At 35.7% G+C, this 1153433-nt stretch overlaps 36 protein-coding genes, 3 long non-coding RNA genes and 3 other non-coding genes across 53 annotated transcripts; 20 read left to right on the forward strand and 22 right to left on the reverse strand.

The window, feature by feature from the left end:
- The first annotated feature begins 1664 nt into the window (after positions 1–1664).
- On the forward strand, positions 1665–37835 carry LOC123541573 (40S ribosomal protein S8-like). Its single transcript, XM_045327139.2, has 6 exons — positions 1665–1712; positions 2104–2210; positions 13343–13442; positions 15121–15296; positions 19226–19355; positions 37682–37835. Exons 1-6 carry the CDS (start codon positions 1709–1711, stop codon positions 37789–37791), a joined length of 627 nt encoding a protein of 208 aa, XP_045183074.1. The 5' UTR covers positions 1665–1708; the 3' UTR covers positions 37792–37835.
- On the forward strand, positions 19366–25007 carry LOC128549497 (uncharacterized). The gene is made up of 2 exons (XR_008367761.1): positions 19366–21773; positions 24514–25007. It is a non-coding gene; the product is annotated as an uncharacterized LOC128549497 (long non-coding RNA).
- Positions 21472–21547, forward strand: LOC123541594 (small nucleolar RNA SNORD58). The gene has a single exon (XR_006684607.2). It is a non-coding gene; the product is annotated as a small nucleolar RNA SNORD58 (small nucleolar RNA).
- Positions 34606–34681, forward strand: LOC123541595 (small nucleolar RNA SNORD58). The gene has a single exon (XR_006684608.1). It is a non-coding gene; the product is annotated as a small nucleolar RNA SNORD58 (small nucleolar RNA).
- A 15519-nt stretch (positions 37836–53354) lies between the features above and the next one.
- LOC123543803 (uncharacterized) lies at positions 53355–78587 on the reverse strand. Its single transcript, XM_045329868.2, has 5 exons — positions 78458–78587; positions 65485–65719; positions 61475–61676; positions 59977–60067; positions 53355–54622 (listed from the first exon to the last, which is right to left on the reverse strand). Exons 1-5 carry the CDS (start codon positions 78515–78517, stop codon positions 54485–54487), a joined length of 726 nt encoding a protein of 241 aa, XP_045185803.2. The 5' UTR covers positions 78518–78587; the 3' UTR covers positions 53355–54484.
- A 7-nt stretch (positions 78588–78594) lies between these two features.
- On the forward strand, positions 78595–89106 carry LOC123540182 (meiotic recombination protein REC114-like). Of its 2 annotated transcripts, XM_053526213.1 has the most exons (6): positions 78595–78639; positions 82871–82973; positions 84086–84169; positions 86056–86299; positions 87869–87948; positions 88688–89106. In XM_053526213.1, the coding sequence occupies exons 2-6, from the start codon at positions 82887–82889 to the stop codon at positions 88856–88858; spliced, it is 666 nt and encodes a 221-aa protein (XP_053382188.1). In that variant the 5' UTR covers positions 78595–78639; positions 82871–82886; the 3' UTR covers positions 88859–89106. The 2 variants fall into 2 exon arrangements, with proteins under 2 accessions (XP_053382188.1, XP_053382189.1); XM_053526214.1 differs by lacking the exons at positions 78595–78639; positions 84086–84169.
- A 31025-nt stretch (positions 89107–120131) lies between these two features.
- On the reverse strand, positions 120132–153724 carry LOC123540461 (fibropellin-3-like). Its single transcript, XM_053525781.1, has 12 exons — positions 153670–153724; positions 153151–153270; positions 151928–152047; positions 150979–151098; positions 149992–150111; positions 148998–149117; positions 147775–147894; positions 145024–145143; positions 140765–140856; positions 127899–127974; positions 125044–125275; positions 120132–120519 (listed from the first exon to the last, which is right to left on the reverse strand). The coding sequence occupies exons 1-12, from the start codon at positions 153722–153724 to the stop codon at positions 120516–120518; spliced, it is 1299 nt and encodes a 432-aa protein (XP_053381756.1). The 3' UTR covers positions 120132–120515.
- Positions 153725–154170: 446 nt separating this feature from the next.
- LOC128546030 (delta-like protein C) lies at positions 154171–298482 on the reverse strand. 4 transcript variants are annotated; one of them, XM_053526205.1, is made up of 12 exons: positions 298367–298479; positions 245072–245205; positions 243147–243245; positions 217840–217982; positions 184870–184922; positions 170394–170476; positions 161839–162114; positions 159993–160071; positions 157036–157149; positions 156085–156204; positions 155115–155234; positions 154171–154268 (listed from the first exon to the last, which is right to left on the reverse strand). In XM_053526205.1, exons 6-12 carry the CDS (start codon positions 170415–170417, stop codon positions 154177–154179), a joined length of 825 nt encoding a protein of 274 aa, XP_053382180.1. In that variant the 5' UTR covers positions 170418–170476; positions 184870–184922; positions 217840–217982; positions 243147–243245; positions 245072–245205; positions 298367–298479; the 3' UTR covers positions 154171–154176. The 4 variants fall into 4 exon arrangements, with proteins under 4 accessions (XP_053382180.1, XP_053382181.1, XP_053382182.1 ...); XM_053526206.1 differs by lacking the exon at positions 245072–245205 and having other exon boundaries at positions 298367–298482; XM_053526207.1 differs by lacking the exon at positions 184870–184922.
- Positions 243084–721972, forward strand: LOC123540439 (phosducin-like protein 3). 2 transcript variants are annotated; one of them, XM_053526211.1, is made up of 7 exons: positions 243084–243093; positions 705828–705883; positions 707745–707877; positions 715580–715670; positions 717771–717914; positions 719959–720167; positions 721629–721972. In XM_053526211.1, exons 2-7 carry the CDS (start codon positions 705878–705880, stop codon positions 721766–721768), a joined length of 723 nt encoding a protein of 240 aa, XP_053382186.1. In that variant the 5' UTR covers positions 243084–243093; positions 705828–705877; the 3' UTR covers positions 721769–721972. The 2 variants fall into 2 exon arrangements, with proteins under 2 accessions (XP_053382186.1, XP_045181408.2); XM_045325473.2 differs by lacking the exon at positions 243084–243093 and having other exon boundaries at positions 705736–705883.
- On the reverse strand, positions 347926–348600 carry LOC128549252 (uncharacterized PPE family protein PPE16-like). Its single transcript, XM_053525782.1, has one exon. It carries the CDS (start codon positions 348598–348600, stop codon positions 347926–347928), a length of 675 nt encoding a protein of 224 aa, XP_053381757.1.
- On the reverse strand, positions 376108–408763 carry LOC123540231 (NADH dehydrogenase [ubiquinone] flavoprotein 1, mitochondrial-like). Its single transcript, XM_045325068.2, has 14 exons — positions 408609–408763; positions 399258–399331; positions 397027–397116; positions 396176–396324; positions 394966–395099; positions 394047–394111; positions 391241–391345; positions 389591–389716; positions 388801–388866; positions 388114–388280; positions 387531–387684; positions 379426–379480; positions 378596–378705; positions 376108–376649 (listed from the first exon to the last, which is right to left on the reverse strand). Exons 1-14 carry the CDS (start codon positions 408652–408654, stop codon positions 376575–376577), a joined length of 1416 nt encoding a protein of 471 aa, XP_045181003.2. The 5' UTR covers positions 408655–408763; the 3' UTR covers positions 376108–376574.
- LOC123540281 (upstream-binding factor 1-like protein 1) lies at positions 417171–452048 on the forward strand. The gene is made up of 13 exons (XM_045325169.2): positions 417171–417301; positions 418917–418993; positions 422237–422421; positions 425523–425579; positions 428849–428922; positions 432318–432383; positions 432854–432998; positions 435435–435533; positions 438518–438598; positions 442388–442462; positions 444016–444048; positions 445603–445782; positions 447724–452048. Exons 2-13 carry the CDS (start codon positions 418930–418932, stop codon positions 447757–447759), a joined length of 1095 nt encoding a protein of 364 aa, XP_045181104.2. The 5' UTR covers positions 417171–417301; positions 418917–418929; the 3' UTR covers positions 447760–452048.
- Positions 463509–463588, forward strand: Trnar-ucu (transfer RNA arginine (anticodon UCU)). The gene has a single exon. It is a non-coding gene; the product is annotated as a tRNA-Arg (tRNA).
- Positions 468765–474970, reverse strand: LOC123540584 (Golgi-associated plant pathogenesis-related protein 1-like). Its single transcript, XM_045325721.2, has 4 exons — positions 474552–474970; positions 471372–471556; positions 470167–470244; positions 468765–469454 (listed from the first exon to the last, which is right to left on the reverse strand). Exons 1-4 carry the CDS (start codon positions 474722–474724, stop codon positions 469303–469305), a joined length of 588 nt encoding a protein of 195 aa, XP_045181656.2. The 5' UTR covers positions 474725–474970; the 3' UTR covers positions 468765–469302.
- LOC128549253 (uncharacterized) lies at positions 497046–501917 on the reverse strand. Its single transcript, XM_053525783.1, has 5 exons — positions 501884–501917; positions 501350–501613; positions 499270–499348; positions 499007–499134; positions 497046–497753 (listed from the first exon to the last, which is right to left on the reverse strand). The coding sequence occupies exons 1-5, from the start codon at positions 501915–501917 to the stop codon at positions 497494–497496; spliced, it is 765 nt and encodes a 254-aa protein (XP_053381758.1). The 3' UTR covers positions 497046–497493.
- Positions 518914–529431, reverse strand: LOC128549494 (uncharacterized). Its single transcript, XM_053526210.1, has 5 exons — positions 528685–529431; positions 528093–528359; positions 524913–524991; positions 524656–524786; positions 518914–521243 (listed from the first exon to the last, which is right to left on the reverse strand). Exons 1-5 carry the CDS (start codon positions 528740–528742, stop codon positions 520984–520986), a joined length of 795 nt encoding a protein of 264 aa, XP_053382185.1. The 5' UTR covers positions 528743–529431; the 3' UTR covers positions 518914–520983.
- Positions 530720–547400, reverse strand: LOC128549496 (uncharacterized). Of its 2 annotated transcripts, none has more exons than XM_053526215.1 (2): positions 547254–547400; positions 530720–536818 (listed from the first exon to the last, which is right to left on the reverse strand). In XM_053526215.1, exon 2 carries the CDS (start codon positions 536809–536811, stop codon positions 536152–536154), a length of 660 nt encoding a protein of 219 aa, XP_053382190.1. In that variant the 5' UTR covers positions 536812–536818; positions 547254–547400; the 3' UTR covers positions 530720–536151. The 2 variants fall into 2 exon arrangements, with proteins under 2 accessions (XP_053382190.1, XP_053382191.1); XM_053526216.1 differs by lacking the exon at positions 547254–547400 and adding an exon at positions 543285–543561.
- On the reverse strand, positions 559441–570082 carry LOC123540576 (interferon alpha-inducible protein 27-like protein 2B). Its single transcript, XM_053526220.1, has 5 exons — positions 569951–570082; positions 566646–566791; positions 562370–562440; positions 560721–560895; positions 559441–559731 (listed from the first exon to the last, which is right to left on the reverse strand). The coding sequence occupies exons 2-5, from the start codon at positions 566743–566745 to the stop codon at positions 559574–559576; spliced, it is 504 nt and encodes a 167-aa protein (XP_053382195.1). The 5' UTR covers positions 566746–566791; positions 569951–570082; the 3' UTR covers positions 559441–559573.
- Positions 577322–587801, reverse strand: LOC123540579 (uncharacterized). The gene is made up of 7 exons (XM_053526218.1): positions 587597–587801; positions 586799–587014; positions 582990–583157; positions 581028–581173; positions 580282–580352; positions 578805–578979; positions 577322–577620 (listed from the first exon to the last, which is right to left on the reverse strand). Exons 1-4 carry the CDS (start codon positions 587781–587783, stop codon positions 581139–581141), a joined length of 606 nt encoding a protein of 201 aa, XP_053382193.1. The 5' UTR covers positions 587784–587801; the 3' UTR covers positions 577322–577620; positions 578805–578979; positions 580282–580352; positions 581028–581138.
- On the reverse strand, positions 577463–581127 carry LOC123540578 (interferon alpha-inducible protein 27-like protein 2B). The gene is made up of 4 exons (XM_053525784.1): positions 581028–581127; positions 580282–580352; positions 578805–578979; positions 577463–577620 (listed from the first exon to the last, which is right to left on the reverse strand). Exons 1-4 carry the CDS (start codon positions 581125–581127, stop codon positions 577463–577465), a joined length of 504 nt encoding a protein of 167 aa, XP_053381759.1.
- Positions 593277–599484, forward strand: LOC123540429 (interferon alpha-inducible protein 27-like protein 2B). The gene is made up of 4 exons (XM_045325454.2): positions 593277–593434; positions 593589–593778; positions 595956–596142; positions 597904–599484. Exons 2-4 carry the CDS (start codon positions 593605–593607, stop codon positions 598074–598076), a joined length of 534 nt encoding a protein of 177 aa, XP_045181389.2. The 5' UTR covers positions 593277–593434; positions 593589–593604; the 3' UTR covers positions 598077–599484.
- Positions 630128–668471, forward strand: LOC123541127 (uncharacterized). Its single transcript, XM_053526204.1, has 15 exons — positions 630128–630308; positions 633013–633103; positions 634876–635028; positions 636132–636311; positions 640522–640683; positions 645243–645470; positions 646591–646649; positions 648448–648529; positions 652384–652521; positions 653609–653773; positions 658487–658542; positions 660505–660559; positions 661118–661303; positions 664865–665203; positions 667967–668471. The coding sequence occupies exons 3-15, from the start codon at positions 634896–634898 to the stop codon at positions 668038–668040; spliced, it is 1857 nt and encodes a 618-aa protein (XP_053382179.1). The 5' UTR covers positions 630128–630308; positions 633013–633103; positions 634876–634895; the 3' UTR covers positions 668041–668471.
- On the reverse strand, positions 675544–688403 carry LOC123541029 (uncharacterized). 2 transcript variants are annotated; one of them, XM_053526212.1, is made up of 5 exons: positions 688309–688403; positions 680570–680772; positions 679744–679959; positions 676573–676694; positions 675544–675925 (listed from the first exon to the last, which is right to left on the reverse strand). In XM_053526212.1, the coding sequence occupies exons 2-5, from the start codon at positions 680754–680756 to the stop codon at positions 675824–675826; spliced, it is 627 nt and encodes a 208-aa protein (XP_053382187.1). In that variant the 5' UTR covers positions 680757–680772; positions 688309–688403; the 3' UTR covers positions 675544–675823. The 2 variants fall into 2 exon arrangements, with proteins under 2 accessions (XP_053382187.1, XP_045182309.2); XM_045326374.2 differs by having other exon boundaries at positions 676485–676694; positions 688309–688401.
- On the forward strand, positions 696648–703009 carry LOC123540698 (interferon alpha-inducible protein 27-like protein 2B). Its single transcript, XM_053526219.1, has 4 exons — positions 696648–696672; positions 697103–697303; positions 699497–699683; positions 701613–703009. Exons 2-4 carry the CDS (start codon positions 697106–697108, stop codon positions 701783–701785), a joined length of 558 nt encoding a protein of 185 aa, XP_053382194.1. The 5' UTR covers positions 696648–696672; positions 697103–697105; the 3' UTR covers positions 701786–703009.
- A 7360-nt stretch (positions 721973–729332) lies between the features above and the next one.
- Positions 729333–734250, reverse strand: LOC123540874 (COX assembly mitochondrial protein homolog). Its single transcript, XM_053526221.1, has 3 exons — positions 734130–734250; positions 732002–732092; positions 729333–730340 (listed from the first exon to the last, which is right to left on the reverse strand). The coding sequence occupies exons 1-3, from the start codon at positions 734242–734244 to the stop codon at positions 730166–730168; spliced, it is 381 nt and encodes a 126-aa protein (XP_053382196.1). The 5' UTR covers positions 734245–734250; the 3' UTR covers positions 729333–730165.
- Positions 734251–736381: 2131 nt separating this feature from the next.
- On the reverse strand, positions 736382–738295 carry LOC128549254 (uncharacterized). Its single transcript, XM_053525785.1, has one exon. The coding sequence runs from the start codon at positions 738293–738295 to the stop codon at positions 736382–736384; it is 1914 nt and encodes a 637-aa protein (XP_053381760.1).
- Positions 738296–743283: 4988 nt separating this feature from the next.
- On the forward strand, positions 743284–748661 carry LOC128549499 (uncharacterized). Its single transcript, XR_008367762.1, has 3 exons — positions 743284–743527; positions 747064–747149; positions 748323–748661. It is a non-coding gene; the product is annotated as an uncharacterized LOC128549499 (long non-coding RNA).
- A 10670-nt stretch (positions 748662–759331) lies between these two features.
- LOC123540860 (collagen alpha-6(VI) chain-like) lies at positions 759332–762619 on the forward strand. The gene is made up of 2 exons (XM_053525786.1): positions 759332–759797; positions 760167–762619. Exons 1-2 carry the CDS (start codon positions 759332–759334, stop codon positions 760928–760930), a joined length of 1230 nt encoding a protein of 409 aa, XP_053381761.1. The 3' UTR covers positions 760931–762619.
- Positions 762620–777034: 14415 nt separating this feature from the next.
- Positions 777035–809656, forward strand: LOC123540852 (uncharacterized). Its single transcript, XM_045326170.2, has 16 exons — positions 777035–777261; positions 783792–783847; positions 787455–787554; positions 790084–790236; positions 792647–792826; positions 795353–795514; positions 795941–796168; positions 797091–797152; positions 798743–798824; positions 799884–800021; positions 800734–800898; positions 801568–801623; positions 802314–802368; positions 802932–803117; positions 805873–806211; positions 807079–809656. Exons 1-16 carry the CDS (start codon positions 777234–777236, stop codon positions 807144–807146), a joined length of 2058 nt encoding a protein of 685 aa, XP_045182105.2. The 5' UTR covers positions 777035–777233; the 3' UTR covers positions 807147–809656.
- A 3528-nt stretch (positions 809657–813184) lies between these two features.
- Positions 813185–825384, forward strand: LOC123540859 (perlucin-like protein). The gene is made up of 6 exons (XM_045326180.2): positions 813185–813908; positions 817704–817795; positions 818311–818404; positions 823309–823395; positions 824538–824661; positions 825306–825384. The coding sequence occupies exons 1-6, from the start codon at positions 813854–813856 to the stop codon at positions 825343–825345; spliced, it is 492 nt and encodes a 163-aa protein (XP_045182115.2). The 5' UTR covers positions 813185–813853; the 3' UTR covers positions 825346–825384.
- A 2305-nt stretch (positions 825385–827689) lies between these two features.
- LOC123540853 (collagen alpha-6(VI) chain-like) lies at positions 827690–836560 on the reverse strand. Its single transcript, XM_053526222.1, has 5 exons — positions 835601–836560; positions 834318–834629; positions 833435–833746; positions 832815–833255; positions 827690–832455 (listed from the first exon to the last, which is right to left on the reverse strand). The coding sequence occupies exons 1-5, from the start codon at positions 835647–835649 to the stop codon at positions 831695–831697; spliced, it is 1875 nt and encodes a 624-aa protein (XP_053382197.1). The 5' UTR covers positions 835650–836560; the 3' UTR covers positions 827690–831694.
- Positions 836561–836658: 98 nt separating this feature from the next.
- On the forward strand, positions 836659–853135 carry LOC123540935 (protein ABHD13-like). 2 transcript variants are annotated; one of them, XM_045326262.2, is made up of 7 exons: positions 836659–837042; positions 841482–841707; positions 842430–842530; positions 845440–845693; positions 848481–848585; positions 850626–850733; positions 852354–853135. In XM_045326262.2, the coding sequence occupies exons 1-7, from the start codon at positions 836814–836816 to the stop codon at positions 852423–852425; spliced, it is 1095 nt and encodes a 364-aa protein (XP_045182197.2). In that variant the 5' UTR covers positions 836659–836813; the 3' UTR covers positions 852426–853135. The 2 variants fall into 2 exon arrangements, with proteins under 2 accessions (XP_045182197.2, XP_053382199.1); XM_053526224.1 differs by having other exon boundaries at positions 836667–836736.
- Positions 853136–870222: 17087 nt separating this feature from the next.
- On the reverse strand, positions 870223–879702 carry LOC123540873 (putative uncharacterized protein DDB_G0277255). Its single transcript, XM_053526225.1, has 6 exons — positions 879543–879702; positions 878844–879074; positions 878154–878510; positions 877338–877835; positions 876791–876888; positions 870223–871132 (listed from the first exon to the last, which is right to left on the reverse strand). The coding sequence occupies exons 1-6, from the start codon at positions 879685–879687 to the stop codon at positions 870536–870538; spliced, it is 1926 nt and encodes a 641-aa protein (XP_053382200.1). The 5' UTR covers positions 879688–879702; the 3' UTR covers positions 870223–870535.
- Positions 879703–896161: 16459 nt separating this feature from the next.
- Positions 896162–910376, forward strand: LOC123540858 (uncharacterized). The gene is made up of 7 exons (XM_053525787.1): positions 896162–896242; positions 899066–899201; positions 899388–899952; positions 906254–906462; positions 908450–908569; positions 909520–909614; positions 910053–910376. The coding sequence occupies exons 1-6, from the start codon at positions 896162–896164 to the stop codon at positions 909612–909614; spliced, it is 1206 nt and encodes a 401-aa protein (XP_053381762.1). The 3' UTR covers positions 910053–910376.
- Positions 910377–920275: 9899 nt separating this feature from the next.
- Positions 920276–930892, reverse strand: LOC128549500 (G-protein coupled receptor dmsr-1-like). Its single transcript, XM_053526226.1, has 2 exons — positions 930649–930892; positions 920276–922045 (listed from the first exon to the last, which is right to left on the reverse strand). Exon 2 carries the CDS (start codon positions 921815–921817, stop codon positions 920732–920734), a length of 1086 nt encoding a protein of 361 aa, XP_053382201.1. The 5' UTR covers positions 921818–922045; positions 930649–930892; the 3' UTR covers positions 920276–920731.
- A 35310-nt stretch (positions 930893–966202) lies between these two features.
- Positions 966203–967535, reverse strand: LOC128549255 (histidine-rich glycoprotein-like). The gene is made up of 2 exons (XM_053525788.1): positions 967463–967535; positions 966203–967023 (listed from the first exon to the last, which is right to left on the reverse strand). The coding sequence occupies exons 1-2, from the start codon at positions 967533–967535 to the stop codon at positions 966203–966205; spliced, it is 894 nt and encodes a 297-aa protein (XP_053381763.1).
- Positions 967536–996935: 29400 nt separating this feature from the next.
- Positions 996936–1016617, reverse strand: LOC123523412 (uncharacterized). Its single transcript, XR_008367763.1, has 6 exons — positions 1015541–1016617; positions 1015161–1015308; positions 1014586–1014722; positions 1013702–1013845; positions 1011911–1012040; positions 996936–1001958 (listed from the first exon to the last, which is right to left on the reverse strand). It is a non-coding gene; the product is annotated as an uncharacterized LOC123523412 (long non-coding RNA).
- A 26136-nt stretch (positions 1016618–1042753) lies between these two features.
- LOC123540857 (G-protein coupled receptor dmsr-1-like) lies at positions 1042754–1055389 on the reverse strand. Its single transcript, XM_045326176.2, has 2 exons — positions 1055096–1055389; positions 1042754–1045512 (listed from the first exon to the last, which is right to left on the reverse strand). Exon 2 carries the CDS (start codon positions 1045282–1045284, stop codon positions 1044220–1044222), a length of 1065 nt encoding a protein of 354 aa, XP_045182111.2. The 5' UTR covers positions 1045285–1045512; positions 1055096–1055389; the 3' UTR covers positions 1042754–1044219.
- A 1730-nt stretch (positions 1055390–1057119) lies between these two features.
- On the forward strand, positions 1057120–1063708 carry LOC123557365 (uncharacterized). Its single transcript, XM_045348802.2, has 2 exons — positions 1057120–1058497; positions 1062092–1063708. Exons 1-2 carry the CDS (start codon positions 1058086–1058088, stop codon positions 1062676–1062678), a joined length of 999 nt encoding a protein of 332 aa, XP_045204737.2. The 5' UTR covers positions 1057120–1058085; the 3' UTR covers positions 1062679–1063708.
- Positions 1063709–1069397: 5689 nt separating this feature from the next.
- Positions 1069398–1099408, forward strand: LOC123540861 (collagen alpha-6(VI) chain-like). 2 transcript variants are annotated; one of them, XM_053526227.1, is made up of 5 exons: positions 1069398–1069752; positions 1076310–1076414; positions 1077248–1077613; positions 1079983–1080423; positions 1098564–1099408. In XM_053526227.1, exons 3-5 carry the CDS (start codon positions 1077265–1077267, stop codon positions 1099322–1099324), a joined length of 1551 nt encoding a protein of 516 aa, XP_053382202.1. In that variant the 5' UTR covers positions 1069398–1069752; positions 1076310–1076414; positions 1077248–1077264; the 3' UTR covers positions 1099325–1099408. The 2 variants fall into 2 exon arrangements, with proteins under 2 accessions (XP_053382202.1, XP_053382203.1); XM_053526228.1 differs by lacking the exon at positions 1069398–1069752 and adding an exon at positions 1072158–1072430.
- Positions 1099409–1102788: 3380 nt separating this feature from the next.
- LOC123539790 (Na(+)/citrate cotransporter-like) lies at positions 1102789–1121337 on the reverse strand. 3 transcript variants are annotated; one of them, XM_053526229.1, is made up of 14 exons: positions 1121062–1121337; positions 1111993–1112142; positions 1111542–1111657; positions 1110945–1111081; positions 1109956–1110064; positions 1109141–1109338; positions 1108518–1108646; positions 1107727–1107822; positions 1107222–1107326; positions 1106121–1106215; positions 1105323–1105438; positions 1104977–1105138; positions 1104325–1104462; positions 1102789–1103901 (listed from the first exon to the last, which is right to left on the reverse strand). In XM_053526229.1, exons 1-14 carry the CDS (start codon positions 1121164–1121166, stop codon positions 1103809–1103811), a joined length of 1749 nt encoding a protein of 582 aa, XP_053382204.1. In that variant the 5' UTR covers positions 1121167–1121337; the 3' UTR covers positions 1102789–1103808. The 3 variants fall into 3 exon arrangements, with proteins under 3 accessions (XP_053382204.1, XP_053382206.1, XP_053382205.1); XM_053526231.1 differs by lacking the exon at positions 1121062–1121337 and adding an exon at positions 1116676–1116795; XM_053526230.1 differs by lacking the exon at positions 1121062–1121337 and adding an exon at positions 1116344–1116643.
- Positions 1121338–1131599: 10262 nt separating this feature from the next.
- On the forward strand, positions 1131600–1140523 carry LOC123540658 (monocarboxylate transporter 9-like). Its single transcript, XM_045325875.2, has 8 exons — positions 1131600–1131737; positions 1135178–1135283; positions 1136224–1136414; positions 1136559–1136702; positions 1137254–1137607; positions 1137772–1137913; positions 1138438–1138688; positions 1139636–1140523. Exons 2-8 carry the CDS (start codon positions 1135204–1135206, stop codon positions 1139770–1139772), a joined length of 1299 nt encoding a protein of 432 aa, XP_045181810.2. The 5' UTR covers positions 1131600–1131737; positions 1135178–1135203; the 3' UTR covers positions 1139773–1140523.
- Positions 1140524–1153433: the final 12910 nt, after the last annotated feature.

A 1153433-nucleotide genomic window follows, 5' to 3' on the forward strand; every position in this document is an offset into this window, starting at 1 on the left:
ATATATATATATATATATATATATATATATATATATATATATATATACATGGCCATATAGGTATGAGTCCTAGCTATCGAGTGAGACCAAGTTTGAGAACTGACGTACCCATAAGGGTCAAGGCAGGCCACTTAAGGTCACCGGGAAGTGTTCAAATTTAGGAAATATGTCAATTTTGACCATGTCTTAAAGGCTTTAAACTCGGTTCGAACCCGTATGACCATGACCCTGTATCACATGTATCATACATGGTCGTGTATGTCTGTAGGGTCGAATAAGGATACCGTTTTGTCTTCCAGCTTCGTATTTTGAACATGACTAAGAGATTTTCGACCGGATTCGAGCCTTTATGCCAAAGAAATATACATATATCCTACATGGTTGTATAGGTGCAATTCCTGGCTATCGATTGAAACCCTGTTTTAGTACCTAGGATAGCCCTAGAGGTCAGGGCATGTCATATATTGCTACAAGATATGCCCCCAACACAGGAAATACGGCTTTTTACCTTGTCTGGAAGGCTTTGGACCCAGTCGAATCCCCTATACCATACATGGATGTTGGTAGATATCTAAGCTTTACATTCAAACTACTTACAAGTCCATTTGATGCCATCAGGGCTCAGGACAGGTCTTAGAATGTGACTAAACTTGTTTTATGCGATAGGATGCTGGCCAAAAATATCAATTTTGAAAAAATAATTACTTCCTGGGTTTGCTTACATGACTGACCAGTCAGAACGCACAAACATTACTTTATTACCAGGTATACACTTACCTCATTCCCAGTAAGTTCCCTGTACTTTTTTGAATTGGTGGTCTCTGACCAAATAAATAGCGATGAGTACCAGAATCCATCCATCCATCTATCTATCTATCTGTTTTACCAGCAGTTGCCTTATACACTAGTAATACATTCAAAGTACTAGTAGTACACACTGTATACATGCACAGATAAACACGGTATAAATGTGTACTGGCTGTTTTTCAACAATTCACTGTAACTTGATGACATTTAATGATGAATATTGCTCTATATGCGAACTTAATTTATATATTTAGAAACATTTGATGAGGATTTTATACATTTGAAGTTAATATCTATTTAAAGATAAAATATTATGGTCATCGGATATTTTAAAGTATTTTAAGTTTAAACTCAATTTGGATGAATTCGGCAGTATATGACCTTTTTGTGTCGGTTCACCGTAAAACCCAACTAATTCATTCATTCAATTTCGATGAAAGCTTGAAGTGAATAATTCCCTGGTAGCCTCCTTGAAAAACATATACTGGTAGTATGAGGGGTGTTGCACATTTCATTACCTTCCATGAACGACTAAATAAAACCGAGTCTGCTATCACTGCGGTTGCAAATTCAATTTTACTGTTTTATCCTGGTGTCCAAATATATATTAAACACGGTTTTTCATGATTATTAAGCTACATTTTACGGGCTTCCCGCGTCATATGTAGCACCTAATATCATATTACTGTGAAGTCATTTCTAGTTTGATGGTAACAGTCTTATTACATGTCAAAATTACTTAAGCTTACTGAAATAAAAAAAAAGCTGGTTTAGTGGTTTTCAACCTGTTTTGGACATCAAAATTAGTGGTATGTTACCTATTCATGCAGAGTTACTGTTCTTTCCGGAAGTTGTCTCAACGAGAATCGGCGAGACTCGTCCTTTCCAAAAATAAGCCAACATGGGTAGGTAGCCCTGTGATATATTGTTTCACAAAATCGGTGATCATCTTTGTAAGACGTTAATATTTTTTATAATTAATGTCGCTGGTATATATAGCAATGTTTTCTCTTTTCATGGGCCTTTTTAGGTCAGCGTTACTCGCTGCCTAAGAAAGAAATAACCCGAGATAGTTTCGACCGGCTCGGGGTTCTTTTTTTTTTGGTGCCTACTGGATTTGACACAACTGTACTGAACATGGCAACACATTACATGTTAGAATACATGATATATGAAATATATTTTGAATCGCATGTGCAGTTAATCGACCATCTGAGTAGATCTGATTAATTTACAGAATTGCTTTGTTCAGATGCAGACTGCAGTGACCCTACATTTTGTTTCTTGTAATTTTAGGTATCTCCCGTGACAAGTGGCATAAGCGTAGGTCGACCGGTGGTCGCATGAACCAGCTTCGTAAGAAGAGGAAATTTGAACTTGGTCGGCCACCAGCACAAACAAAGGTACAGTTGATCAGGTCGGAGACATCCCCTGGATTGAGAGACATTCTCTCAATCTAAACATTGTCTCTCGTTCGAAAGACAAAATGTCTTTCGATCGAAAGACTCAAATTAGCTTAAGCAATGAAAATCATTGAAAGAGTAATTAAAACTCTCTTTTTAGAATGCGCAAATTTATTTCAAATATAGAAAATTATTTTTCTTTTATCAAATTTTCAAAATCAAAATTATTTTGGGAATTTTGTTTAAGCATTATAATGCTTAAGCAAACTTTTATGACAATGTCTTTCTTGTAAAGTTTACTTGAAATAACAAATTGTTTCAATGAATAAATAATGCGACTGTAATGTAATGATTGTTTTTATTTTGATTTCATGTTTTTTCAACACTTAAGCTAAATACAGTCTTTCGATCGAAAGACATTTTGTCTTTCAAACAAGAGACAGTGTTTAGATCTAGAGACTGTCTCTCAATCCAGGGGAAGTCTCCGACCTGTTGATTAGTCAGTTCCGGGTCACAGGTACTGCATTTTAATTATGACGAACATAATCATCATAATCATTTACTTTTTAGCATGAATGTTTGCTTCAGTGAGGGAAATTTAACTTTTGCAGATCTCTGGAATGTGAAAAAAATCGTACTTTGTCGTGATCTGAAATGCGCAACAGGGACTCAACACAGTAGACAATTTTTTTAAACAAGAAAATATTTTTCATGTTTCTAACTGGCCAATATATCGTCGTCTAGCCTAAGTTTGTGGATAGTGTAAGTTCGTGGATTCACTATCATATATGACGTCACACTCCAGCTTTGGCATACGCATGCACTTGTCAACAGAAAATCCGGAAGTAAACACAAACTTTTGTTAAAGTTTAAACACCAAAAAAGTCAAAATTAGAGGTTTTAACAGGTAAGAACACCAATAAAAGCCCAAACATGCAAAAATACCTTGTTTTTCCTAATACCAAATTGCCCCTAACTCGTAATCCCCTTAAACACCATAGAATAACATTTTTATTTCCTAAATATCATCTCGTCTGCTTTGCTTGCATTTTAACTTGACAACCTCGTTTTAGTATTCACAATATTGCGTGAGCACGTAACTGATGACGTCATCCACGACCTTGCATTAAAATGAAAGTAGGTTGACCAACAGACATGCATCATTGCATGTTTTGTTTTGCATATTTCTGGAAGGTTTGTGGTATTTTTGATGCCTTTTGTGTGTCTTTTAAAAGGATATAGATTAAATATTTTATTGTAAGTATACATTTGTTGCTGTTTGCTAATTTTAGTCAAATATGAAATGTTGTTTCTTATATCCTCGAACTTTGACCAGACAAGGATATAATGATTTGTTTGGATGAGAGAAAACAATTATTTCACAGGTGTCCGGGTGCATTTTACTTTTTATTCTTAGAAAATGGTCAGGGATAGACAAAAATGATCCGTAACTAATTGACCATAGTGATGACACCACTGTTGCTCCTGCTGTATATTTTCCATCATTGAAGCAAATATTCATGCTAAGAAGTGATTATGTTCGTCATATAAGTGTATACAATGCTGTGACTCCAAAGTAGTTTCGTTTGTTTTAATACAAAATTCATGTTTTTAACAGATTAATTATTGGTATCCCATCAATTGGACCACATTCTATAAGGGTACACTAAAAAACAGTTTGTGCAAGAAATACCATAAATTCTGTGGATGTTTCAAACCACTGCAATTACTGTTTTTCCTGTTGATTCGCAATTCTCGGAATTGACAACTGATCTTTGGTTTCGCAAGTTTTTCTGTGTCAAATAAAATCTTAATTAAGAAAGAAATCAACTTTTTCCATGAATACTGGGTATTTGCTGATGTTGATTCAGTCTACTTCTAACTAAGCCTATAACAGTATTCCAGGGATATAAATTAACACTCGCCCAGTGCGACCAGATTTGAAGCTGGTCGAGTCAATTTTCCAAAATAGTCGCCCAGCCGGCGAATGGCTTTGGATTCACCTATTAATGTCAATATTCTGGGTTTTTCCGAGACTGTCTTATTAATATGCACTACGTCACTTAAATCGACCAATCAAAATTACCGATATATACTACGACCAATCGGAATACGCGGATCATTTACTCCGTCACTAACAATGGCTGCGCCCATAGAAATACAGCACTAGAAAGTAGAGGTTTATCGAAGGTTGTTAAAGAGCTTAGAAAGGCCAGTCGCGGCGACAGAAGGAAATATTATCAGGATTATTTAAAGACCTAAAGGCCAATGAGGACTTTTAATGAAAAATGGGCTGTTAACAGACCGCGGCTGCATAGAACACCGACCGCAACATGGTTTGTACTTTTTGTACAAGTAATAATTTCGTAATTGTGAGTGTCCTGTTACTCGACAATGTAACAAAATACTACAATTCAGATGTCCATAAGCGTGCAGCCTCTATTAAAATGCCCACAAATCCTCTAGTGCTGCAAAAATCATTCAAACTTTAAGTGCGTCTGTGTTTGAGAGGCTGTGTCCGAATGTGCGAGTTTGATGAGTGTTCTGTAATTATATTTAAGAAATTGATATATTTTGGCAGGAAGCAAATCACAAGACTTATTATTAAGTATGTCGATCTAATTGCTGTTAGTATATTTTCCCGCTAATAATGGCTGGGCCTCTAACTTTTAGGCTGGGCCCCTAGAATTTGCCTGTAATGGGCCCAGTTAGCTAATAGGGTCTGAGTGTTAATTTATAACCCTGGTATTCTATTTAAATCTAGGATGTTACGAAAACGGCGCGCACGCGCACCTGCAAGTCTCTCATATGCATCAATGTGAAGTAATGGAATTTTCGGCATAAAATCGTTATATGTAGGTTTTTATATTGAATTTTTAGCTCACCTGTCACAAAGTGACAAGGTGAGCTTTTGTGATCGCGCGTCGTCCGTCGTCTGTGCGTCCGTCCGTGCGTAAACTTTTGCTTGTGACCACTCTAGAGGTCACATTTTTCATGGGATCTTTATGAAAATTGGTCAGAATGTTCCCCTTGATGATATCTAGGTCAAGTTCGAAACTGGGTCACGTGCAGTCAAAAACTAGGTCATTAGATTTAAAAATAGAAAAACCTTGTGACCTCTCTAGAGGCCATATATTTCACAAGATCTTCATGAAAATTGGTCAGAATGTTCACTTTGATGATATCTAGGTCAAGTTTGAAACTGGGTCACGTGGGGTCAAAAACTAGGTCATTAGGTCTAAAAATAGAAAAACCTTGTGACCTCTCTAGAGGCCATATTTCTCAATGGATCTTCATGAAAATTGGTCAGAATGTTCACCTTGATGATATCTAGGTCAAGTTCGAAACTGGGTCACGTGGGGTTAAAAACTAGGTCAGTAGATCTAAAAATAGAAAAACCTTGTGACCTCTCTAGAGGCCATATTTTTCATGAGATCTTCATGAATATTGGTCAGAATGTTCATCTTGATGATATCTAGGTCAAATTCGAAACTGGGTCACATGGGGTCAAAAACTAGGTCATTAGATCTAAAAATAGAAAAACCTTGTGACCTCTCTAGAGGCCATATTTCTCAATGGATCTTCATGAAAATTGGTCAGAATGTTCACCTTGATGATATCTAGGTCAAGTTCGAAACTGGGTCACGTGGGGTTAAAAACTAGGTCAGTAGATCTAAAAATAGAAAAACCTTGTGACCTCTCTAGAGGCCATATTTTTCATGAGATCTTCATGAATAATGGTCAGAATGTTCACCTTGATGATATCTAGGTCAAGTTCGAAACTGGGTCATGTGGGGTCAAAAACTAGGTCAGTAGATCTAAAAATAGAAAAACCTTGTGACCTCTCTAGAGGCCATATTTCTCAATGGGTCTTCATGAAAATTGGTCAGAGTGTTCATCTTGATGATATCTAGATCAAGTTCGAAACTGGGTCACATGCGGTCAAAAACTAGGTCAGTAGGTCTAAAAATAGAAAAACCTTGTGACCTCTCTAGAGGCCATATTTTTCAATGGATCGTCATGAAAATTGGTCAGAATGTTAACCTTGATGATATCTAGGTCAATTTCGAAACTTGGTCACGTGGGGTTAAAAACTAGGTCAGTAGATCTAAAAATGGAAAAACCTTGTGACCTCTCTAGAGGCCATATTTGTCATGAGATCTTCATGAATATTGGTTAGAATGTTCACCTTGATGATATCTAGGTCAAGTTCGAAACTGGGTCACGCGGGGTCAAAAACTAGGTCAGTAGGTCTAAAAATAGAAAAACCTTGTGACCTCTCTAGAGGCCATATTTCTCAATGGATCTTCATGAAAATTGGTGAGAATGTTCAGCTTGATGATATCTAGGTCAGGTTCGAAACTGGGTCATGTGCGGTCAAAAACTAGGTCAGTAGGTCGAAAAATAGAAACCTTGTGACCTCTCTAGAGGCTATATTTTTCACGGGATCTTCATGAAAATTGGTGAGAATGTTCACCTTGATGATATCTAGGTCAAGTTTAAAAGTGGGTCACGTGCCTTCAAAAACTAGGTCATTAGGTCAAATAATAGAAAAACCTTTTGACCTCTCTAGAGGCCATATTTTTCAATGAATCTTCATGAAAATTGGTCAGAATTTTTTATCTTGACGATATCTAGGTCACATGTGCTCAAAAACTAGGTCACTATGTCAAATAATAGAAATAACGACGTCATACTCAGTTCAACACTGGGTCATGTGGGGATAGGTGAGCGATTCAGGACCATCATGGTCCTCTTGTTTTGACAAAACATTTAAATAATATTACACCTTAAGGTAGACGTTATCTGTTTTTGCAAAATACAAACAGTGGACTAACTGTTTTATGCGCTGGTCTTAAACAATTGATTTTGAAAGAGGACAATTCCGTAACTAAAAAGTCACTGTCGGTATATAAAAGACCTTATTAGTTACGGTATCCAGAACTGGAACAACCTTTAGGAGCATTACATTTCATTTTTATCGTCAAAGCCGGTTGTTCTTTGAAAGTTGACAGGTGTATGACTCCAAAGTAGTCACATTTGTTTTATTACAAAACGCATGTTTATAACTAATTACGATGTGTTAACAGTCCTTGAGAATTGTCACCATGAACGGTCGTTTTAAGCAGAACGGCAGTAAGCACTGAATTTCTGTGGGCATAATAATGCATTAAATACACTGCCTATATCGATTGGTTGTAGTATTCCAGGGTTTTTCTTTTAACCAGGAGGGGAAGTGGCCCAGGCCTGAGATTTGGGGAAAAATAGCTTGGTATTTGGGAAAAGGGGAATATAAAACCTGATGTAAAGTCAATTTTTTGAGAAAACAGCATTATTGAAAAAAAAATTCTGAGGGAAAGGGGCTTATTAATGGTCTTCGTAATAACGAAGAAAAAAAGCCTGTATTCAATATATTGGTAATTTTAATTGGTAGTATTAAGTGATGTCGCGCATATTAATAAGACAGCCTCGGAATACCCACCAGATTTTTAGCCCACCATCATCAGATGGTGGGCTATTCAAATCACTCTGCGTCCGTGGTCCGTCGTCCGTCCGTATATATTTGATATGAAGCATCATCTAGTGGTCCTCTACCAAGATGATTCAAATTATTTCCCTGGGGTCTAATATGGCCCCGCCCCGGGGGTCACATGGTTTATATAGACTTGTATAGGGAAAAACTTTGAAAAACCTCTTGTTCAAAACCACAGGGCCTAGGGCTTTGATATTTTATATGTGACATCATCTAGTGGTCTTCTACTAAGATTGTTCAAATTATCCCCCTAGGGTCAAATATGGCACCGCCCCGGGGGTCACATGGTTTACATAGACTTATATAGGGAAAAAACTTTGAAAATCTTCTTGTCAATAACCTACAACATTCAGATTTGGACCACATGTATGGTTTTGAGTGGCAAGATGAACCTTGACATGAGTTGACCTTGATTTTGACCTAGTGACCTACTTCCACATTTATGTAGCTACAGCCTTCAAATTTGGACCACATGCATAGTTTTGTGCACTGAAAAAAACTTTGACCTTGACATTGACCTAGTGACCTACTTTCACATTTTTGAAGGTACAGGCTTCAAATTTGGACCACATGCATAGTTTTGTGTTCTGAAATGAAATTTGACCTTGATTTTGACCTGGTGACCTACTTTCACATTTCTCAAGCTACAGCCTTCAAATTTGGACCATGCATAGTTTTGTGTACCGAAACAAACTTTGACCTTTTCATGACCTAATGACCTACTTTCACATTTTTGAAGGTACAGGCTTCAATTTGGACCACATGCATAGTTCTGTGTTCCGAAATAAAATTTGACCTTGTTTTTGACCTGGTGACCTACTTTCACATTTCTGTAGCTACAGGCTTCAATTTAGACCACATGCATAGGATTGTGTACCGAAGCAAACTTTGACCTTGACATTGACTAGTGACCTACTTCCACATTTTAGAAGGTACAGGCTTTAAATTTGGACCACGTGCATAGGTTTGTGTTCTGAAGTGTAATTTGACCTTGATTTTGGCCTAGTTACCTACTTTCACATTTCTCAAGCTACAGCCTTCAAATTTGGACACTTGCATAGTTTTGTGTACCGAAATAACTTTGACCTTAAGATTGACCTAGTGACCTACTTTCAAATTTCTCAAACTACAGCTTCAACTTGATGCACATGCATAGTTTTGTGTACAAAGAACTTTGTCCTTGAAATTGATCTAGTGACCTACTTTCACATTTCTCAAGCTACAGCTTTCGAATTTGGACCACATGCACAGTGTTGTGTACGGAAATGAAATTTGACCTTGAGCTAGTCATTAAGTCTTGAAATTTGGAACACTCAAAAATGGCACATTGGTGGGCGCCAAGATCACTCTGTGATCTCGTTTTGTGTGTTTTTAGCTCACCTGTCACAAAGTGACAAGGTGAGCTTTTGTGATCGCGCGGTGTCCGTCGTCCGTGTGTCCGTGCGTGCGTCCGTCCGTAAACTTTTGCTTGTGACCACTCTAGAGGTCACATTTTTCATGGGATCTTTATGAAAGTTGGTCAGAATGTTCATCTTGATGATATCTAGGTCAAGTTCGAAACTGGGTTACGAGCGGTCAAAAACTAGGTCAGTAGGTCTAAAAATAGAAAATCCTTGTGACCTCTCTAGAGGCCATATATTACACAAGATCTTCGTGAAAATTGGTCAGAATGTTCACCTTGATGATATCTAGGTCAAGTTCGAAACTGGGTCACGTGCCTTCAAAAACTAGGTCAGTAGGTCTAAAAATAGAAAAACCTTGTGACCTCTCTAGAGGCCATATATTTCACAAGATCTTCATGAAAATTGGTCAGAACGTTCACCTTGATGATATCTAGGTCAAGTTCGAAACTGGGTCACGTGCCATCAAAAACTAGGTCAGTAGGTCAAATAATAGAAAAACCTTGTAACCTCTCTAAAGGCCATATTTTTCATGGGATCTGTATGAAGGTTGGTCTGAATGTTCACCTTGATGATATCTAGGTCAGGTTCGAAACTGGGTCACGTGCTGTCAAAAACTAGGTCAGTAGGTCTAAAAATAGAAAAACCTTGTGACCTCTCTAGAGGCCATATATTTCAGGACATCTTCATGAAAATTGGTCAGAACGTTCACCTTGATGATATCTAGGTCAAGTTTGAAAGTGGGTCATGTGCCATCAAAAACTAGGTCAGTAGGTCAAATAATAGAAAAACCTTGTGACCTCTCTAGAGGCCATATTTTTCATGGGATCTGTATGAAAGTTAATCTGAATGTTCATCTTGATGATATCTAGGTCAATTTCGAAAGTGGGTCACGTGCCGTCAAAAACTAGGTCAGTAGGTCAAATAATAGAAAAACCTTGTGACCTCTTTGAAGGCCATATTTTTCATTGGATCTGTACGAAAATTGGTCTGAATGTTCATCTTGATGATATCTAGGTCAAGTTCGAAACAGGGTCATGTGCGGTCAAAAACTAGGTCAGTAGGTCTAAAAATAGAAAAACCTTGTGATCTCTCTAGAGGCCATACTTGTGAATGGATCTCCATAAAAATTGGTCAGAATGTTCACCTTGATGATATCTAGGCCAAGTTTGAAACTGGGTCACGTGCCATAAAAAACTAGGTCAGTAGGTCAAATAATAAAAAACCTTGTGACCTCTCTAGAGGCCATACTTTTCATGGGATCTGTATGAAAGTTGGTCTGAATGTTCATCTTGATGATATCTAGGTCAAGTTTGAAACTGAGTCAACTGCGGTCAAAAACTAGGTCAGTAGGTCTAAAATTATTAAAATCTTTTGACCTCTCTAGAGGCCATATTTTTCAATGGATCTTCATGAAAATTGATCTGAATGTTCACCTTGATATCTAGATCAGTTTCGAAACTGGGTCATGTGCAGTCAAAAACTAGGCCAGTAGGTATAAAAATAGAAAAACCTTGTGACCTCTCTGGAGGCCATATTTTTCATGAGATCTTCATGAAAATTAGTGAGAATGTTCACCTTGATGATATCTAGGTAAAGTTCAAAACAGGGTCACGTACCTTTGAAAACTAGGTCAATAGGTCAAATAATAGAAAAACCTTGTGACCTCTCTAGAGACCATATTTTTCAATGGATCTTCATGAAAATTGGTCAGAATTTTTATCTTGATAATATCTAGGTCAAGTTCAAAACTGGGTCACATGAGCTCAAAAACTAGGTCACTATGTGAAATAATAGAAAAAACGACGTCATACTCAAAACTGGGTCATGTGGGAAGAGGTGAGCGATTCAGGACCATCATGGTCCTCTTGTTTTTAATACCCCTTGGGTCGTCAAACTGGGGATGGAACTGAGTTGGGGGATTTGACATTTCAGACTTTATTTTTACTTGTTTTGATAATACCTTATCTCTTGTCTTTGAATTGCATCACAGTCTGACTCAAGAATGTTGTTTATCTAGAAAAGATAACGCTGTTCCTACGTTAATTCGATAAAATCTTTGAACTGTTCTGTTTGGTATACATGATCGCGATCTCATTTAATCAAGCAAGCCTGAGACTCCTGGGTTAGTTCTTGTCACTGCGTGAATCAGAATAACCAATGAAAAACAATTTCCTTAAATCTCGTGCTTAATATACATTCATGACTAACACGTTTGTTGGTGGGTGTATTTGCAGTTAGCAGTCAAAGCATACATGATCTTTAGGGATTGGATATCGTCAAGGACGAAGCGGTCCGATACCGATACCAACGGAACGATACGGTATTTTTAACGGTACCGAATACTACCGATACCGATACCATGCTTTGTAGTACATTACATAAGCAATGATTTGCTTAGTATTATATACACCTATGAAAGCAGATATACATGAATTTGCTGAGATAAATAAACATTTTAAGTCTGTTAATGGAATGTTGTATGTATTAGATTATGGAAGAGTAAAAAATAAACATATCTTACAGACTAGTTTTCCAAAATAAAAATCTAGAGCAGATACCTCGCTCACTATGCAATTTAAATCTATGAATACACTCACTGTAGTAATGCTTTTAAAGCTCAGTACTGTCTAGAACTGTTAAACTGAACTGTTAAACTGAACACTTATTAGCTTTCAAATTACCCCTCTAACAAGTCGGACTCATTCTCACTCATGATAATCTTCGACTAGGTTGACTAGTAATGTTTTTATAGTGAAACACTTTGCAACACATTTTTAATTGAACAATAACCTTCAAAACATTTGAAACAACCAACATTCCAACAATAACATTATTTCTAATGGTTCGCGAAAACCGATTATTTGTTTACGTAGGTTACAGCTTAGTCTCGTAATTTTTTATTTACATCATTTTTTTTCATTGGTTTTAAAAGAAAACTACAAAGAAAAATAGTGTCGTATATTTTGAAATTAAGTATTGGTTTACGTTATTTAAAACGACGGGAAAAGAAGTATTTCAGGTAATATTTAGCATACGAAACTATTCGCACGGTTAGCTCACCATGTCAAGGGAGGTTACTCTAAGCGGTATCACAGTAAACAATGTCGATCACGTTATTACGCTATTTGCTTAAATTTCTGCTTTATTTTGCTGCAGATTTTGTAAGAATTTTGTTTTTACTTTTATGGAAATACCGAAATCGGAACCGGTTCTTTTACGAAACGATATATACCGGTACTTTTCGAAGTGATTATTCGGTATTGTACCGATACCGGGAACCGGTATCCAACCCTAATGATCTTGTGTATAGAACAAGTTTAAAACACAATAACTATCACAGGATACGAACAGATGACTCAAGCTTGCATAAAGAACTCGCCCTTGGTATTATTGTAGCCGTACTAGAATGAAAGGTTTGAAGTATCATACTGTGAACTTAAAGCCCATGGTTACACGTCTTTGAAAGAGGTACATGATGAATTGTCTAAACACCATCTTTCGCATGAAAATTCTTGATTTTATATGCACAGTTCTGATATCTCTCTTTAGAATAAGTTTACATTGTAAATATTTATCCTAATTGAAGTATAAACTAGAAAACGTTATCGGAAAAGTCGATTATGTCTTTATTGGGAATTCAGGGTTTACTTCATGGTAAATCAGGGTTCTCTTTTATAGTCAATACGATTCAAATGTAGTACAAACATTTGTCTTCACTATTTATTATTAATCCTTCCCCTTTTCTCCATAATAACAAAAACTTGTTATTGTTACAAGTACCGTGGGTGTGTAGTACTACTCTTTCTGACACAGGAATTTGAATGGAACTATGTTAATTGTTAATCGGTCCTACTCCTAGGGTCTTCTGTCTCCAGCAAAGGCTGAAAGGCTTGTATTTTAAGATTTTATTGAAACCAAAAATAAAAAAATAATTCTTTTGCTTTATCAGATTAAGCAGCTCAGTAGCTGATTTGCAAAAATCGTAGTTATATATCCCTTACCATGCTGGACAGGACTGGTTTTGCCTTTGCGACCAGTGTAGACCTTGATCAGCCTGAACCCCTTTTAACAGTAAGTGGTACTGTCCAAATTAGAAGATGGACAAGTTCATTATAGAAATTTAGCAGGGTAAGGGATATGTATTGAACACATTGCAAACTTTGAAAGTAAATGCATTTAACCATTGTTTTCTCCAGCTTGGTCCCAAGCGTATTCACACTATCAGAACACGTGGGGGTAACAAGAAATACAGAGCACTCCGTCTTGACACAGGAAACTTTTCCTGGGGATCTGAAGGTAACTAGAAGCAGTTGGACTGAGAGCACCTAGCTTTCAAATGTATTTCGATATTTGATAAGTAATGAAAGAAATCACCTGATTTAAGTACTTTATTCCTGTGCCCCTTATACATTAAACAATTGGTATTCATCCCTGCCTATATATCTGTAACAAATTCAGTGATGTAGGATTTATAATAATATAATAAAGTCCTCATGGACAATTTGTTTGAATTTTGATCTAAGTGCTATGGGAAAGAGCAATTTTGGGACACTAAACCACTTTTAGATGCTGTGGTATGGGTTCCATTAAGGATTCTTTTCTGTATTACACAGCTGCAGATTTTCAATTATTAAAATAATATTGCAGTCCTGAGTGCTTTCCAATCAATGTGGTAATTATTTAGACTAAAATATGTAGCGGCTGCACCAAAAAAAGTTGATGAGCAGATAACTTAATCGAGCCGTAATTAAAATTTTATTGCGATAATGCGACCAAAACATTTTTGTGTGGGTAGGTAGGTAAGGCTTTTTTTATACGCCCGAAGGGACGTATTATGTTATGGTCTCGGTGTCCGTCCGTTAGCAATTTCGTGCCCGCTCTGTATCTCTTGAACCCCTTGAAGGATTTCAAAGAAACTTGACACAAATGTTCACCACACTGAAATGACGTGCAGAGCTCATGTTTTGGATGTCTCATTTCAAGGTCAAGGTCACACTTAGGGGTCAAAGGTCATACGAGTGTGTTTCGTGTCCGCTCTGTAACTCTTGAACTGCTTGAAGGATTTCAAAGAAACTTGGCACAAATGTTCACCACACTGAGACGACATGCAGAGCGCTTGTTTCGGATGACTAGCTTCAAGGTCACACTTGGGAGTGAAAGGTCATATATGACTTTGCTGTGTCCGCTCTGTAACTCTTGAGCTGCTTGAAGGATTTCAAAGAAACTTGGCACAAATGTTCACCACACTGAGGCGACGTGCAGAGCGCATGTTTTGGATGACTCACTTCAAGGTCAAGGTCACACTTAGGGGTCAAAGGTCATATATGACTTTGTTTTGTGTATATTGCTATGCATTGCAGTGCTTTTTTATTTGGCAGATCCCTTTTTGCTCTCTTACAAAAAATTTTTTTGAATTACTTCCCTTTTTTGTTACTATAAATAGCTTAGTTTGAAACTTTTTTATTATTGGCAGTAGGGAAAAACCGAGACCACTTTTCTGTGGTACAACATGGATGGTACATCCAATTTTTAGATGTATTTTAACATAACTTTACCTGGTAAGAATTTTTTTTTGGACTTAGAATTTTTATTTTTGGAATTTTTTATTTTTGTTGTTCCTGTCCTTTGGGCTTCAACAGTCAAGTTCTTGAAATTTTACTCTCATCCTCTGATGTAACCCTTTGGGCGTATATATATTGCCCCGCTTGGCGGCGCTCTTGTTTTGTTTAATCATATAGGGAAATAATTCTTTTTCATCTGACAGGCCAGGAAAATAAGTTGGGTCACAGCAATTTTCGCAGGTGGGTCGTGTTACACAAACAAATGTTTTTTAGTGACTGACCTGTTGCCGATTTTAAATGATTTGGTAATGAATAATGCCATTTAACATTCTGTTTTAATTATCAAAAAAAAGTAGTCCTAAACAATTATTTTTAGGCCTCGCAATGAAGCATTTTATTTTGCATTGTAACAGCGATATCTAGGAAGACGAGAATCATTGACGTTGTATACAATGCCAGTAACAATGAATTGGTGAGAACGAAGACCCTTGTGAAGAGTACCATTATACAGATTGATGCTACACCGTTCAGACAATGGTATGAGGCTCATTATGCTGCACCTCTCGGTCGTAAGAAGGGTGTTAAATTGGTAAGTTACTCAACATTGCATTAATGCATATTGCAGACCACAAACATTCGTTTCAATTTTGATACCGTTGAAATTTTCAGTTAAATAGTGTGGTCTTTGACCTTTTGTGCTTAGAAATTTATATATTGTCGATATTACTGTCTGGATACATCAGCATGAAAATCTTAATCAGCAGTTGACATCCCTATCTGAGATGCGTTGCAGAGGATTGTCAGGCAAGGCTTTGCTGTGCAAATGTAGGTAGCACCACAAGCCAGCTAAATAGCTTTCTTTCTTTAGTACTTGCTATTGGGCATGTTTATAAAATTTGCTTGCATTAGTTTATTGTTGCCAGGAATGGCTAGCACCTTGTAAAAATTGACAAATGATGATTTAAACCATTTTTCAACGCTGAGTCCTGTTGATGTATATCCCAGTTAGAATGCACTGATGTCATTTTACAAGAAGTTTCTGAAGTTTCTCGTCTTTGTATTTATATCGAATATCTTACATTCTCAGTCAGGGGTGTAACTGTTCAAAGTTATCGCAGTTTATAACCTATTTGAGTTATTGCTTACATTTTCATGACTTGTTTCAGTTATCATAAAATATTACAAAGACCTCCTGTGCCAATTCCTCATTTTGAATGTGACTAATGCAATTATTTCCTGAATCCTTGAACTCTTATCTTTCCAGCTATGCAGTAAAAAAATTTACGCAAGGCTGATAAAGATTTACGCAAAAGGTTTAAAGCTATAAAATCTTAGCATCCCATTATGCCTATCAGGTCATGATCAGACTAAAAGAAAATTTGATTAATTACATATTGCTACTTATTTCACTGTATAGGTCACTTTGTGAGAAGAGCAAAAAGACTTTTTTTGAATAACTTACCTGAGTTAACTTATATTCTATAACTTATACAGGTTATAAAATGCTTGAAAAAATAACTGAAATAGGTTACATAACTTAAAACAGTTACACCCCTGACTGATTCTTACATTGTCATTTATATTGGTAAACAGAAAGCATTTTCGTATCTCCAGGCATAGTACTGCTGCTATGCAGGGTCGTTCATAAATGCAAAATTAAAGACAGATTATCATCGTTGGATGATCGTCATATTTAGTCGATTGTCTTGGTAAAAGGTCTGTGACATTTAAGATTCCACTTCGAACTGCTCAGATTCTGCAAAAAGTAACATGCCCACTGTGCTTTAAAATTACAAGCTGTTGTTGATCTCTCTTACTTCAAATTTATATTCCTGCCACTGATTTTTGGCTCGACTTTAAGAAGAAAAAGAAGAGCTATTGCACTCACCCCTACATCTCCATTGTTTTTGATAAAGTCCGGTATCACTGTTACTATCAAAGTTAATGACTTTAGAATTGAAATGTTCATTTACTATCAAAGTCGACACAGGGAGAAACAATTCCAATAACTTTGGTTTGAATTTTGACAGAGTTATGCCCCATTTAAACTTAGAATTTTTTAGTTAAAGTTTAATCAAGATTTTCCTGGCAAAGCTCTAATTCAGAGTCGAGCACTGAGAAAAGTCGAGCATGCTGTCTTATGGACAGCTCATGACTGTTTTTAGTTATCAACATGAAGTGGACACGCAATAATTGTTGGGATTTTCATGACTGCATGATTACAGGGCGTTTTTCATTTGTAGGAGTTGTTTATAAGCCGCTTCCTGGAAAATTTCTTTCAAGTCGTGCAGTTTTCTCAAAAAGAAAATGTGTACATTATATTCTTAGCTCGACTATTCAAAGAATAGGGGAGCTATCCTACTCGCGTTGGCGTGAGCGTCACACAAATATGTTGCGTACCACCCCAAATATTTTCAAAGTCCATTGAGATATTGCTTTGATATTTTGCATACTTGTTTACCATCATGACCCCAGTCTGTTAAAAGGAGGAGGCAGCTCTATCAATCATTTTGACTGAATTATGGCCTCTTTTCGACTTAGACAGGGTTTTTTCGACTTAGACAGGGTTTTTTCTTGCTGTTTTGGGAACATAGCCTATACCCCCAAAATTGGGAATTTTGATGCGTAAATGGTCCAAATTGGGAATTATTTAGTCCCATAGGATATCGTAAGGATGTGTTTTTTCACTTTCTTATACACTTGTTTCACTTTGTACAACCTCCTTAACATACTTCCATTACGAAATTGTCCATAATTTGGTCAATCTTTGTGCTTTTTTGATGAAATTTTTTTCAGAATGTAGATTGGGAATTTTTGCACTAATTTTGGGAAAAATACACACTTTTTGGCATTGGGAATATAGCCGAATAACGGCTATAAAAACGGCCAAAAAAAACCCTGTTAGAATATGCTAATTATAATGTTAAAGTTTGCATACCACCCCAAATATTTTCATATTCCATTGAGATATTGCTTTGATATTTTGCATACTTGTTTACCATCATGACCCCAGTCTGTAAAAAAGAGGAGGCAACTCTGTCAAGCATTTTGACTGAATTATGGCCCCTTTTCGACTTAGAATATGCTTATTGTAGTGTTAAAGTTTTACTCATAACTTATATTATACTATCAAGCATTGAGAATAGTCGAGCGCGCTGTCCACTGACAGCTCTTGTTAAAACTTATTCTCATTTGCCCTAAAAACAGGCCTAGGAACCTTCCGTCCTTGGTAAAAAAAACCTGAATTATTATTTATGAGGGCATATTTTTGTTCAATATTTACATCAATCTTGTTTGTTTGGAAACTGAAGCTGCTTAGTTTATAAAATATTATAGGCAGATGATGTGTTCATAACCATCTTTCGACTGAAAAATGTCTTTGTTGATGACTTTTCACTGATGCCTTCCATATAAAATGTACAATGTTTAGAACATTGTTAAGTACTTATTCATTGATCGTTGAGTTCTGCTTTTCATGCAAAATGCGATTGTTGGGTGAATAATCTAGCCATGTGTGATGCCTGTCTGACTGAAAACTTACAGAGAAGGCATTGCTTAAAAAATGTGGATGTCTAAGGGAAGCAGAGGACCCAGAAAGTCCTGGGTCTGCGCTAAGTCACATGAGGGCGTCTCTGTTGGCATGGCCTCCAGGCATGTTTCAAGAAGTCTGTAACTATCAGTTATTTCATTGTGAATGATTGACAGGGCATTGTTTTCAAAATGGCACACAAGTTCATCAAATGATTGTAAAGGAACAACTTTTAGCTTGACTGTTTGAAAGTATGTTTCTGTGCGAACTCCCTGGTATTTTTCTCCAAAACGAATTGATCAAATGTAATCAAACTCCACACACCTCTTTTGCATCATGAGATGACTGTATATGGCAGCATTTTCGTATCTCCGGGCATAGTTCTGTTGCTTTGCAAGGTCGTTCATAAATGCAAAATTAAAAGACAGATTATCATCGTTGGATGATCGTCATTTTTTTTGTCGATTGTCTTGGTAAAAGATCTGTAACACAGTGTCTAGATGGATATAAAATACTTGGCAAAAAGATTTTAGTTGGCTTTGCACTTTTGCTTTTAAGCGAATGATCTCGAGAATAGGCTATTCATTCTTGTTAGCTAAAGCAAAATATCTCGGTGGCAGTCTTTAAAATTTCTATGCAAGTTTGATGTTGACTAGTGATATTCGTATGTGGTACAAATACAGTGATGATAATTGAACTAGGTTTATTTGTTATAATTATTACAGCAGTGCATTTTCGTATCTCCAGGCATAGATTGTGTTGCTATGCAGGGTCGTTCATAAATGCAAAATTAACTACAGATTGGCATCGTTGGATGATCGTTGGTTTCAGACGATGATCTTGGTAAAACGTCTGTTACACATGTATATCAGTTTGATAGGTAAAATTTTCCTTGGTACATAATATACTTGTGTTTACCTTTAATAAAGGTCTTATATCTTCGAACTGTCAACATTTATAAATTACCTAGTCATGTTTTTATTATCCAGACAGAACTGGAAGAGGCTAACCTTAATAAAGTACGGTCAAAGAAAACGATGAAAAAATATGAAGAGAGACAGAAATCGAAGCAAGTGGAACAAGCCCTTGAAGACCAGTTTGCTACTGGCCGTGTGATAGGTAGGTAGTCTTAAAGCGAGTAAGTTTGCCAGTGCTGTTTTTAAGGTAAGCAGTTGTTGAGGGTCGCTTTGCAGCAAATCTTGTAGGCATATTTTCGAAGGACCAGTTTTCCAGTGGTCATGTTATAGGTGAGGACCCTCTTCTTAAGAAAGTGGACAAATTGTAGATAATAATTCCTTTGTGTGTTTCTAAATAGACTTGCAATGATGACAAACAACTTAGGACACCTTTTAATCACACCATGTAAATAACATAGTTACCGTTACCTGAGCAAGTCTGGAAAAAACATTTATCGTTGAATCAGCCTTCCATTTGCTGGAAATGTTTGTTTTTTTGTAAAGCATATTGGAACCTGTGATGAAAAAATTGTTTGTGGTTGTCTTGCAGAAAAAGATTATGGAGTACCAAGATCTATATCATAGGGCAAATACACAAGATTGTGATTCTGTTAGCAAATGCATTCACAGGTGTTTGTGTTTTGTGAGTGCATTGATGGGTATTTATGTTGCAGGAAGCATTGGTAGGTGTTTTCTTTTCGGGAGAGAATTTCTAGGTCTTTGTTTAAAGATTGAGTTTGCAGCCAAGGTCTAAGTAAAGCTGGTGAGAGTGTCCTGTTGGCTGTGTTTATGTTGAAATTAACTGCAGTGGCAGCCATCGGGCAGAGCCTGATAACCACCGCTGCCCTACTGTCTGTAGAGGGTTCAAAGATAAGGGATGATACACCAGATTGCCACCCGATTGATGCTGTCTGTTTTCCAGTTAAAGTACCCTGTCTTCACAACTAAACCAGTTTGCGAAATTAGCACTTGTCTGGTTGTTCGGGACAAGTAATTGCTTTCAAGTAACTTCGGCAGGAAATATGAATAGAGTATAAAGGAAAGCTATTCACTTTAGCTGGTTCGGACAAGTAGTTTCAAATTCTAAATTCACAGACTTCTAAACAGCTAACCTTAAATTTCAAGCATGTCTGTTCCTTTATCTTGACATGCATTTCGTATAATCAGGCTTGGGATGTTCAGGACTGGTTCTGATTTCAGGCTTTTGAATACATGTACCAGAATTTCCCTATATGATACTATTAAAAAAGGAGATACATTTTCAGACTTGTAAATTATACTTCTGGTGTGTAGTATATGTTTATTGGTGATCACTTGTAAGAGATATGAAACCAAAAACTGAAGAAAATCCTTTGTTTGTATTTAATATAGAAAAGAATGTTGGTGAGAATATTTTCTGTACAGATTTCATTACACATAAGATGACATTGTTATACATGTTTTACACTGGTTTATTTTTGATGAGGAGAAAGCAAAGGAGATTTACGATTGCCATTTATACTGTATCACACTAAAATGTGTTGTTGAAAATGAAACAAACTTGCAATGATGACAAACAACTTAGGACACCTTTTAACCACAATATGTAAAAAAAATTGTTACCGTTACCTGAGCAAGTTTGAACAGATAGACACATTCCTTCTTGATTTATTTACAGGCTTTTTAGTTTGTTTTGAAAAAGTTAGCTGAAAAAAGTTTACTGAACACATCATATGTTGAAAAAATGCAAGCCATAAAGTATCTTTTGAAGTAAAGACAAATGTGCAATTTTGAGTATTGTTCCTTTATCTACGGCTATAATTATGATCCTTCCTTTTTTGTCAAAAGGAGGTGATAAGTATAAAGGCAAGCTAAAACAGATTGGGTGTAAAATATTGGTCCTTTCTTAAGACTGTTAATACTCTTATTTTTGAAAATATACCAAGTCCAGTTCTCGGAACAACATATGATGAGTAAAAATGCATGTGCATCCCTTGAATACGATGATGGTTTCAGTGTAGCTCTGATGTTGTCTACTTTCCTTTATAATTGGTCCTACCCTATAGACAGTATTACTAAGTTTTGTTTGCCAGAAATCTTGTGTTGTTGAAAGCGTGTTGCTGAAGCAACTTATTTGCTTTTTGAAAGGGTTTAACATGTTTTCCTTTTAACTAATGAAACTACACCTTGTAATACTGACTGTTGAGTAAAAGGTATTGGTTTGTCAAAACTTCAAAAGGTCGAAACTCTTAAATGAAGGTCCAGATATTGATACATATTGGTATGAATTTCGAGACAGTTTGCAGTGATGAAAATTCTTAGGACACCTTTTAAAGAACCATGTGAAAAATGTAAGCGTTACGAAAACTGAGCAAACTTCAGAAACATCTAACCCGCCCTCTTAGCTCAGTAGGGAGGACGTTGGTCTACGGATCTCGGGGTTGCTAGTTCGATCAGGGCGTATGTTCTCCGTGACGATTGGATAAAAGACATTGTGTCTGAAATCATTAGTCCTCCACCTCTGATAATTCATGGGGGGAAGTTGGCAGTTACTTGCGGAGAACAGGTTTGTACTGGTACAGAATCCAGGAACACTGGTTAGGTTAACTGCCCGCCGTTACATGACTGAAATACTGTTGAAAAACGGTGTTAAACCCAAAACGAACAAAAATCAGAAACATCTAAAATTTGTCAAAATAGAGAAACTTTGATGACTTGCAATGATGACAAACAACTTAGGACACCTTTTAATCACACCATGTAAAAAACATAGTTACCGTTACCTGAGCAAGTCAAGAGTATTGGGATACCCACCACTGCTGTAATCTTTGAAAGTACTGAACAATAAGTTTGTCAAGATTCATCTTGTGGTGGTGGTGGAGTGGGGAGGGGGTGTAGATGGCCACTGGTTCTTGTATTTTCTGATGAAAAGAAGCAGGAAGTTACATGATAAGTACTCATGAATACAAAAATAAGGGCAATGTACTTGTTGTGATTGTAATGAACAAAACTTGCAGTGATGACAAACAACTTAGGACACCTTTTAATCACAGCATGTAAACAACTTTGTTACCGTTAACTGAGCAAGTTTGAACAGATATAACGGGCTTTGCACAAATTTGTACCAGAAAATTTGCAATTTCAGTTATGTCATAGCTAAAACTATTTTGTATTGTCTGGATGTAGTTCCGTGTTTACATTAGCAACATATGGTCTGTATAGCATAATATTATAAGTCGCAAAAATATCCTTAAAAGTGCAAATTTTGATACTTCAATAATTGGTGAACTGAAAAATGTGACTTCATGAAATCTTTATTTGAGCAGAAAGCATTCCTTAATAACTTGAACTAGACTTTTGTTGAATGGAGGCAATATAAAAATTATGTGAGAGTTCTGTATGTATGTAAAACAGAAGGGTTAAAAGATGTTGGAGTTTATGAGATTTGATCCACTCGGAATTTGACAAGTTTTCAATATTCTGCCAAGAGGTTACGTATTTAGCTATGAAAATTCTTAGGAAACCTTTTTAAAAACAGATGTCAAAAATTATGCAAATACTGAGCAATCATCTGACCTGTACAGTTAGAAATTTATTTTGAATATATATTGAAATTCTAGAAAACTTCAACCACTAGTGTGCTGGCAGCATGTGATTCTGCCTTTGTGACCAGTGCCCACCAGATGAGACTGCACATCGGTGCACATATCCATGCAGTCTCATCTTTGTCTGCACTTTTCGCTTTTCAGTTTGTAAATTTTCAATGAACACTCCTTCGAATAATAAATGGTACTGCTCAAATTGAATGATAGACCAGTCTATTTCAGAAATTTAGCAGGGTAAAGGCTAGGTGACTTGCAGTGATGACTAACTACTTTGGACACCAGGTGACATATTAATCTCAACATGTAAAAAATCCTCTGTGACCATTACCTGAGCAAGTCGAAATAAAGCATGTCATAAAGGTAGATGATTGATGGCTATGTGAAGAAGAAGGGTTTAATTTTGATGTGTCACTCCTGTCCTGCTTACTTCCCAGTAAAGATGGGAGGTCTTCAGACCAACAGTGAAGACAGTTTGTTAGATTGCCCATCTTGTTTTCAGTTACATATATTGTCAGCAATTGTTGTGTTTGTCATTTTGTGTTTGATAAGGTTAGTTTTGTGCCCCAAAATTACAAGATGTTAGTAGAGGTTTTCAGATGGTTGTGAAAGATTGGCTGGCTTCATTCATTCTGTAATTGTTCGCTGATCTTAAATTTTCCTTGCAGGGTAGTAGTTTTGATAGGTTAACTGTTACTAACTTAGACATTTTTGGTGACTTGCAATGATGACAAGCAACTTAGGACACCTTTTAATCACAGTATGTAAAAAAAATTGTTACCGTTACCTGAGCAAGTTTGAACAGAGAGACACATTTCCTTCTTGATTTATTTACAGGCTTTTTAGTTTGTTTTGAAAAAGTTAGCTGAAAAAGTTTACTGAACACATCATATGTTGAAAAAAAGCAAGCCATAAAATATCTTTTGAAGTAAGACAAAGGTGCAATTTTGAGTATTGTTCCTTTATCTTGGGCTATATGATCCTTCCTTTTTTGTTGAGAAGGAGGTGGTAAGTATAAAGGCAAGCTAAAACAGAATGGGTGTAAAATACTGGTCCTTTCTTAAGACTGTTAATACTCTTGTTTTTGAAAATATACCAAGTCTGAGTTCTCGGAACAACATATGATGAGTGAAAATGCATGTGCATCCCTTGAATACGATGATGGTTTCAGTGTAGCTCTGATGTTGTTTACTTTCCTTTATAATTGGTCCAACCCTATAGACAGTATTACTAAGTTTTGTTTGCCAGAAATCTTGTGTTGTTGAAAGCGTGTTGCTGAAGCAACTTACTTGCTTTTTGAAAGGGTTTAACTTGTTTTCCTTTTAACTAATGACACTACACCTTGTAATACTGACTGTTGAGTGAAAAATACTGGTTTTTCAAGACTTCAAAAAGTTTAGATTCTTAAATGAAGGTCCAGATGTTGATAGGAACATAGAAGAATGTTCTGATTGTATACATTAGTTAACAGAATTTTTGAGTGGTGGTATGAGATTCAAGTCAGTTTGCAATGATGAAAATCCTTAGGACACCTTTTAAAGAACCATGTGAAAAATGTAAGCGTTACCAAAACTGAGCAAACTTCAGAAACATCTAACACGCTCGCTTAGCTCAGTAGGGAGAGCGTTGGTCTACGGATCTCGGGGTCGCGAGTTCGATCAGGGCGTATGTTCTCCGTGACGATTTGATAAAAGACGTGTCTGAAATCATTAGTCCTCCACCTCTGATAATTCGTGTTAGGTTAACTGCCAGCTGTTACATGACTGAAATGCTGTTGAAAAACGGTGTTAAACCCAAAACAAACAAACAAAAATCAGAAACATCTAAAATTTATGTCAAAATAGAGAAACTTTGATGACTTGCAATGATGACAAACAACTTAGGACACCTTTTAATCACACCATGTAAAAAACATAGTTACCGTTACCTGAGCAAGTCAAGAGTATTGGGATCCCCACCACTGCTGTAATCTGTGAAAGTACAGAACAATAATTTTGTCAAGATTCATCTTGTGGTGGTGGTGGAGTGGGGAGTGGGTGTAGATGGCCACTGGTTCTTGTATTTTCTGATGAAAAGATGCAGGAAGTTACATAATAAGTATACATACAAAAATAAGGGCAGTGTACTTGTTTTGATTGTAATGAACAAAACTTGCAGTGATGACAAACAACTTAGGACACCTTTTAATCACAGCATGTAAACAACATTGTTACCGTTAACTGAGCAAGTTTGAACAGATACAGCTGGCTTTGCACAAATTGGTACCAGAAAATTTGCTATTTCAGTTAAGTCATCTATAGCTAAAACTATTTTGTATTGTCTGGATGTTGTTTTGTGTTAACATTATTTGGCAACATATGGTCTGTCAGGCCTCGACCTTAGCGGTGGACCGTTGGACCGACGCAACCAAAATATCGGCAGGTCCACTAACTATCAAACGTTGGGTAGACCGACGGTCAACCAATTTTCAGTCACGGTCTGCAAATAAAATAAAACCCTTAAGAGTAAACAAATAGGTGGGGGGGGGTGGGAAATAGTACCCATATCGACGAATTCACAAAACGAAAGTTGATTTTGCCTTAAGTACGGCATTCTACCGTTATAAGCATTGGTGAGTTAAAGTCAGGAGAGCACAAATGGACTACTCCACCGATCGGGCGAGTGGTTTTTACGTGGTATTTACCAAATTGAGAAATTACATCAGGCAAAATTACCTGGATTGACTGGAATTTACCCGCGAATCGTAAAAATATCAAAACGTCATGCTGGTAATTTTCCATTCCACAAGCACGTGCGCCCTATCGTAATGTCTAATTTACATCGCGGTTACTTTTGACACAAAAAACGCGCGTAGTGCATTCATTTTTAGCTCACCTGTCACAAAGTGACAAGGTGAGCTTTTGTGATCGTGCGGCGTCCGTCGTCTGTGCGTCCGTCCGTCCGTAAACTTTTGCTTGTGACCACTCTAGAGGTCACATTTTTCATGGATCTTTATGAAAGTTGGTCAGAATGTTCACCTTGATGATATCTAGGTCAGGTTCGAAACTGGGTCACATGCCGCTAAAAACTAGGTCAGGAGGTCTAAAAATAGAAAAACCTTGTGACCTCTCTAGAGGCCATATATTTCAAAAGATCTTCATGAAAATTGGTCAGAATGTTCTCCTTGATGATATCTAGGTCAAGTTTGAAACTGGGTCACGTGCCATCAAAAACTAGGTCAGTAGGTCTAAAAATAGAAAAACCTTGTGACCTCTCTAGAGGCCATATATTTCACAAGATCTTCATGAAAATTGGTCAGAAGGTTCACCTTGATGATATCTAGGTCAATTTTGAAACTGGGTCACGTGCCCTCAAAAACTAGGTCAGTAGGTCAAATAATAGAAAAACCTTGTGACCTCTCTAAAGGCCATATTTTTCATGGGATCTGTATGAAAGTTGGTCTGAATGTTCATCTTGATGATATCTAGATCAAATTCGAAACTGGGTCACGTGCGGTCAAAAACTAGGTCAGTAGGTCTAAAAATAGAAAAACCTTGTGACCTCTCTAGAGGCCATATATTTCATGAGATCTTCATGAAAATTGGTCAGAATGTTCACCTTGTTGATATCTAGGTCAAGTTCGAAAGTGGGTCACGTGCCTTCAAAAACTAGGTCAGTAGGTCAAATAATAGAAAAACCTTGTGACCTCTCTAGAGGCCATATTTTTCATGGGATCTGTATGAAAGTTGGTCTGAATGTTCATCTTGATGATATCTAGGTCAGCTTTGAAAGTGGGTCACGTGCCTTCAAAAACTAGGTCAGTAGGTCAAATAATAGAAAAACCTTGTGACTTCTCTAAAGGCCATATTTTTCATGGGATCTGTATGAAAGTTGGTCTGAATGTTCATCTTGATGATATCTAGGTCAGGTTCGAAACAGGGTCATGTGCGGTCAAAAACTAGGTCAGTAGGTCTAAAAATAGAAAAACCTTGTGACCTCTCTAGAGGCCATACTTTTGAATGGATCTCCATAAAAATTGGTCAGAATGTTCATCTTGATGATATCTAGTTCAAGTTCGAAAGTGGGTCACGTGCCTTCAAAAAGTAGGTCAGTAGGTCAAATAATGAAAAAACGTTGTGACCTCTCTAGAGGCCATATTTTTCATGGGATCTGTATGAAAGTTGGTCTGAATGTTTATCTTGATGATATATAGGTCAAGTTTGAAACTGCGTCAACTGCGCTCAAAAACTAGGTCAGTAGGTCTTGAAATAGAAAAACCTTGTGACCTCTCTAGAGGCCATACCCTTGAATGGATCTTCATGAAAATTAGTCAGAATGTTCACCTTGATGATATCTAGGTCAAGTTCGAAACTGGGTCACTTGCCGTAAAAAACTAGGTCAGTAGGTCAAATAATAGAAAAACCTTGTGACCTCTCTAAAGGCCATATTTTTCATGGGATCTGTATGAAAGTTGGTCTGAATGTTCATCTTGATGATATCTAGGTCAAGTTTGAAACAGGGTCATGTGCGGTCAAAAACTTGGTCAGTAGGTCTAAAAATAGAAAAACCTTGTGACCTCTCTAGAGGCCATACTTGTGAATGGATCTCCATGAAAATTGGTCAGAATGTTCTTCTTGATGATATCTAGGTCAAGTTCGAAAGTGGGTCACGTGCCATCAAAAAGTAGGTCAGTAGGTCAAATAATGAAAAAACATTGTGACCTCTCTAGAGGCCATATTTTTCATGGGATCTGTATGAAAGTTGGTCTGAATGTTTATCTTGATGATATATAGGTCATGTTTGAAACTGGGTCAACTGCGATCAAAAACTAGGTCAGTAGGTCTTAAAATAGAAAAACCTTGTGACCTCTCTAGAGGCCATACCCTTGAATGGATCTTCATGAAAATTAGTCGGAATGTTCACCTTGATGATATCTAGGTCAAGTTTGAAACTGGGTCACGTGCCTTAAAAAACTAGGTCAGTAGGTCAAATAATAAAAAAACCTTGTGACCTCTCTAGAGGCCATACTTTTCATGGGATCTGTATGAAAGTTGGTCTGAATGTTCATCTTGATGATATCTAGGTCAAGTTCGAAACTGGGTCAACTGTGGTCAAAAACTAGGTCAGTAGGTCTAAAATTAGAAAAATCTTTTGACCTCTCTAGAGGCCATATTTTTCAATGGATCTTCATGAAAATTGATCTGAATGTTCACCTTGATGATATCTAGGTCAGTTTCGAAACTGGGTCACGTGCGGTCAAAAACTAGGCCAGTAGGTATAAAAATAGAAAAACCTTGTGACCTCTCTAGAGGCCATATTTTTCATGAGATCTTCATGAAAATTAGTGAGAATGTTCACCTTGATGATATCTAGGTAAAGTTCAAAACAGGGTCACGTACGTTCGAAAACTAGGTCAATAGGTCAAATAATAGAAAAACCTTCTGACCTCTCTAGAGACCATATTTTTCAAAGGATCTTCATGAAAATTGGTCAAAATTTTTATCTTGATAATATCTAGGTCAAGTTCAAAACTGGGTCACATGAGCTCAAAAACTAGGTCACTATGTCAAATAATAGAAAAAACGACGTCATACTCAAAACTGGGTCATGTGGGAACAGGTGAGCGATTCAGGACCATCATGGTCCTCTTGTTTAATAAAATCGATTTAAATTTTCAACACCGCTTGAGAACTAATACAGTTTGAATTCTATAACAATTTTAATAAGATATCGACAGGAGTGTAGGCAAAATTCTTTAAAAACGATCAAATTTTCATATAATGTTCTGTAAAATTTCAAACAGCGCGATCTTGATTATTTATTTCTTTCTTAAAGTAAATAAATGGTACATACTATGGTAATAAAATTCAGACTTTTGACCAGAAAGTACAAAAATCACAATTAAAAAATCTTAAATAATGAAAAAGCGGCAGCAATTTAAATACATGGAGTAAACAGATTTCTGTTAGCGCGGCAGAATAGGTTACGTGACCTAACGAACGTAAATAGAAATGTGGTTTTAAAATAAAGCAGTATGATGTCGTTGCGGTTTTTAATAAGTTTTAAATGATTCTTTGTATATGTGTACAGGGTTCGCACAGGCTTGAAAAGTACTTGAAAATGAAGGGCAGTCTTGAAAAGTCCTTGAAAACAAAATTTGTCTTGAAAAGTGCTTGAAAATTGTCCAAAGACCTTGAAAAGTACTTGAATTTCTTATTTTCTCGTATGCTAGACAATTAAAATCTCCCTGAAAATCAAAAGTAAACCTTTTAGAATAAAATCGGCAAGTTTCGAGCAATGGGCAGAGCTACGAAAACGCCGTAATAAAAAAGGTCGAATGTGTTCGGGACGAAAGTTTGGGTATGAATGTTTCGTACTTTCTGTTAGCGTTGTCTCCCCTGACTAAAATGGCGTCAGTTCGTCACGGCTAGAAAACGGCTAGAATTTACAAATATGTGTAAGTATTATTTATAAACAAGTCCTTGAAAACTATAAGACTAGTGCTTGAAAAGTCCTTGAATTTGACTTGGCCTTGTCTGTATGAACCCTGTGTGTATTTTTTGACACAACACTTTGTTAGATATTCTTCTCAAACAATAATGTAAATTTCTTGAGGGCAAATAGGTCACAGAGGTAGGACATCCACTATCATCGTTCACGGTTTGACACATTTACATGTCAGTTTATTCGGGATATTGCACATTCGCTTTTAAAAAATTAAAGAAAAAACTTTTTTACTGATTTCTTCTCAACAATTAAAGGAATCGAGAAAGTACGATCAGACAGTGATGTCACATGGCGCGAAAACATGACGTAATGCCATGACAATCTCGGGGGAAACTATACCGCTTTGATCTCAGCTTCAGATGCCACAATAACCGACACACTTCTTTTAGCTCTTTGAGAGGGTGTTAATTGAAGATGAAAACAAGGCCAATTACTTAGTTTATCATCAGAATAATTACCGATAATTGATGATGTTTTCTTTTTTCACTTTCAACACGGGTCGGGAGGATGATGATTATTGTGTCCATATTTTGGGACACTTTACAAAATAATTATTTTTCTGGATAACAGATTGCTACTGTCTTCCATTTTTAATTATTTTAGAAATAAGTCCTGTTGCTTTGAGTCATATGAAGTTATGACGTCTACAACATCAAAATTTATGTGATAGAATTGGAGGTCCACTAGAGTCTGAGCAGGTCTACTAGATTTTAGCAGTTGGTGGACCTGCTGGCAACTGCTGAAAAAAGTTAAGGTCGAGGCCTGTCTGTATAGCATAATACTAACAGTCTGAGATACAAAATTACCCTTTAAAGTAAAAATTTTCATACTTTAATTGGTGAACTGAAAAATGCGACTTCATTAAATCTATAGTTGAGCAGAAAGCATTCCTTAATAACTATATACTTCTGTTGCAATGGAGGCCATATAGAGATTGTGCGAGAGTTCTGTATGTAAGTAAAACGAGGGTTAAAAGATGTTGGAGTCTTGATCCATGCGGAATTTGACAGCTTATCAAAATTCTGCCGAGAGGTATTTTTAGTTACGAAAATTCTGAGGAAACCTTTTTAAAAACAGATGTCAAAAATTATGCAAATACCAAGAACTGAGCAATAATCCGACCTGTACAGTTTGAAATTTATCTTGAATATATATTGAAACTCTAGAAGCGTGCTGGCAGCATGTGATTCTGCCTTTGTGACCAGTGCCCACCAGATGAGACTGCACATTGGTGCACATATCCATGCAGTCTCATCTTTGTCTGCACTTTTCGCTTTTCAGTTTGTAAATTTTCAATGAACACTCTTTCGAATAATAAATGGTACTGCTCAAATTGAATGATAGACCAGTCTATTTCAGAAATTTAGCAGGGTAAAGGCTAGGTGATTTGCAGTGATGACTAACTACTTTGGACACCAGGTGACATATTAATCTCAACATGTAAAAAAACTTTGTGACCATTACCTGAGCAAGTCGAAATAAAGCATGTCATAAAGGTAGATGATTTGTTTGATGTATGATGGCTATCGTGAAGAAGGGTTTAATTTTGATGTGTCACTCCTGTCCTGCTTACTTCCCAGTAAAGATGGGAGGTCTTCAGACCAACAGTGAAGACAGTTTGTTAGATTGCCCATCTTGTTTTCAGTTCCATATATTGTCAGTAGTTGTTGTGTTTGTCATTTTGTGTTTGATAAGGTTGGTTTTGTGCCCCAAAATTACTAGATGTTAGTAGAGGTTTTCAGATGGTTGTGAAAGATTGGCTGGCTTCATTCATTCTGTAATTGTTTGCTGATCTTAAATTTTCCTTGCAGGGTAGTAGTTTTGATAGGTTAACTGTTACTAACTTAGACATTTTTGGTGACTTGCAATGATGACAAACGACTTAGGACACCTTTTAATCACACCGTGTAAAAAACATCAGTTACCGTTACCTGAGCAAGTCAAAAATAATTCTGAAAATTATCAGCAGTTTTTGTCAGCCATGAGTCGATTTTTCTGGAAAAGGAAAGTTGTATTATAGATTTGCTAGACCTTTACCCTATGGTTTGCTTATTCGGATTTTATTACTTTATTCTTAGTTTTTAGTGCCAATTTCATTGTGTTTATTGTCTTAAATGTGTTTTACAGGAAGTTATTTGGTTGTTTTAAGATGTGAGTGGGCTCTGGAATGATACTTGCATAGAAATGTGATATGTTGGAGTTTCAAGACAGTTTGCAATGATGAAAATCCTTAGGACACCTTTTAAAGAACCATGTGAAAATCATAAGCGTTACCAAAACTGAGCAAACTACAGAAACATCTAAAATTTTATTCAGAGATTGAAGTCTTAGAGATTTTGATGACTTGCAATGATGACAAACAACTTAGGACACCTTTTAATCACACCATGTAAAAAACGTTGTTACCGTTACCTGAGCAAGTCAGAATACCCCTTGTTTCAAATTAGATGCCACTGATTCTTGCGCTTAGGCCCCATGTTGTTCTGGAAAGATCTGTTTGTGAAAAGAATTGGAACCACCGTCTTATTCTTGCATGGTTGCAACTAATAAGAGTCTGAACACTTCGTTTTGCTGTAACTCTGTGATTCCAGCAAGTATAAAAGTTCTGATATCAGATCAAATCTTGCATTCAGATTAATGAAAAGAAATGGTGGGTGTCATACACCTGCAGGAGATAAATAAGAATAATTTGGTTTTTGTGACATGAATGAGAAAAGAACTTGCAATGATGACCGACTACTTTGGACACCAGGTGACATATTAATCTTAACATGTAAAAAATCCACTGTGACCATTACCTGAGCAAGTCCAAATAAAGGTGGATGATTGTTTTTGTATAATTGGCCATTAGAAGAGAGACTTTTAAGGTACTTTCTGTTTGACGTAGCCCGTCCTGCCTGGTTGGCAGTCTACAAACCACCAGTGAAACAAGTTTGTTGTTAAAATTGTCGATCTTGTTTTCAGTTAGGTATGGACAGTTATGTTTCTTGTCATTTTTTGTGTGGCAAAGTTGGTTTGTGTCCCAAGATTGATTCTGTTTTGTAGGTGTTTTCAGGTTGTAAAAGATTAGGATGTCTTCAGTTATTCTCTGGTTTATGAGGTGATTATACTTTTTGCTTGCCGAGTACAGTCTACTGTACTAGTATACATAATTGTTAAATTATTTTGATGACTTGCAATGATGACAAACAACTTAGGACACCTTTTAATCACACCATGTAAAAAACGTAGTTACCGTTACCTGAGCAAGTCGAAAAATAATCTAGATATTTGGTGGTGTGTCAGTCTTGATTTTCCTATGTCAGAAGGAAAAGTATATAAGGCTATCGTTTGGTTATAGCTAAAATTTGATGAATGCTTCATTATGCCAGTTAGGTTTTTTTCCCCCCCAAGATTCTCATTTACATAAATTTAGTGCCTTAACCAGTTCAATGATTATATATTATAGTTATACCCGCCTGCTTGTCTCAGTAGGGAGAGTGCAGATCTATGAACCTTTGGGTTGCAAGTTCGATCCCCAAGCAGGCAGATGTCTCACGGACGATTTGGTAACAGACATTGTGTCTGAAATCATTCGTCCTCCACCTCTAATTCATGTGGAAAACAGGTTTGTACTGTGACAGAATCCAGAAACACTGGTTAGGTTAACTGCCTGCCGTTACATAACTGATATACTGTTGAAAAACGGCATTAAACCCAAAACAAACATATATTATAGTCGTTTGCATTTGTCAAGAAGTTGTCAGTTTGTTGTCATTCCAGAGGTAAAAGGGTAAATTGGCATAAAATTTAATTTTGAAATTGCTAGATGATTGGGCTGAAAATAAAATATTTTGTTTCCTGATATGCTGCCTAACCACAAAAATAAGAATGCTATTAAACAAAACTACTGGTACAGAGCAAGAGGAGTGAAATACAATGTACATTGTATTCAGAAGGTACAGACTGTTCAGGGCTTTTTTCCGCTATAAATCTACCTCCTGTAAAAGGAGGTAATCCCAATGCAAAAAAGTATGTTTTTTTCCCAAAGTTGAATTTAAAATTCCCAAATGATTATACCTTTTAGGGTTTTTGCTGTTTTAAGATTTTAAGATAGTTTTGCTGATTTGTATGTATATTTAGGTAAATTATCATACTGTTGAACAATTACTGAAATGCAATTCATCAGTATTTCACACAAAAACACATTTATGTAGATTTTGGTAATTTGCAAATTGTCCCAATTAAGACAATTTCTGAGAGCATTTTCCCAATTCCACCGGTGTCGGTGGCATTCCCAAATTGATGAAAACAGGGTTCGCACAGGCCTTGAAAAGTCCTTGAATTCGATGGTAGTCCTTGAAAACTCCTTGAAAATGACAAAACCCCTAAAAAACCTGGAAAAGTACTTGAATTTTGAAAAAAACTCCTTGAATTTGACCTTTCACTCCTTGAAAATATTCTTTCCGTAACTTTGCTTTGCAAAAAGAAATTAAGGCTTAAAATAAATCGGAGAAAATGAAAATAAATTCGTGAAATTGCAGGATCAGGTCACTCGTATGCTATTATAGTGGTCTACGGCCACACTTTATCGATATTTACAGAGTGCTATTTCTACTATATCACCGTTTGCATGTTTCCGTTTCCGTTTAAAAAAGTACGGGGAATAATAACTCGCAATTTTTAGCTATTTGCGAGTGTTTCCAGTGAATTAAAATGAGTAAGAAAAATAAACATGTTTACTCAAGTAAGCGGGAGACAAAAGACAAATATAAACAGTGGCTGAAGCCCTTTAGAGCAGACAGAACGAAGTGTATTTGTACGTCGTGTGACAAAATTTTGAGGTATCATTAGTAGGAGTGCGCTAAAAAATCACAAGAATAGTGATAAACCTCAGCAAAATAGTGAATTACATCAATCTAATAATCGAATTACGTCATTTTCAAAGGTGTGACAAGTGATGGTTGTTTTATTTTTGCATTACATAATAAAAGTTTTTCAGATTAGGTCGTGGTTTTGAAAAAAAATAGTGCTTGAAAAATTGTAAAAAGTCCTTGAAAAGTACTTGAATTTTGTCTCTGATATTCTGTATGAACCATGGAAAAAAAGGCCTGCTGTTTTTGTTAAATGAGAAGAGAAAATAGTGGCCTATAGAAGCAGGTTTCAAAGTAGTGGCCTTCATTAGGATACATACAATTAGAAAATGTCTGTAGCGACCATAATGATTCTGCATCCTTATGATCAATATGACAAATGATGAGCATTAATGACATCCCTTGAATACGATGATGGTTTCAGTGTAGCTCTGATGTTGTAAATAAGTCCAAGCCTGGATATTGTTCAGTATTCTATGAGTTTCAAGACAGTTTGCAGTGATGAAAATTCTTAGGACACCTTTTAAAGAACCATGCGAAAAATGTAAGCGTTACCAAAACTGAGCAAACTACAGAAACATTCGTTAATCTTGTCCAGAGATTGAGGTCTTGGAGATTGACTTGCAATGATGACAAACAACTTAGGACACCTTTTAATCACACCATGTAAAAAACATAGTTACCGTTACCTGAGCAAGTCAGAATCTAAGGATACCCCAGGGCCCTTGTTCTCCTCAAAGTTTTGCAGGAACTCCCAAGACCCCTTATAAGGTGGTGATGCTCGAATCAGATAACTAGGAATGTGAGTGTACAAGAAATTCTGTTTTTTCATAATCGGTGGTATGTCAGTATTGTTGTATTGTAGTGTAGAGGCTGTTGGTTTGTCTCACTGTTCTATTGTTTTCTTATGCTGGAATGCCAATGGTCTTACGCATGACAAAATTTTGTATTTCCTATTGCCAAACAATGACGTACCAGTGATGGTGTGTGGTTCAGCGTAGAATGTAACCCTGACAGCATGATGAAAATCTATGAGTTGTAGAGATACAGCATGTATTACATGTATATATCTTGATGCTTACTATGTCATAGTTACACTGACTGTCTTAACCAGTACTTCCACTAGTCTTAACACCATGATAAAGGTGATATAACATAATCATAAAACCATGATAAAGGTGATATTACACAGTCGTAAAGCCATGATGAAGCTGATTGATAATGCCATTGTATTTAGGTATTACTGTATCAAGGTATTTGGGAGGTTTGGTCATGAAAAGTTTGGGAAGACGGAAAGGAGTGAAAATCAGGAATCTTTGTAGACTGTTAGAACTATTATTAACTCGCCCCTCACACTGGGTTTAGCTCTTGCCTTCAGGTCAGGTTGCAGCTTTCTGTTCAGTGTTTCTTCTAGATTATAAACAATATCTATAGACTCTACACACTGAGTTTTCTTTCTTCAGAGCAATTTTGCTGATAATGGAAAGTAGGCAGGATGATGATAGCTATAGACATTGTGAAGGTGGCTCCTCAGTCGTTTTGACTGTACAACGACCATCTAAAGATTCAGTCGACACTGTCATAGTTACTCTGACTGCTTACTGTCCTAGTTAGAAGTTCATACTTGTATATTTAAAAATATATTTATATATACATGTAAACAGATTTGCTATCCGGATTGCAAATTAACACTTGTTATTCACTTACTAGAAGAATACCAAGTCTGAACTTGCAGTTTTACTTTTTACTTTTCCCAGTTCATATTCTATAGATAACAGATATTTTTTCATGTTGTCATACCGATGGCTGAGTGTAAAACTGTCGTAATGTGCTGAATTTAAAGTTATGACAGTTTTCTGTTAAAAAAACATGTGTTACGAAGAAGTTGGCATTGTTTTCTTTCCAAGTTTATTGACATAACTTGAGTTCTTTGGATGGAACAAACCTTACTAAACCAGGCTAGTTTGTTCCGAGTCAAAATGATGATACTTGGGACGTAATTCAGATTGAAACCTGATGTTAATCACAGTATCTGATTGTAGTCGATAAATTGCATATCTTGAAACAGATTTTTTTGGGGGTAAAATGACAATAAATTGAGCCGTGCCATGAGAAAACCAACATAGTGGCTTTGTGACCAGCATGGATCCAGACCAGCCTGCGCATCCGCGCAGTCTGGTCAGGATCCATGCTGTTCACTAAAGGTTTCTCTAATTGCAGTAGGCTATAAAAGCGTACAGCATGGATCATGACCAGACTGCGCGGATGCGCAGGCTGGTCTGGATCCATGCTGGTTGCAAAGCCACTATGTTGGTTTTCCCATGGCGCGGCTCAATTTATTATTAGTATCTCAAAGGATTAATGATGATCCTTTCAAACCTTGAATTACACATTGTGTAGCAGTAATAAACGTATTAATGATGGTCAAGCTAGACCATGCTAGTTTGCAAAATGATGATACTTGGGACGTAATTCAGATAAAAAAACTGATGATACATAAGTATCTGATTGTATTCTAAATATATGTAGTAAATATTATACTAGTATGTTTATCTTGGCATTTGTATCATGCCCATTTGATTATGTTACTGTCCTATTTGCTTTTGTCGCAGAACGGACTTTATCACATTAGGGAAAAATATGTGTCAGGCAGCTGGTAAGCTCAGTCAGCAGAGCACCTGCCCTGTAAGCGAGGGATTCTGGGTTCGAGCCATGGACTGATGGCACATCTTTCTCATTCTGTGACACTTCAGGAATCGCTTGTATTAATTCATTTTATTGGTCTTGTTGGTTGTGTTGCTTTTCTTATTGGTCTCATTGGTTGTTATTTTTGTGTCAGTCTTGTTGGTTGTGTTGTTACAGTATACATCGCTCCTGCTGGTTGATATACTGTTTCTATTGGTCTTTAACGATAAAAGGAAAATTACAATTTGTGTGTTGATCTTGTATTGTTGTTGGGCGATATAAAAAGTAACAGGACGACAAGCGATACAAAACAACCGGTCAACACACTAAAGTTATTTTCCTTTTATTAATTACAGTGTACCTTTGCATCTTGTGTTGCCCTATTGTTTGGTTTAGCTTAGCTAAACCGCTTCCTCGGCTTGTCAGATACAAAATGATGATACTTGGGACGTAATTCAGATTTAAATCTGATGATAAGTACAGTGTCTGATTGTGTAATCTAGAGAATTCTTTTGAAAATTATGTGTCTTAATTTCCTGTTTGTATCTGAGTTTTCAGCTCAACTGACTATAAAAGCTTGAGCATGGTGTGTGTTTCCATGGAAAAGGTGTCTGAAAAAGAGAATAAGCTTGACAAGCATCACTATGTTAACACATTTTCAGTCTGTTATGATTAAAACTTTCAGTCAAAATGATGAATAAAAAATGCAGATATGTGAAGCTCATTTTGATTTGCTGTAATTTTTCAGAAATTGCAGTGCCAATGGTATCCTTTCAAGATAAATTTCAATGATGATGTAATCCATAAGTCAGCCTTCTGGCTGCTGAAATAATAAAAGAGAAATTTATAAAAATTTCTTACATTTTCCATTTTGTGCATTTCAGCAAAAATCGCATCCAGACCTGGCTGTACTGGACGATGTGACGGTTATATCCTTGAAGGAAAAGAGCTTGAGTTCTACATCAGAAAAATGAAGACCAAGAAGGGGAAATAATCTGTGAAATATCTGTACAGTGTGAAAATAAAAAAAAGACAAGATTCATGCGTTGTTGGTTTAAGGTTCCTGAAAAATCTCCCTTTCAGAATAATTTAATTCACAGATGCTAAAATTTCCTTTGTTTTTCTGAAATATTCAAGGATGTCTGAATTCCTTAGGGTTGGTTATTAATCTTCATCCGTCCTTCTGTCTGTCGGTAACATTACGTGTCCGCTCTTATCTCCTAAACCCCTTGAAGGATTTTCATGAAACTGGTCAAATGATCACCTCGAGACGATGTGCAGAACCCATGAGGCAGCCATGTCGGCTAGAGGTCAAGGTCACAACTCTTAAGGGTTTGAGCCTTCCGTTTCGTGTCCGCTCTGTATCTCCTTGACCCTTTGGAGGATAATTGTGAAACATGGGCCAAATGATCACCTCATCAAGACGATGTGCAGAACACAAGTCGCAGAGCTCCAGATAAGCTGCGTATTTACGCAATTAAAATTGCAGAAAACCCAATTGAATTCATACAGTGTGCGTAATGAAACGCAAGTAAAATTCCTAATACCCCATTCATAAAAAATAGCTTGCGTATCGCATTTTCCTTATTACTAGAACAGGTTGCAAATTATCGGAAAAATCACAGGACCATTCAGTCGGCTGATCGGTGTTATTTGGATACTTTGTAAACAATTTTACGCCGATAAAATGTAAAAGAGTTGAAGAATAAACGTTGTTGCAGCACAAACTAATTAGTGGGATATTTTGCTGTTCAACAATGACAGTTATCTGTTTGTGACGATGTAGTGTCACCAATACCGGATGATATCTTTTGGGAGAATGCACATTGTGGTGACCGCATCGTTCGGGATATTGTGGATGAACTGATCTCCGACTTCATTAAAAGTGAAAAAGAAAACAGTATGGAACATTCATTACAATTTTAAATACATTTTTGTATTAAACATTGAAGGGTGCCATTAAAGTACTTAGCTACTTAGTCAATCCTGTTCAATGATATATACCATGTATACTGTAAGCCAAAAATACTCGATTGTTAGTGCGAGATTGGTAAAATACCCAATTGGTTTTAGCAAATACCCAATTACTTCTGAAAAGGCTGGGTAATGATATTATTTTTACCCAATTCAAATTTCGAATACCCAATTCAGACAAAAAGTGATGGGTAAATACCCATTTGCACCAAAAGCTTATCTGGAGCTCTGCATGAGTCGACCATGTCGCCTAGCGAGGTCACAACTCTAGGTCAAAGGTTTTAGCCTACAATTTTGTGTCCACTATATATCTCGTAAACCCCTTGAAAGATAATCATGAAATCATGAACCTCATTAAGACGATGTGCAGAACTCGCAAGTCAGCCATGTCAACTTGAGGTCTGGGTCAAATGTTTAAGCCTTCATTTTGTGTCCACTCTGTATCTCCTAAACCCCATGAAGGATTTACATGAAACTGTCAATCACCTCATCAAGACGATGTGTAGAACTCGTGAGTCCGCCTTGGGTCAGTCAAAGTCAAAAGGTTTGAGGCTTCCATTTTGTCTGCTCAGTATTACCTTAACCCCTTGAAGGATTTTAATACGACTTTACTGTAATATTCCATTTATCTTTGAGACAATGTGCAGAATCCAAAATTCACCCCTGCCAGCTAAAGGTAAAGGTCACAACTCCATTGTTGAATGGTTCCACCCAATATCATAAAACCTTTTACTATCCATAACAATGGCAGGGGATACATATTTCAAAAATTGCTTATAAATCTAGTCTCTTGCCAGAATTCTGTGTAGACACTAAATGATGCAAGTCTACTCCAGATGTTGAACATAGTGTTACTTGCACACGTGTATGCAAAATGGTATTTCATGCTCCACAAAAATCTGGGTAATTATACCAAAAAATCCGTTTTGGTTGTTAGGAATCAGTGACTTGGGTTCTTCAATCCTGTAACATAATGAAGAAAAACATTTGGATGGGCCTTTCATGGCCAAGTGGTTTAAGTTTGCCCTTTGTTGATGTGGGTTCCATTCTGACTTGTGGAGGGGGGGGGGCCTAAAATTCTTCAGGTGAGGAAGCCATAATTATAGCTGGCTTACAGAATGGCACCCATGTGGTGAAATAAAGTAGAGATAGTACCTGTTTTTCAAATCATAGGTATGAAATTAAAACGAAGATAAATGTCCATATATTTCTCAAAAATAGATATATTGACAATATTTCAACCAGAAGCGAAGAGTTGTATTTAATATTTTCATGTAAAAGAAACATCGAAGGGACATAATATAGCGAATATTTTCTACATGGTTGCATTTGATTTCTGGATTTCTAAATAATGATCCATGATACTGTGTGCTAAAAATATAGAACAACTGGAACAGTCTGTTTTTAAACAGCAAAAATATGCTGTAGCAGAATGAAAATTGTTAAGCTCTAACTGGGACTGGAACCCAGGACCTCTCACACCTAAGGCAGACACTCCACCACTTCCCTATAACAGCAGTAGCTATAGCTAGGCAGTTCAAGTGCACCGATTTACATTACATGAACTGGAACAGTTTTGTGACAATAACATAATCGGCCTACTCCAGATTATCGGCGTATTCGCTTTATTACCTAACGTCAATTTTCGTGTCAAGATAAAATATAATCTAATGCTGCAAACGTTTTAATCAGTCAAAACTGCCCAAATTTCTCTTACGTGTTTTTAGCTCACCTGTCACGAAGTGACAAGGTGAGCTATTGTGACCGCTTGATGTCCGTCGTGCGTAGTGCGTCGTCCATCAACAATTTGTAAAATAATCTTCTTCTTGAAAACCACTTGGCAGAATTACACCAAACTTCACAGGAATGATCCTTGGGTGGCCCCCTTTCAAAATTGTTCAAAGAATTGAATTCCATGCAGAACTCTGGTTGCCATGGCAACCGAAAGGAAAAACTTTAAAAATCTTCTCAAAAACCAGAAGCCCTAGAGCTTAGATATTTGGTGTGAAGCATTGCCTAGTGGACCTCTACCAAGTTTGCTCAAATCATGACCCGCCCCAGGGGTCACTTGATTTTACATAGGAAAATCTTCAAATTTTTTCTAAAAATAAACCAGAAGGCCTAGAGCTTAGATATTTCACATGTAGCATTGCCTAGTGGACCTCTACAAGATTTGTTCAAATCATGACCCCTGGGGTAAAAATTGAACCCGCCCCAGGGGGTCACTTGATTTTACATAGGAAAATCTTAAAAAATTTTCTTCTCAAAAACCAGAAGCCCTAGAGCTTATATGTTTGCCTTTTAGCATTGCCTAGTGGACCTCTACTAAAGTTGTTTAAATCATGACCCCGGGGTCAAAATTGACCCTGCCCTAGGGGTCACTTGATTTTACATAGAAAAACCTTCAAAATTTTTTTAAAAATAAACCAGAAGGTCTAGAGCTTAGATATTTCACATGTAGCATTGCCTAATGGACCTCTACAACAATTGTTCAAATCATGGCCCCCGGGGTCAGAATTGACCCCGCCCCAGGGGTCACTTGATTTTACATAGGAAAATCTTCAAAAAATTTCTAAAAATAAACCAGAAGGCCTAGATCTTAGATATTTGACATGTAGCATTGCCTAGTAGACTTCTACAAAATTTGTTCTAATCATGACCCCCGCGGTCAAAATTGACCCCTCCCCATGGGGTAACTCGATTGTACATAGAAAAATCTTCAAAATTTTCTAAAAATAAACCAGAAGGCCTAGAGCTTAGATATTTGACATGTAATATTGCCTAGTGGACCTCTACAAAATTTGTTCAAATCTTGACCCCCCCCCCCCCCCCCCCCCAGGGTCAAATTGACCCAGCCCCAGGGGTTACTTGATTGTACATAGGGAAATCTTCATAAATTTGCTAAAAATAAACCAGAAGGCCTAGATCTTAGATATTTGATACGTAACATTGCCTAGTAGACCTACAAACTTTGTTCAAATCATGACCCCCAGGGTAAAATTGGCCCTGCCCCAGGGGTTACTTGATTGTACATCGGAAAATCTTCCAAAAAATTTCTAAAAATCATCAGTTTGACATTTGAAACATGTAGCTCATATTACTCAGGTGAGCGATCCAGGGTCATCGTGACCCTCTTATTTAGAGTATGAACTTACTAACTGGTAGTACCAGTGAACAAGAGGGCCATGATGGCCCTATATCGCTCACCTGTTATCATTGCACTTGAGGACAAGAAGGTCCTCAGGAAAAATATCTAAGTCCAAAGGACAGGAACAACAAAGGAAAGAAATTAACCAAAAAGAAAAAAAGAATTCTAACAAGGTACAGATATGTCAAAATACACTTAAAAATTGGAGGTACCATCCATGTTGTACCACAGAAAAGTGGTCTCGGTTTTTCCCTACGGCCAATAATAAAAAAGTTTCTAAAATAAGCTATTTATAGTAACGTAAAAGGGAAGTAATTAAAAAGAAAATTATTGTAAGTGAACAAGAGAAGGATCTGCCAAATAAATCTGTTGACATAAATGAAATTTCAGATCAGTATCTTCATTAGTTACGGAGATATGCCCATTTTAATTTGAAATAAAGGGAGGTGATTTGACATAAAATCAGTCCATAGTCATCTACCCTCATTGGCTCAGTCCAACTAATGACAATAATGAAATTTCAAATAAGTCCTATAAGTACTTACTGATATAAATCCATTCTGACTACAATCAGGGAGGTAATCAGATATAAAATAACTCTGGAACCTACGATTGGATCTGATTTGTCATGGAATCCAAGATTTATTGTTGTTGAAGACATTTTGGAAGTTTTTATCAAATAAAACCATAAATGAAGTCTCTATATGGCTGCAAAAGCCCAAATAGCCAATTTTGGACCTTTAAGGGGCCATAACTCTGGAACCCATGATGGAATCTGGCCAGTTCAAGAAAGGAACCAAGATCTTGTGGTGATACAAGTTGTGTGCAAGTTTGGTTAAAATCAAATCATAAATAAAGTTGCTATTGTGCAGACAAGGTCAAAATAGCTAATTTTGGCCCTTTCAGGGGCCATAACTCTGGAACCCATTATGGGATCTGGCCGGTTCAACAAAGGAACTGAGATCTTATGGCAACACAAGTTTTGTGCAAGTTTGATTAAATTCAAATCATAAATGAAGCTGCTATTGTGCAGACAAGGTCAAAATAGCTAATTCTGGCCCTTTCAGGGGCCATAACTCTGGAACCCATAACGGAATCTAGCCAGTTCAAGAAAGAAACCAAGATCTTATAGTGATACAAGTTGTGTGCAAGTTTAATTAAAATCAAATCATAAATGAAGCTGCTATTGTGCAGACAAGGTCAAAATAGCTAATTCTGGCCCTTTCAGGGGCCATAACTCTGGGACCCATAATGGGATCTGGCCGGTTCAAGAAAGGAACCAAGATCTTATGGTGATACAAGTTGTGTGCCAGTTTGGTAAAAATCAAATTATAAATAAAGCTGCTATTGTGCAGACAAGGTCAAAATAGCTGATTTTGGCCCTTTCAGGGGCCATAACTCTGGAACCCATAATGGGATCTGGCCAGTTCAAGAAAGGAACCAAGATCTTATGGTGATACAAGTTGTGTGCCAGTTTGGTAAAAATCAAATCATAAATAAAGCTGCTATTGTGCAGACAAGGTCAAAACAGCTGATTTTGGCCCTTTCAGGGACCATAACTGGAACCCATAATGGGATCTGGCCAGTTCAAGAAAGGAACCGAGATCTTATGGTGATACAAGTTGTGTGCAAGTTTGGTTAAAATAAAATCATAAATGAAACCACTATCGTGCAGACAAGAAATTGTTGACGCACGCACGGACGGACTGACGACGGACGACGGACGAAGGGTGATCACAAAAGCTCACCTTGTCACTATGTGACAGGTGAGCTAAAAATAACTTGCACTGAATCTTGGATATTTGCCTTTTTAGGAGGTGGCGAATGGCAAAGACTGGGCTTTGTCCAAATATAAGCAATTACATTACCAGTTTCGAGAGGATATCAATTGATAGGAAATTACAGTTACAAACTAAATACCTTTCTGCAACACATGGAGTAACTTGCACTGAATCTTGGATATTTGCCTTTTTAGGAGGTGGCGAATGGCAAAGACTGGGCTTTGTCCAAATATAAGCAATTACATTACCAGTTTCGAGAGGATATCAATTGATAGGAAATTACAGTTACAAACTAAATACCTTTCTGCAACACATGGAGTCATTAGCATTCACTGTCAATCAGTATTATAACTAAGATCGACGATCATTCATTCATTCAAATAATTTATAGACAGAGTCCGTTGTTTACATTTTTAATCGTAACCGGTGCTCTTGTAAAAACCACTTTTTTTGAAAAATAGAAGAATGCGAAGAGCTACGGTACGGTCTCTAAATAAAGCTTTGAGTAGGAGGGGTAGCTGGGGTCTACCACAGTCAAAAGCTGGAATGTCGCCATATGACCTAATTCTGTTGCTCTCGAGTTCAAAGATACGGTCGATTATAATCGGTATCTGGACATCTTTGGGCTTACAACTGTCCAAAGTTGCTCATTACCAATAGTAAAAAGATGACCCCTAATTTTACACAGGATTATGACCCTTTTGTCATGATCTGGGTGATGAGAAATATCTATTTTAAGTTTAAAGCAAATCCTAGTTACAGAGATAAAGTGAAAATGCCACGGAATGAAAGTGGACATGGGGTTGAGTATGATAGCTAACTATATACGTCGTAGAACTAAAAAAAATCTGATCTTCAGTAGGTACATACACACATATCATCGTGCATGGCTTTTTAAAAAGGCTGAATTAGACAAGAGATCACAGAGTGATCTTGGCGCCCACCAATGTGCCATTTTTGAGTGTTCCAAATTTCAAGACTTACTGACTAGCTCAAGGTCAAATTTCATTTCCATACACAAAACTGTGCATGTGGTCCAAATTCAAAAGCTGTAGCTTGAGAAATGTGAAAGTAGGTCACTAGATCAATCTTAAGGACAAAGTTCTTTGTACACAAAACTATGCATGTGCATCAAGTTTGAAGGCTGTAGTTTGAGAAATCTGAAACTAAGTCACTAGGTCAATCTTAAGGTCAAAGTTTTTTTCGGTATACAAAACTATGCAAGTGGTCCAAATTTGAAGCCTGTAGCTACAGAAATGTGAAACTTGGTTACTTGGTCAATCTTAAGGTCAAAGTTCATTTCGGTATACAAAACTATGCAAGTGGTCCAAATTTCAAGGCTGTAGCTTGAGAAATGTGAAAGTAGGTCACTAGGTCAAAATCAAGGTCAAATTTTATTTCGGAATACACAACTATGCATGTGGTCCAAATTTGAAGCCTGTACCTCCAAAAATGTGAAAGTAGGTCACTAGGTCAATGTAAAGGTCAAACTTTGTTTCGGTACACAAAACCATGCATGTGGTCCAAATTTGAAGGCTGTAGCTTGAGAAATGTGAAAGTAGGTCACTAGGTCAAAATCAAGGTCAAATTTTATTTCAGAATACAGAACTATGCATGTGGTCCAAATTTGAAGCCTGTACCTTCAAAAATGTGAAAGTAGGTCACTAGGCCAATGTAAAGGTCAAAGTTTGTTTCGGTACATAAAACCATGCATGTGGTCCAAATTTGAAGGCTGTAGCTTGAGAAATGTGAAAGAAGGTCACTGGGTCAAAATCAAGGTCAAATTTCATTTCGGAACATGAAACTATGCATGTGGTCCAAATTTGAAGCCTGTACCTTCAAAAATGTGAAAGTAGGTCACTAGGTCAATATCAAGGTCAAAGTTTTTTTCAGTGCACAAAACTATGAACGTGGTCCAAATTTGAAGGTTGTAGCTACAGAAATGTGAAAGAAGGTCGCAAGGTCAAAATCAAGGTCAACTCATGTCAAGGTTCATCTTGCCCCTTAAAACCATACATGTGGTCCAAATTTGAATGTTGTAGGTTATTGACAAGAAGTTTTTAAAAGCTTTTCCCTATGTAAGTCTATATGAACCATGTGACCCCCAGGGCGGGGCCATATTTGACCTTAGGGGGATAATTTTAACAAACTTGGTAAAGAACCACTAGATGATGCTACATTACAAATATCAAAGCCATAGGCTTTGTGGTTTGGACAAGAAGATTTTCAAAGTTTTTCCCTATATAAGTCTATGTAAACCATGTGACCCCCGGGGCGGGGCCATATTTGACCCTAGGGGGATAATTTGAATATCCTTAGTAGAAGACCACTAGATGATGTCACATACAAAATATCAAAGCACTAGGCCCTGTGGTTTTGGACAAGAGGTTTTTCAAAGTTTTTCCCTATATAAGTCTATATAAACCATGTGACTCCCCGGGGCGGGGCCATATTAGACCCCAGGGAAATAATTTGAATCATCTTGGTAGAGGACCACTAGATGATGCTTCATACCAAATATCAAAGCACTAGGCTCTGTGGTTTTGGACAAGAAAATTTTCAAAGTTTTTCCCTTTATAAATCTATGTAAATTATAGAAATAAGCAAAGGGCCATAACTTACTAAAAAATTGTTGAACCTGTCTGATTTTCAGGGGGACACAACTAGGGTACCAATACATCATTCTGACAAAGTTTGGTCAAAATCCCCCTGGTAGTTTCTGAGGAGATGCGATAACGAGAAATTGTTAACGGAAGGACGACGGACCACAGACGCAGAGTGATTTGAATAGCCCACCATCTGATGATGGTGGGCTAAAAACAAGAGTGCCCCATTGATCCAAAAGCACTCCGGTGTAAAATGCTTCAAGTGAGTTTGTATAACGCGAGTACAGATTTAGGTTTATACAAATATCGAGGCTCCAACTATTATTGATTCAGAGATTCAAATTTCTTTTATATTAGCTTAAATATGTCGCACACATGGGCATGGCATTTTTGAAAACGGGGCAATAATTTGAGACAATTCATGGAAAACGTTTTGTGTGGCTAATGATGTGGAACAACTCTTAAAAGTTTGAATCAAATCTAGTAACAACTGTTGGAGCAGAAGTGCATCCCAACTTTATCCTGAAATTCTAGTAAAAAGGGGGTATAACTCGAGCATGCCAGAATTATGGACCTTTTGTCATATAATGACAATGTTGAATAGTTTTTAAGTTTAAATCAAATTCATTGAGTAATAGCAAAGATATAGTGTGAGCTATTGCGACTGATCATTTCCGGCGTCCATCAACATTTGCCTTGTTAACGCTCTAGAAGCCACACTTACGACCCAATCTTTATGAAACTTTGTCAGAATGTTGTTTTGATGATCTCTAGGTCAAGTTCGAAACTGGGGCATTTGTGGTTCTCTTTGGACAGCATAAAAAGTTTGTCAAATTACAAAATGTAGATCCTACACAAAACCATAAATCATCTGAAAACGATCTGTAGATCATCATTTCCAACTACACACAGTCTTCTCTATATGCAGTGTAAAAAGATAAATTCGATAAAATGCAAGGCAAAAGAAAGAGCATACATTTTGGGTAAACAGACTGAAACTGCTGTAACAAATTAAGTCACTTTCTTTCGAAACGGTTGATTAAATTATGTAACTTTTTTTTTTTTTCAAACTGGTGTATAAAATCATGCATCTTTTGATGGATATTGTTCTGATCACTAACTTATAAATCAGTTATCTCTTCATTTATCCCAGGGCGAAGCGTATGTTCTCCGTGATGATCTGATAAAAGACACTGTGTCTGAAATAATACATCCTCTACCTCTGATTGATACATGTGGCAAAGAACAGGTTTGTACTGGTACAGAATCCAGGAACATTGGTTAGGTCACCTGCCAGCTGTTACCTTATTGAAATACTGTTGAAAACGGTGTTAAATGCAAAACAAAACAACAAAAAAATCTTTTAGTCAGTTCCACTACATCTAGGATACAAATGTATCTTTCACTGCAGAAGGATAACTACTAACAGCTCAAGAAAAAATGTTACTAGAGTTGCCTCCCTACAATAATATATGATCAGCAAATCTGCAAAATACATTTCCAGAAGATTCAGATTTATTTACATTTTACAAAATTTGGTACAAAGATGTTATCATAAATGAAACTAAATGAAACAGGAGGGACATGATGATCCTGAATCGCTCACCTGAGTAATATGAGCCACATGTTTCAAATGGCAAACTGATGCTAAAATATTAGAAAGTAGGTCAGTAGATCACATTCATGGTCACTGAAAGAAAGTCTTAAGATTGGTCAATGGTGTATCATCCAAATTTCAAGGCTTTATCTTTAAAAACAAGAAAGTAGGTCAGTAGGTCAAGGTCACAGTCAAGTGATCCCTAATCGCTTGGGTCATCAGGTAATTATAATTAAACAGTCTAGGAAATATGACCTGATAATTTTTCAAGTATTTTTTTCCTCTATAACTCAAAATTATAACACAGTGACCCCCAGGGTGGGGCCTCTTTTTCACCCCAGGGGCATAATTTGAACAAATGTGGTAGAGGTCCACCAGGCAATGTTACACACCAAATATCAAAATGCCCAGGCTTTGAACTTTCAGACAAGAAGATCTTTTTTTTCCCTATATATGTCTATGTTATACTTGGTACCCCCTTGACAGGGCCTCTTTTCACCCTAGGGACATAATTTGAACAATCTTGGTAGAGAAACACTAGGAAAGGCAAAATACTTAATATCAAAAGCCTAGTCCTTGCAAATTCAGGCAAGGAAATTTTTTAAGTTTTTTTTCCCCTATAAAAGTCTATGTTAAGCATGTATGTTGAGTATGTTGAGACCCCCCGGGGCTGGACCTCTTTTCATCCCTGGGGCACAATTTGAACAATTGGTAGAGGACCACATGGCAATGCTTCAAACAAAATATCAAAGGCCTAGGTCAAGTTGTTTAAGACAAGAAGATTTTTAAAGTTTTTTACTATGTAAAACTTGTGACCCCGGGGCGGGGCTTCTTTTCACCCCAGAGGTACAATTTGAACAATCTTGATAGGAGACCATAAGATGATGTGACACGCAAAATATCAAGGCTCTACGCTTTAAGGATTTTGACAAGAAGATTTTTAAAGTTTTTCCTTTTGGTTGCCATGGCAACCAGAGTTCTGCATGGAATTAAATTCTTTGAACAATTTTGAAAGGGGACCACCCAAGGATCATTCCTGTGAAGTTTGGTTTAATTCTGCCCAGTGGTTTTCAAGAAGATTTTTTTAGAAAATGTTGACGGACGCACGACTGACGATGCACGACGGACATTGAGCGGTCACAAAAGCTCACCACGAGCCTTTGGCTCAGGTGAGCTAAATAAAATGAAATGGAAACAAAATTTCAACAACAGGCACCTGTTAGCATAACAAGAGCTGTCCGTAAGACAATGCGCTTGACTTTTCTCAGTGCTTGACTCTGAATTAGAGCTTTGCCAGTAAAAAAAAAAAAAATCCAAGTTAAAAGGGACATAACTTTATCAAAATTCAAATCAGAGTTTTGGGAATTGTGTCTCCTGGTGTAGACTTTGATAGTAAATAACTTGTTTGAGTTTCAAGTTGAAAGCTTTAATTGTAACAAAGATATCTGACTATCAAAAATTCAAATCAGAGTTAATAACTTACGAGAATTGTGTCTCCTGGTATAGATTTTGATAGTAAATATCTATTTTGAGTTTCAAGTCAAAAGCTTTAATAGAAACAGAGATATTTGACTTTATAAAAAAAATTAACAAAAAATTCTAAGTTAAAAAGGGGCATAATTCTGTCAAAATTCAGACAGAGTTATGGGGATTGATTCTCCTGGTGTAGACTTTGATAGTAAATAACTATTGTAAGTTTCAAGTTGATAGCTTTGATAGTCACAGAGATATGTGACTTCATAAAAAACTTTAACCAAAAATTCTAAATTAAAAAGGGGCATAATTCTGTCAAAATTCAAATCAGGTTACGGTAATTGTTTCTCCTGGTGCAGACATTGATAGTAAATAATTATTTTAAGTTTCAAGTCAATAGCTTTGATAGTAACAGAGATACTCGACTTTATCAAAAACTTTAACCAACGGCGACGCTGACACCGACGCTGGGGTGAGTACAATAGCTCTACTTTTTCGCTAAAAATAAATAATCTTTAAAAAGTACCCTAGAATAAACATAAACACTTGTACAAAGAACAACTTAAAGGAGAAGTATTTATCACCTGATGCTGATTATTTCTACAATGTATTAAATTCTTTAATCTTAACAAGAGCTGTCACTAATGGTGACAAATGCCCCGCAGTGCCTTGACCTTTGACCTGGTGACCCCAAAGTCAGTAGGGTTTGTGTACTCCATAAGTACTATCAGCATGTGAAGTTTGAAGATCCTGGGTGCAGTGGTTCGTGAGTAAAGTGCCTTCATGCAAAAAGTTAACATTGTGACGAATGAACTAACGAACGGACAGACAGTTGAAAACTAATATGCCTCCCTTCAGGGGCATAAAAAGTATCGGATACACTAATCATAGAGTTTTGATAACTTTACAAGTATACATTGCGTTAAAATCCAGTTTGAAAACCAGCAAAAAAACTTCATTCAAAGATACATTCAACACAGTGACCATTAACATACAGTCAATTACCACTCTCATACACACACATGTCTTGAGCACCCAGGCAAGGTTGAGCAATTAACCTTTAGCCTGTTGGCAGGAAGTGATTCTGCCTTTGCAACCAGTGCAGACCCAAGATCAGCCTGCACATTTCCCTTATATGTTCAAAGTTGGATTGCTAGAAAGCCTGGATAACTTGAGCATTTTGTTCATCCCCGTGTGGCCTCGAGGAATCAGTGTTTTTTTTGTATAGTTTGTTCAGAAAATTAAGAACATGATTATTCTTTAAAAACAACCCTGTGTCATTGTTTATTCAAGCTATATTTGTACAATATTTTATATTTTCTATTACAGGAAAGATACTGCGAAGTAATTTAATTTGTGAGCATGAAATTTTGTGTTTTAGACCAAAATTACATGAGGATATGAATTCATGGATTTAAAATTTTGAACAAGAAATGAGTGGAAACTTTACTTATTTGTTGGGATTTAATTTTGCAGATTGACACAACCAAGAAAACAAGAGCTTGTAGAACATGAAATGACCCACTTGATGCATTCAGTAACTGCACAAGAAACTGAAATTATCTGGCCTCTGTGTACTGGACGTTTGATGTACTGACCTCAAATTATTCATTATGGGTCATTTATCAGTCATAAATGACGTCTGTATCAAATGTGATCTTAGACCAAAGCATTCTCTTGTTAATGGGCAAAAAGAATTCTACTTTTTTGGGTCACTGTGACTTTGACCTACTGACCTCAAAATCAACAGAGGTCAGTGGTCATCTGCTGGTCATGAACAACCTTCCTATTATGTTTCGTGATACTCGGCCCAAGCATTCAGAAGTTATTGTCCACAAATGGTTTAACTGTTCCAGGTCACTGTGAATTTGGCCTTTGACATACTGACTTCAAAATCAATAGGGGTCATCAGCTGTCATGATCAACAACCCTTTCAACTTTCATTATCCTAGGCCAAAGCATTCTTGAGTTACCATCCGGAAACTGTTTAACTGTTCCAGTCACTGTGCCCTTGACCTTTGACCTACTGACTTCAAAATCAGTAGTGGTCATCTGCTGGTCATGACCAAACTCCCTATCACACTTTATGATCCTAGGCCCAAGCGTTCTTAAGTTATCACCCCGAAACTGTTTAACTGTGACCTTGACCTACTGACCTCAAAAATCAATAGGGGTGAGCTGCTGGTCATGACCAACTTCCCTATCATCTTTCATGATCGTAGGCCCAAGCGTTCTTGAGTTATCATCCGGAAACCGATACACATCCTGTCATCTTTGTTTACGAACAAAACCATCACACTATGCACAATTTATCAGTATTCACTGTGTTTTATTATATATTAATGATAAATCCCTATTCTAGGCAGTACCTTAATTCATATTATCAACTATTTTTAACCAGGTTTTCGTATTAGATTGGGGTAATGTCGGTCGGGCGGGCGGGCGGCGTCAAATTGGTGTTTCCGGTCAATAACTTTTGTTTCGGTAAAGATATTTGAATAAAACTTGGTATGTATGTAGCTTATATCAAGACAAAGGCTGGGATTGATTTTGGGGTTTCTGGGGTCAAGGTCAAGGTCACTGTTACTTAAAATAGAAAAAGGGTTTCCGGTCAATAACTTAACTTAGGAATTAGCTATCATGATGAAACTTGGTGTATAGAAAACTTATATAAAGTTGTAGCTTGGGATTGATTTTGGGGTTTCTGGGATCAAGGTCAAGGTCATTGTTACTAAAAATAGGGTTAGGTTAGGGTTAGGGTTAGCATATCTTCTACATGCATGGAGGGATTTTGATGAAAGTTGGCACAATTGTTCACCATCATGAGACGGAGTGTCATGCGCAAGAATCAGGTCCCTAGGTCTAAGGTCAAGGTCACACTTAGAGGTCAAAGGATACAAGAATGAAAACTTTGTCCGGAGCATATCTTCTTCATGCATAGAGGGATTTTGATGTAACTTGGCACAATTATACACCATCATGAGACGAAGTGTCTTGCGCAGTTCCCTTCTTTAGAATTACTTCCCTTTGTTGTTACTATAAATAGCTTATATTGTAACTTTTTCATTACTAGATGTAGGGAAAAATCGAGACCACTTTTCTGTAGTACAACATGCATGTTACATCCAATTTTGAGGTGTATTTTGACCAATCTCTACCTGGTAAGGATTTCTGTGTGGACTTAAAAATTTTTCTTTTTTTTTTTTTTTTAAGATTAACTTCCCTTAGTTGTTACTATAAATAACTTATATTGTAACTTTTTTTTTATAATTGACCGTAGGGAAAAACCAAGACCACTTTTCTGTGGTACAACATAGTTGTTACTTTCTAATTTTAGGTGTATTTTAAGGTATCTCTACCTGGTAAGGAGTTTTTTTGTGGACTTAGAAAAACAAAAGAATTACAATGATTACTAAACAACCACAAAATTAAAATTACATCTGCAAATACAGGTGCTAGAGTAAAGAAATTTTCTGTGACGGGCGTACATTGTGACATTCTGGCACTCTTGTTTATTCTTATGAAAAGTGTTGAAAACCTGGTTTTGTGGCATTGCCGCGTTTCTTGTTTAAATTTTTTTCACTGACTTTTCCATACACTGACACCTGAATTTCATATCGGGTGCGTGGCGTAATTTAGTGTGGGCTGTTGCACTATTTTTTTTCTATTTAGTTCAGTATTGTCAGTCATATTCAGGCTATTGAACAAATATATGATATTTACATTATATTTATAAGTGCAGATGCATATTTAATAAAAAGGTTATTATCTTTGCATTTCTTCAGCTGAAGAATATTGCGCTCCTAAAGTCGCGCAATATTTCCACTGAAGAACTTGTGCATATTTCCCGATACAAAGCTAATAACCTATAATTGTGACTCCCAAAATGGCTGCCAGTTTCTTCTAGGGAGATATACTGCAAAAACTGGGAACCTATCGATCACAACAGCAAAGTCTGTTAAATAACACTCACATCTCTGAGATCCATACTAGTTATTATGTAGGATATAATATCCTTTACCAAACAATGATGTAAAGTATAACTGTAATGTCAATTTTATCATCAAGCGGTACTTAAAGAACCAATGAAATATCCTGTTACTAGGTAAATCAAACATTATGAATGAGGAAACTAAATTTACTCCGGAAACACAATGTGATGAAAACTTTGAAAAACTTTGATTATTAAATCATTTTTATTATTTACACTGCTTCTGAATTGTCGACGATAAACTAATGTGACCCATGTGTTAACAATTCCTGCTGAACTTGCATGGCTATAATGTCACATAGTGTCAAAGCGTTTCGCAGCACTCCACCGGTTACAAATGTTTAACAAACAAGCATGCATGTTACTGATGTTAGTTGATGATTCAGTCATTTCAGAGACCTGTAAAATTATTATTCGTGGGGCTCTTAGTTAGAACTGTAATTTCACAGAATGAAACTATTTAGCAACTTTTCCATCTAACATATCTTTCCATACTTTTTAAAAACACAATTTCTGGTCCCCACAAATTAGACATTCTGTCTTCACATAAAAATATTATGCCAAAAAAGTAAATGACTTAAGAAATAATTTACAGAAAAACCGTGTTTTATCGTTATTAATACATTGAAAGAGGTTATATGTTTGCGGAATAATTTCATGAAGGCATAGCCTGAGTGAATTATTCTGGCAACCTATAATCGATTTTGAGTGTATTAATTTAGGTAAAACATGATATTGCTATACATTATTTCAATTCTAATATGCCCCTAATCTAAAACAGTAAATAAAATACTCTTTCTTGGGCACAACAAAAACATTGACATCATCACACGTTTAGATGACGTCATTTAAGTGTTAGCGTGTTTTAACAGAAACAAGCATATTAAGATTATAACAGCTACGTTCCAATAGAAAATTAGTATTTATGAATGTCCCTATCAGTATTAGGCATAAACCATTCCCATAGGTATTTTATATAATGCAACACTGAAGGAAGTCTGTTCCGGCCTTCCATAATCCTTTTTCTATAATATATCACAAGAGAGATGTACAGTAACGACAGTGTGTGAATGTTTAAGAATTTCGGTCCAGCTGACAGTCTGACCGGCAGTAGTTGTCATTTGCTGCGAAAGAACCAGGAGCAGAATTTCAACATCAGGTAGCCGAAAGCAGCGGTGTATAAAAGCTTTTCCCTCGTAGCCTGCACATCCTGCTGTTTTTCAATCTTTGTTAGTCGTCTACTCAATTTCACCAACTGGAAATAAAAGTAAAAATTCTAAATAACATGGCTGACATATTCAAAAGGAAACTGTAGAAAATCGAATTATATACCTGTGAACCAAACAGAATTCAATTTATTCATCCTTTCAAATGTTATCACACAAACATCAATATTCTGCTGAAAAGGAACGGCGACCAATGGATTGTAACTGAAACTGAACTTGACCTTAATATCATATCTAAATACATGTATACCAAGAAAAGATTCAATCTGATTTATTCTTTGACAAGGCAGTCTGAAAGACAGCTAATTCCCCCGCCACTGCTATGGATAGTGAAAGGGTAAAACCTTTGATTTTAGCTGTGACCTTGACCTTGAACTGACATGGCTGACTCATGAATTCTGCACAACATCTTGATGAGGTGATCATTTGACCAAAGTTTCATGAAAATCCTTCAAGGGGTTTAGGAGATACAGAGCTGAAACCTTTGACCTTCAGTTGTGACCTTGACCTTGAGTTGACATGGCTGACTCATGAGTTCTTGATGAGGTGATCATTTGACCTAAGTTTGATGAAAATCCTTCAAGGGATTAAGGAGATACAGAGTGGACACCAAATGGAAGGCTCAAACCTTCGACCCTTAGTTGTGACCTTGACCTTGAGCTGGCATGGTTGACTCATAATTTCTGCACATCGTTCTGATGGGGTAATCATTTGATCCAAGTTTTATAAAATTCCTTCAAGGGGTTTAGGAGATATAGAGCGGACACGAAATGGAAGGCTCAAACCTTTGATCTTCAGTTGTGACCTTGACCTTGAGCCGACATGGCTGACTCATAAGTTCTGCACATCGCCTTGATGAGGTGATCGTTTGACCCAAGTTTGATGAAAATCCTTCAAGGGGTTTAGGAGATATAGAGCGGACACAAAATGGAAGGTTCAAACCTTTGACCCTAAGTTGTGACCTTGACCTTGAGCCGGCATGACTGACTCATTTTTCTGCACATCATCTTGATGAGGTGATCATTTGAGCCAAGTTTTATAAAATTCCTTCAAGGGGATTAAGAGATATAGAGCGGACACAAAATGGAAGGCTCAAACCTTTGACCTTGAGTTGTGACCTTGACCTTGAGCCAGCATGGCTGACTCATGGGTTCTGCACATCGTCTTGATGAGGTGATCATTTGACCCAAGTTTTATAAAATTCCTTCAAGGGGTTTAGGAGATATAGAGCGGACACAAAATGGCAGGCTCAAACCTTTGACCTTGAGTTGTGACCTTGACCTTGAACCGACAAGGCTGATTCATGGGTTCTGCACATCGTCTTGATGAGGTGATCACTTGACCCAAGTTTCATGAAAATCCTTCAAGGGGTTTAGGAGATATGGACCGGACACGATTTTGTTACGGACGGAAGGACGGACGGAAAGACGGACGGAAGCAGACCATTCCTATAATCCCTCCGCCACGGCGGGGGATTAAAAAAGTAACATATGGCACAGACATCAGCAATTGCTGAATTTTAATTAGAAAAGCCCTTTTCAAAAGGGCCGTAACTCGGGCAAAAAAAGTTGTGGATTGTAATGAAAATTGTCCACCACCTCTTATCATATGACTACATGCATATATACGTGTGTACCAAACAAGAGGGCCATGAAGGCCCTGTATTGCTCACCTGACCTATTGACCTAAAGATCATCAAGATAGTTTCATTAAGATATGGTCATAAATGTGGCCTCTAAAGTATTAACTAACTTTTCCTTTGATTTGACCCTGTGACCTAGATTTTGACACCACATGACCCAGATTCAAACTTGCCCTATAGATCATCAAGATTAACATTCTGACAAAGTTTCATGAAGATACAGTCATAAGTGTTACCTAGTTTTCCTTTGATTTGACCTAAAGATCTAGTTTTTGACCCCACTTGACCCAGATTTGAACATGACCTACAGATCATCAAGATTAACATTCTGACCAAGTTTCATTAAGATATGGTCATAAATGTGGCCTCTAGAGTTAACTAGCTTCTCCTTTGATTTGACCTGGTGACCTAGCTTTTGACCCTACATGAACCAGATTCAAAGCAGACTTTGAGATCATCATGATTAACATTCTTACCAAGTTTCATGAAGATACAGTCAATAATGTGGCCTCTACAGTGCTAACAAGCTTTTCCTTTGATTTGACCTGGTGACCTAGTTTTTGACCCCAGATGACCCAATATCGAACTCATCCAAAATTTTATGGAGGGTAACATTCTGACCAAGTTTCATTAAGCTTGGACCAAAATTGTGACATCTTGAGTGTTAACCAGCTTTTCCTCTGATTTGACCTGGTGACCTAGTTTATAACCCCAGATGACCCAATATCAAACTTGTCCAAGATTCTATTGAGGGTAACATTCTGACCAAGTTTCATTAAGATCGGGTCAAAATTGCGACCTATAGAGTGTTAACAAGCTTTTCCTTTGATTTGACCCGGTGACCTAGTTTTTGACCCCAGATGACCCAATATTGAACTCATCAAAGATTTTATTAAGGGCAACATTCCGACTAAGTTTCATTAAGATTGGGCAAAAAATGTGATCTCTAGGGTGTTAACAAACTTTTCCTTTGATCTGACCTGTGAACTAGTTTTTGACCCAATATTGATCTCATCCAAGATTTTAATGAGGGTAACATTCTGACCAAGTTGCATTAAGATAATGCCAAAATTGTGACCTCTAGAGTGTTAACAGTCAAATTGTTGATGACTGACGACTGACAACGAACAGACGACTGATGACGGACACAGGGCGATCACAAAAGCTCACCTTGAGCACTTTGTGCTCAGGTGAGCTAAAAACTGGAATCAATCCACCCAACCTTTCAAGAGTTATCACAGGTGCATGAACAGACGGACACACTGACATGCTGACATCATGCAGTATACCCACTTCTAAACTTTGTTTACAGGGGTATAACAAGATTAAGTAATAAAATATTTGTACCCGTTTTTGCTTTAACAAAAAGATTTAACCAAATTCTTTGTAATCACTTGCATCAGGGGATCAGTTCTTCCAAGAATCAAGTTACATCATTATAGCAAATGTTTATGCCCAGTTATCTGACAATCCATCCATATAAAAAGAAGTTTTAGAACTGAGACAGAGTCACTGAATACCTGGGACCATGACCTTAGAAGCAGAGGTCTTAATCCGGCACAGGACAACTTGTCTTATAAATAATGTTTGTGCCAAATATTTTGAATGTCAGTTTATACATAAAACATCAGACCAGATCCTGATTTCAAGAAAATACTTAAGTTTGTTAATTGACTTAAGTACCTTATTTTGCTCTAGTTTTTATTTTTCAAAACAAATTATGGTACTCAAGTCAATTAACAAACTTATCAAGAATTTTCAAGGGCCAGATGAAAGAAAAAACTTGAAACCTGGGTTCTCTAAGATGTTAGCCTTTGAGCTAAAGATATGCATTTTGTATGAAGCACATTGTCATGTGATTAGAGTTTGTGTACGCAGTCATTTGGAAATCTATCCATACATAAAAACATTAAGGACAAGCTTGGCAATAGGCCATAATAATGTGAAATGATTTTAAAAGCACTGGCCTCCAGATCGTACGACAAAAACAGAAAACAAATTAGGTATCAAGAAATTAATGCTATACATCTTATGGAAGCTTTGAAACTTAATTACTGGCAGACTATATGTTACAGAAACTTGAAAACTGGCTGTTTTTACTAATTTCTACAAGGAAAGTCTAAAAGCTTTTGTAATGCCTTATTCGAGGTAAACTGCCTTAGTTATAAATATCTATATTTAATGCGTTCAACACATAATCCTTCATGGCGGTATTGGTAAAGACAGTGGAAAAGTCTTTATTGCCGCAGCGGCCAAGGTTCGAATCCTCAGAAGCGGGCACCTATTTTTTCTTGATTTGGCAATTTTAAGATATAGAAACAAACACTCATATTCTAATGTTTATAATATGACAAAATTTCAATTCTAAAGATCATTTTTAGCCAAAATCTAGAGGTCAGTGCCTTTAAATTCAACCAACAGATTCTGACAAGATTTTTTTAAAGGTCCCACTGCAGACATATAAGGAAAAGTAACTATCTCCTCCGAAGACCAGTCATGCATCTAACAGTCCTCAAATTGTTTTCTCTGACATTTTTTATGAATCTCAGTAATTTCTGCACTGATCGCTATTCAGTCGGTAAACACTTAGTGAACAGCACTTCGAATAACAAAATGGTATTGCCCAAATTGAATGACAGAACAGTCCATTTTAGAAATTTAGCAGGGTAAAGGTTAAGGATACTCTTTACACAGAATCTTTTTCAAAATAGTTTCACTCAATAGATATCGTTTAAGGAGATTTTGCATTTTAGCTCTGGTGGCCATGTTTTTTACTAATGAATCAAACCAATCAAAACCTTGGTTAAGGGTCATTTGTAAAAAAATTATGTGAACAATTTTTAAACACAGAGCCAGCAGACTCTGACAAAAATTTATTCCCACTATATTTTAAGGAAAACCAAATGTTGAATTTTAAGACTAAATACTAGAGCTGATTTTGAGAAAAACGCATGTCCCCCACAACCGCCTGATCATCTGAATAGTTATGTATTTGAGTCAACCATGCACAAATACATGTATCACTGGCATCTATGTACACAGTGCTTTTTGGTAATTTAAGGGCCATAATTCTGAAGTGCCTGGGCCGATTTGGCTAGTCATCGAACTTGGCCAAGGATTTATTGGCAAACACATCTGATCAAGTTTGGTGAAGATCAGATGAGAATATTCACCTTAAAGTGCGGACAAGTGTGTACAGAGCAATTTTCAGTAATTCAAGGACCATAATTCTTAAGTGCCTAAGCTGATTTGGCTAGTTATCAAACTTGGCCAAGCACTAATTGGCAAACACATTTTATTCAAGTTTGGTGAAGATCGGATGAGAAATGTTCCACTTAGAGTGTGGGCAAGTGTGTACAGAGCAATTTTCGGTAATTCAAGGGCCATAACTCTGAAGTTACTTATTGGTAAAAACATTTTGTTAAACCCTGGTGAAGATGGGACAAGAACTGTTCGTCTTAGAGTGCACATTTTCAGTAATTCAAGGGCAATAATTCTGATGTGCCTAGGGCGATATGGCTTGTTATCGAACTTGGCTGAGGACTAATTGGTAAACACATTTTGTTAAAGTTCGGTGAAGATCAGAGAACTGTTCAACTTAGAGTGCGCACAAGATTTGTGACAGACAGACACACACAAACACGGACACACAAACAGCAGTAAAGCAATATATCTCCCACACCACTATGTGGTGGGAGACATAATTATTATGCTCAGACTCTACAATACATAGAAAAGTACCTGATTACGCAGTTGTGCAGTTTCTTCCTCCGAAACCATCATGGAGTCGGAAGTTGACACTGGTGTATAAGTTTCCCTTATTGCCATCGTCCTGTAACACATGGAAACATCTCGGTAGAGTAATAAGACAAATCATTAAGAAGATAATTATATATGCTTAACCCCAGCCACCTGTATTAAACAGTCGCTTGCTTTATGCAGCCTGTCAGCTAAATTCCTACGCGGATGTTTTTCTGTAGTTTCAACTCGTCATAAGTAGCCAAACTATGTCACACATTGACAACCTGCTTAACCCTTACCTTGCTAAATCTCTATAATGAACTAGTCCATCTTTCAATTTTGACCGTACCATTAACTGTTAAAAGGGGTGCTTACCAAAAAAGATACCGACTGAAATGGGAACAGTGCAGATCATGATCAGACTGCATGGATGTGCAGGCTGATCATGATCTACACTGTTCACAAAGGCTAAATCATTCGTGTCCAGCATGATAAGGGTAAACATAGGTCTGACTGTGCACAAAGATGCAGTATACACGTACCAGTTTACTTTCTGTTACAATATTAGTATTATACATACAAGAATTATGAACTGAACCTTTATAAAATACAAATAAAAATGTTAAAAAGATCCCATAAATCTGACTGAATTGTGACAACTTGCTAATTATGTTGGAGAGATTTTTATATCAACCTTAGATTCACAACAACATCATACATGCATGCAAACTAAAGCAAACTTTCATCTTTTTTGACACTGAGTATACAGTATAACATCGCTCTATCTTGCAAGGGAATGAGATTACTTGTCGAGCAATCCAAAGGTAATAAATACAAGAGCTGTCCGTAAGACAGCGCGCTCGTCTTTTCTCAGTGCTTGACTCTGAATTAGAGCTTTGCCAGTAAAAAAAATTCTCAGTTAAAAATGGGCATAACTCTGTCAAAATTCAAATCAGAGTTATGGGGATGGCTTCTACCGGTGTAGACTTTGATAGTTAAAAACTATTTTAAGTTTCAAGTCAATAGCTCAGATAGTAACAGAGATGTTTGTCTTTATCAAAAACTTTAACCAACGGCGACGCTGACATCGAAAAGTCGAGCTAATAAAAATAAGAAATCTGCCGGTAGCCACATCAACTGCTCAGCACTGTTACTTCGATGTTAGAGCAAAAGGTGTTTCACCGTATTTCCTGATAATGTTCTACCCTGTATATACATTGTATATGGTAAGTAGCTGAAGTTTTTAAACTTTTTTAGCACAATGTGTCAATCAGGCACGAGATAAGAGGTGAACAGTTTAAACTGTTGCCTTCTATAATGCACTGATTCAAGCATAGCACAAAAAGCAAATAATTCTCCCACTGAGCTCCTATCAGCAAAGAATAAGTAAATAACCATCTGATACTATTTCTGTTATTCTATGGAAAATTCCTAATTTTATTTTGTGAGGTACATTTTGCTTGTCCTTTTGAAATGATAAGTAAATCTGAATTTATACCCATTTGGTACTCGAGTATTGCCAGCTCCTTCTTCACCCTCGACAGACTCTTCTTTTTCCAATGAAGGAAATTGTTCTTCCAGAGTTAGTGTTCTTGGTGGTGTCTGTAAACCAACAGCTTCTTGGTAACTTCCCCTTGGCAAGTCGTCATTAAAATTAAGTCCCCTTATTTCTGGTTTGGCCCCTATATGTGCACCACCACCTTAAACAGAAATATTGTTAGTAATTTGTTTTTTTAAATTAACATGTTTCAACACATTGTTTTTGGCAGTCCATTTCAAATAATCACCTTAATGTCATATAACAGTACCTTGTTGAAAGTTCATTACTGTTTGATTTTCAGTGTGAAATTGGATAAAATTTTACTGCCATAAAATGCCTATGTTTAAGGTTACTTTAACAAAATAAATAGGGTAGTATGTAGATTTTTTTTTTCTTGGAGAAGTGTCAAAAGTGAATAGTCAGGTATGAAAAAAAACAATATGTGACAGAAATATCCATAAACTCACTTCTAACTAGAGCTATCACTAAAGGTGATGAATGTACCCCCCGCATGCACTGACACAGTACATTGCAATTTGACGCACACAAGATTGCATAATCATGTGGACTGTATGTATATAGACTGTATGTATACAGTATAGTAACAAAAAACAAAGTCCCATACCTATGCAGAATATTTATCTAAAAGAATGTAACATGCAGCATGCACAACTAGGGTTGGTACTGATCACTTGTGTGAAGTTTCATTAAATTGTGTGTAAGGGTTTGGTAGATTAGGCACGCACAAGATTGCATATGCAGACTGTATGTACATAGTATGTTAACCAGAAACAAAGTCCCATAACTCTGCAATTTTTGTCGCTGAAAGAACCTAACATGCCACATGCACAACTACTGTTGTTACTGATCACTTGTGTGAAGTTTCATTAAATTGTGTAAAGGGGATGAGGAGAGATGGTGCGCACAAGATTGTGTCTATGTATATAGTATAGTAACAAAAAAAACAAAGTCCCATAACTCTGCAAATTTTTTTTCTGAAAGAACCTAACCTGCCCCATGCACAACTACTGTTGTTACTGATCACTTGTGTGAAGTTTCATTGAATTCTGTCAAGGGGATAAGGAGAGATGGTGCGCACAAGATTGCGTCTACGGACAGACAGACAGACAGACAGACAACCTGAAACCAGTATACACCCCCCTTACAATTTTGTTGTCGGGGGGTATAATGACAAAAAATTTCACGGGCTTAGCGCAAAAGGGTTGTAACTTATATGAAATAAAGGAGTTACAACCGTTTTAAGCTAAGCCCGCGAAATGTTCTTTTTTTTTTAAAGATGAAAAAAATAAATATTAGGGCTGCTTTTACTGTTGGGCTGGCATCCCTAAACCTAAGTCTTTTCCCAGGTTCAATAAAGTAGCTTAATATCCAACCACTGTTTTTCTTTTTAACCTTTAGCCTGCTGGCAGCAAGTGGTTCTGCCTTTGCGACCAGTGCAGACCAAACTCAGCCTGCACATTTGTGCAGTCTGATCATGGTCTGCACTGTTCGCTATTCAGTCAGTAAATTTTCAGTGAACATTCCTTTAAATAACAAGAGGGCCAAGATGGCCCTAGGTCGCTCACCTAAGAAACACACCATAACAGTGTAAAACATGTTTGACCTAGTGATTTCCTGGAAACAAATATTCTGACCAATTTTCATTAAGATTGGACCAAAAAATTGGTCTCTTGCGATAAAACAAGCATTTTCTTAGATATGACCTAGTTTTTGACCCTAGATGACCCATGTTCAAACTCGACCTAGATTTTATCAAGGCAATCATTCTGACCAAAATTCATGAAGATCAATTGAAAAATACAGCCTCTATCACATACACAAGTTTTTTCTTTGATTTGACCAAGTGACCTAGTTTTTGACCTCAGATGACCCATATTCAAATTCGACCTAGATTTCATCAAGGCAATCATCCTGACCAAATTTCATAAAAATCAATTGAAAAAAAAACAGTCCCTATCGCATACACAAGATTTTTCTTTAATTTGACCTAGTGACCTAGTTTTTGATCTCAGATAACCCAAATTCAAACTCGACCTAGATTTCATCAAGGCAATCACTCTGACCAAATTTCATGAAGATCAATTGAAAAATACATCCTCTATTGCATACACAATGTTTTTCTTCGATTTGACCTAGTGACCTAGTTTTTGACCCCAGATGACCCATTTTCGAACTCGGCCTAGATTTTATCAAGGTTATCATTCTGGCTAAATTTCATGAAGATCAGCTGAAAATACAGCCTCTATTGCATACACAAGGTTTTTCTTTGATTTGATCTAGTGACCTAGTTTTTGACCCCAGATGACCCATTTTCGAACTTGGTCTAAATTTCATCAAGGCAATCATTCTGACCAAAATTCATGAAGATCAATTGAAAAATACAGCCTCTATCGCATACACAAGGTTTTTCCTTGATCTGACCTAGTGACCTAGTTTTTGACCCGTGATGACCCATTTTTGATATAGGCCTAGATTTCATCAAGGTAATCATTCTGACCAAAATTTATGAAGATCAATTGAAAAATACTGCCTCTATCACATACACAAGGTTTTTCTTTGATTTGGCCTAGTGACCTAGTTTTTGATCCGAGATGACCAATTTTCAAACTCGGCCTTGATTTCATCAAGGCAATCATTCTGACCAATATTCATGAAGATCAATTGAAAAATACAGCCTCTAGCTCATACATAAGGTTTTTCTTTGATTTGACCTAGGGACCTAGTTTTTGACCTGAGATGACCCATTTTCGAATTCGGCCTAGATTTCATCAAGGTTATCATTCTGACCAATATTCATGAAGGTAATCATTCTGACCAAAATTTATGAAGATCAATTGAAAAATACTGCCTCTATCACATACACAAGGTTTTTCTTTGATTTGGCCTAGTGACCTAGTTTTTGATCCGAGATGACCAATTTTCAAACTCGGCCTTGATTTCATCAAGGCAATCATTCTGACCAATATTCATGAAGATCAATTGAAAAATACAGCCTCTAGCTCATACATAAGGTTTTTCTTTGATTTGACCTAGGGACCTAGTTTTTGACCTGAGATGACCCATTTTCGAATTCGGCCTAGATTTCATCAAGGTTATCATTCTGACCAATATTCATGAAGGTAATCATTCTGACCAAAATTTATGAAGATCAATTGAAAAATACTGCCTCTATCACATACACAAGGTTTTTCTTTGATTTGGCCTAGTGACCTAGTTTTTGACCCGAGATGACCAATTTTCAAACTCGGCCTAGATTTCATCAAGGCAATCATTCTGACCAACACTCATGAAGATCAATTGAAAAATACAGCCTCTATCACATACACAAGGTTTTTCTTTGATTTGACCTAGTGACCTAGTTTTTGATCCGAGATGACCCATTTTCGAACTCGGCCTAGATTTCATCAAGGTTATCATTCTGACCAATATTCATGAAGATTAATTGAAAAATACAGCCTCTATCGCATACACAAGCTAAATGTTGACAGACGCCGGACATCAAGCGATCAGAAAAACTCACCTGAGCATTGCTCAGGTGAGCTAATAAGTGGCACTGCCAAAATTGAATGATGGACCAGTCCATTTTATTTCAATGCCACGAGTGAGGCTTGAACCCACATCGATGACGGGCAAGTGATGTGGGTTCGAGCCTCACTCGGGGCGTTGAATTCTTCATGTGAGGAAGCCATCCAGCTGGCTTACGGAAGGTTGGTAGTTCTACCCAGGTGCCCGCTCGTGATTAAATAATGCACAGAGGGGCACCTGGGGTTTTCCTCCACCATTAAAGCTGGAAAGTCGCCATATGACCTATCATGTGTCGGTGTGATGTTAAATCCAACAAAAAATAAATAAAATAAAATGGACTGGTCCATCATTCAATTTTGGGCAGTCCATTTCAGAAATTTAGCAGCGTAAAGGTTAAGAAATACTAAAACCGCTAGTCTGACCTGCCAGGAGAATTCTCTCAGGAACATTCATTTCATGTCTTCTAATTTCCTCTTCCCTGTTTCCCCAGCCAGCACTCCGCCTTGTGTTGAATTCTGTGTCTCCATTCATCACTGGTATTGAGTCCGGAACTTGCATCTGATTGCTGATTGTTGAGATAAAGTCCGGATCGTAACTCTTTGGCTGCACATCGCTGTAATCTGAAGGTAAGCTTGTAACTATACTTCTACGGGTCTTCTGAAAGAGTTATATAATTATGAAACTTTTCAACAAATAATTTCAAAATATTCATTAGGTAGTGGACCAATCTTGTACTGATGCTCAGCAATATTCGTGTGATTATGTACTCTTTTTTATGCAAATTCCAATTTGGCATTCTATGGACAGTAATTTATGTCACTGAACATGCACTTGATTTTCAAAGTTAAGGTAGTTCTGCACTTTCGGATCGTATTTTTTTCTACAATGTAGAATTTGATTAAACTCTGATTTTTCAAAACTTCGGAATATACTAAGGAAATTCAGCAAATAAAAAAGATAGGGTCGTGTGCTTGATTTTTTGCTAGACTGATTTGAAAAATTTGGACCTCGTGCAATTTTTCGTAATGGGAGTCTATGGGAAAATTGCAACTTTCATAACATTTTCGCGAATAGAAATTTTTCTAACATGTAGATTTTAATTAAACTTCTCACAGTGGTAAACAGACATATGGCCTATAATATGGTGAAATAAAATGTATAGGTTCGTGTGCTTATTTTTGTGATATTTGGCCATGATTAAAGTGAACCGCCCATTTCAAGCTATATTTAAGATATTATTTTGAACTATTTAACGTGTCACATGTTTTATATCATATTTTAACTTTAGAAAGATAGATACAGTGTCATTTTAATCAATTAACGCACAAATTACCATTAACTGATAAACTGATTTTCATTTCCGTACGCCGAATCCAGGCTTTATTCTACGTTTTCCGATAAATGACGTTACGCCATCACTTCCGGTTTATCAAACGTGCAGAACTACCTTAACAGGAGAATGTAGAAATCATATATAGAGAATACCTAATTTACCAATTATCATAATGGGTCCATTACTTCAAGAACAGAGTGCCATAGCTTGTCTGCAAGTGCTGGACAATATGTAAGAAAAGAGTAATAGTTCAGATTTTCTAAGTACAAAAAAAGGCCATAACTCTGACAAAATGCAGGTTAGAGTTATGGTTCTTAAACTACAGAGCCACCTAATGATAATAAACCTGTGTACAAAGTTTGATATGTAAGAAAAGAGTAATAGTTCAGATTTTCTAAGTACAAAAAAAGGCCATAACTCTGACAAAATGCAGGTTAGAGTTATGGTTCTTAAACTACAGAGCCACCTAATGATAATAAACATGTGTACAAAGTTTGAAAGCTGTAGCTTTTATAGTTTTTGAGAAAAGGTGGACCTAAACATGCTAAACAAAAATTTTAACCAAGACACTCAAATTTTCTAAGCATAAAAAGGGCTAAAATTCTGACAAAATGCATATCAGACTTATGGATTAGCCTTCATAATCCCCTAATGATGATAAACAAGTGTGCAGTTTCAAAGCTGTAGCTCTTACAGTGTTTGAGAAAAGATGGACCTAAACAAAAATTTAACCAACGCTGACTTGCAAAGTTGTTTTTTCGGCAAAACTTGTGAAAATTTATGTATTATGTAGATATATATTATTACTTACATGCAAACAATTTTTGATCCCATATGACCTAGTTTTGAACTTGGCATAGGAATCATCAAGACAAACATTCTGACCAGTTTCATGAAGATAGGGTCATGAATGTGGCCTCTAGTATGTTAACAAGCTTTTCCTTTGAAACTGAATTGACCTGGTGACCTATTATTTGACCCCAAATGACCCAGTTTCTAACTTGGCCTAGAGATCATCAAGATAAACATTATTGCAAGTTTGTATCAGATCAAAGCATAAATGAAACCTCTATATGGCTGAAAGGGCCAAAATATTAAATTTTGCCCCTTTCAGGGGCAGTAACTCTAGAACCAATGAAGGAATTTAGCTGGTTTTCAAAACAAGCAGAGATTTTATTGTGACTTAAGTTGTAAGTGTGAGTAAAATTGAATGTAAAATGTCACTTCTACCGTGTTCACAATGTAATTGATAACAAATTTTGCCTCTTTCAGGGGTAATCAGGGGCCGTAACTCCAGAAACTATAACTGGATCCAGTGGATTCATCATGGAATTCAAGATCTATTGTTGTTATAGATATTTTGCAAGTCTGTATTAAATCAAATCATAAATGAGGTCTCTATATGGCTGCAAAACCCAAAATAGCAAATTTTGGTCCTTCAAGGGGCCATAACTCTAGAACCCATGATGGGATCTCACCAGTTTTCAAAAGGAACCAAGAACATTATGCCAATACAAGTTGTGTGCAAGTTTAATTATAATTGATTGCAAAATGTGGTCTCTATCGTGTTCTCAAGCCAAAATAGCAACTTTAAAGGGCCATAACTCTGGAACCCATCATGGGATCTGGCCAGTTTCGAAAGGAACCAAGATATTACGCCAATACAAGTTGTGTGCAAGTTTAATTAAAATTGATTGCAAAGTGTGGTCTCTATCGTGTTCACAAGCCAAAATAGCACATTTTGGCCCTTTAAGGCCATAACTCCCATAATGGGATCTGGCCAGTTTTCCAAAGGAACCCAGATATTATGTCAATACAAGTTGTGTTCAAGTTTGATTAAAACTGACTGCATAATATGGTCTCTATCGTGTTCACAAGAAATTGTGGACAGACAACGTACGGACGGATGAAGGGCGATCACAAAAGCTCACCATGTCACTCCGGGACAGGTGAACTAAAGACTGCTGCAGGGACAGGCATCAGAATTGCATTGGCATAATTTTGTATGGTGCGCTTAACAATTTTGGTAGGAAATATTGGTTAGGGAATATACATTAAATAAAGTATGAAAGATATGACATTGTAAATTTATAAGGAAAATGGTAATAAAAAAAATCTCCTGAAAACATGGTATTGATACATTTTATAAAAGAAATTTATATAAACATCCAGTATCATAACTTAGGGAGAATAAATCTATGTCTATGTTGTACTGCTTGAAAGCAATTGTTAACGACTATGACTAGCAGGCGTGTTGTCATAGATAGCTGTTAAACAGATTTCCAACATGTTCTGTCTGCACTACAATCACAACTGATAAATTTCACTATAGTTAAGACTTCTATTATACAAAGTCTTATAGTGTTATTTCTAGAGCTCAAAAAGGGCAGGGTGCTGCCAAAAAGGGGCAGGGTGCTGTCCGAAAGGGGCAGGGTGCTCTTTTAGACGTGAAAGTTACCATAGCAGTAGTTGCATTTCTAGATTTCTATAGTTAATATTATTCCATTTATCTTTATTGCACACTTAAAAGAAATGTCACAGAATAAAGTGGTAAATCTTCCCAAAACCAGTAACAAAGTTTACAAAGGCTTTTTACTTACTTTATAGTTTAGGTTAAACCATTCAAGCCTTTCTCTTAAAAAATGTCACCAAGAATGTCAACTTATTCATATGAATATGAAATAGTGGAGGGCCTTAATATAAGCTTAATCTTGAAACCAAGATCATGTTGTAAACAACACAGTTAAAGGCCTGTTTCAGGTCACATTGTAAACTAATAATTATCAAAAGTCATGTTGTATTGATCAGGTCTTTCATCAATATTTCATTAACAGAAAAGTGCTATTACAGTCAGGTTAAAGTTTACTAAAGCGCATATCCAAAATATACTATCTTGAGGGAGTCAGTGGCGCAGTGGTTAGCAGGTTGGACTACAACGCCAGCGGTCCGGGTTCGATTCCCGGTCGCGGCTGAAATCTCGACTAGTGTTCAGTGCTGGGTGATTTACTTAAATTGGTACAGTTTCCAGCAGTATCGGCCTAGACTGGATGCTGGGGAGGTAAATATGACGCCTGCCGTGGGCTCAGCACTTTTCATGTGCTCGGTTATCAGCTGGCCACCTACGAACGCCTTTTTGACATTTCACAGGATCTATACTCTTTATCAATTAGTTTTAACACTTCACTGATTCTCATTACCTGTGTGCACTCGCCGTGACGTAATTTGCTGATCAAAAAATCGTCGAGGCATGTCAACAGGGAAATTGGCGGGATTTAGCAGAAGATCAAAGGCAAGAGGACACATTTTAAGGGCAGCGTGGCGGCAGTAAAAAAAGGGCAGGGCGGGGCGCCCCGCTGCGTCGCTCTAGAAATAACACTAGTCTTAGGCGTTTGAAAATAGGTCGTGGTCAGAAATAGGTTGTTCGGGGATACCTCTCAAAGTTTGAATTTTGATAGGCAGTGGCTAAAGAACTTTGTTACTACCTTAATTAATGTTACCATTTCAGCAAGCCATGCCTTTGCATTTTTACTGTGTCTCAAAAAGTGTACTCACCGCAACATCTAACAATACATACAATTTTACATTTAAACATAATATACATGTAGAAGTTGAAAGCAAATAACATTTTAAAACGGCAAAGTAGTTCTAGTTTTCACGCTGTTATAATCAGTAACGATCCAACTTTATTAATTACCGTTCAGGTGTAATACCATTTCCGCCTTCACTCTAATAGTTTCTACGATATCTTACAAATATCGCAGACAGTATGTGGCGATGACACTTTGTTGACATAAATGCAGATAAATGCGAGTACAAGGCTTGCTGAAATGTAGTCCAACTAATTGTACGTGAGCCATGATATTGTGATAAGTTTTGCATAGGTCAATATCTTTCCTCCACGTACAACATAGAAAGTACCTTTTCTGTGTTGAGCCTTCCGCGACGATTTCTGAGCGGAAGGCTTAACACAGAAAAGGTGATTTTTAAATCGCATTCTAACTATTAAAAAACAAAAATATTAGTGAAATTTTAAGATACCTGGAAAGAATATCCATTTTTTCCTTCAATTCAATTGACGTTTATGTGAATAAACGGCAAAACACGAGTTTGTCAGAGTTATAAACAACACACCCTAAAGTTTACACAAATTTTACATAGCTCCAATTCATGTCACGTGATCAATAACGACCAACCGAACAGTCAGCGTGTACTGAGTGTAATGGCGGACGTGTAAATACAGCGAGGTAGCCAAACTCAAACATATAGTGTTTACGCTTTATTAACATGTTTTACTGTTATGTTTAAACCATAAAATGATTCAGTTTTATTTTGTTTTACAATTTCATAGTGTAAATATATTGCCTTATCTTGTTTTTACCTAAATCTAATTTCAACACAGGAAAGGTCGTTATTGGTTTTGACGTAAAGAGAGGGATTATGACCTATCACGAAAATATTCTGATCACTGCTGACATCAAATTATTTGGACTAGCTGAAATGGTAAAATGAATAAAGTTAGTAACAAGATACCCAAAGAATTTCAGCAGCTTTATGCATAGATATAAACTTCCTAGCCTATGCATGTACTTTGGCTAGAGAACTGATTCCGGAATAAAAAAGTTCCCGTCTTGGGAACAGGTTCTGGTTCTCTATTGCCACTTGTCTCAAATATTTAAAAGGAAGTGTCTAGCCGTCCGGTAACCGGACGACTAGCCTGCGTTCTAGTCGTCCGGTTACCGGACGGCTAGCAAATCCTCAGGGGACTTTCTAGTCGTCCGGTAATTGATTTCTTAATGAATAAGTAATGATTTTATATAGTTTTAAATGTTATTTACTTAAAATATCAATACTTATCTGATTTTTCAGTCGATTAAACGCAAGAGATCGTGTTTGTTTACAAATCCGTCGGTAGGGATAGAGTGCGAAATGGACTCCATTTCGCGAAATGGACTTTACGTCTACGAAATGGACTTTTATTATTTAAAATACGGCTTAAATTTCAAATATATATGTATTTTCTTAAATGAATCTGATAGAGGATAGTTTCACCTACATGATGATTATTTTTGATGGTAAATTGGCCGGGGGAATAAAAGAAATTGTACGATTTATCAAGACCGCGGCCTACGAAATGTACATTTTCATACAGAATCTTATACAAAATGGACTTTTATTTTTTAAAATACGGCTTAAATTTCAAATATATCTGTATTTTCTTAAATGAATCTGATAGAGGATAGTTTCACCTACATGATGATTATTTTTGATGGTAAATTGGCCGGGGGAATAAAAGAAATTTTACGATTTATTAAGACCGCGGCCTACGAAATGTACATTTTCATACAGAATCTTATACAAAATGGACTTTTATTTTTTAAAATACGGCTTAAATTTCAAATATATCTGTATTTTCTTAAATGAATCTGATAGAGGATAGTTTCACCTACATGATGATTATTTTTTATGGTAAATTGGCCGGGGGAATAAAAGAAATTGTACGATTTATCAAGATCGCGGCCTACGAAATGGACATTTTCATACAGAATCTTATACATAATGGACTTTTATTTTTTAAAATACGGCTTAATTTTCAAATATATCTGTATTTTCTTAAATGAATCTGATAGAGGATAGTTTCACCTACATGATGATTATTTTTGATGGTAAACTGGCCGGGTGAATAAAAGAAATTGTACGATTTATCAAGACCGCGGCTTACGAAATGGACATTTTCATACAAAATCTTATACAAATGGACTTTTATTTTTTAATTGCGGCATTACAGTAATTTCAAAGATTTATGAAGTTTCTTCAATTTATTTTATTAAATAATAGATAAACCTTCACATTGGATTGGTCATGTAAGATGATATGTTTGTTATTTATAACAGAATTATTACAATGTAAATTAAGAGCGCGTCATAGGAAATGGAAATTGTGTGCCAAACTTGTACGAAATGGACTTTTTATTTCATTTCTATTACTTTAATGTTGAAGATATCGTCATTTTCTTTGACAGATGTGATAGATTAGAGTTTAACTTACATGTTACACTCTTTTGATAACCTGCCGTATTTTATACGGAATATAGTTACATAAGAAATATTAGACAGGTTAGAACGTTTAAATAATGAGTTTTTTTTTTACGAAATAGATATGTCCCTTAAAAGATACAAATAGATACTTTTAAAAATTATTTAAATTGTTTTCATGTCATAAAGTGTTTATTTAATTGTAATTAAGTTGCCGCAGCTTTTAATATTATTTTCGCGTTAATTGCCCGATGATTGGATTATCACACCTAACTAATCAGTGTATGCACGTGTATAATATTAGCCCCTCTTGATTGACCACGTGTGTATCTTTACCATTGTCACCTTACTAATTATCATATATTAGAGCGGCAAGTATATTTGTTCGCTCCGACATCAAAAACAGTCAAAGGTAAGTTTAATAACAATTATATAAAATTGAGAAATGCCAATTAAATAAAATCGTATAAATACACCCGTTATTGAATACGCGGTCTACTCTTACATTTTTTTGTCAAAATGTCTAAGAAATACGCTTGTTCAGTGTGTCTGGAAAATTGTAAAACGGATTGTATTTACTGTGAGGTAAGAATTCTCGTTTTAATATTTTGAATTGTTGTTTGATTGTGGTAATATATAACATTAAAATAAGAAAATTAGCATAATTGGATTTATACATTAATTGTCGTTTATTGACTTATTAGTTTAATTATGTACTCCCTGTGCTCCATATTATATTTTTTTTTTGTATTTGCTATAGACATTGTGTTAACACGCTTTATGCAATAAATCGAAATTGAATTTAATTTACATGTATGTAGTAAAATTGATGTACAATGTCTTTTCAACTACCGACAGCTGCGAAAATATCACGAAATGGAATTTGCAAAAATTATTAACATAAGATGAACAATCATAAAAATGCCAGCCGTAAAAACTTTTTAAATAAATTCCATCAATGAATCATATTCATTAATATCAAACGTATATTTCACCTTCAGTTCTTGTTCTTGTGACCTTAAACACGAGAAATGAAATTTTCATGCATTCCAATTCGACACCGTTTTTGTCTCATGTATAAAGAAAATAATTGAAGTAAAAATTATTAACAGAAGATGAACAATCATAAAAATGCCAGCCGTAAAAACTTTATAAATAAATTCTAGTGACAAACGCTTTTCCGATTTTCATTAGTAAGAATTAGTAAAAATAATTCGCAAGTTATACGTGCCTTAACTAACAAATGAATATCAATGATGTTATATTTCGTTATTTCGTTGCACATATTAAGAGACCAAAATTAACTAAATTCAACTATTTTATTTCAACCCTGGTACATTTACGCTACGCTCGTGACCAAATTGGTTTTCCAAAATGATTGCTTAAAGTAATTATGTTAATTTCACGTGTTTATCTTTATAGTTCTAGCTAAAAGATCAGACTGATTAACTTTCACGGCTTTATCAAATTCCACCCACTAACAAATTAAATTGACCGCTGTTTAATAAGCTCCTCCCTCGATTTTTTTTTTATCCAATAGCAAGCGAGCGCCACTTCTAAACCAGAACTACGTATGCATGTTAATGGCAGTGTATTATAAAACGTTTTATTCCATGTTTTTAAATTCCTGCCGTTTATTCATTATGTAAGATTTTACTATTCTGTTTTTTTTTGTATTTTCCGTCCCTAAGGCTGAATATTATGCCCATAGTTTGTAATGTTTGTTTTCTTTTATAACGAAAGTAAGATTTAAGATCGCGCTGTATGAAATTTTATGGGTATTTTCTTGAAAAATTGACCGTTTTTATAAACATTTGAGTACATTTTTTGTCGATATGTTTTTTTTTTCAAACCAGTTTGCAGTTCGAATTCGAATCGCGAATTGCAGACCAACTGTGAAATGCATTCTTGTCTGCAATGCGCAGGACAGTGTTGATCAGACTGCACGTTCACATTTGAATCGTAAAGCGCAGACCAGTTTACAGTTTGCAATTCGAATCGCGAACTGCAGACCAGTTTGCAGTTCGCAATTCGAAACGCGAACTGCTAACTTCAGACCAAATGTGAAATGCATTCTTGTCTACAATTTGCCGGGCAGTGCTGATCAGACTGCACACTTTGAAATTTGAATCGTAAACTGCAGACTAGTTTGCAGTTCGCAACACGAATCGCAAACTGCAGACCAGTTTGCAGTTCGCAATTCGAAACGAGAACTGCAGACCAACTGTGAAATGCATTCTTGTCTGCAATGTGCAGGACATTGTTGATCAGACTGCACGCTGACATTTGAATCGTAAAGTGCAGACCAGTTTACAGTTCGCAATTCGAATCGCGAACTGCAGACCAGTTTTCAGTTCGCAATTCGAAACGCGAACTGCGAACTGCAGACCAACTTAACTAAAATATAAATTTATACTATCAAAAATGACCATCATTTACTAGTACCTCATATCTATCATATCTAGACACTACAGTTACTTTCGAAATTAAAGCCACAATTAAGAAAATAAAAGTTCATTTCGTATGGGTTTTGCATGAAAATGTCCATTTCAGAGGATGCGGTCTTACTAAATTGTAACGTTCTGGTTATTATTTAGTGAAATATTTTATCTAAAGCTACCAAGATTTAGTTATACATCTAATGTATCATACATATTTAGGAAATTACAAATATCATCGAAATTGACGCCACAATTAAGAAAATAATTGTCCATTTCGTAGAACTTTAGCGCGAATATGTCCATTTCGGAGGGCGCGGTTTTAATAAATTGTAATAGTTTGGTTATATATTAGAAAAAAACTACCAAAAGTGTCCAACATTTAGTTTTACCTTTAATCTCTCATATCTATTTATGAAAATACATATTTCATCAAAATTAAACCCACACTTAGAAAAATAAAAATCCATTTCGTAGAAGTTTGGCGCGAAAATGTCATTTTCGGAGGACGCGGTCTCAATAAATTGCAATATTATGTTTAAAAATTAAAAAATAATTTATCAAAGGTGACCAATATTTAGTATTAACGTCTACCAATAATATCTTTTCATGAAAACACAAACATCATAGACATTAACGCCACACTTAAGAAAATAAAAGTCCATTTCGTAGAAGGTTGGCACGAAAATGTCCATTTCGGAGGGCGCTGTTTTAATACATTGAAATATTTTGGTTATAGATTAGAAACAAATATTATCAAAAGTGACAAACATTTAGTATTACTTCTAATATATCATATCTATTTATGAAAATACAAACTTCAACAAATTAAGACCCGCAATTAAGAAAATACAAGACTATTTTGTATAACTTTGGCGCGAAAAAAGTCCGTTTCAGCGGACGCGGTCTGAATAAATTGTAATATTTTGATTATAACTTGGAAAAATAATTTATCCAAGGTGACAAATATTTATTTTACATCTTACCTATAATATCTATTTACGAAAATACATATAACTTTTTCATTGAAGTTCCATTTAAGAAAATAAAAGTCCATTTCGTAGGATCGAGGCGGTCTTAATAAATTGTAATATTTTAGTTATAAATTAAAAAAAAAAATTATCAAAAGTGACCCATACTTTAACCTATCATATCTTCTTATGAAAAAACAAATTTCACCAAAATTAAACCCACAGTTAAGAGAATAAAAGTCCATTTCGTAGAAGTTTGGCGCGAAAATGTCCATTTCGGAGGACGCGGCCTTACTAACTTGTAATAATTTGGTTATAAGTTACAAAATAATGTATAAAAGGTGACCAATATTTAGTATTACCTTTAACCTATCATATCTTTACCTATTATCAATCATATCTATGGAAGAAAATACATATAACTTTTTCATTAAAGTCACAATTAAGAAAATAAAAGTCCATTTCGTAGACGTAAAGTCCATTTTGCGAAATGGAGTCCATTTCGCACTCTATCCCTACCCCAAATCCGTTGATATTCTATTTTAGAAATGATAAAACATTGATCGCCGATCGTCCGTATAGTATGCTATTTTGTAAAATGTTATGTTTTTTCTAACGGCCTAAACTTTAATTATTAAAACACAAATCTATATATATATATTGAAGAATGGAAAGCTTAAAAAAGCAATTCATTCATTAATTTTGACTATAATTATTTCAAAATAAAATGGGTTAATTATGAACGCTTAACTGGGGAGGGTCTTTTAACCCCAAGACACCCCAAAACACCCAAAGATACCCCAAGACACCTAAAAAATAGTAATTATCCTATTGTTTAGTATCAAAATGTCAAAATAATAACATATTTTAATGTTATAGGTGATAGTTTTCTTTTTTTCTGAATCATAAAAAAGGTAACTTTAGAAAAAAAATTCAAGGGGAATAATCCAAAAAGCTTAACTATGATAGTCTTAAGGAGATCCAGTTATTTCCCTTTCATTCAGAAGTTATTTGTGTTTTTAAAATATGTTTGTAAATTTGAGTAAAAAATAAAAATGTTTTACTGTAAGGGTGTCCGGGATCTGCAGAATGACTATATCCAAGGGAAATAAATAAATATGTAATTAACATAGTAATGCATGGTGGCTTTACCTCCCTTTCACATTAATAACAAGTTCATTTCAGCTGATGTTCTTAGATGTATTTCCTTGAAAAAATCTACTCTAAGGTTATCTTAACTGTTACAGTCTGTATTAGCATGTCTTTAATATATATATTTTTAATAAATGATACAAATAAATTGATATTCTAGGTGTCTTGGGGTGTTTTGGGGTGTCTTTGGGTGTCTTGGGGTGAAAAGACCTTCCGCTTAACTGTTATAGGAGAGATCGCCATGACGTCACGCATAAATACCTGTTTATCTGGTGGTGGGTAAAACAAATGTTTTTACACCGTTTGTGTATGGGATCTGAATTTTTAATTTTTAATAACTTTTTCGCTCATTTATGGATTTTAAAAATTAAAAAAGTTTTGGAATGCTTAGGATTTTCATATTTTCCCATTTAAATATCTTTTTAAAATGAATATCCGTTTTAAATGACATAAGATTTAAATAGCGGCGTAGCGATCCTCCAAACATTTTGAAAAAACACTGTAAGTTAAGCGTTCATAATTAATCCATTTAATTTCGAATTTATAATCAAAAGTAATCAATAAATTGCTTGTTTTATACACTTTCCATTGATTAAAAAATTATTGATATTATTTGTGTTTTAAGAAAGTTTAAGCCGTTAGAAAAACATCACTGTTTACAAAAAACATGGACACTCGGCGTCGGCCCACCCGGTCTTTGTCTTATCAGTTCTAAAAATAGAAAATACAATGGATTTGTTTACAAACACTTAAAGTTTTGAACATCACGCAGCCGCTTTTGAAATTAGATGTCATTTATAACGGTTATTCATTAAAAAATATTTGAATACTAAAATATGAAAATTTGAAAGTACTTAAAAACGATTTTAATTTTGAAAATCAAGTGAAAAAGTTGTTAAAATCAAAAAATTCCGTTCCCATAAAAGCCTCCAGATGAACAGATTTTAATAAGTGAGGTCACGTCGATCTCGCCATTATTGTGAGTTCGGCAAACTTCCATTTTATCGGCTGAATGGTTTATTGTAAATGTTTATAGTACGTATTTACACAAAATTTTGTTTGCAGATAAGTATCGATATCTTAAGTAAGTAACATTAAAACTATATAAAAGCATGTCTTATTCATTAGGAAATCAATTACCGGACGACTAGAAAATCCCTTGAGAATTTGCTAGCCGTCCGGTATCCGGACGACTAGAACGCAGGCTAGGCGTCCGGTTACCGGACGGCTAGACACTTCCTATTTAAAATAAGATAAGATTTATTTTGAGTCAGCAAGACAATTACAACAGGTCTAGGAAAGTGGTATATTTACAGGTTGTTTTGCATATAATAATCTTATCCGTCATAACTTAATTGTCATAACATCCCGACAAAATTCACTCATTTCTTACCCCACCCACATTATATCTGGTGAATATTCGGAATGCATTGCGAATTATTCTGTATCAATGGCAGAAATTATCTTACATGTTCCGTTTCATCTTCCATTGTTGTTCCAAATGACGATCTCGACAGTGTCTTGTACATAAATTTACAAAAAAAGCAACTAGGACATTTTATTTTCGCTATGAATTGAGCTTCCGGTACTGTGCGGATACCTTCTGATTATAAGTAAATTGACAGCGCGCGAAATTTTAACTTTTCCGACGGTAGGGACTTTTTGTTATTTTTCAGGTTGTCATCATGTTTCTATAAAACTGAAAGCATTGATCCCAGCTGTCTGTCTGTCTATGTATCTATTTATCCGTCTGTCTATATCAGGGGCGGATCCAGATTTGAGTTCAAAGGTGGCGTTTAAAACAAAGAGCGAGATCTATAAAAAATAAATTTTATTTTATACTTCTTTGTTTAAAACGACTGTAGATCTACATAGCTCTTTCTAGATTCTAAAACATTACCACTTAGATCTAGATCTAGAACTATGCAAATAAGATTCAGGTAAAATTATGCAGGCACATAGGAGGCATTTTCAGATTGTGGGGCGGGGGCCACACATTTTGAAAATCAGCCTAAAATTGACTAGCTGTACAAACATTGCTAAGACAATTACCTTAATCGGCCAAAATATTGGCCCCTGCAACCTCCCTCCCCTGTTCCTACGGCCCTGTTATGTAACCAGGCAGACCAGGGTTAGTAGGGCCTAGGCCTAATTAGAACTTTAATTAGATTGTCAGGTCATTGTTTATACTTTTATTCGTTACGACGAAGACATCACACAGCATGAAAGCCCGTATAATACACAAAAACATATAGATCTAGATCTATAAGACTGACTAGAGCTAGATACAAAATAGCCCCCCCCCCCCCCCAGTCAAAATTTCTGCATCCGGCCCTGATTAAGAGGGATATGGCGCCGCGATCTTCCTCTCACTACTTAGTAACTGCGAAAGTATCTCATTCGCTCCATTCACACCATAACCGCGAAATAAATACCTGAGCTGTAGTTAAAGGCAAAGAAAATCTCCTATATAAGTGACCCCCACCCCTCTCCCCCCAATACCAGACATCTTAATCAGTGTCTTTAACAGTGTACCGCAGTTAGGCGAATACACATCACAATAACTATAACCTAAGACATTTATAAATAAAAACGTTTTAATAGCTGTTTTGGTTTTACAAAGATAAAACTTCAGCAAAGAGCAGATCTACCAAGATGATCTAAAATAATTCAAAGTGCTACAATTATACTTAGAATTATAATTGTAAAATAAAGAATTTTGAGCTGTAAATATGCGTAAAAGAAATAGCTGTATAAATATCTTAGTTGCTGAAAAAGGGGGCATTAATTTAGGGACGAAAGCAGGCATAACAAGTTTTAGAATGAATTGAAATTCTTTGGAAAGGGTATTATAAAAATAAAAAAAAAAATAAACGAAACAGGCTTGTAAGCAAGGAAAATATGGAATATATTTACAGTATATTATAGAATTTGCAAAATGAAAGATTTTAAAGCACCCTTACTAAATGAACTTGTTTGAAAATGTGAATATAGTCCGCGAATATAATGTGAATACAAAGTGAACAAATAAGCATCTGTTTACATTATGTTCGTTCAGTTATAGTTCACAGTAAAAATCTCAGAACTTGTAAAATGCATCCATGGACTTTCACTTCTAGGTCAGACTAACCAACTTGTAGTCTGGGGTGCACTAAGTGACTTTATCCCTTACCTTGCTGGATACGATTAGTTTTGACTTTGACACAAGTGTAGATCTGCACTATTCGCTATTCAGTCAGTATCTTTTTGGTAAGCACCCCTTTCCAGTTATAATCCCGCGAAATGCATTTAAGATATATAATACTCTGTGTTAGGCGTAAAAAATGTTTGTTTCCGGTAACATTTTCAAAAAAATTAGGGTAGGTAGGTCGGTAATTTTTTTATTATTATTAGGTGAGACTTTTCGGAAATTATTTTTGTGTCAAAATGAATACAAACAAGGCAGTCTGAAAGACGGCTAAATCCCCTACCACTGTTATGGATAGCGAAAGGGTAAACCTTTAACCTTGAACTGTGACCTTGACCTTGAACTGACATGGCTGACCCATAAATTCTGCACATCATCTTGATGAGGTGATCATTTGATCCAAGTTTCATGATTATCCTTCAAGGGGTTTAGGAGATACAGAGCCCAAACCTTTGACATTTGAGTTGACATGGCTGACTCATGAGTTCTTGATGAGGTGATCATTTGACCCAAGTTTGATGAAAATCCTTCAAGGGGTTTCAGAGATACAGAGTGGACACAAAATGGAAGGCTCAAACCTTTGACACTAAGTTGTGACCTTGACCTTGAGCCGGCATGGCTGATTCATCAGTTCTGCATATCGTCTTGATAAGGCGATCATTTGACCCAAGTTTTATAAACTCCTTCAAGGGGTTTAGGAGATATAGAGCGGACACGAAATGGAAGGCTAAAACCTTTGACCTTGAGTTGTGACCTTGACCTTGAGCCGGCATGGCTGACCCATGAGTTCTGCAGCTCGGTGATCATTTGATCCAGGTTTCATATGAATCCTTCAAGGGAATTAGGAGATACAGAGCAGACACAAAATGGAAGGCTCAAACCTTTGACCCGGAGTCGTGACCTTGACCTTGAGCCAACGTGGCTGACTCATAAGTTCTGCACATCGCCTTGATGAGGTGATCATTTGACCAAAGTATGATTTAAATCCTTCAAGGGGTTTGGGAGATACAGAATGGACACGAAATGGAAGGCTCAAACCCTTGACCTTGAGTTGTGACCTTGACCTTGAGCCGACATGGCTGACTCGTGGGCTCTGCACATCGTCTTTATGAGGTGATCATTTGACCAAAGTTTCATGATTATCCTTCAAGGGGGTTGGGAGATACAGAGTGGACATGAAATGGAAGGCTCAAACCTTTGACCTTGAGTTGTAAACCTTGACCTTGAGCCGACATGGCTGACTCATGGGTTCTGCACATCGTCTTTCTGAGGTAATCATTTGACCAAAGTTTCATGATTATCCTTCAAGGGGTTTAGGAGATACAGAGCGGACACGAAATGGAAGGCTTTAACCTTCGACCTTTGAAAACGGGACGGAAGGACGGACGGAGACAATTCCTATAACCCCCCACCACTCATGGCGGGGGATTAATAAGGGGTGATGCCTTTAGAGCATCAGTAAGTTGATTTCTAACATCACTGACCATATTTAAAGCATAAAAAGTGCAGTTTTACTAAAAGGTTGGGAAAAAAATCTCAAAGGCCATTAAAAACACTTAGGGTCAGGTAAACAATTTAGGGTAGGTCGGGATATCGGAAACAAAACTTTTTTTAACGTCTTATCCCCAAAAAATATTTACAGCTGTAATTTTGAGACATGGCAGCTTTACAGCTTTTATTTTTAACTGTATTTTTAACGTTTGTTATTTTGGATACCTGAATGTTTTATACCCATTAATGTCATCTGTTTCCTACAGTCACATTTCCAGTTACTGGTCTTTTACAGCTGTAGATAGTCTTATTTTAAAATGAGCCGCACCATGAGAAAACCAACATAGTGCGTTTGCGACAGCATGGATCCAGACCAGCCTGCGCATCCGCGCAGTCTGGTCAGGATCCATGCTGTTCGCTAACGGATAAGCTTTGAAAGCGAACGGTATGGATCCTGACTAGACTGCGCGGATGCGCAAGGTGTTATGGATCCATGCTGATCGCCAACGCACTATGTTGGTTTTCTCCTGGCGCGGCTCAAATACAGGTCTAACTGTTGTAAACCGGGGGGCGGGGGGCAGCTCCATAGAACTCTTGTCCTAAGAAATTTTAAACGAACATATGTAATAGTGAAAACTCATTAATCATGCTTCTTGCGAACTTCTTGTTAAATTCAAAGCGTTTACAGTTGATAGATTGTTCTAAATTCAATGTTTTAACAATGTTAAATAGTTATACAACTGCAGGACACTAGCCAGTCATTTATAAATGTTTAACTTGTCCCCTGTTTGTTTACTACAATTTGTTGTTATACATTGCCTCGTGTTCCTCTGTCAACGCCATCTATTTATTGTATTTTTTCTTTCGCTTGTCAGAAACTGAATATGTTAGTTCAAAACGCTTAAAATGCTTGTTCAAATTTCAAACAAAATGATGAGGGTTTCCCTCCATGCTTTTTCTATAAAGCCTCCATTCTCGGCTCGCTGTTAGGCCTCTATGCAACCACCAAATCCACTCACTAATTTACTGAGTCAATTTTTTAAAACTTTGCCGCGTATTAATTAACTAGGCCTAGTACAAATATGTGTCTATTCGTGCTTTCGTCATGCTAGTGCTATGACTTACGGATGATGCAGAAGTCAATTTAGATGTGTTATGAATTTTTATGTTTGAAGGGACCGAAATTTTAATTGATGAATTTCAGATCATCGAAGGGAAGCATGGAATGTCAAGTGTGGCATTTAGAACGGTACGCAAGAATGACGTCACAAACGACGTCACTGGCCGTTGGTCAAGATGGATGGGAGGTGAGTCGTTTCTTATGGATGAAAAAAGAGGTGTTTGACTTTATACAGTTTTGGCCATGTAAAAAAGCCATTTGGTATTCGTATTTGTTGTAATTATCAGATTTTAATAAATTGTGTAAGAGATATTTGCTTGATTCAGTGTAATATTGACTTTTTAAAAATATTTTTTTTATTGAATTGCACGTCTGACATAGCCATGAGTGAAAAGTAAAACATGGTGTTAACGAGTGAAATATATGTTGCTCTGTCAGTCTGACATGTAAAATATACATTAATTCTTTTTATTGCATTAAACGTCTTTTCAAACCCAAAAGAAGGCTTAAAAGGGTAACATTTGCAAAACCGGTCTTACCTAATAACGATTCATTTATATGGTAAAATGGATACAATCAAATCAAAGCTAATTTTTGTAGGGCTTATGCCCATTCCAGTAAAAATGTACTCCCTGTGAAATGATAAACATTTATTGTCTGAGGATGAGGTGACCCAAGACATGGTTTAATACTCCAATATCAACAAGGCAAACATTAAGTACAGTCTACGGCGGGTATTCCGAATCAATATAAAATGCGGGCCACTCTGAACGTATTACAGCTCATGACAACAAGCACTCTGGCAGAAATTCAGTAGAAAACGGTTATGTTTGTATTTGGCATAGCATTCCTAAGCACATTTCACTACCTTAGTATCCGTAGGTAGACAAAATGGGTAATGGAATACCCGGAAATGACTCGAAATAGCCGAGGTCAAGGAGGTCGGGAAAATTTGAATATTATGCTAAGTAAGCCATATTTCAAAATTCAGATAATATTCATGAGTATATATAATGGATATTGTATATCCTGTAAGGTTAGTCCAATCTTAGTTTTTATGAAAACCGATTCGGAATACCCGAGTACACTGCATGTATATGTATATATAGGGAAGATAAATTTGTTCTTTGCAATAGTGAATGTTTTGTGTATATTCATATGGATATCAGACTTAAGCGTATGGGGTGTTTCACTTCTCGTTGCCTCTCATTGAGTCAAACCGAGTCCGCTGTTATTTTGCTTGGTTGCATTCTGTACTTCCAAAGGATCTTTTCAAAGATTTTATTACATTACTTCCAGTACTTTGATAACAGGAAAGAAAATCTAGAGCTGACTCTGACGACAAGCAGTCACCTTCTGATCCACCACGGCAGACGACAACTGGTAAATATTGCATAATGCATCAAGTATCTGTCTGTGAAGAGTGCAATTATGTTGAAACTGGCGCCAGATCCCTGGCTTTTTAAAAGGCGATTCTGTAAAGTCCCGTTGGTACTAAGGTGTTCTGTTTGGAGAGGCTGTACTTAGTCCCATTGGCACCAGAGTGTTCTCTTGTGAGAGGCTATACATAGTCCCTTCGGTAATAAGGTGTTCTGTTTTGAGAGGCTGTATATAGTCCCATTGGCACCAGAGTGTTCTCTTGTGAGAGGCTGTACATAGTCCCTTCGGTAATAAGGTGTTCTGTTTTGAGAGGCTGTATATAGTCCCATCGGCACCAGAGTGTTCTCTTGTGAGAGGCTGTACATAGTCACTTCGGTAATAAGGTGTTCTGTTTTGAGAGGCTGTATATAGTCCCGTTGGCACCAGAGTGTTCTCTTGTGAGAGGCTATACATAGCCCCTTCGGTATTAAGGTGTTCTGTTTTGAGAGGCTGTACATAGTCACATTGGCACCAGAGTGTTCTGTTGTGAGAGGCTGTACATAGTCCCACTGGCACCAGTGTGTTCTGTTTTGAGAGGCTGTACATAGTCCCACTGGCACCAGTGTGTTCTGTTTTGAGAGGCTGTACATAGTCCCTTCGGTACTTAGGTGTTCTGCTGTGAGAGGCTGTACATAGTCCCATAAGTACCAATGTGTTCTGTTTTGAAATTGACATATTAGAAGGTTTTATTGAATCCAATAATTTTGATAACCTCCTGTTACGGCTCTAACTGTATAAATTCGTGTTTAGTAATGAAAGTAGTTCTTTTCAAACCGTATGATTATGCATAACACCTATTTGGACAGTACGTTTCATTCCAGAGTATTCTTTAGGGTTCTATAGCGGTTCAACAAAGTCGCTAGTGCAGACAGTCCTCTTGTAATAAAAGATTTTTGGTTTTATGAAGCCCCTTGGGGCCAAGCTAGTTCTTGTATATCCGAGAGGTTCTATGTAGCCCTGGGGACTAAGCTAGTTATCTTGTGTTCGAGAGGTTCTATGTAGCCCCTGGGGACAAAGCTAGTTCTCTTGTGTTCGAGAAGTTCTATGTAGCACTTGGCCCCGTGGCCGAGTGATTAAGGTCGCTGACTTGCCCCTCATCGATGTGGATTCGAGCTTCACTCGGGCGTTGAATTCTTCATGTGAGGAAGCCATCCAGCTGGCTTACGGAAGGTCGGTGGTTCTACCCAGGTGCCCGCTCGTGATGAAATAATGCACGGAGGGGCACCTGGGGTCTTCCTCCACCATTAAAGCTGGTAAGCCGCCATATGACCTATCATGTGTCGGTGCGACGTTAAATCCAAAAAAAAAAAAAAAAAAAAACTTGGGGACCAAACTAGTTCTTCTACTTCGAGAGGTTCTATGTAGCCCCTGGTGAATAAGTTAGGTTTCTTGTGTTCGAGAAATTCTATATAGCCCTTGGGGTCTAAGCTAGTTATCTTGTGTTCGGGAAACTCTATGTAGCACTTGGGGTCTAAGCTAGTTATCTTGTGTTGTGAGATTCTATGTAAAACTTGGGGACCAAACGAGTTCTTCTACTTCGAGAGGTTCTATTTAGCCCCTGGGGACCAAGCTAATTCTTATGTCTTCGAAAGGTTCTAAAGGGCATTCTATCTTGGGTATCTCGGTAGTTTTCTGAGGTTCGAGAGGTTTGATGTTGCCAAAGATACTATGGTTGTACCCGAGCGTTTGAGTATATTATCGTATTTATCCTTACTGAAGTTCATTGAATTGGTACAAAATATACATAATTTTTGGAATAAGTTTCGGAATTGATATGTGTTTTCCTGTTTTGAAGTGAAGTCAAAGTGTCTGTAAACATCGTTAGTAAGTATTAATTTTGCTTTGTTTAGGAGAGTTTGGCACTGACTGGTGCTGATTCGTGGATTAAAGGTGTTAGCAAAGGCGACAGTCTAATGGCTGTCATGAAAGCTCAAAACCAGTCCAGAAGATATAGAGTCAAGTTCTCACCGACTGCACACAGTTCTGGTGAAGACAGCTGTCGCGCATGTGTAGAGGGGCTCGTTAAGTATTTCCCGATTAAAATTCCGGAAGTGATTTGTTCAGGAACGACCTCATCAGGAACACACTCGCAACAGGAAAGTTACATTCAAATTTCAACATCCCATTTCATTTTAAAATTTGAAATTATTTCATGATCGGTAACCAAAAGATTGCCGTGACGTCACGCATTAACACCTGTTTATCTGGTGGTGGGCTAAAAAAATGTTTTTACATCGTTTGTGTATTGGATCGGAATTTTTAATTTTTAATAACTTTTTAGCTAATTTATGGATTTGAAAAATTCAAAAAGTTTTGAAATGCTTACGATTTTCATATTTTCTTATGTAAATATCTTTTTAAAATGCAAAACCATTTTAAATGAAATATAATTTTAATAGCGGCGTAACGATGCTCCAAAGTTTAAGAAAAACACTGTAAGTTAAGCGTTCATAATTAATCCATTTTATTTCGAAATAATAATTAAATAATTAAAAGTAATCAATAAATTGCTTGTTTTGTATCCTTTCCATTGATCAAAAAATTATTGATATCATTTGTGTTTTAAGAAAGTTTAAGCCGTTAGAAAAACATCACTGTTTACAAAAAACAGGGACGCTCAGCGTCTGCCCACCCGACCTTTGTCTAATCAGTTCTAAACGGATTTGTATACAAACACGATCTCTCCCATACGCATGCGCAAAAATCAAATAATGGATTTTTTTCCGGAAATTTAACAGCTATTTGTTTATACTGAGTGTTAAATTCGTATTAGATTTTCACTGGAGTTGTTTATAAAATTTGATGTTCTTCTCTTTGTACCCGACCAAGATTAGAGTTATTTAAGCATACGTATAAATTTTGTTAACATAATTTGCCTAGAAATTGATACGAATATAAAAGCTATTTAAAATACTTGTCAAATATTTGCATTGACTAAATACTAACTATATACTTAGCAGAATATCTCTCAGAAATGCAAGTTGGTAAAATTATTAATTATTACCCCAATTTGCCTGTCTTGATCATGATAGATAAAAAAACCCAAATGAATTCAGAAGTTACAGGTTGTTTAACCTTTAGCCTGCTGGCTGCAATTGGTTTTGCTTTTGCGACAAGTGCAGACCAAGATCAGCCACCACATCCGTACAGTCTGATGATGGTCTGAACTGTTCGCTATTCAGTCGGTAAATTTTCAGTGGACACCCCTTCGAATAATAAATGGTACTGCCAAAATTGAATGATAGACCAGTCCATTTTAGAAATTTAGCAGGGTAAAGGTTAAAATCTTTCCTTAAATTGGTATTGATTGTTGAAACACGCCTGTGCTGCTATAAAAACCAAATGTGTAACTGAAAATTGTATTAGAATCAAAAGAAAAGGTCCGCTTTTTAGATACAAGTATTTTCATATTAAATGGGAGTAATTTCAAATTTTCATAAAAATAATAAAACATACATTTTAAATAGGGATCTAACTTTATGCAATGGAAAGTGTCTGTGCCTTGAATATCTCTCTAACAGAATATATGAAAATGAAAAATGTCATAAAGGGCTCAGCAGTGCTGAAATGTGATGACTACCTCTCAGAAAATTAATAGATTATTAAAGTGTAAATTCTCACACGTACGTCAACACGTCACTTTGATGTTACAGTTTATTTTATAGGTTGGGGCCTCTCCTTCGAGCACGCCCGGAAATGATAAAACACTCGTAGGTGACGTCACACTTGGTCAATTGGCAGATGTAAGTTGTAGTCTATCATGCTATATTTGCCTGTCTCTAACTCCTAGAAATTTGAATCTGGAAGTATTGTCGGATATGAAATATTTTTAACTGTCTGTAATGCTTTATATAATTCAACATTTTACTCTCTGTAGCTCTTGAAAATAAATGGATACAGATATACATGCATATTGTCTACAAGCTTTCTTTATATATCGCCTAAACGTTCTTTTTTTCAAAATACAATGTAACATGTTGCTCAATTGTATACTTTTGATATACATTTTTATGTATTCCATGTACTGTACAAGGTAACGGACACGTAATGACATTCGGCAATTCATACGTTCGATTACGTATTTTCCTAATGATACTTCGGCATCCTTCGGCATTCTTCGGTATCCTCCGGCACCTAATGTAGTTGACAAGGTAACGGACACGTAATGACATTCGGCAATTTATACGTTTGATTACGTATTTTCCTAATGATACTTCGGCATCCTTCAGCATTCTTCGGTATCCTTCGACATTCTTCGGTATCCTTCGGCATTCTTCGGTATCCTCCGGCACCTAATGTAGTTGATACAATCAAACCAGTCGGAAAATGCCGAGTTATAACTCTAAAGTAACATAAATATCATTTTAAGGTTGGTTTTATTGTAACTGCTTATGGCGGAAATAATAATTCGTTTGCATGCCTTTTATTTCATGTATCTTTATGTACATTTGCGAGTACTAGTATTTCTTTCATTAATTTCAGACAATGCGCACAAAATCCACCAAGCTTCCGGACCTATACGCTCGTTTAGGGGACGGGACCCAGTACGATCTAGGGACACTTATAAAGCTCTGTCTCGCGGATGCCAGTTTTCCAGCTTTCGTTGGTCAAGTTGAGCAAGAACTTGAGAAAATCCAAAGTGAAAGTACATGATAACAAGAACTGGCATTTAAAACAAAGGGACACATTCAGATTATACGATGTACTGATCGTTTAGGATAGTATGTCAGTTAGGCAGATCAATATCAGCTTGCGTATCATTTGATACAGTGAAATAATAATCTATTTATCAATAAATTCGAATATGATAACTGACACATTATCTTGAATAATTTATAGTCATAATATTTACAGTTTGATTCATAGTTTGTATAACTGTTTGTAAAACTGAATATTCATTATTATTGTTGTTTTATGTGCGGAACGGAAAACTGTCGCAGTTCTTTCTTTATTTAATTGGAGTTAGGACAGTTTGCTGTTCAGCTCTACACGTCCATTTTTGGACGGATTGTCGAAGACAGTTCCGTCCAGTGGAACCACAATAATACATATACGAATTTCGGCTTATATAATCGATTTTTTGATAACCATCATAGATTTCACACTCCGCGGAAAGAAAACAGTTCTCAAAACAACTGAAATCACCACACTTAACTTCGCGCTTTAATTGAAAGCAGAGGATTAGTATAGTATAAACTAGAGCAGACGATGTGCCCGCTGTCCTATAAACTAAGCTCGCTTTATATACGAGACAGTGTTCTTATCACTGGATGACGGATATTTCATTGAAGGTTTTACATCAATGGAATTCACAAATAAATAAGCTGTACTAAAACATTCAGAATTTAGGGGAATTAAAAGCTCGGATATTTGTTATTTTTAATCACCACAAAGAAGTGAAATAGAATAATAGAACTTTGATAGATGCTTTTGATAATCAAAAGAAGTAAAAGACTTTTTCAATGATTTATGATACTTGGAAATTTATTTTAAAGGGACATTGCTGATCACGGACCTGACAGGATCAATACATTTCAAGACAATCCGTCCTCCAGTATTTACAATGCTTTGATTTTGACAAGTAGCGCTTCACGACGGATGCCGATGATAAATTGAAATTTGATTTTCAAGAACTCTGTAATAATAGTCAAATACGACACAACTTTTAATTCTGTACTGGTTGGTAAGATGTCTACTTTCACAGGCAGCTCCCCACCTCTCCCTCTAGGCTCGAAAAGAACTTAGTTCTAAGCACCAACAGTTTTCTCAAAGAAGCTCGGTTGAATACTCTGAATACTCATATGAAAAAAAAAGTTCGTTTTGACAATGACGAGATTTTTAGAGCCAAGGGTAGCACCCATACCACTCGACCATTGTATATATATATATATATAACTTTACTATACCGTAGAAGTGGGCAGATATACGTTTCATCATTAGATTCAATCCGTAAAGGACCGTAGAAGTGGGCAGATGTACCCGATATAAGCCCGTAAATCTGGGCAGATTCTTTTCAATTCCAGTACCGTTAGTCTGCCCACTTTTACGGGTACATCTGCCCACTTCTACGGTCCTTTACGGATTGAATCTAATGATGAAACGTATATCTGCCCACTTCTACGGTATAGTAAAGTTATATATATATATATATATATATACGGAAAAAATAAACAACATTACATGAGTAACATTATATTTGCCTACCGGTTTCGTTTATACTCATCAGGGCAAATAAAACAATTATTTGCCCTGATGAGTATAAACGAAACCGGTAGGCAAATATAATGTTACTCATGTAATGTTGTTTATTTTTTCTGGATAATATACTTGATCCGGTACAAACTTTTGCATTTTATATATATATATATATATATATATATATATATATATATATATATATATATATATATATATATATACTGATTGATATGCAACCTTGAGATGCCCATTCAAAGCCAATGTTGACATGCCGAACTTCTTTTAGTAGAGCCAAGTTTTCTTCAGTACGTCGAGACGTACATACGACATGGACTTACTCTAAGTCAAAGTTACTTCGACCCAATGGATAACAGCACGGTTAACTAAAGAAATGGCGACAGTGGATGTTTTTCTCTCCGTCACCACCAAACTAATCACAGAGGGGTGGGGCGGTACTCCCACCCCTCTAAAAATATTGACCGATTATGGTAATCATCTTAGCATTTTTTCTTTTTTGGACAACAAGTCAATTTTAGCTTTGACCTGTTTTAGATGGATTAAGCATGCACAGTCCTACAAAAAAAAGGAAAAAAAAACAAGAGCTGTCACTAATGGTGACAAATGCCCCCAAAGCGCCTTGACCTTTGACCTGGTGACCCCAAAGTCAATAGGGATCATGTACTCAATAAGTACTATTAGCATGTGACGTTTGAAGGTCCTGGGTTCGCGAGTAAAGTGCCTTCATGCAAAAAGTTAACATTGGCCCCTGTGACCTTGACCTTTGACCTGGTGACCCCAAAGTCAGTAGGGGTCGTGTACTCAATAGGTACTATCAGCATGTGAAGTTTGAAGGTCCTGGGTGCAGTGGTTCGCGAGTAAAGTGCCTTCATGCAAAAAGTTAACGTTGGCCCCTGTGACCTTGACCTTTGGCCTGGTGACCCCTAGTCAGTAGGGGTCGTGTACTCAATAAGTACTATCAGCACGTGAAGTTTGAAGGTCCTGGGTGCAGTGGTTCGCGAGTAAAGTGCCTTCATGCAAAAAGTTAACATTGGCCCCTGTGACCTTGACCTTTGACCTGGTGATCCCAAAGTCAGTAGGTGTCGTGCACTCAATAAGTACTATCAGCATGTGAAGTTTGAAGATCCTTGGTGCAATGGTTCGCGTGTAAAGTGCCTTCATGCAAAAAGTTAACGTTGTGACTAACGAACTAACGAACGGAGAGTTGAAAACTAATATGCCTCCCTCCGGGGGCATTAAGAAACTAAACCTGCCTGAAAAAAAGCGTTTCTTTTGTCGGTCTTAAGCCAGAAAAAAGGTTGAAGGGTTATCTGGGTCTGTTAGAGGTCGTCTGATTTTCAAATTGTGTGCCCCGCACGCCCACCCTCCCCAATCTGAAAATGCTTCCTACCTGCCTGAATCAGTATACTGACAGAACCAGAAACGAAATTCTCGTATTTTAATTTAATCCACGAAAACGGAATGCAGGTGTAAACATCTAAGGCATAACTAGCATGGCTTTCTTTTAAAATTCAGAGCCGTGTATAGGTATAGTTTTTGTCTCGCCCACTTTTAGTGGAAGCAAGACTATGCGATTAAAACTCATAACAAGAGGGCCAAGATGGCCCTAGGTCGCTCACCTAAGAAACACACCATAACAGTGTAAAACATGTTTGACCTAGTGATTTCATGGAAACAAATATTCTGACCATTGGACCAAAAAATTGGTCTCTTGCGATAAAACAAGCATTTTCTTAGATATGACCTAGTTTTTGACCCTAGATGACCCATGTTCAAACTCGACCTAGATTTTATCAAGGCAATCATTCTGACTAAAATTCATGAAGATCAATTGAAAAATACAGCCTCTATCACATACACAAGTTTTTTCTTTGATTTGACCAAGTGACCTAGTTTTTGACCTCAGATGACCTATATTCAAATTCGACCTAGATTTCATTAAGGCAATCATCCTGACCAAATTTCATAAAAATCAATTGAAAACTACATCCTCTATTGCATACACAATGTTTTTCGATTTGACCTAGTGACCTAGTTTTTGACCCCAGATGACCCATTTTCGAACTCGGCCTAGACTGTATCAAGATAATCATTCTGGCTAAATTTCATGAAGATCAGTTGAAAACTACATCCTCTATTGCATACACAATGTTTTTCGATTTGACCTAGTGACCTAGTTTTTGACCCCAGATGACCCATTTTCGAACTCGGCCTAGACTGTATCAAGATAATCATTCTGGCTAAATTTCATGAAGATCAGTTGAAAAATACAGCCTCTATCGCATACACAAGGTTTTTCCTTAATTTGACCTAGTGACCTAGTTTTTGACCCGAGATGACCCATTTTCAAACTCGGCCTAGATTTCATCAAGGTAATCATTCTGACCAAAATTCATGAAGATCAATTGAAAAATACCGCCTCTATTGCATACACAAGGTTTTTCTTTGATTTGACCTAGTGACCTAGTTTTTGACCCGAGATGACCCATTTTCAAACTCGGCCTAGATTTCATTAAGGCAATCATTCTGACCAATATTCATGAAGATCAATTGAAAAATACAGCCTCTATCGCATACACAAGGTTTTTCTTTGATTTGACCTAGTGACCTAGTTTTTGACCCGAGATGACCCATTTTCGAACTCGGCCTAGATTTCATCAAGGTAATCATTCTGACCAAAATTCATGAAGAATAATTGAAAAATACCGCCTCTATTGCATACACAAGGTTTTTCTTTGATTTAACCTAGTGACCTAGTTTTTGACCCGAGATGACCCATTTTCGAACTCGGCTTAGATTTCATCAAGGCAGTCATTCTGACCAATATTCATGAAGATCAATTGAAAAATACAGCCTCTATCGCATACACAAGGTTTTTCTTTGATTTGACCTAGTGACCTAGTTTTTAACCCGAGATGACCCATTTTCGAACTCGGCCTAGATTTCATCAAGGCAGTCATTCTGACCAATATTCATGAAGATTAATTGAAAAAAAACAGCCTCTATCGCATACACAAGGTTTTTCTTTGATTTGACCTAGTGACCTAGTTTTTGACCCGAGATGACCCATTTTCAAACTCGGCCTAGAATTCATCAAGGCAATCATTCTGACCAATATTCATGAAGATCAATTGAAAAATACAGCCTCTATCGCATACACAAGGTTTTTCTTTGATTTGACCTAGTGACCTAGTTTTTGACCCGAGATGACCCATTTTCGAACTCGTCTTAGATTTCATCAAGGTTATCATTCTGACCAAAATTCATGAAGATTAATTGAAAAATACAGCCTCTATCGCATACACAAGGTTTTTCTTTGATTTGACCTAGTGACCTAGTTTTTGACCCGAGATGACCCATTTTCGAACTCGGCCTAGATTTCATCAAGGTTATCATTCTGACCAATATTCAGGAAGATTAATTGAAAAATACAGCCTCTATCGCATACACAAGCTAAATGTTGACAGACGACAGACGCCAGACGACAGACGACGGACGACGGACGCCGGACATCGAGCGATCAGAAAAACTCACCTGAGCATTGCTCAGGTGAGCTAAAAATACACAAATTGCTTTGAAACCTTATAGACACACACAAAAAAAAAACCGCGAGTGCTGGCGTCCAAAATGTTTCAAACATGGATGCTTCTGACCAAAGAGTCGATAACATCATAGAACTTTTTAAAAGTGTTTTTCTATTTTTAAATCCTGTGTGATCCTGATACTCAATACACAAGACATAATGCTGGCGGCAAATGATTCTGCCTTTGCGACCAGTGAAAACAAAGATCAGCCTGCACATCTGCAGGCAGCTCAAAACCTCCTGGCTCTCAGAATGCTGCCATCCAGTAGCTATTACCATTGAGCCTTGTTTGTATTATTTTTATACCAAATGAATTTACCTAATATTATGGGAGGTTGGTGTCTACATATCCAGAAATCTGAGCCAATTTGCTGGCTTATTGGCGAAATTGTCTCCCTTGAAAACAGCTTACCGGGTGTATCGATTAGCCGTTATCACTGGCACCAGAACAGAAAGAAAATGCCTCTGTACATGTTATACCTTACCCCTAGGTATTCTATAAGAACCATGGTCATGAAGGGAAAAATATACTAACCCGTTTCAATCGCGCATTTCATACCTAAAACACGCAGTTCCGTAAATGTGTACTATGGATATCAAACAAGTGGTAATTTATCTTCCATTGTGTACCGGTCACATTTCTTCAATACATCTTATCTTAGAAAAACAACGCGTAGTTTATAGTTATTTCAACGTTACACAAAAAAACTTGCTTGAACTTCCCTGGTGAAGTTCCGTTCTAGATTACAAAACCATTCTGATTGGCTAATGTGAAAATGTATGTCAATCGTCATTTTACTACACGTGTTCGCTAAAATGTGAAAATGCAGCATAAATGTGCAAAATGAATAAAATAAACAGAACAGATGCAGACCAATGTACGAGTTCAAATTAAAGATCATATACAAGATGCATTTCATTCATGATTTCGAGTTTTATTGTAAAAATGTGATTTTTTTTTTAAATTCTGTTTTTGTTTGTTTACATTTCGCCAAACATGTGCACACTGCCGTGACCTCTAGACCGGATGTTCATTAGGGAAGGTCAAGCAAGTTTTTTTCTGTAACGTTGACGAAAGCATAAAATATGTTGATAATCTCAGCAATATGGAATATTGAGACAATGTGACTGGTGCACGATGGAAGATAAATTATCGCTTGTTCAATATACTAGATACCCATTCACCGAACTGTGCGTTTAAGTTGAGAAATTTACGATTGAAACGGGTTAGTATATTTTCCCGTTCATGACCATGGTTCTTATAGAATACCTAGGGGTAAGGTATAACATGTACAGAGGCATTTTCTTTCTTTTCTGGTGCCAGTGGCCGTTATCGGTCAATTTACGACTATTGAAATATATAACGGCGGTGAGGGGTGGGGCGTGTTTTGCATTTTGCTGCTTTTTAGGCGAGGAAAATGCTGTTTGCAGTTCAAAATGGCGTTATTTGTTTACTTTTTGACCCAACAAAGGACACATTTTGCAGTGGTAAGTGCGTTTATTATATACGAATTTTCAAACGATAACGCCCAGTTGGTGGCCATATAAATGAAATTATTATCGTTTCGGATATAGCAATGTTAGTGGGTGTTAACCACCTTAAGTGTTTTATAACCTTCGCGGGTAAATACGTGAAATTCGTGCATATCTCAGGCATTTATGTAGATGTTTCGCGGGTTTTCTTCACTCGAGACTAATATTTGGCAGTAAACGCATCATTGTTTTGTTGTCATATACACAATGAATGAAGACGATACTTCTTCTCAACGGTGATATTGACGACCTGCTTGACAGCATAGATAAAGCTATTACACTGAGAAATGCCACTAGAGCTCATGATTACATTAAAGACGCTAAAGATTTGATAAAACAGAGAAACAAACTTATCAGAATTGCAGACAATTCTCCTTCCGGTTGGTCCACTATTCATGAGTATGAGAAATTGGACGTTGCTAGCGATTCGGAAGATGACAAACGTATTCGTAAAGCAGAAGACAGAGCCAAAGCTCGTATTGATAAAGCTAAGAGTTCTTCTTCCACTAGTTTTAATACAAACACTGGTTTTCAGTCTAATTTTCGTAGCTTCTGTAGAGGAACAGGTTCAAGATTTGCCGTGGCAGGAGGAGCGTCCTATCAACAGCAGTTGCCTGCTTCTGTCGTCTGCTTCCGGTGCGGGCAGTTGGGACACATTGCCTCAGGACGTGGTCAGGTCAACACCGGTTTCCGTTCAGGAGCCATGGGATCCACAACCGCCGCCAGAGTGCCCGAATGTGAAAAACCGGATGCTACCAAGGGTTCCAGCCAGTGTTATTGAAGGCTATACTGAATATGAAAAGTATTGGATTTTTGATAATACAGTTTCTATGTACGGTCATTTACAGCATCAAGAACTATTTTGTGTATATAAAGAAAGTCCCATATTAGTTTCAGACCTTTCCGTGAAAGGCAGATCAAAACAGGCGTTACCTTCTTGAACCTAATGACGACATTATATCTTGTATATGGAAATGGTTATGTTATTCCTTTTTCGTCTCAGCCGCCTTCGTTTAATTTGAAAAATAACAAATCTGATAATAAAGATTTTGTAGAGAGTGCTATCAAATATCTGTTACAAAAACAATGTGTTTACGATGTGCCTTTTTTACCTCATAATGTAAATCCGTTGTCTGTAGCTACAAATAATGCATCGGGAAAGAAACGACTGATCCTCGATTTAAGCGTTTTGAATACGTATGTCAAAAAAGATCATGTTAAATTCGAAGACTACAAAGTCGCAAAAGAATTATTAATTCCTCAAGGTTACATATACAAATTTGACCTGTCAAGCGGCTACCATCATATTTCAGTTAAGCCTCTCCATCATTTTTATTTAGGATTTTCTTGGATTATTGACGATAGAAGGCGCTATTACGTTTTTTCTGTCCTCCCATTTGGTTTGTCGTCTGCACCTTTTATTTTTACAAAATTACTGAGGCCTTTGATTAAATACTGGAGAAAAGAAGGTTTGAACATTGTATTGTTTTTAGATGATGGTTGTGGGGTTAACAGATCCTTTGAACTTGCGTTATCAGATGCTAATTTAGTCCGGACTACGTTAATCAGTGCTGGGTTTTTAATTAACTTGGAAAAATCAGTGTTTGTCCCAGTGCAAGTTATAGAATGGCTGGGTTACATTTGGGATCTTGAACATGGAGTCCTTAAAATTTCCGAACGACGAAAACAGAATACTTTGTCCTGTATCTTTTCCATGGGTAAGCGCTAGGGATTTGGCAAAACTTTCTGGGAAAATCATTTCTATGATGCCGGTCTTGGGAAATGTTTGTTTGTTACAAACAAAATGTTTTTACAGATTCATTGAAAGGAGGATTTCCTGGGATGCTTATTTGAATATCTATGAGTGTGTTCAAACTATTTATTTTTGGGAAAAACAGATGTCTTTGCCATTTTGTAAAAAGTTGTTTCAGGACTTTTTACCTTCAGTGTTCGGTATATTCGGATGCCTCCAACATTGCGGGGGCTGCCTGTATGATTGAATGTGATAAATACGTAGCACATAGGCCGTGAAATGAATTTGAAGAAAAGCAAAGTTCTACATATAGGGAGTTATTGGCAATACATTCCTTAAATAGTTTCCTTTGTAAACTGAAGGGAAAACAGGTCATTTGGTATACAGACAGCAAAAATTGTGTAAATATTATCGAAAAAGGCAGTCAAATACCTGAACTGCAACGGTTCGCACTAGACATTTTTACAATTTGTGCACAAAATAGTATTTCTTTACACATCGAGCGGATAAGGAGAAATCAAAATACAGAGGCAGACATGTATAGTAGAATGACAGATTATGATGATTATGGTGTATCTCGGATTTTTTTTCCAATTCATAGATTGCATGTTTGGTCCACATACAGTGGACAGGTTCGCAAATGATTACAACACTAAACTGCCCCGTTTCAATTCGTTGTATTTTACTCCTTCTTCGGAGACAGTAGACGCTTTTTAGTAAATTGGAATTTTGAAAACAACTGGATCGTACCGCCTGTTTATTTGATACCTAGAGCTCTTAATAATTTATTTTCCTCTAAAGGTAATGGTACATTGGTTGCTCCGTATTGGTACTCAAGTCCCTTTTTCCAATGATTTTTGGGGAGTGCTCGAGGCTCAAACCTTTTATTACAGACATACTTCTATTCAATAATCATACTGGTATTTATGTTCAGGGCAGAAATAAAGAATCCATTTTTGGATCTGAAAAATTTACAATAAGGTTATTGTTGTAAGAACAGAATGTAAATAAGCAATGCAACTGTTAAAACTGAATTGTTGTACTTTTTACGTCGCTTCAAGCCTCATAATGCATTTTAATATTTAAAACTAGTTCTTGTTCTCATATATAATATATATGTTGAACTTTTATGTTGAAATGTCAAAAACACTTCCTTCAAGGGGAGTAATGAGTTAAAATAGTTGATAGAGATACTTAGTTTATCAAAATGGAGATAATCTTATTTAAAGATTCGTTTCATTGTACAATATTTGAACAGTTAAGCAAATACATTCAAGATGAGAGATACTTATTTTAAACCGATTTTGACATTATGAGCTATTATTTGCAATTCTTTTTCAAATGAATTTGTTTATATTATTGCTACCATAAATAATTCGTGTTTGCTTAAGAATAATTTTATGTTAATTTTTACAGGCATGTTTAAGAGTCATCGTTGGCTAGAAGTTGAAGAAATGTGTGATATATTGCCTAGTAACCAGGACCTTTTCTCTGAAGTGAAAGACGCTGTGATGTCTAGTAAAGAACAATCAACCTTACGTAATTATAAATATTAGTTCGAAAAAATTTCAAAGTGGTGTTCTCAGTTTTGGGTTTCCTACTTGCCTGCCTCACCAGTAACTTTAGCATTATATCTAGTATCTTTAATACAACTCGAAGATAAGCCTTGTGGGAAATCGAAGCTAAATTTAGCCTTTAATTCTGTTAATAACATGCATGAACTAGCTTGTTTGGAAATTCCTTGTACAGTCCAGGGAATATGCCCAGGGAAAGCAAAAATTCTACAAAATTTCTTTCCTTCTCACACCAAGGTGTTAATTATATAGGTTCTTACTGAGGGCATATGAAAGCTAGCAATTAGCTTGATTATAAAGTCAGCACCACAGCAATCTTATTTTATGCTATCACATTATTTGTACAGACCGTCTTTCATTCTGTGTATGTATCAATAACCATAATCAACAAGACTTTATACAAAACAAAAAACAAAACAAAACAAAAAACACACACACACACACACACACACACGGCCAAAACATTTTTTTATATATAAACAATTTTGAGATTAAAAGATTATCTTAAAATCATTGCAAAGTGACACAATATAATTTTTTGCTATATAATCAGAATTTCTGTTACTTTGATTTTATACATAAGGGTTATTATTCTGTAGTATATTAACACAACGCACTTTTCAGTTAACAAAATTCTGCAATGCATCAATTTTGACTATTCTTGCTTATGTTGCCTTGTTTATTATTTTGTATTCTAAGAAGAGGTTGTAAATGAATACAGTATTCTCGTAATTAATGTATTCAACGAGTGGCATGATTAATTGTACATTATTTAAAATGCACACTGTATTGAGTTTGTAAATATCCATCCTAAAGCACATCATAAAGTATATCATTTTAAAACCTTTAATTGGTAAATAATTAGAACATATTGTAATTCTCTTAACAAAACTTACATAGCTGTTTTCAGGATGTGGCAAAATAATACGTTAAAAGATCTATTTACCTAAATATTTTGTGTAAATCTTACATAAAGACAACAACATTTATGCCCTGCTCTTTCATCAAATATATATGAACGACGAAATAACAACAATTATTTAAGTACTTTAAATTTGAAATGCTCTTGTTCACTATTTTATTCTGTTAGTGTGTGTATCAGTGAAATAGTGTTTTCAGTTAACAAAAAGGGGAGCGATGGTCTAGTGGATAAGGTGTCGGCCGCTCAATCCAGGGGTCGGGATCACGACCATGGTTTGAAATGCCCTTGTTCGCTATTGTATTCTGTTAGAGTGTGTGTCAGTGAAATAATGTTTTCAGTTAAAGGTGGTTCATTTCCCAGGGAAACATATTAGCACTCCAGCATGTCAGTAATTAATAGTCATCAGCATATTGGATACTCAGTTAGTGGTCAGCTATGTAGACCGACAGGGATATATTTATCTTGCATATTAATTACCATCACATGTGTTTTATGGTCCGGCTTGGTGTTATCAGTACTTTAATTTTTCAAGATAAAAAAGAGATTGTGGAAAGATGCTTTTTGCTGCTGTAGTATTATTTTCTTTGCAATGCCATTCTAGCTATTAATTCTTTGAGGTCGTGTAGTCACGGTCAGTAAAATTTAATTCGTCAATAATATACATGTATAACAATATAATAATACTGAAACAAATTGCAAGCACCAAGTTGGTTATAGTTCAGTTTAATACATTTATTAATTACTTTGGTCTGTTTAAATCTAACTAACCAGTTACGGCAAAATAAACATAATAAAGTCAACCTATTTGTTATATGTTGGTATGAAACCTGGCCCGGGATTACAACAAATCCTTTCACTAAACACTCAAATTTCAAATATACAAAATGCGCAATTATTTGTCTAAGATTTCAAATCTAGATAAGAAAGACCTATGGAAATGTTATAAGTGTATTGAAAATAAAATCTGGTACCTTTTTGGCCTAGTGTACTAGTGATGAGGTATCTAGATGTAATTATTTAAACTGAGAGCCACATTCCGCACTCTGACTCTGATAAATTACAATTATACTATATTATTACGATGTATTGCACTATACTTCAAGTCTTGGAAATGTAAATGACCAATGTAACAATCACATATTCTTGCCCTCAAAAAGTGTCATTATGTACCTCAAAAGGGGAAATTTCACACTTTATTCTTGTAGCTGTATTAATTACAGGATTACATGTACTTGATTATTAATGACAACCCTGCCTGCTGGTCAATTTTGAATTCTATTTTTAAAACAGGTAATACAGAATACAAGTAATACACAATAATGAGAACAACTATTTCTGATAAAAACCTAACTATTCGTCTCTGTAGAAATTGTTCTTGAAATACATAAAATAAAATCGAAATACTTGCATATTAGTGAATAGTGTGGTCCTTGATCACATGCGTTCTGACTGGGAACATACTGGCTACTTTGACAATTTACTAGTTAGTATATCAATGTACTTTTGTTGTTCATTGCAAATATATAGTGTACATGTATAGTACATATTTCTGACTGATAGATAATCACAGCAGGCCAGATGGGCAAGCTGGAAATGGATGATCATTTTGCTTCCAGTAATCACTAGGTAATACAACATATGAAACGATGATTCTTAATAACCTGACAATTAGCTACATGCTATGACCACCAACCGCTAGCAACATCCCCCTTTAACGAAAAGGGTAGCCTGGGAAGCCGTTGATAATATTTGTGCTTTGTCAGAAGAAATAATACATAATATCTATGCATTAAAGACCCGACTTAATTTTGCGCTAATTAGTATTAATTGGCATTCATCGAGTTTCTGATATTATCAACGCCTGGGGAAATCTGAAGGAGTTTCCATGTCACTACTGATTATCGATTTTCTATAATTAGCCTAATTAACATGTGATCATATAATGCGCTTGTTTGAAACGAAAACGAGACAATGCTGCCGAAACTTCGTCAATTTTCGTAGATCACTAGGTCTGCATTTATCTAACATCTTGATGGCTATGACGCAAACTTAAGTTTACTGACATATTTAAAAGTTATTACAACTTGCTGGAAAAGCTATGGGAGGTACAAACTGGTATTTGTCTATGACCCGGAAATGTTCGGAAACCTTCGGAAGTACACGATTCCAATCTGTTTTTTCCATTAGAATTCCGTTTCTTTTTTTAGCCTTGGATTATTGCTTTCAGAAGTTATCGTTCTTTATCAAACACCCGCATATTTCGGGTGTAATATAGGTGGCAGGAAAACAGGTTTCCCCAGGCTGTCAATTTGCAGGTAGAAAAAAGTTAGAAATTGTCAGACTGGATTCCCAGGCTACGAAAAGGGGAGCGGTGGTCTAGTGGATAAGGTGTCGGCCGCTCAGTCCAGGGGTCGTGGATTCGAGACTCACTGGGGTCACGACCATGACTTCTTATATGACACCAGTACTGGTTTTTGCAGGAAGCGGACTCGAGAGTGGTTCTAATAAGCTTAAAGCTTTCATCACAATCAAGCTAAAATAAATTAGTATAAACTAAATAGTGTTGAATATTTATGAAAGGTGACATTTAGGTCCGGGTGTTTAAAATTTGTTAAATTTTATATGTATATATCGATGCCATACACATGTCATATATCTTACCCGGTACTTTTAGCAATGGGAAATACCAGAAATTCTTATCATTTTTCATTTTAAAAAATGTGTCTCAATATGTTAACTATTCATGCATTTCATGCTTTAGAATAAGTATTTTCTTTATCGATGCATTAACCAATTGTTTTATAGTAAAAATATCTTTATAAATCATTTCTATTGTAGATAAAACTTTGTTTCAATTTATTACTCATTGTAAATATTAATAATATTTTTATTATCATACGAATATGGAAAATAAAACTGTTTTTTTCTAAAGAAAAATGTTTATCTACTTTTACTTATCTATATAAAACAAATAATTTTCTATTGCAAACTCATATAAGAGAAATGTGTTTCTCCTTATCATTAGCAATCTACAGATCATTATCTAATCATGCTTACTATCATGCTGATTTCTCTCTCCCACAGAGCGGGATGCATGTAATTACAATTATCTATTAATGATGCATGCCCTTGAGGTTGCCTGACTCAAAAAGAGCGTATTTCGGGCAAATTCCGAGCAGTGTGTAAAAATAAATGGTTAAAACTCTGTTTAGAAGGCTGTTTAAGGAAAGTATCGCGGCCAATTGAGAAAAAAGAGCCCATTTCATCGGAAATATTGAAACAGTTAGTACTCAAATTCGCTTCTGAGAATTGTTCTTCGGGAAATTTAAGAATTGTTACTTTATGTGTTCTGAGTTATGCTGGATTTTTAAGGATAAGTGAAGCGTTAAATCTTAAACGATCTGACATAGAATTGTTTGATTCTTATTGTTCATTATATATTGAAAAAACAAAACTGACGTTTACAGAGATGGACAGCATGTAGTTATAGCTAAAACAGGGAACTTTTCTTGCCCGGTATCTCTTTTAGAGAGAGAGATACCTGCATTCTGCTGGGATTCCTGTACATTCCACTGAACATATCTTTAGGCATATACAAGCTGGTAAACATTGCCGCGATTGTGGACTCAGATGTAAGGAAGAACACTCACCACCCGCTGCACTCTAAGAAGGCGCTATACCTCTAGGTCACGGAGGTGGTCAATAGCAAACGTGAAAAATGGTACAAGTAGTCGGAGAGATCGGTATCGTTTCTTTTCTTTTTTTTTGCTGGAGCTTGTTTCACAATTGACCTAAACTAAATCAGTTTAACATGGTTATCTAATTTATAGGAAGATCTTTTGGAAAAATACGTAATCAAGTTAAATAATAACTGAGAGGTAGTGAAAAATGCAACGCCCATCACGCCCCCGCCTCTAGCACCGGCTTAAGTGGAACGCTGTTGCACATATATATAGGATGAATATAATGAACCTCAAATATTAAAACTCTTATGTAAAAGTATGGCGAGACATCGTTTGGCCGCCACATGTTGTAGTGTCTTAACCCTTGTCATGCTGGCGGAAAGTAATCCTGCTTTTGCGACTACTGCATATCACGATGAGCCTGCAAATACATGATATCTGATCATAACCTGCACTGCTCGCCGTTCAGCCAGTATTTCTTATTTGGTATGCATCCCTTTTAACTGTAAACGGTACTGTCCAAATTGAAAGATGGACAAGTTCATAATGGATATTTAGCAGTGCAAGGTCTTATTATGTCTTATTACTGCATAGAATTAAATCTATATGATGATTCCCCGGAAACATAGAATGCAACCAAGCAATATAATATCAGACTCGTGTTTATTGAATTTACAAATCCCCTCATTGCCTTCTAGCAATGGCTTAAGTGGAACTCTTACATAAATATTGAATAAATTCCATGATCCAAAGAGACCAGAAAATTTAACAACACTGAATTAAAATACGGGGGAGAAAGTTTTCACAAAGAAAGTCCAAGGTGAAATAACCGTAATATTAAAGGAGATGGGCACTGTAACCAGTAAGATAAGTGTCCAAAAATAAACTTCTTGCTGAAATTGTCTTCCAAAATCAAGTGTAGCTTATTCTTGAAAGTAATATATCTACAAGTAAAGAGGATTTTGAAGATTATTTAGATATTGGAAATATTGGTAACTTTAAAGAGTGGTTCAAACATCAGGTCACTTCCAAACAATACGAACACATACATGAGAGTTTGCCCCCATGCACTGAACATTGTGCAAACCAATTAAGTTTTCCGACTCGTTTTTTTTTCAAGATCTTTCGTTGGGGCGGGAGACCCCAACCTAAACTGATTTAGTTAGCAGACCTATCAAATATTTGTTTGAGACTTTGAATACACGTGAATTTCTGAACATTGTACTTATTCATTTTGTGTAGTTTAGAGTTGCACCGGCTCAAATATAGGTCATTTAGTGACTTTCAAGCTTTGATTGTGAAGGAAGACCCGACATTGATTTTATGTAAACTCGTCACATAACCTTTTATACCTGTCCCAAGCTTATATTTTAAAAGGTAAGTCATTTGTATCAATGCTTATATATTTATGATGTAGAACAATGATGAGGTGATACCTGGAAACCACTTTTTGCGCGATATGTTTAGTCATTCATCAACAGCAGCTCTATATATAGCCCAGTTTTTACCATTTTGCCCGTCCCTAGCATAGGTGTGTATATTGCTAGCTATTTTGCAAAGTCAATGCGTACTGTACACTTGCGCCCGACTTAGAGAACTAAGGTAAGTGTGAATTTTAAAACACAAAATCTTAATTATTGGATTGATATCTTTTTGCATTTCCCAAGAGTCCTTTGTCTCGATTTTCACGTAAGTTATGCTAATTTAGCTGACAAAATAACAAATGATTTAAGTTTTATGGAACCTCACATTAGTTTTAAATGGAATACACAGCATAGCTGTATATATTTTGCAAGTAGTTTCATAGTAGAATGAATACTTTTTAGACACAAGCAAGTTGATCAACCGCGACTGGTATTCTTAATTAAAACAAGATAAGTTATACAGAGTTTGCAAGAAAATGTAAATATCTTTTGGAGAGGGTGGCCACAAACCGTAATATTATTAAACCAGCTATGCCTACTTTATGTACGTGAAGGGGAATTAGAAAAAAGAGGAACATTTTTATGTAGGAAGGTACTTTAACAACATCTGGTGGAAGCAAAATACATCGCGTCGCGAACATGTCTGTTTACACATAATGCTTACTTAGTGGGAGTGTTAGAAAAATGAATGAAGTATAGCCTAGAAAAAGTGAGTAGTTATCAATATGTATTGTATTGGACACGACATTTGGCAAAATTATTACAGGTTATACATTTAGGTTTGATGTGGAATTAACTTTGACGTTTTATTTAGCCAAAGGTGGTCGGTTAGGAAACTGAAAACTGTCGTCAGTTATGTAACGTACCCTATGCATTATAACGTATATTATGAAAGAATTACACATTACTTATACATGTAATTTAATAATTCAGCTTCAAAAAATGTATGTTAATAAACTTTTCTAGTGTAGATCTATACAAAACATACGCTAATTAAACGTGTTTTCCACTATTGAGTATGCTGGAGAAGGTCAGTTACGTAACGTATCTTACGAAAATCATAACGTATCTTACGAACATCATAACGTATCTTATGAAAATTCGTTGTTTTATTCTTAAGCGTAGCAATGGAAGTAAAACTCATATGTTTACAATAGAATAATTTAATATTCTTGTATTGTCACCCATAATATCAACAATGCGAAAGAATAGAGATGATTAACGAAGAAATCTGATGTTGATTATCTGAAAAGGACATATGCAGAGTCTAAAAAACAACCGAATCCCATGGCAAGTAAAAACATTAAAAACAACAACAAGCATAGCGATATAGGAATAGAATAAAGGAGATATATGAAAGAGGCCTACTGATAGATAAAATTTGATGTTCAATACTTTCAAAGATCCATTTTTATAACTTATAAGAACCTGAAAATTTTAATAAAATTTTAATTGTCTAAACCGTCATACATGTATTTGGATTTTCTTAAGATACGTTATTATGAATCAGATCATGATCATGATTTTGTATTCTTTAAAAAGTTGAAAAGAAAAACATTACAAGATTATTGTTTAAAAAGTAAATCGTTCAACATGTAATATTTAACTGAATTGTTCTCGTTTTTCCCTGCTTTTGTGTGTTACTGAAGGTGATGATATATGTCCAAATGTCCAAACAGGTGAGAGAAATGCTGTAACCAGTAATATTCGACTTTATATACTTTATATAAATGGTTTTTGATTATTTTTAGTCGTACTAACATTAATAATTATCTTTCAACAATAATATAAGAAACATATTGCATAAAGCATAAGAAACGTTATGCTTGAGACGGTCATGTTATATCAGATTTGAAAGATTTTCAGAGGAGTTTACTTTAAAATATGCGTTGCAATAAACGGATGCACAGTCTTGATTGATTTTGATATAAAATCACTGGATTAGTGTATCTTTTCTTGAAAATATTAAAATTTTAGAAACTGAAAGTAGAAAAATTTAAAAAGTCCACCAATCAGATCTGTCAAATAAACAAGATTTTACTTTTATCATAAAATTTCTTACTGAATTGTTCATAAAGTCATTTCTCATAAAACTCCCTTTTAAAAAACACGAAAAACAAAATTTGCAGCGTATTTCGGCCTTAGGGGAATGTTTATTATTCAGTATAACGTATCTTACGCTGTACCTGCAGAGTGTTCATTCTTATATTCTGGTACAAAATCTAAGGCCTGTTTGGGTCCACTGACTTCAGATGTTTACTGTTGAAACATTGTTCAATCAAATAAAAGCACTCAAAAACCATTTGAAGATAGGTGTTTTTCAACTATTTTTATTTCTGAATTTAACGAGATAATGTAGAATCAATGCCTTGAAGGTGCCCCTCCGTGCATTATTTCATCACGAGCGGGCACCTGGGAAGAACCACCAATCTTCCGTAAGCCAGCTTCCAAACATGAATAATTCAACGCCACGAGTGAGGGTCGGACCCACATCGATGAGGGCAAATGATTTAACCACTCGGCCACGGAGGCCCGTAAAATTTTTTGTTGTAGGATACAGTTATGATGATAAATGATTCTATAAAGCCTAGAAAAGCTAATACTAATAAGTAAAAAAGGGGCGAGGTTGTTTTCATAATTTCTGGAGGTAGGCGGAGCTACGGATAGATTTTCAGAATTTTTCGAGCCTGCACGGTCAACTGGATAATGTTTACGACGGAAGACAATATGATAAAAAGAGTGTGTTATTTTGAACTCGTTTTTTTTTGACAGGTTATTAATATTACAATAGGCGATTCTCCTGGTGTTGTAGACACTGGTGCTGATTTCAAGATGTAAGTACTGTCAACAAATATCGGACAAAATACAAGTTATAACTGTTTCAGTTGTCTGGCATAATATTCAAGTATGGAAGGAAAGGTCTGAGAATCTGGTCTGCCTATGACAATCCATTGTTTGCAGGGAAAGCCAATCCATTGTTTGTAGGGAAAGACAATTTATTAATTGTCGGGAAAGAAAGACAACCCATTGTTTGTAGGGAAAAAGACAATCCATTGATTGTAGGGAAAGACAATCCAATGTTTGTTGGGAAAGAAAGACCATCTATTGTTTGTAGAGAAAGACAATTTATTGTAGGGACAGACAATCCATTGCTTCTAGTCAAAGACAATCTAATGTTTGTAGAGAAAGAAAAACAATCTATTATTTGTAGGACAAGAAAATTCATTGTTTGTAGGGAAAGACTATCCATTGTTTGTATGGAAAGAAAGACCGTTTATTGTTTGTACAGGCTTTCAAGTGACCGTTGATGAAAAAGTAGGAGAAAAGTAGGAGCCTCTGATATAAAAAAAGTAGGAAAAAAGTAGGAATCTGATGACAAATAGTAGGAACCTATGAGAACAAACTCGTCAGATTTAGAATAAAAGCATCACCGGTGCGTCTCACCGGCGAAGTGCATAGCGCTAAGAGGGGTTAGGTATGGGTATGGGGGGGGGGGGGGGGGGGCTCTGTTTAAATTGAGAGAGGGATGAGTAGGGTCTCCCTCTAAATGTTTTTGATATAATGTCTAAGTTCTGAAGTACTGGAGGGGTATTCCCCTCCTTTTAGGGATGAGGGTGGGCGATCAGGGGGTTTGTCCTCTGGAAATTATTGGAATACAGGTATGAAATGGTGGGGCTTTGGTGCATTATTTTATCTAAATTTTTAGGTATGGGAGGAGGTATCCCAATCACTTTAAGGGGTCAGGGGGCTCTCCCCCTGGAAAATTTTGCAATTCAGGTATGAAATGGTGGGCTCTGGTGCATGTTTTGGTCTTAAGTTTTAGGTATGGGAAGAGGTATTCCAGTCATTTTAGGGGGTCAGGGGGCTGTACCCCTGGAAAATTTTGAAATACAGGTATGAAATGGTGGGCTCTGCGTGCATTTCCTGGTCTGAATTTTTAGGTATGGGAGGAGGTATCCCAGTCATTTTAGGTGGGTCAGAGGACTCGCCCCCTGAAAATTTTGCAATACAGATATGAAATGGTGGGCCCTGGGTGCATTTTTTCGTCTGAATTTTGAGGTATGGGAGGAGGTATCCTAGTCATTTTAGGGGGTCAGGGGGCTGTACCCCTGGAAAATTTTGAAATACAGGTATGAAATGGTGGGTTCTGGTGCATTTATTTTTGTCTTATTTTGAGGTACTGGGAGGGGTACTTTCCTAATTTTTTGGGGACCAGTGTGTTTCTCCCCATGGACAATTTTGAAATATAGGTATGAAATGGAGGCCTCTGGTGCATTTTTGGGTCTAATTTTTGAGAAAATACTAATCTTTAGCCAAAATAATTGGATGCAACTTTGATGAGTATTGGTCACTTCTCAGCAAACTGGGGAGTGTGGGGGAGGGCATGGCCACCCTATTTCCAGCTCTGGATCTGGGCCTGAATCTTGTACATTTACTTACAATTACACAGCAGCACAATATATAAGGTTTTTCTATTTTCTTGATCCTTTGAGGTCCACACTGTACATAGCTACCAGCAACCTCTTATGCTCCAATATCAAGGTCAGTATTCAACTCGTATAATGAAGAGGTCACCAGCAGCATATCAAAAATATCTCTAGAGCCTCACCAGTACACCATCAGTCCTTACATTATGTAACAAAACTCATTATACAAATAGACTAACAACATTTGTTAACATATTTTTTCTTCTTTAGATAAAAAAGTAGGAATAGTAGTTTTTTCAAAAAAAGTAGGAAAAAAGTTGGAACAGACTTAAAAAGTAGGAAAAGTAGGAAAAAGTAGGACTACCTGAAAGCCTGTTTGTAGGAATGACAATCCATTGTTTGGAAAGACAATCCATTGTAAGCTGTTTGCATGAAAGACGATTTATTAAATGAAGAGAAGCACAATGTATTGTTTGTAGGGGAAGACAATCTTGTTTGTGGAAAGATACTCCGTTGTTTGTAGGAAGACAATCCATTGTTTGTAGGGAAAAAATCCATTGTTTGCAGGGAAAGACAATCCATTATTTGAAGGGAAAGACAATCCATTTTCTGTTGGCTGTTTGTAAATGAAATCCAATCCATTGTTTGTAGGGACAGAAATCAATGATTGTAGGGGAAGACATCTGTTGTTTGTAGGGAAAGACAATCCATTGTTTCCGAGAAAGACAATCCATTGTTTGTAGGGAAAGACAATAAATTGTTTATAGATAGGGAAATAAAATCGAATGTTTATAGGGAAAGACAATCCATCGTTTGTAGGGGAAGACAATCCATCGTTTGTAGAGGAAGAAAATCCATTGTTTGTGTGGAGACAATTTATTCTTTGTAGAAGAAAATCCATTGTTTGTGGAGAGAAAATTTATTGTCTGTAGAAAAGACAATCCAACATTTGTAGGGAAAGACAATTCATTGTTTGTAGGTTATTTCTAGGGAAAGACAATCCATTATTTACAAGGATGTAATGTGATTTTAAATACCGACATAGCGAATTGATTGCGAAATTCCACTTCAATTCAAGACGTACCTGTGATATTTCATTTTAATCCACAATAATTAGGATAACGGTATTTCAAGAAATACAATTACGTTTTAGGAGTTCTTTGACAAGTGTCATCACATTTCTACTAAAAATTGTCTTAAAGTAAACTACGGGAAACGACTGAACGCGAAATAATGATTGCCTGTGATCAGAAACTGTCACCAATGAGTCAGTAGATTGAAGGTTAAGGTCACACTGACATTAAAACTGAACAATAATGAAAGATATTATTTCTTTAGTCGTCAAGTTTCATGTGATTATTGCCTGTTTCCATCTGATCTGCGAATAATATCAGGTCAGTGGTTATTGGGCTGAAGTGGTTTGACTGGAGAATGTGGACTTACATCTTTCAAAATTCGTAAGATGAATATTTGTGGCCAGTAGTGACTTTTACCGTTGTGAGAGGCAGACACAATTTCTATAAAACGGTAGGAGGCCGCTTGTGTTGAAGCAGCCTCACTTAAATGGAGGGTAGTTTGTGACAGATAACGCGTTACATGTCACGGTTCCAGAAAATTCAATAGGATCAACATTATTTAAACTGAAGTCAATTTGACATACTAGTTTCAATTGGGCTTGATTGGTATACTGGATTCAAAATGGCTTGCTTGTCATATCATTTTCAGTAATGCTTGCTTGTCAGACTGGCTTCATGAAGGCTTGAATAACACTTTGGTTACAATTAGAATTGATTGTCATACTGGCTCCATTAAGGCTCAGTTGGTTGCAATACTGGTTTTAACAAAGCTTAATCAATAAGGTTTGACTGCAATAGTGGCTTCACTATGGCTTGACTGACATACTAATTCCAATAAGGCTTCATTGATATACCAGTTTCAATGATGTTTGTTTACCATACTTGTTTCAATAACGCTTAAATTCATTGCCATACTGGCTATAACAAGGCTTGATTGCAAAAGCGGCTTAAAAAGGTTTGACCTCCATACTGTTTTCAATAAGGCTTCATTGTCATACCAGTTTTTTTATTTTTGTTGGGTTTAACGTCGCACCGACACAATTATAGGTCATATGGCGACTTTCCAGCTTTTGATGGTGGAGGAAGACCCCCGGTGCCCCTCCGTGCATTATTTCATCACGAGCGGGCACCTGGGTAGAACCACCGACCTTCCGTAAGCCAGCTGGGTGGCTTCCTCACATGAAGAATTCGACGCCCCGAGTGAGGCTCGAACCCACATCGATGAGGGGCAAGTTATTTGAAGTCATTGCCATACCAGTGTCAATAAAGCTTGATTGCAGTACTTTTTTTTCAATAACGCTTGATTGACAAACTGGACTTAATAAGGCTTGTTTGCCATACTTTTTTCATTAAGGCTTGATTGCCGTACTGGTTTCAACAAGGGTTGTTTCCGATACTGTCTTCAATAAGGTTTGACTGCCATATTGACTTCAAGGGCTTGACAGCCAGACTAACTTCAACGAGAATTAAATGACATACTAGCTTCAATAAGATTTGATCCACAAAATCATTTCAGTAAGGCTTGATTAACATACAAATTTCAATAAGGTTTGACTGCCACTCTGGCTTCATTAAAGCTTGATTGCCATACTGACTTTAGTAAGGTTTGACTAACAGACTGGCGTCAATTCTGCTTGACTGACATACTGGCTTCTATTAGGCTTGACTGACATACTGTTTTGAATAAGGCTTGTTCGCCATGTTGGCTTCAATAAGGCTTCACTGGCATACTGGCTTCAATGACACACTAGCTACAATAAGCCTTGACTGCCATACTGGCTTCAATAAGATCTGATCCACAAATTCATTTCAGTAAGGCTTGATTAGCATACTATTTTCAATAAGATTTTACTGTCATTCTGGCTTCATTACGGCTTGACTACCAATTTGGCTTCAATTAGGCTTGACCACAATACTGCTGGCTTCAATAAGGCTTGACTGACATACTGTTTTGAATAAGACTTGTTCGCCATATTGGCTTCAATAAGGCTTCACTGGCATACTGGCTTCAATAAGGCTTCATTGACATACTCGTTTCAATACCGCTTAATTTGCATACTTTTTTTCAACAAGGCTTGGTTGCCATTATATACAGATGGCTTGATAGACATACTTGTTTCACGAAGGCTTAATTGACACACTGCTTTAAATATGGCTTGATTGACATACATAATTTAATAAGGCTGACTGACTCTTATTAACAAGGCTCAATTGCCATACTGGCTTCAAAAAGGCACTGACTGCCGTACTGGCCTCAATAACGTTTGATTGAGCTACCATGAGTTACATACAATTTCAGCAAGTTTTTTTTTGGCAAGTGGTTAAAGTAAGGCTTGATTGCAACGCTGGTTTCAACAAGGTCTAACTGCCAAACTTGCTTCAATAAGACTTGATTGATATACTGATTTCAACCAGGTTTGATTATTTAACTGGTTTCAGTCTTGAAAGCAGTTCCATTTCCAGATATACACAAGTACATGTAATGTATAATACGATTGTGCCATTCCACGAAAACCAGAGTTTCAATTACATCACGCCTACAGGTTCTTTAAAAATATGGTCATATTCTATTACACATATACATGTATATGTTTATATTATAACAATGACCATACGTTACTACTACTAGTTACCCCATGGCATTAAAATGACCTTTTTGTCACAAAAACGAATAAACAACACACAAAAAAACAAGAGGGCCAAGATGGCCCTAGGTCGCTCACCTGAGAAACACACCATAACAGTGTAAACATGTTTGACCTAGTGATTTCATGGAAACAAATATTCTGGCCAATTTTCATTAAGATTGGACCAAAAATGTGGTCTCTTGGTTTTTGACCCTAGATGACCCATATTTGAATTTGACCTAGACTTTATCAAGGCAATTATTCTGACCAAATTTCATGAAGACCAATTGAAAAATACAGTCTCTATTGCATACACAAGTATTTTCTTTGATTTGACCTAGTAATCTAGTTTTTAACCGCAGATGACCAATATTCAAACGCGACCTAGATTTCATCAAGACACTCATTCTGACTTTATTTCATGAAGATCAACTGAAAACTACAGCTTCTATCGCATACACGAGGTTTTTTATTGATCTGACCTAATGACCTAGTTTTTGACTCTAGAGAACTCATATTCAAAATCAACCTAGATTTCATCAAGGAAATCATTCTGACCAAATTTCATGAAGATCAATTCAAAAATACAGCCTCTATCGCATACACGTTTTTCTTTGATTTGACCTAGAGACCTAGTTATTGACCCTAGATGACCAACATTCGAACTCAGCCAAGATTTTATTAAGACAATCATTTTGACCAAATGTCATGAAGATGAATTGAAAACTAGAAATGCTTTTGTAAAAAAGCGCATGTCTCCCCAAATGCAAAGTCCTATAGGCAAGAAGTCAATAGGGGTCAGGAGTGAAAGTCAAAGAGACACTGATGGTTGGCTGCAATAGGGATCATCTACTTGGCATGTCCAGTCATCCCGCTAAATTTCAACACTCTTGGCCTAGTGGTTCTCAAGTCTCTGTTCAGGCTCCTGTGACCTTGACCTTTGATCAAGTGACCTCAAAATAAATAGGGGTCATCTACTCTGCATGTCCAATCACCCTATTAAGTTTCAACATTGTAAGTCAAGTGGTTCTCAAGTTATTTCAAAAAAATGATTTTACATGAACAGGCCACTGTAACCTTGAAATTTAATTGACTGACTCCAAAATCAATAGGGGTCATCTACTCTGCATGTTTAATTATCCTATGAAGTTTCAACATTCTGGGTCAAGTGGTTCTCAAGTTATTGATCGGAACTGGTTATCAATGTTCATGCCCCTGTGAGCTTGACCTTTAACGGAGTGACCCCAAAAACAATAGGGGTCATTTACTCTGTATGAACAATCATCCTATGAAGTTTCAACATTCTGGGTCGAGAGGTTCTCAAGTTATTGATTGGAAATGGTTTTCCATGTTTAGGCTCCTGTGGCCTTGACCTTTAACAGAGTGACCCCAAAATCGTTAGGGGTCATCTACTCTGCATAACCAATCATCCTATGAAGTTTCATCATTATGGGTCAAGTGGTTCTCAAGTTACTGACCGGAAATGGTTTTCAATGTTCAGGCCCCTGTGGCCTTGACCTTTGACAGAGTGACCCCAAAATCGTTAGGGGTCATCTACTCTGCATGACCAATCATCCTATTAAGTTTCAACATTCTGGGTCAAGTAGTTCTCAAGTTACTGACCGGAAATGGTTTTCAATGTTCAGGCCCCTGTGACCTTGACCTTTAATGGAGTGACCCCAAAATGATAGGGGTCATCTACTTTGCATGTACAATCATCCTATGAAGTTTCAACATTCTGGGTGAAGTGGTTCTCCAGTTATTGATCGGAAATGGTTTTCAATGTTCAGGCCCCTGTGACCTTGACCTTTGATGGAGTGACCCCAAAAGCGTTAGGGGTCATCTACTCTTCATGATCAATCAACCTATGAAGTTTCAACATTCTGGGTCAAGTGGTTCTCTAGTTATTGATCGGAAATGGTTTTCAATGTTCAGGCCCCTGTGACCTTGACCTTTGACGGAGTGACCACAAAATCAATAGGGGTCATCTACTCTTCATGACCAATCATCCTATGAAGTTTCAACATTCTGGGTCAAGTGGTTCTCTAGTTATTGATCGGAAATGGTTTTCAATCTTCAGGCCCCTGTGACCTTGACCTTTGACGGAGTGACCCCAAAATCAATAGGGGTCATCTACTCTTCATGATCAATCAACCTATGAAGTTTCAACAATCTGGGTCAAGTGGTTCTCTAGTTATTGATCGGAAATGGTTTTCAATGTTCAGGGCTCTGTGACCTTGACCTTTGACGGAGTGACCCCAAAATCAATAGGGGTCATCTACTCTTCATGATCAATCAACCTATGAAGTTTCAACAATCTGGGTCAAGTGGTTCTCTAGTTATTGATCAGAAATGGTTTTCAATGTTCAGGCCCCTGTGACCTTGACCTTTGACAGAGTGACCCCAAAAACAATAGGGGTCGTCTACTCCAGCAGCCCTACAACCCTATAAAGTTTGAAGGTTCTAGGTCAAATGGTTCTCCAGTTATTGCTCGTAAATGAAGTGTGACGTACGGACGGACAGACGGACGGACGGACAGGGCAAAAACAATATGTCTCCTGGGGGAGACATAAATACAGCCTATACCACATACACAAGGTTTTTCTTTGATTTGACCTTGTGACCTAGTATTTGACCCATTTTCAAACTTGGCCTACATTTCTTTTCATGAAGATCAGTTGAAAAATACAGCCTCTATCGCATACACAAGGTTTTTCTTTGATTTGACCTAGTGACCTAGTTTTTGACCACAGATGACCCATTCTCAAACCTGTAATCAGTTGAAAAATACAGCCTCTATCGCATAAACAAGCTAAATGTTGACAGACAGACGACAGACGCCTGACATCGAGCAATCACGAAAACTTGCTCAGGCGAGCTAACAAACAAAAACAAGAGGGCCAAGATGGCCCTATGTCGCTCACATGAGAAACACACCATAACAGTGTTAACATGCTTGACCTAGGGATTCCATGGAAACAAATATTCTGGGCAATTTTCATTAGAACTGGACCAAAAATGTGGTCTCTTTGAGTTTAAAAAAGGATTTCATTTGATATAACCTAGTCACCTAGTTTTTGACCCCAGATGACCCATATTCAAATTTGACTTAGATTTCATCAAGGCAATCGTTCTGACCCATTGTATGAAGATCACTTGAAAAATACAGCCTCTTTCGCATACACTGGGGTTTTCTTCGAGTTGACCTTGTGACCTACTTTTTCACCACAGATGACCCATATTAGAACTTGACCTAGATTTTTATCAATGCAATCATTCTGACCAAATTTCATGAAGATCAATTGAAAATACAGCCTCTATCACATACACAAGGTTTTCCTTTGATTTGACCTATTTTTGACCCCAGATGACCCATTTTCGAACTTGGCCTAGATTTTATCAAGGTAATCATTCTGACCTAATTTCATGAATATCAGTTGCAAAATATAGCCTCTATCGCATACACAAGGTTTATATTTGATTTGACCTAGTGACCTAGTTTTTGACCCCTGATAACCCATTTTCAAACTCGGCTTAGATTTCATCAAGGTAATCATTCTGACTAAAATTCATGAAGATCAATTGAAAAACACAGCCTCTATCACATACAGGCTTTCCCTTGATTTGACCTAGTGACCTATTTTTTGACCCCAGATGACCCATTTTCAAACTTGGCCTAGATTTCATCAAGGTTATCCTTCTGACCAGTTGAGCTAAAAAAACTCGAAAAAAAAGAAAAAAAAACTTTTTTGATCTTACTGAGGTCTGAACCGACACCCTTCCACTCCACAGCACAAAATCTACTATTTCAACTTCAAATATGAACCATTTTTTCTATTTTTAGCTACAGTGACATTGACCCTGATACAAGAGACCTCAAATACCTTCTCAAATGTTTGTTTCAACACACCATGTAAGTATAATGACAACACGTGTACCCAAAACAAAGATACTGAGCGGAAACCATTTTCCAATTTTTAGAGTGACCCTAAATATCATTCAAAGCAAATTTTTCTGATAAGATTGCTGTACACAAAGTCTTGCGGCAGTAGGTAAGTCAAAACTAAAATTATAAAGCGGAAATCACATTTTTGATGATCATAGTAACTGTGATCTTAATTTACAAATGTAATTTCAATATAACAATGCAAACTAGCTATTGTACGGAAACCCATTTTTCCATTTTAAGCAACAACGACCTTGACTTCGACCCAAATGCAGTCCCAAACTTCGCCTCCTTACCAGCTATTTATAGGCCAAGTTTGTGTCTATAGCTTGTTCCAAACTAAAGTTATTGCGCAGAAGTTTGACGCCCACCCATCTGCACGCCGACATACCCGAATCTAATGACTGTTTTTCTACAAAAGCCTGGTCAATTAAGGACGATAACTCGCAGCAACTGAAGACACTTCGATATAAGACAAGCAAGTACCACCGCACAACAGTCATATAATATATTATACTTGTGTTACATTTCATGAAGATCCGTCAATGGATTTTTTATTTCCGGAAACAAATAAAGGACGATGACTCTGTATACTGAAGTGATCCTGATAAAAATTGAGGCTGCACAACTGCTCTACATTTGATTTAGTCAAGACAAACATTCTGATCAAATATCATAAATATCCAGTGTAAAATGCAGCCACTATTGCACACACAATGTTTCTCTTTGATCAGACAGAGCGGCCTTGTTTTTTACCAGATGATCCATATCTTGATTTGATCTAGATTTCATCCAGAATAAACGTTGTGATAAAACTTCATGAAGATCCGGTTTAAAATACAAGTCCCCAGTACATACACATGTCATTTCTTTGATTTGCTTTAGCGACCTAGTTTATGACCCCAGATGATCCATATTCGATCTTGACCTAGATTTTATCAAGACATACATTCTAATTTTACAAAATTCCAGTGTAAAATACAGCCCTATTGCATATACAATGCTTTTCTTTGATTTGACCAGGTGACCTTGTTTTTGACCTTAGATATTCAGATAAACAATGTGATCAAATTTTATGAAGATCCGGTGTAAAATGCGGTCTCTACTGCATACACAATGTTTTTCTTTGATTTGAACTAGTGACCTAGTTCTTGACCACAATAAGTCCTATATTCGAACTTGAATGTGTCCCTATTACATACACAAGGTTTTTCTTTGATCTGACCTAGAGACCTAGTTTCTGACCCAAGATTACCCATAGTCGAACTTGACCTAAACTTCATCCGAGACAAACATTCTGATAAAATTTCATGAAGATTCGGTGTAAAATGCAGTCCCCATTACATACACAAGGTTTTTCTTTGATTTGACTCAACAACCTAGCTTTAGACCCCAGATGACCAATATTCAAACTTGACCTAGATTTTATCCAGGCAATTATTCTGACTAAATTTCACGAAGATCAATTAAACAAGAGGGCATGAAGGCCCTGTATCGCTCACCTGACCTACTGACCTAAAGATCACCAAGATCAACATTCTGGCTAAGTTTCATTAAGATATGGTCATAAATGTAGCCTCTAAAGTGTAAACTAGCTTTTCCTTTGATTTGACCCGGTGACCTAATTTTTGACCCCGGATGACCTAGATTCAAATCTGATCTAAAAATTATCAAGATTAACATTCTGATTAACTTTCATGAAGATACAGTCATAAATGTGGCCGCTAGAGTGTTAACAGGCTTCTGTTTGATTTGACCTCATGACCTAGTTTTTGACCCTGCCTGACCAAGATTTAAACTTGACCTATAGATCATCAAGATTAACATTCTCACCAAGTTTCATTAAGATATGGTCACAAATGTGGCCTCTAGAATGTTAACCAGCTTTTCCTTTGATTTGACCTAGTGACCTAATTTTTCACCCTTCATGACCCAGATTCAAACTGGACCTTGAGATCATCAAGATTAACATTCTGACTAAGTTCCATGAAGATATAGTCTTAAATGTGACCTCTACAGTGTTAACAAGCTTTTCCTTTGATTTGACCTGGTGACCTAGTTTCTGACCCCAGATGACCCAATATCAAACTCTTGGTAACATTCTGACCAAGTTTCATTAAGATTGGGCCAAAATTGTGACCTCTCGAGTGTGAACAAGCTTTTCCTTTGATCTGACCTGGTGACCTAGTTTTTGACCCCAGATGACCCAATATCAATCTCGTCCAAGATTTTATTGAGGGTAACATTCTGACCAAGTTTTATTAAGATTGGGCCAAAATTGTGACCTCTAGAGTGTTAACAAGCTTTTTCTTTGATTTGACCTGGTGACCTAATTTTTGACCCCAGATGACCCAATATCGAACTCGTTCAAGATTTTATTGAGGGTAACATTCTGACCAAGTTTCATTAAGATTAGATCAAAATTGTGACCTCTAGCATGTTAACAGTCAAATTGTTGACGACGGACGGACGGACACAGGTCGATCACAAAAGCTCACCTTGAGCACTTCGCGCTCAGGTGACCTAAAAATATAGCCTCTATTGCATACTTAAGCTAATTGTTGGCAGACGACCACAATAACTCACCTGTGAGCTAAATATCCCCATTTTCAGCAAATCAAGGGTAAAAACACTGCTTTTACTTGGTCAAGGGAAATAATACTACAAATGAGAAAAAGTCATGTGCTTATTTACAGTGGAGGTTTTGGGTTTCGAAAAATATATTGTTTTATAAGCATTTTCTATTACATTAGCAAATCAACAGGAAAACTGCGTTCACTGGGTCAAGGATACCAGTATTAAGGGCATGTGCTAATCAATAATTATGTGAGGCTTGGTGATTGTAGCTAAAATATTGTTAGAATTATAAGCATTTTAAACTTCAGACAGTCGCACAGACGGACAGGTGTAGAGCTGGACGGACAATGCCAAAGCCTTTGGCGGGGTATAAAAGGCATGTAAATTTTACATGTCGCCTTCTTAGACATGTCTGCCATACATGTTTCAATCTGACCTGATAGCCATACATGTTTCAATCTGACTTGATTGCCATACATGTTTCAATCTGACTTGACTGACATACTGATTTTAAACAAACTCTCATTGGTTTTCTGTCCACAGTAGAATCTTATAAATTTAATACAGACAAAAAACACCTTTATTCTGAAATGATTTTATTATTGAGAATCTGAAACAAGCCTCTGAATAAATGTTTTTCAAGTTCAATATACCAGTATATGTAGAGAATTTCAATGAACAGGTTTGCAACCAACTGACAAAATTTAAAAATATGTATGCATCGACCGACATAATGTAAGAAAAAGTTTCAACCCACTGACATAATGTAAGAAAAAGTTTCAACCCACTGACATAATGTAAGAAAATGTTTCAATCCCATTGAGGTTCAATCCACTTGCATAATGTGAAAAGGTTTCAATCCAAGAAAAGGTTTCACATAATGTCATGTGGTTCATTGAGACAATATCAAACTATTCCAAGTCAAGTTTTCCGGCTGAAATCCTCCCAGCACACACCTCTCTCGGTCAATTAGCTGTAATTAAAATTATAAGAAACCGTTAAAGATGATATTTACTTCATAATAATACATTATATGATTTAAACTAATTATAAAAAAATCATGTTTCTGTTGCAATTATGGCACGCATTAAGTATTAAAACAATGAATTTTTATCCCCCGCTGAAAGGGTTTGTGGTGAGGAATGGCGAAAAAATATATTCGGCAAAAAAGTTAAGGATGTTACTAAGAATTTCATTAGTCAAAATCATTTTAACAGAAAATGAATGTTTTTTTTTTTTCTTTTTTTTTTTTTTTTGGGGGGGGGGGGGGGGGGGGGGGCAGCGGGGGTGACTGGGTGAGGTTACAAAACTTCACATGCTAATTATAAATATTAAAGGAAAAATAAAACTGAAAAAAGAAATGGGGAGGGAGGGGTGGGGGTGCATGATCAGGTTGGTGGGCATGACTAGGTGAGGGAATGAGGTGGGAGAACTTTACATTCACATGTTGACACATTTTCATGGAAGGTTTGAAAAAAAAAAATAAAAAAAGGAATGCATTTTTTTGGGGGGTGGGGGGGGGGGGGGGGGTGGGGGAGGGGGTGATCAAGTACACAATTTCACATGTTTATAATAAATGTTCATGGAAAAGAATGAAAGAAATTTATTAAAATTCTAGGCTAGGACTTAATTACTAGGCTACCACCCAAACACAAAAATAAACAAGAGCTGTCTCCATAGGATGACACTTTGAATAAATAGTTATGGCCGATGTTAGAGTTTAGGACCTTTGACCTACGGACCTGGGTCTTGCGCGCGACATGTCGTCTTACTGTGGTACACATTCATGCCCAATAATTTTAAAATCCACGCATGAATGACAAAGATATGGACCGGACACGCCCATCAATGCACTATCATGAAATATGACCTTTAACGTCTAAGTATGACCTTGACCTTTAAGCTACGGACCTGGGTCTTGCGCGCGACACGTTGCTTACTGTGGTACACATTCATGCCAAGTTATTTGAAAATCCATCCATGGATGACAAAGATATGGACTGGACACGAATGCACTATCATGAAAAATGACCTTTAACGTCTAAGTGTGACCTTGACCTTTGAGCTACGGACCATGGTCTTGCGCGCGACACGTCGTCTTACTGTTGTACACATTCATGCCAAGTTATTTGAAAATCCATCCATGGATGACAAAGATATGGACCGGACACGAAAATTGCGGACAGACCGACAGACTGACAGACCGTTCAAAGACTATATGCCTCCCTTTGGGGGCATAACTAGAATGTGTCTGCAGGACTTGTCACAAATAAGGGGCAATAATTCAAATGTTTGCAGTGTTAATGGGGTTTAGCAGAAACAATCATTTTATGAAAAGGATTCATTATTCTAGGCCATACATTTTGACCAATTAGCATTACACAAAAAATTCGCTATTTTGGCTATTCCAAGGGCCGTAACTGTAATAAGTGCAAAGATTCTCAAGAATAATGCCATGTGTGCAAGGTCACATCATAATAAAGACTCAAGCAAGGTTTCATGAATTTACATTAAATACTTGTTGAGCTAGGCATATAATTTGGTGAAAATAAGCATTTTTTTTTTGCTATTTCAGAGGCCATAACTTTAAAAATAGGGGGTGTAGCCAGCCAAAACATAAGAGGTGTGCAAGTTTATATCATGGTTAAGACTTATGCAAGTTTTCAACCATTTATATTAAATACTTTTTGAGCTAGGTGCATCACAAGGTGCAAATGTGCATTTTTTACTTTTTCAGGGGCCATAACTCTGAAAATAGGGGGCGGAGAAAGATGAAAAATAGGAGGTGTGCCAGTTCATATAATGATAAAGGCTCATACATATTTTCGAAAAGAACCAAGATATTATGCCGATACAAGTTGAGACAAGTTTGATTCAAGTTGATTGCAAAATGTTGTCTCTATTGTGTTCACAAGCCAAAAATAGCAAATTTTGTCCTTGTAAGGGGTCATAACTTTGGAACCCATAGGAGATCTGGCCAGATTTCGAATGAAATCAAGATATTATGCCAATACAAGTGTGCAAGTTTGATAACTAAAAGCTGATGGTAAATTGTGGTCTCTATCATGCTCACAAGCCAAAAATGGCAAATGTTGGCTTTTTAAGGGGCAGTAACTCTGGAACCTATGATTGGATCTTGCCAATTTTCGAAAGGAACAGAGATATTATGCCCCCCCCCCCCCCCCCCCCCCCCACCCCCAAAAAAAAATTGTGATTAAAATCCAATAGGAAAGATGGTCCCTCTTATGTTCACAAGGAAATTGTGGACGGACGACAAATGGACAGAAGACGTACGGTAATCACAAAAGCTCATCTTTTCGCTCAAAGGGCATAATTTGAACAATCTTGTTAGAGAGCCACTAGGCAATGCTACATACTGAATATCAAAAGCCTAGGCCTTGAACTTTCAGTCAAGGTCTTTACATATTTTATCCTATGTAAAACTTGGGACCCCCAGGGCAGGGCATCCTTTTTATCCTGGCGGCATAATTTGAACAATCCTGGTAGAGAACAATAAGGTAATGCTACATACCAAACATCAAAGGAATAGGTCTTGTGGTTTCAGACAAGAAGATTTTTTTCCCATATTTAAGTCTATGTTTTAAACTTGAGACCCCGGGGCGGGTGGGTCTCTTTTCATCCCAGGGGCATAATCTGAAGAACTGTGGTAGGAAACCAAAAGGCAATGCTACGTATCAAATATCAAAGGCCTAGGTCATTTGGTTTAAATAAGAGGATGTTTTCCATTTTTTCCTATATAAATTTTTGTAAAATTTGGGACCCCTGGGACGAAGTCTCTTTTCAACCCAGGGGCATAATTTGAACAGTATTTATATAGGAGTATTAGATATGGACACATGCAAAATACTGAGGCTCTATGCCTTTCGATTTTGGACAAGAAGATTTTCTAAGTTTTCCCTATATAAGTCAATGTAAACCATGTGACCCCGAGGGCAGCGCCATATTTGATCCTAGGGAAATTATCTGAAGAACCTTGGTAGAGGATCACTAGATGATGCTACATACCAAATACTAATGCCCTATGACCTGTAGTTTTGGACAAGAAGATCTTTAATATTTTTCCTTTTTTTATGCCATGGCAACCAGAGTCCTATATGGAATTGAGTTCTTTGAAATCTTTTTTAAGAAGACCATCCATTCTTGCATACCAGACGGGGATTTCCGTTATTTTTACCGGTGCTGGAAAACTCCATCTTACACCCCGGGGTGTAAGATGACTCTCGTGCTTTAAATGACGTATTACGACCTGCGCATATATGTAGAAATTTATATTTTATTTCAAAAAAACGGAATAAAAATCCAATACCTTGACAGTTCCTCTTTGTTCCTGATTGTATATTTCTCGATTCCAAAGGCGTTGTTTTATCAACAAGAGCTGTCCATAAGACAGCCAAGCTCGACTATTCGAAATATTGTCACAGAAGCAGGAAATTATTACCCAAAATGTTAAATATCAAAAGAGTTTAAAGTCCAAAAGGGGGCATAATTTGGGCAAAATGAAGGTCAGAGTTATGGGACTTGGTGCTATCAACTAGTTTTATAACCCTGAAGACACATGTGAAGTTTCAGTTCAATATCTGCATTAGTTTTGGAGATAGTAACTTGCATGTAAAACTTTAACCAGAATTTTCTAAGTCCAAAAGGGGGCATAATTTGCTCAAAATACATGTTAGAGTTATGGAACTTGACCCAGTGAGGTTGGTAATTGACCTAGAAAAGGAATAAATAAGTTTCAAAGCTATATACCTTTAAATGATAGCTGTATGTACTTGCATGCAAAAACTTAACCAAGGTGTGACGCCGACGCCGACGCCAGGGTGAGTAGAATAGCTAGACTATTCTTCGAATAGTCGAGCTAAAAATCATAATGTTACGCTGCAACTGATAAAACAAAACCGGAACTAAACATTGTTATTTGTCTTTGAAACGTCATGACGTCTTTCCTGTTTACAGACGTTGGTTTCCCGCACTTTGTTTAAATACGCCTCTATAAGAAATAGTTCTAAAAAGAAAGCCATTCGATTGATTTTTTTAAATATTATTTCTTGATATCGGTATGCAAGAAAAATTTTATGTCACTGGTTATATGGAATATAGATAGGAATATCCGTCTCTAGGGTAACTGTTTAGGCAGTAACTCGGTAGGAGCCTCGTTACCGCCTAAACAGTTACCCTCGAGGCCGGAAATTCCCATCTGCACCTACAACCAGTGAAAGAATCTTATAAAGGACATCCCTGTGAAGTTTCATCAAAATTGGCCTTATGGTTTAGGAAATGTTGTTTCAAAGGAAAGTGTGGACGGACAGACAGACGACGGATTGTGAGTATTCACAATAGCTCACCCTAAGCCTTTGGCTCAGATGAGCTAAAAAGTTGGCTATCATGGCTTAATTCTAATAAAAGCTGACCGACTTCATGTTTCCACATTTTTAATTTTAAAAACAATTAGCTAATATTAAACATTTCTTGGACTCACCAGGAACTGATTTCCTTTTCGCAAATGTAGGGAAGACTTCTTTTGCAATCAGTGAAAACCCAATAATAACTGAGACTAACACAGTCATAATCAACAGTATTGTAAGTGTAATTGTAAGTGTCAATTTCCGTGTAAGTGTAGAAAAAGTTGAAAGGCCCTAGGCTTCTATTTGTAGACCAATAATAAAAGCCTTCTTTTTTTATGTCATTCAGTCCAATCCAACTATTGTCACCTGAAACATTTAATAAGTCTATAATATTGTAACAAATACATTTAGTAAGGAGAAATATGTGTTCTTCTTTTTTTCCGACATTTCACTTTCAGGTCTAATTCAGTTACCACTTCACTTGACTGTTTTAATATCTTTCAATTATGATACAGCTTTTTTCAGTTTTAATGAATTATCCACTTTATGCAGTGTATGTTAGATATAATAAGGGCACCATTTACAACATAAAGTTATAAAATACATGATCATAGTATTGCATTATATAATTTAACAGTCTAATATGTTTTCATAAATGTTTGTATTTTCAAATAGTATAAAATTTAAGTTAAGTTAAAAGTTTAGACATTTAACTAGTCTGATAAAGGCATTCTGCTAGTCTTTAAAGACTGCTGATTTATCCACATAGATCATTCTTTAGTTCAGTATATTCTTTTACAGTACTTTATTACTGCTTATAAACTTCATAAGTGCTTTCAGACAAATGCCACCGTAGCATCTTGACCTTTGACCTGGTGACCTTGACCTTTGACCTGGTGACCCTAAAGTCAGTAGGGGTCGTATACTCAATAAGTACTATCAGCAAGTGAAGTTTGAAGGTCCTGGGTGCAGTAGTTCGCGAGTAAAGTGCCTTCATGCAAAACGTTTACGTTGTGACGAACGAACGAACAAACAAACTAACGGACGGACAGTTGAAAACTAATATGCCTCCTTTCGGGGGCATAAAAAGTTCAGACATTATGCCTCCTTTCGGGGGGCATATAAAGTTCAGACATTGACAGTTTGGATTTTTTACAGCCTCTGTGCTTGAGGTTATAGAATAAATTGATGTTCTTGATTCCTGTTTGAAATATTTCTGCAACTTGTTCGCAAGATACTCAATGCTACTTGCTCATAGAAAATGTGGCAAATCTAACCTGCATGTGAAAAGTGAACACAAAACGAACATCCCGCGATCATTGTAACAAGAGGGTCATTGACCCTAAAGCGCTCACCTGTGTAGAAGGCTTCAAGTGTGTTTGTATAAGTAAAGAGTTAGGTTTCTTCTATGTAAATAGCCTTTATTATATACATGTCATACATATTTTTGAACCTAGGGCAATATTTTGAACAATTATGGTACACATTACAAATCTGAGATCACTACCAAATATTATGGCTCTACCTATTATTGATTCAGAGAAGAAAAGTGACCACACCCCCTGGCAGCCTTTTTGTTTTTGACGAATCGGTAAAAATTTTTAACAATCTTGGTAGTGGGTCACACAAGAACCATTTGCGCAAAATTATTGTAAAATCGGGCCAGCAGTTTCACACAAAAAAGATTTTTAAAGTTTCCACTATATACATATAGGAAAAGTGACAAGTGATATCACATGCCAAATATCAAGGCTCTAGCTTTTACTGATTCAGGGAAGAAAAGTGACCAAGCCCCCCTTACAGCCATGTTTTTTGACGAATCGGAATAATTTGAACAATCTTGGTAGAGGGTCACACAAAGACCATTTATGTGAAATTATTAAAAAATCGGGCTAGCAGTTTCACACAAGAAGCCACCCCGTCTGATAGCCACGTTTTTCGACGAATCAAAATAATTTGAACAATCTTGATGGAGGGTCACACAATGACCATTAAAAATTTTGTGTAAAATCATTCTTAAATCGGGCCATTAGTCTCAAATAAGAAGCTTTTTAAAGTTTCCACTATATAAATATAGGGCAAAGTGACCACGCCCTCTGGCTGCCATGATTTTTGCCAAATCAGGATAATCTGGACAATCTTGGTAGACCACACAAGACTATTTGTGTAAAATTATTCTAAAAGTGGGCCAACAGATTCACACAAGATTTTTAAAGTTTTCACTATATACGTGTTAAGAAAAGTGACCACGCCCTCTGGCTGCCATGATTTTTGAAGACTCAAAATAACTTGAACAGTCTTGGTAGAGGGTGACTTAAGGACCATTTTTGTAAAATCATTCTAAAATCGGGCAAGCAGTTTCATACAAGAAGGTTTTTAAAGTTTCCACTATACACATATGGGGAAAAGTAAACACACCCCTTAGTGGTCATGTTTTTGACGAACTGGGACAATTTTGGTAGAAGACCACCAATGGAACATCATGGCCAAGTTTCATCAAAATTCATTCATTGGTTTTGGAGGAGATGTCCTTTAAACATAATTGTTGACAACGGACGGACGACTTGATGGACGGATGCACACACGACGGACACAGCTTGATAACAATAGCTCACTATGAGAATTTTGTACCAAGGTGAGTTTATAATTCAAAGTAAAAAAGGAGCATAACTCTCTTTAAAATAAAATAAGAGTTATGGGGATTGTTTCTCCTGGTGTAGTCTTTGATAGTTAATAACTATTTTAAGTTTCAAGTCAAAAGCTTATAGTAACAGAGATATAATTAATTTTATCAAAAACTTTAACCAACTTCTACGGTGACGGAGACGCTTGGGCGAGTTCAATAGCCCTACTTTTTTTGCAAAGTCGAGCTGAAAATGAATACTCACTGTGCATGTCCTTATTTAACAGTTCAGCATCGCTTTGTGGTACATTTCCTTTTTGGAATGATATCTTTAGTAGTTTAAAGCAATTAAATTGTCTCCCTTACCATTGTAGTAAGTAAAGGAATCTTCAGGAGCACTCTCCACCTCCACAAGGTATCCATCCTTTGCAAAGCAGTCATTCTGTGGAAAAAAGAAAAGAAAAAAGAGGGCCATGATGGCCCTATATCGCTCACCTGAGCACCACTGCCCTGAATGATAAGATCAAGTTTTGACATGGATCACATGAGCTTACACAGTTAATATCATCAGGATAAATATTTTCTTGCAACTGTCCCTTTTGACCTATGGGTCACATACTAGTCAGGGTCAATCTCCACATCAAGTTTGAGGGTCCTAGGCTCAAATGCTGCATTTTTGTATTACCCTGACTATTTCTTACCCTGGAAGAGTTAAATAATATTTAAAACCAATCATTTACACAAAATAAAGGGAGGTAATTTGTCATAAATTCAATCAAAAGGTATATGCATGTAGAAGATACAGAGTACAAGCTTTTACAACAATCTATTAGGAAGTAAGTAAAAGCAGAAATTTCTTAGAGGGCTTAAGCTAGGCTAAGATTTTAGGGAGAAGTCACTTCTCCCTCAGCTAAAATTAGGGAGAAGTGGAGAGATTTTAGGGAGAAGTGGCGAGATTTTAGGGAAAATGGGAAAGATTTTAGCACCATGACATGCAAGTTGAAAAAGGAACTAATTATGCTTAGTATAAGTTACTATTTTTATTATTTCCTGTCTTTGTTTATTAATTTAAAGTAAATAACAAATTCACTGAAAATGTCAGTGATTCTGTTTTCTTATATCATTTTAAACCTTGTGAATCTAATGTGCTTAAACTGCAAATTCAAGTTTTTTTTCACTCTTGCAATGATTGCCCAAACCAAGAAAACCCTTTAAATATGAAAACAATTTAAGAAAGTTAATTCCATATCAGCCAAAAATAAATCAAGCTCCCAATGCTGCACTCAAAGTCAGTCACTTTAAATAACAAGTGTACAGTATGAATTAATACATGTCAATAGCAGTGACATCACTATGACATCACACAGAATACACCTCTTCTTTGATCTGCCGGTGTTTCTTTGATATGCTGGTGTCGGCACACATTAAAAGAAACAGTTGTCAAACAGGTTTAACCCAGTTTCTGATGGCAGGTGTCAAAAATTTGCGTAAATTTCAGTTACGTTATTTTATTCACAGAAAGTGTCAGTGATAATATTATGTTTCTAAAGTTTGGGTTTTGAAAAATACAAGTAAAATTAAGTGGATTTGAGGAAATTACTCGAGCCGGTCACGGTAAGATACTTTCTAAAGGTCAAAAAAGAATGTGTAAGCTTATGTAATATAAATCCCTACTGCTTTGTTTATCAACAGTCAGTTTACAAAACAAGTGTCACCTTTGCACTTCTCCGTAATCTGAAGTAGGCGGAGCTTAAATTATGCTTTTCTTTGTTTTTTATGCGCACAACTGTGTTGTTTGTGCCGTGTGGCGGCCGTAAAAAGTCTCCCCGTACATTCAATCAATGTTGTTATATTTTCATCCTTTAGGGATTGTTGTGGTGCACGCGTCTGCGTGCTGGGGGTTTCGTTTTGAGTAGGCTACGTTTTTGGTGCGTGGCATTCCCTGTTTGATATTTTTCTTTGTTTTTTTTCGTATATTCCAGTCAAGTGTCAACAGGCCGATACCGGATAACTGGAGGTGTGTGGATAAAAAAATCGGGCGACTTGAATTTAGCTTTGATGTTAGATTAGAGCGAAGTGGGGAGCAACAAAGCGACTATTTCGCTCAAGTCGCTCCCTAGCTCAAGCCCTGTCTTACCATGGAAGACATAAATAACGTTTCAAACCAATCTCATTAGAAGCTGCTACGTATATTCATTTACATAAGCAAGAGGACCATGATGGTCCTGAATCGCTCACCTCTTCCCACATGATCCAGTTTTGAGAATGACGTCGTTTTTTCTATTATTTGACATAGTGACCTAGTTTTTGAGCTCATGTGACCCAGTTTTGAACTTGACCTAGATATTATCAAGATAAAAATTCTGACCAATTTTCATGAAGATCCATTGAAAAATATGGTCTCTAGAGAGGTCACAAGGTTTTTCTATTATTTGACATATTGACCTAGTTTTTTAAGGCACGTGACCCAGTTTCAAACTTGACTTAGATATCATCAAGGTGAACATTCTGACCAATTTTCATGAAGATCCATTCAAGGGTATGGCCTCTAGAGAGGTCACAAGGTTTTTCAATTTCAAGACCTACTGACCTAGTTTTTGATCGCAGTTGACCTAGTTTCAAACTTGACCTAGATATCATCAAGATAAAATTCAGACCAACTTTCATACAGATCCCATGAAAAATATGGCCTCTAGAGAGGTCACGTTTTTTCATTATTTGACCTACTGACCTACTTTTTGACGGCACGTGACCCACTTTCGAACTTGACCTAGATATCATCAAGATGAACATTCTGACCAATTTTTATGGAGATCCATTCACAAGTATGGCCTCTGAAGAGGTCACAAGGTTTTTCTATTTTTAGACCTACTGACCTAGTTTTTGACCGCACATGACCCTGTTTCGAACTTGACCTAGATATCATCAAGGTGAACATTCAGACCAACTTTCATGAAGAACCATTGAAAAATATGGCCTTTAGAGAGGTCACAAGGTTTTTCTATTATTTGACCTACTGACCTAGTTTTTGATGGCACGTGACCCGCTTTCGAACTTGACCTAGATATCATCAAGATAAACATTCAGACCAACTTTCATACAGATCCCATGGAAAATATGGCCTCTAGAGAGGTCACAAGGTTTTTCTATTATTTGACCTACTGACCCAGTTTTTGAAGGCACGTGACCCACTTTCAAACCCGACTTAGATATCATCAAGTTGAACATTCTGACCAATTTTCATGAAGATTTCATGAAATATATGGCCTCTAGAGAGGTCACAAGGTTTTTCTATTTTTAGACCTACTGACCTAGTTTTTGACCGCACGTGACCCAGTTTCGAACTTGACCTAGATATCATCAAGGTGAACATTCTGACCAATTTTCATGAAGATCTTGTGAAATATATGGCCTCTAGAGAGGTCACAAAGTTTTTATTTTTAGACCTCCTGATCTAGTTTTTGACCGCACGTGACCCAGTTTCAAACTTGACCTAGATATCATCAAGGTGAACATTTTGACCAATTTTCATGAAGATCTTGTGAAATATATGGCCTCTAGAGAGGTCACAAGGTTTTTCTATTTTTAGACCTCCTGACCTAGTTTTTGACCGCACGTAACCCAGTTTCAAATTTGACCTAGATATCATCAAGCTGAACATTCTGACCAATTTTCATGAAGATCCATTGAAAATTATGGCCTCTAGAGAGGTCACAAGGTTTTTCTATTTTTAGACCTACTGACCTAGTTTTTGAAGGCACGTGACCCAGTTTCCAACCTGACCTAGAATTTACCAAGATGAACATTCTGACCCATTTTCATAAAGATCCCATGAAAAATGTGACCTCTAGAGATGTCACAAGGAAAAGTTTATGGACGCACGGACGGACGGACAACGGACACCGCGTGATCACAAAAGCTCACCTTGTCACTTTGTGACAGGTGAGCTAAAAACTAGAACTGTCACAGGAGTGACTTATACCCCCACCATACGGTCTTGTCACAGAAGTATGGTAACCATCAACCATAAGAATTTTCAAAAATAATTAAATATGAAACGTAAAAAAAACTTAATATTTAAACAAAATTTTACTCGTCTTTGGAGTTTGTTTGTTTGTTTTGGGTTAAACGCCGTTTTTCAACAGTATTTCAGTCATGTAACGGCGGGCAGTTAACCTAACCAGTGTTCCTGGATTCTGTACCAGTACAAACTTGTTCTCCGCAAGTAACTGCCAACTTCCCCACATGAATCAGAGGTGGAGGACTAATGATATCAGACACAATGTCGTTTATCAAATACTCACGGAGAACATACGCCCCGCCCGAGGATCGAACTCGCGACCCCGCGATCCGTAGACCAACGCTCTTACCTATTGAACTAAGCGGGCGGGCCGTCTTTGGAGTACTTCATCCTGGGCTTCCTTGGCACATATAAGTAATACTAGTATATGTGCCCAGGATGAGGGATGAGGTAAATATAAAAAATTCTAATATAAGAGATACACTAAAAAGGAATACAAAAAAATGTCTTACCGACACATATTACCACAGAAAAATGTTTTTACTTTTTACACAGGACTAATAACAAACAAGAGGACCATGATGGTCCTGAATCGCTCACCTCTTCCCACATGACCCAGTTTTGAGTATGATGTCGTTTTTTCTATTATTTGACATAGTGACCTAGTTTTTGAGCTCATGTGACCCAGTTTTGAACTTGACCTAGATATTATCAAGATAAAAATTCTGACCAATTTTCATGAAGATCCATTGAAAAATATGGTCTCTAGACAGGTCACAAGGTTTTTCTATTATTTGACCTATTGACCTGTTTTCGAAGGTACGTGACCCTGTTTTGAACTTGACCTAGATATCATCAAGGTGAACATTCTCACTAACTTTCATGAAGATCTCATGAAAAATATGGCCTCTAGAGAGGTCACAAGGTTTTTCTATTTTTATACCTACTGGCCTAGTTTTTGACCGCACGTGACCCAGTTTCGAACTTGGCCTAGATATATCAAGGTGTACATTCTGACCAATTTTCATGAAGATCCATTGAAAAATATGGCCTCTAGAGAGGTCAAAAGATTTTAATAATTTTAGACCTACTGACCTAGTTTTTGACCGCAGTTGACCCAGTTTCAAACTTGACCTAGATATCATCAAGATGAACATTCAGACCAATTTTCATACAGATCCCATGAAAAGTATGGCCTCTAAAGAGGTCACAAGGTTTTCTTATTATTTGACCTACTGACCTAGTTTTTTAAGGCACGTGACCCATTTTCAAATTTGACCTAGATATCATCAAGGTGAACATTCTGGCCAATTTTTATGGAGATCCATTCACAAGTATGGCCTCTAGAGAGGTCACAAGGTTTTTCTATTTTTAGACCTACTGACCTAGTTTTTGACCGCACATGACCCTGTATCGAACTTGACCTAGATATCATCAAGACGAACATTCAGACCAATTTTCATACAGATCCCATGAAAAATATGGCCTTTAGAGAGGTCACAAGGTTTTTCTATTATTTGACCTACTGACCTAGTTTTTGAGGGCAGATGACCCACTTTCGAACTAGTCCTAGATATCATCAAGATGAACATTCAGACCAAATTTCATACAGATCCCATGAAAAATATGGCCTCTAAAGAGGTCACAAGGTTTTTCTATTATTTGACCTACTGACCTAGTTTTTGAAGGCACATGACCCAAATTTGACCTAGATATCATCAAGGTGAACATTCTGACCAATTTTCATGAAGATCTCATGAAATATATGGCCTCTAGAGAGGTCACAAGCAAAAGTTTACGGACGGACGCACGCACGAACGGACGGACGACGGACACCGCGCGATCACAAAAGCTCACCTTGTCACTTTGTGACAGGTGAGCTAAAAAGTTAGAGAAATACCTAAAATATTGAAAATCTAAAAATAGACTAATTCATGGAATTTAAGGGGAAGTAACTCAGTACAAAAGTTTTAAAAAAGGTTACTTCCCTTTGGCTCTAAGCCAATCAGAATGATATATAGTGGAAATGCATCAAAATTAGTCTTAAGGATGTAGGAGCGAATTTTTTCTAACGTTAAGATTTTTTTCATACTTTATGAGTTTGAAGAACATTTGTTTCCAAGACAAACAAGAGAAGAAAAAACATAGGTCACCGAACTCGTTTTAATTTTATAGGACATTTTCTTCACCCACTGCTTAAGCATTTCTGAAATTTTGTAAAGTTAGAAAAATGGTGGTACTTTATAAAACATACAATATCCCACATAATGTTATAGCGATTTCAGGTGTTACAGATTAATATGAATACAAGATGATGCCAGTATTATATAAGCATAAATATCACTAACAATTCTCTTTCATTTTTACATATTGACATAATTACCCCACCCACTTTATTGTCAATGGATAAAACGTATTTAGATCTACAAAAAAAAATCTGACGTTAAGATTTTAAAAATACGTTGCATCTTTCATGACCCACAAAAATGCTTCAAAATGGAAAGAAAAAAAGTTGGGGTCTCCGTGCATCTAAGACATTTATTAAGAAAAACTGTTAAAAATCGGTGAATTTTGATATGTTTTGTTCTTTTTGTTTTAATATATGTTTTCCAGATAATATAATGTGCTATCTTGAAAACTTTTGTTTCAATTATAGCTTATCATTATATGAATCAGGCAGGAAAATTTCAAAACCAAACCTGATCTACTTTAATAGATATTTGACATTACCTACCCCTACTCCATTGTAAATCTTACGTCAATTTTAGGCAAATACCAGCCAAAAATAAGGGTGAAATTTTTTTTTTTCGCAAAAAGTAGATTCTATTTGGTTAAATGGTACATTATTAGCCATATTTTAATTATCTATCATTAATTTTTCGCAAAACTTTTGTTAGAAAGCAATATTTGGAGAAACATTTTTCAAAATGGCGGATATCCTGAAAAAAACGCTCGTACATCCTTAAATTCTAAGTAAAAGGGGGCATAATTCATGAAAAATTGGTGTCACAGTTTATGCACCTTGTGTCACATGATGTGGGTGATAAGGTGGAACATCTATTTTAAGTTTGAATCAAATCCATTCAGTAATAAGTGAGATAAAGTGAAAATGCATCAAAATTTACCTTAAATTCTAAGTAAAAGGGGGCATAATTCATGAAAAGTTGGTGTCAGAGTTATGCACCTTGTGTCACATGATGTGGGTGATAAGGTGAAACATCTATTTTAAGTTTGAATCAAATCCATTTAGTAATAACTGAAATATAGTGAAAACGCATCAAAATTAACCTTAAATTCTAATTAAAAGGGGGCATAATTCATGAAAAATTGGTGTCAGAGTTACGCACCTTGTGTCACATGATGTGGGTGATAAGGTGGAACATCTATTTTAAGTCTGAATCAAATCCATTTAGTAATAACTGAGATAATAGATTTCGCGACGGGACGGGACAAAACTGACTCCTATATAGCCCCCCCCACAAACATGTTTGGTGGGGGTATAATAACTGAGATATAGTGAAAATGCATTAAAATTAACCTAAAATTCTAATTAAAAGGGGGCATAATTCATGAAAAATTGGTGTCAGAGTTATGCACCTTGTGTCACATGATGTAAGTGATAAGGTGATACATCTATTTTAAGTTTGAATCAAATCCATATTGTAGTAACTGAGATAATAAATTTTGGGATGGGACGGGATGGGACGCGACAAACCTGACACCTATATAGCCCCCCCCCCCCCAACACACACACACACAACATATTTGGTGGGGGTATAATAAAGGGAGGTGATTTGTCATAAATTCAGTCAATATGTATATTCACTGATTGTCCAAGTCCATCTGACGGCATACATGAAATTTCAGTTCAATATCTTTTTAAGTTACGGAGATATACCCATTTTAATTTGAAATAAAGGGAGGTAATTTGATATAAATCAGTCCATAGTTATCTAACCTGATTGTCTGAGTCCAACTTATGACAATAATAAAATTTCAAATGAGTCCTATAAGTACTTACTGATATAAATCCATTTTGATTAAAATCAGGGGAGGTAATCAGATATAAAATAACTCCAGAACCTATGATTGGATCTGACAGATTCATCATTGAATCCATGATCTATTGTTGCTGAAGATATTTAGCAAGTTTGTATCAAATCAAACCATAACAGAAGTCTCACATGGCTGCAAACGCCAAAATAGCAAATTTTGGACCTTTAAGGGGCCATAACTCTGGAACCAATGATGGAATCTGGCCAGTTTTCGAAAGGAACCGAGATATTATGCCAATACATGCTGTGTGCAAGTTTGATTAAAGTTGATTACAAAATGTTGTCTCTATTGTGCTCATAATAGCAAATATTGGCCCTTTAAGGGGCCATAACTCTGAAATACATTACTGGGTCTGGCCAGTTTTCGAAAGGAACCGAGATATTATGCCAATACAAGTTGTATGCACGTTTGATCAAATTTGATTGGAAAATGTTGTATCTATCATGTTCACAAGTCAAAAATAGCAAATTTTGGCCCTTTAAGGGGCCATATCTCTTGAACCCATGAAGGGATCTGGCCAGTTTTCGAAAGAAACCAAGATATTATGCCAATACAAGCTGTGTGCAAGTTTCATTAAAGTTGATTGCATAATGAGGTCTCTATCATGCTCACAAGCCAAAAATATTGCAAATTTTGGCCCTTTAAGGGGCCATAACTCTGGAACCCATGATAGGATTTGGCCAGTTTTCAAAAGGAATCAAGATATTATGCCAATACAAGTTGTGTGCAAGTTTCATTAAAGTTGATTGCAAAATGAGGTCTCTATCATGTTCACAAGCCAAAAATAGCAAATTTTGGCCCTTAAAGGGGCAATAACTCTGGAACCTATGATAGGATCTATCCATTTTTCCAAAGGACCCGAGATACTATGGCCATACAAGTTGGGTGCAAGTTTGATTAAAATCAAATACAAAATGTGGTCTCTACCTTGTTCACAAGGAAATTGTGGACGGACGGACGATGGACAGACGACGGACGATCACACAAGCTCACCCTGTTACTATCAGACAGTTTTCAAAATGAACCGAGATATTATGCCAATACAAGTTGTGCGCAAGCTTGATCCAATTTGATTGGAAAATGTTGTATCTACCGTGTTCACAAGCCAAAAATAGCAAATTTTGGTCCTTTAAGGGGCCATAACTCTTGAACCCATGATGGGATCTGGCCAGTTTTCGAAAGGAACCAAGACATTATGCCAATACAGGTTGTGTGCAAGTTTCATTAAAGGTGATTGCAAAATTAGGTCTCTATCATAGAAACCAATGATGGGATTTGGGCAGTTTTCGAAAGGAACCAACATATTATGCCAGTACAAGTTGTGTGCAAGTTTCATTAAAGTTGATTGCAAAATGTGGTCTCTATCGTGTTCACAAGCCAAAAATAGCAAAGTTTGGCCCTTTAAGGGGCATAACTCTGGAACTATCAGACAGGTGAGTCCAGTTTTCAAAATGAACCGAGATATTATGCCAGTAAAAGTTGTGTGCAAGTTTGATCCAATTTGATTGGAAAATGTTGTATCTACCATGTTCACAAGCCAAAAATAGCAAATTTTGGTCCTTTAAGGGGCCATAACTCTTGAACCCATGATGGGATCTGGCCAGTTTTCGAAAGGAACCAAGACATTATGCCAATACAGGTTGTGTCCAAGTTTCATTAAAGTTGATTGCAAAATGAGGTCTCTATCATGCTCACAAGCCAAAAATGGCCAAAAGGGCCATAACTCTGGAACCCATGATGGGATTTGGGCAGTTTTCGAAAGGAACCAACATATTATGCCAGCACAAGTTGTGTGCAAGTTTCATTAAAGTTGATTGCAAAATGTGGTCTCTATCGCATTCACAAGCCAAAAATAGCAAATTTTGGTCCTTTAAGGGGCATAACTCTGGAACCCATGACAGGATCTGGCCAATTTTCGAAAGGAACCAAGATATTATGCTCATATAAGTTGGGTGCAAGTTTGATAAAAATCAAATACAAAATGTGGTCTCTATCGTGTTCGCAAGGAAATTGTGGACGGACGACGGGCGATCACAAAAGCCCTATATCGCTCACCTGTTAACATTCTGACTAAGTTTCATTAAGATAAGGTCAAAATTGTGACCTCTAGAGTGTTAACAGTCAAATTGTTGAGGACGAACGGACGGACGGACACAGGGCGATCACAAAAGCTCACCTTGAGCTCTTCGTGCTCAGGTGAGCTAATAAATAAGTTTCAAAGCTATATGCCTTTAAATGACAGCTATATGTACTTGCATGCAAAACTTTAACCAGGATTTTCTTAGTCCAAAAGGGGGCATAATTTGGCAAAAATGCAGGTCAAAATATTGGGACTTGATGCTAAGAACTAGTTTTATAACCCCGAAGACATATGTGAAGTTTCAATTCAATATCTGCATTAGTTTTGGAGATAGTAAAATGCATATAAAACTTTATCCAGGATTTTCTTAGTCCAAAAGGGGGGCATAATTTGCTCAAAATACATGTCAGAGTTATGGAACTTGACCCAGTGAGGTTGGTAATTGACCTAAAAAAACAAAAAACAAAGAGGAGCATCATGGTACTGAATTGCTCACCTGTCCCCACATGACCCAGTTTTGAGTATGACGTTGTTTTTTCTATTATTTGACATAACGACCTAGTTTTTGAGCTGATGTGACCCGGTTTTGAGCTTGACCTAGATATCATCAAGATAAAAAATCTGACCAATTTTCATGAAGATCCATTGAAAAATATGGCCCCTAGAGAGGTCACAAGGTTTTTTTTTATTATTTGACCTAATGACCTAGTTTTTGAAGGCACTTGACCCAGTTTTGAACTTGACCTAGATATCATCAAGGTGCACATTCTCACCAATTTTCATGAAGATCTCGTGAAAAATATGGCCTCTAGAGAGGTCACAAGGTTTTTCTATTTTTAGACCTACTGACCTAGTTTTTGACCGCACGTGACCCAGTTTCAAACTTGACCTAGATATCATCAAGGTGAACATTCTGACTAACTTTCATGAAGATCCATTGAAAAATATAGCCTCTAGAGAGGTCACAAGGTGTTTCTATTTTTAGACCTACTGACCTAGTTTTGGACCGCACGTGACCCAGTTTCGAACTTGACCTAGATATCATCAAGAATAGATGAACATTCTGACCAACTTTCATAATGATCCCATGAAAAATGTGACCTCTAGAGTGGTCACAAGCAAAAGTTTACGGACGGACGACGGACGCTGCGCGATCACAAAAGCTCACCTTGTCACTTTGTGACAGGTGAGCTAAAAAGAAACAGCATTTGTACATTTTAAAACCAATACAATATATAGATGTAGAGAAGTTTCACAAGAAGCTGATTCTGGACTTATTCACATAAATATCAATTTACCACAAAAATTTTAGTAGTTATGTATATGAATGACAGTTCTCAGCTGACTTTATGAATATAATAGAAAAATAATGCTATATGATCAGCTGATTGAATGTATTTGTAACATAAAGAAAATTGTTTCAAAATAATTCCAACACAATTTATCAGTCTATTTTTTTTTCTTATTTGGTAGCTGTGCATTTCATCCAGCGGTTTTAGGTATTAAGGCCTGCAGTTTATGACAAAAAGATTATTAAAGCTTTTAATGTAAGTCTACGTTAAACTTGAGACCCCAAGGTTCATTATGTTCATTAAGTCAGGGTAAAGGTAATCAAAGTTAAAATTTATTTCCATATCAAAAACTTAAAATACTGTCAAAGTTTGAAAGCTGTTGCTCATAAAATGAAAAGTAGGTCAAAAATATCAAGGCTGTATAAATTTTGACTTTGGAGAAGATTTCCAAGTGTTTTGCTTTTAAGTCTATGTAAAAATTTGGACCGCTCGGGCGGGGCCCCTTTTGACCCCAGGGCCATAATTAGAACAATTTTCAAAGAGGACCATTATATTATGCCATATACCAAACATCAAGGCTCTAGGCCTTATAGTTTGGAGAAGAAGATTTTTAAAGCTCTTCCCTATACAAGTCTAAAAAGTAAAATTTTGGAACCCTCAGGAGGGGCCCCCTTTGACCCCAGGGGCATAATTTTAACAATTTTCATAGAAGACCATTACATGATGCCACATACTAAATATCAAGGCTCTAGGCATTACGGTTTTGGAGAAGAAGACTTTTAAAGCGTTTCCCTGTATAAGTCTATGTAAAACTTTGGACCCATCAGGCGGGGCCTCTTTTGACCCCAGAGGCATATTTTGAACAATTTTCATAGCGAACCATTAGGTGATATCATGTACCACATACCAAAGTTCTAGGCCTTATGGTATTGGAAAAGAAGATCTTTAAATTTTTTTCTTATATAAGTATATGTAAAGTTTTGGACCCCCGAAGACATATGTGAAGTTTCAATTCAATATCTGCACTAGTTTTGGAGATAGTAACTAGCATATAAAACTTTAATCAGGATTTTCATAGTCCAAAAGGGGGCATAATTTGCTCAAAATACATGTCAGAAATGTGGAACTGGACCCAGTGAGATTGGTAATTGACCTAAAATAAGAAAAATAAGTATCAAAGCTATACGCCTTTAAATGATAGCTGTATGTACTTGCAAGCAAAACTTTTACAAAGGTGTTACACCGACGGTGACGCCGACGCCAGGGTGTGTAGAATAGCTGACTATTCTTTGAACAGTCAAGCTAAAAACTCTAATGTCCCAAACATAATCCCATGCCTACAACTTCACAAAGTAATATGTTTCAAAACTTTAGGTCAAATGTTTTAAATACTTGTGCATTACTTCGCATACTGAGTAATATTCCTAGGTTTCATAATCCCAGCTAAAACAATTCTTGAGTTACATGCTACACAATCTTTAAGGCCTTTATGCAAAATTTCCAACAGCCATAACTCTGGTCAGGTTTTCTGAATTCCCAGTTAAAACACCAGATGTACAACTTCAAATGATGAATGACAATATGTGACGTATGAAGACTCTGATTCAAATACTATTTAAGATAGATGGATAGACAAAGGCAACTTAACTGCCTTCCCACCACCCCACCCTCAAATGTTTGGGGGAAACAACAATGCTGGGTTAATATTTCTTCATCCCATTATTTAACACTGTTAAGGAATTGCTAAAATGATATCAATATATATAATAAAGTGTCAACCTACAGCAGCATCTGTCCAGTTCTTCGGTTCTGAACTAAAAAAGTAGCAGCTACCCTCGAACAGCTCCCATGCAGGTGGACAAGGTCCAACTGCTTCTGTTAATAAGGAAAGAAAATGAAATCTTTCAAAGCAACTGAATGCTTGTTCAAAGCTGAGAGTATATCATGCATGATTTGATGCAAGGTAATGTATTATGCTTGATGAAATTTTGCTTCCAAATTTTCACATTTCATAAAGATCTTAACAAAATAAAAATTAATCATAAAGATTTACAATCTTAAAAAAATCAACAAGAATAAAAAATAACAAGGCAGACTGAAAGACCCAACTTTCATGAGAATCTTTTAAGGGGTTTAGGAGACACAGAGCTCATACCTTTGACCTTGAGTTGTAATCTTGACCTTGAGTTTACATGGCTGAGTCATGAGCTCTTGATGAGGTGATCATTTGACCCAAGTTTGATGTAAATCCTTCAAGGGGTTCAGTAGATACAGAGTGGACACAAAATGGAAGGCTTAAACCCTTGTCCCAAAGTTGTGACCTTGACATTGAGCCAGCATGGCTGACTCATGAGTTCTAAACATTGTCTTGGATAGGTGATCACTTGAGCCAGATTTCATATGAATCCTTCAAGGGGATTAGGAGATACAGAGGGGACATAAAATGTAAGGCTCAAACTTTTTACCCGGAGTTGTGACCTTTACCTTGAAGCAACATGGCTGCCTCATGAGTTTTGCACATTGTCTTGATGAGGTGATCATTTGATCCAAGTTTGATGAAAATCCTTCAAGGAGATAGAGAGTGGACACAAAATGGAAGGCTCAAACCTTTAACCTTAAGTTGTGACATTGACCTTGAGCTGACATGGCTGACCCATGAGTTCTGCACATCGTCTTGAGAAAATCATTTGATCAAAGTTTCATGATTATCCTTCAAGGGGTTTAGGAGATACCGATCGGACATGAAATAAAGGCTCAAATATTTGACCTTGAGTTGTGACCTTGACCTTGAGCCAACATGGCTGACTAATAGGTTCTGCAAATTGTCTTGTTGAGGTGAATATTTGACCCAAGTTTCATGTTTATCCCTGAAGGGGTTTAGGGGTACAGAGTGGACACAAAATCGAAGGCTCAAACCTTTGACCTTGAGCTGTGACCTTGACCTTGAACTGACATGGCTGACTCATGGGTTCTGCACATCTTCTTGATGAGGTAATTATTTGACCCAGGTTTCATGATTATCCTTCAAGGGGTTTAGGAGATAGAGCAGACACGAAATGGAATGACCTTGACCTTGAACATACATGGCTGACTCATGGGTTCTGCACATTGTCTTGATGAGGTGATCATTTGACCCAAATTTCATGAAAATCCTTAAAGGGGTTTAGGAGATAGAGTGGACACAAAATGTTATGGAAGGACGGAAGATGGAAGGACAGATGGACGGACAGAGACCATTCCTATAACCCCTCACCACTCGTGGCAGGGGTTTAATGAAAGCGATGTCCCTGTTGTTATACATAGAGTTTGCTACAGGGAAGATAAAATGAATACAAATTTTGGGAAAGAACCCTGTTGCTGCTTGAGACAAGTTTCTGCTTAATGCAGGTGGCTGCTAAGGTGGTTCAACTGTAGTTACATGTACAAAATGTAAAGAACAGATCAGCTAGTTAATAAAAAAACCTTGACAGGCAAACCACTGTCATACTAATTCAGACCACTGGCGCCAGATCAGAAAGAAAATGCCTCTGTACATGTTATAACCTACCCCTAGGTATTCTATAAGAACCATGGTCATGAACGGGAAAATATACTAACCCATTTCAATCGCGTATTTCATACCTAAAACACGCAGTTCAGTAAATGTGTACTATTGATATTAAACAAGTGGTAATTTATCTTCCATTGTGTACCGGTCACATTTCTTCAATACTTCTTATCTTAGAAAAACAACGTGTAGTTTACTGTTTTTCAACGTTACACAAAAAAACTTGCTTGAACTTCCCTGGTGAAGTTCCGTTCTAGATTACAAAACCATTCTGATTGGCTGATGTGAAAATGTATGTCAGTCGTCATTTTACTACACGTGTACGCTAAAATGTTTATATGCAGTATAAATGTGCAAAATGAATTAAATAAACAGAATAGATGTATACCAATGTATGATTTCAAATTCAAAATCATATACAAGATGAATTTCATTCATCATTTCGAGTCTTATCGTAAAACTGTGAATATATTGCATTCTGTTTTTGTTTGTTTACATTTCGCTTAACATGTGCACACTGCCGTGACCTCTAGACCGGATGTTCATTAGGGGAGTTCACGCAAGTTTTTTCTGTAACGTTGACTAAAGCATAAAATATATGGAACATCTCTGCAATATGGAATATTGAGACAATGTGACTGGTGCACGATGGAAGATAAATTATCGCTTGTTTAATATCAGTAGTACACATTTACTGAACTGCGTGTTTTAGGTATGAAATACGCGATTGAAATGGGTAAGTATATTTTCCCGTTCACGACCATGGTTCTTTTAGAATACCTAGGGGTAGGGTATAACATGTACTGAGGCATTTTCTTTCTGATCTGGCGCCAGTGAGTCAGACAGAAATATTTGTAACAATTTAAAATGTAGGAATAGTGTTTAAGCTCTGTACATTCCTACTCTCCCACCTACAAATGTATCAAATTCCATTAAAATCCATTTTAGAGTTGCAAAAATGGATCCTATGAAACAACCTTCTGTAGTTGCAATATTGGTTCCGATGAAATTCCCTTCAGTAGTTGCAAACCTAGTCCCATTAACTTCAAGTCAGTTGTTGTAAAAAGAGCGTTTTAACGATTCATTTTTCAGGAAATTTTGTCTACTTTCTTTCCTTTGGTGGCTGCATAATTGAGGTCTTTTATCTTTTCTTTAATGCTTGCAAAATCTAGTTTCATCATATTCATTTTACAGGTTGCCAAAATTGTATTCTACTATCTTTCCTTTGCTGGTTCCATAATCTAATCTAACCATCTTTCTTTTGTTAGTCTACAAAATCCACTCTTATCTTCCCTTCACTGGTTTAAAAAAATCAAATTCAACTATCTCCCTTTAGGTGGTAGCAAAATCAAGTGGCTACTGTCTTTTCTTCTGTGGTTTGCAAAACTGAGACCTCTTCCTTCCATTCAGTGATGACAAAAACTGTTACTACTTACTCCTTGCAGAAATCAAGGCTTCCCTACAAAGTTTTGCAGAATTTAAGCTCAACTTTTATTCCTTTAGTGGTTGCAAATTAAGAGTCCACATGCCTTCTCTGGTTGCAAATCGTGGCCTGTCTTCACATGATTGTCAAAATATGGTCCTATTTTTATCACACCTTTTGCATTTTGCAAATCTGAGTTCTACTAGCTTCTCTTTGGTGGTTGCAGAAATTGTGTCCTACTACCTATCCTTTAGGAGTTGCAGAAATCATGTTCATCCATGTATCCTTTAGTGGTTGCATAGATCAATTTCTTGCTGCTATCTTCCTTTAGGTGGTTTGCATATCCAGTCATGCCCTACTAGTTTTTGCTGGTTGCAGATATCAAGTCCTTCCTTTTATTGTCCCATCGGTGCTATCGAAATCAAGTCCCCCTACTGCTTTTTCTTTGGTGGTTTGCAAAAACCAAGTCCTACTATCTTCTATTCGATGGTTGAAAACTGCTACTATCTTCCCTCCAGTGGTTGCACTAAAATCCTTCCAGTACTAGCATTGTTCTAGGGGTGTAGAATTCTTTTATGTGAGGAAACCATCCACCTGAACTATGGAAGGCCAAAAGTTCAACAAGGTACATACAAATGTCTGAAATAATTCCAATGAGGGGATAGGGGAATAGGCGATGTTGGGGAGGGGGTTTGGGCTGACGTTTTCTTTGACAATCAAAAGCTCGGACATCTCTGTTCTGGTTTAATGTATTTTTAAACATTTTTTCAGTCAAATAAACAACATTATCTGCTTGTAACAATGAGCATAATGCTCAACTTTATAGTGCTGCCTCACTAGACTTTTACGCTGTAGACATGTGACATACCTCACCCTGTCACATTATACTGAAACCAGTCTGACCAGTCCTAGTACAGCCTGTGAATGCTTAGCTTATTTCTCTCTTGTACAAACACTGGTGGCATAGCAGTAATTTCAAAAATTAAGTTATTTAGTGTAAATATTATAGTGTAAATATTAGTAATAAAAGATATCAAACTTGAGTGACATTTTATCAAGTAAATGCACGTACCTGAACAATTTCTACCGGTATAACAAGAATCACATATGCATGTAAAAGTACCATTCTCATTATCAACACATGTGCCATTGTTCAAACACGGGGAAGAGTCGCAGATACCAGAAGCTAAAACTAGAAGTTATTATGTAAAACATTCATACCCTTAGGAGCATTTTCAAACTTGGGAGCTTCGGACAGGCAGAGTCTGGCTTCGTGTTCAAAAAAACATTTTCAGGCACAGCTGAGTTTGATAATGAAACTTCATTTGTCATTTACAACTTAATAGAATGTTTCAAACCTAATTTTAAGTTAGTAACTTTTTTCAGGTGACTATTCAGTACTGATGTTCAATCTCAGTTGGAATTTAACCTTGACGGTTAAGTAAAATTGATATAAAATTTTCACACTCAGCTGAGACCGAAAAACGTTCAGTAAACACTGGGCCTGGGGAGTGTTCCCATCTCATAGGTGAGTATGTTTGTCTCCCAAGAAAGATTTCTATTTCAAACAATAATTCCTAATTTCTGATGACTTCTCAGAGAGGTATCACCAACAAGCATCAGCAAGTCTAGTCTCTTTACTAAACTGTTCAAAAGCAACAAACATGTTCATTTACATTACAAACTTTGTCTATACTTTACAGAGCATTATCCTCTAACAAGAGGACCATGATGGTCCTGAATCGCTCACCTCTTCCCACATGACCCAGTTTTGAGTATGACGTCATTATTTGACATAGTGACCTAGTTTTTGAGCTCATGTGACCCAGTTTAGAACTTGACCTAGATATTATCAAGATAAAAATTCTGACCAATTTTCATGAAGATCCATTGAAAAATATGGCCTCTACAAAGGTCACAAGGTTTTTCTATTATTTGACCTATTGACCTAGTTTTCGAAGGTAGGTGACCCTGTTTTAAACTTTACCTAGATATCATCAAGGTGAACATTCTCACTAATTTTCATGAAGATCTCATGAAAAATATGGCCTCTAGAGAGGTCACAAGGTTTTTCTATTTTCATACCTACTGGCCTAGTTTTTGACTGCACGTGACCCAGTTTCAAAACTTACCTAGATATCATCAAGGTGAACATTCAGATCAATTTTCATGAAGATCCATTGAAAAATATGGCCTCTAGAGTGGTCAAAAGATTTAAATAATTTTAGACCTACTGACCTAGTTTTTGACCGCAGTTGACCCAGTTTCAAACTTGACCTAGATATCATCAAGATGAACATTCAGACCAACTTTCATACAGATCTCATGAAAAATATGGCCTCTAGAGAGGTCACAAGGTTTTTCTATTTTTAGACCTACTGACCTAGTTTTTGATGGCAAGTGACCCAGTTTCTAACTTGACCTAGATATCATCAAGGTGAACATTCTGACCAATTTTCATGAAGATCTTATGAAATATATGGCCTCTAGAGAGGTCACAAGGTTTTTCTATTTTTAGACCTACTGACCTAGTTTTTGAAGGCACGTGACCAAGTTTAAAGTATGGCCTCTAGAGAGGTCACAAGGTTTTTTTATTATTTGACCTACTGACCTAGTTTTTTAAGGCATGTGACCAAGTTTCAAAACTGACCTAGATATCATCAAGGTGAACATTCTGACCAATTTTAATGGAAATCCATTCTCAAGTATGGCCTCTAGAGAGGTCACAAGGTTTTTCTATTTTTAGACCTGCTGACCTAGCTTTTGTCCGCACATGACCCTATTTCGAACTTGACTTAGATATCAACAAGATGAACATTCAGACCAATTTTCATAAAGATCCCATGAAAAATATGGCCTTTAGAGAGGTCAGAAGGTTTTTCTATTTTTAGACCTACTGACCTAGTTTTTGATGGCACGTGGTCCACTTTCGAACTTGACCTAGATATCATCAAGATGAACATTCAGACTAACTTTCATACAGATCCCATGAAAAATATGGCCTCTAGAGAGGTCACAAGGTTTTTCTATTTTTAGACCTACTGACCTAGTTTTTGATGGCAAGTGACCCAGTTTCGAACTTGACCTAGATATCATCAAGGTGAACATTCTGACCAATTTTCATGAAGATCTTATGAAATATATGGCCTCTAGAGAGGTCACAAGGTTTTTCTATTTTTAGACCTACTGACCTAGTTTTTGAAGGCAGGTGACCCAGTTTCGAACTTGACCTAGATATCATCAAGATGAACATTCTGACCAACTTTCATAAAGATCCAATGAAAAATGTGACCTCTAAAGTTTACGGACGCACGCACGCACGCACGGACGGACGGACGACGGACGACGGACACCGCGCGATCACAAAAGCTCACCTTGTCACTTTGTGACAGGTGAGCTAAAAATTAAATGGCCGTGCTATTTCTTGTAAAAGAACTGTTTTTACAGTTTATCATTTAGAAAGCGGGCTAAAGGGTGCAAGGTCCTACAGAGTGCAGCTTTTGGAAGTTTTAAATATTAAATTTCAAATACTAACTTCTAAGAATTTGACTGAAAATATTTGGGTTTTCGTGACCATGTTGTTATGGTTGCTGACATGGAATCACTTGCCCCTCACCAATTAGGGTTTAAGCTGCATTAAGGGCGTGCAACTTTTGATGTTAAGAAGCAATCCAGCTGGCTTAAGGAATGTTCTTTAGTGTAAATGTTAGTCATATAATGAAAAAAACAAAGTAGCATGTTTAATGTAAATTCCAAGCGAATCTGTTCAGTTTCTGTAAAGATAGCAAAGTCGAATGACATTTTATCATGGAAATGCACATACCTGAACAATTTGTACCCGTATAACTCGCTTCACATATGCATGTAAAAGTACCATTCCCATTATCAACACATGTGCCATTGTTCAAACATGGGGAAGAGTCACAGATGCCAGGAGCTAAAACTAGAAGTTATTATAAATGTAAAACATTCATAGGTGGGAGCCTCAGACAGGAAGAGTCTAGCTTCATGTTCACAGAACATTTTTAGCCTCAGCTGTGTTTGATAATGAAACTTCATTTGTCATTTACATCTAAATGGAATGTTTCTAAAACTAATTTTAATCTAATAACTTTTCTGAACTGGCCAGTCTCGGTTGGAATTTAACCTTAAGTTTTAGTAAAATTGATATTAAAGGTTCAAACACCAACTCAGCTGAGACCGAAAAATGTTTAGTTAACACTTGACCTGGGGAGTGTCCCCATCACGTAGGTAGGGGCATATGTGTCTCCCCTGAAGGATTTCTATTTTAAACAATAATTCCTAATTTCTGATGACTTCTCAGAGAGGTATCACCAACAAGCATCAGCAAGTCTAGTATCTTTACTAAACTGTTCAAAAGCAACAATCATGTTCATTTACATTACAAACTTTGTCTATACTTTATAGAGCATTATCCTCTAAAAATTAAATGGCCATGCTATTTCTTGTAAAAGAACTGTTTTTACAGCTTATCAAGGGGTAAACAGTGCAATGTCCTACAGAGTGCAGCTTTTGAAAGTTTTAAGTATCAATTGACAAATACTAACTTCTATGAATTTGACTGAAAATATTTGGGTTTTTGTGACCATGTTGTTATGGTTGCTAACCTGGAGCCAGTTGTTCGAAACTTTAATAGTTGATTAAGCTAACGGCCGATTAACTTTTAGATTAATGTTTTGACACCTTAGAAAACTTAGAAAAACAAATGTATGACTTAAGGCTTATAAACACTAAAATGTCTTTACAGTAAAAGTAAAACATCAAACTAGTGTTTCCCACCAAGACTAGTATTTTGAATCAAAATTTAACAGGTGATTAGTTTAACAGTCTGTTAAAGTTTCGAACAACTGGGCCCAGGAATCACTTGCCCCTCACCAGTTCGGGTTTAAGCTGCATTAAGGACGTGCAAGTTTTCATGTTAAGAAGCCATCCAGCTTGCTTATGGAATGTTCTTTAGTGTAAATGTTAGTCATATAATGAAAAATAACAAAGTAGCATGTTTAACATAAATTCCAAGCAACATACCTGAACAATTTGTACCCGTATAACTCGCTTCACATATGCATGTAAAAGTACCATTCTCATTATCTACACATGTGCCATTGTTCAAGCATGGGGAAGAGTCACAGATGCCAGGAGCTAAAACTAGAAGTCATTATGTAAAACATTCATAGGTGGGAGCCTCAGACAGGAAGAGTCTGGCTTCATGTTCACAAAACATTTTCAGTCTCAGCTGAGTTTGATAATGAAACTTCATTTGTCTTTTACATCTAAATGGAATGTTTTTAAAAAAATTTTTAATCTAATAACTTTTCTGAACTGGCTATTCAGTTCTGATGGCCAGTCTCGGTTGGAATTCAACCTCAAGTTTTAGTAAAATTGATATTAAAGGTTCAAACACCAACTCAGCTGAGACCGAAAAATAGTTAACACGGGGCCTGGGGAGTGTCCCCATCACGTAGGTAAGGGCATATGTGTCTCCCTTGAAAGATTTCTATTTTAAACAATAATTCCTAATTTCTAATGACTTCTCAGAGAGGTATCACCAACAAGCATCGGCAAGTCTAGAATCTTTACTAAACTGTTCAAAAGCAACAATCATGTTCATTTACATTACAAAGTTTGTCTATACTTTATAGAGCATTATCCTCTAAAAATTAAATGGCCGTACTATTTCTTGTAAAAGAACTGTTTCTACAGTTTATCATTTAGGAAGAGGGGTAAAGAGTGCAATGTCACACAGAGTGCAGCTTTTGAAAGTTTTAAATATCAACTGAGAAATACTAACTTCTAAGAATTTGACTGAAAATATTTGGGTTTTTGTGACCAAGTGTTTATGGTTGCTGACCTGGAATCACTTGCCCCTCACCAGTCAGGGTTTAAGCTGCATTAAGGGCACACAATTTTTCATGTTTAGAAGCCATGCAGTTTGCTTATGGAATGTTCTTTAGTATAAATGTTAGTCACATAATGAAAAATAACAAAGTAGCATGTTTAATGTAAATTCCAAGCAACATACCTGAACAATTTGTACCCGTATAACTCGCTTCACATATGCATGTAAAAGTACCATTCTTATTATCTACACATGTGCCATTGTTCAAGCATGGGGAAGAGTCACAGATGCCAGGAGCTAAAACTAGAAGTTATTATGTAAAACATTCATAGGTGGGAGCCTCAGACAGGAAGAGTCTGGCTTCATGTTCACAAAACATTTTCAGTCTCAGCTGAGTTTGATAATGAAACTTCATTTGTCTTTTACATCTAAATGGAATGTTTTAAAACAAATTTTAATCTAATAACTTTTCTGAACTGGCTATTCATCTGATGGCCAGTTGGTGGAATTTAACCTTAACTTTTAGCAAAATTGATATTAAAGGTTCAAACACCAACTCAGCTGAGACCAAAAAATGTTAGTTAACACGGGGCTTGGGGAGTGTCCCCATCTGTAGGTGAGGGCATATGTGTCTCCCTGAAAGAATTCTATTTTAAACAATAATTCCTAATTTCTGATGACTTCTCAGAGAGGTATCACCAACAAGCATCGGCAAGTCTAGAATCTTTACTAAACTGTTCAAAAGCAACAATCATGTTCATTTACATTACAAAGTTTGTCTATACTTTATAGAGCATTATCCTTAAAAATTAAATGGCCGTACTATTTCTTGTAAAAGAACTGTTTCTACAGTTTATCATTTAGGAAGAGGGGTAAAGAGTGCAATGTCCCACAGAGTGCAGCTTTTGAAAGTTGTAAATATCAATTGACAAATCCCGACTTCTAAGAATTTGACTGAAAATATTTGGGTTTTCGTGACCAAGTGTTTATGGTTGCTGACCTGGAATCACTTGCCCCTCACCAGTTAGGGTTTAAGCTGCATTAAGGGCACATAATTTTTCATGTTTAGAAGCCATCCAGCTTGCTTATGGAATGTTCTTTAGTGTAAATGTTAGTCACATAATGAAAAATAACAAAGTAGCATGTTTAAGTAAATTCCAAGCAACATACCTGAACAATTTGTACCCGTATAACTCGCTTCACATATGCATGTAAAAGTACCATTCTCATTATCTACACATGTGCCATTGTTCAAGCATGGGGAAGAGTCACAGATGCCAGGAGCTAAAACTAGAAGTTATTATGTAAAACATTCATAGGTGGGAGCCTCAGACAGGAAGAGTCTGGCTTCATGTTCACAAAACATTTTCAGTCTCAGCTGAGTTTGATAATGAAACTTCATTTGTCTTTTACATCTAAATGCAATGTTTCTAAAACAAATTTTAATCTAATAACTTTTCTGAACTGGCCAGTCTCAGTTGGAATTTAACCTTAAGTTTTAGTAAAATTGATATTAAAGGTTCAAACACCAACTCAGCTGAGACCGAAAAATAGTTAACACTGGGCCTGGGGAGTGTCCCCATCATGTGGGTAAGGGCATATGTGTCTCCCTTGAAAGATTTCTATTTTAAACAATAATTCCTAATTTCTGATGACTTCTCAGAGAGGTATTACCAACAAGCATCAGCAAGTCTAGTATCTTTACTAAACTGTTCAAAAGCAACAAACATGTTCATTTACATTACAAACTTTGTCTATACTTTATAGAGCATTATCCTCTAAAAATTAAATGGCCGTGCTATTTCTTGTAAAAGAACTGTTTTTACAGTTTATCATTTAGAAAGAGGGGTAAAGAGTGCAATGTCCTACAGAGTGCAGCTTTTGAAAGTTCTAAGAATTTTACTGAAAATATTTGGGTTTTCGTGACCAAGTGTTTATGGTTGCTGACCTGGAATCACTTGCCCCTCACCAGTTAGGGTTTAAGCTGCATTAAGGGCACACAATTTTTCATGTTTAGAAGCCATCCAGCTTGCTTATGGAATGTTCTTTAGTGTAAATGTTAGTCACATAATGAAAAATAACAAAGTAGCATGTTTAATGTAAATTCCAAGCGACATACCTGAACAATTTGTACCCGTATAACTCGCTTCACATATGCATGTAAAAGTACCATTCCCATTATCAACACATGTGCCATTGTTCAAACATGGGGAAGAGTCACAGATGCCAGGAGCTAAAACTAGAAGTTATTATAAATGTAAAACATTCATAGGTGGGAGCCTCAGACAGGAAGAGTCTAGCTTCATGTTCACAGAACATTTTTAGCCTCAGCTGTGTTTGATAATGAAACTTCATTTGTCATTTACATCTAAATGGAAGGTTTCTAAAACAAATTTTAATCTAATAACTTTTCGGAACTGGCCAGTCTCGGTTGGAATTTAACCTTAAGTTTTAGTAAAATTGATATTAAAGGTTCAAACACCAACTCAGCTGAGACCGAAAAATGTTTAGTTAACACTGGACCTGGGGAGTGTCCCCATCACGTAGGTAGGGGCATATGTGTCTCCCCTGAAGGATTTCTATTTTAAACAATAATTCCTAATTTCTGATGACTTCTCAGAGAGGTATCACCAACAAGCATCAGCAAGTCTAGTATCTTTACTAAACTGTTCAAAAGCAACAATCATGTTCATTTACATTACAAACTTTGTCTATACTTTATAGAGCATTATCCTCTAAAAATTAAATGGCCATGCTATTTCTTGTAAAAGAACTGTTTTTACAGCTTATCAAGGGGTAAACAGTGCAATGTCCTACAGAGTGCAGCTTTTGGAAGTTTTAAGTATCAATTGACAAATACTAACTTCTAAGAATTTGACTGAAAATATTTGGGTTTTTGTGACCATGTTGTTATGGTTGCTAACCTGGAGCCAGTTGTTCGAAACTTTAATAGTTGATTAAGCTAACGGCCGATTAACTTTTAGATTAATGTTTTGACACCTTAGAAAACTTAGAAAAACAAATGTATGACTTAAGGCTTATAAACACTAAAATGTCTTTACAGTAAAAGTAAAACATCAAACTAGTGTTTCCCACCAAGACTAGTATTTTGAATCAAAATTTAACAGGTGATTAGTTTAACAGTCTGTTAAAGTTTCGAACAACTGGGCCCAGGAATCACTTGCCCCTCACCAGTTCGGGTTTAAGCTGCATTAAGGACGTGCAAGTGTTCATGTTAAGAAGCCATCCAGCTTGCTTATGGAATGTTCTTTAGTGTAAATGTTAGTCATATAATGAAAAATAACAAAGTAGCATGTTTAACATAAATTCCAAGCAAAATACCTGAACAATTTGTACCCGTATAACTCGCTTCACATATGCATATAAAAGTACCATTCTCATTATCTACACATGTGCCATTGTTCAAGCATGGGGAAGAGTCACAGATGCCAGGAGCTAAAACTAGAAGTCATTATGTAAAACATTCATAGGTGGGAGCCTCAGACAGGAAGAGTCTGGCTTCATGTTCACAAAACATTTTCAGTCTCAGCTGAGTTTGATAATGAAACTTCATTTGTCTTTTACATCTAAATGGAATGTTTTTAAAAATTTTTTTAATCTAATAACTTTTCTGAACTGGCTATTCAGTTCTGATGGCCAGTCTCGGTTGGAATTTAACCTTAACTTTTAGTAAAATTGATATTAAAGGTTCAAACACCAACTCAGCTGAGACCGAAAAATAGTTAACACAGGGCCTGGGGAGTGTCCCCATCACGTAGGTAGGGCATATGTGTCTCCCTTGAAAGATTTCTATTTTAAACAATAATTCCTAATTTCTATGACTTCTCAGAGAGGTATCACCAACAAGCATCGCAAGTCTAGAATCTTTACTAAACTGTTCAAAAGCAACAATCATGTTCATTTACATTACAAAGTTTGTCTATACTTTATAGAGCATTATCCTCTAAAAATTAAATGGCCGTACTATTTCTTGTAAAAGAACTGTTTTTTACAGTTTATAAATCATGTTAAAGGAGGGGTAAGATTGCAATTCCTAACAAAGTGCAGCTTGAAAGTTTTAATAATATGATCAACTGAAGAAATACTAACCTTCTAGAATTTGACTGAAAATATTTGGGTTTTTGTGACCAAGTGTTTTATTGGTTGCTGATCCTGGAATCACTTGCCCCTCACCAGTCAGGGTTTAAGCTGCATTAAGGCACACAATTTCATGTTAGAAGCCATGCAGCTTGCTTATGGAATGTTCTTTAGTATAAATGTTAGTCACATAATGAAAAATAACAAAGTAGCATGTTTAATGTAAATTCCAAGCAAATACCTGAACAATTTGTACCCGTATAACTCGCTTCACATATGCATATAAAAGTACCATTCTTCATTATCTACACATGTGCCATTGTTCAAGCATGGGGAAGAGTCACAGATGCCAGGAGCTAAAACTAGAAGTTATTATGTAAAATTCATAGGTGGGAGCCTCAGACAGGAAGAGTCTGGCTTCATGTTCACAAAACATTTTCAGTCTCAGCTGAGTTTGATAATGAAACTTCATTTGTCTTTTACATCTAAATGGAATGTTTTTAAAACATTTTTAATCTAATAACTTTTCTGAACTGGCTATTCAGTTCTGATGGCCAGTCTTGGTTGGAATTTAACCTTAACTTTTAGCAAAATTGATATTAAAGGTTCAAACACCAACTCAGCTGAGACCAAAAATGTTTAGTTAACACGGGCTTGGGAGTGTCCCCATCTCGTAGGTGAGGGCATATGTGTCTCCCTGAAAGAATTCTATTTTAAACAATAATTCCTAATTTCTGATGACTTCTCAGAGAGGTATCACCAACAAGCATCGGCAAGTCTAGAATCTTTACTAAACTGTTCAAAAGCAACAATCATGTTCATTTACATTACAAAGTTTGTCTATACTTTATAGAGCATTATCCTCTAAAAATTAAATGGCCGTACTATTTCTTGTAAAAGAACTGTTTCTACAGTTTATCATATAGGAAGAGGGGTAAAGAGTGCAATGTCCTACAAGTGCAGCTTTTGAAAGTTCACTAGAATATATTTAATCTGGAAAATATTTGGGTTTTCGTGACCAAGTGTTTATGGTTGCTGACCTGGAATCACTTGCCCCTCACCAGTTAGGGTTTAAGCTGCATTAAGGGCACAAATTTTTCATGTTTAGAAGCCATCCAGCTTGCTTATGGAATGTTCTTTAGTAAATGTTAGTCATATAATGAAAAATAACAAAGTAGCATGTTTAATGTAAATTCCAAGCAACATACCTGAACAATTTGTACCCGTATAACTCGCTTCACATATGCATGTAAAAGTACCATTCTTATTATCTACACATGTGCCATTGTTCAAGCATGGGGAAGAGTCACAGATGCCAGGAGCTAAAACTAGAAGTTATTATGTAATACATTCATAGGTGGGAGCCTCAGACAGGAAGAGTCTGGCTTCATGTTCACAAAACATTTTCAGTCTCAGCTGAGTTTGATAATGAAACTTCATTTGTCTTTTACATCTAAATGGAATGTTTTTAAAACAAATTTTAATCTAATAACTTTTCTGAACTGGCTATTCAGTTCTGATGGCCAGTCTCGGTTGGAATTTAACCTTAACTTTTAGCAAAATTGATATTAAAGGTTCAAACACCAACTCAGCTGAGACCAAAAAATGTTTAGTTAACACGGGGCTTGGGGAGTGTCCCCATCTCGTAGGTGAGGGCATATGTGTCTCCCCTGAAAGAATTCTATTTTAAACAATAATTCCTAATTTCTGATGACTTCTCAGAGAGGTATCACCAACAAGCATCGGCAAGTCTAGAATCTTTACTAAACTGTTCAAAAGCAACAATCATGTTCATTTACATTACAAAGTTTGTCTATACTTTATAGAGCATTATCCTCTAAAAATTAAATGGCCGTACTATTTCTTGTAAAAGAACTGTTTCTACAGTTTATCATATAGGAAGAGGGGTAAAGAGTGCAATGTCCTACAGAGTGCAGCTTTTGAAAGTTCTAAGAATTTTACTGAAAATATTTGGGTTTTCGTGACCAAGTGTTTATGGTTGCTGACCTGGAATCACTTGCCCCTCACCAGTTAGGGTTTAAGCTGCATTAAGGGCACATAATTTTTCATGTTTAGAAGCCATCCAGCTTGCTTATGGAATGTTCTTTAGTGTAAATGTTAGTCATATAATGAAAAATAACAAAGTAGCATGTTTAACATAAATTCCAAGCAACATACCTGAACAATTTGTACCCGTATAACTCGCTTCACATATGCATGTAAAAGTACCATTCTCATTATCTACACATGTGCCATTGTTCAAGCATGGGGAAGAGTCACAGATGCCAGGAGCTAAAACTAGAAGTTATTATGTAAAACATTCATAGGTGGGAGTCTCAGACAGGAAGAGTCTGGCTTCATGTTCACAAAACATTTTCAGTCTCAGCTGAGTTTGATAATGAAACTTCATTTGTCTTTTACATCTAAATGTAATGTTTCTAAAACAAATTTTAATCTAATAACTTTTCTGAACTGGCCAGTCTCAGTTGGAATTTAACCTTAAGTTTTAGTAAAATTGATATTAAAGGTTCAAACACCAACTCAGCTGAGACCGAAAAATAGTTAACACTGGGCCTGGGGAGTGTCCCCATCATGTGGGTAAGGGCATATGTGTCTCCCTTGAAAGATTTCTATTTTAAACAATAATTCCTAATTTCTGATGACTTCTCAGAGAGGTATTACCAACAAGCATCAGCAAGTCTAGTATCTTTACTAAACTGTTCAAAAGCAACAAACATGTTCATTTACATTACAAGCTTTGTCTATACTTTATAGAGCATTATCCTCTAAAAATTAAATGGCCGTGCTATTTCTTGTAAAAGAACTGTTTTTTACAGTTTTATCATTTAGAAAGAGGGGTAAAGAGTGCAATGTCCTACAGAGTGCAGCTTTTGAAAGTTCTAAGAATTTTACTGAAAATATTTGGGTTTTCGTGACCAAGTGTTTATGGTTGCTGACCTGGAATCACTTGCCCCTCACCAGTTAGGGTTTAAGCTGCATTAAGGGCACACAATTTTTCATGTTTAGAAGCCATCCAGCTTGCTTATGGAATGTTCTTTAGTGTAAATGTTAGTCACATAATGAAAAATAACAAAGTAGCATGTTTAATGTAAATTCCAAGCGACATACCTGAACAATTTGTACCCGTATAACTCGCTTCACATATGCATGTAAAAGTACCATTCCCATTATCAACACATGTGCCATTGTTCAAACATGGGGATGGGTCACAGATGTTAGTAGCTAAATAGTTACAAGAATAACATGTAAACAAGAGCTGTCACTAATGGTGACAAATGCCCCCACAGCACCTTGACCTTTGACCTGGTGACCCCAAAGTCAGTAGGGGTGGTGTACTCAATAAGTACTATCAGCATATGAAGTTTGAAGGTCCTGGGTAAAGTGGTTCGCATGTAAAGTGCCTTCATGCAAAAAGTTAACGTTGGCCCCTGTGACCTTCACCTTTGACCTGGTGACCCCAAAGTTAGTAGGGCTGGTGTACTCATAAAGTACTATCAGCAGGTAAAGTTTGAAGGTCCTGGTTCGCGAGTAAAATGCCTTCATGCAAAAAGTTAATGTTGGCCCCTATGACCTTGACCTTTGACCTGGTGATCCCAAAGTCAGTAGGAGTGGTGTACTCAATAAGTACTATCAGCATGTGAAGTTTGAAGGTCCTGGGTGCAGTGGTTCGCGAGTCAAGTGCCTTCATGCAAAAAGTTAATGTTGGCTCCTGTGACATTGACCTTTGACCTGGTGATCCCAAAGTCAGTAGGGATAGTGTACTCAATAAGTACTATCACCACGTGAAGTTTGAAGGTCCTGGGTGCAGTGGTTCGCGAGTAAATTTCCTTCATGCAAAAAGTTAACGTTGGCCCCTGTGACCTTGACCTTTGACCTGGTGACCCAAAACTCAGTAGGGGTGGTATACTCAATAGGTACTATCAGCACGTGAAGTTTGAAGGTCCTGGGTGCAGTGGTTCGCAAGTAAAGTGCCTTCATGCAAAAAGTTAACGTTGTCACTAACGAATTAACTAACTAACTAACGAACGAACGAACGGACGGACAGTTGAAAACTAATATGCCTCCCTTTGGGGGCATAAAAATTTCATATGCTTAGGAGTATTTCAAAACTTGGGGAAAATTCAGTGAATTTATATTCCCCACCAAGATGAATGTTGTGTGAACGAAGGGACTATATTTTGAAAGATTTCAATGGGCAGTAAGTTACTGAAAAGATCTTAACAAAACTTGAGTGTACATCACTGTCTAGTAATGATCTACATTATTACTAAGTTTCAAAAAGATCAATCAGTGTATCACTTTGTTATGTGGGAATTTATGGATTGTATCACAGTTAAAGGGCAATAACTCTGAAGATGCATGTGTAATTCCCTTGAGTGATCTACATTCTTGTATAGTTTCAAAAAGTGATCTATATTTACGTAAAGTTTAATGAAGTGCCATCAATAGGTTACTTCATAGATAGTAAATAAAAATCCCTATTTTACCAGATCACGGGGAAACTGCATTTACTAGGTTAAGGGGAATAGTACTAAACGTGAGCAAAGGTCATATGCTAATTATTTAATATGTGAAGTTCAATGATTTTATCCGAAACACTTTTTGAAATAGAAGCATTTTCCTTTCTTTTTCTCAAACAAATCAAGTGGATAAACTCTGCTTTGACTGGGTTAAGGGACATAACACTAAATGTAAGCAATGTTAATATGCTAATTAATAACTATATGAGGTTTGGTGATTTTAGCTTAAATACTTTTTTAATTATAAGCATTTTCAATTCAGATGGACAGTCAAACAGCTCCAACTTTGTTCGGGTATAATAAAACCCAATGTGCAGTAAATGTTGTATTTAAATTAGTAAAGATTCATTGGGATTTAACAAAACCATGCACTGACAATTATTTATGAAAACATACAACACCTGTAAATGGGAATGTATTTTCAGATATGCAGGAAATGATTATTTCACTAAATAAAAATGGCATCTCAGTATCTATTAGGCACTAAATTTCATTAAGGAAGCAATGTGTTAACAAGAGCACCGCCTTGCGGGTGCTGACGCTCATCTGATTTTTTTTGTGTAATAGAAATATTGTCCTACCCATGATTTTCTAAGTCTAAAAAGGGCCATCATTCTTGCAAAAAGCAGGATAGAGTTATGTTTCTTGATGTACAGTGTCCACTTATGATGGTGAAAAACTGTTGCAAGTTTTAAAGCAATAGCTTTGATAGTTTATGAGAAAAGTTGACTTAAACATAATACTCAACCAAGAAAATGATTTTCTAAGTCCAAAAGGGGCAATAATTATTGCAAAAATCAGGATGGAGTTACGCTGCTTGCTGTACAGGGTCAGCTTATGATGGTGAACAAGTGTTGCAAGTTTCAAAGCAATAGCTTTGATAGTTTAAGAGAAAAAGTTGACCTAAACATAAAACTTAACCAAGAAATCTGATATTTTCTAAGTCCAAAAGGGGCCATAAATCTTGCAAAAAGCAGGATGGAGTTATGTTTCTTGCTGTACAGGGTCAACTTATGATGGTGAACAAGTGTTGCAAGTTTTAAAGCAATAGCTTTGATAGTTTAGGATAAAAGCTGACCTAAACATAAAACTTAACCAAGAAAACTGATTTTCTAAGTCCAAAAGGGGCAATAAATCTTGCAAAAAGCAAGATGAAGTTATGTTTCTTGCTGTACAGGGTCAGCTTATGATGGTGAACAAGTATTCCAAGTTTCAAAGCAATAGCTTTGACAGTTTGGGAGAAAAGTTGACCTAAACATAAAACTTAACCAAGAAATCTGATGTTTTCTAAGTACAAAAGGGGCCATAAATCTTGCAAAAAGCAAGACGGAGTTATGTTTCTTGCTATACAGGGTCAGCTTATGATGGTGAACAAGTATTCCAAGTTTCAAAGCAATAGCTTTGATAGTTTAGGAGAAAAGCTGACCTAAACATAAAACTTAACCAGGCAACGCCGACGCCGACGCCGACGCCGACAACCGCTCAAGTGATGACAATAACTCATCATTTTTTTTCAAAAAATCAGATGAGCTAAAAATCACTTACAGGGATAGCATTTCTTTCCACTGCTACCTTTCTTGCTTTTACTGGTCCTAACTTCTGAACAAACAAAACCTGGTGGGCACTGAAATATACAAAAGTACAGGCAAATATATCAAATATTATAGGCAAAAATATCATAATTATAGCCTTAATAGGCAAATACATCACAACACATGCAGATATGAAGTGCAACACTCTAACACAGTGTAACATAATAATTTTTGTTTCGGGTTTAACGCTGTTTTTCAACAGTATTTCAGTTAAGTAACAGCGGGTAGTTAGTGTTCCTGGATTCTATACTGGTGTACAACTGTTCTTCACAAGTAACTGCCAACTTCCCCACAGGAATCAGAGGTGTAGGACAAATGATTTCAGACACAATGTCTTCTATCAAATTGTCACAGAGAACATAAGCCTTGCCCTGTGAACAAACTCACAACCCTGTAATCCACAGATCTGCACTCTCCCTACTGAGCTAAGTGGGCGGGCAACTGTATTTGTATCTCAATAATTAATTATTATATAAATATTATATATTTTGCTTGTAAAACAAACTAAAAACTATTTAAAAAAATGCAGTAATACTAAGATTACTTCTTTTTCTGGTGTTGAGATGCGCACCTGTTAAACATGTAAATAATGAAATTATCTGACAGTAATTTTGCATACAGTCGGAGAATTTGATGAATCTCATATTGCAAAATATAGATACATTGAATACTTTCATTATGTTCTTAAAGATTGTGACATAAATGTCAATTTGCCTGTAGATTATGGCAGGCATCTGATTTACCAGGCATTGCCAAGCATATAGCCATTTTAGGATCACATCACGTGATTTACTTGGAGGCAGGGATAATTTGCCAGTATTCGCGAGGAGGCTGGGCAGATATATCACAGTATAGGCAAATTTATCACAGTATAGGCAGATATAGTACAGGCAGATATGTATGTAGATATACCACAGTATAGGCAGATATACAAGAGTATGGATAGAGAGTACAGGCAGATATATTACAGTATGCAGATATACCACAGTATAGGCAGATATACAAGAGTATAGATAGGGAGTACAGGCAGATATATTACAATATGCAGATATACCACAGTATAGGCAGATACCCAAGATTATGGGCATCATAGCATACCACAGTATAGGTAGTATAGCCAGTCATATCATAATAAAAACAAATATATCACAGTATAGGTAGACATATCATGGTAAAGGCAAATATATCACAGTTTAGGCAGTTATACAATATTACTGGGAAAATATCATATAGGCAGGTGTACCACAGTATAGGCAGTTATACAATATTACTGGGAAAATACCATATAGGCAAGTGTATCACAGTATAGGCAGATATACCACATGAAAACTGTATATTTTCTATACATGGCAACAGTTTTTTAAGTTTTCAGTGTAATACTGGAATATATCAGTCAAATTAATTTGATATTTTCACTGTTTTTAAAGGGTTGAAAATATTGTTTTTATTTTTCTCTGTTACAGACTACACTCAACTGCAAATGAATATGAATGATAACTAATCAGAAATCCAAGTTATAATTCGATTAAGATACAGATGTATATAAATACCTAGACAGACATAAAAATATACACTCGATCATTGTAAATTGTGAACAAAGATATTGTTACATCACAACGTTGAGGTCATGATGTAATTCAAATCATTATATATGTAATAAACTGTACATAATGGAAGGCCATTTTTGACACATGTAAATTCTTAGAGTAAATGTTTTCCGACAAAACAATGTATCATTTTTGGCATCAAACCAACTATTATACCAAACAACACAAATTTTATATTTTCAAACATATTACCTGTGCGTCTGTTGTACATTTTCCAAGATGTTTTCCTTTTGAAGATTTTGCGGGGCTTGCCTTGACTTTTGAAGATTTTGCCGGACTTGCCTTTACTTCAGAAGCTTTTGCCTTTCCTTTCAAAGCTTTTGCCGGATATGCTTTAACTTCAGAAGCTTTTGCCTTTCCTTTCGAAGCTTTTGCCGGATGTTCTTTAACTTCAGAAGCTTTTGCCTTTCCTTTAGGAGCTTTTGCCGGACTTGCAAAGCATGTTAAAACATATGCTAAACATATAATCTGAAAAGAGTATATAAAAAAAGTTCAACCATATTAGGGATGAGGGATAGGAGAAAGTGAATTAGGGCTTGGAGATTGGGGATTTATATTATCTAATACAGAAGAACTAAATGTGTGTCCATAGGACACAGATGCACCCACTCCTGCCACTGTAACATGGTTTTATGACTCAGGTTAAATAATTTTTAAGATGTTTGCAACACAAACTTTTAAGAACCTTATGTGTATTTTTCACTTAGTTAGCCATAACTCTGGCCTAGCTGAGTGAAAGCCTAAAAAGAACATTTCACAGGCTATAAAACAATCCTCTAATGTTTATGATTCTAGGTCAACATACATGTTTCACAAGCTTTTTTTTTATTAAGTCTGGACAAGAAGTCTGGTCTTGTGTGATGAAAAAACGTAAAAAAACAAAATAAGTCAGGGGCCATAACTCCTACACAACTGAATGAATCTGGACGCAAAACCCAAGGTGTACAATTGCAATGCTGACCAACATTCCTGTAAACTTTGGTGACTCTAGGTCAAATACTTTGGGAGCTACGCGTGAAACAACATTAAAATGACCAATTTTTTATTAAGTCAGGGGCCATAACTCCTACATTACTGAATGAATCCGGATGCGAAACCCCAGGTGCACAACTACACATGCTGACCAACATTCCTGTAAAGTTTTGTGACTCTATGTCAAATACTTTTGGAGCTAGGCGCGACACAACACTAAAATGACCAATTTTTACAAAGTCAGGGACCATAACTCCTACACGACTGAATGAATCCGGACGCGATTCCTGTAAAGTTTTGTGACTCTACATCAAATATTTTTGGAGCTACAAAACAGGTGCTAGGAATAGTGACAAAGTGATTAATTTCAAATAAAAGTCTTTTTATTTGTAAACATAACTGCTTGCTTATACAGTTTTGTATTGATTATAATTGTCAGTTAACTAAGATGAACTAGTAAAAGCTGCTATGGAGCGCTGGCCACTAATCAAAACTTGTAACATCTCTTTGATAACTTTTATTATATCTTTCATAACAGGAATAGTTGCACAAATTTTATTACCCATTTTTAACAAGGGGGTCATATTGACCCTGAATCGCTCACCTGAGTAGTATGTACTACATGTATCATATGTCAAACTGATGCTAAAATATTAAGAAAGTAGGTCAGTAGGTCACATTCATGGTCACTGAAAGTCAGTTTTAAGATCAGTGTGCAAAACTGTACATGTCACCCAAATTTCAAGGCTGTATCTTAAACTAGAAATGTGTCCATGGGACACAGATGCCCCCACTACATGACAAAGGACACAAATATTTTTCCTAGGTCAAATACTTTTGGAGCTAGGCGCAACACAACATTCTCGGACGGACGGACAAGTGCAAATCTATATGCCACCCCCCCCCCCCCCCCCCCCAAAAAAAAGAAAGTGGGGGCATAAAAAGAAGAAAGTAGGTCATATTCATGGTCACTGAAAGTCAGTTTTAAGACCGGTGTGCAAAACTGTATATGCCATCCAAATTTCCAGGCTGTATCTTAAACAAGAGGGTCACTGACCCTATAGCGCTCAAGTGTGTACAAGGCTTTAAGTGTGTTTGTATAACGTAATGGTACATCTTCTATGTTAGCGTCACACACATTCTTTAGCCTAGGGCAATAGTTAGATAGTACAACTCTGATATTAAAAGCCAACAAGAGGGCAATAATGGCCGTATATCGCTCACCTGTTAAGGACAAGAAGGTCAAAAAATCATAATCAAAATCAATCAAAAGAATTATGAGAAAATATAGTTGAAATTTTCTTAAAGTTACTTCAAATATCTAAGTCCAAAGGACAGGAACAACAAAGTGAAGACATTTATCCAATTTAAAGAAAAAAAATTCTTACAAGGTACAGATATGTCAAAATACACCTAAAAATTGGAGGTACCATCCATGTTGTACCACAGGAAAGTGGTCTCAGTTTTTCCCTACGGGCAATAATAAACTAGAGCTATCACTAAAGGTGATGAATGTACCCCCCTCATGCACTGACACAGTACATTGCAATTTGACACACACAAGATTGCATAATTATGTGGACTGTATGTATACAGACTGTATGTATACAGTATAGTAACAAAAAACAAAGTCCCATAACTATGCAGAATATTTATCTAAAAGAACGTAACATGCACCATGCACAACTAGGGTTGGTACTGATCACTTGTGTGAAGTTTCATTAAATTATGTGCAAGGGTTTGGAAGATTAGGCGCGCACAAGACTGCATATGCAGACTGTATGTACATAGTATGTTAACAAGACACAGAGTCCCATAACTCTGCAATTTTTGTTGTTGAAAGAACCTAACATACCCCATGCACAACTACTGTTGTTACTGATCACTTGTGTGAAGTTTCATTAAATTGTGTCAAGGGGATGAGGAGAGATGGAGCACACAAGATTGTGTCTATGTATATAGTATAGTAACAAAAAACAAGGTCCCCTAACTCTGCAATTTTTTTTTCCTGAAAGAACCTTACATGCCCCATGCACAACTACTGTTGTTACTGATCACTTGTGTGAAGTTTCATTAAATTGTGTCAAGGGGATGAGGAGAGATGGAGCGCACAAGATTGTGTCTATGTATATAGTATAGTAACAAAAAACAAAGTCCCATAACTCTGCAATTTATTTTTCTGAAAGAACCTAACATGCCCCATGCACAACTACTGTTGTTACTGATCACTTGTGTGAAGTTTCATGAAATTGTGTCAAGGGGATGAGGAGAGATGGAGCCCACAAGATTGTGTCTACGGACAGACCATCTGAAACCAGTATACACCCCCCCCCCCCTTACAACTTTGTCAGGGGTACAAAAAGTTACTAAATAAGCTATTTATAGTATTTATAGTAACATAAAAGGGAAGTAGTTAAAAAAATTAATGTAAGTGAACAAAAGAAGGATCTGCCAAATAAAAACAAGAGCACTGAAATGCAACGCAAATGCAGAGCAACATACACACAAAGTCATATAACTGTTGACGCCTAAGTGTGACCTTGACCTTGTGCCATCCGAAACATGCACTCTGCATGTCGTTTCGATGCGGTGAACATTTGTGTCAGGTTTCTTTGAAATCCTTTAAGGGGTTCAAAAGTTACAAAGCGAAAGGGAAATTGCTAACCGACAGACAGACAGATGGGCACCAAGGCGATAACATAATACGTCATTTTGGGCGTATAATAGGAATCGAGATCTTACGTTGATACAAGTTGTGTGCAAGTTTGGTTAAAATCAAATCATAAATGAAGCTGCTATTGTGCAGACAAGGTCGAAATAGCTCATTTTGGCCCTTTCAGGGGCCTTAACTCTGGAACTCATTATGGGATCTGGCCGGTTCAAGAAAGGAACCAAGATCTTATGGTGACACAAGTTTTGTGCAAGTTTGATTAAATTCAAATCATAAATGAAGCTACTATTGTGCAGACAAGGTCAAAATAGCTAATTTTGACCCTATCTGGGGCCATAACTCTGGAATCCATAAAGGAATCTGGCCAGTTCAAGAAAGAAACCAAGATCTTGTGGTGCTACAAGTTGTGTGCAAGTTTGGTAAAAATCAAATCATAAATAAAACTGCTATTGTGCAGACAAGGTCAAAATAGCTAATTTTTGCCCTTTCAGGGGCCATAACTCTGGAACCCATAACGGGATCTGGCCAGTTCAAGAAAGGAACCAAGATCTTATGGTGATACAAGTTGTGTGCAAGTTTGGTTAAAATAAAATCATAAATGAAACCATTATCGTGCGGACAAGAAATTGTTGAAGCACGCACGGACTGACGACAGAAGAAGGGTGATCACAAAAGCTCACCTTGTCACTATGTGACAGGTGAGCTAAAATTCAAGGCTCTAGCTATTATTGATTCAGAGAAGAAGATGCATGTGGTCCAAATTTGAAGCCTGTACTTTCAAAAATGTGAATGTAGGTCACTAGGTCAATGTCAAGGTCAAAGTTTATTTTGGTACACAAACCTATGCAAGTGGTCCAAATGTGAAGGCTTAGCTACAGAAATGTGAAAATAGGTCACTAAGTAAAGAACAAGGTCAAAGTTCATTTCGTTAAATAAAACTATGCATGTGGTCCAAATTTGAAGGCTGTAGCTTGAGAAATATGAAAGTTGGTTACAAGGTCAAAATCAAGGTCAAATTTCATTTCGGAACACAAAACTATACAATCATGCGGTCCAAATTTGAAGCCTGTCCCTTCAAAAATGTGAAAGTAGGTCACTAGGTCAATGTCAAGGTCAAAGTTTATTTCGGTACACAAACCTATGCATGTAGTCCGAATCTGAAGGCTGTAGCTGCTACAGAAATGCGAAAGTAGGTCACTAGGTCAAGATCAAGGTCAACTCATGGCAAGGTTCATCTAGCCACTCAAAACTATACATGTGGTCCAAATTTGAATCTTGTAGGACATGGACAAGAAGATTTTTGAAGTTTTTCCCTATATAAACCATGTGACCCCCTGGGCGGGGCCATATTTGACCCTAGGGGGATAATTTGAAAAAACTTGGTAGAGAACCACTAGATGAAGCTACATTACAAATATCAAAGCCCTAGGCTTTGTAGTTTTGGACAAGAAGATTTTTAAAGGTTTTCCCTATATAAGTCTATTTAAACCATGTGACCCCAAGGGCGGGGCTATATTTGACCCTAGGGGAATAATTTGAAAAATCTTAGTAGAGGACCACTAGATGATGTCACATACAAAATATCAAAGCCCTAGGCCCTGTGGTTTTGAACAACAAGAGGGTCATTGACCCTAAAGCGCTCACCTGTGTACAAGGCTTCAAGTGTGTTTGTATAAGTACAGAGTAATTTCTTCTATTTCTATGTTAGCCTATATATATATATATATATATATATATATATATATATATATATATATATATAATACATGTACATGTCACACACACTTTTGAACCTAGGTTAATAATTTGAACAATTATGGCAGACATTACAAATCTGATATTATACGCCAATTATCAAGGCTCTAGCTATTATTGATTCAGAGAAGTGACCATGTCCCCTGGCAGCCAAGTTTCTTGACAAATCAGAATACTTTGATCAATCTTGTTAGAGGGTCACACAAGAACCATTTGTGTAAAATTCTTTTAAAATCAGGCTTGCAGTTTCAAACAAGAAGATTTTTAGTTTCCACTATATACATATAGGGAAAAGTGACCACACCCTCTGGCAGCCATGTTTTTTGACAAATCAAAATAATCTGAATAATCTTTGTAGAGGGTCATACAAGGACCATTTGTGTAAAATTATTTTAAGATCGGGCAAGCAGTTTCACACAAGAAGATTGTTAAAGCTTCCGCAATATACATAAAGGGAAAAGTGACCATGCCCTCTGGCGGCCATGTTTTTTGACAAATCAAAATAATTTGAACAATCTTGGTAGAGGGTCACACAAGGACCATTTATGTAAAATTATTCTAAAATCGGGCAAGCAGTTTCACACCAGAAGATTTTTTAAAGTTTCAACTGTATACATAAAGGGAAAAGTGACCACATCCTCTGGCGGCCATGTTTTTTGATGAATCAATATATTTTGAACAATCTTGGTAGAAGGTGACATAAGGACCATTTGTGTGAAATTACTTCAAAATCGCACCATCGGTGTAAGAGATGATGTCGTTTGAAGATTTTTCTATTTTTAGCTCTCAGGCGGCCCCTATATGCAACAAAGCGGAACCGTTTAAACAACTGCTAGAGGACAATCCACCCCAAGTTTCATCAAAATCTATTCAGTGGTTATGGAGGAGATGTTTCTTAACACAATTGTTGACGACGGACGGACGCACGACGGACACAGCGTGATGACAATAGCTCACCATGAGCATTGCTCAAGTGAGCTAAAAAACAAACAAGAGGGCCATGAAGTCCCTGTATCGCTCACCTGACCTATTGACCTAAAGAGTACTAGCTTTTCCTTTGATTTGACCCGTGACCTAGTTTTTGACCCCACATGATCCAGATTCAAACTTGACCTAAAGATCATCAAGATTAACATTCTGACTAAGTTTCATGAAGATACAGTCATAAATGTGGCCTCTAGAGTGTTAACAAGCTTTTTCCTTTGATTTGACCTAGTGACCTAGTTTCTCACCCCAACTGACCCAGATTTAAATTTGACCTAAAGATCATCAAGATTAACATTCTGACCAAGTTTCATTAAGATATGGTCATAAATGTGGCCTCAGGAGTGTTAACTAGCTTTTCCTTTGATTTGACCCGGTGACCTAGTTTTGAACCCACATGACCCAGATTCAAACTTGACCTAAAGATCATCAAAATTAACATTCTAAGTTTCATGAAAATACAGTCATAAATGTGGCCTCTAGAGTGTTAACAAGCTTTTCCTTTGATCTGACCTAGTGACCTAGTTTTTCATCCAAACTGACTCAGATTTGCATCTGATCTAAAAGCCCCAAGATTAACATTCTGACCAAGTTTCATTAAGATATGGTCATAAATGTGGCCTCAGGAGTGTTAACTAGCTTTTCCTTTGATTTGACCTGGTGACCTAGTTTCTGACCCTGCATGACCCAGATTTGAACCTGACTTAAATATCATCAAGATTAACAATGTGACTAAGTTTCATAAAGACATAGTAATAAATATGGCCTCTAGAGTTTTTCCTTTGGTTTGACCTAGTGACCTAGTTTTTCATTCCACCTGACCCAGATTTAAATTTTACCTATAGATCATCAAGATTAACATTTTGACCAAGTTTCATTAAGATATGGTCATAAATGTGGCCTCAGGAGTGTTAACTAGCTTTTCCTTTGACTTGACCTGGTGACCTAGTTTTTGACCCTACATGACCCAGATTCAAACTGGACCTAAAGATCATCAAGATTAACATTCTGACCAAGTTTCATGAAGATAGAGTCATAAATGTGGCCTGTACAGTGTTAACAAGCTTTTTCTTTGATTTGACCTGGTGACCTAGTCTTTGACCCCAGATTACCCATAGCAAACTCGTCCAAGATTTTATTAAGGGTAACATTCTGACCAAGTTTTATTAAGATTGGGCCAAAATTGTGACCTCTAGAGTGTTAACAAGCTTTTCCTTTGATTTGACCTAGTGACCTAGTTTTTGATCCCAGATGACCCAATATCGAACTTGTCCAAGATTTTATTGAGAGTACCATTCTGACCAAGTTTCATTAAGACTGGGCCAAAATTGTGACCTCTAGAGTGTTAACAGTCAAATTGTTGACGCTGCCGACGACGGACGGATGGACGGACACAGGGTGATCACAAAAGCTCACCTTTGAGCATTTCGTGCTCAGGTGAGCTAAAAAGTAGGTCAGCAGGTCATGGTCAAAGTCAAGTGACCCCTAATTACTTGGGGTCATCAGGTAATTATAATTAGTCTAGGAAATAAGAGCAGAAAAATTTTGAAGTATTTTTTCCTATATAACTCATATAACAAATGACCCCCAGGGTGTGGCCTCTTTTCACCCCAGGGGCATAATTTGAACAATCTTGTTGGAGAACCACTAGGCAATACTACATACTAAGTATCAAAGGCCTAGGCCTTGAAAACTCAGACAAGAAGATTTTTAAATTTTTTTCCTATATAAGTCTATGCAAAACTTGGGACCCCCGGGTAGGGGCCTCTTTTCATCAAAGAGGCATAATTTGAATAATCTTGGTAGTACACCACCAGGCAATATTACATATTACCAAATATCAAAGGCTTAGGTTTTGTGGTTTAAGACAAGATTATTAAAGTTTTTTCTATATAAGTCTATGTAAAATTTGGGACCCTCAGGGTGGGGCTCCTTTCCACCCAAGGGGCCTAATTTGAAAAAACTTGGTAGAGGACCACTAGATGATGTTACATACCAAATATCAAAGCCCTAGGCCCTGTGGTTTTTGACAAGATTTTCAAAGTTTTCCCTATATAAGTAAACCATGTGACCCCCAGGGCGGGGCCATATTGTGTGGCACCATTGTGTGGTGGGAGCACCATTGTGTGGTGGGAGACATAAATATATATGCAAATCAACTTATACATCTGCAGCTCAATCTAACAAGTTACTATATTGAACTTTTAAGATAAGGAAATGTTTGAAAATACAGCACCAATCTCAGAAAAACCTGACATGTGCCGCATTTTGGATGCCTGGTTATAATAAGCCGCTAACAAATACATAAAAATATCTTCTCCATTAATATATCTTTAACTGATGAAAGTATATGTATGATACTTACCACACAACATACTGTCAATTTCATATTTGATTGTTAACTGAGTAACTAGTCTGGTGCTAGGATATCAAGTAAATGCCGAACTGCTGGAAATAGAAAGAAAAATATCGTCAAAATAATATAATAGAGTGCCTTTCTTCTTAAAGGGATTCTAAGACAGAAAAGTTTAAGGTTTAGCAGTATATCACAAAACAACAGATTTTTTTAGCGAATGAACAGCATCTTGACACACAACTGATCTGTCCAATACGTTCTGTCCCACGGAGTTGGATACTTAAAATATTCTAAATGAGTTGTCCCCCATTAAATAAGAATGCCATTTGTAAAGAAATAAATGTAAACAATTGTAAAAACGATGTTTTACCTAGTTATGTAAAGTTTAAACACTCGCACCATGTTGCAAATGCATCAAAATGAAGACATGTAACAGCTTTTTAAAAATGGTGAGTTTTTAAAGACGCTGGACTGTCCAGAAGTGTGGCCCCTTCATGTAGCCCCTTTCCGTAATTCAATACATATATGAATAAATTGACAATGGTTTTTTACAATAATATAAATGTTTTATATGCTGTTATATTTTCATGTAAAACAATGCTTTCTTTCTATGACTTGATGACGTTCCAACTTTTTTCTCCGAAACATGGACCTATATCTTAAATAGATGTAAAAGAAACAATGTATGGTAGCTTGCTACAAATGTTTTTCCTGTGCATTATTAGCATTGATATATAAATGTGTATTTTTCAGATTTTAACTCTGCCAGGACAATTAAATATCTCATGTCCAATGGAAATATGAAATGAATGTTTGTCTATTTAAAATTGTATCTACATTTTGTATATAATTCATATGGAACTTTCCAAACATATTAAATTAAGTGTGCTCATGATTATGTTTTACTTTTACTTTATCAAACAGTAGCAAAACATTACATTTAACTGGAGGGGTTACTAAAACCAGGAGTGGATTTTTTTCATAATCATAAAACACCTTCAAGATAAAAACTTGAATTTTGAATTTTAGCAATAGCACCTTTTCTGCACAGTTCAGGCTCCTGTGACCTTGACCTTTGATCAAGTGACCCCAAAATAAATAGGGGTGATCTACACTGCATGTTCAATCATCCTATGAAGTTTCAACATTCTGGATCAAGAGGTTCTCAAGTTATTGATCAGAAATGGTTATTAATGTTCAGGCTCCTGTGACCTTGAACTTTAACAGAGTGACCCCAAAAACTATAGGGGTCGTTTACTCTGCATGACCAATCATCCTATGAAGTTTCAACATTCTGGGTCAAGTGGTTCTCAAGTTGCTGACCTGAAAAGGTTTTCCATGTTCAGGCCCCTGTGACCTTGACCTTTAAAAGAGTGACAGGTCATTTACTCTGCATGTCCAATTATCCTATGAAGTTTTAACATTCTGAGTCAAGTGGTACTCAAGTTATTGATCGGAAATGGTTTTCAATGTTCAGGCCCCTGTGACCTTGACCTTTGATGGAGTGACTCCAAAAACAATAGGGGTCGTTTACTCCAACAGCCCTACAACCCTATGAAAATTGACGGTTCTACATCAAATGGTTCTCCAGTTATTGATCGGAAATGAAGTGTGACATATATGGACAGACGGACGGACAGGGCAAAAACAATGTCTCCCCAGAGGTGGGTGGTGGGGGGGGGGGGGGGGGGGGGGGGGGACATAATAATGCCAAGACCTCGCTCTTATCTGAAATGCTATTCATAGTTGAAAAGCTATTCATCCCGTAAGTCATTTTTAGAATAAAATAATGCTGCCAAATCCTTGCTCTTAGTTGAAATGCTATTCATCCTGTAAGTCATTTTCAGAACACAATAATGCCAAGTTCTGGCTCTTAGTTGAAATGCTATTCATAGCTAAAATGCTATTCATCCTTTGATCATTTTTAGAACATAATAATGCCAAGACCTGGCTCTAAGTTGAAACGTTATTCATCCTAGAAGTCATTTTTAGAACACAATAATGCCAGGACCTGGCTCTTAGTTGAAATGCTTTTCATAGCTGAAATGCTATTCATCCTTTGATCATTTTTAGAACATAATAAGGCCAAGACCTGGCTCTTAGTTGAAATGCTATTCATAGCTGAGATGCTATTCACCCTATAATCAGTTTTAGAACATAATAAGGCCAAGACCTGGCTCTTAGTTGAAATGCTATTCATAGCTGAGATGCTATTCACCCTATAATCAGTTTTAGAACATAATAAGGCCAAGACCTGGCTCTTAGTTGAAATGCTATTCATAGCTGAAATGCTATTCATCCTATAATCAGTTTTAGAACATAATTAGGCGAAGACCCGGCTCTTAGTTGAAATGCTATTTATCCTATAAGTCATTTTAGAACATAATAATGCCAAGACCCGGCTCTTAGTTGAAATGCTATTCATAGTTGAAATGCTATTCATCCTACAAGTCATTTCAGACACATAATAATGCGAAGACCTTTCTTTTAGTTGAAATGCTATTCATCCTATAAGTCATTTCAGACACATAATATTGCCACTAGGAATATTCCATATGTAGTATAGTAACCTAGCATAGCAACATCAACAATATTCATAACCTGGCTACAACATTCAGTACCAGATACTTTTGGTGTTTTAAATGCATTTCCTGGCTGGTGTTTCTTTCATCAGCAGAGTGGATGGAGTATAGTGACACCAACACAGAAACTCAAAAAAGCCACTTTGATAGTACACTACAGTTTAAACAAGAGGGCCATGATGGCCCTATAATGCTCACCTGAGTTCAGTTGCTTCCTTGAACAAATGTCTTTGCTAAAGCTTCAGAAACAATAAAAAACTAGGTGAGTAGGCCATGGTAAAGATTATTAAAAATAACTACTGAAATCGGTTAAACATTATACAGGTGGTCCTATCTCTTAGCTGTAGCTTTAAAAACAAGAAAGTGGGTCAGTAGGTCAGGCTTATCAATATTAAAGACTGTATCAAAAGTTATACATTTGGTCCAAATTTCTATGCTGTCCCTTCAAAAACAAGAAAGTAGGTCAGTAGGTCAAGATGAAGACTATTCAAGATGAGTATTGAAATCTGTATCAAAAATTATACAGGTGGTCCAAATTTCTATCCTGTAACTTAAACAAGAATTTGTTTAAAGGTTTTTCCCTATACAAGTCTATTTAAACCATGTGCCCCCTCTCCCACCCTAGGTGGGGCCAGTTTTAACCCCAGGGGATAGTATGAGCAATCTAGGTAAATGACTACAACAATATGCTACATACCAAATATCAAAGCTCTAGACCATGTGGTTTTGAACAAGGAGAGTTTCCAAGTTTTTCCCTATAGAAGTCTATAGAAACCATGTGACCCTAGGGGGAATAATTCAAACAATCTTGGTAGATGACCACTACATGATGCTACATAACAATTATCAAAGCCCTAGGCCCTGTTGTTTTGGACAAGAAGATTTTCAAATTTTTCCCTATATAAGTAAGTCTATGTAAACCATGTGACCACCAAGGCAGGCCATATTTGACCTTAGGGGGATAATTTTAACAATCTTGGAAGAGGAGCACTAGACAATGCTTCACACCAGATATCAAAGCTAAGTCTATAGAAACCATGTAACCCCTAGTGCAGGGCAATATTTGATCTTGGAGGATAATTTGAATAATCTTGGTAAAGGACTACTAGATGATACTAGATGAAAAGTGACCACACCACCTGGCAGCCATGTTTTTTGATTAATCAGAATAATTTGAACAATCTTGGTAAAGAGTTACACACACAAGGAACATTTGTGTAAAATTATCCTAAAATCGGGCCAGCAGTTTCCCCTATGTGCATTAAAGCGGAACCATTTGAACAACTTTTGCCGAGGACCACCCAAGGAGCATCATGGCCTAGTTTCAGCAAAAAACGTTCAGTGGTTATGGAGGAGATGTCATTTAAACACTATTGTTGACGACGGACAGATGACTTGGATGATAGACGGACGACGGACACAGCGTGATCACAATAGCTCACCATTCAGGTGAGCTAAAAATCCTCCATTGATATTTTTCAAAATTTCACCAGGAAGTAGATATATTATACAAGTGAATGAAAGTCCCCTACTGGAATGCACCTAATTTTCTCTACTGCAGTATAACGCAAACAACTGATATCTGTCAATGATAAACAATATTGTACTATATATACAATATATTATAATAAGACACTTGGATTAAAATTTGCATATATAAAAACCTACAAACTGTTGTTTTAATATGGAATTTTGGGCCTATTACAAAAATAAATACCATATATTAAGGCTCATTTCAAGTCCTTTGAAACCACCCCTCGGTGAATTTTTGTTTTAGTTTTTTACGCCAAATATACATTGGTTTATCATATACAATAAACCAAACTATTCATGGTAAGTAGAAGAAACTTTCAAGACAGGTTTTATTTTATTAAACAGTACATTATGTCCTATATCACATGTACTTCACCTGTTCATGTTCTATTTTGTAGAAGATATCAAACTTCTTTTTCAAAAGTATTTTGTCATTACTTTTATGATTATTGTGTGTCTAACATATTTCTCCAGGTACTCAGGGACTTGAAAGTGTTACAAACAATGTACATTTAAAAACAATACAAAAGTTGCAAAATGAAAGTGGAAGTAGAACTGTCAAAATGACCAAAACCTGCAATAATTCAAAAAATATATCAGTTAATCAGTTTTCATGTCCTGGAGTACATACGTAAGTATGTTAGACATACAGTAGAAACAAATTTAGAGAAAAAAAGAAGTTTGAAAAAGAAGTTTGATGTTTTCTACAAAATAGAATGTGGACAAGTACATGTGTTGTAAGACAAAATACATGTTACAGAACAAGTTGACATTTACAGAAAGTATTTTCTACCACTTCTGAACAATTCTGTATCTATATGTTATGAATATTACGGGTCTGTCGGGTATAATTTCCAAAATGAAAATTTACCTGAGGGGTGGTCTCAAAGGTGTTTACATGATCCTTAAGTTATTTATAGTATATACTAGCAACAAAGGCAAAATAAATAAATAAAACGTACGTAAAAAAAAATTAAAATTTTATATCATATAAGTCCACAAGAAACTCTTTACCAGGTACAGAAAGTCAAAATATACCTAAAATTGGAATTAACATACCTGTTGTACAATGTGCCACAGAAAGTGGTCTCGATTTTTCCCTACGGCCAGTAATAAGAAAGTTACAATATAATCTACATGTATTTATAGTAATAACAAAGGGCCGTTATTCTATAAAACAAGCGTGCCTCATGGTGGTGAACATTTGTGCCAAGTTACACCAAAATCTCTCCATGCATGAAGAGAAATGCTGCAGAAAACGTGATTCTTGAATTTGACCTTTGACCTCTATGTGTGACCTTGACCTTAGACCTGGTTCTTGTGCATAACAATTTGTCTCATGGTGGTGAACATTTGTACCAAGTAACATCAAAATCCCTCCATGCATAAAGAAGAAATGCTCCGAACAAAGACGGTCCTGTATATGACCTTTGGCCTCAAAGTGTGACCTTGAACTTAGACCTAAGGACCTGGTTTTTGTGCAAGACACTCCATATCATGGTGGTGAACATTTGTGCCAAGTAATATTAAAATCCCTTTAAGGATTGTTGAGTTACAGACTGGACAGGAAAAAAGCCCTTTCGGCCTTTGACTTCTAAGTATGACCTTGACCTTGCAGCTAAGGGCCCGGGTTTTGTGCATGTCTCATCCAGGGGAATATTTGTGCAAACTGATATTTAAATTCTGTTTTGCATGACAAAGTTATAGACCGGAGCGGAAAAAAATCCTATTGACCTTTGATCTCAAAGTTTGACCTTGACCTTTTAGCTAGGGTTCTAGGTTTCACACACGACACGTTGTCTCATCATGGCGAACATTTATGCCAAGTAATATTGAATTCCTTTGATGGATGACAGAGTTCTGGACTAGTCAGGAAAAAAACCCTATTGAACTTTGACTTCCAATTGTGACCTTGACCTTTGAGCTAGGGGTTCGGGTTTTGCGCACAACACGTCATCTCATCACATTTGTGCCAAGTAATACTAAAATCCCTTCATGGATGGTAGAGTTATGGACCGGACAGGAAAACAGCACTATTGACCTTTGACCTCCAATTGTGACCTTGACCTTTAAGCCAGGGGTCCGGGATTTGTGCATGACACGTCGTCTCATCATGGGAAACATTTGTGCCAGGTGATATTAAAATCCCTTCATGAATGACAGAGTTATGGACCGGACACGAAACAGACCCTGTTCATGCCATGTTAACATCTGACTGTGCCAAGAGTGACCTTGACCTTTGAGCTAGGGGTCTGAAAGTTATGCAAGATACATCATCTTATAATGAGGTATATTTGTGCCAAGTAATATTAAAATACCTTCTTGGATGGCAGAGTTATGGACCGGACAGAAAAAAGCCCTATTGACCTTTGACCTCCAATTATGACCTTTACCTTTGAGCTAGGTGTCGGTATTTTGCGCATGACATGTCGTCTCATCATGGAGAACATTTGTGCCAAGTAATATCAAAATCCCTTAATGGATGACAGAGTTATGGACCAGACACGAAATTACGAACGGACGGACGGAATGACAGACGGACAGAAAAGCGCATTCCTATAGTCCCCGAAACTGGTTTTCAACCAGTAGGGGGCTAATAATGACTTCTTTTGGTAATTTTTACATTTGTTTAAAATGATATCAATATTTACATTTAATAGTGTACAATTTTGTGCTTGTTGTTTAAGTACTCTTATTTCAATTTTAAATAACAGCACCAGCATCTTCATTAGAATCTGTTTCTTTCACTACCTACTTTTACAAGTTAAACTGTTTGGATTCAGGTTCAGAGACACGGTACAGAAAATAGAAATCTGTACGATGTTCGAATTCATTTAAATCTACATCAAATTAAGACAAATGCCACTAATCTATTCTGATTTATGTTTAATATACAAATCTGAAGTAAAATAATCTAAAGTGAATAAAAAAGAAATACCTACCATCTAAGTAGCTCATTAAACTTATTTCCAATTAGGGTACAAGTCAAATTGTTTATCGCGGCCAGAAATTTGTACAAACCGGACAGAAGTTGCGAAATTGTCATTTGTGCAGGAAAGAAGCGTTTACCATAATGTCCAGTACTGGACAGGTATAGTGACATACGTTTAAGATATCATGCTTTCTGTTTATGCAGGTAAACTTGTGTTTGGTTAAATTTCAACAGAGCACAATTGTCTGAACAGTGTACAAACTCATTACTGTTTTTTCAGGCAAGGGTGGAAAAATAGTGGTAGACAATAAATGGAGTAACATTTTTATTAAAAAAAAATAAACAATGAGACAAACATTTCCAACATCTTTGGACGGTTCAAAAATCCCATGTTAAACATACAATAAAGCCCGAAACGCGTGAAAATGTTCCGAATGTAAATCGGGTGAAGTAGGCGCTCTATGTACAGAGTTAGATTATGCGTCTTGATACTGTACCAGAGGGGTCGGTCAATTGTGGGTTATTGATTACACTGCGCGAGTCTACTTACTTATTACTTGAGGATGAAAAAAACGTCTTTTTTAAATGTAAAAAGTACAACAACAGTTATTTCACAACAAATCGTACGGTATGTTTTATAATCAGTAGAAGCTAGTCGTATTTACGCTTATGAGACATGTTTCACCCATAAGTAAAGAATTCACAGGTCCATCATGAAATATTTTCCAGGCCGCGATCAAAAAGATTTTCTTTTTAAAACTTATCTTCTCGTCTAAGCATTTTATTACATTTCTTTTAACATTTATTTACATTCTTTAGTTTTCATAATTATGACACTTTCTCTATTTATTTTTTCTAACTGTTGAAATAAGTATCAACGATATATTCTATTTCTTTAAAACGGTGATTTTTCAGGTATTTCTTTGTTTTCCTTAGTACTACAAACTAATATACACTCGAACCCCTTTATAACACTGTTAATGGGGTCCAAGGTTGGAGACCCGCGGATCTAACAGGATTAAATTTATAAAGCGGGTTGGCCATATATGCAATACCCACCTACCCTTAATGCATTATACATATTTTGAATGCTGCTTCATTATTATTGTTGTATGAGAAATTCTATGTGTATATTAACGGGACATTTATTTATAATGGTGTGTCAGCTTCCTATTTCATCGTGATTCTTAAAGAAAGTTGAAATTGTGTATCCCAGAAATAAATAAGTAAACTGTGTAAGAATTGTGTCAGGGGAAATATGAGAAAAAATGCTGAAAGAAGTTTTAAAATTTGTTAAAAAAGAAAATGATTAAAATAAAATAGAAAATTGTTAAAATAAAACAGTGTTATCTAAAATGTAAGATGCTATCTAAAACACTAAGTGCAATAATCACAGTTGTTTGATGCTGTCTAGTCATTGTTCCTACCGCCTCTGATGAAGAAATCCTTAAATGTTCGCTGTACCACTTTCTCTCTAACATCGGCCACGGCATCGTGTATGAAATTCCTGACTTGCATGACCTTGGATACTGTGCCACGCTTTGATGTTTTAATCCAGCGCATCACAGTATCCAGGGACCGCAACACTTCAGAAATTGCTGGAGGAGGTTCATACACGATGGTCTCGTCCTCCTCATCTTTTTCCTGACAGTCCTGAAACTTGCTACGATTTGTTCATCAGTCAATCGCCTTAAATCCTGTTCACTGAACCCGTAAAAATCCTCGCTGTCTGAGCTATCCTCTCCATCCATCTAAAATACTGGGCCTAAACCCATCGTCCAACATCTGAAGATCGTTTTCTGCGTGACTTCACTCCAGGATGTTACCAAGAGATGAAGTGCCTCCTTCAAGTTCAACTTACACAGGTATTCATGCAGACACAGACATTTTGCTATTAATCATATTGCCATACAGATTACGCTGGCAGTTGCACTTAAGGATGGCAATTATCCCTTGGTGTAGAAGTTGTAGCTTCTAAACGGTGTTTTTGGTAAGAAGACAGCCTTGATCTTCTTGTCAAGAGAAGTCAATGACTCAACACCTAGGAGAGCAGGACAGTGGTCCATAAGGAGGATGACCTTCACTTCCTTTTTTCTGAGGTGCAGGTGTTTTCTGACAAAAGGCACAAACTCCTCATGAAACCAGTCCTCGAAGATTACGGAAGTCATCCATGCATTTTACACCAGTCCTTCAAGATTACGAAAGTCATTCATGCATTTTAAACCAGTCCTCCAAGATTACTGAAGTCATCCATGCATTTTAAACCAGTCCTCCAAGATTACCGAAGTCATCCATACATTTTAAAGCAGTACTCCAAGATTACCGAAGTCATCCATGCATTTTAAATCAGTCCTCCAAGATTACCGAAGTCATCCATGCATTTCAAACCAGTCCTCCAAGATTACCAAAGTCATCCATGCATTTTAAAGCAGTCCTCCAAGATTACTGAAGTCATCCATGCATTTTTAGAGGAGGACTATTCATGTTGACATGATGGAAGCATCTCAGATTCCCAAACCTTCCAATGACTAGGGGAGCAAGTTTATGCGTCCCTGCTTTGTTACAGCATAACAAAACAGTAACTCGATCATTAACTTGCTTCTTCTGCTGGTCTGACTTACAGGAGTTCAGTCAGGGAGTGTCTTGAAGTACAGTGCCGTCTCATCACAGTTGTAGATTTGCTCTGCACTCAAATCATGAACCTCGATCAACTTCCGTAATTCCACCGGATACACATCTGCTGCAGCTTCATCCCCTGATTGTTGTTCGACTCTTATGGTCACCTACGCGACGGTTTTTAAACCAACCAAGCCATTCGTTTGAGGCATTAAATTCTACCTCGGAGCCATGCAGTTCCTGATGGCTTCTTCTGCTTGAGTTTGGGTAACAGAGCCAGAGATAGGCATACCCTCAAACCGAGCTTGATTAAACCATGTAAACATGGTGTTCCCAAGCTGCTGGTCTTGAGCAGGCCTACTTCATTTCCTGACCTGACCACAATCCTCCAAAGAACTGCCGGCACCACGTAGTTTGGCTTCGTCCTTGAACCACCTCCATATCATTGAGTCCGACACTCCAATTTCCCAACTCACTTTTGCCTGGGTTTTGTCGTTCCTAATCCTATCTGCTTTGTGCAGTTTCTCTGAAATTGTGTATGCTTTCCCTCTTTCAATGCCACAAGCAAAGCCGTTAGTATGAACGTATAAAGACTAAGAAATAAAATATGTAATTGAAAAAAAGGCAAGCAAAAAAAAAGCGTTAAAAGAAATGAATAAAAGAAATTGAAAATGTTAAATAATACAAACAGGATGTTAAAAAAAAACAACTAGAAATGTGTCCATAGGACACAGACGCCCCCACTATGTAACAAAGGAAACAAATTTTTTCCTAGGTCAGGGGCCATAACTCCTATAATACTGAATGAATCCGGACGCGAAACCCAAGGTGCACAACTGCACATGCTGACCAACATTCCTAAGGTTTATGACTCTACATCAAATACTTCTGGAGCTAGGCGCGACACAACACTAAAATGACCAATTTTTACAAAGTCAGGGGCCATAACTCCTACACGACTGAATGAATCCGGATGCGAAACCCCAGGTGCACAACTACACATGCTGACCAACATTCCTGTAAAGTTTTGTGACTCTACATCAAATACTTTTGAAGCTAGGCGCGACACAACATTCTCAGATGGACGGATGGACAAGGGCAAATCTATATGCCCCCACCAAAGTGGGGGCATAAAAACAAGATCTTTGTTAATAAAAAGTAAGAACAGTCTCAACAATTATGGCTTCCATGGAATCTTCCTTTGTTCCAATGTATGGTAGTAGTTTTATCACGAGTTATGAAAAAAAAAAATTATATCCCTAGTTAAGCACCCAATTGTTTTTTTGAAGCATTGGTTTTTTGGTCTTGGAAACTTTGCGAGCAGGATACTATGGTTTATTGAATACTGTAATTGGCCGTTTACAGGTCGCACTCCTGTATAGGAGGCAGTGAAAAAATATCAACAGAATTCTGGAAAAGTGCTTATACCCATGCATGTAAAGGAAATCTCTTGCTCTGGATTGTCCATATTTAGACTCAATCCACATGTATTTAACTGAGAATTCTTCTGGTTTTCATTAATTGAAATAATTATTATTAGGAATGTCAATCAATTTTTATAAACTAGCAAAATCCTTATGGTATTATGAATTGCAATTTATCTTCGTTATTATCCACTTATCCGAATTTATGTTTGTCCAAAATTCACTACAGTTTTTGACACAATCTCGCCCCTGTTGTCGGTGTTTTTGCACGTTGTGCAAGTATTTAAATTGAAAGGCATAAACTCTGTGTAAGCACTTAACTAACTGCCACATCCTTTGATCACTCCATGCATATTGAAGCCAGCAAAAACGAAAGTACACTTTGGCATGTGGCGGTAAAATGACGTAATTTTAAGACTTGTTTGCAAATTGTTTTAAACATTATGGATAGCGACTATGATGTTAATGGATCAGTGTAAAATCTTGCATGCACATGTTTACAATTGCCTCTAGGCATAATTTAACGGTTAATTATTGTTTGTAGATTGTGACAGTAGGTGGTAAGATAATTAATGCCTCGGGCGTGATTTACTCGATGAACAAGGGGATATAGACAACTATCAAAATTATGTTTGAAGACTATAGATAATCTATTTCCGGCCTACCTGATACGGAGTTTCAAGTCTTTTAATGCAAAATGTGTGAAAACACGCCGGGAAAGTTTTACACAGGTTTTGTTAAAAACTTTTTGAACAGTTACAGAAATTGGTTGAAATAGTACATTTTTATGAAAAACAACATTTATTTATCTTGAAATTTTACGTGAGCTTTTAATTTTAGCTTTTAACAAAAATAATTTAAGACGCTGGGTCCCGATACCAGCAATTACCTATGTCCGAGTCATTGGTATTTACTCCCCTTGAATTCTCTTCAATATAAAGGTACGCAGTGAAAACAAAGATCAAGTTTCTTAATTTTTTAGCAGGGGAAATGTTCGAGTTTAACTTTATATTTTTAATATATTGACCGGAATCTTAGCAACTGTTGCAGCTTGGCAAATGTTTAGAGAAGTGTTGCAATAAATATTCTTTTCTTGTCATCCCTACAAACTTTCTTGGTAATGAATATGATTTCAAATAACATTTTGTACAGTTTTTATGACTTTACTAACTCTACAGATGTTACATTGTAAGAATATAATAATACACAGTGTTTTTTACTGACCAATTTGGGGCAGAAATTGGGCCCCCAAATCCAATGGCAAATAGTATGGGTTTTTTCCCCAATTTCAAAGCTAAAATTCCTAAAGTTTAATGTTTTTACTTTTCCAACTTTTTTCAAACAAGAATGTACCTATGAAACTTTGAAAGACAATTTGCTTACTTAAAGAATAATGATAAATTTTATGACCATTTTTTCTTAAAATTAATGTGGTATTTAAATAGTAAATACGACTTCCAACAATTCCCAATTTATGTGTTTTATGACACATTTTTCCCAATTGTAAAGGCCCAGCCCCATTCCCAAATCAGTGGAAAAACTGATACAAAATATACTGCTTTTCCCCATTGAACTTTCCCTATATTTGTATAAACTGAATTTTTGACATGATTCACATTCAGTTTTATTTTGATTAGATGATTTTTCACATATTTTTTTGTGATTAAAATTCTACCAATGCCCTGTTTTAAATGGTAAAACTTTGTTCAAGAAAGCTACACATATTACTTTTCATTAAGTAAAATTGTCAAAATAAATCCAGTCACATTTTTGTTTAATTTCGTAAATATCAGTCATATACACTTTTCCTTTAATATAAACTTTCTTACAACTTAATTTAATTTGCCAACTGCCTGTCAACTTTTGAATTTGCCATGTCACATTCATTTTCCAAATTCAGTGCCATTACACTTGCTTATTATTTGCATTTCACATTTTGTTTCATTTCATTTTTGGGTAAGAAGTGACACTATGTGCACATTGATGCATTTAAACATATGCTCCTTAAATATCTTGTTATTTCGATTTTTTAGTGCATAAAATGAAGATTACTTTTACATGATCTATAAATAATCTTTACTGTAGAGATTAAAGTGAAAATTTTTAATATCCATTTATTACGTTTTTCAAACAGATAGTAAGTGATATTAGGTATCAGGATTTATAAGGTGTGAATTTTTTTTTTTGGTAAAACTACGCATCCTAAATTTTTGCCCCAACCATAAATGTTTTATGGCCTTGGAGAATTATTTTTTCAATTTTTTTTATTGAATGTTGCAAAAACTGCACTTTTTATGCTGTTAACATGGTCAGTGATGTTAGAAATTAACTTACTGATACTCTAAATGCAGTAACCCCCTTATTTGTATTCATTTTTTGACCCAAAAAATCCCTTTCCCAAAACAAATTTTAAAAAACCTACCTACCCTAATTATTGTTTTTAGCATATTACTGGAAACAAAGAATATTTCAAGGCCTAAACCCATATTATTTAAGTAGAAATTTTTAATGTGAATGATAAGAATTTTAACAGCTGCTAATTCCTTTTATCTTGCAAATTTTTTTAGTGACTTACACATATTTTATTGACTAAAATAGAAAGTAAAGCAAAACTTCGCATAACATTCAGAATCTTTTTATAATCAATATGATTTATGATAAATAATATTTCAGTTTAACATTTGAGCTTGTTTCAGATCTTTGAAGTGCATTATATATTTTTGTTGTAAACTTATAATCTCTATGTTATTAATAACTGTATTTAAATTGTGTTAAGAATCATCTGCCAAGTTTGTTCAAATTTTGATTATAATTTTAGTACATTATAAAATATTATTTTTTGTAAGCTATCTGATTGATTTCATCACATGTGTAACTTTTTTTAAAATATTTTACTTTAAATTCCTTTGAATGTGGATAACTTAAATTTCTTACATTTTTCTTTTCTTTTTAAATTTAATAGGTTTCAGTACAAGCCTCCATATCACATTTTAGTCTATCATTAACATTATTTATTGCATCTGAAATAGTTTTAAATTTCAGAACTATATAAAAATATATAATTTATTATAATTAAAGATTTTGTAAAATTGTTAGAATAGAAACTCGCGTAGGATTTTTAACATTTTCCTAGACAGAAGTTTTTACATAAAACATTATAACTCCTGAAAAGAAGCAACAGTTTAACACAAAATAAAAATTTCAACAAAAGAAACAAAAAAAAAGAAACAAAAAAACCCCACTTACCTTTAAGGAGTTCTTAAACACTGATACAATTTAAATAGCTTAAGCAAAATAAATATTCCAAATTTTAAACACACTCCTGTTCTTACATTATTTTCAGCATAAAGACATTATAGTTACACGTCAGCACGACTGAAAATGAAACTGAGACTTACCTTTTGAATCGATCCAAGTGATGGCAAAAGACAAAATTTTCTCTCCATATGCGCTGAATTTATACCAAAAAAAAAATGGTTAATTTATATGCAAATGAGCTAGGATGATACTGACAACGCATTTCCGTTTCTATGATCAATACTATTGAGTAGGATTGACAAAGAAATGAATTTGCTTGATAGTCAAAATACTGAAATATGAAAGTGTTAATAATAATGACTAGTAGACAACTCTAAAACTCAGGGTTGGATCCCTCCCTGTATCAAATTCCTAAATGGTAACAAGATATACATCTTCTGTACAAATATTATGAGACTTGGGTAAGAAATGAGGCTGCCACAGTTCTAACATTTATTTTTGTGTTCATGTATGTATGTAAGGGGGAAATGGGGTTAGGATTAGTGGAGGTGTATGTGAGGAACACTAAGAAGCCATCTGAGAAATATCCTATAAGTTATTGTATACAAATGTGTACCCGCTCCCCTTCCTGAAAATGCAAGACTACGTAAATATTTACATCACCTTGGAGAGGGAGAATGATGTTGAGCACACATGAGTCGTCAGTGGGTGGGATGGGGATACAGATAGTACAAAACAACATTTTTGAAGGGGATGGGGGAGGCTTTGGGAGTAGGAGTAGGAGGCAATCTGACTAAAGTACTTGATCTTCCAAACAAAGATCTAAGAATAAAGACCCATTCACATTGATCGTCTTCTGTATATTTTGGATCTCTAATATTGTTTTTTTTTTTTATTTTCGCAAATCTATTTTCATTTGAACCAATCAGATGACTTGTTTGAATGTCAGAGTAAGAAAAATGTGCAGTTAATCCAGGGCTGGAACCTGGGCCCCCTCACTTACAAAGCAAGTGGCTTACCGACTGAGCTAACCGGCTATCTGATACATTATGACATAGTAAGAATTGTCAATATCAAAATCCAGGCTTACTATAGATTTGCAAAATGTTGTAAGTTAAGCTCTGATTGGCTATTGAAAGGGTCGTCAGAACAATAGCTTGTTCTCAGATCCTAAGCGTATCGTAATAGGAGATGTACTTTAGTCAGATTGGAATAGGAGGTAAAATCCCAAAATAATTATGGCCCCAGGTACAAACCTTCATATTCTTAACAACATTGCAATAAAGTTTCTGGACACCAGGTCAAACAACTTTGGAGACGTATGTAACACACATTTTTAAGGCCATTATGCATATTTTGTACAAAGTCAAGAACCATAACACTGGTCTGGCAGAGTCAGTCTCACTAAAGTACTTGATCTTCTAAAAGAAGGTCTGAGAATGACCCATTCACATTTGTTTTCTGTATATTTTAGATTTCCAATATTGCTATTTTTATTTTTGCAATCTATTTATATTTGAACTAATCAGACCACTTGTTAGAATGTCAAAGAGTAAGAAAAATGTGCAGTCAGAACGGGACTCAAACCCGGGACCCACCGCTTACAGATTAAGAGCCCTACCGATTGAGCTATCCGGCCATCTGACGTGTTCCTAATAAGAATTGTAAATATCGAAAATCCAGGCTAAATACAGATTTGCGCACTGTTGTAAAGCAGGTTTTTTTTGTCATTTTTATAGCTGTTATTGGGCTATATTCCCAATGCCAAAAAGTATGTTTTTTCCCCGAAATGAGTGCAAAAATTCCCAATCTACATTCTGAAAAAAAAAAATGTCAAAATTGCATAAATCCTGACCAAATTATGAACGATTTCGTAATGGCAGTATGTTAAAGAGGTTGTACAATGTGAAATAAGTGTATGAGAAAGTGCTTAAACATCCTTGCTATATCCTATGTGACTAAATATTTCCCAATCTGGAACATTTACGCATCAAAATTCCCAATTTTTTGGGTATAGGCTATGTTCCCAAAACAGCAAGAAAAAACCCTATAAGGTAAGCTCTGACTGGCTAGCAAAAGGGTCATCAGAAAGAGGCTATCAATAGCTCTTCTTCAGATCCTAAGCGTAGCGTGATAGGAGTTGTACTATAGTCAGATTGTGGTAGATTGAAATCCAAAATAAGAGTATCTGGTGCTCAACTTGATACCTTGTTTAACAGTGAAGGCTGTTCTCTTGCTCTTGACTGTCCATATTTTGAATAAATCCATTGACTAAAAAGCAGCTTGACTTTCACCTGGATATTTACACTATCTCACATAGCCTTTATCAGCTGACTGCACTGAGTTTTGGACAGTTTGTCATTGGGTGCCACATGACTTTGATTTGTTCCCTAAATCTTTGGGATGCAAGGGACACATTAACTTTAACCCTTACCCTGCTAAATTTCCATAATAGGCTTTTCCATCTTTAAATTTGGACAGTACACATGTGAACAGGGGTGCTTACTAAAAAGATACTGACAGAATTGCGAACAGTGCAGAACATAATCAGACTGCATGGATTGAATGGGCAAAATCAAGTCTTGCAGCCAGCAGGCTAAAGGTTAAACATATTTCTTACAAAAAAACATACATTAAAAAAAAATCTGGCCTGGCAGAGTGAAATCCAAAACAAAGTCTATATAAAAACAGTGTGACCAAGTTTGGTGAAGATCTTAAGAAGTGCTCAAGTTAGAGAGCAGACCTTGTCAATTTACCTCCATATACATTGTGACCAATTTTGGTGAACATCGTAAGAAGCGCTCAGGTAAGAGAACGGACACTGTCAATTTACCTCTACAGTTTGACTAGGTTTCGTAAACATCAGAAGTGCTCAATTAAAGTTAGACAGCAAACACTGTCAATTTACCTCCACAAACAGTGTGACCAAGTTTGGCGAACATCATAAGAAGTGCTCAAGTAAGAGTGTGGATACTGTCAATTTTCCACAACATACATTGTGACCAAGTGTTGTGGACATCATAAGAAATGCTCAAGTTATAGTGCAGACACTGTCAATTTACCTGACCACAGTGTGACCAAGTTTGGTAAAGAACATCATACAAAGTGCTCAATTAAGAGAGCGGACACAGTCAATTTACCTCCACAGAGTGACCAAGTTTTGTGAACATTGTTAGAAATGCTCAAGTTAGAGAACGGATAATGTCAATTTACCTCCACAGAGTGACCAAGTTTTGTGAACATTGTAAGAAATGCTCAAGTTAGAGAACGGACACTGTCAATTAACCTCCACAGAGTGACCAAGTTTTGTGAACATTGTAAGAAATGCTCAAGTTAGAGAACGGATAATGTCAATTTACCTGACCATAGTGTGACCAAGTTTGGTGAACATTGTACGAAGTGCTAAAGTTAGAGAGAGGACACTGTCAATTTTTCTAATATTAAGTAATTCAATGCCATAACTCCAAAAGCAGCCTGGACAATCCAGCTGGCTAACAAACTTGGCTAACATGTTATTGATCGTGGCCGATGAGGCCGCGATCATATTGAATAGGACAAGTATATGTGCGCTGGGGAAAATATTTCATGATGGACCTGTGAATTCTTTACTTGTGGGTGAAACAGGTCTCATAAGCGTAAATACGACTAGCTTCTACTGATTATTAAACATACCGTACGATTTGTTGTGAATTAACTGTTGTTGTACTTTTAGTAGTTCAACCGCCACCCTTGTTTAAGAGCAACATTTAAAAAACACGTTTTTTTTTCATCCTCAAGTAATAAGTAAGTAGACTCGCCCAGTTTAATCAATCTAGACGCATAATCTAACTATACGCAGAGCGCTTACTTCACCCGATTTACATTCGGAACATTTTCACGCGTTTCGGGCTTTATCGTATGTTTAACATGGGATTTTTTAACCGTCCAAAGATGTTGGAAATGTTTGTCTCATTGTTTATTTTTTTTTAATAAAAATGTTACTGCTTTCATTGTCTACCACTTTTTTTCCACCCTTGCCTGAAAAAACAGTAACGAGTTTGTACACTGTTCAGACAATTGTGCTCTGTTGAAATTTAACCAAACACAAGTTTACCTGCATAAACAGAAAGCATGATATGTCACCATGCGCGGATCCAGAGGGGTGGGTGGGGGGGACCGGGGGTCCGGACCCCCTCTGGAAAATCTTTAAAAAAGGAAAGAAGACAAGAAGGAAAGAAAATGTTTTTCGAAAAAGGCAACATTAGGACTGCATGTAAAGTATATATGGCTGCAGCTACATACGACCCCGACATAATTCATATTATTTATCTAAAAGAAACTAAGAATTTTACCTTCAAGAAAGCTTGATTTTATCATTTTCCCAAATTTAACAGGTTAGTCCATAAAACTGTCCCAGAATGCAAAAAATGAAGTGCTAAATTTCAAAATTTCCAGGGTGTGTGTGTGTGGGGGGGGGGGGGGGGGGTCAGGGGATCGGACCCCCTCTGAGAAAATTGGCTGTGTCCGTGCATGGTCACTATACCTGTCCAGTACTGGACATTATGGTAAACGCTTCTTTCCTGCACAAATGATAATTTCGCAACTTCTGTCCGGTTTGTACAAATTTCTGGCTGCGATAAACCATTTGACTTGTAACATTTTGAACAAGTTTGGGGAACACTGGATAAAAACTAGAAGATGCTTATGTAGAAAAACGCATGTTTCCCCCAATGCCTAGTCATATAAGCAAAAAGTCTATAGTGGACAGGAGCAAAAGTCAAAGAGACTGATGGTTGGTTGCTATAGGGACAAATCTACTTGGCATGGCCAATCATCCCACTAAGTTTCAAAATTTGGGGCCTTGTGGTTCTTTAGTTATGAACTGAAAACAGTTTTCCATGTTCAGGCTCCTGCAACCTTGACCTTTAACAGAGTGACCACAAAATCAATAGGGGTCATCTACTTTGCAAGACAAATCATCTTAATATGTTTTATCATTCTGGGTCAAGTGGTTCTCAAGTTATTGATTGGAAAGGGTTTTTTATGTTCAGCCCCTGTGACCTTGACCTTTGATGGAGTGACCCGGAAAATAATGGAAGGTCAAAAATAAGTTGGACTGACAGGCATGATGCATCTATAGTCAAAACTAGATGCTTGGTAGAACAGCGCATGTCTCCCCCATCTTATAGGCAAGCAGTCAATAGGGGACAGGAGTGAAAAACAAAGTGATACTGATGATTGGCCACAATAGGGATCATCTCCTTGGCATGTCCAATCATCCCACTAAGTTTCAACATTCTGGGCCCATTGGCTCTCGAGTTATGAGTTGGAAACCGTTTTCCATGTTCAGGCCCCTGTGACCTTGATCTTTGATCAAGTGACCCAAAAATTATTAGGGCCATCTCTGCATGTCCAATCATTCTATTAAGTTTTAACGTTCTGCGTCAAGTGGTTCTCAAGTTATTGATTAGAAAGAGTTTTCTATGTTCAGTCCCCTGTGACCTTGACCTTAAGTAAAGTGACCCCAAAAATGATGACGGTCATCTACTTTGTAAGTCTTAACCCTACGAAGTTTGAAGGTTCTAGGTCAAATGGTTCTCAAGTTATTGACCAGATACCATTTTCCATGTTCTGGCCCCTGTGACCTTGACCTTTAACAGAGTGACCCCAAAATCAATGGGGGTCATCTAGTCAAGTGGTTCTCAAGTAATTGATTGGAAAGTGTTTTCTATGTTCAGCACCCTGTGAAATTGACCTTTTATGGAATGACACCCAAAACAATAGGAGTCATCTACTTTTAAGTCCTATCAACCTATGAAGTTTGAAATTTCTAGGTCAAATAGTTCTCAAGTTATTGACTGGAAATGAATTTCCATGTTCTGTCCACTGTGACCTTGATCTTTAACAGAGTGACATCCAAAATCAATAGGGGTCATCTACTCTGAATGTCCAATCATCCTATTTAGTTTCAACATTCTAGGTCAAGTGGTACCCAAGTTATTGGTCGGAAATAGTTTTCCATGTTCAGGACCCTATGACCTTGACCTTTAATGGAGTGACCCCTAAATCAATAGAGGTTATTTACTCTGTATGACAAATCATCCTATGAAGTTTCAACATACTAGGTCTAGTGGTTCTCAAATTATTGATTGGAAATATTTTTCCATCTTCTGGCCCTTGTGACCATGACCTTTGATGGAGTGACCCCAAAAACAATAGGGGTCTTCTATTTCATACGCCCTGCCACTCTATAATGTCTGAAGGTTCTAGGTCACATGATTTTCCAGTCATTGACTGGAAACAGAAGGGTGACAGACGGATGGGAGAACGGACGGATGGAAGGATGGATGGACAGGGCAAAAACAATATGTCTATTCAGTTACAGAGAGGACGCTGTCAATCGTCACAAGTTTGAAAAATTCAAAGCCATAACTCAAAGGAACTTGGACAATCCAGCAGGTTATCTAACTTGGAAAAGATGCTATGCCTATAAACATTGTGAGCAAGTGGTGATAATATTGGAAAACAAACTGCTCAAATTTGAGCAGAAAAACAACAGTGGATTCCGCTAGCTGTCCACCCACTTGCACAGGTCAGATCACATAATACAACACATTTCATAAGTGCATATTAACAAACAAACTGTGGACACCAGACTGTCAGCTAGCTGTCATTGGAAACAATGTTTTATCTGACAGGTAACAAGAGTTCCATATGACACTAGAGGATGTTGTGCATGAAAAAATATATGTCTTCCAACACTCACCATGCAGAAAGTTTAAAATGAAACATATAATGGGCCATAAATCCAGAGAAAATCACTGAACCGTAACATTCCAATGACATATACAACAAGGCTCGGCAGCGGCAACTCCTGTAAAGCTTAGTGGAATTCCAACCAGTGGTATAGGAGAAGTAGCCCAGTTCAAAGTTATGGCTCAGCTGAAAGTCATTTAATCAGAACATTATGGTATTATGCAAAGCTTCGCTTCCCACTAATCACTTGTGATGTTTGGTGCAATGAAGAAGAATTGCTTATGGGTCAGTCACATTTCACTGTATATAGCCTTAACAAACGCCCAATGTATAGACAAACTGCGGCAGAAAGTTATCTTGTGAACAAATGCATCTCCTGCTGCTGCTTGGTGTATGAGGCGCATGAAACGGACAAAACGCATAATGACCGCAAGATCAATGCACATATGAACAGGACGATCAACGTTAAATTAACGGACATCACAGTACTAGTAACAAACTTGTACCGCATAAAACATAAGCGCAACGCATGAGAAACTGACAAACTGTTCGAATGTTTGACAAATGTAATTCAGTTCCTCATAAGCGCAACGCATGAGAAACTGACAAAACGTTTGAATGTTTGACAAATGTAGTTCAGTTCCTCTTAAGCGCAATGCATGAGAAACTGACAAAACGTTCAAATGTTTGACAAATGTAATTCAGTTCCTATGCATTCCTTGTCAGTTATCGTCCGTTGAACATACGTTACATCTGTTGCATGTTAGGTAGTAGTCAGGCCGTGAATCAGGTCCATCGGACAAGAACAGATGTGAACCAGACATATACAGAATAAGTAACGCATGAGTAACAAACAAAATGCATACCAGTGCATTGCTACTGTACATCTAACAGACAACTTTGTCCATTGGTGTACTTTCCAAATTTTGAACGTGCTCAAAACCTTTTAGGATGAAACGAACAGTGCCCGACAAGGAGCACAGGCATCGCATAAGAAACGTAAAAGAAACACATGCGAATGGACACAAATGGACTGAAAATTTTGTTATACATTGTACGTCCATTAGTGCTATACTGTGTAGTGTGAATGACACTTTACAGCAAGAAGTTGTGTAAACATTGTAAAATATGACAAAGCAAGGGCCATAACTGAAAATGATTGAAGCAGAACATGCAGATAACAGGCATTATAAGACTTTGCACTGATCACTCCTGTAAGGCTTGGTGGAAATCCCCCCTACTATATAAGAGATTTGGCTAAAATATAATCAATTTTGATGAATCAAGGGTGATAACTCTGTTATAAAAATGAACTGGAACATGCCAAAGATGTGCAAAATAGGCTTGGCATTAATCATTTTTTTGTTAAGCTTGAAATTCAGCCGTATTATATACCAAGTAGAGTAAACATTGTAAAATATGATAAAGCAAAGCAAGGCCTAAAATTCTGCTAAAAATCATTGAAACAGATCATGCTGATAATATGCATGATAAGACTTGGACGTCAGACTCTAATCACTTATATAATGTTCGGCGAAAATCTGCTATATCATATTACAGAAGTGGCTAAAACATAGTAATAGAATTTGATGGATCAAGGACATTAAATTTTTTGTTGAAAAAAAAAAAAACCACACAAAAAAACAGAACAAAATGCGCACACAACTAGACTTGACAATGTATTTATTTATTCATTCTGTTGGGTTTAACGTCACACTGACAAAATTATAGGTCATATTGCGACTTTCAAGCTTTGATGGTGGAGAAAGACCGCAGGTGCCCCTCTCTGCATTATTTCATCACAAACCAGCACCTGGGCAGAACCACCCATCTTCCGTAAGCCATTAAGAATTCAATGCCGCAAGTGATGCTTGAACCCACATCGATGTGGGGCAAACGATTTGAATTAGTGACTTTAATCACTTGGCCACGGAGGCCACTTGACTTGACAATGATCACTTTTGTGACATTTAGTGTACTTGCTCCTGGTCATATTTGAGCAGTTGCCTGGAAAAGGTAAATTACGACTAATCAAGGGCCATACCTCCACTGAAAATCACTGCATTGGAACAGACCAATAATATGCACAAAGAGGCTTGGCATGTAGGGTTGGCAGAAATCTGCCTAATAACAAGAGCTGTTCATAAGACAGCGCGATTGACTTTTCTCAGTGCTTGACTTTGAATTAGTACTTTGCCAATAAAAACTTTAACCAAAAAGTTCTAGTTAAAAAGGGACACTACTGTGTCAAAATTCAAATCAGAGTTATAGGTATTGTTTCTCCTGGTGTAGACTTTATACAAAACTATGCTTTATACAAGATTATGCTTCCTCACAACAGATGCTGCCTCCCAACAGACCAATGTCTCTTAGTTATACAACACTATGCTGCCTCCCAATAGACCAATGTCTCTAAGTTATACAAGACTATGCTGCCTCACAACAGACCAATGTCTCTAAGTTATATAAGACTATGCTGCCTGACAACAGACCAATGTCTCTAAGTTATACAAGACTATGCTGCCTCACAACAGACCAATGTCTCTCAGTTATACAAGACTGTGCTGCCTCACAACAGACCAATGTCTCCAAGTTATACAAGACTATGCTGCCTCACAACAGACACATGTCTCTAAGTTATACAACACTATGCTGCCTCCCAACAGACCAAAGTCTCTAAGTTATACAAGACTATGCTGCCTCACAACGGACCAATGTCTCTAAGTTATACAAGACTATGCTGCCTCACAACAGACCAATGTCTCCAAGTTATACAAGACTATGCTGCCTCACAACAGACACATGTCTCTAAGTTATACAACACTATGCTGCCTCCCAACAGACCAATGTCTCTAAGTTATACAAGACTATGCTGCCTCACAATGGACCAAAGTCTCTAAGTTATACAAGACTCTGCTGCCTCACAATGGACTAATGTCTCCAAGTTATACAAGACTGTGCTACCTCACAACAGACACATGTCTCTACATTATACAAGACTGTGATGCCTCACAACAGACACATGTCTCTAAGTTATACAAGACTGTGCTGCCTCACAACAGACCAATGTCTCTCAGTTATACAAGACTATGCTGCCTCACAATGGACCAATGTCTCTAAGTTATACAAGACTATGCTGCCTCACAACGGACCAATGTCTCTACGTTATACAAGAGTGTGCTGCCTTCCAACAGACCAATTTCTCTCAGTTATACAGGACTATGCTGCCTCACAACAGACCAATATCTCTCAGTTATACAAGACTATGCTGCATCACAATGGACCAATGTCTCTAAGTTATACAAGACTATGCTGCCTCTGAACAGACCAATGTCTCTCAGTTATACAAGACTATGCTGCCTCACAATAGACCAATGTCTCCAAGTTATACAAGACTGTGCTACCTCACAACAGACACATGTCTCTACATTATACAAGACTGTGATGCCTCACAACAGACCAATATCTCTCAGTTATACAAGACTATGCTGCATCACAATGGACCAATGTCTCTAAGTTATACAAGACTATGCTGCCTCTGAACAGACCAATGTCTCTCAGTTATACAAGACTATGCTGCCTCACAATAGACCAATGTCTCCAAGTTATACAAGACTGTGCTACCTCACAACAGACACATGTCTCTACATTATACAAGACTGTGATGCCTCACAACAGACACATGTCTCTAAGTTATACAAGACTGTGCTACCTCACAACAGACCAATGTCTCTCAGTTATACAAGACTATGCTACCTCACAATGGACCAATGTCTCTAAGTTATACAAGACTATGCTGCCTCACAACGGACCAATGTGTCTACGTTATACAAGAGTGTGCTGCCTTCCAACAGACCAATTTCTCTCAGTTATACAGGACTATGCTGCCTCCCAACAGACCAATGTCTCTCAGTTATACAAGACTATGCTGCCTCACAATGGACCAATGTCTCTAAGTTATACAAGAGTATGCTGCCTCACAACGGACCAGTGTCTCTTAGTTATACAACACTATCCTGCCTAAGAACGGACCAATGTCTCTCAGTTATACAGGACTATGCTGCCTCCCAACAGACCAATGTCTCTCAGTTATACAAGACTATGCTGCCTCACAATGGACCAATGTCTCTAAGTTATACAAGACTATGCTGCCTCTGAACAGACCAATGTCTCTCAGTTATACAAGACTATGCAGCCTCACAATGGACCAATGTCTCTAAGTTATACAAGACTATGCTGCCTCCCAACAGACCAATGTCTCTACGTTATACAAGAGTGTGCTGCCTTCGAACAAACCAATGTCTCTAAGTTATACAAGACTATGCTGCCTCCCAACAGACCAATGTCTCTACGTTATACAAGAGTGTGCTGCCTTCCAACAAACCAATGTCTCTCAGTTATACAAGACTATGCTGCCTCACAATAGACCAAAGTCTCTATGTTATACAAGACTGTGCTGCCTCACAACAGACACACATGTCTCTACATTATACAAGACTGTGCTACCTCACAACAGACCAATGTCTCTAAGTTTTACAAGACTGTGCTGCCTCACAACGAGCAATGTCTCTACTTATACAAGACTGTGCTGCCTCGCAACCGACACACATGTCTCTATATTATACAAGACTGTGCTGCCTCACAACAGATCAATGTCTCTAAGTTATACAGGACTGTGCTGCCTCACAACAGACCAATGTCTCTAAGTTTTACAAGACTGTGCTGCCTCACAACAGACCAATGTCTCTACTTATACAAGACTGTGCTGCCTCGCAACCGACACACATGTCTCTAATTATACAAGATGTGCTGCCTCACAACAGACAATGTCTCAGTTATACAGGACTGCTGCCTCACAACAGACCATGTCTCTACATATACAAGATATGCTCCAGACAACAGACAATGTCTCTCAGTTATACAGATAATGCTACCTCACAACAGACCATGTCTCTCACTATACAAGACTGTGCTGCCATACAATAGACCATGTCTCTACATTTACAAGATATGCACCTCACACCAGTCTCGTCAGGATACATGTGTTTGCCTAAATCGGTGTCTCTAATTGTCAATGATGCAAAGTGCAACAGTCTGGATCGGACCTGCTGTTGCTAGGCTGCTAATTGATCCTTGAAATGAACATATGATCCTACCTGACTGTTACTGCATGGTGGCGGCTGGATATTTTATAAATGCATGAGGATCATGTGTGCTGATTTTCAGGTAATAAGAGTGAAGGTAGGATAACATTCAGATCAGTAAGTAGTGATTCAGAAGTAAGAATATATTGTGTCGATACCAGCTGTCTATGTTTCAAGATTTTTCATTAAGATAAGCTACCAAGTAAATGAGGAAACTATCTGAAACATAAAATATTCCTAAAAATGCTAGAAATAAGTAAGAATAGTGACCTAATTGTCTAACAGTAACTCCTTGATTGTCAATCTAGAGGTTCGTAGTTTGAATCCCTGTCCACACACTGGAAACAGGAGTGTCTCTCACCAGACACTGGAAATACTGGAGAGTCTCCCATCAGACACTTGAAATGTAAGTGTCTCCCATCCACCTTATAGCTCACTTCCCATATTCATCAACATTCTGATATTTAGACTCAGACTGCAGCAACGTGTTTTATAATGTATTTATTAAGCTGAAACTGTTCATACTTGATATACCCATGTAACCAACAAATTATCCATATGACAAATAGATAGTGGATGAATGTCTAACTGTTTTTTGTCAAACCACGACATGTCTGAGTACATTAAACAAGCGTCCTTTCAAATCATAAACTTCAATTCTACCTACTAGCTATCTGAACAAGCTTGCTATACTATACATGTTAACTGTACATGAACAAGGTGTAAATCAGGTACCGAGCTTCAGTGTTGGTATGCAATGCCATATTAACCTGCGCTTGTGAAAACTGACGCCGCTTCTATACATGACCAAGGGGTAAATCAGTTAGCAAGCCTCAGTGTTGGTACGCACTGTCACATTAACCTGAGTCTGTGAATCTGACAGCGCTTCTATACTATATATGTTAACTTCACATGACCAAGGGGTAAACCAGGTACCGAGCCTCAGTGTTGGTATGCAATTATGCCATATTAACCTGAGCCTGTGAAACTGACAGCGCTTCTATCTATACATGTTAACTTCACATGACCAAGGTGTAAACCAGGTACAAAGCCTCAGTGTTGGTATGCAATGCCATATCAACCTGAGCCTGTGAAACTGACAGCGCTTTTATACTATACATGTTAACTTCACATGACCAAGGGGTAAACCAGGTACCAAGCCTCAGTGTTGGTATGCAATGCCATATCAACCTGAACCTGTGAAACTGACGGCACTTCCAACTATATATGTTAACTGTACATGACCAAGGGGTAAACCAGGTACCGAGCCTCAGTGTTGGTATGCAATGCCATATTAACCTGAGCCTGTGAAATTGACGGCACTTCCAACTATACATGTTAACTGTACATGACCAAGGGGTAAACCAGGTACCAAGCCTCGATGTTGGTATGCAATGCCGTATCAACCTGAGCCTGTGAAACTGACATCACTTCCAACTATACATGTTAACTGTACATGACCAAGGGGTAAACCTGGTACCAAGCCTCAGTGTTGGTATGTAAAGCCATATCAACCTGAGACTGTGAAACTGACGGCACTTCTATACTATACATGTTAACTGCATACAACCAAAGGGTAAATCAGACACTAAGCCTCAGTGTTAGTATGCAATGCCATATTAACCTGAACCTGTTAAAACTGTAAATACCTTTGAGGCTTGGTATTCATGCACTGTGTGTGTGTTTGGGTTTAACGTCTTTTTTTATCAATTTTTCACTCATATAAACAACGGTGTCTACTTGTAGCAGTGAGCACAATGCCCAACTTTATAGTGCTGCCTCACTGGAATATCACATCATAGACACGTAGCATGATACACTACCCAGTCACATTATAGTGACACCGGGTTGCCCAGTCTTAACACTATCCTCTTAATGCTGAGTGCCATGCGAGGAAGCTGCTAATACCATTTTTTTACGTCTTTGGTATGACGCAGCTGGGGATCGAACCCACAACCTCCTGTACTCGAAGCAGACGCTCTACCACTAGACTACAGAGGCGGTTCAGGCACTGTGTGGGCTCAGGCTAGTATACTGATGCGTATCTCCACTTCGGTTGCTATTTATCAAGCATAAAGTTGGGGAAAAGATCATCACCTTTTTTGTTTATATATACTTCCTTAGTGATACTGATAATTTTATCCTAAAACTCACTAGAATTCAGCAATTGGCTTTTGAAATATTCAGAAAACTTAGTAAAAACTAGAAGATGCTTTTATAGAAAGCACATGTCTCCCCCAATGCACTGTTATATAGGCAAGAAGTCAATACGGGACAGGAGCAAAAGTCATAGACACACTGATGGTTGATTATGCTGCCTCACAACAGACCAATGATTCCAACTTGTACAAGATTATGCTGCCTCAAAACAGACCAATGTCTCTCAGTTATACAAGATAATGCTATCTCACAACAGACAAATGTCTCTAAGTTAAACAAGACTATGCTGCCTCACAACAGAACAATGTCTCCAAGTTATACAACACTCTGCTGCCTCATAACAGACCAATGTCTCTTATTTACAAGATTATGCTGCCTTACACAAACCAATGATTCCAACTTATACAAGATATGCTGCCTCACAAAAGAAAAATGATTAAGACTTATACAAGACTGTGCTACCTCACAACAGACCAACGTCTCTAAGTTCTACAAGACTAAGCTGCCTCACAACAGACTCATGTCTCTAAGTTATACAAGATAATGCTACCTCATACAGGGTTCAAATTTAGACAAGCATACAAGCTAAATGCTAGTGGAATTTTAAAATAGCTTGTGGTTTTGAAATGTACTAGCTAATTTCAGCTAGTCAGTAATATAACAAGCAAATGTCTTCAGAGCTTTAATAAAGTTTAATTGTTTTGAAGGTACACATTTTTTCATAACAAAAGAATGTTATCATTTATGTTTATGATATTTTATTGTTCAACAAAAATGGCACAAGCTATTTAAGGTAATAGAAAACATTTTTGTTTGTGACTGGCTTCTAACAGAGATCAATCAGTAAGTTTTTGCCAGAAAAATATTAAAAGAGTAAATAAATATTATTAACATTAGCTGGTAGCTTTTCATTTTAGCTAGTGATCAAAAAGGGCACTAGCTAATTTCAGCTAGTACAAATTATTGTTAAATTTGACCCCTGTCACAACAGACCAACGTGTGTAAGTTCTACAAGATGATACTACCTCACAACAGACCAACGTCTCTAAGTTCTACAAGGCTATGCTGCCTCACAACAGACCAACGTCTCTAAGTTCTACAAGACTATGCTGCCTCACAACAGACCAAAGTCTCTAAGTTATACAAGACTATGCTGCCTCACAACACACCAATGTCTCTTAGTTATACAAGACTATGCTGCCTCATAACAAACCAATGTATCTAAGTTAATACAAGAAAATGCTACCTAACAACAGATGCTGCCTCACAACAGACCAATGTCTCTTAGTTATACAACACTATGCTGCCTCATAACAGACCAATGTCTATAAGTTATAGAAGATAATGCTACCTCACAACAGACAAATGTCTCTAAGTTATACAAGACTATGCTGCCTCACAATAGACCAATGTTTCTAAGTTATGCAACACAATGCTGTCTCACAACAGACAAATGTCTCTAAGTTATACAAGACTATGCTGCCTCACAACAGACCAATGTTTCTAAGTTATGCAACACAATGCTGCCGCACAACAGACAAATGTCTCTTAAGTTATACAAGACTCTGCTGCTTCACAACAGATCAATGTCTCTATGTTATACAAGACTATGGTGTCTTACAACAAACCAAAGTCTCTAAGTTATACAAGACTGTGCTGCCTCACAACTGACCAAAGTCTATAAGTTATACAAGACTGTGCTGTCTTACAACAGACCAATGTCTCCAAGTTATACAAGACTGTGCTGTCTCACAACAGACCAATGTCTCCAAGTTATACAAGACTATGCTGCCTCACAACAGACCAATGTCTCTAAGTTATACAAGACTGTGCTGCCTCACAACAGACCAATGTCTCCACTTGATACAAGACTATGCTTCCTCACAACAAACGAATGTCTCTTAGTTATACAACACTATGCTGCCACACAACAGACCAATGTCTCTAAGATATATAAAACTATGCTGCCTCAAAACAGACCAACGTCTCTTTGTTATAAAAGACTATGCTGCCTCACAACAGACCAATGTCTCTACACTATACAACACTATGATGACACACAACAGACCAATGTCTCTACTTGATACAAGACTATGCTTCCTCACAACAAACGAATGTCTCTTAGTTATACAACACTATGCTGCCACACAACAGACCAATGTCTCTAAGTATACAAGACTATGCTGCCTCAAAACAGACCAACGTCTCTTAGTTATAAAAGACTATGCTGTCTCACAACAGACCACTGTCTCTAAGCTATACAAGACTATGCTGACACACAACAGACCAAAGTCTCTAAGTTATACAAGACTATGCTGCCTCACAACAGACCACTGTCTCTAAGCTATACAAGACTATGCTGCCTCACAACAGACCAATGTCTCTAAGTTATACAAGACTGTGCTGCCTCACAACAGACCAATGTCTCCACTTGATACAAGACTATGCTTCCTCACAACAAACGAATGTCTCTTAGTTATACAACACTATGCTGCCACACAACAGACCAATGTCTCTAAGATATACAAAACTATGCTGCCTCAAAACAGACCAACGTCTCTTTGTTATAAAAGACTATGCTGCCTCACAACAGACCAATGTCTCTAAGCAATACAAGACTGTGCTGACTCACAACAGACCAATGTCTCTACACTATACAACACTATGATGACACACAACAGACCAATGTCTCTACTTGATACAAGACTATGCTTCCTCACAACAAACGAATGTCTCTTAGTTATACAACACTATGCTGCCACACAACAGACCAATGTCTCTAAGTTATACAAGACTATGCTGCCTCAAAACAGACCAACGTCTCTTAGTTATAAAAGACTATGCTGTCTCACAACAGACCACTGTCTCTAAGCTATACAAGACTGTGCTGACTCACAACAGACCAATGTCTCTACACTATACAACACTTGCTGCCACACAACAGACCAATGTCTCTAAGTTATACAAGACTATGCTGTCTCACAACAGACCACTGTCTCTAAGCAATACAAGACTGTGCTGACTCACAACAGACCAATGTCTCTACACTATACAACACTATGCTGACACACAACAGACCAATGTCTCTAAGTTATACAAGACTATGCTGCCTCAAAACAGACCAACGTCTCTTAAGTTATACAAGACTATGCTGCCTCATAACAGACCAATGTCTCTTAGTTATACAAGACTCTGCTGCTTCACAACAGATCAATGTCTCTACGTTATACAAAACTGTCCTGTCTCACAACAGACCAAAGTCTCTAAGTTATACAAGACTGTGCTGCCTCACAACAGACCAATTTCTCTAAGTTATACAAGACTGTGGTGACTCACAACTGACCAAAGTCTCTAAGTTATACAAGACTGTGCTGCCTCACAACAGACCAATGTCTCTAAGTTATACAAGACTATGCTGCCTCATAACAGACCAATGTCTCTTAGTTATACAAGACTCTGCTGCTTCACAACAGAATAATGTCTCTAAGTTATACAAGACTGTGCTGTCTCAAAACAGAGCAATGTCTCTAAGTAGTACAAGACTGTGCTGCCTCACAACAGACCAATGTCTCTAAGTTATACAAGACTGTGCTGCCTCACAACAGACCAATGTCTATAAGTTATACAAGACTGTGCTGTCTCAAAACAGACCAATGTCTCCAAGTTATACAAGACTGTCCTGTCTCACAACAGACCAATGTCTCCAAGTTATACAAGACTATGCTGCCTCACAACAGACCAATGTATCTAAATTATACAAGACTGCTGCCTCACAACAGACCAATGTCTCTACTTGATACGAGACTATGTTCCTCACAACAAACGAATGTCTCTGAGTTATACAACACTATGCTGCCACACAACAGACCAATATCTCTATGTTATACAAGACTGTGCTGTCTCAAAACAGACCAATGTCTCCAAGTTATACAAGACTGTCCTGTCTCACAACAGACCAATGTCTCCAAGTTATACAAGACTATGCTGCCTCACAACAGACCAATGTATCTAAATTATACAAGACTGCTGCCTCACAACAGACCAATGTCTCTACTTGATACAAGACTATGTTCCTCACAACAAACGAATGTCTCTGAGTTATACAACACTATGCTGCCACACAACAGACCAATATCTCTATGTTATACAACACTATGCTGCCTCAAAACAGACCAACGTCTCTTAGTTATACAAGACAATGCTGTCTCACAACAGCCAATGTCTCTAAGTAATACAAGACTATGCTACCTCACAACAGACCAATGTCTCTAAGTTATACAAGACTATGCTGCCTCATAACAGACAGTCCTTATTATCAAGACTCTGCTGCTTCACACGAATAATGTCTTAAGTATACAAGACTGTGCTGTCTCAAAACAGAGCAATGTCTCTACTTATACAAGACTGTGCTGCCTCGCAACCGACACACATGTCTCTATATTATACAAGACTGTGCTGCCTCACAACAGACCAATGTCTATGTTATACAAGACAGCTGTCTCAAACAGACCAATGTCTCAAGTTATACAAACTGTCCTGTCTCACAACAGACCAATGTCTCCAAGTTATACAAGACTGTCCTGTCTCACAACAGACCAATGTCTATAAGTTATACAAGACTGTGCTGTCTCAAAACAGAGCAATGTCTCTAAGTAGTACAAGACTGTGCTGCCTCACAACAGACCAATGTCTATAAGTTATACAAGACTGTGCTGTCTCAAAACAGACCAATGTCTCCAAGTTATACAAGACTGTCCTGTCTCACAACAGACCAATGTCTCCAAGTTATACAAGACTGTCCTGTCTCAAAACAGACCAATGTCTATAAGTTATACAAGACTGTGCTGTCTCAAAACAGAGCAATGTCTCTAAGTAGTACAAGACTGTGCTGCCTCACAACAGACCAATGTCTCTAAGTTATACAAGACTGTGCTGTCTCAAAACAGACCAATGTCTCCAAGTTATACAAGACTGTCCTGTCTCACAACAGACCAATGTCTCCAAGTTATACAAGACTATGCTGCCTCACAACAGACCAATGTATCTAAATTATACAAGACTGCTGCCTCACAACAGACCAATGTCTCTACTTGATACAAGACTATGCTTCCTCACAACAAACGAATGTCTCTGAGTTATACAACACTATGCTGCCACACAACAGACCAATGTCTCTATGTTATACAACACTATGCTGCCTCAAAACAGACCAACGTCTCTTAGTTATACAAGACAATGCTTTCTCACAACAGCCAATGTCTCTAAGTAATACAAGACTATGCTACCTCACAACAGACCAATGTCTCCAAGTAATACAAAACTTTCTGTCTCACAACAGACCAATGTCTCTAAGAAATACAAGACTATGCTGCCTCACAACAGACCAATGTCTCAAAGTAATACATGACAATGCTGCCTCACAACCGACCAATGTCTCTAAGCAATACAAGACTGTGCTGCCTCACAACCGACCAATGTCTCTAAGTAATACATGACTGTGCTGCCTCACAACAGACCAATGACTCTAAGCAATACAAGACTGTGCTGCCTCACAACAGACCAATGTCTCTAAGCTATACAAGAGTGTGCTGCCTCACAACAGACCAATGTCTCTAAGCTATACAAGACTATGCTGCCTCACAACAGACCAATGTCTCTAAGCTATACAAGACTGTGCTGTCTCACAACAGACAAATGTCTCTAAGCTATACAAGACTGTGCTGCCTCACAACAGACCAATGTCTCTAAGCTATACAAGAGTGTGCTGCCTCACAACAGACCAATGTCTCTAAGCTATACAAGACTGTGCTGCCTCACAGACCAAGCTCTAGATACCAGATGTGCTGCCTCAAAAGACATTCTTAGCTATACAAGACTATGCTGCCTCACAACAGACCAATGTCTCTAAGCTATACAAGACTATGCTGTCTCACAACAGACCAATGTCTCTAAGCTATACAAGACTATGCTGCCTCACAACAGACCAATGTCTCTAAGCTATACAAGACTATGCTGCCTCACAATAGACCAATATCTCTATCACAACAGACCAATGTCTCTAAGTTATACAAGACTGTGCTGCCTCACAACAGACCAATGTCTCTAAGCAATACAGGACTTTGCTGCCTCACAACAGACCAATGTCTCTAAGCTATAGAAGACTATGCTGCCTCACAACAGACCAATGTCTCTAGGTAATACAAGACTACGCTGCCTCACAACAGCCAATGTTTCTAAGTTATACAAGACTATGCTGCCTCACAAGAGACCAATGTCTCTAAGCAATACAAGACTATGCTGCCTCACAACAGACCAATGTCTCTAAGTTATACAAGACTATGCTGCCTCACAACAGACCAAAGTCTCTAAGCAATACAAGACTATGCTGCCTCACAACAGACCAATGTCTCCAAGTTATACAAGACTATGCTGCCTCACAACAGACCAATGTCTCTAAGTTATACAAGACTACGCTGTCTCACAAAAGATCAATGTCTCTTAATTATACAAGACTATGCTGCCTCACAACAGACCAATGTCTCCAAGTTATACAAGACCATGCTGCCTCTCAACAGACCAATGTCTCTACGTTTTAGAAGACTATGCTACCTCACAACATCAGTGTCTCTACGTTATACAAGACTATGCTGTCTCACAACAGACCAATGTCTTTTAGTTAAACAAGACCATGCTCTCTCATAACGGACCAACGTCTCTAAGTTATACAAGGGTGTCCTGCCTCACAACAGACCAATCTCTCTCAGTTATACAAAACTGTGCTCTCTCACAACGGACCAATGTCTCTTAGTTATACATGACTTTGCTGTCTCACAACGGACCAATGTCTCTAAGTTATACAAGACTATGCTGCCTCACAACAGACAATGTCTCTAAGTTATACAAGACTATGCTGCCTCAAAACGGACCAATGTCTCTAAGTTATACAAGACTGTGCTGCCTCACAACGGACCACTGTCTCCAAGTTATACACGACTGTGCTGCCTCACAACGGACCACTGTCTCCAAGTTATACAAGACTGTGCTGCCTCACAACAGACCAATGTCTCCAAGTTATACAAGACTGTGCTGCCTCACAACGGACCAATGTCTCCAAGTTATACAAGACTGTGCTGCCTCACAACGGACCAATGTCTCAGTTAACAAGCTATGTGCCTCACAAGGACATGTTCAAGTTATCAAGACTATGCTGTCTCACAAAAGATCAATGTCTCTAAGTTATACAAGACTATGCTGCCTCACAACAGACCAATGTCTCTAAGTGATACAAGACTATGCTGCCTCACAACAGACCAATGTCTCCAAGTTATACAAGACTATGCTGCCTCACAACAGACCAATGTCTCCAAGTTATACAAGACTATGCTGCCTCACAACAGACCAATGTCTCCAAGTTATACAAGACTATGCTGCCTAACAACAGACAATGTCTCCAAGTTATACAAGACTATGCTGCCTCACAACGGACCAATGTCTCCAAGTTATACAAGACTATGCTGCCTCACAACGGACCAATGTCTCCAAGTTATACAAGACTATGCTGCCTCACAACAGACCAATGTCTCTAAGTGATACAAGACTATGCTGCCTCACAACAGACCAATGTCTCTAGGCGTAAAAAAAAAATATATATGTTTCTGGTGACCCGACCGACCCTAATTTTAGCCCCCGACCCTAAACTTTTTTTCGGACGAAAATTTGCGGGTACGAAAAAAATTATATGCTCTCATTTAGGAACATCGGATCGATGTACATTCACCGGGCTTTTTGAATAAGTCAATCCGCCGACAGGCAGTTTCTTGTGAAGGATCTGACAGTTCTATATTCACCTCCATCGTACATTGACGAGTTAAATTCTGGATAGGACGAGTCAAAGAAATATTTATTTTTATAGCTCTTTGGACGAGTGGACTTCGGTGTATACTCGACCGATCGGGCGAGTGGTTTTAACGTCGTAACTTTACCAAATTCAGAAATTATATCACGAAAAGATACCTGGATTGACTGGAATTAACTCGCGAATCATAAGGATATCAAAACGTCATGCCGGTAATTTTCCATTCCACGAGCACGTGCGACCTACCGTAATATCTAATCTCGCTGTTACTTTTGTTTATCGACACGAACACAAAAAAACGCGCGTTGTGCATTCATTTTTTAATATAATCGCTTCGAATTTTCAACACCGCTTGAGAAGTAATACAGTTTAAATTCTATAATAATTTTAATAAGACATTGACAAAAATGTAGGCAAAATTCTATAAAAACGGCCGAATTTTCATGTAATCACTTGTAACATTTGAAACAGCGCGATCTTAATTACTTATGTCTTTCTTAAAGTAAATAAATGATACATAATACGGTCATAAAATTCAGACTTTTGAACAGAAAGTATAAAAAACAGAATTAAAAAATAATGAAAAAGCGGCAGCAATTTAAATACATGGAGTAAAACGATTTTTCGCAAACAGATTTCTGTTAGCGCGGCAGAATAGGTTACGTGACCTCGTGAATGTATATAGAATTGTGGCTTTAGAATAACGCAGTATGATGTTGTTGCGGTTTTTAATTAAGTTTTAAATGTATCTTTTCGTACAAGTTTCTCTAACAATAATGTAAATTCTTTGAGGGCAAACAGGTCACAGAGGTAGGGTATCCGGTATAATTGTTTGACACATTTACCTGTCAGTTCATTCGTGATGTTGTACATTCGCTTTTAAAAAAAGTAAAGAAGAAACTTTTTTTATTGATTTCTTTTCAAAAATTTAAAGAAACGAGGCGGTACGATCAAACAGCGATGTTTCACATGGCGCGAAAACATATGACGTAATGCCATGACAATCTCGGGCAACTATACCGCTTTGATCTTCACTTCAGATGCCATGATACCGACACACTTCTTTTAGCTCTTTGGAGGGTGTTAATTAATGATGAAAACAAGGCCAATTACTTAGCTTATAAATAGAATAATTTCCGATAATTGTTTGTTTTTTTTTCGCTTTCACAAATTTAGGGTGTGTGGATGATGATAATTATGTCCATATTTTGGGGACACTTTTCAGAATAATTATTTTCGGGAAATAAGTCTTGAGAAAATGAAAATAACTAAATATTTTATGCTGTCCTAATAGTTTAGGAAAATACGGGAGGGGATAGACTTGAATTATTATTACTATCGCTGCAGTTATTTTGGAGAGCAACTGGCTGGTGCTGCTGACAAAAATATAGGAAAGAAAAATAAAAATGTCTGCTGTAAAAAGGAAGTTTAAGAAGAACAAATATGCCACCTTAAAAAGGAAATGTAGGATACAAGAGAATAGTATTTGTCTACTGAGTGTTACATTTGAAATTTACTTATTGTATAATACTCCTTTCATAAAAGTGACAATATTAAACATGTCAATTATAAGGGCAAGTGACTGTTCACTAAGGGCTAGCAGATTTTAGTGGTTAGTAGTCCTGCAGGGCAGGTGGTAGGGAAAAAAAATACACCCCCTTGACATAAAATATCATGAGTTTACTAGGCTTGAACCAATGAGAAACCAAAGTGATTCTGTATGAATATATTTAGACGCTATTTGTATTTTAAAAAAATTGACTAAGAATGCCAAAGGGAAAAAAAAGCATGTATTTAAGGTTAGCGTCGTAATCTGTACAGACCATTATGTATGAAAGCAATGCAAAGCAAAGACAAGGGAATTCTGCAGTAAGACGTGCATTCAAACAAAACAAAAAAAAAAAAAATCGACTAATACCATATTTTTCGGCATGTCACAGGAAATACATATTTTTTTTTTGGCCCTAAGTGATAACAAGTCTATTGCTGCTCACAACAGACAATGGTCTCAGTGATACAGGACAGCTGCCTCACAACAGACATGTCTCTATTTACAAGATGTCCTCATTGCTCCCACGAATAGCTTGTACTAATTAGTCTAGATTGATACATTTCTCACAATCAGATGCTTGTACATTTATAGGTCTAGACTGTCATTTCTTATCCACAGATGTTTGTTATTGCAACTAATTTAGATAGTCACATTATACCAAAGGTGCATTCTGTTGAAATATTTTGACGGTATGTATTTAAAAATTTGACTAAAAGCCAAAGGGAATATAAAAAGCAGTGTATTTAAAGTGTATAGCGTCTACCATCTAGTACAGACATATATGTATTGATAAGACAATAGGCAAAAGCAAAGACAAGGGAATTCCACTGCTGTAAAGATGTGTATTCAAAAAAAAAAAAAAAAAAAAAAAAAAAAAAAAAAATCGACCTACCTACCCTATTTTTTTCTGGCATGTCACAGGAAACATACATATTTTTTTTTTTGGCCCTAAGTGATACAAGACTATGCTGCCTCACAACAGACAATGTCTCTAAGTGATACAGGACTATGCTGCCTCACAACAGACCAATGTCTCTAAGTTATACAAGAGTATGCTTCCTCTCCATTTCTCCCAACAGAATGCTTGTACCTTGAATTATGTCTAGATTGTCACATTTCTCTATCAATCAGAATGCTTGTACATTTCATTAGGTCTAGACTGTCACATTTCTCTATCCATCAGAATGTTTGTATATTGCATTAAGTTTAGATAGTCACATTTCTCTATACATCAGAATGCTAGTACACTGCATTATGTTTAGACTGTCACATTTCTCTATCCATCAGAATGCTTGTACCTTACATTAGGTCTAGACTGTCACATTTCTCTATCTATCAGAATGCTTGTACATTGCATTAGGTTTAGATAATCACATTTCTCTATCCATCAGAATGCTTGTACCCTACATTAGGTCTAGACTGTCACATTTCTCTATCCATCAGAATGCTTGTAAATTGCATTATGTTTAGATTGTCACATTTCTCTATCCATCAGAATGCTTTCATTCTTGTATCTTTTGACCTCTAAAGTGTGACCTTGACCTTAGACCTAGGGACCTGTTTCTTGGGTATGACACTCCGTCACATGATAGTGAACAATTGTGCCAAGTTACATAAAATTCCCTCCATGCATGAAGAAGAAATGCTCCGGACAAAGTCATTCTTGTATCTGATTTTTTGCCTCTAAGTGTGACCTTGATCCTAGATCTAGTGACCTGGTTGCTCCGGACAAGTTTTCATTCTTGTATCCTTTGACCTGTGTGACCTTAACCTTGGACTTAGAGACCTGGTTCTTGCGCATGACACTCCGTCTCATAATGGTGAACAATTGTGCCAAGATACAGCAAAACCCCTCCATGCATGAAGAAGATATGCTCCAAACAGTCATTCTTGAATTTGACCTTTAACCTCTAAGTGTGACCTTGACCTTTGACCTAGGGGCCTGCTTCTTGCACATGACACTCCGACTCATGATGGCAAACAATTGTGCCAGGTTTCATTCAAATCCCTCCATGCATGAAATGAAAAAGATATGCTACGGACAATGTCTGTGGATGCCGCCCGCCCGCACAAACGCCCGCCAGGGGTGTTCCCATAAAACATCCTGTTTTTCAAACAGGCGTATAACAAGAGCTGTCTGATGACAGCGCACTCGACTATTCGAAGAACTGATTGAAGAACGGGGTCAAAATATTTCCACGGATATTCAGACAAAAGAAATAAATAGATTAAACAATGTTCCTGTATTACTTTGATTTCGATAAGTCTTGCACTAAATGGCAATATATGAGCCAATTTCTAAGTCCAAAAAGGGCCATAATTTGGTCAAAATAGTTATGTACTCTTGCCTACAGATGTAAATCATAATGATAAGCAAGTGTTCAAAGTTTAAAAGCCATATGTCAAATAGTTTTGACAAAACATGGACTTTTATGAAAACAGAACCGATTTCAAAGTCCAAAAAGGGCCATAATTCAGCCAAAATAGATGACAGAGTTAATATGTTCTCTTTCCTACAGATAGAGACTATTATACTAAACAAGTGATAAAAGTTTCAAAGCCATATGTCAAACACTTTACAAAAAATATGAACTGGTACGAAAAACTTAACCAAGATTTTTAAGTCAAAAGGGGCCATAATTCAGCCAAAATCCTTGATGGAGTTATGTACTCTTGCCTATAACTGGACATAGTGATGGTAAACAGGTGTTGAAAGTTTCAAAGCTTTATCTCAAAAGACTTTGTCAAAATATGAACTGGTACGAAATATTAACCCAGATTTCTAAGTCAAAAAGGGCCATAATTCAGCCAAAATCCTTGACGGAGTTGTGTGCTCTTGCCTATAACTGGACATGGTGATGGTAAACAAGTGTTGAAAGTTTCAAAGCTTTACCTCAAAAGACTTTGTCTAAATATGAACTGGTATGAAAAACTTAACCAAGATTTCTAAGTCAAAAGGGGCCATAATTCAGCCAAAATCCCTGATGGAGTTATGTACTCTTGCCTATACCTGGCCACGGTGATGGTAAACAAGTGTTGAAAGTTTCAAAGCTTTATCTTAAAAGACTTTTTCAAAATATGAACTGGTACGAAAAACTTAACCACGATTTCTAAGTCAAAAGGGGCCATAATTCAGCCAAACTCCTTGATGGAGTTATGTGCTTTTGCCTATAACTGGCCATGATGATGGTAAACAAGTGTTGAAAGTTTCAAAGCTTTATCTCAAAAGACTTTGTCAAAATGTGGACTGGTACGAAAAACTTAACAAAGGTGTGACGCCGACGCCGACACCGACGCCGACGCCATGGTGAGTAGGATAGCTCTACTTATTCTTCGAATAGTCAAGCTAAAATGACAGAGTTATGGACCGAACAAGAAACAGACCATGTTAACCTTTTACCTCTTAGTGTGACCTTGACCTTAGAGTTGGGGATCTGGATCTTGTGCATGTCATGTTGTCTCATTATGAGAAACTTTTATGCCGAGTAATTTCAAAATCCCTTGATGAATGGCAGTGTTATTGACTGTACACAAAACAGACCCTGTTAACCTTTGACTTCTAAGTGTGACCTTGACCTTGTAGCTAGGGTTCTGCGTTGTGCGCATGACACGTCATCTCACTCTGGTAAACATTTATGCCAAGTTTTTTGCTAATCCCTAAATGGATGGCAAGTTATGGACTGGACACAAAACAGACCATGATAACTTTTGACCTCTAAGTGTGACCTTGACCTTGGAGCTGGGGATCTAGGTCTTGCACACGACACATAATCTCATTATGTTTAAAATTTATGAAAAGTTATTTCAAAATCCCTTTTAGTTTATGGATGGAAGAGTTACAGTGCCGACAAGAAATTACCAAGAAAAGCATGATGATTTTAAAAGTCACCCATGTAAATTGTAAGTATAATTAAGAAATAATAAGTTCCCAAACGTGGTTTATCATAGATTAATCAGATTTTTGTGTTCTTATGCGGAAGAACATATTGTTTCACACGAGAACGAAAAACTCGAGTTATTCTACAATAAATCACACTTGGGAACTTATTATTTTGATTCTAACATGACGTATGAGTACAGTATCAACAGTGTTAGAAAGATTGGTAACTACTTTTTACGACTGTGCTACGCACTTGGATCGGATGACGTCATTGCACGCGAGTGGTTTATTGCAGAATAACCCAAGATGGATTTTGCTCTACATGTATGTGGGTTATTTGCTGGTTGTTAGAATTAATTTTTTTCACCAATGTTGATGTCATACATCAATAACCCTGATACAGTTGTCGACTGTCTTTGTGGTCACTTTCAGTCAGTCCCTTTAATGACCGCTCTAAACAGGTTTGACTGTATAAGATTGTTTCAGGATATGGTTGTAAAATCAAGTATTCAAAATGTATATATTGCTTAGCAGCCACTTCATTATCATAGATACTTTACAATGGTGGGTCAATAATGTAGACAAGTATTGTATCAGGAACTAAACTTGAATCAGTGGCCTAAAATTCTTGGCCGGGTGTAAGAAAGCCACCTGGCTTGAATTCTGAAGGTAGGATCTTATACCCAGGTATTCATGCATACAGTGTCTCAAGGCTTCTTAGCGAGATAACTTGTCTTCATATATCATTATAAAAAATCATCATACGAGTCCTTATATAACTTGCCTCATGGGTCTATAGTTTGACTACTGACCTGTCTAAATTTTAACTACTGACGGGTCTATTTTTCAACACTAAATATTGCCGGTTTAAAGGTCCGCTACTAAAACCCGAATGAGTATTATATGAAAACCAGAGTTTGTAGCTGAGACTTCCTATTTTACTGAAAATATGGCCCACTGCGTTCTGACCAAATAGTCATGAATATGTTCAAGAATAACCAACAAATAAACAAACTAGAAATGTGTCCATGGGACACAGATGCCCCCACTACATGACATTAGTCAGGGGCCAGAACTCCTACAATACTGAATGAATCCGGATGCGAAACCCCAGGTGCACAACTACACATGCTGACCAACATTCCTGTAAACTTTGGTGATTCTAGGTCAAATACTTTTGGAGTTATGCGTGACACAACATTAAAATAACCAATTTTTTACTAAGTCAGGGGCCATAACTCCTACATGTCTGGATGAATCCGGACGCAAAACCCCAGGTGCACAACTACACATGCTGACCAACATGCCTGTAAAGTTTTGTGACTCTGGGTCATATACTTTTGGAGCTAGGCACGACACAACATTAAAATGACCAATTTTTACAAAGTCAGGGGCCATAACTTCTACACGACTGAATGAATCCGGACGCGAAACCCCAGGTGCACAACTACACATGCTGACCAACATTCCTGTAAAGTTTTGTGACTCTACGTCAAATACTTTCAGAGCTACGCGCGACACAACATTTTCGGAAGGACGGACGGACGGAAGGACGGAAGGACAAGAGCAAATCTATATGCCCCCCACAAAGTGGGGGCATAAAAATGGTGCCTATGTCAAAGCGAAAGTATGTTTTCCGACTGCTTACGAACCCGTCAAGTATCTTCGGACTTTTTCGGAAGAATCCACCGAAACGAGACTATAATTTCTAAATAGATGCAAAGTATATCATATGCCCAAACGATAACGTGATTTTTACAAACTTGGCACATGGAATTCAACAATTTTGTAACTTATAAAAACTTCATGAAAATCATTCTTATAATAGGTACAGGTAATATACAGCTATATACTACAAGTTTCCATAAGGACAATTCAGGCCCTTCCCGAATAAAAATGTTTTTACAACTTCGTCTGTAAACTTTTTCAGTTAATCTCTTTTCAGTATAATTTTAAGAATATAAATGAGTTTAACCGTCTTACACTGCAGAAACAAAGTATGACTGAAATTTACCTAAATACACTTATTTATGTACATATGACTACATTAATTTAATAAGATTTTAGACATTAAACACATTGTCTTGGCCTAATATATGTCACTGTCAATTTTAAATTTAAATTTTGTACATCTCATATTTTTCGTGCAAGTTGTGCATAATTTACTTCATGGAAATACAGTTATTTCGTTGCGCGTCTTAAATGGATATTCGTTTGAAACAATTTTAAAATCACGTGATCCCGAAGAATTTCCGACCGATTACGGAAAAGCGATAAATACGAAAGTAGGACAAAATGACCACCCATGTCAGTCTAAGAAAATACAGAAACAATCATTTGTTTCTCTGTACATGTGTTGATTTCAAGGGAATATTGCACGGCTATCCTAATGTTTAGTACTATATTTCAAAATGTGTAGTCTTTTTTTAAGATTTATGTCTATTCATTTGTCTTTATCTTGCACCTTTAAAGTCAAAACTTGGAGAGAAAAAAAGAAATTGATGTCATGAAATACGCAGAACACCATGAATGAACTAGTGCCATAGGTCCAAAACTGTTGTTATATACTAGTACATAAAATGTCTCCTGTCCATCAAATCAAACATCCGTAGTTTTCAGAAATACAGACTTGCACAAATATGAATCTGATGTCTTTACACAGAAACATGACCTCACATAATTTTGGAGATGCATTTATAAAAACGTATTTTCAAGTATTTTGTCTTGTGCTGACATTGTTTTCATCAACACTATTTTGTACCTTTGTTGACTGTTCTTAGAGCTCTTATCAGCACCAGATCTATAGTTGTTAAGAATTAACTAACAACTTCACCACATGAACCATTATGTGGAGAATGGCTTCAGCAGAGATATCTTATCAAATCATCACAGAGAAAACTTCCAGAATTACAAGACTGATTTTGCCTTGAAATATCAACAAAAATACTGATTTCATTTTGATTCAATAATGTTTTTTGGCATTACTATATTAGGTAAATCTCATCTTCAAAAAATTAAAACTTTAACAACTAGAAGACTGTTCTCCTAAAGAAACTTCGTAAGTGATAGAAAGCCTGTAAAATTTCACACAAATAAAGTCTGTGATATCATGTAGCAAAATGGCAGGCTCCATAACCACATATCCCCCCTGTTTAGTTCTGCCCATTGTTTTCTCGTTAAGGGCAAAGCCATTATTTTATTTGGGGACATACGCTGTTTTTCATGCTTTTCATTGCACTCTGTACATCACTGAATGTTCCATGTGCACCGAGACATCTGAGGATGTCTCTGAATTGTATTTTGGTACTAATATAACATGTGTAAATGTCGAGTTCTGCTCAACCCGGGGCTAGAGGGCGATTAGACGATAGCATCTGTTTCCACTATGGTCCATGAACTGTGTACTGTTTAGTTTGTGAGCTTAAACATTTCCACTTAGGCCAGAGTTTATTAATTTTCTGATACTTGGATTCTGGGCAGAAAAATGTTGACAGGAGGAGGAAAAAAAATAAAAATAAAAAAAGGCAGTAAAACTCGACGATAAGTGATCAAAAGCTTTATCGGATGACTCCTTTGTTCAGCAGCACTTTATTTTGCTCCTTGGGTCACCGATATATGTTTCTTCCCGTGTCATACATTATAGTGCATGTCAAACTCACATTCAGTGTTGCCATTGTTTCATTTGGATACATCTAGCATATTTTGTTTGTTTGTTTGTTTTCGGTTTGACACTGTTTTTCAACAGTATTTCAGTCATGTAAAGGCGAGCAGTTTCATGGATTCTGTACCAGCACAAATCTGTTCTCTGCAAGTGAATGCCAACTTCCCCACATGAGTCAGAGGTGGAGGACTAGTGATTTCATGACCCTGTGATTTGTACACCAACGCTCTATACCTACTGAGATTAGCTGGCGGGCAGAATAAATTTGAGACACTTTAAAGGTTTTTCATGCTTTTAACTTCTTGGCCTTTACAGAACTTGTTTCATTGTTTAATTGTCAATATACCAGATTTCACTTTTCATCGCAGTTTATAAATGGTTAAAAAATAATCATAAATTTCACACAATTGCTTACATATGGAAGACACTTTCATTTGAGAGGAATCACACCTATATGACTCTGACACCTAATGCACTGACAAAATGTTGGGAGTTGTCATCATCAGAACTCAGCAAAACTTTAATCATTGTTCTCAAAAAAATTTGAAGTTTTTGAAATTTCAATTTTTTTTTTTTTTTTTTAAAATGACAGAAAATAGGGCAGGAGGGTCTGAGTAATGAAAAATAAAAAAACTCTGGCCTTAGGTGGTTCCAATACACCTGCTTTAAAAGCTTTGAGTTTTGTTAAATCACCCTTTGGATAAGTTGCTTCCTTTTTAATTTTGTCTTTTGGTAGAGGACCACTAGATGATGCTACATACAAAATATCAAAGCCCTAGGCCATGTGGTTTTGGACAATAAGATTTTCAAAGTTCTTCCCTATATACAAGTCTATATAAACCATGTGACCCCTATGGTGGGGACATATTTGATCCTAGGGGAAAAAATTGAAAAATCTTGACAGAGGGCCACTAAATGATGCTACACACCAAATATCAAAGCCCTAGGCCATGTGGTTTTGTACAAGAATATTTTCAAAGATTTCTCTCTAACAGTCTATATAAACCATGTGCCCCCAGAAGGGTCCATATTTGGCTCTAGGGGAATAATTTGAACAATCTTGGTAGAAAACCACTAAATGATGCTACATACAAAATATCAAAGCCCTGTGCCCTGTGGTTTTGGACAATAGATTTTCAAAGTTTTCCCTATAGAAATCTACATTAACCATGAGACCCCCAGGGCAGGGCCATATTTGACCTTTGGGGGATAATTTGAACAATCTTGGTAGAAGACCGCATCAGATGATGCTACATACCAAATATCAAAGCCCTAGGACTTGCCATGGTTTGGACAAGAAGATTTTTAAAGTTTTTCCTTCTGTTGCCATGACAAAAAAATGTCTGTGTGGAATTCATTTCTTTGAACAAATTTAAAGATGACCATCCAAGAAACATCCCTGTGAAGTTTCATTAAAATTAGCCTGGTGGTTTAGGAGAAGACCTCTATGTTGTTCAAAGGAAAATGTTGACAAACGACATACCAAAGACAATCACTGACCAAAATAGCTAATCCTTGAGCACTTCGTGCTCAGGTGAGCTAGTAAGTTTATGTAAAATTTGGGACCACTGGTACAGAGCCTCTTTCATCTGAGGGTAATAATTTTAACTATCTTGGAAGAGGACCACAAGGCAATGCTACATACCAAATATCAATGGCCTAGGTCCTGCGGTTTCAAAAAAGATGATTTTAAAATTATTTTTTCCTATACATGTATACTTCTATGTTAAACTTGGGACCCCCTGGGTGGGGCCTCTTTTCACCCAAGGGGCATAATTTGAACAAACTTCATAGAGGACCATAAGATAATGTCACAAGCCAAATATCAAGGCTCTACTCCTTGCAGTTTTGGACAAAAAGATTTTTTAAGTTTTTCCATTTGGTTGCCATGGCAACCAGAATACTGTGTGGAATTAAATTCTGTGAACAATTTTGAAAGAGGCCACCAAATGACCATTCCTGTAAAGTTTGACGTAAATTTGCCCAGTGGTTTCTAAGAAGATTTTTATTGAAATTGTTGCCTAATGGAAACTCATGACGGATGACTGACAACTGACATCGAGTGGTCACAAAATCTCACCATCAGCCTTTGGCTCATGTGAGCTAAAAGCAACACAACTTACATCTTTTGCAATTTAACAAGCTTGCCTCTGCAGTTCCAGCTACAAGGAGTTGAACAAAGGAGCACACTTTGTCCTCCACAAACATCGTGACTCGGTACTCCATGAGTTACTGTGCCAGTCTTACAAAATACCATGGCTTTTATCTAAAAAAAACAAACAACAGTACAGAAGAAATACCCTAAAATTCCGAAAATAAGACGGTTTTGAAAATAAGCCGGTCTCGAAAATAAGCCACCATTTCACTACGTGCAAAAAAGGCTCATAAATAAGCCGCACTTGAAAATAAGCCGTCAAGATTTTGTTTGTATCAGTAATAGTACCAATGACTTTGTTAGGACATGATATAAGATAGCAAAAGTAACGAACATGTACATAGCAGATTTATTTCCACACCATTGTAACAACCTGGTGTGTCAGAAGTATATTATAAGGGTTTACCGACGTCGGTGTTTTTATTAAAAAGCAAAATATATGAAATCAGTATCTTCAGTATTTTAGAACTCGAAAATACGCCGCTTTTAAACTATTACTGAATATATGTACTCAAAAGTTTGCCCATTTCATTAAGAGACCACTTTTAAGCAGTCCCTTGGGCAGTCGCTTAATACAGTGTTGACTGTGTGTATCAAAGCCCTAGGACCTGTGGTTTTGGACAAGAAGATTTAAAATCTTTTCTTTCAGTTGCCATGGCAACCAGAGTTCTGTATGGAATTCAATTCTTTGAATATTTTTTAAAGAAGACCATCCAAGGAACATCCCTGTGAAATTTCATCAATATTTACCAGGTGGTTAAGATGGAGATGTTACGTTGTTTAGAGGAAAGTGTGGGCGGAAAAACGCCGTATGGACAATGGAAGGATGCCATACGGTGAGCGATCACACACAATAGCTCAATCTGAGCACAAAGTGCTCGGGTGAGCTAGAAAGTACAGTAACTTATTGTTCCTATAGCCACTGAAGAATGCAAATGTAATTTCAGACGGACGTTCTGAGGCCACATTCCTATAGTCCCTCCGGTGTTCCACTGGTATGGAACTAACAAGCGCTGTCAGTGGACAGCGCGTTCGACTATTCTCAGTGCTTGAAAGTATAATATAAGCAATGAGTAAAATTTTAACATTAAAATAAGCATATTCTAAGTTGAAAAGGGGCCATAATTCAGTCAAAATACTTGATAGAGTTGCCTCCTCCTTTTAACAGACTGGGGTCATAATGGTAAACAAGTATGCAAAATATGAAAGCAATATCTCAATGGACTTTGCAAATATTTTGGGTGGTACGCAAACTTTAACATTAATTCTAAGTCGAAAAGGGGCCATAATTCAGTCAAAATGCTTGACAGAGTTGCCTCCTACTTTTTACAGACTGGGGTCATGATGGTAAACAAGTATGCAAAATATGAAAGCAATATCTCAATGGACTTTGAAAATATTTGGGATGGTACGCAAACTTTAACATTTGTGTGACGCCCACGCTAACGCCGACAACGGGGCGAGTAGGATAGCTCCCCTATTCTTCGAAAAGTCGAGCTAAAAAGAACTTAAAATACTCTCAAGTGACCTTTGATGAAAAACTATGAGAAAAGTAGAATCATCAAATATATAAAGGTATTCTGATGATAAATAACAGGAACTTATGAAGAGAACTCGGGCCCGGATGCAGAAATATTTGATTGGGGGGGGGGGGGGGGGGGGGCACCAGTTTTCAATGGGTAGGTGCATAGCACTGAAAGGGGGTAGGTACACAAGGGGGTCTCTGTAAGTGTTCAGGTGATGAGTGGGGTCTGCCCCTGAAAGTCTTTGATATTCAGGTATGAAATGGAAAATGGTGGCCTAGGTGTATTTTTTGGTCTAAATTTTGCGGTACTGTCAAGGAGTACTCTCCTCATTTTAGGGGTTGTCAGTGGGGCAGGAACTTTTTTTAAAAACATGTATGAAACAATGGGCTCTGTTGTATTTTTTGTAGGGATGGCAACGAATATTCGATTATGACACGAATATTCGAATACCGTTTCACTATTTGAATTTTCGGAAAAAAAATATAAAATCATAAGAAATAAATAAAGACCAAATGTAAGAACCAGTATGTTTGTTTATCTAATTTACCAAAATTCACTTTCATAGTAAATACGCGCGAAAATGGCTTCCGCCCTGTCAGACGTGTCACTTTGTATATAGCGTGCCGATATTGTACATCGCTATGATGACATCGTAACCTGTAGTAAGTACCGCTAATTCCTCACTTTAGAAATTTTATTTGTCCCCAATTGTTAATCCGTTACAAATCACCTTGTTTTTGGTAGGTGCGAACCGCATATAATTAAAAATCACCAGAAAGCACTAGAACTAATGACTCGGATTTCAATCAAACTCGATTCATGATGTATTTCAGTAAAGATAAATGCCGAAAAATGTTGTAAACAAGTCAAATGTGACAAATTTTATTTTTATGGAAAACGGATTCTTCTTGATAATAAATGCATTTCGTATGGGAAAAAATAGTAGAATCTACTCAATATTCAGACAAAGGGTAAAGTTAAGCAATATATATCTTTTATAAGACTCCCCCACCCCACAGTCTTAATTTTACACCCCGTTTAATCGAAAACATTGTTCATGCTATTACGTGAATCTACTGTCAAAATGCAAGCATTGCCGCCTGTCTTTTTAAAGTATTTCACGTGATCATCCGATAAGAAGTCGGCTACGTGTAATATGTGTGGAGAGAACCTTACTTACAGGAGGGCTACATCCCTGTAAAAACATGTAAAAATAAGTAAAACCTATATAGATTATGTGTAAATGGACGCAAATAACAAATATGATATATTCAAAAAGATGAACAAGCGATGAGAACGATAAGTCAGTCTTAATTCGTCAATCTCTAAATTACTTCCGGTGTAAACAAAAGTAGAATTAATGCAGATCGCTGCTAAGGGTACGATAAATTTATAAGCTTTTGAGTTGATTTGTTGATCATTTGAAGACCGAATATTCGTTCGGAAGGCTGACCGAATATTCGAATACCAAAACTGCTATTCGTTGCCATCCCTAATTTTTTGTCTTATTTTGAGGTATGGGTGGGGTAGCCCAGTCGTTTTTTTTTTGGAGGGAGGCAGGGCCTGGGGCTTAACCACCTGGAAAACTTTCAACTACAGGTACAAAATGGTAGGCATTAGTGCATTTTTGGTCAAAATTGTGAGGTACTGGGAGTGGTATTTTTCTCACTTTTTGGGTAGAGGAAGGGGGTCGCAAAAGCAGAATCAATCATAACCAGCATGATTATGGTAAATACAAGTTTTACTGTATTTTAACAGGAGAGAGCAGAGAACTCGAACAAATTTTCCATAAATGAAAAACAATCATCGATTTTGTATAGTCACTGGGGAACCAATACAGATATTCCTCTAATGTACATTCAATGAAATAAATAAATTGACTGTATGTAACAGCATGAAAGAAATTGGTTGACCTACCTTGTCAAAAAAATGTTATCAAGATGAAACATATGGTGAACACATGTCCTAAGAAATATACTGTGAAATTAGTATTTATGGTAGATTAATTTTTGTTCACTTCATGGTTGTGACAATCCATCAAGTTTAATCTAAGAGAAAATCAATCCAATTTAATGTACCTTAAAAATTCAAAATCTACTCCTTCATGTCCTGATGAAAAAGCTAATTTTGATGACAACCAATTTTTTTATGTCCACAGAAACAAGCAATTCTAGAAGTAAACACTTTTTAAATGCTTAATGCTTTATCAAAGAAATTTTGGTCGTATATATTAAGACATAAAGCTGACAAAGAATGGCAGCCTGAGCCATACCAAAATAACTAAAAGAAAATTTAACAGGCAGTCTGAAAGACAGCTAAATCCCCCGCCACTGCTATGGATAGTGAAAGGGTAAACCTTTGATTTTAGCTGTGACCTTGACCTTGAACTGACATGGCTGACTCATGAATTCTGCACAACGTCTTGATGAGGTGATCATTTGACCAAAGTTTCATGAAAATCCTTCAAGGGGTTTAGGAGATACAGAGCTGAAACATTTGACCTTCAGTTGTGACCTTGACCTTGAGTTGACATGGCTGACTCATGAGTTCTTGAGGAGGTGATCATTTGACCCAAGTTTGATGAAAATCCTTCAAGGGGTTAAGGAGATACAGAGTGGACACCAAATGGAAGGCTCAAACCTTCGACCCTTAGTTGTGACCCTGACCTTGAGCTGGCATGGTTGACTCATAATTTCTGCACATCGTTCTGATGAAGTAATCATTTGATCCAATTTTTATAAAATTCCTTCAAGGGGTTTAGGAGATATAGAGCGGACATGAAATGGAAGGCTCAAACCTTTGACCCTAAGTTGTGACCTTGACCTTGAGCCGACATGGCTGACTCATAAGTTCTGCACATCGCTTTGATGAGGTGATCGTTTGACCCAAGTTTGATGAAAATCCTCAAGGGGTTTAGGAGATATAGAGCGGACACAAAATGGAAGGCTCAAACCTTTGACCCGAAGTTGTGACCTTGACCTTGAGCCGGCATGACAGACTCATGGGTTCTGCAAATCGTCTTGATGAGGTGATCATTTGACCCAAGTTTTATAAAATTCCTTCAAGGGGTTTAGGAGATATAGAGCTGACACAAAATGGCAGGCTCAAACCATTGACTTGAGTTGTGACCTTGACCTTGAACCGACAAGGTTGACTCATGGGTTCTGCACATCGTCTTGATGAGGTGATCATTTGACCCAAGTTTCATGAAAATCCTTCAAAGGGTTTAGGAGATATGGACCGGACACTATTTTGTTACGGACGGACGGAAGGACGGATGCAGACCATTCCTATAATCCCTCCGCCACGGCGGGGGATTAACTAACTTCAAAGTGGGGTCCAACAATAATCCTGGCCAATGCTTTCAGGGTGAAAGAGAGTAGACAACAGGGACAAAGTAGCCGGTGCCTGAAATACAGCAATAAACTGATACATAAAAGTTGTATCACTGTTTGCTGGGTTTAAAGTCAAACTGACACAGTTCAGGGTAAGTAACAACTTCACAACTTTTAAGAGTAAAGAAGACCTTCAGGTGCCTCTCTGGTATTATTCAGGATCCATATGGACATTTTTCAGGTGCCCCTTCACAGTATTATTCAGGTTCCCCTCACAGCATTACAATCACTGACTACAAAAGCTCATCCTTGAGCACTTCATGCTCAGGTGAGCTAATAAAGACTCCACTAATATATAAAGGGAAAAGTAAGCATGCCCTCTTGCAGCCATGTCTTTTTACCCTAGGAGGATAGTTTGAAATATCTTGGTCGAGGACCACTAGATGATGCTACATGCCATCTTAAAAACACAAAAGTAGGTCAGTAAGTCAATTTTGCTTGTTTGTTTGTTTTGGGTTTAACGCCGTTTTTCAACAGTATTTCAGTCATGTAACGGCGGGCAGTTAACCTAACCAGTGTTCCTGGATTCTGTACCAGTACAAACCTGTTCTCCGCAAGTAACTGCCAACTTCCCCACATGAATTATCAGAGGTGGAGGACTAATGATTTCAGACACAATGTCGTTTATCAAATAGTCACGGAGAACATATGCCCCGCCCGAGGATCGAACTCACGACCCCGCGATCCGTAGACCAACAGTAAGTCAAGGTCACAGTCAAGTGACATCATATTACTTGGGGTCATTAGGTAATTATAATTAAACAGTCTTGGAAATAGGATCAGATGATGTTTAAGTATTTTTCCTATATAATTCACATAATAACTAAGTGACCCCAGGGCGGGGCCTCTTTTAACCCGAGGGGCATAATTTGAACAATTTTGGTAGAGGACTACTAGACAATGCATCATACCAAATAGCAAAAGCCTAGGTCGTATGGTTTCAGACAAGAAGATTTTTAAAGCCTTTTCCTATATAAGTCTATATAAAACATGGGTCCCCCCGGGCAGGGCCTCTTTTCACCCAAAGGGTACAAATTGAACAATTTTGGTTCAGGACTGTAAGACAAATTGCTACAAACCAAATATCAAATGTCTAAGTGTAGTGGTTTCAGACAAGAAGATTTTTAAACTTTTTTCCTATATAAGTCTTTGTAAAAATTGGGATCCCTGGGGCGGGGCCACATTTGACCCTAGGGGAATAATTTGAACTATCTTGGTAGAAGACCACTAGATGATGCTACATACCAAATATCAAAGCCCTAGGCCATGTGGTTTTGTACAAAAAGATTTTCAAAGTTTTCCCTATAAAAGTCTATATAAACCATGTGACCCCTGGGGCGGGGCCATATTTGACCCTAGGGGGATAATTTGAAAAATTTTGGTAGAGAACCACTAGATGATGCTACACACCAGATATCAAAGCCCTAGGCCCTGTGGTTTTGGCCTAGAAGATTTTTCAACCAGAGTTCTGCATGGAATTCAATTCTTTGAAGAATTTTGAAAGGTGGCCACCCAAGGATCATTCCTGTGAAGTTTGGTGTAATTCTGCCCAGTGGTTTTCAAGAAGAAGATTTATTTAGAAATTGTTGATGGACAACGCAAGACGGATGACGCACTACACAAGACTGACGACAGACAGCAAGCGGTCTCCATAGCTCACCTTGTCACTTTGTGACAGGAGAGCTAATAAAAGCCCTAGGCAAAGAAAATTTTCTAAATTTCCCGATATAAGTCTATATAAACCATAAGACCCTCCAGGCTTGGCCATTTTTGACCCCAGGGGGATAATTTGAACAAATTTGGTAGAGGACCACTGGATGATGATACATACTAAATATAAAAGCCCTAGGACATATGGGTTTGAACAAGATTTTTAGAGTTCTTTATGGAATTCAATTCTTTGAATAAATTTATGAAGACCACCCAAGGAACATCCCTGTGAAGTTTCATCAAAATTGGCCTGTTGGTTTGGCAGATTCTTCATCTTCTTGTCGTTCGCGGTTGGTTTGGCAGATGATTTTTAAAGGAAAATGTTTACAGGTGACAGATGACATACAGATGGTAAATCACTGCCCTTCAAGTGTGCTACATAAAAAGAGTATCTAACAGTTTACACAACCAATTTCAATATTAGGGCTCTACATATCTTTTTGAAATGATTTTCAGGGAACATCTGCAGTAACTACATTGTGATCAACAACCAGATGCAAACTAGACTTGTTTGTAATCCTGCTTTTATTATTCTGAGAAGCTGCATTTAATGCTGAATGTATTGCAGAAAACACTGAAGAACCAGCATGACATTTCTGTTTCCGGTGTAACAGCCCAGTTTTTCCCCCAGTCAGTTTTTTCCCCGGGGGAAGAAATCGACTGGTTGGTTTTTTTCCTCGGGTAAAAAACTGACTGGGGAAAAATCTGACCGTTACACCGGGTCATCTTCACACTGAAGTGTCATGAAAATTCTCTTCCCAAAGATATTCAAAGATATAACTACTAATTTTCAATAAATGTTACGGGGGCCTCCGTGGCTGAGTGGTTAAAGTCTTGGACTTCAAATCACTTGCCCCTCATCGATGTGGGTTCGAGCCTCACTCGAGGCGTAGAATTCTTCATGTGAGGAAGCCATCCAGCTGGCTTACGGAAGGTTTGTGGTTCTATCCAGGTGCCAGCTCGTGATGAAATTATGCACGGAGGGGCATCTGGGATCTTCCTCCACCATCAAAGCCGAAATGTTGCCATATGACCTATAAATGTGTCGGTGCGACGTTAAACCAAACAAAAATAAATAAAAATAAATGTTACATTTTTTATTGTTTTATATAAATATTTTACTTTTCAATGTTTACAACTGTAAATACCACTTCATTCTTTTCCATGCAAATTAGTTCTAACACAACCTAATATTATATCAGAAGTGTAACCTACAAAAAAAAAACTTTCAGTATAGCTTAAACACATGTAGCACTTGGATATTTGATAAAATTAAAGATTAAAGCATCCTACAGCACTTATTTAGAAAGTATCCTTGACCTTGACATTACTGGTCAAAACTCATCCTCTACAAGACAATTATTCTCACTGATTAAAAATGCTAAATAAGAAACGCAAAGTCTTGCACCACTGTTACACATTTCCAGTGTTTCATTGAATTATGGTAACACTGACAAAACAAATCTTAATAACTAATTTCAATATGTTTCACTCCATTAAATCCCCTCTCTCTCTGGACAGTCCTGTCACCAAACTATCAGAAACAAAGTTTACGTGATTCATTCAGAACACCCATTTCATCTCAAAAGTAAGTGTCCCACCATATAAGGCATTTCTGTAAGACTAAATGGTATTTCTAAAACTTTGGTAAACAGATAAAGCTGCTGGACCTAATTTGAAAATTGTGAAAGACCATTTGCAATTGCTAATGGGTCCGATAATCGGTACCACTTATACAGGGTGAAAAATCGCTGCTGATACTTGACAGAACATATTATTGCATCCAATATTTCCTAGCTCCCATTTCATTAGGTACAACATTCTATATCAATTGCAACATGGGTTCAGAGAGTGTCGCTAATGTGAAATGCAACTCCTACATTGGTTTTATCGAGCCAAAACCCTTGTTGCAGGCTAGCAGTCAGATCTTTATATTCTCCTTGATTTTAGCAAGGCTAAAAATTTGACAAGAAATCTGCCATTTGATAATCTGATATATGATTCTTTAAGTTACATGTTCAAATCATTGGCAACTAAACACTGAAAAGAGTTTTCATAGCATTTGTTGAGAAACCTTTAACCTGCACCCTTCAAACTTGGTGAGGTAATTCAGGCCAAATGGAGTAGATAACCCCTATTGTTCAAGATCAATATGTTAAAGGTTAAGGATGCAGCAGACAGATTGATTCCTCTCTGTTTCTTCCTTTCATAATACAGAAACAAGCGGGCCATGAAGGCCCTGTATCGCTCACCTGACCTATTGACCTAAAGATTATCAAGATTAACATTCTAACCAAGTTTCATTAAGATATGGTCATAAATGTGGTCTCTAAAGCATTAACTAGCTTTTCCTTTGATTTGACCCGGTGACCTAGTTTTGGACCCCACATACCCAGATTCAAACCTGACCTAAAGATCATCAAGATTAACATTCTGACTAAGTTTCATGAAAATACAGTCATAAATGTGGCCTCTAGAGTGCTAACAAGCTTTTCCTTTGATTTGACCTAGTGACCTAGCTTTTGACCCCGCCTGACCCAGATTTGAACTTGATCTATAGATCATCAAGATCAACATTCTGACCAAGCTTCTTTCAAATATGGTCATAAATGCTTCTACAGTGTTAACTAGCTTTTCCTTTGATTTGACCTTGTGACCTTGTTTTTGATCCTACATGACCCACATTTAAACTGGACCTTGAGACTATCAAGATTAACATTCTGACCAAGATTCTTGAAGATACAGTCATAAAGGTGGCCTCTACAGTTAAGACAAGCTTTTCCTTTTATTTTACCCGGTGACCTAGTTTTTGACCCCAGATGACCCAATATCTTTAGAACTCATCCAAGATTTCATCAAGGGTAACATTCTGACAAAGTTTCATTAAGATTAGACCAAAATTGTGACCTCTGGAGTGTTAACAAGCTTTTCCTTCGATTGGACCTGGTGACCTAGTTTTTGACCCCAGATAACCCAATAGGGAACTCGTCCAGGATTTTCTTAAGGGTAACATTCTGACCAAGTTTCATTAAGATTGGGCCAAAATTGTGACCTCTAGAGTATTAACAAGCTTTTCCTTTGATTTGACCTGGTGACCTAGTTTTTAACCCCAGATGACCCAATTTCAAAATCATCCAAGATTTTATTGAGGGTAACATACTGACCAAGTTTCATTAAAATTGGGTCAAAATTGTGACCTCTAGAGTGTTAACAAGCTTTTCCTTTGATTTGTCCTGGTGACCTAGCTTTTGACCCCAGATGACCCAATATCAAACTAGTCCAAGATTTTCTTGAGGGTAACATTCTGACCAAGTTTCATTAAGATTGGCCAAAATTGTGACCTCTAGAGTGTTAACAAGCTTTTCCTTTGATTTGACCTAGTGACCTAGTTTTTGACCCAAGATGACCTAATATCAAAATCATCCAAGATTTTATTGAGAGTAACATTCTGACCAAGTTTCATTAAGATTGGGCAAAAAATGTGACCTCTAGGGTGTTAACAAGCTTATCCTTTGATTTGACCTGGTGACCTAGTTTTTGACCCCAGATGACCCAACATCAATATCGTCCAAGACTTTATTCAGGTTAACTTTCTGACCAAGTTTCATTAAGATTATAAAGGCCAAAATTGTGACCTCTAGAGTGTTAACAGTCAAATTGTTGACGACGGACGGACGACGGACAAAGGGCGATCACAAAAGCTCATCTTTGAGCACTTTGTGCTCAGGTGAGCTAAAAACCAGTTTCTTCAGTCACACTTTCAGTGAGTGTATACCAGATGTTGCTCAGGCGAGCGACCTAGGGCCATTTGATCCTCATGTTAACTATATCTGCCTTAAGCTGTGGACAAAAACAGAATACTTACAAAGATTTTGGCCGAATATAATTATGCCCTTGTTGGAAATAAAAACTGATTATGTATTTCATACCAATCTGTGTTCTATAAATGCCCACCACACCCACCTCGTTGTACTTAAATTTAAGCCAAATCTAATAAGATGACCTACGAATTTTCTTTTTGTTTTAGATGAAGTAGACGTAAGCAAATACATGTGCAGAGTTTGATTTATTTTTTCCTGAAACTTGATAAAAAAGCAGAAATACCAACTTAAGATTGACAAAAATATGAAAACAAGAGGGTCATGAAGGCCCTGTATCACTCACCTGAACTATTGACCTAAAGATTATCAAGATTAACATTCTGACCAAGTTTCATTAAGATATGGTCATAAATGTGACTTCTACAGTGTTAACTAGCTTCTCCTCTGATTTGACCTGGTGACCTGTTTTTGATCCTACATAAACCAGATTCAAACTGGACCTAGAGTCTGAGACCATCAAGATTAACATTCTGACTAAGATTCATGAAGATACAGTCATAAATGTGGCCTCTACAGTGTTAAGAAGCTTTTCCTTTGATCTAACCTGGTGATCTAGTTTTTGACCCCAGATAACCCAATATCGAACTCCTCCAAGATTTTACTGAGGGTAACATTCTGACCAAGCTTCATTAAGATTAGGCCAAAATTGTGACCTCTACAGTGTTAACAAGCTATTCCTTTGATTTGACCTGGTGACCTTGTTTTTGACCCCAATGACCCAATATCAAACTCGTCCAAGATTTTATTGAGGATAACATTCTGACCAAGTTTCATTAAGATTGGGCCAAAAATGTGACCTCTAGAGTGTTAACAACTTATCCTTTCATTTCAACTGGTGACCTAGTTTTTGACCCCAGATGACCTAATATCAAACTAGTCCAAGTTTTTATAAAGGGTAACATTCTGACCAAGTTTCATTAAGATTGGGCCAAAATTGTAACCTACAGAGTGTTAACAAGCTTTTCCTTTGATTTGACCTGGTGACCTAGTTTTTGACCCCAGATGACCCAATATCAAACTCGTCCAAGATTTTATTAAGGGTAATATCCTGAACAAGTTTCATTAAGATTGGGCCAAAATTGTGACCTCCAGAGTGTTAACAGTCAAATTGGTGATGCCAACACCGACGGACGGATGACGACAGACACAGGGCGATCACAAAAGCTTACCTTTGAGCACTTTGTGCTCAGGTGAGCTAAAAATGACAGATGGTTTGCTATTCAATCATCAATTTAATACTTGCCAGAAATGTTATGACCAAGGGCAAAATTTAATAGTACCCATGCCCTAAAAGTGATTTTGTTGAAGTTTTTGAAATCATTAATTTTATGTTCAAGATAGTAAAAAAGTTAAACACAGAATGATAGTTTTTTTTTGTTACAGGTCAAATGCATATTAAAGTAGTGTAAAATCCTTTCAGGCAACACATTTTAAGTGATCCCTTATCGTCTGTTGTTTTAGTAACTTTTACTACCTTTTTTGATTTTTTTCCCCTTCTTCTGTCAACATTTTTCTGTCCAGAATCCGAGTAACAAAAAATAAAACAAGGAGCTGTGTTCAATAAACGCTTGATGCCCCCGGTGGCATCCTTGTAGATACAAAGCAACCTAAGTCCAGAACGAGGTCAAGGTCAAATTGAGGTCAGGTGATATTTGAAGATGAGGAATGGTCACAAGTTACATCTGTATTACCGTATTTTGGTGCATATAGGTCACGGTAATGTATAGTCCGCATCTAATTTTTGCTCTGGAAATGGTCAGAAAATTTAAGTTCTAGCGTATTAGTCGCAGTCAAATTTCGGATTTTTTCCCCAGCAATATTTACCGGCAAAAAAAAATATGGCAGCGGCCATATTGATGCCGCGGACTGTATTATTATCAGAACCTGATTGGAGGAAATCGCAGTGTTATTTTCGATCCCAACCGTTTCGTACCAACAGTAGTATTGGTAACAGACTACATCTCAAATCAAAGAAAAGCGGCTTTTTGACACTAACTGGCAGCAGTTGGTTTGTGTTTACATTCTGTAATTATGCAAGTTAAAGTGTTTGCACAGCAATTATAACACCTTTCCGCGTCATGTAATTAACCGCGTTCTTTTGATTCTGAGTAAAAAGATTAACAACATATCTCTTTACATGTACATGTACCTGTCAATGGCGTCCAGTAAAACGAAAGTAGAAACAAACGTAATTCAAACTGCAAAAATGTCATTCGTAATTTTAATAGTCTGTATTTTATTGAAAGTAACCGCTATTGGTTGAAAAGCCGCCGATATTGATATTTTTTATCCATTCTGTACGTTCGTAACAGATGCACGTAATTTTGCGGAGCTACGGTCAGAAAATTGGCCCGAAAAAAATTCTGCTGACAATGTTCTGTCGTATAGGTCGCAGGAACTTTTTCAGGCAGCAAAATGGGTAGAAAATGTGCAACCTATACGCACCAAAATATGGTAGTATCAATGCATTTTTGTAAGCGGTATTGATGCTAGACGAAACGGTCCCATTTGGTTAACCAAGAGATGGCCCATATAAAGCAACCTAAGTCCAAAATGAGGTCATGGTCAAGGTCAAACTGAGGTCAGGTGATGTTTGAAGATGAGGAATGGTCACATGTTACATCTGCATTAGTATCAAGTCATTCTACCAAGGTGTATTGATGCTAGACGAAACGGTCCCATTTGGTTAACCTCGTACGGACGGACAAACGGATGGACAGGACCATCACTATATGCCTCCCGCATCAGTAGATGCCAGGGGCATAAAAACTCTGACCTGAGTACATCTAGAAACACACATTTATAGCTTGTCCACATTTTCCCCCATCTTTTCAGTCTTCACTGCTGGAGTATTTAGGTTTACTTTTCTTTAGCAGTGTAGATTTGCTTTTGACAGGTTTAGCTTAAAATTTGCCCTGGGATATTGTCTTATAGTATTCATTTGAATTTTACCAGTTTATAAGTCTTATTTTATCTGAATTTTAGAGAAACCAGTCTACTGAGACCATCTACTGAGCATGCACACTAAGTCAAATCGTAATCAACTGATTTGAACAGGGTAAAACATCATCAGTCAATGCATACTTCACAGCAAACTGAAACCAAAAGTTGACGAAAACAAAACACTGTCATTTCTATATATTATGTTATGCATTCACATAAATCTGCGACCTTGGGGAAGATCCACACACATTTTTCATTTTCCACTAGCGTTTTGCGAGTATGTGAGTGGTAAGTCTGAGCCCTCTTTTTATATATTTCATATTTTGAAGACCAGGTTACTCTTTTAAAGTTAAGCTCATACTGCATTTTCATTGTTTTAATCTGTGTATTTTCCATATCCAAAACTAAAACATGGCATATAAAATATCATTTTACTTTTTAAATTTTAACACTGGAAGTTGTATCAGTTTGAAAAAAAGTTTAAAGCATTTAAATATGTGTTAGATAACAGGTCATCAACTTCACAATTTTTGTTACAAGTGCTTTTAAAATAAGACCACTTTAAACTGAACTACGTGCAGTTTCTGTAATTTTCAAATTTTTGGCAATTTCAGATGGAAAAAGTGAAAATGTGCTGATCAAAATATCACTGTTTTATTGATCTGAAATTTATAGTATCTTTTGTCACAAAATAACAACAGCTGTTATACCAAACTATTAATGTATACATTGTTCAAGTCAAATAATATAAATCTTAAATTTGCAATCCTCAATAAAGGTATTCAATTAAGATATAATAGAGTACCTCTTTTTTGAAGAGTATTCAATTCTTACCATAAACCTACCTTGACTGCAATTTTCATGGGGGCGTAGGTTCAAGCCCCACTGGGACCAAATTTCCCCCCCCCCCCCCCCATTTTTTCCTTTTTTTCTAGTAAGCTTTTACTTCTTTCAAGACGTATTATGGATGTATTGTACAAAAGAGGAAAATTTTCATTTTATAAGCGATTTCTTGCTGTTCAAAGTGAATTTACCTCTGAATCAAGAGGGGTAGAGTTAGACATCTTTAAAAATACTGAGTTACATGTGGTAAAAGTTCTCTATTTTGCCTTCATTCTTTACATATTGCAATATTACATACTGTGGAAGAAATGCAGGTAGGTTTTACTTCTGCCCCAAGGTTATTTTTTAATGAAGTGATCAAAATTCAAAACAGACCCACAGGATTCGACCTCAATTTTTCAATGTTGGAGGTTAGAATTCTATCTCATTAAATCTGTTTACTTGAGGCACCCTAGAAAAAATTATATTTACAGTTTTATTTTGTGTTTTATAGTTGTTTAACAATAGTTTGATGTTTCTTTTATCAAAATTAATGCTGTAATGAATTCTCTGCAAATGTTTTAGATAGTGGCCATAACACTGAAATTTGTCTCTACTTAATTGAGCTTGAGGAAATACCATGAATTATACAAAATTTACAATAAACAGCCCGGTAAAAGTTTTTTAAAATTTGCAACACAGTGTTTGTTTGTTTGTTTGTTTTGGGTTTAACGCCATTTTTCAACAGTATTTCAGTTATGTAACGGCGGGCAGTTAACCTAACCAGTTTTCCTTTCTGTTGGTATTTATCCATTAAAACTGTTTCTGCGGCAAGAAAAAATTAACTTCCTTTATGAATTCAAGTTGGTTAACAATGATGTTTATCAAAATAATGTGTTAATTCTCAAATTTAGTAGGGAAACATTGAAATGTCCCGAGTGACGAATCAGACCTGATTAACAAGATTTACAAAAAACTAAGCGGTAAGTTTAATTAAAATGTGAAACATGGTCAACTTAAGAATATACCAAGAAAATACCATTTTTAAACATTCCCTTTACTTCATGAGTGTCCAGCCACATAATAATACAGATACTGGTACTGCTTATCATGTCAAAAGTCTTTTTAAGTCTTTAGCCATTGTAATAAGAAAGCTGAAAATGCAAGTTTTCATAGGAATTGCTGTGCAAAGGTTCACAAACTGGAATCTCAGATTTTTCTTCTTTTAAGTATTATATTTTATACATGAATAATTCTATTCTTTCTAATTCAATGTATTTATGGACCAATATACACATGGCCCAATGTCAATTTGCAATAATGTTTGAAATTTGGCAATACAAAATAACTGAAATTTACAATGAACAAAAAATATATACGAAATGCCCTTTTCAAAATAATTTTTTTTTTAAATCTACATTTTTAAAATGCCAATGATGACTTCTTTTACAAATTATATAATCAGACACATAAAAGAGTTCATGTAAAAGTCTTAATACAGAATATAAGTAAAAGCTTGACATTTGTGGAGTTTTTTATTCTCACATATTATAATATTATGGCCCATTAAAATTACGATGTAACTCATTGCAGACTTGGAGCGGTCTTCTGCGCATGCCCAAAAGTGATTATCAATTGTAGCGCACGGCAAAAATATGCATATTTTTGCATGTCCGCATGCATTTAGTGTACAATATGCATAAAATACTGACTAAAGGTTAGGGTTAGTATCACCATGGTTACAAAATATATACATTTAAGATATTTTCGTTCAAATTTAGTTAATCCGGTATATACCGGAGTCTGTAATTTATACCGGCGCTCCAAGTCTGCATTGAGTCTCAGTCTTAAAGCGATATTTTTCAGTTTTCTTACAAGTCTGTATATTCTTCAGTTATATATATACATATTTTATTATTTCTAACAACAGTGTGCCATATGGTATACAAGTATCTACATGTATGAATCAGTTGCTTCATCAATACTTTGTAAAATGAATTACCAACATAAGACAAGGCAGCCCTACACATAACAAATATTATACCAAACATTGTCCATCAGTGATACTCGATCAGTAGCTCAAACACAAAACAGTCAATTTACAAGTCATCAGTTCGTTACCTAGGTGAGGCGTTACACACTGGCCGAAGACAACAGACAAGGCAGCCTGTCCCATAACAACAAATATTATACCACACTTTGTCCATCAGTGATACTCAGTAGCTCAAACACAAAACAGTCAATTTACAAGTCATCAGTTCGTTACCTGGGTGAGGCATGACACACTGGCCAAAGACAACAGACAAGGCAGCCTGTCCCATAACAACAAATATTACACCACACTTTGTCTGTCAGTGATACTCAGTAGCTCAAACACAAAACAGTCAATTTACAAGTCATCAGTTTGTTACCTGGGTGAGGCGTTACACATGGGCCGAAGACAACAGACAAGGCAGCCTGTCCCATAACAACAAATATTATACCACACTTTGTCCATCAGTAGCTCAAACACAAAACAGTCAAATTTCAAACCTGGGCGAGGGGTGACACACTTGCAGAGGACAATAAACAAGGCAGGCTGCCCCATAACAACAACTATTATACCACACTTTGTCCATCAGTGATACTCAGTAGCTCAAACACAAAACAGTCGAATTTCAAACCTGGGCGAGGGGTGACACACTTGCTGAGGGCAATAAACAAGGCAGGCTGTCCCATAACAACAACTATTATACCACACTTTGTCCATAAGTGATACTCAGTAGCTCAAATACAAAACAGTCAATTTACAAGTCATCAGTTTGTTAACTGGGTGAGGCATGACACACTTGCAGAAAGAAGACAACAGACAAGGCAGGCTGTCCCATATCAACAACTATTTTACCACATATTGTCCATCAGTGATACTCAGTAGCTCAAACACAAAACAGTCAATTTACAAGTCATCAGTTCGTTACCTGGGTGAGGCGTTACACACTTGCAGAAGACAACAGACAAGGCAGGCTGTCCCATATCAACAACTATTTTACCACATATTGTCCATCAGTGATACTCAGTAGCTCAAACACAAAACAGTCAATTTACAAGTCATCAGTTTGTTACCTGGGTGAGGCATGACACACTTGCAGAAGACAACAGACAAGGCAGGCTGTCCCATATCAACAACTAATTTACCCCACATTGTCCATCAGTGATACTCAGTAGCTCAAACACAAAACAGTCAATTTACAAGTCATCAGTTCGTTACCTGGGTGAGGCGTTACACACTTGCAGAAAGAAGACAACAAACAAGGCAGCCTGTCCCATATCAACAACTATTTTACCACATATTGTCCATCAGTGATACTCAGTAGCTCAAACACAAAACAGTCAATTTACAAGTCATCAGTTTGTTACCTGGGTGAGGCATGACACACTTGCAGAAGACAACAGACAAGGCAGGCTGTCCCATATCAACAACTAATTTACCCCACATTGTCCATCAGTGATACTCAGTAGCTCAAACACAAAACAGTCAATTTACAAGTCATCAGTTCGTTACCTGGGTGAGGCATTACACACGGGCTGAAGACAACAGACAAGGCAGGCTGTCCCATATCAACAACTAATTTACCCCACATTGTCCATCAGTGATACTCAGTAGCTCAAACACAAAACAGTCAATTTACAAGTCATCAGTTCGTTACCTGGGTGAGGCATTACACACGGGCTGAAGACAACAGACAAGGCAGCCTGTCCCATAACAACAATTTTACCACACATGTCCATCAGTGATACTCAGTAGCTCAAACACAAAACTGTGTCGATATTTCCTTAACCTTAATACCCTGCTAAATTTCTATAATGAACTTGTCCATCTTTCGATTTGGACAGTACCATTAACTGTTAAAAGGGGCACTTACCAAAAAGAGACTGACTGAATGGTGAACAGTGCAGATCATGATCAGACTGCATGGATGTGAGGATGATCATGATCTACACTGGTCATAATGGCAGACTCAATCGTGTCCAGCATTATAAGGGTTAAGAAAGGTATACTAATATTTGATGTTTTATATTTCAAAGAAATTTCTTTACCAACAATCATACAAAACTAGAGATAGTTCTATTGCTTGTATAACAGAAATGATGTTTGTAGTTGCTAGGCTTTTTTCAAAGTAACTGATATAATACAGATATATTCATTAATTCTTATATCTTTTTACTACAAGTGGAAAATGCATCAAATCTGACTTAGATCTTAAAACTGCAAGAAGTGGACAAATTTCTTTCATTTTTTCGTGATTTTTTTTAAATCACCATGCCTCTAAGCAATGTTTTAAGTGGGCAGGAAACACTGACATAGATTAAAATCTTAGCAATGTATCGATTTTTGGAAATACTAAATAACTCTATTCAAACATTGAAATTATTGATTGTGATCACTTATTACTTTGAAATCTCCTCTCAAAATGTTACATGACTTAAGAGACAATGGGCCGGAAACGTAGCAAGTAGGTGTGACAGTGGGCTGGAAACGTAGCAAGTAGGTGTGGCAATGGGCCGGGCCGGAAACGTAGCAAGTAGGTGTGACAGTGGGCTGGAAACGTTAGTGTTATGGGTGGAAACTGTTTGTTTTAATAAGCGGAAAGTATATGGAGGAGTGGCTGTAGGAGATTTCATTGTTTTATTGATAATACCTGAGCCACAGTAAGGGAGGTGTAATTGAGATCAAATGAGACATGTTTTAGGACACTTTTAACAAGCAGTGGTTCTGTCATCTCCAATTATTGGAAAGATGACAAATAACTAATAACAGATAAGGTCTAACAATATGCATCAATAACATTGCTGGTGTAGGTTCTTTTAAGTATCCGCCTAAAATCGTGATTTTCCCCTAAAATTGTGATTTTCTAAGTCTTGCTATATAACTTATCTAGAAATGCATCAATTGTAAAAAAAAAACAACCTCAAGATCTGTTTGTCTCTCTGTAGTAATTCATGTGCAGCACATCATTCTGTCGAAAAGTTACAACAGTAATTCATGCATAGTTATTGAGTATGATGCCTTTGTTTTACTGCAAACAGAAATTATATGACCATTCTGGCATAAGTGAAGGTTTGTACCATCTGGCCAAAGACTAGAGCATCTTTTCCCATTTTTTAGTTGAGCATATTTTTAGGATATGTATTCAGAGCAAGCCTATGACTAAAGAGAAAGCTTCATTTAAATGCTAATGAGATAACATTTATAAGAAAATGTTTGTTTGATTTAGAACTTTATTATGTCAGCGTCAAATTGCTTCTTTGGTAAAAACAGAATACTTCTATAAATCAATTGGCACGCCCTTCTCATTGCTAACATTGTCCTGATCCTCATTGTCCTTGTTATTGCTACATAATCATCCCCATCCTCCTTGTCATCATTGCCATCAGCATAGTCATCAACATTAAAAACTTTATGACCACAAGAGATCAATAAGTAGGTTATAAGCCACTGTATAGATGTGTCATATGGTATATACACGTATCTACATGTTTATAATTCATGTTAATATATTGAACTTTTTTTTCAAATTAGTGACAATCATTCACCAGGTAATTATTGCAAATAAACAAATACCATCAATGGCCCGCCAGCATAGCTCGGTAGGTAACACACATGGCTGTGAATTGGGAGGTCATGAGCACGTTCCTCAGATGAGACTTAACAGATGAATATTGTTTATCCATGTAGGATGTTGCTGTTTCTACAACTGCAGTTTCAAACACTGTTTTGTCATAATTATGCAATGTTCATATTGCTGTTTCTACAACCGCAGTTTCAAACACAGTTTTGTCATAACTATGCAAAGTTCATGTTGCTGTTTCTACAACCGCAGTTTCAAACACATTTTTGTCATAACTATGCAAAGTTCATACAGTGTTTTCCCTTGACTTTTGAAAATGAGGGTCATTGTGACCCCCAGTGTTTCACATCTGGGGGTCATTTCCAAATTTTGGGGGTCATACAGATATACTTTAAGTATTTTGAATAATACTTTGTTTTACTTTTACTAGTGATTATACAGATTGAAGTCTTTCCTCATAATTGTCACTGAATAAAATGACAAAAACAACTGATGTTTGACTTCTACTTATATAATGTGCTAAAATAGGTTTTAGTACTTTTTACCAGGCAGTATTACAGTAGAAACAGTTGATTTGAACCACTTGGTCTTACTGTACTTGCTGCCGACGACGTCATAAACATCGTCAGCTTGCATATTGCTTTTGAGCCATTTTTTTAGTAAACAGCAGACTGGTACTACTGTTAGTAGTAGGGAGCAGCGAAAACAACTGTTACAAAGTGTTAATCAGTCAAAGTATCAGACTGGGTATTAAATTTGTGAAATGTGAATCGACACAAATGTAGAAAATTGGTGACACAGTCTGCATATAATTATGAAACTGAAAGTACATTATCAGAAAATCGCTCTTTGTAAACAAAATTGGCCTGATTTAGATTTTCAAGAAATTGCGTCCACTGTGACGCACAGATTTTATTTTTACGGGTCATTTATCAAAAAAGTGCGACTATGACGCAGGATTTGTGCGTCAGGGAAAACCCTGTTCATATTGCTGTTTCTACAACCGCAGTTTCAAACACTACATGTTTTGTCATAATTATGCAATGTTCATTTTGCTGTTTCTACTACCGCAGTTTCAAACACTGTTTTGTCATAATTATGCAATGTTCATTTTGCTGTTTCTACAACCGCAGTTTCAAACACGGTTTTGTCATAACTATGCAATGTTCATGTTGCTGTTTCTACTACCGCAGTTTCAAACACTGTTTTGTCATAATTATGCAATGTTCATGTTGCTGTTTCTACAACCGCAGTTTCAAACACTACATGTTTTGTCATAACTATGCAATGTTCATTTTGCCTTTATACAACCAGAGTTTTAAACACTATTTTGTCATATATGCAATTTTCATGTTGCCTTTCTACAGCCGCAGTGTCAAACACCGTCTTGTCATATGCAATTTTCATTTTGCCATTACAAACACTAGTTTGCATGCTGCCACTTCCATAACTGCAGTTTCAAACACTTTTTTGTCACATGCAAAGTTCCTGTTCAGAAAATTCTATGTTTGTTTCTTTATGCTTCATGTACCCTCACCTTAATACCAAGGTAGTTTCAAATTAAGGTATGCATGTTTTTGCTTTTGCTTCATAACAAATGACTGTGTATAACAAATATATATTTATTTTATGATTTTATGCGATAAAAGGTTCTTTGGTTGAAATAAACCCATTCTATTCTACTCATTCAACTGTCAGCTTTATTGAAATATTTATCTGACAGAGAGTTCCCTTCTGTACCACTGTATATTGCATATAAAGGGAAATAACTATATAATTATGCAGACATCTTTGGTACATCTAGCTATATATGGCCTGCAGAGTTGTCATTATTCTATATGAATGTAATCTTTTCAGACTTTTTACAACTTCATAGTAGAAAGAACTGTCTGTTTTGTACCTTTTTTAGAAGGGCAGTCATATATAAAATGTATTTTTTGCTGAACATTTGAGGATTATTCACCTTGAATTAAAGTCATTAATGGGTGATGGCAGAAACTTAAAAAAATCTAACCTACATTACATTACATTAAATTCAACTAAGGTGAGCATAATAGCTCTCACTATCCCTTGAATAGTCAAGCTAAAACAAGAGCTGTCACAGGAGATAGTACGCTCGACTATGTCTATGCTGGATAGTGAAACCGGGCACATCTGAAGAAGCTGGAGCTGACACTGGAGTGTTTAATGACTCAAATTTGGTCAGTAATATCAGTACAAAAAGAACATAATTCATGGAAAACTTCTGCTAAAGTAATGCACCATGTGTCATATCATGCGGCTAATAATTTGGAACAACTATTTTAAGTTTTAATAAAATCTATTAAATACTGGAGATACAGCAAAAGTGCATCACAACTTGAACCAGAAATTCTATTAGTAACTAGAATGTGTCTGTAGGACACAGGGTGTGCCCCCCACTGGTACATTTGTCATAAATGAGGGCCAATAATTCAAATGTTTGCAGTCTTAATGAGGTATAGCCTCAACAATCATTTTATGAAAAGGATTCATTAATCTAGGCTCTTTACTTTTTGAGCTATGAGCATCACAAACAAAAAATCCACTATTTTGGTTATTTCACGGGCCATAACTCTGTAATAAGAGCTAAGATTCTCAAGAGGAATGCCAAGTGTGCAAGTTCACATCACGATAAAGACTCCTGCAAGGTTTCCTGAATTTACATCTGATACTTTTTGAGCTAGGCACATAATTAGGGGGAAAAGTGCATTTTTTTTTGCTATTTCAGGGGCCATAACTTTAAAAATAGGGGGTGGAGCCAGCCAAAAAATTAGAGGTGTGCAAGTTTATATCACGATAAAGACTTATGCAAGTTTGCAACCATTTATATTAAATACTTTTTGAGCTAGGTGCATCACAAGGTGAAAATGTGTATTTTTGACTATTTCTGGGGCCATAACTCTAAAAATAGGGGGCGGACCCAAATAAAAAAAATTGGAGGTGCGCAACTTCATGTCATGATTAAGACTCATGCAAGTTTTTCATGAATCTATAACAAATACTTTTTGAGCTAGGCATGTCACAAGGTGAAAATGTGCATTTTTGACTATTTCAGGGGCCATAACTCTGAAAATAGGGGGCCGACCCAAATGAAAAATAGGAGGTGCGCAAGTTCATATCATGATTAAGACTCATGCAAGGTTTCATGAATCTATATCAAACGCTTTTTGAGCTAGGCGTGTCACAAGGTGAAAATGCACATTTTTTACTATTTCAGGGGCCATAACTCTGAAAATAGGGGGCAAAGCCAGATGAAAAATAGGAGGTGCGCAAGTTCATATCATAATCAAGACTCATGCAAGGTTTCATGTATCTATATCAAATACTTTTTGAGCTAGGCATGTCACAAGGTGAAAATGTGCATTTTTGACTATTTCAGGGGCCATAACTCTAAAAATAGGGGGCAGGGCCAGATGAAAAATAGGAAGTGCGCAAGTTCATATCATAATTAAGACTCATGCAAGGTTTCATCAATTTATATCGAATACTTTTTGAGCTAGGCGTGTCACAAGGTGAAAATGTGCATTTTTGACTATTTCAGAGGCCATAACTCTGAAAATAGGGGTGGAGCCAGACGAAAAATAGGAGGTGTGCAAGTTCATACCATGATAAACACTCATGCAAGGTTTCATCAATTTGTATCAAATACTTTTCGAGCTAGGCGCGTCACGAACTTCGGACGGACAGACGGAAGGACGGAAGTTCCTACATATGGATACTTATGTGGCTACTCTTTTGTTCTCTCTATTGTTCTTTTAGCCACGTAAGAGAAAAATAGCCACATAAAAGCCTTACGGAATGAATGACATCAAAGAAAAAGTACAGTTACCTATTGTTCCTATAGCCACCTAAGTATGCAAATGTGAGCTCGGACGCACGGATGCACGGACAAGACCAAATCTATATGCCCCCACCACTCATGGGGGGGGGCACAAAAAGAGGGCACAACTCAGAACAAATGGTGCCGGCATTATCGAAATTGTGTTGTCTGATGTGTGAGTGACGATGTGGAACAACCATTTTAAGTTTGATTAAATCCATTTAGTAACAGCAGAGATATAAAAAAACATCAACATTAATCAAATTCTAAGTAAAAAGGGGATATAACTCATAAAACATTTGTGCCAGAGTGACTGACCTTGTATGATGATCTGAAAAGGCTAATTTAAGTTTTATTCTAACACGACCAGCAAATAACCTACATACATGTAGAGCAAAATCTATCTCGGGTTATTCTGCAATATACCACTCGCATGCAATGACGTCATCAGATCCAGGTGCGTAGCACGGTCGTAAAAAGTAGTTACCATTTTTTTTCTAACACTACTAGTATGTCGTGTTAGAATCAAAATAATAAGTTCCCAAGTGTGATTTATCATAGAATAACCCAAGTTTTTCATTCTTATGCGAAACAATATATCACTCACGCCTACGGCTTTCGTGATATATTCTTACGCATAAGGACTCAAAACTCTAGTTATTCTACGATAAACCACGTTTGGGAACTTATTATTTCTTAAATCAAGTTCATTAAGTAATGACAAAGATATAGTGAAAGTGCACCACAATTAACCTGAAATCCTAAGTAAAAAGGGGGCATAATTCATGAAATATTGGTAGAAGAGTTATGACCCTTGTATCATATGATGTGGATGATGATGTAGTACAATTATTCTAAGTTTGAATCAAAGCCATTTGATTATAACAGATATAAAGTGAAAGTGCATCAAAACTTTAACCTGAAATTTTAAGTACAAAAGGAGGATAACTCATAAAGTACAGGTGTCACAGTTATGGCCCTTGTGTCAAATTATGTAGGTGGTGATGATGAACAATTATTTCCAAGTCTGAATCATTAATCCCTTCTGAAATAACACAGATACAGTGAAAATATATCAAAATTAACATTAAATTCTAAGTAAAAAGGAGGCATTATTCATGAAAAATTGGTGCCACAGTTATGGACCTTGTGACAGATGATGTGGGTGATAATGTGGAACAACAATTTTTTTATGTTAAGTTTGAAACAAATCCATTTAGTAATAACTGACATAAAGTGAAAGTGCATCAAAACTTTAACCTGAAATTTTAAGTAAAAATGAGGGATAATTCATGAAATACTGGTGCCAGAGTTATGTCCCATGTGCCATATGATGTTGTTGATGATGAGGAACAACTATTTTAAGTTTGAAGCAAATCCATCATGTAATAACAAAGATAAAGAGAAAATGCATGAAAACTTTAAAGCGAGGATACGGAAGGACCAATGCCGGGTCAAGTAGGATAGCTCTCCATACTTCGTATAGTCGAGTTGAAAACTTCATAATATTATTATATTATATTATAAGTATTACAATTACTTTCTTACCATGTCTGATGAAACTGAGCAGAAAATAGAGGAGTACTAGCAGGATGTCCTGGAATGTTGTTCACTCAGAACGGTCTTCAATAGGATGTCAGCTAGGACCTATAAACAGAACAGATACATTTTCTTTATCAAAAGTTCAACTACATGTATATTCTCCAATTTCACTCATTATCACTTAATCAACCTCAACTCATTTCAGTACTAACTTCACAAATAAGTCACATAACATGTAAGAATTGTTTATAAACTTACATAAGGTAAGCTTAATTTGCTCTCCCTGTAATTTTGTCTTAACCTCAGTATTATAAACAAGAGGTCAAAGTTGTTCAACTGATTGGAAAAATCTTGAGAAAGGTCCATGTAAGGACATTGCAACAAAGTTTGGTAAAGGTTCAAGCAGTTATATAGAAGGAGTTATTGACAAGACAGGAAAAACAAGAGCTGTCTCCATAGGATGACACATGCCCCCGATGGCACTTTGAATGAATAGTTATGGCCGATGTTAGAGTTTAGGACCTTTGACCTACGGACCTGGGTCTTGCAGCGACACGTCGTCTTACTGTGGTACACATTCATGCCCAATAATTTTAAAATCCATGCACGAATGACAAAGATATGGACAGGACACGCCCATCAATGCACTATCATGAAATATGACCTTTAATGTCTAAGTGTGACCTTGACCTTTGAGCTACGGACCTGCGTCTTGCGCGCGACACATCGTCTTACTGTGGTACACATTCATGCCAAGTTATTTGAAAATCCATCCATGGATGACAAAGATATGGACCGGACACAAAAGCACTATCATGAAAAATGACCTTTAACGTCTAAGTGTGACCTTGACCTTTGAGCTACGGACCTGAGTCTTGCACGCGACACGTCATCTTACTGTGGTACACATTCATGCCAAGATATTTGAAAATCCATCCATCGATGACAAAGATATGGACCGGACACAAATGCAGTATCATGAAAAATGACCTTTAACGTCTAAGTGTGACTTTGACCTTTGAGCTACGGACCTGGGTCTTGCGCGCGACATGTCGTCTTACTGTGGTACACATTCATGCCAAGTTATTTAAAAATCCATCCATCGATGACAAAGATATGGACTGGACACGAAAATTGCGGACAGACAGACTGACAGACTGACAGACGGTTCAAAAACTATATGCCTCCCTTCGGGGGCATAAAAAGCACTACTGATGTTTGACCTCCAAGTGTGACCTAGATCTTTAAGCTAGGGTGCTAGGTGTTGCTCCAGACATGTTGTCTCATAATGGGATATATTTGTGCCAAGTAATAGCAAGATTCTTTGATGAGTTATGGCTGGATGGATATCGATGAAGAACACTCAAGGTTCACAGTTTCCCAAATAGATGCATCACTGCGGGCATTTCAGCAGGAAAGTGTTCATGATATTCTTACTAAATACTGGAAATTATCAACGGTGTGCAAGGTGTGTACCCCATCATTTGACCAAACAGCAAAAAGCCAATGTTGCGAAAAAAAAATCTAAAATTCTATGAAAGTGCTGATACATGGAGGTTTAATGAACTTCTCACAGGGGATGAGACATGGGTATCTTATTTCCAACCTCAAAGGAGGATTAACGACAAACTGGTTAAGGAAAGAGCAAGAACAACCCGTGATGGCAAATTTAAGAACTAAAAGTAAATTTAAATGGGTTCTTTGCACAATTTTCAATTTTGCCCAGTAAAGCAGCCAGAAGACCTATTACTGGAAAGTTTAACAGTGACAAGGTTCTAAAATCATATTTATTTATTTATTTATTTATTTGCGTTTTACGGCGCACCAACACACTATAGGTTATATGGCGCCAAACAGGACTACAAATTTTCGCTCCACATCTCATTTACATTGAAATAAAAACATGAGGTATGGAATCAAAATTTGCATACCTGCTGGAATCCAAAGTTACTGCAAAACCAAGTGTAAAGACCCTATTAGTCGCCTCTTACAATCATGCAAGGGTAAGGCAGTGGTTCCAATTCTTTTCATACACAGATCATCCCAGAACCACATGGGGCAGGTTCTAAAATCAATCAGAAAACATTAGGTCAAACATTGTCTACAAACTGATTTACAGGGAATCTGCCTTATTCATGACAATGCATCTGCACACTATCAATACAACAAGAGGGCCATGATGGCCCTGTATCGCTCACCATTGCTCAACATGATATGATCCTTTCAAACCAATCTCATTAGAAGCTGCTAAGGTGTATTCATTTAGAAAAACAAGAGCGCCGCCAAGCGGGGCAATATACGCCCGAATGTTTACATCATAGGATGGGAGCAAAATCTTAAGAACTTGACTGTTGTAGCCCCAAAGGACTGGAACAACAAAAGGAAAACTTCAAAAAACAAATCTAAGTCCACAAAAAAAATATTCAAAGTCTACAAAAAAAATCTTATCAGGTACAGGTATGTAAAAATACACCTTAAAATCTGAGGTACCAGCTATGTTGTACTACAGAAAAGTGGTCTCGGTTTTTCCCTACGGCCAATAATAAAAGGGAAGTAATTAAAAAAAAAAAATTATTGTAAGTACAAAAAAGAGATCTGCCAAATAACAAGAGCTGTCCGTAAGACAGCCAAGCTCGACTATTCGAAATATTGTCACAGAAGCAGGAAATTATTACCCAAAATGTTAAATACCAAAAGAGTTTTAAGTTCGAAACGGGACATAATTTGACCAAAATGCATATCAGAGTTATGGGACTTGATGCTATCAACTAGTTTAATAACCCCGAAGAAACATGTTAAGTTTCAATTCCATACCTGCATTAGTTTTGGAGATAGTAACTTGCATGTAAAACTTTAACCAGAATTTTCTAAGTCCAAAAGGGGGCATAATTTGGCCAAAATACATGTCAGAGTTATGGGACTTGACCCAGTGAGGTAGGTAATTGATCTAGAAAAAGAAAAAATAAGTTTCAAATCTATATGCCTTTTAGTAATAGCTGTATGTACTTGCACGCAAAACTTTAACCAAAATTTTCTAAGTACAAAAGGGGGCATAATTTGGCCAAAATGAAGGTCAGAGTTACGGGACTTGGTGCTATCAACTAGTTTTATAACCCCGAAGACACATGTGAAGTTTCAATTCAATATCTGCATTAGTTTTGGAGATAGTAACTTGCATGTAAAACTTTAACCAGAATTTTCTAAGTCCAAAAGGGGGCATAATTTGCTCAAAATACATGTTAGAGTTATGGAACTTGACCCAGTGAGGTTGGTAATTGACCTAGAAAAAGAATAAATAAGTTTCAAAGCTATATGCCTTTAAATGATAGCTGTATGTACTTGCATGCAAAAACTTAACCAAGGTGTGACGCCGACGCCGACGCCGACGCCAGGGTGAGTAGAATAGCTAGACTATTCTTCAAATAGTCGAGCTAAAAACAAGAGCACTGCAATGCAGAGCAATATACACAAAGCAAAGTCATATATGACCTTTGACCCTTGAGTGTGACCTTGACGTTGAAGCGAGTCATCCGGAACATGCGCTCTGCACATCGTTGCAATGTGGTGAACATTTCTGCCAAGTTTCTTTGAAATCCTTCCAGCAGTTCAAGAGTTACAGAGCGGACATGAAACAAACTGATATGACATTTGACCCCTAAGTGTGACCTTGACCTTGAAGCAAGTCATCTGGAACATGCGCTCTGCACGTCGTCTTGGTGTGGTGAACATTTGTGTCAAGTTTCTTTGAAATCCTTCAAGGGGTTCAAGAGTTACAGAGCGGACACGAAACAAACTGATATGACCTTTGACTCCTAAGTGTGACCTTGACCTTGAAGCGAGACATCCAAAACATGCGCTCTGCACGTCGTCTGGGTGTGGTGAACATTTGTGTCAAGTTTCCTTGAAATCCTTCAAGGGGTTCAAGAGTTACAGAGCGGACACGAAATTGCTAACGGACAGACGGACAGACAGACGAACACCAGCGTCATAACATAATATGTCCCTTTCCTTGAAATCCTTCAAGGGGTTCAAGAGTTACAGAGCGGACATGAAATTGCTAACGGACAGACGGACGGACAGACGGACACCAGCGTCATAACATAATACGTCCCTTCGGGCGTATAATAAAGGGAGGTAATTTGACATAAAATCAGCCCATAGTTATCTACTCTGATTGTCTCAGCCCAACTAATGACTAATGAAATTTCAAATAAGTCCTATAAGGACTTACTCATATAAATCCATTTTGATTACAATCAGGGGAGGTAATCAGATATAAAATAACTCTGGAACCTACGATTGGATCTGACAGATTTATCACAGAATCCAAGATTTATTGCTGTTGAAGATATCTTGGAAGTTTGTATCAAATCAAACCATAAATGAAGTCTCCATATGGCTGCAAAAGCCAAAATAGCAAATTTTGGACCTTTAAGGGGCCATAACTCTGGAACCCATGATGGAATCTGGCCAGTTCAACAAAGGAACCAATATCTTGTGGTGATACAAGTTGTGTGCAAATTTGGTTAAAATCATATCATAAATGAAGCTGCTATTGTGCAGACAAGGTCAAAATAGCTAATTTTGGCCCTTTCAGGGGCCATAACTCTGGAACCCATTATGGGATCTGGCCAGTTCAAGAAAGGAACCAAGATCTTGTGGTGATACAAGTTTTTTGCAAGTCTGATTGAATTCAAATCATAAATGAAGCTGCTATTGTGCAGACAAGGTCAAAATAGCTAATTCTGGCCCTTTCAGGGGCCATCACTCTGGAACCCATAAAGAAATCTGGCCAGTTCAAGAAAAGAACCAAGATCTTATGGTGATACAAGTTGTGTGCAAGTTTGGTTAAAATCAAATCATAAATGAAGCTGCTATTGTGCAGACAAGGTCAAAATAGCTGATTTTGGCCTTTTCAGAGGCCATAACTCTGGAACCCATAATGGGATCTGGCCAGTTCAAGAAAGGAACAGAGATCTTATGGTGATACAAGTTGTGTGCAAGTTTGGTTAAAATCAAATCATAAATGAAACCACTATCGTGCAGACAAGAAATTGTTGATGGACGCACGCACGCACAGACAACGGACGAAGGGTGATCACAAAAGCTCACCTTGTCACTATGTGACAGGTAAGCTAACAAGAGCTGTCGGAGGACAGCAACGCTCGACTATTCAACAGCCTTGTCAATTGAATGAATATAAAAGTTGAAAAAGGGGCATAATTTTGTAAAATGCAAAGTAGAGGTATTGAACCTCTGTACTGCATGTCATATCACGACAGTGAACAAGTGTGTGAAGTTTCAATCCTTTCCAATTTGTGGATACTGAGATACCAGCTTACATACAAAAACTTAACCAAAAACTGCTAAGTCAAAGGGGCATAATTTTGTAAAAATGCCAAGTAGAGTTATGGGACCTTCACAGTGCATGTTAGATCATGACAGAGAACAAGTGTGTAAAGTTTCAATCCATTCCAATTAGTGGATACTGAGATATCAGATTACATACAAAAATTTAACCAAAAACTACTAAGTCGAAAAAGGGGCATAATTTTGAAAAAAAAAAAAAAAAAGGGTAGAGTTATGGGACTTGCTTAGTGCATGTCAGATCATGACAGTGAACAAGTATGTGAAGTTTCAATCCGTTCCCATTAGTAAGTACTGAGATACCAGCTTACATACAAAACCTTAACCAAAAATTTCTAAGTCGAAAAAGGGGCATAATTTTGTAAAAAAGCAAAATAGAGTTATGGAACCTGTGCAATGTAGGTCAGTTCATCACAGTGAATAAGTGTGTGAAGTTTCAATCCATTCCCACAAGTGGTTACTGAGTTACCAGCTTACATACAAAACCTTAACCAAAAATTTCTAAGTCGAAAAAGGGGCATAATTTTGTAAAAAAGCAAAATAGAGTTATGGAACCTGTGCAATGTAAGTCAGTTTGTCACAGTGAATAAGTGTGTGAAGTTTCAATCCATTCCCACAAGTGATTACTGAGATACCAGCTTACATACAAAACCTTAACCAAAATCGGGACGCGGACGCGGACGCCGATGCATGGGCGAGTCCAATAGCTCTACTATTCTATGAATAGTCGAGCTAACAAAAATTATAGGGAATCTGCCTTATTCATGACAATGCATCTGCACACAAGAGCAATACTATACAACAAAATATACAGGGAATCTGCCTTATTCATGACAATGCATCTGCACACAAGAGCAATACCATACAACAAAATTTACAGGACTAGCAGGTCAAACAACTGCTGCACTCTCTTATTCTCCCAATCTAAGACTGGGATTTTTTCCCCTTTCCTTTGCTAAAAGAAAATACTGGTTGGGTGTCGCTATACTTCCTGTGCATCAGTGTCTGCATAGTATACAAAGGGCAGACTACTCTGCGACTTTCAGGTCATGGATGCAAAAATGTTTCTGTAAAGGGTGCATGGATATTCCAGGGGACTGGTGTAAACATGCTTATAATATGCTTAAATTCAGGTTTTTCTATATTTAATTTATTTTATATGGATTATAAGTCTCAACATTTTCTGCCCATGTATTTGTACCTGATTAATCCGCAAAATGTGGTCAGTGCAGATATATCAGTAGCATAAACAAATCTTATTTCAGAGTTATAAAAGAGCCTTGATTATAAAAGGGAAATAAAATTTTGAAAAATTGGGTTAGACACATTTTTTGTTAACAATTTAAATATTTTTTGCAAGAAAACAATATTCTATGAGGGATATTTGTTTATTTTGTTGGGTTTAACGTCACACTGACACAATTATAGGTCATATGGCAACTTTTCAACACTGATGGTAGAGGAAGACCCCAGGTGCCCCTCCATGTATTATTTCATCACGAGCGGGCACCTGGGTAAAACCACCGACCTTCCTTAAGCCAGCTGGATGGCTTCCTCACATGAAGAATTCTACGTCCCGAGTGAGGCTCCAACCAACATCGATGAGGGGCAAGTGATTAGAAGTCAGCGACCTTAACCACGCGGCCACGGAGGCCCCCCTATGAAGGGTAGATACAAAAATTTCTTGGTATAAAGCTAATTCACATGTTACAAGTACATCTGATGTGAAGATATTCTACTTGGGCTTAATACATACTGAAACTAGAAGTGCTTTTGAGAAAAGCGCATGTCTCCCACAACTGCCTAATCATCTGAATTGTAAGTCTGTCTTGATATACTGTTTGCGGCCTACTGGTATTCATATGTTGGAGTAACCAGTCTACAGTGCTGTATTGGTAGTGTTGGTAATTATGTTCAAGGGCCATAATTCCGAAGTGCCTGGGCTGATTTGGCTAGTTATCAACACTGGCCGAGGTCTTATGGTCAAACACATTTTGTTCAAGTTTGGTGGAGATCGGATTAGAAATGTTCGACTTAGAGTGCGGCAAGATGTGTGACAAGACAGGAGTAAATCAATATGTCTCCCACACCACTGTGTGGTGGGAGACATAACTTCTCTGTAACTGGATTACCTAATTGTTACAGGTGCCACTGTTGGGAAGATATCCTATAACAGCGACAAAAATAGTACTGAATCGAATCTGAGTCATTGACGTGTCATAGTGGTACTTTCCACGGATTCCTATGCTATTTAAATTGCTTTCTGAGGCGTTTCATTTTATGACTGGATGCAGCAATCCAATCAAAATATTCGTTAGAACAAGAGCTGTCACTATTGGTGACAAATGCCCCCAAAGTATGCCCAAGAATGCTACATTTGTCTGCGCACAAAAAACAAACATCATCTTGTGACCTTCACGTTGACCCAGGTCGTGTGACACACAACAATATGATTAACATTGGTGTCAAATTATTTTCAAATCCCTTGATAAATGGCAGTTACTGACCAGACAAGAAACTGCTTTGACTTCTAAGTGTGACCTTGACCTTGGAGCTACGGGCCTATGTCTTGCGCATGACATTTCATCTCAATATAGGGAACATTTATGCCAAGTAATTTTAAAATCCCTTCATCAATGGCAGTTATGAACTGGACAAGAAACAGACCATGTTAGCCTTTTAACCTATAAGTGTGACCTTGACCTCAAAGCTAGAGTCTGGGTCTTGCGCATGACATGTTGTCTCATTATAATAAATATTTATGCCAAGTTATTTCAAAATCCCTTCATGGATGGCAGTGATATGGACAGAACACGAAACGGACCCTGTTAACTTTTGACTTCTAAGTGTGACCTTGACCTTGGAGCTAAGGGTCTCAGTCTTGCGCATGACATGTAGTTTCACTGTTGTAAACATTTATACCAAGTTATTTCAAAATCCCTTCATCAATGGCAGTTATGGACCAGACATGAAACAGAACCTGTTAACCTTTATTGTTTGTTTGTTTTGGGTTAAACGCCGTTTTTCAACAGTATTTCAGTCATGTAACGGCGGGCAGTCAACCTAACCAGTGTTCCTGGATTCTGTACCAGTACAAACCTGTTCTCCGCAAGTAACTGCCAACTTCCCCACATGAACCAGAGGTGGAGGACTAATGATTTCAGACACAATGTCGTTTATCAAATAGTCACGGAGAACATACGCCCCGCCCGAGGATCGAACTCACGACCCAGCAATCCATAGACCAACGCTCTTACCTACTGAGCTAAGTGGGCGGTCCCTAATCTCTACGTGTGACCTTGACCTCGGAGCTTAGGGTCTGGGTCTTGCACACAACACATTGTCTCGTTATGGTGAACATTAAATTTTATGCCAAGTTATTTTAAAATCCCTTCATGGATCATGGCAGCAGTGCAATTTTAATATGCCCACCTTCAGAGGCATAAAAAAAATGGAATCTATGAAAGCTACTTATTTACCAGGTTTTGTCTGCTTACTGAAGTTATAGTTTAAGCATTCTACTTTTCTATTTTTAGGAACAATGATCTTGATCTTGCCATACATCTTAAAAACCATGGTCTTCTGCAAGCTTTCTAAATTCCAAGGTTCAATGCAATAGCTAGCCTAATATTCTTTACTGAAATCATTGACCAGAAACAATTTTCTATTTTTAGTTACAGCAACCTTTACCTTGACCCCAGTGACCACATCAATTTCACAAACAGAAAGCACACTGATTATTTTGTTAAACACAAGAAGAAAGTTAAGAATAACAAGGTATTTTGTGAAATGTAAATGTATAGGATAGCCAACCAGTGACTGTGTTAATCTGATATTATACCCAAGCTCTATATCATATCGAATAGACAGTCACAAGTTTGTCTATTCAACTTAGACCAGCCATAAAAGCATAAACATTCAAAACTATCTTGTATATATATATGTTATTGTCCGTAAGTATTGACCTGGCACTCATTAATCTTCGCCAACATTTTCGGGCGTTTTCGTTAATTTACGCAATATCTGTATCCTGAAAATATCTATATTACTAATTAAGTAACATGATACAGTTAACGAATGACACGGTGGCGTAGAGGTAAACTGTCTGACTTCCACGCACGTTACCACGGGTTCGAAATCACTTATATATTTTTTTTTTTATTGTAATGTTTTAGATATCTGTTTTATTTTTACATTATTTTTTGTATCATATTTCATGAATTTGAATTGTTTTCGCACAGCTACCTGCACATGCGACAGTATACAAATTAAGAATTATACATGCAATAGTTATATCGCTATTTATGATCGGACACCGAAAATTAATTTACGGAAATGTACGGAATATTCATGAGTGCCAGGTCAATACTTACGGACAATATATAGAAATAGGATTATAACATAATCTGCTGTTGCCATGAGAGTAATATTACTTTTGTACTATTAGCGCTTACAATTGGCCTGTGTGAAAATATGTCTGTTTGCATGAATTCTATTATTCTCCTAGATTTACTACAATTTTACACTCATTAAACACTTTTGAGTCATGTCAAAATACTCAAAATTAAAACTAACTGACAATACAGTTTGTGTGGAGTGGGCATATTTGCAAAACACCAAGGCAGAAACTTGGATTTAATACCACAGACAGTTTCCAAAACCACAATATATATATAAGCTAACAGCAGATCAATATGTTTATATGTTAGTTAGAAAGAATTAACAGAGGTTAACTGGTAATTATATTTTAGGTATATTGTTTAACTGTAGTCAAATACAAACAGAAACCACTCTTAATACTAAAGTCCTGCATTTTTACTGATTGGTGTAAAGCAACAAAATAATTGCAATTCTAATACCTTTAGACTGCTGGCAGCAAGTGGTTTTGCCTTAATTGCAACCAGTGCTGTCAGACCAAGATCAGCCTGAATTTTAGCCTGTGCAGGCTGATCATGGTCTGCACTGTTCGCTATTCAGTCAGTAAATTTTCAGTGAACATCCCTTGGAAAAATAAATGTAACTGCCTAAACTGAATGATTGACCAGTTCATTTTAGAAATTTAGCAGGTTGAATATTGCTAAGAAGAACACTAATATTTTTCTGTTTTGGTGAATACACCGTTGTTAAAAAGCTTTTGTGTAATTCAGCAGCTGCTGCATTAATGATCTGCAGTAGAAAATTACAGATTATTTTCAACATTTGAAGTGATGAGATCTGTCTATATACTGGAAAGGAGAACTGAGAAACAAGATATGGAGAAACACAAGAAATTACTTAAGACATGACAAAAATGAAAGAAACTAGAATGTGTCTGTAGGACACAGGGTGTGCCCCCTCTGGTACATCTGCCACAAATAAGGGGCAATAATTCAAATGTATGCAGTCTTAAAGGGATATAGCCTCAACAAACATTTTATGAAAAGGGTTCATTATTCTAGGCCATATACGTTTTGAGCTATGAGCATCACAAACAAAAAATCCACTATTTTGGCTATTTCAAGGGTCATAACTCTGTAATAAGTGCTAAGATTCTCAAGAAGAATGCCAAGTGTGCAAGGTCACATCATGATAAAGACTAAAGCAAGGTTTCATAAATTTACATCAAATACTTTTTGAGCTAGGCATATTATTAGGTGATAATGTGCATTTTTGACTACTTCAGGGGCCTAACTTTAAAAATAGGGGGTGGAGCCAGCCAAAAAATAAGAGATGCACAAGTTTCTATCATGATAAAGACTCATGCAAGTTTTCATCGATTTAAATATTATACAATTTTTGAGCCAGGTGTGTCACAAGGTGAAAATGTGCATTTTTGACTATTTCAGGGGCAATAACAGACAAAACAAGAGCGCCGCCAAGCGGGGCAATATACGCCCGAAGGCTTACATCATAGGATGGGAGCAAAATTTTAAGAACTTGACTGTTGTAGCCCCAAAGGACTGGAACAACAAAAGGAAAACTTCAAAAAACAAATCTAAGTCCACAAAAAAAATATTCAAAGTCTACAAAAAAATCCTTAACAGGTACAGGTATGTAAAAATACACCTTAAAATTGGAGGTACCATCCATGTTGTACCACAGAAAAGTGGTCTCGGTTTTTTCCTACGGCCAATAATAAAAAAGTTTCAAAATAAGCTATCTATAGTAACACAAATGGGAAGTAATTAAAAAAAAAATTATTGTAAGTACAAAAAAGAGATATGCCAAATAAAAACAAGAGCACTGCAATGCAGAGCAATATACACAAAGCAAAGTCATATATGACCTTTGACCCTTAAGTGTGACCTTGACCTTGAAGCGAGTCATCCGGAACATGCGCTCTGCACATCGTTGCAATGTGGTGAACATTTCTGCCAAGTTTCTTTGAAATCCTTCCAGCAGTTCAAGAGTTACAGAGCGGACACGAAACAAACTGACATGACATTTGACCCCTAAGTGTGACCTTGACCTTCAAGCAAGTCATCCGGAACATGCGCTCTGCACGTCGTCTTGGTGTGGTGAACATTTGTGTCAAGTTTCTTTGAAATCCTTCAAGGGGTTCAAGAGTTACAGAGCGGACACGAAACAAAGTGATATGACGTTTGACTCCTAAGTGTGACCTTGACCTTGAAGCGAGACATCCAAAACATGCACTCTGCACATCGTCTCGGTGTGGTGAACATTTGTGTAAAGTTTCCTTGAAATCCTTCAAGGGGTTCAAGAGTTACAGAGCGGACACGAAATTGCTAACGGACAGACGGATGGACGGACAGACTGACACCAGCGTCATAACATAATACGTCCCTTCGGGCGTATAAAAAATAGGAGGTGCACAAGTTCATATCATGATAAAGACTCGTGCAAGGTTTAATCAATTTATATGATATATTTTTTGAGTAAGGCACGTCACAATGTGAAAATGTACATTTTTGACCACTTAACTCTAAAAATAGGGTGTGGAGCCTGATGTAAAATAGAAGGTGCAAAAGTTCATATCATGACTTCATAAATCTGCATGAAATACAGAACAGAACAGAACAAAAGTTTATTCAGTAATCTGTACATATAGTATCTCATTACATAATATACACTGACTATAAGATATGATCATGTGACAAAGTTGTTGAAAATTTATAAATGGAGAACAGATTTAACGGTCTGATTGTAATTTTTTTTGTTTTTTGTCGCCATCTGAGTTTGCTCTCTAAATTTGAAGTTTATAGGAAATTTCATGTGATTTTATTTGGAACGACTCAAAACTCATCTTGTTTACATGCGAGTGCATGAGTGAAATGTAATTTTGTCATTTTTTAACAAACAACATGCAATGAGCAAATTGCTTTTAAACAGAAAATATAAATTGACTCACTGTTAACCAAAGCTGTAATCCCCCCAAAGTTATTCCAATTCCAATAACCCTCCATACTGATAAATAAAATCCTCGATGAATAAATTGTAAACAATCAAACAAGACTTTGCCTCTTCATTTCAAACATTGGTGAAATTTTGGCACCAATTGCACTATACACTTGCAATGAAGATTTGTTAAATCATTAAACATCATTTCCAAATGCATGGTTCAAAGACAACCAGTCCTGTATTTTAGTATCCTTGTTGAAGTATTTCCAGTCTGCTGTATCACAACATCAATTTTCAACAAAAAATATTTCCCTGATTATAAGCATCTTGGTTGCGAATGCAAGAAAATTTAAATTCTTTTCTCCCAAACAAACTTGTGACAACCACACAAATGATGTAAGAATGCCATGGGCGGCAATGGGTAACAAGTCCGGAGCCACGTTTTACTGATATTAAAGAAGCAATATGGGAGATGCAAATGAGATTGAGTCAGTGTGATTCTGCCATCTCCAATCAGAGGGCTGGCAAAAAACTGGTATGGTCTTAAATAATGTGCATCAATAACATTGCTGGTGTAGGTTTTCGAAGTATGATTTTTCCATAAAGACATGATTTCCAAAGATTTACTAAATAATGACTTATCAGGAAATGCATCAAATGTGAAAAATAAATCAAAGGCCTGAATGGCCTGAGTCGGCTAATGATTGATGTACTGACAGTATAGTCTACCAGTTTCAGTTTGTTTTTAGTTTTTTTCTCAAAATTTCATAACACTGCTCGATATTTACCCAAAATATTATATCCGGATACGATTACACTTTTCTCCAGTTTGAACAATATATTTTACAAATTGTGATGATACGAAGACATTTAGCAGCAATTGGCAGTATCTGACATTGAAGTTTACGGTTAAATTACTTCTTATTTAAATCTTTTCATAAAAAAGTTATTTCGTTTCGCAGCCAAAGGTTTCGTCAAAGCCTTCTAATGGCCGTGCTGTCTCTCCGGTATATACCGTACACGTTGTACGTTTTCTTCTCTAGTATGTACTCGTATAAACTCATGGTATAATATTTTGCGAAATTCGGTTGTTTTCATTTTATAAAAAGGCTTAAACAAATCTTTTGGATGCTTCAATGAAGTCATCAATTATAGCTGACATAGATGATCTACTTTCGATTTCAAAAACTACAAGAAAATACAATTTAATGTTTCGCCGATTTGTTTATTTCTCGAAAAATAAGAATTAAAATCATTTTTAATATCTGTAGTAACTAAACAAACCAGTAAGAGCTTCTTCTTCCGATAATTTATCCGTTTACTGACTGCAAAATTCATGTGTGTGTGTAGAAACCCACGCAAAGTTTATAAAAAATCATACGATGCGTGTATACGTTCAATGTGTGAGAATTAAGGCTGATCGGGATCGGCTATGTTACCTAACGCATCCAGACGATTCAGATTTTGTTTTTAAAAAAGCATTGTGTGCATTTCTGTAATTTTATATACGTTTTTATATGCTTAGAAATTATTAGACATGCGTATTTGCATTATTTCTATACGTAATTTACGCTAATACGCATCTTATCTGGAGCCCTGTGGAACTATTTTTTGTCTTTCGCTGGATGTTACGCAAGCTTTGTAAGCCTGCGCAATTCATAAAATGCACATTTATGCTTAATGAGTTACATTCGAGTATTGCACAATTACAAGTCATAAATATGACAGATTACATCGTATATTGGTCATAGCAAAGGGAATTCACACAACTTAACTTCATTCATGCAGTGAACTGTTTGAAGTTTGAGAAATCTAATGGAACTACATCCCTTCACTGTGTTATTTGGTCCGTTTAGACTTAGAGAATCGTTGGATAGCAAGGACTCGTCAAAACGATTTCATCGTTTAGCCGACTCAAAAAAATCACGCCCCATTTTATTTGTCTGTCTGTATTAACAAATGCAAATACATGCAGTTTAAAATCACATCTGGCAAAAAGTTACTTGAATAGTCATAATATATGAAGCAAACAGACCATATGTTGCATCTGGCATATGTGAAGGTTTGAGTTATCTGGCAATAAGACTAGATTATCTCATATTTCAGTTTTAGCACAAAGACTTGATTTTATGGATATTCAAAGAGACCAAGAAAGCCTATGAATACAGAGAAAGCTTCATTAAAATGTTAATGAGATTTTAGATATAAGATAATGTTTGTTTCATTTCATATTATCAAGTCTGCTTCAAGGGTACAAACAAAATACTTCTTTAATTCAGTTGGTGCAAAATATTCCTTATAAAACAAGAGGGCCATGAAGGCCCTGTATCGCTCACCTGACCTATTGACCTAAAGATCATCAAGATTAACATTCTGACCAAGTTTCATTAAGATATGATCATAAATGTGGTCTCAAAAGTGTTAACTAGCTTTACCTTTGATTTGACCCGGTGACCTAATTTTTGACCCCACATAACCCAGATTCGAACTTGACCTAAAGATCATCAAGATTAACATTCTGACTAAGTTTCATGAAGATAAAGTCATAAATTTGACCTCTAGAATGTTAACAAGCTTTTCCTTTGATTTGACCTAGTGACCTAGTTTTTACCCCACCTGACCCAGATTTGAACTTAACCTATAGATTATCAAGATCAACATTCTCATCAAGTTTCATTAAGATATGGTCATAAATGTGGCCTCAGTGTTAATTAGCTTTTCCTTTGATTTGACCTGGTGACCTAGTTTTTGATCCTACATGACCTAGATTCAAACAGGACCTTGAGACCATCAAAATTAACATTCTCACCAAGATTCATGAAGAAACAGTCATAAATGTGACCTCTATAGTGTTAACAAGCTTTTCCTTTGATTTGACCTGGTGACCTAGTTTTTGAACCCAGATGACCCAATATCAAAGTCATTCAAGATTTTATTGAAGGTAACATTCTGACCAAGTTTCATTAAGATTGGGCCAAAATTGTGACCTCTAGAGTGTTAACAAGCTTTTCCTTTGATTTGACCTGGTGACCTAGTTTTTGACCCCATATGACCCAATATCAAACTCGTCCAAGATTTTATTCAGGATAATATTCTGACTAAGTTTCATTAAGATTGAGCCAAAATTGTGACCTCTAGAGTGTTAACAGTCAAATTGTTGACGACGGACAGACAATGGACGACTGACCAGGCCTCGACCTTAGCGGTGGACCGTTGGACCGACGCAACCAAAATATCGGCAGGTCCACTAACTATCAAAAGTTGGGTAGACCGACGGTCAACCAATTTTTACGGTCTGCAAATGAAATAAAAGTGCAAAAAAAAGAAGAAAAAATCGTACCCAAATCGGTGAATTCACAAATCGAAAGTTGAATTTGCCTTAAGACGGCATTCTACAATTATAAGCACTGGCGAGCTCAAGTCAGGATAGGACGAATGGACTTCGCTGTATACTCGACCGATCGGGCGAGTGGTTTTTACGTAGTAACTTTACCAAATTTAGAAACTGGACTGACTGGAATTTGCCCGCGAATCGGAAAGATATCAAAACGTCATGCTGGTAATTTTCCATTCCACGAGCACGTGCGCCCTATCGTAATATCTAAGTTACATCGCCGTTACTTTTGTTTATCGACATGTACACAAAAAACGCGCGTAGTGCATACATTTTTTTAATATAATCGCTTCAAATTTTCAACACCGCTTGAGAAGTAATACAGCTTGAATTCTATACAATTTTAATAAGATATCGACAGAAATGTAGGCAAAAATTTTTAAAACGATCAAATTTTCATATAATGATTTGTAAAATTTCAAACAGTGCGATCTTGATTATTTATTTCTTTCTTAAAGTAAATAAACGATACATACTGTGGTAATAAAATTCAGACTTTTGCCCAGAAAGTACAAAAAACAGAATTAAAAAATCTTAAATAACGAAAACGCGGCAGCAATTTAAATACCTGTCCAAGTAAAACGATTTTTGGCAAACAGATTTCTGTTAGTGCGGCAGAATAGGTTACGTGACCTCGTGAACGTAAATAGAAATGTGGTTTTAAAATAAAGCAGTATGGTGTCGTTGCGGTTTTAATAAGTTTTAAATGAATCTTTGTACATGTATTTTTTGACACGACACTTTGTTAGATATTCTTCTCAAACAATAATGTAAATTCCTTGAGGGCAAATAGGTCACAGAGGTAGGATATCCACTATCATCGTTTGACACAGTTACATGTCAGTTTATTCGGGATATTGCACATTCGCTTTTAAAAGATTAAAGAAAAAACTTTTTATTTATTTCCTCTCAACAATTTAAGGAACCGAGAAAGTACGATCAAATAGTGATGTGTCACATGGCGCGAAAACATGACGTAATGCCATGACAATCTCGGGCAACTTTGATCTCCGCTTCAGATGACATAATAACCAACACACTTCTTTTAGCTCTTTGAGGGGGGTGTTAATTGATGATGAAAACAAGACCAATTACTTAGTTTATCAACAGAATAATTACAGATAATTGTTAATGTTTTTTTTTTCGCTTTCAACAAAAGTCGGGTGGATGATGATCATTGTGTCCATATTTTGGGACATTTTTTTGGATATCAGATTGCTACAGTTCTTCCATTTTTAATTATTTAAGAAATAACTCCTGTTTCTTTGAGTCATATGGAGTTATGACGTCTACAACATCACAATTTATGTGCTAGAATTGGAGGTCCACTGAAGTCTAGAGCAGGTCTACTAGATTTTAGCAGTTGGTGGACCTGCTGGCAACTGCTGAAAAAAGTTATGGTCGAGGCCTGCTGACGGACACAGGGCAATCACAAAAGCTCACCTTTGAGCACTTCCTGCTCAGATGAGCTAATAAGAATGGGGGATATAACAAGATATAGAATGCAAGCTTTTCAAGCTTACTTTTGGGGATATAACAAGACATGTAGAATGTAAGCTTTTCAAGCTTACTTTTGGGGATATAACAAGACATGTAGAATGTAAGCTTCTCAAGCTTACTTTGGGGGATATAACAAGACATAGAATGTAAGCCCCTCAAGCTTACTTTGGGAGATTTACCAAGACACAGAATGCAAGCTTCTCAACCTTACTTTTGGGGATATAACAAGACATAGAATGTAAGCTTCTCAAGCTTACTTTGGGGGATATAACAAGACATAGAATGTAAGCTTCTCAAGCTTACTTTGGGGGATATAACAAGACATAGAATGCAAGCTTCTCAAGCTTACTTTGGGGGATATAACAAGACATAGAATGTAAGCTTCTCAAGCTTACTTTGGGGGATATAACAAGACATAGAATGTAAGCTTCTCAAGCTTACTTTGGGGGATATAACAAGACATAGAATGCAAGCTTCTCAAGCTTACTTTGGGGGATATAACAAGACATTGAAAGTAAGCTTCTCAAGCTTACTTAAAGGACAAGTGGTAAACCATACATCATGGGGGATATAACAAGGCATGTAGAATGTAAGCTTCTCAAGCTTACTTTAAAGGATATAAAAGACATAGAATTCAAGCTTCTCAAGCTAACTTTGGGGGATATAACATGACATAGAATGCAAGCTTCTAAAAGCTTACTTTGGGGGATATAACAAGACATAGAATGTAAGCTTCTCAAGCTTACTTTGGAGGATATAACAAGACATAGAATGTAAGCCTCTCAAGCTTACTTATAATATAACAAGACATAGAATGTAAGCTTCTCAAGTTTACTTTGGAGAATGTAAGCTTCTCAAGCTAACTTTGGGGGATATAACATGACACAGAATGTAAGCTTCTCAAGCTTACCTTGGGGGATGTAACAAGACACAGAATGTAAGCTTCTCAAGCTTACTTTGGGGGATATAACAAGACACAGAATGTATGCTTCTCAAGCTTACTTTGGGGGATATAACAAGACATTGAATGTAAGCTTCTCATGCTTACTTTGGGGGATATAACAAGACACAGAATGTAAGCTTCTCAAGCTTACTTTGGGGGATATAACAAGACATTGAATGCAAGTTTTTCAAGCTTACTTTGGGGGATAAAAAAAGACACAGAATGTAAGGTTCTCAAGTTTACTTTGGGGGATATAACAAGACATAGAATGTAAGCTTCTCAAGCTTACTTTGGAGGATATAACAAGACACAGAATGTAAGCTTCTCAAGCTTACATTGGGGGATATAACAAGACATAGAATGAGACACAGAATGTAAGGTTCTCAAGCTTACATTGGGGGATATAACAAGACATAGAATGTAAGCTTCTCAAGCTTACTTTGGGGGATATAACAAGACATAGAATGTAAGCTTCTCAAGCTTACTTTGGGGGATATAACAAGACACAGAATGTAAGCTTCTCAAGCTTACTTTGGAGGATATAAACAAGACATAGAATGTAAGCTTCTCAAGCTTACTTAAAGGACAAGTGGTAAACCATACATCATGACTGGCACAAAGACTTAATAAAACTTATATATATATAATCCATTGGGCTCATAACCCACAATTTCAGCTCGCTAACCCTGGTGAGTGTTCTAACCAATGGGCCATATTATTTAGAAATATATACATTGAATTTCATCAAGTATTTCACATGTCATAATAAGCATGTATAAGTCCACTGAGGAATTATTTTAACTGATTTTGTTTTCTTTCCTGTTGAAGACATGATAAAATAGCAGCTGCTGTTGTCTGCATCAAGTGGCTGGGGCCAGTTATGCATTTAGCACGGGTATGTATTTTAAACAAGATGCCAACGGGCAACATGTCGCGCCCGCCAGCTGTCAAAAGGACTAGGAGTTGCACATGACACCCTGTCTCATTGAGGCAAACATTTATGCAAAATAAAAAATGATTGCAAAATGTTATAATATAATTTATTTATAGTAACAACAAAGGGAAGTAAATCTTAAAAAAATATCTAAGTCCACATAAAAATCCTTACCAGCAGAGATAGGTCAAAATACACCTCAAAATTGGATGTAACATGCATATTTTACTACAGAAAAGTTATCTTGATTTTTCCCTACGACCAGTAATAAAAAAGTTACAATATAAGCTATTTATAGTAACAACAAAAGGAAGTAATTCTAGGTTCTTGCACATGACACTCCATCTCATGATTGTGAACGATTGTGCCAAGTTACATCAAAATCCCTCCATGCATGAAAAAGAAATGCTCCGGACAAAGTCATTCTTGTATCTGACCTTTGACCGCTGTGACTTTGACCTTAGACCTAGGGCCCTGGTTCTTGCGCAAGACACTCCGTCTCATGGTTGTGGACATTTGTGCCAAATTACATCAAAATCCCTCCATGCATGAAGGAGAAATGCTCTGGACAAAGTCATTATTGAATTTAACCTTTGACCTCCAAGTGTGACCTTGACCTTTGAGATAGGAACTGCGGTTTGCGCTTGACACTCTGTCTCACTGAGGTTAACATTTATGCCAAATATAAACGAGATTGCTCCATGCACGTCAAAGTTATGGTCCGGACAAACAAATCCGTACGCACGCACGCACACACATACACCGAACAGCCATCTGGACAACTATGTCTTCGCTTCTGCAAGTGGGCTCGACAATAAAACAGATAGATGTACTTTACACTGGCATATACATTCAACTGGTTATTTATGATGTTTATAGAACTAAGGATTCCTGCATACCATTAATTACTGAAATGATTTTCCTAGCTCCATGCTGACAGTCCTGTCTAAAATCTTACCTGACGTAACGGAAGTCAGAACAAATGGAAACGGTCATCCATCCATCCAGATTCAGCTCAAATTTGCGGAAAAAGTAAATGGTTAAGTGACACTTTTCTTCCCACCATTATTGTCATCTGGTCACATGCTTTAAAAATATACATGTGTTTTAGGTCAGTCATTTGCAGGTAATACAGTATAGGTCGCGCAAGGTGTGCATTTTGAGCCATTTTTGCCTCAAAATTTAGTGTCCTGAAACCGGCGTTGTACTCAATTTTATCAGAGAAGCAACAGAATCGGCAGGCTGAAAATGTCACACAATGAAGTGCTAAGTATATGCAATACATCCGCTTAACACTTGCCTTGAATTTATGAAAATTGGATTTTTTATGTTTTTTTTCGCACTGGTACCAGAGCAGATATGTGGAATTTTCAAATCTACTGTCCCTTGCCCCCTTATATATATTATTATATGACTGAGGAAAGGGAAGTAAATCTTATCTTTTTGTATGATTATATAGTGTAACTATACAATAAGGCTTAGTAAGTTATGCATATCAATAGATTATGGATAATTTTACTTTAGACATTGCATTACAATCCATTTTGCAACTTTAAAGGTAGTGAAATTTATGTTCTAGATAGTTTAGATAAGAGTATCAAACAGTTTACACAACCAATTTCAATAAGGGCCTCTCAATAAGGGCCTCTTAATATTTGATTTATGGTAAACATTTTATGAATGCATTTATTTTTGTTCTTATTTCAGATGAGGGCTGTTCCTAGAACATCTACAGTAATTACATTTTAAATGGATTTGACTTGTTTGTCATCCAGAGATCATTCTGAGAAGCTGCACCTAATCAGGGCTTGACATTAACTTTTATTTTCACTTGTCCAGTCGGACAAGTACCCTCAAAAAGCACTTGTCCTGACCAGAAACTAACTTGTCCTGACCTCCTTGAACAAATCTGCTAGATGTGCAATAAATCTTTGGTTTTGGAAAGTTCTACATTTTATCTGAAGTGGAACACTCATCTAATCATTATGAAGTCCTGACCTCTTTGAACAAATCTGTTAGATGTGCAATAAACCATTGGTTTCGGAAAGGTCTACATTTTATCTGAAGTGGAACACTCATCTAACCATTATGAAGAAAACTCGCCTTTCTATACTTTCTAAAATAGTCTTTGTTTTCTGTTTCTTCTATGTAATGACTCATCCCTTTGTGTGTCGTCTGAAATATCCTATGGTTTAGCAGGATTTTTGTGGATTTTCGCCAATAACAGAAATATTTTTGTGCTTTTTTATCTGTGTCCTGTGGCAATACTGTTTCATTGAGGTTATTATCTCTGCCAAACAAAAATGCATGTCAAAGTTATATGGCCTAAGATCTTATATGACCTTTCAACCCTAAGTGTTACCTTGACCTTTAAGGTAGGGGACTTGGTTTTGTTCAAGACACCCTTTGCCAATGAGGCTAACATTTAATAAGACTGCTCAAAAAATTAGTTGAAGTAATTGGAGCAGAAAATGTCAATTTTTGCAATTTTGACCAATTCAAGGGCCATAACTCTGGAGATGATCTTAACTTGTTAGCTATTAAACTTGATCAAGATTTTGTAGTAATACATCTTCTGCGTGAGTGTGGTTGACATCAAAGAAAAATTACTCTAGTTGTCGAGCGGACACTGTCAATTTGGGCAAGTCTGATTAGTTCAAGGGCCATTACTCTGGAGATACTGGTCCGAACTGGCTGTCTATTGAACTTGGCCTAGAATTTATAGAGATACACACTTTGTATAAGTTTGATAGTTCTGATACAAAGTATTCTAGTTATCAAGCAGACACTGTCAATTTTGGCATTTTTTACCAATTCAAGGGTCTTAACTCTGGAGATACTGGTTGGAACTGGCTGTTTATGGAACATGGTCTTGATTTTATAGAGATACACACTTTATATATTAAGTTTTGTTCAGTTCAGATACAAAATATTCTAGTTTAATTGAGCAGGCACCGATTTTTACCACACCAGCTAACTACCAGTAAAGGGTAAAAGCATAATACGAGTTTAAAGCAAACAATGAACTTTGAATGGATTACTATAGTCTGGCTACCGACTAGATAATCTTTTTTTTTTAGAAAAAAAATCTGTAAATAATTCCAACTTCATCAGTCCTGGCTCTGATCTCTAATGTTTTGAGAAGAAAAGGGACATAATTACACAAAATTTGAATAGTCTCAAGAGTTCTCTCCTTTGAACAAAACATTAGGTCTGAACACAGACTAGGATTACTACTGTGGTAATGTTTTTTTCAAGAGATCAGTCATTGCCCTTTGTTTGACCATACAGTCACTGAGTCAAGAGCTTAAAGTGTTAACAAAGTCTTCACAAAGTTTAGTCCTATTTTTTTCATCATATTATTTTCAATAACTGAAAACTGCACATACAATTTTCACTGAAGATATCTGAAAAAAGTTATATTGGTACTCCTACATTTGGTGGAAAAAGAACTATAGAATGCACACCCTATTACCTGATGTCCACCACGCCGAGGGATGCGGTTGCCACAGAGGTAGGAAATCAATAACATTGAGCAGTGGTGTTAGTTTTTTGAGCTTTATTTTTTCATTTCGACATCCATGAAGATGTTCTGGTGCAGGCATACGTGTAAATGCCTTAACATATTATATGATTAATCCTGGTCACCAACTTTGCGAAATAAAGAAGTATTCAGCTGTTTAAATTGGACGTTTATTAAAATTGATGCGAAAATCATATTCAACGGCCCACTTCGAAGTGTTTACAAAATAATTTGATCGGGTTTACCTCACACGTCAAACGATCAATCATCTGGGGATAATCTTGACAAGTTTCAAGTCTGTCCGTACGTCTACACCGACGTTCTGACCCTCTAAAGGGACCCAGGTATAGTCACGTATGATAAACTTTACCGCAGAGGGCATTTTTAAATGATGCCCATCCCACCGAGGAGTCAAAATATAGGGTATCGTTTACGACAGAGGGAAATTTTATGTAAAAACGTCTATTCTGGCTGTGTGTTTTTCTTTTGAGACCTGGGAGCTCATGGAATTATTTGCAGTATGCATAGATACAATGCGTGGGCTGAGCGCGAAACTATTGTAACTGTATATAAATAAAGAACAAGATACAATAGTTTCGCGCTCAGCCCTCGAATGGTGGCAACATAAAGTTATGTCCGAATTAGAAAAGAGTAGTAGAGGTTACTGTTCAAATTTTTGCAATGGGCAGTTCCTAAAATTGAAATACTGTTGAAAAACGGCATTAAACCTAAAACAAACGAACAAACAATATAATAGTAAAAAAAAAACAAAAAACAATAAAACATGCAAAAGTAACTGATATGTAAATCTGAACTTTTGATTAAGAATTTTCGGATCCAATGAATACAGTGCCTATTCTGTATTATATTAAAGTCACAAAATCTGATGATAGACAGTTTCATGCACTTATTGGTACTTCTTAATATTTTCATCAATAAAATCCACTGATTACAAATGTCATCTTGATCAAGTTCACTTTTGAACATATAAATGCATTCTCCTTTCTTTACATGTATTAGTATGTACATGTGTTTTAATTCTATTTTTGTATCCAAAATCAAAAACTCACAGTACTTAAAAACATATTCATCCTATCAGCAGCCAATGATATGTATGTAGTATGTGTGTAGTATTTGTATAAACCAATGAGATGATAGTAGTAAATTACTTTACTATGGAATTCCATTCACAATACTGCACAGCTTGTTTCTGTATCATGATTAGATGGGTCATGTATACATGGAGGCAGTGGATCATATTGTACATTATAGCAATAATATTAATTTTATATATTTGAAAATATGCAAGTGTATATTTCTGTAACTGATGTAAAGATACTACGAGTCTGCTCATATAGAACCACACTGGTGTGTTCTAACTACTTTATTCAAAGACTGCTTGGTATAAACTGGCGAGCATGTGGTTTAAATGTATAAAGGGAAGTAACTTGTAAAGCCTTGCTAGGTCAATCTGATTGCTATATCATGTTACAACAGCATCACCATTTATTTGCATTTCTGTTTGTTTTTAAATAGTTGGACTCTCGGTCAGTACTGAGATCATGATTGCGTAAAGTACAGATTTCCAGATCTAACTGTAGTCAGTATTTCAACTTTTTTCAATTCTTTCTATTATACCTTATTTCATTTCAAAATATGAAAACAGAAAAAACTGTTTCTCATTGTTAGCAAACACTAACACCTCGCGGAATTGTTTTTTACTTTTCTCAAAGAAGTCTCTATCCTGTGTTTTGTACTTCAGGGTTCACAAGTTACTGTTTTGGAATAGGTCTATCAGATCTTGCTGTTCCGTCCGATTTTATCAACCGCATCCCTTTTGAGTTTAACACAGAGAGGAAGTTGGCTTATCAGTAACAATATCGTGCAGATTTATAAATAAGACAGTGAAGTTTTCTTACTGTCAGATACAATAAAAAGGAACTAGAAGATGCTTTTGTAGAAAAGCGCATGTCTACCCCCATCTGTAATCATATAGGCAGGAAGTCAATAGGGGACAGGAGCAAAAGTCAAAGTGACACTGATGGTTGGCTGCAATAGGAATCATCTATTTGATATGTCCAATCATTCCACAAAGTTTCAACATTCTGGGCCTAGTTGTTCTCAAGTTATGAATTGAAAACTGTTTTCCATGTTCAGGCTCCTGTGACCTTGACCTTTGATCAAGTGACCCCAAAATGAGTCATCTACTCTGCATGTCCAATCATCCTATATAATTTCAACATTCTGGGTCAAGTGGTTCTCAAGTTATTGATTGAAAAGAGTTTTCTATGTTCAGCCCGCTTTAACCTTGAATTTTGATGGTGTAGCCTCAAAAACAATAGGGGTCATCTACTCTGTAACTCTGATCACCCTATAAAATATGAAGATTCTAAGTCAAATGGTTCTCAAGTTACTGACTGGAAATGGATTTCCAAGTTCTGTTCATTGCAACCTTGACCTTTTTTAGAGTAACCCAAAAACAATAGGGGTCATCTACTAGATGTATGTCTTATCACCCTATGAAGTTTCAACATTCTGGGTAAAGTGGTTCTCAAGTTACTTACTGGAAATGGATTTCCATGTTATGTTTGCTGTAACTTTGAACTTTGATAGAGTGACCCCAAAATCAATAGGGGTCATCTACTCTGCATGTTCATTCATTCTAAGAAGTTTCAACATTCTGGATCAAGTGGTTCTCAAGTTACTGACAGGAAATGTTTTCCATTATCAGGCCCCTGTGACATTGACCTTTAATATAGTGATCCCAAAATCACCAGGGCTCATCTACTCTGCATGTCCAATAATCCTTTGAAGTTTGACCATTCTGGGTCAAGTGGTTCTCAAGTTATTGATTGGAAATATTTTCTATGTTCAGGCCCCTGTGACCTTGACCTTTATTAGAGTGACCCCAAAATCAATAGGGTCATCTACTCTGCATGACCAATCATCCTATGAAGTTTCAAAATTCTGGGTCAAGTGGTTCTCAAGTTATTGATCAGAAATGGTTTTCCATGTTCAGGCCCCTTTGACCTTGACCTTTGATGGAGTGACCCCAAAAACAATAGGGGTTATCAACTTTACATGTCCGATCATCCTATGCAGTTTCAATAAATAAAGTGACTGAGTATTCTCATTCTATCCGTAAATATTGATCCCTACTGGGTTGAGAGTACGTAGCTCATGGATCCCAGAGTATTACCTGTTACATCTTATATTTTTGTGTTATTTGCTGTCTCTGGGTCATTCTGCATGATTTCAATGATTTTTATGCTGCACGTTTAGTGTGTAGTCTTTAATGACTTGAGACTTTACATATATACTTATGATCTATGTTGCTTCTTTTTAAAGCTGCATACATATATATATATTGGATATGTCTAAGGTTATCCTCATCTTTTGAGTTGTTTCGCTTTCACTCTCTGTTCTGGGGCACTGTATTGTTAATGCCCGCGGTAACTGTCGTGCTGGTGTAGCTAGAGGCAAGTGTATGGTTGCATAGATAGTTGCCGATGCTGGAGTTACTCCCAGAGGTGGGATTCGTAGTTGGAGTTGCTGCGGAGCAGGTCTCCATGACCCAAGTAGGGTTGCTTCTAGTATATTGTGGCTGGGTGTGAGCCATGGAGGACATGCTCTCTAGTTGATAAGATATCTTCCCTGACCGGTTTCGTTCAGCAGTTGTGAACTTCTTCAGAGGACTTGACCGTAATGACTAGGCAAGTTTGGTTTGCATTATGTGCAGTGTGACGCTGCATTCTGCTTATATACTCTCTGGTGCCGGTGCCGATGCCGGAGCCGGTATGAGGCCGGTTTGGCTTTTACATGGCTTTCTGGAATACTCCTGGTGCCGACTTCGTGCCAGTTTCTATTTTAAGCGATGCTGTGGTGCCGGTAGTAATCTATATTTAGCTGGTGCCGGTACGGTGCCGGTTTAAATCTTTTTTTAGATTTTCAGATCGGTGCCGCTGGTGCAGTGATCTATAGTGGTGCCACCGGCACCGATCTAAAAATCTAAAAATAGATTAGAACCTAACATGTCCCATGCAAATCTACTGTTGTTACTGATCAATTGTGTGAAGTTTCATTAAATTGTGTCAAGGGGATGAGGAGAGATGGTGCGCACAAGATTGTGTCTATGTATATAGTATAGTAACAAAAAACCCGCCCGCTTAACTTAGTAGGTAGAGCGTCGGTCTATGGATCGCGGGGTCGCGAGTTTGATCCTCGGGCAGCCGGCAACCTGAAACCAGTATACCCACCACCCACCCTTACAACTTTGTTGTCGGGGTGGGGGGTACAAAAAGCCCTGGGACGGATGGATAGACCAGCGGACAGGGCCAAAACAATATGTCCCCCCAGTGCTTAATGTCAAGTGTAATTTGAATCATAGGACTGTAGAAATTTCAGATAGACTGGTATGAATTGTTTGTTTGATGATTCCATACTTTTCTTTCAGGTAAATGAGTTTCCATAAGGCCTAAAAAAAACGTTTTTGTTTCAGGCAACATGCTAAAAAGATTTGGATAGGTAGATTGGATATTTTTTTGTTGTTTTCTTTTGGATTTTTTTGTTATTATTAAGGGAGACTTTTCAGAAATAATTTTTGTGTCAAAAATGAATACAAACAAGGGGATCATGCCTTTAGAGCATCAGTAAGTTGATTTCTAACATTACTGACCATGTTTAAAGAATAAAATGTGCTGTTTTGCAATTTTTTTGTTAAAAAGTTGAAAAAAATATGCTCCAAGGCCATAAAAACATTTAGGGTCGGGCCAAAAATTTAAGGTAGGTCGGGATACCGGAAACAAATAATTATTTTTTCCACCTAAATGATTGGGGGAATTCTACCATAGATACCCATGTATAATGCGCAGTTTTTTTACCCCCAGTACAAACCCAGAATCATGGGTGCGCATTATACACAGGTATAGATAATTTTCAAACTTCAAAACAAGTTTTGTTTCCAATGTTTGCCATTTTGGTAAAGGGAAACTACTCTCCGCAGTAACTGTCACTGCTAAAATCTAAGATTGCTGTTATGTTCTGTAAAAGATCAGATGGTTTATTTTTCTTTCAAACAAAATTAATTTCATATAAATTTAAGAGTATTTTGATGAAAGAAATGTTAATAAATCACAAAAATTATGATACTAATTAAAGATCAAGAATTAATTCTTTAACCGAGATCAAACTGTGAACAACAAAACTAACAGGAGGTGATACGCTAATTGCCAGTAATTACTGGCTATTTGATCGTAACAAAAATACTATCACACCTTTTGTTATCTGTTTAAATTGAGAAGCTCATGTCATTTTGAAAGATACCATTCCAAAATACTGAATCAGCTGTTACTTATTTCTTCAAAATAGTTAATTAAAAAAGGTAAACAACAATGGTGGGCCGAAGGTCTAGTGGTAACAAGCTTGACTGTCAATACAGAGGTCCGGGGTTCTAATCCTGGTCCAGGCACTGGAAATTTCTGAGATGCTCTTGAGTGGCTCCCACCTAACTAGAGGCCTGTACTGGTTCTTCCCAGGAAAGAAAGCTTTGCGTGTATCGGTGCTATACACCAGGCACGTTAAAGAACCAGACTGTCTATTCGCAAAGAGCTAGGCTAAGTTAGCCAGACAGATCTGTATTAAAATGTTCTGGGGGCTTTATCTCACTCTGTCCCTTTGCTCAGATCGCTCTGTGTCTGTACTAGTGAAGGATGATTTAGCACCCTGTGTGGCTGCAGTATATGTAAAGCGCCTTTGAACGTGTTTATCATGAAAAGGGCGCTATATAAATCTGGTATAATAATAAAATATAGCAATAATTAATTTTACTGGATTTATTTTCTAGAAAACAAAAATTGATAGTATCGCGATGCTGCTCTCTGCAGCGGAGATAAAATTTATTACCAGTGTCGATGTAAACTCTACTTTCGTTTTCCATCCACCTCAAAATTGACAAAAAATGTTTTTTCCCCAGGATTTTGGGCTAAAATCAGGGGTGCACATTATACACGGGTGCGCAATATACATGGGAATCTATGGTATACATAAACTAGAAGGTGTTTTTGTCACAAAAATGTAATTGTCTCCCCCTATGTATTCTTTCTCTTTGCCAGCCATTCTGTGCAGCGAAGTGGAACGTGTCAGCGATATGCACAATTAGTCTTGGTACTGACCACTCCTGTGAAGTTTCTTCGAAATCTGTCCAGCAGTTTGACCTGTGAAAGGCTGATAATTTTTTTTCCTATTTTTAACTCTTGTAGCAATCTTGTGCAGCAATGCGGAACATGCTGGCCATATGCACAACTGGACTAGGAACTGATCACTCCTGGGAAGTTTCATCGAAATCCAGTTAGCAGTTTGACCTGTGAAAGCGGACATTAACCCTTTCCCACATGGATACGTTTATCACCGTATCTATCGATTACCAAACAGAAACGTATTGACCCGTGTCTATCGGTTCCCCGATAGAAACGTATTATACCGATTAACGGCCATTTGAACAGAATCGTTTTATCCCGTGTCTCATAATCAATCGCTTTATTTTCGTTCTTTTCCTAAAGAAACAAATTCCGGATGTTTACTAACTCAAAATATGGGATTTCATCATCATTATTTACGTAAAAGATCATGTGGTTACTATTTAAATTTATAGAGTACTTTGCAAAGAAAGACACCGGGGTTTTTTCCTACATGTGCACGACGCTACGTCATGGAAAATTACTGAGAAACTGCTTGCAACTAGCCGTTTCGCGGGGCTTTCCTCGTTCTAAAAATAACAACCATTTAACATCAAAGTATTTTTAAATGTGTTAGGTCATGAAGGTCACGCGTGATACATGCAGATTTCCCCTAAACAACAATTTGTGTATACGATGGCTCGGAATTTATGGCCTTACATAACGGGAAGTGTTAATCAAAACAGAAGGACCGCGGCTTTCAAATATTTTATGACACCCCAAGAGTTAATTGCTGCGGAAGTCACCCATGATGTACCGACGTTTGATCATCAAAATATTACGTAATATTATCTTAAAAATATTTAATTTTTAGCACAAGAATACTGTAGTCTGTTACGAGTCTCGATCTCCACGATCTTTTTGCACTTTCAGAAATTTTACGATCCGTTATTTTTGTAGTGTTATTCAGTTTGATGGTTGTTTTTTATATAAATACTTACCGATTCCCATTCGGAAGATAAGTCTATTAACTATAAATCAAACTTTCAAACATCAAAATGAAATTGTATATGAATTTCAATGTGAAAGTAATCCAAAACAGAATTTTATGCCTAAAAATATATATTCCCGTACTTTAACACTTTATATCTTCGAAACTCAAAGAGAAACTACAATAAATTTGGAAAGAGAATTTAAATTGCTATAAACTTTATATTGACAAAAATAATGTCAAACTTACAGAAAATATTAAAATAATTACATTTTTAACATGTGTGTGTGTAATCACAAAATAATGCCAACACCTCTGTTCAGATAAGACAGTCACCTTTATCAGCCATATACCGATTATTGATTATTGATTATCACTTATCAGTGTTATGTAAAAGAGGTTACTTTGGCTTCTGTTCTGTGTGGTAAAGGGTTAAGCTTAATGCAGACAAACATGCCACCGAAATGATATAGGGGGCCACTTTTTTTGTTATTTTCTTGTGGCTCTATAACCTATTGTTAACAGATTTAAGCTATTGTTCTCTTTTGTTCTCTTTACAGTTAGATGGCCCTCTCTATCTTTTAAGTTGCTCAGATGGACAGATGGAAATACAGACGGTGAAGGCAAAAACAATATGGCTTCCCAACCTATGGGGCAGCTAGGCTTGGTACTGATCATTCTTGTGAAGTTTCTCGAAATCTGTTCAGCAGTTTGACCTGTGAAAGCCAGACAAGATTTTTCTATCTTTAGCTCTGGTGGCCATTTAGTAATAACTGAGATATAGTAAAAATACATCAACAAGAGCTGTCTCCATAGGATGACACATGCCCCCGATGGCACTTTGAATGAATAGTTATGGCCGATGTTAGAGTTTAGGACCTTTGACATACGGACCTGGGTCTTGCGCACGACACGTCGTCTTACTGTGGTACACATTCATGCCAAATAATTTTAAAATCCATGCATGAATGACAAAGATATGGACCGGACACGCCCCTCAATGCACTATCATGAAATATGACCTTTAACGTCTAAGTGTGACCTTGACCTTTGAGCTATGGACCTGGGTCTTGCGCGCGACACATCATCTTACTGTGGTACACATTCATGCCAAGTTATTTGAAAATCCATCCATGGATGACAAAGATATGGACCGGAAACAAATGCACTATCATGAAAAATGACCTTTAACGTCTAAGTGTGACCTTGACCTTTGAGCTACGGACCTGGGTCTTGCGCGCGACATGTCGTCTTACTGTGGTACACATTCATGCCAAGTTATTTGAAAATCCATCTATGGATGACAAAGATATGGACCGGACACGAATGCCCTATCATGAAAAATGACCTTTAACGTCTAAGTGTGACCTTGACCTTTGAGCTACGGACCTGGGTCTTGCGCACGACACATTGTCTTACTGTGGTACACATTCATGCGAAGTTATTTGAAAATCCATCCATCGATGACAAAGATATGGACCGGACACGAAAATTGCGGACAGACTGACAGACCGGCAGACAGACGGTTCAAAAACTATATATGCCTCCCTTCGGGGGCATAAAAATTAAACTTAAATTCTAAGTGAAAGGGGACATAATTCATGAAAAATTGTTGTCTGGAGTTATGCACCTTGTGTCACATCATGTGGCTGATGAGGTGAAACACCTATTTTAAGTTTGAATCAAATCCATTTTGTAATAACTGAGATATAATGAAAATAAATCAAAATTAACCTTAAATTCTAAACAAGAGGGCCATGATGGCCCTGTATAGCTCACCTGAGTACCATTGCTTAAAATGATATGATCGTTTCAAACCAATCTCATTAGAAGCTGCTAAGGTGTATTCATTTAGATAAAAAATAAAGGGAGGTAATTTGTCATAAATTCAGTCAATATGTATCTTCATTGATTGTCTAAGTCCTTCTGTTGACATAAATGAATTTTCAGATCAGTATCTTTATCAGTTATGGAGATATACCAATTTTAATTTGAAATAAAGGGAGGTAATTTGAAATAAAATCAGACCATAGTTACCTACCCTGATTGTCTCAGTCCAACTAATGACAATAATGAAATTTCAAGTCCTATAAGTACTTACTGATATAAATCCATTTTGATTACAATCAGGGGAGGTAATCAGATATAAAATAACTCTGGAACCTACGATTGGATCTGACAGATTCATCATGGAATCCAAGATTTATTGTTGTTGAAGATATTTTGGAAGTTTGTATCAAATCAAACCATAAATGAAGTCTCTATATGGCTGCAACAGCCAAAAAAGCAAATTTTGGACTATTAAGGGGCCATAACTCTGGAACCCATGATGGAATCTGGCCAGTTCAAGAAAGGCATCAAGGTCTTGTGGTGATACAAGTTGTGTGCAAGTTTGGTTAAAATCAAATCATAAATGAAGCTGCTATTGTGCAGACAAGGTCAAAATAGTTAATTTTGGCCCTTTCAGGGGCCATAACTCTGGAACCCATTATGGGATATGGCCAGTTCAAAAAAGGAATCGAGATCTTATGGTGATACAAGTTTTGTGCAAGTTTGATTAAATTCAAATCATAAATGAAGCTGCTTTCATGCAAACAAGGTCAAAATAACTAATTCTGGCCCTTTCAGGGGCCATCACTCTGGAACACATTATGGGATCTGGCCAGTTCAAGAAACGAACCAAGATCTTATGGTGACACAAGTTGTGTGCAAGTTTGGTTAAAATAAAATAATAAATGAAGTTGCTATAGTGCAGACAAGGTCAGAATAGCTAATTCTGGCCCTTTCAGGGGCCATAACTCTGGAACCCACAACGGAATCTGGCCAGTTCAAGAAAGGAACCAAGATCTTATGGTGATACAAGTAGTTGTGTGCAAGTTTGGTAAAAATCAAATCATAAATAAAGCTGCTATTGTGCAGACAAGGTCAAAATAGCTAATTTTGACCCTTTCAGGGGCCATAACTCTGGCACCCATAATGGGATCTGGCCAGTTCAAGAAAGAAATCGAGATCTTATGGTGATACAAGTTGTGTGCAAGTTTGGTTAAAATAAAATCATAAATGAAACCACTATCGCGCAGACAAGAAATTGTTGACGGACTGACGGACGCATAGACTACGGACGACGGACGAAGGGTGATCACAAAAGCTCACCTTGTCACTATGTGACAGGTGAGCTAATTAAAGGGAACATAATTCATGAAAAATTGGTGTCAGTTATGCACCTTGCGTCACATGATGTGGGTGATAAGGTGGAACATCTATTTTAAGTCTGAATCAAATCCATTTAGTAATAACTGAGATAACAGATTTCGGGAAGCAACGGGACGCGACCGGACAAAACTGACTCCTATATATAGCACCCCCCACCCCCCACACAAACAATGTTTTGGTGGGGTATAATTATACCATTAAGAATTGCAAACATAAAATTTTTCACATTGATTTTAACTATATATATATATATATATATATAATTCGATAAGACAGCTGTTGTTTCCTATATGACAGATCAATAAAGCATCCATATTTTAAAGTTTGTGATTAACACATCTCTCTGTTTCCACTAAAAAATGCAAACAACTATGTCTTCCCTTCCGCAAGCGGGCTCGACAAAAACTACAGGAACTTTTTGTTCCATCTGTATTTTGGGTGCTGAGTAATTTAGATCGGGGACTTTAAACCTCTTGCTCCCCATCAATGTAGATTCAAAACCTTGCTTCGGGCGAAGAAAGTGAAGAAGTCATTTAACTGCTTTACAGAAAGGCAGTTGTTCTACCCAAGTGTCCATTTTTGTCGAAAATAATGCACCGATTGAGTGCTCTGTGTGTGTGTGTCCGGGTTTAACGTCTTTTTCAACAATATTTCAGTCATATAAACGACGGTGTCTACTTGCAGCAGTGAGCACAATGCCCAACTTTATAGTGCTGCCTCTTTGGAATATCATGCCGTAGACACATGGCATGATACCTCACCCAGTCACATTATACTGACACCGGGCTGACCAGTCCTAGCACTATCCTCTTAATGCTGAGTGCCAAGCGAGGAAGCTACTAGTACCATTTTTTAAGTCTTTGGTATGACACGGCCAGGGATTGAACCCACGGCCTCACACACTCAAAGCAGACGCTCTACCACCAGGCTACCGAATGATGTTAACTTAAAGGTAGTTCTGCATGTTTGAATCAAATTTTTTTCTACAATGTAGAATTTGATTAAATCCTAAATTTTCAAAACCTCAGAATACACTTAGGCCAAATAAAAAAGCCTGGTCACAGGTTTACAAAAATACAGGTCGGTAGGTCAGGATTTTTTTTCTTAGTAAATTACTTGTACATGTCACTTGCTATAAAGTTTCTGATTAACCCTTACCCTGCTAAATTTCTATAATGAACTTGTCCATCTTTCAATATGGACAGTACCATTTAGTATTTGAAGGGGTGTTTATTGAAAATTTATTGACTGAATAGCGAACAGTGAAGACCATGATCAGACTGCATGGACGTGCAGGCTGATCTTGGTCTGCACTTGTCGCAAAGGCAGAATCAATCGTGTCCAGCATGGTAAGGGTTAAGAAATACTGGATAAACAATAACTTCCCTCACTTTTCACATTTATTTGATTATTTCATGCCTGTGGGTTTGATTAGCATGTAGCACATAAAATGATCCTGTAATGATTGCCCAGAATTCAGCACAGCCAATTCTTTATTCAATAGTACAATCATGTACATATTTAACTACTCAGTTTAGAGACTTTCCCCAAGATCTGAGTAGAAACTACTTTATGACCTTCATGGTGTTAATTGCATTGATAGCCACTGGTGACCTGACCCAGTGTGAGAGCAATAAATCACCGTGTGAGAGCAATTAATCACTGCTGATAAGCCAAAACAGATTCCCTCAATGCACAAGTGTGTGTATATTCATTGTTGTTAGATGGTAGTAAATTCAGTATTACTGTAACTAAATACAACTTGAAGTGTGTTTTTGTGCCCCCCATGAGTGGTGGGGGCATTATAGATTTGCCCTTGTCCGTACGTGCGTCTGTCCATCCGTCCGAGGTTCGTGACGCGCCTAGCTCAAAAAGTATTTGATATAAATTGATGAAACCTTGTGCACCTTCTATTTTTCGTCTGGCTCCGCCCCCTAATTTTAGAGTTATGGCCCCTGAAATAGTCAAAAATGCACATTTTCACCTTGTGACACGCCTTTAACAATCCTTTCCTCTAACAGTACTGGTGAGAACACCAGGAAGCAGTTCTCAGTGTAGTTAATTATAAGTTGTAAGAACTTGACTACAGTCTTGAGTGGCAGTCATATTGAATGGCAAAAAAACACTGATTTTCATGTAAGTAGAAGATGCAAAATGTTCATTTCTTTATATCTTCTTCAATTCCTCAATTCTTATCCCAAAAAAAGTAAAAAACAGTGTAAGTTAAGCGCGCAAAATTTCCAAAGAATATTTTTGCCTTTAAAATGTGTAAGTATTTACCTTTAAATATGATATGAAATTCATTTGTGAAAATGATCGTTAATTTCAGTATCATAATTACTTGTAAGAGACAATTTTTGCTCAATTTCTTGACTGCCAGTCAAAATGGCCATTTCGATGATTTTCAGTGTATTCCGTAGTTATGAAAAATCATAAATTATACTATTGCGTTTTAAGCGTTTTTTTTTACTTTTATATCATAATATAAATTAACTATGTATTATATAAGGATGATTATTTGCTAAGTGCAAGATCTCTTTTTTTCACCGAGTGTGCATCAGATACCTAATATTATTTTCACTGGTAATGAATGTGAAATATTTTTTTATCTTTCACTGCAACCAAACAAGATTTCTTTTTAATTTTATAAATCAATGTTGTAGTAAACTCTAGGTTGTTCAGGAATTTATTTTGTTCAATTCAATTTATCAATCAAGTTTAATTTTCTCAGTCTTTACTTCAAGGATATATTCTAAACATATCTCACCGTAGTTGCAAAATGATATTTCTAATGTATAAATAAATGCTACCTATATTGAATAAGTCTTCTTTGTAGATAGTCTAAGAGTATATGTGCATTGAGTCTATAACCTGATAAGCCAATTTGCTGGCTTCAGCTGACAGAATTAATTTGATAATGATATGCCCCTTTTAATAGGGTGATAAATTGCCTTGCTCACCGGGTGGGGGGGGGGGGGGGGGGAGGGTTTCAAGGAGGTTTGGGGAAAGTCTCTAAACTGTATTAGTAACATCTAGCAGGTCCAGGCGGGGGGGGGGGGGGGGGGGGGGGGGGGGGGGGGGGGGGTGTTCAAGGAGCTTTGGGGAAAGTCTCTAAACTGTATTAGTAACATCTAGCTGTCCAGGCAGGTAAGAAAAACTAATCTACACTGATGGTAATTTTAGTATCAGGGCTCAACAAAACACATTTTAGAAACATTTCTTTTTTCTTTCAAAGACTGATACTTCAGTGTTTTAGCTTCAAAATGGCATGTGGCGGTTTGTGAACAATATTGAAAATCACCAGGATTTTGATTTACGAGGTGCAGATTTTTCAAAGTCTAGACCCATCAAAGAAAATTTCTGCGGGCATAGCACATATCGGGCATTTTTTGTACGGGTCAGATACAAGTTTTTCTCAATTTTCACAGGTCAAAACCTGCGGCGCCACGTTTTTTTCCGTAGATTGATCATTTTGGCCGAAAAAGAGTTTGCGACCGGGGGTAAAAAATTACAGTTGGTCGGGTGACCAGAAACAAGACTATTTTTCTAAGCCTTAGGAAATTCAGCAAATAACTAGAAATGTGTTACAGAAATAGAATTCCCTGTCACATGAGAAAGGTCACAGGCATGGTACTGCTCACAAACTAAAAGAAGGACCATGGACCTATTTATTTACAAAAAAAAAATATTGTAGGAAAACCAGAAAATTTAGTTATCTGTATATGTAGTGAAAATTGGCTAAGTTCAACCAAGGACTGTGACTTTGACCTTTGAGCTAGTAAAAATGAGTTTGCGCATGACATATTGTCGACCCATGCTTATCATTTGTGTCAAATTATTTTGAAATCGGTCCATGAATGTCAAGTTATGGCCTGGACACGAAGACCACTTATGTAGTGAAAATTGGCTAAGTTCAACCAAAGACTGTGACCTTGACCTTTGAGCTAGTGAAACGGTTTTGCAAATGACATATTGTCTATCCATGCTCATCCTTTGTGTGAAATTATTCTGAAATCAGACCATGCATGTCAAAGTTATGCCCCGGACACGAAGACCACTTATGTAGTGAAAATTGGCTAAGTTCAACCAAGGACTGTGACCTTGACCTTTGACCCAGTAAAATGCTTTTTGTGCATGACACATTGTCTGTCCATGCTTATCATTTGTATTAAATTATTTTGGAATCGGACCATGTATGTCAAAGTTATGGCCCGGACACGAAGACTACTTATGTAGTGAAAATTGGCTAAGTTCAACCAAGGACCGGCTAAGTTCAACAAAGGGCTGTGACCTTGACCTCTGACCTAGTGAAATGGTTTTTGCGCAGATATATTGTCTATCCATGCTTATCATTTGTATCAAATTATTCTGAAATCGGACCATGCAAGTCAAAGTTATGGCCAGGACAAAAACACGACTCTTTCCCGAACATACAAACAAACAAACAAACACACACATGGACAGGGGTAACACTATATGCCCTCCCCCACCCCCCCCCATTTTATGGCGGGGACATAAAAAGGTCAGACTGAATGCATGATTTTTTTGCTAGACTGATTTGAAGAGTTAGAACCTCAAAAAAAAAGTTTTCATAATGGGAGTCTGTGAAAAACTTTCATAACATTTTTTTGCGAACAGAATTTTTTCTACAATGTAGATTTGAATGAAACTTTTCACAGTCATAAATAAACACTTATGGTGCAATAAAATGGGTAGGCTTGTTTTTGAGATATTTGCCTATGCTTAAAGTGACCCTAACATTTCAATCTGGAAGAATGGTTTAACACTGAAAACAGCTGATAAAGTATCAACTTTACATCAATGCTGAATCAACATCAGGTGTCTAGCATAAATATTATTATATACAGAAAGAAAATTGAATACCCAATTCAATACTCAAACCAATAATCATGTGCTGCTTATATAGGTACCGGTACTATTATTCTTTTTCATAACGTTTAGGCCACACCAAATTGATTACTTGGTCAACGGATTTCCCGCTCCATTTTTTTCCAAAATCAAAAACAAATATTTTTTTTGGAAAATCAGCTTCCGCTCGCTTCAGTTTTTGCAGACCGATTTCAAAATTTCAGAGCAGGCGTTTTTCACTGTTTTGGGGCCTTATTATCATTGTGAAGCGACAGTAATTCATAAAATTTAATACTTTTAATCATAATTGTCCATTAAAACACCAGAAGAACATGTTTGAGGCTCTGTGTTGACCCAGTTTGCAAAACTGACAGCCGAAATGACAGTTAGATTGTGTAAATAAATCCTTGCAAGATTATCAGAGTTTCTGCAGAACATTTTTTTCTCAAGATGAACATCAATATCTCATTATTTAAAACAGTGTCATTTAATATAGCTAGTGATTAAAACAACGTTTTGCTGCAATCCTTAAAATTATACACATATATCAGCAGTAATTTGGTAGTACTTAAATGATGAACAGGCGGTAAAATTCAGTTTGGACATCACATACAGTGTTACATCATGAATAATGTATTGTTGAAATAAGTTTGATTTTAAGGACTGGAACATTGCTTCTATCAGCTATGTAAAATGAACACAATTTTCTTGCGGAGAAGGGGTACGCACATGGAACTTTATTAGGGCAAAGGAATCCTAAAGAGCTTACAAACTCACAATCCAAGAAAACATGCATTAAATTTTAAGGCTTACTTTTTTATTTTTCAAGTAGAGTTGAAAAACAAGAATATTATATAACTGTTTATAGATCCTTTTTCAGATTTGTTTAATGGGTACCATCAGATCTATTTATCAAAAAGAAACTGAAGATGATGCATTTATTGTTAAGACTTGCATCATCAAAAGTAAGTCTTTCCTTATCTGCCAAAGTTAAATGTGAAATCAAAGAACAACAGAAAGTGCAAAATTTGTCATTGAATTTACAAGTGAATTTGGCCATCAGTGGATGATGGATTTCCTGGTATCTTGTGAAATTGCATTGAAAGTTGACAGACACTATGATATATAGGTCATGAGTATACCTAATGTACTGGTGAGGTGATTGCAGAATTTTCCATATATATAATGATTTCTGTTATACAGTACATGAGAGTAACAGCTTTCTTATTCTTATGTAGTGACATAGAATCTAAGGCAAAACCCTTTATGTGGCCTAGGATAAAACTCGGCAAACATATTAGTTCTATACACTAGAAATAATGGTCAAATTGCCAGATTTTCTTGTATCCACCTGTTGTCCCCCCAGTTTGTTTTCTGTTGTCCCCCCAGTTTGTTTTAATGTCTAAATGTTTGTAATGTATTTTGGAAACAGTTTGTAATTAAACCTTCAACATTTAAAGATCTTTGGTTCTTTTATGTCTTTTCAAGCCATTTTGATATGTTTTTGCAGTGCTTGTTGACTTTTGTGGCAAGGTTTTTTATTTTATTCTTCAAATCGCTCCTCGCCCGCTCCAAAAGTAGGCGAAATCCAAAAACAAATATTTTTATTTTTATTTCGCTCGCTCGCTCCTAATTTTTTTTTGGAAAAAATCCGATGACCAAGAAATTAATTTGGTGTGGCCTTATAAATATCAGTGAAAAATTCAAATGTTGTCATTTGCTATTTGTGGTTTAAAACTTCAGGTTCAGGAATAATTCAGTGTGTTTTCTTTATAATTCCAATTAAGATCCATCATTCTCTGTGACCAGTAAAAATATTGTCATTTCTTTTCCAAGCTTTGTTCTTACAATGTCTCACCTGGGTAATATGATTCCTTGCCATTTTCCAACACAACCTTAGGTCTGAGATATGGGTAATCATTTATTAGAGAGAACTTAAATTCAGTAAACAAGAGGGCCATGATGGCCCTATATCGCTCACCTGTGTAGAGTTCTTTGCTTGAACAAATTCCCCAGCTAAAGCTTTAGAAATGGCAAACTGATGCTAAAATATTAGAAAGTAGGTCAGTAGGTCACATTCATGGTAACTGAAAGTCAGTTTTAAGATCGGTATGCCAAACTGTATATGTCATCCAAATTTCAAGGCTGTATCTCAAAAAACAAGAAAGTAGGTCAGTAGGTCAAGGTTACAGTAAGGTGACACCTAATCACTTGGATACAACAGGTAAATATATTTAAACAGACCAGGAAATATGATCTGGTAATTTTTTAAGTATTTTTTCCTATATAACTCATATAACAAGTGATAACCAGGGCGGGGCCTCTTCACTCCAGGGGCATAATTTGAACAATCCTGTTAGAGGTTCACTAGGCTATGATACATACCAAATATCAAAAGCCTAGGCCTTGAACTTTCAGACAAGAAGATTTTTATTTTTTTCTCTATATAAGTCTATGTTAAACTTGGGACCCCCGGGGCAGGGCCTCTTTTTCACCCCAGAGTAATAATTTGAGCAGTTTTGGTAGAAACCACAAGGCAATGCAAAACACCAAATATCTAAAGGCTAGGCCTTGCAGTTTCAGACAAGAAGATTTTTAAAGTTTTCTCCTATATAAGTCTATGTAAAACTTTGGACCCCTGATGCAGGGCCTCTTTACACCCCACGGGCATAATTTGAACAATCATCATAGAGGACCATAAGGCAATGCTACATACAAAATATCAAAGGCCTAGGTCTTGTAGTTTCAGATTAGAAGATTTTTAAAGTTTTTTCCTATATAAGTCTATGTAAAACTTGAGGACACCCGATGCAGGGCCTCTTTTCACCCAAGCGTAATAATTTGAACAATTCTGGTAGAGGACCAAAAGGCAATGCTACATATCAAATATCAAAGGTCTAGGTCTTGTGGTTTTAGACAAGAAGATTTTTAAAGTTTTTTCCTATATAAGTCTATGTAAAACTTGTGACCCCCGGAGATGGGCCTCTTTTCACCCCAGGGGCGTAATTTGAACAATCTTGATAGAGGACCATAAGATGATGTCATATGCCAAATATCAGGGCTCTAAGTCTTGCGGTTTTAATGGACAAGAAAATTTTTAAAGTTTTTCTTTTCTGTTGCCATGGCAACAAGAGTTCTGCATGGAATTAAATTCTTTGAAAAATTTTGAAAGGGGACCACCCAAGGATCATTCCTGTGAAGTTTGGTGAAATTCTGCCCAGTAGTTTTCAAGAAGAAGATTTTTTTAGAAAATGTTGACGGACACACGACACACAACGGACGACGCACAACACACGACGGACATTGAGCAGTCACAAAAGCTCACCATAAGCCTTTGGCTCAGGTTACAAGACATTAGTACTGCTGTCTTTAAGCATCAGACCCATGCAGGCTTCAAATCACAGTGTGGATGCAAATTTTTCTGACCTTAGTAGTACTACTGGTACAAGGGGAGCAACTGGAGTCGAGGTTTCAGATTCTACTTGTAATTTGGGGAGAAAGAAAACTAACATGCAGGTAGCTAAAAATTTCAGCTTCAGAGATGTTTACATGGTGTTACTAATCCCTGAACTGAAACAAACACCCTACTGAAAACTAACCAGAACTTGTGCCAGATAATTTCATCAAATGAACTGCCATGAACTTACCTTTTTACTCCATTTTATTTTCATCGAATGCAACACAATTTAAAGATACGTTTTACACAAAAGTTTCAATTTTCAATACTTTTGCCACCTTTGCAGTTGTCACTTGATCAAGTTTTGAAACAGAATACCTCTTTGTAAACCTTTTATGGTATGCTTTTCATAAACTTTGTTGAAATTGTTTACATTTCTAATTCAGATTTATTCATAAATATACAAAATGTTGTTCTTAATATTCAAAAATAACCATGCTACCTAATTTGCATGATGTTATCAGTTTCTCACGAGAGTCAGTGCACAGATGTTGCGGTTCAACACTGGTTAGGTTCCCAAATAAGGATATGCCATAACTTAATGGACCCAGCAATTAGAAAATAAAATAGTGTCAGTTAAGTAATAGTATCCAAAACTAACATGCAGACTTACATCTCAGCTCTGTCTTCTTTTTGTTGGTTTTAATGGCGCACCAACACAATTATAGGTCATATGGCGACTTTACAGCTTTGATGGAGGTGCCCCTCCATGCATTATTTCACCACAAACGGGCACCTGAGCAAAGCCACTGACTTTCTGTAAGCCTGCTGAATGACTTCCTCACATGAGGGCAGGTAATTCGAAGTCAGCAACCTAAACCACTGAGATCGGCCACGGAGGCCCCTTACATCTCTACCTTTAGAGCATTAGAATAGAGTTCTAAACTTTGATTTGAGTCATGGCACAAGCACACATCTGCATTGAGGTGGGAGGAATATGTGAAAGGGATACAGTAATCCTAAGAAAGAATTTGCATATTTCAATGATACAAATGAATAGTGACAGCTCGTTTTCTACTTACTTTATTACAGCCTTGAGTTTTCTATATATTTCATATGAATATTCAGCCATATAGTATACCAGTATCTACATGTATGAATCAGATGCTTTCTCACATATATTACCACTACAGCAATTTAAAGGCCAACCCCCATATAATATACAAACAAATGAATACCATAATGTGTCTGACAGTAAATCTCAATAGCTCAAACACAAGACTGTCAATCAATAGGTCATGAGTTTGTGACAGTGAAGAAATTGTTGGTAGGGGTTTATGGAAGAAGTGTCTTTACCAACAATCACACAAAACTAGAGTTGTCACAGGAGTGACGAATTATACTCCCACAATATGGCCTTGTCACAAAACTAAGCCAATGCCAAAGCCAAACTTGATTGACCTTTGACCTACTGACCTCAAAATCAATAGGGGTCATCTGCTGGTCATGATCAACCTCCCTATGAAGTTTCATGATCCTCGGCCTAAGCTTAGTCAGGCCTAAGCTTCTCAAGTTATTGTACGAAAACAGTTTAGATGTTCCGGGTCACTCTGACCTTTGACCTTTTGAACTCTGAATAAATTGGGGTCATCTGCTGGTCATTACCAACCTCCCTATTAAAAGTTTTGTGATCCTAGGCCCATTAGCATTCTGAAGTTATTGTCCGATAACCATTAAAAAATTTCTGGGTCACTGTGACTTTGACCTACTGACCACAAAATCATAAGGGGTCATCTGCTGGTCATGACCATCTCCCTATCAATTTTCATGATCCTAGGCCAAAAGCGTTCTCAAGTTAACATCCGGAAACCATTTAACTGTTTCGTGTCACTGAGACCTTGACCTTTGACCTACTCACCTCAAAGTTGAACTTGAACTGTATTTTATCATGTTATACCTGTGTATCAAAATTTATGATCCTAGGCCCAAGTGTTCTAAGGTTATCATCCAGAAATCACACTGCTCAGAGTCGTTTTGACCTTGAACTTTGACCTACTGACCTCAAGGTCGAACCTGACCTGTATTTTATGATGTTACACCTGTGTACCAAAATTTGTGATCCTAAGCCCAAGCCTTCTCAAGTGATCATCCCGAAACCGTTTAACTGTTCCGAGTCACTGTGACCTTGACCTTTGACCTACTGACCTCAAAGTTGAACTTGACCTGTACTTTTTGATGTTACACCTTTGTACCAAAAACTATTTAAATCTGTCAAGCCTTTCATGAGTTACTGTCCGGAAACCATGAAAACCTACGGACCGACAGACCAACCGACAAGCTCACTCCTATTCATCCCCCTGCCCCCAAACTTCGTTTTGTGGGGGTATAACTAGAGACAGCTAGTTCTATTGCTGCTATTACAGAAATGTTGTTTGCATTTGCTAGGCGTTTTTCAAAGTAATTGATATAATACAGGTATATTCATTAATTCTTATATTTTTTACTACAAGTAGAAAATGCATCAGATTTGACTGATATCTTAAACTATGTTTTTAGCCCTTTTTTGTTGTTGTTTTCTTTTTTAAAATGCATTGTTTGAGGTGGGCATGAGGAAACAGAACATACATTAAAATCTTAGCAGTAAACTGATCTTAGGAAAACATACAAAGCAACTCTAGTTAAACATTGAAAGTATTGATTCTGATTTGAATGAAAACATTAATAGGTTGGAAATGTCATCTCAATATGTTACATGACTAAAATAGCAAGTAGGCGTGACAATGGGCTGGAAAAGTTTGTGTTAATGGGTGGGAAGTGTTCCTTTTGATGAGCAGAAAATATATGGAGGAGCGGCTATAGGACATTTCATTGTTTTATTGATAATACCAGCCACAGTATGGGAGGTTTGATTGGGATGATATGGGAGGTGCAATAATGACTGTTTTAGTACAAACAAGTGCCCGATCAAGATAACAAATAACTAATAATGAATTAGGTCTAAAAATATACATCAGTAACATCTTTGGTGTAGATTTTCTTGAGTATGATTTCCTCATAGGGCATGATTTCCTAGGTCTTAGGAAATGCATCAAATGTAGTAAAATATTTCCCATTTGATTTGTCTGTCTATAGTGATTCATGTACATATTCAAGACAACATCTGGCAAAAGAGTAATAATACTTATACATGTATACAGTCATATTTATTTATTTAGTATTGCGACTTTCCAGCTTTTATAATGGTGCAGGAAGAGACCCCCATACGCAATTACCCATGACAAGACTTTTTTCGGTACAGGTGGGCACCTTAGTGGAACCACAAGTTTTCCACAAAGCAACAGGATGATCCGTGAGAGACTCAAACCAATACAGGTAAATTCAAACTCTGAAGCTGTATGATCTCTGCAGCTGGATGATCAGTGAGAGACTCAAAACAATACAGGTAAATCCAAACTCTGCAGCTGGATGATCCATAAGAGGCTCAAACCAATACAGGTAAATTCAAAGTCTGCAGCTGGATGATCCGTGAGAGGCTCAAACCAATACAGGTAAATTCAAACTCTGCAGCTGAATGATCCGTGAGAGGCCCAATACAGATAAATTCAAACTCTGCAGCTGGATGATTCGTGGGAGGCTCAAACCCATACAGGTAAATTCAAACTATCAATGAGAGGCTCAAACTAATACAGGCAAATTCAAACTCTGCTGCTGGATGATCCGTGAGAGGCTCAAACCAATACAGGTAAATTCAAAGTCTGCAGCTGGATGATCCGTGAGAGGCTCAAACCAATACAGGCAAATTCAAACTCTGAAGCTGGATGATCCGTGAGAGGCTCAAACCAATACAGGGAAATCAAACTCTGCAGCTGGATGATCCGTGAGAGGCTCAAACCAATACAGGTAAATTCAAACTCTGCAGCTGGATGATCCGTGAGAGGCTCAAACCAGTACAGGTAAATTCAAACTCTGCAGCTGGATGATCCGTGAGAGGCTCAAACCAGTACAGGTAAATTCAAACTCTGCAGCTGGATGATCCGTGAGAGGCTCAAACCAGTACAGGTAAATCAAACTCTGCAGCTGGATGATCCGTGAGAGGCTCAAACCAGTACAGGTAAATTCAAATACTGCAGCTGGATGATCCGTGAGAGGCTCAAACCAGTACAGGTAAATTCAAACTCTGCAGCTGGATGATCCGTGAGAGGCTCAAACCAGTACAGGTAAATTCAAACTCTGCAGCTGGATGATCCGTAAGAGGCTCAAACCAGTACAGGTAAATTCAAACTCTGCAGCTGGATGATCCGTGTGAGGCTCCAACCAATACAGGTAAATTCAAACTCTGCAGTTAGATGATCCGTGAGAGGCTCCAACCAATACAGGTAAATTCAAACTCTGCAGCTGGATGATCCGTGAGAGGCTCAAACCAATACAGATAAAATTACTGGATGATCCGTGCAAGGCTCAAACCAATACAGATAAAATCAAACTCTGCAACCGTAACCACTCAGCCACGGAGGTCTTTGGTGAAAATTGTGTCAACTGTCAAGTTATGGTCAGGCAGCTTTCAAGACAGAACTACATTTCATATTCACATATTTATTGATGCAAGCCATGTTCATTTTATAATTCTGACACACCTCTTATAGAGATCAACATATGTAATGAATATTTATTTTAAAATATATGTACGTTTCATTGTAACATTTTACAATCTTTCTTACACAAGTTCCTGTTGCTCTTCTACTACTGCAATTTCGGACACTTTTATGTCATAATGCAATATTCATGTTCACAAATTTTAAAGTCTGTTTCTTTCTTATCGCTTCATATACACGTTGTGTTAGAAGGATGGAACTTTCCAATTAAGGTATGCATTTTTTTTTGTGTGTAACATTATCAGTAGTATGCTGTAGGATTTGCCACCTTCGTTGAAATATATATTTTCAGAGACAGCAGCAGCTATAGATCCTAAGAATTTCCAAAACTTTAACACACACTGCATTATTCCCTTCTGTTTTGTTCTATATTACATCTGTTTTGGTCCTGAATATATGGTATCTCGCTTCATGTAAAATGACAGGACAGAATCTTTCTAATGAATGATAGGATAAAGGGAAGTAACTACAAAACTATGCAGACATTTTCGATACTTTTAGCTATATAGCCTGCAGAGTTGTCATTCTTCTCTTCTCTTTCCTTTTTATTATATGAATGTATTCTTTTGACTTTGATCAAGAGGACAATACCTCTTCATGGTACATGTATTTATAACTGATAATGATATAATACTTCTTAAAGAACTGCCTCTTGTATTACTTTTTTCTAGGGCATTTTCCTTTTGATAGTAAATATCTATAAAATATTATTTTGTGCCAATAATTTAATGAATATTGACTTGTATACAATGAGGTTTAATAATATCATTAACATGCAAGTGGGCCCCAGAGCTCCAGATAAGCTGCGTATTTGCATATTTACGCAATTAAAGTTGCAGAAAACCCAACTGAATACAGTGTGCGTACTGAAATGCAATTAAGGTATTAGACCCCTAATAGTAATGTTTAAAAAATGGCATTTGCTTGGTATATTCTTAAAGTTGACAAGCAAGAAATCGCTTACAAATGAAAATTTTCCCCTTTTTTACAATAAATCAATAAGTCTTGAAAGAAGTAAAAACTTACTAGAAAAACAGGAAAATAAGGGAAAAAAATATTGGTCCCAGTGGGAATTGAACCTGTGCCCCCCCCTGAAAATTACAGTCAAAGTACGTTTATGGCAGGAATTAAATACTCTTCAAAAAGGAGGTACTCTATTACGGGTCTAATACCTTAAAATTCCTAATACACAGTTCATAAAAAATCGCTTGCTTATCACATTTTCCTTATCACAGAACGGGTACGATAACGCTAGACAGCTGACTGGTCATACGCTACCGCATAACAGGTTGCTATTTATCGGCAAAATCACAGGACCATTCAGTCGGCTGATCTGTATTATTTGGACTCTTTGTAAACAATTTTTATGCCACCGAAAAACATTTTTGCAGCACAAACGAACAAATTAGTGGGATATTTTGCTGTTCAACAAAGATGTTACCTGTTTGTGGCAATGGAATGTAACCGATACTGGGCAACGTCTTATTGGAGAATGCATATTGCTGTGAACACATCGTTTGGGATATTATGGATGAATTGATCTCCGGCTGCATTAAAAGTGAAAAAAAAAAAACAGGATGGAACAAAAGTATCTCAGAAAACATTACATGATTGGAGAAAAAATATTTTTGGTACTATGAATTAAAATATATACATGTTTATATTGCTTACAGGCATGTAAAAACAATTTTAAAAGGCATACCATTTTAAATACATTTTTGTATTATTTTAAATACCTTACGTATTAAACATTGAAGGGTGCCAATAAAGTACTTTTATTTAGTTAGTCAAACCTGGTTAATGATATATATGTATACCAGGGCTCCGGAAATTTGCCGGTTTGTCAGTTTTGGACCAATTTTCCACTTTTCAGACCAATTCATGAAGTGAAAATATGAATAAAAGTGGTCTGGTAAAAATGGAGAAAAAGAATAAATTTCGGTCTGAAATCTCAATACACGATCACCTGTAAAGCAGGAAACTACTGATCGCACCCTCAGATAATCAACAAGAGGACCATGATGGTCCTGAATCGCTCACCTTCTCCACATGACCCAATTTTCATGAAGATCCATTGAAAAATATGGCTTCTAGAGAGGTCACAAGGTTTTTCTATTATCTGACCTAATGACCTAGTTTTTGAAGGCACATGACCCAGTTTTGAACTTGACCTAGATATTATCAAGGGGAACATTCTCGCTAATTTTCATGAACATCTCATGAAGAATATGGCCTCTAGAGAGGTCACAAGGTTTTTCTATTTTTATACTTACTGACCTAGTTTTGACCACACGTGACCCAGTTCCAAATTTTATCTAGATATCATCAAGGTGAACATTCAGACAAATTTCCATGAAGATCCATTGAAAAATATGGCCTCTAAAGTGGTCAAAAGGTTTTTCTATTTTTAGACCTACTGACCTAGTTTTTGACCACAGTTAACCCAGTTTCGAACTTGACCTAGATAACACCAAGATGAATATTCAGACCAACTTTCATACAGATCCCATGAAAAATATGGCCTCTAGAGAGGTCACAAGGTTTTTATATTATTTGACCTACTGACCTAGTTTTTGATTACACGTGACCCAGTTCCGAACTTGATCTAGATATCATCAAGATGAACATTCTGACCAATTTTCATGAAGATCCATTGAAAAATATGGCCTCTAGAGAGGTCACAAGGTTTTTCTATTTTTAGACCTACTGACCTAGTTTTTGACTGCAGTTGACCTAGTTTCAAACTTGACCTAGATATCATCAAGATGAACAATCTGACCAACTTTCATACAGATCCCATGAAAAATATGGCCTCTAGAGAGGTCACAAGGTTTTTCTATTATTTGACCTACTGACCTAGTTTTTGATAGCACGTAACCCAGTTTCGAACTTGACCTAGAAATCATCAAGGTGAACATTCTGACCAATTTTCATGCAGATCCATTGAAAAGTAAGGCCTCTAGAGAGGTCACAAGGTTTTTCTATTTTTAGACCTACTGACCTACTTTTTGACCGCAGTTGACCCAGTTTCAAAATTTACCTAGATATCACCAAAATGAACATTCAAACCAACTTTCATACAGATCCCATGAAAAATATGGCCTCTAGAGAGGTCACAATGTTTTTCTATTATTTGACCTTCTGACCTAGTTTTTGATGGCACGTAACCCAGTTTCGAACTTGACCTAGATATGATCAAGATGAACATTCTGACCAATTTTCATTAACATTCATTGAAAGTATAGCCTCTGGAGAGGTCACAAGGTTTTTCTATTTTTAGACCTACTGACCTAGTTTTTGATCGCAGTTGACCCAGTTTCAAACTTGACCTAGATATCATCAAGATGAACAATCAGACCAACCTTCATACAGATCCCATGAAAAATATGGCCTCTAGAGAGGTCACAAGGTTTTTCTATTATTTGACCTACTGACCTAGTTTTTGATGGCACATGACCCAGTTTCGGATCTGATCTAGATATCATCAAGGTGAACAATCTGACCAATTTTCATGCAGATCCGTTGAAAAGTACGGCCTCTAGAGAGGTCACAAGGTTTTTCTATTTTTAGACCTACTGACCTAGTTTTTGAAGGCACTTGACCCACTTTCAAAGCTGATCTAGATATCATCAAGGTGAAGGTTCTGACCAATTTTCATGAAGATCTTGTGAAATATATGGCCTCTAGAGAGGTCACAAGGTTTTTCTATTTTTAGACCTACTGACCTAGTTTTTGATGGCACATGACCCAGTTTCGATCTTGATAAAGATATGATCAAGATGAACATTCTCACCAATTTTCATGAAGATCTTATGAAATATATGGCCTCTAAAGAGGTCACAAGGTTTTTCTATTTTTAGACCTACTGACCTAGTTTTTGATGGCACGTAACCCAGTTACGAACTTGACCTAGATATCATCAAGGTGAACATTCTGACCAACTTTCATAAAGATCCCATGAAAAATGTGACCTCTAGAGTGGTCACAAGCAAAAGTTTATGGACGCACGCACGGACGGACGCACGGACGACGGACGCAGCGCGATCACAAAAGCTCACCTTGTCACTTTGTGACAGGTGAGCTAATAAACACGTCAAACGGTCTGATTGTCACCTAGGTAATCAGTCTGTAATTAGCATGTGACACAACAGTGATTGCGCCGCATATCCTTTAATGTCTGCAGGCAGCTGACAATGTGTTATACATTTTTGACTGATTTCCAAATGTTTCTGACTGGATCCAAATGGATCCAAATTAGCTAGCCAACAGATTGCTTCATTTCAAAAAGCTATGTTTGAAGACGGGTAAAAAGAAATAAATGTCGTTGCATTTAATGAGACATCACACGGGAAACCGATATATAAATTATTTTTATATTTACTTCATTTATAAAAATTACATGATTCATTTGGCAGTCCAGTTGAAATATTAGTATAGAAAATCGTCTATGAAACTAGGGGTGACTATTGAGGCCAATTTTGACTATTGCAATACTATTGATATTGCTTAAAAACTATTGCGATACTATTCTATTGCAGGTTACTATTGCGATACTATTGCAATAGTTATCGGCCATCCTATTTTATACAGTAAAGCTACCAACTGGCATTGTTACACAGTGTAAGAGACGACACTGTTTATAATTGCTGTTAACACACATTGAGATGTTTGTATAAATGAAATGGACAGAAATAATTCTAACATAAATATTTCTTGACTTCCTTAGCTTTGGAACAATAAGTAAAACAATAAACCTATGCAAGGTATACTCAAACGAATCGGCCATTTGTTGCGAGTGTCAACATGTTTAATAACCCAAAGCATCGAAAAAGACGAAAATTAACGGATCGGTTTAAGGTGTACCAGCACTAAATGAAGGCCCTACCGAACAGTTTGCTGTATAATACAAGTATCCTTCTTCTCCATGTTCATAGTACATTTTCTCATCTAAGATTAACAGGTTATTTAAATATATTTAATCAAAGTTTCTAAGAAACTAAATTTATTAATTATCTCCAGACTTCTCAGTCCTTTATGGTAGTTAAATTCCGTGAGGGTAATTATTGTAATGGAGACGTTAACATTTTCCGAGGCGCAAATGAAAGCTGGCTCTTGGTTTATAAATTATAAATTATTTCTGTATTTACTAAAATTTCAAAACTATCGAAACTATCGATTGTTGAAGGAACTATCGGCGATTGTTATTGGATCGTGACTTTTCTATCGATGCATGCTATCGGGACACTTAGTATCGCAATGCATCGATAGTTCGATGTATCGTTACACCCCTATATGAAACCCAACTGTACAAACAAGAGGGCCAAGATGGCCTAGGTCGCTCACCTGTGTAACACACCATAACAGTGTAAACATGTTTTACCTAGTGATTACATGGAGACAAATATTATGACCAGTTTTCAGTAAGATTGGACCAAAAAACATGGCATCTTGAGTGTAAACAAGCATTTTCATTCATTTGACCTAGTGACCTAATTTTTTATCCCACATGACCCAGATACAAACTTGTATAAGACTTCATGACAACAAACCCTTTGACCAAAATTTATGAAGATAGAATCAAAAATGTGCCCCCTAGGGTGTAAACAAGCTTATTCTTTGATTTGACCTGATGACCTAGTTTCTGACCCCACATGACCCAGATAAAAATTCTTAAGATATTTCATACAAACAAACATTCTGACCAAGTTTCATGCACATCAAATGAACAAGAGTATTAACAGGCTTTTCCTTTGATTTGACTGAGTGACCTAGTTTCTGATCCCATATGACCCAGTTTCAAACTAGGCCTAGGAACCATCAAGATAAACATTCTGTTCAAGTTTCATGAAGACAGGGTCATAAATGGGGCCTCTAGGCTGTTTACAGACTTTTCCTTTGATTTAACCTGATGATCTGATTTTTGACCCCACATGACCTAGTTTCGATCAGCAAGATAATCATTCTGTGCAAGTTTGTATCAACTCAAAGCATAAATGAAACCTCTATATGGCTGAAAAGGCCAAAATAGAAAATTTTGCCCCTTTCAGAGGCAGTAACTCTAGAACCCATGATGGAATCTAGCCGGTTTTCGAAAGGAACCAAGATCTTATTGTAACTTAAGTTGTGTGTTTACAAGTGTGGTTAAATTGAAATATAAAATGTCACTTCTATCATGTTCACAAGGTAAAAATCACTCAATTTGGGCTCTTTTAGGGGTCAATTAAGGGCCGTCACTCCGGAATCTATGACTGGATCTGACAGATTCATCACGGAATCCAAGATTTATTGTTGTCGAAGATATTCTGCAAGTTTGTATCAAATCAAACCATAAATGAAGTCTCTACATGGCTGCAAAAGCCAAAACAGAAAATTTTAGACCTTTAAGGGGCTATAACTCTGGAACCGTTACCCATGACAGGCTCTGGCCAGTTTTTTGAAAGGAACCGAGATATTATGCCAATACAAGTTGTGTGCAAGTCTGATTAAGTTGATTGCAAAATGTGGTCTCTAACGTGTTCACAAGCCAAAAATAGCAAATTTTGGCTCTTTAAGGGGCCATAACTCTGGAACCTATCATTGGATCTGGCCAGTTTTCAAAAAGAACTGAGATATCATGTCAATACAAGTCTTGTGCAAGTTTATTTAAGGTTGATTGCAAAATGTGGTCTCTATCGTTTTCACAAGCCAAAAATAGCAAATTTTGCATAACTCTAGAACCCATGATTGGATCTGGCAAGTTTTCGAAAAGAACAGAGATATTATGCCAATACAAGTCGTGTGCAAGTTTGATTAAAGTTGATGGCAAAATGTGGTCTCTATCATGTTCACAAACCAAAAATAGCAAATTTTGGCCCTTTAAGGGGCCATAACTCTGGAACCCATGATGGGATCTGGCCAGTTTTCGAAAGGAACCGAGATATTATGCCTATACAAGTTGTCCAGTTGATTGCAAAATGTAGTCTCTATCGTGTTCACAAGAAATTGTGAACGGACGGACAGAAGAAGGGCAATCACAAAAGCTCACCATGTGACAGGTGAGCTAAAAAAATGGAGTGGCAAACCAGAAAGATAAAGAAAGCCTGATCGGTACCATGATTCGGACGGCCAACTCACGTGACCTTTTGATACTATACACACGGGAAATTCTATCTCAGCATTCACATAACATACACATTTGGTCCGTGGCAGAGAACTCTAAAAATACTGAGGATGTAATGTGTCAGGTAAATAACTTTGACGCATTGTATTCTATAAAAATCCGTCAAATAATGAGGAAACATCACAAAGTACCTGCCTTTTTAAGGTACCGAAGTTACATGCATTGGCTTTTAAACTAGTTAGGTACATGGTGCCAAGAAAACAATGCATTGGCAGTTTTATCCTTGCAAAGTATTTTCTCAGATAAAAAAATAAAATTAAGCAAAGTAACGATCACATATAACACTGAATGACTGTTTTCATTGGATGGTAACTCACGGTGACCGGTATATCATTTTCAATGCACGACATACTAAATTCTTTACTCTATCACAAATAAAGTTTATACGGTAATACGGTTGTTGGGGCAGTGCCAATGTCGTAATTTTGCTTCTGACTGATTGAGTATACCATGCATACTGTAAGCGTGTGCGAGATTTGTGAAATACCCAAATGGTTTTAGCAAATACCCTATTACTTCTGAAAAGGCTAGGTAATGATATTATTTTACCCAATTCAGATTTCCAATACCCAATTCAGACAAAAAGTGATGGGTAAATATCCAATTGCACCAAAAGCTTATCTGGAGCTCTTAGTGGTAGAATCTTTCAAAATATCTCACCTGTATTTACTTAGCACTCAAAACATTAACCAGTTTTCTATGACAAAAGTCAAGTTTCAATCCAAAATATTATATAACTAGATGTGTGTTCATAGCAAACTGGTGTCCCCTACTGCCACCATACTGTCATATCACTTCTTGATAGTGCAAGACTGGCAAGCAAATAGTGGATTTTTGTTAATTTTCATTGAAACAATATTTATCTGTCATGAGCATGAGTGAAAAGATATACAGTCTAACCTGTTCTAACGGTCACCTCCGACCAGCGGTCACCTGGCTCAAGCGGCCAAATTGTCTGCTTCCCTTGGCTGGCTGCTAATGACAGTTTAAACTGTAGTTGCCTTTTATTTGCAGTGATGGATAAATATTTTTCATGTGAAAATTAACATATTTTCTGTTTTATGACATAGTATATATTTCATCAGAAAAAAAACATACAAAACAATACTAGCAGTTAACTGAAGGGGGACAACAGTGAAATGATCATTACAAAATCAAACACAAGTTGTTTCTCTTCCTAACTGTTGAAAGCTTAATATATCATCAAGAAACACAAGATAAAACAAAGCGAAAACTAAAAATATAAAAAACAAGAGGGCTAATCCTATGGTGGCTCTAAGTCACTCATCTAATTTTGAATTAATTACCAAGAATATATTACCTGTAGGTAGGATACACTGATATTAAATGGTAACAACTGTGTTTAGTATAAAAAAAATCAACATAAAACAGGTCAAGTGCTCCCATTTGAACTAATTTGGTATGTCCTAAAAAAATGATATGGACTTAAGTTTGATGAAGATCCATCAAGCGATTCATGCAAGATTCCAAAACTTGTTTAAAGGTTTTTCTATTTTTAGCCCTAAAGACTCCTTAAATCTGAACAAATCTAGAAGACCTTACAATGATTCTACAAACAAAGTTTGATGACGGTCCATCAGGCTGTTCTTGAGTAGTCATTTACAGCTTTTTTTTCAACAGAAAAAAAAAAAAAAAAAGAGTCTTGGTTTGCAACTAAAATAACAGACTAGAATAGTTCTCACTATTCCTTGATTAGTCAAGCTAATAAAACTTATTAAGATTAGATCAGTATCACAATTACTTATTACTTACTTAACATGTCTGAAGAAATTGGAGCGGTAGCAGGTGTCTTGGACTGTTGTTCACTCAGAATGGTCTTTTATATGTTGTCTTGTACAGCTGCAAACCCATGTTTACACTACCTTAAAGATAAAACAAATTTATTTTATGCATTTCAGTGAAATAGAATTGGTATTTATGGAATGTACATAACATTGTTCAGGTAAAATGAGTATAATTTGGTTAAAACCATTTAAAATTCATGATATAAGAAGGAAATTTGATTGTTTAAATGCAAGACGGAAATAGAAATAGTCACTTAAAAGTAGTTATTAACTTAAAATTTAATTTTTAACATGCAGTTAAGATATATATGCAAATGGCAAAAAAGTTTCATTAGGCCTAAAAAAACAAGAGCCATGTTACACATGGCTAATCCCCCCGCGGGGAATATTATAACTGAAGGCTAAAGTTCCTAGCAAGTTAGTGTCTGAAAGTATTAATTTTGGGGAAAGCTTTGAAGAACCGTTTAGTTGTGGTCCGCATCAGGGGTTTTAAGATGTGGAAGAAAGAATAAGTCAGTAGTGAGGTGGTTTACTGCTAAATTTTATTAATTTTCATGAACAGTATAGCTATGATGTTTTTCTATATGGCTACAGTAAAAAGAAGGAATGGAAAGCTAACAGGGAACAAGAGTGCCAGAATGTCACAATATATGCCCGTCAAAGCAAATTTCTGTACTCTAGCAGCTGTATTTGAAAATGGAATGTTAATTTTGTGGTTGTTTAGTATATCATTGTAAGTCTTTTGTTTTTTAAAGTCCAAAAAAAAAACTCCTTACCAGGTAGAGATACCTTATATATAATAAAATACACCTAAAACTGGAGAGTAACATCTATGTTGTACCACAGAAAAGTGGTCTTGTTTTTTCCCTAGGGTCAATTATAAAAATGTTACAATATAAGTTATTTATAGTAACAACTAAGGGAAGTTAATCTTTAAAAAAAAAAAAAAAAAAAAAAAAAAAAAAAATTGCAAGTCCACTCAAAAATCTTTATCAGGTAGAGATTGGTCAAAATACACCTCAAAATTGGATTTAGCATGCTTGTTGTACTACAGAAAAGTGGTCTCGATTTTCCCCTACGACTAGTAATGAAAAAGTTACAATAAAAGCTAGTTAAAGTAACAACAAAGGGAAGTAATTCTAAAGAAGGGAACTGCGCATGACACTTCGTCTCATGATGGTGTATAATTGTGCCAAGTTACATCAAAATCCCTCCATGCATGAAGAAGAAATGCTTCGGACAAAGTCATTCTTGTATCTGACCTTTGGCCTCTAAGTGTGACCTTGACCTTAGGCCTAGTGACCTGGATCTTGCGCATGATACTCCGTCTCGTGGTAGTGAACATTTGTGCCAAGTTATATCAAAATCCCTCTATGCATGAAGAAGAAATGCTCCGACAAGGTTTTTATCCTTGTATCCTTTGACCTCTAAGTATGACCTAGACCTTAGACCTAGGGACCTGGTTCTTGCGCAGGACACTCCGCCTCGTGGTGGTAAACATTTGTGCCAAGATATATCAAAATCCCTCCATGCATGAAGAAGATTATGCTCCGGACAAATTTTTTTAAGAAAATATGATAAAGGGGAATAACTCAAAAAATAGGCAAGGTAGAGTTATTGTTCTTGCACAATGCACTTCCTCCCAATGTGTTCTATCAGTGTATGAGGTTTGAAGAAAATCCCTCCAGTACTTTTGGGGTTATGCTGCGGACAAAATGTTTTAAGAAAATATGATAAAGGGGAATAACTCAAAAAATTGGCAAGGTAGAGTTATTGTTCTTGCACACTGCACTTCCTCCCAATGTGTTCTATCAGTGTATGAAGTTTGAAGAAAATCCCTCCAGTACTTTTGGAGTTATGCTCCGGACAAATCTTTTTAAGAAAATATGATAAAGGGGAATAACTCAAAAAATAGGCAAGGCAGAGTTATTGTTCTTGCACACTGCACTTCCTCCCAATGTGTTCTATCAGTGTATGAAGTTTGAAGAAAATCCCTCCAGTACTTTTGGAGTTATGCTCCGGACAAAGATCGTTGCGGACGGACGCACGCACGGACGGAGAGCATTTCTAATATCCCCTTCGCCTTTGGCGGGGGGATAAAAAATTCTTTGTTTCCGGTAACATGCTCAAAAAAAATTAGTGTAGGTAGGTCGAAAAAAATTTTTTTTTGGAATTTTTTTTTATTAAGGCAACTCTTTTCGGAAATTATTTTTGTGTCAAAAAATGAATACAAATAAGGGGGTTATGCCTTTAGAGCATCAGTAAGTTGATTTCTAACATCACTGGCCATGTTTAAAGCATAAAAAGTGCAATTTTACAACTTTTTGTTAAAAAGTTAAAAAAAAAAATTCTCCAAAAACATTTAGGGTAGGTCGAGATACCGGAAACAAACAATTTTTTTTTATGCCTTATCAAACTCAGCTGAGACTGTAAATGTTTTGTGAACTCAGGGCCTGGCAATCAAATCCTGTGAAAACAACTTTACTTTAACTCGATCTTTCCCACAGAAATGTTGTCCACATTTTCTATGGACTTGAGCTGATTAAATCAAAGGTGTTTTCACAGGTAAATATCACCTATTCACAGTGCTACACTATGAGATACAGTTACTAGCAGAGTTTCCGGTACTGCTTTGTGGTACCGACAGCGTCGCATTACGGTTAGACATGTGAAAAAGAAAATGAATATCATGTATACTATCGAGTTGAAAATTTGCGGTACTTTATTTGGAATCGGTATTGTTCGGGTTTCTTCCAGTACACTATGCGCATAGTTATTTTTCGGAGTCAGTAGACGCTTGCTGTTTATGGATGATAAAAACGTCTCGCTTACTGCTTTGAACATTGAATAAAAATGTAAGAGCATTTGAAAATAAGAAATTAGCACAAAATATATTTACTGGTAGAAAAATTAAATAATTTTCCATAATTCCAGATATTTGCAGCCACAGTGCATTAACACTGGTGATTTTTCAAGGGAGCTCTATCTTTTAGGTAGCACCTAATTTCATATTATATAATATACTGGGTGCCTACCAGTCACCGGACAGGAATATATACTGGACAAACGTAATTAAGGTGGACGGATAGCTCAGTGGTTTGCACACTGGCCTTCCAATCCTGAGGTCGGGGGTTCGATCCCCGGCAGCTACTCGGGAATTTTCAGAAACGCTTTTCAGTGTTTCCCACCCAACTAGAGGTGTACTGGTCAGGATCCCAGGCAATCCTTGCGTGTACCAGTGCTATACACTGGGCACGTTAAAGAACCAGGCTGTCTATTCTCAACGAGCTAGGCTAAGTAAGCCGGACAAGCCTGTATCTGATTTATGATCTCTCTGTCGTGGGGGCTTTGTCTCACTCTGTCCCTCTGGTCAGATCTCTCTGTGTCTGTACTAGCAGAGGATGAATTATGCGCCCTGTGTGGCTGCATTTGAACTATGTAAAGCGCCTTTGAACGTGAAATTGATCATGAAAAGGGCGCTATATAAATCTGGTATAATAATAATAATTACGGCTTTGTTTCGATTATATCGGAGTTATCGGCTAATTGGAAACATTCAGCACTTTGTTTTCATTTTCATATATCAACATTGACTGACAAATAAGTATTAACGAGGAATATTAATTGTACCAATTCTCACCTGTGTTTACAAAACTGCTGTCCTCTGACCTTGGGGCATTGGAATGGCAGTGCGCAAGCGCAACTTGTTTTATTTTGGGGGGGGCACCAAGAGGGTCTCAAACATTTACACGTATAGCACAGACCCCTAGAATTGCAGATGACAGTTTTTTTTTCCATTCCTTACTTGGTTCACATATTGGTAAAAAATAATACTGTTTCTGCAAAATGAATGCGTTAATACTGCATGAGTGAATGCCCTTGTATATTATAATATATATTTACACCCACTCTGCGCCTCATTTGTATAAAAATATATTTATAGATTTCTTGGGTTTTCCGAAAGTAACAAAAACTGAAATAGATTTGATTTTGTTGGCCCCTGTGGTGGCATACCCCGAGGTATTTTCTGCAATGTTTTTTCTTTTAAAAAGGTAACAAGGAAAATAAAATTTTATGTTTTTCGCCCCCGAGGATATTTAAAACCTTTGATATCAAAAAAAAATTTCTAGAAGGCGCAAACAAGGGAAAAAACTTCTTTTTTCGTATAAATGTCATCTTTAAAAAAAATAATCTCTCCAAATTTTCTGCCGGGTGACAAAACCACCCGTGGTTTTATGTACTAAATCATAAGTACGTCCCCATTTTACTCCCCCTTTAGGTCCTCACTTCGTGTAGTTTGTAAACCTTTGAAAAAATTTTTGCAAAAAAATAAAAAAATTTACAGGTAAAAAAACCTTTCCCTTTTCCCGGGTTTTATTTTCAGTCCCAAAGGGCTTTTGGGACTCGTTCTGGGCCCCCAAATATCACATTATTTAACTCATAACACAAATTTCCTTGTCTGTTAGTCTTGACCTTTTGAAGAAATATTAATCTACGTTCATTTAAACAAAACTTAAAAACTTTTTCCCTTTTGTTATTTTAAAACAAAAAAAAACCACGGGTTTTTTACGTCAAAACGAAAGCCAAACTGAAAAATAAAAAAACAATTTTTGCAAAAAAAAAAAAAAGGGACCCCGTAGACTGGGTTTTTCCCCAATAGGAAACCCCAAATTATATTAAATATTTTTTACACTTTAAAAAAGGGTTTTTAAATATACGATACATAGACACGAGCGCCATGCATCCGACTAGCTTATGGAAATGAAATTGAAAGGCAAAACAACAAAAATTCAAAGTAGATCAAATTTTCGCGAATTTCTCAAAAAAACTTGCTTAACATCCCACATTGATTTTTATCAATCTTAAGGTTTAAAAACAAATAGGAAAACCTTTTCAAAAACTTGACCTTTTCCGCAAAATTTCTCAGCGATTACCCGATTCTGGCGTCGTTATTTCCCTTTTGAAAAGTACTGTGTTGGGATATGTAACCTTGGGGTCCAAGATATTTCATTAAAATACTAATTACACACACTTTAAGGAAAGATTTTACGTTTTACTATCTACAGATTTTTGAAACATTCTGATGTGTTCCCCCATGACTGGCAGAAATATTTAAAAATGGCGGAAAAAAAATTTTTGGACACACGCCCTTTATTTTTGGTCCGTCTTTTTGTGAAAACTGTAATTTGATGTTTAAAAAATTTTTTGGATTCAAATTAAGCTAGAATAACTTAAAGCCGATATAACGGGTTTTTCATACGTTCTAACAAAAATTTTCGTTTTTCATGGGACTATATATTATGAGCGAAAATTATTCGCATGTACAAAACCTAGAAAAGACGACATTTTATCTTTGGGGTTAGAGACCACCAATTTTTTTCCCATAATTTTCCATGATAGCATTATGGCAGTACGGTTTATTTATTTAACGTGATATTACTTATAACAAATCATTACTAAAGCTTTTCCCCCGCAAACAGGGTAAAGCAAAGAGTTAAAAAATAAATTTATAAAACCCATTCTTGGGTAAAGTAATATAAAACAAAAGTGCGAAAGGGAAAAAAACTCACAGTTCAATTCAACAATCACTGCAAGAAAATTCATTTACAAAGAGGGTGAAAAATAATAAAAAATCTAACCGTAAAGCTTTTAAACGACTTAAAGACATCAATACCTGTACAAAAAATAAAAAACATAATGTGTTAAATAAAAGGCATGTTTAAAAAGGATTGAAATCCTATCATAGCCACTAGTTTACGAAAAAAGACAAATAAGCATTAAAGCTAGGGGTTAAAATCTATAAAACACATGATAAACTAAAAAGCATGGTAAAAAAATAAAAGCACGTGTTTAAAAACATACCCCCAGAGAGTGCAGTAAGCAAACTTAGAAAGGATTAGAATTCAACAAAGGGATGAATAAGCTTTAAAAAAAAAAAAAGCAAAAAAAAAAAGGGAAAACAAATACAAAAAACTAAACAATCCCCAACTTAACAAAAAACAAAATAAATTTAAAACAAAGAACATAAAAATTAGGGAACAAACATTAACCCAAAGGGAAAAGTGTAAATTACAGATAGTGAGCAAGCGGGCAGACTTTTTACAATTCCAACTGGAAAAAAAATTTTTAAACTGACTGAAAAAGATGTTTTCCATATCGTTGGGAAGGGAGTTCCTAGCTTAGGGGGAATATCTAAATATTTGCATCCCATACCTCTCTTTTTTGGATGGAAAATTTCAAAAATATCAACTTTTCTAAAATGTAAAAGCATTTTTTAAAAACAAGATCAGCAATACTGGGGCCTTCCAATGTAAAATTTGTTTTTGCATATTTCTCATTCTTCAATTTTCTTTTTTTTTGGAAACCGGACATACAAAAATCTTCATAAATTGGTAAAACCCGTCTTTAAAGAATTTTGGCACTTCCTTTTTTTCTAAATTTTCTTTGTACAGTTTTTTTTATTAGAAAAATTTCCCAAGTGGGGGCATATTAAAATTTGCATGACAAAGGGGGTCAAGTTAAACTCAAATTACTTAATCGGGTGAATTTTTTTTTCCGAGTCCTTTCAAACTTTTTAAATTCTATTGAACAAGCAAAAAGCGGGGAAACCCCTAGAGTTTCACTTTACCTCCACTTGCCCTCAATATCCGCACTTAAACGTCAGATTCGTTTACGGTTTTGTTTTTTTAAACCCCAAATTTTTTCAATTTCTCATTGGTTTTTTGAAACCAGTCAAAAACTTAACTTTTTCTTCGGGTTAATTTCAAGGGTAGTTTTCCGGAAGCACGTAGCACCACAAACACAGCCTCAGAAAAGCTTTTGCAAAGTATCCAAACAAAAAAGTTTAAGGGAAAAAATAAACAGCGGTTTTTAAAAAAACCCAAAACAATTTTATGCAAAATATAAACAAGGGTCGGAGGGAACGGGTAAAAAGGGGGAGGCGGGGGAGGGGGTTTGAAGGGAAAGTAGAGTAGGAAAATATCGGGGGAATTACTTCCTTTAAAACTCCACACACAACAATATAACTACATAGATAAAAGACAATAAGATAAAACAACACGTAGGCACCGTCCAATTTAAGACACCAACTACACACAAAACGAAATTATATAAGCGGAAAAAACAACATGGGGCCACCCCCTTTAGGTTTCCCGGGCACCAAGATTGGGGTGCCGATAAATTTACTAATAGTAAAGGGGAGGGTTTTCAAAACAAGGGGCAAATTTTCCGGGGGAAAGGGAGGGGCGATGGGGGAAGTGGGGAAAAAAAAAAAAACGCAAAAAACAAACAAGGCAACATCCAGCACAAAATACAAAAACAGAAAACAATTTAAAAAATGGGGCACCCCCTTAAAACGGTCGAACCCTATAAAAGAAACGGCGTTTTAAAAACCGTTTTAGGCATCCAAAACCTCCACAACCCTTCCCAAAAATTTAACAAAAAATCAAAAAAAATCCCAAACAAAAACAAGATATACACGCACTACAAAAAGATGGACAGTTAATAAACCAACAAAAACAAGACTACTACCAACTCAAATACGAGAGACAAAAAACAATTGAAAATAAACGCACCGCCTTGGACCGGTCAGGACCTATAAAAAGGGAAGGGGGGAAAATTTTCTTTAAAATTTGTGGATAAAAATTGTTTTCGCGTAAATATAGGGGGTTCCCTTTTCAAAAAATGCAAAAAATCGTGTTTAAATATATTAAAGAAAACGGGGCCTAAAATGAACCCAAAGGGAGTATCCCTTACTATTCCCTAAAGCCACAATACTTTTCCTATTTAACCCTTTACCTTTTTAAAACAGTTTTTTAAACAGTGACAAACATTTTTTGACAGATTAAGTTTTTTTTTTTAACAAAGCAATCATGGGGTAATCTTTTAAAACCCTTTTGAGGGGTTCCATAAGAAAGGCACTACTTATATTTTTCTACAAAAAAAATTTTCCAGTCTTAAGAAATTTTTTAAGAAATTTTGTGTTAAGCCATAACACACCTTAAACAAAAAAGGTTTTAAAATATTATAAGATGATTAATACCGTAAAGGGGGCTATTCTAGATTTTTTACATAACCGGCAAAAACTAACTTCTATTTTCCCTTGTCAAGGATATTTAAAATTAGATTTCGTTTTGTCTATTTTTTTTTTTAAAGGGGTTGTTCACAAAACCTATTACCAGACTGGCAAATTTGGGGCACATTCCCAACACTTCACAATAATTTATCTTTCCCACATTTTCCAGATTCATTGCCTCATGATTTGTCATATTTAAAAACAAATTTTATTTTTTTAAATTCATCAAAAATTACCCGATTACCCCATAAAAACTAAAAAAAAACTGAACGATCCCCAAATCTTTTGCACTTTTATATAAAATCATTAAAAAATACAATTCAGTTTTTGGGCAAACTAATTATCTTGTTTTCAGCACAAATTTTTGACAAATTTTGTCCCCTTTTTATTATAAAGGCTTAATTGTTTTACCGGCCCCTGTTCAAAATCTTATTTGGATTTTTTTTAATTTGTAAAAAATTCCTAACCTTCTATAATTTCCCAGTTTCCAGTTAAAGCAGAGCAAAAAGTAAGGAAAAACACTGTTACAGTAAAATTATATTACGACACTTTTACCCCCACTTAGCAAAAAAAAAACGGAATAAACATCTGAAAAATTTTATAAAGTTTGGGGGTTTTACAACTGGGGCCTAAAAGGTTTTCACAACTTTTCCTTTTTTTGAGGGGTAAAAGGTTTTGACCCACATCCCCAATTTCAAATTTTTATACAATTATCAAACCAAAACATTCATCTTTCTCTTGAGTTTCAACTTAAATTTTGGTCTCTAAATTTTGAAAAGATTTTCCTTTGACTCCCTACGCCCCTATTTCTGATCCACAAACCAGATTAAAATTGAAAAAATCACAGTCAACTTTCGCTAAAAAAAATTGGGACACAACTGTGGCCCCTTAGATGTTCACAATTTTTTCCCTTGATTCCCATCCCTATTTTGACCATACCCCTTTCAAACTTGCCCTAAGTAAAAAATAATATTCTACCAATTTCAAAAAGTTGGGAAAAAATGTGGTCCGAGGTTCCCAAACTTTTTTTTATTTGACCGGGTCCCAGTTTTTGATCCAAAGACCCCTTTCAAACTTCCCTGGATCATCAAAACTAAAAATTGACCAATTTTCATAAAAGGGGTTAAAAAGGGCTTGGGGGGTTGAAAAGTTTTCCCTTTTAAAACGACCTGACCTATTTTGACCCCACATGACCCAATTCAAACTTAAGGATACAAAAAGGCAAAATTTCTGACCCTTTTCATAAAGATGTTTTACAACTGGCCTCTAAAGTTCACAAGCTTTTCCTTTACTTACCATGACCTGGGTTTTTGATCCCCAAAACCCAGATTCAAATTTGAACTGAAACAAAAAGCCAAACTTCTGACAAAGTTTAAAAATAGGGGAAACAGCGTGGCCTCAGATTCAAAGTTTTCCTTTGATTTCTGGCACATTTACCGGGTGACCTATTTTTTTTTCCAACATGCCCCCTTTCGAACTTGCCCTAGAGATCAAAAGACTAATATCGACCAATTACATAAAAAATTAAAAAATTTCTTAAATGTTAAAGCTTTTTTTATTACCTCTACCTATTTTAAACCCCACATGAACCAATTTCGAATTTATTTAAGTTATCAAGACGAACATTCTCCCAAAGTTTCAAAAGACGGTCAAATTCTCAATGTTCACAAGTTTTTCCTTTGATCAAACTTCTGACCTTTTTTTGACTCCACAAACCACAGTTTAAAATTTTAACTTAAAATCAAAAAACAACATCAAACCCAATTTTTAAAGAAGGGTCAAATATTGGCCCAAAAAGGGTTTTCACAATTTTTTCCTTTGATACCTATTGCCCTATTTTTTTGACCCAACAGCTCTTTAAATTTGACCTAGAACATAAAGGGCTAACTTCCCACCAAGTTCAAAAATTTGGGTCCAAAGGGGCCTCTAGAGTTTTCACAAGGCAAATGTTGAGGACGCCGAGGGACCCCCGAAAATGCCCGCAAAACTCCCCTTGAGCACTTTGCTCTGGTACTAAACAGAAAATTTTAAAAATAGCAAATAAAAACGTATTGATGACAAAAAAGTTTTTTAAATAAAAAGAAAGAACTAACAATACTTAAAAAAATAAACCCGGGGGAAAAAAACCACTAAAACTGGTAAAACAAAGCGCTCAAAGCGCTGATGTGGCTGCTAATCAATTTTTAAAATATTACAAAAAACGACAATGAGGAATTGTTTAAAAAAAAACCAAAAAACTTTTTTTCATTTTTTTTTTTAAAGGTTTTTTTTCAAAAAATCCTTTTTTCATTGCCCCATTTTTACATACACACGATTCAGTCTTTAACGAATATTTTTCCTTTTTGATTATTTTGACAAAACTAAACAAAATTACACGAAGTTTTTAAAAAATAAATAATATAAGCTTTTTCTCCAATCATTCACTTTTTAAATTTCTTTTTAAAGCTTTTTTAGTGCTGTCATAATTTAACACACATTTTTTCCGTATCAAAACAGTGTTTTCATAAATTTTTGTGAAAAAAAAAAAAATACAAACATGCACCCCAAAAACACCCTTTAAAGTCATTTTGAGCCCTGTATTTTAGAGGTGCATTAATTTTCATCCATTTTATACTCAAAAGCCTAGACAAAAAGCAGCTTCGCAAAAGCTGGGCTTATCAGACAAACTTCAACTTTACAACCGAAAAAAATCGAAAAATGAACTCGAAACAAACCGTTTAATTTTTACATAATTTTACCAATATACTGAACCACCATAAAAACCCCATTGGATTGCGACCACAGGACCAACCCACCTGGCATCCCCATTTTTGGTCAAATCCATCTTTAATTTTTAGAAAATGTAGCGAACAGAAGGTCCGACCAAGTGGGGTCTCCCCAATTTGCTGGGGGCCATGCGGCACAAATCACTTTGTTTTCCCTTTTGACTCGAATGAAATTTTGCTGAAAAAATCGTTCGAAACAAATTTAATTTTAAGTTGGGTTTAAAAGTTTTCCACACTTGCACAGTTGAACTTCCGTTTCAAAAAGGCGATATTATTATCGCGCGCCCACTTTTACGGCTACAACTTAAATTGGGAAACATAGACATTTTCAAAGGAGCTTTTCAAATTCTACTTGGGGGGACCTGGGGTTTCCACTTTTTTTTCGTGTTTTTTCAACGAAAATTAAACCGAATAAAATTTTTATTATCAAACAAATATTTATAATGACATTTGCTGAAGAAAATTATCCGGAGGAATTTTTTAAAAAAAATAAATTCTTTAACCCACGAGTCACATTGCAAACAATATCGAAAGAATTTAATGAAATTTTTTTTATTTTTTTTCCCCTCGATGCTAAGCAGTTTTAGTAGATTTTTTTTGAAAATAACATAAAAAACAGTTAAGTTTATACAATAAAGTACTTCCTGTTCTAAATCACTCACAAATTTGCGCTAATTTGTGTTTAAATTTGGGGTATCAACGCCTAGGAAAACCTATCACGCTATTTCGATTTTCATAAAAACCCATTAACATTTGGGGATATTTTTGCGTCTTGAAACAAAACGAACAATCAGCGAAAATTCGTAACATTCTTTTAAACACTAGGGTGCAAATTAAACAAAAACAAATTAAGCTAGAGAAAATTTAAGTTTTTTTGAAAATTTGAAAAGTGTTTTAATAAAACTCGGAAAAGCTATCCAAAGGGACAAAAGTAGTCTATGGGGCCGGAAATGTTTGAAACTTTTTCCCTGAAATTCCCTTTTTTTATTTTAGCCGGGGGTTTTTGCTGGGGAGAAGTCATGTTCTTTACAAATAAACCTTAAAATTTGGGAGTTATCATGTGACACTGCTTAGGGAAAAATTTTTTTAATTGTCAGCTGATCCCCGGGAAATTCAAAATAATAAGCAAACCCTTTTTATTAAAGCTAGTGACCTCGGGGCAGTACTAGCAATAGAATAATACTCGCTCCAGTTAGTACAAAGGGGATTTTTTTTTTCACTGACCTAAATTTTTCATTTGTATTATATATTTTTTTTAATTAAAAAATTGACTTCAGTTTGATGTTTTTTCGCCGAATTTTCATTTAAAAAGGTAAAGGGATAAGTACTTTTCATATTCTCAAAATTGTTTTAATATTTTTTTACCCGGGAAAAATGGAAAATTTTTGGGGGGGGGGGGGGTTTTTAATCGATGGTCTTAAAACTGACAAAATTTCCAACGGAGTATTTTTTTTGACAGGTCACAGCCCCCAAAAAGAGAATAGCTAAAACACGATTAAAATACTCTCAATAAAAAGGGAACACACAAAATAAACCCAACAGCGAAGGGAAAATTATAAAGCATCTATTCACATCACATTACATTTGGGGCCTTTCCCCTTGGACATCTGATTCCCGTCATCCCCCAATTCATTAGGGACTCTTCCACCCCAACGGTCCTTTAATACCTGAATATCTTTTTTCGTTGATTTTTTAAAGTGTCAGAGAAAGGGGCCCCTGTTGGTCCATGCAATTTTTACATGGTCCCTAGGGGAAAACCCCGTAGGCCCAGAAAAAGCGCAACTGGGATTTCACAACCCATAAAATTGGGCCCTGATATTTCCAAAAGGACCACTCTAATCCCACCAGTTTGAAATTTTTCCCTAAAAAATATAAACAATACAGGGGTAGGGACTAATAGGTAATGCCGTCCACCCCCCTTGGGGGCCAAATTTACATGAAAAAATTGCACCCAATCCACCAAACCCGGGGGCCCCAAAAACCTTTTCGATGCTCACCGAGGGGACTGTGCCCACCAAACCCTTTTTCCCCCCCTTTTTTTTTCCCAATCCTAGCCCGTCACTTGCATGGGACCCCTTGTGCCATACATTTTTTCAAACAAAGGGGCCCTCTGGGGTTGTAAAATCCATTGGACTCATTAGTCTAAATGGGGCAAAATTTTTACCTCCCGGGGTTTACACCAATAGGGTAAACCATTTTACCTATACGCAATCAAATATTTTTTACTGAATTTCAATAGGCGTAACATGTTTCTGCTCGCTCACGATGGCCTTTGTTTATTTTTAAAATTATTTCACATTATTTTACACCAAGATCCCTTTTCCAGATTTTCCCGACAACTTTTAAATCGAAAGGGGAAAAAAAATGTCATCTAGAACTTTTCCCTAAATAAAATGAATTACAAAAAATAACAAGATTTTGCAACATTTCATTTTTTAAGAAAATAAAACAATTCAAAACCCAAATTTAAAAAATGCCCCTAAAAAAGATTTCTTAAACCCTATAGGGTTTTTAACAAGGCGCAGAAACGCATTAAAACAACTTTTAAATAATTTTTCAAAGTTGTTTTCTACATTTAAAAAAAAAAAAAAAAAAAAAATGTCATTTAACTACTTATATAAAACAAAACTCTTATCTGTTAAAACGGAAAGGTCTTCAGAAGTAATAAATTTTACCAAGTAACTATTTCCAGCTTTTTCTATTTAAAAATGCACCCTTATCTCCAACTGTAAATTTTTTTTAAAAAAACTTTTTTTTTCTTAAAATTCAGGTAGCATAACACGAAAAATCTGTTTTTTTAAACCCCGATATCAAAAAAATTTTGATTGTATTTAATTTTAATATTTTTGATTTATACGAAATAGATTAATGAAACAAAATAAAAGGGACAGACATGTACACTTCAGGAAATATGGGATCCATATGGGACCCTCCTGGGAAACATATCTTTTAAGACCGAAATGTATGAATTTTAAAAACAACAGAAAATAGGTTTAACCATGATAACACTTACCTTATACAATCAATGTATAATTGGTATATCAAATCGGGACAATTTATATCGCCCCCAAAAAGCCCAAGTGGGGAAATACTTATAATGGGGCCCAGATGGTCCCGGGTGGGGAAAAATGTTTTTATGAGACCAAGGAATGATTTAAAATCCGAAGAAAACAAAAAAAACCGAAAATTTTTAGTATGACAAATTTTTTAAGCTTAAAAAAATACACTGTATATCAAATCGCTGAGAAAAGTATTTTTGTCCTAGGCAAATCTTACAATAAGGGTCCCCAAAAGGGACATAAGCCAATAAAAAAACCCCTATGGCCCAAAATAGGCTCATACGGAATTTCCCTTTTACCTTTTACATCTTTTGGGATCGGGAGAATTTATTTGACAAAACTTTTTTTAATAACAAAAATGAGCAAAATTCGTCGAAATGTAAAAAAAAAATTATGTAAATACGAAATGCATAAAAAAGTCAATTTGAAAAAAAAAAACAATCTCGGGGTTTTTTACATGATTACTGAGACCCCCAGAAAGGACAAACATTGCCTTTTCCCAGGTATATAATTACCCCATTTTTTTATTATTCCCTTACTTTTTGAATTGGGGGTCCGACCATGTATGATAATGTGGCCTTTTCCTTTAGACTAATCTTGATGTATACTCACCGAAAAAAGCTTTTTAACTACCCAAAGTTTTTGGATCGTTCTGAAGTTGGACCAGAAGCACACACACAAAAAAAAAAATTTCTAAATTACTATATTTTTTTAAAAAAAAAATTATTGGGTTTTTACTTATATTCTACACAGGCCATACTTTGCAAAACGGGGGTTTAACGCGCGGCGGGGGGGGTATCGGAAAGGGGGGGAAATATGGGCCCGCTACTATATTTCCCCGTCATCGGGATTTTTTTTTAATTTTTCACGTTTTACTGAAAACAACCAGGGGCGGGGCCCACAGTTCTCGTTCCGGGCCCCAAACCCTTGCCCCAGTCAATTTTTTGTCTTTAAAATAAAAACTTTATACATTGACGAGGGGGCCGGTTTTGTGAATTCCTCAAAAATGGAAAAACTTTGTAGAAAAAAAACATGGCACTTTGCATAAAATTCCAACGCGGTGGGTGGGGGACAATTCACGCATTTCGGGATTTTTTTCTTTAATTTTTTTAAAGGGTTTTTTAAATAAATATACAGCACTTTTTTTCCGGGTTTTGGGGTTAATCACTTTGCATTTCAAAAAACTAAAGTTTAGAATAAATATAATATTGATTTGCACATCCGTAAAAACAAATATCAAGGACAAAATAAATGTTTTATAAATGCGACCCCAAAGCACTCGCATCGTATGATATTTTAAATTTACTAAAGTCAATTCAATGCTAATACGTACATCCATTACAAAAAGCCATTTAGAAACTCGTTTTAGGGGATTTAAAACTTTTTAAAAACAAAATTTCCCCGCTTTACAAAATCCTTTTATTTTCAATTTTAAACAGGGTCCAAAATGTCGAGGGAAAAATTTTTTATCTTTTACTAGTGGAAGATAATTTTGTATCGCCCTTCGTTTGTCGTCGTTTCCGTCTGTCTCCGTCACAAATAAATTATTTTTGTGAACACGACAGGGGCCCTATTTGCATATATTTAAACCCTGAAAGAGGGAAAAATTTTACTGTTTCCCCTTTTGAAAACGTAAACCATTTACTTTTATTTAACCCACTTACACACAAATTAAAACACAATAAATTCGTTTCCTTTGAAAACCAATGATTCCCCACTGTTCAAGATAATTACCCAGAACGGGGAAATTTTCTATTGGGCCCCTTTTACCAATGAGGTTTCATTTGGCTTTTTATTTGAACAAAATTCATAAAGTTTATCAATAATCTCATGTAAATTTGAAACTGGGTCATGTGGGGCAAAAAATAGGTCACCATCAAAAACAAAAAAAATTTTTAACAACAAGAGGCCACATTCATGCTTACTTTATAAAATTTTTTCTTTGTCCAAGGTAATTAACTAAAAAAAAACAGAGAAACAGCTAAAGCACAAAAGATAAGCAAAAAGCAAAGATACAACAATAAAAAACAAAAAAATTTATTTTCCTTAAACGTCAAACCCCAACAAGCATAAGAGACTTTTAACCCCCTTTTTCTAGTGCCAAGAGACAAAAGAAAAACTCATTTTAGTTTTTCTTATTTAACAAAATGAAAAAATTTCAGCTAGGAACACCATAAATATTTTTAAAAATAATGAAAAATACTATAAAAATGACAAATGGTTACAGCATGTGCAGTGTGTTGGAGAATACTTCCCCGCCCCCACCCCAATGCGTCACCGACTTCGATATTTTGTGGCCAAAACAAATTAGGGCCAGCGGAAACCCTGTCAATTTGTACATCAGATAAGTTGGTCTGTTATATGATGTAAATGTCGCATGTGGTCAGCATTTAAGCAAACCATCGATATTGTCAGTTGATATTTTATATATAATAAGGGAAAAGGAAGAAAAACAAAACCTTCATGCGTTCATATGAATAATCATAATTGAGGTGTATTTGGTACGAACGAACATGACGTTATTATTTGGCAGTAGATTTAGTAACATAATTCAAAATAAAGGTTACTTTTCGCGTATGTATTCAACAGAGCGGAAATGCAAGTCAATAGTATATTATAACATTCAGTTTCTATTGCTGTCTAATGTCAAGTGATTTCATGGACCTACCCAAATCGAAATCCTGGGAAACTGCTGTTTTATTTAAGTTAAAAGTCCATAACGAACATTAAAGAAACAAGATACACCGTAATGCATTGCAATTGTACCCACCTCGCACTGCGTTTCAATCATTTTTGGTCGATTCTGTCATATGAAAATTCACCGAAAAGTCACACATTAATGACAAAGAATTGCACCGAGCAAGTGTTTGTGGCTGGAAGAGTACACATGTGGGCTCCTGTTCCACTGGTTGTATTCAGTCAAACGTGAAAAGTTCATTAGAAAACTTACCGATGACATTATAAATATAGTCAGCCGGCCATATTTCACCACCGCTTCTGCGACGAATCCTCCACCGCCGCGGCGTTGGAACCACCGCTTCTGCGAAAGCTATGGTCAGTGTGTTCTAAGGTCCAAGCTTTTAAATACAAAATAATCAAAGCATTCCTTTTTAAATGAACAAGTGACAAAAAGGTGCAGTTTATTTAAAATTATGCTTTCAACATTCCAGGAAAAGCGGTTGTGAAGAAAGAAGCATTTCCGCATATATTCATTTCGAAGTCATTGGCCTCTTAACTGAAAATACATGTAAAATCTGAATTCAGTCACATGAATCACGGATGTACAAACAAATCTAGCAACTTATTAGGGGAGGAGGGGGAGTGTGTTAGAGAAAGTTCACGACTGTCAGGTTCCCTAGGCTACTCAGTCCAACTCTTGCTTACATTTGTACTAACAGTCCTGATAAAAAGGTCCAAAAACGTAACACATTAAGGATAAACACAAAAAGAATTGTACTGGAATTGCGGTGTAAACATCAATGTAGCCAGTGCTGATTTGAACCCAGAATCCGTTTAAACACTGACTAAACAACTGCTCTAGGGACAAACGAATTTAATAATAATTAGCTGTAGAAGATGGTACATGTATTTAAAATGCCAGATGATTGTGGTGTCTGGACTGTTTTTAAGGTGTAACGTATTATTTAGGATCATCATCTACATGATAATAGACCATTTTGTGAAATAAAATTAGTCTACATGTACTATATTGTCTTCCCAATTACAATATATTCCAATTTAAGTCTTTTATGAATGATATTTGAGACTGTTTTCTAGTTTATCTACATCCTTCTGATGGTAAGGATCCAATACTCTTGAACAGTATTCTAAAGTTGGCATTACAATAGCATCATAAGCAGATGACTTTGTGGAACTTTTTGAAAAATAATATGTTACGTTTCAAAAAAGCTCTGACTAACTTTGTTATAAGTTTTTATATACAAGAGACCAAGATAAATTTGATGGTACTCCCACGCCTAAATAGGTGGCTTGACTGACAACAAAGGCTGATTGTACAAGATGTACAGTAGACTGTATTTATAGGTTTTATGGACCTAAAGACATGCAATATGAGGCATTTGTTTACATTGAATGACATCTTCCATTCCTGCTTCCATAATGACAAGTTTGCAGCTGAGCTGAGACTGTGTGCGAATTTATTGTCTTATAAACTATATAGTCATCCACAACAAGACCTACGCTGGAAAGCACAGAAGCACAGACGGCAGGTCGTTTATGTAAAACAGAAATAGGATAGGTCTTAAGACTGAACCTTGAAGGACGCCAAATATAACAGGATCCGAGCTAGGATGTTGCCCCATTGACCACCACTTTGGGATTCGATTCCCTGTACATTTTGTATTTATGCACTTTGTTCCAACTGATGGGATGTATCATATTGGTTATCAGTATGGTCTAATATCCTGACTAAATAGGACCTTTCAAGATTTGTTTGAGGTATATAGCCTATAATGACGCATCTACAGTTACTGTCCTATATTGACGCATTTGAAGAGGTTGTTCCAGGTATTCATATCAACGCATTTGATGTTAATTGCAACAGACACTCTGCCAAGGGAGATGTTGCTGTGCAAATACTAGTTATTACTGACTGGCCAGGTATCCAGCTGAATAAAGATGTGCAACTACCCAGGTGGCAGGTACTTCCAGCTGCAAACCGACTGCAAACAAGGTGCTGCGAAGTTCCCATGCACTTTCTGACATAAATTGCTGTGAACATCCTCTGACCAAGTTGCTAGCAACATCACGCGAATAGGTTGTTTTAAACATGCCATGGACAAACTAAAAACCATGATTACCAAGCAAAATCAGGCCAGAAACTGCCCATAAACTATTTTGAACAGAACTATGGCAAAATAAATGAATTGATAGGAATTCTGCAAATAAATTCATTCTATAAACTCGAGTCCTGCATTAGACTGTGATCATAGAACTTTCAGTCTTGGTTATGTTGAACAAAAGCATAACAAACGAGCCATGAATAGCTTTTACAAACAGCTGGCCTTGTACATAATACTGTTATTGAAGTGATATATAAGGGGTGTTGAAAACATGTCTTCAGATAATACAGCTTTCATTTTAATGAAATGAGAAAACTGTCAATTTTTTAGAATGAAACTTTGAACTGATGTCTACAGTACGTCCGATTTTGACATGTATTCTTTAAGAAATTCACGCAAACAGATATTTATTGAAATTCATTTCCATTTTTAGCTCGACTATTCGAAGAATAGTCTAGCTATTCTACTCACCCTGGCGTCGGCGTCGGCGTCGGCGTCGGCGTCGGCGTCGGCGTCACACCTTGGTTAAGTTTTTGCATGCAAGTCATACAGCCATCAATTGAAGGCATATAGCTTTGAAACTTATTTTTTCTTTTTCTAGGTCAATTACCAACCTCTGTGGGTCAAGTCCCATAACTCTGACATGTATTTTGAGCAAATTATGCCCCCTTTTGGACTTAGAAAATTTTGGTTAAAGTTTTACATGCAAGTTACTATCTCCAAAACTAATGCAGATATTGAATTGAAACTTCACATGTGTCTTCGGGGTTATAAAACTAGTTGATAGCAGCAAGTCCCATAACTCTGACCTTCATTTTGGCCAAATTATGCCCCCTTTTGAACTTAGAAAATTCTGGTTAAAGTTTTACGTGCAAGTACATACAGCTATTTCTAAAAGGCATAGAGATTTGAAACTTATTTTTTCTTTTTCTAGATCAATTACCAACCTCACTGGGTCAAGTCCCATAACTCTGACATGTATTTTGAGAAAATTATGCCCCCTTTTGGACTTAGAAAATTCTGGTTAAAGTTTTACATGCAAGTTACTATCTCCAAAACTAATGCAGATATTGAATTGAAACTTAACGTGTGTCTTCGGGGTTATAAAACTAGTTGATAGCACCATGTCCCAAAACTCTGACCTTCATTTTGGCCAAATAATGCCCCCTTTTGGACTTAGAAAATTCTGGTTAAAGTTTTGCGTGCAAGTACATACAGCTATTACTAAAAGGCATATAGATTTGAAACTTATTTTTTCTTTTTCTAGATCAATTACCAACCTCACTGGATCAAGTCTTTTGAGCAAATTATTCCCCTTTTTGGACTTAGAAAATCCTGGTTAAAGTTTTGCGTGCAAGTACATACAGCTATTACTAAAAGGCATATAGATTTGAAACTTATTTTTTCTTTTTCTATATCAATTACCAACCTCACTGGGTCAAGTCCCATAACTCTGGCATGTATTTTGGGCAAATTATGCCCCCTTTTGGACTTAAAAAATATTGGTTAAAGTTTTACATGCAAGTTTCTTTCTCCAAAACTAATGCAGATATTGAATTGAAACTTCACATGTGCCTTCCGGGTTATAAAACTAGTTGATAGCTGCAAATCCCATAACTGATATGCATTTTGGTCAAATTATGTCCCCTTTTGAACTTAAAACTCTTTTGATATTTAACCTTTTTGGGTAATATTTTCCTGCTTCTGGGCCAATATTTCGAATAGTCGAGCTTGGCTGTCTGACGGACAGCTCTTGGTTAAATTAGTAAGTAAATCGTCTTATTTTCTTTTGAAATGAACAAACTAGCTGTTTCGATGGCAAACAGTTTGTAAAGCGGGTCACTTTGGGACATATTACATGGGTCTTTTTTTCCTTTCGTGTCTTAAATAATTACGGAATTCAGCGTAATGTTGAAACATCAAATTCTACGTTATTAAGTTGAAGAAAATGTTAACAATTCTTACATTTTCTTACATAATTGTCGGGGTTAGTGCAGTATTCACATTATCAGACTGAATTATATCAGCTTAAATTTATTGTAAATAATTAACGCATGTGCTTATATACATGTCCTTTTACATTACACAATTACAGATAGAATTTCAATATTTGAGGAAACGTGGTGTCTCTCTGAGTTTCACTTTCTTCACGCCAAAATGCATAAAAGATTGCCAACAGTACTCATGTTTCCTCCAAAAAAGTTTCCAGTTGTAAGTTTGAGACATGCTAGTTTTACAGCATAACTTTCAACTATATTTTTTTACAGCTGTCTATTTGATACTTTAATGTTTTACATCTGTAAATTGCAACTGTATGTCTGGTCATCCAGCACTGACATTTCTTTTACAGCTGTAATTTCAAAACATAGAGTAACGAAAGAAAATAGTCTGTAGCTGACTTGGTTTTATTAAATCCGAATATAAGCATGATAAGATATCATGGAATGTGCAAATTGCCTAAAATATTATTTAAAACGGCCTAAAAAATGTTAGAAGTAAAATTTTGCGCATTTGTTTTAGTAATTTCAGGGCTTTAGGACGCCATGACTATTTATACAAAGGTGCAACCGGTGCCAACGATTAGGTAACTGTAAATTGTATAGTTTGTTGCGTTCCATCAGCATTAAAATGATGCTCTTCAGATCTTTGGATGAGCTTGAGTGATTTGTTTGCACACCAACTGAAGGACTTTGATAAAAAGGAAACAGATTTATAAGTCCCGCTCTTACATCTACACTTGTACACATTTATAATTGGGAACAAGGTTGGTTCAAAACTGGTTCTACTATTGTCATACTTTAATATGATTGATCGTTTACTTTGAATTCTTGAGTATGTCACATTTCATTAGCATAATCTTGATTTCTTTGATTGAGCTAAAATCTTCTTTACACATATTCTTCAGATATATACATTTTGTAAATAAATTTTAACATTTTCATGGTAACATTTTTTTTTTTATTTTGAAAGAGTCGGTCCTGCCAAACAATTTAGTACCTATGAAAAAAAGTATAGAAGTCCAGGAGAAAAGCATGGTAGACATTTCTTGCCCCTTTACTAATATGCATGCACCTCTATGCAAGCTAATTGCGTCTTAGTTTTAGATAGCGGTGGAGCATGGTAGACGTTTCTGGACCCTGTACTAATAATATACATGCCTCTATGCAAGATATTTGCGTCTTAGTTTTAGATAGCGGTGGAGCATGGTAGACGTTTCTGGCCCCTGTACTAATAATATACATGCCTCTATGCAAGATATTTGCGTCTAAGTTTGAAATCTTCGCTTGTATTTGCTCCCTCTCCTCCTCCTCACCTTTAGTAAATGCCTAACTATTTATGCCTCACCTTTAGTAAATGCCTAACTATTTATGCCTCACCTTTAGTAAATGCCTAACTATTTATGGCGTCTATTGCTAATCACGCATCTGCTGTTTTTAATTTCAAACATTTTGTTCCTGCTCTCCAATGGCCTGTCCGAATTTGCATTCCCGCATGAGATACCTCTTAACTATATTTCAGTATTTTTGTTAGTTGAAACATCCTCTATGTCAATAAAAAGAAGGTCTATTTAATAAATGAATGCAGATTTTTCTACGATTGTTTTCTTTTGGTAGGCTAAACTTTTCATGAAGAGCTTCGGTAATTGTCAATTAATTTACAACATTATCCGTAAAGGTCACAGTATGAGTCTGGTAAGTTAATCACAACCAGAAGTTTTGGACCATGTTTAGAAGGAAAACTGTATGTATTACAGACATCCTAATTCAAATGTGAACGATGATGCTCTTAAAGAATGATAAAAATATTACAAGATGCAAGTCGGAAAATGTAAAATTTCTAATATCTATATTATATACTATATATGTATGAATAAATATGATGCATTTTGAAAATGAAATAGATTCTAAAATTTTCGCAGTTGAAGCAAATTATTTAAAATGTTAGCAAATATAAAATCTACAATATTAGCAATATAAGATGTAAGATGTAAACTAGAATTGACTTTATGAGGGATTTGCCAGATTTTATAGCCATGCATGTAAACAATGTGAGGTAAAACTTTATGTCATGAAACAGACACATGTACTTTGACACCGTTTTTAATTAGCAATTAGCGATTAAAATTCAAACAAATTTTATAAATAAAATTCAAATGATGCCAATTACTTTGATATGAAAAAAATACATACATAGGCAATTTGAATTAGTCGAAGTACATTGCTTGCACACATCATCGACCAGAAGAACTTCCATGTAGAAAGAATATCTTTGGCTTTAAATATTGCAATAATTAGTTCCCAGTTTGCAAATGAAATCTGAAATTGTTCATGCAAGGGGAAAGGCCTCCATGGAATTCGAACGCTTCGATCGTTTTCGTTGTTTGTATCATAATACCGACACGTCGATACGGGGAGGGGGTGGGGGAGACCATGCTGACTTGGATGTATACCATAAACGTACTTGTAAAGTTAGAGGCCGTATGACACGCACATCTAAACATAAGGCACGCCATAATTGGTTAATCCTAATGACACAGACATCATAAAAATAACTCCGTTAAAAGACATATAGCTTTACATTTTTAATAGGCCTACGCTTTGCTTAATCGCAGATGTGTATCTCTAGTCAAATAATATTCATCATGAAAGTATATTACATATATCACATTTGAACTGGCTGACCTAGACGCTACACTCTCAGCGTCATGATTTAAGGTGGAATGCGCCCCAAATTTTTTTGCCGAATATTGTCCTGAATTTTATACTATACAAAATTCAAGATATATGCGACTGAGTTCCGGTTTTACTTTTTCGCCATATTGTTCGTGTGTTTTGCTATTGTGTCAGACACTTGGCCCCTAATGTCACTTTTCGTGCAAAGCCGAGTTCAGAATGTTTCCGGCATTTTTCCTTTCCTGCGCTCTGAATGTCATATAAATGAAAAATATAAAATAATATGCATTTGGCAAACAAAAAATACTACTCAATGGTATAAAATTCAGTGAAATGAAATTGACGCTTAAGAAGCCAGTGACAATATTGTGACGTCAGAACGGATAAAATCACATCAAGTTTTGCTAAAACTTTTGCCTTAAAATCCAGTTTAATGAAAATCGGCTCGATAAAAAAATCGTATCATTTTGGTATGTTGTTTCACAATGTGTGTACGTCTAGTGACACATAAATACTTAGGGGTCACCGACTTCAATATTTCGCAATATAACATAACTTACCCTCACCCCCACATGGTTTGAGGCTATATGACGTTAGAGAGAGAGAAGAGAAAAAAGAATGTGTTTCAACATACACAACTCACGTTCGTGTTAAAAACAAGATGTATTTATTATAAGAAATGTTCACGATATATTCGATCTGAACTGCAGATGCCATTTACTAGTGAATGGAAATATCTTTGAAAAAATGTATATCTTGTACAATTGTCATAATATGCATAAGGATATGACCTGGCCCTCCATTATCTTCGCTAATATTTTCGGACGTTTTCGTTACTTTACGCAATATTGTATCCTGTTCAAAAGATCAATAATTACATAAATAACATTTATAGTTACCGTCTGACTTTCACGCACGTTACCACGGGTACGAAATTACCTCAGACCATTTTTTGAATTCAATATAATGTAGTGTTACCGTGTTTGCTTATATTCTTACAATATCTTTTGCAACGATTTCACGAATTTTAATTATATTTTCTTGTGGTATCTATTTACTACGGTGGCATATAGGGCACATAGGAAATATTTTATTTATCACGTGCGCACGTGATAGCTAACACGTGCGAACGTGTTAATAACACGTGCGCACGTGATAACTATCACGTTCGCACGTGTTAGCTACCACGTGCGCACGTGATAAATAAAATATTTCCTATGTGAACGTGATAACTATCACGTGCGCACGTGAAAAATAAAATATTTCCTATGCGAACGTGATAGTACCGTGGCACAGAGGGGACATAGGAAATATTTTGTTTATCACGTGCGCACGTGTTAGCTATTACGTGCGCACGGGTTAGCTAACACGTGCGCACGTGATAACTATCATTTAGAAATTTCGTTCATATGTAATTTTATGATATGAGGGTTTGCCTGATTTTACCAGAAATATTTATCGACGCATGTCGGACTGTTGCTCCATTTCACATGTATAATGAGCTAGAAAATATTATACCAGATCCTATACCTGCGGAAGCATAGAGGGGACATCGGATTATTTTATTTTGATTTATGTCATGGCCACGAGATATACTGCAACTAAGAAAAAAAACACGAAAAACAAAAAAATGTTATCTCGTGACCACGAGATATAACTAAGAAAAACATACAAAAAAACAACAATTTCTTGGCCACGAAATAAACTAAGAAAAAAAAAATAAATATTTTGCTAATTCGTGTCCACGAAATATAACTAAGAAAAAAACAACAAACAACGATTTTTGCTAATTCGTGGCCACGAAATATAACTAAGAAAGAAACGAAAAACGATCTTTGCTAATTCGTGGCCACGAATTAGACAAATTTGATTTTCGTTTTTTTCTTAGTTATATTTCGTGGCCACGAATTAGCAAAACTCGTTTTTGTTTTTTGTTTTTTTTTCCTAGTTATATTTCGTGGCCACGAATTAGCAAAAATCGTTTTTCGTAGCGGCAAATCCTATGAACAACGAATTAATTTGGTGAGGCCTAAACATAGAAAAATAATATATACAAATATAAAATCATAAAAGAAACAGTTAGGCAGTGAAATATGATTTGTTGTGTTTTTTTACACTGATATATAATATTGTTTCAGTATGTAACAAGATATGGCGACTTGCCAGCTAACAAATAAACCATAACAATTGTGATAAGCAACCAAAACAAAGGAAACTCTAAAGAATATAAAACGAACAAAGCTGAAATAATCTAAAAGCGTAAAAAAATATGAAAATCGGACTACAAACAAAAAAGATATAGCTATTTAAGTAATAATACCAATACATGTATAACGAAACGGCAACTTTTGTGTGCACAATGACGTCATCGCTCTTCCTTATACATGCAAAAAATATGGTACTAATGGCAAAAACGGCTAAATACACTTAGCGGCCGAAGTTTAATTTAAGGCAATTTTAATGTATGCATTTAACACTCAAACTAAGATTTATTTTTCATTTTGAAATAAATATTTGATTATCTTTGTTGTTATTTATCGATTAACCACATGTGGTAATGCCAATAATTAAAAGAAAAATACTGATGACGTCAATATGCCTTAAATAACTGCTGATTCAGTGTAAAGGTAGTAGATCTATTCCAGTGTTTATCAATCTGATTAAAATCTCGATCTTTTCGTACACGAAGATCTTACGGTGGCCAGTTCTAGACTGGTTTCGCACCCTATCGGATTTCCAAAAACGGTATTTATAGTTTAGCCAATATAATCGCTTGTTACAGAATAAACATTATTGAGGAGATGCTTTTAATCAGATTTAATATATAGTTTGGTAATATACTACATACGACTCGTCTTTTAATATGTTTGCTGTAAACTGTGCCTTTTCATTTGTAAATGTCCACCTATAAACAGATAAATGTCAGCAGATCACTCAAATCAGTGTTGATTCTTTTAAGAATAGCTAGATATTGGTATTTATGTGTTTGTACTGAAAAAACCTGAATGTTGAAATCAATTTTGTATGAATGACATGAGAATTTACCTAAGATGCCAAATGTTATATTTTCTTTTATTTATGTTTAAGCTATATCTTTGCTAATATAGATATAAATATGATTACTTTAAGAGGACGCTATTTACCTATTTTAGAATATCTTCTTGCTTCGCATTTATATAAAAAAAAATACAGTACTGTTAGATAACAGAAACTTCAAGATTGAGGACATTCTGAAAGATACATAGTGAGGACATTCTGAGAGATACATAGTCGAGTTGTATTTCATCATTAATAAAAGAATGCTTCAAACGGAATAATGTTAATATACAAGTGCAAAAAGAAACAAGATTGTGTGTAGCAGTAACTGGGCGCTGAAAGATCTTGCCGAAGCACTTGACTCCAAGTCCTGAATGTCACACCATTTTCCCGTCCAGCCTGGAAAGCATCCCGTGCAAGTGTCCATAAAACACATCTTGTCACCGCACGTGCCATGACACACCCTAGAGACTCTATCTTGTGTACATGGGATCCAAATATCTTGTAGACACGGGTGCGTGTCTAGGCACTTATTACCTGTAATGCAGAGGATAATTGTAATATGATATTCCTAACACAATCAAAATAAGATATTTTTAATGCTTTACATCAAAGTCGTCGAAAATCAATTGATTTAGAAAACCAATTTTCTCATTTGAAAATCTTCTAAAACATTTTTTGAAACTGAAAATGTTGATATTTATCTGTGAATCTATATTTCGGCGGTCGGTAGGCTGTGAGCACATCAAAAACAGCTTACAAATAAGCTGGCCACAAACTACTATTTCGTTCCCGCGAGTCAGTATTCTAGTTTCGCCTATCGGCTCATCAGATTGTATGTACACTGATGAGCCGATAGGCGAAACTAGTTTGTATTTTTATATTTAAATACTGTTGGAAAGCCATGTGAAGTCATTTTATTTATTTGATTTATAGACTTCCATCTTGTGCCGAGTCTTTTCATTGTCAAGTTTATATATATTATTCATAATGTATATTCTTTCACATTGAAATGTAATGTCATGCTAGTTAAAAATAAAAGTTATTTTTTTCAATGCTTTGGATCAGTGAAAAGAAAAAAAATCCGTATTGTTTCACTGGCATATTCTAGTTTTTAACTGAAAAGCATAAAATAAAAATGTGTTATTTGATTAATGTTAACAACTTTTTCGAGTGTTCTAGAGCTAGGGTGCACGCCCACTTGTTAATTAATTTCACAAAGATGGGCCAAACATCAGCTAAACAAAGATATGAACATGTTAACCAGAAAAGGTAAGAAGGTTAAGCGATAAAAAAAACATTGCTGTCTGGTCTTACACCGGATGGTTGCCACACTGCCACATCGAAAGCATCGAGGCCAGGTATGGTGACTATATATGGCTAGGCAGCATATTCCATAACACAACTGAGTGAGGGAAGGAGCAGAATTTCTGGTAATCAGGGTTGACATGTACTAGTAATTGTCTGAAGCTAAGTTGATTTACTTGCCTAGTTGACCCCAGTGTCTTTTGAACAGATGTTAGATTCAGACAGAAATCTAGTCGTCTGTGTTAAAGTGTTTTTTCTTGCATGTCTGTATCACTGTAATGGGGGAGGGGGAATGGGGGAAATTTGTTGTGACCCATCGAATTGCACGATATTGAGCAATTTCTATTTTGTGCGTGTTAACTAATGTAATGGTTGCCAGATGGTAGACGTATATTCCAGCTGAGAATGGACAAGGGTTTTGTATGTGAGAGTTTTTATTTCTTAGTTTCTTGTTGTGATGTTCCTTTGCATGAACCCAAAGAGTTTTATTTACTTCTGAGGATGCGTGTTCTAGTCTAGATTTAGATATCGTGTTTTGTCAACGCCAAGATATTTCTCACTGGGGACTGATTCTAGGCTTTGACCACGGAGATATTTGGTTTTAGTTCCATTTTTACTGTACCTAAACTTTCGAGAGATTAAATTAAACCCAAGTTCCGCTCATTTTCCCATATTAATATGATTACGATCATCTTGGAGAATTTTGTTGTCATAAGAAAAGTTTATAGTAAGATAAACTACCATATCGGCCGCAAATAGTCTTACTTGTGACTTGATAGAAGATGGAAAATCGTTTATATAAATAAGAAATTACAGAAGATCAAGGACAAAACCAGATGTTACAGAAAAGTCACCCTCCGAGACTAGATGAAGATTTCTGGCTAGTAGAAATACTTAAGACCGTTTGAGCATTCTGGCATTGTCGAGGATGTATTCTTAGTAATAAATGCGTGCTGTTTCATTGTATTTAATGTGTGCTTGAAGTGTTTTATCGGCATGTTTTAATTGTTTCCCTTATAGTGTTTGGTACACTTTATCCATTTTTTTTTTAATAAAAGATGTATGTTCGGAGCAACGATTCAAAATATTTATTCAGTTAAGTCTTAGATGCCATTACAGGTATTGAACGAAAGAACAAGCAACTGAATTGAGTCACTCACCTGTCAATCCCACGTAGCACTCACAAAACATGACGTCATATCTTTCATTACAAGTAGAGTTACTCGGGCACAAGTGACCATGTGTAGTACAGCTTTTAGCCATGCCAGATACAGTGAGGTCTTTTTCAGTGCTCTTGTTAGCGGGGACTAGGTTCATCCGAGCGTGAGGATTGTCACTAACAATCGGAGAGTGAGGGGGGTCATTAACAATCGGAGAGTGAGGGAGGTTACTAACAATTGAAGCGTGAGAGATATAAGTAGCCCGACCCGTAGATCCTTGGCTTAGCGAAGAATAGAAATAGTCCAAAGTTGTTGATACTTGTCCTGGTGTAGCTACACTTTCTTCTTTACCGACGTATTTATCATAAAACTCGCGTATTGCATCAGAGTTATCTGTCCAGACGCCACTTCCCCGACCGCCACTAATACTTCCACGACCACCCATGTCACGTTGCGCAAAACAGAAGTGTGTGTGATCTGAGAATTAAGATATGCCTTTGTTGATTTGGTCAACTTTTGAAGATAAATATTACAGTTTATTTTGTGTTAATGTTTGCTCATTTGTGATGTTATCTATCCATTGCTTTTTAGATTCAGTATTTTCAAATTGAATTTTTAGATACGTTAGAGAAATGTTAAATAACATTTTCAACGGAACCGGTCAATTTCTTCGAATGATAAAAATAACGAAATCTTTTAATGAATTTCCTTAAAATATGCTATATTAATTGTTTATGAAGAATAGACTATTTACTACCGTTTATATCAACATAAAAATCATAAAAAACCATCTTACTATAACAAAGATAAATTTAATGTTACCACGTTAATTCCAGAAAATATATCCAAAATGTAAACTCTATAACAGTTTCATAATATGTATAAATATTATATATTATATATAAAAAAAAACTTCTTGAAAAAAAATTTACCTGCGAATAAAATAACCGCAACTGTTGTTACTGCCATGTATTTGAATTCAAACATTTCGCAGTCGTATTTTCAGAAAGATATCTTCTATTATCTATTTCAATACATTGACTTTGACTGGAACATAGAGTTAATTTACCTGAAGACGAGAATATCTATGGTGTTAAGTCGCTTCCCTGATAATTAAGTGGCTTCCTCGATAATGAAGTCCCCGATAATAAAGTCACTTCCATGATGACAAGGTCACTTCACCGAAGATAAAGTCACTTCCCCAATAAAAAGTCCCCGTAAATAAAGTCACTTCCCCGATAATAAAGTCACATCCCTGATAAGAAAAGTCTCTTCCCCGGTAATTAAGCGAGGAAGGTAATACTCTTCTCAAAAAATAACTAAACATGTAAGGTAAGTGCTTTTTGCTTACGCTTTCGTTAAAATGAAAAAATATGAAATAAAAGTACGACAGTTCTGCATGAACATTGGCTGTGACAGTATATCAATGATTTCCTGCAAAGATGGCAAAATTCATTTGTACAAATTGCTGTTTTCACAAAGAACCATTTTGTAAGTCATCTATTCGGTCTTGTCTGCAAGTATATAAATCATTTAACGTTTTATAGAGTAAGTTACCTGTGTTTTAACTGTTGTATGAACCGCATACTTTAAACACTAACGAAAGCTACTCAGTGCCTGACTTATATTTACATGTTTGTTCTTGGTGTCTTATCTATCCAGCTTTTCACACTTCAGAGGTAAGAATGAATAGCCTGGAAAAGTTCCTTTACATTCAGATCTGAAAATCGAAAGAAGTTATCTTCACTATTTGAACAGTTTCCATGCTTTTAAGGAAATCACCGAACAAGTTAAGTGGCGTGACGTCAAGAACGCCAAGAAAGCATAGCATGTAAGTTTCATGTCATTTATTAAGAGGTTAATATACGGCTTGGTTGTGCCTTCTTGCTATAATGGCACACTTAGTGTCATAATTGCCCGAGAGCCATTATGGCTAGAAGGCACAACCAGCCGTTTATTGACCTTTTTATTATATACCTTCTTTTCATATTCATCTTGGTATTTTCATTTTACGTATTTTTTTCTACAAACTTATGGGGCCCAAGCATCATTTGTATTGATTTTTTCACCAACAGTGGCGTCAATCGATCTGAAAACGATTCAGCACCCTTTCACCCGCCATAATGACGTTACTACAATACGTCAACGTCAGAACGCGCTGACGTTCCGGTTGCCCGGGGCCATTATGATTATGGCGCGTGAGGCGCACTGCTCCATTATGGCTCCGTCAATAGAGGCCGAAATGACCGTTTTAAACGGCTTTCTTGTTACCATTTATAGTAACGTATATAATAAGCTGCAATATATATAACATTACCTCGGCATATATATATATATATCATTAACTTGATATTGTACGCTTGAATTTAACTCAAATTATTTGCGCGTTTTAACCTTTAAACCTCGATTTTCTCATGATACATCGTGTTTTAATATTTCGGTTGTCACGACAACTGAAATAGAATTTGTTTTTAAAATAGCTTAGAACTGGCTTTTGTCTTTGATAAATAACTTACAGTTTACTAGTTTCTGTATGAACTGTTGAACACCAGGAAAACAATGATTTTCCATTAAGTTTAATGTTGCTTATACAGGTTTTCTTATCGAATGGCTCATTGGAGAAACGACAAGTGGATGCAACGGCAGCGATAGCGGCAACCGTATTAAAATATACATTACATGTATATAAATCAGCATAAAACATGAAATAAAACACGATAGTTCAGTGCATTCTGATATCAAGATCGGAACAGTAGAGCTAAAACAGAATGACAATGACTTTTCGACTGTCTAATAAACATATTAGATATATATTACTACAGAAGAAAGTTTGATAATTATTTGCCTTTGTGTCTTTCATAACCATAGCAATAAAAGGAGGAAATTGTTGTAATATCATTCTATTTTGATGCATATTGTGTTTCAAAGATCTGATGTGTTCTTCACTAAAATTGTCGTTTGAAATTTTATAACAGATGATTACTGTTATATATCGTGTAACAGAAAATTTTAAATCTGGTTACAGTTTGATCATACCTTTAAAATAAACATATTGTCTTTTTTACCCATTGACTTTCGCATTGACCGCTACATTTGCTCATTTTTTTAAGTCATTTATCGGTTATAATTCACACAGAAAGTTTATCAAATTCTCATGTTATTTCACAGGAAATTTGAAATGAAAATAAGATAGGGCCATAATAACAGTAGATACATCTGGAAAGTTGTATTCGGCTCGGGTGGGTTTCACACGAGGCGCGCAAGCCTTTATTTTCAACCTATACAAAATAATTTCCAGAGCTGTGTATCATGTGAAAATTTCATTGAATCATTTGTAAAGGGGATGTACTAAGTAATACGAGATATACTTGGAAGACAAATTAAGTATGAGTTTGATGTCGATTAATTCTCTGCAACTATTGGAGTGAAGTTCATGTTGCTGTGGCTTTCTTGAGCACCAAAAATGATAAACTTAGATTACCGTTTTTTCCCCTTTATTTTCAAGGCATATCTTTTATGATGTAAAATTCAATAATTTTATTTGTGCAGATTATTGTCTTTTGTGATGTAAAATTGCCAAAGCCCAATTTTTAAAAAGCAGAACATTCAATTTAATCGAAGGTAACTTGCAGTATTCTTTTAAAAATAATGTAAAACGTTTTGACGAAGTCCGTCTCATCTTATTTTAAACCTCAGCATTGACCTGGAATGTTGTAATGAAACAAATGGATCAAAAAATACTTACCGTGTTTTTGAAATGCAGCATATGTAAAAGCAGATCACTGATATTGACAGTTAAACTATTTCTCCGTGTTTTCTATTTAACAGAGTCCACAGTTTTTAGATTATGTTTATGTTCTGTAAATATTACGTTTTGTGAAAAATTCCATTGGAACTATTTCGCCTTTTTGAAGTAAAAACAAACCTGAAATTTGACCCCATACAGTTTTCCAGGTGTGTCACGTATAAACTAGCTTTTTCTTTTGGTTTCTATCTTCAAAAGAATTTCTTTCTTTTCCAAAGTTAACGTGCTTGTCCGTAGGGATAACGCGTTTTTTCGTGTTATACCCGAGGGATTGTCCAGCGTTTCGCGAGGAATTCTGAAGATGTTATAACACGAAATGAACATGCGCTAACGCTATTCTAGCATAAAATGCATGAAAACTAATAAATAAATATACTGTCCCTCAACGTCATTAAATTCCCATGTAATGCGCGGAAATGTCTGCGGTTTTTTTTCACGTTGACGTCATTTCCCTTTGAATTGTCCGATTTGGGGTCGTTATACGTTTACGCTTTGCCATGGAACACTCATAAAGGTGTTTTAACAGCACATGAGCGCGAGAATCTCTCTGTTAACACACGTTTTCTCTCCTGTTAAAACACCTCCGAAAAGTGACGAGAACAGCAGTTTTGTGCTAGAGTACTTTTTGTTTTTATTTCGATGTAAATGAGATATGAAACCAAAATTTGTAGTCCTGTTTGGCGCCATGTAACCTATACTGTGTTGGTGCGCCGTAAAACCCAAATAAATAAATAAGTAAATTCTCTTGGTGTATAATTTTTTACAATTTGCATTTATCAAATATAAACAAGATACTCTAACACGATCCGATTCATTTTCCTATTAAACAAAGAAGGCTAAAAACAGTGAATTATTATACAACATTTCATTTTTCTGACGTCACAATTATTACGTCATAGCGTCAAACGGCATAGCGGCGCGCTGGAAAAGAAACCAATTGAAAACGGGAAAATATTTAATGAATGTCGTCAAGAGTGTACTTTTAAATCCTTGGTTACGTGTTAGAATCGAAATAAAATATCTCATTTAGTGATTTGCTTTTGAATAAAATCATTGTTTGTCGTTCAGATGCGTATTATTATATCACTCGGGCTGCGCCCTCGTGATATAATTCCTTCGCATCTGAACTCCAAACAATGATTTATTCAGCGACAAATCACTAAATGAGATATATTATTTCTTAAGTAAAATCGTTATATGGTATAGATCTAGTAATTTGTTTGAGAGCTTTAATGAACTTCTGAAGAATACTTGTATTCTGATATCCAGTTCTTGTATATCAATTTTGAAAGTAGATCTAGATCTAGATCTAGATGTTCTTTATTGCATGACTGCGGCATTTTCCTTTGAAGTTTTGTGTTTTCTAAATTCTGGTATCGCCACGGTTAGCCGTGCTCTAAATTCCGTTGCACACAGGTATCGCCCACAGTTTTCTCTTTCTGGGATGTAGAGCAATAGATCTACACACAAATTAGCAAGTGTTGCTGTGATAAGTTATTGAAAATGATCAGCTATTTGAAATAATTTATTACTGTATTTCTGTAGTTAAGATCTCTGCATCTTGATTTAAAACTTGATTTTTTAAAGTAACATAAAAATATAACGGCAAAAATGTTTATGATATTCTGTTCTGTTTAAAAATTCAAATTCTGTTTCTGGCAAAGGTTTACAATATACTCTAGGTGTTAATTCCATTGATACATAACCTTTGTTGATAAAATTAGCCACGTGGGAAGTGTTAACGTTCTCTATTTCTCCAGGGTTCATGTCCTCATTAGGGCCTCCCGGCAAGTTCAAAATATTAGCACTTAGTTTGAATTATTTTTGAAACTCTATTTCACAACTTTTTGTTTTAAAAAATAATTACACCAATTGATAAAGAATGTTTCTATGTGTATTTATGCACTTTTTATAACATTTTTTTCAGTAGTTTATTTAAAATTTTGAAATAGGTATCTCTGATGTGAAGCAAGCATAATTTATATAAAAACATGCCCGTCGCCACCTTCTTGCTTTTATATAGCAGTTGGGGGTTTATCATGTCATTGAAATGTTTCTAAGGGAGGCTCAAGAGGGGAAATATTTTTAAATATTTTAAATTAAAATATTTAAAAAATGTGTTCATTTTACTGTTTTCAATCATGCAATAAATCAGTTAGACAATACATACGCGTGTGTTACCGGCGAGTATCATCATGGGAGATTCTCAGGACCTAAGAGGATCTACGAGGCTCGTTTGCTACCCAAATTACGTTCCCTGAGATTCCCCCACGCATGATGATACCAGCCGGTAACACACTTTTATGTATTATCTAACTTATACGTGTTTGTGTATAGGGCGGCTTGACACATAAAGTATGTGCTCTTCACCACTGTACCTATGAGTCGTGCAACATCAAGTTGTAAAAATGAAATGAATGAACTGAATAGAATTATTCAGGTCCGGATCCCAGATATCTTACATTGAAACAATATCATGTTTAAGAATGATTAAAAATATGTATTTTCCGCGATTTCCCTCGATATTCGCAAATAAGAGCGTGATTTTTAATTCCGACACAGTTGTAGGATGAAAGTTTGGTTTGCATTTCAACCATTTATTTAGTGCTCGTTTATAGAAGTCACTAATGTTACATAGTATTTTAGTATTTTTCCAAAGATGGACATTTGCAAAGTAGAAAATATTGTAAAAACACATCGTTCTTATCCTGACTACCTCTGATCTCTGTTTCAAAAATTATTTTTTTTTATACAATATAGGTTCTTTATAAGGCTTTTTCCAATGAAACATCTCGATTTGCATTTTTCTAATCAATTCGATTTATCCGCTATTTCGAAACCTAAATTCCATTTAAACCTATATTCTTGCATAAAAACTACTTTTTCCACTGGATCTGCCCATGTATTAACTCGAGAAAAATCGTGTGCTAACAAGGCAATTCACGTGCTGTTAATACATGATTTTTATTTTTGAAATGCTTTCCCAGGGACGTATATGTTTTTCTGCGCAGATTGACCTCTGGTATCTGCGCCTTGTTTCTTTCATAATAACCTATTCTTGTAGCATAAAAGATGCAATCTAATCCATAGAATGTTTTGCTGTATCAGTTACCAACGCCAAATGCACGGCCCCCAACAATGTTCGTATCGCTTCTCCCCTTAATTGTTTAATCCCCTTTTAGAAATCAGCGTCGATTCAGTTTTTGTAGATAACCGTGAATGTTTAAGAATCGCGTGTAACTTGTGCGATTGTTTGTTTTCAGGAATTAATTTAATGATTTTGGTAAGTATCAGTGGGTATGTTTTTATCTTATTTCTCGAAGAATTTATATAAAAAGTCTGAAAGCTTGTCAATCCATACTCGAAATGTGTTCGTACTCAAAATAATTCGAACATAAAGTTATTATTCTTGGAATTGTGCTCCTGTTTACAAAATTTTTAAGTAATATGAAAAATTATTGGTAAAGTCATGTTTGTAACAACGAGAGATAAAAAATCGTTTAAAACCCTTCAGTACGTGCTGTTGATTGCTGGGCCCTGGTCATGGATATTTAAAACATGTTTACCGTTTCCAAGAATTAAACAAGAGGGTCATGATGACCCTGGAGCGATCACCTGAGTAATATGAGCTACGTGTTTTCAAATGTCAAACTGATGCTAAAGTATTAAGAAAGTAGGTCAGTAGGTCATATTTATGGTCACTGAAAGTCAGTTTAAGATCAGTATGCAAAACTGTACATGCCATCCAAATTTCAAGGCTATACCTTACAAAACAAGAAAGTAGGTCAGTAGGTCACGTTCATGGTCACTGAAAGTCAGTTTTAAGATTGATGTGCTAAGCAGTACATGTAATCCAAATTTCAAGTCTGTATCTTAAAAATCAAGAAAGTAGGTAAATAGGTCACATTCATGGTCACTGAAATTCAGTTTTAAGATCAGTCTGCAAAACTGTACATGTCATCCAAATTTCAAGGCTGTATCTTAAAAAACAAGAAAGTAGGTCAGTAGGTCACATTCATGGTCACTGAAAGTCAGTTTTAAGATCGGTTTGCTAAACTGTACATGTCATCCAAATTTCAAGGCTGAATCTTAAAAAACAAGAAAGTAGGTCAGTAGGTCACATTCATGGTCACTGAAAGTCAGTTTTGAGATCGGTGTGCAAAACAGTACATGTCATCCAAATTTCAAGGCTGTATCTTAAACAAGAGGGCCAAGATGGCCCTAGGCCGCTCACCCGAGAAACACACCATAATACACCATAACAGTTTAACATGTTTGACCTAGTGATTTCATGGAAAAAAATATTCTGACCAATGATCATTAAAATTGGAGCAAAAACATGTATTTTCTTTGATTTCACCTAGTGACCTAGTTTTTGAACCCAGATGGCCCATATACTTGACCTAGATTTCATCAAGGTAATTATTCTGACCAACATTCATGAAGATTAATTGAAAAATACAGCCTCTATCGCATACACAAGGTTTTTCTTTGATTTGACCTAGTGACCTAGTTTTTAGCCCCAGGTAACCCATTTTCAAACTCGGCCTAGATTTTATCAAGGTAATCATTCTGACAAAATTCATGAAGATTAATTGAAAAATACAGCCTCTATCGCATACACAAGGTTTTTCTTTGATTTGACCTAGTGACCTAGTTTTTGGCCCCAGATAACCCATTTTCGAATTCGGCTTAGATTTGAGGTAATCATTCTGACCAAATTTCATGAAAATCAGTTGAAAAATACAGCCTCTATCGCATACACAAGCTAAATGTTGACGGACAGACGACAGACGACGGACGCCGGACATCGATTGATCAGATTGATCAGAAAAACTCACCTGAGCATTGCTCAGGTGAGCTAAAAACAAGAAAATATGTCAGTAGGTCACATTCCACATGACCCAGATTCGAACTTTACTTAAAGATCATCAAGATTAACATTCTGACCAAGTTTCGTGAAGATACAGTCATAAATGTGGCTTCTAGAGTGTAACAAGCTTTTCCTTTGATTTGACCTGGTGACCTAGTTTTTGACCCCACCTGACCTAGATTTAAACTTGACCTAAAGATCATTAATATTAAATTCTGACCAAGTTTCAATAGATATGGTCAAAAATGTGGCCTCTAGAGTGTTAACTAGCTATTCCTTTGATTTGACCTGGTGACCTAGTTTTTGATTTCACCTAACCCAGATCTTAATCTGACCTAAAGATCATCAAGGTTAACATTCTGACCAAGTGTCATTAAGATATAATCATAAATGTGGCCTCTAGAGTGTTAACTAGCTTTTCCTTTGCTTTGACCTGGTGACCTAGTTTTTAAACCCGAGATGACCAAGATTAGAACTTGACCTACAGATCATTAAGTTTAACATTCTGACCAAGAGTCGTTAAGATATGGTCATAAATGTGGCCTCTGGAGTGTTAACAAGCTTTTCCTTTGATTTGACCTGGTGACCTAGTTTTTAACCTCACCTAACCCAGATTTAAACTTGACATAAAGATCATCAAGGTTAACATTCTGGCCAAGTTTCATGTAGAAATTTTTAAAAATGTAGCCTCTAGAGTGTTCACTAGCTTTTCCTTTGATATGATCTTGTGACCTAGTTTTTGATTTCACCTGACCCAGATTTAAACTTAACCTAAAGATCATCAAGATTAATATTCTGACCAAGTCTAATTAAGATATGATCATAAATGTGGCCTCTAGAGTGTTAACTAGCTTGTCCTTTGATTTGACTTGGTGACCTAGCTTTTGACTCCAGATTACCAAGATTCGAACTTGAGCTACAGATCATTAAGTTTAACATTCTGACCAAGTGTCGTTAAGTCGTTAAGTGCAATGCCAAATATGTTTTGCTCAGATTATTTTCTTCGCCCTATTCTTTCAATTGAAAATTATGACGTTCAGTTTGTATGAACAACAAAAGGAAAGGCGCAAAAGTTACCACAACGCTGTTTAGTGATAATGGGCCGCTGTTTTTACGACGATCGCGTAAAGTCAGGGAGAACGTTTCTTAGACGACGTCGCAGTAGAAGCTGATTTTAATGTTAACTGCAACAGAATGTGTCACAATTGCGGCAATTAATAATATAGCTTTATTTACAAATGGAAAGGAAATATAATGTAAATATAAGAAATGATGTTTTTTTCGGAGCTCATGCGAAATGAACACGATTCATGTTTAATTTGCCGATCCTATACTGTCGTTCATTTCGCATGAACTCCGAAAAAAATCATTTCATAAGTGAGGTAGGTCATTCAAACACTCAGTGGTAGAAACAGGAATATGTACAACTTAAGCACGTGTAAAGTAGACCATTCGATGGTTCAATGTTATGTAGGCACTCGGTGGAGAAACATATATACAGATTTCCTAAAATGCATTTTAGTTTAGCCATTTTTGTCTCAAACGTCAGTTTTCGTGCAGACGTGTTAAAAATGTCGAAAAAGCACTGATTTTTAGATAAAAAATGATTTCTCTAATAACCTTAGGACGGCCAGCACATATTTATGCAATCTCGCCAGGCATATGTATGTTTTTGACAACACAGAAAATGACGTCACTCGACCTTCAGCTATTTCCGGAAGTAAATAAAATGAAAGTAGAAATGCTAAACTTGAAAACGAAAGCCGCATTTTGATTCGTAGATAGTCAGGGGTCACGCGTAGGGGTCACCCCGTCTAAATGTATGCGCGTAGACAGGGGTCCGTAACGGACCAAGGGTACATTGATAATTTTGGAACTTCATCAAATCGCTCAAAGTGTCATTTTTGATGTTGTCTGAGAGTGTCACTATATGCCTCAGATGTAAGATATAACCGCATTTGAGAGCTGCAGACCTAGACATTTCAAAAATATTTTCAAAATAAGTTTCGTGTAATAAATGTTGTTTCTACGGAAGCGTGAAAGGGCCATCAGACGCTAATACGTTTTAGTACGTTAAGGCTGCGGAAAGGATATAAGGTCATTTTCAACGCTAGGTTTAGACAAGATAACAAACTAGCTTAAAGTCAGACTTGTAATAGTTTATGTATAGTAAACACTGATAAACCACAAGAAGACAATAGACAAGCTTAGTACATTGATATGATAATGAAATTCGAATTCGATACACTGATTTGTTTACATACAAAAGCAATGATGTAAAAACTATTCAGGTAAATCTGGTGGAGTTACATATATTTAGATAAGCCAACATTGTTTTAAAAATACGAAATAATTGTCTTTTGTACCCATGCCAGCCATTTATAACTTCATTAAATTGTTATACAGTGGGTTTTTGTAGTACATGAACCGTAACTAAGGTACATTGTTCTTTAAATACAATTTATTATTTCAAAGACTGAAAATATCCTGAATTAATTAATACTTACAAGTTTTCTCTCTAGATGCGCAATCTAAAGACTTAAGTATAGAAATAATACTAAGCTGGAAATGTACACAGAAATCTACTTTTGTATACTGAAAACAATACATAATACTGAAAACGATATATGAATATAGATAATAAAAATAAAAGCTTAACACATTTTAAAAAACTTTAGCTATCACTATAGGTGATGAATGTCCCATGAAAACTTTGATAAAGCGTAAGTAAAATGTTGTGTTCATGGCTTTTGGTCTTTAACCCATACCGTGCTAGTTTTAATTTTCTATGATGAACTTGTCCATTTTTTAATTTGGACAGTACCAACTGCCAAGAGGTACTTACTAAAAAGATACTAACTGAATGGCGAATAACTGAATGAACAGTGTAGATCATGATAAGACGGCACAGATGTGCAGGGTGATCATGATCTACACTGTCGCAAAGACAGAATCAATCGTGTCCAGCATGATAAGGGTTAGGTTTGACCTTGAACCCAATGACCTAAGCTGTGCAATAGGCATCACTCAATGAATATGTTAACAAGCGTTGTTATTTTTATGAAAATCTTTCCTGCAGTTATATAAGAAGATATGGAGAAAACACAAATTTGATATGTCTGTGATTTAATCTCTCAAGTGCGACCTAGTGACCTAGTTGTGCACTATGCATGTAGTCCTGATTTGGTTAAGTATCGATGCTAGTTTTATGAAATATATTTCAGTGGTTTATAAGATTCAAAGACGACACAAATGGCCTTAACACTTACAAGTCTATAAATGGAGTAAATTTCAAGTATTCTTTCAACAAGAAGTATTGTTTTATCAAACTGCATGCAGCGTTTTATATATTTTTCATTATCAAAAGGCAAGATATCTGACGTACGTACGTAAATGAAAAAAAAATCATTTCAAAATGCGTACAGCTGTCGACTACAACCAAAAAAAAAAAAAACGACCATAAATTCTGTGAAAGAATTTGGATCTGTGCTCAAAACATTTTTGTGTTCCTGGACTGTGCTCACAATTGAACACGTAAATCAAGCGACAAACCATTCGAAGGTCTTGATTATTTGTTATGTAAATATATGTCAAATAACAAACCTACTCGTCCGCCCGACATGGGACGTCTCTATTCGTAATTTTCCTGTCTACGGCTATTTGGAATAGATTACCGAAATAGCCTTTTCCACGGAAAGACCTGAAAGGAGCTTTCGCGGGAACGACCGAAAATGGCCATAAATGCCCTGGTCAGGTTTTTCTGTTCAATAGGCAGGTTTATTCCATAACATATATGTTAACTGTTTGTCACAGTGACATATAATCCACTGGGCCTGTGCTTGTTTTTATGTGTTTAAAGTTTTATGTTCATGAAAATTTAATGCACATTAACCATAATTACTTACTTACTTACTTACTTACTTACTTACATTAATAAAACTTTACCGTTACACAGAAAGGAGGTTATCTGCAGAGACATGAAAACACAAAAAGTGAGTATTTGAGAGCAGTGTTGTGGGCACCGTGTTGAGTAGTTTTACATACTAAATAAAGAATATTTAAAACAGAATAATGTTAAAATACAAGTGCGAAAAGAAACAAGATTGTGTGTAGCAGTAACTGGGCGCTGAAATATCTTGCTGAAGCACTTGACTCTAAGTCACGAATGTCACACCATTTTCCCGTCCAGCCTGGAAAAGCATCCCGTGCAAGTGTCCATAAAACACATCTTGTCACCGCACGTGCCATGACACACTCTAGAGACTCTATCTTGTGTACATGGGATCCAGATATCTTGTAGACATGGGTGGGTTTCTAGGCACTTACTACCTGTAATGCAGAGAATAAATGTAATATGATATTCCTGACGCATTAGCCCTTATCATGCTGGACACGATTTATTCTGCCTTTGCGACCAGTGTAGATCATGATCAACCTGCACATCCGTGCAGTCTGATCATGATCTGCACTGTTCGCCATTCAATCTGTATATTTTGGTAAGCACCTCTTTTAACAGTTAATGGTACTGTCCAAAATGAAAGATGAAAAGTTCAGTATAGAAATTCAGCAGGATAAGGGTTAGAAATAAGAACATTTTGATGGTACGCATTATATAAAGCCGCATGAAACAACTTAATTTAGAATTTAAAAAAAAATACTCACAAAAATCTATTTCAGTATGAAGATACATCAGGTTTCGGACTTAAATTAAATTACTGAATTAGGGAGCTAAACAAAAATTAAGGTGCTACTGGCAATCATAATTAAAGCATTGTCTTTCATGGTGGCACCGGCAGTGTAATTATGAGCACATAGAAATTGCTTGCAAATAATCTTACATTTTATATTTCTTATACGAACATTGCACTCATAAGAAAGTAAATTGAGTCTAAATTCTGTTCGGCTGTTTAGCAAATGCATTAACGGTTATTCGTGCCATATACTGACACAGAAGGAAAAAAGCTAGCAAACTGTACTATGCATTTGAACTAGTAAACCTACAATCCATAGGGAAACCAGGTTAGTGTTTTTACTACTTCAGCTTAGTAAAACTATACAATGCACATCATATTTCATATTACATACTCATTTTTGGATCGATTGTCTCACAATCGATCCAAAGTTAACAATGTAGAAATTTCCTTACTGCAGACCGAACAAAAGTAGTGCCGTAGGTACAAACAAATAGTTCCGTGCCATACATTTATTTAACCACCAAAATATAATTATTTTGCCACGACGGTATTTTCAGCTGTCGAACGTCAATTTTAACGTATTTTTCAGTCAGTATAATATACATTTCTGTTGTTTTTTGTTCTGACTGCAGTAATATATTAATGCGCGAAAACTAGGTCACCGGACAAACGCCGAAGATATAAATAGATTTATTGGCTAATAGATTTACGACTATTTTGGATTCTGGCTAATACATTTACGATTATATTAGCATAGCATAGCGAGACACGGGAAAGTTGTGAGTTGTAAATATTGTGAATGAGAAATATTTGTTCGATTTTATAGATGTTTTCTTTTGGTTTTTCTTAATTATTCATTCCGTCAGTTAGCGTTTACATACAAATTTTAAATGTATATGTATTCCATCAAAATGTTGATACAGTAATGAAATGACGAAGCTAGGAACATTACACGTTACTTTATAATCAAAGGTTCACTTTGAACAGCATGTTAGTATTGTTACACTTTACTATTGATTATTCTCCGCGCCTTATTCATAGATGTGTCACTCCGTTTGCCTGTATTGGATTGACAGCAGACGGAATATTGGCGGGTAGGCGCTATGTCTGCCCGATATAAAAATATGACCCACACCATTTTTCCCTAACGATTAGGCATAGTGTTATGTGTGTAATATATGATTAAAAATCCCCTCAGTCAGTACCTAACCATTCATATAAAAAAAATTATGTTAAACACATCAAAAACAACAAAGGTCAAGTATTGGGCGGATGTCGTAAGAAATGCAACTTAAATAAAATGAGCCGTGCCATGAGAAAACCAACATAGTGGGTATGCGACCAGCATGGATCCAGACCAGCCTGCGCATCCGCGCAGTCTGGTCAGGCTCCATGCTGTTCGCTTTTAAAGCCTATTGGAATTGGAGAAACTATTAGCGAACAGCATGGATCCTGACCAGACTGCGCGGATACGCAGACTGGTCTGGATCCATGCTGGTCGCATAACCACTATGTTGGTTTTCCCATGGCACGGCTCAAATAATGTTATAAATGTAACCTGTTTGGCATGCCGATTTCAACGTTGATGAGTTTTTTGTCAATAACAGTGAACTGCGTAAAAGACGGAGTATCCCCAGTGACGGATAGACGGTTTGATACCTGATCGATACCGGACCTAGACATGATATCGGTCCGACTTAAAACCATCGAGCAAAACTATAATGGTCTGACATCATATTACGATATCTATCCTATAAAAAAGAGATATTGGTCCAAGGATGGTTAGATATGGACTGGATTAGATAACACTTTTATAAAGTGCTGAAACGTTTTCTAAACGGAACAGAAATTATTTCAGGGACTACATCTTCCGCTGGCTTTGCAGACCTTCATTTTGGAAATTTGTATAGAAATGTTGTTTTATTTTTTGAAAAATATATTACGTACTAGTAAATCAAACAATAATTTGTTTCTAAATGCTTAAAAGCATCAAGTTCAGTTAAACGGTCAAAAGTATTCATGAATGCAATTACGGGCTAATACTGATGGCGGGTTATGGTTTTATCGGTCACGCAAAATATTGCAAAGGACTCTGTCTTAAGTTACTTGCAGTATTTTAATTCATATGTACACAGAGTATAGCTTACGGATAACAGATCAGAGGCTAATAAATATGTTTCGAGAAATAATTGACGAGGAGTATGTATTAAACAGTCGTATTTTTACATGCGGAGAAGGCAGTGGCTAGGTAACCGATTCCGTCAATGTCAAATAGCTAATGTTAATTGATAAATGATAAATGCTAATCGTCAAAATCTTGTACAATCTGTGTTGTTCAAAGCCAATCGATCCTCCAGTACTTTCAGTGCTTTGATTAAACTCTGTTACGTTTCAATGAAACCAGAAAAATATTGACGTTCTATTTTCATATCGGGTGTTTCAAACATATCGTCGCGTTTAAAAGATTTTTCCATGCTACTGAGGTTTTAGAATAAATTTATATGATAATTGTAAGTATAGATGTGTATCTAACGGAAAAAAAAGACTTGCATCGAGAAATATGCACTCGTTCCTTCGCGGAATAATATTGCGCTCATAAATGTCCGCTGCAGAACACATACACAATTCTCGACCTTTAAATATTACGATATGTTAAAAAGACGCATTTTTTATTAAGCATTTAAAAAATATTTCGGCATGATCGCTCTCAAAGACAGGAAGGCGATGTTTGTAGATCTATATTATATCTGTTTGTCATTTTAAGAGTACGACGGTACAACGATACATATTCTAGTAGATATAAAGCTTGCATAGATTTCCGATAATCCCATGCGCTTTTATAAACAATTCAGTTAATAGCTCATTTTTGACGTTTTAATCTTTATTCATTTGTTATTTAATAACAAATCACAACTAAATTATCAATAAAAAAGCATAATAGCAAGATTTCCACTAAAACAGAATTCATTAAATTGCTTAAATAAAATTACTGAGGGAAAAGATTTAAAATTGTATTTGTAATTGAAACGTGTTGCGACTATATTTCATACATTGATCTAAAATAAGCAAAACGTATTCAAATTTAGAAACTGCAACAAAATAATCAATCTAGATAAAAAAAATTATAATGAATGGTTAGTTCATATTAAGATAACACTTTTATAACTCATTTTAAGGATCTATAGACAGCCTGCTAAATTCGACGACTGGACATATAGAACATAGAACATAGATCTATAGGGAACATAGAGAACATAGATCTATAGGGAACATAGGGAACATAGATCTATAGGAAACATAGGGAACATAGATCTATAGGGAACAGAGGGAACATAGATCCATAGGGAACATAGATCTATAAGGAACATAGAGAACATAGATCTATAGGGAACATAGATCCATAGGGAACATAGATCTATAGGGAAAATAGGGAACATAGATCTATAGGGAACATAGATCTATAGGGAACATAGATCAATAGGGAACACAGATCTATAGGGAACATAGTGAACATAGATCTACAGGGAACATAGAGAACATAGGGAACATAGAGAACATAGATCTATAGGGAACTAAGAACATAGATCTATAGGAAACATAGATCTATAGGGAACATAGATCTATAGGGAACATAGATCAAAAGGGAACATAGGGAACATAGATCTATAGGGAACATAGATCAGTAGGGAACATAGATCAAATGGAAACATAGAGAACATAGATCTATAGGGAACATAGATCAATAGGGAACATAGATCTTTAGGGAACATAGATCTATAGGGAACATAGACCAATAGGGAACATAGATCTTTAGGGAATATAGGGAACTAAGAACATAGATCTACAGGGAACTAAGAACATAGATCTACAGGGAACATAGGGAACATAGATCTATAGGGAACATAGAGAACATAGATCTATTAATCAAACTGCTTCAATAAAAGACAGAAAAAAATACAGATGATTTTAAGGAGACGTCACGACTGAGATAGTTTAGCATTATTACAATACACAGTCGGTATTGAAATTGTGTTTCCAATACATGTGCTAATTAGATAAATCCTCAATATCTATGTGAAAACAAGGGATGTGTTTTGTATGATTGCAACACTGTGAGTTGCTCTAATTACTGACAAATGACTGAAACAATAGGAATTCGTACGAGAGATGGATAGACAAAACAACAGTGAGGTAACAATATATTCTTTTATTGTTTAAATGTATGAGTTGTAAGCTACAATAAAGAATACCCATTTTATGAAAATCAATCTGGAAGTTAGAAATAACAGAAAAAAATTAATTAGGTCATGAGTCATGATATACCTGTCAAAATTTGTCATTAGTTTTCGCGAGCTGTCAAACTTATTTTTATCTCTCTATTCTGCAAATGCATTGTTTTTGAAAGTATCTTGGACGGATATTGTAATGTGCAACTTACTTTATATTCCACATTAATATTTGTGCTTGAAATTGCTTTGTTGAGCTCACTGACGTCACATATGAATGTCTATTGTTTTAGTTTATTGTCTGTTATAAAGGTATCAAATCTCAGTATTAAGGTATAAGAATTGTTCCTTTCTGGTAGACAAAGGAAACTATTTGGTTGAATCATGATATAACGGTTTTTGGAAAGAACTGAATATTCTTTGGTTTTTTGTTATTCACCGGAAATTAAAAAAGTGACATCACCTTAACAGATGATAAATAAAGGACATTTCTCATATAACCAAGACATATTTCATATATAACATCTGGCAAACTATTTCAGTCTTTAGTGTTATAAAATCTTATCAACAACTCACTCCACCCAAACCTACCCACCCTTTATTTATTGTAAAAGATTTCTAATACATGCATTGTAATCCGAACAGTATTGTTTATCTTAGGTCTAACAAGACAATCACTGTGCACGTAATTACTACTCCCGCACGAAAATTTAAACGACAGCATGTGATTGTTATGGTTGTCATGCATCGTTGAACTCAAAAGAAGTTAAGTGCATACTGTAATGTTATACACAAATATTTTCTGTATTGAAACGTTTTAAGGTTTAGGAGTATATCACCAAAACACAGAAATATTTTATAAACGAATAACATCGTTACCAATATTTTACTTAACCATTACATGTTCTGCCGTACTGTCCCGTACTGAAAATATTCTGAAAAAGTTGTCCCCCTTTGAAAATGAACGCCATTTGTAAAGAAATAAAAATAAACAATTGCTGAAAACTGTGTTCCACTTAATTATGTAAAATTTCAACACTCGCATGCGATTGCAAATGAATCAAAACTAACATGTGTAACAGTTCTTTGAAAATGGTGAGTTTTTGAAGGCGTTTGACTGCCCGGAAGTGGGTCCCATTTAGGAAGTCTTTTTTTCGGAATTCAATGTTTATTTTAGTATACTGACACTTGTTTTGTTGTTTTTGTAATGATAGCGTGTATATTACTTATATTACTCTACAAAACAAGTGTCAGTATACTGATATAAGCATGGAATTCCGAAAAAAGAACTGTTTAAACAGGCCCCACTTCCAGACAGTCAAACGCTTTTAAAAACTCACCATTTTCAAGGAGCTGTTACACATGTTTGTTTTGATGCATTTGTAATAGCGTGCGAGTGTTGAAATTTCACATAACTAGGTGGAACACAGTTTTCAGCAATTGTTTATTTTTATTTCTTTACAAATGGCATTCATTTTCAAAGGGGGACAACTTTTTCAGAATATTTTCAGTACGTGACAGTACGGCAGAACATGTAATGGTCAGGTAAAATATTGGTAACGATGTTGTTCATTTATAAAATATTTCTGTGTTTTGGTGATATACTCCTAAACCTTAATGAAAAAAAAAATCTTAATTATCAAACATGTTATCGTTTGTGTTATCGTACGGGATTTATACCTCTTATTCACCAGTTGTTGCTCACCAGGTCAACTCGTAAGTTTTTTCCGAAAACTACGATATAAGCCATTACTGAGGAAAAAGATGGGTTTTTATGCAAAAAAAAAAAAAAAAAAATAATAAAAAAATAAAATAAAAGCATTGATCCCCAGATCATAAAGATTATTTTTTAAAATATCAGGAAATTATTGGTACATTTCTTAAGAAGGCTTTGAAACTTAGTTACTGACAGACTATGTGTTACGGAAACACATGAGAATTATTATTATTATTATTATATTATTTTATACCAGATTTATATAGCGCCCTTTTCATGATAAACACGTTCATAAGGCGCTTTACAGCAACTGCAGCAACAGGGCGCGAAATCTCCTCTTTACAGCACAGAGCGATCTGACCAGAGGGACAGATGTGAACAAAGCCCCACAGAGGATTAGAAATCAGATACAGGCTTGTCCGGCTAACTTAGCCTAGCTCGTTGCGATAGACATCTGGTTCTTTAACGTGCCAGTGTATAGCATGATACACGCAAGGATTGCCTGGGTTCCTGACCAGTACACCTCTAGCTGGGTGGGAAACACTGAAAAGCGTTTCTGAAAATTCCCGAGTAGCTGCCGGGGATCGAACCCCGACCTCAGGATTGGAAGGCCAGTGTGCAAACCACTGAGCTATCCGAATTAGTTGTTTTTAATATTTTTTCATTCGAAGAGGAAACGCGTTACAAACGGGGTAGTGGAGGTAAACTGCCATAGTTATAAAGCTTTATGTTTAACGGTCGTTATGTACGACTTTCTCCCAGGAGTATTGATGAAAAAGGTAGGAAAGTTTTTGTTGCCAAGGCGGTCCGGGTTCGATTCCCGGCTCGGAACGGTTTCGACTCCAGACGCGCACATACTTTCTTGATTTCGCATTTTTAAGATAGTTTAGAAATAAAAACTCGTGTTCTAATGTATTATTAATCGAATGATGACAAAACTTCAATTTCAAAGGAAAATCATTTTAAGCAAAAGTCAGTTCGAAGCCATTTTGAAGAAAGCTTGACTTAGATTAACGTTTTTCAAACGTACAAACAAGGACGCACATGTTTGAGTCACTCACCTGTCAATCCCACGTTACACTCACAAAACATGACGTCATATCTTTCATTACAAGTAGAGTTACTCGGACACAAATGACCATGTGTAGTACAGCTTTTAGCCATGCCAGAAAAAGTGGCGTCATTGTCAGTGTTCTTGTAAGTGGAGCCAGAGTCAACCAGGGTATGAGGTTCGGGATAGTCAATATGAGTAGAAGTCTCCTGTATAGTTGGTGTTCTTTGTCCCGTTGTAGCCGATGACTCATCTCCAAATCCTGTGTTTGTTGTTTCGCTTGTTCAATCTTGTATACCATTGATTGTTGTATCTGGAAATCTTTCGGTAGTAGTGTTTTGAAAACCGTAGCCCGTTGAGGTTTGAAAACCATCACTACCTCTGTCTCCAACACCACCGCTCGATGTGTCTGAAAAACTATCGCTCATTTTATCTCGAAAGACCTCGCTCGTTACATCTTGAAAATCATAGTTCATTGTCTTTTGAAAACCATCGCTCGTTGTGTCTTGAAAACCGCCGCTCGTTGTGGCTTTGAAACCATCGCTTGTTGTGTCTTGAAAATCATTGCTCGTTGTATCTCGGAAACCATCGCTTGTTGTGTCTTGAAAATCATTGCTCGTTGTGTCTCGGAAACCATCGCGAGTTGTATCTTGAAAATCATCGCTCGTTTTATCGCCAATACCATCCATATTTGGATATTCATAATCATAATTTGAATCGCCTTCGGTTGTGTCTCCATATGTCATGTCATCTTTGCTTGGGTTCCCAGAACCAGTTTTGCCTTCTTGAAAACCGTAGTTCGGTCTGTCACCAAGACCAGACCCCATATTGCCTTTGTTCGATTCAAAACCATTGTTGTCTGGGTTGTTAACACCGCCTTGGTTTCGGTTTCCAGAACTCAAATGGCCTTCGTAATTATCCCCGTAGTTTTCGTATAAAAGCCTGTCATGACCATTCATTTCGTTTTTATTGTCAGAATTGGATGGGCGACGAATACTTTGCCCATTTACAAAATGGAAGTGCATCTGATCTAGAATTGAAGATTTTTTCATGTAATTCGGTGCATATGTTTTTCTAAATACATATATTTGTTTTGTAACAATGTTTACTATTTTATCAACGTATTTCATCCATCGGTGGTTGTAGAGGACAAATCAAAATTTGTCTTATTTCATTAACAAAAAGCTAACAGACCTGTCCGACGACATAAATATTATTATTGTTTGTGTTAACTAAGGAACCGGTAACTGTTTCTTCTATGAGTAAAAATATGAAATATATGTCTTCATTTCTACGAATATTTACCAACCACTCACATATAAATGTAAGCATAAAATATATGAATTATGAAATAAATTATTGCCATATAATCATAATATTTATGTTAAAGAGTAACATATTGTGTTTTATACTTTTTAGCAAATCTTTGTAAATATAAAAATAATATGTACCTGCGATTAAAATGGCGGCAATTATTCTTAACATTGTCGTGTAGTAGTATTCCAGCATAGTTTTCGCAGCTTGATTTTAGTAAGTCATCTACTATTTACCTGATCAGTACACTGCCAGATATTACTGGTCCAGAATATGTTATCAAAGCAGAGAAACTCTCCCTAAGTCGCTTACCTGAAGAACGAAGCGATGTTCAAAATATTTGCAAAACGTTTTTTCTTTTTTCTTTTTTCTTTTTTTAAATAAGCGTGAAATTATTAACATATAATAGTCAAGGTTGATATCTTGAACATAATACAATATGTGACGTTGTGACGTTAATAGCAAACTTTTAAAAGCAACGAATCCGTAAAGACACTCGGATATTTCCGTGTGATTACGTATCTTCGATAGACAATTCGGTATTTTCGTCGGTTTTCTAAAAAAAAACGGAGGATGGTAAAATTGCTTTCGCAAAATGCGAAATTAGCCGACAGTCAATACAGACATGTGACTTGATTTGGGAATGAACCGCACACTTGGCCAATTACTGTTATTAAATCCATTATTATTTATGTAACAAATAATCAAGACGGCTTCAAGTTATTTATCGTCTGATTTAACACGGTTCAGAGTTCAGATCTTGAAGTTAACTCGAGTGGTTAAATACCGAAGCACCTGAACGATAAACCGCAATAAATTAGACGACAAATCACAAGAAGGCCTGATTCTTTTTATTCTGACATGCTCCTTAAAACTAAGAACTAATAAGTTCCAAAACGTCTTTTATCGTAGAATAACCCGAGGTTTAAATTGAGTTCTTATGCGTAAGATTATATCACGAATGCCGTAGGCCTGAGTGATTTATTGTTTCGCATAAGAACGAAAAACTCGGGTTATTCTACGATAAATTACACTTGGGAACTTGTTATTCCGATTCTAACAAGACATACTAGTACAAACAGTGTTAGAAAAACTGGTAACTACTTTTTACTACCGTGCTACGCACCTGGATCGGATGACGTCATTGCACGCGGGTGGTTTATTGCAGAATAATGCTCTACATGTATGATTTTTGATCTACATGTATGTAGGTTATTTGCTGGTCGTGTTAGAATATGTTAATAAATATTGTGCTGGACTTCATTTACCCGAAGAGTAATTGACGTCATAATGGTCTCTTACCTGTCCGCGCAACCGTTGCTTATCGCTTTGTTTAACTGGAAGTCGAATCGAGCCGTGTTAGAATGGTCGGTTTACGTTGACCAAAGATGAAACTAGATTAACAATAAAGATAAATATTATATTTAGAACATGTTTTGATAATACTTAATGTTAAAAGTCATTTTAAAGAACAGGTTGTTACAATACGGCTTTTAACTGGATTATTTTACAAAAATATATTTCTTACAAACACACATTTTAAAAAGTTTGTTTTTTTAGTTGAGTTTTACCGTCGCACCGATACAATTATAGGACATATGGCGACTTTCCAGCTTTAATAGCGGAGGAAGACTCCAGGTGCCCCTCTGTGCATTATTTCATCACGAGTGGACACCTGGGTAGAGCCACCGACTTTCCGTAATCCAGCTGGATAGCTTCCTCACGATAAAGAATTTAACGCCCCGAGTGAGGCCCAAACCCACATCGATGAGAGGCAAGTGGTTTGAAGCCGGAGACCTTAACCACTCGGCCATGGTGGTCCCGCATGTTTAGTAAAATATTGCAGTCTTTAATATTATAATAAAACTATTTCATGATTTTTTTTATTTGATTTGGTATAATATTATATACTTAACAAAACAGCAAACCCATAGTATGTTATTTCTCCAATATCTCAAATATTACTGAATATATATTTTTGATATCTTAACATATACACTCTACAATATGATATTTTAAAATAACATTTAGATTTCAATGAAATCATACTATGCAATTATATAAGGTTAATCATTTGACCAAACCATTCTTTAAAAGAAACAAGCATATACTTAAAACCAAGCGAAGAACATTTTAAAGACACTTGCTGCATTGTCATGTATGAGCGATGGAATTATAGAATTTGTTCAAACTTTGTAAATGAACGCAGTTTCATGTTTGAAACATAAAAATGCAAAATGCAAAAACAATCATAGGTCACCGTGCTTGTTTAGGAATTTTCTACCCTTAAAACTGGATTTTTCTTCAAATTTGCATATTCAAGGGTAGATAACTCCTGAACAAGCATGGTGACCTTCGACGTTTTTTTCATAATTCTGTTTCTAACATGACAATTTGCCTACAAAATTTGAACAAATTATATTATTGGGAAAAATTTACCAAAAACTGCAGCATACTAAGACATACTAAGCATACTAAAGACATACTAAGTGTCGTGCCCTCTTGGAAAAGGAGCATTTAATATTTGTTTGATATTGAATAATTTTATAATAAAAAAAAACTCTACACCTCTGCATTTTTGAAAACTGTTTTTCTTCCGTTATCTAAAAACAAAACATGTTCTTTGTGATCTCTTAAAATGGAATACGATTGATAAAGTCATCTCTTTGCATGATTCAGAATTTTCTATAATTTTATGTTGATCTTAAGGTATGTTTAAATTCAAAGAACTCCAACAATAGTAGAAACAGCAGCAGCTAGTAGTAGTACTTTTAGCCCTTATCATGCTGGACACGATTGATTCTGCCTTTGCAACCAGTGTAGATCGCGCAGTCTGATCATGATCTGTACTGTTCGCCATTCAGTCAGTACATTTTTGGTAAGCACCCCTTCTAATAGGTAATGGTCCAAAATGAAAGATGGAAAAGTTTATTCTAGAAATTTAGCAAGGTAAGGGTTAAACAAAATATTAATCAGACACAGCACTGGTTTAATTATTATTAAATAAGTTTGTAAAACCAACAATGACACTCTTACAAAACTTTTGATTCTTGTTGCACAGTAGAGCTAAAACAGGAAAGAACTGCTTCATCATCCATCTAATGAGTATACAAGCATATATATATACGATTCTATAGGAGATATTTTAATAATTATGCGCCTTTGTGTATGATAATGCTTCCATTTTCAACGAAGAAATTGCTGTAACATCAAATCATTTTGATATCTATTATGTATCATACTTCGCCTTTAAGTTATTATTTGAACAATAGATTCCTTAGTATCTTTTACTTAAAGAGAAAACGTGAAGATATGATTACGGCTTGACAAACAGGTCGTCTTCTACTTCATTGTTATTGTTACATTTTTTCCAAGCAGTTTTACCTATTCGCTCGCAAATGAAACAAAGTTTGTCTCAGATAACGTACTTACTGTGTGTAGAAGTTCTGATAAAAGTTTTTCATGCTGGTTGTCATGGCAACCAGAATTCTACAGTGATGACCAGAAATACGAAAGGGGACAACCAAATGAAACGTTCATGTGAAGTATGGTTGAAATTAGCATAATGGTTTACGAGTAGATGTTTTCTTTAAAGAAAGTGTTGACCGCAGACGGACGACAGACACCCGGCGATCCTAAAGTCATGCTTTTATAAAATGGAATAAATTGATAAAAAAAACTTTTAACAGACACGAAATAAGAAGATCAAAATATTTCTCACTCGAGAACAGCAGGTTTTAAATTTTCATACGTGGAAAACATTGCATCTTGTGTTCACTCGATGAAAGATAATTCGATCTTACACTGTCCTCTATATGTTCTAAGGTTTGGCTGGGCAATCGTTGTTATCGTGTTGTTGTTTTTTTTTGTTGTTGTTTTTTTGGAGGGGGGGGGGGGGGTGTTGTTATGATTTTTTTTCTCTTACTGAAATTAGTTCGTTTATAAATCTTCGACATGTGTCTTGTAACATCAAAAGAAATGGATTGTGAAAACATCAACATAGGTAGTTGTGAAGTTAGTCACTATATTTGAAAATACAGCTCATTTTGTCATCTTGTATCTTTTATGCTTCACTTTTGCCATCATCTGTTCCAGAAATATGATATACGGCTGATCTGCAATAAATGAATTCATGCGAAGTTAATCAACTGACAAATCATTACATTTAAACAAGCCTGGATGTATAGGCAAAGTCGGCTTTAAATTTATCTTCCTGGAAAAAGGGTTAACTAGGCAGTGCAGTGAGCATGTTATAAAATGAATACTCTTTTTTGTTAACGTGCACATTGGTTGATCATCCCTGTGCTTTGAAGATATAATTGTCTTGCAGATGCAAGTCAGATGCAGTCACTTAATCCGCTGGAAAAGCGGACCATTAAAACATACTCGGTCCGACTCCAAATACTTATCCTATATTGCTACGAAAAGAAAAATGTACAAGTTTTCAATCTTCAAAAGTTACCTCGTCCCTGACTTTCGATAAGACAGATCTTCTTCCGCATTCAAAATCTCATCTAACAATGACTGGAATTCCTCTTGTGTACGGCTTTGAATATATATGTAAATTGTGCATGCATTGGTTATGAAGCAATAAAATTGGTATATACAGACACCAACTGTCCAATCTAGACTGTTAGATTTAAAAGCAATGTCACTTTGATACATAATAACCAATTACTTGATAAACTAACATGGCTGGTCAATTGACAGTTTGGTATCTTTTAGAATACACACTGAGAATTAAGTTCCATCCCACAACTACAATATCTGAATTATTTTTTTCTATGTGTTTGTGTGTCTAAAATATTTTTCATGCATTCAACATAATTCAAAATTACTTAGTATCGACACTTTTCCTTGAGTAAACAAAATGATGAACAGATTTTAACCCACGATTGATTCTGCCTTTACGACCAGTGTAGATCATGATCTGCACTGTTCGCCATTCAGTCAGTACCTTTTTGGTAAGCACCACTTTTATTTATTTTTTTTTTGTTGGATTTAACGCCGCACCGACACATGATAGGTCATATGGCGACTTTCCAGCTTTTTAATGGTGGAGTTAGACCCCAGGTGCCCCTCCGTGTATTATTTCATCACGAGCGGGCACCTGGGTAGAACCACCGACCTTCCGTAAGCCAGCTTCCTCACATGAAAAATTCAAGCCCCGATTGAGGCTCGAACCCACATCGATGAGGGGAAAGTGATTTGAAGTCAGCGACCTTAACCACTCAGCCATGGAGGCCCCCTAAGCACCCCTTTTAACAGTTAATGGTACTGCTCAAATTGAAAGATGGACAGAAAATCATAGAAATTTAGCAGGATAAATGTTAAGGTGTGACTTGCTCCAATGGCAGTACATATCAATTAACATATAGAATAAAGAATGCTATAGAGTTTCTGTCTGCAATGTCAAATGTCAAAATGCTATTCAATTACTTTTGAAAATCTCCTGGCAACGTAAGCCTTCATTTGAAAAGAAGAATCGCATTATTTATGTCAAGAACGTATAAACCGGAATTACTGAACAGCTGTCTTACAAGCAAACGTGTAATAATTATTTTTTGTTAGACAAATTTATCTTTTAAAAAGGTAACACTAAAAGGAAATAACACTATTTTTATTCTGAGAGTGTTCAAGGTTGAACTATGATTTACCTTTTATGTTTATCTGAAAGGCTCAATCCAACAATCCCATCATCTCTTTTGAAAAACGGATTTCCATCCGACATGGTTGAAATATGCTGGTCTTTTTCAGAGAACATCCCTTTTTCACAATTGTCGATACTTCTATAAAGACAGTGGAAAGAAGAAAAGAATAAATTAGTTACATTATATGTCTTAATCGAATTTCATCTGGACCCTAGCATATGCCATTCAGTTCGAAACAAACGACTCCAAGCCAGAATACACTTCCATAGGGCAGCCGCTTAAGAGAATTTTACACAAAGTTTCAAAATCAGTCATTCCTTACTACAAAAATACCATGTTTGTGTCATGCATGCGGAATCGTGTGTTCATGGTGACAGAAAAACGATACAGTATATAGAAAGAGACTACTGTATTCAGCACTTTAAACATGGCGTTGATCAAATCTACGAATTCAGTCATTAAAAAAAACCCAAGGGTTGAACGCAAATCTGTCGTAACCTACATTTATTATGAGTAACAAAAGTATCGAGACGAATTTAGGAAAAGAAAAATTGGTAAAAACCGACTCCACGAATTGCATGGATTTTATAACGTTGGGTAACCGTTAAATCAAAAAGCTGCAAGCGTGAAATATAATTATAATAACTCAATCTTTATAAAAAAAAAAAAGAAATAGGTAAAAATATTTCGAAAAATCATGTAATTTTACCAGTGTTTAAGTTTTACAAATAAATGACTTATCTTGTTATTACATATTCACTATTGCTAAAATACAATTCCGTCATCATGACCATAACAAGAACAATTTCTCCGTCTCGTCAGTTTTTGAAAGCGGGTTTCTATTTAACATCCATCATATTCAATTAAACAAGTGAAGTTACTGCGAAATTCGCTGTCTTGAATCATCTGGTGATATGACGCCTTTTCCACGGCAGATACTGACAACATTTCTTTCCTTCGCATTTGTTCTGTTTATTGGGACAATACGTCTGATTTTCTTTGGAAGTGCTAGGTCAGGCGATTCAACTTCCTCATAATTATCAGATCGACTGAAAATATAACTGTTTCTATTTAATTTGTTTTAAATTATATTTACTATGCGACAAATAAAGACAAAATTGTGCTGCACACAAATACTAAATTATTTAAATCAAAATCCTGTTAAGGAAAATTTGAAAATTACTGAAGATATTTACGAAAATAAAAAAGAACAATATTGTTATCACTGTCTCGGAAATAACACGAAATGATATGGTGCTTTTATTAAAAACGGACACAAAAACATAAAGTCTTGTTACTGGATATTTGAGTCAAACAGTTAAAGCACAATTCTTACGACGAAGTTGGACTTGTTGTTGCGCTACTGTTTTCTGGTGATACCCCGGCATTTCTTCGCTTTGGCCTTGCGTAAACTGGAGTTCTACAAAACATATTTCACTCTTTGCTATTTTTCAATGGACACAAATCAACATAATGAGTACATAGACGCTTTTAAAGTTTATTCCGGTAGCACAAAATACTTGGACAATACAAAACAATTTGAATAAAATCATATATCTTCTGAAAATAGTTGCACAATGTATTAAAATTCCTTTTGCCGATGATCACGGTAAAGTACAGATTAATTTTCTTTGAGAAGTAGTTCTTTAAGTAACTACATATTTACCTCGTGTCGTTACATCTTTGGTAAAGTTCGCTGGAGATGGCTTGAGGCTGGAACAGTCGCCTGCAAGTTGTTAAAAAAAGGTCGTGATTGAATGTATTGGGTATAGTAGTTTACCTCGTGCGTAATCATAATTATTAACATACTAAGCATGCGCTAATCAGGTTGGTTTTAGGATTATTTCATTGCAATGAAACGTATCTCGAGTTGGTTTAATGGCGTATTTCCAGCACATTACGGTGGAGGAAGACCCCAGGTACCCTTCCAAGCATCATTTCAGTCAAGGACGAACAACTTTAAAACCCGAAAGATCTGTTGGAAATTTACACCCAAGAGAAATTGTTTGTTGTGTTTTGTCTTTGCAAACATTATTTTTTACAAACCGATATGGATACTGAAAATATATAGCATGGTAATGGTCGACTTAAAATTTTACTTATTGAAAATCTAGACTGTAACTGTTTGTGTTTTTTTACATATAGCCTAAATGTGTTTTCTGATAGAAGTTTTGTTAGTTGCTTTCATAAAGTATTCATGTTAGATTTTAGTTTAGTTTGACGAAAAGAGTCGGTAAAATTCACAGGTCTAGCACAAAGAATAAAAAACATTGTGTGTTTATTACATCTGAAAAGAACCATTTTATCAGCATTTATTCTGTCTATGTATAATTATAAATATAAAAAAAAACAATTATAAAACATGTATTGCGCATTTTTCAATTTGCTGATTTTAAAAGTACAGGGACTTTATAATTTAAAGTATATGTTTGTTTACTATTTATTTAAGTTAAAAGTAACACTTTATCTTGATCTCAAGTGATAGTTACCCTGATCTCAGGTCTGAATGGATCTTCCTAGCCGAGTATCTTTCTTTGGCATGAGTGGCATTTCTCTCCACGAAAGGACCAGGTGATGAAATATACAGCGTGCCACTGAAAGATTCACAGAATAATTATTTTAGTCTGTTTTGTTTAAAGATTCATCAAAAACACTTATCTTTGTCTATCTTTTCGCATTGTATATAGACACTATTCTTTACCTATTCGTTCTGGGATCTGTTATTTTTCAAGGTTCTAGTGAAGTACGAGAGGTAAAGGTTGGAATCTTAAACATGATAAAATATTCATAGTATGAACAATCTTTAACTCATTCAATATTTATTGGGACCAAATAGCCAGTATTAACACTACTGACAAATCGCTATATTTTCTAATCTAAATAGAGAAGATTTTCTGATTAGCTACATAACGTTCGAGCTACGTTGTTGACCCTACCTTCGAATCCGTTTATATAACATAAAAAGTGCCACGGCATTGGCCTTACCTTCGTGTCCATATAACACAAACAGTGCTAATGCATTAACCATACCTGTCTTCGAATACAGTGAGCACTACGGCATTGACCTTACCTTCAATTCCGTTTTATAACACAGTACTACGGCATTGACCTTACCTTCGTGCCCGTATAACACAAACAGTGCTACGGCATTGACCTAACCTTCGAGTCCATATAACACAAAAAATGCTACGGCATTGACCTAACCTTCGTGACCGTATAACACAAACAGTGCTACGGCATTGACCTAACCGTCGTGCCCGTATAACACAAACAGTGCTACGGCATTGACCTAACCTTCGAGTCCGTATAACACAAAAAATGCTACGGCATTGACCTTACCTTCGTGTCCGTTTATATAACACAAACACTGCTACGGTGACGACTATTATAAGAGCAACCAATAATGCTCCAATCAAAATTGACTCGATAGCAATGACGTCATTGACATTTTCATCTGAAATATATTCAGTAAAATACTTTAGTTACAAGAGCCGTGTTGTACATGGCCATGCATTCGCCTAAAAATGTTTCGAGTAAAAGTCGGTCAAGAAAAGAAAATATTTTGAAATTATGAATTGTAAGCATACAAGTTAGAGAATAAACAGGTATCATCCAAAAAATATTGTGTTCAACATATATGAGCCGTGCCATGGGAAAACCAACATAGTGGGTGTGCGACCAGCATGGATCCAGACCAGCCTGCGCATCCGCGCAGTCTGGTCAGGATCCATGCTGTTCGCTAACAGTTTCTCCAACTCCAATAGGCTTTAAAAGCGAACAGCATGGAGCCTGACCAGATTGCGCGGATGCGCAGGCTGGTCTGGATCCATGCTGGTCGCAAACCCACTATGTTGGTTTTCCCATGGCACGGCTCATATATATACTAGTTATTGTTTATACACATTGCAGTTCCTCAATTTTCTTATCCACGCCAATAAATGTTAAAGAAATTCCATTCGTAACATATAGACAAGTATATCAAATAAATGAAGATGTTTCAAAAAGTAAGCAGAGTTACGATTCTTGCACAGTGCACTTTCTTTCAGTGGCATCTTTCATTGTGTGAAGTTTTGAAAGTCACTTTAATAGTTTAAGAGTTATTCTTGGGACAAATATTTTATGAATAGATAAAGTAAAGGGGAAAAAATCTAAGCAAGGGTGAGTTATAGATCTTGTACACTTCACTTTCTTGCAACATCCTCTGTCATTGTGTGAAGCCTTTTGGAGTTTTGGAGCTATGCTTCGGATAAAAGTATTATGAGTAATTAGGGAGATTATAACGCAATGCAAAGTAGATACACACTTCCTCTCAATGTCATTTGTCTTTGTGTGAAGTTTTAATAATATTCCTTCAATAAGTGTGGAGTTATGCTCCAAACAAAAGGGTTAATAAGAAATCATTGAAAAGGAGATGTTTAAAAAGTGACTATGAGAGCATTTGTGGTACTGTATGAAGTTTTAACAAAATCACTTCAAGAGATTTGGAGTTATATGTATACAGACGCACGCCGGACGGACAGCGTACACTTGAACCGATCGGGACATTCATCATACCACCTGGGGTTGTGGGGGGGGAGGGGGGTAGAAAAATATAGAAACTGAAATTAGGTAAAAATAGTTGCGAAGCTAAGATAATAATTATAAAGGGGACATTTAATCATGAATTTTGAGATAGCACTGACGGATACAAGACAACAGTCAGTTTTGTGAAAGGATTGTGAAAAAAAAAATACTGACAAAAGACTGATAACTATGTCATGTCAAACGTTGCTAAATTATATATGTATGTTATTATTATTGTTTGTTTGTTATTTTTATTAAATGTCTTGTCATTCATATTCTAAAAGTCATTATTGTTATTCTATATTTCGTTATTCTTATTTTATCTTTGATATTTTTATTCAATGTCGTGTCATTCATATTCTAAGTTTTACCATTGTTATTTTATATGCCGTTATTCTTATTGTATGTCCGATATTCTTATGGTAAAAGTCATTATTGTTATTCTATATTTCGCTATTCTTATTGTATCTTTGATATTGTTATTCAATGTCGTGTCATTCATATTCTAAATATTACCATTATGGTAAAAGTCATCATTGTTGTTCAATATCTGACGATTCTATTTACAAAACGTGTCATTCTTATTTTATGCTATGTGACTGTATTTGTATAGCGTCGCTTTGCTATTTTTATCGCGGGAAATCGCACATACAATAAGAATATAAAGCTTACAAAAACAATAACGAATATACAACAACAATAACGTCTTTTACAATAAGAATATCGAACATACAATAAGAATAACGACATATAGAATAACAATGGTAACACTTAGTATATGAATGACACGACATTGAATAACAATATCAAAGATACAATTAGAATAACGAAATATAGAATAACAATAATGACTTTTACCATAAGAATATCGAACATACAATAAGAATAACGACATATAGAATAACAATGGTAAGACTTAGAATATGAATGACACGACATTGAATAACAATATCAAAGATACAATTAGAATAACGAAATATAGAATAACAATAATGACATTTACCATAAGAATATCGAACATACAATAAGAATAACAACATATACAATAACAATGATAAGACTTAGAATATGAATGACACGACATTGAATAACAATATCAAAGATAGAATAACAATAACGAAACATAGAATAACAATAATGACTTTTACCATAAGAATATCGAACATACCATAAGAATAACGACATATACAATAACAATAACAGATTTTAGAATATGAATGACACGACATTGAATAACAATAACAAACATACAATAATAATAACATACATTAATTATTTAGCAACGTTTGACATGCCATAGATAACAGTATTTAGTTAATAAGTATTAATACAACTGAAAACAACAATTAAGACAAATATCATGCCTGTTTTAGCATTATCATTTAGTACATTTGATTACGATACGGTGTTACTTTATTTTAAAATGCCATTACAGTTCTGTTAAGGGTTTGTCAACCGACAGCCCTTTTTGAAGCCAACATTGAAAATGTTAGAAAAATGACATTGCAACAATTTTTCAAGTATTCAGAAATGTCAGCAAGCAAAATAAACATCATTCACCAATAACAGCATGAGTAATTGGTACTCACTATACGCTAATTATTAGAACAATGGAAAACACAGAAACAAAATGTACCTCCAATTAGGAAAAAATCATGTTCACAATGAACGCCCAGCTATATTCATGTATTTACAATTTCATTTGTGGTATCTAGGCATAATTTCGAAATTGCTCAATTTATACAGGAAGTTAGCCATGTTTATCAAGAAAATTGTAAATAGAGATTCTTTTACTTACTGTGTACTTGTTTTAAAACATGATACCCCAATACTAAAGAATGTATTACGGATTGCTATGACGCTATTTACCATATGCTGTAAATATGTATTCACTCTGAATGCTCGTTTGTGGGGGCCTCCGTGGCCGAGTGGTTTAGGTCGCTGACTTCAAATCACTTGCCCCTCATCGATGTGGGTTCGAGCCTCACTCGGGGCGTTGAATTCTTCATGTGACGAAGCCATCCAGCTGGCTTACGGAAGGTCTGTGGTTCTACCCAGGTGCCCGCTCGTGATGAAATAATGCACGGAGGGGCACCTGGGGTCTTCCTCCACCATTAAAGCTGAAAAGTCGCCATATGACCTATCATGTGTCGGTGCGACGTTAAATCAAACAAAAAAAAAATATTCGTTTGTATGACCGCCGTTCTATGTCATAACTAATGAAATAATCATTTTGGTAAATTGATATATTCAAAAGATCCGCATATATACTTATGTTATGTTGGGAGTCTTAATCACCACCGAAATACATGACAAGTGGGTTTCTCACCAGAGGACCCAGTTATGTTAGTGGAAAGGTATTAACATGGGAGATAAGCCCTTTAACTAGTCCTTGCCAACTCGTATTTTAAATGCATCATTATAAAAGAATAGCCTGTGTTCCCTTGCTGTTAGGTTTATTAACAAGGAGACACTAAACAGTAAAGTAGGCCCTTTAGTACTTTCCTACGATTGTATTTTAAATGCATCATTATAAACGAATAGTCTGTGTTCCCTTGCTGTTAGTTTTATCAACAAGGAGACACTTAACAGAAACGTAGGCGTTGGCTGACTCTTCAGTGGTGCATATATCCTAAGATGTCATCAAATTATGAAATGTTAAATAGTTAACATACCTTGCGACCCATCTTTGGAAGAATTGTTTTTCTGCACGTTAATATAATTTGTCGTTTTGTCCATTTCGACTACAGTTGTGGTGTTCATGTATTCAGTTTTCTTCTTATGTTTGAAAACATAAGCAACCTTCCTTCCTTGACTGGCGAACACTGGTGGTTTAGTAATTGCTGCTGTGTGACTTAAGTCAGTTGTGGTAGATAAATATGTTGTCGTTGTCATACGGAATTTAGACCACTGCTGAGGTTTCAGGACTGTGGCAATTGGTTTTAGCGAAGAGAAAAATAGGTCACGTGTTGTAGTTCTTTTGCTTCTCAGGGTAGTTCTTTTAAAAGATCGAACTGTTGCTGTTTTGGAAGTTGGTCTACTATCAGGGTTAGTTACTATTCTTTCCTTTGGTGGAATGTAAGTGATATAACTAACGTTAGCGAGAGTGGTATCTGTTTTATTCGTTGCTAATGACATAGATATCAAAGGTGCATAAGCAGGAGTAGAGTCTACGTTAATATTAGAAGGTTCTGTAGTTGTAAAACGTTCAACAGCAGATGTTTCAAATTTCTCTTTTGCTGGTGTTGAAATTATCAAACCTTCAACAACAGTAGAAGTTTCATATTTCTCTTTTGCTGGGGTTGAAAATATCAAACCTTCAACAGCAGAAGAAGTTTCAAATTTCTCTTTTGCTGGTGTTGAAATTGTCAAACCTTCAACTGCAGAAGAAGTTTCAAATCTACCCTTTGTTGGCGTTGTAGGTATCAAACGTTCAACAGTAAGAGTAGTTTCTAATTTGTCTTTTGCTGGTGTTATAGTTATCAAACTTTCAGTAGAAGAAGTACCCTTTAATTTATCCTTGGCAGGTGTTGCAGTTATCAAACTTTCAACAGCAGTTGCTTTAAGATAATTAGGTTCATTTCCAATATTTTTTGGCGAAGTTTCTACTGTAGCTACAGATGAGTCAGTTACTGAACGATTTGCACCGAAAGTTGAAGCAGTTTCTACAACGCTTGAAGTTGCTGAAGAAGGTAATATGGAACTTGTATGAATTATTTTGCCACTGCCTAAATTTGATAAGGTATTTACGAAAACATTACTAGGAACCTTACTGAATAGTGCAATGCGTTGAGTATATGGTACAACAGAAGCCATAACCTGTTTAACAGTTATGGCTGTTTCAGAATGCTGTTGTTTAAATCCGCTTGTATCAGTGGCCAAAGAATTTGAACGTGTTTGTTCTATAAATGTTGGTGTAGAGGGCGATGTTGTAGGGAAACGTAAAGGTGTTTGCGTTGACTTCGTGTACCCAATGCTGTTTACGCGTAATGTATTGTCTGTGTAGTTTAAGACACAAATCCCATCTTTGCACTGATTTATAGATGTCTCGCAGTATTTACCTGTGAAGTTTTCATGGCAAATACACAAAGGTTGAGATAAATTTACTCCGACACAGTAACCATGGTGACACTCAAGATAACATGATGTTAGTTTAGATTCACACCTTGTTCCAGTAAATTCTTTTCCACAAATGCATTTGAATCCTTCGTCATTTATAGAACAGTAACCATGGTTGCAAGGGTTGCCATGACAATGATCGTCCACCAGAATATCACAGTGTTTCCCGGCATACCCAGTAGAACAGTTACAGCGATAACTATTTACGTGGTCTACGCATGCGCCATGAGCACATGGAGAGTGCTCACAGTCATCAATATCAGTTTCACAGAATGATCCAGTAAATCCTGGGAAACACTGACAGTAAGATCCTGTTTTGTTCATTGCGCATGTGCCAAAACGACATTCATGGCGGCTACATGAAGCCATACTTTTGTTTATTTCACAGTGCTTACCTGTGTATGTGTTGCTGCATACACATTTATAACCATTTATGAGATCTTGACAGTATCCATGCACACAAGGAGAACTAAAACACTCGTTAATGTTATATTCACAGCGTGTGCCAGTAAATCCGCCAGCGCATGCGCAATTATAACCGCGCTTGGTGCTTGACGGATAACACGTTCCGTTTATACATGGATTGCTGAAACAGTCACCAGTATACTTTTCACATCTTTTACCGCTGGTACCATTTGGGCAAATACATTGGAACGAATATTCTGTTTCGAGACAGGTGGCATTGAATAGACACGGTGAACTCGCACAATTCCTTTGTGTTTCAACTGAAATATGAAGAAGATTTGTAATATAATAAAATGCATGTTGTACATATCGGCTGGTGTAACATTTCACGTAATATTGTTTCCGCCATCATGTTTTGCCGAATGTGAGAAATATTGAAATCTTGAAGTATAACATCGAAAACTGTAGCGCAAAGTATCAGTTTTGATTCAAAGTGCAGTGCGAGATGACGAGATAATAATTCATTGAGGTTAAGATTTAGTCGAACTGCGTAAACTTAAAAATTTATTGCGACAACTTCGATTTTCCTACCTAATGTTATCACACTATAGTACTAAGAAAACAACATTCCTGTCGTATATGGCATGTCAAACGTTGCTAAATTATGAGTATGTTATTATTATTGTATGTTTGTTATTGTTATTCAATGTCGTGTCATTCATATTCTAAAATTTGCTATTGTTATTGTATATGTCGTCATTCTTATGGTATGTTCGATATTCTTATGGTAAAAGTCATTATTTGTATACAAGACATTGAATAACATTTGACACGACATTGAATAACAATATCAAAGATACAGTAAGAATAACGAAAGACAGAGTAACAATAATGACGTTTACCATAAGAAAAACGAACATACAATAAGAATAACGACATATAGAATAACAGTGGTAAGACTTAGAATATGAATGACAATATCAAAGATACAATAAGAATAACGAAATATGGAATAACAATAATGACTTTTAGAATATGAATGACAAGACATTGAATAACAATAACAAACATACAATAACAATAACAATAATGACTTTTAGAATATGAATAACAAACATACAATAATAATAACACACATATATAATTTAGCAACGTTTGACATGCCATAGTCGTATGATTAACTTACGTAGATTTGACAGAATGACACGACTGCAAAACTATTACACTCACCAAAGTCATACACCATCCGCGAGATTATAAGATCTTGTGTCTGTGACATCTTTACAGTCAGGAATCCATTGGATGATTTGATTGACGGATGGTGCTTATTGTTATTGATTTGGCAGAATGATTCGATAGTATTCGCCTCTTGTTCTTCTCCATCGAATATATACACTCCATCTGCTAGTGTACTATTGTTGCAGTCAGTTTTATTTGTAAAGAAAGTTTTAACATGTAAAAGTACTTGTCGTCCAGGTGGTGCCACTAACCGGAAGTAGCAGGTAAAGCTGTATGGGCTAACATACGGGTATCTTTGAGATGCAATAACACGAGGCCGATATTCCCATGGTAGTGTTAAGTTGCAAGGCCATACTGAAAAGTAGATCATATTTATATCTTTATACTGCTTAATTTTCATTAAACTTTTATATCATAGGCGTAGAATTTTGAAATAAAATGTGTCCTGTCCCCAAAAGCATTTGACAAACTGCTGCATTAAGATTTGTGAAACGATTATATTAAATACGCTGAAAGACATTTAATAGAATTATTTTCTAAGGACAGACTTTATTTAGTTCTTCATATATAAAGAGCTACTTCAATATTTATTCATCAATTTCAGCGGTCATTAGGGTATGTCCACTTGCCCTTTATAAGCCTTACAGACCTTTTTACACAGAGTTATTTCCTTAGCAACGGGAGACAATTTTCGCGCATGCGCACTCTACGTAGGGCAAAACGACATGACCGCACAATATAAATTACGTTAAATTATATTACATTTCAATCTATTGGACCAATAATTAGTTTGTTTTATAGTAGATATCCACCGCAAGACAAGGGAAAATATATGTAGATCTTTGCAAACCCACAGCTGATATACTTTAACTAATGCGCATTATTATTGATGATTTTGGATTAATAAACTATTTTTCAGCAATTTTGATCTCGATTAATTTAGGTTAAGAAAAATGAAATAATAATAGTTTTTGTTTTATTTCCTAACATGATCTCACAGAACTTTCCACCTGTCGCAATTAGCTTACATGATACTTGCAATATAATTAAAAGTCGAAGTTTAAAATAAAAAGTTAAATTAACAAAGTCCAGCCTTTGATTTTGTATCCAATTATACCCAAATGGGGATCAATTCTTTCCGTAATCAAAAATAATAGTCATCTTAAAATTGTTAATTTTTTTTCTATCCATTCTTTGGAAGTTTTTATTTGACAATATCAAAGTAGTTCGGATGGCGAATGCAGCGGTCAGATTTAATAGAGAGGTTGTGTGTGTGTGTGTGTGGGGGGGGGGGGGGGGGGGTTCTACTTACATTCTTTATCTGTTGTTAAACCATGTTCCTATTCTTTGCGGAATTCAAGTTTATCATAATTTTCTATTAATTTACGGGTAATGACTTCTGCGCACGATACATTTCCGATATGAAAATTTTCCAGCATGTAAACATAAGAGATAAAAAAGTAGAAATTTATATTAGGTATTTTCCTTCAGTATGTAGTTAGAGTCCTTGATTTGATTCATATCTTACGAATTTAGATTTTTTATAACTACACTTTCGTCGTTTTAAAAAGGAAATGTCAACATAAGTTCCAGAGTATATTTTTATAGATTCTAAAATACTAGATATCAAGTGAAAAGTTTATTTTTGATTCACAAAACAGCTCCGCCACGGGATATATTAATCCGAGGGCGTTCTTATTATGGCATTGATGACCGAAGGCATTAAAGTATGTCATATCAAAGCCATCTTATATGCTTCAGTAACTTTTATGATCCGCTCTATAATTAGGGGACACCCTCGAAATTAAGTTAGGGTCTCCCAATTATAAGGTGTGGTCGCACAAGTTACTTGAATTAAAACTGGAATAAGAACTTACTTCCTGAATATTGATAGTAGTCATATGTGTCTGTCGTCTGCAAACTTGTGTGATCATTCACCACTTGACTGCTCATTGCGCACACGCGCATGCTCGAACTAAATACAAACGAGCTACATAAGAGGTCAGAAGCATTGGTGCATTTGTTTGCGCAGTCCTTTGTCGATGTGTTGTAAATTATGTGATGGTATGTATCTTTTCCATTCAAAACCTGATTCTCTTTCTTCTCATATAAGTCTTGTATTGCTGAAAATACGGAAACGCTGCTTATTAATGAGTTGTTACTTCTTGGCATTACAAGCATTGCTATAGCAGTCGCACTTTTATAAGTCGTAAAGTATACTTAAACAAACATTTACAAACGTAGCAAAAGATCTCTAACTTGCCTTACAGTTCCTTTTCTGAACTGTCAATAAAGTAGTTTATGTCAAAGCTGGACTTTTATACGATATTGCATAAAGAAAAATCTGCCCTTTAAATGTCGAGGCCAGTTAATGAAAGAAGCGTAGAAAATGTTGCTTACATTTTGAAAGCTCAAAATATGTTGACCCTTCGGCCTTTCTGAGAGCACTATAACCTTGACTATCACTCGCTGCAGCCCGTTTAAGAAGTAGGCAGTACCCGATGGAACTAATGTACTCAAACGACATACACGTATCACCATTGCTATTTCTTCTTTGTGAGCTATTGTTACTATGCCTACTGCCCCGTCTATGTGTTCCGTGTAGCTGTATTTCTTCTGTATTTTTGTCTAGGTTCGGGATGAGACGTTTTGAATCGTAGTCTGATTTCTTTAAACAAAGTTCTGCGCATGCCTGAAGGGTCAGCTGTCTCGGAGATCCGATAGTAAGATTGCTACTTGGATACATGACGTCATCAAATATTGCAAAATGTATCAGTCGGCTTTCTAAAAAAAGGATAAACATACATATCTGCAATTTAATTTCAAAACTTTTACTTTATTCGCATTACTAAAGTCCATTCTTTATTATATCACTACACAGAGGGTTGCATGCAGGCATGATTACCGTCACACATCTGCAGAGGCCCACTTTCGTTAATAGTCACGCTAAATTAATCAGACTACAGTGGCATACTTCTGTCGCAAAATAGCTAAGTAGCTATTACGGCAATATTCTAAACTTTGCAGGAAATATGTGCATTTTTCTGAATATCATGTACAGCAATAAATAATATTTTCTAGATATGATGGTAGCATATTTCTGTCCCAGCTAGGTATTTATCGCGATACATAAAAACATTATCTCGATAAAGCGAAGTTGTCTGTAAAGATTAACTCGATAGTTGAAAGTTTCCTGGAAATACTATTGCGATAATTTACATTATTACTTCGATACGTTATGCGTAAGTGCCCACAGCTAGATAGCTATATCGATACTTTCAGAAATTATCTTTATATTATAAACTTTTTCTATGGTAGTATATTTCTGCCACAAGATAGCTAGGTAGCTGTCATGAAAATATTGTAAACTTTCCAGGAAATGTGTACATTTTTTTGAAAATATTTCAGCAAAAATAATATATAAATATATAATTTAAACTTTCCTGTGAAATTTACATTATTATCGTGATAGCTACCCAGCTATCTCGTGGCAAAAATATGCCACATTTTATCAAGATATTTTTATGAATCGTGATATCTACCAAGCTATATCGTGAAAGAAATATGCCACCATATCGAACCAATCGTTAATCTTTTCAAGCATTTGATTTTTTGGTTGCGGGTTTATCCCGCTACCAAAGTTAAGTGTGTTTCTGACAATCATGTAGCATCTTTATTTGATTCCAAATCACATCCAAAGGAATTTGTTCATGTGCTACACAAAGTAGTCCCATTCAAGAACAATGCGGATGAATTATCAATGATCAAGCAGTTCTCATTCATCCTCTATCCATTCACACTGGCCATTTGGATTATATAAGACCTGTCAATGATTAGGTATTCCAGCCCATGGTTACATCACTGACTTCCAGCTGTTCATGTAAGGTCAGGCAGAGGTTATCTTAGATATGAGGCACATTAGTATTTGTTTCTTATACATGTATATTTATAGATTGGCATTTAAAATGAAAATACCTCTAGCAAAACCCGCAACCACCAGACATCTCAAGGCTTTGATTTTTAGCTTCAAAGATTTTTTATTGTGTGTGTATTAAGGTTTGAACATTTCAGAGATGGGTGAAAATGTACAGTTGTTTATGACGTCAGTGTCAGTTTTAAAATAATTATGTTACTCTTTTGAATATAAAAGACGCTTGAACTGTTTCCTTAACATACGTTTTGCAAATTAAATATGTGCGCTAAATCTATTGTCACCATGTTAACCAGATAAATTCGTGGTTAATTTCTTTTCAGCTTGTTAACCAATTTCGAAAATTTTCCTTAGGCACTGAGCTGTAGAGAAACGATCAAGAATAAGCAAAATCTGAATGAGACATAATTCTTTAAAAAACTGTTTTCAGAAATACTGGAATACTTTCAAATATACTCTTAGAGAAAAAATCTTGACGTATTTTCAGTTTACTTACCCGATGACAAAGTCCATGTTTCAATTACCACGAGTTCACAGAAAATCAGTATCATATATCTAAAAACCATGTCGCATTTATTAACTGTGAGTATATACGCAATGCAGTAATTATTAGAAACTCAAACCATGTATAATTATTTTCCTTTAATTGAAAAAATGCTAAAAAATATGACGCCAGCAGAAACGAGTTACTTTCTTCGTAACCTAATTCTGTGCTCTGATAGTTTGAAAGGCTTGGCAGGTGCGTGATAATAAATACTCCATAATCTAAAATAATTTCACTCTCTAAAGATATTTGTCTTAATGTTTATTATAGTTGATATGTTACTGTATTTGGCGATTGGCAAAATGAAATATCTCAAAGATAAGATAAACATTTTTAAATTTATAGTATATGTAATCTAATAAATATGTAAATTATTATATCCAAGGTATTGCTAAATAATATCTCGTTTGAAGAGAAAAAGTTGACAATCAACTAGACGTTCCATGAACGTCGAATAACACAATGAATAATTAAATAAATCAGAATAATTTCACTTTCTGCTGTTTAAATTTAAGAGAATAGCCCAGAAGTTTTTTTAGCAAAACTTTATAAAACAAATGCATGCATATAAAGCAGCGAGAGTGAAAGCAACTGATTGGTGATAAAATGATATTTTAAGCCCTGTACATGAAAATATAATAGAATTACATATGGAAAAAAAAACATAATGTTATCCGGTTACACTGAATTAGAATCATTCTAGATGTAAATAATTAGTTTTATTTTGTCTTTTTTAAAAAATAATTTTGATCCACAAAAACATCTGTTTAGTATTTTGGTATTTCAACAATTTTAAAAATGTATCAAAATATAGAGGAATATACTGAACTCTTAATAAACTATATACTGGACATATCCACTGGTACCAGGCACGCAAAAAGAAAATGTCATGTACATGTTATACCCTACCCCTAGGTATACTACGAGAACCATGATAATTATGATGATAAGCGTAATATTACTATAATTATTTCTACGTTGTACACATTTTAACATTTGTAAATACGATGACGACTGAAAGAAAAACTGTTTTGATATATTTATACAGAGATAATGATTATCTATAAATATATTTTTCTCTCCGTTCATTCTTAAAAATACCTAAAAGACAAATTTATTGGAATAAAAAGTTTGCGTCAAAGGATTCTGGGAATAACCAATTTGTAAAATTGTACAAACTTTAGAAGCCCAGTCTTTTTCTTAGATCATATATATCCGTAAACAAATATAAGTACTGCGTTTCTCAAAGTAAATTTTTAAAAAATGTTTACAATTCTTATTTGTCTAACTAAAGGGTGTAAGGAAAGTTCGTTCTTGTTGGAAAAATAAACAGAGCAATAACTGGAAAGTCAGAAACAGATATGGTTTTACTATACGTATACATATTGCTGATACAAACATTTGGTATTTTAGATTTCCCAGTTGGAGTAAATGCAATGTTATTCAAGACAGTATTTCCAGGACAGAAAAGTTCAACTTTTGAAATTAAAAAAAAAACAACATTACTTCTTAATTAATTATAATACGAACATTACATATTAGGTCAGATCTTCAATAAATTTGTGTACAATACAAGTTCAACCACTATAATTATAATATGTATTTACAACGAAACAAATGACTTTTAGGACGTTTAGATGTACTGCAAGTGGCTGCCCAAATGAAATTTTGTTAAAAATACCCAAGTTGCGTGGGGAAAAGGCAACGTCTCACTGAATGTCATATATCCATCTGAATATTTATCCAGTTATCAAACTCAAAACATGATCATGAGAACGTTTGTCTAGTGGTTAAGGTGTCAGCCGCTCAACTCGGGGAGTGTGGGTTCAATCCCAACTGGGTTCATAAACACTTTTTATGACACAAGTACTGTTTTTCCATGGAGCAGACCCGGGAGCGGATCAAACAAGCTTGAGGCTTTGATCACGATCCAAAAACAAATTAATGTAAACTAAACATGATCATAGGATAGTATGGACATCTCTTGTGGTCTTTTACATCTCAGTATACTTGTTAAGCTGTTTGGATTACCAGAAACATTCTTCACATCCTTTTTATGTAAAGCATGCTAACTGTGAATCCTTCCAGGTTTTCTGCTTTTAAAGTTTCCCAAACATCGCGTGAATAATTAAATACTGAATCTTCAAAGGAATCAACTCAATTAAGCATGGTCTAATAGGTAAGATGGATAAAAACGAGCTAATGCTTTTAGACCTTTGCCAGCCAATGGTTTCGGTGCATTCATGAATGATTCGCAACAAGAATTTCATTAGGTTGTTCGCTATATGTAAATCTACCCGATTAGTTCCTACTTCATTTTAATTAATTTATTTATTTGTTTTGGCTTTAATGCCGTTTTTCAACAGTATTTCAGTTAAGTAATGGCGGGCAGCTAACCTAACCAGTGTTCCTGGATTCTTTACCAGTACAAACCTGTTCTCCGCAAGTAACTGCCAACTTCTCCACATGAATCAGAGGTGGAGGACGAATGCTTTCAGACATAATGTTTTCTGTCAAATCGTCACGGAGAACATACGCCTCGCCCGGGGATTGAAATCACGACCCCGCGATCCTTTTAGGGACAGCTATTAAGCTAAAAACAAAAATACCCTTTGACAATTTCTTCTAATGAACCACTCAATGGATCTTCATTAAACTTGGTCTATAGGATAGAGACCACCAATTGTTTCCCCACAGACTTCCATTATAAGGACTGATTGTACCAAACAGGAAGTGACTACTCGTGTTACATGTCAAGTAGTCCAAAATGTAGTTCCATGCTGTTGATGAAATCTGGTCTAATGAGTCATATAAGGATGTAGCAGTTATATTTTTGACTTAGTTTTATTGCTTATTGTATTGAAAAAAAAGATCTAGACCATTTTCATTGTGACTTTCCAGGTATTAGTTTTATTCTTTGAGAAAATGTCTATATACGCGTAATTGCTAAACGGCTATTTCATGGGAGCATTCTCAGAGGGTGATGTTTTTCAGAACAGATTATTTTTCTTATATGTAACATAACATGTCAATATTTTTCTATTTTTGATAAGAAGACATGTCATACTAAATGACCATATGTGGTTTTCATATCATTGAAATGCTCTAACATACTGAATATGAGGTCTCAAGTTTTCATTGTTTATATAAAATAAGGAAGGAAGGAACTAAATTAATGCGTGTATGGAAACACGTATATCTAATCATCACATTTTTTTTCAAGAACTATCTTAGTTCCACCAAAATATCGGAAGAGAAACATATGAGCCGCGCCATTAGAAAACCAACATAGTGGCTTTGCGACCAGCATGGATCCAGTCCAGCCTACGCATCCGCGCAGTCTGGTCAGGATCCATGCTGTTCGCTTTCAAAGCCTATTGCAATATGAGAAACCGTTAGCGAAAGATCTTCATCAAACTGTAGCACCATTTAAAGGTCCTCTCCGAAATTTGTTCCAATTAGGGCGTCTGTCCCCTTTAAGGGACTGCTACAGCTAGAAATACTTTTTATGAACTGCCCGATGGATTATTCAAAATTTTTTTTTTAGATGATGACACTTGGCCCCTTTACGGGCCACTAATTTATAGTTAACTTAGTAACATTCATAATTCAGTGCATCATTTATATATTAAACAAGAGATCACAGAGTGATCTTGGCACCCACCATTGAGCCATTTTTGAATGTTCCAAATTTCAAGACTTTTTTTTTTTATTTAACGTCGCACCGACATATGATAGGTCATATGGCGACTTTCCGGCTTTAATGGTGGAGGAAGACCCCAAGTGCCCCTCCATGCATTATCTCATCATTAGCGGGCACCTGGGTAGAACAACCAACCTTCCGTAAGCCAGCTGGATGGCTTCCTCACATGAATTCAACGTCCTGAGTGAGGCTCGAACCCATATCAATGAGGGGCAAGTGATTTGAAGTCAGCGACCTTAACCACTCGGCCACGCAGGCCCCTAAATTTCAAGACTAGCTCAAGGTCAAAATCAAGGTCAAATTTTATTTCGGTACACAACACTGTGCATGTGGTCCATGCAGGTTGTCCAAATTGGAAAGCTGTAGCTTGCGAAATGTGAAAGTAGATCACTAGATCCATTTCAAGGTCAAAGTTCATTTTGATATATAAAACTATGCATGTGCTTCAAATTATTTGGAGGCTGTAGCTTGAGAAATGTGAAAGTAGGTACTAGGTAAAAATCAATGTCAAATTTCAATTCAGAACACAAAAATATGCATGTGGTCCAAATTAGAAGCCTGTAGCTTCAGAAATGTGAAAGTTCGTCACTAGGTCAATCTCAAGATCAAAGTTCATTTCAGTACACAAAAACTATGCATGTAGTCCAAATTTGAAGGCTGTAGCTTGAGAAATGGGAAAGTAGGTCACTAGGTCAAAATCAAGGTCAAATTTCATTTTGGAACACAAAACTATGCATGTGGTCCAAATTCGAAGCCTGTACCTTCAAAAATGTGAAAGTAGGTCAATGTCAAGGTCAAAGTTTTTTTCGGTGCACAAAACTAAGCATGTGGTCCAAATTTGAAGGCTGTAGCTTGAGAAATGTGAAAGTAGGTCACTAGGTCAAAATCAAGGTCAAATTTCATTTCTGAACACAAAACTATGCATGTGGTCCAAATTTGAAGTCTGTATCTTAGAAAATGTTAAAGTAGGTCACTAGGTCAATGTCAAGGTCAAAGTATTTTTCAGTGCACAAAACTATGCATGTGGTCCAAATTTGAAGGCTGTAGCTCCAGAAATGTGAAAGTAGGTCACTAGGTCAAAATCAAGGTCAACTCATGTCAAGGTTCATCTTGCCACTCAAAGCTATACAAAAAAATATTACTATACACAAGGTCCTAATCTGAATGTTGTAGATTATTGACAAGAAGATTTTAAAAGCTTTTCCCTATATAGGTCTATATGAACCATGTGACCCCCGGGGCGGTGCCATATTTGACCCTAGGGGGATAATTTGAACAAACTTGGTAGAGAACCACAAGATGATGCTACATTAGAAATATCAAAGCCCTAGGCTTTGTGGTTTTGACAAGAAGATTTTCGAAGTTTTTCCCTGTATAAGTCTATGTAAACCAGAAGACCCCCCAGGGCGGGGCCATATTTGACCCTAGGGGAATAATTTGAACCATCTTAGCAGAAGACCATTAGGTTATGTCACATACAAAATATCAAAGCCCTAGGCCCTGTGGCTTTGGTCAAGAGGTTTTTCAAAGTTTTTCCCTATATAAGTCTATATAAACCATGTGACCCCCGGGGTGGCCATATTTGACCCCAGGGAAATAATTTGAATCATCTTGATAGAGGACCACTAGATGATGCTACATACCAAATATCAAAGCCCTAGGCTCTGTGGTTTTGGACAAAAAGATTTTCAAAAATTTTTCCTATATAAATCTATGTAAATTATAAAAAAAAACAAAGGGCCATAACTCACTCAAAAATTGTTGAACCAGTCTGATTTTCAGGGGGAAACAACTAGGGTACCAACTCATCATTCTGACAAAGTTTGGTCAAAATATCCCCAGTAGTTTCTGAGGAGATGCAATAACGAGAAATTGTTAACGGACGGACGGACGCACGGACGGACGATGGACCACGGAGGCAGAGTGATTTGAATAGCCCATCATCTGTTGATGGTGGGCTAAAAATATCAAAGCCCTAGGCTTTGTGGTTTGAACAAGAAAATTTTCCCTATATGTCTATGTAAACCATGTGGCCCCCAGGTTGGGGCCATATTTGACCCTAGGGGGATAATTTGAACAATCTTAGTAGAAGACCACTAGATGATGTCACATGCAAAATATCAAAGCCCTAGGCCTTGAGGTTTTGGACAAGAGGCTTTTCAAAAATTGTCCCTATATAAGTCTATATAAACCATGTGACCCTGGGATGGGCCATATTTGACCCCAGGGATATAATTTGAATCATCTTGGTAGAGGACCACTAGATGATGCTTTATACCAAATATCAAAGCCCTAGGCCCTGTGGTTTTGGACAAGGGTTTTTAAAAAAATTTCCCTATATAAATCTATGTAAATTATAAAAATAAACCAAGGGCCATAACTCACTCAACAATTGTTGAACCAGTCGGATTTTCAGGAGGACACAACTAGGGTACCAATACATCATTCTGACAAAGTTTGGTCAAAATCTCCCTAGTAGTTTCTGAGGAGATGTGATAACGAGAAATTGTTAATTGGCTGACGGACCACGGACGCAGTGATTTGAATAGCCCACCATCCGATGATGGTGGGCTAAAAAAACACCGTAAGGTGAGTGAGTTAGGGCCACCATAGCCCTCTTGTCTACTGTAGCATGTGAACCTCATGTGCAGTATAGTGGAACCAGTATAGGCTACACACCAAGTTTGGCAAAGATCCATCCAGTAGTATATAGTAAGTAGTTGTTTTGTGCTTTTTGGTATCTTGCAACGCTAGTTTACTTCAAAGCATAACCACCCATATACCTTCGAGAGTTCCAATGCAATAATGCAGCAGACCAAGTTTGGTGAAGAGGCAACCAGCATCTCAAGAAATTTTAAAGTCACCTCGGCATAATGTTTAGTCATATAGCAGCATTTTAACCTTATAATGGTAGGAGAAGACCACTAACTATGAACTTTGCATATTACGCCATGCCATACATGCATACCCGTCCAATCTCTAAGACAAAGGAAAAACTTAACATTGCAATTTTTATTTATATTTTTTTCATTCAGTTCTTTTTAAAAAACAACAAAATACGTATTTTTATATCAATTCTAAAAATACTCCCAAACATTTGCATTATCGCAAATAAATCAGTTTTTTACAATTCTTAACACTTTTCATATTAACTGTCAGTGTAATATATATTTTGCCAGGCTTTAAATTTCATGATGAAACCCAATAAACAAAAAACAAGATTGTGTGCAAACTTAATAATTCCACGAAACAAGAGTTATTCAAACCAAAGAAGAATTATTTGTCATTCCTATTGTATACAGAGCACAAGTTCTTCAAACATCCTTGAACAAAATGCTCTTTTCACTTTATAAACTATTCCTCACGCATTTAAATTCCTTTAATCTTTAAACTTCAATTAATACTCACACACAAAGAAATGTGTATGATTGGAAAGTTTATCTATTATTGTTGATAAATGGGATTCAAGCGGTGGCGTGTTTTTTCTGGTACATTGCCATCCTTTCTTCAATCTCTGGCCGGAAATGACGTATTAAGCCCTGAAATAGTGAAAATTTGATGTCATGAAAGTGAAATACAGCCATTTCATATTTTTAGTATTACACAAATATAAGAAAATTCTGATATTGTTTTAAGTATCAAAGGTGTTAGTGCAATGAACAAAGACTACAAATTCCTATGCTTCAGCAAAAAAAGAGCTAACATGAAACAAAAAGAAAATACATGCGTGTCCTTCTACAAGAATTTATTATTCTTGTTGAATAAACATTAAACAAGAGCACCGCCTTGCGGGTGCTGACGCTCATCTGATTTTTTTTGTATAATAGAAATATTGTCCTACCCATGATTTTCTAAGTCTAAAAAGGGCCATCACTCTTGCAAAAAGCAGGATAGAGTTATGTTTCTTGATGTACAGTGTCCACTTATGATGGTGAAAAACTGTTGCAAGTTTTAAAGCAATAGCTTTGATAGTTTATGAGAAAAGTTGACTTAAACATAATATTCAACCAAGAAAATGATTTTTCTAAGTCCAAAAGGGGCAATAATTATTTCAAAAAGCAGGATGGAGCTATGTTGCTTGCTGTACAGGGTCAGCTTATGATGGTGAACAAGAGTTGCAAGTTTTAAAGCAATAGCTTCGATAGTTTAAGAGAAAAAAGTTGACCTAAACATAAAACTTAACCAAGAAATCTGATATTTTCTAAGTCCAAAAGGGGCCATAAATCTTGCAAAAAGCAGGATGGAGTTATGTTTCTTGCTGTACAGGGTCAGCTTATGATGGTGAACAAGTGTTGCAAGTTTTAAAGCAATAGCTTTGATAGTTTAGGATAAAAGCTGACCTAAACATAAAACTTAACCAAGAAAACTGATTTTCTAAGTCCAAAAGGGGCAATAATTCTTGCAAAAAGCAAGATGGAGTTATGTTTCTTGATGTACAGGGTCTGCTTATGATGGTGAACAAGTATTCCAAGTTTCAAAGCAAAAGCTTTGATAGTTTAGGAGAAAAGTTGACCTAAACATAAAACTTAACCAAGAAATCTGATATTTTCTAAGTACAAAAGGGGCCATAAATCTTGCAAAAAGCAAGATGGAGTTATGTTTCTTGCTATACAGGGTCAGCTTATGATGGTGAACAAGTATTCCAAGTTTCAAAGCAATAGCTTTGATAGTTTAGGAGAAAAGCTGACCTAAACATAAAACTTAACCAGGCAACGCCGACGCAGACGCCGACGCCGACGCAGACAACCACTCAAGTGATGACAATAACTCATCATTTTTTTTCAAAAAATCAGATGAGCTAAAAATGCTCGGCAGAGCCTCAATCTATATTCAACTTGTTTAACAAATTCATTACGAAAAGACACTCATGTTACCCTCTATTTGTTTCATCCTGTATGATGTTATCTTTTGAAGATGCTAGTTCACAGTTGGTGATATATAGATTGAGGATATACAGATTGAGGATATATAGATTGAGGATATACAGATTGAGGATATACAGATTGAGGAGATACAGATTGAGGATATACAGATTGAGGATATACAGATTGAGGATATACAGATAAAGTGACTTGAAATTTTGTAACAAACATGTTGAATGTGTTCATTATTTAAAAAGCATCTCAGTTGCTTAATTTCTTTCAAAACATTGCGTTTACTTCATATGCATACTTTATGAGCATATATGACAATAAGCTTATACCAAGATCACATTATAAAACCAATAATAATTGATCCACACCATGTGAAAACAAACGTAGTGCATTTACCACCAGCACGGATCCACACCAGCCTGTGCATCCGCGCAGTCTGATCACGATCCATGCTGTTCGCTGATTTCTCTAACTCATGTATGGTTTGAAAGCGAACAATATAGATCCTTATTAGACTGCGTTGATGTGCAGGCTGGTCGCAAATGTACTATGTTGGTTTTCTCATGGCGTGGCTCAATCATGAGAGGACTTTATTTTTACAAGTTACAAACCTGTACTGGCCATGCGGCACCATCTCCAAGAGCACAAATTGTGTGGCCTTCAATCTGTTTGCTGATTTCCCACAACATGTCAATTTCATCTGTTCGCCCATTTCCCTCAACTGTAAAATATTTAAATAGTTATAACATATGGAAGTCAAATGGTAAAAGAGAGAGTTTCTTGAATTTAGAATAAACTGGAATCAACAAGTGCTCAGCACATCGTCTCAACACCATCTTCCTATATGCCAAGTTTAAAGTCAATACTGTGAAATCATTAATATTCGTGGGGGACTAATTTTCGTGGATTTCGTGGTTGACACAATCCATGAAATTTAATCTGAACGAACAAGTAAAATTCTCATTCATTTTATGTTCATAAGTTGAAATCCACGAATTCATATCCCCATGCAATTGCTGTTTTGACTAAAACCACGAAATTTCATGCCCATGAAATTAATTACTAGTAATTTCACAGTACCTTTAATGTTTATGAAGTTATGCTCTTGACACGAATTATGACAGACGGACAGATGCACGCGTCACCACATACGTCTTTTTTTCAAAATGGGCTTATAAAAATTGCAACACTGTAACATGTCATGGCTGACCAGAATGCAGAATAACTCATGTGATTGCTGTTATGTGCTACACTTCAACTTAATGTAGAATCAAAATCCCTACACTTATATTATTTTAATTTTCTTAAAGCAATGCTAAATAACTGTGTATATCTTGCAAACTATTTTGCTTGTTATTTCAAATGTTAAAGATTAAATAGGACACCCCTCATACTTTGTATCTGAGAATATAATGAGAACAATCAGATATAAAAACATTACCAAATCTATTCATCATTGTTAACATCCAGTTACAGCCTTCTCTACATGGAGTACACTGCAAAACAAAGAAATACAACAATTCAATCATGTTTAGGTATATGTGCATACATACTCATTCCAGCACTTCTATTTCCACCACAATCATCAAACTTTGGGAGTTTACTACAGCAAATTGCTAATGTCATCAATATGCCACTTCTATAAATCATATTTTATATGTTATACTTACATAACTAGTCTTAAGTAACCTTTTTTATCATCCTCAACACTATGCTTAAACATTAAACACTGTTAAAATGTTTAGTTTACATTTGTTTGTTTTAGCTCGATTGTGAGGAAAACTTCAAGCTTATTTGAACCATTCTCCAGTCCACTTCCTGGAATACCCAGTACTGGTGTCATATGAGAAGTCATGGTCGCGACCCCAGTTACAAACAAACAAACAAACAAATCTTTATTGTGATTTAGGCCTCCGGCCCATACACCATCAATCATATACATTATATACATATATACAAACATAACATTTACATACAACAACTCTTATAAGGAATAATGAAGTAAATATTAACTATTTATATCACTCATGTCATAAAAAGCATTTATTTTGAGAAAGAGGTTTGTACATAATTTCTAACTTTTTAAAGCTTCAATACATGCCTGTCCATGTATCTTGCCGAAACGAAATAAAGAAAAGACATGGACAGAATAGATTAATATCTGTACCTTTGTTACTATGCCCAACTATCAGCCTTGTCAAGGCAAGACCAATATCTTGGCTATAATGAAAGTAATGCTTTTCCATAAAATAAAACTTATACAAAATATAAATACAATAGTTATGGCATATGTAAAACATACAACACAAAATTTAAACTATCTCTATCTCAGACAGCCGTAACTTTAAAGCATTATATATATAAACTGCAGTATTTTTAATAATATTTTCATTTTTGGAAGCCAACAAAATATTAAATTTATGAACATTTGGATTTTCATAGAATTTTTTTGGTATGTATTTTTCTCGAAGTGTTTTATACAAAGGACAAACTAATATAAAATGACATTCATTTTCAACAACATTTTTGCAATAAAAACAAAATCTCCTGTCTCTGTCTATACCAAAATAACGACCTTGTTCAATCATTAGCGGATGTGAGGATATTCTCAAAGTACTGAAAGCATATCTATATTTCTTAATATCTAATATATCAAGATAAGGTTCATACATAAAGGTTGTTTTAAAGTGCCTATAAGAGATCAACTTGGCATTATTATTACATTCTTCCGACCATTCTTGTAAATATTGATCTTTTAATCGCTGCACATACTGGCATACAAATAATTCAGGGTTCTGACAATTCTGATTTTCCCAAATATACCCAAATCCATTTCTGTATAAATTTAATCTTACATTCGTTACCCAATTTTGGTAACCAATACTATCATAATAATATAACATCTGATAACATTTCTTAACATATCTATAATCAGGCATATTTATTATCCTGAGCCAATACCTTATACAACGTTTTGATGCTATAACATGCATAGGATATCTTTCACAATCACCAGCAACAGCTGCATTACAAGATTTAAGAGGAACTGACATAAACCGTTTACAAGCATACATTTGTACCTTTTCAATTTCATACATATAATTTAAACCCCATATTTCAGATCCATATAACAATATTGGGGCTATTTTAGCATCAAACAACTTAAAAAATGTAGTTTTCGTCATAGGCATTAAATGATTCAAAGATGATAAAAGAGACACTAAGATCCTTTTTGCTTTACAAGCCATATGATCAGACATTTTATACATAGAAAGTTTACTGCTAAAAAATAAACCTACATAACAAAAACCGTTAACTACTTGGATTTTCTCCCCATTATATAACCATTTTTCATGTCTTGATAGATGCCCACCATTCTTACAGACAATTATTTTTGTTTTCTGAATATTTACACACATTTTCCATTCATGACAATAATTAGATAGTATATTTAACTGTTGTTGCAGACCATTTACTGTATCTGCAGTTAGAGCAACATCATCAGCAAACAGTAACATTAAGATCTGAATCATATCTGGAGTTAATTGTATACCAGAGAGGCCACTTTCATCCATAGCAACATATAATTCATTTATAAATAATGAAAAAAGAACAGGGCTTAAATTACAGCCTTGACGTAGCCCAATAGGGCAGTCAAATATGTCACTACACACAGTTCTGTTTCTTACACAGGCCTTAACTGAATTATATATACTTTTTATAGAATCTAGAAGGTGTCCTTTGACACCATATTTTGACAAGACAGAGAACATTTTTGGCCTATCTACACTATCAAATGCTTTTTTAAAGTCAATAAAAGCAACATATAGCTTTCTTCCTTTTCTGCATAAATGCTTGTTTGCAAGTGAATATAAAATAAAACCATTATCTATTGTTGAGTACCCAGAGCGAAATCCAGCTTGTGCTTCTGTGATTTTGCTATAAGCATTAGTAAAAAATGTTAGTCTTTTATTTAAAATACTCACATATATTTTACTCAAAATTTGTAGTAATGTTATTCCTCTGTAATTGTCAGGGTTATCTATTGGTCCCTTTTTGTATACAGGTATTAGGACAGATACTGACCAATTTTCAGGAAAAACATTACTCACAAAAATTCTATTAAAAAGTTTGCGCAAATAAGGTAACAATACATTCACTGTAGTAATAAAATGCTCAGGTATCAAAAGACCAGCGGAGGATTTATTTCTCTTCAATTCATTTACAGCATAAATAATTTCTTCATCAGCAATTTCACCATTGAACAATACATTTTCAGAATCATCAGTGAATTCCAAATTTTCATTTTCATCAATATAATCATCAACACTGATATCATCGCTATTTTGAAAACCGGACTGAAAAACTGACTCAAAATGTGCTTGCCAATCTGCAGTTGCAATTTTAGGAATTGTATTTGGTATATTCTGTGAAGATTTAATTTGACTCCAAAATTTCTTTGAATCTCGGACAGATGATGTAATAGTGTTAAGATTATTTCTATAATATTCATGTTTCTTTGCTTTACAAACTCTATTAAATGTTTTTTTACTTTCTATGTAAGAAGTCAAATCATTAACATCTTTACTATATCGGAACTTCCTCAACAATTTATTTTTTACATTTCTGTTTTTTACACACTCATTATCAAACCATTTATTCTTATTACACTGTCTTTTACATTTTTTTACTCTTTTCATTTCTTTACAATTTTCTAAAATAAGACATTCAAAATTTGTTATGATATCGTTTATATCTGCTGACATGTGATGTCTGACAACTTTCTATCTAGTGAATCAAAATCGCCATTAAGAACACTATTTTCAATATTTTCATAGTACCTTTGCTCCTCATCTTTGCTATAAAATTTATAGAAAGTTGAATCTGATTGAGTGTTCTCTTGACAAATATTGTCATTCACTGTATTTCTGTTTTGTGTACATAATGAACATGTTACAGGTAGATGCTTAAAATTAGACATAGCATCAACACTAAAGTTACACATATTTATAAATATAGCTTTAGATGCAACAAAATAGTCTATAACGCTACATCCTACAGAATCAATAAATGTGAAATCACCTTTATAAGCATCTTTATCAACCCTCCCATTCAGAATTGAAACACCATATGTTTTGCAAAAGGCTATTAATTCTTGTCCTTGTTTATTTATAACTTTGTCACAGGACACTCTGTTTGTAGTAATTGTATCATTAAGAATATTAGAATATTCTTGAAATAATGGTACATTTTTGTCTGACAATACAAAATCATCCAGCTCTGCAGTACGAGCATTAAAATCACCACATAAAATAAGGTCAAATTCATGTAGATTCTCCATATTAATAATTTCATTTTCAAGGCTCTGTAGTCCAGACTCTGACTTATTGTCATAGAAAGGTGATCCAACTGGTGGAAAATATATACACGCATATAAGAGTTTCTTCTCAAACTCAATTACATGTTTATCTATTTCTAATATTACGCCATACTGAAAATCCTGGCTAACTTGTTTAACATATTTAGCCATATAGTCCCTAATCAAAACAATTACACCACCCATATTCCGACCACCTCTTTTAGATTTTATGGCTGGACATATAAATATTTTAAAATCATTAAAATATGGAATCACTTTCTGCACATCAGTTTCCCACGTTTCAATAAAACCAATGATATCAAACTTCTGGCAATACTTTATGAAATCAGCATCTGTCAGTTTGTTAGATAAGCCTTCTACATTCCACTCTAGAAAGGAAAGTTTTTTAAGATTGGTAGTAGGTATAAGGCCTTGACCTGATTCCTAGATATCAGTACTTATACTTCCATGTTTTTGGTTTGTATTCTCAATTACTGAGTTTATACTTATATCAGATCCACTTTTGGAGATTTTGCGCACGCCCCGTTTAAATATTCGAGTTTTAAATGCATCATGAGTTTCATCAGTATCATCTGTTATTATTTGTAGCCGCCCACCTTTGTAATAAGCTTTTTGTCCCTTGGCTCTCAATGATTTCAAAACTGTACGCTGTCTTATTGTTAGGTCATTTGAAATTCGAATTCCGTTATCCCTCAGCTCATCACGACCGTTAAACATTTTCAATTTCAGGCTGAAATCACCAAGTTTTATAAGCACCATACGTGGTTCATCATTATCAGTTTCACCATATCTCTTTGCAAATTTGATTTCTTTTTTATCAATACTTTTATCTGGACAGGCAATATCAAGAGCATTACTTTTGACAAATGACTTTAAGGTATCTGTATTTTCATTTACTTGTTCCGGAAGACCAAATATACGCAGGGAGTTCTTACGTTGTTCAGCTTCTAATTTATCTACCTGTTCCTCAAGCTTTTCGCATTTGTCGCAATGGTTATCAAATTTCATATCAAGAGCATCTAAATCATTGGTTACTAATTCATTTCCATATTCTGTATTGTAAAGCCTGTTTTCAATTTCGACCACCTTATGCTCTAACATAGATTGCTTTTGTTCAACCTCTTCGACCCTAGATTTCACAGAGGATATTTCGGCTTTAACATTCAATAATTCAGATTTCACTGATAGGATCTCGCTTTTAACTTCACTTATTTCTTTAGAAGTTTTAGAGTTGGAAGCTGCAATAGCGTCTAGAATGGTCTGTGTTTCTGAAGATGGCCCTGGGTTTAACTCGACATCAGATGCTAAGAGGAGTAGACGTTCAATAAAAAAGGCATACATGCTTGTAAACATGTCACCCTCTGCACTGTACATATCCAAGCTGGTTCCGTAGTTGGTGCAAATACGAGTCTCAGAAGGAATTTTCGAGCAATTATCAATACCAACAGCATCATTAAAGTTGATGCTCTGACTGGCCAGCATTGCATATTTATACCCTAGCAGTGATACCAAGATCACAATACAAGAAGAAAAAACTCGCACATAAATGTCTGATGATTTGGTGTAAGGATTGTATACATATTTCTGTAAATGTTTACGACTATTTTTATAAGCATGATGACGACCACCTCCAAAGAACCCAATCCTTGCTCGATACAAAGAGATATCTATTCCCATAACTAAGTTTGACAGTTTTTGATTACCATATATTCTATGCCCTCTAGGTGTCCTAAAATTTCACATTAATCCATACACAATGGAACACAATGAAACATAATTGATGGATTAGTTGGTACACTTGAATTGTTAGTGAACATTTTTCCAATAGCAGTCTATTATATCTATTATTCTCTATTGTTCTTCAGAAAATTGGTAATTTCTCATTTAATAAGACACTTGCATCAAAATAGATTTTCTCATCACATAGTCCATACATTCACTATTCTTTAGATATATTTTTTAATAGAAACTATACACAGATATATCCAAAAAACACTCTAATGTCCAGAACACATGAAAACAACTTCTCACACTTCTACCCTCAATAACAAATTATTATGAATTAACATGTTACATGTATGCTTGAACCCAAGACCCCTGGATTAAGTGGCTGACACTTTATCGACTAGACCAACTCTCCTCTTATAATGTTTGACCTTGTATTACACTGTAATATGGTGGTGGGCACTGGCACCAGACCAGAAAGAAAATGCCACTGTACATGTTATACACTACCACTATGTACACTATAAGAATCATGGTCATGAATGAGAAAATATACTTACCCATTTCCATCGCGCATGTCTTGCCTGAAATGCTCAGTTCGGTAAATGGGTACCGTACATATTGAACAAGTGCATAAGTTTAATCGTGCACTAGTCTAACTGTCTCAATATTTCATATCACAGAGACACTCTATATACTTTATGCTTTTGTCAATGTTACAGAAAAAACAAAGATGAACTTATGGAGTAAGCTTCCTGTCAATACGACATGGTCGTGTGCACAAGTTAGGCGAAATGACAACAAATAGAAACAAAATGTAAAAAATTCACAGTTACACGATAAATTAGAAATGATAAATGAAAGTCATCTTAGAAATGATTTTGAATTTGAAATGATACAGTGGTACACATTTGTGTTGTTTATACAATGCACATTGCACATCTATGTTGCATATACACAATCTAGTATACACATGTTGTTAAATGATGACTGACATACATATCCATATCAGCCATGCAGAATCATTGTGTCATCTTGGTCGGAACTTAATTATGGGAGTTCATCAAAGTTTTTCTGTAATGCTGACAAAGTGTCTCTGCCATATGAAATATTGAGGTAATGTGACTGGTGCATGATGCAAAATTAATTACCACTTGTTCAGTATGCATAGTACCCATTTACTGAACTCTGTTTTGGGTGAGAAAAGCGTGATTAACAAGAGCTGGTGCATTTTTTCATTCATTCTAGGTTGTTATAGAATACCTAGCGATAGGGTATAACTGGTGCACGACACTTCGTCGAAAGACACTTGGTCGAATATGACACTTCGCCGAAGATGAAACATGGTCGGATCCGACACTTAGCCGAATCAACACTTGGTCTAATTTTCATATAAAGTACAACACTTGGTCGAAATTGTTACCTCTGACAAAGGTCTTTATGATGAAAATTGACTGTATTATCGGCTTACGTTTACTGTTTACTCAGTGCGTAAATAACCATAATTGATTAGAAACGTGTTATTTGGTGAACAAAGTTCTTTTGAATTCAACTGGAGAAGCCTATGGGTAAGTATAATTATAATTTTAGTTTCAGTATATTTGTTATGGTATGTTATTGTAAAGTGTAAAGTGTAAAAGCAAACAAGTAATGGAGGAAAAGCCTGAATATTTTCAGCAACCATTTGGAAGGCTGGCATCGGAGATTCAAGTCAATAGTGGACAAGCACCATCCAAACATATTCGAGTTTATTGATAAACTGCAAGGGGAACACGCTAGAACGGAAATGATTATTCAGCAGCTGATAGGTGGCGGAGCTCCCCAGGAAGCGAGACCAAAGGTATGTTAAATTCACATGATAATAAGTTGGAAATAATTTGGAAACATTTATAAATAAACTTATAATTTAAATTTATAACTAAATGTCTGGAAACTGAATCTGAATCTTTCATACTTACATTTCAGATCAAAAAGATGAACGAGAAGGTACAGAGAGTGGTACAGGACTTTGGGAAACGATCGTCTGAAGAATTTCTGAGAGGAATAGCATATAACATAAGATACTGAATAAAGAGACTGTAAAGAGACTGTAACTCGATTAATCTACCTGATCGATTTTGTTATAAATCAAGCACGGTTTAATAAAAGTGTTTCCGCTTTCTTTTCTCGTTCAATATTGTAAGTACTCCTATTCCGATTTTTTTAGACCAACTTTCTACCAAATTCGACGAGTATGTAACTTCGACTATGTGTCGTATATGGCAAAGAGTCGGATTCGACAGTGTCAAGTTCGGCAAAGTGTCGTATTCGACGAGGTGTCTTTCGGCGAAGTGTCGTACACTCCCAATAACATGTAGTGTTTTTTTTTCCCTGATGCCAGTATGTACTTTTTAAAAAAAACTTCTTACTCTGTTATTACTTTTAAACTGAGAAACATCTACCTGTCCACAGCTTTCATGTTTGTAAAAATGAGCCAGTCTTGCTATAGATCTGATAACATCCGACTGTTTGTTGATAACAGTGATAGCAGCTGTTCCTAAACCAGTCTGAGCTTCAATCAGGGCATCAAAATCCATTAATACATCATCACATACACTGAAATATAGATCAGGGCATCAAAATCCATCAATACATTATCACATACACTGAAATATAGATCAGGGCATCAAAATCCATCAATACATTATCACATACACTGAAATATAGATCAGAGCACCAAAATCCATCCATACATCATCACATACACTGAAATACTTATAGATCAGGGCAACAAAATCCATCAATACATAATAACATACACTGAAATGGACGGAGAGATATCACAATAGTTCCTCCTGAGCTGGTTGTGCTCCTGTGATCTAACAGTTTAGTACTTCAAAGAATACATGAGAGAGCTCATCAAAAACAGCTCAGAGAAATAATTTTATAGATCTTAATAATCATTCCATCTCCTTATTTATAAACTGGTAGATTATTAATCGTAACACTTCAAAGAAGAAAATGAAAAGTGGAGAATCCACTTACGATTTAGGTATAAGAGGTGTTGAGGATCCTCCAGGGATAACGGCTAACAGATTATCCCAGCCTCCGATAACACCACCAGAATGGCGCTCTATCAGCTCTCGTAGTGGAATAGACATCTCCTCCTCTACAGTACATGGGTTGTTTACTTGTCCAGATATATTGAACAACTGCAAAGTATATACACACAAATTTTAACATGCATTTCAAATGCCGATTAAATGTTAACTTTTGTAAGTATACTTTAGTTCATACAAATTCTGTTAATTTAGCTTAATCATCAAGATATGGTCCGCACCATCAGAAAACCAACATAGTGCGTTTGCGACCAGCATGGATCCAGACCAGCCTGCGCATCCGTGCAGGCTGGCCAGGATCAATGCTGTTTGCTTTCAAAGCCTATTGCAATTAGAGAAACCGTAAGTGAACAGCATGGATTCTGACCAGACTGCGCGGATGCGCAGGCAGGTCTGGATCCATGCTGATCGCAAACGTACAATGTTGGTTTTCTCATGGTGCGGCTCAATTATGAATATTGCTTTGACTGTCACATGTTAAGTTGCTTTTAACTCAAAGCTAAGATAAATGCATTTTTAAATACTTACAAAAATTTTAGCACGTCGGCTAATACACTTTTTATAGCGTAAGAGTAAAGAATTTAAAAAGGGACAGAGTACCAGTCTATATTACCTTTGTTCCTCTGTTTCTTTCACGTCCAAATGAAGCAAACCAGTCTCCTCCCCTTCTACATATAGCCTGAAATAAATACATACAGTCCCAATATTACGCTCAGCTTATACATGTATACTAGATACATTTTTTACATGCAGTAATTCCTGCTGGACCTGATTTTTCTGTAAGTGATATATGTCTTATGCTTATCACGATAAATCAACAATTAGTCCTTTATTTTACTGAACTATCTAATTGTATATTTTGATAGACTCCAAAAAAATCAGTGTTCATTTCTGATTCATGTTCAGAACATGCTAAAACCTTCTCAGAACTAGGTCTTAAGTTAAACAAGAGCTGTCAGAGGACATCAACAGCTATTCAACAGAATTGTTACTAAAGACAGTAAACTTTATGAACACTTAAGTCCAAGAAAGGGGAGTAATTTTGTATACATGCAAAACAGAGTTATGGAACATGTGCAATGCATGTCAGATCACCATAGTGGACCAGTGTGTGTGGTTTCAATCTATTCCCATTGGTGAGTACTGAGATACCAGCGTACATACAAAAACTTCAAATAACCAAATCAGGATGCCGATGCAGACAAATGTGCAATTGCAACAGGTCTACCTATTCCTTGAATTTGAGCCTGGAAGTCAAGCCATAAATCCTCTCAAGGTAAGGATCCAACAAGCTAACACATACAGAGAAATCATGCATTTTCTCCTGCCACCCCTCCTCCCATCTCCACCCAAAAGTTCATACTACTGCTAACAGTTAATCAAGAAGTAAAAGGTATACTTACTGGAGCCACAGCCACTGTTTCAACATTTGCAACAGTAGACGGACAACCAAACAGTCCAACTTCAGCAGGAAATGGTGGCTTAAGTCTCGGTTTTCCTTGCTTTCCTTCTAGAGATTCTATTAAGGCCTGAAATTATGCACCATGAACATTTTAATTTAATAGTACAAAAATGTAACTGAAATTTGGAAAAAAAAACAAAATAAATAAAAACCAAACAAACAAATGAAAACGTTTTTCTCTGAACTATTTTTCAAAAATACACCAAGTTCATAAAAAAATCTTTCTCAACTGTAATGTAAGAGCTTTCAATAATTTAGTATACCATTTCTCATTTTTTATAGAAAAGATAAAGTATGGACAAATACTAGTTGGTATGATAACATTTAAGAAATGAAATTATTTTTTTCGGTGTTCATGTGAAATAAACAACAGAATAGTATCAGCAAATCCATGAACCACTAGCGCAATTCATGTTTAATTTGCCGATCCTATTCTGCTGTTCATTTCGCATGAGCACCAAAAAAAATAGTTTCAGTTCTTATATTAACATTATATTTCCTTTCCATTTGTAAACAAGATAATATTATAAATTGCACATATTTTGTGGCGTTTAACATTAAAATCAGCTTCCCTGCCATTCTGTTCAACACACAGAATAACTACGACATCAACTAGGGAACGTTCTCCCTGACTATACACAGACGTCGTCAAAACAGCGGTCGGTTATCACTAAGCAGCAATGACGTAAATTTCGTGCCTTTCCTTTTGCTGTTCATACGAAATGAACATTATAATTTTCAATGGAAAAGAATAGGGCGAATGTAAATATTACTTAATAAACTTGCCCATTTGTATTTTAATCAGTTAAGCTCTTTATTCTCCTGAAAACAAGTTCACCATCAATAAGAAATATTCAAACACAAGGACTATTGAAAATCTTGTCAAAATCAGTCAGTATTTAACACAATAAAAGTATCTCGGAGTATAGTTTTCCAAAAAAAAAAATCTGTCAAACTGTGATCAAGGTTATCATCACTTTGTTAGATTATATTTCAAATTAAGCTCTTACAGTGTTAACTTATGCCTTTGAAATAATTCACATTTCATTTTTTTTCTTCTCTACAATATTTAGAAATGACTATCAACCATTAGTACTAGGCAACAGTATAAATATCACCCTATGAATAAACACCAATCACAAAGCATTGTAGCATTCAAATGAAAAGCAAATTATGCTTGTTAGGCAGAACAGGCTATTTTCAATGAACTCTAGTAATTATATAAGAGACAAATGAGCCGTGCCATGAGAAAACCAACATAGTGGGTTTGCGACCAGCATGGATCAAGAACAGCCTGCGCATCCGCACAGTCTGGTCAGGATCCATGCTGTTTGCTTTCAAAAACTGTTGTTATTAGAGAAACCATTAGCGACCAGCATGGATCCTGACCAGACTGCACGAATGCGCAGGCTGGTCTGGATCCATGCTGGTCGCAAACTCACTATGTTGGTTTTCTCATGGCACAGCTCAAATAGTTAACACGAAGACAAATTTCAGTTTTCTTTACAAAGATGTTAGCACAAGCTATGCAGTGATCACAAATGTCAAAGCAATACAACCAAGAAATAATTTACATAAAGATAAATCTTACTGTTTCTTCTCCACAGATGTAGGCACCAGCTCCACGATGAACATAAATGTCAAAGTCATACCCAGTCCCACAGGCATTTTTTCCTATCAAACCATTGTCATAGGCCTAAAACAAAAACATCAAAAATATACAGAATAAATGAAATCTAAAAGGTAACGAAACGAAATGACTAGTGCATGAAACTGCAGTTTAAGTACAATAAGATATACTTATTCTGAAGAAAAATGTTACAAAGATTAATATGGGGAATTAATATGGGGGAAGTCTCAAATACGTAATCATTTTTTGATAAGTATTTCAAGACAAGAGGACCATGATGGTCCTGAATCGCTCACCTCTTCCCACATGATCCAGTTTTGAGTATGACGTCGTTTTTTCTATTATTTGACATAGTGACCTAGTTTTTGAGCTCATGTGACCCAGTTTGGAACTTGACCTAGATATTATCAAGATAAAAATTCTGACCAATTTTCATGAAGATCCATTGAAAAATATGGTCTCTAGAGAGGTCACAAGGTTTTTCTATTATTTGACCTATATACCTAGTTTTTTAAGGCACGAGACCCAGTTTCAAACTTGACCTAGATATCATCAAGGTGAACATTCTGACCAATTTTCATGAAGATCCATTCAAGGGTATGGCCTCTAGAGAGGTGACAAGGTTTTTCTATTACAAGACCTACTGACCTAGTTTTTGATCGCAGTTGACCCAGTTTCAAACTTAATCTAGATATCATCAAGATAAACATTCAGACCAACTTTCATACAGATCCCATGAAAAATATGGCCTCTAGAGAGGTCACAACGTTTTTTCATTATTTGACCTACTGACCTACTTTTTAAAGGCACGTGACCCACTTTCGAAAATGACCTAGATATCATCAAGATGAACATTCTGACCAATTTTTATGGAGATCCATTCATAAGTATGGCTTCTAGAGAGGTCACAAGGTTTTTCTATTTTTAGACCTACTGACCTAGTTTTTGACCGCACATGACCCTGTTTCGAACTTGACCTAGATATCATCAAGATGAACATTCAGACCAACTTTCATGAAGATCCATTGAAAAATATGGCCTTTAGAGAGGTCACAAGGTTTTTCTATTATTTGACCTACTGACCTAGTTTTTGAAGGCACGTGACCCACTTTCGAACTTGACCTAGATATCATCAAGATGAAAATTCAGACCAACTTTCATACAGATCCCATGGAAAATATGACCTCTAGAGAGGTCACAAGGTTTTTCTATTATTTGACTTACTGACCTAGTTTTTGAAGGCACGTGACCCACTCTCAAACTTGACTTAGATACCATCAAGGTGAACATTCTGACCAATTTTCATGAAGATTTCATGAAATATATGGCCTCTAGAGAGGTCACAAGGTTTTTCTAATTTTAGACCTACTGACCTAGTTTTTGACCGCATGTGACCCAGTTTCAAACTTGACCTAGATATCATCAAGATGAACATTCAGACCAACTTTCATACAGATCCCATGAAAAATATGGCCTTTAGAAAGGTCACAAGGTTTTTCTATTATTTGACCTACTGACCTAGTTTTTGACGGCACGTGACCCAGTTTCGAACTTGATCTAGATATCATCAAGGTGAACGTTCTGACCAATTTTCATGAAGATCTTGTGAAATATATGGCCTCTAGAAAGGTCACAAGGTTTTTCTATTTTTAGACCTCCTGACCTAGTTTTTGAAGGCACATGACCCAGTTTCGAACTTGACCTAGATATCATTAAGTTGAACATTCTGACCAATTTTCATGAAGATTTTGTGAAATATATGGCCTCTAGAGAGGTCACAAGGTTTTTCTATTTTTAGACCTACTGACCTAGTCTTTGACCGCATGTGACCCAGTTTTGAACTTGACCTAGATATCATCAAGGTGAACATTCTGACCAATTTTCATGAAGATCTATTGAAAATTATGGCCTCTAGAGAGGTCACAAGGTTTTTCTATTTTTAGACCTACTGACCTAGTTTTTGAAGGCACGTGACCCAGTTTCGAACTTGACCTAGAATTTACCAAGATGAACATTCTGACCCATTTTCTTAAAGATCCCATGAAAAATGTGACCTCTAGAGATGTCACAAGGAAAAGTTTACGCACGGACGGACGGACGCACAGACGACGGACACCGCGCGATCACAAAAGCTCACCTTGTCACTTTGTGACAGGTGAGCTAAAAAAATGGTTTAAATTGTTTTGTCCCATTTCAAATGTTGTACAAGTTTACATACTATTTATATTTGTTGGTTGGAATATATACTTTTTAGTGGGGAAAATATGGCCAGATTTCATCCCCCACTCTACTGTAAGAGTACCACCTGTTGATGCCAAATACTCTTAATTATGTAACTGTTTAATATAACTCAATATGCAAGAAAAGAGTTATGGTTCTTGGCCTTCTTACTTACATGCTGATGATGAATATATGTATAATGTTCAAAAGCTATAGTGTTCAAGAAAAGCAGAAACTAAAAATACACCGTATGAAATACCTATTTTCTAAGGTAACAAGGACCATAATTCTGATTAAATGCACAAGAGAGTTATGTTTCTTGACCTACTTACTAACCTTCTGATAATAACAAGTGTACTAAGTTCCAAGCTATAGCTCTTATAGTATTCAAGCAACGTGGACCTAAACAAGAATTTTCTACAAAGTCGGAGTCATTGCTTTATAAACAGGTAACACATGCCGGAGGTTAAGGGACAACAGTACTTCGTATTTTCTTTTCAAAAATCAGACATGATAAAACCCTACTATCTAAATAGTATATAATTACCTCTTTCACTGCAATCTGTAAAGTGGATGCCTCATTATAGAATTCTCCTCTAATATAGATATATGCTGAAATTGGAAATAAAATACCATCAATATTACAAGTCCTCACAGAATGGTGTTTATATATAATTTATTTCATATCTTCCAGTGGTTTATAGAAATAGAATGGTAGATTACCAGTATATGTGAAATTTTTCCTATTTCATACAGTGGGATTTTTATTTGTCAGTTTTCATAAAGTAACTTACTAAAGGCAAAAAAATCTGAATTTTAGTTCACCACCAAATCAGAAATTCTTTCATACAAACCAAGCCAAAAATATAAAGAATAACACAAATATCTACAAAAACATTAAGATGTCTGCACTACGTACTAAAGATAAAAGTAGTAGAAGAATTGAACTTTTTTGATCTTACACTGAAACAAACAAATATCCTCAATTTACTTATATTTTCCAGGTATGTCGTGAAAGTGGCAGCACATCATTGCTGACTTTACTGTGTTGGTTTTCACAAAGTTAGCAGTGAAGATATTACGTACAAGTTTATTCTTAAGCCTACTGAAGCAAACTGCCAAGCCAAACATAACTGAGCCACGCCATGAGAAAACCAACTTAGTCCGTTTGCGACCACCATGGATCCAGACCAGCCTGCGCATCTGCGCAGTCTGGTCAGGATCCATGCTGTTCGCTTTCAAAGCCTATTGCAATTAGAGAAACAGCCAGCGAACAGCATGGATCCTGACGCAGGGTGGTCTGGATCCATGCTGGTCGCAAACACACTATGTTGGTTTACTCATGGTGCGGCTCAATTATTTCTTTTTAAAACAGAAAAGAAATCACAACCACAATGTCATCTAAATATCTGATTATTGGAAGTAGTCAATAAATGAGTTCCTTGTCTTACTAAAACAATACATACCAGCTCTAGCCCCCATGGCAGCCCCAGCCACTAAACATCCCTCCAGTAAAGTGTGTGGGTCATGCCTCATAATTTCCCTGTCCTTACAAGTTCCTGGTTCACTTTCATCAGCATTCACACACAAGTACTTCGGCCTGAAGTGTGATAAAAAATTAGTTAAAACAGATATGGTACCTGTATTATGAAATATAAAGTGCTTCCTTCACATACATGTCAAATCATCCCAGTAAACATTAATGTGAAGTTTCAATCCATTCCTGTAAGTGGTGACTGAGATACCAGCCTACGTACAAAAATCAGAACAAAAATTGCTATTGGAAAAGGGATATGCCAAATAGTTGTGCACCTGTTCACCGTATATAATAACATCACAGTAAACAAGAAAAGTTTCAATTATCAATTTATTTATTTATTTTGTTGGGTTTATTGTCGCACCGACACAATTTTAAGGTCATATGGCGACTTTCCAGCTTTAATGGTGGAGGAAGACCCCAGGTGCCCCTCTGTGCATATTTCATCACGAGCGGGCACCGGGGTAGAACCACCGACCTTCCGTAAGCCAGCTGGATGGCTTCCTCACGTGAAGAATTCTACGCCCCAAATGAGGTTTCGAACCCACATCGATGAGGGGCAAATGGTTTGAAGTCCACGACTCTAACCACTCGGCCATGGAGGCCCCTTTTATTAAACACGCTACTGAGATGCCAACCTTACATACAAACACTCAATAGTTCGAATAGTCATTTCCAAGTAAAGCTGTCGTAAGTTACCCATGTACCATATCTAAGTTTAGCATACAATCATATATATCAATATGACAATTTATTTAATTATGCGCATAAGGAAAGCTTAAACCTTAAAGCCGATATGCCCCACTCTCTTACATCATGCCAGAACCAGCTTCCTGAAAAAAGTACATGTAAAATGACCCCAATTGGATCTGACCTATTTCTTCCAGGCTGACACCACACGCCTAGTCTACTACAACATTACTTCTCTTAATTCTACTTACCTTGCTGAACACGACTGATTCTGCCTTTACGTCCAGTGTAGACCAAGACCAGCCTGCACATCTGTGCAGTCTCACTGGTGCTATACAGTCAATAAATTTTCAGTAAACACCCCTTCAAATGATAAATGGTACTGCCTAAAATTGAAGATGGACCAGTCCATTATTGAAATTTAGCATGGTTAGGTTAATTCTACTTACCTTCCATCACTAGGTTTATTCATGAAGCCCCATTTCATGCCAGTTGGAAAGCCTGCCCCACCTCGGCCCCTCAGACCAGATGTGACAATTTCTTTCAGGATCCAGTCAGCACCTTTCTCCACAATCTCTTTTGTTTTGTACCACACACCCTACAGATCACAGAAAAAATGTTTAGGTTTCAATAAATGAAATTGAAAGCCCAGTTTTCAGAAAAGCTGCTTTATACCTGCATGTGTTTCAGAGCAACAAAAGGTCCAGAGTTTTACATCTCACAGCTTAGAAGTAAGAAATATGGTGACTTTCCAGCATTAAATGCACCAGGTATTTGAGGTACCCTCTGGGCATTACTTCAGAAACAGTTAGCCACCTGGATAGAACCACAAACCTCCTGAAAGCCAGCAAGCTGGGTTTTTTCATATATCAAACCACGTGAGGTTTCAGGAGAGGGGCATGTAATTTGGAGACCCCCTACCAGACTTTGACTGAAGTATCTGACATGCTGTTTAAATCTCAGTCAACCAATTCTGAGTGAATAAACTGTTTGTGTTGTGTCAACGAAGTATATTTTAGCCTGCCTGGTACATTTTTCATAACCTTTCAAGACCTTTTATGAAGAGACAAAACTCAACCAGCTATGATCTAATTCTTGCTTGGTAACATTCAAGGCTTTCAAACAATCTTTTATTAGATTTGAAATTGAACAAATACACCAAATCATCACGTAGAAGTCCTCATACAAAAATACTTTATTTTGACATTTTTGTTGTAAATGAAATACAATGTAACAGCAGCATGAAAAGTCATTAAATAGAGTCAACATACTAGTAAGAAAATAAATAAACAGTACATACCCTCTGCATAGATGCTTTAAGTTTGAAGTCATGACGGCCATAAATATTCTGAAAGATTCTGTCATCGTCATGTAAAGGACCAAACTTTGTCTGAAATAAATTACATCACATTTACAGGTTATTATACTGTACTGAGAAAAATCATGCATGAATTCTGTATTGTAGCAGAAATATTGTGGGAGTATTATTCCACTAAAATACTTAAGCATAATAATGCAAATCTACTAAATTAAATTAAATATTTTTATCACATACACAGGGGTTCCAGTTGACCTGGGAGATTTTCAAGGGTCTCACACACAAAGGACACGGCATGATACTTGATATATCTACACATAATCATTATATTAAATGAATATTATGAACTTGTTAAATACTGTGAAATCATTTAATTTCGTGGGCATGAAATTTCGTGGTTTTAGTCAAAAAGGCAATTTCGTGGGGATATGAATTCGTGGATTTCAACTTACGATCATAAAATGAATGGGAATTTTACTTGTTCGTTGGGATTTAATTTCGTGGATTGACTCAACCACGAAATCCACGGAAATTAATGATTTCACAGTACCCTGAACAGAACTGACAAAACTGCTTTAAATAAAACATTTAACGCAACAACACACATTAAAATGACATGACGTAGGTTTGTGTGCTTGTTTTTGAGATACCTGCCCATAATTAAAGAGACCCATGCATTTAAAGTTAACTATAAATTCTGTAAAATGTCAATAGTTGTTATACTAGTATAACATTTTTTTCTTTAGAGGAGTAGTAACACTGTTGTTTTAAAATACTTATTCACAGGTTACCATTCATTCATGAAATGATTTTCCTTTCTGTGTACCGAGTCTATTCTACATTCAGTGATTTTTTTGCCCTTTTGGGAAAAGGTCCAGTACCGGATATACTGGGAAAAATAGCGGGGTTATTACTCAGATTAGGAATTTTTATAGTTTATTAATAACATCATTTGCTTCTTCCTTTAATTCCATGTAAATAGCATCAAACAAACTGTTTAAATGGTAAAAATCATGGTGAATGTCAATGTAAGTAAGTTTTCCTTCTGCATCATCAAAATGCAAACTTCATTTGGTCATTTGGGGAATGTTTGGATGATAATTAGGAAAAAAGATTACATTTTTCAATTAGGGGTACTTTATAAAGAAGGAAAAAAATCACTGACATTATCTGGACAAGTGATGTTATGCCATTAGTTCTTGTTTATCAAACTAACTTGCAGAACAATCTTACGCAACCAGTCTGCTACCTATCAAAATCGTTTTTTTTGTTCTAGTTTCAACCTTGCTTAATCTGCCAGATTTAGTCACGCCCCATGCTGGCAGCTTAATACAGGTTTGTGTGTATTATGCAAAGTAAGCATTGAACATACAAAAATTAGAAATTTGAGATGGTTTACTGTGAAATCATTTAAATTCGCTGGCATGAAATTTCGTGCAAACATAAAAAAGGCCTGTTTCGCGCAGGCTTTAATTCGCGCATTTTCAATTTATAAATGAAAAAAAAAAAATAATAATAGCGCGGTCTTAAATTCGCGCATCGGTTCTAGCACGTAATACGTGAAAATTCGTCCTACGTGAATAAAAATGATTTCACAGTAACATAAATTTACTCAGAAGAGTACACACACCTTTTGATAGAAGGGTTTAGAAAATAAACGGTTTACCTTTCACTGGTCAGCAAAATAATTTGAGATCATTTAACATTTACTATTTCAGAAGAGTACACACACCTTTTGATAGAAAGGGTTTAGAAAATGAAACGGTTTACCTTTCGCCAGTAAAACAATTAAAGAATCATTTCTCACCACCTCAATTAAATTAATATATTTTGAGCACTTATAGCGAAACTGCTCTATCTGCCTCTATTTCTTTATACAGATAGACCAGTTTTGCTCTAACCCCTTGATTCATGTTGTTTAAACTGGCAACAAACTATTCAGCAATACATCACTATACATAAAAATTGAGCCATGCCATTAGAAAACCAACATAGTGGGTTTGCAACTAGCATGGATCCAGACCAGCCAGCCTGCACATCAGGATCCATGCTGTTCGCTAACAGTTTCTCCAATTTCAATAGGCTTTAAAACAGCATGGATCCTGACCAGACTGCGCGAATGTGCAGGCTGGTCTGGATCCATTCTGGCCGCAAACCCACTATGTTGGTTTTCTCATGGCACAGCTCAAATACATTTTTCATAATAAAATTACCTTTTCTGGTTTCTTGGCTTCTGTTGTATTGTTTCTAATGGAGACCAGAGTTGTTGGACACAGGCTGTTCACAACTGAAATGCAGTAAAAACACTCTTTTAAAGATTGCATAATGAAAGCTGCCCCTAAGGTATAGTATTCCCACTAGGATACTGTACTGGATACACCACTGATAAATCACTTGATTCGATTAAAAATAGTCACGAATTGGATATTGGTCAACATCAGGTTTACCATTAAACAACAAATTTAAACATGTTAAAGCCCAGATAATTGCAGGGTTGTCATAAAGTAGAGAAAATGAAATTCCTTGACTTTTCCCTGACTAAACCATACTTTTCACTGACCAATAATGCCATATTTTTTGGCCTCCTCCCCTACAGTGGTCCAATCCAACCTTATATATTTATGCTCTGGAGGCAAGGGTTGCAAAGCCTTTAAGGCTTTGAATTATTTTAGACGATATTGGTAAATCTGTCACTCTGCTGAGTTTTCTCTTGTTAAACCAAAAACGGGTAAACACCTTTAGTTATGACATAGATATTGTAATGTGTATTCACCGAACTTTGGTATTAGTTACCTATCTGTAGTATCGCCTAACTATGATATTGCCTAACTGTAGTACAATGTTTACTACAGCTCAGTAATTATCTCCTGTTTATGGTGCGAATGGAGTGAGTGAGATACTTCTTAGTTCACCTTTTTCACATGCATGAACCCTTTTAACCTTTTACTAACCCGCCAAAACCTAACTTCCCGTCGAAAAAATACATTGTCCCTGCGCAGTTACGTCTTGGTCTCGGTAGTGAGAGGAAGGTCGTGAGACCCCTCTTGTTTCATATCTTAACTTGGTAGTTGGTATAATTATGCTATAAAATGATTATTTACATCTACATGGGTACCACAACCTCATTATTATCTAAATAATGGCACTACAGACGATCCTGGTAAGTTTGTTTTTCTTAAGTAATTAACTTTGCTGTAGGACCATATTTCTGTGATATTTTTATATTTGCGTGTGTAATTTGTATTAATGGAATATGTATAGAATGTCTTGTATTATGTCTTATGTATGTTTTTGTGTATTATACAGGCTTTTTATGTTTTGTGATGTTCGTCGAATAAATGTATAAACCGTGGCAATCTTCTTGATTCCCTAACCCTGGTCGACACGGTTACAGATATTTAAAAAAAATTCTTTTCATTTCTTTTTAATTTTATATCTTTTTATTTTATGTCTTTCAATTTTACATTACTTAATGAACAAAAGAGCTCACCCGCTATTAGCTATTTTGTCAATATATATTAAGCATACATTCAGACAAATTATGTGCCAACATATAAATGTATTAATTTCACAACTACATCCAATTTTTAAAGGTAGTCAGTCACATTAAAACTACATTTTTGTCATTTTTTTCACTAACAATTATGTTACAAACATGCATTTGTAAATGAATTTCAGCTAAACATTAAATGAAATTTTTGAAAAGAATAATACAAGAGTTATTATATTCATAAAGTTCATAAGACAAAGTATATTAATCAAATATATTTTTATGTTTAAAACAACTTTACCTTGATAGGAAAATGGGAATGGTATGCCAATGTTTAATCAACTGATATCTTATTCTTCGAGACAAGATGATTAACCATCTTTAAAAAAGTCACAATAATGCACATCATTGAATAAAGTTCCATGATTGAACAATCACCTCGTTAATATCACTAAATTCAACATAGGTGATAACTGAATTATCACATCATTTCTATCGCTAACATAGAACACCAGTGATTGAATTAAATTATGATCAAAGACAAGTTTGTCGCACCTTTAAACACATGAAAAGGCCTATATAATTGGATTTTAGCAGGTCTTTTTTCAGTTTGTTTTATTAAGCAAATTGACAAGTTATTTTCCTTTGGCCATTAACAGAAACAAGACAAATATGGCAAAGACATAGCATAATATACAAGAAATTTCAACAGATACATACTGGTAGATAGCAACTTGATCAACTTAATTAAAAAAAATATATATTTTCTTAACTAAGAAGCAGTTAACCCAACAAGGCTTTTCTTTCGTAGCGTGAGCAATTAAATATGGTTAATAAAGGCACACTTAAACAAGTGCACCGCCTTGCGGGTGCTGATGCTCATCTGATTTTTTTTGTGTAATAGAAATATTGTCCTACCCATGATTTTCTAAGTCTAAAAAGGGCCATCATTCTTGCAAAAAGCAGGATAGAGTTATGTTTCTTGATGTTCAGTGTCCACTTATGATGGTGAAAAACTGTTGCAAGTTTTAAAGCAATAGCTTTGATAGTTTATGAGAAAAGTTGACTTAAACATAATACTCAACCAAGAAAATGATTTTCTAAGTCCAAAAGGGGCAATAATTATTGCAAAAAGCAGGATGGAGTTATGTTGCTTGCTGTACAGGGTCAGCTTATGATGGTCAACAAGTGTTGCAAGTTTCAAAGCAATAGCTTTGATAGTTTAAGAGAAAAAGTTGACCTAAACATAAAACTTAACCAAGAAATCTGATATTTTCTAAGTCCAAAAGGGTCCATAAATCTTGCAAAAAGCAGGATGGAGTTATGTTTCTTGCTGTACAGGGTCAACTTATGATGGTGAACAAGTGTTGCAAGTTTTAAAGCAATAGCTTTGATAGTTTAGGATAAAAGCTGACCTAAACATAAAACTTAACCAAGAAAACTGATTTTCTAAGTCCAAAAGGGGCAATAAATCTTGCAAAAAGCAAGATGGAGTTATGTTTCTTGATGTACAGGGCCTGCTTATGATGGTGAACAAGTATTTTAAGTTTCAAAGCAATAGCTTTGATAGTTTAGGAGAAAAGTTGACCTAAACATAAAACTTAACCAAGAAATCTGATATTTTCTAAGTACAAAAGGGGCCATAAATCTTGCAAAAAGCAAGATGGAGTTATGTTTCTTGCTGTACAGGGTCAGCTTATGATGGTGAACAAGTATTCCAAGTTTCAAAGCAATAGCTTTGATAGTTTAGGAGAAAAGCTGACCTAAACATAAAACTTAACCAGGCAACGCCGACGCAGACGCCGACGCCGACAACCGCTCAAGTGATGACAATAACTCATCATTTTTTTTCAAAAAATCAGATGAGCTAAAAAAAGAAGATTACAATGAAAGGAATCTAAAACATTAATATAAATACATACTGAATGATGGTCTATATAGGTCGTCCGCGATATAGTCCATGTCGTGCATAACTTTTATCGGTAACCCTAAGTTTATTGACAATGAATATTGTTCATCTGCTGGTAATACTAAGACATCAAATTAACATATATTTCGAAGTAAATAGTTTCCTAGAACTTTCAAAAACAATGGTCCGGGTCATTCTAAATTGTGGTCTGGGTTGTCCCCAACGTGGTCCGGGTTGTCCCTAATTCATCATCTGTTATCCTCTACCAATGGATTTCATTGTGGATTTCCTAACAGAAATATATGCAGATTAAGTTTGGACATGACTAAGACAGCGACAGTCAAAAATTATCACGCTGTCTCGAAAGGTGAAACATCCTATTATTTGGACTTCCATTGACGATGATGTAAAGCTGGTTCAATACCCCATTAACAATTTCAAAACTTGATCTTTAACATACAACATCACAAAATACAGCTTGTTGCCTGCACAATTCTTACGTAAAGGCCTTACAATGTTTATTGTGGCAAACCCTTATATCAAACTAGGCAGTGGTTACGATTACGGTACTGTAATCCTAGCCTCCAGTTCTAGGATTACGGAAATTCCGTATTCAGTCTAGACAACCCTTTGAGGATAGACTAGGATTACGGAAGTACTTAAGAGTTATCAAATATATGTTAAGACATGCATAAATGATGTTGTAAACTAACTTATTTCAAAGAGCTATAAAAATAAATAGATTGGCAACTTGAAAGGCTTCTTTTGATGGTAAGAAACGTGTACTCTGTGTCTTAAGACTATTTCACATTAAACTAATGTTGTTTTAGAAGCTAACATGTATTTTAAATGTAGTTTTAAAGGTACAAATTGTAACTCCATGCTCGCCGATGTTTGTTTTTACTAAGATAACGCCGATTCACGCTCTGACTAGAGATCACGCGAGATTACAGCCAGTTGCCATTCTGTGTATATTTTACTTCTTTGCTTATTTCACTTAAAATAGCGAAAACGAAATAAAAAAACATATACGGATGTTGATTTCGCCCGATTCTGTACGCCCGGAATTCTAAAATGACAGGCAAAATCAAATCATAAATTGAAAGTATATCTTTGAAAATGCTTTTGAGCTATTATTAAGAATATAATTCTTCGTTTGTCTGCCAATTTTCAAACAAAAAATGATAATAAATATATTTAGCCCGGAGTTACCAGTATTGGTGGGGATAAGGATTCATCTCCTACGCATTTGTCTACACTTTGGTTAAAATCGAAATGAACTTATTTTGATATATTATTTACTTGTGCATCCTAAAGAGATCCAAAGTTTTTAAAACCAGCTTTCAATTTAAAATCAGAGCCATTTTAATAACATGACCCCTATAAGCGGTATGTCTAAATGCCGTCACCTGAATCAGTGTACTCAGAGTAGATATGGTTAAGTAATATTAAAATGGAAAAGTATGTCCAAAACATTAAAGTTATCATAAAAGCAATACTTCCTTATCATGAGAATGAATATATTTACTGGGATTTGTAATATTTGTAACAAGTAAGGTTAACCATAGCACTAGCAGCGGAAACCACCATGCAGTCTAGCCGCCATTTGCAAGCAGCAGTATAAGAGGTGGATGATGGTGACATCCTTTGTGGTTACATTCTCCAAATTGAGTGAATACAAATGAGATGCAACTATTTAACTTCAATCTTTCCATTCTGGTAAAAAAAAATAAGATTTATTTACATTGACATGTAAAACAAATTAAGGTAAAACAGTACTTTTTACAACAAAAAGATATACAGTCAGGGGTGTAACTGTTTTAAGTTATGTAACCTATTTCAATTACTTTTTCAAGCATTCTGTAACCTGTATTAGTTATAAAATATAGTTAACTCAGGTAAGTTAATTCAAAAAAAGTCTTTTTGCTGTTCTCACAAAGTGACCTTTAAAGTGAAATTAGTAGCAAACTGAGGTTAATCAAATTCTCTTTTAGTCTGAGCATGACCTGATAAGCATAATGAGATAATAATGAGATATTAAGAGTTTTATAGCTTTAAAGCTTTTGCGTAAGACTTTATCAGCCTTGCGTAAAAAATTCTACTGCACAGCTGGAAAGAATAAAGGTCAAGGATTCAAGATATAATTGCATTAGTCTCATTCAAAATGAGGAATTGGCACAGGAGGGCTTTGTAATATTTCATGATAACTGAAACAAGTTATGAAAGTTTAACCAATAACTCAAATGGGTTATAAACTGCGATAACTTGAAACAGTTACACCCCCGACTGATATAAGAAGATGAAATTTTGGGAATACCCTGTATGCTAATTCTGGGTAATGCATATTATTTTAACATATATTTATAATTTGTCAGATCTTGAAACTACATCATACAAAATATTGTCTCAAATGGTTAAAAAGTGTGAGAAGTGGAGGAGATTTTGTAATAGTGGTAAAAAGTAATAAGAAATTCATGAAAATTTACACATGGGTATCTTAAATCATCATTACTTTTTATTTAACCCTTTACCACACAGAACAGAAGCCAAAGTAACCTCTTTTACATAACACTGATAAGTGATAATCAATAATCAATAATCGGTATATGGCTGATAAAATTGACTGTCTTATCTGAACAGAGGTGTTGGCATTATTTTGTGATTACACACACTTATGTTAAAAATGGCATTATTTTAATATTTTCTGTAAGTTTGACATTATTTTTGTCAATATAAAGTTTATAGCAATTTAAATTCTCTTTCTGATGATACAAAATTTATTGTAGTTTCTCTTTGAGTTTCGAAGATATAAAGTGTTAAAGTACGGGAATATATATTTTTAGGCATAAAATTCTATTTTGGATTACTTTCACATTGAAATTCATCACGGCTACTAAACGCTAGCGCCACCACCAATTGTGGTGATAAGGAAAAGAGCTATTGACATTTCCGTGGTGCAGCTTTCGCCCGTTTGAAAATGTAAACACGTGAGTAAAATTTATATTTCATCTTAAATTTTTATTGATAAAACTTTTTTCGAAAATCGGAGAATGTAGTTCCGTGTATCAACACTTTTACTAGAGGTTGACTGTAATTTCATTAAAATATTATGCAAACTGTGGTTCCAGGAGCTTTTCTCCCGAATTTGACAGTGGCATATTTTCATATCGGCTAGTATTCGAACACCATTCCGATGATAAGACACACTGTAAAAACATACCTGCACATGCAAATCGTGTAGAACTGAATAACACGTATTCCTATACACCAAAGAATGACGAAAAACACAGTAAAAAGTTAAAACACGACTATTTTTGAAAATGGTGGCGCTATCACCCAAGTGGTGGCGCTATACAGTAGTGGTGGCGCTGTTGTATATGATTAGTGGCTGATATATTCAATTTTAAAATATGAAAATGTCTGACTGCAAGCCACGGAAATTTCTACAATAATTTATGTTATCAACTTATCCCACACTACACCCAAATTACGTTACTCAACAAAATACATGTAGTAACCTTACACGATCGTAAAATAATCTACATGTATATGGATTCAGATTGTACATCTAAGCTGTATTGATTAATCATATTTAATCGATTGGAATTGAAAATGTATTGTACTTTTCAGAAAGAATTGAGAAGGTAGGGTCTTTTGTTTACAATGCATGCAAACGACGTAAAAATACAAAGGCAAGTAACTTTCAGAATCTTAATATAACAAATAAATTCTACACAAATCTTTGTTTGAAATAAAAGTATTGCTACTATTTTTCATGACCTGAATTTAAAGTATACTTACGTTTGTATTTAGGTAGAATATTTAAAGGTTAGAAATTATTCTACATTAACATTTTAAACAAAGGAAAATATTACTTTGACTACAAGAGTCCCAAGGGTCTGTGGGTATTTTGTTCTTTTTTTCTTGGATAGAGAATGTTTCATAAAGGCAAATAAACTATGACTGTGTTTTTCTTTCTTTAATAACATAATTCCTTGCAGGAATATTATCAGTTCGAGAATGTTGGTGTTTGTTTTGTTCCGGATGCGTCAGCAGTTCGTATTACTGAATGCGGTAACAGCGCCACCACTACTGTATAGCGCCATCACTAGAGTTATAGCGCCACCACTTTTAAAAATCCTGGAATATTTCTTCTAACCCTAGATTCGATTATTCATGGTGTGTGCGTATATAGTTATTTATCATTTCTACACAATTTGCATACGCACGTATGTTCTTACAGTGTGTCCATTAATTGGAATGGTGTTCGAATACTGGCCGATATGAAAATGTGCCACTGTCAGATTCGGGAGAAAAGCTCCTAACACTACAATTTGCATATTATTTTAATGAAATCACAGCCAACCGCTAGTTAAAGTGTTGTTACACGGAACTACATTCTCCGATTTTTGAAAAAAGTTCTATCAATAAAAATGTAAGATAAAATATAAATTTTACTCACGTGTTTACATTTTCAAACGGGCGATAGCTGCACCACGGAAATGTCGATAGCTCTTTTCCTTATCACCACAATTTGGTGGTGGCGCTAGCGTTTAGTAGCCGTGTTCATATACAATTTCATTTTGATGTTTGAAAGTTTGATTTATAGTTAATAGATTTATCTTCCGAATCGGAATCAGTAAGTATTTATATAAAAAAAACAACCAAACTGAATAACACTACAAAAATAACGGATCGTAAAATTTCTGAAAGTGCAAAAAGATCGCTGAGATCGAGACTCGTAACCGACTACAGTATTCTTGTGCTAAAAATTAAAATATTTTTAGGATAATATTACGTAATATTTTGATGATCAAACGTCGGTACATCACGGGTGACTTCCGCTGCAATTAACTCTTGGGGTGTCATAAAATATTTGAAAGCCGCGGTCCTTCTGTTTTGATTAACACTTCCCGTTATGTAAGGCCATAAATTCCAAGCCATCGTGTACACAAATTGTTGTTTAGGGGAAATCTGCATGTATCACGCGTGACCTTCATGACCTAACACATTTAAAAATACTTTGATGTTAAATGGTTGTTATTTTTAGAACGAGGAAAGCCCGCGAACCGGCCAGTTGCAAGCAGTTTTCTCAGTAATTTTCCATGACGTAGCGTCGTGCACATGTAGGAAAAAACCCCGGTGTCTTTCTTTGCAAAGTACTCGATAAATTTAAATAGTAACCACATGATCTTGTACGTAAATAATGATGACGAAATCCCATATTTTGAGTTAGTAAACATCCGGAATTTGTTTCTTTAGGAAAAGAACGAAAATAAAGCGATTGATTATGAGACACCGGATAAAACGATTCTGTTCAAATGGCCGTTAATCGGTATAATACGTTTCTATCGGGGAACCGATAGACACGGGTCAATACGTTTCTGTTTGGTAATCGATAGATACGGTGATAAACGTATCGATGTGGGAAAGGGTTAAAATCACATTTTGCAAAGTTTGACAGCTGTGATGTAGTTAATAAGTTTACACAACCAGTGCAAAAACTTATTATGTCATACGACTCCCTGTTCAAGCTTAAACAAAATACACCGATTCCGGTGCCCCACTGATTCAGGTAACTGTACGATAGTATAAACAACTCATAAAATTTAAAGTATAGAAACTTTGACCCTCATATTTCTGTAATATTTCCGCGCGCCGCCATTAATATATCATTTAAGATTATACTAACCCAAAATGGCTGATCAATAACAAGGAATAATAAGAAGGCAAAAAAAAACGCTATTTTAAGTGAAATAAGTAAGTTTACAACATTTATGCATGTCCTAACATATACACTTGATGCCTCTTAAATACTTCCGTAATCCTAGCCTATCCTCAAAGGGTTGTCTAGGAATACGGAACTTCCGTAATCCTAGAATAGGAGGCTAGGATTACAGTACCGTAATCATAGCCACTGCCTTCAAACTATGAGCGATTCAAACTACAACCTTGCATACAATACTCTGACTAGAGGTTAGGTTAAACATAGGTTTATAGAATAGGCTGTGGTTTGAATTTATCGCTTGTGGTTTGAAATAAGGGCTAACAAAAATGAAATGACCTCCACTGAGAGAAGCTGGCCTTGCCCCGAAACAAACACAGGTTAACACATCTGTGAAACATGCAACAAGGTTAAACTACCTTTGTGCAGAAAGATCTTACCATTGGTTAGACGAGTGACGGGTGAAACACGACAGAGGCTCGCCATGGTCAGAATTATTATGAAATTAGCAGTTACATAAATTTTTGGCAGAGGATCCCTTACGGCGTCACCCGTGTTAAGTATGTTAACGTGAGGATCACTAATTTTTGGTTGTTCCTAATCCCCGTACCGTACCCGTACCGTACATCCATCTTCGGGAACACTCGTTTTTGTACGGAGAATGGCGGAAATGTACGGAAGCTGAAGTCTATATTTAGAAATATATTTCGCGGTTGTTATTATTTATGGATATATAATAATTTAAATAAATCATAAAATATAGTTATATTAAATAAGCAAACGGCAGATAAATTTCTTAATTTCGGGATTTTTTTTCAAAGTCGTAGGTATTGGCAGGAAGGTCTAATACGTATCAGCTGTTCCAGGTATTGGTATTTATTAGAACTTTTAACATACATAATTTATGGTATAAAATGAACGACAGTAAGTTATATCTATGTGTGTAACATGAAATAATAATAAGTAATTATGTTTTAATGTGATGAATGAGAGAAAAATACAAAGCTTTTTACTTGGGATTTTTGTTTCACTTGTGACACAGCGATTCTCAAATAGATTTTATTCTAAAATTTCTCGTTTATTTTCAGAATTAGGCTCTTTTGATACATGCAATGTCGATTTTATCAGAGGAGGGACACGAGAGGGTAGTGTGTAGAAATGACCACAGACACTTGGGGGTCAGAACCTGTTCCCCTCCCAATCCGCCCCTGCCAACCTTCAGCCAATATATTTTCGCCTTTTAAATCAAACTGAGCACATGTCTCGATCATACAACAACTTCTGTTACCATTTCAATATGTTTAAAAAATCTCCCATATACTATCAATGCTCCAAAAAACTAATCCTGTTTTTGATAGCAGTAGCATTATTGTAATTTATAAATATTTATCATTAATTTCTTTTATTTTAAACAAAGGCTCTTGCAAAACGAATATGTTGCGACAGGTTGCTACAAGAAACAGTTTTGCCGTCAAAATCTAAGCAGAGGCTTTTTTGGCAAGGCTGCTCGTCGAGCGTATAAACAATGGGAATGGAACATAAGAAACATACGCTGTAAGAAGATTCACTCAAAAAGTGAAATAATACTTGTGTTATTAGTTTAAAATATAGAAATATATAGAGCCTTTATCTACTTACCAAAAAAGGTTCTCTTCAGGGTTGTATTGAAAATCATTTATCTTCTATTGCTTTAAAAGTGAGGCAATTTTTAATGCTAAATATACATTCTGTTTTTCAAAATATTTTGATAGTTCAAACATTGTTTTTATCCAATGACAAGCGAGGGATTTTCTAAAAAGTAACCAACTTATTTCCATATTATATCATAACTGGAGAATTTGATCCACTTAATCACGAAGTAGTTCAAAATTAATGAGTATTCATTGCTCCGCCTACTATAGGTTTCCCACATTCAAGGAGGCTAAACAATTACAAAAACAGGGACTGCATGTCTATGTAATAAACGAACCAAGTATATACATATCAAATTGTGTTTTAAGCTTCATTTTAAAAAGCTGACTTCCATAGTTCAAGTTTGACCTTTCTGCACTTTTCACTCTCAATCAATTACCTCTACTGGTCTAAAAATAAACCAGGATGCACTTACTTTTTCTTGTTTTATTTATACATGTAGTTGCTTAAATTGTACTGTTAGATCATCACGAGTTAAACCTGCATATTATATTTTCATTGACTAAAAATATAATATTGTGCTCTACAAACATCGATAAGTGAGCCGTCTACTATGTATTTATAATAACTAAATTAAAATCTTCCAGCACTGGATCAACCGCCGTTTTGCTAAAGGTTGGCACTAAAATGACCTTGTATCAAGTTGTAGTAAACATGTACTTCTCCCATCATGAGTGAAGATAAGACTAGCCAATGAATTCCAAGAGACTTCAGAGAGAGCTTTTTGTTTCTTTAACCTGTCAGTAAAATAAAATGGGGCGTTTAAACTATAAATAGGTTATAGACACATGTACACTTATTGACCTTCAAATGCATTAAGTTTTGCCTTTACTACGCTATGCTCCGTTTCGGCAAACTTAATTGCATTAGAAGTTCAATAAATGATCTATAACCTATACGTAACACATGATTAAAGCAATCACTTTTCATTTATTAATGATCTAATTTTGTGAGTAAGTGAAGCTTGACACTATAAACGTTGAAACTGAATTAGACATTTTACGATCAATGGAAATTATATGTTATATTTTCAAACTGTTTGCAGTTTTAATCGCTACGAAAACAACAATCAAACTGTTAGTTCACACAAGCACATGTCACAAAAGTCTTATTTTATGGCCAATTGAAGTATTGCAGACTTATGTAGAATGCGGGTCATGACGGCCCAAATCCAAGATGGTCCAGACCAATATGATTGAAATATGATTGAAAATACATGAAATGACGCTAATCAGTCCTGGATCCAGAAATACTGATCAAATATAAAAGTTGACTGCAAAGGCGTGGTCGTCGAGGCGCCTAGTAAAGAGTGGAGGGGTTTCCCTACTGGAATGGTGGTTAGGGGGTCTTTCCACGAACAGTTTTATATCTATAGATCTGTAGATTGTGATTTTTGGGTCTATTTATTTATTTATTTATTCATTCATTTTATTTATTTATTATACCACTTTTATATATATATATATATATTTATATATATACACATTTATATAGCACTCTTTTTATGCACGTTCAAAAGTGTTTTACAGAATAAATTGCAAACAATACAAACACATACGCATTCAACACAACAAAATACATTCCACATAACAAAAATCATGAATGTAAAACATATAGATAAAAAAAGACAAACATACATACATACATATTTAAAAGTATTTAAGTGACCATAGGATAAAATACTGTTCTACGCTGTTTTATGAAAAGAAAAAAATGTATCCAGAATTTGTCCAAAGTAACTGGCTGTGAGAGCATGTTTTTGAGTTACCCACGTTTTCTTGAAAGTTTCACGTTCCACGTGCAGTAAACTTGACAAAGTATTGCGCGTTGGTAGGGAAAAGCGTAACCTGCGTTAATTGCGGCATTGCATTCAACGAGAGGAACGAGAAAATCGCGATTTAAAATAGTGCTTTCTGTGAGAGCTTTTGGACATTAGAACGGACATTTTTCGAGTTCGGCGATCTATCCAGAAATACGCCATTTTTGGAGCGAAAATCCTACCAAAATGATCTTAGATATCAAAGAGAACGCAGTAGTGACAACTGGTTGGTCGTTTATCAAGGAACAGTCGCTTGGGTTTGGTTTTCAAGCCATTTGAAAATACGCTTGCTGTGGAAGAATTGCGGTTTGTCCAGGTTACCACCAAAACTAAAGCAGACACGGACATATGTTATATCACCGGAGGTACGCATTGATATAAGGACTTGCACCAGCTAGGTGTCATTTTACGAAAGTATATCTTTTAAAACTTTACCTTCAAAAACACCGTTTTGTTTACGAATTCTGCTTGGCGTGATACCCCAGTTGAAACGTCACAAGTCACGTGATTGTGCACCGTGGTCAGTGTTCCCAGAAACCCCCAAATGTTTTTTTTTCACCCCCAGAATGGTACTTTGCACCCCCAGTGTTGGAGACAGCTGTTATATATCTCTTAGTGAGGGGTGCAAAAGTGCAAGAAAAACTCAGTTTTCACCCCAACTTTAAATGCCAGTGGGAACACTGGTGGTATCGGTCAGTTAGCGAAATGTTGTACAAAGAAGTGGGTTTTTAGCAGGCTTTTGAAAGCAGCTAACGTGAGAGCTTCCCTGATCTTGACGGGAAGGTGTTCCAACGCTTTGGAGAAGTGAATGAAAAGTTGCAATTGCCATACATCATGGGTTTAGCTTTTGACATGTGTCTTGTGATCTTAGGTTTCTGACCGGTTGATACACTTCTATAATATCCCTAATATAGGCAGGGGGCTGATTGTGTAAAGCCTTAAATGTCTGGGTCAGAACCTTGTACTGCACAGGCAACCAGTGGAGCTCCTTCAGAACCGGTGTTATATGACTGCGCCGGGGCGTCTCAGAGATGACGCGAGCTGCCGTATTCTGGACATGTTGCAACTTGTTAAGTGTACTGTTTGGAGTACCGCTTAACAAGGCATTACAGTAGTGAAGTAACCATTCTGTTGATAAGGGTCTTTGTGGCATCGCTGGTAAGATACCGTCTGATGTAAATGTAACCTATTGTTTGTAGTTGTGCATATTCAGCCTGGCGCACGGAGCTGACTTGTTGTTCCATATCCATACTTTTGTCAAATACTGCACCAAGTTTCCTTACACATTTTGTGGATTTTATCACAGACCTTCACCGGGACATCATCAATGTACTTGGAATAACGCTTTGATGTGAATAACATTACCTCCGTTTTATCAGCATTGAGCTTCAGCATGTTGCAATGCATCCACGAGACAATTTCAGCCAGACAGCTCTCAATGCGGCGCAAAGTCTCACTTCTAGCCACAGCCGCTATCTGCCTAAAGGACAGGTATAATTGAGAGTCATCGGCGTAAAAGCGATGGAGAAGTCGATATCGTCTGCATATGGCACCTACGGGTTTAGTGTACATGATATAGTTCTTCTGACTTAGTACTGATCCCTGAGGCACACTGTATTTTATCAACACAGAAGTCGACAACTTACCATCAACGCACACAGTTTGATAGCGGTCACTAAGATACAAGTCCATGCATGCAAGTGCTTTGTTTGTGACTCCAAAATGATGTTCGAGTCGGTGTAACAATGTTTGGTGGTCAGTCGTGTCGAAAGCTGCAGACAGATCGAGTAGCACGAGGACTGTTACAAAATTTTGGTCGAGAGATGTGAGGATGTAATTCTGTACCTTTATCAGAGCCGACTGAGTCATTTGAATGAAACTTTATGTAAGCAGACTGTAGTCCCTCATGTAGCTTTAATATTTTCACTCTAGAATCTGGGTATCCAAATAGCACTAATAAAATTATCTTTGACTCAATGAAATAATTTAAAAAAAAAACGATTACATTAATTTAATTAAGGAGGAAGGTTACCTTGTTACCAGGGTAAATTCAAATTAGTTGAACCGCAGCATTTTTTTGTATTTCATGTAATATGATGTTTTAACGGCTACAATCTCAACTTCGTTTATCTCTGTCCCTTCAAGTTCAGTTTTTATCCAGGTTTGAAGAGCATGACCCTCCAAAGGTATTTTATATTGAAAAAAGAAGAAAAACACGGATATTTCACACGTTTCAGTGTATTTTAGTTTCACTGATATCCGTAGAAGTCTGCGTAGTTGATAATTTTACTTGTATGCATGTTAGCTTTCTAAAATAAGCTTAAAATGTATATGTCGCGGGGCTCGTGTTTCCATGGTAACGCATTTTCTCTCATTTTTAAACAACTATGTATAAAAATTTTGTTTATGACCAACATGGAATATTTGGGTAATATTATTAGCAAAATACCAAGCACTACATGATACCCTATTTTTCTTAAAGTTTTAAGTAACCATGGCAACAGAGATGTTTAAAATAGCTTATATCTTGCTCCTTGTCGTAATTTCTTATAAAAAATATTGAATAAAATTATCTTTCTTGTTAATGTAGCTTTAAAACATATTACTTCTAACGTAAGTTATATTTTCGTGTTATTTGCATTTAGTAAAACGAATTTCACAGCTTAAAATACTTACAGCAGTACCCTTCGTCTGGCATTTTTCAAGGAAAGATCGTTCAGCATGCTGCTATTATTATCATAGATATTGTTGAAATGAAAATAAAAAGCTGAAGCTGTGTTCCTTAAATAGACCAGTGTCAACGCTTTTGAATTTTACATTTAGATATATAGGTCACGGGCTTCGTTTCCATGGTAACATCAATTCAATTCAAGAAACCACACTTTTCTACTGAAATTTGAACAGTTTCAGGGCCCACACTGGGCTGAAAAAAGTTGGAGCCACCTTTTTTCTCGGGAACGGTAGGGAGGGTGCTGGAGAGGTTTCCCTTCCCGCGGCGCGTTGAAAATTTTTGTTACTTCCCATAAGCAAATGGTGATATTCTAGCTATATAGGGGGACTTCTGAATGAAAGTGGGTATACCTCTAAAGCAAGTTTTGTATTTTAAAATGTTGTTGGATGTTTGAAGCAACCTGTCTGAAATATTTTTCCATTACAGCTTCTTTTTGTTGTGGGCCTACTATGTAAATGCATGGCCCGGGGGCTGTGTTTTTGGTGCTCTGTGCTTCCGAGAAATCTACCCTGATACAGGATTACATTTCAAATCCATTCCGAACTTTTAAAGACATTCAAAAAACTTGGCAAACACCTTTACTAATTACTTACTAAGATCACAGACACGGGTCCAGTGTATTTTTTTGTTTTTATTAATATAAAAAAAACAACCTTTTTTTCACACAAATATGCTTTCTATACGTTAGTCAAATGAAAAAAAAAATGATGACAAAAATCCGGTCACAGTGTATGATATTGTGACCGGATTTTTTGTCATCATTTTTTTTTTCATTTGACTAACATATAAAAAGTATATTTGTGTGGGAAAAAAAGGATTTTTATATTAAACAAAAAATACACTGGACCCGTGCCTGTGACTAAGATACTGTCTGACGGTGGCGACAACGTTAAAAAATTCATCAAACCATTCATTATTTTGCCGATTTATTTATTAATTATTTGATCCGTGGAAATTAAAGGCATCAATCATTTAATCTGCCGTAATGACAACAAAACAAAAAGATTATTTTAACCCGATAATCGGTTGCTAATTGATTGCAAATTGCATCTTCTCGCGTGTCAAGATGTTTATTACACATTGTTATATGTAAAAGTAAACGCAGACTGGGTAGTACTATCCCGAAATAAGTTAATTTTATAAGGTAAAATTATCGGAACCAGTCAACTGTTTTTTTAACATAATTTCTCGGAGGTTACGATTTAGAACGTCTGAAACAAAATGGCGGTCCAAATTACGAACATTTTTTCAATTTCGCCACTCGCGATTTTTCTTCGCCACTTTCATCGCAGATTCGCCAAATGGCTCGAGTGGCGAACGACAGCGTGGGCCCTGAAGTTTAAGAGCTTAGTTTTAGTACATATGTAACAAATTATCAAGGAAACTGAACAATCGATATTTCAAATCAAACTGCAAGTTTTTTTTTTAATTTGAAAATGGCCGTAACAAGTAATCTTTCACCCAACTATATTCCAAATTACATTGTTTACCATCATCCATTTTCTTACATTCCACATAACATTTCAATATAACTACATAAAAGAAGCAAAATATTGATTATAATTCAGAGCAAAAGACTCATAGAAAATATTTCAGCAAATATTGGCTTTTGAAAATAGTTCAAATGAAGAAAATGCACAGAATTACGTACTTTCAAAATAAAAGCTATTGATTTTGTGCGGTAACTGACACGGAACGTCATGACATCAATGACGTCATTTTAAGGCAACATTGTTTTGAAGCGTTTCTGCGGCAATTCATTCATTATTTCTGCATTATTAAACCATAAAGCATCAGATCGATGACAGGTTCATGAATTGTTTTAAGATACATTTTGAAAGATTTGCCTTTAATCATAGTTTTCATAACAACAGCAAAAACGTACGTCATGCTTTATAATTAGGTTTTCCAACGCTTGATTTATAGGCATATCACTTCCAATTAAAATGTAAGTCTCACAAGTAATCCAAATATATACACTCCTTATCTTTCATCCTTCCCTTGCGCCCGTTTTCAATGGCATCATGTTTTCTTTTACTCTACTGTGTTTCAGTAGCATACTGTTGAGATCGTCATGTTCTTATCACATAGTAAAGGTAAAACTAAGTTAAAACAAATTACAACTTATCCGAAGCAATTTGCTGGTATCCATTTACAGCTAGGTAGGGTGAGGCAATCGTGATAAAGTGCCTTGCCAATGGACACACCATTATAGCGATGCTAAATAAAAATGGTGGCTTAGGAACTTTTAGTCCCAAAAAGAGAAATAAAGTGGACTTGATTGTATACGGATACACCGATTTCGCCAGATCCCATGTAAGTTTCAGTTGTGTTAATAGAGAGCACACCAATTGGGTAACATTGCGTGGCATGCAAAATAGCCCAGTCGAAACATCGCGATACATTTCAGTGTACCAATCACGTTATCGGGATAGCCCGCTTCTATTGAAAGAAGCAAAAGGAATGACGTCAGAGGGTTATATTTAACTAATTGAACTTTCTTATATAGGAATTAGCCCTTTTCTTTTGCTATAGTAGCGATATAGTTCATTACGGGAATACAAGTCTCTGAAATTTTGATGTGCTAGAAAAAAATGCCGAACGTAGACTCTTCCACGCGTTAGATACTACATATTGTATTCGATAAGACAGATCAGTGTAACAGACTAATGCCGAACGTAAAGAAGAGCTGGATTTAGTGATGTTCAGCCTACAAATATTGATACTGAATACATTTAGCCTGTCAAGCCTAATATTATTTTCAGTCTCCACGAAAAACATTTCTTACGATACACTTGTACGGAAACCTCGTGGGGAAATAACTGTACAGTTCTGAATTATAGCGAAATCTATTATACCATCCTGCAAGATATTGGTTTATCTTACATAAGGTAATTACAAACTTTGAGTTTTCCACAGAATATATCCCATTATAACAAAATGGCATACGTATCCCGTTGCAACCAATACTCGGACACAACTCGTATTCGGACAGCCCGGTATTGTTTTAGTTTTCGTGGAAAACACGTCTTTTCCGGTTTCCCACGTGCACGCTTTGTTTACAAACACAATTCTCGATATCGACATTATGGATAAAATCCCGTTTTCCGGTATTAACCACCAATAAACACCCGTTCCCGCAATGTTGGCTGGTTAAAACGGTTTTAACCGCCCCAAAAGAGCGCCGGAGAAAGACAAAATGGTGGCGAATTGGGCAGAAGGGTGCGGTTAAAAAGGGCAGGGCTCTAGAAAATCCCTTACAGTGATGTATTGGTACCCTAGTTGTGTCCCCCTGAAAATCAGACTGGTTCAACAATTTTGAATGAGTTGGCCCTTTGTTTATTTTGATTTCTAATATAATTTTATATCCAGTGGCCCTCCAAGTAGTTAATTGGTTTTTTATGGCCTTACTTGTAGAAGGGTCATAAAGTCTGCAGACACTAATGAGATGATGATTCAAGTTGTTCATTATTTTCCTGTTACACCTCAACAGTGGATGGACTGTCCTAGTAGATTGATGATTAATTTGTTTAGTACTCAAATTTTGGGTTTAATTATTAGTTATAATATAAGTAATTATATGTGCATTCTTTGTTTCCATTATAAGAAAAAAAAATTGCATTTAACTCATTAATGGTGCATTCTCTGTTTCCATAATAAGAAAAAATAATAATTTCATATACATGTAACTCATTAATGGTGTCATCTCTCTTGTTTAGGGTCATGGTCACTTATTTTGATCTAGTGACCTACTTTTTTGTTTTTAACCTAAACATTCAAATTTGGACCACATGTATAGTTTTGAGTGGCTAGATGAACCTTGACATGAGTTGACCTTGCTCTTGACCTAGTGACCTACTTTCACATTTCTGTAGCTACAGCCTTCAAATTTGGACCACATTAGGTCTGTGTACTGAAATAAACCTTGACCTTGACATTGACCTAGTGACCTACTTTCACATTTTTGAAGGTACATGCTTCAAATTTGGACCACATGTAGTATTGTGTACCGAAATGAAATTTTACCTTGAATTTGACATAGTGACCTACTTTCACATTTCTCATGCTACAACCTTCAACTTTGGACCACATGCATAGTTTTGTGTACCGAAATGAACTTTGACCTTGAGATTGACCTAGTGACCTACTTTCACATTTCTCAAGCTACAGGCTTCAAAATTTGGATCACATGCATAGTTTTGTGTTCTTAATTGAAATTTGACCTTGATTTTTACCTAGTACCTACTTTCACATTTCTCAACTGGATCCAAGGACTGCACGATGACCTGGATTCTGACATAGTTACCTACTTTTAGGATTTTAAGCTAGTCTTGAAATTTGGAACATTCAAAACTAGCTCAATGGTGGGCACCAAGATTACTCTGTGGTCTCTTGACTTGTATCTTTTAAAAACCTTCTTCCCATTGACAAGACTTGGAAAAGTTGTTGTTATCTGTGATAGAGGACGTGACATGGATCTTTTACAAACTCTTTCTTATTTTACAGGGAAAGATTCAGCATGTCCAGTGACGGTGAAGAGGTTGAAGTTGAAATAAATGAGAACCATATTGATGATGGCCAAGGTAGACTTTAGTTTTGCATTCAATGTACCAGGGGTGTAAAATTCCACTCGCCCGCTAGCATTGGCGAGTTCAAGTCTGGATAGGATGAGTGGACCTCGCTGTATACTCGACCGATCGGGCGAGTGCTTTTTACGTCAACTTTACCAAAATTCAGCAAAAAATGTTTTGAATTACTCTGCGAAAAATGATAACAAACTTTGCATCAGTAGACACTTTAAAATTCAGTCGCTTATCGATAATGATTGTGCATTAGACTGTAATTATTATTATTTAATTATCGATGCAGTTATAACAGGAAAAGCATGTACCGTAAGCCAGTCAAGATAAAGTTATTTATCTGAGTTAATGTTATTATCGTCACCGTTTGTTTTCCCGTACTTTGTCAAAGCATGGCAAACCAACATTCGTACTTTATTTGGAGAGCGACCAGGTAGTGGAGATGACAAAAATACAGTCAGTCACTGTGAGAGAAAAAAGAAAAATGTCTGCTGTGAAAAGAAAGTTTAAGCAAAACAAATATGATTAATTAAAATGAAAATTTAGTGTACAAGAGAATATTATTTGTCTACTGTGTGTTATATATATTTGAAATCTGTTTGTTGTACATAATAATTCTTTCATAAACGTGACAGTATTAAAATGAAAGTTGTAATTTTTATCAGCGCGAGTGACTTTTCTCTAAAGGCGAGTAGATTTTACTGGCTACTATTCCTGCAGAGCAAGTGGTGTTAAATTTTTTTTACACCCCTGTGTACTGTTCACAATTGCCTTTAACTGTAGTCTGTTTGAGCTTTATGTTGAACAAGTAGTGCTAGAAATGTTTTGGAAAAAAAAGGGACGGCCTCGAGGGCCTTTATATATTCCTTCTCATCAAAGCTTGTAGAAGTTGGAAGAGCTGCATTTTGCCAAGTATCATTTGATAATAAAGTTTAAAAAACAAGGCTTTTTCTAGGGTTTTGGGGGAAAAGGCCCCTGGTCAGTTGGGAATTTTTAATGCGGTAAATTGTCGAAATTGGGAAAATGCGTCAACAAATCAAGTGAGTTTTTAGCATATGATCATATTAGTTTAAATCTTCAGTTTTAAGTTTTACTGGTAGACATTCAAATGAATTATAAATTTAAAGTATCCCCTTGTGAAACTTTGAGAATTTGTTTTTATGCCCCCAGCATCTACTGATGCGGGAGGCATATAGTGATTGTCCTGTCTGTTCCTCCGTACGAGGTTAACCAAATTGGACCGTTTCGTCTAACATCAATACCCCTCACTAGACTGACTTGATACTAATATGCAGATGTAACCTGTGACCATTCCTCATCTTCAGACATCACCTGACCTCAGTTTGACCTTGACCTCATTTTGGACATAGGTTGCTTTATATGGGCCATCTCTTGGTTAACCAAATGGGACTGTTTCGTCTAGCATCAATACCCCTTACAAGAATGAATTGATACTAATACAGATGTAAACTGTGACCATTCCTCATCATCAAACATCAGTTTGACCTTGACCTTGACCTTGTTTTGGACTTGGGTGCAAAATCTATCAACAAAGATGCCACTGGCGTTTTATTGAATGCAGCTCCTTGTTTCAGGACTGTTTTCCAATATTGCCCCAAAAAATACAGTAACTCTTCATTTGTCTTGTTTAAACTTTTGTTTGAAGTTTGTTTTCACTGCAATTATAACTGAAATTTCCAAAAAGTAGAGGGACAAAATGCGATGTTCGAGTGAAAAAACTGCGTCGTGAAAATACGTGACAATTGATTTTAATGGTATATATAACATGTTTTTGGTACTTTATTCAACTAATATTAATGTTTTTAAGAGGTTTCTGCTTACAAATCATAAATTGTTTTGCAAAATCTGTTACTGAAAATAGAATCAAGTTCGTTTTTCCAACATTTTGTTTGATTTCCTTGGCAAGCAAAACTTACTATGCAAGAATTATCATTTAATAACAAAAAATAACTGATCCAGTTGGGAAATTTTTCTTTGGATTGGGAATTTTTTGTTCTAGATTTGGAAAAATGGAGCATGTTTTGCATTGGGAATGGGGCTGAATATCTGCCCCGTGAGGCAGGTTGAAAAAGCCCTGACAAAAAAAATCTTTAGGGATATTCGTCCAGGACTATCTACAATAATTGGCGTCATAAAGTAAATGTCACATCTAAGTTGTATTAGGGGTATTAAGGTATGATCCATCTAATAGTGTTCCTCCTTTTGAAGAGTATATCATTCCTACAATAGAACATACTTTGACTTAAATTTTCCAGGGGGAATAGATTCAAGCCCCACTGGGACCAAATGTTTTTCTTAGGTTCCTTTTTTTTTTTGTGCCCCCTTGAGTGGTGGGGGGCATATAGATTTGGTCTTGTCCGACCGTGCATTCCTCCTTCAGTACAAGGTTAACCAAATGGGACCATTTTGTCTAGCATCAATACCCCTTACTAGAATAACTTGATACTAATGCAGATGTAACATGTGACCATTCCTCATCTTCAAACATCACCTGATCTCAGTTTGACCTTGATCTTGACCTCGTTTTGGACTTAGGTTGCTTTGTATGGGCCATCTCTTGGTTAACCAAATGGGACTGTTTCGTCTAGCATCAATGCCCCTTACTAAATGACTTGATACTAATGCAGATGTAACCTGTGACCATTCCTCATCTTCAAACATCACCTGACCTCAGTTTGACCTTGACCTTGACCTCGTTTTGGACTTAGGTCTCTTTGTATGGGCCATCTCTTGGTTAACCAAATGGGACCATTTCGTCCATCATCAATACCCCTTACTAGAATGACTGGATACTAATGCAGATGTAACCTGTGACAATTCCTCATCTTCAGACATCACCTGACCTCAGTTTGACCTTGAACTTGACCTTGTTTTGGACTTCGGTTGCTTTGTATCTACAAGGATGCCACCAGGGGCATCAAGCGTTTATTGAATGCAGCTTCATGTTTTTATCAAAATTAATGGTTTAATGAATTCTCTGCAAATGTTTTGAACAGTTTTCATCACTTTGAAATTTGTCTCTACTTGAGCTTGAGGTAATATGAATAATACAAAATTTGTGAAAAATGGGACAGTAAAAATTGGTTAAATTTTGCATACAAGTCTCTCACTCGAAATAGTATGGTGCTGTATCATTGTTTTGAACATTTGAAATATTCACCATTAGGTGGGTCATACCTTAAGAATTTTCAACAGTAATCAAGCAAAAAGTTTTGAATGTTTTAGCCAAGAATTTCCACTGGCACAACGACCATGTACGTAAGCTAGCAAGGTTTGTCATGTCGAAGTTGGCTGAGGGTGATGATTTGGCACCGTACGATACTGTCAGTATAGACTGGAACAACGTGGAGGAAGAGGTTGGTGTGGACGCTGAAAAGTGCCAACGAAAATGGAAGCTTCTGATGAACTCTGTGAGTGGTATATTCTTTATTTGTCGAAGTTTATTCTTACAACATGGTATTAGGTTAAATACATCATAACACAGTCTTGAAACAGGTTTCACATGTACACAGTCTTGGCATTTCTGTTTTATTAGCCCACCTGTCACCTAGTGACAGGGTGAGCTTTTGTGATCGCCATTCGTCCATCGTCCATTCACTATTTCTTTTCCACATTTTACATCTGATTTTAATCAAACTTGCACACAAGTTGTATTTGCATAATATCTTGGATCCTTTTGATAACTGGCCAGATCCCAACATGGGTTTCAGGGTTATGGGCCAAAATTTGCTGTTTTTTGCTTGTGAACATTAAGAGACCACATGTTACAATTCATTTTAATAAAACTTGCACACAATTTGGATTGGCACAATATCTTGGTTCCTTTCGAAAACTGGTCAGATCCCATTATGGGTTCCAGAGTTATGACCCCTTGAAGGGCCAAAAATTGCTATTTTGGCTTTTGCAGCCATATAGAGACTTCATTTTCTGGTTTGATTTGATAGAAACTTGCAAAATATCTTTAACAACAATAGATCCTGGCCCTTTCGGCCATATAGAGGTTTCATTTGTGCTTTGATTTGATATAAACTTGCACAGAATGTTTATCTTGTTGATCTCTAGGCAAAGTTCGAAACTGGGTCATGTGGGGTCAAAAACAAGGTCACCCACTTAAATCAAAGGAAAAGCTTGTTAACACTATAGGCCATATCTTTGACCCTATCTTCATGAAACTTGGTAAGAATGTTTTTCTTGATGATTTCTTTGCCAAGTTCAAAACTGGGTCATATTGGGTCAAAAACTAGGTTACCACTCAAATCAGAGGAATAGCTTGTTAACATTTAACTTCATGAAACTTGGTCAGAATGTTTATCTTGATGCTTCCAAGGCCAAGTTTAACAGGTGAGCGATAATTATAGGGTCATCATGATCCTCTTGTTTGATAAAATTGGTAAATATTTTTTATTGCATTTTATACAGTCATATCCTTGGTCTTTATTTTTAGCTCGACTATTCGAAGAACAGGGGAGGTGTCCTACTAGCCCCGGCGTCGGCGTGAGCGTGAGCGTCACACAAACGTTATAGTTTGCGTACCACCCCAAATATTTTCATTAATAAATTAAGTCCATTGAGATATTGCTTTCATATTTTGCGTACTTGTTTGCCATTGTGACCCCAGTCTGTAAACATTAGGAGGCAGCTCTATCGAGCATTTTGACTGAATTATGGCCCCTTTTCGACTTGGAATAAATGTTAAAGTTTGCGTACCACCCCAAATATTTTCAGAGTCCATTGAGATATTGCTTTCATATTTTCCATACTTGTTAACTATCATGACCCCAGTCTGTATAAAGGAGGAGGCAACTTCATCAAGCATTTTGACTGAATTATGGCCCCCTTTTTGACAGAATAAATGTTAAAGTTTGCGTACCACCCCAAATATTTTCAAAGTCCATTAAGATATTGCTTTCATATTTTGCATACTTGTTAACCATCATGACCCCAGTCTGTAAAAAGGAGGAGGCAACTCTATCAAGCATTTTGACTGAATTATGGCCCTTTTTTGACTTAAAATAAATGTTAAAGTTTGCGTACCACCCCAAATATTTTCAAAGTCCATTGAGATATTGCTTTCATATTTTGCATACTTGTTTACCATCATGACCCCAGTCTGTAAAAAGGAGGAGGCAACTCTATCAAGCATTTTGACTGAATTATGGCCCCTTTTTGACTTAGAATATGCTTATTGTGATGTTAAAGTTTTACTCATTGCTTATATTATACTATCAAGCACTGAGAATAGTTGAGCACACTGTCCACTGACAGCTGTTGTATAGCCTGTCTATTCGTAGTGTCAAATAATAAAACCTGTTATTCGTAATGGTGTCTTAAGTGACCTGTTTGAACATTACCAAAGGGGATGGAAAGGGGGTATGATTTTTAGCTCGTCTGAGCACGAAGTGCTCATGATGAGCTATTGTGATCAGGCTGTGGCCATTGTGCGTGCATAATTGTTCAAATTATGCCCTAGGTTCAAAAATTGCCATGCCCATGTGTGTGACATGTATATATAATATAGACTAATATTAAAGAAACTTTGAAAATCTTCTTCTCTGAGTCCATAATAGAAGCTTGATATTCATATAAATCTAACTCCGTACCATTACGTTATACAAGCACACTTGAAGTCTTTTATACAGGTGAGCGCTTTAGGGTCAGTGGCCCTATTGTTGTTGCTATGTTTTCCTGTTAAACATTTCAAAAGAAGCAAAATGTCAAGACGCTTGTAAAAGTCTTTTGTCTCAATAGTCAGTGATGTTTAAATCTTTGGGACTTTTTTGTGAGATCAGTTTACTTGTGGTAAAGCATCCTGTAGGCAGGAAGAAGAAACTGGGGCCAGTTTCACGGAACCTACATAGGATAAATGTTAGAACCCAGGTGTAAAGTGTTTTGTACCTATTCTTAGAACCCGAGCGTAACAGATGTTTTGATAGTTATGTCATATCCTGGAATCAAGGATATGTATTTAAGACAAAATCATAAACATCCCATATATGAAAAAAAAACATGTTTTTAAAGTTCATAGAAGGAGGGAATTTAAGATACATGTGGACTGGTCAGCCCAGTGTCTGTATAATGTGACTGGGTGGGGTATCATGCCACGTGTCTACGGCGTGATCATATTCCAGTGAGGCAGCACTATAAAGTTGGGCATAGTGCTCACTGCTACAAGTAGACACCATCGTTTATATGATTGAAAAATTGTTGAAAACAAGACGTTAAACTCGAACACACATCAGATACATGTATAACTGACAAACTTTAGTGAAACAGGCCCCTTGAGGTACTTTGCCTCAAAATAGTGAAAGAAATAGCATAATTTCTGAAATTCAAGCAATTTCGAAATTTCGAAAGCTACATGTGTAGTTTTCAGTTTGGTTTGTACATGATTTAAGCAGTAACTAGGTGCCTAGCAGTAGTTGGCAGTGGAATAAATGTTGCTCATTGTTTATTGTGTACCTGTGACCATAGAAGTTTCATTGATGTCAAGCAATGTATGTTTTCTATTTAGGTGCGGACATACAGGACAATGCCAGAGATAGTGCTAGATATTCTATCACAAAATTCTGTAAGTACACTTTTTACTTCTATATCATCTGAATAAAAGGGGGCTGATACTGAAGAGTGTCCATATGTCATTGAGATGAACCATTTAAAATGAGTGCAAATTAATGTATATAACTTTCTTACACTTAAAATTTTCTTTTATATAAACAAAGAAGGATTTTACTGTGCATTGTCTTGTTGATTAGAACATGTTTTGCATAATGACCTACTTTTGGCTATTACCGTTTACTTTCTTGTATTTAAAACGGCATTTTATTCCAGATTAGTATTGCTTTCTGGTGTAATTTAAACGTATTAGAATGGAAATAGATTTTAGTTTTATTTGCTTTCTTAGCAAATGAAACATGTTTTTCGTGCAGATGCATCTTCTAATTAATCATTAAGGCCTTAGCAGGGATTATCCTAGGTCAAAATTTTAGGGAGAATTTAGGGAGAAATCGAGGAATTTAAGAAGATTCGGCATAGTTTCCCACCTATATATCCACTTTCTATGAGTCTTGCTAGATAACTTATAAACGGTGATTATTTAAGAAACTTGAATATTGCAGTATTAGTGTCATGAAATTCTAGATAAAGTACAAACTGAGCTATGACAAAGTCGCCTTTAAATTTTTATCTGAAATTTACACATCCGAAACTCATAAATTTATCAGGTGCATGATCGAAATGCCGTGAAAATTTTCATTCATGTTTCAGTTCTCATGCTTTAATAATGCCCGATTCTTGCATCAACTTCTTCAGATTGATACATTTAATTGATTTATTTATTAATCTTAATTGAAAATGATACCAAATTTGTAGATATTGGCGTTCCTTTTTAGCTCACCTGTCACAAAGTGACAAGGTGAGCTATTGTGACCGCTTGATGTCCGTCGTCCATTTTCAGTCGTCCGTCAACAATTTCTAAAAAAATCTGCTTGAAAACCACTGAGCAGAATTACACCAAACTTCACAGGAATGATCTTTGGGTGGCCCCCTTTCAAAATTATTCAAAAAATTGAATTCCATGCAGAACTCTGGTTGCCATGGCAACCAAAAGGAAAAACTTTAAAAATCTTCTTCTCAAAAACCAGAAGCCCAAGAGCTTAGATATTTGGTGTGAAGCATTGCCTAGTGGACCTCTACCAAATTTGTTCAAAACTGACCCCGCCCCAGGGGTCACTTGATTTTACATAGGAAAATCTTAAAAAATCTTCTTCTCAAAAATCAAGAGGCCCTAGAGCTTAGATATTTGACCTGTAGCATTGCCTAGTGGACCTCTACTTAAGTTGTTCAAATCATGACCCCGGGGTCAAAATTGACCCCGCCCCAGGGGTCACTTGATTTAAGATAGGAAAATCTTCAAAATTTTTTCAAAAATAAACCAGAAGGCCTAGAGCTTAGATATTTGACATGTAGCATTGCCTAGTGGACCTCTACAAAATTTGTTCAAATCATGACCCCCGGGGTCAAAATTGACCCTGCCCCAGGGGTCACTTGATTTTAAATAAGAAAATCTTCAAAAAATTTCTAAAAATAAACCAGAAGGCCTAGAGCTTAGATATTTGACATGTAGCATTGCCTAGTGGACCTCTACAAAATTTGTTCAAGTCAATTGGCCCCGCCCCAGGGGTCACTTGATTTTACATAGGAAAATCTTCAAAACATTTCTAAAAATAAACCAGAAGGCCTAGAGCTTAGATATTTGACGTGTAGCATTGCCTAGTGGACCTCTACAAAATTTGTTCAAATCATGACCCCCGGGGTAAAATTGGCCCCGCCCCAGAAGTTACTTGATTGGACATCGGAAAATCTTCCAAAAAAAATCTAAAGGTCATCAGTTTGACATTTGAAAGATGTAGCTCATATTACTCAGGTGAGCGATCCAGGGTCATCTTGACCCTCTTGAATAATATTTTGTGCGGCAGTTCAAATGTCCACGGAATTGTTTTTTATCCACAGCGCCCAGGCAATTTATTTACAGAAATTGGCGATATTTGCAATAATTTTTGAAGTAATTTTTAATAAAATCAAGAAATAATACACAATTGATGAGTAAGATCATGCACTAGTTAAGTTTATCAGCTTTTTATGCACTGAATGAAAATTTTCAAAATGGTGGCGGCTTACAATATTATTGATTAACTACAGTGGGATAACAATGCTACGATTTGTTGAAGTTTGACAGGCAAGTAGGCAGGGTTGACCATGGATTTACAGAGGTTGCAAAACCCTTCGCACCTGTCTGGTGAATTTTGATCCAGTCCACCCCGAAATAACAAGTTCACAAGACCGAGTGTCTGACAAAAATTTTACAGCCTGAAAACTTAATGTCTGAAATCTGTTTCAATTTATATGTGAAAATAAACTGAAGGGATGTAAATCATGTAATTTGTGTAATGCTGTCAATATAGGCTATGTATAAATACCAGTTCTAAAGTTCGGATATCAAATTTACTAAAAAGAATTCGGTCTGGTAATATATTATCCGATCCTGTAAAAAAATCATGTTTACCAGACCGACTGTCCTGTGAATTTTCAGGGTCTTTCATGAACACTGGATTTATCGGTAATTTAATCTAGAATATGCATAATGCGTCAAGTTTTACAACTTAAAATAAAGAGATTAAACGCTCTGAAAAATAAGGCGATTCAGATTTCGTCCGGAGGCCATAATTAGGCAAAGTGGCCGACTTTACAGCGATGATATCGCTCAAATCGCCTTGTAGGATGATCCCTGCTTAGACCTTCGTGATTACATTACTACGCATCTGAATTCAAAACTGTGTTTTATTTGCCAACACAGCACGCAAACAAAAATCTATTTCCCAAACAAATTATGTCCGAGAAAAAGAAAAGGTAAAAAGTTTGGTCAGAAATCTCAGTACTTAACCACCTGCTAGCAAGAAATTGTTTGATCGACAAATCACGGAGCACATTTAGAACAGACTTTATAAGGGGTATCCGAGGGTTGGCTGAGTTGTTAGGGTAGAATTCTTAAAATTACTTGCCCCGCACCAATGTGGGTTCAAGAGCTGCACTTGGGATGTAGAATTCTTTATGTAAGGAAACAACCCTGCTGTCTTTTGTACGGATAGTGGTTTTACCCCAACGCTCACCTGTGATGAAATAAAGCACCAGGTGGTATCTGGGGTCTTCCTTGATTAAAAGCTGGAAAGTTGTCGTATGACCTATAATTGTGTGGAAGTGAGGTTCAACCCAACAACAACAACAACAAAAAAGTACAGAATTAAGAACTTTATATATGTTATTGTTTCTTTATCATGGCAGAGGACAGAGATCACAAAAAATAACAAGCATCAGGTTGTGGGAAGGACATTACAGTCACATCAAACAAAAGATGGGTAAGTTTCAGTGCTGTTTTTTAGCTCACCTGAGCCAAAGGCTCACGGTGAACTATTGTGACTGCTTAATGTCCGTTGAGTGTCGTTTGTCTGTCAACATTTTCTAAACAAATCTTCTTGAAAACCACTGGGCAGAATTACATCAAACTTTACAGGAATGATCCTTGGGTGGCCCCCTTTCAAAATTATTCAATAAATTGAATTCCATGGAGAACTCTGGTTGCCATGGCAACCGAAAGGAAAAACTTTAAAAATCTTCTTGTCCAAAACCACAGGGCCTAGGGCTTTGATATCTGGTGTGTAGCATCATCTAGTGGTCCTCTACCAAAATTTGAACAAATTATCCCCCTAGGGTCAAATATGGCCCCATCCCGGGGGTCACATGTTTTATATAGACTTATATAGGGAAAATTTTGAAAACCTTGTACAAAACCACATGGCCTAGGGCTTTGATATTTGGTATGTCGCATCATCTAGTGGTCCTCTACCGAGATTATTCAAATTATCCCTTTAGGATCAAATATGGCCCCGCCCCGGGGGTCCCAAGTTTTACATTCTTCTTGTCTGAAACCACAACACTTAGTCCTTTGATATTTGGTTTGTAGCATTGTGTTATGGTCCTCAACCAAAATTGTTCGAATTGTACCCCTGGGGTGAAAAGAGGCCCTGCCCAGGGGGTCCCAAGTTTTATATAGACTTATATAGGAAAAAACTTTAAAAATCTTCTTGTCTGAAGCCATACGACCTATGCTATTTGGTATGATGCATTGTATAGTAGCCCTCTACCAAAACTGTTCAAATTATGCCCCTGGGGTTAAAAGAGGCTGCGCCCTAGGGTCACATAGTTACTATGTGAGTTATATAGGAAAAAATACTTAAAAAATAATTTGATCCTATTTCCAAGACTGTTTAATTATAATTACCTGATGACCCCAAGTACGAAGTATAAGGAGAGCTATCCTACTCGACCCGGTGTCGGCGTCTTTCCGCGTCCCCACCTTGGTTAAAGTTTTTTTTACACTTTCTCTTTTTTCAACTTATCTCTGTAATTACTTAATGGATTTGATTCAAACTTGAAATACTTATTCCTCATCATCATCCACATCATCTGACATAAAGGCCATAACTCTGGCACCAATATTTCATGAATTATCCCCCCTCACTTAGATTTTCAGGTTAAAGTTATGATGCACTTTCACTCTATCTCTGTTATTACTGAATGGATTTGATTCAAACTAAAAATAATTGTTCAACATCATCACCCACATCATATGACACAAGGTGCATAACTCTGGCACCATTTTTTCATGAATTATTTCCCCTTTTTACTTAGAATTTCAGGTTAAAGTTTTGGTGCACTTTCACTCTACCTCTGTTATTACTGAATGGATTTGATTCAAACTTAAAATATTGTTCAGCATCATCACCCACATCATATGACACAAGATGCATAACTCTGGCACAGTTTTTCATGAATTATTCCCCTTTTTACTCAGAATTTTAGGTTAAAGTTTTGATGCACTTTCACTCTATCTCTGTTATTACTGAAAGGATCTGATTCAAACCTAAACAGTTGTTCAACATCATTACCCTTATCATATGACACAAGGTGCATAACTCTGGGACCAATTTTTCATGAATTATTTCCCCTTTTTACTTAGAATTTTAGGTTAAAGTTTTGATGCACTTTCACTCTGTCTCTGTTATTACTGAATGTATTTGATTCAAACTTAAAACAGTTGTTCAACATCATCACCCACACCATATGACACAAGGTGCATAACTCTGGCACCAATTTTTCATTAATTATTCCCCCTTTTACTTAGAATTTTAGGTTAAAGTTTTGATGCACTTTCATTCTGTCTCTGTTATTACTGAATGTATTTGATTCAAACTTATAATAGTTGTTCAACATCATCACCCACACCATGTGACACAAGGTGCATAACTCTGGGACCAATTTTTCATTAATTATTCCCCCTTTTTACTTAGAATTTTAGGTTAAAGTTTTGATGCACTTTCACTCTGTCTCTGTTATTACTGAATGTATTTGATTCAAACTTAAAATAGTTGTTCAACATCATCACCCACACCATATGACATAAGGTGCATAACTCTGGCACCAATATTTAATGAATTATGCCCTTTTTTGCTTAGGATATACTTATATAGTGTTTTGATACATTTTATCTTTACCTCTTATTACTTTAAGTTGATATTTTTGACAAGACTCGGGCTATTGTGCAATATCTTCATCCAAAATTGGAGTCATTAAACACTCCAGTGACAGCTCTAGTTTCCTCAGATGTGCCCAGTTTCACTATCCAGCATTGAAATAGTCGCGCGCACTGTCTCCTGTGACAGCTCTTGTTTAAGATACAGCCTTGAAATTTTGATGACATACACAATTTTGCACACCAATCCAAAACTAAATTTCATTGACCATGAATGTGACCTACTGACTTTCTTAATATTTTATCTTCAGTTTGATCTATGAAACATGTAGCTCATATTATTCAGGTGAGCGATCCAGGGTCATCATGACCCTCTTGTTTAGCTTGACTATACGAAATATGGTGAGCTATCCTACTCGACTCGGCTTCGGCATCTGCGTCGGTGTCCTTCCGCGTCCGCACTTTGGTTAAAGTTCCTTTTTCTCTTTGTTATTACTTGATGAATTTACTTCAAACTTAAAATAGTTGTTTCTCATTGTCACCCACATCATATGGCCCAAGGGTCATAACTCTGGCACCAATATTTCAGGAATTATCCCCCTTTTTACTTTGAATTTTAGGTTAAAGTTTTGGTGCACTTTCTCTTTATCTTGTTATTACTTGATGGATTTACTTCAAACTTAAGACAGTTGTTCCTCATCATCACCCGCATCATATGGCACAAGGCTCATAACTTTGACACCAATATTTCTTGAATTATCCCACCTTTTTACATAGAATTTTAGGTTAAAGTTTTCAGATGATAACTTGAGAACGTTTCGGCCTAGGATCATGAAAGTTATAAATGATAGAGAAGTTGGTCATGACCAGCAGATGACCTCTATTGGTTTTGAGTTTAGTAGGTCAAAGGTCAAGGTCACAGTGACCCTTGTCTAGTAACTGAATGCATGAAGGGGGGCTTTTCATATTCTATGAGCTCTTATTCACAAAGAAGAGGCCTTGTTCCAAGTTTGAAAAACAAGCACTGCTTGGAGACTTAACTTTTGAGGATGCGTCACTCCATGAAATACTGGAGCAATTAAATTCCCATTCATTTTACCTATCAAAAGTTGAAATTCACAAAATTCCAGACCCCATGTAAAATCATGATTTCACAGTTGTTATAGAAAATTTATTCTGTAATTATTCAAAATATTGACAACCAGATATTTTTCTTTGCAGATCACTGACAGTCATTAAGAAGAAAAAAAAGAGAAAAATAAATCCAGATCACCCGAAAAGACCAAAGTAAGTTGTTTAAAATCCACATTAAGGTTCTCATCACTGAGGCTGTTCTTGAGAAGATGTTTTAAGCCAATTAGACAATTTGAGCCGTGCCATGAGAAAACCAACATAGTGGGTTTGCGACCAGCATGGATCCAGACCAGCCTGCGCATCCGCGCAGTCTGGTCAGCATCCATGCAGTTCGCTAACAGTTTCTCCAATTCCAATAGGCTTTAAAAGCGAACAGCATGGATCCTGACCAGACTGCACAGATTCACAGGCTGGTCTGGATCCATGCTGGTCACAAACCCACTATGTTGGTTTTCTCATGGCACGGCTCATTTAAGTGTTATTTTAACATCATAAGTGATAGCTTTTTATTGAGAGAAGATTATTTTGGGGTTGTGATTTAAATATTTACATGTTACAAGTCTGACTAGCATGTGATATCAAATCCTTATTTCTTTGATTAAAGGAATAGTGTTTAATTTCAGAGTGAGTGGTTATTCAATTTTCTGTAGTGAAATGGTGAAAAAATACACACACATCTCGGGAATACCTCTGATGCTCCAACTGGGAGCTTTGTGGAAACAGTTGCCAGAAGATGAAAAGATGCGGTATAATCTTGCTTGTACAAAGGTTAATTTTATACATGCTGTTATTTATATTTGTTAATATACTGGGTTGAATATTTATAAGGATAATATTACAGTAAGAATTGTACATTGAATAACACTTTGTCTACGAAAATTATTCTTAATGCATTAAACTGCCCCCCCCCCCCCCCCCCCCCACCAACACACACACACACACCCATTTCTAACCTTGCTGAAAATGCACTAGTGCTATTATAGTATTTACTGTTTAAACCCAAATATCTGTAATATTTAAAAATGGTGCATAACTGGAATTTCAGATAGCTTTACATTGGAATACTAATTTCAGAAAAGATACTTTTTGTTAACTCATTTTTTGCCTGAGAAATCCAAAAGAAATTTCCTATTGCCCTGAAGTGTTTTAGCTCACCTGTCAGTAGTGACAAGGTGAGCTGTTTTGACCGCTTGATGTCTGTCGTCCGTCATCTGTCAACAATTTGTAAAAAAATCTCCTTCTTCAGAACCACTGGGCAGATTTACACCAAACTTAAGAGGAATGATCCTTGGGTAGCCCGCTTTCAAAAATGCCCAAAGAATTTTATTCCATGCAGAACTCTTGTTACTATGGCAACCAAAAGGAAACTTTGAAAATCTTCTTGTCAAAAACTGTTAGCTGGATTTCAAAAAGTATTTTGTAGAAATGACCTATAGGTGACTCTCTACCAAAATTGCCTAAGCCATTCTGTTTCGGTCAAAAACATAGCTGCCAGGGGGTGGGACTTATTTTCCCAATATGGCTATATTGTAAATTTCAAAACTCTTCTTCTTCAAAATCATTGGGCTGATTTACACTAAACTTCACAGAAATGATCATTTGGTGCCCCCCTATCAAAATTGCCCAAAAAATTGAAATTTGTGCAGAACTGGTGTAGAACTGATTGCCATGGCAACCGAAAGGAAAAACTTAAAAAATATTCTTGTCCAAAACCACAGTAGCTAGGGCTTTGATATTTGATATGTGACATCATCTAATGGACCATCTAACAAGTTAGTTCAAATTATCTCCCTAGTGTCAAATATGGCCCTGCACTGGAGGTCATATGGTTTACAAAGACTTATATAGGAAAGTCTTCTTGTCCAAAACCACAGGGCTTAGGGCTTTGATATTTTTTATGTAACATATAGTGGTCCTTTACTGAGATGTTCAAATTATCCCCCTTGGGTTAAATATGGCCCACCCCGAGGTCAAATTAATGGGTTATATAGACATATAGGGAAAAACTTTGAAAATCTTCTTGTCCAAAACCATAGGGCCTAGGGCTTTGATATTTGGTATGTAGCATCATCAGATACTGTAAACTCATTTATTTTCATGGGCATGAAATTTCGCGGTTTTGGTCAAAACGGCATTTTTGTGGGGATATGAATTCGAGGATTTCAACTTTTGACCACAAAATGAACGGGAGTTTTACCTGTTCGTTGGGATTAAATTTCGTGGATTGACACAACCACGAAATCCACGAAAATTAGTCCCACACGAATATTGATGATTTCACAGTAGTCCTCTGCCAAATTTGTTCAAAGTATTCCCCTAGGGTCAAATATGGCCCTGCCCCAGGGATCGCATGGTTAATATAGACTTATAGGGAAAAACTTTGAAAATCTTCTTGTCCAAAACCGCAGGGCCTAGGGAATTTGATATTTGTATGTAGCATCATCTATTGGTCCTTTACCAAGTTTGTTCAATTTATCCCTCTAGGGTCAAATATGGCTCCGCCCAGGCCCGGGTCACATGGTTTAAATAGACTCGTATAGGAAAAAACTTTAAAAATGTTCTTGTCTGAAACCACAAGACCTAGGCCTTTGATGTTTTGTATGTAGCATTGCCTTATGGTCCTCTACCAAGATTATTCAAATTATTACCCTGGGGTGAAAAGAGGCCCTTCCCAGGGGGTCCATAGTTTTACATTATATTTATATAGGAAAACCTTTAAAAATCTTCTTATATGAAACTGCAAGGCCTAGGCTTTTGATATTTGGTATGTTGCCTTGCCTAGTGGTCCTCTATACCAAGATTATTCAAATTATGCCCCTTAATTGAAAAGAGGCCCCATCCAGGGTGTCCCAATTTTAACATAGACTTAATATAGAAAAAAAAAAATCTAGGCCTACAGCATTTGATATTTGGTAGGTATCATTGCCTAGTTGATTTCTAACAAGATTGTTTGAATTATGACCCTGGGGTGAAAAGAGGTCCTACCCCGACCTACTTTCTTGTTTTTAAGATACAGCCTTGAAATTTGGATGACATATACAGTTTTGCACACTGATCTTAAAACTGACTTTCAGTGATCATGAATATGACCTACTGACCTACTTTCTTATTTTTTAGCATCAGTTTGACATTTGATATATGTAGCTCATATTACTCAGGTGAGCGATCCAGAGTCATAATGACCCTCTTGTTGTTTTGTTCCAGGAAAAGGAAGCATACTTGGTGAAGGTGGAAGAATATGCCAAGCAACATCCAGAAGATTTAGAAATCAAAGAAATTCTGGCTGAAGAGACTGCTAAAATGGTAAAAAGACTTTAGTAGTTATTATGATATTGACAGGGTAGAGGAAGGACACCATTTATTCAATTGTTTGAAAAACTGGATGTATTATGTGAATGCCCCTGGCAGGCCGCTTCCACAGACTTTGTCCTGAGCATTATACAGAGTGTCTTGCGCAAGAACCAGGTCTAAGGCCTAGGTCACAAAGGTCAGATTCAAGAAAAGGAAAACTCTGGACCAGTTTTCTCTGGTACAGCATGCATGTTATATCCATTTTTAGGTATATTTATGTCTCCCACCACACAGTGGTGTGGGAGACATACCGGTATTGATCTACTCCAGTCTCTGTGTGTGTCTGTCACAAAGCATATCCACACTCTAAGTCGAACATTTCTCATCTGATCTTCACCAAACGTGAATAAAATGTGTTTGCCAATATGTGCTTGGCCAAGTTCGGTAACTAGCCAAATCGGCCCAGGCGCTTCGGAATAATGGCCCTTGAATTACCAAAAAACACTCAGATTTTTTTGCGCATTTTTGACCACAAAACGTGCCTATACTACTTTTTAAAAGTAGTATAGGGGTCCATTTGGTGTCAAAGAAGCGCATGCACATGTGCTCTAAGTAAACAGGATATAAAGACTGACTTACTCTTTAGATGATTAGGCAGTTGTGGGAGACATGCGCTTTTCTCAAAAGCATCTCTAGTTAGACCTTTTGTTACCCAGTAATGATTATTATATGGACTTTTTAGCTCACATGTCACAAAGTGACAATGTGAGCTTTTGTGATCACGCAGCGTCCGTCCGTGCGTCGTCCGTGCGTGCGTGCGTCCGTGCGTGCGTCCGTGCGTGCGTAAACTTTTGCTTGTGACCACTCTAGAGGTCACATTTTTCATGGGATCTTTATGAAAGTTGGTCAGAATGTTTGTCTTGATGATATCTAGGTCAAGTTCAAAACTGGGTCAGCTGCGATGAAAAACTAGGTCAGTAGGTCTAAAAATAGAAAAACCTTGTGACCTCTGTAGAGGCCATACTTGTGAATGGATCTTCATGAAAATTGGTCAGAATGTTCACCTTGATGATATCTAGGTCAAGTTCGAAACTGGGTCACATGCCATCAATAACTAGGTCAGTAGGTCAGATAACAAAAAAAACCTTGTGACCTCTCTAGAGGCCATATTTTTCATGGGATCTGTATGAAAATTGGTCAGAATTTTTATCTTGATGATATCTAGGTCAAGTTCGAAACTGGTTTAACTGCGGTCAAAAACTAGGTCAGTAGGTCTAAAATAGAAAAACCTTGTGACCTCTCTAGAGGCCATACTTTTCAATGGATCTTCATGAAAATAAGTCAGAGTGTTCACCTTGATGATATCTAAGTCTTGTTCGAAACTTGGTCACATGTTTTTAATAACTAGGTCAGTAGGTCAAATAAAAAAAAAGCCATGTGACCTCTCTAGAGGCCATATTTTTCATGGGAACTATATGAAAATTGGTCTGAATGTTCATCTTGATGATATCTAGGTCAGTTTTGAAACTGGGTCAACTGCGGTCAAAAACTAGGTCAGTAGGTCTAAAAATAGAAAAACCTTGTGACCTCTCTAGAGGCCATACTTTTGAATGGATCTTCATGAAAATTGGTCAGAATGTTCACCTTGATGATATCTAGGTCATTTTCGAAACTGGGTCACGTGCCTTCAATAACTAGGTCAGTAGGTCAAATAATAAAAAATCTTGTGACCTCTCTAGAGGCCATATTTTTCAGTGGATCTTCATGAAAATTGGTTAGAATTTTTATCTTGATGATATCTAGATCAGATTCAACACTGGGTCACATGAGCTCAAAAACTAGGTCACAGTGTCAAATAATAGAAAAAAACGACATCATACTCGGTTTAAAACTGGGTCATGTGGGGACAGGTGAGCGATTCAGGACCATCATGGTCCTCTTGTTTTTTCAAGTTGTGATGCACTTACTCTATATCTCTGTTTGATTCAAACTTCAAATAGGTGCTCCACATTACTAGCCACATAACATTACATAGTGTTATGGCACATTACTTTTGTAGAAATTTCCATGAATTATGTCCCTTTTATACTTATTTAATGTCTTGATACACTTGTCTATCTCTGTTATTACTAAATACATACACAGTCTTAAGCTTTTGTCCAATATCTTCATCTGCATTGGAGTAATTAAATTCTCCAGTGACAGCTCCAGCTTCCTGAAATGAGCCTAGTTTCTAACATCGAAATAGTCGAGCTCACTGTCTCCTGTGACAGCTCTTATCATATGAGGAAGTCGGCCACCTCGCTGAAATGTGTTTGAAATTCTTCCCACAGGGCACCTGGTGTCCTCTACCCGACCACTGAAGCTGTTGTAGAGCCACTGTTAGACATGAATTGTACCAGACTGGTTAAAATCCAACGAGAACAAAACCGATCTAAGTGAAATAAACAATTCAGATTGATTTTATCGTAGAAATTTAATGTTTTCTCGAAAAGCCATTTTGGCTAATTACAAGCCAATATACCGTAAAGTTTCAGGAGTTTACAGCTAATGTAGGGGCCTACGTGGCTGAGTGGTTAAAGTCGCTGACTTCAAATCACTTGCCCCTCATCGATATGGGTTGGAGCCTCACTTTGGGTGTCGAATTCTTCATGTGAGGAAGCCATCTAGCTGGCTTGCGGAAGGTCGGTGGTTCTACCCAGGTTCCCGCTCGTGATGAAATAATGCATGGAGGGGCACCTGGGGTCTTCCTCCACATCAAAGCTAGAAATTGGCCATAGGACCTATAATTGTGTCGGTGTGACATTAAACCCAACAAATGAATAAATACAGCTTATGTAGCAGCATAGATGACATCCAGTATCTTCAGTTAGTCTGTTTACTTGCAAAAGTATTTACAAGTTTTATCTCCCCTTTTAGAAAAAAAGAAAAACAAAAAAAAATCCAGGACATATTAATATTTTACTACAGGCCAGGTTGTATCGCTCACATTTCAGAGAAAGCCAAAGCGTTCAAGAAGCAAAAAGTCTACAACAAAGAGGAATGAGACGGAGAAGGAACAGAGAGATTTTGTAATGGTGGGTGGCCTTGTTTTGTTCTTGTCTTTGGAACGTCATCATTTATTTAATATGAATAATAGTTATGAAACGGTCACATTACATTTAATACTCTGAGATCAAATTTCACACTCACTCACTTGCTAAATGCGACTCGACTTCACGGAATGCGAGAAGATAAAAACGTCACACAAATTTTTAGTTCAACGATTCAAAGAATAAGTAGAGCTATCCTACTCAACACGGCGTTGGCATCAACGTTGGCGTCACACCAAACTTTCAACTCTTTTGTACCATCTCCATGTCCAGATTTAGGCAGGAGGGCATAACTTTACCAAGGATTTTGGCTGAATTATGGCCCCTTTTGACTTAGCAATCTTGGTTTTTTGTTCCAGTTCACATTTTGTGTAAAGTGCTTGTCATATGGCTTTGAAACTTTTATCACTTGTTTATTATAACAGTCTCTATCTGTAGGCAAGAGTACATAACTCTTGTCAACTATTTGCTGAATTGTGGCCCTTTTTGGACTCGGAAATAGGTAAATTTTTGTACAAGTCTATGTTTTGTCAAAACTATTTGACATGTGGTGTTGAAACTTTGAACACTTGCTTACCGACATGTTCAACATGTTCATATAGTGCAAGACTTGTCCAAATCCATCTGTAAATTTTCAGATTAAGCTTGCTAAAATTTGCAAGTGGTTTAAAAAGTTAAATTTGAGCCCTAACGTTCATTAAAAGTGGCTGTAGAAAAAAAACTTTCCAGAGTTCTATGGGTGAATGAAATTTTGAAATTAGCGTGGCCATTTTTCATCAGTATGAACTGATGTACCTGGACTAAACGGGGGATTAATTTTTAGCTTGACTTTTTGAAAAAAAGGTAGAGCTATTGCACTCGCCCCGGTGTCTGCATCAGCATCAACGTTGACATTGGTGAAGTTTTTGATAAAGTCAAATATCCCTGTTACTATCAGAGCTATTGACTTGAAACTTGAATAGTTACTTACTATCAAAGTCTGCACCAGGAGAAGCAAACCCCATAACTCTGTTTGAATTTTGACAGAATTATGCCCCTTTTTAACTTGGAAGTTTTTTTTTGTTAAAATTTTTGTTGAAGTCAAATATCTCTGTTACTATCAAAGCTATTGACTTGAAACTTAAAATAATTATTTACCATCATAGTCTACACCAGGAGAAACAGTCCCCATGACTCTGATTTGAATTTTGACTGAATTATGCCCCTTTTTAACTTGGAATTTTTTGTTGTTAAAATTTTTGTTGAAGTCAAATATCTCTGTTACTATTAAAGCTTTTGATTTAAAACTTAAAACGGTTATTTACTATCAAAGTCTACACCAGAAGAAACAATCCCCATTACTCTGATTTGAACTTTGACAGAGTTATGCCCCTTTTTAACTTGGATATTTAGTTCACCTGTCACAAAGTGACAAGGTGAGCTATTGTGACCGCTTGATGTCTGCTGTGCATCGTCTGTCGTGTGTAGTGCGTCATCCGTCATCCGTCAACAATTTCTGAAAAAAGTCTTCTTGAAAACCACTTGGCAGAATTACACCAAACTTCACAGGAATGATTTTTGGGTGGCCCCCCTTCAAAATTGTTCAAAGAATTGAATTCCATGCAGAACTCTTGTTGCCATGGTAACCAAAAGGAAAATTTCTTGTCCAAAACAGCAGGTCCTAGGGCTTTGATATCTGGTGTGTAGCATCATCTAGTGGTCCTCTACCAAGATTGTTGATATGGCTCGCCCCGGGGGTCACATGGTTTATATAGACTTATATAGGGAAAACTTTGAAAATCTTCTTGTAAAAAAACACATGGCCTGGGGCTTTGATATTTGATGTGTAGCATTATCTAGTGGTCCTTTACCAAGATTGTTCAAATTATCCCCCTAGGGTCAAATATGGCCATGCCCCGGGAATCGCATGGTTTATATAGACTTATATAGGGAAAACTTTGAAAATCTTCTTGTACAAAACCACATGGCCTAGGGCTTTGATATTTGGTATGTAGCATCATCTAGTGGTCCTCTACCAAAACTGTTCAAATTATCCCCCTAGGGTCAAATATGGCCACGCCCCGGGGGGTCCAGGTTTTACATAGACTTATATAGGAAAAAAAGTTTAAAAATCTTCTTGTCTGAAACCACAACACTTAGACCTTTGATATTTGGTTGGTAGCATTGTCTTATGGTCCTTCATCCAAAATTGTTCAAATTATACCCCATGGGTGAAAAGAGACCCTGTCCCGTGGATCGCAAGTTTATATATACTTGTATAGGAAAACTTTAAAATCTTCTTGTCAAACCAATGCCTAGGCTTTTGATATTTGATATGATGCATTTCACTGTGGGTCCTCTACCAAATATGTTCAAATTATCCCCTGGAGGTAAAATGGGCCCGCCCTGGGGGTCACCAGGTTATTACTAGATTATATAGGAAAAAAATTTAAAAATCTTACTTGTCCTGTAAATCAAACACTTATGACCCAGTAATTTGGTACTTGACTGTGTCTTATGGTCCTATCCAACATTGTTTTAATATACCCTTAAAATTTTGAGACTACCGTTTTCCACAAATCATAAATATTTGAATTTGACACTTGAACAATGTTGTGAACCTACGACCTAGCTTTTGATATTGTTTATCATGCATTTACATTGACATGCTAGCCAATTACTCAATGATGCCCTCCGGGTTAACAAGACCCCCTGTTTTTTATAGCATGATTATATCAGAGAAACACTAGAAAAGTCAAGCGCCTATTTCTACAGTTTAATTATTTATCCTGAATGAACCCCAGATAATAATGTCACTGCACGTGATTACTACTGACCTACTCGTTAAAAACCAGCCTGAATTGATAGCTATACAGTTTTGCAAAAATCATAAAACTATTATTGCCAGAATGTGACCAACTGATTTCTAAACTATCACAATTTGACATTTGAAAATGTACATATTACCAGTGAGCGTCAGGGTTCTTGCCTGTTTTTTATAGCGAAGGCTAATTCAGAGCAAGCATAGAGGTGAGCGCAGCTTAACACTCATTTCTGCAAAAAAAATCCAATGATAAATTATACCAGAATTAGAATAATGACTCAGTTTGCGAAAAAACAAGCTGTCTGGACAGGCCCCATAGTGGTTAAACTAAAATTTCTCCCAAGAACAACCATGTAAAATTAATTTTGTATGAATAAATGTTTAACATTATTTGCATTTATTGGCATGTTTTTCTGAAAATGATGGAAGAACAGCTTAAAGGTCCAATACTAAGGAAAGTGAACATTTTAATTTCTTTTAAAAAGCACAGAAACTATTTCATTTTATTGGAAAATGAAAGTTGGTATGTAGAAATTCGAAATAAATCGCAGTATATGTACAGTTATTTTTCTATGAAGTATGAAGAAAGTTAAAAAGACCTGGGGGGGGTCATTCTGTCGATTCATTGAAATTTCAACATAATACACATACATTTCTTTGAGTTCCAAAGACCTTCTGTAAATTTTGACCTGCCAATCTTCATTATTTGGTGTCTTGCAGAAGTCTATGCACTGGCTATGAAAAAAATTGCCAACTCACTTTCCCTTAGTAATGGACCTGTAATGTGTAGATAAAAATTTCTTTCAGAGTGATTGTTCACACTGTAATACATTCATATTTGAAATCCTTCGCATAATGTATGGGTAAAACAAATACAGTCACATCTGTATAATACAGTAACATATTGGAGTCTGTATAAAATGCTCTGAAAAAATTTATGTTGTATAAAGTTGTTTTTTTCAACATTTCAGGCAGATGAGAAAGTGGATGAAAAAGTATCAACAAATGAGTCAGACAGTATATTAGAAACACCTAAGAAATCACCGGTATGCAATGTATTGTTACCTGTTTTGATGTTTTAGATGTACTTGACATAATCTATAGATCTATGTACGTAAAACACCTGTTTCATTAAAGACTGGGGGGAAAAAAAGAAAAAAAAGAAAAGAAATCTGCACCACAAAATGACTTTAATAAAAGTAAAATTTGAAAGTAACAGGGTACTTAAGTTCTGGTAACAGTCTGGAACTTGAGACCGGGCTTGTAGTTACAGTCCCTGACAGGATCATTTGCTCATCATTACTTAAGAAATGAATTTTTTTTTTTTTTGGTATTAACTCGATTCATGTTTAATTTGCGGATCCTATTCTGTTGTTCATTTTGCAGGAACATTGAAAAAAGTTTCATTTCTTATATTTATTATTTGTATTGTATTATATTTGTATTTCCTTATCATTTGTAAACAAGATTTTATTTTAAATTGCACACATTTTATTGCATTTAACATTAAAATCAGATTCCCGGCCATTCATTTCACCAGACAGAACAACTGCGATGTTATCTAGGGAATGTTCTTCCTGACTATACACGGACTTCGTCAAAACAGCAGCCCTTTATCACTAAGTGGTGTTGATGTAACTTTTGCGCCTTTCCCTTTGCTGTTCATATGAAATGAATGTCATAATTTTCAGTGTAAAAGAATAGGGCGAATGTAAATATTGATGAATAAATACCACACTTGGGAAATTCTGTCATTTGGGTTGATTTTCAGAAGGCTTGGGAAATGTTGGTTCTACCTAGTTAATTGACCATGCTTTAAATCATGTAAAGAACACTTATTATTGAAGCTAGGATTTAGCTGTTTGACTTGAATTCAGTAATTGTTATTTAAAAAAAAAAATATACTGGAAGTGACATAAAGTCATCAGGGCTAGACAGATTCACTCGTCCACTGGTAAATATGAACAGAAATCGGCTTCGAGCGGTTGGAACTTCTGTGGTACTTGTCCTGCAGAAAGAGAACAATTTTTTACCAAAAATTTTATAAATCAAATTAACCCTTACCCTGCTAAATTTCTATAATGAATTAGCCCATCTTCCAAATAAGGACCGTACCATTAACTGTTGAAAGGGATGCTTACCAAAAAGATACTGACTGAATAGTGAACAGTGCAGACCATGATCAGACTGCACGGATGTGCAGGCTGATCTTGGTCTGCACTGGTCACAAAGGCTGAATCACTTGCCACCAGCAGGCTAAGGGTTAAAAAGGAACGGTGAAGAGGCAGGGTAGCTAAGTTAATTTGTCAATCGCAACTCTAAAATCTTCTCGGCACCGTTATGGTACCACATTGTGATCGCATTAGTTGGACGCTCTGTAGTCAAGAACAAGGTTCCAATATTTGCCGTTTTTAATGGACCTTAAAGTAGACACTGTCTGTAAAAAAGTATTTTCTTAGTGTATTGCAGAATGAGTACAAATTGTAGCAGGATGTTGTTCAGAACAAGTTGCTTAAGAAGAATTTGTCGAGCCCTTGTCATTTTACGTCAAACAAACTTTATATAGTTTAAAAGTTATATGTATTGATTTTTTTTGCAGAAGAAAAAGAGACATAATGAAGAAGACAGCCAGGTATGAAAAGCTTTGATTTATTTCATCTATTCTTAGCTATAAAAAATGAGCTGCACGATGAGAAACCAACATGTTGCATTTTCACCCAGCATGGATCCAGACCAGTCAGGCATCTGGGCAGTCTGGTCAGGATCCATACTGTTTGCTTTCAAACCCTATTGCAATTAGAGAACCGTAAGCGAACAGTATGGATCCTGACCTGACTGTGCGCATGCGCAGGCTGGTCTGAATACATGCTAGTTGCAAGTGCACTATGTTGGTTTTCTCATGGTGCAGCTCAGATATAGTTTGTTAAGGCAGTCATATAATTTGTCAGGTCATCAGATTTTAGGGTAAGCAGTTAAACAGGGCCTCTCCTTTTGTTCCGGAATTAGTTGCCCGGTTACTTTTCCTTTCTTTATCCTTGCCAGTATTTCTTTAAATTATTCATGGTGCTTGAAAACAATCAACCTAGTGCCACAAATATGTAATCTGTTTTACATAAGGGTCATTATGAAACCTTGAATAAGAGATATTGACAGATTAGTTTAAACCGTGTTGTATACATACAGTCTGAAATAGTGGAAAATAAAAAGACTCACTTCTGTTACTTTCGTTAGCTGAATTTTCCTTTCAGTACAACGATGCTTTGAAAAACAATATTTCAATAAAGTTCTATTTCTTAGAACAACATTTGTTTCAAACATGCAACTGGTAACAGTGGTAGTCTGTCCTGTTAGTTAAAATTGTGCTATTTGTAAGTAAACTGGTGTTTAGTCCAAGTGTGAGGTGGTGTTTAGTACAGTTGGGAAATGATGTTCAGTACAGGAGTGAGGTGATGTTTAGTACAAGTGTGAGGTGGTGTTTAGTACACCTAGGAAATGATTTTCACTACAGGAGCGAGGTGTTGTTAAGTACAGTTGGGAAGTGATGTTTAATACAGGCATGAGGATGTTTTTAGTTCATTTGGGAAGTGATGTTCAGTACAGGAGTGAGGTGATGTTTAGTACAAATGTGAGGTGGTGTTCAGTATAGTTGGGAAGTGATGTTCAGTACAGGAGAGAGGTGATGTTTAGTACAAGTGTGAGGTTGTGTTTAGTACACCTAGGAAATGATTTTCACTACAGGAGCAAGGTGTTGTTTAGTACAGGCATAAAGGTGTGTTTAGTACAGTTGGGAAGTGATGTTTATTATAGGCATGAGGGTGTTTTTAGTACAGTTGGGAAATGATGTTTAGTACAGATATGAGGCGATGTTTTGTACAGATGTGAGCTGTGTTTAGTACAGGTTTGAGATGGTGTTTAGTATAAGAGTGAGGTTGTGTTAAGTAAAGTAATGTTTAGTGCAGGCGTGAGATGGTGTTTAGTATAGGCATGAGGTGGTGTTTAGTACAGGTGTTAGATGGTTTTTAGTACAGGCGTGAGGTGGTGTTTAGTACAGGCATGAGGTGGTGTTTAGCTCAGGTGTCAGGTAGTGTTTAGTACAGGCATGAGGTTGTGTTAAGTACAAGTGTATGGTGGTGTTAAGTACAAATGTGAGAGACTGTTAATTACTAAGTCATCCTCTTGTTTAAAGGATTCCAGTCCAAGTAAGAAGAAGAAGAAGAAAACAAAGAAAGAAAAAGTTTGGACTGCTGAAGAGATGTTTATTGAGACCAAGATTGATGGATATAGGTTAGATCATGCTGATATGGATGACGATGACATCAGGGAGAAATTAATTAGAAAATTTAACAAACTGTCGGAAGAGAAAAAGGTCTGTAGGGGTTTTTACTCTATTAGTTATTTATTTATTATACCACATTTATATAGCACTCTAATACTCGTTCAAATGTGCTTTACAGAATAAACTGCAAATAATACAAATACACATTCACATTTTCACATTTACAAAATTTATGAATGTAAAACATTTTATAGAGAAAACAAGACCAACATATACAGTCAAACCTGTCTTATAAAGACCACCCTCGGGAGAGCAAAAACATGGTCTTTATTGGGAGGTGGTCTTTATTCACAGGTTAAAATACACTGTAAATGTTAAAATGGGAAACAAAACATGTGGTCTTTAGAGCCAGGTGGTCTCTGTTCAGAGGTGGTCTTTAACACAGGTTTCATTGTATACATATTCATACTCACTGTATGTGCAGCATGAAGAAATAGAAACAGGCTAATGATAATACTGCTATAATTGTTGTTGGTTACATTATTAATTGTTTTACAGTTTATTTTAGCTCACCTGAGCACTAAGTGATTACACTTTGTCCATTGTGTTTTCTTCAGCAGTCAAGAATTATTTTTAATGACATCTCCAAAACCACAAAAAAGATTTTCATGAAACTTGACCAAAATGATCCTTGTGTGGTCCTCTACCAAAGTTTTCCAAATGGTTCCACTTCGTTGCACATAGGGCACCAGAGCTAAAAGAAAAGAAAAATGTTCAAATGACATCTAAACTGCTGGTCAGATTTTGAAAAGATTTCACACAAATGGTTCTTACGTGACCATCTACCAAAAATCAGATTTTTCCAGATTCATAAAAAAGCATGGCTGGGGGGAGGGGGGAGCGTGGTCTGTTTGCCCAGTATGTATATATCGGAAATTTCTAGTATGTATTTCCCAGTATGTATATAATGGAAACTAAAAATCTTGAGTGAAACTGCTGGCCTGATTTCAATATAATTTTACCCAAATGGTCCTTGTGTGACCCTCTACAAAGATTGTTCAAATTATTTTGATTTGCAATCAAACATGGCCATCAGGGGGAGAAGTCACTTTTACATTATTATGCATATATTGGAAACTTTTAAAATGTTCTAGTCAGAAACAGTAGGCCCAGTTTTAAAACAATTTTGCAGAAATGTTTCTTGGGTGTGATCTTACTGGATTTTTCAGATGATTTTGTTTCGTCAAAAAATGGCCATTTGGGTGTGTACTTTCCCGTAAGTATGGAGTAAAAAATCTTCTAGTTTGATATATTCATATCACATCATTCCACGAACTTCTTCCAATTCCTGCCTATATTTATTTAGTGGAAACTTAAATTATTCTTGTCAGAAAACACTTACACCATTTTAATATAATTTCACAGACATTTTCTTGCATAACCGTCTTAAAAAGAAACAACAGTTCATGCAAGCAGGTAACTCAGGTGAGCGATCTAGGGCCATCATGGCCCTCTTGTTAAATAAAGTTCTCTTCCTATGTGCATATGGTCACTGTGGTATAAAAAAGTGATTATCTGCTGTGATTAACCACTTCCTACACTGATGTAGACTGGCTTCCATCCCTATGTTTGTTCTTACTTACATAATATCAGTTTTCTTCATTAAAAGGGAAGTAACTCCAGAAGGTTGTTTCTGCAGTGACATTTTTTATTGCCCCTGGCTCTGAACATAGATAAAATTGTGCTATTTTAGAGGCTTAAAATTTTCTTACAAAATGTTTCCAGCATTTATATAAAGAAATAACCATGCAGCCAGGGAACCAGGCTTACACTGATGTAGTGATATCTTTATTGAGAGCTTTTCTGAATCAGAACAAGATTGATTACATGTTACATAAAAAAAAAGAATAGACTTTTATATATGGCCGGCAGTAACAATTGCATTCTTATAATGTTGTAGATTGATTCATCTTTATTGTAAGTTTTTCTAAACTCCAGGGCAGTCATTTTCATCTCTAAAAATATTTGCAGGCTAAGTACAAGAGAAAGGCAGAGGAGAATAGCTGAACAAAAAATCTATTAGACTTTCCTAGGGACTTTGAAATCAGGGAAAATTTCTGGAAAACTGTTGATCTCAGATAGAAATGCCTGGCTCTGTGATTGAAACAAATGTTGAATCTTTGAACAGGGAACTTAAGATTCATGACTTTTTGGTGCTCAAATTAAATTGTGTTCATGCTTAGTGGCCAAGACTTTGTTACTTGGGTGAGTGATTTTGAAGTCCAGTAGAAAATCTGCAATGGATAATATGAACTGGGACTGGAACATTCGTCAGGGATGAAACAGGTGGAGTTTAGATAGTTATGGAAGATTCATCAGAGCTGAAACAGGTGGAGTTTAGATAGTTACGGAAGATTCATCAGAGCTGAAACAGGTTATGAACATTCATCAGAGCTGAAACAGGTTATGAACATTCATCAGAGCTGAAACAGGTTATGAACATTCATCAGAGCTGAAACAGGTTATGAACATTCATCAGAGCTGAAACAGGTTATGAGCATTCATCAGAGCTGAAACAGGTTATGAACATTCATCAGAGCTGAAACAGGTTGAGTTTACATAGTTATGGAAATGTGTGATTCATATGGATATTGTACATGTATGTTTATACATGGAATTCATTTTAAAATACAAACAAAATAGCAGCTGTCATTTTACAGAAGCATGTTTTGTAATACTAGTGTATTATTTATGTCACTTGTTTTAATTCTTCTAAAGCAGAGCTCAACTGGTTTGTGTGATAACCTTACTGTTGTTTTTTTTGCTCCCTGGTGAGGAAGCATATAGTGGCCACTTCGTTCAACCATCTGTCCTGCAGTTCTTGTTTAGAGTATTTCTCATCAACCACTGGTTAGAATTTAGCGAAACTTTTTAGGAAGGTTCACTATCAAGAGGAGATGCTATTATTGTCTTCACGGTCCAGTCAGATGATTTTTCACAGAGTTATTGCCCATTGGTTATTCAACAGTAGTTTACTATAGTACAATTATTGTCCGGAGTATCTCTCAGCAACCACTGGTTGGAATTTAGCAGAACTTCATAGGAAGCTTTGCAATCAGGAGGCGAGACATATGTTTTGTCTCTGTGTTCCGTTCGGATGATTTTTCGCCGAGTTATCACTCTTTGATAATTCAACAGTAGTATACTAAAAATTACTATAGTACCATTTATTTCCGGATTATTTTTCAGCAACTACTGGTTGGAATTTAGTGAAACTTCATTTGAAACTTTACAGTCAGGAGGAGATATGAGTTTTGTCTCGTTCTGATTAGATGATTTTTCACTGAGTTATTGCCCTTTGATTATTCAACAACAGTACCATTTCTTGTCTGGAGTATTCTTCAGCAACCGCTGGCTGGAAGTCATTGAAACTTCATGGTAAGCTTCAATCATGGTATATTTTCTACATGTTTGGGTCGGATGATTTTCACTGAGTAATTGTCCTTTGATTATTCAACCTAAGTAAACTATCCCGAACAATACATGTGCTCAGTTTAGTTCTTTTAACCTTTATCCTGCTGGCGGCAAGTGATTCTGCCTTTGGGACCATTGCAGACTAAGATCAGCCTGCATGGATGTGCAGGCTGATCATGGTCTGCACTGTTCGCTATTCAGTCAGTAAATTTTCAGTGAACACCCCTTTGAATAATAAGTAGTACTGCCCTAATTGAATAATGAACTAGTCAATTTTAGAAATTTAGCAAAGTAAAGATTAATATTCTAGTTTTGAGGAGCATACCTGTATTTTCTTATTTTCTTTAGCAATATTTTCCTCAGCTTCTTAGATATTATACAGTCCTGTACATAAAAACAAACCAGGTTGTTGCTTTTGCGAGGACATTAGGAAAGTTATACTTCTATTAAAAAATGGGACATACTCTATGAAGGGGCCCAGAAATGGGTACCTAAAATAATCTTTTTGCGTAGCAGCATTACGTGAAATTAGCTCCTGATTTGTTAAAAGTGATTTTCTGTATATCTGAACCATTGAATTGATGCATTATAAGTCTGTATACCTAGTAATAGACAAGTGTGGCAACTGTATTAGAAGTGAAAACAACAATGAATTGCTAATTGAAATGCATGGGCTTCACTTAAATTGTAAATCTTCTTGTTTCTTACCATTCTTTATTGGATTACTGCATACATAGTTTGAAGTGTAAATATTTTATAAACCTGGGACACCTCACTAGACAGCTGCTTGCCCATTTCTATGGGAAACAGAGCCCTCTGAACATCTTGACTGATTTTTATAAGATGTAGATATGTAAGCAATTTTGACAAAGATTTTCAAGAGTTACATAGTTTGAATGTTTACTGATGGTGAAATTGATTTTATGAAAGAAAATTATTAATTGATTTAATTACGAAGTGCCAACCTTATCTATGACCGATGTTGTCTTGCAAACCAATAGAGATCTTTAAATGATACAATGTGCTTAGGCGTAAAAAAAAATTCTTTGTTTCCAGTATCCCCGACCTACCCTAAATTTTTGTCCCCACCCTAAATGTTTTTATGGCCTTGGAGAATATTTTTTTCAACTTTTTGACAAAAAGTTGCCAAGCTGCACTTTTTATGCTTTGAACATAGTCAGTGATGTTAGAAATCAACTTCCTGAAGCTCTAAAGGCATAACCCCATTATTTGTATTCATTTTTTGACACAAAAATAATTTCCGAAAAGTCTCCCTTGATAAAAAAAAAAAATCCAAAAAAAAAAATTTTTTTTTTCTGACCTACCTACGGTACCCTAATTTTTTTGAGCATGTTACTGGAAACAAAGAATTTTTTTTTTACGCCTTATCATGTTTTAATCTAGAAATGATGTGCTGATTACTCATTACATTAAGAGTGGTATATAAAAATCTGATTGCTGTCCATCCCTCAGTTCATTACTCTATCTGAAAAGATTTTGAAATTGCACAATATTTAATTTTGTAGACCTCGGGCAGAGATATAAATTAGCACTCAGCAGCTAGTTTTCAGCTGGACTTGTAACTTCAAAAGTTTTGGGGCCCAGACTAAAACTTTGGGATCAAACTATGTTTCATAATACATTACAATATGCCAGATAAGTTCTTATTTATTTTCATATTGTGACTGATGCATAAATGTATTATAGTTAATGTAAATTATTAAAATTTGTTCATTTTGATGACGCCTTTCTAACGTCAAACAAAATAATTAAAGCCATTTTGCTTAACCTTTAGCCTGCTGGTGGCATGTGATTCTGCCTTTGCGACCAGTGCAGACCAAGATCAGCCTGCACATCCTGATGATGGTCTGCACTGTTCGCTGTTCAGTAAGTAAATTTACAGTAAAAACCCCTTCGACTAATAAATGGTACTGCCTAAATTGAATGATGGACCAGTCCATTATTAAAGTTTAACAGGGTAAAGATTAATAAATACCAATGTTCAGTAAAATTTGCTATTTGGGACCTCAGTATTGTTATTGAATCAAGATAAATGAGCATAATTACTGAATGCTAGAACTTTGGCTGCGTGATTGGGATGCTCGCTACCATATGTGCAGCAGGAATTAAAGATGTACTGTATATGTTAACGACTGTAGTCTATTTTTCCAGAAAACTTTCATCTTACTGAAATATTGTCATTTTGATACTTAATATTCAATCAAACTAACTGCAATTTTTAAAATAATTCATTCTAGAATCTTTCATGGGTGCAGATATCAGATGGTTGGTAAATTGATAATTAGTATAATTAGGTGAAGCATATATCGGTAATCTTAATTGGACAGCCACATGACTCATTGAAAGTTGAAATTTATAAATAAAATGATAGGAAATCCCAGTATATTGCTGTTTGCCGGATTGGCGATACGTCTTGAAAGGCTGATTGTCCAGCTTAAAACACGGTTGTTGTAGGCAGCTGGACAAGAGCTGATTTTCTTAGATATATTCTTTTCCAAGTTCAGGTCTTTCTTACACGTAAGTTTTGATAAAACCTGAAAGAAGTTTACCGTTGGGGGCCAAATTTGTTGAAATTTACTTGCAGATTTTGCCCAGATATTGTATTTAAGTTTGAAATTGTCTTCAAATTTTATCTTGCAACTAAAGACTGTTGCTGACATTATATTTTAGATGGGAATATAAAAAGCAGTTGCAGATTTTTATTGTTCTATTCTAATGTTACGGTATATATTGTTGGATGTACATGTACTACATGTCATTAGTACTAAATGTGTTCTTTTATAATTCAAACTGTGTATTTTTAAATCATTTTATAAAACTGTATTGTATTTAACAAAATCAGTAAACAAATGACATTTGTTGATAGTTTGTTCATGCTTACATATTTGAGAAAGCCCTCAATGGCCAGTCTGGATTTAAGCAGAATTTGTTAAAATGGGTTGCAATTTTTGTGCCCCCCACCCCCCACCCCCAAAAGTTTGATTGGGGGTGCACTTATAGTTGCCCTTTTCCGTCTGTCTGAATTTGTGTTGTTCATATCTCAGAAAGTATTTGACCCAGAGTCATCAAACCTCACAGGATTGTTGTTCAGCATGGGAAGTTGTGCACCAGGGGTTTTAATTTGGATCTCACACAGCCATATCAGAGTTAAGGCCCTTTATCAAAAATGTGCAAAAATGTGCATAAAAGGGCCCAAGTTTATAACGCATGCATCTAAAAAGGTATTTACTTAATGTTATGAAACAATACAGATATATTATTCAGCATGTGAAGTTGTGAATCTGTGGTTTTGTTAGAGATATCACTCTACCAGACCAGAGTTATGGCCCTTGATTTAGTAAAAATATGCAGAAAAAGTCATAAAAGTTGTTGTCGCACATATCTCAAAAAGTATTTTGCCTAGGGTCATGAAACTTCATAGGAATATTATTTAGCATGTGAAGTTGTGCACCTGGTCTTCTCTTTGGGAATTCACTCAGCTAGGCCAGAGTTATGGGCCTTCAATTGGTGAAAAATACACAAGTTTTTTTTTAAAGTTTGTATTGCAAACCTCTTCAATAATATTTCACCTAGAGTCATGAAACCATGTACAGTGACAGGAGCGAGGGACACCTGTGTCCTATGAACACACATCTTGTGTAGACTCAATTTGTAGCAGATTTATTTCCCTTTTGAACATTGTAGGGTTATTTATGAGGAGGAAATGAAGATGAGAAACATAAAATGTTGGAATATAAACCTAGGCAGCAAATCCTTTTTCAGCTCCTTTCAGGGTCGGGTATGTCTTTGTCAAACCACCACCCCCCCCCTCCCACTCAACCACCTCAAATGCAAGGTAATGTATGTCGGAAATTTTGTATATAACATTGTGTCCATCGTTGATCGGCAGAGCATTGATAGTATTTTAATATATGTATGCCACATGTGTTCACAAAATGCAAAAATTTACTGCAAATAACCTGCACCCAGTTTTAACACACAGAGTTACATGTTTAATATTATGCACAGTTGTTACAAGTTTAGTGCACTCGGTGTTTATTTTACTAAAGTGTTTATTGCCAATGCTTTATATTTCTGCTAATGTAAAAGAACCATCATTGTTTTCAACTTTACGTATGTATTTCTTGAAGCCTGCCCACTTAGCTCAGTAGGGAGAGAGTTGGTCTACAGATTGCGGGGTCGTGTGTTTGATCCCCGGGCGGGGCATATTATGTTCTCCGTGACGATTTGATAAAAGATTCTGAAATCGTTCGTCCTCCACCTCTTGATTCATGTGGCGAATTTGGCAGTTACTTGCGGAGAACAGGTTTGCACTGGTACAGAATCCAGGAACACTGGTTAGGTTAACTGCCCGCCGTTATGTGACTGAAATACAGTTGAAACCCAAAACAAACAAACAAATCATATGTGTATTTCTTGAAGTGCTTATCAACCTGTCCAAAGCATCAGACTCATGTTACATGACACTCATGATGCATTTATTTGTAATGTGGCGTGGCTGCTTCATTTTTAAGCCTATTCGAAGAAAAGTCTGAGCTGTTCAACAGCAAGTACTGTGAAATCATTAATATTCATGGGGGATTAATTTTCGTGGATTTCATGGTTGAGTCAATCCACGAAATTTAATCCCAACGAACAAGTAAAATTCCCATTCATTTTATATTCAAAAGTTGAAATCCACAAATTCATATCCCCACGAAATTAACGTTTTTACCAAAACCACGAAATTTTATGCCCACGAAATTAAATGATTTCACAATATGTAAAGCTATCATATTAAGGCGTATAACCTTGAAACTTACCTTTTCCTTTTCTAGGTTAATAACCAACCTCACTGGGTCAAGTCCCATCACTCTTACATGTATTTTTGCAAAATTATGCCCCATTGTGAACTTAGGATTCTGGCAAAACTTTTACTTCCAAGTTACTATCTCCAAAACTGATGCAGATAATGATTTGAAATTTTCATTACATCTCCTGGGTTATAAAATTATGTGATAGCATCAAGTCCCATATCTCTGATATGTATTTTGGCCAAATTATGCCCCCTCCTGGACTTAAGTCTTGCATATAAGTTACTATGTCCAAAACTAATGGAGATACTGGATAGAAATTCTATAGATAGTTTAAGATTTGGGGTAATATTCCTGCTTCTGGGACAGCAATATGAATAGTCAAGCGTTTGCTTTCTTACAGACAGCTCTTGTTGTTATGAACATTAAGTGTATTTATTTCCTGTTGAAATTGTTTTCTCTAGTACTTGTTAAAGGTTGGAGTACTAATTAACTAGCAGAAAGTTTTATTGAATATATCGGTTTTGGTTACTTCTCTTTATCACCCCTTAATTGTATATAAATTCATGTGCAGTATTGAAAAAAGTACATTTATAACCATGTTATTATGTCTCCCCCCACCCTCTGGGGGAGACATATTGTTTTTGCCCTGTCCTTCCGTCCGTCCGTACGTCACACTTCATTTCCGATCAATAACTGGAGAACCATTTGATCTAGAACCTTCAAACTTCATAGGGTTGTGGGGCTGCTGGAGTAGACGACCCCTATTGTTTTTGGGGTCACTCCATCAAAGGTCAAGGTCACAGGGGCCTGAACATTGAAAACCATTTCTGATCAATAACTAGAGAACCACTTGACCCAGAATGTTGAATCTTAATAGGATGATTGGTCATGCAGAGTAGATGACCCCTATCAATTTTGGGGTCACTCTGTTAAAGGCCAAGGTCACAGGGGCCTGAACATGGAAAACATTTTCCGATCAATAACTTGAGACCCTCTTGACCCAGAATGTTAAAACTTCATAGGATAACTGGACATGCAGAGTAAATGATCCCAATTAATTTTTGGGTCACTCTATTAAAGGTCAAGGTCACAGGGACCTGAACATGGAAAACCGTTTCCGGTCAGTAACTTGAGAACTACTCGACCCAGAATGTTGAAACTTCATAGGATGATTGGTCATGCAGAGTAAATGACCCCTATTGTTTTTGGGGTCACTCCATTAAAGACCAAGGTCACAGGGGCCTGAACATTGATAACCATTTCTGATCAATAACTTAAAAACCTCTTGATCCAGAATGTTGAATCTTCATAGGATGATTGAACATGCCCAGTAAATGACCCCTATTGATTTTGGGGTCACTCTGTTAAAGGTCAAGGTCACAGGGGCCTGAACATTGAAAACCGTTTCCGGTCAGTAACTTGAGAACCACTTGACCCAGAATGTTGAAACTTGATAGGATGATTGGTCATGCAGAGTAGATGACTGCTATCAATTTTGGGGTCACTCTGTTAAAGGCAAAGGTCATAGGGGCCTGAACATGGAAAACCGTTTCCGGTCAGTAACGAGAACTACTTGACCCAGAATGTTGAAACTTCATAGGATGATTGGTCATGCAGAGTAAATGACCCCTATTGTTTTTGGGGTCACTCCATTAAAGACCAAGGTCACAGGGGCCTGAACATCATTGACCATTTCCGATCAATAACTTGAAAACCTCTTGATCCAGAATGTGGAAACTTCATAGGATGATTGAACATGCCCAGTTAATGACCCCTATCGATTTTGGGGTCACTCTGTTAAAGGTCAAGGTCACAGGAGCCTGAACATGGAAAACAATTTCCGATCAATAACTTGAGAACCACTTGACCCAGAATGTTGAAACTTCATAGGATGATTGAACATGCAGAGTAGATGACCCCTATTGATTTTTGGGTCAGTCTATTAAAGGTCAAGGTCACAGGGGCCTGGTCATGTAAAATCATTTCCGGAAAATAATTTGAGAACCATTTGACCTAGAATGTTGAAACTTAATAAGATGATTGGACATGCAGAGTAGATGACCCCTATTTAGATTATTTTTGGGGTCACTTGATCAAAGGTCAAGGTCACAGGAGCCTGAACAGTGACTTGAGAACCACTAGGCCAAGAGTGTTGAAACTTAGCTGGATGACTGGACATGCCAAGTAAATGTTCCCTATTGCAGCCAACCATCAGTGTCTCTTTGACTTTTGCTCCTGACCCCTATTGACTTCTTGCCTATACGACTTTGCATTGGGGGAGACATGCGCTTTTTTACAAAAGCATCTAGTTAAACAGTATCTTCTATTTGGACTGCTGTTTACGCTGTTTTTATTAGCTCACCTGTCACAAAGTGACAAGGTGAGCTTTTGTGATCGTGCAGCGTCCGTCGTCCGTGCGTCCGTGCGTAAACTTTTGCTTGTGACCACTCTAGAGGTAACATTTTTCATGGGGTCTTTATGAAAATTGGTCAGAATGTTCACCTTGATGATATCTAGGTCAAGTTCGAAACTGGGTCACGTGCGGTCAAAAACTAGGTCAGTAGGTCTAAAAATAGAAAAACCTTGTGCCCTCTCTAGAGGCCATATATTTCAAAAGATCTTCATGAAAATTAGTCAGACTGTTCACCTTGATGATATCTAGGTCAAGTTCGAAACTGGGTTACGTGCCATCAAAAACTAGGTCAGTAGGTCAAATAATAGAAAAACCTTGTGACCACTCTAGAGGTCACATTTTTCATGGGGTCTTTATGAAAATTGGTCAGAATGTTCAACTTGATGATATCTAGGTCAAGTTCGAAACCGGGTCACGTGCGGTCAAAAACTAGGTCAGTAGGTCTAAAAATAGAAAAACCTTGTGACCTCTCTAGAATCCATATATTTCACAAGATCTTAATGAAAATTGGTCAGAATGTTCACCTTGATGATATCTAGGTCAAGTTCGAAACTGGGTTACGTGCCATCAAAAACTAGGTCAGTAGGTCAAATAATAGAAAAACCTTGTGACCACTTTAGAGGTCACATTTTTCATGGGGTCTTTATGAAAATTGGTCAGAATGTTCACCTTGATGATATCTAGGTCAAGTTTGAAACTGGGTCACGTGCGGTCAAAAACTAGGTCAGTAGGTCTAAAAATAGAAAAACCTTGTGACCTCTCCAGAGGCCATATATTTCACAAGATCTTCATGAAAATTGGTCAGAATGTTCATCTTGATGATATCTAGGTCAAGTTCGAAACTGGGTCACGTGCCATCAAAAACTAGGTCAGTAGGTCAAATAATAGAAAAACCTTGTGACCTCTCTAAAGGCCATATTTTTCATGGGATCTGTATGGAAGTTGGTCTGAATGTTCATCTTGATGATATCTAGGTCAAGTTCGAAACTGGGTCACATGCGGTCAAGAACTAGGTCAGTAGGTCTAAAAATAGAAAAACCTTGTGACCTCTTTAGAGGCCATACTTTTGAATGGATCTTCGTAAAAATTGGTAAGAATATTCATCATGATGATATCTAGGTCAAGTTCAAAACTGGGTCACGTGCCATCAAAAAGTAGGTCAGTAGGTCAAATAATGAAAAAACCTTGTGCCCTCTCTAGAGGCCATATTTTTCATGGGATGTGTATGAAAGTTGGTCTGACTGTTCATCTTGATGATATATAGGACAAGTTTGATACTGGGTCAACTGCGGTCAAAAACTAGGTCAGTAGGTCTAAAATTAGAAAAATCTTTTGACCTCTCCAGAGGCCATATTTTTCAATAGATCTTCATGAAAATTGGTCTGAATGTTCACCTTGATGGTATCTAGGTCAAGTTCGAAACTGGGTCACATGCAGTCAAAAACTAGGCAAGTAGGTATAAAAATAGAAAAACCTTGTGACCTCTCTAGAGGCCATATTTTTCATGAGATCTTCATGAAAATTAGTGAGAATGTTCACCTTGATGATATCTAGGTCAAGTTCAAAACAGGGTCACGTACCTTTGAAAACTAGGTCAATAGGTCAAATAATACAAAAACCTTGTGACCTCTCTAGAGGCCATATTTTTCAATGGATCTTCATGAAAATTGGTCAGAATTTTTATCTTGATGATATCTAGATCAGATTCAAAACTGGGTCACATGAGCTCAAAAACTAGGTCACTATGTCAAATAATAGAAAAAACGACGTCATACTCAAAACTGGGTCATGTGGGAACAGGTGAGCGATTCAGGACCATCATGGTCCTCTTGTCATAACATTTAAAACCTTATTTAACTTGAACCTTGACAGCAGTGATCTGGATTGGTTACAATAGTATATATGATAAATAAGCAAGAAAAAAAATAGCATTCATTAGAATCTGATGGTCTCTACATTAACAGGAATGTAAAGTAAACAGTCCTTTCATTTGTTGTCAATATTTTTAGCTTGACTATTCAAAGAAAAGTCTAGCTATTCTACTCACCATGGCGTCGGCACCACACCTTGGTTAAAGTTATATATGCAAGCACATAGAGCTATCATTTAAATGCATATAAGTTTGAATCTTATTCTTTCTTTTTCTAAGTCAGTTACCAACCTCACTGGGTCAAGTCCCATAACTCTGACATGTATTTTGGCCAAATAATGCCCCTTTTTGGACTTTAAAAATCTTGATTAAAGTTCTGCATGCACTGTCTCCAAAACTGTTGTATTATTGAATTGAAACTCTATAGATATTTTAACATTTAGGGTTTTCCTGCTTCTGGGACAACAATTTGAATAGTCGAGCATTGGCTGTGTTACGGACAAAGCTAAATTCTGTTTAATTACCCGTATATGAATTTTAACATAACTTTAAAAATGGAATATTTTACAAATGTGTCTTAAATCTCATTTAGTATTTTAGAAATAAAGATTTTATTTGTGATGGTTTTGTCTTCTTGGTTTTTAGGTCAACTATACGAAGTATATGTAGAGCTATTCTACTCATCCCAGCGTCACTCTCTTTCCGCATCCCCACCTTGGTTTAATTTTTTTAGCTCACCAGATCACGTCCGTCAACATTTGCCTTGTGAACACTCTAGAGACCACATTTTTGACCCAATCTTTATGAAACTTGGTCAGAAAGTTGGGCTTGATGATTTCTAGGTCAAGTTTCAATCTGGGCCATGTGGGGACAAAAACTAGGTCACCTGGCCTTTTTGTTTACTCTTTCTCTTTTTTCTCCTTATCTCTGTAATTGTGAGATGGATTTGCTTTAAACTTAAAATAGTTATTCCTTATCACCACCAACATCATCTGGCACAGGGGCCATAACTCCCACACCAATATTTTATGAATTATCCCCCCTTTTTACTTAGAATTTCAGGTTAAAGTTTTGATACACTTACTCAGTTATTACTAAACGGATTTGATTCAAACTTAAAACAGTTGTTCCACCTTATCACCCACATCATATGACACAAGATGCATAACTATGGTACCAATATTTAATGAATTATGCCCCCTTTTACTTAGAATTTAAGGTTAATTTTGATACATTTTTACTATATCTTGGTTATTACTAGATGGATTTGAAGTAGTTGTTTCACATCATCGCCCACATCATATGACACAAGGTGCATAACTATTTCACCAATATTGTATGAATTATGCCCTCTTTTTGCGTAGAATTGTACTTAATTAGTGTTTTGATACACTTTATCTCTCTTATTACTTAATATTTTTTACTCAGACTTAGGCTATTGTGCAATATCTTCATTCACCTGTGACCATTGGAGTCATTAAATACTCAAGTGACAGCTCCAGCTTCCTCAGATTAGCCCAATTTCACTATCCAGCATCAAAATAGTCAAGCACGCTCTCTCCTGTGACAGCTCTTTTTGTTACAAAGAGATATGCAGAAACACAAGATTGTTGTGTTAAATTTCTTTTTAGTTTCCATAGGAATGTCCAAGCGATTTTTATAGAGATCTATGTAATATTGCGTATGAGCATACAGTTGTCACTTTGTCCATCTGTCACACTTTCCTTGTCCAGAGCATAACCACAAAAGTGCAGAGCAGACTTCAACGAAACTTAACTATAGATTGATGCCAATAAAGGAGGGAGTGCAGAGCTAAAGAAGCATCATTTCCCTAAAAGAATAGGTAGAGCTATTGGACTCTCTCATGCGTCGCGTCAGCTTCAACGTCCCAGTTTGGTTAAGTTTTCAAAACAAGATTACTCCCTGAAACCATTAGTTTGGTTTATACTAATTTGTTTAAGCTCGATTGTCATGAAAGCTTTAAGCTTATTGGAACCACTCTCTAGTCCGCTTCCTGGAAAAACCAGTACTGGTGTCATATCATGAGAAGTCATGGTTCAATTCAGTTATCAGTAATAAAACAATAACTGAAATACTGCAAACTGGTATTAAACCTATGAAAAGAAATAATTTTTCTGCATTTGAAACTAAAATTATTTTTTCACATTATGCTGTCGTAAAGATCCTAGTAAAGATGTATTTTTTATTTCAAGAAAATGTGGTTCACGGAATAGAATTTTTTATTCAATTTTATATTACTAAACAGATATGACTCAAACTTAAAATGGTTGGTCCACCTTATCACCCACTTCGTATGACTCAAGGTGCATAACTCTGGCACCAATTTTTCATGAATTATGCCCTTTTCTTGTATCTTCGTGCCCCTTATACTTATTCCCCCACTTAAATCCCAAAATTTAAAGGCAAAACTTCAAACTGTATATATGATATTGAAAATAAACCTTTTATCTTTATATTGCCAACTTTTTGTTGATATCCTTAAACAGTCTTTGTAAATTTTCATGATGTTTCCACCATGTGTGTAACCTAACCCAATGGCCGCCATTTCCATATCATCGTGCCCACTTGTGTTTTTGGGTCCTTATGCATTCCCAAGCATGAAAATTTCCCCTTCGATGAATTAAGGTTAGGAGAATTGGCAATAGACCTTGGAATGAAACTGTCAAAGTTTTGAAATGAAAATTTAGAATTTTTAATATTTGCATTGTACTTGTTCTTTCCATACCATGTCAATGATAGAATTTAATTAATGGATTAAGGCAAACTACATGTTTTTATGCATTTTGCCTTCTTTGTTTAACGAAAACCATGTGCTTATATGTTTACAACAATTAATGACGTCAAACTTTTGCATAACTACCGCTGTAAATACAGAGCACGAAAAATAGGAAGGCACGAATACAGGATTGGGGATATGCCCTTTTACTGTGATGCACTTTTTCACTATATCTCAGTTAATACAAATACAATTGATTCGAGACTTGAAAGTAATGTGTAGTTGCTCCACACCTCACCCAATCATAAGACACAAGGAGCATTTACTCTTGCACAAATTATAATGATAATACGCCCCTTTTTTCTAGAAGTATACTTATATAAATTTTTTGATACACTTTAACTTCCCTTCATATTTACTAATATATCTTGACTCGAGTATGTGTATATCTTCACCACCGTTCGAGTCATTAACACTCCATTGAACAGCCCAGTTTCCTAGATGTGCCCATTTCACTATCCAGAATTGAAAAGTTCTAACGCGACTGCATCCTGTACACCTAAAAGTATTTGTAAGAGTGTTTAGTTAATTTATATTTAGTTTTAGTGAACTTAAATTTTGTAAATTAAAATATACAATCTAGTTTATTAACTGATTGTTAATCACTTGATTCACAATGTGACCACTTAACGCTGAAAAGGTGTAATGTCCACAAACGCTTGAGGGTCAGAACCTGTCCCCGCTCCCAAGCCGCCCCTGCCAACCTTCAGCCAATATATACTCAGTTCCAAAAAACAGTGTGCACTTTTGAAGTTTAAATATTTCAAAAAATCCCGACGTTTTTGTTTCATTTTTCATGCACTAACTACTGGTTATAACTCAAAATCTAAAATGCACACCAATTGTTTTACGAACTGATTTAAATTTTGGTATCAAACATTAAAGTTTCATGAAAAACCGAAAAAAATAACAGAAAACTAAGTGCAACATTCTTTGGGAACTGAGTGTATATTCGCCTTTAAATCAAACTGATGCACATTCTCGATCATACAACAACTTCTGTTACCATTCAGTATGTTTAAAAAATCTCCACCATACTAGCAATGCTCAAAAAAACTACCCTGTTTTTTTGAGCATTGAAAGAGTTGGGAATTTTATTAAAACAATTGAAAGTAACAGACCGTCCTAGATGATCAGAAACTGTGCTCAGATCTTTTTTAAAAATACGAAAATATTGACTGAGATGTCAGGGGCGGCCTTGGAGGAGGGGTTCTGACCCCAAAGTGTCTGTGTAATGTCATAAAACAAGGTAAACTAAATTTACCATAACCTTTTCCGAGTAATCGTCTGGGTACGTCAGGGATTTAGTGGAAGCGTCAAATCGCAGTAAATTCCCTTTAATATTGATTTGAAGATCTGTGCATGTAAGCTGGTCTGATGGGTATGGATTGAAACTTCACACACTTATTCACAATGATAAATTGACTAACATCATGCAGGTTCCATAACTCTCATTTGCTTTATTTTACAAAATTATGCCCCATTCTCGACTTAGAAATTCTGGGTTAACGTTTTGTTTGTAAGCTGTTATCTCAGTATCCTTTAATGGGAATAGAATGAAACTTGATACACTTGTTCACTTTCATGATCTGACCTACAGTGCACAGGTTCCATAACTCTATTTTGCATTTTTACAAAACTATGCCGCCTTTTGGACTTAGCAGATTTTGGTCAGGATTTTGTATGTAAGATGGTATCTCAGTACCCACTAATGGGAATTAATTGAAACTTCACACATCTGTCCACTAGCTTTCATGAGCAGATATGCATTGTACAGGTTCCATAACCCTGTTTTGCAATTTTACAACACTATGCCCCTTTTTCGACTTTTTTATTTATTCATTTGACAAGGCTGTTGAATAGTCGAGCGTTGCTGTCCTCCGACAGCTCTTGTTTTATTATAAAACTTGCACTTGGAGAGTTCTTTACGCTGTTTCGCCATGTATGATTGTGCGGAGTATCACGTATACATATGTAGATAAGATCTTCCAGGTATTACGAACATGCCAGCAATTTGCATGTCCTCGAGGTTATTTCCTGTTATATATTAATTGGGATTGACTGGTGTCCCGATTTTTTTTGCATCTAAAAACATGAACGTCCATTCACAAACATGATCACTACAACTGTCGGACACTGGTCAGTACAAGAAAACTACGTGCTAAAGTACAAGTTACACGGACCAGTGAATGACCACGACACTGATTGGTACAAAATAATTGCGGTCAACCTGGACAGAAATTTTGAATGAGATGGGATAGTTTGCGGCTTTTAGGGCTTATAGGGCCAGTCAATGAAAAATAGTAAAACAATACTTTTGAAAGACAGTAAAAGTACAGACTGCAAATTTCATTGACGCTCTGTCCAGTTACATGCAAGATGCGACTCTTGTTCAAGAGTGGTTGACTGCCATATTTATGTCACGGTACGGATTTGGTCACGTTGTGTCAGGCAGCCGGTCAGCTCAGTCGGTAGAGCACTCGCCCTCTAAGCGAGGGTCCCGGGTTCGAGCCCCGGACTGACAGCACATTTTTCTCACCCTGTGACATTTATTCAAAAAGATTATAGAAGAGCGTCCGGTCATACTTTACTAACAATGAAAAAAAAACAAGTTTATCCATTCACTGATTGATTTCGCTTCAAACTAATAGAATCCTGTCGGTGTGAAATGACCACATAAAGTTGTTGCCTAGCGAGACATAATACTAGTAGTGGTTGCGTTTTATTCCAAGTCTCCTAGTAGCGCTAAATATATTTTACTGGATCTGTGCATAAATGAACCCACGCAGCCAAGAACGCATATCGAATGCTAGGAGATTTTACAGGGATTTTCCGCAACATTTTACAGTCAAACCTGTATACAAAGAGATCATCTTTGAAAGTAAAAGTGGTATTATCAGCATGTGATCTTTATTCATCGTTGATAGAACAACTGCAAATGTGTGAAACGGAAGTGAAACTGTCTCTTTACACAGATGGTTCATTCACACAGATGGTTTTCTTCACGCAGATGGGTTTTACACATATGGACTCTTCACACAGATGGTTTTTCACACATATGGTTTTTACGCAGGTGGACTCATCACATGGATGGTTTCTTCACACAGATAGTTTTTACACAACAGTTGGGCTCTTCACACATGGTCTTTTCACACAGATGGTCTCTTTACACAGATGGTTTTTACACAGGTGGACTCTTCATACAGATGGTTTCTTCACACAGATGGTCTCTTCACACAAATGAGCTGTTCACACAGATGGTCTCTTTACAAAAATGATCTCTTCACATAGATGATCTCTTCACACAAATGATCTCTTCACATAGATGGTCTCTTCACACAAATTATCTCTTTACAAAGATGGTCTCTTTACACAGATTATCTCTTTACATGTTGTTGTTAGCACAGGTTGTCGCTAGCGCAGGTTTTCTGTCTTTTTGTCACTTATCTCAAAGTACATGTTCAAACAAGAGTGCGTAAAGGTATGAGGAAAAAGCAAGAAAAATTGACTTGATGTCTAGAATATATTGAGACACATGTAAGTTACGATGTATGAAATTTGTCAACTAGCAAAAACATAAAGGTTTACATAACAAATCAGCGATATCAATTAACCCATATTTATGGACGAGACTTTGATATGTTAAAATATATACAAAATGGTGTTTTTGTTTAACCAGTCTCGACTTCAGATCTATTAAAGGGTTGAAATGTAATTGATTAAAATGTTGTTCATATGTATTTATACAATGTGTCACTTGGTCGGTTAAATTAGGTGACGCTTACTCAGTGACTTCAACAAAAATTGACCTGTATTGATGTTTCATGTTGATTAAGACAAAGTTTCACCTATAACGCTATACATTTTTCTGGGCTGTCGGTAGCAAAAAACGCATTCTTCCTCTGCGATGGAATAAATAACCATGTTTTCATGCAAAACATGACTTAGAAATTATGTCGATGGATATATCCTGAATCACACAACTGCTTGGTATATAGATATTAAAAACTTGCAGCGATGCTGGTACAGTAAGGCGTTGGCATTCATATGCAAGATGTGTGGTTTGGCATGATAGTGTCTTCGTTCTTAATACTTCAGTAGTTCACGGCTTTATGTCGTAACTTTGATCCAATATTTCTGGAGTCATTCACCCTCCATTGCGCACTCTTGATGGGAGAAAGTAGTTAGGCTACTTGAAGTTAAACATACCGTCAAACATATTAACTAAAATGATTTTTGACAAACAAACCAACAAAGAAATTTGCCCATATCGAGCAAAATTTCTTGTATAATCTAAGTATCAGGTCATAAAGTCGTTTCGTTCATTCAATAATGTTTTTTTCTCTTCCCGACCTGCTCATCACAGGTTCATTTAGTGTCATTTTCCTATTGTTTTGTAGGTTAATCGATGTAACATATACCTTTGACACGTTTCAAACTTGACAACATCATGCCCAGGTAATTAGGCCGAGCCCAAGCCTAGTTACATACTGATCGATGTCTGCTTACTAGTCTCTGTTCAGGCCCGTCAGCAGTTTACGAATACAAACATTTCCTTCAGTTGTGTTACTGTTGTGCCGGGACTAAAGCGTCAGCCTCAGCCTAACCCAAAGGTCTTGGGGTCGAGTCCATAACCACTCATTTAGGTCAATACTGCAGTAATCGGGTATTACTAGGAAGAATTTTTTCTGTAGTCAATGCTGACAACATTTTATTTTATTTCTATGTTTATACCCGTAACTATGTCCGTTGGTCATACAATTAAGTTGTCTTGCACTTAATCCCGACCGTATTATTTGGAGTTGGTACATTTTATGAATTCAGATCTTTTTGAGGGCCTCATACCGGAAATAACCACGTTACTCATGCATGGTACGTTACGTAACGGCGTTACCAACTGCTATAAATAGTCGGCCAATTAGCATTGCACACTACATTTGCACTGTAATCTTTTCTGAAGTCCAGTTTGAAGGAATTCTACAAAAATGAACCCGGTGATACTGTTCATTGTTATTGCTCAAGTTTTGCTATCAACGCTTAGATTTACAGAAGGTAAGATTTATTTTATGTTATTTATAACAAGTGTCTTATCCCTTTGTATTTTAATATCTTTAATGTACGGAAAATTTAAAGATATTCTATAAAAAAAAAATTCTCGTTCGAATTAACTTGCCAGAGAACAAAAAAGCATTAACTCTAAGGTACTGTATGACTTTTTTTAATGTGATTAATTTTGCCATCACCTTTAGCTCAGATACAATACTAGTATTAAAAAAAAGCTTAATCTGGGATATTGTAATGGGTTTGAGTTGATTTTGCCAGACTTGGATCATAGTTTAAACATATTTATTCCCAAAATGAAGTGCATATATTGATACAAATGTCATACTGTGATGAAAGCAAAACAGGAAAGGATAAGAATGAAAGACAAGTCTTATAGAATTCTTCTTGGATCATACGAGGCGCGCACTATCTGAAACAATTTCAAATGGAGTTATCAGCATTAGATAAATGTTTATAATGCAGAAGTTGAAAATATAAAACATTATTCAGTACCTGTTTTGCTTTTTTTAAATCAGTAATCTGCATTTACATAACATGACTACATATAACATATTGGACATAATATACAGTATATTCCTTATTACATACTCGTTTCAATTCCTCGTTAAGTTACCGGAAACTATACACTGACGCCTGAATTTCATATAATTTAATGAGCGTCGTTGCATTAATTCTTTTATTTAGTTCTTTATTGGCGTTGTTATTCAGGCTTTTGAATAAATTCATAATATTTACATTATATTTATATGTGTAGATACGGATATTATCTTTGCATCGGGAAATATGCACTCGTTCTTTAGCGGAAGAATATTGCGCTCCTAAAGTCGCGCAATATTTCCGCTGCAGAACTCGATACAAAGCTAATAACCTATAAACATGTGACTATTCATTTGACGAATACTTATTGACTGATAAAAACTTATGTAAAGGCTAGGCGCACCACATGTCTTGTATACGTTTATCACATTTTTTTTTGTAAATAAAGTTATTAATACAGAATTATATTGTACTCGTACTCAGATATTTTGGTATTTATGTATAGTTTTCACAGGTTTTACCTGCCTCTTCTATTTGAGCCACGCCATGAGAAAACCAACTTAGTGCGTTTGCGACCAGCATGGATCCAGACCAGGCTGCGCATCCGCGCAGTATACGTTTATAGAAAGCGTTAGCGAACAGCATGGGTCCTGACCAGACTACGTGGATGCGCAGGCTGGTCTGGGTCAATGCTGGTCGCAAATGCACTATGTTGGTTTTCTCATGTCGCGGCTCATTTATACAATTCATAGTGCCATTTTATGATGAACAGTATTTTAACATCAAGTGAAAAGATCCTAATAACGTCAGCCCTGCTTTACCACAAACATCTGTATTTGATATAAATACACCTACTTTTTCTTTGAATTTTTAAAAAGAAATTGTTTTTATTGCACTTAGGTCAAGTACCAATGGAACTCAATCCCAGCTACCATAGAATCAGCTACCGAGTCGGGCCGGACGGACGGACAGACATGGGTGGTCACGGTAGAGAACTCGACCAGTTCTTCAATGGGCTTGGATCCGGAGGAAGACGTGCCGGGTTCAGGAACAGCGGAAGGAGACGGCGGCCTATGCGTAGATGGAGCTATTATAGATTCTTTTGAGAGACCTAGTACAGGCGATATGGATTGCTTAGAAAGCGTTTCAAAGAATGTGATTAAAGGGCTGCAGAATGTTCCGTTCAATTTTTATCCCGATAGACGCGGGATTTAAGGAACCATTTCAAGTGAGGTTTCTCTTACAGACGGGTGGACTGGTCTTCGAAACATTCTTGTACATATAAATTATTTTATTATTTCTTCATCATTAATTTATTGGATATGTAAGTAAAACGATGATTATGACTATTATGTGAATAGAAATCATTTAAAAATAAATAAGAAAATGATGCTTTCATCATTTTCATCTGGTCAGTATATCTGTTTGTTCTGATTTTAGGACATAACAACCCTACAAGTCGCACTGAGTGCGCACGCAGCGTTTCCTCGCGCTTGCCATGTCTATTTATTGTCATTTCCTAAGAAATTTATTCGGCGATATAATTTTGACCTTTTGTGTCGATGATTCGACGTAAAATCCAACCGTTTTTTATTTCTGAAATTTATGTGGTTATGAATCTCCTACCGCAGTCAGACGAGAGAAGAATTGTAAAAATTACATGCTGAAGAGTTTTGTTTCCAAATCAAAATTATGTATCACTTATTCATGTGATCGTAGTATAAAGGCCCTACGTATTATATATGTTTATACTTATATTATATACGTATATATATGTTTTTTCTCGTGCTTTATTTCCCCTCTAAACAACAAGTCAAAGAAAAGTAAAATCAAGGGAAAATCATAAACAAGTAAAATGTGAATAGCATCTAGCTGATAGCCAGACTAAATGATCATATATGCATAGACAGGTCTTTTTCATCAACGTTATAGTACTCAGATGGTACCTTTTCTCGTGGCCGCTCACAAGTACCTAACAAGTCTTAAAGAGTCGCCTCTTCATTTAAATATTTCTACATTTGTACTATTATCACCATAGTACTAAGTCTATATTCCATAGAACACTTAAACACCGAAAACTTAAACAAAGTAAAAGTGATAAAATATTTTTATAGTTTTATTTTTTTAAATAAATTATAAGATCTAGTATATAGAATAGATATATCTTTGGTAAATCATTAAACAGGTGCAATAAAATTTATCTTTAAAACATAAACATACACATTTACTCGATGCAATATAAAAAATTATATCTAAATTATATGACAATCTAAAAATAACCTTACTTAAACAACTGAGCAAATAAATCACAGATCGTGTAGAGATAAAAGTACTCACGTATTGCAATTTAAAATATAAAAAACTTGCTCGACCTCTCGGGTGAGATTCGAACTCGCAGCAGCGGGGAGCAGTGATTCTAAGTGACTTATATGACTCGACAAGAACATTTGTATTGCTACCTTTGAAGATGTGCGAAATATGCATCTTTCTTTCTCTAGTAAAACTCTTGGTTACGACTGCGTACAGATAACACATAGATAACACATTTTTTTAAGAAAAATCAAACCTTCAACAAAGATGGGTCAAGAAAGACATATGAACACTCAAACATTGCCTATCATAGTTTTTTTTTAACTAATTATTGTTTCGGAAGTACATTTTGTTCGAAGTCTCCCATCATATTGCCTGCAGGTCTGTAATTAGCCACCACGTACGTTGTACCACCGGAAGCTTTCGCCCAGGCCATACCTAGCTCTGTAGATCCCTTCCATACCACTTGTGTAAAATGACCTATGAGAAAAAAAAATGTTCAGAAAGCCAAAGGTTAATTCAGAAATTCAGAAGTTTTAAAACATCATTTTAGAGGCCCAAATGTGGATAAAAGAATTAGGGCCGTATTACTGGCCTGGATCCTCCGAGGCGGTTGTGCCGAGTATGAATCAGCGAGAGCCAGGTGCACGTACTGCTTCAATGGATTTTGATTATATACATACACCTAATTATATTGTTGTATCTGCCAAGATCAGGCAGAAAACTCAGATCTCTAACAACCAGTTACTCAATGAGAAAATCCTGCTTGTTTTTTTATGTTAGCTTATCCATACTCGGCACCAGGAATGAACATGGGCTACTCCACTAGACTGTTTTCAATGTTTCGTTGGCGGATATTGCAAAATACCTAATACGTTCCAATTCCGGAGGCTTCTCTGGTTCTTTAGCGCACCAGATGTAAAGCGCCCACACATGGTATTAATGGTATTTGTTTTAAGAAAGAGGGTAATGAAATCAGGACCTCTGAAGTTGTAGTCAGACTGTTACCATTGCACCACTGCGACCGTCCTTGATACCGAATCAAGGAGCGCTGGTAAGGCTAACTGAATAGCGTAAATCTGTGGTGCTTAACAACCATTAGGAGAAAACCGGTTAAACAATCTACATCATTTGTATTTCAATATAATTGAAATTTCAGACTACTTGCATTTAATCAAAGAATTCATCTTACCTGTATTCATACCAAATCCTGGATTATTAAAGTTATAATCCTTAATTTCGTCGTACCAAGAACTTACAGCCATTTCCGCTGAAAATATAGAGACATCTAAAATAAGTGTGCTGTATATAAGTAATCGGCGTATTCTATTTATAGTTTGCCGCATTTTGCATTAAGTATCTGGTATTTAGCATTAAATAATTCGGCTATTAGCATTGTGTACTGACATCCCGTACAGTACGCACCTGCTGGCCCATACAGCTGTCCGATGTGCTTGTGCGTCATGCTAATTGCCAAATGCTGGATGACAAATATTAAATGCCAGATACCAGGTTTTTTTTTAAATTGCAAATGCTACATGCCATATGCTTAATGTCAAAAACAAACGCTAAATGTCAAATACCTACTGCTTACTGTCAAATATGAGTTAATGATCCGCATGAATGTAATTCTTAATAGATATTATTTGAACTGAACTTGTATAAGTTACGGTAACAGTAGATCAGCTAACTGATCGCTGGTACCGGTAGAGACAGCTTATTGATCGCTGGTACCGGTAGAGACAGCTTATTGATCGCTGGTACCGGTAGAGACAGCTTACTGATCGCTGGTACCGGTAGAGACAGCTTACTGATCGTTGGTACCGGTAGAGACTGCTTACTACATCGCTGGTACCCGTAGAGACAGCTTACCGATCGCTGGTACCGATAGAGACAGCTTACTGATAGCTGGAGCCGATGAAGACGGTTTACTTATCGCTGGTACCGGTAGAGACAGCTTACTGATCGCTGGTACCGGTAGAGACAGCTTACTGATCGCTGGTACCGGTAGAGACTGCTTACTACATCGCTGGTACCGGTAGAGACAGCTTACCGATCGCTGGTACCGATAGAGACAGCTTACTGATAGCTGGAGCCGATGAAGACGGTTTACATATCGCTGGTACCGGTAGAGACAGCTTACTGATCGCTGGTACCGGTAGAGACAGCTTACTGATCGCTGGTACCGGTAAAGACAGCTTACTGATCGCTGGTACCGGTAGAGACAGCTTACTGATCACTGGTACCGGTAAAGACAGCTTACTGATCGCTGGTACCGGTAGAGACTGCTTACTGCATCGCTGGTACCGGTAGAGACAGCTTACTGATAGCTGGACATAGCAGTAACGGTTTGGTAGAGATAGCTGTCTATTTGCCGGATCAGTAACAGTTACGTACCTGTAGGAGATTCTGTCGTATTGCTGGACCAATAACAGTAAAGATTTTCTCCTATTCTCCCACCAGAGGGCAGTGTGCATTTACTGTGTTCCATGGTGTCTCTTTTAGCTAGATCATTTGCATATTTTTGTGCGTAGTCTATCAGTTCCTGTGCTGGCTGCATCTCAGGTGCCCCATGGATCGCTCTGAATTAAAAAAATTCAGTTACAACATTTCAGTAATTCGTTATTTTTTCAATTTCTTAAAGGGAATTCCTATAGTTTTTAATGCGCATCTTTCTGCGCAGCCGACACTTTCTATGGAAAACTGAACTGAAGTCAACATTTGTTGAAACATGTTACAGACAATCTTAAATATGAGGAATCTTGAATGAAATAACATTTTTGATAAGTTATATCAGTAATCAAATGTTGATACTGGTTTATGTTGTACTGACAAGTATCATGCCTGACAGGTATCTTGCTATTTTTGTGGTTGTGTTTTCACATCGCATTTTAGTATAAAGACAGTGTTGTTCATATAATGTAAGATAATTGACTTAGTACTGATAAGACAATATCACCTTTCAGATTATTTAGTATGCAATTATAGAAAGAATTAAGAATTTTTAAAACTTTTTTTAAACTTTTAGCAGACATACATGTAATCAATTTGGGCAGGTTCGCGCCATTTCCGTCCGAACAGGTGTTTGTATTCTAGCGGTCTTAACATAAAATTTAGCCTGGTGACCCATACATTTTTAGCCATTTTTATGCTGACAATACAATTATCTATACACAAGAAAAAAAAGAAAAAATTCCATGAAAGAGTTTTTTCAAAATTTAAAAACATATTCTTCACTATGGGTATTTTTCATTGAAAAAAGTTCACAAAAGTAAATATGAAACAATATTTTTTTTTATTTGTACCCATCATTGTAAGGATAGAGTATTACAAATATGACTATGATATCAAGTAAGTATATGATAAAATCAGTAATAAGAAAAAAACCGTATTGTGCTGCCTGGATGTATATTTTGGTTGGTATTTATAAAAAAGCAGAAAATTATGAAAATGTTCAAAAATCGCTGGCAGTTTCAGCAACAGTGGGTGTGTTCAAAGCAATTTTTCACAAAAACAAGCCTGGTGACCTATTATTTTTATTTGTTCATTGTTTTCAGCACACATTTTCCTATCATATACATGAATTAAAAAAAATTCTATGAAAGGAAAAAAATTATCGGAATTCTCTTTAAGCAGGCCCATTTGTAAGAAACCTATCTAAGGATTCATTTTAAACTTCAAACTTGTTCTTAAAGAAGATACAGACCCCAGGTCAGCCTCTATGTCGAATTTGATTCATTACGTTATGTCCCGTTGGCGTTCGCGCGGCTTTTGAATCACATTTCAGTGTGTCGTCCTGGTGCGAAAGGATTGTGTGTCGTATTAGTACCCGCGAAAACATGACATAACGAAACTAACAACGCGCGACAACGCGACAGACAAAAAATGTTATTTCGCATTCGGGACCATGCCATTAATAAAGTGTTTGCGCGCGCACGCCAAAACGAAATCAAATGTGTTGTTACGTTGCGTTGGCATGCGCATGACTAGATACAGATTCTTCCAAATTTGTGTTTGTCGTACTGGTGCTTGCGCCAACGCGAGACAGCGAAACATTTTATTTCGTCTTGCCGCACGCGCCAACATGTCAAAACGATTTAATTTTTTTGATGGCGCATGCGCAAGTCTGAAATAAAATGTTACTTTCTGTCGCGTTCTGTGTTTCGATATGTCGCGCTTTCAGTTTCGTTTTGTCGCCTTGATGCATTTTCTATGCCATAGCGACACACAAAACTTTCAAAAATTCGTTATGTCTCGTTGGTGCGCGTGCAAGGACGACACAACGAAAATGTATTACATAAATCTTGCGAACACCAACGCGACATAACGAAATTTTCTATATTAGCTCTATACTGTCAGATTCTCGTATAAAAATATAGCCAAATTATCAAGTGTCTGTGAACATCTACTTTAATATTCGCAGAAATTTAAGATACCGTGAAGTGGTTGAGCTGTTTCAAAAATTAGTGTAAGTCATTACCCTATGTTTTTAAAGAAAAGACAAATACTACTCATATTCTCATGATCTAGTAATACAGCGAAACCACTTAAGGAAGAGCAAAAACTGGTCTCATAAGACAGTTGGTCTTTTAATACAGGTTCAATCTATATGAAATGCACTATAGATGGATTTAAATTTAATGGTCTTATAACAAAGGTTTTTGCTTAATACAGGTGGTCGCTTAAGCAGATTTGTATAATAATAATAATAATAGTAATAATAATAATAATAATAATAATAATGAATAATAATAATAGTACTAGCAATAAGTACTTATATATAAAGCAATACTGTACAGAAGACATTTTGAAGGCTTAATACTACCTATTTATTTATACCTAAACTGCACAACTCTTAAAGCTACATGCCCATAGTTTAGATGACAATTTTCAACATAATGTAAATTGATGATGAGAGTGAAAATAAAGGTAAAATTTTGTTAAAATGCAAGGATAATGTAAATTGTTCGCATTATTTCAAAGGGTTGCAACGGTTTACTACCTTTGACACAGATATTTTTGGTAATTCATAAGAATGAATATCTTGCAACTAAATCCGAGTTATTTCAATACGATTGTACCACTAGTCACTTTCAGAGTACTCACTTTTTATGGATTTTTAAGAGAAAATATTTTCGCCTAAAATGTGTGGGTAAGTCACTTTAAGGTAGAGGGCCCGATTAGCAATGCGTATGTGTATGTATATGTATCGCGTTTCGGCATGCTTCGGACCATGGTGTAACTCATACGAGCACCTTGCCTTCTGTTCATACCGGAGAGGCCGAAATAGCATACGGAGAATGCCGAAATAGCATACGGAGAATGCCGAAATAGCATACGGGGAATGCCGATATAGAGAATACCGAACTAGCATACGGGGAATGCCGAAATAGCATGCGGAGAATGCCGAAATAGCATACGGAGAATGCCGAATAGCATACGGATAATGCCGAAACAGCATACGGATAATGCCGAATAGCATACGGACAATGCCGAAATAGCATACGGGGAATACGTAATCGAAGGGAAATTTCTGATTGTCTTTATGAATCCACTACCTTAAATAAACTGGCGTACCTGTACTTGTTGTGGGACGCAATAGCATCATTCATAAACTGGTTCCCTGTATCAGGTTTTGGTTTCGGTTGTGTCTCATTCCTAGTTGGTGTATTGTCATTGGTTGTCGGCTTCGGTTGTGTCTCATTTCGTGTTGTTGCCGAGTTATCTGCTGTCGAAGATCCACATCCCATGACTTTGTATTTGTATTATATATGATTTTAATTTTTTTTTTTAAAACGCACCTTCACTTTTATTCCCCTGCTAGTTCTAATCCGACTTGTTTATCTTAAATTCAAAAGTTTTCTTTCATTGGTATTGTCAATTGTAAAATATTTATTACTGTGTCAAACAGGTCAGCCCATGTGCGATAATAAAATATTATACAATATAAGACCGATTTTATTTAAAAGGTAACATTATTTACGTTTGTTTACACGTATCCAGTAGTTGCCCACTTGACAAACTGGCTGTAATGTTATGTATGCAAAGGACGATATTATAAAATGGTTTATATAGCTCTATATAATACATGTAATAGGTTTAAAGTGTATTGAATGGCGCTTAATACCCGGTAGAAGTAATCTGATTTCAATCGATTTAATATATCTAGATAAGGTCATGTCCAAAATATAGGCTTCCAATTTTCTTCCTTTTTTATTGCTCCCACTATTTTTGTTGCATTTTAGTTGTTGTTAAACAGTGTCTTTCTTTAAAAGGAAGTTCATAGCATATTTAAAAAAATATACTTGATTCTTTCGATGATAAGTCTAAAGTAATATTATCACGGAAAACAATCGTTGTATACAAAACAATATATGTGTATTAATATAAATAATCAACTTTGAAGAAACAATAAACACTTATATTCTATAGCTTACATGTTGAACAGAATCCAGAATGCGCCAGTTAGCAGATGATCTCTGTATGGCAGAAGCTTTTTTCTGATTCTAGGTCGACTACTGAAAGAAATGCGCTCGCCCCGGCGACGGTGTCGGTGCCTGTGTTGGTAAAAACAATTACGAAGCCCCATTTCTTCTTCATTATTAAAGATATTCAATTGAAACGTGTGGTACATAGTGACAATGTTCTTTAGTGTGACAAGTTTGTAATTCTTCCTGCAAATATTTCGAGAATTATGTCCCTTTTTGACTTCAAACTTTTATTAAGTCCAATATCTTCATCAATTAAAACTTGCTGTACATGCTCAAAGTGACATTCTAGCATAAAACTGCTGTTCTTGTCATTTTCTAGGGATGTTTTAACAGTAGAGAAAACGTGTGTCTCGCGCTCACGAGTTGTTAAGGACGTATGCTAGAATTTGGTGCGAAAATTTTTCCAATAACAGAATTTCTTCAAACTTTGGATATTGAAGGACAATCATATAAAAAACAAAAAAAATGCAATAAAAATCATAGGTCACCTGTATTGAAAAAAAGTTATCTGCCCTTGAAAACGGCATTTCCCCCAAAAATGACGTTTTCAAGGGCAGATAACTCTTTTTCGAATCCGGTGACCTATGATTTTTATTGCATTTTTTTTTTGTTTCTTAGACGATTGTCCTTCAATATCCAAAGTTTAAAGAAATTCTGTTATTGGAAAAATTTTCGCCCATCTCATATACAGGGAATTCTAGCGTACGCCTTTAAAACACCTTTTTATATATGCGCATGGCATAGCGTTAACGCATTACGGCCCCAAAAACGGATAATTCAAAAGGAAAATAACCTTAACGTGAAAAAACGACACAGACAATCCCGCGCATTTCATGGAAATTTAATGACGTTGTAGGATAAAATAAATATTTAATATTAGTTTGTACCCGTTGTATGCTAGAATAGCGTTAATTAAAGCATGTTCATTTCGTGATATAGCTCGGGAATCGTTGGTACCCTCGCCCTACCGGGCTCGGGCACCAACCAATCCCTAGGGATTCTGCAGATGTTATAACACGAAAAACCATGCGTTATCCCTACAGTATACATTTTTTCTTGCAAAGAAAATAAGGAAAATAGCTCTACACAGCGAAAAAACTGAGGACTATTTGTATCCGCCATTATGCGACTACTACTTTTTTCGCGCCATTTTTCTATTTAGTGTCTGTATGCCTTTATATGAAATAAAGAACAGCCGGATTTAGTGGTGTTCATACTAAACTCTTATGTTAACCAAGGTTTGCCGTAACGATATTATTCTGACAACACTATACGCCTACCTATAATCGTTGTACGAGACTAGTTATCTTTAGATCCAGATTGCAAATAGTAACTCTTTAGGTCTGCAGGACCTTGTATAGAATTATTGTATCAAGACGAGCAATAATAATCTCCATGTTGACATCTACTTTGTTCGACACTTGCATTTGGATTTACCACGTTTGTAAATCTCTTTATCCAGCCGCCGCATTTAGTCTGAACACCACTAAATCCGGCTGTTCTTTATTTCATATAAAGGCATACAGACACTAAATAGAAAAATGGCGCGAAAAAAATAGTAGTCGCATAATGGCGGATACAAATAGTCCTCAGTTTTTTCGCTGTGTAGAGCTATTTTCCTTATTTTCTTTGCATTTTTTTTTGGTAAAATCACATGGCAGATCTATGCTTGACATGTAGATAGCATTTTGATCATGAAATAACACCATGACAAAATTTTTCATGGAAACTTAGATCATACACCACCAGTATAATTTGGGGTCTCATTTTTTAGCTGATTTTGCAGTTTGTGTGTTTAACTGAAATTATTTTTCTTGCATCAAACATGACCCCCACTTTTCTTTTGATTTTTATTTTACCACTGACAATATTCTTCAAGAAAATGTAGTTTACAGACATTTAAAATGGGTCCTGATGTGTGCTGCGGCCATTGGAAATAGGTCAATTTTATATAGAATAAAGAACAACAACTATTTAGTGTGTTATAACCTAAAATACACTGACTTCAGGACGGATTTTCGACATTTTCTAGCATATCAGACTTTCAGGGACTTTAATTCCCATAAAGAACTATATCGCTACTTTAGAAAAACAAAAAAATCTTTTATATAAGAAACTTTTATATAAGAAAACTACAGTTCGTTAAATACAACCCGTTGAATTTACTCCTTTTCGCTTTTTCTTTTTTCAATTTTTCTTTTCGAGACATTAAGGTTATATTGCAGTAATTCGGTCAAAAATGTTGTAGTCGAAAGAAGCCAAATGGGCATTATTTCACTCGTGGAATGAATTTTACATAAAATAGAACACTTTTCATGCCAATATTCGAATGTTTTCAAATTGTTTACTTGAAAACGAAAGTAGGGTGTTTATTCAGTGGACCGCTTTCTGAAATGCGGTAATATGGGGGTACCTGACTTCAGTTGACTTGCATTTCACTGCATACTATTCAACACCTCTTTTTCGTTTTGTTTTCTTGAAGTAAATGTATGGATATCTTGTGGAAAATAGGTCTACGACGGAGTGAAAATCTAGAAACTGTAAAAAATTGTTCCGAAGTATATGAAACAAAGAACAATTTCTTTAATTGATATATAGCCTTAAATTCTTGCGCCGCCATTTTTACCTAGCATGCGATAGGAACATGCCTATTTCGACAAAATGCAAAGTGATACATACTGAAGCGCGCTAGAGTAAAAGTAAACACGTTGCTGTTGAGAAAAGGCACTAGGAAAGGAAACAATATTAATACTGTTTAAACTTTATATTCGGACTGCTTGTGATTTGTTTTGGTAGTGATCAGCCTTGAGCGAGTTTTGTAACTTCAGTAACTACCAATGTTACCTTCCACATAGAAGAGTGGAGCCCTTAATAGGCATGAGAATGTTCACGCATAATGAGCAGGGAAAAGCAGTTTTATTTATTGTCACGGCCAAACCTGTGACTGGTCAGTTACTAATTTATATAACCCTGACAGGAACCCTACCTAACTTTTCAGCTGCCTCATGAAATGTCTACACCTTCAGAGTCATAGGAAAGTCTAACCCTGGTATTCTGTACTTGCTGTTTCCCGGTCGGTAACATAATTGTGTGGGCGGTTTATGGTGGCGAAAAAGAATAAGAACAGAGTGATGCACATTGTAATCTTGGTCAAATGGTTTATAATCCACGTTTTTGAACACATGACACTTTTTAAGAAAAAAATATGGTCAGCATGGTTTTAAGATTTCTGTATCATACGGTTCGGAATGCTCAATGACGTTGTAAGAGTTTCATTGGCCGAAAATGATCATGTGACCCGAGTTGATACGTGGATAAATTTATTGTGATAAACATTTATAAACGATTGTTAAAATAATCTTTTGTTGAAAAATGACTTTATTTGGAATGCGATGCAAAAAAAAAAAAAAAAAAAAAAAAAAAAAACTGTCATACGGTCCGGAGGTTAATTCGTTCTTTTATTACACACTCGTTTCAATATCTCGTTAAGTTACAATGGTACCGGAAACGTCAATATTTTTCCATACACTGACGCCTGTCTGAATTTCATACTAAGTGCGTGACGTAATTTCATTTGTCGTTGCATTAATACTTTTATTTACTTCAGGATTGTCTGTCTTATTCAGGCTATTGAACAAATTCATATTTACATAACATTTATAAATACGTGTATTGACCATATTTTATAAGTATTAACATGGCACTTACGAATATTCCGTTTATTTCCGTTGTCCAAACATAAATAGCGATATAACTATAGCATATATAATTCTTTAACAACATAATATCCCATGTGCAAGTAGCCGTGCGGACAAAGCGTTCAGCTGCCAATCTCGGGGTTGTGGGTTTGATTTTATCTGCAAACTAACCACTTATCGGATCAAACGTATCGTGATTTTTATTGTTCATTTGCTGAAAGTTATTATATTTAATCGTTGTAGAAAAAGTGTAATATTTATTTTTTAGAATTATCTTACTATATAAAATACAAAGTACTCCAGAAAATAAATACTACGAGAGAAACAATTAAAGTCATGAACTATGACTCATAAAATAATGTAACAATAAAACATGTATCGATAACATTGCAATACATTACATAAAAATGATTTAATAATGAGATTTCGAACACGTGGTAACACGCGTAGACGTCAGACACCTTACCACTACACCACCATGTCATCGGTTAACTGTATCTGTTACTTTAGTAATATAGGTATTTTCAAGATACAAACATTGCGTAAATTAACGAAAACGTCCGAATATATTGGCGAAGATTAAAGAGTTCCAGACAATAAATATGTATGTAATAAAATGTTTATTATCTTTGCACTCGTTCTTTAGCGGAAGAATATTGCGCTCCTAAAATCGCGCAATATTTCCGCTGTCGAACTCCTGATACGAAGTTACTAATTAAGGTAGTTCTGCACGTTTTGATCGAAATATTTTCTACAATGTAGAATTTGATTAAATCCTGATTTGTCAAAAATTCAGAATACGCTTAGAAAATTCAGCAAATAAAAAAGATAGGGTCGTATGCTTGACTTCATAATTCTTCATAATGGGACTCTATGGGAAAATCACAACTTTCATAACATTTTCGCGATTAGAAATTTTACTGCAATGCAGATTTAATGTAACTTCTCACAGTCGTAAATAAACATATGATCCATAATGTGGTCAAATAAAATGTATAGGCCCGTGTGCTTATTTTTGAGATATTTGACCATTCTTCAAGTGAACCGCACATTTCAAGATACTTTTAAGACATTATTTTGAATTATTAAACGTGTCAGATGTTATAATATCATATTTTAACTTTAGAAAGATAATAACAATGCCATTGAAATAAATTTACTCACGGGTTGCCATTTATTCATAAAATGATTTTCTTTTCCGTACGCCGAATCCAGGTTTTATTCTACGTTTTTCGGGAAAATGACGTAATGCCATCACTTCTGGTTTATCAAACGTGCAGAACTACTTTAACCTATGAATGTTATGATTTTAATGAAAGCGCCAACAATAAAACTGGAAAAATTCCAATAACTTTTTTGTTTTTGTTTTGGTGACAGCTCATTTCCTAAGTTAGATCATTTCCTATACCGTAGCCATGGTATTAACTATTAACCATACTTAAACTTTCTAATAGAGTATTACAATAAACAGCTGGTTGCCAAAACGAGAAAACTGAAACCACACTGGATATGCGCAAAAACAGACATGATTTTGTTAATTGTAGCCATGGACAACGAAAATAACAGAATTGAATTCTTATTAGACCAGTTGTTTCTCACAGATATATTTAACCCCCCAGTATGTACAAGGAACGTCATCGAAATAGTAAGAAAATCCACTTGCTATCCAAATACAGCGTGGATCATTTGCATTGTCATCCGGCCCTTTTTTACTCCCCCATAATACATCTGTATTGATTGGAACTATTTGATTATCCGTCGTTCTGTATGCGTCTGACGCGGAGTAATCTGTAGCTCCAGCGTTAGTTCCATCCACCCAGAAGTTATGACCTCTAATTCCTACAAAAATAAATTAAACTCTGTAATCCTGCTAAATCACTTATCTGAAACATCTTTAACATAATTATTATACATTTTTGTACCGTTGTCAAACTGTATGAAAGAGTGATTTGATATTATCATACGTATTAAGCGTCGTCAATATAAATTATTTCTAGATTTTAGACTTTTTTCATGTAATGACCGGGATTTCTGGACGATATTATCCTGTTTGTTCGTTTGCTTCAGTGATGGTTTGATTTTAAGTCACTCAAATACTGCTCACTGTGCAGCTTCAAGTGGCTGATAAAGACGATAGGATTACTCAAATACAACTGAGTACTAGTATGCAGCTATTAATATTAATAGACGATGAAAGCCATATGAGGCTCACCATGAGAAAACCAATACAGTGCATTTGCGACCAGCATGGATCCAGACCAGTCTGCGTATCAACGCTGTCTGGTCAGGACCAATACTGTTCGCTAACAGTTACTCTAATTGCAATAGGGTTTGAAAGCGAACAGCATGGATTCTGACCGGACTGTGCGGATGCGCAGGCTGGTCTGGATCCAGGCTGGTTGCAATGAACTATGCTGGTTTTCTCATGGTGCTGCTCATATGTTTACTCCAGTACAGCTGACTATGAAGCTTAAATGGTCGAAGAAAACCATATGTTAACTCTAGTACAGCTGACTATGCAGCTTTAATGGCTGAGGAAGACCATATGTTAACTCTAGTACAGCTGACTATGCAGCTTTAATGGCTGAGGAAGACCATATGTTAACTCCAGTACAGCCGACTATGCAGGTTTAATGGCTGAGGAAGACCATATCTTAACTCCAGTACAGCTGACTATGCAGCTTTAATAGCTGAGGAAGACCATATCTTAACTCCAGTACAGCTGACTATGCAGCTTTAATGGCTGAGGAAGACCATATGTTAACTCCAGTACAGCTGACTATGCAGCTTTAATGGCTGAGGAAGACCATATGTTAACTCCAGTACAGCTGACTATGCAGCTTTAATGGCTGAGGAAGACCATATGTTAACTCCAGTACAGCTGACTATGCAGCTTTAATGGCCGAGGAAGACCATACGATTACTCCAGTACAGCTGACTATGCAGCTTTAATGGCCGAGGAAGACCACATGTGTACTCCAGTATAGCTGTCTATGCAGCTTTAATGGCCGAGGAAGACCATATCTTTACACCAGTACAGCTGTCTATGCAGCTTTAATGACCGAGGAAGACCATATCTTTACACCAGTACAGCTGTCTATGCGGCTTTAATGGCCGAGGAAGATCATATTTATACTTCAGTACAGCTGTCTATGCAGTTTTAATGCCCGAGGAAGACCATATGTTTACTCCAGTACAGCTGACTATGCAGTTTAATGCCCGAGGAAGACCATATCTTTACACCAGTATAAGTGTCTATGCAACTTGAATGCCCGAGGAACACCATATCTTTACATCAGTATAGCTGTCTATGCAGCTTTAATGGCCGAGGAAGACCATATCTTTACACCAGTACAGCTGACTATGCTGCTTTAATGGCCGAGGAAGATCATATTTTTACTTCAGTATAGCTGTCTATGCAACTTTAATGCCCAAGGAAGACCATATCTTTACACCAGTACAGCTGTCTATGCAGCTTAAATGGCCGAGGAAGACCATATCTTTACACCAGTACAGCTGTCTATGCTGCTTTAATGGCCGAGGAAGATCATATTTTTACTTCAGTACAGCTGTCTATGCAGTTTTAATGCCCGAGGAAGACCATATGTTTACTCCAGTACAGCTGACTATGCAGTTTAATGCCCGAGGAAGACCATATCTTTACACCAGTATAACTGTCTATGCAGCTTTAATGCCCGAGGAAGACCATATCTTTACATCAGTATAGCTGTCTATGCAGCTTTAATGGCCGAGGAAGACCATATCTTTACACCAGTACAGCTGTCTATGCAGTTTTAATGCCCGAGGAAGACCATATGTTTACTCCAGTACAGCTGAATATGCAGCTTTAATGCCCGAGGAAGACCATATCTTTACACCAGTATAAGTGTCTATGCAACTTGAATGCCCGAGGAAGACCATATCTTTACATCAGTATAGCTGTCTATGCAGCTTTAATGGCCGAGGAAGACCATATCTTTACACCAGTACAGCTGACTATGCTGCTTTAATGGCCGAGGAAGATCATATTTTTACTCCAGTACAGCTGTCCATGCAGTTTTAATGCCCGAGGAAGACCATATGTTTACTCCAGTACAGCTGACTATGCAGTTTAATGCCCGAGGAAGACCATATCTTTACTCCAGTACAGCTGTCTATGCAGCTTTAATGGCCGAGGAAGACCATATGTTTTCTCCAGTACAGCTGACTATGCAGCTTTAATGCCCGAGGAAGACCATATCTTTACACCAGTATAGCTGTCTATGCAGCTTTAATTGTCGAGGAAGACCATATTTTTACTCCAGTACAGCTGTCTATGCAGTTTTAATGCCCGAAGAAGACCATATCTTTACACCAGTATAGCTGTCTATGCAGCTTTAATTGCCGAGGAAGACCATATGTTTACTCCAGTACAGCTGACTATGCAGTTTAATGCCCGAGGAAGACCATATCTTTACTCCAGTACAGCTGTCTATGCAGCTTTAATGGCCGAGGAAGACCACATGTTTACTCCAGTACAGCTGACTATACGGCTTTAATGGCTGAGGAAGACCGCATGTTTACTCCAGTACAGCTGACTATGCGGATTTAATGGCCGAGCAAGACCACATGTTTACTCCAGTACAGCTGACTAAGCAGCTTTAATGGCTGAGGAAGACCACATGTTTACACGAGTATAACTGTCTATGCAGCTTTAATGGCCGAGGAAGACCATATCTTTACTCCAGTACAGCTGTCTATGCAGCTTTAATGGCCGAGGAAGACCATATGTTTACTCCAGTACAGCCGCCTTTGCAGCTTCAATGTCTAAGGAAGACCATATGTTTACTCCAGTATAGATGTCTATGCAGCTTTAATGGCCGAGGAAGACCATATTTTTACTCCAATACAGCTGACTATACAGCTTTAATGTCCGAAGAAGACCCTATGTTTACTCCAGTATAGCTGACTATGCAACTTTAATGGCCGAGGAAGACCATATTTTTACTCCAGTACAGCTGACTATGCAGCTTTAATGGCCGAGGAAGACCATATTTTTACTCCAGTACAGCTGACTATGCAGCTTTAATGGCCGAGGATACCATATTTTTACTCCAGTACAGCTGATTATGCAGCTTTAATGGCCGAGGAAGACCATATTTTTACTCCAGTACAGCTGACAATGCAGCTTTAATGGCCGAGGAAGACCATATTTCTACTCCAGTGTCCAGCTGACTATGCGGCTTTAATGGCCGTGGAAGACCATATTTTTACTCCAGTACAGCTCACTATGCAACTTTAATGACTGAGATAGACCATAGGTTTTCTCCAATACAGCTAACGTTGCAACGTTAACGGTTGAGGAAAACCCCAGGTGTACTTCGGCCTTCCGGTAAAATCACTGACCATCCGCAAGACATCTTCCTCAAATGATGGCCCAATAACATTATAGCACCCTATGAAATAAAGAAATTATTTTATGATACAGTTACTATATATCATGTATATAACTTCAGTTCTAAATTTTCTAGACGCTAGTATGCTCCCTTTGTTGTTTATACAGAACAATAAATAATACATTGAACTTATACCTAAACATTGTGTCAAGTTATTTTGCACAAATTTCATCTTTTCGGCAGTGAGTATTCTCAACGGATGCGAGTCAATCGACTTACAGTACTCAACGGCTTGTGTATGGGAAACACCAGCGCTGAACAACCTGAAAATAATGTAGAAAGGGGAAATAACTGTGTTATACCAATCTCATTTGCATTTGCCACTGATTTTAACTGACAAGAAAGAAAAAAAAAAACAGACAAAAAAAGATTTTAAAAATAACCGCACTGAATACCTGAATAAGTAAACGGTTCCGTCTTGAAGTCTTGCCTTTGCCCATCCTCCATTATTTACCGGGCACTGGATTGATACGTCTGAAAAAAAAATGACGAATTGGGAAGAAATCCTACAAACTGGTAATGTGCACTCCTCACACAAGTTTCTAGCAGAAATGTAATAGATAACTAATTATATGTATTTGGCCATATCCCAACAATACGAAAAACATGGATCCTACCTCTTCAGATTGGTTCAGGGTAGGGGTATATATATATTTTTAACATTTTATCCAATATATTTCTTAACTGTTGTCTTTTCTTGCGCACCGTCAAGTCATGGTCAATGTTGACAGTTTGACGTACAATGTAGATGTAGATGGCTGTTAGGGAGTCTTCCACGCGTGTGTATCTTAAACCAATGAAAGCATATCATCTAACAGGAAAAAGGCAACAGCGTGCCTCTTAACGATCATATCAAAGAAGAATTACGAAGTTGTGGTAAGAAGTGTGACAAAGTTGTGGTAAGAACTGTTAAGACGTTGTGGTAAGAAGTGTTTCGAAGTTTTGGTAAGAAATATTATGAAGTTGTGGTAAGAAGTGTTACGAGGTTGTGGTAAGAAGTGTTAAGAAGTTGTGGTAAGAAGATCTTCATCGTGATACGTGTCATCGTCTTATCATTTAAGGTGGCTCTGCACATTTGATAAACTAGAAGTATTGGCATATTAATAAACGTAAATATATTAAAAACGGCAACGTTAACGTCTTTCTAACTATATATTTTAGTATGGTGTAAAAACGTTTGAGAGTTAAATATGTCCATGTATTGTCAGCATGTTATGATGCAGTGCTCTTGAATCATGGGCAAAATTCTTAAAAACAAGTATATTGAACAATACAGTTTATTTATCTTACCATACACTAGACTACATGTATATGTTTATTTACAGCTATGAGAAGCTTCATTGGAAACTCTATTCTTGAAAGTGTTATCAAGATAGTTATAACGATAACCAGGCTACTACTATCACATTACTAAATCTATGTTTTGCTGTTGATTCTGCGGGAGGGATTGACATTCCAATACAGTGCAATTTCCAGAAAAACGCACACTCTCGGGACTAGAAGTTAAAAGTCAGTTTTTAGAAAGTTTCCGGTCTTTATTTGGACAAGTACGTTCTTTGTGATCTGCAGCATGTTCAGACTCGCTAATTATTTTAATTTTGTCCTCTAGGTAAAGATCAGTTTCACCGCCGTTTCAATGGTGTCTCACATATACGGAGACAATGGTTATAAAAATAGTGAAGCTTTCAGATTCTTATGTGTTACATTTTTACGAGGTGTTTTTAATTGAAAATCTAATCTTTGAAATAATAAGGTCGCCTATCGAATAATGAAAACCGATTTAAATGTCATAAAAATCACGTTGAAACGTACATGACATCATTCAAAACATATATCCATTTCACATTAAGGTCCGCCTCCTCTGATGCATGTGGGTAAGTTGGCAGTTACCTGCGGTGAACAGGTTGGTGCAAAATCCTAGCTTAACTGCCCATCGTTACTTAATTGATAATACTGTTGAAAAACGGCGCTTAACCAAAAACAAAACAAACTACAAAGTAAAATACATTAATCCACTATAAATCTTGAAAATTTTAAAGAAGAATATATCTGCTTTGCTCATTCGACGACACTGCATACCGTCAATCATACCAAAGTCTTTATCAGGTGAACGGCTGTATTTTGTTCGGCTTTACCGTTTGGGCTATGAATTTTTTCCTGAACTTATACTTGAAATCGACTCATGAACTACAGAACGAAAGTCCGAACCACGATGTTGAAAGATCGAAAACAGGATTGGGGAAAATAGAACGACGATGGTAAGACTCGAACTCACGAAACCACTATGATGAAAACGCGATATAATTTCACATTTTCACCACTGGTTTCGTGCTTTCATCATCGTGGTTTCGACTTTCGAGTTTTCGTCGTCGCAGTTTCGACTTTCACCATCGTGGTTTCGACTTTCACCATCGTGGTTTCGACTTTCATCATCGTGCTTTCGACTTTCACCATCGTGGTTTCGACTTTCACCATCGTGGTTTCGACTCATCGTGGTTTCGACTTTCACCATCGTGGTTTCGACTTTCATCATCGTGCTTTCGACTTTCATCATCGTGCTTTCGACTGTCGATGGTGAGAGTCTCATGTCTCCGTTCAAAACTGATTTTCGACCACCAAACATTTTAAATGTCTCATTTATAATTTGACGTTATTGGGGTAACGCTTGTAAACATCTCACACTGACAGCCATCAAAGATATATAGCTAAGTGGCAAGTAATGCTTTAATGCATGTAAAAAAAAAAGCACATACACACAATTCGTAAACCATCATCCCTTTCACATCAGCCACTAGCGATATAATTGCAATTTAATGAGACAATATGATAGTAATAATATATCTATGTATATTACCAGTGTGTTCGTAGTGCACTGCCTGTGAAGCTTGAATACTATAGACATTTTGCTCTTTGACATCACGTAACAGACAAATGTTCTCTTCCGAGATGTAGTAAAAATCAAAACAGGTATCATCGTGTGTGCATTGACCGGCACATTGTTTCAGTCTGGTCACAGGTTGTCTCTTTATATAACCAGTCAACTGAAGAGCGCCCTCTGGTGTTTCCTGCTTTTTAAACTGTTTGGAAACTTGCTCTCCTGAGACATGGCACGTGATAGCTAAAAATAACGCATGGAAACAAATTTATTATGTGCTGTATCCGAAAAAAAATTGGTTTAAATTCGAAAAATAAAACACAATTTATTCCCCGCGCCCGCAGGCGCAGACTATTTATGATGGCTTCTGTGAGTGCAGTGTATGTCGTAAATGACATGATTTATTTGCACAATTTCAAGTTTTTATTTTTAATATCTGATCTAACCCATAGATAGATAGGTAGATAGATAGATTTATTTAGCAAAAAATCCATCATACAACATTATAAAAAAAAAAGTGGACGCAACTTGACCCCGATGGTTGAACTTTGCATTATAATACATAATGAGGCACAACCTATTATTGAAAAGGAGTGTACGTAAAACACGACTGGGACGAAAAAAGAAAATATAAATTTGGTTGTAAATTAAAATTAAGTACGGAAATTTTATCTGATGAAAGTATTATAATACTTTGATACTGCACTGTATAAATAATTCCATATAAATTATACGGCTACATAATCACCCTTTATTTTATAATTTAAATAACCAATAGAATAATCAGCAAGGTCAACATCGCGTCAATTTGCGACTACTAACAGGTACAGAAAAAAAACCAAACATACAGAGCTGAGATCACAAAAATATCACAGAACCCCTAGTCTAAAATGAATAAATATCACCAAGAGGTAAAGACTACAAAATGTTTTTTACCATACCAGTCTATTTTTAGTTATTTTCTTACTTTAAATTGAAACTAATTCTGTAGACTCAAGGTAAGTAGTGACTAGACATTTTGCTTGGAAAGCCCATGAAAGTAAAAAAAGAGAGACTTATTTCCAATGGGGTCAATGACTGAGTCTAACAAACCTACATTTACACATGCAAACAGACAAACAGACAACAGAGAACAAATAGGTGAAGGACAAGGTCAAGACGGCAGCATAATTGAAATTCAAAGCTAATAAACTAAACAGGAAACTGTACCATAATTTCGGTAGAAAATCCTGTTAAAAATATTAGTCTGAAATGGTTAAAGTAACAATTTAAAACACAATTATTACTTAAAACTATAAAATTTCATACTGTTTCAACAATGTTAAATATCAGTATTTACTAAGCAAGTATCTTTTCACTTCCCTTTTAAACCTGTGCTGTCCTCAAATAGATTGTACTCTCTCAGGAAGTGAATTCCATACTAAAATACTGTTAAAATAAAAAGTATCGGCTGTAATCGAATTACATATGGCACATGAAAATTAAAACTATTTTTTCCTTGTACTGTATATATGCATGTCTGATTTCTTAGTGAAATGTTCACTTAAATATTTCGGACATTTACAATAGTATATCTTATGCACATGATTAAGGCTCAATTGTTTGACCCGATCTTCAATTCTCAGAATACCGAGCTTCTGAAAATCTGAATTTGTGAGCGAAGTCCTAGCAGGCACATTCAGCATAAATCTGACGACTTTATTCTGCGTAACCTGAAGCTTAGTTTTAAGGGTTTTACACAAATCATTATACCATGCAGAACAAGCATAGTCAAACAAGCATTGTATAAGAGAATTACACAGAGTCTTCCTCATGTTAAAGCCTGAGACATTATTTTGCCTGTATAAGAACGTAATTCTTGAATTAATTTTCTTAATAATATCATTTGCCCAAGTGCTACCATCCAAAGTTTTGTCTAAAACATGACCTAAATACTCGTATTTGACTGATTTCTGTGACCTAATTACACAACTTGATAGAAAATTCTTCTATTTGTTTTAACTTTCTCTTACTCCCAAAGAGAATACATTCTGTTTTCCCCCAAATGCAGAGAGAGTATATTATCAATAAGCAACTTCTTGCCATTTTCCAGTTCCATGCCGAGGTTTTTACTAATTGCACTCAGATTTTTCTTTGTACCATATTTCTATATTTACTGCACAATCTGTAGTCAGATTTGTTCTTATAATTACGAAACATATAAAGGTAAGTATCTCTTTCTTTAATAAATGCTAAATTTTCGGATTTAAGCATTGGTTCGGACCTCTGTTTAATAAAATAAAAAAAGTGAAGTGTTTATTTGTTTATTGAAGTGTCACCCCTACTGGAAGGACCAGTCAAGTTGGCTTATGAGACACCCCCATACATTGAACAGCATTACTTCCCGATTCCTAATGCCAGGCACCACGGTAACCATTATTTAACTAGCTGGCGACTCACCAACCGGTCTCTCCTGAGTATCAAGTCCCTCTCGACTGCGAGCCAGGTGCCTTATCCACTAGGACACCGCAGCTCAGCATAATAATTACAAGAAAAAAAAAACCCGGAAAAAATAAGTTTCGCAAGAAAAAAAAGAAGCAGGGAAGAAACCAAAGAGCAGAAAAGAAAGCAATTTGTGTCGGACATCACGTGGAAAATTCCTTTCTTTTTTCAGTTTGATGAATGCGCCAGAAAGAAGGTTACCTTTTTCGGTTACTGGCATGTATACTTTTATTGGTATGTATACAAGTAAGTATGTATAAGCATTTGTTAAGGATTGTTGTATGTTGTGTATTGTGTTGTTAATGACGCTGTTTCTATGTATGAAGTTTGCAACTCCTTCAACGGCTATGCCCATTTCTCTTTCGGTAATCAACATCAAACTTATTGCATGGAATAAACATCCGTAGACAGTGTCTTATATTTTTAGTTTTTAAAAACACTTTGATTATTTTATCTTTTTAAGCTAAGTATTTATGTGTTTAAAGACACATCTGACAGTTTCCTATATGTATAGAGGCAAAATTTTCCTACGGACAGAATTTCTTTAAAACTTTTTTGTGTACTGACTGAGAATCAAGTTTGAAACGGAAATATGCATTAAAAATCATAGGTACCGATGCTTGATTTTAAATTAACTGCCCTTGAAAATAGACTTGGATTTTTGTTCGATTTCACTGACTGAAGAAATTGTTACGGAATTTTCAAAAAACAAAACAAAAAAAAAAAAAAAAAAAAAAAAAAAAAAAAAAAAAAAAACTAACGATCATTTTTAGTCCATAAGTTGTAAATGTAAGTCACACCCATTCCTTAACAAAACTGCCAAGTTGATTTGCATGTATTCACTTCTTATCAAAGAAATATATGAAAAACTCAACATGGGTTATTTTTACCAGAGGGTTTAAATATATGAAGGTCTACCCCTATAAGCTTTGTACTTTACATGGTTACGGGCCAAATACTGATTTTCTTCTAAAAATCACTTATTGAAACTAATAAGCTCTGAACTCACCAAAAAGAAGAACAAAATATAAAATCACACTTGTACAATAATGCATGATTCCAAGTTCACAGCCCACGGCTTTCATCACGTTTAAAAAATTGTCATTAATGATTCCACTGTTGAAATATTGGAATATATATATAAGTTTTATTTGCTTTGATGGTTAAAGGAGTGGTTTCACTTAAAGTTCTTTTATTAGTAATGTACAGATTGATTGCTCTCTATTGATCATTATTGTTATAAAATTGTTTTTGTGATACTGTTATTGACGGTCACTTTATAAAGTTTTTGTTTTTACTTAGCTTTAAATGAGAATATTGGAACGGTTTTTATTCTTTTTATCGATAATTGATCTTAAATAGGTTTTTATAAAGAGACAAAAGAAACGAACATCATTTGATAAATATTAGAAACGGATGCAAATAAAAGTTTCAATAACAAACAATTTTTGCTCCGGAAATGATGTTTCTGATCAACACCTTTTAAAACTTTGAACTGTTACTGCTTTTTGCATGAGATCAATATTTTGCTCAGGTTCAGGCGCAAACAGCATAATACACGCCTGGTAAATTATCTCTTTAAGAGGTATACGGTAAACTGCTCTGCGCAACTTCCGAGGTAGTGCACGTCGCGATAAAAGAACATCGACAAAGGTGAGTGTCATCATATGTTTTGCATTTTTACAGGCAGTGTATCAAATATCAAAAATCGGGGAATTATAGACGATGTAGATATGATTTAACTTTACAGGGAACTTTAAGTTTGCTAATTCGATCTCATTCTTAAATTTGTAGTCGTGGTGATGTTTACCAACAAGCTGAGTTTGCAGTAAATTTGGCCATGGTCATGAAAGCACTTTCATTGTCAAATATTTACATTTTAACTAATATTAAGAAGCAAATCGAGTAGGCGTGAGATAGCTGTAAAATATATAATGCATTTGGAAATAAAATATGTACCGAAAATGGTTCGGGAGTACAATAATTTTATCATTCGAAATGTAGAACTAAACAAACGTTAAAATTTGAAATAACCATTTATTTATTAAAATTGCAGGGTGCCCTGCACAGAAAGTTACAGAACATTGATCAACTATCTCATTTAAGACGTAACAATAATAAGTTTGCAATAAATACACGAGATCATATCAGAATTTTCAGTAAACTTTAATTATATTCTGACTTATTATCGCTAAAGAAATGGCATGTTGTGGCCACTCAGAAAAGGTAAGTTTTTCAGTCGACCGGAAGGAGATCGGACGCACCTGCCTAATATGAAATACCCGTATAAGCAAAATTTATCAAGGCAAGATATAGCACACACCGCCGTCTATGTAAAGGTTACAACGGACGCAAGGCAAAATTTACATTGGTTTACGCTAAGCAAATGCATGCAAGGAGACCGTTCAATAACCTTTAGATACTAGTCGAGAAAGTTATCAAAGCGAGGCTACGACGGACGCAAGGCAAGATAGACACAAGCAAGGCTATGTAGGTATTACCTCGGTACTAGGACAATACCTATGCAATTACACCCGACTTATTTGAAAGTTGGAAAATATCTACAGACATTCCGTAAACCGCAACAGACGACACTTGCCACTGACCCGAACAATTTCTATTGCCCGAATTCCAGTTTCCGTTCTGCTCGGGTGCCCAAACTTTTACCGAAACCGGACTTCGAGTTTTTAATTAATAAAATCTTGAAAGTGTATGTAAATATTTACCATTAAGAAATTTCCGTCTTATAAAGTACGTCTGATCACCTTCGAGCCGACAGAATTTTCGGCCACAATAAATTGCATTTCAATTTATCCCCCAAAATTCTGGTAAGCCTTTGATAATTATATAATAGAGGACTTTGATAATTATATAATAGAGGACCTAACTGTTTGGTTGGTAAACATGTATCAGAAGAAAACACAAAACGATAAACGTTATGTAGATGTTACTTCTATTTTATTTAAGTTGAACATTGTTTAGAAATGACATCTTTAATGTAATCGAGGTAGAACTCCAATCCAACATCATTTAAATGTACGCCGTCACTGCGATAGAAGTTGGTTTCACTGTCGATATCAGGCATTATGACATCACCATTTCCGGACTCCAGTACAATTCTACGGCCCAAACGATTTAGACGCTTTCTTTTTTGTTCTAAAGTTTTATGCCCATCCCTTGCCCCATTCCATACACGCCGTTGAAGGATATGCATCCAAACAATCACTATTTGGGAGAGCATTCCTTAGATAGGAAATTTCCCTTTGGATAATTTCTCTAATTCCAGGGGTTTTAATATTAGTTAAACCATTCCCACCTAGGCTTAGTATTATCATTTTTGGTGACAGGAACAGGAGAAATTGAGCTTTCACCTGATGTCTGAATCCTTGCCAACCCAGTCCTCGCACACCCCACCAGCCTATCTGTACATCCTGAAGTCTCAGGTTAGGTTTTCCGGTTTTCTCAGCACGGACACCGGCCCAGTAGGGAATAGAATCTTTAAAGACATGACAAAAGAAAATTGTTGCATACCAAAGATCATACGGTAAACTTGTGGTCTATGGCGAAGCACGAAATTCTCGCTTTTTGTGTTCTACTTCTGTGTACGAACGTAGGAAAACTGGGGCCGTATCCACGAAAGGGCCAATACTAATAATTTGATTTAAGTCTTGACTTAGTCTCAAAATATCGACTTAAGCTTATTCCTCAAAAGTCTTAGACAAAAAATTAAGTCCATAATTTGAGTCGATTTTAGGACTGGTATTTATTAAGTCAAACTTAAGTCAAAAACAAAAATGGCTACTGTACTGTACCACCTGTGTTATTTTGCAAGGTCGAGTTCTACAAAGAAGACCCGTCCGATAATATTTCGTCACAGGTTGAATCCATTAGATTATATCAGAAAACGGAACTTGTCAAGAGGTAAGACTTTGCCGATGTGGACTTATTGAAGTATGAGGCTTGTCGAATGTGGGCGTTTTTAGGACTACAGCAAGGTTACACGGCTTACCTGTGTTATTTCAAGTTCTTTTTTGAATTCGGTTTTATACCACCGGGGCTTCCAAACGGTCATCTCCGATGTTATTAATAAAAGCTAGTCATGTGATTGACATTACGCGAGCATTTGTTAGAATGGCCCACATGATACATTTTACGGATGCAAATGATTTAGTGCCTTCAATCAAAGTATTGTATAAAATGTACAGACGAACACGAAATAGCCTAAACGCCTGAATAAATTACATTTCATTAAGTATTCCGAAATACATGTGAACAGTTTCAAAGTAACAAAGGTTCAAAGTTCAAGCCGTGAGAAAATCAAACAAATGCGTTTTGGTAACATACATCACAGTCTGATCTACATCCATATTGTTCGATTAATCATCACAGATAACTTTATTCACTTTATAGCAAAGTGCGCAACGAACTTACTTATATATGGTGAACGATATCTACAAATATTGTTTTGTCGTTCTGGCGCCACCGCCATAACGAAAGAACTATATTTTTACATTTGTTGTTGTTTTTTCTGTCGTTCTGGTGCCCCCGTCAAAACGACATAACGAAGAATGCAACGCGACAGAACGAAAGAACGACACTTATAAACGATGCCAAAAAACGTCGTCTTAGCGTTCTATCGTTCTGGCGCCCCGTCACAACGACGGAAAGAAACAACGGCAAATGTGCAAATATCTGTCTGGCGTTCTGGCATAGAGAATACGCAGTGTTAGTAAACAAATCTGAATGAAAGAAGTATGGATTCTGATGGTAAATTATGGCGCCCGCGTGGATTCGAACCTACGGCCCGCAGAATTCAACATTTCAAGATAGATGCTTACAACTGAGCTATCGGGACTGACAAAATGTGAGTAGTATTATTGTTTATGTACATGGTTTACAGTACCTTTTATATGTCCAGAAAACATAAACAAACGTGCATCACTGCGAAGTTTGGCTGTAAACTCTAGGTGAAATGACAGGCACCGTGCCGCTCATTGTTGTAAAGCGAACATCTGTTATTTGTCATACATATTTTATTATTTTGACTTAAGTCAAAACTAAGACAAGACTGCCTAAGATAAGTCTATTGTTGTTTGATGAATATGCAAAGATAGAAATTTAAGTCGGTTTTAAATTTTGGCTTATCTATTTTATTTTGTTGGGTTTACGACACAAATTTAGGTCATATGGCGACTTCCCAGCTTTGATGGTGGAGGAAGACCCTATAGGTGCCCCTCCGTGCATTTTTTTTTCATCACGAGCGGGCACCTGGGTAGAACCACCGACCTTCCGTAAGCCAGCTGGATAGCTTCCTCACATGCAGAATTCAACGCCCCGAGTAAGGCTCGAACCCACATCGATTAGGGGCAAGTGATTTGAAGTCAGCCACCTTAACCACTCGGTCACGGAGGCCAAATAAGTCCGGTCGTAAGTCCAAGACTAAGCCAAAACTAAGCAATTTACCTGTACTCGTCGCTAGGAGCATTGTCTTCTATATTTTATGCAGAAGGAATGTACAAACTGAGGGACGGAGAAGTCCATTACTACACACACGCGCGCACACTACTCATATCACTGTGTAGACCACTCCGGCTATATAGTATTTGTTTTAGAAAATAAAAGGCGAAACTATTTCATATAGATGAAATCACAGGGTGACTGCAAAAATTGTGTTTTACATTTGTAGGAAATTGATTTTACATATGTTCCCAAAATTTTGTTTTTACATTAGTGACGCTTTTTTATTACATATGTCACCAACAACGTTTTTACATTTGCAACAACTCTGTTTTACATTTGTAGAAAGGTTTTACATACACGGTAAAATTATTTTACGTTTGTTACCATTTTTACATTATGTGACCATTTTTACATTTGGGGGTCCTGCAGCTGTACAAGACTAGTTAACTTAAGGTCCAGATTGTAAGGTCTGCACTACTTCATTTTCGGAAGGAACTCATATAGGACGAGCAATGAAAACCTCTATTTTGAAATTTACTTTGTTCGACGCTTTGGATTTACCACGGAAATGCATGTCATTTGGGCGAGTCATGCTAAGTACGTTGGCTTTGTTTTGTAAATCTTTTTATCCAGCCGCCACATTGAGCGAGCTTGATAACTTCAGTAACTACCAATCTTGTCTTCCACATAGAAGAGCGGAGCCTCCAGTCATGACCGACTGCTTTCCTGGCTTATAATGTTCATGCATAATGTGCAGGGCAAAATCAGTTATATTTATTTCCGGGGCCAAAACTATGACTAGTCAGTAACTAATTTAGGTTGACAGCAACCCTACCTTATTTTTTTTTCAGCTGCCGCGAGAAATATCTACACATTCAGTGTGTGCATAACATTCCTTTTCACCGCACCGGATTCGCCCATGTTTTAAGAGGAGCAAAATCGTGTGCAAAGAAGGCAGTTCACGCATACTAATTTTTAAGATGCTTTCTCAGGGACGTATATATATTTCTGTGCAGACTTACATCTGGTATCTAAGTCTTGTTATTTCCATAAAAATCTCTTCTTGTAGCATAAAAGATGCAATCTAATCCATAAAATGTTTGCCGTATCAGTTACAAACGCTTAATGCATTGCCCCTATACAATGTTTTACTCGCTTCTCCCCTTTTAGAAGTTGGCGTCGATTCAGTTTTTGTACTTAACCATGACTGTATAAGAATCGCATGTAACTTGTGCGATTGTTTGTTTTTAGAAATGATATAAATGATTTTGGTAAGTATCAGTCGGTATGTTTTATTCTAATTTCTCGAAGAATTTACATAAAATGCTTGGAGGCCTGTCACTACGGTAATTCGTACTCACCCGTACTCAAAGTGTGTCAGTTTTTTCGTGTTAAAACAACCGATCCCTGCAGATGGGATTCTGCAGATGTTATAACACGAAAAAGCATGCGTTATCCCTACATTCATCTTGAATTTTTGTTCCTGTTTACCAAATTTTAAAGTAATATGAATAATTAATGGTAATGTCATGTTTTTTTATAACGAGAGATTAAAAATCATTTAAAGGCTTCAGTACTTGCTGATTTTAGTGTTGTTGATTTCTGGGCCACGGTTATGGATATTTAAAACATGTTTTCCGTTTCCAAGAACAACAGAATGGGAATTTAAAATGTACCGACTACGTAAAGTCATTATATATGAAAACGATACATTTAGTAGTCATGTTATGTTTTTATGCAAGAATAGCGACAATACAATAGAAAAGTCTAACGCTGGTATTCGGTACCGGTAGCATTATTGTGTGGGCGGTTTTATGACAACCCTCATCCTCAGTTAGACCATTTTCTATATAATATAGCCATAGTATTCCCCATAAATTGAGAGTCGGTAGCCAAAACGAGAAAACTAAAACCGTACTGGATAAAAACGTTTTCTTTGTATTCTGAATGTATTTAACACTAGCAAAGTAACGTGTCAGACCACAAGGTACATTGCATTCTATTTGCTAATGAACAGACATGATTTTGTTAAATTTACCTGAAGTCATGGACAACGAAAATAACAGAATTAAATCCTTATTAGACCAGTTGTTTTTCACAGATATATTTAACCCCCCAGTATGTACAAGGAACGTCATCGAAATAGTAGGAAAATCCACTTGGTATCCAAATACAGCGTGGTTCATTTGCATTGTCATTCGGCCCATTTCTACTCCCCCATAAAACGTCTGTATTAATTGGAACTATTTGATTATCCGTCGTTCTGTATGCGTCTGACGCGGAGTAATCTGTAGCCCCAGCGTTAGTTCCATCCACCCAGAAGTTATTTCCACTAACTCCTACAAAATAATATAAACTCTATAATCAGTTATCTGAAACACCTTTAACATATTAATCATACACTTTTTACTATTGTCAAACTGTATGAAAGAGTGATTTGATATCATTATACGTATAAAGTGTCGTCAATATCAGTTATTTCTAGATTTTAGACTTTTTCATGTAATGACCGGGATTTCTGAACGATATTATCCTGTTTGTTCGTTTGTTTCAGTGATGGTTTGATTTTAATTCACTCAGATACTCCTCACTGTGCAGCTTCAATGACTACTAGTATGCAGTACTCCGGTACAGCTAACTATGCAATTTTAATGGCCGAGGAAGGTCATGGCTTTACTCCAGTAGTTCTAACTATGCAACTTTAATGGTCGAGGAAGACCATAGCTTTACTCCAGTACAGCTAACTATGCAACATTAATGGTCTGGGAAGACCATATCCATATGTCTACTCCAGTACAGCTAACTATGAAAATTTAATGGCTGAGGCAGATCATAGCTTTACTCCAGTATAGCTAACTATGCAACATTAATGGTTGGGGAAGACCGTTAACTTTGATATTGCTGGCTATGCAACATTTAAGGAAGACCATATGTTTACTCCAATACAGGTAACTATGCAATATTAATGGCCAAGGAAGACCATATGTTTACTTAAATACAGGTAACTATGCAATATTAATGGCCAAGGAAGACCATATGTTTACTCCAATACAGGTAACTATGCAATATTAGTGGCCAAGGAAGACCAGATGTTTACTTAAATACAGCTTACTATGCAACTTAAATGGTTGAGGAAGACCATAGATTTACTTCAGTAGTTTTAATGGCTGAGGAAGATCATAGGTTAACACCAATACAGCTAACTATGCAACATCAATGGCTGCGGAATTCCAAAGGTTTACTTAGTACAGCTGACTATGCATCTTTAATGGCTAAGGAAGACCATGGGTTGACTCCAATACAGCTGATAGTGCAACTTAAATGGTCGAGTAAGACCATAGGTTTTCTCCAATACAGCTCACAGAGTAACGTTAACGGTTGAGGATGACCCCATGTGTACTCCGGCATTCCAGTAAAATCCTTTCGCAAGAGATCTTCCTCAAATATGACTCATAGCTGCACAGCTATACGAAAATTATACTATGGTATAATTTATTGTAATTTATAATAACTACAGTTCAAAATTTTCTAGTCACTGGTATGGGTTCTTTGTTGTTTATACAGAATAATAAATGAAGCACGGAAGTTATACCTAAACATTGTGTCAAGTTATTTTGCACAAAGTCCATCTTTTCGGCTGTGAGTATTCTCAACGGATGCGAGCCAATCGACTGACAGTACTCAACGGCTTGTGTATGGGAAACACCAGCGTTGAACAACCTGAAAATAATGTACAGAGGGGAAATAAATGTATTATACCAGTCTTAAATCTTTGAACTTACCAGTGATTTTGACTGACAAAAACAACAACAGCAAAATAAAAACAAAAAAATTAAAAGTAAACGCTCTAAATACCTGAATAAGTATACGGCTCCGTCTTGAAGTCTTGCCCTTGCCCATCCTCCATTGTTTACCGGGCACTCGAATGATACGCCTGAAAAAAGGACGAATTTGAAAGAAATCCTACAAACTGGTAATGTGCACTTCTCATTCATTTTTTTCTAGCAGAAATGTAAAAGACAACTAATTATATGTATTTCACCTCGGTTTATGGTCAGAGTATATATTTTTCCATTTACTTCACATTTTATCCAGTATGCTTAGGGAGTCTTCTACGCGTGTGTCTTGTAAAACAAAAAAGTATTACAAAGTTGTGGTAAGAAGTGTGACAAAGTTGTGGTAAGAAGTATTACGAAGTTGTGGTAAGAAGTGTTACGAAGCTATGGTAAGAAGTGTGACAAAGTTGTGGTAAGAAGTGTTACGAGGCTATGGGAAGAAATGTTACGAAGTTGTGGGGAGAAGTGTTACGACTTTGTGGAAAGAAGTATTACGAAGATGTAGTAAGAAGATCTTCACCGTGATACGTGTCGTTATCTTATCATTTAAGGCGATTCTGCACGTCAGATAAACTAAAAGTATTGGCAAAACGTTATTTATCCGGATATTGTAGAATAAATCGTTGACTCGGTACACGTAATTTGAATCAAAGCATTGTAAATACTGGAGGACGGATGTATTGACTCTGTCAGGTCCGAAATCAGCAATGTCCCTTTTCTGTTGGGACTGTTAAACAAGTATTAAACTAGTAACTTCTTTGGTGTGTGTGTGTGTGTGTGTGTGTGTGTATGTGTGTGTGTGTGTGTTTTTTTTTTACAACATTGTAACCATTAACCATTTCCTTGCAAAATTTCTATGTTCATTCTGAATTTAATGACTACATATGAACAATGCAGACTATCATGATCATGCTACACGGATGTAATGTAGACACGTACACATTACGAAACAGTCAAACAATTTTGTACTGGTCCAATACATCAAACTATAATAACACAGGGAACAGAACTGAAACACATTTTTAAGGTCACTAAATATAGCAGGGACGATCAGACTTTTAAGGAATACACATATAACTGATTACCGTGTTGCAAATTAAAATAGACTGTAATAGCCATATCATTTGAGCATGAAATATTTTGTGTTTGCTCTAAAGATAGTAATAACTTTTACAGATTAACCGAGAGCTAAGTAATACTCTATTTGGCAGTATAAAAATTCCTTCCTCAATAAATTTACAATTCATCTTAAAATGGTAGCCCGCCAGTAAATATATCAAAAGTCTTTCTAACTATGTATTTAGTATGATGCAAAAACGTTTGACGAGTTAAATATTTCCATGTAATGTCTTAAATTCAACAAGTTATGATGCAGAGCTCTTGAATCATTGGTAAAAATCTTAAAAACAGGTTCATTGACCAATACATTTTATTTTACCATACACTAGACTATTTGTTTGTTTACCACGGTGTCTCACATATATCGAGACAATGGTTATAAAATGATGAAGCTTAAATTGATTTGTTCAAAACTTTAACAATTGATCATTTGTTGACCGAATACATGTTACATTTTCACTGGAAGTGTTTCTAAAATTTGAATATCTCAATGTCTTATAAAATAAATAAATTGCCAATCACCAATATATGAAAACCGAAAGACATCATAAAATATTGTTTGAACATACATGACCATCTTTAAACACATCTTTACGCCATGTAAGGTCCGCCACCTTTGATGCATGTGGGTAAGCTGACAGTTACCTGCGGAGAACAGGTTGGTGCAAAATCCTAGCTTAGCTGCCCACCGTTACCTAATTAATACTTCTCATCATCGTCGTTTCGACTTTCATAATCATGCTTTCGACAGTCGATGGTGAAAAGCTCATGTCTCTGTTCAACCTTACACTTCACAATGGACATTCAGCTAAGTGGCATTAAGTAATGCTTTAATGCATGTAAAATAAATAACCATATACACACTATATTTTTCCTAACAATTCGTAAACCACCATCCCATTCACATCAGCCGCAAGCGATAAAATTGCAGTTTAATAAGGAGACAATATGATAGTTATAGATATATCTATATATATTACCAATGTGTTCGTAGTGCACTGCTTGTGACGCTTGAATACTATAGACGTTTTGTTCTTTGACATCATGTAACAGGCAAACGTTGTCTTCCGAGATGTAGTAAAAATCAAAACAGGTATCGTCGTGTGTGCATTGACCGGCGCATTGTTTCAGTCTAGTCACAGGTTGTCTCTTTATATAACCAGTCAACTGAAGAGCGCCCTCTGGTGTTTCCTGCTTTTTAAACTGTTTGGAAACTTGCTCTCCTGAGACATGGCACGTGGTAGCTAAAAATAACGCATAGAAACAAATTTATTATGCGCTGTATCCGAATAAAATCTTGATTAAGTAGTCTACTTCTATTAGCATTGGCTTGAATTCTAAAAATAAAACACAATTTATTCTCCGCAGTCACGAAATACTTGTGATGGCTTTTAGTGAGTGAAGATTTTTTGCTTTCGGTTTACAAAATTTTCTTTTTTTTCTTTTTAATGTCTGATCTGGTCCATAATAAGAATAAAAAAACAACAAAGTGTTTATTATATTGTCACCCCTACTGTTCAGAGCCAGAAAAGCTGACTTATTAGACATCTACATACATTGAACAGCATGACTTCCCGATTCCTATATTTTTTATTGCAAGGCACCTAGGTTACCATTAATTTTCAGTAACACATCCCTCACAATTGCGAGGAAGGTGCCTTATACATTAGGCCGCTGCAGCTTGGCATAATCACTAGAAAAAAAGAAGCAAGAAAGAAACCAAAGAGCAGAAAAGAAAGCAATTTGTGTCGGACATCACGTGGATTTTTTTTTCGTCTTCAGTTTGATGAATGTGTCATGCAGTGACAAAGTGTTAAATGATTTGTTTTAAAATGTTTAAAAATAGTTGTATATGTAAAAACTCGAATTTTGTGAATAATCTTAAAAGAACAAAACATTTACATGCTGTTATTACAGAAATATTTTATTTCTCACTAGAATTGATAAAATCTTGCAGTGTCAAAGTAATTGCTTTTAAATGTCTGTTAATATACTTATTGCATTTTATTACATAATCTTTATAATCATCTTTTGACACGCAGACAAAGGTACCTGGCCGCGTAAAATCTCACTAGGTATCGCGGTATGCGAGATTTGTTGCTAGGGGACATGTAGGTTTCCTGCAATATCATTGGTTAATTTTATTGTTGTCATGAACCTCATAAAAAGTCAATGATAACAGAAAATCAGAAGAATTTTATCTACGAAATTAGGACATATACTTCTGTTTTTCATGTCGAGATATCCGACTAGATAATTAGAAAGTTTTGATTACTGTAGTTGTGTTTTTAGAAATTAGTGTTGTTATGTGGACATCCATATATTTTTGTTGAAAACTGAATAAAAGAAGAAACAGAATCTGAATTTTGCTAATTCCCGCAATTTAAGCGGACTTGAAAACTGACTTTGAGCAAAAAATATTCCCCAAAGAAACTTCACGTAATCCGTAATACATCCCTGCTTAAACGTAATGGGTCGAAAAAACGACAATGTAATGCACTGAATGCCAGCACACTTGCAAAACAAACACAGGCGGAGCTGAACAAAGTAAGAAATTCCCTTGACGAGATCAACCGAGAAAAGGTGCTCATCGCTGAAAATGGAAAGCTGAGGAATGCTACAGCTGAGATGGAGTCCTGTGTAACAGAATTGAAATTGGAACTGGCGTCTCAACAAAACGAGTCTCAGAAAGAAGACATCGAGGAGGTCAGACAATCATATAAGAAACAGGATGAAAATTTAGAGACACTCCTTCTCTGGTTACATGAAGATACAGGGAATCGCTTCATAGGATCGACCAGTGAGCAACTTAAGCAGTACTTCTACCATTACATATCCGTAAGAAGGAATCACGAAGAACAGTTGAAGAAATTGACAGAAACTGAGTCCGAGTTAGCAAAGAATACGAACAGTGTAAAAGACCGAAAGTGTGATCCAAACAGTGGCAGAAATTATGACAAAAACTAGAATTGCAATAAAAGACGACGTGGTTATGTCAGGAGATAACAAGTATTTATAGTTGGTGTATCGACTTAGAATTACAAGGACTGTAAATTATAGTTCAAATGTATAAAAAAATCTTCCTTTTTGATAGCGGTGTTAAGATTCAGTAAATTGATAATTTCTAAAAATATTATAATAAACATATGTATATTATTTATATTTCATTTCACGGGAGTGAAAAAAATAGACGAGGGAGTGATGTCATGCAGTGACATAAGTGTTAAACAAATGTTAAATTATTTATTTTAAAACGTTTAAAAATAGTTATATAAGTAAAAACTCGAATTTTGTGAATAATCTTAAGAGAACAAAAAAATACATGCTGTTATTATAAAATGTTTTATTTCTTACTAGAATTGATAAAATCTTGTAGTGTCAAAGCAATTGCTTTTAAATGTCTGTTAATATACTTATTGCATTTTATTACATAATCTTTATATCTGTTTAGTAAGATAATAATCTTTTGACACGCAGACAAAGGTACCTGGCCGCGTGAAATCTCACTAGGTATCGTGGAATGCGAGATTTGTTGATAGGGGACATGTAGGTTTCCTGCAATATCATTGGTTAATTTTATTGTTGTCATGAACCTCATAAAAGTCAATGATAACAGAAAGTCAGAAGAATTTTATCTACGAAATAAGAAGGACATATAATTCTGTGTTTCATGTCGAGATATTCGACTAGATAATTAGAAAGTTTTGATTACTGTTGTGTTTTTAGAAATTAGTGTTGTTATGTGGACATCCATATATTGTTGTTGAAAACTGAATAAAAGAAGAAACAGAAACTGGCTTTTGCTAATTCCCTCAATTTAAGCGGGCTTGAAAACTGACTTTGAGCAAAAAATATTCCTCAAAGAAACTTCACGTAACACGCGCAGCGTTACAAATGCGCCAGAATGAAGTTTACCTTTTTTGTGTGTAATATTCTTATTTTTAGTTTTATTTTAAATATTGATTGATTATATTGTAGGCATTGTTATTTGCCACATTTATTTTTTGCGATAGGGATAGGGGATATGCTGTGCGGCTGAAAATCAATATAATTCTTCTGTAAAATAAATAATAATAATAATCTGAATAAAAAAATGACGATGAATATACGATGAAGATTTAATACAGAAATTTAATAACTTTTGTAATTTAAGACCAAATCAACGAAAAAAATAGTGTAAAATATCTAATTATGTATAAGCTGCAATTCTTTCAATTCTTTGTTTTTATGACAGATGTCAAAACTTTATTGTTTAAAAGTGTCATTTTGGTCAAGTAGCAACCTTTTTCTTGTATACATGTATATCTTCGTGGCACGGGACAGCGTATTGTTTTGACAAGATATTATCATTATAAATTTTATGGTCATGTGCAACAACAGAAATACACCAAACTATATAATTGCCTGGAGCAAACATCCATAGACTGTGTCTTATACCGGGTATTTCTAGTTTATACTTTGATTATTTTGCTATTTTAAATTAGGTATTTATGTGTTTGCGAAACATTGACTACTTGTCCTTCCAAAATACCAGTTGATAAGTATGTAACTGTATATAGTGGTAAAAGTTCTTATAGTAGTGAACTGTTTAGTCAATATTCATTGTTGCGTATTCGTAAGCTATTCTCTTAGCTAAGGAAGAGATGAAGAAAACAATACCAATACCCTCTATGTAATCGTCATCGTTTTTTCGCCAGCATTAATAAAACCCCAATAGAAAAAATTCTATCTGTACTACGCGGACATTCCTTCAAGTTGCTGCATGTTGCAGCAATTTTCGTACTTGTTTCTTATATAAACAAGTGTGAGAAATCACGTGACTGAATGTCGGTGTATTTGCGGAGAAATGACTGACATTCTCTCGCTCCGACAGGAATATCAATGTATCTTATTTTGAAACTCGTTGTTTTAGACATTGTTAAGGGGACGCATACTTTGAAATTAGAAAAAAGTGGGTGGGGTATTATAAAATTTACCTGCAAAAAAAGTACAAGGTTTTGGTAAATGAAATGAATACTGTTTCAACTGTTATAAGTACACAAAGGATTGCTCACTAAAATAAAAATGAGAAAAACTGGAACAAGAAAGTTATTGTTGAATTACATAAGACTTCTTGTGTACATTCAAAGTCAACAATTAAGACTTTTTGGTGCGAAAATAATAGTGCTTCACTTTGTCCAAACATTTATCAATGTCCTACAGATTCTAATTTAAAGAAAGAATGTGAAATAAGTTCACTGTCTTGCTTTTCATTTCGCATATGTGAGCTAAAACACATTATTTAGTTTGTTTACAAAGTAGTGCATAAGAAAAGATACGGTGGTCAAGGAATGCCACATTACAAAACTAAAAGAGTATATTCCCCTTAATACATTAAACATTTATCGTTACAGAAGTCTAGTGGCTTACAATAAAGGCCTAGAAATGTTGCCATTATTAATTTATAACTTGGTATTCATGAACTACAATGCACTTAAATATCAAAACACATTCAACAAACTTTTGAATTGTATTGTCTTAAAAATCCCAAAAATAAGGTATGAAATTTGGTTGAGAGGTCCAATCAATGTGTATATGTGCAAAAGCAACATTCTAATCTTGTTCACAAAAGTTACTAATAAACAGCAGGAATGTCAATGATCAAAACTGGACGAATATACAGTTATCCTCACTTTAATGTCATTTATAATTTGTCCTTGAATTCTCCACCATACTTTTCATAATTCTGTTTGCACGAGTTGCACGAGAATGCTGTCATTCACGTAAAAAAACGGGGTCAAATAAGTTGTAAATGCAATATCATCTAAACGTAATTAATGGATTATGCAGTTCAAGATAAACTTTATCTCATAACGTAACGAACATGTATAATGTTGTAACAACAACTTTACTTACACTGATTTAAGTAGCAGTCGGTTTATAAGTGACTTTATTGATTCATTTTGTGTTTTGTTATTGTTGTCAAAAAGTATAACGGAAGTGCCTCACAACTGAAGCGGAAACCAGTTTGATGCGCAAAGTAGTCCACTGTAAGTAATATTATTTGACAAATGTCCACAGAAGTTAATAATTTTCTAGTATTAAAGACGAATATCTGAATAGGATTCATTATTTGATAAGAAATTATAATCATCGACATGTTTTTTTTAAAAATCGTACACGTGCTGACACCTAAGTTTTCTCCCGTTGTTTATTAGAGTTACCTTTCGTCCGGCGCAGTAATACATTTGCAGTGAATCGCCGAGAAGTCGTGGGAAAATTAAAAACCATGTAAACAAACTAAAATTAACCACCTTTTCAAGATGAATTTCAAGTGATCGACATTATGCATTTAACCCGCCTGACCTGTGTAGCATCTTAGATATCTGTTCTAAGGTATTCATTGTGTAGAATGTCATGTTATGCCCTTGCAATGCTAATCCCACTCTGATTTTTTTGTTTACATTTTTTATCAATGACAAATATGGCGTCCATCCCGAGATGAACAGACGTGGCGTTAAATTTTTACATGTTTAAGCAAACCTGGTGTGTTAGAAAGAAAATCTCATCCCTTCAACATTATTTGGAACACTGTTATTGTAAAAAACCTGTTTTTTCCTTATACAAAAGCTTAATATTTTGTGTTGAATGTACTTTCACAAAGACCTCTGTTTTCCTATTACATTCATAGTACCACATCCTTATCCACAAAATACTGAATATTACAGGTGTCCATCAGTATTATATCAGTTTAGGAATATGTTTTTTATTTTCCCACCATCGATTTCTTGAATATGCACCCCTTCCGCATTGCTATATGAACTGTGAATGTAGCAATATGCGTCCCCTTAAAATGCCTATTATATGCTCATTACTACGACTAAATGAAATCTGTATGCTTATGGCAAGAAAGTTGTGTTTCAAATGGCTCGTAAAAAACTTGACTTTTCTTGAGTTCTAAGGAGTTGTTTATTATAAAAGTTATACCAAAATGGACGTAAATATATTTACAGTGTATATTTGTGGTTGGAATTTGGAAATTAATGGAGATATAGAAGGATATTGAAGGAATTTGATGGAAAATTTGTCAAAATTTATCGAAACGTGAACAAAGGATTTATTTTTAGCTGTGCTTTTTGTGATAAATTTAGATATCTTTTGTCCTAAGGACCTGAGGCGGATTTTCTTTCCCTGTATTCGATGAATGGGAGTAATTTTAGGATTTACGAACTATACCAGTGTGATCAGTGTATACATATACATAATACTAGTAGTTTAATTGATAATCAATGCCTTCTACAAAGAAAAATAATAAAAATAAAAATAAGAGAGCGTTACCGTCTCCTGACAATTCAGCTGACACCCCCGTGAAACGCACGAATGATAAAGTATCGCCATTGGTAGATACTGCTACAAATAGCAATAACATGTCATCTCAAGGCTATATACAACCAATGAACATGGCAAATGTGAGCAACTTAAACTCATACCAGACTCCAGCTGACACTTTCTACAATCCACCCCCAGGATCATTCCACCCTCCCCCACCCCGCTCCAGCAGCAACCAATGCAGCAGTATCAATCGCAGCAGCAGCCGCAATATTCCCCCCAGATGTCCCAGCAGTCTGTAATTCAAAATTCAACAGAGAAATTTCAACAGTTTGTTGTTGAAAGGCTGAATTCTTTTGACACTCGATTGAATAAATTAGACTCTATTGAAAACAAATTATCGACACTGTCAAATAAAATCGCAAATATGGATGTTCGAGTTACTTCCCTTGAATCGACAAATACTGATATAAAATCGAGATTGACGGATATCGAGGCAAGCCGGGCTTTTGACACACAAACTAGTGACGAAATCAAAATTAGACAATCGGTACTTGATAAAACATTACAAACTGAACGCGAAAAAATAAATTCTATTTCTGCAGAGTTTCAATCTTTGAAATCGGTGTCTGATGATATCGATGATCTAAGATCACGTTCGATGCGATGCAATCTCCTGTTTCATGGTTTTCCTGAACAAAAAACTTATGAATTGAGAAAAACTGAAAATTGTGCTTCTTTTGTCCTGGATTATTTGCGAGATACCCTTGGTATTCTTGATGCTCATGACTCGATCAAAATTGAAAGAGCCCATAGACTCTCCCCAAAGTATAACAAGGATAAAACTCGCCCTGTGGTGGTTATGTTTAACCACTACCCTGATAAACTTTTGGTGAAACAAAGATCGCAGGAACTATGGAAGGCGTACCACGAGGCTGCTAAGTCCTCGTCTGGCGCGCCACTCACTTCCGGTGCTTCGTCGGCACCACCCTCTTCCAGGACCGACGTGACTACCGGGGCGACCAGTACTGTGAGCGGAGATGAACCGCCAGCCAAACCTACGAAAACCGAAGATCAGCGTTTCTGACCAATTCACAAAATCAGTGCAGGATCGCAGAAAATTACTACTTCCGGCAATGATAAAAGCCAAAAGGCCGGAAAATCAGCATATCTGGCACATGACAAACTCTATATAGAGAATAAAATGTATACTGTAGAAACTGTGTCATCCTCTGGCTTCAGTGAGATTTAGGAAGTAGATCAGGGACATTTAACTTTCTTATTGTGGAATGTGCAGGGTATTTCTGCGAAATTACACGATAATGATTTTTTAAAATTTGTTTGTGACTATGATGTATTGCTTTTTACTGAAACTTGGAACGCTTCTTTTAAAGATGTTAATATTGATGGGTATGAATGTATAAATTGTCCACGCCCCAAATCTAATAAAAATGCTAGACGTTATAGTGGTGGCGTAATTGTTTATTACAAAACATGTTATAAAAGTCATTTCAGTGTTGATAAAATTGACCATGGGGGTATTATTTGGCTCAAATTGGATAAAGGGTTTTTAGAATCCAGCAAAGATTCATATTTTTGTATTTGCTACATTCCACCAGAGGATTCTGCGGTCTATAGAAATGTTAATTCGGTGCTATATGAAGTTGACTTTTTTGAACTTTTGAATTCGGATATACGACTCTATTCTGATAAAGGTGACCTTTACGTTCTTGGTGACCTAAATAGTCGTACCCGCACTGACCCTGATTATATAGATGACCTAAATTTAGACCGATTCGTTGATATTCCCGAAACCGTGTCTGCGTATGATTTACCCGACCGTGAAAATCTTGATAATGGTTTTAATAATTACGGGTCAAAACTTTTGACTCTTTGTAAAGAGAATAATCTTATCATATTAAATGGTCGTAAAGAGGAGGGCAAGTGTACTTACAATACTATATACCGGAATAAACCGGTATCTAGCTTAGTGGATTATGTACTTTCAAGTCCTGATTGTTATAAAAATGTAAATAATATGTGTGTATTTGATATAAATGAATTTTCTGATCATTGTCCTTTGACGTTTTCTTTGTGCTGTTGTATGAATGTCATTTATAATGAATACGTTGAATTTGATAGAATTATATGGGACACGTCCCGAACAGATGAGTTTATTAATAGCGTACAAAATAAATGTGATACTTTTCAAGAAATCAACGATAAATTGTTGAGTGGAGAATATAATATCGATCAATGTATGAAATGTTTTTCAGATACTGTATTTGATATTTCTTATTCGTGCTATGGTAAAACTTTCAGTAATAGTCCAAAACCAAAGAAGCGGAAGTCGCTATGGTTTAACTATGATTGTAAAATTGCTAAGAATAAATTTTATGATGCTAAACGTCGACTGTCTACTGTAAAATCTGATGAAAACAGATTATATATGCTTGAGTGTAGAAATGAATATTCAAAGGTTAAACGAGATGCTAAATATAAATTCTATAATAAAGAAAAAGCAAATATGGCTAATTTGAGTAAAAAAGCACCACGTAAATTCTGGAAGTATGTTAAAAAGTATAAATCAACTAATAGTCTTGATTCCAGTGTTAGTCTAGAGGAGTTTAAAAATCATTTCGAAAATATATCCAATAAAAATCAGGACCATGTGAATGATGATGTGATAAACAATGTACGTGATGAGCCTGTTATATTGAATGTCTTGATAGAACTATTTCAATCGAAGAAGTAGAAAAAACTATACGTCTTCTGAATCGTTATAAAAGCTGTGACTTGGATAAAAATGTTTCTGATTTCTTTATAGATGCAAATAGTGTAATATCGCCATTTTTATGTACAATGTTCAACTACATTTATGATAATTGTATATATCCTGAGGCATGGTCTAAGGGTGTCATCTGTCCAATCTATAAAAAGGGTGATAAAAATATCCCTCAAATTACAGAGGAATTACCTTAGTAAATGTTATTGGAAAAATTTTCTCGTTGATATTAAGAAACCGTATCAATAAATGGTGCGAAAGTGAACATATATTTAATGATAGCCAATATGGCTTTCGTGATGGTCGGTCTACGGCAGATGCTATTTTCATATTACATGCTGTTATACAAAAAGTGTTATCAAAAAAGTCTAAACTGTGGTGCATCTTTATTGACTATCAAAGAGCTTTTGATACCGTTAATAGAGATGCACTGTGGACAAAACTTATACAAACAGGAATTAGTTGTAAAATGACCAATATGATAAAATGCATATATAAAAATGTACAAGCATGTGTTAAAATGTATAGTTCTATGAATATGTCTAACTTTTTTGACGTAACAATTGGATTAAAACAAGGCGAACCATTGTCACCCTTACTTTTCATATTGTTCATCAATGACATTGTTGAAAATATTGATTTTAATACCTTAACTGACAAAGATTATGATTTGTTATCCATGTATATGATTTTATTTGCCGACGATATAGTTCTGTTTACCACTGATCCTGGTAGTTTACAAGCTCAGATAGATGCTGTGCATCATTATTCTGAAAAATGGGGACTTAAAATCAATGTGAATAAAACTAAGATTTGTGTTTTTGAAAAACGAAAAAAAATGTTTATCCAGAATTTTACATAAATAATGAAAAAGTTGATATTGTTGATAATTTTGTATATCTTGGTGTTAAATTTACGTACACTGGAAATATGGCAAATGCGGTTAGAGCATTACACGATCAAGCCCTTAGGGCGTACAATAATCTGTTGTGTGTATTTGATAAATTACAACTTGATATTAAAACTAAGCTATCACTTTTTGATTCAATGATCGTTCCTATTTTAACATATGGCTGTGAAGTATGGGGTATTTATAATTACAAAGATGTTGATAAATTACATATACGTTTTTGTAAATACATTCTTGGTGTAAAATACCAAACTCCAAATTATGCTGTGTTAGGCGAACTTGGTAGATTTCCTTTGTCTGTTATTTGTAAGGAAAGGGCTATTAAATTTTGGATAAAGATGATGAAAAATAATAACACACCTGTGTATTCAATGTATAATGATTTATGTAATAATGTTACTACTGTTTGCTGGGCAAGTAGATTAAATTCAATTGTTGATCACCTTGGTTTTGCAAATGTTAGACTCAATTTTGATAGAAGTATGAACTATGACAACTTGTTTAAATTAAGGATAAGAGATCAATTTGTCCAAGACTGGAGGGACTGTATTAATTCTATGCCAAAATTAGATTATTATTGTAAATATAAGAATGATTTTTGTTTCGAAAATATTCTCGATGTTATAGCAAACGATAAATTAAGAAAACAATTAACATGTATACGATTATCTTCACACTCTTTAGAAATTGAAATAGGTAGATACAATAATGTTGACAGACAAAACAGATTATGCAAATTATGTTCACAAAATATGATAGAATCTGAATACCACTTTATCTTATGCTGCCCTCTGTATCATTGTGTCAGATTAAAGTATCTAGGTCGATGTTCCTGGCCTAGCATACAAAAATTCAATGCATTAATGTCAACACAAAATAGAACACGGTTGCTAAATATTGCAAGATTTGTGAAAGAAGCGCTATGCTTACGTAAAAATACTCTTGAAAACTGATTTTGATATGTCTACTGATCGTTAATTGTATTTGTGCGTTTATGTGCTTTTGCTTTTTGTAAATTGTCTTGTGTATATATTTGTTGTCTTTGCCATAAGTTATCACTATTGTAAATGGCCAAAGGCAAATGTTTTGCCGATTGCTAATAAACTTGAAACTTTAAACACTATCCGATTTTCTCGGGTGACCCCTATGACCTCCATGTATTGATACCGTTACTGAGAGCGCTCGGAAAATTTGAATGCGAGGCAATTTCTTCTGACGTACAGTACGGTACTTATTACAAAAATATGTATTTAGGCTGAACACAACTAAATCCGGCTGTTTTTTATTTCATAATTCCAATTGTATTTATTTTCGACATTTTCTAGCATATCAGATTTTCAGAGACCTATATGCCCTTAAAGAACTAGATGGCTACTTCAGAGAAACAAAAAGAAAAGAGGCTGCTAACTTTTATATAAGAAAACTACAGTTCGTGTTGAATACAACCAGCTGAATTATTAAAACTTTTCGCTTTTTTCACTTTCTCTTTTCGAGACATTAAAGTCTTACGCCGCCATTTTTACCTAGCATGTGATAGTAACATGCCGATTTCGATAGAATGCAGAGTGATACATACTGAAACGGGGTAGTGTAAAAGTAAGCACACTGCTGTTGAGAAAAGGCACCAGGAAAGGAAAAACAGAAAAGTACTATTTATATTTGGACTATTTGTGAATAGACCAGCGGTGGCTTACATTTTACTTAGTAGTGATCAGCCTTGAAACACTTACTACGAGAGACACGGTCGTTTGCGTATACACTACAGTAAGAACATTTGTTTATAAGCATAAAATTCTCTTGTATGAAAAGCATGCCATGAATATACTACCACTTTAGATTTAATACATCTGATCCGTGACATTCCGTGCAAAGCATGGTTGCAAATTATCTAGATACATGTACACTGCTGACTAGTGTACACAATAAACACACTAAAGCTAATGCGGTCTCCATCAAATCGAGTCTGCAATATTCACTATTAGCCTTGTCATCAGTGCTTCCATCTTTTAACGATGTTTCAGCAAATAACTTCTTATTCACACTACAGTATGTTCTTTGATGTTTATGCCTCGAAGGTGGGCATATTAAAATCGCGTTGTCCATCCGTCCGTCAGACCGTAATTTTGTAAATTCTTGTCCGGGCTGTAACTCTGCCATCCATGAAGGAATTTTGAAATAGTTTGGCATAAACATTAACCTTAATGAGACGACGTTTCGTATGTAATACTCAGACCCCTAGCTACAAGGTCAATTTCACACTTAGAAGTCAAACGTTAATAGGGTCTGTTTCGTGTCCGGTTCGTAACTTTGCAATTCATCAAGAGGTTTTGAAATTACCTAGGATAAATGTTTATCTTAATGAGACGACGTGTCATGGGCAAGACCCAGACTTAGAGTTCAAATGTTAACAGGATCTGTTTTTGTGCCATCGATGAAGGGATTTTGGAATACCTTAGCATAAATGGTAATCATAATCAGACAATATATCATGCGCAAGACCCAGATCCCTTGCTCAAAGGTCAAGATCATACATAGAAGTCATAGGTTAAAAGAACATTCTTCGTGTCCGGTATATAACTCTGTTATCCATGAAAGATTTTGAAACAACTTGGCATAAATGTTTACCATAATGAGGCAATGTGTTACGCTCAAGACCCAGACCGCTATCTCCAAGATCAAGTTTACACTTAGAAGTCAAGTCAAAGTTTAATAGGGTTTGTTTCATGTCCGGTTCGTCACTCTGTCACTCATCAAGGAATTTCGAAATTACTTGGCATAAATATTCCCCATAACAAAAAAGGCCACTAGCTCTAAGGTCAAGATCACATTTAGAGGTTGACAGTTAACATGGTGTGTTTCTTATCCGTTCCATAACTCTTCCATCGATTGAGAGATTTTAAAATGACGTGTCACACACAAGCCTAAGACCCCTAGCTTTAAAGTAAAAGTCACACTTAGACTTAATATTTTATCTTTCTTGTGTGGTCAATAACTCTGCCATTCATCAGAAATTACTTGTCACAATTCTTCCCTATGATGAGCTGGTGTGTCATGCTCAAAACCCAGACGCTAGCTTCATATTTTGCCCGAACAACTGTAGCATTTTTGGGCACACTTTGGGGGCGTTTGTCACTAATACTGCCAGCTCTTATTTGAGCTTCAATTCTAAATGCTTAGTATATTTTGAGAGTTATATATACTTGTATTTTTCCTATAAAATATCAAGGTCAGCTGTGGCTATTGTTAAGTTACCTTAAAGACACACCACATAATAACTGTAATTTTTTGTTTTTCCATGATGGTAATTATACATCTTTATATGAACAAATGAGAAATAACAAGTATCTATTTACAGCTTGACAGTAACAGATATAGGGCTAAGACAATGTATTTATGTCTAAATATATTATCCAATTAAAGGTGCATTCCATAGTTCGATTGAATTTGGTGAAGAAAACAGTTATTTTTGATTAAGGTGGTCAAATTATATAACTTTCAATCCTGACGCACTGATAAAGGTTATAATAAGTATACTTTTTGACATATTAACGGAATTTGACTAACTGTCGTCGACGACACTTAGTGATTGTATGAATAACACAGTAGACCTCTAGAAAAATGTTTTTTTTTCTAACCAAAATCTTAATGAGATTTAAAATAAGGATTATTTACATAAATATATTATATCATTCTTGGATATCAGTCTACTTTCGATTTCACTATATTTGAAGTCCTCCATAGAAAATAAGCTGTCACAAAGTAATGGAATGAAATTTAAACATGAAAACTGCAAATTGCCTAGTCTGATACCATGATCTAACATTTTGTTGAATGTTGAAAATGACTTCAATATTATGGAAAGTAACTTTAAAGTAGTATGCACGATTATTTGCACCAAGTTCATGTGAGAGGAAAAAGTAGACCACTAGGTATTGGTGGGTCTTTAACACTTCTAATTTCTTGAATACCGATGGATAAAAATAAATGCTATAGCCTATAATTAAGGTTAATGCAAACACGATAATGTTACACACCGATAGCCACACGAGAATTACATGCAGATATAGACATGCCACAGTACGCCACTGCTAAAATATAAAGTGGTAATATTGGACTGGGAATTCATGACATGGATAATATTGAACTTATTATATCCTAACTGTATTGCATGTTCATTCAAATTTTCATATCATAGCACTGCAATTAATATAAAGATATAAAATGACGACGAACACGTACATGGAATTCCGTTGCAGATTACACGTACAAAACCAAATAAAACTAAATATAAGAAAAGTGTAAAAATCACGTGATAAATATATATTACAGTAGACGTGTTGAAATCCTTAAGAACTTGTATCAAAAATAGTCACTGCTAACGTGAAAAAGTGCTGCAAGTTTTGAACTTATTTCGACACCATTTCACATGTACACCAAACTGAGACCGAGTCTGAACCAATGCAGTTTTTTTTATTTCGGAATCAGGTGTCACATATATACACACCTAATTTTGATTTGAACCTCTAAAGAAAAATGTGTTAATCTACCAACCTGTGGTGAAGTGTGACTGTGCTGGAAAAGTTTCAAATACAATACATCATACATACCTTCCAAGAATAAACTGGTGCTTAACAAGACTAGGACTAGCATGATACAAATAATATTATTATTTCAGTTTCGTTTTACGCTTTGGTTCGGTTTCTACGTATAATATTATGTGAAATGCCTCATTGATCGTAATGCATTCAGTTTCTTTTTCTGTTCGGTTTCGGTTTGGTGTATATGTGAAATGGCCTTTAAGGAAAACAATACTGTTTGTTGTTTACTATAATTTATTAAAACAATTCTGTTGACAATAGCCAAATGTCTCTCTTTATCTTGCCGTAAGTGAAGATCGCTTTAACTTAAAATAATGCCATTTATTTGTTTAGTCCGTTGGAAAAGGTTTATCATCACGTGCCATTGGTGTTACAAGTTCAACAGGGAAAGTACATTCCAAACGTTCATTTTGTAAAAGAAACAATTTGGAGAGCCCAACAAATCTAAACATATCTTATGCTGATAAGTGAGCTATTCTTGAGATAGAATATTCACTATATTTCTTTTTATAATTTAGTACTGTTTCTTTTTAAAATATTCATGCATGATAGGTTCTTTGTTTCTCACAGATTCTACGAAAAGATACATCTTTTAAACCAAATGGTCAAAGTTGTCGAGCCAAATACTGATTTTTGTCTAAAATAACTTATTGAAACTAATAAGCTCTGAACTCACCAAAAAGAAGAACGAAATATAAAATCACACTTGTACAATAATGCATGACACAAGTTCCAAGTTCACAACCCACGGCTATCATCACGTTTAAGAAATTGTCATTTATGATCCCGCTATTAAAATATTGGAATATATATATACATATATATAAGTTGTATTTGCTTTGATGGTTAAAGGAGTGGTTTCACTTAAAGTTCCATTATTAGTAATGTACAGATTGATTGTTCTCTATCGATTCGTATTGTTATAAAATTGGTTACGCATCCGTTTTTTGTGATAATATTATTGACAGTCACTTTATAAAGTTTTTGTTTTTACGTAGCTTTAAATGGGAAAACAGAAACAGTTTTTATTCTTTCTATCGATAATTGATCTTAACTTAAATAGGTTTTTATGAAGAAACAAAAGAAACGAAAATCATTTGATAAATATTAGAAATGGATGTACATAAAAATTTCAATAACAAACAATTTTTGCTACGGAAATGATGTTTCTGAGTAACACCTTTAAAAACTCTGAACTGATAGTGCTTTTTACATGAGATCAATATTTTGCTCAGGTTCAGGAGCAAACAGCATAATAAATCAAATGCAAGTTTAAAGCAGAAGAAAAAAAACAAAAAAAAACAAAAAAAACAACAACAACAAACAAACAAACAACAACAACAACAAAAAAAAAAAAAAAAAACAAAAAAAAAAAACGTATGTTTGGTAATTTATCCAGCAATGATAAAGATGTGTTGAACCTGAAACACATAGTATGAATGTAGAGAGAAAAATTATTGAATTGTGAGGTTTATTACATCATCGTTTTCATAGTTTAATCAACAAACTTCTTCGTAAGTGTTAGACATAGTCTTAAATGCTTTGACGAGCCATCAACAAAAGTACGGATCATATGTTTGACGTCATGACGGTGAAATAACGTTAGCGCATATTTTAATATTACATCAGTGCAATAAACCGCCGTTGACGCTCTTTCCATGACGGACGACATTCAGGATCAAATTGACTTTGTCTATATATAGGCAAAGAAAGAGTATGTCACGTGCTTTAGCAGAAGAAGAAAACATGGTAAAATAATCTTACTGTTATATTTTTTCTCATAGAATTTATTACACTCGTTATTTAAGAGACAGATCTTCGCCATTTACTTCTTTATTCAACTCGTTTTATAAATTCAACATGCAAGGTCACCGTATTAATCTGCTTTTGTTTATTACTTTTATGTCCTTCAATAGTAGATCAGATGGCCGTTTGTCCTTACCAGGCACAGGTCGTGAGGTATTATTCTTGAAAAAGCCTTGCTTGGAAAGAATTCGGCGCAAAAAAGTGAAACGGGATAGGGCGAGGCGGTGCTGGTCTTAAAAGGCTACAACGTCCAACTGGTTCAATCCCAAACTTAAGAGGTGTGATAGAAACGTCTGGGGAATAGAGAAGTAAACCAGCCAGTTGCTGTAACAGTAGGATACTGTACTTGTGACCTTCGGCTGCGTGTCGCTCCCTGAGACAAATCACCACCGGCAAAGGTCAAATGTACAACAACTACATCAGATGCGCAACTACTGATCAAAGTCACGGAGTTTATTCAGCATTTTCAACAAATGATATAACAAGAAAAAAATCAACCTAATCATTTAGGAAGGTACAAATTGCTACACAGAACAACAGCGGTAGGGTGCAATGACTCTGTAACTCTTACGAACTCGTACAAACATGTTTGACATAATCCTACTCAATTCACTTACCCTTTGTAAATAAATCAACACGTTATTTCCGTGTCAGTGTTTATATTCAGTCCACTCAGCACGTGACTTTCACGACTGCATATTGTTAATGTTATTTTTTTTTCATTGGAATTTCAGAGGGACACATTACAATGATGGGTTTTCAGAGGGACACATCACAATGGTATGTTCATGTCATTTCTTCTACTTTCATTCTATTTTTTTCATTTCTCTTTCTTCTTTTATTCTACGTTACATTACATTACATTGATCTGTTTACCTTTCTTACTGCGATTATATTAATTATACGTGTAAGTTTGTTGTCTAATCCATTTATTTAACTTGCCAAAACTGACATATGAAATTTGTGCTAGGAGTGGGGCAGTAGGGTTCAACAAAAAGGCTTCAGACATCAATACAAGTTATTTAAAATGACTTCACTTTCGTACTCTTACCTTTACTCTTCGTTGTCAACAATACTAGGCAAGTTACCTTAAATTGATTTATTTTAGTGTTAACTATTAATGTTACTTAGGCCGGAAAATATTCGTTGAAAGCATCATAAAATGATGTTGCCACGGAAATGAATGTTTAAAAATTGCCCTGATGGCTTTGATCGCAAGTGAGACATTTACATGTTTTATTTTTGCAGGTTTTCAGGTTGCCATGATTATATATAGATGGAAGACTATGCATACAGAACACTGTTTTCAGATTTGGTGTATGTCTTCACTTTTGTCTGAAATGTCTAAAGCAAAACAATAATATATGTTTGTTTCTTTTTTTATACACTTCACATGATGAACAAGGAAGTGTACATCTACATCTACATAATAACAGAAATGGATGACCAGCGTTCCATTACTTCTCAGTAATGTTGTTCATGGATCGCTTCTGTTGATTTGGAGTCATTTGTCTCATACAAGGGATGTTTCCATGGTAATTGCTTTTTCTTTGGTGCTTTGACAGTTTTAATGACAAGCGAGGTATTTACGTTTATCAAAATCTGGTTTTTGATCAGAATGGAAGAAATCTAGGTCAAGTTAAGGTGTGTATACTGCTACGTACGTTATGTTATTTTGCCTGACTTTTTTCTGTAGATGTTTCAAAAATGATTGTTGATGTTGAATACAAGCCCCTGTAAATATCGCAATAGTTTAGTGAACGGTGCAGCTATGGTTACTGATGTTGAGTGAAAAATTGTCATATTGTAGATTTTACCATGGTTTAGTTGGCGGTGAAGCAAAAGTGGTCTTTTTTCTCAGGGGCAATAAAGTTTATAAAGTGGAATCCTTCGGTTACTTATCTATATTAGCCTGACAGTAGCCCTGCTTATTTCAGCTGTACACCTTCAACATGTATCTAAAGTGTCTGTACATGTATAGCATTATCAAAAGAAAGTCTAACGCTGGTATTCGGTACTTGCTGTTCCCGGTCGCTGACATAACTGTGTGGTTTGTTTATTTTGGCAAAAAAGAACTATTTTAAAACAGATTGATGTTTATTGTAATCTGGGTCAAATGGATTACAGTCCACATTTAAGTATACATATGAAGCTTTCTAAGAAAAATATGGTCAGCATGGTTTTATGATTTCTGTATCATACGGTTCGGAATGCTCAATGACGTTGTAAGAGTTTGACTGACCGAAAGTGATCATGTGAGTTGATACGTTATGATTTTAAAGAAAGAAACAACGATAAAACTGGAAAATAATTCAATGACTTTCTTGTTTCTAGTGACAACTCATTTCCTCAGTTAGATAATATTCTATACGATGTCCAGGGTCTGCACAATCAATTTTTGAAAAATCGAGAGTGGTTAACCAAAACGCGAAATCTGAAAACCGCACTGGCCAAAACGTGCTCTGGATATTATGGACGTTTCTTGCACACCTGACTGGCGTTTCCGGTGATTTTACCCATGCCGACAATACGCATCTGGCCAGATGACTCTCGTGCTGTTAGCTGCTAGCGATTCAAGCATTGATTATATTATATTGTTTATGTGAAATACGAAAAGCAATCAGGTTTCTTGATAGTTTCTTTCCGTTCCTTATAGTATATTTCTCGATTCAAAATACGTTATCTTACGGTAAGAAAATATCGCCACGCTACAAACGATAAAATAGAAGTGGAAATTTGTGATTGTGCGTCATGGATACGTCATGAAGTCACATCTGCTTACGAACGTTGATTTCCCGCGCTTTTGTGTACATACTCTACCATAAGATAGAGTGCTACAGAAAGCATTTCTATTTGCTTTATTTATTCTATTAATTGTAAAATAAGTTGTATGCAAGGAAAATAATCTTTCAGAATAAAAAGCTTATATATATACGATATACAAGAAAGAAATATAAGTCATGTGTTTAGAATAGAAAAGCATAGAAATATGTGTTCCTCGGTCACCTACGCTTGGGCGGTAACTCGGCCTCGTTACCGCCCTATGCACAGGTGCCCTCTGAACAGATTGTTCTATCCAATTTATAAACACATGACAGATATTACTAACATTAAGCCACAAAGTAGATTGCATTACAGACATGACTTTGTAAAATTAAAATTTACCTGTAGTCACGTACAAAGAAAATAACAAATTCAAAGTTCTCATTAGACTAGTTGTTTTTCACAGATATATTTAACCCCTGAAAATGTACAAGGAACGTCATCGAAATAATAGGAAAATCGATTTGCTATCCAAATACAGCGTGGTTCATTTGCATTGTCATTCGGCCCTTTACTACTCCCCCATAATACATTTGTATTAACTGGAACTATTTGATTTTCCGTCGTGGTGTAAGTGTCTGACGCGGAGTAATTTGCAGCTTCAGCGTTAGTTCCATCCACCCAGAAGTTCTGTCCACTAACTCCTACAAAACAGATTAAACTCTATAATCCTTCTAAATCACTGATCTAAAACACCATTATATATTAAATATATACATGTTTTACTGAACAAACATTATCAAAGTGTATGAAAAAGTGATTAAATTCCATCATAGATCTACTTATTAATCGTCGTCAATATTAATCATTCCTAGATTTTAAATTTTAGTCGTGTGATTTGTTTCGTAATAAGACCGTTTTTTCTGAACGATATTTTCCTGTTTTTTTGGTTTGTTTCGAAGATGATTTGATTTTAGGTCACTCAAATATACTATGCATGTTTAACGGTTGAGGGAAACCAAAGTATACCCCGAGATAGCTAATGATTAAACATTATCGACTTTAATTGGTCAGGAGGATCAAAAGTGTTCTCCAATACATCACACTTTCCCCCATTATTCACTTTAATGGGTGACGAAGACCTACCTCAGATGTACCCCGATATAGCTCAATAGTGTATTCTAATACAGCCCACTATAAACCCTCTATCAACTTTTATGGTTGAGGAAGACCCCAGATTTACCCAAATATAGCTCACTTTAAACACTTTATCAACTTAAAAGGGCAAGGAAGAACCAAGGTGTACCCCGTACGGATCACTATTAACCCCGTATCAACTTTAATGGGTTAGGAAAACTCCAGGTGTACCCAAATACAGCTCATTATTAACCTTTGTCAACCTTAACGGGTGAGGAAGACCCCAATTTTACCACGATATAGCTCAATATTAACCCATTATCAATTTTGATTGGTGAGGAAGACCCAAGCTGTTCTCAATGCAGATCATTATTTACCAATTAACAACTTTAATATGTCAGGAATACCCCCAGTTGCACCCCGAACTAGCTTACTATTAGCCCGTATCAACTTTTATGGGTGAGGAAAACCACAGGTATATCCCAATAAAGCTCACTATTAATCCATTATCATCTTTAATAGGTGAGGAAGACCCAAGGTGTACCCTAATACAGCCCACTATTAATCAATTTTCAAATTTAATGGGTGAGGAATACACCATGTGTACTCAAATACACAGCTCACTATCAACCGATTATCAAATTCTGTGGGTGAGGAAAATCCTAGGTGCACTGCGAAACACCTCATTATTAAGCCATTACCAACTTTAATGGGTGAGGAAGACCCAAAGTATACCCCGATACAGATGACAATTTACCCCGTTTCAACTTAATTGGGTGAAGTAGACCCCAGGTGTACCCTAATACACTTCACTATTAACCCATTATAAACTTTAATTGGTGAAGAAGAAGCCTGGTATACCCCGATACAGCTCACTTTTAATCCCGTATCAACATTAACTGGCGAGGAAGTCCCCAGGTGTACTCCAATACAGCTCAATATTAACCCATTATCAATTTTAATGGATGAGGAAGACCCCAGGTGTACTCCAGTGCAGCTCACTATTAACACATTATCAACTTTAATACCAATTTTACGCCGATATAGCTCACTATTAACCCAATATCAAATTTAATGGGTAAGGAAGACCCCTGATGTACCCAAATATAGTTCACTTTTAACCCAGTATCAACTTATTACGGTACGTGTATGCCTAGGTCACAAAACCGTACTATGTCCGTACGGTTTAAATTTTCTTTTAGATCCTTACGATCTGTGTACAAGTGAAGCGTCTGGACACAGCACAAACGAGCCCCGGGCGACCTTTAGAGGATGCAATCGTAGGATATTGGTACGGACAACCCAGACAAGTCGTGCGGAGCTCGCAAGGAGCCCGGCCGTACCTCGTATGGTGCTAGTGAGTTGGCACGGCGCTCGCAAGGAAATCGTACGGTGTCCACGCGGTGTCCATACGACAAGAATAAATCAATTCGGCAACGAGTGAAAAATTTCCATTTTCAATCGTATGATATCAATACGGACATCTCAGACAAGTTGTACGGAGCTCGCAAGGAAAGCAGCCGTACCTTGTACGATGCCCGTTAGATGCCTCTGCGACTAGAATAAAGCACATTGACAACGTCTGAAAAATGTCCATTTGTAGCTACTCTGCTGATGGTAACGCCATGTGAGCCCCGTGTAGATATCGCACGTTTCCCGCATGGTGTCCTTAATATCGTACGGACATCGTTCGTTGACAAAGCAAATTCCACTGCGATAGTCCTACGAGCATCAGCAAAACTCGCAGTTTTCCAAATCCGTGCGATGCCCGTAAGAGCTCTCCGGGGTCCGTGAGATTCCCGTTCGGGGCTTTTGCGAGCTGTTCCCGACTTCGAAAATCTCTACGAGCCAGTAACAACTCGGAAGCTCGGTAAAACATTTTCATCAAGTTCCCGAGTCCTCTAAGAGTTCAAAAAATCCGTACGACGCACGTACGAGTCAACGATGCCCGTACAGACGCCTTACTTATTTGCCAAAATTCGACTGAAAACCTACTCGTACGGAGCTCCTAGCGTTCTTGTGATCATGGTAGAACCGCATGGGCCCTGGAAGAGCTCATATGGGCTTCAACGGATTTGAAAAACTGAGAGGTTTTGATGATGCTCGCACTACTATCGCAAGGGACTTGCACAGCCAATGTACGATGTCAGTACGATATTAAAATCACCGTGCGGAGAACTTGCGATGTCAACACGGGGCTCGCAGGGCATTACGATCAGCTGAGAAGTTACAAATGGACAGTTTTTCAAACGTCGTCAAACTGGTTTATTCTTGTCGCGGGAACAGCGTGCGGACACCGTACGAGCGCCGTACCAGCCAATAAGAATAGAACGGCCGGGTCTTCTTGCGAGCTCCGAACGACTTGAGATGTCCCATACGGATATCCTACGATTGAAATGGAAAGTTTTTACACGTCACCGAAATAATTTATTCTTGTTGTATGGACACCATGCGGACATCGCACGAATGCCGTGCGAGCGCCGTACGAACCCACGACCGGGCTCCTTTTAGGCTCCGCATGACTTATCTGCGATGTCCGTATGGATATCCTACAACTACATCCTCTAAAGGTTGTACGGGGCCCGTAAGTACTTTGATCAGACGCTACGACTGTACAGAGAACGTAAGGATTCTAAAATTGGTGAACGGTTTTGTGACCGGGGCAAAAAATAAAAATAAATAAATAAGAAATACATGTAAATGATTTTGTTTATATCTTGGTTACTTTATTCAGCGGTTAAATATGTTGTGTATTGTAGAGTTGTACTTTGTTACAATTAATAAATTCAGGTTTTTAAAATTTGAAACATTTTAATAATATGAAATTATTTAGTAAAATTGTCAATAAATAAGTGATATGATATTGGCCTTGTTTTTTGTCTGAAGGCATTTGTACTGGACCGAGTACTGAGGAAATTATATCATGGTCTCTTACAATACAGAAAATACAGAAAAATTAGTACAACTTAGTACTTATACCTAAACAGTGTGTCAAGTTATTTTGCACAAAATCCATCTTTTCGGCAGTGAGTATTCTCAACGGATATGAACCAATAGACTGACAGTACTCTACAGCTTGTGCCTGTGAAACAGCAGTACTGGTGAACAACCTGAAAATAATGTACAAAATGGAAATACCTGTGTTAAACTAATTAGCTTTTATTTGCCACTAATTTTAACTGATAAGAACAAACTAGTAAAATGTAAATGATTTCGACAATAAACGCACTGAATACCTGAATAAGTAAAGGGCTCCGTCTTGAAGTCTTGCCTTTGCCCATCCTCCATTATTTACCGGGCACTCGAGGTATACACCTGAAAAAAGGACGATTTGAGAAGAAATCCTACAAACTGGGAATGTGCACTTCTCATTCATGTCTCTAACAAAAAAAATTTGGCAATATCTCAACAACATAGGCTTGGTTCAGGGTGGGGCTATATTTTTTTTGCCAATTCAGTTAACATTTTATCCAATATACATGTTACGGAGTCTTCTACGCGTGCCTCTCTTAAAACAATGAAAGGAGAAAGCATATATTATCTAACTGTAAAAGGGGGCTGCAATGTGTCTCTTAACAGTCGGGCCAAAACTTTGTAAAGGTATATTTTATTAAACACGATTATTGCTATTGTTTAGAGTGTTACGAAGCTGTGTTAAAAAGTGCTACGAAGCTGTAATTAGAAGTGTTACAAAGCTATGGTAATAAATGTTTAAAAAGCTGCGATAAGAAGTGTTACGGAGTTGTGGTAAGAAGTGTTACAAATTTGCGGTTAGAAGACCTTTTACGGTCTATACTCTACGAAGCATATATGTCCGACTGTGTTGAGAGGGCAGATGGGCCGTAATTAAACTTAAACATTGGTAAGAAAATCTTCATAAATGTGAGTTGTGATATATCGTGATAGATCTTGTCGTGAGTTATGATATATTGTAATATATCTTCTTGTGAGTTGTGATAGATCTTGTCGTGGGTTGTGATATATCGTGATATATCTTGCCGACGTGTTTTAATCTTATCATTAAGGTAGTTCTTCACGTCTAATAAACTGGAAGTATTGGCGTAACATCATTTATCTGGATAAGGTAGTATAAAATATTGAGTCGGTACAAGTAAATTGATTTTTTTTGAATAAATGGTAATCCGTGAGTATATATATTAATTATTGGGAGCCCTACGTTATTGTCTTTCTAAATATTAAATGTGATTTAAACCATTGTGTACTATTTAGCGCTTTTGAATCACGAGCAAATATCTCAAAAACAAGTACATTTTATTTTACCATACTAGAATAGACTAAATGTTTATTTACAGCTATGAGAAGTTTGTATAAAAATCTATTCACGAAAACTGGGATTTTCCCAGAAGAGGCCCATTATGAATTTTCTGAGGTGAAAATATTTTCATAAAAATATATTTGTAATGATTTTGTGTCGGCGGGGCGAAGTCACGACACGAGAGCATGACAAATAAAGGGCATCAACACGACATATTCATTCACGAAAACTCGACAAATAAATATGTCGTGTCGGTGCCCTCTAAATATCGTGTTTCCGGGTAAAATGTGTTGAGTTTTCGTGTTGTCTTGTTTTTCCTCACCAACACGACATGGCAGAAATCAGCCACCATAAGCGATATCCATACTAATTTACTCATTACGTTCTTTAAAACTTCACATGACAACGGAAAGCAGGTATAAACCCCTGCCTAAATAAGGGGAATATACATACAGAGTATTACAGACCTGAAAAAAAAAAGATTTAGAGTATCACTTATCAAACAGTAAAAAATCATAACCGGGGAATAATTTAAGAATTAAATAAACTAAAATTGATTAGTTATAATAATAACCAAGCTACTACTGTCACATTACTGATCTGTTTTGCTGTTGATTCTACGGAAGAGGTTACCACTCAAATACAATACAATGGTTTTTAAGGTGATTAATCACCTTTTGGTCAGCTGTAATGGACATGTTCGGAACTTTAACAGCTGATCACTTATTCATGTGTTCACTGGAGTTATTAATGCATGTTGAATTTTCACTGGAGGTATTTCTAAAATTTGAATATCCTAATATCTTAAAGTAAAAAAATCGCCAACAGAATATACGAAAATCGAAAAAAGTCAAATGAACCACTTATTTTAAAGAATTATCTCTCTTGACAGCCATGAAAGGTTCTTCACCTCTGATTCATGTGGTAAAGTTGGCAGTTACCTGCAGAGAACAGGTTGGTGCAGAATCTAGGAATCTGGGTGGTATTGGAGTCGCATATATCTAAAGTCTTTATTTCTATCTATAGGTGACAGGTTTATATCTTAAAGCGATACAGGGAAAGAAAATAAACGAAATGCACGGCAAAGATGGTAGAATGCATACATGTCATCATAAAAGGGGGAAAGTTCTTAGTGACTATGTAAATCGCCTTTGTACGTGTTTATCATGAAAATGGCGCTGTATAAATGTAGTCTAATATAATAATATATAGAATATAGTTTCTGTAACTTCTGATCAATTCTAGTTATGCTGCATGCAATTACTAATTGATATTATCATTTATGATAGGAAATTTTGTATTGTAAGAAAGGTAAAGATGAACAATGCTCGAAGTCAATACGGAACAAAATGGATTTTTTAAAGAGATGTTCGTAACAAGTCTCTGATAATTTACAAGATCATTCTTAAATAACAACAATGACGATATTATTATTATTATTATTATTATTATTATTATTATTATACCAGACTTTTATAGCGCCCTTTTCATGATAAACACGTTCAATGGCGCTTTACATATAGCAAACGCAGCCACACAGGGCGCGAAATTCATCCTCTACTAGTACAGACACAGAACAATCTGACCAGAGGGACAGAGCGAGATAAAGTCCCCAGAACAGATAGAGAAAAATCCTTTTATATATAGTCTTGTCCGACTAACTTAGCTTAGCCTTTTGCGAATAGACAGTCTGGTTCTTTAACGTGCCCGGTGTATAGCACCAATACAAGCGAAGCCGTCTTTCCTGGGAAGAACCAGTACAGGCCTCTTAGTTAGGCGGGAGACACTCAAAAGCATCTCAGAAATTTCCAGTGCCTGGACCGGGATTCGAACCCGGGACCTCTGGATTGACAGTAAAGCGTGTTACCACTAGACCACCGGCCCACGATATGGGGCACAATACTAGCCGAATCAGGCCTGAAAAATCAAACAACAACAATGTTGGCAAAATGTCTGCAAAACTGCACACTGAATATATTTGTAAATGCGCATACAGATAAATATTACAAAACATGTTTTTGACCATTCGCAAATCATCATCCCCTTCCGCATCTGCAGGGCACTATAAGCCAAGTTCGACATAATTGAAATTTAATAGAGAGACAAGGTGATAATGATAATAATAAATCTTTTATATTACCAGTAATGTGTTCGTAGTGCACTGCCTGTGAAGCTTGAATACTATAGACATTTTGCTCATTGACATCACGTAACAGACAAATGTTCTCTTCCGAGATGTAGTAAAAATCAAAACAGGCATCGTCGTGTGTGCATTGACCGGCGCATTGTTTCAGTCTTGTCACAGGTTGTCTCTTTATATAACCAGTCAACTGAAGAGCGCCCTCTGGTGTTTCCTGCTTTTTAAACTGTTTGGAAACTTGCCCTCCTGAGACATGGCACGTGATAGCTAAAAGTAACACATGGAAATAGGCATTTTTTCCATAGTATGAACAAATCTTGACATGCATTCTACTACTTATCGCATTGTTTTAAATAAAAAAAAATAAAGCACAATTTTTTTCTAATATCAGCAGTTTGTTTGAGCTCAATATGAAGAGGCCACTGGTTTTATTTATTTTTTTAGTACGTCGAAAAAGCAAGCTCCACTCACTTTGTCACGTGATGTGAAATAGTAGTATTATATTAAAAGTTTTGTACTTTACATGATTATGAGCCAAAAACTGACTTTCTTCTAAAACTTATTTATTGAAACTAGTAAGCTCTGAACTCACCAAAAAGAAGAACGAAATATAAACCGATCACACTTGCACAATAATGCATGACATTCATTCCAAGTTCACAACCGACGGCTTTTATAACGTTTAAAGAAATGTCATTTATGATTATACTATATATTGTTTTCGTTCATGGTAAAAGGAAGGTTCCACTTAATTAAAGTTCCATTGAATTGATCATTAATGTTATTTATTCGCTATTGTTATATTAATGTTGACAACCACTTAATAAAGTGTTTTTTTTACATAAAGTTAACTGGACAAATATATCTAATTACGTAGCTTTAAATGGGAGTATTGGAAAACAGATAATTAATTGGCCTTTTACCATTAAACAGAAGAAACGAAAGTGACTTGATGAATACATGTAATACAAATGGCTGTGAATGAAATGTATTGACAAAAAAATTACCTTAAAAAGCAATTCATTGTTTTTTTCAATATCAAACAATTTCTGCTCCTGTAATGATGTTTTTGATGAACACTTTTAAAACTCTGAAATGATATTGCTTTTATAAATGTAGTTTTACATGAAATCAATGTTTAGCTCCAGTTCTGTTGCAAATAGCTTAATAATGCAGGATTTAAACAAAAATAACTTTAGCACCGTAACCTATGTACGAGTTTAGTTTTCTTCTTTTTCATATTATATATATTCCATGGAACTCAAAGGAAACGTACGTTTGTTAATTTATCCACCAATGCCAAAGTTGTGTTGAACCTAATGTATCGGATGGCAAAACTCTTAAACGTTAAGAAAGCAAATATTGAATGTGTAAGAGCCTCTGATTCGAACTGAAAAGGGGATTATTTCAGTCAATCAATAAAATTCTTCATTATTTGTGGACAAAATCGTAAATGCTTTAACGATCCAATAAGAAAAGTATGGATCCTATGGCATATTTTTGATATTACAATAGTGTAAGAAACTGTCGTTGGTGTCCTTTCAAGTACAGAAGGCATTCATAGTCAAATTGACTTTGTCTATGGAGGTAAAGAAAAAAGAAAAAGCAGCAAAAAAGATAACATATAATAAAAAGAATCTAACGTTTGTATATTTTCAAAAAGGCTTACGGAAAGTTAGGTAAATCACACACAAGGCATCATTTACAAGAAGTTGCAATTTTGAGAACAGTTCTGTCGGCTTCCTAAACACTACTAATGTACTTTCTAAATGTCTATTTGTACATGTATGGATTTGTACCCGATATATATGAAATATTGCATAGGAATAAACTTTGTTTTTACAGAGTATATTTCAAAACTGGTTACCAGTGAAAAACTATTCTTCGTGCAGTAATTGATCAGGGAAAATGGATAATAATCCTTATAAATTTGAATGCAAAATGCTACGACGTTCGGACAGAGTTTGAATCATGGAAATTAAGTAAGGGTTATCTAGTGTTAGCTGTAAATGTACAGTTGCTGTAAATGTCATAGGATTGTTTATTCCCGTGAATATCTGCAAGTGTGTTGAAAATGTAATAGATTGGCAACTTATTTGCTAGCCACCAAACTGATAATTAAGATATTTCAATATTTTTTCTTCCATATAATAGAGGCAAAGGCCTGTCTATTTTAGTGATTTTCTAATAGGACTTATGCTAAAATTATCATGATATTGGAGAAAGGATATAGACCGGCTCAGTTCACTACATTTAATCATAAAAATGTAAAAAAAAATATATCATAGTCTAAGAGCTTCTCTATATATTTGCCTGCATACAAGGTATGTTTCTGCCCGGGCAAAAATAGCGGTAGGCGTAAGTTGTGGTTGTATGTTTGCTTATGAATGGACAAGGTTATCATACTCATCCCAAGAAGGTAATGTGACGACACTTCCGATGGAGGAAGACCACTAGATCTTTAAATAAACGTCAGACGTCAATATTTATTGAACTAGAAGACCACATGTGCTTGTAATAATAAATATCAAATGTTAAACATGTACTTAAATTCTGTTGTTTTTTTTTCAACACGAAAAATACTGTAACAGTGCACTTTGTCTTGACAAAAGGAAAACAACAAAATGTAATTTAAGCGTTATATTTTGAAATAAAGCTAATCCTGTTAGGCTAAGTTGATTAGTATAACAAGTATTATATACCATAATTATATATTACTCTTTTCATGCATATGTACATTCAAAAGTATTTAACAGTATATATTGTAACAAGAGGCCAAAATAGGTATCAGTTGCTCACCTGAAGAGGAACATGACCACATGACCTTGTTTCTGACAAATTATTATTTTCTATTTTTAACTCTGAACAAATTTCCGAAAAGACCAAACAAAGACGCTACAGGCCAAGTTTTATATCAATCCTTTCATGAGAAGCTTTCCCATTTTTAGCTCTTATGGCCTCTACCTGTGGCAAAGTGCCCCCATTTGAACAAGTTTGGGACAGAACCTTACAATGACATTAGAGATCAAGCAGTTTATGAGAAGATGTCATTAACGGTAATCCTACTTTTAATTATTGTAGCCCTTACAAGGGACTAAGCGTCCCCATTTGAATAAAACTGGCGGGAGATCCTATGATGATATTACACATAAGGTTGATGAGAATCCATCCAGTTGTTTATGAGAAGAGGTCGTTTAAAGGTATTTATGTCTTAGCTATAGTGGCCGATAAAGAGGGTCAAGTGATCCCTCCCCTCATTTGAACAAAGCTGGTATAAACACTTATATTGTTGTTTTATACCAAGTTTGTTGAAAATACATCAAACAATTCATGAGAAGAAATTGTGTAAAGGTAGATATTTTTTTTAGCTCAAGCAGCCCCTAAAAAGAGCTAAGTGCCCACCAACTGAATAAACTTCGTTGAGAACCTTATAATAATGTTGGATGAAGATCCATCTAGCGCTTCATGAGAAAAAAGTCATGTATGGGCATTTCTATTTTTAGTTCTAGTGGCTCCTAAAAGAGTCCAATCGCCCCCATTTGAACACATTAATTCAAAGTTATACTGATGCTACAGACCAAGTTTGATGAAGATCCATCATGCGGTTCATGAGAAGAATTCGTTCCAAGTTTTTTTCTCTATTGTTAGCTCTTGTGACCCCTAAAAGGGACAAAGGTGAACCTTTGTGTAAACTTTACAAAGGTCCATCCCAGGATACTCTTGACCAAGATTTGTGTAAATGTGATCGTTAGGTTCAGAGAAGATGTTTAAGTAAAGTGTTGAAACAGGACAATGAATGATGGAAGAAGGACGCCGAACCGTCCACCCATACTTATAGCTCACCCTGAACCAAGTTCAGGTGAGCTAAAATTATAAACAAAGACAAATCTAATATTAAAAGCATATTCCATACAAAACAGGTGGAGGAGCACATTTAAACGCCGAGATTAATTGACCAATTTGCAAAATATAAGAAGAAATTAAATGAAATATTATTTTTCACTTAAAAGATTTTTTGTAAGTTGCACGTTCATTTTATATCTACATTGAATATAGAATTATGTGAATGTGTTATTATTTAATAAAATAACGGATAAAAAATGATGAAAATTCGTAAAATTCACAAAAGCATAATAACCAAGTCACTGAGTGGCAATACAGAAGTGTTGTGGGCAACAGGGTTAAGACTAAAAATGTTTCAAGGCATTTAGGAGCGAAGACACAAAAACTATTTTCACTTAAATTTCAATAGTGACCTTGACCTACAAGCACATCATGAGGAACGTTAACTAAGTGTGTGCAGTATTACGATAATCCATCAATGCACATAAAAATTATAGTGTGGAAACAGATTTTAACTTGACCTTCAATAGTTACCTTGACATTTGACCGACAACCATGGGTCATGTGCGCGACAAATAGTCATTTCTCTATAGTAATGAAAAAAATCCTTCAATGCAATTAAAAGGTATGGGACAGAAACACATTTTCATTGACTTTGAACAGTGACATTGACCTTTAACTGACAAGCATAGATCATGTGTTGATACATTGTCTCGTCATGGGAACGTTTCTGTGTACCATTAAGATAATCCATCAATGCATATAAAAGTTATGGAGCGGAAACAATTTTTACTTGAGCTTCAAATTCAATAGTAAACCCTGACCATTGACCTATAAGCACAAGTCATGTACATGCATTTTCTACATATTGCTCGTTATATAACACACACGCTAAGTTTTATTAACCTAGCTTGAATACTTTTCGAGTAATTGCAGGATCCAGATTTGCGGTCGGACGGACGGTATTCCTTAAAATTCGTTTTGTATCAGTTTTGTATCAGTACGAATTAAGTAAGCTTAAATTATTGCTTCCAATACAATATTTTATGCTCAGTTGCAGAACACATTTTATTCGTCAGGTTTTAAAAGCTTTTTTCAAGTCCTTCGGTATGGATTCCTGGCAATGTAATATTATAATAAAGGTCCCCTTAACCCGATGCTAGCGGCTATAGTATTTCCGACAAATGGTTGTTGTATTGAATTTTTCTAAGTTAACTCATTAAACTACTGTCCCGTAATTCTATAACGCGGTATACAAATACATGGGAAACATAAATTGCATTCATTGACCAGTTTCTAACTGCAAAAATAACAGACCTAAAAATGAAAAATTTGTATAGTACTGATACAAAAGGAATTTTCTTTATTATGCTTTTATGATAAAGTCCTGTTGTAGATTTGCAATTTAATCTTGTATAACAATATAACAACAATCGGGGGATTCCATACATTTGATATATTTGCTGTGAATTTGTCAAACATATTTTCCACTCTTTGATACTTCATTATGTCAAAGAAGAACATGTTATAAAAAGCGCCTTTACACATTGATTCTAGTATTCTTAATTTTTCGGTATTTCAACAGAGTTCATTATGGTGTCATCAATGTTTATATTCAATACAATTATAGATAAAACACATCAAATATAGCGCATTTGAACTGGAAGAAACTTTTAGCCATAAAATCTATAAGAAGATACTTTGGAAGCACAGAATAAAACTAAGAAAAGTAATAGCAGACTCGGTTTTATTGAGTATGCTCATGAGAGGTAATGAAATGTGCAAAATCCCGCAAACGAAATTCTATCACACTTAGCATCGGCTTAACCGAAATTCTATCACATTTAGCATCGGCTTAAGCGAAATTCTATCACACTTAGCATCAGCTTAAGCGAAATTCAATCACACTTAGCATCAGCTTAAGCGAAATTCAATCACACTTAGCATCGGCTTAAGCGAAATTCTATCACATTTAGCATCGGTTTAAGCGAAATTCTATCACACTTAGCATCAGCTTAAGCGAAATTCAATCACACTTAGCATCAGCTTAAGCGAAATTCAATCACACTTAGCATCAGCTTAAGCGAAATTCTATCACATTTAGCATCGGCTTAAGCAAAATTCTATCACACTTAGCATCAGCTTAAGCGAAATTCAATCACACTTAGCATCAGCTTAAGCGAAATTCTATCACATTTAGCATCGGCTTAAGCGAAATTCTATCACACTTAGAATCAGCTTAAGCGTAATTCTATCACACTTAGCATCGGCTTAAGCGAAATTCTATCACACTTTGCATCAGCTTAAGCGTAATTCTATCACACAGATATCAAATAGTTTATATGATCCCAAAAGAAAGTAATACACTCAAAACTAGTGTTAATCTGTTAACTTAGCATGACTGGAAAAAAACATTTTAATACTTTAAGATAATGAAATGCAATATAACGGCAAATGTTTTATGACAAATTTACAATGTTTATCACTGATTAACTCCATTTTTTCATATTTCTATACATAACAAATGCATTTACATGTTTTGAAACCAGATTTACACGAAGTATATATAAAATCACATATCATAAAAATTTATAGGTCATCTTTACAATATACATGATAAAACCTTACCAAACTTCAGGATCAAATACAATACCAAAATGTCAACACGTCCTTTTCATAATTATACACTTGTGGACTTACCAAGCTAGACCCCTAACATTTTAATGAAGAAAGCCAATGCTACAATACAAATTTCTTGAAATATTATTTGAAAATAGTAAAAGAAATCATTATATCTTTTAACAATTTTAAATTTAACGATCTGAAACAAGACCCGTGATCAAACGTTGCTTTTATCTATTCTTGTTGGGTTTAACGTCACATTGACAATACTATTGGTCATATGGCAATGTTCAAGCCTTTTATGGTGGTGAAAAGGCCATAGATGCCCCCTCTGTGCATTATTCCATCACTGGCGGGTACTTGGTAGAACTACCGCCAGCTGGACGGCTTCCTCACATGAAAAATTCAAAGCCCCGAGGCTCGGAGCGAGTGAGCTGAAGTCAGCGACTTGGAGGTCCCAAGCATTGCATTTAATAGTGGGTTTTAAAATATATTTATCTAAAATAGAAAAGCTTTCAAAAATAACGGAGTTATGCCTCATATGCTAAGTCATTTAGCATCTATGTCTAAAGTAACATTTTAAAAGGTTGAATACAAACCTAATTATAAAGGATGAAAGGCAAGTTAAACAAAATACAATAGAGGTTATCTCTGTAAATGCATAAGGTGTGCCTTGTCGACACTCGGGGTGCGTGACGATGCATATGTAATGTTTATGCAGTATGTTACAATATTCGTGAACACGAGATGATTAATGTCACATATTATTTTATATGATAATAGATCTATTCCCTTGAAAACTGTGTTTTTTTAAAACAATGAATGAGGGGTAAAATTTATATAAAGTGATGTTCTAAAGATGCATCGTGATTTGAAATGTGTTAGTGCAATATACGAAGCTGGGTTAAATGTGGAACCCTAGAGCCGCAGCCTATCCTGTATACCTTCGGCCACTCTCCAATACTGAAATAAACTAGATGGTGGTTGATATTGTCGCTTAAAAAGATTTCGATAACGCCTACTTTTAAGAAGTATAAAAGTCAGTACTGGTTTTAATGAGTAGAACTTGAGTATAATAAAATAAAAGTCCGGACATATTGAATGAATGGTCGTTCATGAGTTTGTAACCGACTTCAACATGTAATAACATTACATTTTTGTAAATGCGTGCAATGAATTTTGAATAACGTGAATTACTGCACTAGCTCACGTTCACAGGTGACAATCAGCGTACTGGATCAAATTTAACGAATTGATAAGAGAATATCAAAATATTTGAATACAAGTTGCAAAAATTGAAATAATTGCTTTATGTGGTTGTTGCCCCTTTTTACGTCCTTGAGGGTAGAAGTCTGTTTACCTAAAAATAAAAAGTAATTTCCGCCGCAGCAGATGGGCCGATTTTTTCATCCATCGAGTGATACCCTGTCACATCTTGGATCGCGCATTAATGAGACTCTGATTAACTGTAAGTAAACTTTTTGTCGGATATTTCATTATTATAACTTAGAGAAATTGTCATTTTCTTGAACAAGTTATTTAACTTTAACATTCCATTAAACTGTTCCATGTGTAAACTATTTGTATTGCAGTTCTATGATTTTGGGAATTTTAAGTTAGCCATACTCTCTTCCAGTGATACGGCTTTGCTTTTAGGTTTCTTTGGAGGTGGTTGTGGTGGTTTAGGAATATCTGTGGCCAAATAATAAACAAGTTCAGCATTTTGAACATATTTTGGAATTCTGTATTGGAAAAGAACCTCCTTGGATGATATTGCCCAGCTTCTGTGTGTTGCACCTTTAATGAAATGTTCCCGTACTTCTTTATTGCAAAGATTTATACATTTCTTTTCTGTTTCGGTTCCAACAAGTTTTTCTACTGTAATTTTAACGATTCTTAGTGGCTTGTCTCTAGGTTTCCTTTCAGGTGTTTCCATTTTATAGAAAGCCCAGAGTGCAGCTACCTCACGGTCTGTTGTCGTTGAGATGAATCTCGAGCCATATTTGGAACCGGACGCTATATGTTGTTCTACAGTGCGAGTGGAATTTGGATCTTTGCAAACAATTTCATTCTTTATGACTTCATCGCTCTCATCGCTCCTTAACACGCGGTACAGAATTTCCTCTTTCAAGCCATGAAATCCATAGAAATATTCATCGGGTTTAAGATCAGGACTGAGTACTGAGAGTTCTGATATTTCAGTACATCTTGAAATCTCGTCTATCCAGTTTTCGTTGTATTCGCTGGATGCCATCTTTAATCTTAAATAAAAGCATAGTGCTGTACCAGAATCTGAGGAATGATTAATAACTCTATAAAAATCATTATGTAAATATTTCGAAAATTGATATATGATACTGCAAACAGAGGTAAATTTAAAACAGTTATTTAGAATTTATGAATCATCCGAACCATTCGTAATAATTCAAGGTACTTCTGCAAGTTCGGGTTAAAACAATTTAAAGTTTGATAAAATTATAAAAATGTAAGGTCGTTTGCTTGATTTTTTGCTAGCCTGATTAAAAAAAATTGGACATTACACAGATTTTCATAATGGTAGTCTATGGAAAAATCAACACAATTTTGATAACATTTTCGCGAAAAAAAAAGTTCTACAATTTAAATTTTAATGAAAAACTTCTTGTTGTCGTAATATGACCTTTGGGAATGAATTAGGCCGGTCACTGGTCGCGGTCTCCATGTGGTCGCTATTCACGGCCTTTTTAAGAGCATTTTTCTTCGGGGGGACCAGAGACCGGTCGTTGTCGACAGGTGGTCGCTATTCACGGGTGGTCGCTAGCACAAGTTTGACTGTATAAAGGTGAAACACTCTAGAGGCAACATTTTTGTCTGGTCTTTATATATCTTATTCAGAATGATTGTCTCTTTGCAATCTAGGTCAATTTCGAAACCGGGTTACTTGAGATCTAAACGAGGTCACTTGGTCAAATCATAGAAAAACCTTGTTAACAATCTAGAGGCCACATTCATACTTATTCTAAATAAAAGTTTGTTGTAATGTTTGTCTCCTTGAAGTATATACCAGAACTGAAACTGGGTTACGTAAGTTCAAAAACTAGGTCACTATGTCAAATCATAGAAAACATTATCATCATTCTAGAGGCTACATCTTGTACCAGTTTTTATAAACTTTGTCAGAATGTTTTAGGACAAGAAAGAAAATGGATTATCTAAGGTCAGATACAAGGTCACATAGCAAAATTGGGAGAAAACTTTCTTTAGGCTCATGAGAACACGCACTTTCTACCTGATTTTCTTGAGATTTGGTTAGAACGTTTGTCTGTAAAAAATCTAGGATAATCTTGTAACTGGATCATTTTGATAGTAACTAAGTCACTAGGTCAAATCATTAAATAACTTGATTAATAAAAACAATAGATACATGAAACATGGGCAGAATGTTTGTTTTAATGAAATCAAGGCCAAATTAGATGTTAGGATACCTGGGGTAAGAAGTATGTCAGATGAGCAGTACAGGGCCTTAAGTGCTCTCTTGTCACATTTCTCAAACCATCTTGTACTCTCATAACTCATATCATTTCTCAGTATCCCCTTACCTTCCCCATCTCACACATCCCCTACAAGAACAAGAGGGTCATGATGACCCAATTTCGCTCACCTGAGTTAAGCTGATTGCTTGAACAAATTTCAAAAACAAAAAAAACTAGGTGAGTAGGTCATGGTACAGATTATTCAAGTCAACTACTGAAATCTGTTACAAAATATACAGGTGGTCCAAATCTCTTTGCTGAAGCTTCAAAAACAAGCAAGTAAGTCAGTAGGTCAGGGTTAAAAATATCAAAGACGAGTATTGAAATCTATATAAAAAGTTATACATGTAGTCCAAATGTATATATTGTACCTTCAAAAACAAGAAAGTATAGGTCAGTAGGTCAAGATGCAGACTATTCAAGATGAGAATTTAAAACTGTAATAAAAATTATACATTACTTTGCTGTAACTTCAAAACCAAGAATGTAGGTGAGTAGGTCATGATAAAGACTATTCAATATGAGTATTGAAATCTGTATCAAACATTACACGTGATCCAAATTTCTTTGCTGTAGCTTCAAAAACAAGAAAGAAGGTCAGCAGGTCAGGTTTAAGAATATTAAAGATGAGTATTGAAATCTGTATCAAAAGTTCTAAACGTGGTTCAAATTTCTATGCTGTAAACAAGAAAGTAGATCAGTAGGTCATGATTAAGATTATTCAAAATAAGTATTGAAATCTGTATCAAAAATTATACATGTGGTCCAAATTTCTTTGCTGTAACTTCAATAAAAAATGTGTAGGTCAGTAGGTCACGATTAAAAATATTGAAATCTGTATCAAACATTATACTTGTGGTCCAAATTTCTTTGCCACTACTTCTAAAACAAATAAGTCTACGTAAAACAAGCTTTTCCTTTGCTTGTAGTGGTGACATAGGTTTTGACCCCACATGACCCAGTTTCGATCTTGGCCTAGGAACATTCTTACCAAGTTTCATGAAGATAGGGTCATAAATATGGCCTCTAGAGTGTTAACAAGCTTTTCCTTTGATTTGAGTGTTGACCTAGTTTTTGAACCCACATGGCCCAGTTTCGAACTTGGCCTAGGAATCATCAAGATAAACATTCTGACCAAGTTTCATGAAGATAGGATCATAAATGTGGCCTCATGAGTGTTAACAAGTTTTTCCTTTAATTTGACTGGGTGACCTAGTTGTTGACCCCATATGACTCAGTTTTGAACCTGGCATAGGAATCATCGTGATAAACATTCTCTGACTAAGTTTCATGAAGATAGGGTTATAAATGTGACCTCTAGGGTGTTAACATGCTTTTCCTTTGATTTGACCTGGTGACCTAGTTTTTGACCCACATGACCTAGATTCGCACTTGGCCTAGAGATAATCAAGATAAACATTCTGTGCAAGTTTGTATCAATTCAAAGCATAAATGAAACCTCTATATGGCTGAAAGGGCCAAACAGAAAATTATGCCCCTTTCAGGGGCAGTAACTCTAGAACCCATGAAGGAATCTAGCCGGTTTTCGATAGGAATCGAGATCTTATTGTAACTTAAGTTGTGTGTAAGTGTGGTGAAAATCGAATGTCAAATGTCACTTCTATCGTGTTCACAAGATAAAAATTAACAAATTTCAGGGGTCAATCAGGGTCCGTAACTCCGGAACCTATGATTAGATCTGACGGAATCATCATGGAATCCAAGAACTATTATTGCAAGTTTGTGTCAAATCAAACCATAAATAAAGTCTCTATATGGCTGCAAAAGCCAAAATAGCAAATTCTGGACCTTTAATGGACCTTAACTCTGGAACCCATGAAGAGATCTAGCCAGTTTTTCAAAAGGAACCGATATATTATGCCAATACAAATTGTGTGCAAGTTTCATTAAAATTGATTGCAAAATGTGGTCTCTATCGTGTTCACAAGCCAAAATAGCAAATTTTGGCCCTTTAACGGGCCATAACTCTGGAACCAGTTTGATTAAAATCGGTTGCAAAATGTGGTCTCTATAGTGTTCAGAAGAAACTGTGGACGGACGACGGACGACGCCGACGGGTGACAAAAGCTCACCTTGTCACTACGTGACAGGTGAGCTAAAAACACATTTTGGTTTCCATTTCTCTCACTTATTTATAAATCTCATTGTTTCTAATTTTACCTCAGACTACCCTCACTTTTTATGCTCTTTCATTTTCAGAAATTGCACGAGCACTTTCACCTTTTCCCCTACACATATCTGTACAAATTAAATTACTGTTTTCTGTTTTCTGTCAATATGGCAAACATTTTAAAACGGTCGAGCGCACTGTTATACCGACAGCTCTTGTTATATCTTCTGCCTTATTATCGCAGTAAACACACTTGTTATTCTTAACATTTGTTTAATAGACCGAACTGCACAATACCTTTATAATAGAGCCCAACTATATAAATATGACGAGTGTCGCGAATATGGAACGTCGCTGCCGTCTGATGTCGGGATACTCCATGTTTTCATGTCAGACTAGGGGGTTAACTTCTCAAAACGGTGTCTTACCATGTTGAAAAGCTAAAATGTTGTTAAGTCAAAGTGTGCTTGTTAAAACAGTGTAAGTATGATTTTGCTCGCAGAGCGTGTAATAATGTTAAAAGCTTTGTTATCTTGTTAAACTGTAGTGTTAATTTGTAAAATCATTGTCTTAGTATGTTTAAAACGCCATGTTATCATGTCAAAGCACCACGCAATCTGGTCTACAGAGCGTGTTATTATGTTGGAAAAAAAACCGAAGTAATCTTGTTAAAGTATCGTGTGAATTTTCTTACGGATCTACGGAGCGTGTTATTATGTTAAAAAGCTTGACAAGATCACATAATACTTTTTAACGAGATAACATAGTTTCTTTAAACATAATAACACGCTCTGTAGACAAGATCACTCGGTACTGTGACGTGAAAGCACGGATATTTAATGTAATAAAACACTGATTAACATCACCCTTTGACATTATAGCATGTATTGTTAACATAATAAGATACTATATGGAAAAATTAACATTACACTTTGACATGATAATATAGATTTTTAACAAAATTGTATCATAGCTCGGTGTTTTTTCTTAACAAAGGACCATGTATGATAAGGCACAGTTTTAGCACCCAAATTTCGAAGAAAATGAAAGTAAAAATACATCTCAACGATATGGATTATTTGAAAGACAAAGGCTTAATCTTGCATTTTTTGAAGAAAAAATGTATCAGTTTTGCGTAAAAAGTCATGATCCATGGTCTAGTTTCATGTCATCAACACAGATTTTGTACATTTTTAGATGTTTTCATGCACTTTATCAGCAAAGTACGATACGAGCGCAGGGGAGAACAATTTTAGTTTTTGGATATGTGTTGAGGATTACAAAAACACGGAGAATGATACATGAAAGAAAATTGTTCTAAAGTGCGCTCGTAGTAAATTTTGAACAAATACGGTATTTTTCCGAACATTTTTACTCTAAAAATAGCCATATAAAGGGAAGAAACTCTTGCTTTACTTGAAGAGCTTGGCGTAAAGGTAAGTAAAACATCTTGTGACGTCATGCGGAAGTGATTTCGTTTGAAACTGGGTCGCGTGCGATCAAACACTAGGTCTGTAGGTCTAAAAATAGAAAAACCTTGTGACCTCTCTGAGTCCATACTTTTCAATGGATCTTCATGAAAATTGGTCAGAATGTTCACTTTGATGATATCTAGTTCAAGTTCAAAACGTGGTCACGTGCCATCAAAACCTAGGTCAGTGGATCAAATAATAGAAAAACCTTGTGACCTCTCTAGAGGCGATATTGTTCATGGGATCTGTATGGAAGTTGGTCTGAATATTCATCTTGATGATATCTAGGTCAAGTTCGAAACTGGGTCAACTGCGGTCAAAAACTAGGTCAGTAGGTCTACGTCGTCCGTGTGTCCATGCGTAAACTTTTGCTTGTGACCACTCAAGTTTAAGATCCAGCCTTGGAATTTGGATAGCATGTACAGTTTTGCATACCAATCCTTAAACTGTCTTTCACTGACCATAAATGTGACCTACTGATCTACTTTCTAATATTTTAGCATCAGTTTGAAACATGTGGTTCAATATACTCAGGTGAGCGATACAGGGTCATCATGACCCTCTTGTTTTCTTTCTTTGTTGCTTCATAATTAATTAACAAACAAAAGAAAGTCCTTATTTATATTTTGTATGCAATAAATCTGGAAAACTGTACTAAATTAGAAAGGCAGCGTTTTTGATAAGCCATACCCTACCGCCTCTTAACACAGTACTTTGGCAGATGTCCTTGAAAGCTTGGTTAATTGGTAAGAAGTCGGCTTCAGCCACGGTAGTATGAAGTATACTAATGGTCGAAAATAAGGATAATGTGTGATTTATTATTGATGCAATATGCTATCACAGAATGATGTCAGAGTAAAATAACAAACTATGTAAAATCTCTTCATATATACATTGTTTTGCCATTAGGCATTCCATTGGCCATCAAGATACAGACATCGCTAAGATAGTTTCAAATGATTGAAAAACGAAATGATCGGTGTTATAAAAATATCTTTCGGGGCGTAACAGTTTAAACAAAAGTAAATAATATTATAAATAATCAAGTTTGTCAGCAACAATTACAAATTAGACTTTTAATAAGTATTTAACTAGTTTTCTTCCGAAAATTCTTCTGCATCTTTATATCAAGAAATAAGATATTAAAATATTTTACAACATGCGATGCCTCAAGAGCCAATACGTGATTTAGAAGTTCCTTGTTCCGTTCAAGGGAAAACAATCATCTCAATTGACTTTAAATGATCGAGAACAATCCACTAAATTTGGATTTCTTCTTTCGAAAAATTCGTGATCATTTACTGGAAGTAACGGCGTTCAAACACAATGCATCTCAAGTGCTGGTGTCCTGTCCCTATTTCAAATGTCCGTATGGACTAACTGTTATTAACAATGACAAATAGTACAACAAGGAAGATAAGTGTGGTATTCTAAGAAGACGGCTTTTAAACACAATGCATCTCAAGTGCTGGTGTCCTATCCCTATATCAAATGTCCGTATGGACTAATTGTCTGTAAGAACGACAAATAGTACAAGGAAGACAAGTGTGGTATTCTAAGAAGAAGAAATTTGAACAATTAAATATACTTAAAAATAAATTGAAATACTTACGCGTTGGGATGGGAATAAACATTTTCGTTTTATCTTTTACACATCATATTAATTATTGAAATCCTAAATAATAGATTAAAGAATTAATACAATCCTGGTGGGATTCAATGTATGTCAGTAACAACAAAGCCAGGTATCCAGTTAGAAAAGCCTTTCAGCATAAAACAAAGTTTCAAAAAGCATGTATATATGAAACTTAATCTGATCTTAATTGATGATCATCAAATGAGTGAAACTGCTATATAAAAAGATAACTATATGAATTTTTCCCTAATTTTCATGAGTCAGTTCCTGAGTACAATTACAGAGTGACTTCTTGCGCGCTTGAATAAAATGAAGAATGCAGTATGTATTTACAGCAAGTCATCTAGTTTCAACCACTTATTTTAAACGTGAATTGCAACAGGAAGTAAATGGTTATGTACATAATTTTGCTCTTTTATACCACAAGCTGGGTCAAGTGTTTAAGTGATGTGTTTCAATCTCATATTGTTTATGTATGTTTGTTAGATAGTTCATAGTAAATTATTGAGTTACAATGTATAATAGACAGAAAACAAAATATATTTCGTACTTTGTTACTAATATTGTAAACCTTTCCTGTCTTATTTTTTATTTTATAAAACTACACAGCGCAAAGGGCTTGGATTGTTTAATTATGTCTCTTTTGAAAAGTTAAAATTGTTATGTAAGATCTTGTTGTACCCTTGGATTTGTGTTTTGAGCGAATTTGGGCTAATGTCACATGAACTCCTTTCATATTTTTTGTCAGGTCCTGTTTTAACCGCTCATACAAACTATTTTCCGACACTATCTATCTCCCGATACTGACCAGCCCTTTACAGGGAAGTAGACACTTCCGTGCGCGTCAAGCCCCCAGTAGAAAATAAAAGAAAATCGAGCCAAATAAAAGAGAAAGAAACATTTGTTAGTGATTAAAAAAAATAAAAACAGGGATGAAGAGCAATGTTATGGTGAAGTGTGTTCAATGTTGCAAACAGCGGCATTAAACTGCTCAAGGGTTGGAAGGTATGGAATGTCAGGTGGAAGATTATTCCACAGGACTATAGTCCTGGGGAAAAAGGAATATTCGAGGTTGTCAGTGGTGACAGAGATTACCCTGTAAGACAGCTAATGATAATGGCGTTATTGCCTTGTTAAGGGGATGAGATAATCTTCCATGGGGAATGCAACCAGTTGATTTGAGATTTTATACATTAGAGAGAGTCGGGTGTAAAGGCACCGGAGATCTAGCCTGCGCAATTTTACTGTATAGCATGTCAGTGACAGTGGAGTTGCGGCCAAAGTCAGACATAGCCCAACGTGCTGCCCGTCTTCGGACCGCTTCTATTTTGGTTTGTGTGTATGGAGACAAGACTTCGGAACTATATTATTCCAGCTGTGGTCTGACGAGGGTCTGATATGCCATGGAGTTTGATTTGTCTTTTTGGTTGACCTATTTATATTGGCGTCCCACAACAGATCGTTTGAGATATCCACGACAAGGTATTCTGTTGAGGCGACATATTCTAGTAATGTATTATGCAGGTGGTATTATGAGGGAATAGGATATTTCCTTCTTTTGACGCGGAAAACTTGACACTTGGAAGAATTGAATTCCATATCCAAGTCCAGCTGACACTTTTTTCATGGCTCACTTTATCAAATCTTATAGTATCAGGTCAACCTGCTGTTTGTTTTACACGGATTTGACAAGGTCATTTACAAGCATTTGAGGAGAAATAATGGATGCTTTTAAAAAACAATGCATAAAAAATCAATCTGTTACCATGGTAACAAGTAATTAGATTTGTAACCATGACAAGTTCTAAACTTACGAAATAAGATAAAATAGATATAAAACAATAAACATTTCTTGATGTGTCTTTATTTTGGAAAATTGAGAAAATACAATTTTTACCTTACTTTTCAGCTGTTTTGAGTAAAGAAGAGTTATCTCCCTTTATATTGTTTTTCTTATTTAAGTATTATAATGGGTATTAAATGTCAAAATGAATTGTACACTGTATTAGCAATGAATGATCAGGTCAAGGTCTAATTTAAGTAAATAATAACTTCAGTATTGCACTTTTTAAGCCTACCCCATCATAAACCAAATATTCACACACTTGGACGCATGTATATATAAACCAGTATTTTTTTCTTCTAAATACTGACTTTATTCAGATATTTGGCAACTAAATCAAAAAAATAGACATATTCTATAATCTAATGATGCATTCAAAAACAAAATTGGATCGGGGGCCCAAAACACCCCTTATCGTACATGGTCCTTTGGTGCAGGTAACTTGTATACACTGAGTACAGGGTGCGGTAACTAAAAGTGTGCAGGTATTTAATACCCGCACGCTAGTTACCGCACTGTTGGATAGGAAAGTATGCCAAGGTGTCTGGAACAGTTAGACAGCAAAGTGTATTTTATTGATTTTCTGCTCTAGCATTGGTTTATTTTACCTGGGCTTTACACATTTGTAAAGCAAGGATGTTCAGTACTCACTGAACTGCTGTATATGGCATTGTGGAACGCCTACAACTACCATATATGGATGGCTATGATACAAAACAGAAAGAACATTAAAACTCTCGGGTAAACGATTTATACTCGGGGGCTACGCCCCCTCATACAAATCGTTTACCCTCGAGTTTCAATGCTCTTTCTAAGATAATGTTTTGACAAGGACAAAACAGCACTCTCGGTAGACAAATTTACACTCTGTAGTAAAGATCGAATGAGACTTTACAAATATAACATAGCCTTTTAACTCTTTAACTCTTCCTCCACTATGAAAAGCTGGAAAGTCGCCATATGATCTTTAGTTGTGTCGGTGTGACGTTAAACCAAACAAACAAAAAAAAAAACAACATAATAACAGGATCACACGATACCATAACACGTTAACATAGCCTTTTAACATAAACGGGGGCCTCCGTTGCCGCGTAATAATGCGTTCTAATCACACTTTTGACATGATAACATAGCTAGTTAACATGATAAGACAGTATCTGGACAAGTTAACTTCATACTCTTTCATGACAACATAGCTTTTTTAACATAATAAGACACAGTTTTGACAAGTTAACACCATACGTTGACACGATAACATAGCTTTTTTTAACATAATTAGACACTGTTCGCTCTGACATAAATAACATGAAGATAGATATGAGCACCGAATAAATAAACCCCCGAGTCGAATTCATGAATACAACGTATCAGCTTTCTTCTATCATTGCCGTTTTAGTAACAATTACACGAATGAATAAACGATGACTTGTGGTAATAGTTATACTTCTGGTTTCCCACTTGTATTGTGCTATTTAATTGACCTGTCAAAACATGTTCCCGGCTTTCATGTTAATCTTATGTAGGCTCGAACAGAATATAATAAAAGCCGGGTCCATTTTTGACAGGTCAAATAAATTGGACAATATTAATTTTATATTTTGGCTTCTCATCTGTAAATTAGTGGTTTGGCCCCGTTTAAATTTGTAAACAATTATAAACATCTACCTGCGGTTTTGAAATATTTTCCTTATGAGAATTAGTATTTGTTTAAAAACACTGCAGCATTCAAACTTAAATATGAAATGTAAATTTCATGCCATATCTATGTCTTTTATATGTAAATTTCACTGATAGTAAAACTATTGCAGTAAAATTCTCATTTCAACTGCATTGAAGTAATAATTGTCGATCTTGACCCCCGCCCCACCCACCGACGAAACAAAAACATAAACGAACATGTTAGTGGCTTATACGTGAAAAAATACCTTCTCCAGTTATATTAATTTAAAGTAAACGAGTAGGGATTAATATATGATTTGGTTGTCACATTGGCTTACCACTCATGTATTAAGATATAAGTTACAGCTTGAAAATAAATGATTTTTTTGAAGTTATTTGATTAATTTAACCAGTCATATTGAATAATTTTAAATTATACTCACTGAGATTTTCGTCCTCGTCCACTAAGTATTTAATCTTCCTGCAATTGCACAATATCCTACAATACCGTAAGTTAATAAAGGAAGTAGAAAACCATAAATAACTATAGCACGGACTGTAGACACTGGCTCCCTCTCTTTGTTGGAGGTGAAAAAAGAGCCAATGACACTTTCGAGGCGGCGCTAAAGACCGGAACTATATGAGAAATGAGAAATAAAGATAGAGGGTGAGTTGATCTTTTTATTTTCTGTAACAGAAAGACCTTCTTTCAAAAATCAGACATTGTAGTTCCACTTAGAAATGGTTATATTTGTTATGTATGTCGATTGGTTTGCATTGCGAAAGCATTTCTTGATGTGAGGACTTTTGGAAAATTGGTAATAAGACCGGTTCAAACCAAAAGTGGACATTTGTCTATATACCGGTATTTCGCCTCAATTTACATATATTAGAGATTTCAAAGTCATCGTAATATCTTGTTAACAAAATGTCGTCTTATTGTTAAACTTATGCAATTTTGACGGGTTTCATCCATTTATTTGCATTTTTGACCAGGAGGAGGAACCACTGCTGCAGAGGAGGCGATAAGAAACCAGAGTTGGAGCCAGTGCACATTTTATTTTAGGGTGTTAATGTGAGGAGAATTGCCAGTTCGATAAGAGTTTTCATGGACAACGAATTTTGAAATTAAATTGAGTAGTGTAACCTATGTGGCAATCAATATGATAACAAACTTGAAAATACTCGTTTATTTATTGTTGATTTTGTTGTTTGTTTAGTTAGGCTTTTAAACTAAATTTGCTACAAGTCTTATTGGTGGACTTGTAAATAGCCTAGTTTTTATAAGGAATTATTTATACTGTGGCTAAAAGTTATTATCCACATGTTCTAAAGATAACAATCAATTAACAAGAGGACCATGATGGTCCTGAATCGCTCACCTCTTCCCACATGACCCAGTTTTGAGTATGACGTCGTGTTTTCTATTATTTGACATAGTGACCTAGTTTTTGAGCTCATATGACCCAGTTTTGAACTTGACCTAGATATTATCAAGATAAAAATTCTGACCAATTTTCATGAAGATCCATTGAAAAATATGGTCTCTAGAGAGGTCACAAGGTTTTTCTATTATTTGACCTGTTGACCTAGTTTTCGAAGGTACGTGACCCTGTTTTGAACTTTATCTAGATATCATTAAGGTGAACATTTTCACTAATTTTCATGAAGATCTCATGAAAAATATGGCCTCTAGAGAGGTCTAGAGAGGTCACAAGGTTTTTCTATTTTTATATCTACTGGCCTAGTTTTTGATCGCACGTGACCCAGTTTCGAAACTGACCTAGATATCATCAAGGTGAATATTCAGATCAATTTTCATGAAGATCCATTGAAAAATATGGCCTCTAGAGAGGTCAGACGATTTTAATAATTTTAGACCTACTGACCTAGTTTTTGACCGCAGTTGACCCAGTTTCAAATTTGATCTAGATATCATCAAGATGAACATTCAGACAAATTTTCATACAGATCCCATGAAAAGTATGGCCTCTACAGAGGTCACAATGTTTTTTTATTATCTGACCTACTGACCTAGTTTTTTACGGCACGTGACCCAGTTTCAAACTTGACCTAGATATCATCAAGATGAACATTCTGATCAATTTCTATGGAGATCCATTCACAAGTAATGGCCTCTAGAGAGGTCACAAGGTTTTTCTATTTTTAGACTTACTGACCTAGTTTTTGATTGCACATGACCCTGTTTCGAACTTGACCTAGATATCATCAAGATGAACATTCTGACCAATTTTCATACAAATCCCATGAAAAAGATGGCCTTTAGAGAGGTCACAAGGTTTTTCTATTATTTGACCTACTGACCTAGTTTTTGAAGGCACATGACCCACTTTTGAACTTGACCTAGATATCATCAAGGTGAAAATTCAGACCAACTTTCATAGAGATCCCATGAAAAATATGGCCTCAAGAGAGGTCACAAGGTTTTTCTATTATTTGACCTACTGGCCTAGTTTTTGATGGCATGTGAACCACTTTCGAACCAGACCTAGATATCATCAAGGTGAACATTCTGACCAATTTTCATGAAGATCTCATGAAATATGTGGCCTCTAGAGAGGTCACAAGGTTTTTCTATTTTTAGACCTACTGACCTAGTTTTTGACCGCACATGACCCAGTTTCGAACTTGGCCTAGATATCAACAAGATGAATATTCAGACCAACTTTCATACAGATCCCATGAAAAATATGGCCTTTAGAGAGGTCACAAGGTTTTTCTATTATTTGATCTACTGACCTAGATTTTGAAGGCACGTAACCCAGTTTCGAACTTGACCTAGATATTATGAAGGTGAATGTTCTGACCAATTTTCATGAAGATCTTATGAAATACATGGCCTCTAGAGAGGTCACAAGGTTTTTCTATTTTTAGACCTACTGACCTAGCTTTTGACGGCACGTGACCCAGTTTCGAACTTGACCTAGATATCATCAAGATGAACATTCTGACCAATTTTCATGAAGATCTTGTGAAATATATGGCCTCTAGAGAGGTCACAAGGTTTTTCTATTTTTAGACCTACTGACCTAGTTTTTGATGGCACTTGACCCAGTTTCGAACTTGACCTAGATATCATCAAGATAAATACTCCGACCAACTTTCATAAAGATCCCATGAAAAATGTGACCTCTAGAGTGGTCACAAGCAAAAGTTTACGGACGGACGCACGGACGGACGACGGACGCCGCACGATCACAAAAGCTCACCTTGTCACTTTGTGACAGGTGAGCTAAAAATGTCATGTGTTCAAAATATTTATTCCCCATTCATATCGAATTGATATTTTTTCTTTGTCCTTGTCCGTTCGTCTGTCGTTCTGTAGCTATGGCTACGCATACAAAAGTCATATTGAGTTTATATTAAAAATTTAGTTAACGTTTGTATAAACACATAGCTGCTATACTGAAACAACTCATTAAACGTTACAGCCAAACTGTTTTAAGACACACCGCATGTTTAGTGTTCAACCCGTTTACACTTCCCTCTTTGATTGTGTCTGACGGAAGAGGGGGAGGACTCTGTGATAAACCAGAACTGAACTGTCTTGATTTCTGTCTTCTGGCCCTTAAGGGTGTTTCTCTTGATGCTCTGTCTTCTGAAAAGGCATTTTTTTCGGTTCTTAAAGTTTGCTTTTCATATAATTATACAGGAACCTTTTTGTGTTTTACATGCCATGCCTTTTGTTTCCATTGCGTGTGTTAGAGATTCACCTGGCGAGGAAAACTTTTATTTACACTGTCCCTTGACTTTGGAACATGGTAGAGGTAAGAGTCAGTGTGCCCATACCACGTGACTTTGACGTCATTTTATGGCTAAGACGGCAAGCCAAATTCCGTCGATTCGATTCTTCGAAGTGGCGTAAGTTCTTTATTTCTTGATCAAATATGACCAAATAAAGTGCAGGCTAAGGAAAAAAGTGAGTACTTCACTCACAAGTAAACGGTTTTATCAACAGATGAACAGTTTTGGCCTGAAAACGGGAAAACTGTTTTGTTTAGGGAAAATGAGCATGGTAAGACGGCAAGCAAGAGCCCTTTTTGACAGAAAAACGGATGATTGTACACATCAAAGAAGTCGCACGCATTACCGATTCACAGGAATTTAATGCTGGCTCTGTGGGAGGCCTTAATTGACAAAAATATAGCAGAATTATCTAAAAACTTTTAAAAAAATCCAAAATATGCTAAGACGGCAAGTCCGCTAAGACGGCAAGTCATTTTTATTAGATATACCTGGTTGCACCAACTTACGTAATTCAACACTTCCGTGGTTACAGGCCGTCCATCCTTCTATCAATCCGTCCGTCAGTAACATTTTTACTATGTTTTATCAATGCTTGTGAAATAAAATAGAGAAAAGTGGAAACTTTACAGATCACCCAACACGACAAAAACGAAAATGTTACAGGCTCGGTTTGATTGAGCCTGTTCATGGACGGCAGTGGAAATGCATGCTACCGTCCACGCCCTCCAGCTCCGGGTTGAGCAGAACTCAACATTTACACATGCTAAAAGTACAATAAGCAATTTAGAGACATCCGCAGATGTATTCAAACGGCGGTGAACATTGAACCTTCAATGAACACTTACATAAAAGTTCAGTGACATTCATTGATCATCTTTCGTCTTCTCCTTAAATCACTAGTGCTGGGCAAAAGAGATATGAACGGTTTATCCTCACTATTTTCTCATTAAGGCAAAACAATTATTTTAACTTTGGACCATACACCGTTTTGGTGGAATTACACACTATCATTGAAATTACCATATGCATCGCCGAATGAATACATCATCAGATGTTGCTAAATTGATTTTTAGGTTGAACCCACGAAGTGGTTGAGACCTATAATATACCGTATTCCAGAACTTGCAAAAATATCAGCCTAACCATTTTCACTGAAAGACAGATTAATCCGCAGTAAGGTTTTTGCCCGTTTTTTCGGGCTAATCGAAAGATATTCTTATTGATATTTTCTGAACATTGTTCTACAGTCGGTTGATATTTTCATACATATGTAAATACAATAAGGTTAAAGAATGCGTCATTTCGTATTAAAATTATGTTTTTAAGTCTGTTGATCCATCGAGCATGACTAAGTTGAAAAGCGGAGGTGTATTCCTTTAAAACAATTCAGAAAAACCTCAGACGTGACCGAAGCGCATAAAAATATGCCATGAAAAAAAAGTTCAAAACGTATAAGAAAGATTTCTCTAGTTTAGCCTTAATACATAATGCACTCGTCAGTAATAAAAAGCATAATTATGATCTGAATCATTTTTTCTAGTTGTATAGGATATAGATCTGTATGCGATTTTTTCTACCTGTCCTGATTCGAATGACAAGGGAGATCACTGTGTAGGAGTAAGTTAAATGATAAACTGCTTTATTTTATTTAAAAATAGATTTTCTTTCTGAATTACTTCCCTTTATTCTTATTTTACCCTTATTTTTGTACAGCTTTTATAACGACTGATTCATATTAGTTATTATTTAACATTTTGCTTTATCGTTTTAATATCTCTGTAAGGCTGAGTCAAAAAATTTGTTTAAGATTTCCTTTTTATAAATAATTTTATATGTAGTATATTAATTGCTACAGTGCTCCACTGTTACATGGAAAGCTACACGTTACAGGTAAAAGCCCTGCTCCGCGGCTATTCAAATTCTTTTGTGTGTATGCAACCCATGATTACAATAGGTAACAGTTAACGGCCACGTGCCAACCTTTAGCACGCAAAACCACAGGTATTTCATATAGAATTTCATATACAATAGACTCTATTTTGACAGACGTCACTGTTCATAGTCAGGATTTTCATGCTTTTTCAGTGACAATTCAAGTTAAAAGGTAGGACGGGAGCAGGGCTTTAAGGAAAATGGTCGTGATGCAAGTACACGTTTGGTTAACTTACATATTTGTCTCGATATTTAATGTAATAACCTATATTAATACTTACAAGATAAATAATTGACATTCCTTGCAAATCCTGAATACATTTAGATGTTAGGGGTACTTTACTATGACTTTTAACAACATTACATCAGTCCCGGATTATTATAATTGTTATTGAATTGAAAAATTTACATGAAAGTTGTCATTTTGATAAACGTTAATAAAACAGAGTAAAAGCTACAGAGTTTTTAAAATAGATTATGAAGCAAAATAGAATCAAAACAGTACATAACGAGAATTTCTAGTCGGTTAAAAATCTCATCAGAGTTAATGTTACTTGTAATTTGACTTTCCGACTCAATTAATAAATCTTATCTTAGTATATCAAATGTTGATGTTTGCCTGATGTGAAGTTTCTAAGTATGTGTGCCATATAAATGAAACTGTTTGATTTCTTTTAAGCAAAATTGAATCAAAGCATATCAACGGGGCATTTGCGTCTTCTCCCGATGATTTTCATGTGTATGGTTCTTTTTCTTATCTCAAAACTGCACGGAAGTCGAAACAGCAGGATCTTGGGGTAGATACAGGTCTAGTTTCCAGTTTGGCGGACCCCACTGACTTCTACTGTTGTTGTAGCAGGGTCGGTCGTTTGTACAAACATTTTAACAAGGTAGCGGAGTTTAAAGACAACAACCTATGAATTAAAGAAGTAGGGTTGCAACATTTTTAATGTTTTGGTGTCAAGATTACTTAAAATAGAAAACAGGTCGTTAAGTCGTGACACCAGTACATTTTATTTTATTAGGCTCGGCTAAACAAGAAGTTGATTTTGCAGAAATGTGTAGAATTATACAACCCTTTCTCCAAGAATTGTGAAAGTATGAGAATTTTGTCTTTTGACTGTTCCTGTGATACGCAGGCTCCATAACCTCAGATCCCCTTCCTAAATTCTAGTTTGTTTAGTTCTGCCCATTGTTTTCTCGTTTGGGGCAAACCCTTTATTTTATCTGGGGACCAAACGCCGCTCTTCATGGAATTACACGCCTCAACACGTGTATCACGTGAAGGTTCCATGTTCATCATCGTTTGAATACATCTGCGGATGTCTCTAAATTGCTTTTTGTACTTTTAGCATGTGTAAAAGTTGAGTTCTGCTCAACCCGGGGCTAGAGGGCGTGGACGGTAGCATGCATTTCCACTACCATCCATGAACAGGCTCAATCAAACCGAGCCTGCAACATTTTCGTTTTTGTTGTGTTGAGCGACCTGTGGAGTTTCCATTTCTATTTTAATATGTGATATCGTGTTAAATTTTGGGGAAAAAATAAGATTTTTCTATTCTACTCAATACTTTGAACACAGCTACATAGAAATACCTTTTAAAGCATGTCTCCTAGCTTATAGACTGAGTTAAGCATAAGATTCTTATTTGTCAAAACATTATTCTATATATCTGAAAATTGTGTTTTTGATTTGTGGAAGTCGACAAAATGGCTCTTCTTAATAAGTAGCCTTATTTTAATACATAACGATTTGTCAAGAAAACATTCACTCAAACATATGTACAACAGACTTGTGAACATATAAAGTAGTACTGATTAGGTCAAAAATGTGTATTATTTGTTGTTGCCTGCTGCCAACTGTATATTTGTTCTTTAGTTTTCGAAACACTTTAACATACTTTAATCTTAAAGACCGACACGCAGAGGTACATCCAAGATGGTATACATGTGTAGCTTTTGAATTCTTAACCTTTCTAGAACAGTTCTCACTTATATGCCAATCCTGCTAGAGCAAATCATAATTCTCGTTTAATTTATCTATTAAGCCTCATAATTTAGCTGTACAAAAAAAAGAAAAAAAAGGCATATAACGTAGTTCAAAACATCATATGACTTCACTTATATAACGGTTCTTTGATGTTTTCCTATAGTTTTGACAAGAAGTAGAATGATCTACTATTGGTAAACATCCAGTGACCGCTTGTAGAGAAGTGCGACTCCATAGACGATATTACTATAAAAAATGACTTGCCGTCTTAGCGGACTAGCCGTCTTAGCATATTTTGGATTTTTAAAAAGTTTTTAAATAATTCGGCTACATTTTTGTCAATTAAGGCCTCCAACAGAGCCGGCATTAAATTCCTGTGAATCGGTAATACGTGCGACACCTCTGATGTATACAATCATCCGTTTTTCTGTCAAAAAGGGCCCTTGCTTGCCGTCTTACCATGCTCATTTTCTCTAAACAAAACAGTTTTCCCGTTTTCAGGCCAAAACTGTTCATCTGTTGATAAAACCGTTTACTTGTGAGTGTAGTACTCACTTTTTTCCTTAGCCTGCGCTTGATTTGGTCATATTTGATCAAGAAATAAAGAACTTACGCCACTTTGAAGAATCGAATCGACGGAATTTGGCTTGCCGTCTTAGCCATAAAATGACGTCAAAGTCACGTGGTATGGGCACACTGAGAGTGGGGTATGGTGCGCATCATAAACCGGTTTAAGCTCCCCGATGCTGGTTATATCACTGACCGTTCCAAGGCGGTGCCCACTGTTTTTTTATTAGTTCGTTTTGTCCTCGAGTGTTTGCTTTGTGTGCGAGTGTGTATGTTGGTAGTTTAATTCCAAAATTCATTGACCATGAAAATTGTTGTCGAATGGGATATTCCACTTACATTAAAAATATCATATACAACTAATGACCCTATGTTTCAGCGCCAGTAGACATGTTATAAGAGAGAAAAGAATCGTTAATATGTCTGAATAAAATTTAAGGAAAACGGATAACTTGTTGATAACTTAAATACGTTATATATAAATACCATAAAGATCAAAAGGACAATGGCTCCGCCTCTGGTTCTTAACGCCTCCTCTGCAGCGCTGGCTCCTCCTCTTGGTAAAAAATGCACTTATATGATGAAACTTGTCAATAAATCACGTATGTTACACAGTTATATGAAGATCGGTAAGGTAACTTTTAAATCTTTAATTTGCGAAAATTATGGCCAAGTTATAGACATAATTATATCCATTTTCGGTTTGAAACGGTCCTATTTCTCAACTTTCAAAGTCGCCACATCAAGAAATGCTTTCGCTCTGCAAATCGACCTGCATACTTACAAAGTATAATTATTTTTGAATGGAACTACCTTGTCCGATTTTTGAAAGGTCTTAAATTTGTTACAGAAAGTAAATCATCAATTCACCATCTTTTTGTTTACATTGCTGGTATAGTTCCTGTCGTTAGCGACGACTAGGAAATAGCATCGTCTCTTTCTTCAACTCTCCTCCACAAAGAGGGGGAGCCAGTGTTTACAGGCCGTGTATAGATAGACTTTGTCACCTGATCCTAGTAGTATTTTTTGCACTTCAAGGTTTATCGTTAGAGATAATACGATTTAATCTAAAGTGTGTTTGTTATGCAGATTCGATGCAGCGCGAATATATTTACAATTTCTCTTTGTACCTTAAAAGTGTTAATAATGTACCGAATCTATTTTTAGAAATCTATGTAAACTGGGCCAAGAGTACAGAAGATGATCATGCTGCACCTAACACAACTGCGTGACGAAAATAGTATCAAAACTCTGAGAGGGTAGACACTGTGATCGGCTGTTAAGTCATTTGAAAGAAATAATGTGCAAAGTGTTTCCAATCAGTAACATATAAATATATTAAATACAAATATATGATGCCCTCGGCAGGATACAAAGAGCAGAGGATAAACAGAATATTAGGTTAAAGTCTGGTGCACCAGGAACTTTTAAATGTCGTGATTGGTGCAAACCCCTACTTGTATGTTTTGGCCACCTCGGCAGGACGATGTTACAATAGGAATTTTATATGAAAATCTACGATAAAGTCCGAAAATCTCGGTTGTGGAGAAAAGAAACTTGATTAAAAGGTTCCCGCCATGGACTGTGTTTAACTGTAATAAGGAGACACTCTCTCAAGAATAAATTCTCTGCGTCGGACCAGGTGCAATGCTTTACCGTCATCTGAATAGAGATGTCTTTCAGGAATAAAGTATCTTCACTGAACCAGCTACTCTGCCTAACTGCTACCTCTCTGTATCTGTCTCTTTGTCTCTCTATCCGGAGGGGCTCAAACTCCGGATCTCTCGATCTGGATGCGATCGAACGCCCTATCACTGAGCTATCATGGCACACGATTCCACTTTCCACTTTTAGTGAAATAATTTAGTTTAATGGTAGAGCGTCTGCCTCCGGTGCAGAAGGTCGCGGATTCGATTCCCGGTCGCGTACCAAGAATGTGAAAAATGGTACCAATTGCTCCTTTAATATGCTCAGAATTATGTGGATAAACAGGCTTTTCTCTCAAACTCGTAATCTAGGCATAGAAAATAGAGATCAATATAATTGCACCTTACTAATCCTACCAGGTGTTCTGTATTACAAAAGTGCTTCTATTGTGACATTTTGATACAAGCAAAATTGTATTATCTGCACTATTAGTTACTTACCGGTACTTCATTTTATTACTGGCTTGTTTAAAGTTAATTTTTTACCATGTGCAAGTTGACAGAATCATAGGAACCATGTTTTGAGAGGTAAATCAAACACAAATGAATAAATCCGTAATGTTTTTGTTGTGCAAAAAAGTATGATATTGTGTCTAAAACAGTTTTCATTTTCCATTCAATTGTGTAATTGCAATGGAAGGAAACTAATAGATATCTCTGCTTATAAGTACTAGCCCAAGGCAAGAGTTGTCATTCTTTGTGGATCACAACTTTAAATTAAAAATTAAAACTTCTGTTATTGACATTAACAAAACTATTATAAACTTCACATTTGTGAAATCAATTTCTAGATTTTATTTAATGTATTACTATCATTGAAAATTTTGGGGTCTATCTCTACGTAATCTTGCATGAATGAGATGTGGAGACTGATGTCAAAAATGGTATAATTTGTTTCAGGATTCACCTTAAATTAATTAGTGCAAAAATAGAAATTTTGTATCAGATATAGGATCCTATATACTATTTTCGTGTCGATTATACATGTAAAGGGGAGCAACTGACATGTTGTAATCGATGAGCGTCGATAAATATTTCTGGTAAAATCAAGCAAATCCTCATATCATTATATTTGAACGAACATTCTGAAAGTTTAAAACATGTTAAAGTAACTATTTTCATGAAATTTAATCAACAACGGGCCACATACTAGCCTTTTTTTTATAAAGCTAAGCTTGTTCTTCTTAAGTTCAGAGCAGATGGTGAAAGTATGATCCAAAAATATGGTGTGACAAAGCCGCATTTTCGAATAAACGCGTGACACTTGTGTCTTGTTGAGCCTGATAATGGCGATTGATGAACAGGGCAGTTAATTAATTTTCTTTTAAATCTGCGGAACCGTCAAAAAACTGCACGTTCCTTGTTTTCTATAGGATAAGAAATTAATAAACAAGAGCACCGCCATGCGGGTGCTGACGCTCATCTGACTTTTTTTTTTTTTTGCATAATAGAACAATTGTCCTACCCATGATTTTCTAAGTCCAAAAAGGGTCATAATTCTTGCAAAAAGCTGGACTGAGTTATCTTTCTTGATGTACATAGCCAGCTTATGATGGTGAACAAATGTTGCAAGTTTCAAAGCAATAGCTTGAATAGTTTAAAAGAAAAACTGACCTAAACATAAAACTTAACCAATAAATCTGATATTTTCTAAGTCCAAAAGGGGCCTTAGGTCTTGCAAAAAGCAGGACAGATGTTTCTTGCTCCACATGGTAGATCAATTTCAATTTTCATTACTTCTTATATAATTATGTTTCGAAGGAAGAAATAAAAACTGCACCATGACAACTTTCTTGAAGACAGGGGATCATTTTAATTTTAAGTACATGACTTAATTCTTGGCTGTTCAGTCTGTGAATACTATGTCAAGGTTGTATTTTTCACTTTCAAGTTAACCAAGCGATGTCTCCAACTGACATTTAATTTTGCTCCTTCATTTGATCTAAGCACGTTATTTATGATCGAAACAGCATTAAACAAACTAAAAACAAAAGGCTATAAGATCACCAATTTGATCTCTATGCCGGGCAAGTTTGCAATAATGATCTTAAGTTAGGTGTTGCCGTTTACTTGAAGCAAATTAAGTGCGTTGAAATTGTTAACGTCTGTACGTCAGCACTTTTCAAACGAAATAATAAATTAAAGTTTGGTCGGATAAAGATATGTTCAAACAAAGTGAAGAACTCATCTGCACTGTTGATGACAACTGATGTTTGAAATAGATTCCAATTACTCCCCAAATCTGTACCGCACCTGTTGTACACAAAGTCACGTAAGCGTTACTCCCGAAATCTGTACCGCACTTGTTGTACACAAAGTCACGTAAGCGTTACTCCCCAAATCTGTACCGCACATGTTGTACACAAAGTCACGTAAGCGTTACTCCCGAAATCTGTACCGCACCTGTTGTACACAAAGTCACGTAAGCGTTACTCCCCAAATCTGTACCGCACCTGTTGTACACAAAGTCACGTAAGCAGCTTGAGTAAAGCTGACTTGTGACACAACTCGTAATGATAGTTTTCATAATAGTCCAATGTCCAGCCCAATACCAATATGTCAGCGTTAAGTATGGCAACAAAATTTGGGAGATCCTTTTAAAAGTAAATATAAAGATAAATATGGAGATCAGTGACACAAGGAAAAAAGTAAACCTGAAACAACTGCATAATGCCTTCTCAAGATTTTATTATTTAATCATTCTAGAATTCAAAACACACATTATACCTGTTAAGATGTTAGGATTAGGAAGGGGATTTCTTCCATTCTTTTCTAATTAATAGTCATATCTTCATTTAGACTATTTTGCGTCGTTGTTTCTTCGTTTTATTTTCTTTTTGATTCTACTGCCCACTTCAATTACACCAGTTGATGATAATGTAACAGTAGAAAAGACGCCGACATTACCCGCTATACTAATACCTGCTGCACCCGCTGACTGCATGATAGCCAGGACACCTGAAATATTTGAATATGTAGAAAGTGACTAACCCATACATTTTAGGCAAGAAATAATCTCGATCAAAAATCCATAAAAGTGAGTACTCTGAAACTGACTAGTGGTACAAACTTATTGACATAAAAATATTATGCAGAAGGTAGTAAACAGTTGCAACGACTTCAAAATATTGCAGAAAATGTACATTATTCTAGCATTTTTACCAATATCTAACTTTTATTTTCATCCACTTTATCAATTTTAAGTGTCATTTATACATTCTATGCCAAACTTGTTGGAAATGAACATGCTGAACTTTCACACACACTGCTGGCGAGTAGCTTTGAAAGATAATAACTCGAATGTTTGACGCTTTATAATTGTTTTCTACTTCGTTGTTCTTAAAAATATCTAAATTATCAATCCAGAGTAAAGATTCATTTGCCGAGAGGTTGACCCAAGACTTCGCTTTTCTTGTCTCTCACCTCTGACTACCATGCCAAGAGTCTTCGAATGGTCTGTGGTTCTAACCAGATAAACACCCGTGCGTAAATAAATGCACGGTACATGTAGTACACCTGGGATCCCCCTCCTTAAAGCTTGAAAGCTTCACCTAAACTGTGCCGATTTTACTAAAATCCATCAAACTTAAACATATGTCACATTAATAAAAGTCGGCAGAACATCGAAACAGTATACCAAGGCCCTTGATCCGAGTCTCCGTCTGGCACTTGTTTTATTCAACCTATCAAAAATGGCGCCAAACGCAGACCATGGCTGTATATGTTACAAGAATATCTTTGTCTCTATCCCATAAAAATTCATAGTTGAATTTCAATATAACTCGAGAGTATGCCACTTGTTATTTAAAGTGGAGAATATGTGTAGGCGGTCGGCTATTCAGAGACCCCGCCTTCGAGTTCCGGTCTCATCATGTGACATATAGTTACCATTCATTCGACAAACTACTTACTGAGTCTACTAAGACAGGTCAAGAAAATTTTCTTACTTCCGACTGAGACAGTTCCACCACACAGAGACATCAAAGAAGCCGCAGTAGAGCCAGCAGCGATACCACCTGCTCCAAATCCCAACGCACAGAGTACAGCAGGGGCAGCTACAACTGCCGTCCCCCCTAATGCAACCGCCGGAAGTACTCTTGTTCTTAGAATCTGCTTTCCACTCTGGGGAAAATGGAAACAAATAATTTAGTAGTTGATGTTTTAGCATGTGAAATATCCGTGTTTCCATAAACAGAAGCTGTTTAGACGTTTCAGTACAAATCTATTTCGAAGCGTATTTTAGAGGTCAATATCTTTTATTATGATATGCCCTGTGGCAGTATAATTTTCCGCGTTTGTTCTCTAGGTACTAAACCCTTTACAATAAACACTGTTTCCATTCACCTACTACAAGAGGGTATTCTCAGTTATAATACAGTTTTCAGCATTTTGTTTAAACAGATTTCCAACATATGACCTTTACCTTAGTGGACACATATACAGTCTAATGCTAGGTCTTGTTTTACATTAACTCTGAACTAAAGTTATTGGCCAGAAACAGCTTTTTTCTATTTTTGGTAACAGCGACTGGACCTTGACTTAAGAAGCTCCCTGAGGCAAGCTTGCTATACAATAGCTTTGGTCAGACTGAAGTTATTGGCCGAAACCTGTTTTTCTTTCTATTTTTAATAACAGTGATCTTGACCTTAAACCCAGCGGCCAAAAGTACAATCCAAACCTTTTCTTCTTGTAAGATACCTGCAGATAATTATTCATCGCAATATTTAAATACTAATAAAAGTGTTTTTTTTACAAAGATCTTAGACCAAAATGAATATCAAAACAAAATAGGGTTTTACATAAACTTTTTATACATCAATTTTGGTAACAATATGTTTATCCAAACTTAAGTATTATTGACCGAATACAACCTGATCGCCGATGCAAACTAGTTATTCAGCAAACATTGCAGTAATCATGACTCAAATGAACCCAAATCATCTGAATTGTTAACAAAATGGAAGTCCTGGTCGGGATTTGAACCGTTACCCGTCTACTACCCTGTAAATTAGGTACTATAGATTAAAGTCTTAGACCACTGCGCCACGGTGGAACGTTCAAAGTATATAGTAGAAACGTTAAAGCGGTTACCTTGACCTTGTCCCAAAATTGCATTTCAATATTCAATCAAGAACTAAATTACTGAGCGGAAACTAGTTTAAACAGTATCGTTACAGAACATGTCCCTAGCGGCCAAAATATTACTATATACCCAGTTTGGTGACAATATTTCAATATTAGCTTAAGTTACTGACTAGATGCACCTTGCTTTACACTGCCCACCCGACCAAACATCGCGCCTCAAATCAAATAACCAATGTTTTCAAGAAGGCCTGGTTAGAATACAGTTTACAAGCTAGCCGATGACTATATATACTTTTGTCTCAAAACAATAAACTTTTCCCCCCTGGAATGATGCCGTCTTTTAATAACATTTAAAATTACGAGTACCACAAAACTGCACTACTTATTATTAAAATCAAAATAACACTCATATTTTATTAACAAATAAATTGCTCTAATTACATAAGAGAAAGGCCAGGGTGAATGGTTATATCATTTAATCTTACAACTTGAAGTTTCATTTGTGTCTTACCTTTCCTTTTTGCTCAGGAATCTTGTCATTTTTCTCATCTATATTTGAAAATTTTGTGGTGCTTGATAAATCTGAAAACATTTAAGATTTATTTGAGCACATACAATATACAGTCTAACTTGCTCGAGAGGCCATGTCTATTAAAAGACTGCTTGCATTAAGCGTCCACTTTTTCAGTTCCTTTTCGCCTCAGTCACAATCAAATGCATACTTTTTAGGTGCTCCATGTTATACACCAAAATTTAAAAGTGCATATTTATATATTCTGTCTTCAGCACTTCAGGAGTTACATATCCCTACCCAGTTGCAGGTAAAACTACTATCAGATAGCTGATGTACATATAAAACGAACGCCATGCTGTCCAATAACAGAAAAAAGCCCAAAATCCAGCGTTATATTGTTTCACCTTAAAAAATGTGCTTTTTGTCTTTTCATTTTAATTAAAACCTGAACCAGCAAGACCTTTTTGTGCTGTTTGGTTTACAAGAAAATTCGTCTTCTTTCAGCTAGAAGTTATTTCAACTGTCTATGTCACCCACAACAGAAGATATGTACTGAAGACTGACATAACCTTTTTGTTATATATTTTGCCTTTTTGCTCTTCCCCATATCAGATATGTGATTTCATTATGAAATAATTCTTTTTTTACTGTCTTATTTGTCTCTGTGTGAACTTCAGTCTACCTTCTTCTGAAAATAATAGCATTCTTTCAGGTGGAAGTTTCTTATCTCCTCAAATTTGACTCTGAACAGACAATGATAAATGCGCCAATTTTTTTGTCCTGTCCGTAGACACCTATTTTCTTTGTGAAGGATACAATATTAGAGTTTAATCACTGTTGGTATGAAAGCTGCTAGGATAGTGTCTAAGTTGATAAACATTTGATGGAATTAAACTGGGTTATATAGATATAAATAGTTGTTGAATTGCAAAATGTCTTGTCCGTAGACACATGTCTTGTCCGTAGACACTAAAGAAACGAAGTTTTTTTGAAAAATATCATATATAAAATCATACTGGAGCTATTTATCAAGTTTCAATGATACACCACACTTAATGTTTATACAAAATATAGAATAAATATATTTCTAATGAAACTTACTTCTTCCAAATGCAAAATGTAACCCATTTATTCTTGTGTGTACAATCTGAATCTGAGAAGTACAATGGATATAGAATATGTTTTAATCTTATACATGACTTATATAAATGTTAAAAGCTATCAAAAAAGGAATAATACATTTCTTTCTAACCCTCCCTTTGTTATGGCAAAAACAAGGCATGCAATGAGGGTGTCTACGGACAAGACATTACGCAAATACTGTTCAATATATTTTCTGTTCTCAATAAAAACCAGCACTGGACCTTAGAAATATATCAAGAGTTCTTTGAAATAAATAAAGAGACTCTGAAATGCAAAAAAAAAAACCCAATCTTTTACAAGTTAGTAGTAAAACAGAAAGAATGAGAAGATAGAAGCAAAATCATTTGACATTTTGTCATATTCTAGTGGAGTATGGATCTATTGTCAGACATGGTGTGGGCTGTCCACTTTCAACTTAAACATTTTGTTATAATCCACTCAAGATGGCATATTTCTGTGCTCTTCTGGGCCAAGATATAATGGTGACTGGTTTTCAAGATTTCATTCTATTCATGTGCCTATCAACTTTTATTCTGTAACTGACTGAAATCACATAAAATTGAAGCAGTTTAAATCATCTTAAAAAAGAAATTACAAGCAATTTACTAATCACCGTAGTTTCCTTGCAGCTTTCTCCCTTTCAAAAATGAAAGCTATTTAGATGTGTTTGTTTTTGGGGGGTTTAATGCCCTTTTTCAACAGAATTTCAGCTATGTAACTTAACAATTGTTAATTGGTTCTGTACTGTACAAACATGTTCTCTGCAAATAACTGCCAACTTCCCCACATGCATCAGAGGCAGAGGTCTAGAATTTTGAAATCATAGTTTGATTTACGATTGGAGTTACTAACATTTGTTCCAGTATTTTTCAAAGAAAATAATATTGATATAGGTGATAACATGAAAAAAAGAAGTAAATGTGATAAAAAGATAGTTAAAAAACTTTGTCTCCGGTCATACTATCTTATATAATGGAAAAAGGTCAATATTAATCAAAAATATTACTGGCTAGAAAAAGAGAATGTATCTTGGGAATTTTAAGAAAAAAGCATAATATGTAAGTAATTAGCTGACTCAAAACTAAGTGATAAAAACTTATCACAGTGAACATTTAATTATTCTGTAAACAGGTTAAAATTCACAGGAATTTTATTTTGCAGGACTAATTAAAATATTAGTATGAGTTATGGATCTCACAGAATAAATGTCATATGAGTATTTTACAACATACAGCTATTTAAGCAGTCAGCAAGGGAGTTTGTTTCATTAGTTTTCCATTTAAGACACAGTTGTAATCTTTTTAAGATGTTGTTCTCAGCTATAAGTTTAACAAGTTCTTCCTACTTTTTTAATGTTTCTACTTTAATGAACATGTTTAGATGAACTCATAGAGTTCTTCATGTTAAACTTTGTGTTTATACTTTTTTACCATTTCTTGATTGATATGGTTGATAACAGCATGTAAATAATTTGCCTCAACAAAGTCTAGTCAGGTGGTTTCTTCCACCATCCAATTTCAGGAAGATTGTGGTTTATTTTGTTTAGTTAAGGTTAAAAGTTATTACAGATAAATAAACATAGTCTAAATGGTGTACATAACAGGCTGCAAGGTCAGTTCTTAAGCCCATTAAATGCATGAGCATTGATCAGAAACATTATTACTCTATCTGTCTTTTAGACAGAAATTATGGTCAAAAGTCTTGTCCGTAGACACCAAGCTGAAGGAGATTTTTAACAGCCTATTTCAGTGAGGATCCTTCCAAGTATCATTATTTTTAGTATATAGTGAAATATGAAAACAACTAGTCCTAATTTATGTACACAATAGCACAGAACTTGTCACATAATGACATTTTGATTTAGTCACAGTTGTTTAAATCCTTCAATTATTCGAAGACACATTTCGAAGACCGTCATTTATACTTCTTTTCTTAAATTTGTTTGTTATTTACTTGTTCTTGATCATTTTAAACATAAAAAGTTCAACAGAACTAAAAGACTGTCTTCTAAAATTACCTATGTAGAAAGCAGTTGGAGATGATGTCTTGTCCGTAGACTTTTTGGGTAAACTTCGGCTTTCATTTTAAAATTGCGATATCTCTGCCAAACATAGTCGTAATCACAAAAATGAGACCATTATTTAAAGAGAAATGACTGAATTTTTAGAAAATAACATATTTGAGTTGAATAAATGCATTTCAAAAGGTATGCAAAAACTGAAAGCAAGTAGAAAACAAAAATTTCTAGAATTTTGAACTTCAAAAGAAGATAATAACTACAAATCTTTGTGTAATTTATTACTTTTTTGGGTTTTCTACATTACTTTTATGTACCTTATCATGTGGTAACAATTTTGTTGGGTCTCAAAGAGTTATTTGAATAAAACAGTCCTTTAAAAATGGTCATGTCTGTTTTATTTTTTCCCTGAAGATTCATCTTTATATCGAAAAAAATATTGTCGACTATCAGACAGCGACAACTACCATTGTTTTTGTAGAACCAAGGTATATGGTAAATTAACATTTCAAAATAAAAGAGTTTTACAAACTTTTATTTTTGACCCCAAGTGAAACAAAAAAATGCATTTGATTGTGACTGCGGCGTTTGTGCTGTTAAGGAACTCATTATCTTGTACAGAGAGACGTTTTGTGTTAAATGACCATGACCACTTTTGGACTCTCTTAATGCAAGTTATATTGTACTTCATAGGTGTAGTGGGGTATAATGAGGGCGGTCTGTTCTGTCGGTGACGGGGTAAAGAGCCTCACCCTACACAACAGGTATCCATTAACACAGTTAATGATACATATAACATAAATATATGCACCTTGTTGAGTGCTGCAATCTTCGTTGAAGGTGTGGTCGGTGGAGGGTCATATTCTAATGTTTTTAACACTCCAAATTGGTCATGCCCTTGTGAAATAATCATCAGTCCGCAGGCGTATAACCTCATCGTATTATTCTGGTATATTAAAGCATGATTCTGCCATGTATTATTTCTTAATCAAATATTATTTCTTAATTAAATATTACGCTCGACAATTAATTTCATTTCCAAAAAAGAACACATTCTATTTGAGAAGCTATTGTTTTACTAATTTCACTTTAACTTTTGGTGAAATGACATACTTTCCTTGTGCAAGACGTCTTCTAGTGTTAGCCGATTGTTCAGGAGAACAGGACTTCGTACAACGGCGGCAACACGGCTTGCCATGCATATCCGAAGCATTTCGCTGACGTTTATCCAACGCTGTTCTTACATTTACCACGTTTAGCTGTAAAATACATAAGCTTTCTTTTTATGTAGTGTAGTGGACTCAAAATAAAAAAAATCATACAGAAGTGATCACACACATGAATGAAATATCTTTTAAAAAAGATAACCAGTGTAGCTGTGCTTGTTATGCAAGATCAGAATTGAGGAGAATGTACACTGCAGTAGTTGTGAAAGTAAGTGAACTTACTGACATACTGATTGACAATATATCATCTGAGAAGCTGCTCTGTAACAGCAGTAAACATGGTAATATGCAAAGAAAATAAAACTGGGCGGATGGATGTTGTTGTGTTCGGAAGGGGTGGGGCGGGGAGAAGTTTACAAATACCTTTTCTACGATACATTACTAAAAACTTTGATATTAAAAGAGCAGTGATGTTCCCGTCCGCAAAATCTTAAATAAAACAGGTCATTAATTGTGAAAACTTTAAACGACCAATTCTAAGAATCATTTAGCAGCTTGTTTCTTCCTAGCTTTATTTTCGACTTCTACTAATTGGCAAAAAAAAAACAACCAAAAAAAAAATCACAATGAAATTAAACGAAATACTAGTAATTCGTTTTGTACAAAAACTAATAAATATTACATTTTCATTTGTGTCTTCATACTGGTATCAGTATTTTTAAGGACTTTTAAACGAATAGGTCCCTTTATTCAACACATATCCATTAAAATGATGTCAATTCAAATATAATCGACATCCTCCCTCACCCCCATACCCGTCCCCACCACCCGATCCCTCACCCTCACCCACACCCCATACCCTCGCCCCTCACCTCCATCCCCCAAACCCTCACCCGGCCATCTCTCACACTTGTGTGATTTTGTACGGATAAAAAAGAAAACGATTGACACTTTAACGTTCATGTATAGTGTAATATAATATTGTAAAGTTTTTTGATACTACCATTCGGGTAAAGTTTTGTTTTATATTTTAGGCCTGTAAGTCTTTTTTTTATAAAAAGTATACCAAACTGTTCAGAAAAGTAGAAACACCTTTTAGAGAGTTTTTTTTTCTGTTTGGAATAATAAATTTTCTCTAAAGATCACATTAGATCAAGTCTCATTCTGAGTCTCTAGTTATTTCCTCAAACTGAGATAATTACGTCACGCGTCGGACTTTATTATCAAACTGAAATGAAATGAAAGTGATGATTGCGTCAAAGACTTGGACTATAATACCAGACTGAAATGAAACGAAGGTGATAATTACGTCTCGAGTCTGACTATAAAACCAGACTGAAAGGAGGCAGTAAACAGTTTTCAGCTGTTAGTGTCGAATTGGTCAAATTTACAAATAAGAGGCAATTTACGGACTGAAGTGCATATTTGAACTTTAAAACAATAATAATTATTACAATTGAAGTTTCAGTGGCTGGAATTGAGTTTCACGTATTTAAAGAAAGCTAGTTGAGTAGCATTGATCTTGAAATTATGACGTAATGACTTGAAGATGCGAATACATGCCTCTGCTGAGCTAGCTTAAAGTGGAGTTGTCATTTTAGCAGGGGCCTCAGGAAAACTGGAATTATAGTGAAATAACGCTACGGATGGCACATATATTTGAGCTTATTTTCAGATTTTACAGTGTTACTGGAATATTTAACCGTGTAGAAGTTGGGGCTATGATTTGCAGGGAATTTTTTACAGCGATTTGAAAATTGGCAAATTTAGCTGTTTTTGTCATCAGTTTCCGCGACCCTGGGGGCACAAAATTTAGGTCTTGTAAACAGAAAACTAGATATTACGGATGTATTGCAGTTGGTTTGTAACGATAGACATACAGTCGTGTTAATGGTGCAATATCGTTATTGCAGGTGTGTGATTACAGAGTTTTGTGTGAGGTTTTGAAAGTTGGGTAGGCGACTCTAGGCCGAGAAGATCTGAAAACTGTTTATTGCCTCCAAATGAAATATAAGTGATAATTACATCAGGAGCTCAACTATAATACCAGACTAAAATGCAAGTGACAATTACGTCACGAACTGAACTAAGATCAAGATCTTTTATTGTCTACATGCTTTGTAGAAATATAATCAAATTCTTTTTCAAAAACATTTCCGTTGAAAATGTTACAAAACATGCACGTTGCAAAAATTGCAAAATGAAAGTAAAGAACTGTCAAAATGACAAAAAACTCTTTCTTAACTTTCTTTGAGAAAAGATATACGTTGACCATATCTCATTATAAATGGCATCCGTTATTTGTATTGAAATTTTTCAATGGTGTCCGTAAATAAAGCAGGGATTTTAACAGGAGACCTTTAATTATTCAATCTGTTTATTTTTTGTGTTTCCATACAAAATTCTCTCTTTAATTTTCTCCATAAAATACTCTCCTTTAAATCTAAAAAACAGTACCAGTGATACATTTATTTAAATATGCATACATAAAACTTAGACATTATACATGTTTCAATAAATCCTTTACATGATAAACTCTTTACGAAACACTGCAATCATTGTAACATATGATTTCGCGACTTATGTTGCTTTAACCTTACAGGGTGGCCAACCCACGTGACTTTTGGATATCGAACACGCGAGAAAACGTCTCGATTCAGGTAATATTTTTGCCCAGATTGTCCTTACTACTTGACGGATTTTTATAAGATAAAGAGCGTCGAAGACAGCAAAACGAATGCTTTCTTCTGCACAGATGATAATTGTGTACTGTCTGTTGTCATATTTGTATAAAATATCAACTTGTCTGTTGTCATATTTGTATAAAATATCAACTTGATATTTTATATAGATTTCTCTAAATATGACAACAGACAGTAGATCTACATAATTATTGTGTATATATAATAATTGCGTCTTCAATTTCATTACTTTTGGTATACTTTTATAATCAAGCTTCTTATTCACAATTACGTATTTTTATGGTTCAGGCTACTTGTGTGACTAACATATTTATTTTTATAATTCAGGCTACTTGTGTGACTAACATATTTATTTTTATGGTTCAGGCTACTTGTGTGACTAACATATTTATTCTAAGTACTCCAAGAATCGAGACAATTTCTTGCGTGTCCGATATCCAAAAGTCGAGTGGATTGGCCACCCGTACCTTATAAACCTATAAAATGTTTAAGAATAGCTTTGATTATATCGTAAATCAATGAATTACTATATAGGTAGATATATAATTACCTCCGTGTCGCCTCTTCCCCAAAGAACACGTAAAATATGCTCGTAACCCTTTCAATTTCTCTGAAGAGATCAAACGTTTTTCATACGTTTACAAATGGCGTCAAAATTATGAAGGGAGGTAACAAATCTGCGTAAAGTAAAAACCCGTTCCATACCGTTACATGGCTCCCCAAAATTAGATTTTTATTTCATGACATTCAACAACGTTTATATCTTATCGGCTGTTGTCATTTGAAAGAAATCGTGTGTAACCAAGATACAAGATACAAGATACAAGAAGCTTTATTTTAAGTCGGGTAGTATAAACAAAGAAACATTAGCTAGACAGCTATTTTCCGACAAAAACAAAGTCATGCAACAACAAAACGAGAAAAACATAAATACCTGTAAAAGAAATATTTTGCACATAAAAACAATTAAGTTAAAGAGCACATTTAAAGGGAGATCATGCAGATAAAACATATATCACAAAATGTATTTAGTTAAAGAGCACATTTAAAGAGAGATCATGCAGGTAAAACACATATCATAAAAACTATGTTAGGAGAAGCTATATGAAAAAATCACAAAAGGATACATATTAAGACTAGGTTTCAGCAAAGATAGTTTACAAAGGCATATAATGGCAGCACAAAAGTTATATAAAACAACACAAAATAACTGATAGTTTAAGGCAGCTAAGACAAAGTAAGTAAACATTACATAGTATGGCTAAGAACTAAAACACAAATACAAAATGAAGCAAAATTGAAAGACAACTAAAAGCAAGCTGGGTAATACAACAGAATCACAAGCAAGCATTCAGAAATGATACAAAAAAAAAACAACAAGCAAATTAAAAACAAACTACATACATAGGGAGCTTTTACAGAGGTCCAGTCCAGGTACGGATCAAATAAAGCAAAAATTAAAAGACAACTAAAACAAGCTGGGTATTACAAAAGAATAGGCACAAGCAGGCATTTAGAAATGATACAAAAAACACGCAAACTAAACAAACTACATACATAGGGAGCATTTACAGGATGGTCCAGCCCAGGTGCGGATCAGTCTCCTGAACTCTTTGAAGTTATCCACCTGTCTGATTTCATTCGGGAGGCTGTTCCACACCTGCACTGCCTCATACCTGAATGACTTCTTACCATAGGTAGTGGATTTTACAGTTGGTACTAGTAAAGTATTTACATACCTGAAAGAATAAGAATCATTTTTAAAGCTAACAAGATCATGAAGATAGGAAGGAGAGATTTTGTACAAACATTTGAAGGTTTCTATAGCCAAAGCTCGTTTCCTGCTAAGATGTAAGGTTGGCATATCAGCCTTATGTAAAAGGTCATTATATGAGGATATAAAATCATTGAAGGTTATTTTCAATGCTCGGTGTTGAAGTTTTTCTAATTTTTCAGTATTAGCTTTATTGCAGAAGTGCCAAACAAGAGGACAATAGTTAAAATTGGATCTAATAAAAGATTTGTATATAAGTATTTTGTTTTCAGTATTAAGAAATTTGCTCATGCGTAAAAGTACGTTCAGCTGCATTGCTGCTTTCCTGCACATCTTGGCAATTTGGTCATTAAAGTTTAGCATAAAATCAATGTCTACACCCAGCAACTTAACAGTATCATCACAAGTAATATTTACATCTCCAACTTGAAAGGTAGGAGAGACATCATGCGTATATTTTCCAACAGAAATTGCTTGAAATTTGTCAGGGTTTGCTTGCATCTGGCTAAAGTTGAACCATTCTATAAGATTTAAACTTTCTTCTTCTAAAACAGATTTTAAAACATTTATATCTTTATGATTAAAAGAAATGGTATTGTCATCAGCATAATTATACAGTTTAGATTTTTCCACAAAATAAAAAATATCATTAATAAAAATATTGAAAATCATTGGTCCCAAAATTGACCCCTGTGGAACACCTTTAGAGAGTTCAAGCCATGTGCTAGATGCCTCTCCTATTTTGACCGTTTGTTTTCTATTTGACAAGTAGTTATGTACAAGTTTGGAGGCTCTGTCAGTCAGCCCATATGCCTGTAGCTTGAGGACAAGAAGATCATGAGGGATACAGTCAAAAGCTTTTGACAGATCCATAAGTATTGCGGCCACGTGGTCTCCCCTGTCCAGTGCAATCTTCCAGTCCTCAACCACACGCAAGAGCGCTGTCTGACAGCTATAGCCTGGCCTGAAAGCAGAAAGTAAATCATTAAAAAGTTTGTTAAAATGTGTATTAAGCTGATCATTTAAAACTTTTTCATAAATTTTAGACATTGTTGGGAGGATGCTTACAGGTCTGTAATTTTTTGCAACAAAAGGATCATCTTTTTTGAAAATTGGTGTGACCTGTGCTAGTTTGAGATTTGATGGAAAAGATGAAGTGTCAATCATAGTGTTGATTACTCTTGAAGTTGGACCTGCAAGTACCCTTCCAGCAGATTTTAGTATTTTAGGAGGGACGCAGTCATATCCAGTGGCTTTTTTAACATTCAAATTTTTAAAATATTTAAAGACATTTTCAGGCGAGACATGACTAAAACTAAAATTATCTATATCAGGGTTTCTGTGTTTAATTTGAACAATGCTAGGATGAGTATTATCTATTGGGGTATTGTCCTGGATGCCTATATTTTTGGCTACATTGATATAAAAATCATTTAGGATCCCGCAGACATCTCTTTGATTTGAGATTATTTTGTTTTCTTCTTTTAAAATGATTTCTGATGATTTACTTGTTGACTTATTTGACAAAAATGGTTTGATAGTACTCCAAAAGTCTTTTGATTTTGGTCCTCCACCACACCTTTCATGAAAGTAGATAGAAATAGATTGACGTTTTATTTTTTCTTTTTGATTACGAAGTTTCCTAAAGTTTTCCCAATTTTGTGGACATTTATTTTTAAGAAATTTGTTGTGAGCCTGATGTGTTTTATAAATAATTTTTCTGTACTCTGCATTCATGTAAGGGGGTGGGTTTTTTCTTGGACATTTCTTTTTTATAGGAGCATGATCATCAATAACTTGCTTTAGCAATGTTTCATGAACTGAATAAACATCATCAATGTCATCAAAAATATGAGCAATATGGAAAGGAACATGTGAAAGATCCTGATTAAACTTTTCTTCGTCAAATTTTTTATAGCTTCTGAACAAAATCTGTCGGTTTTTAGTACTTGGTAAAGATTCACGTAGCGTTGTTATTATCATACAGTGACAGTCACTAATGCCACAATTTGTAACGGTAGTGTTGCAAAAAAGATTTGGTGAGTTTGTCAAAATTACATCAATGTGTGACGGTTTATTATTTTTTGTAAAACAGGTTGGCTCTTTTATCAAATTTGTTAAGTTATAAGCATCTTGTAGATGTTGTAGAGGTTTTTGTTTTGTTGAAATCAAAACATCATAATTCAAATCTCCGTGAACAATAACATGGTCATAATTTAAAAACATTTTGTCAAGGGTAGAACTGACATCATTTTCAAAAATAGCATCTGACATAGAGGGGGGGCCTATAGGAACACAAAATGCCCCATTTGCGTTTGTTCATATGCAACTCAAAACATAGTGTTTCTACCTGGTCACATTCAAGGTCCTTTCTCCTCTTTATTGGTAAGTCAGCTCGCACCAGAGTCATAATGCCACCTCCACGTGATGTACGGTCTCTACGTTCGAGTTTATAACCATCTACTGAAAAGAGATTATTGTTAAAAGAATTATCAAGTTTGGTTTCAGCAATTGTTAATATGTCAACTAGTTTTTCATCAAGAATCTCGCGAAGTTCATGAAATTTGTATCTCACACTATTCACATTTATGTAGGCAATTATTGGGCGTTTTATGTTTGCCTCACGTATTCGTTTAAGTTCATCAAATACACTGGAATTGTCATTCTCACTGGAAATTGTTGTTGACATTGACGTTTCATGGGCGCCGCCATGTTGGATTTGTAAGGGGACATCACCCCAATCTTCTTCTTCATCGTGAGAAGGGAGAAAACTGTCGTTTAATTGCCTGAGAGTACAACCCTCATTTGTCTCCCTTTGATGTGGTTCGTCCCCACATTGATTCGTACCCGAAGTCAAAGTTTCAACATTATTCGTCTCATTTATTTGGCTGCTGATGTTTTCTATACATATCGGACAGATGAAATGGTTCGACTCAGATGATGTATACTTTTGTGATTTATACTGAGTAGCAGTCAAATTTGAACATTTACGATGAGTCCGCTATAAACAGCTAGTACAGTTAAGTACTCGTTGGTTCAATCTTACGTTGGCGCAGCAAACGCTGCACTTATCAGGGCCTGGGTTGATTTCAACATCGCCACTGAGTGTGAGGATGAGTGTATATAGGTATCTGTTGTTTACAGGTCTCGTAGGAGGGTGCCATCGTGAACGTACCCCACCCGTTTCTTTCAAACAGTCAATTTTGCACCTAAGTGTGCATTGTATAAAAAGTTCTTTCGGCAGGTTGCTTTGGATTTTACCTTTTCCCGTGTGTTTTATTGCATTTAAAGCACAATTATATGCAGTTACTGCTTTGTAGTCTTGATAAAAAGATAAAAACAAACTAAAAAGTGTCACAAAATACAAAACTGCCGCCATAGCAAGGGAGATCACAAAGGGAAGATGTATCAAGCTTGTCAGTAATACATGTATTGTAATTTATTAAATAGAATATATGTTGTCATCGGCAGGATACGAAGAATGGAGGATAAACAGACTATTAGGTTACATTTTAAAGGCGGTTAATCATATTTTGGTCAATTAATGGATTTGTTCAAACTTAGTCAACTGATCATTTATACTTACTTGTGTTTATCAAGTTCTTTCCATACGTTAGATTTTTACTGGAAGAATTTAAAAATTTATTTTCCTATCCTGGTGGTGTTATCTCAGCATAATTATAAATTATTAACATGTTTTGCCTATCAAAAACTTTGAATATAAGCATTATTGTATCAATGTTGTCAAAAATTTACATTAACAAGAACATATTTTTCCAAAATCCATTAGAAAAGTGACTTTGAAATTATTATTACACGCCTTTGTCTATCTTGGTTGCGCAACAACCAAGATACATTGATAATAGATGAATTTCAAAGTTGCGTGCAGTTTTAGTTAACTGAAATATCCCATTCATTGATTTATCAAACGCAAATGTAAAAGCACAAATTTTATTGCATTCAAATGAAATAATCTACTTTTTGGATAACTTTATATTAAAGGGAGGTAATTACTAAATTTCATAAAAAGTAATAAAATGTGCATTTCCAATAGGAACTTATTTCTATGAAATAGGTCTTTTCGTTCCTTCAATAAATCTCTAAAAGAATATATGAAAACTGAAAAATGTCATTAAATGTTGCTCAAGTATGATTGACAACCTTTAGATATCTTGATTCGTACAAGCCCCTACCGTTCAAAACGAAATGTGTTCCAAAAATATGGCGTGACAAGCCGTTTTACGAATTAACGCTTTATAAAATTTATAATAGTTACGAAGATATAAAGTTGAGCCCTTAACAATGAGAATTGATAAACATCAGCGATTAATTGATTTTCTTTTGAATGTGCGTAACCGGCAAAAGACTTAAAAAAAATTACCACGTGAAGTTTTATAGGACAGTTATCCGATCCTTCGCAGTCTGTCTTTGTTGACGATGAGATTGATATTTGCTAAGACACGGGAAACTACGATTATCCGGCAGGGTCATCGTAATGTCGTACTTTTGACCCTACAGACGAAAGGGGGGTAGGAGAACGCGATAGGACGACAACAGTATACTACCTTGATGAGACATCATGAAATGCGATAACACGACAACATTATGCATGCAACAACACGACAACAATATGCGACAGCAAGATAACACAACGATACACGATAAGACGACGCGACAGCACAACAATATGCGATAGCACGAGGAAAGATGCGACAACAGGGCAACAATATGCTACAGCACGACAACACGATGTGACAGCATTGCAACACAATGCGATAGCACGACAAAATAATACAGCGAGATCCACGAAAATACAGTGCGACAGCACCATAACACGGTTTTTGTGATACGGGCGTTTCGCCATGAGAACACAAATGAAATCATTGTATCAGACGCGAAAACATGAGCTCATCAGTTAAATGGTAGTTTTCTCATGTTTTAGTATAATTTGATATATTATTATTATCATATATAGGATATAAAGGGCTGGTGTATTTCACATTTTAATCAATGTTATTTCGGCCTCATGCGTTTTACCTTCTGTTGTTTTCATGCTGTGAATTTACATTTCAAAAACTGCTGAAGAAACGAATTACTTTGATATTAATCGCAGAAATTTTAAGCTACCGGCCAGCAGATATGGGTGAAAATATCCATTAAAATGAGCTATTTTTGCATAGCTGAATTCGTATAACTCTGCAAAGTGCGACTCAAAGCCGTACCTCCGATCCTTTGGCAGCATAGACCACAACCACGTACTAACATAATGTTGCAGTTATTATTAAACCGTTCACTGATATATGTGTATTCATTAAATTTCATTGGTATGTATTCAGTACTTTTGACTCAATGGTACTGTAAATCAATTTCAAATTTCATTAATTCTTATGATAGTGATGTTTCGGGGGAATAAATAAAACCTGCACCATGACACCTTTCTTGAAGATAGGTCATTTTAATTTCCATGTCATGATATATTCTTGCTGTTCCATTTATGAATACTATGTCAGGGTTGTATTTTTCACTTACAAGTGACCCAAGTGATGTCTTAACCGAAATTTTTGTTCGACGATGTTCCAGAGGGGCCATGCACAGTACCCGGAAGACGAAATCAAATGTTGCTCCTTCATTTAATTTAAACACGTGATTTATGATGGAAGCAGGGTTAAACAAACTAAATGTACACCAGGCTTAAAAAATCACTAATTTGTTCTTCATGTCAAGCAGTTCGTTGAAATAATGATCTAAAATAAGACATATCATGTGCTCTCAAAAGCCACAAGAGTTGTCGTTTACTTGAAGCAAGTGCGCGTCTGTACGTCAGTACTATTCAAACGAAATAATAAACAAAAGTGTGTAGGACACAACTGCACTGTTGATGACAACGGATGTTTGAAATTCATTATCTCGCGTCAAAAGATTTGTACCACACATTTTGTACTGCAATATATTTGAATTATTCCATGTGCAAGACTTAAGCTGCCATGTGATACAACACGTAGTGATACTTTTCATAACAGTCCAGTGACCAGCCCCAAACCTATATGTCAGCGATATCTATGGCAGAATCTTTTTAAAGTAAATATAAAGATAAATACAATGTATGGAGATAATATCAGTGACACAAGGAAGTAAGTTGCATATCAATGTCTTTTCAAGATTTAATTATTTAATAATTTGTGCATCAAGAACTTGCATAAACCTGTAAAGACAAATGTATTGCACGTTAGGATTCTGGGAGGAAATTTCTCCCGTCTGTTCTAATTATTAGTTATGTCTACATTTGGATTATTTTGCGTCGTTGTTTCCCCGTTTTATTTTCTTTTTGATTCTACTGCCCACTTCCATGACACCAGCGGATGATAATGTAACAGTAGAAAAGATGCCGACATTGCCCGCTATACCAATACCTGCTGCGCCCGCTGACTGCATGATAGCCAGGACACCTGAAATATTTGAATTTGTTGAAAGGGACTACATGTTACCCACACATTTTAGGCGAACAATAATTTCTCTCAAAAATTCATAAAAGTGAGTACTCTGAAATTGACAAGTTGTACAAACTTATTGACAAAATGTTATTATGCAGAAGGTAGTGAACTGTTGCAAAGATTTCAAAATAATACAGAAAATGTACATAATTCTTGCATATTAACCAATATTTAATTTTTATTTTCACCACTTTATCAATTTTAAGTGTCATTTGTACATTCTTTGCCAAACTTGGTGGAAATGAACATGCTGAAAACATCCACACAAACTGTGGGCGAGTAGCTTTGAAAGACAATAATTTATGAGATAGCTGATAAAATGTTTTGACGCAGTTTACTACTTCATTGTTCTTGAAAATATCTAAATTATCAATCCAGGGCCAAGATTCAGTTGCCGAGAGGTTGACCCAAAGACTTCGCTTTTCTAATCTCTCACCTCTGTCTATCATGTCAAGAGTCTACGAATGGTCTGTGCCTGTGGTTCTAACCAGATGAACACCCGTGCGTAAATAAATGCACGGTAGTGAGCACCTGGGATTCTCCTCCTTAAAGATTTTACTTAAATCCATCAAACAAACAAATCCAGGCTGCGTAAAGAATTTCTTTCCCTTCCATGACGACCTCGCTAAAGACACTAGACCCTAAGTCATTCTTCCCCAGCCTCTAGGAGTGCTCAGAGGCTCATTTGTTATCTGAATTCAGACTCTTCGTTTTGTGGCAGCAGAAAATAACAAGCCAGTCTGACCCTTTTTGTAGTCTTCAGAGATCACTTAAACATATGTCACAGCAATATTTGTCACGGTATAGAACTTCATTAATAAAAGTTGACAGAGCGTCGAAACAGTATACCAAAGCCCTTGATCTGAGTCTCTGTCTGGCTGCACATTTTTTTATTAAACCTATCAAAAATGGCACCAAACGCAGATCATGGCTGTATATGTTACAAGAATATCTTTGACTCTGTCCCATAAAAAAATCATAGTTGAATTCCAGTATAACTGGGGAGTATGCCACGTCTTATTTAGTGGAGAGTATGTGTAGGGGTCGGTTATTTTGAGACCCCGCCTTCGAGTTCCGGTCTCATCCTGTGACAAACTACTCACTGAGTCTAATAAGACACGTCAAGAAAATTTTCTTACTTCCGACTGAGACAGTTCCACCACACAGAGACATCAAAGAAGCCGCAGTAGAGCCAGCAACGATACCACCTGCTCCAAATCCCAACGCACAGAGTACAGCAGGGGCAGCTACAACTGCCGTCCCCCCTAATGCAACCGCCGGAAGTACTCTTGTTCTTAGAATATGTTTTCCACTCTGGAGAAAATGAGAACAAATAATATAATAGTTAAAGTTTTAAATAGCATGTGAAGTACTCGTGTTTCCCTTTACAATAAAGACTATTTCCATTCACCTACTACAAGATGCATTTTGTTAAAAAAAACAAAACAAAAAAAAAACAAAAAACAGACACCGCAACAATATCACGAAAGAAGGTTTCCAACATTTGACCTGTACCTTAGAGGGAGGTCACAGATACTAATGCTAGGTCTTGTTTTACTTTAACTCTGAGTTAAAGTTACGTTTTTATTTTTCTAACTGCAACCTGGACCCTGACTCAACTAGCTCCCAAGCAAGCTTGCTATACAAGAGCTTTGGTCAGACTAGGTCATTCCAGACTGGTCATTGGCCGAAACCATTTTTCTTTATATTTTTAGTAACGGTGATCTTGACCTTAATCCCAGCCGCCCAAAATACAATCCAAACCTTTTCTCCTAGTGAGATACCTGCATTTAATGATTCATCCCGATAATTCTTTCCTCACTAAATTTAGAACTAAATCATTTTTCTATTATTAGCTACAAAGACCCTGACCCCAGTAGACCAAAAGAGATATTAAGCTGGGGGTTTTCAAAAGTTCCTATGCATCAATTTTGGTGACAATATGTTTATCCAATCTAAAAGTTTTATTGACCGAATGCAACCTGTTCAACGATCCAAACCGGTTATACAGCAAACACTGAACATTGTGATACTGACTAAACTGAACCAAAATAATCTAAGTTGATGGCCTTGTTTTGTCTAACACTCTTTTTCAATATTCAGCCGAGAAATATGTTATTAAGTGGAAACTATTGTCAGCAATATCGATACAGAACCTGACACACACAAAAGGCCAAAAAAAAAAAAAAAAAGAAATACAAAATACTTTATTATGTTTGGTGAAAATATGTCAATGTTAGCTTAAGTTATTGACCAGATACACACCTCTTTACAATGCCCACCCGACCAAACATCGTACCTCCAATGAAAAACCAAATGTTTTCAAGCAAATCTGGTTAAAATATAATATACAAGCCGATGACTATGTTTGACTAATAAACAGTAACATGTTTTTCCACCTGGCGAATATGCCTGGAATTATGTTGTCTCTAAGAAACACTTAAACCTATGAGGAAACAAAAGTAGGTTCTACTAAACTTCACTACTACTAATTATTAAGATAAGAATAATGCTAATCCTATTGCTCTGTTGACATAGAAGAAAGCCCTGGGTGAATGGTTATAGAAGGAAGATATCTTATAAGTTTTAATCATAAAAGTTTCATTTGTGTCTTACCTTTCCATTTTGTTCAGGAATATTGTCCTTTTTCTCATCTATATTTGTAAGGTTTGATGTGCCTGATAAATCTGAAAACATTTAGAATTTATTTGAGCACATACAGTCAGACTCGATCGAGAGGCAATGTCTATTAAAAGACCGCACCTCAGTTACCTTGTACAGATTTATGTTAAATATCATGACCACTTTTCTCAGGTGATCTCCTAATGCAAGTTATATTGTACTTCATAGGTGTAGTGAAGTTTTTACAAAATTGGTATAAGGATACATATAACCTTAATATATATGCACCTTGTTGAGCGCTGCAATCTTCAACGAAGGAGGTGTGGGCGGAGGAGGGGCTGATCCAGCTCGTCACCCCGCTCTGTCTACATGAACATGTAAGAATTTGATTTTTTCCACAAAATGCGCATTTTGTATGTAGCGTACTATTTCATACTTGTTTATATGGAGGACATATCAAAATCGAAATACAATATAGCAGGTCATATTTTCATGCGTCTTAACACTCCAAGTCGGTCACACCCTCGTGAAATTATTCCGCAGGAGTATAACCTCTTCGTATTGTTCCGATATATCAAAGCGTGAATCTGCCATGTATTATTTCTTAATTAAATATTTAGCTAAAGAAGCGCTCAACAATTTTATTTCAAAAAAAAAAAAAAAAAAAAAAAAAGAGAACATATTCTATTTGAAGCAAATGATATACTAATTTCACTTTAACGTTTGATGAAATGACATACTTTCCTTGTGCAAGACGTCTTCTAGTGTAAGCCGATTGTTGAGGAGGACAGGACTTCGTACAACGCCGGCAACACGTCTTGCCATGCACATTCGAAGCATTTCGCCGACGTTTATTCAACACTGCTCTTACATTTACCAGGTTTAGCTGTAAAATACATAAGCTTTCCTTTATGTAGTGTAGTGTACTCAAAATAAAAAAAAAACATACAGAAGTGATCACAGACATGGAATATCTTTAAAAAAAGATAACCAGTATAATTGTGCTTCTTATGCAAGATCAGAAATGAGAAGAACAGAACACTGCAGTAGTTGTGAAAGTAAGTGTACTTACTGTCTCACAGACTGAACATATATCATCTGTGAAGCTGCTCTGTAACAGCAGAAAACATGGTAATATGCAAAGAAAACAAAATTAGGTGGATGGATGTTGGTGTGTTCGGAAGGGATGGGGCCTGGAGAAGTTAACAAATACTTTATCTACGATACATTACTAAAAACTTTGATATCAAAAGAGAGATAATTATGTTTCCGTATGCAAAGTCTGACATAACAAAAGCAAATCACAGTAGTAGTGAAAATCCAGAATTATTTAACAGCTTGTTTCTTCATAGAGGAAGAAGGAACGAGGGAAATGGTTGATATTCGACTTCTTTTATAATTGCGGAAAAATCGAAGTTAAACGAAATCATTCGTTTGGTACCAAAACCACCCAACTGGAGTGATTTTGCACGACAGACACTTTTAAAGTTCGTGTAAAGTGTTTTGAAATTGACTCTCGGATTTTTTATGGTTGTTTTTTTTTATAATAAGTATATCAAACTGTTCAAAAAAGTAGAAGAATCTTGAAGAGTTCTGTCTTCTCTTATATCACAAGTATTTTGGTTGTCTTCATTCTCTTTTGTAGAAAAAGCAAATTTCCGTTTTTCAAAAATATTTTGACATTATGTCTATATAACACATTCCTCGGTTGAAAATGTTATAAATAGAGAACGATAACGAAAACATTATCGGAAAAGTCCAAGACTGGAGTAATATCTCACTAAAATTAAATTAGATACTAAATGTTAATTAGATATGCATATTTGAAGTCGCGGCTTCAGTATATTTTAAGTTAGATTAAAATCCCTGTAGAAATATCAAAGTGAAATCAATAGTACATCACAACTTCGAAAAAGGATACATACCACGCCACGAGAAAACCAACATAGTGGCTTTGCGACTAGCATGGATCCAGACGAGCCTGCGCATCCGCATCCGCACAGTCTGGTCTGGATCCCTTGCTGTTCGCTAACAGTTTCTCTAATTACAAAAGGCTTTGAAAGCGAACAGCATGGATCCTGACCAGACTGCGCGGATGCGCAGCCTGGTCTTTTTATTTATGCTGGTCGCAAAGCCACTATGTTGGTTTACTCATGGCGCGGCTAAAATTATGAACCTCGTCTAAGTAATTTTTAAATTCGAAGGAAAATGCATCAAACTTTACTTCAAAATCTACGTGCAAATTTCATGTAGAACTTTGGTACAAGATTATGGTCCTTGTCATTAATGATTGTTGAGTTGATGACAGACAAGAGTTCAGACAAAGTGCTTGGAGGATTAAAATTGTATTAAACCAAACATATGCATTCTGACGCTGATGTTTTCTTGATACTTCGTATCGTACAGCAACAACTTTCAACATTTCAATTCTAATGTAGTCAATTGTTGCAAAATTAACTGCAATAAAGATTTTCCATAGAATTTCATTTATGTGTCGGTGATCGTTTGTTCCATATCAGCTCTTAGAAGGAGGGAGATATGTAGAATCTATGACTAGACATTGGTATCTTCTGTCATAATGTCTGGAAACGTTCTCGTGCAACCTCGATGATAATTTCCGATACCTAATGAATTAATCAGGTTAGGGTTTTCAATGTAAGAATCAAATATATTCCCGAAAACAGACATAAAAGAAAACTCACTTGATGTCGCACTCGCCATGATGTCACTTGCCCCGCCCATAACATATTTGCTTCCATCTAAAATTGATTTCCACTTAGTTTCACCTGTAATGTCTTCTTGGCTTACTAAAGCTTCGATAGTAAGGACTGGTTTGTAAAATCCCAGTGCACCACCAACAGACTGTAGGACTGAAGATAAATACACTTGTACATTAGTTTTCAAACTTACATGAAAATTACACTTTTTATTCGAATTTTACTTCCAATGGTGAAATACTCGGACAATGGGTATTGACTGAATAAGAAATATAGTGAAAAAAACAATATCATCAAAGTAACAGGAATGCCAAACTTTCTCAATATAAGTCCGTCATATCAAATTACTTTTGATTTTAAAATGCACCTTTTACTGAGCAGACTACTGGTCAGATTAGAGAGCGGACTGATTTCCTCAGTTTGACTAATTTAAGAGCCTTTATTCCAGAACAACTAGAATATGTCTGTAGAACACAGGGTGTGCCCCACTGGTATATAAATTTGTCACAAATAAGGGGCAAGAATTCTAATGTTTGCAGTCTTAAGGGCGTTTGCCTCAATAAACATTTTATATAAAAGATTCATTATTCTAGGCCACATACATTTTTAGCTATGAGCTTCACAAACAAAAATTCCACTATTGTGGCTAGTTCAAAGGCCGTAACTCTTAATATTAGCAGTAAAATCTCAAGAAAAATGCCAAGTGTGCAAGGTCACATCATGATATAGGTTAGAGACCACCAATTGTTTTCCCTTAGACTTATATTGTAACATTATGGCGTGTACGGCCTTCCATAGATCGAAACATGTATATCTAATTACAAGTTTTTCAAGAACTATCTTAGTTCTACCAAAATATCGGACGAAAAACATATGAATAGTGATACTTTATTTACGTAATTTTCGTGTGAATGAGATGACCCCCTGTTTACATCATTGACATGGCGGGAGAAATTCGTTTGATAAAACTTTTTTCAATACACATAAAATGTAGCAAATTTTGTCAAAATGTATAATAAAATACTGTAAATGCAGTTAAAAAATATCAATTTTGAAAAAATAATCACTTCCTGGGTTTGTTTACATGACTGACCAATCAGAACGCACATGCAGACGTTACCTTATTCCCAGGTATACACTTACCTCATTCCTAGTAAGTCCCCTGTACTTTTTTGAATTGTTGGTCTCTGAACTAAAGACTCATGCAAGATTTCATGAATTTACATCAAATACTTTTTAACTAGACACGTCACTAGGTGAAAATGTGCACTTTTTACTATTTCAGGGGACATAAGTTTAGAAATAGGGGATGGAGCCAGACCAAAAATAGGACGGGCGCAAGTTTATATCATGATAAAGACTCATTCAAGTTTTCATCAATTTATATCAAATTCTTTTCGAGCTAGGGGCGTCACAAGGTGAAAATGTGCATTTTTGACTATTTCAGTAGTCATAACTCTGAAAATAGGGGTCGAAGCGAGACGAAAAATAAGAGATGCGCAAGTTCATAGCATGATTAAGAGTCATGCAAGGTTTAATAAATTCAAATGAAATACTTTTTGAGCTAGGCGCGTCACAATATAAAAATATGCATTTTGGACTATTTCAGGGGCCATAACTCTGGAAATAGGGGCGGAGCCAGACGAAAAATAGGAGGTGTGCAAGTTCATGTCATGATAAAGGCTCATGCAAGGTTTCATCAATTTATATCAAATACTTTTTTAGCTAGGCGCGTCACAAGCATTTTTACGGACGGACGGACAGACGCACGCACAAGACAAACTCTATATGCCCATTCCACTGAATGGTGGGGCACAACAAAGATTAACCACCTGGTTATTTAATTTTGACACGATAATATGCCCACAAACATTGTGCCTAAATATTGTTACATACTTGACAGCATTGTCTCTTAATATCCCGTAAAACCCCTCATCTCCGCCCACCCTACCCCTACCCCTAAAATATATATTTTCATTCAATTTCTCGTGTGTTACTCGATATTGTAACGTAGTATCCATAACACGTTCTAACTGATATTGTCTATTAGTATCACTTCATCCGCCAAAACAATACTACTCCCATCCCCAAATTTACATCAGAGAAAATATTGTCCAAAAACAGCCACCCCGGCATTTTTTCTCTTCTATAGTTTCTAGAGTTTCTTGATGTTGTCTTTCAGTATCCTTTTACCATCCCTATCCCAGTTTATGTACGCCTGAGAAACGGGACGTAATATGAGAAATACTCTGCAGGAGAGTTTTTATTTCAAACACCTTTTGTTTGCATGGACTTTCAGTCCGTTTCTGTAATATTAGTGTCTTCTGAAATGCTTTCCTTGCGGGTTTCTGTCTGTCTCTTCAAACTTGCATAGAAGCAAACGCTCAAGAGCTTCTATTGCAGTCCGGTGTATATTTAGGGTATGGTTGTAGCGTTTACCTGGTAATACTTTATCAAGTGAACCGCTAGAACAAATTCCTGATTCTATTTCAAGTTCTGCAAGACCATTGCCCTTCATTAATTTTCCTACAGGCCCCAATATAGAGCAGATTGTGGGAAGACACCCATTCTAACAATGATGTTACCAAGTCCATCTCTAGAACCAAAGAATATGCCTTCTTAGCAACAGCCGAGTCACATGTCACTATAGTATATTTCTGGCCAACTTCATTACTTGCATCCACTGACGTTTTTAACATATGCTGGACTGTAGCATTATCATTGACTGAATAATTCGAAGGTGCCATATATATGAAGCAAATCTGAACACTCACTCTCTGCAAATCATTTCACACATTTGTAATTTATTTATTTATTTCATTTTAATTTCCACTCAATGAAATCAGTTTCATTTCACATAAAAAATGATTTTTTGTTAATCTTGATTGTAAATTCATTTTGAATAAAACTATATATAATTTGTGTAATTAGTAATTTTCGTTACATAGATTTTTAATTTGTGATGTATTTATATGTTTTAAAATATATATATAACATATTTATGGATTTTGTACATGTTACATATCTGTTTAAACAAAATATTTTACCATATCCCAAATATTTTTAGATTTTTTTTTCAAACATTATATTATTTTATCTTCTTTACTATACATTACCGCTTATTTTTTCGTAATAATTATAAATATCTTATAACCGATATAATTATGTCAAACTCTTATCTGTTATAACCACAACCTCTTTTTATAACACTTTTGACATACTAGACACTTCAATAAAATATAAAATCAAATACTTATATTTTCTATTTTTCGTTACAATTTTTAGTAACGTACATTTGATAACGTAAAGCACATGCCTATTAGTGTCAATATTACCTGCAAAATATAAATCTTTATATACTGTCTTTATATATTGACATATTGTGTAGCTAGTGAACCATTTATGGCTAACTGTAATGCCAGTCAGTATTTTCTATAAAACTATTAATGGTAACGTATAAAGAAGGCTGTAACGTAAAAAGAACCCGACTCCCAGATGGCATATTTTTGGAATGATAGCTCATATTATAATGCTTTAAGTTAATCATAGCGTAGAAATATCCCTGGGGGGGGGTATTGTCAGCTCAAGGTCTAATAATTGATAACCAGCGGCTATTGAGTTCTGGCCCGTGAAAAACTAAAAAATGCCAAAATTGACATCGTCCGCTCTGTAGCTTATCGAACCCAGATTGTAACCTCTCAATTCATAATTTCCATTACCTGGGTGGCGTATTTAATATCAATAACGAATATATGCACCAGAAATGTAAACACTATATATGACAGAAAACTCACTTGGTGTCGCATTCGTCATGATGTAACTGGCCCCGTCCGTGAATGACTTGCTACTAGTCCCACACACAACTGAATCACCTACAATCACTTCATTGTTACTATCTTTTGTGACGCCGGTAAGTAGAGCACTGCCACCTCCGGCTACACCGGCAATGATGGCTGAAGATTTCATTGAAAATCCCAGTACCCCTACCGACTGTAGGACCGAAACAGTGCCTGAAAACAAATGTACTTATACGCTGAAAAATTGTAACTATCTTCCGCTGAATACTCGAGCTAGAAATCAAATTCTTGCATGCCGGACAGGGGTGTAAGATGACTCACTTGCTATAGTTTATGAATGAATGCGTAAATTCATACGCTACTATGAAAAATAGCGCCTTAAAGAAAAACCTTCGTTTTTTCTTTATACCTTCCTACAAATTAAAGAATAAAGCATGCATGAAAAAGAATCAATCACTGGCAGCGGGTAAAGATGGGAATATCCGGCTCTGATTCTATTTAGGCGGTAACGAGGCTCCTTATATTCACGCTTTTTCCATATTTTACAGAATTTCCATTGTTTCTCAAGAAATTTACTACAAATGAAAATCATGTATTATTAAGCTTATTGTAAATTTTCCAGTTTTAGTTACCAGGCCGGTGACATTTTACCAAAACATGTCAAGTTGGAAGGACTTTATAGACACTAGAAAACCATATTCTGTTTGTCACATACACATTTTCTCATACTTACTGGTGAGTTTGACATTTTTGTTCATAAAAAAAAAAAGATTAACTGAATGAAAATAATCTTACTTCCGACTACTATTCCTCCGCCATTTGCAATCGCTGCAGACGACATCATATTTGCTGCCACTGACTTGGCGACGATTCCTCCCGCCTTAAATCCGAGAGCAGACACAACCACGGGAGCTCCTACAAGTGAGGCCGTACCACCAACCGCCACTGCGAGTCCTACACGTTTCCACGATATATTGTCCATAGTTTTTTAGAAACTGCAGATAATAAAGTAATTTCATTGAACTAAAGCCTTGAATAACTTCTGGATGCATTTATTTACCGAATAAGTTTACCTTTGTGTTTTACAACCTAACTTTTCGCGCATTTCCTGGCAACTGTCCACTTGAAAGTTTGGAAACAGTATATATCATTGTGAGTGGTCTTAATTTATGTAGTTAGTTATACTTCTTAGTAATGGCTAGTGAATTTAACCCGTGTTCGGCTGGCAAACTTATTTTTGCCGATGTTTTCATACTGTTCCATTGTGCCACATTTTAGCTATCTGGGACATCTCGTTTCTGGGAAGGCTAGAGATCATTTTGTAACTAAATGTGTAAACGTGATATATATGTCATCACGGCATTTGAAAGGGCTCATATTTCACTATATATTTTTCATTTTGGATTTTTTAGGATGGAAACGGTGAGGGTTATCTGTCTGGTCATATTTTTATGCCCCCAAAGGGAGGCATATTGGTTTTCAACTGTTCGTTCGTTAGTTCGTTAGTTAGTTCGTTCGTTCGTCACAACGTTAACTTTTTGCATGAAGGCACTTTACTCACGAACCACTTCATCCAGGACCTTCAAACTTCACATGTTGACAGTACTTATTGAGTATACCACCCCTGCTGACTTTGAGGTCACCAGGTCAAAGGTCAAGGTCACAGGGGCCAACCTTAACTTTTTGCATAAAGGCCTTTTATTTGCGAACCACTGCACCCAGGACCTTCAAACTTCACATGCTGTTAGTACCTATTGAGTACACCATTCCTACTGAATTTAGGGTCACCAGATCAAAGGTCAAGGTCACAGGGGCCAACGTTAACTTTTTGCATGAAGGCATTTTACTCGCGAACCACTGCACTCAAGACCTTCAAACTTCACATGCTGTTAGTACTTATTGAGTACACTAACCCTACTGACTTTGGAGTCACCAGGTCAAAGGTCAAGGTCACACGGGCCAACGTTAACGTTTTGCATGAAGGCACTTTACTCGCGAACCACTGCACCCAGGACCTTCAATCTTCATCTGCTGTTAGTACTTATTGAGTACACTATCCCTACTGACTTTGAAGTCACCAGGTCAAAGGTCAAGGTCACAGGGGCCAACGTTAACTTTTTGCATGAAGGCACTTTACTCGCGAACCACTGCACCCAGGACCTTCAAACTTCACATGCTGATAGTACTTATTGAGTACACCACCCCTACTGACTTTGAGGTTACCAGGTCAAAGGTCAAGGTCACAGGGGTCAACGTTAACGTTTTGCATGAAGGCACTTTACTCGCGAACCACTTCACCAAGGACCTTCAAACTTTACATGCTGATAGTACTTTATGAGTACACCAACCTTACTTACTTTAAGGTCACCAGGTCACAGGTCAAGGTCACAGGGGCCAACGTTAACTTTTTGCATGAAGGCACTTTAATCGCGAACCACTTCACCCAGGACCTTCAAACTTCACGTGCTGATAGTACTTATTGAGTACACCACCCCTACTGACTTTGGGGTCACCAGGTCAAAGGTTAAGGTCACCAGGTCAAAGGTCAAGGTGCTGCGGGGGCATTTGTCACCATAAATGCCACCATTAGTGACAGCTCTTGTTTTATCCAAGTTCCGATATTCATGACTGTTTGTGAAATAGGTAAAAATTCGGCATCTGTTTCACTCATGGAAGTTTTCGGTCTTACATTCTGTTATAAAAAGGTGCATTTACGGGGTTCAGACTCGGCGTATCAAATGCACAAATTTACGGGGTTTAGCAACATGAAACGTGAGGCATAATGTCTATGTATAAATTAAATACTACCTTAACAAAGAAGTGAATTAGGGCCCGCAATTTTTAAGGTTGGAAGGACATCAATTTATCAAAAATGTTAGCTCAAATAATAGGTTGACTGTCAATGTCTGATGATAAATATCAGATCATAAAATAAGCGCTTCCGATAAGCCGAATGAGTAAGGCAAAATAGCTGTGTAACCAACGTAAATGATGATACAAAAAATGATTTTGAAATTGCCCAAACTATAATATAGAAAATATGATTTTTTCGTCTCCTGGCAAGTTTCTATTTTGCCATCTATATAACTGTATGACATACAAATAAAAAATAATAGATGTACAATTTCATAACAAGGCAATAAAGTCGTTGCACATATAAACAGTCACAGCTGTCTGTCAAACATTAAAACAACTTATTTAAACTTCAGAAATTATAATTTTCTAAATTTCAGTTGCAGTCTTCATCAATAATATATCACATTTGTAAAAAAAAGTATTAACAACGAACCTGTTTAGCGATAATCCATTTAAGAATGAGGACAACAGTTTTACACTGATTACTGACAGGCAGAAATTAACTGTTAATAAACAGGAAATACCATTCATTGATATTTAAGGCCACTCCAAGTAGATTATATAAAAGAAGCGATATAGCTTTCTTTTTAGCTCACCAAAGGCTCACGGTGAGCTATTGTGACCGCTCAATGTCCGTCGTCCGTGCGGCCTGCGTTTTGCGTCGTGCGTCCGTCAACATTTTCTAAAATAATCTTCTTCTTGAAAACCACTTGGCAGAATTACACCAAACTTCATAGGAATGATCTTTGGGTGGTCCCCTTTCAAAATTGTTCAAAGAATTGAATTCCATGCAGAACTCTGGTTGCCATGGCAACTGAAAGGAAAAACTTTAAAAATCTTCTTGTCCAAAACCACAGGGCCTAGGGCTTTGATATCTGGTGTGTAGCATCATCTAGTGGTTCTCTACCAAAATTATTCAAATTATCCCCCTAAGGTCAAATATGGCCCCGCCCCGGGGGTCACACAGTTTATATAGACTTATAAAGGGAAAACTTTGAAAATCTTCTTGTACAAAACCAGATGGCCTAGGGTTTTGATGTTTGGTATGTAGCATCATCTAGTGGCTAGTATTCTGTATGTTTACTCACTGATCATCTGTATTCGTTTCTTAAAATAGTTCATTAAAACGAGAAGTTAGAAGAACTGCTTTCACCCGACTGCTATTTCGATGAACATATTATAACCTCATAAGTTCTTAAATTACTTGAACTTCTTATGTGGATGGGATCCGCATAAGTTTAGAAAAAAATGGAAAAAAAGGCGCATAGCGCCAAGAGGTGGCCGGTACGGGAGGGAGGCCTCTGTTCGTGTTTGGGGAAAAGTCTTTGATATACAAGTACGAATGGAATGGTGAACTCTGGTGCATTTTTTGTCTAAATTTTGATGTACTGGGTGGGTATTCCCCTCATTTTATGGGGGAGGGGTCGGGCTCCACCCCCCTTGAAAATTTTTGAAACACAGTTATGAAATGCTAGGCTTTAGCGCATTTTTAGGTAAAGTTTTATGTATGGAAGGGGGTATACCTGCCATCTTAAAATTTTGAAGTACAGGTATGAAACGGTGGCCTTTGATGCATTTTTACTTTTAAGTTTCACTCATTTAGGGGGTCAAGGGGCTCCTCTCCTGGACTATTTTAAAACACAGGCATGGAATGCTGGGCTCCAGTGCCTGTATGTTAAAAGTTTAAAAAAAAATTCTCCAAGGCCATAAAAACATTTAAGGTCGGGCCAAAATTCAGGGTGAATCGGGATACCGGAAACAAACAATTTTTTACGCCTAATTCCTACGCAACGATAGGTTAAATCGTCGAACAGATAACCAAATGACACAAATTTGTTAAAGGTTACAACAAACTAAATAGCTGTTCTCCTTTATTCTATATAAAATTGACATATTTCCATTTGTCACAGCAAGCAAAGTGGGGGTCATATTTGATGCAAGAAAAATATTTTCAGTCAAACATATACACCTGGCGCGTGCCTCTCTCCCCCCCCCCCCCCCCCCCCCCCCCCCCCACCCCCTCACCCACAAAAATATCGCCGGTGCATAGGTAATTTGTCTTGTCGTGTTGAAAAGGTCACCAATAAAAATCCGACAAAGTTTGCACAAGTCCTATAACGCTTTTTACCATAGCCATTGGTTAACCCCTCCCCATAAAAATCCTCAGTTCTCGAAATCTCGAGGTACACAAGAATAAGTCTGACAAGTCATAATATTAAAACATTGACTACAATTAGCATGGTATTTGGTTTGATTTTGTAACAAAACCTGTCCTTTTTCAGTATCAAATAAAGTACCTCAGAATGCACCAGATGGATCCATTGTTTTTAGAATTTGGTGACATGCCATGGACCCGTCTAGTTGCTCTACTACAACTATTTTACGCCCCCCAACCTAACACCAAATCATGTATCCGCCCCTCCATATGCATTCAAGCGTACTTCCATATTGTTTCATTTTACCTATAACACAGAGCTGTCTCTTATGAACATGGGCGTAGGAGCGAGTTTAACTTTGGGGGGTGGGGGCGCAAACCTTTTCGACCGGCGGTTTGTGTGTGTGTGGGGGGGGGGGGGGGGGGGGGGGGGGGGGGGGGGGGGAGGTGGTTAGCGGCAAGGTATCCTCGGTGCATTATTCGTGACAAAGTCTTACAGGGATTAATTGGGCCATAGGCCCCCTCAAACCTTTATGTTCTAGCAATCATTGAGTTATTCTGATGATACACATACGACTAGGCACTGAACTGTCTTAATCAGTCATATTATGTATTGTTCTAATTAAGTGTGCCATTTTTTACATTCTTCTGTTGAAGCCCTGGACATACAATCAATTAGCACTGTATTTGTCTAATTGTGGTATAAAGTTGTGGAAATATCATTTCCCTTGAATGGACAATGAAAAACAAAAAAATACATAACGTTTACATACGTAAACAGGCTTAATAGTTAGGCCTACATTGATTTTGCAGACGCTTAAACCGGAACTGTAGTGATTGCACTCAATGATATATTATTTTTATAAAATGTAAACAATTCTTGGCGTGGCGCGTACAGATTTCAGTACTCACACTACGGAAAGAGACAAGTCGGAATACAAGGGAAGGCCAAAGGCAAATCAGAAATCAGGATGAAAAGAATTATATGATGCTAAGTAAATGTTATATTAGACTGCAATTTATATCTCTTTTCCAAAATATTCGGGGGGCCAAACTATACTTTGGCCCCCTCCTCTCCTAGCTTTGGGGGGGCCTGGCCCCCGCTGCCCCCTCGCCCCCCACCTCCTGCTCCTACGCCTATGATGAATGTACGAATTAAAATAACACCGCGTTTATGATGACAATATATAAAATAAAAACACCACCAACATACGGAATCATATTATGGCCTTGAACATAAACCTACAGTTTATATATAGAACAACTAACTGGGTCAATCTATTTTCGGAAAATCTGATCTAAAAATAAAATTTTCATGCTCTGTTCGTTTTTCAACTTCTCCTAAGTAAATTCTACAGCTACTTTTAAATTTCGGTACTGGGTTTGACGAGTTCTATTGAACTTAATGGAACTGTTAAAAGTGTATGACTTACGGAATGATGACACTGTATTATCAGGTATAAACTTGCATCAAGAGTAAAGGATTCTGTTTTAACCAGAGACTGGCAAAAACTTCTTTCAGGCGAGGAAGTTCTCTAATCATCCAAACGAACACGTTTTCTTACACCAACAAGAACAGGTACCATCCAAACGAACACGTTTTCTTACACCAACAAGAACAGGTACCGTATTCTTTGTTTTATATTATTGATATCGTAATTGTATATATTTCCTTGATTGAATTATTCTGTTGCAAATAATACATAACTAGTGGATCTATTATACAAAAATTAACGTATCGGGTTTGGAATAACACGGCCTAACAAATATTTTCAGATCATTTTCTGGGAAAATGGCAGATTTCGACCCGAGTAAATCCTCTCAGGATGACGAGTCTGATTCTGGGAACACTTCGGAAGATAAAATGTCAGACGAAGTCAGACGCAGAAAGTCGAATAAAAGTGGAAAATCTCCGGACAAACCTAGTCCGGACAAACCTAATCCGGACAAACCTGAAAGTGAATCGGTAAGTTTCATGAATCAGGCAGTCGGGAATGTGTTTTAACTTCCAGGGATGTCAATAATATATATTCAGGTTTCAGTGATTTTTACTACAATGTAGAATTCGAGAATATGTAAAGGTGTCCGGCACATACAGAGGCGTAGCTCAGCGAATTCAATTTTTGTGGAGGGTGTGTGTGTGGAGAGGCGAGTGGGGGTGGGGGTGGAAGGGGGAGGTGTTGCAGCCATCTAGATTTTCACTGAACAATTTTCTCTCCCTTAGTTAAAATAGACATGATATCAAATTAATGTCAGTCTAACTAAATGCTCTCCCAAATTTGCTTTTTTCCTTTATCTTCTATTTCTAAATAGATCTAAAATAAGTTCTTGGGGGTCAAAACTTTCAAAAATTAAGGGGAGCAAACGTTTATCATATGCTGGCCCCGGTTCTCAAAATATCTCCAGGACCTCCCTACTTCTCTGCTCTCGGGGTCAAAAGTGTAGGGGAGTAAAGGTAACCATATACTGGCCCCCATTTTCAAAATACTCCACCTGGCCCTTCCTTCCTCTCTGCTCCTTCGCCTATGACATGGGTACTGTATTTTAACTACTGTTAATGCCGTTGTCAAATGGTCAATCTTTTAGTTAAGGCTCAGGTATCCCAAGGCTCAAGGTAACTTAGATCAGATATTGTGATTCCTCATTAAATGCTGTCCCAGGTATCATAACTTTTGTATTTTAACTACTGCCAATATCAGTATCCAATGGTCAGTGTTTTAGTTAAGGCTCAAATGTATTTCAATTTTAGTTAAGGCTCAAATATATTCCAAATGTTTTCTTAATAATATGAAGTTAAGGGACAGGGTGGTAACTTTGGATTGCAATTGTCCCTTCACTTATCATGGCAAATGTAAGCAAACCAATAAGCCTTGAGTGAGCAAGGCTATCCAAATGTCAAGGTCACTATTATGATAGTGTTGGTCAGGTATCTGATTAACTGCTGTCCCCAGTATCATCAATACTGAAGTGTAACAATACCTACTACCAGTATCATCATCAAATGATCAATTTTAGTTAAGGCTCAAGAGTGCCAAATGTAAAGGTCATTTGGATCAGATATTGTGATTGTATTTGTCAGGTTTCTCACTTAAAGTAGTATCACGTTTTGAATTGCCGGCGAATGATAAAAACAAAGAATATTCAGTTCTTTCCAAAAATCGTTATTTTATGATTCAGCCAAAAAGTATCCTTTGTCCACAGGTGTTTGAAGCTCTATCAACGAAATATATGTGCAGGTTAGATCTCTTGGAGAGATCGTAGATTTCTGAAAGAGATCCTGTACTATTTCATAGTATATTAGGTGGTGGGATATCGTAATGCATATATTTATTGATAGAGCTTTAAGTGCCTGTGCTTTGTCTACCAGAAAGGAACAATTCTTATATCTTAATATTGAGGTTTTGTAACTTTATTACAGACAATAAACTAAACCAACAGAAATTCTTACGTCACTCCAGCGAGTCCAACAAAGCAGTTTCAAACACAAGTATTAAGGTTCATCAAAAGTGTTTGGAGACCACCCCTCATGTGAATTTGAATTCTGAAAATTGATACCTCAATGACCTTAACTAATGTAAATATAATTCCGAAAAGAACAACCCTTCTTGAAAGACGCTTCTGCTATTTCTGAACAGTTTGTTATACAATTTATGAAAAACAAAGGCCTATGAGGCCTGAAAAACAAACAAGAAAATCACTCGAGGGGTATTTTCAAAACACTACATGAACTTTCATGTAGAATGTAAAGTAAGTTACACACTAGCCTGGGAAGCCGTTGATAATAGTTGTGCTTTGTCAGAAGAAATCATACAATTTAATTTATATTATTACCTAATACCTATGCATTAAAGACCACTTAATTTGCGCTAATTAGTGTTAATTGGCATTCATCGAGTTTCTGATATTATCAACGGCTGTCAATTTGCAGGTAGAAACAAAAGTTAGAAAGTGTCAGACTGGATTCCCAGGCTAGTTACACACTACAATGTCATACCAAGTTACTTACAAAAACAATGCAAACGCAGAATGGAAAATTAAAATAATTTTGACAGCTTATGAAAACTAATGACAAATTTTGACAGGTGTATCATGTGTTGATACCGTAATAAAAGACACAAAACGGTTCTTTATCTTTTTTTGTAGACATTAAAGAAGTTTCTTCTAAGAAGAGTGCTACCCGGTGCAGTTCTTGGTGTAACAGCAGTTATCGCCGCACCTCTGGCTCTGGGTGCGATTGGTTTTGGTGCAGGTGGCATTGTGGGTGGTTCTATGGCTGCTAGTATGATGTCGTCTGCTGCAATTGCAAATGGCGGTGGTGTTGCAGCCGGAAGTAAGATGTTTTCAATTATTCCTTAGTTAGCGGCTATCAAATTATGTGACCACATGTCACAATAAAAATCGCCTTTCTGTTCGGCTATTATACAAGCAGTAATGGTGAAGCTATGGCGCTTTATATTTAAATTTTAATCATACATACGTTTCACATGTTTTAAATGTTTCATTTCAGCTTTAAGAACATATGCATTTTATACGCATACAGTTAGCTTTCGCTTACAATTACTACGTACATAAACGTGTGACTTGTTGGAATCTAAAGAATGCAATTCGCGTATATAGATGAATTTATGCATTGACTTTATCAAAGGGTCATAATGCTTTTGATTCAAATGTGGCTGCCACATTTCTTATTATGAACATAAGATATACTATTTTCTTGTTAAATGTAATGTTTGATAATTGTTTTCGCATGTATTTTTCATGGTTTTGACAACATATTTAACATAAAAGAATACTATAAATGCACCATTATCTCCCTTTAAGTCACTGGCTTCATAATTTCATGTGTAAAATTGAAAGTAGCCTTTTTCTAACTATTCACTAATGTGTAGTCTTTATTTACACAGCAGCATTTTCTGTTTTTAACATAAAATTAAAAGCCTTGTGGAACTTTAACTATTTAAATATATTGTAACAGTAAAAAAAGATCGATAATTGTTTACATTAAACGACATTAAAATCTTAAGGGCTTACATGTACTTCTTTTAGTTAAAGCTTTTAGCACATGTGATAGCTAATTTAGACAAATTTGATTTATTCACTTGATTAAGTGTAGGATTAAAGTCGCCCAGACACAATTATAGGTCATATGGCGACTTTCCTGCTTTGGTGGTGGAGGAAGACCCCAGGTGCCACACTGCTCATTATTTCATCACGAACAGGTACCTGGGTAGAGCCATCGGCCTTCCGTAAGCCAATTGGATGGCTTCCTCATATGAAGAATTCAACGCCGCAAGTGAGGCTCGATCGAACCCGCATCGATGAGGGGCAAGTGATTCAAAGTTAGCGACATGGTTAAGGCATTTATACTTGTAAATGAAAGAGATTCGACTAAAGTTTATGTAAATATACGTTGTGCTTGAAATCATCTAAAATATATGTATAAATTTTGTTTTAGACTGTGGTCATGTGATATTTATAGTTTTCATGCCACCCCACGCTTAGAATAACAATGGGTATTTTGTTTTACTCTTGTCGGCCTGTCCGTCGGTCGGTACACCATTTGGTTTCTGATCAATAACTAGAGAATGTTTGGTTTCAAAATGGTCAGAATTTCTCTACATGATTGCTAGATGATTCGGCAGAAGGTGAAAGGTGAAGGTCGCGGTGACCTTGGGACTGAAAACGATTTCCGCTCAATAAATAATGAATGGTTTGGGCTTCGTAGGGCGACAGCGACCTCGGTACTGGAAACGGTTTCCGATCATTAGCGAAAGGATGCTTTGGCCTAAAGTCGTCAAGGGTCATAGGATGATTGCCTGAAGGAGGTGGGGAATAGGGAAGGGGCAGTAGGTCAAAGGTCAAGTCACAGCGAACTCTAGACTGAAAAATATATCCGTTCTATAATTGAAGAAAGCTATTCGTCATAGGATTGTTGGCTGTAGTCAGCAAATGACATCTGTTGTTTCTGAGGTCATTTGTTCATAGATCAATGTCACAGCATACATCACATGCCAACTTGCCAATGACCATCTGGAGGGACATATGTGTTTTACAAACAGCTCTTGTTTCATCTTCTTTTTTATCTTTTTAGGCCTTGTGGCAGTTTTACAGTCCGCCGGCGCCGCCGGTATAAGTGCCGCAGCCAATGCAGGAATCTTTACAGCTGTCACAACTGCCACCGCGGGGGCCGCAGAGGTAGGGAGTCGAATTCAAAACAAAATACAAGAAAAGTTGAGTGACGACAAACCTAACAACGTTATGTGAATAACAAAGCATTCCTTAAAGATGTGATTTTTTCGAGAAGTGTGTTCATAGCATATATTCAAAAACAATAATGAATTGCTTGACCTGTTTGTAGGCCTGCTGTTTGATGCAGGAGTCTGAAATTCTATTCATTATCCACTACGAGTCTATAATATTATAAAAAGACGTCCATCACCACCCAGCCCCTCTATATAAAAATATAGAGGAGGTCTTTTTATAAAAATGCATTTAGTGGCTTATGGATAGAATGTGAGGCTCCTATGGTTTGATCCGCTTTTTTTTCGATTTTTCTTTAAATATAAGTATTATTTTACACTGTAATTAAGTTCAAACAATGAATTTAGTACATTTCAAATGTATTCCCAGTATTTTAATAGGATATTCAATTGTGAGTAACGACCATTTCAATATGGCTCTACTTTTTTCTAGTTAGGGTGAATTTTACGAGATATCTTATATAAAATCAACATACGTTTGTAATTTTGTTTTATCAAATTAAAACAAAAGAATTAAATAACTGAAAATTTTAATTGAACAAAGATTTACTATGGTTAAAGGATTAAAGGTAAATTCGAAAGATTACTACAACTACCTATGGATACCTTTAAAATGACGTATAGTGTAATTGGATCACGCAAAATATTTTAAGAAAAATACGAAAACAATCCTGCGGATAAAACAGTAGAAAAATAAATGAAATCTGCCATAAGATCTGCTAATATGCATTTATAAGAAGTGTTCGATGATGCAATATGTTGCAACATGATTATTTTCAATTTTGAAATATTGTATGTAATTTGTTTGTGTTTATGCGTACTAAAATCATAATGGAGCAAGATATGGTAAAAAAGTGATTTGTATCTAACGTGGAACCATGATTGATATATTTTGAAAAAGAAGGTGTGACAGTCTTAATTTACATTCGAATTCTCAAATGAGCCGTGCCATGAGAAAATCAACATAATGGGTTTGCGACCAGCATGGATCCAGACCAGCATGCGCATCCGCGCAGTCTGGTCAGGATCCTTGCTGTTCGCTTTTAAAGCCTACTGCGATTAGAGAAACCGTTAGCGAACAGCATGGATCCTGACCAGACTGCGCGGATGCGCAGGCTGGTCTGGATCCATGCTGGTCGCAAACCCACTATGTTGATTTTCTCATGGCGCGGCTCAAATATTCTACAATATCTATTTAGCTTACCGGACTTCCAACTATTCTGTCTTCCTGTTTTACAATGTGCATATTATATAAAATTTGATGTGGGAAAAGTTTGAAGAGATATAGAGTTTATACGAAGTTATGTCTCTCAGATTTCTGTACATAGTAGTCTAGCATTTACTTTGTCTTTCAGTTTTGTTTCGGTTATATTTTGCGATTTTTGTGAATGGGAATAAAATAAAAAAAACAACTTAGTACTTTGTACTTTGTTTTGTATGTATGTTTGAGAACTCATTAATTTTGCAAAAGATTATCTCCAAAAGAATATTCCTTTGGGATCCGCCAAAAAGGAAGCCACCAGAGTTGTTTCCGTATTATATAAACAGTAGAAACTCTAAAATTCTTCTTGTAAGAGTCTGTATGCCCACATTAAGAATAATTTCACACAAAGGTTCCTGTCATGCCTGGATTCTTCAAAAACATGGCCGCATGAGCTATAAATAGAAAACTCTTTTACACATTTCCATTTAACCACTAGACCACTATCGTGATTTCAACGTGATTTAACACTGTTCATTGGAAATATTTTTCGAACTATTTTGATAGGTCAAAACATAGTCGACCAAGGGTGTAGTCATTTTAACGCTTTCCGAAAATTTTCGTTGGGGCATCGACTTATCCTTCCGACTGTTCGTTCGTTCGTTTTAAAATTTTATCCGGATAACTACTACATTTTCAAGGGATTATCAGTACAAAGTAAGTTTGTGTATTTTTCCAGGACATACATTAAGCATGCCTGGTGACATAGCTCTATGAAATCTTGCAAAATGCGGCATGATGTGCAATACTTAATAAAACTTTTCCGGATAACTTGTCAAGTTTAAAAGAGCTGCCACAGGAGTAGATCAATATTAAGTTTTACAGTAATGTTTGTTTCTCATTACTGTAAGCTTTTCCGAATAACTCTTAATGCAATTTTGAACAGATCCGGTCCATATTTGCAACAAAAAAGTATCATTGAGAACAGATCTTATGCATATTGACAGGACTTACATGTCAGATTCAGGAGTTACGGCCCTTTGAAATTGTTTTGAAATCTTGTATTTTCCAGTACAGATAACATTTTATAGCTGAAAGAAAATGTAAACAGTTTCATACTATGGTACAGCAATTTCAGTAATAAACAATGCATAGCAGCAGGTAGGTAAGTTGTTTGCAAATTAATGTGTATGTAAGTAGTACAAATTAAGGCCAGTACTTGATAGTTCTTTCAAATTCATACATTTACAAACTGTATTTTAATTGTGCAAATAAACTGATTTGTATAACTTTTATACACATCTGGACTGGGAATACGTTAAACCCGAACACACGCACGCACGCACGCACGCACACACACTGGACTGGAAGTTGTATTTTTGTACTTTTATTGTTAGTAAGTTATCTCAGCTATACCCCTGTGTCTGTGTTGCAGGGTTCTTCTTTATTTTTGCTTTTCGTCTCGGCTTTGAAAACAAACTCTAATATCAGTACAAAAAACATTTATGCACCGTACACTAAGATATGCATTACTGACCTTACAATACCTGCAATATACCTATCTGAGCCGACTGTTGCACAGTTCTTTGCTGTTAAAAGCCTTCGCTCATACTGACAAAAGATTTAATTAATACGAACAAAACTTTCACATAAAATAAGTTGGTAAAATAATATTTGCTAATTTGAATGGTTTTGAAATCAGTTTCTGAGCTTTGTCCTTTGAATTTGGTACTGTTTTACATTACTACTGCATTAACAAGAAAGTGACACTTTCATCAATACTTTTTTTATGTAAAAATAGGAACCAGTATACATAACTGCTTTAGTACAGGATAAATAAGTGATCAGTCACAATTATAGGCTTGTATACTTTCGGAAAGGCATGTAAATCATAAATATGATTCAGTGCTGGCCATCTGGAATATTTAAGGGCCATAACATTGTCAAAGTCTAATTGATATTCTTATTATAAACCTTCTCAAATGCGCTCATTGACTGGTCGAAAGATGCACACAGGGTCCGCAGAAAGCAATATTGACCCGCAAAAAGGATAATGACTCCTGTGTTATAACTTTTTCTAATATATATGAAATATGGGCCAGTCAAATGAGTGCATTTGAGAAGGGCATATAATATAACAATTATGGATTAATTTCGCTAATAAGTGTTTTTAATTAGGATCCTGGCTATAAAACATTTAATGATCGTCTACGGTCAATTCATTTTTACATGTACAGGGTAAAACATATGATCAACATTCAAAACTTTGAATTTTTAAACTCCTTTAAATGCGAAACATTGATTCAAAGATTAAAAAAATCATATGACCCCACAAACGAAGATTTGTAAAAACATTTTTAATATATATAACATGCCAGATCAAATAGGCATTTGAGACTGGACTATGGGATACATTCTATTAAGACTTATGTTTCGGTCAATACACATATTGACCTCAACATAAGTATAATACCTTACTAGTGTGTGACTGTTCCAGGTAACATCCTATTACGTGATGTAATCAATTATTTCATCATTTTCAAATGAAAGATGACTTTTTACTGCCAACTTGGATTTTGGCGTCCATATTGATTTTTCAATATAAATCGCAACTTATACGAAGCGTAGTATATATTCCAAATTTATTCAAAAACTTTTTACAGGATACACACACTTGTTTCGCCATTTTCTTAGTAAACTGAATTATGGCGACCATCTTGGATGGTCTTAAATGAAGCGTATAATATCTATATGTACTACCGTGCCAAGTTTTATGCTTTTCACAGAAGATGCACAATTTGCCCCTTTTTATGCACGGATTTCTTGCACTACTTCAACACACTGGCACCAGACCAGAAAGAAAATGCCTCTGTACATGTTATACCCTACCCCTAGGTATTCTAATATGAATAAAGGCACCGCCTAGCATGGGAATTTATCTTTTATAAATCAATTTTATACAATGAAATATTTAACACTCAAAAGAAAGTGAAACCTCGCTCTAAGTTTACATTTAGTGTCATCATACCTCTTACAGCGAATATCATACTTTGCAAAATTTACGGGAAGCCGTGACGGTGACGTCATTCACCGCGTTCTCGCACTGGCTTTAGGATTTTTTTTTTTGTTTGCACTCCTCGCAGAAACTTGACGGCCTTTACACTTCCTTGCTGTTTTAAAAGTGTTTTTCAGTTGCAGGTACAGTTTTCATTACGAAAAATGAAGTAAAAGAAGCATGTTGGTGCGGTTTACGAATTTCTATGACTGATTCGGGGTGCTCGGATGTTCATGCAGACAACCAGTCTGCGGCGTGTACATAAACCGGAACCGGAAAACATCGATTTTTTTTTTCGATGTAACTCATTGCAGAGTTGGAGCGGTCGTCTGCGCATGCCCGAAAATGATTATCAATTGTAGCGCACGGCAAAAATATGCATGTTTTTGCATGTCCGCACGCATTTAGTGTATAATATGCATAATATACTGACTAAAGGTTAGGGTTAGTATCACCACGGTTACAAAATATATATATTTAAGATATTTTTGGTTCAATTTAGTTAATCCGGTATATACCGGAGTCTGTAATTTATACCGGCGCTCCAACTCTGCATTTAGTCACAGTCCGAAACAATTGCCTCAGTATATGCAGACAACAAAGACGAATAACTATATACGGACGTTACCGTCTCGGGGATTTTCATCCACGGCGCTTCCCCTATAAGAACCATGGTCGTGAACGGGAAACTTTCACTAACCCATTTCAATCTCTCACCTAAAACGCGCAGTTCGGTGAATGGGTACCTAGCATATTGAACAAGCGATAATTTATCTTCCATCGTGCACCAGTCACATTGTCTCAATATTTCATATTACAGAGATACTTCACAATACTTTACGCTTTCGTCAACGTTACAGAAAAAACTTTCGTGGGTCACAATTTAACAGTGTGCACATGTTAGGCGAAATGTAAACAAACAAAAACAGAACGCAAAATATTCACAGTTTTACAATAAAACTCGAAATGATGAATGAAATTCATCTTAGATATGATTTTGAATTTGAAGTCATACATTGGTACACATCTGTTCTGTTTATTTAATTCATTTTGCACATTTATGCTGCATATACACATTTTAGCGTACACGTGTAGTTAAAGGACGACTGACATACATTTTTACATCAACCGATCAGAATGGTTTTGTAATCTAGACCGGAAGTTCACCAGGGAACTTCAACCAAGTTTTTTTTTGTGTAACTTTGAAAAAAATATAAACTACGCGTGGTTTCTCTAAGATAAGAAATATGGAAGAAACGTGACCGGTACACAATGGAAGATAAATTACCACTTATTCAATATCCATAGTACACATTTCCGAACTGCGTGTTTTAGATATGAAATGCGCGATTGAAATGGATGAGTATATTTTCCCGTTCATGACCATGGTTCTTATAGAATACCTAGGGGTAGGATATAACATGTACAGAGGCATTTTCTTTCTGGTCTGGTGCAAGTGCTTCAACAAATACAAATACTACTGATATAGATATAACGCTTCATGACATTTCAATTTAAGGCTATTAAAGCGCTCGTCTGAGTATTACAGGGTACGTATGTGGGTAGACAATTAATTTAATTAATTTAATTCCTGAATTCGTGTTTATATAATTTTCTTGTGTTGGCTTTTTGAAGCGTGCTATATATATCCGCTGACTACACTTTATTGATGGTACTGTTTGAAACATGAAAATAATTATTTTACTCGGATTCAGATAGGAATAAATGTTGTTTGTCCGGTTACCGGACGTGTGGCCTTAACACTCTCGATACAGTTCGTGTGTTTCCGTGTTCCAGAACAAGGGGGTAATCTCCACTTTGAATTTGAGAATGTATCAAATTATGTTGTCGCAGCGCACCTCAACCCACAGCTAAATTTATATATAAGCATCAAAGCTCCTTGCATTTACGCATTTAAGGAACCACTTATGTTCTTTTCATCAATAAGTATACACCACTGACGCTCCCAAGAAGGTACGATGCAAGTAACCACTAGGTAATACGATAAGTGTAGTATGTCATTATGTACGAAAGCAACACGAATATCTGAGAAAAATGAAGCAAACACGATCACACCAAACTGAATAACAAACAGAGGCATGGACATGTAAGAACGCAAGATTTTTTACGAATGTCAACTTGTCCGATAGAGACATGGGTACGTAACAAAGCATGATACATCTTTTGCTGCAATACTGTTCCATACTCAGCCATTAACTGTGGATAGTCACCTTATGACTTTAAATGTGCCAATATGGCTCGAATTCCAACAAAAATCAATAACGAAATAGGACCAGGAAGTCATTCGTTTTTTTTTATCGCTGCTTTTACATTATGTTTTTCACTGGTACAAAGAAACAGGAACGCTGGTTCGGTTAACTCGCTTCAGGTAATTGAAAAAGACACGACCAGGTTTAAATGTCTCGTGCATGCCGTGTGCACCGCTTTGTATAAGAACAGGTGATATAAAGATCGTCGCAGTTCGCTTTACTCACATGCGTATCAGTATGCGCATGCGTATCAGTATGCGCATGATACCCTTTCAAAATAAAAAGGTTCGATCCGCTGGTTGCATGGACTTTTTATGTCGCATATATCATGTCCTGTTACAAAAATATATCTTGTAGTTGTCGCCTACTATTTAAATACTGTAACAAAAGTTATATTTTAGTTTAGGTTTATAACTTACAGAAAACTTTTGGCAGTTGCTCAGGACACATACCATCAACATTTCAAATTTAAAACTTAAGAATTTGCTAAGTTGCTAAATTTGATGATTTGTACAGTGAGATTTTAATGAAATTTGTTTGAAGATAAAGTCTGTATTTCAGCGTTTAAAGAGCGGACGCAGTGGTTCAATGATAAAATTGAAATGCGAAACCAGGGGTCGCGAGTTCGAGCCTAAGCTCTTCTAGCTAAAAAGAAACAACAACAAAGGGGCAAGACTCATGTGTTAAAACATGTAGGTCGTAATGACCTTGGATAACTCACCTGAGTATTTGGGCCTACAACCTCTAAAATGTTAACATTTCCTTCGATTTCATCGGGTAACCCAGTTTTTAACCCAATATGACCCAGTTTCGAAAATGGCATAGATATCATCAAGATGAACATTCTGATCAAGTTTCATGAATATAGGATCATAATTGTGGCCTCTAGAGTGTTAACAAGCTTTTCTTGTGATTTGAGCCCGTGACTTAGTTTTTGACCCCACATGACCCAGACCTAGGAATCATCAAGATAAACATTCTGGTCAACTGAGGTGCCCCTCCGTGGATTATTTCATCAGGTAGAACCACCGACCTTCCGTAAGCATGCTGGATGGCTTCCTCACATGAAAAATTCAATGCCCCGAGTGAGGCTCGAACCCTCATCGGTGAGGGGCAAGTGAATTTAAGTCAGCGACCTTAACCACTCGGCCATGGAGGACCCCTATTTCGGGTATAGCTGTCTTTTCCGTGTTACGGAGGGCAGTCAACCCAACCAGTGTTCCTGGATTCTGTGTTCTCCACAAGTAACAGATAACTTCCCCATAAGTGGATGAAAAGTGGTTGTTGACACAAGAAATCTTTCAAATCGTCACGGAGGACATATGCCCCGCCCGGGGATCGAACATATCACCTGTTAAATGTTATACATGACCGATAATATAAATTATGTGTTACTGAATGATGTCATATCTGTACTGGCAACTCAGGAGTCGTCACTTTCTACGGAGGACCGGGTGGCTCAAACTTGCAACAACGGCTTTCGTATTAACGAGATATTAGGATATGTACAAGTAGGTGTATACATATATGTGTGAGATTTCATTTTTTTGAAAATGGTCGCCATTAAGAATATTTGAAGGTTTGCAGAGGAAAATGTTACAGGAATATCAAAAGTGTAAAATACGCATTAAATAAGGAATATGCTGAATCTTATTTTAAATAAAATGTCGAAACGGAACCCTATAACAGTTCTTTCGACTTAGGCGCATTCCAACTTAACATTTTACGTCTGGGTCTTTTGAATGAATAAGAGACGCGAATTCTTACATAATTAATGAATATTGTCTACAAAACAAACAAACCCATACGACACGAGAACAATCGATAGAAAATGTTAAGCTTATAAAGCTTATAAACCTCTACCTCCGAAGAGTACAATGGTAAATTATATATTATCTAGACTGAAAAGTTTGAAATCCTAATAACAACTTATGTTAGCGTACATACTGTGGAAATAGCGGACTTGACATTTTCAGGCAACAGAACAACATAGATCTTTTCCAAATTTTTAGTGTTTTTTATTTTTGTATTTTGGTGCAAAATGAGTATTGCTATTTTTTCGGAGCAGCATAACGCGAGTAACTAAATAAAGATTAAAACACAAACTTGTGCCGGCCTCAGATTTGTACAAATAAGGACTGTTCCTATGGAAGGGCATTTTTGTAAAAAAAATCCGTTCATGTAAATAACTTATTCTTGCATGTAAATTATATTGATACAATTGTAAATTAAAATTCTAATATCATTAAAATTTTGTCCAAATTTCTAATTTCTAATTTGTATGTCCCATTTTCCTATTTTTTATGGAAAATCTCACTTATTATGTAAATTATACTGTGAATGTCTGTCATAAATTATTCTATATCCCAATTTCTTAACTATATGTTCCTGTTTGTAAATTGTTATAAAAATCACTCTTGTTGTGTAAATTATAGCAACTGGATATTACAATTCTTACTTGAAAAATCTATTTTACTTATTTTGAAATAACTCGTAAACGTGACTGTTTTGGAATTCCTTATGGAAAACGTAGGACTTTTTAAGAACTCTTGTCCAGGGGGATATTGTCTAGAAAAAACCCCAACGCCTTCAAAGGTGTCTGTCCAGGGGGTCTTTGGAAACAGCTTGTCCCGGGCGTGGGTGGGGGGGGGGGTAAGAAAATGCCTCCCATAGCTTGTCCAGGGGGATCTTTTGAGACGGCTTGTCCACATGGAGGAGTGGGGGGGGGGGGGGGGGTGCTAATTTGGATAAAGAATATTAGAATATAAAAATTACCATTGTATCAACGTAATTTACATGCAAGAATAAGTCATTTACATGAATGGATTTTTTTACTTAAATGTCCTTCCATATGTTCCGGTACACGAAACAGAATGAACTTACTTACAGTGCTCTACCTTGTAAGTTATATTGAAGCTTCCTCAACATCCATACCATGATGCAGAAATATATACTAGCATACATGTGGCTTGTGAATGGTATTTAGTTTACAGTTGACCTACTTTCCCAGCGATCAGGCAATCATGAAACAACACTATCCTGTTCTGGATACCGCCGTCTACCCAGCGATCAGGCAACCATGATACAACACTATCCTGTTCTGAGTACTGCCGTCTACCCAGCGATCAGGCAATCATGATACAACACTATCCTGTTCTGGATACTGCCGTCTACCAGCGATCAGGCAATCATGATACAACACTATCTGTTCTGAGTACTGCCGTCTACCAGCGATCAGGCATCATGATACACACTATCTGTTCTGCCGTCTACCCAGCGATCAGGCAATCATTGATACAACACTATCCTGTTCTGAGTACTGCCGTCTTCCCAGCGATCAGGCAACCATGATACAACAGTATCCTGTTCTGGGTACTGCCGTCTACCCAGCGATCAGGCAATCATGATACAACACTATCCTGTTCTGGGTACTGCAGTCTTCCCAGCGATCAGGCAACCATGATACAACACTATCCTGTTCTGGGTACTGCCGTCTACCCAGCGATCAGGCAACCATGATACAACACTATCCTGTTCTGGATACTGCCGTCTACCCAGCGATCAGGCAATCATGATACAACAGTATCCTGTTCTGGGTACTGCCGTCTACCCAGCGATTAGGCAATCATGATACAACACTATCCTGTTCTGGGTACTGCCGTCTACCCAGCGATCAGGCAACCATGATACAACAGTATCCTGTTCTGGGTATTGCCGTCTACCCAGCGATCAGGCAATCATGATACAACACTATCCTGTTCTGCCGTCTACCCAGCGATCAGGCAACCATGATACAACACTATCCTGTTCTGAGTACTGCCGTCTACCCAGCGATCAGGCAATCATGACACAACACTATCCTGTTCTGAGTACTGCCGTCTACCCAGCGATCAGGCAATCATGATACAACAGTATCCTGTTCTGAGTACTGCCGTCTACCCAGCGATCAGGCAATCATGATACAACACTATCCTGTTCTGGGTACTGCCGTCTACCCAGCGATCAGGCAATCATGATACAACACTATCCTGTTCTGGGTACTGCCGTCTACCCAGCGATCAGGCAACCATGATACAACACTATCCTGTTCTGGATACTGCCGTCTACCCAGCGATCAGGCAATCATGATACAACACTATCCTGTTCTGGATACTGTCGTCTACCCAGCGATCAGGTAATCATGATACAACACTATCCTGTTCTGGATACTGCCGTCTACCCAGCGATCAGGCAATCATGATACAACACTATCCTGTTCTGGATACTGCCGTCTACCCAGCGATCAGGCAATCATGATACAACACTATCCTGTTCTGGGTACTGCCGTCTACCCAGCGATCAGGCAACCATGATACAACAGTATCCTGTTCTGGGTACTGCCGTCTACCCAGCGATCAGGCAAACATGATACAACACTATCCTGTTCTGCCGTCTACCCAGCGATCAGGCAACCATGATACAACACTATCCTGTTCTGAGTACTGCCGTCTACCCAGCGATCAGGCAATCATGATACAACACTATCCTGTTCTGAGTACTGCCGTCTACCCAGCGATCAGGCAACCATGATACAACACTATCCTGTTCTGAGTACTGCCGTCTACCCAGCGATCAGGCAATCATGATACAACACTATCCTGTTCTGGATACTGCCGTCTACCCAGCGATCAGGCAAATATGATACAACACTATCCTGTTCTAGGTACTGCCGTCTACCCAGCGATCAGGCAACCATGATACAACACTATCCTGTTCTGGATACTGCCGTCTACCAAGCGATCAGGCAACCATGATACAACACTTTCCTGTTCTGGATACTGCCGTCTACCCAGCGATCAGGCAACCATGATACAACAGTATCGTGTTCTGGGTACTGACGTTTTACGTACACGCACGGTTTCCATTTCGTATAGAATAAGCGTAATCGCAGTTGACCTACTTTCCCAGCGATCAGGCAATCATGAAAGAACACTATCCTGTTCTGGGTACTGCTGTCTACCCAGCGATCAGGCCATCATGATACAACACTATCCTGTTCTGAGTACTGCCGTCTACCAAGCGATCAGGCAACCATGAAACAACACTATCCTGTTCTGGGTACTGCCGTCTACCCAGCGATCAGGCAATCATGATACAACACTATCCTGTTCTGGGTACTGCCGTCTACCCAGCGATCAGGCAACCATGATACAACACTATCCTGTTCTGGATACTGCCGTCTACCAAGCGATCAGGCAACCATGATACAACACTATCCTGTTCTGGGTACTGCCGTCTACCCAGCGATCAGGCAACCATGATACAACACTATCCTGTTCTGGGTTCTGCCGTCTACCCAGCGATCAGGCCATCATGATACAACACTATCCTGTTCTGGGTACTGCCGTCTACCAAGCGATCAGGCCACCATGATACAACACTATCCTGTTCTGGGTTCTGCCGTCTACCCAGCGATCAGGCCATCATGATACAACACTATCCTGTTCTGGGTACTGCCGTCTACCAAGCGATCAGGCCACCATGATACAACACTATCCTGTTCTGGGTACTGCCGTCTACCAAGCGATCAGGCAACCATGATACAACACTATCCTGTTCTGGGTACTGCCGTCTACCCAGCGATCAGGCAACCATGATACAACAGTATCCTGTTCTGGGTACTGCCGTCTACCCAGCGATCAGGCAACCATGATACAACACTTTCCTGTTCTGGGTACTGCCGTCTACCCAGCGATCAGGCAACCATGATACAACACTATCCTGTTCTGGGTACTGCCGTCTACCCAGCGATCAGGCCATCATGATACAACACTATCCTGTTCTGGGTACTGCCGTCTACCCAGCGATCAGGCCACCATGATACAACACTATCCTGTTCTGGGTACTGCCGTCTACCCAGCGATCAGGCCACCATGATACAACACTATCCTGTTCTGGGTACTGCCGTCTACCCAGCGATCAGGCCACCATGATACAACACTATCCTGTTCTGGGTATTGATGTCTACCCAGCGATCAGGCAACCATGATACAACACTATCCTGTTCTGAGTACTGCCGTCTACCCAGCGATCAGGCCATCATGATTCAACACTATCCTGTTCTGAGTACTGCCGTCTACCCAGCGATCAGGCAATGATGATACAACACTATCCTGTTCTGGGTACTGCCGTCTACCCAGCGATCAGGCAATCATGATACAACACTTTCCTGTTCTGAGTACTGCCGTCTACCCAGCGATCAGGCAATCATGATACAACACTTTCCTGTTCTGAGTACTGCCGTCTACCCAGCGATCAGGCAATCATGATACAACACTATCCTGTTCTGGATACTGCCGTCTACCAAGCGATCAGGCAATCATGATACAACACTATCCTGTTCTGGATACTGCCGTCTACCAAGCGATCAGGCAATCATGATACAACACTATCCTGTTCTGGATACTGCCGTCTACCAAGCGATCAGGCAATCATGATACAACACTATCCTGTTCTGGATACTGCCGTCTACCAAGCGATCAGGCAATCATGATACAACACTATCCTGTTCTGGATACTACCGTCTACCAAGCGATCAGGCAATCATGATACAACACTGCCGTCTACCCAGCGATCAGGCAATCATGATACAACACTATCCTGTTCTGGGTACTGCCGTCTACCCAGCGATCAGGCAATCATGATACAACACTATCCTGTTCTGGATACTGCCGTCTACCCAGCGATCAGGCAATCATGATACAACACTATCCTGTTCTGGATACTGCCGTCTACCCAGCGATCAGGCAATCATGATACAACACTATCCTGTTCTGGATACTGCCGTCTACCCAGCGATCAGGCAATCATGATACAACACTATCCTGTTCTGGGTACTGCCGTCTACCAGCGATCAGGCAATCATGATACAACACTATCCTGTTCTGGATACTGCCGTCTACCCAGCGATCAGGCAATCATGATACAACACTATCCTGTTCTGGATACTGCCGTCTACCCAGCGATCAGGCAATCATGATACAACACTATCCTGTTCTGGGTACTGCCGTCTACCCAGCGATCAGGCAACCATGATACAACACTTTCATATTCTGGGTACTGCCGTCTACCCAGCGATCAGGCAACCATGATACAACAGTATCCTGTTCTGGGTACTGCCGTCTACCCAGCAATCAGGCAACCATGATACAACACTTTCTTGTTCTGGGTACTGCCGTCTACCCAGCAATCAGGCAACCATGATACAACACTTTCCTGTTCTGGGTACTGCCGTCTACCAAGCGATCAGGCAATCATGATACAACACTATCCTGTTCTGCCGTCTACCCAGCGATTAGGCAACCATGATACAACACTTTCCTGTTCTGGGTACTGCCGTCTACCCAGCAATCAGGCCATCATGATACAACACTATCCTGTTCTGGATACTGCCGTCTTCCCAGCGATCAGGCAACCATGATACAACAGTATCCTGTTCTGGATACTGCCGTCTACCCAGCAATCAGGCAACCATGATACAACACTTTCCTGTTCTGGGTACTGCCGTCTACCCAGCAATCAGGCAACCATGATACAACACTTTCCTGTTCTGGGTACTGCCGTCTACCAAGCGATCAGGCAATCATGATACAACACTATCCTGTTCTGAGTACTGCCGTCTTCCCAGCGATCAGGCAACCATGATACAACAGTATCCTGTTCTGGGTACTGCCGTCTACCCAGCAATCAGGCAACCATGTTACAACACTATCCTGTTCTGGGTACTGCCGTCTACCCAGCAATCAGGCAACCATGATACAACACTTTCCTGTTCTAGATACTGCCGTCTTCCCAGCGATCAGGCAATCATGATACATAGAGAATAATAGGTTAGTGCCGTAGATGAGAAAGTTTATCTGGCGAGGTGGAGCAGGTTATCGGGTGAGCCGAAGGCGAACCTGATAACGTCCGGAGCCGAGCCAGATAAACTTTCTCCATCTTAGGCACTAACCTATTATTCTATTTATCTTGTCATTACTTCATTTTCCGATATTTGGCAATTTATTTTACAAAAATAAGTGTGCGACAACCGCTTTAATGACGTCATATTCGTAATGACGTCACTTATATAATGACGTGAATACCGGCAAAATCGCAATAACTTCTTCGTTTTTGAATAAAAACTCATTATTTGACCACTCATTTTCTTAGTTCGGACATTTCCAACACAATGATGATGGTTTCGTTGCAAAATTTCTTATGACAACAATATCGATCATAAGGTCACATGATCAACTGACCGTATATCACTGGTCACATGATCAACTGACGGTATATCAAGAAAAATATACGGCACCCTGATATCGGGTCGAAAATACTGCAAGTGACAGGATAAAACACTATCCTGTTCTGGATACTGCCGTCTACCCAGCAATCAGGCAACCATGATACAACAGTATCCTGTTCTGGGTACTGCCGTCTACCCAGGTATCAGGCAACCATGATACAACACTTTCCTGTTCTGGATACTGCCGTCTTCCCAGCGATCAGGCAACCATGATACAACAGTATCCTGTTCTGGGTACTGCCGTCTACCCAGCGATCAGGCAACCATGACACAACACTTTCCTGTTCTGGGTACTGCCGTCTTCCCAGCGATCAGGCAACCATGACACAACACTATCCTGTTCTGGGTACTGCCGTCTACCCAGCGATCAGGCAACCATGATACAACACTATCCTGTTCTGGGTACTGCCGTCTACCCAGCGATCAGGCAACCATGATACAACAGTATCCTGTTCTGGATACTGCCGTCTTCCCAGCGATCAGGCAACCATGATACAACACTATCCTGTTCTGGGTACTGCCGTCTACCCAGCAATCAGGCAACCATGATACAACAGTATCGTGTTCTGGGTACTGACGTTTTACGTACACGCACGGTTTCCATTTCGTATAGAATAAGCGTAATCGTCTGAAATTTTAAAAACATCAATTATTATCATGTTCTTTTATCTATCGACAAACCACCGACACGAGATCTCGAAAAAGAAAGTCTATAAAATTAGCGGCCTTTATTTGTCGTTTTTATTCGTGTTGAATTCGTCAAATACCGGCGTAGCAAAAAGACACCGGAGGCTATTTTTAAAGCTAAGGTTATTAAAAATTTCATCTAAATACTTGCAACTTAAGAGTGGTTAACTCAATGGTTTTGTTTTTCAGAATTTACTCAACTTTCATTTGATTTTGAATGATAAATCAGTTACAAAGATATCTTGATCAATATTTTCTTGGAAATATTTATGAATGGGTCTTATGTTTCTGAGATCAATGAAGCAGAAAGCGAAAATACAATTACATGTTATACTTACACATCTTTAATATTCACTTTGTTCTGCATGACATCACTGAATGATTACAAAGTTAAGGCGTCTTTGGTATCAAAATCAAACCATAACAGGAAAAAGATTATTTGAGCCGCGCCATGAGAAAACCAACAAAGCAGGTTTGCGACCAGCATGGATCCAGACCAGCCTGCGCATCCGCGCAGTCTGCTCAGGATCCATGCTGTTCGCTAATGGTTTCGCTAATTACAATAGTCTTTGAAAGCAAACAGCATGGATCCATGCTGGTCGCAAAGTCGCTATGTTGGTTTTCCCATGGCACGGCTCATTTATCAATGCCTCGCAAAACGAATATTGAAAGTCCAGAAGGCTGGGCACTTGTTTCATTCCTTTCGGTGAAATCACATTAAGTAACAGCTCATCCAATGCGAGAGTGGGCTGACATGACTTGTTTGTTTTAACCGCAACCTTTAAAACAAATGGCGAATGGCATTTATGTATCCTAGTTGTAAAGGACAATAGTGTGCTATTGCTTAAGTCAAGGAACACTGGTCAGCTGGTTAAACGACTTTTCAAATTGTACTGCACGTTCGGATCGAAATTTATTCTGCAATCTAAAATTTGATTAAACTCTGATTTTTTAAATCTTCGGAATATTAGAAAATTCATAAAATAAAAAAGATAGGGTCCTGTGCTTGAGTTTTAGCTCGACCATACGAAATATGGAGAGTTATCCTATCGACCTGGCGTCGGCGTCCCTCCGCGTCCGCACCTTGGTTAAAGTCTTGAGGCACTTTCTCTTTATCTTTGTTATTACTTGATGGATTTGCTTCAAACTTAGAATTTCAGTTTAATTTTGATGCTCTTTATACCTCTGTTGTTACTTTAAGGACTTGATCAAAATTAAAATGGTTGCTCCACATCATCACTCACATCATATAACACAAGTTCGATAATGCTGGCACTAGTACCTTCTGAGTTATGCGCCCTTTTTATTAAAAGAATTTCCGGATGAAGTTGTGATGCACTTTTGCTGTATCTCAAGTATTACTAAATAGATTTGATTAAAACTTAAAATAGTTCTTCCGAATTATCATGATATGACAGATGGTGCATTACTTTTGCTGAAGTTTTCCATGAATTATGTTGCTTTTATGTTTTGATACTTAAGCAATTGTCCAATATCTTCATCCACATTTGAGTAATTAAAACACTCTAGTGACAGCTCCAGCTTCCTCAGATGTATCTAATTTCATTATCTAGCATCGAAATAGTTAGTCGAGCGCGCTGTCCCCTGTGACAGTTCTTGTTTGCTAGACTGATTTGAAAAAAAAAATCATAATGGGAGTCTATGGGAAAATCATAACTTTTATAACAGTTTCGAAAAGAATAATTTTTTCTACAATGTAGATTTTAATGAAACTACTCATATCTATAAATAAACATATGACCTAAAATGTATTAGTCCGTATGTTTATTTTTGAGATATTTGACAAAGATAATGATTAAAGTGAACAGCACATTTCATGCTAATTTTAAGGCATTATTTTGAGTTGTTTAACCCGTCAAATGTTTTTATATCATACTCGACAGATAGCAACAGTACCATTGTAATACATTTTCTCACAGGTATTAATTCATAAAATGATTTTCATTTCCGTGCGCTGAATCAAGCCTTTATTTTATGTTTTCCGTACCATTGCCGTATCATATTGAGCGTGGTGTTTATAACCGTCGCCGTGTCATATTGAGCATCATGTTGATTGCAGTTGCGGTGTTATATTGAGTAGCAAGTTGATAACCGTTACCGTGTCATATTGAGCATCATATTGATAACCGTTACCTTGTCATACTGAGCATCATATTGATAACCGTTACCTTGTCATACTGAGCATCATATTGATAACCGTTACCTTGTCATACTGAGCATCATATTGATTACCGTTACCGTGTCATAGTGAGCATCATGTTGATAACCGTTACCGTGTCATAGTGAGCATCATGTTGATAACGTCGTGTCATATTGAGCTCATTTATACCGTTACCTTGTCATACTGAGCATCATGTTATAACCGTTACCTTTTCATACTGAGCATCATGATTGATACCGTTACCGTGTCATATTGAGCATCATATTGATAACCGTTACCTTGTCATATTGAGCATCATATTGATAACCGTTACCTTGTCATACTGAGCATCATATTGATTACCGTTACCGTGTCATAGTGAGCATCATGTTGATAACCGTTACCGTGTCATACTGAGCATCATATTGATTACCGTTACCGTGTCATAGTGAGCATCATGTTGATAACCGTTACCGTGTCATATTGAGCATCATATTGATAACCGTTACCGTGTCATACTGAGCATCATATTGATTACCGTTACCGTGTCATAGTGAGCATCATGTTGATAACCGTTACCGTGTCATATTGAGCATCATGTTGATTACCGTTACCGTGTCACCTTGAGTATGAGGTTGACTCAGGTTACCGTGTCATAGTGTGCACCATGTTTGTCATAATGTGTATCATATTGATAACCGTTACCGTGTCATAGTGTGCATCATATTGATAACTGTTACCGTGTCATTGTGTGCATCACATTGATAACCGTTACCATGTCAGTGTGAATCATGTTGATTACCTTTACCGTGTCAAAGTGTGCATCATGATGATTACCGTTACCGTGTCATAGTGTGCATCATGTTAATAACCGTTACCGTGTTATAGTGTGCATCATGTTAATTGCCGTTACCGTGTCATGGTGCGCATCATGTTAATTGCCGTTGCCGTGTCATGGTGTGCATCATGTTAATTACCGTTGCCGTGTCGTCATGGTGTGCATCATGATGATTACCGTTGCCGCGTCATAGTGTGCATCATGTTAATTACCGTTACCGCGTCATAGTGTGCATCATGTTAATTACCGTTACCGCGTCATAGTGCGCATCATGTTAATTACCGTTACCGCGTCATAGTGCGCATCATGTTAATTACCGTTACCGCGTCATAGTGCGCATCATGTTAATTACCGTTACCGCGTCATAGTGCGCATCATGTTAATTATCGTTACCGTGTCATAGTGCGCATCATGTTAATTACCGTTACCGTGTCATAGTGTGCATCATGTTAATTACCGTTACCGTGTTATAGTGCGCATCATGTTAATAACCGTTTCCGTGTCATAGTGTGCAACATGATGATTACCGTTGCCGTGTTATATCAAGTAACTTGTTGATTACCTTTCTCTTAATTGGTCTGGCATTAGAAAGTCTTAAACAGTTCATGTATCAAAGAAGTAAATTGAGATTCACATTCTTTGCGTAAGAATCATGTTGAAATATTTTTTTATATTACATGTATATACTTTTTCAAAGCGAGCATAGATACTGATTGACGTATGTATGTCAAGAGGATATTCATTTTTAAATTGATTTTTAAAATGTTTACATAAGTATGCTTGAAACTTGATCAGCCTCCATCTCAGATATATTTTCTAATCATAATTTCATTAGTGGTCAATATTTTTTTATATGGCTTCGTTATTCCCAGTTAAAGATAGCAGATTTTATGGATTAGACCCCTAAATGACAGTGCCAATTTTGAAACTGTAATATGATCGACAAATCTGTAAATCACACACTTCTCTTGCGAGTCATAAAAAATGACATTCCTATCTTTTAAAAGCGTTTCTTATTTCTTCAAACACATTTTACATTCTTCTTCTAAATACCGAATTACTTACGCTTTAAAGACTGTCAAGGTGGTTATAAATTACTTTGTATTTCTTTTTGTTACAATGTGTGTTTCTGTTAAAAGCACTGATGGTACGACAATTTTTAGATATCAGGAAAGTATTAATTATATTTCTTAAGAAGGCTTTGAAAGTCACTGACAGATTATATGTTACGGATATACATAATAATTTGTTGTTTCTTTTTTTACTAATTTACCAGTACTGTGTACTTTTCAAACTAATTTGCTCAGACGTTTTTATCTGAGATGGCTTAAAATGCAGCAAATGTCGGTAGCACTTCAACCCGTTTCTCGGTAGGATCCCCAAGAATTCCCATCTCAAAAATGCTACAATTTGTTTTCCTTTGTTTCCAGACCTAGGCCTGGAAATATACTCTATGTAATTTTTCTTCAAAAGTTAGCTTATCTAAATTTGTACCTAAACCTTCTCACCCCCGTGCCACTTTCCAGACTTAGGTTGGAAATTACTCTGGTGTAAATTGCTTCCAAAGTTAGCTTCTTTTTCTATATTTGTACCTAAACCCCCGCACCCCTGCCTCAATTTCCAGACCTAGGCCTGAAAATATACTCTAAGACTTATGTAATTTTACTTCCAACGTTAGCTTCTTTATCTACATTTGTACCTAAACCAGCGCACCACTGACTCACCTATCTCTCAAAGATTAAATCCTGCCTCTGTGTTTTCTTTCGGGTCTGATTACGGCACTGAAATATAGCTGAAATGAAAAAAAAAATATCCTGCTCGACTCAATCCTTTTAAAGTCTTAAAAGTTTTGGATTTAAGTTTTTTACCACTCGCACATTACTTATTAATATGTTACAAAGATATAAAATGGAAAAGCCACAAGATTCTCAAATTGCCTTTTCCTTTTAAGAATTTGCTTTGCAACTGGTTTGAAAACAAATCACCATGGCAAAATTCAACAGATCAATTCCGTCAGAACACAACTTTTAACAACACAGTTGTCATTTTTGAGAGCAAATCTGTTCTTTTAAATGTTACTATAAACTAGTTTGTTCATCAATATAGGAATTTGCGTAATCGTAGTTTTATTATTGTGAAACAATAAAGTCTCAGTCAAAAGGATAATTATATGCAGTACATTTTCGCGTAGAATGGCCCAGATAAGCAAGACAACAAACAAACAGATATAGAGAGAACTATATTCATATCATGGAAGTTTACGTGATTTTATACGTGTGTGAGTATATAAGATTTTATTGCTGTTTTTTTTTTAATTTTGTGAAAGGAAGGTTAATTGTTTGATTTAATTTACATAAACACATAATAAATGTTAATTTTTTAGATTTGTCCGAATTGTCTTTTTTTGTAATTATGGTACGTAGGACCAAAAAAATCGAAATAAACAGTTGGGGAAAATAATAATAATAATAAAAAAAAAAAAATAAAAAAAGAAAAATAAGAAGAAAGTAAAATAAAAAAAGATAAATAGTCTAGCATTGTAATTAACGAATTAAGTTAGAGGCATTGACGTTAGCTAAAATATCATGAATTTTATCATAGAAATAGAAAAAAATCAGAAGATCCCATGGGAGAATATATAATGAGACTAAAAGAGATGACGGAATCAATGTGGTTGTCTGACCCTTACGACTTTGATACTTTTTTACGTCGGTGCACGGCATTTATTGACTGCTGATGTTGCAGCTGATAATTTTGTGTAGTAGATAAGTCAATTTGTAATGTGTGTTTCATATTTCGCGATGTGCATTTCGTATTTCGTGCAGTATATAAGCTAGTTGGTGATGTGCATTTCATATTTCGTGGTGTGCATTTCACATTCCGTGATGTACATTTCACATTTCGTGCAAAATATATGAGCCAGTTGGTGATGTGCATTTCATTTTTCGTGGTGTGCATTTCACATTTCGTGCAGTAAATAAGACGGTTGGTGATGTGTGTTTCATATGTCATGATGTGCGTTCAGATGTCGTGCAGAAGATAAAACAGTTGGAGGTGTGTATTTCATATTTCGTGATGTGCATTTTATATTGTGTGCAGTATATAAGTCAGTCGGTGATGTGCGTTTCATAATTCGTGAAGAACATTTCACATTTCGTGCAGTAGATAAAACAGTTGGTGATGTGCGTTTCATATTTTATGGCGTGCGTTTTATATTTCGTGATGTTTATTTTACATTGCGTGCAGTATACAAGTCAGTTTGTGATGTGCATTTCATATTTCATGATGCATTTTTCACATTTCGTGCAGTAGATAAAACAGTTGATGGTGTGCATTTCACAATTCGTGATGCTTATTTCACATTTCATGCAGTGTATAAGTCAGTTGGTGATGTGCATTTCACATTTCGTACAGAAGATAAGTCAGTTGGTGAAGTGCATGCCATCAAGTGACTTACCTACAGCACAAAATGTAAAGTGCACAACGCCAATTGTGAAATGCACATCTCTACCTGACTTATCTACTGCACGAAATGTAAACTGCACATCACGAAATGTGAAATGCTCATCACCAATTGACATATCTACTGCACGAAATGTAAAATTCACAATACCAACTGACTTATATACTGCACGAAATGTGAAATGCACATCACCAACTGACTTATATACTGCACGAAAGGTGAAATAATCATCACGGATTATAAAACCACCAACTGTTTTATCTGCTACTCGGAATGTGAAATGAACATCACAAAATATAAAATGCACATCACAAACTGACTTATCTACTGCACGAAATGTGAAATGAACATCACCAAAATATGAAACACACATCACCAACTGTCTTATCTACTGCACAAAATGTAAAATGCACATGTGCATTTCACAACTGGCGATGTGCACTTTACATTTTATGCAGTAGGTAAGTCACTTGGTGACATGCACTTCACCAACTGACTTATCTTCTGTACGAAATGTGAAATGCACATCACCAACTGACTTATACACTGCACGAAATGTGAAATAAGCATCACGAATTGTGAAATGCACACCATCAACTGTTTTATCTACTGCACGAAATGTGAAAAATGCATCATGAAATATGAAATGCACATCACGAACTGACTTGTATACTGCACGCAATGTAAAATAAACATCACGTAATATGAAACGCACGCCATAAAATAAGAAACGCACATCACCAACTGTTTTATCTGCTGCACGAAATGTGAAATGTACTTCACGAAATATGAAATGCACATCACCGACTGACTTATATACTGCACACAATGTAAAATGCACATCAAGAAATATGAAATACACACATCCAACTGACTTACCTTCTGCACGAAATCTGAACGCACATCATGACATATGAAACACACATCACCAACTGTCTTATCTACTGCACGAAATGTGAAATGAACATCACAAAAAATGAAATGCACATCACCAACTGACTTATCTACTGCACAAAATGTAAAATGCACATGTGCATTTCACATTTCGTGCAGTATATAAGTGAAATGCACACCACGAACTTACTTATCTACTGCACGACATAGCAAATGCAAATTACGAAATGTGAAATGCACATAACAAAGTGACTTACCTACTGCACGAAATGTTAAATGCACATGACGAAATGACTTATCTAATGCACAAAATGTAAGGAGAACATAACGAAATGTGAAATGGACATTACGAACTTGCTAATTTACTGCACAAAATATGAAATGCACCTCACAAACTGACTTATCTATTGCACGAAATAGCAAATGCATATCAGGAAGTGTAAAAATGCACACCACGAACTGGCTTATTTACTGCATGAAATGTGAAATGCACGTCACGAACTGACTTTTCGACTGCACAACATAGCAAATGCACATCACGAAATTTGAAATGCACAAAACGAACTGACTTATTTACTGCACAACATAGCAAATGCACATCATGATATTTGAGATGCTCAAAACGAACTGACTTATCTACTGCACGACATAGCAAATACAAATCACGAAATGTGAAATGCACATCACGAACTTGCTAATTTACTGCACGAAATATGAAATGCACCTCACGAACTGGCTTATTTACTGCACGAAATGTGAAATGCATATCACGAACTGACTTATCTACTGCACAACATAGTAAATGCACATCATGAAATTTGAAATGCACAAAACGAACTGACTTATCCACTGCTAGATATAGCAAATGCACACCACGAAAATATGAAATGCACATCACGAACCGGCTTATTTACTGCATGCAATGTGAAATTCACATCACGAACTGACTTATCTACTGCACAAAATAGCAAATGCACATCATGAAATGTGAAATGCACATAACAAAGTGACTTATCTACTGCACGAAATTTTAAATACACATGACGAACTGACTTATCTAATGCACAAAATGTAAGAAGAACATAATGAAATGTGAAATGGACATTACGAACTTGCTAATTTACTGCACAAAATATGAAATGCACCTCACAAACTGACTTATCTATTGCACGAAATAGCAAATGCATATCAGGAAATGTAAAAGTGCACATCACGAACTGGCTTATTTACTGCATGAAATGTGAAATGCACCTCACGAACTGACTTTTCGACTGCACAACATAGCAAATGCACATCATGAAATTTGAAATGCACAAAACGAACTGACTTATCTACTGCATGACATAGCAAATACAAATCACGAAATGTGAAATGCACATCACATACTTGCTAATTTATTGCACGAAATATGAAATGCACCTCACGAACTGGCTTATTTACTGCATGAAATGTGAAATGCACATCACGAACTGACTTATCTACTGCACAACATAGTAAATGCATATCATGAAATTTGAAATGCACAAAACAAACTGACTTATCCACTGCTAGACATAGCAAATGCACACCACGAAAATATGAAATGCACATCACGAACCGGCTTATTTACTGCACAAAATGTGAAATGCACATCTCGAACTGACTTATCTACTGCACAACATAGCAAATGCACATCATGAAATGTGAAATGCACAAAACGAACTGACTTATCTACTGCACGACATAGCAAATGCACATCACGAAAATGTGAAATGCACATCACGAACCGGCTAATCTACTGCACGAAATGTAGAATGCACATCACGAACTGACGTAACTACTATGCACATCACGGAATGTGAAACTGATTTCACTACTGCAGGACGTCGTAAATGCACATCATCAACTGATTTATATACTGCCCGAAATGTGAAATGCACATTACGAAATGTGAAATGCACATCATCAACTGACTTATCTACTGCACGAAATGTAAAATGCTCACCACGAACTGACGTATCTACGGCACGAAACAGTAAATTCAGGTCACGAAATGTGAAACGCACATCACTAGCTGACATGACTAGATCACCGTTTAAGAAGTATAAACAGAAGGCGTTCCATATATTTTTCAAAGTCGTCAACTTGTGGACATATATCCTATACAAAGTATTGATTTGTTTGCTTGCGAGACAGAAGAAAAAGATGATAGGGTATATAGTTGTCATTAAGGGGGAAAAACGTCCAATTCTTTTATTTCTTTTCAAATCCTGATTATCCTTCTTACAATGTACCACGCTTACTAAGATAAAAAACGGGGAAAACAAAGGATACGAAAACAAATAACCTAACACTTAATGTCAAAATAGAACATCATGTTGTTTGAAGTAATGTTAATTAAAAGACCTCGAAATATACAGGAATGTACACACTGTCAGTGTCTGTGTGTGTGTGTGTGTGTGTGTGTGCGTGTGTGCGTGCGTGCGTGAGTGCGTGTGTGCGTGTGTGTGTGTGTGTGAGGGAGAGAGAGTTCAAGGCGGATCAGGCTAATATGACTTGGACCTGAGTTTTTAGATTTACACCGACATGTTTAGTGTTTGGCCAAGATAGTAAGATTTGTCGTAACTATATTCAATTTTTATAATCTAGAATGATGTCTGTTATAGACCATTTTGTATTCACACTGAATTTCGGACATTTTAAGTTTATCCGTCTTTTAACATCTTTCCAATAAATATTTGTTGACTGACAATCCCAAAAGAGATGCTTTAGCGTTTCAATTTGATTTCCACAAAAAGAACACCTATTGGCATTTTTATTATCATTTTTTTTTTGTAATAAGTGATTTGATACAAGAATCCCTTTGTTGATTTCATACTGAAAGCACTGTAATTTTGAATACTTCGTGGTTTTGAATGGAAGTTTATATGTGTTCCGGGGGGTGGGGGAGGGTATATGGGTATATAGGAGTGAGCTTGTCGGTCGGTCGGTATGTCAGTCCGTTGGTGTTCATAGTTTCTGGACAATAACTCATGAAAGGCTTGACAGATTTAAATAATTTTGGTGCACAGCTGTAACATCAGAAAATACAGATCAAATTCAACTTCGAGGTCAGTAGGCCAGGTCAAGGTCACAAAAATCCGGAAGATTTAAACGGTTTCCGGATGGTAACTTGAGAAATTTTGGGCCTATGATCATATATTTGGTACACAGGTGTTACACGATACAATACAGATCAAGTTTGACTTTGAGGTCAGTAGGTCAAGGGTCAAAGTGACTATGGCCCGGAACAGTTAAATGGTTTTCGGATGAAAACTTGAGAACGCTTGGGCCTCGGATCATTAATGTTGGTACACAGATGTAACATGATGAAATACGGGTCAAGTTTGACTTTGAGGTCAATAGGTCAAAGGTCAAGGTCACAATGATTCAAAACAATTAAAGGGTTCCCGGATTATAACTTAAGCCATGATGCTTAGGCCTAGGATCATGAAATTTTTTAGAGAGGTTGTTCATTACGAAAGACCCGTGGTGACATTTCAACTTCATTATTTCACGATTTCTGCTTCCTGATTTCACGATTTCCACTTCATGAATTCACGATTTCACGATTTCCACTTCATGAATTCACGATTTCACGGATTCACGATTTCACGAAAAACCTTCACGATTTCATGATTTCACGATTTCATGATTTCACGATTTCTTGACTTCACGATTTCCACTTCATGAATTCACGATTTCTGTTTCCTGAATTCACGATTTCCACTTCATGAATTCACGATTTCCGATTTCTCTTCACGAATTCACGATTTCACAATTTCCACTTCATGAATTCACGATTTCCACTTCACGATTTCTGCTTCCTGAATTCACGATTTCCACTTCATGATTTCACGATTTCAACTTCACGAATTCACGATTTCCACTTCACGAATTCACGATTTCACGATTTCCACTTCACGATTTCACCTTCAATAATTCACGATTTCCACTTCACGAATTCACGATTTCCACTTCATGAATTCACGATTTCCACTTCACGATTTCTGCTTCCTGAATTCACGATTTCCACTTCATGATTTCACGATTTCAACTTCACGAATTCACGATTTCCACTTCACGAATTCACGATTTCACGATTTCCACTTCACGATTTCACGATTTCAACTTCACGAATTCACGATTTCCACTTCACGAATTCACGATTTCACGATTTCCACTTCATGAATTCACGATTTCACGATTTCAACTTCACGATTTTCACTTCACGAATTCACGATTTCCACTTCACGAATTCACGATTTCACGATTTCAACTTCACGATTTCAACTTCACGAATTCACGATTTCCACTTCACGAATTCACGATTTCACGATTTCCACTTCACGAATTCACGATTTCAACTTCACGAATTCACGTTTTCCACTTCACGAATTCACGATTTCACGATTTCCACTTCACGAATTCTCGATTTCACGATTTCCACTACACGAATTCACGATTTCACAATTTCCTCTTCATGAATTCACGATTTCACCATTGTGGAAATCGTGAATTCGTGAAGTGGAAATTGCGAAATCGTGAATTCGTGAAGTAGAAATCGTGAATTCGTGAAGTGGAAATCGTGAAATTGTGAATTCATGAAGTGGAAATCGTGATTTCTGGAAGCAGAAATCGTGAAATCGTGAATTCATGAAGTGGAAATCGTGAAATCAAGAAATCGTGAAGTTTTTTTTCGTGAAATCTCGAATTCGTGAAATCGTGAATTCATGAAGTGGAAATCGTGAAATCAGGAAGCAGAAATCGTGAATTCGTGAATTCATGAAGTTGAAATCGTGAAATCAGGAAGCAGAAATCGTGAAATAATGAAGTTGAAATGTCACCACGGGTCTTTCGTAGAAAACCGTTTAACTGTTCCGAGTTACTGTAACCTTGATCTGTGACCGACAGGAATCATTCCTAGTCATGAACTACGAAAGACCAGTGAAGTTGAAATGTCACCACGGGTCTTTCGTAGTTTTCACACGATAACTTGAAAACGCTTGGACCGAGGACCTTAAAACTTAATAGGATGGTTGATCATGACCGGCAGATGACCCCTATTGATTTTGAGGTCAGATAGTTAAAGGTTAAGCAAGCGATTTGAAGCAAGAATCCCTTTTTGATTTCATACTTAAACCACTGTAATTTTGAATCCTTCGTAGTTTTGAATGGAAGTTTATATGTGTATTTCCAGTAAAAGTTGGAATCTAAATGAAGTTTTTGTTTTACTAAGATGAGATCTCATTTGAAAAATTAAAAAAATCACATGTCAAGGTCACAGGGGCCTGAACATGTGAAACAGTTTCTGATCAATAACTTGAGAACCACTTGGTGCAGAATGTTGAAACTTAAAAGAATAATTGGACACGCAGAGTAGATGATCCCTATTGCTGCCAGCCATTAGTGCCTCTTTAACTTTCGCTCTTATCCCCTATTCACTTCTTGCCTATTACGGCTATGCATTGAGGGAGACAAGGGCTTTTCTACAAAAGCATCCTCTAGTTTGAAAATTAATTGCTCCCCTTATTGTAAATATTATTGCTTGATAATGGCTGTCGGTTGGTCTGTAGACCATTTAGTTTACGGATGATAACTCAAGAAAGCTTGGGTCTAGGATCAGGAATGTTGATTGCGAGGTTTTTCATGATAAGAAGATGACCCCTGCTGATTTTGCGACCAGTAGATCAAATGTCATGGTTAAAGTGACCCGGAGCAATAGATTTTTTTGCCAGATAACTAGAGAGTGCTATGGTCTAAGATCACATTTGATACGAAGGTCACTTATGACTGGTAAATGACTCACAATTATTGATTTGAGGTCAGTACGTCAAATGTTCATTGCACAGTGACTGCTGTTCCTGGTACAATTACTAAAATGCATTAATGGGGCGTTTCGTGTCCTAAGAGCTCTTGTTTTAACTAGAATCTGCAAACGTCACATAATTATCAGTTAGTGCATGATCTTCGATCACATTTACTGTTATTCCCCTTGTTCCTATTGATTCGATAAAAATGAAAATGCTTATAATTCAGAAAATATTTTGAGCAAGAATAACCAAACAGGCTTATCAATAAGCGCATGAGCTTTGCTTATATATTGTTTTTATCCCACTTGACCGAGTAAAAGCAAAGTTTTTCCCCTTGATTTGGTTAAGTACTAGTAATTTAAGTAGAATCTCCAAACTTAAGGTAACTGTTCATGCCCATTACCAGAAACTGTCAATCGCTGCCCACATCAGTCTTCTCAGTGCTTTGATTACCACTAGGCTTAAAAAAATGCATAATTACTACAACTGTCAACAGTCTTGAAAGAAAACTTGTAAAGATTAAATAACTTAATACCCCGGGGAAGTGTGCAATTTTGTGCTGTGAAATATATCAACAAAATGACGATTATTTTGAAAAAGTGAAAATCCACAGAATTTCACAAGGTATACAATGTTAAGAAAGCTACTCATGGAAAGAGAACAATCTCTGCTACCCATATATATGCGTCAAAGTATGGAAAAGGTATAATTTAAAAATACGAAAAATCAAAGAAAACAATTTAAGGACTGTTAAATGCATTACTTTGTTCTCTTGCATTGCATTTAACATAAATAACTTACATTTTCATTGCATTGATATCACATAGATAGGATTAGGTTTAACAAGCGGTGTTCACTCAACTATTTCACTCTATAAACAGATTGTTTCCCTTGTGTAATGAGGTCTTATTCAACTGTAATTACATAAGTAATAATAAGTTATTTCAGAAGTAGTATCTTAACATCAACACGACAATTCATTGAATATGCATGTACTAAGAGAAGTGAATTATACCTAGTTCAACTACGAATAAAATTATAATCAATCATGCCACCATTCCAGAATCAATAACTCATTGAATATGTCATGTATGTTAGTGGTGTGACTCATACGCTGTTTAACTACGAATGATATAGTCAATCATGCCTACATTTCACAATCAATAACACTAACTCATTGAATATATACTTGTTAGAGGAGTGACTTTTAACATGACAACTCACTTGTAAGAGGAGTGACTTATACTCAGTTCAACTACAAGTGAAACAAGCCCGCCCGCTTAGCTCAGTAGGTAGAGCGTCGGTCTACGGATCGCGGGGTCGTGAGTTCGATCCTCGGGCGGGGCGTATGTTCTCCGTGACTATTTGATAAACGACATTGTGTCTGAAATCATTAGTCCTCCACCTCTGATTCATGTGGGGAAGTTGGCAGTTACTTGCGGAGAACAGGTTTGTACTGGTACAGAATCCAGGAACACTGGTTAGGTTAACTGCCCGCCGTTACATGACTGAAATACTGTTGAAAAACGGCGTTAAACCCAAAACAAACAAACAAAACAAGTGAAACAAGAGCTCGTAGAACACGAAATGCCCCCTTGATGCATTCAGTAATTGCACAAGAAGCAGAAATTATTTGGTCACTGTACACAAAAGTTCTACTGTTCTGGGTCAATGTGACCTTCATCTATGACCTATTGACCTCAAAAGCAATAGGGATCATCTACTGATCATGATCAACTTCCTTGTCAAGTTTCATGATCCTAAGCTCAAGCATTCTCAAGTTATCATCAGGAAACTGTTCCAGGTCACTGTGACCTTGACCTTTGGCCTTCTAACCTCAAAATCAATAAGGGTCATCTGCTGGTCATGACCTAGGTTCAAGTGTTCTTGAGTTACCATCCGGAAACCGTTTAACTGTTCCGGGTCACTGTGACCATGACCTTTTGCCTACTGATCTTAAAATCAATAGAGGTCATCCACTGATCATGACCAGCTTCTCTATGAAGTTTCATGATCCTAGGCCCAAGTATTCTTAAGTTAATGTCCGGAAACAGTTTAACTGTTCCAGGTCACTGTGACATTGACCTTTGATCTACTGACCTCAAAATAAGTAGGGGTCATTTATGGCTCATGTCCAACCTCCCTATCAACTTCCTTGATTCTAGGCCCAAGCATTCTTGAGTTATCATCCGGAAACCGTTAAACTATTCCGGGTCAATGTGACATTGACTTTGGTTTACTAATCTCAAAATAAACAGAGGTCATCTGCTGGTCATGACCAACCTCCCTAATAACTTTTATGTTCCCAGGTCCAAGCATTTTCGAGTTATCATCCGAAAACCAATAACTATTCCGTGTCAATGTGACCTTGACCTTTGACCTACTAATCTTAAAATCAATAGGGGTCATCTGCTGGTCATGACCAACATTTCTATCTACTTTCATGATTCTAGGTTCAAGTGTTCTAGTGTTATCATCCGGAAACTGTTTAACTATTCCAGGTCACTGTAACCTTGCCCTTTGACCTCAAAATAGATAGGGGTCATCTGCTGGTCATGACCAATCTCTCAAATAACTTTCATATTCCTAGGTCCAAGAGCTTTTGAGTTATCATCCGGAAACCGTTTAACTATTCCGGGTCACTGTGACCTTGACCTTTGACCTACTGATCTCAAACTCAATAGGGGTCATCTGCTGGTCATGACTAACCTCTCTATTAACCTTTATGATCCTAGGCCCCAGCGTTCTTGAGTTATTATGCGGAAACGGACTGGTCTACATACCGACCGACAGACCGGCATCTGCAAAACAATATACCCCTCCTTCTTCGAAGGGGGATGGGGGTGAGGGCATAATGAAAATCAGTCATTTATTATGCCTACACTTCAGAATCAATAGCAATAATTCATTGAATATATGCACTTGTTAGAGGAGTGACTTATACACAGCTCAACTACAAATGAAATGATGATCAATCATGCCTAAATTTCACAATCAGTAACAATAACTCAGTTAAGAGGGGTGATTTATACCAATTTCAACTACAAACAAAATGAAAATCATTTATGTCTACATTTCAGAAGCAGTAACGAAACTCTGACACGATAATTTATTGAATATGCACTAAACCTTGTTACAGGAGTGATGATGAGGATATGTGATATACATCCAAAGTGTTGATAAAACACGATGGTTACCTTATGAAGTGTTTGCATGATCAGTTCTGACAATATCCCTTTCTAACATCGGGAAACAATTTATAACTTAAACATTAACATCTGCTCAAGCTGTATTCTGCTTTGAAAAAAATATATCCACGAAATAACATTACTCCTGTAAGACAATAGTGTTTAAGGAGATATTATTCACACAGAAAAAAATTTAAATCTATTTTAGGACGCTTATTACAATGTATTTTTATAAATAGTAAAATTAACATGTTTCTATGTTACAGGGATTTTGAAAGTGTTGCTTGTTTCAGCGTCGCAAGAGCCAAGCACAGGTTCTGAGGTAAGTCTCTACAGCATACGGAATTCATTTACGAACTGTTAATCCATTTTAAAGTATGATTTTTGACGGAAATAACGTAAAGTCTTAACTAAGCATAATATCATAAAAAAGAATTTGAAGCAGATATAATTATTAATCAATACAGATTAAGCACATAATTTGTCGAAGACGACTGATCAAATAAAGTTTACATGAAAGTTGGGATGATATGAATATTGTCTCTCCGAGAAGTGGTATTTCATGGGAGGCAGATCACGTCATGATTTTCCTTTTTCTTAACAAATATCTACTTACTTCTTACATGTAACATTTCTACTTTAATCAAGCCGTGCCATGAGAAAACCAACATAGTGGCTTTGCGACCAGCATGGATCCAGACCAGCCTGCGCATCCGCGCAGTCTGGTCAGGATTCATGCTGTTCGCTTTTAAAGCCTATTAGAATTAGAGAAACTGTTAGCGAACAGCACGGATGCGCAGGCTGGTCTGGATCCATGCTGGTCGCATACCCACTATGTTGGTTTTCTCATGGCACGGCTCAATTGTTTCTTTTCAACAAAGTTCGGTAGACGTTTGTCTTTGTCGTTTATGTTTTATTGTAAAATTTAGACAAAATATGATACAACTGTTTATTGGCGCATGTATGGTTACACTGGGGCGCTAGTGATGGTAAATCACTCTGCACAGCTAATAACCAACTTAAAAGTGTGTGTAAATTGATTAAGACAGTTATGCTATGTAACATTTTGTTTCAAGAAAATATTTGATCACATTTAAAAGCGCTATCTCTCGGAGCGTACATTGCGGTAAATATCACATCGACTTGAAGTCAGCATAATATAATTGTGATGATTAAAGCATTGTCACTAACATTACTGTACGATCCCATAACTTATATCAATCGTATTTTTGTATATATTTATTGAAACATAGATTACGGCTGACAATCTACGAGAAAGTTATATTTCTCCTTTTTGTGAAACATCAACAACTTTATAATGACCCTGTCTCTCAAAAGATACAATATTCTTCAATGTTAAATATTTTGTTTGCCATATTCTTTAATACTTTGTACAACTTATTTACCTCGGTATATTTATTAATCCTACAGCATTTTTAATGTTTGTCTTTGGTACATGTTATGCAACTTATCTTGTAATTCAGAAGTTAAAGATCAATTGTTGTCCTTAAATTGAATTAAAAGTTTTAATACAAATACATATTCTACCTTTTTCTTTCAGCCATCAGTTAAAACCTTTTATAAATATTAATTACTAATTATTTCGTTTAATCTTCAACATACATAGAAAAAAGGCTCATTTCAAAATTACGTTTTACTCATAAACACGTACAACCAATTTTTGTTGCTTTAACAAAATTGCAAGGAGCGACAGTGTAACAGTTGTCGTTAAGATGTTGTCACATGTCATCGTTAGACGTTGTAACGTGTCTCTCCCGATATTACATGTAAATGCACCCAGGCAATACATGTATCATATTTAAAACGTACTCCCATTTGCAAATCATAACAAATAAAGGTAAAAATACAGTAAATCAGCGAATTATATACAGTACTGAAAATATAACGCAGGATTTAATTTAGTGCAGAAAAATCTAGCCGTTCTTTTGCCGTATGAATGTTACATAAAGCTGTTCTGAATTTTACACATCATAAATAATTAACTTGAATTGATTTGCTAAATGGCATTCTTGCATAAAACCTTTTTTTCTCTGGATCCGCCGGTGTATTAACGGGAGAAAAATTGTGAGCAAACAAGGTAATTTATATGTTGTTCATACCCGATTTTTATTTTTACAATGCTTTCCCATGGACGTTTATGTATTTCTCTGGTATCTGCGTTTTGTTTCTTTCATGTAAACCTCTTCTTGTAGCAAAAAGATGCTATCTAATCCATAGAATGCGTTGCAGTGTCAGTTTCCAACGCAAAATGCCCAAAATGCATTGCCCCAACAATGTTCGTACTCGCTTTACCCCTTGTTTACTCCCCTTTTAGAAGTCGGCGTCGATTCAGTTTTTGTACGTTACTGTGAATGTTTAAGAATCGCGTGAAACTTGTGCGCTTGTTTGTTTCTAGGGATGATATAAATTATTTTAGTAAGTATCAGTCGCTATGTTTAAATCTAATTTCTCGAAAAATTGAAATAAAATGTTTAAAATCTTTGCACTACATTCATACTAATCCGTACCCGATGTGTGTTCGTACTCAAAATAATTCGAATGTAAAGTTATTATTCTTGAAATTGTGTTCCTGTTTACCAAATTTTAAGTAATATGAAAAATAGTTGGAAATGTCATGTTTGTAATAACAAGAGATTAAAACAATCGTTTAAAAACCTTCATTACATGCTGTTTATAGCGTTGTTGATTTCTGGTTATGGATATTTAAAACAGGTTTACTGTTTCCAAGAACAACAAAATGGTAATTTAAAAATGCATCGGAATGATAAAGTCATCACATTATGAAAGCAATACGTTTAATCGTCGTTTTATGGTTTATATGCAAGAATAGCGACTCGGTCTCGGTCACAAACATTAATACGTTAATACCAATGAGCTTTTGATGATAGTCATCTGTCCTTGAAAAGGCTACATTTTCATTATTGCTACTTACTCAATACCTGCAAAATCACTTAGATATGATTTTTGATTATCTACTTGAATGATTCATGTTTATTTTTACACAGTGCTTGGACAAAAGTGACGGTGGATCTTGTGTCAAAGATGGTCAGTCAGAAGTTCTAAAACGGCAAAAACGTGATACATCGGAAAGATACGGTAGGGACTTTTTTCTGTTTTGTTTCCGGTATCCCGACCTACCCTAAATTTTTGGCCCGGCCCTAAATGTGTTTATGGCCATGGAGAAGTTTCTTTTTCAACTTTTTAACAAAAAGCATGTCTGATTTTTGGAAAAAAATCTAAGAGGTATTGTCATTTGATTATCGGCGTCGGTTAAAATTTCTGTTTAGGTACACTTTTTCTCAAAAACTATAAGAGCTACAGCTTCGAAACTTTGCACACTCTGATATGCATTTTGTCAAAACTTTGGCCCTTTTTTAATTTTATACTTAGAAAAAAATGAGTTTCATGTTTTTAAACTAGTCCTGTATGAATTAGTGAATTAAAAAATGAAATATTATACATCTACATGTTCTAAATGCCTTTGCAGAGAAAAACACACGACTAGTTAAACTTGTCTATTCGCGTACGTGGCTCTTCCAAAATAACGTAGACTTTTTCTCTAGCTTTTATATACTTTAATGAAGTAAAACAAGAAATACACCACCATTATTTGCAATCTTTCTACTTACTGCACTACAAATGTTATGATTCTATGTCCATGCAATCAGGATTTCCGCCTTATCGAAAACAGTCACTTACACGGGCCCGGCGCACGGTGATCATATTTCAACGACGTTAACGACGTTGTACCTTCTTTGTGCTGCTTTCATTAAGTTTTTTGCATCAATTCATATTTGAAATTTTATTTTATAAATTTTCATGAGCAATACTTAATTCATAATACGTTGTTTGGTTAGAATACTTAAAATGTATGAACACTTATGCCACGCATCTCAGACAGGGTATGCAATGCAAGTTTTTGGAATATATATCTATTGCGTCACGCATTGGCGTTAACGTTGATTCGCATATTTTCCGTTTTCTCCCTCCATCTTCGCTGTCTTTAAGCAATTCTGGACCATTTGAGAATTGTTTGTACCACTTGATGATACAAACACAGATGACTGCACATTGTTGTGGCATCTGCTCCATAAGTTTATCAATTTCAGTTGATGTTCGGAAACTCCTCCATAACTAAGCCACTGTCTTATTATCTATGCGAGTCGATGACGACATTGCTTGCATTGTAAGCAGTAATACGCGCTTAATTTAAACGTTGTTTTCTTTCGCATCCTACATCAGAATGACGCTATACTCTAGATATATGTCGACCGGATGTGTTGCTGCACTTTGCTTATTTTGGGGCAAATAAGTGTACTATTATTGCGAACATTAGCGGTCGAATTCAAACGCGCTTCGCCTATCACCAAAAATGTGAAAGGAATATATGACCAATTAACAGAGATGTTGCGAATTACAACGATATATTTCACAGTGATATTTACACAATATGCCACATTCGACAGCAAAAGTCTACGTTATTTCTAAACAACCCTTATAGTACCGCTGTACAGTTTTTACCTTTGTAAGTTAAAGGTAATATGGCAGTACAAAGCGAGAATAATTATACGAGCCGTGCCATGAGAAAACCAACATAGTGGGTTTGCGACCAGCATGGATCCAGACCGGCCTGCGCACCCGCGCAGTCTGGTCAAGATCCATGCTGTTCGCGAACAGTTTCTCCAAGTCCAATAGGCTTTAAAAGCGAACAGCATAGATCCTGACCAGACTGTGTTGGTTTTCTCATGGCACGGCTCATATATTGCAAATTCATTAAAGTATTTCACATCAGTACGGCATTTAGCAAAACATATAATGAAATACATAGGAATTAGGACTACAATTAGAGTGTATGGTTTTCTTTCAAGCGACGGTAGTGCAATTCCATATGCGTGTTTCCAAGAGCGTTGTTAAACTGCTCCAAAAAGAACAAATACTTGAAAAAATGGTGGAATTTTTACACGACGACGTTGCGCTTAACCCAAAAGATATGTTCAACCTAACAATGGAATTTGATGAAGGTATGTATTATTTATATTCAGTTAGAGGAGATTTCCTACATAACCGCCATAAGAAATTAATAATAATTATTCACAGATGTCACCAAGTCTTTCTACACTTTTGGAATATGAAGTACATATAAAGTTAAGTATAATAAAATTTTGATAAGTCTGGCTTGTAGTGCTGCTAGTTATTACCTTTTGAAATACTTTTTTGCACGACATAGCTACAAAAGTTCGTTAAATTAATCAAGGAATATTTCCATTTGTAGCGCACGAAGCGGTTGATAAAAAGTATTCATATTCTAATTACAATGTTGTTCCTTAATGAAGAGGTCAAAATTTACATTTTTTAACCCTTAAGCGTCTTCATCGCTGACTTTTTTTTATCGTTATTAGAACCGTATATGACCATTTCATAGATCAAATAAAATCTTGAAAGTAGATCCCTCAACAATTTTGAATTTAAGAGAAAACGAAATACATGCAAAGAAATTAGATATATACTTAAGCAAATACTTTAGTTTTTTATATCGTGCTTAGTTAAATAGAAATATCATATTTGCGTGAATATGTATATATATATTAAAAGTTACTCCTGGACAAGTATATAATAAATAAAAAAGAAAAACATCCAATGGGTTTCCCTCTATCTGTATTTCTGTACACCTCTTTCAACTCAAGGATGGCTGTTACAATTAGTGAAAGTTTAGTACTAATTTCTCCAAGATGTTTCGATGAATCATCTTCCATATTGACTGAAGCTGTTGATCCTGACAGTGAGCTCTCCGAGCTACTATCATCTGTCTTGGCCCGTTTAGGACCCATTGTAATGATCCTTGTCCAAGACAAATATGATAGAAAATATTAAAAGTTACTCCTGGACAAGTATATATGGACAGAAATACCCATTGGATGTTTTTCTTTTATATATATATATATATATATATATATATATATATATATATATATAGCAAATTAAATTACAATAACTGAATCAATGGAAGATTCTAAAATAGCAGACTTAGCTAAGCAATTACTTAAGTATTTTTGATGAAATTTTGGTCTGTGTGGTAACATTGTTATCATTATATTGTATTTAATATTGTATTTTCCTGTTGTAGTTGCTAAAGATGAGCCAGGATATCTTATTTCATTTGTACTACAACCTAAAACTGAAAATACAAACGATATTGTTACGAAGATAAAATCTTTAGTCGACATTGATTACGAGATGATGCTGTTTGGACTACCTTTTAATATGCATCTGGGAACTTTTAAAAACGGCACGACTCTGTGGAACTGTATGTATAATTTCCTAATCATCTTTAAGCTATTTGCTTCTTTTGAAATATATAATGTGCTCATCTTTTTTTTCGGCGACGCCGTCTAAATTCGTTTTCGTTACCTATGCCACGTGACTTCAGTTTGCAAATCAAACTGCTTGATAACGCATTATAGATAATTTATCAAAATGGAAGATTTATGCAACACTCTGCCTGATTGGACGAGAGTGTCAATTTCTTTCACTCTGTTGATTGTGCTACGCTGAGTGAAATGTAGACAAAGCGTTTATCCTAAACGACGCTGTTCACAGTTTTAAAGCTAACTTTGGCTCAGTATATTTAGCAAGAATATTGATATATCTCAAAATGATAAGTAAGTTTAATAAATATGATAAAAACCTGTTCAAATACCAACATATATCAAATTAAAGAAAGAGCTGAATACGGTCTGCGTATCACATGAATAAGGGTGTGATAAGAGTCTTTTATGTAGAGAAGTGCTTTTTAAAAGATTTTCCTTGTTACAATTGTCGTCTGTATATGAAAAGTTTTCTTGCTTTTGTGACTTATTCAGATTGCATATTAAAATGAGTACTTGTTTGCTTTGATGTATTTGTTATAAATTATTTAACTGATTTATTATATATGAATATTTTTCTTTAGTATGGTATGCAAATATTGAACTCAGTTGAAATCTGTTTCATTATATATATGCTATATAATGACTGAATCTCATTACACTGAAATGAAGGTACGCTGCATACAGTTTATCTATGTGATATGACTATACGGTGAAACTTTGCTTACGAAACAGAAATATTGAAATAATTACAATTGTATGTTTTGCTTGACCTTCACTTTTTTATAGGTGTGACGTCATTGTTCAAAGATTCATGAATAGCGAATATGCATTTGTGAAAGCCGGATCAGTTGGCCTATTTTAGAAATAAATGAAAATAATAAATAAAAAAATCCTATAATTGATTTTTTCTCATGTATTCTAATCAAACTTGATTTGTAGCATCTTTATTAGGCCCGCAGCCAACTTTGTTCAGCTGGGACATTTGACCCCTTTTAGGGGCTGCTAGAGCTAAAACTAGAAATGCCTTTGACTTCATCTCAGTGTTGTAATATTTTCTGGTTCTTCGGGATCATTGATTTCAATTCATTTAGATTAGAAGATTGAATACCGCTTAAGCCGGTGCTAGGGGGCGTGGGCAGTGTTGCATTTTCCATTACTGCTCATGAACAGACTCAATCAAACCGAGTCTGCAATTTTCACTGTTTGCCTTGTTTTCGGTGCTTTCGAGGGATCTACTTTCCAGATTTTACTTATACAGCGTCTCATGAACAGCTTGGTGGATCTTTGTCATACTTGGTCTGGAGCATCATTATAAGGTCCTCTTCCAAATTTATTTATATAGGAACTTGGGTCCTATTAGGGACCACTATAGTTAAAAGTAGATATGCCTTTCTTCGCATTAACCACTAAAATGTAATGGATTTTTATCAAACTCGATGTGTAACAATATAGTAAGGTCTCCTGCTATTTTGTTACAAATGGGGATAGGGACCAATTTAGCTAAAAATATAAACACGTTTAATGACCTCTTCTCATGAACCGCTTCATGAATCTTCATCAAACTAATGCTGTAATTATTCGTCTAAGGATAAACGAAACAAAATTGCAACCCTACGAAACCTTTGAGAAAAATTAAAAGAGAACCATTTAAATTGTTAAAGTGCGGTGTTTAGTTTTGCAATTTGAAAAATGTTAGATGAAAGATGAATGTTAGATGAAAAATTCACAAACTTATTTCCTTATTACAATTCGCCGACTATCATTTTTAAAGATATTTCTTGTTGTGAACTGCTTTATCATTAGATATTGATTTAAATCTAGATAATTTATAACACAAATATCAAACCTGGTTATACAGCCCACATCAAATGCATTTAACTTGGTTAGACATATAAACTAACTATCAGCAGATTTACTGTCATTAGTTAAACATTCTTTGTTGTGGCATTACATGTTCGTTTGTACAAATATCATGTTTACATGGATATTTAAGAAATAATATATAGCCAAATCGTGTTTTTTCTCACTGCTTATACACGGTTGGCGGTTATACACCGGGCGTAATAATTTCACGAGGGTGGAGGGGGGGGGGGGCGTAATAATTTCACGAGGTTGGAGGTGGAGGGGGCGTAACCCGAGTGAAATTTCATTCGACGTAGAACCGCACGAGTATATAAGTGTTCAAACACAGTTTTACTATAACTTATTTCGATTCTAATATGTCTTTTATTGTAAAATATACATCAAATATGATAGAACTGTTTTGGCGCACCAAATGGCGGGACTTCACGCTTCATTGTTTATACAAAACTGGAAATGGTAAAACGTCTTGCGGAATAGTTCCATTAGGGCGCAAATGATTGTGAACTATTCTACACAAGTAATATCAAACCCCGGCCGTATTTGTAGATTAATTAAGACAGTCATGCTGTTTGACATTTCGTTTTAAACATATTTTTAAGTCAAGTATTTGATTAAATTTGAAATGCGTACATGGCGCTAAATATTACTCAGCAACCGCAGGTTGGAATTTAGCGAAACTTCATAGGAAGTTTCACTTTCAAGAGCAGATGCGCATATTGTCTTCGTGTTTGGTTGGATGATATTTCACAGAGTTATTGCCCTTTGATTATTCATTTATGGTTCTGTCTTTAGAATAAGTGAATTTCTATTTTCTGTTGTTTTATAAAAGTCAAGTTTTGTTTATGAAAGAAAAAAAGTTAAATAAATGGTGAAACCAGAGAAGTAACTGTGGAAACAAGAAAATTTGTTTTTCACAATTCAACAATAACTAGGTTTCTCCTACATGTAATCATTTCTACTTTTGAATAAGTACTGAGAACATAATATATTTGTATTGTCTTTTCATGCTTTTAACATTTTCGACAACATCAACAATAAGGCTAAAGCTAAAATTTTTACTAGGTAATATTCCAATGCCATCGATTTTAAAACTTTAAGGTTCCTTCATTTTTGGAATAGTGTTATTTTATGAGCTATTTTGATATTTTCATTTGCCTGTTTCTCTGAGTATGGGATACTTATAAGAACATGAAATAAAGGGTTATTCCATTTCATACGAAGGGGTCTCCGTGACCGTAAAGTTTTACATCTCTTCACTAATACAACTACATGTAGTTGACATTGTATCAAATATATAAAGAAACATGTTCAAGCCGACACCTGAAGAACGACAAACCTCAGGAACACTGACCTGTAACCTACTGGTCTCCAAAACAAGAGAGATCATCTACTGAAAACATGCTACCATCTCATAAAGTGTGACCTCTGTTAGACCAAATATTCACAAGAGTTCGATCAGAAACAAAGTGGTTTACCTGCCGGCTGACAGCCAAACTGAAAACGAACGAAACAATAAAGATCTTCAAATAGTGTCTTCCTTTTGTTAGAAGTTTAAAACTGGTCGGGAGAGCGTTACAGTTTTCTGAAATAAAGGGTGTAAAAAAATGTTCGTTTCGGTAATGAAAATGGCGATATTATCTTACTGAGATGTAAAAGAAAACAGAGAAGATTCATACCATTCTCTGAAAGACGACATATGACTATGATTAGGGTTGTACTATTGAATAGGTTGAGATGAATGTATGACATTCGGTGAAAATCTTCCCTTGCGTACATTTTTCTTGTGTAGAAAATGGCATTTTTACTAAAATTTGTCGAGGTAGGCTACTTCCATACATAACAACACAAAAAAAGTTATTTGCTTAGTTTTACATTATAGTAGTTGAATTTAAATTGTACAAATAATAATTCAGATCTGACATCAAATGTTTGTGTTAAAATCAACGAAAAATTTGCTTGTTTATTTTCAAAAATTGAAAATTTCCGAACTTAGTACTTAGATCGAACAAAATGTGTTTTTTTTTGTCTATTAAGAAAATTTGAAATTTACCAAATTTCTGCAGCGGGAAAACGTTTACATATCAGCATTTAATATGATTGAAAACTATATACACCATCCTTTCCATGATTTACTTTTCCATTTGGAACGAACTTTCCTTACATCCTTTGGTTACGTTTAGCCTCTCTGTCTATGGAAGATAATAATTTATTAATCTTTACACTCTATATTTTGTCCTGGTATTTACAATGCTGCAGTAAACTTGAAAGTCTGTTCTATTATAGGGATAAAAACTGTTATCAGCTTTGAACTGATGATGGAGTATGGATCGCTGGAACAAAAAGGCATATTAGAAGGCAAAAACATGATTGCCACATTCTTACATGACCGGTTCCAGATTTCTCTTCGAGATATATATGACATGACTTTAATGGATACAAAAGAGGGTAGGTTATATGTTATCGTCATTTGTGACAAAGAAATATGAATCACTTAAAGAAACATATTCTTAAAAGAAGTAAAAGTAATTATAGTTAGATATATAAATTTGACCAGCAGATTTACCTAAAGTCAGTGGGGTGTTGTGTGTGTGTGTGTGTGGGGGGGGGATACTGAAAGAATATAACACCCTTTGAGATTGTTAATGGTGTGACAAAGAAATATTTATTAACTCATTTAGCGATAAATAATAAATTATTGTTACTTCAGGCAGGTAATGCCTAAATCATTTACAGCGAAAGACGAAATTTGATGAGATGACAAAATAAATAGTTGAGTATGCAATGATAGAATTTGCGAAGGATGGATGGACGAAAGGAGACGGAAGGAGGGACGGATCAGCCAGCCGGTTCGTCAGTCGGTCGGTGGATGGATGAATTGATAATCATACATTCGGATTAAATGATTAGATGGATGAAAGGATGGATGGGTGCAGACAAGACGGACGGACGACTGGATACGGACGGACAAGCGAGCAGATAGACCGATCGGTTTGTCGATTGATCGATATATTTGTCTGTAAACGGATGGGTCAAAACAAAAATCCTGAGAAAAAACTGCATCTGATGCATAATATACATTCTGATTTATTTATAAGTCGTACTAGACTAGCACTCCGTAATCTGAATTGTCGTGAGCCTTAGGCAGTACAACTCTCAAACCCATTCGGGTCGCGAAATTGCATTACAATCAAGAATGAATACTAAACTGATTAAACATTTACTATAATAGACAGACATGATGTAAATCTATATCAGTACTTCTAACTGCAAGTAAGCATTTTGGCTTATCATTAAAGTTATATAATATTTTAATGCCTTTTGAGCCCATGCTTTTGGTATCATTATCTGCTTAACAATAATTCGTAATTGACAGGACCATAATAATATTCTCGAATCACTACAGTCGCGTGCGTTATCGACTGCGAAATGATCAATCGCCCAAGTATCATTGAAAACTATAATTTATGTAATTTATATTTTCTTTTACAGTGGACAATACAATAATACCTATATTATATGAGCTTAACAGGTATCAATATTTTTGATATATTTTTTATAGCACACTTACATCGGAGAAACTTAGCGATAACATCATAAACAAGGTCCGTTTTCAGACAAACGACCAAAATTCATCACAAGAAATGTTACAAAAAAAACCCAAGTGTGTTCAGATACAGTATCGTCTACTAAACATTGGACAACAATTTGTTAATGCATTTATTATGTAAATGCTGATTAATCTTATTTTAGTGGAATTGTTAAGGATGTATTTCAGGATAACCGCCATTTTGAAAAAAAATCCTTTGAATTTGTCTTTCTTACAAAATTTGTGCCGAAAAATAAATTCTAAATCACCAGTGTATAATTTAATCAAACAGATTGCACCTGTTGCGTAAAAATAACCTTTTTTGGCAGCTGATGTAACAGTTGTCGGTTAATCAGGTTTGGTTCTAATATTTTTCTGAGATTAGCTAAAATTGAAATATTTCATATTATCTAGGAAATATAAACTGAAACAAAAAGAACTAAAATATCAAAATTCACCAGTTTTTAAACGTTTTTTTCTTTCGAATGCACAGTGATCCAAACTCTTGTCTTTCCATTTTGAAGCATTATTATTGTAATTAAAGCAGCAAAATATATTGTTGTTTTTTAAATCTTAACATCAAAATGTTTTTAGATTTATGAAAAAAGTGGACTTGGTACTGTAAAAAGGAAGGAGATTTGTTAGTGACCTTAATGTTTATATAATACTGGTAGACACCTAAATTCCATATATAACATTAAATGGGATATAACATATCTTAAAAAGATCCCCCCAATATTTTTTTCACTGTTACTTAATTTCAGAGTGCTTAAACAGTAGTTGAAGAAAATGCCCTATAGAATAAAATCGTCCGCTGTGACCTGCTTTTATTTTTCTTAGATGCTATTTTTTGTTCAAACTCGCAGAGTATGAAACAATTCTTAAATGTCGAAATTATTGATCACACATTCTTAACCAGTCTAGCGATTTGATTGGTCTGTCCATTCAGATATCGTCTATGACTGGATGAGAGTGCATTATTGAAAGTTTTGCGGCGGGACAATTTCGATTATATATTCCATCGTCAAAAGAACTTACGAATATGCGTGCAGACATCTGTCAACAGCTTTCTACATGCCAGACACGGTCATTAGGTCACACGTTGCAGTTCAAATATCCGCCATCTGGCTTTGTCCGCAAAAAAATTATGTAACATGTACAATTTGGTGAAATGTTATAAAAAAACTGTAAATCAAAACTTCGCTTTAGATTCGATGACATTTCATTATTGGCGTAAGAGCATACGTTAAAGATATACCGGTATATACCCAGACCTTACCGAAGCCAGTACCAAGGGTGACATTAAATCAGAAGTTTTAATATCCCCCGCCGATGAAATCGGGAGGGGGGTATTGAAATGGCGCTGTCAGTCCGTCACGTCCGTCCGTCCGTGCGTCCGTCCGCAGCCATATCTCAGTAACTAGTTGGTAGAATTTCATGAAACTTGAAATAAACATGAACCAACATACTGCGATGATGCCCGTCAAGTTTTTTTTTTGTTTTTTTTTTATTGGTCAATTTTCCTTAGAGTTATTGCCCTTGATTTAATGAAAAATGCCCAGAAATGTCCATCCGCAGCCATTTCTCAGTAACTATTTTGTAGAATTTCATAAAACTTGAAATAAACATGCACCAACATACTGCGATGATGCCCGTCAAATTTTTTTTTGACTGGTCAATTTCCCTTAGAGTTATTGCCCTTGATTTAATGAAAAATCCACGTCTGCAGCAATTTCTCAGTAACAAGCTGGTAGAATTTCATGAAACTTGAAATAAATATGAATCAACATACTTCGATGATGCCTGTCATTTTTTTTAATTGGTCAATTTTCCTTAGAGTTATTGCCCTTTAATTGTTTAAAAATCTACAGATCTGTACATAACAAACCGACTAATTGGTAGAATTTCATTAAACGTCTTTCATTCTTTTCCATGAACATTTATTATAAACATGTGAAGTTGTGTACCCACACCTGGTCACCACCTTGCCTTGGTCGTATTTTAAATTAGAAAAACGCACTACTAGTATTAAAAGTATAGAAACTGCGTAAAGTCGTTCAGATAAGGTCCATTACCGAACCATTTTGTACCTCTATAACAAATAGGTCTTACACACAGACAGAGACAGACAGAGAGACAGACATAAACTTTTTAGCTCATCTGAGCAATGCCCAAGTGAGTTTTTGTGATCGCTCGATGTCCGGTATCCGTCGTCTGTCTGTCTGTCTGTCTGTCTGTCTGCCTGTCTGTCAACATTTAGCTTGTGTATGCGATAGAGGCTGTATTTTTCAACTGATCTTCATGTATTTTGGTCAGAATGATTATCTTCATGAAATCTAGGCCAGGTTTGAAAATGGGTTATCTGGGATTAAAAACTAGGTCACTTGGTCAAATCAAACCATTGTGTATGCGATAGAGCCTGAATTTTTCAATTGATCTTCATAAAATTTATTCAGAATGATTGCCTTGATAAAATCTAGAACAAGTTTAAATATTGGTTATCTGGGGAAAAAAACTAGGTCACTAGATCAAATCAAAGAAAAACATTGCGTATGCTATAGAGGCTGTATTTTTCAATTGATTTTCATGAATTTTGGTAGAATGATTGCCTTAATGAAATCTAGCTTGAGTTTGAATATGATTCATCTAGGGTCAGAAAGTAGGTCGCTAGATCGAATCAAAGAAGAACTTGTGTATGCAATAGAGGCTGTATTTTTCAATTCATCTTCATGAAATTTGGTCAGAGTGATGGCCTTGGTAAAATCTAGGTCAGGTTTGAATATGGGTCATCTGGGATAGAAAAAACTAGGTCACTAGGTCAAATTAAAGAGAAACATTGTGTATGCGATAGAGACTGTATTTTTTTCAGTTTGTCTACGTGAAATTTGGTCAGAATGATTGCCTTGATGAGATCTAGGTATTGTTTAATATGGGTCATCTGGGTTCAAAAAGTAGGTCACTAGGTCAAATAAAAGAAACCCTTGGGTATGTGATAGAGGCTATAATTTTCAATTGATCTTCATGAAATTTGGAAAGAATGATTGCCTTGATGAAATCTAGGTCAAGTTTGAATATAGTTCGTTTGGGGTCTAAATTTAGGTCACTAGGTCACACCTAATAAAATACTTGTTTAAACTCAAAAGACCATATTTTTGGTCCAATCTTAATCAAAATTGGCCAGAATATGTTTTCATGAATCACTATGTCAAACATGTTTACACTGTTATGGTGTGTTTCTCAGGTGAGTGACTTAGGGCCATCTTTGCCCTCTTGTTTCTGTTACTATTATATTGTTTTCTTAAACACATCATTATCGCATTATATCATCTGCGTTTTTAATTCAATTTTATTTTATTTTTATAGAATGTTTTTCTTACATCATCGATTTAATTCATGAAATTATTTTTAATTACAACAGGAAATACTGCTATCGAGTTTTCGGTACCACCAGTGATGACAATAGATAAACAGGTATTGTTGGCGAATATGGAGTTGTTCGTTGTAGGTCCGTGTAAGGATACGTGCAAACTGCCCGTCGGTACGAACACAAAAGATGAATGTAAATCCTGCGGATTCGTTATCCTATTTGGGACAAATGTATACCCGAACCAACAGTCCTTCCAGTCAAGACAAGAAACATGGACAGGTTTAATTACTTTTTGTGAAACGCATATACTGAATGGACCACTCGAAATAAACACTCTTTTTAATATTTGCATACGTCTATGGCATGTCAAACGTTGCTAAATTATATATGTATGTTAATATTATTATTGTATATTTGTTATTGTTATTCAATGTCGTGTCATTCATATTCTAAAAGTCATTATTGTTATTCTATATTTCGTTATTCTTATTGTATCTTTGATATTGTTATTCAATGTCGTGTCATTCATATTCTAAGTCTTACCATTGTTATTGTATATGTCGTTATTCCTATTGTATGTTCGATATTCTTATGTTGAAAGTCATTATTGTTATTCTATATTTATAAGAATAACGAAATACAGAATAACAATAATGACTTTCAACATAAGAATATCGAACATACAATAAGAATAACGACATATACAATAACAATGGTAAGACTTAGAATATGAATGACACGACATTGAATAAAATTATCAAAGATACAATAACAATAACGAAACATAGAATAACAATGATGACTTTTACCATAAGAATATCGAACATACCATAACAATAACAACATATACAATAACAACAGCAAATTTTAGAATATGAATGACACGACATTGAATAACAATAACAAACATACAATAATAATAACATACATATATAATTTAGCAACGTTTGACATGCCATGCATATACGGCGTTTGGTTTGTTTTCAATAGTAAGTAAATGTATAAAATTGACTTTAAACGATTCGTCATATGGATAGTTTCCAATATAAAGAAGGGTGCATGAATTCAAGCTGTGATTTTATTAGGACACCTGGGTAGAACCTTCGACACTCTGCAAGCCAGCTGGATCCAGATGTGTGTGTGTGTGTGTGTGCTCGCGTGTGCGCGTGTGCGTGTGTGCGTGCGTGTTTCTGAGTGCGTGCGTGCGTGCGTGCGTGCGTGATCTAACACTTTGACAAAGACAAGAAGGAAAATGTGAAAGGATACATAAAGACATTTCGCCTCAAGAACCTCTACATGCCTTTTGTATTACATACTCAGGATGAAGAAATTGTAAAAATAAGATGTTAAATTGAAATGTGATTATACACAATCATGCACCATTGCCTTTTTTTCACAGGAAACGAAAACAGATTTGAAATGGCGAAGATTGAACGGCAGTTGTGCCCGGATCACCAGGTTTTCTTTTCCTATTTCTTGTTTTGTTTTCTTTTATTATTTATTTATTTATTTATTATTATTATTATTATTATTATATTTTGTGTTTGGAAGTTTGCAACATGCTCGTCAGTTAAGTTGTAACTGATTCAAAGATAGCTAATTTATATGTTCAAACGCGTCAAAAATCACTTTCTACGATATACAAGAGTAAGTGCATTTGTCATGGGCACCTGCAAAATGGATACTGTTCGACAGAAGTCCGCGTCGCTGAAAAGTTGTTCTTTGATTTAATTTGACCATTCTCCCTATAAATCAGCTTTGTCCATTGTACACTAGAGCTTACAAGGAAGGAATATATCTAACAGTCAGTGCTTTCTGAAATACGCATTAGTTTCAGAAGTACCTCAACAAAGTAAATTTTTCTGCAAATAAATCGAATAAAAACAAGTATCATTATGACACAAGTCTTATTCAAAAGCTGTGGTATTGTACAAAAGTGAAAAGCAAATATTTTCAAGCTTAATCAAAATTCTCCGTGTAACCATGATCGTGCGTGAGTGCGGTGTAAATGTGATCCTTTGAACGTTTATGTTAGTTTATTTGTTCATTTTGTAACATTTCAAAACTCAACTTTGGAATCTTGTACACTCATGAGTAGAAAGTTTCGCACGAATTTATAATGAAAGCAGGTTTTTGCAAATGAGATAAACGAACAGTTTTGGTTATTTCATTAGGCTTTTATTTATTTTTTTATGATTTTATATTTTTCAGCGTATTCGAGTAGTGAAAACTGTATTGGAATATTCGTGTAATGAACGAATATTCGTTGCCATCCTTAGTAGAAACTGATGTTCTTGTCTACCAATGTTTAAAATAAACATCAACAAAACATTTAAGCTGCAAAAGAGTTTTTTTACTCATAGTGCAAACTGTCTTATAACATTTATTTATACTGTTGGGTTTAACGTCACACCAACAGTTATAGGTCATATGGTGACTTTCCAGTTTCAATGGTGGAGGAAGACCACTGGTGCCCCTCAACGAATTATTTCGTCACGAGCGGACATATTGGTAGAACCACCATAAGCCAGCTGGATGACTTCCTCACTCATGTGAGAATTCAACGCCCAGAGTAAGGTTCGAACCCACATCGGTGAAGGGCAAGTGATTTGAAGTCAGCGACCTAACCTTAACCACTCCGCCACGGAGGGCCCCGTCTTATTACAGAAAACCATTCCTTGCAGAAGAAACCTCGAAACGGGTGCATAATTCAGAGCGTATTGAACTATCCTTTTAACTTTAACGTATGATGAGTAGGACTGTTTTAATAGAGGATAACCTAAATAGATTTGAAAAATACAAAATACTATTCAAAATTTGAAATTATCCATTTAGCAGGTTCGAATGTCGTACATACCTATCCCTGTTGTATAAAAGGCTATGATCATAAAGATAAATATCATGGTTCTTCCAACATCCATTTTCAAAGATGAGCTGTTTTATACTGACTATGAATATCTATTTTTATCAACGTCATAATTCAGCTGTAAAGAATACATTTCAACATTGACTTTATTGAAGGATCCTTGTGTACGTGTACAATTATGGCGTCGGTAACAGTAGGACATGCATTGAAATAGTTTGAAGCAATGATCTCTCTTCCCAGGAAATAGTATACATGAATTTAAATAGCACCATCGGATATACCGATGGTTTCTAACTAGATTGCACATGCATACATTAATAAAAACCTACATGAATCATTTTTGAATGACCTTATTTGTAAGTTGTCTTAGCACATTTCTCTTTTTTAAAGGAATTTTGCTCTAACGGGCAAAGTGAATCTAAGTGCGTTGGAATTGGAAGATGTGTATCAAACTTTTACAAGACCATTTCCGGTATGTGAAATAAGTATTTTCAAGACCATTTACGGTATGTGAAATAAGTATTTTCAAGACCAATTACGGTATGTGAAATAAGTATTTTCAAGACCATTTACGGTTTATTAAATAAGTATTTACAAGACAATTTACGGTATTTAAAATAAGTATTTACATGACCATTTACGGTAATAAGTAATAAGCATACTCATATACTGAAAGATGAAGTGTAGTCGCGATTTAATGAAAAAAATAGTAACTTACGGTCTGGGGAAAATGTTCCAGAAAAAATAAATAAATGTTACAAAATCATAACATACTTTGGAAAAATTTATTTAATCAATATTTGAATTCCCTCCTGTCACAAACATCACTCCTTTAACAATAAGTCAAGGCACTAGTATTTAAGTAGACTATTTTATATTTGATTTTAGCATTTGAAATAAACAATTTTAGTAGAAGTTGCGCATTGAATACTAGTATCTTTAAAATTTAATTATGGACCAAACAAAACCATTGTTGGTGTATTTTCTTCAGAATTACTTCCCTTTAGTATGATAATTACTTGTATTTTCTCATATTTTCCCACTGATTTCAAAATGAAATGTTATGAAAATTTAAATTAAATATTTTTTCATATTTATATTCATGCATCGACGTATAAGCAATCAACAACTGTGGATTTTTGTATATAGATCAATAATACAATATTGTTTATACATCATTGACAGATATCTAAACACTATGTTATACGGTATTATAGCAGGAAGGTCTAATACGTATCAAACAATCAGTTGTTCCAGATTATAGAAAGTTGTAATATTTAAATATAATAACTTCTGATATGGTGTACTTTGCAAAAATTACTTGTGTCAAATATAATTAGTTAAATGATAAAGGTTAAAAGGTAAAACAATGATAAAAGAAAGAATTTGAAAAGTAGTAAATCGTATTTTCATTTCAAAAATCTACATAATGTATATACTGAGACGTAATCGAGACTCTTGAGCCTATTCTTATGATAGATTCAAATATCTCTGGGGTTTATTTCAAAGACCAAACTAAGCAAAGTGAGAAATGTGCATCTTCATTTTCTATTGAGCTGTAAAGCAAATATCAAAGGCATGCTACCTAGACTCAAAATAGAAAATTGTCCATTTCAACTTTTTTCTTAACCATCAAAGTTGTGTATCTCTATTTGAGCATTTGTATGTAACGCACGTCGCTAAAGTCAAAAAAAGCAAGACATAAGAAATGTCATGAGAAAACCAACATAGTGGCTTTGTGCCCAGCATGGATCCAGACCAGCCTGCGCATCCGCACAGTCTGGTCAGGATCCATGCTGTTCGCTTTCAAAGCCTGTTGCAATTAGAGAAACCGTTTACGAACGGCATGGATCCTGATCAGACTGCGCGGATGCGCAGACTGGTCTGGATCCATGCTGGTCGCAAAGCCACTATGTTGGTTTTCTCATGGCACGGCTCATATAGAACTTATTACTCTCCGAAAACTGAAATATTTCAGTGTTGCTCCTCAGTAATGTTTGAATACGAGTTATCATAACATTCTTAGCCCTTACCATGCTAAACTGATATAATAAACGTGTCCATCGTTCAATCTGGACAGTGCCATTAACTTTTAAAAGGGTGCTTACCAAATAAACACTGACTGAATGGCAAACACTGGATAACGTGATCAGACTGTGTACAGGCTGATTTTGGTCTGCACTGGTCGCAAAGACAGAATCACTTGCCCCCGGCAGTCTCAGGGTTAAATTTCGTTTCAGTTGAACAAAATATGTCTTCTATATCTTAGGCGCATTACTTCTTGGAATAATAACTTTGCAGAATGGTTACATTTTTATGGAAACGTATTTAACAGGGTAAAAATTATAAAAGAATGACGTATTTAGAAAATTGAAATGAATATTATGACAGGAGATCATCGCTGTTTCTTTTCATAAACTATGAAAATCACTTGATCTCGTATGCAATTCATTGTAATACGAGACTATGTTGGTATTTCTGTAGTACAAATCTTTTTTGTTATGTTCCTACAGCAAGTTATAAATTGATCTGTTTGATTACTTATCAATATACATTCCTACAGCAAGTTATAGATTGATCTGTTTGATTACTTATTTACATACAGTTGAAACCCGATATCTCGTACTCGCTTGTTTTAAACATTCCTGTAATCTCGAAGGCATTTTCAAGTCCCGTCTTGATAACACTTTCTTAAGGAGGTAGGTTACCTTGATATTTGTAAGTGCGCATGTCCAACCGGAAGCTAACGTGACGATTTACGACGACGTTTACGACAAACTAAATGTGTTTGTATATCTATTCTTCTGGAAATAAATCTTGAACCTGCCTCCGATCTTATGTTTAATGGTTTAATAATGCAGAAATAATGAATGAATTGCCGCAGAAATGCTTCAAAACATTGTTGCCTTAAAACGACGGCATTGACGTCATGACGTTACGTGTCAGTTACCGCGCAAAATTAATAGCTTTTTCTTTTGAAAGTACGTTATTCTGTGCCTTTTCTTTATTTGAACTATTTTTAAACAGCCATTATTTGCTGAAATACTTTTTATTAGTCTTTTGCTCTGAAAAATGATCAATATTTTGCTTCTTTTATGTAATTATATTGAAATGTTATGCGGAATGTAAGAAAATGGATGATGGTGACTGATGTGATTGGGAATATAGTTGGCTGAAAGGTAACTTATTACGGTCATTTACAAACAAAAATTGGGCAGTTTGATTTGCTATACCTATTTCCCAGTTTCCGTTGATAATTTGTTACTTAAATACTAAAACTAAGCTCTAAAATTGTTCAGATTTCAGTATAAAATTGTGGTGTCTTGAATTAAATTGATGTTACCATGGAAACGAAGCCCATGACCTATATGTCTAATTGTAAAATTCAAAAGCGTTGACACTGGTCTATTTAAGGAACACAGCTTCGGCTTTTTATTTTCATTTCAACAATATCCATGAGAATAATAGCAGCATGCAGAACGATTTTTCAATAAAAATGTCAGACGACATGCACTGCTGTAAGTATTTTAAGCTGTGAAATTTGTTAAATTAACTGCAATTCATACGAAAATATTACTAACGTTAGAAATAAGATGTTTTAAAGCTACATTAACAAGAAAGGTAATTTTATATAATATTTTTTTTTATAAGAAATTACGATAAAAAGCAACATATAAGCTATTTTAAACATCTCTGTTGCCGTGGTTACTCTAAACTTTAAGAAAAACATACTACCATGTAAAGTTCTTGGTATTTTGCTAATCATATTGCCCAAATATTCCATGTTGGTCAATAAAAAAATGGCACTGAAGCCGTCGAAAAAACCCGTTTTCATACATAATTGTTGAAAAATGAGAGAAAATGCGTTACCATGGAAACACGAGCCCCGCGACATATACATTTTTAGCTTTTATTAGAAAGCTAATGCGCATACTAGTAAAACTATTAATTATGCAGACTTCTACGGATAACAATGAAACCAAAACACACTGAAAAGTGTTAAATATCCGTATTTTCCTTCTTCTTTCTATATGAAATACCTTAAGCGGGTCATGTACTTCAAACCTGGATAAAACTTGTACTTGAAGGGACAGAGATAAACGGAACTGAGATTGTAGCAGTTAAAACAATAAATTACACGAAATACAAAAAAATCACTGCGGTTCAACGAATTTGAATTTACCCTGGTAACAAGGTAACCTACCTCCTTAAAATATAATTGTAAGTCAAATTTCTAGTATCTATAAATAAAACCCTAGATCCCTTTGAACCTGAGATACCGGGTTTCAACTGTATTTGTAAAATCTGCAATCTAATTTTTTACAGGGTCCATTGAAGTTCATGGAAGCATTAGGCTTTTAGATCTTTACGGTATAGACTTTGCGATTAACGCAGTAGAGGAAAGTATGGCTACGTTACACGGATTTTGTAGGAGTGCTGTACGTGCCTCATTGTTTGGTCATGGTGAGAGTTTTTTTGTTTTGCTTTGTTTTTATGTGGATTTAACGTCAAACTAACACAATTATAGGTCATTTAGCGACATTCCAGCTTTCATAGTGGAGAAAGACCTCTAGTGCATTATTTCATCACGGGAGAGCACCTGGGTAGAACCAAACCACCGACCATCCGTAAGCCAGCTGAATGACTTTCTCACATGAAAAATTCTATGCTCCAAGTAATGCCCGAGTCTAAATCGTTGAGGAGCAAATAATTTGAAGTAAGCGACATTAGCCACTAAGACACGGAAGCCCCCTACGATAAAGATGAAAATATAGTACCAGAGATCAGTCAGTGGCACATATATTAATCATACCTTGTATTTATGTATGCACCTGTATGAATGATCATATAACACATATAATTTCCAACTTAAATAATGGATCTAAATTTATTTTATTAGATTTTCTGATATTATACAATATGCATGTACTTGACAATTATTTCAGTTTGATACGTTCTTCCGGAATTCATATCTTTATCAATAGCATGACAGGTAGAGCTTAAAAGCTTAAACACCATGCTGGGAAATGATCAGATCAAGACTTTAGTATTATACTCGGTCTTTAACGTTATATACAAGAACTCAACTTTAGTTTTTATTTTTTTTTATGATTTAAAGTTTTAGGTACTATCTAAATAAAATGTTTTAGAATTCAATAACCGAGTATACATTTGCAATAAATACCAACAAAAATAGAACTCTAAACCTTGCCCAAAGACATTTTCTGCTGCTATAAACATATATAAGTGGAGAGGTACTAGTAGTTAAGGTGCCGGGCGCTCAACCTGGAGGTTGTTTGTTCGGATCCCACTGGGGTCGCGACCATGCCTTGTCATATGACACCAGCGTTATTTTTTCCAGGACGAGGACTCGAGATTGATTAAAAAAGCTTCAAACTTAGATCACAGTCTAGCTTGAATATAGTTGTATTAAATTAACATATATAAACAAGATTTCGAATTTTCTGTCATAAATTAACTAATTTAAGGTGAATTATATAATTTCTAAACAACAGTACCAGGTAAATATTCAAAGACTGATTTTTATTAGGTAGAGCCAAATTTGGAATAGCTTTATCGATATATCCTTCTCCTGGGAGGGATGAGGCTTTTGGGAAGTTTCTTCACATGATAGAGAGCAATGACGAAATAGAGGTTTCAGGTCTTACTGTGTCCAAAGTTGAAGGTTCACTCTCCGTAAAATATCTGGATCCACGTAAGTCCTATATCATTAGTTTAAATAGTTCTGTACATGAAAATCTTATCTGTGGCATATTACTCAGACATACTGAAATGTTTATGCACACGTCACAATAATAAACAATTTTGCGGTCCCTTTGGATTTTGTTTTATATACATAGCATACACATTCAAGAGACAAAACAAAAAAAGATTAAATTAGGAAAACGTCATAACTACTCGTACACTTGCCAAAATGGTAATTCAAGTGCTATTTTAATACGTGTGCTTAAAAAACCGAAACATAACAAAAACGTCCTCTAAATGGCCTCGATAACTGTAATAGAATCGCTCTACGGGTAAATCTACTTTAATCTGCGGGTAAACCAATATTTTATAAGAAGCTAGTAGTGTTCAGACTTCAGACATCAGACACTTATTGGCTTAATGAAATATTTAAGAATATTTTACTTGTATCTACATGTACGAAAAAAGAACCTGTTTTAAAAGACCTGTATTTTGAAATTACAGCTGTAAAAGACCTGTAAGTTGAAAATAACCAGAAATACAGTTGAAATTTACAGGTGTAAAACAATGGCAGGTTTCAAACATACAGCTGTAAAAATGTTAGTTGAAAGTTACAGCTGTAAAATGGTCATGTCTCAAAATTACAGCTGTAACTTTTTTGGAGGGAAACATGAGTATTTTCAGCCATCTTTAATGCATTTTGCTGGGATATAACTGAAATTCACAAAGCAAAGACAACAACATCATCTAAAATATTGGAATTTTAGCATTATCTAATACAGTTGTAAAAGGACATGTGTAAGCACATTCATTAACGTTAATTAGTGCTTTATCACTATTTATACACGATGGGCGGTTATACGTCGGGCGTAATAATTTTTTCGGACGACGTATAAGCGCCCGAGTGGAGGCCAACCATAAGGCATAAACGGTTTAAATTTAACATTGTGTTTGCCACCGACGGTTACGATAATGTGCTCGAATGTGTTCTTTTCGTTGTTCATTTTGTTTTTGTTGTCTATAAGTATTATTTCGTCTATATTTTGTCAGATTCCCATGTAAGAATTACGTTCTAGTTGTCTCACTAATTGTTATTCCCGACGTAGCAAACCCTATATGTTTTTCACCATCTATAGTCTGCAATATGCTAACACTGCCTTTCTCAAGTGAATTAAGATGATTCGTCTCAACAGTACCCTATGCTTGCCTTAGTTTGATACGGAAAATCCATAATGTTTCAGATTTTGCAAACAGCTTTGCCACACAGTTATTTAGTGTTTTGTGGTAGCCAGCCTTTCTATACTTTCAGTACTTTGATTTTATGAGTATTTCACTGTCTTTGTAATAAAAATAAATAAAAAAATAATTTCTTATGTAGTAACAACTCATTTAACTGCGGTTTTCTCATAAATGAAAACAAAATAAAACAAGTTAAAGCATAGCAAAAGTTCCTTCTAGGGCACATCTATATAAATATATAATGATCATCTTGTAAAATTTTGGTTGCAATATCTGTTTTATACTGCCAAAAATGTCAAGTAGGTATTTACGCTAGTTATTGTTTAACATAAATTGTTAAATCCATCAACAAATTAAATCTGTTACCACTTTCAGTTGAGTAAATACGACAATAAGACATTGACCCGGTCAAGGCTGATCACTACCAAATAGAATGTAAGCCTCCGCTGGTCTGTCACAAGTAGTCCAAATATAAATAGTACTAATCATTTTTCCTTTCCTAGTGCATTTTCTCGATAGCAACGTGCTTACTTTTACCCTACCGCGTTTCAGTATCACTTTGCATTCTATTGAAATCGGCATGTTCCTATCGCATGCAAGGTAAAAATGGCGGCATAAGAATTTTATGTCTCGAAAAGAGAAATTGAAAGAAGCGAAAAGTAGTAAATTCAGCCGGTTGTATTTAACTAACTGTAGTTTTCTTATATAAAAGTTAACATACCCTTTTCTTTTTCTTTTTGTAAAGTAGCGATCTAGTTCTTTATGGGAATATAAGTCTCTGAAAACCTGATATGCTAGAAAATGTCGAAAAACCGTTATGAAGTAAGTGGATTTTATATGAAATAAAGAACAGCTGGATTTAGTGGTGTTCAACCTCAATCATTACAATTCGATGCGCATAATTACAGGGTCGCAATGGGGTTTGTTTTCGCATATTATTCATGCATTTGAAAGTAACGATAATATTTAGTTGTTTACATTTTTGCTGATATATGTCTATCTGTTTGTACATATGTTATGTTCTTCGAGAATGGAGGAAATAAAAGAATCAATCAACTATTCTCGGGTATAGTAATATGTAATCCACGGACGCGTTCAGTCAGAGAGTCGCCTCAATTAGGAAAAAATAGTTTTAACGTCAGAGATTATTTCTAAGGTCACGGAGTTTGACTGGCCAGCTTGTAATGACAACAGCTTTCGATATCAGTAGCTCAGTCAAGTGTGACTTACCGAATTAAAATGTTCCTTCTCAAGAGAAGGAACAATAAAACTATTGTAATGACTTGCACTTATAGAAAGCCGATATTCATTTGAATTGGGTATTAATATAACTCTGATAAAAGTACTGAAAACAAAAAAAGTTTTGACAAGTATGATTACATGTTTTGTTAAATACTATCAGTATAAGACATATTTTTTCAATGGTCAGGTGATGATAAAATTTAATTCAATTTACAACACAGCACTAGTATTCCGTAATCGAAAAACATACCAAAAATATTTAGTTACATGAATATTGTACCCAAATGTACTAATACACTTTGATAATGTGGCAGTTGACCTCAATACAATCGACACTGTTTATTTTCCAATACAGGTAAATCCAATAATTGCTTTACAACAGACCTGTGACGGATTATTTTTGAACACCCCTGGACTTATTGGACTCAACTGCCACATTATTAGACTGGCATCAGTCGTTAGAGTAATAAATGTAAAGCACTTGGCCATAAAATCAATGCTCTTTGATAGCACTTTTTGTAAACAATATACAATATCTCTAACCTCTGACTCTGAGCCTACACGTCTTAGAGGAGTCATCAGCCAGGTACACTTGACCTTGTGTACGAGCCTAGAGAGAAAATAGTTTTGTTAGAAAATATCAGTGTCAGTATGCAGAAACAATAAACTATTCCAGATAACTTGATCTCAACAGACTTTGTAAGTCTACCACATTATCAAAGCGTATTAGTAAGTCACGCCCAGAATTAACCTGATACCTGTTGTTTTGTATGTAATACAGGAAATAAATATATCCTTATTTAGAAGAGTTTCGTCCTGAAACCTGGAATTTATCGTTTTACTGAGGAACTAAAATATTTTCAAATATTATGATGAGTTATCTCATTTATTTAACTAACAATTCTGTGACTTGACCTATATTTAACAAGCAGTTCAGTCACTTGACCTATATTTAACAAAGATATATTATTTAACTAACAATTCTGTCACTTGACCTATATTTAATAATGATATACTTTCTTAAGAAATATGACTTAAGATATTAGATATTAAAGGTAAAAGCTTTATATAATCAGCAAAACTATATGAGTACAGAACTGTTTCATGGAATTAAAGTTTATTTTAAATAATTTTGTCAATGACCTTTAACCTGAAACTTATATGAAATTCCTTGTACCTATACAAAGTGACGGTAAGAAGACGACTCGCAAGATCATGATTTCATTCAGGTGTTGACGAGTATGAAAGACTTCAGGCAAGATCATTGCAAACGTTTATCAACATTTTAAACTTCGATTTCTTTATGCTGACCCTTACATTTTAACTGCACAAAATAATTTTAGATCAGTCATTGAGTATATTTTGTTTTCATTTTTTCTCCATTCATTGTCCTGATAAAATACAACCTTTTTTTTCAAGCACAGTCCGAGATATGCAAGACCATGATCTATAGGACTTTCACCTCAATTGCTTTGATCAAAAGTAGGACATGTGTGCCAGGCTATTTTTTGATTATTTCATACGTGAATGCATCTTTTTTGTTACACTGTTATACTGACTGCGCTCTATATTAGGCAAGACACGAGTGGTCTCCGCCCTCAGTTTCCATGAGAACTGCTTATGGAGTTATACTGTAGACGAATAGACACACATGGAAAAATTTCTCGGTTAGGAACAACTTTGCTCAAGAAATGACTGTTCTGTTGATTGGCTAGTATTGTGATGCTGACGTTCATGTTGTAAACAGTTCTGTTACGTGAATCAATTCAATACAAAAATAAATCCATAACAAGCAATGCTTGGAATCGTTGAAAGCTATATTTGTATAGAAAGCATGTTATTGTCATCGTGTCAAATTCTAAATAAAGTCCATTCATCATTCATACATTTAGTTTCAAATATCACAATAATCGGTATGTTCCTAGTTTATGTGTTTGAATACATAAAATTATTGTTTATAGATATCTTATTACATAATTTGATGAAAGGCAATAAAAATTGTGTTTTTTTTTGTGGTTTTTATGTGATAAAAACAAATAGTATTTTTTTCCCTCAAATGAACGAACTTGAATTGCTCTTAATGTTGTCCCTTACTATGCTACGTTCTGTTATGAGGGGAAAGTCTTCTGTAATGTATGGAGTACTTTTTTACAAGTTATTGCTAAAATATTAAATTGCAAAACAGAAATATCATCAAGCTCAACAATATAAACTGATGGAACCAATGTAAATTTCTTTTCAGACAAACCAATCCCTAGATTTGTTGATAACGACTGCTTTGGGTGTTCCAGCTCAGAGGTATTGTTGTTTTCCGCATGTATGTTGAAAGGAATCGTTCAAATGCAATAAAGATCTAACTCTTACCTTGCTGTATTTATATCCATCATTCAATTTGGACAGTACTATTTATTATTCGAAGGGTTGTTCAATGAAAATTTACTGACTGAATAGCGAACAGAGCAGGATGTGCAGGCTGATCTTAATCTGCACTGGTTGCAAAGGCAGAATCACTGGCCGCTAGCAGGCTAAAGGTTAATAAGGATAGGTTATTAGCTTTGTATCGGGAAATATGCACGAGTTCTTCAATGGAAATATTGCGCGACTTTAGGAGCGCAATATTCTTCCGCCGAAGAACGAGTGCATATTTCCCGATGCAAAGATAATAACCTTTTTATTACATACGCATCTACACGTGTAAATATTATGAAAATATCATAAATATGTTCAATAGCCTGAATAGGATTGACAATACTGAACTAAACAGAAAAAATAATTGCAACAACACAAATTGAATTACGTCACGCATCCGATATGAAATTCAGGCGTCAGTGTATGGAAAATATTGACGTTTCCGGTACCAGCGTAACTTAACGAGGAATAGAAATGAGTAGGTAATAATAAGTTTTAACGTGTTAAATTATGTACATGGGAAATAGCATATTTCCTCAGGCAATTAGCATGTTTATGTAATTACATAAACCACCTCTTGTGCCTGTTTTGTGAACACACAATGTATAATATTCTAAAATAAGAAATATATCTTAGGAAAAGATTCAGGGTAGATGCAATTATAAAACGTAGTATGATGTCATAAAAGTAAGAGAGCATTGATGAATCATTATACAATTAAAAATTATGTAATCTGAACCTAAAGAAAAGTTGAACAACAATGATTCGAAAAGTTAACCCTAATAATGTTGGACACGATTGATTCTGCCTTTGCGACCAGTGTAGATCATGATCAGCCAGCACATCCGTACAGTCTGATAATGATCTGCAATATTCGCCATTCAGACAGTATTTTTTTTTGTAAGCACCCCATTTAACAATTATTAATGGTGCCGTCCAAATGGAAAGATTGACATGTTCATTACAGAAAAGCAGAGTAAGGGCTAATCTCACTGTTTTAAACAATTATTTAGAAATATTACTTTTCTCGTCTCAGAAACGTATGATGTGATGCAATTACTGTTTTCTACTTAAAAGCAAGAGATACATAAAGTCATTCTTACAATATTTCAATGTTTGAATGCCCACACAAAGATTATAGATACATTTCTTTAAGAAGTAATATATCTCATTTTGTGATTTCTCGTCGAATAAAATCATTGTTTTGAGTTCAGATGCGAAGGAATCATATCACGAGGTCGCATATGAACGTCAAACTATGGTTTTGCTCAAGAGCAAATCACTTAATGAGATATATTATTTCGATTCTAAAACGTTACCAAGGAATGATAAATACATCTTCGACTTCCATGAAAAAATGCATGTTTTTGTGTTGCCTATTTTATCACAGTTCAGAATTGAGATGCGCTGGAATTGAACCACGAGAACGAGTGGTTAAATATCAAAGTATTCAAACGATGCATCGTCTGGAGTTTGACGACAAACCAAATGAAGACCTTGATTGTTTTCTTCTTTCTTGTTCATTTGTAAAATTATGCTGGGCTTTATTTATTCGAGTTCGAATGAACCGGACGTCATGCAGCAACTTGACATCGTAATTGGCGTCATAATGCTCTAGTACCGGTCTGCGCATCAACCATTGTTTATCGCAGAATAGACAATTCTTTGTTTAACTGACAGTCAAACCAAACCATGATAGAATTGTCATTAAAGAACGTTCCTTTACTTTCTATACTGTATATCTATATTCAATATATCAGAATCTTTATCAAACTTGATTTAATTTACGTGTATATAAATATAACCTTGTTATTTAGGATCTATATGTAAGTTATATATTACTTTTTCCAGACATGGTGCATATTGCCGAACATATCTTTGTGTCTTCCGAAAATTCAGTGTCTAGGTTAAGTATTACATTTTCATAAGTTATAAGATATATTATGTTTTCTGTCCAATTCTTTTCAATGCAGCTTGATACATTTGTTTCGAGAAACACATGAGCAAGGAAATATCCAAGAATGTGGATTTCAGTTTCTGTCCATTATACCAGATATTTACTTTGACTACACACTCTAAGGTCAATGGTGTGAAAAAAAGTACTTCCGGTGCGGACTGTTCCCATAATAAACCCGAAGTTGACAGAACAATCACACACACACGCACGCACGCGCGCGGGAAAGCGCATACATTTAGATGCATTTTGTACAGTTTATGTAACATATAATAAAATCTGTAAACAGATCCTTTGGAAGCATAAGCGGCTTAAGCGGAACACATATGTTGAATGGACTCCATGGGTGATCCCAAAAGGACCAGAAAATATAACAACACTGAATCCACTAAACCACAACAGAATAACCGACTGGTTGTGATTCTGGAGATTACTGGGCATGTACTGGCACTTTCTCCGAAGTCAATTTTACAAACTTTCACTTCATAAAAAATCTGATTTTTTTTTCAGGAGAACATGCATTGGTTCAGAAATTCGCGCCCGATACAGAAATAGTTCGTGTCAGTATTTTGATGTCCAGCGAAGCAGAATTTGTCGATATTACGGATGAGTTTAAAGATGTGATGAGACAACAAATAGCAGATCAGCTGTATTGCTCACAGGATATGTTGAAAAAAGTTAATATGGTTACATCAGGTAATGTTATGTTTTGAATGGACATGTTTCTTGATATATCATGAAACTGAGTGCAGCCGCACTGTAGTGCAATATATCAAAGAAGATTTAATTGTTAGTGTAGCACAGCGGATGTTGTATAGCTAGAACGAATGAAACATTTAATGTAAACATAGGGCATAGGATTTACATTACATGATTGAGAATAGCCTAAGTGTAATAATTGTAAAGCAATCTTACAGGAATGTGCAGACATAACTGTGTCGGTTGCATGAAAGATGTTTGCCTAGTAAACAAGTTCATTCTCTTACATAGTAAGAACGAATGCCAGTCTTTGAGTTTAACAGAACGCGAGATTGTTATAATTGTGAGATATAAAGAACTATATATATGATATATGACATAAGAAATTTATAAGATATAGAGTAATCTATATAATATAGAGAAATCTGAAAGATATAGAGAAATCTATAAGATATAGAGAAATCTATATGATATAGAGAAATCTATAAGATACAGAGAAATCTGAAAGATATAGATAAATCTGAAAGATATAGAGAAATCTATAAGATATAGAGAACTCTATATGATATAGAGAAATTTATAAGATAAGAGAATCTAAGATTTGTGAGCTAAAGAGAATCGATATGTTTAAGATAAAACGAGAATGTAATTTTTTCCTATCACAAAAGTCGGATCAGATTTAAAACTTGAGAAACGTGTCCAAAAATCAACAGTTCAATCAATTTGAAATAATTAAAAATATTTACATACCTTAGAGAAAACTCAGAATTCGTGAATATATAGTGAAATAATATTAGAATATTTACTCGCAAAGATATATGCACTAGCCTTAGTACCTTCTCCAAAATGACATGTTTTCTGCACTTGCTGGCACAAAATGGATACTACACCAGTAATATGGTGCATACTGCACATGTCTGACATAAAATGAATTGGATACTGCTCGTGATGCATGTTTTATTATTATTTTACAGAGACAAATATAGGCTTAGGATTGTTTAATTTTATATTTTCTGGGCTGAAATCGACCATATACTCCTAAGCTTATACATGTATATAATAATATTTTATCGCATCTTATTTTTTTTTCAAAATATACAAGTACAATCAAATACATAAAGTAAGTAAAAAGTGCTCGGGCTATAATTTATTTCAACATAAGTTACAGCCCTCTCCAGGCTGCCAAGTTTTGGTATCAAATTCAATCCATTCAGAAGTTATTGAGCGAACAAGTTTGCAATGGACAAACGAACGGAATAATGGAGGACAGTGCAATCACTATATGCCTCCCTACCGGGGACATAAAAATACGACGCAAAAATCTTCCTTTTAGGACCCCCGACCCCCAAAATAAAAGAGAAGGCCATGCCGTTTTCGAAGCATTCTGTCTAAATATACTATAATTACCAGTCTGTGTAACATCTCAAACGTTAACATACAATCTAATTACAGACACTCAGTCACATAGCTAAATAAACATATTTATACAACATTTAAGACATATTTCATCAAGAAGAATGCAGGTATAAAATAGTATAATTGCACTTACATAAAATTGTGCTCACTGTCTTGCGAGCAATTCCCGTACAATAGCAGTTTTCGTAATGTTCGGATAACTGCTGAGTTTTTATTATATTTCTGTGTCTTTGGTGTCCGAACAAACAGAAATTTTATCTGGGCAACTTCCTTACGGAGATTTCATTGTAGGTGAATTAAAAAAAAATCATTTCAGGTCATTTTGCTTGTATGCTATCAAAACGTGACCTTGTAAACATGCGGGGTTCCTGTCCGTTTGCGCATGCGTATGCAATTTTCAAAACAAGATCCTTACATCGCTGTCTAATATAACATCCCCCAACTCGGATAGCCGACGACGTAAAAGAAAGTGAACAAAATTACTAGAAACTGTCATATATTTTAAAACATGTTTATCATATAAACAAGAATAAAATTACACGGATGGCGGAGTTCTTAATTAACGCGTGCTCTGAATGGCCAATTCTCTCCAATATACCGTTCTAAATCAGTTTCTGTTGCGAGTGAAATACAAATGACACCTGTGTCAATCATTATTAAGTGTAATTATATAGGGTTAAAGATTTGTACGGGTACTGCTTCTCTCTGGGAAAATACATAGTGCAAATCACACACTGGGCCCTTCTGTGCCTCACAGCAGATGTCACGTGTACTATATTTAAAACACATGGGGATTTCGAAGAAAATGTGAGACTAAGCTGAATTTCGATGTATGCTGATCTTTCCTCCAGAAAATTTCCTTGTTGAAGAATAATTTTGAAATAACTTCGATTTTTGTACGGGTACTACTAGTACTCTGATGCCAGTAGAGTCACTGCAAATGGCAGATTCCATACAAAGGGAGATAACATGAGACGTTACATGACTAGCCTGTATGTTTTCGCAAGTCAAAATATACGGCTGGTGTGTGTTTTGAAAATTCAAGACGCACGTACGTCCGTACCAAAATTAAAGTTAAAGTTTCTTGTTTAACGTGGGTATAGTCGACGAAAGTCCCCACATGGAATGGATGGAAAACTTATTTCCAGCCGAGCCCACGGCAGGTGTCATATTTACCTCCCCAGCATCCAGTCTAGGCCGATACTGCTGGAAACAGTACCAATTTAAGCATTTCACTCAGTACTGAACACTAGTAGGGATATCAGCTGCGACCGGGAATCGAACCCGGACCGCAGTCGTTGTAGTCCAACCTGCCAACCACTGCGCCACTGACTCCCTATAAAGATCGGATCAGAATTACCCCCGAGGTAGTGGGAAAATAAATTACAGTTATTGATATCAGGAGATCAGATGAGTTACAGCTAAATACACATTTGTAAGAATCTAACATGTAGATAAAAGTTATACTTTAAATGTTTTGGTCTTGAAAAGGAAGTTTCAGTTGAAAAAACATTAATAAACAAGACAACATGGACAGTAGCCACCATATTACTAGTGCAGTATCCATTTTGTGCCACCAAGTGTAAAAAACCCTGTCATTTTGGAGGCCAGCGCATACATCTTTGCGAGTAAATATTCTAATATTGTTCCACTACTTATTCACAAAATCTGAGTTTTCGCTACGGTCTGTATTTTCAATTATTTTAAACTGATTGAACTGTTGATTTTTGGACACGTTTTTCAAGTTTTAAATCTGATCCAACTTGTATTAAAGGAAAAAATTACATCTCGGTGTAGAGGAAGGACCAATGCATACATACCTCTTCATCGTTTTAATCGTGTAGCTACGAAACGAATAAAACAGACTCAAAACAACGTACCTCTTGTCACTTGTCATTTTCGCCACAACTAAATACGTTAGCAACCAGCATAACACGTCTTTTCCGGGTACATGGGTAGAATAGGATTCTTTAAATACAAATCCAGCGCTTACTATAGCAATAAAATTTACAATGACAATCTCACATAGCGTATATACGTTGACAAACACACAATTGTATTGACACTAAGCAATTACTGTCTTTTATATCAACGACTAAATGTAACAAAGTTACTAAAGATTGAAACCATATCCTTTTTCAGAAGACGGCAAATTTGAGTTAGGATTTGATATTGTCCTCAGAGAGAACAACGCGGAACTCAGAGAAATAGTTATTTTCCTTCAAAACATCGTTGACAGTGAGGAATTTTACATTGAAACTACAGAAGTATCATTGAAAGCTGAATCAGACAGTCTGATATATCAGCAGTTTATCTCTGGCTATCCGAAAGAAAAGGCAGACGAACCCGTTTCCCCGCATTTATGGAATGCAGTAACAGGCGGAAGCTTTGTCGCTTTACTGATTCTGATCATTATCCTCTTGGTTCAAGCTAGAAGAATGTCAGGCAATACACATGTACTTCAAACACCAGGCAGCAGTGGTAATAATTCTCTTAAATTGGTATTTTACAAAGATAAAAATGCCTATCAAAATATACTTTTGTATTAGTTTTAGAAGATGTTTCTAATAACTCTAAAATAAAATTGTTTAGAATAGGTTAGATAGTATATCTGGGTAATGGATTAAGTTTGAATATACAGTCAATACCTCAAACTCGCTTATATTAAAAAATACCGGCTGTCTCGAAGACATTTTCAAGTAAAGTGCCGAAAAGACGTACACACACTATCATTTTAAGTTGAATTTCGGTTATCTCGAAGACATTTTCAAGTAAAATGCCGAAAAGACGTACACACACTATCATTTTAAGTTGAATTTCGGTTATCTCGAAGACATTTTCAAGTAAAGTGCCGAAAAGACGTACACACACTATCATTTTAAGTTGAATTTCGGTTATCTCGAAGACATTTTCAAGTAAAGTGCCGAAAAGACGTACACACACTATCATTTTAAGTTGAATTTCGGTTATCTCGAAGTAAAACGTTTGATCTGGTGGAATTCAAGATAACGAGTTCAGTTGTATATAATTGCTCTGTTTACTAGTTTAGGCCATTTGATAGACAGCAAACATTTTATGTATTCCCTGGTGGCTTGATAAAAACATAAATACAGTGCTATATATATATACATTGTACATTTTAATGGTATTATATTACTGATAAAAGTGAAAGTAGGACTATTAAATTTGCAAAAAATACTTCTGCATTTAAAAAGAAAACTATACCAACAAGAAATATCTTTAAAAATGATAGTCGGCGAATTGTAATAAGGAAAGAAGTTTATGAATTTTTCATCTAACATTCATCTTTCATCTAACATTTTTCAAATTGCAAAACTAAACACCGCACTTTAACAATTTAAATGGTTCTCTTTTAATTTTTTCACAAAGGTGTTTCGTAGGGTTGCAATTTTGTTTCGTTTATCCTTAGACGAATAATTACAACAGTAGTTTGATGAAGATTCATGAAGCGGTTCATGAGAAGAGGTCATTAAACGTGTTTATATTTTTAGCTAAATTGGTCCCTATCCCAATTTGTAACAAAATAGCAGGAGACCTTACGATATTGTTACACATCGAATTTGATAAAAATCCATTACATTTTAGTGGTTAATGCGAAGAAAGGCATATCTACTTTTAGCCATAGTGGTCCCTAATAGGGCCCAAGTTCCTATATAAATAAATTTGGAAGAGGACCTTATAATGATGCTCCAGACCAAGTATGACAAAGATCCACCAAGCTGTTCATGAGACGCTGTATAAAGGCATTTCTAGTTTTAGCTCTAGCAGACCTTAAAAGGGGTCAAATGTCCCAGCTGAACAAAGTTGGCTGCGGGCCTAATAAAGATGCTACAAATCAAGTTTGATTAGAATACATGAGAAAAATCAATTAAAGGATTATTTTTATTTATTATTTTTATTTATTTCTAAAATAGGCCAACTGATCCCGCTTTAACAAATAGCATATTCGCTATTCATGAATCTTTGGACAATGACGTCACACCTATAAAAAAGTGAAGGTCAAGCAAAACATACAATTGCAATTATTTCAATATTTCTGTTTCATAAGCAAAGTTTGATCGTAGTCATATCATATAGATAAACTGTATGCAGCGTACCTTCATTTCAGTGAAATGAGATTCAGTCATTATATAGCATATATATAATAAAACAGATTTCAACTGAGTTCAATATTTGCATACCATACTTAAGAGAAATATTCGTGTATAATAAATCAGTTAAATAATATATAACAAATATACCGGTATCAAAGCAAACAAGTACTCATTTTAATATGCAATCTGAATAAGTCACAAAAGCAAGAAACATTTTCATATACAGACTACATTTGTAACAAGGAAAATCTTTTAAAGTGCACTTCTCTACATAAAAGACTCTTATTACACCCTTATTCATGTGATACGCAGACCGTATTCAGCTCTTTCTTTAATTTGATATATGTTGGTCTTTAAACAGGTTTTTATCATATTTATTAAACTTACTTATCATTTTGAGATATATCAATATTCTTGCTAAATATACTGAGCCAAAGTTAGCTTTAAAACTGTGAACAGCGTCGTTTAGGATAAACGCTTTGTCTACATTTCACTCAGCGTAGCACATTCAACAGAGTGAAAGAAATTGACACTCTCGTCCAATCAGGCAGAGTGTTGCATAAATCTTCCACTTTGATAAATTATCTATAATGCGTTATCAAGTAGTTTGATTTGCAAACTGAAGTCACGTGGCATAGGTAACGAAAACGAATTTAGACGGCGTCGCCGAAAAAGGATTGAAGTTCTGTACAAAAAAAAAACAACTTAAACACGAGCAGTCCATTTTATAAAAGGGAAAATTGTATCGTTCTTACACAGTAAACCGTCCTGAATGTAACTGCTGCATGTGAACAGAATGATACCAAATGCCGTACGTAAATGCATGGTTACTTCTGAGATGCAAAGAACGTACCTCCGATTATTATCTGTTACTTATAAGTTAGGTATCAATAAAATTTCAGTTCTGTAGTCAAGGGACGCAATTTTCTATTAGTATGTAATAGTCTTGTTTGTTTTCACAATCAGGCAAATAGAAAATATTGACCGAAATGTGAAGTACACGCACCTGTATCATTGAGGCTATTGTGTCTCTCAGCTGATTATCTGACAACAAGTTAATGTTACACAGTTCGAAAATACTTGATAGTTACCAAACCTTTTAAACAGATGCTAATTTTTCTATTTTCAGCAGAGCTAGAGAAGAAAGACCAAAAAGCTCCAAACAGACGACCAGAGATTCGTACCTTTTTGAGAAGAAAATAGTCTGAGATTATATACGCTATTGAGTTTTTATTACCACACCATTTGATTCAGATGAATATCTGCTTTAGACTTTCCAGTTACGTTTATATGTAGTTTCTGAAAACTGAGACGTATACTGTGATACAGTCAAAGCTGTATACATAGTAGATGACAAAACTGTGTCTTTGTGCTTTGTCAACCTTCAGTGTTGTTATATTTTCTGGTCCTCTGGGATCATGGAGTCCATTTAACAGATGTGTAATAGAGTTCCGCTTAAGCCGGTGCTAGGGGGCATGAGACGTGTTGCATATTTCATTATCTCTCATGAACAGACTCAGTCAAACCGAGTGTGCTATTATTCTTCTTGTTTGCATTCTTTGCTTCCAAAGGATCTTCTTACAGATTTTATTATTTATAAAGCGTCTTACAAAAATCTTATTCGTTTTTGTTTTTGCTGGATTTCCGACTATCAATGGTAAAAGAAGACACCAGGTGCATTATTTCATCACGGGCGGGCACTTTAGTAAAACTACCATAGACCTTCCGTAAGCTAGCTGAATGGGTTCTTGACATGAATAATTCAACGACCCGAGCGACGCTCGAACCTACATCGGTTAGGGGAAAATGATTTGAGGTCATTCGGCCACGGAGGACCTCATTTAAAACTAAAGACAATGTTAAACTGAATATTTCAAGTTCTACACATCGGTTTTCCTGTGGTTAAAATGTATGTTTTATATAAACATAACATAACATGGTTAGATTTAGATTCAGTCTTCTTTTCTATAAAATATATGCTAAATATTCTAAAAGTAACGAAAATAATATGTTAAATTCTGTTTGTTAATATAATGATTCAGCTGGTGTCAATTCATATGTAGGATTTGATTGTAAATCATTGAATCGTAAAGGAAATTAGTGTTATACTGTAGGGTTTATCACAGGCTTAATATATTCTTTTATACCACACGTCAATTTTGAAATAAAAACGGGACACAATATGTTTCACCCTTTCAGGGCGGTCTGGCGGGTAAAATTCTTAAGCGCTCAATAACAATCGAGCTGAAACAAATAAGTTTAAACTAAACTAAATGGAGTGTGTTTTTCTCCGAATTAAACTAAACTTACTCAAAGTGTGTATCTTCATAAAATTCAGGTCAATTTTCGACAACTAGCCAATTCAAAATGTCCACTCAATAAGTATTTTTTGCTGTAACGGGTGTATAGTTTAACAGGTTCGCTCTCTTGTTAACAAAGAACTATATATCCTGACACTATATTCCTTGCTTGTATACATTAAAACAAGGCAAAACAAATACATAAAGGGACACAATGGAGCACCATCCAGGAACGTTTTAAAAGAGCAAAACATACACGTACAGGAAGACAATGGTGCACCACGTAGGAACGCTAAAACAGGACAAAACAAACATATAAAGGAACAAAATGGAGCACCACCCAGGATCGCTAAAGCAGGGCAAATCAAACACATAAAGGAACATATCAAAGCACCAACTAGGAATGCTAAAACAAGGCAAAACACACACATAAAGGACGACAATGGTGCACCAGTAAGGAACTCTACAACAGGGCAAAACACATAAAGGAACACAATGGAGCACAACATAGGTACGCTTAAACAAGGCAAAACAAACACATAAAGGAACAGAATGGAGCATCATTTAGGAAAGCTAAAACAGGGCAAAACAAACATGAAAAGGAACACAATGGAGTACCACGTAAGAAAATTAAACCAGGGCAAAACAAATACGTAAAGGAACAAAATGGAGCACACATAGGAACGCTAAAACAAGGCAAAACAAACTCATAAAGGAGCACAATAGAGTACCACCTAGGAACGCTAAAACAAGACAAAATGGACACATTAAGGAGCACATTGGATCACTACCTAGGTACGCTAAAAGAAGACAAAACAAACACATAAAGGAAAACAATAGAGCACCACCTAGGGACGCTAAAACAAGGCAGAACAAACAAATAAAGGAAAACAATGGGGCACCACGTAGGAACGCTAAAACAGGACAAAACAAACATATAAAGGAACATAAATGGAGTACCACCTATGAGCTGAAACAAGGCAAAACCAAAACATAATGGAACACAATGGAGCACCACTTAAGAACGCTAAAACAGGGCAAAACAAACATATAATGGAACACAATGGGGCACCACCTAGGAACACTAAAACAGGACAAAACCAAAACATAATGGAACACAATGGAGCACCACTTAGGAACGCTTAAACAGCACAAAACAATCACAAAAAAGAACATGGTGGAGCAATATCTAAGCATGCTAAAACAGAGAAAAACAAACACAAAAAGTTCACACAATGGAGTACAACCGAAGAATGCTAAATTAGGGAGCTTGTTATTACTTTTATTCCCACCACATTCAAAGATACAGAACAATGTAAATAAAAGTTATTCTCGCCAAGTTATCTGGTACTATGTCGATACACTTTCTCTGTACAATTGCTTGATATCAGAAATAGCAGAAAGATGAAGGCCGAACGTTTGGCCAACAGTGGACTCCTCGTTTTCGCGACAGAGAATGCAAATGTTGGTTCACTGCCATTTTGCTAATAATTTATTTATTTGGGTTTTACGGCGCACCAACGCAGTATAGGTTATGTGGCGCCAAACAGGACTACAAATTTTGGTTTCATATCTCATTTAGATCGAAATAAAAACATGAGGTATGGAATCAAAATTTGCATACCTGCTGGAATCACAGAGTTACAGCAACACCAAGTGTTAAGACCCTATTAGTCGCCTTTTACGATTATGCAAGGGTAAGGCAGTGGTTCTAATTCTTTTCATACACAGATCGTCCCAGAACCAAATAAGTGCAACTTTTGTTCTACGGTAGCTGGCCCAACAACTGGAGTTCTACTCCTATCGTTGGTTATCGTCAGGGCCAACAATCGAGTTCTTCATCTGTCAATGATGGCCCAACAAATGACCAACTCCGCTTTCTTGTGGGCCAACATTATTCAAACGATTATGAACTTCAAACAAGTATGTGGTATAATTAAGATACACTTTATCTTTAAATAATTGTGATTTACCTCAGTCTTTAACATTAATAAATCTTAGATTTATTTAAATTTTGTTAGCAAGTTTCTTAAAGGTTTCAAAACATTTTATCACCACAGCATGTAGATTATTGATAAAGCCTTTTATAACTTGATCCAAAAAAAAAATAATTGGTTTCTGTTATTATTTGTTTTCAATCGCTGATAAAGTGTTACTGAAAAAAATGAGGTACTGTCTGACAATTCAACTCGTTACATATCTTTTTGTAACTTATTTCATGTTCTGTCTGATTATACATTTGTAATTACTATCTTTTCACGCTGAAGTTACAACTTTCTTTCTTTTTTCTTTAGCTGTGCATTGCATTTTCAGTTTCACTACTTGACAGTGTCTTCTTGATAACTCCTTTGTACAGCAGCCTTGATAAAAATCGTTGAAAATCGCAGTTTATAATACTACCGACATCATTTCTATATCACACATACTTTAAACCATTCTAAATTCTTGACTGGTAGGCTTAAATTAAAAACAAATATGGTTTGTAAATTTCTTAGTTTAGCTTATAGGCCTACTAATTTATTTTAGCTCGAACGAGATGTAAGCTTCAAGCTTATCCGATTTTAGCTCGAACGAGATGTAAGCTTCAAGCTTATCCGAACCACTCTCGATCCGCTTTCTGAAAACCAAGTACTAGTGTCATATGAGAAGGCATAACGATGAATAATTCTGAAAATATATGACACTGCAATATTTTAATAAAATTTGAAATGTTACACTGAACAAACCACGTTCTCTAACAAGATACTACTTTTAAAATGTGCATGCCTTCCATACTGCTTCATTTCAATGGAAGTGGAAACCGATATAAAAAGTCCTGTTAAATGTTTGGTCAAATGTTTTATAACATAACAGAATAAAACCTTATTGAACTTTGACCTTCAATGTGACCTTGATCTTTGTGTTAGGCACATGACATATTATCTCATTATTGGGAACATTTGCGTCAAGTAAAATTAAAATCCTTTGATGGATGGCCGGACAGGATATAACCTACTGACCTATGACTGTAATCTTGACCTTTGAACTAGGGACCGGGTGTTGAACATGGCAAGTCATCACATTATGAGATACAGTTGTGCCATGTAATGTTAGAATCCTTTCAAGGATGACATAGTTACAGACAGGACTTTTCTTGGTTGGATTTAACGTCGCACCGACACATGATAGGTCATATAGCGACTTTCCAGCTTTAATGGTGGAGGAAGACCCTTACAGACAGGACATGAATAAACACTACTGACGTTTGACCTCCGAGTGTGACCTTGACCTTTTGGGTCTGAGTGTTGTTCATGACATGTCATGCCAAGTAATACTATAATCGCTTGAAAGATGACAGAGTTATGGACCGAGCAGAAAAATCCCTCCGAGTGTGACATTGATCTTTAAGCTAGGTTCTAGGTTTTGCGAAGGCCAATTGCCTGAACATTTGTGGCAAGTAATATAAAAATCCCTTGATGGATGGTTTTATTACAGACCGGACAGAAAACTAGCGTTTCCGTAAGACAGCGCGCACCACTTTTCGGCGATTCGACAGTAAAATGAATTTATGTCTCTTTTATAGAGTACTAAAGTTATATCCAGAAAGCTAAGATTGCCAAAACAACTTTAAAGACAACAGTGGCATAATTTTGTCAAAAATACAATTAGAGTTATAGGGATTGTAACCACACATGCAGATGATGATTATAAAGAAATATTTTAAATTCAAGTCATTGTCTTTTAAATTACCAAAGATATGTCTATGAACGAAACTTAATTAACATGAATAAACTGACAGGTGCTACATAGTCTACACCAATCTCCTTCATAGAGAAGCTAACAGGCACACAGCCGTAACAAGGCAGAAGACATGCAAAGGTTCTGCTTCAAGCAGAGAAGTTCAGGTCTTTGTAAGACCATCCAATGAAAGCCAAGCTAGATGGCTACACAAAGAATCGGCTCAAACGTATCAGCTTCGTACATGAGGCAAAGAAACTCAACCGAGAGTTCAAAATTGAGCTGAGCGTACCAACGACTTCCCTAGGTAGTGAAGGCATTATAAAACCACTAGCGAATGATCTGTCCTCAGTGACTGTGAGACTTTCTGTTCCTTGTCTTGACCGCGGGAAGCAAGAGGATGAAGGCATTCGGAAGAGCCTCACACTTGCTATGATCAATGAAGACTACCCTCCGGAATCATGGACTCATGTCTATACAGACGGATCAGCTACAGGCGTCGTTAAAGATGGAGGAGCAGGAGTTTTCATTCAATAACCATCTGGCAAGAGAGAAACACTACATGCAGCCACAGGAAAACACTGCAGCAATAACAAGGCAGAGACGGAAGCACTCATGAAGGCCGTCTCAATGGTTGAAGACTCGGCAGAAGAAAGCTCCTCAGTCGTCTTTCTCACAGATGCACTGTCTGTCATGGAAGCTCTGATCAACAATAAAGCTCTGCAGCTAGCCAGGAGAATGCAGAGCCTGAGTATAACTTGCAAAGTAGCACTTCAGTGGATTCCATCCCATTGTGGGCTTGCAGGCAATGAAGAGGCAGATAAACTGGCTAAGCTAGGAGCTCAGTCAGAACAACCAACAGAACCTGTGAGTTACAAGGAGAAAGTCACCATCATCAAGGCACTAATGAGAACAAGGATGGAGGAAGATGCTTTTCATCTCCTTGATCGGTCTGAACATGTGATGATGGTCAGGCTCCGCTCAGGGCACAACAAGCTCAATGCTCACATGTACAAGAAATACAGACTAGCATCATCGCCAACTTGTCCATGTGGTGAAGAAGATCAAACTTCGGAGCATATACTTTATAAATGTAAAATGCATGACCAGGAGCGAGCTGCGACTTGGCCGATAGATACCTCAATCCACCAGAAACTGTATGGAGGCATTGAGGATCTGCGGCAAACCACAAATTTCATCGAGGCTACTGGTCTGACAGTGTAGTCGCGAACGACAACAAGAAGAGATGAAAAATGTCCAAGTATAACACCTTGGTGACCTTGACCTTTAGTATAAAGGGTATAACGGGCTCGGTACCTTGTTTGCATGCTGAACAATGTTAATGTGAAGTTACAGTGATATAAGCCATTAGTAACAAAGAACAAGACTTGTCGCAAGAGACAGCGCGCTCGACTGTTTCAATGCTGGAAACTGGAGCTGTCACTGGAGTATTTTATGGCTCCAAAGGTGGGAGAAAATATTGCACAATAGCTTGAGTCTATGTCGAAAATATTAAGATGTAAGAGAGGTAAAGATAAAGTATATCAAAACACTATATAAATATAATTCTAAGCAAAAAGGGGGCATAATAAAACTTGTGTCATATATTGTGGGTGATGATGTGGAACAACTACTTCAAGTCTGAATCAAATACATTTCGTAATAACTGAGATATAGTAAAAATGCATCAAAATTAACCTTGAATTCTAATTCAAAGGGGCATAATTCGTGAAAAATTGATGCCAGAGTTATGCACTTTGTCATATTATGTGGCTGATGATGTTGAACAATTATTTTATGTTTGAATCAAATATCAAATCCATTCAGTAATGACAGAGATAGAGTGAAAGTGCATCAAAAATTTAACTAAGTAAATAGGGGGAATAAGTAATAAAAAATTAACCCAGAGTTATGTACTTTGTGTCATATGATGCGGATGATGATGAAAAACAATTATTTTAAGTTTGAATCAAATCCAATCAGTAATAACAGAGATGGAATGGAAGTGCATCAAAACTTTAACATGAAAAATCTAAGTAAAAAGGGGAAATAAATAATGAAATATTGGTGCCAGAGTTATGGCCATTATGTCAGATGTGGGTGATGATGAGGAATAATGATTTTAAGTCTGAATCAAATCCATCAAGTAATTACAGACATAAGAAGAAAAAAGAGTACGTGTAAAAAACTTTTACCAAGGTGGGGAGGCGGAAAGACGCCGACAACAACGCCGGATCGAGTAGGATAGCTCTCCTTATACTTCGAATAGTCGAGCTAAAACAAAGGTTGCCGAAAAACTTCAGCTAAGAAAGTGACACGCCGACACCGATGCTGACGCAGGGGCAAGTAGAATAGCATCTCTACTCTCCGAATAGTGGGGCTAAAAAGCCTTGTTGACATCTGACCTCTAAGTGTGACCTTAAACTTTGAGTTAGGGATCCGGTTCTTGTATAAATAATTTGACATATTGTCTCATCAAGAGGAATATTTGTGCCAAGTAATATTAAAATCCCTTGATGGATGACAAAGTTCCAGACCGGCTAGAATTCCGAACGAACGCAATAACTATATGCCACCCCAAGAGGGAGGGCATAAATAAAAGAATTTCACTTTTCCAAATAAGGGACGGATACTTCAGTCAACTAAAACAGTACATTGAACATTCGCATCGGTATAAAGACAAGCCGAAAATAGTACTGAATTTATTTATTTCATAACCTAGGACAATAAATATGAAGTAATCCGTGTTGTATTCAAAATATTTCCATTTCTATTCAGTGCAGTATTCTGAAGCATCAACACGTGTACAAAACTGAGTTCAAAGCGGTGAATTGAAACGCTCAACAAATCCATGACATCGTTCAATAGTAAAGTTAACTTGCAGTCAACAGGCTGTAAATGTGGAGTTCATACAAGCAACAACAATGATGAAATGATCCATAGTGCCAAAGAAGTTTTTTCTGCATTTTTCATGCCATTAAGATTTTTTCAATTTTCTTTTTTGACGTCACCTCCTGTTTCGGCAGTTCCAGGCCATAAAGAGCTGGATCTCTTGACACATCCACTGATAACTGTAATAGATATAGTACAAAACCAATAATTGACTTTAATAACGAAAGTCTCGCATATTAATTATGTATTAGTTTATAGTAAAATTAACTGATATAAAGTTTTTCCATAGAATTTCAGTTATGTAGCGGTGATCATTTATTCCAAACTATAGCTCTGAGAAGGACCCCAGATCAAAAAGGAGGTATATAGAATCTATTAGCAGACATTGGTGTCTTCTGTCAGACTGTCGAGCAGAAAATTGGCAACGTTCTTGGATCAAACCCAGCTTGCAACCTCTCAATAACTTCCGATACCTGAACTAACCAAGTTAGGATATTTAATATTGAGCCGTGTCATGAGAAAACCAACATAACGGGTTTGCGACCAGCGCAGTCTGGTCAGGCTCCATGCCGTTCGCTTTTAAAGCCTATTAGAATTGGAGAAACTGTTAGCGAACAGCATGGATCCTGACCAGACTGCGCGGATCCATGCTGGTCGCAAACTCACTATGTTGGTTTTCTCATGGCACGGCTCAAATATCAAATATATTCACGATTTCAAATACAAAAGAAAGCTCACGTGGTGTGGCACGCGCCATGACGTCACTTGCTCCGCCCATAACAGATTTGCTTCCATCTACAATTAATTTCCACTTAGTATCACCTACTATTTCTTCTTTGTTTCTGTCTTTTGTAACGCCGGTATCTAGAGCTCTGCCATCTCCGGCTACTTTGGTTGTGAGGAACGAAGGTTTGATGTACGAGCCCAGTGCACCTGCCGACTGTAAAACTGAAAATAAATACACTTGTACAGAAGATGAACATACATGAAACTTATTTCATTATATTCGAATTCTATTTCGGATGACGAATGTTCGAAGGGTGGTTGCTGACTGAATAAGAAACAATACTGAGAAACATAATATAGTCAGAAAACAATATTTCAAAGTAACAAGAGTGCAAACTGGCACAAAATGTTAGATCAACGGGGCGGCTTTGTTCCAAACAATATTGAGAATCACAATTAAGTGAAAGTATAAGAGAATAACAAAATGGAAATAATCCCCAGATACGTAGTTTAATAACTAAACTAAAAACAAATAGCAAAACAGAGTGGGTGGGGTGATGGGATATTAAGAGACAATATTGGCAAACGTAAGAAACGTAGAAAAACAAGGTGTCTACTGAGAGCTGGACAATTCGACAATTAAGGCAATTATTGCAAAAAAAAATAATACTTATAAATTTCACTGGATCTGGGTATGTTTTAAAGGGAAGAAAGTGGTGTATTAACAAGGCGATTCATGTGTTGTTAATACGTGTTTTTTCTTTCTTTTTGAAATGATGTGTCGCAGCTGAATAATCACCTGCTATTTGCGCCTTATTTCCTGTCTAAACATTGCTTTTATGAGGCTTAAATTATGCAATGCAATCCATAGTATGCTTTGCTGTATTAGCTACAGACCAGAAAACGCACTACAATACCCTGTGGCGCCGCCTAAGTGCACAGCTTACTTCCATTTCGACCTTGGGACAATGAATATATTGTATCGTGTGTAATCTGTGCGATTGTTTTTTTTTTTGTTGTTTTTTTTTCTTTTTGTTTCACTTTCGAATAAATCTTGGACACATTATCAACACATTTAAACTCAAAATTCATGTCCGTGCTCAAAATATCTTGAAATTGTGCTTCCTGTTTACCGAATTTTTTAAGTGATATACAAAAATATGTAACAAGAGCTGTCAGTGGACAGCGCGCTCGACTATTCTCAGTGCGTGATAGTATAATATAAGCAATGACTAAAACTTTAACATTACAATAAGCATATTCTAAGTCGAAAAGGGGCCATAATTCAGTTAAAATGCTTGACAGAGTTGCCTCCTCCTTTTTCCAGACGGATCATGATGGTAAACAAGTATGCAAAATATGAAAGCAATATCTCAATGGACTTTGAAAATATTTGGTGTGGTACGCAAACTTTAACATTTATTCTAAGTCGAAAAAGGGCCATAATTCAGTCATAATGCTTGACAGAGTTGCCACCTCCTTTTTACAGACTGGGGTCATGATGGTAAACAAGTATTCAAAATATGAAAGCAATATCTCAATGGACTTTGAAAATATTTGGGGTGGTACGCAAACTTTAACATTTATTCTAAGTCGAAAAGGGGTCATAATTCAGTCAAAATGCCTAATAGAGTTGCCTCCTCCTTTTTACAGACTGGGGTCATGATGGTAAACAAGTATGCAAAAAACCAAAACAATAACTCAATGGACTTTGAAAATATTTGGGGTGGTACGCAAACTTTAACATTTGTGTGACGCTCACGCTCACGCTAACGCTCACGCCGACGCCGGGCGAGTAGGAAAGCTCCCCTTTTCTTCGAATAGTCGAGCTAAAAAACGAGAAATAAGAATGTTCGTTTAAAAATATTGAATACCAGTACCATGCTTTTAGTAGTGTTGCTAATTTATGCGTCTCGGTTAAGGATATCTTAAAGATGTTGACCGTTTCAAAAAAACAATTAACGGTACTTAAAATTGTACTGGCATTTGTAAAGTCATCACCTATGGAAACAATTCATTTAGTCTCTGTGTCAACTAAGGGATTTTTAGCTCGACTATTCGGCGAATAGGGGAGCTATCCTACTCGCTCTGGCGTCGGCGTTAGCGTGGGCGTCACACAAATGATAAAGTTTGCGTACCACCCCAAATATTTTCAAAGTCCATTGAGATATTGCTTTCGTATTTTGCATACTTGTTTACCATCATGACCCCAGTCTGTAAAAAGTAGGAGGCAACTCTATCAAGCATTTTGACTGAATTAGGGCCCCTTTTCGACTTAGAATAAATGTTAAAGTTTGCGTACCACCCCAAACATTTTCAAAGTCCATTGAGATATTGCTTTCATATTTTGCATACTTGTTTACCATCATGACCCCAGTCTGTAAAAAGGAGGAGGCAACTCTATCAAGCATTCTGATTGAACTATGGCCCCTTTTCAACTTAGAATAAATGTTAAAGTTTGCGTACTACCCCAAATATTTGCAAAGTCCATTGAGATATTGCTTTCATATTTTGCATGCTTGTTTACCATCATGACCCCATTCTGTAAAAAGGAGGAGGCAACTCTATCATGCATTTTGACTGAATTATGGCCCCTTTTCGACTTAGAATATGCTTATTGCAATGTTAAAGTTTTACTCATTGCTTATATTATACTATCAAGCACTGAGAATAGTCGAGCGCGCTGTCCACTGACAGCTCTTGTTTACTATCTGTAGTAGCTATTTCCGTAGTATTTCAGTTAAGAAACGGTGATCCTTGAATTTATACCTGTACTGTCATATCAATAAAGGAAACATGTAGAATCAAATACTAGATATTTCGGCATCCTCTGCTAAATCGTCAAGCAGAAAACTGACCCCTTCCTTGGATCGAACCTAGCTTGCAAGGCTCTCAATTCATTATAATTTCCATTACCTCAGTAACTAACCTGCATGGTCAGCGTATTCAACATCAATATGAAAATTGAGCCGTGCCATGGGAAAACCAACATAGTGGGTTTGCGACCAGCATGGATCCAGACCAGCCTGCGCATCCGCGCAGTCTGGTCGGGATCCATGCTGTTCGCTTTTACAGCCTATTTAAATTGGAAAAACTGTTAGCGAACAGCATGGATCCTGACCAGACTGCGCTGATGCGCAGGCTGGTCTGGATCCATGCTGGTCGCAAACCCACTATGTTGGTTTTCTCATGGTACGGCTCATTAATGCTGATATTGAATATGCTAACAGTAACCACTAGAAATATAAATACTGTAAGACACAAAACTCACTGGATGTCGCATTCGTCATGATGTAACTGGTTCCGTCCGTGAATGACTTGCTACGTGTCCCATCCACAATTGAATCATCTACATTTTTTTCATTGTTACTGTCTTTTGTGACGCCAGTCACTAGAGCTGTGCCACCTCCAGCTACCCCGGCAATAAGGGCTGAAGATTTTACTGAAAATCCCAGTACCCCTGCCGACTGTAGGACCGAAATAGTGCCTGAAAAATAAATGTACTTGTACGCTGAAGCAGACTAGCTCCTAGACTATGATATATCTGTTTTACATTTTTATGATTAAATGTAGTGAACTGAGCCAGTCTATATTCTATGTCCAATATGATAATTTCAACATCATTCCTCTGTGAAAATCTCTAAAATAGACTGGCTTTTGTCTCTATGAAATTAAATTCGTCAAAAAAGGAAAAATGTAGAAATATATTATTATCAGTCTAGTGGATAGTCTAACGCCGAAGGAGCACGAGGGCGACAACGCCGACGACAACGACGACACCCAGTTAAGTAGAATGGCTCTCACTGTAATACGCTGAACACTCGAGGTAAATACCAAATACATATTTTTTCCCGGCCATATTTTACAGAACTTTCAATGTGTATTAACAAATTTTCTATTTACCAAAGTAATGTTCTATTAAGTTTATTGGTTTTTTTTTTATTTTCAATTTTTGTTTCCAGACCAAATGAAATTTTACCAAACATTTCTAGTTGGAAGAACTTTATACAGACTGGAAATCCATGTATTGTTTGGTGGCAAGTTTGACATTTTTTTTCACAAAAAAGGAAAGATTTACTGCATGAAAATAATCTTACTTCCGGCTGCAATTACTCCGCCATTTGCTATCGCTGCAGACGACATCATATTTGCTGCCACTGACCCGGCGGCGATCCCACCCGCCTTAAATCCGAGAGCAGACACAACCACGGGACCTCCTACCATTGCGGCCGTACCACCAACCACCACTGCGAGTCCTACTCGTTTCCACGATATATCGTCCATAGTTTTTCAGTAGAAACTGCAGATGATAAAGTAATTCCATTGAACTAAAGTGTTGAATAATTCCGAGATGCATTTACTGTATATAGGTGTTCTTTTCCAACCTCAAACAGTGCGGTTCATATTCATTTATTTGTTAAGGGGGTATTTAATATTATACTAGACATAATGGCGGACTTTTCAATCATGACTTTTCAAGTTGATAAAACCCGTAAGTAAATAGTCTAAAGACATAAATAAAGACCACTCACAATGATCTATACAGTTCCAGACGGACAGTTTCCGGGAAATGCGCGAAAAGTTAGGTTGTAAAAACACAAATATAAATTTGTTCTATAAATAAAGTTTAGTAATATATCAAAATTATAACCAGACTATAACAGAGTAAACATTATTTTATCGTCTGCTGGCAAGTTTCTATGCCGTCTATATATAAATGTATAACGAAAAGTCTGTATATGATAAAAAGACCCCCTTCTATTTTTATTACATGTATATAGAAGGGGGTCTTTTTTCATATACAGACTTTTCGTGGCCTTTGGATAGAATTTCAGGCTCCTGTGGTATAACATACAAATAAACAATAACAAATGTACAATTTTATTACCATGCAACAAAGTCGTTACACATACCACAGGAGCCTGAAATTCTATCCAAAAGCCACGAAAAGTCTGTATATGAAAAAAGACCCCCCTTCTATTTTTATTATATAGAAGGGAGGTCTTTTTCATATACAGACTTTTCGTGGCTTTTGGATAGAATTTCAGGCTCCTGTGCACATACAAACAGGTACAACTGTTTGTCAAACATTAAGGTACTTCCGCAAATTGATATTAGAAATTCATGTGAAAAATCAGAATCCTCGAAACAGCTTTCGAAATGCAAGGACATAAAATATATATGATAAAAGTTGAAAAGATATATCTGTAGGTAAACATGCGAGCATGAAAGCTACGCTGAACCCTATCTCCACAGTGCTTTGGAAGAAAATAAGTGAACATTTTTGGTGCAAAATTTTGGTATCGTATGCAACCTAAATTGCTATAAAATATTTATTTTCAAATCAAAGAAATGCCAAATTAGTGCATACGAGCCTTACTTTTTCAAGAAAATGTCGTTAAACATTCTAATGCGCAAAACACGTGCACAGTTTTTCTAAAATATTTCGCCGCCATGTTTATTTCAAGGAATAAAATATATGACTGTTTTTTTTTACCTCAGATTTCCTTATTGAAATATGTATGTCTCCTTATTCATGGTTAGAGATATCCTTTTAGTATAGTTTTTCACTGTCCGATCTCCTTAATCTGTTACCGATCCTTCACATTTAAAGAATAAACGCAATGTGTAATGGTAGTTTTTCGCTTTACACACCTCTCTTGGACAAGAAAACCGTTTCACTTAAAATTTGTAAGCATCCGCTGGCAAAATATTAATGAAAGATCGGAACTTTTTCTAAAATAAAGTTGAATTTCAATCATTTTCCAAAACTGGAAATATTGCACATTGTGTTGAATTTATAAATAAAACAAAAATCCCCAAAATAAACCATTTTAGAACTTTTCCGGGAACTATACGTTTCAGCCGAACAACACATTTCAAGATGACACAAATGATTTCTCTTCGTAAATAATATCAAAGGAACCTGAGGAACACTGCTGAATAGGTAAAAGTGCTTACTTGTTTCAGTTTTACGTCCTGTAGAAAACAATCAACTTTCAACTTTAAATGCATATATCTTCTATAATTATTCCAATATAAAAAACTGTCCGATCTTTTCTGTGAAAAAATAAAACGAAATAAATTTAGCTATTTGTTTACACTTCAACCATGTGCAATTAAAGGCATGTACTATCACGAGACTCCCGTGCATTTTGAACCTCGTGGTGAATAACTGAATTTACTTTAAAGTATGGTGTCTCAGTTGAGCCAGTTATTTGTTAATTTCTGAGAACATACATTAAAGAAGTGTCTATGAGATTATGCATATGTACGAATATTTACTAGTCTACTTTATATTAACGACGATAGAAAACAAGTGTGCACTCGGCAAATAGTAAGTCTATTATTTTCAGGTGTATACTGAACACCGATCCCAATGTTCGTAATTTTCAGATAAAGAACTCGTTATCCTTGATTTCGTAGACAGTCTTAGTACTGGACCGCTGCTTCCGCTGTCTACGGAAGCCTATTAGGGACATTTTGTCTTAGTTTTTATGCATTACCTCTTATGTTTGATGTATTATGCGTTACTTATTATTTATTATCTCTTAGATTATACACGTAAGGTAGAGGTGAAGCGGGAAACATGAACTGAATCCTTTACTGATATGTTTTCTTTCACAAAGCTCGACCGAATAGCTCTGTTAACTTGAATCTACATTCCGCATGGCCTAATGTATTTTGTTACCAAAGTATTTGATCGGTATGATTTTGGCAAGAAAGTACGCTAAGAAGATGTCAATATATGCTGTGAAATGTGTGGTTCCCATAGGAAGATATATAGCCAAGACTCAGAATGTCTAGTAAGACTGCTCAAACCTATAGTGTTCAAATTTCCATACATGTACAAGATGCTATATAGAGAGCTATTAACACTTGTAGAAGAAAATCTTGATTTAATCCCTTATTTACATAATGAAAATATCTTTCATTTCATCATATCAGTTTTCTTTGCATCTGTGAAAATAAAGATACTGTAACTATTGGATATGATACAGATTTTGTTAGGGAACACTTCTATGACGTTTGAACCAAATGCTTTGCATCAGGGAAGTTTTATGTAAATTTAACTTGGGTTTACGCAGAACATTGATTTGTAGCAAAAATCGCACGTACGCTTTAAGAATATTTTCATCGAAATTCTTAGCTAAAAAAGGGACACTAAACTGCCGAAGTGATAAATGTTTTGGTTTTAAACGTTGGTGTAAGGTGTTAAATAGCTTTTAATACTGGTGAAGTTATAAATACGCTGGAAGAAAACTTCAGTCATTTGTGCAGCGCGAACTGCGAATTCCTACTATTGAAGTCTTATTTATCAGCTCTTGCAAATATAAAATGTACATAATTTTGCATTTAGGTATTTCATCTTACATCTTATGTCTAAGGTATTAGGCATTAGGTATGTCATCTCATGTCAAAGGCATTAGGAATTAGGTATTTCATCTTATGTCTAAGGACTTATATACTCTCTATTGTGGCTATCGTACTTTATTCGACGCCGCCCTGAAGGCGGTGTCGAGTATATGGGATACACTTTTATTTCGGACCCTGTAAAGATGGTAATGAATAGTTTCGGAGTGATAAGCTGAACACAGTGAATAGTTTGTAAAAGTATCAACGATATTGCACAATACATTTTAGTGAATAAACAAAAAATGACAAAAAGAAAACATAAAAAATGTATGTAATGCAACTTATTATGTGATTTAAAACAATGCTATCTGTCTTTCCTCTCCTTATTTGTAGAGCAGAACATATTTTTTTTTATTTACAATTTCGTCAAAAATGTTGATCCGATTTATTGATAAGGGAGGTTCCTCTGTAGGTCAAGTTTTCTATTTTCTATTCTTAGCATGACCTACTTACCTATCTCATTTTCTATAAATAGAACACACCGCAGATATACCATACAGTACTGCGTGAATCGCCTGGACAAGGGAGCGTTCGTGTATTTTACAACTTCGAAGAGAATTAAAAAAAAAAAAAAAATTATGGAAAATCACAATTTGCCTGCATAAAAATTCCTTGCGAAAAAAAACGTATTTACAAAGTAAATAAAGGAATCAATAAGCATAGATATGTTGAAATGAACGAAGGAAGTGCCGCTGTTAACTTATTTTTAACCTTTTTGTCTTATTTTCTTTGTTGATAGGTACAGTGATGTAATTTCAGAATGTGCACACTTTTGCAAATTCCTATTTCTATTTGTTTTTTTTTTGTTTTGTTTGTTTTTTTTCTTTTGTTTTTCTTTTTTTTCTTTTTTTGCTTATGTGTCATATAGATCTACTCATTGTTTACAGATATACACTGTCAACTAAGGTGTGCAATAGGCTAAAGAGCATTTGGCTGAATTTGTCAGTGACAAGTTAATACTTCTTTAATTGTGGTTAGATTGAAATATCAAAAGCCATGGGACCATAACGTATCAAAGCATCAGTGACTTTAAAATAGAATTCCTTGTTGAATTGATATGTTCATTGATCTTATATGACTAGTCAGTTCCTCTGGTTTTATTATATCTTGTTACTTGCTTCTTTTTTTTCTTTTTTCTTTTTAATTTAATAGATAGTTTTTGTATTTGTCCATTCCTAACAAAAAAAAACATTTTCATTGAAATATTTTCTACACTTTGGCAGTGGGTTATTATGCTTGCTAAATTTCTTGTAATATTAGATTTGAACTAGACACTGACATACACCTAGTAACCTTACAGTTCAACGAGGACTTCAAGTTTATCGTTCGTCCGAAAAAAAAAATGAATTCTATGATATTCAAAAGTATATAAGAAAGATTCATGCTTTGTGAATAGGGGCAATACAGAGATTATTTATGTTATATCATTCTTTTCTTGGACAAAATATTTGGTTGTTTTTGGCAAGGGAAACAGTGAATTGCTGTGTATAATCTGCATTCTGAAATCTATAATGTAGGTGACTAATGTCCATAAAACTTCATCAGTAAATAGAAAACACTCATTACACTACATGATAATAAAAATAATGGTTTCTGTGAACCACAACTTTGAAATAATTTTAACATTTCCTCATTTCCCAACAAACTGCATTTCTGTGAAACTTCATACACACGCTCCTGCATATAAGAACTTTTCACAGGAGGTGACCTTAGTTAGTGAAATAATTACTTTAATTTTGTATGTAAAGGGACCACCTACTCGCAATGTTAATGTCATTGCAGGTAGAGGATTTGTATTGCATGGTAAAACTTTTCTATCATGTTTATTCTTCATGTTTTAAACAGTTTGTAACATATATTGTTTTATGTGCTAATGTTGATAACTTGTAGCCAGTCAGACTAATAAAGTAATGATTAGGTGATTTCTCATATTGCAATAAATGTACTTCAGACACAACACTTGGCGGCGTCTTTGATGCTTGCATCAATGAATTTCCTTGTAATAGATAAAGTATACAGTTTGTATAAATATAGTGCTCAGAACTTTACAGACAGAAGTTAGTTCAGAGATTACTAACTGCGCAGTTAACAAAAGACGACCCACAAGATCTGTAATGAAATATATAATGCAGCAAGATAACAAACAGAGAAAAAAACAAAAAAAAAAAAAAAAAAAAAAAAAACACAAAAAAAACAACGGAAAATAAGAAATGGGTTTATTAAGCCTGTTTATGGGCAGTAATGAAATATATTATCCTGCAAGACAACAAACTGAAGTGAATCACTAGGAAATAAGAAATGGGTTTTATCGAGTCTAATTTTGGGCATTAATCATGTTAATGAAATACATAATACTGCATATGCCCATTTGGGACAGTTTAAGCCATTCTCTATTTTTAGGAACAGCAAACCCCGACTTCCTATTACAATGAGTGTATTTTGTTTAAGTCATAGCCATGCTCTGGCTTTGTAAACTCAAACCACAACACCAGAAGTACAAAGTAACATGTTTAATAACAATCCTAGGTCTGGTGACTCTAGGTTAAATACTTTTTGAGATATACATGACATATATTCGGACTGACGCACTGACAAGAACAATTTTATGTCTCCCATAAAACAACAAGAAACAAAAGCTGTCGGTTGACAGTGCAATCGACTATTCGAAGAATTGATGGAAGTATGGTTTCAAAATATCTGACAAAAGATAAAAAATAGATAAGACAAACAATCTACCTGTATTTGTGGATTTAGATATACCTTGCACTATATGGCAATGTGTGGCCATGATGGTAAGCAAGTGTTCAAAGTTTCGAAGTTATATATCAAGAATTTTAGACAAAAAATGGAATTGTATGCGAAACGTAACTTATTTCTATGCCAAAAGAAAACACAATAACTGAGCTAATGACCTTGTCCTAGTTATATAGTCTTGCCTACATATGTTTACTATGATGATAAACAAGTGGTCATCTGAAAAAGTTGTTTAAAGGCGCTTGAATTTCTGTCTCTAATGACTTCAGAAAGGGATCAAATGCCCCGTGTTTAAACTACAGACAAAGTTTAATGGAAATTCAGCAAAAGACTTCATGAAAAAATGTTTAAAGGTATTTCTGTGTTTAGCTCTAGAGAACCCTTCAAGGGGACCATTGCGCGTTTTGAAACAACTTTGGAAATGACCTTATATTGGTGGTACAGACTGAGTTTGATCAAGATCCATCATGCTGTTCATGGCATAGGTCGTTTAAAGCTTTTTTTCCTAGTTTTAGCGCTAGTGGTCACCAAAAGGGGTAAAGTGCCACAAGCAGTAATCGTTAACGTCCGTCAATTTTGTTTCCCTATTGAGAACTAGGCAAATCTAACTTTTGATAAGTAACACACAAGATATAACACCCAAGAGGTAATACGTAACATGTAAGATGTAACTGATAACACGTAACACATAATATGTCATACATAAGAGGTTATGCATAAAAACTAAGACAAAATGTCCCTAATAGGCTTCCGTAGCTGTCAACACCGCAGTAACCACTAATGTAAAGTCAGTGTCCATTTCTATGCAGGAATTTCAATACACATTTATTATCAGTTTAAATCTATGAAAATGTGAAAAAAATGTCATTGTTTTATGAAGAACGATACAGAAAAGTTACTTTTGAGATATTGCTGATTTTAATCATCAGGTTTTCGCGTGAGAAGTTCAACTGATTGCATTTTTGTAAAATGTTTCGTAGTTATCTGCAATTGTATTCAAATTATATTACCTCCTAATTATATCTGGCAGTACATTTTTTCTGCGATTTATTACATGCATAAATTCTCATTATTGTATATTAAAAAGTCAATAGATCAAAATTGGTTAGTGTACGACGCATGAAATATCTAATAAGGAATCACTATACTCATCGAACTTGCATATATCGTGATTAGGCAAATATTTCGATTGTTTTTATAATTTATAAATATACAATCACGTATGTTTGAGAAAGTTACGTTAAGTAATTTCGGTAGTTACCGCAGGAAGTGCCGAACATTCCATTTTCACCAAATTTTCCGTGAGATAAGCAGCCCAAGTACATAAAATCCACTTTAATAAATTAAACCTTTCTTATACTTGCATAATCCTTGTAAAGAATTTTGGATCGTTGCCAAATCTTGTTGACTTCTCTTACAATTTTAGGCAGTTTGGTACACCATACGTAGAAAAATCATTGTCTTGCAAACTGAGCTGTTTTTGAACTCTGGAATAGCTGCATGTGAAAGCTTTTGTTCACTTTTCACACCTCAAATGAAGGCCACCCTAAATTCAAGATGGCGGAAATACCTTAAAACAATTTATTTAAACTTCATGTAGAGAATTTACATAAAATCATCAATTAAAGTCCATAATTTGTGAATGTAATAAGTATTGAAAACGAACCTGTTTAGCGATAATCCATTTAACAATGAGGACAATGTTGGCAAAACAGGAAATATCAATGGTATTACCATTCATTGATATTTAAGGCCACTCCAAGTTGATTATAGTTCTTCGGAAAATTAAATAATAGAAGAAGCGAGATAGTGAGCTTTCTTTTTAAATTTGACTTTTAGAAAGATGAATACATTTTTCAATAAGAGAACAGAACAGACTAGTTTATTGGCTAAACTGTACACAGTTTCTCGTCATGCATGTACAAACATGTCTATAAAGACCACCCTTTGGACAGTCAAAATGCGGTCTTTATTGGGAGGTGGTCTTTATTCACAGGTTAAAATACACTGAAAAATGTTAAAACAGCAAACAAAACATGTGGTCTTTACAGCCACGTGGTCTCTGTTCAGAGTAGGTCTTTAACATAATTATGTTTGACTGTACATGTAAAATACATACATGTATAATGTTACTGTAAAATATTGCAACTACCCAAACGAAAAAAATGATTAACAAAACACTAACAAAACACTAGCCAAACATCAACAAAACATATTTTGATATTTTGTTAGGATGTTTTGTTATTACAGCATTTAACAAAACACCAATAATGTACTTCCAGGATTTTAGGTGGTTAGTATTTTGTTAATGTTTTGTTATATCAGTAATGTTTTATTGATGTTTTATTACACTTTGAAGAATGAAAACCATGTTTTCTTAGTGTTTCATTACACTTGAATTTGTACATGTTATATTTTGTTGGTATCTCATTTGACTTGTAGAAACACGAGCTTTTGTCTAGGAAAGTTGGACTTAATTAGTAAAATTTTGGAATGGAAAATAGCATGAAAAATAATAACTTAGAAAGCTTTTGTGATGGAAACTATAGTCACAGAATTTTTGGGAGGTATTTCTTGTGAACATAGAATATTTTAGGGGCCTCCTAATGGCCGAGTGGTTAAGGTCGGTGACTTCAAATCACTTGCCCCTCATCGATGTGGGTTCGACCCTCACTCGGAGCATTGAATTCTTCTTGTAAGGAAGCCATCCAGCTGGCTTACGGAAAGTCGGTGTTTCTACCCAGGTGCCTGCTCGTGATGAAATAATGCACAGAGGGGCACCTAGGGTCTTCCTCCACCATTGAAGCTGGAAAGTCGTCATATGACCTATCATGAGTCGGTGCGACGTTAAATCCAAAAAAAAAAAAAAGAAAAAAGAAAAAGAATATTTTAATGGATAAGTATTTTTATGACCAATAACTACAATAAACTTAATTAGATAGGTAACAAAACAAATGGGATTAAAACATGTATTGTAATGCAACTTGTATATATAATGTATTCATGCACCTTGCAGAAAAGTTCATTTTGAACTAATTAAAAATTTATTGAAATAATTATCATTACTTTTTCTTCTAGAGTACCACAAAAAAGATCTATCAGTAGTTGCATAGATAATATTGCAATTTTTTTCCACCTGGCTATTAAGGGGTGATAAATTAATCTACTGCAGTGTACATGTTGCTTGTCTCACAACAGGAGATTACCACAGACTGATAAGATCGTGTCTGCTTTTATTCAGAAACTCTAGACTACCAAGAGGTCAGCCAATGAAAATAAAGTAAGTGAACTACTTCTGGGGTGTGTTCATGTACCACAAAAAGTAGTCTGGCTACCGACTAGATAATCTTTTTTTTAGAAAAAAATAATTCTTTTATATATTTTGACTTCATCAGTCTTGGCTCTGATTATCTAGTCTGGTAAACTCTGGTCAGAGCTTTTGACCGATATCTCATGATAAACCGTAAGCTGACCGATCACACAGTATGGCACACTGCAATAAATTTCTCCTATGGATAGAGATCTTAATCAGCATTTAGTTAACAGGTGGTGAGCACATGAGCTGAGGTTAAATTTTGTCGTTCATTTTAATTAGGCCACTTTTGATTATACACCAAAAAATTGAAAAGGTCAGAATTGCCCTTTGTCTTCAATCATAAAAACAATAATTCCTAAATGAAATCATATTAATTATCATAATAGTCTTCTTATTGGTTAGATTAAATAAATATGTATATACTATTTATACTATTGATACCAGTAAGTCTTATCTAATAGCACAGTGCATAATAAGAAAAGAAGTCATAGGCAGAATGAATATTTTAACAATGGATTCAGCTATAGAGAAGGGATTAGAAGTTTTACAACGTAATTAATGATGTTCGTTGTCCTTTATTTTTTAAGTTGAAAAAGTATGTGCAATATAGATCTACTATATATGCATTTTATGATGTGTTTTTGAATATTGTATTAAAATTTTCTAGTTAGTAACCATCTTAATCTCCCAGATTTAGTTACTTTTTAGGGGCAAAAAAACACAGTAAAAACATGTTTTGACTGTTATATCCGTCTTGTAGTATATATAAAAGGGTTTTATGGATACAAAGCGTTGAGTTCATACCGTTTACAATTAATGTGATTTTTTTTGAATAAGCATAAAACTGTAATTTATAGCATCTCCATACTTTCTTTAGTCAATTGCTAAGTAAGATATGTAGTACATCATGTTTCTCTAGAAAGCTTACCTAATTATATTTGAAATTCAGTTGGTTCGAACTACCTATAGCTCGAATAAATTTGAGGATTTCTTTGTTTTTTGAGCAGTGAGTTTTGAGTTAAAAAAGTGAATTTCGAGTGAGTTTCGAGTTAGAAAAGTGAGTTTCGAGTTTAAACTCACCCCTGTGGGTTGAAAACCTTGCTTGTGGTGCAGAACTCTCGGGTGAGGAAGCCATCTAGTTGGATGGTTGTGCTTGAAACAATGCATGGAGGGGTACCTGGGATCTTCCTTTAGAACCATGTATGGAGGGTCACCTGGGGTCTTCCTTTATTACCATGCATGGTGGGGCACCTGGAGTCTTCCTTTAGTACCATGCATGGAGGGGCACCTGGGCTTCCTTTAATACCATGCCTGGAGAGGCACCTGGGGTCTTCCTCTGGTACCATGCATGGAGGGGCACCTGGGGTCTTCCTCTGGTGTCATGCATGGAGGGGCACCTGAGGTCTTTCTCTAGTACCATGCATGGAGGGGCACCTGATGTTTTCCTCTTGTACCATGCATGGAGGGGTATGGCCGTAAGAACAGGGGGGGGGGGGGGGGGGGGCGCCCCCCTCCCAATAATTTGACCAATTAAGTTAATTCTCTTAGCAATCTTTTGACAACGAGTCAATTTTAGCCGTGCCCTGCAGTTTTGTAATTGTTTTTGATGTTTTAACAACCAAAATATTTTTTTAAAAAACGTTGTTAAACATTTCATGGAACTGGGTTTGTTATGGGTCGGCTGACTTTCAAAATCTGTGCCGCCCTCCCGCCCCCACTCTAAAAATGCTTCCTACGTGCCTGGCGGGCGCCTGGATTCTTCCTCTAGTACCAGAAAGGCTGGAAAATCATCAAATGACACATTTTCCTGTCAATTTTATGTTAAACAAAAACACACAATATGTAACTGTCCGGCAATGAAAGCCTTAATGCATGAATATTTGATAACCACCCGAAAGAAAATGCACCTACCTTCCAATCAAAATTTAACAGTGACTTAATGTTAATGAACATTTAATGGAGACCAAATGCAAGTGGTATTAGAAAACTTATTTTTCCTTGAAAAGATCAAATACCCAAAATTTTTATGCAGCTTCTTTAAGCCACGTCCTTTAACAAGTTCATGTACTTATTTCACATCTGCCAAATAAGTAGTGTATCTATTGTGAAACTGGCGAATTCACCCAGATTTTCCCCTTTTCAGTAAAAACATACGAAAATGTACTCAGAATGTGAAACCCCTTATCTAATGCATTCTTTTATAAGAAGACTTATAATATTTTCTACAACTGTTCACAAGCACATACAGTAATTGTGGTCTAAACTGAAGTAAAACTCTTAAAAAGAAACTTTGAAAAATTAAACAAATTCCTTGAAAAACAGTACAAACTATTATCTGATGAATTGTTCTTCCACCGCTATAAACCATTTATCTACCTAGTATTAACAACATACCGGTAATTATTGGTTTTTAACCGATATTTGCGCTAAGTTCAGTGATTTGAATATCATTTTCTTTTCTTTAAAACAATGCAAAAAAGCACTTACATATCTTAAAGATGATTATCTCTAAGTGAACTGAAAACATAAGGCAATTAATTTGGATGGCAAGATAAGGGAACCACAAACAGTGGTTTGAAATGAAATGGTACGGCCTGAAATACATAGTTTGACGTGATATGCGTTCTAAATCCAGTTAGACCTCAGATTTTTCTGTTATTTCTCTTTTTTATGTTCTGTTAGATTTGTGTATTTTTGGATATTTTGTTTGTTGGTTAGAACACGACAGATATGCCATGTTCATTTATAATACGTTTTAGCAATGAATTATAAAAGATAATAGGTAACGGTAGATTTCTTGGAAGCACATCACCACAAACACAGCCTCAAAGCCATGCATTTGCAAAGTAAGCCCACAACAATATATATATAAAGATATTTTTTAGAACGAATATCATTTAGTGACGCATTTACACTTTTGACACATTAGTATATACCGTCATACTAGTATTTTATGCGGATGCCAAGCATGTTAAAGCTAATAGAACTATTTTGAAGCACTAATAAGACATTATTACATCATCTATCAAAGCAAATCTTTTAACCCTTACACTGTTAAATTTCTATAATGAACTTGTCCATCTTTCAATTAGAACAGTACCATTAACTGTTAAAAAGGATGTTTATCAAAATTATACTGGCTGAATGGCGAACAGTGCAGATCATGATTAGACAGCAAGAATATGCAGGCTAATCATGATCTGCACTGGTCGCAAAGGCAGAATTAATCATGTCCAGCCTGGTACATGGCCGAGCAAGTTGGAGCACTTGAACAAAGTTGGACTGTACTATATTTCGCTGAACAATTATTAAGTTATATATAAATATTTATTGGTACATCTCAAAATCAAAAGTTTCAAAACAGCAACATGTAAATTAAAGATACGTGTTTTTTCTTCAAAATCGTGTAAACTATGTAAATGATGTGAATCATAAGGATATTTTTTCTTATCTTTAACAGAATTCGCTCATCTGACTTTGACTGTTTCACCTTATCAAAATGATCCAGATACAAATACACCACAATAAATCACTATTGTGATGACCTGTTGTCCCATAACTCTACATGGGCCAGGAATTTTACTGCTATAGTGATAAGGTTAATTGCTTCACAAGTAAGCAAGGGCCCTTGTAGTTTCTACTAGGAAAACTGTTGTCCCATAACTCTACATGGGCCAGGAATTTTACTGCTATAGTGATAAGGTTAATTGCTTCACAAGTAAGCAAGGGCCCTTGTAGTTTCTACTAGGAAAACTGTTGTCCCATAACTCTACATGGGCCAGGAATTTTACTGCTATAGTGATAAGGTTAATTGCTTCACAAGTAAGCAAGGGCCCTTGTAGTTTCTACTAGGAAAACTGTTGTCCCATAACTCTACATGGTACAGGAATTTTACTGCTATAGTGATAAGGTTAATTGCTTCACAAGTAAGCAAGGGCCCTAGTAGTTTCTACTAGGAAAACTGGGCAAAAAGAACATACTGTATTATTGATTTAAACTGGTTTACTTTCTGCGGCTGAAAAGGAGACTTAGGAAACGACTTTCTCCTTTTTCCAGATGTTCTCTTATATTTTTTCCCTTTCATGCGAGTTGTACATAATAAGTCAATGAAAACCAAGAAAGAGAAATTCAAAGCAAACTATTTACAGATCACGCTTATTTATTTCAAAATAAAGAAATTTATTTTAGAATAATGAATTGAAACAGATCAGTGATAGGCAGATATATTTTTCAGTTGTTTCATAAAACACCCAAATCATTGTTTTGGTTGCCAACTGTTGTCAGTTTCTTCCTGTCCCTTGGGAGCAGTTTCACTTCAAGTTCCCACATTATACATGATTTTTGTTTTGTAGGAAGGTGTTAGTTCTGTTCTTAAAACTCCAATTGCCGGGTATTCTTATCCATTGTAGATTATAATCAGCATTTCCTTATTTTAGCAATTAAGACATGAATTATTATATAGAAGCATTTTCATCTGTGCAACATCTTTTTTTAATAAATCATTCAAATTTAAACAAAGAATACATAATATCTAAAAAGTTTAACAACAGCATTAATCCACTATATATCAATTAATCATTAGGTATTCTTTCTAGTTCAATATTTTTTACCAAAAGTGCTCCCTGTAATCTACAGATCAATGGGTTGTTTATAAACATGTGTGAATGGCAATAGATATCCCAGAACCACCAGGTCATGTAACATGATCATTTTCAGCTGTAATAGCTTGACCTTAGATAAAGGTCGATCTCCAGGATTCAGGATATCCGGAGATGCTCAAACCAGATTTGCACAGACCGTATGTTTTGAGAATAAAAGGGACATAATGATACAAAATTTGTATTGCCTCAGGAGTTATCTCCTGTGAACAAAACATAGGGTCTGAACACAGACTAGTGTGTGAGTAATAGCAGAATAACCTTCGGCATATGCTTCGATTGGACGGCAGCATAAGATAAGATAAATGCCGCATTCCAGTCCCCGTATCAGTTGTTCCAGGATTATACTTATAATCACAAGGCCCCCCAAGGGCATCGGCATGGGTACAAAACAATCTACGCAGTTCAAACAATTCAAATACAATATAATTCTAACTGTGTGCAAATATGTGAAAATGTAAAGTTATATAATGTAGTTGGAAGATGGTAATATTATATTAGGCCCCTACTTTAGCAACAGTCACCACTTTTTTGTTAGTTTTGATAACAAGATGAAAAGTTTTTGGACACTTGTATGTGTATGAATGACAAATCAATTGTGCTTTTGGCCATAAAAGATATGAGGTGTTATAGTCATGTCCTAGATTGGCTAAATTTTGATACGTAACACATGCAAAAAGTGACTGCAGCTTATTGCATTTTTTCTGTTGCATGTATTTGATTTATTTTAATTTGACTCATTTATCTACAAGAAAGGAAGATTTTCCTAGTTTCTTTAGAGAGATGGCGCAAAATGAAAATGAAATTGTAGTCCCATTCAAATACATGGTAGGCTACTTTCACTTTGAAAAACAGTGTATAATTTCCAATCTGCACACTTTCCTGTCTTAAAAATCATATGTACAGTATTTAAGATACCCTATCTCATATACATGCAACACAATAAGCTAGGTTTAAAAAGTGAAAGCAAGCATTCCAATTTTTTTGTGGTCACATTTTTGGAAATCCTGAATCAAGTGTTTGCAGGAGTTATCTTTCCTGCGGTTATTGCTATTTGCATCACAATCATGACAGTTTTAACAAATAAATTGAAATAATACAAGTTTTAACAAAACAGTTGTACTGCTCCAGTAATTCAAAAACCCTACTCTTAACAAGTATTCTATGTCATCAAGCATAAATGCGAAAAACTATATAACATACATAATAAAGCTGAACTTATACGCGTAAATGAGCTGAGCGCTATTTTTCTACTTCACTGCTGATGTTTAATAGTAATTTTTTGACGTTAAACTGAAACGGGAAGATTGTTTATCTGTTTTGTTTTGTTGGTCTTAGAGTAACACCGAAACGACACAATTAACGTTTCCCAGCCTGAGGTTGTGTTGGTGGGGAAAGCCTCCAGGTGCCCCTCAAGACATTTTTTTTCAGGCTCAGGCGAGCACCTAGGTAAGGACACCAACCTTCGATAAGTCAGCTGAATGGATTACATAAAGAATTTTACACTTCAAGTGAGGTTTCGATCCCACGTCGGCCCCTCAGTGAATAGAATCAAACTGGGGCTGGACTGGATGTGTTGGGGAAGACCATTCCAGGAACGAATTGTTCTTGCAAAAAGGGAGTTAGAATGATAGTGCGTATGAAATTGTGGGATCAAGTAATTAAAGTTCCTTGTAGGTGTGAGTTGGTTATGGTCAACTGCATATAATAAAGGAATTTCGTCAACATAAATGATACCCTCAATGATGTTTACCGTCAGAATACACCATACCTTAAATTACAAAAGTTTACATATTATCACGAGGGTCGGAAAGCACGAAATTTACGTTCTTGTATTGTTTGGACGGCATAGAGGCTATGACTATAGGCCGTCATGTCCATGAAGCCGTGTAAATTGATAATTTTGATGATACTTTGGTTTTATTTTGTAATTGTGAGAGATCGTTAATTGATAAGAAAGACCGGACAGTGGGAAGTTATAAAAATGATGCTTTATTTAGATTAGAAAGTGAATCGTATTATACTATAAGGACATATTTCTATAAGGAAATATAAGGTAAAATACTCCTTTTATTTCATTGACTGAAGAAAACATGGCGGACATATTTTTGTAAAAAAATCGAAACACGTGTGATTTGTGTTACACACTTTAACGATGTTTTCTTTGAAAACTAACGCTCAGCTCATTTACACTTACATAATATCCTTGATTGATGAATATGTATTTTGTATAAATATGAGTGACACACGGTACCAAATTCGATACGAAATTTTTTATGCATTTTCTTCTAGTACACTGTTGGGACACGCTTTTGGGTGTCATTGATACTTTACAATTTACTTAGACATATTTCCAACATTATTAGTTTATTTTTGATCCCCGTGCATTTCCCATGTTGATTCGACGATCTCAGATGGCTTAGGCCTTAACGCAGTGGAATTTTTCACGGTTATTACGAATTTTCACCGCTTCGAAATATTTTCAGTTAATGTCCTGTCCTGGGAAAATGGCAGATTTCGATCCTTGTAAATCGTCAGATGAAGATCGAGATTCAGATTCAGATTCTGGAAACACATCGGAAGAGGACATGTCTGACGAAGTCAGATGCAAAAAGTCGAATAAAAGTGGAAAAACGTCGGACAAACCAGATCCGGATAAACCAAATGCCGAACCTGGAACTGAATCGGTAAGTTTCGATGATGTCGTTAAACTTCAGTCAGGCTGTGTTAACTTCCGGGGATGTCTATAATAACATTCAGGTTTCAATGATTTTTTTTCTACAGTGTAAAATTTGAAAACACCCAAAGGTGTCCAGTACATGGATGGAACTTCTTATTTGTCCTAGAGCCAAAATTATCTATAAACGCCATCAACTGCTTTTTCAGTTGTGCAGAATTGCCTTAAAGGTATGCTATGTAGGACAAGAGTTTTATGGTTAGGTATTTTAACTAAACGATACTGCCAATGTCATTGTCAAATGGTCTATCTTTTGGTTGAGGTATCCCAAAGGTCAAGGTCACTGGGGTCAGATATTGTGATTTCTCCTTAACTGCCGTCCTTAGTAGCATTACCATGATTACTACTGTATTTTAACAAGGCCTAAAAATTGTTTGTTTAGGGTAACGGCCTAGAAATCACTAGGTAGGGTAGGTAGGCAATTTTATTCTATTCGGATAATAGGGGTGTTATTCTACTCACCCCGGCGTCGGTGTCGGCGTGAGCTTTCTTGGTTAAATGTTTTTGCGACAACCTTTGTTTTTTCTTTGTTACTATTGCTTATATCTTACTGTAACTTACTGCAAACAAAGTATCTGCAGGGGCTGGGCCCATTATACCCAAGGTCAAGGTCATCAAGTTGTTATACTTGGAATTATTTTAATGTTATTTTTTTTCGAAAGGTTCGTTTATGGACATATCTTTGGTACATCAAGATAATGACTTGAAATTAAAATGATTAAAATGGGCCTCCCCTAGAACTGTTTTGGTTTAAATTGCTCTTGTGTAGTTCAAATGGGAATTTAAATACAAAAACATACTATTATAAAAATCTTTGATAAAAATCGTAGTCTTAAATGCCCTCCATTATTCAGTTTATTCTTTAGCATATGCCACAGAATTGTATTTCAAATAAAATGGCTTTATAAATCAAAGAAACAGTCTACCAATGATTTTTGCTTGTGTATGGCAGTTTTTCGTCGGAATTTGCCAAAATCAATCTACGTCCATGATTGCAAAATTCTTGGAAATTATCGTGGATGTCCCGTCAATCTTTCATTCCAAAGTCTTTGCTACAAAATATAACTTAAAATGGCTACTTTGACACTACTGTCCTGATTCCGGTCATAAAGAAACGAACATGTGTAAATCAGGTTTATATACATGTATATGTGCGAAATCAATAAATGATGCGTAATTTTCGTGTAATACCGGGCATTGCCTTTTAGGCAGATCACTACCAAATCAGATGTAAGCCTCCGCATCCAAACATAAATACATTTTGTAGTGCTATTTGTTCTCCTATTCCTCGTGCCCTTTCTCAATAGCTAATCCCTTGGTTGATGACACGCTGTGTATTGTGTATTACGAAAATTAATACGTTATATTTTCGTAACAGAATCGTCAAAAAACGCTGGTTTAATTAGGTACAATCGGGTTACCCGAAACAAACAATTATTTTAGGCCCTACTTTTTGTTTTTTACTACAGATGTTATTGGTCAGTCTTTTGGTTATGGCTCAGCCATCCCAAGGGTCAATGTCACTGGGGTCAAATATTGTGATTAACTGCTGTTCCCAGTACCAATACTGTTGTATTTTAACTACTGCCAATATCATTATCGAATGATCACTCTTTTAGTTAAGGCTCCAGTGTATTCCAAATGTTAGTCCAAATAATATGGCGTTAAAGGACAGGGTAGTAACATTTGACTGCCCCTGTCTCGTCACTTATGGCAGCTGTAGAATGTAGAATAATAAAATAAGTCATCCCAATAAGCCCAATGAGTTAGGCTTCCAAAAATGTCAAGGTCACTAGGGTCAGATATTATGAGAGTGTTGGTCAGGTATCTCTTTAACTGCTGTCCCATCAATACTGAAGAATAACTAGATCTACCACCAATATCATCATCAAATGGTCAATCTTGGTTGACGCTCAAGTATCCCAAAGGTAAAGGTCACTTGGGTCAGATATTGTGATAGTGTTCGTCAGGTTTCTCATTTAATTGCTGTCCTTAGTATCATCACTACTGTATTTTTACAACTGCCAATAGCATCTGACATCAGATTGACAATGACTCTGGTATCCTAAATGTCAAGGTCGCTGGAGTCAGTTGATACCGTAATAAAAGACACAATTAATACAGTTCTTTATCTATTTTGTAGATATTAAAGAAGGTTCTACTAAGAAGAGTGCTACCCTGTGCAGCTCTTGGTGTAACAGCAGTTATCGCCGCACCTTTTGCTCTGGGTGCGATAGGTTTTGGTGCAGGTGGCATTGTGGGTGGTTCTTGGGCTGCTGGTATGATGTCGTCTGCTGCAATTGCAAATGGCGGTGGCGTTGTAGCCGGAAGTAAGATGTTTTGAATTATTCCTTAGCGACTACCAAAATATGTGACCACGCGTCACAATAAAACGCCTTTCTGTTCGGCAATTATTCACGCAATAATGGTAGAGTTATGGCACTTTATATCTAAGTCTTACGTTTCACATGTTATATTGCGTTATTTCAGATTTAAGAACATGCATTTTATACGTATACAATTTGCTTTCGCGCCCAAGTTAATAATTTTCTTTCTAAGGTACTACTTGTTGCAGTGTAGAGAATGCAAGTGAATTTTGCATTTTCCTTATAAACTACATGTATTTAAATATCATAAAAAAAACAGTGAAAAAAAAAAGTGGGCCTCCGTGGCCGAGTGGTTAAGGTCGCTTGTGGGTTCGAGCCTGACTGGGGGCGTTGAATTCTTCATGTGAAGAAGCCATCCAGCTGGCTTACGGAATGTCCGTGGTTCTACCCAGGTTCCCGCTCGTGATGAAATAATGCACGGAGGGCACCTGTGGTCTTCCTCCACCATTAAAGCTGGAAAGTCGCCATATGACCTGTCATGTGTCGGTGCGACGTTAAATAAAAAAAAAAGCAGTGAGAAAGATTTACTTCTATTAGTAGAAGCTTTTAGCATATGATAGTTAATTTAGACAAACATAAGTTTGCTTGTGATTTATTCACTTTTGTTGGATTTAACGTCGCACCGACGCAATTAGAGTTCATTATTATGGCAACTTCCCAGGAAGACCCCAGGTGCCCCTTCGTGCATTATTTCATCACGAGCAGGCACCTTGTCAAAACCACCAACCTTTCGTAATCCAGCTGGATGGCTTCCTAACATGAAGAATTCAACGCGCGAGTGAGGCTCGTACCCGCATCGGTGAGGGGCAAGTGATTCAAGTCAGCCGGATCTTAACCACTCGGCCATGGAGGCCCCTTACTTGATAAAGAGATTGGTACTTGTACCTGAAAGAGAGTCGGCTAAAGTTTATGTATATCTTGTACTTGAAGTTATCTAAAAAATATATGCAAAAATTTTGTTTTAGACTGTGATCATGTGATATTTATACAGTTTTCATGCCACCCCACGCTTCGAAGAACAAAGGGCATTTTGTTTTACTCTTGCCGGTCACTCCGATTTGATTTCTGATCAATAACTAGAGAATGTTTAGTTTCAAAATAGTCAGAACATCTTTACATGATTGCTAGCTGATCTGGCCCCGTGTTCACAAAACATTTTCGGTCTCAGCTGAGTTTGATCATGAAACTTTATTTGTCATTTATATCTGAATAGCATGTTTGAAACTAAATTTTAAGTCAATGACTATTTTCAAGTGACTATTCCGTACTGATGATCAGTCTCAGTTGGAATTTAACCTTGAAGTTTTAGTAGAAATGATATTAAAATTTCAAACTCAAACTCAGCTGAGGCCGGAAATTGTTTTGTGAACACGGGGCCAGAAGGTGAGAGGTAAAGGTCGCGATGACCTTGAGACTGAAAACGATTTCCGCGTAATAAATAATAAACGCTTTGGGCTTCGTAGGATGATGGTTATGATTATTTTCTTGGGTAGGGGATGAGGTCAGAGGTGAAGGTCACAGCGACGTCGGTACTAGAAACAGTTTCCGCTGATGAGCTAAAGGACTCTTTGGTCTACAGTCGTAAAGAGTCATAGGATGATTACCCGACGGGGAAGGGAGCAGCTAGGTCAAAGGTCAAGTTACAGCGAACTCTAGACTGAAATTATATCCGTTTTATAATTAAAGAAAGTTTTGGTTTGGTTAGTCTTCATAGGTTGGTTACCTGTTGTCAGTAAATGACCCCTGTTGTTTCTGGGGTCATTTGTTCAAAAATCAAGGTCACGGCATACAACATCACATACTCACTTGCCTATGACAGGCCATCTTGAGGGCCATATGTGTTTTACAAACAGATCTTTTTTCTTTATTTAGGCGTTGTCGCAGTTTTACAGTCCGCCGGCGCCGCCGGTGTAAGTGCCGCAGCCAATGTAGGAATCTTTACAGCTGTCACAACTGCCACCGCGGGGGTCGCAGAGGCAGGGAGTCGAATTCAAAACAAAATACAAGAAAAGTTGAGTGACGACAAACCGGACAACGTTATGTGAATAACAAAGTATTCCTTAAAGATGTGATTTTTACGAGAAATGTGTTCATTACATATATTCAAAAACAATAACATTACTTAATTGGCTTGTTTGCATACCTGCTGTTTGATCACAGGAGCCTGACATTCTATTAATAATACAAGTCTATATATTATCATGTAAAAAGTCCACCCTCTATATAAAAAATATAGAGGAGGTCTTTTTTATAAAAAGACTTTTAGTGGCTAATGGATAGATTTTCAGGCTCTTGTGGTTTGATCCGTATTTTTTCATTTGATTTTCCTTTAATATAAGTACTATTTTACATTGTTATAAAGCTTAAAAACTCCAATGATGTATTCCCAGTATTTTTTCATAAAAAAATGATAGGGTTTTATTCCATTGTGATTTATGGCCATTTCAAAATTGCAATTAATGTATGGCTCTAGTTTTTGACTAGTTTGAGCGAATTTTATGAAATATCTTAGTATAAAATCAACGTGTACTTGTAAAAAAATTTATCAAATTAAAACAAAGAACAAACATGTTTGAAAATTTTAATTGAACAAAGTTTTACAATAACAATTATATTTTTGCCCAAAAAGTAAAAAAAAAAATATTCGAAGGATTACTACAACTACATGGATACCTTTAAAATGACGAATAGTGTAATTGGATTTCTTAAAATAATTTAAGAAAAATACGAAAAAAATCCCGTGGATCAAACAGTAGAAAAATAGATAAACGCCGGCCAGAAGATCTGCTTACATGTATTTATAAAATGTGTTCGATGATGCAATATGTTGCAATATGATTATTTTCAATTTTGAAATATTGTTTGTAATTTGTGTGTGTTTATGCGTACTAAAATCATAATGGAGCAAGATGAGGAAATATATGACACACTCGTAGTGCTATTAGATAGTGAAAAAGTGATTTGTATCTAACGTGGAACCATGATTGATATATTTTCAAAAAGAAGGTGTGTCAGTGGATATTTCAGGACAGTCGAATTCAGTATTCTACAATATTTATTAAGCTTACTGGTCCAGCTATTCATTCTTCCTTTTTTACAATGTACATATTATATAAAATTTGATGTGGGAAAAGTATGAAGAGATATAGAGTTTATAGGAAGTTATGTCTCTCAGATTTCTGTACATAGTAGTCTAGCATTTACTTTGTCTTTCAGTTTTGTTTGTTGTATTTTGTGATTTTTCTGAATGGGAATAAAATAAAAACCGACTTAGTACTCTGTACTTTATTAAATGAACTTGCGCATATCTTTAGGACATGAATATTTCAAACCCGGTTTGGGAGTTATGGCCTTTCGAAGTTTTACAGTATGCTGTATGTTGCCCAGTATTGATATAAGGCTTGTCCGAATAATTCTTATTGCAGTTTTGAACAGATCCGGCCCATACTTGCAAAAAATAGTATCATTGAAAACAGAACTTCTGCATATTGTCAGATTTAGGAGTTACGGCCCTTTGAAATTTTATGAAATGCTGTATTTTGCTGTACGGATAACTCCTGTAACAGTTTTCAATTGAAGGGACTAGCCTGTAAATGCGTTTAAGTGAAACTACACATATTGTCGGATTACACATGTATGATGATGTAAGATGGTCGCCGAGTGCTTGAAATATTTTAGCAGTGGTATGAGTCTGGAAGGTTTTTGATCCGGTTTTAGCTCGTATGGCAAAGAATTTAAGTACCCTTGAACACCAAGATCGAGCATGTTGGATAGCTAATGATTTTGAGTGAAGATAATAGAATAATAGAAGACGAGCAAGCAGTGAACTTAGAGTTTGCTACCATATTTGGAAGGTTTTGGTCCGATCCTCTACAAATGAAACATATACCCATACTATAAACGAATATGGATATATATCCTGAATACAGAGTCGGTATGACACACACTGATATCTAAATCCCAATGTGCTGGGTACCAGGTACGGAAATGTAGGTAGATGTATCCACTTTACATTTTTACTTTCTATGATTTATTCAGGAGCCTCCGTGGCCGAGTGGTTAAGGTCGCTGACTTCAAATCACTTTCCCCTCATCGATGTGGGTCCGGGCCTTACTCGGGGCGTTGAATTATTCATGTGAGGAAGCCATCCAGCTGGCTTACGGAAGGTCGGTGGTTCTACCCAGGTGCCCCGCTCATGGTAAAATAATACACGGAGAGGCACCTGGTGTCTTCCTCCACCATCAAAGCTGGAAAGTCGCCATATGACCTATAATTGTGTCAGTGCGACGTTAAACCCAACAAAATAAATTTTATGTTTTATTCAAATGGCCCTCAAACTCGAGTACATAATCACGGCCAGTACCATATACATCTGTGTACAGTCAAATACGGCACGTGTTATTCATTAACTTGAAAATTTGATATACTAACTCGAAATTTCGACTTACATTTCTCAAAGTAGTATCTTGAAATTTCGAATTACGCATATCGAAATTTAGAGTAAGTCGAAATATCTAGCTAGTATCACGAATTAATAAATTACAGAAGCCTGCATGCATTACACTAGCCCCTAAAGCTCTGTCGTACTTGGCAGACGGACAGACGTTCAAAGAAAGCAATATCCTACTAAGTCGAAATTTCGTGTTAAGAAGGTCGACATTTCGAGTTAATAAATCGAAATTTGAGGAAGTATTAAGTCGGAATTTCGAGTAACGTATATATACTAATTTGGGGTATGAAGTAATTTCGAGTTAGCAGGTAGGGAATTCGCGTTAGTAGGTAGAGAGTTACCTATCTCGAAATTTCGATTTTCAATTTCGAAATTTCGAGTTACAAACAAAATAAGAACTGTTTCAAAGTGTCTCTGTACTGCCTGTAGGCCTCCTCTACATAGGCCTACCCGTGGCGCTCTGCGCTTCCGCATTCAAATTAAGATGATATATAGAGCTATATCAAAGAGGTATAAACAAATATGTATTTTATATTGGATAGGCCTATATCTGATAAGGACAAGGCGAAGTTTCCCTTTTTGTGATGATGTGACATGTTTTTTTTTTTTGGCAGGAGTCATTTACAGTAGAGATCTACAGTAATTGTAACACCAAAAATATAATGTATTTTGCAATATCGGTGGTTTTCAACTGTGTGCCGGGTACTCTTCAATGATGGAGGAATAAAATTAAGGTATCTGTCTATCTATGTCTATCTCTTAAGGTAGCAGGGTACACTTTCGAATTTTGGCCCCCTCAATATTTGTTATAAAGAGAACATCGTGATTTTGGATGTCTGTAAATTAAGGTGAGAGATAATGATTATTAATTCTTTAGAAAATTTATACAGCCGATACATGTAAAATTCTGATGTCAGTTGGAAAACTAACTGCTGGTAGCTTTGTATGATCAATGAGACACCATTTCGCGGAAAAATTCAATTCACGGAAGGGTTCTGTGCTTGTTGATTGATACTCGGGAACATTTTCGTTATTTTCCGAAAAAACGAGCTGGATGGTCCCCCATTCCGTTTATGTCCTGACGTTCAGTAAGGACTATTAAATTAAGAAATGCAATAAAATTGGACAGTGTTCTTGCAGCGGGATCATTGTAGACTGTTCAAAAGGTGCAAAATTGATGATTTTGGCACGCTATTTTTCATGGATGATGTAAACCTTTCGCTTTGATAACTTTCTTTATTCTTGTATGTGAATCCTGATCTTGCCATTAATTAAAAGCACAAAACATGCACGCAATTTATAAAATAGCCACCCAAATTTTGCTCATAGGGGAAGTGCAATATTGTGACTCGCTACATGTAAGACCGTCCATGCCCAAAATTAAATGGGTAAACAATTAACAATTTTTTCTTGACCACATCCCCTATGTTGCCCCAGAAATACCCATAAGGAACCCCAGTATTAGTTGCTGTTATTTTTAGAATTATGACTTACCTCGTTTTCAGATATCCATATATGGACAAGGAAATCCGTGACGTAATAAAAAGCAGACTGGTATACATATCAACTATTATTACTGCTGATATCTTATGAGAAAAATCGTGTTATAGTCTAAACACGGAAGTTGCATGCCGAGTTGTTATTTTTACAGTTTTGAGAAAATTTACAAATTCAACAGTCTTTAAAGATGCAGGTATGTTATAATGTATTTTGTAAGATAGTCTTTGGACGGCTAAGGCAAATATGTCTTTGCTGATGTTAAGATTTTGCCGAAAATTTAAAAGACATTGAGCTATAATTTCCAGAAAAATACACCCCCCTCCCGTGGAAGCAGTTTTTTTGGGGGACGGGGGTAATCTACGGATAAAGGGAACAGGGGTGTCTAGAGGGCTCTCCCGTAAGAAAAATGAAATGCCCGCAAGTGGCTATTCGTATGGCAGTTTTGTATTACATTGTACTGAAGTTATTCAACTGACTGTATATATTTTCACAGGTACATGACACATAACGAAAAGGCAGTGGTTAGATTACGGTACCGTAATCCTAGACTCGGGGTACCATATTCCTAGACAACCCTATCAGGATAGGCTAGGATAACGGAAGTATTTAAGAGGCATCAAATATATGTTAGGACATGCATAAATGATGATGTAGACTTACTTTTTTTCACTTAAAATAGGGATTTTTCATGCTTGTCATATCGTGTTCATGATCCGCCATTTAGCCTAGGATTAACAATATATTAATGGCGGCAATCGCTACCGGTGTATAAACAGAGTAACAGCTGTTAAAAATCTGTAGTCAAATGTTAAAAAAAGAGAGACACCAAAAAAGAAGGGGAAAAAAACAATAAAGAAGAAGAAAAGAAAGAAAAAATAAATAAAAAATAGAAAAGAAACACTGCCTACCGAAAATTCTATTATAGTATATATACTATAGGTGGAATTTTTGTATGTGTCATGTACCTGTGTATATTTTCAACAGTTTCTTTACTTTTCCTTATTTTTAGTCACACATGATCCAGAGAAGACAAAAAAACAGGAAGTGATTGCGGCAAATTTTATGTCTATGTGCAATATTGTTGTCATCGTATTATATGTATAGATATATGCAGTTGGTTTTTTTTTTACCAAGAGGTGAAGGGGCCCAGGTCTGTGATTTTGGGGGAAAATTAGCTCGGTATTTGGGCAAAGGGGAATAAAAAACCTGATGACACAGTTTCCAGCTTTGATAGTGGAGGAAGACTCCAGGTGCCCCACCGTGCATTATTTTATCACGAGCGGGCACCTGGGTAGAACCACTGACCTGTAAGCCAGCTGGATGAGGGGGAAGTAATTTGAAGTCAGCGACCTTAACCACTCGGCCATGGAGGTTTTACCAGTAAAGAAAACAGTAATTAAAACAAATGATCAAGTTTTAGGTTTGATAGTTGTGTACAACGGATACATATTGCTGTCTTAGGCAAACAAAATATGATGAATTATATTAATTCATAACATTATTCATAAACAAATTGATTACCAGGTGCTTAGAAAGCCCTTAGAGGTTAGGCTTGGTGTCTGGGGGTAGGCTAGGTGTCTGGTTACCAGACAGCTAGACTGATTTCCTTATTGATTTGAGACATAATTATACTCTTTGGATCTACGATAATGATCTAAGAAAATGGGATATTTACAGATTGTCTGTTAATTTGCATATAATAGATTTATATTGTTTTCAATCAATAAATTTATAGACTTAGTGTATCATTGTATGAAAATTGCTGAAATTACTTTTGTTTTTACAATAGCAGCTTGAAACTAACTGGCTTATTTGAAATATTGATAAATAAAAGTCATTTGTGAGTTTCATCCATTTTTTAATACTTTGATTTTTTTCATTTGGCCTTTTTAGAAAAATCTAAGTCAACCAAACCAAAATGACTGAAACTCACAATAAACTCACATGCTTCCCCTGAGTTAACCAACTAATTTCAAGCTGCAATTTTTATCTTAGTATTTCTATATATACATACATATAGATAATATTAAATATAGTGCTTTTGTTAATTTAAGGACCCGAATGCAGACACTGAGTGGAATGATGTATTGAGAGCTAAGGGAATTCTCCCACCTAAAGAGGAGATAGAACTTACTGAAGACGACATTGTAGCCATGGTAGAAAACACTATTCAACAGAAATCTAATGGTACGATTTGTGCTAGAAAGATTGAAATTGTTTAACACAAAACCCCAAAACAACTGATATGGAAAACAATATATGATTTTTCTGTACTTTGCTGATCTTGACATTTCTATCATTTTTTTAGCTCATCTAAGCCAAAGGCTCAGGGTGAGCTATTGTGATCGCTCACCGTCCGGAGTCCGTCTGTTCGTCCACACTTTCCTTTAAACAACATCTCCTCCCAAACCACCAGGGCAATTTTGATGAAACTTCACAGGGATGATCCTCGGATTGTCTTCTTTATTAAAGTATAAATTATTCAAAGAATTGAATTCTATACAGAAGTGAGAACGCTGGTTGCCATGACAACCAAAAGGTAAAACTTCATAAATCTTCTTGTCCAAAACCACAAGACATAGGGCTTTGATATTTGGTATGTAGCATCATCTAGTGGGCCTCTACCAAGATTTTTCAAATTATCCCCCTAGGGTCAAATATGGCCCCACCCCAGGGGTCACATGGTTTATATAGACTTATATAGGGAAAAACTTTGAATATCTTCCTGTCCAAAGCCATAAGGCCTAGGGCTTTGATATTTAGTATGTAACATCATTTAATGAGCCTCTACCAAGATTGTACAAATTATCCCCGTAGGATATAATATGGCCCCGCCCTGGGGGTCAAATTGTTTCTATAGACTTATATAGGGAAAAACTTTGAAAATCTTCTTGTCAAAAACAATAAGGCATAAGCTTTGATAATTGGTATGTAGCATCATATAGTGGGCCTCTACCAAGATTGTTCAAATGATCCTCCTACTCCTAGGGTGAAATATTGGCCCTGTCCAAGGGGTCACATGGTTTTTATAGACTTGTATAGGAAAAATCTTTAAAAATCTTCTGGTCTGAGACTACAAGACCTAGGCTTTTGATATTTGGTATGTAGCATTGCCTTATGGTTCTCTACCCAGGGTTCTCACTAGCAATTTCAAGTTGCAGTCCTGGGACTCCCAAAGCTGAAAAAGTTGCAGTCCCAACTAGACTGATGGACAGACTTAAACGTTTCGTCAAAACACTGACCTCTATTGTACTTTAAAATTAAGTATAGACGGACAACAGACATTTAGTAATCACAATTCCTCACCCAAACTTTGTTAAGGTGAGATAAAAAGGTAAAGACTGAATAGGTGAAAAATATAACACTTTTATTTTAATACTTATTAACAGCATAGTATCACTGTAACCAAGTCACAAACATTTACATTCTTCTATTGAACATTTCACAAAATTTTAATACTTATTAACAGCATAGTATCACTGTAACCAAGTCACAAACATTTACATTCTTCTATTGAACATTTCACAAATTTTTGTTCCACTTGCAAAGGTGTCAAAGTCTTTAACAGATGGACCTTCCAGTCTGATTCTCATTAATGTCATACAAATATAATACTTTATTTTAATACTTATCAGGAGCATTGGTCTGAAATATAAAAATTCACAATATGATCATTTTTGCATATATACACAACATATTGTAATATAGAAACATAATGCTTCATCAATAACATCTGTTATACATTGTAGCACTGTACATATAACCAAGTCACAAACATTTACTTTCTTCTATTGCGCATTGCACAAAACTTTGTTACACTTGCAGTGGGGTCAAAGTCTTTGACAGAGGGGCCTTCCTGTTTGATTCTCATTAACTTTACAACAGTTTCATGTGCTAACCTAGAGCGTCCTTTAGTTTTAATGTGATTGTGCACACTAAACCCCCTCTCACAGGCAACTGAGGTCACAGGAGACACAAGCAGTATTTTGGCCAATTTAGCAAAGTCAGGGTAGAGTTCAGAGTAGTTTTTAATAATGTGTACACACCCTTCCTGCAGATTTTTGTTAAGGTTTTTTAGAATAATTTTCAGGTCAAGATAATTGTCTCGGGCTCTGTTGCCATTGATAACGCTTTCCCCATATACTTCTATTAGTTTCTCTAGTTCATTCTCTCCATAAGACTCTAAGGCTGTCACTGCCTTTGGCACTTTCTGGGGATTAAGTACAGTGTCCAGTTGTTTTAATGTAGCCATTGACTCTGGTTCAAATCTGTCAGTTATGTTATCACACAGTTTGCCTAAGTAAGTACCTGCACTATTCTGAAACCCAATGCGTAATGTCTCCCTGTCAGTTAATTTCACACCTCTGTACATTCCATTTTCAATGTTCTTATATGTCTTATCAAGCTCAGGACCATTCACTCTTTTCATTTTACTTAGCTTTGCCTGTGTTAATTCAGCCTGTGTATTAACAACTTCAATGTCCACACATTCGCCTTGAAGCAGGGTACTCAGCCTACTTATGACCATTTGCACATCTTTCAGAAAACCTGTCACAAGCACAAAGTTCACAGATCTGAGTTTGTTCAGTAGCCCTTTTGCCTCAGCATTGCCTTCAGCTGCCTCATGTTCCAGGGTCTGGTACAGTGCAGGGTACACTTCATAGATAGCATCCACAGCTTTCCCCAGGGACAACCATCGGAAGCTTGCTGGTTCTTTCAGTGTGACGAATTTGTGATTGTCATCCTCTAACACTGACATGAGTGTTCTCAATTTATTGTATCTCACCACAGATAAACTGATATGTTTGTAGACTGACTTAACTGTGGTCTGGTACTCATCCAACATAGGCACATCTCTGCAAGCCTGACCTGCAGCCAGCGCCAGGCGATGGGCAACACAGTGGATCTCTATCAGCAGTGGTGCAAGCTCCTTTAACTTTACACCCACACCCCCCTTCCTTCCAGTCATGACACTGGCACCGTCACTTGCAAGGGTTACCACTTTATCCAAAGGAATGTTCTTCTTTGTGAAAAGTTCATTCACAGCTGTCACAATTGTATCCGCTTTCCCATTTTCAACATTGATACAATCCAGAAACTGAACTTTTGGCATATTATCACAAGACAAACACTTCACATACACATTTAACTTTTTAGCCCACCATCATCAGATGGTGGGCTATTCAAATCACTCTGCGTCTGTGGTCCGTCGTCCTTCCGTCCGTCCGTCATTCCGTCATTCCGTCCGTCCTTCCGTTAACAATTTCTCGTTATCGCATCTCCTCAGAAACTACCAGGGGGATTTTGACCAAACTTTGTCAGAATGATGTATTGGTACCCTAGTTGTGTCCCCCTGAAAATCAGACAGGTTCAACAATTTTTTAGTAAGTTATGGCCCTTTGTTTATTTCTATAATTTACATAGATTTATGTAGGGAAAAACTTTGAAAATCTTCTTGTCCAAAACCACAGAGCCTAGGGCTTTGATATTTGGTATGAAGCATCATCTAGTGGTCCTCTACCAAGATGATTCAAATTATTTCCCTGGGGTCTAATATGGCCCCACCCCGGGGGTCACATGGTTTATATAGACTTATATAGGGAAAAACTTTGAAAAACCTCTTGTCCAAAACCACAGGGCCTAGTGCTTTGATATTTTGTATGTGACATCATCTAGTGGTCTTCTACTAAGATTGTTCAAATTATCCCCCTAGGGTCAAATATGGCCCCACCTGGGGGTCACATGGTTTACATAGACTTATATAGGGAAAAACTTTGAAAATCTTCTTGTCCAAACCACAAAGCCTATGGCTTTGATATTTGTAATGTAGCATCATCTAGTGGTTCTCTACCAAGTTTGTTAAAATTATCCCCCTAAGGTCAAATATGGCCCCGCCCTGGGGGTCACATAGTTCATATAGACTTATATAGGGAAAAGCTTTTAAAAACTTCTTGTCAATAACCTACAACATTCAAATTTGGACCACATGTATGGTTTTGTGTGTTGAGATGAACCTTGACATGAGTTGACCTTGATTTTGACCTTGTGACCTACTTTCACATTTCTGTAGCTACAACCTTCAAATTTGGACCACATGCATAGTTTAGTGCACTGAAAAAAACTTTGACCTTGATATTGACCTAGTGACCTACTTTCACATTTTTGAAGGTACAGGCTTCAAATTTGGACCACATGCATAGTTTCGTGTTCCGAAATGAAATTTGACCTTGATTTTGACCCAGTGACCTACTTTCACATTTCTCAAGCTACAGCCTTCAAATTTGGACCACATGCATGGTTTTATGTACCGAAACAAACTTTGACCTTTACATTGGCCTAGTGACCTACTTTCACAGTTTTGAAGGTACAGGCTTCAAATTTGGACCACATGCATAGTTCTGTATTCTGAAATAAAATTTGACCTTGATTTTGACCTAGTGACCTACTTTCACATTTCTCAAGCTACAGCCTTCAAATTTGGACCACATGCATGGTTTTGTGTACCGAAACAAAGTTTGACCTTTACATTGACCTAGTGACGTACTTTCACATTTTTGGAGGTACAGGCTTCAAATTTGGACCACATGCATAGTTTTGTATTCCGAAATAAAATTTGACCTTGATTTTGACCTAGTGACCTACTTTCACATTTCTCAAGCTACAGCCTTGAAATTTGGACCACTTGCATAGTTTTGTAAACCGAAATGAACTTTGACCTTAAGATTGACCAAGTGACCTACTTTCACATTTCTATAGCTACAGGCTTCAAATTTGGACCACTTGCATAGTTTTGTGTACCGAAAAAAACTTTGACCTTAAGATTGACCTAGTGACTTAGTTTCAAATTTCTCAAACTACAGCCTTCAAACTTGATGCACATGCATAATTTTGTGTACAAAGAATTTTGTCCTTAAGATTGATCTAGTGACCTACTTTCACATTTCTCAAGCTACAGCTTTTGAATTTGCACCACATGCACAGTTTTGTGTACGGAAACGAAATTTGACCTTGAGCTAGTCAGTAAGTCTTGAAATTTGGAACACTCAAAAATGGCACATTGGTGGGCGCCAAGATCACTCTGTGATCTCTTGTTATGAACAGTTATGTCTGTACTTTCATCAAGAATTAAACCTATATACTCAGACTGCTGTAGATTCTGTGTGAGATAATCATCCAATGTAGAATCAATCGCATCTATCAGTTCCATTTTTGCTTCCTCACTGGTATACAGTTTCTTCGGGTTCTGAAGACCTGGACAATTGTTTTTCACCTGGAAGATAAAAACAGAACACGTGTATAAAAATTAGATGACTAACTAAATTTGACATTTTTTTAAAAATTTCCCTATCCTTCCTAAGAAACTGCATCAATAATGGATCACTTGCTAAAACAAACTTTTTTATTTTCCTTTCCTTTACAACTTGCGAGATGTCTCAATTAAACTAACATGTGAATGGCTATTAGCAGGGCTCGGACAGTTAATTCAGTCTTACCATTCTGATATGCCAGATTAACCCAGTATGCATTGCACATTGTAGTATAGATTATAATGTACCAGTATATTATTATTATAATATAGTGCATCTGAATGTGAAGTCATTTAGGCATTAATCAAACTCCTTACCTGAAGTTCAATTACTTTGTCATACTGGTTGATAGCAACACCCTGTTTTGCGACATAGAACATGGTGTTGATTTGTGCCTGGATAGAGTCGTCCTCAACAATACGGTCTTGTTGTTCGATGGCTTCTACCACCTTCTGTGTGGTAATATTCTGGCTTTTGGAGTCTCTTGCCTGAGCTGTGAAGATATGGTCTTTAGATATCTCATGCCTACTGAATGTGGAACTCTGGAATAAAATACAAAGAATTTTAAAGATATTGCATATTACAGAATAAATAACCTTCAAAATCTAAGAATGCAGGGACAAAAGATATACACACTCTGCTTTATTAAAAATGCTGTCCATCTGACAGACATCATGACTACAGGTATATGCTGAAAACATCTTACATAGCATCTTATATAAGAAATACACCTTGTACTTTTATGTACACATAAAAACTTTGTTGATTTTACATTACAAATTCGGGAAAAGTGATGAAATTCTGTTTCAAAAGCTTATTTAATGATTATTGCATGTAGGTGATCTATAACAAAAAATTAAACAGCAATATATTGCATGTAGGTGATCTATTACAAATCAGGCCCTGTCCTGGGGGTCCCAAGTTTTACATAGACTTCTATAGGAAAAATTTTAAAAATCTTCTTGTCTGAAAGTTCAAGGCCTATGCCTTTGATATTTTGTATGTATCATTGCCTAGTTGATCTCTAACAAGATTGCTTGAATTATGCCCCTGGGGTGAAAAGAGGCCTCACCCCAGGGGTCACTTGATATATATGAGTTATATAGGAAAAATACTTAAAACATTATCAGATTATATTTCCTAGACTGTTTGATTATATTTACAAGATGACCACAAGTGATAAGGTGTCATCCTACTGTGACCTTGACCAACTGACCTACTTTCTTGTTTTTTAAGATACAGCCTTAAAATTTGGATGACATGTACAGTTTTGTACACCAGTCTTAAAACTGACTTTCAGTGACCATGAATATGACCTACTAACCTACTTTATTGTTTTTAAAGCATTAACAAAGTTTGTTCAAGCAAGCAAGTTAACTCAGGTGAGCAATATAGGGCCATCATGGCCCTCATGTTAAATTTTGAAGTGCCAGCATACTGGTACATATTATACACCTTAAAGGGACTGGCCTCCAGATTGTTCAACAACACAATTTTTTTTCTTAGATATCTGGAAATAAATGCTATATATATCTTAAGAAGGCTTTAAAAAAACTGACAAACTGTGATATTATGTTATGGAAACACATGCGATTTTGCTGTCTTTACTACTTTTTATGATGAAAATCGAAAAGCATTTGTAACGCTTTACTCCAGGTAAACTGTCTTGATTATAAATATATTTTGAAGTCATAGTTCACTAATTCGGCTATAATGCTATTGGTTACGACAATGGGAAAATGTCTTTATTGTCGCGGCAGTCTGGGGTTTGATTCCCGACAGGGGAATCTTTTTTTTTCTTGATTTGGAATTTTAAAAAATTTTAGAAACAAAAGCTCATAATTATTCTAATGTTCATAATATGACCAAACTACATGTACAATTTGAAAGAAAGATTATTTTTAGCCAGATCTGGAGAAGAAAACTACATAAGTAACATGGATACTTTCTGGTTTGATCTGTCTGAAAAGGTTCTGCCACAGTCCATTTTCAGAAAAAGGCATTTTATATTTCATACAAGGACATAAAATTTTATATGATGTTATATTATCATTCAGTATCAGAAAGGATATATTTTATATTTATATCAGTTTCAAGTAAAAACACTGATTTCAGTTGATTCAGGACTCTGGCGAATTGGTGACTTGAGAGAAAGAGTCACTTTGGTCAGTGGGACTAGAAACTTCGCTCAGATCTAGCCTCAAAACGAAATGAAAGTTGTCTGATTTTCTTTGATCCGCATTCACTTCTTACCGCTTTACGAACTGTTTCGTCAAGACAATTTGTACGGTGTCAAAATCAGATTTCAGGCAAAAATATTTTACTCAGATTCCGACAAAGATATTTTCAAATCTGTACTGTAAAATCATTTAATTTTGTGGGCATGAAATTTCGTGGTTTTGGTCAAAACGGCAATCTTGTGGTGGGTATGAATTCGTGGATTTCAACTATTGAACATAAAACAAGTGGTTATTTTACTTGTTCGTTGGGATTAAATTTGGTGGATTGTCTCAACCATGAAATCCACAAAAGTAAGCCCCCCACGAATATTAATGATTTCACAGTATTTCAATAAACTTCAGGCAAGGACATGTCGGAGATGGGGTTGGATGAGCTGGATGATATAGAAGATGACATAGATGAAGAAGAAGAAAAAATATTTGAACAATATAGGTAAAACTTACAAAATAACAAGTGTGCATATTGTATTAAAATCTGATTGACCATGTTCCAGAACTCGTTGAAAATGATCTCTCAGCAAATTTGTGTTTTCGAAAGAATGGATTTAAGAAAGAAATCAAAAACATAGCAGTTGATGACTGCATTTTATTACAATTTACACAGATTGTAGTTTCTGTGATAACAGAACTCTTTGAAAATGTTCTGTCAGCAAATTGTGGAAAGAATAGATTTAAAGGCCTAGATTTTGGCAGTGGGCCAAGGGATTTCTGTCTTCACCAGCACAGTTGGGGGCTAATGACCATCACAGTATGGTTCCAATAAACAAGGGTCATTGTTTATTGGAGAGTCAGTCTACCTTTCAAGTGTATCAGTTAGTGAGAAGGGGAAACAAAGTAATTTATTTTAAATTAATGAATAATTAATAACATTTAATGTTATACTAGGTTTTTTTTGGGGCATTTCTATGTAAAGAAAAATATTGTTGATCAAACACAATAATAAAATAATCAGAAACTTATTTTCACAATTATAAAATAATGAAAAACTTTCTTAATGAAATATGCAAGTTTTTATTTTTTTCAAATTCTGTCTGGAGAATTGTGATTTTTCAGAAAAATGTGACTTTCACTCATCTAAAGCTGGCAGAATACTGTAGATATCATTTGTCTAAAATTGAAAACAGTATGTGCATTTCAAAGTTACAAAGCAAAGCGTGAAAAAAGTCACTTTTGGCAACAAACTGAAAATGAAAATTGAGTATAGATGGAACACAATAATTTTATATTAATTTTTTCTCAGCACAAAGAACTCATGAAGTTTTCACTATACTTGTGTTTTATTATCATTATTATTTTCAGTATTATTACTGTATCTTTTATCATCCTATATGTAATATAATAATAATAATGATAATAATAATAATAATATTATTATATTATTATTATTATTATTATTATTATTATGATTATTATAACATTAAAGTAATAGTTATTATAATCTATATGATATCAAAATAATAATAATTATTATTATCATTCCACATTCACTGAAGAAAAATTAATGTCTTTCAACTCCACTGCACACATCTTCATGGTCTAGTTAGGGTCCCTGCTGTGCTAATTGCCCTCTAATCAGTTACTGTTACATAATCGCTGATAAGCAGCAGATAAGATGGGAGTTGTATATTGGATTTGGGGGGGGGGGGACACTTATATAGTAGTGAATCTAGGCCTTTAAGAAAGAAATCAAAGTTGCTGTAGTTGAAAATTGCATTTGACCTTAATTTACACATATTGCAATTTCTTCGATAATATTACATTGTATTTTTTTGGGGGGAAAAAGTTGATGAAAGTTGATTGGACTAAGGTTACAAGACATCTCTCAGACAGAACCCTGTGAAATTGTTAGATATTGATGTTATGATTCTTTCATTATGCATTTTAGACGTTTGATTTAAGTTTTAATGGTCATGATTTAAGTTTTAATGGTCATTAAAACTGACAAATTTAAACAAAATGCAGAAAATTTACTTCTTCAGTGTCGGAATAAAAATGACGTTTGAAAGATGCACATCAACTTTAAGTTATTGCCTGTTGCATTACATGGATTTATGTTTTTTGTTTATTATAAGGAACAAAAGGCATTTATCAATATACTTGTCTTTCATCCAGCATTACATAAGAATGAAAAATTAATACAGTCATATACTGTAAACTCATTTAATTTCGTGGGCATGAAATTTCGTGGTTTTGGTCAAAACGGTATTTTCGTGGGGATATGAATTCGTGGATTTCACCTTTTAAATATAAAATGAATGGGAATTGTACTTGTTCGTTGTGATTAAATTTCGTGGATTGACTCAACCACGAAATCCACGAAAATTAGTCCCCCACGAATATTAATCATTTCACAGTACTAGTCAAACACAGCTGGGAATTTATTACGCTAATAGTTATATTACATAAATGTTATATTGTGAGAAAGGAGCCTTATAAGTTGTATATTCAGATAAGTTCATAAGTTGTCTTATATAATTATTTATTTGAATGTAAATTCCTATAAAACTACTTTCACCTGTTATTCCTCATACAGACGGCAGAGAATGGCTGAAATGCGCGAAGCTCAGCAGAAGAACAAATTTGGCGAGGTTCGTGAAATTAGTAAATCGGATTGGGTCACGGAAGTCAACAAGGCTGGTGATGGAATATGGGTTGTTATACATGTATATAAACCTTCGTAAGTCAATTTGAAAAAAAGTTTTTTAAATGTGAATTTCTATGTGATGATATTTTTACTCCTTATTTCAATCTTCAAGGAATATTAGTTGCTATGGAAAGACTACAACTTGTCATCCTTTGACTTAAGTAGCCTGCCCGCTTAGCTTGATAGAGAGAGTGCAGACCTACGGATCACAGGGTAGTGAGTTTGATCTTGGGGCAGGCCATTATGTTCTCCTTGACAATTTGATGAAAGACATTGTGTCTGAAAACGTTCAGAACAGGTTTGTACTGGTACAAAATCCAGGAACACTGGTAAGGTTAACTGCCCAACGTTACGTAACTGAAATACTGTTGAAAAACAGTCTTAAACCCAAAACAAACCAACAATAAGTAGCAAAAGTAATAGGTCTTACCATCTATAACTTTGAATTTATATCTTTTAAATGTATCAACTCTCAAATTGATAACATAATTGTTCTTTGCTAAACATTTTAGTGTATTGGTTGGCATTTCACGACAAATTATGATACAAGTTATTAAACTCTCTGACCAGTGACTGTCAAATTTGAAAATTAGACAGAAATGTTACCGTAAACATGCAGTGACAGCCATTGTTAGCTCTTTGATATTATCATTCTTTCCATAGCATTACCACCAGGATATCATCTGCATATTTCAAGCTGATTTTGAAAGATTTAATTTGTCAAACGTTGTAATATCACAGTGCCGTAGCCAGACACAAATTTTAACCGAGGCAATCTACGGGGGTACAGGGGCATGACACTTCATTTTAAGGGATCAGGGGGCACTATTCCTAGGAAATTTTGAAATATATATATGAAATAATGGCATATATTTTTTTTTTGGTCTAAATGTTTAGGTTCTTTAGGGGGAACCCTCTCATTTTAGGGAATTCAGGGGGCTCTTGCCCTGAAAAAAATTTGAAATACATGTATGAAATGGTGGCCTCTGGTGCAATTTTTGGGTCAAAATTTTGAGGTATGGGAAGTAGTTTTCCCCTCATTTCAGTGGAGTCATGGGGCCCTTACCCTGGCGGCAAATTTTGAAATATCGGTATGAAATAGTGGCCTTTGGTGCTTTTTTGGGCTTAAATTTGATGATAATAAAATAAATAATTGGGTTAAAATGGTCACTTCTCAGTCAACTTGTGCGGGGAAGTGGGTGTGTGTGTGTGTGGGGGGGGGGGGGCACGGGCCTCGTCGCCCGGCCCATGAATCTGGACCTGGCAAGGCTATCAATATGACTGCTAGGATTTCTGTCTCACCTTGCCTCAATATTTATTTAATGTCATGAGGCAAATGATATTCTGATATATTCTAATTATATTAATATACTTTTTTGAACTTTTGTAACTGAATTTTTCATCAGTGTGATAGGCCTACTTTTAACTTTTTTTTGGCTCCTCAAAGTTTAACCGAGGCAACTGCCTCGGTTTGCCTCAGTGTGGCTACGGCGCTGTATCATATCTTATCTTTAAAAAGATAGTAACATGGCCTTTTTGATACATTTACCCATGGGTTGCCATTAATTCATAAAATAATTTTAATTTCCGTATGCCGAGTCCAGGCGTTATTCTACTTTATACAGATTATGACATTATGCAATTTCTTTTTGTTTATCAGACTTGCAGAACTACTTTAAATCCTACATCTATTTGTATTTACATACATAGATGAAAATCTGATCTCTGCTGAGCTTTCAATAACCATTGTGACTTATGTGTTTTTACCCATGCATCAAGTGATTGATTTTGTCATTTAAGCTTGTTTTGCTGACATCGGATCTTGTATAAATTAGCCAGATACTGTAAAATCATTTAATTTTGTGGGCATGAAATTTCGTGGTTTAGGTCAGAATGGCAAATTCGTGGGGATATGAATTTGTGGATTACAACTTTTGAACATAAAATGAATGGGAATTCCACTTATTCGTTTGGATTAAATTTCGTGGATTGACTCAACCACGAAATCCAGGAAAATTAATCCCCCACGAATATTAATGATTTCACAGTAACTTACATGTTGATTTTTATTTTTCAGGATGCCATTATGTAAGTTAGTGAACCAACACATATCAAATTTAGCACAGAAATTCCCAGCGACAAAGTTTCTCCGCAGTGTGTCGTCAGTGTGTATACCAAATTATCCTGATAAAAACTTACCAACTATCTTTGTATACTGTGACAATGAAATGAAAAAACAGTTTGTAGGACCTCTAGCCTTTGGTGGAATGAATTTAAAACAAGATGGTGAGTTTTTTTTACTTCTTCAAAACACGGGGCTATAAATCTATTAAAGTATGAATAATGTGATACATTTACTGCGAGAAAATTTGATCCTTCTATATGTTTAATAGAGTTAATATTAGTAGTCATAAAGACTGTAATGCATGTATATAGCCTCAATTCGTTAATGTTAGTTGTGCAGTCTTTTATATTATTACGAAAATTTCAGACTGGTCAAACCCAGTTGGCTGTTATATTGCTTCATTTCATTCTATGCCCAGGGCACTAGACAACTTTTGGGGACAGGTACCCATACCCTCAGGAAGGGGAATTTTTCGACATTTTAAGACGAAAAGGGGAAGTTTAAGCCATGTATATGTAACTACTTTTCACACTTATTAATACTGTTTTCAATCATTTCTAACTGATGTGACTATATTGAAACAGTAATCTTCCTTAGAGGCACTATATAATATTAAAAGAAAGAGTTAATATCTATTTGTGTCAAACAACCTATCATCAGGGGAATTTTCTTCTGAGAAAGGGGAAAAAAAACATATAATTTTAGGAGGGGAATGGTACCCATATACGGCCCCAAAAATGGCCAAACGAGTGCCCTGATGCCTCCAAAGGATCTTCACAGATTTCACTAATTATCAAAAAAGCAGTCTTTTAAGTGCCAAATTGTGGCTGTTAAATGTCTCCCCGTACTTGGACTCTAGTATTGTTTTATTTTCTGTTCCCTTGTGATCAAAGAGAACAGTCAGTTTTAGAACTCTGCTTAAGCCGGTGCTAGAGGGCGTGAGAGGTGTTGCACATTTCGTTACCTCTCATGAACAGACAGGATCAAACCGAGTCTGCTGTTATGTTGCTTGGTTGCACTCCTTGCTTTAAAAGGATCTTTTTGCAGTTTTCATTGTTTTAAAACTCCCACTTTTAAGTTTCATTTCAAATGATAACTTAAGGAGTGTGGTATAGGAGTTCCTTGTCTTTCCATTTCCATGTATTTTGCACATCTCTCTGTTCTTTAACCCTTAGCCTGCTGGCGGCAAGTGATTCTGCCTTTGCGACCAGTGCAGACCAAGATCAGCCTGCACATCCGTGCAGTCTGATCATGGTCTGCACTGTTCGCTATTCAGTCAGTAAATTTTTAGTAAACACCCCTTCAAATGATAAATGGTACTGCCCAAATTGGAAGATGGACCAGTCCATAATAGAAATTTAGCATGGTAAGGGTTAAATGGGTTCATGTTATAACCTTTCTTGTTTGTTTAACGTTTCTGCATAAATTCCAATGTCTTACTTTTATATAATGATACTGCATTGCCATATAGACCATGATACCTGTATCTGACTATCTCAGACCTTGATACCTGTATCTGACTATCTCAGACCTTGATACCTGTATCTGACTATCTCAGACCTTGATACCTGTATCTGACTATCTTACCATTTGCTGAATGTAGTTTAATTTTTCTTCAACAGAACTAGAGTGGATGTTATCACAGAGTGGGGCAGTAAAGACGGACCTTGAGGAACCACCAAGACCCGAAGTTAAAGACGTTATGAATATAGCTATACGGGAAAGTGCAATAAACAGAGATGACAGTGATGATGATTATTGAGAAATGTTAGTGTTTTAGTCTGTGCCTTTTAAAATGATTTTAGGAAGTGAATCTGGAAAGCAGAAAGATGTTTAAGAGTTGTGCCAAAAAGATAAATCAGAATTTTAGGCGGCGAGAAAAGCACCTTTTGAGCTGTGAATCAACTGTTGTGATTGAAACGAGAAAAATAAAATGAAGTTGATTCATTTTGATGTGGTTTGATATCGATTAGAATACTGGTAATCAGATTTAGGCTTACAAGACCGTTTAGAGGCGTCTATCGTTGGATAATTTCCAGGAATTGCCATGCAAACATTTGAATATTTAAATCTGTTGAAGATCATATTTATTTATCTGGCTCCATTTTCAAGAAATGTCCTGTCTTAGTGTTTTGCCCTTTAAAGATTGAATGTTTGAAGTGAAACCCAAATGCATTACCTCGATCTTCCTATAGAATAGACCTCTCAAAGCTAGGTTCATATTGTTCTGCTTAACAGCATTAAAGGAGCACTAAAGCTAAAAACAGAAAAAAACCTTCAGAAGAAGTTCTGGATAAATATTTACCAAACGTTGGTTAGAAAGATCATCCTTAAGGCTGTTCAAGTCATTTCAGTGGCCATTGAGGCACATCATAGCTCCCCTTTTATTTGTAACTGTCATTTAAAAAGTATTTTATTTCATTTAGCATTTACAAACAATTTGTTAAAAATTCTAACTTGTGCTAAAATGTTGCACAGCAGCATTATGTTCAATATTCATGAGGAAAATTTATAATTGAGCCGTGCCATGAGAAAACCAACAGTGTGTTTGCGACCAGCATGGATCCAGACCAGCCTGCGCATCTGCGCAGTCTGGTCAGGATCCATACTGTTCGCTAACAGGTTCTCTAATTGCAATAGGCTTTGAAAGCGAACAGCATGGATCCTGACCAGACTGCGTGGATGCACAGGCTGGTCTAGATCCATGCTGGTCGCAAGCCTACTATGTTGGTTTTCCCATGGTGCGGCTCATATCAATTATCATTTAGTCCCTTACAACAGTGCAAACATGTTGTGATACCAGTATATTAAGAAATTAAAGATGTGTAAATACAAACACTTTAGAAAGGTTACTAATCAGTGCATTTGAAATTCAGATATTGTATTATCTTAATATACAATGATGTTCAGATGCATCTTATTTAAATAAAGAAATATGAAATACTGAAATTATAGTTGCATTTTATTCACACATGTTGATTGAATTGGTAACACATACACATGCTTAACTGTCCACTACTTGTATAAAAGATGTGTAGGTAAAAAATTCTTAATATTTTTTTTATTTAAATTACAAAGGCTTACACGAATCAAAGTAAAAAAGATTTTCATCATTAGGGTTTCAAGTGTGGCGAGATGGCCATGTTGATTTGATTTAGTTGCCGCATACCTTATTTGTACCTAAAATAGTTAAATCCAGTGGCAGTCATATTCGCACAACTATGTGGACCCACTGATGAGCCATCATAATTCAATATTGTAGAGGATAGACTTTAGCATTAATCTTTCATGAATTCTTAGAAAAGAAAGTTCTATCTATTTAATGTGATAATTATGATAGTTTTAGGCTCTAATTACGGAAAGTAAACAAATTAATGACAAATTACGCACTTAGATGATCATTGTAGCGAGTTGGGTTTTACGGCGAATCGACACAAAATGGTCATATATTGCCGAGTAGATGATCATTGTACTAAAGAGCCTAATTTCATCATAATCATTGAGCGCTCATTAATTACAGTGTGATAGAAGCATATAAATATGAAGGCAGCGCCACAAAGAGATCAGAACCTGCCAGGCTACCGAGGAGTTGACAACCTCGAAACAAATATATTGTAGAATCTGCCTAGCAGCCAAGTGATAATAAGCATAATGTGCCTGTATACTATTGGGTTCTTGACCTCCTGTCACAGTCTGAGTCCTTACTCAAAACATTGCATTTTGTTTAAGTTCTATGATGATAGGAACTTGACACCTGGTTGTATTTTGGTAGAGCTTATTGTATGGTATTCAGCTCATGCATTTGTTTGTTGTGAATCACCATACAGCAGGATCCCATCCACAAAATTTTGAAGACTGACCATTGGATAAATTGAGATAGATTGATACGCATTAATTATTTTACATAATATCCAATCATTAAGTCATTAATTTGCATAACGTATATTTCTGGCCATACGTCGACTTCAGCCATAAGACGAGAGCCTACTCTGGATAAAAAATTGTAGATTTTCAACTTGCCCCGACCATAAGTCGAGGGATGGATAGTTCTAGCATTTTAACAACTGCTATGGCACAAAATACTGTGAAAAAAATGTTTCTAGCAAGTTATCTTTATAACTTCACTCATGATTTTGTGCGGTAAAAAAGGTTTACATCTATCTTCTGTGACAGATATACAGTGTTCTGTCTGGAACATCAATATTCTACTCACCCTGGCGTCGGCGTCGGCGTCACACCTTGGTTAAGTTTTTGCATGCAAGTACATACAGCTATCATTTAAAGGCATATAGCTTTGAAAATTATTTATTCTTTTTCTAGGTCAATTACCAAACTCACTGTGTCAAGTTCCATAACTCTAACATGTATTTTGAGCAAATTATGCCCCCTTCTGGTTAAAGTTTTACATGCAAGTTACTATCTCCAAAACTAATGCAGATATTGAATTGAAACTTCATATGTGTCTACGGGGTTATAAAACTAGTTGATAGCACCAAGTCCCATAACTCTGACCTTCATTTTGGCCAAATTATGCCCCCTTTTGGACTTAGAAAATTCTGGTTAAAGTTTTACATGCAAGTTACTATCTCCAAAACTAATGCAGATATTGAATTGAAACTTAACATGTTTCTTCGGGGTTATAAAACTAGTTGATAGCATCAAGTCCCATAACTCTGATATGCATTTTGGTCAAATTATATCCCCTTTCGAACTTAGAACTCTTTTGATATTTAACGTTTTGGGTAATAATTTCCTGCTTCTGTGACAATATTTCGAATAGTCGAGCCTGGCTGTCTTACGGACAGCTCTTGTTATTTCTGGAACCCCTATCTCGAAAGCTGAAATGACGAGATTACGATGATGAAAGTTGAAGACATGATGGTGAAAGTAGAAATTACAAGGATGAAAACTCAATACTATGATGGTGAATGTGGACATAACAAAACTACGATAATGAAAATGTGATATCATTTCACATTTTCACCATCATGGTTTTGTATTTTCATTATCATGCTTTTGACTTTCACTATCAGAATTCCCACTTTTGTTATCATATTTTCGACTCTCAACATTGTTGTTTCAACTTTCACCATCATGCTTTCTACTTTCATCATCAGAGTTTCATGATTTCAACTTTTAACATAAGGGGTTCACATATAATAGTCAAAAGCACGATGATGAAAGTCAAAACTACAATGATGAATGTTGAAACTACAATGATGAAAGTTGAAAGTTCAATGGTGACTGTCAAAAGCACAACGAATAACACACGAAACTTATGATGGTGAAATTGCAAAATGATATTGCGTTTTCATAACACGTCTGTATCTAAAAAGTTCTCTCTGTCTGTTCTGGGGGCTTTATCTCACTCTTTCCCTCTGGTCAGATCGCTCTGTGTCTGTACTAGTAGAGGATGATTTCGTGCCCTGTGTGGCTGCAGTATATGTAAAGCGCCTTTGAACGTGTTTATCATGAAAAGGGCACTATATAAATCTGGTACAATAATATATAATAATTTTCATGATTTCAACTTAATTAAGAAATAATAAGTTCCCAAACATGGTTAATTGTAGAGTAACCTGAGTTTTGAGTTCTTATGAACAAGAATATATCACTTAGGCCATAGGCCTGAGTGATATATTGTTTCGCATAAGAACGAAAATTTCGGATTATTCTCAGATAAATCACACTTGGGAACTTATTATTTGGATTCTAACAAGACATACTAGTATCAAAAGTGTTAGAAAAAATAGTAACTACTTTTTATGACCGTGCTACGCACCTGGATCGGATGACGTCATTGCATGCAAGTGGTTTATTGCAGAATAACCCGAGATAGATTTTGCTTTACATGTATGTATGTTATTTGCTGGTCGTGTAAGAATATTTTACAAGTAGTTCCATGTTTTTGCCATCTTGATTTTGACTTTCACCGTTGTGGTTTGGATTTTCATCATTGTAATTTTGCAGTTACAACTTTTGAAGTATGGGGTTCAGGAATAAAAACCTTGATAATCCAAACGAAACACCATACAGATACCATAAAATAAAATGTTGAAAAAATACTAACTTTGACATTAAAAATGGCACCAGCACCTTAGGCTTTAAATGCATCGTTTTCTGTCTGACTTGTCTTTTATGATTTATATGCATAATAGTAGAGCAGCAGATCCTAATAAATGGCTTAGTTACAGCAGTACAACATTTTTAAGTACAATGTGGTTGAACTGTCTGTGGGCAAGTCGGTTCACTAGGCATTTTAAAATACCTGTAGACTGGAGTTTAAGAATATTTTATCTTCCTCGTGTGAATGCAGATAACATGCAGAGGATGTAAGGGTTCAGATTTTGTACTGAATTTTTTTCTATTCAGATAACAGCACTTTTTTGCAGATAATCTGTTTCACTCCCTGGAGTTCAGTGGGCCTTTTTCAGAAGTGGTATTTTCACATATAGAACAACATCCTTTATAAAGATTTGTATGGAAGTTTGTAATTTACCTATTTCCAGTAGACTGACTGGTCCTTGTATTTGATTTTTCACAATCAGCCAGATGTAACAATTAATTACACAGTCTTGCTAGCCTAGTGGAAGAGTGTCTAGAGGTGTAGTGTAAATCTGTCCAGTGGTGTCGGAGGAGGCGAGTGGACAATCTTTGTGACGTACAAACTGACAGATGGACAGACAGACAAAAAGTACTAAATTAACTACATGCTGGAGACTTAATGATACTAGAAGCTTCATCACCTGGCATTAAGTTATTAAGGATAGTTCTAAATCTTTTTAGTAATGGTCAGCCCATTGTCAGTATAATGTGACTAGGTGAAATAATGTAGCCAATTTATCATTACAAAAATTGACCTTAACCTTTACCCTGCTAAATTTCTAAAATGCACTGGTCCATCATTCAATCTGGGCAGTACCACTTACTATTCACAGGGGTGTTCCCTAAAATTATACTGACTGAATCACTTGCTGCCAGTAGGATAAAAGTTAAAAAGACATTAGATCTGACTTTTTTAACACTTAATACACAGGATATAACAGAGTGCCTGCAACATTAAATTTATGCTACCAGTATAATGGCTAACAATTATTTTATTCAGAATAATTTAAATAAAGTTTTGCTGTCACTGCAGTTATTTGACTGCCTTAAATGTTGACTGAATGAAGTACATAACACATACTTGGTCAACTTCACTTTATTTACACAGGAATCTCCAACTTCGCACATAAAATAGCTGGTTGACCATACTCCTTCAAATATCATTGCTTCCCAAGTAGACAACTTCAACTCATCCCCCTTCTACACACATCAAATGTGGTCCTCCCAAGCAAGTTATCAGGAGTTATTGGTACTTTTAAAACTTTAATGTCAGACAGACTGAACAAAGAGTACACAATGTGGAGCAATATACACTCAAAGGTATGACCTTTGACCCCTAAATGTGACCTTGACCTTGTAGTGAGCCATCTAAAACCTCGATGTGTTGAACATATGTGCCAAGTTCCTTTAAAATACTGAAGCAGTTCAAGAGTTACAGAGCAGATACGAAATAGTCATATGACCTTTGACCCCTAAGTATGACCTTGACCTTGAAGTGAGCCATTCAAAACATTAGCTCTGCATGTTGTCTGCCTTGATGTGGTGAACATTTGCGTCAAGTTTCTTTGAAATCCTTCAATGGATTTAAGGGTTACAGAGCGGACAGCAGACAAACGGACATCAACGTCATAATAAGTCCCTTTGGGCATATAATAAAAAACAAATGTGAAGGTAACCTATACCGGTAACTGTTAACAAGAGTTTACTTAATATTCAGTTAAAAAACAACTGCACTATAATACACTATCAATACAATTACTATAAAGACAAGCTAGCACTTGCTAAGCATTGCCCAGCCCATTATCAATTTATAAATATTAAGTAAACACAGTCTATTTCTGCACTGTTTATTAATCCAGACAGTATCTGGTGTTTAAAGTCTGGTAAGCTAAACAGACACAATCACTTGAATCAATTTAAATTTTTCCTATCCAAGATTCACTCCAGTCTTTTATACCTTTTTTTTATATTTTTTTATACATTATTTGAATGAATATAACATCCAATATTTATATATTCAAGTTTTCAACAACCATTTTAAGCTTCACTATTTGAAAAATAGAAACCTGTAGAGGTACTGAATTCACCCATTCATCAGCTTCTATGTGGCTGTCAGCATCCCAGTTTGATTGTTTTTGTATGTAAGCTGGTAGCTCGTGACCACTTGTCGGAATGGGTTCAAACTTCAAACAGTTGTTAAATGTGATGATCTCACATACAAGGCAATACACATTTGAAAAAAATGTTACGCCCCTTTTTCGACCATAGCAATTTTTTGAATATGTTTTTGTATGTAAGCTGATTTCTAAGTAACTGCTAGTAGGAATACACTGAAATGTCACACACTTGCTTACTGCGATGATCTGATATTTAAAGCTATGTAAAGTACCTTTGAATGTGATTATCAGGAAAAGGGCAGCATATAAATCTGATATAATTTGAGCCGTGCCATGGGAAAACCAACATAGTGGCTTTGCGACCAGCATGGATCCAGACCAGCCTGCGCATCCGCGCAGTCTGGTCAGGATCCATGCTGTTTGCTTTCAAAGCCTATTACAATTATAGAAACCGTTAGCGAACAGCATGGATCCTGACCAGACTGCGCGGATGCGCAGGCTGGTCTGGATCCATGCTGGTCGCAAAGCCACTGTGTTGGTTTTCTCATGGCGCAGCTCATTTAATACACAGGTTAGGTAACTCCTATTTTCCTTTTTTATTCAGTTATGTTCCTTTTTTGTGGCTTTCATATACAGTCAAATTTTGTTTCTTCAAACTCAACGGGACAGGCAAATTTACTTCAAATTATAGGTACTAGTAGTTCAAGCATTGGAACAATATACATTATACATGGTTTATACCCGGACCTAATGATGAGTTCTAACGAAGGGTGGTACTGAAATTATACGAGTTACAACGGACAAAGTTAAACTGTATTTTACTTTTTTTATGACAAGTTATTAGATTAGTCCAATGTGGTTGTCCTCCAACAACTCTCATTCTAGAATAAAATCACTTTATCCTTCAAATGCATATCTTTCAGGGCTTTTTTCCCCTATAAATCTACCTCGGTCCTGTAAAAGGAGGTAATCCCAATGCAAAAAAGTATGTTTTTTTCCCGAAGTTGAATTCAAAATTCCCAAATGATTATACCTTTTAGGGTTTTTGCTGTTTTAAGATAGTTTTGCTAATTTTTATGTACATTTAGATAAATTATAATACTGTTGAACAATTACTGAAATGCAATTTATTAATATTTCACACAAAAATACATTTATGTAGATTTTGGTAATTTGCAAATTGTCCCAATTAAGACAAATTCCGAGAGCATTTTCCCAATTCCACCGGTGTCGGTGGCATTCCCAAATTTATGAAAAAAAGGCCGGTCTTTAATACATGTATCACTCAGATTTGCATCCTTCCTCAAAACAGTAACTGTAAATTCAATGATAAACTTTGTTTTAATTAACTGTGTAAATCTGAGCAATGACTAAGTACTTAATAGTCATCAGCTGGCATTTTGAATGCAAAAAAAAGAAATCCTTGACACACGTAGATACAGCTAGGTTTGACCAGATCCGTTGACTTGATTATAATGTTCATCTTATGCAGTTCCCTTCAGGATGTCCACTGACGTAGAATTTTCATGACAGTAACTGGTTGCCTCCTTATAAAAATTCCATTCATTCAAAGATGTTTAAAAACATTGTACAGAATAATCAAAACCAGAAATCTGCTATCCAAACACCAAACTGAACACCTTAGATCTCTAGGAACTTGTAAACCAAAAGTCAGTGAGTTTTATTTCGTGACTGTGTGGTTTATTGTTAGTGAATGGGTATATACTTCACCAACAAGGACTGGCATTTTCTTGAATTATTCAATATAGCACTTTAATGTTAGTGAAACTGTTTTGAAACAAATGTCATCCTTATATTTTGAAATACCTAGCCAGGCACTGATTTCCCAAATGACAGCTTACTGTACAATCAACAATTTTTTTTTCAAATCTGTTGAAAATCAAATCACAGTCTATAAGTTTAAACAATCACACAGATCAGGATGCATGGGTTTCACTGTGTTCCTGTTTATGTTTCAACCACTCCTGGAACTCTTTCTCTTTTTTTCTCTCGTGTTCTACGTATTTTTGTGTAATACCAGTCCGTCGGAACTCCGCACGATCATCCAGATACTGTTCTGTGATTTTTTTCCGAAACTCTTCACTATTGAACCTGAAAATAATTAGTCAGTCTCATTATATATATGTTTTGAAATACAAAGTTGTTAAGTTCAAACCTCAGATAGTGAAAAAATTTAGCTAGGAAGAACAACCATTACGAGGGATAATGGGAGCACTAATTTAGTACCTCTATTCTTAGGTCATATAACAAGAGCTGTCCGTAAGACAGCCAAGCTCGACTGTTCGAAATATTGTCGCAGAAGCAGGAAAATATTACCCAGAAAGGTTAAATATCAAAAGAGTTTTAAGTTTAAAAGGGGGCATAATTTGACCAAAATACATATCAGTTATGGGACTTGCTGCTATCAACTAGTTTTATAACCCCGAAGGCACATGTGAAGCTTCTATTCAATATCTGCATTAGTTTTGGAGATAGAAACTCGCATGTAAAACTTTAATCAGAATTTTCAAAGTCCAAAAGGGGGCATAATTTGCCCAAAATACATGCCAGAGTTATGGGACTTGACCCAGTGAGGTTGGTAATTGATCTAGAAAAAGAAAAAATAAGTTTCAAATCTATATGCCTTTTAGTAATTGCTGTATGTACTTGCACGCAAAACTTTAACCAGGATTTTCTAAGTCCAAAAAGGGGAATAATTTGCTCAAAATACATGTAAGAGTTATGGGACTTGATCCAGTGAGGTTAGTAATTGATCTAGAAAAAGAAAAAATAAGTTTCAAATCTATATGCCTTTTAGTAATAGCTATATGTACTTGCAGGCAAAACTTTAACCAGAATTTGCTAAGTCCAAAAGGGGACATAATTTGGCCAAAATGAAAGTCAGAGTTATGGGACTTAAGGCTATCAACTAGTTTTATAACCCCGAAGACACGTGAAGTTTCAAATCAATATCTGCATTAGTTTTGGAGATAGTAACTTGCATGTAAAACTTTAACCAAAATTTTCTAAGTCTAAAAGGGGGCATAATTTGTTCAAAATACATGTCAGAGTTATGGGACTTGACCCAGTGAGGTTGGTAATTGACCTAGAAAAAGAAAAAATAAGTTTCAAAGCTATATGCCTTTAATTGATGGCTGTATGTACTTGCATGCAAAAACTTAACCAAGGTGTGACGCCGACGCCAGGGTGAGTAGAATAGCTAGACTATTCTTTGAATAGTCGAGCTAAAAAATACTTTTGCACTATTACATATGAGCTGCGCCATGAGAAAACCAACATAGTGCATTTGTGACCAACATGAATCCAGACCAGTCTGCGTATCCTCGCAAAGCACTGTTGCAATTAGCATGGATCCTGACCATACTGAGAGCCTCGCAGTCTCGTCAGGATCCATGCTATTTGCAACAGGCTTTGAAAGCGAACAGTATGGATCTTAACCAGACTGCGCGGATGCGCAGGCTGGTCTGGATCCATGCTGGGCACAAATGTTGGTTTTTTCTCATGGCGTGGCTCAATTATATATATATATCTTACTGAAACATTTTTTACAGCAAACACATAGTATATATTACCTGTTGTTGTTCATAATAGGCGGAAAAAATTAGGTATCCAATTTTCATGATTATTACACCTAATGGCAAAACTGTGTCATCACAACAATGTTCATAAAGTATTTTAATATAAAGATATTAAATCCACAATCTTGCAAAATAAAATAAGTAAGACATCTAAGATGTTCAGAAACTACCAACCATTTAAACTGACATTTCTTCAGCTCTTGATTAGCAGGTCGGCACCTGATTGCCCAGAAAAATCCTCCTTCCCGTAAACAGTCACCAAATACTGAAAAACATACAACACAATACAGAATGAGAATAAAATTATATTATTATTATTATACCAGATTTATATAGTGCCCTTGTCATGAAAAACACGTTCAAAGGCGCTTTACAAATAGCAAGTGCAGCAGCACGGCGCGAAACCAACCTCTACTAGTACAGACACCAAGTGATCTGACCAGAGGGACAAAGTGAGATAAAGGCCCTAGAACAGACAGAGAACTTTTCAGATACAGACACATGCCTGGCTAACTTGGCTCTTCAACAGTACTTCAGTCATGTAATGGCGGGCAGATAACCTAACCAGTGTTCCTGGATTCTGTACCAGTACAAACCTGTTCTCTGCAAGAAAATGCCAACTTCCCAACATGAATCAGAGGTGGAGGACTAATGATTTCTGACACAATGTCGTTTTATCAAATAGTCAGGGAGAACATCCATCCTGCCTGAGGATCGAACTCGCGACCTCCAGATCCGTAGACCAATGCTCTTACCTACTGAGCTAAGCGGGCGGGCTCATGAAGGTGTAAGATTAGCAGTTAAATATATAATCATATCATAGACACTAGATACATTGTATTGGCATTTAGTTATAAAATTTTAAAGTAAGAGTGCCACCCTATCACAACTTACACCCTAGTACAATAAAAAGTACAGTAAAAATACTCTATGGACTGAGTGGAAAATGTCAATTTTATCAATTTTGATGATTTTAAGAGCCTTATATCTCTGGAGATAATTTCTTGAAGTGGCTGAAAAAGTGTCCATAAAAACAGCATAAGTTTGATGAATCACGGGCCATACCTCTGTTGACAATCATCGAACTGAAAAATGCCGATACATGAAATATGCACAATGACACTATTCAATGATCACTCCTGTAAGATTTTGTGGAAACCACCTTTATAATTTTACAGAGGAAGCTAAATATACCGTATAGCGGGTTATTTCTGCGGTCAAAATATTCTGCGTTTTGGCCCCAAAAATTGCTGAATAAATTTTTGCTTGTTTTATTCTGCGTTTTCACATTAAAAGAAGAAAATCTGCGTTCTGATGCTAAGAAAGTAATTCCACGCATATTCGTCAGTCTTGAAATGACTAGCGCAGAAAAACATCTTACAAAAGTTCAGCAGAGTACTATTCCAAGCTAGCGGGTCAGATGTGTGTATGATGTATTATTCCCCAGATTTAAGGTCCTTGCAGTTCAAGAGTTCCCGGGGCGGACAGGAAAGAACTTACATTCCGTAATTTATCATTACTTCCTGAACACACTTTCGCAGTCAAATCCTTACCGCTCTTCATTTTCAGTATCATCGTAAGATAACTCATTTCCTGTTTTTAAGGCCTAACACAACTTTTCAAAAATACAACTGCCAACACGGTAATCGATAGATAATGTTTAAAAGGTTTTCAAATAGTAGGAAGGAGAAATATCTCTCAACAAGCACTATATGAACTAATTATGAGTGAATTCAGTCAAATTTATTTTATTACACGTTTTTTTGTTGGATATTAACAGTTAGCACTTTAATTACCATCACACTCATTATATCATTATCGGTAATAGTGACAGATGACGATAGATAGCGAATGTAATTTTATCAATTATGATATTTGAAACCTTATATCTGGTAAAAGTCTGAAAATGGTGAGAAAATGCAGATTGTTTTGATGTTTAATTTTTGCTTGTTAAATATCTGCTGAAAAATTTGCGATTAATCACAGAGACCGCATGAATCGATAATTTAAACCCACCGTTAAATAAGCCAGCAATACGTACATGTTCCAAAGTTTCCAAAGTAACAAAAACAAATCATCTAATACTGTGAAATCATTTTTATTCGCGTAGGACGAATTTTCTCGTATTTCGCGATATGACCGATGCGCGAATTTAAGACCGCGCTAATATTACTTTTTGATTATATTTCCCCTTTCTAAAATTGAAAATGCGCGAATTTAAGCCCGCGCGAAACAGTCATTTTCAGGTTTGCGCGAAATTTTCATGCCAGCGAATTTTAATGATCTCACAGTAGTACGAAACCTTTATCTTCTTCTGGACACATGTTTTTGGACTCCTCCCTCATTCTCTTTGTGATCAGGTGATCTTCCAATGCTCTCAAAGACCTGTCATCTGGGTCACCTGTTATAAAAAGCATACCTTGTAAGATAACAGTAAAATTAAACAAGAGGGTCATGATGGCCCTATATCACTCACCTGACTACCATTGCTCTTAAAATCCTTTTAAATGGGGTTTTACTGTTTACAAAAAATGGAAGGCTCAAACCTTAAGACCCTGAGTTGTTACCTTGACCTTAAGCAGACATGGCTGAGTCGTGAATTCTGAACATCATCTTGATGAGGTGATCATTTGACCAAAGTTTGATGATTATCCTTCATGGGGTTTAGGAGATACAAGTACAGAGCGGACACGAAATTGAAGGCTCAAACCTTTGACCATGAGTTGTGACCTTGACCTTAAACCAACATGCTGACTCATGGGTTCTGAAAATTGTCTTGATGAGGTGATCATTTGACCCAAGTTTCATGATAATCCTTTAAGGGGTTTAAGAGATACAGAGCAGACACAAAATGTTACTGAAGAACGGAAGGATGGACGGAGACCATGACTCCTATAACCCCCACCACTTGTGGCGGGGGATTAACAAAGGAAGGTAATTTGACATAAAATCAGTCCATACTTAAGTTATCTACCCTGATTGTCTCAGTCCAACAAATGACGAGAGACTGTACAATATGTTTGGGTTGGACACTGGTTACAGTGCTTTAGGGTATTGCGGATAGCTAACTAATTTTCCTGCATTCCATTTCAAAGAAATGAAAATAGTAGTTTTTATTCAGCATATCAGACAGAAAACATCTATTATTCTTAAAACAGTCAGCTTTTCATAGAAATTTATGTGTTTCTTTTTCTCCACGCCATTGTTTACATATGAGCTGATTTAGGGTGTACAGGATATCTTTGGTCATTTTTTACATTATTAGTTTAAAATCCACATCTTAACAAACTTTCCAATATTTCTTTAATATAAATCAGAATAATAATGTATTCTCTTTTCAAAAACATTCAGCTTTTTAAATTTCTATCAAATACTTTTCATTCACTGACGTTTTTTTACATATACACCAATTTAGTCTATAGGGGATAGCTTTATTTTACATTTGGTGACATGTGAAAAATAACACATAAAACTCTATTTTGTTGCGTAATTTATAAAAAAATTCGAAAATCGCGGGAAAGATTAACAGAAAGCATAACACAAATGACGTCATTTTAACATAACAAGGCGCTGGTCTATGCGGCGAAGGTCAAGACGTCTCCAGTTTAGGGAGGTCAACATATCAGTGACACTGGATAGTCTAGAATAATCATGCATTGCCCACCTGCACTGTACCGACTCAAGCTGATCAATGCGATTACCTGTATATGGGGACCAAACTGTAGAACTGTACTCCAGCTGGGGCCTGACCAGTGTCTTGTATGCCGTTGATTTGAGGGCTTGCGAGTGGACTTTGATGTTACGTCTGAGGAAGCAAGTGTCTGATTTGCTTTTTTAGTGATATTGTCAATGTGGTTGTTAAAGGATAAGTCATTTGATATTGTAACGCCAAGGTATTTGGCAGATGGAACTGATTCAAGGATGGTGTTGTGAAGTATGTATTGAGTTGGGATGACTGTACTAGGTTTTGTAATTTGGTTGACCTGGCACTTGGATGGATTAAATTGCATGTCCCATTTCTGTTCCCATATTTCAAGCTGGTGTAGATCTTGTTGTAGTAGGCTAGAATGTGAGGCAACAGTTAGAGAGAGATATATGGCAGTGTCATCAGCAAAGAGGCGTACTTTAGAAAATTTAACAAACTCAGGAAGATCACTGATATAGATTAGAAATAAGAGAGGTCCTAGAACCGAACCCTGGGGCACGCCGGATGAGACTGGTATGGAGCTGGAGTTGTAGCCATTGACAACTACGGATTGTGACCTATTGTCTAGAAAGCCTTTGATCCATTTTAAGTTATGGCCCCTTATACCATAATAATGGAGTTTGTACAATAGTTTTTCATGGTTGACCATGTCGAACGCTTTTGAGAAGTCAAGAAGTATGAGGTCAACTTGGCTTTTCAGGTTCACGGACCAAAGAATATCATCAATAAGCATAAGGAGTTGGGTTTGACACGACCTCTTTTCTCGGAAACCATGCTGAAGTTCACAGAACATATCAGACTTTGTGAAGTGTTTTGTGATACTAGAGGCAACTATGTGTTCCAGGGTTTTACACAGGATACAGGTAAGAGAGATTGTGCGGTAATTGGCTGGATCTGACCTTGAGCCTTTTTTTGTAGACTGGCGCTACATTTGCCATTTTCCATGTTTCAGGGAGGATACTGGTTTGCAGGGATTTCTTGAATAATTTTGAAAAGATGGGGGATAGTTCTTTGCTGATGTTTTTAAGAACTATTGGTTTCATTTGATCAGGCCCTGAAGCCTTATGTGGGTCTAACTTGTTTAGGAGCTTTTCTATGCCATTTGCAGAGATGTCAATGTCTGGCATGGGATCATGAGGGCTAAATGTCTCGTTGGGAATCTCTTTACCTGTATCTGCATTTTCCTGTACTTTTATTTCAGCTAGGAATTTAAGAGAGACAGGAGTTTTAGGAGTGAAGACAGACTGAAACTGTTCGTTGAGTGCAGTGGCTTTGTCTTCATCTGATGTGTGCAGTTTGTTATTTTTCTCGAGTGAGTCAATGCCAGTGGAGTCTTGTTTTGCATGTTTGAGTAATGAGTAAAGTTTTTTGGTGTTTGGTTTATATTGTTGATGCTGATGTTCATGTTCTGTTGGAGTGCTGTTTATGTTGGGAATGTCTTCAAGGTATTCCTGGTATGCTTGTTTTGTTTCTTTCCTGCAGAGGTGTTTGAGTGCAAGGTAGTGTTCTTTGTGTGTTTTGGTGTTGTCCTTTATGTATCTTTTGTATGCTTTATCCCATTTCCTATTAAGGCGTTTAAGGCTGACCTTGATCCAGAGGAGTTTATTTTTGGAAGATGACATTTCTGACGGGATGAAAGCTTTGACCCCTTCCTCCATAGACTTAGAAATGGACTGCCAAAGTTCTCCTACAGTGTCACTCTCATATTTATTTGACCTAGTGAGATGTGCATGAAGGTCTTGAATGTGAGACTTAAGTCCATACCAGTCAGCCCTTTTAAAGAGATGGATTTTCCTAGGTTTTTGGGGTTTAATACGGGCAGAAGTATGAGTATCTATCAGGACGGCTTCATGGTCGCTGATGCCGGGAGTAATACTGGCTCTATTAACGATGGTAGGATTGTTGGTCAAGAACAGGTCAAGGATATGATTCTCTCGGGTAGGATCTTGGCCGACCTGGGTTAAGTTGTTGTCATTAAGGATCTCAATAAACTCACGGTAGTGAGATTTATTTTTACAGTCAGGAGTCGGAGCAAGGTTTGACCAGTCTAACTTTGGCATGTTAAAATCCCCACCCACCCAAACATTGGCCTTGGATTTAGCAGCCATGGAAAGTGACTTCTTGAGCTCTTCCAGGCTATGGGGGTCAAATTCTTTGGGGTTGTAGTAGGAGCCAACAAGGAGTGGTTTAGAGCCTTGGATTTCTATTTTGACCCAGACATTTTCACAGTCTGTATGTAGATGAGTGGCTTCCTGGGCTACAATGCAGTTTCTGACAGCAATGAATACTCCTCCCCCATTTTGTTTCTGCCGATCTCTCCTAAAAATAGTGTAACCTAGGACAGGATTGAAGATTTCATTTGTATAGTGCTTGGGTTTTAACCATGATTCTGTACCAAGGATTATATGTGGCCTAACAGAGTTAACCATATTTTCAAATTCTAATTTCTTATCTACAATGGATCGGCAGTTAACTATTAATACCTTAAGTGATTGCTTGATCTTATTTTTTGGTGCGTGTTTGGGTTGAGTAGGTAACTGGCGGTCTGATTTTGGTGTTGATGTAGTAGAATGTATGTTATTTCCATTTATGACCTGTGGGTTTTTTGGGCTTGTGATATCTGATATGTTCAAGTTGTTTGGTGTTTCAAATGAGTCTAGACTGGCTTTGAGTGGTGATGTTATATTCATGTTGTCACATTGAAGACACTTCCAGACCCCAGCTCGAGAGTCAAGTCCATCATACACACTGTCGGACATCATCATGTCCTGACAATTTGCATGATACCACATATAACAGAAATCACAATATACACCCCGGCAGGACCAAGTCACTGGCTGCTCGCAGCTACCACATGGGAACACAGTAGAGGTATCCCCTATAACTTTCGGTGTCTGGGTAGGGCCAGGATTTAGTTTGATGTCCTGTGACAAGATTAAAAGGAGAATGCTCAGGAAAAAGATGGTTTTGTATGAGCTTTTATGCATGCATTTGGGTCTAAGCAGATGTCGAAGTTTGAGGCTGCAGCATGTGAGCAGGAGTTTGCCAGGTATGTTAAGTGTAATCACCGGGGGGGCAGAGAAGGCATTAAATATAAAAATATCGAAATCAAAAAACCAAGTGTCATGGCCATGTAAAACATATCTACAAATTCATTTCAATATTTAGGACTGTTTAGGCCTAACTATACTAAAAGAACCAGCGTGGGAGCCATCTGGTCTAGTCGCGTAATGGCTGCCAGGTATTTGAACACTAATTTTTCACTTGACATGGCAACAGAGGTCTAAATTGAAGCTAGTTTCTGTTTAAATTTCATTGTGGATGTATTTTTGACATTTTGGTAGGAAAAATGGGAGAGCAGGTTGTATTTGGTGAAGTCAAGCTCAATTTTAGTAATTGAGTAGTACTTCCAGGTCACAGCAGTGTGATTTTGATGTCAGTTTACAGTAAGCAAATGTGACCAGAGAAATCTCTCTTAGAAGATAATGACCCCTACTTTTCTCTTCATTTTATATCAGTTTTATCATAACTCTTTAAAATGAGGTAAGGATTTGTTCTCTGAAATGGGTCTAGCTATGTTTGGTAGCTCTTTGAAAAAGGTCAGTTTTATATAGAATATATATAGGGAAAACTATTTACGCTATTGTGACCTATAAGAAAATGTGGGCAAAAATTGAGATTTGTCCAGATATTGATATAAATGAACTAGTTTGGTCAGATTTTGGTAAAAAATGAGCATTTCATTGAAATTTTGCTGCAAAAATTGATAAAAACCCAAAAAATCACATTTTCACTGTGTTGGGTGTATTTTTTTTTTAAAAAATGCACATTTACACTCTAAATTTTGCCCATCTATACCTTTCAGAGAGGACATTTGGTATATTTCAAAGTGTTAATGTGTAATTTGCTTGCAAATTATGGTAAAAATGTATGAAATAGGGCAAAAACCAGCTCTGGCTAAAAGAACTGGTTAAAAATTATGTCGCGACATTAATTTTGAAGGAAAATTGGCGCAGGGACCCGCATTACTGAAAATGCCATAAAACCTGGAAAACTGATTTAATCAAGCTGAAACTTGGTATTTTTCATGCAGATGTGTTACTGGTACTATACAAATTTAATTGAGACTATTATAGAAAAACAGTTTTTCTTATAGGCCTAACTATACTAAAGGAACCAGCGTGGGAGCCCTCTGGTCTAGTCGCGTAATTTCTGCCAGGTATTGAACACTAATTTTTCACTTGGCATGGCAACAGAGGTCTAAATTGAAGCTAGTTTCTGTTTAAATTTCATTGTGGATGTATTTTTGGACATTTTGGTGGGAAAAAAATGGGAGAGCAGGTTGTATTTGGTGAAGTCAAGCTCAATTTTAGTATGAGTAGTACTTCCAGGTCACAGCAAGAGCAGGTTGTATTTGGTGAAGTCAAGCTCAATTTTAGTATGAGTAGTACTTCCAGGTCACAGCAGTGTGATTTTGATGTCAGTTTACACTTAGCAGATGTGACCAGAGAAATCTCTCTTAGAAGATACATGACCCCTACTTTTCTCTTCATTTTATATCAGTTTTATCATAACTCTTTAAAATGAGGTAAGGATTTGTTCTCTGAAATGGGTCTAGCTATGTTTGGTAGCTCTTTGAAAAAGGTCAGTTTTATATAGAATATTATATAGGGAAAACTATTTACGCTATTGTGACCTTTCAGATTTAAGAGGAAGTAATTCCGTTTTGATGTATTTTGATAGAGCTTTTCAAAATTAAATAAAGTAAGGAGAAAATTTGTGGGAAGTTAAACTCTGATAGACATTGAGAGTTCATTCAAGTATTTATTTGGTAAGAAGTAGGGAGGAATTAAAGAGATCGGCAGTTGTAAATTGTTTTCATTGTGGCAAAGTAGAAAAAAAAAATGAAATATGTTTTCATGTTAAAGGGACATAATTCATATGAAAAAGAAATTGCGGTTCCCTATGACTTCAATAATCAGTCATTGAAGCCCAATGAAGTATATGGCTTTAGAGTCTTAGATCTTTGTGGTACATATAGACAGTCTGGTTGTTCAGCATGCCAAAGTACAGCTGCAAAACATCCATATTGATCTGTAGTTCATGAACTGATGAGCATTCATGAACTGTTCATGAACATTCCTGAACCATTCGTGAACAATGCGATGAATGTTCCTCAAAAAGATTGTGAACTGTTCACGAACCAAAAGTTCATGAATTGTTCATGAAACTATTCCTGAAAAAGTTCACCAACTGTCTGTGAACCTAAAGTTCAAGATTTATTTATGAACTGGTTCTTCCAAAATTTCACCTTTGGTGCATGATTTTAAGTTCATGAATTATAAGTTCAGTAATCAAACAAGTGACTTCATTCAGAACTCCAGTGCAGTATTTGATTTTATTTCAATTATGCTGATGGTTCATGAACCTGAAGTTCATACACTGTTCATGAACTTCAAATTAATGAATTGATCAATCAAGTCTGAAATTCATAAAATTCATAAAACAGGATCCGTTTACTTGTAAAAGCTTCTAGTATTTACAGCTGAAGGCTAATACCAGAGTTACTGATAACATACATATGACTAGGAATGTTACTACATGTATTTTGTATTTTATGTTGTCTGCAATTTGTACAAAAGGACTTCGGACACTTTCTATATGAATTTGCCTACTCCAAGAGTGAAAAATTAACCACTAAGAAATAAGTATTTAATTACATACACTATCAAAATACATATTTGAGATTATTTCTTAAAGTCAAATTTTCAATATTTGTTTCATAAAACGGTGATTTTTGCTTTAAATAGAATTACGTATCCTGTTATTATACATATAAAAGCTATTTTGCTTTATACAACATTGTTCCCACCCTTGCATCAAGACCATATTTGGCCAGCATATGTAGATATTAATTATACACATTTTCCGTGACTATTGTGTTGATGCAAGGGGTGGAACAATACTTTTAAACAAAAAAATATAACTACAGGGTGTTCCTAAATGTAAAGTAACCAATACTTTTTACATTCATGTTTAATAATTTGATTGTCACATATTTTTACATCTGTTTGTAACTTAGATACTATACAAATTTTTGAAAGGGTACACATAGGCATATTATACATGTATAGTAGTGAGAGAAGCAAATACTGTGAATATTATTCGTTGGGTTAAATTTTCATTGGCTTATCCTGGTTGTTTGCTGCAGTAGATTGGCAAACGTGTGCTGTAAAATACTAGCAACACACCAGGTAATCTTCTGCATGCCCTCCTCGCGACGCGCACTCCGTTAGCGATGAAGATGTTATTTGTTTTCCATTTGGTTTCATTTTTTTTTTTTATATATATTTTTCATTTCTTTATTTTTTTCATCTTCTTCTGTGCGTTTATATTTATTTCTTTTAGACACAAACCAAATGTCACACGCATTCATTACTTCATGTTCTTCCTTCTGTGAAAACTGAATTGAATATTGTTCTTTGCGGCGGACTAGGTCTAAACACCAAAAAAAAGAGTCAGTATGTGCACAGAAGATAATCTGATCCTGGCTATAGTCCATCCAACAGAAATAACGCTTGGTATTGATATGCCTGTGATGTATAGGTCCAGAGAAGGTCATGACAGTGATGGTTTCACATTTAGTGTGATGCCATGAAAGTGATGTGCCAAGCCGCTTTCCATGCAGATGACATATACAAAACAGCCAGACGCGAAAACGAACTAAAAGGTCCAGTCGAGTTTCAGATGGAATTTTTATGCATCGACCTGCTGTCTACTTTAGCTCTACAAATGACACATTTCGAATGTGTTTTGCTCACAACTTCAACCCTGATTAGGCAACATTATCTTTAAATGGGTTGTTGTCAGACTTATCCCGATTTAACTTTTTTCCGATACAGCTTCCTTAGGCAAGCCCCACAAAGAACTGTCATTTCGGATACATTTTATTACATGTTTAAGCCAAGTGAACCGTGTCATGAGAAAACCAACATAGTGTTTTGTGATCAGCATCAATCCAGACCAGCCTGCGCAGTCTGGTCAGGATCCATGCTGTTCGGTTTCAAAGCCTATTGGAATTAAAAAAACCGTTAGCGAACAGCATAGATCCGTGACTTGACTGCGCAAATCCATGCTGGTCGCAATTGCAGTATGTTGGTTTTCTCATGGTGCGGCTCAAATTTTATCTGTGCCACTGGTACTTATCCCAAGCAAGAACCCACCCTACGGCTTGATAAGATGACTGCATTTTCTTAGTAGGGAATCGATCTTACCGATTTTCGTCGCGAAGCGACGAAAATCGGGATCGAATCCCACTACGGTAACATACGAGGGTATCCAAACAACACATACTATCCAAATAAAAAAATATGGAGTTCCGGTTTAGACCATGGGCGTGCGACGACCCCGATGAAATTCGGGATGTCACGGTCTTCGTTAATGTTAATAAGCGTCCGTCAGATCAGTAGGCGAAACGCAATATCCGCGCAATAAGATGTCTGCGACTCGAAAGAATATTCAAAGTAAGCTGTTAATTTTGTTGCGTCAGAAGCTAATTAGCCGGTAACGTGACTACACTGATATAATTTGTGATACAAACATGCTTTATTCAATACTGAGTAGCATTTTTAAACGGCGACATTTTGAACATTTTTATATTTAGCGTGAGAGTGGATTACACGTTACACTGGCCCCGACATTTTGAAAATTTGAGGAAAACAAAACACATTCTCCAACGAGTTCTTCAGCTCGGGGAATGAGAGAATAGATTCACCTTTGTGTCGCTTTTCAGATCGTATTTAATTCCTTTCCGGTACTTTAGTGTCTTTGAACTTCTTTGTTACTAAGCCTATATTGAATTTTTAAAATTAAGAAATCCGTGATTTTACTTGCAGGCATGACTGATTAATGGAATTATTTTACTTTTATATAGAATATGGACGGCACTCCATTGCAGCATGTGCATGGTTGGACCTGTTGACATTTTTAGAAACGTGAGTAACTAACTTTCCATTGTATAATAATAATGTAAACAAACACCCCACCCATAAAAATCATAGAAATTCCTTATTTTTTACATTTTTATTTATTCATCAATTTGAAATGGGCCTTTTAGATTATTATTTCTTAAGGCTCACTGCATGTATACGCAGTAATTAAGTTGAGCTTATGATTCTGCCGATAAGCTGTGCTCGGCCTAAATATTATATAGGGAATCGGATCGGCTTATAGAAAAAAATATAGATTTTAAACAGGCTGGTAACATTGCCCGATCGGGCTTTCGACATAAAAACTAACATTTTTTGAAAAATAGTAAAGATATTTCTTTCAAACTTGGTTCATATATTCATATGACACAAATTAAAATAAAAATAACTTGGTTGTCTTCAGTTTTGGTAGAATTATTTCCCCTTTTCAGATTTTTATGACGCATAATTTTTGAAGTCCAAAAAATTATGTGTTAATGCATTACATTATGCTATTGGTGTTTGTTTCGTATATTCCACACTCATTTGACACCGTGCAAATTGTCAACAGTCGAGATAGCGTTGATAAGCGCAACTTGGCGCAGACATGCAATTCGGCTCAATCTTTCTTTGGAATATATGTAATACTGTTTAGTCATATCGTACTGATACAACCACATTTTAAAATAAATTCGTATTGATACATACACATTTTAAAATAAAGTCATATCTGATCCCTAACAAGTTCATATTAAATTACAAAAATACAGCCCTTATCTGGAGCAAAGAGCTATAAAAATAAATAGATTGGCAACTTGAAAGGCATATAGAGCAAATCTCGCCAACCTCCCGTGACAAAAAAACGAGATCTCGTTTACCGGAAGTGGCGCTTTCTCCACGCGCCATTTTGTATGTGAAAGCAGTTATTCATCGGTAAAATAATTATCACCATATGACCACGCTTCTTTCGATAGCAAAAAAAACGTGTACTTCGTGTCTTAAGACCATTTCAAATTAAACTAATTTTGTTTTAGAAGCTAACATGTATTTTAAATGTAGTTTTAAAGGTACAAATTGTAACTCCATGCTCGCCGATGTTTGTTTTTAGTAAGATAACGCCGAATCACGCTCTGCCACGAGCTCACGCGAGATTACAGCCAGTTGCCATTCTGTGTATTTTATACTTCTTTGTCTGGAGTTCTGAAGCATGCTCGATTAGTTGGTCAGAATTATGAAGGAATTGAATTCAAACTGTTCCATAAATGCAAGAGTTTAAGAGTTATAGTCAGAACCATAATCATGCAGAAGAGGTAATTACTTTCACAAATCACAGGGCTCAAATTTTGGACTCGCTAAATGCAAGTCAATTTCATGGAATGCAAGTTAAGATAAAAATTTCACACAATTTATTTTGTAAATACAAATAATAGTCAAAATTGTTGCAGTTTTTGTTAATGTTTGTAGATTCGCTTTCATTTGCGGATAACAGAAAACACAACATCTTTTTTGGTTAGCCATTTTTTGTTGAATGGATTACTGATTATAAAGAAATGTAGAGGTCTATCTTATTATTAAATCTAGAACGCAGGCTATCTTACTAATTCGTACATGTATACAGTTGAATCGCTATTTATAATATTAGGTACGAAAATTTGCCTTGCCGTAGTTTCAGCCAGTAGTTAAGTTACGCAAAGAAGTATAAAATACACAGAATGGCAACTAGCTGTAATCTCGCGTGATCTCGTGTCAGAGTGTGAATCGGCGTTATCTTAGTAAAAACAAACATCGGCGAGTATGGAGTTACAATTTGTACCTTTAAAACTACATCTAAAATACATGTTAGCTTCTAAAACAACATTAGTTTAATGTGAAATAGTCTTAAGACACAGAGTACACGTTTCTTACCATCAAAGGAAGCGTGGTCATACAGTGATAATTAATTTACCGATGAATAATTGCTTTCGCATACAAAATGGCGCGTGGAGAACACGTCACTTTCGGTAAACGAGATCTCATTCAGTTGTCACGGGATGTTGGCGAGATTTGCTCTATATGCCTTTCAAGTTGCCGATCTATTTATTTTTATAGCTCTTTGAGTTACGCCATCAATGATGCGTTCCGAACTACTTTGAAGGTCATTTTGAGTTGTAACGCACAAAATTGTACACCAAGGAAAACCGTGCAAACAATATTGATGTTCTAGCATGATTTTTTAGGATATTCTAACATTCTTAATTGAAAGTCTAAATTTGCAAGTAGATTTCAGATTAAGCAACAAGAAAAAAAAGCTACATGCTAAAATTTGCAGTACGTTGGTCAAAAAAGTTAAATTTGACCTCTGCAAATGCAAACTGAAGACGCTCACATTAATTTTTGGTCCAATGCATTCAGTTCCTGTTCTCCTAGGAATCCCCAGTCGAGCATGTCCCAAACAATATGATGAAGTATTTTGAGGGTATGAGCTAGACCAGTTGTTTTATGGTCCAAAATTCAGCTTTAAGTTCGGGCATGTGAAATTGGTGTCAGGCTTGGAAAATTTTCTATCTGGTTGCCAGCATGGTTATATATAGTTGAAATCTGAATTTTGTACACTGCACACATGTATACTCAAATACGTTTAAAGTTATAAGTTTATGAATCATGACCGTCAGATACCAATAAACAGTTGTAGCATTTTGTCGGCTCCTGTGTTCATACTAAACTGAGGAAGGCAGAACAGATTCTTCTAGCTGCTTTACCAGTCTGTTTTTGCCTTTTCATGATACCGAGCAAAGTGAAGGTCATAGACCACCAAGTCAGAAAGGTACCTGGAATTCACTGGGTTAAAGTAATGTTCATACCTGTCAAGACACACGCATTTTGGCCTTAGATCACGCTCACATGCCTACTATTCAAGGTCACACGCATGTTAAAGAAATAAAGCAATCAATTGTTTTTTTTCGTAGAAAATTATTTAATCAAACATGCAAGGTGACGTTGACACAGTGTTTTGATACCGTATAATACAGCTTTTACATTCACCGGTGCAACATGTTATTTCTACCGCATGAATAAACATCACAAAAAGTAAACATGGAGGGAGACTATTCAAAACCAGATCTATTGTGTGTTAAAAGTCTAAATTTTCTATGTGAGGGTGTTTCCGGCTTTTAAGGATCATCGCCCTCCAGACCCTCACGAGGGAAACCTTCCCTTCGAACTCCGATCACACTCGTGGCCTTTGTGGAGCCTTGGCAGCTATGAATGTTTGGCTGTTCTGGCTGGTCAGTCGTGTAAACAAACCTACTCATACAGTGACTTTTCTTTTTTCAAAACTGAAATTTTTAACCGCATTTACTTGGTTTCATTATACATTTTGACAAAATTTGCTACTGTTTTATTTTCATTAAAAAAAGTTTTATTTAACAAATTTCTCCTGCCATGCCAATGATATAATTGGGGTCATCTTATTGGCATGAAAATTGATAAACTGCAAAAAGGATGTTAGCTCTTAGACCTTTGAAATTTCAAAACAGCTGGCTGTCCATTTTTTCTTAAATTTGCTCACCTTTCACTATTTTCAGGCATCTTGGTCTATTATACAGAGTATTGTTGTACTGCTCCAAAGTGCTTGTTGACAGACTGAAACCACTTGCTTGCGGCTCATAAGGTATTTCTATCTTTCTGTTTCTTTATTATATAGTTGCAGCTGTGCACCATGGGAAGCAGTTTCAATCATTCAAAAGGCATGATATACTGTATACAAATTAGTATTTGTGTGAACAGATTTTTGCGATTGAGTCAGTGCATAGATTCAAATACCAAGGAACATTAGGCGTAAAAAAAAATTGTCTGTTTCCTGTATCCTGACCTACCATAAATTTTTGGCCTGACCCTAAAACATTTTTTTCAACTTTTTGACAAAAAGTTGCAAAACTGCATTTTTTATGCTTTGAACATGGACAGTGATGTTATAAGTCAACTTACTGATGCTCTAGAGGCATAACCCCCCTATTTGTATTCATTTTTTGACACAAAAATAATTTCCAAAAAGTCTCCCTAAAAATAATTTTAAAAAATCCAAAGAAAAAGTTTTTCCGACCTACCTACCCTAAATTTTTTTAGCATGTTGCCGGAAACAAATTTTTTTTTAGACCTTAGTAAAGACTCCATTTCATTTTCTTGATGATAAAGCATTTCTTGACAAAACCATAAAATTTAATACATGTATGTAAATTTAAACAATTATTAGCTCGATCACCTGTCACAGGGTGACAACATGAGTTGATGTCCGTCATGTGCCAACAATTTGTAAAAATCTTCTTCAGAACCACTGGGCAGATTTACACCAAACTTCACAGAATGATCATGGGGTGGCCCTCTTTCAAAATTACCCAAAGAATTTAATTCCATATAGAACTCACCGAAAAGAAAAATTTTGAAAATGATTTCTTGTCAGAAATTGTTAGCCGGCAGGGCTTTTCATCCTTATATGACAGAGGCCTATATTCGGCCACTTCCCAATCCAAAAATATTGCATTTTTTCCCCAACATCCCAAAATGTAAGGTAACATTTCCCAAAAATCACATCAACAAATGGTTTAATTTTATTTACATTTTAGTGTTACCGGAGGGAAGCGGTTCTCAGATATTGATTTTTTAGCTCACCTGTCACAAAGTGACAAGGTGAGCTTTTGTGATAGCGCGGCGTCCGTCGTCCGTCCGTGCGTCGGTAAACTTTTGCTTGTGACCACTCTATAGGTCACATTTTTCATGGGATCTTTATGAAAGTTGGTTGGGGTCTCATTTTATCAATTTACAATATTTGATTTCTGTTTTACAGGTTCACTTCTTGAGAGCAGGCAGCTACAATATGGAAGGTCAACAAATCCAGTATACTTGAAAAGCAAGAAAGAAACACCAGAAAATATAAAAAAAAAAAAAAAAAAGAACAAGGGAACTTGAATAAAAAAAACTTTTAAGGATAGGAATTCAGGATTTATTTAGAAACTAAATATATTTTGAGAACAGCAGTGTTTGACTAAGCTCTGTTACTTTAAGAGATAATGTATTATCACATTGGTTTTGTTATTGTCGAACCCGCTTGCGGAAGCGAAGACATAGTTGTCCAAATGTCTATTCGGTGTATGTGCGTGCGTGCGTGCGTCGGATTTGTTTGTCCGGACCATATTTGGACATGCATGGAGAATCTTGTTTATATATGGTATGAATGTTAACCTCAGTGAGACGGAGAGGGGGTCATGCACAAGCCCCAGGTTCCTATCTCAAAGGTCAAGATCACACTTACAGGTCAAAGGTCAAATTCAAAAATGACTTTGTCTGGATTATTTCTTCTTCATGCATGGAGGGATTTTGATGTAACTTGGCACAATTGTTCACCATGAGATGGAGTGTCATGCGCAAGAACCAGGTCCCAAGGTCTAAGGTCAAGGTCACACTTAGAGGTCAAAGGATACAAGAATGACAACTTTGGAGCATTTCTTCTTCACGCATGGAGGGACTTTGATGTAACTTGGCACAAATGTTCACCACCATGAGACGGAGTGTCATGCGGAGAACCAGGGGCTAAGGTCAAGGGGCACACTTAGAGGTCAAAAGTCAGATACAAGAATGACTTTTGTCTGGAGCATTTCTTTTTGATGCATAGAGGGACTTTGATGTAACTTGGCACAATTGTTCATCATCATGCGACGGAGTGTTATGCATAAGATCCTAGAATTACTTCCCATTGTTGTTACTATAAATAGCTTACATTTGTAACTTGTTTATTACTGGTTGTAGGGAAAAATCAAGACCACTTTTCTGTAGTACAACATGCATGTTACATCCAATTTTCAGGTGTATTTTGACCTATCTCTGCTGGTGCGAATTTTTATGTGGACTTAAAATTTTTTTTTTAATTTTTTTTTTTTTTAATTTACGTTCCTTTGTTGTTACTGTAAATAACTTATTTTTGTAACTTTTTGCAATCTCTTTTATTTGGCATAAATGTTTGCCTCAATGAGACAAGGAGTGTCATGCACAACTCCCAGTCCTTTTGACAGCTGGCGGGCTTGACATATTGCCTGTGGGCATCTAGTTCTCATATTTTTCATGAGACTTTAAAGAGAATGTTCTGTTATACCCCCATGTAGTAAGCTTGTCTGTTTTTCAGTCAGTAGGTTTTCATGGCTTCCAGATGATAACTCATGAAAAGCTTGACCGATTTAAATATTTTTTGGTACATAGTTACAGGTCAAGTTCGACTTTGGGGTCAGTAGGTCAAAGGTCAAGATAACTTGCAAACGCTTTGGCCTGGGATCATAGCTTTTGTAACACAGGTGTAACATGATAAAATACAGGTTGTTCGAATTTGAGGTCAATAGATCAAAGGTCAAGGTCACAGTGATTTTGAACAGTTGAACCGTTTCCGAATGATAACTTTAGACCTTGAGCCTAGGATGATAAAGTTTGGTACACAGGTGTCACATCATGAAATACAGGTCAAGTTTTACTTTGAGGTCAGTAGGTCAAGGTCACAATAAGACAAAACAGTGAAATGTTTTTCAGATTATAACTTGAGAATGCTTGAGCCTAGGATCATGAAAATTGTTAGGGAGGTTGATTATGACCAGCAGGTGACCCCTAATGATGTTGAGGTCACAGGTCAAGGTCATACTGACCCGGTTCTTTAAAATAATGCACGGAGGGGCACCTTGGGTCTTCCTCCACCATTAAAACTGGAAAGTCGCCATATGACCTATCCTGTGTCGGTGTGATGTTAAATTCAACAAAATAAATAACGGTTCTTTAAAACGGTTTTTGGACAGTAACTTCAGGATGCTTGGGATGAGAAACACAAAATTTAGTACAAGGTTGGTCTTGACCAGCAGATTACCTGTATTGATTTAGAATTCCAAAGGTCAGGATGACCCGGAACATTTAAACCTTTTCCATACAACAACTTGAGAACACTTGGGCGGAGGATCATGAAACTATGGAGATTGAATTTGAGGTCATTAGGTCATAGCTCAAGAAAATGCTGCTTTGTTATTGGCTTAGTTCTTTGATAAGGCCATATTGTGGGGGTATAATTCGTCACTCCTGTGACAACTCTAGCATTTAGCTCACCTGAGCACAGAGTGCTCAAGGTGAGCTTTTGTGATCGCCCTGTGTCCGTCTGTCATCAACAATTTGACTGTTAACACTCTAGAAGTCACAATTTTGACTTAATCTTTATGAAACTTGGTCAGAATGTTACCCTCAATAAGATCTTGGACACGTTTGATGTTGGGTCATCTTGTATCAAAAACTAGGTCACCAAGTCAAATCAAAGGAAAAGCTTGTTAACACTGTAGAGGTCACATTTAAGATTATATCTTCATGAAACTTGGTCAGATTGTTAATCTTGATGATTTCAAAGTCCAGTCTGAATCTGGGTTATGTAGGGTCAAAAACTAGGTCACTAGGTCAAATCAAAGGAAAAGCTAGTTTACACTCTAGAAGTCAAATTTATGACCATATCTTCATGAAACTTGGTCAAAATGTTAATATTAATGATCCATAGATCAGGTTCAAATCTGGGTCAAGTGGGGTCAAAAACTAGGTCACCAGGTCAAATCAAAGGAAAAGCTTGTTAACACTCTAGAGATCACAATTTTGGCCCAATCTTAATGAAACTTGGTCAAAATGTTACCCTCAATAAAATATTGGACAAGTTTGATATTGGGTCGTCTAGGGTCAAAAACTAGGTAACCAGGTCAAATCAAAGGAAAAGCTTGTTAACACTGTAGTGGCCACATTTATGACCATATCTTAATGAAACTTTGTCAGAATTTTAATCTTGATGATCTATAGGCCAAGTTAAATCTAGGTCAGGTCGGATTAAAGACTAGGTCGCTAGGTCAAATCAAAGGAACAGCTTGTTAACACTCCAGAGGCCACATTTATGACAGCATCTTCATGAAACTTAATCAGAATGTTAATCTTGATGATCTTTCAGTCAAGTTTGAATCTGGGTCATGTGGGGTCAAAAACTAGGTCACCAAGTCAAATCAAAGGAAAAGCTAGTTAACTCTTTAGAGGCTACATTTATGATCATTCTTAATGTAACTTGGTCAGAATGTTGATCTTGATGATCTTTATGTCAATTGCCAGGTGAGCGATACAGGGCCATTCATGGCCCTTTTATTTATTTGTTCTTGTTGTAAGAGAAATTGTACATTTTAGAATACAGATTACAGCAAGTCACATTTTCTTTATTTTGACAATACTTATTTCAAAGCCTGACAAAAGCATCCAGTACTGTTATTAAAAGTTGTTATTCACAGTTCAGCTATATTTCATGTATGGATAAAACAAATTATGTGATCTGTGATCATTATAAATGTGTATACAGATAAAACTTAAACATGTGAACAGTTTATTCAATAAATAAAGTGTAATGCAAGTCTTTGTGATGTGTATATAAAAGCAAAAGTAGGATTTGTTTTAGGAGTAATTTCAGAACTACAATTAACACAAATAGAAACAAGAGGACCATGATGGTCCTGAATCGCTCACCTCTTCCCACATGACCCAGTTTTGAGTATGACGTCGTTTTTTCTATTATTTGACATAGTGACCTAGTTTTTGAGCTCATGTGACCCAGTTTTGAACTTGACCTAGATATTATCAAGATAAAAATTCTGACCAATTTTCATGAAGATCCATTAAAAAATATGGTCTCTAGAGAGGTCACAAGGTTTTTCTATTATCTGACCTATTGACCTAGTTTTCGAAGGTACGTGACCCTGTTTTGAACTTTACCTAGATATCATCAAGGTGAACATTCTAACTAATTTTCATGAAGATCACATGAAAAATATGGCCTCTAGAGAGGTCACAAGGTTTTAAGCTCATCTGATTTTTTGAAAAAAAATGATGAGTTATTGTCATCACTTGAGCGGTTGTCGGCGTCGGCGTCTGCGTCGGCGTTGCCTGGTTAAGTTTTATGTTTAGGTCAGCTTTTCTCCTAAACTATCAAAGCTATTGCTTTGAAACTTGGAAGACTTGTTCACCATCATAAGCTGACCCTGTATAGCAAGAAACATAACTCCATCTTGCTTTTTGCAAGATTTATGGCCCCTTTTGTACTTAGAAAATATCAGATTTCTTGGTTAAGTTTTATGTTTAGGTCAACTTTTCTCCTAAACTATCAAAGCTATTGCTTTGAAACTTGGAATACTTGTTCACCATCATAAGCAGACCCTGTACATCAAGAAACATAACTCCATCTTGCTTTTTGCAAGAATTATTGCCCCTTTTGGACTTAGAAAATCAGTTTTTCTTGGTTAAGTTTTATGTTTAGGTCAGCTTTTCTCCTAAACTATCAAAGCTATTGCTTTGAAACTTGGAAGACTTGTTCACCATCATAAGCTGACCCTGTATAGCAAGAAACATAACTCCATCTTGCTTTTTGCAAGATTTATGGCCCCTTTTGTACTTAGAAAATATCAGATTTCTTGGTTAAGTTTTATGTTTAGGTCAACTTTTCTCCTAAACTATCAAAGCTATTGCTTTGAAACTTGGAATACTTGTTCACCATCATAAGCAGACCCTGTACATCAAGAAACATAACTCCATCTTGCTTTTTGCAAGAATTATTGCCCCTTTTGGACTTAGAAAATCAGTTTTCTTGGTTAAGTTTTATGTTTAGGTCAGCTTTTATCCTAAACTATCAAAGCTATTGCTTTAAAACTTGCAACATTGTTCACCATCATAAGCTGACCCTGTACAGCAAGAAACATAACTCCATCCTGCTTTTTGCAAGATTTATGGCCCCTTTTGGACTTAGAAAAATATCAGATTTCTTGGTTAAGTTTTATGTTTAGGTCAACTTTTTCTCTTAAACTATCAAAGCTATTGCTTTGAAACTTGCAACACTTGTTCACCATCATAAGCTGACCCTGTACAGCAAGCAACATAACTCCATCCTGCTTTTTGCAATAATTATTGCCCCTTTTGGACTTAGAAAATCATTTTTCTTGGTTGAGTATTATGTTTAAGGCAACTTTTCTCATAAACTATCAAAGCTATTGCTTTAAAACTTGCAACAGTTTTTCACAATCATAAGTGGACACTGTACATCAAGAAACATAACTCTATCCTGCTTTTTGCAAGAATGATGGCCCTTTTTAGACTTAGAAAAAACATGGGTAGGACAATATTTCTATTATACAAAAAAAATCAGATGAGCGTCAGCACCCGCAAGGCGGTGCTCTTGTTCTATTTTTATACCCACTGGCCTAGTTTTTGATCGCACGTGACCCAGTTTCGAAACTGACCTAGATATCATCAAGGTGAACATTCTGACCAATTTTCATGAAGATCCATTGAAAAATATGGCCTCTAGAGAGGTCAAAAGATTTTAATAATTTTAGACCTACTGACCTAGTTTTTAATCGCAGTTGACCCAGTTTCAAACTTGACCTAGATATCATCAAGATGAACATTCAGACCAACTTTCATACAGATCCCATGAAAAGTATGGCCTCTAGAGAGGTCACAACGTTTTTTAGCTCACCTGAGCAATGCTCAGGTGAGTTTTTCTGATCGCTCGATGTCCGGCGTCCGTCGTCCGTCGTCTGGCGTCTGTCGTCTGTCGTCCGTCGTCTGTCAACATTTAGCTTGTGTATGCGATAGAGGCTGTATTTTTCAATTAATCTTCATGAATATTGGTCAGAATGATAACCTTGATGAAATCTAGGCCGAGTTCGAAAATGGGTCATCTCGGGTCAAAAACTAGGTCACTAGGTCAAATCAAAGAAAAACCTTATGTATGCGATAGAGACTGTATTTTTCATTTAATCTTCATGAATATTGGTCAGAATGATAACTTTGATGAAATCTAGGCCGATTTTGAAAATGGGTCATCTCGGGTCAAAAAACTAGGTCACTAGGTCAAATCAAAGAAAACTTGTGTATGCGATAGAGGTGGTATTTTTCGATTAATCTTCATGAATATTGGTCAGAATGATAACCTTGATAAAATCTAAGCCGAGTTCGAAAATGGGTCATCTCGGGTCATAAACTAGGTCACTAGGTCAAATCAAAGAAAAACCTTGTGTATGCGATAGTGGCTGTATTTTTCAATTCTTCTTCATGAATATTGGTCAGAATGATAACCTTGATGAATTCTAGGCCGAGTTCGAAAATGGGTCATCTGGGGTCAAAAACTAGTTCACTAGGTCAAATCAAAGAAAAACCTTGTGTATGCGATAGAGGCTGTATTTTTCAATTGATCTTCATGAATTTTGGTCAGAATGATTGCCTTGATGAAATCTAGGCCGAGTTCGAAAATGGGTCATCTCGGGTCAAAAACTAGGTCACTAGGTCAAATCAAAGAAAAACCTTGTGTATGCGATAGAGGGGGTATTTTTCAATTGATCTTCATGAATTTTGGTCAGAATGATAACCTTGATGAAATCTAGGCCGAGTTCGAAAATGGGTCATCTGGGGTCAAAAACTAGGTCACTAGGTCATATCACGTAAAAACCTTGTGTATGGGATAGAGGCTGTATTTTTCAATTGATCTTCATGAATTTTGGTCAGAATGATTGCCTTGATGAAATTTAGACCAAGTTCGAAAATGGGTCATCTGAGGTCAAAAACTAGGTCACTAGGTCAAATCAAAGAAAAACCTTGTGTATGCAATAGAGGATGTATTTTTCAACTGATCTTCATGAAATTTAGCCAGAATGATTACCTTGATAAAATCTAGGCTGATTACGAAAATGGGTCATCTGGGGTCAAAAACTAGGTCACTAGGTCAAATCGAAGAAAAACATTGTGTATGCAATAGAGGATGTATTTTTCAATTGATCTTCATGAAATTTGGTCAGAGTGATTGCCTTGATGAAAACTAGGTCGGTTTTGAATATGGGTTATCTGAGGTCAAAAACTAGGTCACTAGGTCAAATTAAAGAAAAATCTTGTGTATGCAATAGAGACTGTTTTTTTTCAGTTGATATTTATGAAATTTGGTCAGGTTGATTGCCTTAATGAAATCTAGGTCGAATTTGAATATGGGTCATCTGAGGTCAAAAACTAGGTCACTTGGTCAAATCAAAGAAAAAACTTCTGTATGTGATAGAGGCTGTATTTTTCAGTTGATCTTCATGAATTTTGGTCAGAATGATTGCCTTGATAAAATCTAGGTCGAGTTTGAACATGGGTCATCTAGGGTCAAAAACTAGGTCATATCTAAGAAAATGCTTGTTTTATCGCAAGAGACCAATTTTTTGGTCCAATCTTAATGAAAATTGGTCAGAATATTTGTTTCCATGAAATCACTAGGTCAAACATGTTTTACACTGTTATGGAGTGTTTCTTAGGTGAGCGACCTAGGGCCATCTTGGCCCTCTTGTTTTATTATTTGACCTACTGACCTAGTTTTTTAAGGCACGTGACCCAGTTTCAAACTTGACCTAGCTGTCATCAAGGTGAACATTCTGACTAATTTTTATGGAGATCCATTCACAAGTATGGCCTCTAGAGAGGTCACAAGGTTTTTCTATTTTTAGACCTACTGACCTAGTTTTTGACCGCACATGACCCTGTTTCGAACTTGACCTAGATATCATCAAGATGAACATTCAGACCAATTTTCATACAGATCCCATGAAAAATATGGCCTTTAGAGAGGTCACAAGATTTTTCTATTATTTGACCTACTGACCTAGTTTTTGATGGCATGTGACCCACTTTCGAACTTGACCTAGATATCATCAAGATGAACATTCAGACCAAATTTCATACGGATCCGATGAAAAATATGGCCTCTAGAGAGGTCACAAGGTTTTTCTATTATTTGACCTACTGACCTAGTTTTTGAAGGCACATGACCCACTTTCAAACTTGACCTAGATATCATCAAGGTGAACATTCTGACCAATTTTCATGAAGATCTCATGAAATATATGGCCTCTAGAGAGGTCACAAGGTTTTTCTATTTTTTAAACCTACTGACCTAGTTTTGACCGCACGTGACCCCGTTTCGAACTTGACCTAGATATCATCAAGATGAACATTCAGGCCAACTTTCATACAGATCCCATGAAAAATATGGCCTCTAGAGAGGTCACAAGGTTTTTCTATTATTTGACCTACTGACCTAGTTTTTGAAGGCATGTGACCCAGTTTTGAACTTGACCTAGATATCATCAAGGTGAACGTTCTGACCAATTTTCATGAAGATCTTGTGAAATATATGGCCTCTAGAGAGGTCACAAGGTTTTTCTATTTTTAGACCTACTGACCTAGTTTTTGATGGCACGTGACCCCGTTTCGAACTTGACCTAGATATCATCAAGATGAACATTCAGACCAACTTTCATACAGATCCCATGAAAAATATGGCCTCTAGAGAGGTCACAAGGTTTTTCTATTATTTGACCTACTGACCTAGTTTTTGAAGGCATGTGACCCAGTTTCGAACTTGACCTAGATATCATCAAGATGAACGTTCTGACCAATTTTCATGAAGATCTTGTGAAATATATGGCCTCTAAAGAGGTCACAAGGTTTTTCTATTTTTAGACCTACTGACCTAGTTTTTGACGGCACGTGACCCAGTTTCGAACTTGACCTAGATATCATCAAGGTGAACATTCTGACCAATTTTCATGAAGATCTTATGAAATATATGGCCTCTAGAGAGGTCACAAGGTTTTTCTATTTTTAGACCTACTGACCTAGTTTTTGACGGCACGTGACCCAGTTTCGAACTTGACCTAGATATCATCAAGATAAACATTCTGACCAACTTTCATAAAGATCCCATGAAAAATGTGACCTCTAGAGTGGTCACAAGCAAAAGTTTACGGACGGACGCACGCACGCACGGACTGACGGACGGACGACGGACACCGCGCGATCACAAAAGCTCACCTTGTCACTTTGTGACAGGTGAGCTAAAAAACCAAGCCTGCACAAGAAGGCTAATATGTCTCCCTAGACTGAGCTCTTAACCTGCCGTGGTGCAAATAGATTGTTAATGTGTGTCTGTTAAGTCTTGTTAACAGTGAGTTGCAATCTAGTAACTTCTAAGTTTGTGTGATTTTAGCTCACCTGAGCACAGTGTGAGCTGTTGTGGTCACCTTAAGTCTGTCATTGTGCTTCTCAACAATTTGCCTGTTATTAAACACCCTAGAAGACAGTTTTTTTTAAATGTTAAAGAGATGAGTTGAAGTCTGATCGATTCCCGATTGAGGCAGTGCCTTATTTCATATTATTAATGTTATACAGCACACAAATACCTGCCATCACTTATAACACAGCTATACAGACATGTACATGTACTTAAATATTCAACTACCTGAACCACTGTAATAAAACTGACCGGTCACTTATACATGTATATCTATACATACATGTAATGCATCAGTAACTTTACATTACGAACAGTGTATAGATAAATCAAGTACAGGCTGTTTGCAAAAATATCGCTCTATTTTTTTATTTATTTATAGGATTTTAATCTTAAAATGTTATTTTTTCCTTAAATAAACTGATTTTGTCACTTTTTAGCTCACCTGAGCAATGCTCAGGTGAGTTTTTCTGATCGCTCGATGTCCGGCGTCTGTCGTCCGTCGTCTGTCGTCTGTCGTCTGTCGTCCGTCGTCTGTCAACATTTAGCTTGTGTATGCGATAGAGGCTGTATTTTTCAATTAATCTTCATGAATATTGGTCAGAATGATAACCTTGATGAAATCTAGGCCGAGTTCGAAAATGGGTCATCTCGGGTCAAAAACTAGGTCACTAGGTCAAATCAAAGAAAAACCTTGTGTATGCGATAGAGGCTGTATTTTTCATTTAATCTTCATGAATATTGGTCAGAATGATAACTTTGATGAAATCTAGGCCAAGTTCGAAAATGGGTCATCTCGAGTCAAAAACTAGGTCACTAGGTCAAATCAAAGAAAAACCTTGTGTATGCGATAGAGGCAGTATTTTTCAATTATCTTCATGAATATTGGTCAGAATGATAACCTTGATGAAATCTAGGCCGAGTTCGAAAATGGGTCATCTGGGGTCAAAAACTAGGTCACTAGGTCAAATCAAAGAAAAACCTTGTGTATGCGATAGAGGCTGTATTTTTCAATTCTTCTTCATGAATATTGGTCAGAATGATAACCTTGATGAAATCTAGGCCGAGTTCGAAAATGGGTCATCTCGGGTCAAAAACTAGGTCACTAGGTCAAATCAAAGAAAACCTTGTGTATGCGATAGAGGCTGTATTTTTCAATTGATCTTCATGAATTTTGGTCAGAATGATTGCCTTGATGAAATCTAGGTCGAGTTTGAAAATAGATTATCTGGGGTCAAAAAGTAGGTCACTAGGTCAAATCAAAGAAAAACCTTGTGTATGCGATAGAGGCGGTATTTTTCAATTGATCTTCATGAAAATTGGTCAGAATGATTACCTTGATGAAATCTAGGCCGAGTTCGAAAATGGGTCATCTGGGGTCAAAAACTAGGTCACTAGGTCATATCACGTAAAAACCTTGTGTATGCTATGGAGGCTGTATTTTTCAATTGATCTTCATGAATTTTGGTCAGAATGATTACCTTGATGAAATTTAGACCAAATTTGAAAATGGGTCATCTGGGTCAAAAACTAGGTCACTAGGTCAAATCAAAGAAAAACCTTGTGTATGCAATAGAGGCTGTATTTTTCAACTGATCTTAATGAAATTTAGCCAGAATTATTACCTTGATAAAATCTAGGCCGAGTTCGAAAATGGGTCATCTGGGATCAAAAACTAGGTCACTAGGTCAAATCGAAGAAAAACATTGTGTATGCAATAGAGGATGTATTTTTCAATTCTGTCTTTAGTTTTACCTGGTTGTACCCCGTTCCCCACAGATGTTATATTTGTGTTGGATTCTTCCGCAAGTCAGACAAAGGAACAATTCGATGTACAACTTGATTTTGTGATAAAATTTGTTGAAAACGTGAACATCAGCAGAGAAGAATTTCAGATAGCAGTTATAACATATTCAACAGAAGCAAGAGTAGATATAAACTTCTATCAGTCCACAGACAAGGACACACTGCGTCGTCTAATTGAAGACATCAGATTCCGACCTGGTGCCACATTTACAAATAAAGGTCTAAAAGTGGCAATGAATGTTGCGAGAAAAAGTGAGAGGCGGAAAGGCATGGTGACCTTGACTTATGCATTTGTTCTTACTGATGGTATGTCAAACAAAAGAACAGAAACAAGAGTAGCTGCTAAGGAATTAAGAAATGCTGATGTCCATGTTGTTGCAATAGGTATTGATTTTCATTCACCTTGGAAAATGTTCGTCTCGTTGTTATGTCCCTATTAAGGTGAATATCGGCTTACAAAGAACGTACAAAGATCTAACAGAAAAAATTCTTTGGTGTACGGCATCATTGTGACTTCTTGCCGCCTGCAATCGACTAATTTTCTACCAGCAAGACATTGACCCTGAAGATTTCCAAATAAAACGATACTTAAACTTCTAATATCTAAAATATATCACTTGAGCGATATAGTGGTATAAAAACAAGTTAATGCAGGTTATCATTTAAATGAAACGTAATAAAGTTGTAAGTAAAAGAAATCGACGCGATTACTTTTCTTTCTTTTTTTTCATCTATTTAGCATGTCTTTTTCAGGCATTGGAAAAGAAGTTTCACATCAAGAACTTGTCGACATTGCTTCTCCGGGAGATACCTTCAGTCCCTCTTACGTCTACTCTGTCAGAGACTTTAACGCTCTGGATACCTTACTGAAACACCTTGTGCAGATAACATGTGACGACTGCACCGCCACCAGCGACCGTTCCGATATTGTGTTCCTTTTAGATGAAAGTTACGAAATGAGTGAGACTGAATTTCAGATATCTGTGGATGCCATGACGGCGATTGTTAAGAGTAGTAACCACATTGGTGAACCTGATGGTCCGATGTTTGGTTTAGTTCGACTGGGAAACACATTGAAGACTGTAATAGAGCTATCCGGAAGCCAGATGCAAAATAGCCTTCAAGTTCAATTTCAGACATTAAACAGGAGACAAAATGAAGTTTGCGATAAAGACGAGCCATGTAGTGGAGGAAATATCACGTCAGCAATTACTCAAATATATAAGAATTTCTACAATACCATAGAACGTCAGAATTCTAGAAAATTTCTTATTATTCTGTCAAGTGGAAAGTTTGAAAACCAGGAAATCATCAAAGAAGAGATGGTGGCAATCAATAACGTGTCAGATGTGAAATTGTTTGTGATTGGTCCAGGACTTGATGTAAATATGGATGGATTGTTGTCATTGGCTGAAGAAGCTAATCATGTATATGCAATTCTTGACACTAATGACCTGTCAAAACTAGATGTAATGCAGTCAGAATTTTCGTATAACGTCTGCAAGAAGAAGACATAAAGCATTCAAGACGAATTCAAAACTAGTTAAGTTGAATGCATGCATGAGATATATTCATTTTTAAAGTTATTTTGAGAAGTAGCTTGTCTGTTGCGTGTGTTTATATTTTGAGCTACAAAGTTTGATATCCATTTAAAGGATGTTTGTTAAGCGTCTTAGCAGTTATTATTTTACCTAAGTGATATAATAGAGACAGCAAGGTTTTTGTACATTTTTTCAAGTTAATGCTGCTACTCTTGTAGCCATTATGTTTTTTTTTTATTTCAACGGCCGTTTTTCATTTTATTGTGCTACTTATTGTACATAGATGTGCTCAATCATATCGGAAAATTAAACCCCTCGACTTTTCGTACAAATGAAAATTATATACATGTACTAGTATAGCGCAAAGACTGAGTCCTTTATTTAGAGTTATGGAAAATAATATAGGTGGCTATAGGAACAATTTCTTTGATGTCATTCATTCCGTAAGCTTTTATGTTGCCATTTTCCTTTTACGTGGCTAAAGGAACAATAGAGAGAACAAAAGTGTAGCCACATAAATACCCATATACAGGAACGTCCGTCCGTCCGTCACACTTCTTGTCTGGAGCATTTCTCAGAAAGGTTGAATGTACTAAATTGTAATTTCAGACACTGATAGAGCTTATTGAGAGAGAGAGTGCACTGATAATTATACACCATAACTGGTACCATTTTAGAATTATCTTCCTTTTTGTAACGTGTCCGGAGCGTAAGTTCAAAACGATGAAAGGGATTGACTTGATACTTAACATATTGACAAAAATCAGTGAGAGAAAGTGCATTGTCAAAGAACCATAGCTGACTCCAGTTTTTAATTATCTCCACTTATGTTAAAAAAGCTTGTCCGGGGCATAAGTTAAAAAGTATAAGAAGGAATGACTTAATACTTCAAACAAATATAGAGGTCAATGAAAGAAACTGAAATAACTAGAACATATAACTCTAGCTGAACTCGTTTTTCAATTATCTCCCTTTATGGAAAAAGCTTATCCAGAGCTTAAATCCAAAAATATGAAAGAGATTGATTTGATACTTTATATATAAATAGAGGTCAGTAAGAGGATATGCATTGTCAAAGAACCATAACTCAAACTAATCCAATTTTGAATTATCTCCCTTTAAGGAAAAAGCTTGTCCAGAGCATAACTTGAAAACTAAATGAGGGAAAAACACAATACTTTACACATTGATAGAAATCAGTGAGAGGGAGTGCAGTGTCAAAGAACAATAATTCTGGCTTGCCCTGCTTTTGAAATATTCCCTTTTATGTCCGAAAATACTTGAAAAGCATATAATTGACTCAGTATTTTACACATTTATAGATGTCAGTGGGAGAATATAAGATTCTTTCACTGGTTATAGGTGCAGATGGGAATTTCCGGCCTCGAAGGTAACTGTTTAGGCGGTAACGAGGTTCCTACCGAGTTACCGCCTAAACAGTTACCCGAGAGCCGGATATGCCCATCTGCATCTATAACCAGTGACAGAATCTTTTTCTTGCGTACCGATATCAAGATATAATAATAAAAATAAAATCAGTCGAACGGCTTTCTTTTTAGAACTATTTCTTATAGCAGCGTATTCAAACAAAGCGCGGGAAATCAACGTCCGTAAACAGGAAAGACGTCATGACGTTTCAAAGACAAGAAACAATGTTTAGTTCCGGTTTGGTTTTATCAGTTCCAGCGTAACGTTATGAATTTTTGATAAAATAACGTGTTTTGAATCGAGAAATATACTATCAGGAACAAAGAGGAACTGTCAAGGTATTGGATTTTTATTCCGTTTTTCGAAATGAAATATAAATAACTACATAAATCGTTTACATATATGTAGTTCGTAATACGTCATTTAAAGCACGAGAGTCATTTTACACCCCGGGTTGTAAGATGGATTTTTCCAGCACCGGTAAAAGTACCGGAAATCCCCGTCTGGCATGCAAGAAAGTGCCGTAACTAAGAACCATGAGTCTAGCTGGCCTCATGTATTAATTATCTCCCCTCGTGTTAAAAACTTTGTCCAGAGCATCTCTCCTTAACTATAACAGATACTGTCTTCAAATTTCATATTATTATAGAACAGACTGAATGGGAGTGAAGTACATATGAACAATAACTCTAAACTGCCCTATTTTTTATTATTTCCCTTATGTATAAAAGATTTTCCGGAGAGTAACTTGAAAACTATATAAGGGTTTGATTTTATGCTTAAGATATTTATCAAGATCTTTGAGAAGAAGTACAGTAGCTAAGAACTATAACTCTATATGACCCTGTTTTTGAATCGCCCCTCTTTTATATATTTGCTTCGGGGAGCATCCATCGCTGTTACCTTGTTTTAATTTGCAAAATGACTATTGCTGATAAAGCATCCTTTGAAAAATACAAACAAATGTATTGTCTAACCGAACTCCGACAAGTGAATTGTTTACAACTGTCATGACACATTTTTCTAGTGTTCTTCAGCAACACTAGAGGGAACTGAAATAGTAATATAGTCTCTTAATGCAAGTGGTATCTTGATAGATATGGTTTGATTGTATGTAATGCAAAATTTTGTGAGTAATGCCTAGAATTTCCAGTAAGACTAAACTATTTCCCAGGACGGTAATTACAGTACGGTTGGAATGTAGGGACATGAGTCATCCTTACTGCTGAGAAATGCTGTCACACGCTGATAGTCTATATAATTTTCATATAGTAGAAAGATCATATATAAGTTAAGCGAATAAAATTTCATAAAGATACCTTTAATGTTATTTCAAGGAAACTATTTAAACTGAAGAACATTGCATCAGCTGACAAATATCTTTCAATAATGTTTCAACTACTTGCAATTATTATTACTTAATCTAATTCAACAGACACTGTCATGCACTCACTAAAAGTAGAGAAAATGTTTGATGTGTGAGTGTGGACAATAAACAGAACAATAGCAAAATACAGGATGCGTGAAAACCTGCGCTGTAAAAAGTCTGCACAAAGGAACAAAAACTATAATGGAGATCCACATAAATCTGAATAAAGAACGTTTTCCAACACCTTTTACCTTTACGACACAGAAACACAAACAGATAAGTGAACTGCCAGTGTCCAAGAGACACAGGCTGGAAATTAACACGGAAACAGAAAAAAAGAAGAAAAAAAGAGATCATTTTTCACACGCATGCACTTGGTCGGTGCTAGTAACGATAAAAGCGTTAGAAAATGGTTTATCATCGAAAGAGTGTGTGTGTGCGTGTATGTGTGTGTGTGTGTGTGTGTGTGTGTGTGTGTGTGTGCGTGTTTAACGTCTTTTTCAACAGTTTTTCAGTCATATAAACGACGGTGTCTGCTTGTAGAAGTGAGCACTATGCCCAACTTTATAGTGCTGCCTCACTGGAATATCACGCCCTAGACACGTGACATGATACCCCACCCAGTCACATTATACTGACACCGGGCTGACCAGTCCTAGCACTACCCCCTTAATGCTTAGCACCAAGCGAAGAAGCTACTAGTACCATTTTTTACATTGTTGGTATGACGCGGCCGGGGATCGAACCAAAGACCTCCCGCGGACGCTCTACCACTAGGCTACCGAGGCGGTAGGACCGGTATTGCAACTTACAGCTAACTCTAAAATTTTGTATTATGTAAACTTAAATCGATAGTGAGGACCTCAAGCAAATAAATATAATGTTATTAGCGAATCATATTATATAAAAGGGTGTTTTGAAGGCATTGTAATGTGATGTGATCGAACAATGAAATGCCAAGATTCCTTATTTGAAACTAAAAATCATTCTTCTTTACAGTGTAAGGTGAGCTGTGACATAAACTACAAAACTATATTGCAGAGATATACATCAGATAGGTGGATACTATAATGTCGTTAAGGAAGTAAGATACCTTAATATGTGTACAAACGCATGCCCAACCGGATACTAATGTGACAATTTACGAAAACGTTTATGACAACTAGATGTGTTATAGATGGACCATATAATGCCGTTAAGGAGGTAAGATACCTTAATATGTGTATGTGCGCATGCCCAACCGGATACTAACGTGACAATTTACGAAAACGTTTATGACAACTAGATGTGTTATAGACGGATCATATAATGCCGTTAAGGAGGTAAGATACCTTAATATGTGTATGTCCGCAAGCCAAACCGGATGCTAATGTGACAATTTACGAAGACGTTTATGACAACTAGATGTGTTTGTTACGAAGACGTTTATGACAACTAGATGTGTTTGTTCATCTGATCATTAACGTGTCTCTGGTCTGGTGCTTTATGGTTCAACAATGCTGAACCAATGAATAAAAACGCAGAAATGCCGCAACACATTGTTGCCTTAAAAAACGTTATCGGCGTCACAACGTTAAGCTTTTTTCTTGAAAGTGCGTAATTCTGTGCATTTATTTTATTTGGACTTTTTTTAAACAGCCATGGTTACTAGTATTTGTCAAATTATTTTTATGAGTCCTTCGCTTTGAACAATGATCAATATTTTGCGGTTTTATGTAGTTATATTGAAATGTTAATATGCAGAATGTAAGAAAATGGATGATGGAAACAGATGTTATATGGAATATAGTTGAGTGAAAAGTTATTTTTAACGGCCATATTCAAATTAAAATAGGGAAGATTAATTTGTAATACCTATTTTTCCGTTTCAATTGATATTTTGATAGTATTACTTATATACTAAAACTGTGCTCTACAGTTGTTCAAATGTCAGTAGAAAATAGTGATTTTTTTTTAAATAAATTAATGATACTATGGAAACGTACCCCGTAACCTTTATATCTAAATATAAAATTCAAAGATATTGACATTTGTTTATTTAAGGAACACAACATCAGCTTTTTATCTGCATTTTAACACTATACATAAGAATAATAATAATTGCATGCATAATGATTTTTCCATAAAAATGTCAGTCGAGCGGTACTGCTGTAAGTAATTTGTTTCAATAAATGCAAATAACACAAACATATTACTATCTGTAGGAATAAAATGTTTTGAAGCTACATTAAAACGAGAAAGATAACTTTATTTAATATTTTTCTAAGAAATTACGACAAAAAGCAAGATATATGATTTTTTAAACACCTCTTTTTCCCTAAGTTTAGATAAATAGGGTAAAGTGTTTGGCATTCTGCTAACTATATTACTGTAATATTCCAGGCTGGTCATTAACAGAACGGCACTGAAGCTGCTGAATAACCCGGCATCATACATTGTTTAAAAAATACAGATAATGCGTTACCGTGGAAAAACGAGACCCGCGACATATACATTTTAAGCTTACATAAGAAAGCTAACACCAATTATAGCAAACTTCTACGGATAACGGTGAAACTGAAATACACTGAATAGTGTAAGATATCTGTATTGTCCTTCTTTTAATATAGATACCTTTTGAGGGTCATGTACTTCAAACCTGGATAAAATTATACTCGAAGGGACAGAGATAAATGAACTTGAGATTGTACATGTAGCAGCTAAAAGATTTAATTACACGAAGTACAATAAATTTCTTCTATATTTTAACTAATTTGAATTTACCCTGGTAACACGGTATACTACCTCCTTAAATGTAATGGATTTCGCTTTCTCTTTGATAAATGATAACAAGATATATTTTGCACCTTACCTGGTCTTGTCATTAGAAAATGAAGTAAATTGCCTTAAACTGATAAACTTAACAGGGGTGAAGTTTTACGAGCATTTATCAAGCTGTTTAACATTAATCATAACAAGCTGTTTTGAAATGGAAATGTTTATATGTTTTTTTCTATACTTAGCTTCTCCGGCCAATCAGTGTGAATGGCGGCAGCATTTGAAATCAAAGCCCTGAAGAGACTGATAGCCAGTGCTTTTATACAATATATCTGAAGAATCAACATTTCATTGTGCATAGACCGGTCATGATCTGAACAATGTTAGTAAAAGTCCACCAAACAATGCTACATGCCAAATATCTAAACTCTGTGCATTGTGGTTCAAGACAGTAAGATTTTTAAAGGTTTTTCTTATACAACTCTTTGTAAAACTAAGTTTGCCCTAGCTCAGGTTAAAATAAGCCACGTAGTATTAATGTTCACAGTACATCTTTTTAAGAACGAATGATTATCGCATTTCAAAGTTTATGTTGGGAGCAACATATTACTGTTGAAAAGCTATTGTGCTGTCAACATGCAAATTTCTTTTTACCTTTACTTTTTAATCAGTTTATTAAATCAACAATTACCCTTTTCTGATTTGACTTATTTCTCTGTAGCTTCAGGTTTTTTTTCGGTAGATATGCAACGATACCAGTCTTTTAGGAGTTACGTTTTAGTCCTGTCTCTTGACAGCTTATATAAACACTATATTGGAAGACGTGGTCATATCAAAAGTACATATAACACCCATACTATATACAAAATTACAAGGGAGATATCATTAAAATGAGACACCTTTGTTGCTTCTATCGTTTATTTCGTCTAGGGCGATATATACGAAAAATATTTCCAATATGTTTAGAAAAGACGTGCCAAAATGTAATAATCATACTAATGAGATATTCATTTAATTGTGACCAAGCCCCTTTTCGCTTAATTTTTTGTGGAAACATTGAACAGTAGAGAATAGAATTCATCGAAGAATTAAATAAAACAAGGAGATCTAGAATATCGCCAACGTTAGAATATACAGAATCCAGGAACACTGGTTAAGTTAACTGCTTGCCGTTACATAACTGACGTTCTCTTGGAAACAATATTAAACACAATCTGACTGACTTTTATGATAGGATAAAATATTGTATTTAACAGGTTTGAAATATAATGATATTGGTCATTCATAAATACCACTGCTACTATCAGCCATTTGCCTTTTCCTTGAAATTGTCTAGCTTCTTCTGCAACTATCTAGGCTGTCAGGATCTATTGCAAGCAACTGAAAATATATAAAAAAGAGAATATTTATACAGAAAGTACCAACGATATGTTTTGCACGTGTTGCGCAAAAAGGACTTAGGTCGATTGGTTTCTGCTCCACTTCAGAAGCAATCATCTGAAAAGATTCCCCTCTTTAACGATATCAAATGGTCATCATTCATTAAAATATCTTATCTTTACTTCATATTTACTTCAATTGTATAAAATCCTCATCAAATGTATTTACCTTTACCTAGTACATAAATTAAGTTTGCAACATTCATATCTAAATGTTATGCAGTGACAGTTGAGTGTTTGAAGCAGCAAGTATTTAAGTGGTAGTATACATTTATACTTTGTTTATCCATACATGTAAACAGTCTGTAAAATTTTGTTTTTGCTCATAAACTTATTGATTTTATGTTTACATAAATCATATGACGTAATTGTTCATGTTTTTGTTAGAATTTTGGATCTAATGTACCTTTAAAGATATCCAATGGCCATCGTTCACTAAAATATTCTATCTTTAAGTATTTAATTCAAGAGAAAATATTTTTAACGTTTTAAACATATAAGTTAATTGTGTGTGTGAAGTGATATATTCATTATTAGATGTCATATAGTAACAGGCGATTGTTAACACTTCTTCCAGTTTTAGCGGCTGTTTAGTTCTACTTCCAAACCATTTTCGGTACAAATTGTGTTTCCAAATACATTATATACCTTACTGCTATCTCACGCCTACTCGATTTGCTTCTTGATATCAGTAAAAATACAAACATGTGACAATGAAAGTGCTGTCATGACGAAACGGCCTAGTTCAACCATAAATCAGCTTGCTGGTATACATGATGACGCTCGCCTTTGTTACGTTCTTTTATGGCGACATGTACTAGGATGTTGGGCCAAACGGGTGACGGGCGCGGGGGGGGGGATAGAGCGGAAGCCTGTGACAGATAACTTCCCGTTGTCTAAGCAGATTTCTCACTTAAGCTTTATGTCGGCTAATAGGCCGTCAACGGCTACCTACCACTAAACGTAAAGTGGATTTAGCCGTCAAAAGTCTGTCACGCAAATGGCGCTGACGTTTGTAATTGTCTTGCCGCACTGACATTACAAGCGGTCTGTCTGAACGAGACATACGACAAGCGTTTCCGTGTCTCTGAGACGTCGAACGAGACGCAGCGCTATCTAACGAGCAGGAGACGTTAAAACGTCTAATGACTTGTTCTCGCGTTCGCCCACGCTCACTATCTTTGATCATCTCTTCGAAAATTAGCCTCTGCGTTACCGAAAACTGATTTATTTCAAAAAATCTTTGAAAATATTGTCGCATATTTACTAACACATGTACCTGTGTAAAATTCAACTCGATACAACCACATGGTGACACACGGACTGCATGAGGAAATCATGAGCAGGTACATGAATTTAACAATGGGACGAATAAAATCGTACGAGTTTCTGTTGGCTGTGTTTGTAGGTCTGAGTACATGTATATTTCTGACATTGCCCAACAAATTTAAAGTTACGGAGTAAATCTCAAAACACGGAAATATTTGTTAAACGAGCAACATCTTTACCAAAATCTACCTGCCGTACTCCCCTGTAAATACTTAAAATATTATCAAAAAGATGTCCCACTTTGAAAATGAATACAAATAAAGAAATAAAAATAAACAATTGCCAAAAACTACGTTCAACATTGTTATCTGAAATTTCAGCACATGCACCAAAACGAACATAACGAACGTAACAGTGATGATTTTTTAAAGGCACTAAACTGTTCGAAAGTGTGGCACTTTTATCTAACTCTTTTCCGGAATTCAATGTAAATACCAGTAAACTGATAGTTGTTGTGTATAGTAATATACATGCTGTTTATGCTGTTTAATTTTCATGTGAAACAACATTTTCTTTCTATGATTTGTTGTTGTTTGATGTTTTTGTCTCGTACTGTAAGGCTAAGACTTAAAGTATGTAAAGAAAATAACGCCAACTTTCGATGGGGAATTTCTTTATCTCGTTTTAAGCAAACGTCTATTAAAATATTTCAAATACTTCATTCCTTATAATTTTACAGCTTAAGTTTGTATTTTGCCTCGATCCTTAAGAAAGGCTTAATATTTTATACTTGATTCTTTGTATACTTATAATACAAGTCCATCGTAAATCATTTCTACTTACTGTGGAAACAGTTCGTATTACATTGTTCATATTCACGAAATTCGTCGCTATGTTTATCGTAGTCCATTCCACAGTTAGCCATACAGGCGCGAATATCATTAGCCAATTCGCTCTTACAGCAAAACTGTCTGTACCTGCTCCGAGAACCACCGCCACAAGAACTGCTACATTCAGACCACGATTCCCATGGAAACCAATCACATATCACATCGCAAGTTTCGTCACTCGATATTTCATGCACAAGTGTCAAAATTAGATATAAAAACACTGCCTTATGCTTCATTATCTTTTTGTTTTAGTATTCCATACATCCGCTTTTATACATTTGAACAGACTGATTAAGCTGTTAAGCTACGAATCTAGGTAGATTTAAAACTGCCTTATACCAATATATTTCGATCAGTGAGTAAATTGTGAAGGAATTTTGCTGTACACTGTACCATTGATTATATATCATAATATATTAGCATATCCTGAACAAACTATATTGTGGATCTTAGTTTTAGATTTTAAAATTCAGTTATTCGAATTCTTTTAAACCTTGTTTGAGGTCCATATTTTTCAATTAAGAAAAATAAAGCCTTTTTTTCCGTTTTATTGACCGACATTGCGATAGTATATACTAATGTTTCGAAATAATCATAATTCAGTCTAATAATACATCCAGTTTGTGAAACGCAATTGATCTGAAGATGCATAAATACCCAAAGTCAGTTCTGACACGTGTTACAAAACCAATCAAACTAACAAATATTGAACGACTGGAAAAGGACTGTGGCAAACCCATTCTTCATAATAAATTTATGCACTTTTTTATCGTAAAGTTTCGCACTGTGCTGAAATGTTTTCCGATTTTAGAAGTATTTTATCATTGTTTAAGAATTATTAACAACATATTTTATATTTCCTGGTAATGTTAGAGACATACAAATCAAATAAGAACAGAAGGAATTTATACTATAATGTCTAAACACTTCGTACTAATGTTAAATGGCATGCAATGTAATAAATTAAACTATCATCTAGCAATAAAAGTCCCCAAACGGAAGGGGCATTTGCCATCTGCTGTCATAGGAACCACATTTTTACCTCGACTATTCGAAGAATAGTCTAGCTATTCTACTCACCCTGGCGTCGGCGTCGGCGTCGGCGTCACACCTTGGTTAAGTTTTTGCATGCAAGTACATACAGCTATCATTAAAAAGCATATAGATTTGAATCTTATTTTTTCTTTTTCAATTACCAACCTCACTGGGTCAAGGTCCATAACTCTGACATGTATTTTGAGCAAATCATGCCCCATTTTGGACCAAAGCTAATGCAGATATTGAATTTGAAACTTCACATGTATCTCCGGGGTTATAAAACTAGTTGATAGCAGCAAGTCCCATAACTCTGACCTTCATTTTGGCCAAATTATGCCCCCTGTTGGACTTAGAAAATTCTGGTTAAAGTTTTGCGTGCACGTACATACAGTTATTACTAAAAGGCATATAGATTTGAAACTTATTTTTTCTTTTTCTAGGTCAATAACCAACCTCACTGGGTCAAGTTCCATAACTCTGACATGTATTTTGGGCAAATTATGCCCCCTTTTGGACTTCTGGTTAAGGTTTTACATGCAAGTTACTATCTCCAAAACTAATGCAGATATTGAATTGAAGTTTCACATGTGTCTTCGGGGTTATAAAACTAGTTGATAGCAGCAAGTCCCATAAATCTGATATGCATTTTGGTCAAATTATGTCCCCTTTTAAACTTAAAACTCTTTTGATATTTGATATTTTGGGTAATATTTTCCTGCTTCTGTGAAAATATTTCGAATTGTCAAGCTTGGCTGTCTTACGTGTCTTACGGACAGTTTTTGTTATATCGAAACTAAATTCATTGAAGAACCTACACATATTTTTTTATATAAAACCTTACCATCTAGCCAACTTTTGTGAAAGAAAAATCTTATGCTTAATAAAAGAACAAAGGACAGACATACAGACGAACTGACGAGTAAAAGTCAAAATAAAACGATTTGTGTATTCTTCATCTTGCTTTCTATCTATGTCACAGATGTCATGAACAATTTCTCTTGTACTTTTAAAGTTATCACAGAATTATTCACGTTTGTGGCTAACAAAAATACAGACAGATATGCGATCGAACGAATAAACGAAAAAAAAGAATGTTCATGACATCTCAATTGTGTTGTATCATTTTATCATATTTCCTGAGAGCACCTCTAGCACTTTTTAAGTTATCACAGAATCCAGCTTTTTGTCATATTTTTGGACTAAACGTTGCTATAGCAACCACTTTCATCGTCATAGTAACAAAATGAAAGGACAAGCATATCCTCCATATTGTCAGCTATTTCATGTGTTCAGGTTTGTAAACAATATCTGGAACTTTGACATAATATTCAGCGTTCACGCAAGTAACCTACAAAAACTTGCAACTGATACCCACACACAAAAGTTTGCAACTGATACTGCTTTCATGTAAGTCACAAACAAAAGCTTGCAACTGATACCCACACACAAAAGTTTGCAACTGATACTGCTTTCATGTAAGTCACAAACAAAAGCTTGCAACTGATAACGCGTTCATGTAAGTCAAACACAAAATCTTGCAACTGATACCGAGATCGTGTAAGTCGCACACAAATGTTGCAACTGATACTGCGTTCATGTGAGTGGCACACAAAGTCTTGCAACTAATACAACGTTCACCAAGTTCATGTAAGTCGCACACAAAGTCTTGCAACTGATATCACGTTCGTTTAAGTCGCACACAAAATCTTGCAATTGATACCACGTTCATGTAAGTCGCTAACAAAGTCTTGAAACTGATACCACGTTCACCACGTTCAAGTTAGTCACACACAAAATCTTGCAACAGATACCGCTTTTACCACGTTCAAGTAAGTCACACACAAAGTCTTGCAACTGATACCGATACTGCGTTTACCACGATCATGTAAGTCGCACATAAAATCTTACAACTGAGTCTTCGTTCAAGTAAGTTGCACACAAAGTCTTGCAACTGATACCGCATTCACCACGTTCATATAATCGCACACACAATCTTGCAACTGTCACCGCGTTCATGTAAGCCACACACAAAGTCTTGCAACTGATACCACGTTCGTTTAAGTCACATACAAAATCTTGCAAATGATACCGCGTTCACCGCGTTCAAGTAAGTCGCACACAAAGTCTAGCAACTGATACCGCGTTCACCACGTTGAAGTAAGTCACACACAAAGTCTTGCAACTGTTACCGCGTTCACCACGTTCATGTAACTTAAAGGTACACACAAAAGTTTGCAACTGATACCGCGTTCATGTAAGTTGCACAAAAACCTTGCAACTGATATCGCATTTATGTAAATCACACATTAAAGTCTTGCAACTGATACCGCGTTCATGTAAATCGCACATAAAATCTTACAACTGATACCTCGTTCATGTAAGTCGCAACAAAATCTTGCAACTGATACATCGTTCATGTAAGTCGCAACAAAATCTTGCAACTGACACCTCGTTCATGTTAGTCGCACTCAAAATCTTGCAACTGATACCTCGTTCATGTCAGCCGCACACAAGATCTTGCAACTGATACCTCGCTCATGTAAGTCGCACTCAAAATCTTGCAACTGATATCGCGTTCATGCAAGTCACACATAAATGTCTTGCAACTGATTCCGCGTTCATGTAAGTCGCACACAAAGTCTCGCAACTAATATCTCGTTTATGTAAGTCGCACTCAAAATCTGGCAACTGATATCGCGTTCATGTAAGTCACACATAAAAGTCTTGCAACAAATACCGCATTCCTGTAAGTCGCACACAAAGTCTTGCAACTGATACCTCGTTCATGTAAATTGCATTCAAAATCTTGCAACTGATACCTCGTTCATGTACGTTGCTCTCCAAATCTTGCAACTGATACCTCGTTCATGTAAGTCGAACACACACAAAGCCTTGCAACTGATACCTGGTTTAGGTAAGATGCACTCAAAACCTTGCAACTGATATCGCGTTCATGTTAGTCACACATAAAAGTCTTGCAACTGATACCGCGTTCATGTAAGTCCCACACAAAGTCTTGCAACTGATACCGCGTTTATGTAAGTCACACTGCACAAGACCATAGTCATTTGCCCTTGGCTGACCACAATACGGAAGTGGTTACGCGGAAAATAGTTCCTCTGTTTGATGGTGAATATTGGTGAATTTTTGAGTGAAAGGCCTGCAATAAATGGCATGATTTAGAAATGATATTAAATAGTAGGTACATGTACAATTTGACAGAATGAGAATGTCAGAATATGCATAACACGACTTTTTGATAGGGCCTGTTTAGCTGTTTGCGGCCATCTAGAGAGTATTCTTCATACACATGTGATTTGGTTCAAAATGGTGGAAAAAAGAGCCGGTCAACCCAATGTTTACTGTGGCTGGATTTTTTTCTCTTGAATAGTTCTGTTGAGTTCAGGTATTTTTATGGGTGTTGGAATGCATGAAAAAAATGCTATAGTGTCCAGTGCCGATATATAGAACATATAGTAAAAATAACTGTGGCCTTAGGCCACACACAAAATCTTGCAACTGATACCTCGTTCATGTAAGTTGCACTCAAAATTTTGCAACTGATACCTCGTTCATGTAAGTTGCACTGATACCTCGTTCATGTAAGTTGCACTCAAAATCTTGCAACTGATACCTCGATCATCTTAGTCGCACAAAAATTCTTACAACTGACATGGCGTTCAATGCAAGCAAGTCGCACACAAAATCTTGCAACTGATATCGCGTTCATGTAAGATGCACTCAAAATCTTGCAACTGATGCCTCGTTTTTGTAAGACACACACAAAATCTTGTAACTGATACCTCGTTCATGTTAGCCGCACAAAAAAAAATCTTGCAACGCGTTCAAGCAAGTCACACACAAAATCTTGCAACTGATATCACGTTCAAGCAAGTCACAGACAAAATCTTACAACTGATATCAACAGACTAATCATTAAGCAAGACAACATTGAGCATCAACATACTTTATAATCATACTTTATTAACTACAAAACAGGTACAGCTACAACGGAGACAGATATTCGGGCAGAATTTGTGAAGCAAAAAAAAATGTTGTAATTTCTTTTAACCTGTGCGAAATTATTATAATCAATTTAAAAGAAAAAAAATACCAATTTACAATATAAGAGGCTCGAACAAGTCGGGCAAGTGATTTGAAGTCAGCGACCTTAGCCACTCGGCCAGGGAGGCATTACCATTTAGTGGGAGTGATAATATCAAACATCTTTGAAGTTTGAAATATAGCCACTTAGTAATTAAAGAGATTAAGTGTTTGTTCATTATACTTGAACTGGAAATCTAACATAGCACAATCAATTAAATATTGGTGCGACAGTTACTAGTATCCCTCTTGTGTTAATTGTGGGCAGGTATATATAGGTTTGATTTTCAAAACGGGTTTTCTTGTTAGCATAAAATTCTATGAAATTATATAAAACCATGTAATCTTTATTTCTTTTGTATGTTTTGCACATAGAAAGTGCTAGTAATTGATTTTGTCAGAAATTTACAAGTACCAGAGAGTAAGATTCCTCATTGTAAACCGATTTCATCATGTTTGAACAAACCGTGCTGCAGGCAGGGCATGGGGAAAACATCTACATAGGTTATTTGTATTTTTGTTTGCATGTATGAGTGTGGATACTGGTGTGTGTGGTGGTGGGGGGGGGGGGGGGGGGGGGCGGGGCACGTCCGTATGCTGTAAATTGCGATTTGGGTGCCTGAGTTTTAGAAACACGACATTCCCTGTTTTTGATATTATTCCTTGCTTTTTTAAGGAATATGAGGTACTCGTTTTTTTTTCACGGTATGTCAACTATGTTTTTATAAATTTGTTTTAAATATTCAAAAACCCAGTTGGCAAAGTTAAAAAGTCTATTGAGTGTGAACTACGTTCAAATAACCGTTTCACAATGCTTTAGTGAACATTCTTCATAAGTATTTAAAAAGTACTGTGAAATCATTTTTATTCGCGTAGGACGAATTTTCGCGTATTTCGCGCTAGAACCGATGCGCGAATTTAAGACCGCGCTAATATTATTTTTTAATTTTATTTTTTCATTTATAAATTGAAAATGCGCGAATTAAAGCCCGCGCGAAACAGTCCTTTTTCACGTTTGCGCGAAATTTTATGCCAGCGAATTTAAATGATTTCACAGTAAATATTTTTAAGGCAGTTTCCTTATAGTCATTACCACATACACATTTTGTTTTTGATTTTTGCTTTTCAACGTACATAGAACATTAATCAAATATATAAGGCTACGGGAAGTTTCCAATAAAGTTGTGAAATACAGTGGCATTCTTCTCTTGTGATCTTGAATAACAAACAAAGAACAGAGAAAATGCTGTTTATTTTCTTGTTACATAATTTATAAAGAAATATTCACTCTTAATAACTTAAGACCATAGGTTAGAAGGTTAGAGAAACTGTAGAATCTACATGAAATAATGAGCTTCCATTATTCAGTTTCCTAATCAGGCTGGTCACAATGAAGACTTTGGCCCTCGTGGCCAAGTGGCTAAGATTGCTGACTTGAAATTACATGTCTCTCACCGATGTTGGGTTCGAGTCTCGCTCTGGGCGTAGAATTCTGCAAATGACGAAGCCATCCAGGTGGTTAACGGAAGGTCGATGGTTCTACCTGATTAAATATATAATTATGCGTGGAGGTGCACCCCGGGTTTGCAAAAGCTTGAAAATCGACATGTTCCATGTTAATGTGTGCTTTTAGTGTTTTTATTTATTATTCATCTTGAAAACAAACATGAAACGCTGCAAAATTCCAGACTTCTCTTTTGCTTTTACCAGTTTTCATGATCAGTGAAAACAAAATGATCAAAGAAGTAGAATACCACTAAATGACGCGCAACATACTGTTGAAACATAAATTTTGACAAACGGCATGTTTTGTATCATGATAATTTGGCATGTTATCCGCATGCATATAGAAATTTATAATACCTAAACTTTTGGGCGTGTATTAAAGTAAATTGTGATTCAACGAAGAAAATTATGGCTTAGACAATTGGGGGATAGTCAAGGACTTTAAGGGAACTTACGTGCCATTGAACCATTTGCATAGCATGGATGTGTATATGATTTTGTACATTTGTAAGTAAATTAGATATTATTGCAATTTTATTTCATTGCTATATTAATTCAATTAGTCATTTTAATTTGAAGAAAAACACCATTAACATATCTTACAGAAATTTCTGACACTTTCAAAATAGATGAAAATACTGTGAAAAAAAAATCCATTAACACGCTTCAGTTTGGAGGTTACTGTGAAATTGCAGGTAGTTAAATCAAAATAAATGTGCCGTGCCATGAGAAAACCAACATAGTGGGTTTGCGACCAGCATGGATCCAGACCAGCCTGCGCATCCGCGCAGTCTGGTCAGGATCCATGCTGTTCGCTTTTAAAGCCTACTGCAATTAGAGAAACCGTTAGCGAACAGCATGGATCCTGACCAGACTGCGCGGATGCGCAGGCTGGTCTGGATCCATGCTGGTCGCAAACCCACTATGTTGGTTTTCTCATGGCACGGCTCAAATGTTGGTGTTTAATTATGATGATGAGTATTCTAATTACATGTTTTAAACAACTCAGATTTCGTAGCATGTTTCCTTATTAAAAAATAATGTAAAGGAAAGTGTGTTTTGATGTCATTAATAAACGAAGAAAAAATATACGTTCGCAAAATAATTTCATGAGGGCGTAGACAGTATCACCGATTTTGGATGTATAAACACGATTTTGTTTCGATTTCTAATATACCCTTTATCTAATTTAAAATAGAAGCCGCAATGAAAATATCTAACTCATCGACCGTTTACGTGTTTTTCTCAGAAATAAAAAGCATCTTAGAATTAAAAACGGGGCGCTTCATGAGAAAACCTGTATAAGTGACAAAAAAATCAAAATGGAGATGAAGAAAATATTCAAAAACAACATTCTTTTACCTTTCAAGTCTGAAAATTTACCAAAAGCATTTGAGACGTGACGTTAAGAACGTCATGAAAGCAGTTTGACGTCGCCGTGCATGGCGTGTATTATTCAAGCCGTTTTTGCAACAATATTTGCGTATCACTTACTAAACATACTTTTGAATATTTAGGAACAGTTTAAAATGATTTAACTGAAAAATAACTTAGTTGTATATTTTTGCTTTCATCATGACACCTTTCTATTTTCATGGTGCACGGGGGCTTTGGAACTTCTGTTGCCATGACAACACAACTAACATTTATTTGTAATATATGATAGAATCTGAATTGTCTGGAATAACTGTATTACAATATTCTTGTTTCTAGTTTATGCATGAATACAAGAAAATCAATGATTTTCCAATATTTTAAACTTCTTATTACGCAATAATAATATCATGTCACTAATATAGGTTTTTGGGTAGCCGAAACTTAACTAAGTTTATTTGCTTCGTTTCAAGATTGAGACACTGTAAAATTCAGAAATGTTCACGAAGGAATAGGTTCATATTCATCCCCTTTTTTCTTCTCATTTTCACGCTACAAAGGATATAAGGGGTTCCAAATTAATGTTTGGAATCAGATTAGTTACATTTAAATTCATTTATTTTTAATGAAATAATATGTCAAAAATAACGTTTGAATGTATTGCATATCTTTATGTATTGTTTGTCTCATATTTGGTTATTTCAGATAAAATCTTAACCCTTACCCCACTAAATTTCCATGATGAACTTATTAATCTATCAGTTTGGACAGTACCATTACTTGTTACAATAGGCGCTTACCAAAATGATACCGACTGAATAGCGAACAGAGCAGATCTTGATCCAACTACATAGTTGTGCAGGCTGATAATGATCTTCACTGATCTCAAAGACAGAATATATCGTGTCCAGCATGCTAAGGGTTAATAAATACTTTAGGGTGGCCAAGGTCTGCTTTTAAATTCGAGTATTCTCTCTCTACATTCTTGATTGTGTTATAAAGTAGTTCCCTTTAATTCGGTTGTGTCGTTTATATTGGCTGTACCATTTATAGCCAAAATTGATACTCAAATTCCATAGATTTTGATCTGGACGCTGATTTGGGCAGTGCATTAACAAATCAAAGCCTTGAGATGTCTGGTGGTTGCGGGTTTTGCTAGAGTTATTTTCATTTTAAATGCCAATATATAAATATACAAGTATAAGAAATAAATACTAATGTGCCTCATATCTAAGATAAACTCTGCCTGACCTTACATGAACAGCTGGAAGTCAGTGATGTAACCATGGGCTGGAATACCTAATCACTGACAGATCTTATATAATCTAAATGGCCAGTGTGAATGGATAGAGGATGAATAAGAACTGCTTGATCATTGATAATTCATCCGCATTGTTCATGAATGGGACTACTTTGTGTGGCACATGAACAAATTCCTTTGGATGTGATTTGGAATCAAATAAAGATGCTACATGATTGTCAAAAATACACTTGACTTTAGTAGCGGGATAAACCCGCAACCAAAAACAACAGATGAGCCGCTCCATGAGAAAGCCAACATTATAGTGCATTTGCGACCAGCATGGATCAGCGCAGTCTGGTCAGGACCCATGCTGTTTGCTTTCAAAGCCTATTGCAATTAAAAACAGCAGCATAGATCCTGACAAAACTGGGCGGATGCGCAGGCTGGTCTGGATCCATGCTGGTCGCTGTTGCACTATGTTGGTTTTAACAAGGCTCATATCACCTTAATATGCATTTTTGGTTGTTGAAAATATTTTCTTGCATAACAGACGGGGATTTCCGGTATTTTACCGGTGCAGGAAAAATCCATCTTACACCCTGGGGTGTAAGATGACTCTCGTGCTTTAAATGACTTCTTACGAACTACATATACGTGAAAGATTAATACAGTTATCTATATTTTATTTTAAACAAAAGGAATAAAAATCAAATACCTTGACAGTTCCTCTTTGTTCCTGATACTATATTTCTCGATTCAAAACACGTTATTTTATCAAAAATTCATAACGTTACCTGCAACTGATAAAATATAACCGGAACTAAACATTGTTATTTGTCTTTGAAACGTCATGACGTCTTTCCTGGATGTTGCTTTCCTGCGCTTTGTTTAAATACGCTGCTATAAGAAATAGTTCTAAAAAGAAAGACATCATATTGGTTTTATTTTTATTATTACTTTTATATCGGTATGCAAGAAAAAGATTCTGTCACTGATAATAGGTGCAGATGGAAATTTCCGGCTCTCGGGTAACTGGTTAGGCGGTAACTCAGCTGGAGCCTCGTTACCGCCTTAACAGTTACCCTCGAGACCGGGAATTCCCATCTACACCTACAACCAGTGAAAAAATCTTATAATCTTCTGGCCGTTTTAAACTCCACCTTACAACGGCTGCTCAACCTTGAGAGATGCTGATTTTTTCATGTATGTTAAATGATGCAATGAAGCAATATGGTATCTGACAAAGGTGTTTGTAATACAAACTTTATAAGAAAACGAGCAATTTAGCAAACCCCATGTTTGTAAAAGACGAACACATGTTTGACTGATATTCAATTTTAAAAAGTCTTAAATCTTTCTTTAACTGTAAACTGCATGGTTTTCCATAAAACTCAGTAAAAACATCGAGTAAAGAAGCATTTTTTTCAATTTAATGAACCAATTAGGTTTCTGTTTTTTTCTTATCAGCGTTGGTATATGTAGAGGATATTTGTTTGTTTCAGTGTAAGATCGAAATTTATTACATACTCGTTTCTATTCCCCGTTAAGTTACACTGGTATCGGAAACGTCAATATTTTTCCATACACTGACGCCTGAATTTCATATCGGGAGCGTGACGTAATTCAGTGTGTATTGTTGCACTATTTTGTTCTATTAAATTCAGTATTGTTAGTTTTATTCAGGCTTTTGAACAAATTTATGATATTTACATTATATCTATACGTGCAGATGCGTATGTAATAAAAAGGTTATTATCTTTGCATCGGGAAATATGCACTCGTACTTCAGCGGAAGAATATTGCCCCCTAAAGTCGCGAAATATTTCCACTGAAGAACTCGTGCATATTTCCCGATACAAAGCTAATAACCTATAAATATTTCACCGAGTGAACACTATAATGCAATATTTTCACGAGTGGCGCAGCCACGAGTGAAAATATAAATTATGGTGTTCGCGAGTGAAATATATTTCGATCTTACACTGAAACAAACAAATTTTCTATCAATTTTATCCATTTTTAATGTTTTTAACCAAATTATATTCAGTATGTCCGCGGAACGTCACGTGCATCGCATCATAATGTCTTGACGTCAGGATGCTTTGTAGAAAAAAAAATAGTTCATTTACGTTTCTTGAATTATTTTACATTCCATTATGATAAAGTGTAAATATTTATATCCTTTTATTATTTTCATACATCTTTACCTTTACTGAAGAATATTTTGCAAGGAAATTCCTGTCATTTATAATTCATATCATTTCGCTTTCAAATGTAGTTCCGTACCAGTGAAAATAAAAATGATATTTTCACTGTTTGAAAATATCAAATTTATTTCATTGATTTCAGTATATCACAGAAGAGCACAAAATAAATATCTATTATAAACCTTTGAAAAATGCCATTGCGATCTGATCTTTAGCTTTTAAAAATAGTTCTGATATTCTGACTAAATTAATATAGAGATGATCCCTCAACAATTCAAACTTGTCTTTACCGTATTGTTTACAAATGAAATGATAGCCAAGTGCATTTTACAACATATTATTATGTTTTCCCTCCTGTCCATGTAAAAAAAGAATTGATTGATATATAAAAATGGCGTTCTACAAATATCGGACGAAAACTGGACAATTCCTGTATAATATATGCTTTTTATTTAGCCTATACTTTGCTAGAGCCTATGCTGAACTTTATTTTGTCTTTTAGAAAATTCAAAATCCAAGACTAGCCAAGAGACTATTACTCATTAAAAGAATCTATTTGAAAAATAATGGCATGTTCTTTAAAGACACTGACATCCAGTGTTTGGCTAAAATGATCTTTCTTTAAAATTGAAGATTGGTCATATCATGAACATAAGAGCACGATTTGTTTTTCTCAACTATCTTACAAAAGGCCAAATTAAAAAAAAAAAGTTTTCATAAAATCAAACACATGTTAACATGTGCTAATAAATTGTGGTGTTTGGGAAATTGTGACTTATTTGCCTCTTTACTGGAAACAACTGAGCATTTTAGTGATTTAACTACATAAGTAATGTTGAAACGTTTAAAACCAAAAAGTGTGCGTGTGTGTGTGTGTGTGTGTGTGTGTATGTTCGGGTTTAACGTCTTTTTCAACATTTTTTAGTCATATAAACGACGGTGTCTACTTGTAACAGTGAGCACAATACCCAACTTTAAATTGCAAGCGAGGAAGCTACTAGTACCATTTTTATGTTTTTGGTATGACGCGGCCGGGGATCGAACCCACGGCCTCCCGCTCTCGAATCGGACGCTCTACCACTAGGCTACCGAAACAAAATTTTCAGTGAACATCCCTTAAAATAATAAATGGTACTGCCTAAATTGAATGATGGGCCAGTCATTTTTGAAATTTAGCAGGGTAAAGGATAACTGCATAAGGAATACTATTGTTAAGTTAACAGATTATGACTTAAATCCAAAGAACAGGTTGCAGGAAGAAATCAATGTGTTACATTATTCATCTTTGAAGGCAGGTTATAAGAGCCTTTATTGATTTACAGTTCTGCTATACTTTGTAACAGCAATACTTTCTTAACGGTTAAGGTAGATGAATACCTTGAGTTATATCTTACTGAGAAAATATAACGTTATGTTTTCCTTCATTACTGTCTCAACGCATTTATTTTAGAATAAAATAAAATGTGTTAGACTGGTATAACCCAGTCGTGAATAGCGATATGCTATCTCAAAATGTGCATGATTTCGAGTTACGGCCCTTTACCTAATCATGGTATATTCATAAAAGGGCTGAAAGGTTGCGTCGCAAGTAAATAAAGGGAAATTGACCTGGAGTCATGAAACTGCAGTTTTTTAGCATTTGAAGTTGTGAACCTGCATATTTTAATCCCCTCGTCCCCCACCCACTCCTACATATCCCAATAACCCTTATTTAAAAAAAAAACTCTAAAGTAACCCCACCTCCCTACCAAATGTAATATAAAAAGTTTACTAAGTCTTGCTTTGTCAACAGTTAACCTGTGACTATATATTGCCAGGTGTCGGGGCCACCAGTGCTCTAAGGACTTTCACATTCAATTTGTTTGTAAAGCATGATGGTTACGGTATGAAAAACAGTAAAATGATTGTCCTGCATGTACATCTGACAAATATAACATTCCAGCATATTGACCAACTGTCGACTGAGCACCTGACAATAGCTAGTACTGCATTTGGAAAAATATTAACTGACTTAAGAAACATTTACGAAATAAAATGACTCTTTTATGACAATATAAGTTTTAGTATAGAAACGAGCTCTGGTCTTAAAAGAAGTTTTCACTCATGAAATTTATAGAAAAGTCCTGAAAACAAACAAACCTATTTTAGAGCGCGTATTAGAATGCATTTTGCAGAAATCTAAAAATACCAAGACTTTTGTTTCTGTTTTACAGGCTTTTTACAAGGACTGCTTGTTTCAGCGTTAGAAAAGACATGCACAGACTCTAAGGTACGTCGATTCATATATAATAATAATAGTTATTGACGGTAAATTATATTTATGTGCGAACTGGTATTCCATTTCAAAATATTTAATGACGTAACCTTTGCAATGAGATATCAACATTCACTGAGCATGTGTGATAACAAAAAAGACTATAAGGAAACCTTACCATTATTTGATACATGTGACGCACTAAGAAATATATAGAGGATATTTGTTTGTTTTGAGTGAATATGGAATATATCTCGCCGAGAAGTGAGAAAATTTCAAATAATTTCACGAGCGCGTAGCGCGAGTGAAAATGTCAACATTTTCTCACTTCGAGGTGAGATATATTCTATATTCAAGAAAAAAACCCAACACATTTTTTTTTTTCATTTTATGCTCAATTACGTTGAGATGTGCATTTTGCAAGTATTTTAATCTCTTCGAGGGAAACAGACCCGCGTAAACAGACATGACGTCCGACGTGCTGTGACGTTAGAAAGACGCACACAACATAAAGTTCCATTTTATTTCATTTTTTGCTGCATAACGTTATGAAATTCTCATTAAGTGAAATAAATTGAATCGAGAAATATACTATAAAGAACAAAGTGCGACTACAATTTTTATCCTGTTTTAAGCAAATAATTTAAAATTCATACACAATGTATGAGGGGTGGAGCTATATCTCTCACAGTGTGAAAATATAGATTTCATATTTTAACAGTGTGAGTGATGAGATATGAAAATATTTAACTGATAGAATACAGTATTTCATTAGTTAGCATAAAATTAAAATCAAAATAGATCGCATACATGAATTCTTACTGATGCATCGAAAACGACTATCAACAGAAAAATAATATTTTATCTTTTTTATTCTTACTTCTTTTACCTTGATATGGCAAAAATGGCAAAATAATTTATGACGTTCCTGTCAACTAACAAAAATTACCATATAATTTGTTATAAAGTTGCAACACTGTTTGGTATCAGTAATGAATACATGAAAAGTTATAGATATTTAATTAACCTGTATATACATGAGCCATGCCATGTGAAAACTATAGTGGCTTTGCGACCAGCATCCGCCCAGTCTGGTCAGGATCCATGCTGTTCGCTTTCAAAACCTATTGCAATCAGAGAAACCGAAAGTGGACAGCATGGATCCTTACCAGACTGCGCGGATGCTAGTCGCAAAGCCACTATGTTGGTTTTCTCATGGCACGGCTCAGTAATAGTTTTAATTTTTTTTTTTTATCCAAGTGATTTTTTAATATGGCTCACTAAAATTAAGCCAATATTTAATCCAAAGGGCTGTCCTCTCTCTAGGTTGATTTAAAAAAGCCGATATGATATCTGAGTTTTAGAAACCGTTCTACTGCTATGTTAAATGAGCAGTACATTTTTCTTAAGCATAACTATATCTGAAATGAAAATCAAACTTAGTTCTGTGCAAATTATTTAACATGTGACCATAACTTTACGTTAAGATGTTTGCTTGGTAAATTAAGACAGCAAAAGAAAAATCCATTTTGCTTCTGTATGAACTTTTTCTAAATTATTGATAAACATTTGCAGATTGGTCAGTGGGGCAAATTACTCAAAACTTTAAAAAAATATATAAATGGAAAACTGTTTCCAGCTACCTATATTTTGCACGCAGATTTCAAGGCAAGTCTCTCTCTTAGGTGTTTTTATAATGATAAGTACTACATGGAAACTGAAAATTTGTATGCGTAAAGCAAAAATTATCTGTATGTTTTATTTCAGCATAAATTGAGAATATTTAATAGACAATTTAGAAAATAATGTTATTAGCATTTGGGTACATTTATATTACTTTTTAATGCTGTAAAAGGCAATAAGTTGCATAAGTTATGCTTTTATTTTATACAAGGACATCCAAGAGACGTTCATTTGAAGCTCTCTAATTAACACACATCGGGCTTCTAGAAAATGACAAATTAGGAAAAACACACAAAGACTTTTTAAGGTTTTAAGGTTTAGGACTTTCAAAACACAGAAAAATTTGATAAACAAACAACATCTTTACCAAAAATCTGCCTGACCATTACGTGTTCTTCCATACTGTCCCATACGATAAATACTCTCAAACAGTTGTCCCAAAAATAACCCATTCCTGAAAATTATGTTCAACCTAGTTATGTGAAATTTCAACACTGGTGCAAATGCATCGAAACAAAAATAAGTTCTTTGAAAATGGTGTGTTTGACAATAAGCTTTTAAATGTGTTCATTTCCATATCCCAAGTCCAGCCTTTATGTTATCCGAATAAATGACGTTACGCAATTATGGTGAGGAAGCCATCAAGCTGGCTTACGGGAATATCAGTGGTTCTACCCAGGTGTTATCTCGTGATGAAATGATGCGGGATCTTCCTCCAACATTAAAGCTGGAAAGTCGCAATATGACCTATCGGTGTCGGTGCGACGGCCACCAGTGAACCATTTTGGTAAAGTAACTACTAACTTAGTATTCGAACACCAAAGAAAAATATGTTGAAATGTCAAATTGCAACTAAAAACACAAATAAAATCAAATAAAAAATTTCATGCACATCTAAATAATACAACCGTATACCGTTTTAGTATAATGTTTCCTACCAAGACAGCAATGTAAAATGTAAACATAGAAGTGCTTTATACACATTTAGATTTTAATTATGTAAACATTTAATGCAAAAGCCACGAGCAATGTTAGCAACATTCTTTTAGATATTAATCCAAATCCTGAATGTACTCACAATTATATATGACAAACGTTTAAATATAAATATTATTGCATATGAAACATATTTCATATGTGTAGACAATTGCGACACTTTTAACGTTCAAAAGTTAAGAATTCACTAACCACTCACTTTCAACTTGACCTTGGAATGAAACATAGTTTTCGCAAGTCAGTTTAGTGGTCTTGTTCAGACATGACTAAAATTGTAATATGGCACTAAAGAACTGCTTTCGTATGCTAATCAAAGTAAATATTAACAGAATGCAATAATCTGGTAATTTATACGAGTATTCATTATGACCAACACGACGTCGTGTAGTTTCTAATATATATCTTACATATATGTGTTTGTTTGTTTGTTTATTTGTTTTGGGTTTAACGCTGTTTTTCAACAGTATTTCAGTCATGTAACGGCGGGCAGTTAACCTAACCAGTGTTCCTGGATTCTGTACCAGTACAAACCTGTTCTCCGCAAGTAACTGCCAACTTCCCCACATGAATCAGAGGTGGAGGATTAATGATTTCAGACACAATGTCGTTTATCAAATAGTCACGGAGAACATACGCCCCGCCCGAGGATCGAACTCGCGACCCCGCGATTCGTAGACCAACGCTCTACCTAAACCGGGCGGGCTACATATATGTGTAGAAAAAGATTTCTTGAGCAATAAATTATGAATGTGATATAAATTGAAATTGAAATACATCATTAACCTGGATCTGAATATTATTGCTGACTTTACAATGAAAATTTGATGTTCATCCGATTCTGAAAACATACTCTTTCAAAAGACTATAATTTTGTTACTTAAGGAACATTTTTACACGTATGATATTTGAACTTTTGCTTCATTTTTTGTTCATTTGGACACAGTGCTTGGGCGAAAGAGACGGCGATTTTTATACCAAAGCTGGCAGAGGTGATGATTTAGAGACAGGACATGATGGGCGGAAGAAACGTGAAACAGAAAATGGTAAAGTTGTTTTCCTGTGAAGGATACAAGCAAGATTGTCAAATCAATGATTGGGAAATAAAAATTGATAAAAATGTTGTTTAAATTTTAAACTATATTGGACATTATAGCTGAGAATTATTATCAACGCCATCAAACAAGACACTTGCGGTTAATGAGGAATAGATGTAACAAAGTAGAAATTGAACAAAATTGCGTAACGTTGTATAAGTTTCTTTCACTGGTTATAGGTGCAGATGGGAATTTCCGGCCTCGAGGGTAACTGTTTAGGCGGTAACGAGGTTCCTACCGAGTTACCGCCTAAACAGTTACCCGAGAGCCGGATATTCCCTTCTGCACCTATAACCAGTGACAGAATCTTTTTCTTGCATACCGATATCAAGATATAATAATAAAAATAAAATCAGTCGAACGGCTTTCTTTTTAGAACTATTTCTTATAGCAGCGTATTTAAACAAAGTGCGGGAAAGCAACGTCCGTAAACAGGAAAGATGTCATGACGTTCCAAAGACAAACAACAATGTTTAATTCCGGTTTGGTTTTATCAGTTCCAGCGTAACGTTATGAATTTTTGATAAAATAACGTGTTTTGAACGAGAAATATACTATCAGGAACAAAGAGGAACTGTCAAGGTATTGGATTTTTATTCCGTTTTTTCGAAATAAAATATAAAAAACTACATAAATCTTCTACATATATGTAGTTCGTAATACGTCATTTAAAGCACGAGAGTCATCTTACACCCCGGGTGTAAGATGGATTTTTCCAGCACCGGTAAAAATACCGGAAATCCCCGTCTGGTATGCAAGAATCTGTAATATATACTATGCATGTACGATGTTAATAAATAACTTCCGATAATAACCGCTGTTCCATGAATGTTGCAAGACAAAGATAAACACTTTTGCATTGTATTAATTCATTTATCAATTCATTTTAGTCATTTAATTTGTGTGGTTATGATGTTAACGCTGTTAGAAAATAGACGCGGAGTGCAACTTTTTTCGGAATATCACGTGGGTATATTGAAAAGATATAGTTGTATGTACCGCTGCTGAAGTTATTTTCTTAATATAATGCTTAGACCTTTAAAATGCATGTCGATAATATCGCTATGCAGTTTAACCTTTAAAATTAAAAGTCGTTATGTAATATTGTCGGGGTCCAGGAACGACGAACTTAATAACAACATTTAAAAAAAATGTCCGGTTCAAATCCTATTTCATGCAAGGCTACTTAAGCAATTTTACCTAAGGAGCCGTACCCTAAATCCACGATATATCTATAAAATACCACCTAAAGAAGAAAGACATGAGGGATGAAGTACAAGCCATATTTGATAAATTTCAACAATTTATTAATAATTGAAAAATATTCTCTAAAAAATGTGTACAGTAAAATTCATAAATCGTATATAACTGTTCTGTTCTGTTCTGTACCCTTGTTCTATCAGAGCTTTTAAATGACTGGTCAGGATCTAGGTCTTCAATCATGGACATAAGGAGGCACAAAGATGAGCACTACTCATCTAATAGGTGCAAACTGCAAATATGAAAGTGAGATGAGTGAGGCACTCATATACCGCTGCCGATATAAATAAACACATGCAAAGTTTCATGCAAACATTAGTATTAAACCTGTATATTGAAATTCAGCATCTTCTAAATGAATCGAAATTCCTCAACTATAATTCAGCACTTGATGAAAATGAAAATGGTATGACACGCATATCGCCCAATTCATAACGATAAAAATATCAGTTAAGCTAAATATTCATCTTCAATGCAGAGTTAAATAATCATTTCTGTGCATCAAGTTAATTCTTAACATCAGCAACTCAGAACATAAACAGAACTGTAAAAATCATTAAAGTAACACCTTTTCATAACGATCGGCAGCTGACAGTCCTCCCAGGATCGTCACAGCATTTCCTTCTGTCTGTCCGTCAAAACAAAGAAGAACATTTGCAAAACATAAACAAAAACAAACGTCATCGGCGCTGAGCATTCTGACTGGATGACCGCATCACACACCGCTGTGTAAACAAAATAGTCCAAGAACTGCCATCAATTTTCAGGATAAATAATCATCATCCGCCATAATTTGGTACATGATATTAGCAAAAATAGAAATCCAAAACAAGAAATAGCTAACAGAAACTCCAATTTGAATCCAAACATCCGGCCGCGATCAATTATGCAGAAGTAGGGTGTTAACAACGTAAGTAGAAAATAAGACGATACTAACATTTGAAATTGCACGAATAAGCCTCAAGACCGGATTTGAACCACAACCATATAGTACCATATTACTATATTTGTGTCCAACAACCATGGTCACCTCGGCCCCACTATATGTAGCAGGAGCAAATTTACATTGATATTTTGATGTTAAAACTCATTTAAATATTTCACAATAATAAGACATTTTTTTCACATGTGTAAGGCATTTCGCAAAAACGTAATGAAATATATATATTTTTAGTGATATGAATATGTTTTTGTTTTTTCTTTCTTTTTGTTTTCAAGCTTACAGAGTGCAATTCTATGTACGTATCAGTGAGAGTGTAACGAAATTATTCCAGAAAGAAAGGATCCTTAAAAATATTGAAGAGTATTTACACAAGGATGTTAATGTTAACTCACAGGACGTATTCAATCTAACAATGGATCATGATCAAAGTACGTATAATTATATGTCGTTAACTGTATTTTTAAACATAGCTGCTATATAGAAATAACAATTATTCTTGACAGATGCGACTAGGTGTTTCTTTCTCTTTGTATTATGAAGTCCATATAATATTTCTATATTGTATACTTCCGGTTAAGACGGAAAATGGCGATTCAGCAACTGTAATGTCTAAACTTAATTAATTGCAATAGTTTCCCGTTTGTAGCGAATAAGGCGGTTTCTATAAGCTAGGCATTCATGCAATTCATTTCCTAGTGTGTAGTGTATTACCAATAATGTCAATATATTGAAACGTACACGGGGTCTGCTAGCCCGCACACACTTCAGTATCCAAACGTGGGTTCTTCTCAAACACACGTGGGTGGAAAATAGGGAGATGTTTTGGAGTAAATTATACGGACACCTGAAATAAAGTTAAAACAATAATTCATTTATGTATCATTTCACAAACAAAATAATCGGATATGGTTAATCTGTATAATGGCCCTGGTTCCTCGTCTACCTCTGGTCAGGAATGTTAGTGTCTGTTTGTTTGTGCCAATTTAGAAGTTCCATATCTAGATGTAATTCCTGAAATTCTAAGAGTTAAGAAAGGCTTGACAAAAACTGTCACGTCTTGCCTTGTTAATATAGGAGGCTTGACAAAAACGGTGTCACGTCTTGCCTATACGGTTTTATCAGGAAATCTGGTTGGTAGTGCTGGCACTTTGGATGGATGAAAGGCTATATAGTTGAAAGGAATCTATCTATGTAAGAATTAACTAATGGTTGTCTAGAAAGAATATATTATTTAGTAGATCTATATTAAATTAGGAAATATCTGTATTCGACCAGTAAAATGGCCCTAGGTATGTTAGAGATAGGTAGTGGATCTTTATTATAAATAGATATAAAGATATAGGGTCCTATCTAGTCTTGGATTTGGTAATTTTTATATAGAATCTAGGACTTTATTATATTTTCATAGGTTTAAGGAATACTGACAAACTGTCAAACCCTGCCAGAAATTCTAGGCAATCTTGTATGGTTATTGTACCTTCTTGGTAGCTGGTGACACATCCATAGGTTGTTTTGGCATTTAGGAGTTAAAATAATAGCGTAGTGGCTAGCTCAAATTCTGACCGGGTACTGACGACAGTGACAGGGTCTGCCAGCTATTTATAGTTTCAGAGGGGTGGCTACATTGGTATGGGTTGCCAAACTTGGCAGAGTCGTCATCTAGTGGATTACGTCTGCGCGCGTGCGGCAGAAATTTAGCCCTAGCCGGATATGGCATCTACGTTTGGCGACAGGCGGCTAATTAGTGTTTCTTCGTCTCTAACATGGCTCATTTTTAAGGTATAAGGCCCATAATAGAGTACCTTTTTTTGAAGAGTATTCAATTCTTACCATAAACCTACATTGACTGCAATTTTCGATGGGGGGGGGGGGGGGGGGGGGGGGGGGGAGTATTCAATTCTTACCATAAACCTACATTGACTGCAATTTTCGAGGGGGAGAGGGAAAGCGTAAGTTCAAACCCCACTGGGACCAATTTTTTTTCCGTATTTTCCTTTTTTTCTAGTAAGTTTTCACTTCTTTCAAGACTTGTTAATGATTTATTGCATAAAAATGGGAAAAAAAGCATTTGATAAGCGATTTAAAACAGAAGGGGTAGAGTTAGACATCTTTAAAAATACTGAGTTACATACGGTAAAAGTTCTTTATTTTGCCTTCAATCTTTAGATTACATATTGTGGAAGAAATGTAGGTAGGTTTTACTTCTGCCCTAAGGTTATTTTTGAATGAAGCGAGCAAAATTCAAAACAGACTCACAGCATTCGACCTTAATTTTTCAATGTTGGAGTTAGAGTTCTGTCACATTAAACCCGTTTTCCTGAGGCACCCTAAAAAGATGATATTGACAGTTTTATTTTAAGTTTTATATATGTTTACCAATAGTTTGATGTTTCTTTCATAAAAAATAATGGTAAAATGAATTCTCTGTAAACGTTTTAGATAACGCCGTCAGTTTGAAATTTGTCCCCACTTGAGCTTGAGGAAATACCATTAATTGTACAAAATTTATAAAAACGGCACGGTAAAAGTTTGCAACACAATGTAAAGCACGGTCAACTGTAAGAATATACCAAGCAAATGCCATTTCTTAAACATTACTATTAGGGGCCTAATACCTTAATATCTAAAGGCATGATAAGTTCGGAAATATGTTCACATGGTTCAGGAGAGGCTAATCTCTTGATCCACACCGGGTATCGGCATGAGGACGGCCTTATAACATAATCGAGGTACGAATGGTATAGTGTACTGATTTCGGATAAACTGTGTCCGGACGTAAAATGATGATGGCTTAGTCGTTACAATATTGTATACATTAAAATGCGTTTTCTTTTGTAGTAACTAGTGAAATTGATGCACACCACGTTTCGTTTGTTTTACAACCTAAAACCGAAAGCATTGACGTTATCATTCAAACACTGGAGAATCTCGTAGAAATGGGAACTATAATTAAAATGTTTGGATTTCCGGTGCACATGCATCCAGAATATTTTGAGAAAAAAGAGATTCTGTGGGATGGTAAATATCATTAAGCTATTGCTACAAATATATCAAGCAAGTATGTATGCCGTTATCAGGAAGGTCTAATACGTATCAGTTGTTCCAGCTGTTATCTAGCCACAGCCATTTATTGAACAACCTTCCAGTTTTTTGGTGGCATCACAGTCTGGTAATGCTGTCTCTGCTGATAAATTTGTAATACATTAAGCCCAACATAATTTTTACTTTACAAAACTTTAACAAACAGGCATGTATATTTCATATCTAAATACATTCCAACTAGTAATTATTCATGTTACAAAAATATTATCAGAGCATAACATATTTGTTTCAATGTATTCACGTTTGTTCGATTTTCGGGAAAATTAGCCAAATAGTGCACAAATGTTCTTTTGGTATTTTTGTTTCACTTCCATGTTTCTCTGAGTTTTGAAACTCGTAAGGAAATTACAAAAATGGGTATTTCAGTTTATAAGAAGGGGCCACTGTGTCTAAATAGTTAAAGACCTTGATTTGGAATCACTTGTAATTCATAAAAGACCATTACTAATTATCTTGTATATATGACAACAATTAATACCGTTATATAACAAAGTTAAACATTGCATTGAGTCTCATTTAAAACTCATGAGTTTATATTCATTTCTAGTCATACATATGTGTTGCTTTTTTGTATTGATTTTATAAATGTACTTTTGCAAGTGAAGATATGCTAAAATTGTTATATAAATGTAGATACAAGAACATGTTAAAAACCAAGGCCGGTGTAATGAAGTATTTCGACCCCCATAGAATAACGACCCCCCCCCCCCCCCCCCCACGGTCATTATTCTATAGGAAATGTGACTCCTTTCCTGTAAAATATTGACTCCCCTTATAAAAAAACTGACTCCCTTTGAAAACTCTATAGAATAACGACCCCACGGTCATTATTCTATAGAAAAACTGACCCCTCCAAGTAAAATACTGACTCCCTAAAGATGACTCCCTTCGAATCTCATAGAATAACGACCCCGGTTATTATTCTATAGAAAAAGTGACTCCTACCATGTAAAATACTCGCTGCCGAAATTACTACATTCGAACTCTCATACAATATCGATTCCCGGACATTATTCTATTTAAAAAAGTTACACTTTCCGTGAATAACACCGGCTCCTAAAAAGACTTTCGACGATAATATCTATTAAAAAGTGATCCCCACCAAACCTAACGGACAATTTTACTAGATCTACAACTCTAATACCCTCCATTGCCAATAGTCAACATTTTGATTGTACTATTACTACTTCTATTGCTATTTCTACATGTACTTCTTCTTCTTCTTCTTCTTCTACTACTACTACTACTTCTACTACTACTACTACAACTGCTACTACTGATACTACTATACCTGCTTCCGCTAATACGTCTTGTACATCTACCTATTCTTCTCCTGCTGCTGTTGTTGCTGTCACTTATTCCTCTGCTGCTGCTGCTGCTGCTGCTGCAGCTGCTACTGCAACTGCCACTACCACTGCCACTTCTACTACTACTACTACTACTACTACTACTTCTTTCTATTGTTGCCACTACCGTACTTTACTGCCACTGCTAAGTATTGCAACTTCTATTAATACTAAGTTCTATGCTAGCAGTTTCTTGTGCAGTTTTCTTCTGAAGAATTACTTCATACCGAAGTTTGCAGGGATTATTGACACTGGTGTGTTTTGTGAACGTATTGTGAATTGTTATTTGAAAAAAAAATGTATACACCAAGATACAGCGTCTAGAAATAGAATCCCTTTTCCCGTTGCGGAATGCTCTGATTTCTGTGTCAAGTGATGGTATCTGGCGCTAATGGTCAAACGGAAGGACGGACGGACGGACAAGGGCAAATCTATATGCCCACCTCTCCCGAGTGGGGGCATAAAATGCAGCAATCAGGCCTTAGATACATGAGTTATCACTAAATTTGACCAAATGACCGGGGTCGTTTTTTTATGGGAGTCAATATTCTTCGTGAGGTTCAGTTTACTTCACGTAGGGGAGTCATAGTACTATGATCTGGAGGTCATAATACTATGACCGGGGGGTCACTTTTTCTATAGAATAATGACCGGGGTCATTATTCTATGGGGGTCGAAATACTTCATTACACCGGCATATATCTCACGTATTGAGTGTACACACGCAATGAATGTACACTACGTTAAACGAACACCTAACCTTTAGTCAGTATATTGAACACTTAATACGTGCGTACATCCAATAGGGGCGATTTAATGTTGGCGTAAAAACTGACACCTGAAATGCACTTTTACTGAAAAGCCATTACTTCGCGAAAAGTGGACATAGTTAGTAATTCTTATGTTATGTTTTCTATGTAAGAGAATGACTCCCGTTTGAATGCGATGAAAAAAATGTTATTATCCATAAGAAACGTATATTTCAACAAAATTAAAAAGAAATATAGACGATTTATCAAAATCCGTGCTTTATGTACATTTGTATGTCATGTTATTCACAGTTCTGAGGAAATCTTATATGTCTAGTATATTGTAGGAATAAAAACAGTTTTACGCTTTGAGACAATGATGGATTATGGACTGCTGGAAGACAAAGGCATATTAGATGGAGAAAACCATATTGCAACATTTTTACATGAACAGTTTCAGATTTCTCTTCGAGATATATATGATATGGCTCTAATGAGAACAAAAGAGGGTAGATAATAAGTCATGTTTGTTCCTGGATTTTAAAGAAACAAAAGTTCATTCAGTTTAAAATACACCTTTTGCTAGTAAAACTCATGTCAATGAAGAATAATATTCAGCATGAATAATGATAAGATTTGTTATTCGTTGTTCTCTTATGTCATTCTTATATATAATAGTTTTCCTTTGTTTCACAAAACAAAAAAAAAAACGAACTGTAACCTTTTAATTTGCACCATGCAAAATCAAGTTAATGATTAACATGTTTCAAATCAACGGTATAAGACTGTTGACTATTGTCGTGTTATTATTATCATGTACATGTATAATATGATAAAAGTTTAGTGTATAATTATTCGGTCTTGTCTTATATCATTTTTGATGGTGCATACAAAACATTAATCTGTTTCATAAGACAATTTCTTCATTACAACAGATAATACTGCTGTCGAGTTTTCGATACCACCCATAATGCCACTGCCTAGACCGACATTGTTAGAACATATGGAGTTATTCTTTGGCGGTCCGTGTAAGGATACCTGCAAACAGTCAGGTGGTACGAACACAATGGATGACTGTAAATCATGTGGATATGTCAGCGTATTCGGGACAAATGTATACACAAAGAAGCAGTCATTCCAGTCAAGAACAGAAACATGGACAGGTTTCGTCACTTTTGTGAACAGCAAATACAGAATAAACCATACGTTTGAATTAAGCTTTTTCTTTGATACTGTTACTTTAAGTTTTATTTGTTTAAAACAGTAAGCAGTCAGAACCAGTGGTATGGTATTATTGCCTAAAACAAAGCGTACTCTACAAGGCGGCCCCTTGTCTTATATCATTTTTGATGGTGCATACAAAACCTTAATCTGTTTCATAAGAAAATTTCTTCATTACAACAGATAACACTGCTGTCGAGTTTTCGATACCACCCATGAGCTCGCGGTTACTGTTTTCATTTGGATTTAGGCTCTATCAAATTAATGTATGTCATATGCCAGTTGAAAATGCATGTGCTGGCTATATGGCAGGCATGAGTAGACTCCGCGGTAGATCCACTGATCACCCGCAAGCCAGATGGATAGTTTGCTTACATTTAGACAAGAACCCTAAGAGAGTTGATGATCACCTGTAACATAAACTAGACAATGTAAAAAATACTGTTGATTACAATGAATATGATTGTGCCTCGCTTATCCGTACACATGCATGTGCTAAAATATTCCATAGATCTAATATAACTATACTTAAAAACTCTGGATGTATTTTCATCTATGAGCATATACATCGCAACCGTATGCCAATTGATAGAAGATATAGTGCCTGAAATCATTCATCCTCCACCTCTGATAATTCATGTGAGGAAGTTGGCAGTTACTTGCGGAGAACATGTTTGTACTGGTACAGAATCAAGGAACACTTGTTAGGTTAACTGCCCGCCGTTAAACGACGGAAATACTGTTTGCCTTAATACATTTTACAAATCCCTGTATAGCAGGGTCAGGACAAGTACAAAACCACGATGCTAGACTAAATGTTGATCATGAACAATCATATTGATTATTACATTTTTCATATCACAGGACATGAAAGGAGATTTACAATCATGGCGGAAACCGAAGGCAAAGCGTGCCCTGACCACCAGGTTTTCTTATTTTTATTCTTATATTTTCAAGCTGGTTAATCAGATTACTTCAAGTAATCGATTCGTTCGGATCTTTAGCAATTTATCATTATACATATTTCTGCTTATTTCGTGATTGAAACACGTTAGCTTTTAACTGCACGTATATTCCAACTGCTGTCCCTTGATTGTCCAACCAAGATTGTTATTTAAGCTTAAGTATAAAAGTATTGATTTAATAAACAATCTTTGCCAAAGGAATGATCTGAATATTAGAACTTTTGTTTTTATATTGTCAAAGAATTGGCTAGACAATGTATATTCAGCAAAAACTTATTAGGAATGCAAGTTTGTAAAACTATTTTCTCGTCTCTTTGCCCATCTTCGTTGCGCAGTTAAATTTAAAGATAGATCGGAAATAAAATCAGCTCTTAAGCCACTTTTAGTAAAGATTGCTGAAGAATCCAAATATCTATAAATGATAATGTTAAACTAGAATTACAATCAATATATTAATATTACGATTCATGTCTTAATTAGAAGCTGTGGTGTTATTAGAAATGAAAAGCATAGTAATATGAGAGGTATGTTCGCATGTAATATGTAATTCTGAGTGTAGATAAGTGTACCTCTATGGGCTGTAAATGTAAACATTTTTATACTTTATTTACTCTGAAATGAGCGAACAAACACACATCGGATCTCTCTGTTATGGGGGCTTTGTCTCACTCTGTCCCTCTGGTCAGATCGCTCTGTGTCTGTTCTAGTAGAGGATGAATTATGCGCCCTGTGTGGCTGCGTTTGAACTATGTAAAGCGCCTTTGAACGTGAAATTGATCATGAAAAGGGCGCTATATAAATCTGGTATAATAATGAAGAGAAAACTTTCTTTGCTTTCTACCGAACAGGTGTTAAAACACCTTTAAAAAGACAAATAATTTGTTTCTTTGTCATATTCTTGTATGTTTGGGTGTTTTTGTCTATACAGCAAACAATCCTGTTTAGAGATAACCTTGAAACTGGTGCGTGCGTATTTCAGAGCGCACTCAATGTCGGAAATATTCATTTTAACGATGGACAGATGCCCCTTTTTAGGCCTAAATAAATGTAATATACTACCAGCGTTCGAATCTGTGTAAAATCCGTTAAATCATTATTTATTCAGGAGGTGCGCTTGACGTAATACTTATCGATGTTTTAAATATTTCTACTAAACGTAAACGAAGCTTTGGTAAAATATCTGTTTTTCTTAAAGTCTAGAGAAAGTGTTAATACTTCGTCCCTAAACTGCAAGTAGAATCAAGCTTTTAAATTGATATACTTTGTTAAAGTATTGAAATTATTATATTCCAGATCTCAATAAATCGTTCTTTGATTACTTTGAATATAATGTATTATGATACAACGGTATCAAATTCATTTCAAAATTGCCTATATGCATCGATCCTTGTGAAGCACAGCAATAATAGGAAATGCATTGAAATATGATAAATAAATTTAACATTTCTAAGGTAGTTAGTAAACGTATATTTCATCAAGATCAATACCAGTTGGTATCATTGGTATCAAAAAAGTTCTTATTTATAAGCTATGTTTACCGTTTGTTTCAAGGAAATTTGCACAAAAGGTCAGAGTGGATTAAAGTGCGTTGGAATTGGAAGATGTGATCCAAACTTTTACAAGACAGTTAATGGCATGTATTACATTTGATTAAATTACTTGCGTGTACCAATAGAATAAAAGAAAATAATTAAATTATCAAGGTTTATACGGAATTCATTAAAAAAAATAGATTATCCTGTAGTCACATTATAAATGTTATAGAAAGGATATAACGAAATGCATTCAATGTTCATACAGTGGCATTACACATATGACCTCCTTTAGTCTATTATTGTTATGCTAGAATATTCAGATCTCTCTACGGTTTATTCCACAAGACTAAAACGAAAAAAAAACTTATATCTCTGTATTGTCATATTCTATGAAGTTCTGAATAGTTATATCAAGTCAAGAATCCGAACCGAAAGGTGTATATTTCAATTGTCTCGTTATTACCTACACAAAAGTTCCAAACATTTTATAACACTTTTATCTATCTTTAGAATACCACTTGTGAAAAGTGAAGGCGGTCTTGTCCAATACTGTGAAATCATTTAAATTCGTTGGCATGAAATTTCGCGCAAACGTGAAAAAGGACTGTTTCGCGCTGGCTTTAATTCGCGCATTTTGAATTTATAAATGAAAACATAAATTAAAAAATAATAATAGCGCGGTCTTTAATTCGCGCACCGGTTCTAGCGCGAAATACGCGAAAATTCGTCCTACGCGAATAAAAGTGATTTTACAGTATTTCATCATGTGTGTGAAATGTGAACAATGAAATAAGACATGATAAAAGACCTACTGTTTCCTGCACACTGATCAAGTCTTTTTTTCTTGTTTCTGACTAATGTTTCTTTACTACGAATTATTCTTAAGGTTTTTTGAACTTTGTTTAAACTGAAAAACATGTCCTAAATATTTTTCGTATCTTACTATAGATTGCTTACTTTAAATATTACATTCTGGTAGGCACTTTGTAGAGTTCCTAATTTTTTATGGAAACATATTTAACTTGGTTACAGGCTTTTGTTTGTATTTCTGTAATAACTGCTTAGTTTGTAATATGCCTTCGGCGAAACGGTAGCCTTAAGATGATTCTAATAACTTAATGCTGTAGTTTTAATATATAAAATTTATATTTCTACAGTGTCAATTGAAGTTCATGGAAGTATAAGACTTTTAGATGTTTACGGTTTAGACGTAGCGATTGCCGCTATAGAGGACAGCATGGCAGACTTGCACGGATTTTGTAGGAGTGCTATACATGCCAAATTGTTTGATCATGGTGAGGCTTTACGCATTTGTTTTGTAGCATATCATAAACTAAGCAGCACACAATAAAATGTTTTAGAATTTAATGAATGTGTAATAAATATAAATGCATTGATAAACATGTATAAAAGGAGCGGATGATTAATGCGTTTGCCGCTTAATTAACCAAGGTATTGGCCTCGAGCCCAACTGGGGTCATGACCATGCGTTGTCATATAAAACCAGCACTGTTTTTCTTTTTCAATTCAAGAAACGGATTCAACGGTGATTCAAAGAAGCTGCAAACGCAGCCGAGATCAAATAAAGTGATTTAAACAAAAAATATAAACACGATTTAAATTTTTCTGTCAAAAGAGAAAGTGTTTTACGGAAGGTCTTACCAATAAAATTAGGTAATAAGGCCTAATCAAAATGTTTGTTTCCGGAATCCTGACCTACCCTAAACATTTGGCCCGACGCTAAATGTTTTATGGCCTTGGAGATTTGGGTTTTTTTAACTTTTTTATCACAACGTTGCAAAACTGCACTATTAATGCTTTAAACGGCATAACCCCCCTTATTTGTATTCATTTTTGAAAACAAAAAAAATCCGTTCCGAAAAGTCTCACTTAATAAGATAAATTCAAAAAATAATAAATTAACGACCTACCTACCCTAATTTGTTTAGCATGTTACCGAAAACTAACATTCTTTTACGCCTTGCCTTGAAGACTAATTCTTATTAGGCAGAACCAAAACAGGGCTACTAGTATGGGTACAGCCTTCTCTTGGGAGGAAAGTGTCTATGGAAAAGTTTCTTGACATGATACAGAACAATGATGACATAGCGGTTGACAATCTCATTGTGTCAAAGGTAGAAAATTCGTTGTCGGTAACCTATTCCGAACCACGTAAGTATTACATTCTAGGCATATATAACAAGAAAAAGAGCTCAATATAATTGCACCTTTACTAATCTCTGTTGTATTATTTTGATACATGTACAAGCAAAACAGTTTTATCTCCACTATTAAATACTTACTGGTACATCTTATGAAATGTTATTCTTACCATAAGTAGGTTGGCAAAACCATATGAAGCAGCTCAAAAAGGGTACATCAAACACATATAAATGATTTTGTTGTGAAAAGAAACTGTATGATATTGTGTTATTGATATAAACAAAACTGTCATAAATTTCACATTTGTAAAATCATTTTTGGTTATTTGAAAGAATTAGAAATTCATTTCTGTAGTTTGTTTAATATACATGTACTTCTATCTTTGAACATTTTAGGGCCTATCTGTATATATTATTAGCTCAAAAAGTTCTGTACAAATATATCTTATTGGCGTCTTACTTGTGAGGACTGCTGAAACTTCTAAATACATGCTTTTCATGTTCTTAGTGAGAAAAAAATCAAAATAAAATGAGTACTATAATGAGTATACTTTTATAAATTAGATATGGAAACGAACCCACTTGGGGATCTAGATGATAAAAAATCAACTACTTAATTTGAAAACAGAGACATACTCAGTCCAAAAAACTGACCCGGCTGATGTAAATTTCATTTCAGACAAACCGATTCCTAGGTACATAGATAACGATTGCTTTGGATGTGCCAGCATAGAGGTACTGTATTTTACATATAAGATTTGTTCTTATGAGTCATAGATGAAAACATGAGTTATTTAAAAAGATGAATAAATAAAATAAAAGTCGTGCCGCCTTTTCATGCTTTGCTTATACACAGCGGTAACTTTGTTAGATTATAATGATTATACCTGATGTTTACAATTATTTAAGAAATATCGCTTTTGCATTCTTAACAATAGAATTGCTGGAATATGATTTGAAGACAAGCGTAAAGACGCTCTAATAATATTTGAATTATTAAGTACATATATTGGTATGTGCATGTAACTTTAAATATGTTAACTGTAGTAAATACGTTTCAATGGATCTGTTTAAGTATATGAATCAACTAAAGTTCAGTTGATTTTCCTATCATTTCTACATGTTTCTATTCTATATATTAAAGTTCTTCATTATGTCTAAGTATTTTCTTTATTTTATACAAATCCTATCTAATAAAATTATACCCTTGAAATTGTATATACGGTCAACCCTGTTTTAAAGACCACCTCTGAACAGAGACCACCTGGCTCTAAAGACCACATGTTGTTTTTCCCATTTCAACATTTACAGTGTATTTTAACTTGTGAATAAAGACCACCTCCCAATAAAGACTATATTTTGGCTCTCACAAGGGTGGTCTTTATAGACAGGTTTGACTGTATGTAAATTATATTAATGTTTCAGGTCTGGTGCATATTGCCGGATATATCATTGTGTCTTTCGAAATTTGAGTGCCTAGGTTAGCTATTTCATTTTCCTACACAAGATATATTAACCTTTAGCATGCTAGATAAATTGTCGTCTGCTGGAAATGTCGTCTGCTAAAATTGTAAAGTTCATTCAATTTGCTCCAAAATTGGAAGAAATATTGTCAGAGTAGCAAACAGCTTGGAACCTGATCAATCGGCGTCTGATCTGGTTCCAAGCTGTTTGCAAAGGCTGTTAAATTCGCCTGCAGCAGGCTAAGGGTTAAAAAATGCGTTAGCTTCATCTTCTTATCATAATGTTTTATTTTAACAAAAAAAAAAAAAAAAAAAAAAAAAACAAATGAGAAATGCGTGTTCAAGAAAATATACTTGCAAATATATACTTTAATGCCAGTCAGTTATAACCGACAATTACATAAATAAACTTATATTATTGTTGTATTATTGCAAAAATTGGTAAGAATAGAGCCTAGATCAATACTTTCGAAACTCATTAATATTAATGTCGTATATTGAAACTTTATCATAATTATCTTTGAAGACAATTACATTTAATCTTGTGGCTTAAAAACATAAATTATCTTAAATATTTCAGACCAGCAAGCATTGGCAATGAAATTCGCGCCTGATACAGAAATAGTTCGTGTCAGTATTTTAATGTCAAGCGAAACAGAATTTGTCGATGTTACGGATGAGTTTAAAGATGTGATGAAACAACAAATAGCAGACCAGCTCTACTGCTCAGCTGAACTTTTGAGAAATGTTAATATGGTCACAGCAGGTAATGGTTTGAATTTTCTTGGTATGTTATGTATGTGTATGTAAAAGAACTAATTTCAACCACACAGAGGGGAACACCTAAAAAGGATTTAATTGAGTGATGGACAGTAGACGTACATTCTACCTGTAAATATTTTGATTCATTGATCATTGACATTGACCAGTTAAAACGATTTGCCATTAAAATACATAGAGCATGGGAATTTCAATAAACAATTGAGAATTACCTAAGTGCAACCGCTGTAAAGGAACCTTAAAGAAAAAAGTCGACTCAACTGTGTTTTTGCACAATGGATGCTGTTCTGATCAAGTTAATTCCCTATTACATTGCAAAGCTAGAACGAAAGTAGCTGTTCTTGAAATGTAAAGAGCATGCCATTGTTTTCTGAATGACTATGAGAAGTATGTAGAAATGTTGATTAGTACATCTAAACGGTCATCAATTATTTACTTTGCACCGACCGGAGTGTCCTTAAATTCTGCTTATATACATTCTATTTAACGAGTTTTCAATTACCCGACCAGAGGCCCCAGCAGGTACCATCGTCTACAAAATATACCTAGTAAGCGACCATGTGTGCGACTTCTCTTCGGTCATTTTAACACCGGTATATGTGAACACCTTCCTGTACAAAAATGTCAAGCAAACTGTCAGGATACTGGTTATATGACCCAGGGAAGTGCCTACGCCTTTAGTATCTTGAACAATGGTTTGGGTCCAATCGCTAAGATGACTATGTCTTAGACTAGCTGACAAACGATGTAGAATGTTCTTTGTTAAAACGTAGAGCTGGTGAGACCAAATATCTCACATATAGAATTTTCCTCTGGCTACCTTGCCTAAATGATTCGTGTACCAATGATTCGTAAATGATCTTAATTATGAGCTAGACAATTTCAGGAATCAGGTAAATCACTAAATGTTTCAAACTAACAATTTTCAATTAGCTCAAACTCCTATAGGCTGGAGACTCTATACTTGACTGGTCTTTTTGTCGAAGTTCCCGTCAGACAATCTCTTTGAATCAACAACATACGAGTCCTATCGCATAGATGCTCGGCCTCTGTCCTCTCAGCTCTGTATGAATGCCCTGACTCCTGGATGCTCAGCGCCTATATGCTATCATATGTAGCATTCAACTACCATATAGGTATATCCCCGATGCCTTGGCTGTACTCCGCCAGTAATGCTGAACCATCTATTAGCTGGAACTCTCTTACTATCTCAGTAGATTACCAAACTCTCGGTCTCTGTCTCAGCTTCCCGATGCTCAGCCTATGTATCCTATCGTATATAGCATTCAACTACCCTTAAGGTAAAACTTCTATGCGCTGGCCCTATAGCTCGAAATCTGGTTGGAATTCTGCAACTCTTCTTTAGTCTACGAACTTCCAAAGTCTTCTTTTTAATAATTTATCCGCCCTGACAGGGTAACTGCAATAGTTTCCTTATCAAGGTACTGGGATAAATTATTAGTTGAATCCTCGATGTGTCTTCTTTGACCGCTGGATACCGAATGCCTTCTCTGTCATCCATCTACCTATTTATACCCCAGCAGACGTGCTATTTTTAGAACTTGTTTCTGATTGGTCCAAATTTAAACATAACGTTTTACAACGATTACTTGCTCTATCAAATATCTGGTTCCCTTTAACTTTTGTATATAACATAATGTGCGAAGCTGGGACCCAGTTATCCATATAATGAACTCAAATCAGCCACAAATGACCCAAATTCTATTATTAACAGCAATTCAACAATAATTATAGCAATGATAGCATGGAAAGGGAGTCAAGCACTATCTGTGATTAATGTGTTACGTTATCAATATATTAAACATACAAATTATTCTGACACAAACAAACACTTCACGGTGACCTGATTGTTTATAAATGCCACAAAGAAAACCCCAAACTGATTTAACCAATGGGAACTTGGTATATTGTTCGCTGCACAGCTATCGAAATGCTTGTCAAACGTGCCATTTTTGATAATTTGTACGTATTTAGGACCGATAGTACTCAATACTATTAGGCAATCAAGGAGATTTTTTGCATTTATAGATATGTCAACAAACTTTACTGCTTATGTTTTCATACCCGCATTTTAGCTGTCAGTCTGGAAGATATTCCGTAGTGTTAACCTGTGAGACAAAATACTCTCGTAGAGGATATATTATTGGTCATTGAGAACATAAGGCTAGTAATTCTTTTTTAATGGGCCAGGCTATGTGATACAGTTCTCTGAATAGTGTTAATTTATATAGAACATATAGCAAAGTTATTTACTCTGAAGAGTGTTAACTTTATGTAGAACGTAATTATAGCAAATATTGTTACTACTGTATAGCCTATTATATTTCTATTGCAGAAATAATCGTTATATGTGTATACCTGCCTGTTCTGAGGGCTTCTCGATGTATATACATAAGATATCAGGAATGATATAGTGTGGAAAAGTTTGCCTGCTTTTACATTTAGTGAATAACATATGTTCTTTTTACTACCATAATATTCTTCCAGTAAGTTTACACTGACAAAGCGAGTACACTGACAAAATACAAACCTATATACTGGATACTAAGCCAGTGGTAACATCTTCTGTTTTTTTGACTGTATTGTAAATCATTCCACCTATTGATTGAAGTCTTTTTTGCTGCTGTACAATTAAGAAAAATGGCAATACTCACAGAGGAAAAGAAGAAAATGTATACTTAAAATTGTAAATAATATTGTATTGCTAATTATTATTTCAGAAGATGAATTATTGGAGTTAGGGTTTGAAATTATCCTCCGAGATAACAATGCAGAACTCAAAGAACTTGTCATTCATCTTCAACGCATCACCGACAGAGGGGAAATGTACATTAAAACAACAGAAGCATCATTGACGGCTGTCTCAAACAGTCTTTTATATCAGCAGTTTATCTCTGGCTACCCGAAACCAAAGAAAGACGAACTCGTTTCTTCGCATTTAGGGAATGCAGTAACAGGCGGAAGCTTTTTCGCTTTACTTATTCTGGTCATTACACTGTTTATCAAAGCTGGAAGAAAATTACACACGAGACGGGTTTACCAAACACAAGGCGCCAGTGGTAATCGTTCCCTTTTTAATATTTCATATATATAAAATAAGATACAATATTATATACGTCATAGACATTTGCTTTTAATAACTCAAAAATGAAATTTGTAAGAAGTAAATTTTAAATATATCGACAATGGCAACTGGTTTTAGAACATATTCAATTCGCTCTGTGTAATGAATTATTACAATAATTGCACATTAGGCTGTTTCATACATAATAACAGTGGTCTTTGATATTTTTGTATTCCCTACGTTTTTACTTTCTGTATGGCTAATATATTAATGATACCAGTTATAGTACCAGTGGTAACTGCTACAAGCACGTGTATATTTTAATATCTGCAGTATCATTAAAAATGTAGAATTGTCCAAATTATAAAATACTGCTTCATTTCATATAATAAATAGAAGACCGATGTCCTCTACAAACCACGCGATTCAAAGCAATCTGTGTAATAGAGTGACTAACAATTTTATTTAGTTTACGACACTAATACTGGTCCTTAACCTTGCTAAAACAGTATATAACAAAGGGTTGAATTAACTGTTACACCCGAGTTGTCAAGAAAGAGAAGCCTTGCAGCAGGTTATTGTCAGTTACTTATCATGTATCAAATATTCATTTTAAATTTAGGTATATTGTCAATAGAGGTAATACTTAAGTAGCAGAAAAGTTTTAATATCATTTAGCCATTACTTCACCATGTGAACACCTTTTAAGCAAAGAAAATCTAGAATCTTATGGAATGTGAACGATAAGATTCAACTGTGCAACACTGGGACTGTTGTGCCTTTGGGCTGATTTACTGAGAAACGGTTCGTTAGTGCTCAGTTTTTTTCGATGATTATGAACACATTTTATTTTTATTTTCAGTACAAAAACAAAAGCATGCTGAGAAAGCCTCATATAAGCGGCAACAGACCTTTTTGGAAAGAAAATAGTGGGAGGTTACACGCGCTGTTGCGATTTCTCCCGTGGATTAAATATATTTTCTATAGCCTTGATCACAGGCTTGATTGGACTGCTTAAAGTGTATGAATCCTGACACTAAATTCATCATAGCTTCTAGTGAACATATCAGTAATGCATTTTATATTTTTGTACATCACCCATTGAATTTCTTAAATATTTTAAAGACAAAACGTTTTCTTGCACTGTCAAGTTTAGTCCGTCAGTTTGAGACCCTTTATCGTCTGATATATAACAAAGGGTTGAATTGAACATGGTTAATTTCGAAAAATAGTTTTCAATTTATTTGTTTTGATATTTTAAAAGATTGTTTATTCTATTTTGCTAACGGCGTAAAGACTGGACACACTGCTTAAGACACTATACTAAATATAGAATACACTGACACAGATACTATTCTTACATTTATTGACTACTACAATTGAGTATCACGTTATTAAATGTATTGTTGTGACTTGCAATTGTTTGTTTGTTTTGAGGGTATAGCTTTTCCTTATTTTAATGGGAATTGGTTGTTTGAATTGAATTCATCATCATCCATGCGACCTTTCCTTTTCTAAAAAGGTATGAATACTTTCTTCGTTGAATATGCTTAGAAATCAATTAATTTTCTTTAGGGACAACTTTCGAGAGCCAATGATTGAGCCACGCCTTGATGGTAACTGCCAACAAACAAGAAACGTTCCTATATATAGTTCTTTTTATACACTTGAAAATCCACGAATTAAACCCGGAAAGAAACAGTTATTTAAGTCAAATCCACATAATTTAAACAATCATTGTTTCTTAAATAGCGAGCGTTGTTTTCGACAGGCCTAATTTATATCCCCCTAATTTCATCCCGTTATACGATGCTGTGTAAAGTAAATGATTATTTCACTGCAGATACTAAATTGTTGAAATTGTTCCCATGTACTCAAACAAACAAATTATATGAACTTGCCCCTTATCTTTTAATTTAGTTTTAGCTCAAATATATTTTATATTCTTACTATAATAGTATTTAATACTATAAATGGTCTGAGTTGGGTAATTATTACTGAGCAAATCTATTTTAATCTATTGATGAATATTTTATAACATATTCACCTACAGCCAGATCACATGTTATATCATAATGACCCGAAAGGTCGCAAGGTCGATTCCCGGTCATTGAAAATGTTCTCCGAAACGAGCTGGAAGACAACCGCAACTTCAAAGTAATTCATTCTGGTACTTATCCTGGACAGCAAATCAGCATTGCTACATCCCACTGCTCGGATTATTTGACCACTGTCATGTATCTGATATCCTTTCCGCTCCTGTAACGTGATAAAACGTATTGGCGTCTGATGGCCCTTTCACGCTTCCGTAGAATCAACGTTTTTAAACGAAACTCATTTTGAAAATATTTCTGAAATGTCTAGGTATGCAGCTTTCAAATACGGAAATATCTTACACCCGAGCTTATACTGACACTTTCAGACAACATCAAAAATGACCTTTTGAGCGATTCAAATGACGGAGTTCCAAAAAATCTCTCTGTACCCTTGCTTCGTTACGGACCCCTTTGGGATTTGTGTTTATTGCGAGTTCAAATATTTTTTCGTAGATGAAAAGTTGACATGTCGTTCTAAAGCCCAGGTATTTTCAAATTGTTAGAAAATGTTGAAAATTGACTCCCCATTAGCAAAAACAAAAAAAGTCCACGCGCATATAAATTTTGACGGGGTGACCCCTGCGCGTGACCCCTGACTATCGACCAATCCAAAGGGTACTTTAGTTTTCAAGTTTTTCATGTCTACTTTCATTTTCTTTACTCCCGGAAAAAGCTGAAGATCGAGTGACGTCATTTTCTGTGTTGTCGAAAACATACTTATGCCTGGCGAGATTGCATAAAAATGTTCCCGGTGTCTTAAGGATATTTTATAGAAAAACAACAATTAACTTAAACAACAGAAACTCGCTGTGAAAAAATATAATTTAACATTCATCGCTTGAGCATTTGGTATGACTATTTGGTACATGTGTGTAACGCTCATGTTATAGCTACCAAAACACATTGACTTCACAGTCAATATTGTTATTTGGTGTCAATCTCTTTTACAATGATTCCTAACCTTTCAACTGTCACTTCGCTCAAAAATCATTTTAGCATAAATGGTGTTAGTGCTAATTAAATATCGTATTAACAAGTTAAAGCATAGCAAAAGTTCCTTCTAGGGCACATCTATATAGATTCTAAATATATAATAATCATCTTGTAAAATTTGGGTTGCAATGTCTGTTTAAAATATCGGTCATCAGTGTGCGGAACCCCAGAATCGGACACAAGGACAAGACATTTCTACCATACTGACATTCCGTATCCTCCCGTTTAATCAGGGAGTCAGTGGCGCAGTGGTTAGCAGTTTGGACTACGCCAGCGATCCGCGTTCGATTACAGGACCCGGATCGATTCCCGGTTGCGGCTGATATCCCGACTAGTGTTCAGTACTGGGTGATTTACTTCCAACAGTATCAGTCTAGACTGGATGCTGGGGAGATAAATGACGCCTGCCGTGAGCTCGGCTGGAAATAAGTTGTTCCATCAGGTGAGGACTTTCGTCAAGAAGAAACTTTACTTACTTTTTAAGCGCACCCCGAGGCGTTACATTTTGCACCAAGAGTGCGTTTATTTCTGTACCAAACAAAAAAAACACTAAAATTAAAAAAAAAAAGAACTATGTTGTTTTATACTGCCTAAAAATGTCAAGTAGGTATTTATGTAGACAAGCTTACTGTCGCTGAGTGGCTGCTTTTTAATTTCTGACTTTTGCAGCCACCGAAGTTTGACAGTCACAATATAAAACAAACTGTATACGTCGGATTAGTCCGACTAGTATTTATGCTAACATAAATTGTTAAATCCAACACCAAAGTAAATACGTTATCACTTTCAGTGGAGTAAATATGGCAATAAGAATACACTGGCTATACACATTTGACCAGGTCAATCCAATTTCACATGTTGCCTGAATTTGTTACATATAATTAGAGGGTCGCAACGGGATTTGTTTTCACATATCGGACCATGCATTCGAAGGAAACGATAATATTTATTTTGTTGTTTACATGTAAATTTACTGATATATGTCTATCTGTTTGTACACATGTTATGCTCTTCAAGAATGGAGAAAATAAAAGAATCAATCAATCATCCTATGTTATCTGCGGAACACGTTCAGTCAGAGTCGCCTCAATTAGGAAATAATATGTTTAATGTCAGAGAATATTTCTAAGGTCACGGAGTTTGATTGGCCAGCTCGTAATGACAACAGATTTCGAGGTCACTAGCTCAGTCAAGTGTGACTTGTAAACCGGCCTTAAGTATTCCTTCTCAACAGAAGGAACAATAATGTGTTGCATTCGACTGACCCAGCGGATAGGGTGTATACGTTAAAACTAGATTTAACTAGATTAGACTGCTTTAATGAAACGCTGTTTCTTCATAACTTTTTTGCAAGTACAAACTGTAAACTATATCCCTTTACTGAATCCAGACTTCCCTGTTTTTCATTTTTCTTTACTACTCCTCATAAAATAAACAAACGTGTTTGTAAACTTGACATAGACGGTTCCAAACTGAAGTGGATCCATACTCAAAACTAATGACAAAATACAATACATATCGCATATCCGTAGCCCTGACAGACCTCTAAACCGGGCAAGTGTACAACCACACATCTTTAAATACGCAGTACAAGCAGAATATTTCCCCTTGATTTGGTAAAACATAGGGATTTTTGACAGCATCTAAGTAACCTATTCATGGATCTTCTTAAACTTTACACTAATATAGATCACTATAGAGCAGTGGTGCACACTCATTTTGGTAAGGCTTTCTTTATTAACCGAGTTATTGCCCTTTAAAAACTTTGCATTCCATGAAGTCTAACATAACAAAGTAACTTCATGAAACTTAACATAAATATAGACCACGAAATGGCGATGATGCATGCTACCATTTCGCGGTGGGGGTTATATGGCCAGTTTTTCAACTATTAAGTGAAGGCTTAATCTCTGACTTAAGCCGTGTCGGATATATTTACAACGCTTAAGTCAGCACTTAAATAACGGGGCTCGACAAAAGTTTAACGTTCGATTGGATTTTTCTACTTTGAGCGGTGTCAGCAGTGGCTTATCTTTCTATTGTTATTTTAAACCTGGGGCATAGGTGGTTTAAGAAAAGATGGAGTTTGAATATTTAGACAATGATTTGATTTTCCAGCATGAAGTTAAAGCAGAAAGGTTGAGGAGGGAGGGAATGATACGGGACTGAGCACACCCTTTCGTTTGGCCAGTTTTTCAACTCTAGCACTAAGAAAGGCTTAAGCCAGTATCAGTTAAGCCCTTGCTCAAACCTTGTGTTCTAACGGATTTTTACTAGTATTCGGCGGGTATATTTGCGAGGTATTAGCTAAGCCTTGGTCACAAACGGAGCCAAATACATATCCCCTACTGCGTAGTGGTTGCGTAATAAGCCAGGCAAATCACCCTATCACGCATTTTCCTACAGCAAATAATAAAATAATGCTGAGATGGTCCCCATGAAAAATTAAATGAAAATTCTATTTCCCGCGAACAATTTAGTTCAAGTTTTATTAGACACACTTTCCGTGTAAATCATGTTACATTGTTAATATTTTCATCTCTTTCGATAATTACACATTTTTTTTCATTAATTAATTTGACATACATAATATGTGTATTCAAACCAAAGTGTCTTTATCTAACAACAATGGCAATATACAATGGTAATTAGACCAGGCGTTAGCACATGGCCTTACGGAATTCGCATCTTTGGCGCTAAACGTAAAACAAAACATTACATTTGTATGCGATGCATTACGAAAATCATGTTAAAACAAGTATGTGTCGAAAATGGAATGTTATGGAACAAAGTTGGATTATTTTTCCACGGATGTGTGCATGCATGTGCTGTCATGTGTTTACATATTTCGCGTGCCACAGTGCTCTTCTTTGAATGAAGGTACGTGTAAGTTTATAACAAACAAACAAACGAATGAATCAATTATTTTGCAGCAGAGCATTGTAACGAGTTTGAAAACAAGCAACTGTCTGTATCTTAAGATTTAGAGACTAACTGCCAAATTTTGACCGATTAAACGCATTTTCCTGGATGAAGATCATTTACTTCTATCAATGGAAATACACTATGCCGGATTCACTGGCACCAGATCAGAAAGAAAATGCCTCTGTACATGTTATACCCTACACCTAGGTATGCTATAAGAACCATGGTCATGAAACTGGAAAGTGCATTAACCCATTTCAACCGTAAATTTATTACCTAAAACGCGCACTTCGATGAATGGGTACCAAGCATATTGAACAAGCGGTAATTTATCTTCCATCGTGCACCAGTCACATAGTCTCAATATTTCATATTGCCGAGATACTCCACATAATTTATGCTTATGTTCAGGCGAAATTTAAACAAACAAAAACAGAATGCAAAATATTCACAGTTTTACAATAAAACTCAAGATGATGAATGGAATTCATCTTAGATATGATTTTGAATTTGAAGTCATGCATTGGTAAACATATGTACTGTTTATTTAATTCATAGTGCACATTTATGCTGCATATACACATTTTAGCGTACACGTGTAGTTAAATGACGACTGACATACACTTTCACATCAGCCAATCAGAATTGTTTTGTAATTTATACCGGAACTTCATTAGGGAAGTTCAACCAAGCTTTTTGTTCAATGCTGAAAAACTATAAACTACGCGTTGTTTCTCTAAGATAAGAAATATTGAAGAAATGTGACCGGTACACAATGGAAGATAAATTACCACTTGTTCAATATCCATAGTACATATTTACCGAACTGCGCGATTGAAATGGGTTAGTATATTTTCCCGTTCATGACCATGTAATAGTTCTTATAGTATACCTAGGGGTAGGGTATAACATGTACAGAGGCATTTTCTTTCTGATCTGGTGGCAGTGGCCTGATTTAGATGAAAAGTTCAATGCAAAATTGATATATTATTTCATAGCAGAATGTGTAACTATCACAAATTAAAAAAACACACACTATTTTCTAGTAAAGAACTGGGCCTTTAAACATCTGCATACATGCATGATTGACCGTCAGTCGTGTATTGTATAAATATTTTATTCAAGAAAATTATCCTTATTTACATTTCTCAAAGATACACATGATTTCAAATTTTGCTATTTATCGGTACGTGTAACAATAATAAAAGTTCTGATGTCAGATGTTTTTGTTTGGAATTATGTAAAGTGAAGAGATTAATCATAATTTGCTGAGTAAACGCCTGTAAGTTTTTTTTATTGTATTTGTGGTCCTTAACGAACGTTTCTGTATCTATATGCATGTACTTCTGTTTTAAGCATCGCAAATGATTTATTTCTTTTTTTCAATTGTTATGATATTTAAAAGTAAAAAAAAAGAAGACATAAATTAATTTAACTATAATAATGGTTTGATATCTAAGTAAAGCAAAGCACTTCGTAGAAAGATCTTTTTGGAAACGCATTGCTTTAATACATACTTAACATATCTGCGTAGTGGAAGTCGACAAAATTACCTACTACACATTTAATGATAAGGAATAAATATGACCTAAAATCTAACACTTGTAAAATTCTGAAATAACGATGAGGATTGTTTTAGTTTTACTTGCGATCACAATATGGAAACCCCAACATCAAGGTATTTATTTATAAATGATTTGTTTTGAACAATGTTCTAAAAGCAAGTATTAATTTGATTGTTATATATTCTAAAGAATTAGACTTCAATCTGGTTATTTACAATTTATAAATCAGTTTTGTGTAAAAGAATAATGACATATTGTTCAAGAAAAATCATAATATATATTGTAAAACATTGGTATGAAAAATCAAGTCTTGTGTAAGTCTGTTGTTACGTCAGAGGGTAACAATTTCTCGTTACAGTACATAAAAATGACAGAAAGACAAACCATCAGCTATTAACAATAACAAAATTTTATTCATGAATTTAAGTGAAAATACAAATACCCAAAATTGTGACAAAGGGCGGTAAATTCCAGTCTTATATGTAAACATAATCCAAATCCTGTCCAAGTCTAATTTAAATCCAGTCAGAATAAATTCCACTATGTTTCACACAGTTCAAAATTTATAATTCCTCTATTCAAAGATGACTTTTTGAAACAAGAAACTTTTCAATATAAATCCTTCAAATAATCCTTCAAAATATCAAATATAAACTGGTAATAATTTATTTTTAAGAAATATAGGAAGTTTCATCAATATCTACAGTCTAGCTTTAAATAATCTAAAACATCTGACTATATATTGTATCATGGAAGATTCCAGAATTTTCATGTAACACAAAAGAAAAAGAACATTCCGGAAAAATCAAAAACAATCTTTTCTAAAGATAACTGACATACACACACTTTTTATCAATACTTATTACATAATAGAAATATCTAGAATAAAGTAGAATTTTATAGTAAATACAGAATGATATCTTAAAACAAGGTCATTATACAATGGTTTGCCTCAGGGGAAAAGACATATACATAACAATAAGGTTTCTTCAAATAAAGGGAGGTCCATCCATATCATTTTCCCTCTTTGTAGAGGACAACAAATTCTGGTCTCAATATAATGTACTCATTTTAACTCTGTTTCCTATGGAATTCCGTTAGGGCCATCGCCTTTAAATGTGTTGATCTGAAACGCGATACTCGATAGTACGATGATGAAAAACGCGAAATCACGAAACTACGATAACGAAAACGCGACAACACGATGATGATAACGCGATACCACGATAACGAAAACGCGATGATACGATATCACGATGATGATAATGCGGTATACTATCGCGTTGTCACCATCGTACTATCGCGTTATCACCATCGTACTGTCGCGTTATCATCATCGTACTGTCGCGTTATCATCATCGTACTATCGCCTTCCGGTGTCCATGCGCATAGAAACATTTCCCCTCCATGTGACAAAATGTCTGACTCCGAGTCAGATTACGAAGGTAAACATTAGGCTAATTCTGATTCATAAATTAGTACAATGGTGCGATAATGATAACGCGACAGTACGATGGTGATAACGCGATAGTGCGATGGTGATAACGCGACAGTACGATGGCGACAACGCGATAGTACGATACTACGATAACGAAAACGCGATATCACGATATTACGATGGCGATAACGCGACAGTACGATGGTGAAAACGCGATAGTATTTCGCATTATCATCATCGTACTATCGTATTATCGCGTTTTCGTTATCGTAGTATTGCGTTATCATCATCGTGTTGTCGCGTTTTCGTTATTGTAGTTTCGTGATTTCGCGTTTTCATCAGATACAATGGAAGAAATTACCATGTTTTATGTCTTGTGCTATAGAAACATATAGAGTAAATCTATTTAAAAGGTACTTTGCTAAATAAAAAATTCAGCAGTGTGTAAATGACTTCATAAGTATTCTAAGTATATCTTTTATAATAATGGTCCGGTATTAAAACTTCTTTCAGCGTTATGAAATGTTTCAGGATTTCTTTTATATTAAATTAAGGCTTTCTTTGCTCTTTTGGTCTGAATCAGTAAAAACTGATAACACCATGCATATAGAGTTGTATCTGATGACTGTTTATTTGGTATCGTTGTCAAATGTTAAAATGTTAGATTATTTTTTAACGCGTTTAGGAACCACCTGTCATTGTATCTGACTGAAAATCTGTTTTATAAATGTATTCTAAACAGCGCGTGATTGATTGCTTTGTTCAAGGCTGGTCTCTTGAAAATCAAAGTAGTTCTGTTTGGAATTGTACAATATTAATTGTTAAAGGTCTTCTTGAGTATGAAAAATACTTGGACATTTTGCCCAGTAATCTAAAAGGTTATCTTATCAATATCACAATGTCCTCTCACTCTTTGTGAATTCAAACAGGCCGATTTGGTACAATGAGAATTGAGAAAATTGGCTTTATTGTATATATTCTGATAAGCATGACATTAAAGAGGAGTATCATTATATTTTGATTTGTCCGTGCTACTCTGATTTGAGAAAATTATACACTAAAACGTTACACAATGTTAGACCAAGCGTGTTAATAAAAACTGTTTCGAAGGAAATTTTATTAAACAAACTTAAACAAGCTTTATCTGTGAGAACATCTGTTTCACCTATATAAAACTGCCCATTCTCTCAGAAGTTTAGCTAAATTTGCTCTATTGTGATCCACACTTGTTGAATATGTTACTAAAGTATATGATACGTAATTGTATTTATTAATGTTTCTTGCGGATTTGCACGTGGTACAAGTAAAGTAAAATATCTGATCTGTTCTGTTCTGTTCAGTTAGGGTAAGGGTTATGGTCAGGGTAAGTATAATATATACCCACGACATGTTTCGAAATGAATTGTAAACCTTTGTCAAGTTTAATTTAATGTATACGTGCAATCAGTTGAGACTTATTGTTGATATTTACATATATAATTACGTGTACAGTATTAGAATATATACCTGTAATTGTATGCTGGATTTCAAACGATGCGTAAAGTGGTCGTTGAATTAGATGCTTTAGTTTGTATAAGACCCATTCTTATCTAGGTTTGCACTGGGTTAAAGATATGCTGTTCTAGCTATTGTAATCTTACTTTATGCTATCTATATACTTATCCAATGTGTACTAAAATAATAAAATATTTTGGACAAGTCCCTTTTCAATGTTTTTCCAATGCCTGTCTTGTTATGCATGCGTTATTCGCTATCAACATTAAAGGTTTGGTAAAAGAATTTTAAAAAATGCACCATACCAACACCTGTAAAACATAAACCAATTGAAAACTTATTTCGTATAAATGTATACAAGTATATTATTTCTAAAGCACGCAGTCAGTCATACTTATTGTATAAAAATCTATTGATCATCACTTTAAATCTTAGCCTGCTGGCGGCGATTGGTTTTGCCTTTGCGACCAGTGCAGACCAAGATCAGCCTGCACATCCGTGCAGGCTAATCATGGTCTGCACTGTTCGCTATTCAGTTAGTAAATTTTCAGTGAACACCCCTTCGAATAATAAATGGTATTGCCCAGACTGAATGATGGAAAAGTCCATTTTAGAAATTTAGCAGGCTAAGGGTTAAATCTATCGAGCGCAGTCATTTTTCGTAATATTTTCACTTTTAATTAAAACTATCTTGTGGCTTAGAAAGTGTTCCCAGGTTTATATATGCTTAATTTTCACCAAAGTAAATCAATAGTCTTGGACGATTAACATTTTTTATATCAAAATTAAGATAATATCCAATGCTTATGAGCAGAAACATATTACGTCTAGTATAACTTTGACATTTTGTTGAAGGATATCTAAAATATTAAACTGAATATAAAAATTCGCAAATATTTTAGTTTCATGTTAAATGTCAGAATCGCAACAGTAATGGTTTAGCTTAAAAAATAAAGTTGTTTCGCTTTTTTTTCAGCTGCAAAGACTACGTGTTATAATGGATGGCTTCAGTTCAATGAGTCATGTTACCTGTTTGGCCATAATCCTGTACACTTTACAGAAGCAGAGGTACATACGTTTGTCTATATAGAAAATATATTTGTTTCTTTCATCAGGTTAACACAATATGTGTACCGGTTTATGCATTTCTTCCGATAGTCTCTTATAAATTGGGCATATTTCAATGATCGGTTAATCCCATTTAGAGGTCAAAGCTCCCGATACTCTGCGTTTATTTATCAACGTCACGTTTTCATGTCCGATACGTGCATTTTACCGCTCTTGTATGCATAGCGGCAGTCGTTGATGGACTATCACATCCTTAGCGCGAATACTATATTGTAACTGTGATTCTAATTTTAGTACTCTACACATCCTCGTATTCTACATGATACAAATGTATAATGTTACTCGCCCTTCTTACATTATGGTCGTTCTGTTTTACGGACAATTACATGCATGAATTGAATATATCCTGTCTGCACGTGACCTCTATTGGCCAATAGAAATGCAAGAAAGTTATAGAAGACGACATAAAATTACATGTAAACTGTGCAGCACTTATTATGTCCTTTTACTTTCAGCACTTCTGCAGGCAGCACCATAACAGTCATTTAATTCACATCAACGACAAGTTTGAAAATGCCTACATAAAAGACATGTTGAGACAATTCAAAGGTACAAGTATATTTAAATTTTGTTTGTTAGAGTAAGCGCCGATACTCGGATTCCCCACATGTGACAGTTGACAGCTAGTGCTTGTTAACAGCTCTTCAGAGTTTGATACACGTACAAGTAAACCAGATGGCGTAACAGATAGCCGCTTGATAATTTGACAGATAGATGAACCGCTTTAAAAATGCCGCACTTATATACTTCTAAATTCCTTCTGTGTTAGGCAAATTCTAAAATAAGAAAGTAGCATTATATTATGTTTGTTTATACCTGACATAAATTTCAAAATGAAACGCATATTCGCATAATTTTGTGATTCATAAGATACATACTACAAAAATGAAAATAAAAAGATGACAGAAAATTCGTTTAAATAAGGACTGCCGCTTGATATGCTAATGAAATTAGTAAACTGCGCAAAAAGGCTATATTTGACTTTCATGCGTAAACCAAGGAACTAGCTTGTTTCATAATCCGTTTTGAAAACGAGACGAAATATTTTACAGAAACAACATTTTGCTTTGTATCCAAATCAGCCTTTTGCAACTATTACTTCGAACTTTCCGTGAGTGTCCAATGTGCTTTTGGATTGAAAATCCGACATTGCCAAAGTATACATGATTTTGTCAAAGAAAAAAATGTATTTCAGGGTTGACTGTCAATAGAAAGTCTTTTCATCATTATTGATCTCTTGTGTCACAACAATTTTTATATACGTGCTTTGTCATTGTCTTCGTCTTCGCGCTTGAATGATTAAATAAAATATCAGGAATTACATGTAACAGCTGTAGGTTTGTTACAAAATAAATAGTATTTGAAATTTTCACAGTATCCTTTGGCAGAGGCTGTAGATTTCAAGTGGTTCAGTATTATACAAGGAGCCAAGGAGACTAAAATGATCATGTTGCATACATTGATTTATCAAGAATACAATTATACTATTTTACTTCATTCTTTAACATCTAAAGGCAGCCTTCCAACCTGGCATGCCTTGGCGAGGTATGCCAATTTTCACGTGTTTGTTATAAAACTAAGAAATAGTATTTTTACTCCTTTATATGCAAGAATCAGAAAGTTTTACATTTTCCTTTTACTGGGACATGAATCTGTATTTTATTTTGCATGGCAAAAATATGTTAGTTTCGATCTTTATTTCAGTACAGCTCTTCTGATACCAAATGCCGTCGATCATGGTTTATTTTTGTAAATTACCTACCCGACCATTACATGTTCTGCCGTACTGTCCGGTACGATTGATATTTGAAATATTCTCAAACACAGTTCCCACCCCCCACCCCCCACTCCCTCTTCCTCCCACCCACCTCCCATTTGTAAAGAAATAAAGATGAACAATTACTGAAAACTACATTCAACCTAGTTATGTAAAGTTTCAGCACTGGGATATTATTGTAAATGCATCGAAACGAAGATATGTAACATTTCTTTAAAAACAGTGAGTTTTTAAAGGCGTTGAACTGTCCAAAAGTGTGGCCATTTTATGCAGCCCTTTTCCGGAATTCAATCACGGTAAACTGTCAGTTGTTTTGTAGAGTAATGTACATGTTTTATATGCTATTCAATTTTCATACAAAACAACCTTTTCTTTCATTGATTTTGTGTTGTTTGATTTTTCTTCTCAATAATTATGTAAGGGTAAGTTTTTTAGAGAGTAGATTTAGATTTGGAGGCACATAGCTGTGTACATGATAGGCTTTCTTTCCATCTTAAGTATTGTCAATATATATTTAACATTCTTTTAATTAAACATTTATTCTTTTTGTAAGTCTCAGTCAAATATTGATGAATTTCAATGAAAATATGAGACATTTTTCAATGATTGTTTTATTTTAATAAAACATTATAACACTAACAATCGGACATCATTGACTGAGTAGTGACAGTAACAATACCGTTACCCTGAAATGAAAATGAGAAGAGAGAGTTTAAATCTACGTGCAAAGTAGTGCCATCTGCATATTAATCAAACAATATTGTCACCAGTCTTACACTTGCCAAGAATTAGTAGACATCTTTATTCTTATATGGGATACTATTCTGCAAGTGTAAATTAGTAGGGTATCAGCTATGTATTGAGAAATATGCTCAAATTCTGCAGGGGAGATATTGCGCGACTTCAGAGGGACAACATATATCCACGAAAGAAAGAGTGCATATTTCTCGATGCATAGCTAATAATATTTTTGTTACATATTTAGTTTAACCTATGAAATGATACACATATTTTTCGTTACACTGAGAAAAACAGAAAATTATTGACATAAGAGTACTTTTAACGCTACGATATCCATTAAAACGATTTCATTAGCGACGTCAAGAATCGGATATAGAAATTTTTCTAATCAATATTTTTGACTAATGAGATACGTGTACGTAACAGCACTTATTTCTTGGATACCAGACGGGGATTTCTGGTGATTTCACCGGTGCTGGAAAACTTCATCTTACTCTCGTGCTGTAAATGACGTATAACGAACTACATATGTACAGAAGATGTGTGTAGTGATAATAAAGTTTTTCGTAAAACGGAATAAAAATTAAATAACTTGATAGTTCCTCTTTGTTCCTTAAAACATATTTCTCGATTCAAAAAACGTTATTTTAAGGAAATAACTTAACGTTTCATTGCAGATGATAAAACAAAACCGGAACTCTTACGTTGTTTTCGTCTGTGTAACGTCATGACGTACTTCCTGTTTACGGACGTAATGTTCCCGCGCTTTGTTAATACGCTACAATAAGAAAAAGTGCTATAAGAAAATCATTCGTTTGAATTTAATTTTTACTCTTCTTTGTTGAATATGGTATGCAAGAAAAAGATTCTATCACTGGCTGTAGGTGCAGATGGGAATATCCGGCTCTCGGGTAACTGTTTACGCGGTCACTCGGTTGGAGCCTCGTAACCGCCTAAACAGTTACCCTCGAGAACGGAAATTCCCATCTGCACCTACAACCAGTGAAAGAATCTTATAATCTAAACCAAACATTGGTTTTTTTGGCGTTAACGTTGTATTTTGATTTCCACTGCTACAAAATTACAATTCCCTGTAAATCTATTTTAAAAAGGTGATTTAAAGTGCACTCCAACTAACCACTGTTTCTTATTCTATAATAAGCCCAATTTAAGTCATATAAACATGCATGACACTACTGTTTATAGAATAAGCAGGTAATTAAATAATCAAATAAGTAATAAGGAAAACAGTGTGACAAATTAATGCTGCTGTTAAGCATTCTTGCATAAAAACTACTTTTTTTCACTGAATCCGCCCATATATAAACGGGAGAGAAATCGTGTGCAAACAAGGCAATTCACGTTCTGTTAATACATGATTTTTATTTTTGAAATGCTTTGCCAGGGATATATGTATGTATGTGTTTGCGCACACTGATATTTGGAATCTGCGTCTTGTTTCTTCCATAACAACCTCTTCTTGTAGCATTATAGATACAATGTAATCCATAGTATGTTTAGCTGCATCTGTTTCCAACCCCAAACGTACTGCCCCCATCAATGTACGCAGTAGCTTCTCTTAGAGTTCACTCCCTTTACAAAGCGTCTGTTCAGTTATTGTAAATAACTGTGAATAAATAAGTATCGCGTATAACTTGTGCTATTGTTCGTTTTTAGGTATTATATTTATGATTTTGGTAAGTATCAGTCGGTATGTTTTTATCTAATTTCCCGAAGAATTTATACAAACAGCTTGGAAACTCGACAGTACGTTCGTACTCATCCGTACTCCAACTGCGAGTCCGTACTCAATATAACTCGAATGTAAAGTTATTATTCTTGAAATTGTGATCGAGTCCACCAAATTGCGAAATGATATGAACAGTTATTGGTAATTTTATGTTTGTAATAATGAGAGATAAAAAAAAACCGCTAAAAAGCCTTCAGGATGTGCTTTTGATAGTGTTGTTTATTTCCGGGCCCTGGATACGGATATTTAAAACATGTTTACCGTTTCCAAGAACAACAGGAATGGTAAATAAAAAATGTCAAGTCATCACATATAAAAAACACTACATAAATCGTCGTGAAATATTTTTTATGCGGTCTCGGTCACAAACAATCCCACGGGCTTCTGCAGACGTCAATACACAAAAAAAACGTGTATTATCCCTACAATAAAGCAAAAAGAGAAAATGTAATGGCTTTACTATATTGTTGTTAACGTATATTTCTGAGAGATAAAAATAAGCAAAGTCGTATTTTAAATGAAAATAAAATCACTATATATATATGATGATTTGTGTTGCAACATTTACAAACATGTTTTCGTTGCTTTGTTCTATTATCCCAAATGACATTCCTTCATACTTTATCAGCTATCGAGTCCTGTGTTGCCGCCCGTACTTGGACTCAGTCTTTTTATATTTTCTGGTTCCTTGGGATCATTGAGTTCATTTAACGGTATAATGGAATTTCCGTTTATGCCGGTGCTAAGAGGCATGAGGGGTGTAGAACATTTCATTACCCCTTACGAACAGACTCAGCCATACCAAGTCAACTATTATTTCTATTGGTTTCGTTCTATGCTCCTAAATGATTTTTAACAGATACGGGTCATTGAATTTACTTGCGACTTTATCCTTTCCTAACTTTCATTGAAATATACAAATATTTGAAAAATGAATGGTAAAAAGTTGTGGAGTTGTTAGATATATTTCAGTTACTCATAACTTCTTATTTACCTAGCTAAGTTCTTGATTTCCTTGCCGACTTCCCTGTATCGGAATGAGATTTAGAGGACGTGTAACATTAACTTCAAACCGGCATGGAGAAGACTCAAACTCTCGGCCTCTCGATCTGAAATATTGTTTCTTAATGTTAATTGTAAAATCACACTAAATTTCATGCATGTTTGGTACCTTACTAATTCCAGCCAACAGCTGGTGGATGGGGCTTACGGACGAAGAAATAGAAGGCGTTTGGAAATGGTTTGACACAGAAGAAGTAACGTCAATCACAGGTAATCGGTAGAATTTGGAAATAGAAGGCCTTAGTAAGGAACAGGTAATGTATAGGACTTATCTGTTAATGGCATAACATGGACAAAGGAACCTGACCATTGGTAAGGTTAAAATAATCTAGAAATTGTTTTTGTACAAATGAGGTAACGCCATTCACACGAATCTTGACTCTTTGGCAGGGAAACCACATATAAGAACAAAACCGGACATACTTTGACACAATCAGGATTTATATGTTATCTATCTCGTATTGGTCTGACACATAATAAACTGAGGTTAAGAACAGACAAGATACAAATAAACTAGAATTGTGTCCATGGGACACGGATGACCCCACATACTGTGCCTTCATCTATATAGCAAAATCCATCAAAGGACCATACCTGCTGTAAAAGTATTCACAGAAAAGACTTCTTTATGGTCACCTGCACATCAAGCTTGTTCAGCTGTGAAAGTTTGAAGCAAATCATACTAATAGTGTGGGAGGAGTTGGACACACAAGATTTTTCTCTCTATTCCATATAGCAAAAACTATTAAAGGGTCATAACTGTGGTAAAAATAATCACAGAAAAAATATTTCCTTTATGGCCATCTGCACATCAGGTTGTTTATCTGTGAAAGTTTGAAGCAAATAATGCTAATAGTGTAGGAAGAGTTGGACACACAAGCTTTTAAGACGTACGGACAGCAGCAACGCTACATGCCCCCATATAAATGTGTGGAGGCATAACAAGTACAAATATCCACCAGAAAGGTGAGTTTCAAAAACGCGGCCCCCGCAAACCGTAGTCATACAGCTGTATATGTATAGATGTATTCAAAATGAGGAATTTCTTAGGTAAAGTTACGTTTAAACACTGACAAACACTAGATACAATCTGTTTTACACAAACTGAAAAACAACAAGTCCCGTTAAGTATATATATGAAAATTGTTTTCTTATATGCAATACTTGTTCGAAACATTAAGTCATTAAAACCCTAAAAAATTGCTTCACTTTCGAATATTTATAACTATATCTGATGATGTCAAAAAGCTTTGTGAGGAAGCCATTTAACTTCTTTGGCGTTCATTTTGTATTGTGTTGGTATGTACGTACTTGTACTACATGTTTATAAAATGCAAATTTCGTCTTTGTAGACTGGGGTACAAATCAACCCGATAATTCTGGTGGAGAGGACTGTGTTATTTTCTATGAGGGGTTTGACTACCATTGGGCTGATGTTTCATGTACACAGAATTATGTACCACTATGTGAATCAAGGTATTATAATTATAATTAAAGTTCTAAGGTACTAGATCAAATAAATGTTTCAAATGAACATGAACTACTAGTCTACGTATTGATACACATACACACACACACACACACACACACAAAACAAGATTTCCAGGTGCAAATATGAAAATGCAATTTATTAAGATAATTTCAAAGGTTACATTTTTAACTTTTACCCGCTACAAAACATACATTACAATGTTTATTTGTCAAGATCTTGAATATCTTTCATATTAATGACATAGATAAACTTTCAAATTGTGTTAAGTATATAACAACTATAGTACTTTTGGTTTCGTTTAACTTTGTCAAGAGTGTATTCACGTTACCTGAACAGGCAATTGAAAGTGCTTTGTATAGAATCAAAATTTGATTTGACTGGTTATCGCTAGAAATGTTATGAAATGTTCTGATTTATTTGAATGATACTTCTAAGGTCATTTGATGAAGTTGTAAATTTACAATTATGTAATAGATGTAAGGTATACATAGTAATAGATTTAAGAGATATAAGGTTGATGAGGTCATAAATAAACGATTTTGATCAAATATAACTTGAAATGTATGTTCTAATACATGTTCTTATGATGTCATGTTAAAGAAACATGAATTATTGCTTTACATTTTAGCGGTGAAGCCTGTACAGGTGAAACAGAAATGGTCGGATAACAAAGCACTGCAACAAGGATGCAATAAATATGTTTTGCACCAAGTAGTTACTTCTCACTGAATACCATGTTTCTTTCAGATTTTTACACAGACACTTGGTGTCAGGACCCAAAACTATCCCCCATTCCTGCCAATTGTTAGCCAATATATTTTGGCATTTTAAAACCAACTGGCCATAGATGACGCTCATAAAACACGTTTTGTTACAATTTCAGCATGTTTTATTTAGTTTATCAGTGGTAAAATTTCATTTTTTTTTCCAAATGAAGACCGTCATCCTGCCCTAATTACTGAACGAATTCTGCAGCGCTCACCTCAAATTGCAGTTCACAAGCTTTGTTATATTACAATTAAGCGGAAAACACTTTAATCCCAGTTGCCCGATATTACTAGGAATTGTAATATCGTGTGCGGTTCTCACTTTGTCCGGGGTAAAATTTCAATTTTTGTCCATATTCAGACCGTCCTTGAAAGAATTCAGCAGAGCGGCACCTCTAATAACAGTTCACAAGCTACTTTATTTCAGTTTAATTAACTGAATCAGTAAAGCAATTAGCGGCCGGACTTAATTTGCATATGTTGTCTTTTTGAGAGTGGTGTCGTAATTCTTCGATTCGAAAGAGAGGCTAGCTTACATAATGTCTTTAAAAATGAATTTTTACTGATAAATATAATACGTGTTATTTTAAAAAGCATATGAAAACGTGAAACTCGGTTAAGCAAACTTCTGAATATAAAGATATCGTACGATACAAATGTATATCAAATATCGATCATTTTATATTGATACGATTATTGTATTCCAGTGCAACAGATACACAGCCCTTACAATAAGACACAATGACGACGGTCTGAGGCCCGCATATAAATAGATATTTCTCACCATAAATATTTTTAACTTGAAATGACTGTACACTCTAACAACATAAAATATTGCGACCATAACTGTTTTCATGCAAAAGAATGCATTAACACCGAGTTATAGCAAAATATTCTTAGCATGTAAGAATTGCCGCAATGCAGGGCCTCAAAATTCTACACTGTTTTTATCCCATGTAAATCCGTTAGCATCATTAGAAAATTAGTTGGGATAAAATTTGAATATGCTGAATAGATATTTTTAAACTTCGACACTTTCATTTTTGTTTAACCAAATAGTAAAAATAGCATTATTTTTACACTCAGTGACTTTAAATATGCCTTATCCGTACATAGCAAGAATAATTTGTATTCAAATTATTTTGAGGGGCCTTCGTGACCGAGGTGTTAAGGTCGCTGATAAGGTCGCAGGCTTACGAAAGGTCGGTGGTTATATCCAGGTGCCCACCTGTGCCGAAATAATGCACGGAGTAGTTAGTACCTGTGAATCCTGGTGATTGACGGTCAAACACATAACTATTTAGATCTACGTGAAGCGAGAATTGACTATAATTCACAAATGTATGTATAGGACGGTGTCTTTCAGAAAGTCTGACAAAAGGTTTTGTATTTAGGGGTAAACAGAATTTAAAAATACAGTAACAAATCTTTGTTTTATTTTAAAATGACATTTAAAAAGTAAAATCAAACGTGTAACAAAAATGTAAGTACATATGATATTAAATAACTTAAATAGTAAGTAGTTCTATGAGTCTATTTTATATCCGGATACGACGAAGCGTAATACATATAGGTGCTTTGTATTGATATGCACGAGTTCTGCAGCGGAAATATTCTTCCGCTGAAGAACGAGTGCATATTTCCCAATGCAAAGATAATACCTTTTTATTACATAAGTATCTACACGTATAAATATAATGTAATTATTACGAATTTATTCAATAGCTTAAGGTGGAGTGCGACCTTTAAATTTTTTTAGATAGATCTATGAAAAATTAACGGAAGAAAATTGAGGATATTTCTGATTTATTCCAGTTTCCCGTTTGGCTCTTATTTAAGCCACATTTGTTTGGTGCGCTGTCAAACTTGGCCACTAACGGCACTTTTTGGGCGTCATTTCTTTGCGTCATTTTCATTGTTTCTGTACGGTTTTCAGCATATCCCTGTTTTAGCTGGAAGCGGACGCGAATGAAATTTATATATTTTTAAAAGATTTAAAATTTCCTTTCCTGTGATATAAATTTCGTGAATGATTTATGACGTACCTAAAGATTATGACGCATTAAAGCGTCGGACTTACACAAAACGTAACGTAGAGTTTAGCTGGAAAATTGTCAGTTTTTCGAGAATAACATTTTTTCGGGTCGAGGAATTTTGTTTAAATTTCAATCATAAATGCGCAAATATATTTACTTGCGTTTGATTAACAAAAAGTTGTATGTTACCGAATTCGTTTTATCAGTACCATCGAGTTTGTTTCCCCACCCAAGCTGAAATGCGACGTTATTTGGTGGTAATACGCTAACGTTTCGGACGATTTCGGAAAGTTTGGAACCAGTTTTCGAAACTTTATCGTAAAAATATACGTTCAATGAAGGCATATACTGAAATATATATATAAAAAAAACCATCACATATACAGTAAATCGAATTATATATAAAAAATGAAGTAAACGCGAAGTTATTTGGTGGTATTTTAAAGTTACGCCGATAGTTTCGGACGATTTCGGAAAATTTGTACCATGGAGTTTATTGTCGACATAATTTCGTTAAGTTATACGTTTAATGTCAGCATATATATACTGAAATATAAGAAAATAACAATTCGAATTATAATAGAAAAACGAAATCCCGGTTAGTTATGAGCTGTGAACTTTCGTTTTTTTTATAATTTATTATAACTAACTTAGTTAGCATTCGAGTTTAATGTGTGAGTATGATTAAATTACTCCTGTCAGAAAGCGCATCATATGAAGAAAAAATGATTTTCAACTTTATAAGAATTCGATTTAATCGTGGGATTTACGGTGTTCTGTTAGGGCCAGCGGCTACTCCCTGTAAATAGGAAGCCCGAAGGTACGATGGTATGATGGCTAAGCGCGACAGTACGGTGGCGAAAACAACGACAGTACGAAGGTGACAGTCTGTTGAACTACTCTTCGGAATCCACTGTTGTGCTTCACCATCGTAGTGTCGCGGTTTACCATATTGTACTGTCGCGTTTCGCCAACGCACTGTCGCAAGTGTCTTTCTTATGATGTTAACCTGACAACAAATATTTTTAACGTTCCATGGCTTGCAATAAGAGCTGATTAAAAATATTTTCTTACAAAACAATTAATAACAATTACATGTTTTATTATTCATTTTCTAGCTGAGAGGTTAATTTTGAATATAATATTGTTTAGAAATAATTCGTTTGAATTACACCCTACAGGTTGATATTTATTTTTTAAACCTCATGAAAACATTAGACTGACGGAGACTATTCTTGAACAGTACAACGCAAATAAGGTATATAAACAGAAAAAGAGGGTGAAGTGCGACAGTGCGATTGCAAAGCTCGACAGTTCGATGGTGAAACTGCGATGGAGAAGCGTGACAGAGCGATGGCGACGCGTGCCAGTAGGATGGTGACACTACGATGGAGAAGCGTGACAGAGCTATGGCAACGCGTGACAGTACAATGGTAACACTACGATGGAGAAGCATGACAGAACGATGGCGAAGTATGACAGTACGATAGTGAAGCGCGACAGTGCGATGGCGAAGCACGACAGTGCATTGGTGACACTAAAATGGTTAAGCGCGACAGTGCGGTGGTGACACATCGGTCGCGAAGCGCTACTGTAAGATGGTGAAGCACAACAGTACAATGGCGAAGCAGTACTGCAGCACTTCACCATCGCACTCTCACAATTCGCCATCATTTTTTGTTTGGTTGATTGTTTGATATGACGTTTTTTTCCATTACATATCAGCTGAGCTGCAAATTTCTAACTGAGTGTCAATCGCGATTCTCTGCGACATTATTTGTGAACTTAAACACATCTACTGTAACTCGGAATAGTTGAGTGTTGCTTTTCGATCAAACCTTGCCGCGTGTTACACTTTAAAGAGTGCATATGCATTTCGACATCACAGTGAGCATGATATGTCTCCTGCAAAATCTTGAATACAACAAAGTCGGTACTGTTTAATAATTTTCTCTTTTAAGTTTTCTTTCTAATATGCAAAGGAAGAAACATTATATCAAGTCAGCAATCGAGCTCGAGTTACAAGCAGAAAATCAGTGAGTATTTCTTTAAACTAAAAAAGAATAAGTAGACAAACTCCGTTAACAGTAAAACTTTAACTTGTGGGTAATTCTTTACCTTTCCTACATACAGCAACAATCCGACATCTAAGGCGCACGGTTATGATATTTTACATTGATATCGTCCATGGATGTACGGTCTCTTTGACCTTTAGAAAATTTTGGAACGGTAACATGCATGAGTCCATTATAACACATGTTCACATTAAATACCAATAATGAAGATAATACAAACTTTTAATGATGTTTTTTTATAGAAGTAATTCCATTAAAATTACGTATCAAAATCGAATGAAAAGAAAATTATTATAATTGAAGTAAAAACCAAAAGTTCGCAACTCAAAACCAGCCGGGGCTTTTTTTTTCTACTATTATTCTATTTACTGTATATGTGTTATTTCTTATGTTTCAGAATATGCTTTCGTTGAACGTATATTTTTACGATAGAATGTCGACAACATCTTCCATAGTACAAGTTTTCCAAAATCGGCCGGAAGTTTAGCGCAATTTTAAAAATACCACCAAATAACGTCGCATTTCAGCTCGGGGATGGGGAAACAAAATCGGTGGTACTGAAAAAACGAATTCGGTGACATACAATTTTTTGTTTATCAAACGCAAGTAAATATATTTGCGCATTTATGATTGAAATTTAAACAAAATTCCTCGACCCGAAAAAATGTTATTCTCGAAAAACGGACAATTTTCCAGCTAAACTCTACGTTACGCTTTGTATAAGTCTGACGCTTTAATGCGTCATAATCTTAAGGTACGTCATAGGTCATTCACGAAATTTATATCACAGGAAAGGAAATTTTAAATCTTTTAAAAATATATAAATTTCATTCGCGCCCGCTTCCAGCTAAAACAGGGATATGCTGAAAACCGTACAGAAACAAAGAAAATGACGCAAAGAAATGACGCCCAAAAAGTGCCGTTAGTGGCCAAGTTTGACAGCGCACCAAACAAATGTGGCTTAAATAAGAGCCAAACGGGAAACTGGAATAAATCAGAAATATCCTTAATTTTCTTCCATTAATTTTTCATAGATCTATCTAAAAAAAATTTAAAGGTCGCACTCCACCTTAAATCACGTCACGCACCCGATATGAAATTCAGGCGTCAGTGTATGGAAAAATATTGACCTTTCCGGTACCATTGTAACTTAACGGGGAAAATAAACGAGTATGTAATAATATCTTTTATGCTGATGTACATATCTGTATACATATATATCTCTATTGACGATTATCTAATGCTTTTCTGAAATGTATCAGTGAAAAAATGATATTTTCAGTGTTTCAAAATCATTTTTATTTTTACTGGTGCAGAACTACGCTTGACTGCGAAAGGATAGAAATTACGAATATTATTAATCAGGAAATATTTGCAAAATAAAATACTTCAATACAGATGCTGGTGTATATAAATACTACTGAATACCAACACGAATATAAAGAGATACACTCTACCGTACAAAAGGCAAAAGTATCTTGAACTTACAGACCTATTTGACAATTTTTCAACAGAGAAAATTTGATAGTTTCAGTGTAAGATCGAAAGTATTTTACTCATGGCTGCGCTACGCGTGAAAATAATGCTCACGGAGCTCACTGACTCGGTGGCATAAATTTTAACCTTTCTGTAAAACAAACAAATACCTTTTAGATTAATATTTATTTTTTTAAAGAATTTCCGATTATATATAATTCTTTTTCTTTTGTACTTAATTGTGGTTCCTTTGGGGTCCAATCAAAATAAAAATGATATTTTCACTGCTTTGAACCAGTAAAAATATCAGTTTTATTTTATTGATATGTATTCCACTATTTCACAGAAAGGCAGATAGTAAAATAAATTGAGAATTTGATATTTTTGTTTCTTTCTGTAAATAAGAACTTTCAAAGTGATTCAAAAAGCATCAAATGACCTTACGTCAAGTTATTCTAAAATGTTGACGAGGTATCTTCCAAGCGTTTAGTATTCAGACATAACAATTGATGCATAAAAGCACTGGCTGATTAAATTGCCTTGCCATTGTATATAGGGCATGTTACATTTATGTTAGACTATAGTCTAACTCGTGACGTAATTATAACTTTCATTTCTCTGTGGATGGACCGTCAGAGATGTATCTAGACTAGATAGATTAATTCATGTTTTTATACAAAAGTTGTAGGAAAATTCTGATTGCATGACATCCAGTTTTGAAGTGTCCTCATTGTCAAGAACTGCGTACACATGATTTGCTTCTTTGGCCAATGATAACAAGCCGTCCATATTTATCTCAAGTCCTGGGCCAATCACAAACAATTTGATACCTGACAATTCCTTAATTGCCACCATTTCTTCTTTGACGACATCTGGATTTTCAAACTTTCCATTTGACATCACAATAAGAAATTTTCTAGAATTTTGACGCTTATTTATGCTAAGGAATGGCTTAAATATTTGTTCAATTGCTGACGTGATATTTCTTTCAGCACATTTTTCATCTTTACCACATACATCATTCTGCTTCCTGTATAGTGATTGAAATTGTACCATTAGGTTTTCTTGTGACTGACTGCTTGAAAGTTCAATTACTGTTGTCAGTGTGTTGCCAAGATGAATCAAGCCAAAGGCTGGACCTTCATCTTCACCAATGTGATCAGTATTCTTTACAATGGACGTCATAACATCCAACGAAATTTGAAATTCCGTCTCAGTCATTTGATAACTTTCATCAAGTAGAAACACAATATCAGATAGGTGGCTGGCAGCGCTGCAATCGTCACATGTTATCTGCACGAGCTGCTTCAGTAAGGTATCCAGGGCATTAAAATCCCCAACAGAGAAAACGTAAGAGGGACTGAAGGTATCTCCCGGAGATGCAATGTCGACAAGTTCTTGATGTGAAACTTCTTTTCCAATTCCTGACAAACAAATGACAAAATAATAGAATAAACAAAAAAAATGTGAATTATAGTTCTTTGGTTCTTTGACTTATCTGCAGACTAGTGCAGCATCTATAGGCATTTCCAGTACGAATTCATATTCAGCATTAAATTTACCATATACATTCTTGATCAGAAAAACATAAATAACTTCAAGGACAACTGTCAATGTGGCAGTATTCTTTGAATAAGTTGTTTCTTCTGTTGTATTGTATTTTTGTCTTTGTCTTCAGGCCTTAGATTTGCAGAGGAAGGGACAAGGTGGTAGTTATGAAATATATGTCAGTATGCAAGATAAAGTGAACATAACAAGAAAAAAGATACTTCAAAATTAATACCTATTGCAACAACATGGACATCAGCATTTCTTAATTCCTTAGCAGCGATTCTTGTTTCTGTTCGTTTGTTTGACATTCCATCAGTAAGAACAAATGCATAAGTCAAGGTCACCATGCCTTTCCGCCTCTCACTTTTTCTCGCAACTTCCATTGCCACTTTTAATCCTTTATTTGTAAATGTGGCACCTGGCCGGAATCTGATGTCCTCAGTTAGTCGATACAGAGTGTCCTTATCGTTGGATTGATTAAAGTTTATATCTACTCTAGCTTCTGTTGAATATGTTATAACTGCTATCTGAAATTCTTCTTTGCTGATGTTAACGTTTTCGATAAACTTTTTCACAAAATCAAGTTGTGCTTCGAACTGTTCACTTGTCTGACTTGCGGAAGAATCCAGTACAAATATTAGGTCTGTGGGGAACGGTGTACAACCTGGTAGAACTGAAAAAATAAACTTGCTACTTTTAAAAACACCAAGAAAGATCTAGTTTTATTTGTCCTATTATTTTTCTACAGATATGGTTAGATACTTACGTTGAAATAAGAATATTTAGAAATTTCTGAATATGCGCTCTTGTAAGAAATTAATACTGAGCGTATTAATGTTAAGTAAAACTTACGTTGTTCGCAGCAATGTCCAAATGATCGGTCTAGGCACTGACAGCCAATACCATCTGGTTTTAATGATCCACCTCGTAAACAAGTGTCTCCACAAGAATGATTCTGAGTTCGATCACTGATATCTTTTCCGCAAACTCCTATACAATTCTGGAATCCGCCGTATTCTTCTAAACAACAAAGCTGCCTGACTCTTTCCTGTTGTCCACCGCCTCCACATGAGACAGAGCACGTGCTCCATGGTTCCCATGGTGTCCAGTTACATATGTCATTACAGATGAGGTTACCGTCTGGTTCCGCTATAAGTGGCTTTTCTATAATAAATATGTTGGTTGATAGTCTCAAATTTCTAATGCTCCGTTTAAGTTCTAATTTTCCCAACCGGACTGTGTTACTAGTTTTAGTAAAAGTTTATTTAAATTATAAGCCCAGGAAACAAACAAACATGTTCGAAGTATTCACGTATTTATACATTCTAAACCAAACATTGTTGTTTTTTTTTGTTTGTTTTTTCTTGGTCATGTTTTATTACAAAAGCTCTCTCTCTCTCTCTCTCTCTCTCTCTCTCTCTCTCTTTCTATTTTACAAAGTAGTTAATTTTCACCGATGTTATGCGATATTTGTAATATATATATATATACACACATACATATTTACTGTGAAATATAAATATATTGTTTTGAATTTGAATTTATGCAGGTATTCAACATGGCTTCTGTAAATGTCTATTATTAAACTATTATTTACCCATTTTTGCAGGTGATGAAGATGATTATTTGTAATTTTGAAGTAAATGTTAGTAATCATAAATATCTAATATCTATGTCATATGCCATTACTGAAGTACAATTACTTCAAAAAGTAAGTAACTTTCATGTTGCTTACGTTTTTCACAACAATCGCCATCATGCAGGGAGTCGCAGCTGCAGTTACCGCTGATTCTACCGACGTTAACGAACATACCACTATTGTAACAGTATGGGTTGCACCGTGCTTCTTCCTTGAAAACAGGATCACTAATTCCACAGTCAGCCAAACATGTAGAAATAGTCATATTCACCGTACAACACAGTCCCCTATCTCTACTCAGGGAACCACCACCACATGTTTTACTACAATCAGACCATGAACTCCAAGGGCCCCATTCACACAGAACAGGACATGAGTCTTGTCCACTCGAGAGCCCAAAAATGACTGCTAAAATTACATATACAAACATAATTGAAATTTTGTGTTGTTTTTTATTATTATTTTAGTTTCACATTCACTTGCTATGTTGTAATGTTTAAAACTGTCCTAACTTAAAAGTATTACTAAAACTCCACATGAATGGTTTAATGACAATTGATCGATTATACCATTGTGGCTCAAGCTGAATGAGATTGTTAATCTGTTTTTATAATCAGAATTGTTATTCGATACAGGAAGTAATTTTGGTAGGGGAATCTAGGTTTATTTGATCGAAATCAAAAAAAAATTCTGTTTATAAGTTTGTGCAAAGAGCTATAAAATAAATGTATTTTTAGTTCTTTGGTTTGTGACCCCCGAACAATAACATAAATTACTGTCAAACTTTGAATAAATAACAGGAAGAAAATAAAATTAATGTGGTTAGGGGATTTCGTTGGAATTTTTTATATTAAGCGTCATCGGCTGGCGACAAACCAAACTGTTAAAGCAATAAAATAAATATTTGTCTTTCATTTTATAGTTCATATAACAATAAATTACATTGTGTATATTACGTTGAAGATAAAAGTAAAAGTTTTCAGGCGCTTTCATATTAATAAAAAAATATTTAAATACAATGTATTTTCAGTATACAATTAAGCAAAATAGGCATATTTTCACTGGCTTTTTCTCTGTGATTCGTCCCGTAAAAGTTCAAAGTTTCAGATATTCTCAACTACACAAAAGTCTTCATTTAGGTATGAAATACAAAATAAGAATATTTCAAATTTTTCGCACAGATTCAAAGAAATGATACATGAAAATTAGTTATTTCCATTCGCCTCTTCTCTGACTGCTCAAAGCAAGTGATAAAACTGAAGTACTCGTGTCGTTTTCAAATAATTTTTAGTATGCTTATGCAATTTATGAATTTGGTCTGTAATAAAAAACAACAGGCTTTTAATGTATTATTGAACTTTTAATTAACTTTAACTCACCGGACTCATCAAAGGCACCAAGCGGATCTTTGATGACTTCAAGACTCATAATTTAACCTTGGATACCGGTCATATACGCAAATGAAGGCCATGCAAATGCAAGTCCTGAAAATGAATAAACAGTCTGAATTCCTTCTCCCGAAACGATAAAGTTCTAAATTTATTCCTAACACCCACTTCAGCACTAATCAGCAATATTACTGTCAAAGTCAGTGTTTCATGCCACAATTTAGTCATCGCTGACGCCCATAAGCAGACAGGCACCAAGAGAAAAAAAGGCAAAATGAGTTGACTATTTATATATACGTTTCGTTCAACATCCTTCAATGTACAGAAGGGATGTCAGCAGTTGAGCTACTCCTCTGAATTATATTCACCAGTCGGTTCAAGGAAATATATCCAAATTATGTCCCACATAAAAAGTATCTGCACTAAATGCCTTGACGTAAAATAATGACTTGAAAACTTGTAACAAAATGTCAAAATCATTACACCTTAAAATTCAAAACCATCAAAAGTCTGAAAAATTCATATGAGGCATATATAGAAATCATGTTAAACATCCAATACACACTGGTGACACTGATTCCAACTTTGATACCGAAAACCTATTCTAGTCACAAAGTATATAAGTTTCTTTCACTGGTTGTAGGTGCAGATGGGAATTTTCGGCCTCGGGGATAACTGTTTAGGCGCGGGTAACGAGGCTCATTATGAAATGTACACTGGACCAGTTGCTCAGCCATCTGAGCCACAGTGGTATTTTCAAAGTATGCACATTACTTCAGTTAAGCTGTCCTTGAACTTGACCATAGTGACGACTTATTTAGGTCGCAAGAAGACATCTTATGTCGAGCGCACATCATCGTATCACGAATGCACGGTATATTGTGCAATAACTTCATCTAAAAATAGAATAAGTGTGTTTCCTAAATTACCACCATGACTTAGTACCACTATGCAAAGCGTATCCGTACAAGTTATGGTACGGATTTTTCTTCACGAGAGAAAGGCACGACAGATTTTTTTAACGAGGTAATTTTACTAACTCACCGTGTGATGTTGACAAGATGGCGGACATGAGAAAGAATGAATTGTGAAATATAATTTGTGCGCAATTTTTGAATTAGTAAAAGGTCAAATTAAATGAATTTATATTCCGTTGACAACCATCAATGTATGTCAATTGTTTTATTTGTGTCGACTGCACGATATGAACGGAGGAAGCACTAAAATAGTTTTAGAATCGGACCCAACTTTCAATTTTGCCAACATGGCTAGATCACCATTTTACAGAACATGCAGAATTCTTTGTCACCTGCTTTCAATGATTATTGTCAGGTTTTGGAAACTCTGCACCTCTGCCTGCCTAATCCTGTTGTTGTTGTATTGGTTCTATGGTGGCGCACTGACATTCCTGTTCTTGATGATTTCAATATATGGTTAGTATTTTGCTTCTGCTTCTGCCGTTTCGCGTCCACAATCAACATATTGATTATACTGATGCTTTGGGAGTATGCGCAGAAAAAGTTCAGAGTTGAAAGTTACTATATACAGAGGAAAGTTAAAAACAAGAATAACTTACAGAGATTAGGCAAAGTACTTGAAAGTTTCCAGGGTCCCCACTGACACTATATCTGGTGGTAACCCATTCCATTCCCTGATCGTCCTTGGTGCTTGACTTGAAGAATTTCTGTAGCAGCAGCGGAATAGAATATCACACTTCGCCAGAGCTCCAGATAAGGGCCGTATTTCTGTAATTACGTATTTGTTAGGGGTCGGATACGAATTAATTTTAAAATGTGGCCATATCAATACGAATTAATTTTAAAATGTGGTCGTATCAGTACGTCATGTAAACAGTATTACAAATTTCAAAGGATTGCATGGCTGTGCCAAGTTGCGTTAATTAACGCTATCCCGACTGTTGACAATTTGCATGTTGTCAAATGAGTGTGGAAATACACGAAACACACGCCAATAGCATAATGTAAACTCCGCCTCTTTCAGGTACTTGCAAATTTTTCCCTGAGAAGTGTGAAGCGAATCAAATTATTCGATACACTACTGTCGATTGTGTTCAGCCAATTAGCGCCACGGTTAGGTATTTAACACATTGTTTAATTGTCAGCATATCCTAGAGCAAAATAAGTTTTATAACCGTGCGATTAATTGGAATATTGTACACATTTTTTTGTCATATATGGTAAAAGAACGACATGTAATGTATTATTATGTTAAATCTAACTGACTCCCATCGATGAATTTATTTGAATATATGTATATAACTTTACTTTTCAGTTTTACTTTCAGTTTTTATTCGCGGAGATACTGTTCACAGGGATCATCTTACAAGGCAATTTGAGCGATATCGTCGCTGTAAAGTCGGCCACTTCGCCTAATTATCGCCTCCAGGCGAAATCCGAATCGCGGAGTTTTTCTGAGTGTTGTAATCTGTTTACTTAAAGTTGTAAAACTTGATGCATATTGTAGATTAAATTACCGATAAATCCATAGTCAACCCCGCCTACTCGCCTGTCAAACTGCAGCCAATCGTATCGTTAATATCCCACAGTGTTAATCAATAATATTGTAAGCCGCCGCCATTTTGAAAATTTTCAATAGGTGTGTAAAAAGCCAATAAACTTAGTGAGTGCATGATCTTATGCATCAATCATAAGTATAATATTATTATTTACTGATTTTATTAAAACTTACTTCAAAAAATATTTCAAATTTTCAAATACGGCCAATTTTTATAAATGAATTGACTGGGCGCTGTGGATAAATGGATAAAAAAAATACGATTCCGCGGACGTCTGAACTGCCGTACAAAATTATCGTAAAAAGATCGCCAATATCTTGAGTTTGGTACTATTTTCGATAAGATTAATAAATATATGAATTAAATGTATAAATATGAACAATTTGATGCAAGAATCGGGCATTATTAAAGCACGAGAATGGAAACATGGATGAAAATTTTCATGGCGTTTTGATCGTGCACCTGATAAACTTACGAGTTTCGGACGTGTAAATTTCGGATAAAAATTTTAAGGCGACTTTTTCATAGCTAAATTAATACTTTATTTATAAATTCATGAAAATAATAATGCAATAATCAATTTCCTTAAATAATAACTGATTATGAGTTATAGCAAGACCCACAGAAAGTGGAAATATATAGCTGGAAAGAGAATACTATGCCGATTCTTCTCCTTAAATTCCTAGATTTCTCCCTAAATTCTGCAGAGGGAGAAGTCACTTCTCCCTAAAATTTTGACCTAGGATGATCCCTGTGTTCACCGACGATAATGCTTATTTTTGTCTGTTATCTGGAACAGTTCTACCATTACTAATTATGCCCCCCTTTGAAAAAGGAGGGTATATTGTTTTGCAGATGTCGGTCGGAATGTAGACCTATCCGTTTCCGGATGATAACTCAAGAACGCTTGGGCCTAGGATCATCAAATTTGATAGGGAGGTTGGTCATCACCAGTAGATGACCCCTATTGATTTTGAGGTCTGTATGTCAAAGGTCAAGGTCACAGTGACCCTGTATAGTAAAACGGTTTCCGGATGATAACTCAAGAACACTTGTGCCTAGGATCATGAAAGTTAATAGGGAGGTTGGTAATGACCAGCAGATGACCCCTATTGATTTTTAGGTCAGTATGTTAAAGGTCAAGGTCGCAGTGACCCTGAACAGTAAAATGGTTGCCGGATGATTACTCAAGAACACTTGGGCCTAGGATCATGAAAGTTGATAGGGAGGTTGGTAATGACCAGCAGATGAACCCTATTGATTTTGAAGTCAGTATGTTAAAGGTCAAGGTCACAGTGACCATGAACAGTAAAACAGTTTCCTGATGATAACTCAAGAACGCTTAGGCCTAGGGTCACGAAAATTGATAGGGAGGTTGGTCATGACCAGCAGGTGACCCCTATTGATTTTGAGGTCAGTATGTCAAAGGTCAAGGTCACAGTGATCAGGAACAGTAAAATGGTTTCCAGGCAATAACTAAAGAACGCTTGGGACTAGTGTCAGGAAAATTGGTAGTTAGGTTGGCCATGACCAGCAGATGACCCCTGATTTTGAGGTCATTAGGTCAAAGGTCAAGGTCACATTGGCCAGGAACAGTTAAATGGTTTCTTATCTTCTTGTCCAAAACCATAGGGCCTAGGGCTTTGATATTTGCTATGTAGCAAAATCTAGTGGTCCTCTACCAAGATTGTTCAGATTATTTCCCTGGGGTCAAATATGGCCCCACCCCTAGGGTCACATGGTTTATATAGACTTATATAGGAAAAAACTTTGAAAAACCTCTTGTCCAAAACCACAGGGCCTAGGGCTTTGATATTTTGTATATGACATCATCTAGTGATCCTCTACTAAGATTATTCAAATTATTCCCCTAGGGTCAAATATAGCTCCGCCCTGGGGGTCACATGGTTTACATATACTTATATAGGGAAAAACTTTGAAAATCTTCTTGTCCAAACCGCAAAGTCTGTGGCTTTGGTATTTTGTAATGTAGCATCATTTAGTGGTTCTCTACCAAGTTTGTTCAAGTTATCCCTCTCGGGTCAAATATGGCCCTGCCTCAGAGGTCAAATGGTTCATACAGACTTATATAGGGAAAAACTTAGAATGTACTTTTGTTTACAGTGAGCATATAATTTCTGTTCCTTGTGCAATTACTAAATGCATCAATAGGGGCATTTCGTGTTCGACGAGCTCTTGTTTTACAAAATATCAGGTAGTACCGTTACTAATTAGAAAAAAATATCAGGTAGTAGCGTTACGAATTTCACAGAAAATCTGGTAGTACCGTTACTAATTGCACAAAACCTTATCTGGAGCTCTGCTTTGCTTTTAAATATAAAACAACTCTTATCAGTATTACCAAGCATTACTGATTAGCAAAATCTGTTTTACATAGATGATTCTCCAAATCGCCTTGACGTCATGCATTAACATCTGTTTATCTGGTGGTGGGCAAAACAAATGTTTCACAGTATCGTTTGTGTATGGGATCGGAATTTTTAATTTTAGATAACTTTTTCGCTCATTTATGGATTTTCAAAATTCAAAAAGTTTTGAAATACTTACAATGTTCATATTTTTGTATTTAAATATCTTTTTTAAAAGAATAACTGTATTAAATGACATATAATTTTAAAAGCGGCATAGTGATGTTCAAAACATTTAGAAAAATACTGTAAGTTAAGCGTTCATAATTAATCCATTTTATTTCGAAATAACAATAAAAAGTAATTAATAAATTAACATTATTGATATAATTTGTTTTTTAAGAAAGTTTAGGCCGTTAAAAAAAACATCACTGTTCACAAAAGACATGGATGTTAGGCTTCTGCCCACCCGATCACTGTCTTATCAGTTCTAAAAGTAGAAAATTCAAAGGATTTGTATACAAACATTGATCTCTCCTATTTATTTCTTTTCTTGTTTCAATTTAAATTCAGCAACAAGCCTACAACCTTTATCAGTTGTTACAGAATAAAGCATATTCACTGTTGCTGAATTCAATTTGAAACCAGGAAAGAAAGAAATATGATTTAAGATTTAGCAGTTTTGTTTGAGTACATTTTTGTCCTTTTAAACTGGAGAGATCCCTTGTAGTGGTGAGGGGCACCAAATTTGACAGGTTGGTAACTCTCTTGGACACCGCTAAAAAAAGTGAGTGTCAAGGCCTGCTTTGATTCCAGGTCACCAGGAGACCAGGAAACATCATCATTTATAGTGCAGTTCAAATAAAACAGTTTATTACATGCTTTTATGCCACTGGTGTCATTGACCCTGGAGGCTTATAGTTTTTGAACATTAGACATAAATGTACAATATCAGTGTCTATTACAGGTTTATTTTACTATGCACAAGACATGTTCCTGTATTATCCGGACCAACCACCAAACTCGAGAATCTTTGTTGAACAGCCAGACAAGTTTAAACTGCCATATGAAAATGTGTTTGTGAAAACGAGAGACGGAGTGTCGCTAAATATGTATTTAGTGAAAAATCAGAATATGTTTGCTTTTCCAACAGTAATGATGTTACACGGAAATGCAGGGAATATAGGACACAGGTATGTAATGACTACACTATCAAGTCACTAACAGGTAGCAACTAAATCTCAAAGTGATATTAGGATTTATCCACATTATTTAGAGGTTTAGACATAAATAAAACATAATTGTTTCGCATTTCCTCAATGCAATATGACTTTCAGTCTTTCAGCTGTTCATTTCTCATTTGAGGTAATTGACTAACCTGTAATCGTAATCAGAAATTTCCATTTTATTTATTATGTATGCTTAGTTTGTGAATGATATTGGCATCTCCCGGCTGGTAGGGAAAACCGCTATAGTAACTGCCAAAGAATACCAAAGTAGAATTTGGAGGTTACAATGTATGTAATGACAGGGAAATTGCAGAGCATCATAATGGGTCCATTATCTTAAGTCCAGATTGATCTGTTTGGCCAAAAACTGTTGAAAGATGCTGAAAAACTCTGGATTTGAGTATACCCGTCTGTGTACCAGTTTCAGCAGGATAATATCATGCATATCTTCACCCTTACCCTGCTAAATTTCTATATTGAACTCCTCCTTCCAATTTGGACAGAACTATTAACTGTTACAAGGGGGTTCTTACCAAAAATATACTGACTGAATGGCAAACAGTGCAGATCATGATCAGACTGCATGGACATGCAGGGGGATCATGATCTACACTGGTCGCAAAGGCAGGTTCGATTGTGTCCGGTATGATAAGGGTTGAAATATTGTCAGATTGTTCTATTAATAGGTTAATGATGACATACTACCTGTATAAGATAGCACATTGCAACGTGTTAATGGTAGAATATAGAGGGTATGGAAAAAGTGGTGGAAAGCCTTCAGAATCAGGTGAGGTTTTATGGTAATACTGTGAAATCATTTAAATTTGCTGGCATGAAATTTCGCGCAAACATGAGGAAGGACTGTTACGCGCGGGCTTTAATTCGCGCATTTTCAATTATAGCAATGAAAAATATAATAATAGCGCGGTCTTAAATACGCGCATCGGCCCTGGCGCGAAATACGCGAATAAAAATGATTTCACAGTATAAGGTAAATATGGAATAAATTGAGGCTTCACTCAGTAGTCTGGGTAACAAAACACATTATTTCAAGCTACTAATACAAATTAGAATGGGTTTTGATGTCTTGAGTTTCAAAGTACTGCACTGATACAATTTCTGATAATCTTAAATTGATAGTGTGTTGTAAACTTGATCTAGTTAAGGATCACCTGGCAGATGCTCCATTAAAAATTGGTACAAAACTGAACTAGTAAATAAAACAGTAAAAAAATCTGCGGCACTTAACATTTTAACTTGTATATTTAACATTACACTGTTGTTTGGTTATGCCCCAGTCACACATACGGCGCGGAAAGCTACGTCTAGCCACAGATAGAAACATAGTAATCCGTATCGGTCCGTACCTGAGCCATACGGATTAGTACGGATTGATACAGATTACTATTTTCAGGTACGAATCAATACGGATTACTACGTTTCTGTCCGTTGCTAGACATAGCTATCCGCGCTGTATATGTGACTGGGGTATTACTTGCCAACAAACTCTCCTGTTTCCCCACTTATAACTAACAACTTTTCCACCTGAGGTAAAGAATAAAATGATTGGTTGTAATTGGTGAGCTTTACAGATGACTGTCTTGCGATCCTACTCACTATTCAAGGATTGATACTTTAACTTCTCCTGATTTGGTAAGCTAGCCATGCTTTTACATTTTTAAAGCTCCTGTTAGCTGACATTACAAAGATTCCAATATTTTGATCTTTGATAATCATTCCAGTGTCAAATATTTTGTTATCCCCCGACGAAAGTCGGAGGGATATAGTTTTGGCGTTGTCCGTCCTTCCGTCCGTCCGTCTGTCCGTCCGGAGCCATATCTAGGAAATGGTTGGGAATATTTATTTAAAACTTCATATACATGTTCACCACAATGAGTTCTTGCGGCCCGTCAAGTTTCAGTCAGATTGCCCAAGTAACACCAGAGTTATGGCCCTTAGAAGTTTCTTGTGTTAACTATATAGGGTACTATAAATATGGCAATTTCTGCATCATAACTTTTGATATATTTGACCTAGAACTATGAAACTTAAACAGAATTTAGATCACCATAATGTGGTTGTGTACACACAATTTCATTTGGATTTATTTGTAAATTAAGAGTTATGGCCCTTTAATTGTATAAAAATCCACATATTTGTACATAACAAACTTACCATTTTGTAGAATTTCATTAAATTTCTTTCATTCTTTTCCATGAACATTTATTGTAAACATGTGAAGTTGTGTACCCACACCTGGTCGCCCCCTTACCTTGATCACACACCGCCCCCCCCCCCCCCGACACCCCCCCCCCCCCCCCCCCCAAAAAAAAAAAAAATTCATTCCTTATTTTAGATTTTTTTCAAACAAACTTCATATACATGTTCACCACTATGAGGTTATGGGGCCGATCAAGTTTCAGACAGATTGCCCAAGTAACACCAGGGTTATGGCCCTTAGAAGTTTCTAGTGTTAACTATATAGGGTACTATAGATCTATAGATATGCCAATTTCTGCATCATAACTTTTGATATATTTGACCTAGCAGCTATGAAACTTTAACAGAATTTAGAGCACTATAATGTGGTTGTGCACAGACAATTTTGTACGGATTTCTTTTTGTAACTTCAGAGTTATTGCCCTGTACATAACAAACTTACCATTTGGCAGAATTTCATTAAATTTCTTTCATTCTTTTCTGTGAACATTTATTATAAACATGTGAAGTTGCGCACCCACACCTGGTCACCTTCTTGCCTTGGTCACACCCCCTCCCCCCCAACCCCACTCCCCCCCCTCCCAATTTTTTTTTTTTTCATTTATTTTAGATTTTTTTCAAACCTTCCAAGTTGTACTATTCCCCCACCTCACTTCTCCACCCAGTCATGCCCACCACTGATCATGCATCCTATGCCCCCCCCCCCCAACTTCACCCTTTTACCTTTTTTTTTTTTTTTTCATTTTTAATTTTCAATCAATGTTTATAATCAGCATGTGAAATTTTGTTTCCTCTCCCGTTACCCTGCACCCCCACCCCCTAAAAAAATAAATATATACATATATCTATATATAGATATATATATTTCCATCCTTTTTTTTTTTTTTTTTTTTAAATGTTCAAACCTTCAACATGTTAAGTTGTGACTGCACAAACCTTGCCCTCAGCCATGTTCAAGATATCTTATCTGTGTTCTCTTAAGGACATCTGATCATTTAAGTTCAAATGTACATGTAAAACAGCAACACCTGGTGCCAAACCACTCAAAGACAATATTTCATTCCAGTTAAACTTCAAGCTCACATTTCAATTAACTGCATTTAATTTTAAAAGCTAAGCTTATTACAATAAGCATATCCCATTCAAAATAAATTCTTTAGTCCGGATCAGAGTATCATACATTTATTGTGTACTCTTTAATTAAACATTTGTTTTCTGTTAAATTGATTTTGACTAATGAAATTATTTGCTTCTTATTAACATCCTTAACTTTTTGCCGGATATATCTTTTTGCCATTCCTCACCACAAACCCTTTCGGCGGGGGATACCAATTCATCGAATTTGCTTGTTTCATATGTGTTAAAATACATTGTTTATTTTCATTTTCTTGTTTCATGATTTGATTTTGGCCATTTAGGTTTTTTGCTTTATGAATTTGACCTTGACCTTTTAGAATTTGACCCTTGACCTTTCAGGTATATATCAGGATGCCGAGGCAGCATTTGAATGGCTTCTGAAGAGAACAGATATTGACTCGAAGAAAATATTTATTCTAGGCAGTTCACTAGGTGGAGCTGTCTCTATAAAATTATCCTCCGATCCACAATATGCAGGACATATAGCTGGGTTGATGTTAGAAAACACTTTTACCAGTCTACCAGATGTAGCAAAAAATTTATTCAGCATAAAAGCTTTAGATTTTCTGCCAACTTTCTGTTATAAAAATCAGGTGAGTCAGGGCTTGGTGAGCTTTAATTACTATTGACATGTGGCCTGCTCCCTGTCATATGGCAGTGCTAACATCAACTAGTATATACCATTACATTTTCATTTATCAGTGGATTTCGGGGATGGGTTTTTAGCTGACCCGAGCACAAAGTGCTGAAGGTGAGGTATTGTGACCGGTCATTGTCTGATGTGCTACTCGGGTGAGCAATCTAGGGCCATCTTGGCCCTCTTGTTTAAATGTTGACATCAAAGCACTTCTGTTTTTCACTGGATTTTCTACAGTCTTAGTTAAAAGTTATATAACCATTAGTAGTGCTAGCCCTGGCCATTGTAAATTAATAGCCACTTTTTTTTTCAGGGAAAAAATTAATAGACTAATGGCGTGCGCGTTATTCCCGTGCGCTTTCGCATTTCAATAAAAAACATAAAACAGGGTATCTATAACTATTTAATCTTTTTTGTTCATGGACCACTTAAACACACTTTATTTTTCAATTATCATTATTCATGTTTATCATAGGCTTTGAATAATCAAACATTTATACATCTTCAGTTCAGTCATAAAACAGTATGTATTTATTAAACAAACAGGAATAATGTTTTGTTTTTTGTTGTTATTGTGTTTTTTAGCTCGACTATTCGAAGAATAAGTAGAGCTATCCTACTCACCATGGCGTCGGTGTCGGTGTCGGCGTCGGCGTCACACCTTGGTTAAGTTTATCGTACCAGTCCACATTTTGACAAAGTCTTTTGAGATAAAGCTTTGAAACTTTCAACACTTGTTTACCATTATCATGGCCAGTTATAGGCAAGAGCACATAACTCCATCAAGGATTTTGGCTGAATTATGGCCCCTTTTGACTTAGAAATCATGGTTAAGTTTTTCGTACCAGTTCATATTTTGACAAAGTCTTTTAAGACAAAGCTTTGGAACTTTCAACACTTGTTTACCATCACCATGGCCAGTTATAGGCAAGAGTACATAACTCCATCAGGGATTTTGGCTGAATTATGGCCCCTTTCGACTTAGAAATCTTGGTTAAGTTTTTCGTACCAGTTCATATTTAGACAAAGTCTTTTGAGATAAAGCTTTGAAACTTTCAACACTTGTTTACCATCACCATGTCCAGTTATAGGCAAGAGCACATAACTCCATCAAGGATTTTGGCTGAATTATGGCCCTTTTTGACTTAGAAATCTGGGTTGATATTCCGTACCAGTTCATATTTTGACGAAGTCTTTTGAGATAAAGCTTTGAAACTTTCAACACATGTTTACCATCACCATGTCCAGTTATAGGCAAGAGTACATAACTCCATCAAGGATTTTGGCTGAATTATGGCCCCTTTTGACTTAGAAATCTTGGTTAAGTTTTTCGTACCAGTTCATATTTTTTGTAAAGTGTTTGACATATGGCTTTGAAACTTTTATCACTTGTTTAGTATAATAGTCTCTATCTGTAGGAAAGAGTACATAACTCTGTCCTCTATTCTGGCTGAATTATGGCCCGTTTTGGACTTTGAAATTGGCTCATACATTGCCATTTAGTGCAAGACTTATCGAAATCAAAGTAATACAGGAACATTGTTTGTCTAATCTATTTATTTCTTTTGTCTGAATATCTGTGGAAATATTTTGACCCCATTCTACAATCAATGCTTCGAATAGTCGAGCGTACTGTCATCAGACAGCTCTTGTTTTCATTCGAATTCATTGCAAGTTTCTTCTAAGTTCTAGTTTAAATCTGAATACAGTTTCAATAAATGTCATTACCAGTATACATTCATCATATCACTGAACATACTGTTGATACTCGTGTAAAACTGCACAGATTTATGACCCCCGGGACCAACCCTTAGTCATGAATGCATAGTATTCCCGGGTATAAACGATTTTCCATCTTCAAAATAAGTTCATTTGCGATTTTCGCTATTTCGGAAAAGGGAAACTACTCTCAGTGCTTACTGTCTACGCTAAAATCTAAGATTGCCGTTACATACCGTAAAAGAGCGAGTGTTTTTTTTGTTTTTTTTCATAAACAGTTTTAATTTCATATGAATTTAATACTATTTTGATGAAAGAAATATAAAAAATCATAGATATTATGGTACTAATTAAAGATCGAGTGTTATCTCATTATCTCCAACCGAGATCAAACTGTGAACAACAAAACTGACACGAGGTGTCACGCTAATTGCCGATAATTACTGGCCATTTAATAAACAGCAGACTGTGTTAAATTAAGCGTGTGTCACTGTTTAGAAGGGGTAATTATGCCTCTGGCCAAATACATTTCCTGCTATCGACTTCGCACGTTTTTGTTGATAAAACTATGCATGTTCCAGCTGTTTATGGACAATTTTTTGCAATATTTTTTTTGTAGCATTTTTATTAATTAATCGCCATTTTCTATTGCCAAAAATTGCGTTTTAATCGACTTTTGAATAAAATAATCGCCATTTGGCGATAATATCGATTGGCAGCGCGAGCATTGCATTAGAAGAAATATCCTTTCTTTAATAAGTTTGATTTCTCTTTGCTGCTTCTACTAGGGAGGACTAGTTAGTTTTGCTTATTCTCTATAGTAACAGCTTGAAAATGGACATATTACCTAAACTTTATTGTTATGGAAAAAGATAAGTGAACAAAGATACACAGCTTATTATCTTTGTATTAATTGATATTAATATTCAACACAGTCCACATTTAAACTTCTTAACCAAACTTGAATGAAGGTGAATGTCAAAATTGTCACTTGTCTAGTATCAATTAAATGGTTTTGTTTCAGTTTCCATCAGAATATAGAATAGGGAAAATCTTAATACCAACCTTATTTCTCTCTGGTCAAAATGACGAACTTATACCTCCAAGAATGATGCAAGCTTTATATAATGTAAGTATATGGTATCTTGTACCTACAATTTTATGCCCCTGGTATCTACTGATGCGGGAGGCATATAGTGATTGTCCTGTCCGTTCATCCGTCCGTCCGTACGAGGTTAATCAAATGGGACTGTTCCGTCTAGCATCAATACCCCTAACTAAAATGACTTGATACTAATGCAGATGTAACCTGTGACCATTCCTCATCTTCAGACATCACCTGACCTCAGTTTGACCTTGAACTTGACCTCGTTTTAGACTTAGGTTGCTTTGTATTGACAAGGATGCCACCGGGGGCATCAAGTTAATATCAAGGTATATACTGCACAGTGTTTATTGAACACAGCTCCTTGTTTGGATTATGCTCAACTTTTACATGTAGTGTCAGGTTAAAGTGTGAATGTGGTTTTGTTCAAGCTTCAAATTTTTAAGGGGCCTCTACAGCCGATTGGTTTAGGCCGCTGACTTCAAATCACTCACCCCTCACCAATTGGGTTTGAGCCTTTCTTTGGGCGTACATTTTATCATTTAAGGAAGCTATTCAGGAGGCTTACAGAAGACAGTTTGTTCCACCCGGGTGCCTGCCACTGATGTTATAATGCAAAGAGGGGCGGTGGGGTCTTCCTTCACTGGTCATTAAAATCTTGAAAGTCACCATATGACCTATAAATATGTTGGTGGGATGTTAAACTTAACAAAATGATAAAAAATCTAAACTTCTGAATTCGAGGGTTCAATGCAATAAGGACCTATCTACATATGATTATTATATGTAGATACGCATTTATTGCGTTGAACCCTCGAATTGTCAAAGGTAATTCAGTGATTAGTATTCACAGGCGGAGGTCATTGAGTTTTAGAAATCTGGAATGATAGACTATTTTGCCTGTAAGATAATGGAAAAGCTGCTGTTAAAGGCACTGACCTTCAGATTTGGCTAAAAGTGATCTTTCTGTCAAATTGAAGTTTGGTCATATTATGAACATTAGAATATGAGTTTTTGTTTCTAAAATTATTTTAAAAGTCCAAATCAAGAAAAAATGATGAACGCATTGAGAATCGAACCCCAGACCACCGCGGCAATAAAGACAGTTTCCTGTCGTCGTAACCAATAGAGCTATAGCAGAATTAGTGAATTATGACTTTGAGACAATTTATCTGGTGTAAAGTGTTACAATCACTTTTCAATTTTCATTGCAAAAAGTAGTAAAAACAGCAGATTCTCATATATCTTGTCAGTAATTAAATTTTAAAGCCTTCTTAACAAATATAGCAATTATTTCTAGATATCTAAAAAAAAATTAAAAAATTGTTGTCAAACGATCTTGAGGCCAGTCCCTTTAATACATAACGCATATACCAGCAGAAACTATGTAATTTTATTTTGCTCATGTATCTGTTGAGCTTGGATGTCTGGTCCTCAGTCTGGTCCTCAGTCCTATAGTTCAGTCTACATGCCAATCAAAGATATTCCCTCGAGAAAATCAGATTTACGTGGGGGGGGGGGCTGCCATTTACATTGGTGAAAATACTCATCAGAAATTTTAGGATGTTGTAAGGTTGAAATACCTCTTTAACGTAACTGCCACTATTTTGAAAATAGTTTAAAGATCATGCCATTCATATTTGAAAATGTAGACATTTACATTGAAAATGTAGGCATTAACATAGAAAATGTAGGCATTTACAACACATTATCTATATAAACATGGAATACACATGTTAATGTGTATATACTGCACAGTGTTTCAGGTTTAAAATACTACGCACTAAGAAATGTGTAAGTAAACACAGTTTGTCACAAATTACAGATGGCTGATACTGGATACAGCTTGTGATTACAGCTCTAGATATAGAATTGATAGAGTTAGATATCTATACACTCAGGATTTTTCAGTTTTAAATCAATATCTTATGATAAGATACGTTAGTGAAGGATGTGCATAGTGCATCTTAAAAATTCAGAAAGCATACTGAAAATGTTATGCAAATGTAAAAGAAGCAGAAAAGTTGTTTTATACTTGATTTATGTAACATTATCTTTTTTCAGCTTTCTGGTAGCAAACTAAAGCGTCTAGTGCCTTTTGAAGGTGGAACACACAACGACACTTGTTTGTGTCCAGGGTTTTTTGAAGCTATTGCTCAATTTATGTATGAGGTAGGTACATACAGTAATATTGTTGTAACTGTAAACTTTTAGGTCACTTTGTAAATATATATCCTTTGTAGCTCATAAGAGGCATATAGAGCTGCCACAGGGTGCTTTAGATGAGGTATGGTGATCACTCATCGTGCTTCATCCATCCACACTTTTTGTCATGCCCACTTGCAGAAGCAAAGACATAGTCGTCCAAATGGCTGTTCAGTGTACATGTATGTGCATGTGGTTTGTCCGGAACATAACTTTGACATGCATGGAGCAATCTTGTTTATACTTGGCATGAATATTAACGTCATTGAGATGATGTGTCATGCGCAAACCCCAAGTTCCTATCTCAAAGATCAAGGTCACAGTTAGAGGTCAAAGGTCATTTTAGAGCTTGTCCAAGCCATAACTTTGAAATGTATGGAGCTGTCTTTTTTTCTTCTTTTTTTTCGTAAATGTTCACACCTATGAGATGAAGTGTTGTGCGCAAACCTCTCGTCCCTATCTGCAAGGTCAAGGTCAGGGTCACACTATGGGGTCAAGGGTCTTTTCAGAGCTTGTCCGGGCTGTAACTTTTCCATGCATAAAGCAATCTTTTTTATTTGGCGTAAATGTTTGTCTCAGTGAGACAGAGTGTCTTGTGCAACTCCCAGAACCAGGCGGGCTCAGCATGTTGCCCGTGGCATCTAGACTTCAAACAAGGTCTCCGCAGAACCACTTGTTGAAAGTTGATGAAACTTGGAGTGGATGTTCCTAGGATAGTCCTCTACCACAGCTCTTCAAAGAATTCCATGCAGTGTTTTTGTTACCAAGGCAACCAAAAGGAAAAACTTTAAAAATCTTCTTCAAAACCACAATGCCCAGAGGTCAGATATTTGTCGAGTGGTATTGTCTAGTGGTTCTCAAAACTTGCCATACCCAAGAGTTCACATCGTTCTAAATAGACCTGTATAAAAAACTTTAAAAATCATTTTGTATAAAACTTTAAGCTTAGATATTTGGCATTTACCTTTGTGTATTAGTCCCCTACCAAGTTTGTTCAAATCATGTACCTAGGATCAAAATGGGCCCTAACCTCGGGGTTAAGTTGTTTTACATAGCCCTATATCAGAAGAACTGTTAACGTCGTCTCCAAAAATATAGAAAGGCCCACAACTTTGATATTTGGTTATGTAGGCATTCTCTAGTTGTCCCTTACTAAGTTTAATCAAATCATGCCACTTGGGTCAAATCGGTCCAACCAAATGGTTAACTAGTTTTACGTAGACTAGTATAGAAAAAAAAATCTTTAAAGTATTCTTGTCTTAAATCTTTAGCAGTTGAGCTTAGATATTTGGCATATACCGTAGCTTTGTGTAGTGTTCCTGTACAAAATTGTTCACATCATACCGCTGGGGTTTAACTTTGCCTTCCCCAAAGTATAGCTAGATGACATTTTTAATTTTAAATTAAAGGTATATTATAATGTATTGATTTTCAGTTGCGAGTTCAAAGAACAGTTTAAATCCAAAGCAATTTTAGCTAAAGTGTACTGTAAGATGCTAAAAAAGTGAATTATAGTAGAAATTTATTCATAGCCTGAAAACTAGAGCAGGAACAAAGCATGTATTTATGTTTTCTCTTTTATTTCAGGTATTGAACAGTTCCAGTGCTAATAAGGAAACAAGCAAAGTAAATATAGAAACAGACTCGAGTATTCTTTGAACCTTTTATATAGTATACTGTTGCCATTGAAGTAAAAAGTCTCTTAAGTTAGTTTATTGAAGTCAAAGTGCAAGGAACTATATTCCTGTGGAAGTTTGGACTGTGAAGTCATTATTAACTGGGGACATTGTTTTTTGAGGATTTTGAGGTCTAAAGATCTGCAATATCCTATCCCAATGAACAAATTAATTTACTGTATATTTTTTATCCGTATGATATATAAACACAAAGTCATGTCCCTATTAAATAAAGGACCGGAACCAAGGAACTTTACGCTGAAGGATTGAGTTCACAGTAACCCGTGATACAGTCAGTACTAAATATAGTGTTGGGTTTTATGTGCTGAAGGGCTTGACCCATGGAGCAGGTTTTGAAAAATTGAGACTGCCTAGCCAGTGGTCTACCTAAGTTAAGCATCTGGGTACACATACACTCTGACTGAAGGTAGTTTTGTTAGACATTCGGTGTCTATGATGATTTTTACCTGAGCTTCAGTGATGGTCATAATTATATCCAACACATTTCTACGAGAAAGGTTCTAGTTAAACACTGAAAGAAGAAAATATGGATCTAAATGAAGTGAAAATGTTGACAAAAACTTAATGAGTTGCAGAAACATGTATATTGTTACTGAATGTGGTACAAAATGAAGTGATTAAGCAGGTAGATGTACATCACAGTAGTGACATCTAATAAATGTCCACAGTCAACACAGTTTGTTGTGGTTAATGTTTTATACACTAAATTCATAATAAGATTTTACTTTAGTCGCAGCTTAATTTTGAAAAACTCAGAAAATTGTGAGATGAGTATAATTCTACAAATGTACAGCAGTGGTAGTTTGAACAATTCAGATTTTGAAGATTTTTAGCTCGACTATTCGAAGAATAGGGGAGCTATCCTACTTGCCTCGGCGTCGGCGTGAGCGTCACACAAATGTTAAAGTTTGCGTACCACCCCAAATATTTTCAAAGTCCATTGACATATTGCTTTCATATTTTGCATACTTGTTTACCATCATGACCCTAGTCTGTAAAAAGGAGGAGGCAACTCTATCAAGCATTTTGACTGAATTATGGCCCCTTTTCGACTTAGAATAAATGTTAAAGTTTGCGTACCACCCCAAATATTTTCAAAGTCCATTGAGATATTGCTTTCATATTTTGCATATTTGTTTACCATCATGACCCCAGTCTGTAAAAAGGAGGAGGCAACTCTATCAAGCATTTTGACTGAATTATTGCCCCTTTTCGACTTAGATATTCGACTTAGAATATGTTTATTGTAATGTTAAAGTTTTACTCATTGCTTATATTATACTATCAAGCACTGAGAATAGTCGAGCGCGCTGTCCACTGACAGCTCTTGTTGTAATTGTTTTATTTTATTGCAAAAAAAGAATGTATATTTTTCCTTCTTCAAAATTCTGTCCCATGAAAGTTTTTGTTTGTTTTTTTAGATATTTAAAATGTTTTATAATAATTCATTGACACATAAGACAGAAATTTGAGTTTAAAATTTTTCTGTGTCAAAAAATGCTGAAATAGTCTAATCTATACCTTTTCTTTTTTTATGATAAATATTACATGCTAAGTTTTGTATAAACAAAGCTAGTAACTATGCTGCCCATTGTTGATTTAATTTTGTGAAAATAGTTACTTTAACATGTTTTAAAATTTTAGGAAGTTTGTTCAAATGTTATGATATGAGGATTTACTTGATTTTACCAGAAATATTTATAGATGCTCATCGATTTCAACATGTCAGTTTTTTGCTCCCCTTTACATGTATAATCAGCACAAAAATAGTATATTGGATCCTATATCTGATACAAAAAAATCACTATTTTTTACACTAATTAATTTAATGTGAATCTTGAAATCAAATCTGCCAATTTAGACATCAGTCTCCTTATCTCATTCATGCAAGATTGTAAGTTAGAGAGAAGAGCCTGTTCTAACCGCATAATGCTGAACATATTAAGGGAGCAGCTGATACCACTTTTCCCATCCTTGGTACCTGACCGGGTATCGATCGAATTTGCGACCTTCCTCACCGGAGGAGGACACTCTACCACAAGATAAAATTACATCACTGAAAGTGGAATCACGTGCCATGATAGCTCAGTTGCAGAGCATTCAGCTCCAGTTTGAGAGCTCCGGAGTTTTAGCCCAACCGGAGAGAGAGAGAGAGATAAAGAGACAGAGAAGTCTGGCAGAGTAGCTGGTCCCGTGAAGAGACTTTATTCCTGAAAGATAGATCTTCAGATGACAAGCATTGCAGCTGGTCCAACGCAGAGAATGTATTCTTGAGACAGTGTCCTACAATTATGCACAGGTGCTGGTCCGATGCAAAGAATTTATTCCTTGGTGGGAACCTTATGATCAAGTTTCCTTTCTCCACAACCAAGATTTTCGGACTTTATTATAGATTTTCGTATAAAATTGCTATCTTAATATCGTCTTGCTGAGGCGGGCCGAAAAAATTGTCATCATATTTTGAAATTTCAAAAAGTCATTTTTTCAGCTTTAGAGGTTTTTAGAGTTAAATATGGTAATTATGAATAACATTTTCATACCGAAATCAAGGAAGAGGCTTTATCAGGAAAAGTTGGAAGAAGCAGTTAATTTTTAGCTCACCTAAGCCAAAGGCTCAGTGAGCTATTGTGATCGCTCACTGTCCGGCGTCCGTCCACACTTTCCTTTAAACAACATCTCCTCCTAAACCACCAAGCTAATTTTGATGAAACTTCACAGGGATGATCCTTGGATGGTCTTCTTTAAAAATTATTGAAAGAATTGAATTCCATACAGAACTCTGGTTGCCATGGCAACCGAAAGGACAAACTTTAAAAATCTTCTTGTCCAAAACCACAAGGCCTAGGGCTTTGATATTTGTTATGTATTATCATCTAGTGGGCCTCTACCAAGTTTGTTCAAGTTATCCCCCTAGGGTCAAATATGGCCCCGGCCCGTGGGTCACATGGTTTATATAGACTTATATAGGGAAAAACTTTGAAAATCTTCTTGTCCAAAACCATAAGGCCTAGGGCTTTGATATTTAGTATGTAGCATCATCTAGTGGACCTCTACAAAGATTATTCAAATTATCCCCCTAGGATATAATATGGCCCAACCCTGGGGGTCACATTATTTGTATTGACTTATATAGGGAAAAATTTTGAAAATTTGTCAAAAACAAAAGGGCCTATGGCTTTGATATTTGGTATGTAGCATCATATAGTGGGCCTCTACCAAGATTGTTCAAATGATACCCCTAGGATGAAATATGGCCCCGCCCAGGGGCTTCACATGGTTTATATAGACTTGTATAGGAAAAATTGTTTTAAAATCTTCTTGTCTGAAACCACATGACCTAGGATTTTGATATATGCTTTGTAGCATTGCCTTGTGGTCCTCTACCAAAATTGTTCAAATTATTCCTCTGGGGTGAAAAGAGGCCATGCCACAGGGTTCCCCAGTTTTACATAGACATAATTTATATAGGAAAGAACTTTAGAAATCTCTTTGCCTGAAACTGCATGGCCTATGCTTTTGATATTTGGTATGTTGCATTGCCTAGTGGTCTATTACCAAAATTGTTCAAATTAGGCCCCTGGGGTGAAAGAGGCCCTGCCCTGGGGGTCCCAAGTTTTACATAGACATATATAGGAAACAAATTTAAAAATCTTCTTGTCTGAAAGTTCAAGGCCTGTGCCTTTAATATTTTGTATGTATCATTGCCTAGTTGATCTCTAACAAGATTGTTCGAATTATTCCCCGGGGGTGATAAGAGGCCCCACCCCTACTGACCTACTTTCTTGTTTTTGAAGCTTTAGCAAAGAAATTTGTTCAAGCAAGCAACTTAACTCAGGTGAGCGATATAGGGCCATCGTGGCCCTCTTGTTGTGTGTATGATCAAAAGTTCATCTAAATTCCATTTATATTAACAGTTCTTAACATCATGCGCAATACAGTAGATTATAGTTTTCATATGTATTTTATATCAACACAGGTATTTTTATGATTATTAGTTTTGCTTAGAATTCTATGAATCTCTGTTTTTCTTATTTTACCTGCAATTACTTAGAAGGGAAAGTACATACAGTTTTATAAGTTTGTCCTGGTATTTGTAGACTTGCTTAGATACATGCAAATTTTTTAAAGTGAATTTAAACTGCTGCACAGCGATGTTGCAATGAGTTAGACTTGGTTTGCTCTGAAACACAGTGTGTTTGCAGCTCAGAAAAAAAAAATCACAATTCAGATATAATCATTCCTCTTTTCTAGTGAAAAATCTATAAGGATTTTACAAGACAACATTCCATATATTCCAATAATAATTATTATTTATTTTATTTTGAACAACATTATGTGCATTTCCTGGGCCACAAGGCACGATTGATTGATCATATTAGATATGTGCAGTTTCACTGGAAACTGTTCATGAAAAGCTTGCTTAGTAATAGAAATTGGAACAAAGTTCGAACATTTTCTGTGTGTTTAGGTGGGAGCATTGTCTTTTCACAGGTCTAAAACTTGAAAAGTATGGGATAATACAGTATGGTGGAATTTAATATTCTGAGTTTTCATTTTATCAACTAAACCATGAGTTCTTTTCATATATCATAGATTTAATTTGCCCAGTATTATCAATGAAAAGCACAGGTCTCTTTTTCTTTGTCATTTTCTCATGCTTTATTTACAATAATGTAGACACTGAGACAGCTGAAGAGGTCTTATTCTGGGCTATAATTTTAAAACACTTTAAAGGGTTCTAGAGAGTCATAGGGGGTGTGGTCTACCAGGCCTGGGATTTTTCAGGACTGGACCTGATTCCTGGCTTTTGATTGCCAGAATTTTCTCTACATAGCTTTATTCTGTAACGAGATTTAAGTCTTTGGGCTGTAGATTTTCATGCTTTTTATTTTTTGCTGGATCTTAGATTAAATCAATAGGCAAGGACACTCCACTTCAGTCATATCTCCTTTGTTTGAAGTTCTTAAGTGTTTAGTTTAAACACTATTTATTAAGTGTTTAATACTGATAAACATTTAATAGGCCTATGACCTGGGCAATATTCATTAAAGTTTAGGATATGGAACTTAGACTTTAGAATCATAAACTTTCTTTTTTTCTCTGTCATAACAGATTTTGGTTGTGTAGTTTATAGCTGTAAACAGCCCAACCAGATTTCATTTCAGATAAATTTGCAAGGGCAATTTGATAATTTGCTAGTTTGAAGTCCTTGTTTCAGACTTTTAATGTTGATAAATATAGGACCAGGTTTTCAAGTCACTGGTGGTTGAGCAAGTTTTGTTTTCTTGTAACTACATGAATGTTTTCATTTTTGTTTTATGACAGTTTAAAAATTGTCAATATTTAGTTAACATTTTTTAGCTCACCTGAGCCAAAGGCCCAAGGTGAGCTTTTGTGACCGCTTGATGTGTTGTCCGTCCGTAAACAATATCTAACCCCCTTTCAAAATTGCCCAAAGAATTAAAATCCATTCAGAACTGTTGTTGCCATGACAACCGAAAGGAAATTTTTTAAAAATCTTCTTCTCAGAAAGGGTTATCCAGATTTCAAAAATATTTTATAAAAATGATCTCTAGGTGACCCTGTACCAAATTGCTTAATCGGTTCTATCTCGGTAAAAACCATGGCCACCAGGGGACGGGGCTTATGTTCCCTCAATGGCTATATTGTAAGTTTCAAAAATCTTTTTCTTCCAAACCACTTGGCAGATTTACACCAGACTTCACAGAAATGATAATTGAGTGGTCCCCTTTCAAAATTGCCCAAAAGAATTCAAATTCATTCAGAACTGTGGTTGCCATGGCCACCAAAAGGAAAATCTTTAAAAGTCTTCTCAGAAACTGTAAGCCAGATTTCAAAAATAATTTATAGAAATGATCTCTAGGTGAATTTCTACCAAAATTGCTTAAGCCATTCTATTTCGTTTAAAAACATGGCCGCCAGGGGGCAAGGCTTATTTTCCCCTAAATGACTTTATTGTAAATTTCAAAATCTTTTCTCTGAAACCTGAAGACATAGAGCTTAGGCCAACATTTTTTTATTTTCTGGTTTACGGGAGATTTTTCAAAAAATTAGGGTCGGGGGGGACAAATAAAAATAAAAATAAAAGTCCCAATTTTGAGCAGTCGACCAAATAAATAAAAATAAAACATGCAAAAGGATACAATTGTTTTATTTTTTGTAAACCATAGAAAACAAAAGCTTGCAAGCTTAAATTGCATACACACTCACAAATGACCTATTCTGAACTGGTTTATATCTCATCATCTCAGTATACTGTTGTTTTCTTTATGTGTAGCTTGTATGAATAATGCCATTTTCAAAGTCACCAAGGATATGCACTATTTGTATTTTTGTATGTATCTATTTTGAAGTAAAAATAGACTTGTGGAAACATTTTTCATTATTAAATATACATATACCACAGTTGACATTATCATATCATAAGACCACTGCATAATGTTTATTATTTCAACATGAATAAAAACTGCTTTAAAATGGGGATATGCAATGACTATACTTTAGGTCTGCATCCTGTATATATGCATATTGATTGGCTAGAGATGGAGTCTTAAAATCTTAAAAGACAGGCATTGTCATACTAGAAATGAAAAATTACGAATTGATAAATATTATGCACACTGGCTTTAAAATTAAATTTCTTTGGTTAAGTTTCAGTGGCTTGAATATTGTTTTATATTTTGCCGACTGTCAGTGCCACCTATAATGTACGACAAGCCAAAACAATCTGAATTTTGGTTCAGCTAAAAAGTAAAATGTGTACAAAATAACAACCTTATCGGCCGATGTTCAGACAACATTATCGGAGATTTATAAGACTCTTCACTGAGATGGGACTTGGAATTAATAAGTTAGGAATCCGAAAAAACATTTATTACTGGATATGTCATTATGTATTCCTCAGTGTCAAAGGCACATGTGGCATATAGTGTCTGAATGTTTGTCCCAAACATACTTTCAAAGGGTCTTCTTACAGATTTTGTTGGTATACTTTATTAAGTGAACATGACAATATATTGCTCGGAGTTTCTTGTTTCATAATTATCTTTTGAGTTCTAGTACCTGGCTAGAATTTGATGGTAGGAAATATCGAGATAATCTTTTATATATGGCCAATATCTCCACTGGATTAGATTGCCCGTCACAAATATTAAACAACCGTTAATCTGACGGTCCAATTATTTTGACTAGTTTGAATCATTGTCAAGCATTTGCAGGGACATGTCATTTTACATTGAAATTGCACTTTTTTTTTAACAGAACTACTGAAAATTGTGGTATTAGTTAATTTTTCTTCTCTAACCCTCAAGACTTCAAAGTATGTTTAGCAAGTTGATACTCACTTTTGCTCTTCCATTTTGCCATTACTTTGGTTTCTTTCCTTTTTATCAATTGTGGTATTTTTCTGACAGTCCCACATGAATTCGATCGTTGTCCAATTATAATATACAGACAACAAATCTTGTACATGTGATACGCCAGATTTTTCAACATCTGGACAGCTTTGATAGTGAAGCACTGAAGGCCATTTTTCGTACTAAGGTGATTACTCCTAATGTTGAGCTTTAGGTGCGGTAATTTCTACTCAGATCCAATTTGTTTACAACACTTGTTATCTCTCCCAACTCATTCCAAAGATTATTGTCTGTAATCTTGTATATTTTTCCAATTTAATTTCACACAATTTACATTCATGCAGGCTGCCATTTTTCATGCGTCTACTGATCTAGATTAAAAACCTCTACCATACAGTTAAACTTTTATTTTTGGCAGCAGCAATTACGGACGGTCGGCGGGTAAAATGAAAATAAAAATACTGAAAATGACTTTTATTTTTATTTTGTTTTGTCAAAAAATAGGGTCGGCGCTCCCGTAAACCAGAAAATTAAAAAATGCTGGCCTTAGATATTTGGTATGTGGTATTGTCTTGTTGACTTTTACCAAGATTGTCCAAGTTATAATCCCAGGGTCAATATTGGCCCTGCCCCGTGTTCCCTTGAATTTACACAGAGTTATTCTTCTCTGAAACCGAAAGGCACACAGCTTAGATATTTTATCTGCAGTGTTGTCTAATGGTCCTTTACTAAGATTTTTAGCTCACCTGAGCACAAAGTGCTCAAGGTGAGCTTTTGTGATCGCCCTGTGTCCGTCGGCGTCGTCACCAATTTGACTGTTAACACTCTAGAGGTCACAATTTTGGCCCAATCTTAATGAAATTTGGTCAGAATGTTACCCTCAATAAAATCTTGGTCGAGTTCGATATTGGGTCATCTGGGATCAAAACCTAGATCACCAGGTCAAATCAAAGGAAAAGCTTGTTAACACTCTCGAGGTCGCAATTTTGGCCCAATCTTAATGAAACTTGGTCGGAATGTTACCCTCAATAAAATCTTGGTCGAGTTCAATATTGGGTCATCTGGGGTCAAAACCTAGGTCACCAGGTCAAATCAAAGGAAAAGCTTGTTAACACTTTTGAGGTCGCAATTTTGGCCCAATCTAAATAAAACTTGGTCAGAATGTTACACTCAATAAAATCTTGGACGAGTTCGATATTGGGTCTTCTGGGATCAAATACTAGGTCACCAGGTCAAATCAAAGGAAGAACCTTGTTAACACTCTAGAGGTCACAATTTGGGCCCAATCTTAATAAAACTTGGTCAGGATGTTACCCTCAATAAAGTCTTGGACGAGTTTGATATTGGGTCATCCAGGGACAAAAACTAGGTCACAGGTCAAATCAAAGGAAAAGCAATTTATGACTTTACCTTTATGAAACTTGGTCAGAATGTTAATCTTGATGATTTCAAGGTCCAGTTTGAATATGGGCCATGTTGGATCAAAAACTAGGTCACCAGGCCAGATCAAAGGAAAAGCTAGTTTACACTGTAGAGGCCACATTTATGACCATATCTTAATGAAACTTGGTCAGAATATTAAGCTTGATGATCTATAGTTCAAGTTCAAATCTTGGTCAAGGGAGGTCAGAAATCAGGTCACTAGGTCAATTCAAAGGAAAAGCTTGTTAACACTCTAGAGGCCACATTTATGAATATATCTTCTTGAAACTTAGTCAGTATGTTAGTCTTGATGATCTTTAGGTCAAGTTCGAATCTGGGTCATGTGGGGTCAAAAACTAGGTCACAGGGTCAAATCAAAGGAAAAGCTATTTAACACTTTAGAGGCCACATTAATTACCATATCTTAATGAAACTTGGTCAAAATGTTACTCTTGATGATCTTTAGGTCAATAGGTCAGGTGAGCGATACAGGGCCTTCATGGCCCTCTTGTTTATATCATGACCCAGCGTTCATTTTAAGCCCCGCCTGGGGTCACTTAGTTTTTATATGAGTTATATAGTAAAAATACTTCAAAAATTATCTGATCATATTTCCTAGACTGTTTAATTATATAAATTACCTGATGATCCAAAGTAATTAGGGGTCACTTGATTGTGACCTTGACCTACTGATCCACTTTCTTATTTTCTAAGAAATTTGGATGATATATACTGTTTTGCACACCGATCTAAAACTGACTGTCAGTGACCATGAATGTGACCTCTTGACATACTTTCTTAATATTTTAGCATCAGTTTGACATTTGAAACATGTAGCTCATATTATTCAGGTGAGCAATCCAGGGTCATGATGACCCTCTTGTTTTCTTATTATTAAGTATGTACATTTATAACATAGTAACTGTAAATTGTGCTTCTGCTTTTTGACAATAGTATAAACTAATGATTTGCGTATCTGTCAATAGAAATATTATAATTATGTCTCCCCACACTGGGGGAGACTTTTTGTTTTTGCCCTGTCTGTGCATCCTTCCGTCCGTCACACTTCAATTCTAATTAATAACTGGAAAACCATTTGACCTAAAACCTTCAAACCTCATAGGATGGCAGGGCTTATGGAGTAGACAGCCCCTATAGTTTTTTGGGTCACTCCATCAAAGGTCAAGGCAACTGTGGCCTGAATATGGGAAACGATTTCCCATCAGAAACTTAGAACCCAGAATGTTGAAACTTCATAGGATGATTGGTCATGCAGAGTAGATGAACCCTATTGATTTTGGGATCATGCTAATAAAGGTCAAAGTCAGAGGGGTCTGAACATGGAAAACCATTTCCAATCAATAATCTGAGGACAAATTGACCCAGAATATTGAAATTTCATAGGATGATTCAGCGGACAGAACATGGAAATCCATTTCCAGTCAATAACTTTAGAACCATTTGATCTAGAACCTTCAAACTTCATAGGGTGTTAGTACTTACAGAGTAGATGACCCCTATTGTTTTGGGGTCTCTCCATCAAAGGTGAAGGTCACATGGGGCTGAACATAGAAAACTCAATCAATAACTTGAGAACCACTTGACCCAGAATGTTGAAACTTAGTAGGATGATTGGACATGGAGAGTAGATGACCCCAACTGATTTTGGGGTCATGTGATCAAAGGTCACAGGGGCCTGAACATAGAAACCATTTCCAGTTCATACCTTGAGAACTACTATGCCCAGAGTGTTGAAACTCAGTGGGATGATTAGACATGCCAAGTAGATGATGCCTATTGCAGCCAACCATAAGTGTCTCTCTGACGTTTGCTCCTGTCCCCTACTGACTTCTTGCCTATACGACTTTGCATTGGGGGAGACATGCGCTTTTCTACAAAAGCATCTTCTAGTTCATCTTATATTTTTAAGTGGATTATTGGAATATTAGTGTGAGGTATATCCTATCTTGTATTGTTTTAAATACCAAATACTTTTGTCAGTGGCAAGAAACTATAAAATGGGTAAAATGTAACTTAAACTTGAAATGAAAAGAAAAATTGTTTCTTTTCCCGAAAGGTCAAGATATCTTGAAAACGCAAGTATACCATCAAGCTATTTTGAAGAAAAAATATCACCAGATAGATGCTTTATATCACTTTGAGTATGTTGTTTTGCAATACAGCCCAATATTTACCTTTACAAATGGTTTTTAAGTCTTGAATTTGCAATGTTACAAACTCATAGTTCATAAAAACATAAAGGACCTTTTTTTTTCATTATCTTTGTAAATGATAGAACTCTTCACCAAAAAGAACAAAAAACTGTTATAAACACCTGTCTATTGTACTGTTTTAACCTTTAGCCTGCTGGCAGCAAGTGATTCCGCCTTTAAAAACGACCAACGCAGACCAAGGTCAGCCTGCACGGATCATGGTCTGCACTGTTCGCTATTCAGTCAGTAAATTTTCTGTGAACACCCCTTTGAATAATAAGTGGTATTACCCAGATTGAATGGTGGACCAGTCCATTATAGAAATTTAGCAGGGTAAGGGTTAAACAATATCTTATTGTTATCCTGTATTGATTACATTGCAGTTTTCACAATCCCCCACATTGAGCACTTAATATCGTCACATATTTTAGGAAAGGAATAAATTAAGAAATGAGCATGCACGCTAGATATCATATGAAAAAACTGTTTTGAAAATTTAATAATGTTTGTTATTTTTTATTTGCAAATGATATAAATCAGCATGAAAATTAAATTACTCTCAGCTCATGTATTTACTCAGTAACAATTTTAAAATCTTTTAAAAGCTGTGGTTTACCTGTTCCAGACATGCCATTCGTATTACAGTCAATAATATTTGTATCTTTCAGTGGTAAACATTAGTGGAGAATATATCCTCATGAAAAAACTGATAAAAGGATTACATTACACAATTATTCAAGATGTTTAAGAAGTCAGATATAGTCTGTAATTGACGCCATTAAGGTTAAACTCTAAATTCACAACAGTTTTGATTCCGTACTAAAACATACTTTATTAACCTTTAGCATGCTAGATAAATTGTCGTCTGCTGGAAATGTCGTCTGCTAAAATTGTAAAGTTCATTCAATTTGCTCCAAAATTGGAAGAAATATTGTCAGAGTAGCAAACAGCTTGGAACCTGATCAGACGCCGATTTAATCGGCGTCTGATCTGGTTCCAAGCTGTTTGCAAAGGCTGTTAAATTCGCCTGCAGCAGGCTAAGGGTTAAGCAACCTTTAGTGAAAATCACATATTTGCTAATAAACAGTGATCTCCAATACTTTGAAAGATGATTTTGGTTAAGGTTTTGATTGTCCCTGCAGCAAGGTATATTATAAGTTATCACATTGTACATTAGTTGATTTGTTTGTTCATTGGTTTGTCGAAAATACTTCATTGCTGTGACTCGTAAACATTTCAAGGTATTCCATTGAAACTTTGCACAAATAATAAAAACTATGAAAAGATGTATCCCATGCAAAATTCAGGATTCTAGCTACTATCATGTCAGAGTCAAATAGAAGGGCTGTAGACTTCAGTGGCATATGCCAGTACTGCATTAATGCTAGTAACTCGTCTTTTTACTTGCAATGTTTTGTACTGTTCCAAGATTAAAAAAAACAACAGCTAACTTTTGACATAAGAGTGTTGAATGTGACCTATAGATGAAATCATTTTTGAGAATTATTGGAATCTCTTGCTAAGATTTTTCAGAAAAAAAAGAGATTATTTGTGATAAACAGAAAATATGATATTGTTGGAGAATTTGTATTTTTTTTTTTTTTTTTTTTTTTTTTTTTTTTTTTAAGCATGTCTACTTAGAAATTTTGAGTGACAGAAAACAATAATATTTTTATGGATGTTTGCCTGTTGAATATGATAAATGTTGTATTAAGATTGTTCTGCATATTTTAATCATTGTTTTTCTACAATGTAGATTTTGATTAAATTGCTGATTTTTTTCAGAATTTAATATGTTTATATAATTATATAATTCATCTAATTATAAAAGTAGGATTGTGTGTGTCAACTGACTTAAAACAAAGAGACACCTCTAACATGTTAAACGTTGGAATGTCATGAGAAAATCAGAAATTTGGTGACATTTTCACCTATAGAACATGATCTACAGTTCAGATTTGAATGAAACTTCTCATAGCTGTAAATTTACATATCATATGGTCAAATGAAATATATAGGTCAGTGTCCAGTTTTGATATATTTGCCTATAATTGCAACATAATGTTTGGAATTACTTTACATGTAAAGATTACGATCTTTAGAAAGTAAGTCATGTTGCCAGTTTTATCAGTTAGCACATTGGTTGCCAGTTTTCTGTTGCATGATTTATATGCTCCTAAACTGGATTCGGAATTAATTATAGGATATCTGGATAAGGAATGTTAAGCCATGACCACAGTATATCAAACATGTAGAAGCACCTTAATTGCTGGACTTTTCTGTCTGTTGTTGTACTTACACACCAGAGATCAATGTTTCCTGTAGCATTGACGGACTGTGTTGGACCACTGATTGATGTGTAATGATGTTGTTGATGTGTGTAAGTTTGTGCAAGTTTTTTTGTGAGTTATTTTCATAGCTTAGACATTTATATTTACTGTGATACTTAGATAATATTATAGAGATAAAATTTGTATTTTAGAGTATATTGAAACACTTCTTAATTATACTATTTGGAAATAAATTTAGTTTATTGTAATTGATAAAAAGAGACTGGAAATGATTCAGAACAAACAGGCTTTTGGACTTGTTGTTTGTTACAGAAAATATGTAGACGGTATATCCTTTGTTACTATATAGTATTATCCTATTGTTTCCTTTCATTACTTCTCAAATCACCGAAACACATTTTCTCACCAGTCGTAAAAAGAATTTGGATCAGACCTTTTTATCTGAAACAAGCAGTTAGTCACTAAGATACATGATTTTGTTTTAGAGAAACCAGCCAGCATAGCTCAGTAGGGAGAGCTCAGATCTACAGATCCCGGGGTTGTTAGTTCGATCCTTGGGCAAGACGTATGTTCTCCTTGACAATATGATAAAATAAATTGTGTCTGAAATCTGAATCCCCCATCTCTGATTTATGTGGGGAAGTTGGCAGTAACTGTTACTTGTGGAAAATAGGCTTGTTCTGGTACAGAATCCAGGAACACAGGTTAACTACCCCTATTACATAACTGAAATATGTTAAAACATCATTTATCCTAAAACAAATAAAACTGTTTGAGAGATGTACTGCGGAGTTACATATTTTCTTTATCTCCCTACCACATAATTGTAAGGGCATGAAGTGTTGCATTGCTATCTCTTTGTATTATTTTTTTGTACGAATGTTTTGAAAATCACTTTATTATGCACTGTTGGATTTGTAAATAACTAACGAATAACTGCCAAAAAACGACTGTTGTTGCATGAAATCCCTTGCCTTGTAGGGTCAGAGATCAAGGTCATTATTTGGGATAGAAAATTCCAATCCTATTTAAAATATAATGGTAACAGTTGTTAACGTCCAGAGGCGGTTCCGGTGCGATTTCAAGATAATGTAACTTGGTTCAAAAGACAGTTATAGCTAGGCATTGTGTCACGTGAAAGAAGCAGACCTGTAGCTCAAATGGAAGGGTTACATTGAGGTCAAAGATACTATGTGTTCTACTTGTCTGGTTTATAACGTCTGTATACATTCATGTATATCAGGATTAATTTGGTACAAACATTCACCATAACAAGACGAATTGCCACAAGTAAGACTCTGTCTGTCATTCGGTTTGTACAAAGTCTGTACAACTTTTGCTGTCAGATCAATAACTAGAGAACACTTTGTCTCGTATTAGTCAAACTTCAAAGGATGATTACCAGTGGCCAGTAGATGGGCCATGTTGTTTCGAGGTCAGTAGATCAGAGGTCAAGGTTACACTGACCGTGAAATGAATGACCACTTATTAAATAAAGATGGGAGTAGACTAAAGTCATCAAACTAAATAGGATGATCGCCTGTGTTCAGTGGAAGACTGATATTGTTTCTGGGTCAGTGGGTCAAAGGTCAAGGTCCAAGTAACGCTGAGACTGAAAACGGCTTTGAGGCCTAGCGTCTCTGACTTTATAGGGTGATTCCTATCGTCAGCAAATGCCCCTGGTTCATTGGGGGTCAGTAGGTCAGTGGTTAATGTCACAATAACCTTGAAAAGGTTTCCGTTCAATTAGTTAGGTCCGTTTTGGCCTGTAGGATCATAGGATGATTGCCTTTTAGTTAGCAGATAACCCATGTTGTATTAGGGGTTAGTAGGTCCTAGGTCGCAATGACCTCAAGAATGGAAATGATTCTGCTGAATAAAGATCGATTTTGTCTATAGACATCAAACTTTATAGGATGATTGCATGCGGTCAGTAGATGAAACATACTGCATGTATTTTGCGAGTTAGTAGTTTAAAGGTCGGGATAATAGTGATCTTTGGACTGAAAAAGGGGCTGGCCATCATGTGGAGGTAGATATGGATTAATATTTGAACAACTTGGTTAAACCATCACCATTGTATGACAGTAACCTATATGGTTTCAGGGTTTGATAAAAAGTAAAGTAGTTATTGAAAATCAGTAACTGCAGAGTTCTTAGGCCTACATCCGCAAAATCTAAGGTTGATTGCCTTTGGTTAGAAGATCACCCTATTATTTTGTGTGTTAGTGGGTCAAGGTCACAGTGGCATCAGACTGAAAAATGATGTAACTTTAGGATACCTGTGTTACGCATCTTTATACTTCTGTATTGCCAGCGGTCAGCAGATGGCACCTATGATTTTGTAGTGGTTCAAAGGTCAAAGTCACTAGAACGGCTTTCCGTTCAATAAGTGCAGATTGCTTCTACCTTCCAAGACGATTCCTTGTCCAAATCGTTTTTGTTACTGAAATAACATACGCAGTTAATTCCGACAGGTCATCATTGAAGGTGTATATATACGTTCGACTAGGAGCTAGTACTTGTGGGAGCATAGCGAGAGCCACGTTTCAAAATAATTCGGCACAATTGACCACTGTAAGAAGACGATGCACCGCATGCAAGCGCATCTCTGTCGCTTAAAGGTCCAGTTGCATAGATGAAATATTTGGTAATCTTCTTGTCTATAGGTATAGATATTGTATGCATGGGTATATTATATAACATTTTCATCATTACAAGATGTTTGTCTTGAAATTTAGTTGTTCAGGTCTCGTTGAGTGTAGACTGTACATGAATAATGTGTTATTCTAACATGGCTCGATTTGATTTCCAGTTAAACAAAGAAGAAAATCAAGCTCTGAATATTCGGCGCGCGAGAGCATTACGACGTCAAATTGCCGCATGACGTCCGATACATTATTCCTCGCGTAAATGAAGTCCAGCATAATATTTATTAAAATATATCAATAAGCATGTCAAAATGAAAACAATCGAGGCCTTCTTGTGATTAATCGTGTAATTTACCACGGTTCATCGTTCAGATGCTTCAGTATTTAACCACTCGGGCTAACGCCTTCATGGTTTAATTCCTACGCATATGAACTCTGAACCGTGATAAATCGGACGATAAAGCACTCGAAGGCCTTGATTATTTGTTAATTATATGTGTCTTTTGGGCATGTTCTTGTTTACGGGTGAAAGAGTTGAGCTGAAGATATGGGGCGTGAAAGGTTTTGCACATTTCGGCAGATTCAGTCAAACTGAGTCGGCGCTATTTTGCTTTGTTGTATTTTATGCTTCCAAAGAATATTTTCAAACTTATCGTATTGCAACGGAACTATTCGATTCAAGTAAATACTGGATGTATTGATTTCCATTTCATATGTTTGAAGCATATCACAAAGTACTGCGCCAAAAGCCTGTTTTTGCATAGGATATTTTATGATGATAAAAAAGGTCTTAAATACGTAAGAATTGTCCATACTTATTGACAACAAAATCAATTAATACAATAAAGGATTTAAAATCACCATTCTGCCAGGTATATGTGTGCCGAATCGACATTTTTGAGTGAATGTTCTTTGGCATTCTTCTTACATTTTTCTTCACAAGTCTAATGTATCTTGTGTATGATGTATATACCTGTCATGTAAAACTGTCACATGTACACGTGTGCTCATTTGTAAATGATTTCACACATTCTGTGCGAAAACGAATAAGAAGTGCAACACACAGTATTTCAATTCATAGCATATATTATATAAATATTGCATTCCTGAGAGGGTGATATGAAAAATGTTCACCGCGAGATATATGAATATCGACCGAGGCGCCAGCCGAGGTCTATATTCATATTTCGAGGGGTGAACATTTTTCATATCACCCTCTCAGGAATGCAATATTTATTTTATTATACCGAAAGATTATAAGGGTCAAAGCATTTACTGGAAAATCAACATAATTTATTTAATATTAAAGAGTAATTACTAACCAGATAATGAGGACAGAATTAAAGAGTATTTACTTGTTTTGGCGACTTTGCTGTGTAATAAGACTTTTTTGATAGATTCAGTCGGGACGTTTACATATCGCTGACCCCTACAGTATATTTATTCTAATATTTCAACATTGCGTCAATCAGTAGGCCTAACATTCGAAAAACGGCGATAACTTTCTTTTTTCTAAACGAAACATATAAGTGTGAGTACTCATTTTCTTAGTTAGATCATTTCCAATCTCATGGTGGTAGTTTCGATTCAATATTAAATGAAAAGTTGTTTTCGAAATATTTTGCACGTAGCATAAAAAAGAAAATACGGCCGGATTCGCACATGCAAGAGCACCAGAAAAGGGTAATTTAATCCTAAAGTATAATTATATAAGCGCCTCGTCTGGAAATTTATCGACTCACTCTTTTAATCAATGCGTAAGTATCAATCTCTCAACGGGTGATATGAAAAAAATAATATCACATGCGCAGAAAAACAAAATAACGCTGTTGCGCATGTGATATGAAATCATGGATCATATCACCTGCGCAGAAATTGAAAATAACGGTTTTGCACATGAGTCATAAAATCATTGGGGAATATGATATAAAATTCAAGTTAAACTAATGGGAAATTTGCATTAGACATTTATGTGAGGTATAATAAATAAAAATAGCAGAGGGCAGTAACTCTAGTTACTATAAATTTCAGTTACTGCTCAAGAATGGGAGTGTATCTGTTGTACAGAAAATACTTAGTATATTTGGCTCTCTGATACTGATCAGAGTAATTTGCCGATTTAAATATCATATGTCCGGAACTGTTCAGTATCGTGTATTTTTTCTGGTTCCGTTGTGGCATCTTCATCAAGCAGTGCTCCTATCGTGTTCCACTTCCTTTTCTTCTTCCTTTTCTTTTTCTTCTTTTTTTCCTTTTGTCCATTTTCGTCTGCGGCATCGTTTTCCCGGGATTCTGTTATTGATGCGCTATGCATATTTCCGGCTGAACTAACAGTTGGTCCAGTTAGAGGAGTTATGTCGTCGCTTGTGAATTTGTTCTCCTCAGGTACATCTCCAATGAGATGTGCGTAAAGAGCATCGTTTAGTTTACCATTTTCACTAGGGCTTGCCTCTTGCTTGCTTTTTGCTTCAGGGAGAATATGACCACGCCTGCTTGTGTCTAAACTGTTCTGATCGGCCGTCTTTTGCACGTTATTCAGGAAACGCCCAGATGGTAGAGGTGGAAGAGTGTTGCGTGTGATAGAAGCTGCAGCAGCAACTTCAGCAGAATTTTCAAACGCTGTGCCAACATGATTGTCATTTGGTTTACCTTTAGCGTTATTTTCGTTTTTAAATTTGCTGTTTGCAGGCTGTTCATTCTTTTCTGGTTCGGTTTTCTGAAGAGAAAATAAAATGGTTATTAAAAATTTACAGAAATTAGTAAGGAGGCGGAGGCATCTAAATCTGGCGTTTTTCCTCGGGCTTTTCGCCCGTGTGTCCGTCCACAATTGAAAATGCTTAAAAAAGTAACCTTTTGATGGATCTTTATGAAATTTAATACATATTTAGATCACTATGGGACTGTCGTGCACATGTAATTTATCAGGATATCTTTTAACGAATACATTTTACATTAATTTTATTCAAAGTGTGCAGTTTTCGAGCCTTTATGTTAAATTTGTGCGTTAAAGGCATTGATGAAACATGCGTGAATACCGCAATATCCTATAAAGAATAAGTTTGTAAGCTTACTTATAGTTGCCACTGGTAACCCAGTCACGGTTACATCTAAAGAAGACTGTTTGTAATATTAGTTGGAGGATAGTTCAAGATATAAAAGACGCCCCATTCCATAAAGTTTCCATGATTCTTTAACGTTTCAGAGATAAAGCAGCACTCCTCATGATTCTTAGTATTATTCCAGAGGTAGAAATTTTCAGCTGGAGGAGCGGGGGCTCGAACTCAAGACCCATTGTTTCGTAGTCGGACACTGTTACCACTCGACCACAGAGTTTGTTCTTAGGATGAGTTAGCATTTTCTGTTCCGTACTAAGACAGTGTAGATTTTTATCATATCTAATATATGTCATTTAACCTAAAGTAACCCTACATATTTGTTATACTTTTTTCTGGATTAATATGTCTGTTTTACAAACTGACGGTGATTAATCTTTTACAAAATTCAATAAAGAATACATCGGTCTATTTATTTAGCAAATAGGGGCAATTTTTGATCCAACTAAATGTTCAAGCATGAAGTCTTCCTTGTTGTAAAAGGGTTCAAAACACTGATGGAGGCGTTTGATATACTTAGCTTAACTGTTTTACAAGATAACGAGACAGTAATATTTTAATCCGGAATTTTATAAAGTATTACGCATTCCCATAAATCTAAGACAGTTGATTACATGGGGATTTTATTTCTGGAGTTAACGGAAAGTAAAAAAAAAAAATATTGGCCTGTTTAATAGCTGTTTGCATGCGGCCTATTTAAGTTACTAAATATACCCAGTTAGACTCTTGAAACATCAAGTAGACCAGCAAACAGAAACGACCTGCTGATGGACCGGAATTGATTTTGCAAAAACAAGGCAATTAGAAACGACCTCGATCCTGATAGACTAGAATCGAAGTAGCGAACGCAAAGCAATTAGAAAAGACCTCCTTACTGAGCATGTTTTTTTTTTATATTTAAGACACTGACCTCCAGATTTAGCTAAAAGATAATGTTTCTTTCAAATTGAAGTTTTGTCATATTATGAACATTAGAATATGAATTTTTGTTTATAAAATTTTTCAAAAATTCCAAATCAAGAAAAAAATGATGACCATGTCGGGAATCGAACCCCGGACCGCCGCGGCAATAAAGTCATTATTTTTTAAGCCTTCTTCAGAAATATAGCATTTATTTCAATCTAAAAGAAGTCAAGATATCTAAAAACAAACTGTTTCGAACGATCTGAAGGCCAGTCTGCATCTTCTTTAGATATGGCAAAGCAGCTGCCTTTTCTACACATATAGAGAAGCAACTGCATCTTCTTTAGATATGGCAAAGCAGCTGCCTTTTCTACACATATAGTGAAGCAGCTGCATCTTCTTTAGATATGGCAAAGCAGCTGCCTTTTCTACACAATATGGTGAAGGGGCTGCATCTTCTATAGATATGGTAAAGCAGTTGCATTTTCTACACATATGGAGAAGCAGCTGCATCTTTAGTTATGGCAAAGCAGCTGCATTTTCTACACATATGGTGAAGCAGCTGCATCAACTTTAGATATGGCGTAGCAGCTGCATCAATCACAGATATGGCGGAGCAGCTGCATCAATCATAGATATGGCGGAGCTGCTGCAGCTACAATAGATATGGCGAAGCAGCTGCATCTAGTATAAATATTGCGAAGCAGCTGCATGTACTATAGATACAGTGAGTCTGCTGCATCAACTTTAGATATGGCGTAGCAGCTGCATCAATCATGGATATGGCGGAGCTGCTACAGTTACTATGGATATGGCGAAGCAGCTGCATCTTCTATAAATATTGTCAGCAGCTGCATCTACTATAGATATAGTGAATCTGCTGCATCAACTTTAGATATGGCGTAGCAGCTGCATCAGTCATAGATATGGCGGAGCTGCTGCAGCTACTATAGATATAGTGAAGCTGCTGCATCAACTTTAGATATGGCGAAGCAGCTGCAGCTACTATAGATATGGCGTAGCAGCTGCATCAGTCATAGATATGGCGCAGCTGCTGCATCTACTATAGATATAGTGAAGCTGCTGCATCAACTTTAGATATGGCGAAGCAGCTGCAGCTACTATAGATATGGCGAAGCAGCTGCATCAGTCATAGATATGGCGCAGCTGCTGCATCTACTATAGATATAGTTAAGCCGCTGCGTCAACTTTAGATATGGCGAAGCAGCTGCAGCTACTATAGATATGGCGTAGCAGCTGCATCAGTCATAGATATGGCGCAGCTGCTGCATCTACTATAGATATAGTGAAGCTGCTGCATCAACTTGAGATATGGCGAAGCAGCTGCATCAACTTTAGATATGGCGAAGCAGCTGCATCAACATTAAACATAACGAAGCAGCCATGCAAAAAGCGAAGCAACTGCAGCAACAATAAATATAACGAAGTAGCTACGTCTACTGTAAATATATTGAAGGAGGTTGTGGGAACAACAGATATGGCGAAGCAACTGCAGATGCTATAAATATAACGGAGCAGCTGCAGCAAATAAAGACATAGCGAAGCAGCTTCTCAATAATAAATATAGCAAAGCATCTGCAGCTACAACAGACATAGCAAAGCAGCTGCATCAATAATAAACATAGCGAAGCAGCTGCAGCAACAACAGATATAGTGCAGTAGCTGCAGCAACTATAGATAATTCAAAGTGTGTGAAACATCTATAGATATAGTGAAGTATCTGAAGCAACTATAGATGAAGCGAAGCAGCTGCAGCAGCTATAGATATAGCGAAGCGGCTACAGCAAATATAAATAATTCAAAGTGTCTTTATTATCTATAGATATTGCGAAGTAGCTGCTGCAAAAAAGCTATAGATATAAGTGAAGCAGCTGCATTAACTATGGAGATAGCGAATCACCTGCAACAACAAAAGGTATAGCACAGCAGCGGCAGCACTATACTGAACTGCATCAACTATGGATAAATAAAAGCAGCTGCGTTAACTGTAGATATTGCGAAGCAGCTGCAGCAAATATAGATACATTTTTATCGACGCAGCTACATAAGCAAATTAGCTGATGCAAGAAAGGATATAGCGAAGCAGCTACATCAACTATGGTTAAAGCGAAGTAGCTGCCTGCATGAATAGATATAGCGAAGCAGCTGCAGCAACTATGATTAAAGCGAAGTGGCTTCTGCAAGAATAGATATAGCGAAGCAGCTGCAGCAAGTATAGTTAAAGCGAAGTAGCTTCTGCAAATATAGATATAGCGAGGCAGCTGCATCAGCTATGGTTAAAACGAAGTATCTGTTGCAAGAATAGATGTAGCGAAGCAGCTGCAACAAGTATGGTTAAAACGAAGTAGCTGCTGCAAGAATAGATATAGCGAAGCAGCTGCATCATCTACGGTTAAAGCGAAGGATCTGCTGCAAGAGTAGATGTAGCGAAGCAGCTGCATCAACTATGATTAAAGCAAAGTAGCTGCTGCAAGAAGAGATATAGCGAAGCAGCTGCATCAGCTATGGTTAAAGCGAAGTAGCTGCTGCAAGAAGAGATATAGCGAAGCAGCTGCATCAGCTATGGTTAAAGCGAAGTAGCTGCTGCAAGAATAGATATAGCGAAGCAGCTGCATCAGCTATGATTAAAGCGAAGTAGCTGCTGCAAGAATAGATATAGCAAAGCAGCTGCATCAACTATGATTAAAGCGAAGTAGCTGCTGCAAGAATAGATATAGCGAAGCAGCTGCATCAGATACGGTTAAAGCGAAGTAGCTGCTGCAAGAATAGATATAGCGAAGCAGCTGCATCAAGTGCGGTTAAAACGAAGTAGCTGCTGCAAGAATAGATATAGCGAAGCAGCTGCATCAGCTATTGTTAAAACGAAGTAGCTGCTGCAAAAATAGATGTAGCCGCATCAGCTACGGTTAAAGCGAAGTAGCTGCTGCAAGAAGAGACATAGCGAAGAAGCCGCATCAGCTACGGTTAAAGCGAAGTAGCTGCTGCAAGAAGAGATATAGCGAAGAAGCCGCAATAGCTACGGTTAAAGCGAAGTAGCTGCTGCAAGAAGAGATATAGCGAAGAAGCAGCATCAAGTATGGTTATAGCGAAGCAGCTGCATCAGCTACGGTTAAAGCGAAGTATCTGCTGCAAGAATAGATGTAGCGAAACAGCTGCATCAATTACGGTTAAAGCGAAGTAGCTGCTGCAAGAAGAGATATAGCGAAGCAGCTGCATCAACTACCGTTAAAACGAAGTAGCTGCTGCAAGAATAGATGTAGCGTAGCAGCTGCATCAACTACCGTTAAAACGAAGTAGCTGCTGCAAGAATAGATATAGCGAAGCAGCTGCATCAAGTATGATTAAAACGAAGTAGCTGCTGCAAGAATAGATGTAGCTAAGCAGCTGCATCAGCTATGGTTAAAACGAAGTAGCTGCTGCAAGAAGAGATATAGCAAAGCAGCTGCATCAACTACAGATGCAGATAAGTAATTACAGCAATTACAGAAAAATAGAAGCAACTGCAGGAACTAAACATATAACGAAGTAGCTATTGTGTCAAAAGTATTTGAAAAGTATTTGAAATTGTTATTCACGGATGACAATTCTGACTTGATTTGAATTTCCGTCATTGTACTGGATTATAGTTTTATCTGGTTGATTCATTTCTGAGTTTGTTTGAATAAACATTGCATAACGAATCTATTACACAAATTACCGTGATCACATATCATTTTCTGAAACCATTTTAATTTAGCTTTTATCATCGCTCTGTGAATGCACAAAGCTCCAGAATGTGAGGATCCTAATGCATAAAGTAAGATGCCGCTTTAATGGTCCTTACAGTTATTCTTGCATAAAACTGCTGTTCTTGTCACTTTCTGAGGGTGTTTTCATGCTGTTATAACACCTTTTTAGCATGCGCGTTCCGTGGCAAAGCGTAAACGCATTACGGCGCCAAAATAGATAATTCAGATGGAAATGACGTTAACGTGAAAAAAAAAAAAAAAAAAACAATTCGATATTCCCGCGCATTTCATTGAAATTTAATGACGTTGAGGAAAAATGTTTTCATTTATGAGGGGTAAATCGCATTTTTATGCCGTGTTATAACATCTTCAGAATCCCTCGGGATACGTTAGTACCCTCGCCATACTTCTGTGACAAGACCGTATTGTGGGGAGCATTATTCTTCACCCCTGTGACAGTTCTAGTTTTGTCTGTTAAAAATCGCCCCGCTTCCCTTTTTTCTCGCCTTCAAACATGTTTTTATTTCCTCCAAATTTAGGCGACATTTCTTACCTAACGTAGCAAGAATAATATGTAAATATCTACATGTATATTAAAATATTTCTTACCCGGTTCTTTTTCAGACACAAGCACAGACAACATAGTATGAGTAAGATCAGAGCTATCAATCCTCCCACAACTCCACCAATAATAGCAGCAGTGCTTCCTGTGCAACAAAACAGTTTCATTTTAATTGTGCAGTATACCAAAAGAAATCACATTGAATTTTAAAATATACATTTAAAGAGAATAGGATCATGCAATATCAAATTTGGACATATTTCAAGAAATACTCATGAAAAGAGTTACAAACGTCATTTGCGCTTTGTATTGACCTGTTCCTGGCGAGTGTTAATACGTTTGTAAAAAAAAAAAAAAACATCTGCACTAGAACTTTTGCTCTTCCGTCGCTTCAAGAAAGTAGTACATTTGTATATCTTTTCACATTATAAACTGTTAGATTCTCTGTCTTAAATTTTAAAGTACAATGTAAATTACATTTAGTCAATTAAAATCTGAATTTAATGTTGGCGGTAATGGTAGTTGCTTGAGTCCCGCCCTTTAACATTGGCTTCGTTAGAAATGACAGGTAATATTAGAGTAAATATACAAAACCTTTCTCGTCAGACGATTCCTCTGGATTTTTGCTGGATGGATGCGTTGTAGCCTGGTCTGATTTCGAAGTGGAATCCGATCGGCTTGAGGAGGAAACATCCATTGTTCTTGAATTTGATGTTAGAGTCGATGAAACTGTTGCTGCATTTGAATGCACAGAAGTAGAATTTAATGATGTAGATTTTTGTGATATGGTCGGGGAAGCATTCGATGTATTTGGTGGTGCTGTTGGAGAATTGTTTGAATTTCTTGTATTTGATGGCGTTGATACGGAATTGTTAACTGTTGCTGCATTTGAATGCACAGACGGAGAATTTAATGATGCAGATTTTTGTGATATGGTCGGGGAAGCATTCGATGTATTTGGTGGTGCTGTTGGGGAATTGTTTGAATTTCCTGTGTTTGATGGTGTTGATACGGAACCGTTTATTGTTGCTGCTGGAGCCGACGTCGTAGAGGTGTTCTGTTTACATATAGTTGTGATACTGCCGTTAACAGCTGAAATTTATTGGGAAAACTTTATTTGAAATTACGCATTGGTGTTATTTAAGTAATTTACAACATTTTTGAGCTATGTAATTTGACTCAGATACTGTAGAATTAAAGTTACATGTGAAATAGTAGATCTATACATACTGCTCCGTATTCGGTTACCCTATACTCTGGGTCTCAGTCAGCATGTCAATACTTGAGATCAACTGTTAAGACGGAATAGAACCTATACGACTAGTGAAATAGTAACCTACATTGAAACAGCTTTGTACCAAACAACAGTAGATTTGTTAAACCATATTGTTTACTTTGATTTGTAAATACCTTGTAACACTATCCATAGCTTTCCCTTAGCCATCTTTGCTCTGTTCTCCCAATTAAGCAATAACTGCGTGCTTGAGAATGGCCCCGTAATATATGTTGTATTTATAACTTCTTCCATCTTTTCTGCCTTTCTCCATTGTTTAATGATGGAGCTGTTAGCGAAGGACAATGTCAACGTCTGATTTGCGTCCAGGCCGTTGTCATATGTCCGCAGTACTAGCTCCGAGGCGGTGGTCGTTAGAGTACATTTACATGATCCTACATTTGTGCTTATGTTTCCTCTTGGATAAGACTCACTTGAGATGGGGAGAGCATCCAATGTTTTATTGTAGTTGCAACTGTTGTCAATTTTCAAATCTTAAAATAATACAAAGAGAAAATATAATTTTCGTTGAAACTGTGATATAGGGAATAACTAATTATTGAACAAAGAACTGAGTAACAGTGTAATAATCGCAAATACATGTAATATAGCATTTATATCAGCCTGAAAAATAACTGTACCTATTCATGTATCTGTATGGTGATTATATAGTAATTTGAACTTGAAGCTCTTCAAAAATGCTGGTACTTTCTAGAACTTGTTTAAAACACGAGAATATTGTATTGTGTATTATAAGGTTTACGCATCTGTAGACGATTTATTTTTATTGACGTCAAAACACTGATATTTTATTTTTATTTATTTACCATTGCTATACTGGTGTTTAACGCAGTCAAATTTTGCTATGAAGTATCCCGTTTTCGATGTGCAATAATCCTTAACATAGATGTTTTTATAACCATCTGCATAATCATTTTGATTATTCTTTGTTATCATTTTTCCCGACAAATTGCGTAACACGTCTACCATGGTGCTGTAGCTCTGATCACAGTTCACATTTTTATCTCCTGTCTTCGGAATCACGAAAGAAGACACAGCTAAAATTGAAAATATACACGTGTTGAAAATTAGATATTTTTTTATTTTTATTTTTGTTTTAATTTAGAATGATGTGATTATAAAGTTTAGAAGACGGGAAACGAAACGAAGATGGTGTACTTAATTAGATAGTTCCTGTCCTAAAGTATTCTAATAGTTCTAAAAAGATGAGACAATATGTTGTCGAACTTTCAAGATTTTTGTGCTTTTCATATACATTATTACTCATGTTACAGTTTTTATATATACTGAGATAATTATTACAACAATAGATGACCTGTATCAATTTACTTTCTTAACGAGGTATTTTCTGTCACAAATTCACAAATGAGCCTTTATTATAAATAAAAACCCTACACATTCACTTTTTACACATGCAAAAATAATATGATGTATTTAGGTTTTCGTTCAGTAGAAATCAGACACAAATTTTGAATTGTTTTATATATTCAAGTAAAGCACAATACCTTCCGAACTGCAATCCGTTCCGTTAGGTAGAATTCCGAATGCAAAATCAAGTACGCCTATCCACTCTACATTGCTGTCGGACTGACAAGAGATATTGACAGACCCGCAAGTAGGACAGTTGCAGAGATGGTATGTTCGATTCATTCTGTCTGTTAATGAAAATAAAATAAATGCAACTTTAAATTTAGAACTTACTTCAAACTCCCAATTCCATTGTTTTAAATCTCAGATTATGATAAATGACAGGATATTTTTCTTAAAAGTTATTTTTTATTAATTTTTCATTTTGTTCTCAAAGAGCCTTATTTAAGGAATAAAAAGTCCCTATTAGAAATTTATGTTTCACTGAATTTTATGATATTTTGTTATTATTCCCTTTAATATGCAAGCATTTATTTCTCCTAGTTTCAGCATAATTTCAGGTTTTACATTTACAGTTGACAGATGTCTCGTGGTTTTCGGCTAAACATGTAACTGTCAATTATTCTAAATTAAAAAAGAAAATGCAATACAATTGTTTTTGAATTCATATCAGTATGTTTATCAAATTTATAATTATAAATGCTTAAAACTGTTATCCTCGTCGGCAAACTGGGACAGAAAAATCAAAAGTTTTACATGTAAGTGATCAGATGTTGCATGAAGTTTCGAATAAATCCATTATCTGGTCAAAATCGGATCCGAGAATTTCACAATAATCACAAATACCAGTCCAAAACTCGCATCGCATGGTCGTGAATATATACAGTGAAACACCGCTCGCTCGAGCATCGATGACTCGAGCACCAGGACTCGCTCGAGCAATTCGTGTGGTCCCGGCCGATTTCCTTCTATTTTCTATGTGAAATTACCATGGCTGGGTCGAGCATCGATAACTCGATCAAAACGTGAACTACAATAGCCGAAATGCGCGAATAATGTGAATTACAATAGCCGAAATGCGAGAATAACCATGGCCAACATTCCAATACACTGACCAGTAGTTTCGGCAAAAGTAGTCTCCCTTGAATATACACGGATCGCGGACCCGATAACGTTTATCGATAAACAGTTTTACTATAGATTTGTATAGGAAAATATATTTCAAACATTAGAAACGTAATTTTATCGTTATTTAACAAAATTTTATAACCTCGTGAAGTAATCTTCATTTTTTGCCCTTTATTTCAATATATTTTTTATCGATGTGATACAAATACATTTTGCTTCCATTTTTGTTTGAAGTTGATGACTATGGTTTCTATGTATTTCTATATAGAAATTTTGAAAAGGTCGGTTATGTCAGGTTTTAAAAGGCTATAAAAACATTTTCTATCAAAATGACATTATTTTATAACCTCGTGAAGTATTCTCCATTGTCTGAACATTGTCTGGGTAATTTTTATTTTAAAATTGAATTATGACAAATTGCTTCCATTTTAATTTGAAAATGAAGTAATCGCAATCTTAAGCACGCTTTTCACAAATATTTACTTGACGGTACGACGGCACAAGGCAATGCTTATCAATGTGTTGCATATCTGTTCGAGCATTTTATTTATTTATTTATTTATTTATTTATTATGATTAAATGTAAAACTTTTTTGAATTGGCAAACTTTAAGTCACATCTGTAATTGGAAAATAAATTGGTCTTAAAAAGTCCGCACTAAATTAAAAAGGCGATTAGAAATAATTCTATGTAATTGCTTTACAAGCTGTGTGCCGGTATAATTTTTGACGATATTACAATAAACTGTTCAATAATTGAAACATTTCGCGAAAATTTTGTTATGTATGTGCCTAAAATATTACATACAACCATGGCTTCTTTACGTTCACTGATCACTGCGTGAACGTAAAAGTATAAATTACAATTTACAAATTAATGAATGATGGTCATATTAACTGTGGTGATAATTTGATTTATTTACCCGTGCGTGCATTTCAGTAGAAGATGAAAAAAGGTACACTTTACGAAACTTATTATTCAAATTGAAAAAAAAAAAGAAAAAGAACAAGTATATATTTATCAAATACAATAATCACTTTCACCGGTATATGACCTTTTTCATTATCATGATATTGGCAGAAATCTTTTATGAAAACAAAGACATTTTTATAACTATATTATTATTCTACATTTCATGATGGGGTGGACACCACCAATTGTTAGGCAATGGGGATCAATATTTAGACAATATTTTAGAGTTATGAATATGGATGACTATAGAGTTAATAAATCTATATATATGTGGTCTAAAACATGTCATGTTAAAAATGGATTTTTTAGAATTAAGAAACTTTTATCAGATATCAATCATGTACATTTATTAGATGATACTAGTATTAGAAACGCAAAACCTACTATTTCAAGACTAGAATCTATTCTGATGGATATTGAAATAAATATATGGACTTTGCTGTTGGATAGAGAAAATGCTATAAGAGGACATGGTCGTAATAAACTGAGAACGTACAGGAAGTTTAGGTCTCAATTTTGTACCGAGAAATACCTGATATGTAAACTGCCGTTTCATTACAGATCGGCCACAAAATTCAGGTGTGGTGTAGCACCACTAAGATTAGAAACGGGTAGATATGAAAATATTGATGTTGTAAACAGAACATGTTTTAATTGTCATGATATTGTAGAAGATGAAAAACACGTACTTTTTTATTGCCCAGTATATAATGATATAAGGAAAGATTTAGTCACTGCAATTAATAATTTGTCAGAAAATAATCAGAATATGTATATGTCTGATGATGAGAAAATGACTATAATTTTGAGTGATGAAAACTTTGTATATATATCTGCCAAAACCTGCTATTAAGCTGGAATGACGTCACGTTAACGTGTGGTGACGTCAAACTTTTTGTTGCGATAAAGAATGAGCGATTCTATATTTTATCTACTGTTTCAGATTAAGGGCATATTAGAATCGAAATAATTTATAGTAAAACCGTGTTTTAACACTATTATACACTCGGGCGGTAATACATCGTACAAATAATTTCACTCGGGCTGCACCCTCGTGATATTATTACGCCCGACGTATAACCGCCTATCGTGAATAAATAGTGATAAAACAAAATTACATTAGTCAAAATGCGCGAATAACGTGAATTACAATAGCCGAAATGCGCGAATAACATGAATTACAATAGCCGAAATGCGCGAATTATTGCTGTTTCATGATAAAATTATTCTGAATGTTTATATAAGAAAAGGAAAAAGGAGGGAGATGAAACGGAGAGAAGAGCCAACTCGTATATTCTATCGCTGTTTTCGTAACTACTAATCGAAAACAATGCAGAATTTTATCGCAACATGAAATAAGTTTAAAGTATGATTTCAGTTTTTAATATTAATATTTTTAAACTTAAAACTATGTGAAAACCAGGTTCCGGTTGGAGTAGTTTTAGTTTAATGTACAATAGAATAACGTGAATTACAATAGCCTTAATGCGCAAATAACGTGAATTACAATAGCCGAAATGTGCGAATAACGTGAATTACAATAACCGAAATGTGCGAATAACGTGAATTACAATAGCCTTAATGCACGAATAAGGTGAATTACAATAGCCTTAATGCGCGAATAACGTGAATAACAATAGCCGAAATGTGCGAATAACGTGAATTACAATAGCCGAAATGTGCGAATAACGTGAATTACAATAGCCTTAATGCGCGAATAACGTGAATTACAATAGCCTACAATGCCTTAATGCGGGATAACGTGAATAACAATAGCCTTAATGCGCGAATAACGTGAATTACAATAGCCTTAATGCGCGAATAACGTGAATTACAATAGTCTAAATGCGCGAATAACGTGAATAACAATAGCCTTAATGCGCGAATAACGTGAATAACAATAGCCGAAATGTGCGAATAACGTGAATTACAATAGCCTTAATGCGCAAATAACGTGAATAACAATAGCCGAATTGTGCGAATAACGTGAATTACAATAGCCGAAATGTGCGAATAACGTGAATTACAATAGCCTTAATGCGCAAATAACGTGAATTACAATAGCCTTAACGCGCGAATAACGTGAATTACAATAGCCGAAATGTGCGAATAACGTGAATAACAAAAGCCTTATGCGCGAATACCCTGAATTACATACCAAAAGTGCAATAACTTCATTACAAAGCCTAATGCCGATCCTAATTACAATAGCCCCAAGGGGCGAATAACGTGAAAACAATAGCCAAAATGTGCGAATAACTAAAAACAATAGCCAAATTGCCGGAATGGCCGTCAAAAACTGGCTAGTCTAAAAATAAAAAACCTTGGACCCTTAGAGGCCAAAATTTTCAATGGACTTCATGAAAATTGGCAAATTTTCCCTTGATAATTGCAATTTCGAAACTGGGTTTCACATGGGGTTAAAAACTAGGTCAGTAGATCAAAAAATAGAAAACCTTGTGACCTCTCTAGAGGCCAATTTCATGAGATCTTCATGAAATTGGTCAGAATTTCACCTTGATGATATCTAGGTCAAGTTCGAAACTGGGTCAGTGGGGTAAAAAACTAGTCAGTAGGTCAAAAAAATAGAAAAACCTGTGACCTCTCTAGAGGCCATATTTATCAAGGATCTCATAAAAATTTGGGTGAGAATGTTCACCTTGATGAATCAGGTCAATTTTTGAACGGGGTCACGTGCGGTCAAAAACTAGGTCAGTAGATCAAAAATAGGAAAACCTTGTGCCCTTTCTCTAGAGGCGATATTTTTCAATGGATCTTCATAAAAATTGGTCAGAGTGTTTACCTTGAAGATATCTAGGTCAAGTTCGAAACTGGGTCACGTGGGGTTAAAAACTAGGTCATAGATCTAAAAATAGAAAAACCTTGTGACCTCCCCTAAGGCATATATTTCATAAGATCTTCATAAAAATTTGGCAGAATTTTTCACCTTGATGATATCTAGGTCAAGTTCGAAACTGGGTCACGTGGGTTAAAAAAACTGGGGCAGTAGGTCTAAAAATAGAAAAACCTTGTGACCTCTCTAAGGCCATATTTTTCATGAGATCTTCATGAATATTGGTCAGAATGTTTACCTTGATGAATCTGGGTCAAGTTCGAAACGGGGTCACGTAGGGTCAAAAACTAGGTCATTAGTCTAAAAATAAAAAAAACCTTGTGACCTCTCTAGAGGCCATATTTCTCAATGGATCTTCAAAAAAAATTGGTCAGAATGTTCACCTTGATGATATCTAGGCCCAAGTTCGAAACTGGGTCACGTGGGGTTAAAAACTAGGTCAGTAGATCTAAAAATAGAAAAACCTTGTGACCTCTCTAAGGCCATATTTTTCATGAGATTTTTCATGAATATTGGTCAGAATGTTTCACCTTGATGATATCTAGATAAAGTTCGAAACTGGTCATGTGGGGTTAAAAACTAGGTCATAGTTCTAAAAATAGAAAAACCTTGTGACCTCTCTAAGGCCATATTTATCAATGGATCTTCATGAAATTGTCAGAATGTTCATCTTGATGATATCTAGGTCAAGTTTGAAACTGGGTCACGTGCGGTCAAAAACTAGTCAGTAGAACTAAAAATAGGAAAACCTTGTGACCCTCTAAGGCATATTTTTCAATGGATCTTAAAGAAAATTGGTCAGTGTTTACCTTGAAGATATCTAGGTCAAGTTCGAAACTGGGTCACGTGGGGTTAAAAACTAGGTCAGTAGGTCTAAAAATAAAAAAAAACCTTGTGACCTCTCTAGAGGCCATATTTCTCAAGGGATCTTCATGAAAATTGGTGAGAATGTTCCGCTTAAAGAAATCTAGATCAGGTTTGTAACTGGGTCATGTGCGGCCCAAAAACTAGGTCAGTAGGTCGAAAAAAAAGAAAAACCTTGTGACCTCTCTAGAGGCCATATTTTTCACGAGATCTTCATAAAAATTGGTGAGAATGTTCACCTTGATGATATCTAGACAAGTTTAAAGTGGTCACGTGCCTTCAAAAACTAGGCCATTAGGTAAATAATAGAAAAACCTTGTGACCTCTCTAGAGGCCATATTTTTCAATGGATTTTCATGAAAATTGGTCAGAATTTTTTATCTTGATGATATCTAGGTCACATGTGCTCAAAAACTAGGTCACTATGTCAAATAATAGAAATAATGACGTCATACTCAGTTCAACACTGGGTCATGTGGGGATAGGTGAGCGATTCAGGACCATCATGGTCCTCTTGTTTAGCAGATACCATGATAAAGGTTCGTCATATAGCAGTTTTTATTTCCAATATGTTTCATTGTAATTCAGAAATGTTATGAATCCAGACACTTTTTAAACTGACTAAAAAATGTATTTACCTTCACATGCTGGACATAATTGATTCTGACTTTGCAACCAGTGCAGATCAAGATAAGACTGCACATCTGTGTATTCTGAACATAATCTGCACTGTTGAGTCAGTTTATTTAGGTAAGCATTCATTTTCACTGTTAATAACTCTGTCAAAACTGAAAGCTGGACAAGCACATTAAAGAATTTTAGTATGGGAAGGGTTTAATTTAATTATATGCTTATGACAATTAAAAGGGTTATAAAAACTTCCTTAGCAAATCTGAAAGAAAGTGCAGGGAAGCATTGCCCTGCAGCAACTTACATTTCTACCAAGTTTAATTAAAATCCTCCTATTCTTACTTGGAAGGACAGAAAACGGTTAAACCACAATGATATTTACATGAAAAAAGGACTATACCTCTTGTCGTACTAATACAATTTGACAAGCGTTTCCCTATGCGGAGTTAAATTTCAAATTCTACATGTTTTATATAATTACTCCACATCATGAATTGATATAGTTTTGGGTGGATGAAAAGTTGGCAGTCCAGACAAAGCCACAGCTAATTCCTCTGCCTTCACGGGTAGACAGAAATGTGCTAAAAACCATTAAGAAACAACAAAGTAAATAAGTGCTACAAGATTTATTTTATAATACTCAGTTTTTAAACTGTGTACATGAAATTTCATCCTCCTTTATATGCTGTCCTCTGTTATCTGAAGTAAAAAAGAAAAAAAGAACATAGTGTTGAAAATCTATCTTTTTTGTACTTTTTTTTAAATACGGCATAAAGGCTTGCGACTTAATTGCACATTTCATGCAAATCAAAGAAGGGAATTAAATAGTGGTGTGAATGTGACTTGATAGATATAAAACTGTGTGTTTTAAATCAAATTAAAGGAAATGAAATAATTTGAAATTACTGTTGTTGCATAAAACTATGAATACAAGGTAAAGATCTGTTTAAAAGATTTGATATCAGGCTAGCTATAATGTAATTTTGTCACTGATCAAAACGCTTTCCTTTGTTGATATCATATATCTCGTATGGGTAATTGGATTTTATCATTGTAGACAAAAGAGAGGTATAATAAATAAATGCTTATTGTTAACCTTTAATAAATATTAATAAAATTTTTCCCATTTAAAGTACAGTAAATTTAAACTGTTCTGTAAAAAGATCCAGGATCCAGACAAGTCATTCTTTTCTGCCAGTGTCTTGGGTTGCTAACTTAAAAAACTCCTCTTGCACAGCAAGGGTTTTCACTTGCTGCTCTGCAACCTTCCCTGACTTCTCCAGAGTGCAGTGTTTTCTTCATAGAAGTTTAACTGAGCCTCTTCTAACTCAGTCAATGATCTAATGAAATAAAACAAGAAACAACTTAAAGGGGGTCAATCACATTTAAACAACATTTAATGACATTTTTTACTTTTGTATATTCTGGAGAGAATTATTAAGGAACAAAAAGACCAATTACAAAGAGTTAGATTCCTATTTGAAATGTATATTTTATTTTTTTTTTTATAAAATTTTGTAATTACTCCCCTTTAATATGAAAGTATATAAAAAAGCTGGGTATTTTTTTTTATTTCGATACAATGCCCTAGTTTTACATTTGCATTGATAGACAATCAACTATTGAACAATCTGAATCAAAATGCAAGTTTAAAAGCTGTGTGCAGCTTCTGAATTCATTTATTTCCAATCTATCTTGGTTGCGCAACCAAGATAGGAAAAGGGAGGAATAAAAAATTTCAAACTTGCTTTTCTAATGAATTCCATCTAAATACATAATTTTTAATGCAAATATTTTACAAATATATTACAATATGTCAATATTTTAAAACATTTCCTTCGGCAAAGTATGTTTTTTTCAAATTTAAAACTTATGATAAAATAACTCTATCTTGGTTGGGCAACCAGGATAGGAAAAGAAATTTTAAAAATACCTCCAGTGAAAATCTAATTTGTATTAAGTTTGAGTGAACGTAAATGAGTGAAAAATGATCAGATGCTAAAGTTTCGAACAAATCCGTTACATGGCCAAAATCGATTATCCACCTTTAAGTAAACACTACAAAAGATAATCATATCTTAATGACATAGCCAACTTTCAATGCAACACTAAGTTATTTCTCTCAAACAAAATTTCAACAATAAGGGCCCCTAAAAGATGTCCTAGTTACAATGTAGTTAAGTTCATATTCAGTGAAATTTTTTATTGATAAACCTTAAATTCCCCATCATTATCCCCCCACAAAACAAAGTTTGGGGGGGGTATATAGGAGTGAGCTTGGCGGTGGGTCGGCCTGTTGGTTTTGCATGGTTTCCAAAAGATAACTCAAGAAAGGCTTGACCAATTTAAAATTTTGGTATACAGGTGTAACATCAAAAAATACAGGTAAAGTTCTACTTTGAGGTCTGTAGGTAAAAGGGGTAAAGGGTCACAGGGACTGGGAACAGTTAAGGGGTTTCCGGATGATAACTTGAGAACGTTTGGGCCTAGGATCAAAATTTTTGGTAACACAGGTGTAACACATAAAAGCAGGTCAAGTTCCACTTTGAGGTATGTAGGTCAAAGGTCAAGGTCACATTGATCAAAACATTTAAAATGGTTTTCCGGATGATATCTTAGACCGCTTGAGCCTAGGATCATAAACTGAAATGCAGGTCGGGTTTGACTTTGAGATCTGTAGGTCAAAGGTCAAGGTCACAGGACTCGGAACAGTTAAATGGTTTCCGGATGATAACTTGAGAAGGGCTTGGGCCTAGGATCATAAATTTGGTACACATGTGTAACATCATGAAATACAGGTCAAGTTGTACTTGAGGTCAGTAATCAAATGTCAAGGTCACAGTGACTTGGAACAGTTAAACAGTTTCTGGAAGATACTTGAGAATGCTTGGGCCTAGGATCATGAAAACTGATAGGGAGGTTGGTTATGACTAGCAGATGACACCTATTGAGTTTGAGGTCAGTAGGTCACAGGTCAAGGTCACAGTGACCCGGAAACATTTAAAACAGTTTTCGGACAAAAACTTGAGAATGCTTGGGACTAGTATCAAGAAACTTAATCTGGGGGTTGGTCATGTCAAGCAATGACCCATTTTGACTTGAGTTAAAAAGGGTCAAAGGTCATTTAAACCTGTTATGGACAATAACTTGAGAACGCTTGGGGGGGAGGATCATGAAACTTTATAGGGAGGTTGATCATAAATAGCAGATACCTCTAATGATTTTTTTGGTCATAGGTAAAAGGGTCAAGCAAGTTCGGCCTAAAAACCGCTTAGTTTCTGTGACAATTCATATTGTGGGAGTAAAAATTCGTCACTCCTGTGACAACTCTAGTTTAACCTATTTTACATAAAAGATCCAAAAGCGCAGACCCGTAAGAGAACATTATGACATCAATTATGATGCCAAATTGCCACATGACGTCTATATTACATTTCTCCGCAGGAAAAAAAGTCCAGCATAATATTTATTTAAGGTATGTCAATAAGCATTCAGAATGAAAATAATCAAGGCCTTCTTGTGATTTATCCTCTCATTTACCAAGGTTTAGAGTTCAGATGCTTCATTAGTTAACTGTGGGAAATAGACGATAAACCACTCGAAGTCACTGATAGTTTGTTAAAAAGTAAAAATACCTTTCCTCTTCTTGCTGTCTCTCACTTCATCTACAACTTCTTTCTGCTTTTAACCTGCAATACAACATTTTCATTCAGAGTTCTTTTACAAAAAAGGACATTTGGAAGATACAGACTGTTAAGTTATTGCATGAATTCCAAGAACATGGAATGATATTAGGTCCTTATCAGATGGAATCCTCTTTCATAGAGATCAGTTTTTTTCGGGATGGAATTATATTTTCCCACAGTTTTACATTAACAAGCTATGACGTCAAATTTATTATCAGACATGTTAACTCAATTTGCAAGATATTGAAAAAAAAGTCTCATATATATGGCTATACCTATATATAAACACTGACATGTAAAAGAAGAAATTGTGTCTCTTGAATGAGACGCCACATATGTTGAATGGGCCCTTAAAACTTTAAATAATTCATCTTTTGCTTGGGCATTTTGTACCATTGCTTTCTAATCCTTAACAACAAACTAAATGTGAACATAGCTGAATTTTGGGGGATTCGTAAAGGGACTTTCATTTCCACCTGACATTTTTCTGCTTGCAAAGCATCTAACTAAATAATATGTACTTTTTAAATTTTAGAGCCATTCTCAATCAAAGGACAGCCCTTGATAACATTATATAGATACCGTACATGAATAGTACTTGGGTGGATTACCACTGTCTCCTCCCCCTCCACCTGCACAACGGGCTCACTCGTACTTGGTTGCACACGGTTTCCTTGACACCTATTGATAGTGGGTAATAAATATTTACCTTAAAAGTGAATGACAGACAAAGATATATAATTCATTTTATTTCATCTCTTAAAAATATAATATAATCACTGGAGTTTGAAACTCAGCCAATAAGACCATGGAAGACTGTCATCAAGAAAATAATATATACCCACTTTATACAAAATAAACACTTTATACAAACACTTAATAATGACCTGTGTTTTTACTGTATGCAGACATTTTATTTCCCCAATGAAGGGGTAACTAAATGTCTAAACTTTGGAATTGAAATATCGAAGAAACCTTTTGAAGTTGTGTATACTTTTACATATATATGAAGTCTTTCTTTTTGGTAGAATTTCAAACTCATGTGATATAATGCAATTCTCGTTCAGCTTTCGAATTATTAGACGAAATCCTCTTAAGTAGTTGAATGAGGGAAAGATGAAACAGTTACAGCATGTAACTTAAATAGAAATGAAAAGAGTATATCTATAGTTAAACCTGTATTAAGATTAAAAAGTGGCAACTTATACAATTGCTTCTTAAAAAAGGACATAAAACATAGTAAAAAGTATCATCGATTGATAAAGATGAATGGATGTTTAATCTTGGTGACCACAAACACAAGTTAAAAACCCTCTGTAACTCTGTAAATTAATTTCATACTATAAAAATTAAAAGTAAATGCAAATGCTTCCTGTTAATTTGAAATTTAAATGTTTCAGCTGAATATACTCCGATGGGTTAAGTGCAGTTCTATTTCTAGTACTTTTAAACTTGCACCTATAAAGTTGTTTTAAAATTTAAAATGGGTTGTTTATATGACAACTGTCAAGACAATAACAAAATACCAAATGAAATATTTGAGCCACGCCATGAGAAAACCAACATAGTGGATTTGCGATCAGCATGTATACAGACCAGCATGTGCATCCGCGCAGTCTGGTCAGGATCCATGCTATTCCCTTTTAACGCCTATTTCAATTTAGGGGAAACTGTTAGCAAACAGCACGGAGCCGACAAGACTGCATAGATGCACAGGCTGGTCTGGATCCATGCTGGTCACAAAGCCACTATGTTTTGTTCTCATGGCGCAGCTTATTTGTTAATTTACCCTTTACCAGTAAAGGAGTTTTTTAATTTACACACTCCAACATATGATTTGTTATCTATATTCCTTTATTTGAAAAAAAAATTCAAAGCTGTTCAAATGCTACAACCTTCAGCATTCTTTTTGAAAATGTCCTGTCCATCATTGAGTCCATCTATTACGGGAGAAGGTATTACTGATATTATCTGGAAAAAGCAGAAAGAATGGAGTACAATCATAAAATTCTTTTAACAGGGTTAAGTTAAGACTACAGAAACTTCAAAATTTTCTTCTCAATAATTGTACCTTTTGCTCCTTTCAGCTATTGTAATAATGTTGGTGATTTGTTCTTAGCTTTTGAATATTATTTCCCAATTATCATTAATATTAAAATACAAGAAAAAAATAAGCATCCTCAAGGATTCCTCAATGAAACACTCTTTAAAAATTTTAAAATTACCAATCTTTGATACCTCTCTTCCAATCTCTCAGTGAATTCACTGCCCCACCTCCACCTGTCTTCCCCATTTCCTTCCTCCTGATCTGCTCCTTCTTCTTTGTCTGACTCTACATAAGACATTGTAATGAATGTTTTGAAATATAATGTTAACAAAAAATATATAAAACATATATTTTATTGCCAGGCCAGTTAGCGAATCAGTTTCACACAGGAAGTTGAAACTTTTAATTCTAGATGAGGGTTTAAAACTGGGATCCACTGTATGGTTTTCTATATATAGTTGAGTAAAATTATTAAATGAGGAACAAAGAGCTAAAGAAATAGATCTTTTGTAATAAGACTGACCCCCCCAGAGAATTTCTGTATTTTATAATTCCTCATCAATTTTTAGATGATGAAATGAAATTCAAAGAGTATACCTTCAAATCCTTCCATTTTTTCAAACACCCCTCTACCGACCTGTCGACCCCCCCAAACTGTTAATTCTGGAAGAAAATATAAAAGGTCCGATATTTTAAAAGAGTGCATTGGGTACAAACTGAAGGTCAAACTTAGTATTTTATCTACTTATAAATCTGACCATACAAAAATATAAAAATACTATAATATAATTGGTGCAAAACTATTGTAAGTATATATAAATAAAGAACAAGATACAATAGTTTTGCGCCAAGCCCTCGTATTGGTTTAATTGTAAAAAAAAACAAAAGTCAGCTAGTGTAGTCCAAATTTAAAAAATCAGTCAGAGCTTATGTTGTTTTGTTATATCTTATATGCCTTGTTGACTTAAAATAACCTATCTTGTCTTGGGCTTTTCTTGTCTTGTATTTATACATGACACTTTCAAGTTTGTTTTATTATAACTGATTACATAATTCTATAATTCATCGGTCATTTGTAATCTATCTGAACAGTGTTTGGTTCACAAACACAAATTACAGCATTTGCAAATGAAGAAATCAGTATGCCTCTTCTCTCGATTCAGATCTCGAACCTTCGCTTTTGAAGATTAGCATGCAGGCAGCTATTTATTGATTTTAAATTTTTGCATGTTGTGGGAAAACCATGATAGTTAAAAGGAATGAAAAATATATACATATGTGGTAGCATATGTGGTAGCCTACAGACTTATTTGGTTTCAATGAGACAAACCCGGCTGGCTATTTCATTGGACGGGTGTCGACACAAGCCCAAGACTGGCCATCCGAAACTAGCTAAACCAAACTTGCATTGTATTAAGAAATTATTTGCACAACACTACTGTAATCCTTATAATTTTTAGCCTTACTCATTTGACTTATCAGGGTGACTTATTTTAGGATATGTACTTACAACGACTGTCCGAATTTCTGGGTTGTCCCAAATTCTGGGTCGCAAACCAGTATATATTATAGATATCCATGTAGTAAATTAAAACGATATTTTAAGTGGTCATCCTTCTAAGACGTGAAGGGACGGCGACAGTCAAAAGGCAGTTATTAATCATACTGTATACGCTATTTAAAAGCATTTGTTCAGCAAGGGGCCTCCGTGGGGAGTGGTTAAGGTCGCTGACTTCAAATCACTTTCCCCTCATCGATGTGGGTTTGAGCCTCACCGGGGGGTTGAATTTCTTCTGTGAAGAAGCCATCCAGCTGGCTTACAGAGAAGAAAAACCATCCTGCTGGCTTACAGAAGGTCGGTGGTTCTACCCCGGTGCCCGCTTGTGTGATGCACGGAGGGCACCTGGAGTCTTCCTCCACCAAAAAAGCTGGAAGTCGCCATATGACCTATCATGTGCTGGGGCGACGTTAAATAAAAAAAAATGTTCAGCTAACGAATGTCTTTGTCAACATAGGAAACAGCACAGTACTTAGAAATATAAAAGACGCGGAAATACGAAATGAAAAATAAACCTTTTACAAATATCCCTCCAGAACTGCCCCCTTTCCTTTTCACTTGTGTCTCCGTGCCTACCATAAATGGTAGACACATTGTCTGTGCATCCGTTGACCCAAAGGGCGCTGACTTCGTTTACTTTCCAAATACTCTTTTTTTGCTTGTTTTTACTTTTGTAGCGGACATCTTGTCATTGAATACAGACGATTTTTGACATAATCACGTGACCCGGATGTTTACATTTCAGACTGCATCACTGTTTTTTAGGTCGTACGACGGAAAACAGTCTTAGCTGCGACCGAAGATGTACGACCGTGTTCATAAAACGGTTCGGCCGTAGTCGCAGAAAAAATCTTAAATATCTGTCTTACGATGCGACCGGCCTTACGACCGACCTCGATGATAAAACGGGACCCTGGAGCGTAAGACACACAAAAACAAGGAAGAATATCCAACAGGGAAAGCCACGTTCCAAAAACGCAGCCTTCCCAAAGACATACACGAACAACACTCGCACACCACACACAAACACAAAACAAACACAGACATATAACGAGGTAAAGGTTCTATCTTGAAATCTTCAGAGAAATCTCGTTAGCGATCAGACCCGTTTCCGCAATGTTTTTTTCAGTAATGATTGAACGAGTGTTTGGTCAATTTAAATATAAACGGACAGATGCATCTACATGTTTCGAATGAATAATTCTTCTTCTGATGACATTTTAACATTTTGCATACTTAGATTATGATCGATTGAACTTCGTTCTTCAAACCTTGAGTAACTGTTCATCGAGATTTTGAAAATACAACACATTGACGTTTAAATTAAATTTAGTTACATTTAGAGACAATTTCAACCAATGACAAAGCGGTTTTGATATTCTGTTCAAACGTGCATTTAACCTGACAGCCTGATAACGTGTTTTTCGTTTCTTTAATTGTCTTTTTTGTATCAGTACGTAAATTAACACTGACTGCATTTATCACTTCGTAGAATAGTGACACTTTAAGCTGACACCAACTTTGTCAACACTCCTTCATTGATTGTGAAATAATGGCAAAATAATCGAATCATAAAGCAACGGAATTAAGACGTATACGTGAGTGATTGATAAATTTAAGCATTATATCAGGCCTAAGACCACAGTTATTTTTACTATATGTTCTATATAGGCACTGGACACTATAGCAATTTTGCATGCATTCCAACCCCTATAAAAATACCTGAACTCAACAAGAGAAAGAGAAAAAGAGAACAAGAGAAAAAATTCCAGCCACAGTAAACATTGGGTTGACCGGCTCTTCTTTCCACCATTTTGAACCAAATCACATGCGTATGAAGAATACTCTCTAGATGGCCGCAAACAGGCAAAACAAGCCCTATCAAAAAGTCATGTTATGCATATTCTGACATTTTCATTCTGTCAAATTGTACATGTACCTACTATTTCATATCTCCTCTATTAAATCATGCCATTTATTGCAGGTCTTTCACTCAAAAATTCACCAATATTCACCATCAAACAGAGGAACTATTTTCCGCGTAACCACTCCCGTATTGTGGTCAACCATGGGCAAATAACTGTGGTCTTGTGCCTATTTAGAAGCACCTATTTAGCAAAGGAGGAGTTACTCGGACAAAGCGTATATCAATTAAATTCTGTAAAAATACACCTAAATTGAACAGTGTACATTCAAGTCATGACAAAAATGGCATTTTCATTTCATAGTGATATAGGTTTGGACCAATTCTCTTGTCACTGAAGTTACTGTTGTATATTATAAAACATGTAACAATTTAACAAATACAAAATGACAGTCAAATATTATCTTGTTTATACTTAAATACTTTTTCTAATGAAATGAGCCTTGTAACAAATGTAGCACACTTTTTGCTGCGGGCTTGAACTAACAGACTAGTGTGACTATTTGTGTATTGTATTTGCTCATATAATATTAATTGTAGTTTAAAGTTGTACCAAAATGAGGTATCTTAAAATTCTATTGTGATAAGAAGAAGAACAAGAAAGCGAGAGTCGGCCAAACCTCAAATTTCACTTTTTATTCATTTGTTCTTGCAGGCGTGGGTGGTACTTGGGGTCAGTGCACACTCAGCACCTTAGTGTTTTCGCGGGCGTTAACAGATAATGCATGATGAACCATGAACCATGTACAAACTTACAAATACAAAATGACAAAAAAATATATTGTACATAGCATACTTCGTTTGATAGTATGAGAATTGTTACAAATGTAGCACACATTTTGCTTGGGCTTTGAACAAAATGGACCGTCAGTGGAGTACTTAGAGTCACGGATTAGGAAAAAATACGGCAAACTTCTAGTCTCGAAGAAATATATCACTTTCACTTTGTTTTGAATTAAGGTCGTATTCAATGCCTGAAGTGTAACGCCCTCGTCGCATAATACTCTGAACAGTTATAAATCAAGCAACAATCCACCCATGGGATAGATCTAATAAATTACATAGGAACCCTATGAAACGACATTGCTTTGAAATGACGTCAAAACACTATTACGTTGAAGCAAAAGAGAACTTTATTCAGACAGTTGTGAACGCTTTCAAGTGTTCTCACTTTGTAAGAAACAGTGTACTTTATTTAGCGACAAAATGGTCAAAAGCAAAAATAGATTTCATGAATACTTTGAAAGAAAATGTTTCTCTCCTCTTACCATTAATTAATGGATTATTTAATTGTAAAGCGGCGGGAAATGTTGAAAAACTTGATGATGTATTTTCAATAGAGAGTTTAAATTTAAATTTGTAACAGCATTGTGTGAGTTTATAGCTTAAACACATATGCATAAAATGCATAAATATTTCTGATGATGTACGCATTTTCATTTATCGATACTATCGTACAATTGTTCTATTTAGGTTAAATTTTGATTATAAATGGTTCTATATTTAATAAACATGTATCATCACACTTGGAATGGTCCGTGCACTGTGAATTTCAGCGCTCTGCATAAATATTGTATATTGTATTTTTTGTCTACATCCGCCAATGCAATAAACATATTACTTTTAATGATAACTTGTTTAAAAGTTATTTGAGAGTTTGTCAGTCAGACTATCATTTGCATTACATCAAAAACCCTGGTGACGGTAAAAATACAACGTGACGATGGGTCAGTATCTTGTCATCAAGTAAAATATGCATTTTAAATTTAGTGTAAGTTTTACACTGTATATAACTTCATCTCATCTATTAACAATGTGTGTTTGTTAATGTTTTGCATCATTATATCGATTGCTGGTTCCCTTTCCTGATGTCACCAATGTGGGTTCAAAACTTTGCCAAGATGAATTCTTCATGTGAGGAAGTCATCAAACCTTTTAGAAGGTCAATTGTTTTACACAGGTGCCCGCCCGTACCTAAAACAGCATCTCTCTCTCTCCCCCCCCCCCCCCCCCCCCCCCCCCCCACACACACACACACCCACAATTAACAATTACCGCACTATAAATAAATATGGACGTTCATTTTACGTGTATTACATGTACAGTCGCATATGTTCAATTTTTAATGAATAAATACTGCCTGAATCTCATTCGAATCAATACTTAAAGGATAATGGGAGTTACATGTATTTCATTAGGAAAAAAAGTTGGAAACCTAATGAGTTGACGTTATATCTCTTAAACGTGGTTAAGACATCCTTTGGAAATACTGGGGTATCGGAACATCAACCTAATAGACAGTTCAGGAAAAGACAGATTGTCCCGCCAAATAAGCTTAATTAAAGGGACAGGAAATAGAATGTTTCCGCCTACGATCTTATAATCTATTTTGACTAAATGCTTCTTGATTTTTTTTTGTAATTATCGTTTAGTTTCATGTGGTGTGTATGAGCATCAAATTCGTGCATTAAGCATATTGAATATTGGCTTTTATGTTTATATTTCAAGATAGAATGAGGCTGAAAATGTAATGTTCTGAATGAGGCTGAAAAATGCAATTTTTGTGCCTGTGATTTAATCATATTTTATCCTTGGTACACTTTTCAGTATTCAATGTGGATCAATTTTATTCAAATTAGTTTATATTTTACTGAATCTGTCATTTCGCCATGTTGTGTTTTGTCAAATTGAAATAAAGTGAATGGGGTATGGATTCAGTGTTGTTATACTTTTTGGTCCTTTGAAATAATCGGGTCCATTCAAAATGAGGCGTGAGAGGTGTAGTATTTTTCATTACTTCCCATGAACATACTCAGTCAAACTGAGTCTGTTATAATTTTGCTTGGTTGCATTCTATGCTTCCGACGAAGGAACGTCTTACAGATTGCATTAACTGACCGATGCACAAAGGCTATTAGCTTTTGTAAAATACTTACACTTTATATAATGAAACAACGGTAGAAACGGTTTAGAAATGTGTTCAGTATACACAGGTTGCGTATAACAACGTGCAGAGTGAACAATAAATTTAAATATAAATGAAGCTCTTTACTCCTTACATACATTTGTATCTTTGCAATTTCTACAATTTATAAAAATAAATTTGATAAAAGTCCAAGACGGGTATACGGCATGAAAAACCACATACCAAAAATGCAGCCTTCTCAAACAGCAATACCCAGCAGTGCACGCATCAACGGGCACCCGACCAACACGCATACTGATATTCGATTTACAGATCTTCTCTAGTGCCAAACTATTTGAGCCGCACCATGAGAAAACCAACAAAGTGGCTTTGCGACATGCATGGATCCAGACCAGCTTGGATCCATGCTGTTCGCTTTCAAAGCCTATTGCAATTTTTAGAGAAACCGTTAGCGAACAGCATGGATCCTGACCAGACTGCGCGGATGCGCAGGCTGGTCAGGATCCATGCTGGTCGCAAAGCCACTATGTTGGATTTCTCATGGTGCAGCTCATTTAACGTTTATACTTGAAGATCAGTATATCTTAAAGTAACTGAATGTAACTTTCACTTATTTGAAAAAAATTCTACCAGTCTGATTTGAAGCGAAAGCATATTGTACCGGTCATTGCGAACGTAGGACCGAAACTGTTCAGTGACACACTAAAATGATTAGTAAAACTTTTAAAAAGAAACGAAACAATGATACAAAGACCGTAGACTATTCAAAGTATACTTATATCTTCTGGTATATTCAGCTCATATTTCAATAAATGTTTAGCAAGAAGCATTTGACATGTATTGTTCCGTAATTTGCAAATAACAGGTAGCAGTTACAAATTGACAGTTACCATTTCAAAGTCGACATTTGACATTTAGCATTTAGTAATTGGCATTTAGCATTTTGCAATTAGCATAACGCTCCCGGCCTTCCATAATACTACTGTTTCAGTCACGTTGCTGTCTGAATCTCGACAAAAACACTTAAGATAATATACTATATATATTTCATGACTTTGTTCCGTGTTTCAGCTTGATTTCAAATATCAGGGTGGACCTAAGAACAAGACCCCATGGATAGAATATAACGGCATAGCTATGGGAGATTCCCAGTTGATAATTGAGTACTTTAACAAGAAATTCGACATCGACATGAACAGTCACCTCAGTAAACAGGAACGTGCTACTGCCTGGGCCATACAAAAATGGCTGGAAGAGTATACTTACTGGTATGTATATAAACAGGAATGTGCTACTGCCTGGGCCATACAAAAATGGCTGGAAGAGTATACTTACTGGTATGTATATAAACAGGAACGTGCTACTGCCTGGGCCATACAAAAATGACTGGAAGAGTATACTTACTGGTATGTATATAAACAGGAACGTGCTACTGCCTGGGCCATACAAAAATGGCTGGAAGAGTATACTTACTGGTATGTATATAAACAGGAACGTGCTACTGCCTGGGCCATACAAAAATGGCTGGAAGAGTATACTTACTGGTATGTATATAAACAGGAACGGGCTACTGCCTGGGCCATACAAAAATGGCTGGAAGAGTATACTTACTGGTATGTATATAAACAGGAACGGGCTACTGCCTGGGCCATACAAAAATGGCTGGAAGAGTATACTTACTGGTATGTATATAAACAGGAACGGGCTACTGCCTGGGCCATACAAAAATGGCTGGAAGAGTATACTTACTGGTATGTATATAAACAGGAACGTGCTACTGCCTGGGCCATAGAAAAATGGCTGGAAGAGTATACTTACTGGTATGTATATAAACAGGAACGTGCTACTGCCTGGGCCATAGAAAAATGGCTGGAAGAGTATACTTACTGGTATGTATATAAACAGGAACGTGCTACTGCCTGGGCCATACAAAAATGGCTGGAAGAGTATACTTACTGGTATGTATATAAACAGGAAAGTGCTACTGCCTCAGTCATATAAAAATGGCCGGAAGAGTATACTTACTGGAATGTATATAAACAGGAACGTGCTGCTGCCTGGGCCATACAAAAATGGCTGGAAGAGTATACTTACTGGTATGTACATATACAGGAACGTGCTACTGCCTGGGCCATACAAAAATGGCTGGAAGAGTATACTTACTGGTATGTATATAATCAGGAACGGGCTACTGCCTCAGTCATATGAAAATGGCCGGAAAAGTATACTTACTGGTATGTATATAAACAGGAACGTGCTACTGCCTGGGTCATACAAAAATGACAGGAAGAGTATACTTACTGGTATGTATATAAACAGGAACGTGCTACTGCCTGGGTCATACAAAAATGACAGGAAGAGTATACTTACTGGTATGTATATAAACAGGAACGTGTTACTGCCTGGGTCATACAAAAAAGACTGGAAGAGTATACTTACTGGTATGTATATAAACAGGAACGTGCTACTGCCTCAGTCATATGAAAATGGCCGGAAGAGTATACTTACTGGTATGTATATAAACAGGAACGTGCTACTGCCTCAGTCATATGAAAATGGCCGGAAGAGTATACTTACTGGTATGTATATAAACAGGAACGTGCTACTGCCTGGGTCATACAAAAATGACCGGAAGAGTATACTTACTGGTATGTATATAAACAGGAACGTGCTACTGCCTCAGTCATACAAAAATGGCCGGAAGAGTATACTTACTGGTATGTATATAAACAGGAACGTGCTACTGCCTCAGTCATACAAAAATGACTGGAAGAGTATACTTACTGGTATGTATATAAACAGGAACGTGCTACTGCCTCAGTCATACAAAAATGACAGGAAGAGTATACTTACTGGTATGTATATAAACAGGAACGTGCTACTGCCTCAGTCATACAAAAATGACTGGAAGAGTATACTTACTGGAATGTATATAAACAGGAACGTGCTACTGCCTCAGTCATACAAAAATGACTGGAAGAGTATACTTACTGGTATGTATATAAACAGGAACGTGCTACTGCCTCAGTCATACAAAAATGACTGGAAGAGTATACTTACTGGAATGTATATAAACAGGAACGTGCTACTGCCTCAGTCATACAAAAATGGCTGGAAGAGTATACTTACTGGTATGTATATAAACAGGAACGTGCTACTACCTCAGTCATACAAAAATGACTGGAAGAGTATACTTACTGGTATGTATATAAACAAGAACGTGCTACTGCCTCAGTCATACAAAAATGACTGGAAGAGTATACTTACTGGTATGTATATAAACAGGAACGTGCTACTGCCTCAGTCATACAAAAATGACTGGAAGAGTATACTTACTGGTATGTATATAAACAGGAACGTGCTACTGCCTGGGTCATACAAAAATGACTGGAAGAGTATACTTACTGGAATATATAAACAGGAACGTGCTACTGCCTCAGTCATACAAAAATGACAGGAAGAGTATACTTACTGGTATGTATATAAACAGGAACGTGCTACTGCCTGGGTCATACAAAAATGACTGGAAGAGTATACTTACTGGTATGTATATAAACAGGAACGTGCTACTGCCTGGGTCATACAAAAATGACTGGAAGAGTATACTTACTGGTATGTATATAAACAGGAACGTGCTACTGCCTGGGTCATACAAAAATGACTGGAAGAGTATACTTACTGGTATGTATATAAACAGGAACGTGCTACTGCCTCGGTCATACAAAAATGACAGGAAGAGTATACTTACTGGTATGTATATAAACAGGAACGTGCTACTGCCTGGGTCATACAAAAATGACAGGAAGAGTATACTTACTGGTATGTATATAAACAGGAATGTGCTACTGCCTCAGTCATACAAAAATGACAGGAAGAGTATACTTACTGGTATGTATATAAACAGGAACGTGCTACTACCTCAGTCATACAAAAATGACTGGAAGAGTATACTTACTGGTATGTATATAAACAGGAATGTGCTACTACCTCAGTCATACAAAAATGACAGGAAGAGTATACTTACTGGTATGTATATAAACAGGAACGTGCTACTGCCTCAGTCATACAAAAATGACTGGAAGAGTATACTTACTGGTATGTATATAAACAGGAACGTGCTACTGCCTCGGTCATACAAAAATGACAGGAAGAGTATACTTACTGGTATGTATATAAACAGGAACGTGCTACTGCCTGGACCATACAAAAATGACTGGAAGAGTATACTTACTGTTGTGTGTATAAACCGGAACTTACTACTGTCTAGACCATACCGAAATAGCTGGAGAAGAACACTTACTGGTATGTGTATAAACAGAATTATGGTATTGCATAGGCCATACCGAAATGGCTGGATGAGTACTCTTACTGGTATATATATAAACAGAGACGTGCTTCTGCTTTAGCCATACAGAAATGACTGGATGAGTAAACTTACTGGTATGTATATAAACAGGAATGTGCTATTGTTTATGCCATACAGAAATGGCTTGAGGAGTACACATACTGGTATGTATATAAACGGGAATGTGCTACTGCCTGGGTCATACAGAAATTGCTGGAAGAGTTCACATACTGGTATGCATATAGACACGTGTTGCTACTGCTTAGGTCATACAGAAATGGCTGGAAGAGTACACGTTCTGGTATGTATACAAGGAAATTCATTGATGCAAGCATCAAAGACGCCGCCACGTGTTGTATCTGAAGTACATTTATTGCAATATGAGAAATCACCTAATCATTACTTTATTAGTCTGACTGGCTACAAGTTATCAACATTAGCACATAAAACAATGTATGTTATAAACTGTTTAAAACATGAAGAATTAACATGATAGAAAAGTTTTACCATGCAATACAAATCCTCTACCTGCAATGACATTAACATTGCGAGTAGGGGGTCCCTTTACATACAAAATTAAAGTAATTATTTCACTAACTAAGGTCACCTCCTGTGAAAAGTTCTTATATGCAGGAGCGTGTGAGTTTCACAGAAATGCAATTTGTTGGAAAATGAGGAAATGTTGAAATTATTTCAAATTTGTGGTTCACAGAAACCATTTTTTTTTTATTATCATGTAATGTAATGAGTGTTTTCTATTTACTGATGAAGTTTTATGGACCTTAGTCACCTACATTATAGATTTCAGAATGCAGATTATACACAGCAATTTTACTGTTTCCGTTGCCAAAAACAACCAAAAATTTTGTCCAAGAAAAGAATGATATAACATAAATAATCTCTATATTGCCCCTATTCACAAAGCATGAATCTTTCTTATATACTTTTGAATATCATAGAATTCCTTTTTTTTTTTTCGGACGAACGATAAACTTGAAGTCCTCGTTGAACTGTAAGGTTACTAGGAGTATGTCAGTGTCTAGATTCAAATCTAATATTACAAGAAATTTAGCAAGCATAATAACCCACTGCTAAAGTGTAGAAAATATTTCAATGAAAATGTTTTTTGTTTTTTTGTTGTTTTTTTTGTCAGGAATGGACAAATACAAAAACTATCTATCACATTAAAAAGAAAAAAGAAAAAAAGAAGCAAGTAACAAGATGTAATAAAACCAGAGCAACTGACAAGTCATATAAGATCAATGAACATATAAACTCAACAAGGAATTCTATTTTAAAGTCACTGATGCTTTGATAAGTTATGGTCCCATGGCTTTTGATATTTCGATCTAACCACATTTAAAGAAGTATAAACTTGTCACTGACAAATCCAGCCAAATGCTCTTTAGCCTATTGCACACCTTAGTTGACAGTGTATATCTGTAAACAATGAGTAGATCTATATGACACATAAGCAAAAAAAAAAAGAAAGAAAAAAAAAATAGAAATAGGAATTTGCAAAAGTGTGCGCATTCTGAAATTACATCACTGTACCTATCAACAAAGAAAATAAGACAAAAGGTTAAAAATAAGTTAACAGCGGCACTTCCTTCGTTCATTTCAACATATCTATGCTTATTGATTCCTGTATTTACTTTGTAAATACGTTTTTTTTTCCCAAAGAATTTTTATGCAGGCAAATTGTAATTTTCCATAATTTTTTTTTTTTAATATTCTCTTCGAAGTTTACTGCAAGATTATTGTAAAATACACGAACGCTCCCTTGTCCAAGCGATTCATGGTATATCTGTGGTGTATTCTATTTATAGAAAATGAGATAGGTAAGTAGGTCATGCTAAGAATAGAAATAGAAAAGTTGACTTACGGAGTAACCTCCCTTATCAATAAATCGGATCAACATTTTTGACGAAATTGTAAATAAAAAAAATATGTTCTGCTCTACAAATAAGGAGAGGAAAGACAGATAGCATTGTTTTAAATCACATAATAAGTTGCATTACATACATTTTTTATGTTTTCTTTTTGCCATTTTTTTGTTTATTCACTAAAATGTATTGTGCAATATCGTTGATCCTTTTACAAAGTATTCACTGTGTTCAGTTTATCACTCCGAAACTATTCATTACCATCTTTACAGGGTCCGAAATAAAAGTGTATCCCATATACTCGACACCGCCTTCAGGGCGGCGTCGAATAAACAGGAATGTGCTACCGCCTGGGCCATAGAAAATGGCTGGAAGAGTACATTTTCTGGTATGTATATAAACAGGAATGTGCTTCTGCCTGGGCTTTATGGAAATGGCTGCAGGAGTACATGCACTGGTATATATGTACATAGAAACGCGCGTCAGCCAGAGCTATACAAAAAGCGGTGAAGTACACATACTGGTATGTATATATGCAGGAACTTGCTATAGCCTGGGACATGCTTACTGGTGTCTGCATATCACTCTTTTTGTAAACATGTTTTTGCACAGCCAAGCTTCACATAGAGGAGCACTTTAGCACTGGCAAATGTCTAAAGAATTTGATGTGTCGAGATTAGATCTGTTTGAAAATCATATTAATTCAAATCGAGAAAAATCGCCATTTTGTTTATCTATTATATAAAAGTATTACGTGAACAATTGTGGAGACAGGTTATAAAAAGAAACATACTGAGTAAGAGAGGATGTAGAATTTATATAATGGTGGGAATTTAACCTATCCACTGTCCTGGATTCCGCACACGAGCACTCTTTTTCTGCAAAACATGAATCAAAGGTATAGTACGAATGACTTCAGACGAAATTTAATTTAGTCAAATTGTCGGCCTAGGGATCGAACTCGCGACCTCCGGACCCTTGGGCTGAACATCTGCGCAGACCGATACGGTATGTCATATATAAATAAATATAAATATATATGTGATTATTACGTACTCGTTTTCATTTTCCGTAAAGTTACAGACGAACCTGAAACGTCATGAACTTCAAATCGAATGACTTTTGTATGACGTTATTTGTTTTGTTTTTTCGTGTAATAACATTGGCTGAATCCCGATTAGAGTGAGGGTACCAACGCAGCCCGAGTCTGCAAATGTAATAATATGAAACGAATATGCGTTAACGCTATTCTAGCATAAAACATGTAAAAAGCTGAAAACGTGAATATATGTCCATAATCGCCAATAACGGTTCATGAAATGCGCGGGAATGTCAGCGTTTTTTGATCACGTTGACGTCATTTCGTTTTGAATTATACTTTATACGAAGGTAATTCGTTTGGCAGTGACACACTGCAGACCTGGAGCGTCTGTATAAATTACAGACTGCGGTATATTCCGGATTCAAGCAATTTGAATGAAAAGTATCTTTAATGTACATATTTTGTAACCATGATAATACTAACCCTAACCTTTAGTCGGTACATTATACATATTATACACTAAATGCGTGCGGACATGCAATAATTTGCATATTTTTGCCGTGCGCTCCAATTGATAATCACTTACGGACATGCGCAGAAGACCGCTCCAGGTCTGCAATAAGTAACATCGAATACGTTTTGCAAAGGAACGTGCATATGTAAAACGGTGTGTTAACAGCGCGTGAGCGCGAGAAACTCTGTTTACACATGTTTAATATTCTCTTAAAACATCCCCTGAAAACCTCAGCCACAACAGTGTTATGCTAGAAACAAAGTCATTACATTTACATACATAATATTTATATGTTTAGATACGTATGTAATTAAATGTCTATTAGCTTTGCTTCGAGAAATATACGCTCGTTCTATAGCGGATTAAATATTGTGCTCCTAAAGTTGAGAAATGTATCCGCTACAGAACTCGTACATATTCTCGATACAAAGCTAATAACCTATTGTTTATGTTCACTTAAATTTATTAACAGGTTGAACGTCCATACCCGGTGGTATATTTTCTGGGACGATATGTTCACAAAGATTTTGAATGTTCCAAGATTTGTTACCGCAATCTCTAAGGTAGTCAGACGGCCAAAAATGTATAAGGATTTGTATACAGTTGGAGTTGCTCGTCATAGCGACGAGGAAATTCACGAGATGATGATAAAAGACGTAAAACACTTCTCAGAAATTTTAGGTAAAGGGTCTTTTTATAGATTTTGTTCTTTAATACGCCACTTTATGTGTGTGTGTGTGTGTGTTTGTTTGTTTTGGGTTTAACGCTGTTTTCCAGCAGTATTTTTTGTTACGTAACGGCGGGCAGTTAACCTAACCAATGTTCCTTGATTCTGTATCAGTACTTAACTGTTCCCCGCAAGTAACCAACTTCTACACATGAATCGGAGTGTAGGACGAAATGGCATGTGACACGATGTATTTTATCAAATCATCACGGAGAAGATACGCCTAGCCCGGGAATTGAACTCAAGTGAACTGTAGATCTGCGCTCTCCCTAGTGAGCTCAGCTGGCGGGCTTCACTATATATTTGAATATACCTACATTTAGAACCAAACATGATATGTGGTACAAAAATATACCTAAAAATAATTTAAGACATTCGCTGTGTCTAGTATTTATCTAAAGATGCTGTTACAGCAAGTCACTGTAATATGAACAAGATATTTTCCCTTAGCAATCATTCGGTGCCGCATTACTTGTTGATTTATTGAACATTTAGTCTTCTTAGCTTGCTCAAGGGTGAGCGGTTGTGAGCAGTCGTCGTTCATAGTCGTCCGTCCGTCCATCGTTTGTCAACAATTATACTGTTAACATACTAGGGGCATCATTTCTTGATCAGCTTTCATGGAACTTTCATAGCATTTATATAGCCAAAAGAGCTCGATAATGGGCTTGTTTTCTTTTATTACACAAGATGTGGCTCTTGACATAGTACAAAATGTCCAAGTCTCACATTGGTAGGACATTACATACCCCATTTCATGACCAATCTTCATGAAGCGTACACAAGATCTCAAATAAATTAGATAATGGGTAGGATTTTTGCAGTAACACCAGAGTAATAACTCTTCAGTCGAAATTTTTCATTTTTGCTTTGTAAAAAAGTGTACGAGATCATATTTCTTTAGCAATCTCCATGAAACTTAGAATGAATATATTAAGCCACACGCATGCGGTATCGGCATACTCCAGAATTTACGGAAAGCCAAGCTCTCCTTGAGCTTCATTTTGTCCTGAAGAAACGAATACGTCATGGCAAGGGAATTTCAAATTGTCATAATGGGTCCACTGGCTGAAGCCACACGATCTCGGACAATTATGTTGCTGACCAAAATTGCTTTTATCTTTCCAGAGTTATGACTCTTGAGAAATAAGATAAGATAACGGAAACATATATTACAGGAGTTAAGAAGTATATTTATTATAAGAATATCTCATTATGTGATTTGTCGCTGAATAAAATCATTGTTTGGAGTTCAGATGCGAAGGACTTATATCACGAGGGCGCAGACCGAGTGATATAATAATACGCATCTGAACGACAAACAATGATTTTATTCAAGACCAAATCACTAAATGAGATATATTATTTCCATTCTAACACGTTACCAAGGATTTTAAAGTACATTCTTGACGACATCCATTAAATATTTGCCTGTTTTCTGTTGGTTTCTTTTCCAGCGCGCCGCTATGCCGTTTGACGCTATGACGTAATAAATGTGACGTCAGAAAAATGAATTGTTTATTAAATAATGTATAGAAAAACCGTGTTTTAACGTTATTAATACACGGAAAGAGGTTATACGTTCGCGGAATAATTTCACGAGGGCGTAGCCCGAGTGAATTATTCTGGCGACGTATAACCGATTTTGAGTGTTATTAATTTAGGTAAAACACGATTTTGCTATACATGATTTCGATTCTAATATGCTCTTAATCTAAAACAGTAGATAAAATATAGTAGCGCCCTTTCTTGGTCGAAACAAAAACATTGACGTCATCGCACGTTAACGTGACGTCATTTTAGCGTAAGCGTGTTTTAACAGAAACAAGCATATTAGAATGTATAATAACACAATTTTCAGCCTTCTTTGTTTAATAGGAAAATAAATCGGTCGTGTTAGAATATGAGATATAAGATAACGGAGACATATATTACTTACAGGAGATAAGAAGTATATTATGGGAGATAAGATAACGGAAACAGATTGTGCAGCGTTCGGCGTTCTCTCACAGATCCGGTGGTGTACGCCAGAGTCATGCCCAGGACATCAACTCCTTACAAGTAAATTGTTATGTTTTATTGTTTTGGCTTTTATCTTTGAAAACTAGGACTGGTGTGAATTTAAATCCAGCCATTTCTTTTTCTTTTCAGAATCATACTTTGACAATTCCAGTATTTATTAATTCTAGCAGTTTGGTTGATAAAGCTGAGGCGTTCATACATTGATGAACCCATTGTTTATCTTTTTTGTGTTCATGCGCATATTTTAGCCTTGCAACTATGTCGAATCGAATTGCAGTAATATAAAAAATGGCGATAACTTTATTAAATTAAACGAAACATTTATTATTATAATTAGTGTGCGCACTAATTTTCTTTGTTACATCATATCCTATCAGGTGATACTGGTTTCGATTCAAAATTTTATTAAAGTTGTTTTCCAAACTTTTTGGACGATGTACTGTGTGTATATTGAGTGTCAAGTCACACAGTTTATGTCATATAGCGATTTTGGAGGACAGACCTCTCTCTAGCCGCATTTGCAAAATCGCGTACCTGAAACCTTGGACGAACAACCGTATTACTGTTGAAAAAGTTTCTTGTACAGTTGTCTTTTGTGTATACGAATATAAAAGATAGATCAATATTTGATAAAGCCTAAGTCACTTTGTTAGACGAAAAATTTGCAGTATAAACAGCGGCTCTTGTGTGAAGCGATTAAGAAATGGATGGCCACTTAGGCCTAGACTTTTTGAGACGCTTTCACGTAACGAACGTAAAAAATGATCAGGTCATATTTAAGATAGTGTACCCTTAATGAAAATACGTATTCTTTGAATGCAATTTTGACATTCTGCGGGATTTACGGAAGCCATATGTGCGTTGTGCTACATCTACGTCCGAAGAATGCCGAATGCCTAACGAGAATACGTAATCACACGGAAATTGTCGTGTCACTTCGGGTTCATTGCCGTAAATTTCATTATTTGTAAATGTTTTCTTTTTTATAGGTGGTGAATTAAAAAATGTAACGGATTACCTGGACAGAATCAAGGATACTTACTGGCTGGACTGGGAGGAAATATTGGCCGCCGTGAAAAAGTAACGGCATAAATTACAATTTGACTTAGACATGTATTGTGATTTTTTTAACATCAGTATATTTGGAAACTAACCACACGTCTTCTGTATATTTTGGATTTTCAATATTGCTATTTTTATTTTCGCAAATCTATTTTTGTTTGAACCAATCAGACAACTTGTTCGAATGTCAAAGAGTAAGAAAAAATTGCAGTTAATCCAGGGCTCGAACCCGGGACCTCTCGTTTACAAAGCAAGTGACCTACCCACTGAGCTAACCGGCTATCTGACATCTTTTGACATAAAAATTGTTGATATCAAAACCAAAGGCTTTTTAAAGCTTGCAGAATGTTGTAAGGTAGCTTTTGATTGGCTAGCGGAAGGGTTGTCAGAACGAGGCCATCAATAGCTCGTTGTCAGATCCTATGCGTGGCGTAATAGGAGATGTGCTTTAGTCAGATTGCGGCATAAATTGTAACGTAATTTGTGACGTTAGGAACGATGTAAATTGTGTTTTTTTGCACACATCAGTATATTTGGCACCATAACTCAACCACACGTTATTGACATGGTGATCCTTTTTACCATATCAACTGACATATATAATTAGAGGCACACACAGATGTAAATCTTTCGTGGATTACGAAATTTTACTGTTCAATGTTCTATGCATAGATCTACTATTGTGCCATAATTTCAATTTGTACAAATGCATAATTTCATTCTCATGTTAGATGCTTATTAGTATGCGAGATGTACATGTAATGAATAAATCGAACTATTAAAATGTTGTTTGTATTTGAAATATTTACATATTTGAAAACAAGTATGCATGCTGTAAATTGTTCAAACATTTCTTCAATACATCAGTAAATTGGTATCGTGTTAAAAGTTAAAAGGTTTTCCTTTCAAGTGACAAGATAAAGGCCCGTTTGTTGGCGGGCGTCTTTTCAAGAACGCCACAGCACACATTTTAAAGTCTGACCTATTGATCTTTAAAATTGATCCTTTTCCATATTGATATTTTTTAGAATACCAATTTGAAATATAAATTTTGAAAGTACCTACCTTTTCATCTACCTGTAAATCGGAAATTTAAAATGACGTTCGAAACTGAACTCTTACTTTTTACAGCTAGTTCACCTAGTCTTAAAAAAGCAAAGAAACCAAGACAATAAGCTGTTGTAAATAAATGACTCTCGTATAAATTTGAGCACACGGCAGGAAAAAACTGACAAAATGTGCTGCAGTATATATATTTCATTGGTAGTCTAGACTCTCTTACGCTGGCAGACCTCTTCAGACCCTCTATAACTTTTTCAGTACTATAATGCCTAAAACATCAAAACATTATTTACTTTGCACTCGAATCCAATTGCATTAACATAGAAACAGGCTGTAGAGGGCGCCATGTCCTTTAACGATAACCACGAGATAAACATGACTATCTGCTGTATGGAAGGCGGACAAACCACTTGCAAACCATAAATGTTCTTAAAGCGCTCAAAACAATTACGCCCCTGTGCTACAAGCACCAACGATATTTTCTGCAAATGAAGCATTTAACAATCGTGCAGCCTCAGACTGAATATCATTGACCGAAAGCGATATGGTATTTTCGTTGTTTCCTGGTTTGCATCTGGAACCAGCTTCCGCAAACGCTCCTACCCACTGCATACGAGACATTGGATCAGCAATTGAGTTTAAATGAGTAGAAATATGCATTGCCTTAAGACGATGACAAATTCCATTGCTAATGATACAAACTGACAAAGTAAATGCATAAGGTTTAATTTTGATGTTTATTAATGACTACGACTAAAGCCTCATTATCTATGCACAATAACACTTTCTTTTATTGCAACTGTCTACCCAACAAAAGGGGAGCGGTGGTTAAGTGGATAAGGTGTCGGCCGCTCAATCCAGGGGTCGTTGGTTCGAGCCCCACTGGGGTCACGACCTGACTTCTCATATGACACCAGTACTGGATTTTCCAGGAAGCGGACTCGAGAGTGGTTCTGATTAACTTGAAACTTTCATCACAATCGAGCTAAAACAAATAAGTATAAAAACTACCCGACACACTAAATTAAAGTATAACGGGGACCATTATTTCCCTCAGAATCTCGTCACACTGCTCAATCCAGGGGTCGTTGGTTCGAGCCCCACTGGGGTCACGACCTGACTTCTCATATGACACCAGTACTGGATTTTCCAGGAAGCGGACTCGAGAGTGGTTCTGATTAACTTGAAACTTTCATCACAATCGAGCTAAAACAAATAAGTATAAAAACTACCCGACACACTAAATTAAAGTATAACGGGGACCATTATTTCCCTCAGAATCTCGTCACACTGCCAGGTTTTTGGGCTATCGAAATAACGACCACTCTTGACCGAAAAAACAACCACATCCAATTTCAGAGAGTCCAACGCTGTCCGTAAATAACTGCAACTTTCTACTGTCTATCCATGTGTCTACTGGGATATAAGTTGATACATTTAATTTCTCCGGAAATGTTAACCACATGCCTAAATCAAGTTTAACTGTTTCTGAAATACCTAACCTATGATGCGGCTTTTTCACACTGGCCATAACATTATGGCATCCCCCACGCAAAAATACGACAGCTCGACAAAGTACGAACACCAGAACGGCACTTTTATATCCACTTCGAAAAAAAAGGGAATAGACAAAATGTCTATCAAGGTGGCTACCTTAATTATCGCTATTTAGTACATTATTTTATATATTATTATATCTGTCAAGGTGTCGTGTTGGCTTGTTCCCCCTCCCGCTCTTTAAGCTTCAACATTTCTGTTTTTGTATTTGTCAAGTTGCACTTTGTTATGTATTTTAGGAATATTTGCCATGGCAGTTTTGTTTTGCCATGGCCCAGTCAGGATATTTTGAAAAATGAGATCAAGTCATAAAAAGTTATAATTCTACTTGTATATATGTCCAGCAATAGAAAAACAAAAACCATGGCAAAACGATAAAAGTTCTTGCATTATTTTGCCATGTTAAAATCGTTTTGCCATGACAAATGCAATCTTTCCATACAGATTTACAAAACACGAGTACTGAAATGAAATAAATTCGTACTAACTTTGAAATAGGTTAGTAAGTACAACAATTTAAAACTGTTTCCAGTTTTGTGAAGCGCGTATAAATATATGCTGAATTTGCCAAACACCGGCGTGGCAGAAAGAAACACGCGATTCTTATTAGTGAAATAGCCTGAAAGCTCATTTTTTAATCTTTGAACTTATACGTTGTGTAAGAATAATTGAGTTGCAGTTAGCTGTTTTTTTTAATATCACATGTTAAACAATGTTGCAGCCTAAACTTTATTTGATGACTTCTAGAGTGTGAATTTATTATAGTTGAAAGAAATTGATGGCCATTATAAAAAGAAAAGAGTGTTCTAAAAGCATTATTCGGCACACCATATTAAAAAATTCAAGGCATAGGCTTTCCATTGAGACCAATATTAGTGAAACGGCCGTTATGGGTCAGCCACCATTCGTCATGTTCCTATTCCGGTTCAAGATGATGGAACAGAGAATTTGTGTATTTTAAAGCAGTCAATCTATTACAAACCGTAACTTTAAAGACATTGCTTCAAATTTATTCTGTGTTGCATCTATACGTAGTACAAGCACTGAATTGATATGAGCTATCTCTTAATAGTGACTACTGCAAAAACTCTATTCAACGGACTATCCAGAGTCGGACAGATGAAGTTTAGTGAGAAATGGATTACAATCAAAATCTATCACTTTGACACCATTAGTTCTATACTGTATTCAACGTTACAGACAGAGTCATTGACAATACAATGACATTAAGATCTTGTAGGACAAGAACATGCATTATAGCCTGAAAGCTCTGCATTTTATAATGATTTCAATATTTTAGCTTTGCACTTTTACATTGTGTTAGAATAATTAAGTTGAAGTACGCTGCATGCTTTGCTCTACATCAATATTATACCTTAAACAATGTTAATGATTCAGTAAAGGAACAGGGAAATCTTCAGATAAAGTACAAATTTCAAAATTTTCCATTGCAATTTATCTCATTTGATGTTCTTACACAATATTCACCAAACTTAGCCAGGTCTGATGATTAACTGGATTGTCCGAGTGTCTCTTTAGTTATGCCCACAGAATTTACTCACATTTGCGAAAATTGACAGTATCCGCTCTTCTACTCGAGCAGTTCTTACCCAATATTCACTAGACTAGGTGACAATACATGTGGGCAATACTATCTTTGTCAAGATTGATTACCCTCCAAAGTGTCCCAGTGACTGGAGTTATGACCCCGAAAGTACTCAAATTGCAATCACTGATAGTGCTCCCTAACTACAGTAGTTTTTAACAATTGTTAACCAAATTTGGTCACAATAGTTACGGGCGTAATATCACGGACCTGTTCGATAACCAGCCGAGAACTCCAAGATATTTTGGAATTATTGCCATTCTATAACTGAAAATTGAACAAATAAGTAAAGGAGTTCTTATCAAATACTCACCAACCTTCACAATGTTTATGTTCATATTTTCTTGGCCAAGTTTGATAACCAGCCGGATAGTTTTTTGTCGCTCAGGAGTTATTTCCCTTAGCATTCAGATACTTGGCACTTAGTAGAATATTTTCTTGTCAAAAGTAATTTGCTTTGACCGACATTTATTGTGGTCATTTGGCAATCATATTAGATTTTGATATAAAGGAGCACATATCTTTGTGATTTTACAGATATCTCTATACTTCTGTTTCTTTGTTGATGTATTTGCATTCTAGTGTAGTTTCGTTATAGTGAAATCAAATGAAAGGTCCACTACTTGAACCAATGTAAGTTTCAATTATAATAAGTCACTGAAAAACATTTGATTAGCGTTGCTATTCCCTCAGAAAAGGACAATATTCTCGATGTATTAATGCACAATAATCACTACGTAATGCTCAATACTTTAGAAAGGTCGATTGGTTACTTTGTAATATATGTGTCATTTAAATAAATTTTTATCATGTTCTTATCATAAATATTAGCTCATTAGAACTTTAAATTCGATCGCTGAATTATTATACTTTTAAGTTTATTATTCGTTAACAATAAATGTTTGGTAAAAGATTTTACATATCTTAACATGGTTTCACTTGAAAGCAAACACCGCATAGTTTACTAGTGTTGGCTTTTAATAACTTAAAAACTAATGACATGTTTTACAAATAACTGGTATTATCCCCGTGGACAAAATAGTTGAAATAAACATGTATGATGAAAGACAATAAATCAAATTTCAGTCCGGGCTTCTGATAGTTTGTATAAACACCAGTTAGCAAGACTTGGTCTGCGTTCAGACGGGCGTTCAGCTAACACCATATATGTTTTATAATTCACCTGAAGATATCAGTAAGAAAAGGACCATAAATGGCATAGATCGGTCACCTGAATCAAGAAGCTTAAACATTCTAGAGAGTGTACATCTTTGAAAAGGAACCACAGTATGCTGTGTTGAAAATTCAAATAGCTGTAAAAGTTAATTACATGAATTAGTGTGACATATAACAAATAGTTCAGAGACAGACAGACAGACAGAATATTTTATTGACGTAAACTGTACAGTTTTTTTGTCATGAATACAATATATACACGTACATTTAAATATTGTCATGTGATTTTTACAAATAACAAATAAAGTAAGCATGTTTGAATGAATTAATTGTTTTTACATGTACATAGATTGTTATGGAGGATGAGTCTTGTACATTTAACATCTATACACGGAAGTACCATTTGGATAAAAGTTAAAAGTATACAACTATTTACAGTAAAGATGTTCTCAGTATAAATGCATGATAAATGAATTTGGAGAAATTTTTAATAATAACCTGTTTATCACTATTGAGAAGTTCAATAAATTTCATTACATCACATTACATTTGGCCTTCTGTAATAATATGATTTTAATTATGTTTTTCTTATATTCTCGTACAACGGGCACACTGATATTGATCTTCTATATCCCTGTTCTGACAAAATATGCAGTAACGCAGATTTCTAGCTGTTCTATTTCTGGAGTAACGACCTGTTAAAATAAAGTAAGCATGTTTGAATGAATTAATTGTTTTTACATGTACATAGATTGTTATGGAGGATGAGTCTTGTACATTTAACATCTATACACGGAAGTACCATTTGGATAAAAGTTAAAAGTATACAACTATTTACAGTAAAGATGTTCTCAGTATAAATGCATGATAAATGAATTTGGAGAAATTTTTAATAATAACCTGTTTATCACTATTGAGAAGTTCAATAAATTTCATTACATCACATTACATTTGGCCTTCTGTAATAATATGATTTTAATTATGTTTTTCTTATATTCTCGTACAACGGGCACACTGATATTGATCTTCTATATCCCTGTTCTGACAAAATATGCAGTAACGCAGATTTCTAGCTGTTCTATTTCTGGAGTAACGACCTGTTTCAATTGCTAATTTATGCGAGGATAGTCTTACCTTAGTTAAAGCACTCCTGTATTTAAACGGTAATAAATCTAAATAATTTCAAATACAAAACTTTGTATATATCTAATGTTTCACATTCATTCATACGTTGGCTTAAGGAGGTAGGTGACCTTCATATTTGTATGTGCGCATGTCCAACCGGAAGCTAACGTGACGATTTACGATGACGTTTACGACAAACTAAATGTGTTTGTATATTCATTCTTCTGAAAACAAATCATGAACTTGTTTTCGATCTGATGCTTTATGGTTTAATAATGCAGAAATAATGGATAAATTGCCGCAGAAACGCTTCAAAACAATGTTGCCTTAAAATGACGTCATTGACGTCATGACGTTACGTGTCAGTTACCGCGCAAAATTAATAGCTTTTATCTTGAAAGTACGTAATTTTGTGCATTTTCTTTATTTTAACTATTTTCAAATAACCATTATTTGCTGAAATATTTTTTATGAGTCTTTTGCTCTGAATAATAATCAATATTTTGCTTCTTTTATGTAGTTATATTGAAATGTTATGCGGAATGTATGAAAATGGATGATGGCAACCGATGTTATTTGGAATATAGTTGGGTGAAAGGTTACTTGTTACGGCCATTTTCAAATAAAAAGTCTAGCCGTTTGAGTTGTAATACCTATTTTTCAGGTTCCGTTGATAATTTGTTACTTATATACTAAAACTAAGATCTAAAATTGTTCAAATGTCAGTAGAAAATTGTGGTTTCATGAATGGAATTGATGTTACCATGGAAACGAAGCCCGTGACCTATGTATCTAAAGGTAAAATTCAGAAGCGCTGACACTGGTCTATTTAAGAACCACAGCTCCGGCTTTTTATTTTCATTTCAACAATAGCCATGAGAATAGTAGCAGCACGCTGAACGATTTTGCCATGAAAAATAGCAGACGAGGGGTACTGCTGTACGTATTCTAAGCTGTGAAATTTGTTTGAATAAATGCAAAAAACACGAAAATGTAACTTACGTTAGAAATAATATGTTTTAAAGCTACATCAACTAGAAAGATAATCTTATTCAATATTTTTTAAAAAGAAATTACGACAAACAGCAAGATATAAGCTATTTTAAACATCTCTGTTGCCATGGTTACTTTAAAATTTAAGAAAAATAGAGTACCATGTAAAGTGCTTGGTATTTTTCTAATAATATTACCCAAACATTTCATGTTGGTCATTAACAGAATGGCACTGAAGCCGTCGAAAACCCCTATTTTTATACATAGTTGTTTAAAAATGAGAGAAAATGCGTTACCATGGAAACACGAGCCCCGCGACATATACATTTTAAGCTTATATTAGAAAGATAACGTGCATACCAGTAAAATTATCAATTATGCAGACTTCTACGGATATCAGTGAAACTAAAATACACTGAAAAGTGTTAAATATCCGTATTTTCCTTCTTCTTTCAATATGAAATACCTTTGGAGGGTCATGTTCTTCAAACCTGGATAAAAATTGAACTTGAAGGGGCAGAGACAAACGAAATTGAGATTGTAGCAGTTAAAACTTCATATAACACGAAATACAAAAACATGCTGCGGTTCAACTAATTTGAATTTACCCTTGTAACAAGGTAACCTACCTCCTTAAACGTTGGTTTAAAGTATCTAATACACGTTCTTTAAAGGCTAGGTGGAACTTATCTAAGTCTACCAAGGCCGGATTATTCCATACGTGCCAAAATTGTCTAAAAGACATTTCACCTGATAAGCCCAATTATTTCTATTAGTTTTACTAACAAGAAAACATTCATACAATTTAACTAATAATATTTTAAGATGAAACAATTTTACCCCAGTACTTGATGTCTGTCTGTCTATTTAATAAGTTTAATTACGGTCCATCCGCCCTTTCAGACACAATGAAGCATATAAATGCCACGTAGAGTATAGACCGCGAACATGCCCCTTATCATGTTCTTAAAGTGTGTTTTGGTTCGAATGTAAGGGTATTGATTACCTCTCTGCAATTCCCAGAGAGTTTCGTCCAAAGAGCATGAATTTAGTAGTCAAAATGCGACTGTAAGTACAACGGCCAATTAGACCTAAACGTACTCAAGTCCGGATGTAACAGTCTGGTTGGCAAGGCAAGCACTCGGACCGGACCGGACACGCGTTCCTAGCGTACCCCAGTATTTGATTATTCGTACATATCTATTTATATATAATAGGTATCGCCCTAGTTCTCCATAAACATCTATATTGCTAGTCGATGCTATAACATTCAGTAAAAAATTGCAGAACTTAAAGATGTACGAGCGTTTTCTTCCTGGATATCCGCCATTTTGAAAAATGCTTTTTCAAATATTGCTTTCTAACAAAAGTTTTGCCAAAACATATTGCTAAATAATTAAAATATGGCTAATAATGGACCATTTAACCAAATAGATTCTACTTTTTGCGAAAAAATAGTTTTCACCCTTATTTTTGGCTGGCATTTGCCTATAATTGGCGTAAGATTTACAATGGGGTAGGGGTAGGTAATATCAAATATCTATTAAAGTAGATCAGGTTTGGTTTTGATATTTTCCTGACTGATACATATAATGATAAGTTATAATTAAAATAAAAGTTTTCAAGATATTACTTTATATTTTCTAGAAAATATAAATTAAATAAAAAAGAACAAAAAATATCAAAATTCACCAGTTTTTAACAGTTTTTTTCTTAATAGATCTCTTAGATGCACGGCGACCCCATCTTTTTTCATTCCGTTTTGAAGCATGTTTGTGTGTCATTAAAGCTGCAAAATATTTTGAAAATCTTAACGTCAGATTTTTTTTTGTAGATCTAAATACATTTTTTCCATTGAAAATAAAGTGGGTGGGGTAATTATGTCAAGATGTAAAAATGAAAGAGATTTGTTAGTGACATTTATGCTTATATAAAACTGACATCACCTTGTATTCATATTAACATGAAAGACTTTAAATCTCTATAAAATTACGTTGGATATTATATGTTTTATAAAGTACCACAATTTTTTCAATTTTACAAAATTTCAGAAATGCTTAAACAGTGGGTGAAGAAAATGCCCTATAAAATTAAAACGAGTTCGGTGATCTGTGTTTTTTCTTGTTTGCCTTGGAAACTAATGTTCTTCAAGCTCACAGAGTATGAAAACATTCTTAACGTTAGAAAAAATTCGCTCCTACATCCTTAAGGTGAATACGTTCAATTTCTTTCGATTTTTCAAAACCAGATTTCACAACCGTAATTAAAACACTATATGTATTTAAAAGTGTGTGAAAAGAAAAACTGACACAGGCAACGGAACAGGCTGAGGTATGGTGGCATATTTCTGCCAACCGCATATCCACTTATTTATCTCGAAATTTTTCGTAAAAATGTCACTTATTCAGTTATTATCTGGCAAGTGACAAAACTGCGTGTTATCCACTTAAGTATCTTAGCAGGACAAAACTGCCTGTAAGTGCCCACTACTGCCATCTACATATTCACTTTCGTTAACTAGGTATCTTGATTTTTGTCAGTTAGTCAGTTATGATTGGTAATATCCCATAATCGTCCCCTGTCATTACGGAATGAAAGAAATACATAAATGGGTTTAATAAATATGCAAATTTATCATTCCTTTTGAATGTTATAGGGGCCTCCGTGGCCGAGTGGTTAAGGCCGCTGACTTCAAAATCACTTGCCCCTCATCGATATGGGTTCGAGCCTCACATGGGGATTGAGGAAGCCATCCAGCTGGCTTACGGAAGGTCATTGGTTCTACCCAGGTGCCCGCTCGTGATGAAATAACGCCCGGAAGGGCACCTGGGGTCTTCCTCCACGATCAAAGCTAGGAAGTCGCCATATGACCTATGGTTGTGTTGGTGCGACGTTAAACCCAACCAAATAAATAAATTCTGAATGTTATAAATCATTTCTATCTATAAGTTGCACCAATCATTAGTGTTGGTGGTTGGGGACGAGGTGGATATACACTCATTCATTCCGTATAGGGGACGAAAAGTCTAACCGTTAATCGCCAATTTGGGTACGAATATTAACTGGATATCAAGAAAACTTTCACAATAACCATTTATTTATGTGAATATGTGGATGGCAAAAGTAGGCACTAACAGGCAGTTTTGTCCTGTTAACATAATTATCTAGATAACACGCAGTTTTGCCACTTGCCAGATAATAACTGGATATGTGGCATTTTTAGTGAAAACTGTCTACATAAATAAATGGATATGTGGTTGGCAGAAATATGCCACCATACTGAGGTTATTTATTAATGTATCTTTATAATGGTCCTATTTTTACGTCAAGCAGGTGAGAGATCACAACTGTTCACCATGAGAGCTTCTTGCTAATGATAGCTAAAGATGAGGTATCATTGTTGCATATTCAGCTACATTAGCTTCTGTTTGTTATGACTCAGAAGAACTATTTCATTTTCAATGGACGATGTAAGAGATCATACACTGTTATATCTGACGTTGTCATTTCCCCCACCTTTGTGTAGTGTAATAATTATTCTACTGTTTCTGTTAACACGTGGAAATTTGTCAACAACTTGACAGCAGTATTCGACCCCTAGCCAATATGGCTAGGTCATCTCAACGGGTATGATTTATTTGCCTCAACTGATTGTGACAATGTGCCGTCCGGAAAGAAAATAACTTTCGAAACGTGTCTCTATATTGTCGAGACATTGAACAGTATAGAATAAAATTCACTGAGGAGTTAAACAATACTAGAAGATCAAGAATATCGCCAATGTTAGAATATATGTCTTCAAAGAACCTATCATCCAAACAGCTTATCAAAGCAAAAATGCCTTGAGGCATCTCTGTGAGCACGCATATAAGGACAACAGCTATCAGCATCCGCGTAGTTCTGATGTTGTCACGATGTCTGCCATGCGTAGATAATCTCGCTTGTTCTTGAAGCTGCTCTCTCTGTTTCTCTGATCGATACATTGTGTGTATGATCCGACAGATGAAAAATGTTAGAAGAATGCATGGTAAAATTTTCATAACTACGCCGAAAAACCAGAATATTGACACTTTGTAAAATATATGTTTCTTAACAAAATCTGAATCAACGATCCAGTAACCAGAGACATTGGGATCGACAATGTCTGACAGCGCTATCACTTTATACATAAAGAAATTAGGTATACACAGTACAAGTATTACATTACTTATGATGGTAACTGTAATTATTGTTCGTTTAAGACTGTATTCCCGATAACCGAATGTATTATTGCAAACAAATTTGTATCGAAGTACTGCAAGATACACTGTAAACCACAAGGACATGTTGTGGCATATAATTATAAAGTGATTGTGTATCATTATAAAACACATCCAAGCATACGTATGATTTGCTTGCCATATCGGTTCTTTTGCAATATAAAAGTAAGCTGCATACACCAAATACGTTAACATTGTCAGGAAATCTGCGCCAGCAAGTGCTGTCAAAATAAAGTTTACAGGTTTGATCATATGTTTTCTTGTCAAAACAATCATGTTGATAATATTCGATGACAAGCCGAAAATGCAAACAATGCAGCTGATATATCCATGTAGTTTTCTATAGTCCTTCTGAAGTTTTATAAACGGAGAGTCGGTGACTGTTGGTACAGTGGGATATTGTGTATTGCTCCAGGTTACGTCTGTTGTCTGGAGTGATTCTGACATCCTTCAACAGAATAGAAATGTCGCAGCAGAGGATTTTTTTTTACTCCAGATACGTGTGAAAAAATACTCTGTTGTCCACTTCCGTTATGTACTAGTTGACTGTAACAGTAGGAATCAAATGCTATCTTTTACAGGGGTCATTCGAAAAGACAACTGCAACTGTTAGCCATTCGCCTATACTTTGAAACTTACTGGCTTCTTTAGCAACTGATCTAGAATGGCAAATAACTGAAAATATATATAAAGATGCATAAACAACATTAATATGTTTTCTACCTGTTGCGCAAAGAGGACTTTGGTCCTGTGGTTACTTCTGCACTTCAAAAGCAATCATCTGAAAAGAATCCCCGCTTAAAAGTACTCCAATGACAATCGTTCATTAATTTAAAACTATTCTCTCTTTAGGTATTTACTTCAAATGTAGAAAATCCTCTTCAAACGTATTTAACTTTACTAAATATATAAATCAATTGTCTTAGTAGAGCTACATTCACAATTAAATACCATATAGTAACAATCGATAATTAAATAAACTTCGAGTTTTTAGCAGCATGTTTGAAATTTGATCCAGGAGAAAAAGTAAAGTTTTAATGCAAATTCAAGAATGTCAGTGACGGACCCGAAGGTACAGTTTAATCATTTGAGACCTAGCATATTTTATTATCAAATTATATATGACAATATATCTAATCCCATATGATAAAGAATTTTACTGCAATACAATTAGCAAATTGACTTCAGATGTTTGAACACGTGTGACCAATCTCTCGCCATCATTTATCGTTCTCTCTACCCATTTATAAATTTTGTCCTGTCCCTCAGTAGAACGAGGGCGCCTGTTGTCAGATGGATGTCATAGAATTCTGTGTAACAAGTGTTATCTGTTTAGAAATGCCACATAAGTCAATTATTCGACATCGTTTTGCTATGTTTGCTGTAGTTTGCCATTCATTTCTGGCTACCACCAGTCACAATATCATCGCAATATTACTGATTATTCATTTCTAAATTTGTATCGTTTACGTCTACATATTGTTTTGCACACTTTTTGTCAAATTTCAAGAATCAGTCCTTATTAGTGCTGACAGTTGTTGTTTGTTATTCTCGTAGTTGTATGGTTTTATAAAAAAATGTTATCATATATTCATTTATTTCATTTTATCACATGTTTGTCGCGGGAGAGAAATACATTTAAGCCATTACGTATATTTGAAAATACGCTGGTGTAAGCTTTGACGTCGACGCCGCTTAAAGTATGGGAGGCGTTTGTCGAATTGACTTGTTTATAGAAGTTAAAGAAAGTAAACATTTTGATGTTTCGGCTATGAAAGCTAACATGTGATAAAAAGAAAGTTTTATTTGTGATTTTCTACATTGAATTTATTAAACTCGTTGAATAAAATTGATAAAATGCGCCTCACATTTTATTACTCTATTCAACTCCTTTTATAGATTCTATATAAAAAAGACACTCATGTAATGTCCTCTATTTAACTGAAACAACTTTGTAAAACTCGTTTGTCACCATGAATGAAATTGTTATTTAAAAATGATTTGGTACAAAAGGGACGAAATGCAAAATGAAGAGATGTATGTTTATATGTTCAAAACATGTCGTCTTTACGTGCTACAAGAGCTGTTCAACTGGCAAACAAAACACTAACATAAGTACTTGTTTGTTCGCCAATGTGGCATTTAAGTTCCATAATCATCCTCATTAGCATTTAAAAGTTCTTTAATCGTATTCACAGTGCGCTTCTACAATTTTGTTATCAGGACTCCACTAACACATAATTTGTATACGAGAATATTGAAATGTTTGCAGCCTATCCCCGCGCATCATTAGGATTCCATGGACACATCTTTGGGTCTCTCTAAGTTTTATTTTTATACTCGTAACATGTATAACTGTTGCGTTCAATATTTTAATCATCACAACAACATCATGTTGTCGTCAACATGTACTGTCTTAATTAATTCACACACACGCGGAGTTTGTTATCAGCTGTGCATAATAATTCGCCATCATTTGCGCCCTCGGAACTATTTCGCAAGACGTATTACTTATTCCGGTTCTAGCGTGTATAAACAAAGGATGATAACGACCTGCCATAGCGCCAACTACCACCTGGCGCCATATATGCGCCAATAAATAGTTCTATCATATTTTATCTCAATTTAACAATAAAACATATATCTGTAGAAAGTGAGGTACATGTTATACTTCATTGTAATGCTTATGAAAATTTAAGATTGCAATTGATGGCTAAAGCGTCTGAGATTAATCCCGCTTTTAGTACATTCACAGATAATGAAACATTTGTTTTTATTTTCTCCAACTATGATACTGTCAAGGTCACCGCAAAAACCTGTTATAATATATTGCAATTAATTAAGGTCAAACATTCTGTTCCCGTAGGTATTGTAGATTTTATTTTATCGTAGGCTTTTTAGGAGTCTGTGTATTTATTAACTTTTAGTGGTAGTTTTACTTCGTATTCTGTAGCCGCTGATAATTTCTATATATATATATATATATATATTAGATTGACTATTTAAAGAATAGATATAGCTATTGGACTCATCCATGCGTCGGTGTCAGCGTTCTGATTTGTTAGGTTTTTGATTGCTTACATTACACAAGTTCCATAACTCCATGACTATTTCTTCTTTTTTCCCCTCAGTACCCACTGATGGGAGTGGATTGGATTGAAACTTCACACACTTGATCATTATGATGATCTGACATGCAATGACAGGTTCCATAACACTACCTTTTTTTACAGGTTTATGCCCTCTTTTTTTTCGACTTGGATGTTTTTGGTTAAGTTTTGGCAGTACCCACTGATGGAAAATGATTGAATCTTCACACCACTGTCAATTGTCTTGAGTTGATATGCATTATACAGCTTCCAAAATCTTGTTTTGAAATTTTACAAAATTATGCCAATTCATTCATTTGACAAGACTGTTGAATGGTCGAGCGTTGCTGTCAACCGACAGTTCTTGTTTATATTTATAGCTAACATGTAATACTTAAACTCGTAGCATTTTAATGTTGAATGTTTAGACATGTTGAAATTTCAGGATATGTGATAGAGTATTTTAATGTTTTACTTAATAGTCTCTTGAAATTCAATATTATGAATGGCATTGTACTTTTTATGACTTTTATATTTGTATGTATGTAAATATTTGTACAATGATGAGACTCAAATAAACAAACAAATACAAAATATATTAGAATCAAAATAAATTTTATACAAACCGTGTTTGAACACTATTTATACACTCGGGCGGTTATACGTCGTACGAAATAATTTACCCGGGCTGCTCCCTCGGGAAATTATTACGCCCGACTTACAACCGCCATTCGTTTATAAATAGTGTTAAACACGAATTTGCTATAAATTATTTCTTAACTACAAGGTAACAAAAGAGCTACTTGTAGAACTGCACATGAAGATTTACTGTTAGATTCTTAAAGGGAGACAATCAGAAACAAAAATTCAATAAAACTGTCCACTATGTTTTTTAATATCCAGCCCTTTGACAAACACTAGAGGAAGCAATTATCGGTAGAATTTAACAATAGATTAATGTATTTTTATGTTCATAACAGAAAATGTGACAACCAAATTTTAAACAAAGTCATTATAAGCCTTTTATCGAATTATACCTTTCACCGAGCGAACATCAAAAGTACTTCTACAAATGTCGCAGCCACAAGTGATAATCACAAGGAAATGATATTTCGATGTTACATGTAAAGTTTATTCCATGTCTTTTAGATAGTTTTACGAAGTAAAATCAGTTTTAGCCCCGCAACGGTACAAACATCGGGTAACGTCACACACATAATAATGACGTCAGAAAACTGTTTATTCATTCTTTGAAATTTTCTATTCCATTCACATTTTAAAGTTTTTAATTTTCATGCTTAAATAGCTATTTATAAGCGTGTGTAACATTATTGATGTATATTATGGAAATAATTTCACATTTATCAGTAAATGATAGAATGTCTCGTTCATGTGTAGTAACGTAAAAGTGACAATCGTAAAATGTAAAACAGTTAAAATTTCTAATATAATACGTCTGAAAAGCATGAACTAATACTGAATAGAATGTCATAAAATCCTGTTACAAGTGTGTAAGACATCCACCGGATATATTTACACACACATAACAACATAACTACAGGAAAGTCTGAATATTTTGGCTACTTCCATCACACGTTATTATCGCGCGTAATCATTTGTCCAATCAATTTGATATCCTAACAGAACATGACAGCACCGTTAGTCTTAAGTGCCTACATCGTGTTAGCTATGTACATGTCCATGTAAAATATGTACAAGTAAACTAACAAAGTGAATATTGCCGTCTGCTTTAGTTTACGTTCACTTTAGACATTTTATCACCATGGTAATAATGTTTTACAATATTTTTCCGTGATGTATACTGAATGGCTAAAATTTCAAAATAGACTGTTTTGGTCTAACTCTTCTGTTTTAAAAAAGAAGCTAGACCAAAAGATTTCACAATTCCATTAAATATTGCTTTCGTGATCTTTAGAAAATATGATGTGTTTAGATTACTTCATGGTGTTGTCAATTTTCAAAGAATGTTAACAAAGTGTAACAATGAAATGTGTAACGTAACATAATAGAATTGTTGCATGTAATTATTCTTTTAATAATCTGGTTTATTAAAATAATTTATACAGCCAATAGTAAAGTTTGATTGTAATGTTTTAAAAATGACGTTTAATAGAATGGTTTTGTTGTTATACTTGCAGTAATGTTTAAAGTAATGTTTTCATGTAATGTTCTATAACAATGACCGACACAAGTCATTCGGATTCGTTTACTTACTGTGCAGCCTTTATAGAAATTATACATTTCTGTTATGTTCTTAGTAGCCATATCGTTAAGACTGCATTTTAAAATTTTTAATTTCAGACACACTGTCTCCAGAATCCTAGCTCATTTGAATCGCCAGTTTCTCAGTTTTAACCCTTAAACTGCTAAATTTCTAAAATTGACTGGTCGATCATTCAATTTGGGCAATACCTTTTACTTATTCGAAGGGGTGTTCACTGAACATTTACAGACTGAAAAGTGAACAGTGCAGACCATTATCAGCCTGCACGGAAGTGCAGACTGATCTTGGTCTGCACTGGTCGCAAAGGCAGAATCACTCACCGCCAGCAGGATCAAGTTTAAGGCAGAATTCGACAAAATACGTGCTATCCATATTGAATTTTGAATCGTTCTGTCAAGTAACTTTCCCGGAACTTCTGGCATAGAAATCCCACGTATGTGATGATTTTGCCAACATTCTATATATTTTGGCACAACGTTTGACCTGGCACACACCGTTTTTCGCAAATATATTTAACCGTTTCTAAGTTTCAGCGACGACTGTATCGGAAAATATTACTAAATAACATATAAAGACAACTGAAAGGGAAAGTTGTCTAATTCCTACGCAAGTAACAATACATGCTAACTGAATTCAGCTCCGAACCATTTTATTTTTTGGCTATTTTTTTTTTTTTTTTACTTTATTATTAATATTAATTTAATGTAAATTAATGGATATGATGTATGCTGGTTAAAATATTTTTTGATGTTACAGACATTGCTTGGCCGACGTTTATCTTTTTACAATCAATCTGTTTACAAAAGTTTCAATTATCAATCTCAGGGTTATATGTAAAAGTCTTAAGACCGACCCTATCAACATTCTAAGTTTTATATTTATCTTGAACAGTATAAGCATTAAGAAGTTGTAATAGAACACGCAGAATTACGAAAACGACCGAAAATATTGGCGGAGATTAACTTACACTGATTGAAGGCGCGGATGGATATATCTGAAGTCAGATATTGCCATCATCACCTTCAGCTAGTGTCAAATTGTTGTATTCTTCAATCAATAGTAGAAATAAAGTAAGATGAATGCTTTTCTTGCAAATACTATTCTATTATAGTAGCATATACATTTACGCTTTCATTCATAAATTAAAGCTTACACTCCAGGATATAAGACGAGTTTTTCTAGCAGCGGCAAAAACACGGTAAAGTCCTGTCTGGCAGCATTATTCGTTGAACAGAATACCCATATTAACAAACAGTTAGATCTCTATTAGAAATGTTTATTTTATTATTTTTATGAAATATTGGTAGTAATATATATCCCTTTAACACGAATGTATCCAAGAAGTGGACTATTTCATTGACAATATATTTTTTATATATTTCAAACATCTGAACCAAATGGCAAGTTTTGAAATTATGCAGTTTCGGTAGCACATCAAGTAAAGGTAAAGGGAGGTAATAATAACTTTTAAAATGAATTCCGGCTTAATGTGTAATAGATAAAGTAAACATTTGATGAATATAACACAATAGCTCTTAGTCATGCTTTCATTCTTTAGGCTAAGTATGTTTATAAAATTTACACCTATATGCTAAAATTACTCTTTCTTGGTTGGACAGCAAGGATAGGAGAATTAAAGTTTTCGAATATCAGTTGTTAAAACATTAACATGTATTGAGCACTCATTGAATACAAATAAGTGTAAATGGTCATTTATAAAACGTTTGAACAAATCCATAACTTTATCAAAATCTGATAATCAACCTTGAATATCATATCTAAAATGCTCTTAATTGAATATATAATTTATAATTTATACCGTTAAGTCCGTCCCTTACGATATATGTATACAATTTGACTGGTTATCGAAATTAGCCGAGATGCCCTAATGCCCACAAACATTGTCAGCAAGTTTGGTGAAGATCCGACGAAAATTGAATTATAGAGCAGGCATGTATTGGATGATGACCGACCGTCCGCTGCCATTCATAATCTCCTCCATTTTGTTTCTTAACCGTTAAATAAAAACTGCTGAGGTAGCTATTCAGACAGTCAGGGCTGATATCAATTTCTAGGTTTCGTACTGAACGGCTTTTTTCAGCGACTTTCAAAAAATATTCCCACATCCGATGATCCTTTTTACTATATTTTTAAGATTATTAACGAACGTTTTAATATCTAAATCAGATAGCATTGTTATCCCTTAAATCGTTTTTGTGTGTTGTAAAAAATAAAAACAAACAAAAAAAAAAAAAAAAACCAAAAAAAAAAGAACTAAAATTAAATCCAGATTTCAAGACGCATAATCAAACTCAGTACATAGAGCGCCTACTTCATCCGATTTACATTCGGAACATTTTCACGCGTTTCGGGCTTTATCGTATGTTTAACATGGGGCTGTTGAACCGTCCAAATACAGAAAATACAGGATTTTTGTACGCACGTGCATTCAAATACCGTAATATATTGTACGGTCACGTGTTGCAAATGAACGTTTGCGATTGGATAGATAAAATAGGTATAGAATAAACAAGGTAATTAGACACCAAAATGTTCAATAGTATTTACGATCTATTTAGATTTGTATAACTTTGTTCATAAATTTATATGATTACATATTGAATAATATTGTACATATAAAATTGTTTAAATAATATTAGGTTATTTAACATTGTTCTGTACAATACGGTGATATATTTGGACGAGTACCCAGCTGAGAAAACCATATTGGACGAGCCGCTAGGCGAGTTCAATATGGTTTTCTCAGCTGGGTACGAGTCCAAATATATCTCGTATTGTACAGTACAATGTTAAATAACCTTTTTATTCTATATCTATTTTATCTTACTATAATAATAGTTTAAATTAAAAATGTTTCACTGAATATTGTATTCCTGCCTTTTCTAGTTTTTCCCAGCTTGGTATGAGTGCAAATATATATTATACAGAACAATGTTAGACCTTAAATAACCTTTTCATTCTATATTTATTTCACTTCATACGTAATATACGTAATTCATTGAATGTTGTTTTTTTTCTGCGTATCATCATTAAAAAAGTATATGGTGCAACCTCTCTACAACAGCCATTTGGCGATTTGGGTGGTAATAATACTTGGCTGAGATATTATGCCCACAAACATTGTCAGCAAGTTTGGTGAAGATCGGATGAAAACTGTTCGACTTAAAAGAGCGGACAAGGCTAAATTCCCCGTTTTTCGAGTAATTCAAGGACTATAATCAAAGAGTGCCTGGTACAATTTGGCTGGTTATCGAAATTGGCCGAGATGTAATGCCCACAAACATTCTCAGCAAGTTTGGTGAAGAGCCGACGAAAACTGAATTATAGAGCAGACATGTTTTGAATGCTGACCGCCCGCTGCCATTTATAATCTTCTCCATTTTGTTTCTTAACCGTTAAACCCAAAATACAGAGGTAGCTATTCAGATAGTCAGGCCTGATACCAATTTCTAGGTTTCGTCCGGAACGGCTTCTTTTAGCGACTTTTCAAATATTCCAACATCTGATGGTCCTTTTTACTGTATTTTTAAGTTTTTGATTATTAACGAACGTTTTAATATCTAAATCAGATAGCATTGTTATCTCTTGAATCGTTTTTGTGTGTTGTAAACAAAAAACAACAACTCAAATTAAATCCAGATTTCAAGATGCATAATCAAACTCTGTACACAGAGCGCCAACCGATTTACATTCGGAACATTTTCACGCGTTTCGGGCTTTATCGTATGTTTAACATGGGACTGTTGAACCGTCCAAATACAGAAAATACAGAATTTTTTGTACGCGCGTGCGTCCAAATACAGAAAATACGGGATTTTTGTACGCACGTGCATCCAAATACCGTAATATAGTGTACGGTCACGTGTTGCAAATGAACGTTCGCGATTGGATAGATAAAATAGGTATAGAATAATATAACTTACCAAGAGGCGCACAATATATTCCTTTACTTTAATTTTTTTAATAATACCAGTTCACACCGTGTTAATAGTGGCAAAAAAAACCAAAAAAACTAATGCCCGCAGTCATGTTTTTTTTGCGATTACCTGTTCACTTTCACACGATAGAATTAAAATCGGTGTCTATAATTATATTGTATCAAATATGCTGTGAATATGCATTTATTTCCTAACTGCAGTTTCATTGACAACAATCAAAAAATGCTCCTGTCTGTTCTGTTTAATTCTTTGTGTATTAATGTTTAACATTCCTTAACTTCTGTTATTCAACACCAGAACGTCATAATGAGTCGAGGAAGTCAGACTTAGCTCTGATTTGTTATTTTGTGCACTTAAAACAATAATTGAGCTGTGTCATGAGAAAACCAACATAGTGGGTATGAGACCAGCATGGATCCAGACCAGCCTGCGCATCCGCGCAGTCTGGTCAGGATTCATGCTGTTCGCTTTCACAGCCTATAGCAGTTAGAGAAACTGTTAGCGAACAGCATGGATCCTGACCAGACTGCGCGGATGCGCAGGCTGGTCTGGATCCATGCTGGTCGCCAACCCACTATGTTGGTTTTCTCATGGCACGGCTCAATTACTCATGAAGCATTTGCTTTTACAGAAATAATTTGCTGCAATTAGATGAATTAGTATGATTGGCATATACCAGTATATATTCCCTGTGGGAAATTTGCCAGAAGCACTTAACATATTACATTTTACCTCTTGACATTCTGAAATGGAGAATAGGGCGGACAATGAATGGATAGGCGAATGATGGGGAGAATGTTCCCGTTATTATACCGGCTCAGGGAGACTGAAATGCCAAAATGTCATTATAAAATATAAAGAATATTTAAAATATTTACAAATTAGCGAGATAATTATTTTTCTCAATATCATATTAATAAAAATAACAGACAATGACAATGCAAATGATTGTAGATCATGTAATTTTTCATAAACATCACATGTATCATCATAAATACATGTAATACATATTATGCTATTAGGTTATTTAACATTGTTCTGTACAATACGGAGATATATTTGGACGAGTACCTAGCTGAGAAAACCATATTGGACGAGCCGTCAGGCGAGTTCAATATGGTTTTCTAAGTTGGGTACGAGTTTTTTTCAGCTTGGTATGAGTGCAAATATATATTATACAGAACAATGTTAGTCCTTAAATAACCTTTTTATTCTATTTTTATTTCACTTCATACGTAATATACGTAATTCATTGAATGTTGTTTTTTCTGAGTATCATCATTTAAAAAATGTATATGACGCAACCTCCCTACAACTGCCATTTGGCGATTTGGGTGGTAATAGTACTTGGCTGAGATATTATGCCCACAAACATTGTCAGTAAGTTTGGTGAAGATCGGATGAAAACTGTTCGACTTAAAAGAGCGGACAAGGCTAAATTCCCCGTTTTTCGAGTAATTCAAGGACTGTAATCAAAGAGTGCCTGGTACAATTCCGCTGGTTATCGAAATTGGCGAGATGTAATGCCACAAACATTATCAGCAAGTTTGGTGAAGATCCAACGAAAACTGAATTATAGAGCAGATATGTTTTGTATGCTGACCGCCCTCCGCTGCCATTCATAATATTCTCCATTTTATTTCTAAGCATTTAAATAAAAACTGCTGAGGTAGCTGTTCAGACAGTCAGACTCAGGGCTGATACCAATTTCTAGGTTTCGTCTGAAACGGCTTCTTTTAGCGACTTTTCAAATATTCCAACATCTGATGATCCTTTTTACTGTATTTTTAAGTTTTTGATTATTAACGAACGTTTTAATATCTAAATCAGATAGCATTGTTATCCCTTGAATCGTTTTTGTGTGTTGTAAACAAATAAAAAAAAACTCAAATTAAGTCCAGATTTCAAGATACATAAATAGGTAAAAGGTACAGTTACCTGCCCTTCGTTACCCAACTAATCCGAGAGAAAAGAGGTCCCTCATTTCATGATGGATTTGATTGTAAATAGATATTCTGAGCTTCTGAAAGTAGCCAAATTTTATAGATCTGATGTAAATGAAGAGAAAGGGGTAAAAAAAGTCTGGAAAATCATGGTTTCTTGTGCAAATGACTGTCAGCGGATTTGTACAAAAAGTAGGCTGGACCGCTTCACTATGTAAAAATGCAATACACTATTCATTCTGACAGATGTGAGGAGAAAAGTAGCAGGTCAACAGGTCACTTCAAAGTGATTTTTGTGTTTCTCTTGGATAGATTTCTAAAGAGAAGGTATTTGCATTTGTCTTCAGAACATTGTGTCAAAGCCTTGCATTGATATATTTGTATGTAACCCTATGAGAAATTAATTGTACTTTGGGGCCTGATATAATGGAAACTGTCAGAAAGTAAATTGTCAATTTTTTTGTCATTTTTCATTCTACATGGCTAAAATTTTGACAGTAAATGGCTGGTAAGCATAGAAATCTGGTAAACATTTAGATTAATCATTACATTTGCTGAAATTGCTTCAGTTTGGGTGAAAAATATACATGTACTTGAAAAATGTGAAAATCCTACTTTCAGTTTACATATTTCTGGATATTTTCTAATTTTGCGGGTTTTCATGCATGAAATGCATTTTTATAAGTTCTTTGTTTGAAACCGATATGCATAAAACAGAATGGGGTATTACAAATGCCGCGATGTGATATTTTCTTGATTTTTTAGAAATTTGAGCTGCGGCCGAGGAAATCTGACCTAAAGTCAGATATGTATTTTTTCTATTCTTGTTTACATTAAATTGCTCAATGGTCACTTGAATTTACACAGTACACACAGTCTGAATATAAAAGTATGTGTAATCATGATATGTGCAAGAAAAATCAGTTCAAGGACTTGAAAATTGAGCAGATTAGGCCTGAAATTGGCATATTTTAACTGATTTTGAAGGAAAACAGGCAGATTTTCACACACTAGACTTGCATATTGGTTTCCTCAATGCTTAATTGAGCATAAATCATGATATCTGAGGTCCTGGATTGTATATTTACTTATTTTGTTGGATTTCTTACACTTTTAGTACCTGAAAACCTGAAATGAGAGCGCTCGGACAATGTGAAGTTTGTCGCATAGACGGGGATTGACTGCCTTTGTACATATATGTCTACAGCTTCTCAGATTTGACCGAAGACAATTGTTCGGTGTTGTGAATAGGTAAATAATTCCTTTTTAGATGCTTTTAATTTAGATCAGGTACTTTCTGAGATTTTGTAAAATTTGATAGACTTCGTTTAATTGCACCCGCAAGCGAAAAAAAGGCTAGAAAATAGAAATGTAGTGGAATAACATTATCTCAGCCAGTTTTGCCATAATGACTACTTTGTACACCATGTGTGGTAGTGAGATCACATTTATAATCAGTTACCATGAAATTGGACAGGAATTTGTACATGACAGTTGATTCAGTAAGCTGTATTCCCAGTGTGAATACTCAGTTCAGATTGTAGCCAATTTTATCTGAAAACAGTACACATTGTTTCAGATCTAGCAGTCAGTAAAGCAAGGAGACTGGACAGACTGCTTTGTGATTGATAGTTTTGTTATTCAGATTGTTTGTTATGACACATTTTACATGTATAAGACTTGAATTTGAGTTTTATATTGCATTATCATGTGATTATGACAGTTTCAGTATGGGGAAAGGAGATTGTGATATAAATATCCATAGAAAAGTTGCTTTGATGGGCACTTCTTTTGCATTTCTCACTTTCTTTGCAGTCAGATTGTTTTGAAATTATAGTTTGCACATACATACAATCATGTAAACTGATTAAGTATTCAATCTAAGAAATTATAACTAGCTTGACTCATATTTTAGATGTTGTTCGGCCGCAGGCCTTCCAGTCACACCGTAGATCCTGGTTCGATCACACGAAGGGTCACTTCCATTGATATTAGTCACCTGGAAAAAATAGGAGCACCAGTTGAAGTTTCTCAGGTTGATATTTATTAAGGTTTTTGCAGAAATTTAGCCAGTTTGGAACATTCAGCAGGCAGTGATGTACTCTAAAATCATTCTTTATAGAGATAGGGGCTGTTTTTGCCAGAAAGCTCAGCTGTGATACACAATGTAAGATTTTGTGTAGTGTAAATGGTCATGGTGTGTATGTTTCATGTAGAGAGTGCACTGAATGCCTATAAACTGTAAGATGTGAGTGAAATATTAATTCCAGAAAGACTCATAAGCTTTTTAGTAAGCTCACATATTGGACTTTTCAGAGCTGTTTGGCTCATTTTACCTAGGGTAGCCATAAATGAATGATCACTGAAAAGTATATGACACATATATGTACAAAAGCTATTCATTCTCATATTTGCCACATACTGAGCTGCTTAAAAGGGCAAATTTGACAGCTACAGGATTTTTCTTAGCTCACATTTTACTTTTTCGTGTGAGTAGACTACGCGTTTTGACGTGCTTTTTGTAATATGAATAGTTTTCCTTAAAATTGGAACAGTGATATTGTAATCAGACTTTAAGTGGCTCTTAATTTGGATAGATGTATAATAAGGAAACATGCTGTTTTTATTTTGGGTGAAAATCTCATCAAACAAAAAAGTTATAGTATTTTGCGTTTTTTTTTTTCATCTGAAAAGTATGCGAAATTGTTTTGGCTCAGATTTGAGCGATACCATGTGTAACATTGGAAGCAGTCAAATTTTAGTGCATAGTTCAACAAAGGTGTAACTTTCAGATTTAATTTGCTATACATCTGAGATTGTACTGGTAAAATATTTTTTAGTTTGAAGAGACAAATAGGTCTTGATATTCAAACTCTGTAGATAGAGCGCCTACATCATCCGATTTACATTCGGAGCATTTTCACGCGTTTCGGGCTTTATCGTATGTTTAACATGGGACTGTTGAACCGTCCAAATACAGAAAATACAGGATTTTTTGTACGCGCGTGCGTCCAAATACAGAAAATACAGGATTTTTGTACGCACGTGCATCTAAATACCGTAATATATTGTACGGTCACGCAAATTGCAAATGAACGTTCGCGATTGGATAGATAAAATAGGTATAGAATAAATATATATATAAATATCATAGCTCCGAGCAAAAATTTAAACTTGACATTTTTATATTAAAACCCGACTATATTAAGAATATCAAGTACACATTTGATGCAAATTCCTCACTCTGATTCAAAAGACAGTCAATAAAACAAGCAATGCTAAAATCCCCCCCCCCCCACACCCACCCACTCCCTTTAAAACGATTTCTTTATATTGTGTTATACTGTTTAAACGCCATTTGTCTAATACCTATCTTTATTCTGTTTATAGTGAAATGATATATGTCAGTAAAAATGTTTTTGTTTCACATAAAATTCAGTCACTATATATCCATTCTGGTATATTTTCAGAATTGCACCAAATGATAGACCTATTTTCCCCAATACACTCATAAATATGCTTAAAAACTTGACTTTTAAAAATTAAGATGATGTATTTACCACTCAAACGCAAGAAGTTTCTGAAATTTAAAATAATAGCTAAGGTTGACTGATGGGTATCATCTCGATCATTAGGATGCGGATTCTTACTAGATGAAAAATTACTATTGTTGACTTTTTCTTTTTTACATTGACGGAACCATAATGTGACCATGTGCTTCATAAATAGATCAACTAATTGTGTCTCTACTTTCGACTTTGCCACACAGTCTTTCAGTCACAAGAGAAGATCTTATGAACTGTTCTCTGATCAACATTTCAAACATATTGACAATATCCACCATTTCTTTCTATCGGTTGAAATACCTGTCAAGCCTTGACATAAACTGTAAAAAATCGTCACGCTCTTGCTTGACGAAACAACAATTGATCTATATTAGATTTATCAGTGTAAATTCATATATAATGCTAATGAATGTGTATAAAGTATAATGCGTAGTGCTATGGCAGCCGCTGTAATTATCCAAAATCCATCTTAAAATATCCAAATATTATGTTGTTACAAACAACAATTCACAATGAAAGAACAATCTGACTAAAGTACATCTCCTATTATAATACGCGTAGGATCTGACAACGAGCTATTGATAGCCTCGTTCTAGCCAATTAAAAGCTAACTTACAACATTCTGCAAGCTATAAAAGACTTGTTTTCTGATATCTCCAATTTTTATGTCGAAAGATATCAGATAGCCGGTTAGGTCAGGCGGTAGTGCACTTGCTCTGTAAGCGAGAGGTCCAGGGTTCGAGCCCTGGATTGATTGCACATTTTTCTTACTCTTTGACGTTCAAACAAGTTGTCTAATTGGTTCAAATAAAAATAGATTTGCGAAAGTGAAAGTAGCAATATTGGAAATCCAAAATATACAGAAGACGACTTTGAATGGGTCGTTCTCAGATCTTCGTTTAGAAGATCAAGTACTTTAGTCAGATTAAATGAAAGAATACAAACGGAGTCTAGCACCGTCTATAATGTCAAAAATACAAATTGTCAGACATATTTACGAACTCCCATATACGATTGAATAAAATAGATTCAGACCAATGTTTGTAAACTTCAAAACAAATAAAAATTAGAATGATTTACGTATTGATAACTTGTGATATTACATACGATTATAGAGCAAATTTAGTGTAAACCGCTTCGTCATATCATGTAACAATAATGTTAAACGGTTATAATAAAAATAACAAAAACGAATTTCCGACCAAGACTATGACCGCTGCAAAGTACACGATCTAGCGAAGAAAATGAATAGCCACACTGATAGTTTCTGCCCAGAGAAAAGGGGTATATTAATATTTTTTGTTTTTTGTTGTCTGTATATGTTATATATCACGTCGTTGGTTTCTGTTCTCAGGTTATCACCTCACAATCCAATATATACGTTACGTTCAACAGAAAGGGTAGTTTTAACAATCGTTAAAAAAAAAATATTTAGTGGTATCCGTCTGTGGTTTTGTCGAATTATAAACTATAATCGTTTGTTTGTTTGTTTGTTTGTTTGTTTTGGGTTTAACGCCGTTTTTCAACAGTATTTCAGTCATGTAACGGCGGGCAGTTAACCTAACCAGAGTTCCTGGATTCTGTACCAGTACAAACCTGTTCTCCACAAGTAACTGCCAACTTCCCCACATGAATCAGAGGTGGAGGACTAATGATTTCAGACACAATGTCGTTTATCAAATAGTCATGGAGAACATGCGCCCCGCCCAAGGATCGAACTCGCGACCCCATGATCCGTAGACTAACGCTCTTACCTACTGAGCTAAGCGGGTGGGTTGTAAACTATAACCGTATGATCTCCTTGAAACAATCTTCTTGTAGCAAAATACACCTGAAATTTTGAATGTAATCGCAAAATATCACTTTAGAACTATGGTGGCATATTTCTCCCAACCACATATCCGCTTATTTATCTCGATTTTTTCGTAGAAATGTCGCTTATTTAGTTATTATCTGGCAAGTGACAAAACTACTTGATATCCACTTAAGTATCTTAACAGGATAAAAATGCTTGCTAGTGCCAACTACTGCCATCCAACTAGGCATCTTGATTTTTGTCAGTTAGTCAGTTATGCAATATCCCGTAATCGTCCCCTGTCATTAAAGAATAAATGAAAGTACATAAAAGGACATAACAATTATGCAAATATCATTCCAAATCCTACAGGCACAAACCATTAGGGGTGGTGGTAGGGGATGAGGTGGATATACACACATTCATTCTGTCACAGGGTGAGAAAACAATGTGAAGCCAGACCGTGACTCGAACGCGGGGCTTCGGAATACCGTTCCGATAATCTACGGGCTGAGCTACCCGACCGTCTACACATGTTCTCCCCGTTTCAATATTCAAGTTCTATACCGTGAAATATTGTCCACCATTTTGAATTTCAGTGGGTACTTTATAGATCAAGTAATTACAGGCGTCGGATACTAACCAGTATAATGCCGTCACGGCCCCACGTTAGGCGCCAAATGTCACAGAATGAGAAAAATGTGCAGCTAGACCGGGTCTCGAACCCGATGCTACTTTTGTATCTACTGAGCTACGCGGCTGCCTATACATTTTCTCCCCGTTTCAATATTCAAGTTCTATACCGTGACAATTCCGTATAGGGGAGTTTGACGAATGTCTAACTGTTAATCGAGATTTTGGGTACGAATAGTAAATGGATATCAAGACAACTTTCACAGTAACCATAATTTGTGGATTGTAGAAGTGGGCACTGACAGGCAGTTATGTCCTGTTAACAAAATTATCTTGATAGCACTCAATTTTGCCACTTGCCAGATAACTGGATATGTGACATTTTTAGAGAAAATTGTCTACATAAGTGGATGTGTGGTTGGCAGATATATGCCACCATATAAAACATATTGATTTGATATTGTTTGATACACAAATGACTTTAAGTGAATTTTACAGAGCCTGCAACATTTTCGTTTCAAAAAAACTATCAGGCAGTTTCTTAAATATTGGCGTCTTTACGCAAAGTTTTTGGTGAAGCTCGACTTCAGTTTTGCGTGTTTTGTGTTCATAAATCGTTTACGTCCGATGTGACGTCAATATGAACTTAACAAATAATATATCTTTGGAAAGATAATCTTTATAAAAATTTGAAAATAAAATTTTTTTGCTGTATTTTTGTTGTATATAAAAACGCTACTTAAAAACCTTTCAAGTACTGCTGAAAAGTGACGTTAGTGGTCATGTTTGAAGATTTACACCAAAATGGAGAGTAACAGAGAACTCGAAATAATACCAGTCAGTTGGAAATGTCGTCAACTTTAATTTGGCAAACTTTCATTACTGTCCGTTGAAAATCTTTAGGTGGCTGATATTACCAATCCGTAAACCGACGCTATACCTACTGAGCTAAGCGGGCGGGTCTGTATTTTTATGATGCATTTCGTCAACATTACTAAGTCCACGTCTAAGTATGTCAGTCCCACGATTAGATAATTTTTAACGAGTTATCTTACACAGTGTCACGGGTTTTATGGCAAATGTGAACTCTGTGAAAAGTTATTTAAGTCGTACAAGAAAATATAACGCAGTTGCATTTTCATGTGATAAAACAATCAAACCTTTTATTGTTTGTACTTTAAGTGTCTGATGAATATCCAATTAGAGAACATGTGTGGATTAATTACAACACATTTAGTTAAGAAAACACGCAATGGTTGCCATCTAGCTTTCCAATGTGGCCAGTACCAAATGTTTAACGTTCATTTTCCTTACAAGTAAAAACCTACAATTACCTGCTTTGAATTTTGCGAAGCGTTGTTTGATGTACTCAGTTTCTGTCTTTATTTCTAAAATTGAAGAATATATCATTCAAAGGAGTAATAGTAATTGAATTCAGTGACTAAAGCCACCAAACGATGCTGATCTTGATCATGTGGTTCATTTTACAATAGAAGCTACTTATAGGTTAGAGACAACCAATTGTCTTCCCATAGACTTACATTGTAACATTATGGCGTGTACGGCCTTCCATACATCGAAACATGTATATCTAATTACAAGTTTTTAAAGAACTATCTTAGTTCTACCAAAATATCGGACGAAAAACATATGAATAGTGATACTTTATTTAAGTAATTTTCGTGTGAATGAGATGACCCCCTGTTTACATCATTGACATGGCGGGAGAAATTCGTTTGATAAAACTTTTTTTTCAATACACATAAAATGTAGCAAATTTTGTCAAAATGTATAATAAAATACTGTAAATGCAGTGAAAAAATATCAATTTTGAAAAAATAATCACTTCCTGGGTTTGTTTACATGACTGACCAGTCAGAACGCACAGACGTTACCTTATTCCCAGGTATACACTTACCTCATTCCCAGTAAGTTCCCTGTACTTTTTTGAATTGGTGGTCTCTGACCTATAACAAATATGATTCTATACCTATTTTATCTATCCAATCGCGAACGTTCATTTGCAACACGTGACCGTACAATATATTACGGTATTTGGATGCACGTGCGTACAAAAATCCTGTATTTTCTGTATTTGGACGCACGCGCGTACAAAAAATCCTGTATTTTCTGTATTTGGACGGTTCAACAGTCCCATGTTAAACATATGATAAAGCCAGAAACGCGTGAAAATGTTCCGAATGTAAATCGGATAAGTAGGCGCTCTGTGTACAGAGTTTGATTATGCGTCTTGAAATCTGGATTTAATTTTAGTTTGTTTTTTGTTGTTTTGTTTACAACACACAAAAACGATTCAGGGATCAGAGGTTGGAATATTTGAAAAGTCGCTAAAAGAAGCCGTTCCGGGCGAAACCTAGAAATTGGTGTCTGAATAGCTACCTAAGCATTTTTTGTTTAACGGTTAGAAACAAAATGGAGAAGACTATGAATGGCAGCGGACGGGCGGTCAGCATCCAAAACATGTCTGCTCTATAATTCAGTTTTCGTCGGCTCTTCACCAAACTTGCTGAGAATGTTAGTGGGCATTACATCTCGGCCAATTTCGATAACCAGCAAAATTGTACCAGGCACTCTTTGATTATAGTCCTTGAATTACTCGAAAAACGGGGAATTTAGCCTTGTCCGCTCTTTTAAGTCGAACAGTTTTCATCCGATCTTCACCAAACTTGCTGACAATGTTTGTGGGCATAATATCTGAGCCAAGACAGTTTTATTACCACCAAAATCGCCAAATGACTGTTGCAGAGAGGTTGCACCATATACTTTTTTTAATGATGATACGCAGAAAAAACAACATTCAATGAATTACGTATATTACGTATGAAGTGAAATAAATATAGAATAAAAAGGTTATTTAAGGTCTAACACTGTTCTGTATAATAATTATATATTTGCACTCATACCAAGCTGGGTAAAAAAAAGACAGGAATACAATATTCAGTGAAACATTTTTAATTTAAACTATTATTATAGTAAGATAAAATAGATATAGAATAAGAAGGTTATTTAACATTGTACTGTACAATACGAGATATATTTGGACTCGTACCCAGCTGAGAAAACCATATTGAACTCGCCTAGCGGCTCGTCCAATATGGTTTTCTCAGCTGGGTACTCGTCCAAATATATCACCGTATTGTACAGAACAATGTTAACTAACCTAATAATAGTACCCGAGTTGCACCAGTTTAAAGTATCAATATAAAGTATTTATTACAATATCGCTTGAAGATTCAGTACTTTTATCTTGCATATATTAAATAACTTTTTCAGATGTGTAAGCAATGTCGCATCGAGTTGTAGTGGTTCGAGAAGACGACGGGAAATCAGTTCTGACGTTGTTAATAATTTGCTTAACACGGCAAAACCAATGGACAACTACCTGTCCATGATGACAGAAATATTTGGAGAAAAAGCAATGTTTGTTTTCTGAAAGAAAAAAATTAATACGCATATTATTTCATTATTTTGGAGTATCCCTATTTTCATCCGTAACATTGCAATACGCTGTTAGTCGTGGAATTAAGAGTGGCCACTCATCAGACTGAGTTTACAAAATAGAAGCATACAATTGTAGAGTTGTAAAGTTCTTATAAACTCGAGTCAGAATTGAACTCATGATTAACGAAGTAAAAACATTTCAATATACGAGATCGTTAAAAAGACCGAAATTTCATAAATCGAACTGTTCAGTCCAGTCGTATCACTCACATGTCTCGGTTACTATACATATAGTAATAAAATCCCTGCTTTCAGTGGTAATTGGCAAAGTGCACATAGTCTGGCTACCGACTAGATAATCTTTTTTTTTTAGAAAAAAAAACAACAACATATTTTATATATTCTGACTTCATCAGTCTTGGCTCTGATTAATTACCGTGTTTTGAGAAGAAAATGGACATAATTATACAAAATTTGAATAAACTCAGGAATTATCTCCTATGAACAAAACATACGGTCTGAGCAAAGATTAAAGTACACACTGCAGAAACAGTTTTCAATTACCAGTATCAGTATCAATGTTTTACTGATAATTACTAAGGAAAATGACTGTTAAAACTGGTTCATAAAAGTCTCAATAATACAAAACTTGATTATGGTCACGTTGCCAACAATTATCCAAATGAATGATAAATTTCGTCTTTCCTTCTAAGTCTTCGATCATAATGTTTTTAAAGACATATCCGTTAGTTGCTATTCCACGTATTGCTTGTGCGTGTTAAATAGGCATTATTATGCTTCCTAAAAATAATGTAATGTTGTTTCACAAACGTATAAAAAATTGGAAATTGTGTGCCCTATATATTTATTAGAAAACATGCGTATATTGTGATATTTCAATCGTATGTAAATTTGACGTCGTTCGACTATATAGATGTCAAAGACTTGAATGACTTTTGTTTAGAACTAATCGTATGGCAGTTATTCTAACTATATGTGCACGTTTTTGAAGGTATAATGATGAACCATCCTGGTATTCAACATTTAAGAAAACTGTAGATGACGACAGCGATCTTGGTACACGCTTATCGAAAAATGAAGCATCAAGCGTCTTGGATACATTGACAGAACAAGCGTCTGAATTAAGCCTGAGTAAATTCTTAGAACGTTGGAACTGAATACAGGTATCCTGACTAACTAACACGATCAGAAGCATTTAAAAGGCAGTCCATACCATATTTAAAGTTAAATTCCACGTGAGAAGATAATTTGTATCTGCTTGACAATGTAACAGTTAATAAATGGTTTGTTTTGTTTCTGTCGCCAAAAGTGTTTTATAACATGAGTTAAATAAATAGAATATTTGCTCTTCCTTTGATTTACAATAAGTATAACGATTTTGAAAGTCTGATGAGAATGTTTAACATTAAAAAATAATCGACAGCGTGTCTCTTGAAAAATATGAATAGGTCTCGAAGCTTATACATTGAAAATTTATCGATATGTCAGATAGTTAATCATTGTCGTGGTTTGGGACTAATGGTTTACAATTTAGAGAAAATTTGTAAGCGACCGTTAGCTCAGCCAGTACAATATAGGAACTGTATGCCAAAGGTGTAGTTCCTGTCCCGATCTGGCTGCACATTTTGCACACCCTGTGGAATCATGATTATGTCATTGTAGTTACAGCATGGGAGAACGGCACACTAACTGAGCTTGAGGATAAAGGTCGAGTTATCAGCCTGACTCGATTAACACCTAGAATTGAACAGTATTTCAACGACGCAGAGAGCGCTGTTGGAAAAGGTTTCTACTCCATATTTGACGAATTTGAACATGCTACAAACACTTATAAAACAGCGGGACAGGTACGGTTTAAAAGTAAACTTTCATTGTAACAATGCCTTTGTTGATATGCAGCGGTCTGTGGGGATATCGGATGGAATCCAGTAATAAGTTTATGTTGGAAAATTATTATATTATATTGGTGCAAAATAGTAAATATGGATGAGACAAGATTAAATAGAAAAGTGTTTAGTTGGTCAAATAGTAAAAGTAGCAATAAATGTAAAAATTGGAACTTCCGGGTGTGTCAAAGATGGAAAAAATATAACTGTGATAGATTTTGTGACATTAATGCTTTTGCTAATAAAAGTGATATCTTAACTGTAATTTTACCTAATATTTTCAATGAATTTGTAGAACAATGGCATTGTGATGTAAATCGTGATACTGCCCGCAATGGTGTAGGTGGAAATAAGCTTAGACTGTATTGTACCTTTAAACAGAATTTTGAAGTAGAACAGTATTGTAAGATTGTTTTAAATAAATCATATCGAGATGTACTTGCTAAGTTTAGGAGTGGTACTGCTCCAGTACATATAGAAACTGGTAGATATAACGGTCTTCCTGTTAGTGACAGAGTTTGTTTTAATTGTTCCACTACAGTTGAGGATGAACTTCATGTTTTATTACATTGTCCATGTTACAATACTATTCGTACAGATTTACTGTTAGAAGCTTGTAGAGTCAATAATAACTTCACAACTTTAAATGATACAGAGAAAGTAGCCTTTTTGCTGACAAATCCAGAAATAGTTTTACTATGTGCCAAAACCTGTTTTAGTATTTTAAGTAGAAGGAGAAATCTTTTATATCATTGAATAAGTATAAATGTATAAATACGTATATATGGTGTACTAACTTGGTCGTACAGTTTTAAAAAATTTTTACTAAAACTTTTTATACTTATAAAAGTTAGTATGAAATTCTTAAATATTTTAGCTACATGTACTTGTGAATAGATTATAGTCTCTCATATTTCTGATTAGAAAGGTTTGCATGTTTTAATGTAGTCTGATGTTATTTTAATATGTATATGTGTATAATTATCATGCAAAGTGAGACTTAAATAAACATATCTTATCTTATCTTATCTTATCTGTATTTATTTCTGTTAGTTTTGCGTTTAAATTGTGCAGTTTCTTGATTCTCGCGTTGTTGCTATATATATGTTATACTTAATTCGATAATATCAAAATAAAGAGAAAATTCATAGGGAAACTCCATAGCATTTTGATATTGGCATGCTGATAATATACTTACGCGAAAGTCTTGAATAAAATGAGTTTGTGTCAAACGTTTTAAATTGTGAATGGGTTTTGTCGCAATGAAATGAATGAAATTTGATTACCATTTAACTATTCATTTCAGAGTATGTCTAGTGGTGGGAATCAGAAAAACGAAGGTGTTTGTGCGCGTGTAAGAGTTAAAATTGTGCAGGAACTTGTTCTTATCAGGGACGCCATCAGCGCAAGACTTGAAATTGAGAATTGTGAAAGTTCAGACTTGGAATCCATTAAAGTTGAAATACAAATAAAGCAGAATGCAGGCGATTCGGCAAATGAAAAATTTTCAATTGCTATGTGTTTTCTAATATTTGTTGATAATTTTTAATTCGAAAATGAGTTGTGTGGTAAATGTAGATATACCGCTGTTTATGTACGATACTATCTAGGGACATTTTTAAACGTTTTTGCCGATGTGTGTAACAGAACATTAGTTATGTAAATTGAAATAAACTAGAACATATTCTTAGTGTTTTTAAATACGTAGTGCTCAAAAACGAACAACAGTAAATGCAAATATTTCCTTAAAATGCACAGATCTTTTATTTTGCTTGGCGATCCAGTATTTATAGGTTATTAGCTTTGTATCGGGAAATATGCACGAGTTCTTTAGCGGAAATATTGCGCGACTTTAGGAGCGCAATATTCTTCCGCTAAAGAACGAGTGCATATTTCCCGATGCAAAGATAATAACCTTTTTATTACATACGCATCTACACGTATAAATATTATGTAAATATCATAAATATGTTCAACAGCCTGAATAAGATTGACAATACTGAACTAAATAGAAAAAAAATAGTGCAACAACACACACTGAATTACGTCACGCACCCGATATGAAACTCAGGCGTCAGTGTATGGAAAAATATTGACGTTTCCGGTACCAGTGTAACTTAACGGGGAATAGAAACCAGTATGTAATAATAAACGGCATTAGTGGTGTTGATGGGAAAGGCACAGTAAGAAAAAGCTTATCAGGTTGTGCAGAATGGCTGATCAGCAGCGCAGCACCGGAAAACTACGTTCAGTATGATATCGGTGGTCTTTTATCATACAGTGTTGATGGCTCAGAATTAACTGTGCCCCTTTTACCAGATACTATAACAGTTAAACCCAATCCTAGACTTCTTGTGCATTACTTTCACGAGAAATATGTACGTGGTGATGATGCACTCACGCCAGAAATCGAACCAATTGTGCCATACAGTTTAGCTGTCATGGTAATGAACAATGGAAGTGTTGTAGCTACAGCCCTTAAAATAACATCCGGACAACCTGAAATAATTGAAAACGAAAAAGGTTTACTCATAACGTTCCAAATAATTAACAGATAGGTGCACAACTGGGCAGTATTCCAGTTTCTCCATCTCTAACTGTTAATTTCGGAGACATCTTTTCATTTGAAACTAAAACAGCAAGGTGGCTTATGACCTCGTCACTAATGGGGAGTTTTACAACTACAGTGCCACGTTTGAAATTATTAATCCGCTCGGAGATCCTCAACTCTCACTAATAGATGAGTTAAGATGTCGTGACCTGATACATCTTGTCAGAATAACGTTCACTGAACAAGATGACGGGTTAGATGACTTTCTTGTAAATGATTTAATTGATGACGAAGGAATGCCGGATAAATTATACAACAGTGCTAATAGCACAGATAGCGTGAACGTGTATACTGCGAATATTACGGGTGTTTCTGTGACCATCCTGAGTTCAGCAAAAGATTATAAGCTTGCAAGGCTGACCGTAAAGACTTTGACATCCGTTTGGTTCTATGCAAGGCTGGAAAATAATTTTACAAGTGAGGACCATTCAGCTAACGAGTATTTGCTTCATGCAGAAACTGCTGACGGGAGAGAATTGCTAGTCGAAAAAAAACGTATGGCAGACAAACCATATTCATGACAGTTTTTATTTACATCTCTTAGACTTAGTGGCGAATAATGCTACCAACGATGAAACTGAGGTGAATTTCAATTTGATATACGGTCCTAGAAACATGTATCACCAAAATTCAACAAGTCATCTTATTCTGCAACAATATCAAAATCGCAAACGGTTTGATTCGAAATAATAATCATTGATGCTTATGATATTGATAAAGACAATATCGAGTTTGAATTCAAAGATAATAGAACAAACTTGTTCGGCATTACCACAAAATCTGAATCATCAGCAATGATAACTGTAAACAAAAGTCCAATGAATCCGGGACTGAAAGTGTTAGAAATAATTGCAAAGGACAGTGGTATCCCACCAAAAGCTGCTTATATTGATATTACCATTATGGTTACAGATGCAGACATTGCGGATACAACACCTGATTCATCAGCCGCAGATATAACGTCGTCTTCAACAAAGAAGGAAACTACAAAGTCTATCGTTACTTCGCCAACTTCAGTGTTAGGTTCAAGTGAGACTTCAACACAGAGAACTGTTACATTGCCAGACTCCGTATATACTACGTCCCATTCCTCAACCGTAGAGACAAGTACAAGAAAAGGTACAACTCTATCTGCACTCCAAAGTACACCAGTTTCTACTTCATACGAGTCAACGGCTACGCTTAATACAACACAAGGACGTTCATTGTCCACCACCAAAAGGGATTATAGTCAGACGACTGTGTCTAGTTCTAACCAGGAAATTTCTGACGCTACCATATTGTGAATAATCTTTATGGTGTTTATGTGTGTATGATCGGTTTACAAGCTGAAGCTTGGAATTTTGTATGTAAATTGTTCATTTTGTATATATATTCTGTTGATTAAAACATTTCGTGAAAAAATCGTAGATATAATATTGGCAGTGGCTACGACTACGGTACCGTAATCCTAGCCTCCGATTCTAGGATTACGGAAGTTCCGCATTCCTAGACATTCCTATGAGGTTAGGCTAGGATTACGGAAGTACTTAAGAGGCATGAAATGTAAGTAAGGACATGCAAAAATGTTATTGTAAATTTATTTTTTTCACTTAAAATAGCGGGTTGTTTTATGCCTGCCCTATTATTTCGTGTTATCGATCAGCCATTTCGGGTTAATATAATCTTTAAGAAACAGGCGAAATCAACACCTGTATACATACGTTTTTCTTCCTAAAACCACACTAAATATATATTTCTTCTTTTGAAAATTGGCAAACAAATGAAGAATTACATATATATTCTTAATAATAGCTCAAAAATATTTTTAAAAATACTCATTACTTAAAACTTTATGATTTGATTTTGCCCACAGGTCACTAGATTTCCGCGCATATAAAATCGGGCGAAATCAACACCCATATGTGTTTTGTATTTCGTTTTCGCTATTTTAATTGAAAAAAAAGTAAGTTTACAACATCATTTATGCATGTTTTAGCATGTATTTGATACCTCTTAAATACTTCCGTAATCCTAGCCTATAATCATAGGAGTCTCTAGGAATACGGAACTTCCGTAATCCTAGAATCTGAGGCTAGGATTACGGTACCGTAATCGTAGCCACTGCTTATAATATTAATTGAACGTACATTTGATAAAATGATTGACTAAAGACAGTCACATAAAAATCATATACATATGACAACATTTATTGGTATACGCATGGAAATGTCATCATTTTCGAGAATCAGAATATGAAATATATTAGATTAAAACTATAAGATCCTAACAAGGCAGAGTAACAGCAGAGTCTGTTCATAATTAGAAATGAAACATGCAACGTCCCTCGCCCCCAGCGTCCACTCGCCCCCAGCGTCCACTTTGGATAGCTGTTAAGCAGATACTGTGAAAGAAACATTGAATGGACTCCGTGATCCAAAAAAGAGTAGAAAATAGTATCACTACAACCCAAAGCTGCAAAAAAAACGTGTAGGCTGAGAGGTAAGGGGTTGGAATGGACAGAAAATTCAGAGGTTGCAACGTAGTTTGTTATTTTATTTATTTTTTATTATTTTTTTTATTTAACGTCGCACCGACACATAATAGGTCGTTTGCTAAAAGTTGCTAGTTTTGTCACAACAGTTCTTGTTGCAAATGGGATGTTCGTGAATACCTTTAGAATATAGACCTCGATGTGACACTGTACAATGCATATGAGCTTTATTTGAAACTGAATGGGGAATTGCACATGACCTGGTTATGATGAATATTGTATGATACTAAAGTGTATTTGACAAAAACAATGTAGATATTGCCAACTTTAATCCAGCCTTTTCTAGTGTGATTATTTTATATTACACGTTGATATTGTAAACGTGGGTTTCGGTTAAGAAACATTTGGCTGTTGGGAAATATCTTGTTGAAAGAAATGTAAAAAGTATGGTTTCCAAATCGGAACCAATTTGCTGTAAATATTAAATACGTTTTACTTTTTGTCTTTTTAAATACATTGCAAATATGTGCCTCGACATTTTGGTAAAGTGTTAGGACATGACTTTGATGACATATTATAGTTTTAGCGTACTGCCGAAACGTATACTTCTTGAATGACTACAGTCGGTAAAATGATTGAAGATATGCTCAGTACATCTAGAAACGCAATGTTTTTACCCTCGATTTTTTTCACGCTTTACTTGCACATGTATATTTGAATTTTATGTAGTAGGACTCAGTAAGTACAAAATCCAAAGGGATTGATGATATCAATTAATAATAAACAACTTTGTTTAACACATAAATCAGAGTTGTTTATTAATTGCAGTAGTATTGTAAAATCATGTAGAGACCTGATCAACATCCAAAACTAAATCAGGTATGTGCAGTTTTCTTTTCAGTTATCAGGCTAATAATATTGATTTAGTCCAAATGTTGCGTTTTTAGAAGTACTCAGTATATTATTTATGGTCACGTCACGTAATGGTAATTTTACTGATTTTGCAGAATTTTGCAGAGCTTATATCCTCTTGTAATCCTAACAAATGACCCTAAGAAGTTACGCAATTTTTGCAGCTGCTTTACCATATTTGTGTGTTGTCCTGTAACTATAATTTGTAATGTTATTGACACATCAAGTTTTGCAACCATAATAGTCTTTGTTGTTTGAAAAATCACTCATAATGTTGTTTCTCAGACTTGATTGTTCGGTTGTTTTATGTTGTTATTTCTATTTTGTTTTTTTCCTCGTCGCCGATCTAATATATCGGGTGTTGGGTCTATACTCGGAGATAGAAAGACAACATAGTTGGTTTATATTGGTTTATTTACCTTGTTAGCTCACCTGTCACATAGTGGCAAGGTGAGCTTTTGTGATCACCCTTTGTCCGTCGTCTGTCGTCAGTCAGTCCGTCCGTCAAACATTTCTTGTCTGCACGGTAGTGGTTTCATTTATGATTTTATTTTAACCAAACATGCACACAACTTGTATCACCATAAGATCTTGGTTCCTTTCTTGAACGGGCCAGATCCAATTATGGGTTCCGGAGTTTTGGCCCCTGAAGGGCCAAAACTAGCAATTTTGACCTTGTCTGCACAATAGCTGCTTTATTTATGACTTGATGTTGACCAAACTTGCACACAGCTTGTATCACTATAAGATCTTGGTTCCTGTCTTGAACTGGCCAGATTTCTTTATGGGATCTAGAGTGATGGCCCCTGAAAGGGCCAGAATTAGCTATTTTGATCTTGTCTGCACAATAGCAGCTTCATTTATGATTTGATTTTAACCAAACTTGCACACAACTTGTATCACCATAAGATCTTGGTTCCTGTCTTGAACTGGCTAGATTCCGTTATGGGTTCTAGGGTGATGGCCTCTTAAAGGTTCAGAAGTAGTTACTTTGACCTTGTCTGCACAATGGCAGCTTCATTTATGATTTGAATTTACTCAACCTTGCACAAAGCGTGTATCACCATAAGATCTCGGGTTCTGTTTTGAACCGGCCAGATCCCATAATGGGTTCCAGAGTGATGGCTCCTGAAAGGGCCAAAATTAGCTATTTTGAACTTGTCTGCACAATAGCAGCTTTATTTATGATTTGATTTTAACCTAACTTGCACACAACTTGTATCACCATAAGATCTTGGTTCCTGTGTTGACCTGGCCAGATCCCAAAATGGGTTCAAGAGTATTGGGCCCTGAAAGGGCCAAAACTAGCTATTTTGAGCTTGTCTGCACAATGGCAGCTTCATTTATGATTTGATTTTAACCAAACCTGCACACAACTTGAATCACCATAAGATCTTGGTTCCTGTGTTGACCTGGTCAGATCCTTTAATGGGTTCCAGAGTAATGGGCCCTGAAAGGGCCAAAATAAGCAATTTTAACCTTGTCTACACAATGGCAGCTTCATTTATGATTTGATTTTAACCAAACTTGCACACAACTTGTATCACCATAAGGTCTTGGTTCCTGTGTTGAATTGATCAGATCCCGTAATGGGTTATAGAGTCATGGGCCCTGAAAGGGCCAAAAACAGCTATTTTGACCTTGTCTGCATAATAGCAGCTTCATTAATGATTTGATTTTAACCAAACTTGCACACAACTTGTATCACCATGAAATCTCGATCATTTTTAGACGCCCGAAGGGACGTATTATGTTATCGCCTTGGTGTCCGTCTGTCTGTCTGTTTGTTGGTTAGCAATTTCCCTTCCGCTCTGTTACCCTTGAACCCCTTAAAGGATTTCAAAGAAACCTGACACAAATGTTCACCTCATCGAAACGACGTGCAGAGCGCATGTTTTGGATGGCTCCCTTCAAGGTCAAGGTCACACTTATGGGTCAAAAGTCATATGACTTTGTTTGGTGTGTATATTGCTCTGGGTTTGCGTTGCATCGCAGTGCTCTTGTTTTTATTTGGCAGATCCTTCTTTTGTTCAGTTACAATATAATTTTTGATTACTTCCCTTCTATTTTATGTAAATGAATATACCTCAGCAGCATCTAATGAGATTGGTTTTAAATGTTATTTAATATTTAATGTCTTCTAGGGTAAGGAATAGTCATGCTAGTACAAAAATGCAGCATTTGAGCCTAGAACCCTCAAACTTGGTTTGGAGATTGGCCCTGACTAGTGACCTGTAGGTCAAAAGGGACTGTTACAAGAAAATATTTATCCTGATGATATTTAATGTGTATGCCTATGTGATATATGTCAAAACTTGATCTGATCATTAAGGCAATGGTACTCAGGTGAGCGATATATGCCCATCATGGCCCTCTTGTTTTAGTACTTCTATCCACGACTATCATAAAACTCGCTAACCTCTGGTCAGTGACATGCATTCATTACATTTAAGCCACGCCTACTTGTACATGATCGGCTGTAGAGATATTACAGCAGTCATGTTGACTGTACGTTTACATCTTTCATTTTTAGTTTGAAATATACTGACTTTCTTGTATATGACTATGCAATTTGTTTTGACTACACCATTTTTTTTTTAATTTTATGGGGAAGGTTTTCATGTTTGAGAAAATTTCATTGACCAGTATATGTTTGTGCTACTCTATAAATAAGAGCTGTTATTTCTTTGTTCTGTTAGTTAACACTTTTGATTCAACTTTTCTGTAAGAAATTGGAATTACATGTATTTGGAATTAAACATATTTACAAAAAATTTAGAGGACAGAAATTGACACAAGTTTGTTTTCATAATTGGAATTAAATACTTCAGAAAAAAGGGAATTCATTTTAAATATATTAGGAACGGAGTGATATGCAGATTGTGGATATTATTGACAATGTTTGAAATGAAGAAATCTTTTAGAATTTGTGTATTTTAAAATTTAAAAAAAAATGTTTAATTGATAAGTGCGTATGCGTAAAAGATTTGAATAGATTTATAAAACTGGACTTTTTCTTGTGTGTTCATTTATTAGATGGCTTAATTCACTTCTCATTTATATCCAAAGTGGTGTGGTAATAATTTAGTATATCATTGCGGCACTTACACTTTCATTCAAATAACCCCAAAAGGGGTTTGAAAGGAGTCGTGAATTTTACTTAATCAGTTGGTCATCCGGTTCAACCCGGCTGTACAATATTACCCTGATAATGTAAACTGAGTTTACTATACGTACATTGGGAGCTTAATAATATGTAAATCGGCAACCTATAGGAGAGATCGTGTATACAAATCCGTTGTATTTTCTATTTTCAGAACTGATAAGACATTGATCGAGTGGACAGAAACCGAACGTCCATGTTTTTTTTGTAAACAGTAATGTTTTTCTAACGGCCTAAACTTTTCAAAATCACAAATTATGTCATTTTTTTCCTTTTTTTTTTTTTGATCAATGGAAAGGTTTATTAATTACTTTTAATTGTTATTTTGAAATAAAATGGATTAATTATGAACGCTTAACTTACTGTGTTTTTCTAAAAGTTTTGAACATCCCTAACTACGCCGCTATTAAAATCATTTTATCATTTAAAACAGTTATTCATTAAAAAAAGATATTTGAATACGAAAAATGAAAATTGTAAGTATTTCAAAACTTTCTGAATCTTGAAAATCCATAAATGAGGGAAAATTTTATATATATATATAAAATAAAAATTCCGATCCCATACACAAACAATATAAAAACATTTGTTTTGCCCACCAGCAGATATTAAGGTAGTTCTGCACGTCTGATAAACCGGCAGTGATGGTGTAGCGTCATTTATCCGGAAATCGTAGAATAATGCCTGGAGGTTAATGGTGAGTAATTCAAATCCTTCTGTGTTTCATATAAAAACGACCACTTCATGTCGTCTTTACGTATCTTTAGAGAACATCACTTTTTCCTACACCAAATTTTCTTGAAAGTTCTATCACAATTTAACGAAAAAAATGAATAGAAAATAGGGGGTTGAATAGTTCCTAGTGAAATGCCAGTCAGTTGTGGTCTGCTACCCTAAAAATGGCGCATATTTGCTCTCCTCCGCGCAATAAACACCTACTTCCGGTTTAGATCTGCAAAACTTGCCATGTGGGTTGTATCAACATGAAAATCGTCTCATTTCATGCAAAATTTATTCTAGTAGCAGTGTGATAAAAGCACTCGTTCTACACGAATTAACGCAGAAAATGGGAAAATTAGGATCTATTTATTATGGACTTCTTTCTACACCACGGAAGCACATTTTCAACCGAATTACTGACCTTATTCCTGGATTAGGCGCACGGAAACGAAAATCAGTTTATGAGTTAAGAACAACCCGTGAGTAAATATATTAAAATGACACTGTTACTATCTTTCTAAAGTTAAAATGTGATATCAAAACATCTCACACGTTAAATAATTCAAAATAATGTCTTAAAATTAGCTTGAAATAGGCAGTGTACTTTAATCATAGCAAGATATCTCAGAAATAAGCACACGGACCTATACATTTTATTTCACCTTATTATAGGCCATATGTTTATTTACGATTGTGAGAAGTTTCATTAGAATATATATTGTAGATAAAATTCTATTTGCAAAAATGTTATGAAAATTGCGTTTTACCCATAGTCTCCCATTATGAAAAATTGCGTGAGGGCGAAATTTTTCAAATCAATCTAGCAAAAAATCAAGCACACGACCCTATCTTTTTATTTGCTGGATTTTCTTAGTTTATTAGGAAGTTTTGAAAAATCAGAGTTAAATCAAATTCTACATTGTAAAAAAAAATATCCTAACGTGCAGAACTACCTTTAGGTATAAAAATAATAACAAATAAATGCAGGTATGAAATTGTACGTGCAGATCTAAAATTATGCCTGCACGTATGATTTTATACTTGCACGTACAAAATATTTATAATTGCAGGCATATATTATACCTCCACGTACAGTTCTAATTTGTACTTGCAGGTAAAAAAACTATACCTACAGATGCACTTTACACCTGTAGGTACATTTCTGATTTTACCTTTAGGTATAAAATAGTACTTGCAGATTTACGATTGAGCCTGCAGGTACAGTTTTAAAATTACTTGGTGTATCTCTTTACTTTTAACCCAAATGATACGCCATAAACCTAAACTGCTCAAGAATAGTGTCCAGCCAGCTACCGTATTGCAATGATTTAGAAAGAAAATGACATACTTATCTAAACTTCTGTCCCGCCCCCATCCCGTCAATATTTTAACATTATCAGTTTCATACCATTTATTTGATGCCAATTTTTTAGTTGTTGTTGTTGTTTTTTATATTTATTTATTTTAGCTCGATTTTGCTTATTTAAACCACCCTCGAGTCCGCTTCCTGAAAAAACAGTACTGGTGCCATATGAGAAGACGAGGTAGTTACCCAAGTGGGGACCCGGGTAAAGTGGCCGACACCTTAATCACTAGACTACCGCTTTTTCCCACTTTTAGACTTATATGATATAAATAAAATCTAAGATATTTACAAAATCGAGTAAAATGCCAGGATATCGTTTTCTGTATTTAACAACCTCAATCTATTTTTTAAGTCATAAAAAACGATGTGCGTGAACCTAGCCAGAGCAGCCGGAGTAGCCAGAGTAACCAGAGTTCAGCCAGAGTAGCCAGATTTCAGCAAGGGTAGTCAGAGTTTCTAGTATTTTAACATGTTCTGGCTACTATGGTCAGCCAGAGTAGCCAGAGTAACCAGGCCCCGTGTTCACAAAACATTTTCAGTGGTAGCTGAATTTGATTATGAAACTTGATATGTCATTTCTATCTAAATAGCATGTTTAAAACTGAATTTCAAGACAATAACTATTTTCAAGTGGCTATTCAGTATTTATAGTCAGTTTTATTTGGAATTTAACCATGATGATTTCGTAAAAATGGTATTAAAATTTCAAACTCAAACTCAGCTGAGATCGAAAGATATTGTATGAACACTGGCCCGTAAAGCCGTTTTAAATTGTTACACAACCCAGCGGTGCGGTGCAACGACCCGATAATTCCAATCTTACACAATTGAAATACTGTGAAATCATTAATTTTCGTGGGGGACTAATTTTCGTGGATTTCGTTGCTGAGTCAATCCACGAAATTTAATCCCAACGAACAAATGAAATTCACATTCATTTTATGTTCAAAAGTTGAAATCCAAGAATTCACATCCCCACGAAATTGACGTTTTGACCAAAACCTCGAAATTTCATGCCCACGAAATTAAATGATTTTACAGTAGGCATAATCAACATGTTATTCCCGGGGCAATGTTCACGGTCATTCTACTTCGCACGTGATTTTCGTGACTACATATGTGAGTAAGTATTGATTTAATTGTCGCTAACTGGATTTTCACAGAGGGATACGTCTAAAACAGTATGTTTACGTTTTCTTCCTTTCTTTCTTTTCAGTTTTCTTTCTTTTTCTGTCGTTCATTCTATTTTTCTAGTTCTACCATACTTTATGGTTCATGTCAACTCTTTTGAAACCATCCCTCGGGTGATTTTTTTTTAGGCTTTTACGCCACATATACCTCACAGGCACCTGGTTGCAGTGATGGTAGTTTTACGTAAATGGAAAAATACCAAACGTTTGCTGCTTTTAAACTCTGAAGTGGCACTCTCTGAATATAGAAATATCAACAATGTATCGAGAAATCGCTTTTTAAAGAATCTTAAAAAATAGGTCTAGGGATATATATAAAGCCAATTATATGTAATAATATACCAAAACCTAAAATTTTAACTTTTTTAATATTAAAAGGGATTCACTTACAGTAAATAACGTTTCTGAATACAGGGAGCACTGGTGCACGTATTAAAACCAACAAACTGTAGGTACAGGCCAATATAAGAAAAATACTATCAATGCAACCAAGTGCCTGTGATATACCTTGGTTTATCTGTTTATCTTATACATTGAACAGCACATTTTGTCCGATATAACATGTACTTTGACTATTCATGTTCTATTTTGTAGAAGTATCAAGCTTCTTTTTCAAAAGTATTTTGTCACTACTTTTTACGGTTATTGTGTGTCTAACATATTTCTTCAGGTACTCCGGGGCTTGAAAGTGTTACAAGTAATGTACATTTTTTTAAAAAATTACAAAAGATGCAAAATGAAAGTGAAAGTAGAACTGTCAAAATGACCCAAAACTGAAATATTTAAAAAAAATACATCAGTTAATCAGTTTTCATTTCACGGAGTACCTAGGTAAACATGTTACACACACAACAGAAACAAATTTAGAGAAAACATGTTTGAAAAGAAGTTTGATATTTTCTACAAAATAGAAAGTGGACAGTCGAAGTATATTTGTTTTTTGACAAAATAATGTTACCGAACAATGTAACCTTTACAGAAAGTATTTTCTAACCCTTCTCAATTCTGTGTATATATGTTAAGGAAATTATGGGTCTGTCAGGTATGATTTCCAAAATGAAAATATACCCGAGGGGTGGTTTGAAAGGTGTTTACATGATCCTTATATTTCTAATATTCATATGTTTTTTGATAACACTACCCGTTTCACTGTTGGTGTTGGTGTTGTTTTGTTGTTGTTGTTGTTGTTGTTGTTGTTTTTGGGGGTGGGGGGTCGGGTTGACAAAATAGATGTTCAGAACCGCAGTGAGTTCAAAATCTTGACACTTGCATACAAAGCCATGCACAATGAATCTCCCTTAGGCTAGTACATTGTCGATATGCTGGACATGTACAAGTCTCGTATAGAATTAAAGTCGGCAAATGGCCCGGTGTCTTTGGTTGTACCGAGGAGTCGAACAGTAAAGTATTGTAACAGAAGTTTCAAGAATGCAGCTTCAAAGCTTTAAAATGCTTTCCAAGCAAGCATCAGAGATTCAAGCTCACTGTCCGCATTTACAAATCTTTGAAAACGCATCTCGTTCACACATGTTATTTAAAATAACAATTCTGAAATACTGTTGAAAATGGCGTTAAATCCAAAACAAACCATGACCGGTTTGTTTCATGCTATGAAAGGGATTGCTCTTGTAATGTAATTTAACGATGAGCATAATTTATGGATGATTTTGTTTTAATTACTATTCCTTTTTATGTTTTACCAATATATTTACATGTACATGCGTATGTATGTATGTGTTTTTTATGTTTTTGTAAAGCACTTTTGAGCGTATATATTTTGTATGAAAAGATTGCTTTATAAGTGGGGTATAATAATAATTATTATTATGATAATTAGATCTGTAATGTTCTAAACAAAAAGGATCAACAGACAGCGTTTTTATTTTAGGGTGTGTTGCTAATCATATCTCAGATTTTCTCAGAGGTGCCCGGGTTGGTTTCTTTTATTTCACTGCATGTATTTCGTAGGCTTATTCGTCAGTTATTTATCGCCAAACTGACTTTAGGTTCTCGTAAAGCCTTTTGAAACCTCCCCTTAGCTGATTTTTGTTTTGTTTTAGTCCCGTTATGCCACATACGCTTTAGTTTACCATAAATTCGTAACGGAAGAAACTTTCAATACAGGTTATTCATTAATATAACATGGCTCGATTTGATTTCCAGTTAAACAAAAAAGAAAATCAAGCTCTGTATATTTAAGAAATAATAAATCTGTTCCTATATTTTATCAGTTAATAAAACATGGGCAGGAGTTTGGATGCGTAATAATTAAATCACGAGTGCGTAGCACGAGTGATTTTTATTCGCATCCAAACGACTGCCCATGTTTTATTAATTGATAAAATTATTGGAACATATTTATTATTTCGATTCTAACAACGCAAATAATTCGCATTTTACAATACTACATTTTCAGCGTAATACGTCATTCGGGTCATATGCTGTTACAATTTACCCCCTATGGTTAGAAAGAGTTGCATAGCCAATGGAACGTATAGATAATTGTTTCTTTTTATCAGAATTTTGAGAAGTATTTATAATTTAGTAATCTAACAGCTCGCAAACTAATTATAATAAATATGAAGAGAATCATCAAATTAGGCGAGTTGACCCTGTGTTACAAGTTACGAGCTTAACTTTATATGACGTCACATCATTATGACGTCATACTTTATGTCATACATTTATGACGTCACCGCTGAATCTTAATTAAGCTAACTGAATTCGCTTGTAGAGATCGAAACGTGTTTTACGGTCCTACACATAAGTCAGTATGACATTTTATCATATTTATATTTTTGAGATGCTGTTTTCAACCGTTTGGCCCTGAAATAATTTGTTTGTAACGAAACTGAAGTAGAATCTCTTATACCAATCATAGGGGGTGCAATGTAACAGCCAACCATATTTTATCGTAGATTCATGTATACAGTGTGTACTTAACACGTGGTTTGTGACGTCATTTTCGGGTATTACGGCAAGAAAATCAATAAACAAATCCGTCGATTCAGAACTTAAATACACCGTAAGTATTTCATTTTTTCGCCGATTTTAATAATTCTTTTACGAGGCTCAAGCAAAAATAGTGGGCTTTAAACGTAAGGCAATGATTTTCTGAAATTCATAGCAGTTTTTGCAAAGGTCCGTTCCAACCCTGAAATACTGAAAATTCTTGGAGAGTATTACGGCAAGAAAATCCTGTGTTTTACAAAATAATGCAGGATTGCTTTCTTTTACATTGTTGTGCCTTTCACCGCTGGTTATTTCGGTTCCAAGAAGACTCGCGAACCACTTTTCTTAAAATGAAATGGTAGGTATCCGTGAAAACAATGTGACTTCGGAAAATGCTAATACGGCAAGAATGATATGACGGCAAGCAGATTCATGAATACACTTATTGTTCCTTTACGAACAGTCTGGCAGATTATTGTGTTTGAGATTCATTTCCTCTTGAAAAATACCTGTTTACAGATTTCTTTAGCTTTTAAGATTTATTTCGGTATGATGTGATATGAAAGAACGGGTTTTTTCAATGCTTCTTAAAGATCGTTTAGTAGATCTATTTTTTCTGTGTCATTACTTGTTATCTAATAATTTCGGTCTTTCAGAAGTTTCCAAATTTTTACTTTAATTATAATCTCAAGAGGTATCTTAAAGATGAGTCCCTTTGTACCTATACTGTTGCATCCACGAATGCTAACAACTAAATTGCCAAGAAGTGAACAAAAGATATTAATAATTGAAAAATATATCCTAAATATTCACATTATATCTTTCCTTATCAAGCATTAGTGAGAGTTGGGCCTCTTCTCAATACCTGATAATGTATCGAAACTGCATATAGGATAAGTCTTTGAGATTTCGAGATTACAGTGATAGATCTACAAACATATTGATACGAAAACCCTGATGTTGAAGACGAATACTCGGACGACGTATTTTAACTTTTTAAGAGTAATGACGCGAACAAAGACTAAACTTAAACTTGGGAAGCGATCTAAGACGTCAGAGTTCAGACACAGAAACCAACAAGCGAGTTCAAATGTAAAGTTTGTTACCTCATTGATACATACAGAAGTTATCAATAAGGTTTTTTACTATAAAAATAACACATTAAATTATGATAGTATAAGCAGATAATTAAACACTTTTAAAAATTGGTTAAAGATTTTGAAATGTAAAACATAACAGTAATATTTCATTAAGAAATGAAATGATTTTTTCGGTGTTCATGCGAAATGAACGACAGAATAGAATCGGCAATTTAATAGGATCGGCAATAGGAATGGATCGGCAAGTTTGATAGGATCGGCAAGTTTAATTTCTTATAATTACATTCTATTTTCTTTCCATTTGTAAACTATATAATATGAATTGCATATGATTTGTAGTCTTGAGCATTAAAATCAACTTCCCGGCGATTCTGTTCACCAGACGGAACAACTGCGATGTCGTCTGAGGAACGTTCTTCCTGACTATACGCGGACGTCGTAAAAACACCGGTAGGTTATCACTAAGCAGCGATGATGTAACTTTCGCGCCTTTCCTTTTGCTGTTCATACGAAATGAATGTCAAATGTAAAAATGTAAAATTGGAAATATTCATTTTATCAGACCCAACAAAGCAATGGCAATACAACAAATGCAAAATCAACAAAAGGCCACCAAGCCAGGTTTGTAGTTTCCATATACGCAACGATATATCACGCACATTGAAACTCATAAATGAAGACTGTGCAGCATCCTTTTGTGATAAATTTGTATTTCAAAATTATCTTTTATGTAAACAAAAAGTTTTACTGACGATGGGGAAACTATGATGAACGTATATGATATATTATTGTAAGAGTAAAGCTTTTCCATTTCGACTTTGCATCTGCCGTATCGTCCATTAATCGCAGTTTAAACAATGTAAACCATATAATTGTAAATAACAGAACTATGCATATGTATGCAGTATTTCCTGTATGTCATACTAGAGTGTAAAATGCAGATGCACCTTTAAAAATAAAAACAATATCAAAAACGTATATTACAGTAATGTGTTAGAATATTTTCTAAAATTGGACACTCCCATAGCGTAAAACAATGACTAGAAGAATGTGATAAATTCGATTTTGAGTAAAACAAGTTTGTATCTCATAAAAACCACACTGAACGTGAGACAAAGAACTATTGCTTTGAATAAAGCATTAATGATAAGACAAAGAGCATATTTAAGTATGATATTGATCTGCTCCTGTTGGTTAATAAAACATAGTTGACACAGACGGAATCAAGGGTCGGTGTAATATCTTCCAAATACAGGTCATGTAATGAAACTGTTGTTTACCAAGTTACGATCCAAGTTATGGTAAGGATCGCAGAATCATTACTGAAGATAACTTCGACTTATCATGAAACTTAATTAAGAATCATGTATCCAGTCATATAAAGATGAAACCATAAAGTGGTAAAACTTTATGCCCTAAAAAGGGAGCATATAAGTAAACGTATGAAAAGAAAGCGTTTTTCCTGCTTGATAAACGTAACATTGTAAATGTGAATATTCTTAAGATTTTGCATAAATTGTACAGTAATACATGCATTCTTCAGACCCCTATAAGTATGTTGTCGTAGTATAAAATTATTTTTTTACAAACAATAAGTATCTTTTATGAATAATATTACAATCGTTCAAAATATCGTTTCAGAATCATGTTCGTGGTCGTAAATTGGAATGTAAGACTATGCCTATACAATCACTTAACTTGCCAACACTATAAGTAAAAAGTATTTTCAAGTTGTGTTAAACAGACGTTAAAAAGTAATCCCGAGACGACTATGAAAGTCCTATGTCGCTGACATAGAACATGTACAACTGTTTGTACAGCAAAGCCCCCATCCTTCCTATGGACGGAAAGTGCATGAAAAGATAACAATAACTTTGAAAACAGACCCCTGAATTATTCTTTCTAATAAAGAAAATGTTTTGTCAACACTTGTCACAAAAATGAAACAGGGCTTTACTGTTTATAAACGGTTCAAATTAGTTTAGCATACCATGCACTAAGTAGGTAGGCCCTATTTACTTACCTGCTGACGGAAGTAAGTAGTTTTAGAGAACCAAATCTCAACTGCTGTTAGGGACAATACGTGTATAAATGAATCTGCTTGCCGTCATATTTGTCGTATTAGCATTTTCCCAAGACATATGTTTTCAATGAGAAACCTATCATTTCATTTCCAGTAAAGTCGTTCGCTGGTCTTTTTGGGACCGAAATAAACAGCGGTGAAAGGCACAACAATGTAAAGCAAATCAATCCTGCAATTTTTTTGTAAAACGCAAGGTTTTCTTGCCGTATTACTCTCCAAGAATTTGCAGCATTTCATGGTTGGAACGGACCTTTGCAAAAACTGCTTAGAATTTCAGAAAATCATTGCCTTACGTTCATAGCCCACTATGTTTGCTTGAGCCTCGTAAAAGAATTATTCAAATCGGTCAGAAAATGAAGTACTTACAGTGTTTTTAAGTTCTGAATCGACGGATTTGTTTATTAATTTTCTTGCCGTAATACCCGAAAATGACGTCACAAACCACGTGGTATGTACACACTGGTATAGGCGATTTCGCTATATGTTTATATACCAATTGCTGCAGATCGTGTTAGAATCTGCGATAAACAACGGTTGACGCGCGTACTGTGTCAGACCGGTAAGAGAGCATTATGACGTCAATTATGACGTCATATTAGATCTACCGCACGTCCGATATATTACTCCTCGCGTAAATGGAGTCCAGTAGATCTATAATATTTATTAAAATATGTCAATGAGCATGTCAGAATGAAAACAGTCAAGGCCTTCGTGTTATTTATCGTCTAATATACCAAACACAGACTATACATATAGATATTGGATGTGTTTTCAGATTTGAGCATAAAGTGTGTGTGTATTGTCTACCTTTTTTCCATAAATTCTATAAAAAGCAACGCTTCAACATTTTTCTGCTCTTACACAATCCAGGAACACTGGTTAGGTTAACTGCCCGCCGTTACATAACTAAAACGGCGTTAAACTCAAAACAACAATCATCTGTTCTTACACATGCCTTTCTGTATCGAATACACCCAGTACGGTTACTATGGAAACGTACATCTACATCCTGCTCTAAATATAATGATGTAAATAGATGACCGACGTTCATTATCTTGTCTGTAATATTATTCATAAATCGTCTTCATTGATTTTGAGCCAAGTGATGTTGTCACGAAAACAAGCTTTGATTGCTTTAAAGGTGGTCAATCACATTTGAGGAACATTTTCTGACATTTTTCAGTATTTATATATTCTGTTAGAGATTTATTAAAGGAACAAAAAGACCCATTACATAAAGTTAGATCCCTATTGAAAATGTATGATTTATTACTTCATAAGAAATTTTGTAATTATCTCCCTTTAATACAAAAGTGTTTAAAAAATGGATTATTTCTTTTAATTTCAATATAATTTCTAGTTTTACATTTGCGTTTGATATATATTGGAATATTACAACTACCTGAAACAAATAGCAAGTTTTGAAACAAAGTTATTGATTTATTTTAAATCTATCAGGGTTGCGCAACCAAGATAGACAAAGGGAGGTAATAATAATTTTATAAACTTGCATTTCTAATGAATTTGGCAAAATATGTTCTTGTCAATGCAAATCTTTTACAACTCTAATACAGTAGTGCTTATATTCATAACATTCCTTAGGCAATTTATGTTTATTAAATTTATACTTATGCTAAAATAACGCTATCTTGGTTGGGCAACCAGGATAGGAAAATCATAGTTTGAAAATTCTTCCAGTGAAAATCTGATGTGTATTAAGAACTTGATAAACACAAATAAGTGTAACTTATCAGTAGGTAAAGTTTTTAAAAAATCTGAAAGTTGACCAAAATCTGATTAACCACCTTTAAAAATGAAAAACAAAATTATACTTTCATTCTTGTCTTTTAGGTCGTGTCTTTGCGACAAGGATCAAGACCTTACATACAGAACAGAACATTGATGGTGGTGTGTTCCGATTAGAAGCATATAGGGTGTGTGTTTCATTTTCCTCTTCGTCTATTTTTAGCGCATCTGATTTTTTGAAAAAAAAAATGATGAGTTATTGTCATCACTTGAGCGGTTGTCGGCGTCGGCGTCGGCGTCTGCGTCGGCGTCTGCGTCGGCGTTGCCTGGTTAAGTTATATGTTTAGGTCAGCTTTCCTCCTAAACTATCAAAGCTTTTGCTTTGAAACTTGGAACACTTGTTCAGCATCATAAGATATCCCTGTATAGCAAGAAACATAACTCCATCCTGCTTTTTGCGAGATTTATGGCCCCTTTTGTACTTAGAAAATATCGGATTTCTTGGTTAAGTTTTATGTTTAGGTCAACTTTTCTCCTAAACTGTAAAAGCTATTGCTTTGAAACTTGCAACACTTGTTCACCATCATAAGCTGACCCTGTACATCAAGAAACATAACTCCAACCTGCTTTCTGCAAGAAATATTGCCCCTTTTGGACTTAGAAAATCAGTTTTCTTGGTTAAGTTTTATGTTTAGGTCAGCTTTTCTCCTAAACTATTAAAGCTATTACTTCAAAACTTGGAACATTTGTTCAGCATCATAAGCTGACCCTGTATAGCAAGAAACATAACTCCAACCTGCTTTCTGCAAGAATTATTGCCCCTTTTGGACTTAGAAAATCAGTTTTCTTGTTTACGTTTTACGTTTAGGTCAACTTTTTCTCTTAAACTACCAAAGCTATTGCTTTGAAACTTGCAACACTTGTTCACCATCATAAGCTGACCCCGTACTGCAAGCAACAAAACTCCATCCTGCATTTTGCAATAATTATTGCCCCTTTTGGACTTAGAATATCATTTTCTTGGTTGAATATTATGTTTAAGTCAACTTTTCGCATAAACTATCAAACTTGCAACAGTTTATCACCATCATAAGTGGACGCTATACATCAAGAAATATAACTCTATCCTGCTTTTTGTGGAAAAAATGTTGGCCCTTTTTAAACTTAGAAAATCATGGGTAGGACAATATTTCTATTATACAAAAACATCAGACGAGCGTCAGCACCCGCAAGGCGGTGCTCTTGTTATAAACTTCAAATTACTTGCTCCTCATCGCTGTTGGTTGGAGCCTCACTCGGGACGTTGAATTCTTCATGTGAGGAAGCCATTCAGCTGGCTTACGGAAGGTCGGTGGTTCTACCCAGGTGCCCACTCGTGATGAAATAATGCACGGAGGGACACCTGGGGTCTTCCTCCACCTATAAAGCTGGAAAGTCGCCATATAACCTATCATGTGTCGGTGCGACGTTAAATCCAATAAAAAACAGATTTTGGAGCATAGAAGGTGTGTATGTTTACTTTTCCTTTCTTGTGGCAATATTATAATACGTTTGCTTCTGTTTTACACATACTTTTCTGTAACTATGCACTCAACAGGGTTACCATGGAAACGTAACATTTACATGTTGGCAATGATATAAATGGATATAAATGGATGACCGACATTAAAGTCTACAAAATATACAACAGTGAGAGAAATCCAACCATTGATCACGTGGTGAACGCTTAGTTTTAAATAGGCTAAACCCTGTTAAGACCTGTAAATGAATTCAAGGTGAACTTGAATTAAAGTAAAAAAAAAGTTACCCTTGACTGAATTATGGGTCAATTGGGAGTCAGTTCTACCTTGTTTGTCTTCGTTTCGTAGTACTGTGTGTTCGGTGTTTGTTGTTTAGCCAGGGATTTATTTACATTGCCTACTTTGGTGGTGTTTGTGGTGGCATTTCTGTGTGTATAGTGGTGTTTGTGATGGCGTTTTTGTGTGTATGGTGGTGTTTGTGGCGGCGTTTCTGTGTGCATGGTGGTGTTTGTGGTGGCGTTTCTGTGTGTATGGTAGTGTTTGTGGCCGCCTTTCTGTGTGTATGGTGGTGTTTGTGATGGCGTTTATGTGTGTATGGTGGTGTTTGTGGTGTTGTTCTGTGTGTATGGTGGTGTTTGTGATGGTGTTTCTGTGTGTATGGTGGTGTTTGTGATGGTGTTTCTGTGTGTATGGTAGTGTTTGTGGTGGCGTTTCTGTGGGTATGGTGGTGTTTGTGGTGGTGTTTCTGTGTGTATGGTAGTGTATGTGGTCGCCTTTCTGTGGGTATGGTGGTGTTTGTAGAGGCGTTTCTGTGTGTATGGTGGTGTTTGTGATTGTGTTTCTGTGTGTATGGTGGTGTTTGTGATGGTGTTTCTGTGTGTATGGTAGTGTTTGTGGTGGTTTTTCTGTGTGTATGGTGGTGTTTGTGATGGTGTTTCTGTGTGTATGGTGGTGTTTGTGATGGTGTTTCTGTGTGTATGGTGGTGTTTGTGGTGGCGTTTCTGTGTGTAAGGTGGTGTTTGTGGTGGCGTTTCTGTGTGTATGGTGGTGTTTGTGATGGTGTTTTTGTGTTTGTAGTGGTGTTGTTGTGTTTATGGTGGTGTTGTTTTGTTTTTTTCAATGCGGTTGTTTCTGTTGTATTTGAGATCGTTTGTTTTGTTTTATTGAAAATAGTTCTTTGTGCTGCGAATTGTTTGTTATGTCGGGTTTTTCTTTTGTCTGTTTCAGAAAGTTGAAATTTACGGTGTTTTATGTTTATGGCCTTAGCGACATATATTTACTAGATTTATTCCTGTACAAATATTTTAGAATAAGTTTGATATTGCAGTGTATTATAATGATTACTTCTCCAATCAATTTCAGAGAGCTTGAGCGCCATATCATAAAATATGCAGACGAACAGACATCAAGCGCAGACGACATCTTGGGTTGCGTAAAACGCGCGCAGTTGTTCTTTTTTATTTCTGCTTTTTATTCTTTCTATTTAGTTAAGTTATATAAGTTATATTGTTCTCCCTTTTTCGAGGATATTGAGGCACTTGAAGAATAAAGGCGCAAGCGGCTTTGAAGATACAGACTTAAGAAAATAGGATTTTTGTTTAAAATATCATGAACAGGTATTTTGATTTTTACTTGTGTTGTATTATTTTGTCTGTACCTTGTGTTGTGATTGTGTATGTTGCAGCTATGTTGGCTGATGTTGACTGTACAAGCGCGTGTAAAGATGTCATGTTTTGTAAATGTCACAATATAGTCTATTGCAACTCGGTCCTTTTTTTGTGCAGGCAGGTATGTAATTTTCGTCTGCACGATTTGTTTTCTTTTTTCTTTCCCTTTCTCTTATCTTTTCGTTATACTCAAATATTAGACGTGCAGTTTTCAACCAACTTATATGCGGGCATTCATTTTCATTTTATATCTTTAACTTAAATTAACTATTATCTGATCATCATGTGCACTGTTTTAATTCTCCATTGCTTCTTTTCTTTTTGTCTTTTAATTGATTATTGTTTGATATGACTATCAAAATTGCCAACAGTCATTACTTTAAACTTTATATGAGTTTATGCCTTTTGTTGCCGAGTTGGACGTATTATGTTGTATGGTGGTGTCGTCTGTCGTCGTTCTGTCGTGTTGCATTTTTTGTGTCGTGTACTGTGTGATGATGGTAGTTTCAAGATGTATGTCCTTGATGTATGTAGTGTTGTGTTGGCATTCTTGGTTCAAGGTCAAGGTCTCTTAGGGGTTTTTCTGGTGTATGGTAGTGTTGTGGTCCGCCTTTTGTGACTTGGTGATTGTCGAGGATTTTCTTAGAAACTTGGGAAATGTTTGCATTTGTTACGTGTTGAGTGGATGTTTGGAGGGTCGTTTCTGGTGTAGGTCACTTATGGGTAGGTTTTTACTTTGCTTTGTGTTTGTATGGTTTCTGTTGCATGGTTGGTGTTTTGATGTGATTTCGATGTATGGGTTAGGTTTGTGTGGCTTCGTAAGTGGTGTGGGTGGGTTCGTCGGAGGTGTTGTGATGCGTTTGGTGTGGCGTGGTGTAATGTGGTTTGTTTTTGTTCATGCATGTATCTTATTTAGTATCGTTGTAAGTAGAATAGTCTTTGTAAATTTTTTTCGTTTTTCTTGGTCAAAGTTACAAATTTACGGGTCAGTTCATTTATCCTTGCGACATTATTTTAGAGCAAATTTTAGACCCTTTGATTAGAAAATGTTTTTAATAATTTCGAACTTAGCATATTAATATCTCCGAAAACATAAGCGCAGAAATTTGGTTGAAACGTTCGCATTGTTCTTTTTTCGCTTTTAATATTCTATTTGTTACAGTAGTATAACTCTGTTCTTTTTGGTTGGCCTAAAATTAATGCCCCTTTGGGACTTAGAAAATTAGGATTTATTTTTAAACATACAAACATATTTTGATATATGATTTGTAATTATTTTTTTCTTTTTTGACTTAATTACACTCATGGGTGATGTTGCCCAAGCTCGTGAAAGTGTGTTTGTATGACAAATTATGCAACTCTCCTTTTTTTAGATATGAAATTTGTTGTTTACATGCAGTATTTCTCCAACTTTACTTATTTATTTGAAACTTCACATTGTCTTCGTTATATAAACTATTGATAGGAGTCAAGTTCCATAACCAACTTATATGTGGGCATATTTCATTTTTCTTTAACTTAATTAACTATTATCTGATCTAGGCTGTTTAATTCCATTGCTTGCATTTCTTTGTCTTTTAATGATTAGTTGATAATGCTATCAAATTTGCAAAACTTATTTTACTTTTAGCTAGTCATTTTTATACCTCAGGATCAAGTCATATTCTGAGCTGTGTCTTGTCGCCGTTCTGTCCGCCTTTGTGTCCTTGAAACTTACCCTTGAGATTTAAAGTATTTACAAAAAGTTTTATCTCCAACGAACAATGTCGAGTATTTTGGATGTCATGTGCTTCAGGTCGGTCTATAATAAACATAGTGTGATGTGTCAGCAGTACCTTAACTGCTATGATTTTGGTCAAAAATGTTCCCACATTTGAACGATTCAAGCGCTGTTGGATATTTCAACTTTTTAAGGGTAATATTATTCTGACTTTGCTATTTGATGTATATTGCTGTGCTTGCACTGCTCTTGTTTTATTTGGCAGATCTCTTTTTTGTACTTATAATATTTTTTTTGAATTACTTCCCTTTTATGTTACTATAAATAGATTATTTTGAAACTTTTTTATTATTGGCCGTAGGGAAAAACCGAGACAACTTTTCTGTGGTACAACACGGATAGTACCTCCAATTTCAAGGTGTACTTTTACAGACCTATACCTGATAAGGATTTTTTGTAGACTTTGAATATTTTTTTTGTGGACTTAGATTTGTTTTTTGAAGTTTTCCTTTTGTTGTTCCAGTCCTTTGAAGCTACAACAGTCAAGTTCTTAAAATTTTGCTCCCATCCTATGATGTAAGCCTTCGGGTGTATATTGCCCCGCTTGGCGGCGCTCATTTTCTCTCGGTACGATTCTTTAGAGCATTTGAATGTGCACACAGACCTTGACTCCGAAGAAAGAAATACTCAAACTGTCCGACGAGAGACCCAAACTCTCCGACGATAGCCGGAACTGTCCGTCGAGGAACATGAACCGTCCGACAAGAAGCGGATTCCTGGATCACACACGTAAGGACTTGCTTATCATTTATAACGAAGTCGGTGTAGGTAATGATTGAATGTAGCTTAGTAACGCTAAGTAACTGGTATACAGTTCCAAAACATTTCATGATTGGTCTGATTTGAGGCAACAAGCAATTTGATTGTACTCACAGCAGTGCTGTTGTCTAAGCAAGGTCAAGGTTGAGACTTGGTTCAAATCATCGAGTATCGGTATATGAGTTTGATAAACCTCAACATTTTAATACGAAATCTTATTTTATCCAGAAAAAGTCAAATTCGGAGAAAAAGTATCTTTTCGTTATTGAAAGTGTTGAAATGTTCACATTCATGATAATTATTTGTTTCCATACTTCGGTGTGAGAAACTCGGGCTACTTCATTGTATTTATAGGAAAAAAAATGTAAGTTAATGGAACTCGAGAGAATGCAGGACTGTCTTGCTGGTACCCTGCCGATGCTGGCCACCAGAGATGTGGTATTACCCAAACGATGGCAGTTGCCAGAAGGGTTGTTGTACACAATTGATGCCTGTCGCCAGATGTACACTGGTACCTGGTCGATGCCGGTCATCAGAGGTGTGCTTGGACTCTGTCATACCGGCACTTGTGTTTGCATGGCGATCAACTTTTTTCAAAAGTAAGCTACTAATTAACTTTGTAATTGCAGTTAACATGGTCCGAGTTCCAGTCGCACTTTGTTTTGTTTCTTTTGTGACGAATTCACTTCTTTGACATAGCCGTGTTTTTACAAGAGAGCTAAACTACTGGTTGGAAAGCCAGGATCAAGGTTCTGAATCTGGATATCCTGAGTTTATTGACTTATTTGAAAATCGTGTAAACTTGGGTCTGTCGTGAGTATGAACTCACAATTGGTTCTGTGACAGTTTCTTTCTGTATTTTTTTCCTGAACATGTTGAGAGATTTATCAAGTTATATAACATTGACTGGTATTTATATTAATGATAATTTTGGTACCTACAATGGAGAACCACATATGCATACGATTTTAAAGATTAAAAACGGCCCCATCAGTATGACAACTAGTTCCTTATTTTACAGATAGTCATCCAGTTTGCATGCAAAAGTCCTTCTTTTTAGCAGACGACACCAGTCTTTTCTAGCAGAAGAAACCAGCTGCTTCTAGCAGACGATATCATTTGCTGCCAGCAAACGACAACAGTTGCTTCTGGCAGACGACTTGAGAATAATACGCATGCTCTTTAAACATAGATTCTTCAACTTGCTTGCGGAAACTCGTTTGCTTATAGCAGACGACACCAGGCGACATTGGTGGCGGAAGTAAACTTAGAGTTATCTTGCAATACGTAACTTTGATAAAGCCGAAAAAGTGTTTGTGTAGGGTAACGCCCCAGAAAAATAGGTACGCTTTTTTTTTCTTTTTTTTTTTTCATTTTAGCTCGACTTTTCGAAGATATGTAGAGCTATTGGAGTCATTCGTGTGTGGGCTCCGCGTCGGTGTCGGCTTAGAACTTTGATTAAGTTTTTTATGTAAGCTGGTATCTTAGCAACCACTTGTTGGAAAGGATTGAAACTTCACACACTTATGAATGGAACTGACTTACACTGCTCAGGTCCAATAACTCTGCAAAATTATCCCCCTTTTTCGGCTTAGCGGTTTTTGGTTATTTTTTTGTATGTAAGCTGGTATCTATGTAACACTAATGAGAATGGATTGAAACTTCACACACTTGTTCATTATTATGATTGGACATAATAACTTTACTTTGCATTTTTACAAAATCATGCCCCTTTGATAATAATTTTTGTTTGTATGTAAGCTGTTATCCAAGTACCCACTCATGGAAATGGATTGAAATATCACACACTTGTTTACTGTGATGATCTGACATGCATTACACAGGTTTCATTATTCTACATAACATTTTCAGCTCACCTGAGCACGAATCGTTCAAGAGGAACTATTGTGAACGGCTGTTGTGGCCGGTCATTGTCCGGCGTCCGTCTTGCGTCGTCCGTCAACATTTGCCTAAACACTCTAGAGGCCGCTGTTGTAACCCGATCTTTAGGAAACTTGGTCAGAATGTTTGTATAGATACTCTCTAGGTAAAGTTTGAAACTAGGTAATATTGGGTTTAAAACTAGGCCTGTAGGTTAGATCAAAAGAAAAATCTTGTTAACACCCTTATAGAATCCACAGTTTAAGTTCGAAACTCATAAGAATTGGTCATAATATTTGTCTTGGTGGCCTCTATGTCATTTGAATCTGGGATATGTGGAATTAAAAACTAACTCACCCGGTCAAATCAAAGGAAAAGCTTGTTAAAACTGTAGAGCCCACAGTTGTGACCCAATCATTATGAAACTTAGTCAGAATGTTTGTCTTGGTGATTGTAAGGTCAAGTTTGAAAGTGGGTTATGTGAGGTCAAAAACAAGACCAATAGTTGAGATCAAAGGAAAATCCTGTTAACACTCTTGAGTTCATACATTTTAAGTTTGAAGCTCATGAGAATTGGTCAGAATGTTTGTCTTGATAGTGTCTAGGTCAGATTTGAATCTGGATTAGATGGAAAAGCTATCTTTATGAAACTTAGTCAGAATGTTTATCTTGATAATCATTAGGCCAAATTCGAATCTGTGTCAAGTTGGGTTAAAAACAAGGTTACTAGGCCATATCAAAGGAAAATATTGTAGACATTCTAGAGAGCACATTTTAAGTTTGAAACTCTTGAGAATTGGTCAGAATACTAGTATTTGTTTTAGGTCAAGTTTGAATATGGGTCATCTATGGTCAAAAATTAGATCACCGGTAATATCAAAGAAAAACTGTGTGTGCGCAGTAGGGCCTGCATTTTGACTGAATATTCGTGAAAAAAAAATATGTTCTGGGGCTAAAAGCTAGGTTTCCTGGTCAAATCAAAGAAAAACCTTGTGTATGCAATAGGGGCTGCATTGTTCATTTGATGTGCATGAAACTTGGTCAGAATATATGTCTCTCTAAAATCTCGGATGTTTTTATTTACCTGGGTAATGTGGGGTCAAAAACTTGGTCTGCAGGTCAAATTAAAAAACGCTTGTTTACACTCTAGGGGTCACATTTTGTATTCTATCTTTAAAAAGCTTGGCCAGTACGCTTATGTTTTATTATGAAGTCTTGGACGAGTTCTAATCTGGGTTATGTGGGATCAAAATCTAGGTCACTAGCTCCCTCACTCGGGGCGTTGAATTCTTCATGTGAGAAAGCCATTCAGCTGGCTTACGGAAGGTCGGTGGTTCTACCCAGGTGCCCGCTCGTGATGAAATAATGCACGGAGGGGCACCTGGGGTCTTCCTCCACCATTAAAGCTGTAAAGTCGCCATATGACCTATCATGTGTCGGTGCGACGTTAAATCCAAAAAAAAAAAAAAAAGAAAAAAAGGTCACTAGGTCAAATCAATGAAAATGCTTGTATACACTCGAGGCCAAATTTTTTGTCCAATCTTAAAGAAAATTGGTCAGGATATTTGTTTCGATGAAATCACTAGGTCAGAAATGTTTTCACTGTTATGGTGTGTTACTCAGGTGAGCGACATAGAGCCATTTTGGCACTCTTGGTTAAAATAGGCTCCATTTTCGACTTTAATATTCATTCAATTGACAAGTCTGTTGAAATGTCGAGCGTTGCAGTCCTCCGGCAACTCTTGTTTCTAATCCTTTTCTCTTTTTATTGTTTTTGTTTAGATAGAACCTCCTTTTTGAAGAGTATTCAATTCCTTTCATAAACCTACTTTTACTGCGATTCTTAGAGGTTTGCAGGTTCAAGCCAAGCCCTACTGAGACCAATTTTTTTTCACTTATTTTCCTTTTCAGCTGATCTGATTTTTTAAAAAAAAAATAATGAGTTATTGCCATTATTTGATCGGCGTCGGCGTTGCCTGGTTAAGTTTTATGTTTAGGTCAGCTTTCCTCCTAAACTATCAAAGGTATCGCTTTGAAACTTGCAACACTAGTTCACCATCAATAGCTGACTCTGTACAGCGAGAAACATAACTTCATCCTGCTTTTTGCAAGAATTATGTGTCCTTTTGGACTTAGAAAATGTCAGATTTCTTGGTTAAGTTTTATGTTTAGGTCATGTTTTCTCCTAAACTATGAAAGCTATTGCTTTGAAACTTGCAACACTTGTTCACCATCATAAGCAGACCCTGTACATTAAGAAATATAACTCTGTCCTGCTTCTTGCAAGAATTATTGCCCCTGTTGAACTTAGAAAATCAGATTTCTTGGTTAAGTTTTATGTTTAGGTCAGCTTTTCTCATAAACTATCAAAGCCATTGCTTTAAAATTTGCAACACTTGTTCACCATCATAAGCTGACCCTGTACAGCAAAGAACATAACTCATTCTTGCTTTTTGCAAGAATTATGGCCCCTTTTGGACTTAGAAAATATCAGATTTATTGGTTAAGTTTTGTGTTTAGGTAAACTTTTCTCCTAACCTATTAAAGCTATTGATTTGAAACTTGCAACTGTTGTTCACCATCATAAGCTTATTATGTACATCAAGAAACATAACTTCATCCTGCTTTTTGCAAGAATTATGACCCTTTTTGGAATTTAGAAAATCATGGGTAGGACAATTTTTCTATTATACTAAAAAGTCAGGTGAGCGTCAGCACCCGCAAGGCGGTGCTCTTGTTCCTGGTAAGTTTTTACTTCTTTCAAGACTTATTATTGATTTCTTGTACAAAAATGGAAAAAGATGAATCTGATAAGCGATTTCTTGGTGTTCAAAGTAAATTTACTACTTCAACAGAAGGGGTAGAGTTACACATCTTTAAAAATATTGAGTTACACGCGGTGAAAGTTCTCTGTTTTGCCCTCATTCTTGGATTATGTATTGTGGACGAAATTTAGGTAGGTTTTACGTCTGCCCTAAGGTTATTTTTAAATAAAGTAAGCATAATTCAAAACAGAAACACAGCATTCGACCTTATTTTTTTAATGTTGAAGTATGAATTCTGTCTCATTAAATCCGTTTACTTGAGACACCATAGAAAAAAATAAGATTGACATTTTTTGTGTTTTGTAATTGTTTACTATTAATTTGATGTTTCTTTTATTTAAATTAAATGGTAAAATGAATTATCTGCAAGCGTTTTGGATATTGGCTGTCACTTTGAAATTTGTTCCTACATAAGCTTGAGGAGATACCATAAGTTATACAAAATTTATAGAAAACGGTACGGTAAAAGTTGTTTAAAATTGCAAAATAGTGCAAAACACAGTTATCTTTCAGAATATACCAAGCAAACATTACTGTTAGTAATCTAATACCTTAACAGAAAACATAAGAGATTACATTGATGAATTAAGGACAAGTTTGCATTTTTCGCCTTTAAAACATTCATCTTTGCCACTTTTTTGAAATTTTGCCACAGATGTAGAAGGATAGGAAGGGTAAAGTAACCCAAACAAAAAAAAAAAAAAAAAAAAAAAAAATTTCAGGCATAAAATATTTTATTGTTCAGTTGTCGTACACTGAAACTGTTTTTACAGACCAAGGGCGATTTAAATCTATATTAAGAAGTTTTCCTTGGAAATATTTCAAATAATAAACTAAAAGTAAAATACCGGTACTGGATTATGCGCTTTATTGTGCAGCAGCTCATCCCTTCATAACTCGTCGACTGTTATATAAGATTAAAAGATTAAATGGCTTTCATTTTAGTATCATAAAATTATACTGTTTTTGCTGACATTGCAGTAAAATTGCTTTCAATGTATGATATAATTTTCAGCGTTACGGTGATGGTCAAGATATAATGGTTTTAGATGAATTCAAGCCTTGACTGATCTAGCGTCTATATTTGTCCTGTCGTGTTGTTTGTGGTAGACAACTCTTTCACCCTTGAAGCCCAGGCTGACAGACAATGTCCTCGTTAAGGTAAATAAAAACATAACTTCATATGCCCTTGCTCTGCTGATTTGAATTTTCTTTGACATGAATTACTGTTTGATTTGATTGACAGCCTCACACACATTGTCAAACCTTGTTATGGTTGAGAGTATTACACTGTATGCCAGAAGTCGCTGTTCAGAATTCCGGTGAGAGAGGAATTAAACGTGGTACTAGTATTTGATGAGATGCGGATACTACGATTTTAATATCTCCTTTCTATCAACCAAATGTCTAAGTAAATGAATTAGGGTTTGAAAAAAATGTACAAACGTATCACACTGAAATTAAGACGGTATTTACTTCACCAACAGAATAGAACTTTCAGGATAGACAAAGAAAATGAAATTATTTGCCTACATTATATAAATTAATTATGATACCACATGTGTTTTAGCTCGACTAGTTAAAGAATAAGGAGAGCTATCGTACTCACCACGACGTTGGGGTCAAACCTTTATTAAAGGTACCAAATAAAGACAAATAAAAAAAGCATAAATCTTAAAAAAGACTACACATTTTGAAATATATATCTAAATATTACGATAGCCGTGCAATATTCCCTTCAAGTCAAAACATGTGCAGAGAAACGAATGATTCTTTTTGTATTTTCTTAGACTGACATGGGTGGTTATTTTGTCCTACTTTTATGTTTATCGTTTTAGCTCCACTATTTGGAGAATAGGGCGTGGGGTGGGGCTATACTACTCGCCCAAGCGTCGGCATCGGCGTGACCCTTCTTGGTTAAAGTTTTTCTGTCATATCTTTGTTACTATTGCTTATATCTTACTGTAACTTCACATAAACATTGACCAGTATACAAACAATATATGTGTAGGGGCTGAGCCCATTATACCTAAGATCAAGGTCACCAAGGTGTTATACTTAGGTTATTTTCAAGGTTAAATGTTTTCGGCAACCTTTGTTTTTCTGTCATATCTTTGTTATTGTTGCTTATATCTTACTGTAACTTTACATAAACATTGTCCAGTATACAAACAAAGTACAGGGGCTGGGCCCATTATACCCAAGGTCAAGGTCTAATACTTCGTTTTTTTTAAGGTTAAAGTTTTTCGGCAACTTTTGTTTTTTGTCATATCTTTGTTACTATTGCTTATATCTTACTGTAACTTCACATAAACATTGTCTAGTATACAAACAAAGTATGTGTAGGGGCTGATCCCATTATACCCAAGGTCAAGGTCACCAAGGTCTAATACTTCGGTTTTTTTTAAGGTTAAATTTTTTCGGCAACCTTTGTTTTTCTGTCATATCTTTGTTACTGTTGCTTATATCTTACTGTTACTTTAGGTAAACATTGTCCAGTATACAAACAAAGTACAGGGACTGGGCCCATTATACCCAAGGTCAAGGTCACCAAGGTCTAATACTTCGGTTATTTTTAAGGATTTTCATCAAACTTTGGTCAAATGATCACCACATCAAGAACTCATGAGTCAACCATGTCAACTCAAGTTCAAGGTCACAACTCAAGGTCAGATGTTTGAGCTATGCGTCTCCTAAACCCCTTGAAGGAGTTTCATGAAACTTAGGTCAAATGATCACCTCACCAAGACGATTTGCAGAATTCACGAGTTAGCCATGTCGGTTCAAGGTCAAAGTCACAGCTCATGGTCAAAGGTTTACCCTTTCACTATCCATAACAGTGGCGGGGGTTTTAGCTGTCTTTCGGACTGTATTGTTTTTATTTCCATGGTAGTTATTATACATGATTTGCATGAAAAATATGAGATATACAAGCTTTTATTTGTACATTGACAATGACAAATGTTAGGCCAAGACCATGTGTTTAATGTATTTTTTAATTAATGTAGCAATGTGTACATAAATCAGTGTATGTAGGTAAATTTCAATCACATTTTGTTTCTACAGTGTGAAATAGCTATTCATCTATATTCTTAGAATTACTCTAAAACGAAACTGACTAATTTAAAATAAATTTACAGATCAACTTGTGAAAACACATCTATTCAGGAAGGGCCTAAATTGTCCGCCCGAAAACTTGCAGTATAGCTGTATATTATAGTAGACGCAACTTGACCGCGATGGTTGACCTTATGCTGATTATTCATATCGGTTATTTCATTATAGAAATCAAGGGTGCTTAGGGTAGCCGTGTATATTTATATGGAATTAGTTTGTATACAGTGCAGTATCAAAGTATATATACTTACGTTTGATCAATTAAAACTTTCCAATACACTAATTTATATTTACACAAAATTATATTTCCTTTTTCTCGTGCAGCTCGTGTTTTACGTACACTCATTTTAAATAATAGGTTGTACCTTATTATGTATTATAATGCAAAGGTCAACCATCGGGGTCAAGTTGCGTCCACTATACCTGTATTATAAGAATGATTTTCATGAAGTTTTTATGAGTTACAAAAATGTTGAATTCCCTATGCTATGTTTGTAAACATCCCGTTATCGTTGGATCGATTTATAAATTATACTAATAAACTTTGATAATGTGGCAGTTGAGTCCAATAAGTCCAGGGGTGTTCAAAGATAATCTGTCATAGATCTATTGCAAAGCAATTATTGGATTTACCTGTATTGGACAATAAACAGTGTCGATTGTATTCAGGTCAACTGCCACATTATCAAAGTTTATTAGTAGCCATGCGCATTCTTCCGAAAAAAAAATCCGAAGATGCGCGACGGGTTCGTAAGCAGTCGGAAAACATACTTTCGGTTTGAAATAGGCAAACGGTTTTTGTTTATATGTTGGTTATTCTTTAAAATATTCACAACTATTTGGTCAGATCCGATGCAGTTGGTCATATTTTCTGTAAATGTGAATTCTCAGCTACAAACTCTGATTTTCATTTGATACTCGTTCGGGTTTTAGTAATGGATCTTTTAAAGCCCTGCTCCGAGGCTATTCAAATTCTATTGTATGTATGCGACCCATGATTACAATATGTATCAGTTAACAGCCACGCGCCACACTTTAGCACACAAAACCACAAGCATTTTATATAGAATTTTATATAAAGTAGACTATTTTGACAGGCGTCACTGTTTATAGTCAGGATTTTCATGCTTTTTCAGTGAGAATTTAAGGTTAAAAGGTATGACTAAAGCAGGTCTTTAAGTTTTTCGTATCAATACACATTTTACAAAACATTTTAACCTTACAACACATGTGTACCATCACCATGTCCAGTTTTAGGCAAGAGTATATTACTCCATCAAAATTTTGTCTCAAGTATGGCCCCTTTTAACTTACATATCTTGGTTAAGTTTTTTCTTACCAGGGTCCGGTTGTTCAAAACTTTAATCGGCTGTTAAACTAACTGCTGGTTAAATTTTGATTCAAAATACTAGACTTGATGGGAAACACTAGTATGATGTTTTGATCTCATTGTAAAGCTTTTTAAGTGTTCATATATAATTCTTACCTCATTCATTTGTTTTTTCTAAGTCTTCTGAAATGTCGAAAAATAACTCTAAAAGTTAATCAACCGTTAGCTTAATCGCCTGTTAAAGTTTTGAACAGCTGGACCCAGTTCATATTTTCTGTACATTTTAAAACTTTTATCACTTGTTATTATAACACTCTCTATTTTAAACAAGAGTACATAACTCTGTCAAATATTTTGGATGAATTAAGGACCTCTTAGCTCGACATTTCGAAGACAAAGTAGAGCTATATTGCTCGCCACAGCGTCGGCGTCGTCGTTGGTTAAAGATTTTAATAATGTCAAATATCTCTGTTACTATCATAGCTTTTGACCAGAAACTTAAAATACTTATTTACTATCAAAGTACACAAGAAGATTCAACCCCCATAACTCTGGTCTAAATTTTGAAAGAGTTATGCCCCTTTTTAATTTATAGTGTTTTGGTTAAAGTTATTTATAAAGTCAAATATCTATGTTACATTCATAAGCATTTGACTTGAAACTTGATTATTTATATCAAAGTCTACACCATGAGAAACAATACTCGTAATTCTGATTTGAATGTTGGCAGAGTAATGTCCCTTTTTAACTTAAAATGTTTTGGTTAAAGATTTATAAAGTGTTTACTGGCAAAGCTCTATTTCAGATTTAAGCACTGAGCTAATTCAGATTCAAGCAGAGAAAAATCAAGCACGCTGTCTTATGGACAGATCTTGTAGGACTTGGGAATTGGGTCAGTTTTTGTACAAGTCCATTTTGACAAAATCTTTTGACATAAAGCTTTAAAACTTTTAACACTTGAGTACTATTGCCATGTCCAGTTTTAGACAACAGTACATAACTCCATCAAAGATATTATTTGAATTATGGCTCCTTATATTAATATAAAATTCTTCGTTAAGTTTTTTGTACCAGTTCATAATTATTTTGTATCAACTGTTTTACATTTAGCTTTGAAGAAATGGACACTTGTTCATGGTCAAAATCTCCGTCTGCCGTCAAGGGTCTTTGGTCATTTTTGGACTTGGAAGTCAGTTAAATTTTTCGTATCAGTCCAAATTTTATCTAAACTGTCTGACATTTGACTTGGTAACCTTGACCACTTGCTTACGATCATAATCTCCATGTGTATGCAATACGAAATATCTAGGACACGGATTTTGGTTCAGTTATGGCCCCTTTTTGACATAGAAATTACTACATATTTTGAACCCATACTTACATCAAGCTCTCATTCTGCATTATTCTTTCTTTCGACGAGTATAGACGACTACCTTTGCACAGATCTATTGTGCGTTTATTTCATTGACGAGGGTTCGGGTGGTCTTGTGTAATCCTGCATTTGTAATTACAAAAATGTAAAATTGTTTTCATCATGTCTATACTGTTTGATAAAAAAAATCCGTAAAAATGTATTTGTTTTTTCGCGGATTGCGACTTTCCGGATTTCGCATAATGCCGCTAGGGGGCGTGAGGGGTGTTGCATCATGAACAGACTCAATCAAACCGAGTCTGTTATTATGTTGCCTGGTTGTGTTCTGTGCTTCCAAAGGATCTTTTCGCAGATTTTATTATTTATTATATAAGATTCAGCTTTTAGCTCTACTCGAATCATTCTGAATCGGTATGACGCAGTTTCACTTTTTCTGCCCAATAGATTTGCTTTATCCTTATAGTCCAAGAGATAGGGCACTTTTAGTTACTTTTTTGAGCCCAAGCAAACTGTTTGTTTCATTTGATAGCTAAAAATTTGAAAATATCAAAACGGGTGGACTCACCAAATTTTCAAGATTATTTCGTTTACGTTTTGTATAATCTGATTTGGATTGTACAGATTCCTTAATTCTGTGTTGCAATTTTACAAAACTATGCCCTTTTTGACTTTCATATTCATTCTCTTGACAAAGCTGTTGAATAGCCGAACGTTGCTGTCCGCAGACAGCTCTTGTTAAAAATTATATCCCTTTTTAGCTCGACTATTCGGAAAAAAGGAGAGCTATCCTACTCGCCCGGCGTCGGCGTGAGCGTGAGCGTCACATAAATGTTTAAGTTTGCATACCACCCCAAATATTTTCAAAGTCCATTGAGAGATTGCTTTCATATTTTGCATACTTGTTTACCATCATAACCCCAGTCTGTAAAAAGGAGGAGGCAACTCTATTAAGCATTTTGACTGAATTATGGCCCCTTTTCGACTTAGAATATGCTTATTGTAATGCTAAAGTTTTACTTATAGCTTATATTATACTATCAAGCAGTGGGAATAGTCGAACGCGCTGTCCACTGACAGCTCTTGTTTGACTTAGCAATTTTTGGTTAGGTTCTTGTATGTAAGCCAGTATATCAATATCCACTACATTTAGGTCACAATCTTATTTAATGTAATGATCAGTACATAAAGAATCTTAGAATCACCTCTAAGAAATTTCTTATCTTAATTTTTTAGACTTAGTTAAGAGATATTCTTAGGTTCTTATTCTTAAAACGACTTAGAAAAATCTTAGCGAAAAAAGTATAAGAATATTTTTTTCTTAGTTTCATTTCTATGTCTATATTTAATAAGAAATTAGGAAAGCCTGTCACAAGTTAGATTAAGCTTAATAGTCTAATAAGTCTATACAGTAAATATGCAATTCATGAAAAACTGTTAATTGCGGTCAATGGCGTCTATTCTATTTTTACTTTTCTAAGATAATTCTTAAAAGTTAAGATAAATGGCCACCTGTCTTAAATTTTAAGAGAAAAATCACCTAATTAAGATAATTTCCAAGCCAAATTTTGTTCTTAGTACAATTCTTAGACAAAAGTGTTTCTAAGACACATTTTAAGCCAAACATGAGAAAAACTTAGAAAATGTTAACTTCTAAGAGATATTTCTATCTAAGATTCTTTATGAATACGGGCCACATGCAGTGCACAGGTTCCATAACTCTTCTTTGCATGTCCCTTTTCAACATTCATTCAATTTATTTCTTTAGTGACACCACTATTAAATAGTCCAGCATTGCTGTTATTCGACAGCTCATGCTACTGAATGAATGTGGTCTAAACTTGAATTTGTTGTTCCACACCTTATTATACATGACGAGGTGCATTGATCTAGCACTAATGAATACTGATCTATGCCCCTTTTTAGCTCGACTATTAACCTTATGACACGCTTGCACGCAAACACGCATCCCTTTTTATCTCACATTCCAGATATTTTTTATACTTATTTAAAACTTAATTACCGGTATATTTTTTACGATTAATTGGTATCCCTCAAACTCCCAACTCAAACACATACCGTAACATGAGAAGGAATATTTTAACTAGTCTGATTCTTGAAAAAAGATCTACGAAGTATTGTCGTCACTTGATCATCGGCGTCGGTGTCGGCGTCGGCATTGGTTTAAATCTTTGTTAAGGTCCACCTTTTCTCAAAAACTATAAGAGCTACTGCTTTGAAAATGTGCTCACTTGTTTGTCATTATTAGTTGACTATGAAAGACAAGAACCATAACTCTAACTTGCATTTTGTCAGAATTATGGCCCTTTTCGTACTTAGAAAATTTTATTTTCTTGGTTAAAATTTTTGTTTAGGCCACTTTTTCCCAAAAGCTATAAGATAAACAGCTTTAACATTTTGCACACTTGTTTATCAGCATTGGGTGGGTAAATAGACCAAGACGCATTGCTTTAACCTGCATTTTATCAGAATTTAGGCCCTTTTTGTACTTAGAAAAGTTTAATTTCTTGCCATGGTTAAAATTTTTGTTTAGGTCGACTTTACTTGAATGCTGTGAGAACAATAGCTTTGAAACTTCACATTCTTGTTAATCATCACTAGACACAAAGGAAAAAGAGCTTAAAGACTGATACATATTTTATATGAATTATGGCAAAGAAAATTTGAATTTCTTTTTGTTTAGATCCATTTTTAGCTCATCTGATTTTTTGAAAAAAAAAAATGATGAGTTATTGTCATCACTTGAGCGGTTGTCGGCGTCAGCGTCGGCGTCGGCGTCTGCGTCGGCGTTGCCTGGTTAAGTTTTATGTTTAGGTCAGCTTTTCTCCTAAACTATCAAAGCTATTGCTTTGAAACTTGGAATACTTGTTTACCATTATAAGCTGACCCTGTATAGCAAGAAACATAACTCCATCTTGCTTTTTGCAAGATTTATGGCCCCTTTTGTACTTAGAAAATATCAGATTTCTTGGTTGAGTTTCATGTTTAGGTCAACTTTTCTCCTAAACTATCAATTTTGAAAGCTATTGCTTTGAAACTTGGAATACTTGTTTACCATCATAAGCAGACCCTGTACATCAAGAAACATAACTCCATCTTGCTTTTTGCAAGAATTATTGCCCCTTTTGGACTTAGAAAATCAGTTTTCTTGGTTAAGTTTTATGTTTAGGTCAGCTTTTATCCTAAACTATCAAAGCTATTGCTTTAAAACTTGCAACTCTTGTTCACCATCATAAGCTGACCCTGTACAGCAAGAAACATAACTCCATCCTGCTTTTTTTGTAAGATTTATGGCCCTTTTTGGACTTAGAAAATATCAGATTTCTTGGTTAAGTTTTATGTTTAGGTCAACTTTTTCTCTTAAACTGTCAAAGCTATTGCTTTAAAACTTGCAACTCTTGTTCACCATCATAAACTGACCCTGTACAGCAAGCAACATAACTCCATCTTGCTTTTTGTAATAATTATTGCCCCTTTTGGACTTAGAAAAATCATTTTCTTGGTTGAATATTATGTTTAAGTCAACTTTTCTCATAAACTATCAAAGCTATTGCTTTAAAACTTGCAACAGTTTTTCACCATCATAAGTGGACACTGTACATCAAGAAACATAACTCTATCCTGCTTTTTGCAAGAATGATGGCCCTTTTTAGACTTAGAAAATCATGGGTAGGACAATATTTCTATTATACAAAAAAAAATCAGATGAGCGTCAGCACCCGCAAGGCGGTGCTCTTGTTCTTGAATTTTATTAGGGCTATGGTTTTGACTCTTTGTATACTTGTTTATTTTGATGAGATTAGTAGGTAGGTCAGGAACTCCAATATATCTCTCTTGCATTTTGTCAGAATCCTCGGGTTTTTAGCTTAAATAATATTTCATGCTTTTTTTTTTTTTTTTCACTTTTCTTGAATACCTATTATAGCTTTGAAACTTAAACATGCCACACACTCTCAGAAATCTTCATTTTTATGTCTCCACTTTGGGGGCCGCATAGATTTGCCCTTGTCCGTCCGTCCGATAAAGTTGTGTCGCGCCTAGCTCCAAAAGTATTTGACGTAGAGTCACAAAACTTAACAGGAATGTTGGTCAGCATGTGTTATTGTGCACCTGGGGTTTCTCGTCCTGATTCATTCAGTCTTGTAGGAGGTATGGTCCCTGACTTTGTAAAAATTGGTCATTTTAGTGTTGTGTCGCGCCTAGCTCCAAAGGTATTTGATATAGAGTCACAAAACTTTACAGGGATGTTGGTCAGCATGTGTAGTTGTGTACCTGGGGTTTTGTGTCCAGATTCAATCAGTCCTGTAGGAATTATGGCCCCAGACTTTAGTAAAAAATGGTAATTTTAATGTTGTGTCGCGCGTAGCTCCAAAAGTATTTGACCTAGAGTCACCAAAGTTTACAAAAATGTTGGCCAGCATGTGCAGTTGTGCACCTAGGGTTTCTCGTCCGGATTCATTCAGTCTTGTAGTAGTTATGGCCCCTGACTTAGTTAAAAATTGGTCATTTTAATGTTGTGTCGCGCCTAGCTCCAAAGGTATTTGATGTAGAGTCACAAAACTTTACAGGGATGTGGGTCAGCATGTGTAGTTGTGCATCTGGGGTTTTGTGTCCGGATTCATTCAGTCGTTTAGGAGTTATAGTCCCAGACCTTTAAAAAAAATGGTCATTGTAATGTTGTGTCGCGCGTAGGTCCAAAAGTATTTGACGTAGAGTCACAAAACTTTACAAGAATGTTGATCAGCATGTGTAGTTATGCACCTGGGGTTTCCCGTCCGGATTCATTCAGTAGTGTAGGAGTTATGGTCCCTGACCTAGGAAATCGTTTGTGTCCTTTGATATGTAGTGGGGGTATCTGTGTTCTACGAACACATTTCTAGTTTTACATCTTACTTATTATGTCACATATATCTTCTGTTAGCATCTTCCTTAGCATCCCTTATTACAATGCCCCCTTTCCCCGAACCTAACACACGCACACACACAATAACATTTCTCAATATGATAAACATTTTCGAGTAGTCGAGAGTACCGTTCTTCCGACAGGTCATTTCACTTATAATTTAAGGCTTAAGTTTTGATGCACTATCTTTATTATTGATGTATTAATTTAATTTTTATGCCCTTAGTATCGAAGACCCGAGAGGCACGTTTGAAATGTCTGTCCGTCCGCCCGTCCGTCATTTCAACACAGCCATATTAGAACTACATCTGTAACATGTGTGTTCCACTCATCCTAAAATTTCTATCCAGTTCAAACTTGAAACTTGGTATACATCATCAACATGACGTGAACATGCATTGTCATTATTTTTGTTTATATCTATACCTTGTGTTCTCAACTCCTGCTAAGATTTTCATCCAGTTCCACTGGAACTTGGTAACATATGGTTGAGAATTACATGTTACATTTTTCCTGGCTGGCCTCTTTGTATTTTAATCTTTCAAGCATGTAAAAGAAGGGTTGCATGTCTTATAGTGTTGAAATCATTATTGTTAAAAGTAATACCGCATCAAAATCACCATCGTAAAAACCAAGGTACATAACTTTGGGACCTTTACATCATCAGTTATGTCCCGTATTTTTACTAAGAACTGTAGGTTTATGTTTCAATACACTTTCAGCCTCTTTATGATTTTTTTTTTAATTTTAAAATGGTGTTTAACATAATCATTAGCATCATATATGACAAGGGCCATAACCCCACCACCAATCATTTATAAATCATGTCCTCCGTTTGGGAAAAACGGAAGTAATATGTTGTGAATGCACCTGTCCGTCTGTCGTGTGTGTCTAATTTTTAACCAGGCATAATGTAACAAAATATTCAAGGTATTTCTATAAACTTGCCATATAGGTAGCTGACAATGAAACAATTTGCAGTGTGCAAGAAACGGGTCAGAAGGTCAAGCGTTACGATCACAAATGGAGACTATAAGTCAACATTGTCCCCCATATTTCTTTTAAAAATCATCTTGAAACTTCGTATAAAAGAATGTGTTGCTACACGATGTGCAGAATGCTATAATTTATAAATGTTTCATTCCTGAGAGTGTGATATGAAAAATGTTCACCGCGGGATTTATGATTTATGTCGACCGAGGCGAGTGTTTGACCTGTCCGTCCGCCCGCGCGTCTGTCACACTTCCCTCTGTCTTTAACTCTTCATATAGTTTCCATTCAAGCAAATGAAACATGGAATACATTATCAACATGAAGTGGACATGAGCATATTATTTTTATGTCCGATAATAGTGTTATTTCCTTTAGTTTAAAGGGGGCATGCAGAAATGATAAAAGCACAAACGGACGAGCCGGGGCAGTCTTTTTATTTGATTTTAATTTTTAAAAATAATCACTTACAATCACGTTGAAATTAAATTGAAGAATCTATGCACATTAGATGTCGTTTTACATATATTGTTATTCCTTGATTTCAACAATCGTACTGTATATACTTGCAGATTTTTAAAATTTAACTCCATCTACATATTGTAACAAGGGTGGCAAAGGCTTAAGCTGTAATTACGTATGTATGCTGGGCTATTGAAACACACCTGTTGTTAGAGTGTTTTGCTCACATTTTAGCTCGACTATTCGAAGAATATGTAGAGCTTTTCTACTCACCACGGCGTTGGCGTTGGCGTTGCACCTTTAATAATTTTTGTACCAGTTTACATTTTGATAAAATCTTTTGAGATAAAGCTTTGAAACTTTCAACAAATGTGTACACTCTCTATGTGTAGTATTAGGCAAGAGTGCATAACTGTAAGGATTTTGGTTTAACTCTGTCAACTATTTTGGCTTAATTATGACCCTTTTTGGACTTGGAAATTTGTACAATTTTTGAAAAAGTTTATGCTTTGTCAAAACTATTTGACATGTGGCTTTGAAACTTTGAACAATTGTTAATCATCATGATTTTTATCTGTAGGCAAGAGTACCTAACTCTGTCAACTATTTTGGTCAGCATGTGTAGTTGTGTACCTGGGGTTTTGTGTCCAGATTCAATCAGTCCTGTAGGAATTATGGCCCCAGACTTTAGTAAAAAATGGTAATTTTAATGTTGTGTCGCGCGTAGCTCCAAAAGTATTTGACCTAGAGTCACCAAAGTTTACAAAAATGTTGGCCAGCATGTGCAGTTGTGCACCTAGGGTTTCTCGTCCGGATTCATTCAGTCTTGTAGTAGTTATGGCCCCTGACTTAGTTAAAAATTGGTCATTTTAATGTTGTGTCGCGCCTAGCTCCAAAGGTATTTGATGTAGAGTCACAAAACTTTACAGGGATGTGGGTCAGCATGTGTAGTTGTGCATCAGTCCGGATTCATTCAGTCGTGTAGGAGTTATAGTCCAAGACTTAGTAAAAAAATGGTCATTGTAATGTTGTGTCGCGCGTAGCTCCAAAAGTATTTGACGTAGAGTCACAAAACTTTACAAGAATGTTGATCAGCATGTGTAGTTATGCACCTGGGGTTTCCCGTCCGGATTCATTCAGTAGTGTAGGAGTTATGGTCCCTGACCTAGGAAATCGTTTGTGTCCTTTGATATGTAGTGGGGGTATCTGTGTTCTACGAACACATTTCTAGTTTTACATCTTACTTATTATGTCACATATATCTTCTGTTAGCATCTTCTTTAGCATCCCTTATTACAATGCCCCCTTTCCCCGAACCTAACACACGCACACACACAATAACATTTCTCAATATGATAAACATTTTCGAGTAGTCGAGAGTACCGTTCTTCCGACAGGTCATTTCACTTATAATTTAAGGCTTAAGTTTTGATGCACTATCTTTATTATTGATGTATTAATTTAATTTTTTATGCCCTTAGTATCGAAGACCCGAGAGGCACGTTTGAAATGTCTGTCCGTCCGCCCGTCCGTCATTTCAACACAGCCATATTAGAACTACATCTGTAACATGTGTGTTCCACTCATCCTAAAATTTCTATCCAGTTCAAACTTGAAACTTGGTATACATCATCAACATGACGTGAACATGCATTGTCATTATTTTTGTTTATATCTATACCTTGTGTTCTCAACTCCTGCTAAGATTTTCATCCAGTTCCACTGGAACTTGGTAACATATGGTTGAGAATTACATGTTACATTTTTCCTGGCTGGCCTCTTTGTATTTTAATCTTTCAAGCATGTAAAAGAAGGGTTGCATGTCTTATAGTGTTGAAATCATTATTGTTAAAAGTAATACCGCATCAAAATCACCATCGTAAAAACCAAGGTACATAACTTTGGGACCTTTACATCATCAGTTATGTCCCGTATTTTTACTTAGAACTGTAGGTTTATGTTTCAATACACTTTCAGCCTCTTTATGATTTTTTTTAAATTTTAAGATGTTGTTCAACATCATCATTAGCATCATATATGACAAGGGCCATAACCCCACCACCAATCATTTATAAATCATGTCCTCCGTTTGGGAAAAACGGAAGTAATATGTTGTGAATGCACCTGTCCGTCTGTCGTGTGTGTCTAATTTTTAACCAGGCATAATGTAACAAAATATTCAAGGTATTTCTATAAACTTGCCATATAGGTAGCTGACAATGAAACAATTTGCAGTGTGCAAGAAACGGGTCAGAAGGTCAAGCGTTACGATCACAAATGGAGACTATAAGTCAACATTGTCCCCCATATTTCTTTTAAAAATCATCTTGAAACTTCGTATAAAAGAATGTGTTGCTACACGATGTGCAGAATGCTATAATTTATAAATGTTTCATTCCTGAGAGTGTGATATGAAAAATGTTCACCGCGGGATTTATGATTTATGTCGACCGAGGCGACAGTGTTTGACCTGTCCGTCCGCCCGCGCGTCTGTCACACTTCCCTCTGTCTTTAACTCTTCATATAGTTTCCATTCAAGCAAATGAAACATGGAATACATTATCAACATGAAGTGGACATGAGCATATTATTTTTTATGTCCGATAATAGTGTTATTTCCTTTAGTTTAAAGGGGGCATGCAGAAATGACAAAAGCACAAACGGACGAGCAGGGGCGCTCTTTTTAATTGATTTTAATTTTGAAAAATAATCACTTACAATCACGTTGAAATTAAATTGAAGAATCTATGCACATTAGATGTCGTTTTACATATATTGTTATTCCTTGATTTCAACAATCGTATTGTATATACTTGCAGATTTTTAAAATTTAATTCCATCTACATATTGTAACAAGGATGGCAAAGGCTTAAGCTGTAATTACGTATGTATGCTGGGCTATTGAAACACACCTGTTGTCAGAGTGTTTTGCTCACATTTTAGCTCGACTATTCGAAGAATATGTAGAGCTTTTCTACTCACCACGGCGTTGGCGTTGGCGTTGCACCTTTAATAATTTTTGTACCAGTTTACATTTTGATAAAATCTTTTGAGATAAAGCTTTGAAACTTTCAACAAATGTGTACACTCTCTATGTGTAGTATTAGGCAAGAGTGCATAACTGTAAGGATTTTGGTTTAACTCTGTCAACTATTTTGGCTTAATTATGACCCTTTTTGGACTTGGAAATTTGTACAATTTTTGAAAAAGTTTATGCTTTGTCAAAACTATTTGACATGTGGCTTTGAAACTTTGAACAATTGTTAATCATCATGATTTTTATCTGTAGGCAAGAGTACCTAACTCTGTCAACTATTTTGGCTAAATTATGGCCCTTTTTAACTTGGAAATTAGTTCATTTTTCGTACGTTTTGTCAACACTATTCGACATGTGGCTTTGAAACTATGCACACTTGCTTATCGTCATGATTTCCATTAGAAGGCAAGAGTACATAGCTATGTTTTATATTTTGGCTGAATTTTGGCCCTTTTGCGCTTGGAAATCAGTTAAGTTTTTCAAACCGGTCCATAGTCTGCCTAACTTGTTTGCCATATGGCTTTGAAACTTTGACCACATTTTTACCATCGTATTCTACATATGTAGGCAAGACTACATAACTATGACAAGGACTTTAGCTCAGTTATGGCCTTTTTTGACGTAGAAATTAGTTACGTTTTGCATACCATTCCATATTTTGTCTACACTTTTGATATATGGCTTTAAAACTTTTGGCACTTACTTATTATTATGGTCGCACATTGCCATATAGTGCAAGACTTATCCAAATTCACAAATGCTGGTGCATAGTTTGTCTTACCTATTCTTTTTCTTTTGTCTTAAAATCTCTGGTAATATTTTGACCATATACTTCTATCAATTCTTCGAATAGTCGAGCGCGCTGTCAACAGACAGCTCTTATTGTGATATAATTTCTGTTTTTAACGTGATTCCTCCTGTCAAATATTTCCATTCTCAGCTTTAGCTGTTATTTTTTTTTACTGAAAATTCGGGGGAAGAAACGGAATATGTAGTTTGATTTGATTTGATCTTTGTCTTGAAATATATTGTTACATACAACATTTGTCTCTATTTTTAGGATGATCAAACACATAAGTGAGAACTATCTACAGAACGAAGAAGGAAGAATTAAGTATTGTAAATCCACGACAGCCCGGAACCAGCAGGACATGGCACTACAACAGCACTGGCATAAGCACACAAACATGACAACGCTGGCACAAGCATGATGGATAGCTCACAAATATATAATTGAGAATGTTTAATAACATAAATGTGTTTTGCTCAATTCTAGGGTAAATAACTGGAGTAAAAATGAGGATTTTTTCTCTTCAGAAAACCGATACATACTTTTGTTCAGACACATCAAGTATTTCTAGATCGGTTATTTTTGCAGGATAAATAATAGGTGAATCTCATTACTCAGTTTAAATAAATTCAAATCAGCCATACAAGTAATGCCCTTTTCCTATACCATATGACAAAGAGGACATGTCTTATAAGATCGTTCTGTATGTAGATAAAATCGCTTGAAAATATTTCGATATATATATAAATTAAATTTCATGCATTCTAATACCTTTTTCCCAAAATGTTACATACTTTTCCAACGCAACGGCGCCACGCAACTTGGCATGTTATGAGCAACGTCACGCTTAATTGTCATTGTCTCAAAATGAATATGTTAAAAAAAAGATATTTCTGTAACATTTTAATAAAGTAGATGTATTTTCTAATGCTAAGGGTCTCCTATTATTAAAGGGACGTATTTATTGAAGCATATGTTCGGTTTATGTAGTTCATATTTTTAGAGTTAAGGTGTAGTTTCATGCCAATAAACGCCATATTTTGATTTCTCATTGTTGAAACAGTATGATTATCAGGATACAATGTATTGGTATGTTTTGATAATCCTTTCATGCTTTCTAACTAAAACTGTACAGATAAAATCAAATTTCATTTGATTAAACTTGTATTCTACTGTCCATTGTCGGAGTTGTCTAAATCTAGCTTTATAAAGTCATTTTAGTCCCATTTCTTGTACACAGCATTTTACACTGACTGGCACAACTCATAAGTGACACATCACTCTGAGCACTAACATTAACGCTTGAGACTAAAATGACTTTTTAAAGCAACTTTGTCTTTTATAAATGCAATATTTGAAACTTAAGACTGGTATATGATGAGAGGTAAAAAGATGCATTGATTAAATGTTAAGAAAAATATGTGCTTGTAGCCCTATATTTAAATGGATTGCTAGAATATAATTGTTAATTATGACCTGATAAGGTCATTGCTTCAAACGCAAAGAAATCGAGAAATCCAAATATGATGTCCATTGGTAAGGAACTGCACCTGAACACGAAAGGATATAAATTAGAAAGAAGTAGATAATTTCATTGAAAGACAGAGCTGTATAAATACTTGCAAAAACAATAAAATACACACTAAAGAGAAACATATGTATCTCGTAAACTTATAAACATAGGCATTGTGACGTCATTAAGTTGCGTGGTTGAATGAGATAAATTCATACAAACTCGACAAGAGATCAAACATTAGCTGTGAATGACCTTTTTATACGCCCGTCTCTGAAAGAGCGGGGCGTATTATGTGAACACCCAAGGTTGGCGGGCGGGCTTTGTCTAAAGTAATGCCCGCTCTCTAAGTCAATCAGTTTTCATTTGATCTTCGACAAACTTCGTGACAATGCTTATGGGCATAATATATCGGCCAAGTTCGATAACCAGCACAATCCCCCAGGCACTCTTGAGTTATGGTCCTTGAATTACTTGAAAATCTGCAAATTTAGCCTTGTCCGCCCTCTAATTTAAACAGTTTTCATTGGATCTTCACCAAACTTGCTGACAATATTTGTTAGCATGATATCTTGGCCAAGTTTGTCAGCAAAATCACCCAGACACTCTTGGATTATGGCTTTTGAATTACTTGAAAAATTGGGAATTTAGCCTTGTCCGCCCTCTAAGTCCAACACTTTTCATCTGATCTTCCAGAAACTTGCAGATAATGTTTGTCGGTATAATATTTCGGTCAAGATCGATGACCAGCCATATCGCCCCAGGCACTCCTGGATTATCTCGGCCAAATTCGATAATCAGCCAACTCGCCCCATTCATTTTTGGATAATGGCCCTTGAATTAGGCCAAATTCGATGACGGGCGTATTTTGTGTCAGTCTGCCACTCTTGTTTAACAACGTTTGATTAAAACAATTATTAGACAGACAATTGTAAAAAAACATGTAATACTGAATTATCGTTCACTCGGGAAGAACCGATTTAGTTCACTCTATGAAAGATAGTCCGATCTTATACTGAAACGTTTTATATATTTTATATACATTTTAACAGTAGTAGTAGGTAACCAGTACCAGTATTATTTTTTTTTTTTAAAAATACGTTTAAGAATAAGCAGATACAGACAAGGACAAAAACACTAAAACAATATCTATCTTACATATTTATTGATAATACGCAGTTTACACTTTGTATTGTAGTATTTTTTCTACCAACTAGTTCTTTCTTAATGGCAGTCAGAGCTTTGAACCAAAGAATACCATGTTTTTCTTTTTTTTTTACTGTTGAATTCAGAGATTTTTATAGATCTCATTAAATTTGAAAATATTTCATATATCATGAACATTAACACTTTAAGTTGCATCATAAAGGGACCATGGTTATATAAGACTATTTTTGCTATTTATTGCAGCTTGAAAGTTGAATAAAAGGCAGTACAGTTTTGTTGATTATTTTTCTTTAAAGATGAAAAATCATAAAATTTATGTATTTCCACCCAAAGTTACCTCTCTTCCCCTCCTTGGTGCCATTTTCACTATGCAGTGAAGGTCAGCCTAACCGAGTCGATTTTTCCTTCCAAAGTTACCTTCTCTTCCATCGACGCCATTTGCAAAAGGAAGGAGAGGTCACCCAAATCGACTCGTTTCTTTTTCCATCCAAAGCTACCTCCCCTCCTTAACGTCATTTGAAAATGCAGGGCAGGTCACCTTTACCAACTCGGTTTCTTTTTCCATCCAAAACTTACTTACCTCTTCTCCTAGACGCCATTTCCAAAAAAATGGGAGGTCACACTAATCGACCTTTTTCCTGTCCAAAGTTTCCTCCCCTTTCCATCTTGACGCCATTTGAAAAATTCATGAGATGTCCTAAGCCCACAATTTTCGCATCCATAGTTACTTCCCTTTCTTATCTCGATGCCATTTGTATTTTTCCATCATGTTACCTGCCGTTCCCATCTTGAAGCCACTTAAGTTCCCTTCAAGGCTACCACCTCTTGCAATCTAAACGCCATTTGCAAACTGCAGGCGAGGTCACACTTTTTTATTTACTCACAAGTTACCTCCACTTGCCGTTTTGACGCCATTTGCAATTTCCAGGGGAGGTCACTCTAACCGACCTTTTTTTTCCTACTTCCGAAGTTACCTCCCCTTGCCGTTTTGACGCCATTTGCAATTTCCAGGGGCGGTCACTCTAACCGACCTTTTTTTTCCTACTTCCGAAGTTACCCCCCCCCTTGCCGTTTTGACGCCATTTGCAATTTCCAGGGGCGGTCACTCTAACCGACCTTTTTTTTCCTATTTCCGAAGTAACGTCCCCTTGCCGTTTTGACGCCATTTGCAGTTTCCAGGGGAGGTCACCCTAACCGACCTTTTTTCCTACTTCCGAAGTTATCTCCCCTTGCCGTTTTGACGCCATTTGCTATTTCCAGGGGAGGTCACTAACCGACCTTCTTTTTCCTACTTCCGAAGTTACGTCCCCTTGCCGTTTTGACGCCATTTGCAATTTTCACGGGAGGTCACTATAACCGACTTTTTTTCTTACTTCCGAAGTTACCTCCCCTAGCCGTTTTGACGCCATTTGCAATTTCCAGGGGAGGTCACTCTAACCTACCTTTCTTTCCTACTTCCGAAGTTATCTCCCCTTGCCGTTTTGACGCCATTTGCAATTTCCAGGGGAGGTCACTCTAACCTACCTTTCTTTCCTTCTTCCGAAGTTATCTCCCCTTGCCGTTTTGACGCCATTTGCAATTTCCAGGGAAGGTCACTCTAACCGACCTTTTTTTCCTACTTCCGAGGTTACGTCCCTTTGCCGTTTTGACGCCATTTGCAATTTCCAGGGGAGGTCACTCTAACCGACCTTTTCTATTCCTACTTCTGAAGTTACCTCCCCTTGCCGTTTTAACGCCATTTGCAATTTCCAAGGGAGGTCACCGACCTTTTTCTTCCTACTTGCGAAGTAACCTCCCCTTGCCGTTTTGACGCCATTTGCATTTTCCAGGGGAGGTCACTCTAACAGACCTATTTTTCCTACTTCCGAAGTTACACACCCCTTGCCGTTTTTACACCATTTGCAATTTCTAGGGGAGGTCACTCTAACCATCCATTTTTTATACTTCTGAAGTTATCTCCCCTTTCCGGTTTGACGCCATTTGTTGTTTCCAGGGGAGGTCACTCTAACCGACCTTTTTTTTTTCCTACTTCCGAAGTTACCTCCCCTCGCCGTTTTGACGCCATTTGCAGTTTTCAGGGGAGGACACTCTAACCGACCTTTTTTCCCTACTTCCGAAGTTATCTCCTCTTGCCGTTTGGACGCCATTTGCAGTTTTCAGGGGAGGTCACTCTAACCGACTTTTTTTTTTCCTACTTCCGAAGTTATCTCCCCTTGCCGTTTTGGCGCCATTTGCAGTTTTCAGGGGAGGTCATTCTAACCGATGTTGTTTCTTCCTACTTCCGAAGTTACGTCCCCTTGCCGTTTTGACGCCATTTGCAGTTTTCAGGGTAGGTCACTCTAACCGACCTTTTTTTCCTACTTCCGAAGTTAACTCCTCTTGCCGTTTGGACGCCATTTGCAGTTTTCAGTGGAGGACACAAACCGATCTTATTTTTTTCCTACTTCCGAAGTTATCTCCCCTTGCCGTTTTGACGCCATTTGCAGTTTTCAGGGGAGGTCACTCTAACCAATCTTTTTTTTTCCTACTTCCGAAATTAAGTCCCCTTGCCGTTTTGACGCCATTTGCAATTTCCAGGGGAGGTCACTCTAACCGACCTTTTTTTCCTTCTTCCGAAATTAAGTCCCCTCGCTGTTTTGACCCCATTTGCAAATTTCAGGGGAGGTCACTCTAACCTTAGGAGAAAAAAATATGACTGGTAAGTGATCTCCCCTGGAAATTGCTAATGGCGTCAAGATGGCAAGGGGAGGTAACATTGAAAGGAGAAAAAATGGCCGTTTTGATAGTCCTCCCCTGGAAATTGCAAATGGCGTCAAGACGGCAAGGGGCGTTGAACTTGGAAGGAGAAACGAGGGCCGGTTAGACTGACCTCCCCTGTAAATTTGCAAAAATGGCGGCAGAGAAGGGGTAATAATCGAATAGTGGAAAAGTTGACAAGTATGACCTCCCCTCCTTATTGCTCAGGGGGAAGGAGCAAGATATAGATTGGGAAAGGAGTGTGTAAGATTGACCTCCCCTTCGTAATGCAAATGGCGTGAAAGGGAGAAGGAACAATAACTGGAAAGGGAAAAAGGAGTGTATAAGAGTGACCTCATCTTATTGCAAATGGCGTCAAAGGGGGATGGGGCAATAACTGGATGGGGAAAGGAGCGTGTAAGTGTCCTCCCCTTCGTGTAACAAATGGCGTCAAAGGTGTAAGGGGCAATAACTGGATGGGGAAAGAAGTGTGTGACCTCCCCTTCGTATTGCAAATGGCGTCAATGGGGGAAGGGACAATTACTAGATTGGGAAAGGAGTGTGTAAGAGTGACCTCCCCTTCATATTGCAAATGGCGTCAAAGGGGAAGGGGCAATAACGATGTGGGAAAAGGTGTGTTAGAGTGACTTCCCCTCCGTATTTCAAATGGCGTCAGAGGGGAAGGGGCAAGGGGATGGAGAAAAAGTCAATAAGTGACCACTTATTTTGCAAATGGTGTTAAGGGGGATATATTGAAGGAGAAAGTACATGATGAAATAACCTCAGTTTATTTTTCAAATGGCGTCAAGGTGAAATACCATTGGTGGTCGACAAAAGGCATATCAATAAGGATATTTTCTGGATAAAGTATGACCAACTGAACACACCTGCATTTTGCGTACGGTGTGACGGTAAGTACTAAAGGAGATACTAAAGGAAAGTCATTTTTGATTTCCGAAACATCAATAACTAATGCAATTGTATGACCTTTTATTTCTTAAACTAAAACAATCAACACAATCGTATGGAATTTTATTCATTTTTCAAAGAGAAATAAAATATAAAAAATAATCGCAAATAACATTTAAAAAGTATAACTACAGTGTTAAAACAATAAAAATACTTCTAAAAATACTATTATTTTATATTTTGAAACGATATGTACAAAATTTCATTGAATTCAACTCCTTGAGAAAAAATGGTAAGCTTGGAATTATATTTCGAAGTATCTACGTTACTACAATACAAGGTACAAAATGTATATCAATAATAAATCAGTATAACAATATTTGCACCAAAAATGAAACTTTGACTGTCATTTCAAAATAGTAAGGGATTGTTTTAGTTATTTCTGTCATCTTAAGTTTTACCCATTTGCAATTGTAAAGGTATAGAAGACATTCGTTTATTTCAGCACCGAGTGAACTTAAATCTAGTGTTCCCAAGTGAAAATAACCCATGTTGAAACATTCATATCTAATTCTTAACTTAAATGTCTTGCCGAGTTAAACTAATTATTTTTCATATTATCTTTTCTTATTCAGCCATGCAAAGACATGCGCCAAGGGTAACGTTACGCTACATTTCATTACGTCACAATGCTTATGTTGGAAAATAAGTTCAATAGGTCTAAGAGTTGTATAAGAATCTTTTATATTTCAATTATTTTCTCGTGTATTTTAGTTTATTGAAAGTATTACTATACAGCTTTGTTGCTTTTAAGCATATTTCACGTCCTTACAATTCATATCCTTCCGCGTTAAAGTGTAGTTTCGTTCTAGTGGACATCATATTTGGATTTCTCTCCGTTTAAAACAATGAATTTATCATGTTATAATCTAACGCTCCATTAAAAGCGTAGGCTAAAAACCTGAAAGTTTGCCAACATTTTTTTTATCCATCATTTATATAGATATGCTAGTCTTGTTCCCATAAAAGTTGCTTTAAAAGTCACTTCAGCCCAAAATGGTTAAGGTTAGTGCTCAGAGTTAAGTGTTGGTTAAAAGTTATGCCAAACTGTGTAAAATTCAGTGTACAAAAATGAGGCCAAATGACTTTTAAAAGCAACATGTAGATGACCCAGACAAAGGACTAGAATGGAGTTTGAATAAAAGAATTACAGTCTTAAGAGTACATTCTGCAGTTACTAACATATGTAATTATATATCATATTTTGAGAAGGTTTCAAGAAAACAACGGTGCATTATACCCTGATAAAGCCATTGTTTAAAGGTGGGAAATCCAAATATAATTTTCACTTGTTTGTAACCACAATTTAACGCAAGAATATGAATAACCTAGAATCGGATATCGTTTTAACTAAAACATAACTACATGTAAATTAAAATGTCACTATGTCACTTTTTTCCAACATATATATTGCCATTAAATGTAGAGTAACGTTGCACATTGCGTATGGCGTTACGTTGGCAGAAAATATAAAACAAAAATAATGATTAAATGCATTAGAATAAAATTCGTGTGATTATTTTTTAAAAGTTTTCACGTGTGAACACTAGAATGTTTCTATTTCGAGCTTACACTGAAATAAAAAAATTGTCCTCTATATTTTTTAAAATATATGAGAGTTTGGAATTCAGCCCCCTCTATAAACTATACAATTTGCGAAAAGTAGCTTTTTATACACATATTCATATTTGAAACTATCCCTGAGAAGTTAAAACGCAACTGTTCAAAAGAGCAAAAAAATTTGACACTTTTTGAAATAGTTAACCAAATCATGTATTTTTATTCTTACAAAAATTAGCTGTCCCTGATTTAATAAAGTAACATTAATGTCAAATGTGCTATTTGCAACAAAAATATCATTTAGAAAAATACCTTGCATAAAATCATGACTGACAACAAACCAAGCTAAACTAGAAAATGCTTTTTTTAAAAAAGCGCATGTCTCCCCCAATGCAAAGTCCTATAGGCAAGAAGTCAATAGGGGTCAGGAGCGAAAGTCAAAGAGACACTGATGGTTGGCTGCAATAGGGATCATCTACTTGGCATGTCCAGTCATCCCGCTAAATTTCAACACTCTTGGCCTAGTGGTTCTCAAGTCACTGTTCAGGCTCCTGTGACCTTGACCTTTGATCAAGTGACCTCAAAATAAATAGGGGTCATCTACTCTGCATGTCCAATCATCCTATTAAGTTTCAACATTGTAGGTCAAGTGGTTCTCAAGTTATTTCCAAAAAATGATTTTACATGAACAGGCCACTGTGACCTTGACCTTTAATAGACTGACCCCAAAATCAATAGGGGTCATCTACTCTGCATGTTCAATCATCTTATGAAGTTTCAACATTCTGGGTCAAGTGGTTCTCAAGTTATTGATCGGAGCTGGTTATCAATGTTCAGGCCTCTGTGACCTTGACCTTTAACGGAGTGACCCCAAAAACAACAGGGGTCATTTACTATGCATGAACAATCATCCTATGAAGTTTCAACATTCTGGGTCGAGAGGTTCTCAAGTTATTGACTGGAAATGGTTTTCCATGTTCAGGCCCCTGTGGCATTGACCTTTAACAGAGTCACCCTAAAATCGTTAGAGGTCATCTACTCTGCATGACCAATCATCCTATGAAGTTTCATCATTCTGGGTCAAGTGGTTCTCAAGTTACTGACCGGAAATGGTTTTCAATGTTCAGGCCCCTTTGACCTTGACCTTTCATAGAGTGACCCCAAATAGTTAGGGGTCATCTACTCTGCATGAGCAATCATCCTATTAAGTTTCAACATTCTGGGTCAAGTGGTTCTCAAGTTACTGGCCGGAAATTGTTTTCAATGTTCAGGCCCCTGTGACCTTGACCTTTAATGGAGTGACCCCAAAATCAATAGGGGTCATCTACTCTTCATGGCCAATCATCTTATGAAGTTTCAACATTCTGGGTCAAGTGGTTCTCTAGTTATTGATCGGAAATGGTTTTCAATGTTCAGGCCCCTGTGACCTTGACCTTTGACGGAGTGACCCCAAAATCAATAGGGGTCATTTACTCTTCATGACCAATCATCCTATGAAGTTTCAACATTCTGGGTCAAGTGGTCCTCTAGTTATTGATCGGAAATTGTTTTCAATGTTCAGGCCCCTGTGACCTTGACCTTTGACGGAGTGACCCCAAAATCAATAGGGGTCATCTACTCTTCATGACCAATCATCCTATGAAGTTTCAACATTCTGGGTCAAGTGATTCTCTTGTTATTGATCGGAAATGGTTTTCAATGTTCAGGCCCCTGTGACCTTGACCTTTGACGGAGTGACCCCAAAAACAATAGGGGTCGTCTACTACAGCAGCCCTACAACCCTATGAAGTTTGAAGGTTCTAGGTCAAATGGTTCTCCAGTTATTGCTCGGAAATGAAGTGTGACGTACGGACGGACGGACGGACAGACGGACGGACGGACAGGGCAAAAACAATATGTCTCCTGGGGGAGACATAAATATTCGCTGTGTCTGAAAATAGTCTGACTGTATCAATGTTAAAAAACAATTTCCAGATTTTTGTTTAAAATATTTATCTTAAAATTTAGGAAATATTTGTCAAATGGTTGATACAATTCAAATTTAGTCCGCTAACAATGATAAACTAGAGCTATTGTTACCCCCAGACGCTGCTTTGATGCAGGGTAAGTCAATGTTGTCATCATTTTGACATTCAAGTGAAACCTTGACCACCTTGGACTTAATAATCTTGGTTCTATACAGGTCTTCTTGATATTTATTGCTAGTTTTATGGGTGTAAGGAAAATGGGGTTACAAGATATGTAGCAGACACAAACCTATTTGACCTTTGATCTCTTATATGTCACACTGACCTTTAACCTAGTGGCATGTGTTGTGCTTTTCGTATTTCGGCTAAATGGAATTGACAGTTAGTGCTTACTTTATTAGATTAGACAATATGATGAGGTCTTTTAAGTCTGAACTTGACCACTGACCCAATGAACTAGGTTGTGAGTGCTAACATATATTTACTATTCTAATTTTATATCAAGAACTGTTGTAAAAAAGCCCGCGTGACTATTCGGGAATGCTGACCAATATTTATTGTTATAGGATATAAGTAAGCGTGAATGATGAAACAAAAAGACTCTTTTCCTTTTTATGGGGTGGGTTATGGTAGGGAGTAGGAGCGGGTGTATAAGAAGATATAAGAAACAATCTAAGATTTAACCAGCACAATTACAAAATATGACCCCAGTAATTTTGACCTTTTGGATGGTTTACCCCTAACAAATAAATGTCTCCGTTTTACCACAATCAACCCTTATGTGAAGTTTGATGCTAATATAGGCAGTTGTTAAGAAAATATAGTGACTTTGAGAATCATATAAACTTTTAACCTGAATGCAACGGTGACAGTGACCCTGCAGGCAGGGCGAGTACAATAACGAATGCTTGACCTAAATATTCGTTTAGACATATATGGAGCGGACACTAAATTAAAGTTATTTGAACTTTGTCCTCCAAAAGTAATACTGACTTTGTGCCTAGTGATTTGGGTTGTGCACAACGAACATTCCTGTTGAGGCTAATAAAAGAAGCCAGTTTTTTAATCTTCCCAGCGGAGATGATGGACAGATAGGCGAACGGAAGAATGGGCCTTCTGACATTTGTGACTCCAATATATCCCATGTACTCTGTACATGAGGGTATAATAATATACATGTCAGTTTATATCTAATCTGTTTAACAAGGCTTGTGTCGGGGCTGTGGTGATGCCATGTGTGCTTGTGCCGGGACTGTCGTGGATCTACCATCATTGGTTCTTCCTTCTGCAGATATTTCTTACATGTGAATCTGAAAATGAAAACAAATAATCAATATACGAAATACTTCAAAATGTAATGTCAAATTAAAAATTAAAAATTGAACATATTTTCAAGCTATAGCTTTTGCAGAATTCAAGAAAGGTGGATTTTAAAACTTTAACCACGAAATCCCAGTCTTCCTAGTACATTAGACCTATAATTTTGACAAAAGAAACGTGAGACTAAAAAAACTGTACAAGGTTTCAAAGAAAGCTATAGCTCTTATAAAAATAACAAGAGCTGTCCGTAAGACAGTCAAGCTCGACTATTCGAAATATTGTCCCAGAAGCAGGAAAATATTATCCAAAAAGGTTAAATATCAAAAGAGTTCAAGAGGGGACATAATTTGACCAAAACGCATATCAGAGTTATTGGAATTGCTGCTATCAACTAGTTTTATAATCCCAAAGGCACATGTGAAGTTTCAATTCAATAACTTTATTAGTTTTGGAGATAGTAACTTGCATGTAAAACTTTAACCAGAATTTTCTAAGTCCTAAATGGGGCATAATTTGCCCAAAGTACATGTCAGAGTTATGGGACTTGACCCAGTGAGGTTGGTGATTGACCTAAATATTGTCACAGAAGCAGGAAAATATTATCCAAAAAGGTTAAATATCAAAAGAGTTTTAAGTCCAAAAGGGGGCATAATTTGGCCAAAATGAAGGTCAGAGTTATGAGACTTGGTGTTATCAACTAGTTTTATAACCCCGAAGACACATGTGAAGTTTCAATTCAATACCTGCATTAGTTTTGGAGATAGTAACTTGCATGTAAAACTTTAACCAGAATTTTCTAAGTTCAAAAGGGGATATAATTTGCTCAAAATATATGTCAGAGTTATGGGACTGGACCCAGTGAGGTTGGTAATTGACCTAAAAAAGGAAATAATAAGTTTCAAATCTATATGCCTTTGAGTACTAGCTGTATGTTCTTGCAAGCAAAACATTGACCAGAATTTTCTAAGTCCATAAAGGGGCATAACTTGGCCAAAATGAATATCAGAGTTATGTGACTTGCTGCTATCAACTAGTTTTATAACCCCGAAGACACAAGTGAAGTTTCAATTCAATATCTGCATTACTTTTGGAGAGTCCAAAAGGGGGCATAATTTGCTCAAAATACAAGTCAGAGTTATGGGAATTGACCCAGTGAGGTTGGTAATTGACCTAGAAAAAGAAAAAAAAGTTTCAAAGCTATATGCCTTGAAATGATTGCTGTATGTACTTGCATGCAAAAACGTAACCAAGGTGTGACGCCGACGCCGACGCCGACGCCAGGGTGAGTAGAATAGCTAGACTATTATTCGAATAGTCGAGCTAAAAATGTGAACCTTAACCAAACACTTCCAACTTTTGATTTACAATTGATTTACAAAAATGGTCACAATTTTGATAAAAGGCAAGTAAGAGTTTCCAGGCCTACTAGGATTAACAAGAGCACTGCCTGGCGGATGCAGACGCTCATCTGATATCTTTTGTCCCTGTATAATAGATTTGTTTGGGTTTAACGCCGTTTTTCAACAGTATTTCAGTCATGTAACGGCAGGCAGTTAACCTAACCAGTGTTCCTGGATTCTGTACCAGTACAAACCTGTTCTCCGCAAGTAACTGCCAACTTCCCCACATGAATTATCAGAGGTGGAGGACTAATGCTGTAAAATAGAAATATTGTCCTACCCATGATTTTCAAAAAGGTTCTAAAGTGGCCATAATCCTTGCAAAAAGCAATGTAGAGTTATGGTACTTGCTGTGCAGAGTCAGCTTTTAAAAGCAGATAACTGCTCCAAGTTTTAAAGCAAAAGCCTTGACCGTTAAGGAGAAAGTTGACCTAAATTCAAAACCAAGAAATCTGATATTTTCTAAGTCCAAAAGGGGCTATTAGTCTTGCAAAAAGCAGGATGGAGTTATGTTTCTTGCTGTATAAAGTCAGCTTTTAATGGTGAACAAGTGTTGCAAGTTTTAAAGCAATATCTTTGATAGTTTAGGAGAAAAGCTGACTTAAACACAAAACTTAACCAAGAAATCTGACTTTCTGAGTCAAAAAGGAGCTATAATTCTTACAAAAAGCAGGATGGAGTTATGTTTCTTGCTGTATATAGTCAGCTTTTTTTGGTTAACAAGTGTTGCAAGTTTTAAAGCAATAGCTCTGACAGTTCAGGGGAAAAGCCGACCTAACCACAAAACTTAACCAAGAAGTCAAAAAGGGGCCATAATTTAGTCACAATGCTTGATAGAGTTGCTTCCTCCTTTTTACAGACTGGGGCCATGATGTTAAATAAGTATGCAAAATATGAAAGCAATATTTCAATGGACTTTGAAATTATTGGGGGTGGTACGCAAACTTTTACATTCCAATAAGCATATTCTAAGTCGAAAAGGCGATATAATTCAGTCAAAATGCTTGATAGAGTTGCCTCCTCCTTTGTTACAGACTGGGGTCATAATGGTAAACAAGTATGCAAAAAATATGAAAGCAATATCTCAATGGACTTTGAAAATATTTAGGGTGGTACGCAAACTTTAACATTACAATAAGCATATTCTAAGTCAAAAAGGGACCATAATTAAGTCAAAATGCGTGAAAGAGTTGCCTCCTCCTTTTTACAGATTGGGGTCATGATGGTAAACAAGTATGCAAAATATCAAAGTAATATCTCAATGGACAAAGTAAAAGGGGGAATAATTAATGAAAAATTGGCGTCAGAGTTATGCATCTTGTGTCATATGGTGTTGGTGATGACGTTGAGCAACAATTTTAAGTTTGAATCAAATCCATTTAGTAATAATACAGATTGGGTGAAAGTGCATCAAAACTTTAACCTGAAATTCCAAGTAAAAAGAGGGAGTAATTCATGAAAAATTTGTGCCAGAGTTATGCACCTTGTGTCATATGATGTGAGTGATGTTGTTGAACAACTATTTAAGTTTGAATAAAATTCATTCAGTAATAACAGAGATAAAGTGAAAGTGCATTAAAACTTTTACTTTAAAATCTAAGTGAAAAGAGGAGATAAATCATGAAATATTGGTGCCAGAGTTATGACCCTTAGGTCAGATGATGTGGGTGATGATGAGGAATAACTATTTCAAGTTTGAATCAAATTCATCAAGTAATTACAGAGATAAATTGAAACAAGAGGGTCATGATGATCCTGGATCGCTCACCTGAGAAATATGAGCTACATGTTTCAAATGTCAAACTGATGATTTTAGAAATGTTTTGGAAGATTTTCCGATGTACAATCAATTTTACCCCTGGGGTCATGATTTGAACAAAGTTTGTAGAAGTCTACTAGGCAATGTTACATATCAAATATCTAAGATCTAGGCCTTCTGGTTTTTTTTAGCAAATTTATAAAGTTTTCCTTATGTACAATCAAGTAATTCCTAGGTCTGGATCAAGATTTGAACAAATTTTGTAGATCCACTAGGCAATGCTACATGTCAAATATCTAAGCTCTAGGCCATCTGGTTTATTTTTAGAAAATTTTGAAGATTTGTCTACGTATAATCAAGTTACCCCATAGGGCGGGGTGAATTTGACCCCGGGGGTCATGATTCGAACAAATTTGTAGAAGTTCACTAGGCAATGCTACATGTGAAATATCTATGCTCTAGGCCTTCTGGTTTAATTTTAGATTTTTTTTAAAGATTTTCCTATAGAAATCTATGTAAATCAAGTGACCCCTGGAGCGGGATTAATTTTGACCCCGGGGTCATGATTTGAACAACTTTAGTAGAGGTCTATTAGCCAATGCTACATGTTAAATATCTAAGCTCTATGGCTTCCGGTTTTTGAGAGGAAGATTTGTTTAAAGCTTTTCCTATGTAAAATCAAGTGACCCCTGAGGCGGGGTCAATTTTGACCCCGGGGTCATGATTTGAATAAACTTGGTAGAAGTCCATTAGCCAATGCTTCACATATATCTAAGCTCTAGGCCTTCTGGTTTTGAGAAGATGATCTTGAAAGATTTTCGTTTCGGTTGCCATGGCAACCAGAGTTTTGCATGGAATTCAATTCTTTGAATAATTTTGAAAAACAGAATTGTAGAGCTTTACCCAAGGCACATTCCTGCGAAATTTGGATGAAATTGGCCTAGCGGTTTATGAGGAGATGTCATTTAAAGTAAAAGTTTACGGACGGACGATGGACACCGGACGACGGACGGTGAGTGATCCTAATAGCTCACCCTGAGCCTTTGGCTCTGGGGAGCTAAAAAGAGAAAGTGTAAAAAAAAACTTTAACCAAGGCGGGGACGCGGAAGACGCCGACACAGGGCCGAGCAGGATAGCTCTTCTTATACTTTGTATAGTGTCCAGCTTAAAATTGCTAATAATCGGATGTAATAGGACTAATTTGCGCACGCACGCTTTACAGTGAAATCCGGACTACACGCGCATTCATGTTAATAATGTACACCAATTTTCATTTGAACTGGATAGAAAGTGTAGGAAGAGTTGAATCGTAACAAAGTATTATTGGATTATTGTTAAATCCAAACAAGAGCACCACCCTGCGGGTGCAGATGCTCATCTGACTTTCTGTCTCTGTATAATAGAAATATTGCCATACCCATGATTTTCTTCTCTGTATAATAGAAAAATTGCCATACCCATGATTTATTAAGTGCAAAAGGGGCAATAATTCTTGCAAAAGGCAGGATTGAGTTATGTTTCTTGCTGTACAGAGCCAGCTTTTGATGGTGAATAAGTGTTGCCAAATCTAAAGAAATAGCTTTAATAGTTTACGAGAAAAACTGACCCAAACACAAACCTTAACCAAGAAATCTGAAATCTGAAGTCTCAAAAGAGCCATAATTATTGCAAAAGGAAAATGGAATTATTTTTCTTGCTGTACAGTGTCAACTTTTGATGGTGAACAAGTGTTTCCAGTTTTAAAGCAATAGCTTTGATAGTTTATGAGAAAAGCTGACCTAAATATAAAACTTAACCAGGCAACGCAAACGCCGACACAGATCAAGTGATGACAATAACTCATTTTTTTAAATCAGATGAGCTACCAGAGGGTCATGATGGCCCTGGATCGCTCACCTGAGTAATATGAGCTACATGTTTCAAATGTCAAACTGGTGATAAAATATTAAAAAGTCAGTAGGTCACATTCATGGTCAATGAAATTCATTTTTACGATTTGTCTGCAAAACTGTGTAAGTCATCAATATTTCAAGGCTGTATCTTAAAAAAACAAGAAAAGAAAAAGTAGGTCAAGGTCACAATCAAGTTGCATCATATTACTTGGGGTCATCAGGTAATTATAATTAAATAGTCTTGGAAATAGGGTCAGATGATTTTTTAAAGTATTTTCCTATATAACTCACATAATAACTAAGTGACCCCAGGGCGAGGCCTCTTTTAACCACAGGGGCATAATTTCAACAATTTTGGTAGAGGACTATTAGACAATGCATCATACCAAATATCAAAAGTCTAGGTCCTATGGTTTCTGACAAGAAGATTTTTAAAGCTTTTTCCGATATAAGTCTATATAAAACTTGGGACCCCAGGGCAGGACCTCTTTTTACCCCAGGGGTACAATTTGAACAATTTTGGTTGAGGACCATAAGACAATGCTACAAGCCAAATATCAAAGAGTTGTGGTTTCAAACAAGAAGATTTTAAAACTTTTTTTCCTATATAAGTCTATGTAAAACTTGTGACCCCGGGGCGGGCCATATTTGACCCTAGGGTAATAATTTGAACAATCTTGGTAGAGAACCACTAGATGATGCTACATACAAAATATTAAAACCCTACGTCATGTGGTTTTGTACAAGAAGATGATTTTCAAAGTTTTCCCAATATAACTCTATATAAACTATGTGATCCCCGGAGCGGGGCCATATTTGACTCTAAGGGAATAATTTGAAAAATCTTGATACAGGACCACTAGATGATGCTTCATAACAAATAGCAAAGTCCTAGGCCATGTGGTTTTGTACAAGAAGATTTTCAAAGTTTTCCCTATATAAGTCAATATAAACCATGTGATCCCCGGGGCGGGACCATATTTGACCCTAGGGGGATAATTTGAACAATTTTGGTAGAGGACCACTAGATGATGCTACATACCAGTTATCGAAGCCCTAGACCCTGTGGTTTTGGACAAGAAGATTTTTAAAGTTTTTCCTTTCGGTTGCCACGGCAACCAGAGTTCTGCATGGAATTCGATTCTTTGAACAATTTTGAAAGGGGGGCCACCCAAGGATCATTCCTGTGACGTTTTGTGTAATTCTGCCCATTGGTTTTCAAGAAGAAGATTTTTGTCGGAAATGTTGACGGACGTGCAACGCACGACGGACGCCGGACATTGAGCGGTCACAATAGCTCACCATGAGCATTTGGCTCAGGTGAGCTAAAATGGGGCATAATTCAAAAAATAATTATTGACAATGTGTGTGTGTCTACTTCGTGTTGATGTTTACTGATCTTGATTTGAGATGGTAAACATAGTACAGGTGTACTTTTATTGTCAAATCTAAAACGTTTCATTCGAATTGAAAGGAAACTGTAAAAGGGGTCGAGAACACAAGACAGTGCGCTCCACTATTCGGGGATTTGACAGTGTCTGAATAAGAGACCTACTTCAAAAGGAAGGCATATAAGGGGTATAATTCCATCAAATACACAAATCTGAGTTATTAGGAGTGTTACAACACATGCAGATGATGATGATAAAGACATATTTTGAGTTTCAAGTCATTATCTTATATAGTACCAAAGTTTGTAATAAAATTAAAGGTAAAAGGGGCATAATTCGGTCAAAAATACAAATCAGAGTTATGGGGATTATTACCACACATGCAGATGACGATGATAAAGATACATTTTAAGTTTCAATTTTTTATCTTATATTGCAAAGTTATATCCAGAAAGCGAAGACTGCAAAAAAGTTTAAGTACAAAAGGGGCATAATTCTGTCAAAAACACAGTTAGAGTTATGGGGTATGTGGCTACACATGCAGATGATAATAAACAAATATTTTTAATTTCAAGTCATTATATTTTAAAGTACCAAAGATATGTCTATAAACGAAGCTCTCGAAAACATTTAACAAGAAAATAATTCAAAGTATAACTTCTTGGTAACCTTGTCCTTGGGTATAATGGGCCCAGCCCATGCCATGCACATACTTTGTTTGTATGTTGGGCAATGTGTATGTGAAGTTACAGTATGATATAAGCAAAAGTAACAAAGATATGACAGAAAAACAAAGGTTGCCAAAAAACTTTAACTTTAAAAATAACCTAAGTATAAGACCTTGGTGACCTTGACCTTGGGTATAATGGGCTCATCCCCTACACATACATTGTATGTATACTGGACAATGTGTATGTGAAGTTACAGTAAGATGTAAGCAATAGTAACAAAGTTACTACAAAAAAACAAAGGTTGCCGAAAAACTTTAACCTTAAAAATAACCAAAGTATAATAGCCTGGTGACATTGGCTTTGGGTATAATGGGCTCAGCCCCTACACATACTTTGTTTGTATACTGGACAATGTTTATGTGGAGTTACAGTAAGATATAAGCAATAGTAACAAAGTTATTACAGAAAAACAAAGGTTGCCGAAAAACTTTAACCTTAAAAATAACCTAAGCATAACAGCCTGGTGACCTTGACCTTGGATATAATGGGCTCAGCCCCTACACATACTTTGTTACAAAGACATGACAGAAAAACAAAGGTTGCCGATAACTTTTAACCAAGAAGGGTCACGCCGACGCGGACGCCGACGCCGTGGCGAGTAATATAGCCCCCCTATTCTTCGAATAGTGGAGCTAAAAACTGTTGCAGATTAAATGGCATAAAATTAATAAATAAATTAGACGTTGTTTTTCACGAAAACGTATGTCTCCCACCATTTGCCACGCAGAAATTGCAAAATGCCACAACATAAGGCCATATTTCCAGGGAAATGCGATGAACCATAAGCACAACTTAGCTTGGCAGTGGTAAATCATGCGAAGTTTGGTGGAATTCCAACCAGTGGTATAGAAAAAGTATAGCGCTGATCATAGGGTTTGACAAATCAAGGGTCATGACTCCACTGAAAATCATTTAACCACAACATGACGATAATATGTACAACTACGCTTCACACTAATTTCTCGCTATGTTTGGATGAAAATCAGCCTAATTATATACAGCAAGAAGTGTAAACACTGTAAAATATGACAAATCAAGGATCATAACTCTGCTGAAAATCACGATACGTATAACTATGCTTTGCACTGATAACTCATTTTAGGTATGGTGGAAATCTGCCCAATGGTGTAAGAAAAATTGCCGAAATATCATAAAATGTGACATAGAAAGGGCCATAACTCCTCTGAAATCACTAAACCAGAACATGTCCAAAGTATGCATAATTGGTATTTAATTCTCTTGTACGGTTTGGTGGAAATCCGCCAAAAGAAACAATAGGGTCATGATGACCCTGAATCGCTCACCTGAGTAATATGAGCCACATGTTTAAAAATGGCAAACTGATGCTAAAATATTAGAAAGTAGGTCAGTATGTCACTTCATGGTCACTGAGAGTCAGTTTTAAGACGTGTGAAAAACTGTACATGTCATCCAAATTTCAAGGCTGTATCTTAAAGAACAAGAAAGCAGGTCAGTAGGTCAAGGTCACAGTCAAGTAACCCCTAATCACTTTGGGTCATCAGGAAATTATGATTTAGCACTCTAGGAAATATGATTTGATATTTTTTTAAAAATATTTATTTGTATATAACTCGTATAACAAGTGACACCTAAGGCGGGGCCTCTTTTCACCCCAGGGACATAGTTTGAACAATCATGTATGAGATCCACTAAGCAATGCTACATACACAATATCAAAGGCCTAGGCTTTGAACTTTCAGACAAGAAGATTATTTCCCCTATAGATATGTCTATGTTAAATTTGGGAACCCTAGGGCTGGGCCTCTTTTCATCCCAGGAGCATAATTTGAACAATTTTGGTAGAGGAACACTAAGAAAGGCAACATACCAAATATCAAAAGCCTATGCCATGCAGTTTCAGGCAGTAAGATTGGTAACGTTTTTTTCCAATAATTGTCTATGTAAAACATGAGACGCCCCGGGGCAGGGTCTCTCTTCATCCCCAGGGACATTATTTGAACAATTTGATAGAACACCACAAGACAATGCTACATACCAAATATCAAAGGCCTAGGTCTTGTGGCTTTAGACTAGAAGATTTTTAAAGTTTTTTCCTATACAAGTCTAGGTAAAACTTGTGAACCCCGGGGCGGGGCCTCTTTATACCCCAGGGGCACATTTTGAACAATCTTTAATATTAGAGGACCATTAGATGATGTCACATGCCAAATATCAAGGCTCTATGGCTTGCGGTTTGGATAAGAAGATTTTTTAAAGTTTTTCCTTTCGGTTGCCATGGCAGCCAGAGTTCTCCATGGAATTCAATTCTTTGAACAATTTTGAAAGGGGGCCACCCAAGGACCATTCCTGTGAAGTTTAGTTTAATTCTGCCCAGTGGTTTTCAAGAAGATTTTTTAGAAAATGTTGACGGACGGACGACGCACGACTGACGACGGACATTGATCGGTCACAAAAGCTCAACAGGAGCCTTTTGCTCAGGTGAGCTTAAAAGAGAAGTGACTAAAACATCAAAACAATTGGCTAATCAAGGGCCATAGTTCCAAAAGAAATCATCGAACCAAATCCTGCCGGTGATATACACAATTAGGCCACGCAATGATCGCTCTTGCGAAATTTGGTGTAAATCCATTCAGTGGTGTCGAAAGAGTTGCATGGAAAAACTTTGTGACAGACGGACGGACGTACAGACGGACAGCACTAAAACAATATGTCTCTCCACTACATATTAGAGGCATAACTGCTTACAGACAGAGTCAAATATCAACCAAAAATTCTGAAAGGAATTACCTGGCTTACATCGGACTGTCAGCTGTTGGAAATATTAAAGACAAGGCGGTATGGTGATATTTGTTTTCTGTCATTGCTTCTTATCCTATGTCTTTCAATAATAACAAACACTGTCTTCTTGCTTTAAGATCTGAAATAAATCATCCTTTATTGGCCTGGCGCTACAATAGCCAGTAATTCCACGAAAATCAATGAAAATGTGCAGAGTAGCTCGAGGTCATTGAATTATTTTTCTTCAAGGTTTGCTGTAGGTTTGTGGTCAATATTTAAACATAATGACTTGGACAATTATCAAGAAATTTATGGTTATATAACTTGTTTATACAAATTGAAATGCTTTCTTTTGGAAAGGCCTTCTAGATTTATTACTCTTGATGTCTAACTTTGTGCATTTTATCTTTATTGTTTTAGCCTTTCTGTAACAACGCTTTCCTTATTTTCTCTTTACATATAATTATATGTTATTAGTTTTGTATCGGGAAATATACACGAGTTCTTCTGCGGAAATATTGCGCGACTTTAGGAGCGCCATATTCTTCCGCTGAAGAACGAGTGCATATTTCCCGATGCAAAGATAATAACCTTTTTATTACATACGCATCTACACGTATAAATATTATGTTAATATCATAAATATGTTCAATAGCCTGAGTAGGACTGGCAATACTGAACTAAATAGAGAAAAATAGTGCAACATAACGTCTCGCACCCGATATAAAATACAGGCGTCAGTATATGGAAAAATATTGACGTTTCCGGTACCAGTGAAACTTAACGGGGAATAGAAACGAGTATGTAATAATATAATATATACATGTTATACGGCTGTATGCCATTGAGGGCGATACTGTTAACGTTCTAAAGTTTCAAAATATCTTGATTTGTTTTGAATTGATCGTAAAAAACGATTTTGATAGGATGTTTTACCTTGTAAATTTCAGTCATTTTGGACACTTAAAATATCTATAATTTCAATTCTGAAACTGATTGTTGAAAATGACGAGTTGGGCAAGTCCTGAAAAAATGCGCTTGTGTACTTGAAGTTGATGATGTTTACTAAAAATTCCACTTGAATTTGATGAGTTGAGTACGGAATGTTATGCTGTAGTTTTGGTATTTTCCAAGTCCGTAAAAAGAGCCATTATTCCAGAAAAAAATTCATTCATCAAAATTCTGATAATATACACATATCCACTTTATCTTTATTTCATTTGAACTGTGCAAACTATAAGAAAAATGACTACACTATGTTCTTATATAGCTGTAATGTTTCAAAGTCCGAAAATGGCAATTTCTTCAAAAGAATCGGACGTAAAACTCCCGATAAAATGTACAAGTCCACTTCACGTTGATGATGTACACAAAGATTCATTTTATTGAAAAGAAACTGTAGAAGGAGTTGAGCATACAAGAAATATGACCGACAGACTTACTGACGGACGAACGGACGGACAGAATGACGGACGGAAAGTTTAAACATATATGTATGTGACGCCGTTGATAAAACTGATCCTAACCAGTACTCGCATCTCATCAGAATATGAGACCGAAATCGATTTTCTCTCTCATAAAGATTTGAATCGGCGACTCCAGACAACAGGTCAAATGCTCAGAAATGATAAACACGTAAGCACATGTAGTTCACGAATTTATGTGGCAAACATATACAATGTGTATTTGCTAGAAGAATTGTTTGCCACAATGCCATGTTTTTGAAACTATTTTTAAACAGCTGTTGACAGTGCAGCTCTAACAGAGCATACAGTCATATGATCTAATATTTCTCTTTACCTGAACGAAGTCTTCGTCCGAGGGGGTTTCTCTGTTGTGTACGAGGTGTTGAACAGCTGTCTACCATCAACAAGACGGGACATTTACAGAAGAAAGGTCCACCAAGGCTTGAATTCCACTTTAACCATGCAGCCACTATCTTGCCTATCAAAATGTGATGAAAATTAATATCTTACATTTACAACTGTTTATTGCACTATATGAAATGACAGTATATGACACTAATAACCTCAAGAAGCAGTTCATAAATTGCCAAAAAGTGCACAAACAGAGCACGCTCTTCAGTTGTTGTTTTTATTTCCACAACAAACGTCTTATCAATTTAAATCGCCTTTGATTTGTACGTTAAACAATCTGATATCAGTGTATATACCGTTGACAAATAAGTTTCAATATATATCTTATTAAAGGCTACTCTAGCCTGAAGTCTTTCGCTACTCGAGTCGTCTAATATAAAGAACATGTGTCGTCTGCTAGAAGCAACACTAATTGTCATGCTACGAATCTTCTTACATCACGTGGATATTATTCTTAACTGCAAATACCGAAATTATTAGTTTGTAAACTAAAATAAATACCACTCAATATTACGTTCCTTTCTCAATCTCTCGACATGCTCAGGAAAAATCAAATATCAAATAAAGTGCTTTTCACAAAACCAGTTGTCTATACCAACAGTAGCTTTCGGTGTGCTTGTCACATTTATGTTGTTTCAAATAAATCGACAGAACTCGGTTCTCTAACCCTGGGTTTCAAACCAGTATAGATTAGCCCTCCAACAATCGCATGGTCATGTCGGCAACAAAAAGTGTATCTGTCACAAATTTATACAACTACAACTCGCGCCGCATAAATTATAATTCTTGAGTAATTTAGCAGCTTACCTTGTTGATAACGGCTGATTACCATGTTAACGCAAGGGTTCGATAGGGTTTCAATGCACATCTGGTGACCGGCTTCGTTAGGGTACCAGCAAGGTAGTTCTACTGCCACTATTTTTCCATCAAATAACATTTTCTTCCTATTGATACAATAAATAAGCACATTGTTTTTTTCTTGGGTTTCTCACCAATACTTATTTACATCGAGCTGGGCATTTTTCAACTTTCTTAAAAAATGAAAAGACACTTATACAATGTACCATGTTTACTCTTTACTGAATAAAATTTAAAGTTCGTATAAATATGTTACAATTTGTAAAACCGTGTCTGAAATTCACAATAGCGGTAATCACGGATTCAAACCCCGTCTCAAGCTAATATTGTCGCAAACCTTTGCCTTATTTAGACCACATCACTACAGTGAGTCAGATAAAGTTGTGTTGACATAAAATTACACTAATCATGAAAATCTTCGAATTTATACATCAACCAGTTAATGTAGTGTAAGCACATTGAATTCTGTCATTCCCTAAACTGATTGGTATCCAAAATGCATGGTAGATATAATAAGGCCTTACGTGTATAATCCAAGAAATTGCTTCTCGTCGGATAGTTCGAGCATTTCTTTCACCAAAACCAGGATGTATGTCCGCATTCCCATGCTACTGTGAATTACTCCAAGTGGAAAAGTGACCTTTGCTTTCTTAATGCTCTGCTGACTGAATACTGGTAGACAATCATTATACAATTAACATTAATCGGATTTAGAATTTACAAAAATGAATTAAAACTATGTAAATTAAAACAATGTAGATCTACATAATAACCAGAAAATATCAAGTTTATAGAAAATATATTGAAATAAAAATGAATGTGTGTAATTTGGCTGAAAACTACACTACTAAAGTTAACTAAAGCTAGCAACAGAAAACACCAATTGTACAGACAAATTATATACCTCAGTGCGTCCGAGAAGAAGAACCAAGCTGCGTCGTCCACTAAACCATTGTCACAGCTACAGCATGACATCTTAACGCGTGTCTGTACAGTCAACATCAGCCGCGCTATCTTCACCATCCACTGGACCGTTGTGTCATCTACAGTGCGACATCTTTACACCTGCTTGTATTCAACTTAAAAATTCTGCAAAGAGATGCATACTAAATAGTATAATATAAAAACGCAACAAAATGCAAAACTAAAGGAATAAAAAGCAGAAATAAAACAATGGCGCACGCTTCCCAGTCCAAGTTGTCGTCTGTACATGGTGCCTATTCGTCTGCATATATCTTGATACGTGTTCCTGGGTATATAAAATTTGCTGGACAAGTAAAGTTAATATAACACAATATAATATTTAACTTATTCTAATAGTTTTCTACGGTATACAAAGCGAGTAATAATACATTGTTAATGGCAGAAAGAAAAACACCATGACAAAGAACCAAATACAACAAATAAAACGCACCAAATACCCGTTTTCAACCAAACAATACAACCAACAAGAACAAAACCGAGAAGACCACACTGAAACCACCACAGACACCTCCATAAACACGAAAACACCACAACAAACACCACAACAAACACACCAAACACCACAACAAACACCACCACAGAAACAACCAAGTAGCCACTGTAAACAAATCCCTGACAAAACAGCAAACACTAAACATACAGTATAACGAAGCGAAAATATACATACCATTGTTTAGTTTAAGAGGTACGTTTCCATGGTAACCCTGTTAAGTGTATACATAGAAAAATGCATGTGTAAGAACAGAAACAAACATATATAATTTTAGTATTACCTTTATACAAATTACGCATCAAAGGAAAAGTAAATATACACACCCTTTATGCTCCAAAATTTGCTGTATAACTTAGTACATCTGAACGTCGGTCATCCATTTATACCAATGCATTGAAGTGGACATGTCTTTCCGTGCTAAACCTGTTGTGTGTGTATAAGATACAGACAGGCATGTGTATAAACAGAAACAAACATAACATAATGTTGCCAAAAGGAAGAAAAAGTAAACATACTCACCTTATAATTGAGCCGTGCCATGGGAGAACCAACATAGTGGGTTTGCGACCAGCATGAATCCAGACCAGTGGATGCGCAGGCTGGTCTGGATCCATGCTGGTCGCAAACCCACTATGTTGGTTTTCTCATGGCACGGCTCATATGCTTCATCTGCTGTATAACTGTACATCTGGACGTCTGTCATCCATTGACACCACTACTTAGATGTAGGCGTACGTTTCCATGGTAACCCTGTTGAGTGCTTAAGAACAGAAACAAATATATTAATTATAATGTTGCTTTCAGCAATCCTAGACAAAGAAAATAGGAAATTATGCATACTGACGGCTCCAGATCTAACAACACCTTTGTTCATGATCTGTATGTTGTGCTTGATCTTTGCCACTAAAACAAAACTTAACAAGCAAATTCGATGAATTAGTATCCCCCGCCGAAAGGGCTTGAGGTGAGGAATGGCAAAAAATATATCCGGCAAAAAGTTGAGGATGTTACTAAGAAGCAAATAATTCCATTAGTCAAAATCATTTTAACAGAAAATGAATGCTTTTGGGTTTTTTTTTTGGTGGGGGGAAGGGGGAGCAGCGGGGGTGACCGGGTGAGGGTACAACATTTCACATGATTATATTGATGGAATATTAAAAATATAAAAAAAAATTGCTTAGGGGATGGGGATGCATGATTGGAGTGGTGGGGAAGACTGTATGGAGAATGAGGTTAGGGAACGGTACAACTTTGCATGCTAATAAATATTCATGGAAGGTTTGAAAAAAAAATAACAAAAGGGACATTATGACCCTGGATCGCTCACCTGAGAAATATGAGCTACATGTTTCAAATGTCAAACTGATGACTTTTAGAAATTGTTTGGAAGATTTTCCGATGTACAATCAAGTAACCCCTTGGGCGGGGCCAATTTTACCCCAGGGTTAATGATTTGAACAAAGTTTGTAGAAGTCTTCTAGGCAATGTTACATATCAAATATATAATCTAGGCCTTCTGGTTTATTTTTAGTAAATTTATGAAGATTTCCCTATGTACAATCAAGTAACCCCTGGGGCTGGGTCAATTTGACCCTGGGGGTCCAGATTTGAACAAATTTTGTAGAGGTCAATTAGGCAATGCTACATGTGAAATATCTAAGCTCTGGTCCTTCTGGTTTATTTTTAGAAAATTATGAAGATTTTTCTATGCACAATCAAGTAACCCCATGGGACGGAGTCAATTTGACCCCGGGGTCATGATTTGAACAAATTTTGTAGAAGTCTACTAGGCAATGCTACGTGTCAAATATCTAAGATCTAGGCCTTCTGGTTTATTTTATTTTAATTGAACATTTTCCTATGTAAAATCAAGTGACCCCTCGGGCCAATTTTGACCCTGGGAGTTTATTTTTAGAAACATTTTGAAGATTTTCCTATGTAAAATCAAGTGACCCCAGGGGTCATGATTTGAACAAATTTTTTAGAGGTCCATTAGGCAATGGTACATGTGAAATATCTAAGCTCTAAGCCTTCTGGTTTATTTTTAGAAAATTTTGAAGATTTTTTCTACGTACAATCAAGTAACCCCATGGGGCGGGGTCAATTTGACCCCGGGGGTCATGATTTGAACAAACTGTGTAGAGTCTACTAGGCAATGCTACATGTAAAATATCTAAGATCTAGGCCTTCTGATTTATTTTTAGAAAATTTTTGAAGATTTTCTGACCCCCTCGGGCGGGGCCAATTTTGACCCCGGGGGAGCATGATTTGAAAAGATTATGTAGAGGTCCACTAGGTAATGCTACATGTAAAATATTTAACCGCTAGTCCTTCTGGTTTATTTTTAGAAAAAAACATTTTCCTATGTAAAATCAATAAAGTCAATTTTGACCCCGGGTTCATGATTTGAACAACTTTAGTAGAGGTCCACTAGGCAATGCTACATGTCAAATATCTTAGCTCTAGGCCTTATTTCTGGTTTTTGAGAAGATTTTTTAAAGATTTTCCTATGTAGAATTAAGTGACCCCTGAGGCGGGGTCAATTTTGACCCGGTGTCATGATTTGAACAAATTTAATAGATGTTCACTAGACAATGCTTCACACTAAATATCTAAGCTCTAGGGCTTCTGTCTTTTTTTAGAAGAAGATTTTTAAAGTTTTACCTTTCGGTTGTTATTGCAACGAATTATTTTTGGGGGGGGAGGGGACGGTGGGGGGGGGGGGGGGGGTGACTAAGGCAAGTTGGTGACCAGGTGTGGGTACAAAACTTCACATGTTTATAATAAATGTTCATGGAAAAGATTTTTAAACAATTAAAGGGCAATAACTCTAAGGAAAATTGACCAATTGAAATAAAAATGACAGGCATCATCGAAGTATGTTGGTTCATTTTATTTCAAGTTTCATGAAATTCTACCAGCTTGTTACTGAGAAATGGCTGCAGACGTGGATTTTTCATTAAATCAAGGGCAATAACTCTAAGGAAAATTGACCAATCCAAAAAACTTGACAGGCATCATCGCAGTATGTTGGTGCATGTTTATTTTAAAGTTTTATGAAATTCTACCCGATAGTTACTAAGAAATGGCTGCAGACAGACATTTTTGTACATTTTTCATTAAACCAAGGGCAATAACTCTATGGGAAATCGACCAATCCAAAAATACAAAAATACTTGAAGGGCAACATCACAGTATGTTGGTTCATGTTTATTTCAGGTTTCATGAAATTCTACCTGCTAGTTACTGAGAAATGGCTACGGACGGACATTTTTGGGCATTTTTCATTAAATCAAGGGCAATAACTCTAAGGGAAATTGACCAATCCAAACAAATTTGACGGACATCATCGCAGTATGCTCATTCATGTTTATTTCAAGTTTCATGAAATTCTACCTGCTAGTTTCTTAGAACTGCTGCAGACGCACGCACGCACGCACGGACTGACGGACGGACGGACAATGCCATTTCAATACCCACTCCCGATTTCATCGGCGGGGAATAAAATGCAAGAAAGACATGATTTTGTTAAACTTGAATGCTTCACTTGCCATAAAACTGTTTAATAAAACACGTTTTCAAGACAACATCACTTTTATCAGACAAAAGACTCAAAAACAATGAACACTATTATAGAATCGGTCATTCATTTATAGCATCTATATTAGAATGTAGATGTACGTTTTCACAGTAACAGTGTTGATTGTATTAAATTAGGAAAGGCATGTGTAAGAACAGAAGCAAATATAAATCAGTTTTGCTTTAAAAAATCCAGACAAAAATGAGGAAAATACATACATTTGATATTCCATATTTGAAAAACACATCCACCTGTGATCTGTTTCTTTGATCTTGAACTTTGTCACTTGAATACAACCTACATAGCAAGAAAACAGAAAACATACTGTTGCTCTGCCTAAATATCTCTTCTTTTTTGTTTTGTTTTGGGTTTAACGTCATTTTTTCAACAGTATTTCAGTTAACCTAACAAGTGTTCCTGGATTCTGACCAGCGCAAATTACTGCAAACTTGCCTACATGAATCAGAGGTGGAAGACGATTGATTTTAGACACAATATCTTTTATCAAAATTTGAAATCGTCAAAGAGAACATACGCCCCCGTCACGACCCCGCGATCCGTAAACCTACGCTCTCCCTAACGAGCTAATCGTGCGGGCTTATCTCATTCTGTATTTAAAACTATATTCTAAAGTATTAACTTCCATGGCAACGCCTCGACAACCAAAAGTAATGCTAACAAGAGCTGCCGTAAGACAGCCAAGCTCGACTATTCGAAATATTGTCCCAGAAGCAGGAAAATATTACCCAAAATGTTAAATATCATAAGAGTTTTAAGTTCAAAAGGGGACATAATTTGACCAAAATGCATATCAGAGTTATGAGACTTAATGCTATCAACTAGTTTTGTAACCCCAAGGCACATGTGAAGTTTCAATTCAATATCTGCATTAGTTTTGGAGATAGTATCTTGCATGTAAAACTTTAACTAGGATTTTCTAAGTCCAAAAGGGGGCATAATTTGCTCAAAATACATGTCAGAGTTACATGTAACCTGACCCAGTGATGTTGCATGTAAAACTTTAACCAGAATTTTTGTAAGTCCTAAAGGGGGCATAATATGCCCAAAATACATGTCAGAGTTATGGAACTTGACCCAGTGGTGTTGGAAATTGATCTAGAAAAAGAAAAATTAAGTTTCAAATCTATATGCCTTTTGGTAATAGCTGTATGTATTTGCACGCAAAACCTTAACCAGGATTTTCTAAGTCCAAAAGGGGGCATAATTTGGCTAAAATGCAGGTCGGAGTTATGGGAATCGATGCTATCAACTAGTTTTATAACCCCTAAGTCAGATATTACAATTCAATATCTGCATTAGTTTGGGAGATAGTAACTTGCATGTAAAACTTCAACTCCTAAAGGGGGTATAATTTGCCCAAAACACATGTCAGAGTTATGGAACTTGACCCAGTGGTGTTGGAAATTGATCTAGAAAAGGAAAAATTAAGTTTCAAATCTATATGCCTTTTGGTAATAGCTGTATGTATTTGCACGCAAAACCTTAACCAGGATTTTCTAAGTCCAAAAGGGGGCATAATTTGGCTAAAATGCAGGTCGGAGTTATTAGAATCGATGCTATCAACTAGTTTTATAACCCCTAAGTCAGATATTACAATTCAATTTCTGCATTAGTTTGGGAGATAGTAACTTGCATGTAAAACTTCAAATCCAAAAGGGGGCATAATTTGCCCAAAATACATGTAAGAGTTATGGAACTTGACCCAGTGAGGTTGGTAATTTATCTAGAAAAAGAAAAAATAAGTTTCAAACCTACATGTACTTGCACGCAAGGCATCAACTGTTTTATAACCCCAAAGGCACATGTGAAGTTCCAATTCAATATCTGCATTAGTTTTGGAGATAGTAACTTGCATGTAAAACTTTAACCAGGATTTTCTAAGTCCAAAAGGGGGCATAATTTGGCCAAAATGTAGGTCAGAGTTAATGGACTTGGTGCTATCAACTAGTTATATAACCCGAAGACACATGTGAAGTTTCAATTCAATATCTGTATTAGTTTTGGAGATAGTATCTTGCATGTAAAACCTTAACCAGGATTTTCTAAGTCCGAAAGGGGGCATAATTTGCTCAAAATACATGTCAGAGTTACATGTAACTTGACCCAGTGATGTTGGTAATTGACATAGAAAAAGAAAAATAAGTTTTAAAGCTATATGTCTTTAAATGATAGCTGTATGTACTGGCATGCAAACACGAGCTTTCACAGGAGACAGCGCGCTCGACTATTTCGATCCTGGATAGTGAAACTGGGCACATCTGAGGAAACTAGAGCTGTCACTGGAGTGTTTAATGACTCCAATTGTGGATGAAGATATTGCACAATAGCACGAGTCTATGTCAAAAATATCAACTTAAAGTAATAAGAGAGGTAAAGATAAAATGTATCAAAACACTATATAAGTATATCGTAAGCAAAAAGGGGCATAATTCATTAAACATTGGTGCCAGACTTATGAAGCTTGTGTTATATAGTGTGGGTGATGATGATGAACTACTATTTTAAGTTGTTTGAATCAAATCCATTCAGTAATAACAGAGATAGAGTGAAAGTGCACCAAAACTTTAACCTAAAATTCTACCTAAAAAGGGGGAATGATTAATGAAAAATTGGTGCCAGAGTTACGCACCTTACGTCATATGGTTAGGGTGATGATGTTGAACAGCTATTTTAAGTTTGAATCAAATCCATTCAGTAATAACAGAGACAGAGTGAAAGTACATCAAAACTTTAACCTAAAATTCTAAGTTGAATTAGTCCCAGAGTTATGCGCCTTGTGTCATATGATAAGGGTAATGATGTTGAACAATTGTTTAAGTTTGAATCAGAACCATTCAGTAATAACAGAGATAGAGTGAAAGTGCAGAAAAGTTTAACCTGTAATTCTAAGTAAAAAGGGGAATATTACATGAAAACTGTGCCAGAGTTATGCATCTTGTGTCATATGATGTGGGTGATGATGCTGAACAACTATTTTAAGTTTGAAGCAAATCCATTCAGTAATAACAGAGATAGAGTGAAAGTGCATCAAAACTTTAACTTGAAAATCTAAGTGAAAAGGGGGGATAATTCATGAAATATTGGTGCCAGAGTTATGACCCTTTTGTCAGATGATGTGGATGATGATGAGGAATAAGTATTTCAAGTTTGAATTAAATCCATCAAGTAATTACAGAGATAAGTTGAAAAAAGAGAAAGTGCACCAAAACTTTAACCTAGGTGGGGACGCGGAAAGACGCCGACGCCGACGCCGACGCCGGGGTGAGTAGGATAGCTCTCCTTATACTTCGTATAGTCGAGCTAAAAATTTAACCAATGTGTGACGGCGACGGCGACGGCGACGCCGACGCCAGGGTGAGTAGAATAGCTAGACTATTCTTCGAATAGTCGAGCTAAAATTAAATACAGGTCAGATATTAATTTAGCTGAACGTCGGTCATCCATTTTATAACATTATCTAGATTTTCGTTTTCATAGTAACCTTACTAAGGGTATGAAATACAGAAAGGGATGTGTAAGAACAGAAACAAATATTTATCGTAGTGTTGCCTTTAGAAATTTCAAACACAGAAAGTACGACAACATACGCACCCTTTTAGGCTACAGTAGAAATCTGAAAACACATGGACCCATCTATGATATAATATACACCACTTTATATCTGCCACAAAGACACAGCCTAAAAAGCAACAAGACTTTGTTAAACATAAATGTCTCACTTGCAATTAAAACTATCAAAGTTATTTAAACACTTGTTTTCATTAGAACAACACTTATACAAAAAGCTTGACAATCAGTAGAAAGACTTACAGTCTATGTACATCAATCGAGAACAACCAGACTACAAAAATCATTCAGGACTGACCATTTTCACTTCCAGGATAAGAAAACTCTCGGGATTTGACCAAAATATTTTTGTCATTTGTCAAAACACGCTGTAAAAGCTTCATTCAGTAAGTAATAAGGAAGTTTCAAATAAACATTTCCTTCGAATTTTGTACAATGCATTTTGATGATAGACAGGGGTTGGGGCAGGAAGCATTACAATGCGTCCTCCCCCCCCCCCCCCCCCCCCCCCCCCCCTCCAAAAAAAAAACCAACATTTTTTTCATGGATGCAAGTTTGTTTGCGCGATCAACAATGTTCCCATTAAAAAACACATTTGCACAAAGCATTATTTGGCTGTTTTCATAGTTATTGTTCATTTCTGAAAATAGGAACATGTACACGCGAAAATTCCATAATATCTACGTCAGTTTGAGCATAATCATGGTTTCTCTCCCGATGATTTTCACTCCGAGTTAGTCAATTAAAACTATGAAATTCTGATGTATTATTTTTTTTATCAATCCGCAGAACTGAGAAAGCAGTTGCATAAGGTACTTCCGCCATCTTGAATTTAGAGTGACCTTCATTTGAGGTGTGAAAATATAATGAAAAAAAAAGCTTTCAAATGCAGCTGTTCCAGAGTACAAAAACAGCTCAGTTTGCAAGACCTGAAGTAAAAGTAGATGTACAAAAAGTAAAACTAAAATTTGGAAATAAACAAAGAAGACATTTACCTGTATTTTACCAAAATTTTGGTTAGATTTATAAATCCTTTCAAAATACTTTATTAAAAATTCATGAATGGCAAAAGATATTTATAAATTCAACACAATGTGCAATGTTTCCAGTTTTTGAAAATGATTGAAATTGAACTTTATTTTAGAAAAAGTTCCGATATTTCATCAATATTTTCTCAGCGGATGCTTACAAATTTTAAGTGAAACGGCTTTCTTGTCCAAGAGAGGTGTGTAAAGCGAAAATCTATCATTACACATTGCGTTTATTCTTTAATGTAAAGGCTCGGTAACAGATTAAGGAGATCGGACAATGGAAAACTATACCAAAATGGATATCTCTAACCATTGATAAGGAGGCATATATATTTCAATAAGGAAGTCTGAGGTAAAAGAACAATCATATATTTTATTTCTTGAAATAAACATGGCGGCAAAATATTTTAGAAAAACTGTGCACGTGTTTCGCGCCTTAGAATGTTTAACGACATTTTCTTGGGAAAATAGCGCTCGTGTGCACTATTTTGGCATTTCTTCGATTTGAAAATAAATATTTTATAGCAATTTAGGATGCATACGATACTAAAATTTTGCACCAGAAATGTTCACTCATTTTCTTCCAAAGCACTGTGGATATAGCAGGTCAGAGAGATGGCCTGTTTGCACCAGTTGGTTCATTTGAACCAGGCTGGTCCAATTGACCCATAACAAGACATGTACACATGGACCTATTGAACCATATGTGTAATAAATATTACATTGTGGTAAAAACCTTGTAAAAATATGTGCTTAGAAATATATTCGCAATCTTGTTTCGACGTGGACGCTTACTTCTGAGCATGAATTTCGTGCTCAGACAAGCTACATAAGCTGCACTGACTAGATTTTTTGCCGCAGAACAAAGATAAAATGTAACAAATTTAGAACTGTCAAAAAGCAGGAGTTATTTGCATCAAATTTACGGTATTTTGCAACTTTTATACATTATTTTGCCGTGCTTCATCAGTTCGCCACAATTTTGCAATTTTCCTAGCTGTATTATGATCATGTGACTGAAAGTAGCCATTTGATGCAGGCGAAACTGAAACTAGTATAAAGGGAGATAAATGTTGCCATATTTAAATTACAGATGCAGGGAGATACGCATATGCGGCTGCTTCTGAAATCAGCGGAACTCAGTGTGTTTTCTTCCTCCTTTATCTCTTGGATTTTACAAATGGCCGAAATTAAGATTTTCCAACAGCTACATTATTATTTTTTAACAATTTTGTAAAATTTATGGTGACGTTATTGTACAAAAATAATGTACCTGTTTGCAAAGCGATTCGCAGGTTGTTGTAAGTGTCAAATTCATTGAAAGTTAGTTGCATTGCATGAGTAAAAGTCCAATAAGTCATAAAATATCCATACCATGATGCGAATATCAACATAATGATTGTAAGTCTTCTTCTAAAACCAGAAAAACGTTTGTCTTGTGATTTATGGTTCATTAGGCCTATGTATACATGTCTTAATATGGGTCACTTGAACTAGCCTGGTTCAAACGAATTAGCCTGGTTCAAAAAGGCCATCTCTCTGACCTGTATATGGTTCAACGTAACTTACATGCTCGCAAGTTTACCTACAGATATATCTTTTCAAGTTTTATCGTATATTTTTTGTGTCCTTGCATTTCGAAGGCTGTTTCGAGGATTCTGATTTTTCACATGAATTTCTAATTTCAATTTGCGGAAGTACCATAAGCTATTTCTCTAGAAATAGTTTCCATTGTTTTACAGTCGAATTTGCACGATTTTTTGACCACAGGTCAAAACATGTAATAAACACAAAATGAATAACTAATAAATATAACGGAAGAAAAGAGAAAAAGAAGAACGACAGAAACAGAAAGAAAATATAGAAAAAGTTAGAGGAAGAAAAAATGTACATACCATTTTAGACGTGTCATTTTGAATATCCTCGCTGGCGCCAACAATAACAATGTGTAGTCATGAAAATCACGTTCTAAGTAAACTGAACAAAGGCGTTGCCCCGGGAAAAACGTGTTGATTGATTTACAAAGGATGAGTGAATTGTGTATAGTAGACGCAACTTGACCGCGATGGTTGACCTTAGGCTGATTATTCATATCGGTTATTTCATTATAGAAATCAAGGGTGTTTAGGGTAGCCGTGTATATTTATATGGGATTAGTTTGTATACAGTGCAGTATCAAAGTATATATACTTTCATTTGATCAATTAAAACTTTCCAATACACTAATTTATATTTACACAAAATTATATTTCCTTTTTCTCGTGCAGCTCGTGTTTTACGTACACTCCTTTTCAATAATAGGTTGTGCCTCATTATGTATTATAATACAAAGGTCAACCATCGGGGTCAAGTTGCGTCCACTATAAGGTTTTTGTACGAGTTCATTTGACTTTCTGGGTCGTTACACCGCACCGCTGTGCTTTGTAACAATTTATGCCTTCCTCATTTACCAACGTTACATCATTTATTGAGAAAGTTAATACAAATGCCGGTTAAACTTGATGATTATATACCATGGCCAGTGACTATCCATCAGTCACAGTTGTTGTACCTCATATGACAACTTTAACTGTGCCGGCAGTGACTGGCCTCCATAGAAAAAACGCAGCCGAAGTTCACATGTACAATATATGTACCACAGGTGCCGGATGAAGCTTATACCCTATATTATGTAATATGATATTGTGCAAAAGATCTCTTCTATTGTTTCTATCACATGGACCGGCTGGACGTTAAAAGACACATTAAGCCGAATTATTTTTAAACAAGATTTTCAACTCCGGGATGACACCAAATCGCCCATATCTGACAGGGTAATATAAGATTTGGCCGTAGCTAATGAAAAAGTGACATTTTTCGGGGAGCGCATCGGCACACACGCGCTTACATCATCTTCCGCCCCTTCTTCAACGTTGTTGATTTATGTGCATTTAGTAAACATGGGACGTAACCTTTTCAGACTGATGTCAGTGAAAAAAAATGTGCACGCCCGGTTTACGGAAGGTTTGAAGAAGTTTAAAAGCGTACTTGCGACTTTTCATAGCGTATTACATAACGCATTTAATAATGTAGGTATGGCTTTTTAAAGCATGCATGCGCCTTAAATAATATACGCGCGGCTCTTTCTTTTTACGCCCGACGTAAAAACCTTGCTAAAATTATCGTCACTCATATAGAATAAAAAGTACCAGTATATTGAGATTTTCAAGTTTTCTTTCTTTTTCTTGTCCATAGAACACCTCCGTAGTCCAAACTGTGTGTTTAAACAAACGTACTGACACATCAATTTTAATATTTGTATAAAATAATCCGATTGTTAAACGGTTCCATTTAAACACTTAGTTGCAAGACTAACAGGAAAACAAGATGTATGGGTGAGCTATTTATATGTCAGTATTACAAACTATAGACCGGTGATTTATACCAACAGTCATGTAATAAAAATTTATGTATTTTCGTTGAAATTTTTTGACCTGTGAAACAAACAAAAAATAGGGAAAGAAATCTCAAACTTCTAAAGATTTTACATTGTCAAGAATTTGTTATATCTCACCAAGACTGATTTTAAGCATAAAGTTTATCATAATCATCTAGTAGACTACTGAATTCTTCAATAAGAACAAAAAAAAAACTCGTTTACTATGGAAGCCCTGGAGGGACAATTGATTTCCGTACTTTCCACTTCTGAATTCTAACTTTTGCACTTCTCACTTCCAACTTCTTTACTTCCTACTTCTAACTTCCACACTTCTGACTACTAACTTCCGCACTTCTGACTTTTAACTTTCTGACTTTCGACTTATGATTTCCAACTTCCACACTTCTTACTTCCGACTTCTTGACTTCTTACTTCCTACTTCTAACTTCCTGACTTCCAGCTTCCGCACTTCTGACTTCCAACTTTCTGACTGAAAACCTGACGAAAACCCAGCACTGCCATATTAAGTATAGTCATACAGGGAAGTTTCTTAAATAATTCGTAAGAGCACAGTCACGAACATTTACGTTAAATTTTAGACCACATTCATTTCCTTTATGAAATATATTTACTTTAAGTATTGTTTACTCAACCAATTATGAACTTTCCTGTCAAAACAAAATGCCGAAACTAAACTATCGATCTTTACTGAAATCATTAACTCACTCATTAAATATCTAATCAAAGCATTGTAAATACTGAAGGACGGATTGTCTTGAAAATGTATTGATTCTGTCAGGTCCGAGATCAGCAATATCCCTTTTCTGTTGTATTAAACTAGTAAATGTCCTTTTTTTTTTGCAACAGTGTAACCCTTTTCTTGCCAAATTTCTATGTTCATTGTGAGTTTAATGACTAAATGTGAACAATGTAGATAAGACTATCATTTTCAAACTGCACAGATGTACGTGTAGACACATACACATGCCTGTATCTAACCTCCCTTTCATTTCAAAAATCTTAGAAAAGGTAGTAGATGCGCGTCTTGAGCGGCACTTGAGTGAAAATGAGCTACATGTGGGACTGCAGTCTGCTTACAGAAAATTTCATTCAACTGAGTCGGCTTTGATAAAGGTACATAATGACATCCTCACATTTCTCGATCAAAATTCTGTAACAGTCCTCGTGCTACTCGAACTTTCTGCGGCTTTCGACACGATTGATCACCAAACACTGTTACACCGGCTCGAACATCATTTTGGAGTCACAGACAAAGCACTTGAAGGGATGTCTTCATATCTTAGTGCCCGCTATCAAACTGTATGCGTTGATGGTGAATTGTCGACGCCTACGTTGATGAAATACAGTGTGCCCCAGAGATCAGTGCTTAGTCCAAAGAACTATATCATGTACACTAAACCCGTGGGTGCCATATGCAGACGTCATGGACTTCTTCATCATTTCTACGCTGATGACTCTCAATTATACCTATCTTTTAAAACCGATAAAGAGCTGTGGTCAGAAGTGAAGCTTTGCGCCGCATTGAGAGCTGTCTGGCTGAAATTGTCTCGTGGATGAATTCCAACATGCTGATGCTCAATGCTGACAAAACCAAGGTAATGCTATTCACATCAAAGGCTTTAGCGTAACTCCAAGTACATTGATGACGTTTCTGTGAAGGTATTTGACAGCAAATTTAAAACCATGATGTATGGCAATCGCAGCTTTTCGTGCACTGCTCCAAAGCTTTGGAACTCCCTTCCTGTCAAGATCAGGGAAGCTGACACGCTAGCATGTGTGTGCGTGCGTGCGTGCGTGCGTGCGTGCGTGCGTGTGTGTGTGTGTATTTTGTGTGTTCTTTTTTTTTTTTGGGGGGGGGGGGGGGGGGGGGTGAAGTGGAGGCATGCCGTGAATTCCCAGTCCAATATTATAGAGATTGACCCTAAGCCTTCTTTACGCAAGGGAAACAATCTAATTATATAGTGAAATTGTTGAGTGAACACCGTTTCTTAATCCTAATCCTGCCCATGTTATACCAGTGCAAAGGAAAAGTAACCTATCTATGATAAATGCCATGTATAATTACACAGTTATGCATCTAACAGTCCTGAAGTTGATTTCTTCGATTTTCTCATATTTCTCATATTTCTAGATATTTTTCCCATACTTTGACGCATATGTATGGGTAGTTGAGATTGTTCTCTTTCCAGCAGTAATTTTTTCAACAATTTTCACTTTGTGAAATTCTGTGGGTTTTGACTTTTTTAAAAAAATCGTCTGTTTGTTGACAAATTTCACCACAAAATATGTCCTACTTTCCCCAGGGCAATCAATTATTTGATCTTTACATAGTTTTGTATTCAGGTTGCTAATCCATGTGGCAAATGTGCATGCTTTTTTCATGGTTAGAGGTAAAAAGTGGGTAGTTTGGATGAGGTACTAGGTCAATTGTCACCTAAGCCTATTATAAAGTCTTTGCGGAGTTGTCTCCATTTTTTCCAAATATTTCATCTGGGATCATTTTTTTCAGCTCAAATAACTCTTTTTCAGGAAATGATATTTTAATAATTTTTTCAGTCCTTGTATTCTGATGCAGTTAACTTCACATACATATAATATAGATAGCTCCTACTTGAAGTTTGTATTTTCAGTTACAATGCCTAAATATTACCACTCTAGATTTTCGCAGTAGCGAACCGTGGCAAGTCTATATCTGCATGTAGTTTTCGTGTAGCTATCGGTGTGTAACATTACCGTCTTCGCATTTACCGTTAAGTTTAGGCTATAGCATTTATTTTTATCCGCAGGTATTCAACAAAATTAGAAGAGTTAAAGGCCCACCAATACCTAGTGGTCTAATTTTTACCTCCCACATGAACTTTGTGTGCAAATAATTCTGGTAAAACTTGTATCTTACAACTGTTTGTGGTCTAAACTCACCTTAATACATGAAGTGCCGTGCGTACTACTACATTAATTGAATAATATATTTAGTAATACATTGTCACCCAGCAGGAAGTTGGCAGTTAGCAGTTGCAGCAGTTACAGCAGTTAACTGCTACAACTGCCAGCAGTTACAGCAGTTAACTGCTACAACTGCCAGCAGTTCTAACAGTTAAACATTGCGAATGTATGAAATGTCAATAATTACAAAGCTGAAAAATATCAACGCTTTTAATGAGAATGTAACATCTATATACATTTTGAAGTAGTATAAACCTACGGATCGCCGGAAGTTTGCACTGGAGTAGTACTTACTTGCAATTTTGCTGCCTATATGTTTTAATAGCAGTAACAACATCAGTCTTTATTCTATTAATGTTGCAACAACAAACATTAAATTAACAGAATCCATGTTACTACTGTATTCCCAATTTTGAGGGCGAATCATATGTAGCTACGTTTATTATGGAAAAAATATCTAGCATAAGCATATTTTAACATAAAAATTATATAAACAATATGCAGAGTATACGGCCTACACCTGCGAAAGAATTTCACGAGTCTTGTCCGAGTGAATTATCCACGCAGCGTGTAACTGACTAGTATTGTTTGGATAATTAAAACATGGTTCTGCTGTTTATTATTTAAATAGATTGTAATATGTTAATCGTAGATGGAAGAATGGGGAAGCACTAGTTCACGTCTCATTTAAGACACCAAATATTGAAGGTGGACGCGTCACCGTGCAACGTGTAATTGTGCTAACAATGTTGAACAAGAAATATCTTTAAAAAAGATGGTCGGTGTGATGTAACTGAAGCACAAGTTATATATGGGCAGAAATCGTGCTTAATATGGCACGCCGAAAAAAACGTAGGAGTGCGTAGAATGAGTTGAACTTCTATCCAGCGTATCTAGTAATCCATACACTGTGCGTAAATTAGCTTGTAAGTGTAACAAGCCTTTCATATATGAAATAGAAGATTAACTGTATATATATCAGCACTCTTTATTCGTACCTGTTAAATGTTATTTTCATATTAGAATCATGTATTGCTTCAGCATGCAACGACTGTCAGTATGCCAAAAACCTAATTACAAAATGTGCACATATTTAGTGCTTTGTTACTATACAACACTAAAAAGTCTTCTTTTTTTTTCAGAAACAGATCGGTTTATGTTGAAAAATGTTTACAGTTTCAAATTGTTGCGACATCAACCATTTCTGTCAATGTAGCAATTATAACAACGCCACATATCTTTGGTACTGAATTAATAAAATTATTGTCTAATACCTTTAGACAGAATAAGACTTCTAAACATCAATATGTTTAAATTGTAGTTACAGTAATGTAACAGTTATGATTTACCTTGACTCATTTCATTTTATATCATGATTTTGTGTCGGGGGTGGGGGTGGGAGGAGAAGGAAATATATCAATCTACTAGGCTAATACTATTTAGTGAGAGATACGCAAACATTAGAAATAAGCAAGTCAAAAGAGGAGAGCGTCCGGCCAAACACCAAAGTCCACTCTTGTTCGGAAACCAGACCTTAACCAGGATGGCCACCACCCGGGCGTGTCGGGCGTCCACCCACTCTACAACGACCAACCGGTGGCACCCCAGTTTCTTTTACTGTTGCGGGACTGGACCCCGACACCGAAACTCGCCATTTTGCGTTCTGCCCAGATTTTGACGCACGCTCACGAACAAACTAGACCTTAACCGGGATGGCCACTATGCCGGGTCTGCATGCACGGACCCCCTCTACAACGCCCATCCGGTGGCACCCCAGTTTCTTCCACGGTTACGGCCAGGCAATCAACTGCCGGAGGTAAAATGACGTTTTCGAGCGTTCCCGGCCGAACACCAAAGTCCAACCTTGCTTGGAAACCAAACCTTAACCAGGATGGCCACCACCCGGGCGTGTCGGGCGTCCACCCTCTCTACAACGACTTACCGGTGGCACTCCAGTTTCTTTTACTGTTGCGGGACTGGACCCCGACACCGAAACTCGCCATTTTGCGTTCTGCCCAGACTTTGACGCACGCTCACGAACAAACTAGACCTTAACCGGGATGGCCACTATGCCGGGTCCGCATGCACGGACCCCCTCTACAACGCCCATCCAGGTGGCACCCCAGTTTCTTCCACGGTTACGGCCAGGCAATCAACTGCTGGAGGCGAAATGGCGTTTCTGAGCGTTCCCGGCCAAATACCAAAGTGCACCCTTGCTCGGAAACAAGACTTTAACCAGGATGGCCACCAACCGGGCGTGTCGGGCGTCCACCCTCTCTACAACGACCAACCGGAGGCACCCCAGTTTCTTCTACTGTTGCGGGACTGGACCCCGACACCGAAACTCGCCATTTTGCGTTCTGCCCAGACTTTGACGCACGCTCACGAACAAACTAGACCTTAACCGGGATGGCCGCTATGCCGGTGCCGCATGCATGGACCCCCATCTACAACGCCCATCCGGTGGCACCCCAGTTTCTTCCAGGGTTACGGCCAGGCAATCAACTGCTGTAGGCAAAATGACGTTTTCGAGCGTTCACGGCCAAACACCAAAGTCCACCCTTGCTCGGAAACCAGACCTTAACCAGGATGGCCACCACCCGGGCGTGTCGGGCGTCCACCCTCTCTACAACGACCAACCGGTGGCACCCAAGTTTCTTCTACTGTTGCGGGACTGGACCCCGACACCGAAACTCGCCATTTTGCGTTCTGCCCAGATTTTGACGCACGCTCACGAACAAACTAGACCTTAACCCGGATGTCCGCATGCACGGACCCCCTCTACAACGCCCATCCAGGTGGCACCCCAGTTTCTTCCACGGTTACGGCCAGGCAATCAACTGCTGGAGGCGAAATGGCGTTTTCGAGCGTTCCCGGCCGAACACCAAAGTCCACCCTTGCTCGGAAACCAGACCTTAACCAGGATGGCCACCATCGGGGCGTGTCGGACGTCCACCCTCTCTACAACGACTTACCGGTGGCACTCCAGTTTCTTTTACTGTTGCGGGACTGGACCCCGACACCGAAACTCGCCATTTTGCGTTCTGCCCAGACTTTGACGCACGCTCACGAACAAACTAGACCTTAACCGGGATGGCCACTATGCCGGGTCCGCATGCACGGACCCCCTCTACAACGCCCATCCAGGTGGCACCCCAGTTTCTTCCACGGTTACGGCCAGGCAATCAACTGCTGGAGGCGAAATGGCGTTTCTGAGCGTTCCCGGCCAAATACCAAAGTGCACCCTTGCTCGGAAACCAGACTTTAACCAGGATGGCCACCAACCGGGCGTGTCGGGCGTCCACCCTCTCTACAACGACCAACCGGAGGCACCCCAGTTTCTTCTACTGTTGCGGGACTGGACCCCGACACCGAAACTCGCCATTTTGCGTTCTGCCCAGACTTTGACGCACGCTCACGAACAAACTAGACCTTAACCGGGATGGCCGCTATGCCGGTGCCGCATGCATGGACCCCCATCTACAACGCCCATCCGGTGGCACCCCAGTTTCTTCCACGGTTACGGCCAGGCAATCAACTGCTGTAGGCAAAATGACGTTTTCGAGCGTTCACGGCCAAACACCAAAGTCCACCCTTGCTCGGAAACCAGACCTTAACCAGGATGGCCACCACCCGGGCGTGTCGGGCGTCCACCCTCTCTACAACGACCATCCGGTGGCACCCAAGTTTCTTCTACTGTTGCGGGACTGGACCCGACACCGAAAAATCGCCATTTTGCGTTCTGCCCAGATTTTGACGCACGCTCACGAACAAACTAGACCTTAACCCGAATGTCCGCATGCACGGACCCCCTCTACAACGCCCATCCAGGTGGCACCCCAGTTTCTTTCACGGTTACGGCCAGGCAATCAACTGCTGGAGGCGAAATGGCGTTTTCGAGCGTTCCCGGCCGAACACCAAAGTCCACCCTTGCTCGGAAACCAGACCTTAACCAGGATGGCCACCATCGGGGCGTGTCGGGCGTCCACCCTCTCTACAACGACCACCCGGAAGCAACCCAGTTTCTTCTACTGTTGCGGGACTGGACCCCAACACCAAAACTCGCCATTTTGCGTTCTGCCCAGATTTTCACGCACGCTCACTAACAAATAAGGCCTTAACCGGGATGGCCGCTATGCCGGGTCCGCATGCACGGACCCTCTCTACAACGCCCACCCGTCGGCATCCAAGTTTCTTCCACGGTTACGGCCAGGCAATCAACTGCTGGAGGCAAAATGGCGTTTTCGAACGTTCCCGGCCAAACACCAAAGTCAACCCTTGCTCGGAAACCAGACCTTAACCAGAATAGCCACCACCCGGGCGTGTCGGGCGTCCACCCTCTCTACAACGACCACCCGGTGGCACCCCAGTTTCTTTTACGGTTACGGCCAGGCAATCAACTGCTGGAGGCGAAATGGCGTTTTCTAGCGTTCCCGGCCAAACACCAAAGTCCACTCTTGTTCGGAAACCAAACCTTAACCAGGATGGCCACCACCCGGGCGTGTCGGGCGTCTACCCTCTCTACAACGACCACCCGGTCGCACCCCAGTTTCTTCTACGGTTACGGCCAGGCAAACAACTGCTTGAGGCGAAATGGCGTTTTCAAGCGTTCCAGGCCAAACACCAAAGTCCACCCTTGCTCGGAAACCAGACCTTAACCAGGATGGCCACCACCCAGGCGTGTCGGGCGTCTCGGGCGTCCAGGCTCTCTACAACGACCACCCGGTGGCACCCCAGTTTCTTCTACTGTTGCGTAACAGGAACCCGACACTGAAACTCGCCATTTTACGTTCTGCCAAGACTTTGTCATACATTATGTTTGTTCTTTTTACCTCTCCTTTGTTCAATTATGATGATAAATAACTACTTGAATATAAATGCATGTAAAGTGCATGTACGTCTTATATATAACTTCATTGCCCGGGACACAAGCGAAACTATCAAAATCTTTTCAGTTTCCGCTTTAGTATTTGAAATTCCCTACTTTCGTTTTAGTGAAAGATAATTATTTCCCTTTGATGAACAATAACTTATGGAGGCAAGGGACAGTAAATTTGAAAACTCAACAACTCTGCGCTGACACTAGTGCGAAAAACTCATAAAAATCCAGTTTTGACAAATTCAAAGCAATTATTGAACGAATGTCTTGCATAGACATAGCACTTCGTTATGTGACATTTTCAGTCTGCGATTCTGTTGCTTCTGCGATAAAAACGAGTAAAACGCAGGTCTCGGGACACTACAATTTAGACAAAAATGGCCCAAAATGCACAACTTGCACGACCTGTACCGTAATATCTGCAAATGGCTGACCAAAAACACTTGTATATTTTAAAGCATTTGTGGCCAGACAAAAATAATGGTGGGAAGAAAAGTGTCTCATAACCGTTTACTTTTCCGCAAATTTGAGTTCAAGCTGGACGGATGGATGGCCGTTTCCAATTCGTCTGACTCCCGTTACCTCAGGTAAAGTTTTAGACCCGGCCGTCTCCATCGAGCTAGAAAAATCGGTACATGCACATATTTATTTTACACAATAATCACTCGTACGCAGGAGTCCTTAGTTTTATAAACATCATAAATAACCAGTTGCATATATATGCCTGAAAAGTACATAATTAAGTCTATTTTACTTTAAAAAAACGTACCCGGGCCAAATGCGCAACTGGTCCCTGCCACTTTACAACTGGTAATACAGGTAGCTGTAAACTGCTGCAACTCCCAGCAGTTGTAGCAGTTAACTGCTGTAACTTCTGCAACTGCTAACTGCTCACTTCACACCGATCACTTTAGTGCATCTTTTCAATACAGTAAATTTGTAAACAAACCAGAACTTTGTGAGAGGCAGAGAGATGGATGTATATTTGATTCACTTTACCACATCATAAATAGTCTTTTGTTTCTTTGCATGGTAAATTGATTATCCGTCAGTGTCGTGTTTCTGAGAGGGGTATATAGATCTTGTGCAATAAAAATCTAAAAATCAATGAAAATCTGGAAAGTAAACCAACCCTCTGTTTAAATGCTACGCTTATATATATGGGCATATATCACCCATATAATCAAGACATAGTATCATTAGATGCAAGATATTGTAATTTACTCATTACCAATAATGTCGACTAACTGTGTGACCGCACGTGGAATGTACTGTTCCATATCTAATATCAATGTACGTAAGGTAAGTCGAAAAACTGTGTCAACACGTCCCTACGACGTCTACAAAGAAACCAGTTTTATGATCATGATGTCATTGTAAACCAATAGTAACGGCCTTTCCACCAGTATATTACATTTGGCATTTGAACACAAATAAGCGATAGTAAAACAGAAACAAAGTTTGATAATAACGTGTGAAATGTCAGTTAGAGAGATGTGCAAGAACTTCTGTCAAATTGACAGATGCTTGAATATCTAAGCAAGCAACTTTCAAAATACATGTCTACGCTGAACATTGCGACTGAACATACGCTCCACCATTTCCATTTAGAACATGTTTTAGATCGTAGCATATCCTTTCCATTGCCGAAACGTACTAAAACTATTAACCTCTGGTGGCACATTCATTCTTTCGTACAATAAATATTTATAACACGAAACTCATTTTGAGAATATTTCTTAAATACCTAGGTTTGCAGCTCTCAAATACAAAAATATGTGACATCCGAGGCATAAACTGACATTTTTAGGCAACGTCAAATAAAGGACCCTATGAACGATTTGACGAAGTTACAAAAATCTCCATACATAGTATACCCGTTACAGACCACTGTGTTCCCTTCTGGTGGGGGGCAAATAATAATCTTAATACACAGACATATTTTCTGGACAATATAGGAACAAATGCTAAAATTACTAAGGCTTTTAATACCGTATCCAGTTTTCACTTGCGTTGAGCCTTTTAAGGATGAGTTTTCTGATGCAATAAAACAATAATAAATAATGTAAGGGATTAATTGTATTCCAAATTGATAACGTTATCCAGCCCTTTGCCACCAAATCGATTAGGCAGAGAAACATTGGTAATTGTTCTTCACGGACTAAAATGTACTGTTCCATATCTAATATCAATGTACGTAAGGTAAGTCGAAAAACTGTGTTAACTGGGCTCCTGAACAGTATAAGGACAACAAGCCCTTACGACGTCTACAAGCAAATCAGGTTTATGATCAGGATGTCATTGTGAACCTATCGTGACAATCTTTCCACCAGTATATTACATTTGGCATTTGAATACAGATAACGATAGTAAAACGGCAGCAAAGTTTGATACGAACGTGACAAATTTCAGTTACTAGACAGATGTGCAAGAATCTTTTGTCATATTGACAGATGCTTGAATATCTAAGCAAGTAACTTGCAAAATACTTGTCTACTCTGAACATTGTGACTGAACATAAGCTCCACTATTTCTATTTACCACATGTTTTAGATCCTAGACACATTTTCATAGCATATCCTTTCCATAGCCGTAACGTACTAAAACGAGCGTTCTCGGCCAACACCAAAATCCACCCTTGCTCGGAAACCAGACCTTAACCAGAATGGCCACCACCCGGGCGTGTCTGGCGTACAACCTCTCTACAACGACCACCCGATGGCACACAAGTTTCTTCAACTGTTGCGGGACTGGACCACGACACCGAAACTCGCCATTTTACGTTCTGTCCAGACTTTGACGCACGCTCACGAGGAAACCAGACCTTTACCGGGATAGCCGCTATGCCGGGTCCGCATACACTGACCCCCTCAACAACGCCCACCCGGTGGCACCCTAGTTTCTTCTACGGTTAAGGCCAGGCAATAAACTGCTGGAGGCGAAATAGCGTTTTCGAGCGTTCCCGTCCAAACACCCAAGTCCACCCTTGCTCGGAATCAAAACCTTAAGCAGGATGGCCACCACCCGGGCGTGTCGGGCATACACCATCTCTACAACGACCACCCGGTGACACCCCAGTTTCTTCTCATGTTGCGGGACTGGACCCAGACACCGAAACTTGCCATTTTACGTTCTGTCCAGACTTTGAAGCACCCCCATTCGTTTGGTTTGTTGTCATGCATTATGTTTATTCTTTTTACCACTCCTTTGTTCAATTACTAGTATAATGGTAACTAATTACTTGAATATAAATGCATTTAAAATGCATATACGCCTTATATATATTTTGTGCCCGGGACACATTCGAAACTAAAATCTTTTCAGTTTCCAATTTACTATTTGGAATTCCCTACTTTCGATTCAGTGAAAGTTAATTATAAGGCTAGGTAATTCTGAGGAATTCTATCAGATAATATTCCCTTTGATGGACAATAACTTACATTCGGTAATACAGGTACATGTACATGTACACTGCTGACTATCGTACAAATTAAACCAACTAGAGCTAATGCGGTCTCAATCAAATCGAGTCTGTAATATTTACTATTTGTTTTGTCCTCGTTGCTTCCGTGGGATCTGTTTTTCAGATTTTGTTTGGGCCTAATATATTATGTTGTTATTAAGTGATTAATTAAGTATATATCTATTTCAAGACTTTTACAAAAGCAGTTGATAATCTTAGGTTTTTATTTAGTAATAGCATCCTTACATTCTTTAAAGATGTTTCAGCAAAAAGCTTTTTATTTACACTACAGTATGTTCTTTGATTTTAATGCCCAGAAGGTGGCCATAATAAAATCGCAATGTCCGTCCGTCCGACCGTAACTTTGTAAAATTCTTTCTGTCATCCATGAAGAAATTTTGAAATAGTTGAGACGACGTATCATATGAAACACTCGGACCCCTATCTACAAGGTCAAGGTCACACTTAGAAGTCAAACATAAATAGTGTCTGTTTCGTGTCTGGATCGTAACTTTGCCATTCATCAAGAGGTTTTAAAGGTACTAAGCATATTATATAATTTATTATTTTATTATTGTGTACATTCTAAAAAAAACTAAAAAAAAAAAAAAAAAAAAAAAAAAAAAGAACACCATAATTTCAATCAATAAAATGCAAAACACAGGAAATAACAATTTATCTGTAGGCAATAAAATTTATGATTCTCTGACAAAAATTAGGCTACATGTCAAGTCTACAGGGTTTTATGGACCCTTATCAGACTGAACCAGACAGGATCTTTTATATTGGGGATTAAAAAGTCTGTTATTTGGTGGGGGGGGGATCACTTATATAGGAGGTTTTTTTTTGCCTAAGTATAATATACTGTGCAACTGGTTGTAAATTTCTTTGCACAGAGAATGTAACAATATGAAATATATCTTTTTATGTGTCCTATCCAAGTTATGTCATGTTAGTGTTCGTCCGTCCGTCCGTCCGTCCGAATAGTGTCTGACATATCTAAGAAAGTATTGACCCAGAGTAATCAAACCTCACAGGATTGTTATCAGTATTACCATTTGAGTATATAAATTTGTTTTAATTTGATCTCACACAGTCAGACCGGTGTTATGGCCCTTAACGTAGTCGAAAATATACATATACAATACACAATATACATACAGATGTAATTAAATCGAGTACACCCCTTTTAAGATTCAGTGTAACAATTTCACCCAAATATTCTTTACTATAAATCCGTACATCTTTTCCATCCTATAACCCTATACTTGACATAATAAATTACCGTTATCCTTGTCTACCCCGGTCCCCAACCTGAATTGTACTAATCTTTAATCTATATCTTTGTATTGCAATAATCGAGAGCAAGTGTAAATGCTTCACTGCACTTGCCTTCTTGATGTAAATGCATATATAGAGAGTTTACATAAGAATAATAAATATATTATCTAAGATAATTATTGCTTTGTTTCAGGTTAGTACTTTTACTTCGTTAGATACAGAGCTTATTTATAAGTGTATTAGTTTTTATGACTTTGATGTAATTTGTTCTAAAGTTAGTATTTTCTTGTAATATTGTTAGGACATCAAGTGTACATGTATATTTGGAATTTCAATGTATTGTATAAATGAAAATGCTTCACTGCACTTGCCTTCTTGATGTAAATGCATATATAGAGAGTTTACATAAGAATAATAAATATATTATCTAAGATAATTATTGCTTTGTTTCAGTGATTGTTCTGGGAATAAATATTCGTAATCCCAGGTGTGTAGCATCCCAAGACGAACCCACATCTACCAGTAAACTATAAATATTTGGAGAAGGGTTGAGCTAGCCTTCGGGCACGACAAGGAAAGCCCTTCGTCAATGGCGCCCAAAACATGGATTGGGTTGCATGAGACACTACACAGATCACTTGAGAAACAGTACTTTCACTTTTGGTTTGGGATTTCCCTTGAGTTCACCTGAGAAGTCATAGATTTACCTGTGACGTCACTCACGTTTATGAAAAATTTCATTGGATATTATATCCACGTGGTATGGAATACCATCTCGTTTGTTTACTATCGACACGTGCGCACGGATTTTGACAAGTTTGACAGTTACGCATATTGGGCCCTAAACACATCGTTAGCTGATCAGCATCTTTCGGATACTTTTTCTGGATGTCGTCGTCGCCGCGTTGTTGACCTGGATCTTTGGAAATAAGAATGCTTTGACATTCCGAACTTTTGTCTGTGCGTTGACATTAGTTAATTTAGTTAAAAACACAAACCTCAGATTTTAAGGTTTTTCATATTTTTTCATTTATATTATGACAATGCGTTTGATAACTGCTATGGCTGTATGTTATACAGTAATGAAATAAAATGTCTGATTGAAAAATAAAATTTACACACATCAGCAATCTTCAAAATATATAAGAATTTTGATTAGCCTTTCATAATTCTCAAGCCTGTGCCCATTATCATATAGAAAAGACATTTAAGTATGTTTTCCGACTACTTGCGAACCCGTCGCACATTTCCTGGAAGAATGCTCCGAAACGAGGCTATATTTTATGAACAGAAGCAAACTTCAACGATAATGTTTACAAACATAGCCTTAGGGAATACAACATTTTTTTAACTCACAAAAACTTCATGAAAATCATTCTTATAATACAGGTAATAAACAGCTACACTACAAGTTTTTTTTTTTTTTTTTTTTAGGGGGGGGGGGGGGGGGGGGGGGGGGAGCAATTTAGGCCTTTCCGAAATAAATATGCAAATATATTCAATTAATCTTTTTTTCAGCATAGTATTAAGAATATAGACATTATACATGACACTGTCAATTTGAAACTAAAAATGTTGCATATCTCATATTTTTCATGCAGATCAAGTATAATTAACATCGATGAAATACAAAAAATAATGTTATTTTGTGCAAGTGGTGCGTCTTTAAACGGGATATTCGTTTGCATAAATTTTAAAATCACGTGATCCCCGATTATAGAAAAACGATAAACACGAAAGTAGGACAAAAAACCACCCATGTCAGCCAAGGAAAATATAAAAAAAATCGTTTTTCTGCACATGTTTTGACTTCAAACGAATTTTGCACGGCTATTGTAATGTTTAGTAGTATATTTCAAAATGTGTAGACTAGTCGTTTTTAAAGATTTATTTTTTATTCGTCTTTATCTGGTACCTTTAAGCACAAAGATCATCCAGCCGAGAACGAAAAAAAAAAACAAAAAAAAAAAAAAAAATAAAAACGTACGGTGTATCGCCCTCCCGCATTGGTCGGCGTCTTTTTGTTTCTTAATAGAACGTAATGGCGCGACGTTGCGAAGCGTAACGTTTGGCGTTCCGCCAGGCGCCGCTGAATAACACCTTCTTCACCTTAATATGAAAGTATCCAAGAAACGGACTATTTCTTTGACAATATAATGTCTAGGTATATTTCAAACATCTGAACCAAATGGCAAGCTTTGAAATTATGCAGTTTCGGTAGCACATCAAATAAAGGTAAAGGTAAAGGCGGATAACAATAATTTTTAAAATGAATTTCGGCTAAATGTGTAATAGATAAAGTAAACATTTGATAAATATAACACAATATCTCTTAGTCATGCTTTCATTCTTTAGGCTAAGTATGTTTATAACATTTACATCTATATGCTAACATTACTATGGTTGGGCAGCAAAGATAAGAGAATCAAAAAATAGTTCAGAGACAGACAGACACAAAATTTTATTCACGTAAACTGTACAGATTTTTTTTTGTTATGAATACAATATACATATACATTTAAATATTGTCTGTAATTTTTACAAATAACAAATAAACCAAACATGTTTGAATGAATTAATTGTTTTTACATGTACATAGATTGTTATGGGGGATGGGTCTTGTACATTTAACAACTATACACGGAATTATCATTTGGATAAAAGTTAAAAGTATACAACTATTTACAATACAGATGTTCTCAGTATAAATGCATGATAAATGAATTTAGATAAATTTCTAATCATAACTTTTTTTGTCACTATTGAGAAGTTCAATAAATTTCATTACATCACAATACATTTGGCCTTCTGTAATAATATGATTTTAAATATGTTTTTCTTATATTCTCGTACAATGGGCATACTATGATAAACTGATATTCATCTTCTATATCCCTGTTCTGACAAAATATGCAGTAACGCAGAATTCTAGCTGTTCTATTTCTAGAGTAACGACCTGTTTCAATTGCTAATTTATGCGAGGATAGTCTTAAATTAGTTAAAGCACTCCTGTATTTAAACTGTAATAAATCTAAATATTTTCAACTTTGTATATATCTAATGTTCCACATTCATTCATACGTTGGCACCAATTCTGGTTTAAAGTATCTAATACACGTTCTTTAAAGGCTAGATGGAACTTATCTAAGTCTACCAAAACTGGAATATTCCATACGCGCTAAAATTGTCTAAATTGTCACCTGATAAGCCCAATTATTTCCATTAGTTTTACTAACAAGAAAACATTCATACAATTTTAAATTAACTAAAATATTTGAAGATGATAATTTTACCCCAGTACTTGATTATTCGTACATATCTATTTATATATAACGGGTATCGCCTTAGTTCTCCATAAACACCTATATTACTAGTCGATGCTGTAACATTCAGTAAAGATTTGCAGAACTTATGGCGAATACGTTCAATTTCTTTCGATTTTCCAAAACCAGATTTCACAACCATAATTAAAACACTATATGTATTTTAAAGTGGGCGAAAAAGAAAAACTTACACAGGCAACGGAACAGACTGAGGTTATTTATTAATGTATCTTTAAAATGGTTCTGTTTTTACGTTAAGCAGGTGAGCACCCACAATTGGTCACCATGAGCGCTTCTTGCCCATGATAGCTAAAAATGAGACATTATTGTTGCATATTCAACTATACATTAGTTTGTGTTTGCTATGACTCAGTAGAACTATGTCATTTTCAATGGACGATGTAAGAGATCTTATACTGTTATATCTGACGTCATATTTCCCACCTTTGTGTAGTGTAATAATGTAATAATTATTCTACTATTTCTTTTAACACGTGGAAATTTGTCAACAACGTGACAGCAGTATTTCACTCATAGCCAATATGGTTAGGACATCTCAACGGTCATGATTTAGTTGCATCAACTGGTTGTGAGAATGTGACAATGTGTCGTCTGGAAAGACAATAAATTTCGAAACGTGTCTCTATATTGCCGAGACATTGAACAGTAGAGAATAAAATTTACCGAGGAGTTAAACAAGACAAGGAGATCAAGAATATCGGCAATGTTACTATATATATTTTTAAAGAACTGATCATTCAAACCGCTTATCAGAGCAAAAACGCCCTGAGGCATCTCTGTGAGCACGCATATAAGGACAACAGCTATTAGCATCCGCGTAGTTCTGATGTTGTCACGATGTCTGCCATGCGTAGATAATCTCGCTTGTTCTTGAAGCTGCCCTCTCTGTTTCTCTGATCGATACATTGTGTGTGTGATCCGACAGATGAAAAATGTTAGAAGAATGCATGGTAAAATTCTCATAACTACGCCAAAAAACCAGAATATTGCAACTTTGTAAAATATATGTTTGTTAACAAAATTTGTATCAACGATCCAGTAACCAGAGACGTTAGGACTGACAATGTCTGACAGCGCAATCACTTTATGCATAAAAACATTAGGTATACACAGTACAAGTACTACATTACTAATGATGGTAAGCGTGATTATAGTTCGTTTAAGACTGTACTCCCGATAACCGAATGTATTATTGCAGACAGATTTGTATCGAAGCACCGCAAGATACACTGTAAACCACAGGGACATGTTGTGGCACATAAGTACAAAGTGATATTGTATCATTAGAAAATACGTCCAAGCATACGCATGATTTCCTTCCCAGGTTGGTTCTTTTGCAATATAGAAATAACCTGCATACAACAAATACGTTAACATTGTCAAGAAATCTGCGCCAGCAAGTGCTGTCAAAATACAGTTTACAGGTTTGATCATATGCTTTCTTGTCAAAACAATCATGTTGATAATATTCGACGACAAGCCGAAAATGCAAACAATGCAGCTGATATATCCATGAAGTTTTCTATAATCCTTCTGAAGTTTGATAAACGGAGAGTCAGTCACTGTTGGCACTGTAGGATATTGTGTAATGTTCCAGGATGTTGTAGCGAATAATTCTGACATCCTTCAACAGAATAGAAATGTCGCAGCAGAGGATTTTGTTACTCCACATACATGTTGATAGATGACAGTGAAGAATACTCTGTTTTTAGTTTTAGTTATGTACCGATTGACTGTAATTTTAGGATTTACAGCGTTCATTCGAAAGGATCACTGCTATTATCAGCCATTCGCCAATTCTTTGAAATTTACTGGCTTCTTCTTCAGCAACTGATCTAGACTGACAAACAACTGAAAATATATGTAATACACATAGAAATACAAAAAGCAAAATTGATATGGTTAGTACGTGTTGCACAAAGAGGACTGTGGTTGGAAGCAAACATTTAAAAACAATCCCCGCTTAAAAGATATCTAGTGACCATCGTCCACTAATTCAAAACATTTTACCTTAGGTTTTTACTTCAAATGTAGAAAATCCTTTTCAATTTTATTTAATTTCACTAAATATATCAATTTAGTTTAATTGTTTTAGTAGAGCTACATTCATAATTAAATGTTCTACAACTACGGGTGAAACACAATATAGGGCACATTTGGAATATCAAATTGTTATACATAGTTTTCATAAATTTCATAACACTTTATTGCAATTTAACATTTACACTTCATAACACTAAGTATGAAGAAGTTCTGTGCCAAATTTCATTGATCTAGCTTAAATAGTTTTTTGAAACGTTATGTTGTTGCACTTAGAATTTTCAATATTTTTCAAATAAAATAATGGTATGATATTATATATTTCCATGTAAATGTTTGTTATTAGCCTATAGAGATTTCCTTTTGAATTATTTTGGTGTTTGATTTGTCATGTTCGGATGAAAATTGTTGAAGCTGTCAAGTAAAATGTAAAATGGGTAAGATGTTATACACTTTTCAACTGAAATTCCTTCCTTTTGTTATTGTTAATAATTGCAATGTTAACATTATTTTTTCTTTCATATTTTGGTCCAGAATCATTTCTCTGGTGTGATTGTACTTACAGAAAAAAAATCAAAATCATGTATTCCTGAAATTTAATTGTATGAATGTTTTAAATTGAAAATCAGGTTTTTATGAAAAGATGAAGAGTCCGTAACTAATTGTATTTTGTAGATTTGTAAGATATTATGAGAGTTTTTATTGACATTTTCTTATCAAATTTAATTGTTGAATTACAATCTGATGCTATTTCTTTTATCATTATCTACATTTTTGCTGAAACATCACTAACATGGTTACGGACACTACAAAATCCTGTAGTGTCCGTAACCTGTCTTCCAATGGTGTTCATCAACATTTTTTAAAATTTTGTTTATCGTTATTTTTATGAAAGTAATAACTGATTTCACAAATCAGTTAATCAACTTTATTTTTCAACAACATGTTTATGTTACAATTAAATGGAAAACCCTGATATTGCAGCATTTTTATATACAGCATCATTTCCAGTTGCTGCAGCATGAAATTGAAAGGTGTCATAGCAAACATGGAAGTGGTGAGAGATAAGGAATCACTATCGTTTCAATATGGATGATTCACTGATGCCAAATTTAACAAAATTTACTAATAATTCCACTACAAAAGGTAAGTTTTGTCTTTTTAATAATGCTATTTGAAAATGAAGTGTCCGTAACCAAAGCTGAAACAAAAAACTTGCATTTTGTTTACAGAAAAGTGAACGATTATCATTTCAAAGCTTATTACTATTGAGTAAAAGCAAATGTATGTATTTGTTGACAAATATTTTGAGATATGAAAATAAAAATACAGTTTAAAAGTGCTAAAATTCATGTTTATCAGCCAAATTGCACAGGTTTATATTAAAAATGTAAAGTTGTGACAATGATAATCAACAGTTATTCACTATGATAGATTTCTTCAAATGCATCAGTGTCTAGATAATTCAAATGCATGCAGCTTTCAATAATGTGTCTATTTAAAATGTTTCAGAGTGGACGGGTATAATCTGGTTACGGACACTACAGAAATTGAAACAATATCAAAACAACCAGTATTACTGAAGCTTCTGATTAAATTATTGTACATCTTACAGTTCAAGGGAATAAATCTTTACGAGTTGAATAGTATTAATGGTTGAACGTTATATCTAAAAACCTGCAAATGAAAGCAAACCACTTCAAGTACAAAGTACAAATATAAAACAAAAAACATGTGATGACAGGTACATGTATATACAGTTACATGATATTTTATTTTTATGCCACCACACATTTATGGACATATAGTGTTGCTGCTCTCTGTATGTAAGTCCGTCAGTTCGTCCAAAATCTTGTGTGTCCAACTCCTCCCACACTATAAGACTGATTTGCTTCAAACTTTCATAGATGAAACTCAACCTTGGTGTGTAGATGACCATAAAAGAAGGAGGAATTGGAATTTTTCTGTGACTATTTTTACTACAGTTATGGTCCTATGATATTTTTTTAATAGAATATATTTAGAAAAATCTTGTGTGTCCAACTTCTCCCACACAATTTACCTGATTTGATTCAAACTTTCACAGATGAACAAGCTCAAGATGTGTAGATGACCATAAAGTAGGGATTTTTTTCTGTGACTATTTTTTTCTACAGTTATGACCCTTTAATAGTTTCTGCTATAATATTATGGAATAAAGAGAAATACTTTGTGTGTCCAACTCCTCCAGCACCATTGTTGATAGTTTTTGCTATATGGAATATAGTATAATAGAGAAAAATCTTGTGTGTCCAACTATTCCCACACTTAGCCTGATTTGCTTCAAACTTTCACAGATGAACAAGCTTGATGTGCAGATGACCATGAAGGAAGGATTCTTTTCAGAGAATATCTTTACTGGCTGTAGTTATGACCATGTTTGCTTTATAGAGGATGGCACAGTTTGAGTGGGCATCTATGTCCTATGGACACAATTTTTAGTTTTATATTGCAATTTAATTGCTTTATACGTAGAAGTATATCTAATTTTATTGTACAATTGTGTTTCAGATCTGATGAGGCAGCTGCAGTGCAGAAACTTAAAAGGCAGAAAAATGCTGAAAAGGTTACAAGAGGTTAAACGGCAAGAAAGTCAGAAACACAATCCAGAAGCATATGAAAATTTAAAGAAAAATGACAGAGAAAGAAAGAAAAATAGTAGAATGAGACAGCGACAAGAAGCAGCGAAGAGTAACTTAAAACTGGATAAGTTAGGAAAGCAGAACTAATATCAAAATTACATGATGAAGGAAAAAGAGTGGAAAGAAATTGTATGTATGACCGCACAAACAGGATCTGTCATGGGAGATAAGAGACAATGTTGTTGCATTTATAGATGAACCTACTATGGCTGATAATAGGACTACCTTTTCAACACCGAAACATCTGAAAATTTGAAAAAAAAGGAGTTACAAAATTGTTCTTTCGTTAGACAATTCATAGTGTAGTGTCCATGGACTTCATTTCTTGTTCTAGTTAGTGACATTCTTGAATAAAAAAGTGTTAGTGTATGGTGTGTGTTTATATGATATTTATACAGAGTATGTATCATTCAGAGAACTTAATATTGCTTATTAAGTTACAAGATTTCATGAAAACAGAAAGTTTTCAGGTTTTTATTGTTCTGTTTTCATTTTCATTGGTTTCAATTTGGCAAATAGTATATTTTTGTTTGAAGAATATAAAATATAAAATTTGAATACATTTTCAATTCAGATATCATTTTAACATCATACCAAATAATTCATAAGTGGGTTTAATGATTTTTTGACATAATCGAATGCAAAACCATTATTGAGGCTTTTTTATAGTGTCCGTAACCACTTACTGGTATGTATCATTATTTAGGATTTTATGAAAATTAATCACTTGCCTTTTAATTAAAGAAATTTCGTTTCAACAATATTTTTTTTTTTCTCATCATTAACACTGGAACTGAAGCTATCAGATGATTTGAAATATATATGCTTTTTAGCAACAAAGTAATACCGGTATCCAACAAACATATTACTATTTTCAGTACTTATACCTTTCCCAGTTCTATTTTTGCCTTGCATTATGTATTTCCATGTGTTTGTGCCACAAAACAGTAAAGACAGTTCAAGTTTATCAAAGTTTTGAATCTTTATTTTACAAAATGTACCACTTGTAGTGACCGTAACCAACAAAACTAGAGATGTACTCTGCATGCCCACGGGCAGAATGTCGAGCCTGCAAGCACCTTTGGCCTCTAAGTGTGACCTTGACCTTAGACCTAGGGAACTGTTTCATGCGCATGACACTCCCGTCTCATAATGGTGAACATTCGTTCCAAGTTACATCAAAATCCCACGATGCATGATGAAGAAATGCTCAAGACAAACTTCAATTTGACTTTTGACCTCCAACTGTGACCTTGACCTTTGAGATAGGAACATGGGGTTTGCGCATGACACTCCTTCTCATTGAGGTAAACATTCATGCCAAATATAAACAAGACTGGTCCATGCACGTCAAAGTTATGGTCCGGACAAACTTCAATTTGCATTTTAACCTCCAACTGTGACCTTGACCTTTGAGATAGGACAAAGGGTTTGCGCATGGCATTCCTTCTCATTGAGGTAAACATTTCTGCTAAATATAAACAAAATTGGTCGATGCATGTCAAAGTGATGGTCCGGACAAAATCGGACGGACACACGGACGCACGCACGCACATACACCGACCCGCCAAAAGTGACTACTATATCGAGCTTACCGCAAGCGGGCTCGACAAAAAATGCATTTTATCAGCATGTAAAAATTACATTTCTGATAAACGCCATTGATAATTTCAGTATCATTAGGAAGACTCAAATTACGCAATTTTGCGTTGCCAACAATAAAACCAAGCAGGTTATTAATTTGCGTGTTGCATTTGGCGCTTCTAAAGAATCTTCTTGCAGATGTATAAATTTATCACGATCTTGTGCAAACAAAGTTTTATTTTTGAAGCTGAATATCTTTTGAACAGATGTGATGTATATACAAAAAATGTGTAATACTGTTCCCTAAGTTACACAATTATCAACATATTTGACATATAAGGAGATCAGTAAGGCTTTAATGCAATTTCAAAAATGTCAATGACGGTCTCGAAAGTACAATTTAATCACTTCACACTTAGCACACTTTCATATCAAGTTACATGTCAATAAATCCAATCTAATACAATATAATATTTCACCGCAATACCATTAGCAAATTTATTTCAAATGTTGAAATATGTATGACCAATCTCTCGCCTTTGTTATTAATCTCCACATTTATATTACTTTCAATTAATTTATCTCCTAGTGCTCAGTAGATCGGAGACGCCTGTTGTCAGATGGATGTACGTCACAGGTTTCTGGGTATGGTATTATCTGTTTAAAAATGTCACATCAATTTCATTTTCAATGAATTAACATTGTCTGCCATGTTTGCTATAGTGTGCCTTTCATTTTCTGGCTACCACCGGTCACAATGTCATTGCATTATTTCTGTTCACCTGTTTCTATATTTGTATCGTTTTTATCTACATGTTTGAGCATTATAATCTACACTGTTTAGGGTTTTTTTTTAACAAATAATTCTCATTAATGCTATTGTGGATAAAAAACAAGGGAAGTAATTGAAATGACGGTGCGTAGCCTGCAAATAACATTGACAGACAAGCAGAGAAATCTCGAATTTCATAATAGTACAGTATATTTTGATGTTAATACTTAACGTCAAAATAATATACAGTTGATATGAAATAAAATCTGTAAAAGATCCTTTGAAAGCAAAGAATTGCAACTAAGAAGAATAATAGCAGACGATGATTTTGGTCTGGAGTCTATTTTTAGATGATGCATATTCATTTAATTATTAATTAATCTCTATTCTACACTTTAGGAGTTATATGATTCAAACCATATTATTGTTTCTTGTAGGTCTTTTATTACGTAGTTGTATTTCACTGAAGATTGACTTAAATATGTTTTTGTTATAAATGTTTATAATTTACAGTTGGAGTTTGCAATATGACTTCTTCTCGGTGATATATGACCATTTTGTATCTATTCGCCGTAAAACCCAACTCACTCACTCACACATTGTTAAAGAGGCTATTTGTAATGAATATGCACGAGTCCAATGGCGGCGCCCGACTAGAATTCGAATGCCTTTGGTGATACCGTTGTATCTATTAACTGCTCTGTCAAGTGTGACATGTTGAGAAGGAACAATAAACAATAAGGATTTTGATAATTTATCTATTTTAAAACACGAGTTAAGATTTACCGTATAGCGGTAGAAAAATTCTGCATTTTGGTTTGTGGAATAAATTTCTGCTTGTCTTTCTTCTGCGCTTTCACATACAATGTACAAGGAAGAAAAATTTCTGTGTTTATATTGGTGATTATTATATATCTTTCATTTTAGAAATGAGACGGCAAACTAGTTTGTCACCTTGAATGAATAAAGTAGCTAGTTAAAATAATTTGGTACAAATGCTACATTTTTACATTGAATAATAGGTTGTCTTAATATTTATTTACACTTACTATTTTAGGTGATTTGAACGAAAACGAAGTTTACATTGCATTCCAAAGCCATGTAATTTCACTAGACTAGTCCGTAATTAGTCGGAATACCCGTAAATAGCTTGAAACAGCCGCGTTTATCGAGATCGGGAAATTATTAGGCACATTAAGCGATATCTTAAGAATATAAAAAACCGCAAGTGTACCTGTTGAAGCATTAGTCCAGTATCCATTTGAACTGGGATGGAAGGTGGAGGGGGAATGCTGGGATTTTACTTGGACCAAATTATTGCTTTTTTGCCTTCTATGAAAGCCAGAATGTTTTTTTTTTCCGAACTTAAAAAGTGTTTTGTCATTCTTATGTTATTCAAAACTAGTGCAATATATACATACATTCTGTATGGAGTAATTTGTCTTAGTATACATGGAATAGTTAAATGCAAGTATCTTTGATTAATCGAAAAAAAAAAACAACAAAAAAACATTGAGCCAAATTACAGTAATATACTGGCTGTTGATCCAGACAAATTAAGGGGGTTAAGGGAAAAAATTGAATCGCAGAAAAGCTCTGTTGCATTTCAATGTATTTTTGGAGAGATAATTATAGTCTTTCCACTTTTTTATTTTTATATGATAATAATACATTTGAACAAAATGAGTATGCACTGTCCTTTGGATCTGTGTAGATGTAAATGCAAGCAAAAATGTCTGATAAAGTGTAACCATATACATTTGTATTTGAATAATAATTCCTTTTAGGTAAAGAAAGATAATAACTGTCTTGACCTAATACAAGGTAAAAGTAGTCTGATAGGTAGAGAAAAGGGAGAAGAAGCAAAATATCTTGTATAACTAGAAGACAGTGAGTCTGTTTTCTGCTCTCTCCTGGACTTCATCTTAATATACTACAAATACCAGATTGGTTTGCAAAGCATAGCGAGCAGGAAGTTTTTTTTAAATGCTCCGAGGCATGAATTCTAGGCTTTAAAAGTGTACCCTTGCAGTTGTTAAGGAACAATGGTGCGTTGGAAGCACCCCTGGCTCAGATAGTGTAAACACAGTTTTATATATGTGTGTATGCATACCAGGGTGGTGGATACTATTCAAGGAGGAACCCGATCCTGCAACAGTTTGATATTCTAATTGCATTTTTTTGGATCTTGAAAAATTGTTGTTATATTTTTTTCAACATTCTTTTATCAAGTTTTATATTTCGCTTGAAACGTATTATGCATTAATAAGTTGTAAAACAAATGATCGAAGAAAAAAAAACATAGAATGATTTCTATAAAAACAATTGAAAATAACAGAAAAGCACATGATATAAAAGTAATGTAAAATAAAGGCGATGTCCATAAAATACATTATATTAGAATCTATTATAACCTCTGTAGAAGTCAGAGGTCTGTCCAGTTTGCTACTGTGTCATCTGTTTAACGATATAACTTATTTGAGTTTGTATATGAACCAGTAATTTGAAAATACAAATATCACGTAGAATTACGACTCAAATTATAATTAGCAGAGATTATTATAATCAGAGTCATAGTTCAAATAAATGAAGGCTCCCGGAAGTTGTATAGGGATTTATCTGTCGTTTAAAGAACTTCTTCTTCTTCCGGATAAAGTACAGGGCCCACTCTGAACATCGACGCACTTGGTGAACTACATACAAGGTGACTGTGAGACGTAACATTGTACAGATTTATAAGACGATACAATCATGAAGTGCGTCTAGTGTTGGAGGCCCAGGACTCCTGCCTTGAAGCTGTCTAGGGTCTGGCGAATGGCAACTTCTTCCGAAAGTCGATTCCAAAGTCGAATGGTAGATGGAAAGAAGGAATGGCGGAGTACTTCTGTACGACAGAATGGTAAATAGTACTTCGAGCTAAGTCCTCGAGTTGCACGTGTGGCAGGGTGGAAATATGCCGAAGCAAGTATGTCTACGAGACAATGTGTGATCCTTTACACTAGAATCATCTTACTGTCAGCTGTACGTTGTTGGAGTGATTGCCATCCTAGAGTGGAAATCATCTTGCTGGTACTACTTGTGCGGCGGTAGTCACCGGTTACGAACATACACAAATTACGTGGAATTTCTCTGCAGTGAGTAATTTTGGATGGATATATCTGAATTCGGAATTTTATAATCACCTTCAACAGAGTGTCAGATTGATGTATTCTTCATTAATAGTAGAAATAAAGTAAAGTGAATGCTTTTCATGCAAACACTATTCTATTATAGCAGCATATACATTTACGCTTTCATTCATAATTCAAAGTACGCGAGTCGTCTTATAGACAGAGTTTTCCTAGCACAGGCAAAAACATGGTAAAGTCCTTATTCATTGAACAAAGATTATCCATTACAAACAGGTAAATCCCTTTTAGAAATGTGTGTTTTATCATTTGTATGAAATATTGTTATACCTCCGCTTAATATGAAAGTATTCAAGAAGTGGACTATTTCTTTTAATTTTAATATAGTTTCTAGTTTTACAATATTGGCATATCTAAAAATTCTGAACAAAAAGGCAAGGTTTGAAATTATGCAGCTTTCGTAATAATAATTTTAAAATGGATTTCGGCTAAGTGTGTGTTAGATAAATACATTTTTAGATATTTGACAAATATAACACAATAATTCTTACATTGCTATCATTCGTTCGACTTAGTATGTTTATAAAGTTTATACACATATTTGTTAAAATTACTCTTTCTTGTTTGGGCAGCAAAGATAGGAGAATCAAATTTTTCGAATATCATTACATGATACAAGCACTCATTGAACACAAATAAGTGTAAATGATCATTTATAAGAATTTTGAACATATCCATAACTTTATCAAAATCTGATAATCAAGCTCAAATATCGTATCTAACGTTTTCTTAACCTTTAGCATGCTAGGTAAATTGTCGTCTGCTGCAAATGTTGTCTGCTAAAATTGTTAAGTTCATTCAATTTGCTCCAAAATTGGAAGAAATATTGTCAGAGTAGCAAACAGCTTGGAACCTGATCAGACGCCGATTTAATCGGCGTCTGATCTGGTTCCAAGCTGTTTGCAAAGGCTGTTAAATTCGCCTGCAGCAGGCTAAAGGTTAATAAGGGGTGGATACTCTGTTTACTCCGCCCCATAAGACATACTTATGTAAAGCTTCTCAACAAAGTCTAAATAAATTAACTCGTTACGCATAGATATAAAAGGAATATTCTATAATACTTTCAGTCTATGTATATATGTATAAATTCGATTCTTGATGAAAATTCAAAAGGTTACATGAATACGTATGGTAAATATGATACAAATTGTTTTATTGATATAACTTACCAGGATGCACACATTTTATTCCTTTAATTAAGTTTATTTTGTCTTAATAATATCCAGCTCGAACCGTCTTGAAAATGGCAGCCTGCTCTCACCATTTTTTTGCTATTGCACGATAGCAGTAAAATCGGCGTCTATATATATTGTATCAAATATTCTGTGAATATGCATTTATTTCCTAATCTGCATTTATATTGACAACCATCAAACGAATGCTCCTGTTTGTGCTGTTTAATTCGTTGTGTATATATGTTTAACATTCCTTAACTTCTGTTATTCATTATCAGAACATCAAAATGTGTCGAGGAAGTCAGACTATGCTCTCATTTGTTATCAAATCATTGTTATCTTGTTCATTTAAAGCAATAATTACTCGAGAAGTATTTGTTTGTACAGAAATAATTTGCTGCAATTAGATGAATTAGTATGATTAACATTTACCAGAATATACTTCCCGTGGGAAATTTGCCAGAAACACTTAACATATTACTTTTTACCTTTTGACATTCTGAAATGGAGAATAGGGCGGACAATGAATGGATGGGTGTATATTTCTCCTTTATTATACTAAGTGAACTTGAAACATCCACATGATATCATAAAATATAAAGAATATTTAAATATCTACAAATTAGCAAGTTCATTATTTATCTGAATATTATATAAATAAATATAACAGCATAACGACAATTGTAATATTAGGTTATTTAACATTGTTTTGTACAATACGGAGATATATTTGGACTCGTACCCAGCTGAGAAAATCATATTGGACGAGCCGCTAGGCGAGTTCAATATGGTTTTCTCAGCTGGGTACGAGTCCAAATATATCTCGTATTGTACAGTACAATGTTAAATAACCTTTTTATTCTATATCTATTTTATTTTACTATAATAATAGTTTAAATTAAAAATGTCTCACTGAATATTGCATTCATGCCTTTTCTAGTTTTTCCCAGCTTGGTATGAGTGCAAATATATATTATACAGAACAATGTTAGACCTTAAATAACCTTTTTATTCTATGTTTATTACACTTCATACGTAATATAGTATATATCGTAATTCATTGAATGTTGTTTTTTTCTGCGTATCATCATTAAAAAAAGTATATGGTGCAACCTCCCTACAACAGCCATTTGGCGATTTGGGTGGTAATAATACTTGGCTGAGATATTATGCCCACAAATATTATCAGCAAGTTTGGTGAAGATCGGATGGAAACTGTTCGACTTAAAAGAGCGGAAAAGGCTAAATTTCCCGTTTTTCGAGTAATTCAAGGACTATAATCAAAGAGTGCCTGGTACAATTTGGCTGGTTATCGAAATTGGCCGAGAGGTAATGCCCACAAACATTGTCAGCAAGTTTGGTGAAGATCCGACGAAAACTGAATTATAGAGCAGACATGTTTTTGGATGCTGACCGCCCGTCCGCTGCCATTTATAATCTTCTCCATTTTGTTTCTTAACCGTTAAATCAAAACTGCTGAGGTAGCTATTCAGACAGTCAGGGCTGATACCAATTTCTAGGTTTCGTCCGGAACGGCTTCTTTTAGCGACTTTTCAAATATTCCAACATCTGATGATCTTTTTTACTGTATTTTTAAGTTTTTGATTATTAACGAACGTTTTAAGATCTAAATCAGATAGCATTGTTATCCCTTGAATCGGTTTTTATGTTGTAAATAAAAAACTCAAATTAAATCCAGATTTCAAGACGCATAATCAAACTCTGTACACAGAGCGCCTACTTCATCCGATTAACATTCGGAACATTTTCACGCGTTTCGGGCTTTATCGTATGTTTAACATGGGACTGTTGAACCGTCCAAATACAGAAAATACAGGGTTTGTTGTACGCGCGTGCGTCCAAATACAGAAAATACAGGATTTTTGTACGCACGTGCATCCAAATACCGTAATATATTGTACGGTCACGTGTTGCAAATGAACGTTCGCGATTGGATAGATAAAATAGGTATAGAATAAATAACTATATTACTACTCTATTTATTCATTTAAGGATAAATATTTTATCCAACACATCACCGGAACCAAATATCTCATAAGGGCCTCCTTAGATTTCTTTTTGTGTAAGAGAGTTTTCAAGGGGGACAACTCATCCTCTATATAAGTAAAGCGATCTCTAGAACTTTCTCTTTCCACGACAGCTCCATTGCAAGGTAGACATCAAAAATTATTTACATTTCTTAAATTGTACGTTTAATATTCATTTAATTTATAAAACAAAACTATTAACATTTTAAAAATACTTATAATCTACTAGTGACAATTTCTGCTTTATTTTAATCCGAAGCACATGGCGACCACATTTTCAAACAGCGCCATGTTGATTTAAAATTTTATTTTATTTTTTTTTAACAATCGTTTTTACTAAAACAATTAGGAAATTTGACTAATTTATGAGACGAAAAACGTATAATTTAGTTTCTCAGATTATTTAGATCTAATCTTGTCATTCTTGGCGAAGAAGACGTCGACTTTGCGTTGAGTGGGTGACCACGTGGTATTCCATTATTTAATTCTAGACGATATTTTGGACCTTTTAAATCTTCCTCCCAGTCCCACAATAAGATATTAAAGACAACGTAAGATAAATATTGGTATTTCAGCTTGATATAAGTTTAATCAATCGAGTGACTTTACAATAACATAAAGCGAAGATGACGTAATGTCTGTGGAATGTGTAGTTCACACGCACTGATTGACCTGATGAGGTAGATACATTTAGGTCAAACCAGACAGTGAAACAATTGTTCGGTGAATCGGTCTCAACAAAAGATATTTCGGTCATTTTTAATATATATCTTGACCATTATTTTTCTTTTCTTTTTCTGATTAGTCCCAGAGTACACTTTATTTACTTTTCATAATGAATTTAATGATTAATATTAATCTATATAAATAGATCTAATTATATCTTAAACTAGCTTAATTTTACTGACATTTATGTTTTCTTTTTCATATTGAACTATGCCAAAATCACGCACAAAAACAGCGAAATCCACCGGGACCTCACGCCGACGGGTCGCAGACGGAAATACTGATCCCCCACAACCTGCAACACTATCTGGAAGGCGGACTGGCTATGGTAGAAAACGGTCTCAAACTGTCAGTAACAGCGGGAACCAGCTACCGTCTAACCTTATGGCTAATGATCAACATCCAGGAACCCAGATTCTTCCACAAGGGATTCAGCTCCCACAACCTCCTCTTAACCAAGGGAACCAGGTGCAATCACCATTTCAGACAGAAAACGGTCCTCAACCTCAAGGTAATCAGCTGCCACCCCAGCTTCCTCTGGATAACAATCTGCAAGATATCCATCAGAGGGCGTGGTCATCTGCAGACACAATTCAGCAGCAGCAGCAGCAGTCAGCCACAGGTGATATTTCTTCTAATACATTAATGATTAACACTTGTTCAGGTTCAATGCTTGCCGCTCATGTTCCTTCAAGTTTAAAAGAAAAGATATGGAACAATCAATTTATTGAATTGCAATCTTTATTACCAAAAACGGTGACGCAGGAAGATAAGCAAAAAATTCAATTTATAGATGGTGAATTTTTGGTTAGTAAGAAAGAGCAAAACCCAAAACAAGTTGAAAAAATTGAAGTTTGGTCAGACGCTTTTATCATTTTTATCAGCATTTTATTGATAAATATCCTGAACAGGCAAATAAGTTATTAAAAATATCTATCTAATATAAGGCTAGCGGCTTCTAGAAACGTTGGCTGGTTCGAGTATGATCGGCAGTTCAGATTGAAAATGTCCGTACAAGTAAACGTTTCCTGGGAAAACATTGACCCAGAATTATGGATGTTGTATATGCAACCTATCCAGGGCCAGAACCAGCCAGCGTTCCAGAACGGTAACAAAAAATGTTATGATTTTAACAATAAAGGTTTCTGTGCCGCTAAGTCGTGTATTTTCATGCACAAATGCATTAAATGCAACGGAATTCACCCATCTATATATTGTTACGCTAAACCCCCACAATTCCAGTCTATGCGTCCTATAAGGCCTTCTATACGTTTCAGACCAGGCTACCAACCACAGTATCCCAGACCATTATTCGGACAGTCTACTCAAAAGAGGTTTATGGGACCTAGGAGTTTCACCAATTAATATTGGTGTTCTTGCAGAAAAACTTGTTCAGTATCCAAATAAATACGACTCCGATTACCTTTTACATGGTTTCAGTACAGGTTTTAGGCTAGAATATATGGGTCCCCGTATTTCAATATTTTCAAAGAATCTAAAATCTGCAATAAATCAGAAAGAAACGTTAACCTCTAAACTCTATGAAGATTTATCATTAGGCCGAGTGCTTGGACCATTCAGATTTCCGCCACTCTCGAATCTTAGAATCAATCCGGTAGGTCTTGTTCCAAAAAACACCGGGGGCTGGAGGTTAATTACGCATCTTTCATTCCCTACTGGAAACAGTGTAAATGATTTTATTGACAACAGTTTCTGTCACGTGCAATATTCGCAGTTTGACAATGCAGTTCGAATGGTCCAAGGGTTAAGGAGATCCGCATTTATGGCAAAAGCTGACATCTCGTCTGCATTCAATTTATGCCCAATCTGGCCGGGAGATTTTGAACTTCTCGGCATTAAATCGGATGAAGGTTTTTGGATACAGAAGATGCTTCCCCAAGGAGCATCTTGTTTACGTTTTATCTTCGAAAAATTTTCCAATTTTCTGCAATGGTTAGTTTGCAAAGAAGCAGGTTCAAAAAATTTTGACCATCTACTCGATGATTTTTTCATGGCCGGAAGGTCTTTCGAAGAATGCCTTTATCTCATGCAAACTTTCTATACCACATGCAAGGAACTAAATGTACCACTAAACAACGAAAAATGGGTGGGGCCTGTTACAAATATAACATATTTAGGTCTTGAAATAGACTCTGTTCATCAGACTGTCCGGGTCCCCTTGGAAAAAATACAGAAAGCAAAACAATCCCTTTTACAGCTCATTAACGCTAAGAAACTTATGTTGAAAGAATTACAATCGATTGTCGGTCTCTTAAATTTTATTTCAAAAGCAATACCTTCAGGAAGAGCATTTAACCGGCGTTTCTATGACACAATGGCTTATGCGAAAAAACCTTATCATTTCGTCCGCATCAACAAAGGTATGAAAAGTGATGCAAATGTTTGGTTAACATTTCTTGATGAATTTAATGGTTATTGCATATTTAGCGAACAAGAATGGATTGACAATACTCAGCTAGAATTGTACACCGATTCCTCGGGCAATAAAAATTTAGGATGCGGGGCTTATTTCAATGGCAAGTGGACTGTTTTTAAATGGCCACATCTTTGGGAAGACGATATTTACAAAGACATTACATACCTCGAACTTGTACCTATTATTCTGGCATTTTATACCTGGGGGGAAAAAATTTGCAACAAGAAAATTATACTTTGGTCCGATAATAGTGCCTTGGTAGAAATTATCAATAAAAATCATTCAAAAACAAACCTGTCATGGATTTGATTCGTCACTTTGTGCTTTTACTGTTAAAGAATAATATTCAAGTAAAAGCTAAACATATTGAAGGGTCAAAGAATACAATATGTGATAGTATTAGTCGATTTCAGTGGCAGAGATTGTACCAGGCATTACCACTCAATGGGGCAAAAGAACCTTGTCCAATTCCGGAAGCATTTCTCCGTATCTTCGAGCGGAAAAAGAACGATTAATTGACGCATCTTTATCTCAGAGTACACACAAAAATTATCAAGCGGGATTAAAGTCATTTGAAGATTTTCGACTCCAAACGGGATATTCCCGGTCCTGGCTACCTAGCGTTGAGGAAATAGCAGAATATATTTCTTTCATGTCTTTAAGACAATACGCATATTCAACAGTTAGTTGCCATATATCGGCGATCAGTTATGTAAACAAAATTAACAATTTTTTAGATCATACAAAACAGTTTGTTATCCAAAGGATGTTAGAAGGTTTACGGAGGATCAGAAAAAGTCATGACATCAGACGACCGATAACGCAAGGCGTACTGACAAGCCTTACTGAAGCCTTAAGATTTGTTTGTCATACACAGTATGAATGTCTGATGTTTTCCGCCGCTTTTAGTCTGGCCTACATGGCTCTTCTAAGAGTTGGTGAATTCGCTTTGCCTAAGAAAAACGCGAAAAAATCCATCTTGAATATAGATGATTTAGTTATTAGTCAAGATATGATACGCATTTATTTCAAATGTTCAAAAACTGATCAGAGATACATGGGATCTTCGATTGATGTCCCAATAACTGACCAAAACAAGTTCTGTTATGAAAAAATAAAAATATTTCTACAATATAGAACAAAAATACAGGGCCCACTATTTTGCCATTTTGACGGTAGTCCACTCACAACATACCAATTTAATGCCGTTTTAAATAAAGCGCTGGCATGGGTAGGACTGGAAACAAACAATTTCAAAACACATTCCTTCAGAATAGGCGGGGCTACAAATATGTTTAAAGAAGGCTGCTCGATTAATGATATAAAATACAGAGGAAGATGGCAGTCAAATGCCTATAAATTATATATCCGCTAGTAATATATTTTCAAAATTATCTGACTGGATTTGCCAAATGGCTGTAATGTGAATGCCGGCGATCCAACTTTGGCAAACTAATGATATTTTTCATTGTGTATGGCGCCGTTGCCGGGCCATTACACACCCATTTTTTGTAGGAAACTGCCAGTTCATTCTGCGGATAATAAATAGTTCATATTAAAAGCATAATGTGCTATGGATATGTTACGCATAATGTGCGATTTCTTATTTTATTGCATAATGTGCAAATAATAATGTTCTAGGCTAAATGTGCAAAATGATGTATGATATTTGATATATATATTGCATTATGTGCAGACGATATACGCAGTCCGATTTATTACTTGACAAATCATTACCTTATCAATTTATAAGATACAAACTAAATTCCATGCTTTCAGACTCCCAACCGAACTTCACGGTTTGGATTGTGGGATCCTCTCTAATTAAAGGTGCATATCTCACCGCATGCCAAAGGATCAATGGCGAACAGTTGGGACTCCAGTCTATTAGCGGTAATGTTTTGTGGGAGTTTTTAGGGGGAATGAAAGTTTCTGACCTAAGTGATACCATAACATATCTTCTTAATTTTAACCGTCCACCAAAATTTTTAATTATTCATTGTGGCGGCAATGACATTGGTCAACGTCCTATGGTCGAAATTACATGGGCTATTAAAGACTTCATTACTAAAACAGTATTGGTTAAAATGCCAGAAACAAAAATAATTTGGTCTCAAATTTTACCGAGGAGATCTTGGAGATATATTTCTGATAATGTTATAGCCAATAAAATACGTTCTAGAATCAACAGTTGTATTAGTACATTTTTTATTAAACAAGGAGGATTTTACATTAAATATCCAGACATTGATGAAAGTCAAAGATTCTTCGCACAAGACGATACACAGCTGTCAAACCTTGGCTATAGTTTAATGCTAAACAACATAACAGGGGCAATTAGAACTTTTAATTCTGTTGTTGTCTGAAGGGTTTTTCTTTTATGCTAGCCCGCTTTGGCGGAAGCCCACTTCTCCCAGTTTCTTACACTGTGATCGTGGCCTTATGGCATTTTCTAGCATAAAATACTTTTTTGCATCCGTTGCCGGGGCAAATCATTAGTATATAAATTTCCAATAATTTTTCAGCCATGGTCACTTTCATGCCAATATTTTTTAAAATAAATGAGTCTAAAATTACAGTTTGTTAGTTTTAATACTTTTCGGTTTTGTTGTTGGATAATACTCTATTTATTCGTTTAAGGATAAATATTTTATCCAACACATCACCGGAACCAAATATCTCATAAGGGCCTCCTTAGATTTCTTTTTGTGTAAGAGAGTTTTCAAGGGGGACAACTCATCCTCTATATAAGTAAAGCGATCTCTAGAACTTTCTCTTTCCACGACAGCTCCATTGCAAGGTAGACATCAAAAATTATTTACATTTCTTAAATTGTACGTTTAATATTCATTTAATTTATAAAACAAAACCCCACCACTTCCCCGACCCTTTTTCTTTCCTGTGTTTTCTGCTTTCAGTTTTACCTTTCCGTTATGGCTGAAACAGATGGTCAAATTACACATCATCGTCTGAACTGTTCCAAAATATGAACAAGACAAAAGACCTTTTACAGCGCCCGTTGTCGGAGCTAAACCAAATTTGGACACTTACGAATATCAGCGACCTTGCCGGAGATACACCAACTTAAATTTGGACACTACTGAATGTCAGCGACCGTTGCCGGAGCTGACCCATATTTGGATGCTTCACATTATCAGCGACCGTTGCCGGAGCTGAATAATTGTATATTTTATATTTCCATTTCTAACAAAATATGACTTTTATACACAGTTTAGTTTCTTAGTTAAAACTGACCATCTTTAAGGCATTTTCTAGCATAAAATACTTTTTTGCATCCGTTGCCGGGGCAAATCATTAGTATATAAATTTCCAATAATTTTTCAGCCATGGTCACTTTCATGCCAATATTTTTTAAAATAAATGAGTCTAAAATTACAGTTTGTTAGTTTTAATACTTTCCGGTTTTGTTGTTGGATAAATATAATTATAAACATTACATGTGTGATCAAATATCCATCTCGTCATTCATTGTGATACGTATTGTCAATGCAGAAAGTGCCCGACGATACATATGTATATGAATATTATAATTCCAAGCTGATATTTAAACTTGACATTTGTTTTGTTTTTTACTTTGTAAACGTAATTTGTTTCAAACCCAGCTTATATTCCATTTGTATTGACAGGGTATTTCAGTAAATTATTGTTCTTTGTTTTGGATAAAATTCACTTTATATCCATTTTGGTATATTTTCCGGATATGCACCAAATTTTGGACCTATTTTCTACAATACGTTCATACATTTGCTTAAAGTAGAAAGAAAAGGGGATGTAGGGGTGATGAACATCATAGGGTGAAACGCAAGTCCACTGTGCCCTCATATTGCTTCAGTTCAGAAACCAGTCCGCAGTGAAGATAACGCACTTTTGTTTTCAAGTAAAGAATTCTGAAACATGCGAAAATAAGCATGAAAAGTGCCTTATCTTTTATATGCTAAGTTCTATCAAGTTATGCGAAATTACATTGGTATTCTTGACTTTTTGAAAACAAAAATGATGATGTACTTACAATTCAAATGAAGAGAAGTTTCTGCCATTTAAATGTCAAAGTCAAACGTTGAATTTCTTTAAATTATGTCTATTTTATCTTAACTGCCACTGCGTTATTGCAGGACTGCTTACATTACAAATGGTAATTAAAAAATTCAAATTCGACTTTTAAGATTTTATTTCAAAATGAAATGATAGCTTAAAGCGATTGACGGGTAGCGCTTCGGTCGTACGGTTATCGATATTTGCGAGATAAAGCATTACTTTTGAAGTGATGGAACCACTTTATGTGAACATAACCATGTGCTTTAATATATAGCTCAGCTTATTATGTCTCTGTTCTCGACTTTGCCACTCTGTCTTTCAGCACCTAGGCAAGATCTGCAGAAAAATTTCAAATGAAATGTTCTCTGACAACGTTTCAAACGTACTGACAACCTCTGCCATTTTTGCCCATCGATTGAAATACATGTCAAGCCTAGAAATAAATTGAAAAATGTGTATGTTGTATAATGCATAATACTGTATCCTGGGATCAAGTAACACAAATCCACCATAAACCACCCAAACCTTATTATAAACAACAATTTAAATTATAGAATTCAAATGTGCTTATGTATCATGTCAAACAATAAGAATTATACAGACACATTTAACAACAGTTACTCCAGTACGCGCCGGAATAAAAAAAACCCATTCAGATCAATGTTTGTAGCTTCGAAAAAAAATCAATTTTGACATGTTTTATACATTGATTACTTTTGTAAAGTCGAACGCAAATTTAGTGCAAAGCATTTTATGACTTTGTGCGTTATTCTGCAAATTTAATATTATGTGTAAAATGTAACGGTTTTAACCAAAATTTAAGCGAAACAATTTTTCCGAATTTCTGATCAAATACTAGTAGAAAAAAGTGGAAAACCACAGATCGCCCAACACGACATATAAGAAAATGTTGCAGGCTCGGTTTGATTGAGCCTGTTCATGGACAGTAGTAGAAGTACATGCTACCTTATATGTCCTGTTGACGCGGCTTGAGCAGAACTCAACATTTACACATATTCGAGACTATGACAATAGTAAGGTAAATGATCTGGCCAAAAAAAATCAATAGTCACACTAATAGTTTTTGTCCAGAGACAAGGATCATATTAACATTTTCAAATTTTAGTTCCAATTTGTTGTCTGCTTATCTTTATCACGTCATTAGTTTCCGTTCTCAGGTTATCAACTCTTAGTCTAATATATACGTGATATTTTAGTCACAATTCAACTGAATGAGTAATTTTTAACAATCGCTTTTAAATAATCATATTCATATAAACCAAGCATAAAGTATATGACTGTATGATCTTGGAGCCATCGAATTTCTTTGAATAAAATACACCCGAAATTTTAAATGAAATGGCATTTTCGCAAAATATGACTTTAAAGTATATTGGTTTGCGATTGTTTGAATTTGGTGTTGTGTCTACGCTTTAAGGAATGCAACAGACTTAGTTGATAATACTAACAAGTGGTACTTTACTGAATGTTGTCACGATTGTCGTGGAAAGAAATGCCTAGTCTCAAAGTTTGTGAATGGACTCATTGGTACACATTAGTACTCGTGCTCTACTTGCATGAAGACTTGTGGTGGCCCTGGCTTTTAAAGCATACGTCGAACCCACTCCTGTTATAAACATGGGCGGATTGAGGCCAGAACAGGCAGAAGATTTTTAATAGGCAAAAGTATTACGAATTTCGATCACGTTGAGAACTTTGCTTCAACGCTGAATGTGGCAGGTGAATAGGAAACGGGACGCACTTGTTTGGGTAGATAATTTAGATACTACTGTGAACAACGCTAGGGACAATTAATTGTTGCTGTAAGGAAAGCGCATGCGTATGAAGGAAACAATGAGAAACACAGTCTAAACCATTTCCCTGCCCAAACAGTCACGCGGAATATCAAAACTTATTTAAGCATTAGATTTCGAATAAGATAATTATTTCAAACGTGTTTGAAATAAGATTGAATGGTGAACGTTGCAGTTGCATTGTATTCATGTTCTCACAAAAAGAGGTTGAATAAAAGCTATTATAATTCAATAAATCTTTGACACCAACGCGGTATCAACTGATAAATAGTAATGTTAATGAAGAATTAGATGTGTTCAATGCCAAAGAATGTACCGTCTGTAAAACTTACATATAGGAATGAAAATATCTTGTACAGCGATGTGTTTGTTATATAAGGCTTTTGCCAAAGACGTTAGATTACCGCTTGTGTCGTCCGTATTTTGTAGAGTACATTTCTGTTGAATTAATTAGATCTTTTTAGTTCTACTTTAATACACTTATGGAAGCCTCCGTGGTGGAGTGGTTAAGGTCCGTCGCTAACTTTGTATCATTTGCCATTTACCGAAGTGTGTTCGATACCTGTCTTTAGTTGTAGCATTATTTATTTATTTATTGGTTCTAACCAGATGCTCGCCAAAGAAGCAGTTCCCTTTGTGTGATCTTCCTCCGCCATTATACCCTGTAATAATCGCCACGTGAGATACATTTTGTCGAAGAAAATCCAACAAAAGTAAAACCGATCTGGAGATAGCCCATTTCTAGCCGATGCAAAAGTTATCATGCATTTTTCTGAAATTCAAACGAAATTCAGTCCATAAAACAAACACTTTAAACCCCGTCTGAACGATTTTACTTTATCAATACTTCTTTTTCAACACGCGACCAGCGATCACATAAAACTGGCACTAGCAGGTAAATTTTCTGCAAAAGTATCTATTAGAACCTCCGTCGGGGCATATTAGTATACGTACCCATTTTACAGACAAGCAATTTGAAACAAACAATTTCCATAGTCTGTGGACTCGGGGATATGTTCTTTATCACAAATAATTGTTTAAATAAAATATTTATCACAGTCTTTCTCCACAAAGTATGGCATCAAGTACTTAAAGTAAAGTTTGAATCTAGACAAAAAGATCTCTGTTATTGAAATGTCAAAAGTAAAAATGTGCATGCAAAATTGCTGAAGAATAAGGGATTGAAATACTAAAATTCAGAACATTTTAAAAAGAAAGGCAGATTTGTTTGTCGGATTACAAGAATAATGCACCGAGAGACATTAGCACAAGCGAAGAAAACCTTGATGATTTTGACCATCTGCCATGGCAATCAACACATGACATTTTCAACATGGATGAGTCGGGATTGTTTTACAAAGACACCACCAAAACGTCTTTCTATTTCAAATGCTTGTTTTTTTTACAACATTGAAACCTTTAAATATTCCTTCGATCGGGTTTTACTCCAAAACTGGACCAAAGAATCTAAAGTTTTTAACAGACAATAAAATAGTGTATTCAAATCCCTGACCTCAGATGTAGATTTCAGCAGTCCAGCGCCAGGTAACGGAGAATGCATGTAAATACACGTTAAAGTATATTACTATGAAAAGTAGATAATAACTTACATCAAAATGTTCGATTAACATGTGTATACCACTAAGTGTTATCTGAAGCGCAAATGCATTTACAAATATTTTAAGTGACGACTGCAATGTCTGGAAACGATCAAAGAAGCGGTTAATTGTTGCTCTTGCTGCAATGGTGATAGGTTAAAGTATTTACTTACTGTAACCCGCTTTCCAATTGTGCTTCAAAAAATACAAACTGTTTAAGGTAGAAAAGTTACCGATGATTTATAAAAATAAAACAAAAAGCTAGGGTGACGACTGAGAAAATGACTTACTGGCAAAAAATCATAATCGGAGGTTCATTTGCACATTTTTGTTTTGCTTCTCGACAATGCCCTAAGTCCTCCACCTTTGAAACTGTCAGATGTTAAGTTGTGCTTCTTCCCTCTAAAAGTCACCTTAAACAGTGGATCAAGGAATCATAGACTTTAGAGCTTAAATATTGTAAATATCGTGAGAAAGAGTTACCGAATATCATTTTTCAAATAAACAGTGATTGCAAGGTCTGATCCCAGCAAGGTCTGATCCAAGCTTACTTCTCCATATCATTTATTGGATAAGTGTAGTTTGGAAAGATGTAGAGTCCAAAAACTGTTATGAAACGCTTTGAGCATTCAGGATTCACGTCTCCAGATGACCCAGTAATCACTTGTTACATGACAGTGATGATAATGATGTAATTCTATTGAATGCTTTGAAAATGTTCCATGAATTGTATGGGTGTGAAATCAAAGAGCGCATTGATATTAACTTAATTAAAAACCTGTGATTCCACAGGCAGTACAGATTGGGAGGGGAAAGCAGCCCTTGACATAATCAGTGAACTTAGAAGTGAAGATGCTTATAACGATGGTGATTATGATTATTGTGACGACGAATTCAATTCTGACAAAATATTCTCCACACGTGATGTTCAGGGCTATATTTATTACATAAGGAGATGTGCTCTACATCATGCATACAATGAACTTCTTGACTTTAGATCAAACATTTGTAAAATTTGCAAACACAGAAAAACAATATTTTACTAGGTAGATATAATGATGATGACTGATGATAATGAGAGGATTGATGATAACTGGTGGTATATTGTACTCGTCGGTTGACTTCAGAGTCTATCTTTTTAAACAACCAGCATTATTCAGATAACAGGGACGTAGTTGAAAACAAATCAGTGCGCTGACACCTATATAATCTTTAACCCTTAGCCTGCTAGCGGCAGATGATTATGCCTTTGCGACCAGTGCAGACCAAGATCAGCCTGCATATCCGTGCAGTCTGATCATGGTCTGTACTGTTCGCTATTCAGTCAGTAAATTTGCAGCAAACACCCCTTCAAATAATAAATGGTATTGCCCAAACTGAATGATGGACCAGTCCATTTTAGAAATTTAGCAGGCTAAGGGTTAATTGTATATTGCTGGATAAAGTTTTATGCAAGTACTTCTGCCCAACTTACCTTTTCATTTGTTTGATTTTTTTTTTTTTTGGCATCTTATATTTTTCGATTTGGAGGAAATTGTGTAGGGTATGCATACAGTACCTATAAATGGCTACGCCGCTGGCGAAGGCCAAGATATATCACTATGACTGTATAAAATGATTAGATAATAAAGTAGTTTATGAGCCCGCCGATTTATAAATAGTTTTGAAGAGTTTGGTTAAAAGTTGAACTACAATTTACGTTTACAAATAAGAGTAAAATTTATGGTGCACTAATATATCATTGCTAAAGTGTTTGCAAGGCTTTAAACAATAATGAAGTGATAAAACAATCAAAATCTTCACAATATTTGGGCGGCCAATAATACGACGCGAACCTGATAGGTTTGTTTTACTTAAACCAGGAAGTACAATATTAAACTGAGATCAACATATTTGAACAAGTGTTCCCTCTGAATGTTTCGGTGTTATCCTGTTCCGGAGATAGCGAAGAATTTTCATTACGCTAATCAAGGTAAAATTGATGGCTTTATTTTATTGTTTAAGGATTTTAATAAACATGTTTGATATTGCTTAGGAAGTGGGTTATTATGCTTTTGATTGTAAGCTTATAATCCTTAAAAAAAGCTTTCAAATGCAGCTGTTCCATAGCACAAACACAGCTCAGTTTGCAAGATCACAATTAAAAGTAGCTGTATAAAAAATAAAACTGAAATTTGGAAATAAACAAAGCAGATATTTTACCTGTAATTTTCCAAACTTTCGGTTGCATTCATAAATCATTTTCCTTTTCAAATACTTTACTAAAAATTCATGAATGGCAAAAGTTAGTTCAAAGTTTCAGTTAATGCACAGGAGAATAGTCTTACTGAATAGAACTAAACTTATAACAAAATCTGTTTTCAAATCTGACCACTTCATGTATTAAAATGAAAATACATGTTGCTATTTTCGGCATACATAAAAGTAGTGCAATGTGTAGACAATATTTTTTCTATGTATGGTGTACCAAACTGCCTAAAATTGTAAGACAACGATCCAAAATTCGTTTCAAGGATTGTGCAACTGGAAATGATGTACTTACGCGCTGCTTGGCGGAAATGGAATTTTCCGAAATTAAATTAATTAATCTTGTGGCCTTTCTAAGTTATTTGAAGGTCATTCAAAGGAGGGAAGAGATACAGAGCGGACTGGCTTTAATGATGGGCGGACAGCTGGTCCAAATAAGTATGTCTCCTCGCAAAATGAAACACATTTGAAACTTGTCGTCTCTAAGACGGCTATGTTAAATCTTTTTGACTCCCATATATTTTAGATACAATTTACCTGTTATTCAGAATTTTCAACGGCTTAAATTAATTCCTGTTTATAAAATGTAACTGTATGAAATGTGGTTCTTTGTATTCCGTAATTGTCTGCTAATCTAACACGTGAAGAATACTTTTAATTTGATAATAAATATATAGTATACTAATACGCCACTCCCTAAACTCCCCATCCCCACGCACCCCTACCGATAGCTTTAAATAAAGGGTTAGATGGATGCAACTTTGGGAAACAACAATAATAACTGCACAATTACAGCACCCTGCCTTTATTGAATTTAGCTATTTTTCCATTTTTGAGAATACCACATTTCAATACTTCCATGATTTCCTCCTGTTAAAATATAGAAAATGAATTTCTTGCATTCTTTACCTTTGCTGACCACTGAAGTAGCAAGCTTCCTGCTTCCAGATTGTTGCATGTGCTAAATAAACATGGGGCAGTACATTACTGGTCTTTATCAGTTAGGCTGCGACCAGATTTGACATTGATTGATAACACCCCTAATATCTACGATGTAAAAATTCAGTACTAGACTATGATATTGAACATAGGATATAGACTGGCTAAATTAACAATTAAAACAAATCATAATCTAGGAGATGTCTATGTCACACCGACACAATCATAAGTCATATGGCGACTTTCCAGCTCCGGTGTTGGCGGAAGATCCCAGGTGTCCCCCTAACAGTTTAACGCCCCTAGTGAGGCTCGAATCCATATCGGTGAGGGTGAAGTCGTTTACAAATCAGCCATTTTAACCACACTGCCACGGAGGCCCCTCACGATGACGTAGCATCGAATGAATTAAACACGCAAGGTATTGTTGAGATATATCAAATATGGTTCACACTGTTGTATCTCCGACCTAGTTTTAATCGCATTTTACTTCAAGTATTTTGTTTGTTTGTAGTTTAACTGGCTCACTATTATTGAACTTTTACATCTGTTGACAAAACAGAAAATGTCTTTGGAGTATGTAGCTATTTTTATTTATTATTATACATGTTTTAGGGAAATACCCCAATACTTCCTGCTAGAATCTAAAATTCTGTATATGCACCGTTTCATTGCGGTGTCTCCATTTTCCACTTACCTTTTGCCTATACCGTTTAATATGTTATGAATGTTGCTTTGCGTGCTAGTGGTATCCCCCTACCAATCCTCTTCATTCAGTCTGTTTTGTCTTCCCAAATGCAGGGTTGTTGTGTGAGTGGTTCACGATGTATGTGGCTTTGGTGGCGCTTTATGTGCTCAGTGTATCCAAAAATTCTACTCTTTTTATTTTCATAGTGACCAAAAGTCAATGTTACATTTCGATTGTTTTAAGGTTTAAGTAACTTAAGACCTATGATGCCATTAAAGTAAACACCGTGGGAATATAATGTTATAAGCTGAATTAACCCGGGCGTATTGCCTCGGTCACGACAGGACTGTAAAACAATTGCATCCCAGTGAATATACATACGTGCATTAAACCGATATATTGTAATTATAGAAGTGCACATTCATTACAGTGCAGTGTTAAGAGGTGTTTCTTTACCATAATTACCAGATCATTTAAAACTAATGAAATATCGACCATAGTTAAATATATTACCGCGGGATTAAATAAGCTATACTTATGTTTCAATGACGTTTACATTGTTATTTTTACATTAAAAATTAACACGTTTAGTGTTTCAATTTCATTTTTAGAAATAATTTTAGCATGAATAGTGGAAAAAAATGTGTCCTTACACAGTGAATTTCTTTTTGTGTTCATTTTGCTGTAGAGGATCGGCGTCATTTTAGCGAGGTTTACCATTAAATATAGAGCGGAATTCTCAAGGCCTGCTTATGCTCAATTTTAGTCTGCTGTATCAGGTAAGAAAGTGCTTTAATAGAACGATTCAAAGTATACATAGACAAAAGTACACACAAGTAAAATCTGATAAAATGTATTATTTCGGTCGCTTACGTATAGCCTCAAGTTTTAAACCAATCTAGTGCCATATACTTACCATAGACAGTCATGCTATGAAATTTGATGGTTGTAAGCCTAACTAGTCTTAAGGTCACTGTGAATGTTACCTTTTACATACTGACCTCTAAAGCTGTAGAGGGGTCTCTGTAGCTGAGTGATTAAGGTCGCTGACATCAAACCGCTTGCACCTAACCGATATGGGTTCGAGCCTTACTTAGAGCATAGAATTCGTGGCTTACGGAAGTTCGTTGGTTTTATCCATGTGCCCGCCTTTGATGAAATAATGTTCGGACGGGCAACTGGAGTTTTCCTCCACCATGAAAAGCTCGAAAATCGCCATGTGACCAGTAATTATGTCGGTGTGACGTTAAGCCCAACAAAAACAAAACTAAAGTTGAACGGTCGTTTAGGAACACAGGCAATCATCCTATGAAATCTGAAAGTCCTAGGTTAAAAGAGTTCTATAGTTACGGATCGGAAACTGTTTTCAAGTGCAGAGTTGAATATGACATTTGACATCCTGATATCTGAAACAATAGAATGCATTTAATCAATAATATTATGAAGTTTGATTGCCGTAGGCACAAACGTTTTCTAGTTACTGATTGGAAAGCATATGAAGTCTCATTGCCACATGACCTTAACCTTTGACCTACTGAAGCTCCACAGGTGGCCCAACATGACAAGTAAAAATGTTGCAGGTTCGGTTTTATTGAGCCTTTTCATGTACGGTAGTAGAAATGCATCCACGCCTTGTAGATAATATTTATCCTTTCTGACCAAATACAATCATCCTATTAATTTCGACAATCAGATTGACATACCTGCAATGTGCAAATCAATATACGCTCTCTTCTTTGAAAGAAACACTTGAAAACTTGTGTCATGGGCATGAGATCAGGTTTCGTTTCCTTTCTCTCTTCTTTTATTTCTCGTTTAAACGAGTTTACGTGTTTTTTTTTATCTTGACCAGAAGATCACTGTTTTGCTTGTTTATTTTTTTTATTTGTTCTCTTCTCTCGGCCACAATATAATATTCCTTTAATTATTTTGTTTTCATATATAATTGTACCTCGCAGCATGAATAAACTTTTGTAGTTTTCTTTTAATATCTTAGAGTCTAAGAGTTAAAATAAAAGATATGCGCATGTCCCCTCTGCGTTTCCATATTTTAAGATTATCTTTCCCTCCCTTTAAGTGTACGATTTCTGAAACCATACACTCTTCGAAAACATTTTGAATACACATATTAATGGTCTATTTGCGTATATGCACGCATGAGCTAGCATTACTTTATAACTACGATCATTCAATAGATAAATTATGTAGATTTGTCAATGTCAATAAGAGTATTATTGTAAAACATCTTTCAAGTAACAAAAGGAATACATATCAATCTACCAGATATATTGATCAGCTTGTATGTCTGAGTATGTTTTGTCTGTATTATCTGAATATTTGCCAAAGTCTATTGAATTTTCAGTCGATAAAATCTACAGACATTATCGAATCCTGCATTAAAAACCCTGATATCGTTGCGACTATTTTTGTATAAAATATTTGTTACTCTCTCTTTCTATATATAACTTTACATTACTGTTCACGTTAAAAAGACAAGTCCGCATTATTTGTTTAATTGGTCTAAATTCGGGACTTCCAATCACCAGAAATTTATTGCATTACATCGAAAATCAGAGGAATAATTTCAGCAAACGTAAATTACAATTGCGTGCTACGCCGCAGCATTTGGCTTTCGAAATTTCCTCCTGCGTAAGGGTTGACGACGTAAGTTTTTATTTATAAAAGTTTACACGAAGTGTTTAACTGGAATAATCAAAACACGGTGCACGCAGCATAGTTCAAGATCGGTTTATTGCAGAATAACCAGAGATAGATTTTACCCTAAAGTATATAGCTTATTAGCTGGTCGTGTTAGAATCGTAACGTTACCAGTTTGTTCAGCTTAATGTACTTTAGGGGAAAGAAATCGTAACATTTTCTGACTGGCTTAGAAAAGAACAGTAATAACATCTGATTGAATGAGATGTCTTGCCTACTCGTACTGAATCTCATAAACACAGCAACAAGTCTCATGTTGGTAAGCACAATAATTGCAAAGGCATTATGACTGATAACAACATACATAACAGCAACCCTTAATCCTGAGTCATTAGCAATCCTACAGACTTATTACTGAATAATGAGATACGCCATATTGGAAACAATTGTCTTAGAGTGAAATATAAAATACTATAGACCTTATTCTCCAAAACTATTAAATGCTAATTTTTGGATTAATGTATTTGAACTCAAGATAAATATACGAAAATTCTAAATTAGGTTAAGTTTTTGTATGTAAGCTGGTATCTCAGTATTCACTAATGGGAAAGGATTGAAACTTCATACACTTGTTCACTGTCATGATATGACATGCAGTGCAGAGGTTCAATAACTCTACTTTACATTTTACAAAATTATGCCCCTTTTTCAACTTTTGTATTCATTCAATTGACAAGGCTGTTGAATAGTCGAGCGTTGCTGTCCTCCGACAGCTCTTGTTATACAACATACTTTCCTAAATGACAAATGCATTAGATAAAGAAACAATGAAAATTGTTAAATTATTTCATTTTATACATTTGCGTAACGTATTTGATATTTGTTTGTTTGTTCACTTATTATACTGTGTACAAAGAAGAACATGACAATACTTAATGTATTTTATCTTGTTAATGCATGATATTAGAATAAAATGAATTTGTCTTTTCATTGTTATTACGACACAAATGAAATATCGAAAGCTCTTGCTCGTTGTACTGTAAATACATTCTCAGTAAGGTTCAGTGGAATACCATGACCATTTTCTCGATCCTTATATTCCAGTGTTTACTCGGCTAAAGATGTGTCTTCTTAAGGTATGCGTCCCTTTAGCTCAATGTATGCACCGCACTATGAAATAGGTTAACTAAATGTTTTGACGTAGTCATCTGGTACAATATACATGAAAGACCAATGCATTTAGCAGTCCATTCTTTACCAGTCACTCATATACAATAACATTCAGAGCAAACCTTCGAGATACTCTCTTTTACAAGTTATACACTTATTTAACCTCTTAATTCAGGATATAAAACATGTTTGGTAGTCTGCAATTGGTATACAACTCATGTACTGAAATATGGCTGACCTCACAACTTTCCTAGAGGCGTACTAACGCCCTGTCAAATACGATTTTAGTTTAGGAAATAAGAAATAGTCACACAGGGCTAGGTCCGGAGAATAGGCAGGGTGATCAAGCACAGTCACGTGCTTCCTCCTCAAAAACTGCTCCACAATGTGCTTTGTGCAAATACGCATTGTCATGCAAAAGGAGTATGTATTTCTTCCATTCAATGATCGGCGTTTGAGGAAATACTGTTTTTTTTTCAGCACAACATGTCTGTAGAACTTGCCGGTTACAGAGTTGCCTTTTGGTATTGGTATTTGAAAAGCAGGTCCGTAGTGTGTGAAGCAAACATGAGCTTATATAAAAATAGTTTTACTGTTTGCAATTACGGGTCTCTTCGAAATTCTGGTAGCCCGCACACGATTTGCCTGCTTTCTTCTTGGTTCATAATAGTGAACCCGTGTCTCATCCCCTGTTATAGAACGTGAAAACTTCTTTTGAGAGTACTGGGGGTATAACTTCAATACTTTCTAGGCTTTTAAAACACGGTTGCGTTTTTGGTCATCACCTTATAAATGTGGTATCCACCGAGCACATATCTTGTAACTTTCAGAATGTTCTTCAAAATGAAGTGAACTTGGGAAAAACTCAAGCCTGTACAAGTACCTATTAGAAGAACGGTCAATCTTGCATGCTAAGTTCGGCGCACGTAAATATCGTGAGTAGCAATATATTAATGTAGTTGCATTTCTTTTCGAACACCCCTCGTATATGTATATAATTTGGAAAGATTGAACATGTTTTAAATGGTATTCTGCTCATCATGGACATATTATTTAAATTACAATATTTCGTTTAATTTTATTGTTTATTTTAAATTTTAAAAATGCTAAACAATTTATAAAATAAATGAATTTATTAATTCATAATGTATTGTGAATGTTCATGCTAATTTTTCCAAGTACATTTTTGATTTTATGATTTTATATCCTTGTCCGATAAACTGTTTTAAAATTCCCTTTCTTGAATCCGCGAATGTACACTTCTTTACTTTTAATACCGGTATATTTTATAGACTTATGTTACTCATTTATGTTCTTAATATAAACTTATTCATTTAAAGCTTGTCTAACGATAATCATTTTTATTTTAAACTTTTAAGAAATAGAAATGGAAAATGAAAGGAAATACTGGTCAAATTTCATTCCACTTTTGCCCATTTTAGAGACAATTGCCAGATGGCTAATATATTTTGTTAAAAAAGTAAAAACGTAAAAAAGCAGTACTTTCGTTTATGTCGTGTTTGGTAACCTGTGGTTTTCCACTTTTTTGTTAATTTACCTGTGGGAGTGGAGATTTGTTTTTTTTCCTTTTAACGGATGTTTACAGTGAGGTAAATGAAATTTGTATGTTTTTTTTTTTTTCAGAAAGCGTTATATTGAGATTGTTCTTGTAAAACACTAACTTGCAATATATACTGATTTGTGATTGTTTGCTATATCAGGGACTTTAGCACTTCCCTTAAAAGTTCTTTATATGATGAAATTTCAGGAAAATGAAAAAATAGCATGTGTCAGGCTAAGGGAATGCTGTCAGCCATAGGTATTGTTTTCTGTGTGATCACGGTTGTTGCGGGAAAATGCTCAGACAATGCTGAAGTTTGTGATTATATCCAGTGGTCCCAATGGTCTACGTGCACAAGAACTTGTGGAGGCTCAGGCTTGCAAAGCCGAAATAGAGTTCTCTGCTGCAAACAGGAATGGATTGATGATGGATCATGTAGAGATCAATGCAACAAATACGACTATTACGATTCTCGCTCATGCGGAGAAGTTTGTCTCAATAATGGAAGAATAAAGACATCAGGTTATGGGTGCGACTGTTTGGATAGGTCATTCGGATTCTGCTGCGGACAACGTAAGTAGCAATGAAAGTCTGTTTTTATAAATGCATTTTCAGAGAGAAACAGAGGCCCAGTTATGTTTCAAACCGGTTCTTGCAGCACAAATTTAAATAACTAAAGCATTGACTATTTACATTTATTTCTGTATCAGATTAGAGGAATATCTGACAGAAACGAAAGGAATGTGCTCGGTATGGGTGTAGGCTGAAAAAATGAAATAGCGTATGTATTATATTCAATTTCGCGGTAAACAACAAGAAAAAACGCATGTGCAACCCAGCAAACATAATTTTGGTATCGTGTGGCTGCTTGGAGACGTGAGATATGTTGAACAATTCATTTAGCACTCATGAAAAGACTCCATTAAATCTGCCATTATTTTATTTGATTGCGTTGTGTGTTCATCGCACAAATACGGTCTATTTCTGTAACAAAAGATGCCTTTAAACTAATAATGAAAATTACTTTAACCTAGATTGTAAGTATCAATATTTATAGATTAACGTATGTATTTAACAGCTATGTAGGCTTGATTTGTTAGCGATTGGCAACTGTTTAGTAGCACATACTCTGCCGTCGCGAAACAACAAGCTTTCAAAGCACAACGCCCTTTGATATGCATGTGTCTCTATGACGACAGGACGCATTGTCTTCTTGTTTTAGAGGAAACAGTTTACACGATGTGTACATATCGTGTTAGTTCACAGAAACATCTCGGAGTAAGAACTAATCAGAATAAATTATGAATTGAATTGAATTGAATTGAATTCAATAATATACTTAAAACATAATGAACATGCTCAAATCTTAATGGTTGAAATGACGTAAAACGCTATATGAAGAAGTAATCGCTAACATGTTTCAACCTTATAAACTCATTTTGGAAGGGTCGTTTAAATCCCTACGATGGGCGTTCAATATGTAATGTTACTCCGTATGTAGTTTCGTAACAGCTTATCATTTTTAGATGCGGTTTTCGGCACATTATAAAGCAATTTATTGGGAACAAAATGCTATACAAATTATAAAAATCGGCATGTTCAAAGTAAAAATATAATCATTTTAGTGAGGTGTCTTCAGGTATACTGGACCATAATTATAATTTAGGTTTGTCCTGGGTATCCAGAGTATCAGAAAAATAGAATAACTTGTAAAATCACGAAATTCTATCATTTTTCTACGAGATACAGCAATTTGTGATGAGTTTGACTTTGTTTTAAACTATTTATTGCATTCTTAATTTTACAACACAACTAAAAAAATCTAAACTTGAAGTTGATTCCATCTGGAATGGGTGTTGAGAGCAATTAATCAAAGTTGTAAGAACTGATTTCGCAATCGAGAATTAAGATACTAGTATCAACCTAAAATACAAGAATTTTTTAAACGATGATTATCGCGCCTGACAAAATTTCAGAGGCTTATTGTACCCACCTTACCATTTTTCGAGTAAAAATATACACACTCAATTTAAAACTGTTATAAACTTTTTTATTCTAGTTTTCATATGTTTTTGTGAAGATCATGATTTGTGTTATCTGTTTAAACTGAAAAATGAACTATAGTTCTAGTTGTTGAATAGTAGAATCAAGGAATTGCATATTACAATCTCAATAATTTGGACATAAAATTGTCCAGTATACCCGAGTACACCTCACACAAATGATCATATTTTTACTTTGTGTCTACCGATTTTTATAATTTATATAGCATTGTGTTGCCAATAAATTGCTCCATAAAGTGCCGAAAACCGCATCTATGATAAGCGGTTACGGAACTACATTACGGAGTAACATTACATATTGAACGCCCCTCGTTAATCAGAAAAAAATGGCAATAGTTCTTATTGGTACAAAAAGATAAAGGTCACTAAGGGAAAACATATGACTTTTGATTAAACTTTGATCTAGGTATTCAGTTAAGAGTGATCCCCTCTACCTACATATATTATATGCAGTGTTCTCTGCTTGATGGAGTTGTGTCAAAGGGCTTTTATATTTATGTTCAATTTCATTTTATGCCATTATATGTGTATGTGCGAAAGGTCGTAAAATTCCTTAAAAGTTGTGTGATAAAGATCCCTAAAATAGGAAGAAGTGTAATAGAGTACAGTAACATCCTTGGGTACAAGGGGATTACTCCTAGCTGTAAGCCGTGTTCAAAAGGTGATAAGCCATATGAACAGTTTTGTTTTGCTTTGTCTGATTTACTCATGTAATTATATACAGATGTTTGCAGTTTGAAATGTGCAATCTTTCTAAACCTTTTCATCTTTGCCGATGTTTCTATTATTTCATTTATTTCCTCATCCACATTCATTATTTTTTTCAAGACTGAAAAGTTAGCATATGTTCTGTGACTTTAACTGTTTTGAACATTTCAGTTCTACCTGGATGCACCCCATTTCCAACAGATGTCATTTTTATTCTGGATTCCTCTGCCAGTCAGACAAGAGATCAATTTCAAATTCAACTTGATTTTGTCAGGAAATTCGTTGAACAGATTAACATAAGCTGGGAAGAATTTCAGATAGCCGTCATAACTTTTTCTACAGACGCGAGAGTCGACATTAACTTCAACCCATACATTAATAAAGACGCTTTGCTTAACATGATAAAAGAAATAGACTACCGCCCTGGGGCAACATTTACCGATAAAGGTTTAAAAGAAGCAATGGAAGTTGCAAGAAGAAGCGAAAGGCGCGAAGGCATGGTGACTTTGACTTACGCCTTTGTTCTCACAGACGGGATGTCAAACAAAAGAAGTGAAACAAGACTAGCAGCTAAGAATCTTAAGAGTTCTGGTATAAAAGTAATAGCAATAGGTAGGTTGCACATGTTATCTATATAATAGGTAAAAGATTCCTTGGTACTATAACAGTAGCTCAGTAGTTACAATCTGTATATTGATTATGCGTAATAAAACCACAGTCAACATTTCATAAAAAAGCATTGAATAATATAGATAATCATTAAAAGTACATTAATGAGTATAAGCGTCCAATACATGCGGTCTAATTCAATTCGCAAAATGGTCCTATTTTGTATGTATAATTGAGAATTTTCTTTTATGTTTGCCTACAAATTCATAACCGATCTACGCTATATTGGACAAAAAATGCAATAGAGCTGTTTATTTCAGTTAATTAAACCCTTTGAAATCATCCACAAGTTCTGCTTAAAAGAGGCATTTGGAAATTGGTCATGGAAGTCGGTAAATAAAGATCGCGGATGGTTGACGACATTTTTTTTGTAAAGGTTATTTATTTTGAAAAGTACACCATATTCTAATGATGCCAAACAAAACAGAAGTTAGAATTTAAAAGTAGTATTCTAATTACGCTTGTCTCTGTTAAAAACACTCTTACGCTAGAATGACGTCACGTTAACGTGCGATGACGTCAAAGTTTTTGTTGCGACTAAGGAAGAGCGCTTCAATCTATAGATTATCTACTGTTTTAGACTAAGGGCATATGACAATCGGAATAATTTTTAGCATAACCGTGTTTGACACTATTTATACACCCGGGCGGTAATACGTCCTACAAATAATTTCACTCGGGCTGCGCCGTCGTGAAACTATTACGCCCGACGCATAACCGCCGATTGTGCATAAATAGTGTTGAAAGTCTCTTTTGTTACAAATTATTTCTTAGCTAAACAAGTAAAACACGTAGGGGATAAGCTGAGTTTATATATGGACTGATAGGTTATTGACAGTTTACAGACCACTGTATCGTTTAAAGAAACAAATACCCACGCCACTGACAAAAAAGTGTTTTCACCATTCTTCTTAAAAGTGCATGTACACAAAAGCTTTAACGATAGGCACAATAAGTTGGAATTCATTTCCCCGTTTTATTTGTTCGGTACAGCCTTATTAGGATTTGGCCGTCCTGAGGCGATGCCGTACTGTGTGTTTGTCTCGTGCACGTCCGTGTTTGTGCTCCTATGGTTTGCGGTATGGGAGATTGCCTTTTTTGAGCATGACTTTCCCTGTTGTATATCCGCCCTTACCTTTTTTACTTCCCCCTACACCACCATCCATTATCTACCCGTTGTAAGTATTATTTTTGTTGGATTTTTGAAGCAACCCGTCTGCTCTATCTCTCAACTCAGTTTTTTGTCGAGGACCTATTATGCGATGCCTGGCTCTCTGACTGCGTTTGTGGGCGCACCGTGCTTCCGGAAAATCCCTCCTGACATTTATTTTTTTTTGAGGGGGTGGGTAGGGTGGGGGTCGGGCATAATTATGACTGATGACTGTCTTTATTCAGCTGGCGACAGCTATTGTTTCGGATCAGTATGTCAAGATATTAATTTTAAAAAAATGATTTCCAATAAATAACCGGGCGGGGATAATTGAAACTATGGCATTACACTTCATGGCATAATTATCTATCGTCAGCTGCTGGCCTTATTTTTTAAGGTCATTCAGTCAAAGTCCAATGTCCAATCATACTTGAGTTTAAAATAACGCACTAAATTACCTTAGATAGGCCATCATGTGAGGAATACTGGTATGTGTTTTATTAAATGCTCCTGTGCAAACTACATTCCAGATGTGAAGTATATGTATTTTGTATATACTACACTTGTGGCAATATAGACATAATCAATTTTACTTTGTTAATGCTTAAATTATATGAATGTGTTTTGTACATATGCGCGACTTGTCATTGCATCATCTGTCTATGCTTCAGATTTTGACAAACATCTTTTGTAAGATATTTCTGGTTTAACTATTTATCAGGAATCGGAAAAGAAGTTTCACATCAAGAACTTGTCGACATTGCTTCTCCAAGAGATACTTTCAGTCCCTCTTACGTTTACTCTGTTGGAGACTTTAACGCTCTTGACACATTACTGAAACAGCTCGTTCAGATTACATGCGACGATTGCAGCACCGTCAGTCACTTGTCTGATATTGTGTTTCTTCTAGATGAAAGTAACCAAATGAGTGAGACGGAGTTTCAGATGTCAGTGGATGCGATGACATCGATTGTTAAGAGCAGCAGTCACATTGGTGAATCTGATGGTCCAGTGTATGGTTTGGTTCAACTAGGAAACACAATGAATACTGTGATAGAGCTGTCAGCTGGCCAGATGCAAAATAATCTTCAAATTAAATTTCAAACATTGAACAGGGGGCAGAATGAAGTCTGCGATAAAGATGAACAATGCAGTGGAAGAAATATCACGTCTGCGATTGATTATATATTTCAGAGATTTTACAGTACATATAAGCGTCAAAATTCTAGAAAATTTCTGGTTGTGATGTCTAATGGAAAATTTGAAAACCAGACAGCTGTCAATGAAGAAATGGTAATAATCAGTAAAATGTCAGATGTGAAATTGTTTGTGATAGGTCCAGGACTTGATGTAAATGTGGACGGATTGTTGTCATTGGCTAAAGAAGCTAATCATGTGTATGTAATTCTTGACAGGAATGACCTGTCAAAACTAGATGTAATGCAGTCAGAATTTTCGTATAACTTCTGTAAGAAGACCTAAACTTTCAAAACTTGTTTAACTACGCACCAGACAAATAACTTATTTTTGTAATCTGTCAAGTGTTTTAATGACCTAGTTATATGTTGTACTTTGATTCAGTGTTGTCATATTTTTGGTCCTTTCGGTCATGGATTCCATTCAGTAGATATGTAATAGAGTTCCGCTTAAACCGGTGCTAGGGAGCGTGTTGCACATTTCATTACCTTTCAATCAAGCTGAGTTGCATTCTATGCTTCCAAATGATCTTCTTACCGATTTTATTTATATTTGTATTTTTTGTGTTATATATTCTATCTGTTTTATGGTTGATCAGCAATTTAGTTGAAACCAGTTATTGAATATACGTTTCAGAACAATTTGTAATGCACATAAAACGTAATGCAAGGTCACCAAATAATGATTACTGTACTTTACTGTTTATTTTATCGTTTGATTGTATGTTCAGTATATATTATCTGTACCAGGGCCTGTGGCCATGTAGTAATAAAATGTTTAAGTTTGAGTTTGCACGCCATTATATTGCTGAAAGAAATATGTAATCAAAAATATTCATGAAAAATATTTATTAAAATGATTTACAGTGTCTCGAACTTACGAACTCTAGACTAGAATACTGGAAGACAAGCGTGCTAGCCCTCTGTGCTATCGAGTTTTTTCCCCTCTATTAAAGCCAATGTTAGATAAATAACTCTGTACCTCCTTGTTGATTTACCTGTATTGGAAAATAGACAGTGTCGATTGTATTGAGGTCAACTGCAACATTATCAAAGTTTATAAATTGAACATCACTATAATTCTTATTGATTTAATGTATTGATAAAATAACTAATTCTGCTCATTCGGCATTTTTTTATATGTATCTTCAATCTTCTTTACAGCAGCATAATACTTGCATTAGGGATATAATTAGTGTTTTCAGTTAAAAAGTAATTACTTTAGGAAATATTTTGCATTCGGCATAATTCTATGTTCAGTCTTAATACGGATAAGGACGTAATCTGTCTAGAAATATGCTGGAAAAAAATAAATTGTGAAGTTAATAATTACTGTCATTACCGTTGTAAATGTTTAATGCAATAATCCTTTCGATTATACCTTTCATCCATTCATCAAAGGAAGGCAAACAAGAAAGTGAGCATCTCTACCAATTCCAATTCATACATCATTATTGAAAGCCCTCTTGTGGTTTTGGATGTTTTGCTCTGTATCTAACATCTCTTGGAAGAAATAAAAATACCCTAAACTATGATTTTGAAGGAATAATTTGCCAATGTTTGAAGCCGTTAAACAGTTAAATGCCTAGCGACAAAAACGGTGCGAATGTAGAAAGCTATTATCTGTATTTAAAAAATTACAAAGTAATAATGGTCGACCACAACTGCTCTTAATTCGATGCTGTTAATTCTTGCTCGTCTTTCGGGCCGTAGCTTCCATCAGCGTGATAGTCCAGAGGGACAATGTTATCGTATCTGCATCATCTTCGTTATGTGGTCTTTAAACATCAAGGAAATGACTAGGTGAACAACAGGGAGATTGTGAGAGCATTGTTATCTCTAAATAGTGAGATTTGAAAATTCAGGCCTTTGAATTATTTTATTTCATGCCTAAAAAGTGTTTTAGCATGCATCTCTAACCAACTAAAACTTTCATCATTTGCGGGTTTTGAAGTGTTTTATATTTTTACCTTTCAGAAATAAAAAAAAAGTGCAGACAAATTCAAACGGTCCCGATAAGAAGCTAGGCCGCTGGCCAAGTGTCAAACTCATTGCGTAAATATGGTTATCAAAACGCTGTAAACTCTTAAATTACAAACAAATTTATCATTTTTTGTATAAATCGAACGGCACGTTAACTTATCAGTGTATTTGAAGTGTTTGGCTAGGTATTGAACTACAATTTGCGTGTACAGAAAAAGGCAAGTGCATACTGCACTGCAAAGTTGTGTGTAAACGGAAAGGGAGATTTTAGCCGTTCTCAAGAATAGTTTTAGACACATTTAACAAGAAACCATTTGAATGTTTGTGTAATTCTGTTCTGGAATATTGAGTATTTAGTGAGTGTAAAGATCAAATGGACATTGCGCAAATCATGGTAAAATTGATTGTTTTTATATAGTTTATTGGTATAAGTTTTCTTATATTGCTCAATAAAGAGGGTATTATTTCTTTTAGTTGCTTTTTTAGCATTCACTCTTCCCCATAAACTAGAATTGTCTTTAGGACACAGAGTGTGCCCCCGCTGTTACATTTGTCACTTAATGGGGTATAGCCTCAACCAATATTTTTATCAAAAGTATTTATTATTCTAGGCCATGTACTATTTAGCTATGAACATCATAACCCCCCCCCCCCCCACCCCCACACTATTTAGGCTATTTCAAGGGCCATAACTCTGTAATAAGCGGTATGATTCTCAAGAAGAATGCCAATTGTGCAACGTTACATTATGATAAAGACTCAAGCGATGTTTCATGAATTTACATCAAATACTTTTTGAGCTAGGCACATAATTAGGTGATAATGTGCATTTTATAACTATTTCAGAGGCCATAACTTAAAAATTAGGGGGCGGAGCCAGCCAAACAACAAGAGGTGTGCAAGTTTATATCATGATAAAGACTCTTGCAGGTTATCATCCATTTATATCATACATTTTTAGCTAGGCGCGTCACAAGGTAAACATGTGCATTTTTGACTTTTTCAGGGGCAATAACTCTGAGAATAAGTGGCGGAGGCAGACAAAAATAGGAGGTGCGCAAGTTCATATCATAATAAAGACTCATGCAAGGTTTAATCTGTTAATATGTAATACTTTTTGAGTTAGGCGCGTCACAATTAAAAAATGTGTATTTGTGGCTTTTTTCAGAGGCCATAACTCTAGATATAGAGGGCGGAGCCAGAGGAAAAGTAGGAGGTGCGCAATACTTTATGAGCTAGGCGCGTCACAAGGTGAAAATGTGCATGTTTTTACTATTTCAGAGGCCACAACTCTATAAACAGGGAGCGGAGCCTGGCAAAAATAGGAGATGTGCAAGTTCATGTCACGATAAAGACTCATGCAAGGTTTCATCAATTTATATCAAATACTTTTTGAGCTAGACGTGCCACGAACTTCGGACGGACTGACGCACGGACAATACCAAATCTATATGCCCCCGCCACTCATGGGGCAAAGATACTGCTTTTGAAACGTATTTTGATCGACATGCCTGTTTAGTGTAAGTGCAAACACTGAGTTAAACTTGGTCATCATATCAAAGGTCATACTGTCCACAAGTCTTGGTTTAATTACCTTGGCATGCAGCCGTAATGGTTACTTAACTTCGAGTCGATTACATAATTTAATAAGATAAAATAATTTCAAGCCGCTCATTTCATTGTATTAATTTATATATAAATATAAGAATTCATGAAAAAGTCCATTTTACGGGTGAATATACATATAGTACTTATATAAAGTTTTTTTAATGACGTAGCCATATCCTTTTGAATTTGCATGTTAGATTTATTCCTCAACCGTCCTGTCAAAATCATTCCTCGTTTTCCTACTCACTATACTGTCCGTTAACAGTTTGAAATGGAAATAATATATTTCGGGTACTTAATTTAATTACAAACGTCAATAAATCCGCTCACTTGAAGTACTCTTCTGGTGGTGGTGCCACCGGTAGGTTGTGTAAAGTGACACTGTTTCGAAGGCTTGAGCATTCACCAGTGTATTCTTGGTGACATCCCTGGCACTGGATGACATATAATTTTTTCACATCACTATTTCCTTAAAAAAACATTTTTAAGTATTTCAACCTGTACCGCGGAGATTTTTGATGAATTCATACACGCGACTACACCTAATTGCAAAGAACTGAAAAGAGTGACAATTTAAAGGTAGTGTTTGGCAACAGTACAAACATAGTCTTCATGAACCGAAACATTGACATCGAAATTGAAGCAAATAAGATGAAAGAGTCGGTGATCAAAATATGGGGTAAATGTTAACTTTCAGAAAACCATATCAGGATCGGCCGAAATATATGAACAGTTTTACATCTCCGATCAAGTAGTATTACCGAAAAAATCCAATGAGAAGCATAACGAGATGAACAGATAAATTGTAGTGAAGATCAGATCAAGTAACTTAGATCTGAACACCATTTGACCAAAGCAATAGGAGCTATCGAAGAATGTTGGCAATGATCTGTTTAAAAAGGTTATGGACAGAGGAAACTAAGCAACAAGAAGAAATATCTTTTAAATTATTGAACAGAAAAATAAACTTTGCTTAACCAAATATGAATGTGACTTCAAGAACAAATATGAAGGTTAGAATCCCTTTATTCGGGATGCTAATGACAGAAATAGTAAAAGCGGATAATACTCACAGCAAAATAAACTAAAGCAACCGTTTCAATTATATGAAACACAAAGTTCAGCAACACACGTCGTACTTATGCAGAAGCTTCAGACATAAAGCGCAATGAAAATAGATGACACAAAACACTGAATATAACTTTTATAACAATAAATCAATGACTATGACCAATAATTGCCGGACAAACATGCCCGACAAGAAGATTAGATAATTTAATGGACATTTGTCTAAAAGCATTATTCAAACGTAGTTTTCAACAACTGAGTTTTCTACAACTGACTTCCTTAAACAGCTGCCTAAACACACAGATCAGGATACTATGCTTGCTTCCTTCTACGTTGCGTCCCTTCACACGCAAAATACCATACAGATTTACCAAAGAGTTCAGAATGGAATCAGTGTCAAACAGTCGAAACGACACATTTACTTGCAATGATAAATATTATGCACAAACCAAAGGAATTGCAAGGGCTACCGTATCCGCGTCTAACTCGTAATAGGGTATAGGAGAGATCGTGTTTGTATACAAATACATTGTACTGTTTATGTTTAGAACTGATAAGACAGTGCCCGGGTGGGCAGGCACCAAACGTCCATGTGTTTTTGTAAACAGTGATGTTTTTCTTACAGCCTAAACTTTCTTAAAACACAAATTATATAAATAATATTTTGATCAATGAAAAGGTTATAAAAAAGAAATTTATTACTTGCTTGTAATCATCATTTCGAAATAAAATGAATTAATTATGAACGCTTAACTTACAGTGTTTTTCTAAAAGTTTTGAACATCACTACGCCGCAATTAAAATTATATGTCATTTAAAACGGTTATTTTATTTAAAAAAAGATATTTGAATACGAAAATATGAAACTTATAAGTATTCCAAAACTTTTTGAACTTTGAAAATCCATAAATGAGCGAAAAAGTTATTATCATTTATAAATTCCGATCCCATACACAAACGATGTAAACGCATTTGTTTTGCCTACAACCAGAAAAACAGATGTCACGGCGATCTCTCCTATTTAGAATAAACGTTATACAAACAGATTGAGAAACTTCGGAACAGTTCAAAGAAAGATGGAATGGACTGTTTCTTACTTTGGAATAAAACTAAAACAGGGTTAGATTCATCAAATATTAAACAACCTGCATGAATATGTCAAATTTAAAATATAGTACAGTTGTAAACGTGTGCCATTTCTGAATTACATGTGTATTAACAACGGCAAAAATATCATGACTGATATCTATTACAAGCCTACTGAATGCAAAGCATACCTATTGTTCCAGTCATGCCATCTGAAACACACTAATCGCAGTATGCCGTTCACTAGAGAGACGCCTAAAACTAGTATACGATGAAGCGACACTTACATAAAGTAATTCGATGAACTGAAAAAATACCAGACATTTAAATCTCAACCGGAATACAAAAAAGCAGAAGAACTAAACTATGAAGAAACCTGATAACAAACCAACAAACCAATACAGTAAGATACCATACCAAAGGTAAACCGTTTAATCCTGAAATAATTAGACAAATCAGACATTAGTTAAATACTCTACAACGAGACCCATGGATGGAGCTTCAAAATTATTTAAAGCAAGAGACAGTCACCAAATCTGAAAAAAAACATGGTGAAATTTACCGAAAGCAACAGAAAACACGTAAGTAAATGCATTAGTTAAAAGGAGGTCTGTGCAAGCATCTTATAGAAACAAATATAGACTCGTACATATTCAGACGTGGAAAGGCAACATTAACCAATCAATATCTTGCGAAAAACATTATATATGTCATCCAGTGCCAGGGATGTCAACCGGGATAAATTGATGAAACCTAACGCCTTCGATGATACAGAGTGACTTTTTAAATACACAATCATCACATCCGCGACGCTGCCAGAAGAGTACGTACTTCATGTGAGCGAACATATTTTGACGTTTGTGCGGGAACTGAGTTCCAAAAATATGAAATATTTTCTTTTTTCAAGATGTTTACGGACAGTATATTCAGTAGAAAACAACAAGAAATGATTTTTAAAGACAACTTTAACCTTTGCTAAACAAAGACACATAAAAGATTTTACTATAAAAGACGTTTTACAACGACATAACATCAGTTTTATTTGTTTGTAATTTAGATGTCCTTTATCAAAAGTGACGTCCCTTGTTTCAATTTACGACGCCAAATGACTCCGTGGTGCTCGTAAACCTCCTAATATTAATTCTTGAAGCCAGTGAGGAATAAATCATATATACAAATATAAGGGACTTGGCTATTTCCTTAAAAACTGCGTGCGTGCATGCGTGTGAAATACGAATATATCGTTTATCAGTCATTCGTCATAAGCGCACATTAATTATGATTTCGGCTGATTAGCATTAACTATGAGCCACGAATTAATGCACTGTAATACATTGTAAGAACTTCTGGAAGTAACTATTCGCTCTCTAATTACATTTTGTATTATTTAACGTCGTTGAAACTTTCAAAAGTAATGTTTACTTTTTCAATAATTATGTATGAACTCAGAATCAGTGTCGTCGTGCTTTTGGATTATTATCCAAAAGTATATTAATTAAGTATATCGGACATGTGTTCGTTTTCCTGGCAATATCTGTAAACAACATATTTTACTGTCATATGTCACGATTCCAGGAGTATAATTATACAATATTACATGTATTATATTCAATATAAAAGAGTCAGGCACCGAGGAATTTGTAACGAAAACATTTTCATTTAAACTGTAGAACCAAATTGATTAACAAATGTCTTGTAAGATTTTATTTATATTTATAATAACCTTTAACGTGGTTGTTTTACAATCTATAATGATAACTATTTATATGAAATTTTACAGCTGTAATAGACCTGTATTTTCAAAATTACAGTCATGAATATCTCAAATTTACACCTGTAGATTTTATATAACAATGTTGCTTTTACAGCTGAATACATATGAATAATGCAATGAAAAACAAAAAAAAAAATAAAATAAAAAAAGAATTTAAAAAAAAAAAAAAAAAAAAAACAGCAGTAAAAATGTAAAAGAGAAGTAACAACTATACATATGCCTAAAAGTTACAGCTGTAGAAATATTACAGGTGTTGGAAATGAGGGTTATATTCTAAGGGACAAAAAAAATAGAGGTACAAACAGTTTTCGCATGAAGTGTTATCCTTTATGTGTCAGTCACACTACACCGTATAGCGTTAACGGACGCCAAACGTATAGAAAAATTGCGACAGAAGGTTATCCGGTGACGAAAGGTATCCCCCACTGCTGCTCGATGCTCTCGCGACCGGTGTATGGGACGCATAAAACGCACAATGACCGCAAAATTATACAGGACGAACAACGTTCAATTACCGGATATCTCCTTACCAGTAATTAACCTGTACCGCGTAAAACGAAAACGCAACGCATGAGAAACTGACAAAACGTTCTTGTCAGTTATCATTCGTTGAACATACGTTACATCCGTTGCCTGTCCGGTAGTACTCCGGCCGTGAATCAGGTCCACCGGACAAGAACGAATGCGAACCGGACAAGAACGGGTGCGAACCGGTCAAGTTCAAAATAGGGAACGCACGAGTAACGAACAAAACGCATATCAGCGCATTGCTCTCGTACATCTAACGGACAACTTTGTTTGTTAGTGTACGGTCTAAATTTTGAACATGCTCAAAACCTTCCACTGGATGGAATGAACACCCCCGGACAAGGAGCGCAGTCGCCGCATGAGAAACGGAAAAGAAACGCATGCGAACGGATACGAACGAATTGAAAATTGTGTTATACGTTGGACGTCCGTTAACGTTATACGGTGTAGTGTGACTGAGACTTTAGAAAGGCTAGCAAGTACTACACAAATGACAAAATAGTCAATAAATAAATAAATGATCTAGTAAGTAAAGAACAATATGAAATATGTTTACAGTGTAGCTAGTGCAAAATTCAAGAGTATGATAGTAGAAACTATGGTCTTGTTTGTAATACTTTCTTCTAATGAAAACATATGACAGTCTCAATTTTGAGACCTGCATGTTTTACACTTGCAGATTTCAAGTGTATTTCTGGTCATAATTTCCACGTAAAGGCCTTAACAGTTGTAATTTCAAAATTCAAGTCTTTTACAGACGTTTTAAATCATAGTTAAGGGTACAGTGAAACACCGCTCGCTGGAGGTCGCAAGGGGATGAGCAAAATGCTCGAGTTATCCATGGTTTCAAGCGACCCAAACATTGACCAACATACGAAGAAAAATTGAAGTTTTATTGTATCAGTTGTCATCGGGACCATTTGCAGAGGAAACGGTGATGCATAATAATAACAAACCCATGACATTTAAAAATAAAACGTATCACAAACGTTATCTATGATGCAATAAGTAATAACACACTTGGATTAATGTAAAGCCAACAGTAATTAAACTATATTTGATCAATAAAACTTTTCTTTAACCTTTCATCAATAATTTATCTCATTATCAGATAAAAGATACCTAAAAACAAACATTTAAGACAGACGGGGAATAGACAACACAATTTTCATGCGAAATTTTTTAATTAACCGATACATTCTGATTGCCGAAGCTGCAAAAAATTTTGACACCTCTGCTCGAGTTAGCCAGAAGCAACAACGTGTAAATTAATACACAGGGACCAGGTGTCATGCTCGAGCGATCGAGTTATCGATATTCGACCTAGTCATGGTAATATCACATAGAAAATAGGAAATCGGCCGGGATCACATGAATTGCTCGAGCGAGCCCGTGTGCTCGAGTCATCGATGCTCCAGCGAGCGGTGATTCACTGTATATGTATTTCTTCCGAGAGAAGTTAGATACAGTCCTTTTTGAACTTGTCTGATACCTTAAGCTGATAAAATTAAATATATGTGTTCATGTACAATTTCCAGGTAAAGACAAAATAAATATGACTATATATACAAGCAGAAGAATATCAGACTTTGTAAATTGATTTTATACTGAGACATTTTGGTACTCAACGGTTATAATCGTTTTCTTGTGAAATGTTGATATGTTGAGATGGATAAGAATAAATGAGCTTTGTTATTGCATAGTCATGTAATAAATTGCATTTGCCTTTACAGGTAAGTGGCCAGGAGTGCAAGTAAGAGGGTGAATGTTTTTGTTGCGTAAATGAAATATGGTTTGGCAACTACCAGTATCGGTACAAATGCATCCGATATAATCTTTGTGCAGACTTTTGTGTAAACCTTTGATCTCCGGTCAGTATCAGTTTATTACAAGTATGTATTTGCTCCTGTAATACAAAACACATGTGAAAATGCAACAATGTAGTGAAATATGTGTGAAAAATAATGACTTGTTTTCTTTCTTGGTAATTGAAGAATTGTCGTTGTCGGAGAAAACAGTCAATTTAATTGATTGTGGCCATCCGTCGGATATTCATTGATTAACCAACGCCTTCTTATTTACTACTATTCGAATTTCAGATGCGCAGAAATTGAACAATGAGGGTGTTATGAACTAAATCAAACGATAAAGCACAAGAAAGTGTTGTTAATTTTCATTCTTACATATTCCTTCTTATAACTGTCTCTTTGCAGGAAATATCTGTAAACGACATACTGTCAGTTTTGTACGTGTAACTGCGCTTTAATACCGAATTGTAAGGCACAGATCTATACCCCGTGTTCTCAAGTTAAAGACTATGTAAGGTCTTTAATTTGATATTGTAAATATTTTTAAGGTATAGGTCCATGTTTCGGAGAAAAAAGTTCAAACGTCATCAAATCATAGAAAGAAAGCATTGTTTTACATGAAAATTTAACAGCGTATAAAACATTTATATTATTCTACAAAACTATTGTCCATTTACTGATATATTTGTATTGAATTCCGGAATGGGACTGACCGCATGAAGGGGCCACACTTCTGGACAGCCCAGCGCCTTTAAAAACTCACCATTTTGTAAAAGCTGATACACGTCTTCGTTTTGGTGCATTTGCAACATCGTGCGAGTGTTTTAACTTTACATAACTAGGTAAAACATCGTTTTTGACAATTGTTTACATTTATTTCTTTACAAATGGCATTCTTATTTAAAGGGGGACAACTCAGTAAGAATATTTTAAGTATCCAACTCCGTGGGACAAAACAGTAAAACATGTATTGGACAGATACGTTGTGTGTCAAGATGCTGTTCATTCGTTAAAAAATCTGTTGTTTTGTGATATACTGCTACACCTTAAAGTAAATAATCTATTGTTGCAGTATTTTTTGTAAATCACTGACAGAGTAAAAATTTATGAGGATTTTTAAATACTTAGATTTTTGAAAAAAAATATGAGGAAGATAAATTTATTGAATATAAATTAGGTAATTTATTTATGATTTGTTATACAGAGAAGTTAGCAATGTTTAAAATTCTGGAGAATAATAAAAAGTGATGTATCAGCTAAGAATAGATATCAACAATAATAATGGTAGATAGATCACGGTTTTGCGGGAAAATGTCCGACGGATACGTTTGGATATATCCATGGTCCAATGGTCTAGTGCACAAGAACTTGTGGCGGATCAGGCTCACAAAGCCGAAGTAGAGGTCTCTGCTGCGAAGACTCTTGGATTGAAGCTGGAACATGTAAAAGTGAATGCAACAAGTACGACTATTACGATTCTCGCTCATGCGGAGAAGTTTGTTTAAATAATGGTAGAATAAAGATACCAGGTTATGGGTGCGACTGTTTGGATAGATCATTCGGATACTGTTGCGAACAACGTAAGTAGCAATGAAAGTCTGCTTTTTATAAATGCATTTTCAGAGTTAAAAAAGAAGCGCAGCTATGTTTCAAACCAGCTCGTGCACAAATTTAATGAACTGAAACATTGACTATCAACGTTTATTTTTGTATCAGGTTTATATTAAAATCCGACAGAAGTGTTGGGTAACAATTGATTGGAATATATTCAGTATTCGCGAACGTGGAAAAAATAGCTTATGTATTGTAACAACAATAAACAAAGCCGCCTGTGCAACACAGCAAACACCAATTTGGTATCGTGTAGCGGCTGTATAGTTTTCTTTTTGCTTAAGCGTGTGCTACATTTGTAAGAGAGGTGAGGGATGTTGCACAGTTCATTTACCTCTCATACAAATACTCAATTTAATCTGCTTTTATTTCGTTTGGTTGCGTTGTGTATTTCCAAAGGATCCGCAACATATTTTGTTATTACGTAAATGAAGAATAAGAATAGTTAAAATCCAGCCTGCATCAGGTTTTCATAAATACGGTTTATTACTGTTACAAACGATGCCATCGACCAAGAAGGAAAGTGACTTTAGCGGAACTCGTACCAATAGTAATAAGGTATGTATTTTTGCAGCTATACAATCTTGATTTGTTCGCAATTTGCTTAGTAGCACATACTCAGACGTGGCGAAACGAGGAAACCTGTGCTAATTTCCATTTTCGATATACACAGTGAAACCTATATTCATGTTCTCATGTACAGATAATTGTTGTTTATAAAATGTGGAATCTTTCTAACACGTTTTATCTTTTCGTTTCGGTATTTTTAGTTCCTCGTTTTTTTCAAGACAGAAATGTTGGTTTCAGACATATGTGCTGTGAGTCACTATATTTACTATTCTTCTATATCACAGAACGCGGATTGAATCGTCGACTGATTAATGATCCGAATCATTTATAGAAACTGCTATTGTTGTTATTATTGTAATCTTATGCCTTCTTGAAACATTAACAAAAGTGATATAAAAGTAGAAACAAAATATGACATTTTTATTATTGAAACACATGATTGAATGCAACCTGCCTTGATATCGCTAGTCAGCAATGTCAGGAGTATAAAATTGATTGCAATGCAAGTGTGACGAGACGTTTACCACTGGTTTCTTAGTTAATAGCCTATATTTCTCTTGAACTACTTCGAACATTTCAGTTCTACCTGGATGTACTCCATTTCCAACCGATGTCATTTTTATTCTCGATTCCTCTGCCAGTCAGACAAGAGAACAATTTAAAATTCAGCTTGATTTTGTAAGAAAATTTGTTGAACATATTAACATAACCGAGGAGGAATTTAGAATAGCCATCATAACTTTTTCTACAGAAGCGAGAGTCGACATTGACTTCAACCAGTACATTAATAAAGATGATTTGCTTAATTTAATAAAAGAAGTAAATTACCGCCCTGGGGCAACATTTACCGACAAAGGCTTGAAGGAAGCAATGGAACTTGTAGAAAGGGGCGGCAGGCTCGAAAGGCGCGAAGGCATGGTGACTTTCACGTACGCAGTTGTTCTTACAGACGGGATGTCAAACAAAAGAAGTGAAACGAGACTAGCAGCTAAGAATCTTCAGAGTTCTGGTATAAAAGTTATAGCAATAGGTAGGTTGAGTAGATTAAAATGTTACGTCTAAGATCTTATGGCACTCTAACAGTTGCCCATTGATTTGAAAGTCTATATACAGTCTAACTGCAGGTATTGGTTATTTTCAAATAAACATCCAACATATCCCAATGTAGTATTGTATAATACCTTGGATGAAAGAAAGTTATCTATCTGTCTGTCTGTCAAAAACATATTGAAATAAGTATGAATTAAAATACATTTGTAATACATTACGTTCGCAAGTCTAAGCATGAATTATAAGTCGTCTAGTTCAAATTCTCTAGCATATCATTAATTGTATGTATTTTCCATTATTTTTTATGTAAACTTGAAATATCAAAATCATGATTATTCGCAAATTTTCGCGACCTTTATGATAAGCAATTAACTTTTGATATGAAAAAAATGAAATGTTTATCCCAGTGAAGCTAAACAGTTTAAGGTCATTCACAGGGTTTGCCTAAAAGATGCACATAGTCTTTGTACTAAGGAAGGCAAATGTGTTTACGTCATCTAGTAATAAATTTTGTAATTACAAAATCTTGTAAAATTGAATTTTATATTGTCACGTACTGTAACAAACAAATCCAAACGAAATAGACGTGAACCTATGAAAAAAGTATTTAAAGGCTATAGTAGGGGACAAAATGAGTTTTAGAATTAAAACATAAGGTTATATTTCCCTAATGCACAGAGCAGAGCAAACAGAACCAGATCCATTTATTTCAAAGTTGGCCTTTCACAAAAGAAACTTTAGTGGAAAATATAGCATTTTTGTTTCAAAAATCCAAATCCAACAAGGGCACTTTAGTTATACGCATAGTACAAAAATGGGGATAGGGTAGAGAAAAGGGTGGGTGTGTGTGTGTGTGGTGTGTGTGTGTGTGAGGGGGGGGGGGGGGGGGGAGAGAACAAGGTTGGATATTAAAAAGGAGTAGTCAAGACTAAAAAACGGTCACTCTAGACCACAAACAACAGCAGTGTAAGCATGGACTCGCACAAGGCCAGCACGCACGCACGCAAGCACAAAGCAAAGTAAAGCAAAACAAAATAACCAGACAAGCTGGGCAAAACGAATAAAAAGGGGAATCACAGTGGAGCACCGCTGGCCAAATCACCATATGTGCTCTACAGCCAGTATAAGGTGGGTACTAAACCTAAATCTCGCTCAGAGTAAAAGAAGAGGAGTAGCATCAGAAGGGGTGTGGGTAGGGAGAATAACGCAATTTTGGCATGCCAACCTCTCAACCTGTTTTCAACAATTTAAACAAAACGGAGTAAATAGAACATGAAAGGCCCTAACATTAGTGGCAAACTAACGGATTGTATTAAGTAAAACATATAAATAGGGTCAGTCTAAGATATAAGAACACCAATGCATTTAACAACTTGTCTAAAGTCGGAGTACTAAGAGCTTTGAAGGGTACAACTGGGCAAGTTGCAAATTCAACCTAATACTTTGTTACGAATAAGTTGTAATACATATACACCATATGATGTTGCTCGGCTGACATCATCGTCCAGTTGGGGGAAATTGACAATTTCAGAATTGAAATCATCGCTTTTATCATATACTTCTGTTGCTAAATTACTATTCACAATTGTTAAATAGAATCCAAAAGTGTTTAAATCTGAGCTTAGTTAAGTTATATGCTCGTCTGGATAAATGTGTTTCGCCATTTGTGTAATGTTAAGGTTTTCCATATTAAAATAATCGAAGTACCTTGAGATTTCATTTATTAAATCAAATAAAAAGGTTCAATAAAGTTTAACCTGATCACAGTCGACTTGCCTAGCATGAAATCTCGTTCATAAAAATATGAAAATAATTCAGTAATATGCGGAGAGCAAATAGTCCCGATAGCGATGGTTGTAGCAACGGATTTGCATCAAGTCTGACTTTGAAATTGATACATTGATCTGCATGAGCTTAAATTTCGTGGTGACAACTGACAGGCTTTTGAATGTTTAAATTCATGTTATAATGCGTCATTTTATGAAAATATTGTTTGAAGCTTAGTCTGAAGAAGCAGTTTTTATGTATATATTTCTTTAGAAGTGTTTGTTTCGTTGGGTTTAATGTCATACCGAACATTTATAGTAAATACAGCGATATTTCTGCTTCTGATGGAGGAGAAAGACCATAGGTGCCCATCCGTGCATTATTTAGAAAATAACCAAGAACCACTGACCTGCCATAAGCCAGCTAGATGGCTTCCTCATATGAAAATTTCAACGTTAAAAGTGAGGCTCGAACCCAAATTCGTGAGAAGCATGTGATTCAAAGTAAGCGACCTTAACCGCTCCGCCAAGGAGGCTCCTAAATTTCGAAGTGAGGAGTTTGGATGTAATATGGAAGAGTTTGGTTCATATGATAAAGCGACTTTGTACAATTTTAATTTTTTTCTGTTTCCATTCATCAAGAGCGTTCGGGCAGTATTTTCTCTAGTATCAATAGATTGCGTTACTTCAGAGAGCTGTACCAAAGTCAATAAACTTGACTGATCATTTATAGATAGTTTTAAACCCCTATGTCGATTAAAGGAAAAAATATTGCAACAACTGACTAAATTACAAATATTTTCACCATTTCCTTACAAAGTTTACATGCACTAAAGGGTAAATTATAGGCACTGACCTCTCCTTTTCTTTTTTACAATTGATCAGGAATTGGAAAAGAAGTTTCACATCAAGAACTTGTCGACATTGCTTCTCCGGGAGATACCTTCAGTCCGTCTTATGTTTTCTCTGTTGGAGACTTTAATGCCCTGGCCACCATACTGAAACGGCTCGTTCACGTAACATGCAAAGATTGTAGTACCGTCAAGCACCTATCGGATATTGTATTTCTTGTAGATGAAAGTAACGAAATGAGTGAGATGGAATTTCAGATTTCAGTAGATGCAATGACGTCCATTGTAAAGAGCTGTAATCACATAGGTGAACCGGATGGTCCAGTTTTTGGTTTGGTTCGACTTGGAAACACAATCGAGACTGTAATAGAGCCGTCCGGTTACCAGGTTCAGAATAACCTTCAAGTTAAATTTCAAAAATTAAACAGGAGACAGAGTGAAGTTTGCGACAAAAATCAACAATGTAGTGGAAGTAATATCACGTCAGCAGTTGATCATATACTTCTGAATTTCTACAGTACAAAAAAGCGTCAGAATACTAGAAAATTCCTTGTGGTGCTGTCTAATGGAAAATTTGAAAACCAGAACTCCGTCAAAGAAGAGATTGCAGAAATCAGTAAAACGTCAGACGTTAAATTGTTTGTGATAGGTCCAGGACTTGATGTAAATATGGACGGATTGTTGTCATTGGCCAATGAAGCTAATCATGATTATGTAATTCTTGACAGTAATGACCTGTCAAAACTAGATGTAATGCAGTCAGAATTTTCGTATAACTCCTGTAAGAAGACATAAACATTTAAAACGTTCAGTAACGCACCAGACAAATAAATTACTTTTGTTATCTTTCTAGTGTTTAGGACTTAGTTCTATGTTATGTGGATTTATATTTTTACTTTTTGTTATATGTTTTTATATCTCAATGTTTTATGTTGATCGACAATTTTCTTTGTTATTTACTTGCCTAAGCAGATAGGCACCCAGGTTTTTCTAGAGTTTTCATGTTAGTGCTTCAAACTGCTTTTATCTTTCCGCCAAAGTATGGTCTTCGCTAGATACTTTTATCACACTTAATTTCTCAAGTACATGTATCATTTTGGAAGTAATCATGCATTCTATGTTTATATTTTAATGACATTGTATTTTCTGTTGTTATTTTGCTATCTAATGAACCTTTCATGATAATTTGAATAATATTTCATTAACTTAAAAGTTTACATTGCGATTAATCTAAAGGAAAGAGTTAACTCAATGTTCGTTGATAATAAAGTTCAGCATAAGCCGGCGCTAGGAGGTGTGAATGTTTTTGTACTATTCGTTAGCTGCCGTAGACAGACTAAATCAAACCAAGTTTGCTTTTTTGCTTGGTTGCGTTGTGAACATAATATCTCCGAACGATACACTAAAAATCTTTTTAAAGATACATCATGCGCTTTAAAAGTGGGGTAACACACTTTGTTCAATAAATTGAGCTAAACATGATAAATAGGAAAAAATATTTGCTTAAAGTATATTCACTGTATTTTATTCAAAGTAAACCATATGCTGCGCCTCAATTCTTACATTGTTATATACATGCAGCTGTTGGTTGTAACATTTGTTTTGTTTCATCTTTCATTATTGATTAAATTTATAGGTTTCATTTTTGAGACTTGGTAAATTTAGTGTGTGTTTTTATGTAAATTGTACGGAATTTGTCCAAAGAATAAGAACATAAAGGTTTCCTTACGTCCAATTAACTTTGTCCATTTTGTCAAGTTTATTTCTTAAGCTAGGGTTTTATCAGAAATTCCGAATTAAAGGCGCATACCTGTGAACAGTGTTTTTTTCTCTTTTACATACCCCTACCGTTTATTTTATTAGTAGGACATGAATATATCAAACGTCATTCTCGCTCTTACTCTCAAAGCATCTTGTTTTAACTATGATCAAAAGTGACCTAGATTTAAACCACTTGACAGTATGCGTGGCCTGTCGTTTCTGACTATTGAAAATAATAAGATGGAATAAGGTTGTGACTTTATTATTATGATCACTCCAGAAAATAAATATAATATGATGGCATATTATAAGCAACTATCATGATAAGCTCACGTGCGCTAGACAATGCAAGTCCAGTTACAGACTATTTAAGGCTAAATGCAGAATGAATTTTCAACATAATGGTGATGCCTTAATAGGAAAACAAAATATTAATCCAAAACAATTGCTGGAAAATATAATTCCAACACCTGAATACTCGAAATATAATGCATGATACGCTTATCAAGTTTGTGTCATTATGCAAACCAACTTATGCTTGAGAAGAACGAACACAATCATGATCTTGTATGAAATACTTGAAATTTAAGGTAGTGCTGCACGTTAGGATCGGATTTTTTCTGCAATGTAGAATTTGATTAAACCCTTATTTTTCAAAACTTCAGAACATACTAAGAATATTCAGCAAATAAAAAAAGATAGGATCGTATGCTTGATTTCTTTGCTAGACAGATTTTAAAAAAATTGCACCCCTCCCCCCACCTCGGGATGTGGGAGTCTGTGGGAAAGTCACAAATTTCATAACATTTTCGTGAATAGAATTTTTCCTTTAGAGTCGTAAATAAACATAACATATAATCCATAATGTAGTGAAATAAAATGTATAGATCCGTGGTCTTATTTTGAGACAATTGATCATGATTAAAGTGAACCGCACATTTCAAGCTAATTTTAATTATTTAGCTTGTCAGATGTTTTAATATAATAGTTTAACTTCAGAAAGATATAAACAGTGCCAATGTAATAAATGCACCCACAGGTTGCAATCAATTCATAAAATAATTTTCATTTCCGTTCGCCGAATCCGGACTTTAATCTACGTTTTCCGGATAAATGACGTTACGCCATCACTTTAAGTTTATGAAACGTGCAGAATTACCTTAACACTCACTCTGCTTAATTTCTATGATAAACGTGTCCATCTTTCTTGGACAGTACCATTAACTGTTAAAATGAGTGCATAAAAAAAGATACTGACTGGTCATGATCTGCACTAGTCACAAAGGCATAATCAATCGTGTCCAGCATAATCTTTCAAATTTACTTTGGCCCAGGTTTTTATCTCTGGTATGATTTAGGTAGTTCATTCAATCTTCTACCTTATGTCTTCTATGAGAATGCCGTTAGAAGTACTTTCCCCAAGATAGAACATTGCATGTTCAAGTATTTGAAAGACAATATAAATACCTTTAAAATGGTGTACAGTAAGTGGTGTCATATTCCCTGGCATAGTAATTGTTTGCTTTTCATTATGTTCACTAACGGCGTTTCTCCCTTGACAGCTACATACAAAATTGATTAATACACCCTATTCATTCTCAAAGTATGCGCGTTGCCCTACATGTAAAAGAAATTAACATCACGTTTAAATTCATGAATAATAAATTGTGTCACATTCCCTGACAGTTTGTCTTTAAGCTGTTGAATATACCCCCAACGAACATTTACATTGCATACAAGGCCGTATATTAGAATATTCGCCGCCAAGTACCGAATTTTTTTACCCAGAAGTCTTACTGTGCGTTAGGACAGCAATTTTGTTACTGTTTGCCAGCTAAGTGCGCGCTCTTTTGATTATCATAGTCTGCTTTCATTTTAACATTCTAAAAATAGGTTTCGGTACCCCGAGGAAAATAAGCGATTACAAAGTAACAAAATGGAATTTAGATAAAATAATTGCTATTTGCATAGTCTGAAACCATAAAGAAAATATAGACAAATGATAAGATTGCTTGCGATTCTATGGAAAGTAGCTTTAATATGGTCTATGTATTTTTCTGAAAATACTGCTGGAAGCATGTTGTCAAAAATCTATAGACCGTCTGTATTTACTTGATCGAAAATGTAAAGGAGGAGAAATGATATTCCTTAGTCATTGACATTGGAAATTGACGAAAATGGTTGTGGATGTTACTAGTAGTACATGTTTGGTTTTATTTCATTAGTTTATTTTCATCGTCAAAAATCATTGCATGAACGTATCATATACAATAGGAGGCATAAATATAATATTTAAACAATAATATATAGAATTTTCCTCTATTATAAATGTTTGATCAAGGCTTGAGGCTATAACCAAGCACTATACTTCATTCTGTACGTATTCCCTGCTTGAGGAACCTTGGAACAGATTTTTGACGTATATCTTCCAGTTGATTGCATGCTTCTATATGTGCAGTGATAGTATGCTACATCCCCTTAACAAAACAAAAACGTGGTAAGATTGAAAAAAATATAATTCGTTTTTTCTTTGGAACGGTTCCCCTGAGCAGGTAAATGAAAATAGAATGGTATAGGGGGTCACCCTTAGATATAAGCACTATAAAATATTGATGATTGATAATGATTTCTCCAAGTTAACTATACCTTTTTGTTGTCATAAGCTCCGTGAGCGGTTTTATCCGTTTGGAGATTGAAAAGACCTTTGCAAAAATATATAGGTATATGTACTTCCTAAACATGATGAAACAAGCTATTAAAAAGGTAATAAAGTATCATACGCCAAATTAATGGGAAAATGTATTGTCCGAATTCATTTTAAACAATCCTTTTCTTCAACTTAAGGATAAGAAATAACAAAGCACATAATAGTGCATTCAACGGCGTAAAATGAGCAGAATGCCACTGAAAGGTTTGTTTCCTTTTGTCCATTTTCATACTATATAGGCCTTTAAATAGCAGGTAATAAAGATATGTATCTCCTCTATTCAGAACAGCAATAAAAATGTGAAGCAAGGACTTTGAAATATTTTAAATTGAAAACAACACCAATATATACAACATAAAACGATACACAGGGTTTCGCTTCCTAATCCTAAAAGTACATTTCATTCATAATGGCAATATTCACAAAGCAAAGTTTAAACTTGTTTGCATATATTTTGGCATTCAATGTATACAAATACGGGGACCGAAGTATTCCACATACCAGAATGAAGATGAAGGTCAGTCAGAGTTCTGAAGATATAAACATTGTGCATCGTGAAATGTATATAGAAGCTGAAAAGTGTACTAATTTATTTTCAAAACGACTATCACATCATTTTAAATACAGTACATTTTCGATAAATGTTAACTACTCCACGTCAATATTCATAACGTATCCTATAACTTAAAACAATCAGCCATGTCTTGACTATACACAGAATAGCTCTAGATACTATTTTCCATCATTGTCAAAACACTAATGTGGTATTAGAATCGATGAAATGTGTCATTTTGTGCCATTTTCACCATTATCACATATTGCCAAAAATTAGTTTGCCAAGAAATTCGTTACTAGCGACTAGGACCAGGACTGCTATTATATTCAGCATAGCACCGGCTTTCACCTGAAATGTAGAAATATAAAGTACAACCTTATGCCGCTTTTATCTGTAAATAAGAAAAGTAATGTACAATAATAGATGATATCATATTAGGTCTAAAAATAACAGTTTATACCATTATTACATTAGTAAACATAGTCCATGATTGTCAACAAATAAAGTTTTGTGCAGATTACCAAGATAAATGAAAAGGTATGCCCGCTCCTCGCAAGATTTGCCTTCGCTACTGATTAAAGCGGAGGAAGTGTCTGCGACTGACACGGAATCTACCTTGCCACTACGTATACAGAACAGTAACGCTGTTGAAAAGAATTTGCGTTGTACCAAATGTAAAACATAGATTAAATTAAAGGAATTATTGCATTTGCGAAAACAAGTGGCATACTATTACTACTGGCGGTATCACTATAATATAAATATAGTTACCATATCAATAACTTTGATGAATCCATACGAAAATACGACAGCATTTGGAGGCGTGGCTACAGGCAGCATGAATGCAAAGGAAGAAGCAACGGCAGTAGAAAACATCAAGTAGACAGGCTCTATACCGATAGTGATCGACTGAAAATAAAATATACAGTTTAACATAATGGTATTTAACATAGTGACATCTTTGAGACAAATACATCCGCACAAGAGCAGATCTTTTCTTTTCCATGTAAGACGGTCGTTTCTAGAGCAACAACCTTTGTAAATTTGGTTGCTCTACAGATGTTGCAATATACATTGATTTAGATGTAGCTGAAAGTATTTCTTATCTATTTGCTTTAACGTGCTGTAAGTTAGCTTGTGTGATGTTCTTTAAGTGTAATCAAAACCTTAATCCCCCAGTTTCGAAACTGCACATGCGCAGAAAGAGAGGTTAGACCTGGAAAAGTGAGTACAATTATGTTTCTTTCATTTAGGTTATTCGAACAGCAAGATGTTCAACTAAGAATTGCCAAACAATTTACAAGTAGTCAGCATTATCCTACTGTTAAAGCATCGTTTTATTTTACTCATTTAAATACGTTCTAGTAAAGCAGTGTGATACAAATGCATCTAGAATTGCTGAAATAATGTTTAATGTTATTACCAAATCTGCTAAGATTGGTAACATCAAAGATGTGGTAGCTGTATTACTGGTGACCTCTGTAACGGCAGCGACAATGAAGCAGAGAACCAAGTTGAGAAACCATGGCTCTAAATGTGTCAATTCTGATAATTGGTTCCCGATCCATGCTGACAGTCCAGATACCTGGAAGAACAATATAATTCTATTTCATAGCAGTAGCTCGTGTTTCCAGGTGACCCTTTCACAGAAAAAAGTCATTCCGCAACCTTACAAGATAACCGTTTTTCAGTAGAAAGAATTTACATCTAGCAAGACTCAATCGTACCTTTGATCATGTATCTAAGACTAGATATAATATTTTTCTTACCTGGGCGGCCTTCGCCATGGAGAATCCTCCACCCAGCAGAAAAACAATTCCCCATGGCATCTTCGCATTAAACACTTTCCATGTCAGTAAAGGTTTCAACATTGGAAATTTTGATTCTGAAAAAAAAAATGTATACACAATTAGGTTAAAACATTGTAATCAATCATAGCCTGAATATATTCATATGACAATTCAACTGTGGGGCTCAAACAGCTCAATATCCAATAGTCTTGGCAGGTGTTTTTTTCACCCATTTTTTCTAATATCAGGTGGGTGTTTAAACATTTTGAAACTGCCTCATCATGCGAACCCTCAGAAGAAAACACACGATTTGTAGTATGTAGGGTTTTCATGTATATTGCTTCTTTTTAGGGATCGGGTACGGATGAACATCAAATTAATCAAACCAACACCATTTTAAGTCATATAGTGACTTTCCAGCTTTTAATGGTGGCGGAAGTCTCTAGACGCCCCTCCGGGCCCTATTTCATATACATGCGGACATTTGGGTAGAACCACCGATCTTCCTTAAGCTAGCCGCATGGTTTTCTGAAAGAATGAATTTTAGACCCAAGGTGAAGTTCCGAACCCATTTCGGTGAAGGCCGAGTGATTCGAAGTCACCGCCCTCAACAACTCGGCCACGGAGGCCCCTTTCATGTACATACACACAGGGAACACATCTTCTATTTACAAGTATGCCTTGAGATATTCCAATTTTTTTGTCGTTTTAAGGCTTTATAAAAGGTCCATGGAGAAATGATCAGAGTACTTTCAGGAAGTATCAGGAAAATCCTACCTCTATTACTGTCTATTTGTGATCCGGGTAACTGTGATGGGAATATGAATAGCAAGCATCCAACAAAAATTGCTGGTACAGAATCTTTTATAAACCTATAATCATAATGATATTGTGCATTTTATAATCACGAGCTGTCAGTTTTATAATCACGAGATGTCCGCTTTGTAGTCATCAGATGTCCATTTTGTAATAATGTTCATATTGTCCATTTTATAATCACGAGATGTCCATTTTATAATCATGAGATGTCAATTTTATAATCACGAGATGTCAATTTTATAATTTTATAATCATGAGATATCAATTTTATAATCACGAGATGTCAATTTTATAATTTTATAATCATGAGATGTCAATTTTATAATCACGAGATGTCAACTTTATAATCATGAAATGTCCGTTTTGTAGTCATCAGATGTCCATTTTGTAATAATGTTCATATTGTCCATTTTATTTTCATGAGATGTCCATTTTATAATCATGATATGTCCATTTTTGAATCATGAGATATCCATTTTCTTATCATGTTTAATATTGTCTATTTTATAATAACGAGAAAATGATTATCATTCAAATTCATGATAGTGTGATCCATTATTACAAGCTGAATAATAATTTGCGCGTGTTAACTAATCAATTGTTTGAATAAGTTTCTTTCCAAACGCTTGTCAAAATGTTATTGATAATGGCTAAAATATGTGTTCCAAGATAACAGACCTGAACCCTTTTAAGCTTGTCTGCTTTACAATGATTTATACGCATTATATTGGAACAACAATTTAATCATTTAAGACATATTTCCATGTAAGATCCATTGAAATATGTTTTATTATTACAAAATTAGATCACAATAAAAGATCGCAGGATATCTACGGTCGTGTTATTCGTATATTCTACCAGTGAATACACGCTGAAGAGTGGTATAAGATATCCATGTGTATCAAACGATGTTCCAAAACGATTGTTTTGCATTTCAACATCAAAATAATAGTAAAATTTGATGTGTAACAAGTTTACAGCATTTAAGCACAATGTATAACTGTACGTAACAAATAGAATGAACAAAAAAAAAACACACAATATGTTCCGTGTACTTACTTATCTTTAAAAAGGCCTGACCAACCAGATGAACCTCCCATGTCACGTGTTATCCATAACAGGGCAATAGCCACTAAATGGAACATGACCGCAATCTGGCCGAAACTGAAACGTCAGTTTAAAAGTAAAAATGCATGCTTTAAAATATCATTTATTGAAATTAAACATTCTATAAATTGTAAATATTTCGCTCAAGACTGAGACAATATTGAATATTCAGCGGCCACTAAGTATATTTTATTTAAAGTTATGCATGAAAAACACATTGCAAATATTCCGCAAGCTATATGTACAGTGCAACCTCTGTAGAGCAATACCCTTTGGGAGATACACATATATTTGATAGTATATTATTTCAGCTAAGGGAAATTTTAATGATGTTGTTATAGAGAGGTTTTTTCTTAAGAGAGGGCCGCGCTGAAGAGGTTGTACTGTATTATAAATATTTCGCGATAACGTTAAATCTAATTACATAAAGAAAGCGTTTTCAGCCATTTTATATTACCTGAACGAGCCGAGTTTCTTGTACTGTTCCTTGAGAATTTGCCTGACCAATGATTCATTAACATTGTCTTTCTTCACACAGCACCCAGACCATCCTCTGTAAGAAATATATTGCTACCTCTTACTCTTAAATTTTCAGCCATGTTTGCATTAAAATTACAAGAGACATCAGAAATATATATGGATTTCGCTAGACTAAGTGTTGTTTCGTCGTGCTAAGAAAATTTGGTCGTACTCACTTCCTAATATTCCACACAGTGCACATTCTATAGGCGGAAACTGATTTTGCAAAATACTTCCCAGCGTGCAGAGTGGTTCTGTAAGAGAACGTCCTCCTTGTATGCAGGAGATCGGGTTCAATCACCGGGTCAGGTCATGATATATATGTTATTTAAATAGTGCTAGTAGCTTGCTCGCTTACCACTCACCATTAAGAGGGTATTAATGCTTAATAGTGAAGAATGATCAGCCCGCTTCCAGTTTAATATTGACTGAGTTTGGTATACGTCATATACTATGGTGTGATGCTCCGCAAAGACAGCAATATAAAACTGAGCATTGTGCGTACTGCTGCGCTGAAGAAAACGCCGTGGTTATATGACGGAAACTTTGTATAAAGGCGCTAAACCTGAACACACGCACACGCACACGCACACATACGACTAAGTTGCTTCCTTTGATATCAAACACTCCACCAAAATAAAGAAAAGAGAGTTTTGTTTGGTTAACTTACAACTGATCTTTTTAAGACCTGCTATTGCATTAGTTTCTATAAGCATATTCTAAAATTACCTGCATCTTAGAAAATATGCTTGCAGCCAAAGCCATGATAATATGACGATCACAAATGTTGTCGGAATTCCGAATAATAGCCATCCTCCAAATGTGACTGGAGATTCTTTCCCGAGTTTTCCGTACACCCTACAAAAACACGTATCTACCTGATTTCTATCTTATTTTTATCAATATAAACGTAGGATAGCTCAAATGTTCTACAAAATCCCTGTGGACGTGTAATGTGTCTTAAAATGTAGTTGTAGGCATGCTGACTTAAGAGAAGGGTTTTTAGCAGTACCAGTAAATATGGATGCAAGTTTATTAGTTTGCAAGTTTGTGTGTAATGATTTTTTCATTTCTTATTCTGTAGTCTTAGTAATATTATGAAACATGTAAGGTTAATGCTTGACTAAGCACCATTAAATGATAATAAATTACGTATATGCGATATTAATATTCTATTTGTTTTACAAAAGGATGATAAATACCTATGTATTGCACAACTTTTATAGAAATAATTCATTTAAAAAAATACTTTTCCTCTATGTAAATTTATCACTATTAGAAAAGGTTGAGGTGTGTATTTCCAGATATTAAAAGTGTCTATCAAACGCAGCTCATAGGCTGCAGTTACGTACATTTCTAACTGGCCTTTCAGTACAAGGTTAGGTGTGGAACCGGTCATGCTGGCAGTGCCACCAATATTTGCCGAGTAGGCTATACAAAGTGAGAGAGCCTTGCTCATTCGGCTCCATGATTCGTCGGCTTCCTCACCATCATCGTCATCATCAATCACCTGAATAACTCCATTTTCTTTGTTATGACCGTTTCCGTCACTTAAATTTATAAAAGTTATTAAAGATAAAACTATCATAATAGTCCATATAAAATGTATCGCCAAACCTTTTCATCAGACTTACCTTTAGCACTTTTCTGAAAACTGAACAATTGTAAAAATAGCGGGGCCCTGTAAATCACATGTGTTTCACCTATGCAAATTTGAGTCTCACAAGGAGTGCCTATCTAAAAACTGTTATGACCACGCGGTATCTTCCTACGCCGCGTGTTTAATTAAAACCAGAAAAGAATCTTTGAAGTTATACACCCCGGTATTTTACATTGAACAAAAGAACTCTTATAACAGAAAAAAGAATCAACTGGAAGGCGGATAAGTGTAAGATTTCGGACAGACCTAGATCTGGGCAAAGAAGTATATAATTACATATAATTAGAGCTCTTTGATCTGAGGTAATAAACCCGAGTCTCTAAAACTCCAGCTTCAGATTCGTTTAAAATACCGTCTCCAATCTTGAAATTGATCAATAGCAAGTTTATACCCTCAGTCTTGTCTCCAAGCTTAATATTGCAACAATTTGCCTTGACCGAATAAACCAAGTAAACAAAGAACACACACACACACACACACAAATAAACAACAACAGACATAACTTACTCAGCGGAGACATGGATTTCTACATCTGCTTGCTCATTAAAATCTATATGACCATTCTCGTCTGCCTTTTTTACCAGCAACAGTTCTACCTGGTTTGATTCTGGTGATTCTGAAAATAATTAACATAATTCTTTGTTACAACAACGTGGAAATTATGACAAGATAAGGTAAGATAAGAATGTCTTTATGACTGTGCAAACAAATCAAAGTAAATTTCAAAATTTGTAAAGCGCCCGGCCCATGCAACCTCTTATATGTCACCTTAACTAAAGTGGTGAATATTTACAAGATAAATGATAATAATGAATACTGTGAAATCATTTAATTTCGTGGGCATATGAATTCGTGGATTTCAACTTTGAACACAAAATGAATGGGAATTTTACTTGTTCGTTGGGATTAAATTTCGTGGATTGACTGAACCACGAAATCCACGAAAATTAGTCCCCCACGAATATTAATGATTTCACAGTATAATAAATAATGATAATACTAATAATAGTAATTATGATAATAGTTAGAATATGTGACGATTATTTACGGGGGGTTTAATCACTGCGAATATTTTGCATGACGAAACAATTAGTCTGCCGAGATAAAACTGTCGAATGTATTTCTATTTATAACAAAGTTAAAAATGTAGAAAAGTTTTCAAACTGGCTAAAATATCTTTCATTAAGTTTTTAATGAATTTTGGTTTTCAACAGTGTCGGAACAATGCAATGATCAGTTCCACACTATTTAAAGTAATAGAACGAAAGCAAGGTGTCCAATATCTTTTAAAGAAAGAGAGTCCGATTGATGCTTAATGTCTTACACAGCTTCTTTAAGAGCATGTACATGTACTTTTTATTTCCTTTATTTCTGGTATGTCCGGTCTAGCGCCAATGTCAAAGCATACTAGAACACACACAGAAATGGGATATACATAAATGATAGCTCAGAATGACGGTAATCTGAAAACACATAAATCAAATCTAATACCATACCATGTTTCTTATACGTTTTATTGCCCTTCAGCTCATTAAGAATTGCGGTAACTATTGGAAGCATCATGGCTGTAGTTGCTGTATTGCTGATCCAAATTGATAAGAACCACGCTGTCAACATCAGTCCTAACATCAACCTGTGATTTAATTTTGTTGAAAATTAGAATATAAATTCAATCAATAAAACTATTATGTCACTAGTAGATCTATTACTACATTGAACATTTTATTTCAGTATTTCATTTGCTTCTGTCGCTATGGCAACAGTTTTTGCTTCAAAGATTAAAAGCGTCATAAAAAATTAATCATTGGGCTCGCTTGTGTACCTCGATTTCTTCCGGTACACCGATTTCGTCCGATTTGTACTCGTTTCAGTCGGGCTAGTTGTGCGCGCATCAATTCGGTAAACATACTTGTGTCCAGAAGTTTGTTTTCAGTCCAATAGGTTTAGTGCAATGCGTTTGTGTGTTTGTCATTCTTCTATTGCTACGGTACCTAGACTTACCTAATCAGACGTGCAGCTAGGGTAAGGAGCCATTTCAGTGCAATACTTCTTTTTATTTGCCATTCTTCTATTGTCAAGGTTACAGTACTTACCAAACTGGACGTGCTCCAACGGTCAGAAGCGTTTTCAGTGCAATACGTTTGTGTATTTGCCATTCTTCTATTGCAACGGCTACTGTCATTCCCCCGATGAACATCAATGTCGTACTCTGGATTTAATTACACAAACATATTACAATTGCAAGCAATAAACGAAAATCAACATAACATCTTTTTACATTTAATCAACATAACATCTTTTTACATTTAATCTGTGTAGTATATATCTAATCTAACTTGACTATATCAATGCATGCAGAAGCTACCAGTATTGCAACTGCTGATCAAAACATCTGACCCATTATTCCAATATTTTTTTTTCTATTTTCAAAAATATATAGTGTAAAAATATATATGGCTAATCACTTAAATCACCATTAAACACTTTATATGAGTGTTATTTCATGCTAACACTATAACGGTTAAATGTTTGATATTTTCTTACATTAAAGAAAACACTGCCGACATCTCCGGCCGACATAACTCCTACGGCAGGAAACATAAAAACCGGAAGTAGAGCTGTAACGTTTATAGGAAGCGCCTCTGTGACCCAGAAGATTGCCATAATCAGCATCACGTAGGCACATGATGATTCCTGAAAGTAGTTCATCATACATGTTCATTAAGGGTAAAGTCTACGTTCGCATCATATCTTTTTAATGATATTTATTGTGTCACACTTATGGCATAGAGAAATGACAATGCAGTGAACTGTTATTCATTGTGAACTTACTTTGGAATTTTCTCCCGCAAGACAACAGTCCCTTTTTTTTGCACCAAAATTCAAATATACATTAATAATGAAACTTAATACCTACATGGCCATCCCATATTACGAATTAGTTTTCCATTATTTGTTCGCCATTTGACAAAATTATGTGTATAATTAGGCATACATGCAAAATTTGTAATAACATAAATTGATTTGGGTTTTACGACAAAAACAACACAGACGGTCTTTATTGATAACCGTATATTATTAAGTATTTCTTCATAAATAGTTCATTTCGGTATTTTCCGCGAAATCGCCCCCACGCCCCCACATCCCCCCACCCCTCCCCCATCAACACCCCTACCGCCCCCTCTCGGGTTTCCTGGCTTTCAGTGGAAACGTCTTCATTCGAATTTTTCAGATGCGAATGCTGTATTCTATTCAGGAATTTTCAGAAAAACAGCGGAATAGCCTCGGGAATTCGGAAATTGTTTCTATCACTAACATATGATAGGTTTATTATAACAATACCTTGATCTGCATTGTTGTATTGAGTTCAAACGGATTTTGCGAAGTTTTGATCCCACATGGCGCTTGCACCGAGCGTGATTCCGCCTGGTAAATTCCACTAGAACCGAATGCACCATTGTATATCAAGGGACTGTTTAATGTCCCTTTTATTATATACATATACCTATTTCTAGGGATGTATTTCCAAAGTTGACTATAATTTCAGATAAGACTGATTACTCGTTTGAAACGGTTAACGTTTTACCACCAGGAACGTCGGGACGCCATTATGACGTAACTGCTGACCGAAAACTTTTCCGCATCCATTGGCAGTTAAACAATTTTCCATATCAAATCAAATACTGGGCTTTGTATTCGCTAGTAAAATACATGCAGTATTTAAGACAGACAATCTGTAGATGAATAATAAAAAAAGAAGAGTTTGTGTCGGAAATCATTCGTCCTCCACCTCTGATAATTCATGTGGGGAAGTTGGCAGTTACTTGCGGAGAACAGGTTTGTACTGGTACAGAATCCAGGAATACTGGTTAGGTTAACTGGCCACCGTTACATGACCGGAATACTGTTGAAAAACGGCGTTAAACCCAAAACAAACAAACAAGGTGAAGGGAATTTTGTCTAACTAGTGGTTCAGGATAACTATGCTCTACCACTAAATGTCTGGTTGTATTTCAACAAATCACGGTGTCTACATGGCATTAAATATTAAATTATGAAAGAATTTCTTCTTAGAAATACACAGTCAGTATAGTTAGGTAGAGTTTTTTTTTTTTGAGAATCAAATTTAATACGACGATACAATGTTTTAACTACAGGTGCGAGAACTATATATACATCTTACATGATTTATAGAGTTTTAAGAAAAATTAATCTCCGATAGATATTCTTGAGAATTTCAAAGAATCAATAAGAAAAATAATAACAACAACAACAACAAAAACACTACACAGACATAGATGCGTAGGATGAATTTTTCGAATATATCAACACTGCATCTTTTATAAGTTGCACAATGTTGCATATTTCATTATGAAAAAAAAAATGTAACAATTATCATTATAATTAGAAGAAAAACAATCACAAGCATGACATTTTTATACTAAAAATGTCCTCAATAACCGTTTCATTGAACTAACTTCAATGACGTATATTGTCACGATTTCGTGAATATAAAACAATAGAACAAATAACGTTTGACCTGCGGATTTTGTACCTAACAAACGAGGTCAGACATGCAATAACTTTTGAAACGAAACAATGCGCCATTTTTAGAGTCTCACGAAATTGTTCAGTTATCGTTTTTCTTTCGCATCACAATAAGTACATTTTGCTTTTGGAAAAGATAGAAAAGATGATCTTAAAGTAAAGCTTATTGATAGATTTATCCTCGGATATTACAAAAATGTATATAGTTTTAATAAAGTGGCCCTAATTTCACGAAAAAAAACAACCTAAGTAACTACTATTGATTAAGTTATTATTATTTAATGTTGATTTATTTCATAACACATAAAAATTGATTCGACACACATGCTTTTTAATATTAAACTTAAGGATAACTGGGAACTGTATTCTTATCGGAAGGCGAATTACAGTTGAGTGTTAGTGGTTTTTATTTGTTTTTGTCTTGTATTATTTTGTTTTTTGTTTTGTTTTTGTTTTTGTTGTTTTATATGTTATTCTTTCTGTTTACTGGTTAAGAGCGACAGCCGAACGTTTATATGCCTTTCTTCTATTTATGGAAATAAGCCCGATAGTTGTGGAGTAAATATCTGTACAATTGTACATTATAATGATTGAGTGTTGTTTCGTGTACGTTAATACGGCTATAAAACGCACTGGTCCTTTTTTGCAAAATATCCAAGTCATTCATGGATTTGCCAGACGTCCCAATGTTGTTTTTGCCACAAGAAATGTCATTAACACTGATTGTTATATATTTTAAGATAATCATATACAAAATATATCGAGCAAGTGTAAAAATATACCGCGTAAAACCTTCGTTTTTTCGGAACTATGTGTCTCTTGCCTAATAAATTTGGTCGTATATGTTGATTTTAAAACGCTTCATGAATTTATTTTCGCTCATTGAAGTCCATGCTTCAAAATAAATTGGATTTATGCAAATATTGTGTTATTTGTCGCTGTAAGTTTGGTTGATAGCTATTAACAAATTTCAATATATCTATTTGTGTTTGCAAATAAAAGCTTTATCTTTCAATGCGTATAAATATTATCACTTGAAAGTTGTCCTTGTACCATATACACAGGAAACATCAGTTTTAGATATATGTTTATTGTCATATTGCAACTGGACAACATACACGAAGGAAAACATATCCTATTAAAATGTAACAAAAGTTTATACAGCAATTACAAACTAAATTGCATTAAACATATAAAAATAGTACCGGCGACAGTAACGAGAGTTTAAATTTTGGTAACATATATCCACTTCTCTGAAAAATAGCATACAATTTAAATGTAAAATATGTTGCCCTTAATTACTTCCTTCGTTTTTTCAAATATCAGCTCCATAAAAGTCAAACCATCTTATGATTTTAAATAAAATTTAGCAAAATTTGAGATGGACCTACTTAACAGTGTAAATACTAAAACATTCACTAAAAGCATATGCATTTAAGGGTTTTGAGTCACTTAATTAACTCTGTACTAACTGAAGCAATTCAAATGCAAAACTTTCAATATTTAAGATCTTTACAGTTAAGTAATTTACAACTTGGGCTTACAAAAATAAATAGATGAATATTACATTTTCACATAAATTAGAATCACAGTCATATTAAAATCAAATTATGAACAAAATTTAAATATCTCAAATTTCACAGTAGAATACTTCATATTTTACTTGTTTTTTTTAAAGGTGGGTTATCATATTTTGGTCAAATAATGGATCTGTTTGAAATTTTAACATCTGTCATTTAAATTACACGTGTTAATACAGCGCTTATTAATATTAAAAGTTACATTTTCATTGCAAGTATTTCAAAAAAAAAAAAAAAAAAATAAATAAATAATAATAATAATTTACCGGTTCTTGTTTCCCAACCAATATAGTGCTGTTTTAGCGAAAGTATGAATTTAAGAAGCTTACTTTGACTACTATAAGACAACGTCTACTGTTTTTCAATACCTAACAGTGGTCTTCACAGACAGGTTTTACGGTACATTGTATAAAGGATCAAGGCAATAGAAAGACAGAAGGAAAACAATCAGCTGTTTAGTGATTTCCTGTCCTTATGTTATTTAAATAGATAACAACAACAACAACAATAATAATAATAATAATTTCATTTCATTTATTGGTAAATCGGCACATAATAATGCCTTTAACCATTTACAAAGCATACAAACAAATATGGCCAAGACATAATAATAATAATAATAATAATAATAATACCTCGTTCGGCCTAGCAAGATCGAAATCCGCAGAGATTGTATTTAGGCGGTTGATCTTAAATATTTTTAGAATAAATATTTGTCTTTCTGGAGAGATATCATACTTTAACTGCAAAGTAAATACAAATAATACCTGTCCTTCTATACAGATTAGTAGTGGAAGAAGCAGAAGCGGTGTCAGGACCACGATTAAAATGTTCCTCAAAGAGAGTATTGTCATCAGCATAGATCCCATTACTACACAGTGTAACACGATCAGTTAAATTTAAATCTTTATATTTGTTCAAAATATGCAATATTATAAGCAGTTTAATTTAGTTAATCGCTTTGTTATCAGCTTAAAATCAAAAAGTATCTATTCACGGATGATTTAAATATCTATCAAATATCTTTTATTTAGTAAATATAAATATAAACTGTTTAGCAGCCTGAATTGCACATACAGATTAAATGAAATTTAGGCACCTCAAATTTGCTTTTATACAAGCTTTATGCGACTTCTTAGTAAACTCAGACTTCGAAGTGTACTTTCATTTTCTGTATGAAGCAGGGTTTTCCTTATTATTGTACTTAAACCAATTTACAACCCACTAAGACAGTCAAGTATCTTATTAATGATTACTAACCTTACCACTTCCGATAACAATGTCCGAAATTAGTTTTGCATCAATGTGATCAATTAATCTTTTATAATATGTTATTACTTCATGTGCAACTAACTTGCAACAACAGCGAGAAAAAAAAAATGTTTTAAGCCTTTCTAATTTGTGTCAGTCGCAAATTTAAAATACTGTTATTTCATGTGTACAATTTTTCTTTGTTTTATCAAAACAGTTTCGAAATTGATGTAAAATAATCAGATAAAGATGAAATATAAAGCAAATTATTGAACTAGTCGAACGAAATCTTACATGCATATTTTGGTTGCTGTGCAATTTTAATACGTTTGTACAAATGAGCCGCGCCATGGGAAAACCAACATAGTGGGTTTGCGACCAGCATGGATCCAGACCAGCCTGCACATCCGCGCAGTCTGATCAGGATCCATGCTGTTCGCTAACAGTTTCTCCAATTCCAATAGGCTTTAAAAGCGAACAGCATGGATCCTGACCAGACTGCGCGGATGCGCAGGCTGGTCTGGATCCATGCTGGTCGCAAACCCACTATGTTGGTTTTCACATGGCACGGCTCAAATATATTTCATTTTGTATCGTTTTCTTTGAACGTTATCTTACGATTAACGAAAGAAGTTAAACTTTTTACAAGTATAATTTCCTTTTGAAAAAAAATGTATTTTCATGTCACTTCCTTGTTTTACAAAGCGTTTGATTTTTGAAAAGTACGTATGGAAGGCCGGTGTGCCACGGTAATAGCTAAATGCAAAATGACAACTGGTGTCAAAATTTGGAACAATAAATGCAAAATGTTTATAGCTAAAAGCTTATTCAAATAAACAGTTTTTGAACATACCAGTGGATGAATGTGGCCTTTTAATTAATAGTCATTGGTCTTCATTACATAACTCTGTCTCTGTTAAAAAACTTTTTCTAAACATTTTAGAGTAAACAGTTTCGGTTCCATGTTCCCATGACCGGTGAAACGTGTTATTTCTTCAGATAAGTTCGTTAGATTATATATTTTTAAATACCTAAACGTTACATTCCTAAGTTTAAGAGATACAGATTATTAATTCATTACAGTAAAATTGAACAATTTGACAATTTGCAATAAAGATTAATTCCATTAGCCATTTGGTATACAACATTTGGTATTTAGCATTTAGTAACAGGCGTTTAAAATTACGTATTTGACATTTGGCATTTGGCAAGTTGCATGTTGCATCGGCCTTCCGTAGTTTCGAGAATGTCGAAATTTTATGGTTACTATTATCGGTATATCTATATTCTAAATATATTCTCCAAGTTATTTCTTTATGTTGATTTTCTGATCTTTGAATCAAATTAAAAGATCTAATAGAAACGACAGTAGCTATCTCAAATAGCCCAGTGATACTTACAGTGGGACTTGCAGTGGAGTATATACAGGGTATTTTTTATACAGTTTCCTGTTATTTAGAATTCATTTAATACGAATCCACTCTATAATGTCTTGTCATTTCTAGGGAAAATTTGTTATTCAAGAAGCCATCGTTAGACTCAAATATTGTCTTCTTAGAGAGGAATGGTGATTAAACGAGGGACGTTGTATAGTAGTGTGTTTATTTAATGTTCTACTGCTTTATCTTGTTCATTGGGTAGATACACAGCATCTGATGACTCCGTGGTCCTTTGACATTTTTTCTGTTGATAGAAAATACTCGCGTAAGAACCATTTGATAGCGTAATTTTATTTCAGTTTATTTTATTGCTTAATAATTGATAAAGTTGTTGTTATATATTTACAATATCATTTTTGTAAAAATAATAACCTCCTGAAAATCAAGTTACTTTATAAAAACAGACAGCTTTAATTACAACAACAACTTTTGAAAATATACAAATGTAAAAAAGAAAAAAGAAAAGAAACTGGGAACATAAAGTTGACAGACAAAAGTGTTTTAAATACATTTGATATATCAGGCATACACGTGTATCTACATGTTTCCTACATGTTGACACATACGTAACAGGCATATTTCTACGTTACCAAATTTAAATTCTTGTTTTATTAAGCTACATTACACTGAAGTGAAAGAGTACCAAATGCTGCCTAGTACCGTGATGTTATCTAAAGTGGGCAGCTGATAGCAGTACTAGTGTATAAAATGCAAACAGTTATCTCCGTTACATTGAAAGAAATATCAAGATAAATAAGAAAGAGATTAACACACCTTCAGTCGTCCCTAAACTTGTAAGCCGATATCAGTAATAGTACGTACAAGCCATGGCAGGAGACAGGTCAAGATAGATAATAAGAAAATTAAGACACTTTTGTCTCCATCTAGATTTTAGTTCAATCGTTTTACAATTCTATCTAAATTCCTTAACTGGTCAGATTGAAATGACAAGCATCTCAGTGACACAGTATTTTTTAACAAGAAGCGGAGAAGGATAAATTCCCTATTTTAACCGGCATCACCTCAACACCTTCCTTATTATAATCTAGTGTACGTATACCATTACCACCTCAGCCCTACCAGGAATCTGAATTACCTCATTCAAAATTCAAGAGCCGAATACTTCTCATTTTTTTTTCAAGAACAAGCCCTCTTCAGCCATGTACGTTCCAGCCCTGTCTGTTTACTGTGCTACTGGCTACTGTACCCCTAAATCCAGTCATCTGTATCCTCATTTAACTGTATTGGTATTATCGCACTTGATATTACTATACTTTAACGCTGCCCCTATAGAGGTATTATTTTTCTCACTTTTTGTAACTGTCACCATGCTTGCAGCTTCATAAATTGTTTCCCAGTACCATGTAGTTGTTTCAGATGTAGAGGGTTTGATTATGTTTAAAAGTTTTATGTCACGAATTTGTTGAAACAAACACCGAATAGAATGTTTGACTAATACTTGTCGTGTTTGCGCGTATTTTTTTCTCGAAGCCTGGTACATGAGTAAAAGTGGGACACTGTTTACAAATAAAAGCCAAATGTTAACCTTTCGAAGCCTCTGGTGGAAAGTTCTGAGATGCTCTTGAGTGTCTCCTACCTAACTTAAAGGCCTGAGTGTACTGGTTCTTTCCAGGAAAGACGGCTTCGCGTGAATCGGTGCAATACGAATTTATCTGTTTGTTATTTTCAGGCAGTGACACTGTTCGTTCAAAAACATATAAATTAATCCTGAGCTAACGGCCACCCTTGAATAAAATCAATCACTACAAAACCTGCCGATAAACACATTTTTCTCTTCCCGTTAAAGGTAATTCTGCAGGTTTGATAAGCCGAAAGTAATGGCGTCACGTTGTTTATTCGGAAAGCGTAGATATATAAAGCCTGGATTCAGCTTACGGAAATAAAAATCATTGTATGAATTAATGGCAACAGGTGAGTAAATTTATTACAACGGCAAAGTACACGAACCTAAGTTTACATTTTATTTCACCATATTAAAGACCACATATTTATTTACGAGTGTGAGAAACTTCATTAAAATTTACATTGTAGTCAATTTCTATTCGCAAAAACGTTATCAAAATTATGAGTTTGTCAAAACAATTATGATTTTGTCATAAACTCCCGTTATGAAAATGTGTGTGAGGTCCAATTTTTTCAAATATATCTAGCAAAGAATTTTAACACCTGGCCCTGTCTTTTTTATTGCCGAGGTTTTTAGTATACTCCGAAGATTTGAAAAATCAGGGCTTAATCAAATTCTACATTGTAGAATTTCTTTTATCCTAACGTGCAGAATTACCTTAAACATAGAGAGTATAAAATATCTGCGGTTAGAGGTTATTTGTCAACAACGACCATTCATTTCCCGAGGATATCATTTACATACAAATGTACAGGTTTTATAGTATAAAGGATCAAGGCATTGATCATTGCAATAGAAAGATAGAAGAAAGAATTTCAGCTGTACAGGGAGTTCCTGCTCTTATGTTATTTAAACAGACTTAATAATAATAATGATGATGATGATGATGATGATGATGATTTCGGCTTAGAAAAAGCGAACTCTACTACCGAGAGTGTTACTCGTATGAATTTCTATATATAATAAATATTTGTCTTTCTGAAGAGTTGCTTTCGAGTTGAAGTGGTTGTTAATAGAGGTCATACTTTAAATGCAATTACTCTCCCACGCATCGGCCGAATATTACAATACATTTCCATACATGAAGTAACGGTAGTGGATACTCAACGCTGGTAAAGGAGCGTAAACTGCAATGTAAACAAATAAATACCTGTCCTTTTACACAGATGACTAGTGGAAGAAGCAGCAGCGGTGTCATGACCACAATTAAAATGTTCCTCAAACAGTGTATGGTCCTCAGCATAGATCCCATCATTACACAGAGTAACACGATCAGTTAAAATAAAATCTTTATCCTTGTTCAAAATATGCAATACTATAGAAAGTCAAATTTATTTAATCGCCTTATTATCAGCTTCAGCATCAAAAAAGTATCTATCTGTCTAAAAATGTTTTGCCACCTCAATAGCATATACAGTATGAATAACATTTAGTCACCTCAAATTTGCTTAACGATCTTTTATAAAATCTTAATTATAATGCGACTTCCTAGTAAACTAGTCTACTTTCATTTTCTGTATGAGGTAGGGTTGTCCTTATCATTTTACTTAAGGTAGTTCTGCACGTTTGATAAACCGGAAGTAATGACGTAATGTTATTTATCCGGAAAACGCCGAAAGTCTGGATTCAGCGTACGGAAAAGAAAATCAGTTTAGGAATTTATGGCAATAAGTGAGTGAATTTATTACAACGACAGCGTTACTGTCTTTCTAAAGTTAAAATATGATATGAAAACACCTGGCACAAAAAATCGCTTAAACTTAGCTTGAAATGCGCGGATCTCTTTTAGTCGTGGTCAGATATCTCAAAGAAAGCACAGGGACCTATATATTTTATTTCACCATATTATAGGCCGTATGTTTATTTACGACTGTGAGAAGTTTCATTAAAATCTATACTGTAGAAAAAAATGTATTCGCGATAATGTTATCATAATTGTGATTTTCCTATAGACGCCTATTATGAAAACTTGTGTGAGGTTCAATATTTTCAAATCAGTCTAGCAAAAAATCGAGCACACTACCCAATGCTTTTTATTTGCCGAATTTTCTAAGTGTTTTCTGAAGTTTTGAAAACCGGGTGTAGAACTTTTTTTGACCCGAACGTGCAGAACTACCTTAAACCAATTTTAAACCCATTCAGGCAGTAAAGATATGATGATTGTTTCCATGTACCATGTAGTTGTTTCAGGCGTAGAGGGTTTGCTTTTGTTTAAAAGTTTTATGTCAAATATGTGTTGAAACAAACACCGAATAGCATGCTTGACTAATACTTCTCGGGTTTGCGCGTATTTATTTCTTAAAGCCTGAGACATTAGTAAAAGTGGGACAATGTTTACCAATAAAAGCAAAATATAAACCTTCCGAAACCTCGTGTCTCGCCAATTGTACATGGAAGTAACCAGCACGTGCCTTCAAAGAGACACAAGAGGTTACACGCTTGACTGTCAATCCAGAGGTCCTGGGTTCGAATCCCGGTCCAGGCACTGGAAATTTCTGAGATGCTGTGTGTGTGTGTATGTGCGTGCGTGCGTGTGTGAGTGTGCATGCGTGCGTGTGCGTCTGCGTCTGCGTGTGCATGTGCGTGTGCGTGTGTGTGTTCTGGGGACTTTATCTCATTTTATCCCTTTGGTCAGATCGCTCTGTGTCTTTACTAGCAGAGGATGAATTTCGCGCCCTGAATAGCTGTGTTTGTGTTATGTAAAGTGCCTTCTTTAAATGTGTTTATATTGAAAAGGGTGCTATATAAATCTGGTATAGACATGATGGGTGAGCCAGAGAACATGTCCTAGTTTCTGACGAGACATTCAAAACATGAAGAGTGAAGAGTGAACGTCCTCACACGAATTGCCGTGCTTATTTATCTTATATGATTGTTAAATGTGCAATATTCAATATCATACACATTAAGACTGAACTGTTGCAAAACAATTTTAAGTTATAAGATATTGTGTTAATCATTACACGAGGAAAAAAAGCGCTTCCGTTTTGCCTCGAAGCCTCTGTAATCATTCAATAAGCCTTATTTGTAAATAGGAATAAAAATGGTACTTAAACACAGTAAACTGTTGAACTTCAACTGATTAGCGAAAACACGTTTACGACAAAATGAGGGAAATATCACAGTTACATGTATCATACTTGTGTTTTAAGCAATCCAAAACAACTTAATAATTAATTTTATGATTATTTACTTTTATATATTACATAATGCATTTCATATAAAACATGTAACTGCAATGAGATATACTAAAACATCGCTTAATGGTCAACAACATTAAGGCTATGGCAGTGGGGTGGTTCAGCAAGATACTGTTTTCTAGGCAAAAGTCCATAAACGTGTTGTTTGGGAATAGTTTGAATGTCTAGAAGTTATTTGAGTGTTCACCGAGATCAAAGGCTTTCACTGGAACAGTGACGGATGGCAGTACGTTTAGACAAAACAACTTAAAAATCCGTCAGCTGACTTACCAGTTAGATATCCGTATTATCGACTATTAATCTCCGGATCGCAGGTATTACTATATTATCCCTTATCATGCTGGACACGACTGATTCTGCTTTTGCGACCAGTGAAGATCATAATCAGCTTGACTGTACAACCGTTTAGTCTGATCATGGTCTGCACTGTTCGCCATTCAGTTAATATCTTTTGGTAAGCACCCCTTTTAACAGTTAATGGTACTATTCAAACTGAAAGATGGACAAGTTCATTATAGAAATTTAGCAGGGTCAGGGTTATGCAAGGAGATGCATGTACTAAACGCTACAGGTTATTCGACGTAAAGTGCGTTTTTTATCAGAAAATTGAGCAATAATCTACGTATAACTGGGGATTAAATATTGCCCAATGACTTGATAAGTAGGACTTCCTGCAAGAATGGCTAAATGGCAATTACATAATAAGTTTCAGAAAATCTCGAACAACATGCTTCAAAACGACCAGATAAAGACTTGAGTATTATATTCGGTTTTAAATGTTATATATAAGCGGCCAATGTTAAAATTGTATTATTGTTTTTCATAATTCAAAATGTTAGGTTATACCTCCACTTAGAGAAATGATTACCAATCACGTGGTAGTGTACTTTCATTTTCTGTACGCAAAAGACGATAATACAAAAAAAAAAGGAATAACTTATTGTGATATTTTTGCCCTTCCCCACGTATTTTCCTTTGTAATTTTATAACAATAACAAGCTTATTATCGGTAACTACTACACAAAGCTATTCCGGAAACATTGACTTTGCCCACTCGAAAATACAGTTTGAATGAACTTACAGTGATACGTATATCATTCTTACTTTTCCGGCGAAGAAAAACCTACATTGTTAAAACAATTCATTGTTTTAAGTGGTATTGTCACGCATTTATGAATAAGTCGTCTGTACCAAAAAATGGTCGATTATTTCAATTTGTCACATGTTCACAAAACATGATAGTATGAAATCATTAATATTCATAGAAATCGGATAAACTGATATCTCAAAGAACGAGAAGTTTTTGGCCAAACATTTCGACGAAATGAAGGCCAAACATTTCGACGAAATGAAATGAATTCACAGTATATATCGAGACTTGGCCGATGGTAAATACATCATTAACACTAAAACGTATAATTTCATAATTATATGCAACTACGTTAGTTAAGACACATGAACAGTGTTAAATACGTGATTCCGGATATAATTCGCTAGTCCATACTTTATGCTACACAGTTACAATTAGTCTATATTTAACACATATTTACTGGTCCAGTATGATAAAAAGGATAAAGATATAACATAATAAAATATTTAAAAAATAACTGGTCAGTCAAAAGCCAACATTATTGACCCTGTGCCCTTCGCACTTGCGGCAATAGTTTTAACCATTGACCGTCAAACCATTCAATAATTGTAAACTATTTGACATAAGCTTGAAAGTTTTCAAAATGCGAGGTTGCGATTTTATTCTTATTTGAGTCGCGCCATGAGAAAACTAACATAGTGCGTTTCTGACCACTAATGTTCGCTAATGGTTTCTCTAATTGAAATAGGCTTTGAAAGCGAACAGCATGGATCCTGACCAGACTGCATGGATGCGCAGGCTGGTCTGGATCCATGCTGGTCGTAAACGCACTATGCTGGTTTTCTCATGGTGCGGCTTATTTGTACGTGAGAAAGAAAAGTATTTAGCATGTATGACAAACGGAAGCCGATGTTTTACTGTCTTCGACAGCTTCTTTTTAAAACCAGTCAAGTTAAAAAAATCAATTGCAGAAATACCGAAAAGTCAAGATGATTGGCCACAGACAAATTTGCAAATTTCCAGAGTCTTATAAACATATTTATGGTACATCAAGCTAAACTCCGACGAAATTAAATGATTTCACATGATCTCCTGCGCATCTTTTAGAATTAGAACACGGACCCTTCTGTCGACAGCATCTTGCACTGAAATGTGTGTGAAGCTATCCACTCCTCGGTAAAAAAAAGTGTTTTGCATAAAACCATGGAGAGCGTTACTCCGGCAACTGCTACTTGCTCAATCATTTTTTGAAGCTGAGGGAAGAGCAAGGTGCCAATGCAGATGTAGTGTTACAAATGTACCCAAAGTGCCAGCTGAAATATAACAAATAAAATGTAAGGGTAGGTTTTCCGGAAGCACATAGCACCCCAAACACAGCCATAGAGCAATTCATCGCAAAGTAGTCCCACAACCAAAAGAAACTGTAACGGGAAAATATTGTAGACTGGTTGCTTACATCCCTATTACCCTTTGCTTTAAACACCATTAAAAATGGCCCATATTGCTCTTTTGTTGAGGAGCCGTATTTTTGTGCATTTTTGCTGTGTCCCATGCCATTGCAAATACATCTTTTTATGTTATCAATGAAATAAGACTCTTTCCAAATTCTTCTACCTTCTACCTGCAAAAAGGTAGTGTGAAAACATCTCGATTATTTTTGTTCTCTTAAGATTCAAATTTTCAGAACTGATGGTCCAGGACTGTCTGGTTGTAAACCTTAGACTAGATTTCTAGAAAGCAATTGTTCTTAATGTAACACAAAATTATGAACTATTCAATAACTACTCTTTAATAATCATAATGATGCTGTACTACATGAATAATCTTTAAATAAATTAAGTAACTGTTATTGATAATTTGTCATAGAAATAAAAATTTGGTTCGGGCCTCAGTAATTATAGCAGAAGTTGTCATAATGCTTATGAAAATAATCGTTTTCCCCCATTTACTTGCGGAAAACATGTATAATTACTGCTTGTGGGACTGTAGGGGCGGGATTTAGGCTTGTCCTTTTTTAAGCATTCAGAACTGAATATCTGTAATCTTGTTTAAATTTCAGTGCTTTACATGTATATGAGAACAAGAGGGCCAAGATGACCCTAGGTCGCTCACCTGAGAAACACACCATAACAGTGTAAACATGTTTGACCTAGTGATTTCATAAAAAAAAATATTCTGACCAATTATCATTAAAGTTGGAGCAAAAATCTTGAGTATAAACAAGTATTTTCTTTGATTTGACCTAGTGACCTAGTTTTTAACCCCAGATGACCCATATCCCAACTTGACCTAGATTTCATCAAGGCTATCATTTTTACCAAATTTCACGAAGATCAATTGAAAAATACAGCCTCTATCGCATACACAAGTTTTTTCTTTGATTTGACCTAGTGACCTAGTTTTTGACCCCAGACTACCCATATTCGAATCTGACCTAGATTTCATCAAGGCAACCAATCTGACAAAATTTATGAAAATCCAGTGTAAAATGCAGCCCCTATTGCATACACAAGGTCTTTCCTTGATTTGACCTAGTGACCTAGTTTTTAAACCCAGATAACCCATATTCAAATTTGACCTAGATTTCACCAAGGCTATCATTCTGACAAAACTTCATGAAGATCAGTTGAAAAATACAGCCTCTATCGCATACACGATGTTTTTCTTTGATTTAATCTAGTGACCTACTTTTTAATCTTAGATGACCCATATTCCAATTCTGTCTAGACTTTATAAAGGCAATCATTCTGACTTAATTGTATGAAGATCAATTGAAAAATACAGCCTCTATCGCATACACAAGGTTTTTCTTTGATTTGACCTAGTGACCTACTTTTTGACCTCAGATGACCCATTTTCAAACTCGGCCTAGATTTTATCAAGGTTATCATTCTAACTTAATTTCTTTACGATCAATTGAAAAATATAGCCTCTATCACATACACAAGGTTTTCCTTTGATTTGACCTAGTGACCTCTTTTTTGATCCCAGATGACCCATTTTCGAATTTGACCTGAATTTCATCAAGGCATTCATTCTGACCAAAATTCATTAAGATTAATTTAAAAATACACCCTCTATCACATACACAATGTTTTTCTTTAATTTGACCTAGTGACCTAGGTTTTGACCCTAGATGACCCATATTTAAACTTAACCTAGATTTCATTAAGATAATCATTCTGACCAAAATTCATGAAGACTTATTAAAAACTACAGCCTCTATCGCTTACACAATGTTTTTATTTGATCTGACCTAGTGACCTAGTTTTTGACCTCAGATGACCGATTTTCAAACTCTTCCTAGATTTTATCATGGTTATCATTCTAACCAAATTTCATAAAGATCAGTTGAAAAATACAGCCTCTATCGCATACACAAGCTAAATGTTGACAGACGACAGACAGACAGACGCCGGACGCCGGACATCGAGCGATCACAAAAACTCACCTGAGCATTGCTCAGGTGAGCTAATAACAAAGTGATACTACATAACAACTGAAATCTTCAAATTCTTCACGTATTTGACCTTAAGGTACATTATGTTGAGTTTTAAACCGTTTGTAAAAAATACGTTTTCCCTTATTCAGCGACAGTGATTTTGCAAGTCATCATTTTCGTATTTATTTACATGTTTTATTAGTAAAACGAATGAACGAGAATTGAAACTGAAAATACAAAATAGACAAACGATACTTCCTTCTTTATATGACTCAGAATGTAAATGTTTAAAGTTACAAGTACAGCTTTGTTATCTGGACACGATTGTTTTTGTGTGTGTTTTTTAAAGTTGTGTTTACTTGAGAAAGTAAAAATTTAATGTTCCTTTATGGATGATATTGTAATTCTAAAAATCTAGATACTTTTAGGCTAAAATGTGAAAAATGTGCAACTATTTTAACAAATGTTTTATGTATATAATATTTATAAAATCGCAGCATAATGGGTAAAATGGCTAAGAGTTGTATTTTAGTGTAAATTGAGCCGTGCCATGAGAAAACCAACATAGTGGGTTTGCGACCAGCATGGATCCAGACCAGCCTGCGCATCCGCGCAGTCTGGTCAGGATCCATGCTGTTCGCTTTCAAAGCCTATAGCAATTAGAGAAACTGTTAGCGAACAGCATGGATCCTGACCAGACTGCGCGGATGCGCAGGCTGGTCTGGATCCATGCTGGTCGCAAACCCACTATGTTGGTTTTCTCATGGCACGGCTCAATTCATGATATCAAACTCTTAAAATGTCTTAATAAGCATTGAACAACATGTTCATGGCGGTTATTGTGATAACTCGATTCTTGCCAATATCATAATAGTAAAAAAGGTCATATCAGTGAAAGTGAAAGGTGAAAATCATTTTCAATATTGTCATAGTAATATTACACGTACTTTCATAGCAATATAAACCAACTTTAGATTTAACATCAGAAATCTTAAAAGTTACATACATTATAGTAACGTTTAATATGTAAGAGGAGAAAATCGCCACCACTCTTTTATTCTTCACGTGTTATTTTCAAATCAAATATGTGTACTTGTCAAAATGATATCAGCTCGCATTGGCCTTACATACATATTATTCTATAAAATATTTATATTTGAACATAAAAAATTACGGTTACTCATATTTTGTTATTTAGTTAACATTATTAAAAACAAGAAGTATCTTTTAAAAAAGATACACGTTCGCATTAGTCAATGCACACTTTAAGCTACGAAACGTGCATGCACTCTGTACTTTTACATACAATCAGGTATTTATAAAGCAAAACAAAATGTAGTTTTAAAAGTAAAATTTTCATGTTCGTTACTATGTAGAACATATTTTACAGAACACATATTTTACATCATAACTATATTAATCATAATCTAGGAATCTTTGACAAAAAATAAGAGTAAAATAGAGGGGTAAAACATGTGTGTGTGCGGGGATGGGGGAGGGGGGGGCGAAATTATCATTTTTGAAATCGTCAAAGGATACGAAATGACCAAAGTGGGCGCGAGTTGACTAGGAGTGGGGGTTGGGGGCGGGGAATTGGGGACGAGTTGATTGTAAATCGTTTACGGGAGATCACTCCGTGGCAGAGTCGAACTCCACAGTTTCACTACCGAGGGGATTCAGGTTTATGACGTTTTACAAGCTATTTCCACAGGAGCCTTGCAACGGATTATACTGTCGAACAATACAGCTCAGAGCACCTGTACACCCCTTAAAAAATATTATCTATTCCATTCGGAAACCTGTGGAATTGTTCATCCACCAATCAAAATGTACAGTTTTAATCAGCTGTTAAATGACCTTCACCCCCAGATATAAACAGGAAGTAAAGATGAAATTAAATAAGCATAGAACGCAACCAAGCAATCTGATCGCAGACTGTCTTCACTGAGTGTGTTTATGAGAGGTAATGAAGTATACAACACCATCACGCTCCCCTGAGGGATTCTACGGTAACGGTATTATCCTTGGAATAGTGTTCCTTACAAATGCCATTTTTGCATACTTTGATTTAACGAAATTTGTCTACTTGTTTAAAATTTCAAGAAAATATCATAGTCATTTTGTCCCGACATAGAAATCATTTTGTTTGATATACCGTCACACTATGGCAAAACAGGAATAGAAATAAATAAATGAAGTCCACGAGGCTCACTCTCTCAATTGTACCAAACACACTTTATACATCCTACCGTCAACGGTTTGTTTCAGAGTTGTTTCATTTGGTACACTCTCTCGTCTTCTTAGACCAAACTTTTGTATCTGAAAACATGAACAGTTACAACAGTACATATAATTTATTTAAATATAAAATTAACACCAATTGATGTGCACTAACAGTAGGTTTCAAATAGTACACACTCAGTATATGTGTAGCAAATCACAGCTAAATGAGTACAGCCGCTAAAAACCGTTTATAAAAGTTTATTTAGCAATCAACAGTTACTGTATGACATTTTGTAGCTTAACACACGCATTCAAAGAGGGTTTTCTACATTTGTAGTAAAAAGTTAAAAAGTTAAGTGAACATTGATAATTGGATATCTTTAAATAGTCGAATTTTATTTTTTGGCAATTCAGAAGAAGCCTTACATATATTCCTATAAGAAGATAAGAAAACTTTAGAAATTATAGAACTAAGCCGATCATGTATGATTCTATTGAATTGCAACTTTTATCATATTCACAAATTGTGCTTTTGCTTTTGTTGCTTGCAGACATTCTAAAAGAGTAAAAAAGAGTATAAAAAGCGTCATAGATGTAACCGTTCTTACCACATCTACCCAATACAAGCCATCTTGGTAGCCAGTCTATACGGTTTAGAAACGAAATTTGAAGCTCGTTGCTTGGATCATATGACTGAAAAGTAGTTTACAGATACGCATGGTGTTATTAGTCGGTTTGTAATGCAGTTCCCCTGAATAAATTCAGATTCCTTTGGCATAGGATTATCAAACTTGATCGACACGTTGCTTTGAGCTGTTGACTACTTTACATACAAAGACATACTGGTGTACGTTTCGAATGTTACTTTTATCATTATAGGTTAAAAGTCGATATATTCATTAATGCATAATCAGTTCTTACTATACATAATTACGTGTAAACAATAGTGTCATGATAAATTCAGTTATGTCACGGATGCCTTTTTGCAAAAAAATCAATGTTATATGTGTTTTAATTTTCACTTTCGCTTTTAAATATTATCTGACTGTGCGGAAATTGAGTTAACTCCCTTATGTCAAAATTAGTCACCTTATTGTAAGACTATTTCTACAAAGTACAAATAACTTAAAATATAGGCTAAATTTCATACAGTTCAGCCCTATTGTCATGATTATAAACGTTAATTGTATTTACTTATGATGTAAAATGTAACTAAAGCAAACTTAGAAAATAAACAAATGCAAAATATATTCGTCTAATGTATGAAAGATTATGTGTAAGAAATCAAATTTACTGTGGTTAAACTGGCATGTCTTATAGTTAAAAGGCATGATATACATATCGGAATCTTTTGAACCTCAAGTATTCCCCGTTTAAACGTATGTATTTAACGCCCGTTCAGATTATGTAGAGTGATAAATCAGTTGAAAAATCGATGTACCCTGTTGATACACACGTAACAAATTTTCTAACGCTACAATTAGGTATTTTGCCAGTATCTTTAACGTTATCTGAAGTACGTTTCTGAAAATTGCCATGTACGTTTATGAAAATAGATTTTGCAAGTTTATGATTATTATATATAGTTGTATATTTCGATTTTGTTGAAATCTATTCTTTTCCCTCTCAATAATGTACACGAGGTGAAATCTTTAATTTAGTTTTCAACAACCCTCGTTCATTAGGTAGACATTAAAACAAAACACACATTCATTTGATCTAGGATGGCATTTATATCTTTCTATATATATCTTTATCTTACCTATGAAATACAAACTACATACATGATCATTTATAAGGTTATTTATCAAACAGTTTTATATACGGATATAACCTTACCATGACCTTAGGCTAATTGATAGGCGTAACAGGTAAACAATTTTATAATTTCCTTTTTTATTTGTAACATTTAAATATTAACCTAATCCTAGAGGCTTACTCCATCATATCATAGCGGTTTGTTCTTTGGTTTACAATTTTGTTTGGTATGTTTTTTGTTATGTTACATTGTAAACATATGCTACATAAATACAGAAGAAGTGTGCACGCATCGAAACCAAGCCTTTCATTTGGATGCAATGGGCATCGATCATTTCTAAAACACATTTGCCCCATCCCTCTCCCCCAATATGTCCTGTCGAAGGAGAGTGGATATGTAATTATGTATACTGTGACCGTGCCCCCCCCCCCCCCAAAAAAAGGAGGTCAATCTCCGGCCACAAATGATGAACTTATGAAGTCTAACGTCCGTAGGTTAAGGCTTTCTTCAGTTATTGATCAGAAATCGTTTTTGGATGCAATTGGGATCGGCCATTTCTAAAACATATAATAGTAAGGTCATTTCTAAAACATATAATAGTAAGGTCATTTCTAAAACATATACTAGTACTAAAATAGTTGTTTGCGACTTTAAAACAGTCCTAGTACTTAAATCATATTTTTACATAGGGATGGGATTTCAGGGGAACAATGTCGAATTTACCAATAAACTAATAACAGCAAACATGATGTTATTAAAAGTGACAAGACAGAGAACATGACCTACAGTAAAAAAAAACTTTTTGTCATCAATAGTAAACTTTTCTCACGGCGTTCACTTAATTTTTATTTTACATACCATCCAGAGGCCTTGTTCGAAAGTTTAGTAGTGCATCAAAATTAAAAAATGCACCAATTTCATTCAATAAATTTTACGACTTAAAAAAATCTTTACAGCAATATTTAAATTTTGTCGTTTTATATACAATTTATATCAGACAATAAGAAACAACAAAATGTTTAAACTGGTATTGTGTCGCATAAATGTAACAACGAAGTATGTGAAATGAGTGTTAAAGATGCTTTACCGAATTTGAATAATTTCCCAGTGTTTCTTAAGTATTCACAACCTGCCTGATTAGCTTAATAGGGACAGGGCAGATCTGAGGATCGCGGGGTCGTGAGTTCAATTCCTGGACAAATAATTATGATGTTGTCCGTTAAGATTTGATTAAAGACATTGTATCTGAATTAATTTGTCCTTTGCGTCTGATTCCAGTAAAGAGTAGTTGGCATTTACTTGCGGAGTACTGGTTAGTACTGACACAGATTCCATGAACACGGGATAGATGAGCTGCCCGCCGTTAAACACAAAACAAAACAAGAGAACACGCTGACTATTCAAGGGTACTGAGCTGCAATTAGTATAACATAAAGAGCCGCTTTCATGTAGCTTTAACAAATAAAAACACATTTTAAAAAGCCTTATTTACTGTTGCAAACAATGTAATCGATTAACTTCAGAAACTCATCACTTTACTCTTTTGCTTTTTATCTGCTTAAGATTATAAGATTCTTTCACTGGTTGTAGGTGCAGATGGGAATTTCTGGCCTCGAGGGTAACTGTTTAGGCTGTAACGAGGCTCCTGCCTAGTTACCGCCTAAACAGTTACCCGACAGCCGGATATTCCCATCTGCACCTTTAACCAGTGACAGAATCTTTTTCTTGCATACCGATTTCAAAAAATAATAATAAAAATAAAATAAATCGAACGGCTTTCTTTTTATAACTATTTCTTACAGCAGCGTATTTAAACAAAGTGCGGGAAACCATGATCCGTAAACAGGAAAGACGTCATGACGTTTCAAAGACAAATAACAGTGTTTAGTTCCGGTTTTGTTTTATTAGTTGCAGCGTAACGTTATGAATTTTTGATAAAATAACGTTTTTTGAATCGAGAAATATACTATCAGGAACAAAGAGGAACTGTATTGGATTTTTATTCCGTTTTCTTGAAATAAAATATAAATTACTACATAAATCTTCTACATATATGTAGTTCGTAATACGTCATTTACAGCACGAGAGTCATCTTGCACTCCGGGGTGTAAGATGGATTTTTCCAGCACCGGTAAAAATACCGGAAATCCCCGTCTGATATGCAAGAAATTTCTATATGGCATTTTTAGTACCAAATATTTCTGTTTTTATAATAGAATGAAGAAAAACAGGAATATATTTAGAAAACTGGTACATGCATACGAAATTATCAGTTTACATCGAAAAACAAAACACAAATAATAAACAAAACCTGAAATGGTGAAATTATACCATCTCTAACACATAATTATATTGAAATTATTACGAACGACATTTGAATATAATATTCGAAAGTTGCAGAAAATCTTTAACTTAGTAAGTTCTTTATGAAAAAAAAAGTTTTAAGAAGTTTCCCGACACTTAGAACTCCCTCCTTAATTTGCAGGACGTCTTACGTCATTGTAAATGTGTCTTACGGTAACATCTGACAAAAACTACCAGTTGTCCTGTGAAAATATTGTTGATCAGCATTTTAGTTACTAGGATGTTTTACGCTTTATGCAATCACAATTTTGTAAGAATCAGAGCAAACAAAAAGGCAACTGATAATCCCTTTCAAGTAGCAATTACAACTTTAAAGAACAATACATTTAATATATTTGAGGTGATAAGTAAAGAGTGGCCAACCAATGTACAATATGTTTCAAAAACCTGTAAACAGCACTTAAGTTCCATTAAATTTTATAAACTGTCAATACTGAAAAAATCTGGAAAGTGCGCGTCCTAACTTTACTAACATGTGTTTCGTTTTAACATTCACAAAGGTTACATCTTTAGGTCAAAAACTAGATTTTTTTCCGGAAATTCAACCTATTTTCACTTATTTTTTGTTATGTCCACTGAATGTTTAAAACATATTTGACATCAACTGGAGATATTTTTAGCATTTGATATTTCTATCCTGCTTGTCCAACCAACCGTGTCTTGACCAAATAACCATACTTTCATTAAGGAATGTGATCAAAAGAACTATTATATTTGTGAAAGACTTGCATTGACAATTAAGGGGAAATTTATTAGAAATGCAAGTTTGCAGAATTATTATCAAATCCTCAGATATGAAATGCAAATGGAAAACTGGAAATCTTACTGAACTAAAAGAAATAGACCTCTTTTTAATGATTTTCATATTAAAGGGCGGAAATCGCATAAAAACATACATTTCTAATAAGGATCTTTTGATTCTTAAATAGATCTCTTACAGAATATACAGAAACTGGCAATGTCATATAGTGATGCTCAGGTATGACCGATTGCCTGGAAGTTCATATATGTGCATACGATGGAACTTTTATTTACAATGACCTAGCAATAGGTCATCTATATGATGTATTAACTCTAGGACTGTGACCTCTTACATTTACGGCATACTTTTGACACGGTAATTATGAAAACACGTGTTTATAAAAAATTAGAAACAATATACCTTCAAATAATATATTTAAATTACAGGTCAGCTCTAAAAAGACACCAGCTGGATGAAGAAGGTTAGGATGAACACAGAATCAACACTATTGCTTAGTGAAAATCATACTGAAAAAACAATTTTATTGAAAAGGTGATACTAAACTTTTATATAATTAATGTTTGCCCAACTCTAACACCGTTGTGTGTATTAAATCTGGTTAAGTTTGAAAATCGAAAAAAAAAAGATAGGAGATACGCTTATAAAATTCAAAAGAAGTCAGCATCGTTATTTCTTACTTATAGTGGATTTTATACTATGATAAGTTTATTACGTACAACTAGACATTATTTTGAAATAATATGGTTTTGCTCCATTCTTGCGTACTAGAGATCTACCATATGTCTTGAGACTTTGACGAACCTCTGATGAATGAGAATGTCCATATGAGGATAGGTCAATGACGTACCAGTACCAAACTAAAACTGGCCGCAATAATATAGTATGGACACAATTTTATACATGGATGCATCTTTTTTATCGTGTGATTAATGCATGTTTCAACATTTTTTATGTTCCATCAAAGTCTGTCAATTTTAGATTGAAAAGTTTAAAAAGGATACATATTCCCATTTATACGAGTATAATTATGGTCAACAAAATTGCCTTTTTGAGTTCAACTTTCAAAAGTTAAATAAATCGCTATTAAGCCGTATGGGATTGATGTTGTTTTCTTTTTTATGGCGTCTTACAAGCTTTTAAGGGTAGAGGGGGGCTCCAGCAGTCCATCTGAGCATCATTGCAGCCTCGGACGGGCACCTAGGTAGAACTATCGACCTTCAGTAAGCAAGTTGGATGACTTTCTCACAGGAAAGAATTTTACACCCAAAACGGGGTTTTGAATCATCACGGCGGTGTGGGTAAGTGATTTGAAATCAGCAATCTTAACCTCTTTGCAATGCAGACCCACATAAGAGTGAGAAATATGAACGGGTTTAAATGTAGACACAGGTACTATTATATAATGTGATATTCAAATATCTAGCGAAGGCAAAGCGTATAATTAAAATATATGTATATTTCGCATTTGCAGGAGACCTACGGCGGCCTCCAAGTCAAGAAAGATTGCCGTTTTGATATGTTGCATAGTGCAGTTACTAGTATGTAGCGGTATTGGCTATGGACTCAGTGTAATGTACGCCGAACTGGTGGTAGTTTTCAATGCAAAAAGGGCTGATGCCGCGTTGTTACAAAGCTTAAATATGGGATTAAGCTGTATGTCCGGTAAGGCAATAAAATACAGAAAAGTACGATAACTGTCAGCTTAACTTTGGGTAATGCCATTTTTGTAACACATGAGGGGAAACTTCATGAATGTAACCATGAGTTTTTATTAACAGTAATGCATGACTGAATGTTCCTTTTCAGGTATACTTATTGCAGGCGTGATGAAGAAATTCGGTCCGGGAATATGTATTGCTGTGGGATGCCTAATCAGTGGTATTGGATTGTTTGCAAGTGCATTTGCCTCAAGACTTGAAGCTATTATTTTATGTACCGGCGTAATATCAGGTGATGTCATTATATTTCATAATTTTATTTTACGGTTTAAATTGCTGAAATTTACCAGTAAAACATTGTTTTGAGAATGTTGTCAAATTGGTCTCAAAATCAATGTTGATCCTTTGGAATTACGAATAAATGCAATGCAGGACCAGATCTGGTCTAAACGCCGACGAAAACCGTTGTATCATAGCATTCATATGTATCTAATGCCGCCATTTTGATTTCATACAATGTATCTTACCCTGTAATTCTTAAAGGAAATCTGTCACTCTTATAATTTGCGGATAAGGAAATTCTATCGTAAGGTGAACATCTGAAAAAGGTTTATTCTTTCAACGTTCAGTTTACCGTTTATTTTCATGTTTTTATGTAAAAAATTGCGACCCTCAAAATAAATGGCTTATTATTTGCATAGTCCGTGACAGCTGTGACTCATACTGGTACTTTATTTGACATATTCTGATCAAAGGTAAAGAAAGTATGATTATTCCTGACATGTTCCAATAGCATGACATTTATACTTTACAATTAATCTCCAAACGTTTCATGTATTACAGGCCTAGCGTTGGGTATACAATTTCTTGCTGCGTATGTAACTATTGGGTGGATGTTTCCAGATTCCGCGAGCTTTTATCTTATATGCCTTACCGGTGGTATAAGTATTGGCCAGTTTATATTTCCATTACTTTTTGAACTGTTTATATCGCAATATTCGTGGTCTGGAGCTTTTCTGTGTTTGTCTGCAGTTTCATTGAATTGTATTCCATGTGGTATTACCATTCACTACTCAAGTGAACACTTTGTAACCGGAAGGGATTCTCCAAAAACAAACGCCTTTTGCGATAGGACACTTCTACAAGATTTTGTTATTTGGTTGTTGCTGATCAACTTTCTTTTGTATGCAATGACAGGTAAGAAATTATTTATATTCTGTATAGTCATGTTAAAGCTGTTCGTTTATTGAACTGATTGTAACTAAACTGACTTTAAATATTTAAATTGCTTTTCGCTAATGTTTTGCAGCAGCAATGTTGAATGGAAATCCGTTGTATTCAGTACGCTAAGATTGTTTTAGGTAACATGGAAGCTTGGTTTCTTGTCGATCACGTTGTAACACAAGGTTTCACGAGAGAATCAGGAGCAATCCTTGTATCCGTAATAGGAATCGGAAGTTGTGTTGGTCGTATCTTTGGAGGGATTCTACGTCTAACATGCAAGTTAGTTGTTTATTTTGCAAAATCTAGGATAGTTGAATATTTATAAATCTTGCAGAGAGTTGTTTGATCACTGTCTATAATTTAGATATTTTGTAATTAACATCAGTACGTATCAATAATAAATGCCTAAAATGTCAAAATGTCTGTGATTTAAAATTTTCCTAACAAGCTGTGCCTCTATCATTTGCCATCGAGAATCCTATTTATTATAACTAAAATATTACCTACCAAGTGTATATAACGGATAGTGTGACCTTAGGTCATGCCCATTGTCTACGTTTCGCATGATTTCGTAATTGTGACGATATGAGTGGTTATGAAACATCATTTTGGCTCCTTCGTACAAACGGCGTCCAGCTTTTAAAATCATATGTGTTTATTGTCTGAAAACATCAACATTGTATTCAAAGACGAGACCCAAATGGAATTCGAATAATTGATCTCCTTGTTAAGTGTCCGGCAACACTTTATCATATAATTGCATATCATTATGAATTATATAATTTTCTGAGTTTATTTTATAGGTGTCCGACCATGTATCACTGGATATATCTTTATCTGATACTCAGCGCTCTACATGGAGCTATTGTCAACATACACGAATTTTGGTCGTTACTTGTAACCTGTCTGTTGTATGGTATAATGTTTGCAACAAGCGCTTCACAGGCACCAGCGATAATGTTTGAAGCGTCTGGTTTTGAACGTTACCCGCAGGGTATGGCTTTGGCAAACATAATGTCCGGAATAGGAGACACCATTGGTCCTCTGTTAGGCGGTATGATTCTTTTGAGTATGGTTTTTGTTTTAGTATTTTCATATCATTGTTTTCATTTCTATATTTCCGTTTTACCTTGATATTTGATTTATCTGTAAAGGTTGCTTGTCATCCAATGATATTCTTCTGTCTTACCAAGTTTAAAGGTAAGTTACTCTTGTTTGATCCGTATTTGTTCTTGTCATCATGAGGAATAAAAGCTATTTTGTTATAGTTCGAGCTAAATTGACGTTCTAGTGGAACGAATGCATCCAAGTCAACATAAATCACAACTTATCTATCTCATTTCAAATCAATATGTTATTAACTTATACCGCAAAGTTTGACTATTTGAATGTATGGTTTGTTTCTTGGTTTGTATTTTGTTATCAATGTCGTTTTTGGAATTATTTTGTTTTGTCTGTTATTCTAAATGTTGAACCATTGTAAGGTATTGTCTTTTTCATTCTTCATTAAATTCTGAAATTATTATAATCAATGATTTTAAAAAGTCAGAGCATAAATGGTTTAGCTGTGTCCTCTTATCTATACAATAAAAGTATGTAAGGTCATTTTGATGAAGGCTTTTGTTTTTATATTAAAGTACAAGAAACGGAAGATGCACAACCTTTAAAATATTTTAAAGACATTTTCCTATAACAGGAAGACAAGCAACTGCGCTAAGGTTGTGCAGTACAAAGTCCCGGTAATTCTTTGAAGTAATGTCTTGCGACGAAATTTATTTGCCTGTCTTGGTTGTGATTCAGCTGTAGCACTTTGAACATAGTGTGTTAATTTTCTGTTAAACAGCTATCATGTTTTAAATTCAAATCTTATTCCTAATGGATAAAAAAAAATATAAACGATTAAAAATCAAAGAACTTGTTAATGCACTATGAAAGGTGTTTTTCAGCACAAATTTTGTTTATAAGGTATTTTCATATTGAATCGGATTATTTCTTTTACAGGCTTTTTGAAGGATTTATCGGGGGAATATAACGTCGTGTTCTATATAGCTGCAGGAGCAAGTGTGTATATAAGTGTTTCAACTGCTGTTACAGCATATATAATTAGACTTAAAAGGCTTAGAAACGGACATACCTAACAATTCAGTTTATTTCGCCATGCAATGTCGTTGAATACATTGTGGCATACCAGTTTATGTGTTTTTTTAGACCAGGTATCAACGTCGTTTTCAATGCATACATGATATAGGAGACGTTAATCTAGTATTATGTTTAATCTAACAGGTTGCTGTTTATTGTATAAATTGGCACTATCAAACACATTAAAATTGTATGTAATTTAGGAGCAGCTGCCTTAAAGTAAGTACAAATAAACTGTAAATAAAACAGAACTTTCACTGTGAATCAAGAATTAAATGTGTTCGCTTGCAAAAATAACTATTATCAATATTATTCATTAACCTCAGATCTTTCTGTTATAAAAGATATCGTAAATTGAGAAAAAGCAGACATAGAGACCTTTCAAAGATGAACGTGAGTGACAAACCACTAGAGATTCAGTTCATTGTAGAAGGTACTAAATGTCCTTATTGACAAATTGAAAGTTATTTCACTAGGTTATAACCGGCTGCAATATATTTGGTGTATATTTGGTGTATCAATGAGTGAACATGTAAAATTTGGTGTTCAAGTGTGAAAATATTTTGATCATAATAAACGAAACAAGTGATAGTAAATATGTCCTTGTTATTGTTTTAGGAATTGTACCACTTTTGTAGTTTATAACGTTATATTACATGTTCTGATATGACTAGCAATGCTTAAATCATCACAACGACATTATGATGACGTCATGTCGACGTGATATTTTGCGCCATATATGCATCTTGAAATAGTGCTTTCAAATTTAATCAAATATTTTACTTAATAGCGTGTTTAAAATGAAATGTCATATTGTACAACTATCTTGATTAATTTACACATATTCTGAGTTAATTATTCGCTTTGTAGAAGAATTCGCCATCGTTTTCGCCCAAATTGAATTCTTCCGCTGTACGTATTACCCTTTGGCGCCATGCATGCACGAAGAAACAGTTCTATCATGTTTGATCTACGTTTTACAAAAAAAGGCATATTAGAATCGAAATAATTTAAGGCTAAACCGTGTTTGAACACTTTTTGTACACACCGTTCGAAATAATTTCAATCGGACTGAGCATTTTGTGAATTATTACACTGGACGTATAACCGCCCATCGTGTATAAATAATGTTAAAACATGGTTTTGCCATAAATAACTTCTTAAATAAAATTTCGATAAATTACTGCAAGTTAAACGTGTGATAAACTTAATCACGAACCTCATATTAACGCCCAATGCAAATTTCCCCTTAGTTAAACTTGTGGGTCGGTGCCACGACCCCCCCCCCCCCCCACACACACACACACACACACACACACACACACACACACACACACACACAAACAACGTTCTATCAGTAATCTTTTGTGCTTCTCCGAAAAACGCCATTAGAGTCGATATGTATTACTCTGTTGAAATGTATGAAGCAGTATATAAATTTCAGCCAATTAAAAGTATGAATGTATTCATTTCTGTCCAGTCTCGCTGATTTAATTGGTTGAAGAAGTAATAATTTGAAACTTTTATTGGTTCTTTAAGTAGGTCAAAAATTGGTTTTGCCAGAAACGACGACAGAATAGTAAAAAGCGTTATACCAGTAACAGTTCTAACCGTAACTACTCGATACTAGCGATCTTGATAGACATTCATACGATTTAGAAACTAAATCTAAAGCTCGTTGATTAGTTCTTATGACTGAATAGTAGTCTAAGTATGCAGATATGGGTCTATTTATCCATTCGTTTGTAATTCAGTTCCTCTAAATATGCTTTTAGCTATGATTATCAAACTTGATAGACACGTAGACACGTAGCGTCGGACTGTTTTGGGCTACTTTACATACAAGGACATACGGCTGCACGCTTATTATGCTTACCTTTATTATTACGGACACATTATCAGTTAAAAGTAGATATATTCATTAATGCATAATCAGTTCTTGCTATACATAATTATGTATAAACAATGGTGTCATGGTAAATTCAGTTGTGTCATGGATGGCGTGCGTTTTACCCCCCAAAAAAGTCCAATTTAAATAATGTTTACGTGTGTTTTAATGTCCACGTTTGCTTTTAAACATAATCTTAATGTACATTAACTGAGTTACCTCCCTTTTGTCAAAATTTTGCAACAACTTATTATTTTACTATGTACTAACGACTTGAAATTTAGACCAAATTTCAAATAACTCAGTGTTATTGTAATGATGATTGCATTTACTAAAGATGTAAAATTTAACTAACGGAGACTTAAATATTTTAAGAAACAAATTTAAATATAAAGAGCCATACATTTCGAACTATTCGTCTGATGTATGAAATATTGTGTGTTATAAATCAAATTCACTGGGGGTTTAAACTTACATATCTTATAATCAAAAGATATGATATCCGTATCTAATCATTTTGTACCTCAAATACTCGTATTTGCCGTGTTAACGAATGTATTCCATGTTTGTTCGGCTTCTGCAGAGTGAAAACTCATGACGCATGAGTAGTTTGAGTCGCCTCTTAAATGTGATGTACGTGCCTACCCTTGTTTATACACACTTTAACGTTGCACTTAGTTATATTGGCAATATCTTTAAAGTTACTCGATGTGCCTTTCTGAAAATTGCCATACGTTTTATGCTTTTATGAAAATATATGTCACAAGTTTACAATTATTATATAAAATTTTATATTTTGATTTTATCAAAATTAATTCCTTTTTCTAGAATCATGCACACGAGTGGGCATATTTAAGAAAGTTTTCAACAACCCTCGTTCTTTTAGCCGAAATTAAAACAAACACACATTCATTTGATCTTATGGATAGCATTTATATATTTATCTATTATCTATGTAATACAAAGTACATATCATTATACGTGATCATTTATAACGTTTTATATCAAACAGTTTTATATCTGGACATAAAGTTTTACCATGACCTAAGCCTGTAGATTTATCATAACAGGTGAGCCATTTTATAATTTCCTTTTTATTTTGCAATATGTTTAATCTCCTAATTATGTAGGGTTGGGGGTGGGGGTGGGGGTTTACTTCATCATGTCATGGTGTTTTGTTCTCTGATTTTGTTTTGATATGTTACATTCAAATTCATGAAGTATTTTTAGGGCATACTTTTTCCGTCCGTCTTTGTTTTTTAATGCTAACCAATGAACAGATGCTACAAAAATACAGAAAACGAATTTCATTTCGTAAAAGGCCTTATTTATTGTTGCAAACAATGTAATCTTGAAACTTCATAAATCCAATCGATATTTTACTGTTTAAATAACTTTATAAATGATTTTCTTAGATGACCTCTCATTTATCGGTATATCCAGACGATCCATTATGAATATCCTTTGCTTTGTGTTCATCAATGAGTGAAAAAATGTTAATAGTAAAATGCTTTATGGATTGTTTACATTTTAAAGTCTTTCATAAATTCTTTCAGTTTAATTTTTATTAACCCTTTGGCCACTAGACTTTCGGCTAGTCTCATATTTTTCATTTACTGAAAGACAATATTACTTTCAGTAAAGGCTCTTTAATTGTGTTTAAAACATACTAAGCTTACGTTGATGTTTTTACTGAAGATATTTTAGATGGTAGTGGGATAAAGAAAACATAAATTAATTTAAAGGCTCATACTGCCTTTGTATATAAAGTGGCTGCACAGTTTTGGCCATGAACATAAAATGTATAAATTTCTTGTTAATTAAATTCCATTTTCCATCAATATTTGTCAAAGATTCGAATATTGATTACAATATAGAAAGTTTTATTGAATCCATTACTTTTGATTACCTACCTTTATGACTCCAATTGTATATTTAAGTGCAGTAATAAATATAGTGCTTGTCTGACTAATATGTAATTATGCAAAACATTTGTTTGGACCGTTAACAATGAAAAACAAAAACAAAACAAGGAAAAAGCCATTTGAACGTAATATTTTAAGTTGTAGAAAATCTATAACTTATATAGGTACTTAACGAAGAATACTTTTTAAGTCATTTCCTGAGTCTGATAACTCCCTCCTTAGTTTGCAGGACGATTTACGTCATTCTATATGTGTCCAACGGTAGCATTTAACAAAACCTTTGCCTCGGGAAACTGTTGGCCGATGAAAATATTTAGTATCTTTTTTCTAATTAATTTGCATTTGTAGTTACAAAGATGTTTTACGCATTATGCAGACACAATTTTGTAAGAACCAGAATAAAAAATTAAATCAAACTTGTAATCCATTTTTCGTATCAATTACAACTTTAATGAACAACATAATTAATAAATTTGAGTTGATAAATAAAGAGTGGTCAAACAACGCACTATATGTTTTAAAACCTACAAACATTCTTTCAAGTCCATTAAATGACATAAACTTTAAATACTGGTTTCATAGTATTATTCAAAATATTGTAAACATCTGGAAACTGTTCATTCTAACTTTGCTGACATGTGTTTTGTTTAAACATTCAAAGGTACTTCATGCTTTTGTCAAGTACTCAATTTGTTCGAAACTTTATCCACTATTCATTCACACTTTTCTATGTTCACTGGATTTAAATGCAAGTTTGATATTCACTTGAGATACTTTTTGCATCCTGCTTATCCAACCATGATACAGTGATCTTAGCATAAGTTTGATTTTGATAATAAGACTTTTCTAAAGGAATGATATGAATATAAGAACTATCATATTTGTGAAAGATTTACATTGGCAGTTATAATATTTAGGTGAAATGGATGAGATAATAGACTTTATAGAATTATTATCAAATCCTCAGATATAAAAATGCAAATGTAAAACTTGAAAACTTACTGAAACTAAACGAAATACTCCCCTCTTTAATGAGTTTCATATTAAAAGGCGGGAAGCATAAAAAATCATAGAAAATGTAAAAACACACAGTGCTAATAAGGATCTTACCATGTCAAATGTGTCATTTGATTCTTAAATAGATCTCTTACAGAATAAACAGAAACTGACAATATCATATTATGTTGCTCAGACCGATTGCCTTCATGAGTTGTCATAATTTAAACTATTACTTACAATGGCCTGGTAATAGATCATCTGACTGACGTATTAATCCTAGGTCTGTGACCTTTTACATTTACGACATCCTGAGTCTATAATATTGTAACTATGAAAAAACCTGTTTATCAAAGTTAAAACAATATTCCTTCAAATAATATATTCAAATTACAGGTCAGCTCTAAAAAGACACCAGCTGGATGAAGAAGATAAGTATGGAAACAGAATCAGCACTATTGCTTGGTGAAAGTCATACTGAAGAAAACCTTGTATTGAAAAGGTCATGCGTTCACACCTTTTTGGTTTAAAGTCTGTGTTTTCTATATACAATTTTCTTTCATCTAAACTTTTATATAATGATATTTGCCCTACTGCAATACCGTTATGTGTATTAAATCTGGTAAACTTTGAAAAATCGGTAATACATAATGGAGATATGGATATTCAAAAAAGTCAGAATCGTCATTTTTACCCATAATAGATTATATACTATAATGATTTATTAATAACAGTTAGACATCATTTACAATTATCTGGTTTAGGCCCATTCTCCCATACCAGAGGTCTTCCATGGGTCTTTCATGTAATCTGTAGTAATAAATCTTTAAATAACGTTTTAAGGATCACTGTGTGCGTGTTCAGCTGTTTTGTTTGTTTGTTTTGGGTTTAACGCCGTTTTTTCAACAGTATTTCAGTCATGTAACGGCGGGCAGTTAACCTAACCAGTGTTCCTGGATTCTGTACCAGTACAAACCTGTTCTCCGCAAGTAACTGCCAACTTCCCCACATGAATCAGAGGTGGAGGACTAATGATTTCAGACACAATGTCGTTTATCAAATAGTCACGAAGAACATACGCCCCGCCCGAGGATCGAACTCACGACCCCGCGATCCGTGGACCAACGCTCTTACCTACTGAGCTAAGCGGGCGGGCAATTTTCCTTTGAATTTTACAGTATGTTAAATTACTACAAAATCTGTGCTGGTATTTTACAAAACTGTTACGATATATATCAACACGGAAATCTCTATGGAGTTTCATTAGAAAGAAACTGTTGTGATATATATCAGCAAGGTAAAACTGTTTTTCTTTTACCGTGGCCAGGTCCTATCGAGGGAGTATATTTTTTTCCTTTCAAAGAAAAGATGATTTTAGCTCCAATTTACAGTTCACAGAGAAAAAATTATCACAAACACCTACATTTATAAAGTAAAAGAATAAATAAACTAGAATATTTCAAAGACTCGATAGTTATTGCAAAATTCAGAAATACATGAATTATATGAAATTCTGAGTTTTCTCAAATGTTTCTTTTTCTTTGTTTTTTTTTTTTATACAAACAAAACAACAAGTTTTACAATATGGTTGGCCAATGAAATGCAAAGATTTAAAACCAATGCAGAAATATGTTGGATACTTTTATCTGGGGAACACATTTTCTAAAACAGAAGTTTTAGTGTTTCAGTTAGCGAGGCACAGAAAGAGAATCAAAAGTGTAAAAATAATAATAAACAAATTTAAATGAAAATATTATAAGAATTTTAATGGTAAAACTATGCGATAAAACAGTTATAATATGTAATGCTCGTATGTTAAGAGGATTACCGGCCTCGACGATATGTCAGAGAAAAATACCGAGATGTACCCCTAGCTCTGATATATCCTCGTAACACACTCTCACATATACTATAACTATTACGTATCAAACCAAAATCGGCTGCAATAATATAGCATGGACAGTATTTAGTACATGAATGTTCTTTTATATCGTCTGATTTATATTCACATTATATCATATTTCATCAAAGTCTGTCAATTTTAGATGGAAATACTTAAACAGGGTACATATTCTCATTTAAGGTATTAAGTAAAAATATGGTAAAATTATGGTTAAAAATCGCCTTTCAAAAATTACAAACAATTAAACAATTCGCTGTCAAGCCCTATGGGACAGATTTATTTATTTATTTATACACTGACGAGATAAAGAAACGCCTCATTCAAACTCGGTATACAATTTTTCGTTAACCGTGATTCAGAATTAGAAAAGAACAATTCCATTCGCAAATTAGATGCTTTACAAGAATTTATGGTCAATAAAAAATCATTTCATTGTCGCATTATGCTTAAATCTTGAATTTTAATAGCCCGGTCGGAGAAATTTCATTAGAAAAATCAGTAGCGCGTGTGGCCACCTCTGCTAGCAACCACAGCAGCAAGGCGACGCCTCATAGAGCCGAACCAGTTGCGTAACAGATACCGTGGGATTCTGGCCCACTCCTGGTGCAGCGCTGCTACCAGTTCCCGGACGTTTGCTGGCTGGGGTTGACGTTGGCGTAACCGCCGTCCGAGATAATCCCACGCGTGTTCAATCGGATTGCAGTCCGGTGAACACGCCGGCCAAGGTAAAACATTAATGTTTCTAGCCTGTAGAAAGTCCCTGGTGACGCGTGCAACGTGAGGTCGCGCGTTGTCGTGCTGATAGACTAATCCTTGACGTTGACGGAATAAAGGGACAACTACATGACGTAATATCTGGTCGATGTAACGCCTGGCTGTGAGATTACCTTGGCAAACGACGAGTTGGGACTTAAACCTATGGTTGATTGCTGCCCACACCATTACTCCACCTCCACCGTAACGATTGTGCTCCAAAACGCAATTGTTTGCGTAGCGTTCATGGCGTCGTCTATAGACACGGATACGTCCGTCGGCGTTCCACAAGTTGAAACGCGACTCGTCACTGAACACTACGTTCTGCCAACGCTGGCCGCGATGGTTGCGTGCCCAAATAAGACGTTGTTGACGGTGGCGTAACGTTAGAATTAGACCGCGGTAGGGCCTACGACAGGTAATTCCGCGTTCTCTGAGTCGATTTCTCACTGTATGTCGACTAATTGGACGTCCACGGTTACCTACAACTATACGTGACGTAGATTGCGCCGTCACAAATCTGTCACGTAAATGACGTTGACGTATATAATTATCCTGTCGTATTGACGTTACACGCGGTCTACCTGAATGTGGTCTATCGATAGACGTTCCCGTGTCTCTAACACGTCGAATAAGACGCACAATTGTCGAACGAGAGACGTTAAAACATCTAGCAACTTGTTCCTGCGTTCGCCCACATTCAAGCTAGCCAAAACCTGAGCCCTCTCTTCAGAATTCAGCCTCGGCATTACGAAAACTAATGTTTTTTTCAGAGAATAGCTGAAAATATGGTTGTGTGTCGTATTACACATGTACATGTGCAAAAATCGTTCAATCAAACCACATGGTTTACATGCACGGACTGCACGAGGAAATCATGACCAGGTACATGAAGTGAACAAATGGCTGAATGAAATCGCGCGAGTTTTTGTTCACTGTGTTTGTCGGTCAGAGTACATGTAGATTTACTACATTTCACAACAATTAAAAGCGTTAGGAAAAAAATAACGCCAAATTTCAATGAGGCGTTTCTTTATCTCGTCAGTATATGTTTATTTATTTATTTAGTTTTTGTTTTTGTCGTTGGACTTAAAATCACAAAGATACAATCATAAGTCACATGGCGACTTTCAATCTTTTAAGAGTGAAAGAAGACTCCAGCAGTCCCTCCGAGCATTATTGCAGGCTCAAACGGTACCTAGGTAGAACCATCGATCTTCCTAAAGCAAGCTGGATGGCTTTCTCACAGAAAATAATTTTACACCCGAGGCGGTGTTTCGAACCATCACGGCGGTGAGGGCTAGTGATTTGAGATTAGCAATCTTAACCTCTTTGCAATGCAGACATTTATTAGAGTGGGAAATATGAACTAGTTTAAATGTAAAAACAGGTACTCTTATATAATTTTATATTCCAATAACTAGCGAAGGCGAAGTGTACAATTAAAATAAAATATATATTTATATTTTGCATTTGCAGGAGACCTAAGGCGGCATCCAAGTCAAGAAAAATTGCCGTTTTGATATGTTGCATAGTGTAGTTACTCGTATGCAGTGGTATTGGCTATGGACTCAGTGTCATGTACGCCGAACTGGTGGTAGTCTTCAATGCGAAAAGGGCTGACGCCACATTGTTACAAAGCTTAAATATGGGACTCAGCTGTGCGTCCGGTAAGGCAACAATAAAAAAAAACCCCGACAACTAAAGTTTTACATTGGGTAGGGCCATTTTTGTAACACATGAGGGAAAACTTTATGAAGATTGTTTTCGTACTGTAACTATGTGTTTCTATGAACATTTATGCATGAGTGGATGTTCCTTTTTAGGTATATTGTTTGCTGACATGATGAAGAAATACGGTCCGGGGTTATGTATTGCTGTGGGATGCCTAATCAGTGGTATTGGATTGTTTGCAAGTGCATTTCCCTCAAGACTTGAAGCAGTTATCCTATGTACCGGCGTTATATCAGGTTATGTAATTACTTTGCATACTTTTTATAACGAGCACAAATTTTACTTTTCGGTTTACTGAAATTTACCAATGAAACATCGTTTTTAAAATGTAATCAAACAGTTTTCTAACGTCAAACGGGTCCCAAAGTTAGTGTTTATATTATTTTCCAGTCCTTTGAAATCATTGGGACAGGTCAGTGTAACTGTATACAAGGGCTGTTGAAAAAAAAAACGTAGATTTTTGCTGTCAAAAGCCACCTATTATGTAAAGCGCTTTGTGAAATACGTAATAGTAATTGTTACAATCATTGCGTAATTTCGTCTTACATCTTTTGTAATATTTTTACTAATAGGCGAAGCGCGTAAAATGTTTTAATTACCATAGCAATGCATAACCGGCGCAGTCGCTTTTTCAACTGTCATCATTTGAATTTTATCGTCAATATTCGTATGAATAGTCAGAATATGCCATAGTGCAGCAACACGCCAAGACGACTTGTGTCATTCGGATTTGGGAGTAGGAAAACAATATATATATAACTGATATTTAAAGACACTAAAACAGCGTTCAGTCATCTGTATCTTGGTCTTCAGATCGTACAAATGACACACAAATGGCCCAGAATTATTAGAAGACAGTTAAGGCCGAGAGAGAAAACAAAACGACAACGGTGCGCACCCTGTCTGAGACACTGGGCATAAGAGTTGATACTATTTTCAGAATTCAGTATTCTTTAACCGAGCAAGACTTAGGTATTGTTAATCAAAATTGATAAAAAAATAAATTACAAATATAAACCTATGCAAACTTAAATGAAAGCATCTCGATGATTCTCGACGTCGCGGTAGAAATATAATGGTTTCGTGTAAATGACTGTTTTGAAGGAGGCCTAACTTCTGACTATATGATCTAAACAACATTAAATTTGCAGTGAAGAAAGCAACCAGACTGTAAATCACGACTGTATATGTCTTGCCTTGCATCATTAAAGCATAAACAAGTACGTTTTTAACAACCCTCGTAACAGTAATAGTAATCCGCTCAAGTCAGTGCTATGGGGCGTGAGCCGTGAGGCGTGTATCACATTTCATAACCTCTCACGAACTATACTTTATATTACTTTACTTGATTGTGGCTAGTGTTTCCACGGATTATTGATCATTATAAATGTCAATAACTTTACTATTCCTCTTATTTCAAGAAGATAAAACTAAATGACCAATTTATACCAAAATTTGAATACGTTAGGATATTAATATTTTCCTTTTATTACTTTCTTGTTAACAATTGATATCATAAATTAAACTTCTTTTCATATAATTCTACTGTTCCTAAAGTCTGTCGGGTTAATACAAATTTCAGTCACCTTTTTGAATACTGAATTTGAAAATATGCCATGTAGGAAAAATTCTGGCTTAAACGCCGACGAAAACCGATAAATAACAGCATATTTAGATGTATCTAATATCGCCATTTTGATATAATGCAATGTATCTTACCCTGTAATTCTAAAATAGAATTTCCACTCCTACCAGTTGCAGATAAGGAAATTCTACCTGAAACCGAGTTTAGGATTTCTATGTCCACAGTTTTATGGATGAGCTAGATTTAACTTCTGACGTTCAGTTTATTGTTTATTTTCATGTTTTTATATAGAAAATGTGACGGTCCAAATATATGGCTTTTAATTTCCATAGTCTGTGACAACTGTACTCACACCCGTACTTGATTTGAAATATTCTGACCAATGATGAAAAAAGTATGCTTTATTTCTTAGATTTTTCTGTTACATCATTTTACATGACCTTTATACTTAACAAATACTACCCAAACGTTTCATTTATTTCAGGACTAGCGATGGGTATACAATTTCTTGCTGCGTATGTAACAATTGGGTGGATGTTTCCAGATTCCGCGAGCTTTTACCTTATATGCCTTACAGGTGGTAAAAGTATTGGCCAGTTTGTTTGTATTTCCATTACTTTTTGAACTGTTTATATCGCAATATTCGTGGTCTGGGGCTTTTCTGTGTTTGTCTGCGGTTTCACTGAATTGCATTCCATGTGGTATTCTCATTCACTACTCAAGTGAACACTTTGTAACAGGAAGGGACTCCTCAAAAACAAACGCCTTTTGCGATAGGACACTTCTACAGGATTCTGTTATTTGGCTGTTGCTGATCAACTTTCTCTTATATGCAATGACAGGTAAGAAAAAATTATTTATATTCTGTTGAAGCGCGTTAAAGCTGTTCGTTTATTACTTAATTGACTTTAAACCGAAGATTTAAATTGTTTTTCAGCAGTAATGTTCAATAGATATCCGTTGTATTCAATTAGCTAAGATTGTTTCAGGTAACATGGAAGCTTGGTTTCTTGTCGATCACGTTGTAACACAAGGTTTCATGAGAGAATCGGGAGCAATCCTTGTATCCGTAATAGGAATCGGAAGTTTCATTGGTCGTATCTTTGGAGGAATTCTTCGTCTTACATGCAAGCTAGTTGTTTATTGCAAAATCTAGGAAAGATGGATGATTATAAATCTTTCAAAAAGTTGATTGATTACTGGTCTCAAATAATATTGATTTTGAAATTGTGACTTGACCTTAAGCCTGCTGGTGGCAAGTGGTTTTGCCTTTGCGACCAATGCAGAGCAAGATCTGTCTGCATGCTTATCATGGTTTGCACTGTTCGCTATTCAGTCAGTAAATTTTTAGTGAACAACCGTTTGAATAATAAATGGTATTGCCCAAATTGAATGATGGACCAGTCCATTTTAGAAATTTAGCAGGGTAAAGATTAAATAGTTTGGAATTAAGACAATGAATGCCATATATTTTTATCTGATACTCAGCGCTCTACATGGGGCTATTGTTAACATACATGAATTTTGGTCGTTACTTGTAACCTGTCTGTTATATGGTATAACCTTTGCAACAAGCGCTTCACAGGCACCAGCGATAATGTTTGAAGCGTCTGGTTTTGAACGTTACCCACAGGGTATGGCTTTGGCAAACGTAATGTCCGGAGAAGGGGACATCATTGGCCCTTTGTTAGGCGGTATATTTTATTAGTATTTTTGTATCATTGTTTTCATTTATATATTTCTGTTTTACCTCGATACTTGATTTAACTGTATGGGTATTTTTGTATCATTGTCATTCAATGGTATTCTTCTGTTTTACCTAGTTCAAAGTAAGATATTCTTGTTGGACCTGTAGTTGTTGTTATCTTCATTAGGCACAAAGAATATTTTGAGATAAATTGACGTTCTGGTGGATTTAATGCGTCCACGTCAACATAAATCTCAGCTTACCTATCTCAGTTCAAATTAATATGTTATTAACTTATTCCGGCAAAGTATGACTGTTAGAATGTATGGTTTGTATCTTGGTTTGTATTTTGTACTCAATGTCGTTTCCGGAATGATTTTATTTTGTCTGCTATTCTAATTGTTGTACCATTGTAAGGTATTGTCTTTTTTTCATTCTTCCATATTTCTAAAGATACTTAATCAGTGATTTTAAAAAGCCATAGCATAAATGGTTTAGCTGTGTCCTGTTATCGATACAACAAAAATATATAAGGCCCCTTTGAATTAAAAGCTTTTGTTTTTAATAGAGTACAAGAAAAGAGAGATTAGTGTACATATCTGTGTTAGTTTTGTTCATGCGTTGTTCAATCTTAAAATGTTTTTAAAAACATTTTCCTATAACCGATATATCGGCAACTTCGCTAAAAGTTGTGCAGTACAAATTATCGGGAAATTCTTCCAAATAAAGTCTTGAGATGAAATTTATTTCCCATTTCTTGGTTGTGATACAGCTATAGCACTTTGAACATGGTATGTTAATTTTCTATTGAACAGCTATCATAAATATGTTTAAATTCAAATCTTATTCCTAATGGATGAACAAAATATAAACGATTAAAAGGTTGGTTTTTTTTTTTTTGTTACAAATTTTGTATATCAGGTTTGTTCATATTGAATCGGTTTATTTCTTTTACATGCTTTTTGAAGGATTTATCCGGGGAATATAACGTCGTGTTCTATATAGCTGCAGGAGCAAGTGTGTATATAAGTGTTTCAACTGCAGTTACAGCATATATAATTAGACTTAAAAAGCTTAGAAACGTGCATATCTAACAATTCAGTTTAAATCGCCATGCAATGTCGTTGAATACATTGTAGCATACCAGTTTACATGTTTTTAGACTAGGTATCAACGTCGTTTTCAATAC

This window comes from Mercenaria mercenaria, chromosome 16 (assembly GCF_021730395.1).
Source record: "Mercenaria mercenaria strain notata chromosome 16, MADL_Memer_1, whole genome shotgun sequence".
Taxonomy (NCBI): domain Eukaryota; kingdom Metazoa; phylum Mollusca; class Bivalvia; order Venerida; family Veneridae; genus Mercenaria; species Mercenaria mercenaria.

Excerpts from the sequence above, each read along its gene's own strand:
- LOC123540576 (XM_053526220.1), bottom strand. The coding sequence starts at position 566,745 with ATGCTTCGGATATGCATGGCAAGCCGTGTTGCCGCCGTTGTACGAAGT. Across the intron at positions 562,441-566,645 it reads AGACGTCTTGCACAAGGAAA|ATTTATCAAGCACCACAAAA; the intron begins GTATGTCATTTC and ends AAATGTTTTCAG. Across the intron at positions 559,732-560,720 it reads TGGAACTGTCTCAGTCGGAA|GTGTCCTGGCTATCATGCAG; the intron begins GTAAGAAAATTT and ends CAAATATTTCAG.
- LOC123543803 (XM_045329868.2), bottom strand. The coding sequence starts at position 78,517 with ATGTACAAGACACTGTCGAGATCGTCATTTGGAACAACAATGGAAGAT. Across the intron at positions 65,720-78,457 it reads TGGAAGATGAAACGGAACAT|AAGACCCGTAGAAGTATAGT; the intron begins GTAAGATAATTT and ends TAACTCTTTCAG. Across the intron at positions 61,677-65,484 it reads TGAGAGAATTCTCCTGGCAG|GTGGTGGTGCACATATAGGG; the intron begins GTCAGACTAGCG and ends TTTCTGTTTAAG.
- LOC123540861 (XM_053526227.1), top strand. The coding sequence starts at position 1,077,265 with ATGTGTCAGGCTAAGGGAATGCTGTCAGCCATAGGTATTGTTTTCTGT. Across the intron at positions 1,077,614-1,079,982 it reads CGGATTCTGCTGCGGACAAC|TTCTACCTGGATGCACCCCA; the intron begins GTAAGTAGCAAT and ends TGAACATTTCAG. Across the intron at positions 1,080,424-1,098,563 it reads TATAAAAGTAATAGCAATAG|GAATTGGAAAAGAAGTTTCA; the intron begins GTAGGTTGCACA and ends ACAATTGATCAG.
- LOC123540578 (XM_053525784.1), bottom strand. The coding sequence starts at position 581,127 with ATGCTTCGAATGTGCATGGCAAGACGTGTTGCCGGCGTTGTACGAAGT. Across the intron at positions 580,353-581,027 it reads AGACGTCTTGCACAAGGAAA|ATTTATCAGGCACATCAAAC; the intron begins GTATGTCATTTC and ends AAATGTTTTCAG. Across the intron at positions 578,980-580,281 it reads TTCCTGAACAAAATGGAAAG|AGTGGAAAACATATTCTAAG; the intron begins GTAAGACACAAA and ends CATTTTCTCCAG.
- LOC128549255 (XM_053525788.1), bottom strand. The coding sequence starts at position 967,535 with ATGACATCTTTACACGCGCTTGTACAGTCAACATCAGCCAACATAGCT. Across the intron at positions 967,024-967,462 it reads ATACACAATCACAACACAAG|ACAAAAGAAAAACCCGACAT; the intron begins GTACAGACAAAA and ends TTTCTGAAACAG.
- LOC123540935 (XM_045326262.2), top strand. The coding sequence starts at position 836,814 with ATGAACGGAGGAAGCACTAAAATAGTTTTAGAATCGGACCCAACTTTC. Across the intron at positions 848,586-850,625 it reads TGATGCAAGCTTTATATAAT|CTTTCTGGTAGCAAACTAAA; the intron begins GTAAGTATATGG and ends ATCTTTTTTCAG. Across the intron at positions 850,734-852,353 it reads TTGCTCAATTTATGTATGAG|GTATTGAACAGTTCCAGTGC; the intron begins GTAGGTACATAC and ends CTTTTATTTCAG.
- LOC123540439 (XM_053526211.1), top strand. Across the intron at positions 717,915-719,958 it reads ATACATGTATATAAACCTTC|GATGCCATTATGTAAGTTAG; the intron begins GTAAGTCAATTT and ends TTTATTTTTCAG. Across the intron at positions 720,168-721,628 it reads AATGAATTTAAAACAAGATG|AACTAGAGTGGATGTTATCA; the intron begins GTGAGTTTTTTT and ends TTTCTTCAACAG.
- LOC123540859 (XM_045326180.2), top strand. The coding sequence starts at position 813,854 with ATGAGGATTGTTTTAGTTTTACTTGCGATCACAATATGGAAACCCCAA. Across the intron at positions 818,405-823,308 it reads CATGTTGAGACAATTCAAAG|CCAACAGCTGGTGGATGGGG; the intron begins GTACAAGTATAT and ends TACTAATTCCAG. Across the intron at positions 823,396-824,537 it reads AGAAGTAACGTCAATCACAG|ACTGGGGTACAAATCAACCC; the intron begins GTAATCGGTAGA and ends TCGTCTTTGTAG.
- LOC123540852 (XM_045326170.2), top strand. The coding sequence starts at position 777,234 with ATGGATGTGTATATGATTTTGTACATTT. Across the intron at positions 795,515-795,940 it reads TCTAATGAGAACAAAAGAGG|ATAATACTGCTGTCGAGTTT; the intron begins GTAGATAATAAG and ends TCATTACAACAG. Across the intron at positions 800,899-801,567 it reads GGTAACCTATTCCGAACCAC|ACAAACCGATTCCTAGGTAC; the intron begins GTAAGTATTACA and ends ATTTCATTTCAG.
- LOC123557365 (XM_045348802.2), top strand. The coding sequence starts at position 1,058,086 with ATGCCAAAATCACGCACAAAAACAGCGAAATCCACCGGGACCTCACGC. Across the intron at positions 1,058,498-1,062,091 it reads GCAGCAGCAGTCAGCCACAG|ACTCCCAACCGAACTTCACG; the intron begins GTGATATTTCTT and ends CCATGCTTTCAG.
- LOC123540698 (XM_053526219.1), top strand. The coding sequence starts at position 697,106 with ATGTCCTGTCCTGGGAAAATGGCAGATTTCGATCCTTGTAAATCGTCA. Across the intron at positions 697,304-699,496 it reads CCGAACCTGGAACTGAATCG|ATATTAAAGAAGGTTCTACT; the intron begins GTAAGTTTCGAT and ends TCTATTTTGTAG. Across the intron at positions 699,684-701,612 it reads CGGTGGCGTTGTAGCCGGAA|GCGTTGTCGCAGTTTTACAG; the intron begins GTAAGATGTTTT and ends TTCTTTATTTAG.
- LOC123540873 (XM_053526225.1), bottom strand. The coding sequence starts at position 879,687 with ATGAATCGAACATACCATCTCTGCAACTGTCCTACTTGCGGGTCTGTC. Across the intron at positions 879,075-879,542 it reads AACGGATTGCAGTTCGGAAG|CTGTGTCTTCTTTCGTGATT; the intron begins GTATTGTGCTTT and ends TTTCAATTTTAG. Across the intron at positions 871,133-876,790 it reads TGTGTCTGAAAAAGAACCGG|AAAACCGAACCAGAAAAGAA; the intron begins GTAAGAAATATT and ends TTTTCTCTTCAG.
- LOC123540461 (XM_053525781.1), bottom strand. The coding sequence starts at position 153,724 with ATGATTGTTGCTTTTGAACAGTTTAGTAAAGATTCTAGACTTGCGATG. Across the intron at positions 153,271-153,669 it reads TAGACTTGCGATGCTTGTTG|TTTTAGCTCCTGGCATCTGT; the intron begins GTGATACCTCTC and ends AATGACTTCTAG. Across the intron at positions 152,048-153,150 it reads TACGGGTACAAATTGTTCAG|TTTTAGCTCCTGGCATCTGT; the intron begins GTATTTTGCTTG and ends AATAACTTCTAG.
- LOC123539790 (XM_053526229.1), bottom strand. The coding sequence starts at position 1,121,166 with ATGATGGGATCTATGCTGAGGACCATACACTGTTTGAGGAACATTTTA. Across the intron at positions 1,112,143-1,121,061 it reads TCATCTGTGTAAAAGGACAG|GAATCATCATGTGCCTACGT; the intron begins GTATTTATTTGT and ends AACTACTTTCAG. Across the intron at positions 1,103,902-1,104,324 it reads TCATCAAAGTTATTGATATG|GTGAAAGCCGGTGCTATGCT; the intron begins GTAACTATATTT and ends TCTACATTTCAG.
- LOC123540429 (XM_045325454.2), top strand. The coding sequence starts at position 593,605 with ATGGCAGATTTCGACCCGAGTAAATCCTCTCAGGATGACGAGTCTGAT. Across the intron at positions 593,779-595,955 it reads ACAAACCTGAAAGTGAATCG|ACATTAAAGAAGTTTCTTCT; the intron begins GTAAGTTTCATG and ends CTTTTTTTGTAG. Across the intron at positions 596,143-597,903 it reads CGGTGGTGTTGCAGCCGGAA|GCCTTGTGGCAGTTTTACAG; the intron begins GTAAGATGTTTT and ends TTATCTTTTTAG.
- LOC128549252 (XM_053525782.1), bottom strand. The coding sequence starts at position 348,600 with ATGAATGGTCATGACAGGCTTTTATACGAAAACTACGGGGATAATTAC.
- LOC123540860 (XM_053525786.1), top strand. The coding sequence starts at position 759,332 with ATGTATTTTTCAATTCTGTCTTTAGTTTTACCTGGTTGTACCCCGTTC. Across the intron at positions 759,798-760,166 it reads TGTCCATGTTGTTGCAATAG|GCATTGGAAAAGAAGTTTCA; the intron begins GTATTGATTTTC and ends TGTCTTTTTCAG.
- LOC123540182 (XM_053526213.1), top strand. The coding sequence starts at position 82,887 with ATGGAATGTCAAGTGTGGCATTTAGAACGGTACGCAAGAATGACGTCA. Across the intron at positions 82,974-84,085 it reads TTGGTCAAGATGGATGGGAG|TACTTTGATAACAGGAAAGA; the intron begins GTGAGTCGTTTC and ends CATTACTTCCAG. Across the intron at positions 84,170-86,055 it reads ACCACGGCAGACGACAACTG|GAGAGTTTGGCACTGACTGG; the intron begins GTAAATATTGCA and ends TGCTTTGTTTAG.
- LOC128549496 (XM_053526215.1), bottom strand. The coding sequence starts at position 536,811 with ATGGCATCCAGCGAATACAACGAAAACTGGATAGACGAGATTTCAAGA.
- LOC123540579 (XM_053526218.1), bottom strand. The coding sequence starts at position 587,783 with ATGGACAATATATCGTGGAAACGTGTAGGACTCGCAGTGGCGGTTGGT. Across the intron at positions 583,158-586,798 it reads CATGACGAATGCGACACCAA|TCCTACAGTCTGTTGGTGGT; the intron begins GTGAGTTTTCTG and ends ATTTATCTTCAG. Across the intron at positions 581,174-582,989 it reads CATGGCGAGTGCGACATCAA|CTAAACCTGGTAAATGTAAG; the intron begins GTGAGTTTTCTT and ends TGTATTTTACAG.
- LOC123540584 (XM_045325721.2), bottom strand. The coding sequence starts at position 474,724 with ATGGGATGTGGATCTTCGACAGCAGATAACTCGGCAACAACACGAAAT. Across the intron at positions 471,557-474,551 it reads GCGTCCCACAACAAGTACAG|AGCGATCCATGGGGCACCTG; the intron begins GTACGCCAGTTT and ends TTTTTAATTCAG. Across the intron at positions 470,245-471,371 it reads TACGACAGAATCTCCTACAG|CGGAAATGGCTGTAAGTTCT; the intron begins GTACGTAACTGT and ends CTATATTTTCAG.
- LOC123540281 (XM_045325169.2), top strand. The coding sequence starts at position 418,930 with ATGTCCAGTGACGGTGAAGAGGTTGAAGTTGAAATAAATGAGAACCAT. Across the intron at positions 418,994-422,236 it reads CCATATTGATGATGGCCAAG|CCAAGAATTTCCACTGGCAC; the intron begins GTAGACTTTAGT and ends TGAATGTTTTAG. Across the intron at positions 432,384-432,853 it reads GATCACCCGAAAAGACCAAA|AGTGAGTGGTTATTCAATTT; the intron begins GTAAGTTGTTTA and ends GTTTAATTTCAG.
- LOC128549494 (XM_053526210.1), bottom strand. The coding sequence starts at position 528,742 with ATGAATGTCATGCATTATTGTGCAAGTGTGATCGGTTTATATTTCGTT. Across the intron at positions 524,992-528,092 it reads GCACTACGAACACATTACTG|GTGTATACCTCGAGTGCCCG; the intron begins GTAATATAAAAG and ends TCCTTTTTTCAG. Across the intron at positions 521,244-524,655 it reads TAACTTGACACACTGTTTAG|GAGTTAGTGGACAGAACTTC; the intron begins GTATAAGTACTA and ends TCTGTTTTGTAG.
- LOC123541573 (XM_045327139.2), top strand. Across the intron at positions 15,297-19,225 it reads GTAAGAAGGGTGTTAAATTG|ACAGAACTGGAAGAGGCTAA; the intron begins GTAAGTTACTCA and ends TTTATTATCCAG. Across the intron at positions 19,356-37,681 it reads TGCTACTGGCCGTGTGATAG|CAAAAATCGCATCCAGACCT; the intron begins GTAGGTAGTCTT and ends TGTGCATTTCAG.
- LOC123540857 (XM_045326176.2), bottom strand. The coding sequence starts at position 1,045,284 with ATGTCAGAATTATTCGCTACAACATCCTGGAACATTACACAATATCCT.
- LOC123540658 (XM_045325875.2), top strand. The coding sequence starts at position 1,135,204 with ATGAAGAAGGTTAGGATGAACACAGAATCAACACTATTGCTTAGTGAA. Across the intron at positions 1,136,415-1,136,558 it reads GGGATTAAGCTGTATGTCCG|GTATACTTATTGCAGGCGTG; the intron begins GTAAGGCAATAA and ends GTTCCTTTTCAG. Across the intron at positions 1,137,608-1,137,771 it reads TCTTTTGTATGCAATGACAG|GTAACATGGAAGCTTGGTTT; the intron begins GTAAGAAATTAT and ends AGATTGTTTTAG.
- LOC123540874 (XM_053526221.1), bottom strand. The coding sequence starts at position 734,244 with ATGCTTTTTATAACAGGTGACCCAGATGACAGGTCTTTGAGAGCATTG. Across the intron at positions 732,093-734,129 it reads GTGTCCAGAAGAAGATAAAG|TATTTGGTGACTGTTTACGG; the intron begins GTTTCGTACTAC and ends TATGTTTTTCAG. Across the intron at positions 730,341-732,001 it reads AAGAAATGTCAGTTTAAATG|GTTCAATAGTGAAGAGTTTC; the intron begins GTTGGTAGTTTC and ends AATTATTTTCAG.
- LOC128549500 (XM_053526226.1), bottom strand. The coding sequence starts at position 921,817 with ATGTCAGAATCACTCCAGACAACAGACGTAACCTGGAGCAATACACAA.
- LOC128549253 (XM_053525783.1), bottom strand. The coding sequence starts at position 501,917 with ATGTCTAATAAGTCAGCTTTTCTGGCTCTGAACA. Across the intron at positions 501,614-501,883 it reads AGCTTTTCTGGCTCTGAACA|CTACCACGTGCCATGTCTCA; the intron begins GTAGGGGTGACA and ends CGTTATTTTTAG. Across the intron at positions 497,754-499,006 it reads TAACTTGACACAATGTTTAG|GAGTTAGTGGAAATAACTTC; the intron begins GTATAACTTCCG and ends ATTATTTTGTAG.
- LOC123540858 (XM_053525787.1), top strand. The coding sequence starts at position 896,162 with ATGACGTCAAAACACTATTACGTTGAAGCAAAAGAGAACTTTATTCAG. Across the intron at positions 896,243-899,065 it reads CTTTCAAGTGTTCTCACTTT|CTTGATTTCAAATATCAGGG; the intron begins GTAAGAAACAGT and ends TCCGTGTTTCAG. Across the intron at positions 899,953-906,253 it reads CTGGAAGAGTATACTTACTG|GTTGAACGTCCATACCCGGT; the intron begins GTATGTATATAA and ends ATTTATTAACAG.
- LOC128549254 (XM_053525785.1), bottom strand. The coding sequence starts at position 738,295 with ATGATGTCCGACAGTGTGTATGATGGACTTGACTCTCGAGCTGGGGTC.
- LOC123541127 (XM_053526204.1), top strand. The coding sequence starts at position 634,896 with ATGCGTGTTTCCAAGAGCGTTGTTAAACTGCTCCAAAAAGAACAAATA. Across the intron at positions 648,530-652,383 it reads CTTTTACAAGACCATTTCCG|GGTCCATTGAAGTTCATGGA; the intron begins GTATGTGAAATA and ends AATTTTTTACAG. Across the intron at positions 652,522-653,608 it reads TGCCTCATTGTTTGGTCATG|GTAGAGCCAAATTTGGAATA; the intron begins GTGAGAGTTTTT and ends GATTTTTATTAG.
- LOC123541029 (XM_045326374.2), bottom strand. The coding sequence starts at position 680,756 with ATGGACGATATATCGTGGAAACGAGTAGGACTCGCAGTGGTGGTTGGT. Across the intron at positions 679,960-680,569 it reads CGGAGTAATTGCAGCCGGAA|GCACTATTTCGGTCCTACAG; the intron begins GTAAGATTATTT and ends TTTATTTTTCAG. Across the intron at positions 676,695-679,743 it reads CATGACGAATGCGACATCCA|TTTTACAGTCGGCAGGTGCA; the intron begins GTGAGTTTTGTG and ends ATTTATTTTCAG.
- LOC123540231 (XM_045325068.2), bottom strand. The coding sequence starts at position 408,654 with ATGGCGAGCCTCTGTCGTGTTTCACCCGTCACTCGTCTAACCAATG. Across the intron at positions 388,867-389,590 it reads AAACAGTGGCTGTGGCTCCA|GCTATATGTAGAAGGGGAGG; the intron begins GTAAGTATACCT and ends TATTTATTTCAG. Across the intron at positions 376,650-378,595 it reads GTGCCGCATGGCCAGTACAG|GGCTTAATACGTCATTTCCG; the intron begins GTTTGTAACTTG and ends TCACTATTTCAG.
- LOC123540853 (XM_053526222.1), bottom strand. The coding sequence starts at position 835,649 with ATGAGTCTTGAAGTCATCAAAGATCCGCTTGGTGCCTTTGATGAGTCC. Across the intron at positions 834,630-835,600 it reads TGGTGCCTTTGATGAGTCCG|CAGTCATTTTTGGGCTCTCG; the intron begins GTGAGTTAAAGT and ends ATGTAATTTTAG. Across the intron at positions 833,747-834,317 it reads TGGCGATTGTTGTGAAAAAC|AAAAGCCACTTATAGCGGAA; the intron begins GTAAGCAACATG and ends TATTTATTATAG.
- LOC128546030 (XM_053526206.1), bottom strand. The coding sequence starts at position 170,417 with ATGAAATTGACAGTATGTTGTGTG. Across the intron at positions 157,150-159,992 it reads TGGAAAGAAATGCTATCCCT|CTACTAACATCTGTGACCCA; the intron begins GTAAGTGATTTT and ends GTAACTATTTAG. Across the intron at positions 155,235-156,084 it reads TACGGGTACAAATTGTTCAG|TTTTAGCTCCTGGCATCTGT; the intron begins GTATGTTGCTTG and ends AATAACTTCTAG.